At 36.3% G+C, this 1,124,586-nt stretch overlaps 11 protein-coding genes and 4 long non-coding RNA genes across 23 annotated transcripts; 8 read left to right on the top strand and 7 right to left on the bottom strand.

The window, feature by feature from the left end:
- The first annotated feature begins 8,697 nt into the window (after positions 1 to 8,697).
- LOC126867641 (uncharacterized) lies at positions 8,698 to 103,266 on the top strand. Its single transcript, XM_050622350.1, has 4 exons — positions 8,698 to 10,408; positions 80,402 to 80,504; positions 92,111 to 92,244; positions 102,251 to 103,266. Exons 2-4 carry the CDS (start codon positions 80,415 to 80,417, stop codon positions 102,492 to 102,494), a joined length of 468 nt encoding a protein of 155 aa, XP_050478307.1. The 5' UTR covers positions 8,698 to 10,408; positions 80,402 to 80,414; the 3' UTR covers positions 102,495 to 103,266.
- A 46,718-nt stretch (positions 103,267 to 149,984) lies between these two features.
- On the top strand, positions 149,985 to 797,117 carry LOC126867630 (uncharacterized). The gene is made up of 14 exons (XM_050622333.1): positions 149,985 to 151,437; positions 239,348 to 243,866; positions 267,763 to 267,813; positions 439,419 to 439,478; positions 729,662 to 729,796; positions 750,886 to 751,095; positions 751,970 to 752,230; positions 766,474 to 766,590; positions 766,953 to 767,066; positions 767,320 to 767,463; positions 779,915 to 780,117; positions 786,990 to 787,141; positions 787,490 to 787,562; positions 787,952 to 797,117. The coding sequence occupies exons 2-14, from the start codon at positions 240,738 to 240,740 to the stop codon at positions 787,971 to 787,973; spliced, it is 4,671 nt and encodes a 1,556-aa protein (XP_050478290.1). The 5' UTR covers positions 149,985 to 151,437; positions 239,348 to 240,737; the 3' UTR covers positions 787,974 to 797,117.
- On the top strand, positions 363,559 to 366,524 carry LOC126867640 (uncharacterized). The gene is made up of 3 exons (XM_050622349.1): positions 363,559 to 364,553; positions 365,420 to 365,511; positions 365,637 to 366,524. The coding sequence occupies exons 1-3, from the start codon at positions 364,295 to 364,297 to the stop codon at positions 366,021 to 366,023; spliced, it is 738 nt and encodes a 245-aa protein (XP_050478306.1). The 5' UTR covers positions 363,559 to 364,294; the 3' UTR covers positions 366,024 to 366,524.
- Positions 387,005 to 416,357, bottom strand: LOC126867644 (uncharacterized). 3 transcript variants are annotated; one of them, XR_007690365.1, is made up of 5 exons: positions 416,104 to 416,357; positions 393,382 to 393,658; positions 392,255 to 392,493; positions 390,167 to 390,445; positions 387,005 to 390,087 (listed from the first exon to the last, which is right to left on the bottom strand). It is a non-coding gene; the product is annotated as an uncharacterized LOC126867644 (long non-coding RNA). The 3 variants fall into 3 exon arrangements; XR_007690364.1 differs by having other exon boundaries at positions 387,005 to 390,445; positions 416,104 to 416,354; XR_007690363.1 differs by lacking the exons at positions 387,005 to 390,087; positions 390,167 to 390,445 and having other exon boundaries at positions 390,454 to 392,493; positions 416,104 to 416,354.
- A 300-nt stretch (positions 797,118 to 797,417) lies between the features above and the next one.
- On the bottom strand, positions 797,418 to 818,773 carry LOC126867628 (uncharacterized). 3 transcript variants are annotated; one of them, XM_050622325.1, is made up of 28 exons: positions 817,582 to 818,773; positions 814,841 to 815,299; positions 814,128 to 814,481; positions 813,636 to 813,807; positions 813,192 to 813,470; positions 811,738 to 812,805; positions 810,559 to 810,708; positions 810,050 to 810,442; positions 809,018 to 809,851; positions 808,255 to 808,346; positions 807,879 to 808,027; positions 807,333 to 807,443; positions 806,244 to 806,588; positions 805,506 to 805,720; positions 805,169 to 805,281; positions 804,859 to 805,003; positions 804,604 to 804,704; positions 804,338 to 804,513; positions 803,923 to 804,209; positions 803,584 to 803,791; positions 803,276 to 803,459; positions 801,607 to 801,819; positions 801,028 to 801,153; positions 800,067 to 800,228; positions 799,543 to 799,692; positions 799,102 to 799,333; positions 798,170 to 798,349; positions 797,418 to 797,774 (listed from the first exon to the last, which is right to left on the bottom strand). In XM_050622325.1, exons 1-28 carry the CDS (start codon positions 817,594 to 817,596, stop codon positions 797,638 to 797,640), a joined length of 7,050 nt encoding a protein of 2,349 aa, XP_050478282.1. In that variant the 5' UTR covers positions 817,597 to 818,773; the 3' UTR covers positions 797,418 to 797,637. The 3 variants fall into 3 exon arrangements, with proteins under 3 accessions (XP_050478282.1, XP_050478280.1, XP_050478283.1); XM_050622323.1 differs by lacking the exon at positions 817,582 to 818,773 and adding an exon at positions 817,410 to 817,575; XM_050622326.1 differs by lacking the exons at positions 809,018 to 809,851; positions 810,050 to 810,442; positions 810,559 to 810,708; positions 817,582 to 818,773 and adding an exon at positions 817,410 to 817,575.
- Positions 818,774 to 821,417: 2,644 nt separating this feature from the next.
- Positions 821,418 to 822,103, bottom strand: LOC126867643 (uncharacterized). Its single transcript, XM_050622351.1, has 2 exons — positions 821,938 to 822,103; positions 821,418 to 821,729 (listed from the first exon to the last, which is right to left on the bottom strand). The coding sequence occupies exons 1-2, from the start codon at positions 822,010 to 822,012 to the stop codon at positions 821,568 to 821,570; spliced, it is 237 nt and encodes a 78-aa protein (XP_050478308.1). The 5' UTR covers positions 822,013 to 822,103; the 3' UTR covers positions 821,418 to 821,567.
- A 2,873-nt stretch (positions 822,104 to 824,976) lies between these two features.
- Positions 824,977 to 826,833, bottom strand: LOC126867638 (cytochrome c oxidase assembly protein COX18, mitochondrial). The gene is made up of 6 exons (XM_050622347.1): positions 826,172 to 826,833; positions 825,951 to 826,088; positions 825,718 to 825,865; positions 825,515 to 825,639; positions 825,337 to 825,447; positions 824,977 to 825,245 (listed from the first exon to the last, which is right to left on the bottom strand). Exons 1-6 carry the CDS (start codon positions 826,697 to 826,699, stop codon positions 825,057 to 825,059), a joined length of 1,239 nt encoding a protein of 412 aa, XP_050478304.1. The 5' UTR covers positions 826,700 to 826,833; the 3' UTR covers positions 824,977 to 825,056.
- A 1,330-nt stretch (positions 826,834 to 828,163) lies between these two features.
- Positions 828,164 to 854,767, top strand: LOC126867399 (protein dissatisfaction). Of its 2 annotated transcripts, XM_050621816.1 has the most exons (9): positions 828,164 to 830,113; positions 833,071 to 833,151; positions 834,046 to 834,207; positions 849,776 to 849,902; positions 850,397 to 850,601; positions 851,310 to 851,429; positions 851,708 to 851,947; positions 852,166 to 852,247; positions 853,240 to 854,767. In XM_050621816.1, exons 1-9 carry the CDS (start codon positions 830,077 to 830,079, stop codon positions 853,491 to 853,493), a joined length of 1,308 nt encoding a protein of 435 aa, XP_050477773.1. In that variant the 5' UTR covers positions 828,164 to 830,076; the 3' UTR covers positions 853,494 to 854,767. The 2 variants fall into 2 exon arrangements, with proteins under 2 accessions (XP_050477773.1, XP_050477774.1); XM_050621817.1 differs by lacking the exon at positions 833,071 to 833,151.
- Positions 854,768 to 856,551: 1,784 nt separating this feature from the next.
- LOC126867469 (WD repeat-containing protein 36) lies at positions 856,552 to 859,740 on the top strand. Its single transcript, XM_050621938.1, has 3 exons — positions 856,552 to 858,430; positions 858,500 to 858,777; positions 858,852 to 859,740. The coding sequence occupies exons 1-3, from the start codon at positions 856,897 to 856,899 to the stop codon at positions 859,704 to 859,706; spliced, it is 2,667 nt and encodes an 888-aa protein (XP_050477895.1). The 5' UTR covers positions 856,552 to 856,896; the 3' UTR covers positions 859,707 to 859,740.
- A 90-nt stretch (positions 859,741 to 859,830) lies between these two features.
- On the bottom strand, positions 859,831 to 862,177 carry LOC126867476 (nucleoporin NDC1). 2 transcript variants are annotated; one of them, XM_050621949.1, is made up of 2 exons: positions 861,549 to 862,172; positions 859,831 to 860,990 (listed from the first exon to the last, which is right to left on the bottom strand). In XM_050621949.1, the coding sequence occupies exons 1-2, from the start codon at positions 861,820 to 861,822 to the stop codon at positions 860,089 to 860,091; spliced, it is 1,176 nt and encodes a 391-aa protein (XP_050477906.1). In that variant the 5' UTR covers positions 861,823 to 862,172; the 3' UTR covers positions 859,831 to 860,088. The 2 variants fall into 2 exon arrangements, with proteins under 2 accessions (XP_050477906.1, XP_050477905.1); XM_050621948.1 differs by having other exon boundaries at positions 859,831 to 862,177.
- An 829-nt stretch (positions 862,178 to 863,006) lies between these two features.
- Positions 863,007 to 868,394, top strand: LOC126867478 (uncharacterized). Its single transcript, XM_050621950.1, has 10 exons — positions 863,007 to 863,255; positions 863,848 to 863,942; positions 864,131 to 864,261; positions 864,812 to 864,887; positions 864,955 to 865,095; positions 865,174 to 865,347; positions 865,428 to 865,925; positions 865,993 to 866,275; positions 866,351 to 866,570; positions 866,816 to 868,394. The coding sequence occupies exons 1-10, from the start codon at positions 863,216 to 863,218 to the stop codon at positions 866,874 to 866,876; spliced, it is 1,719 nt and encodes a 572-aa protein (XP_050477907.1). The 5' UTR covers positions 863,007 to 863,215; the 3' UTR covers positions 866,877 to 868,394.
- Positions 868,395 to 877,774: 9,380 nt separating this feature from the next.
- On the bottom strand, positions 877,775 to 998,059 carry LOC126867474 (zinc finger protein 628-like). Of its 3 annotated transcripts, none has more exons than XM_050621944.1 (4): positions 997,943 to 998,059; positions 960,992 to 961,988; positions 959,136 to 959,228; positions 877,775 to 901,812 (listed from the first exon to the last, which is right to left on the bottom strand). In XM_050621944.1, exons 2-4 carry the CDS (start codon positions 961,961 to 961,963, stop codon positions 900,766 to 900,768), a joined length of 2,112 nt encoding a protein of 703 aa, XP_050477901.1. In that variant the 5' UTR covers positions 961,964 to 961,988; positions 997,943 to 998,059; the 3' UTR covers positions 877,775 to 900,765. The 3 variants fall into 3 exon arrangements, with proteins under 3 accessions (XP_050477901.1, XP_050477902.1, XP_050477903.1); XM_050621945.1 differs by having other exon boundaries at positions 960,992 to 961,985; positions 997,943 to 998,050; XM_050621946.1 differs by lacking the exons at positions 877,775 to 901,812; positions 997,943 to 998,059 and adding an exon at positions 943,722 to 955,613 and having other exon boundaries at positions 960,992 to 966,333.
- On the bottom strand, positions 929,304 to 943,665 carry LOC126867499 (uncharacterized). Its single transcript, XR_007690321.1, has 2 exons — positions 931,148 to 943,665; positions 929,304 to 931,113 (listed from the first exon to the last, which is right to left on the bottom strand). It is a non-coding gene; the product is annotated as an uncharacterized LOC126867499 (long non-coding RNA).
- Positions 998,060 to 998,298: 239 nt separating the features above from the next.
- Positions 998,299 to 1,047,434, top strand: LOC126867496 (uncharacterized). Its single transcript, XR_007690319.1, has 3 exons — positions 998,299 to 998,671; positions 999,021 to 999,191; positions 1,043,918 to 1,047,434. It is a non-coding gene; the product is annotated as an uncharacterized LOC126867496 (long non-coding RNA).
- On the top strand, positions 1,010,635 to 1,019,417 carry LOC126867503 (uncharacterized). Its single transcript, XR_007690326.1, has 2 exons — positions 1,010,635 to 1,017,904; positions 1,017,975 to 1,019,417. It is a non-coding gene; the product is annotated as an uncharacterized LOC126867503 (long non-coding RNA).
- Positions 1,047,435 to 1,124,586: the final 77,152 nt, after the last annotated feature.

The following is a 1,124,586-nucleotide window of genomic DNA, read 5'->3' as shown; positions in this document are numbered from 1 at the left end:
AGAGAGAGAGAGAGAGAGAGAGAGAGAGAGAGAGAGAGTCAGAAGATGTAGAAAAAGCCTTTAACGTCTTCTTCCACGATCTCCGCCCTGCTTTTACCTCTTGATGACTTCTTTTACTTTTTATTTAATGCCCCTTGCCCTCCCCTGTTCTCTTCTGTTGTTTTTAATTATTTATATCAACTCGAGAATGGAGCGACTGCGCGTCGCGGTCGACAGTACGAGCAACAAGGAAAACAGAGAAAAAAAGATGCGATCTTTTGTATTTAATTTGTTTAATAAAAAAATCATTGATCATAGTACAACAGCCCCGAGTGCGTTTTTGGTTTCGTGGAAGGAAATCAAAGCTCTTTCCTCGTTTATTTACATTACATATTTATACACGCGTCGAAATGCCTTTAATCCTTCATTTAGTCCTCTGATCCGTCGTTCAGTTCCACGCGGCGAATATAACCGAGGATAAAACGAAAATTAACCCTTAGAAGCTGTTGTTCAAGAAAATCACGCTAATACTATCGTGAATGAAATTTCACCCCTGGCTCGGCACATTTTTGGTTATTTTCATAAATGACGAAGTCAAGCAAATGCAATTGACGGGCTCGCAGCAACAATTTAAATTGTATTTGTTGGAAGAGAGAGTAAACTATAGGTTTCATACTCGAGTGTGTCTGATATTTAGAAATACAAAGGTTTATAACTAGGAATATTAGCCGATTGTGAATTTATAGCGCGTTTCAAAAAATTAGTTTCTGTTGGTTTACTCAAATTAGTTTCAGTCAATCAGTTTCAGCGTTGTCTTTATTGTATGCAATAAAAAAGTAGGAAATTTATCGATTGTAATTATTAATATAAGACAAAACTCTGAGTAACGTTGAATATAACGTACGATTAATATATTACGAAGAAACAAAATTTGTGCACAAAGTGAAACTTCGCTCATGGTAGCCTTTAAGGGTTAAAAATGGGACAAAACAAGTACAAAAGAAACGATAGAGAAATAATAAGCGAACAACCAAATTAAAAGAGAAAAAGAGCGAAAAGGAAAGGAGAAAATTAGAAGAGCAAAAGAAAGGAAGTTGGAGTAGAAAAGTGAGAAAAGTCTTTCGTCATCGAATGGCTCATCTAATATGGCTTTTTGTAGATAATAAGGTCCTTCCGTGATGTTTCAATTGTTTTCCTCTTTCGATCGATTTCTGTGTACGGTATATATTTATTGACGAAAACGACCGTGCAAAATCGAGAGAAAGCATCGAATTTTTCCATTTTTACCATTTTTCCAACGCCACTGAGTTTCGGTTTAGAAGCTTATTTCGACGTGAACGAGAGGATGTTTTCCACGATGTACGATCGAGACACACGCGCAACTAGCGAGGCGACGACCACTGTAATCGTTTCGATTCTTTGCTCTACAAGGTGAAAGCGTTTTAACTCTTTATTTGGCGACTGATTGAAACGATCGAGGATAATTTGGTTAACTATCGGATAAATTGCTTAACAAAGTTTATTGTTTGTTTCATGTTTGGTACTATCTTAAAAATAAAATGTGACTTCTCAATGTCCGGTTAAAAAGAGTTCTTGTTTATTTTATTGATATCTAGTAGTTTCTTGATGTCAGGCCGAGACAACAATTTAATTAAGCCTTTATCAAACTTCTTATTTATATATTTAGGTATCATTTTGTATGCTTATTGCTGGAACAATGTGGATGTACATTTTTATGGACACGTATTTTTTAAAGGAAATCGCTGAAGGAATTGAATCAAAATGGAAATTCGTTTCATTTATTCGATATCGTAATAGGTATTTTACTTTCTATATTTTATATATTTTTTCAGAAATACATCAATATTCGTTATCTAGATACATTGTTATTTTCCTATCATTGATTCGCCGCTGTATAATTCATTTATGGTAGTTTTTAATTTCTTCGTCAAAGCGGAGAAACAAAGAAAAAATGAGATTTTTGTGGGTTGATTTCGGCGAGACTATTTGATTTCATACATTCATTATCGCACGTAGTTTCTAATTGAAAGTAAAAAAAGAAGGTGAAGGAAAACGGGGTACAAAATTACGATTTATCGTAGCTCTTTGAGTATCGTACTTTTTACGAAATATATCTAAAATTCAGAAACGAAGAAAGGAAGGTTGTGTATTTTTATTAGAAAGAGAAACGAATAGAGAAAAGAATGGAACGGTGGCCAAATAAAGAGTTAGAAGATCGTATTTTTATAAGATTTGTTACGAAATAGAACGATAAGCTGGAAATACCGAAGGTCAATGAGAGGGTACCGTATATAAAAGGAGAATCCGTGGGAACGAAACTGGTGGTGATACTACTGCTACTATTTTGTACGATATGATGTTCTTGTATATCTGTCCGCCGTATGTATAGGAACGAAGTCTACCGATTATTAAAATAGATGGTTCAAATTGTATCGAACACGTATTAAACGATTTGTAGCGTGATGGACACAAAACTCCGGCTGTCTTTACGATGAGTCATTTACGACGTTGTTCCCATTAATGTACACCTGTAAAATCCCTATCGAACAATATACGAGCTATTAAAAGATTGGCAAAGGCTACTTTGTAATTCATTCACGTGCCACGTCTCTTTGATTAAATATTAAAATAATAAACATTAATTGGAATTATTAAATCTTCTTATTTTTATAAAATAGCAATTTTCATTCGAGGTCTTCGAATCTTCTTTATACGTATCGTTGCTCCGATTTTCTGGATCTTTACTTTGCATCTATTAGACTTTACTTTCAATTATCAGATTTGTACCTTTTAGATATCAGATTTTGTTCGTGGAAAAGGAGACTTTGATATCTTTAGTATCGAGCAATTGAAATTATCGTAACCTCCTAACAAATGGAAATTAGATCTTATTTATAGATATTATTTATATTAGTTTTAATTATCAGATTTTGTTCGTGGAAAACACACTTTGTATCTTTAGTATCGAACAATTGAAATTATCCCAGCCTTCTAAAAAATGCAGCTAAATCTAATTCATAGCGGTACAGAACCTTTCTCTACATCCGATATATTCGCTGAAATTTATAGTTGAATCTTTGTCTATTTTTATCCGAATAATTTGCAAAATTAACGTCGATGGTATCATGTTACGTTATTCAAATCGTTGTAGCTGGTTTGATTAGATTCTGCGATTGCAAAATGCAAAATTGCAGGTTGTTTCCAGGATCGACACGTGGCATCGACGACCACCTGTTGCTTTAGGCAGGAACCAACTGACAGCAAAGGGTTAGCGAAGTCAGCTGTGCGTAAAATTGCGACTCGAATGCATCGTCTTTGAAATGTTTCTTCCTTTGTAGAACGTTGGTTCTACAACAGCAAGCATGTGAACGTTACGAATCGATGCTTCACAGAGTTATATCGAATCCTTCAGAAAATTAACACGAAGATAATTTTAAAAGCGATCTTTAAAGAGATTTTTCGACAAACTTTGTAAAGTTCTAATCTCCTTATCCTAATACGAAATTAAGTAACAAATTTGTTAGTGAAGTTTTACTCGAAACGAAAAGAAATACGTTCAATTTTCTATATCAGAAGATTGATTATAAAATTCTAGTCAACAAATAGTATTGTTGGGATTATCGTAATACGGAGATTACGATTGATACTATTTTATGAATTGTACAATGTTTTGTACATGTTTCTTCGCTTATGGAACCTGTGAAAGATCGATTACTTGATAAAACAGTAATTCCGATCGATAAGATTATTATTTGTTTACTTTGTTTCTAGCCGACTAAGTTTTATGCGAAACTACTTGGTGTTCGCTACAATGTTATTAAAACTACAGCTGTCGACCTGTAACATTTTACAAGAAGTATGCCACATAATCGAGCTGTTCTACAGTTATACCTTTGATCAACTCGATAAATTACAGAGCAGACAAAAATGGCGATATTACAAACATTACTGCATTTGTAATTTGCTCTGCGAATTAAGATTAATATAAATAATTACGTTCTTAAGATAACTACAATCATAGGAGTAAGTTTTTGTCATTTGTCATTTTGTCCAAAGTTATTTGTTTTAGTATTTTTCTACAAGTCGAACAGTAATTATCCAACAGAGTAATGAAATTGGAAAACTTATAAAACTAAAGTTAATTAGTTTTTTTCCCAAGAGGTTTAGCCGTAATTAAAGTGATGTAATACGTATAACTATGTTTTTATCTCAAAAAGGGCGAACATCAATTTTGCTAGACTCGTGCGTGACTTTAACAATCGTAAAAAGAAGACTACGAAATCTGTCAGTAGTTGTTTGGAGTTGCCAGCTAAGAACTGACATTTTAAAAACTAAACAATTACTTGAATCATTTTTCATTAAAAATTCTTAACATTGAAGACTTTATTTTCGCTTTAAATAATTCTCAGATAATCGTCAAGTTTCGTCCGATTTATTGAAATTCAAGCACTCACAGTTTACTATTTCAGACGTACATATTTTCATAAACGTAACTGTAAAAACCGGCCTCTCAAGCTTTCAACATCGTGATGTTCCTTAACCGTTTTAGCAGCGCGCAGATAATTAATGATTTCCATTTTCAGAATCGGTTCAGACGGGCAATTTCCAGACGAAACAGTATCATGGAAATAGAGCGTGGCTTTAGTACATATAGCATTATTTTAAAAAAATGTATCTTCGTTCAATCTCCGTTATATCTCCGCTTGTTTCTCAGTGACTTTCAAATTAACCGGCAATTAAATTTATTAACGCATCATCTCGATTATGTAATACCTGTTGCGAAAAATGTAATACTTAATATAAAGACGTAACAGATGATGGACGTTTAAAATTGCGAGGAACGTAATACTTAATAAAGACGTAACAGTTGATGGATGTTTGAAATTCCATTCGAAGAAATAATTTTAATAGCGTGTATGCGTGATCTTACGATACCATTCAGAAAGAAATATTTTTCATATCGTTTGCTATTATTTGCGATATCTTACTAACAACAAGTATCTTTTTAAACGTAACACTTTCTTTTTTACTCTCGACATTGACATTGCACTAATTACAGATGATAAGTGTGGTACCGATAATTTGAAATAAACACGAGGGTTAAAAAATATGTGGGCGATATTTGTAGGGGCGCCTCCAGGATTCAAGCTAGGCGAAGAAACATCACGCACGACAACGTAGATTACAGTTTATTTTTCAAGTTACAAAGTATCTGACACGTTATGCTATACACGAAATATTATTATAAATCTTATTATAAATCTTCTTAAAAGAGGAAGAGTATTCCCAATATATACGGGCATGATCACTAGGATTTTCGTTCAAAAATTCACGAAAAAAAAAAAAAAAAAAACGTGGAAATATGGAACGAGGTCGATTGCAATTTCTTGATCGCGTGACACGAGGTCAATTTTTTTGTTCGCGTTATACGAGAGTGATTGGAATTTTTTTGATCGCGATATATTGGACGGTAGTTGCGATCCTTTGATCGCATTATACAAAGACGACTACGTCTTTTTGATCGTCGCGTACGAATACGTACTGTACTTAATCTGATCTATAATCGGGATCCTGATACCGATTCCCGGAGAACAGAGATCTATCGCGTTCACCTACGTCTCCCCTCCCCGCGTACTTTTTGCACTACACTCTACCTCCTACCATCGTTTCGCCATTTCCCTCTCTCCGGCGAGTTGATGCACGATGCAGGGGAGAAAGACACGCCGCCTTCTGACCGGCTCGTAGTTGCTCGAAAACCTCTCTTACCTGCGCCGTGCGCTCGGTTTTATCCTTCGACACGTTTCCGATCGGTCTCGTTGTCGCGTGTCCTGTCCGTATCTACCGCGCGAACCCTGACCTTCCGCCATTTTGGTCGCGCCGCCGCTTCCGGCTCGTCGCCAAACCCTCGGCCGCCGTTCTTACCGATCGAGCGATATCGCGGCCCCCAATCGATCGAACTTCGCCGGGAAACATGTTCGAAAACGCGCGGTCTGCGCGCTCCTACGTCGACTCGATCCTCGTTCGCGCCAGCAACGCGATGTTTTGATCTATTCTCGATCCTCCTTTCGGAGGATATCGCGATAATTCACGAGAGTCGTCGATAGCAAATAGATTGAGAAATCAAATTGCAATCGTTGGAGGATCGTCGCTGGAAATTTGTACTCTGACAAAAGTCTGGATAAAATTGCAAAGATCGAAAGACACTCGTTGTGCGTGTATGTGTGATTGTTGTTATTACGCGGTAAGGAGAAGTCGAGAAGTGTGTTTCCGGGGGGTTGTTTGGTGCTTAGGAGCGTGGTTGATACTGCGACGAAGTGAGTAGAGACATCAGTCGTGCTTGCAGAGTGGAATAGGATTTCTAAGGGATTCTTATTCGTAAGAGAAGGGAACTATTGGTTGCGAAGACTCGGTGATCGTTCGAAAATTCCGCACAACTTTCCTACGCGTGTAAGATTGTTGAATAAAACAATTTACGGAATAAATAAGAGGAAGAAACGGTACAAGAATCTTAGAAAGTTTCTTACTTTCAACAAAGCTAACAAAGTACCTTTAAAAGAGTCTTTCTATATTATCTGCAAACATTAAAAAATCTTCACGGTCAACCGTTACTTTATCAGAGAAGAAGAGATACAGTCGAAGAACCAATAGGAAGCAAATCCAATTACGATACCTTTGTACAATTAGGAAACAATTGCGCTTAATGCAACGAGACAAATGGTCCATCGATCATAACACGTCTTTGCCTCCAATCAGGGAGTACCAAGCACTTTCTAGGAAGACCCAGTAGCCGATTCAACGCCGCAGAGTCCAACTTGGACATCTAGAAGTTGGATGGCCAAGTTTGGACGCCTCGACGAATCCGTTTCCAGTTGAAGCAGCCTCGAAAGCGTAATTCCAGCGACTATCGACTAGTCTATCGTTTCACGACGACAGTATCGTCACGAATCTCGTGCACAAAGACCTAACCGCGAGAAAATCGATCGGAAATTCAAATAGCTGATCAATGTTCGACGAGATCTGGCTCTAAATAAATTGCAAACTTTCGATCGGGTATCTGTTCGTTAAGACTCGTGCAACGAAGGTAGTCGTCGAAAGGACTGATCAACAGGTTGCTGATCTAGATAGAGCTACACCACGGGATTGTTGGTTAACTTGCTCTCAAGAGGAAGTCCAAGGAACTCGAGATCGAGAGTTCTGTCTTCTGGCACGAGAGTTCCTCGTCTCTTGCTGTCCGATCGAGAGGAAAACGAGGCCCGGTACCACAGAGGGATTAGATTGGCAAGTTGCCGGGTGATAATCCGAGTATTGCGGGTTTTAAGGATGGAAATTTGGCGGAGACGAAGTTTCGACGAACACGTGCAGTGAAAGGTTAAATTGTTCGCCGTGAAGTTTCACAGTTCACCGTAGGAAGGAATTTTAGCGTGATCGATCGGTAATTATTTCTTTTGTCGTAGCGAGGACGAATAAAGTGTCTTAAATTGGAGATTAGGAAATTTTAGCACGAGCGATCGATAACTTTTTTCTTCGCGAGAATCTAAGTGTTTTGTACTCTTGAAAGATTAAAGAAATGTTCTGAATGAAAAACAGCTTCAGATTAGCCGATAACTTTGTTTCCTTTGAAGACGAGCAAAGTGTCTTGGTCTTGGGATTAGGAAATCGAGATCGGGAAATGTTCTAAATGATAAGTAAATTAATCGATAATAGTTCGATGATTCATAAAGTGATTTTTTTTCGTTTTCTTTTTTTTATCGAAGAGATACGGCGATCATTAGAGTAGAAAAGAAAGAATTAGGTTAGCGAGGGAATTGAGATAACCAGGCGAGAAAACCGGTTTGAAAAGTGTCGTATCGAGGATCGTAGTGTAAAATCGTGGAATAAATCACCGGCTTAGTTTGTTCAAAGCCTATTCAGACGCAACCTGATAATAAGCCGTATTGACATTTCGAAGATAACGAATAATATATCGTTGACACGATAAAGAGGAGTCGATTTGTAGAAAAATATAGCAACAACGGATTCGATTTAAAGTTCCGGGATTGAATTAAATCTTCATGAACCGATAGAGAATCGCCGTTTCGATGTAATATTTATTGCTTTTTTAAATCAGAAATCCTTATTTCAGTGATCGTGCTTCTATGAAACGTTTCTTTTCTTCGGATCATTTTATTCAATGGACATTGTACAGCACGAAACGAAGCTTTTCACAATGGAAATAAGATTCCAATCGCAACATTGTTAGTAGAAACATATTTCTTCCATTAATCAAAGATCGAATCAAAAGAGGAGTTCGTTGATCAAAAGTGTAATAAAATCGAGTGAAATATCGTATCGGGAAGTTAAACCGCAATCGCGAAACTTCCACTTCAATCGAGTCTAACGAACTCGAACAACTTCTGGAATTAAGGGCTGCAACATCGTTGAAGATTAAACTCGAAGGCCACGAATTTATTGTTCCCAAGGAATACCACGAGCTTTCTCGTGAAATAAGAAACTCGAGATTATTGAAGATAATAAAGGAAGGAATTTTAAGACTTCGTAAAAGTGTACTCCGTTGTAATCAGGATTAAATACAGCTTCGTTATACATACTTTCTACCCGCGTAGAATTATTGCAATCAATTATAAATTTTTCTAATTTCATAACTCACTTTTCCTAGCGAAGCATTCTCGTTAATTTGTATAATATTCCCGTTGTTTGCGCAAACAAATTTTTCGAAATAGAATTTGCAAATTTTCAGAAGTTATTCGTTTAATTATTACTTTTCGAAACAAAAGAGTTTCTCTAATTAAAAGTAATTCGTTAAAATTAAAACTTCATTGAAGGCGAGTGTGCGTACAGGCCATTGATTTCAGCGTAAGACAATTATACTAAATTACGATGCAAGGATAGCTTGCAAAGATTATATAAATTTTGTTCGCAGTAGAAGAAAGGAAAAAGAAAGTAGAAGGTGAAGAAGGATCAAAGATTTAATAGATCGACGAAAGAAAGACAGAAAAGTGTAAAAGTTCAGAGAACTTCGTTAACGCTACAGCGGAGAAAGCTTCCTAGTACTTTGTAAAAGCTAGGTAAGCAAGTTGAGGAAGTTTACGGAACTTCACGAAAGGTACAGAAGCGTGCTAACGATTCTCAGAGAATTTCACAAAAGCTATAGAGATAAGTTAAGGAAGCTTACTGTAATCTGTAAAAGATTAAGGGAGCAAGCAAGAAAAGTATGCAGTATTTTGCCGTAAAATGTTTCAAAGATTACGGAAGTAAACTGTAGTACTCTACAAAAGCTCCAAAAGTAAATTAAGAAAGTCTTAAAACATACGAAAATCTATAAAAGTGTACTAAAAACTGCTAGAGAATTACGCCTAAGTCGAAGAAGAAGCAAATCGAGGAAGCCTACGCTATTCTGAGAAAACAACAAGAAAATCAAGTTAAAAGGTTGTACAAAATCTACAAAAGTGAACTGTAAGAGTTCACGAACGTCCGCGTGCACAATTATACAAACTTTACGAAACCAACGAACGAAAACTTACAGCGTTTTACAGAATCTCTCCAGGACCAATCTATAAGAAGCTTGGAAATCGTATAGAAGCTTCGTAAGCAAAAGAGGCGATAGAATACTGCAGAAATTGAGTATCGAATCGCGTTAAAAGATCGATCTAGCATTCTGATCCAACGTAATAATCTTCTTGACCAAGTAAAAGCAAAGTATTTAACTACGATCGAACGTGAGTGCCCTGTGTGAGTTCCTAGAACTCAGCTATAAGAAGCTTGCAAACCTTAGAGAAGCAAGAAAGCCAATAACAGAACACCACGGAAACTGGCTATCGATCGACGTTAAAAAAGGTCAATCTGCTAACCAAATCCAACGAAATAATCTACTTAATTAATTAGAAACAAAGCGTTTGGCTATAATCGAAAGTGAGTGCCCTGACCCTGCAACCGACTGAGAACTTTCGTCGATTGTCTTGCCGAAGATCTACCGGTCGCGTGATTCATCGAGGCCACCGGTTGAGCAGGTCAGGGACGCGAGTTCTGCGGCTTCAGGCCGGTGCACATCCAACCTGGATTTCTACACGATTTAACGCGCGTCGGGCTTCGGGGACGCTGTGAGCGTGTCGGCGTGCAGACGGCCCGGCATTATCTCTGCAACGCGACGATAAAGTTCCGCACGAGGGACACGATAAAAGCACGCGGGTTCTGCTTGATTAATCGCGCGTCTCTATTCACCGATTTTGTTCTCGTTAGGACAATCCGTGCTGGACCGAGCGCGACGAAATATAGCGAGGACGTTGCTCGGGGTTGGAAAGTGAGAATAATAAATACAGGAGGTGAATCTTCCGATGGCAGGTGAATTGTGAAGTGAAACGTGGAATTGGAGGAAGTGGGAAGCAGTTGGGATTGGAGAAACTGCAAAGTGGTGAGTAATCTGCGGATCCCTGAGATCTTTGGTGATTTTGCGGAGCTACGGAGAATTTATTAGGGCTGTTGCTTCGATCATTAATCGTTCTGCTCTTCTTACTTCTCTTTTGGAACGTTTTATTCGTAAAATGTATGGAACGTACAGAGACAATAGTGAAATAATATTGGATATCAAATTAAATATTTAGTAATTATTTATTTTAATAGTATCTATAAAAATATAATACTCTGTGTCATAAGAATCCGAGGAAAACAACAGGATTAAGTAGAGTTCTGGGGCTTATATCTTTTAAATACATGTTTAACAAAACGTAGATTATTATATCGTTAAGTTGGGCAGGACTTTAGGTCGAGTTATTTAACGTTAAAGTATGATAAGCAGAGTAGATTTGAGAATATGACAAAATTTCATACTTTGCATATTCAAGTACTTTCAAGCTATTTCATTTGTACAATCAAATTATTAGAGCCGAGGCTTTTCGCAAGCACTGCAGCTGCTTTTATCAGGAAATACAATTTCGAGATATTGTTACTCGATTATGACTACGAGATTCTATTATTACGCGATAATTTGTAAAACTGATATAGCAGTTTTGTTTCGATGAAATTCAATTTCTGCACTGATATTTCATCCGTCTTTCTTGTTTTTAATGGAGAATCCATGAAATTCTCAATTTTTATTACGAAGATCAACGATATTCCGAACTTGTGCAAAAGTCAAGGCGGACAGAAATACAAATATTATCATATCACGTCTAGTAATAGATCTTTTTTTTTTATTAAGATTTATTAATTTAAAGAATTAGATTAAAAAGTGGAAGGTCGTAGCTATAAGAATTTATACGAATTCGTCTTTACGATCGTGAAATGGATACTACGACGATTAATGGATACAGAAAAATCATCTTAAAAATTACGTCTCCCCTTTCGCGCTCTCGTCGATATTTAACGAATGATCGGTGATTAAAAGAGGTTAATAAGCACGCTCCAAGTCGATCGAGATATACGACAAGGATTCAGAGAATCGTAGCGAATCGTTGGAAGAGCGGCGCCATTCTGGCGAACGAAAACGAAGAAAGGAACGTAATCAGCGTCGTAGGAAGCGCAAGATTATCGATACCCCTCGTGAAAATAAGAAACCTCTTGTCGTTGATCGACTGTACCAGCGTGCCGTGGTTTGTTCGAAGATTAACTCGGCAATTAAGCCAACGTGCCCACTTGTTTCTCTGTTTTTCGTAGTTCGATCGCGTCTTCGATTAACAATCAGGGGAGTGGCGCGAGAACGCGTCCATTTTTATGGACGAGTATGACCTCGATTGCGAGCATCGTGGTCTGGATCGGTTTCAAGTGGAGAGGTATTGTGAATGGTGTTGTTTGTGGTTTCGCCGGCAGAAGAATCGGATGTACACGGTCGTTCAAAAGTTCTTCCATAGCTACTCGTTTCTTACAAGATATGATTTAATTGCGAAATTGACTGATTAAGGATCGATGTCTTCGTGGGATTTTCTATTTCTATTTACATTTCCACGAGTTCTGTTCGTTAACGTTGTTAATATATACGTTGTAAAAATTGTTTCGATTGTTTCAAAATCGTGAAGCTACGTATACGTATCTGAATTTTTGGACGAGCAATATGACATAAAGAAGATGATTTTTGATTAGGAAGATTTTACACGACAAACTACTAATGTTGTAATCTTTTAAGCGAACGTGGATCAACTTTACTATCGAACCTACAAAGGAATTCCAAGGATTTGTTTCGTATTACATTCGTCAATACCTGTTCGTCCGAATCCAGTTTCAACTTCGATTCAATTTCAGATTAGAAAACTCCAGCCATACAAGTCTTCAACTTTGCGAGTCATAGTTTTAAGACTTTCATCGAGAATCGCGATTCACCTTCGTTCCCATATTTGCCTTCCTTAAACTTTCGTGTCGTTTAAAACAACTTTTAACCCTTTCACCGTCGATTAAAATAACGATATCGCAAAATTTAACAAATATTGTCTCCTATATATATGTAAACTCTCTAAGAGTTCAAATGCGGATAAACAAGGGTACTTTCTCTGTTTTACGGACAGCACGACTTCTTTTGTTTCACGGACAGAGCAGCTTTCTTTGTTTTACGCAGAGCCATTTTGAGAGACACGCATTTCCCAAACGGACGGACAGAGACCAACATCGGAGATAGACAAGATCACAGAAGAAAGAGTAATTATTTAAAACATTGAAGATAGACGGAGAAAGATCGGTAGCTCAGGACGTTGAAAATCGATTTTCGATTTTCAGGTAGACATTGCACAGAACTTGCTATTTATTGTTTACTGTTATTAATTGCTTGTTGTTTATTTAATTATTACTGTTATTAATTGTTGTTTACTTCTGTATTTCATTTAAGTATTTTCACAATAAACTCGATTTTCAGAATTATCCTAGAATTGAACCTTATATATATCGCGCATTTACATTTAAGACGTAGTGGATTGTACAGTAGATTTTAAAAGAAGGATACCCAATTGTTCGTCGTAATAATTATAAGTCTTGATAGTTTGTATTTCTCGGACGTACGACAGGTTCTACGGTGAAAGCGTTCAAGTATTTAAACGAGTGTTTCTCTGTGGTGAACGACAGCAGACAGTAAGGCACCGAGCATATATAGTATACCATAACACGACTCGCCAATAAGGTTTTACACGGCGCGATATAACTGATGGATGAGCGTTGATTGCTCAGCCAGAGTTTATTAACTTCTCCCCGCAACTTCGTTAAAACGGTATCCGCGCAATTAAGCTTCTTGGTCGAAGGCGAGAAAATGGTGCTCGCGAGCCTTTCCACGCCAGACTTTCCCCTCTTTTTCCGGCTATTTCTTTTTCCCCTCGTTGTCGAAGAAGAAGAAGAAGAAGAAGAAGAAGAAGAAGAAGAAGAAGAAGAAGAAGAAGAAGAAGAGGAAGAAGAAGAAGAGGAAGAAGAAGAAGAAGAAGAAGACGTCCAGAGGGACTTGGTTCCGCTCGTTCTCGCGAAACGATCGCGGTGATTTGTGGTGGCGTTTGCCCAAGATACATCTCGCTGCCTTGCGCGTCACTTTGCTTTTTCTAGCCGCCTCTGCGCGGACAAGGAAGAAGCGGAACGTCCAGGAACGCGAGTCGAGTCGTCCACCGAGCTGGCTAAAACGCACGCGATAGTTTTTTTCGAGATGCTCCACCAAGATGCGATCATACGTCTTCTCCTTGATCTCTCGGATACGCTATAGCGAATATGAGCTGTTCTTGATAGGTGCGTTGTACCTTTTTACGCAGAGGTCTGTGCTTTTATGCAATGGTACGTAGATAGGCATACTTTCGGGAAATTGAACAGCGAAGTTTCGAAGTTCACTTTGGAGAGCACGAGACAAAAAGATATTCCTTTCTTCCTTTTCTATTGCTATTTCGTGAAATAAGTGTAAGATTGTAGATCGAATGTGAGAGGTTTGACGGTTTTTACGATGGTTTGATTTTGTAAGATTTTGTTGAAAATTATCGTGTAATGGGTAATGATAGAAAGGGATTGGAATTTCTGCGTTGCGTTTAATATCTTTTGTTTATACAGTTCATTCATTTGGGTGGATTTGACAAAGTTAATTCGAGGATCTCGGGACTTGTCGAATTAAACGTTCGAAAAATTGGAAGCTCGAATTAGAAAAGATTTTAAGATTTACTTGAGATTTTGTGAGTGGCAGAAACTTGACTTGTATCCAACGTAGTGTAATCGAACGCGTTTCAAACGTTTCTCAACTTTTCTCGAGGATGATGGTGTGCGTGGCTGGAGCATTTCACCCTCGGATTACGAAACTCGTCGAATCATCGTCGCTTAGACAGGAAAACGTTTCGATCGTTAACGTTTCAACCGGGCTGCCGCCGGCGTAATGCCACGGTCATAAAACGCGAACTTTCGCGTTCAGTTGTTCCTTTCGCACGCATCTGCCGTAGAGAGACGCGCAACGCGGAAACGTTTTGCTCTTCGTTGAAAAGTTTCAGCTCGCGCTCACCTCGACTCGATCGGAGAAATCTCCAACTACGCATCGAATACGAGCCTCGTCATTTATTTGTTAACCGCTTGTGGTCGAATCTCTTCCCCTTACGAGAAGAAAAGTTACGTTCAGCAGCTTACGATGTTTGTTACGAGCTAATCGTACTCACACGTGTACCGAGCAACTACCGTAAACTTTAGTATACATTGATAAAACATACGATCGTTCGTCCGATCGTTTCGTAAAATCTGTTCTTCGAGTCTAAAGCTTAGACAAGGTATCGTAATTCATATTATTAAACAACTGCGCGATAAGAGTGGGCAATAAAAATGGATAATAGAAGAGAGTTAAAAAAGCGATGAGCGTAAGATTTACATTATTGTAAAATCGATAGAAGAATCGATTCTGAAAACATTTTGCGATTAATATAGAACCAAAAAAATAATGGCTCTAAAGTTTCTACATGAAGTTTCAAGAACTAAAACTATCGGTAACTATACTGTTTTTAGATCTATAATAAATATCGTTTAAATATCGTAAATGATTTTTACTCTTGTTTGAATGTTATTATTGGAAAATCATATTTTACAAAAAAGATTACGTAGGTAAAAAGGTCATATTCTTTAGGACAAATTTATGGGGAAATTTGGAGAAGTTGGTCCATCGATATATTTCTTCGTCATTGTATCTGCCAGATCTCCACGATGCTATTACAAAGCATCGTTCATCTTAAACGCCACTATCATATCAAACGAATATCAATCTAATATTACGAATAATGTACATAACGGTACTTCGTGACGTTACCGTTTCGCTCTAGCCGATACTTGCCGCTTTTCTCCCCATTTACGTCCGTTCGTTGAATACTCAGTCAACGATCTCACCGTCAATTAACACGAATCCACCGCAGAAATGATCGAAACGAGCCTCGAAACGAAATCACGTTTCACATTGCACGCTTGTTTATTCCTGTCGACGCTTCACTTCGCAATTCCTTTCTTCGCGAATAGATTGATTTATCAGTGGCTCGTTATGCAAATAGACTTTCTGTCTCTGGTTTGTCTGCTGTCTTTTTCCTACTCCTGTCGCAAATTTTTCTGGACGTCGTTGAACGAACACGCAGTGATTTTCTGCTATTCCACGTGCGACACTTTCGTAATCGATCCGATCTTCATGCGTATTTAAATGTAGAACACGTCGATCGTGGAGGAACGATCGATCGTGTACGAAAGATCGATCGGCGATGGATTTGCATCCTATCTTTGAATCGTGTATGCTAATTTCCTTTTCCTTTTCTCGAGCAATGTCCTTTAGCGTTTGTTTCTGGCTGATTGCATAAGATTTTAGACAGAGTTTAATAGCAGCATTGCTGATGATTGAAGCACGTAGGTATCAAATTCATATGAAAGAGAAACTTAACATGAAAATTTCTGTGTATATGGAAAATGATATCTGGACGTAATTTATGCGAAGAAAATATGTGTAAAAGGATATACAAAATATGTATGTACAAGTAATAGAACATAAAAGACAAATCGATAAGTTTATCTAGAAATTTAATAGAAGATCGCTGAAATCTTTCAAAATGCATCGCTGTAAATCTATAAAATTATGAAAAATTACGAATGATCGCTCGTTTCGATTACCCTATTTCCCAGCGTTAAAATGGAAGATATTTGAACTGTTGAAACAGTAATATATTTATAAAATATGAAGAAATATTAAGCTCTAACATACGAAATATCTGATTTTCAACGAGTTACGAAAAAATGCGTTTGTATAATGTAAAAATGTGAAGAAATTAAAATCATCTTTGAAAGAGAAAATTGTCAGTTTCAAATAAAAAGATAAAAATAGTTGTTGGAAAAAAAAAATGATTTAGAAAATTGACATTTCATATAACATGACATTCTGTTGATTTAGAAATGATTGAAAAATGCTTGTGAGAGCGTGAAATAGATAATTCTTCTAAGTGTGTCGATTCGTGTCGATAAAATTACGTTTACAAAATACCACCTTAGTTGCCTCGCTTACTTTCCATCGAGTGTACTTATATGTAGGTACATAAAGAAATTTCAAGTGCGTCCCTGTACCTATTGCAATTCTGTGTAAAGAAATTTCGCAAGCTCCGCATATCTGTTTAGATATGGAAGACGATTGATCAATATGACTGTGTGCAAACACCGGGATAGGAAGATCAATGCGTTGTCTTTTCTTTCGTAATGTTTTTCCTCCGAAGGTTAGCCGATATCAAGAATAATTAATTAATTAATTATTTAATAATTAAATTAATTAATTATTAATTAATAATTAATTAATCAAGTCGTACATTTATGATTTTTTAATATATATATTATACGTAGAAGTAGATAAACATTATATCTTACCTGCAAATTGTAAGTTCGAAGAAACAGCTTATGAAGAAACAGACCATAGAATATCGGAATAATTGCAAAGATATTGTTAAATATCTATCGTTAAATATTCTATCGCAAATTAAATATTTCATACGGTTTATGGTACACACGAAAATACTTAAAATCTGTGTTAAATTATCATTAACACTAGAACTACCGATAGTTAATACGAAGCTATTTCTATCAAAACGATTCAAAATGACTGGTTTTTAAAAAATACGTAATAATGGAATATTTTTATATTTATTGATTTATTACATTCTTACAGAAGGAATTCCATGTTATGTAGTACATTATTAATCCATCTGGGATCATGATCCCCAAGCGAGGGTTGACACATTTGTAAAATTGTAGAACCAGTAGTTTCGACTGGCGTGGTATTTCTAGTGTTAAATATCTATTTTGCGTTTGTAAGTAAGTTTTAATTTATCACGAACGGTTTGAGAATCTCAATACGTCTTCTTATTGTTATCTCTTTATTCTACCCTTTAATTTTACCCTATACCGAACATATTGCTGATATATTTTGCACTTTTACATACACTTATTTGAAATACTACGTATCTTTTACATATTTAACACGCACAAATATCCAAAATTTGCTCTCCAGAAACTATCTTCCTTTAAACGCGACAACCCCGTAACCTCATCCTGAAATACGTGATCAAAATCGCATCCAACTTGCCACTCAATCAGCAGCAAATTCACCTATGCTCTACCCTATTTTCAAGTAGAATTCGCAATACACACGAATTGAAAGCGCGTTCACTCGGTTCTTTTCGCTCTTATTCAGATGTAAATGCGACGTGATCGTAGCTGTGAATTCTCGGTGAACCGCGATCAAAACAGCGGAAGCGTCGTCGAATTCCAAGGGTTCGTCGGGCGAATTTGCATCCTACACTTGTGCCACGACGACTGATCCCAAGGGAATTCAGCACCGTTACAGACCGTGCGAACCAACGATAAAGATAAAGTCTCTGTTGGCACCAAGAGAACCGAGTAAATCAACGCTCCGTCTCTTCCTTACCCTTTATTCTTGATTCGATTTAATTCCGCTGAGAGAATGGAAGTCGTTTGATCCGTTGCAGGGCTTGGTAGATAACAGAATGTGATTCGCTTTGTGCTTCGCTGTCTTGTGTTTGGTCGTTGCGAGCAAAACGATTGGATTCTTAACACTGGAACTATTACAGCGTAAGATTTTAAAAATATATAAAGTATATAATTCGTGGAGTGTAAGAGCAACAAATTAAAATGTACGGTGTACGAAGAAATTTATATAATACAAGTATTTTAAAATACATCAGTCAACTGCCCTAAAATGGATCGATGTAAATTTATAAAACCGATTTTATGACAAACAACCATCGATTTTGACCACTTCGGTAGCTCTAGTTTTAACAGAATTGTCAATAAAAATTTCTTCGAAACGTGCTATTCAAAGTTTCCGTTTAATTGACCATTGTAAGACTAGACTGAAATTATTTCTAACTTTTATGGATGACGTATTTTGGTCTATTTCTCAACTATGTGGCCTATCTGAACCATCAGGACTATCTGGTTTATTTTCTATGAATTTGTTTAAAAAATTCATGTTAAGAAAAAATTGGGAAGGATGGGAAGATGTTTTATCTTCAGAGAATTAACATATTATAAAGCAGTATGTGCAGTGTTTATTTCAAACACTTTTTCCTTAAGTAGCTTCGTAAATTCTTCTTAAACGACTTGTTTCTCTTACTAATAAATTAGTAATTAATATCTTCATCGAGCATAGAAAGCTATTCCTTGACCAACCCTTTCCCAACAAAACACTTGAAAACGAACATCACATTGGATACTATTCTATCATTTAACGTTTCTATAATTAGATACTTTCTATAATTGCAGATCTGTTCTAATTCTAATTCTCTCGTAATACGGAACCCGTTGCGATCGGATTTATACGCATAAGTTGTTACGCGTGTGTATACCTGCGTATAAGTATCTATATTTGCTTCCTTTCGCGTTATTCATCAGATCCGTACACCTCTTCCGTGTTCCAACATCGTAATTGAGCTTGTAATAATTGCAAAAAAGTTACATAATCGACGATGGATCATCTCGCGTCTCGCATTTCTTTAAACATAGCTAACAAGTAAGCCTGAGAAAGCAAGGAAATTTAGCGATTTTCTTCTCGTGGCCCATTCAGCTCCAAGCCTGATGAATAATTGATGCACTTTATGAATACATAAGGCTGTTACATTGTAAAGGCACGCAAGTTGGTTAGCGATTATTCCACGCGTGCATACGCGAATACGTGCTATACAATAACAACTTGCGACTGATTGCAATATTATTTGCACGTGATATTGCGGTGTTCTTTGTCTTGTTTAAACAAAGCTAAATTGACAGCCGTGAAATTGGATTAATAAGTAAGCCACGCTTGTCATTAGTTAGGTTTAATTATTCTAACACGAATATTCTGTGTATTACGGAATTGATGGGTTGAAATGATGAATCATACAAGTACAAGAAACAATCCACTTATCACTCGAACGCTATAAAGAAAGGAAAAGGAAAAATAAGTGGTAAAAACAATGTGTAAAATTAATTACACGTATTTATTTGTATAATAGGTACTTTATACTATGCCCCGTGGGTAAAATGTTAATGATACTTAAACAAATGTCTAGTACATATAGCTTCTGTTTGTTACATTCTACATGGAATCTTTCTCTACGAAGTGATTCGTTTTTTATTATTTTTTGAACTTGCATCCTTTACTACCTTGAACTTCTCAATTAGCGCAATACTCTTTGACACGAGATTGAGACGAAATAAATTGTTATGACTATTTAGTAATTCCTCTTCTCTTTGTGCCTCGTTCGATGATGCCTCGGAGAAGAGAAATCATGTGCAGCGTTCAAATGAGATTACAGACTAATGATGTAATTTGGAGATGAGCTTACTATACTTTCACTGATGTTTCTACGTAATTACAGTAGGTAGATACGTCTAATAGTTAGTTAGAAGATTGATGGTATTATTAATTATAACGTGGCAATATAAGTACTACTCGTTTATACTCATTTATACTCATTAAAATCGTTGATATTCATTACAATCATTGATACTTTAGTAAGAGATATAAGGAAATAATGATGTATTGAGTACAAGTTTCTGAATCTGAGAAATAATTTAAATTTCCTAGTTTTCTTTATTGCATCTAGCTAATACTTTTCTGCCATTATGTAGAATTACATTCAAATCAAATGTATTTTATTCATTTTCGATTTTGGATTAGTACATAATGTTTATTTATATAATAATATAAATTGTTACAATATGATTATATTAAGATATGAATAGAAAAGTTAATATTAATAATGTAATAAACAATATAATATAAATTAATTTATTCTGTATATGACGTTCAAGTTGGGGATAAAACGGAATTTTGTTGGAAAATTAACAACACGTAATTACATTAATTATATTGATGATAATATACAGGTTCTTTAATGTTCTTTCAGTGTTTCGTTTAATTTGCATGACACAAAATTCTAATTATATATTTATACAGTTCATATTTAATTAGTATAACGTTAAAAGAGAATTTGTTATTAATTATTAGTCGTTCAAATCCTTACTTTGTTTGAAATATTAAGTTACACAAATTAACGTTACACCTTAAATTAAAAGATGTAATTGATAACTTCTGTATTTTAGTTTTTTCCTTTTAGACACATATCGATTTTGGTATTAAAAACGTAGTGAAGGATAAGTCGATAATATTTTATGAGACAATACTTATTCGTTACTTACGAAGTTCATAATCAGTCTCACTTATAATACTACTTTTATAATATTTTACAAAGACGTAAATACATAGACGAGAGACAATCGACATTCATTATAAGAAACACGAAACTACTTATGAATCTACCTGTAGTCGGTAAAACTTATCGTCAGTCGATGGTTGCTTGGAAACTTGAACTTTTAAATTTTTAACCTTCACTCGCAATAAAGTGCTATGCAAACGTGCGAACAAAAATGAATATTTTCTGAAAGGAGATTGGAGTTTATAGGCTTTGAAAATGAACAAATTTACCGCTCTTTCAGTGCTTGTAACGAGACGAAGTAATTAATTTTAATTAAATTCTCTTCATACTGTACGTACAACGAATTAAAGACAAGATAACTAATTATTGTAGAATTCTTCTACGAATTATAGAAATTTTGATATACTCGTAAAAGTGATGCTCTGATTACGTTTTGTTGAAAGCTTAATTAAAGCCAATTCGAATTGAACGTATTAATCGCGTTTATCCACGTAACATCGGAATGTATCGCAACTGAAAAAATAAACTACCTGATATCTAAAGATTTATTGTAACGTTGATATTTTCCATTCATTATAAATCTTAAACTTTCACGTTGATATCACAAACACGCGAAAGTTCGAACATTTATTTGATTAAAGTAATTCTATCGAATCTAATTGGTTCATAGTATTCCTATCATCTTTGCAATCCTTTTTAAAAATTCAATTACAATTTAATAATTCCGCGCGCGTGTTACTTCGCTTATTGGATTCACCATATTCATCATTTTCTATTACTTATTATATTAAAGACTATAATTTTTATTAATTTAACGTCTCTCAATCTCAATCACAATTCACATGCTCTACATGTCTTATCTTTTATCTACCAAACGCAATATAAATCCTCTACTATTTTTACCATTTTCGTATCGAAAATACTAAAAAAGAATCAATTCGAGAAATCTACGATCACAGTTGAAAATATCACGTACGTCTTATAAAACTACCTTCTATTCAAATAAAGCAACGAGGAAAGGACTCGTACAAGCAACCACACGAGGGAAAACAACACGAATAAGCACTGTCCCAGGATGCACGCAATTTTTGCGGCTAGTCAGCCCTTCCTCGAATGACAAGTTATATCGTGTGCTCGTCCGTCAACGATCTATCATCGCTATTTCTCTTCTCCCCCTCGGATTTTTTTTTGTTACCATTTGCTAGCCGGCTGTCTTTCGCTCCTATTACAGATATATCAGTCCGTATTGATTATGCCAACAGTGTAGTCCGAGCGACGTGTTACTATCGATCGCGGATAGAAACGCGTGGGAGGAACGTGGACGTTCCAGTTTTCTCGACCCGAATTGCCCGTTTCTTTTCTTCGCGCTCATTTCAATTTCTAGCGATTCACCGGTTGGCCAAACCACGTACCTGCATGATTCGTTTTTCGACGAACACGGATTCCATCTAACACCGAAGTAGAATTTTCGCAATATGCAAATGGCGTTCGCTGAATTTTTATGGCAACCGTGTTTGCTACTTCGTTGTTCTACGTTCGTCGTTCTTTATCGTTTTGTGGTCGTTAGAGTATTTTTGCCGCGGGCAACGAAGCTTTGGTTTGGTAAATAATGCGACAAAGAATTTTTATTATGGTAATCTTATGGTAATTTTTATATAAATCATTTGGAAGTTTTGTGTTTTGAAGCAGAAGAAGAAGAAGAAGAAGAAGAAGAAGAAGAAGAAGAAGAGGAAGAAGTCGGAATAAAAATAAAAAGAGATTGTTTGATATTCCATTGGGCAAAGTTTGAACAACTGAGTTGAAAAGTTGTTTTATTGAAATTTTATAGGTAACGCTGGTATTTGTATCATATTATAAGCTACTTTTAGAAACTTGTGTTGTTGATTTGTTTTTCACGTATGTTCTTTTTGGTATCTAACGACGACAGATTCGAGAATTTCTAATTTTAAGAAAATATTAGTATTCTGATAATATTATATGGAATGAAAATCATAGTGATATAAATCAGTTCATTTATTATAGTTTATAAAACAATGTTCCTCGTTTATCTTTATAAAAATTCGCTATATTACCTCGTATTGCGAAAGAGAATAAAATTATAACTTACCTAATTATGAAACTAAGAGGATGCTATTTTTAAGAGCTCAAATACGTGACTAGAATCTTGACTTATATCACTGAGATTTTTGGCTCGTCATATTATTCTATAAATAATCGTACAGTAGAGAAAATATGAATAACGAAACGAATAAAAAGAATCTAAGTTGATAAAAGCAGTGCGATAGGAGTTGGATAATTTATTTAGAGCTTTCCGGAAAAAGGTGTCAAATGACTTTAGTGGACGGTGATAAATTTGAATCTTAAATAAAGCTTATGTAGATATCATTGGTAATTACGAAATAACGTGCCTTTGTCGTTTAAAAATTTCGCCATTTTCTTCAGGTATTCACACAGTATAGACGATTAATGTTTTAACACAGCGACTACCTTTCTGCGTGACTTCATTTTCCTCTCTAGATTAATTTACCTGCTTCGTTTTTATAAAAATTATCAAGCCATTCTTTCAACGAGATATTATAAAACACACGGAGACCGTTTCTACGAAATGGGGAGATTTTCCAGTCTTTGCTCTTCTCCACGAAATTCTTAAGTAGAGTCTAATTTGTTCTTTGAATATTACAATACTTGACATTTCTATTTATTTTCGTGATTATATATCGTATATTCTGTTTGTCTTCTACTTATTTTTCTTAGAATTCTTAACCTTATGATCCTATAAATATTCTCATTCCTAATGACACCGCCGATACTCAGGACCAATACAAACAATACTATAAACCGTCTAATGCTACAACAAAGTTAAATACAAAGCCCTTCGAACAGATATGAGCCGAACTCTCATAAAGCTCGAGAATAAAGTCGAAAATACTATAACCCAAGTCAAAAGATTCATCGTCGTATTATTTCAAAACACCTCGAACTCTCGTTTTTTCCAGAGAAGAGCAGAGACGTGTCCACGAAGAGCCGGTGAAATACAACAAAAACTACACTACGAATCTTCTAACGCTACCTCCAACAGCAAACGTTAACGCAAATCCTACAAACAGACACGAGTCAAACTCGAACAAAATTCCAGGGTAAAACTGAAAATTGTGCTAATCCAAACCGAAAGATCATCCATCATCGAGTTATTCCAACACTCCTGAGGCTTTCTTTTTTTTTTTTTCTTTTCTTGAGGAAAGCGGAGAAGCGTCCACCAAGGGGCGGTCGATTGCAAACAATTTCGCAACAGCAACGACGCGACAAATTACCGTACGGTCGAGGAGGGAAAAAAAAACACGAGGAAATTAGTCCCGTTCGGAGAATGTGTACGGTGTTGTCGCGTACGAGCTGCGATGCCCGAGAGGGTAGCTGGAGGGGGTGGTCGTGGCGAAAAAAGGGGCGCAGTCGCGGCGAACGGCCACCCCCGCGGACACGCTTGCTCGCGCGGTGGCTTGGTAGTCTCGGTCAGTCGTTGGCGGCCGAAAGTCGTGCGAAACAGGAAACCGATGGAGGGAAGAGAGGAAGAGACGGAGTGAAGACAGGTGAGAGAAACGAGACGAGGGAAAAAAAAAGGGAAGAGTCGCGGTAAGGTCGAGTAATTCGTGGATACGACGAGGATACGGCATGATGAAGTTATATTCGTAATAACGGTCAGAGGTTCGTTGAGAATGTCGCTTTATAAAATTGTGATAAAGAGGAAATTGGAGGGACGAAGAAGGAAACGAGGTAGCTAGATTGGTTAGTTGAATTATGCTTGGTAGTAATAATGGTTAGTGGTTGGTTTGGAGAATGTCGCTAAAATTGTGGTAGAGGGAAAACTAGAGGGACGAAGAAGGAAGCCAGGTGTTTAAATTGGTTAGTTGGATTACGTTTGATGGTACTAATAGTTAGAAGTTGGTTAGGGAAATGTTTCTTTGTAAGATTGTGGTAAAGGGGAAATTGGAGGGACGAAGAGGAGAGAGAGGTGTTTAGGTTCGTTAGATTATGTTTGCTAGTGTTTAATGGGGGTGACAATTCTGTGGTAGAGTATCTAAAAAAGAAAGAAACGCAGAGGTAGATTGATGAGATAGATGAAGTATTCAGCGGTAAGATGATATTGATGACGAAGTAAGGGTGTAATATCGAGGGAAAGTTTCAGAGTAAGATCTTGTAAATGAAGTAGAAAGTGGGCTGGAATTAAGAATTACAGGAGGAAGAACATAAAGAGGAGAATATTGAAAATGTGGTTGAAAGGTTTGTGGTAGAAGGTAAAACGGATTATAGTGGAAAGAATGATTTGATCGTAAAGCATCGAAAACGATAAAGGATCGAATTCTTTTTTTACAAAAAACTAAACGAAGAACAAAAGAAATTTATCCTATTGTAAATTAAAGCATGTCGCGAGGAGTAACTCTTTTAAGGAAACAAAGACTAACCGAGTAATTAAATGGACACTAAGACGGTAAACTAAGGAAGGATATACACCCGTAAAGTAAATTTCAGAGTATGAAATTAAGAAGAAAAATATCAAAAAAAGACAAACATTTCAGTACAAAATTCCTCGCGTCAAATTCGATTCGCGCATAACTTACAAATGAAAGAAGAATTTCAGCTATGCTGGACAAACATGGAAAAAAATTGATAAAATCTTTAGCAATATTGTTCTAAATAGTCACTGAGAAATATTTAAAAACCTGAAATTTATTAAAAGGATTATTCTAAATAACAGCTACGCACGCAAGAATTTAAAAAGAAATTTTGTTATAACAGAAAAAAAATAAAAAAAAAATTAATACGGAAGAAAAAGAAACAAGGGAAAAAACAAGGTCAAAGAAGACGTGGTCGAATCGAGGGGAGAAACGTAGGTAAAGAGAGAGTATATTAATGGGGGCGAAAAAGAGGGAAGCGCGCAGGAGAAGCTCGATGCCCATCAGTATCGTGGTTTCCGTGGAACTGAACGGAACCGAGCGGAACCGAATGGAACGCTGCATACGTTGAAACGACACCAGGCGACCGGTACCGAAGTTTCACGAGGGGGTCCAGTCGGTTTTTCGTGTTCAGTTCGTGTGCCGCGTTCGGCCCGTGCGTCGTTCTTCATTTCGTTCACGCGATCGTTTTACCTTGGACAGGTACACGTTGAACACGTCGCTTCCTCGCCGAAAAATTATATTTCGTTAGAATCGTATAGTTACTTTTTTATATGCAATGAAAATTGAGTATCGTTTACGAATACACGCGACGAAAAAATTGCATAGAAATTGGATCTCTTGAATTTTGTGGAAACAGCTCCGAGCCTTTTTTCATTTTTCGGATTTTTGGTTTATGATATCGGTAATGATATTTATCGTATTTGGTGTTTATTTGGGTTTACTTTAGTCCATTTTCTTTTTGTTTTTGCTTTTGGTGGTGTTAATATCGATGATTGAAAAATTTATCATTTTGTGAAGTACTTCTCTTTGTGTCGAAAGTCAAGAAATTTTTATGAGAAGGTTTGATCTGAAAACTGTTTTCAGGTGCGATCAAGTTAATACTGAAATAGATTTTAATGTAAAGTGATATTTTATTTTTGGCTTGCTGATCGTTTAAATTTTGATATTGCGTGTATTATTTCGAACTTTTCGTTTCATAAGTTTTTTCTTTTTTTTTCATGTTTTTCAATTTAATTTTATTTCTGATGTACTAATTATATCCAAAGTAACAAATTTCTAATACTTTATTAATTGAAATATCGTTATGTAGATGATTTCATGGAATTTGCGAATTGATGGAATCGCACATGAAAAGAACGACGGAGATAGAGAGGTGGTTAAGAATGCATGGAATGCATAACACGTGGTTCGAAGACGTTTGAAATTGTTCCTTCAAGCAAGAATGAAACATAATTTATTTTTCTCGTATTCCACTAGTATTATAAACAAATTTTAAAGTAATTCTAAAAACTTTCTGGGAAACAAAATTATATTAATTCTATATTAAACATTTTTATCCTGCTTCAGTATTTGTCGTTTTAAGTGATTTTTTATACACTTAATTGGTATTTTTGAATCGTTTTTAATACACATAAAAAGAATCATCAATATATCCGTTTTATCTTTGAAACAAATTACATTAAAACTACTATACGTCCGGTGAGTTTATTTAATAGCAGATAATATCAAAAATTTCAAGTTAATTAACAAAGTATGAAACCACCTTCGCATTTTTAATTAATCGATCTGAATCAATAGCCTAAAGCTTTACGTAAATAAATCGCTGCAATACATTCTACTTTGGAGATATCTCGTTTTACGCTTCTTAGAAAACTTCTTTTACGTCTGTCTATTAAGCGCGATAAGTTTCCCAAGTTGGCAAGGCGAGACGATGCATTTTCTTCGCTCATTGTGTTTTTCGTCGATTCACGGCGATAATCCTCGCAACGCTTGCACGCCATCGATATCGCAACGTGAACCATTTCGTTTCGGTTTATCGCGGTTGGGAATCGTGACGAAATCATTTCGACGAGTCAACGAGAAAAAAGAAAGGGACAGGGAAGAAAAGAAAATGCAGGGTGGAGCAAAGAAAGGAAAAAGAGTGGCGCGACGGTTCGATTCGATGTCGAACAGGAAACGAAAGAGTTTTACAGTTGCGGCCGGAAAACTTCTGGCGACTCTATCACGGAATCGTTATTGTCGTTCGTCATGCACTATAAACGACCTCGCCATTACGGTCAGCTTTTTGCGCAGCCGTGATAATTGCGTCGATTGTGGCTCGATCATGATACAGACCTCACCCGCCGCTTGTTCGCCGGCTATTCTCTATTCGATCCGACCGAAATTAGTTTTGCGTAATTCTAACTCGATTCCACTAATTTATATAGCGGTGGAGTAATTATTAGAATTTTGCTTTACGGAAAGTAAATGGTTTCCGCGAGAATATCGTTGAATTTCAGATTTTCATTGTATTAATATCGATAAAATTTTATTTTATTATTTTGTATAATTTTATCTAAATTTCGATGTTGTTTAATCGAATATTGGATTGTTATTTGGTTTTGCATAATTTCAGTACGATTCTATCGATTTGTAGTAGTACGTTATTTGGTAAAATTTTATTCGATAGAAAATTAATGATTTGTATAATTTGTGTAAAATTAATGAATATCATTGAAATGTGATTTAATATTGGATCGATATTTAATTCTGTATAATTTGAATTTGATCCTAGTGTCCACTTATTGTAATATGGTAATTGATAAAATTTTATTTTATAGGGAATGAATGATTCCCATGTGAATATCTTTGCATTTGGAATTTCATATACCATCTAATGTTACATTATTATTTAGCTTTGCTGACTTATGTTTGCAAATAAAAATATATGTCTTAGCAGCAGATTGAACATAACAAGTCGGTTTAATTGTGACATAACTTTATCGTTTTATGTTCCAAATGTAAAACAAATATTTTTATTTCATTTAATTTTTTTTTCCAACGTAAAATTCAATATACATATTAAGTTATATATTATGTAACCTGATTCTAATACGAACGAATTGCCATCGTCATCAATGAACAAATAATACCACTTGAGTGTTAAGCTTATAGTAATTTAATACGTTCAAATGGCTATACTGACTTTATGCGGTTGTTGTTTGCATTTTTTACGGATTACCTTAATACAGCCTTAACAGGTCTTACGTTGCAGTTACTTGGAAGCAACTATTAGATGTATGTAATTTTAACGCGATCCTTGTGTGTTTGAAATGGAGTAAATTTATCACGGATTATGATCATGATAAGATCGCCAAAGTTCTAATTTTTTACTTCCTTTGCTTGTTCTCATAATTGTGTTTCGATATGGATGCTAGTTGTATTCAGAATTAAACGCTTATTAAATTCATTTTTATATATATTTTCTTATCGAAATGTTCATTTAATTAGTTACGACCTTATAATCACCAAGGAGCCTTGGTTAATTGTTAAAAGAAATTATACTGCATTGGAAGATTTCTCAGAAGAATTCTCCTTGACCGAATCAATGGAAAATTAATCAAATTATCGTAATTAATTCGAATTTTAGTTCACAAATTATAAAATTAGTTACAAACAAAATTATCTGATAAAACAAATTCCTTCCATATTTTCTATCTTAGAAATTTCATTAATAATCACATAAATCAATCGTTCTTTCCATAATTACTCGTACCAAATATCTTTTCGCAAATTTCACATGTGGAACAAACACGATGATAATTTTGATAGGAAGAGGGAATATTATTTTTAACTCATTCCGCGCTAAATACGCGTAGCATTAATCTTTAAACATTTTTCACAACGAAATAGAGTTATACTTATTTTTCGACCAGCGATTCAACGTATGCGTAATACGATTTTACTCACTGTTTGGCGCATAACCGAAGATTACCATTTCTGCCAATTCGATAAAGATCGGTCTCGCGAAATCCTAACAGAATCAGCTCATTGGACTTTCAATTCGCAATCGATTTGATCCTCGGCTAGTAAATCATTCACCGACCGTTGCTGCAGGTCAACGCGTTTCGCAAATCCCTTGTGAAATCTCGTCGCCCACGTAGCAAAAAAATGCTTTCTATCGAATTCGTTTCGTAAAATCTCGACACTGTTGCCGTCGCGGTTCGAAACGATCTACTTTCGTTTACCTGCTCGAATTTTGATGGATCAGCGTTAGCGGTGTGAAATTGGATGGTTTTTTCGTTTCTTCCATTGGAATTTTTTTTACGGATAAAGGAATGATGGTTATATAAGTTCATGTATTGGAAATTCTATTTTGGTTGAAGATTTTTTATAGAAAATTTGTTGAATATTTTTGAAACTTCTATCTTGTGTAAATCATAGGAAATTCGTGATTCGTACGGGCATTGTCTTCAAGTATATTTGTATTATCTTCTATAGAATGATTGGCAAATTATTACAGAAAGTATATACCACGAACGATTTTTACAATTTAATACGATTCATCATGTCGATCTTGCAGCACGAAAGAAATGAAAAATATCATATTTTGATTCATCTTCATTTTGTAAAATTATTTCACCACTTTAAAATTGTCGTACAAAATGGGCGTGTGTCTTATGTTACGTTAATCTGTATAGGATCTCCAGTATTTCAACGTAATTCATTTTTTCAATTTTATGGAACGAAAGACTATAATCATACGTTTCTTTTTATTTCTACTTCGTAGATTAACTACTAAATTATTATAAAAAATGAAACAATCCTACGATGTTGATACACACAGAATCCAACAATTCAACGTAATTTATCATTCTGACACCGTACTAAAGAGTATTATCATCCATCTCTACCCGACAGAATTACTTTGTAATTACTTCGCAAGATACGGTAATCACTCTACGCTAATATCCAGAGTATTTCTCTAATAAGACAATAGAAAAAATATTTTCACAATTTTTAACTACCTTAATCCGACTGCAGAAAGATTGATATCGAGGAAAGTGAGCGCAGAGCTAACGACGTAAATTAATGTACTTTTTGTCTCATTATAAATTACTTAACGGTTCTAATACGATAACGACGTAGGAACGGTTCTGTTTAAGATCGAACGATTTACTCGAGAAACGGTTCACGACATCGACAAGCACGTGCTCCGAGCGTAAAATAAGAAGAAAGAGAAAGGGAAATATGTTGCACAAGCACGGACGGAGGAAAAGCGGAGGAGGAAACGAAGATCAAGGACATCGGAAAGGTTCTGGCGGGTCTTGGCACTGGAAGAATTCACAGATGTGCAGTGTATAATCGTGGATCTTGCAATGCCATCACTTGCTGGATACCGATTCACCGTGGACGATCGATCATACCGATAATAATTTCTAATTATTTTCGAAATCGTTCCCATCTTTGGCAAATATTTCTTCTTTTTTAGAGAAAGGACAACCTAACTCGTTAAACGGAAAAGACGAATTATATTGTTATTTGGATTATTTGGTTTCGATACGATCAGTTCTCTATTTAACTTTGCTACTTTTTCTTGATAATTTTCGATAGTCAAATTCTTCTTGTTTGCTAAGATGAAAGCAAGACCGAAATATAAATGTTCGAAGATTGCAGCAGGGTTAACTTCACGTTGTCAGGATCCAACCTTTTACGTGGCATCAACCTGGGAAAATAAATTACATCATATTGCGGGAACCGAGATCAACTTAATAGAGATTCATTCGTCTTTATTAACTTTTAATTTCGTGGGTATAAAAGTCCGTAAAATGATCTATAACGAGGAGCCTCAATTAACAGATTTTGATGGTGAACGACTGTTGAATTCTTCGATTTTTTTAGTATATTAATGTCTTAAATATATTCTTAAATATTCTTAATGTAGTAGCGTAAAGTTAATGGTTCCTTTTAATAAGATTTTCTATCAATTCTGGATAGCATTACAAATGTATAATAATTTATAACACCCTTTATTTTCATTTTCAAACAATTACAAAGCCCTACCATCTCGATTCAATCAAATTCCAAATCCATTAGCAAACTCTAAAGAAGACGAGCAAAAGGTGACGAAAATCGTTTTGCAACGAAGCATTTTACAATATCGAACATGCAGCTCTATTATACCGACTCCTAATGATCTTAACAATCGTGTCAATCACGAGAGTAAAGATCTTGCGACACGAAAAGACAGGTAGCTAGGTGGCCACTCGATCAAATATCGATTCTAGGAGGAATATCGAAGAGGATGGTTGCCTGGAGAATCGTTCGAGCGTGTTGTTCATTTTAATCGGTGAAAGTAGATGCATTGGAGAAGATTCACTTCGCTCGATGCATCTACGGTTGCACCGTCGAGCGTGTCGTTTCTGTTGTCGATCGAAGATTAACTACGTCTTCGTAGTGTTGCGAATGAGACGCACGAAACCATCTCAACGACGACTTGCTCCGTTTACTTTCGAACAAAAACCGTTTTGCATTTACATTCGTAGATCGAGTAACGTATTTTGTATCTTTGGTCAAAGGGAGAGACGCGTTTAAGAAGGAACAATAAGAACAAAAATATACAATTGAGATAATAGAAGTTAAAAATGAAAATGATAAAGAATGGTTGGAGAGAATAATAAGTAAAACAATAAAAACTAGAAATTAAGCTAAAGAGCAAAGGCGATTAATTAACATTTTTGAATTGAGAATTTCATAATAATCTTAACAATATGGTTTTTTTTAATCGTATAGAGATATATTTCTCTGACGGTGAATTAAATGGTACAACTTTTCTTCGTTGTTGCAGAAAATTATTTTATTTTTTTATTTACTATCGATTTCCACAGTAGAAAAATGTCAATATTTACATGAAACGGAAATAGAAAATTGCTAGGCGATAATCGTACTTAGTCTGTGGCTAAATTAGTACTAATTCTATCTAAACTAATTTTTATCAGTGTTTTCTTTAAATGTCGATAAGCAGCAAAACGATCAATGTTACGTGGGATCAGTTTAAAAGAGATATCGGTTAAATTGATAAAAAATCATATATGGAAGCGTTAATGAAGGAAGGAAGTTTACGATCCTTTCACAACGTCAATGATCGATAAATTACTTTGCTCTTCTCATAAACTTTCTCAAACGCAAGAGGTATTTAGAAATGAAATTAACTCGTTTGAGGCACTGAATTGATAGATGAATTCAGAAAAATATATTGCGAGGAAAATAATGATATTTATCGTTAACGCGTTATTGGATTAGATTTATAGAATTATTGGAAATAGTTATGAGATTTAATGTTGCTATTGTTTAGCGCTGGAATTTACATTTTTATACATTAATCGTAATTTCTTTTTTTTTATATATATAAGAAGAATCGTTTGTCTAAAATGCTTTTAGTATAACAAGCAAATTTAGAGAAACCTTTCAGGAAATAATAGACTCGATTACTTTTGCAAAATTGTAATTTATGTATTAATCAATTTTGTTTAAAAGCAATTTTTAATGCAGATTTATTTAAAAAGAACAAAGTACTTGCAACTTCTGAATTGTAAATTATTAAGTTGGAATCTGTACATAAACAACTCACTACCGTTAGTTAGATGTGTAATAAATACGAATGAAAGTAAAATTATGGAAAATTATATTTTGTAGGAGTGGATGACCAATGGATAAAATGATCTCAAAATTTTCAGGTACGATGCAAAGATACGTATGCATACAATATGGAATATTAGTAATACAATGAAACACATAAAATGTAAATGAAATAAAATAAAATAAATAAAGAGATTACAATATATTTGATTAAAGTCTTCTACGTTTCTATTGTCCCTTCCTCCTTTATCTTTCTCATCGAATTTTTTATTTTTTAAAATATTATAAAGTAGACGTGAAGGAAGAATTCGAGAAAAAGAAATAAATATCATAGTACATCATAGTTATATTCGGAAGCGTTGTAACTTTGGAGATAATATATTCTAAAGGAAGACAAGCAAGACTGTAACGAACATTTTATATTTCTTGTAAAAGATAGAAATCCAGTTTTTCTTAGAATCTAATGTAAGAAAGCTTAACTTTTTTCCTTCTAAATACCTATGATATAATAATAACAGCGGAATATACCATAACTAAAGGAACATCTTCCAATTATTTTACAAATTAATTAAAAATTTCATCTAATTACTATAACGATTATTAGTCATGCAAATCGTATTACATTGATCGAACAGGAATCGTATTACATTAATAGACTAAGGGTTTGCCTTGTTCATTATCATTATATAAACTATAGCGATGATTCACATTCGATGAATTAATCACATAATTATTCTCTCTGCTTCTAAACAAGTCCATGAACAAGATCTATGAATATTTTTTTAGGGATAGTAATGCGTATTATAATCAAACACATTAATCCGAATATACGTACTATCCTTCCAAAAGTATGATTATTCTTACACTAATAACGGATAATTTGAATAACACGGGAATAATTATACAAAAGTTTAACCAATACGTTGGATTTGGATGGAAATGACATGAACCTAGAAAACATACGAAAAAATAAAAATAGAAATTCTGATAGCGTCTCGGTTAAAACGAAGAAGCATTAAATCAACGTCAAAGTATTGAAATAATATATTTGTGAAAGGAGAAAGTATGAAATTTATGTTTACAATGCTAAAGAATGTGATAGAAACTGAAATGATAAGTTTGTTACTTTATATTACAATTGTAAAGATCGGACTGGTAAGTGGATGAGTTTGAAAAATTTATCATTAAGGTAATAACTTTTTCATCAAATTAGTTATGTAACATTTGCTTTTCCGCTTTCTCGAGTCGCGTTGCGTAAAGAATAATAATTGTAAAAGCGATTCGTCCAGCTAATGCAGCGAAAAGGAAACGGTCCGCACACATTGGAACGTGCTGTGTTGAAGTTATTATACTGGCGTCTACATTTTCTCAGAGACGCGCACCTGCCTCAGATAAGGAGCTTCTATCGCGACAGGTTGCAAATGCGGGGGCTACCGGCTATCCGGTGAAATTAACGTTACTTTTTTGTTCCTCGGCTTTGTTACTCTGAGTTAAATGTCATGCTACTCTCTGTTAAGTGTTGCGAAGATAAAGAAGCGGCAGCTGCGACTTTTTCGTGATCTTAGCACGTTACCGAGGGATTTCCCTTTCCTCCTTCCTTTTAAACACAGCGTTAATTATAATATAATTAACTAAGCACAAGGAAGTACAATTTCCTTGATATATTTTAATACAAATAACGATTAGATCGTTAAAATAATTTGCAGATAATGATATTTAAGTAGAGAGAGTCTGTTAAGGGAAACAAGGTGAAATTTAGTTTTTTAATGGTGAAAAGCACGACAGAAAGTGAAACGATGATTTTGTTAGTTATTACAATTGCGTAGATCTCACTGATAAATGGATTGAAACAGATTTGGCAAATTTATAGTCGAGGAAATCATTTTTCATCGGTATAGTTAGGTAATATTTGTATTCTTTTTACTGCAATTCTTGGATGTGAAAGTGACAGATTTTTTAAATTCCTAGCTTGGAAACGTTTACTACCGGTTGCATAATTTCTAATTACAAGTTACATCACTTTGCAATTTAATAATCGATACTTGTGTAAATACGGAATGTTGTTAACTTGAGAATTTAAAGATTCTTTTTAAGTATACATCGATGAAGCATCTTTAGTCGACTTCATCGCGCGTTATAAAATTTTGTGCGATTGATTTTCACTACGACTTCCATGAATATAAAAGAATCGATTTCTAAAATGTAATTTCAACTCGTTAATAAATGCAGTATTGCAAAAGTTACTAATATAGTAATACATAATATATAATATTACCTTCTCAAAGATATATTCCCTCCGTACAGCTAAACATTACGTCTTAATTACACCTTAGAACTATAACCACTTTCGTAATTTGCCTTCGTATCAGGCAACTTTATTTACGAAGCTTTAACCAACGAATTTGCATACGCACCCTCAACATAATTGGAAAGTCGGACACCGTAAAAATGTCTTTGTCCTGTTTTTATCACTTCATACTACCACCGTAGGTATAAAGTACAGAGAAATGTAACAACCTATAAAATACTAACAAAGATCGTTAGAAACATTAGCGTGAACTACGACTCAAATTGCTTACGTTCGAATAAATGTGAACCGGTTGTCCTACTCGAAATATCGCTCGAACGTTTAAGTAAAACCGAGATTTTTCCAACCATTAGTTGCCTTCAAAGTAACAGCGATATTATAACTTAACAAATTGTTACGTCAACCTTCATGCTTGCATGTATCATCCATGTCCTCGTCGTCGTTCTAAGTATCCGCCACTCGAAACTTCGTACCTACTTACTTCCAGTCGTTCACCTAAACCCAGATTCCTTCCAGTCAACGTCCTCGAGTTGAATAATTCGACTCGTATAAACATAAACTCAAGCCGTTTGAATTCAAGTAATTCGACTAATCTGAACGAAGATTTAGAGGCGAATTGCTGGGACCGCGGGGAATGCCGGTACAGGCCACGATACCGGCGTGGCACGGCAGCATCGACGATGAAATCGGAAGTCGGTGCCGTGCCGGGCTATTTATCGACCCCGTTGCCATGCCAGCCCAGCGTGTACACAAGACCACCACCCGCCGCTATTATAGATCACGCCGGTGTTCGGGCAGACCGTGCGCCTATCGTTGCACGCCACCACCTGCGTTTCTCGGTGCGTCGGCTCGGCTACGTGCGTGCATTCACGAAATTACGCGGCCAACGTATGCACGGCCGTGATCTATCGATCGATCCCCGAAGAAATATACTCCGTCGCGATGCGCCACCACCGGTCACGCTACCTCTCTCTACGCTTTACCCTTCCCAAGAGATGCGATTTTTCTTTCCCCTCTTCTTCACGGCGCCGCTTCCGCAACGTAGCCGTCACCTTCCGACGTTTACGATTCGACTTCTGTCTTCTGGTTGGTTGTTTGGTTTTTAGGAAAGTCGAGTAAGGGGGAATTGTTCACGTTTCTGTTTCTTTTAGTACGAGTACTTGGACACGCGCCTCGCCAGAAAGAGGAATGTAACGATACGTTGCGTGTAGCTCGTGTTTTGAATTCGAAATCTATTCCCGAGTCACCGGTTATCTTTTACAGAAGAAATAAAAGTCGGAAGGCTAGCTATTAAGTCTCAGGACATATAATTAATTCTGGCATTGCTTTTGAATTTATCATAGCAACGATCCAATTCTTGTATTCATTTATTATAATCGTTTTCTGTTTTTGTAGAAGAACAATATTGACAGGAAGATTAAATAAGTAGAATTAGAACTAGTTGAAGAAATAGAAGTTGTTAAAAGAGGTTTTCCGTTGACAAATTTTCCGAAGAATAATTTATGATCATTTTTTTGGCTGCCTATCAATTATTAGACTACCAAGATCGAAGTTCCAGGGACAAAATGTTTAAGTTGAATATATATACACAAACTGATTAAATAAGATTACTAGAATTACTGAAATGTAGGTAAAAAATTTAATTTTTTTAAGTGTATTGTTCTGATCGTCCAATTGTAAGAATCTTGTAATAAGAGCTTAGATATGCGTTTGACAAAGGGGAAGGGTAATAATTTGCTATACTACATTCAACTCATATTTTCAATTCGAGATCCATTTTCGACCCATCTCCTCTCTTTATACGAGAAATAAAAATCAGAAGACCACTTTTAAATCTCGGAACCACCCTTAGACCACAAGAACAGATAACGTTCATCCATAAAAACACGACAAAAGAAGAAAAGGCATTGTTGATCGCGACGCACATAGCTGCTTCCGTGTGTTGTCGTCATCTATCATTTCGTATGGATGTTGATACGAATCTGTGCTGTAAAGAGGGGCGAATTAAGATCGAATTTAACCGCGTGGCTTATCTAGTATCTTAAAGAATTAGTATTTAAACCTGCTAATTATTCCAGACCGTTGGTTATTATTATCCAAGTGATTTTCACAATCTAGAATCAACAAAGACACTATCCACGGTTCCCTCTGTTTTCTAATATAAAAGACCTTAACCGTGTAATTATCATCGATACGATCGTGCAATAAAATAAAGCTACGAATCGATCGTTTTAGATTCGATCCTTTCACGGACACCAATTTTGCGTAACTCATGAATATTAAAATGCACAGATAACACGCTACCGACGATTTGTTTTATTATCCTCGCGTCTATCTTATTGTATCGACTAGTACGCGTTTACTCGGAAAAACAGGAACATCTGAAGTTTTCGTACTTTGTTCTGTGTAATTCTGTGTATTTTGCCACATATGGATATAACCAGCGTTGACGTAAGAGAAGTTGACATCGAGCAAATGATGGACACAATTAAGTGTCGCGTCGTTTGGACACAAAACGGCGTTGAATCTTTTCATGAAATTGCCAGAGATTGCTTCGTAGGATTTTAATGGTGCGTCGTTACACCGAGAATAATGTCTTTTCGATTTTCTGACCGTAAAATCGTCGCGAATAGTAACGTATTCGAGTAAGATTGTAATATGTCAAGTACGGTTTCAGTAGGAAATGAAAGAAAGTTGGAAGATAGAATACACAATTTCGCTAAAAAGTTTTGGGCAGTTATTGTACAAATAGGTATATCTTGTATCAAAAAATCGTGCTACTTCCACATTTATTACGCACAATGTCCATAATTTTATGGCGTATTCTAGTTTTTTCGATAATAGACAAATTTAATGGGACGAGAATATTTTTCATTTTTCGACACGTTTAAAATTTCACTTTAAATCTCATAATTTCACAACGGGCTGTTATTAATCAAGTCGATAAAAGATCGACGTACCACTAAATAATAATCCAATCTATGTACCCTTAATTCGTATTCAGGTATGTGAAATGACGTCAGTAAGTATAGACATCTTTTAATACTGGCGCCATGGTGATTTCCATTTGCTTCCTGCAGTACGTCTTATACGATAACAGAGCGTTAATATGCTTTTGTCATCTTTAAATCTTATTTTGCGGCATGTATTTATTGCTCTTATATTATTAAACATTCTGTGGATTGTACAATCTCAAAACAATTATGCAATTATCTCCTACAATTTGGAACAGAAAAACTAATTACAAACCTTTGTCAGTCTCATATTATTGAAACAACTTGTAGATCTAAGTATTTCTTAATATTTTGAGAAATAAAATTCCCATAAAAATAATAATCCCATAACGACAAATGTATTCTTAACATTCACCTACAAGTGCCATTCAATTTTTCTTCATCCTCATTTTTATAAAAAATTCCATCAAAATTTTCTGATTCCCTTGTCATGAAACCCAACACGCTCTAAATAAATCGACAGTTACTAAATAATTTCCTTGTCGTAACAGGGACGTGATAACCATGGGTCTATCGCGGTAACCCAGGAAACTGTTCAGCTGCAGCGGCGTTCCATGAAAAAATCAAAATGAGAGCGAATTCTAAACGAGTCGCAATGCAGCTTCGGCGTTACGCGATCTGGATCGTCCCGTACCCGGAAATAGGAAGTGACGTGGCCTCTTATATTCGCGATCTATCGGCGTTCACTTTTAATTCCAAGTCGTATTCGCCGGTGAGTGAACGCGACGAGCGAGGCAAGGGGACCAGGGAACACTGGCTTTATTGAAAGATCCAACCGGATCGTCGGTCGCCCATTGTGGAATTGCCTTTCATGCGGCTCTTCTGCGCACAATGAACGAGGAACGCGAACGAATCGGTTTTGCTTTGCGAAGAGGAGAAGAGAAAAAGGGATTAAAGAACCTGAGAAAGCATAGCTGACGTTTATGAGACGCTGGATAAACTTGAGTCGACTGTATGGTGCTTTGTGATTTTTAATCTTAATTTGTCGGTTTGCTTTCGCTGATGTTCCTTTGTTTAAATTTCCTGAGTATTGAGAAATATCGAGAAAAGTAAACGTAGTTCATATTTTTACGTAATTTCGAGATATTCGAATATTCACTCGGACTTAGAGTTTTGGATTTTAGCTTTGCTTTTAGTATTGAGGATATTTGATATTGCGATAGCAGTTGTTGATCGCTATTGCTACAATGCGTCTTTTTTTTTAAACTCAAAACACATTGTTTTTTACAAATGGAAAAGCGTATGAGTACATAAGTCACATGGATAAATACATCATAATACGATAGATACGTATAAGATACGTCGTATCTGTCATAGAGAGTTAAGATACTTTTTATTTCATATTGATTTAATCGAATTCTATATAAAATGTCAAGGTATAAATTGCTTTAATCGTACAACAAAAAAGTAATTTTGTCTATTTAGTCAATTAATCCGTATTAACGAGCCATTGATGTGCAAACTTCTTAGTTTCTCAAATCTTCGGAGAACTTAAAATTCGTACTTACTTCACGAAAACAGGGATCATTCGCATCAAAAATTGCACAATAACCAATGATTCTTTTCTTCGTATTTTTCGCAATATTATTTTCCATACAAATATCGCAATTATCAAATTTTCGCCTCAAATTAACGAAAAAATTTGCTCCACAAAGTAGAACACTCATCAACCAACAAATCAACTTACCTTTCTCTTTCTTTTCTTCTAACGACTTAAATTTATACTTCAAGCTTGTCAAAGTTGTCTAATGTTGTTCGACTGGTGGGCCAAGTTACGAGCTTCCACAACGTTCCTCGTCCTCGAATCGATCGTTTTGTTCAGGCAGCGATATTTTTAACTGTTTCGTGTCCCGCGTGACTGTCCTTAACCTCCTCCCACGTGGACAGACTCGCGACAAGGTTGCTCTATCTGTTAGTTTACGATTTTTTTGATAAACATCGATGAATTACGGCTACTTGTTTCTTCGCCTTCTAATTTATTGCATTTCGTTCGAGATCTGATAGCGCGGAAGGGTTCCAAGAACTCTTATCTGTCCAGCGAGTCACGGGTCAATCGATGGAAAACTTGCGCTGTCAAGTTACTGCAATCATCAGGCAGAATACACGAATTTTTCTTTTTTTCTCTCTCTATGTTCATCAATTCTTTTAATGGAGATTTTGACAAAAATTTCAATACAGGTATCACCGAACCATCCGTATAACAATAGATATTTTTCGTTTGAGATTTCGTTTGAGAATCGTGCTTTTTGTTGGGTATTTTTAGCATAGTTTCTTCGCCTAATTTATTACACTTTTTTGATATTGAGATCCGATAGCTTCAGGGGTTTCAAGAGCTCTTATCTGTCGCCTGAATCGCGGATCAATCGATAAGGAATTCGCAGAAGCAAGTTGCTGCAACTAGCAAAGAATATTTAATATGCAACTACCAAATATGTACTCTTGCCCTTTTCTTCGTTTTCTATGTTTAAAGTATCTTCTTCTTGTTGGATGTTGCAATAGAAATTTTAATAAAGACTCGAAAGAATCACGACAAACATTTTTCATTTCGAGATTTTCATATTATTCGAGAGTTGTAGTTTTCTTGTGGATTTTTGGTATAATCATCAGTCTTAGTATATTATACTGCGGTATTAATATACGTCGTATTAGGTGGTATAGCATAATCGTGCGAGCAAACACGCGATGCACGAACGTCATTTCCCGCATAAATTTTTCGTGCCCAGATGAGATGCGAGATAGAGGCGTGGGTTGCTTAGGTAAACTAGGGTCGGCACTATTTGTCGAGATTTCTTTTTCTACGCGAATACTTGAGAGTATTCGATATTGCGTTATTTGTAATATATTGTCTGCGTGTTTGGAGATATAAAGTTTCTTCTTAATTACACAAATAAATATATCATATATTATTTAATATCTGACAATACATACACAATTTAATTTTCCTTATTTTCAGGTTAAAAGAGCAACTATTTAAGTTTGAACAACTTGGTTCGTATCTCTCGTAGACAATTAAGAAGATAGCTAAACACACCGTAATATGAATCTCCACTCGCATCAACTGCTACACAATTTCCATTTCCTTCTTCAAATTCTTATTATTACGTTCATCACGTGCGTGCAAATTAATCGTTACGTGGCCAAAGGTAACTAGAAGAATAATTATTATCTTTTAGTAAACAGCTAATAAGAAGTAATTTTAGTTAAAGATCCCAAATTGTTTGATTTTCCTATTTAAGATCACATAAATATTCTCTAAACGCAGTGAAGTATTTTATATAAATAAGTATTTATAACAACTTTAATAAATATTGTTTACAAAAATAAAGCAACTATCTTCACGGGAAAGAGCCCATAATGTAAATTTCTGTTCTATAAAGAAATTATCAACAAAGAAGTACAACGTTTTAACATCCTATCTCGAATAGTTTTAAGCATATTGTTTCACGGTACGTCGACTAGTTTACAATGCCTTGCTAAATAGCCATGTGCAAATTTTTCCAGAGAACATACTGTGCAAGAGAACTAGAATCAAACTAGAAACATAACGCAGGGGACCGCTTGTACAAAGGCAGGTGGGTCCATAATTCCGCTTCCACCTGATGCTCCCCCTGTTTCCGTCTCGTGGCACACCAACCGTAAATTTACGATTCTGTCCGTCTGGGGCGTGACTGACTGCTCGAAATGTCCATTCGTGAAACGTACTGATAGCTCCACAACCAATTAAAACTAATTGTTATTATTATTGTTTATCCTTGACCCTAGTTCTAAAGTGGCCAACGGCTCAAGGGACTCGGCCGTACGACTCTTTACGGAGGAAGAATTTTAATTGTCTGGATTGTTTCACGGTACTTTGGAGACGTTAATGTTTGTGCACACGCGTGAACGACCGTGTGTAAATAACGCGGAACGTACAATTATTCTTCTTTCTGTGTGCTTAAGTATCGTATTTATCTCTTGAAATTTCTTTGCTGAAATTTACCCCGTAATAAAATATACAAATCTCGGAGAGGATCACAGCACGACAATGCGAAAATTCGCGAAGTGAATTTTTCCAGCTGAATAATTTGAAGATGTAAAAGCCTGAAAATACTAAAGATTCGAAAACCTAGATATCTAAAAATCGAAAAATCTACAGTGGCAAGACCTACAAATTTAAGAATCTAAGAATGTAAAGATCCAAGAACTTAAATATCTAGAAGCTTACATATCTAAAAACCTAAAAGTTTAACAATCGAAAAATTCTCTAGGAATTTCAGAATAAAGGTCACTTCGGTCTACGAAAGCCCTGTTTTCTTAGTTTCTGATCGTCAAATCGACTTCAAACCGCTGTTTAACCGCGTGTCGTCCAACGCAAACACAGGAAGTTTTCCGAGAGCCACGCGCGTTTCCATGCGATGCCGCGATCGCGCTTGCCGGAAATGTTTCGGATTTCGTGCCTCGGCTTGCTCCTGGAATTATTAATCACCCTCTGGCGTGCATTACGGCATCGCGGCTCTATTGTTCGAGCGATGAAACACGGTACGCGGCGATGGAAGAAAAAAAAATAAGAGAAAGACAACGTGGTTTAACGTCGAACGAGGAGGAACGCTCGCGGACAGGCTAGCCTGATCCTGAAAGCGGAGTCTGAATGAACTGCGCGACCATGAGGCCGTACTTCCGGTTTATTCGCCCCTCTACTTCTCCTTTCGGCGTTCCACAAACCGCTTTCAACGCGGCTGCTTCTATCATTTCAGGCTCGGGTTGGATTTAATTTGGGTAACAAATGATAGACAACGCGGAGCTGGCTTCCATTTGTCAGAACGTTCGAACAATCGGGTTTTGCGAGTAATGGAAACGCCATTTTAGTTGGAAAAATGATCACGTTTTGATGAATGTACAATCGGTGTACTTGAAGCGCTTACCTTTCCTCTGGCTTTGATAAATTTCTTGGTTCGTGGTCTCTTGTTTTCTTGGAATTTTGTTTGTTGTTAATGCGATGGTGTTGGTACTTTTGTATATCGCTTATAGATGTATCTTGTACAATACGTATATTAATATTGTCTTAATTCCGTCTCTTTTTATGTTTACTATTTTCAGTACGACGTTCGCAACGACGAATTTCAAGAAAAATTAGATTCTGTTTAAAGATGTTTGTAAATTTCTGAAGGTTTTAATCGACACAGCTTCGTTTATTTGGAGTTATTTAAAAATAAATACTCTACAAGTAAGTACGATTTTGTATCTTAGCAAGTCTTACCTTAACTATTCGTTGAAATTGAAGCGAGTTAAGGTAAATACAACACTGGAATGTCAAACAGTGAATAAAAGTTAAGTCTTCATATGCGCAATTATTACAATTAAACGATTCTGCTAGAACATCTACAATCCTTTCCATTTAACAAAACATAGCGTATCTCATTTCAAAACAAAAATTTCAATTCCCTTCAAAGCCATTCTCTTATAAAATTTACTTCGTTATTTAAAAATAAATATTTTATTTATTATTAAAAATTAAATAGTTCCACTGCTTTCTACCAAATCGATTCTCCTCTTCAACCATAGATTTATAAAATACAGCAATAAAACATTCAATCTTTGTCGCAAATTCATTCACGCGAAACAGAGAATTTTCTTACACGTTTCATTCAACGTCCGAACGATTCATCGCGAAACGATCGCGCACACGTTCGTCACCAAGGGGTTTAATTAAGCGAATGTTTTTCCTAGTCGTCGTACAAAGGTACACGCCGTTTCGCCAGATACATACGCTTATGGAAATACGTTCGTTTTGCATGCGTATCCACGCACGTCGCAGGCGAATAAATACATAAGGATGAGCGGCTGAATCGATACCAAGCCTTTACCGAGAAAACGCCAAAAAGTCCATCAATCATTTCGCGGACTGCCGGAATCGTGGCGCACGTACCAAGAGTCTCCGTGTCTCGCGTGTACACGAGAACGATGAACGAAGAAAGGTGGAAGAGAAAGACGGAGGGAAACGGCAGACTCACTCGGAGGTAATTTATTTACGCCTCGCGACGGGAATCGATTGATTCAAGGGGCGGGGACAAGGATGTGGTGGATGACAATGCAAATGAAGGAAGTGCGAAGTCTCGTTTCCTATGGACTTCATTAAGGGGATGAATCGTACTGTGGTGCGACAACGCCGATTCCAAATGCGAGTAATTTGTTTCTGAAAGTGGATTTTGATTACCGGCGAAGAATAAGATCGTGCATCGAGCAAACGAAGCGTTGCTCTGGTAATTTGTGATAGAATTATCCAGTTCGATGTTGATAATTTGTATTCTATTGATACTTTATCGATATATTCCTGTTTACCTATGCAAGGTTTGTATCGCGGTATTTTTGTTCGGAGTTAGCGTTCAATGATTCGTATTTTACTTATGTTTTATATTTATTTATTCGTATATCTTCGCTCGTGCGAGTGAGAAGTATTATATGTATATCTCGCAACGCGAAGAAAATAGAATTTTATTATTTAAGCAGAAGTTTAAGCAGACAAGCAATAAGTACTTCAATTTTTTCCTAATGTAGATTACTGGGTGGAATCAGCATCGTAATTTCAATCTTATTTTAAGCTACGAAACGCAATTAGTTCTTAATGCTCAACCAGAGAATAGTTTGTCGTCAGGTAGACGTTTTAGATTATCGAGGGTGACTTGTAAAAATGTAATGGTATTACACAATCGATAGAGAAAATTATAGGGAATCGTTCTTAGATCGAAGAATTACATTCTTAATTTAAATTGATGAATTTATCGCTTCTGCTTACTCACCCTGAATCATTGCAGAAGATCTGACCTTTCACTTCAGGCAGCTGGTTTAGAAAAAATCACTTAAAAGCGATTTATAATATCTTCGTAGTATCGTAGAATTAGTAGGTATAGAAGAGTTGAAGTTCTTCACGACGTATTTCAATATCTCAGAACCAAAGAACAATAACAAAAAATCCTTTTACGCAATTGATATTTAATTCTCCATATAAATTACTAAAATCACTATGCTTCTCCAAGTCTCTAACCAGTTACTTCCCAATTTCTTTCTTCTTATGAATAATTCTGACCACGTAATTTTATAATATCTAACATTTATACGTACATCGATTGTCTGGTTTCATAAAAGCATACCAGACGCGCGTCCGAGAAAAGATAGTAAAGAAGCGAATGAAGAATAAACCGTTGACTTACAATTAAAGTAGCAAGTAACCAAAGTACCAAATTTATACCAAATGAATAAAAGAGACGAAACAAGTTAGTAGTTAGTTATTAGAGAGAGAGAGAGAGAGCAAGCAAGGTGCAATAGATAGATATAAGCAGTATATAACAATAGAAATGCTAGAATAAGAGAAACAGATGTGACGTAAGGGCATTATAAGAGATGTAAACCGAAAGTCGTCCAAAGCCGAAAAGCACGGACTAAGAATAAATAAATAATAAAAGAGACGAAACGAACATTCACCTATATATTCTACGAAACTCCATTCAAATTTCCACAAATCTATAAAATTTCTATGAAAAATTACAAATTAGTTATTTGAATCTATACATGATAATTCTACTATATAAAAAGAAAAAACAAAATTAGTTGTTTCTAGCGATGGTTTCAAAATAAATCATCGAAGCTGAGTAACTTGGCAATTTCCATGATTAACTCCAAATCTCCACGACTAACTTCCACCTACAGCGCATTCTAAAACTCGCGAGGAAGTAAATCGCGAGAACTGGCGGGATTCGCGCGAGTTTCGTAGTTGGGGTGGGCTCGTAGGTTTCTAAGCTCGTACGCACGTTACGCGACCGATAAATGGACGAAGCGAAAGCAGCCCGAAGCTCGTCACGTTTCCAGGAACATTTCGTTACGATCGATACGACCTGCCATTACTGGCTGGTGGATAGGCTCTACTACCGCGTTCCGCCTTCTCTCTTCCAGCCACGACCTTTTCCGCTCGAGCCTCCTCGTCGCGCGTACGCGCGGTAATAAGGGTTGTTCCGCGGTGTAACGCGCGGCAGACGTTGAAATCACAAGGAGAACGCGATTTTCGTTCTCGTTTCCGGGCCGCATAGTTCTTGCATTACGCCACAAATGGCCACCTTTCCGTTGGATTTATAGTTTATAATTTGCCATTTTTACAACGTCCCCACCGCGCACACATTTCAGCTCATCATAGTGAAAACCACCCTTCTCGCCTGGCGTTAGTAAATTCTTGAAAATATCCGCTCGCAGCGTTGTTCCTCCCGATGGGAATTTTTGTACACGGTGAGATGGGAATATTGTCCGATGATTGAGAAGATCAGTTGTCGTTTTGTTTTTTGGTAAAGTGTATTGGAAGGGCGAGTTTTACGGGATAATGGATTTGAACGTAAATCGAGCGATGTTGATCTTAAGTGTATGTTTTGAGAGTGGTCTGTTAAACGGGATGGATCCATTAGTCTAATGGTTTGGAAATTGTTCCACGATTGAGGAACAAATTGGAAGCACGTTAAAGAAGAAGGAATCTAATAATTCAATAATAAATCGCATGTAAATGATAAATAATTAAGTAAATACAATAGTATTTAAATATACATGTACTTAGATTTCGATTATTCGAAGAAAAATTGTCACAGTAAGCTTACAAGAATTCCAGACTCGATATTTTTTACAAACCTAAACTAACCAAAAACTAGTTACTGATCGATAATGAATCATATGGTAATTGCTTCAGTTGAATATATAATGCGCGATTGAAATCTTATTTGGGAGAAACATTTTCTACTCAGTGATCTAATTACCAATTTAATAACTAAAAGAAACGATACAATCCATTAGCCGTTTTACAGTTAAGCTTCGAAAGTTCCTACACAACAGAAAACATAAATTTTCGCTATACCTTAATAGATGAGTTCGCAGACGTTCCCAGAAGCGGTTCGAGGCGAGCACCGATTTTCGTTCTCCGCGGCCCCCTTGGTAACGGACGGCGGCGCCTAAACCGAACCCCGTGCACATATATAGGAGCAAACTATTGATCCGTGAGTAGTCACGCGATTCCCTCGTAGAACGCCACTCAAGCCTTTCTTGTGCCTTTTTCCTACCGCCCCCTTGGTCGCGCCACCCTCAGCGCACCCCCGCTCGAAAGCTTCTCGTTTCGTTCCAAGTCTCGAACGAGTTTCCTCGCTGTAGTCCGCGCTCTCTGCCTCGGTGCCCTTTTGCTAAATCGTTCCAGCGACGGAAGTTCCGCGAAGGTCGATCCTACCAGTCTGTATACTTATTTATACGATGGATTTTCGCCGTGTCGGAATATCGACAGCTACTGATATCGGTGAACGGGGATCGATGTCGAGCGTAGGCGGCGTCGTTGATGTTTAGTGGCGTTACTTTGGTAGGTTGATATTGGTGATAGATACCGGTATCAAAGTTGTTTGGGATCGGATGGTGAAAGATATTTTCGTAGATGTATAAAGGTTTGGGAATGTAAAGTGCTTCGTGCAACTGGGATTAGAGATATATTTAACGCTAGAAGTATTCATTTCTAATATGTACCTAAATATATCTTATATTCCAGTCAATGCGTTTCTGTACCTTTTATATTTAGAAATGTTAAAGTTTTTATGGATTAAAACTATTATTATTCGAATTTCTAAAATTAAATTCTACTACATCTTTCAATGTAACAGTTCATTGGTTAAATCAAGCCTATCATGAAATCAATATCGATTTCACTAGTCACTACCTGACCAAATTTCGACTCTACCTTCTATCTTTTCATATCCTCGCTACTGTTTCCCAAGTTCACTCAGCCTCTCTCGAATACTGAACTTTGTAAACTACCTTCCACACGTGTCCTCTAACTATATTATAATATCTTCTCTCTAAAGTTCGAAATCATTTTACCGATATTCGGAATCTTTGCGAGCGACCCTTCTACCCAATTACGCTAGAACTTCATTTATCTAAATCCGTCACGGTTGATCAATTTAGCTGTTGCACGGTTCAGAGATACTAAATACTACTACATGGCTCTACCGTAATCCTCTTAAACGCGTAATTAAAACTCGAGATACAGACAGAACCCAGCGTCGAGAAGGTTTCAACTTTTTATTTTATTTCTCGCTATGTGATCCGCAAGTTTCGAGAGTAGCGTAGCTTACCAAGCCAGCAAAGCGGTTCGTTGCGTCGTTACGAAAAAGCATCGACTTAGGTGGTTTCGCCGTTTTACCCAACGCCATCATCACCTACCAGCACCCTTAACTCACCCTATTTCCCCCGCTTTATCACCTGCCATCGGTTACTACCGCGCACCCACCTACGGGAGCGCCTCGGTTAGGCCTTATCAGTAATGGTCCTATTTTTGGAATCTCCGCCCATTCTTCGCGTGACCTACCTCCTCCAATCCCGCTACCCTTCACCCCTGTCTAGAATGTAAAGTTGGGAACGACTACGAAACGGTCATCGCGGTACGTAGCCTCGGAATCTTTTTAGGGAAGCTGCCTAATCGGAGACGGCAAAGTAGAATCGGTGAATTTGCAAGACTATCGTTTGTGAATCGTCTTCATCCGTTTCTCGTTTTTCAATCCTTTCGTTCTTGAGTCGCATGACCACACCGATATAGTTACCGATAGCCTGATAAAGCAAAGAGTTTCTGGTACCTCACGAATATGGTTGGATTTATCAGGCTGTTCTTGATACGATAATCATCGTAAAAAATATGAAAGGTTCTACCGATCTAGAAAAATATTCCAAGTATATATGTACTATGTTGAAACATTTATTGCGATTTAATGTCAAGATAGAAATAAAATTATTAGTTTTAGATTGATACGCAATATACGATATCGATCAAGGCAGTATCTTAGTCAATCAAACGATGAATCAAAGATACGGCTGTAGTGTATCGAAGAATTAGATCGTAATAGGCGTAAAAATTCTTAACGATTTTCAGTCGAATGAAAGAAGAAGAAGATATTGTAATGTTCCCTTTAAAACTTCGAAACAATATCTGTAATGTCCCAACTCTATATCGATTTATTCGTCATTGATATTTTATGCGACCCACGAATTAGAAAACACTAAAGAAAGAAAATTTCTACCGTTCTATAAATTATCCCTCTAAAATCCTCTAAATCCTAACAACTGTAATCTTCGAACTTTATCCAATCTATTCTAAGTAACTATTCGGTCTAGGCGTTGAAATCAGTTGGTCCAACTTCACGACCTGGAAGGAACCAACTTGCGACGTGAGAATCATTCAACATGTATACTCTTAAGACTTCTGTGCACTTCGTGAAGCCGATTACGTAGCAACTAATTATAATTTTATTGTTTGCCAACGTATTAAGGCCAAATTCGAGCATAATCTGTCTACGATCAAATATCCTATAAATATATAATTGTAATCATGTTTTATCTCAACACTAATTTCGTCAAAAGTATTTTTATATTCCTAGTACGTAATTGTAACATAGAAAAATCCGAGGTCAGTCATTTCGAAAAGTCTGTTAATTTTAGTCAACCTGATAAATTATAAAACATATTTTAAGGCAATTAATTATTCCAAATACAAACAAAGTTTTGCGCTTTTGATACAGTACAACTTTATTAATAGGATTTTACTGATTTTTCGTTAAGAGAAACTGCCAAATAATAGTCATTAAACAATAAAAGTTCACTCAGAACTCGATCGATAGCAGTCAATTCGATTGGACGCTAATTACAATTTTTAATCAAGTTCCAATGAATGGTCTTTTACTGTATAGTATTCCGGCTTTCCTTCGATCAGTTGATCTATGAAATCATGATCTGGTTCACCGTTCGGGGGTGGCTGAAATTTCCGAGGGAAGGAAGGAAAGTTTCAGTCCACGTTACCTCGAAAGACTGTTCAGGGCGGTTGGACGGTTCGCGTGACTCGGTTCACGGATCGATAAGCAACCGGAGGGCTCCCCGTTAACCAGCCTCGGGTCACGAGAATATTATTAAGCATACCGGTGCTTTTCCGACCGGGCAAACGGATCCGGGCTGCTCGACTTTTTATCGGCCACTCGTTTCCCCGTGATGACTATAAAAAATGGGGGAACCCGGGCCTGCGACTTTTTAGACGGACATCGCGCGATTTTTCATTCCGTCTCCTCTGCTTTCTTGCTGTATTTTGGAGACTCTCGGCAATTATTCAGAGCTTTGTGGAAAATTCACTAGGAAGAAATTAGACGACCACCATGCGGTCCTTCTTCCTCCCTTTCTCTGCTCTTTTTTGCGATTCGTTTTAGAAATTTGAATAATTATTTAAAGCTGAGTGCAAAGTGTACACATTAGAAAATTATTAATTAATGTTTCTAAACGTTAAACTATCATAATGCAACCTTTCTCTGCTTCTTCACATTTCTCGATATCTTTTTAGAAGTTTTTTTCAAACTACCATTTAGGGATTCGCGGCATATTTATTAGTAGAAAATTAGGCGACAAAGTTACAGAAGATTATGATATGGGAACACGTTTAGTACGAACGTTTATGAAGAATTATTTAGCGTTGAGTATTAGGAATGTGAGAAAGAATCGAATATCTAAGAGGTGGATGTGAGAGGACAATATGACCAAGGTTTCAGTAAAGATGATCGTATGTATCTTGGAAATACCTGTTAAAGAGCTAGTCTCAACTCAGTGAAGTAAAGGGAAGAGAAAAAGCGAAGCGATTGACATAACATATTTAACTAATTATGTCGAAATTACTTTTTCAATTATATCTACATCGAACCTCCTACTGCTTCTGTTATTACTTCGAAATTAACTTTACAGGCAGTAATTTCATTTACGTCGATAAATTTCTAATTGAAGAATATAGAATTAATTTAACAACCTGTTATTAGGAAGAAATTGATATTATTAATAGGATTTTATATCTATTTATCTATTTATTTACGTAACAATTCCATTTACTTTGATAAATGTTTAATTGGAGAACATAACATTTAATAATTCACTGTTCAGAAAAATACCTAATATCATTAATAAATCCACAATTTCAGATCTATTTATACAACTTTAATGTATCATGTATGCGCCAAATATATTATAGCTTGTTATTACCACAGTATACATACAATTTACTCAAACTAAAAAGTACATAAATAAATACTTAATAATTTCCTTCATCCTCGTATGTATATCTACTGTAATTAACCCGCTCTCTAATAATTATAATCTTCCCGAGACTACATCGTGCTATTACTAGAGGTATTTTCAAATAACTGCAGCAATTTGCCACTGTGATATCCAATCTTCGGTAAAATGTTATTAAAACCATCGTAGTCGAAGTATGCAGCGTGAGTACGCACGATTCGTTCGTATTACTCTTGCGAACTTCTCTTTACGATCCTGGCCTGCATAATACCCGGTTGCATGTCCACGAGGAAACAGTTTATTGCGGGCAGAGGGTAATTGACGAGTAGAAATATAGGAAACGCGTCGATGGAACACGTCATGAAAATCGTTGTAGCTAGCTCTGTCATTAAACGCGCCTATATAAAATCGACTCACTTTTCTATCGGCACTTTCGTCCGCGTCGCGTGACGTCTCGCGTGCACGAGCGAAACGCCAACGATGGTCACCGAAGGGAACAGACTTTCTATGACTTACTTTTGCGCCAATGGAGGATTGCGCTATGGGATTGGAACTGCCCTTACGAGAAAACTTCTTTCAATCGAATACAACGACGGAAATTTATGCAAAGTCATACCGTTGAGCAAACGTCGCTTCGAATAAAATCTGGTTTTCGCTTTTTGGCCAGATACGTCTACGCATAGGGAGATTTTGGGCTTTTGGATGGAACCTTGGTTATATTATAGCGAATGAAAATTACTTGGCAAGTGTATCAGATTTTAACCTTATTGTGCCCGACTATGGAGAGAAGCGATATTTGTTAATGAACCGATTCATAGGAAATTTTACAGTTTCCAAGAAGAGAATGCTCGTTTCCTATATATATTACTTCGTACCTTTATGTACTTCCATTTCCTGTAAAAATTTTTTCGCACTTTAACATCGGAATAGAAAAACAATTTAATACACTTAAAAAGTCCATCTTTCCTTACAAACCTATTATTACGTACAAATTTCAATTTCCATCATTTTCTTTTAAATCTCAGCTGAACCCATATTAAAAGATATCGTCGTAAAAAGATAGCCATAAGTATATAAGTATATAATTCCTTTTCCTCGCTTAAGAGTACCATGCCACCTTTCCCATCATGAAACCCTGACTACCAGCACAATCACCGTTCTCTGGCTCCTCAGACAGCCGCTAAAAGTACCCCCGAACTGAAAAATATAGCCTAACAGTAACTTCCATAAAAAATATTAAAAGAGCTCTACCCTCTATACCCTTTCAATCCAGCAGCGATATTTAAAATCCCACCGCAAACGCAGTCCAGCCACCGCGGTAGTACACTCCCCGACGCAAAATGAAGGAGAAGGCCGGTTTAAAGTAACTCATTACTTAACCACAATTCCCCCCATGTTCCCTGAGAAGAGGCCTGCAACTAGCTGCTCTAACAGAAGCGGTGAGATAGCGGTTGGTAAGAACCGAAAAGAAAAAAAAAACGTAAAAAATGATAGAGTATTCGCCGTATGGGATGGCTACGGACGCCATATGCCATGCGGTCATTCATGTCCACGTATGTTCAACGTACGTTCAGCCATCCTGACACATGTGCATATGTGAGCACGCGCGCATACACGACGATACGTAGTTGTTCATCCACGAGCAATCACCCTTTATCGGCTTATAAACCACGTAAATCGTCGTGTAATTTGAACGTATACACGATAAATATTAAATAAGTACTTCGTAGCGGGCACAATTTGTGATAAATTAGAGACACATTGTATGTCGTGGTAAATTGGTTTCCATTTCTATTTTATCTTTCCGTTCGATTAGCTTCACGATGATAGATTTTATCACTCCTGCCCTTTCTTACGTAATTGTTTGTTTTTGATAGTAAATTGCATTTACTTGTAATCTATTATTTGTAACAATTCTATTAACTCTCATCATCGAACCGGTTCCACACGTCAAGCAAAATACTATATTTCCTCTACAAGCTAAATGAAAAATAATACTTTGGCAAAATATTTATTAAATGGTATTACTATCTGTAACTTCAATATGTGGGTCAAGAGTGACCGATGTGTCGACAAAGAGCTCAGCCGGACACGTCATTGTTTTTAGTTGGTGCGACCAGTTCGAAGGTGAACTTCACCACTAAAACTGTCCGTCACATCACGGAATTGTAATATACATATTTGTATTATAATCCATTCTTTTAATTGACTTACTTATTTTTCATTATTTACATCTATCATATTTTGCATTAGATTATGTCTCATTACACGAACGGTAGCCAAACCAAACCCCGAACAAAACTTCCCAACATACAATCCTCGCTTTTAGCCCACCAAACGTTTCCCAACGGAGCCATGCAAACCCAAATTAAGGAGACACAAGAGAGCAAGTCTAATCGTCCCGCACCCACCATAGAAAAGCGTTACACGCATGGAGAGGACAGATAGTGCTACATAGGGAGAAATTCAGGAGGCAAGGGAACAGCTGGCGCGTAATAGTCGACCCTGGTACCTTCAGTTTCCGCCGCGTCGTGCCGTTACGAGTGGCATTAAGAACGTCTGCGGCCACTCGGATAATTTCGTTGCCCCGCGTCATTCCCTTTTCCCTCGTTTCTTTATCTTCAGCACCGTACGCGTGATATACATGGACAGAGAACGTTCCAGAATAAATTCCACGGTGCGTGACGCCCACCTGCCACGACCTCGTTCAAGGAGACAGCTGATAGGACGCACCGGAACTTGGCTTCTTTTCCTTCGATTTTTCGTCAACCGACTGATCTCCTTTCTTTAACTTCCATGGAGTGTGACTTGGTTTAACGTGATCCTCGGTTTTTCGTATTTTTCTTGCGGTCATCCGGCAGAATTGTGAACGTAACGCGGATTTAATGGAGGGAAACTGATACCGAAAAAGAAAAAAGAAAAAGAAATGGGGTACGCTTGTATTCTTCTTACGATCCAACGTGTTTTTCGAAGTTTTAACGTAACACTTTCAGTATAATGTGACTGGTTCCTCTTTGTTGAAATTACATTGCTCGTTACAGGTTTTAGAATATTGGTGTCGAGGTTGACTGACAGAGGAACGAATGGATGAATTTGTAATAGAACAATATATTGAAATAAGTATAGGTTCAAGTATAAGTACAGATATATAGTGTATGTTGATCCAGATTTTCACTCTTTCAGTGTTACAATACAGTAGAATATGATAGAGAGCACGTTCATACATTTATAGCAAAGCATACATTTATTACCAAAAAAGTTGACCTTAGTGTGTAACTCTAGCTGAAGGCTACAAGAAACAGTAAGAAGAATCTACTTATAGCCATTTTGTTTCTAGACGTTGTAACCCAATACAACATTCGTATTGAAGGGCACAATAATATGGACCTCTCGTTGTTTTTAATTTTTTGCTTCACTAAAACAGCGGTTGTTTTCGAAACAGCGGTGTCCGTGTCGCAAGTATACAAAAGAAAAGGTTTAGAGTTTTCCTTGAAGTAATTACTTCAACAATTGGTTCAGTTTCGTTTACTATAATTTGTACTTTTACGATATCTATTATTTAACGAGAAATTGAATTTTTTACTACGAAAGTTTTTTTTACATATAGAAAATTTCTAGTTCGTTAAAAACGATCTTACGAATTTTATACAAAATAATGTAGTTTTTATTATATAGAAAATTTCTCGCTTGTTAGAAACGATTTTACAAATTTTATACAATATCTAATATATAGGATATATACAATATATAATATGTTACAATATACAACATAATAGTTTTTTGCTGTACTATTTTGTATTTTCGTTCTACGAAAAATATTTTAATTCCGTGCATTTTTTAATCCTATTCCCAAGCTGTGTGAAATATTCTGGGTAATATTTGACGAGAGATATTTTTATATTTCCCTAGTGAAAACTTCAGTGTTCGCACACGCATTCTAGATTTAATAGGGCTAATGCTGGGTCGTGGATATTTTTACACTATTTTCCTTGGCAATTAGAGTAATTGCACTTTGTCCTAGGAATTACCGAAACGTTGTTATTTTATACTTTTAGTTCTCTCCTTAATTATTTGATATGTGCTATATGTTTTAAGGTTTTATTATATGATACACCTTACATTAGTTTGAAAAAGGACATAAAACAGAAACATTAGTCTATTTAATCTCGTAAACAGCAAAGTAATATTCAGTTATTTTGTAGCTTTCCTTCTCAGCTTTTTTTTTATAAAAACTGTTTAGTATCGTAATTAATTTCTGCGAAATAAATATTTTATCCACGAAATGTATCAAACTTTGTTCTGCTGTATCAAACTGCTGAAAAATACATATCTTTTTATCTACATATTTACAATTTTATCTACATATTTACAATTTTATCTACAATTTTATCAACTTATCTACATGAAAACCTACTAAAAATATCCTTTCACTACATCGTACAAAAATCTAGTTACGCATTGAATTCCTAAACTAGCATCTAAAATTATCATAATTTCCAAAATACACACAATATCCGATTATAGCAATTTAATCGAATCAGTCAACAATTTTAGACGTCAATTATACTTTTCCACGATGCTTATATGCTATAATATATTATAATATATATTATAGCATATAATAGCATATAATAGCATAGCATATAATAATATTATATATTATAATATAATATATATTATAATATATATAATATATATATAATATATTATAATATATATTAAATGCTATAGATATCTTTGATCTGATTCGATATTCCAGTCGCCATTCATTTGCTACTCTGTCGATTCTATTAAATACTATGCGTTTGAACCTATTGAAGACTTAAATAGTAATTAAGAAACTACACGTTGCTTTGAATAACAATACTTCGTTGAAAATCCACAAGGGAAAACTCATAAAACTTATGAAACGACGTAATATCTTTAATATAAATATATTACCTAAAATTCTCAAAAGAATTTTCAAAATTCCTATAAACACAGTCCAAAATATTGATAATTTCGAAAAAATAGGACGAGTCAACGCACTTCTTCAGTCAGTAAATTAATAAATCAAACGCAATGAACTGTCCAACAACTATGTATTTGCGTTCTACCGAGTTCGCCAACAAAATAGAAATAGCAGCGATTTCCTTGCAGCGATTCGCAACCGGGCTCCTCCGCATTGCGGTTGCCGGAAGTAGACCAAGGAAAAGAAAACGGCCGATATTAAGGTCGTAGAATCGTGTGACTTCCGGGCGCGGGGGTTGCGATCATATCCATGGACAGTCACGAGAGAGATCATTGTCGTCGGCACGACGATCATCGGTCATGGTTTCCGTGGTTGTTGACGATTTCGACGTAGGCATCGCGGTGCCCCGTCGCCGCAGTGCTGGCGCAGCGCCCTGACCTCAAAACATCGCCGCGGATCGATAGAAAACTTCCTTCCTACCCTTTCTGTTGCGCTCTCCGACCGGACTTTCGCGGTAGGCCGTGAAGCAACACGAGAAGATGAATATTGCACTAATTGCAAGACGCCTTGGAAACTTGCTCATCTCGATTTCATCGCAGGAATCTTCGATCTGTGGCGAGTTAGCGTAGATCTCTTGGATCATGGCACCTTAGATTACCGTTTCTTTCATTTTCCTCTTATTTTTGCGTTCTTTTTTGGTGTTCGTTTCTCGATTGGTTCTACGAGGAGAGGTAAAGAGAATTCTCAGAAAAGTTGGATGAATCTTTCATATATTTTCATGTCATATCAAAAGTTTGAAATTTCGATAGTTACTCGAATATTATGACTCAGGTAAATAATCGAATTTCAGTATCATACAAATCGATTGATCAACAAAAGCATTAAAACTCTAAATATATAACATTTCCTACATCCCAAATGTTCAATTCGTGTGCCTCTAAACCGCCCCATGAAAAGAAAACTACATCAAATGATACCTTTGTTATACGAAAGTCCGCAATTTCCTTCTAAAATTGTCACCACTCCCTATACACAACTGCGCCACTCTTCGAAAACAATCCAAACCACTGTGATCACAGTCTCCTTCGCGATCATTAACCATATTATTAACGCTGACAAAACCTTTCGTTCACCGTAATCATTTCTCCTTTCACCACGAAAAGCCTGCCATAAGTGCGATTTCCGGTGGTCGCGTATCATCAACCAGGCGTTTTTTTCCCAATTCAAGGTCGTCGAGGAGTTCCTCGAGGATCATCGACCCGGCACTCGAGCTCGAATTTCTCACGGTCTCTGGAGTCGAGAGAGGATCTCTTGAAAACGCGAACCACCACCACCACCGCGGTTATATAACCGCGTGTCGCTAAACGAACCGTGATTTTTTCCCCCCTTTCGCCTGTTAAACGAGCTGCTAAGCCCGCTATCTAAACACAGCCTCCGCGCATTTTTCAAGCAGCTCGCGTAGGTCACGCTGTCCTGTTGGACGATACAGCGAATACACGGACCGAGGAAGAACGCTCGAGTTTATTGCCATCACGACTTCCGCGTTGCTGCTTTACAGGTTTTCGATAGAATGGCTCGTTTCGACGAATGGTCCCGTGATACGATTTAATTGCTGTGTTTCTGTCGTACGTAGCTTTCGAAAGGGATTAAGAGCGTTACTTGCGTAGCAATAAATTGAAATTAAATAATATTGTGAATATATTATTATTATAAGTTACAGCTCTTGCTTTTCACGTTTGAGAGTTTTAAAGACCAACTTGTCGTTAGACGCTTCCACATCAATACGTTCAATTTTATTTTACTTTTCAAATTAGTTCTCTGTGAATTTCTATTCAGATTGTACAGCGTACAGATTGCGTATTTGGCTCGAGCTATTAAATTGTTAATACCTTTGATCGTGTCTAATTAGCAATTCCCAAAGTCAATTCGTTAGATAATATTCGATGAAACAAGGCTACTCGTTTCTCTCATATCTCCATTTAGTTTAATCGAAGTAGAAACATTTCAAACGAAAAGTTAAACGGTGTAAACGAACAGATAGTTTCATTCTCGCGCTAAAGAGATTAGTTAGGTAATCTTAGTTTATGATGAGTTTGTTAACCTTTGTGCGTGATGTTAATTCGGTTGAAATTAATAGGCTCATTTAGAAAACAAGGAAACATTGTATACCATAAGTTGATACATCATATTTTCTACAGCGATTTTTCTCGTACATAATCTACGAACTTGATTAATTTGAATGGCTCAATTAATTTTTACGAGCCCGTTTATGACGCCTTATCCTGATTTTAGTAATGCTAATCACGGTGTAAAATATACCGCTGATATTAGCGACTCTTTATATCCACGTGAAAAGTCGTTCTCGTCGGCTTGTACTCGTTTATTTTTAAGATCGAACGGAACAATTCAGGGGTTTATTGCTTCACAAGATGAAAATTCCACCGCTCGTAAATTGGCAGCAATTTTTCTTTCTTTAAAATATATCATAGCTTATATCATACCTAATTTAGCTTACGAGACGTTTTGCATATCGATACCTATTTATAATCTTATAATTTAACTATTGAATATTAACCTTTTTCTTTTTTTTCAATTACTTACAAATTTCTAAATACTTTTGTACAGTCACCGCACCATCTACGCTTTAAAATTGATCCTAGGTACTGTAACTTTAAGGATTTCCGATTAAATTAAATTGCATTTTATTATTATTTTCCAATTATCCGAGTAATTCTATCTAACTTACGACGAGGATTTAGTACTACACATCGACGATACCCAGTGCGTGCGAAACAGATACCAGAACTATGTACACCGCTTTTACTGCGATTCGCGTAAACGGGAGATCAATGACTCCCCCTATATTGTATATCGTTTACGAGGTGCCGATATATAGAGTGGTGCGATAACCCTCAATAGAAGCGCATATATATTTCTCTTTTCAGTTATACGATGGCCTTTGTTTTATCGACTTAATCAGCGTAATTATTCTGCGCGGTGATTTTCCACCTCGTTGCAATTGCATTTCGTGTGTGGGATACTTGGCTGCGTGGCAACAGAACGTCAGATTATTATTATCGAAGTTGAAGTTAATTTTTTCGTGCACGAATATTTGAAATTTCACTTGCAGCGGAAACTAAAAATAGTCGCCAACAGTTATAGGTATGTTTCGGAATAAAAATTCTCAAAAGGTTCTAGAAAGTGACATTTAGAACTGGGTTTCGTTCGAGGTTACGTATTTCACGTGGTTGACGAGGAAACGCTGTTTATCGGAACTTTTCTATACGAGTAATCTAGTTTTTATGAGTTTGGATAAAGCGTTTAAATCGTTTTATGGTAACTGTAATTCCAAGTGCAATTCTAATTTATTTTATGTGACATTAAGCGATGATTGAGATAGAATTTTAAATCTTCGCACGAGGAATTTGGAGTCTTTGAAGTTCTTTCGAAACGTAATGTTATAACGATGGAAACAACTTTAGCAGGTTTGCGTAGCATTCCTTTTATGTGAATACGCTGCCATAGTGTTTATAGAGTACAAAGAATGACGTGTAACTCTTACCCAACAACTCACGGTTATTTTAATCTCATTTCGAAAGCGAGATATTAAAGTACTTAATGTATTGTAATACACGATTAATTTTATTCTTTTGTTCTTGTTTTTCTTTTATCTTCACGTACTACGATATATTTAATGTTGAGATTGATTTGTTCGGCAAGGTCTCAAGAGAAACGTAATTGTCGACGTCAGCAATTTTTTCGTATGTATAAACGTACACGATATATGAAAATTATGTTTAGCATTATTTTTAACAGAACAACGTGTTCTTAAATACAATAATACACTTTATCATTCTCTGTCGATCGTTAAAAGAAAAACTTAAAGGAAATCGGAATAGAAAACTCTTAATTCTCAATAAACCTCTTAAAAAAGTTCTTCTTATTACCTTCTTATTAATAATCTACGGATCCTAAATTGTAAAAATATATAGAAAATCCAATAGAAATTATAGATTCTAACGCTTAATAGGTGAAAGAAATTTTTATTTAAATTCCATTTCTCAACTTACGTTTATAAATATATGAAACTGCACGAACATCCACAGTTTGTTTATCATACATAATTAATATATCGATCCACCGCATCGTTGTTGCTACATGTGATTAAAAATGTCCACAACCTATCCTTGTACAATTTCCTGATGTCATCCACGTTGACGTAGGCGGTTATTCCGGTGATAACGAACCTAACAAAATATTATCGCAAGCCGGACGCTCGTCGAATTTCCTAACGAAGAAAAATCAACCTGGAACGTACAGGTCGGATCAATATTGCTTTATGTTCGTGTACGACTCGTGTACCGGCGCGTGTACGCTCGTTTTATTGCGACGTGTACACACACGAGAAAGGTACGACTTCCTCTTGCTTTACGAGGTGTCGATACCGCGCCCCGTGTAGACGTACACTAACGCTCAAAAGTATCCTCACACTTGCTTATTTTCGATAGAATATATGTATTAGATAATTTCGCTACAAAATTATCGTAAGAACGATAAAATGATCGGCAATTATTTTATTCTTTAACATTTTCTAATTATGACCGATTATTGGTAACTCGTTATTATCAAAGTTCTTGGAATATCTTTATTGCTTCGGTGAAGCTCTTTATCGCCAGGCTGTAATACAATTTGTAAATTACGAGTTAGATAAAGCTTCCTCGAAATTGATAGGGAAAAACTTTGATAGGATTAGTTCAAGCAATGATACCTGACATCGGCTGGTAATAAATCGTCGATAAACTTAATTGTAAAAACGCAGTATTGGTAGACATTCTAACACATGAGTTAAATTTAATATCAAGTGCTATTACTGTTTATTAATTTGCTATTATCGTAATTTCTATATTTTAGTAAACTTCAGCTACTCTTGCTAATTTTATTTCTGTAAAAAATTGTTAATTTTGGTAGAATTTTACAAATGAAACCAAGGCAATAAGAAAAAGAGGTAACGTTTCGCTTATTGATAGATTTTGTGTATAAGAAGATTTACAATTTCCTTGAAACTTAAAAATCGAATCAAAAAATTATATAAAAACGTTCAAATTTCCCATTTTCATCAATTTTTCTACCTATTCTGTTTAAAGAACGAGAAAAAGAGAAGTTTTGTTAATTTAATGGGAGTCTTATCTCTGATAACAATCGCGGACTATTAGTGGCCCATAAAGCAGCGAACACGTTATCTATGGGAATAAACTTCCATATCGATGTATTCTGTACATACGAAAAATACCGAAGCGGGAAGAATATTTGGTTGCAAATGCGAATAGTATTTTTGGTTTGCTCGGATAGCAATGTTGAAACACGCAGATATTGGTCACGAGGGATACGTGATTCGAAGTCGAAGCTGATCTTGGATTCGAGAAAAATGTATATTCTCCTTCATAAATTCTGCGTTACTGGCTTTGGCTTCGTTTTACCGGGCATTTTCTGGCAAATGTAGATACATACTTGCATATTATGCTTCTTAGACACGCGAATGCGAGTATTTGGAAATTGTAGCTACAAATTTAATTACGAGTCAGTCTATTATGTGGGATGTATATAATTTGTATACTTTCGCATTGTAATTTTCTTTCCTATTACGTTATTACGAATGGTCTATGTATTAATTTTTAAAAACGCTTACTATGTAATCCATTTCGAAGAAAACAATGCAATGTATGATTTTAATGTTACCATAACATCTTATCGCGCCTTAAAACTGATTATTTTTTGTAATAAATTTTACAAACAAAGATAAGATGTAATATGTTGCTCGTAATGAACGACTTCTGTTTTACAAATTACTTCTCTTTTTTTCAAATATTCCGAGTTAATACCACACGTGACTCGTAAGTTCACATGAAAAGTTGTAGTAATTATAGTTTAGTATTTACAGATTATATTTAGGAAAGAAAAAACGCGTTGTTCGAATAATTACAAATGACTAATCAAAGAAGAACTTTAGAAATTAGTAGGGAAATAATTAGCGATCAATACTGCTTTTTTCAAAGGAATTATTTAGTATAATTCTGATATGTAAGAATCGTTCGTATCGTGATACAACTTTAAAAGAAACAAGACTCTGAATCTCTGAGGTATTGAACTTTTAATTTCTTATATAACTATTTAACAACGAATATCTATCTTTAAATTATACTTAAAAATTATAGTCTGTAAATATTTTGCGAAGAACTAGGAATAAATTATATATTACGAAGAGTGACGTAAAATATTTAACTAATACTGAATTTTTTCGCGTTGCTGACACTTTGACGGAATTATGAATCTCGGATGACTTATGAAGACGTATCTTATTTCCTGAGCTGCTGTGAAATTCTTATTGTCCGTTTTCTATCATCTTGCTGCTCGTATTATTGTCAGAAAGTGATTCATTGAAGATTTAAAAGTTTGGCTCGCTGCCTGGCCAATGTAGCTTGCATCCAGTGAAAATTCGAACAGGTACTCGCGGTATACTTTTTAACCAGCAGACGCAATACCGCGGAATAAAATCATGCAAGTTTACCGGCATCTTTCAGCAAGATTTATGCTCTAAAAATTGGCAACGAGTTCTCTTCACTTGACAAGTTATATTCCGCATGGCTTACCGGAAAATGCTACCTACTTCATTTTTTGCTAAAACTGTCTACGCTGTCACGGAGAAAACAATTTTTTATATTACATAGCATTGCCTTTTGCCGAAGATTACTCTTTGCTCGAAATAAAAAGAAATAAAATGTTCTATCGACAAAGATCTATCGACACTACAATAACGAAACAGGCCACGCCAACAATGAAATATTAATCAAAAGTGCTTTAATTATATCCTGACATTTTGCTATCGGTATTTTGATTAATTTAAAAGATACGATCATTTTGAACAAAAAAAATGATTGTTCGTAGTAAAAGTACTCCGTTAATAAAGTTTTAATAAAAGAAACATAAATTAATAAAATTAGTAAGCACTGATAAAGGAATACAATTAATATCTGTTAATAGAGAAATCTAACTCTACAAATTAGAAAATATATCGAACAGTGAATCTTCAGCATTTTGATCTACTACAAACGTTGACGAAGAAATGTGTCGGATAAGAGAGTGGGCGTTGATGAATCGAAATACTGGCATTTCGACGAATTGTCAGCAGCTACCCTTTCTATCCATTCTTTCCCCTATCGCTGAACCGGGGCTGTTTTCAGAGCTGTTCGTGGCGGTCTCGAGGGTACGTTGGCATTTAAATGACGGGCCAATCCACGGCCCGTACCAAACTAACGAAACAAGACGGCAGAGAGACCGAGGTTGCTCACTGTATAACCGCCATTATGGACAACCAGCGATATGACGTGACTTTTAATCTTCATTTTCTTCCCTTTCACCGTCACTGCCCCTGCATTACCTCATTTCCTAGTTAGTTCTTCCTAATGACATTTATTTACCCTTCCGTGTTCAGTTTTATTGCTTTCTGAATTAAAGTTCCTTTTTATTCTTAATATAACAAGTTCTGAGAAATGTGAACGCGTCGAGGAAGTTTTAATGCACTTTTAATTACAACTTGCCATAGTATTTATATCCAAGTCTTAAAAAGATTACTGGTTAGGTCTTTCTATAAGTCAAAGTATTTCTTTGTACGATTAATTCGGATTCTAGAAGAACTCCTTGCCCAAACGAATTTGTTAGTAGTGGACTTGTGCACGTTTACGCGTCTATGGGGAATTAACAGGTGCGAAGATTTACAGAATGCGCATAACATGCAAAAATTCGCATACGTAGATTAATTATAAGATCAACGTATTCTTTCGTTCTCGAATATTGATATTGATAGTTTGGTATTATTTTAGACCAGTGTCTACGATAGTTCAATGATTATTTTTGAAAGTTTTCAAACGCTGTATGAATTGACAAACCGAATTATCAATTTTAACGACGCTAATCACAAAAAAGTGTTAGAGAATCAGAATCAACAAATTTTAACGAAATCAATTAGGATTCTGTATAGCTCACATACGAAAAACGTAATTTTATTAAAGACCAAAATTCTTCGCTTACAAAACCTTCCAGTGCATACCTCTGTTTCTCACATGATTTTTTAATTTACTGTGTTTATAGGTATACACCTTTGCGAAAAAGCATCTAGCAATCATTTCAACCAAAGCCTCCGCAACACCTACGGCAATATACAGAAATCATTTCACTACCACGCAAACGGGTTATTTCATAGAGAACACCTGTTACGTTTTATGCTTCACACCATAAATTACTCTACAATTTCCCACTAACCTATCAATTCCATGCTCCTTCTACAATTCGAATTTACGACTGAACTTTTCATTGTATCTACTAAACAGCAAATAATATATAGTGCGAAATAAAATCGTTTCGTCATGATCGACCATAGATCGTTCCGATTTAACCACTCCTTTAATTTTTCCCCGATTTACCGACGCATAGTGATTCAGATTTTATTACTTAGTACGGAGATAATTATTTTTTATCAATATATAATAATAAAATATTAAACAATAAATCGAACAACTTCATACATAATTTAGGCAAATTTAGAAAAACATCTATTTGCTTAAGGTTAAGAAAAAAGAAAGCAACTTTCCGAAATACTGTGCGATGTAATAATAGAATTGCTATGACAATTTTTACTCAACGCTAAACAGAATCATTCTTTTCTATACTCAGTCATTCTGTGGCTCGACAATAGAATTATAATAAAAAAAACTCTGTCTACTTAACGTCCAAAAATAACTTTTTCCTTCTGGTCCATTGTACGACGTAACGATGGAATTATAATGAAAAATATATGTTTACTTAATAATCAAAGAGATACTTTCTTTTATTTTGAACTACTGTGCGATGTATCGTCGCGACAGCTCGTCGTAATCTCACGTAAAGGATTGACAGCTAAACCTCCGTGGGTGTAAGCGGTGAAAATACAACTCTGGCCATAAATAATATCTCGAACAGAAAGATTGAGCGATTTATGGACGATCGCGTGCACTTGGATTATGCAAGCATTACGAATGTTACGTTGCATTTCCTCTGTGCGAGGATTACGATGTTATCTGGTAGAGATCTTTTTCCATAATCTGATAGATAAAACGTTTCAATGTCCGTGACTGTTCGCGTTACAAAAAGTTAAATCCAATTTTTAATAATTTTGAGAAGGAATTTTGTCGAAACGCGTCGTTTTATGTTGAAATTATTTGTAAATATTTCAGCATGTTCTTACTGTTTCTCTAATACGGCTGTGCACATTATTTGATGCATTCTAATTGATTTATTGATTCTATTGAGCTGAAATAATTTACGAATAACCCGAGCAACATCATCCTTCTTCAGAGACTTCATACTCTTAAACTCAATGATTTAATAAATTCATTGCATAAGCTACGTAAAGACTCAAACATTTTTTCAGACACCTAACATTTCAAGCGATTATTAACATACAGGCTCCACCTGTAAGATATACAAAGTATACAATGACAAGTTAATCTCAGTCAAATCATACAAAAGGATAAATCGGAAAGTTACATCAAAATAAATTCGACGTAAAACGATTCTACGTCGTTGCATCTTCTATGTCCACTCGTTCCATACCATATACCGAAACCAATAGAAACGATTTTCTCCAAGATCGATCCATTTCTGTGCATCTGTAATTACTATCATTTTCAACGATGTCATCATCGTAGGACTTTCGATGTCCATAATCGTGCATCAATCGCGCGGCGATCACGAAAGGATCACATTGGAAAAGAATAGACCGTGGCGGGTTAATGTCGAGGCGTCTAGGTCACGGATCGGCCAGTGTTCTTGATCGGTCGACTTTATCCAAGCGTAGTCGTGACCCACTTGCCGTTACCGGTCATGTTAATCGCACTTCTCAACCGGCACGTGCGCTGCACAGTTATGCAGTTTTTGTTTGCTCAGCCAGAAGCTGGTCTCGTACGGCTCGTTGACAACAAGGGTTCATGCACTCGGCATCGTTCGCACGCTGTAATTCGGTAGCTTAAGTGCTTTCACAAAAATTTGTCGGAATAAGCGGCCGAATTCTCGGAATTGGCTGTTCACTGTAGTTGAAAGAAATTTAAAGGAAGCATAGGTAGATTTGGTGTTAATAATTGGCTGTTATTAAACTACGGATTTTTATGCAAATTTATTGCGATGCTTATCAATACTCGGACACTATGGTGAGAAAGATCGTTGTTCCATATATGCATGTATAATAGTTCTATTATTGCATTTGAATATGGAAATACAGAACGTGTTAAATAGTATGTAGTTAAAAATACATAGAACCGAACTTTTATTTTTATGGGTCACTCAGCATATATTTACGATAAACTGTTCCATGTAAATAAAAGGATTACCATTAGATTTAAATAGAATTTTTGGTCATATATTTTCAGAGAAAAAGATTTATCGCGGAAGCAGTCTGTGCTTTGTTCTGTCATACCAGAGAAATAATTTAGTATTCAAGCAGAAATGATAAAGATTTATAGTGGCCAGGATATCTGAATCTTTATGAAGGATGAGTTATGAGCATCGTGTGTCACTTTAAAATCAAAAGCTTCTGGTGAATTAATTTATGTGCAAAGTTTTCATAGATAGAAAAGCAAGGTATAAATCAAGCGTCGTTAAAATTAATTTCCCTTTTTCTGTAATTTTACCATGTAACGTATCGAGCTTTTAATTCCAAGACGAAATTTCTTAATTCATCGTTCTTGTGGTAATAAATTTGACTTTAAGGTAACATAACGAAATATTTAATATTTATAAATTTTCACTTTTGATATCGTGTTTCCTTTCTACAACTAATTTTAGTGTAATCTTGAGGTCGTATCGCGATATTATTAATGGCCTTGCATTTTTTCTTCACACTGGTGATTGAGTTCAGAAAAAAACAAAGGAAGCAGCTAACAAGTAAAGTTGCTAATTGTAGAAAGAGAAGAAGAAGGAGAAGAGGAACAGAAGAGCATGCGAAGATATTACGAATGCGAATTAATGAACATTTACGATAAAATATTCGCATACAGATTAATTACCCGGTACTTTGTACAATCCTCCTTATTTTATTTAACATCTTTAAAACATCTTACACGCATAATTTAATTTCATATTCCCGATTGTTCCTTTTATTGTAAAACATCTTATATCAAAAAGAGTATTTTTCATCACTGTCACGCAGTAAGACGGAGTAAGTTTCAAGACAAACACCGCAAATTCTTATGCTTATGCAGAAGCTTACACTTTTCTAACGTGCAGTTTCTTCTAAAATGTTCAATAACAAATACGCTAATGATCGAATTAGATCAAACAATCGCCCCATCAAAACTCTAAAAGAGAAACGGATGGAAAAAATAGCGGGAAAGGTTAAAAGACGAAAAAAAAAAAAAAATGGCAAAAAGAATCGTTCAAAGGGGGTAGGGCCGTAAAGGCGCCTCGATTCTGCACGCTCGTCTCACATCTCTGCCGGAAATAAAAGAGCGCATATGCGAGAAAAAGTGTCGAGAGAACGGTCAAAAGACGGGGCAAGATAGAGAAAAGGAGAAAGACAAAGATAATGACATGCTTTATTAAGCTGCGGCCATTTCATCCGCCTTTTTACAAGTAATTATACGCTCGCACTTAGCAAGTTACATCGGTGGCACGTCTAATTACTCTTAATTACGAACAAAAGCAACAGTGTTAGACACAGAGCGCTACGATACGCAGACTGTGATAAAGGCGACGGAGTTTACGGCGAACATTCGTTGCACTTTCGAAGTTCATCGGTCGCCATAATAGCTCGTTCCGTTCGGCGAACCAGCACGCCGGAAGTCGTTTCACGGTGAAAAATGTTTGCACAGTGTTCTCGCGGAGTATCGCGGGTCCGGAGTGGGATTTGAGTCTCCTTTCCGGATGCGAACGCGTGTAATAGTCGAATCGCTTTTATCGTTTCTAATTTGTCGCACGTTTTCAATATTTTTATGATAACACCGAGCGAAGAAAAAAGAAGATTATTGGTATGTGTCATGTATGTCTTTAGGAGGTGACTCTGTTCGTTTAATAGGACGATTATATTTTTATTTTAGATTAATGCGTGCTTTTATATCGCTATTTTGAGATTAGTTGTTTCAAATTAGAACTAACACGTTGGCGATTAAAGTATCATATACCAGATCTAGCAGATCAATTAGATAGATTAATCCTTAATAGACAAGGTGATTATGTATGTTCAAGCTTAATTCTCCTTCTTCTGGGAATTTAAAAGACCCACAAAAATTCTAGGATATTTATCAAGCTTTTATATTTATAACTCTTCGTGTCGATTTCCAATACCGTAATGTGTTTAGAAAGTTAATGTAATGACAACGTAGAAACGCTAATCGTATAATTAGCGAAATATACATTTATATAAATATTTCAGGGGACTTAGATATTAGCTTTTTTAGCTCATACCGAAACCTGCTATAATTTAAGAACACTAAAAATGATTTCTACGAAGCACCTAATGACTCCGATAGGTAATACATATCTTGAATTAAACTACTTTGATATTATTTCACTTTTTTGTAAAACAAAGATCAACCACTATTTGATTTTTATAAATTTCACTGTGAGAACCTGATTGCGTTCGAAAAGAAAATGAAACGAGCATGCAAACGATACACTGTGTCGAACACGGAACTAGGAAACATGCAAATGCTGTTCGATGGAATCTGATCCGTGAACCAAAGGCAACGAGGTGAGAGGATTAGGTATCTGGCGCAGTGGAATCGAGCCTGACGACACACAAATGGACTCGACTCGTTCGGAGAAGTCGGACAATTCTGTCGTTTCCCTCTTATTTTGCACTCAGCGTGCATCGTTCGTTCGTTGACCGTCATCTTCAAGCGGAACGGTCTTTCGTTTTCACTAGTAGGGAAACGCATTCCTTCAAATGTATGTCAGGGTTGATTAAATCGATGGTTTTCTAATTTCTTATTTGGTACCATCTATAATTTATGGTCCTTTTAATGTTACATTAAAAATTTATTTTTTACAGTTGTGTCGTTGTACGATTCGATCCTTTTTGTCTTTGCAATAATCGGCAGAACTCGCTATAGTTTAAATGAGAATATATTTTATGAACTTTTACGCATGTACGGTTATTTTGTATAAATGCATGCAAATTTGTCCGGTTATAATGCCAATAGAGATCATGAAAATTGCCATATGTAAAAATTGAGTTAAATTTTCACCATTTCTAAATCTCTCATAAATGAATAAAAATTCTCAGTGGATATAACGACAACGAATATCATAAAAATCAAGGTATCAAAATTTGACTATTCAATTATGAACATAAACTCGATATTATTCAACCACTGTATCGAGTTTACATTAATATTGTTGTTAAAAGTTGATATAAAACAGATTTCTTTTATGAGTTATCATATGTACGATCTAACGACGTTACGATAAAGATATCTGCGCTATTTTTCACGCTCTTTATATATTTTTCCTGTATTCTATTGCTAATAATTTTAACCGATCCTTATCAAATTGGAACAGGAATTTCAATGATCGTATTTTTTTAAATTCATTCAGTATAAACTTACATAAATGAAAGACAAATAACTATAGCTCAATCTCTCGCTTAAAGTTAACGCATTAACATTAACACGTTTGTATACATATGATTTAATGTATCTGTAAATGAATTATTCCAATCTAAAACTGGAAAAAGAAATCATCTGATTTCTATCAAAATTCCAATGCTGCCATTCAACATACCAAACATTTTCAAAGAATCTTATACCTAAATACACAAAAATATATATTCCATCTGTTATTTATTCCTAATAAAAAAATTTGCAGTTCAATTATTTATCTCCTGATTATATTGATTCTTTACCGTTATATCGGTCCGACATCAAGGACAACGGTAAATTAGGGAAATGAGAAATGGACGAAAATTAAAAATTAAAAATTACCAACGGTTGCCACTTATCAATGATCGATATCAAACTACCGAATGCTGAAAAGCTTCTAAAACTTCAGGCAAGAAAAAGCAAAACGTGTTCTCGTGTTTCTCGATTTCTCCGGCACTCTCGCAACATCGCTTTTTCAACTTCCTTGCGCGTCTTCATCTCATAAGAATTACGCTTAATAACGCGTAATAATCTTCTAATTACTTGCCTTCGAGGTGATCTGTCCATCAGAGCTCGATAAGCCGCGCACGATTTCCGGTGAGCAGAAACCGCGCCGGATTACCAAGCCCGTAACAAATCGAATTTCGTGTTAATTTCCACTCGGCAGTCCAGTCGATTGGAAACAGTCGGGACGTGTTTCGCCACGCGAGCGAATCGCGATTCCGCGGCGCGATTCAGTGATCCTCCGCGTCGAAACGGAACGCCGCCAGGTATATACGAGAGGAAGTCATTTCGTGTGAGTTCAAGCGGATGAGTCATCCTCGAGCATTGCTGAGTAGCGTCGAGTCCTTCGAGGAGCACCGATCGATCGAATCTCTTGTCGGTCACTGATAATTCGTTGGATTAATTAGTAGAAGTCGTACAAGTGCGATTTGGGAATTTGCGAATAAGAAGTATAGGTGAAGATTTTACAATTTCCTACAATTATACTCTTTGTTCTTTAATAGTGATCAAACAGTAAGTTCGATTAAAAGAAATGAAAAGAAATTGCAGGTGTATACTGAAATTGTTATGTATCTCGATTTGTTTAACTAGCTTCAGCAATAAAAGCGGAGGAAACCCGACGAACAGAAACGTGTTGCAATACTATGATTTCTTGTATATCTTTAAACGTAAGAATTGTGAGACACGTTGACGTGCAGAAGGACAATAGTGAAAACGTGTTCACGTTTACCAATCGCTAACTAAAAAAGAAAACAGCGAAGATAAGTAGAAAGTTAGTCAACGATCGCAAGAAGACTGTAAACTTACATTTTTATTAAATACAAAAGTTTTATCAGCTATGTGTATTTCGATTATCTAATTTAAAAGCCTTATAAAGCCTTTCCCTTATATGGTGATTAAATTACATATATTTACGTAATTTCATATTTTTATAAACATAACTAAACGAATGGAACCTAAATGGAAAATTTTCTTCACCTATCGAATATTATAACAGGTATTTTAATTTCGATATTTTGTATCTTTGAACGCTATACGTATCTTCTGATCGTATTCCATACGGAAATAACTGATTAATTTAGCTAGCAGCTATTAATACCAAATTTCATTCTATAAAATAGAGCAGATACCAAATTTTATTGAAACAGAAATTTCTATGAATTTTACTTTCCTTCTCTTCCTTTTTTTTCTCGATCCCAAAAATTACTTCCAGGAAGACCAGTGTCATAATAAGAATTCCTCGTTACTCTCTCCGTTAATGAAACTCTTGACAAATACAGCCTAAACATTCAAATAATTTACTGGAAACGGTGATCCTTTCTGAAAGCCTCGTTATTTTTCTCTCTCGAGATTAATTTCGAGGTACAACACCGGTAGCATCGTATAAAGTTAATTAGACAAAAAAATATACGCGCATTCCGATTGCTTTTTCCCTTCGTAGGCTACCTGTTCGCGAAAAAAAAAAAAAAAAAAAAGAAAAAAGAAGAGGAGAGCTCGTGTAGACTCATTTACATGCTCCGCTTTAACGTAACGAACTGCATCGCGTGCATAAGAGCCGCCTATGCACCTTCGTGGAACCTGTCTGGACGAGTGCACGCTAATACAGCTCCCGTAATTCTTGGAATAAATATTCCTTGCTGTTACTACTAACCTTCCTACATTTCGTCTGAAATTTCGCGCTGACAACCGATCGCGATAGCTCGACCACGCGGCCCCGAGCAGCCACTTGTAAATACGGTGTATTATGCGATCGATAGTAGTAGATTCGAATCAAGATTTTCAAGTTTTCACGAATTTTCCCGAGCGCGTGCTCGTTTGTCGGAAATGGAAACATTTTTGTCGCTTGACAGGGAAATCGAAGTGGACCATGATGCTGACGTAATATTGGAATTATTCAACTAACGAGTTTTAGCCGTGGCACCTACCTATTTTATCGAGTGTTGGAATTAAATATACTATCTCAATTTTCGAATGTTTAATCGTGTTATTAATGTTATGTTTAAATATATAATTGAATTATAGCAACTGTATGCGGTATACCTTTACAGCGTCGATGAACGTACAAATTTCTTATCCTGATGCAAATTTCGTTAATTATTCGTGTATGTCGTGAATGTAGAATTATATTTTATACCTCGAATTAATTGTAATTATTATTTAAGTATCATTTTTCTCAAAATCTTCTACTCTCGAATTTTTAACTTTTCCTAACTGTTATTCACAATTTAGCTACCTTAGGTAACTTCGAAGTAATCGCTACTTCTAAAATCTTCCCAATAATGCAACGCATTTATAAATGAAGTTGCTCTTTCTTTCAAAGGGTTAATAAAGCTCGAGCTCAATTATACGAAAAAGAAAGGAAGAAAGATGAAAAGGATCATAGCAGGATTAAAAACGAAAAGCGTCTCCTCGAATCTCGGCCGTAAACCAAACAGCGATGTTCTGGCTGGGTCTCCACGTGGTAAAAGTTGATAAGTGAGCGAAACGAAAGAAGGGTGGTGCGATACAGCTCTTGGAGATCCCGCTGGTAGATAAAAGCAGCACGTAATAACGCGCAAGCCGCGTACTACCTGGCAGGTTGTTATTGCTGCTTATTATTTATCCATCGTGGGCGGCTTGAAACGCGTAGTACGTGGCCTGTTTACACGACAGGAACGGGGATGAAGGGGGAACCGTTCAAAACGCCACCGACGTTGGAACTTTAATTATTATCTTCGTTGGGAGAAAGGACAGCTCCGACGATCGATGTTCGACTAACTAACGTTGACTTTGTCCACTGCCATCCGCGTACAGTTTGACACGTGGTCTTGATAAGGAAAGGCGCACATCGACGTTCTCATATTAGACACATGTACAACGTGTCCTAGGAAAAAAGAAAAACGACTCTTCGCTTGGGCAAAGTAAAGAAGAATTATCTCGAAAGCGAACGAATCGGAAGCTATATCGATCAACCGCATAAATTGAAAAGCGAAGAAGAATGTATGGAAGGTTAAATCATTTTTATGAATTTCCGTGAAATTCACGCACGCTTATGTCAGTTTGTTCCAAGAAATAAACTTACGAAAATAAATAATTTGTTTTCCTAAGAAGTTCAAGACTAATCACATCTTCGGGTAAGAAAATTGACAAACTTACGGAATGTAGAGTTGCTCAGTTTGATTTGCGATAGGCACACATGATCTTTCGTTCAGATTCGCAATGTTCCGTCAGACATATTGGTGGATTTATTCGGTTTTTATTTTCATGGGACACCTTATATGTACAAGTGGTCGTTGATGACAAAGAATTTTTCCTGTAATCGATAACGAGGCCTGTTCGCTTCCGGAGCGTCGTGGCAACGCGTGTTTTGAATTCACGCGTCAACATCGGTCTCAACCCCTTTTGCGCACTTCTGGCGGAGAAACGAACGCGTGACGAATCGCGTGTTGAGTGGGTGTGCCCCGAATGATTCTGATGTGAGTTTGATTGATGGTGTGGAGGGATTGATTCTCCGAGAGCGTTGGATTTTTCTGTCGATTTGTTAATATTTCAGGTATCGTTGATGGGGTGTTGGAAATAGGAATATCGAGTTTGTAAAAGGTGCGAAGAATATCGAAGTGGCGAAATAATGGTTGAAATTGGTTATTCGAAATACAAGCTATTTAACAATGCGGAGGATAGTTAGTGGTTTGGGTTAAGTATGGTGGATTAAACGAGAATCTTTGTAACATTGTTGGAGAACACGTTCTTTTGCAATGTAGTCCTGCAATGGATTTTTCCTCAAACTCCGTCGATTAATATCCGATTTTATAAAGCATTTTTGGAATCCTTTAAAATATATGACATTTGTATTTTCTTGGCAAGAGATTGGAGAGAATACTTATTTATTAATTGATTATTAAACTAAAATAATTTAATACTGGATCCATTTTGGCAGAAATATTGCAAATATTTCTTTATTTAATAACGGGAAAATATCCCTCAGCAAATAAACCTTTATCATTGAAACAATCGATTGGATCGAATCTATGTTCTGAAAAGAATTTTTCGAATTTTATAAAATACACGATTCGTATATCGTTTTGTTTGAACAGAGATAGTGGAAATTTATCAATAAAGAAATAGATCCTTTTGCGAATGAACTTCTTTTTAATTGCGACAGCTTTAATCTCCATAGTTAGCAATGATAAATTTACAGAGACGAGAGGAATCAAATTCCTAATTGTAAGTTCCCTAAACAAATACTCCTTTCAATCTGGAGAAGTATCGTCTCAGAGAAGTATCTTTGCCTCTTTCCTATCAATAGGATTAAATTATCAGCGATACAGTTTGGCGTTAGTTATATCATTTCAGAATTCGTATTCTGCAATTTACCTGGTAAGGAATCATCAACGATATCTGTTTCACAAAATATATAAAACGATACCAAATACCTTACAATTAAATAACCTAACGAACACTCGAATTTCCACGAACACTCATTTTTAGTCGCAATTTGCAATTAGACGAACAAGAAGAAAGGAGAAGGTTTCTAAACGAAAAGCGGTCACGTCGATTAACGTGGCGAATTTTCATTTGCATAAACGATTGTCGCAACGAAATGAGACGGACCAATAGGAAACGAAACGAGGGGAACGAAAACGACGAGAAAGCTACAAGAAGGAAGATAGGGAGGAAGTCTCCGGTAATTTCAGTAAATCGTTTTAACGCGCTCAGTTGCGATTCCGTCGCAACCACTCGGTGGTTGGATCTCGCAACAGCAGTTACAGTGACTCACGGCATGGAAAACGAAACGCGAAAATTCCGGCAACGTGATGCAGCCAACTTGATTTCAAGATTGGTCGCGATCCGAACAACCCGAGCGATTTCGTGGTCGCGTTCGGTCGAACGCTCGCAGGTACATCGGTCGACGCTAATGATCCGTATCGGTGATCCCGTTAGCGTTGCCACCTCCGGACCATCTTTACTTCCGCCTCTAACCCACGCTTCTTCCACCATGCACTAGCTAGAGCATCTTACGTTTCTGGAATTTTCCGTTTGGTGCCACTTCGAAGCGTATTTTCGTACTTTATTCTGTCACTGTTACTTTCTGTTTCGTGTTTAATATTTGGGATTTAACCAAGCAAGTTGGAAATGTGGTACCATATTTCTTTCGTGTTTCTGGAATTATCTGTCTGGTATTTACATTTTATTCTGCCGTCGTTATTTTCTGATTTACGATCAAGGTTTATTGATATATATATATATGGTGGTTAGTGATGTGATAATTTCTTTCGTATTTCTGGAATTTCTTTGTCTGGTGCAATTTTGAAGCGTACTTTCGTGTTTTACCATTTATCATGTTATGGTATTTTACCATTTTTATCACTGTTTCTTTTTCTAATTGATGGCTACTATTTGAAGCTTATGAAATTTTCCGTTGAAACGATAATTAACAAAATACGACTCATGTTAGAATCATGTTACGTTTAAGTGGATGTGCGATAAATACCGCTTCACGTTTATTCATTTAATTCAGAAAAATTGTACGCGCTTGTGAAATTTCACATGTGGCAACGAAATACATATTTTCTGCTTTGTTCTCGGTTGCGTTATTGCTATATCGTAATTTAGATCGCTTAAAAAAGATTATCGTACAAATTTGTTGATCCGTTCATAAATAAATATCTATGTAGGTGTATTTGTCTGGACGAAAAGATGGCATATAATATATTAGTATTACTATAGAATACATGAAATTGTAAATATGTTAAGAGAAATTTTACTTGTAGATTTGTAGATAATATAAAGATAAATGCGCGAGTAGGTGTTCCGAGGTTTTGAATGAGTAATCGTAGAGAGCGAAGGTCGAACGAATCAAACGCAAGTAGTTCAGAAGCTTAGGAATATAATGCCGTAACTAACTACTGATTAATCTTTCTAATTTCCGTGTAAATGTTCTTAAGCTTTAGATGGAGAAGCGAATAAAAATTCGAAATGACACCAAAACTAATTTGATTACGGGTCCAAGCTCCGATAAAATCAATCTATTACATCAAGGTGTTGTTCCTCGTTAATACCTTAATCCTCGAATTCGTAGCATTTAAACAATCCATCGAAATGTAATAGGTTATTGTTCTTTTACAAATTATTAATTGAATGAAGTACAAATATATTTGTTTTAGATAAAACTGGTTAACAAATCTTTTTTACCAAACCTGTAGAGTAAACGTACTCCATCGTCGAAGGATAATAAAGGGAAAATTTGCCCTATAAAATATTCGATTGTAAAATGATAAGTTTAAGTCGAAACACGCCAGAATCTGAATCATCGTACGTTCTACTTCTTTAACATTCTTCGATCTCGTAACAGTAGGATGCGTCCAGGAAGCGATGTTTGCTTCCTTTACGAAATTCCGCGCCAAAGTTTCGCAACATTGTTCCTCGCCGATTCACTTTCGAACATACGAATTGTCCAAGAGAATAAATTCTATAAAATATCCGATGGTGACTCGTATGAAACTTGGCTGGTTCTCGTTGCAAAATAACGTTTCGTCAGACGCAAGCTGGTCGGAAAGGTGGAAAACCGAGCTGCGGTGCGCATCATTTCAATATAATAAGCGGATCGTGCGTTAGATGAGGGGCAAGGCTAATGTTGGTAGATGGTTCTCTAGCGATTAAGCGGAAAGCTAGTCTTATAATTCCACGGTATTTCGCGGTAAGTATGATTGAACGCGAAATGATAAATAGCCAACGAAACTTTCATACAAAAAGAATCTAATTGCCGGTATCTACCCGTTGTAACGCAATCGCTGACGCAGTACCACGGTGAAGGTTTTCTAACGCGACAGCTTGACATTTTCATGTTGGTTACACGAAACAGAGTCGTTAAAACTGCGAAATCGAATAGAGTTATTCACCTTGATTTCGTCGGACGAAGTTAAGTATAAAAGGTGCGAAGTAAGCCATTGTGAAGTGAAAGAATTTATGAAGGCATTTATAAGATTATTCTGCTGAACATCTTTTCTTGTATCAAATTATATACTGTTATATAATTACATGAAATGTCGTATAATAGTTCACAATTATTGTGGGTATAATAAAGTTTACGGTAGTTAATTGTATGTATAAAATTAATTCTATTAAATCACCTATTAATTACATATTATCATACAATATATCATATAATTTCGTTTTTTATGGCAGATCGGGATCGCAATATATCAATTGATCGGAATATCAGTTACTGAAGTGTTTATAAGGAAAATAGTACCAAAAATATTTTTTCCATAAAATATATATACAATATTACTGCATTGGCGTCAAGAGTAGGAAAAAGAATGATTTCAACAACTTCAGCATAGTTTCTATTAGATTAAAATGCAAGGGCATTGCAGAGTTGAATATGCACTTTATCGACTGCCATTGTATTCACGATGCTTTTCTGAGTTAATATCGCGAAGAAAATGACAAACGACACGATATTTTAAAAATTTGATGCCGACGCTATAAACACGCTACAGAACTCTAGGATATCTCAATCTGACGTACTGCTGCAAATCGTAAAACAAAATGTGAAATCTTTCTCTGTATCTAATAAATATTCATACGTTCTTATTACACAAAAACAATAAACTCCATATCTAATCTTCCATCTATATGTTTATTACGGCCATAATATATTTAAAAAAATGTATTATTACCTATACTATAAAAAAATAAACGATCTATAACTATACACGTATAACGTGATAAATTGTCGTTGCAGATATTTAGAAAAACTTGCTTCTTCGCAATAAAAAACTACAGGAACGAATCATTTAATATCACATTGCTATATAATTTAAGATAATTATTACCAAACTTATTAACATTTACTTACTTGAAACATTCTTTTTTCCGTATAATTTTTAAAGAATTACGACGCATCGGAGGATAATTTAATCAAACGTAACTTCCGTTAATAATTATTTTGTTAAATCAACAATCAATAAAAGAGTGAAATAACCAACAAAACGGTTAATGTAACAACTTATCACTTCCACGTTGCAAATATTTACACGTATATACGTATCGATAAATCTTCGTTCCCTCGTTAAAGCTTTATCCGCAATGCTACTTGTAGGTCCGATCATCGATTTCCATAATTGCACGATACCTTCTCCGAACATCCGATCGATTTTAACGCAATTAAAATAATTCAGTGAAAGCCACCAGACAATGCCGGGCAGTCGCAGTCGTTCGAACGTCACCGCGAAATTAATTACGAATAATTACCGAATAATCTCGCTGTCGGCGGTATCGTTAAGGTCGATGCGCGTACGAGAAGCTCCAAGTGCATCCATTGTTTCCGCGAGACGCATTGTATTGTTACGAGTTTTCGCGTGGGTTTTGCCGCGCGCCGATCTTCTTCTAATTGCATTAAGAACAGTCCCCGTAACAAAATAAAAAAAAAAAAAAAGAAAAAGGAACGAATGAAACGAACGGAGGTAGACAGTGAGATAGGGAAGAGAAGGAAGAAGGAAGTTGATTTGCTGCTGTGCTTGGCACGCAACGTTTAGAGACGTTTAATTGCACCTGCAAGCATCGAGGGATTGTTCTCTCGTTGTCTCGTATGATTCATGGCCACTCATTCCGACGAACAATGTGTACAAAACTCGCGCGTTGTTTCACTTAACCACTTAATCTCTCGCTCTCTGATCGGACCCTCGTTACGCAGCTTCCCTTCTAGTTGTTTTCTGAGTTTTATTATCGATCGAATTTGGTGTCGGTGATATAAACACCGTTCGTATGTTTGATGTGTCCGAACACTTGAAAACACAGAAATTTTTCTATTGAAATTTAATTTTATCATTTTTATTAAAGTTCAACGAAATATTTTGTAGTTTGTACAGCTTTTTCCCTCCTAGTACCTCATTTATATTCATTGTGAATTTTTCCTTTCTAATATTTGTTCACGACGAATCAATAATGGGTATCAATAATTGATGGCTCTTAGCAATTATTATTCTTCCGACGAATAACTCTCAAAATGTCTATAATTTCATCGAAGACTGGAACGCTTTATATAATCGGATACTTTAAACACAGCGATGTCGTACTCGTGACGATTTAACTTTTCTACCATTTGCAAATCCACAGCAGTAGTTATAATTATACAACGTATCTAAATGTCGTATATTTTATGTACACGTATATGATATAGATGCGGTAATTTATTTACAAATTTATTTTAAAGCATGCGTTATTTTATAGAATGCATATCAATTATGAGCAAACTGAGACAACTCATAGTCACTCTACTCTATAACATTATGTAAATTAATTTTTTTCAATGCTTATGTAGCACATTGTAACAATCCAATGATAACAGAAAGCTTATTATAATTTTTATTTCAATCGTTGCAATAAAAAGTTACGTTTAATTACAGGAATTTGGATAATATGTACGTTGCATAACACGAAATATGCAACCTGTCTCACTGCAATACAAGTCATACGTTCTATACAAATAATCAACCTGAAGAACCTGTCTTCCATTGCTATATAACACCAGTTTCAAAAGATCAACCGAATCTCGATCTATCTCGCGAAACAACACAGATCTCTATCGATCTCCAAACTATGTACACACTTACTGTTCTGTTATGCACACTTTCGAGGACTGCGTAGATTTAATCTATGTATGGGCTCCTAGTTTGTAATCTTTTTAGTTACCACCGAATAATACATTTCATCGTGTATACGTACACGTACATATATCGGAATAAGTTACCTTTCAATTCCTTTTACATCATAACCTTTCAACGATTTCGTATTTACCTCTTATTTTCTGCATGTAGAACCTCGATTAGCAAAACGTTGATTAATGGGACGATCGATTATCGGAATATCGATTAATGGAAAATTAGAAAGAATAGTCCTCCGTAAGAAAAGAAACTGTTACGTTTTAATTCGATAAACTTTGTTTCTGTGTGGTTAACATTAATATTTATAAAATAAATAAGTCTTTTGCATATGTTATCAGTTCGAATAATCGCGATTCTTTTGTATAGACACGAACAAGAACAAAGCGACGATTTTATTTCTGCCAACGAATATACGTAACACTTTAGATCGAATTAAATTAGAATTTTGTATGATGGAAAAGTAAGAGATTACGAGTAAATTTAATTGTTCTTGATTTCTATGTTTCAGATATTTTGGAGAAATGGGACTGGCAGAGAGAGAAGCCGAAATGCAGGAGTTAGAAACCTCAAGACCTGGTCGATCGCGAGACCTCTTCGGCGTGCAGCTCGAGGTAATTGCTTCTGCAATATTTCTACTATATGAATACGATCTCAATGACGATATTATACGATGTCGGTATCATTAGTCATAACGTTATACATTACAGTTGTGCTATCTCATATCCTGAATTAAAATAAGAGAAACAGATTGGAAAGAAAAATTATATTTGGTTCGTCTAATAATAAATTTCGAACGACATATAACCTTGCGGATGACCAGTTGCAAATATTATAATCTAATCAATATTATTTCAACATAAAGTAGTAAATGTACACTGTGACACTGAATAAATATTAAAAAAAAAAATACTCCAACACCAAATTAAATTTGTTTCTCTCTCGACAAATTCTTCGAGTTTCTGCGCGCAACTGCAATTTTATGAAACGGTACTCGCAATCTGAACAACTTAAATTCATCAGGAACAGAATTAGAAGAAGATTGAGAATGAACTGATATGTTAAAGTAGTAGATTGGATATTTGAACTCTTATTTTATCGTCAACAGAATTGTGTAAAGGTTCTCGCAACTAACGCTTAATAAAATTATTTTGAAGGCAGGTGTCTAACTCAGCTCCGACTCCGGTATCCTTGTCGAGGTCAGAAACAAATTCGATCCGGAATCGATAGCCCATTCACCGTACAAGGTGGTGGGTTGCAAATTCAATAGTCACTTTTGCCAAGAGAGTGAGTATAGGCCAGTGAGAGGCACGACCCAGAAAGCATAGTACATACTACTAAAACAAATGGCTACTTGAAACCAAAGCAACCAAAGAAAGTCTGTTGCACAGACTCTCTTTCTTCCTCGATCGATCGACTCGTCGATATCGCCTTTCTCCGTCCAATGATCCTTCTAAAGATCTGGATCAATAAATTAACCATTTCCCGAATCGTTTCTCAACTTAGGATCTTTCAAATTGAAGCAGTTCTTTTCGAATTTTAAAAATTATCAATAGACTCAGGATTTTATCGAATATTTTTGAAGAGAATTGATCGTCGAAATAAGATAACGTCTATAAGAGTGAAATAAAAGCAAGAAAATAAAAAAGAAGAGAAAAGTGAACAGTCGAGAAAAATACTATAAAAATTTTATGAGATTACGCTTCAACCGATATAAATTTCTTTTATTCTACACCTCCTACATACATTCCCGTCACAATATTCCTTGACACACATCTTTCACCATAAACGTGTCACATTATTCGATAAGCTTTTTTATTTCTTAACTATCTTTCCATAATCTCTCCTTTTACCTAGCATTTTTCTCGAAGACATCCTTCTACTATCTTAATTGCAATTTATTCATTTATCGACGTTGTTTCCGTTCCATCATAACTGCCACTCTAATTAACGGAGAAAGGTAACAAAACACAGTTCACCAAGCAAAAAGTTTGCGTGGTAGTATCGTGGCAATGCATTTTCACTTCCGGTTTCTTGCGATCGATTTTCATCAGAGGCGATCGATCGTACATTTTAGAAAGGCATCACCTTTCTCTTCTATAGAGCCGATCGACGAAAAGGTGATCGAAATTGGAAAGCTCTGTCGGTCACGCAGAATCGGTCGATCGTACGTAATTCTTTGGTTTCGCGCCGTTTCGAGCACCTGCAATCGATTTTCATCCGGCCTCGTTGCCAATCTTTACGTCGACGTTTTATATCTACCCATTCCACGCTTCAACGACCATAAAAATCGTTTCACAATGTTTCACCTGTATCGTGATTGCGTAATTTTTGGCAGAAGTTTTGCCTTCGAACGAATTTTCTATCGCTGTTTCATTATTCAATCTTTTCTCTAAAAAGTTAAATGTCAATTACATAGATTACTGAGATTAACGAATCTACAAAAAACGGAAACGATCAATTTAGTTTCTAAACGTTAATTTACAAATGCCGAAACGATTATACCCATAGGTACAATTCACAATAAAATGATTGAAAGAAATCGCTAATCATGTTCTAATTATTATTATTCGATATATATTCGAACACTAAATGTTGCAAACCTTTTTACACGACTGAGAAATCTATCATTCCGAGTTGAACAACCTATAATATTTCTTTGCTGGTTTGCAATAAAATTTAAAGAGAATTCTTCTGTAATAACCAACATTTAGAAGATCAATAAACCGTGAACGCGTATGAACTTCAATTACGAAAGAAGCTATATATATTTAATATTGATACACATTTTCTGATAATAAAGTAAGCTTAACTTTCTTTCTCTCTTTCTGTCTTCCAAGACAAGTTTTTGTTATCGGATGGCGAAGAACATCATCGCGAAGAATTTGCGACATTATCACGTGTTTTCTCTCTGTAATGTGATCACGGATGAACGAAACAGCGTAATTTCGTTTTTGCCACAATCTTACCTTTCTCCGGAGATTTCTTAATAATTCCCTGTCATGAAACGTAACGATCAACTAACTCGCCTTTATCCCGATCCAAGGATTAGATCCACGCTACTTTTTACGCCAGTTTTCCATTTAAGTAGCAGACATACTATCAGGATCGAGCCTTTCTATATTCTTACAAAAGTGATTAGATTAGTTTGTTCTAACTTACACCGGTTAACGGTTACTTCGTTTCGATAATATAATCGTCGAGTAATCGACGACTTCCCGTTTCAGCTGACCGATCAGTTTTTTTGTCATCAAATATCGTTGAATAATTAGCTTCTTGCGCGTCCGAATATAACCCGACTAGAGTTACATTTCACCTTCAAAATATTTTACTTTGATTATTTTACATATTTTCACGTATTACGTATACATTTTATATATCTCTGAACGCTAATGGACGAACATTCGTAATCTACCGATCGGTATTCGTCACTTACAAAAATACGATATCGTGCGCCCTTTATCTACATAAAATTCATTTACTTAGTCCACGTACATCTGTTACTGTATATATCAATGTTATCTTCCTTCAAAATCAGTATAATACAACCCTCCGTACACGAAATGAAAATAGGAAGCCAAGAAACCACGCAGAAACCTCCTAGTGACAAAGTTAATGATCGCTAAAGGAGGCTAATGCATAGGAGACGCGAAAAGGAAAACGCGGGAAAGAAATAAGATAAGAAGAGAGAAAGACGTGCGAGAAAGCAGAACTAGGGGAGTCTGGAAGAGGAAGAAAATAACAGCGGAGAGACCAGAAGCAGAATGTTTCGCGACGAGCTTCATGAATTATCGAACAAACAGATGTTATGCGATGGCAGGGCCACGGTGGCCGTTCTAACATAATTTGATCGACCGAGCAGATATACCAGGCCCTGAATAAAATGTTACCCTTCGCTTCTATCGTAATCACCGATGAGGCTTTATTAATTACCCGGCAATATGGCGCGAGTCTAATTAATCGCGACGCGGCTCATTATAAACGACACGGCTTAATGCCCGGCGAACGAACATCGTGTCGCGTCCCGATTCAATCGACCCCTGGTAGCTTTAATCGCCACGATGTATACCACGGGGTAATGTCGAGTCACGAGATCATTAAATCGTCGATCAGCTGTAATGCGTGAGTCTACGTGGTCGACTTGGATCCGACGCGAGAAATTGTAAAATGGATGTGTAACGTTAGAGTTTCGTTTAGCTGAATTCCATTTGCTCGAAATTTTAATTAATTTCAGAGTAACTGATTTTCTGCCAGTTGAACCGACGCATCTAAACGCCAACTCCTATAAGACGAATGAAAAATAGTAGGCAGTGGGAAAAATTGGCGAAATGTTATTGTATAAACTGTTTGTCCTCCGACAAGCATAAGTGAGATTCTATCGAATCGATATCTTTTTCAAAAAAGCCAGAACTGAAGATCCTTTTGATCGACCTAATGTATTCTCCAACTTTCGTCAGAAACGTCTCGAACGTTCTCTTTCATACGACAGGATAAAACTTACGATGGCGCGAGTCAAGATATCGAGAATTTGGAATAGACTCATATTTGAAAATTTAGGAGCACACGATACATCGATCAACTACGATAAAAGTTTCATGTTGTACGTTCTTGTCTATCGCACTACGTTTTCATGGTTTGAAGAAATGTATCGAGAGTTATTATATAATTATTAAGAATTAATAGGATTGGAATCTTCAGTCCTCCATATTTTTCGAGTTATCTTCGCTATAAATATATATATACAGGGTGGTTGGTAATTGGTGGTACAAGCGGAAAGGAGGTGATTCTACGCGAAAAAAGAAGTCGAAAATATAGAATAAAAATTTTTCGTTCGAGCCTTTGTTTTCGAGAAAATCGACTTTGAATTTTCGGTCGGTACGCGTGCACTTTATCGCGTCTCGTTATAACGGATCTCACTGTAGATCGTTGTCTCGATTGACGTTATTTTTAAAATTTTTAAAATTTTAAAATTTTTAAATTTTTAAATTTTTATTGTACCATCAGTTACCAACCACCCTGTATATGTTCATAATCAGGAAAGAGTTAAAAAAGCAACTTCGAACCTATTTCCTAGAACCTACAAGAAGCTCAAAGTTTTTGCCTATTCAAAAACGCATCAACGTACCAGAACGACTACGAAATTGTGGTCCAAACGACGCACAAACCACAAGTGAGTTTGAAAAACGAATCGAAGTGGATCGTGACGGTGGTCCATCATTTTGATCGCGGTGTTTATGATAATACGTCGCGTAAAAGTGAAAACAGTCCTGGGTTCATGGAAGCGTAACCGGATAATGGCGCGACCGATGCGCCATGCACCGACCAAAGAAATTACGACATCCGTCATAATAATTCTTTTTTCACCGTCTTCCTCCACCTCCTTTCCTTTTCGTCGATTCGATTAAATGTCATTTCGCAAATGCCTGAAACCGCGCTCGTCGGACGGCTATCGATTAATCGCGTTTAGGTCTGCCAACCGACGTGGAATGTTAAGTTGAAAATTCTCGACGATTCACTGGACTTCTTACTTCTTAACGATCGTATAATTGATGAAGTTTGCAGAAGACACGAATTGCGATATCGGTGATGAATGGATTTTTTGAAATAGGTTATCATATGGCATTATCGGAGGAAATTTCTGAAGACTGTTAATGCAGAAACACGATGAAGTTCGAGTGAGTCTCATTAGTAGACTGGGATGTTTATGCAAATTTAGATTGTCGAGTATATAATTAAGGAAATAAAATCTAAATAGAAATTTACTTCATCCTCCAAATATTATATTTAGGAATATAATTTTCTTCGAATATTTCCTATATTCTTGCATATCATATGCAGCTTATACGTTTCTGTACGATTAAATTTTTCATAAATAAATAATAAACGTCCACTGTTTTTTCATTAGCACAGATGGAAGTATGAAAGAATTACAAAGCAGAGAAAGACTTTTTCGAAATATAATAGTTTAGAGTATGCTATTTTTGGAGGAAATTTTTCAAAACTGTTGAACTCAAAATATACGTACAACGAAGTTCGAATATATTTCATTAGTATAAACGAAAGTGTTAAGAAGACTCACGAGAATAATTATAATATAGTTGTGACAATAACTAAATTTACGTGCAATTGATATAATCAACCAGGTATGTATATAGGCATCGAAGAAGCAGGAAAATCGTAATTTTGTTGGAAACAAACTTTAGTATCTTGGCGATAAAAATATAAATCCACATTTATCAACATCCGCTTCTAAATGTTACTCTGACCCAAGCGATCATGATATAACTGGGAAACATTTTACACATACGTATATCCCAATAAATCTCGAGTGTATACACAGTCGTTTCAAATGCCATAAACGCACGTCTCAATTATCCCCTATCTTTTCTCCGTCTCCATTCAACAATCAGTTGTCCTGACAGCGGATGATGCAAAAAGTTACCGAGACTGGCGGATGCACCGGCAAACGATCGTCTAAGTCCTAAGTGACGCGGAAATATATTTTATTTCCCTTCTCTGCTTGCTTTTTGCTAGTTCGCGAAGGTTAGTGTTGTCGTTTCACGGTTTACTCCTTTCATCGCGGATAATTTCGTTCGTTTCGCTCCTCTAGCAGCCATTTGCCTCGAGACTTTTGTCATTACGTACGACAAAAGGAAATACGTCCGTAAGGAAACAGGTTTAATCCTTTCACTGCCTGCCACAATAACTAAATATAATGGAAAAAGGTATTCAACATTTTGAATCGACTATTTTCGAAATATTACAATTGTGCATTTTTTCGCCAAAGTCGAAGCGTTTACGTAACATGGCAAAATAAGATTCGTAGTTACACTATCGGTAATAAATAATTATACAAAACTCTTTTCTCCATAATAAATAGGAGACTGGGAAACGAAGAAAGGAAAGTAAAAATTCGTATAAAAATGTAAAGAAAACTAAACTACGAATTATTAGGACGCGTGGATCATCTTTAAAATAATATTTGGTTAAATTTGTATTATCAGCAAAATTATCAGTTACAGTTTGCCGATAGAATGAACAACATTTGAAGAGAAAGATTTTGCAAAATACAAGATTTCTGATTATTCCTTTTAACGAAAAATTATAAAAACAAATCGATGATCCATACCTAACTTGTAATTTGTCGTGCAAAAGGACTCTACTAATATTTAGAACAAATTGTATGCTTTCCGTTGCTTTTATATTATATAATTATCTTATTATAAATTTGTCATCGTATATTCGCGTCGTGTGTGTTCTCACATAGCGAAAAATATTATTTGTTAGAGTCTACGTAATAAATGAACGTAACAAGTATACTGGGATCCTGGTGTTTATAGTCTGCAGTGTGATTATTTCGCGTAAAATGTTAATTCGTATTCGCCACAGATAATAGTTAAGATACTATTTGTTATGCTTTGTCGTTAAGGTGTTAATCGAGGCCGTAACGGAGCGATTTTTCTCGCGTCGCTTTTTCCGCGATCGGAAAGTCCGGCCGATCGATCGAATCGCGAACGAGGTCGAGTTATTTTTGCACCGGTTGCAATTTCACGAAATTCGATCGGACTTCGCGGTGCATTTGCATCGTGGCTCGTTTTTCTGACGGCTTTTGATTTGTTTTTTTTTTTTTTTTTAATAATTTTGTTTCGTAAGTCTGTCGAGCGATGGTGTGAAATCGATGCTTGTAATTATCGTCGTTGATAAATAACGAGCAAATTGTATATATATATTTAATAAATATTAACAAGAAAATTATGTTTATGGTTTCTGAAGAAATAAAGAATCGTTATTGGAACGAGATTGTAATTGAAACGTCAGTCAATACATTTTGACTATGATTTTGCCAAAGAAATAATTTACAGTAATTTTGTTAGTAATACGAAATGAATATTGGAGTGAAATGAAATTTGATATTTGATATAGCAATCAACGAATAATATACATCAACGATATCTTGATCAGCAATATTCGATAGTCGGGATGTTGATATTTTAACATGTGTTGATTAAATATTTTTTATTCTTCAAACACTAAAAACCTATAAAATCTTATGATCTTTTTAAAGAACCTACGTATGTAGAACGGTTGACGATAATCTACTATACTTGAAGGAATATGCTATGAGTAGGAATAGAATGCTTTTAAGGGTTACGAGAGGTCGAGGGAGACATCGGAAAATGTAAGTAGAATGTTTCCACGTGGATGCATTAAGGTCAAGCCAGGTCACTGACCAAGAACTTACGTTCTTTAAAATGAGATCTTACATTCTTTAATATATCAATGTAACTTGTCGTTTCTCATAAAAAACAGTGTCGATTTGTTTATGTCAAAGTTTCATTAGTTTAGGAAGTATTTTAATTTCAATATTGTAAAATGGCAGACGTATCTAAATTTCTAAAATGACACGGAACGATATTTTTCTACGAATAGAACGATACAGGACGATGGAAGAAATTTAATTACAATATGTTGACGGTCTGTAAAAAAAATTAACAGATAAGAGAATAAAATATACGAACACGACAAAGCACAATAGTTTAGAGCTAGACGATAGACAGAGTTTATTTAAAATGTCTTGAAAAACTCAAACGTGCAGGTATTTAAATTTACATATCAGACTTCAAGGAGCGTCCATTTCCCATAATAAAACGCACGTTAAACCTTCATCCATGAAGGAAGACAGGTTTTCTCTTTCATCAACAAACGCTTATGTTTGTTTAAGCATGTGAAAGACCATCGTCACGATGACAAGAGAAAGAAGAAGGAGAAGAGAACGAAGAATAATAAAGACGAAGCAGGAACAATTTGCCTGGTATCGATCGTTGTTGCTTTTTCCGGTAAACGAAGAGTTAGAAATATGATTCGGCAGGATGTCTGTCGAAATGCGAGTTTATGTAATTCTTTAATTACGCCCTTCCTATAGTCGCTACGTTAAAAGACGATTACGAAGATCTAAGCTATTATCCTGTCTGTCGTAATTCGATATCCTTGTTAGTTCGATGGAAAAAGAAACTGTTATACCCAACATGGAGAATTATATCTTTAATAATCTGCGTAGCCGAGTAACGTCACTCAACTGCCAGGTAATCGTAATAGCTGCATCGCTGAGAAATATCTTCCTCCTCTGTTTCATCGTATATCGTATGAATAAAGCTGTTTTGCAAGTTGAGGAAGTTCAATTTTCCATTCGTTTTTCTTTCATCGATCAGCGTCATCGATGAACGATCGAATGACGCGTATGAAGATGTCTGTCGAATTAAAAATTATTGTACTTAGTTGATCGTTAATTGCGTATCAGGAAGAAATTGGACGATAAATATAGAAAGAAATTTTAAGTAGCCGAGTAACGTAAAATAATACAGAATTTTAGAGGAATATGTAGATTAAATTTATAAACAGGTATATCGTATGTATTTTTAACGCAACTAGTTAAATACCATTATATTTTTATCTTACTTAGTGATTTTACTTTATGTTTGATTATAGTGAAATAATATTTCTATCGAAAATATTCAAATTTGCATACGACAATTTGCATATATCAGGTTGTCCGAAAAGTGTCTTTCTTTCGCAGACACGTCTTTTACAACGACGCATCTTTATACAAACACGAAACCCAATCTGTCGAACGTTGTGATATTTATTTTGATAGAACAAAATGGATCATACGTAATTCGATAAAATGATATAAAATGGAAAATATTCTGCATCCATTGTTTCCTTATAAAACGAGAAAAACTTTTCGGACGACCTAATATATATACAGGGTGGTTGATAATTGGTGGTACAAGCGGAAAGGGGGTGATTCTACGCGAAAAAAGAAGTCGAAAATATAGAATAAAAATTTAAAAATTTAAAAATTTAAAAATTTAAAAATTTAAAAAATTAAAAAATTAAAAAATTAAAAAAATAACGTCAATCGAGACAACGATCTACAGTGAGATCCGTTATAACGAGACGCGATAAAGTGCACGCGTACCGACCGAAAATTCAAAGTCGATTTTCTCGAAAACAAAGCCTCGAACGAAAAATTTTTATTCTATATTTTCGACTTCTTTTTTCGCGTAGAATCACCCCCTTTCCGCTTGTACCACCAGTTACCAACCACCCTGTATATAAATCGAAGTCAGTTCGACTAAATTAAAATATTTAATGTCCTCGCAACGATATCATTTTTACAAGAATAAAATTCTAGTGATCGCGAATGATCATCGACGTTCTGCTCTTTCTACTCGACCACTGGTCTAGCTGACCACCATTCCGCGAGTCAATATCTCGTACTATCGAAGCTCTGCTGCAACTGATAATAGCTTTTCGATCCACTTGACGCGAAAATGTGATGTCACGATACAGTTTCCTGGATTACTGGCTAAAGTGAGTGTTGCCTAACTACAACAAATGATACCATATCGCAGTTTGTTACCAGCTCGAGAGTATACGCTGTTTCATTGCCTTGTTTTCTCCTATTGTCCAATGAACGCACACGATCCTTCGTTTTTCCTAGACCTTTTGAAAAGCCTTTTATTCCTGTAATTTTTCTGTAATTTCTATTTCTTTCCTTTTTTTTTTTTTTTTTTTTTTTTGGTAACCACATCGTTTCATGGAATGTGAATCTCGTGAAGAAATTAGGATTCGATTGTTCGACTACGATGATTGTAAATTTCTAAATTAAAAAATCGTACGTACAATTTCTATATTCTTTTTCTTAATTGCAATGCATTATAATTCTGATTACTAATCAGATTCTAGGAAATTGATGGAATTTTTTATATTTGGATTATACTTTTGTCTTTCAAGTACATCAGAAATACTCTTTGAACGATTATTATATAATTCATTAGATTCTCATAAGTCTAACATAACAAATTTAAGTTCTGTTTTACGCAAAATGTTCAAATCCAATTAATCTTCGATTGCCCATTTATTATTGTTACAACTTTAATCGCCTCTAAACCATAGTTTAATTTGAGTACCTAACTCCATTAATTTTCCAGATTCGCCAGAATTAATCAATCTTGTAGTCCAATTTCCAACTGTATAAATTATTTCGGTTTCCATTTTCACTCCATACAATTAGCACAAATTTATTCATTCGCCACAACACAAATACGTTTTACTATCATTCACCGGAAGTTCACCACGACGCTTACCACGGTAAACACCTCAAATCCACAGGAAAGATATAAACTCGGCCAATCTCGAATTCGCATAATCTGGGAATAATAAGTCACACACTCGTAAGAAATTCAGTGGTTTAAACCAATTACGAGACGCATTCGCATGCAGGTTAAACTAGTAGATCGCGCATTCGCGTCTTACGCCGCTTGTTCTCGTATCTCCTCGAATATATCTAGGCAAGTTCCACGTATTTCAGCGAGGTACGTGGCCGCAGACACACACGTGGATGCACCTACACCCGGTACATCGCCGTGCAAACGTTGCATGCACCTAGAGAAGAACACGACCAAGAAACGGAGACCACGAGATCGTTATCGCGCTAAACAGGAAAGCAAATTTCGCGCCACGCTCGATCCTTCGTTCCTGGAAGAAGTTTTCTAAGAAAACTTTTCTTCCCTCCCTTTACTTGTGTAAGGAATTATTCTTGTTCCAAGTTCGTTTTTATGTATTGGAAGAAGGAATTATAGCATTGGAGATCATGGTAAGATCGAAGAGAATGCATCGGTGAAATTTTCGAATTACGCGCCATGGGTTGCTCAGACAGATCGTCGTATCGATTTTCTAGTTTGTAAGATTTTTTTGACAATCTATCTCTTTTATCGTCTGACGGTTTGCGATCGATTGAGATTGGATTGATTATCGGTAAAAAAGAAAACTGTACGTAGCGTGCGTTGTTCTCGACTGTTGGCGTTACGATATCGTTTGTGGGTAATAACACGTCTACCGGATATCGCATGAAATCCTATATAATGTCACGTCTGTGTTTCGTTCGTAACATGTACCGTTTGTAGCTAATTAAGGGAAGAAAAGACATTATCATTTGCAGGATATATTACGTTTTCAGACAGTGATGTCTAATAATTTACAACTTATTTTAAATGAAATGATTTCTTAGTGTTTTCTTTATTGCCATTTAGAGCGAAATGAATTCCCATATACTTTCCATGATAGTAATTATTTATAAAATATTATTAAAATTTGATCATTCCTGAATGCTCAATGTTCAGAATTTCTAATTAGGAATTTATACTTTTTGTTGCAGGTTACCTCCTTGCTTTTGGAAGGGGAACGCAGAAAATTAGCAGTCCTACAAAGAGAATTGCAAGTTGCACTCGAAGAAGGGGGAAGTGTAAAAGTTAAAGAGAAGCAGCGACAAGAATTGCTGCACGCCATATCGTAAGTAGAATTAGTACACATTTAGTCAGACGAACTCTACTCACGAAGTTATACGCACGTGTGCTTTTCTATCGGCGTGTAATATTTTTTTTACTATAAAAATTTTGTTAAGAATAATACGATACTACAAATACGAGTAAAATAACTTTATATCGAATATACGAGGACCATTTTTTAACTGTCCTGTAGAAATTTAGGAACGAGCATTTACACAAGATGAAATGTTATTTCAGTTCTATTAAACGCATTGTGCTTCTTATTAAAATACTGATCAAACTTCTTTCGTCACTTTATGACATTTGAGAAGAGAGTGATATCAATGATAAAAGCACATACACACATACAAGTTAAATTTCATATTTATCTTTTAAATTGTTACGCACATATGTTCTAAAATGTTCTTATCTGCTTCAGGACAATATATTTTGAAATACGTTTAAAACCTATAACTGTTTAAACATATTACCGCGCATCGTGTTGCATTGTCGTACAGAATACTATCTTAACGCTAGAAACGTACAAAATTTAGAGAGTCTGTTCATCGCTTTAAACACTTGTATCAATTCCGACATCGTCGGTGGCCCCTGTAGTATCATAACGAGTCTAACCGACTACCACCGGTGATCCCAGAGGTAGTCAACGCGTTAACAATCTCTCATTTCATATTATGCCATTAAACCTCTATGAATAAACATTTGTCGATTAATATAACGCGAAACGACTATCGAAAATCAACGTTTTTAATTCCTCTTAGACGAGGCCCTTTTTTCCATAATAAATAGGAGACTGGGAAAACGAAGAGGAAAGTAAAAATTCATACAAAAATATAAAGAAAACTTTGTCTTAAGAAAGTAAGCTTAGTGTATGGCGTATCATTGGCGAAAATAATCGGCGAATTTTCTTCCCGGTCACGTCGTGTTCGAAACTTGCCTGGAAAAGCTATCGAAATGGCCGCGGTAGGACGAAAAACTCGACTAAGGAAACATTCATTTTGCCGAGCCGTAGCCTTCGAATAATATATTTTGCAAGTTGGCACCGGACCCTCGTAACACCAACTCCGAGCTTCTCTTCTCAGCCCTGTACCCCTCTTTCCTCCAAATGGGAGAGAGGATTAACTCGTTCAAGATTTATTAGCGGCTGTCCTCCGGCGGACTAACAATTTGATCAAACTACCGTGGAATTATGCAGTTTCGTGTAGCTTCCGGCGCGAGTCGTCCCGAAGTCGATGCCGAAACTGCGAACTTGCAGCGCGTTTCGTCGCGCGTAAAGTACACCGCGATTAATGAATTTCCCGTCCCTACGATTACGCCCAGCTAATTTTGTGTCCTGACGTTTGCCTTGGATTTCGTTTCCACGGATTCTTCAGACTCTAGCGATATCCGCGCGGGTATCGGTGTTTGGATTGGGAAGTTGGCGGAATCGGATGGAAAGAAAAGATGATTTTTGTAGTTTCAAAGGATAAATACGTATAAAACGTAACGTAACAGAGGATAAAAACGTAAAAAATCGAACATTTGAATGGGTTGGAAATTTTAGTTGTAAATAGATTGCCGATGTTTACGTATTCATGGGAAATTGTAATGGGCAAAGATGATGTTAGAATTTAATCTTGGAATTAAGATTAATAATCTGTGGAAGACGCAATGTTTGTGTTGAAATAATATAACGCGATATTTATTAAACAATTATTACAGCGAATATAAGTAAGTGTTGTGGAATGTAGACAGTTGGCTAGTTATTCAGACTGACTTGGCTTAGTGACTTGAAAAGGTTTAGAACTCCACTCTCTATGCAGTAATGAGTGTGACCTGTGTGGGTGTCTGTGTGGCGTCACATGTGTCACAGAACCTTCTAGTAGCTTCTCGACGTGCCCATCGAGGATGTTCCATCCATATCCTCGCGCTTCTTCCGGCGAATTTATCGAAAGAGCATGCACGTGCTAGCCGCCGTGGTGCATCTCACGAACGCACGCTAGTGGGGATATCGCTGGGCAACGAAGGGAAGAATCCGTACGATCAATCACCTCATCTGCATGCGATTGATATCGTTGTATTCCAACAGATGATATAACACGTAAAATACATTCTCGCCTTTTTTTCATTTTACAACTTCTTTCACTCAACGTAGATAAACTACACGCATTTTCTGTATATATCCTATATCGAGTTTCGAATAACTCTACACTTTTCTTCCGCACCCCAATTTCAAACCCTCGTATCGGTATCACTTGAATTCGGATCTAGAAACGTTCGGATCAAAGTTTCGTTTCAACGTAATAGCGCGATAAAGATAGAAGTATTCGATTAGTTTAAATGCTTTATAAGGCGAAAGAGTTGTAAAGTATATTTATTTTAAAGAGAAAGAGGCAAGACGGATATATTAGGTTGTTTCTATCGCTTCGTAAGACCATAATAGACGAACAAGAATTTTTGTTTTATATTATTTTATTGAATCAGATATGATCCATTTCGTTCTATCTCTATTATTATGTTCGCGCATAATTGTTGTTATTTCTGTATTCAGAGATGGGATCACAGTAGCTGTTATTTTATTCTTTGGATAAATCTATCACACCTTTCTGAACCGAAAAACCTTTACATGGACTACATTACGCTTACATGGACTAGGGATAACAACAAAAGGATATGTTAAACCTATCGATTAAATCTATCGATTGAATCTAGAACTATCTTTTAGTTACCGTTTATTGCAACTGGCGCATCTGCACGTGGATGGCGAGTAAGAACTCACGTTGTCATTTTCAACAATAATTCAATAAACTAATATAAAAGAAAAAACATTGCGCGTCTATTATTTCCTTATAGAAGGAAAGCATCATTTCGGACAATCGTATAAATTTGGTATCTCTCCGTTTAAATTTCATAATTGTCGAGGTTATTCGATGTGTAAACAGAGAAACTCGTGGATAAATTGTAAGGTAGAAAATATATTTAAATAGAAGTGTAATTATAAGTAAGAATACAATTCGAGCTGGTCCAGATCCGCACGCTAGCTGTTTATGGTCTGTCCTCGTCGCAGTCTTTTGTCTACAAGCTGTCGATGGCTTCGGTGCTCGAGAAAACTAAAAAGACCATATGTAGAGTTTTCTTAGAAGCGGTGACCACTTCAACGATAATATTTAAATTAACTAACTGCCAAAGTACTACCAGATATGCATCTTGTAAAATATTGGAACAATTTGTGATTAAAGTTAGACAAGATCGCAGAATGTTTATAGCGAAGTTGCGAAGGAATGTTATAGGATCGAACGAAGAATTTTTATGTACGTTTATTTAATTATAAGATTTACTAGATTCCGAAACTTTATGCAACTCTGATCGGGGCAAATATTAATTACAGTGCAAGCCAACGAATATAGAAATTCTATACTTTACAGCTTATTATTTATGAAACGTTTCGTATCATTTTTAATTTCAGTTTTTCCTTGAAATACGAACACCGACTTTCGTACCTTGTTACGAAGTAAAATTGGAAAAAGGTAAGTCCATTCCTGAAACGACGTTCGTATATTATCATGCGCGGTGGATACGAATATTTGGCAAAATGTGTGCGTATGTTACTTAAAAAATTTCTTTGATAATTTATAAATAACAATAGCGTAGGAGGAAATTTTTATTAAAAAGTTTCTTTCCGTCTAAAAGCGTTCTAGAATTTTTAACGGATAATGCCGTAACGTATTTTCAGTGAAATGGTGGAAAATATTCTTCGCTGAGAATTCCTCTCATAGTTGTACATGTAACAAGCATACAGATTGTAAAAAATTCAGCTGCAAACTACGTTCGTTTTTCTGTCTAATCTAACAATATCATGTATACGACAGGTATGCGAGAAATTTCCGTAGCTTTGTATAAATTTTAATACCATTGTACATTGGTAGTATTAAAAACAGAGAATGCCCAAAGCAATGTTTATTTAAACTATGGAGTCGTTAAACGATCCTTTCATATTTAATTTCTTAAATATTATTTTTCATCGACGAAAAACTAGTAAACGAATATTTAATACATTTTTAGAATCGACGTAAAAATTTCTATTCTCGTATTAAATTTAATAGTCTGAAGTAAAATTTAAACCGCGAGGACAGCTGTCTCTTCGCCGAAAAGGCGCTTTTCGGTATAATTATGATTCAACAGAATTTTTTCTATCCAACACGACGTATTCACATTTCACATATTTGCAATTCAATTAGAAGAAATTTCTTATATAAATACCATTTAACCTTCTTGAGCCTGAGCAAAGTTACTTAATATACTTCCCTAGAAAAATTGACTTAATCCATCGGACAATACGTTTCTCGCACACCGTTCAATTCTTAAAAACACAACTGTTGAGAATTGTGCATCTTAATCGCCGAAATAAAAGCAAAGGAACGCTAAGGTTACACTTAGAATTCATATTAAAATAGTTTTAGATTTATTTAATAGACGATTTCCAGGATCTTCCATATCACACTGCCAACGGAACGGTTACATTCGCCTGTTCTTCGAGACGCTGTGCACACACGTAATTCCATACACTCATATTCACATACGTGCGTCACTATTACGCGGCTAATCTAGTCTAGCACACAAAATTATACGCATCTCAATAATATATTCTGTTTTTGTCAAAACATAGATTAATACACACATAATAAACATAGACGTACATAATAACATTCTTTTTACTCTATTTGTTCCTCTTTGTACTTCCTTACTTGACAGAGTAAATCCAAGTAAGTAGACATAGTAAATCATTAAGGAGTACCATTAAATATATTCGCTACAGCAGATCTTAAAAACAATTAGAATGTTTATTATTAAAGGTTTTCTATCCGATCGAAATTTTTCATGCATTCGTATTCACATACGCGTGTCGCTACTACGCGGCTAATCTAGTCTAGCACACAAAATTATACGTATCTCAATAATATATTCTGTTTTTGTCGAAACATAGATTAATACACTCATAATAAACATAAACGCACATAATAACATTCTTCGTACTTTCTTACTTGACAGAGTAAATCCAAGCATAGTAAACCATTAAGGAGTACCATTAAATATATTCGCTACAGCAGATCTTAAAAACAATTAGAATTTTTATTATTAAAGGTTTTCTATCCGATCGAAATTTTTCATGCATTCGTATTCACATACGTGTGTCGCTACTACGCGGCTAATCTAGTCTAGCACACACAATTATACGTATCTCAATAACAACACACATGACTCGCGACGACAAAAATTCCAAGAACCTCCACTTTCAAAACTCGAACTCTCCAATCATCGTTTAACTTTTACAAAATAATTTCCAAGCAATATTTCATCGAGCATCCTTTCGTAACTATCGCTCCTTCGCATTAACACCCCCTCTCACCCCTCTTAGCCTAATTATTATCCCATGGAAATTCGGTTCAGCGTTCTTGATAATAAATCCAGCCTCGGAGGATCACGTTAACAGGTGCATACGCGGATTTCTGAAATCCCGAAAATTAGGAGCGGCGTCTAGCGAGACGCTTGCGGACGCGAGCGTCTCGAGAGTTCCAACGACAGCCCGAGGAGAAAATTCTCAGGAGTCAGCGATATGTAAAGCCGAGCATTTCCTTTTTTCATCGTTTTTCTCTCCTCGTCTGATGGGCGGTGTTTACACAGCTTCTCGCGGTGCGGCGTTTCGGCGCTGTTTGCGGACGCTTGGAGGCGCGCCTCGTCGATTATACACCGACGACGAATTTACGGGCATCGCGACGCGCCGAGTTCCATCGTTTCCGCGAGTCCAATTAAGCGTTTCGAGTCAAAAGCGGCTCCACTCGTTTCGCGTTCCATGGCAAACACGTGCGAGAAACAACGGAATAATTGACGATTCCTCTCGAGAACAGAGAGAGCTGAGAAATTGAACGAAGGAGCGATACGCGAATCACGAGAGAACGCAGTGCTCGATGTTCGATTTCTGCGACTTTTTGTTTCTTCTTGTTGAAAATGGAAGCGTGGTACGATGGTGGAATATTTTGGGAAAGGAGTCTTTGTATCCGGGGCGTTTGGTGCGACGAGGAATTTTTTAATTTCGTTAACTATTCCAAGAAACGTCAAACAAATAGATATTATTTATTAAAAAGTTAAATTTCATATTCAGAAGTGAAAAAGTTTGGTACGACGAATATCAGTCGACTGTGAATTTATAGCGTGTTTAAAAAAGTGGTTTGATTCTGATCGATTTTGAATTAGTTTTTGTTGTTTTATTCGGTGCCTTCAATTGTTATATGAAATAAAAATTGTTTATAGAGACGGTGTAGATGATATAAGAAGGACGACAATTTTTTTATTGCAAAAATAGGACCGCCATTTCATACATTATATTATACAACTTCTGAAACGAATAGCTTTTAAAGCTTTTCTTCTTCTCAAAAGCAATTGTCCCTTTCAAAGATTGTCATTTTTCTCCACCTTTTTTTCTTATCATTCACTGGATACTTCTTCTTCGAAACGTTTAAAAGTTAAATCGCCTTCGCGCAATTCCTTACTCCAACACTTCGGAAGAACTTTAGAAAGATAATTTTACTTAATAATGAAATTTATTCAACGACTTCGACGAGCGCCGGTTTTCGTGCCTTTCCAAAAGCTTCTGTCCCTTCAGATAAGCATACACGTAAAATATTCAGAAAGATTTTGCGGAGAACTAACTTTGTCTTCGGTTGTGATAAAATCGACCGAGTGGTTCCACGTTTTAAAAACACTTTCCCCAACAAGTATAGCGTAGCGGTAAAAGATTCTTTAAAATTCCCACGAGAATTCACGCCCGTTAATTTAATAGTCATTCTCCCATTCTCGTCGCATTTCCAAGTCATTGTGCTTGATTATGCCATTGCGTTGAATTACGCGAACGCCGAATAACGCCAAGTTTGTCATGCGTTTAATTTCTTCTGAGATTTTAAAATCGAACAAGTTGCGAAGAGGAATTCGAGCAGAGACAGATCCTCTACGTTTAATATCAAAGTTCAGGGACGTTTTCCCAGATATTAACTTTTTACATTCTTTATAAGCGTTATATTTATCATTTTGCTCTATTTATTACATTTGCCCTGTGTTTGAACGCTAAATCAATATAAACGACGACATATTGTGAAGAGCGTAATTGATGAACTTTTATAAAACTCTTTCTAAAATAAAATCGATATTGGGAAAGTAAATGAAACCCGGTATAGCGGAGGCACTGCAACACGTGTGCTCAATGCGGGGAAAACAGTTGTTTGCATTAATAATTCAATATTCAACGATGTCAAACTGTTATTACATGCTGGAAAAATAGGTATTTTGAAACATTTTCCCTCGAAAGCGGTTTCCCTTGTCAGGTTTTCTATTTCACGAGATAATCATGTGGCCGGAAGTATGACGCACATGCTGCCATTGCAGATACCCATAGGATGGAGCGAGAGAATCTAGATTGTTTAGGGATTTCGAGGTAACCCCGTGGATGAACCACGCGCCGACAGTGATATACGAGTCTTGAGTGGGGTGGTTGGGTGGTTTATTCGCTCAATCTTTAGCGAGCCACACACACAGGACGCTGTCACGATGCTAGTTAAACTGATTAAAAAAGTACTGACTCTACTCTGGTTGCGGTACAACTACATTATAGGATATTGTACGAATTATAAATTATGAGACGAAGGATTGCCTGACACGTAAACGACGTTAAATAATCACCTTCGTTATTAATAATAGCGTGCTAGATCCGTATGATTAGATAAAATTGTAATTTTTTAAGAGAACAGAACGTGTTCAGATAACGTACAAATGAAAATATCTTAAAAATTATATCTTAACGCATACGTCTTATTCTGATAAAGGCCACAAAAAATTACACGCATTAGATCATCCTATAAATAACGCAGTCGCTGATTTTCATATACCAGACGAAGATAAAAAAATCGCCTGAAAATCGATCAACCACGAATTTTACCGTATCTTTTATAATTCATTACACTTTCCTACTAAGTTTTTCATTCCGGTTTCTCAGAAACTCCTATAGCAGCAACTTTCATTGTTTTAAATAGAACGAATTCTCAGAGAAGCCGCGTTACTTATGGGATGAGTCGATATTTCTATATTTCACTGAGGTAAAAATCACAAAAGAATCACGTTCCTTGAATTTGCTGTATCACAAGAAGCAAATGTACACGGATATACATGTCGCGTCGTTCTATATCCATTCCAATGAAAATCTGCCTATTATTTAACGAAACTCTGCGATCCTGTAACAACGAATCTCGATTTCCTTCACCTACGATTCGCGTAAATTCGCGAAACGGATTTCAAGTAAATATCCGTTAAAAATCTACACAGTACGTCAAACAACAAACAAATCAGTGGAAAGGAAAAACAGCGGAAGTCATCGAAAGCAGCGAAATAGAAAGAGCGTATTCAATTTAGATGGCGGGCCATCAGCCCCGGGCGTTCACCGGAGGAACCGACGGCCGGTTGATTCGCGCCATGAATTTGTAAGGCTGTTTGCTCGCTCGTAATTGCCGAACTTTCCGCGAAGACGTTCGCCCATCGGTGCAACTTCTTCGATTCGTAAATCACCGTGACCGTGGAACTCGCTTGGAAAAATTTGTCTGCACGACCCACCCTTGCCTCGGTTGTTCGCTCGTTTCGACGCTTTGTCCCTCTGTTTTTTTTTTCTCTTCTTCCTCATTTTCTCTGGGAAAACTACCGTGAAACGATGAGATCTTCTCGTCGAGTCACTTTGCGCGGCTAGTTCGTAAAGGCGAATTAAGCACGAGTCCTGCTACGATCTAATAAGCGAATTAAAGCGTCGAACGAAACCTACCCAGACGAATTAACAGGTCGTGTGTTTGTCTACAAATGAACTTCTTGCGCTCCGAGACTGGGGCCGTTTAGTGACACGTTTGCAAGGCTGATTTAGAGTAACTTTGCTCGACTGAGGTTGACTAAGAAAAATTAGAAGAAGTGTAAACATCTACGTACGTGTGGAATGAAGTTTGATACTGGTAGAGGGATGCAGCAACGAAGGCTGGTTTCGATGTTTCAGGATGATTAATTAGGGAAGGATGATACTAATCGAGGATATGCCTTTGCTGCAAACCGATCGTGATAATATGTTTAATAATTGATTATAGCGATTGTACGAGATCGCATAACGTACAGTGGTACGTACCATGCACGTTGTCCGCCTGTTTATGGATATTTTATTTTGATTGTTCTTATGGGCTTGGATAATATACTATATACATATAATGTAATATATCGTTTAATAGATAACAAGGAAAATTGATAAAAACGACGATGAAAATGAATTGAGAAACTGAGAGTTTAAAATCTTTTTGTTGAATATCGGTGGAAAATTTGTGCGAAAAGATGGTTCGGTAACAAAGACGGCGGCTACTTTATGAAAGTACCAGGAAGATTAAAGAAATGCTTGTTAACAAGTCTACGGGAAATATTAACTGTATCTTCTACGGGAAGACGGAGAATCGGAAAGTTGTATTCAACAAACATAAAGAAGTTTAAAAGTCAGAGTATAAGTGAGTAATAGTTTGGTACAAGTGACACGAAGTTTACATCTCTGTCGAGAACTTTTCGACCGAGCTTTATACCGTAACTGAGACGTTCGTGCAAATAAAACGCATCTTCGGAGATATCGCGTAACGTAATTTTGCACCTGTATAGCAGAATATTTATGCAACTCGATATCATGTTTTTACGAAATTCGTAAAGCACACGATGTTACAAAAATACTACCTCGGGCTTTCGATTGTCGCGTTTCCACCAATCTGTCGATCTTCTTAAAACCTGCACCCGTTAAAGATTAAATACTAATTAAGAAAATAGACAGTTTAAAAGCTTTGTCAGACACGAAACAATATCTTACAGAAAATCGAAAATGAAAAAACGATAACGCTTGAGACAAGACTTAACTTTTCTTTTCTATATTAATGAACGATGGATCTATTATGTAACGCAACTTCGTTCGCTTTTGTCGACAGGAAGATTCAAGGACAACACGAGCAACTCGACAAGGAGTACAGGATCCACGCTGCCGGCGTTCTCTTATGCAACTCAAGGGGCTCCGGCAAGGTAAGCGTTTTGTCATTATTCTTTCCTTTCGTGGTCCGTGATTCACCAAAGATAAATGGCCCTCTCGATCATCGCAACGCGATCTATTATTTGTTAGCGCGTAAAGCACCGCCCGTCCTTCGCTATTTTTCCCGTGACACGATTCTTTCTTGAATAAATTCGATCGATCGATCGCCTCTCTGAATCTCTCCACGTGTATACGTGGCTCTTTAAGAAATTGGACGAGCCTTCGCTCGTGCAAACAAATTACTTGTCGTTGAATATTTTCCATAATTTATCGATCGAGTTGGAATAACGTCACACCGATCTGTCTTTCTTAATTGATTGTTTAGACTCATATCGATCACTATAACAGGTTATTAGCGACTCGGTTGAGATCATAAGTCGACATTTATGATATTTGGGAAAGATCGATGCGTTTTAAAAATCTTGGCAGTTGCGATGTTTCCCTTGATCAGAATTTTATAATAAAGTAACGGTATTAATCTTGCATTTTGCCGAACCAAGTCTTGAACGATTTTCCGTACAACGTTGATTTTAATACACTCTCTGAACGTTAGACACCATTCTTTCCTGAATATTCGTATAACAAAATCGTAATAAAACGTGTAACATAAAAGAATTCTAATTCTAAGTCAAAGTATTTCTATATTGACAATTTTGTCTGCTAATAATATTCTTATAGGTATACACATATACAGGGTGGTTGGTAACTGGTGGTACAAGCGGAAAGGGGGTGATTCTACGCGAAAAAAGAAGTCGAAAATATAGAATAAAAATTTTTCGTTCGAGGCTTCGTTTTCGAGAAAATCGACTTTGAATTTTTGGTCGGTACGCGTGCACTTTATCGCGTCTCGTTATAACGGATCTCACTGTAGATCGGTGTCTCGATGGAAAAATAAAAAATAAAAAAATAAAAAAAAAATTTTTATTCTATATTTTCGACTTCATTTTTCGCGTAGAATCACCCCCTTTCCGCTTGTATCGCCAGTTACCAATCACCCTGTATATCGCAAGTTTGTAATGAAAATAACATTTTTAAATAATAATATTTTCCAACGATATATATACCACAAGATTAACTATATATTATATTTGTGATAAAAATATTTTTCGATCCTTTGAAAGACGGATCTCAGGCACGAAAGAAGCTGTCATATCGTTGAGCAGACAAATCACACCCACTTTCGGCCTTAACGTATTACATTCGGGAGAAATGGAAATTTCCAAGGAAATCGGAGGGATCGATGATCTTCTTTTAATGCCACGTTATCCACCTATCGACCTAACACATTCAATTTTCTCCCTTTCCGCGTACAATAATCCTTCTTTGCTCGTTAAATGAAGGATTGCTTCCTCGAATATACATTCGGATTCATAATTCATAATACTGTTTACGCATAACAAATTCAATACCGAACTATTATCCGTAATGATTGGCGTAACTAATAGCATGTTATTAATGTATTACAAATATTTTGCAAATACTCTATGTATTCTAGTTAAATAACGATTATAGGAGTATTTACTGTTCGCGTTAATAACATTTCAGAGATTTATTTCTGTAAATTATTGCGTTCATCTATTAGAAATTAGTGAAATGTTCTTGTTTCAATGACAACGCAGTTTAAAAGCTAATGTAGTTTTGCCAAGTTAAACATTAAGGTTTAATATTTCATGAAACGAATAGGTACGTTTAAACGATAACGAAATAATTTTTCGTTATCAATTGATATTTATTTATATCGTAATTGTAATTTGTATGAAATTATATATTTATAACGTCTTTTCGACTTAAGAGTCGCTGATCGTATTATACGGATGTTCAGATTCAATCCCTAATCTAATTTGTTTCGATATTGTTAGATAAATACGTTTGTGGTGTTTCTACAGTCGTTCCACACAAACGAACACGATGCGTTTTAGACACGTTTCTCGTGCATCATCTACCGAACAACTGAACATCGATCGATAGAATAGTATTGGGAAACACAACCGAATTCCTACGAGTAAACAGATTTCCAGAAATTAATGTTCAACCGAGTTAAGCAAACATATTTCGATGGACCGTCAGAACCGAGGCCATAAATTTTATCGCTATTCACGTTACTCTTAAAAATTATTCACGCGAATCATGATAATTTTAAAGAAATATCGTACGATGCAAATTTTGTGGAAAATTTGTAAAGTTCTCGCATATGAAACACGTCTTAGGATCTCTTTCCATTATTATTTCCACAGAATATGCAGAGTCACGCTATGAAAGAATTTCTCAATCCAAATGACTTCGAAAGTTCGCCTATTTTTAACATTGTTCTTGTACTTTATCGTTCTTACTCTCTATCGTCATATACTTTATCATTAGTTCCCTCATCGATCATCTCTGTTCCCTGACCGAAAAACAAGACGAATCGAACATTTATCCATTAAAGTTCTCCAGCTGAAAAGCATCGAACGACCGGCTGACAGCAGAAAGCCTCTTCGGTTTCGCCAAGAAAATAGTGTAACGACGCAATCTAAAAGAACGAGGTGAACTTTCGAGGATCACCGAGTCACCCTCTTCAACGTTTCATCGTCGAGCCGCCGGAATAATAGATATTCGATTTTTGCGTATCCTTTCTCTCTCTCGCTCTTCGCTCTATCTGCTCCTTCAGTCACCATCCTGTATTCATGCTTCCTCTCTCGCTCTTGTTCCGAGCCAGCGTCTTCGTCGAACAAAAGTTTGGTCGGATTATCGCGCTTTGTCGAAGATGGAGAAGCATTCAGCTCGCAGCGAGTGGATACTTCGAAGCAATCGAGAATCGGCGACTCTATCTCGAGCTGCAGCACCCTCGCCACGAGAGAGGGCAAACTTGCGAAGCTCTGACCTCGACTATGACGAGCGACTGTGACTGCGATGACGTAAGAACAACGGGATCAACGATAATGCGAGGCAAGTTCAAGTGACCTGGTATCTTAGAAGTGCTCTTCATCGAATCGTGTACTTGTCAGTTGTATGGTTTTTAATGCTTGTGAAATTCATCGTCAAGTCATTGTGCGCATTATCTTTATGATTTTGTGACAGTGCTAATAATAGATACTTTCGTGTTCTGTTGTTATGGTTTTGCGAGAGATGACAGGTTCGTTGATACGTTTTTGATGAAGGAAAGAGTATGGATCGATAGCTGTTATTAGATACCTACAAGTAAAAAGATGGCAAAAGTTTCGGCTGTCAAGATTTTAGATTCGGAGTATAGTTTGGAACACGAAGTTTCCATCGAAGCATTCGATCAAATAGGAAAAGCTCTTTTGAAACGTCAAACGTACTATGTTACTGCAAGATTATTCGATTACGTCTCGTTATGTTATGTCATTCCATTTTGTAAACGAACATACACCGTTAAAAAATCGAAATAGTCTTGGTACTTCGACTAATTGGAAATTCGACTCAATTCTTAAATAACAGTCTTTTCAATGTGACATACTTTTTGAAATACGATCGCTTACAGCTTAAACTCGATTATTTGGTATAATTAATTATATGTAATACGATATATGGTACATAATTTCTTACATAATTAGTTGTGACATCAAAAGTGGCGCCTAATAGCTTATTACGTAAGCGTAATCATTTAAACATTATCTAAAATCTACGTCTTCGTGTTTTCTTAAGGAAACAGTCTGAGAAAATTTTCTAAGGACACCCTTTAGAAAATTTATCGACGCATCTTGTGTAAAGCCAAGGGAATTTTAACTCCGCCACGGACAGTGAGAGCGGAGCGGAGATTGAACATACAGAGAGCAATTTAGCGATAAGGTGAAATATGAATTTGAGATATACCATGGCTCAAGAGGCGTTCTCTCTGCTCTGGGTCAAACTGTGTATGCAAAGAGCCTCGTTCTTTTTAATTTCTCCGAAGCTTTTGTCCGTTTCGTAGAACTAATTTCTGCAAAATTGTATTAGCCTGATGGGAACCATTTCAAAAAATACTAAGCGATAGAATTTTAGACTGGAATTGGTGAAAACGCCTTGACTTTGTTTCATCGTATTCATTTTCTTTTTTTCTCCGTTTAATTCCATTTCCCTTTGCAGGTTATTTTTGCAGAATGAACTTTTAATACAACTCCTGGACAATCTTCTTACTTGAAGCAACTATTCCGTAATGTTAATCAGTAATGTCACTGTTTCTACGGAGAACGATCTATTTCGACGACGTTAAAAGATACTTCGTATTATTAAATTCAGAACGCAGTAAATAACTTTAATTAATGACTTGCTAACCTTTGCCGAAATATGAAAATTACTCGCATTAGCCGATTATTTACACTACGCTTAACTTAAACTTAAATCAGACCATACACGCAATTTCCACCGCGGAATTTAACCTCGAATCGCGTCTAACGACCATTCCTACGAGATGGCTGGATCAGAAAGTTGGCGGAGGCTGTGTTACGAGACGCGGAAAATGAGAAAGCGAAACGTCGTGGAAACCGAGCAAGGGAAAACAACGATGTTATATACGCGAGACGCGTATTGGAGATGGAAGGAGCGGCTCGGGGGAAGGATAATGGGCCGCAGGAGACGAACGCGGCACACGGTACAGAGGAAACACGGAGCGCGTAGGAAATAATATGAAATCCGAGGCTCTGGACCGCGATAGCTGAGAGAAATAAAAAGAACACGGAAGGGGAGTCGAGGTAAAGATGGCGGAAAATACGCGAGGACTGGCCAGATGACAAAGCACAAAAACGAACGAACGGGGAAATTGCGGAAAGGAAGAAAGTCACGGCGCTGCCGGATTGCAGAGGACGGATAATAAAGCGACGTGAGAAGGAGAAGACGAAGAAAATCGGTGTGTGTTCCCGACGAAACAGAGAATTAAGGGTGCCGACGACAAACGAACGACAAAGCCGCGGGAGGTACAGGCCCGCCGGAAGGAATGAAATATGAAAAACGCGCGCGTGGCTGAAGAGTATCGACTGATGCGCGGGAACTCGAGTGGTGGCGGTTTCCGACGCGTTACAACGGACAAGATGGAATAGCGGAGCTGAAAAGTGAACGAAACCCGGATCTGGTGATATGAAAGGAAGAAAGCGGCAGGAAGTGTCGGATTGATCAGCAACGAGAACATAGAACTTGGAAATTAAAAGAAGAAAGAGAGTTCGTAGGTGATAGATGGAGAGGAGTTGAAGATATATGGTGTCTTGCGATGGTGGATAGAGTAATTGGAATACAGTTTATGTGTTTTCGTCTGCATTATGCCGAGGTGTTTTATCGATTGATTATTTTAGTCGTCGTATATGATAGAAATTGTATAATTAGTCTGCGTGTAAATTAAGATTATAGAATAAAATGATCGTAATTGAAATTGGTTAGAGTTCTGTAATTATTACAATACATCATATATGCTATTTATATGTATTTATATAGGATGAAGCATCTAAAAGAGACTCCGGAATATCTCACGTATTTTTGGTGATCTAACGAAGCGGATAGGATCAATTCTGCTTCGTCTTAAGGGTCACATCGTTTGATGTCAATAGTTTATTTCTGGATGGAAATGCACCTTTTCGTGCTCAGTTGCGATAGGAAACAATAAATTGAGTTTGGCAATAGTATCCGATGTGATAGATTTGCGAAATAAGACTTGCTTGTAGAAATCGATGTACATCGTGCGATTTAAATGGGCAATGTTAAAACGTGCTAGTTTCATGTTTTTAAATATCTGATTTTGAATGAAGAGTAGCGGCCATAACTCATATTAATCCGTAGCTACCGTTTCTCAGAAATGTTACTGACATAAATTTATCGATCGAACCCGTTTTGTAAAACGTGAGTTATGGTGATCTGTGAGTAACATGCGATGCTCGCTGCAGATAACGTGTCTGAACCTTGTCAAAAATGGGATAATCTCACTAAACTTTAGTTTTAGTTTAGTTCTAAAATTTAGAACACTTACGATAAATAGAATATAAAGTAGACGAATTAACTGTCCATTAAAGGAATGAGAGCCATATGAGAGTCAATTAGTTACAATTTTGTTTTTTACTTATTGTAAAAAGATCTAGTATATCCTTCGAAGTTGCAAAAAGATTTAGTAGTGAACGCAGTTAGAATTTAGTTAAATATAAAACTAAACGAACGATCTTTTTAGAGTATGGAACACGCGATTAATCTCGGACTACTCAAATTTCGATTCATATCACAATAAGTCGATGTACAAATTAGTGTCGCATACGACATTTTCATCTGATTTTGTATCGATACTACATTACATTTCAAGTTTCAAAAATATTCATTAAATCGGCCAATTAAAGTTTCTCTTTATATCGTGGAGTATAAATACAAGTATTCGGTAAATAAAGCATGAGAAGGTTCAAACGAGCAAACAAAAATATACTAGCACCGTAGAAACTAGCGAGCCAAAGGGGAAACAGATCGGATGAACGAATAAACCAAATAACGACGCCTTCCGTATCGACTTACACTTTTTTTCATTTTCTTCTTTCCACCCTTCCTTCCTTCCTTCCTTCTTTTCCTTCTTTTCCTCTCGTTCTTAGCGGTTGCTCGATCTTTCCTGTTTCTTCCTTTTCATTCCCTTCACGTTCGACAAACGAGGTTGAGGTGCATTAGTGGTGTCCAATTACAGGACCGCAATGCACCTTGGTTGAGACACGTTGTATCCTCGGAGACGCGAACGGCGTTGGGAAAAGAAAAAAGCGAGGGACGCTGGAATTTTTTCGGAAAAATGCTAAAGTTGAACGAAAGCGAGAACAACCGTCGACGTTAGTTCTTGCGATAGGCCGTTGATGGATTTTAACTTTGGCTTTGTTTGCTTCCGGTTGTTGTTTTAGATGTTTGACGTAGAGGAAAGAAGAAGAACTAAGAGAAACAGACAAATTTGGAAGAAATGGGATTTTATCTGATGTTCCACCAAATAAGAAGAATAAAAGTATGTTATATTTTCTCGTCAATTCTGCATGTGAAGTTAGTTCTTTTTTTTTTTAGAAAAATGTAGCTGTTTACTGTAACTGGAAGAGTTAAATTTTCTATCATTATTTATAAATATTCTACCAAAGTAATAAGTAATTTTATCGAATAAGAGACACTCCTATATATGCATATGTATGTACTCTATTTAAAAAAAGAATTCATTCGGAAACAGATGAATCTCATTACGAAAAACAGTCTCAATAAGAAAAGAGAGCGTGGTTTATCGAGAAAGGTTGAGTATATTTCTACTGCGATCGTATCGACAGAGGAAGATTTAATAAGAAGGAAATTTTGATATTTGAGAAATCTCTCGATCGTAACATTTTTAATCAGAATCTTGGTACTCGATCGCTCGAATAATATTAATTTGAAGAAAGATCTACGTGAATTTTTGTTATGTGAAACTTCTAAAGTGAAACTATGTGAACGAGGCAGCTTCGTCGCTTTCGGAATTGCTCCGTAGAGATAAACATTTTACTAAACATTTCGAACACGTTTCTAGCGCACTGTCTACTTAACAACTGAACAGAATTCAACGATGGCGTGCTTGTAAACCCAGCTGTGCCATTTCTACGAATAAAGAAATTCGTATTTCAGAACGTTGACGCGATCGTAAATTTTGGTCGCTACCTTTTTTATATTTTTTTTATTACGGTATGGATTGTTTCATTGGAATATATAATGTAAGAAATATTCGTAAGAACATGAGAATTTAAAAATCTAGAAACGTAGATGTTACTCGTTTTAGACTAACTAGTCAATTCCTCCATTCAAGCTTGAAATTTTTCGAACGTGTTCGATATCGTGGAAAACAATTCAACACCAAGTAAAGTGGAATTATGCTTTACCTAATAAGCAATACTTTTTCTAATGAAACAAACGAAAAGGAAACGAAAACAAATACCTCCGCATTCCTCGTTTTAAATCGCGCTACAATCGTAGAAGCGTTTTCTTAGAATCGTTGAACGTGATACCGTTTCTACGACTGAACTCCCATCACGAGAAAAGCACTAAGCAAGTATGTCGAATAGCGAATATCCACGAGAGGAAATTCTTCTGTCATCCGGTACAAAGAGCGCACAAAGACGGAACAAATACGGAAACGAAGAAGTAGAACCGAATACCAAGGAAGAATACTATCTATCGGCGTGTTTCGAGAAAATGTAACAAATAAGCAAGGTGCTCTTAAGCCGGATATCCCGTGTAATAGGGACGAACATCATGAAAGGAAATGAAAAATAACGAAAGCACTTGTCCAGTTACGTCGAAGAAGCGGTACAAATAAATTCACTTTATTCGAACTAAATTACATGCAGATTTAGGTAGAAGGTGGAGATAGGTTGATGGCTCGTAAAGGATACGCGATCTGAAGTAAATGAATTATGAAAAGAAACGTGGAGATTGCAGAGGGTCGCGCAGATGGAAGGAATTACCGCGGTAACTGTGTTCGCGATCAAGATGAAACGAGGCGAGTGGATTTTTTCTCTTTTGCCTATTTATCAGACGAATTACTCGTAGAAAATTTGGATAGAATTTTCTTTGCATGTATAAGACACTTTAATCGAATTTGATTACTTCTTGTCGTAGTAAATAATTTTATTATGCCAGTATGTTATTTAGAATATTAATTTTCGGAGATGTTACGATATGAGGTTGTCCCAAAAGTTTCTTTCGTTCTATAAGGAAGTAATAGGTGGACAATATGTTTTGTTTTATATTATTTTATTGAATTATATACGATATGAAACGAAAGAAACTTCTGGGACAACCTAATGCAATAATTTTAGATTCGCATTTATTTCGAGACGAATTTGAAGAGTTTGAGAAGGTTTTTAAATGGAATAAAATTTGGTAAAAAGCTCCATACTGCTATTTCTTATTAATTAGTCAAAAATAGAAGATTCTACTCGGCTCAATAATTTTTTCACATGTCAAATAATTTTATTGTATTCCATCTATATACGATATACAGTTATATGAAAATGTTATAATATAATTATTTTAGACTTGTTTCGTTAAACGTGTAAAGTCTTCGTAGGAATTTTTTAGTTTAACAAAATTGAATGAAATTTATTGCGAATTACACGGAAATTGTAGGTCCTTCCCAAGTTATTAAAGTATCATGCAAAACGTCCTTATTAAGGAAACTGCCACGATATTAGTGGACTATAAACTAAACGAGGGGATAAAAATTTAACCCGAAGCAGAGACCATTTGTGTACTTTCTCTTAGATGAGCGTCTTCGACTCATATTGCATCATCAAACTCCATTTTTCCAGTACATTTAGCCGTCGAGTTTATCTTCTGAAGGTTTCAAAAGCCGCGTACATATTTTCCGCCGTTGGATATGCTCTTTGCAGTTAAAGTTTGTCTTGCACTGGAACGAGCCGCAGAATGGAAGAACAGAGGCTCATGCTCGATACGATAGGAATCGGAAGATCTTACGCATCTTGCATGCTCTTTTCGCATAAACGTGCATTTAAAACATCAATTACTATGGATGAATCAGTCGTATCATACGTAAATTAATTTATATATAAAAATTATTTGCTTTAATATTTTATTTGGAAGTCTTCCTCGAAGCTTTTCCTTAATTTGCCCTCGATGAGAGAAAATTCCTTTTTCGAATAATTCACTACTGAAATATGTTTTGATTTTATCAATTTTAGCATTAACATGTTGCGCGCGATCGAGTTGCAGATACGGATAATTTCAGTTCGTATTTTACAAGAGGTATCAAAGGTCTGGCACAGAATATCAAGTTATAGTCACAGAACGTGGTACGTCAGTAGAGTGTGGTAGAAAGTATAGGATATTCGCTAGGTTATACACTCTCGAGGACCATATAGACCCAGGAAGTACCTTTGAATGATTTTGAATGGCTTGATATCGTTGTATGCTCCTATCCATTCAAATTATTATTCAAGTACGGTTTCTATTAATTCTTTAAATAACAGTCAGTTTCTATCTGCGGTTTGATCTCGATCTGAATCTCTTTACTTCGTTTCGTAAATTTAACGTGTTTAAGTAACGATTCTTGTATTATATCTTCACTAATTAATTAATTCGAGATAAACATCTTCCATTTACGAAGAAAAGAATCAAGAACGGAAAAGGATGAATTTACAACAATTTTCAATTACACAACGAAGATCATCTACTTGCAAGACACTGGTATAAGGATCATCTCTCAATCCTTTCAACAGTGTTAACAATGCCTCGTTTATCCCATCACTCATCATTACACCTTTACAAATTGGACGCTCTGAAATCCCAGCGAAGGAAAATTAGCAGAATCACAGCCGGCTAAACGAGAACTTCTCTTATCACGTTCACGACGACGTGAAAGGCTTGTAAATGTTTCCAAGGAAATTTTCGTGGAAATTTGCGAGGACAACAATTGGACCGTTTCTAATCTAGTCGGAAGTAAAGGCGAGGCCACAGGAAGGACACAGGCGAACGGATACGCGAAATGCGCCACGTGTTTCACGACCAAATTGGCGAAGAAAAATGGCAGGATAATTATTGTTATCGTCGCCATGTCTCGGCCTCCTTCTCCGCTTCTTCCTGTCCCAGTATCACGTTCGCCCACTGTGACCATCTTTTTAAAAAACCGCTGCCAGAGAACGCGCCGTTTGCCAAGACAATGGCTGCCACCTATGAATTCAAATTACTGTCTACAGGCGGCTAGAATTTTTAATTAAAAAGCAACGCGGCCGGCTACGAACTGGCCGCTACCCGATGGCCGGGGTTAACGAGCATGAAATAACGAGTGTGACGTCGTGTGAAAAGTGAAGATGCCACCCTTCCCTTTTACCCTTTTGGATTCTGCGTTTCATGATCTACCGCTTTTTACCTTCCTCCTTTTCTTTTTCTTTTTTTTTTCTTTATTTGATCGCGTCGTATTATTAGAGAAATTTAATTCTAAACGTCATATTCGTGAAATGATTTTGTCATATATGGTCCACTCGAACCTTCTCCGAGTATTATCAAAAGCAGACATTACTTTCCCAGTATGTTCCTAAATAATGTCAGTCGTGATCACTGATCGTTCTACATTCTTCCACAATCATTTCCAAGCGTTCATTTATCCATGTCGCGTAAGTTTTATGTTCCTCTTGCAAGACATAAACTTTATCCAGAATTCGATTACGATGCACTCCGAAGAAATTTCCTTTTGTGTGAATAAATCAATCTTCTCTTAGCTCGTTCTTTCAACGCGAAATTTCTTTGTTCGCGTGCCCAGCATTTCCAACCGGAAATTATATTACATTTTGTTCCCATTACTCGTTGTTTTAGCACCGAATATATCCTCAAACGCGTGCGACAGTGATACATCGTTAAAACGCGTTCTCTGAAGACATGATTTTACAGTTGGGGACAACAATAAGTGAACAGATAGCGGAAATGAAATATGCAATTTAGCGGATAAACAGATTTTGTATTTGTATTTTATATTTTTAATTCTATCCTTGAAAGTATGAATTTGTATAAAAATTTGTATAAAAATACGCTGATAATAAATAAGATTCAAGTATATAACGCCAATACTAATTCCATTAAACCTGATTGATACCTGTTTCTGCTACTTGTCTGCTCATTTTTCTCCTCGACTGTATTTGTCTTCGTTTCTCGTTTCACGATCGCGTTTCAGCCATTAAAGTAGTCGTTTTTCCGCGAGATACGCTCCACATTACCAAAAGCAGTCGTTCAAAGGACACGGCTCATCAGAGAGCGGAACAATAGTCGCAAAAGTCTTGATGAATAACGCGAAACCAAATGGACGACCTGATTAACTCGAGTTAACCGCTTGATGCGAGATTCCTCGACGAAATTTCCGTGAAATTCGAGAGCACACCGCGTCACGCGAGCTTCTCGAGGGGTTTCGAGGGATCAGGAAATGAGTTGAAGTTTTGAGAGTTCTTGGCACGTGTTGTGAATATCCCGTTCTATCCGGATGACTGTAACATTGCGTTCGAGTTGTCGAAATCTGAAGAATATTTGAAGGATATCCTTTGCGAGTTAGTTTAGTTTAGGGTGATTTTTATGTTATTCTTGTTTCTTTGTTTTATTAGCATATGAGCAACATGCTGGTGTTATAACTGTTATTTATGTTATATTTTTTCTATAAATGCGTCGAGAAGTTTGTATTATGATATATGTAATGAAATTGAGAAACATGGAAGCCTGGAAATGAGCTACAGTTCTGAAAAGGAAAGATCGTGAATAGCCCAAACTTGAAAAATAGTCAAAAGTATTACATACTTTCTTAGCTGCGATAACTCAGGTTTAAGAGAACAAACCGCCCTTCAACGTGTAAGTTTCTTCCTAAACTTTCCATTACTTTCCATTTCAATACGAGTATGACATCTCGTGTATTCTACTCCATGTTAATTGATACATTACTGAATAAATTTTGTGTATCCTGCCTATAACACTGGAGTCGTAATACGCATACATGTACAATATATATAATTTATCAACTTGATTGTGAACACACTAAATACTATTCCTCCTGATGTTAAAGTTTGGAAAAACGGACTAAAAGACGTAGCATGGAGAAAGTCTCTGAATAAACGCGCACCTTGATATATATCGTTCCATTAAATCGCAATTGTAGAGGATAAGTCATAAATAGGTAATAAACGTGGATCAAAGGTAGAACGAAGATTAAACGAGAACGCTATCAGCATTGGCACTTTAATCTCGCGTAATTTAAAACGAAGGCGACCGAGATGATTTCCTGTGCCGGACGGTCATCGATTGAAAAGGTGACAACGTTTGCGAATTATCGAAATTGCCTGATGCAACCGGAACGACTGACTCGCGTGCAGGAACTTTTTGAAATCGATTCCACTAGCGGTGGAATTCGAACGTTACGCGCTGATTCGTCGTTTCGCGGTGGTTAGTTTGTTCCGGTTTGAGAATTATCGAAATCGATCGGACCGTGTTCCGCGTCGATTTTCAAAGAGTATCGCGTCCGCGTAAATTTGGAAGAAATTTGAAACCACTTCGCTAATATAAACTTGTTATCATAAATCATTCATTTTATATTCCAAGTTTAAAGTGAAATTCTTTTAGCTATTTCTTAGTTTGCAATGGGCAACAGTTGTTGGCTAACGCTATTCTTAATATTATCTTCATAAAATTAAAATATATTAGATGTCCATTTTACATCAGATATCCACTCAAAATCAGAATACTCGAATTGAAAATGATTACTTTTACTGTATGGCGTACTTTGTTCTCTATTTCTATTGTATTCTTTTATGAAATCAGAGTAAATTTTGTCTCTTAATATAGGAGATAAGTAGAAGTCAATGGAAACGCTAGAAGATCGCATTATGCATGGAATTATGCTCAACCGAACTCTGCAGCATAGACGACATCGTGTAATCTACGTAGAATGAACATGATCTTTCAATTAATACCGTAGAATACAATAGAGAATTATTCGATGGATCGATCGAAATTCCTCCTAGTACTATTCTATATACGATACACCTCCCGAAACATAGAATTTCACTGATTTTTACATAATTAAAAAGATTTCACTTCACCAATCCGTTCATTATTTTATTAATTTATACAATCGAGAAATAATACGCACAATACGAATTTTATTTTTATGTAATATTTAAAATTAATTTATATGTAAAGTGATTTTAAATAAATAATTTTAATTGTTTGATGTATGGAGATATTTTCATTTTACACTTTTGTTGGTTAAACTTCTTGTTTAAATATCGAGCAGCGACGGGAAGTATGTTAAATTAACGTATAATTATACGTATATTTCTTATTTGAACGTCGGATGGCAATGGTAAATACGGAAAATATGGGCACAAAATATATTTTAGCAAATGTGTCGTCCATTGTGTCGTCAATGCAGTTATTTTCGTAAAAAAAAACACGTATTTATAATAAGATATAAATATATACAAATACATATACCAAATACATATACTCGACTCTTCCATAAAAAATGTGGTTTTCCAAGAGCTTAGTTTAAAACAATGGAACTTGTCACTAGACTAATTTTGTAACAGAAAAATGGAAAACTTAATAGATGAATGGCAAACATTGATTAATTACTAATAGATAACTACTTATTCTTACTTAGTGTTTAATTGTTTTATCAAACAACCGAACAGATGTTCAAATAGAATCGTGAAACATAGATTATTTTTAGAAATTATCTCTAAATCGTTATTACTTTCTATCAACGTTCTCCTTTTAACACATTAATAATTCTCTTTGCCGTGTCCAGGCTCTTTTAATAGAGCGTCTAATAAGCTTTACTGCGGATTTCAATTTAATTAAAACAGAGACGCTTAAGACGCGTTCACATCGTGTATATTATTAATCTCGGACCAAAGCGAAGCAGCTCGACGGAAAAGTTTTATCGTTTGAGCCTTCTAGCAGTTTCACAGTTTTACGCTGATTTACGTCGTACCACTCTCGAACTAAAGGAAAAAAAAATTTATTTTAACAATGCCACACTATTTGTTCTATATTAATTATCATAATTTTTGGCCTAGAAAATCATAAAATATGTTTGTTTAATGCTGTTATTATCTATCGAATGTAGCGACTCTTATTTAAAAAATTTAATTCGTGGAAGAAAATTTTCTATTAATAAATGATTCCTGATCACGGTTGTGCACAAATCTAAGTATTAGGTTGTCCGAAAAGTGTCTTTCTTTTACAGACACATCTTTTACAACGATGCATCTTTATACAACGATATATCTTTATTTTGATAAAACAAAATGGATCATATGTAATTCGATAAAATAATATAAAATGGAAAATGTTGTACATCCATTATTTCCTTATAAAACGAAAGAAACTTTTCGGGCGATCTAATATATATCAATGACGCAAATATAAAACTTGCAAAAAAACTCTATTCACGTTTTCAATTAACAAGCTCCAATTCTCAATTTCTCTCGTGTTCCATTTTATTTTCCGAAACGGAAATAAAAGCCCACAACGTATTACAACCTTCAATTGAAAGTCTCTATAACACTAACGAGTTTTCTGTTCATTCCTAATCCTCGCAACGCAAATTGTAACTCCTTAGACCCTATGTTTACTGATTATTAAAATAATAAGATATATCATGGATTTTTTAATACTATATTTTTATAATATAATACCCTAATTAATTAATACTAATAAAATTTTCTCGCTACAACATGGAAAGTGTTACGAATTATCGTTTAAAAATAGCTACAATTGCTTTATTTTCTACTACGATAAATCATACACCAGAAGTGACAGGCATATAATCTCAAAACTAGTCAATGAATTACATTCTCACGTAATTCTTGTAACTACTATAATAGAGTATCAAATTTCTCCAATATCGACATAAAAATCGGAAAAATGTACCATGCAAAGTATGACTTCAACGAGAGCGTAAAACCAGATCAGAATATATAAAAACTGAGATTATAAATCTATTTGAGAGTACGTCGACCTCAATGTAGTTCGTGATACAATAAATTATCTACCATCTGAAGATATTCCCATCTCATTCAAAGTTCAAAACCCGGCTATGCAGTAATAATTTGTGACAGTATACTATGATACTGGACATTAAATAACGTGCAGTATCGTACGTGTCAACATAAAATACTCAATAAAATAAAATTCGTCGAGTTTCCCCCAATTCTAGAGTAATAAGTAGGTGTCCTAATATCCATAATCAGCGGTGTAGTAACGCTGACAATAAGCGATAGAGTATAGTACTTACTTCCTTTGTCTTTGTGCCATCTCCTTAATCAAATTTACGACAGCTTCTCGTATCGTATACGTACCAAGTCTTTTTAGGTAGATATCCATTCGAGAGTAAAACTATGGCGAATTTACTCTGGAAAGTATCTCTCGCTAGCGGACGACTGTCCGTACCACTGTCTGGAGAAAAATATTCGGCGGATCGGGTTGTCGGGCCGGGAATCGAATCCGGATCTTCCGCCTGCTGGGCGGATGCTTGTTAATTAAGCCATCCAGGTCGTCGGCGAGTATTTCCTCCCAAACTCTTAAGACTCGTAATGGCTGACGCTGCCAACTTGGATAGTGACGTGGGTAGTCGTTATCTAATGTCCACTAACGAGAAAAATAATCTCGAGAGCAACTCGCGATAGCTTTACCTTCAAACAGACACGTACCTTATCATTTGAAGTTCCCCGTTCCAAGTCCAATGTCACCGAGTCTGGCTGCACCAAAGTCAGAGGTACGGTGTTCACCAAAATCGGACCGTGTCGCGATACGATATGGTCCGCGAGACTGCCTGAACGTTCACGAATGAGCGTGTCTGCTTATCGGGGCGATGATTCATTGCGGTTATCTCGGCGTGCAGCAGTTCCAGAGCAAGCGAGTGAGTTAGAGAGAGAGAGAGGGAGAGGGAGAGAGAGAGAGAGAACTAGACCAACGGTGTAAGGAAAATGGGGTGCTCGTTCGCGAAGTAGAGCGGAGAAGCTCGCTTCGGTGTCAGAGTCGGGTTAACCGAATTCAAAATTATTACGGTCTGCTTTAACTCTCTCTCTCTCTCTCTCTTTCTCTTTCTCTATGAACGTATCCATCCTGTGCTCGTACCATGAAACAGAGATGCTAGAGCGACGAGGAAGCGAAGACTGGCCGACGAAGACGGGGTAACTTCGAGATGGAAATGATGCAAAAGGCGAGAAGATAGGCAGGACGAAACGTATGTGCAAAGTTTATTATGATCCAGCAGTGTGTTTCGTGGTGCTAATTACAAACTCGATGTTGGAACGAGAAAGTTCTCAAGATGCGATAGAAGAGAAGGCAGGGAGGGGGACGAAAGATCGAAGATGCGGCAGAGTAGATTTGTGCTGGGATGATAATTGAAGGCAGTGGCTGATGCTTTTCTGGTGATTGAAAATTGATCCTAGGATATAGTTTGCGTGGCAATGTAGATACTATGAAGCGTGATGTTGTGCGGTTATGGTCGTAATGGGTTGTTTTGTGAAGATAAATTTAATTCTCTTGGTAGTTTAACGTGTTCACTGCTAATCAAATTTTCAGTAAATAATATGTTGGATAGTAGCGATTGATTATTACGTAGTCTATGTCTGTCTTATAAAATTTTGCCTGTGCATTTTTATTAAAAAGAGTTCCATGCAATTTTCTGTTTCACCTTTACGATTTTTAATACCTCTGAATAGAATGATTAACGAATAATAAAAATGTGAGATGTAACGGATTATATTAATATCTTTAAGGATCTTTGTCACTGTGACAGTAGATCTGTATTCCCACTTACCTATAGTGTCATTGACTAATGAGTATGTAGGTTACTTCAACATACTAAGTTTGCTTTCACATTCATGATTCCAGCAGTACATAATGCCATCACGTTAAGAGGCTTGTGAATTCTGTTCTGTAATCGTGTTACGGTCAAGTGGTCAATGAGAACGCCAAACAAAATGTTATCGGCTAGAAGTTTCCCACAATGCTCAGAATTGTTAGAGTATTGATGACGCAAACACACAATCGCAATACAATAAAAATCTACAATTTAGATAGAACTGCGAGTAATAAAAATCCATAATATAATATTTCCACTAATATTCGAAAATTATTCTGTACAATTGACTAATTATACACGTTCAATGCGCACAATTAGAGGAAAAGAATTCCACATAAATATTCTTTCCAAATTCTTCTCTTTTTCCCTCTGTTATACGATTCAGCGAAACAAAAAGTTTACAAAAGCAACGAAACCATAACAATGTAACGCGTTTCTTTTCACTTCCTCCACTTACGTGTTCTCAAACCGGGGTAACAGGCGTGTTCATTTAATTTCGACCTAGTTTCAATTTGCATTGGCCTGGTGGAACGACGAAAAGGGAGAGCCATATTTTCGTACTTTCCCGTTACGAAATCCTCACACGTCGTTCCGCAACAATGGGTATGATTTAAACAAAACGCACGGGAAGCCCGACGGTAACGGAAAAAAAGAGAAAAGAACTGGTAAACCGTTCGAGTTCTTTTCATTCTCTTTTTTTTTCCTCCCCAGGGAAATTCAATAGGAATAATCCTATAATTGCCTGCCGCTGCTTCTACATTCGAATCGCGCTTGCGGATCGTGATATCGTGCGGTGGATTTAAAGTATGTGCCATGGCAGGACGTACAAGCCCGCAGGATATTTCTGACACTGATTAAACCTGTTCGTTACGGTTACGGATCGTCATCTACCGACGAAACTGGAGACTGTCGAGCTCGAGAGATAGCGTTGAATCATTTTCTCATGTCGATCGATGACAGACCGTCCGGTTGTGACCAATCAACGCTTGTTAATAACGACGCTCTTGGCACGTTTATCTGATTCGAACCGCCACTGAATGGAGGTTGTAATGGCGTTAATAAGTACGATATATACACTACGTCGGTCGTATAGAGTCGAGCTTGTCGTATATCATATCGTATTTCATAATACGTAGTAACTTTATAGTCGAATTACGTCCCACTTAAAGACTCGGGTTTAGGATAGCGAGCAAAAAGGTAATAGAGCTTTAGAAATAAGGCGATTGGAAAATTAATTAGAATACTGCATGAAATGTATATGAAATAAATAGAAAATGGTAGGCTGCATGGAAATGGTAATATCGCTAGATTCGAGTTGAGTATCTTTTAATAACCAGTGTTATATGGTATAACGTAAGTATGCCATATAATAGGATCGATAATTAGTGATCATAGTAATGTGACGAGTAATGATTAATAGTCCTAGTCAAATAATATCAAATAAACTCGAATCTGAAAGATAGAAACAAGAATTATAGGTCAAACTAAACTCTTTTGTAAATATAGGGTCTTTATTGAATAGAACGTGGCTCTATGTTACAAGGCAAACAGGTTAACTATACTCCACTGCCTACTGGAAAAAATAAAATGCTGCATATGTAGCCCTGGATGTCAGTGTATCATTCGGCATCGCTATATTTGATGCTTTAATTTAGGTTCTGCCTATATCGCAGAGGCTACTATAAACGATGGGGTATTTTCAGGTTATGTATGGACGTTGGTGAAATATTGTTTTTCCGTAACTTCGTTTCGTATGTTCGTTTCGAACGTTGACAGAGAAAAAAGAATGGAGAGAATATAAAAGGGCCATTTTTCTTCGGTACAAATGTTGGTAAATCAAAGTGTATTGCAGTGTATTGGATAATAGCAATCTGAATGTTTAATCAGGACATTTCAGACAAGTACAAATACGAAGCTGTTAATTTGTGCAGTGCATTTGATTTCGAATGAGTTTGGATTTCAAAATGCAGAAAAGAATGGTAATAAAAATTGAAAGATACAAATCATTACGCAAACGTCGAGACGCTAGAGTTTAATATAGTATCCACTATTTTTAATAATATTTAATATCGGAATTGGATGAAAAACAATGATACAAAACAACAAGTAGAGTTATCGTTTCAAATAAACTAACCTTTTTATTCATTTTATTTTTCTAATTCAATTAACCTTAGTAAATTCCACAATTTAATCTAAATTTGATTTTACAGCTTTATTCTATAAATCCTAAACATATTTTACTATTTTCTTTTACCAATATCACTAATTAAAATTTCATAATTTAACTCAAACAGCGTAACACGCGATTCCACATTTCATCACAAAAAGAAAATTTAATTCTACGTTTCAACGACAAGAGTTAACGCGTCACGCATTCTTTGAATCATTTTTAATCGTATCTTATATTTCTATCCTTAAGAAAATTTACTTAAGTTTAAGCAAAAGCAAAGATATTTTAAAAATATAAGAAACCATTTTCTCGATTGAAACGAAAGCGTGATTATAATATGAAAAATTCGAGGATGACAGCGGAATGACTATGTTATTCTACAAAGTCTCGTAAAGTCCAGATTTTTATTGCACTTTTATCTCTTCCACTTTCAACCATATTGCTCGCACATATATTTCAAAATACAATCTTCCTACGTTCGCGATCTGCTTCCGTTATCATAAACAAAGGATGCTGTTTGTAACGTGAGAAACGGCATTCTTATCGCGACTACGCCACCTCGATGATTACTATGCGATGAAACAGCGCGTCGCCTGCAATACGGCAGGATAATTACAATGAAAATTAATATTACGCCCCGAAAGCAACGAGACGACCGTTGAAACAAGAAGAAGCAGCTGTTCGAAGGAAGGAAGATGAATCTGGAATCCATTTGAAACCATTAATTTTCTTCTCCGCGACGGTTAACCGAGTTTATATCAATTTGATCACTTTATCCGCGTATTTCCCGAAAGAAATTTTGTAGAATTTTCTCTGTGTCCAATTACATGGCATAACGAGGTGTGACGTGAAACTTCAAAGTTGCGAAATGCGATAAAATGAGACAGAATAAAAATTTCCGATGTTTTTATTTTTAAGAGGAAGAATATAATCAGTTCCAAAAGTCTAAATACAACCCTTAAATGTGGAATAACATAAGTTAGTTATAATAATACTTTCGATATGAAATTATACAATTTATTTTGTATAATAACACGATTTACTATATAAAAAGGAAATCTTTATTTTTAATTTCTCTTGATAAGTTCGGGCAGTGTATAAAGATTTTGCAAATTGACTTTTTGATCGATCGAGTTTTTATGAAAATATAATGACGTTGGTACATGTACAAAGTGAATTGAATATTAAACAATATTATAATTGAATCTAAAATTTATAGAAAAATTAGGATTGTATAACACTATGAATATTTTTTGACGAGCATATTCTATAATACGTAAAAATAAAGCATAAATTTGACCTCTAGAAATACAAAATCTACTATACTTTTCTTATTCTGAAGAATAATAAAGATCTATTCCTATAAAAGGAGTGTAAATAAATTTTATGTCTTTTTTTTCTTTCTTAAAAGTTCTTTCAGTATCATATACGTAAAAGAAACGCGATATTCTATATTTCCTTTATTGTGGAGAATAGCAAGAGCAATGTTATGCTATAAAAAAAGAGTGTAAATAAATCCTATTTCTTTCTTTCTTTGTTAAAAATCCTTTCATTATTATATGTGTAAAAGGAATCGGAATTCTTTTCTGTTAATAACTCAGGAAATATCTCGTATATTCTAGACTATGCTTTATGGTAGTTGGAAGCGTATTATACATGCTATTAAAAATCTTGCAATCCAAGCATTTTCAGGTTATACGATACTCCAGAACGCAAAACTTGAGAATACCTCCATACTTCGTTACATGCTTTTAAAGCTTTGTAATAAAATAAGTTGGAGTTCTTGTTACTCCGTTACGACTATAACAAATGTTTCAAATCGACTCTCCGTAAAAAATCCAATGATTAAAGCAATATAAAAACACGCGTTTATATTTAAAATTGTAGAAACAATTTGCCATGTGAAAACTGTAATAATCGAGTCAACTAAAAAATCACATTGATCAATATCAAAATTAAGAAAGAAAAAAAAGTAATTATATCTTTCAAAATTTAGCTTGGAATTTACTATTGTTCGTGTCCCCCGTGTTTATTTGCAATAAATGTACTTATGAAAATCCATTGTTTTTATTTCTTGAATGTTGAAAATTAAAAATAAAGTTGAATAGAAATGAAACATTTAAAATTAGATTGTCATTAAATTTGGAGAATTAGAGAAATTATAATTGATCAGTTTGAATTTTAAATGAGAATTGTAGATCCAAATTCGTTATAGCGTAATTATATACATACCTAATTAAAGACTGCTCGTTAATTAGTTAATTATTGCAGTAATGCCCGAAAATTCGAGCGTGGTCTCAAAATTTGCATATCCCGACGATGTAAATACGACACAGTGCTTTTTACGTTAACGAACGAGTTTCACAGGGATACTATTATATTTACCCTTGGAATGCCAATATTTCAACAGCGCTATCTCAGCAATTTCTGCAGAATGCAAACAGTAGGAATAAACCGTGGAACAACAAATCCCTGTTTTATTAAATTTCTCCTCGAAGAATCGGCCAATGTTTTCTTATTAAACGATCGAATTATTTCGATCGAACGCAAACATCGCTTGTAAGCACAGTAAGCACTATGGAAGAAAAAGGATTTATATTCGATCTATGTAGTTTGATAAATGCTCGGACATCTGTACGTATCTATTAATGGGTTACCTATTGCGTTATTACAGTGTTAATTAATGAACCGCGTATTGACCAGCAAATTATTATTCATTAATCCTCATGAATTTAAGCTTGTTATTTCTATCCCATTTATAAATAATATCACTGCGTTTACGGATCCCTATATCGTGTGTATGTATGTTCTCCGGTTATATTATATAAATCGTATTCAGAAAGAGAGAGAGAAAGAGAGAGAGAGAGAGCGAGAGAGAGAGAGAGAGACATTTGCGTCATTAAACGTGTGTAGATGATGTGCGTGCATCTAATTGACGTGTGAATTAGCGCCAGATTTATGCCAAAGCATACTTCCATTGGACCGCCGATCATGTAATTTCGATTGACTTTTAAAGTATTAACGGCATGCGTAATTATTACAGTCATCCTTCATTAGCGCGCGGTAATTATTTCACGTGTATTTTATACCCGATGATGAAAATTACTTGAATGGTATTCGGTTGTACAGCAAAAATATAGTTAGAAATTACGAATCTTTGTGTAAATGTGTCTGAATGGTAGAAAGTTTAAAGTTATTCAAAGCATTGCGAAAGAGTTATGATCGATGAAACACGTTTATTGGCGAAACATGGACCTGACCCAATAATTTTATATAACAATGCGACTATGTTGTGTGAATGAGACGAATACATTCGGACAAGATCTTACAAGGGAAACGCTTGCTTTATTAAATAATTGTAGATGTTTCTCTTTAATTCTCTTGTTTCGAGGATTACACTTGTTTTTAATCATGATCTTTATGCTTTTATTTACGTTCTCCATTTTTATGATGGCTATTCTAAAGAAATCTTCTTCTGGTATCCGATACCACTTTCCAAGATGGAGGAGTCAGGATCAGTACTCAACGAGTGCATCCGGTAATTAATTCTGTCCCTTTATTCGCTCTACCTGCTCCGTTTCCATTGCTTTCAATGCTTGAACCCACCGATTAATCACGATCAGTTGGAAGAAGGCGATGAAAAATATGTCGGGGATGGGACTATGACATTCATTGCTTGACGAAACGATGACGAACGAGTTTCAAGTAATCGAATCGCGTTCGTGATACGTAGAAATGTTGTGAACGGATTATTGTGCTCAGAATTTGTGTTAGTTAGTTAATAAAGCGATTATGAGTGTGCAGGATTAAGGACTGTGAAAAAGATATTGAAATGGATACATGAAACATGATGTAATAACGAACGTGGAAAATTATACTTGTATTTATTCTATTATTACAAACTTCGATATTTATTGGAGTATTAAGAATGTTGGAGTATCAGACGTAATCCCATATAATCTGCAAATTATTACAATTACAATAAACAAGCTACATTTAATATGTAAAAACAAACAAATAATATTATATGGCAGCAAAATTTACTTGAAAAATGTGATAATGGAATGCACTTAAAAAATAACATTTTTCATACAGTATGCCATAATTATATGTAACTGTAGCTTAGAAAGTAGTAAACGTGCAATATGGATAGAGATGAGATATGGATGATAGGAATATCAACATCAAAGAATGAAATATACATACTATACCTATACTAGACTACTAACTATGATATAGCAGACTCAAAACGTATTCCAAGAAGTTCGTTTTCCATTAATACACCTTCCTCTCATTAAACAACCCCGAAATGAACTTCTCCATTTTCCGTGTAATAAGGTCAACGAGCGGTTTGTTAAATCCCAGCAGCATTAACATTTAACAAAGGTGGCCGTGCGCTGGCCGACCAAGTATGCTCGAGAAGGCACCTCGAATGATCGTGAAAAACTTTCGGCCAAGTTCCCACGAATTTCCTAAGTACAGGACTAATGCAGCCTCGCGTAACATCGCTGATGTCATAATCGAAACTTCTTGCCTACCGCTGAAGAACGAAGAACTCTTTAAATTCACGATCGCGCAGATGTTCCTGGCCAGATCGTCGCGACACCGCAGTTGTAGAAACGTTAAGTGGCATTAGGGAACTTTGGATCACACTTTACGATTATTTTTACAGAGGAATTGCAATTTCAAGGCTCTTTTCCTTCGCCATTCCCTCAGACCCGGAACATCGTTCCAGCGTTTTTCTTGTCTAGGTTAATGACAATTGAGAACGAATCGATTCAAGGCACGATCAATATGAATCGCATTCGGCCTTAACGTGACGATAAAAAAATTTTAGTGGCGATTGAGAGGCAAACTTTGCCTCTCAATTTTGCTCTCGATTGTCCGTTAGCACGTAATTAAAATGGAATTGGCTGGTTTGCGTATATCGCTAATGGCGGAGAAGTAGACGGTAAAAATTGTTTGCTTGTTAATTTTGTTCTTCGTAGTGTTACGTTTGGGAATCTCTATTACATTTTGCACATATTGAAAATATTGAAATATTTACAACAGCGAACAAAAGAAGGTTTGGAATTGTTAAGCAATTTGTTCGTGTATATGCACGTGTTAGTAATTTTTGTGCAAGATACTTTTTAACGTGTTGCTGACGAGCAGCTGAAACATATATTATATTCATTCATTGCTCTTGTCAGACATACACAACTCTATTTTGTAAAATTATGGTGCAAAGGTACCATCTATATTTAAACTTTCTTTTGTCGTCTACTGTACGTCAAATAAAATTCTCAGCACGTGATTCTACATATTGAAAGTTAATATTAAAAGCTGCCGTGTATTCAGGTAATTGAAATTGCACATTATAACAATAGCTTCCAGTGACATTTTACTCATACAACGTCAATGTATATTCATAAAAAAAAAAAAAGGAAAAGAAACAAAAATCGGAATGTACATTATTAGCGTATAGGATTTAGATTGCACGACGATATTCATTTTGTTAATTTCCACGAGTGAGACATGAAAAAAACATGAGAACGGCCGTTGAAATCGAGAGGAAATATTTTCAGGATTAAAAGCCGTATATCACACACAGTGAATATATTTCTGTTACTGTGTACGGTATTTTCTATTTCAATTAGCGCAGAATTACCGAGACACTTTATTACACAAAAATAACGAATTCTTAAGCAAAATCAAATGGAAAGAGCGATGAAGATGACGATGAATTTAATATCATTTCGATATGGAGTGTTTAATAAAGCGCGCGTTAGTGAGCTTTTAATAAACTCGAAAAATAATCTTCTAAGTAGTTGAGTCGGTCTTAATTCAGCCTGAATCCTTTGGGTATACGCTTTATAACGGAGATTACTTGGACCTTTAAAACACCGTTTGACGCAAAATAATATTAAAATCGATAATTCGTCCTGTGAAGATACTATTATGCTGCATTTCTTTGAGATGGGAAATTCAGTGTTTGATGAACTCGAAAAGGACGGAGCAATTCGTTCGATGCAATAAAGGTTAACTGTTTTTGATCGAACTATTTTTATCTTTGTTATGTAGAATATGAAATTGGAGAGTTTCCTGGAAAAGCACTCCAGAAGGTAAAATAGTAGATCGAGTAATTTTTTTTATTTACCAGTTGTAACTTTTAGTTCTAATTTTTAAATGTTAGTTACACACATTTGAATTTATAATTTTAATGACTCTTAGAAAATTTCGCCTTTCTTATATTTAGAAAGTAAAGAAAAATTTCATTAGGGGAAAATGTACACATTCGATTTTGATAAATTTCTGATTTTTATATCATTTGGTAGCTAGAAATAAGAATTTTGTCATGAAATAATTATAGAAGGCGATAGTTTGATGGATTTAAGGATATTAGTCTTTCGAAAATGAATGATAAATTCAAAGTCTTTTGTAAGAAACGAATAATGTTAGTTTCTATCTAATTATCAAAAGGATTAAAAAAAAAATAGTTTTAATAGTTTAATATCGATTTCTGAAATTGCTCTGTAAAACACGAGAAATACGACTTATCATGTTTTTCATTTATGATTCTAATTAACGCACGTCTCATCCATTTTTTCTTAGTTCTTGATCAAGCTTCAGTACGCAGTTCCTTCGCATCGCTAACAAACTTCAAACGCGTCCCAGAACGTAGTACACGCTAATGTCCCTATCGGTCATCCCTCGATCGAAACGCTTTAATCCCATGAATCGGGCAACGTTTCCTTCCGATCCAGTTACATTTTAATTACAGTGATCGAGGAAAAACCATATCGAGAAGATAGGTCGAAGGAGGTCTATCGCGTAGCTCGTTGTCCTATTTACACCGACTAGTAATTACGTCGGCAAAACTTGATAAAATTGGCCACTTTAGCCGTTCGACGAGTCGATGATCGAAGGCCAGATGAAAAGTCGTTCACGAGGTCCAACCGGGCCAGCAACTCTTCGAAACTATCCATCGAAGCAGCTTTTCTGTCGCGCAACCCGCCTTCACCCGTTTCCAAAGTCGTCGACGTTTGAAACTGTGACACAACGCTCCCAGAATTCTCTATTCTTACTCTACCGACACCAGATAGCCATCCTGACCCTTTCACGACCATCTTCGACGAACCCTCTTTCACTCTGTGACACGCAAAAAGGACTTTCTTTCTTCCTTTCGATCTCTTCTTTTATCTACTCTCCATCCTTCTTCCCTTTCATCCGGCTTCGTTCATTCTTCCACATATTTCACGAATGTTACTGTATTCCATCTCATGTCCCTTCCCATGCAATACTATTCGTCTCACCTTCACACGCAAGAAGGACCTCCTTTCTTCCTTTCGATCTTCCCTTTCATCTTCTCTTCTCTATTCTCTTCCCCTTTTCATCCACCTCCGTTCATTCTTCCCTATTTCCTGCGACTATTACTATATTCGATCTCGTCTCTCTTTCCAGGCAATACCATTCGTTTCACCTCCTTTATTCCTTCCAGTCGGATTATACAGGGGTGGAAGCTAGTCTAAGCATAGCGAGACCATGTATACGAGGTTGTAAATAATAAAAAATGAACCACTTCCGAAAATGAGTCGTGCGCAACCCCTACCGGTGGCCCTTTGTCGCACGACACTTGTCTCCTCGTTTGAGTCCTTTGCTATTATGCGTCTCTCCGGTGCCAGTACTTTTTTTCTCTGCCAGCCTTCTAGTTCTTTTTCATTCTCTCCTGTCTCCTTTCTTTCTCTGTTCCATGTTCTTTCGTGTGAACTTTTTGCGTTCTTCCTTCGTGCTTGCTGATATCGCTGTTTCTGGGTTTCCGATTCGATTCTCTTCGTTTTCAGAGTGGAACAGAGAAAGATATCTCTTCAACGAACTCTTGTCTGTATGATCAATTGCGTAATACTGCGTGTACGCGTAAAAATGTTTTTGAAACTCTAATTGGGAGGCTAATGGAATTTAAATTGGGAGTTTACGCATTTTGTTTGTTTTATAGTGTCATTAGGTTTTTCTTTATTTTGCGAAGGAAGATAATTTCGTTGAGTGTTCTAACGTGAATTCACAATAATCAGAGAGATTTCATTCATGAAATGAATAAAATTGTTAAATAATAAAATATTTGTTTGGTAAAAAAAGATATTATTTAGTTCTTTCTTCGAAAAAATATGTACAAAAGAAAAACGAAGAGCTAAAGAGATATACGTCTGTTTCCATTTTTCTGCAACGTATGACTCGTTCCTAGAGTTTCTTTTAACGGATGAGATCTTTCAAAGTGCCTTGGCTAAATTCCGATTTATTGAACATATTATACAATACTAAGTGCTTTATTAATTTTACCATTGTATCGCTATTTTATCTGTAGAACGAAATCGATTTATTTCATAATCGATCATTTTATAATTAGTGTTTTATAATTTGTTTCCTATTTTCCTATCTTTCTATCTTTTAGTGAAATTTCAAATTCCTTTATTGTATTGTAGAATATTTTTATACTCGCTTGAAAATGAAATAAACGTCGGATGGAAAGTTTCTCAGCGAGGCGTCTTTCTGTTCTTCGACCGCAACTCTCTGGCATTTCCTGTCTCGTATTCTCTATTTCCTTTTCTCTTCTTTTTTTTTCTCGAATTCAGGAAACTTTCCTTGCGTTTTGAATTACAGAAATGCATTCTAAATTGCGTGTCCTGGCTGGCACAGAGAAAAGGAGCCACGAGAAACGTAGCACTTTCGAGAATGAGTTGTGCTCATCTCTCGCCAGCCGTTCCTCGAACATTTGTCTTGTAATTTGAGTCGCTCGGTGTACCATGTTTTTCCGTATCCGTTACTTCCGACGATTGTCTCCATCGATAAACGTATTAAACTAGCTTTCAGCTTAATTAATCGATGATTCAATTTTCTGTTCTTCTGAGATCGTTATATGTTCCTTTACGTACTTCAACAAACTCATAGATATTATTTCTTTATGTTATGTTAATCTGGGTAGTATTCCTAACTTTTAGTGACAACTAGTAGTCAATAAGATAATTTGATACCATACATACAGGTAACATAGTTAATGCTAGTTTCGTATTAATAACTTATATTACACGTAACATTTTCGTTCTCGTCAAAAAATGCTTCAGACAAGTAAACTGTTTGTAACAGCAGAAAAAATAAATACCATTTAATTTATATACAGTTCTCTCTCCTTTGACTGCAGCGATCGCCTGATATTCTATTATAAACAACGCAATAAGCATCAATTAAGACACAAATTCCATCAAAGAGAGCTGGAATACGAAAACAACTGAATTGTCTTTCTATTTGCCTGCTTACTTTAAGCTTCTGTGCTTACTACGCGTATTAACTTCAAATGTTTCGTACAAAGTCCGTTTTATATTCTTCATTACTCGCCATTATTTTGCGGGAGTTCTGCTAGTTTTTCCGTCGATCCAATAAGATCATTTTGATATGAAAGCACCGCCAATACAAAGAAATGAAAGGAGAGAGAGAAAGGAGAAACAGCGTTTCCCCGTATGCAACCTCGTCGACGTTCCATCGAGAGGATACGCTCCTGAACGACATTTCACGACTCAGAGAGGGAAAAAGGAATAATAAAAAATGAACCACTTCCGAAAATGAGTCGCGCACGTCTGTAGCCGTCAAGGCTTTGCAACACGATACTTGTTTCGTCGTTTGAATCCTCCAGCGGTGTTTCAACCCCTTTTCAACCCTCTTCTTTTCCCTTTCTTCGGCAAACACCGCTAAAAGAGAAACGAAATTCGGCAACGCTTCTTTCGTATCTCATTCTTTTTTTTCCTCTATCTTTTTTTTCAGATACGATGTCACGGTACGATTCTCTGTTTCCGCCCCCTTCCTTTTTTTTTGACTCGGTATCTATCTTTTTATTTCCCCATTGACTTTTAACATGTTGTAGGTAAAAACATGTTCCGGTTGAAATCTGGGTTAAGCCACGTCGTTCACGATTAAAAATATCGGTACGAACAGAAGTTGCTTAATTACCGGGAAAATGACAGAGTAGCGTCAACGTCGAGCTTCGTACTTTTAACGTTTCGTTTTTAACTCGCCAGCTACTAATTAATGGCCGACCGTCTGCTTTACGTCGCTTCTATGAGAGCAATTAACGGAATCTTCAAAATAATTTTGAGTCATTTTTTGTACGCTGTTCGATATAAGTTAATTACATAGATGAGTTTCAGATACATTAAAAATTTATAGGGTAAGAGCTCCTCGTAAAAAATTCATTCGGGAGATAGGTTGTTACTTCATAAAGTTAAATGAATGTTAAATAAACGCTTTGCAAGCGTTCACATATTCCATTCTTTTAGATGAGACCAGTTTTTAAATTTAATATTTTCGTTAACATATTTAATATTAAATTATTTTTTGCTTAATTTTAGAACGAAATATATATTTTCGCTATATCTATAAATATTTTTTAAACATACGTTCCTTTCTCAAACATTTCACGGATTTAGTTTTGAAAGACATATCTTTGAACCTAAACGGTATATTATATTCTCTTTCCACTTACGTCCTATTAAAATATTCCATTTAAGCTACCAAATTACGTCGGGATCACAACAATTTTTAATCAAAAATAGGCTTATCTCCATAATAAAAACAGACAAAAATTCACTACCTTCAGCCATTTTGTAACCTACCTAAAATTGTTATCGGCCCAACCTACTTTTCACAGCGCTCGGCAACAAATTTCGCAGCACCAAATTTCCAGCAATGAATATTCATGCTGTTCCATCTTTCACGGCGTTTTCGTCGAATCCGACTCCGTCGTAGTCGATGGCTGGGAAATAATGCAAGAGAAATGAACATTCTGTAAAGTTCAAGGGACGAACTGGTCTCGAAACGATAATCTGAACAAAAATATAGGTTCCAGATGGCGAGGGAATATGGGCGATGCTCATGGATAGAGACGAGAGCAATCTGTTCGGTGAGTTTAAGCAGCTTGTGTCTATTTGCCCGACACGGAGATTCGTTTGAGAAGAAGTCTTACAATCTCGCTTCGAGAGCTAAACTATCAAGTTGTTTGAGCGGGACGATTTCACCGGAGGGTGACAGGCTGTCCACTGCGTCGTAGCCAAGGGCGTTTGTGACAGCGTTTAGTCGTGCCGAATAAAGCAATAAAACGTTTACCTTCTTGACACGCGTTAAATCAATATTGCAGTTTATCCTATCTTGTTTTCAGGCGAAATGTAGGAAAAAAAGATACACATGTACACACACGGGAAAGAGCGATACTGATTTAATCGATGAAATAAATTCTACGTTGCTTGTCCAACGGAAAGTAATCGGTTACAGATATATTGTATTTCTTTCCTCTGCCAATTTATCGATGCGTCTGATCGATTGGATAAATGTTGCGACAGTGATTCTAGTGCTGAATCGAAAATTATTCGCTTTTATTAATATCATACTCGTACATAGGCTCACGAAAATATTTGGACACTTGTGGAAACCTATGGTGTATATATTCTGCAGAATATGTGTGCGACGTTATACAATTATCGCGTTGATAAAATACGAACAATGAAATAAAATACAAACGATCAAGTTGATAAAGTTTGAAACAAATCTGAAAATATATAAAAATTACGAGATATTTATGATGTAAAATATTAGATAAAGTAAAATTTCTCAGAGTTTTCCAGTAAACAAATAACCAGTAGCCTAATAGGAACCCTAATGTGTATGGTTTTATACGGAGCAGTTGTGTTAATGGTCCATTGTATGGTTCTTCACAGAATAATGTAAAGTACGTAGTGTGTTACAATGGTTTTAATTAGGCACGTTAACTCTTCTAACAAAGCCTAATGAAGCGAATATGAGTATTTAAATTCAATAACCACGCGTTATCTGTTTAATACTCTGTAACCTAATTTTCCTTCGCTTATGAGAAAATTACATTACTGTTGATACTACCGTTCTTCGTTCTAACAGATGAACTAAGAATTAATGGCTGTTCTAAATTATATATAACAATATTATAGAATGGCAAAATAGAATACCTACTTGGTAGATGGTAATAAAATAATTCCCGAAACATCACGTCATACCATGTTATCACAGTTTTAAATCCAAAGATGAGTTTTGCAAGAAAAAGAAAGAAAAAAAGAAAAAATTAAAAGCTTCGATATTCTTTGGAGATATATTAAGGAGATATAACTTGTACAAGTTGTTAAATTTCGAAACAATTTTCGAGCAGTCAATGTAGAAAGTGGAAACTAAATGTTCATATCAGAAATTCGTCGTCATAGTTGTTAAAGATAATTACAAACTTTTCAACAAACTCGGTAAATTAAACACGAACTACAAACGAAGACTATTCTTTGCTTAAACATACAAGTAAAATACAAACGATCGAATTTTCACGGTATTACAACTTAGGCCGTCTTCTTAATGAAATACTTCGAAACTTTCTGTTGCAATAATAAAACTCGATAATCAAAGTTTGACATCACGTTTGCATCCAATTTTCTTATCTCAAACTTTAGAATACAGACAAAACATCAAAACATTTAAGCGAGTTTGTATGACGAGAGATTTAGAAATTCTGTACATATTCCAAGATTGTTTAAATTAGTATTATTTTCTTTTTTATTAGACATGCACAGTATCGCTAATTATCAATATTTCCTTCCATACGACGCTATTTTGTTTCAACAAATATTCACTGCTGTATCGTTAAGGTTATGAAAGCACTTTACTTTTAATTTTAGCTTAGATAGAATCTACAAACAGAAACTAAAAAGAAATTAATAATATTATCGCGAAGGTTAAGTTTTTTGCACAGATATGTAACATTTTATCGCCTCGCAATTTCCGAGTTGATGAACCACAGACAAATTTACCCCAAATTTCAACCCTCAACATATTCATCCATTAAAAAGATCTCCAAAACGAAGAATCTTCCCTCTCACTTGAAGTAATCTTCTCCTTAAACCTCGTTCCTTAACGACGAAAGAACATATAGAAAAAAAAAAGAAAAGAAAATAGCAGCATCTATAAATTCCAACAAAAAATAAAATCCGTCGAAATACCAATAGCTCGTACAGTCGCAAAACAATCGCAATTGACCGGCGTGCAAGTAATCGCGAACAATACGCGGCATTCACCAACTTCATCAACGTTCATCGCAGCGAACAATCGCCGGGCAAACCGAATACCGTCGCTGAAGTTCGGCCACCCCTGTTAAATAAACTCTTCCACAAGGCGGTGGGAATTCTTGTTTTATAAAGGTCCGCGACGGCCCTCCATGGGAATAATTATTATCCCGGAAGTATATCGTAGATATAACAACCGTATTCCACCAGGGACACGTTCCTTCGGGGGCGGCACGAGTTGCAAAGGAAGGAGCCGGTGTACATCCCGTCGTGTAGCCCCTTTTTCACCCCCGCCGGTGAAACTTGTCTCCAGTGTTCCTGCTATTTTCCTTGTCGTGCTTTTCAGCGTCGTTCCTTCGTGCTGCCGAGCTTTCTGACGAACACGAAACACGTCGCACCCCTTCTTCGTCGAACCCTCCGCAACTCCTATCCAGGGTTGGCCTGGCTGATTTGCGTGGGGGTTGACCGCGCGCGCAACAGAGGGTGGAAAAGTTTACGTGCGGCTGTACACTGCCGCTCATAAGTTCTTAGGCGAACAATTTTGTGGACTTGTATCAATGTTTATCCATGTTTATGCGTTGGAGGTATACTAAAGTTTCAAAATTTATTCGTACTGTTCCATAAAAAGATTCAAAATTCATCGTTATTAGATTGTAAGTGATTCGAGATTTTTGAGAAGGGAATGTGTATAATATATTTGTTAGAGACAGTAAGTAGTGGTTTTGACCATTAGTTTGTTATTAATTCGTGTATTCCGGTATGTTACAATTAATTGTTGTAATGAATTACGACAGTCTCTCTATGAATTTGGAGGAATCTTCTATGTCTTATTTATAACTTGCCGTCCAAACCGGTAGACAATAGTAAACTCTTTAAATAACAAAATTACTCTATAATATCTTGGATGTCAGCATTTATAATTTTGTAAATAGTAAGTTATCCTATTATTCCCATTAATTTTCCATTTCAATCTTTTATACTCTACCAATTTTCTACTCTAACTTTATAAAACTCCCAGTGTCGAGGCTGATGAGGTAACAGGATCCGTTATTTTAAATTCCGCATTACTTCTGGGTTAATCTAATAAATTATATACTATCACAAACTTTTGGGCGGTGGTGTATATTTAGTAAGCGTATCGCGTCCATGGAGACAACCAGATGCATCGTGAAACGAAGACAGAGATAGGGTCGGAGTTAAGGGGTTGAGGCTGGTGGAGAATAGCGTAAGTCGAATCGATGTGTCGACAGCGCGATGCATCGTCGCGTGCTTTGTGCTTTTGTGCACCCGCGCGTGGATGCTCGCGAGAGTGCTGTTGGCAATGTTGAAGTAGTTGAATGAAGTATATTCGGTGGGGTGCACGTAGCTTGGAAGGCGGAACGTATGTTTGGAGACAGATTTCTGCGTGTCGGTCCGCAGGCACGATGATTATTCGGTAATTAAGCGATTGGTTGGGGGCAAGACGCGAGGGTTGCGTTGGAATTCTGTGTTGTGGCGGGTGAAGCTTACGTAAACGCGTTCGGGGATTATTGTTTCGGTTATGGGGTGTTTGACAATATATTGGCGATATTTTGAATGTCGCGTTTAATTGGCCAGATAATAGGGGCTGGAAAGTTATCGCATAACGAATTGTGGTGGTACATATTAAGTCGATTAATTAGTAAAACTCTAATTGCGTGGTTTTTTAATCAAAGTATTTTTCATATGATTCAGCGCACTTTCTCATTGATCGATTAATTTCATTAGTTTAGATTTATAAAAATTATGCGTCCTACAATTCGAAAGTTCTTCAAATTCGGCTATTATAGTTTCGTCATTTATTTTATTTTTCATTACGTTTAAATAATTTATAATAAGAGTATAATAAGAAAGAATATCTAACAGCAGTTCTTATCAAAAATATTCATCAAATTAAAAAGATCCTGTGTGATCACAATGACTGCCAGCGGAGTTATACGATGAAATTCCTGGGAATATAACGTTGAATCAAAATTTATTGCAAAATGTAGGATTGAACGCACGCATCGAAATACTGTTAAACGTAACATCAATTGATCTTCTATTTTCACACAGTTCTTTCTATATTTAATTTCCAAATAGTTGCAGTAACGTGTAACCTGATATTTGCGACAGAATTTAAAATCAGTTTTATTGCCGTTAGTTACATTTAGACTACATTTCAGACTATTACGCGGCAATTGCAGCAAATAAAACGAAAAAGAAGTATAATTTCACGTCATTTATTCGTCGAAACAAAATACAAAATAAACGTTGATTTAGAATTAACGTTGCCGCTGTTAAATTCGTATCTCGATTAATTTGAATTTTTTCCGTGCTTTTCCAAGATTTAATTTCCAATTAGCCGCAGCACGTCAAGCATCGGTAATGATCTTTGAAAAATACAATTTAAATGGTCGCACAGTGGGCGCGCACCGTCAGAACAAATTAAATTCGCCTTGAAATCAGCGACCACGCCAAGAACACCCTCTTTTCGTTCGCACCCTTCGCTATGCCACTGCACTTTCTCTACCGCGCACGTGCACGTACTCTTTTACCCCTGTACATTCGATGTTATCGGATGGTTGCAACCATGTACGTGGGTGTACGTGCATTCTGTGCATCTGTATGCGTTCACTTTCTCTGTTTTTCCTCCGTGTTCCGATGAAACTTTCTCTCGGCTAGGGTGTTGATACTATTGCGTGAATATGCATCCTACTACTTGAATAACGATTCAATTAGGTCTGTTGTTTTGTCCGATGCACTTTAGAGCACTTGATGAGAGTGAAGTAGTTACAGAGATGTACAGACTGTTTCGAAAATGTTTCATCATATTTTTAGTCGAAGTTTTTGCCGAGTTTCTCGATTAAAATTCAATAAAAGGATTTATTGTCCAGCATTTTAGAAGATTTACACTAATGGACGAATTATTTTTTAGTTTTTAGTTTGTAATTATGATCGTGCACAAAGGAAGATGTCTATTTTATCTATATCCTATTTATATAAAGATGAAATAATCCTAAAAATACGTCATGCCATTATATTTTTTATTGTTCTGTATATATAAACATATAAAGTATATATAGATCATCCTTTTAACTACAACGACTTTCAAAATACCAGTCTGAATATGTTTCTTATTCTCGACTATGAGAACACTTTTCATCCCCTTAAAATAGGATATTACTGATGTACAAAAATACACGTGTAAAATATTTCTTTGGGAACTATACCATATGTCGAAATTATATGAAAATCGATGATTATCGTTCGGTATATTTCCTAATAATATCAAAAGCGTCAAAATAATGAAGAAGGAAATAGCACGAACCAAATAAACGCATCTAGGATTTTAACGTAAAGTAAACGGAAGGAATATTTAACTATCTTTTTCTTGTATTTTTGTGCAATTACACGATAACGCGAGCGACGCTAGTTTGCCAACAAATTGGCAGAATCTGCTTATGCGAAATTCATGAGGAATACCTGCTTCTGGTACGTGAAATTCACGCGACTTAAACACGATAACATTGCGCATTAGAAATGGACATTACGGCAATAATTGCACAATGAAAATAAATATCGTACGTTGACCACGAACAAAGCTCTGATTACGCTATCTCGTGTGCCTTTTGTGTCTAATGTGCCTTTGTGCTATGCTTTAGACCTCTGAACGAGAATTTCGTTTCTCGGTGGCCAGCGGGGGAACGCGAGTTGCGCGTTTTGCGCCTCGCGAAACAAAACAGACGGACGTAAAATTATGCTTAAACGCATTAATAGTTTCCACTTTTCGTAAACGTTACGCTGAAAACGAGTGTAGAATTCTATTGTCCTGTATAAAGAGCCACGAAATCGATGGAACCCGATAAAACTGATTGAAAGCTTTTAAAAGCGAATTAATATTGAGTCGCGTTGTGTGCGTTAAGTCCGTACATTTTCACCGTTTAAAGCGACTGATCAATTGCGGAAACTTCGGAATAATATCGTGAAATAGTTAACAATTTTATTAGCAAACATGTAACAATTTTTAACTTCATTTTTATATCGTCTGTGATTGGTAATGACAGATATAACATTCGACGTTAAAAATCTCAAATGTCTATGTCTCTATAACGATATGAGAACTCTTTATATAAAGTCGTATAGTATAGGTTTTAAATAATATAAATTGTATAATAAAAAGCGTATTAATTAAATACTTTCATAACGCACATAAGATAACGAGAGTATCATTTAATACTGTACAGTTTAACAATAAAACGAAACTTCTTCTGGTTTCATCTCGTAAGATAAGTAAAATCGTATAAACTATGTGAATTTAGTTCCTAATCTGAATAACAATGGTAATACCGAGTCTACCACATTTCGTGCATTATATATCACCTTTGTTCAACTAACTGAAGCTATACTCCTACATAAATTTTGGCTTTATCCAAATATATTTTGGATTTGCTAAATAGATATAATACTGTATAAGTATAACAAGTATAATAATAATAACGTGTATAATAGGTATAACAATGTAGGAACGAGAAAATGTTTGGCCATTGACTAAATTTTAGGAGAATATGAATGGATATTATTAAGAATTGAAAATTTGAGAATTTTTGTACCAAATTCTATCTTATAGAACCACCTTTCGTTTCTTTTCCCAACGAAATCTCTAACAGTGGGCAGTTTTATGCAAATTTTTTCGACTTAAACTAAGAAGACCATTACCATACACAAAGATACTCGTGCGAGCAAGCATTACGATAATAAAGATGCCTCAAAATTCTTTGTAAATTTCTTATCAGCAATTTACGATTGCGTGAAAAACTTCCCGTTAAATGGGCTAAGAACAAATAAAAGCGAAATATTTCCGCGGCATGAAAAGCAAAGTTCCATCTTCGAAGAACCACCACATCCGCGATCGACGTGCCATATCTTTTAACCAGTTGGCATCCTTTCTATTCCACGGTTCCGCATTATCGGTGTTATCGCCTCACCACAACCCTCTCTTAATTCCGAAGTTCTTACGGCGCTATTCGCAAAGCCGATTCCGGGCGACTTCATTTTCCGGGTTCCTTTTGTCCAGAAAATTCCCGGATTTCCGCGCCACTGCGCTACAACCACCAACTTGACTGTGAATCGCTATAAGAATCTGTAGTTGCTCGTTACATACAAATAATCATTGTACGGTGTTCAGAATATTTGGAATATTTAGAACAGAACATTACAATTTATTACAGATTATTATAATTTATATAAAATTTATAATGCTTACGGACGTTTATATATACTACTTTCTAGGATTTAAAAATTAATTATACTTTGAAAATTAACTTTATTGCCAATGGAGACGATGAGCAACTTAAATGTGTAAGAGTTTCCTACTTGTTGTCAGAATTTTTATATCTGTATATTATGCTAGGATAAATGATATTATTTTTAGGATCAAGGATTTGATGCTTTCTGGATGATACAACAGACATTTAAAGCGACAGACTTTTAATTGCAGAATTTCAAAATTCATAGACTGACCTTAGGCTTTCTTTTCATCTCGATGATACATTTTACAAACGATACATAACTTTTGATAGCACTGAATCCGAAAATCTTTATGTAAAGAAGTGACATATACGGAATTTTTAAAGTTCTACAAGGATTCGAAATCGTTTTATTTATTTATTAAATACCGCGTTCTAAGAATGTACAGTCTTAACGTACGATCAGCGCGTAGACGTACTGTGTTAAGGATGGAAGAAGAGAACGCGCATTTTATGTTCTCCCAGTTGCTTTGCGTCGCCAAATTTATTAGAAGATGGCTTTTCGCCGAGTTGTATCGTGTAGTCTCTGCAATGCAGGAGAACTTTAACATGGAAGCTCGGCTTCGTAAGCTTGGCGCGGCTTTCTTCTCGCGAGGCTTTCTCTCCCGGAACACCCTTTTTTTCCCTCAAGCTTGCGCGCCTCCGGGTCGAAACGTCGCTGCTTCACGCCCTTGCTAATCCCCCTCCGCGATTATTTTTCGACTTGGCTAGCAAGCATCCAACTGGAAAATTCACTTCCGGCACACCGTAGCAAAGCAGTAACCCGTTTCTTCCTGAACAGCCGCTTCCAAGTTCCTAAGGAAGTCGGGCTGCTCGTTTCTGTTTCGTCACGGCAGCCTCGTTAGTTTCACTCCCTGTGATTGATTAATTGATTAACCGCCGGACTCGGAAAGTTTCTTGTTATTCCTTTTGCAATTTTAGTGTGAAGAAAAGGAAGCTGGATATCGTGATTCGGCTCGATCGACGAATAGGCTATTAGGAGTGGTAAAATTGAGACAATGAAATTTTGAAATATTTAATTCGTCAAAGATCGCAGAGGATTTTTTATATATTTCCTTGAGTTTTCGAGGAGAGCAATTTTAGAATTCAGTTTCAGATATTATGATATTATGTAATTTGAACACGTTCGAACAAATTCTTCATAGTAATGTGCAATTTTTTAACAAGTGAAGCTGTATTCTGTTTTATAGTCTCAGCAATAGTAATTATTTATCCTACCTAAATTAAATTTCCATTATCTCGTATTTATCGATCTTCGAAGACAATAACTGGTATTCATTAAATACCTTCATCTTCGCTCAAATTTTAGAAAACGTTAGATAACACACACGTATGTATAACGTTCGTCCGTATCGTCGCCAATATTCCCTTACATTACTTGGAAAGGGTGGCACAAGATTCTCCACACACAAGCTAATAATTTTTATATCGATGTAAATGCAATTTACGATATCATCCTATTCATTGAAACTTTGTATCACCCTGTGGAATGTTAAGGTCGTATATACGTCGTGAATGTGTACACGTGTAACACGCACAATACATCATCTGCTCAATTTATAATCACACTCCATTATAAAACGTTGTGTCAAACGAAGTAATCTTCGTTACCCGTTTTCATAGCTTTCCATTATCCAAACATAAAAATCTTGAAAAAGCAGCTTCAGTACTTGCACTGAAATATGCTGAACCTTGGCTGGAGCTGTAGAACGTTCTCGCGATAAGTTCGTGAAACGAGGACATGCTTTCGGCTGTAACGAGTTTTCCTTATATGCGAGACGTTATTCCTCCTTGCCAGAGGATCTCTCTCGGTTAAATTTTCGTCCTTTTGAGCACGTTGCAGCGGCATGAGTTTCAAAGAGCGGACCGGAAGTAAGGACGGTCCCTCCTTCTCGATACGGATTTCGGCAGGGTATTAATATCGACACACGGTTTAGCACTTCAAGACACTTTCCAACGTTCGCTCGTCATGGACGCTGGATTTGCGGAAATCCTCCCTTTCATTCGAGATTCGTGCCATTCGAAATTCCCACTAGCTACTACGATCCGATATCCTATTTCACGTGATACGAAGTAACGATTGTTTGCGATTAACCAGATCAATGTGATATCTCTCGTGAAATACGGTAGCTCGTGAAAATATTTGAATATCTACTACAGAAAGTTTTTATGCACATTCTACCATCCTTCGTAAGTATTAGAATATTTATCGATTACCAGATCGATCGATTTTTATGCATTTTTATATTTCTACGAAGAAATTTAGGGCAATAGGAATTTCCATAGAAATTTATATTACGATAAATACTCTATTTTGGATTTCTCATAAAAGCATAAAAATCCGTGGTTTGTTGATCACACGCAAAACGTGATAATTGATTCAAATCACCAAGAGAATGATTTACTGGTCAAGATTATGTGTATTTATGTTCGTGTAAAATAACGATTCAGAATACGCAGGAAAAATTTGTAAAGGTTGTTTGCGGGAATAAGAAAATGATAAATTAACAGTTATACATTTGGTTTGTACCTCTGGGAAAATTTTAGACGAATTAGGAAATTCGAAGGAGTCTTCTGAAAATTTAAATCTGACGCGAGGAGTCGACTTGCAAAAAAATTCGCTATGGTACGGCGAGAAAGTTGGCTATCGATAAATCGACGATGTAATAAATTCTACAGGAAATATTTTTCGCGTCACTCTCGACGATGAGTTTAAGTGGTTATCATATCGTGAATCAGCCATAAAGTTTTCTACCTAGTTGAACACTGAATTCCTTTAGTATGTTCGAAGCATCCCTTTTCATTTTACTTTATCGCTTTCTTTCTGTTCGCCTTCTTTTCGCGCAACCGCTTATAGCATTTCCTTGTACTTCACTTTGCACTGTTGTATCGTACAGGGCAATCGAGACTTTTCTTACTCGATTTCAAGTCGATTATTGGATGGACCGAATTGTCTCGCTTCCGGCAAACATTTCTTTCGTCTTCTTCTAAGCGATTCTCCTTATTTTTTGCTTCTCCAATTATTTGGCACATACGTGTAACTAAGCATCTGTGTCGTATTGTTACTTTAAAAGCATCGTTTCTTTTTATCGAGAAGAACGATATAAGAAAGTGGAAACAATCGCTCGATATATGATCCTAGCTAAAGATATTGTTTATATCGATTAAAAATCAATATTTACAGCGAAGCATGAATTTAAAAGTATTTACAGCTACGATTCTTCTTATCTTGAAGAAAAAGAGTAGTACAAATTATTACGGTCCTACACGATAATATTCGATTTATGCTTTCCAGATAATCCCATACAATGTAACAATTCTCCAAATTCAAATTTAATCTGTTTGGAAACACAGGAGCGAGTAAATGTAGCGGCTAAAGCGTACGTTACTCGGCTCGCGACATTTCAAGTACTTGGCCAAGTCCCTACATCATTCTTAACCGCAAAAACAGAAATTCACCCTATGTCCACTCTCGACGAAAGCGACGAAAAGCACGACGTAGCCAAAGCAAACCAACGCCAGACACCCTTCTCGCGTATCAGCGAAAGGAAAAGCTGAAAACGGTCGTCGAGGCAACGTTTGCATTAAACACCGAACTGAGCTTCGAAAACATTTGTCGCGCTAACGTATGTAGCTTCTGGCTTCTGCGTGTTTCCCTCTGTAATAACCCACATTGTTCGAACCCTTATCGCGCGCGGGTGTAAAGCAGGGGAACGTGGTCGAGGGAATGACGTACGAAAGAGCGTAGCACGAGGGAGGAATCGTGGAATCGACGGTTTGAGGAGTGGAGAAAAAGAAAAGAGAAGAGCGGCACTCGAAGGCAACGGTGGAGAAAAGGGTGGGTCACTGGTGCTCAACTAGCCGGAGGGCTAAGTAATCTCGAGGTCTCGTAATGGGGGCGCGGAATTGCAAGCTCAGATATAACTATCCCGATTACGTTGATCAAATTTGAAACAAATCCGAAGTATACACAAGCTGAAGAAAGAAAAATATTAGGACAAAGTTAGATACCTGTTACGAATGTATTATTTATTTATTTATTTATTTTGTGTACGAGAGAGAATTCCCACCAGAGTATAAACATAAAGAACGTCAGTGCAATAATAACAAAAGTACAAAGAAAAAAAGAAGAAACACAGATAACTTTACTCAAATTTCCACCTAATCCTTGAATGAAGGCTTGGACCAGAGCCATAATTTGTGCTAAAAATATGACTGCACTGACTACAATATTATAGCTTACTAATATAGCGAATAATTGACTATTTAAACATTTTGAACAGTCAAATTGCCAAGTGTATGCTTGCAATAAATATCCTGTAATTTCTATGTACATTTTCAGATCCGTTTGAAATTGCACATTCCTAAAGAAATTTCAAAATGCTTTGTACAGAAAATTTCTACGAACGTACAGAGCGATTTGTAGGAAAGGGAAAGAGGAGAGAGACACTTCGAAAGGTAAGGGTAGAAAAAAAGGGTGGGTCACTGGTGCTCGACTAGCCAGAGGGCTAGGTGATCTCGAGGTCTTGTAATGGGGACGCAGAACTGCAAGCTCAGGCTAAGTAAAACGCCAGGGAAACGAAGGTCTAGGGCAAGCCGATATATATCCCCCTCCTTCAGAAAGCTCTCCTGCTCAAAGATTCCTAGCCCTTTTAGCCTTCGAGCTAAGAGCTGCACTTGAGACCGACGCAGTCGCGTGGAAGCTGGCAGTTCAGAGTCGTCGACCCTTCGTGAGTTTGCGATCCCCGAAGGGTTTCGTAAATCGAGGAGCAATAACAGACTCTTATTCGACGATAGCTGATACATATGGTCGTGCGTCAGGTGACTGATTGCTAACGCAGTAACGAGAAAATGTAGTCTACAGTTGAGGCACGAAGTTGGATCCTATAACGGATGGAGAGGTCTCTGGTCTGACAGATTTTTTAGATTTTTGTTTTTAAATAGAGGGTAGAGAGATTCTAGTTCGTAATAACGTGAGAGAGAATAGTACAGAATAGTACAGAGATTGAACATTATTTTTTGTTGTTTATCGTAGTTAAAGTTTCCTTTAGTTTTTGTTCGAATAAAGGATTTATTTGGATAGAGGCTTTGAAGTAATACCATTAAAAAGAATGTACTTTGTTTCGATAACTGAGAGAACAATTTGTAATATAATTTTGTACACAGTTGTAATTTAATTATATGTCGTATAATCATGATTATCGTATTATACATAATAATTGAAGGTCGTTTGTTATTGCTTGTAATTGAAATTCAATAAATTGCACAGAGGCTCTTGTATGTTACTTTATTTGTATTTTCAGCGTATTTATTATGTGCTGACACTTATGTAAATTTCTCGGTTGACACTGTTGTATATAAAGTTACTCTGAAATCTCATGGATTTCAATGATTAATTGTAGTTGGGTGTGATACATAATCACGGATAGCTCATTTTAATTCTCTAAATCGAAATGAGGAACATACGTACATATTGTTTTGAGTTGATATTGCGGTAGAGCGAGTACCGAATTAAGTAATGTACTAAGCATTGGAATGTTTTGTAAATGTAATTTCCTCCAGAATTGTATTTAAATACTATCACCATAGCTCACAATAATCAAGTCTATTCAACACAGTACGTGTTCTACAACTGAATGCACTCTAATGGAAATGTACTTTAACGAGCTGTGATCAAGTATGATTTATTATAATACAAGTATGCTTCTCGAGCGCATTGTGTTATAATTGACAGGGTCATCGTCATGCAGCGATACTGTATCAATAATCTACATATTAAAGCCTGCACTATCCTCATGAAATTTCAACTTCATCGTTGAATAATTTTGAATTTTAGATTTCTGTTCCCAATGCTTCAATGTTAAAACACTTTCTATCATAAAAAAATATAATACTTATGTAGATATAAGTATAAAATATATAAATGTATAAAACTTGGATAATTACATAATTGTACAATGCAAATGTATTTTCTATGTTCTTGCGCACTATGTCCATTTTGTATGTTTTTACCCAGAAAAATATTCCACAAATGCATAAAGATTCGGAAAATTTTGCCAAAACGTCGAATTGATAAGACCATAACAAATATCTCGACTCATCTCTACAAAATATCATCTCGATAACAGGAGACCAAGTTTCCATCAAAAAACTATCAGCCTCCTATTGGCGTGAAACTTTGATATAATACCCTCGTCAAACACCGAGCATTTTCAAGGGTTGCACCGATCGCCTATTACCCCGGAAAATATGTTAGGAACTCGATCATGGTGGTATAATGGGGTTCAAGGAAAGATAAACCAGATCGAAGAGAATGATGGATCATAACCACGGTTCAGACAAACACGCGAAACTTGGCATACAGATCATATTGTGGAAATGATTTCTTCTTCTATTAGTCGTACGAGTTGCCAAGCAAATGGAATCCCATCTTTTTTCCCTCGCTTTTTCTTCGTTTTCTTTTTATTATTACGACGAACTATGGATTCAATTCAGGCCCGTCGGACAGAACATCGACCTGTTTCACTGACACACTCTCAACTGCTCTTCCATTAGTAGGCAAACCTGAAAAGAGCGGCTGAATGAATAGATAAAGAACGAATAAACAAAGAGAAACGCGATCTCAGAGCTTGATTCGCTCCGTCACGGGTCCGACTGCTGCATTTCTCTTCCTCCTATTTCTTTTTTTTCCTCCTCTTTCTTTCCCTTTGTTGTTTTTTTTTTTTTTTATTAATTCATCAATCCGTCGACATTCTCTTCTCGTCGGTTCTTTATCGAGCATGAATGTTCGTTACAGTTATCCTCGTCGAGCGCTCGTCCAAATTTTTTTTTGATCGATCCTAAAGTGGTGCCAGCGATTTCAAACCGGCCCCCGATGCGAAATGCAACCTTTGTCGTTGCTCGAAGTTGCGTGAACGTTCGTGGAATTGCACATTTCCATCGTAATACTCTTCTAACTGTTGCCTCGTTTCTTTGTTCATAACTTTGTTCTTCTCTATCAGAGTGTTTCTTTTTTACCAACACTCGACACATGATAGGGCAGTGTATTCCTCGACGTTATTTGTTTCTTAACTCAGATGCATTATTATTATTATTTTTTTCTTTTGTAAAATCTATTATTTTGTAAATCTTTTTCGATTTGTAAATAGAAGAAATATTTTCGTGCCAAACATTTATGTAACGGGAGTATGGAATCGTTGTCCTTTTCAAAGAACGAGCCAATGCGATCGAACCAGGAGGCGTGACAGCTTTCTTATTTTTACATGCATTATACAACGAATGCGTCGCCTCTATTGTACTTTGTGCTTGTTCTAGCATTCCAATTGCATTTGCAGGAGCATATGAAATTTTGATTACTACGAATAATCGTTTGAAAAAATTAAAGTAAATTTAGTTGAATAAAAAAACATTTAATTATTAATTCAGTCAAGATGCGAGAGAATTTATGGAATATGTATGGAAACAACGATTGTTTAAAAAGAAGTTAACGACGTAAACTTTGCCTTATTTCGCTTTAATTTTGTCAGTTAACACACTACCAAAGTTACAGTAACTAATGTAATAGGATCATGCTGAAGATTCATAAGCTGCTCCTATGGGATCTTCGTATAGGTTTCATCAATCAATATGACGTTTACAATACCCAAATAGGTACATCGATTTCCTCAGCAACTTAAACCGATAGGATTATGCTCTATAATTTATATTAAAATTCCATCATCCTTTATATAAAAATACTTTATATGAAAATATTTTGATCCTGATATTTCCCTACCTTGCTGCAGGATTACGGATGATGTTGCACACAGGAAACAAAAATCACGTCAAAAAGTCACCAAGTTAAACATGTTCGATATAGAAATTGCGCATGGCGATTTTTATAGATTTTCATAGTAAACCGAGAAGACTATGCTCCACAACCTTTATTAAATTTGACATCATCCTTTACACTAAATCGCGTTTGAATATATTTCTCCACCTACTTTCTCGATATGACGGAATAGAAGAATAAAAGCAGCTCTAAAAACCATCAAATCAAGCCTATTCAACTAGAGATCGGGACTGGCAAAACCAACGAAAAGTTAATTAAAATCCCATCGACCGACAACGATCGATCATTCGCAATGACCACACTGATCGATCCAATTGTGAAATTACCAATATCCAGCAGCACAGCGACATTAACGAAGCAAGAAACGAGCTATCATCCACGTCACGGAGAGAAGGTCCGTTTAATCGAAACGGGGGAACTAAGCGTTCAAAGTGGGTCATCGGTATGACCAAACCGGATATCTCTGAAAAGACGAAAGTCGCGACCTTCTCTCGCGTCGGATTGCCACGTTCCGCATTGTCTCCATTCACAAAGACGCGCGTAACCGCGTCGCGGCGATGTTATCGGAGTCCCGTATAGGTTGGTCTACCGTTGTGTGCGGAGGGTTCGCCGTTTTCCCCTAACCTCGAGACGAAACCTCCCGCCACCCCGACATCCCTCAGGTGCCCACATCTCCCACCCAATTGGGGATTCGATCGACGTTGCTACTTCCAAGCGTGACCACCCAACCCCGTGGTGGCGCCTGCGTCGAGACGCCCCGTAAACACACCAGGAGAACCACCAAGGGAGCGAGTAGGATACCCGTGGACCAGCCTCTCTTCTCTCTGCACCACCACCGCCCCTTGTCGACGATTCTTGTCAACCGTCACGGGAATTCTCTGACCTGCGCGAGGAGAACCACTGGCTGAGAATTTCGTACGGCAGGATCTGCTTTTTACAGGCAGAGAGAGAGAGAGAGAGAGAGAGAGGGAGAGAGAGAGAGAGAGAGAGAGAGAGCTTCTCCGTGTGTTCGTTGGATCTACGCCGTTGTAGGTGTCGATATCGAGCTGGTGGGGCGTATAGAAACTCGAGCACGAGTGTGGGTGTAAACCACGTTTGAACGGTGCACGGTAGGTATACCGCGGTCTCGTAGGACTAGCCAGCGAGTTGGTGTTTGTAGGATCCCTATGTAAGATACAGGAAAGGGTTTGGTTAAGATAGATCTTATCAGGAGTCGTTGAAAGAGCAAAAAAATAACTGGTCCCAGCAATGACAAACGTGACAGAAGTAGTTCAGGAAACAACCTTCCCGTTGTTAGGCTGGCAACAGATCTGCGATACAAGTGTAATAGAATTTTCAGAGGAGGAGGTCCTAGCCTCACGGGTCGTTCATCAGTCACCCCCGTTGACGGGGCAACAACAGCGAAGCTTCACGGGTGACGGATAGCAAATTTAAACAACCCTGCGTGCAGTTGTACCACTGTTTCGCTACATAATCTCACAACCCTGTTATCTTGTAACCCCGTTCACGCACACGCGTGTATGTATACGGTCAGGGGTACAGAGAGAGAGAGAGAGAGAGAGAGAGAGAGAGAGAAAGAGGATACAGAACATTAACGTTAATATCAGCGTGTTGATGTTGCTACGCTCAAGCTGGATAGCAGCTACTCGGTCGGTAGCGGTAGCAGTAGAGCAGGATTTCGCAACGAGGGCTACGGGTATTGGTAATATTCTCAACATACACATAGCGAGAGTTGGTAAGGTTGTATGGTGAATCCGTTGGGTGGTATTAGTGAAGGAAGTGGAGGTGGTTGTAGAAGCAGTGGAGGTGGATGGCGACGGTGGTGGTGGTGGGTGACGGTAGTGGAGGTGGAGACGGTGGTGGCGGTAGTGGCGGTAGCGGCGGAAGGTAGTTTCTGGGTGGTGGAGGGCGCGGATCGTCATCCGCAAAGTCGTGCGTTCACCCCGTGCCGCGACGACAACAGGGCGTCGTTCGTTCCGGAACGAGCGACGCTGCGTCGAGTTCGCTGGGGGTCCCGTCGCGAACTTTCCTGTCCTGAATGAAGCTCCGTATCCTCTCGGGCCGTCGTATCAGTGGTCGGTCGTATCATTGAACGTTGTGGTGCGCGCGCGCTACGAGACAAGGGGACCGTGTGCTGGTGGTGTTCCGTTCGGTTCAGTGTCGAGGACGAGGGGCAAATTCCGGGTCGCTGCAGTTCGTCGAAGTGACGCGTGCACGCGAACAGCTCAGTCATATCGCGGCCACCCGTAACACTTGGCAAGGAAAGATCGCAGGTGGCGGACGTGTATGATCCTTTCTCTGTGGAACACGTGGTCGAGCGCGGCGAGTCTTCGTGCGACACACGAGGCAGCGCTAGCCTGTCCTCGAAATTTGAGGTTAGGTGTCCATGTGGCACGGTCGATCGACTCTCCTCTAAGAACGTCCTTGTGAGAAGGACGTCGATTCCTATCGCTGTAGAAGTTGCTACGGGCGCGGACATACGCGGAGTGGGGTGTAAACGGGGGCGAGAGAGGTGTTCACCAACTACAGCTAGGTCTAAAGTGAATCTCGTTTGGGCGGTGGAAGGTTTACGTTCACGATCTCGCAAGCGAGTATACCGGAGGAGAAGAGATTATCGGAGGGTCACGAAGCAGAGGGGATCCTCGAGTTCTTTCGATAGTGCAACGTTGCTCGTGGAAAACACTGTCACGTGGATTTGCTCTCGAGACGTAATTAATCGGTGTAGTTTTGCCTTTTATACGGGAGAGCCGTCTATTCGGTGGAGAATCGTTGTGATCGCGAGAGTACGTATCTTTGTGTTCGTGTCTCGATCCTAACGTCGATCAGTGCGTCGAACCGAGGGTAAAGATAAATGACGGGTGATGAATGGATGAATCCAAGCGAAACAACGGTATAATCAACCGGTATATTTATAGATAACGGGCTCGCTGGATCGACTCGTTAATTAGCGGTCGATCCGTAGTAAGGATTTCGTGGAAAAAAAGGTGTTGGCGTTTGTCGAGAAGATAAAATGCAGTCGCGCTCCATGTGGATGGAATCGTTTTCCGTCGAATGAGAAAAGTCTTGTGTGTTTTCAGTGATAGAGAAAGGCCGAGTTACGACAGTTTTTCAGTGAAGTGTTAAACGCAAGCAGCGTCAGAGTTGTGATCCAGTGAAAACGTTGTTCAGGTGTACATCCAACAGGTTCCACGATGAGCCCATTGAAACACGTTCGAGAATCGAGCCTGTCCTTCTGATTCGTCGTGGCGTACATCGTTTTGGATTATGCTCTGTTGTTCAGCTTTAAACGTCGTGGATTCCCGCCCTATGTCGCTAGGGCGAGCACGTGAATCAACCCTCATAACGAAAATCGATCGGCTCGCTGGCGTACGAAACGTGGCCTGGTAAGTTCTATAAGAGAGAACCCCGACATACAGTTCGACGTGATATTCCTCGTAATATTCCGGCTCAAAGTTTCGCTCTTGCTCGTTCAACGAACGAGCCGAATCATACCGCGAAACAGCGACAAAAAAGGAGAGTAATCTTGGGAGAGTTTCGCGGTAAGAGCAGCAAGAATAGTTCGGCCCATCTGAGGGAGGCATCAAAATTTATAGGAGTTCGCGGAAACTTCTTCAGTTCCGAATGAAAGTCTTGGAATCTTTCTTGAGCTGCAACCGGAAGACTAGCCGGTTTCCACAGATTTTTGCACGATAAGAACCAGCTGACTTCTCTTAAAAGAACGATAAGGAGATAAGGGAAGCTTACTCGAACTTGCCCTTCCTTTCGATCATCGGATTTGTTCTTCGGCACTTGGAGATTCGAATACCATAAAGCCAACCTCGACGCGTTCGTCTATAATTAATCATGGCGTCCCTGAGCGCTCTTTGACTTCTGCAAGTTTCGTCGCCGTTTAGCTTTCCGAACGCGTCGGATGGCTGAAGATCATCAGCATTTCAATGAACTTCGCTCCTGCGCATCTTAAAGCTCGTTATGTAACGGCTTCCGCCGCGGTTTCAGAATTGAAGGCTTTCATTTGGATGTTAATCAACGACGTTAAGCGTTCGAGGGACTGAACGTGCTTCTTCGTTCGCCATATTTTCTTCGTCCTCTCTTTTTCCTCGCGTTAACCGGTAGCGGAAGCTCGACGTTTCTTTTGTACATTCACGAGATGCTAAGAATTTTCCTTTCACCGTGCTTCGAGAGAATTAAATGACACCAAGGTGTCGGCCAAAGGAACCTTTCCATTTTAACGTCTCTGAAAGGCTGAAACGACGCGATTCAAAGAGATCGAATGAAAAACCCTGCAATTGAATTTCCTTCGACGTGGCAAAGAATTTGTACGACTCAACCAAACGGACAAATATATTATATAATCGGTGACTTAATGTTGTAAGCTCGTTCCAAAGTTATATATCTAAACCTTTACACCTGGCTGGAACGACGAGTTTAACGAAACATTTTTCTTCGCGACTGGCACTCGATGCTAGACTCTCGATATCATATTCGCGTGCCTGCTCGAACGAGGGTGAGAAAGTTCTTGTTTACGCGGCCACGAAATCACCCCTACAAACATCACCGCGTTCGATTAACTACCCTAAGGTTTAGTGGTATCGACTTACGAATACTTTCCACAGCTTCGTTTCATCAACCATCGTCTCGATTATGACGATTTCACGATTCATTAGATCGTATCGATTACGACCAACGGTGTGGTTTGTCGAGGAATATCCGATTTCGATTACGTTTAACCATATTGCTCGATGGCTATTTGCAGGTAAAAATGGGTTGCAGGTTATTTGGGCGTGAATTTGTACGCTTCATGAGGATACCGAGAAGTTAAAAGTTTCTTTATGAGAAATTTGTTTAAACTTGATGAACTTGTGTTGTGCGTAACCATATTTCTTCCAAGAGAATGGGTTTCGAGATGTGCTTAATGCAATGAAATACTCAAACCTGATGTTGTCCTATAGTTTCAATGATATTGCTAATGATAATGAGATAAATCATTTTTCGTCGAAGCTTCGATCATGTTCGTAATGGTGGAAAGTAAATGATGGAAAATTTATATAGACATTTACAAAATTTAACTCGTGGAACCTGGATTATGTGCAATCATATTTGTTTGAGGGGTTCGAATTTGAAGCGTTCTTAGTGCGATCAGATCTAGAAAATTTGTCATACTTTTATTGATTTATTATTCGATTTCGTTGAATAATATTTCTCAATGATTTTTCGATGGAATTTCAATCGTGGATTGTACAATTGGTAGTATTATTCAATCTTGAAGGTGTGTGATATACTTTGAAGAATTTTGTGACATAATTTCATATTTTAACTTTTTATCCATCTCTTTTTCTCGTATGTTTAATGATTTTAGGGCGATTGGAATTTACATACATACATATAAAATTCATTATAACTAAATATACAATATGTGAAATTTTTATTTAATTATACGTTTATTGTATTATATAGTTGTTTCTTTTTAATTGTATATAGTTATTATATATAGTATTTAGTTTTATATAGTTGTTTCTAAACTAGGATACCTGATATCATAATTTTAAAAGGAAATGTTAGTGAAAACACGAAGCATAGTGGTATGAAATGTTAATATGACCGGTAACAAAGTTTATCGCTGTTTAGCGAAGCAAATATTGCTGTTAAATATTTCACAATGCACTTTTACTCTAGAACTTTAATGAAAGTGGTAAATATTTCTGAAATGAGGATCATCTAAAACTTTCAGCTGATGTAGTTTGAATAATTCAGGTTTGACGTTTTACGTAGCACTGCACACCAACTATTACATGTAGGAAATAAACTATTTCACGATCCATTTTTATATTCTAAACATTTTTAACGTTAATCCTGTTTGTCTATTCATTCTCATAGAATTAAGTTCGTTACGTCATTATATGACTTCGTTAAATATTATTAAATATCATTGCAATTATTTATCACAAAACCTAATAAGGCATATAAAATTTTAACTCAAATGGCTTATTCTAAATTGCAAAATTATACTATAAAATATTAAACCAAAAGCACAGAATTTCTTCCTGCACCTAATACATTAAACTCGAATTTTTTACCACTTCTATCGACCGAATAAAACAGAAATACACGATAAATAATCAAGATAATCTAAAATTAGTCTCAGTACTCTGTAACGGGACGAGGCAGCAAATAACGAATACTGCGTTTATAACAAACTTGTAAAGCCGCGTATCGGTAGATCGGGGTAGCCGCAATCGTATTCAAGTGGCTCCCAAAACGTTCATGCAAAACGGCTCATTTGCATAGGGAATCTACACAATCGCACTGTGTCTGGACAATTATTATCGAATAAACGTTTACACCCATCGAGATATTCTCGACGTATGTATACTGCCATGTCCATAAGTCACCGGATACTTGCCTACTTGAAGCAGAGTGTAGAATATCCGTACCTTTGACATTACGTAAATATTAACATTTGACGCAAACGTCAACTTCGTTTCACAATATGGATCGTTTCATAGCATAAAATCGCGCATATTCTAATGCAACTGAGTAGTTTATGGATCGATTACGGATTTTTATCCCATTTACAGGAAATTGCAAAATTATACAGAGTGCGCGTAGTATGAAGATATACATAAAATATCCAAAGTGCAGTGCTTTTCAGAATACTTAATAAGAAAGGAAAATAATTTTCAACCAAGCTTCTATCTTCCGTATTGTGTCATCGAAAATATAAATTTGTAAAAAAAAAGCCGCAGTATTCTAATTAATAAACAACAGAATCAATTCAGAAGTTAATAAGATCTATTTAAATTCTAGCAATTATTTTGTTCAAAATAAGCACAAGTCCGGTGGACGAGATTATGGGCGAATTGCACCTCTATAGATTCAAAATTCCCTGTAGATTCGCGAAATCGTTGCTCGTAGAGATTTCACGTATATCTTGCAGGACAGGCTCGTACCGATTCGTCGATCCCAATAATCAAGGACAAAAAGCGACATCCGTGTTCCTAATTAAAGCCGTGCACGGCTCAAAGATGTCATCGACGAAACTGATTAGCCGTAATTGGGGTTCGAAGCCTCGGGGCGAGCACGACCCTCCTGTTTTGACAGTCCGTATTGGTAGTCGACATCGGATGACCCGCTGCACCAGCAGCGTACACAGGTGGTCGCTGGATTACCCTCTGCATCGTACGTGAAACGCGCTGATAAAAGTGGAGAATTGAAATTCGCCGGATTCATCCGTCCACGGATTATGCTGGCCAGCAAATTTTACTCTGCTCTGTCTTCTTTTTATGTTTTTCTCTTTCCCTTTCTCTTTTTTAACACAGTAAGTGCCAACATTGCGTTAACGCATTCTATCTGCAATTTGTTTCGACCAATTTATATCCTAGAGTTCTGTTATCTAATATTATAGGCACAATTATAGACATCTTTTATAAATATTATATTACAGAATATTCGCGCGGATTCGTTACAACGATATCTGAAAAAGAATATCAAACGATCGGAATTGTTAACGCGGTTTCTTTGACAGTGATCGAAATTTATGATCCTCCGAAATTAACGGTCCTTTTATTAAAATGTCTCAAACTTTTAAAGGAACTCTGCCTTAAAATTGCTTAAAACCTTAGAACTTTAAAGAAAAAATTATCCTGATACCTTTACTGATAAATCCTAAATTGTAACTGTCAGAAATAGCACGTCACTGTCGTATCATAAACCATATCTAATAGTACAATCTGATGGGGAAAAATATGAGAACTAGAAAGAGGCTTAAAAGAATATCCTAAAACCGTTATTGAAAATCGATTCTAAATTTCTTTGAAAAACACCATAACAGTCACTGTCACGTCATGAATTACGCCTGACACACAAACCCTAACGGAAAAGATCGAAGTTACGATCATAGTTCCCATGGAATTTATTCGGAATTGCGACGTAATCGAACTCTGGTTCTAATTATCGTCTAGCAGCTTGTGTCAGAGTGAAAATCGTGGAACAACGTGTATCTATGTAGGTGTACGATGGAACAAAACCCGCGTTCATCGTCGTAATCGGGAAATATGTGGATCAGTGGTGGATCGAGAGCGGCGAGAGCCAGCGGAGGAAGATTAATGAAAAACTTAAAGGTGAAGAAACCGAGTGGAGGGTTTAATCGTGACGGAACGCGATAGAAGAATAAATAAAAAGGTGTACGCGAAAGTGTGTTAAGGACAATCGTGATCGTTATTCGTTTTGTCCCCTTTCGAGAATTATAAGCGGTTCCTGGCCATTGGAACGCTTCGGCTCGTTGCCACGGCTCGATACTCTGTCGTCGTCATTCATCATCGGCTGTAATTACGCGATTTGCATCGAAATGGAAATCACGTCCGACTTTAATGGCATGTTAAGGGCAATAGATCGGGAGCGTCATATGGACTTTTAGAAATCTGCTGAGCGCACCGATAACGTTTGCGTTTACCGCATTTCCTGGAATGAAATATCGTCAAACGTTTCTTTTTTTAATGTATTTTTTATATATTTTGATAAAAGAATCATTTTTACGACTTAAATAGAGCGCTCTGTTCCTCGTTTAATCTTTCGCAATCAAAGTTTCGTTTCCTTTTTAAAGGAAAAGAAGTTGTAGTTCTCCGTTTGGTCCTGTCACAAATCATTTTATCTACTAAAATCTAAAGATCGAAACATAAAAATTCAGAAATAAGTGATTTTCGATACTAACATTGAAACTATCAAACCTATCAGAATCATAATACTTTACCTTCGCAATGAATAAATTAATGAGAACGTGCAAGCGCTTCTAATAAAATTAATGCTGACTTTTATTGACTCAGAAACACAAGTGCACAAAATCAATTATTTTCATCATCTCGTATAATATATTCAGGTATATACTGCAGATCGGTACCTAAATATGTATAAAACTTCCATATCACGTGACGTTAAATTAATTTGGCGTTAAAAAAGCGAGATAACGGGGAATATAGAAAGATGAATAGAGAAAGGGAAAAGAAAGAAATGATTAAAAGTTATTAAAGCATCTGTAAAACTATGGTACAGTCTTCTTTGTGCTCTCTGAAAAGGCTCCGATAGAGCAGAATAAACGAGTCAGTTTTATAATAATTGTATTAATTAAAATCAATTTAAATAACGAGCCCTATGCAAGTAATGGAAAGACTGGATTTAATTCAACGTTTAATTAACACAGGATACTATGGTATTTCAAGTTGCTCGAACGAAACGCTAGGCGAAACTTTCAAAGATTTAACAACGAAGAAATCATAATGACAGGCTTCGCGAAGTTACTAGCGTGTTGTTTCAATCTGGCGAGGAAATCGAAGTCGCGGGGATGGAAACTACGGGAAAACGCGTCGACCAAGTCATCCTGATTAATCGCCGATTCTAATGTCTCAATTTATGCCGCAATCAAGGTAATTTGACGTTTAATCAAAGCAGCTGTATCGTGAATCTACGACGCGAAGTAATGAATAGCAAATCGTAAACGTCGATCGGAAGATTTACTATGATGATTACGGATACGATGGAAATTTAAAGATCCAGCGTGTAATCACGATTATGTTAAATTCCTGTCAACTCTTTCGTGTCTAAATCATTTCTCTAAGAAACGTTTAGTCGCATATCCTATAGGTCTGACAAAAGGAGAAAATTGAAAAAATTGTTGAAAGGAATACTGAACCGAATGTATACACGCGGAGAGTATACATAATTTTAAGGAGCGAGGCTTTACATTATAGTTTTACAATATAAATATTAAGTAAATCATTGACTCTAAATAGAATTTATTAGCCGAAAAGAGTTAGCGATCCTACATCGAATTTGACTCGACAGTGTATTTCATACTATTCCTGTTATTTTCAACATGCAAAATAGATTCATTTGTTCAACAACTTAATTTAATAGAGATATATCAACAATATGTTAATTACAAAAACGTATAACTATAATCAAATAACCCTTGAATATAATATTGAATATGGTTCTTATTGTAAAGGGATAATTGCGATGAAAAATGATTGTGAAAAACAAATCGTAAATCGATGTGAAAATAATACGATGCATGTAGGCATAATTGGAAAATTTTCAAAAGATATTCCAAGCGATAAACGAACAAAATCACAGCTGACTCGAATCGGAGGTATATTTGTAAATAAATGTTTAACTAAAGCAACAATCAATTATTAAAAATCAATATTGTTCCGAATCTTGCGTATAGGGTATTGCACCGGTTTTGATTGTTCCTGTCTAATATAACGTTGAATTTAATCGAATTTAGTGCAATCAAGTGCAGCAAGTGTGGATAATGAAAAAGTTGATCGATTCACTTACCATTTTCGAAGAATATTACGCTGAACCATCGCGGAAGATTAAAATGTACCTCGGTCTTCTTAGATCCATGAGTTTCTTCTGAAACACATCAAAAGTGTATTTATATTAAAATGCACGTTTGTTCGTTGCTATTTACAAACTTTCTATAAATTGTCATATATTTACGCAGATTGAACGGATCTAAAAGAAATGCAAATCTTGCGTAAATATAAAACTCGTTATGAATAATGACATTTTTAAAAGGACTTTATTAACGAAGGATGTAAAAAGTGTGGATCGCTTAGAGGGATTAAAGCAATTTCCATATCTTAAACACGAAACTGGCGAAAAAGTTCTCGTACGTGTCTTACGAACCTTTTAGTGGTATATAAAATCCGCATGAAGCATTACTTAAAGTATAAACACGAAGGAGAAAGAAAGGAGGAGGTCGGTTATTATTATGTTGTTTTTATATGGACATACATATGTCGTGAATAAAGAAGAAACGACACGCTTTTCAAGCGCTGCGAAGAAGATACGTGCAAATGAATTTTTTCAGGACTATACTAATCCACGAGCTATTTTTTCCTTTCACTAAAGCAACGTCGGTCGTATTATCATGCGTATTATCATTATACATTTCAGCTATAAGATAAATAGAAAGTAGAAATATTTAAGACGATGTTTTAGTCGAATCTTACCGAAATATCGTACAATACTTTCTCTATTTCTCTGTAGGATGCAGATATCGTAACAACCAACTCTTCAAACTTCTACCTTTTCGTTAATTATAAAAAGTTAGTCTTCTAGAATTTCTACAAAACATATCTACGTTTAGAATTCCTATAAAATTGTCAACCAAAAATGTGATAATTTTTATCAACCCTTGTATCAACTCACCAAGGTTATCATAAAATTACTTTCTTAATACTTTATAATAATACGACCGCTGAAACTGGTGTTAATATTTACTGACAGCAGCGAAAGTCAGCGTTAGGAATAAGACGGCGAAACAAATAATTCAGACGTTCCCAGACTTAATGTAGATGCATTAACGCTAACACAGTTTGTCGTGAAACGATATCAGTAGCGATATCAATATACGATCGAGCGGAAATACGAGCATGCGACGAAGCATCGCACGCGAATCGCTCGTTAAACGCACTGTGAGCACTTTCAGCTGACCGCGGAGGAAAATCTTCAATCGTAAAAGCTTTGCAGTGGATCTGCCAGGTTAAATCTTTAATGTGCGATCCCCGGTAAATTGCTAGCTTGCTCTGCCGACGGCATAAGCGGCTACTCAGTTTATCGAGGCGAGATCTTAATGAATTCCTACGTTCGGATTATCTTAACGGAATTTCTGCGCTCAATGTCGCTAGTAAAATGTGATTTGTTGCATGAAAGACGCAACGTTTTACACTCGGGGATATCTTTATGGCTTAGAGAAATCGTTAAGGTGGTAATATTCGTTGTTTTTTTTTTTTTTACGAAACTTAGGTAAGAATTAATTAAATATTTCTTTTATACGATCAATTTACTTCAAGATGAAAGATGTAATTATTTCGAATATTATTGGATCATATCGATAGAAATACCGTCTACACTGCCGGACAGATGGAAACCAATATCTTCGTACGATAACGCAGGATCTCATATATTAAAGACGACCATCGAAAGAACCTGAGGGATGGAAATATGAAATTTTGTCATACCATTTCTCTTTTCGATCTCGTACTCGTGGATTCCAATGTTAGAAGAATTTGTTGATCCTATGGATTTCGATAACTTTTATAAACCGTAAATCATTAAACAAAGCGTATACAGATATCGAGAAAATATTTACACATATCCCTATTCTCTAATGAAGTGTTTTCCTATGAGATTCTATATTTCATTTCCATATTATCAAATATTTTTAGTCATGCCAAAGTATTACTAAACGATACAAAATCAAATATGCTCGAATCTAATTAATCAGTAAATGACAGCATTCATTCATAATAAACACCATGGAGTGCAAATACTTTCTGGAATTATGTTTCGATTCAATACACACTTCGAGGAAACTACACCTGAATTTAAAATATGATTCCAGAAAACGACATTTTATATATACCAAGTTAATGTAAAGCACGTTCTACTCGGAAAAGCAAGAATGCGGCACGATTCTAAGCAAGACCAAAGTAAAATGGGCCAATAAATAAAAGCTGTTTGCTGCTGGTTGAAATAACGAGCAGCCGCACCCACCCTGTATTCCCCAAAAATCTATTACTTTTGCGAGTCTCGTTTCAGGCGAGACCAACGTCCATTAAGAACTTCTGTATTAAATCGTTAACAATAGGAAAATTTGTATGATATAACGGCCAACCTCTGACTTGCAGTTGCGCGATTAAGTTGGATCGGTTAATCGAGCAGAACATTCGTTGCGTCTGCGATTGTGGCTAGCGTGATGAATGCCCTCACTGAGTTCGACAGTGGTTCGACAGTGGTTCGACAGCAGACGTTCACCGAGCGATTCGACGCGTGTACAACGCAACGTATGACAAGGTTTGCATGTTACAATGATGTTTACACGGTGGCAAGTCAGTCTACAGGGAAATGTCTAGAAGCAGCACGTGGCTAATCCGATTAAATTGCTATACTCCTTTAAACACGGCTGTCGTCATTAGACGACGAAACGAAGATTTCGTAAGATACGGCCGTTGTTAACGAACGATATTAAGACTTTAATTGAGCTTAAGACGCGAGAATAATCGCTCACCGAAGACTCCATTCGAAGATTATACGAAGATTACACAGAAAAAAAAAAAAACGTGGTAAGGCACATTCTCAATTTTCTCTGTAGGAAATTAATTTTTATATAATAATCCACCTTACACGTTATTCGTTGCAATTTTCAAAATTCAAGTTTACCGTACAAATACATTACTGTATTATCAAAATTGTCATTTTTTTCCTTTTTTTTTAATGAAAAATGCATTTGGCGCAAGAACGAGGACTTATTGTAAGGAAGGACGACGTCATTGAACAAAACTCGGAAGAAGGGAAATTTTGCTGTACTCGTGAAGCTCTTTGCGGACCCGTAGGTCATACGAGTGGATCGATACTTTGTGATTGATCCTCGCTTTTTCTAGGCTAGTGGCCTCTACAGGCGAGGGTCGCGTGATAGCTTTTCCCAAAAGATACGATGAATTATCCTAAAGGGAACATGACGTGATCGAATTTGATCCTACTCCCTTATTTATGGATGGTTTATCCTTGGAGTAGAACCTGCTTTTTATTCTGTTTGGTGGCAGACTCTCGCTGAGAAGGATTACACAGGATATATGCCACTCTTATTAGAACTCTAATATTTTTCGCAGAGTATGACGCTTGAATTATATTCTCTGTTTAATAATATGAATATCGAATCATAAAGTTCAGAAGTCTGAAATATTTTTGAAATAACAACATTGAGAATATTTTCTTTCGTTGATAAAGTTATATCCACGAAAAGAAAATATTCTCCGTTTCGATGATGTATTAAATGAATCGAAGTAAAAAGATATTGAACGTGTAAGTATAAGTATAACTTGTTTTCAACGAATTCAACAGGAGTTCGAAAGCCACAATGGCTACTGACGTAGAAAACGAAGTTGGGAATTTTCAGTGCCAATTAAGAAGTTCAAGAACGGTGATCTTAATCTCTAAGATAGGAACTGAAGGCAAGGGACCTTTATTGAATTGAAAATGGCGGATTTCATTGCTGAAACTGAATCAAGAATTATTAAAAAAAGATTAATCACCTGATTTACTTAATTGAAGATCTAAGAAATATCTTAGAAAGCTGATATCATCTTGTACTATTTCAAAAAACTTGAGAAAATATAGTGTGTACTTATAAATCTTTGACAGGTTCTAATTCCTATTTCTATTTATGGTATTTTATTACGGCATTTTAACATAGATCGTACTATAAGATACTATTAGAACATACAGAGTTAAAATATTATTTGTTGTTTAGTTTAATCTCATTCGGTAAAAGTAAAAAAAAAAAAAAAAAAAAAAGAGGAAGGATTAAAAAAAGTAATTAAATAGAATATTTCAAAGTACAGATAAAATAGCAGAAAAATCTTTAATATGCCAATAAAATATTTCGAACAAAAAATAACAGCTATATGGACAAATTTCCGAAATATCGAACGCTGAAACGCCGAACGTATTTCGCTGCGCTTTTCCGTACCTTTTCGTTTCTTTACGTCATGAGTGATTAATTTTTATCGTTCGAAACTAAGTTATAATCGAGAATGATCGGGGCAAGAACGATCGGCAAACAATACACAATGATCGATAAGAGAACGTCTGGGATATAGAGCCAACAGCTCCATTTCAGGAATCAACAAACTTCAATTCAACTTCCATCCGTTATCTCGTTATCGACTTCTCAATTAAGTCTCCAATGAACAGTTTTCTTGATTTCGTAGAAAAACAGGTCCGTCGCGAGATTCTCTTTGACGTCTCTTCTTGTTATCTATCAACTTTCCGAGAGAGAAAGAGGAAAGACGGAGAGAACGTCTTTTTATTAAGATACCATCGCATTACAAAGTAGTACTTAGAGAATGCTCGAATAAATGAAGACATAACGGCTTCCAATTTATGCGCTAAACTTGCAAAACTTCATTTCGCTTCGGTTAAGCGAGTTGCAGCTTTCTGCAAACAACGAGGACAACGTTAAACATCTTAGACTGCCAACACATTGCCTTCGATTAACGTTAACGTACGCTAGATTGGTATCGATTTATGGCAGACAGAAACTTGGAAACTCTGGTAAATTATTCGATTGACCGACGTTTAACTAGTATCGTAAAAGGAGCACGCGATTATTGCGCGCAAATTGATCTGTAATTGCATCTTGACAAGAAGAAATAGAGAGAAAGGGAGGAATTACATATTGGTAACTAAATATCGTCAATGTCAATGCGCGACTTGTAAATGTTCGTCGAACCACTGATAAATGTTCGTTCGATCAATTTGCACAGCGAGCCCGATTTAGCGAATTCGGAAGTAAAGTTTGATGAGTTTCGATTTTATTTTAACTGCAATGAAATTTTAATTATTCTCGAAACGAATAACGACCGCGCTTTGATTTTCTCGTCGGACATTTCGATACGAAAGTTAAATCGTGAAACTGACGACGATAAATCAAACGCGTGAGAGCGATAGGATTTTGTTGAGCGAGCGAAGAGTGTTTGGAATAGAACGATAGGTGTGCGACTGAAGGATATTTGGTGTAGGATGTTAGACAGGTGTGACTGAAGAGTATTTGAACAGAATGCTTGAGATTATCGTGGGATACCATCATAAGCTTCCCGTCCATGTCTTTTCGCAACGGTTGCACTCAGTGAGAGAGACAGAGAAATAGAACAAGAGGAAGAAATATGCGCGCAAGGATAATTATAAATAAACAAGAGGATAAAAGAGGGAGTAAAAATATATGTTTAGTTAATTATTGTTATTATTATTATTATTTATAATATATTCGTTGTTATTTTATTTAGCGATCTGTTCGTAACCAAACATTGCAACAAATGTATTATGTCGAAAGTTAACAATTTGAAAGATGGAATTAAATAATTACTATTTGATTTTTCAAAATATCAATGACATCGATGATCTTTGTTTCTAACTACGCCGTATACTCATTGCAATATTTAATAAAATATATTTCTTCACAATTTGTGCGAATCGATATATCAGATTAACTCTGTAATGGAAGAGTGAAAGATTTTCATTTCGCAAACACCGTTAACAGCGTTATTGAAAAAAATTGAAAATAGTGGGTTAGATTAAATTGCTGATCAGATAACACGAAATCGATATATTAACTACCGATAAAACATACTACCCTCTATTTCAAATACGTAAACCAATTTTAATGATTAAAGATTACAGAGAAATAATATTTATACGTAAACTGTCATAAATCCACAGCTATGTAATCCGTTCTCAAATGTCACTTGCAATATTGCAATTTTGAAGAAACTACACATCCAATAGCGAACGATACAAGGAATCCTGTGACACTTTTATTACAATTCGATGCGTCGTTCTATCGTTATCTGACCAGCAAGTTCCTGAATATACTGCAAGACTACTGCTCGAACGATACGATATTTTAAAGAAATGTGAATGTAAAGTTTGTAAATCACGCCGATGTTACTGAACATCTACGAATCGATAACGTCGTTGATTCATGTAGCTCTTGGGGTACCTTTGTTTCAAAAAGAACAATCGCTCGAAGGAACAAATTCTCCATTAATTGAAATCTCGTAATTAGTCACTTTACGTTCGATTCTCTAATTGCTGGAATCAGAGAATAAATTATCGCAAAGAAGAAATTTTTATTTCTCCGATTATCCTATTACTACCGAGAATGCTTTCAATTGCTGTCTTCGTTAAATCTGTCCTTTCTGCTCAAATATCGGGGATAAAACCTATAAAGGGATTATTGGTGGAAGAAGTAGCCTAACAAACCAGAACAGAACCGATGACACGATAAACGATTAATTCATGGACAGGACAATTTGTTGGAATGAAGTCTGGTCGGGACTTCATGAGAGGTTGTCACGTACAGACGGCGTGGTGGATTACAATGTCGAGCACGCGATATGTAACGGAGAAAGTGGGAAATCGAAATTTATGCTGTCGAGTTAGACAAGAGAGAGGTCGATCCCTTTATCGGCGGTTTGTGTGCCCGATTAATGGCATCGAATTGCGGTTTACCGTGAATTATTGCTTTATTAAGAAGAACCGAACAAAATGACGGACACTTTCATGACGAAGTACTCTAACGAAAACGAAAATATGCAGTTTAAACGTAGACAATCATTAACATTGTGCCGCATTGCAAAAAAGTAATATTTTAAAAAGGTACAAATTATTTTCTATTGTATCATACCTTTAGAACTATATTATGATATGCTTCAGATAACAGAAACCTTTTGTCTTTCTGATTCAAATTATGTCACTTTCATTTTTTTAATATTTTTCATCCAGACAGAACGATTGAAATATAATCGAAAAGAATCTCAGAGAATCTATAAATGACGAGTTACTAATAATTTGTACAATTTCGTGACACATATAGTTCTTATAATTTTGTAAGCTGTACCGTTGATAACTCGCTCAAATTATTCATATTTTTCAACTGTTTGTAACAAAATGATTATTGTATATTAAAAATCAGTTAAATGTTTATTTATTTATAAAATTATCTCGATATATAAGTATTTGCAAAATAGAGATTTCGAACAATGTCAAACATATCTCGTATATGACGACAGAAAGGCGCGAAGGGAGACTGAACTGTTGAACATGAGAACGCGACCTGCAAACGTGCGAACGTTGCTCGCGAGCCGAACCTACGAACGTGCCAATGTTGCTGGTGAACGTGGTTCGTAAACGTGGCCTGCAAACATGCGAATGTGGCTTATGAACGCGCGAACGTGAAATCGTTGTCTGCGAATGTATGAACGTGACCTGTGAATGTGCAAACATGGCGAACGTGGTCAGCGAATTTTGATTTTTGTCTCGAATCTTGATTTAAATGCAAATCTCTGCCAAGCGTCCGTAAACACTTAATTAGTTATTCTAGTAAGTAAATATAGAACAAGATTAATGAGCGATGCAATCAAAACGTCGTATCTGTGATTGCAGGGCAAACTCATTCTATTCAATTATTTAGAGGTGAAGTTGAATTAATTTCAACCGATGTTTACCGCGCTTTATTCTTTGATGCTCAAACATTCTATCCATCGCCGTATTAAAATTCCACCGAGAAATATTTAATGCTATTCCCTATTATCTATGTCGTCTATATAATATTTCATCAAAATTCCAATATCATCGTATCTCGGATAATTTCAGTGAACAATACCAAAAATATGAATATCACGCAGGCTCGAATCAAACTCCAAAACAATGTCCCTCTATAGAAAATTTTGATTGTAGATATTGCCTGATAATAATCGGACGAAAGCTTCACAATCGAACGTTGTTCATTTTGTAGAAACAACAGCCGATTAAACTTCATTCGCGTCATTTAATATTAATGATTAATTAATGATTAGAAGCAACGCTTAATGAGAGATACGAGTAAAAACAAAGTTCAGAAAAATCAATTACAATTAGTTTGAAAATGAAAACTTTCTGGGGGTGAATTACCCGACTTAGTAATTTTTATTCCTTACAAGAAAAGCAATAGTTGGAATAGCAAAACTTTGCTCGAAACTTGGAAGCACATTTCCAATCAAATAAAACAACAGATTCGCATTAGTAAAATATCTGAAATTACTTGAAGCCAATTGACTTGCCTACTAAATTCAAAGGAGAACTTAATAAATTCTCGTACAATTTCTATTCATATTAAAATCGTATCGATCGTAACGATCTCGATATAAACGAATCGCTGTATAAAAACGAATCGTTGCTGGTGATTTCGAAGCAACGTTAAAATCAAATTTAAAGGATCAGCAGTACAAAAACCAGAGTGGAAAGAATATCTCAAATTAACTAAATAATAATCAAACAAATAAAGGGATTCAAACCTATTCGAATTAACGTGAGTGAGGTTTTAAATCGATGGACAAAATGGAACAGGGGTTTAAATCAATAGACAAAACGGAACAAGGCTTTAAATTGACGGACAAAACGGAACGAGACTATGGCATTGTATAATTGGTTTTCGACATTGGTGTATCAGTTGAAAATGAACATCATAATTGCAGGTGTCTGCGGTTCTTACGGCTTACCAGTATTACAGGTGGTTGGCAAATTTCGTGGTGCACGTAACGAGGGGATCAAGACCGTATCTCCCTTTGCAGGCCGCCATTTGCAGTAAGAAGGGTCGGTTTCCGTTTACATTTACTTGAGTCGCCGGAAATTCCAGGTCACGCGTGTGCCGTGCTGTCGGCCTTTGATCGTCGAATCGTGAACAGATAATTCGCCGGCCGAGATTCCAGAAAATCTGCCAACCTATTTCAACAGTTAATGAAAAGACATTTGCACAGCTGGCGACTGCTTTCAATTTGCACAGACAACCCTTCTCCCTCTCTACTCTCCTATCTTATTCCACTCTCTTTTTTTCTTTTTGATATACTGAAACAGGATGAAAGAGAAGAGCGTTGTCCGATTTTGTAGGGTGTTATAATCTAGGTCCGTATACTTCTTCGTGATATAGTGAAATGCAGGGTAAGGTTTGTGTGGAAATATTCATCACGTTTAAATGTTACGCATAATCATTTATGTTTATGATGTTAGCAGTTGAAAATTGCAGAAAAGAGGCTAGTAAATACATTCATGTAGATTGTTTTATCGTAATGTCATTTTATCACTAAGAGTGTTATTCTCTTGAGAATGAAAGAAACTAATTATAGTAAATTCGTATATAATCCGCATGAATTATTTTCTTACTCGTACATTTTATTTGCTTATTATGCAGAACTGAGGACCGATTTATATATTTATTTATTACTCTTTGATCTAAAATTATTCAAAAAATTTAACGTCTTCCACGACAGAACTCCATTTATGTGAACCAATAAAAATACCAGCAACATATGAGTTCAGTGATTCTCCTCGCTATGATCTTTCGTTCAAATAATAGAATTTTACGTTCAGATAATTCGATTCAACTGAAAACTAAAATTTAATCCCAATAAACGAAATTTCATTGTACTGCAATTTCTGACAGAATATCGGTTGAACAATTATTTTACATTCCAATATTTTATCAGCCATTCGAAAATTCGAATTAAACCCTTGAGGTTCGATTCGTTTGAAAGCAATCATCTACAATTTAATATTCCCCTTACCTCGCGCAAATAGCTCCTTTCTTTCAAGCCCAACCGCGCAATCTTCGATGTAACATCGTTCACACGTACGTAACCTCCCCGCCTCCCACACACACACACACACACACACACACACACATGCACATAGTACATAGACGTATGCAGCTCTCAGAATTTCAATTCATCGCTTCTGGCAGCAACGATTGCGCATTAAAAGTTCCATTCATCGGTGCTCGATGAAGCAACGCCTCCCGCGGTTCTCGCTGATTCGCTTTCAAAATTCCATAGGCGCAGCTTCAAATTTTCCGCAAGAATTCACCTCATAGGTTAGAAGGGATCGTCCCGGGAATTAGCTGCAAGCGTATATCTCTCTAAAAGCTCTCAAGCGCCGTAGGACATCGTTGTCGAGTATCTACAAGGAGAAAATGCATTCCTCCATTCCGCCGTGCTATTGTATTTTCCTTCTGCATTGTTCCCTGCCGTGCACTCTCTCCCCTCTCTCTCTCTTTTTACTTTCATCCTTGTTGTGGGCTATGTCATACGTTAATGATCAGCGTTCGTTGCTACCATTATTTTAATACACCCTTGCTATTTAGTTTATGGTATTGGATATAATATGGGATCGTAGAATTTTGAGAAATATATGTCGGCTTAATGTTGGAATTTTGGGCGTTTGACGAACTTTCGCTCGAATTTGCCATCGTGGTTATAGCTGATATTTGTTGGTACAAATGTGATTATTACAAGAGGCTACAAGTAACAGCGGCGATCGGATGGTCGAGATGTCGATGACAATAAATTCAGGTTCGATAACGAATCCACGGCCAACGGGACGACGAATGCGATGCGATACACGATCCTGGTGTCACTTCACGTGCAAGTAGTACTCCTCTAAATAGACTCTCTCTCATTCGAAGTGGAACTGCCCTTATATAGTCCTCTCCCCACCTCTCGGGTCAATCTTTGCTTTTAAGGAGAGCTATATAATTATTCCATACCTTTGTTAGGTACACCCCTCCCGTGACCATGGCTACGTTCAGTGACCCGTTGTGTCACTTCAAGCCCAAGCCCATCGTCATAAACCTTGAGCACCCATAATCGGATTAGAACATTACAATTATTTCTTCGTTTTATTACTTAAGTGTAGCTCTAGTAAAAGTCTGAACTAGGGTATTGGGGTTTTCGCTAACATTCCAAAAGGGAGGCCCCGATGTCCTTTCATCTCCGACATATATATAGGGTACAAGTAGTATAAAAATTATAGCAAAATAAAACAGACGTTTGCGGAACACCGAGGAAAATTAGAAATGTGTCAAAACGTTAAAGAAATATAAATTGGAAAGAAAGTGCAACAGAATAGAAACAACAAGAAACTTATATACGACGATCGGCGTGCCTGGCAATAACGAAACATATTGCGTCATGGTATAATTTTTGGGTAATAGCACACGAATAAAAATAAGTTTTTGAAAAGTAGAATTTTAATATACAGTGGATAATCGCGGCTGATGTGTCATTATTCGCAAAATAACTTTGCGGGCCAATTTACTTCGTAAAATTCCTTCGTAGGAAATTCAATCTATTCCTGGTCAGTTCATAATCCCGTAATCTCCCAAACATACTCTAAATCCTGTAGACATTGTATACACAGTACACAGTACACATTGTATACACAGTACACAGTACACATTGTATACACAATGTATACAATGTACACGATGTGCTCACCGTATAAAATTACTAAGAAAAATGGTTGCAGGGAATCGCGTTTTCGTTGCACAGAAACCACCCGATCGTATTTTCCAGAGGTCAGATACCTCGGAACAATATAACTTCCCTGCATTTTCAGTTTCCCACATACGTCTTTGTCCCATGAAGCATGCATAAAAGAATCCGTATTTGCCGAAGACTCAACTTTCAAATATTCTCGTACAGTGATTCGTCTTGTTACTGCGAGCAACTTTTGTTGCGTGTTACTAGTCTGACCGCGTGTCTTCTTGAAGTTTGTGATCACTGGCTGAAGAGTTTCCAAGAGATTTCATTGAAGACTTTACATAAAGTTAAAGACACGAACTTCGAATGATTAATCTTTCGTTTCGTATGAAGATGCAATGATCAATTTTTATTACAGAGTTTACTCACAATTTTTGCATACAATTTTATCGTTACTTACAAAGTAGTCAAATTTTAATGTAAACAAATATATTTTATGTTATCAGTGCTATTCTACCATTTCTTATCGTACACGAACAAAAAATTGAAGCAATTTTTTACATGATTTGCTACGGCATAAGAATTTATAAATATTTAATACACGTAAATAATGAGATCTATGGAATATTCATGAGTCGGTAGGCGCTGGAATAAAACGATTCGTTTACGTGACCGTGGAAATTTTATGTAATTCTCTTCGCTGATATAGCAAGCCTGGCATTGCCAGCAAAATCTAATTGCGTTCGCGACGTGTGTGAAGAGACAGGGCTTCTAAAGGATTAAACGGACCGTGCTCCCAAGGACTCACGATTATTTAATCACGAAATGAGACAACTCAGTAAACCTCATCTGGCACAAAAAATATTCAACGTCTAATGCGATTGTTACTCAGTTTTGTAACCGTGAAAATGCATTGTTTGTATCTCTTCCATGTAAAAGGAAGGAACGATCGTCATTCACCGCTCGTGAAATATTCAAATTACATCATATACATGAAAATCTCCTCGTGTAAGAGTAACTGTTTTATTTTACGATTGTCGTAAAACGAGCTTTCTGTTTGACATTAACACGTATGGCAGCCATAACCTTTTCGAAACTATTTGAAGTAATATTTATAGATTTCATACTATGGTCGATTTGTTAGAGGAATGACATATACGACTGAGAACTAATTTTTGTAAATATCAGGATATCGGTGATTATCGGGATGTGTCATTCTTCTCGATAAACAAAAATATTTATCTACTATGCTGTATGTTGACTATAATGATAATACGTATTAATAAACTTTGATATTTCGTTCAAAACAATTCTGTTGTAGGAAAAAACCTTAATTACCGTTTCATACTGAATATTAGAACACTTTTCTAGCACATTGTAAATACGAAATTATTGATTAAATCCAATTCTATTATTCATAACGAATTTCAATAATACATTGAACGTTGCATTTTGTATGTAGGAAATGTTACTAACAAACGTACTATTATTTCATCTTTCACTAAATTATCTGGTGAATTGTTTTCCTAACGAACGCAATTCGCGATTAGACGTAATTTAATAACAGGAGTTAATCTATAGTTAATTGCCGTTCACTGCCAACGTTAATCCATAATTAATTAAGGTTAATCTTAAATGCGATGGGCAATCAATTTCTCTAAACGTTGATTGTCAGCATTTACGGTACGCTACGAGAGAAAAATGAGAAAACTCTCCTTCGTTTCCTTCCAATTTCCTTCTCGCATTGTTTCTTTTATCTTCTAATCTCTTTCTCGTTCAACGTTTTAGCATAAAGAGCTGGCGTTGCTTCATAAATTCGTTAAAATATCCTCGAGACAAGATGTCCATTATTTTCGCTATAATTCACGAAGTATACCGTGCCTTAAATCATTTTTCGCCATATTGAGAAACTTAGAGGAACAGAAAGTAATAGCTTATGTAGGTATTATTTCTTTAGATTATTTAATGCCTCAATTTTTGCAGAAAATTGAAAATTGAAGTTTGCAGAAAATTAGGTAAAATAAATGGTTGATTTTCTAACTGATTATTTATAATGTGTTGGACCTGACATATCAATTCACTGAATATAGAATTTTATATAATATTATAATACAAAACAATAGAGAATTCTGTAAAATAGAATTTTTGCAGGGTAATATATTTTTAAAAATATATAAATATCTGTTACCCGTAACTTTTGGTAAAATTTACATTTGGCATATGATATCGTGAACCATCAGTGGCGAATACAGCGATTGTTAATAGACTGGAATATCAATTTATTATCAAAGCTTCATCAATGCTATCTTAATAAGCTTCATCCAATACAGCGAATTTGACGAAGCAATTCAACGCGTGATTTCCAAAATTCATAATATCAAACGTTCCATGTTATTACAAATCTCTACGTTACACTATCGATTATTATTGAGAATCCAAATTTTACTGCATAACGTAACTATAATTCAGAACCCAAAATACTGTTTTAAAGTTTAGTCTCAAAACTTAACTTCAATTCTCTCATTTGTTCGATATTAATGCTACAAATATGAACAGTAATCATCTACGTTCCAACGGATCTTTACGAAAGAAATTTCTAAAATATTTTCTTATACTCTACACAACGCACAATGATTCCAAACTTTTGATTGATTTATCAAAACATTCATAAATTATCAATGCTCTCTTAAAATCTTGAAGAAGTCGAATATTAAAAGGCTTTTGACGTAAAAATTGTCCCCTGCTTCCACCGCTCGATTGGGGATTTTTTTTTTTAAAGACGAATATTATTTTCGTGATACGTACACCGTGCTACGACCGACTATGATCCTAACATATCCTTGCGAGATGCTCTCAAGTGCGAAACAATAGCTTATCGCATCCCACATCCTCAAAGTAGAAATACGACTTTCTCTATTTAGTCTCCGTTCTTCTCTTGCATCCCTTGTTTATTCTCCCTATCCCTTCAAACAGGATGAAGTAGCCTCAGAAGCTTCCTCGCGTATACTCAAACTAGGATCTAATTAGAGATAGAGGGTTAGACATGTTGTGCCTCCAGGCGCAGAATTCCAAGTTCTTTGTAAGAGATATTAATTAATTAATTAATTACATGCCTGCAGTGTATGTAGGTAGTTGTTTGTAAGTTTGTAGTTGTTTTTGTCCTTTTGAAGGGAAATTTTTTTTATCGACGTTGATTCTTGTTAGACAGCGCACGATTAACGTAAGATGCAAGTTTCACAATTTTTTATTGGCAAAAGCAATGAAAGTCGGTTCTTGGTGAAACAAAGGGAGAACAAAATTGGTAATATGAAGTTGTTTGACAACATACTGAATTTAAAAATTTTTTCTCTGTGAGACATGAAAAAATGTGACTTATTGCTCTGCTATGGTGCTTCGCATTTTAATAAATGCACAGCGTTTGAAATTATTAAATAACAGCGATTTTCACCCGAAAGAAATATGAAATGAATTCTGTGATATTTCCAGATGTAAAAGTCGCGGCAGCTTTTATCAAATGCTAAGTTTAATCAAGTAGATAGCAAAAGCTGTTTGACAGAGCTCGCATTAAGCATTAATCCTAACTTTAATAAAGTTTGCATGAGTACCGTGGAGAAGACTTTTATAGGATACTTGCTCTTGCGAAATGAAACCATTCAAAATTTATTATCAGATTTTTGCAATTTATTCTGAATAAGGAGTGAAGTCTATTCGAACGAAGGTGGAGGGGGTAGGGATTGTCGTAAGCTTCGATAATTCGAAATTGAAAAAGTTGCACTATTTCGTCTCTCGATTTACGATGAATTCGTATCGATATCCCGCCGTTTTTGAATCGGAGAAACTCATTTGACTAAAGGCTGTATATTTTTGTATTAATCGAAGTAAAATATATAATTAATAATTCTAAAATATTTGCTTTGATATTTATATTAATTGATGTCTTTAAAAATATTCTTCATTTCTATTCAATTGATTTCTGAACCGTGTTACATCGAAAATTTTGTTCAAAACTGCAGAGGAATTCCAGGGGTGAAAGGGTTAAACTACCACAAAACGAGTATAAAATAACAAAGTGGCATTACATGTAGCGATAAAAAGAATCACGTACAATGCTTCTGTCACTAAAAAATTTACTGACTATGAAATTTATTGCAGTATGACAGTACAAAAATTCCTTTACTACAGCTTTATTGCATTATAAAATTTACTATCAATATAAGAGACAGGAATTTCAAACTATCATTTTTAACACCTATTCGTTATTTTCATCCCTTTTTTCAAACGAAAAAAAGGACAATGAAATATTTTAATAAATTTTATGCTTAGAATGAAGAAAGCTTTTGGCGAAATGGAAACTTTATTCGCTTTTTTGTTAATGAAACAAGGGAAACACGTGTTTCTAGATATTTCACTTTATTCACTGTATTCGATGAACTTGCATCGTTAAGCGCAACTACCTCGTACTTCTAATGTTGCTATTCTCCAAGAGACACATATCCATTCTGTTTAAATGATCGACCTGGCCTGTGTTATCACTTTGATCACTTATCTACACTTGTGTACCTGTCTCGTTGATTAGGTTCTCATGGCCCCTTAACCACCCCTCGTAAATCGATCCTTCCTGTTGCCTCTTCTAACAAAGTGGATCGAGATCGTCAGCTCTTAAACGTTTTTATGCTCCACTCGTTGTTTCTATTGTTTCTTTATATGCTACTCAAAAGAGGCACTCACGTTCGTGGATGAACGTGAGTCGTTATGATGGTAGAGGTCTCAGCTAAATTTACTTTTAGCATTCTTTTAGCGTTCATTTGATCGAACGTGAAAAAAAGAACGATATCTTACCTTCTCGTTTTGTATTCGTATCATAATGGCTGAAGTTGGTCAAACAAGAAACGAAAAACAATCATTTGCATAATACTACTTGATTTCTTCCCTTTCAATAAAATTCAACAATCCAGCTGCCTTTTCGTATATGTTCGAGCTTCGACTTTTAATTAACTTCGGTTAAAAAATTGAATCGGCTGATGCGTTACGAAACATTAATTACGAAGTAATTAATACATATTTCCAATGGGAAACGAATTTGTCGCGAGTGAAATTACTCGAAAATGAATCACATTAAAAAAGTTGAACCAGTTTCTCGTATACCAAAAAGAAAAAAACGCATTTAATTAATTCTTTTTCTATTTTTTAAGCATTCCCTAGAGGTAAACGTGGTAAAATTCAAATTATCCTAAACGACGGTAATCTCGCGTCTAATTATTACACAGTGCAGGCATCAGATGCGACTAAAAGAAATTGCGTAACGTTTGCATGTCATTAAAATGTTTCCACGTTTCTCTAATAAATCAGAGATTTTATGTGCGCTGACATCGCAGTTACGTTAAATGCACACATCCCGAAAATTTAAAGGACACGGCTTCCATCGCGTTTACGATGCACGCCAACATCGTTGGCGAGAACTTCGGTGACAGTGGATTTCGCGAAAGTCGAGTTATAATCCGACTTTACCCGTACAAATCTGCGCTTCTATTTCACGACACGAGCAACGAATTTCCTATGTTCGTCGCAACAATGGCCAATTCGTCCGACAAGTCTTTTTACGCGTACAAACTGCGTTTGCTTCGCGGGGTCCTTTGCGAATTAATTAACGAGTTAAAAATAACAAAGGAAATATTTCTACCAGAGTATTTTGACACCGGTAAAACACGAATGAATTAAGTTATTCGTTCAATCGCTGATATTTTCTATAGCTTCGTGAAGATTTCTTTGCAAATTTTCAGTTTAATACGTTTATTGGGGTGATTTTTAACACGTTTTATTCGGATAAGTTTTTTTTTCCACAATTCTAAGACGATCTAGAAGAAAATTAAAATTTGTAGTTTTATTCAGAGACATTTCGAACATTTTTATTGGAAATCTTAAACTTTCGTTAATATTTTTATTGATATTTCAAAAACCATAAGAGAAACTGTAAATGCAGCTTGAAAGCAACATTTCTAACTTTATTTTCATTCAGAGGTATTTTGTATATTTTTATGCAGGTCTCCTTTCTTGCTTTTATTATAAAATCTTTATAGAGATTTGGAAACGAGAAGAGATTTTGAAACTAGAGCCGTAGCTTTTTCGTTTTTAGTTCCGTTTCCAGATTTTTCCAATATCTGGATCGAGATTTGTTTTCAAGCTTTCGTTCTGATATCCTTATTGAGGTTTCAAAACGGTAAAAATTCTAAATGAAAATTGATAGTACAGGTTTCGCGTTTTTGCCTTCGTTCCAAGATATTTTTCAACATCTGCATTGAAATATGTTTTTCAATTTTCATTTTAATATCCTCATAGGAACATGAATACGAGAAGATATTCTAAAACGAAAATTATCAATAAAGCTCCCTTATTTTTAATATCAATATATTTTTTTATTAATATGACGGACAGCACGGGCGTCATTAACAATCCTATTTAAATAATAATCACATTTGCCATAAATGCGGTGTACGCGTTTCTATGTATAATTGAAAACTCTTTGAAAAATGAATTGTAGCGAGGTGATGTAGTTGACTCTCGTTTTGGCGAGTAATAATAAATATTCTAGCGGATATAAATTACCCTCTGCTGTCTGAATTAAAAACGAGAAACGATTAAACAATGTGACGAAGCATACATTTTTCATAGTTTATTCTGCGTCAAAATATTCGCGCATTTGCTGCATCTAAATATTTCAATCTTGACTTAAGAATTATTGGATGAAAGATTGAGCATCAATAGCTAATTATTGGATAAACTTTACAGGAAATCCTATGTGTCTAAATGTCATAGTCAAGTTGCATTTGCATTGATTATACATTTATTTATCGATAACGAGACAGCGCGAATCATTGCAAATTTTAAGAAAAATTTTAAGAAATAGTCTTCGTGATCGTAATGTGTGCATTCGAATTTGTGGCGTCCGATCAGCATGGTTTTCGAAAAGAATTCTGGGTTCGAAAATTTATCAAGTGAACATGCTGAAGTCTTCTGAACAACAAAGCCTCGAACGAGAAATTTTCTTCTGCACTTTGTACCCATTTCCTCACGTAGAACACCATCATCCTCAACAGTCGATAATCGATCAAGTTCACGTAGACTAGACAAAAATTCGATTTTACCGAAGACGAAGCATCGAATGAACAAATTTTATTCTACTTTTTCGATGTATTTGTAGAATCGCCGTGGAATCGATCCTTTACCGATTCGACCACGATTACTTGAACACCCTGTATACACAGTACACGTACACACACATATCAGGTCACAGTTCAAAGATCATAGAGCGATTCTCGCAGCAGAGGCGAACGGTGCAATATCATTTCGAGTAACTCGTGAAATATGAGCCAGTCTGTGCCAAGATGCTATACGACTTTCCGTTTCGCTGGCATCGATCGCGAACCATCGATCCGCGATACAAGGTGGAAACACAATCATCGATCATCTCCGACACGTGAAATCCCTTTAAGATATATACCTCGGATGCTTTACATATTCGTACGGTATGTTTCGTTGGGAGATACGGCCTTGATGTATCGGACCTTTTCACCTTTATTCGAGATTTGCATCGCGGAAGCGTTATCAAAATCGGTGCGAGAAGAGATATTCGTCGGTCGATTCGCTCCGAGGAAATGGCATTCTTTCCGATTTTGTCTGACTCTTTAGAGATTGAAACCGATCTTTCTTCGCCCGTGAAAATAGGCCACGAGAACGAAATATCGCGTGAGCCGCAATTTCGGGGAAATTGTAGGGAAATTGAAAAATTCTTCGAATCGAGTGGAGCAGCAAGTTTATACTTGCACAATTTCGTCATGGTAATTTCTGCAGTTCTGAATAATTTTCTACGATATCTTTGTGTACCGAGATTTACTTTATAAAATGACTTTGCTATGGTTCAGACGAAAAATAGCAGAATTATTAATTGGCAAAATTATTGTACACGGTATATATAATTTTGTTACAGAGTGCGATATAATTGTGACGTGGAGGGATGAGTGATTGGAGAATTTTTAACCAAGTGCCAACCTATAGCCTCCTAGGGAATAGAATTACAATAAATATATATATGTATATGTATATTATATTATACCGTGGCGAAATTGCACACATAATTCATTGCGAACATACAATTAAATTACAGTCGATATAGTAGCTATGTGTAATGAAATATGAACAATTTATGTTTGTACTTGTAAATATTGTAAATAATTGTGACTAATGAAATGTGAATGCATAATTATGAATAATGAATAGCGAATGAATACGAATTACGACTATGTAACTATAATTCATATTTACGTACCTTTTTCCATCTTCATTATTCTATGTTATATAAAATTAAGATTTCATATGGCTACTCTGAAGAATGGGGAAATGTAAAAATATTTTTAACGTGATATCATTTTAACTGACAGCCGAAAAGGCTAGCTACTACATACTAATTACTAACTATAAGTTAATTATTCCCTTAATGTATTCAGGTTAAGAGAAAATCCTTTTATCTCGACCCTTCTTCTGCAAAAATGCAAGGAAATTAGTAGTAGACACTGGTTTAGGATTATAACATTGAGAATTAGCTGTAATTTGAAATGCAACACATGATACGACGTTTCATGAGATATACGTTTAATTACATATTTATTAAAACTGTGAATCAACAAATTATGAAACATATTTACACAATAAAAAGTTATGCTGCAATTTATACCAAAAATGTTTACGGTATTCCAGTACGTTGTAACGCTGTGTATTAAAATTCTTCTTTCCACAAATTATACTCCATTAATTTTACAACTGGTGAATTTGAAAAATACTGACGAAATTGTGCAGTATAACTTTAATTGTAACATTTTCATATAATTAGGTTTAGGAAAGCAAAAATGACAAACGTGTCGAATATCTTGGTGAAAATAGGCATGACAAATATTTTTAGCTGCGACCAATGCGAATCCGAGAATAAAGATTTTAAAACTCACTAAAAAGGACTGCGCGAGGAGAAGAAAGTTTACGACTCAATAAAAAGGATTGCATCGGAGAACAAGATTTTACGAGTCAGTGAATAGAATTGTATCACAGGGATAAATCTTACAAGTCAAAAATTTTTACTCGATATATAGAATACTTGCACTATTCTAGACACTGAAGAATATATTTCATTTTATGGATAGAAAATTCATATTAAATTGTATCGATTGTTTGATGAAAGGAAGAAGTCAGGAAAATTACCTATATATCTAATTATTTACTTTTTAAATAAAGATATTAGAGATTCTATTTGCTGCAATAAAATTTTGGTTTACCAATATTGAATTTAACTTATCTGAACATACATATGGGAACTTTAATTATATACGAGAAATCATAAATAGTGAGAGTCAATAATCTCTTATTATTTGAATTCTCATATTGTGCGTGTTACATGAACTGTTTGTCTCTCGACAAATTCAGATAAATGGAATTTTAGTCTATTATAAGATATATAAAAGTATGACAAAACTTAATATCATATAAGTACATAAAACACATGAAAGAGTATTATAAAATTTTATATTACCCTTCGAAATGAATCACCAAAAGAGTACTTTAAACAAAAATTCATCTTGTCTTCTAGATCAATAGCTATTCGCAACCAGCGATATTCTAGTCGATTGTACGGGTTTATTTCTATAAAAATCGCACAATTAAAGAAAAAATCGATAAAACCTAACGGTAAAGAAGCTTAACGAGTTATAATATACTATATTTTTCGTAACAGGGAGAGCTAAAATATATGAAAGCAACTATTTCACTTTCGTGGGAAATGTAATCCTGTGATGTGCATTAACGTGCAAATTTCTGCAAATTCCAGCAAATTTCGCAGTACGATAGGTTAAAATATATTTATAAAATTGCTGACTTTTAAAGGTCCAGTTACATTGCTCCTCTCTGTTCTTTTCGTGCTATTTCAAGCCTATGAAAATTTATGATTTTTATAATACGAATCAGTTTCTGCCTTTTTTAACTCACGTGAATGTAGCACTCATAAATTTCCCATCAGGAAACTGTGTATCGTGATCGCTTTTAACTTACATCGTTACCGCCAACTTTTCTAACAGGCTTTATATGACGAGTTTTACGAAGTCCGCGAACTAACAACGATTTTACGAAGATTATATTTGACTAGCCTCGCGCTGCCACCGCCAGAGATATAAAAAAAAAGCCTAGCTACGAAATTGATTAGGAAGTTTCAGCGGCTCCGTATAAACTGGCAAACAGTCGTTTATTGGGTCTGAAGTAGTAAAGTGGACTATAAATTACTATTAGGATACATCTTTTTGGAAAAAATATTTCAACTTTTTTTTTAAATTAATATTAATATTAAAATTAGTAGTAGCAGTATAAATTAATAGTTACATTAATAATTGTATAAGTGCGAATCTTGCTACATATTTAAAAGTATTCGAATTGTTAAGTTTATAAAACGATATAATAACTATTTATATGTAATTTTTATAGAGAAATTTAAAGTTTTGAAAAGTTGAAGTGACTCAGTTGCAGAAAAAGATTCGTAAAATTTATATTTCGCAGGAGTTTTCTATCGGTTTATTGGTAACATGTTTGTGCGCAATCTCTCACTATAATTATAATAAATCTGTGACTATTTTAAACCAATGAATCCGTTTCAATAAATATTTCCTTCCACACTTAAAAGGATTTTTATTTCTTAATACGTTCTTACGCTATCACTGCATGTTCGCTTCTTTAATGTTTCCCCAGGATTTACATTGTTACGATATGATCAAAGTTTCATGAATGAACGGTGAAACATCTGACCTACACTCGCCGGCGAAACTTTTGCCTGGTCAATGACTTCCAATAAAATACTACTGCTGACGCCCTGTGAATCAATAACGTAGTATCTTTTCGAAACATACAAATAGATAGACAAACGTCTTACTTAGGAAATGTTAATTGATGGAGTTAATTAAATTAAATTAAATTAAATTCGTGGTTCTAATCACTTACGAAGCGAGGTACTTCAGATATTGTATTAAATAAATGGCATTCCAATTCTCTAAACTTTTATCGTCCTTGTAATATCATTATTATACAAATTTCTTTTCATCTTTGCAACATTTTTAATACAACAATTGCAGATCTATCAATTTAAATAATTTCATTTACCGACAACGTAGAAAATAGTGAATAACAGTATCGAATAAAATCATATCCATTGTATGAAATATTACCTTCTTCTACTAAACTTTAATTGATTTTTTAAGTTCAAAGTTTCCAACTCGATAAGTAATAAATTTTTAAAGTGCTAAAGTGGCGAGGAAATCCTCTAAAGTTCTGTCGACTAATAATTTCTATTATACAGTACCTACATCTTTAAATTTTAATGAAATGGATTTAAAAAGTTTGAGAATCTTTTCGTTCCGGTGTTCTAATGAGTTTTAGAATATGCAACAATTCAGAGTAATTTTTTGCTCTGTATTTTCAGGATCAAACATTTTCGAAAAAGAATCTCTTTGTTAATTCGTAACAAACGAAGTCAAGCATTGTTTTCCAATACGAAATCAAACGTCGAACGCGTCATTCATATTCCACAACTCACTTGAACAACATTTACTAGCAATCACAGCATATCTCAAACTCTATAACAACCAAACGAATTTCCTCGTTATACCACCGAAATAATTACCGAACCATCAACTTGAAGCATCGATCGATGCAAATCCCTTCATTAATTATGTACCAATTCATCGTTAGGTGGATGAAGGGTGGATCCTCTGTTAGCCGTGCAAAATGCGTTGCCGTAAATACATAAAACGATTACTCAAATACATTCTGAATTTCTTCCCATATTTCAACTTTTCACCCTTACGAAATTTATTTTACTTTACGAAAAAAAAAAAAAAAGAAAAAAAAGGAAAAAGGAGACAGCATATTGGACTGTATAACTAGTAATTTCTGACACATTGACTGAAAAACATTTATATTATTTTAAAGATTGAAAATAATTTACAATCCTGCAATATGAATATTTTCTAAAAAAAATATTCGCGTCCAATATGAGAAAGTTTCATCAAAACCGATTATTGTCAGTTGGACAAATTCACTCGTAAGTTGCAGATTTTAAAATAGCCAAAGCTGAAAGTTTCTAGGGATATTAAAATCAGACATAGATAAAAAACCACTCAGGTGTTCTGAGCCCATTTTCCCCACCGTTTCCATTCCTGGATTTTCTTCACATCTGTCCAATTTTGAAACAATTATTTGTTAAATCATTCGTTCTGAATGTTTCATCACTTTATTGCGCTGTCAGAGGATTAAAATAAATTAAAATAAATGTGACAAATTAAAAGGCCACATAATTTAACTTACCCTTCTCATCTATGCTTTCCTCTCTCGTCGCGCGAAAAACGTCTATTACCAAACCCAAAATACGACACGAAAAAAGTAGAGGATCTGAAATCTACATTTTCCTGAAAAGATCGTGTAATCGGATGGCGTCGAACGAAAAACGTTAGCGAGCACAATTTTTCTGGGATCGTGGGAAAATTCATTAACGATAATTAAAGTGGCGCCTAGTATGGCCGCTTTTCCAACGAAATCTGCCCGCCATTCGTTCGTTCGAACGTTCCTCCGCATCGGTAAATCGCGTAGCTTCGCTTCGGCGTTACTTGTATCCACCATTATCGTAGATATCGCTTAACCAATGCGGCGTTTCACCACGGAAAAAGGGCGCAGGGATGAAGACTCGCAGGAAAGAGGAAGTCCGTGGCTCGATATATGCCGCTCATTACACATTCACGCGCGTCCATGCTACTACGGCCGTACGATTCTGCGTGGCTCGTTTTATCGGCGAGTCAGCGCGCGCCACCCGTAAATTAGCATGCGTTGTTCTCTCGATCAGTCGAGAGCCACTTTAACGCGTCGATACTTTATTCAGCGGGGTGAAGCATGTCATTTGCGCCTCTTGTCGATAAGAACGTTAGCTGAATCGATCTTTGACGTTAGACTAGCGTCAGATACCGTAATTCAGATAGAGCGATTGGAGATATGGGAGCGACAAAGATCTGAAAAATGTTGATTAAAATTTGATTAAAAATCATGTAGGTCTCCAGCTACGTTCACGCGTGTATATCTTGTACAGAGGACATCATTTTTGGTATTTCATTATAGTCACGATGTTATTAAATGTAACATTTATTTATTGTTATTGAATATAAGTTTGAAGAATATATTAATTGATAATTTGTGTAATTTTTGGTATAAAGAAATTTTTTGTGAATGTAGCAATTATGAATAAAAATATATAAGAGGAATTTATATAATTTTAGTGAAAGGAAAAATACTAGGAGGATACTCATACATAGATGGAAAGACGGCTGTGTCTATAGCGAACCCTAGTATCAAATTGGAAATACCGAAGAGGCTGTTTCGTTGAAATAAGTTCGATAAGAGAAAATAGAGTTTTTAAATCGACGTCTTTAAAGCTAAGTTATGCTTTTATGCATAATGAGTGGGACTGATACTTTGGAACGGATTAAAGTTATTGAGACTATCTCTGTATAAGACTTCTAGTTTGAATATAAATGTTACTCTACTTCTATCGATGAAGCAATCTAAAATAAATTTAATTAATTATCAAACAACAACATCTTAAATAGTAAGTCAATAATAAAATATGAAAACATTTATGCGATTAAAATTATGTCATTTAAAGAATGTGCGAAACATAAAGGAAAACATTCGTCTACGTTTGTGTATGATCAGCTACGACTTCAAATAAATATTACTCTGCTCTGTGAAACGAATATTATCTTAATCACTAAAAGATGCAGAATTCAAACATATCCTAATTCAATAACAATTTCATTTTGTACATTTTATACATTTTATCTTACGCGAAAGAATCTTTTGAAGCGCCTCGTATTCATCTTTTTCATCGGAATACAGAAGCTCATATCGTACGTAACAAAAAACCTTGCGTTTCATGAAATTTTATTAAAAAATTATACATTTATCGTCTATCTATGTCGGATAAGCGGTTTGCCAATACACATATTGGAATACCTTGCATGATAATATAATTCTCCTACTATGATGGAAATACGATTCAAGTCTTCTGTTCCATGAAAAGTCAGAAAAAAGAGCAGAAGAATAAAATCCTCTATACCTTTACGTGGAAAATTGACAATTAATATCGGACACGTTCGTTCGTAAAAAGCTTACCAGCATTATTTTATTGATGTACCCGAGTTTAAACTTTACAGGGGCTGTATTATTTGTAATACTATGGGAAACGTCACGTTCGCGATATCGACAGCCAGATTAATACCATTCTTCCGATCAAAAAATATTGCCATTGTCGAAATATCTAACAAGTCTGTTGTTATTGACAATCGGATCGCGATATTATATTTCCATTAGTGAATTCAATTACGATGTATAATCCAGGATGCTCATTAAAACGACCATAAAGCAATAACGTCATGCATCCATCTAACGTTTATTGGCTTTCCATAGTAATAATTTTATTATATTCGTAGCACGTATAACAAAATTTGATATATCTAAAATATAATAGAGCTTTTCGTACTCAAGCTTCCATTATATCTTGTTACAGATATTATTATATGTATTATTATATGGGTAATTTAATAGCCACAAAATATGGAATCTTTAAGCTATTGAAACAAACTGACAATTTCACATCTATTTAACTAAAGCAAGCTTAATACAAAAAGTGGTTATCCTATTATCCGAAATTCCACTATCTTGATTTTGTTGCATTACAAAACAAAATAAAGTAATAATAACACAATGTTTCACGAACCATGATTATACTCACGAACCAATCACAGAAAATGTAACAAAGGATTATTTAGAAGAGTTACGTCTCGATGAAATTCCTTTTGGAATACGCTAAAGACCAATCGATGAGAGCTACTTATTATAAAACAAGGACTTAAACATCAAATTCGATAAATCCTGCGGAGGAACTTGACTCGCGAAGAATTATTTATCGCAGAACGATGGAACGCTTAATCTTTCAAACGGCCGGTGAAAAAAGGCGCCTGTTCTCGGTGCTGCTGCATCTCGAATTAATAAAATCTTTATGGATGCAATCTCGCGGAAAATTGTACGAATTTCGCGGCTCGGAACGAGTTTCCTCTGCGAATTCGCGTTTCCATATCGTAACAGGAGTTCGAATGTCGCGATAGTTTAATCCTCTGATACACGGAATCCCTGTGTCGCAGTGCCATCCAATAAGGACGTTATCATTGATGTATGAACCTCGAGACAGCGTTACGGTCATGAATACATCGAGAAATGAATCGAAGATATTTTATGCGAGCTTTTACATCCGTGGCTCGTGGAACTGTCGTAGAACGACTATCATAAAACGAAGAAAAAGGCCAAAGAGAAAGATGGGAAAACGATACTTCGATATTTAACCGTGGCTGCTCCGCCTAGATACAGCTCCGTTCAAAAGTATCATACTTGCCAGTCTCCATCATATTTCGCTTTGAAATGTAAATGATTTTCAGGAGATTATAGGAAATGTTAGGAAGAAAATGGATAGATATCGCGCTTTGTAAAATAAACAGATTAAACAGATTAAAGAACATACTAGAAGGATGTCCAAAATTCTAAAAGTAACGATAATAGCACGAGACAAATATATATAGTGGCAGACAAAGAAAAATTTGAGAAGAGAGCAATATAAAATTTTACAAATGTATTAATAATATGATGAAACAGGTCTAATAGAAAAATTACTAATATCGATATGCACAGATACCAACTTTAATGATTTTTGTTCGCCACTGCGAACAGAATTGCTGAAACTTTCGAATTGAAGTGTACGTTCTTAATTCTCGTTTTTAACAACAGCTCGTTACGGTGCTTGGGTCTAGAATCTATGTTTCCATTTGCTTTTCACACTTTGGAAAAAGAAATTGTCGATCCGTATGTACGATACGTGTGTGAATCTTAACTTACATGAAATATTTTGACGAAGGCGATGGTGTGATTAAATTGGTTATCAGCTCAAGGAACGCAGAGGATCACGTTAACTATACGTTTATTAATTTGAGATTACGAAGAAATTCGATTTACGATTTATTTAACATATGTTATACTCAAACGTTACAATTCAGCTTAAAATTTATATCCTTCCTTCTTCACTTATTTCGAAGTATTTGAATAATCATTCGTTCACTCGAAGAAAACCATTGGAAGTATTTAATCGAGAGAAAATATCACGATTACCAAAAAGGTATTTTCTTAATCAGCGTTATCGAAACGAACTTAAACCACACAAACGTTCGTTCATTATTATCATTATTCTATAAAAGCTATCAACGATATTTAATTAAAAAGGGGATATCACGTTTAATAAACCAACTTTTTCTTAACAAACTTCGATGCAAATTTATCTCATTCACCCTTCAACGATTCACAAATTATTGACCTACGAGCAATTATTTTCACGCGTAATAAATCTACCGATGTTAATAATTAAAATTTAACGAAATTTTAATTTTTAACAAGACTGCGATCGATTGCTCAACGGATGACATAAAAATCGAATATTATTTCAATTCGTCACCGGTCAAGGTACCATGTGACTATATTTTCGGTTGAAACATCGTGCTCCATTCGAACAAATATTTGCCGGGGAAAGACTCGTATCAGGAGACAAACATCGAACTAACCAGGCTTCCCTTTAATTATCGACGTCCGATTAATTAACAGCGAGTTCACGTTACCGCCGCTCCGTGTCGAAACGAGAATCGCTTCGCGATATTAACGATTCTTAGCTCGCCGCGTACCCATATTTATGAACAGTATTAATATCGATTTCGCATGAATCAACATGGCCTCTGGCTCTAGATAAACGCGTTCCCTATAATTTTTATAGACTTCGTACTCGCAGTAAATTCGAGGGTGGATATTAATTTTAACAGGTGGGAGGGGATATCGTATGAAATGCTCTGCTAAAAGGTGCGGATGTTTATGAATCACTTGGTCGACTGGCTTGATACATTTTTTAAAATCCTTTCCGCTCGGAATGTTCGTTCCACGGTTATTCCACGTAGTAGCATTTTTTTTCTTTTTTGTTAGAGATCTTTTCGTGAATTTCCTGGTTTTTAAGTGGGGTTAAACATTTATGAGGACACGTGAAAATATCATCTATATACACCATTGATATATATGTATTGAATTTTATATTCTGTGCTTAGTCAATTTTAGGAATAGAATATTTAGAATAAAATACGATGGATAGGATAAAATATTCCGAATCGTCTAGCATATCGAAAGTTAATATCAAAATTGTCTAGAAAGTTGAGAAATATATAAGAAATATGTGGAAATGCTAGCTAAGATTTTACATGGACACGATTAAATTTATTCTGAAAATGTGTATATAATTTGATTAATTTCAATGAACGAAAGTGTAAAGTAGAGAAAAAGATGTCACTCTGCGGGATGAAGATTACATAATTTTATTTTACGTTGCTCTGTATCAGATTTAATTATAATTTCTTTTCCCCATTAAAACTGTCTTACAATTATACCGTTTCATCTGTCCAGAGACATTGAAATAAAAATTCTTAGAAATATAATATTTAAAAATTATTTTTCCGCGATATTACCTACAATTAAAAAGGCGATAAAAGTTCTATCTCGTTTTGTTTCAGTTATCAGTTAATATCGTAGAGAAGATTGATCAATTTTCTGCGTCCAAATGTCCTCGTCGGGATACCTAAATTGGACGATGCAGAATTGTTAAATGCGTAACGTTTAATGGCTTGAAATAGCTGCGCGGAATATAATGCATTTCCTATTACCATTATGTCCACAGGCATCACGTTATTAGGCAATTGTACACGAATTAGAGTATCTCATTGTTTGCGATTTCGCATTGTTGTTAAAGAGCCGAGTATTACGCGAAGAAATTAATAAAATAGAAATATTATACCACAAAATACTCAAGCCTTTGTAATTTAACGCATCTATTTTATATTTTATTTCGTTTCTGTACTTTCTATCGCGACTGTCCTACATTGACTCCACTGAAACTGAGCGAAACAAATGAATTCTTATATTCATATCGTAGATAATTAGTATTAATCGATGGATGAAGTTCGTTCATTTTCCGTGTCTAATTATTTCGTAATATGCTGTTGTATCAATATTTTTATACATTGAAACTCGAAAGTCTTTGGTATCGCAATAGTTTATCAATTTCTGTGACACTTAGTAATATTTTGTAGAATTTCGATGAAAACATGAAGCTTATGTTAGCATAATGTAGTTATATATTATATCTTCGCAGCATTGTAAAGATGCGCAGCCAATGATACGAACATGAAATATAATATGACGTTCCGTACTTATCGTGGTTATTTGTGCTACCACGTTTACAATACTATCGTAGAAGTAAAATTTGCAAAGTTTTTAATAAAATAAAATATTCTATCTTCTAGCGTTATCTTGAAGCAGTAAACAATGATAATTTAACAATAAAAATAATGTAAACTTTGTCGATTAAATTTTTAATATTATCCGTAATTTTCATTGCAGAAAACACACTTGACTTTCGTTTAAAAAAATTCAAGATGACTGAAAAATTTTACAAAATTTAAAAAAGTATAAAAATGAATTATTTTCGAGTTTTAACTAATTTTAGTTACTACATGTCTAGCTACAGTGCACGTACCAAGTCATCGAAGTGGCTTCAACGAGTTCTACGAGTTTCATTTAAACGTATGGCGAACGTAACTGCACATGCATTCCGATTAAGCGAATTTATAGGAATATCAGTAGCCTCATTACAATATTCCGATATTACAATTTCGACGGGACACCGTTCTATACCTTTGCGCCTTCGTTTTTCATCGATTATTACGGTATTTGCATCTTTTACACGCCCTCAGTCGGGACGATTCGATAATTTTGTAATGCGCATTTCAATTCGTATTTCTCATTTAGATTTCAGGTGCACAGCGTCCAAGCGATGCACCTCGTTTCGTTAACGAGTTACGATTTAATCCTTTCGTATTTTACTTAGTTTTTATATTAGTCTCTGATCCGCAATTGTACGATCATTTATAATATTTGTCTACTTATATTTCATTCTCTGTATGCATCCTCTCTTAATTTATTATAACCATGTTGCAATAATTCAAGATATTATGCGGATTATGAAAATACATTTTACTAAACTATTCTGTGATAGACGATACAAGATAAATCGTTTCATTTTTCAAATATAAGAAGAAGATTCATTGGACAAGTTTTTAGAAAAATTGTTTAATTATTCGCTCGTGCAAAGAGTTCGTTAATTTTTCTTGCTAACTCATCATTTGTATTCAAGTACCTGAAAAACAGTTAAGAAAGGTTTCCCTTATAAAGAGAATTGAGTTAATAGGATGATTAAGATTATTGTTTTAAAACAGAAAATAAGGATATTTTATAAAATATAATCTTCCTGTTTAAACATATCGTGGTTTGAAATACCTCCTCAAAAATACACCTATCAGACAATATTTACCAAAAACTGCTACGAAAAAGTCGAAAGCAAATAAAGACCAAAATTTGTAGACATTCGTAGAACACCGACTCAACGAAAATATAAACGGAATATCAATATTCTCCTCGAACTACCATCATCCTCCAAAACAAAAATTCACCAAAAAATCAAAGGAACCGACTGGTTAAAAATAAATACACACTCAAACAAGTAAAACGATACAATTGTTCTATTTCTATATAATTCGCAATTCTGTCCACTAACTGAACGCAATTACGGCGAGAGAAGGAAATTGAAAATTCTCGTCGCAACGAGAGTCACGCATCGCCTATTACGCAAATAAGCTGAACAAGTAGAGTGAATTAGCAACAACTGCGCAAATCCTAGATTCAAAAATCAGAGATCGAGATCGTGGTTTCTAATGGAACATTTTTATCAAAGATACTTTAAGAATTAAAATTAAACTTTAACTAACTTTATATTTACGTGTAAGTCACTCTTACACTCATCCTTTCTAAAAAGCTGTGAAAGAATAGAAAATTACTTTTCAACGCTATCGGATTCTTATATTCAACTACTTGTTCGCATAGTTTCGCAACCATTTATGGTTGCAAGTAGCTTCGAGAAACTAACTTATAAATTTGTGTTGAAAGAATTTAAGACACCGTTTTTATCATCTATTTCGAAATAATTCACAGTTATATTTTTCTTTGTTCGGGGAAACATATGAAAATTGGTTTAGCTATAAGATCGATGTTCCCATTATTTTCATAACCACTAAATCGAAACTAATTGAAACTAATAATTGAAACCAACGAAACAGAATATGCCCACAGAAATCATATAACAGTACGTATGTCAAACGAAGATGCATTTCCTATGCGACGTATGTTTAATATACTTTAATAAATAAGCTATAGATATCTATGCAATTTAATATGTGTATTTCTGAATATAACTAAATCAATGCAACCTAAATAGAAATTTGTTGCACCCACTGAATATTATATTGATCGCTATACTTTGGATATATTTTCGTATTTCTGCATATTGTGTGCATTCTATATATTTTTACTACTTTTAAATTTCCTATAAACTCATAAACATCCACAGTCTACTGACAAATAATCGATTGGTGCAATCGAACTGACACTGTACATCGTCAACAACGTTACATCTGCATAGTCATTTAATGACAATTACATATTCCTTAAAAAAAAAAAAAAAGATGAGACTTTCTTATTGATCAATCGACGTATAATTCTATTAGCGGAAAGCGGCCAACTGTATTTTATTCGTCGTTTAATGATCGCGCATGCAGCGTGTAACATGAAATACAGAAATTCCTGAGTAAAGTATCGTGTGCGAGTAGTGACCCTCGGTGTCCGGTGCGTGGCGTTAATTTATAGCATGCGTGACACTGTGAAACCATAGATCGCCACACGACTCGCCATTGTACACGCTGTTATGGCGATAATATTCTAATCGGGCCGCGTGTTCGCGAGCTCGGTTGCCGTTGTGTCAAGGCGCATTAAGTTCTATACACATGGTCGACACGTGTCACTTTGTCCCCACATTTTAACGATATATAGTCCACTGTTGATTAATTGTAGTCTTAACTTCTTGAATTTAACGAGCTTGTAATTCGCAGATGTGTGATACATGAAGATTTTTAAATAGCGACTTGTAGTAAGGAATAATTATGGTGATAATATTCATATGGTGATAATCAGATTACGTACTTGTGAGCTGGGTCACGTTTATTAAGCTCTGCTTGTATTAAACACTGTGCGCATGGAAGAGACGCGTTACTTTCGGACTATACGCCGAATAATAAATGAATAATATGTCTATAATAATATAAATAATACTGTAATATCGTAAATATATTATTATGATTTATTTACGATAAATGGATTGTACAGATGTTGATTAAACGGAAGAACGATGGTTGTTTAATGTGAACTAATCGCAATAACGGACTATAATTTAGACAACTCGATAGTTAATTTGCAGCTTTTGTCACCACCGATCCAACGCTCTCTCTCTCTCTCTCTCTCTCTCTCACACGGACCACACTCTCACGTCAACGCTAGCAACACTACCCCGACAAAGCAACTCGCACTCTTTGACTTCTCGATTCACACTCTCTGGCTTCTCCACTGACACTGAACGTTCTACCATCCCTTTGTCTTTTCTTAGACCCACCACGCACGTGTTCCGCAACCACTCGCGGCCACATAGTCCTTTTCTACGAAACTATTCAATTAAAGGACCGACGACACATTGACGGGCCTGTCACGTAAAATAACACACACAAAAAAAAAAAAATAAAAAAATAAAAAAACAAATTTAAGGTGAAAAATAAAAAAGGAACTTTATTTTTTCTAACACTTGGTTTACAACTTGCTTCCGAGCTCTAAGCGTGACTTTTCAAGACTGACTGTTACAACTCGACTTCCGATCGGATTCGGTTATTTTTCCTTTGTCACCCCTCAATATCCCCACTATCCGCGCGTTTGTTAGGCGTCCGCGACCGTTGACACGCACGCCTTCTTCTAGAACATTCGGCGGAAGGACCTTCGGCGATGTACATTGTCGCCGAGTGCCGCAACATCTTTATCTCCATCATCAGTCCATCGGATTTGAAGTGTGCCGGTCGTGACAGCCCCGATGGCGCCTCGGCTCTCATTGCTTATGGTTTACCCGATATCTCTTAGGCCTTTTTGTCCACGATACTCACTACATTTCTACGATTTCACTACAATAAATTACTAATACCCATATAAATACCAATACCAATATAAATGTTAACTTTAAACTTTGTACATCTGTCTATACAAATAACATCTGTCTGTAAAAGTGCATGACCTGTCTACAAAAATACTGCTAGAACATGAATACGACGCGAGTATGTACCGGGGCCTTACACGGGCCACAATGACGCGGTACATGACCCTACTGTCGACTATTCCAGCCCGTCGTTGTGAAATATTGTGGCGAGGGTATTGATGTCGCTTCGCATTGACTTAATCATGATATACAGGCTTTTCTCGCGTGAACGTGTTTCCCGCGAAATATAAACGCGCGAACGGAGACACGGTAAATGATATTCTTATTTCAGCGTGATGGATGGATGAATACAGTTCTCTGTTCCTGTTTGGCGGGAGGTAGTTATTAGAAATGTTACACGTTACGGGCTATTTGTTACGTTGAGGTTAAAATTGTAAATTTCCGAATTTATTGACGCGCAGAATGAACTTCTCCATAGATAAATGCGACTAGAAAATTATTGCAACTTTTAATTAATTGCAAACAAGTTGCTCAATTTAAAAAATAAGGTCATTCAGGCAACTTAATTATACTCCTTTTATAAAAGTTATACGCTTTTTATAAAAGTAATATGTTTCTCTGACGTCGATTTTTGGCAATGAAAGTAACGGAGAAACATGATAGTAACAAAGAGAAATATGATAACCATGTAAAATTAACGAATCAATATTTGTATAGATATAGAAATACATACATATAATGTACAGTGGATATAAATAATATTTTGTAATAATTACAATAAAGCTCTCCAGCAAGAGACAATTTTTTAACTCTCTCATTTCGCGAGACCTAAGCAATAACTATACGTATATACTGTATAGAAGATCCGTTTCTTTCGTTTAGGAGAAGCAGTTCAGGCCATAGCAAGTGTCTGAATATGCCTGACTACTCTTTTTAATTAAAAATAAAAATTTCAAATACATTTTTAAACCACAAAGTTCCTTTCTTTGTATGACAACGAAAGAGATTGGAACATGAAAATTTGACGACCAAAAACTTCCACCAAGTACATAAAACTCAGTAATTATTTCATGACCAGATCGCTGATAAACCTTCCAACATTTTCTTGTACATGGAAAGTACATTACGCTTTGATGCTTGATAATTCCCATTTGCTAAAACATTTAACGTTCCTTCGTCAAACGTCGGCCGCTGCTTTCCAAAAGCGGATCGGGAAGACCAAACAGAGTTAGCGTCGAACGAGAAGCGAGGAAGCACACAGGGAGCACAGCGTCAGGAAACATTTCGATACAACTTTGATTTGCAAACTTTCCACGACCCTGATAAATTCGCCTGCTACGTCGGAAAAAGGATTGGAAAAAGTAACGAAACAGCGGTAGATCCGAGGGTGGTCGCTACTTCGAGGAAAACCAGCGAGTTACCGGTCCGGTTTGCAGCGGCGGCGGGGCGAAAAGGAGCAACTTTCGAAGAAAAGTTCGCCCTCGGCCGCGAATACGGGTCGGCGAAATCAAGTTTTGCAGTTCATAAAGCGGCCCAGCGACAGTTTGTCCCATTTCAATTTCCCGCGAATGAATATCCAAGTTTCTTACGAGGATCTGGAATTAAAGCTATAAAACTCGTCGGTTGCAGGCTTGTTTATCGAACTTAAAAAGGAAATAATTCGTGATTGCACTTCCGAGGGTATGCTTCTCCTTTTCTGCTACTTTGCCAGCTCTGAGTACTCGTAAAAGCAGCGCTCATTTCTGTACATACACAACCGCCATCGTTGCAACGTGAATCGACTATAAACATTGTTTCAGAAAGTAGTATTTGAATTGTCTTCGTAACTTACGAAGTTTACGAGAGAGACGAGAATATTTGATATTTACGAGGACTCTTTTCCTGTTTTTTATTCACTGCGTCATTTTATGATCGGCAAGGTGTCGGATATTTAATTGCCATTTAGGTGATCGATATTCCTTCGCGGTTATGCGGTTACTCATCACCGAAATAAGAAGCCAGGACATCACGATCGATCGTCTGGACGTGGCTCAGCAGTACTCTGTACTCTTCCCATACGCCCATCGATGTCGGTGTAATAACAGTCTGTACTACTGTAGAAATGAGAATTCGTGTAAACGACGAGTGATTAAGAACTGAACGAATGTTTATGCTAAAGTATCGTTAATGAGTGAAATGTAATACAGAAGGTACACGCGAAGACTACACATTTGGAGAAAATATATATAACGTGTGTAGATTTATAACAGTGAATATTCATACATTTCTTAAGTGTTCCATCATTTTTATCATCATAGCAACATAATGAGAACTAATCCATGAAATGGTCTGACATCCTTCTGCCGGCAAATTATTGAACGTATCAAAGTTCTATCAACGTGAAAGCACGCTTCTCTATACAAAGAGAAACATGATTCTCATGGAACTCTGATCTAACCCACGTCTAGTTCTGACATAAAGCAGACCTGTCCTAAATCCTCGATTCAGTCCGCTCAATGTGCATAACATCGTTAAATTAAGCGTGATGAAGTTTTTAAATTTCACCGTGTCTTATTGTAATTCCCTTTTCGATAATCAATTCCCGTCCTTTATCGCCGAATTACCACGAGAAAGCATGGAAACTGTTTGTCGAATGGAAACACGTCCGTTCGATTGATGTTAGAGATGGCTCGTGGCGTCGCAGGACTTTGAATTTCTGGGTATTCTTTGTAACTTCCAACGAGGAAAGTTGAGTTTGCTCGAAGAAAACAGACTGATCTGAAATTTGTGGTTCCCAGCGCGAAAAATTCACTTTGAAAGATGTTCCAAGCGATTCTTATTATTTTCGATGTAAGGACTCGTTTTGTTCGGACTCTCGATTTAATACGATGGGAATGCATCTCGAAAGGCGAATGCTCTTTTCAAAGGAATATTTCGATCGACGTATCATACATTTGTATTCAATGTAATCCTCCGGAAGTTCGAGAGAGGTTCGTAAATGACATGTTATCAAACATAATACTAGTTTCACGTCTTAAATATCATCATATAGCAATTATTAATACAATGTACCAAGTACATTCAATCAATTAATAATATAAATTTATGCACTTATACGATAGTATGCGCTTCGCACCTGGCGTGAAAAACGCAGAAAACTTTAGGAATGAAAAGATAATTATTTTGTAAATCATTAATTTTGATTTCTTATGTTCTATTTCAACAAATATAAAAACATCTGCAATTTAGTAATTATCAACCATTCAAGCCTCGCATATAAAGTTCTAAATCTAAAAATTGAAATCTTTTTACATGTCATCAATATTCGAGCATCAAATATGTACATGATTTTGCCTGCGCGTCGAATTTATTCACTTCACTATCCTTCGACAAGCCACATCAGTTAGGTATAAAACCATACACAGCTATCCGCATGGAAATACACATCTGTCATGAACAGATGCACCGCAAAATGTCTTAAGCCGAAATATCCCTTCGATCTTCTGCGCATTACGAGGAAATCGTCCCTTCTATTACTACGACAAATTTCTCCTAGGTACGGACACGGTGTCGTTGCATTTTGCGCTTCGCTTGCCACGATTAAGAAAATCCTACGATTCCTACGACATTTCTAGTTTTATTTCATTTCTCGAACGATCTGTAACGCTACAGAGTTTTGTTTCTTTTGAAAGACCTGACGATTCGTTGGCAGTACATTGTTACATCGGTGTCTGTCTCGCCAAGTCTATCTACTTTAATTCATCGACAGAAGCGCGAGCTTGTGGCGAATATTGGGAAAAATATTATTCATAATTTTAGGACATAATTTTAATTTAGAAAGAATTTACGTTGAATAATTTGGACTTGTGACAGATAAAATAGAACTTTTTAATTCAATTTAGAGTTCCAATATATACTCGTGACTGCGTGTATACTGCCTAACTATGTTGAAAATAATAAGAGCAAAAAATTAATCACTGAGGATGATAGTAATTGTAAAAAAAATTGTAAAAAATTCTCTTGAATGTTTTGTAACTCATTGTTGCGATTACTCTAAGAAATTTGAGAATTTTTCTTACAAATAGTCTTCTTTCGCGATAACAAATTTACGAGTATTGTTAAAAAGAAAATCACGCATATTCTTTTGTATATTCCGGAACAGAATAGTTCATTAGTTATGTCTGACCATCGCAGTCAGCTTAGCGTTCAGCTTTTAACAGAAACTTCAGAATTGATCGGTTTAATACCGCGTAAGCTAACCAGATTTGTCGACGAGCCTGAATGAGTACAATTGCGGAATAGGATGTTACCAGAGATTTACTTTTCGCGGATGAATCTTGTTTCGAGTGTTGCGAGTTGAAAAATTGATCGGTAGCCCATATTTTTGCGGAACACGGCTGATAGACTGTCAACGAACCGTGGAGAAACGTCGAGAGTTATTCTCGATCGTTCGATGCTGGAATTAATCTTTGCTCGCGTGACGGTACGTGTTTGAGAAATTATTTGTTGAAATTCTGTTATTGATATGATGAGTTGTAAATTGTTATTCGATTTACTAACAAATTTCACTTTAGAAGTATTCGGTATAGTAAATTTTAGTTTCTGTCTTACATTCATTTTAAAGATGATAAATTTTTAACTATACGAATCGATTCAAGTGTAAAAAATATTTCTGGAGAAGAAATTTTTGTCCGCAACCTAAATAGAAAGAAGTAAAAAAAAACAGTATTGTTTATTAATATGTTAACTGAGAAAGGTATATTAGCTCATTATTTACATCGCCAATCGTCAGAGCATAATAATTTCTTGCTTAAAAAATTCCCTATCTTCCTAGGTTGTTTTAATTCTATCAAAAATAAATCATATTATATTTCTACTAAATTTCCAAGAACTAAAATCGAGCTAATTGAAATTGATTTGTTTTTATTAATCTTTATTTTCCTAATTACAGAAGTTTCTAATTAATGAATGACCCGATTAACATGTTATCCAATAAGTCTAGATTCCATAAAGGATTCACTTTTTAAATAGATTAAATAATCTTGCGCTATCTATTGCACAATTTTTTATGACATTTTAAATATTAATGTAACAGTTGTCCACAAAAATCAATTTCTATGAAAAATATTACGAGAATTAATATCTTTCTGATATTGTACCTTGTAACTGATTTTACATTTTTATGAAATGTACTATCATAAATTCATGATCCAATCTGTGACAAATAAAATATATAAATATTATTTATTACACGAAATCGTAAATATTTATGATATATTTCAATCTGTGATTAAAGCTATCTTTCGAAATAGTATTTTTGAATTTGTGCAAACATTTTACGTGTACAAATCTTTCTTTTCAAGAATGACAACGAGAATTTAAGCTTTCCATTGAATAATTATTTTTCTAACGAATCTTCGACTTCCGTACTTTTAATATAATATACATATATAGTCGGCCTTGTCAAACCCATCGATATAGTATCTACTCGCCCATTCCAGACAGCGCAGCCTTCTAAATATGAACGTTGATTAAATTTCGATCACAAGCTAACAGCCACGGACGATCCTTTCTTCCTTTCAGTAATTATTCGTAGCTAACTTTTATCATACCACACGTTTCAACTAATGCAAATTTGATTAGTTCATTGGAAAGATGGAAAATTCAAACGGCTCAAATATTAATGATCCTATATTCTATTCCTTTTTAATGAAATTCTACCTTTAGGAAGAGATTATTATGCCCAGTAGACACTATTCCAATAATTCTAGAAAGTGCAACACAATACTGATATAAATTTAAAGTCTTCATGCAAGATTCATTATCAATGAAATTGTATTTTCCAATTCTAGATATAATACAGTTTCATCGTAATTCCAGTGAAATCTTCAAATTTCTACGTTTCGTTATTGAAACTACGCGTTTAAATAGAAAATTTGATATATTCTTTAGATATGATTTTTAAGTTTCTATACTCTTGTCAATAAAATTATTAAAGTTTTTATGCTCCTGTATTCGATTCATTTCTAATAGAATTGTTCCCTTAAGAACAAAATTCGTATTCTGATCGAAACATTAATTAATAGTTACTAGGAAAAATGCTTGACTGTCTATCAATTCTTATAGTCTGCGAGCTCGCAGTGTGAATAATACAGGCTAGTTAAACAATTATTCAGTGAGCATAAAATACGGTTAAGAGGTTAACTACTCTTTCTCGTGTTAGATATTCCAGGCTGTTGATTCTACACATTGATTTTTAATCTGTTTATTCATCAGTGAAATTTATGAGACATTTAGAATAAAGGCTGTGTAATCAATATTTATGTGGTACGTAGAAGCATACTATTGAAACAATGTTATTTATTTCGGTTATCTATTTTTCTTGTGTATTTTGATCTGGATAACGCAAATACTTAATAAAACATGCAAAAATGTACAATGCAGCTGCAGAGGTAATTGTCGTACAATTAAATATCGTTATCAAAATGTCTACATTACTCACACATGTGTTTACCATTAGAAAATATCTTTTAATAAACCAGAAGCTATGAAAATGAATTATAGAAGTCCTTGTGAATTTTGTATTACTTTTATTTTATGGATTAGTAACTTTCTTTCGCGATGTTTTTGGGTGAATTGTAAGTTGGATAAAGTTAATTAAATGTAATTAATTTTATAAATAGCAATTAAATATATAGTAATAGTAATTAATTAATTAACACAAGTAGTAATTAAGCATGAATATATTGAAGGTAAGAAACTAGTAATGAGTAAGCGTATGCGTAAGTAGTATAGGTCAATGCAGATAAGACATCTGTACTTACGAAAGTTAAGAATTGGAAGAGCAATGTTGAATACATTAAACTAGAATGGTTTCTACGATTTCAAAATTCTCTTTATATTGACATACGTTTCTCTTCAAAAGAGGAATAAAAGGACTTATAACAGAAGAGTATGAATGATAATATTTGATAAGCTTAACAGAATACATCCGTAGAATTACAGACGAACCGATTGAATTTTAACTTAAAAATAATAGATTCAATTCGTGTCATTGTACGGTGGAACTATCAGAGTGATTAAAGTGAGAAATTTGGGATTTTTCATCGAGATTTCATAAATTCACGACAATACATTTTTCGAAGAGTCGAATGATTTTTTGTGGAACGTAGAAACAAATCTGGTTTTTGTTCTTGTGTTAAATTTTTACTTCCGTTTTAATTCCATTTTAATTTCATTTTAATTCCCTTGATACAGGTTTCATACTTTCATTGTCTCGTTCTCGAAAGCCCGTATTTTTGCAAAATAGATCACAATAAAGGAAACGTTCTTTTTTGCTCGACACATTAGTAACTGAGCACGACGAAGCAAATCTGTCGAACAAAAATGAAACGTCACGGAGAAAATCTGGCGCATTCGCGTGTGCTGCCAAATCGAAAGCTTAGTGCTGGAACAAAATAGTGGGTCGAATAGCGTCGTTATTAATCGGACAGACGCGTGATAGAGGGAAACGGCTGATGGACCACGCGTGCATGATTGGTTTCGATAAACGATGGTTCAGATTTTTGTGCAGTTGCCACGACTTCGCTTGGGAAATATTTGTTTTGTTGGGTGAAAACGAGCGAAGAGCTTGATGGAACGTTACACGACGTGTAACGCAGAGAATTTTGGTTGATACCCGGAAACGATGAAACGACAGTTCGACACGGTTCCTTTACAATCGAGAACTAGCTCTCATTTTCATATTTACATCGTACTGGAGCTAGTTTACTGTCAATCGAAGATAACGAAGCTTATTACAATATAAAATCTTTACATTTGTATATACGCGTTGGTTTATTAACAATGGAACACAACAAAGGTTATCGCAACATAAAGGTAACTTTGCCGTAGAAATTCTTTTGCAAATTCATTAAAATCGATCGAATAATTGAAAAACAGTGGGAAAGGTTACATGTTAGATGGAATGGCGTGATTAAACGCGAATACATTGAAGATAACATCATAATAACGATTAAACGTACATGTAAGTAGCATAGGTCAACGCTGATCAGGCATCTATTCTAAGATAGTCTATGAGTAAACTGAGAACAGGCTATGAGTAAAAGTTCTCTTTAATTACGCAAATCCAAAGGAAGGCAGATAAAGTATCTCGATTCGAGAGATTCCTTCGATCGATCGTTAATTAGAAATTTCCCTAACTAACAGCGAAACTTTAACTTTTAAATTGTTCTATCTGTTAACTGCTGAATGTAGTACCACTCTGTGTAATTAGCTTTTTCGTGGAAAATGGGAAAACGCAATTTCCGCGGATCTCTAAAGACGGACTTCTTCTGAGAAAAATATTTGCAGAGAACTCGGTGGCCGTCCCAACAAAACTATATACTTTCGCATCTAGCCATTCTGTTATATCTAATACTGACTTTGAATAATGTAGAGCTAGATCAATAAATTCTCATAATTGAGAGCGAGCCGAGAAGCGAACAGAACGAGCAGCCAATATTAATTTCTAACCTGAACAAAGCGACAAATAACCATAGAAGTTAATTGGTCTGAATTCAATAATAATAATACTTGTGAAATTGGTATAATCCATATCAATCTAGAAAATTAGCGCTACAATGGAAGTCGACATGAAATTAATGCGAACGGCTCATAAATTTGAAAGCAATCCCATTAGAATGAGGGACGAGCTGGGCTTCCATCAGGCGAAAACCAAAGACTGTAATACTATTTTGCTCAACTAGGTACGAGAACGGAAGAATAATGGTCGATTTTTTTTTCAGAATGCGCATCTTTCCGCTACGTTGTTCTTGAAAAGGATAGTATTCTTGACTGCCTCGGACGGATGAAAAGCTCACGCATTGTTGTGAAATCTCGCATTACACTCGGCTGCATTTACTTCTTTTTTTTTCTTCTTCTTCTTCTTCTCTCGTAGTCTATACCGTTTACACGTTCGTGCATTTTTATAAGTATTTGCGAATAAGAAACGTTACGATATTCCACGAGACATCTGCGCTAACGCGGCGCTAGCTAACCTTCTCCAAGTTTCGAAAATAGACTTGGAAACTTGGTGATACGTTGATGAATATTAATCGCAAACCTCGATCCAGGATGCACAAGCCTCGTATAAGGAGATGTTTTCGCCATCGGTGGTATTGAACCACGCGAACTACCGTTTTCAGGTTCAAAGAGGAGGAAATTGTTGGTAACCCAAGAGGATAATCGAAAAACTACTTTCCGCCTCGAGTGATTTTCGTAAACTGCATCGCCGAATCCCTGAAAAGTTTCAGTCGTTAAAGGTGTCCGTCATTCTGTCTTCTTTCCGACGTTCGTTGGTTCAACCGATATTATGGAATTTATTGGGAAGAAAGTTTAACAAGAGAATACGAATAGAATTCTTTCTAAGCGAATTATACCTATTTCGTAATTTTTACGTAGAAAGAACTTGTGAAGGAAACTGAAGATGAACAAATCTTATCTTCCTTTGTATTTCATATTAGATTGGCAATAAATCCTCAACTGCATTAAATGTTATACATAAAACTCAAACAGTAAGTCTCTTACGTTTCTCTGTTACTTTGTAACGTACTTATAAATTCGTCGAATCCGTTTTCGTTCAATTATTTCAACACATATATTAAATCCTTTTCATTCGTACATTTTCATCGATTCGTCTCTCTGTGATCTCATCTATAACAGTACTTTACAATCTTTTAATCCTTTCTCGTTCAATTAGCCCAGTTCACGTTCAACTGTATATTTTCATCTGTAACTCTATCCTTCAGCTATAATAAATAAATTATGAATATAATTTTAACGTAATTGATACAATTTTGCAAATCGCTATAAAATTTCTTCAATCTGTTAGTATCAATCTACAAATACCTTCACAAAATTCCAAATATATAATAAATCTATTCCTTATTCGCGAGAGTGTTTCAGAATCGTTTTCTCAAAAATATCTTTTCACGTCGAACGATTTTTATATCGATATTTCATTCTCTGTGCATCTTCGTCTCCAAACGTTCAGTTATTTAAACGGTTTGTACGATTCGGTCTTTTGCATAATTTTTCATGGAACAGATGGGTTTGTCGAAACCGAGACAAAGTAAGATTCACGAGTCTTGGAATCGTTCGATATATAGAATCCAAGAGACGGAACGCGCGTCTCGACGTCGAAGACTCGTTCGAAGTCGGCATTAAGTTGTCCATGCGTCAAATTCTGTCTGCAGGACCGAGCAGACGCGAATACCAAATAGTCACCGGAGCCCGGCTGCGATACGCCTCAAGACGAACGTCCCCACGCATTCGTCTCGAATTCCTCGACTTCCGTTCGCCAGAATTCCGCAAGAATTCCGCGCCTGTCCGTTATCGAACCTCGACCTCGGATACATTCTCACCCGACCACGATTTTCGAATCGCCAAACAGACCGACTGAGTCTCGTTGTCTTTCTGATCGATGAACCATACCTTTGGCTCCATTAACGCGAATCGTCCGTGAAACTCATGCTGCGTTTCCAACTCGTTTCCGTTTCTCGACTTACTGCTTCTCTTTCGATATTTGTTTTTCTACGGCCACTGAATTTTCGAGTTCACGAGTCATTGAGCAACTGTGCTCCAATTCGGCTTTTATCTCGATTTTTCAGAGATTTATTTATTGGCACACGCGGATACGTTTCTATCGTTTTAGCGTTCCTCTACTATCTCAGTAACTTTTGGAACATGAACAAAAGTTCATATATAATTATAATCGAGAAGAATGTGGTATTAGCTGAAAAATTTCTTTCAAATAAACATAAGCAACTTCGTTAAACTTCAACGTTTAAAATTACACGGTTATTAAATTCACAAAGTAATTGAAACGTAAGATTAATAACGTAAAAATACCAGCGAGTAAATTTTTATATAATCCATCTACGGCGTATCTCGGAACACAATTTTCCTCGAATTCCTTGTTTCTGGTCAATCTTTATCACTTTTACAACTCGTGTCACTCTGAAATCATTAAAACTTCTTATTGCCACCGAATGCCAGACAATTTCCACTTTGTTCAACGCTTCGTAAACGTTTCCTCAAAGCGTGTTATTAAACTCGAAAATAATAAAAACGCGTGTCTGCCGTTCCAAGTCGATTTCCTGTTCCGTCAGAAAGAAGTTGGCGAGTTGGATCGCGAAGCGTCGCACAATGAAAGCCCAAGTATCGACAAAAGTTCTCGTCCAAGCGGCCATAGTCCTCTGGAAATGTCATAATTCGCGTTCTTCCTCCAACGAACGAACTCGATCATTAAAAAAGAAAGAGAAATAAAAAAAAAAAGAAAGAAACACGTCTCTCGAATATAGATAACGAGAGCGCGAGAACAGTAAGGGCGATTAAAATTTGGTTTGCTTGGTCCGACACAGGGAAGAGCAGTCGTTGGTGTTTCTTCTGGCGAACGTTCGTTCGATTTTACGACGTCTGTCTCGTCGATAACGTATTTACTCGCAACGATTCGACGAAGAAAAGCGCGAAAACAACAGACGTGAAAAGGTGGTGGAGCGAGAGTCAAGAGGAGGCCTGCGCTCGACGGTTCAGCCTTCTTGCTCTTTTCCATCCCTTCGGTATCCTTTTCAACTTGCATGTGCTCCTTCACCAGACTGTCGATCGGGCGTGGCCAAGCATTCCACACTTTATGGACGCGTGTACACACGTACACCGATCGTGCATCGTTCTCGTGTATCAAAGCACGATGCATTTTTCGTGTTTTCCTCACCCCGTTCCCCGTTCGTCTTTCCACTTCTTCCCGTTCTCAATCCTACCAAACCCTCTCTCCTCTTTCCTCTTCGCTTCTCTGCCTCTTCCACGCTCTGCGTTACCGTACTCGTTCGTTTCGAATCGGATGCGCCCTGCTCTCTGTTTTTTACGGGCCCGTCGACAACAGACTGACGGCAACGTCCATTCTCCCTCAGCGAAACATCCGCCTCGGATGTCGATGGTTAACTCTTTGAGGAGAGAATTCATCTCCGGTAAGGAAATCGGTTAACGTCGCGCGATCTTGACCGACCGTTCGTCCAATTTTTAGAACGTTTCAACGTTTCGACGAATGTTGCTTTTGGTTCCTGATTTTCATCGATAGGATTAGACGTTGGCGTACGTATGTAGATAGCGTTAGGTATCGGCATACGATTAACGGTAGATTGATATTTACGCTAGATTAACATTAATATTATTAAATTATTAGACGAAACTTAGATTCAATGACAGTTATTCTATTATCAAAGAGTTAATAAAGCTGTACTGTAGTTGAGTAGTAAAGTTTATGTAAATTCTTACATTCTGGTATTTTACGTAAAAGCAATACGCTGTACTTTAAACTATTATGTCGAGAAATTGTTTGGAAATTTTGACGTATTTCAGCGAAGGATTTAGTAATATCACAGCGTAAAGTAAAAATCGAGTGAGTTTAAATATTCAAACGAAAAATGATAAACGTTATTAGACTAATTACGCTAAATTAAAATATATATTACAAGCGTTTGCAATTTTCAACGTGTTTAGTTCAGTACGGTACGAAAATGAAAAAGATTCAATTATCGGCATAATATCAAACATTTATTCGGCAGAATAACTGAAATACGTAGGTAGCATTTTCTCGCGCGAAGGAAAGTTCAATTCGCGAACGTGTTTCTGCAGATTAGTTTTAAACTGCGTATTACGTCAGGATATTTTTATTTCTTTCGGCACGGTCACTGCTGTGAGATACGCGTTTGCGGTCGCCGCTAAAGGAAATGAATGCCAGTCAGAAAACAAACGTTAAAATTGTACTAGATTTTTCGCTGTTCGAGTGTCACTCGCGCTTCAGTTCCGTTAGAGAGCACTTAAACGCAAGCAAAGTACGCGATGAATCGATACCTGTCAATCGATAGATGACTGCCTGTTTTCGTGCCAGCTGCGACCAATAATCCAATAAAACGTGTATAAAAGAGAACGTTAAATAATCTAAAATTTGTATTTAGTGGAAACAGGCAAAATGTTCGTTGTACGGATTAACAGAATTCATCAACGTTAAAGCTACTGCTGTAATATTAATAGGTAAAGAGCTTTGATTGTCGTTTAAATTTAACGTTATTATAACGAAATATAAAACGTATATTATCGTACTCCTATTTCGAAATCCAAGTTAGACCTGGAGATATAAAGCAGAAAATCAATAAAAAGAAATCTTCTAAAATATAAAGATCGCGAATAACAGAAAGATGAATCGAATAAAAGTAACACGAGGAATGCAAAATACAGAGACTAAATTACACGTCAGATATATAATTAATCTCGGAATTTCCAATTTCCAGAACTAGAACAAATGGCATTCTTCATTAATAAATTACCGATTACCAATAGCGTCCAAATTTGACGCGCGTAGGGTCAATTTGCACGGGCTGTTCGCAATAAATTAATTCTACACGTATCGGCTTCCGAACGAAATTAGAAGCCCTAAATCTTCCTTTTCAACCAGCCTTCGATGCGTGACCGAAGCTTGGCACGGGACGTTGGTCAACCAATAATTTTCAACGAAACTGTTGTCTAATTAGCCACGTGCAATTAGTTTTCGCGTGATAACGCAAATAATTTCAAGGGTGGGCGAATTTTCGTTTCAGCTGATTATCATAGTGATTGGCTACGATAAATACAGAGTGACGTAACATGCGACAACGTTGCCCCGTCGCACTCTGCAGTTGCAGCTTTCTCGATTAACGATCGCCGATGCATTGTGCCCGCCACGAATATCGCACCTATCGTGCCTGCTGGCTACAGATTCTATTAGCGCCATCAGAGTTTCTGACTCGAGCTATCAGCTTGTACATTTTCGTGGTGTCGCCGTGTACCTCGAAAATATTTACGTTTAGCAAATATCCCGACGTTGGATAATTTCCCATTATATAATAATCCATAGTCTACAGTATCTGATCTTACGATACACATGGTATCGAAAATAATTTAAAATGTATGCTGCGTAGTAAAAAACGAGGCTTTTGGGTTATAATAGTTGTAACAAGATGTGAAGTAACATGACAAGGGACATTAAATTAGTAGATGGAAATGTTTGGTGAAATAATTCATATTTGATAATATTGGAGTATTTGATGTTAATATATTGCGGAAAATAACTTACAAAGCACATTGAGTAGAGAAAGATATTTTACGATGTACAATTTAGTACACGTAGTACGATTTAAGACACGTTTGGAATTCTACAGCTTAAAAGCATATCCTCTTGCATATTGGTATTATCCTGCTAACTAACTATCTGCAAAACAAACAGATTTCTGTTTTTCACGGATCAATAGACAAATCACGACATTCTCGACAGTCAAACCTCAAAATATAGGTCCCTGTGTACAAATATACGATGCAACGTTATTAATTGAAAGCTAATACAATGTTTGCCTGCTTTCCTGTCTCGTTTTATGCTTGCATAACATAGATTTGGTTAACGAACGAAAACATAAAAGAACATTCAAATTTGCACGATTTCGAAATTCACGTTTCGAGCTCGTTTTTCTTTCTGTGTCTCTTGTCACGGTTTATCCTTATTTTTAAAAGTACGAAGATAACAATTTTCTCAATTAATCCTCGTGTACATTGTAATGAACGTTTCAATTGTTTCAAACGTGGTTATTTCAATCCTAGAGAATAGATACGATGTAGCCTCGAGCTCCGATAAAGCAATGGAAACACAGAATGTTATTTCGCCTAACGATGACTGATTCTACTGTGTGTAAGCAGAGAATCCTTAAGATCTGACAAAGCAAATGACACACACAGGACTGTTCCACTTAACACTGACCGAACATCTTAAGACACCTTTGGAACATTATTATTGAACACGTTGGTTCACTCGACTATTCTGAAATATTATAGCACTAACAGATTTGCCTAGGATCTGGTTTTCATTTTTCATCATCATGCCGTATACTAGAAATTCTCTCTATTTCGGAATACTCAACGTATATATTGGATATAAATTACTATGAAACGTTATTTCACAATTTTCCGCTTTTCGATCGAGCCGAAAAAATAAATGTTCGCAGTAAACGTTAAAGTTTCGAGATTTTTTTCGAGATTATGAAAAATCGATTTTCACGTCTTCTTTGGTACTTATTATCGTTCATCGTCTTAATTTCTTGATCGTCTACTGGAATAATTGTTCAAGAGTCGAGTTCGCGAAATCGAAGCTTTTAAAATCAGAATTCACAATGCAAGAATCGTTTCTCCTCTCGACTGTTAGATCCAAAAGCAGGTTGAATCAAACCAAGGAGACTGAATGTTTTTATTTAAATCTATTTTCGTTCAGGAAGATGAGAAAATATTTAAGAAGACGAAATTCTTTTAAATCTAGGGGAAAAAATCGAAATGGTTTCGTGCGAGTGATTAACAGCATGAGGAAAGAAAATCTATCAAAGTGATATTGTTAATGTCATAGAAATAAGAAAAATTAAAAAGAGCTGTCACATAGGAAAATTAGAAAAGCATATGACATAACAAAATTAAAAATAAAGGCATGGCAGAATTAAAAAGAAAAGATTAACGATTTTTCAGAATTTTACAAAATAATTTACAAAAAGCTTAACTCTTAGCTTAGCTCGGAAACTTTCAGCTTTAGCTTAACAAAAAAACGTTCTTCGGCGTATGGTACAAAATAGAAGGCGGAAGATTCGTAATTACAATCTTTAAATGAATAATCGGAGGTCAACGAGCAGAAATCATTTAATCCGGGAAAACAGAAGAGGGATGAAGGAGCCGAGACGTTTTCCATAGACCCGTCACTGCTCGGTATACAGCACCGTCGAGGATTATACTCCGTTCACAAGCCTGCTCCGCTAACCCTTTCGAATCTGCATGAAATTAACGCGAAGTTTACCGACCCGCCTCTATCTCGCTTGCCGAGATAGTTACCAACGAGCTTACGGGAATCCAAAAGGAAATAGGTGCGCGCGTAGGTCGCATTCGACCGAGTTTTTCCTCTTGTAAAAAATGTTTCGGCGGTCCCTCGCAATTTTTCTTGCCTCGTGAACTATTCTTCGAATACCGCACTACGCTTTCCGCTACGTGTATCGATTCGAACGTTCACAACGATTTTACGAAATTTATATGAAAATTATATTTGTATAAATCATGAATAAATTTAGCGACCAATGAATTTGTTTTTAGTAGAATTGGTCTGAGATTCTAATATGTTGTGTCCTCTTCATGAAATTATCTGAAGAAACGTGTGTCTGTTATTAAGAATTAATTGAATGCAATTTCTCTCAGAGTATAAAAAGAAATTCGGTTTAATTAAGGTTAAGAAGTTTAATTTTAGAAACCGAGTATGGTAAAAATGATTTAAACTATTTATACTTGATGAAGCGTATAAATATTGGACATAAAATGAACTTTCTAGCTATTGTTTAATTGGAAAGAATCCCATTTGATTGTGACTTTTTATTGGAAGAGTTTAATTATAAGCACTAAGAGAATAAATTACCGGCCGATGATTAAATAATTAGTAAACGTGGAACGAATTTGGACGTATTGCCGGCATATTAATTAGCAGCATGCAACAAAGGCTTTAACAGCATAACAAAGAGAATGTAATTTACCGAAAAGTGTTTATGAATTTTCGATAATTAGAAGCGTCGGAAGCAAAATATATTCTATGCTTAATTAAACGTATTAAAACAAAAAAAGAAAAAAAAACTATCGTACAATGAAAGCCACGTCAAGCAAGAGTATATTAATCTTAACATTATACTATAATAAACGGTTAATTAACTGAACAATAAACATTTATTTTCAGTGAAACGAGTCCCAAACTTAAATGCATCGTCTTCTATACAAGGCTGTCCATGAAATTTGTTTCTACCATCCACGACCATATAATAAAGAAACAGAAATATAAAATTAAAAATAATATAAAAGACATTGTAAAAACAATATTTTCGCAGACAGAATTCGCCTAACTCCTAGAAACATTATATACCATGCATATAGAAAGCATAATAAACTTTATAGTACGTAACTGAGATAAAGGCGACAAAATTTCATGCAAAAAAATCTTTCACAAAATTTATACGAATTTTACTGACATATTTACGTATTTATTTTTGTTAAACATTATTCATGAATTTTAGTTGCATATTTACTTATGTATCTTGTTATGCGAATATATGAAGAACGTTCTTTACCGTGGATATTATGAAAAACAAGATACGTATAATACGTATAATTATACAATGTGTTGATAATTTTATAATGTGTTTGTACTTTAGAAGATACAAAGCTTATTAAAATATTATTATTTATTATTATAAGGCTTACGTGTACCATACTTCGTATTGTAAAGCATCGTTACGAGCAGATAATTGAAAAAAATGGTGGCCCATATTTTGCTCAACCACCGCATATAGGCGTTCTCATATTTGTTAGTTTTACGATTTCGCCTAGAAGTCATTGTGTACTCACGTGCTTTTAGTATGCATTCCTGTGACACAATAATTATAAAGAAACATTAACATAAAAAAATGTGGAGAGGAATAAAAGCAGAATGCAGCTCATTAAACTAATTAATTAAACGAAGCAGATCTACAAACATATTTAATCATGTGTGTTTCCTTAATTGCTCTCATTATGCCATAAAAATGTTAGAATATTAAAATATTGCTGTTAATGTTTTAAACACACATTAAATTATTATTAACATTAAAAATCACAATTCTTTTCACAACAGCATTTTTATTTATACTTGCGTATTCCAAATGCAATACGACTAGTGAATAATGAACAATTATTACTTAAAACGAAAACTATTTAATTCTACTAAAAGAAAAACTACTTGATCGTATTTTTGTCATTACGTATCGATTATCAAAGATGTTTTAACACACAACTATAATTCATATTTTTAGAATCATCCATTTAAATGCATATGTAATATACAAGACACCTACTTAAAAATTCTGTCTGTAAATTTTAGAAGCAAAAGTATAATTAGCTGGTTCTCTCAAAATTAAAACGCTAAAATTAAATCTGTATTATTACACATTGAATATCCCAAAAGATATTTCTAAATATATATATAACTATAATTTATATTTAAAAAGTGATCCTCTTAATATATACGTGATATATAATGCAGTTCACCCAAAAATTCTGTCTGTGAATATTACAGAAATAGATCCCCGTTGTATTCGAAACATATTTAAAGACGCAGTAGCATATTGTAGAATCTATAGAATGAAAATTGGTTAATTATGAATGCTTCACGCAAGACGAAGCTTTTGTAAGTTACTTTATAATAAATGAAACAGCACGTCATTACGTAGCGGAAAATTCAACGAAAAATATGCAACCGGGTGAAGAGTCGAACGAAAAAGCGCGTTATTAAAAATCTGATAACCAAGTGATACATATACGAACAAACACAAGCAGAAACGTACTTAATCACGAAAGTGCCGCGAAGAAGAAACGTACAGTTCGAACGTAGAAAGAACCACTTGTACCGTATTTTTCTAGTGGAACGAGGAAAATACGAGCTAGAATTTTGTGTCTTCGAGAGAACTAGATTAATCAAGGATTAGTCCCGGATATTTTCACATTTATATGTTATACGGTGGAAAGATCAATGATAAAGTTTAGTCCGGAACAGAGGATATTTCGAGAGAAGAGCTTCCGGAATCGTTCTCTTTTATGTTTTCAAGATACGACTTCTCTTTCAATTTCTACTTTTGTCCGGTGAGGAATGTTTCTTAAAGTTTCTTCATTGTTACGTGTTCGCAAAACTTCACGAGCTTGGATCACGGAAATGTAGAAACTTTTTTCAAGGATTACTTAATGAAACAGTGTCTTAGGAAATGTAGATGAAATATAGATCTGTTCGTTTAAACTTATTTTTCATTTTACTTTGTGTTTCGAATTTTAATTTTTTATCGTAAAATCATATTACGTTGCCTCGTGTTATAAATCAGAATAATTATACACACGTGTATCCAGTTTCGTTCTAAACTATTTAAAATTATTCAAAACTATTATATATTCATTTTATTCAAAGTCGCAGATCGCGGAACGAGTTTTCTTCATACACGACGGTAAAATTACAAATTAAAGATGCATCTAACCGTGAAAAGATCAAGAGGTTCCTCACCGTGTAAAAAGAAAAAGAATATAAAGGGAGAAAAATATTTTTGAATACTTCGTTAACCCTGCACTTCTCACAAGCTCCGTATGTTACACGGCTGATTAACGCGAGATTCGACAGAGGATGACAAACTTCTCATGGGAACATGATGCGCGATATCACGTTCTCCTTGACCCAGTATCCGGACTCCGTCTTGCAGGGCACTTTGCCAGCGAATTTCTGACCGTGCGCGATTTTCCATGGAAATTATAATGCAGTTAGGAGAACGTGACATCGGCTCGAATGGCTCACCTTTTAAGAAGCAGTCGGTGGAAGCGCTTTCGCAGCGTCGGATCCGGAAAAAGAGAAGAAAGCTCGTCTATTTTCTCAGGTCTTTGCGAAAGAACGACGCCGTGAGAGATAGCGGACCAGGGGGCTTCAACTAAGACTGAGAAGCTTACGTTTCGGCAACTTTCATAGCTGTAAGACAACGTCGAGCGAATAGAACGGTTCCTTTCGTACTTGATACCGTGCGAAAGCCTTCCGCGACCGAGTCGCTCGGCTCTCTCTCGTGAATATTAACTATTGTTACAAGTTCCGCGCGTGTAATGGATCGTCTCGGCCGTTAAATATTTCCTCAAGGCGAATTTGCATCTTCCACGGTAATGTCGCTCGCTTTTACCTTGATATCGCGACGATACGGTGACTTAGGCTACCGCCCATTAACTCGTTGATGTATTATCTACACATTTGCAAGATGGTAATAATTATCCCCAGGGAAATGGAAAGTTAATGAAACACAGAAGCTGTACAAGCTTTTTCTGGATAATAATAATATTGATCTAGTTTGTTGAAACTAGGAAGGATTAGAAAGATGGAAATTATTTTTGTACTGGAGGATTTCTTCATTTTCATAAAATAAATTCCATGTATCGGTTTTTAACGTTCTTAACATTTGCGAGATAGGAGAAATATGTTCGAGAAAAATATGTCGATACAAAATTCCTTCGTGGGTACGTAAAGCAGAAAAGCTGTCGTACGCATATGTATAGGAATTGTATTAACATGCGAAGCTTCTTAGATAATTCGATTCGTATTATTGGTGAAATTCATTGAATCGTAAGAAAAATCCAGAGATGGCAATGTAAGTGATTCTAGCTACAAGTATTTTCATCGCGTGGAAAATTGTATCAAATCGGTGAGAGAAAACAAACACTGATGGGAGAATCAATAGAAAACTCCGTCAACATGTGATAAAGTAAATAAGTTTTAAGGTGTTTTCAAATGTACTAGAAAACTTTTCCCATTCTCTCGAACCGCTATATATCTTTCGGACACTTTCCCAAATAGCTCGATGTTGAAATGATTCATTTTATGTCTGTAATTGCGTGCAGTCTCTCGAAATAGGAAAGTATCAGTTTCAAATTGTTCGACTTGGTCAAATTAATACGCTCCATTAAATACAAGTATTTAATAAACATTTGTTATTAAAAAGGTTTCACAGAATTTATCAATAACCTTCACTTTCCATACTTTCATGTACAAATATGAATTTATAGAATTAAAAAGTATCAGTTTGCATACGATTGTATTAAAGTTTGAATAAATGTTTTCAAATGCCTCGGGCAATTCATTACTAACAATTAAGAAACCAGAAATTGTTGTTTCAGTTGCCTGCTGGTGTGCTGATTGCACAATCTCGGCTCTCACCGGTTTAATAATTGCCCGCGGAATTAACGATAAAAGTTAAAACACTTCTGCAGCGTTACTTCTGCCTGACAAAATATCGATTATGGTGTATTCATCTTGCGCGCGCAAAAAATCTCCAATTAAAAAGTGAGACCAAACAAGATTCGCGGTTGATGGCAATTTGATAGATTTCCGGTAACCTTCCGTCGTTTCTTTTCTTTTTTTTTTTTTTTTTACCAAGTTTATAATTTAATAAGAGAGAAAATGTGTACAGCGAAAACGACGCGAATTAAGCGACGCGGTATATTTTTTTGAAATTTTCTACCATTACTCAAACTAATACAGGATAAACGTTTTTTATATCTTTCTTGATTATTTCATTTTTACTATTTTTATCCATTATTACTTTTGATTACTTTATCGCTCTCCCTTCGATATCATTTTGTATTATTTTATCTCGCATAAAAATGTACGCTAAAAATTAAATCATACATTTATTATATCTATACATTTCCAACGCAAGAATTTGTCGCTTTTTATATTTAAAGCAGATATTGTTTTATCGATAGTTTAGTAGTTACTTTCATATTATTTGCTTAATATTTTTCATTAGAGTTGGCGCGGAAATAATATAATATCTTAACTTATTTGTTATTATTCCGAAGTTAGTTTCAAAGTAACGTTATAACTCCGTTGTATATACATTTCATTTCCACGCGAAAATGAGAGAAACATTGCCTCGGAAATTTCGTATCCTCTGAGCTTGCGATAAAAACCAAGAACAATTAGCGACTTAAACTTTGAATCGTTTCTCTCTTGAGCAACGTTGGTCTGCTCGTGAGCATCACAGTCTGACAACAGGGATCTGCTTCTACTGTCACAGCCACATACATATACATGTTGCACATAAACCATCCAGAATGTTTGCTCTCTGCCTTCCTCCCTTCGTGACCACACAATACAACAGCGTGTTGCCCTCAACAACACTGATAATACAAAGATTTAAAGACCGTTTCTACTGCTGTGGTATCAGATTGTACGAAATCAAATCTTTCGAAGAAAAATATCTCCGTGTACGAAAACAGACCACAGAGGATTTCTTACGATATTTTGAAGGCGCCGAATTTCAATCAAAATGAATTATATTTACGACCAAGGATACCTTTCACATTTTAAAGAAATATACGATGTGTAGTAAATAAGATATAATATTAGTAAAATATATCAAAATTAAAGCCAACATTCGCCATTTTTAAAACAAGCAACACGTCAAAAGAATTATTTATCAGAAATTTTTTAAATCATATTAGAGGATCTTTTTCGTCTAGCCCATACCTTAAAAAATTGCATAATTTTAGAATATTGAATATTTGAAATAACATTAACATTAACAATATGTATGCGAACTAAACATTAATCTTGCTCGACCATTATATTTTATTATATGCCGCTAAAATACCAAACAAATAATAAAATTATTACAGATCCTTTTACGTAAAATTTTGTAATTAACCCAAATCGTGCCAGGAATATCAAGTGTCTAGAAACGCTCAAGCGACAACACACGTTCTGTCATGGCTGACCAATCTTGGATTATTCTACTTATTCAGTGGAGCACCGCAGCAGACTCATTTGCATCATTCGTTAATATTACTTAAACTATGCAATAAAGTTTCCCTCGTAATACATAACTACATACCAACGTTTATCATTATCAAATCGCAATTTGAATAATTGAAATATTAAGAATATTACAATAATATTAAGATTTAATAATACCCCTACTGTGAACTTCAACTATTCGTACACCATTTTATTTCATCTTCTACGGTTCGTGCAATAAAATCCAACCACATTAACCTTAATAATAATCATAATAACATCATTTATAAATCCATAAAATTCCACGTTCACCATAGAAAGATAGTTTTCAAACTGCAAGCTGATACGGAGTTTATCTTTCGTTTTCTGCGATGCACTCTGTTTATCTCGCACAATCTCAGAAACAGACGATGCTCGAGGCACGAACGAATGTCAGAAAATTCGTCTCGCGGTCGACTTCTCGAACGGAAAAGCTCATTGAAACGAGAAAGCTGAAACCAAACGTTTCTTCGTTAGTTGTTCTATCGCGCACCTGCTAACCTCGCAACTTCTCACCCTACAATACCATCTGCTTCTCCATAGACATCTGGTTTCCCTTGATACATTCGCTTCTCTCGTGAAAGGCTGCAAACACGCCGACGTGTTTACGCTTCACCTTCGTCGCACATCGGCACAAGCTACAAAAGCTTTCGACATCGGGCGACGATGCACGCGCCCTGAATAAATTCGACGCGTTAACGTGTACCTTTAATAACAGCTTCACAGGAAACGCTCTGGGAAAACCAAGCTCGAGACGCGGCGACATTTTTGAACCAGTGAACGGAATAATTACTGACGGAAAATTTGATTTCCCGCGCCAAACACTCTGACACCTTCAATTTCGTTTCTCGCGAATTTTGGATAGTTCTATGTCGGCTCATTGGTTTCATCGAAGACAGGCAGAATATTTTAGTATTTTATTTGCTTTGGAACAGTTGATATTATTATTTGTATACCGAGTTGATTATTTTAGTTCGTCGTTTTGGGTTTTTATTATGACCTGTTTTTGATATCTTCTAAAGAATGGCGTATTATATGTGTGCTTTAGCGCAATGTTTCGCAGTAATTAGACTGCGGATTTTGAGAAAAAGATTGAAATTTTAACGTGCCAGTTTTAGGCGATTCGTAACTAGTAGACCGTGAATATTTATATATTTATAGAAAATCTATACGCATGATATTAAAAAATGTATAAAATATTCATAATAAAGATATAGGTACCATTTTTTTAATTATGTTAACAAGTACACGAATTTGCATATAACCGTCCGAACTTCATTGATAATATAATACAAAAATTAACAAAATAAATTTTAAACTTTTGCAAAAAGATTTAAAGAATTCTTCCTGTTGCTACAACGAATATTTCTAACAGACACTTCTTGTTTAAATTGGGGTAAAGTATCTTTGAAATTACAAAAAATCTCATGTTATAAATCGCTTGTAGAATTACAGAAACATTTTTAAGTAACCATCGGAATATCTTAATACCGTAGAAAATGTTTTATCGTCAGCACCTGAAAACACTTTTATTGCAACTTTACGAAACTTCATTGAGGTCGTTACTTCCGCGAAAGTAGCCAACTTAATACTCGCTTCCTCCCTTGACTAGTTCGCTCGTTTTAACATAAAAATTTCCCCCGACCATGCGGTAAGTATCCCACTATTCCACAAAGTCCTACTTCTACACATCTCCAACTTTTATCTGTTTAAGTTGGTAATTACAGGGAATGAAAGTTTTACACACACCTTTCAGCCACTTTAACTCTGTTACTACAATTACTACTTTAGTTACAGGATCTTGCACGACATAGTTAGATAATAAAATCAAGCGTTAAGCGGCCAAGCGTATCGAGGCGTTCTGAACAATTTAACAGAAAAAGAGCAAAAGACTAAAAGAACATGCAAAGCTTTATGCGATTCCGACATTGAATTCTTTGATCTAACACCTCTACAGTGGAAGTTACTTCATAAATAATGCAATTTGTGTTTAATTTCAACTTGGATAAATTATTAATGTAAGTATTATTTGGATTGGAAACACCACTTTTATGATTATCGAATACTTTTACAGTTAGTTGATTTAGTTCAAAGTAACGTAACTACGTAAAAATTATAACATTTATACTCTCATTATATTTAAGAAGAAAAATACAACAGTTCGTATTATGTTGGAAAATTATACATATACGATTTAAATTTTTCACAAAATTAATGTGGCGCACACGATACTTCACCAGTCAGAATATGTTACGATCTGTGAATCAACGAATCATAAACACAATCCTTGCCTCAAATCAGCCCTCGACATATATCTGACTATCAAAAATTCACCCGACTCATTTTAAGCGAGCTTCCCTTCTTCTTTCCATAATACGATGAAACTCGTAACTAGAAAATAAACTCAATTCGTACGAGAGATGGAAAGACCGACTGCTATAAACTGTTACAGACAAATTCGATTAATTTAATCCATCCCTATATAATATATTGTTTTTTTTTCACACGATTAAGAAGACAGAGCTGTTTCCATTCAACGACTGGCCAAATCATTCCCGCGCGATTGCACTTCGTTCGCCGCGCAATAACCAAGAAGTATTCAATGCCTTTTGTCTCGTATACGATACTCACAAGTAGATCGTCTTTCGATTCCACGCTTCAGACAGGGAAATGAGTTTCACATTTTCCTATCGAAAATCGCGAGGTTAAAGGTCGAGCCATTTACGAGGCTCTTCCTCTGAAATGCCTTTTCCTTTCCATTCCCCCGTTGGCGACCTGGCCTTCGTTCCTTCCCTTTTCTCGGTGCCCTTTTCCACGGCTTCGAAACCATGCTGAAGGATGAAAGTCGCCGAAAGCCATTTGCCGTGGTGCGCTTTGGCAAATTGTACGTTACATCTGGAGGTCTGTCGCGGCGCTCTGTATGCACAAAGCACAATTTCTACTTTACATAGACGTACGCAGCGCGCGTGTATATACACAGGGTGTTTCAAAAATTGGGATCAAACATCGGGAATATGTACGTGGTGCTTGTTAAAATAAGAGAAGAAGTCTTAATAAACGTGGATCTAAGCGTCACTGGTTTCAGAGTTCTACGACGTTTTCAATGAACCGTTCAGAAACTACGTTAATCACCTCTATCGATTGACAATGAAGAAAAACGATGTTGCAAACGCCATTCTTCGAAACACCTCCAAATTTACTGTCATTTTTGTTCTTTTATTCGTTATAGGTGAACCTATAGAGCAACGATGCTGAAAAGATTTCGTTTGGGTCTGTTAGGAGCAAGAGAGATCTTTCTTCGCCACGCGATCGAATTAATATGTAACCGTATCAGTAAATAATACGCTAGATCCGGAAAGTACGTGTAAGAATTAGCGTGCTCTTTCCAGCCCGACCACTTAAACCTGCATTCCTACCGAGTGAAATCTTCTTTAATCCCTATTGTACACGATCCTGAAGTCAGACTCCAACTTTTAAAACACCGTGTATGCATGGCCGTGTACTTACACGTAGACAGAGAGGTGAATGGGCGCGTTTGCACGCGTAGAAAATTATTTTCCGCGCGAGGAATACGTGGTAGCGTTGGTTAGCTTGTGCTTTGCACCGCGCACGTGGCGACACGACTAATGATCCTTTCTCTTAGAAAATTACTATTCCAAAGCGACCGTGTGCCCCTTTACGGTCGCCATCGAATAGACATCGGTTTTCTATTAAGATAGTGGGTTTTTTATTCTTATTCGATAATCTCAATTCTTGGACCAAGACGTCACGTTCCTTGGAAAACGACTTTCGCCACATGGCGCGGAAGAAATTTACACTTTGGCTTCTGACGCTCATCTTCGAACGTACTCTGCCGTTCGTAAGCATTGGGATAAGTATAGGCTTTTATATGGATCACATATCACGTATAAAATCATGAAGATCTCTTGAAGTTTATCTTGTTCTTTGTGTGTCTCCATATTTATAGATTGTGGTGTATATAAACAAGTATATGACAGAAGAAATAGACAAGATTTTAGTCGTGTATTTTACCAAACAACTTTCAGATCTCTACAAACGTACCACTGTAAATTTATCTGATAATAAACGTTGAATTTTTATTGAAAGATATTAATCAACTTTGAATACGGGAAGAAATTTAGATGGCGCGTCCTGACAATGAAAATACAAAAGATAGTTCGAAGTAAAATGTAGAAATTTTAATTACTAATCTTATGAAATTTTAAAATTTCTCTCGTCCGTTTCCCACGTCTAAAGTTGAGAATATTAAAGAAAGGAAACGAAAACTCGCTAATTAAAACTTGAATCTTTCCTTAATTAAAGAATATTCGACTTCTTTACTTTTCCATTATTATGCAAATTGATAATATCAATAGGGAAATTGTGTTAATACCTACTCCTTATAATCTAAAAAAATGGAACTCAAATATCCCTGCCAATGGTACCAAATTTCTTTAATTTATTATTATATATTAAGGCATATTTATGTCTGTTTAAAGATGATCATTTTCTCTAACATTTTAACTGTACGTATATACTGTTTCGTTACATCATTGACAGCGTTAGCTTTGCAATTACGCAATGATTGATAACAAGAACCGAACAAAATGTTACGTAACATAGTTTCCGAGCGGACCAATTGTTTCGAAACTAAACTCGAATGAAACGCTTACGCAAGGCTCTCGCGGAAATTTCGTTTATGCCAATTACTGATTTATAAGATGCAAAATATTAATTTGGTGTTGATATCGTCGATTTAAAATAGTATGCGTAATGTATCTAATATATACTTATAATATTACGTACAATCGCCTGCAATCAGAAAATTCGATTATCTACTGACACTGAGGTGGCTTTGATTAATTAAGTAGCGGCTTCTATGACATCCTCTCTCCACTTAACTGTCTATATTCATTAGCCAATAATTATATATTGACGCGATAGATTTTAGATATCATGACGTGTACCGAGTGAGAAATCTTGAATATTATCGATAGACTGCAGATTCTTATAAACTAAAGAACCTGTATAGAAACTTTTATCTACTAGATATTATAATAAATAATCCATTTTGAATATTTCACATATTTTTGCACATACATATTATATAATAAATTATATATCATATGATTTTTCAACACTTTTTATGACTAAATGGAGACTCAGATAATTTATCGGATATATAAAAAAATCTTCGAACTACGTTTAGAAAGAAAAATCTAACAAAATATTCCGAAAATTGACGTTAGAAGCGGTTCATAAATTTAATAGAGCTTGTGGTTGAGCACAACGTTTTTCTTCTGGATTGATTGGTCCATTTGTCTTCCAAGTTCGCGTGTTTTCGTCCTCGGCATTTTCCCTCTCGGAATTCTTATTCACGGACCATCTTCCACACACTGGCGCATCTGTGAGTGTCAGTGGGTTTAACTTATTACCCAAAAGCGTCGGTTGAAGCATAGGAAGATTGTAAATAACAGTGAAGTTCACATCGTAGTTCATTCGTAATTCTTCTCGAAGCAGAAATGTTATTTGCTTTATAGCTAACATTCTATATTTTATAACTCTTTGTACATTGTAAGATCACAAAATTATTATCAATCAAGAAATCGAGGGGAATTTAATCAATTTAGAGAAATATCACATGTGAAAAATTAGTTATTAGCGAGAAAGTCTGTCAAAGAAGAAGCGTTTTTATACGTTTTTTAAAACTGGTATCATCAAGTAGCAAATAAAAATGCGATATATCTATCCTTTGATTAATCACATGATTAATAGAGAAAATTCTTGGCTTCTAAAACACGCTTTAACCTCTGAATTCTCTATTAAATACATCAAAGAGCTGTTAAAAACTAATCTCTGCTTTACCCTTCAGAAGCTTGTACGATATGACACGTCTGTTGGTTATCGAGGGTGAGAAAAGCGAACGTTCTAAACTCCAAGCAATAAATTCGAGTTTCTGTAACTAGGATATTGCCAGTTTCTGTGAAATACGTGCCAACCTTAAACTAACGTACTGCGTAATAAATTTCGATTCATAACCAACGAATAGCCAATATATTTGGCTTCGGTAAATAGTGACACAATCATTAGAACGATTATTGCCTTTCCATGGTTCATTGCAAATTTTAAAAGCGCATCACGAGAATAAAACGAATATAAATTGTTAAGCAGATCGCGTGGCGATTGTCGGAAGGCTTCGTAAATTATACAATGGCAATGAAACTAACAAAGTAGAAGTATGCGAACGACTATTACGATTACCTATTCGGTATTAAACAATCAAAATTTCGCACGATCGACACTTTAAATTCGATGCACGTACACCCACTTTTCGACTTTAAAATTCTTCGAAACGAAGCCTCGCACGGGACAATATTATTCCACGTTTTCGATTCGTTTTTATATCTAGAACAACTTCACTTTCGGTTGTACCACTTCTAGTTGTACATTTTGTATGACGCATATACGTAGCAGAAGAGATACTTCTACTTCGTTTTATTTTAGATGTTCGAACATTACTCGGTAGAAAATACGTAACCAGGCTACCGTGTTGCAATTATTGTTGGCGACAAACATATGATACCTTCTATGGGTAAGTAATACGTTCCTCGGCTCGGATATCGGAATCGCGGTTTCACCATAGCTACGAGAAACATGGACCGCGCGTTCCAATGTATTCACAGTCGTAAACGGTGCTTCAGTGAGATCTTTTTTTCGCGGTATTTTCCCTCGATCAAGAGGATAATGCTTTTATTTAATCCGTTCAAAAATCCTTTCATCAGCCTCAATTGCTCTCTCGTTTCATTATTCGATTATGATGCGCGCCACGCGGTACTTTAGTGGCGTTCACGACTCTATAGTTGTACATGCACCTGTATATGTGTGTGTATATATATAAGCCTTCTATGTGTATCTATATATATATATATATTAAACGGTAGATTAGAGACGCGCAACCGTTTGCAATGGAAAGCACAGGTCGATACTAACCGCGGAAATAAGTTACTGTGACATATCCGCGGAAGCGCTGTTAATGTCGCGAGTTAAACTGAACGTGCATGATTTCCAAGCGAAACATCGCTCCAGATATATGTTAAAGTGCCCGTGTTCCTACAGGGATTCATCAAATACCGTGTCCCGACAAACAATCGCTGCATGCAGCCAGTAAAATCGATTACCCTGAACGTTGAATCGAACGTCTGAACGGGGAAATCCGCGACTCGAACAAATGGAGATGTTTTCTATCGAAAGCCGTTTTACAATTCAAAGAGTAAGATTCATGGAGCCACAGACCTCTTTTCACTCTCGATCGCGATGATTCTCGAAACACATGCGAATAGAAAATATATGACTGAATGTTTTGATATCGATGATGTATGTCGTGGATGTACGACACTAAAAGTTGGTTCAACCATCCAGAGTAGAAGAAGAGTGTGCAGTTATCAAGTAGTACAAGTCATTTTAGAATAAATAAACGAAGAAATAGAAAGACATTTTCTCTTGAGTTACTATTCTTACATTACTTGTTGTGTGCAATCTAAACAATTTAGTTCAAACTTTACCATCTGTATAATTTGTCAGCGAAAGTCTTTTAATGTTTGGGAAAGTCTCTGTGACACTTGTACGTAATAGGAATTTATTCATTTTTTTAGTTATTCTTTTTTTCCATTTTGGAAGCTCAATTATGTCAGGAAATAATTCGGTAGCGTGTTGTTACACCATAAAAAGAAATCGTTATATAAACAGGAAAAAATCTGAGCATATAACTCGAACATTACATTCTAATTCATTCAATTTTGTCGAACATCTTGAAAATAAAAATTGGCTAAAACAGAGCCACTGTATATCAATGGCAATAAACAGGCACTGTAGAAATTACGTGAAAGTAATTTCTTCCATTTTTCATTCACTTATCAATTTACATTAATTATAAACTATGTCGAAATATAAAACATGAGAAAGAAAGCAGAAAGAAAAGACGTAAAGGTAGAATCGAAGTAGATTAGCAAGCTCACACAGCGAAAAGCAATATTAAACCGTCACAGGTCGTTTTTTTTGTTAAATTACAGTAGTGAAATCTTGATTAAATTCCGTCATTTCCCATCTCACTTTCATTTTGTTTTATTAGAAAGAAAATGAAAAGGACGAAGAAAAGGAAAGAAAAATGAGGAACAACGTTAGCTCGTAACCTTAAAGACACAAACTTGACAACGGAGTTACGCTCGTTAACGTTATTAAGTTAACATTTTAACCGAATTACAAGCGAAAACAACAGCGAAATCTTCTCGAGTAGTTTCGCGTTAATTTCGAAAATCCGCGGTGAAATCTGCATATTCAAATACGAACGTTAACGGAGCACGGAGAATGTTTGAATGGACATAGCAGCGGAGGTTAAATCGTTAGATCGAGAACCAACAAGCATGGAAATTAGGCTTGTCCGTTCACCGTGATTCGTTTCAGTTAATTCGTAGCCAATTTATTCGGGCGGAAGACAAACGCGAAGGAAACGCGCGCGACGTAGGTTCAGGCGGCAGTTGCGTTTTCTAGGAGTAAGACAGAAACACAAATTGCGCAGAGACAGACGAAGTAACGTTAAATAAATAAAAATACGTGCGACGTTGAGTTTGCTCTTGACGCAAGCGACGTGCAAGTAGCACTTTGCAAAATTAATGCCAGTGAATTCGCGTACACGCGGACATCTCCATCGACGATTTCGCCGGAAATTTTAAATGTATCTCGCGCGGAAATTTCAGACCAGAACCCAGCGAAAAACGTTTTATCTTGTCACGAAGGTTTTTCATGCGGCAGCAACGCGTGAAAACGTGTACAAGACCAGCAAAGATCCGTCCTCGTTCCCGTCGACGTCGACGTCCACATCGTTTGTCTGTGTGCATTTTCCCTCGATTTCCCTTTTTCTTCCCTTTTTCCCTTTCTCCCCTTCTCATTTCACTTTCTGTACCTTCGTTTAATCCGTTCTCTTTCTTTCCCATCTCTGCAAGCTTCCTAGTTTATTCTCGGACGAACTTTCTTCAACAAATTTATTGTTCACTAATTTATTACTTATTAGTCCATTGCTAAATACATACTGTTTTTCATTTGCAAACATATACGTATTTTTGACTTCAAGATATAAAGTATCGAAAGAAGACAATAAATACAGTGTCTATTCACAAATTGAGTAAACTGTTTTCTGTTTTATTACCCTCGTGTATTAGATCTCGAGTATGTCGGCGTTATTTGTATGTATTGTCTTCTTCCACATTCGAAGACCATGCGAAGAAAATATAAATCGATCCCGATTTCTTAATCTATGCAAGTATGATAGAAAATAAATGATAAAAACAAGTAGGTACCTATTTAATACAATATAGCGTTAAAAATGGGAGCAATCTGTTGGTTGCAGAGATATAAACTCTTGTGTCATGAACTTTCGATATAATTAAACGTATGACTAAACTTGTGGCAATTTTTCCAAAATATTCGAAAGAGCAATAAAAATACATATTTATTTCTAAATCCAAATGAGGGAATAAATTTAGTCAACATGAATTGTTCAATAATGTATTGAATTTTAAAGGAAATCAAAAATGTAAATCTTTTTTCACGTAAAAAGATATAGAAAGAATGAAATGGATTTATAAAATTATTTTTCTATAGTCTTGTGACAGATAAATTTTGTATTTAGAAATATTTTATTATACGCGAAAGGATTATACAATTGAAGGTTAACAATTCTTGATTGTACCGTTGAAATCACGGTACGATAAAATGTTATTCCCTTCTGTACAAATTCGTTGTAGCTGACGTGCAATCAGTAAGAATTATTCAATTCGTTCGTATAATAATAAACATCGATAAATTAATATTACTATCGCCGGAGTATGAGTTTCCATCGTGATCGACGTCGATTTTCAACTTCGTTTCTGTATTATTAACGTATCTCGTTTTATTCGTTATGTAAGTATGCAGAGTAGTTAGAATCGATATATAGGCGGTTTCGAAAGGCAGAATCATAATTGCAACAGTAAATTTCGAATGTAGAAGTATATTTACATTGGATATAAATGTTCGGTATAGGATTATTTCGTATGCTTTATAATTAAAACGTTGAGGAATATTTGCTACAGCGACCGAGATTCAAACACCTTGTAATTTTTTAATCGATACGTTCATACCACGACTAAAGTCAAATTTTAAGTCATATTTCAAGCAGCAAGAAAATTCCTATAATGAATAAAACTTGTATAAAAATTTGATAAAGAGATATACACGAAACGCGAGAAAATAAAGGATCTTTAATAAAAAAAAAAATATTATATTTAAAAAATGGATGAACGAAGCGACAGATCAGCTCGTCTTCGCTGCTGAACAAATTAATAAATAATGTAAAGTATTCGACCAATTCTATTCAACTGATAGCAACGTCTCTTTTCCTTATTGTATTTAACATCAAACAGATAAAGGAAAGACCAGAAATTGCGTAAGTTCGCGGCTCATTAAATGAAATTGACGTGAAGACAACCAAGAATCCGTATCTTATTCGTACGAGCAGGAATTATATGTATTTCAAAAGGAACCGAAGTGATTTTCTGCGAATAAACGCTCGTCGTATGCGAAGTACGATCCAGAAAAGAAGCATAGAAGGCAAAGGAAATTCCTACGTGTTCCGCGTACTCTTGTAAGGATAAAATATTTTGGAATTTCAATGGATCTACCAGCGATGAAACGCAGAGGAAGAAAGTCGAGAAATTGAGGTGGAGATAAGCAGCATATGAGGTTCTTACATTGTTTAATTTAAATTCTTCGAAAGCATAACCTATTTCGTACGAATTCTAAAGAAGCTACAGAACATAAAAAACAGAAATGTCTTCGTTATGCGTAATTAAAATTTCAAACGGATTTCATCGGCGATAAATGTTACGAAAAATGTTAACGAGAAACGATCGCGCGTTGAAATATTGCGTTATACGGTAGTCGTCCGTATTCTGAATTTATTATGACAACCAAATTTTTACGTACTTTGTATTCGATCTGGAATTTATCGTTCCTGTGTTACGTTGCTCCACTAAATCATTTATTTGAAATATAATTTCGTAGTAACCAGTAACTATAAATATAACAATACATATACTCGTGCACACGAGGGTACAATTTTTACAGAACGGTATCAAGTACGTAGCTCTGAAGAATATAATTTTAATAATTTCCAGAGGATGGATTTCATATTTTTGATATGTTAAACGAACATTTTTTTCAGAGACGTGTGTATATATTATGAATATGATATAATATACCATGTTTAATAACGATAGAAACCTAATCTAAACTATTATCGACCATATTTTATGGGAACTATAAAACATAAACGAACCATCGTCTTCGTTTGCTACGATTACCACCGCGTTATGCGAAATATTATTCAAACGACTAACGCCATGGACTTATTAATAAATACAATAAATTCGTAGTATCGTTATTCGTTATTTTTGCCTTTACCGCATAAAAAAAAGAGAAGCACGAAAAAAGGAGAAATTCTAGTGTGCCGTAAAAACAGAATGGCGATTGTGCAACTATTTGGAAACCTCGCCCAAAATATATGGAAGCATTTCAATATTCAAATCTGTCGAAGTCAGAAGGCCGTGTAAATTGCAGCCTATTAATAATGTCGAACATTGTTCCGTAACGAAGGTAGATTAACATCGATTTCTAATATCGATTTCCTCTTTCATATCAAACAAGCCGACATTTATCGCGGAAAAACGAGATTGAAATCTTGCCGGGCAAAGAACGCTCGAAGGGCAGGGATGGAGGAGATTTTTATCGACAGAACGAAGCAGTTTGCCTTGTTATATGCTTGTCCGATACTGGTGGAGATTAAATCCCGGGAAATTGTTAAATCACTAGCTGCTTTGACAACGGGTCTCAAGCCGCAGGATAATAAAAGGCACGGCGGCGCTTTCAAGGATGGAATTCTCTGGCGACCGGTTCGCGAAACGTTGAGGTCTGACTGTTGTTGAATTATGCGAGAGCCCATTTCTATGGCTTTTCCTGGCAGCCAGGAAGCAGAAAGCACGGCCAAGAATACACGGCTGGTTTCAGAATTGCAGATGCGCGCTTTCGTTCTCTGAAAACTCGTGAAAAAGACACGATTGATATTAATAAACGAATGCGCGAAGACTGATTTTTTGAAGCGAACGCGCGAAGATGGTCGTGCGAAGTCACTGAAAGTCTGAGAATTCAAAAGGTACCTTCAAATACGAGAGAAAGGAATAAAAAGGAGAAACGAGTTTCCATGCTAAGGATAACAGATTGTTGAAACATGATCGTGTAAAAGAATCGAGAAATATTGGAACACGTTTCGTGGATTATTCAATCATCTCTTTAAAAAATGTTCCGTAGAGCTCTTTGCTAAAATTTCTCTTCTCACGAAGTAACTGTAGAATTAATAATTAATTGATTGATTAATGAATTAATTATATGAATCGCTATTGTCAAAAGATCAGAAGAAGCTGGCAATACAAATATACATATTCATAGTAATATAACGCGGTATAATGCACCACTAATTAACAATATAAGATTACCAAATACGTTAAGCTGTTACAGAGTAGGATCATGTTAACTCGGGATAAAGGAACGTCCGCAACAAAGAAATTTCAGTCCATCTGTAATGCAATTCATACAGATAGAGAGAAAAGCTTTTCGTAAAAACTGAACAGTATCCTACGAAATAAACTAATTTTTCAATATTTCTTCTTCATTTTACTCGATAGTAGCTGCTATAAAATAAAATTACGAAATTTACTCCCTTGCTCTTCTTCCATTTTACGTTCTCGCTGTTTCTTACCTACGTACATTTCTAAGATACCCGGAACAAAGAAATGCTACAAATATTTTCTTTAAAAAGCAAGTCAGATTACGTCCTTTTATCCGCAAAATTTTCTTCCTTTGTGCATCCATTTTGCGGTATTCCTTGGCGAGGTTATAATTTTTTAAAACACTCAACCAGTGCATACGTGCGTACATACGAGCACAGGAGAAAAGGAACGGCAAAGGAACACAGAAAGAAGCAGCTTGTTTTATTGATTCGACAGAGAGAACCGAATCGGTTTAGGCAAACGTTCGCATCCTCATCACTCACATTTCTGTTGTTCTGTTGTTAACACGCGGCCCTCTTTTCATTCAGAGGTGCCTTTTGTTCGACGGTCCATAACTTTAATCCTGGCGTTCGTGACTGTCTTCGATGGCGAGCAAATTGTTGTTGCGGTGAAATAAAATGGGTCGAGTCCCGTCGACCAGTGTCTGTAACGATCGCGAACATGAAAGTAAGTTACCGGTAACGAACGACTGATTAACGACGATAAAAAGAAACGTACGAAAGCTCGCGTAAACTTTCTCATCTTCCATTTCCCATTGTGCACTCTGTTTCGTATCTTTTCTCGATAGTACGCGATCGCTCGCATCCTTTGAAATTATACTGCCTTAATCTCGAACAAAAGATTTCTGCTTTGTACAGTCACGATAAAATGCAAAAACTATGCGCCCTTTGTTGATTTGTTCCTTTTTCCATTCAAGCGACTCATTAATATTCTTTCTCCATTGATCTCTATCCGATTAATTGGAAAGAAGACTTGAGTAAAGAATTTCAAGAATTTTCTACCCTATCGCGTTATATGCATCGCGTATTTCTCACAGAATACAGTTTCTAATTTTTCAAGATTTCAAAGTAATAAATTCCTCCAGTCCGTATCGTGAATTAATGCAGCGTCAGAATTTTATCACTATTGCATATATGTATGATTGTTCCGAACGTAAAAGAAATATGAACGAAATATCGGTAATTTATTGAAACGTATTAATATGGAAAATTTATCAGATAATTTTGCATTTCTATGATAATTATTGTAGATTTGTGTACATTTATTTTCGTTTTTTCTATCTTTCCCCGTCTAACGACGTAACTTTACTGATAAATCTTCTATTTCTTTCCTTTTACTCTTTCCGACGAAGGAGAGCATTTTTCATCAACCATGAAGATTTTAGAGTCTCCGAGCACTCGCTTCATTTATTACGGTCCTCGGAGGGTCCTTAGTGTCATGACGGTGATTCTTTCAAGTTCCACGATCATGTTATTTCGTCACATTTTTTCGAACATTTTCTTCTATGGTCTCCGATATCTGATGGTCTGAGATATCACGGTGTAATGTTATGGGAAGAAAATATCTTTCTAGTAAAAAGGCTTAAAAAAAATTACCAAAAACATCAAACTTCTAAAAATTCCAAGTTTTAGAACGTTCTAGAAGCTCTCGCGAAGTATCGAACGATTCAACAAATTTTTTTTAAATGTCACGGTAAAACGAGAGATTCTATCTCGACAAAATGACGAAATGATACCGTTTAAACAACATAGCCAAGAAATTAAATTCGAATATTACGATTTCTTTATTCGCCTTATTTAAAATTTCGTGTAGTATAGTTTAGCTGGCGTGCATCCCAGCGCTAAATTACAAAGTTTTTTTAATTGTGTCGCGTATTACAGTTGAAAACTGCGCTGGAACGATTCCACGCTACGGTTATACGAAATTGAAACAACGAACGGGAAATTACATCGTTCATTTTTCACGAGAAGATGCACGGGGATACGTTTTCACCGGCCAACTTAATGAGTTCCAAAGAACGAACGTAGGAGAGGTGAAAGAAGAAGAGGGTGCAAAGTCAATTCGTTGTTGACGTTTCATTCTTCGAGTCTGTCGGCAAAGGAAGCGAAATGTACGATCGGCGGAGTTTAATTTTCTCCTCAAAGCAACAAAATAAAGCGAAGCTTCCACATCGATGCCTCCAGCCGTCGAGAAGGGGACAAGTTTTCGAGTTAAGGGAAGAAACTTTCGAACGGTATGATAAATATGAAAATCAGGCGACCCTAACCTAACTGCCACTACTGGGAAAAGCATAAAGATGCAAACGCCTGAAAAAAGCCTGTGTAACTGGTAGCACCTTCTAATTTATACGAACAATTTAACGCGATTAAAAATTCTTCTTTACCTTTCTTGGGAAATTTTCCCCTGTTTGTATACTAATTCTGGTACCTTGTTGGAAAAAGGGTCAAACTTTGTATTCGCTACGAGGGAGATTTATTAGCCACTGCGGAGTCTTATTTCGCGTTATGAGTGAGTTATCGAATTAAATATTGGTAAAGTTCTGGCCTTCGCTTTTTCTTTTCGAAGGATAGAAAAATGTATTTTCTTAATTGAAACTCCCATTAATTAGCCTTGGACATAGTATCCATCGCTACACGTGACTGTCTTTCACTTATTCGTTCCATCGCTGTGAAATATTTCATTATTGTTATTATTATTAAAATACTCTTTCAGTTTTCACAAACTAATTCTCAGCATCGAATTTTTCTTTTTTTTTTTTTTGCAAAAAGTTTTATAAAGATCTAAATACATCTGACATAAAAGAAGCTGTGAAATGTTACGTTAAAATGCATTTTGTAAAGAAACACGCTTATTCGTCTAATTTCTCCAGCAATATCATACAGCCATTTTACGATCTACATTTCGACAATTAAAATTTACATCTGTATACTCATCAGATTTGTAAAAGTCCTCCAAGATAAAATTGTAAGCAAACTGGTTTACAGTCAGTCTTAACACTACGACCACCTTAATCTTTCGTTAAACAAAATTTACAAGTTTAGCCGCAACAATGTATTTCTCAAAAAATTCAAATGAATTTCTGTAAAGTACATGGATATGTACTTCTTTTACGCTATCTTTAACTTTGATTCCATTAATACAGCTTGAAATGAAAAAAATGTTCGCTGTGTTAATATACAAGCGTGTCACTGGTAGTGTTGAAAATGTAAAAAAGCTACTATGCCGAGTACTATCGATAGCAATCGCGAGAAGAAAGTTGGTGCTTTTAGAAAAGTGTGACAACGAAGTATTGACTGATAGCTTCAGATTGAATGTGAAGTGTCTATATAGAGGCACGGGTATTCTTTTATCCCACGTGTCCCTTTTATCTGGTTTAAATTCAAGCTTTATGAATAAAACGAACAACACTGATCGAAGTACGCATCTACATATTGAAATCACTCTCCATCTATTCGTCCCAACAAATCCGTACCCCAGTTTCTAAACTCATCACACAAGTTTTAAAGCGCTCATCGAATAGATTGAAATTTCAGCCTCGTGTTTGGCACGGATATATGTGCTATATTATAAAGGCATCACTGTTTTTTCAAATATATTAGAGTTCGCGATATTTCTGCTCGACAATATCATATATAATTTCATATATTTTTAGTTATAATTAGCTTTATAGAAAATTTTTGACCATAAAGAATTTTATCGTTTATTTCATTATAAATATAAGCTTATATAGAATCGGTCTAAAGCATCCAATTTTGACCAATACTTTCTTTACCCTGTTGAGGGTACCTTTTAATGTAAATATGAAGAAAGAATAGGGTCAGGGGTTATTTAGCTATCGAGAAAGGCCAGGAAATATCGATGCAGATCATCCTATAAATATTCTATCGATAATAAATCTGAAAACTTCTTAGCTACACTTATAGGCAGTTTCTTTCGTATTACTAACAACAATTACAAACAAACTGTATAGTATTTTATGACTTTAACCGCACATAAATAAAATTAACGCTTATGCTAAAGATATATTCACTTCGTTTCTGTCTTAGCTTATCTTTTAACAGTTACGTTTCTTCTAAACATCCTTTGACTTTCGTCAAAATTATACGCAGCGAAACTAAAAGACCAAGAAATTTATTAACATAAATCAGGTATTCTTGACTCATCTTTGTTACGGTGAATAATTTAGTGATGGAGAATTGGAGAAAAATAAATTTAAGAATCATTATTACCATTTAACTCACAATTTCGCTCGTTCCATTCAAGTTCCACTCAAAGTTACACTCGCTATATGACATTTCATTGTATCAACTACGAATCGCAAAAAATATATTGCATATCGTTATAGCATATTCTCTGAGTAATCATACTGTTTCCAAACTTTCGGCCGATGTTCTACGTACATATGCATTATGCAAAATATACGCCACAGGCACGATACAAATTAACACCCGTGAAATCGAAGGAATTCCCAGCCTCGAGGCAACTTCGACATCATTATCATGCGCGTTGCGGTCTATAGAAGTCCACAGGAAGTCCGGAATTTTCATTCCAACGTAGATTCCACATCGACCTCTTGCGTTCGCCTACATGTTACATGTATGCACATGTAACGATGCACATGTATTACCTATCTGAGTGTTCCTAGAGAACTGTGCCGCAATTTGCACGAGAGCAGATCACATTAAGAGAGACTACCCGGGTCGTTTTGGCCCACCAGTGGATTTTAAATCAAAACTTATCACTTTCCCTGCGTTTTTTGTTCTCGCCACCGCAAGCCAATTTGCCCAATTACGTCTGACGTATGAGTTTCGCGACGAGCCAGTGAACCACTGGCAATTTTTAATTGATCCGGATCGACCATGGAACTCGATACGTTAATTGGGAAAATCTGGTTCAACGCCAGTCCGGGGAGGATCGTTCAATTAAACCGCACGAAATGAATCTTGGGTATAGTTGCTTCAGTCCATGTAATTCGCATTTGAACCTATGCAGACGTGTATTGTTTCGATGACTGTTTGTAGCGTGAAATTTGTAAAGTTTCTAATGAAATTTGAGAAAAATTTGAACATAACGATCAAAGTTTTTTTTATGGAGAATTAAAGCTTTATTAATCCTTTGATTACGGTTGTCGTCAATGAGAGATATTAAGATTTTAATCGAGTTTGAGATGCGAGAACTGTTTATTGACGACGCTATTCGAGCATTCGGATACAGTAAAATAAATAAAATATAACCTTGTATTATCTATTTTGTGATTATTTTACTGTAAGAATAACTATAGTCGGGAAAGTATGATTAAAGTCAAATACATATTATTGGAGAAATTATATTACATATTCTATTTTTATGCTTCATAAAGATTTGAAAGTTCATAACAGAATCCTTTAAACAAATATGGATCTCATGCATATATCATTTCTTGTACTCTTTTTTTATTTTTTTGGAAACAAAACAGTCGTAGTATTTTTCTACCGAGCTGTTCAATTATTACTCGAAACACCAAATAAATCCATAACTCACTTAAAAAATCGTAATCTTGTCATGTCCTGTTGTTTTTACAACATAACAAAAACAGATATTAAAATTCATAGTCACCTTATTCCATATCCAGAGAAATTCTACCTTTTCTGCTTTTTCTATGCTTCCGATATTACGAATAACCATCTTCCAGACGAAATCGTAAATACCCAAACCGCTTGTGCTGCAGATTCTGACGAGCCTGAGTATAGTATAGAAATAGCATCTTATTGTTCTTGATACCACGAGAAAATTGGAAAGTCCTTCGAAATAAATGCCCAAGTGACCGGGTTATCGTGTTTTGTCGTATTGGCAAGTAATAGGATTTCAAGCCGATTTCAATTGATCCCGATGCATCGCGACAGTCGATCGCACTCCCGATAACCAGACGACTGCGCCGAGGCCGAGGAAATTGGTGTAATTCGGTCGTGGTCCATTCGACGACCTCGCGTTATCGTCAGTTTCCGGTGAACTCTCTTCACGACTGACAAGTCGATAATTCGATACGAATTTCTTCGTGCGTACTTCAGCGGAGAGAAAAAAAAATATATATGGAATGTCGAAATAAAGGACTGACTAGCTCGTCAAATTTTCGAACACGTACAATACGTTTCTCGGTTTGCTTTCAATCCGTCACAATTTACCCGATGCAAGATTGGATTCATAGAAACGAAATCGATTCTCGTCAATTTTCACGTTTGATACCCTACGTTCGCTATATACCACACACGTGGTTAAATATGTACGCTATGGACGAGTAAATGAGATTTTACTACTAATTCAGTTATGAACGAAGCCTGAATGTGACTGTAAAGCGAACGTGTTAAATAGTTTGTGTGTTTCTGTTTTCAGATTTGTAATACGTCGAATTGGATTAGTTTTTAATTGATTTCAATCGAAGGCCATGGGAGAAATATATCTTCTCCCCCTTTTTTTTATTGGAGAGTAATTTAAAAATTGCTCACTAAAGCTATCTTTTTACTTTAGTTTGGAATTAAACACGTATTTTTGCCTGTCATCCTCTTCGATATTTCAAAAATATTAATCGTCGCAAATTTTTTTTTTTAATTTGATAAAAACTTATTACTTATCCTTAAATCGTGTATTTAACTTAATAGATTATTTCCTTCGTCAAAGCAACCTCAATTGCACCACTCATCCATAAAAATCAGAAAATTGCAAGAATGGACTTCATCATCATATTTTTATTTCTATTCTTCTATGAATCTTATTTGAAAAGTTGTTGCATTACGTAAAATAAAATTGAATGGTGCTTTTCGTGAATATCCGTTTGCCATTTCTTTAAAACGTTCAAGTAGAACAAACGTGGAGCGTAACATTTTACTCGAGCTTTTTGAAACGTAAAGGGTTTCAATTTTTGACGGGAAAGAAATCACGTAAAACTGGTAAATGCGATTGAAAGATATCGCACACGATGCGCGAAAGCTGACTTACGCGGATTGGACAGACAGCTTTAGGCAGGCTTTTATCTTACACGCCGCATTCGTATAAGGGGAATTTACAACGAATAACCGATTTGCAAAATACTTAACGCGGATTAAAATATGCTGACAAATTTAATAGGATAATTGCTTTGTGAAATACAGGTACGTTGAAAATTCTCAGAGGTAGTCTAAAGCTTCAAGTTCTTAATACTTCAAGCTTCGAGCATTTTTTTACATTACTACTTTTACATTACTACTTACTAGTAGCACGCTACTTCGATAAAAGAAGATATTGAATGTGTTTTATTTATTTAAGTGAATTGAAATGTATCGATATTCGATAACACATTTTTTGCAACTATAGGAATCATTCCTTTTTTTCTTTCATTATTTATAATCTCATCAACCATTTGCATGGATTATTCAGATCGCAAAAGAAATGAGAAATTATTATTACAGATAGTTATATAATTTATAATTTGTATAATTTCGAGTATTCTAAATAATTTAGCAGCTCTCGTACATATTGACTTATTTATTAATTTTTAGATTATTAAATTATTATGCTTTGAATCGTCTTTCGTGTTAGATTTTTTATTAAATTGTCGCTTTTGTTTTATTTTCGTTTCATCCAAGTGGTATCTATACGCAGCTCGAAACGTGGAAATTAAATTGAATACCAGATATAAGGAGGAAAAAATAAGTGACGTCACTTAGCATCGACTTTTATGATGTAATTTAAGTAGAGAAATTAAATTCTGAGTTTCGTTTTCATATCGGGTTTGTGTCAGAGAAATTGATAAGGATCGATAAAGCAATATAATCGCGTAGACGAAACCTACGCACAGAGTCTGGCACAGAGATGGAAAATCATTCTAATATTCGATACAACCTACTAACGACGAAGATAACGACCATTATATGCAACGAATATCTTTCGGATTGGTTGTACGAATTACCTGCAAGCTTTAGCATCGACAATACTTCATTTTTTATGTTACTATATTTAGTAAATAATAATATTTATCTAGTGCAAACTCATCACTTCTTTTTAAATCAAACTACCAAGACGTAAGATGTAATTCACACGGAAATATCATACTGACTAATTAGCGACTGATTCAGGTATGTGTGCATTTGCGTAATAGCATGCACATGCGTGCAAATGGCAAATTTGTACATCTACAGGAAACTCATCAAAGCACACTTAGTAAACACGAATAGTATATAGGATATAAATACACACCTGTGCAGATTCAACTAAATATAAAGTAAATATTCGAACAGCGGCAATGAGTATGCAGTGTACAGGCTCTAATACAATTTCCCTATTACACATACAGTGGCACATCTAGTCCCATTCAGCAATTCCACGATAGATTCTCGGTATATCAAATTATTTTGATCTTGATACCGAATGCTATGAAAATATATATGGTCTTTAGATAAATCTAGACGGTAAATTGCAATACCAATTGGCAAATGATTCTAGCGTACGATACAATTAAGATACGTTCCTTATACGAATTTAAATTTTAAAAAAGTATTATGAAAATTACTGAGACACTGCAAGAAATCATAATAGCTCGTTTAAGAAATTGTTAAACTCTAGGAATGACATCGTTCGCATAAATCTCGAATAATGAAACCGAACAATCGTTACCAAAGTATTGTTAGTTAAATTCTACTTAAAAAGATTACATCTCGTATGCACTACGTCAACCTAATAATTAATCTTTCATGTACATATATTTATGCCATCTGTATAGTATAGTACAAACTGTCGTACAAAAGTTTGGAGTCTCTATGTAATCCAAGAATTGAAGAGAAAAATCAAACTGACATTAACTCAAAATTAATAAAAAGAAACCAGCTGAAAATTTGTTGTATGTACAATCGAAAAAATAAAACCTTCAGCTGATACTATATTATACAGGGTGGTTGGTAACTGGTGGTACAAGCGGAAAGGGGGTGATTCTACGCGAAAAAAGAAGTCGAAAATATAGAATACAAATTTTTTTTTATTTTTATTTTTTTTTAATTATTTATTTTTTTTAACGATCTACAGTGAGATCCGTTATAACGAGACGTGATAAAGTGCACGCGTACCAAGCGAAAATTCAGTCGATTTTCTCGAAAACAAAGCCTCAAACGAAAAATTTTTATTCTATATTTTCGACTTCTTTTTTCGCGTAGAATCACCCCCTTTCCGCTTGTACCACCAGTTACCAACCACCCTGTATATAATATTTATAACGCTCCCTAACATAAATAAAGTGCGTCACGTGCGCTTTAATAAAATATGCCCTACAAAGTAATGAGAAAAAGTTGAAGCTATTCAAAATGAAGGAAACGCACACGTATATTTGTAGACGCGACTATGCGTATATATTTCTTTTAAATATGTAAAGCGTGAAAGCAAGATATCCATACGAGGATGCACGCTCACAGTCAACTAGGAAATTTTCCTTAGACACATTCGAGAGAATACTCTCAAGTTGTTTATTATCCGTTTCTAACGAGATCGTGATACGCCTCTTTCGATACCCTTTTCAGCTCTACACACGTATACACGTGTAAGAACAGAGAGAAAAGGTAATGAGGTGAAATACGATACCCCGTTGCGTAATTAGAATCGTTCACAGCGATTTGTACAATACACAATGGACAACTGATTGCAAATCGGTGAATTGATTACGCGGTTCAAACTGTCGATTACGCGGAAACGTTGGTTTAAAATAGAGAAAATAGCTGTCGTTTATCGTTCAAAAATAATCGTCAGAGATTTCACGGTTATGGCAAGATTAAGAAAATGTTAAACATTAGTATATGTTTTTTTATTTATATTATTCCTTTGTATAATTTTTTCAAATATTTAACATTCCATCTTTCCACATTTATTTAAATTAAATGCCCTGTATATGCTGCGGAATAACAATTTCCTGTATGTCATATTATGCTACAACAATCAAGCAAGTGTTTTTTCCCTTAAATTGGTCTTCGATAAAGTTAATTCGAGCTGTTTGTTTCATTTAACGTTTATTTTCATTTCGACCAGTTCATATTTCACGATACACAACGTTCAACCTACAAATGGCCATTCATGTGTAATCCTTTCAACACCATGTATGAGGACTAGTCATTAGACACGGTGTGAAGTGCGTATTGGGAGGCCTGCGAATGATGAAATCGGAGTCCCTTATTTACAAAACCAGATGTTCATTTTATGCGCGTCGGTTGAACGCACATCCCAACATTTCGAACAAAGTTCGTTAATTTAAGACTCTCCGATGGATAGTGTCAATTGCAAAGTGGCGTGTGTAATTTATCGATATTCCAGGTACTTCGCATAAAATCCCGCAAAGGACTGTGATAAACAAAGCTTAAATCTACTTTGATATTTAGTTTCATCTCGAATAACTACCGTTAATCCGTAACATCAGCAACTGTTAAAATAAAAGTTTCGCGTAATCTCTAATCCCATTAATTTTACCATTTGCTCCGATGGTTAAAGCGCTTTTAGTAGCTGTTCGGGGAAATTCGGAGCCTCATAAACGGGCTTATGACCGCCTCTTATTACAGATAAATGCGCAACACTTCGTCTTCCTTTCTATCCAACTTTCCACCACAGCCTCCACGTTATGGCCAGCTTCACAAGATATACCGCTAATAAAATGTCGCGAATGGTCCCGTGAAAGTAACAAAAACTCGCCGACAGTACGAGACTTAGAAAGAGTTTTCTTTAATTGTCCCATAATACATCCTGTCTGTCGAGCTAGCTTTCGTATGACCATTCTCCATTTATCGGAAAGCAATCAAGGTGAATCTCTATCGTTGTGTCAGGAAAGAAATTACGAAAGTAAACGTTGATACGCGAGCCGATAATTCACGGCGTTCTTCACGACAGTGAGAAATTTTCAACGTCTTCGTTTGCCACGGAGTAACTTTCCGGCAATGAGAGATGGGCGCCACCCACTCCGTGAAACTAAAGTGATCACGAGGCGCTTGGGAAATCACGAAAACAATTCGCGTTCCTCAGAGTGAAACAGATCGTCTCCGAAGCAACCGACTCTTTGTTCAGGGGCTTGTCATTGTCGGCGATAAGTTGAAACGCGGATTGTACGAGCCTTTCCCGAAGACCTGTCGCTCTTAGCCATGGTAAATAAGCGCTTTCACCGAGCTGCTTCCATCTGCAAGTCGTTCGTGAAATTTCCGAACTAATGGCCACCAGTTTACGCCAACTTCTCGCTCAACTTTTTTCGTTCCACTATTCTAACGTCAGTCATGGTTTTGTGGCGTAGAAACGCGCCGAGAAACCGCTGCTGGACGTTTCATTTGCGTGAAAACTGACTGAGCTTGAGTAGGAAAGATTACTCTCCGAATTGGTATATTGACGGTCGCTGACTAATATTATGTTTCTTTGTGCATAAAGTATAGTCATACACGGGTTGGTTGATCGAACAGTTGAAACGATAAACGATGTAATTTCTAGAAGTAAAAATTTCAAATAAATCAAAAGCATCTTTATTAGTTTTGTCATCTATGACATGTATCGCTCGAACTGTACACTATCAGCGTGTGACATTTTTACGGAGTTAGAAAGAAAAAAATTGGTTAAATTTGTTTATCTGGGTATTGATTCTACAGCTTTTTCGACCAAAAGTCTAGGGAGTCGATACTTATGATAGCCCCCAGAATGAAAATAAATTACCCTGACACTACAAAAATCATTTCTTACTTCTTTTGACATTTACATTTTTTACCATTTTATCTCTTCGGTTAACAACGACACGAAGATAAAGAAGAATTCCTTGTATTCATTTGAATTAATAATAATAATTTGCGTAATAATTGAAAGCAAATTCTTCACATTCTCCTCTTTGTCCTGATTACAGAAACTCGTAATTTTCTACTTCAGAATTTCTGCAAAATAACCAACCGTGAATGCAATTTTATTACTTTGCGCCGAATATTACGAGGAAAAATTATAAAAGATACATGGAAAGTACCATTTCGTGCCTTTCTTTTGCAGATCGATTCTACAGATTTTCCGAGTACGACATATTACGTCAACGCTATAGAAAGAGTACTAATTCTATTGTTAAATATAAAAGAAGAAAGTTATATAATACGAAACTGAAACAATAAAATCAAATGTTGTCTTTCAACTTGAAGCAGTTAATCGTCAAATCGTCATTGTTAAAGTTAACAGCTACAGGATTGAAAGTTATTGGAAATTATAACGGAAACTGCCCAGCAGAAATCAAAAGCTTTCGAGAAACTGATAATAAAACGAAAGAATCAAAGGAAAATTATTCAATTTTTTAATATTTCCAGGAATTTACACTGATTAATCGTGTCCTTTCGAATTGCTATTTAAATCGTATATCTAAACGACGAATTATACGTGGCAAGCGCAATATTTTATGAAAAATTCGAGTGGAAGTCAAACGATGACAGCCAAAAAGCTTTCTGAATGACATTTTTTGGAGTAACATTTTCACGACGAACGAAAATAACTGAGAGATACGAGCGAGCTGTTACGCGCTGACACGTTTCAGCGTAACTGCTATTTACGGACAAGGAATAGTAAAAAGGCAAACAGTTCTCCTTCGTAATATCCGTTCTGTCGTCCGATGATAAGGAAACCATGAAGTAAAAAAGAAAAAAAGGAACAATAACGCATAATTGATAAAGATTTGCGAAACGAAACGGGGATCGCGTCAAAGGGACGCAATAAAAGAGATTACATTTGCAATTGCGCATTCTCATTTGCTCGTGGAAAAATGAGAAATTCGAGGGCGGCACTCAGAGACTTTCTGTCTGGACAAACGTTCCAAATTTTCACGTAATATTATTCGGTGCGTCTGCGATTTATTAACGAAGCTCCGGCGGGAAAACGGATGCAAACGATCTGGATAAATAAAACGCAAGAACAGTGTGACGAACTCGTCCGTTAATTTTCGGATAATCGAAAGAACAAAGAAAAAAAATTCGCTAGCAAATTACTCGACGAACGAAGAGTCAAATATTCGAATCGAAAAACTGCAACGAATTCACTTCACGTTTAGAAACAAAAATTAGTACGTTAAGAAAACAAATTATAGAAAAAAAATTGCGAAAAATTTTGTTGCATTCCCTTCACGGTTTATATCACCGAGAAGACAACGTAAAAAGAGGAAACTCAATAAGGATCACGGAACAGCGATCGGGCGTAGAGCAAACGACATCAATATCGACGTTTACATGCCTCGAGTCGACCTAGCGGAATATACGAGGCGTAAAAACGCGATCCGTGACGATTGCGTTCAAGCGAAAATCTAGATTTCCAACAGAGAGTTGCACGGTAAGTCGTCACGGTGTGCGGATTGGGGCGAATTCTCGGCTACATCGGCGGACGACCGTCGGTGGGGGCCGCCAACATGTCGCAGTCTGGTTCAGGAGGGGTGAACGATAGCCAGGAACAAAACCAGGTTGGACAAACGATGGAGAATCAACAGACAGCGTGTCAAAACGGCCGAGCTGAGCCGCTTGCCGACAATGCGAAACAAGATTTGTCCAACGGCTTTGAAAATCGTACCATAGAATATGACAGATTCTCTCAAGATAGGGTTCAACAGAACCAGTCAGCCGGCCAAACTCAAGAACAACAACAACAACAACAACAACAACAGCAAACTCAGCAGACAGGTCAATATCTGACTGGAAGGAAGCAACCTGTGGTCGGTGTTCCCGAGGATAGACACCCCCCTAGTGGACAACTTCCACCCCAACAGTACAGCCAGGAAAAGTCTGCTCTCGAGAGGACGCAACATGTTTCTCAAACTAGTACACAAACCCTACCGGTTCAAGCGCAGCCTCAATTCATGCCTGATTACGATCAAACTCAGTACACGCAGATCCGAAGTCAGTTCGAGGTGAGACCTCAACAGATGTATCCTCAACAAGCTCAATACGCTGAAAGAGCTGGTTACGTGACGAGGGATGTAACATATAGAGATCCTGCGTTGTATCAAGGAGGTGCAGCGAATCCGATGTTCACTGGACAGGGTCAATACGTAACTGTTCAACACGGATCGCAAATGCCTCCTCAATCCGCCAGTCCTCAGCCACCGTACTTTTCAGGCGTTGTCGTACCTCAACCGGCTAGTTACGCTCAATTTGGCGGGCAACCCCAGTATTCCTATAGTCAGTATCCTCAAACAGTAATGAACGCGGTACCGTATAATCCTCATACTGGAATGTATCCCGCTCAACAATTCGGACAACAATCACCGAATCCTCAAAGATTCTCTCAGGAACTTGGACAATATCAGACACAGCCTATCATTCAACCGATCGCCCAAAATGTGACTCATGGTCTCGCAATGGCGACTACAGAGAGACCCAGTCGTGGACCCAAACCTATGGTTCCACCACGAGGTAATTCGAAGATTACTCACGATACAGGGCACAGAAAGTCTGCGAGTGTCGATGTTCCAGGTATGCAGAAACCTAAATACGACCCTAATCAAAATCCTCCGCAAGAACAAATTCACCGAAGCGACGGGGCGATAATCGTGCAAGGCGCACAGATCGTAACCGATACTCAGGATAGAAGATACCTGACAGCCATTAATCAAAACCCTAGGACGAGACAGGACGGTCTGTACGTCGATACGAATGGAGATCCACCTGGTCGAGAAAAGATGTGCGAAACCGTGGTAACCGATTGTGGTCTATATGTGACCAGACCTGAACACAGGAAATCTATTTCCGTGGACGTTACATCGAGTTTCCAGCGTCGTAACGATACGATTACGTTCACGTTCCCTGGTGACACGAATCAGGAAATATTGATGCCAGCGAGGAAGACCGGAACTATGGTGGATCCGAAACGAGTCGAAACCAATCAAGTGTATCCGCCTGATCAAAGGCGATTGGATACGAGCTTAAGAGTATCGCCGATGGCTTTTGATACGAGACAAGAAAATAGGAAGAGCATAGGGGCTGATAGAAAGCCCGAATGGGGTAACGTGAGCCCTAATCAAAGAGTAGCGATACCGCAAGAAAACAGACGATCCGATTACTTCGACGAGCATAGGAGGTCACCAATGACCATAGAAGGCAAGAGAATGGAAGACGTTAGAAGGTCTCCTATGCCTTTCATGCCGATTCGCGAAGGATCCGCGGATCGCGCAGGACAGAAAAGTCCGTCGTTTGTAAATCAAAATTTCGAGAAGACTAGACAAGAGCTAACGATATGGGCTGAACAACGACAACGACAGGAACACGAAAGAAACATGATGCAGAATCAAATGCTCTCCACCAGTCCACGTTCTCGTAATCAGTCCGAGGAAAGGAGAGACCCGAGACAGATACATCAACCAGATGATCGCAAGGAAGCTAGAATGACTCAATCGGCCTTTCAACCTATACCCAACATCAGTCAGAGGACTATAATGGAACAACGTCGACATTTGCGACACGTTAGTGCTGACCTAACGAAGCACATGGAACTCTCGAGAAAGGAGTTCGACGAGCAGCCCATTAGTGGATCCGTAGCGAACCTTGGACCACCTGCTAGTACGGCTCCCTCTCAAAGAGCCAGTCCTAATATATGCCATCAGTATCCAGCCCTTAGCGAAGCAAAGTTAGATACCAAGACTGTCCTAACTGTGGTAACAGACTTCGGTGAAACAAGTTTAGGTAAACCGATCGATCAAGTGGATCATATAATCCATAGCCATCGTAAAAGCCACAATATCTCGACCAGCTTACTAACTCATAGCAAGAGCCAGAGCGATAATCTTCAAAGTCAACTAGACACACAGAACGAAAAATCCGACGCTTTGACGTCCCAGCAGCAACAACTGCAAAATCAACAGAATCTTGATTTAATATCCGAGAAACTCAGCCAATTTGAGCGTCAACAAAGCGATCTACAAGCGAAGCTTCAGTGTCTTCAGAATCAAAATCAAATCCTCGACAAAGTGGCGCAATTTCAACATCAACAAAGTGATTTACAAGCCCGTCTGCAAAGTTTGCAAGCACAGAACCAGCTGTGCGATAAATTACAAAGATCGACCGATTTTCAGCCGCATTCGATCGGAAACGAGATCCACCAGATTCAATCGAATTCTCTGCCCAACCACCAAGAACAACCGACCGATAAGATTTGCACGTCGCAAAGCCAGAATACGCCGCACAGTCATCATCAAACGTTATTGACCGCTTCCTATACACAGAACTCTAATCATCAATCCTGCCAATCGTCTGTCTGCGAGAAATTATCACCTAGGCTTCAACACGACACCAGCGACCCGAATTCTATTCAGATACCGAACATGTCGCAAATGCCACTGCCGTGTCTGCCACAATTCGATCGCGCCGATACGTCCCGTACTTCGTTCTCACAGTTCCATCGACTTCAGTGTCAAATCGACGGTCACGAGGGAGCTTCAGCACCGTCCAGCACTGCTTCCGTGGCTTCGTTTACTGGAACTTTGAAAAAGGTACCTCCCGAGAAACCACCGAGAACGTCGCTAATCGTTCAGTCACCGGAGTCAGAGGTAAGGGCGTTAACGATTGAAAATGATATGGATGTTGAAAAGTTTTCAGTTTTTCGTTTTGCATGGTGTAACGATGTATAGGCAGCTATAACGACCTTAGTGCATTTTACAGCAGAGTTATTTTTATTTGAATACAATTTTGCCACATTTCAAAGTAAAGATACTATATTTTACTTTAAAAGCAGTATAACATGATCACGAATATGCTACGAGATAATTGTTTATTCATATATCAAGAAATGATTTATTTTAATAAAAAAAATAGTCTTTACATCATAGAACAGTCGACCATAACAGTGGTCTTAAGTTATTTAATTTTATTTTGTACTCCGCATTTTACGCGATACAAATTCTCAACAATTTTTATCCTGAAAAATATAAAATACAAAATAACATCGAGCAAACATTTTTCCGGCTAACTGTGTCCTAGTCAATTAAGGATCAATAGTGTTATAATTTTGCACGTTTAGATATTCATTGTTATAATCTAAAATAGTATATAAAATTATATCGTAGAAACGCTATTTCGAAACTACAATTTTACGTTAAAATAACCATATAAAGGTGTATAATGTTGATTGAAAGAAATGCAAGTTTCCATCAAAAGATAGAAATAATTCGTGCCACGAATCTTATATTTATTTGATTGTAGAAACACGCTTTAAGTATAAAGAAAACAATTATATGAAACGTAAAATGCGTAATAAGAGACACTCGAACGATCAAAGTACGTCGCTTATACGCCAATAATTTCTTATAAAATTAAAATCCAGAAGCCTTGGGTGAATAACGCGCGAAGGGTAGGGGAACGAATTTCGCGTTTCTCAACATTGGTTGCTAGGGAAAGAGACGAAGAAGGGTGCGAAAGGAGGGTGGAACGAAGATAGATGAGTGACCTGGCCGGAAAGAGTGGCAGATAGAGATCTCCACTTGCAGTTTTTGCCATCGCAGCCGAGTAGAATGAACTCGTTAGATATCAAACTCCATGTTGTCTTTGAAAACTTCGTTACGAGCCCTGTGTACCTTTCACTCTACTACTTCCACACTCGGTCTTTTCGTCTAGACAACTTTGTTCGTGCTATAAAACTAGATACCGTCATCCGACGACGATGTCACCTGCTGCAGCGTGCACGTGTTTAGAATAGGGAATTCCAGATTTCATATCTATATAACACGCTCGTCTAAATAAAGACTTGGTACAAGAATTCCACGTTCTTTTTCACTTTTTACTTTGTTTTTCAACTTTACATTCGATACGAAGTGTACGATCTGCATTTTTCGTAATTTATTCGTTTTTTCAATTACTACATATAAATGAATGCGAAGTAAGAGCTAGAAATTGTATATACTCGTGTTATCTATGCTTAGTTTAGTTTATTTTATGATTTTGTTCTTTTGAAAGAATGACAATTTATTTAAATTAAATAATAGTAACGTAGGGAAATGAAATTAACGTATTCAACTTAGAATCTAAATAAAGGGATGATAACGTTATTTTGAATAATATAAAAAAAAGAGATTAGCTGCATTTGGGTTAACATGTTATCTGCTATGCAAATTTTATACGATACAGCCGAATATACGTATCAGAAAATTAATTTACTGAAACTTTTCTTCCTATCTATTTGTAGTAGTACCTCGCGTTGTTATCACAGTATTAAAAATATTGACAATTTTACGAATATGTACTGTTCATTTCTAATTTAATTGTCTCAATCAATTCCCACATCGCCAATCGTTACTGACTAATCGTGGTAGTCAACATATTAAAATGAGGCAAAACCGAGAGAAACATACAATTCCAATAAATCTGATGAATTAATTCAGTAGCACTACCTCGTAAATTATTATCGCTAAAAGTAATCGCAGATTTCAAAGTTAAAAAATAAAACCCTTAAAAGACAGTAACAGTACGATACTCGATAATCGATATTATCCACCGTGTAGCATGATACATTCCATGTATAACCGCTCCCTCCTAAAGCAAACACTTCGACCCCCACATTCTTTCGGTTTATCTCCCTAAGAGAAATTTCTCAAAACACGTAAAGCGCGTCTAACAAATAATATTTTCGAAGCTTCCTCACCATGAACTGATATTATTTTAACTGTCGTGGGCGCACTCTTCCTACAGGGACATTTCCAACCTTTGCCAATACTTTGTATAAAAGACGGTGCCGTGTAGTGGCGTGTAGGTAAGGCAAATAACCCGTCTCTCGGTGAAAACGTAGCCGCCGAAGCTTCGTTGGCGTCGTACCGGTAAAATTGGGTTAGCGCTACGAGTCGCGCGTGTATGAAAAGCTCTGGAGTTTACTTTCCCAGAAGAGCAAATATCCCCTTCCTCCCTAGCCCAGTTCTCTCTCTCTCTCTCTCTCTCTCTCTCTCGCTCTTTCTCTCTCTCTCTCTTTCTCTCTCGCTCTTGCTGTCTTCCTCTCATTCCCTTTGCGAGTACGGTGGACAATAGAGAAGTAAAGAGAATTCGCATTTTCAACCGCCGTGCGTTACCTAACCTACCTAACGGAGAATCCAACCGACTATGGGGCTGGCTTCTAGGCCAATTTCCCTCTGATGCAATTCAGTAATGGCCGGTGTTCCTTTCCGGGAATTCGCGCCAAATAAGTAGCAGAATGGAACGCATAAAAGATTCGGCGACACAAAGGCGAATATTTCATTCTTGTTGTTATACGCCATAAAAATCGCGAGGCGAAGAGAGTTCCTGAATTGCGAATTGTATCGCGACTTTTGTGTTGCGAGAAAGATTTATCACGCGACTTGAGGTTTGTCGTTTATTTGCCTACGTATCAGAGTCGATCGAATAAACTCTGGTTTAGCTTGTACTATGTAATCGTTCTAGTGTTACTGCTAATAATCACAATTAATTTATTAACCCTCTCGTTCCCACGGTAATCAAGTATGATATAAAAAAATTAATCGTTAGATGCGTATATTTGCGCATTCGAGAGTGGAAAATTTAAAGATGAAAAATTGCATCGAAAGCCGATAATATGCAAGATTGGAGAAAATATTTGGAATATAGAATTTGTTCGAATATTTAGTGGATGAAAAGGATTTCTGCCAGGATTCTATATCTGAATGAATCGTTTATTTATTATGTAACAAATAAATATTTGTGACTGTTAAATAATTCGGGAATGAGAGGGTTAACTGACGGATCAATGATCATATTGATTAATTGTCTCGTTTACCTGTGAAGTCTTTAGTTTCCTCGATCGCGAATCACGCTTATCTCCTTGTTAAAAGATATCTTCCTGTTCTGAAAAATATTGCAACAAAATTAACAATTATACAATATATGTTAAAAAATTATAAAATATTTTACGGAAAAGGAAACGTTGACAGGGTACAAAGAATCAGAAAATTGACAGGAAGGTGAATTGAAATTATACGATACAAAAATATCTTTGTTTCAAAGATTAAAATTAGTCGTATAAATTTTTATAAAATAGTCCAATTTAAAAATAGAGTGACTTTAAAACTTTAAAAAGCGTGAAATACTATCGTAACCCATTCTAGTAATTAATCAAGCCCACAACTTTTTTCTATGTTTACTAGTATCTTTGCTAGTACTGTATCGGTATTAAAAGCGTAAAAGAGTTCACAGTTAACCAAGAGAAAGGATTTCCTTTTTTACGGGCAATTTTTCACGAGCCTTTGTAACAGCAGCTACAATACAAAGTTAAGTGAATTCGCGTCTCTGGCCCATACTCGGTGGCTCGTTTACTCGCTAGAGGATTCTTACTGTGGCGGCACTCGACAACAAAATACCACCACTCCACACTAACTACTCCCGGTCGACGGCGGCGCAGTGGTTAGAGCCTTAGATGCGAACATTTGGACTCGTGTTCGAATCCCGGCGACCGGAGTTCCATATTAGATATTCCATCACAGATGTTGAGTATCAAATAAACAAACAACGACTTGAGAAAGCATAAATAAAAAAATTTTTTTCTTATTTACAAGCACTTTACAATCAATTCTCGCATCGAGAATTTTGAGTAAGTTTCTCTGACGTGGTGCAATGACATGACTAACTAATTTACAGTAAGTCTATTTCTAGCTGCATCTAGTACTTAGGACTAAAGGATAGTGTTTTCTTAGCCTGCGAATCTGGTCCGACGTATTAAGTAATTTAATAATTCGGGGATTTCGATGGTTGTTAACTCTTATGATATATCTGTTACTACATTTTCTTATTTCTTCTTTGACTGTGGATATCTTGAGGTCGCGATGTATTGCTTCGTTGGTAACATACCAGGATGCATCTACCAGGGATGTTAGCGTTTTCGATTGGAAGCGTTGGAGTATTTCAATGTTGGAATTACTTGCTGTTGCCCATAGTTGGATTCCGTAGGACCAGACAGGTTTTATTATCGTCTTATAAAGCGTAATTTTGCTCTGCGTGCTTAAGTTGGAACGTCGGCCAATGAGCCAGTAGAATTTTTAAATATAGGGAAAGGAGACAGAAATGTTTCGTGCGAGATCTGCTAGTAGGACTCTTCAGTAAAGCTTACCTAGCAGAACTATACCTTAGACACAATGGAAGAAGAGAGGAGAGAAGAAAGACATTAATATACATGGTAGAATGATATGTAAGGAAGATATGTACGAATGGCGGGACTACTGTATCCAAAGCTCGGTTCTACCCTTCTTTTGCAGTGTGACGTTTCCTAGTGGAGCGACCACCCCTACTTCGGATCTTCTTGCCGCGATCAAAGATCAGGAGGGGATACTATTGCTACTAAACTTACTGTTCTATTTTATTGCTTTACTTGAGCTGGAGATGCGGGCGGCCCGTGCACGCGCCATACACATGGTGTAGCAATTATCTTGAGCGTGAGGACACGTTGGTGTCGCTATATAACGGGCCCCTTCTCCTAAAGGGGGGGGGGATGAAAGTTGGTCAGTCAACTGCCAGTTTGGGCATAGGCATGGCAGAGCCCAGTATTGTTAACTGAGTGGTTGGGTTTCATCATGGTTATCAATACTCCTATTTTCTGGTGTGGAAAACCGCTGGATGAAAATGCCATCTGTAAAGAGAAGAAGAGGTGGTCTGCTTTCCCTTATATGCTTTAAGGGATTTTATCAGCTGATTAGTTTGATTGTCGCTCGGTTACAGACACATTACTAAGCCAAGTGTCTAGGCAAGCGGGCTCGTTTCGTTCTAATGTAATTAATGTCTCCTTCTTTCGACGCTCTCGACTCGTGCTTAGCGATGTAAACGGGAAAAGTGAAAAATAAAAGCCGAACGAGCCGCATCGGTGACAGAATTTTGCGACGTTAATGGACGTTGCGCTTGCGGTTCAGCTCTGGTCCATCCAGTTTGTACAAGTAATTGCCGATCGATTAATAATGCATTCCTTGTCACTCAGGAAGCGCTTTGACACGGATAACTTGTCAAATAGTTACGATAACTCGGTTCAAGCTACCGACTTTCAAGTAATTTTACGTCGAATAATTTCAAAAAATTCGTACCAGGTCGTGTATGATTTTTTGCTTCTAAATATGGTATCGTATGTGTCAAATAATTTATTTTTCTTACCATACTGCTTTATTTCTAATGAAATTAATAGTAGATCGTACCTAGTTGTAGTCTATATAAATTTTTCTCAATCTTCATTTCATATGTATAAACATTTGCATGTGTTACGAAAATTGAAACTAGTATGTTGGACATCCACGGTATTCTACCTACGTTTAGACGAAATAACGTTATTTCGCTCTTTCTCTTCGAATACAAGTAAACTGAAGAGTTTCCAATAATCGCAGCTCTGATTCTTGCATTGAAAGGAACGTGTAGTTTTTACAGCATTATAACGAAAGACGAGGAACCGGCAAAATTATCCTTTCCTTGACCATCGATAAAGTACCACTCGAGCTTGGAATTATCAAGGAAATAAAACTTCGTAAAAGCTCCCGGTGCAATCTTTTCAAACATCAGCTCAAGAGAATCGTTTTTAGGAGATTTATAGCGTGAAAGGGACCTTCGTGCGATCCTATGGACAACTCATTCCAAGTGACTGGCCTTTAAAGCGCTTTTGACCCCATTGATATATTTTCATTCGTGCGATAGGAATTGGATCGAAATGGATCTCGATAATATATTATCAGAAGGCATTGAAACGTGGCTAGCTAGTAACTTATTCTATTAATGTCACCTCCATTCAATCGTTTCTTCTTTTACCGTTTCGCTAGTAGATATATTTCTTATTTTCGGAAAACTGACGGGGATATTAATAAAGGGAAGCCATTGCTGTACAATTTTCTTTTAATTATATCTATTCAATATGTGATATTACCTATTAGAGGATAATACCCCGCTTAGGTAAATAATTAGAAGGTAGAACTATAGAACTTTCGGGGAATAATTAATCAAAGCTATTTTGCCTATTTTAAAAATACCGTTTTCTATTTTACCGCTTCAACACAACTTTAATCTCGTTACAGATTTATGTGTCCCAATCCCACGCTCATTTCACTTAGCAAAAGGAATTTCAACATTCTAAAGGAAATTTTAGCACAGTCCAACTAAAACATTTAGACAAATCACTAGAGATACCGACGACTAAAGTATGAAACTTGTAGCAAGAAAATCAAAGCGAAAGGCATCCGAAAAAATGTTCATAATATAAAGGAAAAAAATAAACGACTACTACGCATATATGTTGTTTACTTTGACCACTCTCGTAATTCTAGCGTTCAAAACTATCCCTGTACAATTTTCCTTGTTAGGGATAAAAAGACACGATTGAATCGAAAATAACGCAAAAGACGTGGCAGAGTTAATTCCAAACCGTATCGTCGAACTATCTCGAGCGTGTACGTTGGATAAGTGGTTTACTCTCTAAGTCAGTCACACTGTCTGCATTAAATCGTGGGAATGTTGTGTCACCAAAGATCGCGGGAAAGTTCGTAGCGTTGCGGTTTCAAAAGCCGCGACTCCGCAACACTCTAAGCCATTCGAGACACGCCAGCTCGAGTAACGTAAATTCAGAAAGGAGCGTAACTCGACCAGCGAGAATTTCCGTCATGTTTCGCCGCGGTGATACTGTTTCGCGGAAAGTACAGTTGCCTCGCGTGTCGAGAATCCGGGAAAATTCGGCCGCGATTGAATCGCCGGGAATAAATGTAAAAACGGAACGGGTGAAATGAATAACGCGGCCTCGATACGATAGCCACGATTCGAAATATTCAGAATCACGAAACAGACGGGAAAAAGTATGGGCAAGGAACAAAAAAATTAGATCGAGACCGAATTAAAACGCTCGAGTTCCGATATGTAGATACGCTCGCAGGGGAACTTTTTTTTTTTATTTAAGTAGCTTAACCAATTGGGAATCACTGACACGGTTTGTAAATTTTTTTCCAGCCATCGAACGCTGTTTTTTCTTCTTTTTCTCTTATATATAAGAAAAATTGTAGAGTTGTGCGAACACATTTACACACGCTCGCTGAAAAAGTTAAGGGATATAAGTATTTCGAAGCAAATAATGCCTTCCTCAGATAGATAAATATTTTATTAACTGGAATTAATTATAGTTAAAAATGAATTTTATAATTATGACATATTTATTTTATATATGTTTTTCGTTCGAGAAGAAAAATGTTTCAATAATTTAATTGGAAACGTATACCTCAGGAATTTAGTTCTAGACATTTAGAACATTGCTTTCGTACGTTCTTTGTCCTATGCACGAATGTTGTATATCAATTTTTGTTGGATCGATGGACGTTCGAATTCATTAATGGCAGTAATGATTTCATAAAGACAAGTTTCATGAATTAAAATCGTAATTTGTATTACTGCTATCGACGAAAGTCCATTAAATCGTTCAATATCATAGTTATCAAGCGTAGATAATAAGTTGATAGATGGACCATTCTCTGGTAATCGATAGTTTTAATCATTATTCGTGAATGATTACCAATTGATTGCTGATACGTGTTAATGAAGTCATATCTATATGTAAATTGTACAGAAATACTACCTCGTACTAACGAATACTATCTCGTGCTATCACTGTAATTAACTGTTTATTAGTTATGCCAAACTATCTCAACAAATTTCTTAAAATTACAAAAATTGAGGGAAAAATAATTCCATCGCTGTTTTATAACTATTGATTTCATATTAAACTGCTTTAAATATAAATTAGGAGTAAGTATATGTTTCATCTTAGGATACAGTTAATTCTGTTTTTTACATGCATTTCGTACAACCATGTTATCAGTTGCATCCTATGAATTCACAGAATGCAGTTATTCTCGGGAAACTCGAGCACAATTTCCTCGCATCTTTCAGGATTATCCTTGCAAATTGAAATTAATGACCCTCCCTAACGTTACGTACGCTATCCTTCTTGTTTAAGACGATAATGATGTTCGTGTAAAAGAAGGAAACCAACGTACACTAAATTTATCCTCGTTTATTTAAAAAAATTCCTGTAAAACGTGGTACTTCATGGTGAAGCATTATGCGAAACATTTTGATCCCTTTGTAGCCCTTTTCTATCTTTTGTGTACCAGGAAGTAACCTCTTTCTCTACAAGACACTAACTGTTTCTGCTATTAAAATCAAATTTTAAATCTATCAAATTTTCTCGTATTTTTATGTAACAAATAATTATATCAGGCATAACAAAATTATTGTATCGTTCGTTTACTGAGAATACTACTCGGTTGGAAAACTTCAGCTTCTTAAATAATAAAAGTTGACTTTACATCGAGAGAATTGCTTTCGCAAATTACTTCGAATAAACACTTTTTACTCCTCTGGATAAGGCCAAGGTACCACAGATCTTCTAAATATCAGACCCTCTATCACCTTATATGTATAACAAAATAGTATTCGTGATTCTTGCAAGAAAATTACTGTTTAAAAAACAACTTTCTTACGAGTGTGAATAGAATTCCAACATGTTACCTTCACGCAAGTATATCATTTGCTGATTATCTTAACTAAAAATCATGATACAGTCTTGAAACTTTAATCGTGAATATTTCGTGAAATATCGAACATCTACTGCTATAATGGAATACTTTTGTGAACAGAGTAAGGATATCCACCAGTGAACAAATTTTTAATTAAATCTACGACTGCGATGTCTCCTGTTCCACCGATGAAAGATAAAACCACAGAAAATAAACATTTGCCACATTAACTATCCCAATGTTTCTGAATTTTTTGAACATTTCGAAAGTCTTCAAAACGTATCAGCAGGTGCGGGGAAAATCGATGGTGCTCGCAATTCAAAGGCCTTTCCGAGAAAGTGTTTTCCGTCTACGGTTGTAAGTCACGGTGATTCGTGGACAAACACTTCGGGGCAACAACGAAGGCGTAACAAAAACCGTCAACAGTTTTCTGAATAGCAAAATGAAAACTGTCGACAGCGAAGCCGAAAACAATCCGTTCTACGGTCCACAAAAGTCCGAGATAACAATGGAGGCGAGAGAGAGCCTCTAGCTAGGTTGGACATCTTTGAACCCGGACAGGACCGTGTGTTTGCATGTCCCACTAAAAATCGTGCCACGCGGAACGACGTGCCACGACGAGTTAATCAGATTTGCCGTACAGCCGCGGCTTCTGCAACTGCAGATAAAACAGGAACTTTTTTGTTCGAATTTGCGGCTGATCCATAGAAAAAGCGAGAATGATCACGGAACCGGGAAATACGATTTGTGAGTTTAAAAGGCAAACCCGCCCGTTGCAATCACGTAAAACGACATCATGGTTGGAAATCTTGCTTCGTGTTTCGTTCAACTAATGTCAGCAGTTACACGGTTTAACGTACGTTCTATTTCCTTAAATTCGTCGTCATTTCAACTATATCTCTGAAGGAATTTTATTAAATTGTGTAAAATTTTGTGAGATCGTTGAATTAAAATGAAGTAACGTTTGTAACTGTGATCTGTGATTAAACTTTGAGAGAAACGATTCTAAAGATAAAATTTTGAAAGAGTTTTATGCTTGGGAAGTAAAGGTTTGCGTAGTTGGAATACAAGTTGATTTTTTTTGGCATTATAATCGAATTAAGTTATATCGGAAAAGTCGTTAATTCCAAGTTTTTGGTTCTTTGTTACGTGAAATAATATCTACCTATTGAAAACAGTGAATAAAATAATTAAAAAATTTGTTTCAATAATATATGATTATTATTTTTAATTGATTAATATATATCTCTCCATGGACGCAACGTTGTTGAAAGATGTGAACAAAGTACCATAGCTCTTAAATATTTTTTTCTTTTGGAAGGAATGGACATTTTTTACAAAATAATAGATGTTTCGAAGATTTGAAACACGATTATTCTACTATTATAAATATTAAATCGTAGTATGTAAATTAAAGGAGACTAACGGGAAAGGTATCAAGCATTTATTTTTCATAATTACATAAAAACAGAATTCAATAACGTAAAGTGACAGAAGAAACAATCACAAGCGAAATGTTGCGTTAACGCGGTATTGTTCTTTAATTATACACACATTATAAGGAATACGATTGAAATTCTTATGAATTACAAATACCGTTCACGAGCGAGCTACGAAGTGAAATAATTTCTTTTCGATGGTTGAAATTGAATAACATGCGCTTCGAGAAGAAAGAGAAACACGATAAAACTACCGCTCGGAATAGGTAAAACAGAGGAAGGCAGAAGAATATTAAATAACGCAATGAATCGAACGAAATCACACCGATACCTGTTATACTTTCGTATTTTTCCAGGCAGGCAAAAGTGCCGTTGTTCTCGGCAGATTCATAACAGGTTTTACTCTGGCAACGAGATACCTCTAATAAAAATCCAAGCACGTACACGGCGAACGGGTGATCGATAAACTTCATGATTCGCGCGCGATACGGTTCTAAGATATAATTTTTTAGTGTTGTTAATAATCTAAATATGCGAAAAGATACGGCTTACACGTAAACATTAAATTATTTCCTGTTTAATTGCTTTTCCTTCCGTACCATGTGCTTGCTAAGAATTTACTGAACCGTTCTGTTTCGCTTAAGCAAGTTCAATCGTTAACTAATGTCATTTGTATTTACGAACACGATTATTACTTCCCTTGATTCATTTTTTTCTCGTTAGTTACAAATAAGATCAGTAAGATACGTTCTTGTTGTTATAGTTTCGATTACTGATAATTTTAGAACATTTAGTTGGATTCAATAGCTGCGTTGAATTTTTGAAATGGATTTATTGTAGTTTCCTCCTTTACAATTCCTTTAGAAATTATTTATAAATTATATTATAAATTATTATTATATTGTTATTGTTATAAATTTGATATAGTCGTAACCCGAGAAGCGACACCAACATTTTTTCACTTTCTTTATCGGAAGAAAAATCGAAAGCTATCGGTGAACCATGTACGAATTTGTGTTAAATCTAACATTGATATATGCATAGGCAACGCCCTACGTATAATCTGGTTGAAAGTGATGAAAATTTATACGAAATCGACATATTGTGAGAGTGATGACATTGGCTGACTTCCGAAAATAGTAGAAACAGTAGAAAATTTGTTTGTTGACGCAGAGATAGTGCCGGTGAAAGAGTGACGTTATGACAGATACAGGGATGTTTTATGGTTCGGACCTGAAAAGTCACGGTCGAAGATCGTAACGAGATTTCAACCTTATGGCCGTCACGTATCAAAGCACAACATCTACCACCATTTTGACACATTTCAGTTTCAATATTTCACTCTTTATCGCAAAGCGAGTCGCTGCTGGTATTTGGAATCAAGTTCATTTTCCTTCCTGGAAAGAATTCATTATACGCTCTTATTCTGTCTCTGTTGCGTTCTAACAGTATCAACTTCGATTCCTCAAACACCGTTTAAAGCAAAAACCCAGGCAGAGCAAACAAATATAGCAATAAACGAACACTGCGGTACTAGAAACCAGGAAAATACGAATATTGGCGGTTGAAATGGAATTGCTCGGGAAAGAGATGAAATCTCATTTTCTTCGAGATCGATACAATTATCCCAGATACTTGGATAACGATTAAAAAATTTAACAACGAACGAAGAGAACTGCGGATACGGATATCGTAAAGAGGAAATAAAAAAGAATATAAAAGTAACGTAGGAATCGAAAGTTCGAAACAGCGCATGCTGCGTATATGGAAATGGTTCTCTGGGGAGTAGAATATGTAGTTCGTTCCTTAGAGGCGAACCGCCATTTCGGTCGCGCGACAAGTTGGATCGAACGAATGAATGAAACGAAACGAAAGAGAAAAAAAACGTTTCACCACCGGTCGTTGCCGTTGATTCGACCTGGTCGACTTCGAGCGTCGTTCAGATCGGTCGCAATATATTAATTGAGTTTTCATTGTCGGTCGGCTCGCTGCAAAATATCCGAGTCGCGTTTTAACGCGCCCGTCGATACGTCGCTACAGCTTTTTCCGGTTTTCGGTTATCGAACGGCCGCTTCGAACGCACGCTTTACTTCCTACCATTCGCCGTTACACGTTATTCCGCGAGCAGTTGGTTATTTTCGACATTTCGCGCGTCGTTGTGCCCAAATCGTGTGGCGCATGAAAGCGATACAAGCTTGCTGAACGCGACGCAATGCATTACGAACTGTTTCGTGGTTCGTTCTTCTGATCGCTACATTCTATTCAATTCTTGTCCTTGCGATAAACGTTGATGGAGCGTTGCGATTTTATGGATAATTTAGCGACAATATAGCGCAAGCTCGATGTTTCAGTTTAGCTTATCTTATAGTTTAATTCAGTTTTGTGTAAAGCATCGAAGATGGTCTAACAACTTGTAATTTTTATAATCAATATTTTCATAATTGAGAAATTTGTACTTAATGCGTTCTTCAAACAGTTACAACATCCTTTCGTTCTTTTTCATTTTCCGTCAGACACTCTCTATCAGTTTCAATCCACGTAGCTTAACTAATCTGAACGAAGCGATGCTTTAGTATCGTACCAAACATTTTGTTTTTTGCTTTGGTGTTGACTTTGATGATGAGATTCCAGGGGAATCCGAGAGGAATTTGAAGTATTCGCGATGTTTTACCGGCGTCGTCGAAACTATGGAACAATTTAGTGAAAGCTAGAATTATCGTTGCGCGGAAGTAGATTGAACCTGATAGATAATTTTAGATATTATGATTCGCGATACGCTTGTTCCATAAAAGTTTCTTTCCTTATATTCTCAACGCGTCTGGTCTTAATTTTTATGAAAAATATGGAACTATTTTTTGTTCTAGCTTTTCAATATACATGTCTAACATTCGTTACAAAGATCCGATAAAAGGTTGGCACAATGGAATTAAATTCCTGCTATTCGGATTTACTTTCGTTGCTTTTGAGTATTAAAAAAGGATTCGCACAACGGGAACAATTTTACCCGTACAAGATCAAATAGGAAGAGATCGAATAAAACGCACGATTCCATTCCTTATGTTTTTCTATTTCCCATTTTTTATTGCGGTCTGGTACGTGGATGTACGTAAAAAACGTTATGCCATTGGCAGTAAATCGATGTTATCTTTCTGTGAAAATCTTGTAAAACAACATAAAGCTCGCACGCCACGAAAATTCTCTGTCATATCGTATTGCATAATAGAGAAGCGAACGTAATATTAAAGCAAGGTTAGCCGACAATAAAAATATTGATGGCAATCGCTGGAAACGTGGTCCAAACTTCGAAATAAGTGCAAACCACGAAATGAACATTAAAATTTGATTAAGTACGGTTAGCAGGTGAGATGAAAGTAATTTCAGTGAATAATTAATAATATCGATTACAGTTACTGCAATTAGTTAATCAGTTTCGTCATAAATTAAACACCGCTATCTGTAATTTTCCATTGCATTTTATATGTCCACTCTCGCAATAAATTGGACATTGAAAATTACTTTTGAATGATATTATATTACGTAATTATATTAGTTTGATATTTCAGAACAGGCTTATTGAATTCTTTCATAGTCACAGAATGGTAATACCTATAACATTTAATCAAAAAAATACATTTAATATATGTATATTAAAAAATCTGGACATTACAAACAACATAAATAATAAAGAGTTGAAAAGTTAATAATACAGTTGATAAATATTTGTCAGAAATATAATATGAGCGAAAGGAATAAATGTAACCTTTCATATCCTTATTAATAAATGTAACTCATAACATAAATTTATGAAATGAAACGAAGGTGTATCATATTAATTCTTGTCTCGAATGACTCGGGGATAGTAATTTTCTTGCATTTTAGTTTCTTCATATTTCTATAATTATCCTTCGTAATACAATGAATTTTTAAAGGAAGCGAGAAGAAAAGCAATTACTACTTTTTAGTACATTCTGTAAAAATTACAAAACCAGCAAACATTTCACCATTTCAGAATTATATTTTTTAGCAATTACAGTTACAAAAAATGTACGAAATTCTATGTACAAAAAAATCCATTTGTTTTCGAGTAATTGATTTCATTGTTTAATTCTTCAACAAGAAACGAGTTGAATTTATTTTTTCGTAATGTATTATTACAAAAGCTGGGAATTGAAATAAAACGGTGAAATTTTACAAACAAATCGAAGAGAATTAAAATCACTGTTGATTCTTCTCTTTTAAATATACAACGATCCGTAGAAATATAATTATCGCTATAACAAGCACTACGGAATTATAACACTTAAAAAAAATTAATGGCAAGACAGATGCGTAGGGAAGTTTACGAAATATAAATATTGTTACAAAAAATGGGACTAGCAAGAAACAGATTTGTCTGTAATCAATACGAAATTAATTAAGTAACAATCGTTTCGTCTGTCTATGTTCTAGACAATGTATTGTCGGTTTTTACTCGAATTTTAATGGGAATCTGCGTAGAGTTCTTCGTTCGCAATTGGAGTATCCCAACTGACTAATTAATATTCGCTGAATTTCAACAGTATCGATCACAAGAGGAAATAAAATGATTCCATTTCAGCAAAATGAATTCATTTGGCATGAATAAAACCTAGCGTCTTCTCTTACCGTGAAATATTATTAAAATAGAAAACCATTCCCGTAATATTATCGATAAATCGGTAAATAAGAATGAAATTTCATTAACCTCGCGGTACCGTGTATTCCTTTACATTTTTAACTAATCGTATTAAAAATGACGAATCTTAATATAACAGTTTAAAAAAATAATATATTTGTAATTTGTAAAAACATCTCGTTTGTAATAATTTCTTTCGGAACGAAGAATTTACTGTAAAACGACCCCTCTTCAACATTCAGGAACTACATTTCTTGACAATGTAAGTTTTTCATGAATTATCCCTCACAATTTTGTACGTTTTAAAAAAGACAGCTGGCTTTTAATGAGATGAAATTAAAATAGGAAGGAGAACAACGCCAATATTATTCATTTCTCTGTTTCTTTCGCACGATACGGGTGTTTTAAATTATTTCACATTCTGTGTCTTGTACAAGATATCTTGATATTACAAAATTTCATTTGTAAAGAACGTCCTTAAACAGCAGATCTACTGTAATAAAAATCCCTCTCATAATAGTTAGGAAGGACAGTCATTTATTCAACACAATTATTATAAAATACCTTTTTTATCTGTTTAAGAAAATTCAGGGCTATTACTACTGTACAACTTTGACTCTACTTTGCCTCGACACGGATTAAGAACTTCGATATGCCACTTTTATTAAATATTTAATAATATATTCGTAATTTCATATAGAATACCCAACCTACAAATGGAAAATTTCAAGAATCGTAAATAACGATTCTACTATTTCAAATATTGAAACAAACGACGGTATAAGTTACTCACAAAAATTGACAGATCATTTCAAAAGATTTTACGAATGAAATATTTTCTGTTACAAATGGGCTTTTACTGTTTCACAAAAATGTACTAGAAAATAAATATGAGTATAAAAATACTTCGAACGTTTCCAATATCTATCCAAATATTATTTTTATTTCACTCTTCGTAAAAAATTAAGCGTAGTCGATTTCCTCCCAATTTGTTGCTATTATCTTCCTTTTTTTTCTTCTTCTATTATCTCGATAGCGTTCAGTGGTAGAGATTCTAGATTGGAGCAAAGTGAAAACGTTCACACCGCTAATGAGGTTCGGAAAAACCCGAACGTGACCGCAATTTTCTTCGAGCGACTATCACTCTAACAATAACATTCGGTTCGAACAGTTTCAACTTGCTTTTGCCTGGAATTGAATATCAGTCTAACTTTGACTGGCGATTGCAAAAAGGGTTCGTGGCGATTGTATAATTATTCGAATAGAGCATCGTAGGAGGTGGCTGAGTGCTTCCTCCGCGAAGTGGGATTCTCATTTCCTTCGTACGTGACCTAACAACGGATTTTTCACTTACTCACGCCATCATCTACCCCCGTGCCACGTTTCATTCGAATAAATTGATTTGTTTTCAATTCTACTCGGTTTGCTTCCAGCTCGAATTACCTACGTTGCCAACCAATAGTGGCTGATAGTTCTTAACTGAATAGTTGACAAAACACTTTTACGCGATCGCGAAAGGAACTTGTTTTCTTATATTCTATTATATTAAAGACAACCTGTCCGATTTAAAACATTATTTTATGTGACTGAAATTTTATTGGATTATATATTAGAAATTGAGGAATCAAAGTAATAAATGGTGTGTATGAAGTGAAGATTTTCTGTGTTAGAAATTATAATTGATTTGATAGCTTTAAACACAAAATTGTTCTGGCATTTTCAAGATTTATCACAGTATTCGATATAATTTATAATTTTCCACTAAAAAGTAAATTCATATTTTTCCCACATATCGTTTATCGCTTAAACTCTACTATCCGGAACATGAAAAGAGGTAGAATTTTTTCAATATTCTCGGAGACTCATTCACATAATCTAAGAGGACTTGTAGGAGAGAAGAATTCTTTATCCCTTTGAAATAATATTCATGATTCTTTTAATACAAACGTATGAAACCACGCCCATCGATATTGCAGAAAAGAAAATATTTGAGAAAGGGGCTTTACATACCGAGTATGTAAATTTTCGTTTTCCACACATATATGTACTTTAGAAAATGTTCTGTTGAACGAGCAGAAAAACTGATCTTAAAAAAACAGAAAGAAAAAGAAAGATCAAAATTATCTCGACGTTAATCATCTACAAAGATCATTTTTACTTGCATCTTGATAACTTTCTTCTCAAAAATTAAAATAAATTTCTCTATGAAACGTCTCTAAACTCTTGTACCTTAACGACAGTCGCTGAAATTGTCCTTCTGTAAAAAAAAAACAAACTCGCAGACAGAATTCTCGCATCGAATTCTCGCGAAGTTTGCATTTCTTCTGTCGAACCGGCCGAGTTAATTATTTGTTCTTTCGCCGGTACGAAAGGCATTTAGGATGCGACCCGTATTTCGACGATTAAACCACCGATAAAAACGGCTAGAGGAAGGGACAAGAAAAATGGCAACGGCGAGAAAAGACGAGAAGTGACAAAACAAACGAAGAATCGAGCAACTCGAAGGAACCAGACCGGCGAACAATTATCGAAACTGGGTCGAGCTACTTCGAGATTATTATCTATCGGCCAAGCAGCGAGACAATTCGATAGAAAACTCATAGGAATAAGGAATACAGAGGCAACTGATCTGCCTCGCTGCCGAATTTTGGCGATCGTCCGAGCAAGAAACAGCAAAGTTTGATTAAATTTCCGGCTCGTTTGTGTCTGTCGCTGCAGTCATGCCTGATGATTACACGCGTTTTTTATTCGGCAAGGAATTTTTTGCGACGTTACCGCGCTTGAATTCCGCAAATGTCCGCGAGATTACTCGTAGACGAGTCGTTGCCGCCGTTTCGAGACGAACGACGCAATCATCCCGTCATTTAATAGGGAGTCGAAGCAATGAACTTTCGATAAATTGCTCGTTGAAAGGACTACGCGAGCGACCGTACCTCCATTCGACGAATTCTACGTGAAAATTGAAATCGATTTCGGTTTTCAACCTCGTGACGCAATTTTGAATAAACATCCGCGAGTTGGATTAACAAGAATGATTCGACGCAGCCGAAACCCTCGATTTCGTTTATAAATGAACTTCCGGAAACGAGGGTAACACAAACAAATTTCAAGCTATCTCGAGAAATTAGTGTCCCAAGTGTGCCGCTTAATGTAAAGAACCGGGGTATAAGATAACTCGATTTCTCAACTTTTCTGACTTACTCTATCCCTTTCTTCAGGCAGTATAAATTCCACCAAACTGAACCATCGACTAATTCCTTATTAAAACGTAAGTAAACGTACGAATAATTTAACAGTAGTCTGGAAGATGTATTTTCCGTTTCTATTTGATGTTTCTATTTCATAGGAGAATGAGATTTCTATATTCATCATTTGATAACAGACGGTGTTTTTGATAATCGCGTAGGCTTTTATTAATGTTGATTTAAAGTAAGGATTTAATTTTTCTATTTTTCTCTTAAATGATTTTGTTTCTGAATAACGATAGGAAATTTAATTATTTTATCGATGGTGAACTTTGAAATAGACCATCTGTACGTACTTGTATGTCTCTAATTAAATGTTAAATATGTTTGTGAATAATTTGTAATTTTGGTTAATTAATGTTCTGTAATATTTGACTCTTCAGTAATAAGTGATACGTCAAATAAGTACAAATATAGCACGTAGAATTCCACTTCACCGTATTTTGCGTAGTTTTCAAGTGTCGCAGTAACCATAATTCGCGTTTACAAACACTGTTGCAATCATTTGACCATATTCAACATTCAACACGTGAACGAAACATTGTTTGGATCGTAGCTTAACGAACTGGATTCGTGAGAAGCATAGCTTCAAAAAACTTGTTTAGGTGATATTGTGACACGAAATACGATTATTTATCTCGAGGATTAATCTATTCTATATGGATTTCAAAGCAAAATCAAAACTACGATTCCATTTCGAACGAAATACGATTTCATATGCGTTGATATTCGATGCATGAACGAAGCATAATGTGGGAATGAAAAATAAAACGAGAATTTTCAATAAAACGACACAGAATCATCGATCTCTATGGAGAAAAAAATTGTGGACATTTTTTGTGGAAGCTTTTGACAACAAATAACGTAGAATAATTTACGATAATTCCAACAGTCGTAACTACAAAATAATTTACGGAACGATCTATTTGATGAAAAATACAAGCAGGTATAATACTCTTTGACCATCGAAAGAAAGTAATTTAGTTCGTTTTATGATTTTTCACGGTGAAATAACGTAAATTTGTGAAAATTTGTTACTCGGAAGCAAGTTCTAATCGAAAAAGTTTGATCCTTTAGTGAAAGTGATCAAACGAATGAAGCATTTATTTCGGTTTCTCATTATCACTTAATACTTTTCAATGATGAAACGGACTAAGTAACGTTTCGTGCAAAATAATTACATCGCAGTGTGACAACGCGAGACATAAATATTTCAAATAATATGTAATTTGCATAACGTTAAACAAATAATTTGGAAATAATAATCGAAGCATCTTAAATACATTCTTGAATTTCCATTCAATATCCTGATTAATTTAAGAAATAATGTAACTAATATCGTTAAAAGTGCAGCGTTGATAAATTATTAAGATAATATTATATTATAATGTGAAAACTTACGAGTCGCGTAGACGAGAACCACAGCATCGGGCGTCACGACATTGAATGAGCTACTGCGTAAGAAATTCTTGGGGAGGCGACGAACGTAATAAACATGCAAAAACTGCTGTAAACGGTTGACATTTGTTGTCACTCTCGTTGTAAAGTCTACGACGTCCGTGAATTGAGAAATCAAACAAACGATCCACTAGTCGTAGCTGATTTGAAAATATTCAAATAATTTATCTAAACGGATTTATTAAACGATGTATAATATTTCAATATTAAAACTGCCGATCTGTAATATACTACTATGTTATATAATTCTATTTTAACAATATTATTATCTCAAAATTGATCTTTCTAAAGACGAAATTGAAAAATCTAACTAACCTTTCATTCTAACAAGTTTCGTAGCTTTGATGTTAAAATTATATATAGCTTTAACGGAGAAATATGTATTATTTCCATTTAGAAATTTGGCTAGAATGTGTAAATAATTTTCTAAACATACGCAAGTATAAGTTTGGAAATAAATCGTGCTATATCATTTACCTAATAATATTTAATCAAATTTCGTACAGTAACGAAACTGTTAAACGAAATAATTTTAGCAAAGGGCAAATTAAATGAAAATTAGTTACAAACTGACATATTGGAATAGGTGTACATATGTTCGTGGGAAGCATAGTTGTTTTGAAGTAGTATCGTGATATCTGTAAAGTAATTCTGCAAATGGGCAACTGGAAATACACGGATCCAACCTAGGAAGATAACAGTTGCTGCGGTTGAGTTTGCGACATTTCGACCAATGAGGATGTGTCGTGAAGGACAAGTGTTATTCGTGCTATGCCGAACCATCGGAGTAATTGGACTAATTAGTGGACGCAATTATCCGGAATTAATCGAGATAAACCGCGTAATTAGCACCACGTTCGTTGTTCATCCGTATAGTATCCGTTGTTGATTTTGAATTCTCTCGAGATATGGTAAACTGGCTGGCAATCCTCATCTTGTTACTTTTGCCTTCTTAGGCTTAATATTTCGTATGATGTTAGAATGGCGATTAATCGAAATCCAAATATCAGGTTGCGGAATTTATCTATTTACGAAAAATTCGAAGATACAAAAATGACGAACTTGGCGAATGAAATAAATTTCTGTTCCATAGATTCGTAAATATCTGTGTTTAGCAAACGCAACTAAAGCAAAAATTACTGGTAAACCTTAGTATTTAAGGAGAGATTCGTTTCATCTCCTCAATATTATAAGAATTACTCTATTTCAGGTATTTTGCGTCTTGTGTGCATTCTATGAATTTTTATCTCCAGATTTCGCATCAATACATAAAAATCTCATTGAATTCCGATAAATTTATAGTAATTTTTGTATCAAACTAATAACAAATGAACTCGTTACTCGTTTCGAAACTCCAACAATGGGCTCAAAACACGATAATTATACTCAAAATACAATTTTAAGTACAACATTATCATACCAGAAACTTCGGTACCTTGTTTCTAGTTACAACATGACGAAACTGAGCTCGAATTCACGCACAATATTAATTTATCATTCGCGTTTATAATCGCACTATAGAAAAGACTTTTACTCGCGATGTTAATCAGAATGTTGAAGTAAGTTTGTAGGATGCTTTTGAAACACAGCGAATAATAAATCACGCTGTTAATTAAGGTCGTCACTGGGTTCGTGTAAGAAAACGGTGAAGTACCGAAGTGAAGTACATTTCGAGACACATTCAAAAAGTATTTTAATTAACGGGGCTCTATTATACGATTGGATTAGTGTTCATTAACGAAATTTTACGAGTCACAAATTACAAATTGTTAGTCCTTGTAAATTCTCTAGAACCAGAGCAAGTTTGATAACATAGCATACAAAGTTCTATGTTTTACAAACTACCAACTAACTCGTTATTTACTCATTAATGAAAGAAACACATTTTTCTCGGAATTTTCCCATAAAAATGATGCAAAACATGACCATATTTGAATGAATTTGGATAACATAGACATACTGCGTAGTAGTTGTGTACGTTTCCAAAAATACTAGAATGTTTAAGAATGAAAATGTTGTATAATGCTCAAAGTTGAAGATTTCCAACTAAAGGTTATGACGAAGTAAATCAACCGTGACATTCTTTTTCCTACAAAATCATCTTAGTCATCCTACATAATTCCTTTGGAAGATCAAAAGTCGGTAATATGTACTTTTCTACAGATGTCTTTGAACATCGACCAAAAAGCACATTCAATTGATTCCCATTATAAATATTTAAAGAGTAAAGAGCATTCCGCGTATGTCCATAGAGGGGAGTGCCGTTATCGCGTTCCTTTATGGCGTTCAGAATGTTGTTTCCCCAGCAGCGAATAAATCCGACCGAGAAGGGTGGCCTGTCGCTCTATGCGCAATCTGTCTAGTATAGGAACAAACGATAAAACGATAAATTCAGGGAAACTGTCGAACCGTACAGCATCCTCGTGTCGGCCCGTCATTGCTGGAAATGCGTAAATCTTAATTGGCCAATCGAAGAGGAACGGAGGCCGCGCGGCGTTAACCAACAACCACGGAAAACTCGGACGAGTAAATTCATGCAGTTTCCATCTGATGACGAGGCAACCTAAATGCTACCGTAGTCGAGTTAATTTTATTTTAGTCCAATTCGTGCTATTTGCACGTTCAATTAGCGTATCTCTCTTGCACGATCATTTCCTGAATTATAATTAAATTGAAAATATTTATGAAAATCCGTATCTTTATAGGCGCAATTAGAGAAATGAATGTTATTTTATAACAATTAATTTAATTGTTACAATTGATATAATTTGATAATTTATCGAGTATTATAAAAAAGTACTTCTTCGTTCGAGATGTTTCATATTTCAGGTAGACGCTTTGTATTTATTTCAGATGTATAAGTACATTACATTTAATTGAAATATAGTTGCGCTCTTATCTATATGCAAGTCACGATTGGTTAATGCTTGTTTGCCTGCAATCTGGAAGAAAACGCTGGGATTCATAGTTTTGCTTCAAAACAAAACTTGATGAAGAATGGTAGGTCCTGAAAAGCGTTTGCACGAAATCCAAAAATATTTGCGTACGATATTTGCGAAACAGGAGTCTCTTTTAGTAAAAAAAAAAGAGAAGAATATTTTTGCCCCTCCGTTTTACATCGCTCCAAAAAAATGTTGGACGTTCTGTTTTCTATCTATCGCGGAGAAAATGAATGCTTCGTTTACAGTTTTCACTGTGAAAGCGAGGGACATTTGTATGCATTGGAAATGTAAATCTGGTAGAATTTATAGAAAGAAGCATTACTGGAAAATATTACTATAACTCTGTGAATGTTACTGCTATACTCTGATTTCAATTACAACCACTTTTTGGCGATAGTAGATAGATTATATTAAATCTGGCAAATTGAATTAAATATTTTGATCGTCAGATACAAGAGGAGAACTTTTGCTCATTGCATATTGTTCATCTGGAATAATAGGTTAATAAGTCTCTTACCAACAAAGATATTTTGCACATTTTCGTCGCTATCAGAATTCTTTTTTTCTATAACAATACTCACGCGAAAAACATTTATATATCACTATGTATAAAAAATTATTGTTATATAAAGATCTTCGTAGTAGAAGTTATGACTAATTTTCAAGTAATATCGTTGGATTATCAACAAAATCGGTGGATTCTTAACAACGCTTTGGATTAAGGTTATTGAATTTCAGAATATTTGATTTTATGTTTTCTTTTATAAAATCCAGAATTCAGATTCAAAGTACAAACAAGTAAACTATCGTAGTCACCTGTGATCCAGCAATATCAATCGAGGCTCAACGAACTGAAAAATCATTTCCTTCAAGGGAAAAATTGAAGATTTCAGCCAGATATTCCTGCTCTGCAAATTCTTCTGCAAATACATTCCTGCTTTATACACTTCCCTTACAGGCGACCACCATAGTACCGCGCTCTATTCTATTCTATTATATTCAAGGTAGATCCCATTGGTTTTGCAATTTTCCAAGCAACTTAGTTAAAAAATCATACTACCCGAGACCACTGCACGGCCAAAATAATTAAGGCACCGTGATAAACGCGTCGAATATTAATAGAATTTACAGGCCAGTTCGGCATAATTAATGTTGCGGAACGTATTAATTGCTTTCGACTGACCATGGCGTTCTCAATTATTGTTGCAGAGCAACAGAAGCCAACCAGCCATCGGACTAAAGCAGACGCCGAAGGCGCGGGTAAGTTTTTATGTTTTTTCACTGCAAACAAATAACGTGTCTATCACCTTTGATCGTGTTGCATTTTACCACGTGAAAGTCAGATTCAAATAGGACTGTTCGTGGCAACGATCTCGGTACAAACTAGTTAGCCGGAGCTCGTTAGATGTCCGATCGATGCCTACAAACCGAGTTCACCGTACTTTTGGCCAAACAACTTTACCAGTCCCTTCTTCCATGGGCCTCCTTCTGCTTCTTCGGCATCCTCGAGAGAACTTGAAATAGACGAATCAACCCCTTTTCTCTATCTCCCCTTTCTGTTCAAACTATACGCGTGTATATCTTCACGGAGCAGCGAACCACGAAATCGGCCAGGAGGGAACGGGACACGTATAATTTTACGACTTTAGTTCTCGGCGATTCTCGGGCGCTTCAACCCAACCATGCGAAAGAGTGTCGGAAGGGAAACGACGGCATCGTCGTGATGTTCGTTTCTAACTTACGAGCGTAGAATCGCGTGTCGTGAATCGAGATCCGGGTTGTACGTATTACTTTGCCATAGTTTGTCTCTTTATGGAGTTGCCCTGCTTTTGGACGTACCTCACAGCGTGTATATAAATGATTTTTGTTTCGATTGTTTAAACGAAACTGTTAAACGTCACAGCAGGATTGTAGAAATGAATACAAATCTCTCTCCGTGTCATATATGCCAATATCGTAACATAAATGGAAGTTCTATATCCATCAGCTGTCCAAACAACAAAACATCGTAACAAATTTAACGAAAATTAATGTTTATAATTTGTAACGTTCGTTAAGTTGGAAAAAACGATCCGCTTGGAAACGTCTAGTTTCACCTTTTAATGATCGTCGTGGTATACCTGTTTCGTGAATGTTATACGATCGTTCGTAGACGTAAAATTACGTAGAATTGAGGCTCGTGTTAGAGACAACTGGCAAGAAGACGCGTACGAACGAACAAAGCCACTAAATGACGTACTCTAACCCGATGACACGAGAACTCGGTTTTAATCCCCACTGGGCCTACTTATTTCACCAGACAGATGGAGACAGAGTGGAACAAAGAGGCAGAGGTTGGATATCAATGTCTGTGGGTAGAAAAATCACCGGGAAAATAAGCGAGACGGAAACAACCGATAGCTATTCGTTACAAACGCCTTCGTATACACGCGAGACGTTAATATAAGTTATTAATTTTGTGCTTGATCGATGATCCAGGTCGTGAAACGGCGAGAGGAAATATGTTCTTCGAACAAGAGATCGTTAATTATAGGGAGAATTTTACATGAACTTTTCCCTTCCTCGAGCAACATATTTTTTAAACCATAAATAGATTTTTCTCCGAAGGGAAATTATTAAGTAGTTTCATTTCATTCTGTTTCGAACAGAATAATCTTGCTTTTCATTCGGTTACAATCTCTGATGTTACACGTTTGATATAGTGGAGTACAGTAAGTATTTTTTGTTTTCCATTTTTCACCTGTCCCATTTTTTAAATCTTTTGTTTTTTGGCTTGCCATAACCGTCAAAAGCTTTATCATATGATATTGTGAGGCGAAACAATATCGATCATCCTTGTATAACCTGAATTCCAATAACTATTTGACGAACGTATCATCGTAAATTATTACTTTGAAGAATCGATAATTCGAAGGATTGAATATTTCGAGCACGTATTGCATTCTTTATATGTATGATTTATATGTATGTACGTATTGCCGCTCTGTACCGCGAACGGAACTCAGAAAAAATTGGTGTTCTATAACGGCAAGAACGACGCTGCAACTAGATTGCTTCGTTTTGCGTCCAAGAAGCATAAATTCCAATTCGATGACAAAATTGCTAGGATGGCACATATTTGGCGCGCCAAGCAAAAATCGATGGAACTTTCAAGACCAACACACTCAACCTTCCAATGGAATCATTTACCACGCTGCAATATTTCCCTTGCGTTTAACTTAAACGGCTGCCAAATTGCTTTCGAATATCTTCTATCTAGTAAAATATTCTCTGCGTATGTTTTAAGATTAAACGCGGGCGGTGACAGTTTGAATATACACAAAATAAAAATCAGTGCCAAAATCGTAATAAGAAAGTTTTATATAGGAATTGTACAAATCTAGCAATAGGTATCTAGAAATAGCTATTAACCCATTAGTTCAAATCTACCTTTTTACTGTTAGTACCAAAAAAATGTAAAAAGAATTCTGGGATATTTATCAATAGCTTCACTAAATTATACAGACACGTACGTTTTCGTTACATCAAGTATTTCCAACTTCTCGATAAAAATACAAATGTTGTTTCCTACATAAATCATTTTTCTTCTCCAAGCGATGAGACATTAACAGAACGATACATTTCGGTACACTGCGTAGTTTGATAATGAAGAATTGAAAAAGGAGGATATATTGAGCTCAAATATCGCTCAAATCGCTTGTATTAAAAATCACTACAGTAATATGGTTATTGTCCAAAAAGAAATCAGCAATTTTATCCTGGGTTATCGTTAACACGCCATAAAAGCTTTAAATAAAATGAAATTACGAATGATCTCCTCAATTTCAGAAATCCGACAAGTTCATCGCCCTTTAATTAACATAGTGATTGATATCACCGTAACACCTCGCTGCCGAAACTTTAATCTCACGTGATATAATCGATCATTGATCGTATATCATCCGGCTCGTTTTAAATCATTTGTCAATGCAGGAATTAATCGAATGCGACGTTCGTTTCTCAGCTATTAAAATTTGCGAACTTTGCCTGACGTTTCACGATCGTTGCTTCGTTCGAACTGTTTCCGTAGTCCTGGTGCAAATGAAAACCAGTGGAACCGGAAAGGGAACGCGAACGGTAACGTCTGCGAAACGACGTGAAATCGCGCGGTTCAATTTCGTGAGATTGCTTGTCGAGGCGACTGGTCGAGAGGACCATCCTCGTGGAAAAGAACTTCTTGGAGGCACGAGGGTGCTCGTATTTTTTCCTCCCCTTCTCCCACCATCTCTCTGTGAAAAGGAAATGCGACCTTCCTCCCTAGGAAAAAGGAAATGCGCAGCCAATTCTACGACAGTCTGTCAGATGCAATCTGGGCCGTCTACTCGTATCCTGCCATGCATTTACCTTTAATATGCCATTCTTTCGAATACCACGCTTCTCTAGGATTGCTTCAAATCTAATGTGTAACACATTTATAGAAATACATATACTAATAGATACAATGGATTCAGTAAGCTTTGTTCTCAGTATTGCAGAATTGTTCCTTTTTTTTTATTTTTATTAGTATGATGGATAATTTCGCTATTTGCTTCTTCGAAGCTAGAATAAGAGTTAAAGAATGCCTTTCTTCGTGGCTAGTTTTAACGATAGGTGTTTCATTCTACTTTTTGATGTTACTGTATTTGTATATTGAAACCTGAATATGTTACATTGAAATATTTTGTACATGGCTTACTTTGGAACAATTCCTTCGTTTCTTGAATACTAAATTTCAGAAAATTTTTCGCCTTTTACGAAATTTTTCTGCAACCTTGAAATATAAACTTTATATTTCTTAAAGCGTAATTTCTCTCTCTCTCTCTCTCTCTCTCTCTCTCTCTTGTTCTTTATAATTATACCTTCTACTGAGATCACAAATGGTATAGGAATATTATTTCTACGTAGAAAGTTTAAAACACTCGACAGTGAAATATGTGTATTTTATAATATGCGATAGAACTCTCGTCTTTATACTTCGTTCCATTTTGTCATCTCTGAAGCAGGCCAACGAACATAGAACCGTCTGTGAATGATAACTACGGTGATCTCTATTAATTTTAACCACTCGATGAGGTGAGATTGTGCCCCGAAGGCAGCACTAACCTTCGTCAAAATGCACATAATACGAGGAGCACACATCTATGTTCTCTCTATCATATTTAACCATACAGATTTCTAATACCTATTTATATGCTAATAACCCTTACCGAGTGCCTTTTACGGCCAAAACTCCTATCTTGCCATTTTCATTTATTCTTTATATTGCCATTTCATGAAAACGATTGAAATTTTATATTCGTACAAAGATTCAATTTTTAATAGAAAAATTGTCGTACATGCATTAAGATATTTGGAAAACAGTACACGATAAAATATGTATGTATATTAAATTTTTGAACATTCTATGATGTTTGAGGTTGGACATATCATAGGCAATGTTTAAAGTCGAACATTGTTAACGAAAAGTTATAACGGAGCAATTTACTATTATTTTCTTTGAAAACAATTTTGAATACGTCACATATTGGCCCGAATATCGCTTTTATTCCATTGATGAGAAATCTTGGATATGAAAAATATTTACCGATGAAAACTCGCGTAGGGCTTTAAAAACATTTTCGCATTCAAATACCGCTATAAACTGATTTAAGTTTGGTAAAATTTCAGGTAGCTTTTATTACGTTCTATCATATAGGTCCGAAAACAGATAAAAGAGACTTAAAATAAACGCAAAATCGATCCGTTTGATGAAATTATTATATCCAAGCTGCTCATTGAAATTCTGTTTGCTGTTCGATACAGAGTAATTTATATACCTCGCGTAACAGCGTTAAAACTTTACGATCTATAATTAAGCTATATTTTTCCCGCTTTCTCGAAACGTTTTTAAAATCATTTCACGAGCTACGTTCGTTAATTATGCGTTTTATCCTCAAATTTAAATTCACATGCACATTCGAAAAATGTACTTTAAAGTAAAAGTTATACAAAAGTTTAAAAATTTAAAGTTTAATTTAATTTGAATTTAATTAAAATTACATATTTCAACTAGGAAGAGTATAATATTGTGTAATAACATGCGCCTCTTTGCCATAACGTGACTATACTTTGATAACAAGTATCAATCACCGACTAATTTCACTGCACGTGCATTTGAACATTTCGAACGATGGATGATCGATAACCAACCACGTTTCGGTCATTTAACCCCTTAACTTTCCTTTGCTTAATCGTAGCTGTTTCATTCCTTGCCAGCTCTCTAATCAATTTGCGATCATGCTAACTCGAAAGTGATTTATTACACGATTTTAACGCATTTAGCAGTCCATTCATCAGATTGAAAGATTCTTTGAATCATTTGCTACTTTAAAGCTATCACTCTTAATAACCCCACTATAAATGTCTACACAAGTTCACATTTTTATTTACTATAATCTGAAGGAATATTTGTTTCATTTATTAATTATTACAGCCAGTATTTTATTCCGAATATCTTATATAATTTCTTGAACAAATATTTTTGTCCTTACGGACCATTTTACGTATCATTTTAAAATACAATTATTTCATCCGCGTATAATTTTGATCTTTTTCATTTTTACGCATAAGATATATTTTTTTAACATTTAGTGAGATATAAATCGATATTTCCATAAACGCGTAAATATCTGCCTACTGATTCTACCAAACAAGAAAATGGAAACTCCACAGATAACAAATTGCTTTTGAAAAGCAATTCGTTGTTTTTTCCAGGTAACAACAGTTCACAATGTATACATGATTTTATTCAGGCCACGCTACCGTTATCTTCTCGATAGTATTTCGCGCTTTCCTACCGCATTACGATACTAGACAACACACTGTACGTGAATGCATTCACAAAATGCAGATCAACTGGCAGTGTAAATCGTCGGTCAAAATATTGTAGGAAGTGTAGTCGCTGCCAGGTGAAAAAAGAATTCGCGTTTCGTCCCGGGACTACCGGTGGACTCGTCAGCAAGACTATGCCCGGTAGTCCCTGCCTTAGACGTAGAGGGAGTCTCGTTAGGTGCGGTATTTGTATCGTGCGCCTGTATATTCGACCGCTAGCGAGACAGACAGACTCGTTGTCGTCGTAGTAGCCCTCTGGTGTTGGCGGTTGGTACCCGCGGATCGCCCGGGAGGTGTTACGACCGCGTTGATGCCTCGACCTGTCGGCGTCCTGTTGGTACCGATCCGCCACAATATATTCCCGCAAATACGCGAGTACACGTGAGAGCAAAAAAGAAAAAAGGACAGGAAAAGGATAAAAAAGAACGCTGTAATACGGACAATATTTGATCAATGTTTAACTAAATAATTAAAGGTACCTGATGAATGAAAACCGCGTAGAATGAAAAATTTGCGGTAATTCCGCCGTCAATCAACAAGCTTTTCGAAATCGAATCGACGAGCATACCGAACATAATTTGATTTCTTTCATTCGCCAGCTAAAAAGTGCGCTTATTGTGGCGCAGTAATGATCGAACGGTTTCCAACGAACGGGATATTCAAAAATAAAAAAATATCGAAGTAACAAAGAGCGCGAATTACGCTGGCAATTTTTGTTGTTGTTGAACATTTTTGCGTGCCAATTAGCGCCCACGAATTTTCTGCCAACGTTTCAAAATATTTTTCCAATGGCGATAATTCGTTGGGTATTTTCCGAGAAAAAAGGAAGAAAAATAGCTATCACGGGCAATTTTCACGCTGAAATCGCGTGTATTACTATAATGCTTAAATAAACAACACGAGAGACTGTCGAAAAATGAACACGCAAGCGGAGACCGCGTAATCTACAAATATCGAATTCAAATTTGACTGCCAGTGAATTATTCATGAAGCTCGAAACATTTTCGCTACGTATCCTGAACACTGTCAGCGACCCCATCATAAGTTATTTCCGCCGCCCCTGAAACTCGCGATATTTTTACAAAATTCCCTATTCGCAAAAAAAGAAAAGGAAAATACAGGATATTATAAAATTTTTTATTTTCATTCCGGTGGTGCGAGTGATTTGTTATAGAACTTTGATAATCTATTGAATTTTTCTGGGAAACGATATAAGTATAGATATAAGTATAAATATATCGTTGGCGAATAAGAACCATACTGTAAAGATAAAAGTTTAAATTCTCCATTTGCAAATTAAATATGTGACTTCATAAATGTTAATTTTCTCTCTCTCTCTCTCTCTCTCTTTCTATGCTCTTCACTGTCGATTGGAAAATTTCATAACGTTGGCGAATAAAAACAACAAAGAACGATTAAAAGACAACGAGGAAATTGCGAAGCAGAATTATATAATACATCTTAATGCAATCTAAAAGATTCTGAAATATTTGATTGTTAAATATGTGCGATATTGCGGTAGAACTTTCTGAACTCATCACCCTCGTTATACCTATCGTCGCTTTATTTCCTTTAGCAACACAATGATTTCCTACAGACCTTCTGACAGGTTTCCCAGTTCCACGAAACTATCTCATTTTCTCTAACATTCGTCGTATCTCCTAAATGGATTCAACTCGTTACGTTGAAGACTCTCTGACCGGAAACGAGGTGACAAAAGAAGATTTCAATTTTGCCGTCCCCAGCGAGCGCTCCCGAATTTTCCAACATTGCGAAACAAAGGTCATTCCACTTACTTCTCCACGCGTTTCCTTGTTTTGTTTCTGCCTCGCCTAAACACATGGATTCTCGACTCTTGAATCAGAGAACACGGCTATTGTCTTTTGGAAGGGCCACGTGCGACTTTCTCTTTTCACCCCCTGTCCTAAACTGAATTTCCCTTTTATTGTTGGTTAAATGGTCAGTTATGGGACCATTTCATGGAAGATACGACGCGCTTGTATCTTGCTGCTTATATCGTGCATAGCCTGCAGAAAGTGTCTAAAATTATGCTTGTTTGCGAAGATCCTAGAGGTGTTGTTGCAAGGAAACTCCTCCGCTGTGGAGTAATTTCGAAACTTATCAATCCCTACTGCACTTCAGCCAGCGTTTATTGGATGAATCAACCTCAATCTCGAAGTTTAACATGCTTAAGCGAACGATTAGTTTATTCTTTCCAGTTTAAGCATAGCTCAAGCATGATATAAGCTAAGAATATTGAAGTTTAACGAACAATCTTAAATTAAAGAAATAAATTCTAGATATAGCGATAATAGAAATATTTTTATATCGGTAGTCAATAAAAATTTCAAGTTACGCGTCTAATATGATTTCTTCGCCGATATGAGTTATTTTATTCTTATTTCGTATATAAACTATCTAAGATACAAACCACCTAAACTTCACATTTGCTAGAAACTTCCACCATTATTCTTTTTTTCCCCTCTGTGTGTCTACTGCCTAACCCACAAACTACGAACATTTCTCATAAATCAGCATATCACTTCCTGAAGAATCTTCCCAGCGGAAAGTGTCTGATATTCTCGCATGTCCCACCAAAAGGCACTTTACATAAAAACAAAAAGATATTCTCTGAAACTCGTATATACCATCCTCGTTTCCTCAAAGCTACCAAAAAGCCACCCTTATCTCCTCAATCTTCGTCACACGAGATACCATCAAACTTTCAGTGCGTCACGTTTCATTCGTTCCTTGACGGAGCTATAATACGGTATCCTGCATAAAATCTTCATCCCATTATCGCACGAGAACAGCATTTCACCGGAGTCTCTGTCTCTGTCCTATCAAAATTACAATTCGATCGTTCGTACGTATTAAAACTTGGATTATGTAATTTGTGGACGATTGCTGTTTCTTGGGAGACAGAATTTGTCTTATTTTGTCTTCCGATGTGCCGATATTTACACAATACGCGATTCAATTGTTATTTATCTGATTTAAAAGAGCGTTTTAGTCTCTCACATCTTTTTCATGTTTAATCTCTAAAATAATATCATTATGACACGATTAAATTGATCTTTAAACAGAAATATGCAATAGCAAAGTATTGTCTTATAGCTGTTAAACCTTGTGGAACTATTTTGTTATTTGACAAGTTCTGTATCTTCAAATTGTTCGATTTTTTTTATTATAAGACAGATTAAGAAAGATCTTCTAAACTGATAGAAAAGCATTTATACATGTACAATACACACATAGAAATTTTCAAATTGTTCAAGTACTTTCACGAGCCATTGTATATAAGTCGTCAATCGGTCGTTTAGTCAAACTTAACCTGACCATATTTCGCCGTACGTCTCTCCTCGGTGTAATGAATTGGCCTGCTGCTAATTACAATTACAAATAGCCGTACGACCTTCCCACTACGGCATCCACAGCCTTCCACTGTTCGCCTTTCATCCCCTTGCGAAACTATACCTCACGTATTTCCGTCTTTATCCTCTAGGATGCGACGCCGACTTCCTATTCGCTGTATACCTAGCCCTTTACACGTATATACATCGGGCTGCACTCATAGATATGCAAATCCTTGGTAACGGAGGCTACAAGCCGACCTGGCTTCCGAACTAAACGAGTATCTAGCTGAATCTCGAAATTACGCGTCTATTGGTTCTGTGGCGCGCGATTAATGCAATGACGTCGATGTAGCTAACATTTTGCGTAATAACTGTGTATGATTTATGGTTGACAGGAGATTCGAGAGTTTATAGTGATGAAAAATACAGATTGATATCGGGAAAGGATGATGGTTCAGTTTGAGTCATGTGTTGGAATTTGTTAAGCAACGATGATTAATGAATTGGATGATTTGGCTCAAATGTTTTAGTATTGGGTTTATTGCAAATTCGGTTGTTCTTATAATTAGAATGTGCAATCTGAGATTTATTTTTCTTGAAAATTCTGACTGCTAAGAAGGTTATTCGATTTCACGCTGTTGCAGAGAATTATGTTAAGAGATAGGTATTAATTATTGTAAATTATCGTATATAAATAATTAATAGTATACGAAAGTAACAGAAATATTCTTTGATCAAAGTAGAAATCAACAATGATCCAAAATTCATAACTGTAATTAAATAATTAAATAGGACCGAATAGGAGCAACTAAAATTCTCAAATTTTTCAACGCTATTATACATGACAGTAATTTTATTCGATTAAACTTCGATTGAATTTCGAAGCTTTCAAAATTTAATAATTCCATCGATAACAAAGTTAAAGCTGTTAACTGTTACAATTATTTTTATAGTACTCGTATACGGGTATTAATTTCATATATCCAACCATCGATCGATAATATCAGAAAATTTAAAATCTCGCGACGATCAAGCTGTCTCATCTCGTACATTTCAAAAATATAGAGCACGAATCGATCTGTTAATGTATGGAATATAAATCAAAGAGCAGATAAACAGAACACTCGGCGGAACGAATGGCGGTTTGTGAAAGGTACAATTCCATAAATCCTGCCGGTTCTACAGCTCTGCGCTGCTTTCTGCTCGTAAACTTTGAAACGAGAAAAAGTGCGTCCTCTAAAATTTCACTAAAACCGAAGCATCGGTCAGGGAATATCTGATCAATTTTTCGGACACATGCCGTTCAACCGGAATAATATTTCTAGTCGAATCGATTTATCGTGAAAAAGAGAAACGCAAGAGAAAAAATGTTCCATCATTCTCAGCAGGGTGGTTCTCTCTGTACGTGATCACGGCCTAGTTCGTTTTGCCCCGATCATTTCAATATGTTCGACCAACTTCTCCAACCTCCAACCTCTAACCTTCTCTCTCTCTCTCTCTCTCTCTCTCTCTCTTTCTCTCTCTCTATTTTCCGTAGATTTCCATTTCGAGTATGAACTGAAGTTGCAAGTCCACCATAAAACTCGATCGACTACATCGTGCCCTCTCTCTGGTACGAGACTGACTTACCGGAAACGTATCGCGTTTTCCACCACTCGAAGCTTCTTTTCCCTTGAATTTCTGATTTCTCCAAGTAGGTACCAGTCGACGACGCTAGGGTGAGCTTCGATTCGAGGGCGAAGGTGCCGGAAGCGACGAGCGGAACGAAACCAGCAGAGAGGGTGACGAAGAGCAGAGGGCCTGTTGCTCGGCCTTTGTTTTCTACGAACAAATAAACGCGACCCTCCGCTCGATACCGTCGCCGTGAATCGACATTTCGCTAGTTTTCAACCATCCCCGGTGGTACCACCCCCGCTGACGTTCGGCGCCACCCCCTTCTAACCCCGCGACTCACCGCGGCTCTGTGGCTCGAGCCAACGTTCGTTCTTCGTGCCAAGTCTCATCGTCTGCTTCCGGGAAAACGAGCCATGGAAAAGAGATTCCAATTTTCCCATATTTCGCCGTGCTCTTTCCTCCGGACTAATGAAAACTCGTGGCCTTATTTGATGATAAATGCCGTAACGGTTTATAAGGGTGTGTGTGTGCGCGCGCTTAGCCGACTTCCCATCGATGAATTCGAATCGACGGAGCACACTCGTTGGCGGTGAACGACTCGTAGTTGAAATGTTATGAAGGTGCAGGGAGAATATGAATGCTGACTATATGCATAGAGGATTCTACGTGGATTTTTATTAAAACATAACCCGGATCAATTGAAGAGAAATCGTCGTTACGTTTCATGACTCTTTGTCGCTCGCGAATGGTAATCATTCGATGTTTGCCGCGAGGAAATGGTATATTTATCGCGATACAAGGATATCGAGGATCGTTGAAAGGCTTGGATAGGCGATAAAGGAATGATTTACGCGAGTGTGAAAGGATTGTTCGACGCTTCTACGTGAAATTTGATCTTGCGATCTCAACAACAGCAATCCTGTTTCGAAATGCTGTTGAGTAGTTTCTTAATATATTGTACCTATTGCGTATATTCTATTATTCTCTTTTGTATATTTTAAAAAACTAACACCCATTTATATTATACTTCCTTAATGCATTCTAGATGCCCTCATACATATTCTATAACGCTTAAACGAGAGCTCTGCTTATTACAGAATTTTCAATTACGGATCAGAAGAAACTATAAACGAGTAATATCAGAAAGGGAATACATTAAAGTTCGTTTGCATATAACAACTTGCGGAAATGTTTGCTCGACTCACATGCCAAGACCACTAGCGTACACAGATGATCCGATATTCCGTGTACAAGAATTTTATATAGCATTTTTCACAGTGCTGGAATAAGTGATACAGATCTCGATTCGAAAGCTGGATGGACAAAATTCTCAAATAATAAAATTTTTAATAACTCCATTTATCTAAACCCAGGTAAAAGCAAACAATTTATAGAACTTGGCCCGTTCTTCCCACTATCCGTGTCTCGTTCGAGTACTACAATTTCACACACGAAAGAATGAACTGTATTCGCTGAAGTTCAGTTTACCACAACAACTAATTAAAAGATCATTGCAATGCATGAAGTTGCACATTGATAATATCAAAAATCTTATCTGTCATATATTACACTCTGTCGTATATTACACAAACCATTCTTCATAAAGCCGTATAAAATAAAAATTATTCCCTCAAAACCTCCTGCCTGTCTTCGAGGACTGCAAATTATAAATAGAGTCGTGAAAAAAGTACCAAAGAGGTCGTTTCAAAAAGACGCCAGCAAAGGACCAATCTTTCTCTCAATTTTCTCACGAGATCGAGGTCGGGATAACTCTTATTCTAATAAATCCCTTTAAAATGCAAAATGCCACTCTCAGTCTGGCTCGGTGATCGTCCAGAGAAGCTGGCGAACGCACGAAGGGGATTAAATATTTTTCTCTGAGGGAAAGATCCGGTGGCTTTTTGTTCGCGAACCATGTGCCGGTCGTGACCCACGAGGCATTTTCTGGTTTTCAACATCGTGCCTTTTGTTTTGCCCGTCTTCAGCTCCAACCAAACGTCTTCGTTCTCGCCTTTTGTACCTCTTCCTCTGTCTCTCTTCCTCCCTTCTCCGTTTCTTATCCCCCCATTCGACTCTGCGCCTTCTTTTGCTCACCGTCTGGCATCTTTACCTCGTTGCAACTTCTCGCGGCACTTTTTCCCATTTCGACAACGGGAAAAATCAGACAGAAAACGGCACAAGAAAGCTCGAGCACGATGCTGTCAATCTAGGCATGCTTTCTTCCGGCTAGCTTTCAGAGACAGCAAATGCCGGTGATACCGACTTCCGTTTAACCGATAACCAACACCAAAACCTCCTCATCGTCGACGTAGCTTGTCACCTTTCGGCCTCGATTCATCACTTTTTTTGCCTGTGAATCGATGTCAAACGACTATGGCGTCTATGGCGCCTGCTGTGTATACCCGAGCTTTTTTTTCACCAACCACTTGTATCTTCGGACTCGTCTACGGCTCGTCGTTTTGATGAATGATGTTAGCTTCAAGAGATATAGAGGAATATGGTTGTATCAAAGAAGCTTTTAAAAACGTGAAATTAATTTTAGATCCTACAGTAAATACGGAGGAGACGATATATCTTGGAATAAATTTGCAGTTAAATTGTTATTTGGTGTGATATGCGAATTGTAGTTTTCGATAATGATATAAAGCATTGAAATTATAATTAATCCGTGTAAAATTCAATAACACACTAATTTTCATATTTTTCAAAAATATAAGTTTCGTGCATAATTACCAGCATTATGGTAATAATATTACGATGGCATTTATAATTGGGCGATATATAATCCGATGTCACGAATTGCATTACCAATCACCTTCCATCGGTCAATTGCTACTCTCCATTATTCGAATTGGAATTTCTCTACTGAAATGAGCAATATCTGGTTCGTGATTCGTATTTCAAATGCAGTACAGCGCTCAGGATGGATAGTAAAAGGTAATGAAAATATAGTTTACGTTTACTTAATTCTGCACGATTTATAGCTCGACTTTAATAGGTCACTGGTAATCGAAGTATCGAGTAACTCGATTGATATTGATCAGTTTGGAATTCCACTCGTAAGAGATGAAAAGCTTTCGGCATGCGAAAGACCCGTTGTAATAGATTCGAAAATAATCAGTGGATTTCTGCCTGTTATATACTTTTCGCGGAACTCAACAAATTTCTATCGATTTATAAACCTTAATTTTACTTTTCGCCGCAAATAATTATGTTCCAAGTTGTCTAAAACAACTTCTGAATGTTTCTTCTTTAAGCGATTATGAATATGATAAATTTAAATAATCGTCCCTCGTAAATTAAACTTGTAGCAATTTATAAGTTAAAAGTGCATCTTAGTGAAATGAATTATACATACTTCATTTTATCACGGATCACGTTACGGAATCTCGCCAGCAAACTGTGATTGTTCGTCCGAATTTGCATTCTAACGAATAGGAGTAAAGAAATGGAGACTACGTAAATATCTGTTTCACCTGAATGTCATGATGAATATTTTCGTTTGAATAATTTGTACATTTTATATATAACACCACGTATTTACGTTTTGTGCATCTTTGTTCCTTTAAATTTTCCATAAATGCACGAACATCCTCGGTGTACTCGTCGAATTTGTTAGACGAATCTCAATGCATTTCGAACCGAATGCCTCTAGTTTCATCTTCGATTCTCGGATAGAAAACACGAATACAACCGAAACGCGCAACGTCGTCCCGACGGACAGAAATTGCGTTTCGTACGAGCAATTTACACGCGGACGAGAACTATAAAACATTCGGCTGCTATAGCTGAATTGTTTCACGTGCAGCCTCGTGGACGTCCTCTGATAGACGGGCAACGTCGGGGAGGTCTGGAAGGAGCGAAAGGAAGAACGATCTTACAGCCATTTCTGGAAATGAAGCAGTGGGGAAGAAAAATGGACGATCACGTTTAATGCAATCTTGCTGTTCCGATTCCGCCTGTGAGCTTAGTTTGATATCGTGTAGATACACGATTTACGACTTCCTTGTATGTATCTTTTATTTGGTTTCTGGTTCAGGATTCTTTATCAAAGTTGACATCGGTATCCGTAAATATTGTAGCAAGCCTTCTCTCGGATAAACGTGGAGGATGAAATGTTAATAATAGAAATGTTACGATCGACGCGAGAACAATATAACAACACCAGTGGTTTAGGTAGATTATGCACAAAAAATTGGAGACACTCTGTATATATCCCCCGCGTTTAATTAACTCCGTGTCAAAATCTTTGTTAGACTCAAACACTAAGTTTTAAGACCTTAGGTAATCGTGTACTCTTTTACTGACACTATGATCACAAACTACTCTGTTCAAACACTCCTCTACTGCACCTCTAATGCCCTAAACAACGTAATCTTCATTTCCATACTGCTGTATACCGTTTATCATATTCTAACACAATTAGCAACAAGCTAAACTTTATGTTTGTTTAAGAACTTGGCTCAAGATCAAGAGTTAATAGATAATTTTTTCCTGAACAAACACATAGTAAAAATAAATATGAAAAAATTACAGTAATAAATCAAGATTTGCTTTTTTACTTGTTTTACTTTTTCAAGAAACGGTGCTTCCAATGGATAAAGTTAACGCAGTTTCTTTCAACTTGGCGCTGACGCATTTAATGCGAACAATTATTGTAAATGGGTTCGAAATTTTTGACGACAAGTACAATTGAAAATAGCAGAAAGCGTGCATTTAAAATGCACTTTGTTCCAACCTAGTATCTCAATTGGCTCCCAAGATACAAGCCTTCAAAGTCTTTGCACTTAAAACGCGCGGATGATGAATGAGAGTTGAAAAGCCGGGAAGCGCCATGACCTATATTTTTTCCGCAAGTGCGTACGTAGCTGTTGGTAATAGTAAAATGCGCTGGCTCGACGTCTGTCACTGACCAGCTCACATGGCTCGAGCTTGAGGTAAATCCGCGTGTACGTACAAATGGGAAAGAAACAACGAAACGTTAAAAAATAGAGTGAAAGAACGCTTTAAAGTACGATAAAAGCAGACTTAAGGTTCGAAGACTTTGAAATGGTAATCACACGGTTAATGTAATATTTCGCGATTATATGAATAAAAAAGCTATTCGCGAAGAGTATCAAAAGAAACCAAGTATGATTTCGATTATTTAATAGACCATTCACCAATTCGTATAAACTTTCGTGAAAAAGAATTTATCAAAATCTTAACTATGATTCCTCCGTATAAGACTACAAAAACTAACCCTTTAAAAAGGAGATTAATCCGTCTAAGAGTTCTTTTGTATAGAATGATAATTTTTTCGTGTTCTCTGACAATGAGTAGTAAATAGTATAATATGGCACTAGCTCTCAGGAACACTATATAAAAATGTAAATAAGAAATATATGAAGACAAAAATTCATCAGATACACGCGATGGAGTCTTTATCTCGTTCTCGTGCTAATTTATTTAAATCGTTATATTTTTGAACGATGGAATTTACAGATCTAATGGATCTTCGCAAGCTAACAATTTTTTATAGGTTCTGTATAAGCCAGGTAAACGACAGAAACAAAAATAATGCGAATTATTCGAATTTCATATTCTCTAGAACCGTTGTCAGTACCATCATATACATTTATGCCTTAATAATTGTAAAAAGTCTACAAAATATATATCGTAGAATGTATCTTACTTGCACAGTTCTTGAGGACTATCTGTCTAGAATGAAAACTGTGATAAAGAGGTTACGATTGAAGGATTAAGCAAAACCCTCGGTGTATTTTACAATTTCTATGTTATCTCAGGTTCGAAAGTACCGCAGATTTACCAAGATTTCTCTCCGCAATTCTACCCTTCGATATCTCGTTTCCCTTTCCAACGTTAGATTCATTAAACATCCAGCAACCGATCCTGCAAACCTGAATGCTCTTAGCGAAGAAAGCTGTAGAAATTCGCCGGGTGCAGTTTTAATCGTCGATCGAAGGAGAATTGGCAGGCATGGAATATTGAACGGTTCTAGAGTAGAAGACAAACTGCAGCCAGCTTTAGAGCTTAGCAATCACCGAAACTCTCGGCCTTTGCCATCCGATCTTTCATCCTAAATTCCAGATCTCGTCACTTTCAATACGCCGCAACCGATAAATTGTTTTCCGCTCGCAGTCCGCTTCGTGAATAATTTGCTTGAACGATGGTATTCCCATAAGAAATCGCAATAACTTTAACAAAAACAAGGGAAATACGGCAGTAGTACGGATCAATAAATGTTCATTCACCTAACTTTATACACTGGTTCGCGAAGGTATTCAAACACTTGTACACACCTTCTACGAATATGCTACACATGTTATACGAATCATTTTGACGTTTTATTAGCATTGTTACGAGATTTGACTGTTTTTTAATAAGTTTAGAATAAATTTAAAGAAATATATATATCTGTAGGAATTACAAGATATTTAGTACGAGTGCATGTTTCGCAAAGATCAGAAAAGTACTTAAATGCTCGATTATCCGGGTCATACTTAAGACTTACCATGTGTTTAAAATGGCTGTTCATTCTGTATTCTAATTGTTTATTAAATATACGTTTACAATAAATTATAACGTACGCTTTCAAACTTGTTTCACATCTTAGAAATATAATCATGGCAATCGTATTTCGTTACAGCGCTAATGAAATTTGAGAATGTTTTATATAACACACACAATATATACGCGAAAGTTTTCTATGATAAATATTCAAATACTTTAAATACTTGCTTTCAAGTATAAAGTTTCATGAAACGAAGCTTAATTTTCTATCGATTAACGTAGCTTAAAACTGATCTTCCGCTCGTGTTTATATGAATTTACGTGTATATTTTAATCCCTTGTAATTTGGATATTGATTTTTGTGGCATCATCGTCATTTTATTACCCTGAAACAGAGTGGCTATGAAATTCCACTCTTGTCCATGATTATGCGTAAAGTCCGCGATTTATTTTCCTCGTTATTCGAATATCCAATAATTTTAGATTCACGTTATTTAATGCGTATATTTGTTAGACGAACTAAAATAATAGCAACGCAGATTTATTATAACACAAAGTGTTACCAAAATTACAATTTTATGAAAATTTATGATCGAAGCAAAGTATTGCTATAATCAATCTGACGGGACAAATCAAAAGCTCGATTTATATAAAAATGCTCCCGACTTATTATTTCTATCATTGAATATGAAATACACACCCCACTTACAGATATAATATCAGCACAATGTTTGTTGGAAACAGAAATTTGTTTCGACTCCCTTGGCTGATATGGAAATAGTAATTTACAAAATACGATTGAACATAAAAGGATAAAACCACGTTCGCAAACTGCGTTAATGAAAAAATATCTCAAAATTCCATTGACTTTTAATACTCCATATGTGTAAATCCAGACTCTGTTATTATTATATTTCACAATTATCTACAGCCACGGAGTATTAAAATTCAACAATAACGTATCATATTGTACAACCTCACATTTCGCATCAAACAAAACCGATCGATATTAAACAAACGTGTTACAGTTACAAACACTAAAAACCATTCATACATCGATTTATCTTTCTTAAGCCGAAAGTTACAAACCCACATCAAACAATCTACGTGTTCGTACAACTTTCCACTTTGACTAGAAATTGTCCGCCTGTCATGTTTCATCAAGAGACGAATGCGACGAATTTTAGCCACCCTTCAACCTCGTAAAAAACTGATTCGCCTTTCTGTAGGCTGCAAGGTAGTATCGTGATCTCGATCGCGGTCTTTTTCCGCGCAAGTACGCCGTTTACGCAGGGGTCGTGACTTCTCTTGCCTCGCTTCGTCCCTTTTCCTTCCTCCGCCCACTTCCGGCCGCGTTCCGTTTTCCTTTTTAGCTCGACGAGGTACCCAGTGATTAGACGAAGTAGCGAGCATACCGTGCAGAGGAATGGAAAGTTATGGAAGGCCGAAAGACCGCGCGGAGGAATAGCGGAGGGTTGGGTGATGAGCCCGCAGGAAGAGGAGCAGACACAAAAGAGCGCTGCGCGATAACCGCCCCTCGGCGTCCATCCTCTTTGTTTCGCGGCCGCACCGTTAAGCAAACGGAAATAAAGAAAAGTCGAAACGAATATCGTAAGGAAGCGGACCGTCGGACAATAAAAAAGAAAACGGCCGGGTGAATGACGTCGTCTGTTCGATGACCGTGTCACTGGCTAGGGTTGATAGGGCGTGGCAATTTTTATTTCGTCAAGCTTTTGGATATTACGCAAGTTGTCCATTCTATAGACTCGAGAAATAGACTCGGCGAATCAATTTTCGTAAATTAACACGATCTTCTTTACGATTATACTACACCGCATTATATTAATGGATAGCGTCTTTTACAATATATATATATATATATATGGGCACTGTGTTTTATACACAGATACGATTTAATTATTTCTAGCGATGTCGACTATAGTAATTTTCTTTATATTCTAACCAGAATATACTCAGAACTAATGTCCTAGTACACTCCTAGTACTCTTTGACCCTCGAGCTCTCGAGAATCTCTCTCTTGATTTTCCCATTTTCCCTGGAGAAAGGAATAATAGGGCTATTCCTATCTTCTGAGGTGCAGTCGGTGTCTGATAGAATTCTATGAGAGCTTATTTCTCAAGAAAATTCACAGCCCTAGCAAATGTCATCCGATGCATCGTGATGATGTCGCGTGAATTCCTTTTCCTTTGACGTACGTATATTTTACAACACAACTAAAATTTGATTATTGTAACTGTAACCAAATCCGCTGGCACTCAGCTGGCACCAATAACGATACTTAGAATTTTGAGATCGTTTGAAGGAAATTGTATATGGTGTAAGTTATGGGTAAGACTTTATGCGTACGATTTATTGCAAGGACTATAATTTAATTTATCAAGAGAACCAGGTGTTGATAACTACGTATTGATAATCCTTTAGTTTAGTCCCTAGTGTCCAAGTTCGTAGACTTGTCCTTATACGTGTCTGTAATGCGCATACAAATTGGGTTGGAATTATGTTTAAGTTACATCAAAGTTAGCGCGCGACTTGTTAGAACTAAATCTAAAGCTTGTTGGAAATTTAGTATCCAAATGTACATCAAAGTCCAAATTATAGAGGAACTCGAAGAGTGACGTTACTTAGACGTTTCGTGATAATTAAATGTTCTTCCAGCTTAATTTAATTAAACACGCGAGCGTTTAAATTTTGTAGATACTTTGCGAAAATACCTAGTTATATTTCAAAGAGAATATTTCGTTTCAACGAACAAAAATGGTTTTTAATATTTTAAAAGAATCTTTAGCATAAAACTGGAAAGAAACGTTACACACATCTACGACGATTCTTGCATATTTTCATCAAACGTAAATTTTTTACAAATAAACGAGATAATTTAGTCAGAACCGTAACGCGGTTGTTCATTTTTCTGCATAACAGATTAATAGAATAGAACGATAGATTAACAGAATAATTGAAATAGAACGAGAGAACGAATTCTCTCATTCTATTATAATTCTTCGTCTTTTTCCATCAAATTTTCTATTCCACTTTTACTAAAATCGCATTACTTGTACGATGACCATACAATTTCTAGCGATTTTCAAATTTTCTCCCTCAATTGTACTTTAAAACTTGCATCTCGTTCACGTTGCATTCTTTGAAAGTTACATTTGCATACATCCGTATCGTAGATCTAATTTTCAAAGTTTCAACAAGTTATGCGCGGCGGTAGTGACGCGTCAGATATGGTTTCCTTTTCAAATAAGAGGCATAATGCAAGGATGACGCGTGTACGTTCACATTTCACGTCATTTCCGTCCGAAGTAAGACGAGCTTCCGCGAGAATCGTATTTCACGTCGTATGCATGCGAACATCGAGAGGCTGTCACGGATTATTTGCACGGTTTATAAATCTTCCATTATGACTCTTTGCTTTTAAAGGGGTTGTTAGGAAGTAACCGATGATTCCGTGCTAATTTGCTTACTGATCCTTTGATGTCGATTGCCTATATGATTCGATTCGCGTTAATTTCATGACATCGATTTGTTTACTTTCACAGCCGCGTCTAACGTAATGTACACGCGAGGGTAAACGCTATACGACGGTATTTCGCAAAGGCAAATTGCTATTAGCAATTGCAATATGGACAACTCTTTATTTGTATGTTATTTGGAATCATTTGAATATTACTTAGATATTTGCTTCTTGGAGAACGCTTTTCCTTTTTAAATAATTGGCTTAAATATATATACATAATCCGAGCTCGATTGCACAGTAGTTTTTCAACTAATAACGTTAATGCAGTTTTTGACAAATTACAAGTTATAAGTTATAGACTTGTCCTTTACAATTTCATCATTTTTTGTGAAATAAAACGATCGAATAACCTGATAGTCTTGTCGTAGAGTTTCATCTGTTTGACATGATACACATTTTTTATTCGAAAACACGATTGCACTAAGCAGTTAGGAATTATTTGAACTACAAACACACGGTTTTGAAGCTGGAAACTTTTCTACCCATTAAAACAACCATTTTTCTTTCTCATCCAATTTCGTTCGTTGTCGCACAAGACTCGTTCTTGGCTCATAAATATCAGAACATACCTGCGCGAATTCGTTGATATTTCTACGAGAAGGAATTCCAGGCTATTAAATCGCGAGTTTAATAAATAATGACCGCGCCGTAGGGTAGCGTCGTTTGCGGTTTCTAAAGACGACCTTACACAGCTTACCTAGATACGTTCGCCACCATTTCAAATGGCTTCACTGTGTATGCGAATGCACGTGGACGACGATTCTGTATGCGGTTGCGGTTGAAAATCTCGTAACCTCCGTTGAAAAGAGATTAACGAGAAACTTTTCGCCTTAAAACGCAAGAACTCGTTTCACATTCGTTGGCACGCCCTGAATCTCTGTAGCTGCATCCTCTACGCTTGAAATAATATTTATTTTTTTTGATCGACGCTCACGATTAATCCGAGGCTAGTTCGATTTTTCCACACGCCAATTTTCATGTATTTCATGTACGTTTATTTTTTATTGCGAATATTCTCCCATTTGCCTTCAATTTATATGAAACTTTTAAAATTAACGTGTGCAATGTTTGTCGATGGAAGTGATGGAAAAACACACGATTTGAAATAATACCTATGTAATAAATTGGAAGAAGATAATATTTAATCCTACGATAGATTGTAATTTTTACGTCTGATAAATATTTCATTTATATTAAATTATTGATTGTTATACAAGTAAATATGCCGTTTAAAATAATTATGTGGAAAATCCGTATCACTTTGATTTTTATATCGATTCTCTATATTTGTTTTTAACGATTATCGTTAATTAAGTCAATCTTTATCACAGTATTATACGAGAGACATGCCGATACATTAAGACCGTAGGACTTTCCTGTTTCCCTTTAATTGCTTTGCGCGGTGTATTAAACTATTAGTCAAAAATAAAATCTAACATGATAGTAAAAATAATTGTATTATGAAAGTAAGATCATTGAGAGGATTCTAAATCTAAAGAACATTTGTTTAAAAGAAAGACCGAACATCATTTATGTCTTATGGCCAAACAACGTAGCCATATTTAAAATGGGAACTATCATTCAGCATTAGTCGAACGTCAATACTTTCTTTCATCTCTTCCAACACACCTTTCGCTCTGCCATTTCATTTAACCTATCTTCTCTTTCATTACTTTACGATCATACAGTGAAAAATCGTGTAAAACGAAAACGAAAATTTTCATTAAGCTTTAATTGAACAGCAACACCTTCCCTGATCGCTTCGAACAAACTCCTCGTTTTATCATTTTTGAACCGCCCTTCTTATTCGATTCCCTTTACGTTCGCTTCGGATGCGTTCAAAGGATATCTCTTTTGAAAGGACCAAAGTAAGAAAAGTGTCAGCAAGAGAGGATCATTTCCGCTTCGAGCGTTCATTATGTCGAAATGAACGGGGCGCAGTTACAAGGGAATCCACAGGAATCGACGCGGCCAACTTAAACGTCGTTGGTGACAATCAAGAGTCGACTTTGTCATTCGACGAATCCGACTATACTGTAGAAACGTAATTTAATGGATATAATTATCCACGAGCAATGCCAATGAACAGGAGATCGGCAGAAATTGAACGCATCCTGATCTAAGCGAAGTTTCGCGTTAGAGAATCGCCAATGAATAATAGCACCGAATTACTGTAAACATTCGTTAGACCATTGATAACTGGCTGGGCTGGGTGACAGATGACTGTACTAGTTGCAGAAATAGCACCGACACCGTTGAAAATTATGCTGTTCATGGCGGAGAGAGTTTACTTCCACGCCTGATATTTACCTAGCCGGTTTCGTACTGCTCATTTCCACAAGATAGAAAGTGATGTATAATTTAGCATATTCCACGAGATACGAGAACTTTTGAGACGAATTGTTCCCATTAACGAAAATAATTGCTCCATGAACAATTACGCTTCATGACAAAATTATTTTGGCGAGAGAAGTTAAGCAGAACGAGAGAATTTACATAACGATACAAGACAAGTTTCACTTTCCGATTTAAAAATTAAGTAACATCGATCGTTTCTTAAAGTTTGTTCCTTTAGTAGTGTACGAATTTCATAAGCTTTACGAAATATATAGATTCCTGATACTTTCAACTACGTCTACGACAAACATTTACAATATTTTTTCATACAAATGGTCCATAACGGTATTTTTAATGAAGGAATTCCTAATATACGACAAATATTGTTTCATTACGTAAACATGAATGAGTATCGTGCCAACGAATAATAACTAATCAAATTTCAAATACAGAGCTTCTGCTGCTGTATAGATGTAACTTTGTAAAACTTATTTCAAGTAAAAATATATAAAAATGTTACGGGCAAATCATCTTTATCTAAACGAAAGCTTGAATAAAACATAACATTTGCATGTAAATTAAAAGAATTCAATCAAAAAGATTTCATCCAAGAACAATTTTACATTAGGTGTTGATTTAACTTACCAAGTTTCATAGAAGTTTTTCCTAATTTTAATTAAGATTTTATTCGCGCATACTTTCTTACGATGCCTCGTGAAGTTTCACCCGCGTTCTAATAAATTATACATACTACGCGATAGACAGTCGTACATACTAATTCGTAAAATCTAAATAAAATATATTACATAAATAAACTCATCTCTTTTGGCAGCAAACGATCTTTCGCGTATGGACTATGTAAATTTTTAATGAACACATTTCGCCATGAATTCGCGTGTAACGTTTCATTGCAGGAACTTCACCGACAGCGTAGAGACTTTATGATAACATTGTGTCGTATCGTGGAAATAGTCACAATATAATAAATAGCAACGATTCGTTGTCGATGGATCGTTTATTTTCCTGGAACAACGCTGATCGTGTGTGTTTATCAGATGAAACTAATTAAATCGGTTTCCATTATTGCAACGCGTAATTCGTTTCAATGAAAAAAAAGTTCTCGATATGACTGTAATATCACGTGTTGGTCCAGATTTAGGTTTTGTCATTTTCGACAAATAGTGGACAAATAGTATCCTAAATCAGCTCTTCAACGAATCCATCGACCTGTCAATCTGTCCTATGATGGAATACCACCGACCAATAGCTTTGTACCGAATCATCAATTACACCACCTTCGTATTATCTCCTCTAAATGCACAACGAAGCGTTCAGCACAGTACAATTTTTATACAATACGTATATACAATAAATACGACAAATATCAGTATTCAAAGATTGCTAACTTAATTCTATGCTTAAATAATTTCTAAGCTCTGACAAATGGAAGAATTAATCCTACCAAAAGTTCCTAACTCTATCAACATCATGCATCTAACTAATATCATACAATTACGTACAATTACATTCGTAGATTTTCTGTCATCACAACTAATAATTCCATTAATTAAAATGCATTGAGCCGTATTTTAGAGATATCGAACAAACCTGCAGCTCATCACCCAAAGACAATAATATCTAAAAATCCAAGAACAAACGTATTCCGCGTATTAGCAGCGCAGCGAGGATATAAAAAGCTGGAACTATCTTGTGAAAAAGGAGAAAAAGCACGTGGCAGTGTTTCGTTCGAAGGGAAGGCAGGCATTCAGATTGTTCTCCGTTGGGTGGCTCGTAATAATTAAAAATTGTTGCGTAGCTGTGCCAAGGGAGCAGTAATTACGGATTCAAGTGTGCCTGTTGCTTAATTAGTAATTATTACGATTTCTGTTGCGAAGCCCCCCACGGGTGGTCGTTCCTCGCTACGCGGTCGCTTTCCTCTCTACCGGGTGTCACAGTTTATGAAGTTAACACCGAAGAGTATGATTTATCATCCTGCGACAATATAAACGCAATTAGTTTCCGATTAGTATCATTGAAAATAATCAAACGTTTACGATAAACGTTCAAACAATTTTTAAAATATTACCATCGACGATAGGATCTATTTCTTAAAAACATACCGTAAAAAAATTTCACACTATTTTAGATATCAGATCTATGCTAATCATTAAGCAAAGTCAACTTATTTCAATATTTCGTCCGAACTGAAAATGAGATATAAATTTGGAATATCAAATTAAAAAGAAGAAACAGCAGGAAGAAAGAAACTCGAGTAGCTCTTTATTCGCTTTATCATCGATGAACGATAATTAATCAAGCCGATAGGGGATCCACGAAGCGAGTGAAACAATGATACACCCGTTAGATTCATGCACGTCGAGCATCAAGGCTTGTTTACACTTTGGCGAAGAGTTAAGAGCTTCTCCCAGGCGCTGGGGTGCCGAGTAATCGACTTTCCTGACCCAGAAAGTCAAAAGGGCTTCGTTTACTTGCCATCTCTCTCTCTTTCTCCACTCCACCCACGATATCTCTCCCCATCTCCCTAGCCACCCACTGTTTGATTCTTATATCTGGCCCCTGCTCCTTTCACCTCTCTCCCCTCTGCCTCGGCTTTTCTCGCTTCTGCCATTCTCTTTTTCCACTCTCCTCTCCAGCGACTCTCGGATTCGTCTGTCTGTCCGTCTCGTTCCCCGGCTTTCTGTCTGTTTCACTCAGTTTCCAACTCGGCTACCGAACCAACCCCGTTCTCAGCCACCCCCGTTTTCACGCTGGAGTGTCTCTTTCTCCGTGGAGTTGAGTCGAGTCGAGTCGAGTCGAGTCGCGTCTGGATTCGTTGCCTGTTGGAGATACGGTCGTATAGTTAAAATCGGGCACTGACCGAAAACTTCAATATTCCGGCTCTTTCACCGGTTGAGAGAACGAGGAAGAAGTCGAAAGATATCGACAGTTTCTGCTGGAAGAGCAGGTCGACGATGGAAAGAAACCAAGGGGAATCGTCGTACAAGGGGTTGAGGGATCAGAGCAGGGGATAAGAAGAAATGGAAGAAGAGACTTGAAAACGTTTTTTTGCGGCGCAACACGAGCTTCTGGATCGGGAATCGAGATGCTGCATCCGAAAGCGTTTCCAGCTCGACTAAGTTCCTGGGTAAATAGCCAAGGATCTGGATTCTCATTGCTACAGGACGCTGTAAGCGTATACCATCCAGGAATTTCTTCGAACCCATAAGATAATGGAATTTTCCATTTGTATCTCCTTTTCCTCCTTCTTCCCTTTAAGAGTTGAGTAATAATAGTGTAAGGGGGATAATAGAGAGAAAACTTTTTAAAATATTATGTTACTGTAAAACTTTTTAAAATAGTAGTTTTGGTAGAATATTGCTTTTTGAATCTTGTTTAAAATAAGATATCCGATTGGTGATATGGATGAAGATATTTGCTGTTTTTTATATTTCCGGAGAATACATAATAAATATCCATATTTTATATCATATGCTTTAGAGCTTATTGATACAAACTGGTAAATATTGATTGAAAAGCGAGCTGTATCATTGACCTAAATGGATAATGGTTAATTAATCAACTGAATTAATATGGCCACCGAAATTACGACGTGTCGTTTGTTAATTGTTATACAAAACGAATAACGAAGCTTTTAAAATTTTAATCACCGTGATCGAAGAATAATACGATGACAAAATACAAAACTATCATAAGTGTTAGCGACATATACCGAAATATTATATTGAAACTGAAAATTGGGAAAAATATGCATTTGTGCAATGATAAAACTAACGGAAAAAGGCAGAAAGAGGTTCAACCTCTCGAAAAAACGATTATGAAGGTCGTGCAATTGTTTTAAATTAGTGGGCCTGATAATAGTAATTAATTATTCGAAACCTTTGTCAATGGCGATGCGCAAAGCTCAAACAATGTGACTCAATTTCTCGCGAAAGTCCAAGGCCGTTTATCGTCGTTTAACGTATTATTTGTGTTTGTTAAGTAAGTTGCAGAAGGCTGGAGGCGCTAAAGAGAGAGCGGGTGTTTAGTTCGAATTAATAACTCTCCTGAACCAACACAAATTGGTCTTCCGTTTTTGAGAAATCAACCAAGGTTGGCCAAGCGTTCTCTTGAAATTCAAATCGCACCTACGAGAAAGTAATAAAGGAGCGCTTTCATCATCGTCCTAGACATCTCTGCCCGGCAAAAGAGCACTTAATATCACCACCGAGTCTCGCTATCATCGCGCCTTCTTCAGCCGCCACCGACAGCTTCTGTGTTTTCTTCCAACTTTTATATAAGCACTGGCCTCTTCTTCTCCTTCTTCCCTTTTTTCTTCTTCCCTCAGCTACCCCTTCAGCTCTCTAATTCTTTTCTTTGTTCCCGTATTCTACCTCTTTCGCTCGTTTTCTTTGTTTTCAGTGCAACCCTTACATCGTCCCCCTTTCTTATAAACACTTCTATTTTCCTTCTGTTACTTCTTCCTATTTCGTTGCTTCCTTCCCGCTCTAAAACATTCGATCCAGCAGATTTTCTTCCTCTTTCTCGTGGAATTCTATTTTCTAACAGCGTTTACCATGGCTTTTTCCTCGTTCGTTTACTTCAATCCTTTCTTCGTTTAAATTGCCCATTGTTCTAACAATTCCGGGCTGCAAGCTTCTTCTCCTTCTTGTGTCTTTTTTCTCTTTCTTTCGGGCTTCTTTTTTTCGCCGCCTTCCTACGGCCGTTTTGTTCGCCCATTTTTCTTCTTCAAGTTTCACTGTAACTCAGACACTCACTTTGTTCCGTCTCGCTTCTCTTCGTCTTAATTACTCGACCCGGAGCTGGATCCGCGTTTTAATTTGTTTGCATCGTGTGATGAAACATTGACAATGCCAGAGGGACAATAATTGTCCGAGCTAATATCGGGTTAAACTGTCCTAGCCCCGTCGACTTTTTTTTTTATTTTTTTATTGAATTTCGTTAAATGTTTTCGTCGAAATTAATCGTTTATTCAGATGAATTAAATAACGAGATATATTTTATTGCACATCAAATGATTGGTTACCACTTTTATGAAATAAAATGTGGAATATTAATTGCATGATTAATTACGACGAATATTATAACGAGTATTGCAATAAATTATTCTGCATATTGTAATCTTGATCGATACGAATTTTAATTATTCATGTAACTGAAGCGTCTTGTTATTAATAAATATTTAATCAATAATCATTTCATGCCAACGTCTGATACTTAGCATTTTGTTGTTAATTATAACAATAAATTTTACAGTTTATATTAATAACTTGGACGTATTAAAATACGATAATTTATTTTACGTTGTGAAGAAGAAAACAATCTCCATATGAAAAATATGTGCACATTTTCAATAAACGGAATACTGCATTCATACAAGATATTTATTTTATTATACGGCTATCTAAATAGGCAGTAATTTACATATCATTCTATTTAAAAAATTGAAAGTGGTCGATAGAGAATACAAAATGGATAATTCCTTTCATCAAATACCTCATTGAATGAATGATGAATTAAAAATAATTTTGTTTTGTTGTTAATACTGTTGTTAATATTTTAATAACGTACGAGAAAGCAATTTATAGTACTATTGGTTAGTTACCTTGTATGTATACTGCGTATAACGTGTATACAATATATATATATATATATATATATATATATATATATATATATATATATATATATATTGTATATATATATATATATATACGGTTAAATATAAAGTAACAATAAAAGGTTGTTTGCGTTGAAAAATTCCTCCAAGTTTCGTAATATTATTCTACAATAACAACTGAATAGTCTACAGCAATAAGAAGCACCACCAATATTTAAATTATACTTTTTGAAAAAGAAACAAAGATATAAGTTTCATATTCAAAGTTTTATATTTAAAAAAAATGAAATTTTATTAATACGAATATCATCTAACTATAGATTCAAAGCTTATTTGAGAAAGTAATTTGATTTGAATTGACTTTGATTTCATCTTTATTGATTTACCCTTACTGAAAAATAGAGCCGGCTCCTTATTGCGGCAGTGATGTCAATTTTTAAAATAATATCATATACCAAATGAAACACAATACCTTGATGACTAAAGCAGCATTGTTCCCTTTCAAAAATATATGGATTCGAAACGTGTTAAGTGCATGTCTAATTGCAGCCTTTTCAAGTTTATGGTGGTTGGCGACATATCGCTGGAGACACACGGTTCCGCCTTTCCTGTAAGTAAGAGCAAACGCGAGTCACTTGGTTGCGATAGTTGGGGATGCCGGAGTCAAGAGACCAAAGCTTAAATCGAGTTTGCTCTCCGTATCGAATTTCGTAGGAAGTGCACTCCCCAGTGTGCTGCTCGCCACCGAAAGACTTACTAAGACAATATCGTCTCGGCTGGCGATTCCGCAAAATGTATCGCCTAAATTTATTTCGAGCTAACAGCAGGAATGCCATGAAATTCCATCTAAAGTGGATTTCACAAACTAAAAAGAGATTAAGGTGGACACGGTTATTGGAAACGCTTTCTAAATTGTCTATTTACATTTACAATTAGAGGTTAAAATTTTACATTACTAGAAGTACTAATTTTACGATATTACACTAATGTAGATCTCTCTCATAAATTGGAAATATTGTTTCGTAATTGCAAACTTAAAATTTCACTTATCAACAAGTTTTCTTACGATATTAGATAGCGTCGTTCTCGATACTTAGATACCAACTTGAATGTTTCACAACTACAGACTAATATTCATTTCATCTAGTTAGGAATATGCACACAGAATTCTCCCAAACTTGAAGACGCATACCTAATTTGGTTCCAACTTCTTGTTCTTGATTTTAATTAGCGATGCGGCAATTAGACGAAGTTCACCAGTTAATCGATCGTTGAAGTTGGCCACAGTTTTATCCGTGTTAATATCTATGGCAGTCGCGATTGTTGGAGTTGTTGCCATCTTACGAGGAAAGATGAAATCAATGCTGTTCCAACGGTCGTTGCTCAAGCAGGAAGCTTCTATACCGACCATTGACTCAGCTCTCCTGTAGTTAAAGTAGAAAATAAACCCTTAACTCGATCATAATGCAGATCAATATCATGAGGCGCATCTGTTATCATTGGCTAAGATCAATACAGTTATTGCCGTGAATGTTTTAAGAAATGTTTGACAAATGTTGTCTTTTATCTAGCGTTAAAAGTATACTCATTTTTGTTTATAAACCTATTTATGATTTTCTGGTAAAGATAATGTAAGCACATATATTAAAATTATGTTACAAGCCTTAATTATTTGCTCTTATTATTTAAAAATTTGTTATTTATTTTGTTTCGGGTTAAACTTCATCCTGAAGCATACCGAATTTGTGTCTTTTTAAAATAACAAATGCAAGATAATTGTAACGAACAGGGTCTAACAATACTAACCTGTAAAAGGAATCATAAATTTGTCTCTATTTCGGCTACAATTACAAACCGAATTTTGTAACAACATACTTCACACATGATACATTATACTTATATATATACTTATACATGATACATATACGACATATTTATGAAGTTACAAATAAAACAATTAATATTCTCATGAAAGACACAGAATTTATATATCATTATGAGAAATAATGTTCGCAATTATATATTACATAGTTCCCACTCGCTTCCCTACCCCCATATATTAAAACGCTTGATACATAAGTATCTGTGTAAGTATAAACTAAAATTGCATGGTATTTCCTATCTAATGTAAGATCTATTATGCGCATACATTTGAATTTCTTCCACAAAGCTCGCTGTACCTTAAAAGATAATTTTCCTTTAATATTAAGTACGTACCTTGAGTTTATCCTTGACACCAAGGAGTACCTCCTATTGCGATGTAGCAAACAATTACAGAATAACCTTACATGTATTCCATACCGTTCTTACATGCATAAAAATCATATGACAGTTACTGTTCAAAATTCAAAGTTCACAACGCAACTTTATCACTGTTTATCACTATTATTCACAAAATATACAAAGAAATTATTATATTTGTATGAATTTAGAATTGTTGACACGAACGCTTAGAAACGTCTACACCCTCCATTGTCCACATCCCGCTATTTTGTAACATCGCTTTTAATCGATAGGCGTATAGCTAATTAATTACCGATACATTTCATTATTATTATATTTTATTATTAAGATTCCAACTTTCCGTGACGAAAAAGATAAAAAAAAAATTTGTTTAATTACCTTTCCTTAAAAAATTATTAGAACAGACGTTAGATAATTAAGAAATATTAAAAATAGACAAAAGTAATATCGATATATGTATCAACTTAGCACTGATTGTGTTAAACTTTCAAGACTCATTTACAGCAATTATACTCACATAGAAATCCTATATATATGTGTATAAAAACGTAAATTATTTTCTATTTCTGGCAATCAGACATTAATGTAAAACAAGAAAATAATATAAACTATATTTAATTTTTATATTTCGATACTATGTAATCGAGATATTTTTGAATAACTGCAGTTACAATATTTTACCGTATGGTGGCGCAGTAGTCTAGTCGATTGCCAGCAGTATGGCGGGCTGGCAGAGTTACAGGTAATTGTTCCGAAAACCGAAAATTATTACAAAGCAATGTGTCGAATCCTAGAGAATCTCGGATAATTGAAGAGACGAGAGGAAGGAACATGCACACGACAGATAGGATGGACATGCGTGAGGCGTGTACGCGCGTGAGTAGGGATAGCGTAGCGCGTGGGGCTGCGCCGGCTTACGATTGTCACTTGTCAGTCTGCCGCGAGCTCTCCTATCGTGTAGATCGTGTGTGTCGCGTCGTATTTTGGTGGTTTCTCCCGTTTTCTCAAAGCCGCGAGTGAGGTGACCGGTGTAAATAAACATTAATGTCATCATCGAGGGGCATTTCGGAAGACGCGTCATCGCGTCTCTTCGCGGTGTTCATAACACGACGATCCATTTGTATCGACAGAAGCACGAACAATAGTGTCGTCTGATTCCCGCGATTCCCGCGATTCCCGCGTTTTCGAATTCGTGACTACGTTCTCGTCGATAGGGTGCACAACGTTACTCTATCTCGTGCTTGGTGAGAGATCGTGTTATTTCGTGAAACGGTAGTTATTGTGTATTTTCACTTGTCCATTGGATTACTACGAAGCGTGGAGTTACTTGTGCGATCACGGAGCAGGCCGAAACATCAAGTGAGTCGATAATATTTTATTCGTTTGCATGTACACTATCAGCCATAAATATTAGGACACTTGTTATATACATTGAAAGACTAATAAATTTTATTTTATTTAGTATTTTACACGATAAGACACGTGTAATACGAATGAAATAATAAATTTATAATATAACGCTTAAAAAAAGCAGTTTGAATACAATTTGCAGTGGTGTCCTAATATCTATAGTATCGTAACTAGGAGATGTGTACAATATTCTTTTTGCGTGGCGACGAACAAAGTGGCAAGAAAGGTAAACGAAAAATAAAAAAATATAAACATATCATGATAACGTTGAGTCATTTTAAAACACTGTTCGGAGTAAGACAGGAAAACAGGTGTTCCTTTCTCGCCGCAGTTAAATCACAGCTCGCGTGGATGCGATGTAAACGTTTGACTCGTGCTTCTTGTATAAGATGCGTCGCGTGTAACGACCGTGGGACGAGTGACAAATTATATTTCTAGTGAAATAATATGTATATATACATATGTACTTTTCATTGCACCAGTATACGGTCTGAACTTCGGCGCGCTTCAAATTCAAACGGTGACGCTAATTCAAATACGATTCGATTTCAAGTTACACGTTATATTTTCAGCCGTATATATTTAATAGTATATATGTATGCGTTTAACTGTTTTAACCGTTACTGATCTGTGGCGGCCATATTTAGTTACGTAAATCCGTGCAATTGTTTCAAACAGTTTAGAATTTAGTTAATTGACAACATTTTGGGATTTTTCAATGATGAATCAATGAATATACTGTAGGAATGTTAATCAGAGAAGCGCTTAAATATAATTTTAATGTAGAGAAAATAATAAATATACGACTATTTTATATTTTTGTATAGTTACTTTAAATATGCAAGTTATTGCATAAATTCCGCTTTTAAGATTCCGTAAGAATACGATGAAATTTTGATTCGATCGAAATGATTTACCTGTTACATATAGCGTTACGCGATACGATTTCAATCGACGTTTATTTTCTCGCGTTGTGGCGCGTGCGGAATTCGAATCCCAACGAAACCATAAATCCGTTAGAAGCATATTTTAAGAGATTATACCGGTTGGATAATATATTGCTCTTTTATATTTACAAACTGCGCTTCAAATGACACTTTGTAAGTTACAATTGAAATCGAATTCTACATTAATATGTATGTAATTTGGTAAATTAATATTTGCTTCGGAGATGGAACACTTTTAAGCGCGAAAATCTAATTTCCACTACCTAATTTCTTCAATCCAATTACTTTTGCGTAGAATGAAAGTACTTTTTAAAAAGTTTACATAACGAATTGCAAACAGAAAAGCTTTAAAAACTTTAAATCCATATTTAAAATTCGATATATGAGTTTAAATTGTCCACGCGAAAGTCGAAACTATTTAACTAGAACAAAAGATGTAGAATACATGATTTAAAATTTGAAATATCCATTGGAACTTTTGGCGCGGAATTTGAGATTGCCTGACTGAAATTAAAAAACCTCACACAAATCTAATTCGTAATTAAAAATTCGTATTATAATTTCAAATTTTGTACGCGAATTTAATACAACATCTACATACATATATGTACAATATTAACTAATTTGATATGATATTTTTACCGGGAATTTCGAATCTTTCGTGTCACTATATCGTCGATAGACATTGAATAAAATTTGAAACGGAATACGATCGCAGTTTCCTACCTACGCAACCGACCATCATTGAGGCTTTCACGATGCTACGACGAGTAGATCCGTATTTTTTATTGTCTATAAATCATGCGAGGTAACGTGGGTTGCCTTTCGTCCCACGGTCAAGACGTGACACTCACGAGTCGATACATAATCGAGACTCCCGGTAATACCGAGACATTACTAGAGACAGACAGCGTCGCGCGATAAATTCGAAAGAAAATTAAAAAAAAAAAAAAAAAAAATTAGAAAAGGAGAAACAAAATGAAACACAATAATACGTGTTAGTTCGCGCAAGTTACGGGCGGTCGAGCGTCTGTTGATGCGATTCAACATCGTGTCGCTCCAATTACTTCAATTATAGTACCGTCACGCTGATTCGAGCGTTCAATGGATTTTTTAATGGCCATTGTTTTCGATTGATCTTGCATGGAACAAGATTGGAAATTTGCAATTAATAATCGCCGTTTTCCCTCCAACGCCCAGCCATTTTTCCACGCTTGTCTTCCTGCTAATAGAGTCGGGTAGTTATTGGTCTTGTAAACCTCGTTATTGACAATACGTCGTTTAGCTGCTGTAATCGTTCAGAAAGTCAGTCATAAATTATGCAGATTTATACTTTATTAAAATAATGACTTAAATCTAATATCGGATGACTTTGTTTCTCCCTTAAATATTTCGTATACTGCTTTCGATTTTTGTTTACAGATTACTATAATTGAATTTATATTACATTTTGAAGTAGTATAACTTTGCACTTTCATTGTTTCAGCAAATTAGACAAGAAATTTAATTTTATTTAATTTTTAGTTTTGAAACAAATTCAATTTTTGTGTTCGAAATCTTTGTCCCTTATACGTTATCTTTTCTTGTTATCTATTCTTGTGAATTTCTTGGTACTTTAAAAACCACACTATTATGTCATGTTCTTGAAATTGAATTGTTTAACTATCAAAGTCCTATACCTATTTATCTCAATTTTCTTAAATTTTTGTCCAAGCTGCAATCTACGAAAAAATTGCAAAATAGAGCCTAACCCATAAATTAGTATCTACTAATTGTCTAAAGTCATCTCAGATCTCCTGCAAAACACAATTTGTCTCTACTAATTCGGCAATGTTTAATTCCTTCCTTTTCTATAAATACCAACATTTTAATTAGCATTCGGAAAGTCACGTCGCCACCTCGAATCGGCATGTCGGAGTCGTTTCGCTTTCAAGTTCACCGGTCGCGTTTCGTACGACGTTCGATAGTCATAGTCACCGTGGAGTCTCGAGCATGGCTTTTTCTAACCCAGTTTCCTTGGCAAGCGTGGCCGCAGCTATCGATACGAGTTGCACACCTGTTGTTCGAGTTTAGCGAAGTCCGTGTACACTTGTGTGCTCGGAACTGCTTTCGCGTGAACGATGCACGAAATTGTGTCGTATACGTCTAAGATTATAGACGTAGTGGCTTGTGAAAATATTCGAAAATATACTCGACGTAGACAATTTTTACGAATATGCATATGTGAGAAGTTACAGGATATCTAGATACGAGAATTCATATTTTTATGAATATAATTGAAAAAATAACGTTTGGAGAAAGATTATTTTTCCTACTGAATATTATAAAAAGTACCACGCTTTAGATATTTTCTATATTTTTGCATATTATGCGTATGCTGTGTATTTTCAGGTTTCCCATAAATCCATAAAAATTCGCAGCCTAATCACGTTAATCGTACCTCATTACTCTCTCCCTCCCTAAATGTTTTGTTCGAAATAAATGATATATTCGTAAAAAGATTGTAGAAGTGATCAAATACTTTCGCGAGCCACTGCAATTTACGTGGGCCGCCGATGTCCATGGCCCTCCTTGATATGTATTCCTGTTGCGCGATTCGAAAGAAGGAGAGACGGAATCCGTCGCGAAACGAACGCGGCGATGACCCAAATGCAACGAGACGAGGACGACCGTGACGAGAACGATATAACTTGATTCGAGCCGTTGCTCGGACGATGCAACGATGGAATTATTGAAATTTTCGAGCAATTAGGGACAATCCGAGCAAATTGTGTCGAGTAATACGGATCGAGAAATATAAAGAATAGAGAAGGGTAGAAATATTTACGTTGAGTTGAATATAAGGTAAAGTGAAGTAGATTTCTTGCGGAACTGGTCCTGGGTTGAAAGTTGTTTAACGACGTGTATTTTGTTTGGTTGGGAGGTGAAGCTGAAGTTAATCGATTATAAGATAAAGTTAGTAAGAAGGTGATGATTGATGTACGAAATGTTGAAATTAAATGTCGGATTTAATTATTTGTGCGAAGAACTTTATATCTTTTTTTATTAAATAATTTGTAAAGTAATGGATTAAATCGACACGTTTGCTCACAATATAACGCGTGACATTTGCTTTCAAAATGATCTTGAGAGATAATTATAAAAGATGATTTTAAAGCACTATACAAAAACATTCAATAGCATTCAGGACTACTTTCAGCTAGTAACGAAATCACCAACTTGGTTTTTCATTTGAAACAATGTTGATTACACTATAATCGTATAATTCCATAAAACAACGAAGAAAATGTAATAACGCTTTCACGTCACATATTTTAATCAACTTTGCGAAAAACAGGATATCTTTAAAATTCCGTGGCTGAGGCAGCGTTTAATAATTTGTTTAGATTTAGGTTACCGCGATGAAAATATTCTTGCAACAATCATTAGCGGGACGATTAAAAAACGATAAAGATGAAAAGTACTTGTTCGTTCAGGCACAATGTCTTCGTCGATGCATTATAATTCGAATAAATGTGAAACGTAGCGATCATTACGTTCGATGATTTCGTTCTATTGTTGTAAAGCCGGTGCGGTTAATTAAAGGACGAGGGAACGTTTTATTGTTATGTGAAGGTACTAGAAGTTCATTAAAACGTAAAATTGGTTTGTCATTAAAAGCGTTTAAAAAATCCGTTTACGATGGTTACCTGACGAGTTAATCGTTTTAATAATACTTGTAGAAAAAAAAGAAGTCTGTTTTTATATGCTGTATTTTACATTTTATCGTCAAAGCGGTTTAATTATTTATGCGCTGAAATATCTGGCTCGTGTGATACACGTTTATTAGCGAGACCTAACAGATTTTTATTTATCATTGTAATAAAAATTCCGTCTCTTCTTCTGTATTACGATAATTGTATACCATGGAATTTGATTTTCACTCCGCATATATTGTTCTGTAATGTTTTGAATTATTTAGAAATTAAAGCGTCGTTTGCAGTCACGTTTGCCAAGGAAGATCAACTCGATATTATAATTTTTTACCACCCGTTATTATATACGACTTAGTTAGGCAGATAAAAATGAGGTAGATTGACGAATCAAGATTAAATTACTTATTAAATTTAACAATATAAATCTAAATTAAAAACTTCAGTTTGAAAGTTTGAAAATTTGGAAATTTGAATTTGTAATTTAAATGGATGAAAGAATGTAAAGGATTCTCAATTTACTTCATGACTATATTTATTGTAAGAACCTCTGTGCGAATATCGATAAATGGACGTATTATTTTAAACAGTAAAATATAAACTATATTTTACTGCACGTATCAAACATTTTAATTAAAACACATAATTTAGAATCTAAACATTGTAAGTTGTATTAAAATAGCAAGGATAACATAATATCGTATTATGTCTACTATATTCAGTATTCGATCATTTTATCAATAGGAACGTTTATCGTATGATATTAACTTCGATAAAGTATATAATCTATGTGAACTATTACAACATCTACGATAATCTAGATGTAATTATAGAACATTGATGACAGGATTGATACTCTCTCTCTCTCTTATTACAATCAATCAAAATAATAAATTACACCACTTAAAATGAAGACCAAACATTGCAAGTAATACCAAATCCAAAAGGGAAAAGCAAAAGTTTCATACTGATATATAATATTTATGTTCCACTGTTAGCTTCTAAATTAGAAGTACAACTAAGCAGTCATCGGAACAGCTCTATTATCTTACAAAAGTTATGAAGTACCATAATTGTCTGTACCTGTACTTAATCTCGAATCTCAAAGGCGATATAATTACTGTCGTAATCAAATTACAATTTCAAATCTCGCCTCCCGTTACACATTCATCCACGAGGGAGTAACTAACGTTTACTGCATTGTTTAACCGCGCTTTAGACATCATGTACATTCTTGATCATAAGGAAGTATTAGGGCATTTGTTTAAAAGTAATCTTGAAAAATTGTTAGAAATTATTGAAATTATCAAGATGTTGAAACATGACTACCTCGTTTGAAAGTAAAACTGTAGCGAACCCATATCCAATGTAATAATAATAGAAGTCTCATCGATTCAGTATAATAACTTTAATTCTTTCTCGTCTCTATATCTATTACGTCTTGCAATCACTATTTGGATCAATTTTTATCAATCGTGATATTATTTTATTTTTTCGATTCAACGCGTCCTATAATCTTGTAATTAAATTACAGTTTGTTAAAAAATAAAAAAGTGTCCGTATACTTTTGGGTTGGTTATGTAACGGCGTTCTTGCATTGATATAAAATTCCGATCGATCAATCTTTTCTTGGATAATCTAGATTAATTTCCATATTACGTTTGAAATCAGCAAGTATACTAATATTTATGAAGAGTGTTACATCGGTGTAACATCAGAGATACATCAAATTATAAAATATATATTTACACATGACGCAAATAGGTAAAGTACAGATCGTGAAAGATATGTACGATCTGTGAAAGTGATGCGTTAGGTGATACGCATATCGCACGCTCGTGCATTCTAAGCGGCACGAAGAACACACGTGCGTTCTCGTGTCACGGATATCCGGATGCACGCGGATATCCGTGCACAGAAAGCATAATTAATAATTTCGGTGAGTCTGTACACAGTGGTTAGGCCCACCCTGTCCTTTCTTTTTTGTTCGTTTCGCCCCTGGCAGTCTGCTATTTCGAACAATACGCTTCGCTCGGCGCCAAGGTGTCTTTACATTCACCTGGGAAAGGTATTGTGCGTAACTTATGCCCATTCGCGTGGTACGTGGGGTTGAAAATTAGATAACCCACCACGCGATGCACAGCTGCTCGGATCTCCCTTTCGAAACTGGTTTTCTCGGCACGTGGATCGTTCATAGGATTAGAATTAAATTTGTTCGAACTTTTGGTACGAAACGAATGGACCCTAGTTTCGTTTTAATTTTGTATTGGTGCGCGTTGAGTTGATAACCTAAATGTTGCATAGGACTTTGGGAAATTTGTATTGCATGTGATGGAATTTAATTTTTTGAATGGAATTTTGGTAGGTAACGTATAATACGTTAACTTTGCAATTTCTTTTGCAATTTCTTTTCAATTAATATCGTTGAATTTTGTAATGGTATTGATATTTCTTCTGTCTTTATATTTCTTCCAAATTACGTGGAAAGAGTTCTTCCGAAGCGTTGTTGTAGAACATTTTTTTGCGCAAAGCATATAACATTTTCTATCTTTAAATTTGTATGGAATACAATGATTCCTTCGAAAATAATATTTTTCGAGTTTAACTGTTCCATAATTTGTACATATAAAAGTGGACAAAGTACTATGTAATTACTTTCATGTACAACTTTGCCATGCCCGTTTAAACGTGTAAATAATCACCATTGCCAGAACCGCATTTTTTATTTACCTAACATATCAATCTATTGACAGTTCTCGTTTATCAACTGGTCGCTCCTTTATTTTCCAACAAGCTTCAACTTCTACAATTCCAACGAGAGAGACATATGCCAACTCGCAAACGAAATCGAGATATCGCCGATATTAATATAGATATAAAATTTTTCTATGAATCTTTCAAACGCAGCAGCGAACAATGGGTGCTCGCTGGAGGTCGTTTCTTTATTGTTTTTGTTCGCGTACAAACGTGACAGACGTGTGCAGTCGAATTTACCTGGACACAGCAAACGTCGATGTCGGCTTCGGTGCACGAGAACTGGTCAGTAGGAAGGGGGTTAAAAATTAGTTAAGCCGCTCTCCCGATACCCCGCACGAATGCCCACGAGGCTGGTCTGCTCGCTCTCAACGATAGCGAAAGCAAAGAACCGCGCGTAATATTGTTCAAACGTTTCCTTCCCATTTTTAATCAATAGAAACTAATTTTCGTGGAAAACTGTTATCTGTATGAAGAGAACGGAAATATTTATACGTCGTATGATCACAGTATTATAAAAACATCATTGAAAAGAATTTAACATTTGCTTCTTACGTATGTTTCTTGTAAAGGTAGCTTTCAACCAATATTTATCAATAACCATAATTATGGATTTATAATCTATATATGTATTATATATACTCGGAATTAATAGTTTTGAAAATAGAAATTCGATTTGATTTATGTACCTACATACAGAAGATACTATAACCATATACAGGGTGGTTGGTAACTGGTGGTACAAGCGGAAAGGGGATGATTCTACGCGAAAAAAGAAGTCGAAAATATAGAATAAAAATATTTTTCGTTTGCGGCTTTGTTTTCGAGTAAATCGATTTTGAATTTTCGCTCGGTACGCGTGCACTTTATCACGTCTCGTTATAACGGATCTCACTGTAGATCGTTGTCTCGATGGAAAAATTAAAAAAAAAAATTAAAAAAAGATTTTTATTCTATATTTTCGATTTCTTTTTTCGCGTAGAATCACCCCCTTTCCGCTTATACCACCAATTACCAACCACCCTGTATATATACATTTTCTTCATATGTCTCTTTATTCGGCTCGAGAATTTTGTTATACAATTTACTTAAGCTCAGTCTCCTTGTTATGCCTAATTGCAGAGGGATTATTCATGTACATAGTAAATAAGTATTAGACTGTAACAAATATTCGTTCTGGTTTTATCTATATGTCACATACATTGTAATAAATATAAAAACAGAACGAATTCATGTTACAATGTAATAAATTCTCAAATTTTCAAACAGTATCGCAAAATTTTACGTCTATGTCGTAAATAAAAAGCTTTATATTTTCTCAATGATTTCAAGATAACAGTAGCAAATTTGTACACCTGTATTTTTTATCGGCGAGTTGTTACATTACCTGGAATCGCCAAGAGTCCAACTGGCGCCGTCTTTCGTATCAACTGTCTATTCACAACGACTTTTCCCTTCTGCCAACACCTGTATATGTATATCGCCCTTACGTTACGCGACACACGTTCTACGTGTCACACGAGTCTTCTGATTAGCGGACACAGTGAGATTAGGCTGGTAACCTACCGGTTTAACCGGATGGCAATTCGTCCTTATTCGCTTCGCGATAGCAACGGCGAACGATGTCACAGCCAGTTCCCCGTATTCTACTTCCGGCGCGTTCGTTTTTTTAATGTTTCCGGTCTATTTGGAATCCCGTGAAAGCGAGCGGAGGACCCGCCTAACCTTCAAAATTCGTACGCAAGCTGTTTCGCCGGTAGAACGAAATTTTCTGGAACACCGAGCTCCAGATACACGCTTCGTCAACAGGTTTGATATTTGTTTGCGTTGCCCGTGCGCAAGTGGGCTAAATATTTGCGAGTCCTGCCTTGTGTGCTTTGCTCGGTCAGCCTATGAACCTACGAACCACTGCGTACCCGTTGCGTTTCCCTTATTATATTTAATTTCATGGACCCGGACTAAATATAGGCCGCGTGTTCCGCTTTCAAACTGCAGCCTACGCTGTAAATTGTTTTTCAGTCAGCTTAATACGCGGTTTCGTCGACTTCGTTGTTTCTTTCTTGTGGCGAAATATTCGAAATTAGAGATACGAATTTAATATTACTCGAACTCGCGGGAAAAAGACGAGTAGATATATATATAAAGGAAGAAAATGCTAATTGACTACGGTTTTCAGAATTATTAATATAGGCGCGAGAATATGAATGAACTTTGTTTGCATCCCGTCAATGAGCGATAGTGTAGTTCGCAATAAGCAACCGTGACGTTTTGGCGTTTCATATCTTCGATGAGTTTTGTTTACTTTTATCTTTCTGCGCGACGAGGATATTACTAATCGTAATTACTTGCACGTAATTTTTCTTATCTCAACAGGCGATATAACAGGTTCGATATAGTAAAAGAAAGAAATTCATTTCCTAGAATCTTCCCACCGAGTGATTTATATAATTAATTACTCGTTAGAAGTAATCGCTCAATTTATTTCACTCGTATGCTATCTAATCACTCGCAATTGAAATCACAAGTGAAAATATAATTTCAACCTTAAACGTAGTTTCTATATAACCAGAACAATTTGATTTAAAGCAAATTCCCAAGACCCCATTTAAATCGGCATTGTAGGAAAGTATCTCCATTCATGCGGCGTTAGACAAAGGGGATTACGTAAATGTACAGTTCCAAGCGGTTCATAGAAGACGACCTCAATAATCGAGGCTATCTATGAATACTTCGCGTATATGTGCAAGAGATCAAGGTCGATCTCATTGGCGATCGAACCAGCCTGATCATTAAGCTTGAGATCCTTTTTTAATGGACGCTCTGGTATCGTTAGGTTCATCCGTCGTTCTTTGATTTACGTAATGCTCGTTTACATTAACACGATGTACTTGTTCGATCCGTCGATTGCAGTTTTCTTTTCGGTGCATTGACATGGACGATCGGCAACGTGCACTGTCACCGTTATACCGATATCGTTTTCATTTGTATTAGCAGTTCAGAAACTTATTTTTTTTCCAGCTTAGCCAGTGCCTTGTTCGAATTTCAAGCCACATTTTACGACTTTGTTATTTTCGTGTTGCTCTCTTTTATCAGATTGTTTTATCCTTCTAAGATCTAACGTTCTTTTTTTCAGATTTGTAGTTAACATTCACGCCTCGTAGTAAAACGCGCGTATGTCGTTTACCTGTACTTTTTATCGCACCAGTTGTAAAACTCGTTTCAGCAGCTGGACTCGATTCTTTCCTGCTCGTATAGTTGCTGAAAATAACTGAGAAACTGATTATCCACGTGTACTGTTTTTAGACATTTTTTTAGCGATGATGAAACTTCCAAACGAACTCTTCAAAATTGTTAATCTTCGATATGTCGAGCTCTAATTTATTCGGACGCTTTAATTATTATCATCTATACCATTATTGGAAAAATTCTTGAAATTTCATTCGTCGAATTTTTCTTAGTGATTTTCTATGTTTTCGTTTGATAGTAAATAATGGCAGGCCCCATGGCAATAAAGATATTGTTTTTATTCCATTAATCAGAGGTGCATTACTATCGACAGGAGTGAGATATTTGCCAAAAATGAATAACATTCGAAACAGAGGAAATTTAATTGCTTTGTCTCATTTGAAATGATCGTTCTTTGAGATGAAACGTCTGGAGTAAAAGAGCGAAAAAAATTGTTCTTTTTATAAATTCTTGGGGCGGTACTAATTCGTCACTATCATCGATCTGGGTTCGCAGATACCTATCATTCGTTCACCCAGTGGACCAGCCGACCTAACCGGTGCGGTGGTACAGCTCGGATAAAAAATAAAACGCGTCCTCAGCCCGCTCGTAAATCTTTGGCCGAACAATAAAATTATTTGTACAAAAGTAATGGTATTCGGTATCATTGTACCGACGACGCATATTAATTTCAGTTCGCTTGGAAATGAAACAAAATGAGCAGCATAATATGCAATGTATGCAAATAACGAAAAATGAAGTTATCTCTTCGTTCGTGCTAGTACCTACTCGAGGCTGCTTTCTTTTAATGTGCTTGCAAGCTTCATACGATTCAGAACTTTGATTGGTTTGCAAATTGATTTTTTTTCCATGAGAGTGTTTCTTCTTCGTCGTTTGCTTCGTTATATTCGTATAGATTTTACGATTATGTTTTTGCGGTACGACTGGAGAGGTAATATTCATTTTGAGATCATAAGTCGAGAATGCAAAATAATATGCATGATGAAACGACTTTGAGAATTAGTCACGTTAGCGTATATTAACTACAAGTCTCGATTCCTATCTTTTTCTCCCACTTGTATTTAGACCGCTCAGTATCTGATCAACTACATGAATTGAACATTGATAACGTTACGGACAATAACTTTCAAGAATTTACGAATCTTTCGTTATTGTATTAATAATACAATTCGAAGAGTATAACTCTGTATGTAATAACATGATCAACATTTCAAACATTTTTTACGCGAATAAAAAGAGTATTAAAAGATGTGATTGTATCTTATTTATGAAAATTCCAGTCGTACAATAATTGCAAACACTCGGTATGTTTCAGTAACAGCACAGAGATTATCACGCTTTGAAGCTGGAATTCTAAAGAAAATTATATATCCACGCGTATTTGAAACTGTGAATCGGATTTCTTCTTAGTCATCGAGGTTGATGTTCTATTGCACTTACGTTAATTTCATTATTTAATAGCCATGGGAATTCCAACGAAGTTATTACAGTTGATCCCGAATAACGGACATTATCTTATTACTGTAGACTGTATCTATCTCGTATCATTCCTTCGAGACTCAACATAATGAATCAATGAAACGTAACGTTCTACCAATCTCATATTACTGTTCATTCCGCTGATGCAGTGCGTATGCTTAAATAAAAGCGTTTTTCAATCTTGTCAATTCCTTTACGCACAGTCCTGTAACTACAAGGTACTTCCTATTTTTAATTTATAAATAATTCATTAATTAATATCAGGTTATACTATAGAAGCGGGAAAGTTGTGTTGTTTTCATATCAATTTATTAAGTATTGGTTCAGTGTTTCCAATCAAAATATAATTATTTTAAAGATACAGAATTATTTCTCGAATCGAATATTTTTACCACTTAATATAAAATTCTTTCAACGTTTTTAATCTGAAAATAATTGCTTTAAAGATTTAGAACTCTTCTCTGAACAAAATATTTTTCTTCTGGAATAAAACCTTAACTCTGAAGTTCGTTCAACGTTTTCATTACTTGGACGGAATTCTTATTTCTCGAACAAATATCTTTAACATACAATCATTTTCCGCGATTCATTTCATCTTCTTTCTATCTTTCCTCACAAATGACTTGGTATTATATAAATGCCTTTAACAGTGTATAATTCATGGCTTTGCAATTTTCATTCTCATCTTTTTAATACGTTCATTGACTAGCTTTTAGATCCAAATTGATACGTATTTCAACATCATATATACGAAGTTAGGTACAGAACATAAATTAAAACTCACGATAGTTTATTAAGGAAAAATATATTTGTGAAACGTATATAAAGTCTTACAATATGGAAACAAACGTTACGTGAATAGTTATTTGTTAACATATAATAGAGGATAGTGAAATGCAGAAATTAGCGACGAATGTTAGTTTACTAGTTAACTACATGCAAATGCACGGATCCAGAGTTTTATGGTATTCATGGAATTATTCTCTTAACGATCGTTAACGTAATACGATGCCCATGTGTAAAGGAAGGCCTTGCAAGTTAATTATAAAAGTTTCTGAGAACGTGGAAAATTTCTCGTATTTCTTTCAATTAATAATAAACAACATAAAATACTTCCAATTACTATGATTTTTTTAATTGCAAGATGTTGCGATATCCTGAACGTATAGTCCTACAACGTTTAATTATTATAATAGATACATTTTTTAATTAATGTAAATACTTATTTTATGATCCATACTTTTCCCCTAGTTTTATGGATCACCTACCATCCAACGATACCAATTGACTATCAAATTTCGACTTTTATGACTTTTAACAACTGACAAATTTAATTGACAAATTTATGATTTTAACAAGTATGTAATACTTTAATATCACTAAAATCACTAGTGTTAAACTTTTAAATCAAATTCCTGTTACGTTGTACCATATTTCAGCACTGCAAACTTCTCTGGTGTCGTGGATCCTCTTCAGGTGTATTCTGCCTTGGTCACGCACGCACGATGCGTGTTTCGTCCAGGTACACAAATGACGCTCCGGTTTCGATTAGTTTCCAGTTGAATGATGCCTACGTGTGTGATCGTAGCGCGTATTTGCACGCGTTTAGAGTCTCGTTTCATTACGTCTGCGACAACGTTACTACCGACCCACATATCGTAGCTGTTAGTTGCGTAACTAGCTAATACGCGTATTGTGCATGCGAACGAGAAGAATGACAGTAGAAACGCACGTGTATACGCAATTAGCGGGTGCACGTGTGCGTGATAGCGTAGGTACGTGAAAATACGAAGAGACGTTCTAATTTGACTCGGCGAGTACAGATGAGACAGGTCAGGTCCGAGATACTTGGATGAAATGGAAACGCGGAGTGAGGAAAATTCTGGCGAGCGGCGGAGACGTCTTAGCACGTAGCCTTGCGGTTTAAATATACGGCGCGGGTTAAAGTGACTTCTCGTAGAAAACGCTCGAAGAAAGCACTCGAAGAAAGCACTTACGTTTATCTGAAAATGATTCAGATACTCCCTTCATAAAGGTGTTTTGGAGTTTTTGAGTTAAATTAATTCTTAGAAGCAGTGTTAGAATGTTAAAGAGGAAAATGAAAAATTCTGTAGATACATAAATTCATGGAATAAGTAAATTGTCAAATACGGAGAAGATAACTATGATTAACGATGAATATTATATCGAGAGCTGATTAATAGAAAAGTTAAAACACTTGATTTCTTTTCTTTCGAGGACAAACAAAAGTACCAGAGTTTCTCGATCTGGTATATTCCTAAAAAGTAACGAATATTTAATATCATCACAATCAGATTATCTAACGTACAGCTAGAATTTTCTATAAAATTATGCATAGACATTTATAGTCCATTCATAATTATTAAACATTTATAGTCTGTTTCACAGAAATATCAGCGAAATACTCGCACGAACTACATAATGCAGCAATCGCTAAACATGCTCCATTTAAATACAGATCGCTTACTAGAAAGTAGCCATAGCGTAGCAACTGAATTACAGTGATGCGCGGTCTGTTACTTAACGAAATAAAATGTTAATAAATGACCGTATTCGAGGGCTATCGAAGGAGAGAAGGAGGAGGGGATCTAAGAGTTCTAAACGACTGTTAATGCAATGTTAGACCGGTCGTAAGGAAGAAAAAGAAAGTCTAAACGCATCAACGCCTGGCATTATTCTGCGCTTTGAACACGCTCGTTGCCGACCAGCATAAAAGCTACCCATAAACACCCGTCCACAATGAGGGACCTCCTCTACACCGTATAATACCGGTTGATGTTGAACGGTGTGCATCGTGCACGGGATGAAGGTAAAACAGGCTCTGTGAGAATCGCGAAACGACGAAGACTGGCAAAAGATCCTCCCGTTTGCCAGTAGTTAAGCGGTCGGTGACTTTTTCCTTAAAAAGGAGCCGGAGCAAGGCGGTTTCCGCGTCTCTGAATGTATTCAGGTTGAGTGTTTGCTACCAGTGAAACGCGTTACCATACAATTTTCCTTCTGTAAAAGAGATTTCCTCTCGAGATTAGTGTATTTGCTTTAATCTGTCCGCCAGCACTGATTGATTTTGCCTAAGGTATTATTTCCACGGCTGAAGTTATCTTCCCGATTTAACGTTCGAAGAGAAGAGAAAATACGTCGATGATTATGTATTTGATGATTTTTATTCCTTCTCAGTAGTTGCTTTTTCTTTTTAGTGTGGAATATGTATGGAAGAATGGAGATATGGTGATATGGGTTAAAGGTTCCATTCTTAAGCTTAACATTGTTAACCTTCTCTTTATCTTAAATACTATCAGCTGTAATTCTAACCCAATTGCTTTTTTCTATCGTTAAAAGATTTGTCAATATCGAAGGCAGCACGAAAAAGTCGTCGCCGATACGCGTTATTTCTCGTATTAATTCTGTACTACAGTTTTTTTTATGACAGTAGAAGCCCTTTTGTTTGTCAGAACAAACGTAAGATTGGAGTATACAAATTCTGTTGGGGTGGCAGCAGCTTTTACAGAAAACAGAGATTTAAACAAATTGTCTTATTACGACAAAAAATATTTCTACTTTAATAATTTACGTTAAACGTATGTATTTATATACGTGTTTAATTTTCTGACGATTTTACTATTTTAATGTAGCTTTGTAATTCTGGAAATAACAAATTAAGAATGTTAATTCGCGGAGGTTGGAAATCGATCTGTTGACGCAAGCCTTAATTGATATAGATGCCGGCAAATGGACCATTGACAAAGAACAGGAGAGAAAACCAAGAATCTAGGCAATTACTAAGCTAGTCAGGTCAGACCAGGACCTTTGTTTTACGACGTCGGTATTCTCTCTCTCTCTCTCTCTTTTTCATCTCTCTTTCTTCTTCCATTTTCTTTCTGACCTACAAAATTCCAACTCGTTTCCTCTCGCGTTCACAGACACGTTCTCGATTTTGTACCTCACTTTACCTACAGTTCGTTAAAAAACAGAATTTTGCTCTGACACGCTAGAAAGAGTTTTATCTGACTCTCTCTGTTAAATTTACTGGCGAGAAAACGGTTTGCAAAAAATTTGATCTTCCACTTTATAATATGCACTTGTTACAGTGTCATCCTTCTGCAAAATCTTTTCACTTGAGTTTCTAAGGATTGTATCAATTATTCTCGATTAAAAATATTTAATTTATATTTCATCTTTATTACTCCGAGAATTACTCATAGAATTTTATACGAAAATATTTCGACATACTTGTAAAAATAAGTTTTTAAGAGTCACGCTTCAACGATTCTTACGTAGACGATCTCAATTGAAATGATATTTAGGAAAACAAATAGTTATATGTTCCCATATTTCTACGTAAATAAAAATCGACATCAATTTCGTGAAAAGTATCCGCGTATCGTCTGCAATTGTAAAGAAGGATCCATGTGAAATCCATCAAAACGACAAGTATGCTCTGTTATTAACTACCAATTCAACCTTATAATCGATCTCGTGTATTCTTGAATTATTGATGCACTTTATAAAAAGAAAGATAAATAAATAATTTGACCTAAAATGACAAACGAACGAATATGCCCTATAATCTAACATAATCAAATACAATTTCTTAAATCAGATAACCATAGTTTAATCCTGTAACCATAACACACGCCAGAAAATTGATTAAACTCGCGCTAGTCACAACTCAATACCTGCAATGCAATTTCTTGCGTTATTTCCCTTGAATGGTGTTCGACTTTCTAAATTCGAGGATTACTCTCTAATCCCGTCGAAAGCACAGTCCCATTGATAATTCCTGGTTAGAAAGGTAGAACTCTGTCGAACGCCTCGTTCGTCTATATAGCTACGTTCTTTTTCACGCGAGAATAGGAAGCGTGGATCGCCGGTTAAATCGTAAAATATAATTAATCGGACAGTGGTTGGCCGTGTACCAGGCTTCCAACAGTCTTTGCTGAGCTTCTGGCCTCTATCCAGAATTAATACCTGTGTTAGCACGATATTCCACTCTCTTTATAGGAAGTACCACCCAGCTGTCGCTATACCTATACGCTACTGAACAAGTACTGCCCAGTTCTGGTTGTATATACCACGTTCTGTACGGAATATCCAGACAATTTTCGATAGTTTCACGCTAATACAGGCACTGGTAAATCATACTTTCGTTCCTCCCTCTTCTTTCATCGATTTCTGAAACGTATTTGGACGATCACTATTTTTCGATGATTGCCGTCTTGCAATATGACGATCTTGCAATTTTTTGCTCGAGTCTCCCAGAAATCAAACTGACCAATACTCTGCATATTTTTTTATTAATATCAATATCGAGTTCCCAAGAAACAAATAGTTTGAGAAGCTCATTCGTAGCAAGAAGTTGTCATAATTAATGGTAAATTGTAAGGTAAATTTAAGGAACCATGTTTGTAACATCATCACCTTTCAAATTATGGAGCTGATCGATGTGACTTGGGAAACGTTTTACTAATTATATATACTTATTAATTTTTCATGGGATATTATGGATGTTGAATATTCTTGCTGATGTCTTGACATTCGAGCTGATGTTACATTCGAGACACTAGTACATTTGTTCAAAGAACGTCTGCTTCGATACAATTGGTGAAATCAATGGAACTTTATACTCGAGTGTCTACGGTATTGCGACAAACTTATAAATCACCCAGAGTTACGCTGGCAAAATGCAAATCGCCGAGCAGAAACTCTTAGATTCACTTCTGAATATCAAGTATCGAAGATCGGTCGCGTATAATGGCGCGTCGAACGTCGAGATCATGTTTAGCAGTTTGCGTGAAAGCAAAGCTGCATATAAATCGACCTCCTTCCTTTGATACTTTCTTCGATAACATAAATTTACATATTACGTAATTCGCGTATTTATATACACGAACAGAAACTTTTAACAGTGTTTGAACATTTCTATTATCACATTCTTAATGGCTTTCTGTCTACAATATCTTCGCTGAAAAATCAGATGTATTTTAATTATGTATTTACGGAAGATTCAAAGGTACAAAAATTTGCAAAATACACGTAATATTTGTTCGATTTTTATTTCATTCATTATCGATAGTACTGTTAATTCATACAAACACTGCAGACTTTATGTCGAACGATCATAAACACTTAACATGTTTTAACACGCATAAAGACACGAAGTAGTTATTGAAATTTATTATATCAAAGTTCTCATCGGTATCAGGAAAAATCGTCGTATCTCCGATACTTATTCCACTGGGCCAACGACGCAGAATTATTTAATAAACCACTTCCAACGAAACCATCTCGAGTATGATAACTTTTTTCCTTGGGGGATACGTGGATACTGAATTAAACTAACCTTAACGAAACTGAAACTCCGAAAATTGTCCATAATTGGAACTTCTCAATTCTCGAACGCATAATTTAACGTAACACAAAAGAGGAGGAAGTCCTCCATTACGATAGACAGGAGCCAAGAAAAGCAGAGAGAAGACAGGCAACCAAGAAGGTTGATAGTTCAGAAGGGACTCTAGAAGGGGGGGGGGGACAAAGGGGTTGTAAAGTGAAGATATTTTCGGTACGCTTATTCCCACGTGCGTACAAGTTGTATGTACAAGTAGGAGCGCGCAACGTTTGCACGTTTCCTTTGCAGACGATCCGCGTTGGTGAAGTCAGAGGGATCGGCAACCTCTGGCCAGTACACGAGGGAGATTAAATTATTTATACCGGCCACTTTGGCGCGCCGCCTCGTTTCAAGCCTCGCTCCGATATTCGATTATTATCGATTACGCGCTATTAGACGGTACCCGTTTCGACGTCTTTGCGGCCGGTAAGCTTGTAAAATTGGAGCCACTCCGCTGATTCTTCCCAGCCGCTTGTATCCCTTCTTCTTCGCTTCTTTTTGTTTCTGCGCGAAACAAAACTCTTAATGATCGTTACTCGAAATTTTAATTAAAAATATACTAGAATTCTAGTTTGATTTACAAATTTTGTTGAATTACAACAAAATTTGAATTTGAATTTGAAAAATATGTTTCAAATTCAGTTTGAACGATTATACATTATAATATTGTAAGAATGAACAACGTTAATTTAATATATTAACACAGTAAAAATAGACGGACTTACTTCAGTATGGAGCAAGTGGATACCGTGAATCTTATTGGTACGATTCCTATTATGATTGGCATTGTAATTATTATTTAATTTGGTTTTGAGAACATGGATATGAGACAACCAGAAATGAATCATCTTTATCGCTGCATAGATAAAATTTTCAAATCAATCTATTTACAACGAGGTATGGGGAATTAGGTTCATATGTGTATTCTTTTCGAGTATCGATATGTCCCAAAGAAAATGTATGACTTGTCCCACACGACGACGATTACATAAAAATAACTCCATAGAGAAAAGTAAGGAATATAAATAGCTAAAAAGAAGAAGTTATTTTACCTTCAAATAACTAAGTACGGCTTTCGATGAAATTAATTCAGGATACAAGGACGAAGAAAAATTGAAATAATTAAATAACTTCTTACAACTTCAGGAATTCGTTGTGATAGATTTACGTATACTGAGTGGTTGAATGTGTCAACTTGACCTATAACTTTACAGAATTACTTCGAATAATTATTTTTATCCATCGTTAATTTTTGAACATCGGATAGTTCACTTCAAATTCGATTGAGAAAATGTAAAATATAAATATTATTTCATCTTCACATAAACGACTCAACACCATGAACGTACACTATCCACATGGAAATCAATCATCGTCGAAAATCAGTTACAATCGAATGCCACGGACGAAAATTTATTAAATTTCGTTCCACCGTCGAGAGGACAAGCATTTTTCGCGAAAGGTTCGCGAATAACGAAATTAATTCGGACCCGTCGAAACGAAATTATCGAATCGTTGAAATGAAATTATCGAACTGACAATTACCGGGAAACGAGAAGCCTGTAACGTTGACTAAAATTCACTCAGTGTATTACCGGATGAATGAAAATTACTTTCCACGAAGATTTATTATTCTTGCGCCCTGCCATGAGAAAACCGGTTTTGAAGATAAAATCTTCGTCTTCTAAAACGATCGAAGGGGCACCGACAAGCTCCATAACGATCAAATTGTCGAGGATGCTTAGTAGAGTAGCTTCGAATGAGATTAACTGGAACGATATCGTTCGATAGGCTCGAGCCAGGAATCAGGTTTGAAATCGCGAAAACTGGGTGAAAGAAACGAGGTTGTGCTTCATGGTCGTATATTCGCTATCGTTTATAAGCATTTTGACACTACGTGCAGTTCGATCAAAATGTTGATACTTTTAAAGTTACAATACGACGTTTCTCTGCCCTTAATTCTGTACTTTTCGCCATAAGTCGAATCAGATTTAAACTAAAACAAGGAACGTCATTGCCTGCATCGTTCTAGTTCCGTGCTTATTTCTTATGGAAAGATCCTGTGTTTCATTACTGAATTTTTTATGTTTCTTCTTAAATCTATTTAATATCCCATTAAAATTAGTATCTGTGTTCGAAAGTTACATTATTTGATAAAAATTCATAATGAAGAAGCTATAGACCTTTAAAACAACCCAATATAGATATACGATAGATATCCTCTGATTGATTTCAAATTTAACCAATATAATCCTCGTAATCGTGTCTCATTACATCGCTAATGATATTCCAAGATGTTTTATATAAAACACGCAATATGCATGCATATAAGTATTTTATTTAATTGCAATAACGTGGAAATGTCCAAATATAATACTTATGGATCATGGTGTACATTTCTCTCGTAGAATTGATTACACTCGTGTATCCTCACGCGGTATCGAAGGTGCAGTCTCAGACAGATCCCACGCGTCTAAATGCACACGCTCCTTTCATCTAACGTCCGTTCGTTTGTCCCTGTGCGGTTTGCAGCGAGTATTCGCGTGTAACGCGTCTCACATGTATTGCCGACGGCTCATGTTAAAGCATCGTCCATATAAACGACCTTTCAGTGCGTGCTCCAGTCATTTTAATAGCAGAAGCGAGAAGATTGCCAGTTAAGCTCAGAATGTTCAGGCAAATGGGATATCGATAGCTGGATAAGTTGCATTGACGTTATCGTAGTGTTCGTGGAATAGAGTTTACAGCGGACTAAGTAATTAATAATGAAATGGATTTGACTTCTACTTCGAAACGTATCTTTTATGTTTATCAGAAACGATGAATAGCAATCACCGTTTTGTTCTTTTATTCGAAAACGAATTAACGTAAATAATATATGATATCGATGACGGGTATCGATGAATAAAGTCGCGGAAGTTCTGCAATAATGAATAGATTATATAAAACAGATTATGTAAAACAGATTACATAAAGTAATCTTCCTTTTACTTGTTTATTTTATTAATTAACTTGTATCGCAATGTATATATATCGATATGCAAAGCCATATAACTTCAGTAATAACATTACTGTTAATGATCGAATCACGTCATATCAAAATGCTTAAATTGAAATTATTTCTACTCTAAAACTATGTAATGTTTTAGATAAAGAATAAAATATTTTATAATTTAAAAGTTTCATAAGAGTGTCATAACATTCAGATATTGAGAAAGGAAATTACTGCACTAGATGCATCATACCACTATGCCAAGCACGTACGCAATATCGTTACTTTAACACAACTACGTATTTCATACGAGCGTAATAACCATAGAAAAAGCACATGCAATTTATGCAAAACAATTTACGTTTTATACCACACAGAGGATATTTTATGCTCTCCTCTAGAAATATTATTTGAAAACCACAAGCGAAAAACACGATAAGTCACATTTTTCATCTCACATGAGAGCAATTTTAAAATCCAGTCGTCAACGAATTACATACATGTTATCAAAACTGTCTTTTTTTTATTATTATTATTAAATTCGCCTATAACATTCTGCTGAAAGATATTTATATCAAAAATATTGATCGCTCTCTCGAAAGTATCGGCATCATATTTGACACAACCATATTTTAGAAATCACGTTTTAGAAACGAGTTTTTCATGAAAATTTCGTGGATTCGTCATCTATTTCTAAACGCTTTGTGTCTTTGGACTGGATAACAAGTTTTAAATATCACATTTTTATATACGACGTCATATTTTCTATTATATTTTTAGTTTAAAGCCGAGAGTTAATTTATTTTATCGCCGTGTAATTCCAAGCGTGGTATTATATCGATATCGTGGTTCTGGCGGTTGAAGATCCTTCGAGCAGAAATTCATTTTGCTCGCCATACCGGCAGCGTGTGAACGCGCCCTTAGCCTTGTCGCCTAGTGACTCTCGTGCGAGTTCCATGCGTGAATAAGCGACCGTGCTCGAGAACTATGCCAACTGCCAACTATTATGTAATGCGTCGCGTCTTCTTCGCACATTTCTCCCTCTTCTCGCTCGTATATTCTACTTCTCGCCTCTGCACCCGTGTTTCCTGAACCGCGTGCACCTCCGCTCTGGCATTCCACACAGAATTCCCTGACAGGTGTCTAAATACGGTTCCCCATTAAAAATAGGCGTCCCGGGAGCCCCGGGGAATTCGCGTACTTTTATTTGCGATGCCATAGGAGAGACTCGCCGCGAAAAAAAAGATAAAACATTACGCGTGCTTTTACGTAACTAAAAGTCCGTCGATGACTGTTTATAGTATTGATGACAATTATTGGAAAGATACTGAATTTTAGGATTATTTTAACCCGATGGAATTATTTTACTTTTGCACTTTTGTACATAATTTATCCAGCAAATATTATCCAATAATATTCAACGCTGGTCGATGTAGCGAATAATATTACTATGATAATTTCTGTAATTTTATACCTTGATAATTGCGTAAATTGATATGTGAACAAGCACAAATATATTTATGGTTTGTCAACAGTGTGTTAACTTAACCAATAATGATCTAGCGATTATGTTTGCTTTACGAATCGGATTATTAATAGTTGAGTTTGAATTATGAAAGCTAATTACTGAATTGAAAAAAGAATGAAAGAAAATTACTACGTTAATTCCTTCATCGTGTAACAGGAATGAATGTTTCAAATATACTTATGTATTTATTTATTTAAAGTATTTGTTGTCATTTATTGCGTCCTGTTCAATGTAACTTTCTCGATAACTATGTGATTTCTATGTTGGAGTTTTCAATATTCGGTGAAATAAAATTGCCGTATCGTATTATTATTCGCAGCTTTTGATCAAATTAAAGGATTATAAAGGTGTCGTGTACAATCGAAACTGAATTTACTTCTCCAAATGTTTGCGTTTGACAGTTTATGCCATTGAATTAAACACGAATTAAACAATGGCTGCATCGAGGCCGCTTGATCTCCTGCAAAAGTTTATTTTCGCTATACGTGGCAAAGTTCCATATCCACGATCCCTGATAAATGAAAGACGCAGCATTATCTCGAGGTCGATACCTTTTTATTCACCGTTCATCGAATGTAACGTGTATTTGTTTTCCCAAAATGATTCAACATTGTTTACAGAACATAAATTCTTCTGTCCTTTTCTCTTCATCGGTGCGAACGATAAAAAAATTGTGTTTTTTCTTCTTAAATACGCGATATGCGTCGACGTAAAATTCTGAAATTGAAGGGGTTGTTCATAGTCAATATTGCCAAAGTTTATTTCTACCACTATGAATTTATAGTACAAAAGTCATTTGATTTTGAGTTGGTTTTTGTTGATGTACACGAATTTCTGCAAAGTGGAGTTGCCTTAATCGTCATAGGCACTCCAAAAGTATCATCAAATGAAAATTAAAAGAAATTAGACATTTTTCTACACATTTTATGCCTTAGAATTTTGTTAAAATAATTCCAGATATACTGGGGTATTATTTTAGATATTTAGAGAAACATATCATAGTTTTAGTAATTTTGTTTCGTAATTGATTCGACAAAGGATAAAATAGAAATAGAGATAGAACTGCAAAGAAATAACCGACGGTGACGCGAAAAGTACGATTTGTCGAGCTGGAGCGCGAACTATCTATGAGTCACAGACACGACCTAGCGATTCTTCTAAATTACCGGATATAAATCCTTCGTACGTAAGAGAATTATCTGCCGAGATAGAATACGATTTTATCTACGGAATCCCTAAGATTTATCTTGGCAGAAATTTTCTGGAATACCCTGTTCGAAATATGAACACGATTTCTCCCGAATTAGATAAAAAATATAAGATAGAAAATTTACCAATTACTTGGACTATATTTTGTTACTATCTTTTTTTATCAATCTCGCCAAATATCAGAACTTTAACTTATGACTCTCTCATGTTAATTTTATAGTAGATAACGTATTATCTTACGCATATTATCCTATCTCAATTTTACTTGATATCACGTACACACCTGTCCAAAAGTTAGACATAATGTTTGTTTAAAATAAGTTTGAAATAAAATGTTGAAAATATAGTCTAGCTTAATTCTCTTTATATTGTAATACGCATGCTACATATTGTTACGCCTGCCATACTTAATTCACCTTCTCATTGAACATTGTCAAATAATATGCGTGGCTATTTACCCAATCGATAGGCTGTCGCACGCCTGGCATTTCCTTTATTATTTCTGTCGTTCAACTGGTTCGACGCCAAAACTCGAAAACCAGTTCATTGTCAAGGACCACCGGTGCCGCCATTCTCTTTTCCCCAGGCACACGCTAAAGAGGATATCGTAACTCCTACGCGTAAGGAAGAAACGGTAGTCGTGATTCTTTTCAGCATCCGCAGATTGTACGTAATACACGTGGTGAGGTATCGAGCGTAACTGCACGCCTACTCCTATCATCTACCTTTCTAGATACCACTGAGATTGTTTACCGTTGGGCATTGTTCTTCAATTTTTTTACGGAAATCCCCTACGTAGAGATTAGTTTCACCGTTGGAGAACTCGGATACAGTAAAAAAAATATCGATGAAAATGATGTTTAACGTAAGATTAGTGAATGAATGGAAGGAGGATTTAGAAATATCAGTTCCAACTCTTATGCAAATTTTGACAATTTAAAATGATTAATTTATCAATTTGTTAATCGGTAATTGTGTTCGATGATCGAGCCAATATATTTAATTAACGCGGTGATTATTATGTAAATTTTATGCGTTTCCTGATAGCAGCAAAATGCTGCTGTTCAGTTTTGTAGCATACGTTACATTATGCATATGTATAGATATAATGTACATTTGGTAGGTATAATTCCGACATTCGTCGTAATTCCATCGTAAATGATCTCCATGACATCACTAGAATTAGAATAAGAAATAATTCATATCAAACGATACAAATCTTTATTCAATTACATTGGCTTTAACCAAATTTTGCAAACTCTACCTCCGATAATTTCCTTCCAAGGTTCTCGAGAAGGAAACATAAAATTACTCGTGGTGTTGAAATCCGCAGCTGATAAAGATAATAATTAAACAGACGGTTCCAACTATATCAATATCGTTTACGAATAACACATTCCACCCACGCAGTATCGAAACATTCCTGAGCAAAAATTCACTTGCAAAATATTCCACGATAAATCTACCTAACTACATAATGTCGATATTATCACTCACAATACAATTCGCACAAAATGCTCCTCCGCAAACCGCATTTTCCCCTTATTTCCTATTATTTTGTTTCATTAGACAAACCACGAACAATTCCATAATTCTTTTCTTCTTCGTACTAACCAACGATTACCATATTGGCGAGGTTAAGCCGCACGAGAAATAATCGTCCGACGGAAATAGCGAGGCAGCGTGCGAGAAATGATCGTCTCGATTTAAGCAGGCGCATCCTCGATTTCCTCGACGTGTACTCGCCGTGTTTTCCTCTCGTCGACCGACTGTCTGGCGTCGTACACGCGTACACGAAGCAAACGATCCGGCGAACTACTGGTTTAAACTACTACGCGATCTCGTCTGGCTCTTTCCTCCTTATGGCAGAATAATCGGATCTCGAATCTGGGATATCGTGTATACACGCACGTGCTAACGAGCGTGTCTATACGAGCGTGGACCCGTGTCTGCGTGCAGGTGAACAAGATGGATCGCCCCGGCCCATCGGAAACTGGTTTCGAATCGAGCGATCGAACCAGTTTACTCGGCTATACGACGGCTGATCTTGCATTAGATCGAGCAAGGAAGTGGGATGATAACACTGACGTGATTTTCATCGATGTATCTATTCTTTAGTTTCCTCGTTTCTGTTATTTTAGAGTAACCTTCAGAGTTGGTAGAATTCGGATGACTTGAGTTTGAGTTTGTGTTCGCGCATGTCAAGTCAAGATAGCCGATTTGAATTTGTTTGATTTCAGGTAATCATATTTCGGAAAGATAATAAAAAATACCTGGATTGATTTTGAGGGAAATTGCATTTACTATAATACGTGTAATAACGAAGAAAATCGCGAATGAATTTTTAAGAGTTTCAGCAAGTAATGCTAGAAAGAAACACCCAATTTGTGGGAGGAAGCGAATAGCCAGGAGTTGTTTTGATATAGCTGCGTTCTTAAATTCCTAGAAGGCGAAGAAGAATATAAAAGTTATTTGAGAACGTTCATAAATATGTATGATTTGCCTATGGTTGAACAAAAGATTCGGATAAATCCATTTTATTCTGATTCTGCTCCTCTTGTTTGTCTCCTAGATATGCACGGTCATACCAACGGATTAATAAAGTAGCTGACTTTACGCGTAATCGTCGCACCTCGTTGCTCTCTATCGCTTTCGATCCGGTTCTTCGTTGCTCGGCGATCGTATTATCGCTTCTCAGCTTGATTTGTAGCTCACTGGGTAATCGTCATTTTCGTTGCTCGTTTTCTGTATTTCTTCAGTTGAACTACCGGTAACCTGGAATTCGCTAGCTTTCCAATGCATTTCTTTCCCTCTTCCGATATTTCACATCGAATATTTCACATCGAATATTTCACATCGAATATTTCATTCGCGATAAAATTCACTCTCAAACGAAAGCGTATTTTACACTAAACCTACACTTCGAAAGGAGATTTTCTCGCTCGATCGCGATAACAATTCGGTTCGATCAGATGATTCTGAGAGCAGGGGACAAATAAGAAATCTGCTGTTAACCTATTAAGTCCAGCGGCCTCGTTCGAGGGCTGGTAAAAACGTTCCTTTCACAGCCAACGAAGAATCTCTTTTTCTCCCGAACGCTTTTTGATCCGCTTCGAAACTTGGTGTCCTCGTTTCGACGGATTGTTTATCCCGTTCAGTGGTTTTCGCAGCATCTAGATACACAGACACAGACGCAGTTGAAGATCGTGGTTCGTGATGCTTCTCGATGCTGCCGTCAACCGCGTCGAGATATCCAGTAAACTTACCTGATCGTCGAAGAACGTGTAGCGCACGATGTATTATAAGACTCCATCGCGCGGGCTGTTTGTTCGTTGGCGATAAAAGCGAGATAAGTCGGCGTTTCCGACTTCACCGAGGAATCATCGAGTCGGAGATACACGAGGATCGGATAAAAACACTTCCTGGGTGCGCTAGGTCGAGGTAGAACGAGGAGTACGTGTGCCGTTCTCCGTGTCCCTGTGTGAAGCTACCTTTACCTACTGATGGAACGTAGCACACATTCTCGTTTCTATATATAATGGAAAGCGATTCTTTCGTCCTTCTCGGAGAGGGCGCCATACTTGGCCCTCACAATGTTTCTGGAGTGCAGCCAGGTACAAAAGGGAAGGAAAAAGAAAAAAATGAAAGTGTACAGGCTGGCAGAATGGAGAGGCAGCAGCCATTCGACACGAGATCGGCAACAAAGAGAACGTGTTGCGGTCGGATTACTGTGCATATATCTTCTTTTTCGCTCGAGAGATCCTCCTTTTTTCAGGTGGCTCGTGAATATGCTCACCTGCGATCAGGTTTTTCTAACGATCACTCTTGAATCTTCCGAGACACGCGCGTTGCTTCCAAGAAAACGCGTGCTGCTTTTGCTTGCAATTTGTTTGGTGAAATATGACGGTAATATACATTCCCTGATCATCCAGTTGTAATTGGGTTATAATATGAATCAGAATCGAAGAAGTTATAAAAAGCGGAGGTTAATTTTTCAAGACTCGTTTATCTGTCACGTATGAACATGACATATCGCGGTTAAGAAATGAATCTTGCATATCTCGATGTAATAAAATTCGATGGCCAGGACTATGTATAGCCCGCGATGGAAGATTGCTGCAAAATGTTACCAATTAAACGAGCGAGAAGATTTTTAGGAAAAATGTAAACGTATCTTATGCGCTATATCTTTAAAAATTTAAGACAATCTAATAGAAATTTGATGTAGATAATTAATTTAATTTAACACATTTATCAATCCAAAATAGAGGCAGGATAACGAGGTTAACGAACTGAAAGGATGAAATAGTCACGTATAAAATTTAGTTCAATTTATTTCGGATTCAGTCGATATTTTCCTTCCGGATTATTTTCGTAATAACATTTTAGATATTAAAGTTGTGGCCGATTGGAAGGTGTTCCGTAAGTTCTATTTGAAAGGTTTCTTTCTTATTTGTATTAGTGATAGCACGACCGCAGTACGGAATGGAACATACGATGTCAATTTAATCTCATCCAAGTCATAAAACGTTGTTTAATTCGTGCTGTATAGCTCAAAGGAGTATCACAGACTGACTAATAAAATTTATGAGTCAATTGGGCTTATCTGGCACAAATGCCGCTCTTCGTTTAAATTCTTCTTTTCCTTCAAACGTAATAATGTTCGTTTGATCTTGTATTTAATAAAGTGGTTTTTCGATAATCATCGTAAACGAGAAACTCTTTAACGAAATAGATATCGCTTTCTACGCGACCAACCTTCTTTTTTATTGTGTTGAATTTTTGATACACTCGTCATTCATCATTGATTATACGTTTCTGTGTCTTCGTTGCATCTAAATTCTCTCGAGTATGTAATTTAATAAAAATAAATAAAGTCTCTTCTATATCTATAATTAACTTCAGTAAGATATCATCCAAAAATCTGTTATTCATTTCGAAATAAATGGATCCATGCGACGACAAAAGCTGTGGAAGCACGTGGCAGTATCTACACAAAGAAGACGATCGTTATCGCGTAGTTTCAATCCAAGTTCGTTTTCGACTCAGCGCGTCTTCCGTTCTCGCGGCGAAGACGCTATCTCCGTTTCTGGAGCACGTTTCTGTTCCTGTTCGCTGAAGTTATTGTACCATGGTGCACATACGCGACAATGCCGAACCAACCTAGATACTATAGAGTAATATCTATGCTCGTATGTAAACCGTCTGAAGGAAAGCGGTGTGTGGGGAGAAGCGACGTGCATTGTGAGTGCATCTACAAAAGCCGTTAGACGACGATGGTCGCGCTTCATGCAAAAGGACCAATCTGTGCTTGTTCATCGGTTACAAGTTGAACGTTCGTGTCAAAGCTTCCCGTTTCATATGGCCAAATCTTTGCCTTTCTTAGCGTTCAATAGACTTCAAAAGGTTCTCTAGTTACCATTCTCGGTGTTTGCAAAAGTATGTTGCTTCGTGTTTGAAGATATTTTGATCAGTCGACAGTGTCGAAATGAACTTTGACAGACGAAGAATACGGAACGAACGGTTTGGAATAATATCGTCATTTTTGAATAAATTCATGATTGAAATTTGATAATAGGTACCAATAGGTAGATATATAGGACTAGGTTATTGAATTAAACCGTAACTCTAACCATTCTTCAGACTTATCGTAGGAAATTTAAAACGTAGACAATTTTCCGAAGCAGGAAACATTACAGAAAATGCAATGATTAAAAGTTTCGCAAAATTGAACAAAAAATGTGAATCTAAAAGAGAGTAATAAATTGAATGATATAACGGATACTTTTTAATGAAGACAGAAATGGAAATTAAATTACCACACTTCAGAAATTGGAGCGTCGGCGAGACTTGCCATTCATCCCGAATTAATTCGAAATGCACTTTGAGATACGTACACTTAGATTATTTCGTTCGCTGCTAACGCGAAATTGAAATCATTTATTTGATGAATCATGCACGAGCTTCGTCTAACGTAATCCTATTCCAAGCGTAATTACCAAAAACAACATAAAACAAGATCCTGCCGGTTGCCTAGTCACGGTGGATTCATCGTAGTTTCAAGGAAGAATGCGCCCTTGTGTATGCCTATACACGAGAGGAGCGCATTGAACTCGCAACAATCGTCGAAACACGAGTCGAATCTCTCCGATGCGATGCGGTAATAAAATTGGCGAAATGATAGATCGAGATATGCAGATGGGACATGCGTTAAGTATCTACCCACTTAAGTATCGTACAACGCGCGTTACATGGTGTCAGAGCCATTGCACGTGAGCACAAGCCAGCCGTTGCACGTGAGCTTCGTGTTCGCGTAGTAAATCCAATAAAATGAAACGCCATATGAGCGCGATTCAGAAATGCTCGTTATTGCCGGGACAGCTCAATTTACGAGCTGGAAATAAATTGTTAATTTCTGGCCGGACTGGCGCGCATAATCGCGGAATGTTGGAACTCTCTGGTTAATGGAGGCCGCGTAGGACGGGTAGCGAGTATTATCTGCGTCTCTGTATAGCTTCATTTACGGGAAATCGAGGAAACACTCGAACCTCGCTCAGCCGAGGAAGTTGGATATCCATCGACTTGCACGGCCGGCCGAGGCCGTGGAAGGGATTGATAATTGGGTCGAAAACGAATAGTAAGCGGCGGCTAATGGCAGAGGAATGAAAATGTGCCGGAGGAACGGGCGAGAGCACTCGAAGGTGCCTTCCAGCTGGCCTGACTACAACCTCTGCCTGTTTCCGGAAATGATTGTCGAGGCATCTGCATTCACGTTTTCGCTATCTTGTGTACCTATTTTAACTTTACTCTCGCTCCCTATCGATCAATGTCTCCACTCGAAGATGCTTATTATACGTAGTACTAATGGAATTTCAAGATAGTTATGTATAACGTACATAATATATTTATGGAAATTTTACTCACTGACTGACTCTCTTTTAAAGTTATCCTTTGAGGGGGCAAGACGTTTATGTTTATTTTTAAATGTTTTAATATCGATAGAACAGGGGACGACAACGAGGCAAAGACAACGAGGTGGTGGGTTAATCGCTAACAAGGTGGGAAACGTGTCCTTAGAACGGGGCGTATCGTAACTTCTCTGGAATCAACTTTAGGGTGTTCCACGTCACTCGTTCTCCTCCCTCTTCCCTCTTCCCTCCTCTCTTGTTCTTCCCTGCTATCTTCGTTCCTTCGCCAACCCACATCAACTGCATCCCTTCGAAAATTTCCGCAGGAGAGATGACTCATCTCCGCGATCGATTATCCCTGTGGTTGGTTGCGGCAGGACATTCTAGATTGTATCTTTCGTATCGTCTATGGTGGGTGTTGACTTTCCCAAGGAGAATATCGTGTGTAATGATAAACAGTTGGTGTGATTTTATGAAAAATGATTCGAGGATGATGTACGCTTTAGTGACGGAGAATATATCTTCTTTTGTTTTTAGAATATTTTTTCGATACAGGGAGATGAAAGAAGTTTTCTGAAGTTTGAAATTCTAAAAAAAACAGCCATTTTTTTACTTATGTATTAAGAAAAATGATATCAGCGATGTTATTTCTTAAACATAACTTTTAAACTTATTCTCTGAGTAAGTAAAACAGTTTTACAAATATGTTAGATTATAGTTAGATCAATTATGTGAATATTTGATAGTTTTTGAAATGATCGAACAATCCATTGCAAGCTGTGTATGAATTATTTGTATCGAAGCGACAGATTGCCACGTTATTTACGATTTCGCAAATTCATTTTGAATTTCTAATATTTGGGTGATCATACGTGAAACTGGTCCGTTTCGGTCCAATACCTGGCAATAACCTGGAAACAATTAATCATCATGGTTGATTAAAAGCTCTGCACGTGATCGATGCTGCTAATTAATTTGTTATGATCGTAAAATGGTTAAAAATATCGTAACGCGCTTGACGTGCTCTACATTTTCGAATAAAGGATGACGTTGTTTTCGTTAAAATATAAAATAAACTAACTCGTTCAAATAAATTCGTTTTTTTAAGCAGTTGAAGTTAAATTTGTTATTAATTTTTAATAAACTGTATAAATCTCTTTTATGACTTTTAAAGTGTACGATAACTTCTCTGTAAATGAAATCCAAAGAAAAGATATCTGTTTTAAAATACCAGAGCTACCTTCCACAATAGAAGTAACATTATTAGTAAAAATTTACAAGTCACAAGTTACAAATTACCGGTATTAACAAGTGATATATTTGTCGAAACTTCATAAAACCGTAAAAGAGAGAAGTACATGCAACCTAATATAATGATATGCAAAAGCTTTCACATAGGTTTTTGCGCCTTATTATACAACATGTATAACAATAATTATATTATTAGTAGTTGCTTTCGATTAGTAAATTATTTTACAATCGAAAAATCGATTAGAACAATTTCTTGGTTTTATCACTGTTAAAAAAATCCCATCGCTGTGTACATTCGACAAAAAGAGTAACGTAATTGAAAACATTATACCGGATGCAATCATTCCGTTCTGGAAGTGTAACGTAATTCTGTTCTCTCCTCTGAAACCGAGTGATTTCAATTTCTATAAACATGCTGATACTTTTCTAAACACGCGATGTTGTTTTCGGTGAACGTCCTAGCTACCGGATGTGACGTCACACCAAGCTTGGAAAATCGCGGAAAACGTTTGCTCGCTGCCAAGACTCCTCGAGGGCTTGCCGAGCGAAGAGAGCTCGCACAAAAGAGCAGGGAAGAGAAGAGAAGGGACGGAACTGAGATCGATACGAGAACAGACGAGAGTTTAGCGATTCCCGCCATTTCGTCGAATCTTTATACGCGAATCTAGCATGGTTTTCTTATCGACGTGTCATTTGTTGCGTTTAATTGTTCGATTCTTATCTGGTGACACTCATTTTTTGGTATTTTTCGTGGGAATTACCGTGGCTATATTAATTCATTAGGAGTCATCGTTACGTCAACGCAACATTTCATTTGCAATCCTTTTCCAGTCAATTTAGATTATTAAATTTTGACTTCTATCGAACGTTGTTTATGTCATTTCTCACCTGGACTCTGTAATTTAATGTTTGAAGGAATTAAGGCATACACGTGTTTGTAAATGTTCTTATTTTACTGTTAATTATTTTTGTTCACATTGCTGAAATGTTTTCGATTCCATGTTCCGTTAGGTCCATCATCTGTCGCGTGTTTTTCATTTCGTTTAGCGGTTTAATTAAATCGAAGTGGTTCGTATTTGTTGAAACTTTTGCCGATATCGCTTTGCATTGACTGTAGTTGATAGATCTCTCTCTCTCTCTCTCTCTCTCTTGCTCTCTTTATTTACAGGCAACGAGAGTACCTGTTACAATCGAAATTAAAAAATGTAGTTCTATATTGAGTATACAGTAAATCTGGGAAGATCGTGGTAGATAAAGTGCTTTTTCCAAAATTATTGTGTATACTACCACTACAAAATAGTAACATAATATACTATCTTTTTCGACCAAAATTGCTATTTGTTATTAAACTATAGATTTCTATTCGCTTGCAATTTTTTATAAGTAAAATTATTTTGCACAGGTTCCATCTGTCTAATTAGATTAATAAAAATATGATATATGATTAATGAAAGATATGATTTGCATCGATATCTGCAGTTCATTACTTTCTATTGTTTACTTATTATTATTAAAATTGGCAGAAAAATTTTTCTAAAAACATTCAGTTCTTGAAGCATTAGATATTGAAGACTTAAATTACTAAGAACGTTAATAAGAAACAGCCACGTTGCTTCGTCTTGTCTGGCAGATGTTCGTATCAACGTGTCGAAGGATTAAACTTGCTTGTTTGTAGAAATTTAGACAGAATTCTTCTCCGACTTTACTTCTTTTTATCTCTTAACTTGGAGACGCCGGTTATTTCCGTCTTCGTTTCCAAATCGTTGCCGATCGTCGACAAGCAGGATATTGGATTTTTCTGTAGTCAAGATGCCTTCGTAGGATCTAGCATATTGCTAAATCTATCCAAGCCCAATATCCTGCGGGAAATCTCGTGACAGAAATGTCAAAAAATAGAGCGAAGTGGAGCTCCGTAATTTAGAGGCACCGATCGTATGAGTTCTTCAACCTAATTTCTACTCGACGATAATATCTACTTTCACAGTTCAACGTGTAGTATATTTACATATAGTCATTGCATATTGCGTACATTTTCAGATTCGTTTCAAATTTTATCAATAGAAGAATGATAGTCGCGTTTCATTGCAGCATTAATAAGATGTAGCAATGTTTTCTATAGCATACACATATAACATATTCACAGAAAGTTTCTATATTTGCGCTGTACTTACTATTTTATTCTGGATATTTTACCCTCGATTTTCATGGCTACACATTTATAATTGCAAAATACGAATGATTTTCACCGATAGAATTACAAATTACACGTATCACGTTAAAGCCATGACAATGATAATCATAATGAACGCAATATTCCATGGTTTACTTTGAAATGGAACAAACGAGCCGTATATTAGTCGCCCGTCATTTATACCGGTTAATCCTACTGTTCAATGGATATTTCGCCATTTATCAGAACTTTGCATTTGTTTCGCTCTGTGAATTTATCAATCCCACGAATAGAAACCATTTATGTTGGCGCAACGTTTGAAAACGTTTGCCAAACGGCAAAATACGCGCTTTCGGAAGGTATAATTCGTAATTAAAGCGTTCATGGTGTAGCATTTGCTTGGCTTACTCTCGTTCTCGAATTCATTACCCATTGACGGTTCAACTGACGAATTTACATTTCAAACGCATGCTACAAAATATTTCAAAAACTGTTATTCGACAGAAATTATCTTAGAAATCTCAAGCTATCGTATATACCGTAAATGTTGATATCAATTCTTTTCTAAATTATTTGATTCAAACGAATTCATTTAAAAACTTATTAAAAAATTCTAATAATTTAAAAAATCTTAATGAAAAATTTATTTAAGAACAAAATCCCTAAACAGGGTTTGCAATAAAAAATCCAGAAGTTCTAATAACAGTAAAAATTACATCCTAAAGTCAAGAATTTAAATGAAACGGAACTATAGAGCGTACGGGAAAATCTCGCCGGTACAAATCGTAATCTTGCCATTCGATGCATCGAAGGTGATTGTCAGAAAGTTCGATCGATCTTAATGGGCTTCTCAAAGGCGAGCGTACGCAAATACGCGATCCAATCGCAAATAATACGGAAAGCCCGCTGAATTACGTTGGTGACGATGACACGATGACTATGCCGATTTGATAAAGTGGATAGAGTGTCACCTCTTATCGAACGATGTAGATTCATCCATCAAATCCATAGCCGGTAAACAACATTCTGCCGACAGTTCAGAAGCGTTTGCCGGTTGATCGTATAGGCAGCGTGTAGAAACTCCTCCCACACGCTGATATATCTACATAATTCATGAATCTCTTCAGAAACACCCCGACAGATACCCGTTGGTGGGTCACGTAGCTTCGGGAGAGCGGAACTCGCGTCAGCTATCTGATTATCGGAAAACGTCGTGGGAAAGCACCTTTGAAATTGTAGTGGAATTAACCCTAGCAATTTTATTTGATTCTCCTTGTATCGAGATCAACGTGTTGCGCGTATTTTTCGCAGAAATGCTGTTCCATTGAAAGTGCCTGTAAAATCCAAATATTGTTATATTTCATGGAAGATTTAATTAAAAGAATAGTATTGGAAGTATAGCATTTTAAGAATAGTGGATGGCAAGGATAGTATTAAAGGACTGCCTGTCTGATTGGTTATTTTTGATAGACTCGAGACAATCGTACAGATAAACACGAATATTGATGGAATGTGGCATATATTCAGATAAGATTATATAAGAACGCGTGACGAGGAATGAGGGAGGGAATTGTGTCGTGACGTTCTCGTAGGTACATTATAGTTATATCGATGAATTTTTTATTTCCAGGGATAAATACCAGTTTCAGTATAATTACCTTTAACGACGAAATTATGGATGCGAAGATAGGGAAGTAAGCATTTTGAGGAACTTGTCTGTATACTGACGAATAATTTTCATGCAATACCTACTTGTTCCTATATTGTGAAAACTTACATGTGTATTCTTAATGAATTATTATGAAATTCTTTTTTGTAATTCTTTATTTTTCGTTGGATTTTCAACCTGTGTCCGATATTCGAATTGTTATCGTGCAACCAATGTACTTGTTCTATTTCCAAATATATCATACGCACGTAAAAGTGGCTACGATCAAAGTAGTAGGATTCCCTGTTTTCCAGATCTTTCGGTTAAATTTTTATTCTGTTTCTCATTTGAGTGCGTGTAGCGTACGCGGGCAGCTCCAGCTGCGATGAAGACATTTTCGACGACATCTGCGAATAAATGCGCGGTAAGCTTTAATATTCTCGGGGGAAAATTTTTCGCGAGACCGGTACCTCTCTGTTAAGATTTCCACCCGAATCCTGGAGTAGGACACGAACTTAATCCCGCGGGAAACGACGCGCCATCCATTTCGACGCCTCGTTTCAGAGGCACGCCTCTCTTTCAGTATCACTTCGCAAGGTCTCGAGAACAGCCCTCTTTTTTTCCCTTGAAATTCTCTTTCAACTACGAGATCCATACTCCTGCAGCGTTCCACGGTGCTTTAACGAGCGCTTTCTTTTCACCAAGTGAAAAAGGGAGAAAGGGGGATGGGGAACAAGCAATAACGAGGGCTATCGAAAAGTCGCAGTTATGGGCGCAATTAAATCTACGACTCGATTGAGCTTGATTATACTAGAAATTCGTCAATTACAACATTTCGAGACGTGGTAACACAAATGATTGATTAATAGGCACAGAATCATTTGCGAAATGTAATGTGTATTTTACTGTGGCTACGCGCATACTATTTCAAATTGGTATTGGGGTATTGGTATTTTGGGGATAGAGAAATTTTATGCCGCAGTAATTATCGTGTTGTTTTTGATGCGAACTTTCGTACAATATTGGATGTTAAATGTTTTATATGATATACATATTTGAGTAACCTAGTGCTGACGGTTTTTTTTTTTTTTTTTATTCGTTGCTATGAACTTCTAAATATTTGGAATACCGTCCATCATAATAATAAATAAAATTATTCATAACAATTTTATCTATTTGGAGACATTTCTGAGCAAAAGGTATTCGAAGATTAAGCAATACCGAGCTATCTTTATCTTAAATTCTTAAATTCTTTAGAACATACGTATGAATTCCAAATGTTAAATTTCTAGGTACTACGAAACACGCAATGATTTGAAATTTTGGGTCGATAGTGTAGCTACCTGTATAAAATTTGATATCCCTTATTAACGTCCTTTCACGAGAGAACGCGGAATGCCAGGTATCTCGCTATGCATTTGTAACGAACAATGTCTTAATACTTGGTAATAGCGTAGCAACGTACACCAAATTTCGTTAGAGGAAGATTCATCGGCGGCGGTGAATGCAGATCGCGGAATCGTGTAACAGTGAAATTGGAGCGTGGCTCGGTCGATCGATAGCGCGAGCCACGCTTGGAAACGTTTTTCACGGAGGAAAAACGAGGAGGGACAATTCCGGATGAACGAGATGGACGATTCATTCCACGACGTACCGACGTCGACATTAATAACGTCCCCGAACGTTTGTCTAATGATCCCGAAACGTTCCGCCATTTGTCGGGCCTGCAATTTAATCGACGAACAGCTCGTGGCCTGTCGATCGAGCCGTTCCTTTCGATTCGTTAATGGTGTGTTGTTACTGCCGATTACACAGTTGCAGCGCGATTCTGATAACTTTCGTTCAGCTTTGCTTCGTTGCTATTCATTGGGGAATTAGGGACGTCCATTGATAAATTGGCGTTATCCACGGAAGGAACGTGGTAATTCAAGTATTCGAAGATCTTAAGTTGCAAAACAGTGATTATCTTCGAAATACGTGCTATGCGGGTAATCGGGCGAAGCAAAAAAGAAAGTTCGTAATGCTGTCTGATTGAGGAAACTTCGTTTAAGCGGGTAAATGCATAAAATTAGTTAGGTATTCCGTAGAGTAAGTTCAAAGGAATATCGGTATATACAGGGTGCTGTAGAAAGTTTGATACAAGGAAGAGGAGAAACGAATAGTGCGATATAAAGTTTGAAATCGCAAGAGTGGAATAAAAATTTGTTCACTTGAGGTTTACCTTCGAGGAATCGCTGGAGGATATCTTTTTGAAAGTTCTGCTAGTTCATTTGTTAAACGATCTGGCTAATATCAATGGTAAATTTAAAGTAATAAACGATTATAGAACACAGATTCGAGATCTCGTTTACGAATATGTCGATTTTGGAAACTCGTTGCCTATATATTCATACGTAATTAAGATCAGGTTTGAGACGACAAGAACTGATACTTACGTAATATAAAGATACATAATACAGATGCGTAATAGAATTTATTCACTTGACTGGTTTATTCTTGGATGTGTAAATAAGCTGATTTGCATGTTTCATGATTGCTGATTAGAAATAATGGACAGTCCTTTACGTAGGTCGTTATAGCAGGTATAGCAGGTATGGATTAAGCTTAGGATGTATTCTTTTTACGAGACTTGTAATTCAACATTACTGAACTCACATGACAAATATTCTATAATTAAATATTGACTTTAGATAGCACAGGGGGCCTTGTAAGTTTACATTGGTAAGGGAAGAAGAAAAACGAAACCGATAATCATATTTATACTTTAATTGAAAGTTGTTATCTCTGAACGTCGAATTCTATAGATTACACAATTTATTTTTCATATCAAAATTGCTATAATATTACCGATTAATTGTGACTTTGGTCTCAAATATCTATTATAATTGTATCGATTAATTACAATACTCCTATCCTAATAAACGACATTCACTTTGCAACTTAATTTCCGCAAACATCTCAAAATTAACGATTTTTAAAATATCTCATTAACGATGTATATGTGTTCTAATTATTGCCCGTTGTTACTCATTTTTAGCCAAATAAAGAGAATGTTTAATGTCAGGGGCTGTAATAAAAATACGATGCATCATGCGTGTGGGACAGGCTTCTAAAAATTGCTGGGTCTAGCTGAATGAAAGGAGCTTAGTTGAATGAAAGACGATATCTCGTGACCGGGAGAACTGATACAAAAACGTAAAAAACTGTAAGCTCGTGACACGAGCTAGGGCTCGTGAGCTTCCTCTCTCGAGGTTAATACGTGTTCGTTTCACGCACGCGGTGCACACGCATGCCGCTAGTCCGCGGTGATTCAACCCGATGCGATGAGGCATAAAAAGATTACACCGCGGAAACACGTGGCGTCGCTGGCCACTTTTTACGCTTCCGCATAGGAAGTGTCGGAACATGGGATACAGAAACGTATGGACCCATATGTTGCCGTTCCCCCTTCGTCCCTCCGAAATTTCGCGATTTCTTTATCGGTTGCTGAATTAACGATTATCGATACGCCAAATACCAGTGGAAAATTCGATTCGAGAAGAAGTCGAATAGCTACCGATTTAGTGAAAGCTCGGTGATAAATCACCGAGTTGGCAATTTACGATTTTAAGATTTCCACCTACTTTTAAACTCTTTTACTTTACTCGTTAATCCTTCGTATTTCGAAAATGTTGAAGATCGATCATATTTTTGAACTAATGGTTGTTAATGTTAAAAGTTTTGCGTCAGCAAGAAAAAGAATGGGAATAAATTACTTCGTTTCACACGACCGAGACAAATAACGATTTTCAGCTTATGAATATCAAATATTACCGTTGGAGTTGTTATCGTTATTCTTTTACTGGAATTTTTACTCTAGCTGCTTGCAAGCTGATTAAACGGCGCGTCTTTCGAGTACAAATATTTCTACAATCTTCAACATACACGCAATGCATATAATCTTGCCAATAAATAACGATAGTTCTGGAAATTCAAATAAGTCATATTATTTGTATGTCTATCACTTACCTCATTTACGCAAAACGTATAAAAACCCGTTATCCTATGAAAATTAGTTATAACACTAAATGTCTTCAAAAAGATAGAGAGCTGAATTAGCCAACAAACAAAAAATACGCAAAAAGTTTTTGATTCATAGAAGCATTTTAATATAGATACTGGTATTGCCCAATACCATTATAGACATGTGGGGTTGTAATTTTAACTTTAATGTAAAAAAGAAGAAAGTATTTATAAGTTGAATATTTTTACAAAAATAAACGCAAAGAAGTTTAGTTGTCCATGAAACGTGTCGAGGCTTGAACTTTGTTAGTGTAAAATTAGCACGTCATTTCGTGCAGCAGGCGCAGAGTAGAATGCACAGCTTGTGTCCTATCCCCAACAATTTACATCTTCATCAATCTCCCTAAACCAGGTACGCGCGTGTACATCATTCAAAGCGGTTTACCGTAATCTTTAGCTACAGACATCCATTATTACCCTTATCGATTACTTTACGATACCTCACGGCCACTCTACACGTTCCCACACGCCGATAGTACTTTTGTCGACAAATCGTTACAACCCCCCTCGAACGGAATCACTGCTTTATACCTTTGCGAGAAATTCGAAGATCCAAAATCCACAAAATGCAAATAAGCACAAGTGTTATCACAGAAAGCATTATACTTTGGATATTTTATATATTTTTTAAAAATCCGCAGTCCAGTCGTTACAATTGCACGATTGTTCATCGATCGATGCACCGTTTGCCTTAATCGTAGGAAACCAACGACCGTTTACATATTCGCGCGACCCTTCCGCGAAATGGAGCGAAATAAAAGGACCATCGAATGGAAGGGTACGATAGAGCTGATTCGTATTCCGAGTATATATTTAAAGAAACTAAAGGCGGTTCCTCGCGTTTCTTTCAAACGCCTGCGTAGATCTCAACCCCCGTTTTCGTTCTTTCTTCGTCTGTCTTCCTCCGTTTCGTATTTCGTGAGACATCGTGTCGCTCTGTACGTTCCAACACTTTTGTGTACACGGCACGGAAAAGGCAGGACAGCGTGCGATGCAAATAGGAGCAGAAAGGATTGGGGTAAGATCGAGGTGGAGGCTGAGAAATTCAATTTCCATCCTTGAACAGGCTCGCTCGCTTTCACCCATCCTTTCTCGCTCATGCTTCTACAGCTGTCGACGATCGTCGTAGGCCTCGTCCTCGAGTAGTCCTCTTCTCGTTTATATAGCCGGTTTTTAATTTGCAATGTAGTTGAGGGTAGCTTTGAAAATTGGATTGTACGGCGTGAATTTGCTCGCTGAAATCTATTTCCTTGCAAAACTTTGTAATTATAAGGTACGTTATGACTTTATAATCAAGTGCATTTTTCTGTACTCTTTAATGCAGTTTGTATTTGCATTGGTTTACGGTTATTGAAAAGAAATTCGATAATATGATAATATGAGAATTCGATAATACGAAAGATCCATAGTACAAGGACCCGCTTCTTCCGAATGGAACAGCAAATCCATCAAGTGTAATAAGTTAGGCTGACCTGTTGCACACACTTCTTTCTATGTGGAAATAGACGCAACTGCGATCTTATTCGAAGAATCGAGGGTTACGGATTTTTATGACGCACATTGAATATTTATGCGAATTATGTCCAGATATATAGACCCTGATTACGGGCTACGCTGCTTTACGACTCCGTGTGGAACAATATCTCCGAAGGCTATCTAAAAGTAAGTGTATCGATTTACGTAGTACGTAGTACGACAGGAAGGAAGTGCTCTTGTGTCTTCCCTGGGTAAATACGAGCCTTCCGATTGGATATGGATTCTTCCAGCACGTGACAGATCACAATGGTACTATATTATTGGAATTGCATCCGTTATTCTTCATTGGAGGGATTCCGATATTTGCGGCAATGATTTATAGCCAGACATGCGATATGCGTTAAAGGACAGTCAGGAAGAAGGTCGTTAATTTTACGAAATCTCGAACAAGAAAAATAGAATCACGGTTTAGTTGATTGACCACGTTCTGCAGGGAACCTTGGATGATTGCGTAGATAGGAGGACACTATCTCATAAAATACTACACTGAATGATATTACGTCCTGTCCTTCGTTCGATGTTATATGATTCGTTTTGTGGACTAACTAGATCTTTGAAATTTAAATATAACAAGATATAGCACGTATTTCAAGATGTTAACTGTTCGCAGAATCTGATTTATGATCGTCTTGAAAGAACTTCGTGTTCTTACGAGCGAAACGTATCTACGCTTTTAAGAAATTGAAATCATTTAAATTAATCGAGTATCCTTCAAGTACTCGTCAGAGTATACAAATTTACACTTTGCCGGAGGCAAAGTCTCGTTGAGAATACTAATCCATCGTTGAACAAATTTTTCGCAGATAGCGCGCAATTTCGTCGACGAGGTTACATCACGGAGGAATAGAGAAGCAGCAGAGTGGGAGGGATACACGAGTGCCTTTATTACCCTCATTTTAAAGCTCAATCGCAAAGTGGCTGCTCGCGTCGTCGCTGCTTTTTTGCCGCCTCCACTGGGTGACGCGATTTCTCTCGTGAAATTTTATGAACAGAGGCAGCAGCTTTTATGATGCTTAAGCTCGATGGATAATACACGACGACGATGACAGGGGGTTGCTTCGCCCTTTTCCTTAAGTAGACAAGGGTCCACGACCCTGCAATGACATACACGCAAGAACGCGTACGCCCCTTCTTCTTTCATGCCGCGGAATGCCTTTCCAGCCCTTTTTCCCGGGATGAATCATCGCGTGGAAAGCCTACGGAAACGTTCTCGAGTGCTATCTTGTTCGACAATGAGACGAAAAAGCGGACCGCTGTTTTCATTGCGATTACGTGGTCCATTTGTCTGAACGTTTTGACTGATGCCTGCGAATACATCGATCGCGCGTAATGCATGGAAAAATCCATTTGCTGCTAGAGGACCGTATGTTGATTCAATCGGGATAAGACTTTTTTTTTGAGGTAAATAGGTGCAAACAAAAATTGTTTGGTCAGTGGAATTTATTTAGTAAACTGGAATGCTTAACACTTTTTATAAGATTGATAAGTATACTTGTACAGTGTGAAAGTTCTTTCCGGCTGAACATTTTGTTTTTCTCAAGAGAGAAACTGGTTCTATATATCTATGAATTTTTATTCACATAGTGGCCTTATTCACCTTTCCAATTTTGTCTCGGCGAATATAGAGCAGAAAAAAATACTATCAGCGTCGCTGTACTGATGTCAAAGTGCAAAGAGTTAATATATTTGAGGTCGATAGAACTACATATTACAATATCTGGCCAAAATAGCTGGCAGTATATGTATTTTCATAGATATATTTTATTTTAATGTAAGATTATAATACTACATGTATTTTATTGAACATAACGCGCAGTATAATATAAAATCATATATCAAGTTATATCGATGTATTTACCTATTTGATTATTGATTACTAAAAGTGATTGGATTCGGTTTGCACGAATGGTCGTCGATACAAATATAATGATCGATGCGTTGATGTAATTGCAAGAATATATGATTGAAAAGCGAAACCACGGAGAATTAATTGGAAGTTTGAAGCGGCAAAGAAGCTAAAGAAATTCGTGTTATAATTTGTATTATAATTCAAATGTTTAATGTTTCTTTAGCATATCCATGGGAATACAAAATCTAATTAGAAGATCGTTAGAACGTTAGTCAGATATTCTCGCGTAAATTATGGAATCAGATAGTATTTAATCATTCGTGATTCATCTCGTATTCCCAATGATGGAGTTATCGACCCTTCGATATCATTTCCGTCGATATGTCCAAGTATTAATTACCGATTCCTCGAGTAATAATAATTAATCCAAGGGCGGTCAGGGGTGTTCGTGGCGTTCGCTAATTGAAATATACGGGCTCGTAATGTTCCAATTACTACTATCCAGATAAAGTTCCTTAATTAGAACCATCTGACCCAGCTACGTTGGGAACTATTATCGAAGTAAGGACGTCGGAAAACCACCGTTTCACAACGACGAATCGATACTCGATTTTCTCAAAACGACGTGCAAATTCATATAGACGCGTCCAACACGTGAATCATATACGATATCCCTTTGAATTTGGTCGAATAATTCACCACGTCCTTGGCACGTTTCGCTATTTCCCACGTAGGAATTTCAACTTTATCCGTGCGTGTGTACGTTTGACTGGTGTGGGCGTGCAGTCGCGTGTCCTCAGGCACGCTCAGGTCACAATTACGAACGCGGTGGATCGTGACTGCAAATACGACTCCATGGTACGGGTACCACGCACGATGGATGAGTAGTTCGATGAGTCATAGTTGCGTAGGGATCACCAGAGACCTTCGAGTCTCAGTAACCCATGCTGTTTCGGCGTGTTGGTCCGATTAACACGTTGACTTCCACGGTGGTCATCGGTGACCCATGTTACCACATGTTTCAGGGTGATTAAAACAAGTTGAATTTCATAGGTTAATACATTTCCAACAATGCGAGCGATTTAAATAACATTTTCCATAACAAAATATGTAATATAAAATTCACAGTCAACAGCAGTGTGATTGACCCAATATGACAAACTTTTTAGGTGCTTTTTAACCATCTTTAACATTCCTATTAATACTAGGTGCCAGTTACGAGTAATATTAATAACTATGTTTTTCGGTGCCTGCCTATAATCTACTGTATCAGACGTATGCGTCTGGCGCTTATATGAAATCCCATCTTCAGATGGTTTGGATGAAAATCATCGTGTTGCATCGGTGTGTCTAACCGATCGTCGAAACCACAGATGAAAACCACGAATCATCCCTGTTGCCTTACATTAATAATAAGAAACGAGGTGGATCGATTGATACGGGATTAATAATGATGGCTGGACGTGTGGGATACTGTTGAACATGAATCTTGCCGAGTTTAATCTCGTCGCACGGGAATTGATGGCCTTCTTTCAATTATCTACCGTCCACTCGTTAGAAAGCTCTACCGCGGTGCTATTTGTTTTCGTTGCTTCCTGCGGATTCATGTGGCTAGCTCTATTTGTTTGCATAGAACATCGCGGTTTCTCGGCAAGATTGAACCGATTTCTAGCGTTTTTGCTTATCTGTGTAGAGATCCAATTTACTTATACGGATGTGTTCATCGAGCTGAAATTCATTCGTAGAAATTTTCATTTAATCCTGCTTGCTTGCTTTTTCTAAATGGGAGGAAAGATGAAGATTAACCGTTGATGTGCTGTTTCGAATTTATTAAAATGGAGCAGCGTTCTGAGAAAAAACGAAACTTCCAATATTAATTTGATATTCTGGAAACTACGTCTATTTGGCGACATATATATGGTGCGGACTAATTACTAAATCGATAGTCAGCTACGTTAGATAGCTAGGAATGAGTGCAACGTAGTAGAAGCATACGTTTCATTATAATGTGAGGAAAAAGAAGTCTTAAATGTTGTCGTTAGTATTCGTTATGCTAATGATATTATTCACTGGTATATTAATGGTATATTCAGCCGTAAAATTTTATTTCTGCAACAAGAGTTTCGCCCACAGAGCAGCTCGTGAAACATCAATCTAAAGATGTCCTAAATGACGAACCCCGGCGCGAATTCGTTTAATCGACGTGATTGCACTTATGTCACCAACGAATTTGGCTCTCCCTCCTATAGGCAACATGTCCTCCTTCTTCCTTCCTATTCTCGTTGACGCGAACACGATTTATGGGGCACGATCATAAAAGATGTTCATAACGAAATGACGTCGCCAGCGGAAGCTGGCGGAAATGTGCTGTCTAGAAAATTCCTCTGTCGAACGATTATTCGTCATCTCGTTTATTGGCTTTACTAGTCGCGTAAAGTTTCATTTACGACACGTTGGAAAAGTAGTTTAAAACCAGCAGGAATTTTTTTTTACGAAATAGCCGAAGATCTGATATTTCATAGTCAATTTTGAAAAATGAGAATTTTTAATCACTGTCGTGCGTTTATTATGGTATTCGAACTATCGATGGCTACGATATAGAGCTTATTACCCGACGATTTCGTGCATTCTATAATTCCACAACTGAAACAGAAGTCATGAAGTGTACTTCATTGCAATTAAGAACCATTAATTGATACGATGATAGATTTAGGAAACGTGTATTGTCGGAGACAATCGGACTGCACGCAATCAAAGGGAGGAACTGGCTGCACCGATCCAGATCGAATGTAAATCCAATAGCATTTCGCGGTGTTTGTCGCGGGACAAGCATCACGATCATATTGTCGATGTTGGAAAGCCAAGCTCGAGTGGATGAACGCAGTGGCGTGTGTGTTTACACGCTCATAATAAATGCGTGCATGGATATGCGTGTTCCTGGCTCTCGAAAGTGTTTACGAGGTACGGCAAACCACACAGTGGCCGAGTATGGCTTTGAATCAAAGACACAGAATGGAGATTCCAATTTAGAGCCCAGAGTATATATGCAATCACTTAATCGTTGAATTAGTGCTGTTATCATAACGAACTGCATTTTATTCTGTTCTATTATGTTTGCAAAACTCTCATCTTGAATAATTTCATCGCGAAATTTTCATTTATTTCATTTCGTTGACATCGTTCTCTCGTCAGAAATAAATTTCCCTTTGTTGCCTCGCATTACAGATTTTTTCAGATATCTCTTTTTTAATATTTACTCTCCACTTTTGGAATATTCTGTATACCGAGCGTATCTTTTATTCATCGCAACGATGCATCCTTTTTGCTTTGCATTTTATTTTTCGTTTACCATTTCCATTAACTCACTCACGATTCCTGTAACATAAACACAAGTTATTTTAATTAATTTACTATTACGTACTATTCAACTGAATTTTTAATATTTAACGCAGATAGAATGATATAAAATTCTTTACTATTTTTCAAGTTAAGCAGAAATAGTTACGTACCTTTTTATTAGAATCGAGGAACTTTCTGATAAAAGGGACCTATCTGTATGGTAAAAATGTAGGTGTCGAGCACGTAATGTGCTTTTCTAATGTATTTTTGTATTTGAATTATTCTGAAATTTGTTCTTTAATGCTAGAACTAGCAGTTCTTAATGTTTGCAATTACTAACAACATATAGGTGTTTTTGATAACATTATGATGTTTACTTTTAATTGTTCATTTTTACCATCAGATCAGATATATACTAAGAGTCAGTACATGGTGTGTGTGTTCTTTTTTATAAAAGATTCATTCGAATTGTTAATTATAATGGTTCGTAACGTTAGAACACTCCAGCAAACTCTTAAGTTATTCTCTATCTCGTTTAATTTATCGATTCGATATCAAGTACATGATCGAAAAACAAGAAACCAGCATTTCATTCATCGAAAACTGACCAGCTGCAGAGGATTGCAGCAGAAACTTGGTTGAAAGCATTATCGAGTTCATGAGTTCGGGAAAAGGTTAACGACGACTAATTCCAGTTGTCCGGATTTGGGTTCAACTCGAAGATGATCCGTTTCGACAGCTTCTGGTTGGTATTTCCGTAACATCATCCACACGGGGAATTTCCAGGGTCTTCGCTAACCTCTGCGGGGCTATGTGAGATCTTTGATCAAACGCTCTGATCAAGGATAACGAGAGAATCTGAGTGATCTATCCTCATTGACTTTGTCACACGGTCCTTTGATACACGAATCGAATCGAGGGCCAGGATATTAAGATACTTTGCCCCTTTGATGGATTTACATTTTCTCCTTCGATATTGAAAAACAAGAGACATTACGTTTATCAGTGTTATAACTTTTACCAGATACTTTTCCCAGATACTATGAAATTATTTGGTATATGTTAGCGACTGAGTATTATATAGCCCGATATAAACCGATCATAGTTATTGGAAGTTATCGAGTTGGAAATTTTGGAAGATAAGACTTATGGTTTAGTTTACTTCAAAACGATGAAGTTGAACAAACTTATAGTTTGGAAAACGTGGTTTGAGAAGTGATTAATTCGATAAAAAGAGTATTCAAAGTATGCTGGAAATCCCTTTTCTAGTTAAATACTAGATGCATATATATACTTCTGGTAAAATTAACGTTGGCTGTTATTAAGATAAGAAGATGATTAATGTAGAGCTCCTGCGTTTATGTTTCCCTTGTCATTTATATGATAAATTCTACAAAATTAAAGATAAAATAGTTTGTAAACCAATCAATTTTCGACATAACTGCGTTAATTACTTTCTTACGAAGCAGAAAAAGATGCATCGATCGAGATATTAGCAGATTTATAGCTCCATTTTATAAAATACACCTGACGTTTAATTTTGTCCGCTGAAATATTCTTTCTGTCTTGCATCATCTCAGAGCCGTAGCTTGGTCCATTTGCATGGCTCACCCTGTGTATTTGTCATTCTACTTGCTTTCGTCGTGCAGTTTTAGGTACACGCAATACATTTAAATATACAGAAATATATTAATGATTCGTAATTCTAGTGTTAATCAAAGATAGAATATTATTTTCAACGCGAATTCCTACACGGTTCGCCTTTAATATCGTCATCTCAGAATACCTATCAACATCACAAATAGGACATTCAAAGGAAACCCTATGAAACCTTGCGACAGATGAAATCCACCGAAAGAGCGATTCGAACAATTCGAAGATACCAAAGGAGCCCTACGGTCTTTTTTAACGAACGTTAATTAACGTTATGGTTACGGCACTCTACGGCGATGTCGGTTAGAGGGGTAGCCATGGCAAGTGAAATTCCCTTTGTGTCCGAAAGCCCGATATTGCTGAGCTTAATCACGCTTAAATACGCTAGCTCGTCACGTCCATTGCGTCGGATGTTCCTCTCGAAATATCGCTGCTGGAGAACGATATCACGTTCATTTCTCTCTCTCTCTCTCTCTCTCTCCTCTCTATTTATCCCTTTCTCATTCACTCTCTTCAACGATGCTCTGATAGCGATATTATTATTATTAACCAGTTAATTAGCGTTTTCCATTAGGTATACGTTGATACGTAGTCCAACTTTCTCTGACAGATTATCGATTGTAAACGTTGCTGTGTAGTACGACACGGACCGCCTGGGGATCGTAATACCGGAAGATTATTGATTCGCGCACAAAATTTTGATTAAATCTTCACGGAGATTGAAGCGTCTGCAGCAACACGGAGGCAGTTGTAAATTAAGTTATGAAGAATTTCTAAGCCATCTACGTTTCGAAACAGACTGTTTAACTCGTTACTAGTAGCGTGATGAAACACTGAAATGTGTCGTGTACTTTGACGGTTCGCTGGTCATAGTTTTCTACGGGAATATAACATCTACTCATCAAAAGGAAAGTATGTCCAATTGATGTTAGTATTCTCAGTCACAATTATTATAATTCAGCAGTCTTTCTATATTACTTTATTTTGGTGTTTGTTTTATTACTTCTCACATAATATCTACTTCCTAACTCAAATAACCTTACCATAGGATTATTCAACTGATTTTCCCCTTTTCGACGCGTCTTCCTTCTATAAACCTAAAATATATGATATCTTCTCATTCTTTCGTTACAACTATCAATTAAAAATTTGCATACGTTCGCGACGTGTAGTTCAACTACATTACTAAATTAACCATGTCTCACAATAGGTATACAACAAGTTTAATTATTTCGTGCAAAGTTCAAGATTGGATTTTAAGGTGTTGACTTTTATACAGCTCAGATAACCCTATCTTACCTTATATCGGATAATTCTTGCCTAAAATAAGCGAATATTCTGATAGTTTCGAGTCGTGACATGGTTGATGTTGCGTAGTATTTCATGTAGCTTCCGTTTCTCTCCCTCTGGCGCGGCTTTAATTTCAACGGATCTCGAAAAATTTTGCGTTTAGGGTTGCGGTGAAGAGGTTTGGGGAGAGATGGCTTAACGAAGAACCCTTCTTTGCGTAGGTGCTCGAGAAGGAGTCGAGGGGTATCCTTGAGCGCGAGGGAAAGGACGCCAACAAACTGGCGTAATAGTCGAGTAGTACACCTACGTGTGGGAAATTTTACGCGTTTTAAATATTTCGAAGGAATTAAAGCGTGATATAAAGTGATACGGAAGTTTATGCGTGCATTTTGGAATTTCATTAACGCTGTAACGAGGCACCACTATCGTCATTATATGTGCTAATAAAGTCTGAAGCAAAACTGGAACTGTACATTTCCGTTCGTAATAATTGATCGCCACGTGATAACTGATCTAGATTGCCAAGTTTATATAATACACATAATATATTCGTAACAATTATGGTAAGTGTTACAATACTGTCTTACCAGCTATTACACGTCTTCGTTACTTTTATATTTTTAACTTATATAGGTGTTTCTTTATTAAATATTTAATTGATTCGTACCGACTTACGAAAACATATGTTTGCATTAAATATCTTGTAATTTTTACTGTATATACATTTTCGTTCTAAACTGTACCAATACGTCAGTGAAATTCCAAAATAAAATATTTATATAACGCACGTAATATATATCTAAAACTTTTCCATAGGAAATGTTCAAATACTTACGCAGATGACTGTGTTTCATGAATTATTGCTCGTTAATAAACGAGAATAGTTCAGTTTGAGAAGAACATAAAGCATACATGAAAGCATGGATTCGTTTGTATTCGTGTATAGGGTGCAATAAACGCGTACTAGTCGGAAAGCTGCATTGCAGTTTTCACTGGTTTTTTTCTCAGGTATTGGGTCGAGCACGAATGTGTAGTCAGGCAATCGTAGGTGGCCATAAACAGTCATTGACAGTGCGTACGTGTGGTCGTTTGCTAAATCGGGTTCTACCGCCACGACCGCAAAAGCGGTTCGAACTAAACCGTTCTTCCTCAAATGCGTTCAGTGTATCCTCGGTGATCAATGTGATTCTCTGTCGAGGCTTTTCGCTAATCGCTTTTAATCGCAACCTTCTCTCTGCTCCCATTAATCAAAACTTTCTGCATCAAACTTTTCATTCGTATTCACTTCCTTTCAGATATCAAGAGATTTATGCTATTTTATTGCGAATTCCAACCTTTTTTTCTTTTTTTGGTGAAAAACGTTAATTTAATCTTTCCCGTTTATTTTATTTTGAATGTGCTCTTAGCAGTATAAATTTAAGCCTAAATATTTTATACAAATAGGGCGTTAATATTGAATACAGAAATTAGTTTGAGAATATCAGATTGTGATACAGCGTATATGAGTTATGCAGAAACTAAAATTCATCGATTCTATCAAGGCTAATCATTTTGTTTCTGAATTATTATAGAGTAATTATGTATGGTCGTAGTGAAAATAAGAAATTTCCAGAAAATGGAAAGTTGATCAGCTTGGTTTCTGAGTACCTCGTGAGAAACGTTCAGATTTTTCATCTCGATCGTATTACGGAGTACATCTATCATGTGCTTACGATGTGAATGTCGATTTATGTTTCTTCGTTTTACGTATCTCTTATTTGAAATAGCGTTGGAAACTTTTCAGTATTCTCTTTGCGATAGTACAGCGAATACGCAAGAAATGAGAATTCAATTACACCGCGGTCAAAGTCGTATATAACATTAACATTGTAATAAAAGAACCATTTATCATTGGACTTTTAACAGTACCAGCTTCGAAAACGAATAAAGGGCAGACCTGTGAAATTTTTCAAAATGTGCAACAATATTATCCCAAGATCTTGCTGGAAACATCGTATCTCGATTCCAACAGTGTATCTCGACAAAAAATACAATATGTACTTTGATTAATAAACTTATCCAAGTAAAAGCATACTTATCTTAAACGAAGAGAAATCTGAAACAAAATAGCCAATTTTCTGCACAAATTATTTCACTTACGTTATTCCTACGATATACTCGCGAAATGTCTCCCCTTCAACGTTCCATCATTCTTTTACTTTTTCTTTTTTCTACGTTCGGCGGAAACGGTGCCCAATCGAACGCATCGATATCCTGTCAAGTCTCAGCATATTACAACGTTTCATAGCTTTCTTCGCTGCCGAGTAAAATTATTTCCCTGGCAGCACGTGAAATTCTCGCATAATCGCCCGACACCTTCATTACTCGAGCATTGATCGATCGCGTGGAATTATTCGACCGTTGAACAAGCTGCATTTATAATCGTCGTCGAAAGTTCGTAATCATTACTTATCCGCGGTGTAATAATATTTTCTAGACCCGTAAGAGCTTTTGAACCCTCCGATGAATCGAAGATCCTATTTCGCACGAGCATCTTTAATACCACTGCAACATGTACACGAACTTAACGAGTCACGATAAGCGGTTAACGTAGTAGTACAAATTTCTTTCGATCGTCAGGGCCCTCTTTCATACATATTCGCTGCAGAATGTCAAGACCCATCGCATGCATATTTCATAACGCATCTCCATAACCGATTAATCTTTGCCGGAGTCTTTTCAAGGGTCTCTTCGATGCTTACAATCCCATGGAAAACACTTTCGATCGCTTCTCGGTGTAGCTGTAAATCGTCGGTCGAATGACATCGAGATAGGAAGAGAGCGAAGGAGAAAGAGAGGAGGAGAATCCCTTTGACTCTATCTGGTTCAATCTGCTCTCTTCGTCTCTCTGCATTTCTTCCTTGTCCCCTTCCCTTTTTTACTCTGCTCCCGTTGCTTTCCAGGCGGAAGAGCCCATCCTTTTGTGCGTGCGGAATTAGTTTCCTCTTACCAGACTGGCCAGTAGTCATTTCGTCCTCTTCCTCTTCCTCTTTCCCAGTTTATTCGTCGCCATCCGTTCTCCACGACCACGTCATCTACGTCTATGTTGTTTGCCGGACGATGGGGAAAGTTAGAGGGCCGCTTTGAACGCGGCCTCGCCTTAGTCCGACCATGGAAACATCAAGAAAGTGTGTTCGTTCCTTCGATGCGTTGCTTCCTATCGTTCTTCCGTCCAGCATGGTTCCCCATCGTTTCTCGTCGATTTAGCGGTGTTTGAACTTGGCGGTGGTTCAATTAAGAGATAGACCTCGGTCGAAGGAACTTTAACGTTCGTATCCAGTTTCCTATACTCTGATACTTCAAAGATTCCCACCTACAGTTGGTTTATAGTTAGCTGTGTTTGTAATAAAGATTAAAGGGGTTCCTGAAAATCTATGGTGCCTATGGTGTCTGTCGGTCTATACTAGTATCATTGGCGAAACTTTACAAGTCACAAATTACAAATTACCATCGAGCCAAATTCTAGAAGCGAATTTTATAAATTATTAGCCATTCGATTAATCCGTTCAATGTAGGGTCGTAAAATTAAGTAACTTTTTAAAAAAGGGGCCAGCATTTTCTGATCAAACTAGTAAAATTATTATGAACTTTTAATCTATTTTGTAAATATAGAACAAAAAACAACGTTACTTGGAATATATTTCAATCAAACATACGTAATATTAAGAATCTATTTTGTAAATATAGAACAAAACACAACGTTACTTGGAATATATTACAATCTTCAATCAAACATACGTAATATTAAGAATCTGAAACTAAAACTTCCGATGTCGTTTTGTCTTATGAGTCGTCAATTTAGAAATCTCAGCAATTGATGCCTCTAAGCTACGTAAACTTCCAATAACAATGAATGCTACAAAATTAATTATATTTATAGTACATATTTCACGAGTATGAATGAACAATGAGCTTTACGAGAGTATGAGAGGTATATTATATCGAATGAATAATGTTCTAGTTTCACGTGAATATCGTTAATATTAGAATGTATATTCATTTGTATAATTAATGTACTTTCCTTTTGGGGAGAAATTTGAAAAGAATTTTTGATGGAATTAGAAACTTTATCTTTTATCAAAGATTATATTAAATGAACAGTGTAAATTGAAGACAGTTCCTCTGAAATATATATTTCTGGCGAGACTTGGATTTTCAAGTTTTTATAGGAAATAAATGGACCACGAAGTGAGCCAGCTGCTTTCATTGTGCGCTACGAAAGTTGGCGAACGATACTTGCGTAAAAAGCGAGGAAGAAAGATTTCTTAGCTTGTACGTGTCTGCAGCAAATATCAACTGTTTCCAGATTCGTTATTTCAGAATTATTTCTTAATTGAAAGCATCTTTTCCTCGATAATAATTCGTGTCGTCGGAAGTTTCAGAAACAATATTCATTATTCCGTATCTTTTATTCTCCTCGTTCTCCGATAATTTATATTCTATGTTAATCTTCCAAGAACAAAGGGAGAACGAAGTAAAGACGTAATACAAATTGATGTTTTCATTATATCGACTTAAATTTCAGTAAAATAATAATGACTAATTATTATGAGATTCAAGAAAAGGACAAGTGAAAAGTATATTCCTTCACATGTACTTTATTCTGTATTATTTATTAGACTAAATTAACCAAAGTGTAATTCAAACGAACCTTTGATAGAGATTTTTTCCTCCTTGTCTGTTAAAAAAGCAGGAACGAATACGGACAGACGTTTTCAAGTGTTCTCTCATAAGAACTCCCCTTTAGCTATCACTTATATTCCCCCTAAAAAATTTTTTGCCTCGTGTTGTTGTCGAAAGTCACTAATTTATATAGAAGTACTGTTCATCATACCATTAATGTCTCTCTAATTTCTCCGCATATTGTTCAATCCACTTAAACCTTAACATCCTTTTTCGCTGGTCTGTTTCTCTGCTTAACCCACTACGTATAGTGCGTTTTTTTACGATACTTTCTTTTTAGAATGATAGTTTTTAGAAGTCCATTACTAGGGTCAACCATTAATACCATTCTTTACATAAAGCACGAAAGACCATCAACACGGATCTTAAATAAATAAACAGAGTTAATAATTTCTCTTTCTATTCCTATATGGTAAACATTTTAATTATTGCGCAATTTGAAATTGGTTTAAAATTATTGACCATTCGTGAACTGTACGCTGTAGGGTTCACAATTCGTCAAGATTACAATTAGAGGCAAGTGGGTTGTTTCGATCAAAACTATTGTCTAATATTTATTTATTATATCGTATGTTTATCTACGTTGGGAAGACCTGATGCGCGCATACGCGATTCCTGCGGGATCGATACTCCTAGCACTCCAGGCTCGTCACAACTGAAGGCGCGAGATTCCCGAGAAAATTGAAACCCTTGGGAGCTAGCCCTTTTGCTCATAAATACAATGGAAGCAAGAGCTATTAGCGATATCCATTTACAAGTTTTGTCGTAAATTAATGCAATGTAACTGTAGTATAAACTGAAGCAACTAAACTACTATACAATTAACAAATGAGCACGTGGGAATATGTAGAGAGAGCTTTGATAAGTTCATTGATTTTTTTTTTTTTTTTTTGCATCTCGTGGATTTTCATGCAAGTTCAATTTTGTAAACGCTCACAGATTGAATCTAAATAGAAATTTGTTTCATCCTCTACATATTACGAGTAACTGTACTGTACTTTGGGTACTGTATACTTTCCCATACTATATCATAGATATAGTATGATTACATAGTACTATGTACTCTTCATATTTTTGCACATTTAAATCTCCTATAAATTATAAATATACAAAAATCCATGTTAGGATGTGTGTTGGCCATATAATAGAGCATATTTTATCTTTTAAATAAATATATTACTTCAAACACAAATATTTAGCTAATTTATAAATGTAAATATTTCTAGCTGTAGATATTTAGATTCTAGATATTCGGAATTTTACGATCTATGATTTCTCACGTGTTTCTTCAAAAAAATATCACATGAAAAATAGAATCTCCCAGAAAATGCTGACGCGGGAGATACATAATTCTATGGAGCGCAGTGAATAAAACAGAATGATACGTCTGAATTCTTTGTTTCTGTAATTCGGACGTTGAAATGTTTGGATAGGTATTATCGCGAGTAAGAATAGGATTTTCTACGTCAGCAAGACGATAAAAATCGCTCTCTATCTTGATGTAAGGAACATATTCTCCACATAATATTTGCGCTTTTGTCTCTGTATTACAAAGATTCCTGAATACAAGTTTCACACCTTACTCGTTTATTTTATGCACTTATCGAATGTTATAAAACATTAACAGGCACTCGTTGCATCATTTAATAATTAATTTCATTGTTTGTATCGTCGAAGTACTGTAAGTGGCAAGATCTTATCATTTGCATTTTCAGCCTGAACAATCGAAAGGCACGGGAATTGCTCTCACCTTGCGGGATGAACTACCATGTTTGGCGAAAGAGGACCAAGCTTGCTAATGACAGCCGCTAAGACAGCTGTTAGGATGGTCGTTAAGTGGCTACAATGTATAACAGGTCTTAGTACTAGCGTTACGTCGTTTCTCGAGTCTTTCCCACGGCTAGCTAAATAGTCGGTGTACCAAGTGCTTCCAAAGTGGATAAATTATTCTCTTCGCTGCAATCACGGGATTAGGTAAAGCTGGGAGATAATTCTATGTCCAGAATCGATGGAAATCAGCTTTAGTTCCGTTGAACGTGAATTTTATTTCGTCCACAACTTGCTTGCGCAGAAGCTAATGACACGTTATATTTTCTCGAAACTATTTGATCATCCATCTTAACCAATCAACTGTTAATTCATCCTACGTTATATAGAGAAATAAAATTTGTAATTTACATAGAAATTTTATCAAAGCAATATGAATGGAATTATACTTAACTGCCCTTTTTTTATTTGCCTTTTCCGTTTCCTCTAGTTTCTCTCTCTGATCACGTAATCCACAATACTATCACCTATCGATTCTTAGAATCTTGTTCTACTAGAATGGAGTTTCGTAATCTGACAGTCGATATGTATAAAAGTATAGTCACGTATTTCGTGACCAACGAGGTGAATAACGCCTGGTAATATGATAACGTTGTCACCGATAACGTCACCTTTCGTTTTCGTTAAATGGTACTTTTATCGCGCGATCTTATCACGAGTTGCTTTCACGATCTGCCCGCGAGACAAAACACCATGTTAAATTCGCGAATATCGGTTAGCTGTTAACGTAATCTCGGATTTGGGCGTTATTGCCACGAAATATATTCTGGAGCAAATATTACATCGTATAATTTATATCCTTTATTCCTATCGTTCATTTTTTGTAATGCATATTATACGTAATACCGATTACCATAACATCATAAATACCATACAGAAATCATTTATTCGGCAATCGTTATTGTACGAGGTGTATTGTTTGAGTTGAATTTTAGACACGTTGTATGTAGATAGAAGGTTATTTTATTGTTATGAAAATGCGTACAAGCAAGAGAATAATGCTCTTCATAAACGTGGATTAAGTTTTAATAAAATTATCTTGGACGTGGATTATGTAATGTTAACGAATAAAAATTTCGCAAAGTGCAACATGTATGGCGTGTACGGAATTAAAAATGTATTGTAGTTTAAAAATATACGCTTGTAAACTCCGGATGAGAGATTTCGCTTTATTTACCATATCTCTACGAATTATCATGTTTTTCGTGAGTTGCAAAATAATATCAACAGTTATAGAAAATTAATTAACCGACTATTTTTCGATCTATACAATAGCATTTTACATATGCTAATGTATCGGGTAAAACATACGCTGAATAAAAATAAATATTTAAATGAGCTCATGGCGGAGTACAAAAATTAATCGAGGTCACTAAAGTACATTGACCGAGTTCTCGAAAATTTTCTCTTGAAGTATCTCAGTGCAGAAGCTCACCGTCATAGACAGAACACACAGTTTATACAGATTACGGCAGAGATGTAAACAGTGTGCATAAGAGCAGCTTATATGTAGCTTGGGTAAGGAACACACTTCCATTCTTGTTTTCGCACTTGGCACTCGTTCTTTCCGTTCATTCAACCATTTACTTATGCAGCGCCATTCATTCGTGTGGCGGGACGTGTGCTTTAAAATTATCTATGCGTCAACTGATTGATATGATCTACATCTCGGGACAAAGTTTATACGAAGCGTGTTAGAAGTGCATAAATATTTTCGCATGCTCATAGTGCTCCTCGTTAACGATTTCAAAATCAAAACGGAGCGAAACTATTTCAAGCGGATACTTGCACTGATCATTGAAAAAAAAACGTTCTTGAATGTTGCGAATTTTTCAATTTCTTAAGCTTGACAATTTTTAATCTTCCAATAGAATATTTTTATTTTGTTAAATTTTGGTTTCTTTCAACTTTTTATTCCACGACATTGACATCCAAAGAGTATTTTCACAATTAGATATTAATGGTAATTAATGGTGATAAGCAAACATATTCTTATGTCCCGCAGCTAGATTACGTTATTTATGTTCAAACTTAATACTTTTTACTAAAACGTTCTGAGCTTTTAGAAAATGTACCAGAAATCTAGGACAGGTACTTACTTATTTTGGTTGACTTTAGTACATTACAGAACCGTTCGTTAATTCGGATATTCGAAACTATTTTCAATAAAAGGACAACGACCACAAAGAAAATTTAACGAAGTAAAATATATTTAAGTACTCCAACCTAAAACAAGGACAGTTGAATAAACGAAACCAATTCACCTGTACAATAAAATTTCTTTGGAAGTCGGTGAACAGTATGTTTCGATTCGACCGGCACCGGTTACCTGTACACAACTTAATGGCGGTGCGTAGACGTACGGAGCGAGGGACGTGATTTGAATTCGAATTAGCGATCGGCGCGGCGCTTGCGATGCACTCTCATTCGCTCGAAAGACCGAAGCCCCGATTGCTGGGAGGCTCCGTGTTCCATCGAGTTTACCGTTTCCAGCGAACATACATTCGATTCGCTTGCATTGTAACCGTAAGCGCAATCGTTCGCGCAAATTGATCCGCGTACGAGATAAATATCAATCGACGCATGGCAGCCGGTGGAAATGCAAACGTTGAAGAGCCCGTCTCGTAAACATGTTAATAGCGAACGTTTTATGATGACAAAACCGCGAATTTGTAGAAGATACAGCTGTTACAGAATTTTCTTTGTTTTAAAACTGAATCATCTATTCTCGCCCGAAGGTCTAAGAACAGGTGCTGTTTTTAATAGACAGAGAATAGCAAGAAATTATGGGGTATTTGCGAAGAGAAGAAAAAGTATATAACGTTTGGTTATGAAGATTAATACTACACGGAATTACAAATTGAAGTACAAAACTTATCAAACGGTTTGACTCAACGAAATCATAAAAAATATATATAAGGCAATTTTATTTATATATTCTATAGAAATGTATCATTCTAAGTCTATAAAGTTTCTATGAAAAATTACGAATTGGTTCTTTTGGTCAGATTGATCTAAATATTAACAAATTCTCTCATTTTTGAAGATTTTTCGTGTTCCCAATAACGAAACAAAGAATTTGTCACATATAATAGAATGTAATTACTTCGTACATTCGAATGGTTTCGATTCATCCCAAATTTAGGGCAAATGTAACTGCTGTCCTAAGACGTTTGTGCACGAGTGTACGATCGATCTAACATTAGAGTAACGCACTTAGAGCAATTATTTTATGTCGAAATCGATATTGGTTATACATAACTATGCTGGAATGTGATTGTATTTCATTATATAAGAGTATTGGAAAGGGAATGAATAAGATGGAAGTTAATTTGAATCGATTGATGTGAGTTATGTTAATTCCTTGGAAGGTGCGCTGTGCTAAATAACTTGTGCCGTACATAAAATAGGTTACACGATAGATAGTATAATGTATAATGATTAAATCTCTTAATACCGATGCCATGTAATATCGTACAACACTAATTAAGTAATTCTGTGTAGACTAATTTGTAGTCAAATGAAATAACAATTAGACATCGTAAATTAAAGCGAAATTGGTGTTTCCTTTAATATGAAGATACGATTCAAAGCACAAGCTTCTTATACACTTCCAACATATAATTTTATTCAAAAGACTGTTCTTATATATATAGATATTACGTAAGAAAGATAAAATGTTCCTGAAAATAATTAATTCTATATATTTGCACAAATCTAAATAATCAGAAACATCATTATGTTCGAAATAAAGCACGTGATCCAATTACCATTAATTTCTCCCGTATATCATTTAAAAATAGCACACAACCATTTAAAGACCATTACAAAAGTTCTAAACGGAATAAGCTTTACGAAAAGTTTCAGTATATTTTCCTACCGGCAATCTCCTAATTTAGAGAAATCGCGGAAAGTAGCATTTCGTATAGTAGTTTTCACCGGAATTTCATTTCGAGGAAGTTAATGCCCGAGACGAAGAAACTTCTAACGCCTGATTCTAACAAGCGCGACGGTCGCTCGCCGGGTAATAGAACCGCAATCGCGCGAGTAAATTGAGTCACGTAGAGGATAAGAGAGAACTAGTATTATATGGAGTCGATAGCGTGACGCGGTAATGAAGTGTCTCCTTTTTCCGATATACCCTGCCTTCGAAAATTTTAACCTCTTCGAGGCCAATATCTCGGCTCCCCCTGGAGCTCATACCGCGCGCCGCGCCGCAACGATAGTCGAATGTCATTGCTGCAATCAATTCGTATCGTTTTACAGCATACAATCTCGATACCGCAAAAAGGAAAGTCGACCTTTTCGTACGAGTGACCGTACTCTCGAGGAATTTTTCTGCACGCGCGAATGCATCCAACCGATTCGAAAGCGAATTTATCGTCCCCGTTTTGCTCACTTCTTAAGATTTAATTTCAAGATTTAACAAATATACGTAACAGAATTATTTTTGTTTTCCACGTAGATTTATTTCTCAGACAAGGAATTATCCACACACGTGTTACAAGGATATGTAAATTATACAAAATGAAGAAAGTTACGTTATTTCTCGCTTAATGTAATGCTAATTATAAAACTTAATTGCTTTATTTTCATATCTAGCATGAAAAATATATTTGATCGACAGTGTGACTCATGAGTTCCTATTGCAAAAGTATTAATTTAAATTGAAGTTCATATGTTGCACACTATCTAGATTATCCTGTTAGTCATAAAGAGATCTAATAACATTATAATACACGGTATGTCATTATAATGCAACTTTGGTTCCATGAAGACTAAACCGCGACACACTCATAACACAAGCACTTGTGCGTTGCTGTAGAACGTGCACGGCATTTGTTCCGAACAATAAGTTGAACAGCACTAAAAATCCGATCCGCGTGGTCCCTGCATTCCAATGAATCATCAAAGAGATTATATGCAAACGATGTTTAAAATAGTCGATGTTCAATGCACGGATCAAATTATAACAATTCAAAAGAATACAGTGCTACTTTTAACCTGTTAACCGAGACATTTCTCAGAGATTTCTATAATCATGAAATTAAAAGTTAATACAGTATGTAAAGTCAAATCAATTTCAAATAGATCGATTTCAATTTTAATATGGATACAATATAAATATATCTATATAGTATAATTTTGTTATATAATATATCAAGCTAATTCGTTTTGTTTTTTCTAGTTATGAGGATGATCAGATAATTTATTATTTCTATAAGGCACTATACTCTTACGCTATTGTGTGCGTAGTACGTATAAATTTATCGTCTTACCCTACTTTCTTATTCTACTATTCTTATTCTACTGATTGGCCAAACCATATACAAGCTTGGTATAAACACGAATTCAAGAACTCGTTGCGATAGTCTTTTTATCGTATAGCGTAGTAAAACTGTTGTAGTTACATATGTGCAATAAAATCTTGTAACATATATGTATTATAACACGCAACATTGGTTATTGATGACCGAGGAACTTTCCATTCAGGCTACTAATGTTACCTACATGTATAAAAAGAATAACGACGTGGATAGTCAGTGGTACTAGCTTGATGCGTGTAAAATGTCGTTCCTTTTTTATAAATGAAACTTCAATCATACGTAGTTCCTTGGGAACAATTTGTATATTTTTAGTCAAAATCATTTTTACGTGATTATGCGACAAGGGTATAGGTCAAAGTTGTACGACGAGGGTGCGTAAGGAAACTCTGTTCCATTTTGTCCTCGCAACTTCGTATCAAAGGATTTGCCGCTTTATTCCAGAATTTACAGTCGAATTCAACCGACGTATTTAAATTATCGATCAATCGTAATATCTTCATCTACGAGTAATTGGTACAAAATAAGTTAATTTATAAAAGAGGATGAAATTTCAATTTCTAGAACTTATCTCGTAATTATGAACTGCAGATTTGAATTGTTTTAGTTTTCTACGCCGTCTTTTTCTACCTTCGTTTCAACGTTTGTAATTTCCCCAAACCTCGAATCCTCAAACTTCGTACCAGGTCTAACAAATGTCTCGACAACCATCTGACAACTCACGTTTATAGAGTAGACAAGTAATTCGTGCTACAAATGGAGTGTTTCAAAATAAGTCGAAATCGCGCAATAACTTTTTGTTGTACGAAACTGCATTTTCCAGAACTGCTCAGTCTCTGTGCGCGACACTGCGCGACAGGTCGTATTTGCCACGAATATTCCCGTACCTATTAGTCGGTCCTTGCAACTTTGTATTCGTTCTATAATTAAAAAGTCTCTCACAGGTGTTCACGTGTCGAATTAATTTTGTGTAAAATGTTTGAAAAGGAATTTTATTTTACGACAAATTTCCTTTGCGGGAGCTTAATAGAGGGTACGTCGTAAAAAGTTCTGCGAAGGACTAAATAGAGTGCGGTCGGGGCTACTTTAGGAAATATTTAAAAGTTTGTAGTTAGTTGATCGATATGCCCATTTACCTTCTTTGAGAAAGTTCAGGATGCTTTATGAAGTGGAAGGCAACAGGGTAGTCTTAGGATCAACCTAGGTCTTCTCTTGATCGTTAGAGCGATCAAATCACTCTAGCAATAAGTGTCTATCAATTATATATGCCATATAGAGATAGATTCCTTGGTTTGAAAGATATGTCCGGTCTCAACTTTACCTACAAATTTGTCTTTCCTACGGTCCTTCCAGGATATTACAGCAATTATAATTTAAATAGGAATGTAAGAAGCAATTTTTATTTTCAACGTTTACTTACGATTTCAGATAATAGTAATAAAGCTACTATGTTAGATGCACACGCACTGGATTGATCTCCAAGTTATTTCTCCTGAAAAATGGAACTTTGCGTCACATCCAAGATTACATGCATATAAAAAGAAATTTAGCCGCGATGAGAAGAATTTGGTAAACGTAATGTTAGCTGTGAACCATTAATGCCACGAACTTGAAGATCGGTGGGTTCAAGTCGGAACATCCAAACTCTTTACCCATCCAAAGAATCTTACCCTCCTTCAAAGTCTAAACAAAGCTTATAACTTGGGACTCCTTTGAGGAACAAACGATTCTTATAATCGAAGTTCCGATAGCACAATAGCACATCGATTCTCCCAATTCCTTTTCAATCGTCCTGAGACGTTGTCAGTGTAAACATGTTTGCTTGGCTGGTGACGGTGTTGGAACGTCGCGACGTAAAATACGTTGGGTCACGTTCCTCCGCATAGAAGACATTGCGTCGAGTCGTGCAAAGTGTACTCGAGAACGGCGAGGAGCGGCCATTTTGGACGAAATACGCTGGCGTATTTCTCAGCGCGCCGTGGCTGGAACGCGGCTGTGAACGCGGCTGTGAACGCGGCTGTGAACGCGGCTGTGTGCGCGGCTGTGTGCGCGCTTGTGTGCGCGCGAACGGTCGGTCGGTCTCTTCCACGGTCGTGTGGCCTCTTCCCAGCGGCCATTAAACCAACGGTTTCAAGTGCTTCGAGCACGTTCCGCGCGGCGCGTTGCGCCTGTGTGTACGCGAACAGCGGCCTCGACAGCGAACAGGCAGCGCCGCGCAACCAGTGTACTCCTACCGACGTTAGAGGAAGGAACGAATTTCTAGTGTATTTCTTTGTGTTCACGTCTTTCTATATTCCTATCGTTCATCTTACAATCCTTATTCGTCGATTTCTATCGTTCATTAATGAAAGTTTGTCATTGAGGAGAAATTATGGATTGGTCGAAAGATATGGGGCTCTCGCTGGTGAACTTATACAAGAACAAGGAGGTTCTATGGAACCCGGGGAACTCTGAATACCATCAAAAAAATAGACGACACGATGCTTGGCAAGAAGTCGCTGATGAACTCTCCTTGATTATTAAAAAACCGGTGTCTTCATTGGAATGCAAGAGAAAGATGGATACCATTCTTTCCTCGTTTAGGAGAGAGAGGGTAAAAGTAAGGAAGATTAGCGAGATGGCTGAGGGAGGTATGTTGGATGAATTTAATCATTGGAGGAATTGGGATTCTCGAGACTGTAGATACGGAAATTGGGTTCTTTGCGATTCAAGTCCATGTTCTATTTGTTTCTTGACCAATTTTCTAGACGCCCTGAGCTAATATTTAGGTCTCCCTCTTCTGTTTTAACCTCTCGGGCGTTATGGTTTATCACCGAATGTGTACATCACAGTGGCGCGATTTCTTCGCATCAGCGTACAAACAATTATATAATAATACTTCTTTGTCAATATCAATACTTTAGCATCTCGAGGATTAAACTTGTTATTGCACAGAAGATAACTTTTAAAGAGTATGTTAGTATGATTAGATATTTCAAGGTTCAATACACAAAGGTCTCATAAGTCAACATATTCGACATAAACATGTACATTGAGACACAATAGTTTTCATTATAGCCGTCATTTCCATTATGAATGGACTCTGGTTCTGAATGGTACATATACGACATAATCGCTCGATGGGTTAAAAATATTTCTAGCTCGTGATCATCTTGAATGAAATGAGATGAAATATGCTTCTATTCTATGAATCTGTAAGACTTTTTTGTCCAATTTCTGTTCTCGCCTTTACAAAGAAAAACAACATAGAGAATGTGTTTCTACTGCTACAACAATTTCGTAGAAGCGCGCATTTCGACAGAATCGATTTCGATGGAAGACGTGCACGAAGGCAAGCAGCGAAAATTCGTTGTCGAGAACAACGTGAAAGAAACGTAAACAAGTCCGAAAGAACTTGTTCTCAACACAGATAGTGACCCGGTTTCCGTTTGTTCGATGATGTTATCATTAATGAAATCATTGTTAGTAATAGTTTATTTTATAATTCTCTATCTAGATTCTGACAGACCTTCGGGATCCACATGGTTCCTTTATGATTCATTAACTTTTCTTATCGAAAAAGATGTTCTCCGTTCCAACAAATCTTTTGTAAGTATTTCAAAACGTAATTCTATAAAAAAAAAAAGTCTTCTGAAATCTTTCAAAATCGAATCGAATCTCGAAATTATCGACAGGTAAACAACAAATTTAACGATTTGATGAATAATTTGTAGGTTAACGTTAATCGCGACGAACATTCTCCTCCACCTATCAAAGTAAACAAACCGCAATCAGAGAACGAACGAATAGAAAAGATGTCTAAGGCAGTGGAAACACCAAGCGAGGACGAGTGTTACAGCTACGGAATGTTCGTGGCGAATAAATTGAAACGCTATTCAGCTCGTACTCGAAGCGCAGTTCAGCACGCCATAAGTGATATTCTTTTTAACGCTGACATGGGTTATTACAATCAGTCTAGTTCAGTTTCGACGAACACGCAGACTGAACCTAACGTAGTTCAGTGCATTTGGTTGCAACAGAACGAAAGCACTCAGCAAGAACACGACTTTAAGAACGAAGTAATCAGTGATCTGGAGAACGAGAGCGAAATATTTAATTAAATTCAGCATCGAATTGTTAATAGCGACGATGAATTGTACTGTGATCGTTGCAACGATATAATTTTTCTCGTTGCAAGTTTTAAGCTTCGGTTGATTATTTCGTTTTGTTTATCAAATGGTTGATTGAAATTGCGAGCAAGCTTATTTTATACAAGAAAAAACGAACGCGTGTAGAAATGTTGAAAGTGTAAATAGAAGTTAATTTAAAATAGTTATTGGCTTTTTATAGGAACTGGTTGGATATTGCTAACGAACCTATTGTACGTGTAATATATTATACATATCATATTATATTTATGTCTATTTATACACAGGGTGTACCAAATAAATTGTTATAACTTGTTCTCTTAGAAACCAATACAGATATCGATTTTAGATTTTTTTGTACAATTAAATGGAACAGAGGATGATATTTTAATATAAGATCTAACGAAATTGATATATCTAAGAACCATATGTGATATATTGAGAAATTAAATCTTTATGTAATTTGTCTACGCAGTTTGATAACGAATATTTATTTTCAAGTCCGAGAAGTTGATAGACAGACGTATCGTGCGTATTACTTCTTTGTAATGCATAATGTGTATTATACCCATTACACGACAAAAGAAATACATTAGTCTCTTTGTTGTTCCCAACATACGTGTTAGTAATGCTTTGATACGGATTCAAGCTTGAATAATCGCAATCGAGGACGGTACAGGTGTGCCGCAGGAAATGTCACTGCTGTATCCTGTCAAGGGTCTACAATTGATTAATGATCTTTTCGCAAATCAAGCGTCATCGTCATTGAAAAGAAAGATTTTTTATACATACATTTCATATCAAAAAACTTGGTATTTTCTCAAATTTAATTTAGCAACGTACGATTCTCTGATTAAATTTCACTTCGATTAATTAATATTCACTGAAAATAAACGTTTAATTTACTGTAACGAGAAAGACCAAGCGCGTGAAAAAATGTTTCAAAAAATGTACCGTTAAAAAAAACTCATTCAAATAAACGTTACAAATTGCTTCGAAAGAAGTAGAACCAATCCACATAAAAAAATAACGCTTTGAAGTTCAATTGCTCCAAAAATACGCATCGATGCGAACATGACCGAAAAAAGTATGCGTTTCGCTTTCGATAGTTTTATCAGCAAACTCGCAGTCAAGTGTCCGCCGATTTAACTGCTAGTTACTCTGCATGGCCGATTGGTTTTCGTTCGAAACGACACTCTGACTCGGTCTGGGTAACCCTTTGCGTTACCATTTACATGATATTGAATCCGACCTGGGGATAAAGTCGATGTTGATCGCGACGAGATTGGGTAGCACTTTACGTGTGGGCAATTTTTCCGACGAAACGTTTTCATCACATCCAGCCAATATCGGCCGCGTATGAAGCGGACTAGAGATGGCGATATTAAAGGAATACGGGTCACCGAGAAATTTTCAAGCAGCCACGTTTCCCGAGGAAAGAGGCGTGCTTTACAATTAGACTCACCTCCGAGGCATTACACTCCGCTTAATATCCTCTTTGGATGGTCCCCTTTTTTAGATAAAGATACTTTATTAACGACGAAACTTCGTTAAAGTCTCGAAGTTTTTTCTCAAAGCTGGATTTCAACAGATCACTGCGCTAAAAGGAATCCGATTCGATACATTTTTACGTGTAGATAACGAAAATGGGATTGCTATTGGTACGGAACGTGAATAGAAGGATTTGAATGGATGAGACCGATATTGAAGTACCAATATAAGATTCTTCCTCGCTGATACGTATTCCAAGCTTCCTTTCCTCCTGAAGTTTCTTACTCTATGCAAATTTTTCTTCGTTGATAAAAGTTTCAAAAGTTTCCTATGGACTCGGCCAATATTAACGTTCGTTTCGTGACCAAGCTGTCAATACAGTTTTCTATTTCTTAACCCTTCTTTATCCTTCTCATCGCATTTTCTATTCTCCCACTTTATGTTATCGTTTATTTTTCTAGCATTTTTCCGTTTTATGGAAATGTGGTGAGAATTCCAGATTAGAGTCGCTGGGTTTCAGAGCGTATTAAAGCGATATGTGTATACGTATAGATGTAACGTGTGTTGAAGAATTAAAAATCCGTGTTCTGAATGAATCCATGTAAAATGAATAGTCGTACGTTTCAATAGCCGTGTGCACGGTAGTATTAGAAATGTAATTCGCGTATATTCATATGCAGGACTGTATGTTTTTAAAATATTCATATTTTAATTCGCGTGCAGTCGGTAGGTATGAGAATAGTTATTTAGATAGGTACACAGACCCAAGAAATTTGCAGAATGAAACTATGACTTCGCGAATATTTCGATTTTAATTAAAGTTAAAAATTTCGGATATAATTTCTCTCGGGAGAATTTAATCGATTAATTTTCTGTTTTGGTACAGTAATCTTAATAGTAGCAAATGTGTACTCCGTCCGTTAAAACATACGTATATATGTACGCACATACATATACACGTAAATACTAAAACGTATAACACGAATTAAATTTCAAATATTCTATTGGCAAACATAATTAGAGTTATTACCTTCCCCGATAAATTTTCTTAAATAATTTATCGTTTGTTGATACAATTAAAAATTATTAATTATTCGATATTAATTTCAACAAATATTTTGATTGAAATTGTCTGCAAATATTTTTACAATATCGTTAACTTTTTTTATCATTCTCAATTATTATTAAAAAAAATTAATTTACGTAATGAATCTGACTTTTTATCACTTGTTACTGAAAACTCGTTAAAGTGCCTTCTAATAGATAACAAAAAGCAAGATATCTTGTTATCCATCTGGAATATGTTAACTCTTTGTACTCAACAGGCAGTTTCTAGCGACATTAATCGTGTGAAAATTGTTTCTCGTATTAGGTTTACTACCTAAGGAAAAAAAAGTTTAAAGCCTAAATTATAGAGAAGAGGAAGAAATCTACTATAATAAAATTTATAATCGCGTTAGATTAACTTTATAATTGCTACAAAAAATATTTGCACATACACGTATTTTTCAATAAAGCGTTTTTTGGTGGTATGAGAATATTACTAATTGACACGAAAATGCTTCGTGTACTATAATAAATAAAATAGCGTACGCAAATACTTTCCGTGGCACTGTATAAGCTTTTCCTCTTCTAAACAGAACCTTTGGTTCGAAAATGTTTCGTTTTGAAATTTTATTGAAGTCGTTAGTCGATCGTATCATAAAAATGTTCCTCGTGCAAAGTACACGTACACTTAAATACACGTAAAATAGAAATCCCAGACACGGATACTTATATCATAAAAAAAAGATCATCGTTAAAAAAAAGAAGAAAATGTTCCCTATTCTACACAATTCCAGCTTGCACCAACTTCCACCCTGCTCCCATTAACGAGTATGGCAACAACTCGAGACTAGTACCAGAGAACACTTTTCCAATTGCGCTCTTTCAATACCTATTATCATCGTCGTTTTCAAGCGCGGAAGTCTGCTTTTTACCACGATGCAGTAACAATAAGCTCGCAATCGCAACGGGCGTATGAGCTATAATTACAAGGCATGGGGCGGTTTTGCCATCGGGAGTTTATAGCGGCACTAGATTCGTTCCATGTGCATTACGAGTATCAATCGCCATATTCGAAAACCGGGTGTACGATCGACGACGGGATGGTCGAACGTATTTCGATTGGCTGTACCTGGAGTCGGGTCGCAGTGTCGTTGTGTATGCAGCGTGTCGTTGTTCTCTCGCGAAATTGGAACGTTTCGCCGCGGCGAGGCCATTGCAATTTTCATCGATACGATCTGACCATCGACCGTGAAGCCGGGCCCGTTTCCTGTCCGGAATCGTCCAACCGATTTCGACCGGCAGCCAGGGCACGTGCTGCCATCGTTTTCCTCCCTCCTTTGCCTCTTTTCTTCTTGTAACATATTCTATCCACACGCCCATCTTTCAGCAATTTTTTTTCATCTCCTACCTTGTCCGTCTTCCCCGTCGATTTATACTGCCTCCCAGAGGTATTTGAGCAATTACCATTGAACACTTTTGCGTCTATTATACTCTACACGTTGTATAAAACATTTAGAAATTTCATTAACACCGTAACAAAATACGACTGTCGCGATTATATTGTTCAGTTTTGAAATCAATCTGAACGTGTACATAGAGATGACGAGACATTTATTGCAAAAATATATTTAGTAAAAAATTAGTACACAGCGTGAATATCTATCTTAGGAACGTGTTAGAATACTTTCGTGAAATTGCGCAGGTACTTTATTCCCTTTCCGATAATGTTCTTCGAATCTACAGTTCATTACTACCATTTGCATCTTCTGGCTCGCTTCTCCCGTGTTTGCTTCTTCCAGTCAGTCGTTCGAGAAAGCTCCCTCTTCTGCTGATATTTATCGGATTGTCCATTTATTCGCAGCCACTGTTCCCTAAGATACGGTTGAGTTGATCGAGAAAACAGAAATTCGTGTTCTGCTCAAGTCTGATCGAGCAATTTCGGAGAAATACAATTCTTGGCTATTGTACTTGGATCGCTCGAAACTTTCGATATCTTAAGACATTTTTTAGCGAAATTGAGAGACGTGGTAGCAAAGTTTAGGAATTAGTAAAGTTTTATACAGACCTTTTATTCTTTACGTCGACATCTCAATTCAATGCTATATTTTTTCTCTTATAAAAACTAAATATCTAAGAATTCCTTGCTACTAACGTATACGATTTTTTATTGGAACAATGAATATCGCTTTGATTGCGTATCTATTAGAAATTAATCCATACTGTACTCGTAGAAATGAAATTTTTGCAATTCGGTGATCTACCGGATTATACACGTACATGGTTAAATATTTCAAGGATCCCGTATTCTAAGACAAAGGAAATTTTAATTACCATATAACGAAGGACTGAGCTATTTACGTATTTTAATTGTACGAGTAATGAACTAGTCGTATAAGAATTTCATTGTGTCTCTCATCCACTTACCGACTTAGAATAATCTGGAGATCAACAGAAGGAGATGCTCGCAATCTGGAACGAGTATCATTATTCGACGTCACGCGAGCATCACGACGAGTCTAATCTTAATTCCATTAAGCCTGTCGGCGTAGGTGGCTATGATCTTTACGCGGTACGCGAGTAATAAGCAGGATAGCGATCTCACGCGAGAGTAGATCTAGCGAGACAGTGACCGGTTCACGGAAAGTAGAAAAACCGAAACCTGACCCGTCGCACTTTCTAAACCTTGGACTCGTTTCGAGATCAGCTCGCGAGAAAGATGCTCGATCGGATGTCAGATCAAACACGTTGATCTCCGTTGGTCAAACGAGAAGATTCGTAGGAGAAAGCTTTGATAAGAACTTTTGCATGCTGACCGTATTCTGTCCATCTCAAACTCACATACACATACGCTATCAGTCACGAGTATCGGAGCACTATCTATTTGTTATATTTGTTGGAAAATTGTAATAGGTATTTTATTTAATACGTTACATGACACATATGGTAGGCTTAGAAATCAATCGGCGTATGTCTGTCTCTCATCAGAGATGTTTCACGTCGTACAGATGCTCTTTCGTTGTCAAAACTTTCAGTCGATGGAACAGTTTGATCGTTATACTGAAATTTAACAGACAATGCTACTTATATTGGCTACAGAATTAACTACACAATTTTTCAATGGACAAACGTAATTGTAAGTTGCATGGTTTCTTCAAATACTTTCGCGAGCCAGTGTAGATCGACTGTGCAAAATGGGCCAAGTGTCCTAATGCTTGCGACTGGCAGTGTACATTGCGATCGATCTAACCACAGACCACCTGCTTTCTCCGTGATAACGAATAGTTATTCTTTTTAATTATTCCCTGCCCACTCACGGACGTGAAAGGATGCTCGAGGATCTGAGATGCAATTAGGAAGACCCTTGGCAACCGACAGTAATTAAAAGTATTTGCTGTTTGCGCCGTTGAATCATTGAAACCTGGAATTTTTCTCTTCCTTGTTCTTCTTTTTTCTTTTTCTTTTTTTTTTTTTTGTTCATTTACTTTTCGGTCATTCTGGTGGATGGACGATTCGCGAAAAGAAAGGAACGAGGCAATCTCGTTAGCGAAGACAAATAATGAGCTAGCTCGAAGCGATAAGAGAGAAATTTGACTTCCATTCGGCTATGACGCGCGATTCAATTTGGCGGATGGTAATTGCGCTCGATTTATCTGCTCGGTTGGTTATGCGTGGACAGTTCAATTGCTTCGAAGGCTCGCGGTCATTCCGACGATCTTGCGACGCGCGTTGATGTAAATGGAATTACGCGTCGTTTTCGGTTCGGTCCACACGAATGTCTCCTCGATGTGTTTTAATTCGTCGTAATTTCATCGATCGCGATGGGCGACCGTAGTTAATGAACATTGTCGATAATAGACTCTACGTAAAAAGAACTTCATCCCTGGAAAATGAGTCACAATTTTTTAAGAAAAGAAGCTCGAATAAAAATATTTCTTTATCTGGATACTTAACCTGTTGAGAGCTTAAAACAAGATACGATTTTCCATTTCGTTACTTTATTATGTAAATATTAGAAAGTATTTGTAGAAACATTCTACAATATTTTATAACAAACTAACATTCTGTAATAAAATTGACTTCGATAATTTAAGAAGATAAAATTTAACAAGTCGGTGTTCCATGTCGGGTTGTCCTCGGAGTTTTATCTCATTCTTCACATTTCCTATTATCTTCAACAATCGAATACTACTTCAAATTATCTGTTAATCGAAATGTACTTGTTAAATAATGAAATAATGGATTCAACTCGAAATTTCAAATACTGAAACGAAAAAGTGAAAATAATTTACATAATGAATTTTACTGGCATAGACAGGCTAAAAAAATGCAGCTATACAACAATGTACGATTCTAAATCCCGAGAAATATTCTACTCGCATCATCTCTAGTATTGGACAATTCAAGTTCCCTTGCATTCTTTTAACCCATCGTCACCTGATTTTCAACTTGCAAAATTCCGGCGACAAATCCGGAATATCGGTCAACGAACAGCGTATTCGTCGCAACGTCATCACGCGATATAATTTAAATCGTAACAAATATCGTTGCTCTTCAACTCAGGTAGCACGGTTATTCATCGCGAACCACACGATGTACACGGTACATTTCCTTATGTACCGTGGCTGCCATATTTTATTTAATAACGCGGAATTAATAACACGGGCCGCGAGAGTGAAAAGAGACAAAGACGCGGAAATTTACGTGGTTGCAATTAAGTTCCCTCATTTGCTGGTTGAAGAGTTCACTTTGCGCGCGGATGTAACATCGCGAAAAAATGGTTGTCTTTTGTCCGATAAGGAGCGTGGTAAGCGAATCGAAATTCACCGTGGAACTCGCACGGCCGGTTCTACGAAACGAGACGCGAATTAGAATTTTGCAATTCGCTTCCGTGCAAAGTTAGCACGTAGCCAGACATTACATAGGTACACCTGGACAATTAAGTCTCCCCGCCGTTGGCGATTTCGAACGCACCCCAGGTCTATTTCCGGCGGCGAACGGACCCTGTTCCATGCACGGAACCGGCTTTTTTGCGCGAAATATGATAATTTCGTTGCCCCAGTTTCCTCTGATAATGCCTAGCCGCGCTTCGATTCTCCTTGAATTTTTATGCAATTTCAGTGGTTAGAGCTTGCATAAAATTAATCTCGCGCCATCACCGGGCAAGGGAACATTCGCGTAAAAGTTTGAATAACTTTGGTTGGGAAAATTGCATTTCGCGAGCATCTTTTTCTTCTACGCGAATATACATTAATAATTTAACACGCTTTGGGTTTTTTAACACTTTCGTTGTGTACGCCGTGGATCCGACGCCTACTTTTATGACATTTATTTTCGAGTATCTGTGAAAAATGTCTCTAGAATAATTTACGTGCGATTTTATAATATAGAAATAAATTATATAAATAACGAAATATGATTTTTTATGAAAATTCGACCACGAGCGAACGCGTTAAACGAGTTTATTTAGGTACTTAAGAGTTTTGAATTTATTTTTAATCCTCTCTGGATAAACTGGATCGTTGACAAACTGAAATTTCACCCTTAAATTTCTCTCCTTCAAATTCTCATTTTCAATAGAAAAAAGCTTACTTTAGCGAAAAAAGAGTAACAAAACTGATCCAATTTATTTACAAAGGGTCAATAAAAATGTAAAATATAATTTTACGCAAAGGTAATGAATTATTTAAGCGAGTAATCGTTTCAAGTAATCATTTTAACCACGTTAAATTCCGATGCCTGAAAGCACAGAATTAAGTAGTGGATTTATCAAAATGAATTTATGATAGGTAAATAATGGCATAGCATTAACCTGCCATCAACGATAAACCCACTGCACCCATAAATTAATTCATGCATGTTCAATTTTCTCATTTTCGTGCATATAACAACAAGATAATAGACAATTAATGTCATTATATACTTAATGCTAATGCATACAAAAATAATTAAATTCTACATTAAAACTCGGCACTTTATCGAGCTACGGCATTAAACTTACGTAGAAACCAACCGATAGGGAAACAAACTTTGCAACTTCCACTTCTGTACCTTTCGAAGAATTCCAAAGTCGGAGAAAAGTAGCGACAAATCGGACCAACTAAACTTCCACGTACTCTTGAATTTGTTGAAGCATAAAAATTCGCGAAACAACCAGTGGAACACGAGTCGAACTGGCAACTCGTTAACAGGAAAAACACAGCAAGCGGGCCAATAACCGCGAGTCCTCGAGTGGCCAAGCGACAAGTTAATCGTTGCACCGTCAACTTAGCTCGAACGAGTATAACAAACTCGTTCCAGCGGTTGAGGGAAGGAAGGGAGAAAGTGAATTCATTAATTTGGTTGCGTACACGCGGGTATAACTGGTAGTGTTCCGGCAACAAGAGCGTAAGAGCCGTGCGTCATGGTTCATTTCGACGGTGTCCAACAGTCGAAGGTCGTCCTCGTTTCATTTTCACAGAGACTAGTCCGCACGAATTTCCACACCCACCAGCTGCTGCCTTCAGGGGCTTGTGCATGGCCAATAGTATTGTTAATTTCTAGGCGGGGATGTGACGCAAATTTAAATTTTCATGAACATGCATTAGACCTCGAAAGTATCCGGCCAATTTTTACTATACAAGTTTTATGACATTAGATAACATAATAAGCATTCTACTTTGGATATTTTATATATTTTTGCATACAATATTCGTTCTATTGATTTTTAGCAGCTTAAACTTCCTCAAAATATGTAGATCAAATAGTAACGTGATAATGTTGGAAATTTATGTGAAAATTAGTGTAAAACCATATAATTCTTTCCGACGAGATTCTTTCGAGCTTCATAGAAGACAATATTATTATGAATGTTATTGATCGTATGCGGGCCCCTTTTGGCTCTTCCTCTCCTCTTGATACACGCACGAAACCCTTGCACCCAAAGGGGTGAACTGACCCCCCCTGTTAGGCTGGCCAGGGGATTAAAATGGAGCAGCGCGCGCTTCGTTGATGCGCATACATTATGCAGTTAAACGGAACGTAAATACAAACCAGTCGGGTTTCGACCACCTGACGAGATTCGTTCGCGCGCTCGTAACTATAAATATAGACAGCGACGAACAGGACGACAAAAAGGACGAAGGGATACGCAAAGGATCGGCTTGGAAGGTAGCCTCGTCAAAGCTGGCACGCGCGCCATATTTGGTCGCGGACGTCCCTTCGCTGCGCGCCATCCGTTTCTTCTATCCCATACTTGCTCCACCGCACGAGCCCCGATGTTTCGTCGTTTTTCTTGCTGTATTTATGGGGAACGATCGTATTTTCGAAAATACAGCGAAGGATCAGCTTAGAGGGGGTCTACCGACTGACCTGTACAAGATACGATTATACGATGACAGGGGGAGAACGTGTTTCTCTGCTGTTCGTGTTTGCTTTAGTATCGTTTTTATGGTATAGGGTGAAGTGGTATAGCTGGCCGAACCTTTGTACGTTTCATAGAGTTAGTAAGTTTAAATTGAATTATTATATTAGAAATAAATGCATTTCGAGACAGGGGAAGAATATATCGATGATATTTAGAATCGAAATTTAAGGCGCTATAATTTTTGTTTTTATAAAAATACAATTTTTTAAGAAATTTGTGCGCTTATTTTCAGTTTTTTTTTAAATTATTTGATGCTGTTTTTGGTCGCATTATTGCAATGATTTTCCACTAATATACATGATAGTAGATATATTTTTTTTTGTTTGGTATAAATCGTACGGTTAATCGTATAGTGGCTAGTTTCAATAACCGTAATTCAGTTGAATTAATTTATGTATGTAATATTGAATGTATAAACTTATCAAACCGATCAGTTGTAAAACTCTGCAAATTGCACCCTACATTCACGTAAGAAGCCGCTACTAGCGTAGTATATCTTTTCGTTACGAAATAATTTAACAGTCACCTCGGATCGCTGTCTGAATTCCAACATGACTTCGCATCTGCGACAACCATTAACATATTCTCGAGTATTTCATGCAATGATATAATGATATATTCTCAAGTGTCTTAAACTAGTTTTCTATCAAACGAGCTTGTAACCCTTGTTTATTTCGAATCAACCTAAGATTGCGTATCTTTATTGGTTAATCCGGTTGTCTACGAGTTATCATCGATTACTATGTTCACGAATGATTGATCGTTTCGAAGGTCATTTTACAGGCCGATTTTCCACGAACGGCAGACATTTTGCTTCCATTCGATCGCCTCAGCGGGAACACGATAAACCAATTTGCGGGTGAATCGTCGCAATTGCCACGGCTTTCTCTCTTACATCGGCGAATGTTCTCTTGTGTAATCCTCCACGTTAAAGAGGATTTCGTTCCACTTGTACTACGTTTTGTATCTCACGATACAGTCCCTTCATGTATCCCTCGAGAGTCGAGGGTGCGCACCGTTCATCCCCCTTGTACGCGTGCACACCGTTGCCGTACGATTCGGTCAGGGTGCATATTTTTCGGGGGTTAACGTTCACTGTTTGGACGAAAACTTGCTCCACGGGGATTCGTTCAACCGGCTCGCGTTATCGGCATATCGATCTGAAATTTTATGGTTGAAAAGGGTTGCTGCCAGACGAAACATCGAGAGTCGTATATTAATTTTTCAGAGTACTCGAAGATGGAAAAATTGTTTTAACTATAAACCACTCGGCTCAGAGAGAGATGTGAATTTTTGTAGCTTCAGCAAGCGAGTTTCTTCGATTGTATGAAAAGTCTTTTACTAAATAAAGAAACGTATTAGATTCATTTTTATTAGATTTCGATTAATAATACAGCGATTTAATAAGTGAACGATGAAACTCTGCAAAATGATCTTCATTTATGAGCTGAAAAAAATAAATTATAAAGAAGTTATAAATTACATTATCAGCAAACTTCGAATTGAATCAGTTTTTAAGGACCCTGTCTACTTATGTATGTATGTATGTAAATTAGTACGACGCGTTCGTTTTCTAATGGATAAATATTTCAAAGAATAATCTATAAAATCCATCTGTGAAGTTTTATATTGTTGGATAATAAAAAGTATTTTAATAATTAGGTTTATACTGTAATCATAAATAAAATTTGAATTCATTCTATACTATATGTATAAATAAACTTTCAATTATTCCTGAAAGCCACTGAATTAATCTACCCTACAGCTAATCTCCAATAATCTCCATACTTATACTCTCACGAACAATAACGTAACCATTTTACATTTCCACAGTTCCATTACATCCCAAAATTAACGTTTAATTAACACACGATTGCAGCATTTGGGCACTTTCATTATCCATCGTGTCCTCGAATTCGTTCGTCATCAAGCAATTATTTTCGACTCTAGGAGAGGAAAAGCGAACCAATCCAATTGTATTCCGTTTAACAGCGAGTCCGCCGGTATCGATCGACACCAGGGAGACATCATCCCGTTTCTCTCGTAAGTGCAATCGCCAGTTCGAGATAACACGTCGTACTATCTCGCGGCATGAAATTCCACGAGGTTTATTTGCGAGTATTTTACAACTTACAGACTGCGTGTGCACGCATACCTACACTCACCACGTTTACATTATATACACGTGTCATAAAATATGTTGAATGTGGGGAATATTTATCGGGCCGATTTTAAACATCAAAATAACGAGAAAAATTCATGAACAAACGTGTCGTACGAGATCTATTTTTCACGTTATTTCACGTTAGAAATATATTGGTCTTAGCGAATAAGGTCTTCTCTTCATCTCATTCACGCTGCATGTTCCTCAACCTAATACGACAGCCGAAATCCTATCCACATGCTATGTCATTCGTTTCTTCATCTCGGAATGAGAAATATTCAGATATGGTACAAGTATTTCTTTTTTCATTTTCTTTGTCGAATTCAGATTTACTCGAAACTTATAAATTTCGGATATCTAGAGACGCTAAGTGAAGAGAGAAGGATTCAAAAATACAAAAATGAAATTTTATGATTTTTCCGATATAGCTTAAAAATATAAATCGGGAGTGATATAGAGAGGAAGGTTACCGGTATATTTCTATGTCTTGATATTTAGAATCGATATACCTATATATCGATACCTATAAATATCTTTCATATGATATTTCGCGACATCCTATATAAACATGGAAGGAGGTAAGCATAATTACGCAATTACTTAACGTTCCAGGTATTATTATATTATTGCCAAGGACTTTTTCCGTGAGCCATCAATATCGTTCAGCTTGTGTCTCAGAGGGAAATATTTTTGTTTGTAGTGGATCTCCAGCCGTATATACGTACTACGTATATGACACGGAGATCCCTTTCTTAACCGGTGTTTCGTGATTATCTTAACTGCCTGAAATGCATTACATCCCGTAAGACGATTGCTTAAACGCGTTTCTCCAACGATTCCTGCCTCTCGTTCTTGACACCAATTACTTGACACGTTTCGCAGCCGCCGCGGAGCAGGATCGTTTTTCTCTCTTCAAATGCCACCGTACTACCACAAACGAGATACAGAATAGACACGAATGCAATGCTTTTTCGTGTTTCACGTTTTGGGAGGAGACCATCTGACTCCTTTTTATCATTTCCGTGTTGCTGATACATAACGTGAAAATACCTCTTTTCTCGTTAGTTCTAAGTCGAATATAGCTTGGTCGTAAGCAAATATTGGAATATTCGGACACCGTGATTTCAAATAGACGTTGGTTGATTAACCAATTTTTTTACCAAAAAAACTGCGATTGTGTTTGATCAGTTTAAGCTCTGTATTATGAGAATAAACCGGACAAAATTTCTGATTATACGATAAGCAAACGAGAGTAACGAGATAATTTGGTATTCCGCATACTGCAGATAAATAACCACGACGTTACAGGACGACATAAAGCCATAAAGTTTGTTTAACGTGGGTCTGACCGTAGATAGAATAGCTTCCTGAAGTTCAAGTTTGTTAGAATAGTTTACGTTCCCTAAAATAATTAAATTTTAACTCTAGAATGTGATAGATGCAAAATATTTGACGCTTAATGCTCTGATTTTATCGAGGAAGAACTACAACTATTTCAGATAACTGTTATAATATATATAATTTACTATATTTATAATATATAAGAATAAAGTAATTTTTTATAAGTTGTTGCATATTAAATACAATAATTTTTTATATTTTTGAATTATGGAAACTTCGTAAACATGAACTTGCCCATATTGTGGACACTTTTGAAACAGGAACAAATACTAATCTCAAGATGAACGAACATACATCGATTAAGATACATGTTATTTCAATTAACATTTTTTCACCTTGAAAACAATTACTATATAACACCTTGATAGCTTGAAAAGTTATTTTTAGATAAATTATTTCCTGTTACTTACTTTTTTGAGATCTTAAGTCGATGATATTTTAAATATATCGTATTTGTAATATAGTTGAAAGAAAATTGCCCGGATAATTGTTTCATTATCGTCAATTTATTTTTGCTTCCCGATGTATACAACGAATTAATTTTCCTTACTATTTGTGCAAAAACCAATTACAAGTGTACGATTGTGAATTGTCGACAGGTTATTTAATTGCCTCGATTTTTTTGATGTTATACCAGTAGAGAATAAATATAGACTGCGATTCGGGACGTGGAAAATTCAAATTTTCGTGGAAACTCATAAAAAATCTAGCTCGTACAAATTATCCACTCTATCTCTTTTTTTTCCTGGATGTGTTATGAAATTATCCTCGTCGATTGGTCACGCGTTGCGCAGCGTACAAGCGTTTCAGTGAAACAGGAAAAACCGAATTTCAAGCTGCATGTCTTTATCGAAGCAAAAGTTCGTTGGCAGTTCGACCGGTGCTTTCATTTTCGTCGTCTCTGCATATTTCAATCCTGGTTTTTTCTCGCGTTCACTTTAAAACCGACTGCAAAGAAATATTTCGGCACACCAACGGTTATAAGGTAGCGATTTTTTTACGAGTTCCACTAACCTAAATAAAGTTCTCTTTCGGCGTCTCTAGCGGCGCGGTGCTCTGCGCATCTGCGATTCAGAGCTGAGAAGAATTTGCAAACTATCTAAGGCACTCGCCTTGAAGGAAATTCATTTGATCGACGAAAATATGCTTAAACCTGCATGATTTTCTTGGCCTGTCACCGCCGGACTATTTCGAGAAAGTGGGCAAACGCGAGGAATTCCTAGCACGCGCCCTGTTACGTATTCGACGAATTAGCGATATTTCCTTATTGTATTCTCTAACAATGGCTGCTTGGTGTCCTGTTTGGTGTCTTGAATATACAGTGTGCAATAAAATAACACAGACATTGCATTTATAGATTTTATCGAATTTCTCGTTGGTAGTAATATAATATAGAATATATTGAAATGTTAAGCGACAATGCTTTTTTTATCTTTATATTTGTAATATGCAAGACATATTTATTCTGTTAAAGTAAAGCTAATGAAATTAAACTACTGCTACTAATCGTAGCAAATATAAGACATAAGATACGTCCGATGATTTATGGATACACATTCTTGAGATTCTTTATTCTTCCTGGTATTATACCTTTTTTATTATGAATTCGATAATATTAGATTCCATGTGCAATTTATGGGATCATGAATCCAGCCAGATTGTGTTTAAAATGCTTTGGTGAAGTCTGGCATACTTTATGCGCTCGTAAATCTATTTCATCAAGCTTGTGTATGTGGAAGTCGTATAAATCTTAATTAGCAAACGAAAAAAATAACTCGATCATGGATTCCATGAAAATCCACGCGATCTGTTCAATAAATTTGTATTTACTACGTATCTTTACTACGTACATTCTTCCTATTCCCAATACGATTTAAACCTTTTACGGCTATGAATTCACACACGAATTTCAATCAAACGCTTACTAAAATAGATTAAAAACCTCTTACGTACATTTGCTCTCCTCATTAGGATTTTCAAGTTGGTTTCAAATTCGGCTAATGTAGGAAATCATGATAATCGTGTCTTAATGCTAACGACATTTCAAAATGTTTGATGTAACATATACATAATATAGACATAAGAAATTTCCATGGTAAGTGGTCAAATATTTCCCTGAATCAATGTATATATCCTGGAACGTAGAACGCGGATACGCAATAAAAATCGCGAGTGGAAGAAGTTGCAGAAGTAGACTTAAGCTGAAGCGAATTAACGTGCAAACGAGAATACGTACCGGGTTCTCGGTGTGCATCAGAAACGCGGCGATCGGCCTCGTTAACATTGCAAATTCCTTACGGGGCCGGCCACTTTTTACCAAGCTAATTTCACTCTGCAATGCAAATTTCGGGCCGGCCACCCTCCCTGGGCGCACAGAGGGAGCGTAGCTCGCGATTCACTCGCGAGGAAAGCGCGCCGCGAATCGACGACGACGTTGGTACACGTTCTCGCGCGCTTTTTGCCTCGTTCCACCGGCAATTTCACAGTATTACGCTTCCTGGCCGGCATCCAGACGGTGGTCTCCTGTAAAAATCAAGCAAACAGAATTTTCGTCAGTGCACCGTACTTAAGAAACGAGCGTTTAGCCGCCTTGAGGCCGCGCGAATCGCCGGTAAATTGGTTTCTTAATTGCGGACGTGCTCGTGAACACGGCGCCAAACGAAACAATCAATCCACGTAGAAGCCTGGTAGATTTTATGTTACACGGGGTATTCGCCACTCTTTTGTTTCGATGTTCTTCGCTTGCCTGATTTTCCGAACGATATTGCTAAAATTAATTGCACTTTGTTTGTAATAGCACCTTGTGTTTTATTCAGCGGTAGATGATTGGTTTCTGTGTCATGATATATAGCCTATATATTAAATCTGTGTGTATAGATATATTATTTACGAGGATTAGTTCAGTTTATGGTTAATTTGTATACACCACGATATACATCGTATAATAAATCAATAAAACCCTATTTAATTAATTAAACAATGATTTTAGTATGATCTCGCGGAGAATATGGTATGTTCCAACGATATTAATGATTTAAGTGATAACGTGCAAATTGTTTGCGCAACGCAGTTGTAGAAACTACAACTTGCAATTGTCAAATTCATCAATAATATTAGTTGGTAATTTATACAAATATATCGATATTAAGTTACATTACGTTGTTTAGGTTACAGTAACAGTGGTGAATAGAACCTGTAATTTGTAAATTCATTAACACTATTGGTTACTAGCTTATTGCGCAAGAGGTATTCGATTAATTTTCGTTTTTATTCTAACGCCAGCATTTTGTCTCTTAAGCCTGCTTCGTTATTATCCTTTTACATTGCAAATTTTATTCCAAACTAAGGAATATTCACATACATAAACGCATAATTGGTGAGGTGACCTGATATTCAAATTATTCATTGTAAGCGGCATTGATCATTGTTATTAACTGTCGCGAGTCTGAATAATTTCACGTAAGAAACAATTCCTCCCGCTCACGTTCCTCGTGAACGAGATGACATCACAATAGAACTGGATACAATTTCAATTTTAAATTGCGTTAACAGAGCACTCCTGGCCTTCTTCCAACAAAATGAACCGCACAAGCACCAGCCATAATTCCGAAAGTATTTAGAGCGCGAGTTGTACAATTTTGCACTCTGCATTTAGTATATCGTATTATGTAAATCTCTTTGAGGGCGTGGTCATCCAGTTCGCATCGTATAGTATTATCAAACGTCAAGTTTGTAGAAAATATTTCAACTGAAAAATAAACTTGCATCTCGTTATCGAGTGTATTTCAGAATTTATCGTGTACCATCTCTTTCTTTTTATCGTCATCGTTTCGTTTTTTCTATAAAAAAAGAATAAAAAATCGAAATATATCTTTAGAACGTAACAGGAAACTCGGTTTACGCTTATCAGATTGTGTTTGTCATTTGATTACACTTTGAAGAACATTGCGAATATTACATAAGTGCAGTGGACAAACATACAAAGCTATACAGATAAGTATTGTCTATAATAATATGTATAACGTCATCGATGGAGGAAAAACGTAGTGTACATAGTAAATGTTACATAGTAATTATTAGCATATAAATGAGTTTACATACTTCTTTTTTGACGCACCAAAAACTTGAATCTTCTATACAAAGTAAGCTATCAACATAGAGAGAAACGCGAACTTCTATCCAAACACTGGGATTTCCTTGAGAAACTCAAAATTACAGTTGTCAAAATGTTCTTTTATTCGTGCAATTCGATTTCTGGTTCTTGTAAATTACCACGCAGGATAAACATTTTCCTGGACGTAATTTCGTTTGTTCATAAAAATGTCTTCAGCTAATCGAGACTACCGGTTTGGAAGTGTGGCTCGTTTTAACGGATTCCATCCGTTTGGTCGAGGTTGAACACCGTGGAAATTTTAGTTATTACTCGAATGATTTTCGATTGCACGGTACGAGACTGATACTTGGAGCAAACGATAATCTGCGATTCTGAATGATAATCATACACTAACGAACAGATTTCGCGCGACGATCTGTGGATCAGTAGAAAACACATTAATCAGACGCGAGGTTTCAAACGGCTATAGCAAAACAGTACGTTACGATCCGTGACTAATTAACTGAATATTAAACGTCATCGAGTTGCACATGTTTGCTGGTGTTCTGATGCGTAAAATGATCGCTAGTGCTTCGTGAAATTAATATCGACTTGGAAATCGTTTAAGGAACGTTTTTCGGTTCGCTAATGCTTTTTTTTCTCTCTCTGTTCTTATGCAGTTTTATATACGGTTTTGTTTACCTTTAGATTTGATACGTTTTTTCTTTTACGAAGTCAAACCTTAATTTGTTCGAAGCTATACTTTAATCGTTTATCCCATGGTTTCTTCTTTTTCTTTTTTGTTCTATTCTTATTTTAGTTACTTTTGCTTTGTAGAATTTTATTCGTTGGTATTATTGCCTCGCTAAAATTTGGAATCGATAATGAATTGTTTAAAATTCTACTTTGATCGAATCGTTCAAGAAGCAAATTTTTGTTCTTTTATCTTCTTCATTGTTTTTGACGTAAGTTTCATGAATTTAACTTTATTGAATAGGTTTATAGTTTTATTTTATTGGTATTTGGAATCGGTTTGCTTGTCTTCTATATAGATTTCATTTTCAGTCGTAAATGGAAATGGAACGTGACTATTAAGGATCAAGAAATATACCAAGATTTTTATTGCCGCTTAAGAAACCGGATATCGTTTTATATAATTTTGTTGCACGGTAAGCAACCTTTTTTCTAGGAAGAAATTACTTGGGCCGGAGTAAAGTATGTATAATATTTCGTAACGTCTACCGCTTATCGTTAACACAGCTCGTTTCATACGACGAGAACTGGCACCAGACCAGTTTTTTTTCTAATGTAAATGCGAAATTATTTTAAAGTTCATTCATGTGTAGATAAACGTTTAGTCACGAGTGTACGGCGAAATTTTGCTTGCTTAACTGCGTAACCGAAATTTTGCACCTGATTCTTCAAATTTATCTCTACGTACGTTATATTTGATATCGTGTACAGAAAAACGTGAAATTTTTTATGAATAGTAAAATGAGATTTTTAGAAGCTCGTACGATGTAATATCAGAGGATATTAATAAGGAAACGATATCTATTTTAAAGACGATTTTCAAGTATCTTGTGTGTACTCCATTTTGTCATTTTCTACTCTAGTACGTATATTATCTTGAATATACTGTAATATAACGTAGAATTAAATTTATAAAATATCGTGATATTTATTAGTTTCAGTTTTCCAATGAAGTCATGAAACTGAAATTATTTCGCACCATAACCAGTTACGAGTTATTTCGAATTCGGCCGAATAACGCAAACAGTAGCTTGATTGTTTAATTATCTGTGGTTTTATTCATTAGATAATTTAGTCGTTAAATAAAAATTGTATTCAGTTCCACGTTGGCTTTTCCAGGAATTTTGAATTTTAATTATCGGAAGAATGATTTAATTAAACGCGTGATTTAAATGCATCGAAATTTTTAATAAGATGAAATGTTTTAAATAATGTACGTGTCTGGTTACCGGTTGAACGTGAAACTCACAGCTATAGCGAGGGTATTAATTCACTAGTCTTGTGAATGTTTCTTCGCGAAAGGAAAAGTGACTTGCCGTTTGTGTTTCCGTTTATCACGCAACTTGGAACAAAGTTTATTCGTCGACACGTAGTCTCGTTCCATGTTACTTCAAGTAAAATATTACAATCGGGACTAGATTCTTGGTGGTCCTGAAAGTTATTATATCGTAAACTCTACGCGAAGTGAGAGAACATTTTACGGGAACCAATGTTGAAATATCGTGCGTTGTAAATTATGCTTGTTCGATTTAAGATATGAGAAACGAAATTTTATTTCACGATCATTCGCCTTATTTCTTGCTTCTTATAAATCTGTAAATTCTGCGCCTATCATCTCTACTTCACAATTGTTAATATGTCATACAATAAATAACATTTAATTATATACCGCCGGTATAAAAATTATAACCGTAAGTGTCTATAAAACAAACTGTAATAAAGCTTCTTTTTTAACTTTAAAAATATAGAATACACGAAGAAACAAACTTAAGAAACAAAAATTTCTATGTTCGTAGTGTGAAAACGTTCTTACCTTCCGCACCTAAAGAAGATAATTAATAAAAATTATATCTAGTTATACCGTTCTTTTATGACAGAGTATAAGATCATTGCTGATAATTCGAAAGTAGAAAAAGAACGGCCGTGCAAATTAATAAGCGTGTGGTCTAATTAATGATTAACACGACGACTGACGCACCTTGGTCCCTTCTCGGATTCTTAACTTCTCCCCTTTTCAAATGTCAGGGAGTCACGGTCTGGGTTCTCACGACTCCCGTCCAAGAACACGCGATCCACGTTTTCTTGGTCGGGAGTAACAATAAATACGGAATAAAGACGGCGCCGTACGCCTGGTTTATTTCATTATCGTATGTCCGGTGGCGGACGCAGGGAAACCAGACTGAGGACAGACAGGAAGACAATGAAGCGAAAACCGGGTCCCCCACTTGTTGATGCGCGCACTTTAATTAGTAACCCAGATAATAGACATTGCAGCTGAACGATCAGGAAACGCGGTAGCAACGATGAAATTCTGCTACAATTTCACCTTTTATGCAATTTTCCCCTCTGAATATACATTTTAATTAAAACTACCCATTAAAAAGTAAATGAGAATGAAGAAAGAATGGGAATGGTATTATAGGCGGGTGTTTATTTGAAATTTAAGTTAGTTAGCTGGAACGTTGGTTAAAATAACGAAGAATTTAGCGAATTTAGATACGTATTTTTTTGTCGTAGTTACACTAAAAGGTAAAAGAACGAAGGGAAACTTGTATATAAATTTTCAGATTGATTCAACAAGATGGTTCGCTGAGCCCGGAGCCTAGAGGTCTTTCCTTTTTAGTACGTTTAATAGGAGAGATTGAAAGAAAATGAGATATGTAATTCTCTTTGAAAACGTATTTCTTGGAAAGAGTTGAACATTATCTTGGAAAAGATGATCAAGGTAGACTGTCATTATATTTTATGAGTTACTACTTTCTGTGTACTTAAATTGTGATATTCCTAGAACATTAAATAATTATTATACATTGTCAAAATTGTATTTTCGTTTGAATTAAAGTTTAATATATTCGTCTTTATGTTACGTGAGTGTTAAGCGTTTAGAAAGAAGTAAATTATTACAACAGTCGATATTATGTCTGCGTATATTGAACAGTCAATTACACATACTGAGATCGAGGAAAATTTGCGGTAAAAGGTACATAATACAATACTACGCTCATCTACGAAATTCATTGCATGTTGTATTAAACTACTATTCGTTGCCTGTTTGCACATTACACATTATATTCGTTCAATTATACTGTTCATTTACACGGCAAACTGCAACATTACAAACAACTCCAATTAGCCTTAACTACAGTCCACAAACAATCCACGAGCAAACTACACATAAAGACTAAATCATAAAATATTCATACATCTCAAATATGATATCACGCGAAAATTCGAATTCCAATTTCCTTCCTTACAAATTTATTGTACAAACAACATGAAAGAAGAAAATGAGAAACCGATAATATAGGGCCAGAAATTTCTTGCATGATTAAACTAATACAGTATTAGGAAAATTTTACAAATTACCAATGTTAACAAAATCCGTTATATAATAGTAAAAAATGTCTTAATAAACGAAACGAAATACTACAATTTTACAAGTTTCAAGCCCTCTTGTTGTTTCATTCCATATAAAAATTCTAAAATTGAGAAGCAAAAGTGCGGAATGCTGCAGTATAGGGTTTGATGATAAATATGTATCTAGGAGCTTGGCGTATTTGTCAATCAAATAATAGAATTCCAATGAAATCTCTGTTTATTTTGCAAGCATAAATAGTACAAAACTCTCCAAGAGTCATAGTAATTATCAATTCAAACGCAGGTAATATTAAAAAATCGTGTCTAAAATTTCCAACCCAGTCCACTCAATTTATCATTCTATCGTTTGGGTCGTTCTTCATAAAATCCCTCAATTCTAAAAAGCTGTTCTAAAAACGTAGGTAATATTAAAAAAGCCAGGACTGAAACACCCGACCCATTTCGCTCAATTTGCCGTTTTGTCGTGTGGGTCATTTCTTCATAATGTTCCTCGAATCTAAAAAAAAAAAAAAAAAAAAAAAAAATGAAAAAAGAAAAGACGGTTCTTATAATATAATTTTACAATCTAAATTGCCACCTATATACCGATTGATTAGTGTTATTAATCAAAAATCGCAACACAAGCGATTTCAATTCATAAAATTTACAAAGAAGTGTCGAAACAGGCAATTGGATAACGCAACGCTAGATTTCCGACACACGTAAGAGCTCGACAAAAAAAAAAGAAAAGAAAGGAACGTATCCTTTTCACGTTATTCCGTAAAATGGTTGGTGTTTAGCGTGACAGGGCAGCGTGGCGTGCAATTTGCACACAATCACGACTTGCGCTTTCTTTATCCGGCCAGATCTCACACGCGAATTTTCATCCAGGCCGATGCGCGTTTAACTTTCGTTTTGTTCGCGCGTCGACGATCGTGAGCATGCCGCGTTTCAATGGGTGTTCTCCGTTCCGGACGACAGAATGTCTGATGTAACATTCGAACGAAGACTCACGCACTCGCGTGTCCCGTTTCTGTGTCTTAATTAGTCGCTGGGGAATTTAATTAATTCGTGACTTGGCAGTGGTTTCGAGCGCGAGCACGTGTCGGAAAAATCGCGACCGCGGGCGACTTTACAGTTTTAATTGAGCCATTTATCGAAACGAAAATTAGCGTTCGCTTTATTTACGCAGAAATTATCGCCATTCTACGGTACTGCAGGTGCACCGCTACGTTTCCCTTGATGACGCCATTTCTTTTTAGTTAGAGCGTCATCTGCTACTTCTTTGACGTTGAAGTTCTGTTATTGTGGATACGTTTGCGTAGATGTTGGTGGTTTCGAAATCATACAACTCCAGGGAAATGATTTTTGTTGCCTTTCGTCGTTACGCGTGTTGATACTTTCATAGAGCTCCTCTATCGTTTTATCGAGATGCACTTGTGATGTAATTATAATTAGGTGTCGTAAACAATAATTGAGGAGTACGCGATTGTAAGACATAGATACTTGCAAAAACACGACTAATCTTCGCTTTGCAATAACAGAAGAATGATTGAAAGTACGGTAAATGAGGAAATACATGTGTTTTAAAAAGGAAAATTAATTCTTTATTTTGAAACTATTACACAGATCGTTTAAAACGAAGTGGAAAGAAGATTCGTATAAATATTTATTTTACAAAATCTTTATCGCAAGATAATTTAAAAGTAAATTAGCTAATTTTGATCATGAATTGTATTAAATTAAATAGTTTTAAAACCTAGCTAATGCTAAACCGTATTTTGTATTTTGTTATTAAATATTCTCATTTTATAGTAGCTTTATATGAATTCGATAATCTACTGTAAAACAACGTGAATCTCATGAACGATATATAAAATACATACTTCGAGTCCATTCTTTCGTTGATATTACTCTTCGATCGAACTTCGATCGAACTACTGCTTGTACCCACATTTTTGCCAACGATTTTGAAACATTTTGTATAATTTGTACACAACATTTACACAAACTTTCTTTTGCTTTACTGTTTAGCTTGTATAAATCTAGAAATCCCTATCAACTTCCTTTAATATCTTATAGCGAAATTCTGCGAACCAATTCAATGGTTCGCCAATCCAGAGCTCAGGAAGATCGATTTACCTTCCAGCAAATCCTCTTCCGGATCTTCGCAAACCACGAGCAAACCGACGACAAACGTCCCAACGTTCTACAAACGATTTTCTCGTCGTCGAACCACATTCGTGTCCTCATGTTTCCAACTTTCTCGGTGGAATTTGTCTCCATTTGTACGACAGTGATTTACGGGATGTTCCATCGACTTTGGCACCTGCAGCAACGCAGACAATCGGCCGATCGAACTGAATTTCATCGGCCAAACGCATCCAAACATCCTTCCGTTTACTAACCGTGAACGCGATGCGATTAACACTAATGAGACTCAATGGAAACCGTCTGAACTTGGAAGATTGTAAACAGTCTGAAACAGCTTGGCTTTCTGTGCCTGGCGTGCTGTGCAAATAGAGCGCCGTGACATTACGTTTCTCGCCCTTAATTAGCACGCCCGCCAATTAATTAGCCCTCCTTGCCTCGGCAAACGCACTTCGTCTTTCTCTATACTTCCACGACACTTCTTCGCATCTTCTGCTTCATCCTAGTTCCTGTCACGGTTGTCTTAGACTTCTCGACTAGAAACGAAGCCGCGTCAGTTAGAGAGCTATCAGAAGCTACGTCAAAATTGAAGCAAAGTTATACATCCACGCGATGTTTTTGATTTTTCAACGTTTACGAGATTGCAAGATTAATCGCGAAGGAAACGTGTTTCGAAAGTCGTGAGTCGTTGAGCTGCGAAGATTGGCGAATCGTTCTGTTCGTTACGGAATTTTTGTGCGATGCAGTTACGAACGTGGCGTCGTGTGCGTTATTAGGAAAATTATTATTTGATTCGTCTATACCAGACTGGTTTTCCTTTCGCGATAATTTTACCTGAAATTTCCTTGCGAAAGATACTAGTCTGTTGAGATCGATAAGACTCTCGTAATACTTTGTTCAAACCGATGATATTTTTTAAAGTTGCAAAAATATAATTGGGATCGAGAACGACTGAGAGAATCATGGCAGGGTAAAATTTGTTGCTCGCACATCCCTCCTTATTTCATCCCAGAAGGAACGAACCAAAGTATCGTTAAAGCAGCTTTTTTAAGTGCCAAAGATCAAGCCCTAGTCGTAACATAATTTCTTCGGTACGAAATTGCACTCTATCATCACATATGATCTACTGTAATCGTAGTGGGCGAATCATAACCGTGTTAGCAGTTCCTGCAAGCTACGAGATTTTTAGGCAATTGGCAATCCTCGACTGTATAGGACGAAACAAATGGGAGGATACGAAGATACGAAAATACGGTAACGACCGGTGTTTCAAAGGAGGAAAATTTACCGTGTATAGTCGGATAGGTCAGCAATTTACTGTACACGTTAGTTAAATCGGATCGCGAGTAACGATATTATGGTTCGTTGTCACGGTTGTCGCGATTCCTTGTTCCTTCCTCCATGGGAAATTGAACGATGAATGCTATCAAGATGTTCATTACGGTCACGTGAGAATGTTTGCCGCGACGATCACGCCTAATCGCGACGGTAATTGAAAACATTTCGAGAGAATGACGATTTACGCGCGGCATTGCGAGGTGAATTAGTAGTAGTAATTCGTTTAATAACTGTCATCATCGAATTATAGGAGCAAGATGAGAGTGATAACGGTATTGAGGTTGCTGAGATGAACTTCTCCGTTTTTTTTAAATAATAGAGGTTAGAAGAAAAACACGAGGGACCAGAGAAATCTCAACGCATTATGCATCAGAATTATATTTTTCACGTTTCATATATTTCCTGTATTTTTAAACAAAAATCTTGTCTCGAGTATTTGTTGAACGATTACTTCACGGTATGATGAAACTTGCATAAATATAGATGTAGGTATTTAGAGAATATTTCATTACACACTAAGAAATAAAAGATCTTTACACGAGAATCTAGTAGCTATATGAAAAGGAGCCATGAAATGTTTTAATATTATTAGTGCACGAGATAAAATTTGAGATGAAAAACTAAAGCCATGTGAAGCGATTAAAAAATTAACTGAGCTTAATAAAGTACGTGACTCTAGATCTTGAAAATTTTCTATTAAATATACTTCAGAAAAAAAGCGCGAGAACTTATCTTCGGACATGATACGTCGTCTTTACCTCGATCATTTTTCAATAAAATTATTTCAGACATGTAATTCTTCTGTTTTAAAATATTCAATCTGTTCCTTATTTCTGACAACCACTCGAGAAGTTCATGGAATACAACATCATTCTACTGGAAACATTTTCATAATATACGTCCTCCTGTCCACGTGTATCCTCTCGACGGAAATCCTTGTTATATCGTAACCGCAGAGAAGAAACGAGAGAAACTGTGGTTGAAAAATTGCAGCCAGAGACACGTACTTCTGTGTTTCTCTCGCCATAAATAAGGTTGTTTCCGTGGATCATCCTGTTGCTTCCTCGAAGATGTAAATCAACGAAGGTGGATTCGATGTATAGGCGTGTGTGCGTGAACCAAGATAATACATTCTTTGCATCGTCGATCCGCAACATTCTTAACCTCATTCGTGACTCAGGTCAGAGGCGAAGTTCCTGATCTATCTCACAGGAATCATCTCGGTTGTGATGGAAATGCGTCGTATCTATTGTTACATTAGTTCATGAATAATGCAATAACGTGTTATACGAAATAAGCGCCTGTTCTTCGTCTGATTTTCAAGGGAAGATTCGACGATGTGGTTATTATATAAACGAACGATGAACGATATAAATTGATAAGCGAAAATAAGAACATGGTAATTTCGTAGAAAATATTCTCATCAAATATGTTCCAAGCGGTATTCGATTTTGTAAACGTAAAATACTGTTTGCGTACCGTCTACCGAAATTTCCGATCGATTACATAAGCTTTTTCATTCATTTTTAACATGAATTTTATCTAGTTTTTACGGAATATTTGATTCAACTTTGAAAATAATTTCCACTTTGTTCGCATAGGAGATTTTCCACGTGAATGTTACGATCTGTATGACTGTTCAAATTCAAAGAACTTGAAATCTATAACACTATCGTATTATATTCATTGATTTTTAATGGATCTTTTATTTGCAACGTGCAAAAGTGGAAAGAACACGCATGATGTAAAAAAGTTATATAAAATATCCACAGTAAAATACACGTTATGATAGTTATGATAATTGCTGAACGAAATAGATCTCTATATAGGTTTCGTTTTTTCACAAATAATTGCTTACAAATAATTCATGTCGTAAAGAGATAAAATTAATTCGTCCTAGTTAACTATTCATTCCATGATTATGGAACTTTCAGATTAAAAGATGATCCGGTTAATAGATTAATAAACAGGTAAATAAATAAAAAATCCTGATGATTCTGGACATGATTTTAAATGCCGATCCTTGGACGCAGGTGCGAGGCGTGCTCGATTTCAGTCAGGTAGTGTTAGCTTAGGTTAGTTTGGATGGGTCAGGTGGTAGGACGCACGTGTGCAGGTGCTCTCCAGATATTACCTGAGCCTTCACGGATTGCCGCCAGCTCTTGTCTCGAGATCTCGTGATTCTCGGGACTTGGTTGTTGAATTATTTCAAACGTGTCGCTCCGATTGCGCGCATGCGCAGCTGTGCGCTCGTCAAACCGATCCTTCATCGATCGGGGCGCTTTCGTTTGCTTTCCTCCAGGTGTTCTTGTTTAGCTTCGTACGAGCATGATTCGTTAATTACTCGAACTCTGTCGTGGTATTTTCTCAGCACTCGGAACGACGAAAAATTTACGGAATAGCGCCATCTCCTGCGAATAGCAAATAAAATCATCGAGTCTATTTACCATGCCTTTATTAGAACATCAGAAACGACGATGCTATGAAGCAATTTTAAAAATTTGTTTTTTTATTTCCTACAAAACTTTGTGTTTAAAAATATTATTTTTGTCAGCGAATATTTTAAAATATGGATGTAACAACGAATGTATATAACTTCTGATTGTCTATGATTGAATCATTGGATATACAGGGTGGTTGGTAACTGGTGGTACAAGCGGAAAGGGGGTGATTCTACGCGAAAAAAGAAGTCGAAAATATAGAATAAAATATTTTTTTTAATTTTCTTTTTTTTTTTTAATTTTTCCATCGAGACTTCTTTTTTCGCGTAGAATCACCCCCTTTCCGCTTGTACCGCCAGTTACCAACCACCCTGTATAATTAACGAGTATCCTATAAATTACGCGTTAATAATATATAGAATCTAACATTTATAATTTAGATTTACATAAATCCACTTAAGTAACTATTGCTTTGAAAATGTAATTAATCTGATGCGAACATAAAATAATACAATAAGAACGTTTAATTTGATAATACATGACTTCTAAGAATAGGGCGACTATAAACCATTAGAAAAGCTTTTTCATATCTACAAATCTACTTGCCACGTGATCCTAATGTACGCGGTACGCGTACAAAGTATTACCTATGAGTGAAAGTGTCTAGATCTGTCAAACAAATGTCACTATCTAAAAACTTCCTCGTGCAGGCGGCCAAGAGATATCCGTCTGCTAAAAATAATTCAACGATTTCACGTCATCCTCGATTTCATTTAGTTAGATGAAGACTCGTGGACAAGAGCTTTAACATCTGTCCGTGGTATTATTATGATTTCCTTCTCATCGCTGGTTCATTTGCAATTCGGTATGCAGCTGATTCCATCTCCGAGTAGCCTTCGAACGTATTTTAACTTGACTTACCTTCGACGAGTCGGCCAGGTGCAAATTATTGTAATAAAAATTTCCTCCAAATCGTTTTGTCGCTGTAACGTCGCCCCTAACGATGTTTTGCGGATTTCATTTCGTAATCTTCGACTTGGATTATACGGCACGATTAACCGACATATTAGCAACTTCGTAAGTACTGAATTTCATTCGCTTATTCTCCGTTGATTAAGTTTACGATTCTGATACGATTATAACGATTACACGACCCAGTTAATTTGCATAATAAGATGTGTTTTCGTTCGTAGTCGAAGACTTTTGCGCTGTTTTGAAAGGAGGCTAATGACGTGACGATCCTTGTTTTTCGCGTTTCAGTTATGTTCGATACGTGGATTCCTTCAATAGCGAAGTAGACGAGTACACTGTCAGTGAAAAGTATGGAAGCCAACAATTTAAAAGGAGTTAATTTCAACTTTTACTATCTTAGAAAAATCCCCGAACACAGAATTTCTAAAAATTTTTATGAAATCCGCAGCAGTAAGTTTGAATTAATAAGAAAATTAATCGAACAAAACTGAGAAAATTTTCACCTGGCTGATAGTGTATCAGGTCATATATTATGTATATCATATTTGAAGTAATTTGCATTTACGTAGATTACATTGTACAAATTGCAATTTTTCTTACAACTCAAATATAATTAGTCACTAAAGTCTTGTATGTTCTATAATACGACTGTTCTTATGGAAACGAAATTCTAACCAAATTTCACCGCACAGTTAATATATTCTATGTTAAAATTATTTAAAATCTACTTTAGAGGTAAAGTAAGGTTTGTGTAAAATTTTAATATAATCTGCGATGTATCGTGAAATAATAAAATTGTACAAGCACAACTCTTTTATTTTCGTTTATTTACGGATTGTGTTTGAATTTTTCTAAATTGATAATCGCATTAAGAGGAGAGAGTAAATAAGTATAAAGAATCAAAGTATTGGAGTATCTGATTTATAATTCAAGAAATATCGTGTCTCGTTATTTTTGTCGTCATGAGAAATATTCGTGATAAATCAGCGTTATTCGATTAAACTCGGCAGGGCTAATGATATCTTAGCGAACATAATTTAGCGCATCTCTGCGCCAAGGTTTGAAATGAAAATCGCTTGAAAAGCAGTTTAGAGGAAGGACAACGACGGCGAATATTTCTTTCGCCGCGCATCAGTTTCCTCGAACGCTGTCAAAAGAATTTCAAGGGATTGAAGAACTCGAGAACAGAGATTAACATCACAAGCTTCTTTGTTGCTACGTTGTTACAAATCTGGCTTGAAATATTCCGCTTACTCGGCATATCTATCAAGAGTTAAGAAACTCTTGCAATTAGTTGAATTAAAACAAAGTTTTATTTCATTTCTCTACTAATTAACTTCAAAACGAATAAAAATGTTTGCTCCCTTCGAGAAGTCTGAAAGTAATAACTTCTAATGTAAATCAGTATTAAACATAAAATTACTGGTAATTAAATTCCTCTACTGAGAAATAATATTTATCATATCGTATACATCTTGTAATTTCTACGTACATTTTCAGATTTGTTTGAAACTCGACCAACGTACATAATTACTGGGCTGCGGATATTTATGTAAATTCATATTTTTACAAATACGACTAAAAGAGTGGAATATGCGCAGAGGACGATTTCACCTACCGAATACTAGGTACAACGCATGCCGTATTTCGAATATTCTCTGTATTTTTACGCGTTATAAGAATTCCATGTATTCTTAACTTTACCATAAATCTATAAAAATCCGTGTGTCCAAGAATTACGACAGTCTCGCAACGGTGCTGACGAAATTTCTAAATATTTCGTACGGTACGCATAATGCGTGATATAAGGTGTCTTCGGATGTTCGAATACTTTCATGAGCTTGCGTAATAAATGCTTGGTCGAAAGAAAACCGCGATCACGTCCATATCGATTTCGCACGAGGTACGAATAAATCAGCAACAAGTTTCGCGTAGCAACCCGTGGCATACGTTTTCTCAGGAATGGACGATCACGAGATCCAGTCGACGGTGGAGTCGATTCTCGGGCCTGGGGTGAAGGTGGTGGACTGCGAAAAGAAATCCAGCATGAGAGAGGAGGAAGTGTTGTTGATAAACGGCGTACCGATTCCCCTCGAGGGCCCGGATGGCGTTGCCATCCGCGAAGCTATGATAACCGGCCAGGTGCCACCGTGCGATCTGCTCAATCAGATCCTCGTCAAGGCTGGAATACTAAGGTATCATCGTGGATCCTTTTCGAGTTAGCCCTGATGCGAAATAAATTGCTCGCCGCGTGCATCCGTGTCGTCCTTCGTGTCATTTACTCGAATTATATTTGGCGTCCTTTACTCGCGAGCCTCTCGACGAAGATTCGATAAACTGGAGTTGCTAAATTACTAGAGCAACAGAGCTAATTTACTCGTGACGTGTTTCAATAATTTAGAAAACGTCTATTGAGGATTCTCCAGATAGAAGTCTACTTAGTAATATGGAGTTTCGTTTCAATTCTAAAGCAATATCGATACAGGCATACTTTAAAATGTAGTAATTTACATGCTTCTTTCACTCCATCCTGAGAAAATTTTATTTCCATTAAATTTTTAAACTTTGCATGTAAATATGGACTCCGGCACAATACGATAAGTACATGCACAAACCGATCAGGTCTGCTCGCATCTTTCTCAAAATACAAGGAAACACCTGCAACAATCTTGACTGCCAGTTGAGTTTCTTTCGTGCCTTTCTTCTTAAATTCAAGTTTCGAAGAAACCTCTCACGCAAGTATGAAATGCGTACATTGACAAATCAAGTTTGCCTGCACCTTTGTCAAAACACAAAGAACCACTTTCGACGATCTTGACTCCCAGGAGCGCCTCTCGCTCCTTTCTTTTTAAGTTCAAGTTTGCAAAAGAAATCCTTCACATAGGCATGAAATACGTGCGCTCGTAGTTTTCTTTCGCGCCAAGTTTTCTCGTATCTTCGTCGAAGCGCAAGAAACCACGCGAGACAATCGCGAATTCAAAAAACTTCTTTCACTCCTTTCGTCTCGAGCTCGAGTTGCAAAAACAACGTTCCTCGCCATACGCGCTTAATGAAATACAGACGCAAATTCTCAAACTAATTAAGTTTAGTTACACGTTTCCATTAAACCGCGAGAAATCCTGTATGTCCCAATCGCAACTTCCAGAAGCTCGTTTCCTTTCGACCCACCGCCAAACCAGCCGGGATTCGTTCACGTCTATTAGCCGATATTCCAGTCCTCGAAAATCATAACGAAAATCCTCCCACGCGTGTAACGAGCTCGTGGAATCGGTGTGGGTGCTCGAAGAGAGAGATCCACCGTGATACCTGCTAACTGGAAATGCTTGCAAAGGGCCCCGGTACGACTCGAGACATCCTTGAGCGTAAAGTCGTCCATCGTGACGAAGGAGGAGGTGACCGTGGCGCGGGGCGGAAAGGTCGTCGACGAGAGGAGCCGCGAGACCAAGGAAAATAATTACTACGCCTCGTCGACCAGCGAGATATGGGAGCCTGTGGGAATCGTCCATCGACCGCGAAACATCAAACCGTTCGACAGTTCGGACGAGTCCAGGCCGAATTCGAACGCGAGCTCCGATCAAGGTTACACGACCAACACCAGCAGTAATCACGTGCTGAGAGAAGCGAGCGGTTCTTCCACGGTAGGCTGCCCTATCTGCGAAGATAACGATCCCGATTGTGCGCGTAGGTGTCTCGGAGGACTCACGGGACTGGGAACCAAGGTGCCTGTTCAGACGACCAACTCGGCGGTAAGCGATTCTCGATTCTCTTTGCGCGTTCTCCTTCGCGATTACAGGCATTATTCGGTCATATTTGAAGAGAATTATTCAACGAGTTTCAAAGGTGAATGGTATTTTAAATAAAACTCTGCAAAAGTTCAAAAAAATTCTGTCAAGATTGAAGTTAAGATTCAAAATCTTGGGAATAGTTGACGAATCTTTTCGTTTGCAATTATTTTACGATACAATGGATAACGAAGATGGGTGTCCTGCTACGGGTGCGAAAGAATCCTGTCATCGCTATTGTGAGTATGCGAACGTGTGTCATTGCAACGTCGGTATTATCTGCTAATTAATCGTATAGAAATTTCAGCCAAGGTAAGACGCGACCAGCTAATTAAAACGATTTACGATCGTTTCATTTTCTATCATTTGACGCAATTAAGATTTGAATGGTATTAATTCGGTTAATCCTATACGAGCGAACAAAATTCCAGACTGACATAATACTTGGATACGAATTTTTCTACTATACCGCTGCAACGATTCGATAATTAGACGAACACTCGATAAACTGTTCGGAACGAAATTGTTGGAAGAATATCGTCGCTTAACGCGTTTCCTCGGATGATAAAGCGTTTTCGAAATTGTATGGAACCGAAGCATACGACTAACAGGTTGTGGTAATTGATTCCTTTCGCCTGCGAGCGATGTCTGATCGTTATCGATCGCATTTTACTTTCTTCGTAAATGTTGCGGCGAATAGCATTACAAACGGTTTGTACGGAAATCTTGCCGCAGATTTACAAGTTTGTTTTAAGAGGCTGTTTACTTTTGTAATGGACGATTAAATTTGAAGTTATCCGAGCGGTTTGAACGAGTGGTTTAATTGACTCGAATTATGTCACGAAACCTTTTAAAGCGTAAACGCGAATACGTTGCTTTTAATTAGAGTTGGAACTGGTTCGTGACAGTTTATATATCCTCGGCACTTAAAGCGCGCTTAATCATCGTAAAAACGAAGGAAAGACAACCAAAGCTCGTTTTCGTTAAATCCGACACTTCTGGCGTTGAACGACGATGTTTCACGAAGAAACAATTTGCCAACCGTTTGTCCAGTTTTCTCATCGTTCGAATACTTCGCCGCCCGTAAACACATTGCTATCCAAATATTACACGGATCTGGCATTCCGTTCGCTCCAATTGTATCGAGCAATTCGCAACTCGTTCGAAGACCGTAACGAAATCAATTTTACAGAGATCTCCAATTAGAAATTCGATAGATTCCTCGGAGCACGCGTCGGCAACGCCGACTTTTCTCTTTCTTCGCGGTCTCTGTCCTTCTGTCGCGTCTGCTGACTCTGTCTTGGTTCTTTTCTAACGCCAGCCTGTTTGCCCAAGCGGTATACTAATACGTATAGCCGACAGGCCTCGACTGTCCTTCTGCATTCTATGGGAGCGAATAGCGCGAGATAGAAAACCGCTTTGGCGAAACGAGTTGCCGCGTAAGTTGCCATATAAGATGCTTTGTCGGCTCCTTCGCACAGAAAGTTATCACCCTTGCGAGCTGGCTTTAGGTCACTACTCCGGATCTCGAAGACGACACGCTTTCACGGAGTCGTTGCGATCGATTCGACGGTTCAAAATTGACTACCGCCGCGATTACGGATACATGACACGCGTGTAACATCGTCTTCGACGAAAGTTGCTGGATACTCGGATACCGAGTGAAATCTAGATCGTTTATGGTAGATAGCGTGGGCCGTTTGATCTTCCCGAGTGCGTTGCGCGCGCTAGTGAAAAGAGCGACCAGGTCTTCCGACGTTCGATATACTGTCGCAAGATCGAGTGCCAGTCTAACGGCGAATTTGGAATTGCGAAGAGTCCACCGATATACGTACAATAGATCGTGGACGATCGATTCGACTGTGGTAGACGAGCAGCGATGGCGGAAGGAGATTTCCCTACAACAGGTTGTTTTCTATGGTTGTAGGGAAGGAATGATATTTTTTGTGTGTTACTTACTATACATGGATTACGAATGTTTACGCAACTATGGGGAATTAAAATATAGAAAAAATGCAGGATAGGTATAATATGCGAGAGTATAGAAATTATAGAAAGAGAAAAAGCACTTGTTATAATATTTAGAAAACGAGACAAATCCCTATTTAGGTTTCCCCGGGTTTCCTTAGTTGTATTTGTAAACGTACTTTGATTTCTATACAAACTCTATGCTTGTAAATATAAAGCTCGTAATTGATCACAATTTCTTCAATTCAGATGATCGAAGAAGGTACTTGTATAAAAATTGAACTTTGAAAATTATTTTATATATACAGGGTGGTTGGTAACTGGTGGTGGTTGGTAAAAAGAAGTCGAAAATATAGAATGAAATTTTTTTTTTTAATTTTTCCATCGAGACAACGATCTACAGTGAGATCCGTCATAACGAGACGCGATAAAGTGCACGTGTACCGACCAAAAATTCAAAGTCGATTTTCTCGAAAACAAAGCCTCGAACAAAAAATGTTTATTCTATATTTTCGACTTCCTTTTTCGCGTATAATCACCCCCTTTCCGCTTGTACCACCAGTTACCAACCACCCTGTATATCAACGAGTACTATACGCTACATATTTTATATATTTTTACAGATACGTATCGTACGTCTCTGCAGCTCGAAATTTTCCACAAGCGCGTAAAAATCTCGCAGACTATTCGTTACGGACTTATCGAAACCGCAATACACCGATCGAGGGTTAAATCAGGTTCCCGAAGGGTAGCTGCGCACACTCGTTATTCAAGATACGTGCGGCGGGATCTTAACGACTCGTGTTTTTCCTTGTCCATACAGCAATGGCGAAGCGATGGTTGCTGGTCGAGTTTACTCGAGAACAGCCAGGTACTTGGCGAAAACGACTGGCTAGCTTGGTATCGTCGCAAGAAAACGTCGTGAGATCGCGTCTTGGATGTTCGTGCCCGGTAGACTGAGTAATGGTCGTTCTCCTCGTACGGAAATCTGGAATATCAGCAACGGTCGTTCTTTGTCTTCGTTTTTCCCCGTGCTGATTGGCCAGGAAACGAGTATCGGCAAAGTGAACCGGGCAATTAATCGATCACCGATGTCAACGGTATATTTTAGAGCCTCCCTCTTCCTCCCTCTCTCTCTCTCTCTCTCTCTTTCTCTTTTGTCGATGCAGACGTGACTTCATCGTCAGCTGTAATTTAATTTTTCAACTGGATGTTCGATTCGTTTGCGTTATGGGTTTGCCAAAATATTTTATTCCGGAGACATTGATTGCGAATCGGTTCGTTGGATGACCTGGATTCTCTTTTCTTTGCCAATTAAATGGTTCCTGTTATGAAAGTAGGAAAGAAACCTGAAGAAGATAGACCTGAATGTCTCGAGCGACGATAAACGAATAACGGGAAAATACAAATTTATCGGTGTTTTCCGAGGAGGAAAATTTGCGACAAGAAAGTTAAGGAAATTATATTATTTGCATAGCTGGTGTGCATGCGGGCCGCGTGAAAGTTTCGCGACATAAACTTCCCTTTTCGCGGCTTGTCTCGGAAGAGTAACAGAGTAACGCTGGAGTCAGAAACTCTCGCAGATGCAGGAAACTTTCATGGTCCGGAATATCCTTCTTCCGCGATGCAAATTGAAAAATTGCACCGCCGCGGTCTGTGTGTCTTGCGGATACGTTATAGACTGGCACTATGATTTTGTGAAATCGATCATTTCCAGATAATTTTCAGGCATAAGAGAGGGAACTGTGGTATGTACGCAGGTAATTTCCTCTCAACCATATTTTTATATATTATTTCGTTAGGGGTGTAATTATTTAATGAACGCTGGAGCTAACGAAATAGTCAAAGTATCTAATTAGTAATTTTTCACAGAAATTTTACAACGTTTACATTACATTTGTACGCACACATATATTTTTTCATATATGATTTTCAGTCTGAACCTTTTAACGTAAATTTTATATTTCGTTGGTACACGAAGTAGAAAACTCGGAGAAAATTATGGAAATCTCGATGAAGTTTAAAAGAGCGACGGTTCCGATACAACTTTCGTTAATCGTATTTCCAAGGTTAGGTTATAAAACCGAGGACACATTAACATAATCGTGCCATTGGCGAACCTCTCGAACGATAATATTCTCGTGCATATGGTATTGTTCTGTCACAATTAAACACATCACCAGGAAATCTGCGGCAACGTATATCGCCAGATACGGTCGAAAACACGCTTATATGCACCTGCGATCAGATGATTGCACGTAGGACGTAATATATCGGGCCGATGATAATGATATATCCAGGAATTCTATGCCACGCCTCCTTGATTTGCATAGAATTAGTCGCTTCCCGGTTCTCCGTTGTGTTTCTGGTGATGTTAAACTCCTCGTTGAATACAATCGTGATCATAGATTTTAGATGTCGAGTAACTGGCGAAAAAGTAGGCAGTGTGTGATTTATTACGTACGTGTATCTCCGTTCATTTTTACTTGTATTTTTAATATAATATCGTAAGGTCGCATAATTTTGTTGGTACTTTGAATAACATCTCGTAGGTTATTGATTTACATATTGGTTTTTGTACAGTTAATTTTCTTCCTTCAACTCTCAATCTGTATTATCGACCGACTGTAGAGCATGGTAAGTTACCAGTTGATAGCACGATACCAGCGATAGGTACTGTAGAGTCACTGATCGATGAGAAAACCTCGTCTCTTCTCGACTGTCGGTAAAAGAGAACTGCTTATTTACTGACGTAGATAAGAAAGTTTTCTTTTTACCTTTATCGATAATTTAAAAGAACAAAATTTATGAAAAAATCGTTCGTCTTAACACACGTTCAAAAGTGTTTATAAATATTAAAAAAAAAAAAAAAAGCAAAAAAGACTTATATCGCTGTATTTGATAATATTGTAGCGAGAGGGCTTAGTAGTTTCAAAAAAACAAAAAAAAAAAACGTCACGTTCATTTACTTAGCTATTTAATCTCGGACCTGAACCTTTTGACATTTGCTCGGTGACTGACTAAAACCGATCGTCAACGCGCCATGTCGAGGAATGTTTACGCACGGTAATTGGGTCTCTCAAAAACTACATCGATCGACTCTATCTTTTATGAACAATTTTCCTCGATAATTCAATATTTCAAAACATTTCAAAAAAGTTGATTAGTATGGCTTTCGAACGACTCAATTATCTCCCAACTCAGATCACAATGCTTACATATACACAACCGCGTGAACGAGACACTTTGTAGCTTGGAGTTGTACGAAAATCCTGAATAGGCTATAGACGTTTGGACGAGAGCAAAGAGGAAATCATCGGTGCGATGGTCGGGTTTACGACATCGATTACAGAGGCGGCGGATTTTCGCGTGGCTCGACCGATAGTAGGGCGGACGGGAAATGGGAATCAGAAAACCGATCGATAAATCCAATTAAATTTCGTAACGCGGCTGCCTGCAGAAGCAGAGTGGGCAACGGTAACGGCCGTCTGACACCCACCAAATTGCATTTTATGCGCGAACGAAGGACATCTCTGATGCGTTCGCCAGACCATCTTCGTGTTATACCGCTGTCGATTGCTTGCCTTTGCAATTTGCAATCTAAGCTTGTCTCGATCATTTTTCTAACGCGTTTTCCGTCGTTCGTTTTCTTACGGTTACTTTTTATTCCGATAAAAAGTCCAGTTAAGCGATTGACATCGCATAACGTGTTTTAGGTAGAAATAACTTTTATTGAATGCAGATATGTATATCGTAAACTAGAATGTTTGTGTGTTAATGGAACAATGGATTTTTATTACATAAATATTAGAAATTTATTTAATTATAAAACTGTTTCTTTGTTTGTTCGTCTAATAATTATCTTAGACAGTCTAACAGAAAATTTGATATCCATTAACAATCTTCTTTATTACTCGACAACTTTTCTACCTTGTTTTATTTAAATTCTTACATCAATCTATCGTTATCTTATTCTAATCTAATTCGTAATTAATTCTTTGATTATTTCTGCTTATTAATTCTATATCAGGATTTTTACCATCGTTTTTACAATCGTGCTCCTCGTTCGTTAATTTTTTCAAAAACCACCAAACGATTATATTTCGAAACCGTCGTATCCCTTTTATTTGTGCGAATTTTGTGATAGTTATAGAAATTTGACATTCGATATATAGAAAATATAGAAAAAAAAAAAACAAATTCGAATACATAGGAAGGTTTTCAGAATTGAGAAAAATGTACAGTAACCATTATATATATTTTCAGTATAATTTTACGGTACAGATGGTAAGACGTTTCAACACCCACGGTACGAAATAAAGATCAAACACTTAGGAAGAATTACGCGGACATAAATTCATCAGAATGCAAGTGTAAACATATTAAACGAAATAAACAAGCGCAAATAAATATTGTCCAAAACGAGCGTAAATATTTTCCACGTTGTAATGAATCTTCTTTAAACGTCAACACGCTCGTTTTCACGCAGGTTAATTTACTCCGGAAAAGAGTTGAATCCGCGAAGCTTAAGCACATCACGTTGATTGATAGCAGTAAACCGTGAACAAGAGTTATACGGTTACTGCACGCCGGTCGAGTGCACGAAATTGTAAATCTGTCGTGGCAGAGAAGCAACGGTAGTTGAAGAGGAAATTGTTGCAACAGATTGCGGCTTCCTAAAACAGTTCCAAGGGTTCCCTAAATAAATTCTCATATAGCTTATCATAATGGGCGCAGCACTGGTTGCTAACATTGTGTTACAATACGAAACCGGATCAGTGCAAATGGAAACTGCGTTTGCTTGTTGAAAACAAACCCTGCAGGGGAATGAGAACTTTACATTTAAATAAACGAATACAGCCACGCATTCGCCGATCCGTGAAATTAACTTGGCCGAATCCCGATAAAATGTTTCCCGATTTCCCACACACGATTTTCTTTGATCGCAAATTCACCGTTCTTCTTTATCGCATGTTTATCCTATGTTTATTATTATTTTACAGCGTATCGGCCTATTTTGTATCTCTCCTTTGTATTCTCAACGGTAGTACACACATAGTACACGAGTATCATATTTTTATTTTAATATTCCTTGCGATATTTGCGAATATTTCTGACGATCTCATTTTCCACATTTATTTAGACTTTTAAATCACGTTTGCAATTTAACAGAATGAGAAGGTTAATATATCGCTACTACTATACTGTACTGTTAAAATTAGGAATTTTTTCATTTTTACCATCGTTAAAAGTATCGTATCAGGTGCTTTAACTTTAATCGAGATAGAAAAATAATCTTATATACCTATCTATCTTTATTATCTACATCGTTTCAATCGGAATTGTCTATATCTGACAGATTGTTTCAATTTTTAGAGCATCGCTGCCACGATAGTTCCACTGTATGTTGAGAAAAGTTAGGTTGGTATGATCGCTAGTTACTACAAGCTAAGTTGGTACCACTTCTAACGACGCTCTTTTGTCTTAGAAGTCGACCACGTGTTAATTGACCAAGTGTATTCTGTGCGTTAAGACGTGTTGTACGAGGCGGAGAAATATAAAGAGAAAAATCAAATCTGTGTGAATCGATTAATTATCAACCCCAAACCTACATCGATTAACACTGTATTCAGTGAAAAATAATGAAAAACGCCTACTCGTAAAAACTCAGTTCTAAATAAATGTGGAAGCATCCTGCATAACTCGATTTTGCAATGAGCAGAGATATATTGCGGGTTTATAAAAGATGAAAGATTATTCGTTTTCAATATACCCGTTCACGTTATAATCGAAGTAATTGAGAATTAATAAAATTGATTACAGTATTTCGAAGTACGTAAACCTTCATTTACGAAAGGTTTTATACCGAATTTTAGTTAACGCATTGCAAACCACGAAACGTTATTCTCTGTATCAGAAAACGAACAACGTGATTTAAAGATAAATGACGAACATCAGCTGGAATCGACATTGATCTCGATGGATCGTTGATTCTTTTAACGATGGCTGACCGGAAGGTGCCGTTCGTATCGTGTTTAATATTAATATTTGCAAATATAATTTACAATGAGTTAACCATTCTCACGATAAATTTCGATGACGCTTATTGATTTCTCGTACACGTGTTATTATTGCGCACTAAAAACGGTTGATTTGGTTAATTCAAAGAAGTTTTTACTCTGTTTCTCAAATATAATGTATGAGTTAGGTTATAATAGCAATTGCGCCGATGGTCGTAATTCTCGAAACGTGTCATAGTTTGCGGAACAGTTGTAAATTAAAATCATCGATGTCGCTAATGTCGCTCGCATCTTTCTACAGTGGCTTAATTGTTACTCAATAGGTTTACCTTATCCGCCATTGTCATCTTTACAGTTCGTTCTACGATCGCTGATCCTTGTCGACTGCTATCAAATATTTCAAATTGCGACATTTATTCGGTTTGAAATTAGCTTCGGTCTTAGAAATATAGTCACTGACCTGACTGAGTATTATGGAAATCTTCTGTAGTTTCGTGATTTTTGTAATGATCTTCTAAAACATATTTTTTTAATTAATTAATTATATTTTTCACGTAAAGTTATCAATAATGTCAACGTTCCACGTATTATTTCACTGCTTGGTTTTCAACCGGTTAATCATGCTTTAAATTTTAATACCACTGGCTACATAAAGAATGTATATCAGCTGCATCATCGTATCATCATTATCGCAATTTATTATTATCATCACGAAACGAATTCTCTTTCGTTAATTTATATTTTAAACTGCGTTTGCTCGCAGAGGAATTTAATCCGGATATCTAAGTCTGAAAAGACAATCGTTACTTCTTATTCATTTGGATACATAAAACATCGAAATTAGCTTCGATTCGTTCTATCATAGTTTGTTCGCCTGCGTGGATCCACCGAGAATTTCAATTTGCATCTGAATACTTTTGCAGAACGTAAATGACACAAGTTCGCTTACGGAGATGGCACTTTGTTCGCGGCTACACCGCAGCTTCTTCTTCGTTCTTCGCGATTAACATATTCATGGCGGAAATATTTCACGCGCGGAATACGAGTACTCCATTAAATTCACCTTCAACTCGTTTATCGCCTTATTAAGATTATACCGTGAACTTTCATTGCGTACTATCGCTGGCAAAGCTTCGTAAATGGTGTCTTTTCAAACCTTTCGACAGTTACGTTGTTTTCACCATAGAAATAAAATTCCAAAGTCCAACAAATTTAGACCTTTTTTCCAACCCGCGAGAAAAATAATCTACGAATTAAAAGATAAATCTTTGGGAAATCGTGTTTGTCAAATTATCATCGTTTTTTCTTCTTTCGTAGAAAGTTTTCTTCTATTTATTTAATTAAACGCTATGGCGTTTAAGCGGATCAAATGTCGTTGAAAAAAGCTCCAAATGTTCGAATTCACGCCTCTCTATTTTTGCGACAATTTTATGGAATCGATTCGTCTCTACTGGTAGCAGTTCGACTGATCTATTAAATTCCCCCTGGGAACCTTCCGCAAATGGAGATCAGATTTATAGTGAGCTCGATCCTCGAAACTCGCGTTCGGTTTGCAACGAAAATACACTGAAGGTTCGCTTTGTTTTCACGTACAACGATTTGGATTTCACGGGTCGATAGCGTTGGTACAATTAGCGCTGCTGTGTAAAGAATTAGGTTTATTTCTTGCGGGTCAAGTGGAGAGAAATATCTCTCCGTGTGATGTGTTTTAGTGAAATGGTATTAAAGAGTTCCAATTAATGGATACTATTTTAACAGATACTAAGTATGTGATTTTTTTTTAAATAATAAAGATAATTTCGTATTTTGTTATAAAGAGAATTAAATTATTGGATAATCTGTACAGGATTTTCATTCAGGAAATAATAAAATTCTGTAATTAATAAAGGAAGCGTATAACTAGCTTCCTCGTAATTTCTGTACGAGTATATTATTGCAAAACGTATGTAAAAATGTTTCTATCGGTGATGTATTTTGATAGTGTTCATAAGTTACATCTAACGAGCCATAAACGAGCCAGAAACTAAGGTTATTTAAACTTTAACCATTCTGCAGGAATACGAAACGTATCCATTATTTTTAGTAGAAGCGAAATGTGTACACATATGGAAGCGAAAACAAATATTAGATTCTTAAAAACATTTTTAATTTCTAAAAAAACATTCCTTTTACAAAGCATACAGATTTCCATATTTTAACTGAACTTTACCAGCAACTTTCTCAAATTAAATATTTTCTTACCTACAAGTACGTATATATAACTTGATCGTTGTGCTTTTTAATGCAGCCACTGCTACTGGCGCATATGTTGCATCGATTCAATTGTCATACTTATTATTAGATTCTATGCAACGCTACCGACATAACGATTACATCTTTAAAATTATACATCTCGTCAAAAGAATTTAAAAAGGCAAACGCAAAACTGACCATTACGTTTAAATAAACGATATCTATTAGCCAAAGTCTTTTAAACTGCGTAAATACGCAGATGGTATAACCATACTTTAATCGTAACAACTGCGTTAATTCCAGCTGTGAAATAGAAACGCAAAAACCTTAAACTCGACCGAATCTCATTAATCCCGGGGTACACAGGCAACAACCGGCACACTAAATGGAAACAGCACGCTAACAACTTAATCCACAGGGCCAGAACACGTTGGCGGTAGATTCCGAAATTCTCCGTGGAAACACGCGAAAGTCACTGGGTTCGACGATCGATCGAATGGCCGGGCAATAAATTCGCGAACATCGAGTGGAATCCGGTGCGAATTCGTCTCACCCTCGGCCGAAGCTCGCCGCGTAACAGCTCGTTCGACCGTCTGTTTCTCCGTTGCTCACCTAGATTCCATTTCCACCGGACTATTAATACGCGTTTCCGCGTCCGACATTTCGCGATGAGGCGGACACGCGTCTCGAAAAACAGAAACCAGTGGCTTGTAGAGTCTACGTGGCCGCGCGAGACGTTTACATCGCCAAATTCATCCCATCGCCGTTCCTTTCGTCTTCGATCGTCTTTGACCCTCGCGTTAAAAATAGTCGAGAGAGGAAAGTTCCCTTCGCCGATCAGTCAGTGTCGATCCCTCGTCATTGAGTCTTCGCTACGTGGCCATGGTCTGTCGAATTTTCCACGATGAACGAGCGATTCGTGTTTGTTGTCGACGTTTCTTGTGAAACGCGCGTACACAACTCGCCAAACACTGTGACGCGCCTGCTTATACGGTAAAGCGAAGAAGCGTTGGGAATTAGTGGCGCGATCGGGCACGTTACGGCAGATTTTTGGCAAGTTTCGCTTTGAACCAGACAGGTTTTGACGCGTTGAACGCGTGGAATGTGGCTCGCTGAGTTTTTAAAGCGGCGACCAACGGTTCCCTTTAACTCTTTGATCGTGTCATTTTTCGCAGATTTCGCACGAACTTCAACGAGTCTCTGTAGTTTCTTATTTATCAGAGAATTAAGTATGATTTTTAGAGTTTCAAAGGGTGTCAATTCGTTCTTTGACCGTGTTTATAAAAATACAACGATGGTGTTTCAACGAGATGAATTGTTAAATTCGTTTCAATTAATTCCCTCTTCCGAGAAATATTCGCCCGAAGGTTTACGAATTTTTCGATAAATATTCGATACATTTTTCCATGGGTTATTATTGCATTTCCTGCGTAAAGTGTTCTCGGAATAATCTAATATACATCTCTGACAATCGTTTTTAGCTTCGAGCTCGCGTTTCTTCAAATATTTCCACTTCTATCGTGCTCGCTATTTTATTCTTCTCTTCTCTTCGACTTCTTCCGTGGGTTTACCTTACGAACAATTTAATAAAATACCAATTAATTCTTCCTAGACGTATCTAGCTGCATTTTCTGTATCATCGTGATCGCAATGTCGTAAAAACGGCGATTTAAGAGGATCTTAAGATGTTGAAAAAACGCCAAAGCTATAATTCCGTTCCTCCGAGCCTCGAATTTTGAAAAACGACACTGTCTTACGGCGAATCAAATTTTCCACGCGATAGGAGAGTCATTAATACCCGTCGAAGCTTTTCTCATCCGCCTACGTCTCTGGCGGCCCCTATCGATACGAGTTTATCGAGAGGAACGTAACCGTATCAAGGTCACGTTTCTGCTAGGTCACTTTCCCGACCGTGAAAAAAGGACAAAGAAGGAGAAATACTCGGAATGACGTAGTAGTCTTCGAAAAGGAAAAAAAAAAATGCTCCTTGGCGTAGGTGTAGCTCGTAAATGATCGAGCACGAGGTCGCTCTCGATAAAGTGACCACCATAAATCTTCCCCTTCTTTCTCGAAAGCTAACCAGAATCGTCTGTTTCCTTTTCCCTCTTGACCTATCTTCTACTTTTTCCCTCCTTCATAGTTCATGCTCTCTTCGATGCTTTCGAGTTTCCTGGTCGAACGGTTTTCCGGCAAATAGCTGCACGGAGCCAAACTCATCGATTTACTGTTGCTGGACAACGGGGATTCGTGTCGCTATTTGTTCCAGATGAAAGTTTCCTTTCTCTCGATAAGAAGGATTTGCGTTGAGCACTTCTGGGATTTTTACGGCAACTGCTGGTCGCTGCTACGTTTTTACGATTGCTTTAAAGCCGCCTTATGAAAGATTCGTATCGTACCTCTGTTCGATTCGTCTTATTATCGTATTACGATGCCACTGCACATTGTGACGGGATGGACGTCATTTCCTAACGATGATCGAGTTGGCTCGGCTAGTTTTTCGTTTGTTCAGAGAAATGGTCTTTCTTTATCAGAAAATTGTCTTTCCCCTGTATGATTTTACGGAGGTTTTAATTAAAAATGAAGAATATATTTTCGTTAATTTTTGTCGTATTAAATCGCTCACAACATAATTTAGCATATCGTAATTAATGTGTTTCCTATTGGATCTCGTACATTACAACTTTGTTGAGTTTTCAAATTCCTGGTATTTTACGTCTGATTTTCAAGTTACCATTACGTGTTTCTTACTTCGGTGAATATGCAATTCCGATTCGCTATGTTCTTGTTTCGTTAATATCTCTCGTACTAACGCTCGTTCGTCATCGTTTTTCATCTAATTTGTACGTTTTCAAGATACTTACTCGCCAAATAATAGATGATTTACAATTTACAATCTATTTCTTCTTTTTAGTCGAATATATAATTTTCATACGTATCTTTTATCCGGTTGTATAGAATTTATTTTTCTTCGCGTTCCATCAGATATTAATATACCGTCTGGTTTGATAATCAAGCGTTTAATCAGACCCAAGCTTAAAAGTCTTTTCGACAGCTGCACGTAAATGCCATTTGCGGTTAATAAACTCCAAGTGTAATTAATCGGAATTGACAAAGGGCAGCGACGCGATAACCTATATAATTCGAATGAAATTTCGCATTCGATGGTGATCGTGCCGCGGATAGGGAACGGGCATTTGTGATTTTGAAGTTTGCGGTGAACCAATACCATGGAGAAAGGGGAGTCCAATGAAGAAACTTTGCCGACAGTTTATGGAATTATGATCGCGTTTCTCACTTGCGTGGTTGGTTACGTTTTGTGGGTAAGTGTTACTATTGCGACAAACATGATTTTATATATGGCGAACATGTCGTATTTCATCGTATTTTGAAAGTGACACGGACAAGTCTTTGAAGAAAAGAGGTAAACTATTTGGAAACGTATAGCGAACAAATTATTTAAGAAATAAAAGAATAATTTGCAAGTAACAGCGATCAAATATTAGTTTTGTAATTTTTCATTCCGAAAGAGTTGAACAATTTTTCACAATATTCTTCGTTCGTTAAGAGAAGTCTGTATTTATTTTATCGAAAATTACAGTTTGAGTGAACTTGTTTTTCTTTCACAGAGTATATCACGAAGAATATTAAAAATTAATAGCTTATAGTAATAACGATGTAAATGACATAGCATGTGATGGAAGATTTTAACACGAGAACAGTATAGAGGAAATTGGAATTTCTGTTGTTTCATAATATCCAATAACGCGCTATGTATACACCGTATATGTATAATACATGCAATTATTGCAAAATATTGTACGATACTATGTAAACGCGGGACTAACACTGTAATAACTTCGATTCGCGTGGATGTTAATTACCAGTTAAACGTTTTTCTCGTGTTTGTTGGAACTGGCGGCGAAATTCATGCATAAAATTATTCCCCTGTTTTTGTTGTTAATTGGAATAACTTTCGGCAAGATAAAATGTAACGAAATTTTATTACGGTGGAACTTCGTTCATCCGAACCGGACGGGAGACAAAATATTTCGGATAACCGACGAATTCGGGTAACAGAGACTCTCTTGCTACCCTCGTCAGTCGCTGCTATGAGTTTCGACAATACAGATTGACGTTTGAATGAGGTTCAACTACAATTTCGACGCGAATTCCATTAAATTAAATATATATCTCAGCTTAGACAAAACACACGGACGTGTTCGACTTCGGAATACGCGTTAGTATATGTATAATTAAAAGCATGCTCGAGCGCAGTTCGAATAATAGAGGTTCGGTTACTCGGTAACTGACGGTAAACAAAATCTGCTTTGTATAAACGGGATTCGCATACACAGAGTTCGGCAAAACTTAGTTCTACCGTATCTGAATATCAGAAATTCTTATAATACATTTTTTGACAGATTTATCGTGAAACGAAGATATAAAATAAATAACGTTTATATAATATTTATTACACGTACGTAACTTTAGCGTAATTTATTCAATATCGCAATCAGAATTCCAAACGAAGATTTCCTTTGCAAATTAAACATCGATATCGCATAACGCTACCATAAAAAAGAAACACATACCAAAGCATGGAAAAATATTTATATTAAAAACAACGGTATAGCACTGAAACGTACAAAAATATCCGGCTTTAAAGCAATGCTATGAAATATAAAAGCGATTGCGCAGAATTTCTTTTCTACGTCTAATTAAACTTTCCAAAACGGAATAATATACATATTGTATGACTGGAAGTATTTTCATCGATCGCTAGCAAACAAGTCGACGAATCAGCAACACGAACGAAATTGGGCTACCGCGTATGACGGTCCAACTCTGTGGAGCATTAATCAGAAATTATTTCGATGTTTGAAGTCAAAGCATCATTCAACGACGTCCACTTATGAGAGCGGACGCAGCCTCTTGTTTGGACCAGGGCCACTCAATATCGTCGGCATTGTTTGCCATAATCGTCGCGCGCATTTGGTGCATCAACCATAATCCGTTGGCACGCGTGCATTTCGCGAATGCGACGCGGTGCCCGTTAAATTATGGCCGCGTAATTAAGATGCGAGTCGATTGTTTCATCCGGTCCAGCAACGCAACGCTGGAACAAGGGTTAACTTACATTCCGATGGTGACCGATATTCAGCTCGTCCCGACGCGATTCTCCGCCCTCCATCATCTTTTGTTCGCAACAATTCGCTCTTCGTGAATTACATAGTTAGTTGCCTCTGATGATATTTCCGGAAATGATCCTACACCCAATGGAATTAGTTGCATCGCTGGAATTACCGATACTCGAGTTACAAACGGCCGATTGCGCTGCTTTCGGGCTGATTTCGAGGATCGAATAGTTTTTTCAAACTACGGTCATTTGCAGATACTTTCGGAAGCTGAATATTTTTTTGCAATTAAGAATAATACATTTTTGTGGAAACACATATAAATAATCCCACTTTTAACGTATCAAATAAGTTGATATTTTTTGATACCCTACGAATACGTTCTTAGGAAGTACGTTTAATCCCAAAAAACGTTTGCTGTGTACCGTCTAAAGTGAATTATAAATTCAGTACAAAGTTACAATGAAACGAGTTACATTATGGATTAGCTGCTGCTAATTTCATTCTTCGAGTAATCGTTGGTTTAAATTGATTCAAGTTGAAATTCTTAGCCTAATTGAACCGTGAACTGTTGTGTTACATACCGTTTGTATTAAAGCTCTCCCCAGAGTTTGCACTTCTAACTAATTTCGAAAGGTGGACTCGAACAGCGAGAATGGTCGTAGAAGTGACATCAGGATGTAAATCTGTGATTAGTTCTACCATTATGCGAGCTTTACCATTGGTAGACATGGGTCTACACGTAGGTAATGGAGACTGGATATTTCGCAAGGTGATTTATGACCTTCCCTAGATCGCCACATGCTGAAGGAACTCTCATTAGTGTTGTGTCCCCAACACCTATCATCAACTAGCCACCAATTGATACTTTGGACTTTGCATCCCTCGTCACCTCGTAATCCGAGTAATCACATTCAAAAGCTAATATAGTCACTAATTATCCTAATCGCAAGTTTGATATCGTAATTGCAGCTCTAAATAACATACTATCCTCTTTTGTTTTAACATCATTAACGTCATTAAAGTACGTCGTGTATCGTGATTTCTACTGCCTCGCCTACTCGAGGATTGGACCAGTTAGCGTATATACAATTTTTACCGATGAATTTACTGGTGTTTACTTTTTTTAGTGTTCGCTTTTTTTTTTTTTACTTCGGATGGTTGAGTCAAAGGTGACGTTTGCACTTTAGAAATTTCGTTCATGTATCAAATACACGTTATTCGTATAGAAGACACGAAATATTAAAGATACTAAGTTTGCACTGTGGTACCATTTTTATTATCTTTTACCGAGATTTCTTTACTGAATTTATTATGTGTTTTTAAAAATTGCCTCAAATTGTACACTTTTAAACCTACAAAAATTTTTATCGGTTTCCCTAAAACAAATCGTATGCTGAAACAATTTAATTCGTTATTAAAAGATCATAGATATTCGTAACATACATGAAACGGTAATCAAGGATTAATTACGTCGCCGCGATAGTACAGTTGAGCACGTACTTGGAAAGTTCGACTGTATAAATTCCGCAGCAAACTTAGCCAAAAACACCAATCCTCCGATCAGCGACCATCCAACAATTAATACCCCATACTTCAGGTCGTTGTTCGATCGATAACCACGACCAATAAGAATCTCCAACGCGGCTCACCGTTGCTCCCGATCTCAGCGGGCATCGAATACACGCCAAAATGGATCAACGAAACGAATTGCTCGGTTAACGATCTCGCCAACTCGATCCCCGTGGGGACACAGAAACGCTATTCGGTAGAGTCACGAGAGAAGGAACGTTTGATGTTGAAAATATATCCGGAGATATAAAAGACCTAATTAAGCGACGAACAATTTTTATGATCAGTTAGATTCCTCAAGGAGTTTACACTTCCTTATACTAAAATTTTAGCGAGTTAATTAATTGAAAATTATCGTCCTGTCTCAGTCTTGAATATCTTCAAGATAGATGATATCTTGCAACTTCGCTTGTATAACTCGTTAACCTTAACTTTTATAACTTTGTAACTCTCTATTAATTTGTCAGTTTTACTACATGTACGAGCCCGCAATTAATATTCAATTTTTAAGAAGAAAAAAACGACTTACTTTCATTAGTGCAACTTTTAAATAGTTCAGCCAAGTAACAATTTCGTTTCTTTCTCGAGTGATTATTTTCAGAGATTTAAAAATATGCCATAGCGCGTCTTTGACTTATCGCTTTATTCAAATTCTATCAATCGCCTTTTTATCAATTTTTCCAAAACAATCGTCCGTACAACGGATCATCCAATACTTTACATACTATACTTACCGATAAATATGACCGCCAAGAATCCTCGACGTGACTCGTCGTTGCTGCCGATCTCAGCGGGGATCGAGCGCGTCAGAGTGGATCAACGAAGCGAATGGCTCGGCTAACGATCTCGCCGATACGATCCCCGCGAGGACACAGGAACTCCATTGGATCGGAGCCGCGAGAGTGCATTCAACACTCGACGCGAACCGCGGCTGCGTTTACGCGTAGCCTGCATGCTCGTTACGCCGCGCCAGCAATCAGCTCTCGTTGCTGCGGTCAGGTCAGGTGAGCGTGCATCGAGGCAAGAGGAGGGAGAAAAAAACTGGCGGAAGAGGATGGGACAAAGTGCAGGTTGCACGTTGGGGAAAAGCGGCGGCGCATCAAAGAGCGATTAACCCCCTCGCAGCCTGGCGAAAGGAAATCCGGCCAGCCGCGAAAGAGGATCGTTATGTTTTTTCCAAGCGCGAATTCAACGGCATCCCGTTGGATCGTTTCGTTCTGATCATTGAAAACTGACGGAAAGCGATCGGAGGCTGAAGATTCAGGTCGTTACATCGTCGATATTGTTTCGACTGTGAGCGGGAATTTTTACGATCGCTCCTGGATCTGTTGGCGAAAATTCCAACGGAGAGCGGCAACGAGGATTTCATGGACTTGATTACATTCGCTTCATTTTTTTGTTCGGATAAGGATTGAAGAGTAGGGATAGATTTTTTATAAAAGGAAAGAGTTCTTTGTGACTGTCGATAGGTTCTGTGTTTGAGGCTTCGGAAGAGATACGGAGAACTTGTGCTTTGAGTTTGTAGATGTGGGGATTACGCGAGAGCTGGTTCCTTTATGCTTCGTTGAAATTGAGAAGAAGTGATTTTCGATGTACAGAGAATAACTGCAGGTATAAAATAAATGATAAAATAATAATTAAGTAATAGACACTTGCTCGATCGTGTCTTGGAGATTGTCTAGTTTCTTGTTGGTTAAAGTAAACTTAGGGATCGTGTTAAAAATTATCGTAGTACTTGGATTTTAAACAACTTAAAGGTAGATGATATCTTTCAAGGAAATTGAATTAAGTTTCGTATTATTCACCTATGGTAATCATAGCTTACAATTTCTATTTAAGCAGACATCTTAAAAGTTTTATACATAACAAATATTATATTTCAAATAATCGATCGAAGGTTTCTTCGTTGCTGCATCCATCGTAACACCGGCAAACGTCAAACATTTGTAATGATTCACGAGGCAAATTGCGGAGAACAAACGACGATTATCCTCGTTTTCCGTGTTATTTGAATCGTTACATGGCGTCACAGCGAAATAACGACTCCAACAAATTACCATATTATGCGCGTTGACACAGTCGTTATTACAATTACGTTGAAACGTATCAGCGAGCAGAAAGTTACTAGCAGAAAGCTGCGAACGTTCGCAGGTAATTAGGCAAAATCAACGCGACCTTTAATGGAGCATATTTAATCTACGAAGTAATTAATGCACGGTTCACTGGCGTTTAAATATTACTTAACATGCGTAACAAACAATAACGCTATGCTAATGTTATTTCGCGTAATTGTAGTACACGTCGTGAAAGAATAGCAATTTCGAACGCGAGAACGAGGGTTATCATAATTTTGAATTATTTATTCAAATGATATATCGCATCAAGTTTGAGAAATAGCTAATTGGTCGTTAATGTTTCTAAAGTGAATTACCGATTACGACGATCCTCATAATATCTTATATATGTATTTCTTATGCAAAATATTTTCATTATTATCATATTTTATTGTTATTGTTATTGCCTTGATTGCCATTACCGCTATTGCCTCAGTTTGATGAAACTGTGATTATAGTTCTGTGATTAATGAGATAACTTAATATCTATTAATTGAATATCTAGTTTAGTATCTTTTTTCCAGGGAATGGCAAGCTACATTCGTTAATGCACATTTTATCTTCGTACGTGTTTTTAATACGTCGACCAGTAAAAAGATTGATCCTATTAAATTACGTGGTCAGTTACGTTATCTTCTCTGCACCATTCCAATTTTATCTGAAATATTTATCGATGCCATCGAGTGTTTAAAAAATAGTCGCTCGAATCGGTTTATATGATACACATTGTATGATATAATACGTGTACCACTAATATTTCCATAATAGATTATTTTCGTAGCTGGTCGACGCGATTAGAGATACGTACGCGCGATCGTACAATTTGTACCCCTTTTTTCAAATTGATTGCTTTTCGTAGATTTGTATATCGACTTTCTTGGGTTACTTGCGTACGTGATAAAATCTTGGAACCGTAGTATAATTTACTATTCTCTATAATAGACACTTCTAATAAAAGTCAGGCTCGTTTCATAATTCCAACATCCATTTACATCTGCTCTAAATGTACCAACGACAAGTAGCTAAGTGTCCCGTGACTTATGAACAACGTTGTACATATAATTCATGCTTGGCAGTACTCGATTTCATAAATTACTCCGCGCCAGAAATTTAATCCAGAAAAGGATTCCTGAGAATGCCGTAGCACCTCGGAGCTTCTCTATATTTTCCGTCTCCATTATCATGTTGTCACGGAACGATATTTACAGCATAACATTTCTACGTCGTGTCCCGAACTTTTGCGCGCGACTCAGACGCGCGATTAATCTTCGGCCGTTAAACAACAAGCAAGAGAGCCGGTGGTTAATTTCACGAGAGTCTGCGCGTAAGCAAGCAACTCAAATAGATCTCGAGACCGATGCGAGTGGCTGACGAGGCGACCAACGGAGAAGTTGTTCACCGTTTCTCAAGCCGCTGGAATCTCCGTGGCATTGGGAACACCTCGATACGAACGCGTCACGAGGTTACGGCGCTACGTCTTGCTCCATTATCGTAATCACGTAATGACACGATATTATGGCCTGCATTATGGCCATCGATCGTTTGTTACCGGTAATTACAGGTGGAGCAAATGCTACGCGTGTTGTTCGAGTACGATTATGTACGATCGGTTCGCGATTGTAGCTACATGGATGAAGCGGTTTGTCAAAATGGAATTTTTATATTCATACGTTGATTCGTGTGTGGAAGCAGGTATAATAGGTCGATTCTTATACGACATTTCCATTCATATTTTAATTATACAAGTAATAAACAATATAATATTGACAGAAATTGGGTTGGAAATACACGTAAGGGACGTACGCGGTGGCCATTGATACATCATTTACTGTAGCGTTTACATAAGTTTACCACATACGTAGTGTTTACTAGTATGAAACTTACTATTCAAATACGGTAATGAAACCGTGTAGATAGAAAACACATTGAGATACGAATCAATCTCTGGCGAATAAAGTGGAAATTATTATTGTATATATTTTCAGAATCTAAAACAAATACGTAGTATTTCTGTGATTATTATAATTTCTCCTCTTTTAGTTTCATGATTCCCGACTGCTCGGAGTGTAACGAAGAATAAATAGACAGTATATACCAACGTTCTTAGAATATGCGATGATACTATAGAAATGGGCGGGAAATTTAAACCGAACTTACGTATCTTGACGTTAATTCTTCTTCTTGGATGCTGAATTTATCTAAAAGATAATATCGTTCGCACTTGTTATCGGAAGTTTCTGATTAAATTTGTAGAGGTGAAACATCATCGACGAGTTTTCAAGCGAATAATAATGAGTTTATCGTTCGTTTCGTCGATAAAATGGAATTGAGAATTTTTTCACAGCGTACTTCGTGCAACGTTTTAAACGATATTCTCAATTCGATCGTAGTTAGTTCACTCGTTCAGGGTCGTACGTTCTATTTCTCAATCGGGCTCGTCTGGATTGCTGCTCCTCGACTCCAAATAGAACATGCAGAAATCTTCAAAGCTCGTTACATTGCTGGTAGCGAACTCTACTTGCGTATTTATAGTCCGGCTAAGAATACTAGCATCGTTTCGATGCATAACGTGGTTTCGTGTAAGGACATAGTATATATTTATGTTGTTGGGTAAGTGAACGCGGATGTTACGTAACGTTGAAAATAATTGTACATTCGATTGTAATTTTCCTTCGATATTTCTGAAAAGATACGACCCCGAATCTTACTGCAGCAGATTTTAAAATCGTTCTATTAATACGTCTTTGATAAATTTAAAATTTAACCGGTTTGTGGCATACGCAATAAAGTTCATTCTATTTGCGACTTCAATAAAACTTTCTTCGTCGTTTTATAAATCAGAACTTAAGACTGACGAGTATATGAGTGAGAGAAACTTTAATTTTTCCCCGTGATATCTTTTTAATTATTTCTTTCAATTTCGCTGTTAGATAATTTTCATGTATAATTGTAAAATCCAACTAACTATTCGTACATACATATATATACATAAACCAATATGCTAGCCAACAAAATTTCGGCCATAACATCACAAGCTTATACAACGAATTTATTCAAATATCAAATACTCTCGCTCAATTGTTTTTAAATTGTCACGCTCGCGTCGACATTTTTTCGCATTATTCCTGAAACAAACTTTATATACGGTCAGGTTAACACGTAGAAGTTACGACTGATCTGACAGATATATGCGACATTTTCTCAAAAATATTTCCAAATCGGCACGTCGTGAAGTTTGTAGACGACGAGTAACCGATATGTATATTAGCAATAAATCCTCCTGTGTGCGTATCTCTTGGGATTAAGGAGGAACATATATCGTAAATATTTCTCAGACGAATAAGAAGAATTTACGACAGGCTGGGAAAAGGGGAGGATAAGCAAGAAGAGGAAGACGAGGAAGGAAGTTGGGTGGGAATGTGAAGGGAGGAAGCGGAAAATAGAGAAGGAAGGAAAGAGAAAGTAAGGAAGGAAGCAACGGAGGAAAGGGAAGCTCTCAGAAATAATGCTTACCTTTGTTGATTTCAGCACTCAAGGAGCAATTAATTAATGTCTCTCTCGCTATTCAACTCTTACTCTGTTTTGCAATTACTGTATCTCACCTGAGCCGTTTGTAAATATCTAACTACCGAAGCACGTAATTTTAACTAATTAAATCAACTAACATTTACGTTTCATTTCGTTAATACGGTAAATATGTATTTTGATAGACTTAAACATTTTTCGTATATTCCCATAACTTTCAAGCAAAAATCGATGAAGTAGCAAATAATATAAATGAAAATCACTGACACACAGCGATCCACGATGCAACTTTTAAGATCAACACTTGCGGGCAGGTTAAGCGAACCACAAACACGTCGACGTAATCCGGTAGATGGGGAAATAAAAAGAGTAGGGAGAGGAAAATCGGCACGCGGTATCTGGGACAATATATCCGTGAAGAGACGTTTTCCGGTCTCTCAGAAGGACCTCGAAATATCGAGTCTTTACGATCGAACTTGAGCCATGATCTCGCGAGCTCAGTTTTATTTATATCCGCGAACGGCATAAAACGACGATTTGTTCGATACTTTCCGGCATTGCTGACGTATACGTTTCTTCATCGTTCTCGCCCTGTTCCTCTTCGTACCGTTCTCGCCCTGTTCCTCTTCGTACCGTTCTCGCCTCCGTTTCCGTGAATAATACAGCTGCTTCGCGCGGAACTTGTGTTTGCCAGACGGATTCTCTAACTTTTCTCTCAGGACACGGGCTAACGATTTTTCCGCGCTTCCTCGTGATTTAGGAGACTTAGGTGCTCCTTCGGTGGTTCTATCGCGAGATTTTTCTCTGTCAGACCGTCTAAGGAGGAGAATTTTAACGTCTCTGATCCCGAACTAGGATCGTAATGTTTGACTTGATTTTTCGTTTGTTTGTTTGTTCGAGATTGTTTGCATTGAGTGATCTCGTCACGGGTAATGCGGAGGTTTCTTATTACGCGTGGCGAATGGAAAATGTGAAGTTTATGTCGAATATGAAGCTATCATAGGTGAAACACACGATAAATTCTTTTTTCTCCTTTATAGAAGAGAAATTTAAAAATGTAATACGTTGATAAGTAATTCCACGTGAAGACTATCTTCCTGTTTCATCTTGAGATCAAATACCAATCAAAAATATGTTTTTCTCACTCTTCCGAATATTTAAAGATACCGATAACGTTGATTATACGCAGGATAATACCAATTACGTTAATTTAATACAAATAAACTAATATTATTCGTTTCTTACAAACCGAGATTTAGTTTAAATTTATTTAATATTTAAATCCATTAGGTTGTTCCATACCATCTCTCTAACGTTCGATAACTGAATGAAATCCCAAGCTGTTCAATACAGATATTAAAAAATTCAACGAGAGTAATTCTTTATCCCGTGCTTTTGATCATCGTACAAAATACGCATTTACCGGAAATAAATTCATATTTCATTTTTTTTTTTGTTGTAACTGGTTACAGGATAATCGTCTCTCGATACTTTGATACAAAGCGTTAGAACGCAATTCGCATACTAAATACCCTTGCGTATGTATCGTGTCAGAATTCCACGTCATTCCATTTACCGCAAATTACAAGCCGTTTATGCGTCACGTTCGATTTACTTTCGCCTCTTCTGCCGGACAAATAAGGCTTACACGTATGTATGCGACGCGGCAATTTAGAATTCATTCCGTGCGCTGTGATGTCGGGCACGGTCGACTAAATTCAGCCACAAAAGTCGACAGTCGATCGATTCGTCGTCGTTCCGCTCACACGCTTCCAAATAGAACAGTTTTAATCGCCTTTGGCGAACCGTGACTGCTTTCACAGTTTTTCCATCGATGCAACGGAAAATCTTTGAAGCAAACGGGCCTTGCTTCGTATAAAGTACGATTACGATAAGCCGATGCAGTCTGCGATACACTTTGGATTAAAATGCAACCGGTATAAAGTATCCGTAATACTATTTTTATGTATCTTTTCTCCTCGTTTTGTCCCTCTAGCAAGTTTACGACCGGAATACGGGGAATATTGAATATAATGAAACGGACGGGATTTAAGATCGTAAATTAAAACACAGAAATCGAACACTTCCGTTTTTTAATCAGAGATTAATCTTCAGAGGAAAATATACACATGCGCGCGATTCTATTCAGTTTTAAACTGAAATATGGTGTCATTACTTAAACGGACGAGATCGATAAAATTAATTAGAAATAAGATTCATTTTGTTTGATTAAATGAACGAAATGTACATCTTCTCGATGGCAATTGCACGCACGCTTGCGTATATTTCACTCGATTCGAATTAATTAGCATAGCTCTGATTCTTTTTCATATTATATCTCATTACAAGTACCAAGGTATATGAAGCCTCTTGAGTGAACCAAGTAATTTTAGATACGACGTTTCGTTACACTCGTCTCGTTATGATTACGGTATATTTAAAGTATTAATAGAATATTTGTTCCAGCGGAATGATAGGCGTTTACTTTGATACGAATTTGATATAACGAAAAAAGAGGATATCCCTCAGTTCTTATACACCAGATACAAATATTAATCGCCGTTTACTAATTTTTCAATGACAGTTCAATGAAATTTCCCTCCATGTGCAACGTTTATAAAATCGTAATACTTTCGCGTAAATATTACTTGAGTTACAACTCGTTAATTAGAACGAATATCCTGTTAATCAATGCCGATAACTCGTTTCCATTCACGTTCTTTTCATTTGAGATTATTATTGAAAGAATATTTGTACTTGTCCTTCTTTATATCATAATTTCCTGCTCTTCGTCAGAATCTTTTCTATCATTTTCCCTTCCTCTTATTGAGAGAAACAGATTTAACAGATTTATATTTCACGGTCCATTAAAGTTATATCCACGTAGCAATTTCATCGGGATATTTTATCATTTTCACTTTTTACGCTTGATTTGATTCCGCTTTTCAGAATTCCACTACGTTCCTCCAAAATTTTCTATTTCTTTGTCAGACGTTTTATAAATATTTTATCGTCTCTACAGTAACCCATCGAAATTTGATTGATTTTTTGTTTCTTTTTCTTCGTATCGTGCATTTCTCGTTTTATTTCACGTTAACAAATTTCCTAATAATGCGCCTGTAGCTAAATAAGATACTTCAGTCAATATTTCTTCCTTCGATCGAAGTTTCTTGAGAAACATAAAATATAAATAGAGTAATGTAAATGTAAATAAGCTTTCGAATAGTAGAGTCGTAGCGAAGATATTTTAAGCTCGCTTTTTAGTGCTTAATAAATTTTATATCCCTGAAGACCTTATTTTCGATAAACTCGGGCTGAAAATTTGATTAGTTGATATTTCAGTGGAATATCTTTCAAATAAGTATATACAGTAGATTTCTTTGAAGTATTGTATTTGATTATGGCTTAATCTTCGTTCGTTGGAATGACCAAATGAATTGACGCGAAGAAAATGAACATTCATGCTATTCTTGTTTCGCTTTAACTTGTTTTCTTCGCAGGCCTGTTACGTGCTAATTCGTGTTACGCTCTAAGTTTCTCCCCAGAAAGGGGACATATTCGAACATCAATTTATCGACACAAAACGTCTTGCATAATTAACTGATATAAAATCTTAAATCTTAAATCTGTATATTAAGATACAATATTGCTGTAGTTTATTGTTTTTTTAAATTTCTTCTTAAAGGTGTTAGTATTCCATGCATAATAAGTAAAATAATATGTTCCATCGTTGCGTAGTATTGCAAAATTCACAAAAAGATGGATTTTGAATGACGAATGATTCTCTCGTGTTTTCGGATAATCGTTTATTCCTCGTACTTTGTAAATGTAATTCAAGAAAGTTGTACTTGAAATTCGGTCGATAGTGGATATTGTCTGTGCCGTGTCGAGTATGTTTGACTAATATGTATAATGTATACAAGCTGTATGAGCTGGAATCTCGCAATGCGATCTATTTTCGGTGAAATATCGCCGCTCGTAAGACGGAAAGAAGGAGGAAGAAGAGAAGGAGAATCTTGTTCGGATCCTTATGCAAAGCTACACATCGTATTATGTGTACATTTGCGGTGACTATAGAACGAAATGGAATTTGTGATCGAAGTTTTTATTGTACCGGGAAATAAATAAATCCCGTGTACGCACGAGGAAATATTCATTGCATGGAAAATTGATTTCACTGACAAGCACAACATTGTGACACACTCTAAAAATACGATACCAGTAAACGTAGTTATTTCAAATTCGTCGAGAAATAGAAATATGAAGTTACATCGACGAACGAATCAAAGTATAATTATAAAACGAGACGTTGGATGCAAAATGATAAATAGTTCGAATATCGCCCTTTTCTTTCAAATTTTGAAAGTATTTTAATGCTGTTTTAACTCTGCTGGAAACGATCCTTCTACCGTATTTTTATGCGGAGAACGTAAAATTAATCCATTCGAAATCGCTTTATCTTTATCAATCTGGATTATCATGCTGATAGAAATTTCTCAGATGCTAAGAAATAAAAAAGTTAAAGGATTCGATCCGCTTAAACGGAGTCGAGTCTGTCCGACAAATAACCAATCCACTCAAAGTTCTTGCATTCGGAGGAATGAGGTCGCACGAAGCGACAAACGGGGAACAACGTACCGCGCTGCATCAGTGTTATCACTTTAATAATTAATAGACGGCGTGGCAAACTATGTAGGAACCGCGTCTGGCCGAAATATTGGCGTCGACGCCAAAATCTCGTCACGATCGCTGCGACAATGGACATCCGTCCGGCTCATGGAGATTTATCGCGTCGTTCCGCGACAAGCACGGGGCTAGCAAATCAAACGAGCCACGAAATATGGCCTTAAAGTGCTCGACGCTTACCGAGCATCGCGAAAATCGTGTCCACGGATCAAGAACAGGCTTCTACTTGCACTAACATTAAATTCGAGTTTCCCAGTTCGCGTTCTCTTCCACGATTTGCTCTCCAAATGCTATACGTTACTCTTGTAAATGTATAAATTTGATTTATTGATAACACACTCTATGTAGTTTGATAAATTCGGACGTTCTATCGAAGTTGCACATTCGTTGGAAAACTGTAACAAATTTTATTTTCACGCCTTTGTGGCTCTTCGGCTTTCGACCGTGCATTGCGCTTTGTTTCGAAATTTCGTGAACATTGCGGGTTCCCTTCTTCGGAGCGGACCTGAAACTGACAATCGTCGTGAAACTTTGACATCTAAAATTTCACTTTACTTGGTATTTCGTATTATACGACAACGTATGATATGAATAAAATAACAGTATTGACATCTTAATACAGGATGAATCGTAAACGCGAATGGGCGAATCATGTCCACATTTCAAAGTGTGAATATATACACTAAAATGAAGAAAACCGTCTGACGAATGTATTTTCCAGCAAGTATATACACTCAGTGCAGTAGCTTCTATTGAGGCACGAGGCGGACACTTGGAATATTTTCTTTAATCATTCATAACTGGAAAATTACGACACGTAGAATGTACATGTATGTCCATACGACGTATTTTACTAGTTCGTAGTTTGCTAGTATGTGGATTCAGTTCCTCAAGTATGGACATGCATTCGTGACTCACTCTGTAATTATAATATGATCGACACTGTTTGTTAGAAAATCATTTCACTCAGGAATGGCACATCAGACTTTGAATTCGCTCCACGAGAAACAACCTCTATTTTCTTAAGAGATGCTCGAGTTTCGTGGAGGCCCGTATAGTCGTAATACCATGAAATCAAACGAGATGGGTTACGAGGTGCAAAGAGGTGCCTAATAGATAGGAAGATGAAGCGTCGTGGACGCTTTACGACTTCTTCACGAGCTCGAAAGACGGGTTCTCGGGGTCGCGATGTAAATCCGGGCACAGGGATTCGAAATACCATCGCGAGTAAATATCGTCAGCCTGGTTTCTCCATTACGCGCCTCTAAAACGATTTTTCTCCCTCTTTTTCCCCTCTGTCTCCCTTTCTCGTTTTCCCTTTGGTTCCTTTTGCTAAATCGACCGATTCCAACAAGGAACGTGTTCTTCACTCCCTGGAACCGACTCTTTGTGGTTATTGTAGACGGAAATTTCGTTTGACGGGTTTTTCGGGGAAAAGGAAATTTCGTTGCGACTTCGATGAATTGAGAGGTAGGGGATTGTAACGTCGACAAAGGCTCCGGGCCAGCTCCGCGCGCGAACGAAACTGCGTTAAGTGAATGACATTAAAGTTGGAAAACTATCGATGTTAAGAAACGAAGTAAACATTTTTGCGGATTGGATACATGTACAGGCTTGTGAAAATATTCGAACATTCGTGGACATCTTTTACGAATATACTACGTGTGTACGCGAAACAGTTTGAATAAGATTAGACAGAGATTGAGAGAAAGATATTGGCAAAGCTTGAAACGGATAGCGTTTATCTATCAGATTGCTAGAAGTATCTGAAAAATCCTGATGATTATTACGACTTATATTTTCTTTGTAATTTATATCGTATTTCGTATGAAAATAACGTGTTACGTATAGGCCACTAAATTTATCGAAGAATTGATAATCTTTAATGTTACTCCTAATAAGAACGTATTGATGTTCTGTATTGAAATCATTACGCGTGAAATGATAATAATAATAATTGTTCATTAATACCAGTTATTCGAGATTGAAAAATTTTAATACTTTCTTAATCTTTCTGAAAAATATATAGCGATATCGCAATTGTTTATCAATTATATACATAGTAAAGTACATTGGAATGACTTTTTATTAATTTTGTTGAGCCTATCAGTAGTCATAGTCTCGCGAGTTTCACGAAATAAAGCAATAGAAATTTTACCACAGAAAGATAAGAAACATAGTTTCTCTTTGAAGAAGCAATAGGTTAATAAGGATAATCGCGTTAAGCGACTTATCAGGAAAATTCGAGTCACGAGAATTCTCGTGAGTGGCTTCCAAGCTTCGGCTCGAACGCTAGAAAAAAAGAATCGCGCAACGTCAAACGGAACAAATTTTGAGCGTTCCAGTTGGATTTATTGCGGTGCCCAGGGATTTCCACTTTAGAGACGATCCTTCTCGTGGCTTATTCTGCCAGGACAACGTTTTATTTTCAGCGCTATTTTTCCTTGACGATCGTCTGCTTTTACATTTCCCTGCTGGAGCCTCGTCAAGAACAAGGTAGTAGGAGCTCGTAAAAATAAAAAAAAAAAAAAAAAAAAAGGAAGAAACGAAAGAAATAAGAAGCGCAGAAGGAATTCGAGTTTCGCGTACTCGTTAGGCTTGAAAAAGCTATAATTAAGCCCGTAAACAGAGAATGAGCAATTTCTCTCGTACGTTCGAAAACTTCTATCGTGTATCATCGGACGAAATAAAATTCTGCTCCGAATTTTGACTGGTTTGCGAGAATTTTATAAATGACAATTTAAAGCTGAAAACAGATTAGGCGATATTTTTATGGTTGAAGTTTGTTCGATACAATTTTATGGTTCGCTAAATTTATCGAAGTTAATTCAGAATATTTGAGAATTTTACGCCATGAAAATCGACAGGCGGTGTACATAAGTATGCGTGTACGTGTATTGTACGTACAATAATTCGACATTATTTAAATGAGATATTTTTAAAAATAAATGACTTTTCTCTAAATTATTTCATTACTTCCTTATCAAATAAAATAACTTTTTATTTTGCTTTTTATCCGAATAAATATTTCCTGAAACAATTTCTCAAATAATCTCTAATTCTGATACATATATCGTTTGCATCAAAAACATAGATTTTTCTATAATGCTTCATATATACATACTCATTCGATTATCTAATCAAATATTTATTCAAGAAAAAATTATGAGTAATGTCAAGAGCATACGTTTGTTTCATTATTAGATAATCCAAATTTATTGTTTATAATTCAAATGTAAATAAAACTAGATATTTAACACTCGAAACCATTTATTACTTTATTTCAAAGAAGGAATTAAATTGAAAAGTTATTTAATCTCGAATTTCATCGCTTCTGGTTGCAATCTTTTATTTTTGTTTCAAATAAAATCTCCTCGGATCTACCATGTATTTACACAATTTCTCGTTTCTAGTTTCAATAAAATATTTCATTTTTTTATCGTCTTTGTTCGTCGTTCAATTTTTCGGATATTAAAAACGATTCTTGTCATAGACTGTTTTAAATTTTCTCTGCGTTTGATGGAACAGAAAATGCAATTCGCTCTCAGTTATTAAACATACTACGATATATAATACAAAGCTGTAACACATACTAATTTGTAACGGATGTAAAGTTGCAGTAGTAACAAATGTTTATTTTCATTAGAAGCAAGTGTTATTACGCACGAGTGAAATTATCCAGCTTCAACTTTATATTCTCGTATCAAATGCATAATGTTATTATCAGTTGTAAATATCATTTAGTTTCTTCTCGTTCGAAATTACGATATTTCACGTGTAACTTCGCGTAACGACGTTGTTCCCTCGTTAATTTTTATTTTTAAATATTTTTCACCCACCTTTTTCCGCTCTTGAAAAAAAAAAGTATTCACGATGCCGAAATCCAGTGGAGATGGGACATTCATTTTGCAAGGATCGTCGGATTCGAGCATCGAAAATTTGTTTGTCTCTTGACCGGCGGAAATTTATTTTGTAAATTTATTACTGTGTCACGTGTGCGTTTGTACATTTACGAAAACATGATAAATTTTTTCCATGAGAAGTGAATTTCCTTTTTTTTTTTTATGTATTCTTCCACGATGCGATGTTTATTTCTGGCAAAAAAACAATATTAATTAAATTCGTACAGTTTAATTATTTCTCAGTCACTGTAAAATTGCAATCGTTTCAAAGGGTTGTATGTTGAATTACGTGTTCAGTCGTTCGAAACGTTATTTCAATTAAAATAATATCTAAATTAAGGATATTTATTTTGAGTTGTTTCGATCTTTTCTTAAAAAGATAGTAAAATATTCGAAAATCTTACCTACTCAATGGCCAAGCCGATTATCGCGTAAAAATTGTCGAAATTAAGAAACTCCGAACGCTTTGACAATCGATCTAGAAACGATCGGTAAGTGCAAGTGCGAAAAATCCATTTTCGATGTTTGCGAAGGAAAGCCTATAGGCATTGCGGATGAATGAGAGGCAAAAGCTTTAGGAACGATCGACGGGTACTAAAATTCCTTGAAAAAACATCCAGGTCGTCGATTCAGCAGAGTTGCGAAGGAAGCACGAAATTTTCCGAAAGGGAGGATGGAGAAGAGAAGGAAGAAAACGACACTAAAATAAATGAACAAGACAAAAGAAAATATAAGAAAAAGGGATCGGGCAAAATCCGTAGACGTTGGTCCATTGTCGTGAAGCGTTCACCACCAGAATTTCTGAACCACCAGGACACTTGGGAGAACAGGAGGTTCGAGAATAACGATGATTCCAACGCTGTTATCGAGTGATTTCGTAGGTATCCTTCAAACGGTCCTCATTACGACCCGTTGCGAACTATTGGAGAACAATCGTGAAACGATCGAGTCGTACTTCTAGCGAAAATAACAAGAACTAGTAGCTGGGTGATTTCTTTAATTTATGGTGACAAACTTCGAACGAGAATTCAAATGGCTCCGATAAGAAATACGAGTTTATTGTGTCACGTAATGCCATTTTTAAAGCATTCCTTTTCCGAACATTCATTACGAATGTTAGTTACAGAATAACTACAGCCTTCAGTAAAATTGTTGAAAATAAAATTCAACATTAAAAAAAGAACATTAAAAGTTCAGTAAAATTGTAGTAATACACCGTTTGAATAAATTAGCACCGTCATTAGGAATGATTTTATCGCATCAATCAGGCAAGTAAAAAATGATTAAAAATTCAAATATTTCCTCCAGTGGTACTGTTCGAATATGACCCTTCTTTACTTCGTCTCTTATTTTGTTCGGCTTTCTGCAAATTCTATTCTTCGCAGTCTTGTCATCAAGATTGCTGCGGACCCACAGGTATTGGATTTTCATTTCTCTCGTGTCTGTAGTCCTTCTTTGTATCCCTTTTTGCCTCGTTAACTCTTATATCCTCTCTTTAAACTTTCTGACATGAGTCAACGGCTTCGTGAAATTCTTGTTCAGACATGCCAGTGAGGAGATCACTCGTTTATCAGTTTTCCCCTTATTTCACATTAAAGTAACAAGATCTGTTCACCTCCTTGTATGTTGCGAGAAAATATATATACTGATATATAAGATGCCCGAACCTAAGCCACAACTAACAAATACTATATTTGATACGATGAAAAAATGATAGGGTTTTTAAATATTTGTATATATTTACATTATCAATTTACATAGGTAACTATCTATCGATTTTTACCGTGAACAGTATTTTTCAAACAAACCGAGATATTCATACGAAAATTTAAGAATATTTAAAGGATAAACAAGCTTTGACTACTATTTCTATATTACATTTTTATTTAATATTCTTCAAAAATTACATATTATTCGCAATACTTATATCATATGTCTATACATTGTAATGTAATTATTTTACATATAATACTAATTGACGTATTTCATAATTATGGTCTTAATTGAGATAATTGCTAGATTATATTCAGCTCGTTATAACAGAAAACCACATTCCTTTTCTACCTTTAGCTATATCTATACCACGGATAACCAAGGTAATATCTATGGTTTCTCCCGTTTCGCAAGCGTATTTGTTCTATAATTAAATGTATTTCGTTAAAAAATTCTAATGGCAGTGAAACGATAACGAACCGGTTTTTCGTCCGATACGAAATTAAATAAATTCAGAAGGATCCAGAGCTGACAATATCGATATGACACATTGTTTCAAGAAAAATCTATCTAAACGTCCAATCACATCTAACTACAAGATTGTGTCATTTGATAGTTAAATAACGAAATAATTCGACAAAAATCATTTGATTATTTAAATAAATTAGCACGTAATTATTTCAAAATAGTATTCAGTCAAATAAGACAGTATATCGTTTAAACGATCATTTGTCAAATATTTTATTCGACGAAACTGTAAAAAAGCCACGTCATCTTCAATTTGGATGCTTTTTTAATATGTTGTGAAGCTCAACGTTTTGAATAACTTTCTCCTTCACGCGTGACTATCGGTCGGCCATAATTTCCGAGATATTGGCAAAAAACTATCGACGCCGTTACAGCGAATTCCGCCTATAATCGCGCGGGAAACTTTCGTTCCCATGAATTCTGGTTGAAAATTTCATTGGACAATTTTTCATTCGTAAATGATGGTCCACAGCCGATTTAAACGTTTCCGTGTCACCGTCACAAGTTTTTCCCAGAACACCTGGCTCCGGAGTACTCTGTAAATAAGACGGACATCGGTTACTGGATTCTCAAAGGAGTCTCTTAATCACCCGCTTGAGAGCCTTCTGCATTGGGAACACGGAATAACTTAACGAGCTGAAAGATTTACAACCAACCAGTGGGGTAGCCGTTTCAAAGAACCACTTAGACTCGAGGTCGTAGAGAATCGCATGGTGCTACGTTATTTCTTAAGTTTCAAACCATGTGTTACTGCCTTCTTTTTAGTAGAACCATTATTTCGTTAATGTGCGCCGATATTAAATGGAAGAGTTTGTTTCATTCGCTAAATTCCACTGGGCGTAAAATTTTACCAGAGTATGATCTGTTAGTTGTATTTAATACAAGTTTGATTTGATTGCACATTATAGTGTCGCAGAAGGTATGCACATAAAAATATTATTTTATAGAAAATTTCAAGGAAAATTTCGTAAAATATCTAATTCTACTAAATTGTGTTATATTGATACAATATCTTCTAATGACTATTGCACTTAATCATTCAGTTACCTCTAAGATGAACGAAATTTGTTTAAAAAGAAGAGACACATCTCTTATTCTCTTAATCGTTATTTTCGTGAAAAGCATTCATTTGGTTAACTTTTATATCTGAAAAATGGCTCTACTATTTGTGACATGCACCTCTCTTTGCAGAATAAAATTTCACTAGGAATTTTCGAATATTTGTTTTCATTTGTTTCCTGGATTTCGCTGTCGAACAGGTTTCCATTGTAGATGGTATTCGACGAAGAACAAAGAGAAATGGAATTGGCACGATACCGATAACGAAACCATCTCTTACATTCTTTATACAATTGCATTTGGACGTAGAGTTTGTGATATCGTCTCAATATTTCGACCGATACGTTAAAATCCAATTTTTTCACGAAGCATCTTTCACGAAGCTAATAATTCAAGCGTTTTGTCGTTTGCATTTATTGCGTTAACGATAATTACATGTATTAGCTTTTACTATCGAAGACGTTCAAAATAAAATGTTCATTATTTTATTTTGAAACAAATCCCTGTTTCGATTGCACTTTTTTAAGTTATTTTCATAAACAATATGAGATTGGATAAGAATCTATAACGTAATAATTAGAAATCAATGTCGGGTTATATACAATATTTTATATCAGATTTCGCGTGGAAAATATCGAATCTGTTTGTGAGTGGATAATTCAGAGAATACGTTCGCTAACTTTTTTATGACTAGCAGAATGTATTATATTCCACTTAAATATTCATCTTCTTAGTGTATACGTATATCAGATCGTCTTTCTCAGTGCCAATTCGATAAATACATATGTACCACTCGAGTATTAAAACTCTGTGTAATATGCTAAATTTTAATATGCTAAATTTTTTCGCGTAAAACCCTAGTGATGGAGTTCTTTGTGGACAGGGTGTTCTCCAAAGGATTTGACATAAAGTGGGAGTGGATGCACTCTGGTAAGAGGAGTGCAAAGAACAGCACTGCACTTACTTCGGCACCTGGAAATCAAATATGCGACTGAGTGATTCGATTGTACCATTTTGTATGAAACTTTCTTCTTGAAAAATGAAAAGATCTTATCAAACTTCGTTTTGCTAATAACACCTTCAAAATCCATCTCGTTGTTTTATTATCAAATAATTTCATTTATTCGAACAACTTAATCCTAATTAACTACTGTCTATCTAAAATTAGAATTAACAACTCAAACGATAGATTTTAAAAGAATTTTCACAATTTTATACACAAAGAGCAAAGTCATGCGGATGTTAATACATTGAAAACGTAGAAATCTACATCTTCTTAAAACGGTCTACCAGACTAATGTGAAACCAATTGTCACGACGTGCATCAATTGCTCGCGCGTATCAAAAGTAATTCGATTCAATGAGTAACGATATGCACGGGAAGAAAGTTCTGGAAGAAATTTCTGCGAGAAAGTTGGCCGAGCCTTTTCCTGCTCGCCTTTTTGAATCAGGGTCGCGATTGTTGACCGATCCGTCGAAGCGAATATAGATAAGGATGAAGCGATTCAGTGCGGATTCCGTGTTGCGGATGTTCCACTGTTCGAATCGATTCGGCTTGTTTTTCTCGTTCGACGTGTCGTACCTAACCGTATTACGTCATAAATTATAAAGTGCCATTAGGATCTTCACCTGATATCGCCGACGAATTGTAGAATGCGCCATGCACTTTTCGATTCAACAGAGATTTCCAACAGTTTTTTGACATTTTTCAACGTTTTAGAAATTTCAGTGTTTAGCCGTATACTGGATACAAAAGTGTTCGTATCCAAATGACAATAGGAATGTTCTGTTTGACTCGAAATCGATAATAATGTGTACTTATATTAACAACGATTACTCCAAAAGAATTTTTCACATTGATTTCACTATAATATCATGTGATTTAGAACCTACATAATTTTACTAGTTACTGTCCCATTTTATTGTATCATTATATCACTCTGTCGTTATCGAGTAATTCATTTATAACAATTATTACTTGAAATTTCCCAAATGAAAATGTAATCAATTGGAAAATTCTATCGTTCTTAGGAAAAGGATCCAATTACAGAGGATTAAATTGTATCGTATCTTTCAATTATATGGGAAGCTTTCATAAAGAACGATTGAAATCTACCAACTAGGGAAAGAAAATATCTCTTTGGATGTTTAATCCATGCGAAATGAAAGTTACATTTTAAAAAGATATTATGGTCGTCTTATTGGCTCGACGATTTTTATTTTCGTTTAATCTCGTTGATTTACAATTGCAGCGAGCGTATGTGTCATAGAGAAACGGTTTCATAATTCACTGTGTCGTTTGGGTCCGTGGCAACGCGCTGTTCATTGATCCAAAGAGTTACATGTTTTGAAATTTGTACAAACACCGGATAAATAATGCTAAGCGTAGGGACGCGGAGATTTAATTAATTTTCATAGTTGCTATAACATGCACGCAATAACGGAAAACTCGATTCATCGTGTAGCATACAGAACATACACCGTGGTCCCATTTATCCATGTGAAACGCAATATTGATTCGGCGCTACAAACTGCAATTGTTTGCTTGATATTGTGCTATTCCCGCGCTCTCCTTTCTCCACTGATGTTCCACCAATTCCGAACACGATAATAGTTATTTTTTCTATCGTACGCCGATTCACTGTTTCCACAGAACCATAAAAATTTTTATAGAAACATAATTGAAAAAATCCGATATTAATTTTATAATTCATAGAAAATCAACGATATCGGTATCGTTATCGGTACAGTTATTACTGTTTTGTCTTTTAAATATCGAATTGCTGCATAAATTCTGTCTCTGATGATATATCAGAGCGTAATGTTGTAAGAAACGTAGCATTGCTACGTAAATCGATAAGAGATTACAGAAGACAGGAACAGATTATTTTCCTTAATTCGTTAATGAAATAGGCTTTACCAAATTGACTACTTGATCCATCGATTCATCATAATTAACGAACTCGGTATTCGTCAGATCGATTCACAACTGACTCGATCCCATTTGGAATTACAAACAATAGCGTTACTACGATTGTCGTTTGTTGTCAACATCGGACTGCGTGTTTCAATCTGCTGCACTATTCTGTCATTTAACGATAAATCTCGCGTAAATATCGCGAATGTCCAATGGATTAGAATAGCACGTCATCGACAAATAATTAATTGCGTTAACTATATTTTCTGTTTTAACTATGTTCTCATATTCAATGCTTCCCATATTCGTATCCCATATTATCTAGTTCGTGAAATGAAAAAGAAAATTCTTCGAGAGATCGTGTTATTAGCGACTATTTGAAGATCATTGAAATCGTATCATTTGCGTTGAAATTTATTTGAAACTTACAGGTCAATATTATCATTCTGTCATCGGTGATCGTTTATAAGTCAGCCGATCATATATTTTGTTTTCTTTGCGCGTTAAACGGGAACGTTATTGCGAACGTGAAACAGATGAATTGAGTTAAATGGACCGTGCGTTTGTTTAACACTTTACACATCCTGCAAATTAACTTACAGTATTTTCCATAACACTTAAATTGCGTTACTGTATAAACAAAGCATAGTTAAACACTACGGTCATTTGTAGGTTCGTAGAAGTCATTGAGGTCGTGTCGTTAGCAGCCATTTGAAGATCGCAGGTTCATCGAGGTTACGTCGTTAGGACTTAAGATCATTTAAATGGGTCATTTAAAGGTCACGAGGGAAATCGTGATTGTATAATCGTCGATCAAATCAATTCATCTGAAAATTAGTCGAGACTGATTGAGTGCTGCTGGGTGATTTGTGGCCATTTGCACACAGTAGCGTGGTAAATTATGCGTGATCAATTTTCTGATGGAACAATCGTGCTCTATGCACGAAACTCGTATTTCATGATCAACCTATACCTTTATTTTCAATTTATAATCACTAGCTAGTACATAGCGTGTCGAAAACTGCGAACGATATTTATAATATTATGTATTTGTTATTCTAAGTATCATTATCATATCCCAGACATCAAGACAACGATGGAAATTTATGCGAAGTTCATGGGAAGTCCAATTTCTTGCATTCTTTTTTATTGCTATTCCTTTGTTATCCACAGCACGAATACTTAAATTCGATGTAAAATTCGCGATCATATTACGTACTTTTTAATCACTGTTTATTGTCTCGTACAACGATAATTATTATCGGAAATTGTTATTCTGGTAGTAGAAGAACGCTTAATGAATCTGAATTTCTTTTAGCTTGATCAAGATACTTTCGGTGGTGGCGATCGGAAATATTCTCTCTTGAATTCACGGAATTATTTCCTCTTGAATTCACGGAATCATTGATTTTTGAAGTAGCACTCGTATGATGTATCGTATTCATTTTTTGGCTCCGATTCCATTGATTCGCTTGGAAGATTGATTTGAATTGAAGTCTAGATTACCGAATTGACGATACCATGAGATTTTTTTGTTTGTGAGAATTTGGAGCTACATGGATTTTCGCTCGAGAGATTTAATTGATAATACAGTTTAATTATCTGATTTTCAAAATTTAATCCAGGACTGTGCTGTAATTTGTTTGCTCAAAAATAAACGAGGCAAAATGGTAAGTGTAAAATGAAGGAAGCATCGCTCATGTACGTGCGTAAATGTATAATATAAATATTCCAGATGTATATAAAGGAATGTTAAAAAATGGACATTATTAATTTTGCTCATGCGTACATTTAACGTGATATTTATTTATAATACATGTAGATATCTGATATGTGATCAGAAAATTGCATTTTCCTCGTTCATTAAAACTTTCTCATAACATCGTGCAACATCGTTTCATCCAAAATTCGCAAAAAAATTTCCAATAATTTTTAATAAAAATACAGCACGACATTTATATCTACCGCAACTTTATTTTAAAGTAGAAACAATTAAGTACACGTAACGTCGTTTCATTAGTTCATAAAATTATACAAAATTTCTAGAAAATTTTTCAAACATCGAGTCTATCGTTTACACATGTTACGACTTTATTTTCAAACAGAATATCATACAAATTCCAAAGATATCGCAACAGTTTTGTCAAAACTTTTTCGTAATATCGTCAAAAATGTCCAATAAATTAAAACGAAAAAGATACGATCTAACGTTAACAATTGCTGCAATTTTATCTTCAACGATAAAGTACATCGTGCAAACTCTATAGTTATCACTAGACTGTGGATTTTTATCTATTCGTGGAAAAATCGAAGGTGTAAAAATCCACATAATGCATATAATATACAAAAATATATCATACATAAAATATTCAAAACAGAGTATTTATTATACTACTTCATTCTTTCTATTTAAATTACATCTTCTAATTACATTCGTAAAAATATAAAGATGCACAAAAACCAACCGTGTCCAGTTCTCAGAAACGTTACGCCATCTAAGTACGACTACCAACCATTGTGCAAATAATGAGACATCGCAGTTGTTACTTCGGTATATACTTGCCCCGAAGGAGGGTCGAATTAAGCGAAATTGCATCGTTAAATCACCCACTTTCCGCTTCCTTTTTCTACATAAACCATATATTCAGACTGTAATTCTTATCCTCTCCCACTCCGTTCTACATCCTTTTTTACATTTTACATTGCTCCTCTGCCCCTTACTCGTTCCTTGTTCGATGAAACTAGGCGAATGCATTTTCTCGGTCAGGGGCAGTTAATGGCTGGACTGCAACCACCGAACTAGATGGCATCCCGCAGATTTACGAGGCGACAGCTTTTACAGGCCGCGTTTCGGGATTCCCAGTTTTGCCCGTAACATCCGGACGATTTCACGGAGGGAAATCATGCCTCTATTTCGAATTGACAGCTCTTCGATCGATGTCAAAAAGCACGATATTCCTGGCCACCTAAAAGCTGCGAGATGTAATTGCCGCTTTTCTAATGGCCGATCGCCGAAGTTTTTCCGGCCTCCCTAAATCGACTCGCTTCTCTTCTACGAATTTCGTCCGATAACGCGTTTCTTTCGCGAAATTTTCTATTTCCAACACACCAGTTCCTTCCATTATCTTGGAAGTTTCTTACTTTAGAATTATATACATTACCGTTCAAAAATATGCGGACGCTTGCTTATTTTTGATAAAATGTATCTTAATTGTGAAGTTACAGATAAAAAGAATTGCAGCGGTTTTATTCGTTATAATTATTCCACTGAGTTGTTTGCAGAGTTCGTAGCGATAAGGAAAAATTAAAAAATATCGTATAACATGTTTATAAAAATATATATAAAGTGTATAAGTGTACTTATTCTATCAGAATTTATACATTTGAGTAAAGTGAAAATGTTTAAGCAATCGTATTCACATTTATGTCAGATTAGGGATGATCTTCTAAATTGACAGGAAAGAATCTGAACACTCTGATCAAATTTATATATTATTAACATAATTAATCAGTGCGTCCGAATATCTATAAACGATAGTGTACGTAGAAATGTTTTTACATAAATTAATTCCGATCGATTAGAAACTATGTGTTTCCTGTTACAGCCAACCATTTTCGGCACGGTGGCCTCGGATCTGACCCCAAAGGATGGCAACAGTCGAAGGGTGAGTGTCAAAGAACGATAAAATTTCATATATCGATGGTAATTAATTCTTTGACGCGACTCGGTTTCAGTTCTAATAAATTAAACATTTCGTAATTATATTTTGTTCGATATTAAACGTTTTAAATTATCAGAAGTTACTGAAAATGAAAAATATCAATTTATTTTCTCTTTTAATATGGTTAAAACATGAATATTACTTTCCGATCAGACGTTTTGTTGGAATATTTCAAATTTTCTGCAAGGTCGACGTTAATGTAATTACTTGCAGTTAAACGGTAATTAATAATTAATTAGTAAATAATTAGCAATAAAATAATAGTACTTGGCCGTATCTCGTATCTCGTTACATACACTTTCATATTTATTGCGATAAATTAATAAACGAAATATGCAATATACGAAAGAGGCAATCGACGATCATCACAAAAATCATTGCTATATTTATAAATACGTACAGTATTATAACATATTATACTGAAACTTTAGTAGAATGACAACTGGCTAGATAGAGCGTAACTTTTACGATTAAAAAAATTAGGGAAATATCGTTGAAGTTATGCTTGTCAAAAGTTCAATAACTTCGTGTATATCAAAAGTAAGGCGATGAAATAGGATAACTTTCCTCGCAAAATACGTTTGCTTCAAAACGTATTAATTTCATATGAAAATTATGTTGATGAAAATTATTGAAATCTTTTCGAAAAAGTATCAATGCGCCATAAATTGTGTTAAAATGGAGACACAAATTAATATTGATATTAAAACAATTTCCATAAAATCCACTTTTATCATTACGTTTCTGTCGAACCCTATTATGAATAACATTCTGCATTTCATTAATAAACAATAGATCGGAAGATAAGAAATTATTCTGCTCCTTCTGCAGAGTAAACCTTTCATGATAATGGTGAGAATAATTGCGAATCGAATATTCGAGTAATTATGAGAGAGGAGAAAGCAAAAGTTTTCTAAGAATGGGACGAAAGGCAGACAAGATCTGTATAAGAAAATCTTCGTCTTATTCTTCATAGAACGAGTCTCGCGGGGCTTTTGCTCGAGTCTTAATGGGTAAAAATTGCTGCTAAGTCGCTGTTCTGCTTTCTCCCTCTTTAAACGCTCGAAGATAGAGCGTTTCTAGCGCTCTAATTAAAAGTAACTGCCGGGGCAACCAAGTCATTCAGTCCTGAAACCTTTTCTGCGGCGTTCTTAACGCACAAAGTCGCTTTATACCTTCCATAAATTTTTCGTAATTGCGAAATCATGCAGAGTATCACGGCTCCTTGGTACAGCATGTGTAGAGAAGCTCGTGCTTTTAGAGAAATTTTGATATTCTTGGTACTCTTATTTTACCACTTTTTCCACGTATTTTCATAAGGAAGAATTAAATGCTAGAACATTGATATCTAATTAAATATTAAAATTTCAAAATTAAATATGAAATAAAATTAGTAGACAATTAAAAATAAAAATTTGACAATATGAAAATTTCATTACGGAGATATCGTTTGTTACGTTCTTATAATAATACGATTAATCGTTTAGTAATCGAAACATAATCCATTTAATTTCATTATTCCTGCGTATTTTATCAGCCGCAGTTTTCCAACTGTCTGGTTGACACTCTTTCCTTTTATGCTGCAATTCACGTGTGTGCAGAGATAAATATTGTTACAGTTTGCGGGGACACATACGCGAGCCGAAAACTAATTTAATCGGAACACTGGTTGTTATTTCGCGAAGTCAGCGCTCTCCAGCTGGAAAGTTCGTTACACCGTGATTCTAAATTTCGCTATTTTCCTTTGTAATTGGTAAACGTTGAAAATACTCGATCGTTCGATCGCCGTGAGCGTCGCGATTTGTCGATTCTCAAATAAATATTTTCATTTCATAGTCGCTATGCTCGATTTTCTGTGACTCGTATATCGTTTTGACAGTCGTACCTCCAATTACTCGTTCGAAGGCAATGGAGTGTCCCCTCCGATGGAATTAATCGTTTAAAGGAATTTCTCTATGAACTATGGAATGTGTACGGATGAGAGACTTTTTAAATATTATAATTTAAAAAGCATTGGGAAATGTTAATACTAAGATCCTGGTATTTATTAATATTAAATCGCTTTTGATCGAAAGCGAAGAAAATTGAAACATTAAGATGGGCACTTGTAGTTTTAACAAAATGGATGTATTTGATACTCTACTGAGGGTACAGTGAAATTTTTCAGGACCTTCCTTGTCCATACTCGGTCAGTTAAATCTACGACATTAATTGTAAAAGAACGTTCAGATCTTAATTTAAATTTATAGATTCTACGTAAGCTTGAAATTAAATTATATCGACGAATACCCACTACACGTTTCAATATTACGAGCTATAATTACATAATCTTTTCGATCGAAACATAATCTTATGAACTGTAATTACATAATCTTTGCAGAAAAAGATGGCACTAAATGTGTATGGTAAATTAACTATTAAATCCTTGAACACAATCGATCAATGAGCATCAATGAACCACAGATCTCTTGACAAAGACCAATAAATCTGAATCATAAATCATAGAGCCTTGCTAAATTGTAGAACGCTCTTCGCACCACTTTACCTACTCCAAACTAACACTTTATCATAGGGATATATTTCACGTTTAATCGGCTTAGTATACCAAATGTTCGATCATGTAAAACACCTTCTCCAGCTGCTTTCTTGCACCTTTACCGATACAAATCGACGTCTCAAAATTTATTTGACAAAGAAAAAAAAAATATTCAATATCGGATAAATTTGAAAATAATAGATGTATAGCTACTCTGGTTATCGGCAAACCATCGCTCCAAAAAGATTGATTTTTTCACGCAATTATTCATCCAAATCATCGCTAGAAGCTAAAGATCCCGCTCAAGGAATATCCTTGCATTTGGAGGGAAAAAATTCACGCTTTTCTCCGAGACTCTGCTAGCACACCGTTTATCGTGGTTCGTGAATTAAATATTCATCAGAATCGACTGAAGTCGAGTCGACCCGTGTCTGGCTGCGGAAATTGTGATACGTTTCAGGGATCAATGCGCGTTCCTCTCGAGCCAACAGGCATCTAACATTCATGAATTTATCCGATCCGTTGGACTTTTATCGCGACGCCGGAGAACGCTTACTGACGGCAATTTCCATCGCTGCATTGGTTGTTTAATGATACCGGAGATAACGCGTGATTCGACTTCTGATCGAAAGAGGATGGATTCCAAACTCTTTATTCAGCCAGCAATTCAAAGATTCCTTAAGGAGCGTCTTATTGCGAGATTTTCCACTCCTGGTTTTCTATAAGTCGATTGTTTGGGTCGAGCGTATGAAGTTTTATCGCTTATATTTAAGCAATGTTATATAAGCAATATTATATTTAAGCATATATTGCTTATATTTAAGATTATATTCTAAGAGAAAAGATTATGTGATTATACAATTTATAATATGGAGGTCGATAAACTCGTCGATATAATTTAAACAATGTGCTTTAATCGGATAAGAAACGTTGGGCTTTCAAGCTCCATAGCATACCTCGTTTAAACAACATTCAATGTCCATTTGTTCTCAAAATCAAAGAAATATCTTCAAAATTAAAAATTAGAACTCGAGTCTGTTCAAATTCTTCTTTGCTTGAAACTGATTCGTCTTGAAGAGAGACGTACGACGAAACGAAACGAAACAGTTAATTTCTAGAGTTACTTTTTATTCGTTAAAATACTTTGACGTTTGTTCAAAGAATAAATCGACAGAATTTACTCTTTTTTCTCATTCGAACGATGTATATAGCGGGACAGAAGTTCCTAAATTCTTTACGTTTGCCTTTAACCAGTCCTCCGGATCACGTAACACGATTGAAAAAGCACGAAGCGCAAATAGGCGGGACGCATCATGCCGATTGATGCTAACAAGAATGAGCAGCGGATCGTTTTGAATTTACGTGTTCGCACGGCGTGATCACGTTCACGTTCGAGGTTACATAGCAGATTTTCCCGCCATGCGTTTACCGAAATGGAAGAGCAAGCAGTAGCGTGCCGCTTGTACGGTCATTGTCATGCAACGGGATTAATACGAGAACGGTGCGAGTAATTTCTTCTCGGAATTTACTAAACGTATCGCCGATTGAAATTAGGGTCGAACGGCGGCTATCTAGTCGGTTATCGATAATCTATCGTTCTGTAAGAATCTAGACATTACGTACGGGACGACAAAAATGATAATTATGAACGCAGCAAAAAGTTGGATAAATAATTTCGAAGCTTGAGAATTGAACATTTTTACACGTTTATTATATATAATTTTCAGACAAATGAAGAAACTTTTCTGTCACGTATTACGTATTTATAAGACGTCAAAAATTGTTATTTACGGAAGAAGATATTTAGTATTCACATTATTATTAATCAGATACTAACGCGTAATTATACAAACTATTTTACGCTCGATTTACTAACGAAATAGGAAGTTCAACATGAAGTACATATATTCAAACTATACTGCGGGTCAGTTATTAATTTAGTTGCATGTTTAATTATTGGTTAATAAAGGCAATTAAACTTACCTGCATGCGTGTAGCGACCGGACAAATACAATTATTTGATAGATTGACATATTTGCGAGAATATAATCATTGAGAAAAATAAAATAGTATGCTTAGAGAATACAAAAGATAAATGTATATGCGCAAATGTGTGTTGTAATAATTCGCAACAACATCACAATCATAATTTTCATTATCGACGTATTCCTCTGCTTCGAAATTATACATAGTTCAATGAATTCTATCGAACAGCTTTAGATTGTATCGCTCTTTGTCTATAGCATTAAATCCTCTATAATAGGTTACGTATTAAATGCATCTCAAGTGTTTCTAGAGGAGCCATTACTTGATTATATCTTAAGGTTGTAACTAATTGAATTCTGAACTATCTAGATTCTACAATAGATTATAGAACGTAGAGTAAATTTCAATCGTGTTTTGAACTTGGAATTAGCGAACTTGCGCGAAGTATTGTAATCGCACTCGAACAAATTTCAATCGTGTATTTGACTTGTGTCGAACTTAAGAAGAAAAAGAAATAATAACAAACTAGCAGAAATAAATTCTGAAATTATTATGTCATAAAAAAAGGAATTTTAGCAGATTTGTGTTGAGAAACGTGGAACAAATTATTGATCATTTTCAGCTTGTTTTCTCGTATAAGAAAATGTTCGATATTAGATATCGTTTCAAAATGAGCAAATGTTTCTACGTTTCACATTCGACAATAATACTTTTTTTGGTAATCTACGTTTAAAATAATAATCACGTCAACGATCAATGCGTCAATGTTTCGAAACAAATGTTGTACTGTGTTCCGATTTCCGTTTTGCGAATTTTATATTGTCGAAAAAATTTATTTGCAATTTCGTACAGAGCACGTTATTAAATTGGACAAAATATCTGAAGTTTCCTCTAAAAATGGAAACAGTTTTTCGAATAAAAATCCAGGTTTCCTGTGATGAATCGTTCGCGCAGCGTAACAGAATTGCGTGCGCAAACTATTGTTTATAACTATGCAACTTTATGACTTGCCTGAAATATTTCTGAATTTAAAAGGTACATGTTCGCTCGAAAATATCAAACAAAAGAATATGATAGTTAATCGAAAGTAAATAACAAAAGTCTTTCGTTTCTGCAATTTTTCAGAGTTTTAAAGACTCATATAACAATCGACGATTAATTTACTTATTTTACATCTGAAATTACAAATACGTCTTCTCTGTAATTCAATACAGCAAACTCATGATTTGTAAATTTGTATTCATAAAGTAAAAATACTTGCGCGACCAGTAGAAAATACCACGACTAGTCAGACATTTACTTATACAAAATTTATTGACGCGTATAGTCGAATTTGTGCGATGAACGAAAGCATTGGAAACGAATTGATAAATTGTTCAGACAAATTTAATACTTTATGAATTAATGTCAGTAATAGTAACGTGTATAATTATTCCAAGTAGGACAATGAGTTGACTATTATATGGATACGTTTGAGATTATTGAATCCGAAAACTTAGTTTCCTATGTATACGTTTCTTTCGTATCCGGAAGGGAAAAATCAACAACTGAAGGAATGCACGGGCGATATGGAATCGAGAATGGCACGGGTCGCGAGAATGAGAATAAGGATTGGAAAGTAGGAGTGTGGGGGGAACAGGCGATTCGGTGAATGATTTCTATGTTATATTTGCCGAGGGTAAATATCGCCGGCGGCACGAAACGGGGACGGAACTGGTTTCGTTATGAATATAAATGTCGTTCTGCCTCTGCGTTGCGCTTCCGTCTAATAAATAGCGAACGGGCCGGAAGCTTAAGCGTCATTGTGTCGTCGATTATTGCGGAAATTCGTTTCGTATCGTGCAGATATAGCGGAAAATCTGTCCATTATCGGGGAGAGAAAATTGTCTTCTAGCTTCGAGGGTCCTACCGCGTTTTATGACATCGTTGGATCGTTTTTCGAAGTTTGGTAGTTTCTTTCGTAACCGGATTACTTTTTTAACGGAAGATATCTTTATACAAGGGTTCAGATATCGGAAGGAAGTAAAGCGGCAAATGTTAAGTTTGTGCGATCGTAAAATTAATTGAAAAATTATTTTCCATATAATGCGAGAGCCTTTAATAATATTATTAATTACCAAGACAAATAAAAAATTAATTAGTGAAGTAACGTAAACTGTCATTTAAATTATAATACGAATTCTGGATTAAAAAGTGTGAATAATATTAATCTTCGTATGAATAAAGAATCTTGAGTAATTACTAGGAGAAATGTACTATGGCATATTCAATTGTTATGAAATAAAACTAATCGAGAGATCGATACAGTACTAATAACTTAAGTCAATTGATAATGTCACCAAATACGTTAACCATTTTTCCCCATAATTCGAGAATCTATTCTCATGAAAAATCTACGCTCTAACTAAACTGACAGAAAGTCGAATGCCTCCAGTGCTGTTCAAAGTTAATTAATCTACATCGAGAAGCTATAAAACGAGAAATTAATCGTCGATGTCCGAACCGTGGCTACAGTATAGCCGATTAATTTCGTCCCGGTGCCGCTGAGATCGTAAAACAATGTGGCTACCATTTGACAAGTAACTTTGCTCGCTGACGAGCGCATCATTTCGCCGATTACTTTTTTCTTTTTCTCTCCTTTCTCCCTCTATTTTTTTTTCTTTCGTTGCAAAGCACACACGACCGTCGGTGATTTATGAAATATCCGTCGGCGCGACGTGACGTGGATTAACGAGATGCGAATAATTACGTTGCATCGATCGAAATTCGTTTCGTTACGAATGGGATATCGTGCAGTTACAGTTTCAAAAAAGAACGATCATTTCCTCTTTAGCTGAGTTTTAATTTCTACGAAATTTCGAACTTAACTGCATCTCGATCATGTATCATACTTATTTATGTTGAAGACATCGGTGTGATTGAATTAGAGAGATTAACGAATAACAGAAGGAGATTAATAATTAATAAATAACAATATTTTAAGAAGTTGTCGAGGTAATTTTCATATATATATTTTCGAGTTGGGTCTTACAGCTGTGCTAAAGAAATTTTTTAATATTTCATATAACACACACGATATATTTATGAGAGATTCTGTCGAAGTGTTTGAACACCACCGTGAGCCTACGTATAGGGCAAAGAAAAACGCATTTTTGACACTTGACAGCAGAATTTGTTCCATTACGCGACAAACGTGGAAATGGAGTCTTTCCCGTTCGAAGTGAACGAAAGTCGAAGTGGCTCATAGAAAATTAACTTCGTCAAAACACTAAAAGGAAATGATCGTCAATTTCAACTCTGCTCGGACGTCGTCTGAAAATCTCCAAGGAGCACGTTTCACCAGTTCCACCTTCCCTTGAGATCTATAAATTGATCAAATAAAATCATTCGATCGACATCGCCTTGATATATATCTATGTATAGAACTAAGCTGAAAGCACAGAATGAAGATGCGCAAAAAATTGCAGACACGAGATAAAAGCTGGGGTTCTAGAACGAGCTTTTTAAACGTTTCACGCAAAAAGAAAAAAAAAAGAAGAAAGGAAGGGAAGAGAGAAATGTTCTGAGGCAAAGAACCCAAAGCGCATGATTTTCTTTTGAGTGTTGTCGATTTTATCCGGAGATGTATGGACAATTAACGTTATTACTGTTGCCTAATGACGAAGCGTGATACGAGAAACGAGATGGTCGACGACTCTATAAACCATAGATTTATAGTATAAATCTGATGATATACACGCTGATGCTCGTCGTGACGCAAGTTTAATGGTTATCCTCCTTTACGATGCATTAAAAGTTGGATTAATTTCGAAGAGCATAGTGGATTTTCTGAAATGACATTTGAATATAATCTTATTATTAATTTGACCGATTAATTGCTCATACTCTCAAAATCTCTTTCGTATAATGAGATACTGAATATTAAAAGTTTCGAATTTTATATAATTTATTGGGCATGAACTTAAAAGGCTGATAAGATAGAAGAGTAAGAAAGAAGATAATATCGAATGACGATTATCAAAATTTAGTACGGGCTATAGTAAGTGATGCGATACGTAGTAGAATATCCATACGATAATCAGACATTCCATCTTTGGTCGCGAGTTTCGTCATTGTAAATATAAATTTTGAAATATATTAATACTTCTGCAACAAAATCTATCAATGTGTTTATTTGAATATGTGTGATTGATTAAAAATATATTAAAATAAAAGAGAAGTTTAGATCAATTTACAACAGTCACTGTTTTACGAATGTTCAAGTGGCAATAACCTTCGTAAATCAGACAACTAAGAAAATGCTTTGTAGAAATATGATATTTAGTAATTTACTAATACACTTTGAGTACATTGACACCAAATACTACTTAAAAATTATTTGTCTCATAAATACTATTAACAAGTCATATTTCATGTGTTACGACCTTATTGCGACACAGCATACGTTTCACGGCGCAAAATTTTGATCCATGGGCAAATCCGTGGAGGTAATAGGAGGGAGTAATCAGCGGAGGTCTGAATCTTTAATAACAACCTCCCTTGCTAATAACCGCAAAAGCACGAAGTTCTCCAACGAGATTGACCCAGAATCGGGAACACGTTGGTAAACAGAACGAATATAGGCAAACAGTATGAATCAGTTTTTGGCGAATCATCGGTGGAATCGATGCTTTGCGCGATCTCGGTCCTTCTATATATCGCACACACGCTCGCATACACACAAACGTGTGAGTGTGTATTTCTGTGTGGCTAAGAAATTAGAGATGTGGTTGCAATCCGTTTCAATGACGCGGTCTACGGATAATCCTGCTGGCGCGTCGTTGCGTGTGCGAAACGAGTGTTCTGTGTGACGACGATGTCGATTGTGCCAAGTATGATGTCACTGATAGCCTTGTTCGAATCACTTTCCTTTCACACAATGGTCGAGGTATAAAATTCTCTAGCGCAATTGATTCGACGTCTGGGGATTGGACGAGGGAACATTTGAAATTTGAGATGTTAAAAATTTAATAATCGAAGATGACAGCAGCAAAATACAATAAGTACATTTCCAAAATTACGCTGTAAATTGAGGATATTACATGTCTAAAAATTTGTAAAGTTGGTAATTTAGAAATTTGGAAATTTTGGCACTCTGAAAGTTCGGAAACATAAAAGTTTAACAGTATGAAAGTATGAGAGTACGAAAGTTTGAAAGTTCTCAACTACGAAACAACATTTAAGAATTTGAAAATTTAAAAATTCGAAAATTTGAAAGTCTGAAAGTTCCGCACAGTTATATACATAAGATTTGACGCATGTTTGTATTATAATTTCGTGCAAACTTAATAAACTCCCTACACATTTAAATTCTCTGCCAAAGGGCCATGTTGCTTCTACCAAAGTAGCTAACAATCCTAATCAAAGTTCAAATTTAAACCATTTTATATAATTTTGAATACCAGTATATTGTAAAGATACTGATATTAACGTTTTACAATGCCCATACTCATCGTCAGAGGGCGAATGTCTGACCATTGCAAGAATACTCTACTGCGTATCGTATCACTTACTACACACAGCTCGTACACTATCTCCAATCACTTTCCCCTTTCTCAATCTGAGCTCTATCGAGATTCCAGCATCAAAGATTCTCGTCATCTAAGTTTCTGCTCAGTGATCATTCGTCATTCAGAAGGTTAATCGCGTGCAACCTACTCCAAATTCCAGCAGCGCGACGTATGTATGTACGTATTCCGATGTGCAATTCACGGTGATGATAGTATGGCGCGAAACGGGATTGAGATTGTGGAACGGGCAACGCGTCAATCACATTTGATATCATCGTTGCCGGTGGTCGCCTAGGTAGTGTCCAGCTCATAGATTACGATGTGCCACGCATATTGTAACGTCGATGGAATGCTGAGAACGAGCAACTGAACGAGGGCTTGAGGAATTAAGAGATGGATGGAGAACTGTTCTCTGATTCTAGTTACTTGTAATTTGCGTAATAAAATCGTTTCCTCTATCTTGGAACCGTCCTAGTTTGTAATTCAGTTTAGTTGGTCTTCCTCTATCTTTCGTATATTTATTTCTTTTTATTTTTGAAGTAGGGTTGTACCGTGCAGAGATGAGAAGATTGCTCGGTAAGGCAACAAGGAATCCGATTGATTATTTATTGTAAAATGTCATTAATATAGTGTAAGAGGCAACAGAGATATAGCATTTGTAACACAGATTTGTAAATGAAGTTTCTATTTGTTTAAACAGTTGGTCATTTTGCAATCTCTATACAGATGATTCAGTAAGCATTGTTTCAGTGGCTGTTGCAACCAAGATTTAAAAATTATTCAGTGAAAGAATTCAAAAGGCAATAGATGTGGTAGGAGGAGATGGATGAACCTAACCTGCATTTCCGTGTAGTATAGGTCGACTATGTGCAATATTCGTATCACGAGTCCTTCATACATGCTACCGTTGATTGCGATCGTTTAGCGGATGACTAGGTGGTCGTTCATCTTCATTCCTGTTCTCCGACGGTTTGCTTTAAGGATTAATTGGAATACGCCCCCCTAATTACGACCTCCTCTCGATTTCCTTCCAATTTTACTTTGATAAATTTTCCGGACTGTATTAAATTTTAATTGGTTCAGGAAGCTGTTACAATCGTAATTACGACGCAGATATTTCCAGCCGCGTCTGTGATTAAAGTTGCGGTGGAAGGAGTAGAAATAAGTGATCGACGATTATGACTTGATTCTTTGATTCGACTTCTGCGAATACACGTAATATGCGAATATACATAAAGTATAAAAACTGCAATACCCACTCGTTATAATATTTGATGGCTAAAAAAATTTTTTATCCGGATTCTACTTTCCTAATTATTTTCATAAAAATATGAATTTGCATAAATTTCCACAGTATAGTTATAACAATCTACCAATCTCTCTAAAAGTTACTTCGGGACGTATTACCATTAATCTCGAAAGGATTAAATTCGCTGCAGATACGTACGAGTAAACATCTGCAGTCTAATTACTATATTATATATACTACAAGAAGAAGGGAAGCTTTTGGGCGAAATATTGTATAGGGCATAATATTTCGTAGTACTTTTTGCCATCATTTCTACGAGTGGCTTATAGAAATTTTATGTGAAAATTCGAGCACGAAATTTCACGAGTTGGAAGAGCAAGATTAACTCGAAATCCTAGAGGAGATATAAATATCGCAGTACATGCATATCGAAGTGTTCGTTAGAGAACAAAATTGATGATAAACGTTACTACACCCTCTGGCCTAGGGCAATTTAATATACAGGGCTAGGTGTATGTGGTTTTTTGAATAATTAATTCCCGAGTTGCTATTACGTCTTTTTTTTTCTATTTTTCTAATATTAAAATTTTTTAATGTATATATGTGGTATCTGATATTTAAATGTTGGATCATTTAGATAAAATTAGATAAAAATTATTTTGGGATTATGTATATACTTCAATAAAATTAAAATTTTTGTAAGAATGATATAGAAAGTTCTATTTTATAGAGTATTCTAGCTAGATAATATCTCTTGATCTTTCAGCTATTTGATACTGATCGAAATCAATTAAAGACATTATAATTGAGGAACATCTATATACATATGGTAATGGGGCAATTCCTGTCGAGCGAAGAGCCTTAGCCCGCCCTCCTGATGACGAACGGCTCTAGTGCCCTAATTTCAAAGTTCAATTGCTTAATAATAATTTCATACGATCAACGTATCTTCACACTATGATTTAAGCAAGTACCTAGCAGAAGAACAAACTCTAAAGGCGATTTCTATCCTGGATGTAATAATTATTAGAAAAGGTCGAAGATCGTTCCAAAAACATACACATCAAAAATTTAAGAGAAGAATCTTCTAATCGAAGTTGAACATGTACTACCATAAGCGACATAATCCAAGCTATTTCGCTCCATCTTTTCTATTAATAAAAATCCAAGTTTAACGTCTATTTTACAATTTCAAAGACCTCACAAGGGTCTTTAACCTTTTATTCAATTCAAAGTAACTTTAACTCTGCGAAATATAGAAATACAATAAAAATCGACGTACTTGTTGTTCTTCGGTTTTTGATCGTGTTTTTGATAGGTTGAACCACGAATATGTCATGCAATAAACAACGTAAAATTTTCATATGCAACAACAAAACCTTTAATCACCGAAGAAATTGCTGATTAATCTCGAAAGAGTAGATTATAATTGATATTTCTTTACAAAAAAGAAAAAGAGACGTTAATAAAACTCGTAGAACAATATCCTGTGAAAACACAGAAAGCAAGCGCGAGGAAACGCTCGCGAACGCAAAACGGATATTAAAAACAGCGTTCATCGCGGTCCGTCACGCTCAACGGAGAATCCCGTTCCAATAAACTTCTCCATTCGGTGTCCGGTCTGTCTACTTTGAGAAACGGTGCTCCATTGTGAGTCGAGTAATTACGGATAACAAGTCTCGTCGCGACAGCAGTCCCGATGGCGTGGCCCAGTGATAAATCGAGTCGCGGAACTTACGGGAAATACGTCGTATTTCCTGGTTCACGTGCCACGTTTCTACGCGTTCATCACCGGTTTGTGCGTATGACTGCGCCGCCCTTGCGCCACTTGCGTCTACTGGTGGACGCTCATTTTTTAAAAATGTTACGTGCTCGACGATCGATACCATTCCACGAAATTTTCCACCGTATGTCAAAGCGGAAGAAGCTTTTGAAAGTCTGACTGCTTTTGAAAAATGTAATTTTTAGAGGAATTTCCTTAATTTTAGTCTCTTTTGTTATTACTGACGTAGGCATAGGTTGCGTCAATTTAACCATCTAAGTATGTGATGTTGTTGACTATTGCGTTTCTGTGTTTTTAAGTTTCAGTAAAGAACTGAGATGATGAAAAAAGGTAATGTACAGTGTGTTGGAATGAATATTATTGCGCAAAATAAAGATATTTTCGATGGAAGAATGTGTGTGTATATTTTTGTAGCAGAAAATGTGTTAACTGTTCGTATTTTTAATTGAATTACGGTAGCGAAATCGCATTTGCTCAAGCATCTATCAAGTTCATATTATACATTGTTCTAGAAAATTATAGTTGTATTATAGTTGCTATCCTTGTAACGAAGTTAGAATGGAACAATATTTCGTGTCCAACAATAACTTATCAAAACATATCTCTTCAATCTAATTACCCAACTATTAAAGGTGTCGTAACACTATTTGCAAGCTAAGTATACAAACTCAGCCAAGCAAACAGAACAATAGACACGATCTTCGCAAATATTTGCAAATACTCTATCAACGGAGATATGGTTGCACTAAATCAGAACTGCGCAATCATTACTCTGAACAAACGTTCGTTTCGCACTTATTTAACATTTGCATTTAAATTTATTTCCAACTACGCAAGGAGGACGCACGTATTTTTCGCTGATAATATGACTTCCAGAAACGATACAGATCTCTCACTCTAACTAAAAACAGACGCTTGATCTTACCAGTAGCAAAAATGCAAAGCTATCTACGTCGCGGCAGTTCCTTCAGCTATTCTCATTCGACTTTGTTCTCTTCCCAACTGGATTTCCACGGAGATTTGCATAATCTGCGCGCGAAACCTCGAGCGAATAGCATCCAACGATCGTACGAGCTTCGATATCATCGCCATATAGCTTCTTCATTTTTCTTTTTTTTTTTTTTTTTTTGTATCGTTTCAGTGGCATTCAATTTCATTGTGATGGAACGAATTCTCGCGTATCAGAACAAGAAGTTCGTCGCAGAAAAGTCGAGGATTTCGATCGCGCAGAACTTTTCATTAACGACGAGAACGCGATTTCGTTGAAAATGAACCGTTCTCCATCGATTACCACGGCGAAGGAAACGTTAGGTTTTGTGGAAAGTTACTTGCGGATTGAATTCAGCGGTCGTTTGCATCGAAAGCATCTTGTTTATTTCGTAGCCGCTTAGTTTCTGGGTTGCAGCGCGATTTCCTGCATCTTATGGGGTAGCTTTCTTGACTGTCTGTTTGAGGAACGCGAACGTGATTGAAACGAGACACAGCTTCATTTTGTTCTATTTAAATCTCGGTATTTAAGTTGTTCTATAAAGGCTGTATATTTTGTTTCCACCAGTCATTCGATATAATCGTAAATTCGTTGTCAAACTGTAAGAATTAACGAACTTCAGTATTTCCTGTATAGTTATTTAAAATATTTTCAAATAGTAGAATTATCTTAAAATTATCCCGAAGTAGACTTTAAGGTATATATTTCAGATTATACATTACGAGGCCTTTTTACACTATTGGATGAAGTTTTTAAACATTTTAAGGTCCTTTGAGATAATAATATCAAAATGATTCTAAAATCATACGGAACGTTTATTCAACGCGAGAACGTATTATTCTTCTACTCGTGAGAAAATTGAAAATTCGTGACATCTATCTGACAATATCTAAGAGAAAGCTTGTCACCCAAGAGATCAGGCATTGTTTTATGATTTCTGAATTTGTCAAGGAAGATCCTATAGAGGACATGCAGAAGGGTTGTTGTGAACGCGATCGATATGTTGCTTCTGACCTGACGAAATATTTTGGCGGGGGGGGGGGGGGGGGGTTACTTCGCAAACAACTTTCAAACTGATTCGGTTCTTCTTCTCAGCATGTTCCATGGCTGTTGGTATAAAGATAAATTTCTTGAATTTCTTGGCGAATTACGGTAGGACCCTTCTATTCGTCTAGATGAAGTTTTTACAACCCCGCGAGTTTTACGATCACAGTAGTACTCGATCACCTGGCTGAACGTGGAAGCAGATAGGTTACGAGCGGTCCAGCTCTCGCATATCAGTAAATCAAGTTCATTGCACGACTATAATAAACCGAATTCTATTTGAAGAGAGAAATAAACACGCGTACATGCATCGTGCATCACAGTATTACCTTAACAGTTAAGAGAAAATAATAGGAAACCTAGTAAATTGACTTGCTGTCTTCGTTATGGTATGTAATGTTATTCGCTAGAGAATTAGCTGTACCAGATTTTTCTTCTTCATATTTTCCATTTTACATCTTCGATAATCAAAGAAATCAAGTTTCTTTGCCTAATTTTGACAATCCTACTTTGACCTAATTTTCACATTTACGCCAACTAGACAGCTCTATCCTACTCTACAAGTATACGAAATACGAGTAGTATACAAATTTGGTTAATGACTCGTCTCTCAGTGTCCCTTTGTTTTCTTCGCATAGTCGTGTATACATGCGCATCATTTTCCCTGCACGGTGTATTCGATCTCACGCGTATTACTACATTTTCTCATTCCCTCGTACGTTCTCCTTTTTTTTTTTTTCGAAGGCAAACGGGACGAACACAGACTGGGGGTAATTGGATTTGGACACGGGCCATAGTCGAACGAACGCGAACGAAACCGCGGACATATCGGTAACAAAAGTTGTCAACGGGTAGTGGCATTACGCGGCTCGACGTTCCGCGCGCGTTCAACTTCCGCTTGCGGATTGGCTACGCGGCCACAGAGGCTGTAAGCTTCGCACGTCGAAACGGTATGGCAACTGGAACCGTCCGGTGTGGCTGCTACGTCGACGAAGGTCCTCGTCCAGGCAATTTGTCACGTCCGGCGACTGCTCGCTGCCCCGTTCGTTTGATGCCCTTTAGATTAATTACCTTTGCCTCCGATGCGCGCATATGGCCGCGTGTGTCATGCGTGTTGCCCGCGCTTCATCATCGTTTGGTCATTCGCAGAAAAGCCGGTGTCCCTCGACAGGTTCGTTAGGCGCTCGCTTACCCTGATATACTTCTTGATAAGGCGTGTCTCCTGCATCGAGATTGCAGATACGTGGATTTCCATGAATCCGACTAATTTCGATAACGTTGCCAGGTGATTTGGATTGGATTAGAAATGTCATAAAGACTGCAGTTAGTTTGAAAGCGTGTTATCAAATCAGATGAATTATAAGTTAAAAACTGATGGAACTATTTGCCAGAACTAGCTGTGATTTAGATTGAAATAATGTGGTAAATATGGCCGTTTTAAATCGATCAGTTGATGCGGAGACTGATCAGATGATATTCAGATATCGACGTCTTGAGGGAGTTTAGGAATTTTTCAAGTTGAGTAGTCTGACAGTTTGCAAATGATACAAATATTTGTGAGACTGTGATTTGATACTATAAAGTTGATGGATTCGGTTTGAAAGTTTACGAGAAGGATACTCAAATAAATTATTGATTTTGTAAGAACTCTTAGAGATTTTTTAAGCCGGATGAGTTAAAAATTTAGAACTGATAGGTTCACTTGTGAGAGATAAATGTAATTTATATATTCTTTGCGTGGAAAAATTATTATACATAGTAAACTGATTCAAGATTCTTTTGTTCTAACAATTGAATGTTCGTATCTAATCAGTTTTATAATTTTAATTCTTTCCACGAATAGATTAGTCTTTTTAAATAAAAAATGTTGGAAATCAATCGCTCAGAAATTGTCGGAAAAATGATAAATTTTGCGAACAAAGCAAGTGATTTACTAGATGCAATGATCCAAATAAAGTTAAAATAACTTTTAAGTTCCAAGATAGTTTGAATATCTTCTTTTTGTAATTACATGCAAGTTAAGTGATTTACTATTTAGTTCACGTAACTATTACTCGCAGCTGTGATATCTATGATATGTATCTATGGTACAGTGGACACTAAAATGAGTAACATCTTGCTCGTTTATCACTTTTAGATTGATACATCATGGTTTTAGTACGTACTATATTATTTATTACATTTATGAATTGCTGTAGTTGTGGAACAGATGATTAATGACGGCCGACATTAATTGTTCTATTCGTGATTACTTTGTTTCGAATTGGAAACTGTTACAATTAGGATAGCAAGAGAAATGATATATTAACCTTATTTTAACTCATTATACTTTACATCTCGAAATTGTATTTCTTATGATTGATGCCGTAATTTATGTTAGAGAAAAATGAAAAACTTTGCCGGAAAATATACATCGTATTAAAATCCGTACGGTTTGTTGCGATATAGCTATTTACGTAATTCTCCTTTTTTAATTAATAAAACAAAACTGTGTTTCTTATACTTCAATATACATTAACGCGTTACAAAACATTCCAGTAATATTGTATTAACAGAATAGTATTCTAGCTTCTATTGTAATACAATAGCATATTATGTAGTACTTTAATTAAAATGGAATAATTATAGAAGAAAAGAATATCCTAGAATATTACTACAGTACTTACTATACTTCTTGATATAGTGATTGTTCACGTTATATTCAAATATATCTCGTATTAGTATATCAACGATGTACATATATACTGCCAGTTACGAATATTATTAATATTAGGATACTTGCTGATATTTAATACAAATTCCATGTTTTTCATTGCTTCTATTTCCTTGTTATTTTTTTATAATTCTGTAATTTCGTTCGTATAATACATACATATGTAACTTCTGATGTATAAAATACGAAATAAAATAAAATTTGTTACTACTTTCTAGAAAAGTATCTTAATATCTGTGGCCAACAGTGTATGTATGTACAGAAGTGTACATATACAGTATGTATAGTTAGAAAGTAACTACATCTTCCTGAAATTGGAGTTCTACGACTAACTTTGCCATAGTGCAGCGATTATTCCCCCAAGGGTTTTCGTAATCGCAATAATAATGGTAAAAGATCGTAACATCCATGACAATATGAAAGCATTGTGATATTCACTGTGAAAGATAAACGAAGGAAAAATGCGATAGTTGTTGCACGTTTTCCACCGGCGATCTCAAAACGGATACTAGATTCTCGGTAGCTGGAGCTCGTCAAATTATTTCCTGGAACATGTCCAGAAAAGAGGAAATCCGGAGGGATTAGAAATCCTGTAACTGGAAAGAATACCTACGGTTGATATTTTCCTCGTATCTTGCTATACCACGAGATAGAAATAAAACATTGGTAAAATTAAAATGAAGAAGCGTCGGATTACCATGTGTAGTTTTCCATTGCTTCGTTGAAATTGGTTCGTAGATAGAGAAATTTCATTTTCGTTATTTAATCGAAGATATCAAGGGTTCAAAACTTAATAAAGATAATGATTTTGATATAAATTGCTTATAAATATTCCTTCTTTCGTTATTTAATGAACTCTTAAATACACGGGTTTTCCAAATGTAATGAAATATCTTAAAGTTTTTAATCTATACGTATTAGGTTGTCCGAAACGTGTCTTTCGCAAACGTGTTTTTTACAACAGTGCATCTTCGTACAAACGTGAAACCAAGTCTATGAAATATCGCGTTGTTTATCTCGACAGAACAAAATGGATCATATGTAATTCGACAAAATAATATAAAATAAAAAACGTGGTGCGTCTATTACTTCCTCATAAAACGAAAGAAACTTTTCGGACACCATAAAACAATCGAATTTTTAAAACCCCTCGCATTGTTTTATATGAAAAAAGAATTCGTTGCCAAACGACTAGTGTGTAGAACGTACAAATAGAGATATATTATGTATTTAAGGGATAATCGAAATATCTCTTCAATTACATGCTGCAATTTCAACATACGATAATTGTATCAACTGAAACAGCCTCTATGAGGATACCACCATCGCTTTGATCTCTTATTGTATTTGTAAACCTCCTAACCCTTGCCTGATAATATCTAAATTCTCAAATAGCCTCAAGAAACACAGAGAGATAGAGACGTCATCCCTTTCCATCGTCAAACCAGATAGAAATCATTGTAGAACTACGTAACCAGTAACACTCACTTACTCTAAACCTAAAGCAACGTCGAGTCTCACCTAAAATCCCTATCTCGGTCAGACAAAACAATCACTCCCTCCTAAAATTCCCAGCTCCAGTCAACATCCAGATCTCCGCAACTGATTCAACAAACGTTCCTTTACCTCTGCTTGAGCCACCTAAACCGTCATGCAACATTGAAACCACTTTGATGTCTATTACCAGGGATCGAATGAAACTGTTGACTGTTATAAATAACAGTAATTTACCGAACTCTTAACGTTTCAGTTATTTCCTTTTTATTTTAAGACAACTTTGTACGTCGACACTTTAATTCCGTCGTGATCTTGTATTAATTGTTTTATTTCCACTAACAATTAGAGGAAAATTCAACGAAACAAAAACCGATTAATTACGTATTGCAACTTGTTTATTTTAGGAATAATATCGCTAAGGAAGTACAAATTTAATTTCTTTTTCAAACAAAACAGACGTTTTATCTTTTTCTACTTGCACGAAAATATAAATTTTCTATTTATGCAAAAATATATGGAATAAAACTTTCAGTAGATACACTTCACTGTGTAACTGTTTTCTTGAGACAAAGAAGGTAATAATCAAAAAATTATCGTTTCATATCTATTTGGAAATTTTAACAGTTTCATTCGATGCCTGTCTATTAACACGAAACTATCGTCGCGACCCTAATCTCACTGGACATCGTGTTCATTGTTAGCGTATTCTGAATAAGTGAAAATAACGCAATAATCGGGTATGAAAACCGATCGACACGGATGTAAAGAGAGAACGGAGCGGCGGGTCCTCGTCCAAATGTAGGCGGAAAAACGGTTCGAGTTAAGTAAATACGCGCGTCGTATCGCCTTCTATTCCGGCCGAGTGGAAAATCGTTTCGCGTTCATCCTCGAGAGGCTTTCGCGCGGATGCTCGTTTGAGGGGAAATTAGATCGGGCAATTTCCATTGGGATAGAGAAACGACGAAAACCGGTGTGCAGAGGGAAAATGTGGATTAAGTCACGTATACCGACCAGTTTCGGTGAAAATCAGCCGACTGAATGACGTTCGCGTGAAAAAAAAAAAAGGTTGTAAAACTTGCCGGAACTCGCTAACGAGCCGCTGTAGTCTTTCCGTGGAGTTTCCAGGCAAACTGATCAGTCGGCCAGAAAGTTGCAAACGTTTTTCTTTCGGAGCTTTTTATCTGCCTTTTGTATTTCGTCGGAAAAATTAGTGTATAAAATTGGTGGTACGAAGGAACGAGCGTTTCGTTTGTGGCTGACGGTTTGATTGCTGAAAATCTTAATTTGTGTGAGCGTCTTTTTCTGAGAGAAATGGGGAAGGTAACTTGGAAATACCGAGCAGAATGATTTTTTGATAACATTTCTTTGTATTGAGAAAATAGGAAATATTAAAACATTTAGCTATTAAAACATTTAGGAAACGTTATTTCCTCGTAAAGAGAGAAATAATTTGCGAACTTGGGGTGAGAATTTACATTTCTTTGTTCGATGAACAAACTGTTACATGCGTCTCTTCGTTATCTCAATCCGTTTATCGAGGTATCTCTGTATTCTAACACTTCTCTCCCTAAAACTGGAAAAGTATTTGCTTATTTGTATTTTAATTGAGATTGGAAAGTATAAATGAACACTAAAAATATTCGTTTCCATAGACTTTGGAAGCGAAGGTTTACAAGCAATTATGTAAAACAATAGGGAAAATTAATTACTAGATGGAAGAGGCGGAGGAAACAAAAGAAGTAATATCGAAAGGTCAATAACATGATGGACAGATCTGGAATGAAGTAGATAAACGACTATATAGTCGGACACAATATCAATAAACACGATAGAACATCGGTTATTTACGATAAATTGAAACAGTTCAATTTTCAGCAAGCAAAATAGAACTGTATCGAAGCGTGATTTATAGTTAATAAAATAATGCCTACGGTCTAAAAATTGGTTGATCGCACGATTATTTTTCATTCCTACGTTCATATTGATTGCCATAATACGGCAATAATCTTCCGATATATGTAATCCAAACGTAAGTTTGATTTTTCTTATTTTACCCGACCGTGCTTTTTATTTGTTCGACGTTTGAGTACTTCAACGGAAAAATTCTCAAATACTTGCTATGTTTGTCGTGTAGATAGATAAATAGAGCTGTAGATAGCGGATAAATGTAAAAATGCCCTAGGAACCGAGAAATCGATAAAACATATGTACGTTTGAATAGGTAATTGTACAGAGAAATCGGTAAAGAAATATATTTAGAATTTCCAAAGAATACAATTATATAGATATACAAAAATAACATCATATTGTATAAATATTACATCGTTCTTAATGTTACCATTACTCTATAGTTATATTACTGATATTTCGAGCATTTTAATATTTTAAAATTGATATTGCGTTAAGTATTAGCAATATTCTATATTCATGTCTCTCTTAAACATTAGTATTTTATAATATAAACGTCGTAATCAATGTTAGTAATATTTTACATCATTACTATTTCAACTTGCTTCCATTTGCAATAATTTGTTTCAAAGATACAGACAAGTGACAAATTATTAAATCACCACTTACGATAATCTACAAGATAATAAAATAACCTAGGAAGAAAAGATAGAACTTTTACGTTTTCTCCACGAAAGTAAATTAGTAATTTATCTAACAGATTACATGTTCTCTCCATTTTATGCTCCATCCCCTTTCCCAATAAATTGAAGGTCCCACTGATTGATTTAAATCGATGAACAATTGACCAGGATTTGAGATAACAATAAAGCGCAATTACGATAGTAATCTATAAGAATGGAACGCAAGCGGGATTCGGCAGAACCAAGGAAGACGATACAAACCGAGTAGAAGCAGCAAGGTACCGTGCAAGAGGATTCGATTGCTTGAGAAAGTAGCATCGAGAATAGAAAATAGAGTGAGGATAAAGGGGGCAAAATCACGCGAAATCGTACACGTTAAGCCAGCGAGAACGCTAGAGTTATCGGTTGGTGAATGGGGGAACAGGTAAAACGATCGACAAAAAGGAAGACGATAGGAAACGGAACGAGACGAGACGAAACAAATGACGTACAAAGAGGGTGAACGAGGAAAAAGATAAATGGAGAAATGCACCGCGTAACGTGCACAATTGTGTATTTATTTGAATGGTTTCCCGGGGATTAGACGGTTTAAAAGGATTAAATTAGATTGTGTTTAACCAGTGGCCGAGAGAGACCGGTAGCACATCGCTGGAAACGGTCCAGTGAATTTCCGACTCCGAAGCTGAAATTTACTCGTGAATTCACGCTGCTCGCGGTTCGAAGCGAAAGCGTTTGTATTGCTCGACCGTTGACCTGTCTCTTAAGATTTTACGTCACCAACGACGAGAGTATTCGCTTTTAAGTATCTGGATAGATTGGTCGAGTTGGAGCAAGATGGCACATTACTAGCGAATAAATAAAATAAGATTAGATATTAGTAATGATGTAAGGTATCAGTAGAATGTAGAAGTTAATGATCAAAGGCGATATTTGTTATCTTCTTAAAGAATCAACCATATTTTTACTTTCCAATATTCTAGATACCCTTTTAAGAAATTAGAAATTGTTTACGAATTCTTTCCGCTAAGAATTCTTTACGATCTTGTTCATAGCTCTTAACAAAAGTTTTGTACCTTTCACGATTGAAACAAATGTTTTCAATTGATCGAATAAATTGATCTAAATATAATTAGAACAGCGTGGATAATTATCGACAGAATCGAAGGAACATTCGTTTCTTTTCCTAGTTGAAATAATCGAAGTAACGGAAGGAGTTTAGTATTCGCCAAGTGAGTTTGTTAAGTTTAATCATAATTTAAATAGTTATTATAACGAATAATATCTTCCTTAAAAACATTAACGTCTGAAATAACGCATTAATGTAATTACTTATTTATAAAGTGCAGCTCAAATTAAAATGTTTATGAAATTTTGAGAGAAAGTTCTTTGTTCGTAAAGAGAGAGGTTTTATTTACTAAAACCAGTGGAAGTTTAAAGGAACATTTTAAGATAATTGGACAAAGTAATGTCTCTGAGAATAATATTCTAAAATATTTCGAATTTTGTTTGGAACGTAGAACGTTCCATTACGTGATAGAATAATCAAAATGATAAAATTGAAAAATGCACTCTATATCATTTACAAAATCCACAAACTATTTCCATGCAGGATCCACGCTAACATATGTGCAACGCTTATCTGATTTGTAGTAATTTACATCTCGTATGTGTTTGGCGGAACAATATATCAGCCTTATGGTAAAAAATTCGTTAGCTATGCATAAACCAAACGGCGAGGCCATTCCACGTATGTATACGCTGAATATACAAAGTGTTATTTATTAAGCTTTAAAATATGATACCGTAATCAACAAACCACCGGTTATATTGCTGGCTCTTTTTCGAGTGTACGCTAATCATTTCCAAATACCCCTGCGTAATTAAATAACAATATTGAATATAAAATGAAAACAAATATCAATTTATATGGTTCTGCATTTCTTTTTCCAAACATTAAACCAGAAAATATAATAAAATATAAAATATAAATATGAACGAAATGTACAAGTAAACTACAGATACGTTTAAATTCTTTGAGGCTACGTTTTAGTTTAAGAATTTGATTAATGTCTCTCGTTCCTTTGTGGTTTTTATTTTGTCACTCAAAGAATTTACAGTTCTTTTCTTATATACCGTATCCTTAAATTATATGCATTTCACTACGTATATTAGATACTTCATTTTTAATTAATAATAATAACACTTTCAATGCAGTATAATTTTATAAACTCCAGAGATAGTACAAGTCCTTCTAATTCTCATTTTTCCAATTTAATTCTCTTTCAAAATTCATTCATAGGATTGTTTGCTTCTTCTAGTTATCCGTAAAATGTCACAGAAAGTATATAGCATCGCTTAAAGATGACAATAAAAAGACTATGTTTTGAGGTAGCCGATTAAGAAGCTCCTGCGTTTTCACGAACGACATCGAGGCGTCATTCCAGAGAACAGAAGTTTCGGAATCCTTGAAAGTTTTGCAGAGTGCGAAAACTGGCGGATCTCGGTTCGTTATTAACCGTGCTCGGCACGAAATGAACTCCGTTGATCTTTGTCGGTGGATGATTGGCGTTTCTTTCGTGTTTCTGTGTGATTTCTTCGCGTTTGAAAACAAAGCCGCATTTCGTTTCCTTCTCCGTTCCGTAGTTTCTCGTCTTTTAATTAAAGGAACATAAACTTCGTTGTCTCTCTTTTTTTTTTCATTTGTCCTGAGTGTATCGCGCGTATATTTGCATAACGGCCAAGGTACTGATCCTTTGATTAAGTTTTGTGCAAAACAATTGGAGGAATGGATTCGTGATATCCTGATATCCTTTCTTGTGAATTTATTTCTGCGTGTTTTAAGTAAACAATTAGAGGAGAGCAATTGGAGAAAGAAGAGAAGTAGTAAAATAAGAAGGAGAAGCTAAGGGAAGAAGAAAAATTAGGTTCGAGAGAATTCGTAGAAGGATTAGGTTAAAGACTAGTGTAAACATGGAAAATTGTCTTGTACTATTGAAGTAATTTGCAGAATGAAATTTTATCCGAGAATCAGCGTTGCAAAAATTATCAAATACAAAATATATAAGTTTGTCGTGCCTCCCGTAACAATTCAAATGATTACATAGAAAGAAAGAGAAAAGAGTACCAGAGTCTTAGGTCTCACAAAATATCGTAAGACAAGAAGTCCACCTAAACTCAAATACATCGAACCAATCGTAACCTATTGCGTCTGCCAACAAGAACTCGAAAGTAAAATTTCTCCGCCAGCGTTTTAATCGATAATCTCTGTCACGAGCGATCTCTCCAACATTTATCGCGTTCATCCAGCTGTCTGTTTCCTCGTTCCTCCGCGTTTGCCAGCATTTCGACATTCCCTGTGCCGATTGAACCCGCATTTCCATTCAGTCGCTTATTTATTCATCGTCTCGCGCTTACACAGAACGAAAGTGTCACAGGAAAAAAAGCGGATAAAATATAAGAGGAAAGAAAGAGGAGAAAGCAGGAAACGAAGAGAGAAGAGAAACTAAAAACACACCGAGATCAGGATGGATAGCTGACATAGCCTTCGATCAGATTAACCTGCTTTTAGACGCCATCAAATATTTATCGATCCAGTGTCATCCCGGTTCTTCGCTCTGTTCAGAATGTTTTTGCCTTCGCTTCCTTTTTTCTTTCTTTTCTTTTTTTTCTTTTTGCCCACCCCTCCCAGAAACTCGAAGTGTGGCGACTGAAGGAGAATGAGGCTGGTAGCTTGCTTGGTTCGTTGGTTTGTAACTTGGAATGATGCATGGCTGGCTATTGGGAGAATGCAAATTGAAAACCAATACCAACCCCAGTCCTCACAGACTACTGGCGGACCAATGTATCGTACGACAGCTAGAAGTTTCGAGACAGAGGACGAACTCAATATCTATTCTTTCGTGAGAATATCTCCACTTTTTCTCCTTCTGTCTGTATCGATATATATCGGATGATCTCGTCTTTTTCCGTGACAAATTCTTTAGTTGCGGAGAAAGGAATTTTTGTACGTTGTTCTGTTTGTGTGGTTAAGTTTATCTCGTGTTCAGTTAGGTGTCAGGTCTTTTATCGTATAAAATGTAATAGCTTGTTTTATGTGTAGTCGATACTGAAAAGAAGAAATACGTAGCTTGATCGAGACAGTAAATTAATTGTGATTTGGAATTATAGTATGAATATTCTTTATAACCAAAGTTTTGTTTCTCCCAAAGGAGAAACTTACGACTCGTAATTCGCCGTGTAATTTGTCCTTTTTCTTTTCTGACATAGACGATATATTCCTATTATAGAAAACGAATGATTCGTTTTCACAGCTTTCGATGTTTTGGCTCTTGCGATAGATATATTTCGTATTACTTTACGATTTATGCACCTGTGTAAATATAATTTATAATTATAATAACTTGTTAAAAACTGTTGAGAAAACGCTTGGAGGGTAACTCAATTGCTTCTACAATTATTTGTACAATTAATTTCATGCGAACGCTCAAAATGTTTTTGCAAGTTTTCTTTTTAGAAAGGATAAATTATCATAATGTTTAAAAAAAAGGAAAACATAGCTCTACCGTCGTCGACGGAATTTATTCGTGCAACTACTTAAAACTTTTTCCCGATGTCTGACAACGGTCTAAAATGTTTACGAACTTTTTCGAATCACTGAAATATCACTGTTTCTAAAAAGATAGTAATTGCTTGAATAAGGCGGCTACTTCTCGATTTTCAGAGAATATTCAAACACTTTCGCAAAAACATAAAAGTCCAGAATTTTGAGGAATAATTTGCAAAACCTTGTAGCATGATTATTACAATTTTGCATCATAAACCATTGCGCATTTCTAATATTAATCATGCAAAAATCGCATTTTCTAAATCAGAGGAAACAAAGATCTTCTGTTTCTCGCGTGGCTATTCAATGAGAAAGAATATTTTCCTTGAGCTTCTCGATCACGCGAAACTTTTTTATAACACGCCCAAATGGTTGCTTTTGCAAGGACCGGGCGCTGGTAAGGAAACTCCTGCAGCTAGAATTTGCAGCCGATTCTCTTTTTACAAAGGAAAGATCTATTCGGCGTTTTCTTTATTTCTCGAACCGGATCCGAGCTCCCTGCGCTTCTTCTTCCTCTTCGTAGGAATTTCTTTCCTCCTGCTATTCAGCAGATTGCAGTAAAAGAAGGGACGCAGGATGAATTGTTCGATCGACCTCATCGCAAAGAACACGCCGAAACAATGGAAATGCCTCATAAAACTTCACTTCCTCGGCGAATGAATTTTCCGCGAGAACTAACTTCGCATAAATTTGAATCGACGATTTTACTCTATATATTATTATAATTATGTATAATTCGATTATAATAATTTCATGTAATTTCGAACGAAAGAGGGAAATATTTAGTGGTTTAATTAGATTAGTTGTTGAATAATTTCAGAAAGTGAAAACATCGATATTGTCAAATTATACTAATACAACGATTGAACTTCTGAATATGCTTTTGACAGATAGAGTTAATATTATGCCGAATGTATTATTTCGTGATTAATATCGAACTAAAAAAATGTTTCAATTGCAGGATCATGTTACACTATATACTAAAAGCAACATATTTTACGATACTTACGATACGATGATTCACTTTTGCCATTCCTCGCAATTAATATTTTGCAATTGATAAGTCTGCGCCATTGTTGAATAATCAAGTTACTAATAATTTTCTACTGTAATCTTCCAATTTTAAATCGGTGTCCTATAAAAATTCGTCTTCAAAATTATGATGTTACGTACGCTTTTTAACAAGTAATTGTTCTCCACTTAGAGTTACCTGATGATATCCCGTATAAATCACGATGAAAATTTCCCGATCACGACAATAACGGTTGCCACGGGAATTCGCAAAAAGCGCGATCAACGATTAGCCGACGAAATTCCATTGATCGACGTGGCGTATCGAGTTACACGGTCGAGCTGGGCGCCGAGCCGTAACTAATTACAACGAAAATTGAGAACATCGTCGTCGTACGTGTCGTAGTTGATGTAAAATTTGGTGATCGTCGCGGCTTGATCCCGGTGCCTCGTTATTCCGGCTTTTAGCGAAATTACGTTCGCGGTTTGTTAATCGTGTCTGACGTTCTCAAAGTTTTCCATCGCTGCAAAACTCGTCGTGAATATCTCCCTTTCTCGCTCTTTTCTTCCAATTTTTTCGTTTTTTTTCCTTCCTTCCCCTCCCTCTCTTTCTCTCACTGTTTCTGGTATACGCTCGTGAATCGACGAATTTTTCGTCGCTTAATTTTTTAATCCGCTTACCATCAGTTCGCCTCTCGACGCACTTTTTGCGCGATTTGTCGCTGTAATACGAGTTAGATTTATTCGAGTTGGTAACGTTGCGACTGTTTGAAAAACGAAAATTGAAGAGATGCGTGAAGTAAAGCTATGAAGTGTCTGATGCAGCTGGACATGTTGAGAGCTGCAGTATTGTTGTGGTCTTGCTTCGTGGTCTTTTATTTGTGATAAAAATGAGAAACGAAATGCAAACTTTGTTTGTATTTGCTTACAACTGATATTTCATATTGGATTTACTTTTGATTTTGAGCGATTTAAACAAAGCGTTAGTTACGTGTTTGTGGTCCAACAATATTTATATAATAAATATCTTTTTTCCTCTCTCCATACCATCCGATGAATTAATTGAACTTCATAATTAAGTGACGATGGTTGGTCATGTATCGGAAATTTCAAAGTATAAATAATAAAATACGTATGGTTAATTTTCAGAAGCTGCATCGATCTACAAATTGAAAACACACAGAAAAAGTGATGATGTGACACGATTTCCTACATCTTCCTTTGAATTTATCATTATTTATGATACTTTCTTCGCGAATCAATTCGTGAAGATACGTCATTTGTTTCTTAACAATAAAAATATTACCCTGTACCTATATAATGGAATCAAGAAATTTATAAAATGTGGAGTTCGTCGGTTCGTCTTCTAAAAGGCTCACATATACGGTATGTATATAATCTTGCCATCTCTAAGGATAATCTCACAGAAGAAACATCAAATCTTCTATATCAGACAATTTTGTCAGCGGCAAAACGAATTTCTACATTGTCCTCTCTTACGTTCCATTATTTTCTAAAAGTACTTGTCACGTTGCACCCTGATAATGGCCAATTCAAAACGTGGCAGCCGGATCTCTCCGTGTCAAGCAAGTTGAACAAAAGTTGGTCGCCGGTGGTAAAACACTCACCGTCAAGCTTTCAGAGCGTCGAAGACTTGAGAAGAAGAAGAAGAAGACCTCTGTTCGAGGTCACGGGAGCTTTAACTGAGCGTCTTCTTTCGCGATAAGAGCTTTCCTCCGTGCTCTTCCTTCAAACTCTCTCTGTTATCACATGATGCATCATGATAGAGACGAATAGGTGGCGAAGGGAGTGTACGGAGTGCAGCTGCTCGCGCAGCTAGCCTAATTACCCATAATGAACGTGCCGCTTTAATTGAAAACGCTTCCCTTCGTAAGCACGACTTTTAGTTTCGGATCGAAGGTCTTCTTGACTTGCAAAAGCCGGGATGAAAGGGCGGAAATAGGGCGAAAAGGAAACCAAGGATTGCGGGCTTCTCGTCGAGAATGTAACCTGCACCCTTTCTTATCTTTTCCTTCTTTACACTCTTGATTTTTCATTTTTTCATTTGCTTTTCTCATTACGGGCTGGATGCCAGTTTCTACTTAAGTTGGCCCATATGAAACGTTGGTTTTTAAATAAAACTTTAATTACACTTAGTTTCTGTACATCGTCATATATACGATCAACGTAATATTCATCCGCTTCAACGCAATGTCTCAAATATTTATTAGTTTCGTTATTCCAGATTTTACATACGAATCGTGTATATACATACTTATTATTCGGAAATAGCAGTAGCTCAAACTTAATGTTGAATTTAGACGCGAATGAAATTTTTGTCTTGATTTTAAATTCAAATTTAACGTTTTCTTTAACTTTAAGCACGAGCAAAATTATTTTACCTTTAGTTGCTTGCATTTAACATTCCCTTTTCGAAGCTGCAATTTATTCAACGACTCGTTGAATAAAAATACAGCAAGCATGTCCAAATTTATGATGCATCTTTATCTCAAATATAATTATACGTAAAACCACATAGATATAAAGTAACGTTAAAACTCTCAGTCTCTCTCGTCGTTTTTAGCAGTCTAACTATAAAGATCGACATCTATGAAAAGTTCTCGACGGCACGATGTTCCATATCTAATCTCGCTACCGAATTAAAATAAAATTTTAACATTGCTCGTAATGTTCTTTCCCTGTTAAATGAAACCAATCATTAGTGTTATTAACACTAATTTCATTTCACCACTACGCTATTAATATTCATTTCATTTTACTTTGAACAAAAATCCAAAATCCTCCATTTTCTCAAACGCATGATCGGTGAAAGCTACGCTATGAGGAAACCACCGTATCTTGAAGACATTATCCAAGGAATAAAGCAGCACCATAAGCAACATCTTTCCCTAGAAGGGATCGAAAGCAAGCAAAGCAATACTCAATTCAGGTCGATTGATTGAATCAACCACGAGCTTGCTAGCATGTGGTTGTGGTTCGCGTTTTCCTAACCTCGACCGATTCAATCGACCGATTGTCTTTCGATTGAATGCCATGGTGGCCCCTTCTTCCGGTCGGTCAGATATACGAAGCAAGGATCGTTTCGCTATTCGATTTTGGGTCTTTGTTCGATTCGGAACAGTCAGAAGGCCAACGACCATGACAACACCGTCGTCGTCGTCGTCGTCGTCGTCATCGTCGTCATCGTCGTCGTCGACGTCTACGATCGAGAATCGTTGAACAATAGCGTGGCTGACGCGAGCGTCTCGACCATTGTGGACGTTAACGTTGCCGATATTATTATCGGGTCTAGACTTCTCATCGCCACCAATCGATAATAAACTGCCAGATAATGATCGTTCGAAAATGAAATAACGTTAGGTACATACTTGCAAGTTTGAATTATAATTTTTATTGGTATTTTATAGATCTTTTTAAACCTTCCAATTCTAGAATCGTGAGTAGATTACGGGTATTTTATGCAAATTCGTGCGTTTTATGAAAATGAATTTTGAAGATTTATTTCGATAACTAAATATTCTGGTGAGTAGTTTCCTATGAATATTTTGTACATACGTGTGTATTATATCCATCCTGGATATTTTCTTGCATTTCAAAATTTATACTTTCGGTCTAGTTTTGAATCATAATGAAGGAAAGGATCAAGATAAAAAGTTTTTAAAAGTGTTCGGATATTTATATGAATGTCGAAACTTTACCGAAATTTTATATTTTCAAGCTTTTATATACCTGTTCTCCATAGTTTTCGCTTCCAAAAATTTAGATATTTTTAGTGATACGTATTTTATTTTCATCTGGCGTTAGCCCGAGCTGAAATGAAAATTCACGTGTGAAAGCATCTGGTCGTTGAATTTGATCATTTTTCCCCTATATAATCTGTACCTTGCATTTAATGAATACAAAAATACCAAATATATTTATGTCGAAAAACAACAGAAGATCTTTAGTTTCGTACGAAATGCTACATTATTTTTTATTTTTGCAGCATAATCTGAGAAGCTATAAAGATGTAGGTACGTGTGTATGGCATTATCTGTTTTTCACCAGAACAATTTATTCATGAAGAAATTGTTTTAGTAGAACTCAAATTTACAAATCGTTTCACTAAAGACCACCTTGCCCACCCATAATAGAATTTATTTTCTTCGTCTAAACTTTTCTCCAAAATACCAAATTCTGGTAAAACGATAATATATCAAACATGCAAACATTTCCTTCGTGTATCAAAATCCCGTCTGCGAAAAATCGTTTCCATTCGCTCACGACACATCGATCGAACACACTCTCTCTTCCTCTTTCTCTCTCTCAGCCGCATTTCGATTAGCCCAACCATCAAGACGCAAATGTCTTCATCACCGTCAGTAATCGACACCAAGAGCAATCCTTGGGTGAAATTTTAATTGGCACCGACCGACGGAAGATCCCATTCCCGAAACTCTTCCCGTTACATCGTTGCCCCCGAGATGAACTTTCCATTAGCTCTCAAACTCAAAGGATTTTCCTACCAGATAGCCTACTAGCTACTAGGAATATCTTACTAACTGGAACCGGTAAGAACGTTTCAAACGATGCAGAATGTGTACTTACTGTCTGACGATAAGGGGTAAAAATATCAAGAGAGAATAACAAGGAATGGGTAATGGAGGCTTCCGACTATACGTAATTAAAGGAAGGTAACAGATTCCGAAAGGACATATGCTCCTCTCTACCATCGGTCGTTCCTTCGTCACTGTTCCGTCTCTTCGTCGTGTGGCAGTCTACCTCGCGCCATTTTACAGGAGAGTTTCGAACACGACCGCAAGCCTCAGCAACGAATTGCACGCTGGCAATTCCAGCCAGGCCGTGCTGATCTCGAGAAATAATTTCGTCCCGTGGTGGATGAATAACTTCGTCCACTTTAGCAACAGCCACGGCAAGTTTTCCGTCGGTTCATGACAGTTCGTAATATTCACTCCCTCCCCTCGCTTTCCATTCGCGCCGTGGTTATCGCTATTTTTGTAACGTGAATACGCCTCGTTGCGGTTGAAGAGCAATTTCCGGCCCTCGGTTCTTCAACGTCACAACTTGACGTCGACTATTCTGTTTTCGAATAAATCACGCTTTGTTTTCACGATACTTCCCGGTGACAGCGTTTTGCTGTTGTTCTTTCGATCGACTCAGGGCTTTCTAAACGTAGGAATTTTTTACTCCCTGTAGGGAACTGTGTTACTTTTTGAAACACCTCCTTTCAGGCAAGCTTTTGACTGATCCTTTGCTCGCATTAATCCTGCGGCGTTTGTCGAATTTTTGGGCGTCAAACTCAGCCTGGTTCCAACGTTTAACAATAAGATTTTTAATCTTTAACAATAAGATTTTGCGGGAAAATCTTTATGTACAAAATTTTAATGGGAAGTGTCATATATCGTTAATAATTCTTCCATTTTATCTTCAGAGGTAAAAAATTATTGAACGATCGAATCGGATATGATCCGCGAAATGTGGAACGATTGATTAAATTGTACTTTATTTAGTATTTCTTGTATTATCCAAAAAAGAACGAAGGAAGATTCAAGACGCCTAATTTTATATGTCGATTTTTCATGCACCGTTCACACACTCCAACACTTTCTTGGCAAGATGGATATTTCTTTGAAAACTGGGCAACATTATATTTATCATAATTCACTTTACATCTGTCAATTAATGAACTACGAGTATCAAATACCGTGAAAATTATAGTAAATTATTATAATCAATAAAACCCAATATAAAGATATTTATTTCATAAAGTCAACTTATTATCGTAAAACCCAGAAAGAGAAGACATACACGAAAAAGTACAATTATTAAGCTTTTAAGCTTTTAAAAGTACAATTATTAAGCGTGTAAATAAAATGCGATTTAAGAAATCGTTTCAGCAAAAGTAAAAGCTATTCGCCGCAGACGTAAGTCGCTTCGCCATGTTACCTAATTCAGGCTGATCTTAGGAAGCAAACTCGTTGCAGAATCTTGAAACTTAGTTCATTCTAGGAAGAGTTCGCGAAACTTTCGCAATACGTCACGAATACCTAGGTTTTCGTCTTTTCCAATACGCGTTGCGTGATCGTCCGTGTAATTTTCGAAACTTGGGTTTCTTGCAAACATTTTGAGTGCACCCTGGCTCTTTCGTTTTCTCAGGAACATCGTGAAATGGAATTTTGTATCGTATCCAGGACCAGAGTCTCTCTATTTTTTCGCGCAATCGAAGTTTCTCACGAAGTTGAATCTTCGATTGAAACTCGCGAGCAACGCCAAACGCTTGATCGTTCAGCTTGATCAAAAACGTAATTCGAAATCGGATCGCGTTGCAACGTGTAGCTCCAGTTTCGGAAACGTTCTTGTACGTGTGCTATCTTCAGCTCGCGTTCTGCTGTTTTCTCCGAGCAATTTGGAAAATTGACAATAACCACGCTGTCTTCGTGCAAGTTTCATGCTTCTAGAATGAAGACATTTTACTGAACGAGAAAACTTTCCGTGGAGAACGCGTGTCAAATTTAAAGATGATACTCGAAAGAACGAAAGGACAAGGTTGTACAATTTTATCATACTGAAACATGAATTACTTACCTAACTACGAGTTGTAATTTAAATTAGAAAGTTAGAATAAAAGACAAATTGAGAAAGTTTCTGAAAGAGAGGGCTTATAACACAAAATGGTGAATAGAGAAAATTGTGTTGCGAGTTTTAGCTTTCTAGTCTTTTAATATTAGCTGCTTTCGAACTGATAATTATACCGCCTCTTAACCCGATAAGACTCAATATTAACGCAAAGTTTCATTTCTAATATTTTTCAATCAATTTACGGTATCGAATTCTCTCGATAACACGATAGCTATGAAACAGAATATCAAGGATTAAGGCTCTCTTTTTGTTACTATTTCTTCCACTTAGAACGTACAATTTTATGAAATATAACGACATTGATTGGAATTTACATTTTATAGGTCGACATTATCTCAAGCTATAAACGTTAGTCTTTAGTATAGTTTTCCGATTTGCAACAGACAGATCTAGACAACCAGGACATTCTGAAACACATTGAATCTTTATTCCCAATGCTACATCATAGCTAATAACTGGCAGTTTTCCAGAAGACGTAATATCACCTTCCAATAACATGAAACATCGAATTTTATTTGACCAGCGACACCATATTGCGGCGGATAGAAATATCGTAATGGAAAACCAATATCGCAGTTTATTTCGAATCTATTACAACGATTTAACTAAACCTCTGCCCCGGTCTAACTTTATTCATCGCCAAACACTTTTTACAACAAACGCTTTATCGACTGTCGTACAATTTCACGTAAATATTTCAAACTCTTTACCCATAAAATGCTAGGCTATAAGAGAGTACTATGTTCCTCGCTCGTTTTCCTTTTGTCTATTTCTAGGAGACAGTGGGTAACCCTTTGTTATTTATGTCGCTGCAAACATTCAAATTCCACCTGTGTTGGTGGACAATTTCACGAAACCAATGTGAACTCTTCGCTGTCCAATAATTCATATCCTTTTGAAATAATTAATTTGAGATTATATCTGTGATCATTAATCTCTGGCCTTATTTCGTACGATATCTCTTAACGTAAAATTTGGTGCTTTGTACAGAAATGCGGTAGAAAAGCAGTGAATCTAAACAACTGAAAATAACCGTCATATCCCGATAAAAAAGCAAAGAACAAATCGATAGTACTGTATGTAATTCTTAGAGACTAATAATTTCAGCTTGGAACATTTTGTCGCACAGCAAATAACTTACGAATTTTTTAAGTTCGCCATGTTACGAGACTCGCAACTCGATATACTTAAAAATCTTATTTCTATCGAAAAAGTTGCGAAAAGTGTGGAAATAAAGAGAAAACCGTAACGTTCGATCAATTCGGAACACGTATTCTCCTACTATTACCTGTAACCTCAACGTTTTAACCATTTAGATGAACCTCGTTAGAGCAAGGAAAATAAAAGGAAAACACAGGTGGATAGCGCTGGAAAAGGATGGCTTTTCTCAGCTAGAATGACGGTTTGTAGCTCAAAGAAATATTTCGATGTTGATTCCGACGCGAGTACTTATCCCGGTAATTTCAAACGCTCGACAGGATCTCGAGGAACTCGAGGCGGACTTCCCATCCCAGGAATACCGCGAAGCCGGCTGGCGAAGTCATTTCACGAGCTGACTGTCGCTTGTGCGAAAACACCCTCTGATATACTCTCGACGATAGCTCTCGCAGCCGAACCGGATAAAGTGCTGACGTTGTTTCGTACGGAGACGCGGCCATGTACGTGCAGAACAACGTGCAGACACGCGCGTATAGTTTCGAGTTATTTTGCCTTGGCACGAAGAGAAAAGAGAATAGAATGTTGGCAGACTATAGGTGTAAAAGTAGAAGGAAGCAGCAAGGTATTTTTTGAACCATTTTGATAATGCTTGAAAGCCACCGTTGGAACCTACTGTGAAATCCGATGATACAGTGTACGTGTTTCGTGTGCTTGTGCTTTATCTTCTTGGAAGGTCAGAGTTGAAAGAGAAAGACGATATTGAGGACGATAGTAGATTCAGATAGATAATATTTGCGTTGATTATTTTTTCAGAAGATGTTACTAGGCTGTGAGTGCTTGTACGTTTCGGAGGAATTTAAAGAGTCAAAAATATACGGAATTCATGGAATATGCGAAACTATTCGAAATATTCAAAGTAAATTATTTCTTATAATAGTTAAGGAGCGGAACAAATTTCTATTTATTTCTATTTCGTCTCTTATATGGTGGGAGTGTCTATGGTACGTGTATTTGTAAAGCTACAAGATCGCACCAACATGTACTGTACAATAAAGCTTGAAAGGATGAAATCATCTTTAATATTCATGGTTCGTGGAATAGAAAATAAAACAGAAAATTAGAAGCTGGTTTATATTTTCTTCTTTTAATACAAATTTGTTCGGAAGTCTGTAAAAGAATTTTCATAATGAAACTAAAAACACAAGCATTAAAAACTACAATACCTCGTTACTATTAGAAAGAAATAAAATTGCCTAGAAAGATTTAAATATTGCAAATCGTATCAAAATACCAGTTTAGAATAATGGCACGTCGAGATCTAATTGTATTCAGAAAAACAGATATCCATCAAAATGAAGCAAGTAAAAGTGAACGAATGATAAGAAGAAATCTTATTAAGAATAAAAAGGAACAAGTTTCGCAAAAGAAGGCAAAAGATGGGGCAAGTACGAGGAGGTATTAGACTGAGAGATGACTTTCGACAAGCTGAGGATTTTCACGTGCAACGTAATACCACGGTGGTGTTATATCACGAATTCTCGTGCTGAGCCTCCTACGAAGAGACGATATTTAACTTATGAATATTTGCCGACGTACGATATGAGGTTTGTGCTTTTCAGGCGGCTAAGTATAGCAGTGGATGCCCGACATGGGCGAACATAGGAATGAAAGGGTCGTAGCTACTTCTTCAGCGAGATACACACATCTTATCTGTTGCAATGCAGATACTCTATCGTGCTAAAATATTGTATTGTGTCTAGAATATACGTATTATGTCTAATTTCATCACTCTTCTCTGTAGGAGTATTACAGCGATATATTTATAAAAATATATCACGTATGTTGTAGGAAACTTATGGAAATTTCACTGGTACACATTTACATTTGAATGGTACAAACTTTTTGAAAATCTCTATTTCTGAAAGAAGGATATATATTAAACAACTATATTTATTACTTTGTTTCACATTTTTAGTGTCTAGATGATCAAATGCTAAATAAAAATTTATTATTTATTACATTCTAAACAGACGCTATAAATTTACGTTAACGTATCTCTTCAATGAGTAAACATCGACTCATTTTGTAATCGTCAAAAATTTCGTTTTACTTGAGGTTCAATAATACGATCGAATCGGTACCTATATTTATGAAGCTGGAAGTTATCTTCCCGGTGTTAGTGTGGCAGAAAATTCAGATGTAGTTACCTTCGAAAGTGGATCGAACGACGGTTAATTAAAACTTTTCTCGAGATCGTCTTCGTATTACTTGCGCTCGATCCCTGCGGCTGCGTTTCGATTCCGACAATAACGATTCGACGTTATTAAACCACAGCGATCGTTCGATTGTGACTTCGAAAAACCAACTTCGATTGTTTACTCACCAGCGATAAGCTCTTCGCGCTTTTAAAGTATGAAATATGAAAATCTCCGGACAGATGAAGCGGAAAATACGCAACCAAAAATCGTCGTCCCTCTGATAAAACGAAAGCTCATCCATTGTTCAGGGTATTATATCTCACTGAATTAAATAAGCGTGTTTTTCTCGGGTTTCGACAAATTTCATTTTAAAGAGAAAACATAACAATTTTTATTTTCCAAATAATATAGACAACTTTGATTTGTATCAAGACCGAATAAATCATTATTTAATAATTTTCTGTTTTCCTTAATTAAAGTTTGTAATTAAATAACAAACGTATGAATTTATAACCCTGAAACAAATTTAACATTACAAACGTATATTATGGATATATGATACGATACATCATATGATCATAAATATGATATTCATATCATGTTTGTATAATTTTACAATATACTGCTGATACATCTCGCTTTTCATGTAATTCGTGTCTATTTATTATTAGCTAAATTTAGAATTTAGAAGAATTCTTCATAAATAAAACGATGCGTTATCACATATAAGTTATAAACTACAGAATTCTTTATAAAATATCTTTCAATATTTTATTTACGTTTACTAAAAGTTTACAAATAAAGCAAACATACAGAATAAAGATACCATACGAAATTTATAATGAGATTTCTTTAATGCAGAAATATTTGCAGCTTGCATAGCTGCATTAACAAAAATTTTACATTATTGTTCTTCGTTATCTCCCTCTGTTATTCAAGCTACACTCGCGCATTTCGAAACGTTTGTATCGACTTTACAGATTTAGCTAGAATTAACGTGCACGAGTCCGACATTTTTCCACGAGACGAGAAAAAATGAACAGAGGGATATACGATGGCATCGTGAACACCAACAGGATATTTCGTGTCTTTTGTTCCTTGTAACGTCGCCCCGTTATTCAACCGGTGTGTTATAACAATAAAATGCGAGGAAATGCGTACATTTTGCTCCTTTTATATTTTTACAAAATTGATTCAAGCGTGGCTCGTTATAAATCTCCTTGTTATAGAGTCTGCAAATTTGTGGGAACGTTCGTTTAACGTTATTCGTAGAATAGTATTCATATCATCATTGTTAATCGTCTATTTTTCTCGTATCATTATAATATAATATCGTGATATAATATCCTTTTCTCAAGCCAAAGATTTCTACTATTTGATTAGTTGCAGATTTGATTAAGTGGGAAAAGAATTCAAAACTTTAAGAAGAAGTGAACAATCTTCTATACAATCATTTCATGTAGGAAGAAAAAAGTTTTTGTAAAAAAAAAAAAGAACGAAGAAATTTGTATAATGTGTAAATATATTCATACGTTTATTTATATGCGTACATAGATATTACGTAATTATAATGTACGATAGAAACTTTCTGAAATACGTTAAAAACCAATGTATCACAAGATATTACAGAAGTAGCATTCGCTTCAAAATTGTAACAGCTTCGTAATCCCTTATACGTGGCTGTGATAGTATTGTAAATTCAAATCCATGTTCTCCGAAGTTTAAGCTCCATATTGAAATGCCTGAATTGTTGGATAATGTCTTCCGTGGCTCGATTAAACATCGTCGTCCCGAGGGTCTTGAGGATAATGGAGGAAGTGAGACGTTACCTTTCAAAAGTTGGAAACCTGTCACGCACTAAATATAGTATTTAAATAGAATTTTGAAATTTTGAATAGAGAAACGCGCAAGACCGACGAACGAAGCAAAATGAAAAATACGAGAAATGGTAAAAAAAAAAAGGCGATGGAAAAATATTAAGAAAATTGCTTCATAAATTATCTCAGTTGATTGAGTTTAATCCTCAGCCATGGCTAGCCATAATCTTTTCAATTCCGAAAACTTTATAAGCGTTCTTTATATCCTTGTTCTTGCAACTTCTTTTGGCCTGGTTAAAGAAATGCGACGCTGCGTACGAAAAGGAAGCTCTTTAATGAAGCCTTCCTCCCTCGATCTTACACCCATTCTCGCTTCTTATTCATCCTCTAAACTCATTTTTTGGTTTTACCACCATTGCTGCTTAACTGTTCGTATCCCATTCGTTCTAGCTGTTTCGTGCATGCACGCGTTCATCAAGATTCCGTTTACGATGCATTTTAGAATTTTAGGAGGAACGCAGAGATATTTCTCCGTTAAAATAAAATTCAGGAGAAACGATGAATTTGAGAATATTGGTCGTAATACCATGTTGAAATATAATTTGCTTTCTTCATAGGTAGACTACGAACATTTACGGAAATTCATGTTTTTATGAATGGAATTTTGCAACGAAACGACTAAAAAATTATACTTAGACAGAAAATTGTTTTACCTACCAAGTATTGTAACAGAAAAATAAAAGAATTTGTAATAAGAAGATTTGCCTATGAAATACTTCAAGTATTGTCGAAGGTTTCAAAAATTTGCGTTCGATAAAATTAGAATTGAAAGTCACAGAGATATTTTAGACACGAATAACGTAAACACTGCTACGGGCAGTTTATAGCAGTTTGAATATTACGCTGCGAAAATATGGATTCTTTGGGTAGAAAATTAAAGAATAATTACTGAAATTACTCGGGCTGGCAGACGCGGTGCAAGTTCATGAAAGTTGGTTGGATCGTTGGCTCTCAAAGTAAACCGGCTCTACAATTTTACAGCGGACTGATTGCATCTAGATTAACAGTCGCAAAGTCGTGTTCAGAAGTTTCGTTTCCTTAAGCAAACGACAGGAAGTAACATCGATCTGGTAGGCTCGAATTACGAGAAACCATTCTTTGCAACGATTAAGATTAATCAAATTATTCTCGATCCTCTTTCTTTTCAGTATACGAAATGAAGTCATTTTACTTTATTTTTGATTTATTTTTATCAAATATTATATTATACGAAAGATTTCTTTTATGGAGAAAAACGATCGCAGACAAACGTAGATCAGTTTAAAACTAGGAAATCGTACGAGGATAAAAGTCGAAGTTAAAATTAGAAAATCGTATCAGGATAAATGTCGACGTTGGTGAATTATTGGCGTTTTCCTTCGTTTACCCAAGAAGATTTTACCATGCTTCAGAAATTTAATTAATTACGGAGCTTTGTTTCTTTTGCCCTGTTTTCTTTACATTTCCTCTGCGTTATTTATTCAACTTCAAACTCCTTTGAGCGGCTGCCTCGTGACTTAACCACTTTTCTTTTAGTTGGATCAGCTTGTAAACCTAGGATGTTGGGAAGATTCCTTTTTTCAACGTACCTTTCACTTAGAAAGAGAAAGAGGAAGAGGGAGCAAGAAATGAAAAAGCTCTGGGCGAGAGCAATTTTGTTTTTTTTCCGTGTCTCGTTTCAAGAATCATACATCGACGATGCATAAAATGAAATTTGTGTCTTTCATCAGAGCTAGATTATAATATTAACGTAATTAGCACGGTTTTTCGATGTAAACGTTATTACTGAATAGAATATTTGTATAATTAAGATAATTACATGAATGTAGGTCCATTTTCGCGTTCGCTTCACGTTCCGCACGTTGAAACTAATTGAATAATATCCTTTGTTTTTTTTCTTATTTCCATTTTAAATGGAGTTAAAATTATATTTCATAGACCTATGGTTTCGATGAAATTAAAAAATAGCACCTTTCTTCAATTTGTGTCGTTAAATGATACATAACAATTATAATCTGCAGTAAATACCATTAATGATTTTTATCGCGATAAAGAATACAAACAAACATGAAATTACATAAATAAACAGGCTCAAACAATTACAAGCCATCTATAACCTAATGATATTAGTCGAATATTTTGAATATTTAGTTGAATGTACACTGAAAATTATTTCCATAAACATACCCAGTCTTTCACATTATCGCATGTCTTCGGAGAAGAACAAACAAATGAAAACTTACAAACCGTATAATATATCCATTAATACATACGTTTCCCCACACATCCAAAAGAATTCCTTAAATATTTTCCCAAAATATTTAGAAGACTCAAAAACAATAATTTAAATTTCCTTTTTCAAATATCATCTCTATGTTATCTTGTTTTCAAACGATGACAGGTTCCAGATCTCATCGTCTCTAAGGATAGAAAATTTCTATCGTTTCGTTTTTCCAAGTTCGTTACAAACTTTCTTTCGTGTCTGTTCGTTCGAACGAAAGGGAAGGTCGAAAAATTCGCGAGGAAACGCGACAACTGCTCGGGACTGAAAGCTTTCGATTCCTAGTCTCGTAGATTCGGAACAAAAGACGGTCATCTCGCGAAACACGGAATTTCCAGGAATATTTGTTTGATATAGCGGTTCCCTCGGTCCGGTCGGTCCATTAGATCGACAAATATATCCTACTATCTCGCGACGAGAACGATGGCGCACCTCTTCTTGTCAATCCTTTTTTTTCGCGCAACACCGGGGAAAAATTTTGTCCGTGGAACGTCCGTGACCAACAGAAGAATTCATTTCTTCGCTCGGACAAAAATATTGCAGGTTCGACTAACAAGATGTCAGACAACAAATGCTAAAATATTTATACCAGGCGTGTTGGAATAAAAGTGCGGCTCTTTGTGTACCTATTGGCCGGTTCTCTTCGTATCTCTCTTTTTCTCGATTGCCTCGTCAAACTGGATGGGGGAGGGATTCCATCCGGTCGAGCATCGATTTTAAGCTTTTCCGTTTGTTTGTTCCACCGGAACGCACTGTGTCTTCGTGGCTCAAAAGGCCCTCTCCTTTCGATAGCCTTTGAAACCTTGTTTATCTGCTACGAGCTGAAATGCTCGGGTCCGAAGGGTATTTAATTTCGTATGATGTGCGAGCACGAGTCGCGCACACAAACAGAACGAAATTCGCAGGGTAAATAATAAGTTATCGACGGAATTGCGTGGAGTTGAAGGATCTCGTTTAGACTTTTTGTAGATTTTACGACGAATTTGGCAGATGCTTGCGAATGTAAAAGGTAGACTCGTTTGGACAAAGTTGGATAAAATGTGATTGAAAAGGGAAGTGAAGGATGGCATTTTTTGAGCTGTGCATGTGATTGGTTCGGTGTTTAAATTTGGTACGTTTGAAGTGAAGAAACTTCGTGTCGCGAAAAATATATTGTAATTGCTACTTTATTTGATGTAATTTGTATTGATACTTCTAAAATTAATTTGAGCAAAATTCGTAATTTCCTTAAAAATTTATGTTGGTTACTGATAACCGAATCAATTAAATTTCCGTCATCCATAATGATTACTGGTAGCTAAAAAAATTTTAATCGTTCATAAGGGGTTATTCGTAATGAGAACAATTATAGATTAATGTTTTCTAATCTTTTCGTTTTTTCAGAAATTTACTTGAAATTTATTGATAACTGACTTTCGCTTAAATAAACATTAATTGTTTCTCAATAACAGTTTTTCGAAAGATGTTTTGAATAAGCGTTACTTTGGATATCTGCAATGTTATATACTTATAAATGATTACAATTAAAGTGACATAACAAAGACAAGTACTTAACCCCAATCATATTGTTACATATATCAATAAAAGCCTAATTCTAATTTTGTTAAAAACATTTGCATATTTTCAGAATTGTGTGAACAAAAATTCTATCGTTTATGCTTCAATTAATTTAAGTGTATTCATCTTTATTTAATTATTTTTAATGAAAATTAAAAGCATTCGGAAAACTGGTATTACAGTGCGAAATAATTATCGCGTCCTTTTACTAGAATGTCTTTTATCTTGGCTGATCAAGAATTTATTTACTAAACAATCAATTCTATAAACTCATTTGCCATCAAAAATAATTTGACCTTCGTATTTATCAATATCATCATTGTTTATTAATAAATTCAACAGTCGGGTTTAATAATATCGAACAAGAAGAGGCATTTACAATATCCTCGATACCGTCGATATTCGCGAAATTGTTAAAATTCCTGGAATCGATAAGCACACAGAAACTCTCGAATGTTTAGAGAGCCTTTCGTGTTCTGGATACTTGAACGGAACTTTCGGCGCAAAGAATAGACGAAAATCAAGTAATTCTCGCAACGTTCCTTTCGCATCTGTGCATTCATAAAATTCATAACATTCATCTTCGATCTGGGCAAATCGCATTAAACTTTCAACGCATTCGTTTCCTTTCGCAGACTTGCAAAAGATTTCAAACCTTTAAAGCTCGCCTGGTAAGTGGTTCTAGTTTTACCGTACGTAATGTACTTGTTTCCTATTTGTATACACAGCATTTCGTTTATTTTATTGCATACGCAGCATTCTCGCGCAATTTTTACAAAGATTTCCAATGTACAGTTTCATGAGAGCAGTGACACGTCAGCTAGTACATTTTTCTCGTGGTTTTGAAATTTTAACGAGGAGCAACGCGAATGCATCGTGATTTCAGAATTTACATACATTACTAGTGTTCCTACAAAGTGATCGTTAATTTGCTCGTGGCTGATTTATTTTTACGCAGCTTAATTATTTCTTTAAATCACTTTAAATCTATTTTTAAACATTTGGTTATTCTTTTATCCATACCTTTGTTCCTTCGTATACGCTGTCAATCGTATTCAAGCTGTCAAGATTTATGTTACGAATTGCCGTTTACAATATTAAAAAAATTAATTATCACAAAAATGTGACAATAATGGAGAATGGAATCGTTTCCGATTTCCTACTTCTTTAAATTTATAATTAAAGTGTCAAAAATAAGAAAGTACCTGGATTTCATTTTATATTACTTCCATTATACTATTACTTAATTCTCTTCCACATCCACTTATCCACTCTTTCATCCACTCTGTCGCACATATCTGATTCCTTACAGCCATTTCTAATTCCTTCCGTAACGATAATTTCTTTCTCTCCATCGTCGACAGGCGACCGGGTCAGAATTAACAGCGATAATTCGTACGGTTTCCCGGGAAATAATCTACGGTCCATTAAGTAGATTCCGTAACGCGAGTAAATTCGCTGGGAGAACGAGGCCACAGTCCTGCAGAGAACACGTGACCGTCGGATTTCCGCCGGGACAAAACGTTCATGGACTTTTCTTCGAGCGGCCACGTAATCTTGCATGCCCGTTAAGCGGCGGACGGAATTAAAACGAGCCAGTACGCGTAGGACGTATAAACGAAAGCCCGGCTTTGTTCCATTTTTTTCCCCTTGCCGTCGGCCAATTCCACGCCGCTTAATGTAGCCGTAAGGGGAACTCACGAAAATTGTCCACGACACGTCGCCAAAGTGGAAGGTAAACGTGTGAGAATCTGGGAAAATAAGGGTTCCGGAGAAGAAGTACCTTTGAATGATTTATCGTTCTCTGTCATTGAAGATAGTTCCCTTTCTTTTTTCCTGATAAATGGAATCTGAGAATTTATGAAAAATGCGCGAAAACGAGACGTATAGGAAGAAGTTGAATGCATTTAAAGGGAATAGATTAATTAGGTATGCAATTACAGATGTGGACTTTTCAGTAAGGTAAAATTCCTGTCAAGTTACTTCATATTTATTCTTTCTTCTTGATAGCTAGATAGATATGTATATTTTCATCTTCTTGAAACTCGTACTATCGAAGCGATCAAAATGACTGCTTTCAGATTCTTTGTCTCTGTGGTTATTAAAAAACATGTAGGGGTTCTTGAAAAGACCATTGTAGAATTTTACTGACAAAAATGGGGATATACATATTTCTTTTTTACAAACTACTACCTTTTAATGTATTTAAAACTACAAGTTGATAGTGTTCATTCTTTATGAGACAAAGAATATTCGAGATTATAAAATTTCTAAGGTATCCGTAAGAAAGAAAAGCATTTCGCTAATTTTTAGTTTATACGTACAACGATATACAATAATCCACGCAATACAGTGCTACCTTCGATCAATTTTTTCCTACCTCTACTATTTTCTCCTCGCGCGACCGAAAGTCCATTGCACGCCTAATTAAAATTCACGTACCACGTTCCATACCATCAACGAGCTCGGCGATAACAATACAATTTCCACAAGCAGACCGAACATACATGGTAGAATAAACACCCTGTTTTCCGTAAGAGGCTAAAAGAGAACAAGGTCGAAGAATCATTAGGACCTGCTGTTACAATCGTTCTAGGTGGAAAATAAAGCCCAATGAATGATAAAGAAAGCGACAATGGATCGCGTGTTATCCTCTCGCCTGCGAGAATTCTTGCCTGTTCGTTCGAATCCTTCTAATTAGAGTCCAATTCGACGAGGGCAACGAGCTCGTTTCAACGGGAACATTCTGCACGTTGCAGTCGAATTTCCTTTTAATTCACGTCCCCGACTTCGTCCTGACTGTTCCGTACAGGGCCAGGAACTACAGCTTCTCTCTTCGCCACGCAATTTGTCTTCCCTGTTCGCTCCCTCATTTTTTCTTTTCTTTCTTTTTTCTCTCGTCCCTTGCCAGTTTTCGTGGCTGACCGCAGTCGTCTGCTCGGAATCCCCTTGTTAAGTTACTCTCGGCTCGGTCTTCATTTGCTTCGAAACTCGAGACGATTTCGTCTGCCTGGCTAATGGACTCCCGCAGTTTAACAATTTCGTAATTCGGATAATTTTAGGTCGCTGCTTCCAAGAGAAGCGTGGTACGTTCGTTATTGGTTAATGGTTCATGGAGATGTCTGTGGTGTTTGCTTTGGGTTGGGTTATGTTATTATATGTCGTTATGGCAGGGAATAATCGATCGATGTCCACGGATGTAATATACGACTGAGATCGTTGGATCATAGGTGGCCATAACGATTTCGGTTAGGTGCGGGTCGGAATAGGAAATTTTGGGATATTTATCTTTACTTTGTATTCTACATTCAACTGAATCTGTATCTGTGTCTGAACTATATTACATGAGAGTCGCATATTTATGAATCGAATATTTTTTATAAGCATTTTTTCTACTTGTTAATTATAAAGCAATAAAAGAAGGTAAATAGGTAAATACCCTGCAAGACGTTTTCACAAGTGCCGGTAACACGATCTTGATATATTCAATAAGATATTGAATGAAATTCTCTTAAGATGTCAAATAAAGCCGTTCGAGCTGCCTTGAATCGTGCAGAAAAATACGTGTGCCAGCAGAAATGATTTATTTGATATACAGAATTCGATATGTGGTGACGATGTCTATGTGGTTCGATTAATTGCACGAAACCGTTTAGTTTCCTCTGTTTTCTTTCTTGGTATACTTTAATGCATGTGAGTACTTTTATACTGGAGGAGAAAAGGAATGGTCGCGGTTACCAACTGGAACAAAAGTCACCACGAAAGTATCTACAGGAAACATAAAAAAGAGTCGTCTAATCCGCTGTGTCTAGAACTGCCCGAGATTATTAAGAAGAAAAATGGCAAGATAAGGATTCCAAAATTTGCACGAATTTGTTACTAACCGTTATTTATAGCGAAAACTGAGAACGAAGAATGCATCGGATTTATAAACTAGGAAAAATATAAAGTGAAGTTTTTTTTACATTTCGTTTGAACAATTCGTTTTTTTACGTTTCGATTAATATTTTTACAAGGAACAAATTGCAAGGAACAAATTGTTTTATCTCGACTATGCTACTGATATTCACAATCAGAGATAATATTAATTCGTAACACTTTTCTCGTAACGAGTTCTATGATAAGAATCTTACAAGTTTAGTTTTTGAAAGGAAATGATAAAGGTGCATTACATGTTATTGTAGAGGGAGAAAAAGGGAAGGATGTAAAGCTTGATATAAAAATGCAGCTAATTCTTTTCTCAGAAAAGCATTTGCCTTGGGCGATGCCGTTCTCTGTTTGTGTATAAAATAGCTGGAACTAATTAATCTCCTCTGAAAGGACAGGTTGAAAATGTTCTTCGAGGCTTTGTTAAGAGCATTTTACGTATTCACGATTTTTCGAACCGTCGTTGAAGGACGCGTTTCCTTGAAATTTTAATGTCACGATAAATCGTACATCGGACAATTTATCCATCGTTTATTAAACTCACATAAGCTATATTTTACCTCTCGGCTGTTTCTTAAATTGAAAGGATAACTGCCAGTGACTGAAAACCGTAAATTCATAGATTAATTCTCATGATTTTGATATGAAAATACACCTGTTTTAATCGAAGTGTAGTATCAAGGTATTGTAAACTAAACATATTTCGCTTTGTAGCTTGCAATATCGTCCAAAGTTTCTCCAAATTTTTTACGTTTTAACAACTTATCGATGAAATATTACGATCTCAGAATCTTCAACTTCGACTAATTTCTTCAAAACTAATAAACAGTAATACTACTCCTAGTACTACTAGTAGTACTACTAATAAAGTAGTAAATAATAGTGAAGTTCAATGTCCTTTAGAGGTTCACTACCAATTCACTTTTCACTATTTCACCTAAACAAAATGCAACATTGGATTTTTTTTCTTTTTAAACTAAAATTTTCTGCAATTCTATAAAGCTTCCACCGATTTCGATCTTTAACCAGACACATACTCACCCTTCGCTTATCTACGTAATTCTTTCGTTCAAACGTTTAAGAAAATTCAAACAAAGTTCATCAGCGTCCCCGATCAATCAGATAAAACGTATTACCGTCGAATCACCAATGATCGTTGATGATTTTCCACCGTGAAAAGATCGAACAGCTACCTGGAACGTAACGTTTCGTTCGCGGCTGCTGTGCTCATCCAGATTCGGATTTCTTTATCAATTTTTCGCGGCTAGGCATCGTACTTTTGGTGCGAAGAATCCTCCTTTATCGCGAGGAACGACCGGATCGGTTTTCAGTCCTCTGTCGTCAGGCGCGGCTGAAAAATGGCTGCAGGCCCCCCAGGGCCGTCAAGTGCCATTACGCCGGACGTGGATAGGTTACATTTTTAATTTCCTCGTTCGGCCGTTTTGACGGAACATCGATAATGGTTATCGCCGCCGGTCGATACATCGTCGCAGCCATCGGCGCCAGGTGAATTCACTTACACGCTCGATGGCTGGTGTCTATATAAGCGTAACGTGACGCACGATCGAGATTAATGAAGGTACGTGTGAGAGCGAGTCTTGAGGGGATTCGTTGAGCGTCCGCGCGCCACTGGCTATCGCGAATTTATCGCGGAAATAAAGCCACCGGGAAATTAAATCGATATCAACCGGTGGTAGGTACTGTAACGGAGATCGAGCTGACAGCTGGCAAACGCTGATTCTGTGTTCTGGGAATATTTTTTAAATACTCTTGTCCCGTTTTATCGGTGTTATTTAGGATGTGTTATATGGAATGCGATATTTTCATCGAGATCAACTCGTATTTCTTTTCTCCCTTTATTTTCTATTTGGAAATAATGGCATATTTTCGATATACTAATGTCGAGGGTGTGTTACATAGAACGAATGGCTTTTAGATAATTTTCTATAGACATATGTTCATTTGTTTTTTGTTTTTTTTTTTCTATAGACGAAAAGGAATAGGATGGAAATGTTCGTGGAACAGCAACCCCCTTCTTCATTCTTGTATCCAAATGAGTCGCGTATTTTGAAATACATCCGATTTCGTTGTATGTTAGATATTTAGAACGTATTACATATTACATGCAAGAAGTGGATCTTACATAGAGTCTGTCACGCCATTGCACTTTCTTATATTTCTTATTTTTTCAAAAGAGAGTGAGTGTTAGATATTAAGCACGAGTTTCTATAAACTATACAAGCGTTCCAAACACTACGAAATAAAAGGGATAATATTACGGATTTTGAAAAAAAGAGCAGATGAAACTTAGCAATTTCATCGTTGCAGAATTTCCATCAAAGCGACGGCAAAGCAACGCCGCTTTTAAAATTGCGTTGGCGAACAATTCATTCCCCCGAATGTGTACAGGCCTCGTCAAATAAATGGCAGGAACAAAGAGAGCAGCGGAATTCATGTTCGTAGGAAGAATCAGTGTCGCAAATTATCCGGCAAAACGAAACAGCGTCGTGACGAGATAAAAGAATTCCGATAGCACGCGGGATAGTCGCCGCGCTGTCTACCGCGCTCCGCTTCAAAAACACGCGAAGAGTTACAATGGGCCGAGTGTTGTCGCAGTTGCTGCGCCAGCAATAAACAGTACATCAACGGTGTTCGCGCACCAGATAACAAGCTCCATTGCAACGCGAAGGGAGAAACCCTGAATCCTGACTGCAGTTGCCTTGTATACACGGCAATACATTTCTGGTCAAAAGTTAGGGATCACCTGTTTTAATTTTGCCCTGTCTTTTCAGCATTTTCCACCAAACCGTATTTCCCTACGTTAATTTCTTCGCGGTCACCTAGAAATTTTTGGAGATACGAAGAAATGCGTTAGAATTGAGGAATTTCTTGGAAAACGGTTCATAAAGCCAGGGTTAAAGCAAGTTGTGCTATGCCGTGTTAAGTTTAAGAATATTTATTTTGTATATACGGAACCATTGCCATGAAAAACTAAAGCTTAGTACAGTTTAACTTAGTTTACTTTTCAACTTTAGACGAAAGGCAGCATAAACAGAGGAAACAACTTTGGAAAATTTCATAAACTTCTGAAAGAAAACATCTACATATACTGGATAATTAGCGAACTGTTAATTAACCGGACTGGCTAATTAATATTGTTATATCAACACACTGATAAAAGTAATATAAATATAAAATTCATATCGAATTGTATATGTATAACATCCACGTATTCGACTGTATTAAAAAACACGGAATTAGTTGATCTCTAATAAAAGGTTTTCTTATCAAAATTCACTAATTTTACATTAAAAATGAATTTTTAAATATACTTGTAGTATTAGTCGGTAAATAATCAAACATAAAGACACGGATAATTTTAAAACACGTAATAAATGCGATCTATTCCATCTACAAGAAAAGTTCAATTTCCTCAGCATCAATTGATCTCTAACTTTTAAACGGCTTTGATATAAGCTACGTACAAACATGTACAAACGCATTTATAGAAGATAAACATGATACACATACAGTGTGCTAAAACAGATTCTTGTACACGCGAACAGTACGCGAGTAAACCTTCACGGTAGCAAGCGTGCCAGCAGATCTGGTATCTGGAATGTCCAGTACTAGTGCATTGTCGATTGTGGGCAACTATCGGAAATGAACCGATCATCCGGAGCCATTGAAGAGTTTATCGTTTGGTTATGACGTAGCCGTATCTCCGATAGAAAGCCGGCTCCTCCTTTGTTCTTCTCTCTGTCTCGCTGGAATCAGGTAATACTACTCGTTCTTACGTGCGCCGCGTCCGGCCTTTCATCGACTTCGTTCACTAGCGCGATCTACGACTGGACGAGACTCTTACGAACTGAGACGACTTTGTGATCGAAGCAGTTATTTTCTCTCTGTATTTTTCTTTTTAACTAGATTTATATCTGCATATTAATGACTAGATCGTGAATGTTTACGTAATGTTTATAGATTCATGTGAAGTTTAAATGGGTAAAAATATATAGAACGCGTAATATGCAAAGATACAAAATATTTAAAGAATTAACATTTATTCAAAAAATATAAATTCGTATAGATATCTGTAGAGTGAACTAAATTCTGCATTAATCTAAATATTACTTATAAGAATGATGTTCTAAAAAAATTCTGCAAAAATATACCGTTGTAATATTATTACGAAAAATTGCAAATTGTTCGTTTTGACAGTCCCAGCAATATCAATGATAATACGATTCTAACAAAATTTCGCATCCTTGATATTTTATACTTTCAAAGTATTCCAGCAATATGCGTGTACCTTTGGCGAGAAAAGATTTCTAAAAAGCTTCCGAAATTTCTATAAAAGGATACAAATCGATCAGTTTGATTATTCCAGTGATATCAGTGCCAATATAACTCAATGTTTTTCACGTTCGAAACATTCTTCCCCTATTTCCTCAAATCTCTAGTCATATACGCGTATCTTTACTAGTTCACAAGGAAAAAGTTCCAACAACCATTACATCCTACATTTTCTCTTGAGGAACTACCATTAAACGAAGTGTAAAACGTCGTGCAACAATGTTCCATTATCAGGTAATTCTCCATCGACATGCAGAGCGTTATCCCGTTCTCAGTTTCTGATCTCAGTTCGACGCTTTCGATACTCGTTCAATAAGTTCGGAACAACGGGAACGAGCAGGGATGGGGAAGTAACAGGGGCTGCGATAAAAGAAGTTCGATTGAAGATTCCTCTTCCTTGCTGGTGGTCCCCGCCGGCGACTACGGGGAAATAATAAACAAAAGTTTGCGTGAAAACTTTGGTTTTAAAATGATATTAGCCGGTGGATATCGGGCCCAGGGCGCAGCAACTCGATTCCGATGCACGGGCGCAAAGTAATGATAAACTTTCGAACAAGTCTCCACGCCCACTGTCTGCGAACCTTCTTCTTCCTGTTTTTATTCCGACCTTCTCGCCCCGGCAACTTTCTCGTGTCTTTTTTGGATCGCACGTCGCCAAGTATCCAACCACTTTAGCGTTTCTCGCTTCAGAGAACACGTTCGATTTTTCGAAGAGAATCGCCTGTTTGATTCGTCCTTTCTTCCTTCTGATTCCAAAGCTTGCGCCATTCGTACATCGAATAAGGAATTGTATAGCAGGTTCATTTTTGAGGATAAAGGTAGCACGTTCTTTCACTGATGATGTTTTACTCAGAGGAAGTTTTATGAATATATTAATTTGCATATTTGATGGGGGTTTGAGATACTTTTTAGGAAATTAAATTTGAAATAGACGAGAAAATAGAGTTTCAGAGAAGAATGATTATTCTTTGATTTATATTTTAAATGAGAAGTCTTTATCAATATCTATATCTATAATCACGTATTTCAATTCCACGCGATATAAATGCATTTTTTTTCTGTGAAACTCGATAACAGAAGTTTATCGCAATTAAAAAAAAAGTTTGCAATCGCCAGTTTCAAATTAATCACACTTTATTAATATGACCCGTTAAAAATTTGTATTTATATTTTCACTAAAAATATGGACCATAAAATTCAGACGAAATTTTTATTTTTCATCGTTCTTTTCTCTTTTTATAGCAAAATATACATGCTAGGGAGGAAAAAAAAAGAAATAATAGAAACTGAAGCTGAAATTAAAGACTTTGTAAATGTAGTTGTAAATTTCATACCCTCTGTTGCATTAAATTGGTACATATAAAATGTCATTTTGCAAATAAAACTTCTAAACGTCACATTATTTAATCAAAGCAATTTTTATGCGATTCAATGCACATATAAAGCATATATAAATGTAATAACAAAATCACCGATGCTATTCAGGACAATCGATATAAAAAGTTTCTGGTATTATACGAAATGATATTTATTGTAAATTTTCTTCCTGTCGAATATAAATAATTTATAACAAAGCTCCTCTTCTTTAGTGTGATTGATTCAGAAAAACGACACTTCGTATGCACCAACCTAATATTTAACATCAGTTCTGTTTCGTGAGTTTATTTTCTCAATTTCCTTTTCCTTTATAAAGTCACTTTTCCGCAAAAACATATTTTTGTTTCTATTTTTATTCCCCACAAAATTCAATCTCTCTCATTCTTACTTCCGTCTGTTTCTTGATCCTGGAAAATTTCCGCGGATCCATAGGAATTCTGGCCTGTGCAAAATATCACCGCCACTTCGGAACTTCTCGCGCGCAGATGCAATGCTATAAATTCCTTTTTATTTTCGTCCGGTTATGGCGCTCATTTTTCCTTTTATTAAATCCTTTCCCCATTCCCGACGTCTCCTTAAAAATCGTTTTCCCGTCGAGTTCGTGCAACACCTGGCAAAACAATTCCTCTTTTTGGTGGTTCTTAGATCCTTCTTCGCATAAGACTTAAATTACGTTTCTTTCACCTCTGGCCACGTGTTCTTTCCTGTTCCGCGATGCCTTCCAAATAATTTCCCGTGACATACGAATCGTTCCTCTCCACCTATTTCATCGATTCTCACTTTCTTAAAATTTGAAGATAATCCGTCCTTAACGTAGTATTTTTTCAAATGGATCTTAACTTCACGTTAACTGCACGTATCATTGAAGCTATTAGCGACTACGACGAAGGCTCAAAATATCGTGAGAATTACATTTTGTTTTATATCGTGGTGTCATTCGCAAAGAAGACAATGTTTGAAACTTGTCGACTGGTGCTCAGATTTTTATTCAGAGTTGGATACTTTGGACGAACATTAACGAATCGTGGATTTTGTTATCTTCCAAATTCTGTTTGCTCGCTAGCATCCACGAATGTTTCATCCTCGCGTGTCCTATTATCCTTTATGTTTATGACATTTCTCTGTTTTCTATTTCTCACCCACTCTTCGCTGTGTCTGCCATCCTCTCGAATTGTACAACCGCAAGACCAACCACGTTTATAGGAATCCCCATAATTCGGCGTCCTTTATTTGCTGTCTCGATACTCGGGAGCTTGTTGCCTTTCCAATTCTTGGTTTTACGACGTGGCGTAGACGAAAGGAACATGCTGAGTGAATTGGAAAACTGGTTTCTTCGGGTATATAGCGGAATTTTCAATTGATTTGAGGAATCTTGTTAGAGAGAACGATTTATTTTATTTGACAAATTTTGCGCTGTTGAAAATTTTGTTACATGTTGTATATGTTAATTTTTTATTTGAAATAGTCTACTTCGTTAAATCTTCCAACATATTCCAATTATTCTAATAGCTGCCTCGATCGTTCTTAACTTCAACTTAATCCTTATTCTTAGACAGGATAAATCTTCGAATAAGAAATTTACAAAACGTTAAACGCGTTTACGCACTCGCGAAACATCTTTCAATTAATTTTACACAATATCGATTTGTTCCTTCAACTTCGTCATACAAAACTCTCATTCTGAAAATACCAAATATTCCTTTAACCGTTCAACGAAAATATTTTAACAATACACTAAACATGTTTATGCATAGACTCTCTAAAACACCAACCAGTTATTTTGGATGATAAATTTTCACCATGTTTAGACAATATACCGTGTTGTGACAGTATGATGACATTCGAGCTTCTGTCGTGCTCCCACTGGTACGTTGCGCTGTGTTCCGAAGTTTCCTGAACATTCTAATTCCTTCCCTCAGGGCAGATCCGAACAAACACCAATGAAAACACGATTGAAACTCGAATAACCACAAATATAGCGTCTTCTAATTTTACTTCAGCACACCAGTCGTTCCAATCTTTTTTCCTTAAATCTGCCGGTCTCCTTAACTCTTTCCTTCTCGCAGTCGCACTTGCAAGACACCGGTCGAACGATTCGATTTCACACTAAACCGTTTCCTCTCCATTTCCCTGGATAGATTCGCTATTGTAGTATCGGGAGAAAACCCTGGATAATTAAGAAGATCTACTCGACCATGGGACATGTGCGTGCCAAGTATACCGGAGCCAGGGTATAAAAGGTAGCCGCTGGTGAGTTGTCGGGGAGTGTTGTCAGCTTTGTAGAAGAGTGTTGTCAGCGTTGTCGAGGAGGATGGTCCGCGTGAAAGAGAGCATTGGAACCGTGGTGACGAGAGTTGTGAATTAACTATTTAGTTGTCTTAGTTATAGCATATTACTATATTGAATTCGCGTTAAATAACCATCGTTTCCTTTTTGTAAATAGATCTATCGATAAATTAAAAAAAATCCTACTGTAGTATCGTGGACAAAAAGGCCTAAGAGATATCGGGTAAGTCATAAACAATGTCGCGAGAGCCTAGGCGCCGTCGAGCCCCTCAATGTGTCGTCGGTCCTTCAATTGAATAGTTTCGTAGAAAAGGCCTACGCAACCCTGGCCACGTGTGGTTACGGAACACGTGCGTGGTGGGTCTAAGAAAAGACAAAAGGGTGCTAGAACAGTCAGTGTCAGTGGAGAAGCCAGAGAGTGTGAATCGAGAAGCCAGAGAGTGTGAATCGAGAAGCCAGAGAGTGTGAATCGAGAAGTCAGAGAGTGCGATTTGCTTTGTCGGGATAGTGTTGCTAACGTTGTCGTGTGTGGTCCACGCGCGCGCGCGAGAGAGAGAGAGAGAGAGAGAGACAGCGTTGGATCTGTTTTGACGAGAGTTGCAAATTAACTATTGACTTGTCTAGATCCCATCCGTACTATTCGTTTATTGTAAATAAATCATAATATTATATTTACTATACTACACTATACTATCATTAGCGATACGTATTCGCGTTTCCGATGTCGCTTACGCGCACAATGCGTAATGAGTAAGGTTACCGGCACTTTGCTAATTGCGTGCTGCCGACAGGCACTGTGTTCTGCCTGGTCCGATTGTCGCGGAATATTGCTTCGCGCGGGGAAAATAACGCCATGGACGCGCCTCGACGTTTCACGCTTTTACGCGGCCTCGTTCAAAGCCATTCAATGGCATTCTAGCACCCCCTTTTATCGGATTTCTATGGAGTTCGCGAACGATCGTTTCATTGGCCAGCTGCGTCAAGAGCTACGCGTTAAAAGAAAAACGATTGTTCTCGTCATATCTGAACACTGGCAGCGGATGGTGTTTTCCAAATTTTCATCGGTTTGCTTTACTATTTACGAGTGGCCGATTGTTCTTTCCACGTGGCAAACATGGATAGATTCGTCGTTTCATTTTTTAAGAGACGGCGTATCGATCTTTTTTGTTGTTCTTTACTCTTTTTCATTTTATACTGCGCCAAGTGTATATTGTGCCTAGAGAATTATGAGAGCACGTTTGATTTCTCCGAAACAGAGTGAAAAATAAATAGAATTTTTCATTCGCTTTTGCAATTGAACATTTTCTACGTGTTCCTTCTGACAAAAGACGTTTCTGTCGTTTAACCTGTTCTATAAAAGTTTCCCCGAGATCCTTATATTAGGTTTCGCTCTCGGGAGAGCGAAGTAATTTCGATTTGTTGTTAATATTGAATCTTTCAAATTAAATTCCCGTACTTTTTACTTTCGTTAGATTCTTTCGTGTCGTACTACGCTAAAAGAGCGAATTTTTATACGCGTGTTTAGTAAAAGCTTTCATTCTTCGAAAAATTGAAAATTTACAAAATATTCTTATCATGGCTGACAAACCGAAGAGAACAACATTCGCAGAAAATTGAGCAAGAAACATGTGGATATACGATTCAATTACGAAGCGTAATTGAAAGGGCGCGCATTCGTAAAGTAGCTAAAGGCCATTTTTACATATTATACGTTTACGGATAATTGAAGTGCTTCAGTAAACTACCGATCAAAAATAAATAATATTCTCATAATAATCTCATTTCGTCTAACAATTATATCATAACAAAGTGGTAAAATTACTTTATACGAGATCCGGCGGAATAATTTCTTACAAAGCAAGGATTGCTGCATGTGTAATAGTTTAAAAAATGAGGAGAAAATATTCTCACAGCTTTAATAGCACAATGAAGTGAAACAATAGCGAGAAAAGCCGGAATGAGCGAAAATTAACTGATTACCCTGTTAATTCGACTGGCGTTGCCAAAAGGGGAAATTGAATCTCGGGACGACAGTAAATTTCATGGGGGTCGTCGTTAACGGGAAAACTTTACGGAAGTATAGAGTCGACGTTGAATTGCAGGAGACGCATAATAAACGGAGGAATTCTGTTTCAGCTGTTCCAACGTGACTTGTTCTCGTTCCTCGAATTTATATTTCTACTCCAAAGAGAAACGAAAAGAGAAACTCTCTTTGAGTCCACACGCGTGGTATCCAAGTAATTAACAATTCGCGTTTTACATCTCTATACTGTGTCGAAAAGTTTGCAAATTGCTATTTATAACATAACATTGTATTTTCTGTTTTTTAAACGATTGCCGAACAACGATTAGTAACGACGCCTTCAAAGTTGCGACCCGATGTAGTAGAAGCGAACAGGAAGAGTATACTTTACAGAGAAATTTTATTATATCAGCTTCGTCTGGCAAAAATGACCAATTCGCGATTTTTCATTGGAATTTCGCACATCTATAATGATGTATTTTTAAGACCACGATGACTCGTACTACTTACGTATATTTTTATACATACATTTTATGATAAGTACATTTTTCTGAATTTCCTGATTTTAATGTCACTTTACGATTAAGCAGAATGATTTCAACTTAACATAGTTGAAAATGAGACATGTTTAAATACCCCTTATGTGATCTCTGTGCGATGCTCGTATTAAATATTTTGTACGACGTCATTAACATCTACGTACGTTCTCAAATTCGTTTTCAAACTTTACCAATATAACCATGACAGTCGAATCCCGTAACAGTGCTAATAAAATTTCAAAATGTTTCGTATCAGACTAATTAATATATTAATAAAATATTTCTACAACCATTTGAATACTTCCGTAAGCCTGTGTAAACTTCCATATATTCTATTAAAACTTTCGTCCTCTGCATCGAATAATTAAAATACGATCCTCTCTGAGAATATAAAAATATTCTCACTGCAACAAGCAAAAAACTGGTCTTCTCCTGCACCGGAACTTTCAACGCAAAAAAATTTAAGTGCCTGTTGTAAGTATCTCGAAGCCGAGTGGAAAAAATTAATTATTTTACCGGACGAACTCTTTACGATCGTTTCGTCGTTGTTTTTACTGGACGTTGGAGGGTGGCAATCTCCGACAGGCACGGAATTTAATATTATATTTATTAGCCGGCCGTCATTAATCATTTTGACGTCTATCACGGCGTGCCTCGAACCTCGGCATTCTTTTACGACGAACACCCGTTTTTCTTTCCTTTCCCGCGGTCGCTCGCCGTGAGCGCGAATCTTTTTCTCTATTGAAAATTCCAGTGAAAATTGGCTGACGTCTATGTTCTCGAAACGACGAGTGATAAGACTGGCATGCGAACAGAGCTTAAAGAAATGTCCACTTTGTGAAAAGACGCGGTCCTTATTGGATGTCCTTTGGATAGACGCTCTTCCTTTTCTTGCAGAGTATAATAATTGCTCGATGCTAGTCGGTTCGACCTACTGGTTTGGAAAAGTACTTGACGCTTCCAGATCCTGAGACCTCAATTTGTATTTTTTGTATAACTAATCGTGAGTACATCCAACGAGAAATTAACGAATTGAAAGAAACGGTTTAAAACGATTCAAAGAATACAGAAGAATCAAAAAGATAGCCTTTAAGATAATATTTATCATCTAAATATACGTATGTAACTATTTATTGTAAGAAGGAAAAGGGATATGACAGCTCGAATTACAAAACGTATACTTTTGAAATTTATTGAGTTTTATCATTTTTGGGAAGGATTACTTATTTTAAAATTAAAACTTATTTTAATAGGAGAAAGTAGGGAAACAAAAAGCAAGAGCGAAATAATTGTTTAGTCATTCGATTAATTCTCACAGACTTACAATTCGTTATAGGATATTGTACAAGGACTGACGACGAACAGTATCGGAGGTAAACAAAAGAAGCGCATCGAAGGGTAGCTATTAATTAAGAAAGTTGAGTGATTAAACGCGACCACGTTGAAAAGAGCTTGCACGGTATCTCGTGAACTGATGAAACGAGGCCGCGTACTTTCTTGCTAGATTTCGACTTGAAATTTTGAATTACGATGGCCTGTGATGTCGATGAGGCGACGTGACTGTGAAATTACAGTTCATGAATTATGCTATCGGTTGGCCACAATTCACTAACCGTGTCTGTGGACCGATTACAATCGACTTGATCGATTTGCCGGAGAGGACTTTCGATAACTACTTCTTCGCGGGTTGCTGGCTATAAATCGTATCGAGCACATATTTCATGACTTTTGACATCGCCTATTTTTGCCATAATTCGTTTTGCACGTGTAAATTGTGAGGGAATTCGATGCACGCTAGTAATCTTCGTCAAATGTATAATATTTCATAGTATATTTTTAAGCGGTATAATTTATCTCGCGTGATAAGAAAAAATAATCGAAAGTCGTTTGATTGCGTGTAAAATTTTACAGAAATTTACAGTCGGTTAAAAAATTATCCAGCTTTCTGAATATTTCGTGCTTACTCCTTGAAATATAACGTTTTACTGTATAGTTTTACGTTATCTTCAAATTATTAAAATATCATTGTAGAATAAAATAATAAATATTTGAGATAGCTAAATTTCAAGTTGTTCTTGTTCTTTATCGATATACGTATAATCTGCCACAATGTAGTTGGATGCTTTTGGGGTTAACTGTACGGACACACGATATTGGAACAACTTTCGCTGGAACGATTTGTCGTGACTGTAAGTGTGACACATTATCGTATGTAGGTATCGTAAATTAATAGTTGTCACAAAGTAGACGTTGCAAAACTAGTTTGAGCGTTCGTGAGTTGCGGAATAAAGCTTGATATACGGCACAAAGTAATAATCTTGAGATAAATGTCCATATTTCATTATGCTGCTTTGAACGTCCTTTCTCGGTTAATTGCAAGATTGTAAATTTCAGTGTAGAATTGATGTATCATATAATCACAAATAACGTTTGCCGTGCTTTTTGATATATTGTTTATATGTAGAATATTGCATAACATTAACAGCTTTGATAGGAAACAAATGAAATGTTACAAATTATATGTCATTTGATTATTCTGCTCGACGTCAAATTGGAAAATTACGAAAGGCAGGCTCGTAACGTTCGATTTATAATGATTTATCTATTCACTGATATTACTAATTGATAAATTATTGTACAAGAGAATTCGCTTATAATTTTTAGTTATATCGCGATGACAAAAGGTACAAAGTTAAGATTTATTTTAGTCTACGGTCTATTCGTTATTATTTTATATAATTTCGCACCTTAACAGTAGCATTTTGATCCGTTCGTGAAATGATTTTTACAAATCACGTACTTTGAACGAACGCACAAAACTATACATAAATTTATGAATTGAAACAATTTTCAGAAGATCCTTTAACTTCAAAAATACATTTTCACCACACACTTGTAGCACGCGACGCAATAAATCTCTTATCTCTTCCTTTTACCGAAATTGCTAGCGCGAAACTCGAACTAATACGTCAATCTGTCCATCATCACTGTTTCACGATGACGATCACGTTCGTGCTGCAGAGTTTCCTTCAACGAAGTCAACACGAATTATTCAACAACAGAGATCTCGCGATAATTGCCAGCACTCTATGAATTCCGTTTGCAAATCCATCAGAAATGGCCGGATCAATGCATGGACACATTTGGTGAATTACAGCGCCGCGACAGAATGATTCATGAGCGAGGATTTCGATCGGGCACGCGGCAGATTTGTTGGTTCGTTTGCAAAACTGGCGCGCAATTAGCCTTATCCTGCGCATCATTCACCATGATGATGCGCAATTACTTAGCTATCGCCGTTTCAGGTGTTTAATATTTACAGTTTCACGTTACCGTCAAATGACATTTGTTGGAAATCGAACCGCATGGCCTAACTAATCAATTTGTCGCACGAGATTCAACGTGGTGACGAAAGGCTGGAATTCGCGATCATTTTTAATATTCACACGATAGAACAATAAATATTCGAAGTGGAGAAATTTCGAGTTATGTTCTACTTTGTATAACTTTCCCCAAAGATCCGTATTGAGCGAAAGCGTGTCGTTTTCTTGTTTTAATCTCAAGAAGGATAAAAGCAAATTTGAATATTTAACAGGGAGCCAGTTTGTTAGTTTCGATTTCTACGTTTTACGAGAACGACATTTGCGTTAGCCATACTCGTTCATAAATTTGATAAATGCACAGGTCATATCTACATCCCATTTACCTACAAATAACATCGTCATGAAAACCTAATTTCGTGCTGAAACTTTGCTGTTAAAGCTACTACATTAATCAGTACGTTTCACTTCGAACATAACAGCACGTTATCTGCGTAATAGAATTTTGTAACTTGTAAATAGTTGTAGCAGCATGTTTGCAAATAAAAAGGAATATTCTAGGACGAAATTTCAATTAATATCATATAGTGATATAAAAATAAGAGAAAAATGAACATTTTTTTAACCTTCAATTACTCGATCAAAGGATCGAGTAACATACCTTACGCCTTCTACAAATTTCCTTTTTTGTCAAACGTCATTTAGCCCTACTTTCTTCTTTTAGCCTTCTCGAGCCAATGTTTAACTGCGTTTCGTCGCTATTTGCGAACTAATTACGAGAACTCATGGAACGATCGAGTTCGGTAAATGAACTTTAAAACTGGCTTCGAGTTCGGTTGTAGGTAAAAAGGTCGTCGCTGGTAATATAAGTTAAGGCAACTTAAACCGCATATAAAATGATTATGAAACTATCCAAGCCAATGCGACGATTTAAACGTTCATCCTTAAATCAGTTTCATAATCGTGCTAAAAAAAAGCTAAAAATTCAATTCAAAGCGAGTAGAACTTGCAGCACCAACTCCCGTATATCAATTTTCGACTGGAACTGCTTCAAGCTAGACATTTAGCAACCCCATAGCATCAACAATTGTTGTAATTTTTGGTTACAGTCATGTGAAAATAATATACGATACCACTCTTGATACGCTTGAAAATGTCGCATGATAATTATTATGCAATTTACTATATAATTGAATATTCTGTAATAATTATGTTCAAATAATTGAAATATGTCATATTAAATTAAGTTAATAATATAATATTCTACGACAAATTACACAGTAGATATTGAGCTTGTTAAACGTTGATCGATGAAATGATATTTGTTGTTAATGTTATATTTCTGTTCAATATATTCATTTTCAGTCTCTTTGCAGATTTATTTTGTTCTCTTCTGTATTACTCTATCTTCTATTCTATACTACAATTCTTTATTCTTTTTATTCTTTACTACAATATTTGTTATTAAATAGGTCCTTCCTTCTATCGTCATTTTTGTCTGCGTTTTATGTGAACAAACAAGAGAAAAGTTCAAAATGTATAATGAAGTATAGTAATAAAGTAATCAACAAATTTTTAAAGCACGTATACACGATGAAATCTATCTATCTCCATTATTTCAAAATCTTTCCCAACAAAGTTTGAAATTCATATGAGAAATCCTAGAGATATGAGAATACGTGTCAGGAAGGAATTTGCTTAAACGCTAGCAAAAGTCATCTCGAGCACAGGCTCACGGTAATTGTTATTCGATCCATGGAACTCTTACAAGTAAATACAATTCAAAAGTTTCAGGAGTTGGGCCAAGCTTGGTCTGATCCTGCCACGTAGCAGCAAAGAGATCCTTAAATCATGTTTGATCGTGATGTTACGATCGATCAGCATTTCAATCGACGCGATGCCTTCTTCTCTCGTGGAATCGTGTCGCCGGCATACACCCGACGAAATTGAATTTGAGTAGCAGCAGGTACTCGGATAGACGTACTTTACAACATGTTTCCAGAAAAATTCACAGCATATGCATGTCCAATGATACACCATGTAAATGGATTATGAATTCAAACGTTTGTCAAAATTGAAGAAAGTTCGTGAAAATTACATTTGTATTATTAATCTTTAGAATCTTGTATTTTAATATATTTTTATAGAATGCCGTAGAATCTGCTGACTTGGCAATTTTTGTTCCATATTAAAAATTTGTATGCTATATTACAAATTATTCCACTTTCTACATTATATCAGAAATGCGTTAAATAATAATTTTTTAAACGATTGTTATATATTCCGGAAATTAAGGAAATATTTCTCTGGTGTAGGAATATTATACAAAAGCAATACAAAATTCTTCGTATAATTCAACCCGGAGAATTAATTATCTAATTATTTAAATTTCATATTCCATGAAATCTTCCGAAATATTTAATTTTTTTTCTTTTTTATAAGTGCAAGATAAGATCCTAAAAGAAGAGGTTCTAATATAGAGATCAGAAGTCGTTGGTTTCGTTTACTTTCATAGTAACATGGTAAAGCGAATGTACGTCAAGATCTCATAATTTATCGTTGAAAACTTAATATACGTTTATAGTACCAGCGACTTAATAAAGTCGCTTTAAAGCGGTCGCTACAGGGGAAGCATTCTACTCTTGAATTTCTAAGCAGCTTCGCCCACTAGTTAATCTGTAATACAAGTGTAGAAAGTTACGAATTAACTGCTACATGCTATATTTCATACTTTTTTACGACGCAAAGTGATGATACAATTATAATTCTCCATCTTTCAAATTAAGATAATCTAAATTCTCTAAATTTAAGATAATCTAAATAATCTTAATCTAAATCTAAAATAATCTAAATAATCTTAATCCATCTTTTATCAAACTAGCTACATATACTTAAATCTTTACTTTCACAATCTATTTCGATCTTTCTACGTAAATTTAAATTGTCTCGTTACATTCTTGCCGGCCAAAAGTTTGCAATCATCACGTGTTTTATCGAACCCTAAAATATAACAAATATACGTTACATTTGGATTCTGTTTATCGAGAATAATTTCTGATTAGAAATTTATCAAAATTTTTATGCAATTCTTCAAGTACTTCAGCTACTTTTAACAGACAAGCACATGTCCTGCAAGATTAAGAAGAACATTTAATCCGCTATCTTCACTGCAGGTTAATGAAACCACGAGCCAACAGACTCGCTTACACTTGATCCTAAAATCCCACTAAACTTGTCCGACTGTTTTCAATTAAGATAATAGCCAGTGTACAGTTTCAACCTCAAAAGTTAATCGATCTGAAGTGGCAGATGTGAAATGTGAATAGAATTCCCTCTGTTTCTCGAGATGATTCGAGTTTCCATTTGCCCTGACGATAAGTCCTCTATTATCCCTTGTTTTTTTCTTTTTTCTTTTTTCTTTTATCCTGAGCAGGGAATTAGTGGGAACTTTATGGCGTTGCTCGTTCGCTGCAACGTTTTGGATATCAGCCAATCAGCACACAGCCCACTTTTATCGATTTTGAATTAGGATATTTTTAGATCGAGGTCAGCAATATTTCGGAAATTAGAAAATATTTCCACTTGATGAAATTTAATAAAGGAACGCACGATTTAAAATTTCCTACAATATTTTAAAGATAAAAATCACAAAATGTTGTTTGTTACTTTATTTAACAGTTTTCCTGGGGTAACTGAGTATGATAAGGAATTTCTGGCGAGTTATAGTTTGAGGTGAGTTCTGTGGAAGATTACTTCCCATTTCTCAATAACAGCTAAGATATCCTAGACACAAGTACTTGTCCAAAGATAAACCAGAACATTGTCTAGTATATCGATTCTCCAGGTTAAACAGCTATGACAGCTAAATATTTCCGAAGAATAGATTCGTTGAAGCGTATCTTCCAAGAACAGTTGAAATTTTACAGTAAAATGACAATTTTGTATTTATATGTATATATAATTCAACAGATAGTAGGTTTCACGAATTTCAGCTTTATAATTCCCATATCCTTTCATTTTTCAATTTCAGAGTATTCGAATGTATCGAACTCGTAAATAAAAACGGATCATATTCAGTCATATACAGCGAGTCAGACGTATAAAACACATGTCGTCGATTAATTTTTTCGTTACATTTCCTTATTGTTACTATTTACTATATATTTATTATTTTTACTATTTAATTCTTTTTTATCGATTTAAATCTCCACGGCCTCTCGTAACAAACCAAATTGCAAATCACGACTGTACGTTTAAATCCAATTTCTGTAGTTGCGTTTAATTTCATCTTTTTGTCCCTCAAAGACACAGTGTTACATATTATTTAAAACATACCACAGTATATTGCATAATTTTCTAACACGTCGAAATTCTACACAACAACAATCAATAGCGTGCCATAAGCTTCCTCTTCTTCCTGAAGATATTGGGTCTTCTAATTGATTACCAGGTTGGACTATGATTGTTCCTTTTGTTCCCCGATTCACCGGTTAATTGGCGAAAGTTTCACATAGGGTGCGGCAACACCTCGATGAAGTTCCAGCGGTAACGAGAACGTGTATCACGATCCGGGTCTCCTTAATTGTTTCTGTGGCCGGATACAGTGCGCTCTGGCCAATAAGCTGACCGACAAGCTGTTTCCCGCGTTTCTTTCATAAAACTAAATGAACCCGTCGCGCGTGATCCGACTGAATTATCGTCCGGTACGGTGGAAAGTTTGATTGATAGTCTCGCAAGGTGGATCGTTCTGCTCTTCTTAGTGGTCGATCTGCAGCTGAGGGAGACATTATGGAACTTTTCGAATACGAGGAGAGAAACGAACGACGGGGTTGGTAATCATTCCTCGACTTTCTCGTTCGTACGATTTGCTTGAAAATATTTGAATTTAAGTTGGACGTAAGTTTGGTTACATGTTGCGTGAATATGGTAGTGCGTTAGATCGTTAAGAGTCAACATTTCTGTGTGACATTCTTCGTTATGTGTGAGATTTCTTGGTAATTTAATTTCTATTATGCTTTTTTATTGAGGAAACTTAAACGTTTATTAAGAGATTAGTTTGAAGTATATATGAACATTGATACATTATACGTTGTCAAATAAATTACTATTGCTATTATAATAAATTTGTTCGAGTTATGTTTTATTTGTCTAACTTAAATTTTTAGATTATTGTTTTGTAAGAAGCGAATGAATAAGATTACGTATCTATATGCTAGGTTTGGTATTAAATATTTGCGTTAGAAAAATTAATGCGATATAAAAGTGAATTTTATTAAACAAGATAACAACGCTTCGATTTAAAAAAATAATATAGAATTCCACCTAATTTTAACAAATATCTCAAAACTGACAATACTTTATATATATTCCTCGCAACAACACAACACAATATTCGTACAACGATCAAACATTTCCCCTGAAAAACACTCGATACTCTTCTACTCCTTTCTACATTAATCTCTTCTATCTTTCTCTCTCTTAATTAAAAAGCTGAAAACCCGCGAAAATACGGCCAGACGTGTAGACGATCGTGTAGAATGTGACGATTCGAGATCGGCGTTCCGTGCGTTACAATTTCGAAATTTCCTGTACCATAGACAAGCAGCCTACGTTCTATTGACGAAACAGGTGAAACCCGATGAAAACCAAAAATCGTGGCTCCGGGGCTCTCGATGACATGGGATAGCGAATTCGATGCGTCGGAATGAAAAGCGTCGAGGGAACGAACGTTTGAAGCCGGTGAAAACGCGGCGAAAGTCGCAACGTGGAAATTCGAAATCGTGGCCGTTTCAAAGCCAGGATAATCCGAAGTGGCCACAATACAGCAGTTGATGTATGGCGGTTTGGACAGGGCATTGGTCAACCTGACGCGGATATATTGCACGGCCTATATTACTACTTCAGTTTGGACTGCATATCTGCTTGTCTACTAGCTACGCGACGCGGTACTCTACTATGCGAGCACGCTTCATGGTTGCGTGAAATATTCTCGACAAATGAATAATTCCGTCAGAGAAATGGATTATCGCCTTTCCTCGACACGAGACGCGTTGTTTTTAAGTGCTTTAGGGACCGATGCTTTTGTGGTCGACGCCATCCAGTAAATTATTGACGAGTTGCGCGTTTGGGAATCGAAATTTTCATCGTGATTTTCTTGTAATTTTGTTAATATATTAGGTTGTTTGGGAAGTTTATAACGTTTGTGGCAGTTTATAATAATCTTTTACTGTACGTTTGATAAACGGACTGCGGAGTTTCATGTTATTTCTCTGTCGTATTATGTCTCTCAGCAATTTGTTCTACGTCGCGCCAACTGACGGTTAGACGCGTAAAAATGTACAAAATTCATACGATATGGAAATATATAATACAATATATATAATTTTATTTTATCTGATAAAAATTAGAATCTTCGTTTCTTATTCAAACTTAGTCGTCTTTTTGTCAAAAATTGATCCATCGTGAAGACAGCATTAATAGCGATACTCTGAGAAATCTCGCCGAATCTACGAACGAAAGTCCGCTTTTCTCACGAATTTCACGAAAGGCGTCAGCGTTGTCGCCGGCTACAATAGTCGACCTCAGACGAAGAGGGACGAGCTAGTCGAAAAAAGAAGGAGAAAGACACAGGAGAGAAGAGAAAAGTGGAAGTTTAGTGGTAGCATCGTTCGAGACTGGAAAACGTGGCGCGATTGCTGCAGCTGCAGCTGCAAACAGACTTCCTCCAAGAGGTTCACGATTCCACTCCGGTAATTGGAGACTTTTAACGATCCAGCCAGCTTTCAAGCTAGCACTCCGTATCTGTTTTCCGCACGAGGAACAGAGAGTGAAAAGGATAGGAAAATGGACAGCAAGCTAGCGAATGCGGATACGAAATTCTGCTCTACCTTTTGTCAGATAATTACATTATAGTTGCAGCACAAGTAAAATTACTATGATCGTTCTTTTAATACTTTTCGCATTAAGGAATGAATATTTGGAAAAGAATTAAGAATCGTCGATTGGTATTGGATTTCCAACAAAAAATAAGTTAGGGATTGGAGTATTTTTTTAAGTAGATATAGCAATCTCGGTACATATGTTTTCTTCATCATTGGAAATTTTCTTCTACAGATGAAAGTAGCGACTTTTATGATAATTTTGGAGATCTGTCTGAGAGCATTTTATTTTCTTTTGCGTACTGCTTTTGCAAACATCTTAATACCGCGTATATGGCGTAATTCGTTCCTATCGAAACGCACAAAAACCTACATTTTTATAAACCTGACACTCTCCCCTGTCCAGCACCTTTTACTTCGTATCTATACGACTCTCCGTTGCCAAGATATAATCGTTTAAAACGAAACACAGTTTTGAGCATTTCGATGATGCTCTCTCACACGCAAGCCTCTCGCTGGTCTATCACAAGCGTAGACCACACGCGCTGGTCAGCGACAGACGTTGAGTCAGCGACAGACGTTGAGTCGGCGACAGACGTTGAGTCAGCGTTTTTGTACTCTCGCTAGAGGCGACGCACACATTTCCAGGAATAAAGTAGGTCACACCATTCCACACTATTCAGATTGACATTGCGCACGTTTTAAATACTGTTTTCCAAGCGCTATACCTCTGAAACCGCTAACGATATCGGCTTCGAACGAAGCGGTATTTTTAAAGCAAACATGTATTTTATTTATTCAATGCACATACTCTTTCGTATTAACAAAGTATAAGCAAAATAATGTTCAACATCTTGAAATCTATTCTATCAATGAGAATCACTGTATGTATCATTTATTCATCTTGGAAAGCTTACGGTTATTTCAACGATCTCGTACAGTGAAATTGGGCATATGTTAGTATGTATTAAAAAATATTTTAAGGTTTGAACATTTCTTGTAAGTTGCGTGATATTTGCACGTAGAACAATATATCGATATTGATCCTGATTTGATAAAGGTTAGATTTGATCCGGTTCGATTCTGATCTTGGTAATTTAGTAAAAACATTTTATTAATTTTGAACAATTAGAGAAAACAGGAGTTCGTATCGTGTGTACTTACGCCGCGAGTGATTAATTCGTTCGTACATCTCGATAAAATCGACATACTCTTATTGCAAGACGACCAAAGAATCCCGATACTTATGACCTACTTATAGCGTATGTAATAGCCATCATCTTCCTTTAAAATCATCCGTCTTGGCTTCTTCCTCTTTCCAACGTTATCTCGACTCTCTTCCGCGGCATTCCCCTGGCGTACTGCGACCGTACACTAAATCACTGGCTGCTTCTTGTCGTCTTTCTCTCTTCCACGTTACGGAAGCCAGCATCCTTCGACGCGAGAGATCTCCGCAGGAACAAAAAGGGTGAAAGACAAGGGTAAGAGAGCCGACCGAAGGATCTGGTCGTGGAAAGCTTAGAGCTGTCCTACCTCAACGTTAAAGACCGTACGAGCCTTCTTGTTCTACGACCCTCCCTCAATCCACCTTCCTAGTACCTTTTCCCGCTGCTTCTGTCGGCCAGCTAAGACGATTTTCGCGGCTGGATCCCTGCCAAGGACTCGGGACGCCGTTACGGTCAACTTCCGATGGAACTTTCCGACGGACTCTATTCTTACGGTTAATTAAATTTTTGTCGTTATTCCTGATACACGTTCGTCCTCGTCGATTCTTTCAGTCGTGTGTGATAAATCGTTATGGGAGTCGTGAATATTAAAATATTAGAAATCTGCGTTTGTTTAACGCTTAACTCTTTCCCTCTTGACATTAATGCAATACTTGTTTCAAAAATAATACGTAAAAGTCATTCGCTGATTAATATTTGATTCTACAGGGTGGTTGGTAACTGGTGGTACAAGCGGAAAGGGGGTGATTCTAAGCGAAAAAAGAAGTCGAAAATATGGAATAAAAATTTTTCGTTCGAGGCTTTGTTTTCGAGAAAATCGACTCTGAATTTTCGCTCGGTACGCGTGCACTTTATCACGTCTCGTTATAACGGATCTCACTGTAGATCGTTGTCTCGATGGAAAAATAAAAAAAAATAATTTTTATTCTATATTTTCGACTTTTTTTCGCGTAGAATCACCCCCTTTCCGCTTGTACCACCAGTTACTAACCACCCTGTATATCTCAGTTCGAGAAACTTGCGTACTTGTATAGAAAGTAATATTATAAAATTAACTTCTTTCGCTCGTCGTCTTTCAGTCTTCAAATAAATTATATTTTTCAGAATACTGAAAGAATTAAGTATAATTGTGATTTAACAGTCGACAGAAGTGGATCTCTGAATACGATTTTTATATTTTTTAACAAGTCTTTGCTTTTCTTGCTCTTTCTTCTTTCTCTTGCTTTTTCCTGTGTAGTTTTTGATGGGTTTGTACTTTTCTTACTCTTTCTTTCTTCTTTCTCTTTGTAAGAACATTTTTCGCGGCTTTAATGTAGACGATAGGTAAGCCGGTTTTCCTTGTTGAATTCGTGCCAAGTGTTCAGCGCAATCTTCCATTATGTTCGATTTTTTATTTCCGCCCTTGGACCTAATTAAAGTTTTTGTACTTGAAACTCGGCGAATTTTTTTCCCACAAATGGCTGTGCCTCTAATGACTGAAAACAATGAGAGAATACTTCTCTTGGAAAAAGATTACTTAAAATACGATCTGCTTTAAATTTCAAATTTCGTAGACGAATTTATTTACGCGGCACCGTTTGTCTCTTCTTCGAACAATTTTACAAAATACGGTCATTAGGCTGTGGATCTTTATGCAAACTTAGAAAACGAGAACGTAAATAGAAATTTATTTAACGAGTTCTTTGTAATCTTAGAAAACGACGACACACGATGTTCATTCCTCACTGCTAAACATTTCATCAGATAAATTGTGATTACGAGTAAAATACTTTTGAGAAATATTTGCCAAAATATTTTTAAAATTAAAGTAAAATATTTTATTTGAGAAGAAAGCTATTTATGAGAGAATTAGGGACTTACAAAAATTGCATAGAGTAGAATTAAACGCTTATAATAATAGAATATAATGGAACTTTCTCCATTTCGAAGATCTATAACGATCACAAATTTTCTCCAGATTACGAAGCCTCGAAGTAATCCAAGCATCTCGATACTACTTTCCACTTAAGAGTCGCATCTATTACACAACACACAAACGATCTTACGAGCCATTAACATCACAATAAACCCAAAATACGGCAACGCCTGTTATCTCAACGATTATCATGAAACGCCTCTTTCGGGTTCACGATTCTCTTCTTGGTAATTCGAGTCAATCAACCTAACACGATCGTTGTCGAATTGAAATGATCCAAGGAACGTGACACTATAACTAGGAGATTGAGAAACCGAGGAGAAAGTTTAACGTCGTTTAAAACGTCAGGTCCATCGCGAACATCGTATAAAAGGGTAGTGTCGAAACAGTCCTGGCAAGGAGTTCATTCAGCTCCGTGAATGGCCACTATCTCTTCCGGATTCGAGGGGTGGTTAAGTCGTCGATGAGGTCGGGGATTTAACGATCGTACCTACTCGAAGCAACGGCGACTTTTACTCGTTCGTCGAGCGATAGTCGTCCATCTCGAATCGATGGTATTAAACGAAAGGATAGGTTCTATCGATATATATATATAGTATATATCTATATATAAATATATGGAGGTATATAGATATATATAGGGTGTACCGGGTAAATCGAATCACTTGAATAACTACGGTGGTTACAAAAAGTATTTGTACATACTTTTATTGCACGTACTCCAATGAATACACTGCCGGCTATAAATATTGGAATACCTACTCGTTATATTTATTGGAAAACTCCAACAGATTGCACTTTATTTAGTAATTCATTATGAGATGCATCTGATGAAAATAAAATAACAGATTTATAATAAAATATACTGTGCAAAGTTAAATAAAAAAACTAAATTTCCGATGAAAAATTGTCGATATTTAAACTGTTGTAACTTGGTGAAAAAGAGCGTACGACTTTTATGATAGCGAGATCATTTTTTTCAAAGATGTTCTAACATCGTGTAGCAGATGGAAAAAACGAGAACGTTTTGTCTTCTCGAAACTTTTACAAATTCAGACGTCTCTACGGACACTGAAAAATCTTTTCTATGACTGAAATCACCATGGATTTGAAGATTGATCGCCTCTCCTTTACGACGACCTCTTAAAACACGACGTACGATTTTTTGTCGCCGTTTTGTTGAACTTTGAATGAAAAGTGTGCTACCGACACTAGAATAATCCAAGGTATACCAGCGGGAGTTGTGGTTAATGTTTAATGTTTGCAATTATATCATTCTTTCATTGCATTTTAATTTGCGAAGTTGGTCGGTATGGCTCCTGGGCGACTCATTTAGGTGATCCCATTTAACTGGTCCATCCTATGTAGAACGTAGTATGTACTATATACATATACAGGGAATTCAGCTACTATTTCAACATAATTTAAGGGGTGACTCTTGTCGCCGAAATAAGACGAAAATCAAGAATAAAAAAATTGCTTTGTTAGTGACAATTAAAAATCGACTACAATATCCCTGCACGCGAGCAAACCTCCTTACACAAACGAAGGGAGGTTAGCTAATCAACAAGGCGCACAGTGATCCTCAATTCGAATCACACATAAGAGGCAGTTTACTTCACAAAGAAGACCGTGATATTCAGATACGTAAACAATCCCGCGAGACGTTTTGCAAAAGAAATGGTAGACTGAACATTAAACCTACGTACTCATGGAAATCCATAAAAGGTTTGGGTGGAGTTATTTAATTTTAGAATAGTCCATTCATATTTCTACTTTACTAATTACCAAAAGTACTTGTTATTAGTTACACTTCTAAGTTATGTCTGAATTATATTTCACTAATTTTTATGATTGATATGAGTACCTAGTCAGGATCACAGCTAATTAGCTCATATTACTTGCCATATAATTAATAATTATACCAGTTATACAGTTAATTGCTTTGCTGCACAGTAATACAATTAGTAATTATATATCAAATACTACTGATTACCCAAGTCTCACCACAAGGAGGAGCTGCGAGTGAAGACTCGCCCTATCCGCAACCCATCCACCCTCCTTTTACGCAAAAAAATCTAAAATTTATTTATCATCAAATAAATACTACTTTCGATGTGCGTTTGCGCAATGTTCAAAACAAACAGCGAAACGAATAGCAAAAGGAGCTTCAGAAAAAATACCGACGCGAAAACTAGAAACCTGACTAGGATTTATGAAAACTTGAAATCTCAAAATTAAATGAAATCTTAATTTAATTGTAATTCTATATGGCGCACTGTTTCATATATAGTCACATATATATATGCACATTAAAATTTTCGACTTTTATCGTCGTGTTAATGACGAAAACTAATTGGTTATCATTTATAATTATAATAATTAATTATGATTAAGAGTTAAACAAAATGTACAAAATAATAAAATGAAATATGTACCATACAGAAGTATCTAATACACAATGTGTCCCACGGTGTCCCACGTTGCCACTTCAGATCGTCCAAAATTCCATCCGTGACTTTTGGTGATCTAAACGGGATAGTATTAGCGTAGTTCTTGGCTTGGCATCGTTTTCCAAAGATTAATCAACTGATTAATTTTTGGAAAAGGATGCCAATTACCAGGTCTCACCACGAGGAGGTGACTACGCACGAGACCCGCCCATGAGTTATTTAACGCTATGCATCGGTCTCGACATTCAACCTATTGGCAAGAATGTCGAGTTCTGACTCTACTTGATCATGGGCCTGCGTATAGAGATAGTTATTTCGCAGCCTAACCGCGAAACACCTATCTCCTACGCAGCAGTTACATGAATCTTTACAAACATAGAACAACGCACACATCTATCGCCCACACAACGATTACATCGATCTGTACAAATATCATACAATAATTCGCATCCCTACTGGCAGCATTCCGTATCAAACACACATTTATCTAACTTGGAATAGAAAAAAGAAAATGTAGCTACTGACACTGTATATACCATTTCGTGTCTTGCAGAAGGGACATACGAGTCGCTGTACTAAACCGCTCAACGTTCTACTTTTGCGATACTATGAGATATTGAAGATATTGAAAAGTTATAAACTCTAACGTGATCTCAATAAGTTTCCCTTAAAAATGGGAAAACAAGAAGATGCCCGATGAATCAGATGATAAAGGAAAAAATCGCGGCGCGCCCGGAACGAACGAGATCGCGATCTCTCGAAAGAACTAACAAACCTACGCGACGTACCCCCGTGCACGAGATAACCCCGAGGTTCAGCGGAAAGCCCAAGAATTGACCGTAACTCGATTCCTGTTTCGCCGTTCGAAACTTACACGAGTCGCGGTCGATGCCGCCGACCGATGATGCCAGTGATCCACGGGTAATTCAGCCGTGGATCCAGCACATAGGCCAGCAACTTAACACACTCCAACTGAACACGTGGAACCCGGGGATGGACCGCTGAACAGGATTGCGAAGGCAAGAGGCCTCAACTGAACAGTGGGGTCCACTCACGGGGAGGGACCGCTGAACAGGATTACGAAGGCATTGACCTCAACTGAACAGTGGGGTCCACTCCCGCGGGCCCGAACAGAATTACGGAGGACGTGAAATTGCAGGTCCCTGACCGAGTACCGAAGTACCAATCGGACAGGACTGCAGATCCACGACTGAATCCCCAACAGATTCGCAAGCATCACCGGCGCGACGACAACTCTCGCGATCCGATGCGAACGTCGAGCAGTCGTCGAGCAGTCACCAAGACAGAGGTCTCCTTGGGGCGACTTACGAATCTCAAGAGTTGTCTCGTGCACGTTGACCCGCACGCACTCCAAATACGCGCGAGCGAGTACGCCACGCGACAGTTTGAAAGAACTGAGTGATCGCGAGCCGATAAATCGCGAGTACAATAAGTACTGTGTGGTAAGCGAGTGGAGGGAGACGAGATTTTCCTTTTTTCGTTCTAAGATGGATAAATATCGTTGTACAGAATGAGCTCACAATGCACTTAACATAGGTATCTACCTAACGATTTAGTAAGACTAAAACGAACGCATCCCGCGATGTCCCGCGATGTCCCACGATGTCCAACGGTGTCCCACGGTGTCCAACGGTGTCCCACGGTGTCCAACGGTGTCCCACGTTGTCCAACGATGTCCCACGGTGTCCAACGGTGTCCCACGGTGTCCCACGTTGTCCAACGGTGTCCCACGTTGTCCAACGGTGTCCCACGACGTCCAACGGCGTCCAACGGCGTCCAACGGTGTCCAACGATGTCCAACGGTGTCCAACGGTGTCCAACGGTGTCCAACGATGTCCCACGTTGTCCAACGGTGTCCAACGTCGTCCCACGGTGTCCAACGTTGTAGTCCAGTGTAGGTCATCCAAAATTCTTTTCGCGGCATTTGGTGACCCACACTGGACCGACGATGTCCCACGTTGCAGTCCAGTATAGATCATCCAAAATTCTCTTAGAGGCTTTTGGTGATCCATACTGGACCAACGGCATCCCACGGTGTCCCACGGTGCAGTCCAGTCTAGATCATCCAAAATTCTGTTGGAGGCTTTTGGAGACCCAAACTGGACCGACTGTATCCCACGGTGTCCCACGTTGCAGTCCAGTCTAGATCATCCAAAATTCTGTTGGAGGCTTTTGGAGATCCAAACTGGACCGACGGTATCCCACGGTGTCCCACGTTGCAGTCCAGTCTAGATCATCCAAAATTCTGTTGGAGGCTTTTGGAGACCCAAACTGGACCGACGGTATCCCACGGTGTCCCACGTTGCAGTCCAGTCTAGATCATCCAAAATTCTGTTGGAGGCTTTTGGAGACCCAAACTGGACCGACGGTGTCCCACGTTGCAGTCCAGTCTAGATCATCCAAAATTCTGTTGGAGGCTTTTGGAGACCCAAACTGGACCGACGGTATCCCACGTTGCAGTCCAGTCTAGATCATCCAAAATTCTGTTGGAGGCTTTTGGAGACCCAAACTGGACCGACGGTATCCCACGGTGTCCCACGTTGCAGTCCAGTCTAGATCATCCAAAATTCTGTTGGAGGCTTTTGGAGACCCAAACTGGTCCGACGGTATCCCACGTTGCAGTCCAGTCTAGATCATCCAAAATTCTGTTGGAGGCTTTTGGAGACCCAAACTGGACCGACGGTATCCCACGGTGTCCCACGTTGCAGTCCAGTCTAGATCATCCAAAATTCTGTTGGAGGCTTTTGGAGACCCAAACTGGACCGACGGTGTCCCACGTTGCAGTCCAGTCTAGATCATCCAAAATTCTGTTGGAGGCTTTTGGAGACCCAAACTGGACCGACGGTATCCCACGTTGCAGTCCAGTCTAGATCATCCAAAATTCTGTTGGAGGCTTTTGGAGACCCAAACTGGACCGACGGTATCCCACGGTGTCCCACGTTGCAGTCCAGTCTAGATCATCCAAAATTCTGTTGGAGGCTTTTGGAGACCCAAACTGGACCGACGGTATCCCACGTTGCAGTCCAGTCTAGATCATCCAAAATTCTGTTGGAGGCTTTTGGAGACCCAAACTGGACCGACGGTATCCCACGGTGTCCCACGTTGCAGTCCAGTCTAGATCATCCAAAATTCTGTTGGAGGCTTTTGGAGACCCAAACTGGACCGACGGTATCCCACGGTGTCCCACGTTGCAGTCCAGTCTAGATCATCCAAAATTCTGTTGGAGGCTTTTGGAGACCCAAACTGGACCGACGGTATCCCACGTTGCAGTCCAGTCTAGATCATCCAAAATTCTGTTGGAGGCTTTTGGAGACCCAAACTGGACCGATGGTATCCCACGGTGTCCCACGTTGCAGTCCAGTCTAGATCATCCAAAATTCTGTTGGAGGCTTTTGGAGACCCAAACTGGACCGACGGTATCCCACGGTGTCCCACGGTGCAGTCCAGTCTAGATCATCCAAAATTCTGTTGGAGGCTTTTGGAGACCCAAACTTTACCGACGGTATCCCACGGCGTCCAACGATGTCCAACGGCGTCCAACGGCGTCCAACGGCGTCCCACGTTGCAGTCCAGTTTAGATTATCCAAAATTCTCTTCGTGGCTTTTCGTAATCCAAACTGGACTGTATTAGCGTGGTTCTTAGCTTGGTATTGAATTATTGTGCAATGTTTGTACTTATCGATGTTGTGGTTTTCCAAAAGTTAATCAACTGATTAATTTGCGAAAACGATTACATCGATCAGTACAGACATTGTACAGTAATTCGCAACCGTACTGGCAACATTCGGTATCAAAGATACATTTGTCTAACTTGGAACGAAAGAATGGAAATGGAACTATTGACATTGCGTATACAATTTTGAGTCTTGCAAAAGAGACATACGACACGTTGTACTATACTTATGAAAATATCGAAAAGTTATATACTCCAACGTTACCGCAATATGTTTCTTTTTAAAATAGGGAACGGGAAGAAGCCTGAACAATCAGACAATGGAAGAAAAATCATTTGGGTATCTAGCATACATATTTAATATGCTATGAAATTGTCATATATATAACTGAAATGTACTTTCTGCAAATTGATAAATTTGAAACAAACTCATTTACTTGATTTGGTATATGAAAGAAACAGGTATCTTTAAAACGAGAACATTTTATACATGGAAAATAAACTACTAATAATGGTTAATTATAGATCAAATGACTATTGATTAAATTTTAGCAAATATAGAGAATCATTTGTATCTTTTTAATCGAAACTAGGGTTACGTTGAAAACAAGTATTTTAAGTGATTGAATTTAATCTGAATAAAAAATTCAATATGAAATTCGAATATTTATAAAATTCTACATTACTGTTAAAAGATTGAAAATATCGCGGTCGAAAAAATGTTAAAAGTTATGGTTCTAAGAACGAACAATCACCAGCACTAGTTCCAATTGCAATGAATTCAATTTTAAAAAATATTTTAAGCCTTCATAGCAACATTAAGATATTTCATTATAATACTTTGTTGCGCATGAAATCCCTCACAGATTCATATATGTAAATATATATATATATATATATATATATATATATTATACATTTGTAATAAAGTTCTGTATTTTAGCAGTCATGGTAACGTTAACGCTGACAAAGAAATATGTCTTATAGCAGTATTTTCAGTAATAAACGTGGTAATAAGGGGAGCTGAAAAGGAAACAAAGCAGTAGCCAGAAGGGCTACTAAAATTCAATCGTCTTCCACTCTATATAAACCCGATCAACACGCCGAGAGTGGAACTGAATATTCTTATTTCGCAACACTAATTTACTAATAATATTTATGAAACAGAAAATTCTCAAAATCAAACGCGATGAGTGCTTCGTTATATCTAATCTACCATTAAAAAAAAAAAAAGAAAAGTCTGAAAATTCCCGATATTTGGTACGCAACGCTAATAAGTATAAATCTACGCACTCGTATTTAAGCAATACGCAACACTAATAGCGAGAGATAGAAGTGCAACCATTTAAGAGGTTGCCGATGAACGATCACACTTGCACAGCTCTTGCAGCTGTACGTGTGATCCAGGAGCAGTGTCCGACAAATGCAGTCGGAGGGTTTGGGCATTTTGTAAACGCAACTCTATTCAACAAAACGCGATCATTCATTATCGCAACGCTAACAGGAAAAATTAGCAGAACTCGCGATGGAACATTATCGCAACGCTAACTCTTATAGTGAATTTAATAAAAATTACTACTTACTATATAAAAAAGATACTTTAAATATTCTGGTATTGCTACTTGCAATACTATAAAATTAATTGAAAACTAACACTTTTATAATCTAATTTTAAACAATAGAAAACAGGAAAAATTCTAAAAATTGCAAAAGACAATCGCGATATCGCAATTCGCAACTCTAAAGCAAACGCGATTATCATTTTATCGCAACTCTACTTCAAACCGTAATCATTTTCTCGCCATACTAATGAAAAGCCGCGATGTTATTTCGCAACTCTAATACAACCCGTAATTAATTTATCGCAACACTAATATAAAAATCGCGAGTGGAGGGCTGACATATCGCAGTGCAACCATGTAGGAGGTTGCCGATGAACGATCACACTTGTACAGCTCTTGCAGCTGTACGTGTGATCCAGGAACAGTGTCCGACAATTGCAGTCGGAGGGTTTGGGCAGTTTATGAACGCAACTCTATTCAACAAAACGCGATCATTCATTATCGCAACGCTAACAGGAAAAATTAGCAGAACTCGCGATGGAACATTATCGCAACGCTAACTCTTATAGTGAATTTAATAAAAATTACTACTTACTATATAAAAAAGATACTTTAAATATTCTGGTATTGCTACTTGCAATACTATAAAATTAATTGAAAACTAACACTTTTATAATCTAATTTTAAACAATAGAAAACAGGAAAAATTCTAAAAATTGCAAAAGACAATCGCGATATCGTAATTCGCAACTCTAAAGCAAACGCGATTATTATTTTATCGCAACTCTAATGCAAACCGTAATCATTTTCTCGCCACACTAATGAAAAGCCGCGATGTTATTTCGCAACTCTAATACAACCCGTAATTAATTTGTCGCAACACTAATAAGAAAAATCGCGATTTGCCCAATGGGACGATGGACCGATATATACATCGGCCAAAAAAGCAAACTACTACTACTACTATTACTACTACTACTACAAATACTAAAATCGAGCATAGTGACAAAGTAGTAACAATAATGACTTCCCATGCTCTGGATGACCCAGAAGATGGGCAGCCATTAGTAGTTGCCCTCTTGAGTGGCAGTTTGCCGGGCCTCTTCGGCTTATAGCCTCTTCTTTCTTCGGGCGCAATGCCCGCTGAAACTTAAATCTAAGCTCGAGACTTCTAAATCGCAAACAAAAAAAAAAAACTTACCAAGGTAAAATAAAAATATAAACCGCGGAAGCTGATTGGAGTGCACATGGACTGACCAACGATCACAGTAGTAATCGTTGCTCACTCGCATGTGCGTGCTCGAGCAATAAACGTTCGTTTCGACCCATTCGCGACCGCGACCGCGAAATTCGAAAAATCGAAAGGCAAAACCAGAGACGAGTGCATGCTCTACTCGTGCCAGTTTCACCGTCGATTTTTCAAATTAGATTTCCAGAAACAGGTTGGTCACACGAAAACGCGCCTACCCGACCAGAGACTGTGCCAACTTGTCCGGCCCTACCTACTTATAATTAACAGACATACCAGAAAGTATACTACCTATCCTACCTAGCGCTATATTTAAAAAATGGCAAAACAGGCACACCAACACACTCGCTCCACGGTTCTCACACAAACGCTCGGGCGCAAAGGTCCTACACTAGAGAGGACGTCCCGGGACGCCTCCGACACCCGAGCTTAACACACACCATGCACACTCTAAGGTACGTACCGTTTTCCTGAAATCGACTGACGAAGGCTAGTGACCATTGCGTAAAACGTGATAAAACACGTCTGAGAAAATGATATCGTTAAAATAAATGTAAGTAAACTTGGAATTATAATTGTAATTTACGGCAATATTTAAAGCGTGGTTACACTTAATCGTGTGGGCGATATTATCACAAATTGTGATTGTATCGAGACGTAAATTGAATCGATATATGTCTCGACATTTTTAATATTTGAAGTTTTAACGAATGAGAAAAAGCGACGCAGTTCCACGGCCTAACAACACACACACATAACGTGGAAAATACGTCGTGCACGATACACTAACACATCGTCAGTCGCTGACAAATTATTACATTACTTAATTCTAGATCATCGTGCCCAGTGTCTTTCTCCCATTCAAGTAGCACCTGGGCACGTGAATGAGATCCTGACAATGGGCACGGAAAGGGTTAAACCTGAAAATCCTGATCTAAAAGAAATGATTAGTTCGTGTAATTTTTATTTAACGGACTAATGTTCTTTGATTTTATATTTTACTACTTCGTATCTGATTAAATCTACTTTATTAATTTAATAGTAACTAAGTAACTCTACTTTTTTAATTTAATAAATCAGAACAAAACTTTAATATTGCAAAAACGGTAGCGTTAATTGAAAAAGACTGAGACTCGATCAAATGGAATAATTGACTCTAAATATATTACTAAGAAAGAAATATTCTCAGGCGATCTCTTTATCAAAGCACATACTCGAAAGTGCAGAAGCAGTGTTCAAAATTATTGCTTTGATTCAAAAATCTGCCTGTCACGAAGTGTCTTCTTGCACGTAAAATTTTACACATTCTTGTACGGGAAAAAATGAATTTTGACTCATATTTTAAATTCTAACCGAAATGAAATAAACGAACGTGACTTGATATTGTCACGATTAATTCATTGCTTAAAATCAAGTATGTTTATGTTAAACAGGTATATTCGTGTACATATTTGCCATTTGCAAATATTTATAAGGAATGTTAACATGCATATTTATAAATAACACGAATATATTCTCAAGTGTATGTAGTTAAACTAATTATTATACTCGCGCTGTGCAAGAAGACCTATCCTAAACTAATAAATTTAAAAAAAGAATGTTACTACTCACGGGTATAAAAATACCCGCGGTCACTATGCTCGCAACAAAATTCTACGTAATACAACCGATCACCCGTGCCGATTCGGACCTTTCATCCTACGACATGATTGAGTGACCGGAGGAACAAAAATGCATGCGACTCACCGTTCGATGCGGAGAAACAGAGGACGTTACCCTGGATGCTGCGGTATCCCAGCGAATATCATCAGGGAGACTAACATCAGGCAGGAACCGTGTAAAGTCCAGTGGTGGAAATGGCGATTGTTTAAGGGCGGGGGGGGGGGGGGGGTGAGAGGAAGAAGCGAAACGTCGTTTCGACAATTTTCTTCTTTTTCCTATCGAACGTTTATTTAGAAAATACTGCTATTTTTTTACGCTTAAAAATTATTATTAAGAAATTGGAACGAGTTTGAAAAATATTATGTAGTTGAAAATTGTGAGATATTTTTCGATAGCAAACAAATGCTCATGAATAACGTGAATGCAATGCAATCGTTTGCAAGAATTATATTGTTCGCAATTAGAATATATACTGTGAATTTTCGTTATTAGAATACGAAATATACATTCCAATAATACACTACAGTCGCGTGTTTTAAATAATGGAAAATATTTGCAAGAATTCAAAAGTTCGACACTAAATATATTTAAAGAATACTGTGCAAACGCGCGCGAAACCTTGTTTCGAGGTATTTGAATCTACCCGTTACTAATTTGCAAGTTTATGATGTTATAACTCAATTTGAAACAATAAGATAATTCGTTAAAAATTGGTTTGATATTAGAGAATGATTTTATACATCGGGATCTTTCAAAAGAATCAATGGACTCACGCGACGCACTCCTGTGCACAAAATAACCGCAAGATTCAGTAGACAAAAAGGATAGATTTTTATATCTCGTTCCAAGTCAGATAAGTATCATTGTACAGAATGGGCTCGGAATGGATTCGACATAGCTAAGACATATTCCACGGTGTCCAACGTTGTCCAACGGTGTCCCACGGTGTCCCACGGTGTCCCACGGTGTCCAACGTTGTCCAACGTTGTCCAACGTTGTCCAACGGTGTCCCACGGTGTCCCACGGTGTCCCACGGTGTCCCACGGTGTCCAACGTTGTCCAACGTTGTCCAACGATGTCCCACGTTGCAGTCCAGTATAGATCATCCAAAATTCTCTTAGAGGCTTTTGGTGATCCATACTGGACCAACGACGTCCCACGGTGTCCCACGGTGCAGTCCAGTCTAGATCATCCAAAATTCTTTTGGCGGCATTTGGAGATCCAAACTGGACTGGTGCGTAGTTCTTAGCTTGGCATCGTTTTCCAAAGATTAATCAACTGATTAATTTTTGGAAAAGGATGCCAATTACCAGGTCTCACCACGAGGAGGTGACTACGCACGAGACCCGCCCATGAGTTATTTAACACTATGCATCGGTCTCGACATTCAACCTATTGGCAAGAATGTCGAGTTCTGACTCTACTTGATCATGGGCCTGCGTATAGAGATAGTTATTTCGTAGCCTAACCGCGAAACACCTATCTCCTACGCAGCAGTTACATGAATCTTTACAAACATAGAACAACGCACACATCTATCGCCCACACAACGATTACATCGATCTGTACAAATATCATACAATAATTCGCATCCCTACTGGCAGCATTCCGTATCAAACACACATTTATCTAACTTGGAATAAAAAAAAGAAAATGTAGCTACTGACACTGTATATACCATTTCGTGTCTTGCAGAAGGGACATACGAGTCGCTGTACTAAACCGCTCAACGTTCTACTTTTGCGATACTATGAGATATTGAAGATATTGAAAAGTTATAAACTCTAACGTGATCTCAATAAGTTTCCCTTAAAAATGGGAAAACAAGAAGATGCCCGATGAATCAGATGATAAAGGAAAAAATCGCGGCGCGCCCGGAACGAACGAGATCGCGATCTCTCGAAAGAACTAACAAACCTACGCGACGTACCCCCGTGCACGAGATAACCCCGAGGTTCAGCGGAAAGCCCAAGAATTGACCGTAACTCGATTCCTGTTTCGCCGTTCGAAACTTACACGAGTCGCGGTCGATGCCGCCGACCGATGATGCCAGTGATCCACGGGTAATTCAGCCGTGGATCCAGCACATAGGCCAGCAACTTAACACACTCCAACTGAACACGTGGAACCCGGGGATGGACCGCTGAACAGGATTGCGAAGGCAAGAGGCCTCAACTGAACAGTGGGGTCCACTCGCGGGGAGGGACCGCTGAACAGGATTACGAAGGCATTGACTTCAACTGAACAGTGGGGTCCACTCCCGCGGGCCCGAACAGAATTACGGAGGACGTGAAATTGCAGGTCCCTGACCGAGTACCGAAGTACCAATCGGACAGGACTGCAGATCCACGACTGAATCCCCAACAGATTCGCAAGCATCACCGGCGCGACGACAACTCCCGCGATCCGATGCGAACGACGAGCAGTCGTCGAGCAGTCACCAAGACAGAGGTGTTCTTGGGGCGACTTACGAATCTCAAGAGTTGTCTAGTGCACGTTGACCCGCACGCACCCGGAATACGCGCGAGCGAGTACGTCACGCTACGGTTTGAAAGAACTGAGCGACCGTGAACCGATAAATCGCGGGAACAATTTTTCTAGTGTGGTAAGCGAGGGGATCACAAGAGACGAGATTTTAATTTTTCGTTCCAAGATAGATAAGTATCTTTGTACGGGATGAGCTCACAATGCACTTAACATAGGTATCTATCTTATGATTAAATAAGGCTAAAACGCTCGCATCCCACGGTGTCCCACGATGTCCCGCGATGTCCCACGATGTCCCACGATGTCCCACGGCGCCCCCGCGGGGGGATATTAGTCCAGTCTAGATCTCCAAAACTATTTTGGATGATCAAGACCAGACTATATTGAAGTAGTTTTTAGCTTGATATCGTTTCTCAAATAATAATACTAATATTCAAAATAGTACTTGGTGTATTATTATTTGGGAAACGATACCAATTACCGGGACCCACCACGAGGAGGTAACTACGCTCGGGTCCCATTTACATAAACAGTTTTTAAGCATTCGAAGCAGAGATGTAAAATTATTTTATAATAAGGAAGTAGCATATAGTAGTAGTAGTAGTATAGTAGTAGTATATAGAAGTAGTAGTGCATTGGAATTTATTAATTAGAATAGCTGTAGAACGTGGATACGCATAATCATACTTGAATATTGAACTTATCATTGAAGAAACGAAACCATGCGAGGTACCAATTGTAGCGCGTATGGATGAATGATAAGATGTCGTTGCCTTCGGTTAAATTGCACTTGCTTCCTTGATTCCATGAATATGGTGTTGTTTCCTTGGTTTTGAGCAGACATGGAAAATTACATCTTAAAATTACACTCTGTGTTACCACTGGTTTTATACGAAATAGTGAAATGAGAAATTAAATACTGTATTTAAAATTAAAAAATAATGCTATATAGAAATAAAATAGCACTTCACAGACTTGATAGATTTCGTTAATAAAATAAAACAAAATAAATCATTAATTCACTCACTACGAATTGATGGTATTGATTTAAATCAATGAACGTAGAGTTGCTTCCGATTAACGGTACAACTGTTATAAATTAAGAGCATAATTACTTTGAATTAATGGGAGAATATGGTTATAAATTATTGGTATAACTGTTAAGAATTAATCAAGTAATTGTTTTAGATTAATGGCTTAAATGTTATAAATGAATAGCATAAATGTTATAAATTAATAGTTTAGATGTTGTAAATTAGTGGCTTAAATGTTATAAATTGATAGTTTAAATGTTAGAACTTAATGGCTTAAATGTTATAAATTAATAGTTTAAATGTTAGAAATTAATAGCTTAAATGTTATAAAGTAGTAGCTTAAATGTTATGAATTAATAGTTTAAATGTTGTAAATTAATAGCTTAAATGTTATAAATTAATAGTTTAGATGTTGTAAATTAGTGGCTTAAATGTTATAAATTAATAGTTTAAATGTTAGAACTTAATGGCTTAAATGTTATAAATTAATAGTTTAAATGTTAGAAATTAATAGCTTAAATGTTATAAAGTAGTAGTTTAAATGTTGTAAATTAATGGCTTAGATGTTTCAAATTAATAGCTTAAGTGTTACAAAGTAATAGTTTAAACGTTATAAATTGATAATTTAATTCACAAAGGTTCCTCTTCGATCTTCACGGTACGGGGTTGCACACACAAATGAGCTCGCGCGCGAGTTGCGTGTTCCTTATATACCTTTTGTTATACGTTTGACAAGGTCCCAGAAAATGAATCAAATGGTAACGGTTTGTTGATGTCATAAAAGGTTTTTCCATTATAACGCTACCAAATTTAATAATCTTTTAATTTTTATCGTAAATTGACGCCTTCGACAATTTATTACAATAACCATTTATATAATTACAATAGTTTTTACAAGCTGAAACTAAATTCACACTTCCAATTCCAATACGTAACGAACATATCTGGACACGTGAAAAACCACACGCATTAAGAGACAGTACTTGCAGGATGGGTGCATCGTCACATTCTACCAACGCAGTGCAAAAGCACTTGTCCAGCTGTTTTGGAAACAGGTGGATCGGTCGAAACATGCTCGGTCCTCGGATATAGATCCTCTCGATTTTTACTACTGCGGACACACGAAGACACACTACGGTAAAATTTTAAGAGAACAGTCGGACTTCATTTACAAAAAAACGGAGGACGTATCGAACATCTATTCTAATTTGTTGTATTTTTTGTGGACACCCGTGGACGGCACAATCGCAGTTTACGTCTCTGGATACTATAGTCTTCTTCTTTACGACTTGTAGGAGGTAAGCTGCCGCCCATGTGTCGTTCGGATTGACGATCACTATGCACCCCGTTGCTTCAGCTGTGACCTACTTTCGTTTATGTAACATTTACTCGTGTGTAGGCCGATTTTTAATCAACAATAACTAAAAAAACAAGGCCAGAAAGGCAATATTTTTATTCTCGATTTTCGTCTTATTTCGGCTTCAAAAATCACTCCTTAAATTGCCTGACACCTATAGCCGGACACCCTGTATAGAGATCTGAAAAAAGATTAGAGATCTAAAGAAAGACTACCTGACTCTTCGCAATTAAAGTTCAGCCGCTTTTCTCTCTCTCTCTCTCTCTCTCTCTCTCTCTCTCCCTCTCTTTCTCCTTTTGATACCGCGGATGAATTTCCGTCGAACCTCTTACGGCGCGGACTCGATTTATTATCACGGGCCACGATCGCGTAATAAATTCGTTAGAAATTGTACGCTGACGTCTTTCCGAGTCGCCTTTGTTCAGTTGACGAACAGAGTGTATCGATTGCATTGATTGCGAAGAATCGAAGATTTAAAACGGATTATAGGATAGTTTCTTTGTGAATTTTGATCAGGGAAGATAGGGGTCCTCGCGACTCAATTAAAAGGCTCGGATCGTCGTGTTGGTATCGTGGAAATTTTTATCGTAGCGTTTTTAAAAAATCTAAACTTGGATTTATATCACAGAAATGCATCATCGTAATGTGGTCTGACGTTGTTTCATGTCACGTTACAAATGTTTAAGCAAGATAAAGAAATGAAAAGTACGAAGTATATTTGATCAAGATGTATTTACAAATATTCTTATGTACAAAAAAAGGGAAAAGATCGTTCATATTTGAAAATTCGTTAAACTTGCTACAGGAGATGATCTATTTGCCAAAGTATTCGGTACAATCGAACGCATCGTTATGCGTTTACCATCTGCATTTTTTTTTTTTTTTTTTTTTTTAGTTGTGTTTTGCCTCAAAACAAGACAATTTTTTCCGAAACGCAGTTTTTAAAGTGAAGTTAAACGAGCTAACAATGAAACACGCGTTAGTCTTGATTAAACGAATCTTCCAACACGATATTTTATCTTTTTTTTGTATCTTTTTTTTCCAAACAAACGTTTCCATAAATTGGCACCCGTCAGGTGTATATGTATGTACGTGCATACAAGTACATAAAAATAGAAAAGCTATTACATATCGAGTTGGCGTTTTACTAACATAATAATTCGTGAGTTCAAAGTACATACCGAAATGGAAGAGTAAGCTTCGTTTCCTGTTTTCGAAATCCATGAACATCTCTTTCGTTTTAATCTAGTTACATTTGGATTTATTGCAGTTTAAACACATGATGTAGTAAATCTCCGAGGTTTCATCTCTTGTTAGTAATAGCTTTTATGCAATATCAAGTTTTCAAGGTAAAGCATAAAAAATTGGAAAGCGATGCGTCAAGAAAAATTTCGCTTTTGTTTCTGTCAGTAATAAAAACAGGACTTTTTAATAGCTTAAAAATATCTTCAGAATAAAATCGAAACAGGAGATCAGGTATGGCAATGGCGAGTCTTTCTTATTTTCTTCGAACAAAAAATTTTCTAACGATAAAAGATACAGTTTGGTTGAATCTGACACAACGAACGTACAAAAGCTAATACAATTAATAACTTAAATAAAATGATAAAAGAAAGCAAATGGAATAACAGTTCGATATACCATAAGATAAAGAAATAAAAATCTATCTAAGTATCTAAGTTAAAGATTATTCATTGAGAAGGATAAAATTTTACTCGTACCACTTATAACATTTATTCTATCGAAAATATAAAATTATTCGATTCGATAAAAATGTGTTAACGTTTCTAAAATTAACAGAAGAGTAGCTATTTCTTACCACTTCATTTTTCCATTAACTGCACTCGCTTCAGCCAAAGAAAACACGTAGAATAAACATCTGAATCGTTCAAGATTCTACACAATTTCTTAATCAAAGCTATTCGAGATTTTACCGATTAAAGCGGACAAGTGGAAATCGTTCGTTAAAATCGATCAAAGGAAGTCGATAAGCACCAGCTGTTTTGTAACGCGTTTGTTCTCAGACGTCAAACGAAGGAAAAGCACGGGATCGCCGCGAAATCAGGATAATCGAAGACGACAAACGCAATTAATTAAGCTCGATTGCGCGTCGCTACGCTAAGTAACGTTGCCTAATGAGAGAAATCATTAGAGTTACGAAACGAAGATGGAGCACGTTAAAGGCATTCGCCTTTTCTCCATCTGTTTCTCTCTCTCTCTCTTTCTCTCTTTATTTTTTTCTTTTGTTGTTTAACGAACTTAATGTTCCTCCCTTTCAACTCAAGACAGAACGAATTTATCCTCCTTTAATTGCAATCTTCGTCGAAGAATTTCTGGCCGCAAGAATTAATCGAATTTCTAACGCGAGAATAATTTTTCTTTTCCACTTTAAACGCGAATCCTTGTGATCGGACTGTGAATTTTCATACATTTATGAAATATTTCAAGTTGCAAAAATGCACATAATATGCAAAAGTATATAGATAAACCCAAAATATAGTATTCGTTATAATATTTTGCGAATTAAACGATTGTCTACCTAGATTCCATTTTGTAAATTACATCGCAATAACAACATTTATGAGATCAATTTTGCACGATTTTAATTAGATTTTGTCTTATATCCTGTATTTCGAACATGTATATAAATTGAAAATTTTGAGCTAATTTTATAATTATACAATATAATTTATTTTTAATAGAAATTAAACGACACACGCAAGAGCGAAATAACAAAATTTTAACGAGATAACTTGTCTTGCTCGGTCAACAGATTAATACACATACTTAAGTTGTCTTTGTAAATGTTATCTTTGCTAGTTTCCTATTTTCCTGGTTAACATTCTGCTTCCAATTTTTTATTTTAACTTCAAATCCTCAACTTTAAATTTCCATTAATACTTATATATTTCATTGCCAGTATCTTTAAAGCGATTCTATCCTCTGCAGCGAACTCGACATCCACAATTCACACAAAACCCATTTTTCTTCCTCCGACGAGCCATCAGTTCCATGTATGTGCAATCGGTAAAAAACCGCTCCCAGCTGGGTCGTTCCATCAAAGACTTGTAAAAGTCCGCGGCACGAGCTCGCGGATTATTTTCACCGCGGGCCAAGTTACTGAAGCAGCTCCCCCGCGTTTTAACGTGGTCGTAACACGTCTTTATGATTGATATAGTCATTATCAAAAACCACGAACGCTTCTGCGGAAAGAAATAGCGAGTAGAGAGGAACGATTCGTCGTTGCAACGACGTTTGGAAGGCGTGCGCCGAACGAGAGGATCGTAAAAGACTTTTACGTACAGCGCTGATGTGAACGATGAGGCGTAATCTGCTAGGAGTTGCTCGTAGCCTCGAGCGTCTATTATGCGAACAAACCTGTTCGAAGTTCGAAACGCCCGCTATATTCGGTAGACGGTGGTGATCGTTCAATAACACCGCTGCGCTGTAAAAGTGAATGTTTACGTGGAAGTTTTAGCGCGGATAAATGAATATAGGTACTTGATCATTCGCGTTACTATGAACTTTTAACGACAGTTTTAATTGTGACGCGTGCTTGAGGAAAAAGCTCGGTTTAGTACAGTAGGTTTGATAAAGTGCAATTACATTCGAGAATTGCAACGAATAGATACAGTATACTTTACAACGAATAAGTGTTATCAATATGGTTAGAAATGTTTAATATAAAAGTATTATCGACATGATTAGAAATATGAAAGTTACCCGTATAGACATATATCAATTTCAAATTTTCTTTTCGTTTGTCAATGTATTGCTAAAAAACAAATGCGATGAACTATGAATATGAAATATAGAATCCAGCGAAGAAACGATTTCTTGGAAAATTCGTTGGAATTAATATGCAAATGTTTTTTTCCAGCCACTGTATTTCAAAAGTTCCGAACGATCTGAAACTGTAAGCACAAAATCGAGTCTAGAGCGTAGTGAAACAAGAGTCCGTATACACTTTGCAAGAGTAAAGGTCCCACGGCTCGTTCTCCCCTTGTACGATCGCAAGAAAACCTTCTGCGGATGACAGAGAACCAACCGGGCCACGAAGAGTTTGCCCTAATGGGAGCGGTAATTGAATTAGCCCGGACCTTGGGGTTCCATAAATTTACCATCGACGCACAGTTAGAACCATCTCGGTGGCTCCTGGGAGGGCCAATTAAGAGGTTATGGTAACACGGCTTTATGGACTCGCCGTGGATTCGTGCTAGAATACATTAACGATACCGCGATTATCCCTGCTACGTCTGACCCAGTGAATGAAAGGCTGTGGTTCTGGATAACATTGAAATTCGACGAGAAATTACGTTTCGCGTACACCTTGCTAGGAGAACGTCTGATGTCTGTGGTCAGGGATGCATATGAGACTACCTTGAGAATGGTTTGAGGATGGATTAGATAGATGTCTATTCTGTTTTTCTGTAATTTCGTTAATAGAAATTCGCGAAAATTGGAAATTCAAATGGAAATGTTTTTATGAGGTTTCTTCGTAATTTTCGGATTTTTTGATGAAACAACATGGATGTTAATTATTATGGAGTAGATATCGGTACGTGCGAGAAATAACGTATTTTATAAAGTTACATCTTGATGCGAGTTTCGGTATTACTAAATGATTTTTAATATCAGCAGGTTTACAGTATATTTAATATTTTTATATAAATTTATAATTTCGTGCAAGAGAAGCAACGATCAATAAATAATTGTACTCCTTATTTGTGTTTCAGGTAAGCTGCAAACTCTACTTAGTTATGGCTTGTTGTTACGAAGTTCAGTAACGAGTAAGTAATATAATACATTTAAGTGCTTGACTATCTATTGGCAGGTTGAAAGGAAATTGAAAAAATGAGATGTGTAACGTAAATATATCATATAACTCGTAAACCCTGCTTTCTTATGCTACGGTTATTTTTCTATGTGGATAATAATTCATCCTTTGAACCGCATATATTAAATACAATTACTGAAAATATTTTCAATAATTCAGAAGTAAATGTCCAAATTTTGCACACTTGTTCGAATATACCTTTGAAAAATACTGCTCCATTTTCAAAATCTTCAGACGAATACTCAAACGTGATTCAAGAGCTTTTTTATTTAAAGAAAAAGTACACGAACAAGAGATTTACCAAAGGATAAAATTAGTTTCATGGCTTATTTGCTTAACGATGCTCAAAAAGATACACAGTATTATCACAAACTTCATTTACCGCCCATCAACTGCATTTAAGTGATCGATAGACAAGTCTCTCGTGTATCTGTCATTTATAATTATCAGTAAACAGTATTGGAACGATGATAGATCAGATTTCGACACTGGAATAGTATCACGAGTTATTTCCATCCATCAAGTAACTGTCGTTGAGAGCACCAATTACAAACTTTCGAAGCTTCGATAATTATTATCGCCCTAAGGAATGCTTATTTCCTCTGCTAATCCAAGTTACTTCATTCCCTACATTTCGTAACTTCTTGAATTCTTCTGAGATTTGCGTTGACCTGATTTCTGTGCCATGAAGTTCCATCCTCTAACTTTTTACTTATTACTTCATTTTACTTCTTAATACATACATGCTAGAGTAGTTCCTCTTTTAAATTTCACAGCCAAGTTCTCAACTTTTAATTCTTTTTACATTTTAAATTGTATAATAGTTTAGCTTTCTTCGCTTTGCTTGTTCCGTCATCTGGAATATTGATCCTGTTGCTACCACTATACGTTTTCTTGAATTTGCTAAATAAGCCTTTCGGTATCATTTTCGTTCGACCTTTTTATAGGAATGTAAAAATCTCATTAAAGATGCATATCCGCCAACATTAACCGTTTTTCTAATCTTCCCCCAAGTTACGATATCTAAATTATACAACAATCTCATTAAAGATGCATATCCGCCAACATTAACCGTTCTCCTAATCTTCCTCCTAGTTACGGTATCTAAATTATACAACAAAATACAAAATACAACGCACGAGTGTCAAATATACATCAGTAAGAAAGTCTAAAGGTCGTATTAGGTTTTATCTAGCCGATACAAAATTCATCCATCGACAAAATTACACGAGAGACCGAGTTTGTTGGATAGCGTTCGAGTGTTAGAAGTTTGGTAGCCGGTAGCAACCGATATGCCACGCGTGTCCATGGCTATGCTTATCGACTCCCTCACTTTCTCTCTATCTCTCTCCTCCCTATCCCTCCCTCTCGTCCTCACCCCACGTGCACGCGAACGTAGAGTTTACGACATGGTGCTTTTAGCGTCCTCTAACGGTCTGCCAGCAATCACATTAGTCGCCCAGCCCGTCGGTTGCCATATTTAACGGTGGGCCAAGTTGCAAAACGACGGATGTTCGGATCGTTGGACCAATCACACGACCCTCTCCAACCTTCGTCATGGTCTTCGAGAGCCATCTACGATATCTGATACTCCCCAAACGCTTAGACTCGTCTTGATCGCCTCTTCTTTTTCTTAAGGGTAATTTGTACTTTTATCATATGTTATGTTTGTATAGCGTGGATGATTAATTAACAGTAAACAGGAAGGGTAAATGATGGATTATTTGAGGCAAATTTTGCACTTCTTCGCTTTGGATGTACATCGCGAACGATTCATCGACAGTGGACGTGAAAGATGAAAGCTGAAAGATGAAAGATGAAATGATTGCGGATTTTGTCAATACCACTTAATAACAAAATCCGTAATCACTTAGTTGCCAACCCAATACATCGGTTCAATGGTTAAACACATTTCACTAGCTTGCAAAGTGTCGACGGCGTATTAGCCAGATCCACAGTCACGAAATTAGTCCTAGGTAGCAGAAAATGTTGAATATATATTCATACAATATTAAAAAGAGCTTCGATCTTTTTTTAATATTTAAATACGCATGCAATATTTGTTCGGTATTAAGAACCAAATATCTTTTCGTATGTCTATTTTATATTGCGAAAAGAAATTAGACTGATGTCGCGGTTTTCGTCGATCACTATCATTATTATTCGTTTTTGGATAAATTTAAACTTGTCACTGCCTATTCGCTACTGTTCACTGGATGAATCTGTTTCGACCATTCGCGGGGAGACGCGATCGCGAGAAAGCACGTCAACGGGAGTCGTAAATTCCCGTTACGATTGGATAATCGACGCCACGAAATGATCGATCCCCTGATTTCTGTTGCGATAATAGGGGTGGTTCAATTGACCTTACACTGAATTAACGGATATAATTAATATTTATTCCAACAACTTCTTGACTAGAAATATACAATTAAATTCGATCGATAGCTAGAGTAACAAGGTGTTATACTCGACGCACGCTTAGATGTTGACAGTTCAAAAAATGTATAAAGACTAACTTTCTGTAACGATGATGCAGCGGAGGACGCTTGCGATGGGTGGGTCTAATGATGCGAGAAAAGCTGATTTGTTAAGACCAAGTTCTTGTTGGGAGAGTGACTTCTCTGGTAATTGGTTAATTTTCTGGATTGGTGTGGAAGGGTGGAGGAAGGGTGTTAACCGCCCCCGAGAGAAAGTTGCTAGTGTGAAACATCGTACACGAGAAAAACGAACTTCTCCTATCTTTCCGTAATAAACAATAAACTTTAGACAGTGACTTAGTGCAGATGTTTGGTTTGGTCTGAAGGACCTTAGAAATTCCTAAGATTTATGATCGGCTCTTAAGACTATGGAAGGTACGCAGTGAAGGCATGCAGACATCCAGTTGCCATCCTGTCAGCGATGTGTGGCCTGGTCTAGGTAGAATGTCGCCCGACGTAACAGAATCAATTCATTCGATTAATCAGAAGTAGAAGTTGGCTTTACTTTGTTTATTGTTCACTTTAAGTAAATATAGATGAAAACAATCTTTACATCTTACAACCCACTGGGGATGAATTATCCGAAATGCACGTCCAAAGTCTAAATTCGCCCTTAATCTGTCGTTCGACCGATTTCATCCTCTTCGATGTGTTCCGTTCTGTTTTTCTTACACGAACTTACGCTGGACCCTTGTGGATTTCGAAGTTCCAAGGATTTGCAGGCGATCTGCGTCTTTCAAATCCGGTTATCGGCTTTGTCGCGTTCCATGGTGTATCTAAACGCCAGCGTACGAAATTCTAAGTGTAGAAAAAGAAACTTGAGATGATTCGGAGAACTTCCTGTCGCTTCAAAGCGATTATTGGTTTTCATGAAAGAGCAAAATTCTTTCTATAATAGAATATTTTTATATACGTCATGTTAATAGTTTATATTGGACACATTACTATTAATTTCTTTTTCTTAAATTCTCATTTTTGTTATGAAAAGTTACTTGTACTAAATGTCTTGTAGTTTCTTGTATACTTACAAATTTTCCCAATATAACTATGACAGTAACGCAACAATGCCGATAAAATTTCAAAATGTTTCGTGTAACAGACATAATATATTCATGTGAAAGTGTGTGCAAGCGTTCGAATGCTTTGAACGCGTGAAATATCAATTCCAAAAAGGATCAGGAATCAACGCGGATAGAGAGGAGAATTCGAGTCAACAGGAAATTTCTTTACAACGATCGTCAGTCGCCCCTGGTCGTTTTTTAACCCCAAATCCCGGGAAAGGTGAAATTTTTCAGCTTGCGAGAAAGTCTAGAGTCATGCCATCTCAATTTCCATCGAACACTCTTCCTGCTTGGAATTCAATCCTCTTCTCGTTTATCCATTTTCCCGCGAAATATGAGCCGTTTCTCGTTCGAAATTGTATAAACTTTTCGAAACTGCTTCTTCTGCGTGGGTGGTTAAGCATGAAACCGGAGGGGAGAGAAAGAAATTTAATGAAATACAAATTACGAGGGGGGTACCAAGCATCTGGCGCCTGTGGTGATTTTAAGGGACGTGTTTTTTACGATTTTAATATTTTTAAGTGATGTTTCTAATATACAGAGACACTTGCTGCGTTATGTGCAAGTCTTGCCAATTCATTTTAGAAAATGAATTCTCGAAAATGTATCTTCTTTCCTCAAGTACCTTATTGGTATTTTATAGTAACTACTTTAATATTGTTAGAAGATACAGTGTATTTGTTTCTTGGAAAATTCATCTTCGTTTAATGTCTGATTGTTTATATACGTTTCGATTAAAGAAAAGGTAAGATTCTATTTCACCAGCAATTTTTCTCTGGCTAAAACGCCTTTCTGTACGTTGTAAAATTAATAACCTTCAAATTGGAAGCGAAATTACTGTAAAATTTTGTAAGTTAATAACTAATCTTAAACGCACATACGATTAATTCCTCTGCAGATTAAACGGACATGTCAGCGGATGCAATTTTTCAGGAACTTCTTTTCAACTAATACTTTAATTAAATGCAAACACACACACGCACACACGTACACGCACTTTTTCTTTTCTCGGAACTTTATGCAGATTTAATGTCCGAGAACCAAAGACATATAAATTACAACGAATTGCAAGCAATTGAACATAACGTTCATAATGAAACTTGACCTTTATCTCTGCCTTAATTTTACCAATTGATTTTCGTATAACAATTTTCATTATATTTAAAGACGATAAACGATATAAAAAAATCCTTAGAATGTAATTTCCGAGTTCTTTAACATCTTCACTACACAAATTCGAAGCACTCCATGAAGTCCTATAATTTGAAGAAAGTAGATTATCACATACTGCTACTTCGGTTCCTTCGAATTTCACAACATTGTAGCGTTTGAATGGAAGAAAAAGATAGTAACGCAAGTAATATTAAGCAAATTATTGGAATTCTGTTTCATAATTATTATATAAATTCAATGGGGTTTAACAATGCGAATTGTCTAGAAGGAGATGACAAATGATACATTGTATTAACACAACGTTGAATCTTAACGAATTAAACGTTCTATTCTGTACACAATCGCTTAGATGCAATAAACAAAATTTCTGGAAACGATAACAAAAGAAAGATAAAAATAAGTTAAATAAAAATACTGTAAAAGACTAAAGGCTCGATATAAATTAGCAACGAGCTCGAAAATTGGTATAATCTAGTCGCGAAAGAGGAGAGAAATGATGGCGAGGGAGGAGAGTCCCGTTTCGCGGTAGATGCGGAAGTGTCCGGGGCGCGAGCCAGCCGTGGTTTTTCGCACGTAACAGCGTAACACGCGGCGTTACATAATGTTGTGGCGAGTCGTCGAGTTGCAGCGAGTGCCAGGCCGCATTGTGAATTCTCATCGCGGTCCAAATGTTTGCTCTCTCGCTCTTGCTTTCAGCTACTTCAACGAACGAGCTTTGAACCATTTCCCATCCCCAAGCTCTTCACCCTCGTACGAGTTGACTGGTTGTAAAAGAAAGGCGGCGAAAGTGTCAGCCGTACCACGTGTTAATTTTCGCACGGTTAACAATTTTCGTGTGTCTCCGAGCGCAGCGGTGTGTCTACGAATCGTTGAGAAATAAGTTTATGATGCAGCTAGTTAAAAAATTCGAGCAGCGTGTAGCTTAGAGTTTCGGGCTAATAACTTTCTTCCAGCTTCGAGAATAACAATTTTTCCCTGTTATATGAGAACTGTTTTTCTCTAATTGCGAGAAAACAGGTGTTAGAAATGAATGGCACGGTTTACTACGTGACATGAGATTGTTTAATAATTCTTGCGAATACCGAGTTAAATAAAATTTCTTGATTATTAATGCTTAACACGATGCTGTTTGAAGATTATCGAGGGAGGATACGATAAGACACGTTTCCTATTTTTTACACCAAAGAAGTTTCACAATTCGGTAGGTCGTTGATGAATCCGTAGTCACCAAAATTATTTTTTGCCAAGATAATTTTCACGATACTAAGAAATATCGAGGATATTGAAATATTATTTGTCTTAATAATTTCCTGTATGTTTTTACAATTGGGCGACGTTGAAACTCTTTACTATTTTTCACCGTATTACTATTTTTTACCGTATTAAAATATCAATTATTCCTATTTGGTTAGAAGATTTGGTTGGAAGATCGGATGATGCAACATCTGCAGCAACAAGCATATGTCACATATGCTGAAATAGATGAGGGTTATACTGCTATACATGCTTATGTACATACCGTCTCGAGTGCAAAGATACTGTCGAGTACGTGCTGATAACTGGATGCTACTCTGTGTGGAGCGCTGATAGCCGCATACTGTGGCATGACGCGTTACTATAGTTTTGGTATATTCATTTTTAAAAATGCGAAGGGTATCCGGTACTAGTCTGGACTTAACAAGTATCCTTTAACCGAATATTTATGTGATATATGAACCGTAGATGTATGTGTGGTCATTTAATGATCAATTTCTTGAAAATCGTATCTAGCAGACTACTTGACTATCGTGAAACTGTTCTAACTATTCCGGTAGCTAATTTCCATCCCAGATGTTATTCCTATCCTATCTATCGCTAATTTATTGTCTCGTGGGATTGTCTTTGGCGGTATCTTCTTGGGTTCGCGCTACTATGATTAGTAAAACTTAAATTTACCTTTCACATTCGGAGAAACAATATGGCACGAAGATGTTTCGTGGAAAATTAAAAAAAGGCGAGAAACTCGGGCGATAAAACACGATATAAGATCACCAAGCAGGATATTGTAGCATTAAAAGAAAACATTATAGGGGTAGTAAAAAATGAAACTTAAAAAATAAAATACCACAGCCAGGGAAGTGAATTTTCTAACTAGCAATAAAAAGGGTAGAAATTCCAGAAATAAAACGATATATTTCGTAGGATTGAAAGAAAATGGCATAAAGGTATTGAGAAACAAACTTTCAAAGCTAAGAAACCATATAGGATACCAATCGATATCAACCTTTTAACTAAGAAGGAAGAAATTCTCAAAATAAAACACTGCGCACGACTTCACTAAACAAGATATCGCTGCATTAAAAGAAAGCATAGCACGAGCACTGAAAGAAAGAAATTTCAGAAATAGAAAAACGGCACACGGATGCCATAAAGGGAACTACGCCAATAAAAGAGCAGAAGAAATAGTAGCAATAGGAACGGTTAGAAACTGAACCACAGATCGGCTATATTTCACGTGATTTTGTCAAAAAGTACAAATCCTCTCGATACTGTCAGTTCCCCGAATCAAATGTTACAACCGTGTTCAAACTCTGTCGTTGGGCAATCCCTTCCAAACATTGTTATATGTCATAACCTGTCTACCGGTTCACAAACTTGCTACGCGTACGTAGAATGACCCTCTGACGATTGTCTAGTCGTGTATAATATAGAATTACGAATGAAAATTGACGTATACATGGCAATTTTTCAAGCTCCAGTTACTCGAAAATAAAGCTTTCAACGCGACTTCGTTATTTTTGAGTTTCGTTTTATTTTGTCGACTTTGCTCGTAACACGAATCTAAACTCACAGCATGTTGTTCATAATTTACCATTGAATCGCAATCAACGAAAATCCTTGAAAGATTCTAAAAATTCCGATAATTCGTAAAAGCTGATATATCTCGCGAGTCACTGCTTAAGTGGAATTTACGGGATTGTTAAGCATTCGCAATTATTTCGTTGATTAAACGACGCGCCGCTCGCGAGGGTGCATCCGATAGATTTCATAGGGCCTTTTAACAGGTGCGCTGGCACGCGAAATCGCGCCGCTGCGACTAGCCTCATAAATTCGCAGATAATGATCACAGTACGTCTGCGTCCATGGGATCTACGGCTCGCTACGGGACCTATAACTTATCCGCCACCGTATAGACACATTCGCGTTGCACGAGTGCGCGAGCGAGCTTGCACTCTCCGATAATGTATACGCAGCCAGGCCGCCGCGTCCTGTGTGGAACGAATCCATGGCGGATTTATGAAACAGAAGGGAAATCGGCATTGTCCCATGAACGTATCGCGTGCTGGGCTCTTTTCAATCGAATTTCTGAACCATCTGACAGCCCGTGTACCACAAATACGCCTTGCTTCTTCGAATTCGCTGTTTATTACCTGTTAGTGTCAATATTTGTTGGGTAAGGGAAAACGAACGTAAAGCTGTTGATTCAGGTGTTTCGTGTGATGTGTTTAACAGATTCCTCGATTTATTTTATAATCGTAACTGGAATATTCGAGAGATTATTGGTACCAAATTTGATCGAATTAATAATTATAGATTTAGTAAATAGATTATACGTATAGCAATTAGTCGACTCGTGCATATTTTAAATGTATTATGACTATCATATTACTAGTAGAAAGTAGAATTTATCGACGAGGAAAATAAATGTACACGCGAAAAGAAACGAATTTTATCATTTACGAGGTTTCTATTTATTAATTAGTTTTCTATATTGTAACATACGATACATGAATTCTTTGTAGTTTAGGAACAAACAATATCATTTGCTGTCTATTCTTCATCTTACAACAAGTGGAAGATCTTTTTTAATGAGATACTAATAAGATGCGATATACAATAAAAAATGTATAAAAAGCAGAGCTGCTTCCTTATTGCTGCGATACAATTCTCCGATGACTCACAATATTCCCTCGATTCTTATTCAAACGAAAAGTCTTTATGCTTTTTTTACTCCATTCACACTTTTTTTTTATCACCAATCCACATACTGTATCACTGATCCACGTTCAAATATAGTTGATGTAACAGTGGATCTCCTATTTCACGAAAGGTTTCCTTGATAAATCTGTATTCCTTTTCTTATCGATCTATACTTTCACTTTTACGGCTCTTCTCCTATGTTTCATAAAACTGCGTATCTACTACGATTGTTCTTTTATTTCATATTTTATTTCATGAACGTATTTACTACAAGTGTCTTTTTTTATGTAGTATTGTGAAATTCTTATCAAATTTTTATCGTATCTGCAAATGGCTGATTTACGCCTCGAACGATTACAATTTTTTAGGAAATTTGTATGCTCATACGAATTCTATTTTAATTTCTTTAATTCGTTCAACGCGCTATCCTATTTCAATTTCTTTCATTCATTCAAATTCTATTCGCTTATGTACCTTGAAAAAATAAGCTTCGTTTGATGAATTTTTGCACTTTAATATTATTTTTGTTGACACTTTCATCGTGAACTCATTTCCTAAATTAAGAAGATTCTTCATAATACTTCTTCATAATTTCTGTTTATGTAGTCCTCAGGAACGAGAAGTTCAGGCACCGCTTCCGAATCCTAAAACTCCAAAAAGTTGTTTCCAATTCCTAAGAACCGCCACTTTATCAACTTTCAACGACCCTAAAAGAAATCTCTCAGAGTGTGGAAAAAAATTCAACTTTCTGTTTCTTCCGCCTCTCGCTAACATTCCTTTCGTCAAAGTGGGACTTAACATTAAAATTTCCTAGATTTTTCCACAAACGAGTCTCTTGAAACTAACTATGGGCCTCAGAGAGCCATTTAATTCTCTGGAATTCACCACATAACTTACAACTTCCCTACACAGATCCATGTACGTATGTTTTAAAAATTTTACGCATTTATGAATTTAGAAAATTCTGTTACTTTTAGAATTAAAAATAGTTATTCTCTATAATGTATTTATAAATTTATTTGATAATTACTTTTGCAAATATATAAGTTCCGATAGCGCGCAGGTCTCGACGACTACCCCTGTGTTTCACTCAAAAATTGAAATTAACTTAAATTCAGAAATTCTCAACTTCAGCGATTGTTTAGAAAATTCTATTACTTTTTTTTAATACTACGAAACAATTATTTTCTATAACGTACGTATAAATATCTAATCTCCGACAGTGTGCAGCTCTCGATACGTTCAACCGGGGAGTATCCACGACAAACCGAAGGTGTGGCCGCGTGCGTACGTTGAAAGTTGCCTCGCAGCGAGTTGACAAAGTGGTCCATGGGAAGGACAACGTTCCTGCGGGATTAAGGGATTTTCTTTTTCCCCTCAGCTTACAGATCTTGCACGAGACGCTACGCGTAGGTTGCGCTTGGCCATACTTACGGCCTGTCGAGGGATCGACGAGCAGGGATACAGCCGGATGATCCTGGCGCGTCGCCAAAGTGAAACAAATGCAAATTTAATTAACCAGAAAGCACCAGATAACGGTCATGCGTTTTGTTTTCTTCCTGCTCCTGTTTCTTTTTTGTTTAGGCTTTTACGTTCGCGCAATCTTTATCCACCTCTGGATCTATACTCAGCTTTTGCGGCCTTGCATTTGTTTTTCTCGTGTTTTATTGCGTATAGTAGCTCATTCATATTCTGTCTGATTAAAGAATACGTGAGGATGAAAGATACTATCGAAATAGATGCTGTTACGTATCTTGTAGTTTTGTCTGATTGTGTAAAATTTAGTTGTATGTTCATGTAGATACATTTTATTGCTCGTGTTGTTTATCATATCAGGGGACTGTAACTGTTTCTCCCGAATGATAAGAAATGCATCTGTACGCATTTGCGGATAAAAAGTTGCTACAGTGTTTTTGGTTGTTCGAGTGAGATTATAAGATTGTTCGAGTAAGATTGTAATGAAAGTTGAATATAAGATGCAATTATTTTCAAATAAAATCTCGTTATTCCTAGTCCAATAAATAATCGTCTTCCAATCTTGAAAATGTTGCAAACTTTTTGAGCGGCTCGATATAAATATAAAAACGAGAGAAATATTGTGAAAAAATGATGTATTAAGTATTTGATAAATTATTATTCAACTATGTTCATTATGGTCAGTTTAACGAACGAATCTTTGTTCTTGAAAGGAATAAGGTTAAACAAATAAAGTTTTCAATCGTGATTCTCGAAGAGAAACGCATACAAATTGACCTACTTGCATTCATCCATACTTTATTTTCCATTACTCAAAAGACACGTGTAAAAACTTTGACAATTCTGAGACACGAATGTGTATCTTGGAATTTTCAAGAGGAAAATTGTTGGCTTTCGAGGCGCATTACATTAACTTCTCTGAATATTCGTTACAATTTGAAAGCATAGTAAACTGAAGGCAGTATGAATAGTCAGCGGTAGTCGTGGCTACGATACAAAATTGAAAAGTGAAGCATCCGTCGCGCAAATGTTTGATTACTGCGTTTGTTAAACGAACCACGAAGAGAGATAAGTTTGCTTATAAATGAATTAAATATTTCTATTAATGTTCAGTCAGCGATCTGGATAGCCAGAGATTAATATGTAAAACTCGATGCTTATCGTAAACAATTTTCTCTTAATCTATGGTTATTTGTAACGAAGAGACCAGATATATTTGAAACATTTATTAAATGATTCACGAACTCTACAATTTTTACTTCATTTGATTTTGATATATTAACGAATTGGCAAAAGTTAGTGTTTTTAGTAATAGATATAATTACACGCAAATTTTTAGCTTCAAAGAAATTCTTTTTGTACTTTATTCTAAATGTGACTCAAAAAAAAATGTAAGCTCAAATTCTTTCTAAACTTGGAAATTGTTTCTAATGTGTAAAAAAAAAAATTAAAAATACACCTAACATCTTAAAATTATTAAATTATTATAATTTCAAAATTAAAAGTAATTATTTCCTGCAACATATATTTGAATTTTATTTTAATATCACTCTATAGGAATGTCAAATTTCAAAAAATTTTAAAAACCTAACCAACTGGCAATTTTCTACGTAAAATTTTCTTTCGTATATTTTTCATTAAGCGCCTTTCACAGAAATTTTCACAACGGGCTAAATAATATTCATCCTTGATTCCACTTTTCCTTCCTGTCGCCATAGGAATCCTGATTTAAGCACACGCAATTCTTCCCGAAGAAAATTCCTCGTCGCGAACAACCAATTCCCCGTGAGGATAGTTAAGGGGTATCCATGATGTTTGCTGTCTCATTTGGCAATATCAACGCGAAACGTTTCACGGTGTGCACGTTTATGGGATGCTTCGAAGTCCCATAGGACCTTTTGTCGAACTGTCAAACGCAATCCATTTCATAAATAATAATAACGTGTAAAACGTAACAAAAATAAAGCAGAGAAAATTTCGTTTCTACATATAGAAGATACACGTTGTGTCGAGTGTCACGATTAAATCCCTGTGATGTTTATGGGAACATTTACATTTTGATATTTTAATTTATGTGCGGGTGAATACGAAAACTTTTAAGAGTGGTATTTAAAGGATAAACTTAAATTATTGCCGAGATACCGTCACGCTTGAAATTTACGCTCCTCTTCTTCGAATTTACTAGAAGACACAAATCCTTTTTCATCTGTTGTTCCCAATTTATTTTACTATATTTTATATTTACTTCTATCCGCGTATATCGGACGCTAGTGATAACGTTAGTACAATAAATATCTGCGTGCATGTCCATTTCATGACGAATTTAAATAAGCTTTAAAAATATAACAATTTCTGTATAAAAAATAAGAGGTCATTTAATACAACGAATTTATTACGATAAAAATGTTTAAAGATAGAGAGTATAAGATAGAGGTACAATAAAAGTGATTAATTATTTAATAAAATTACCTTGTATTCATGAAAATCTCTAGTTTGATTGATAAAGGTAGAGATACTTTGTTATATAGTAGAACAAATTTATTATAATAACAATTTTTAAATATGTAAAACGGGGAGAAAACAGCAAAACGGTGCTGTCGAGGATTATTAATTATACAAAAAAGAATACTAAATGTCTCCTTAGAGTTAAAATCTTTTCTAGTCTAAATAATAAAATATTTAACGAAGTACTTCAACTCGATTGTTTATTGAGACCTTAAGTACGAATTCATTTACATTTATACCAACTTGATTAAAAAAACAGTTTTAATTAAATTATCAGAGACTATCATCTAAGTTGCTTGTGTTTGACGGAAAAAAGAACAAGGGAAGGAGAGTGAAGATAAAGCTATCGCATCGCGCAAGAAAAGCAAAACACAAAGTGGATGATGACGTGGGCGGTATCGAACGTCTCGGTGAACATCGAAAGTTAATTACAGCTTACTATCTCAATCGTCGCTGGGCTTCACGAGCTTTTTCCTCCTGTCTCGTATCGTTAAGGGTTTTATGTCCCCTTTCATTGTCGCCTACCGGTAGAAAAACCGACGAGAAAGAAATTCAACGTCTTCCACTTCTTCGTCGTTTCGTCCTAAGGACGAATTTAGCACGCGTTTCAATTGAACGCGAGGTTGCGCTAATGGCGCAGTGCATCGTCTTGGTGTAATCATCGACGAATTAAATGTGCTAAAACTTATTCGAAGAAATTTGAAAGAGGAGGAAGGAAAATGTTTTTATTTCTATCGTGGCTTATTTATTATTTTCATTTGCTTATTTATCGCAGTGTTTTGTAACTAGACTGTGTTTATGCAAATTTATGTTATCACCAGCACAACTATTTAAATAGAGGCTCGTTCCACCCTCTAAGTACTATTATGGCTATTTTATTTTCGTTTACTTTATTCCGTATATTTTTTCGTATTACGTATATTCTATACATTTTCGTAATAGTCTAATTATGACTTACAATATTTACTCGTTATACTATAAAATTGCTGTAAAAATAAAGGTATGAACCTTTTTACCGCTCATTTATTACTTTGCTCGAAACTTTCAATTTATCGATATTAATTTTAGAATAATTGCTTATGTGTACCTGTTACGTGAACCGTATATTGTGACAACAAACGAGGGAAAATCAACAGAAAATTTTTGACGCGTAATATCGAAAAGCATCAAGTCAAACACGATTCTTTTTTTTTCCTGTTCATTTCCATTTACCTCAATAATACAACCATTGGAAAAATGTCATTCCATTTGCAAGCCAAACAATCTTCGAATACATTGTTCCGCGAAAAATTGATCGAATGTAAATACGATGAGTTTTTTTCGCGAATTCACCGTCGACGGTTGCAACGAAAATGGTATCACGAGTGGACCGAAGTGTTTTGAATGGCTTGGTTTTCATAAACTTTCTGAAAGTATCCCGAATACGTCGGGGAAAGGAAGGAAAAATAGAAAATTCCGGTGACACGGTTCCGGATAATACGATAGATCGTTACAATCGCCACGATTCTATCGATATAACGAGCGCCACACTTTCACACCTCGCTTGTACACTACGATTCTTTGGCCGGCCTCCAACTCGGGAATTAAATCTAAATAGGGAAAACCAGACCCGGATTTTGACGTTAAACGCCTCGCGTGTATTTACGCGGCCAACAATTTCACGTAATCTTCCTTAACGCGCGTTATGGGACGAACGTGCACATATATGCGTTTCTCTCGAGCGTTCTTTAAACGTTTGTAAAGTGGTAAAAAGATTGTAACTGTTTTACAGCGTCCTTTTTATTCCCTTTTGTGTGCACACCAAAAGCGTTTCATGGAATTTAAGAGTTCAAAGGAATCTCGGCTTGAGATTCTACCATTTTAGACTCGTTAAAGAATATCATTGAGGTAAATCGTTAAAACGAACAGATGATGCTGTCGTTTGCACGTTAATTGTAATATTTAATTCGAATTATTCATAAAGTCAACAGGTGATTCTACGTGAATACAATTGTAGAAATAATTCTAAATTTTGATGTATGTCAATATGTATATGATGTCGCGGTCGTAAGGAATCGAAGAATTTTTTACAAAACGTTGTGAAATTGCCAGAATCCCGTAAGGCATCCCGAAAGTAAATTAATACTTTTAAAATACGCTCTGAATTAAGATCGAATTTCTCTGCTTACCGAAATCACTCGTTTCGAGAAACTGTACGAAACGTACAATTTTTGTCGCGTCTCTTCGAATAATATCGATCAGTGCGAGTCATCGTTATCCACAATCGCGTTGGAGGTTAGATTTTCTTATGCCATCAGAAGTCTTTTACAGCGTGTAGCGGTATTCTATAATAGTAACGTTAAAAACATCAGGTCTCACTCGGCGAATATTCCACCGCGAGGGTTTTTTCGATACGTTTCGCGGATTCACGGCTTTTGTATCGAAACTCCTTGGCTAGTCGCCAGCTTGGAAATGAAATCTAAGCAAAGGGGAACCGCCGTCGTATTTTTGCCCCGTAGAATATTTCCGCGCGCTGCATTAACCGCTGCTCGCGTGTTCGCCGAGTGAACTTCGTCTGCGAGAATTTCCGGTTCCGGATGGCTCGCAGAAGCAAACGGTCTCGCGATTTCTGGCAGTATTTCTAAAGAAATATGGAGAAGCTGTTGCTGGTCAGAATGTTTATGGTCGTCAGGTCGTACGTGTTTAAACTTACGACAATTTTATTCTGTAATTGTTCAAGCGTTTGAAGACTTATCATCGAAGATTTGTGTACATTGCTTAGCTTATATAAAACGCTTCGAAATTTCATTAACAATAATAAAACGCATCTGCCACTATAATGTTAGTAAAATTTGAAACCGATTGAAAAACGGTATGTAAAAATTACAGGATATTTACTGCAGTAGAAAACATTAACATTAAACATATAAAGGAGATTAAAGATGGTCTCGTTAAGTATCGAGGTTTATTAATATAATGGATAATTGCCTGCTTAAATATTTGTATGATTTCTATCAAATATGTGCTTGTACTAAATATCTAGTAAATTTCTATACATATATTTTCGGGTTGGTTTCAAATTTAAACAATGTAATCATGGCAGTCTCCTTGCAGTGCTAATAAAATTTCAAAATGATACATTTCAATATAACGTCTATAAATATTCGAACAATTTTGTACGCCACTGTAAATCAATTATCACGTTACATAGGAGTGCAGTAAGCGTCTGAATATTTATAAACGTGACTATACATTTTACAAGTTGAAATTATTTTCAATGCTTTCAGCTAATTATGAGCAATCCTTTGGTACTCCGAAATCGATTCCAATTTCCGGGCAGCGCTCGGTAACTGGGGCATCGTACCGACGACAGATTATACGAATTCATAGTGAGCGAGTTACAATTATAATGAAGTGGTAACCATTGTTACTACGCGTTCCTCGGCCAATCGAACGAACCAGCAAATGCATCGAACGCGTTGCGTTCGGTTTAATTAATAACGCTGAGCAATCGACTAGGAATTTACTTGAATTTATGTCGAAATTCGCAGCAATGAAGTACTGGCGTTTCAACAGTGGCTCTCACTGGAATGGAACACGGACCTCTCACCGCAGTTTGTTATAAATTATATATGTTATCCCGCTAATTAACAGTTGGTGTAAATGATGGTGTGAGTGAGATGTTTGACTTTGGTTGCTTACAAGCAGCCACAATGGAATTGTTCAACCACGTAAATCATTCTGCGCCAAAATGCAACGTCGTACTATACGCGTAATTTTTAAGCATGCTGGGTCTCCATATTTTCACATACGCTCATTGCGCCGAAGAACTTGCGTCGAGGAGCTAAAAAGTATAAAATATAAACAATGAAGTACCAAAATGTTGTCAGATTAATATTTTAGTGAATTTATTTGACTTATTTGACTGTTGTTGGTTTTGGTAGAAGATGTTGTAAAAAAAAAAAAAAAAGTTTTTCATCGATTTCTTACGAGTTTTACGATCTATTGGAATTTACTAAAAACTCAGAAATGACCAGCAAAATAATTCGACAACCTTTTTCGTCGCTAATAACCGTGCTGTTGGTAATGTCGATAATTATTAATTAAACAAACTGAAAAAAGTCAGATTCCGATTTTTTAAATTATAACTTATTAAGGTTACGATTTGAAATAAAGTCGAAGAACATGGCTTCGAGAAAATAATCTTTTCCAGTTAATAAACGTGGAATTTGAGACGTGAAGATTACACGTGATAATTATTTGTAAATTTTACAACGTTATAATAATTAAATTTTATTTAACACTTAACATATTCAGCTGTATGAATATCGTATAAAACAGTTGTGAATATTAAAATTAAGGGAAAACGCATTGCAGGCTTGGATAACATTAACAGGATTAAATTTTAAAGACAGTCAACATAATGAAAATGTGTTACGCATTATGTATGGTACACAGCTTTAATCATGATAGATGGTATCCTATATCAACACTCATGATAAACTGCTTATTTCGTCTCGTGCGTTATCAGTTTAAACATAGAACAACGATCTGTCACTAGAAAGACATTATCTCAAATTATCTATATTCACGTTTCTAGGTATATTTCTATCTGCCATTTTATTCTCAAACTAAGAAGCATTTTTAGCTTCTATTTTCAATTCCTTCCGATACAATTTTTATACTGTTCCTATTTCACAATTGTTACACGATAAACAACTGCATACATTCCGCTGTAAATGCAATAAATATTCTTGAATAACAACAATTTTAAAAACCTAACATAAATCTTTTTCATTCTTAACCCTTAGAGTGCTGAATACTCGAGGCCTATGCGGTCCGTACGGACGACGCGCGGCCAGCGCTGACGATCGCTGTGGACGGAGTACTTTTTCGCTAGACTGAACTCTGTTGATTGACTATTCAAAGTGCAAATCGTAATAAGTTGTAGTAATTCTTTTGCACGAGATTAAATGATTCAAGAGCGTTATTTTTTAGTATTAATTATTTATTATAAACATTGAAATTTACAATAAACTAGAATTTGGGTAATAAACTAGAAAACGATAAACTAGAAAACTAAATTTAGTAAATATAACACAAATTAATAATTCAGTTGCGTGTGAAAAATTTCAAAACAATTATCGATACATAATCCGACATCGCATTTTCTGCATTCGTATCGCGTGTCGCTCCTTCTCTTATTTTTCACACAAACAACACATTTTCTTCTTGATAATTGTATTACTTCCGCGTAGGTGTACGGAAAAATTTACAAACGCATATATGTGTCCTTAGTCCACACCGATAGCTTTCGCCAGACGCATATATGCGTCCATAGCACTCTAAGGATTAAAGGCGTAAAATACGAAACTTCAAGAATAAAATTTGTTTTGCTAATAACGTTAAAACGTACCTCGGCTTCGGTACCTGAGACGGTTAACCAAACAAGACTTTGTCCGTAAGATGATTCAACGAAAATTCAACGATCTTAAACGTACAAACTCGATAAACAAAGTATCCAGGATCCGAAGACTTCGTCGCCTTGGCTATGGTACAAAACAGGTCCAGAAACAGTCGATCCTTTCACGTCGTACAACTCGGCGATTTCGTTAGCATTCGCGGCCCATTTGCTTTGTCACTGTCGCGGAAATCAGCGAGGAATTGCGAGAAGTCGCTTAATGCGGCCGATATCGTCTCGCTGTTTACTAAATCGCAGTTTGGAAGTTTGAATCGGCCACCATCGCGAGGTGAACTTCTTCGATCGCGCGACTTACTCGATGGAACGGGGGTAGCATTACTCCCTCGTGTCGAGAATGTTGGAATTCGCGCATTCAAGAGGATCGACCGACGATATTCGACGCGGATCTTCGTTCGCGTCGCAACGCTCCTCGTAAGAGTTTCGTAGATCTGGAGCTTAAAAAGGTGGCAATTTCCGTGGAAATTCGTTCTCTCCGAGCCTTCTGGGAACCAACGACTATTCGACACTCGTTATCGAATCATTTTTTTAATGCTGTTTGTTGGAAACGTCGTGGAAACTTTGTTTCTTCGCAGGCGGATCTTTTTAAACTGTGATAGCAGAATTTTTATGCGATTCTTATTACTTATATTAAGTTTAACGATTAAAAAATCGTAATATGCAAAAATATACAACATAAACAAATTACAGTATCGTTATCGAGATGAAAATTTCTACTATTATTTCAGTTATGTTCATCAAAATACATATTTACACAGAGACAGAAGGTTTGATGGCGGTGTAGAACGAAACGATTTGTTTCTCTCGTTTTGCAGATATTTATTTATGGTGTAATCCGCAACGTTAATGTATTGAATTCTTGCGTAGGAATGTGTTAGAGAAACGGGTTATGCCATTATTTTGCATAATGAATTTCTAATTACATATTGGTGATTAATCTTGATCCGCTTAGTTTATTAATTTACCTTCGGCATGAGCACGCAATAATTTTAGTTTGGACACATTTACGTAGATATTTTTTTGCTATACTTCTGAGGAATACCAAATTAATGTATCAAAAAATCACGATGGTATGTGAGCATGATTTGAAGGAAAGAAACGCTTCTGGATGAGGCATTTTTAAGGAAAGTCTTTTCTACACACCGCAGAAGTAATTTCAAACGTATGGTACGTCAGTTCAAGCAACATATATTTGGCAAGATTTCTCAGGGGATACTTGCGCGTAGGAAATGAAGCTTGAACGGTTTCCTTGTGCTGAAAGTTGCGATCAACCACACAATCAATAATACATTACTCTTTGCTTCCAATGGGGCATCATATTTTACAACCCGTATATTCCCCTCGCTCCTATGTATCAATTGTCCCAGTTTTGAATCTCGTTAGTAAAATCTAAGGTTTCTCAACTCTTAAAATATTCCACGAACAATGTATCATCTCAGGACGACAGTATCATTTTGGAATAATAATAAATTATATCTAAGAGCGAAGAAAAATTCACGATAAAAATGGTAAATAATACACAAAGCTATTGTTTCTTTAAATAATTAAACGTTTACGTCCTTTGGTTAATCTTTATCGAGACTACGCTCTTTCTTCGTAGACGAAAGAATAAAAGTATAAACATAAAATAAAGAGACATATCGGAATCTGATCCAAGACACGCTACTCGTTAAGAAACGGAAAAAGATGAAGTGCACTGAATAAAAGATGCTTTGAAATCTCGATATGGAAACTATCATTGAATAGTACAATCGTTCCACGATGGACTAGAAAATATGTAAAAGAGAATGGCCAGTGACGTAACAACAATTCGTTGTTGTTTCAAAACGAAGGAAAATTTAATTCTTTTAATTCTCTCGCCCCTTTACAAAATAGACCACTTTTTAAGAAATGAAACGAGCGTAGTTTCATTCTGAAGAAGAGTTGCTTCAAAATTTCGAGATGGAAACTGTTGTTGAATATTACGACGGTATTACGACGGAATAGGAAAAAGAAGAAGAAGATAATCGATGGCGTAACGAAGGGATAAAGAGTTGAGAACGTGGTGCGGCACGAACGTATCTCGCGTTGTGAGAAATTACGAGGTACTCTGATGCAGCTAGGATGAAAATCCTAGGGCACGATTGGCTGGCGTTCGCTGTCGGGCTACGATAATTGTCCGGTGATCCGAGGCCGCGATTTCCGCGGATATTAACCCGAAGTTAATGCGATTTTGCAGCCCCGCGGATAGACCAATCACGTGGCATCGGTTGCCTCGTTGGGCAGGATCGAAATTAGCTGTTGGTCATTTTATCGATGGAAGGGGAACAAGACTTTTTTCGTTTGACTGCATAGAACTGACAGTTTTGTAGAGTGAATCGGGTAACGAAAGAATATGAATGGAAGGGGATAAATACAAGAGGGAGAATTATTAGTTATATTGCTTCTTGGGTCGCATCTTTCAAGTAATATTCAAATTAATTATATATTTACAGAAACATAGAATTTCTTGAAATTAATTTCTTGTCTTACTTGTTTTAACGAATTCAAGTTATTCCTTAGAGGATTTTTTTATCACGAAGAAATGTTTCAGGCGTAATAGTGCGCTCGAATAATACTGGATATTTCAAATATTATAGTTATACATCTATTAGCCATGTTTATTTTACATTTTCCTTTCGCATGGATTTTTTATAATCAAATTTTTAATTTTTGAATCGTAACGGTAAACTTGCATATAATTTCTTTTAAAAATTACATCTTCTATTCTTAAATGTCGTTTCATTTTTGTCACTGACTTCTCTATATTAGTTTTTAATTATACGATTAAAAAAATTTATCTAAAAATATATCTCTTCCAAAGAATTACTATGACGTTTCTTCCTATCATGTGGTGACAAGAAGCACTTGATAGAAAAGGTATAAAAAGACTTAAGGGATGGATCACGTGGACCGAAATTCACGTGTTCTCTTCTCGTTACCTGCAACGACGCGACATCTCGAAATGCAATTCCGACTGTGATATCTTGACCGTTTTTTTCGTCGACGTTTTTTTTTACACATTTATATATAGTAGAATGTTGTTAACACATATGTATAACACAATGCGAAATGCAGTTTGCTTGCTTCTTTCGTCCAACTCATCTATTTATGTAAATTAATTTATTGCCGTCACTGTTCACGCCAGAGTATCTTTCTCGCCGATGAAACTTTCTCTTGGTCTCTGCTACAATTCCAACTCGCGACTCGAACTAAAATATACGACTGAAGATGTGAGAAATCTTGCGAAGAGCGACAATGTATACGTGGTTGAAAGTAATTCAAACTTCTTGGAATACATTTACTCAAAGTGCTTCAATTTTATGTACCACTTTGCGACGAGAGTTCTGTATCTCGTTGTTTGTACTCTGGTTTACTTCTAGTTATTCACTTTCGCTAATTGTGATGTTTGGGATATGTGAGAAATATAAAAATAGGACAAATTTAAACATAGAATATCGAACTAGATTTTTGGTGAATATTTTTAGAAAGGATAAATGTTTTATTTTAAATTATAAACCTATTTAAGTTCTTCCATTTCTAATTTCGTATTTCAAGACAAATTAGTTTCTATTTAAAATTGTGTTGAGGTGAATTAAAAGCTGGTGGAATAGTTGGATACGTCAGAAGTACATTTATTGTACGAGCTGTCACAGGCCACAAGCAGAATAAATCTCTGTATGTCTAGATGGGTGACAAGTGGAATAAGTCTACCTGTGCGCGGGCATCCAAAAAGTAGAATGTGTTAACACATGATCAGACGACTGGAAAATATGTAAAATGATTTTCATGAATAATTCATATTGGATTGTACCTTCTAATGATATAAAACATCTTCATTATACCGTTTGTATACTACGTGTGTATATGTTTAACAATTGCTTAATATGCTATTTTTAATTAAATTACATTTATATTTAAAACTATATTACAAAATTCGAAGAGCTAGAATAAGCAATGAGTAATAGGCATAAATACGTATTAAATAAAACATTGCATTTATATTTTATATCGTATTGAAAATCTATTAAACAACAATATATCGAAATTTTGTGCCATTAAAAAGTTCACAATTCGATACGTGTTGTTCCTAAAAGAGATTTCACATATGCCAGTCGTCTGATCATCTATTGACACGTTCTACTTCCTGAACGTCAAAATTTCACGGCAAAATTATATCGTTAACTCTTTAATTAACCGTATCATGATGATATTCACACGCAAAGGGTTAAAACGCCGCAAACTTTTACGACCAACAGCAGATGACTTTTATCTCGAACTCGATCAGAAAATGCAGCGACTAATGTTACTATACGTGTGTACGGTAATTCATCGGTGCATTATCACTTCGTTACACACGTAACAATTTCAGGCCAACAGTGGTTCAAGTTGCGGGCATGGACCCGTGGACGAATCCCTTCCGTCGATTAGCATTCTACATCGTATTGCGAACGCACACAGAGCAGTTTGAGCAGAGTAGGCAAGGCGAGTTGCGTCGTAACGTCCGGCATAGTTTACTTCGAGTTTGCGTCGAGGCCCTCGAGCCTTGTACACATATGGTTACAGAGGTAATAACGTAACGGGCAACGGTTCCGAACTCGTGGCGTCGTATAGAAGGCGTAAGTGGATCTGAGAACCAGGAAATATCTGATTCCCTGGCGCCGGGCAAACTGTTTCCTGTAAAACGATGGGAAAAGTGCACGACAAACGAAGGAATCTACCTCTTCGGCATTACGCGATTCTTCTTTGTTTCGTATTTGAATTTTCTGTCGAACACGGTGCTCTTCGCGGAAGTACATCGTGGAATATTTTCTGTAACTTTAAATTTCGAGTACGTCGTGCGGGTAATTAGGAAATTTGAACCTTCATGGCGATACATGTTTAGGTAAAGTAAGTTGCTTCTAAGAGTATGACGATATTCTGTGGTTAATTTTGAAGGATAATGGAAAGAATGAAAAGTGGAATTTAGTGACAGAAAAATACTTTGATTAAACATTTGTTTTTGATACGCGGATAATTTTTCACAAGCTCGAGAAGAATTTAAAAAATCCACTCGTATATTATAACATGTATAGAATTCACAACAGTTTATAAAACGTGTAACAGCTGATATAATATTAATGATATGCCTTTATTATTGTTGCATCATGGATCAATATTGGGAACTTATAATTCGGAGATTAAGTTTTCAATGAACCATAACGTGATAGTCAAAAACAAAATGATCTGAGCCAGTATACATATAGAAAAGAAGCTTGAGGAACTATAAATATAATTTCAAATACTTCTAATAATTAATATTTACACCACAGTGATAAATGCGAAGCACATCTAGTAGCTGAATTTATTGAAAAATTCTAACAAATCTTACTTTACTTTATATTTAACGACTATTAAGCACGTACGATAGAACTGAAATAATAGGCTCGTAAATAATATAACTATAAAATAAAAGTTGCAAAAATATTAAATTTATAATATATATCAATAGGCGTCGCTATACTTTCGCACACTCAGTGCAAAAATAAACAGATATGAAGATACTTTTAAACAATAATCTGCCTAACGTAACATCGTATGCATATTCTCGAAATAATCATCGAACGAAGATTACATCAGTACGGAAAGGGAAGCGTAGAACGTTTCTCGATCCCCACTCGACTCCATCAAGCCCAAGTTATAATTACGACAGAGAATCCTAGTGCACTGGAACGAACGGCCGTCTTAATGAACCGGTATGACGTGATTACGCGTTTAACGCCGGCGAAGTTCCACGCGCAATTATTAAGACGTATCGTTAGACGAGCGGCTTCGCAAAGAATTATACACGATTTTCTTGACAACCCTGTAAACGTAATAAATCAGACATCGTCTGAGTCGTGTAGCACTGTACTTGGAGAATGCGGAATGAAAGCGGCCTGAGAAATGTGCATACGCGCTGTCTTTCAAATAGCGAGTTTCCAGCAAGTTTCTAAATTGCTTGCAGCGAGTACGCTTTCGAATAATCCTCGCGTTTCGCGATGCGTATAAGCTGCGAGCTATCGTTACGTTAACTGAACATAAGTTAACTAATACGCTTTATGGATGTGTGCGCGTATACGATCTTTCGACGCACACATTTTCATTCTCCGGAGAAAGACGAATATTTTCCTTCGAGCTTTAAATGGCGGCAAAAGCTTCTCAGTTTTATGTAATACGCTCTTTCTTTGTTTCCAGAAACAAGATATACGTATTGTAGTTCGGTATTGTAGAAACGTTGGATCGTAGGACTTCACTCGTGAGATATTAAACGGAACGACGAAAATAATAGAATAATCGTGATAGACATTGCCGTGCCTCGAGTATATTTTAAATATCTTTTCTTCCATATAATTTGCTCATTTAAGGAGCCATGGGATTTTAAAAGCGCATTCCCCGTGGAAATTAGTAAAATTTGTATTAATAGCGTCGGCGTTCATTTTTGAGTTTCGTCTCGCTTCTCTAACATCAAAGCAACCAATTTTAGTACACATTTATATTTAGTTTGAACATGACGTGATTAATTCCCAGTGGGACTTTCCAATTCTATGATTAACATGCCACATATTACGATTTCACGCAGCGTTATTAATTATTGAAATAAAACAATAAGCTGAGATATTAAACAAAAAATACACTTATTAGCATCGTCGGCTAGTTTTTGTTTTTAGTGCAATCATAAGCATCATACTTCTCGTAAGATAAAAAATATATAAAATTACAGCGACGCACAAAAATTTAGCACATTTTTTGATACACTTTTCATGACAGTCGTTCGAAATTGGAACGTTGTTTGAAGAAATAGCTGGACGAATAAATCTGTACGTTGTACAAAGAAACTCAAACGTTGTTATCGATGACCCACGCTGCCTGAATAGTATATTAACCTTGCTACGTTATTCGGCTCCTTTTCGCCGGAATTGTAGAAGAAATTTCTCCATTGCTAGAAAATTTCTTATATTCGAATTTTATTATATGTATATACGTCATTTTTCGCTTTAATTTTATGTCAATGACTTTCTTAAAACATTCGAAATAAACAAAACGTTCTAACCCTCGAAAACGACAAATATTCTCGTCATTGTTATAGATTATAGGCCTGTCAATTATCCGAATTAACGTTTAATAAATATAGCGAATATTTTCGTGTACGTATAACGTTGATTACGAAACACTGCCGGACGCGGACTGTTTCACGTTAATTACAACGTCTCCCTTCTCTCCTTATTTTACTGCATCTTCCTTGAAAACGCGGTAAAGAGAAAATTTTGTCTAGTTCGCGGCTATTAAAATATTTCGCGAGCAGCTGTTGAGAGCGTGGCGAAGCAGTCAACGAGAAGGGATGAAACGGGGAAAATTCTCCATGAAACCCGGCTATGAAAACATCTTTCTTAACTAACGCTTCGTTCAAATCTCGACCATCTTGTTGGCAGCAGATACGATTATGCTAAAAGGCGTGCAACACGAAAACAGATGTAACTCACGACGAAGTTGCCTATATGCATGGACGTAGAAACACTGGAATCTAATTACGGTTCCGTGCCTTTTCGCAAATGAAACGCATCATCCGTAGAACGCTAACGTTAATCTCTCCCTCCTCTCTGACGATTCCCGCGGAACTTACGCGTGTTTTCTTGGATCTTTCGAATTAGCGGAATTCTCCGAAAATGTCCATTATATTTATTATTCATCGTCGTTTACTCGTTTTATGACGATATCCTTGTTGTTTCGTTTGCCTTTCTTTCGAGAAAATGTTTCCTGACTTTTACTTCCGAAACTTGTTAATACGTGTTGTTTTAAATATATAGTAATTAAATTGTAGATTACGCCAGATGTATACAGTAATTCGTGTTTTTCATTTTTCATACGATAACATTTTTAATATTTAACGTCAGTGGGACTGTAATACTTATCCTGTGTTTAAGATACTATATACTAACTTTTTATTAAATATACATTTACAATAAATATATTGTCATCTCTATATACACGTTCAGATTGGTTTCAAATTTTACCAATATGATCATAACGATCGTTGTCTCGTTACAGCGTTAACGAAGTTTCTAAATGTTTTACTATAATGCATACAATATAAATATAGTAGTTCTCTGTAGATCTAAGTATAGACAAATAGTTAAATTTCTTGACATACACGTTAACTGAAACTTAGATGTGGGTGGAAACAAGCGAACCACCATGTTACTATGCGTTTGTTATGTTAATCATTGGCCTGGCAACTACGCGACGAATACAATGCGACTGTTATGCTAACTCTTGGGCTGAGAATGCTCATAACGTGGTTACAAACGCAGATCCGTATACGATGCAGATGCTGCAATGACACCGACATGAGCAGCTTGCGCGTTAATCAACATTAAAAGGAGAATACATTAATCGAGCAACGCTTTGAGCGATTAAGAATCTCCGAGTGATCTTAATTTAAAAAGAAAAATTGTTGGCTTCGTTCGCGATGTTGCTCACATAGAAAGTACGTCTTTCAGTGTACCTGTCGCCATCCATTATAATTAATTACTCAGCAGATTCTTTTTTGCCAAAATATCTCTGTTACGTCTCTACAATTACATACTTTCTTCCGTTAGAAGTGATTTTATTTTATTTTAAATAAAATGGAAAATGTCTTGAGAGATATGTCGTATGAATGTAGTGAAATAGTGGGAGTAATGGTCAGACACCATAGCTGTGACTCACATGATGAAATTTCCATTACATGCCAACAATAATTACGTGCAAATAATGAAAAAGGTTTGTCTAATATAATAAAATATCGTAGAGAGTGTGCGATAAGAACTCTACAAATCTGAGAATTGGAAAACTATTTTTGAATAATTAAATATGTCTCGAACATTGAGATTAGAATGACTAGTATCTATAGTAGAATATGAGTATAACAATCAGACCACCGAATTACATCGGGTATATGGGTTATCTTACTTTAACTTTGAATCATACAACTCCGCTTAATTAAATGTTTATTATTTATCACAAAGCCCACGTTCCCCTCTCGTAACTTATACCAACGTTGAAATTAATTTGTAGCAAATTAACACATTGCATAAATATCCCTTTAATCTGTCTGTTGCATCTGTTTTGTAGAAATTCTGCTTTCACGTTGATCGTTTTGTACATAAACCTGGATTAAAGATAACCGTAAGCGTTTAATATATCGCGAGGTACATCAAGGCAGGAAATAAATAACTCAGTATCATCTGGTCGTATTTTTACGCTCGTAAAGAAAATCTGCTTGAAAAATGTTCCCTCGTATTTACACTCTATTCTTTGTTTAGTGATTTAGCAATCTTCATTTTACACGAGACTATTCGAAGAGGCGTGCGATAGTCTGAAGAAATATTTTGCGGTCGATTAGTCCGAAAAGACGAGCTACCATTTATTATTACTATTACACAAATAAAACATAAGAAAAGAAAGTTAATTTCTCTTTTGAACTTATCAGAGTTACAGTAAGATTTGATTTTTCATGAAATACCGAAGCAACGAATTCTTATTAAATGAGATTTTAGGAACCGTAAAATGAAAGTCCTGTAATTCTTCTCTAACTTTATGAAACCATTTTAGCCGAATGATATATTTATACCGTATAAAATGGAAAGATATTACAGGTATATATTGCAAAACCAATATTGGTATTTTTAAAATTAATATTTCAAAGGATAATGCATCTCACGAAACACGAGGTTCTACACCTTTTTATTGTTTCACTTCGAACATACAGAATTCAGCGTTACATCGTTAAAACTTTAGTCAATTTAAAATTGGTTCGCAAATATTCGAAACACCATCGTTTTCCATGAAAAAATAATTACTGTTCATTACGGTCAGGCGGTTGAGCGCGAATTTATTTTCGCAAAACTTCGATCGTTAAAAATTTCACATATACGCGTAACGCGATTATTCTAAATTTCAGAAAGATATTATTTATTCCACTTGCTATCACCTATTCAAAATCCATGTCGATTCAATATCATTTCCCAAAATTACGTTTCTTCTCCACACTGCTCGTTTTTTAAACTTCCTTTCCCCCGTTAAATACACGTCACAAACTTACAGTAATATCGCAGCACGACATCTTTCTCGAACAATTTCTCCTAAACACACTCTTTAAACGGGAGATACGTTAACGAGCTCGATGGCAACCGATCCGCCGTAACAAGCGTAAAAACGCTTTGTCGCTGGAGAATTCGTTCGCGGGTCGTCGCGCTTTAATTGAACCCATCGCGAATTCACAACTGCATAAAGTGGAATAACCCGTCTGTTCAAAAAATGATGTCCCCTTGTGCCCCTCTTCTTATCTTTCCTGTCATCTATCTCTTACTCTTTCGTCGTTACACGAACGTATCGCGTTTTTCGCGAATTTCGTGCATTTCCGGCGGCAAAAGGAAGCCCGCGAGGCTGAACCTAGCGAGTCGCGCGAGACGTCGACACAAGCGAATCGAGAGAAACGCGGAGAAACAGAGAAAGGGAGACACAGGGATGGTTATACGCGCGCAGGAGCGTAACGCAAGCGCGCTGGGCCACATCCCCGTTACCGAGGGTGCCACCCCGCTGATCGAGGCCTGCCAGCCGAGAGACGCTCAGTCCCGTCTCGCTCTCCTCCGGAGGAAACCGGAAATAGTTAGCCGCTCAGCCGTACTGGCGGGAAAGTCGATGTTCTCGCGATCAGTTTCGATCTTTTCCACGCCTTCGTCGTGTTATTTAGGCAAATTCGATTGATCGATTCGTGCGCAACGAGGGAGATGGCGGTTTTGATCGTTACGTGGTGAATTTGTATTCACGTAAGTGAATTTGTTTGCAAGCAGGCCGTACAGTGGTGCGACAGTTTCGTCAGTGAATTGTGGTTGCGCTCAGCAACGATACAGTGGTCACTCTTGTCACAGGTTAGAGGAGGTTTCTACAGTTTTCGCTTGAAAACAAGTGTTGCATAGTGGTTCGCGATTGTTACCGGCGAGTTTCCTTTAGTCTGTGGTGATAATAGGAAGATCGTGAGGCCGCGTGATAAAGCGCAGAAAGGAGCTACGAAGAAGCTTGGTCACGGCCGAGATTCGCGAATTAATTACGCGCTGGCACGAATTCGCCGAGTGTCGTGGTAAGTGGTGGAATATTCTTGTCGAACCATGGCAGGAATACACTTTCCGAGTTCTCCTTTTCGGTGAATTTTTCCTGAATTATACGAATACAGGCTGATTCGCGACGTTGAACGAACCGAGGATAAACGAAGGGCTTATAGAAAAGATAAAAATATAAAAATTATGCTCATTGGCAGACGCATACGAGTTATGAAATTACAACATTGTATCCATCGATGATTTTTTGGTAGATCCTCGGTGAATCGTTTGAGAGTGGGCTGAGTTGCGATTTTAAACGGATGAACGAATCGAGTATATCTCAGAGAGAAGATAATGGGATAGAAAATGCAAAATTGCGAAGTTGTATTCATCGATGGTTTTTCTGTGCATCTCTGATGAATTCTTTGAAAACGTACCGATTCGGATGAATGAATTGAGAAGAAGCTTAGAGAAAAGATTAAAATATACAAATTACGAAGTTTCGTAAAGTGAAATTACAAAGTTATACCTATTAATAGTTTCTTCTTGTTTTCTCAACGCTGTTTGGTAATTTCAAATGAATGGACGAATCGAGAACTACTAAAAATCTTATGAAACAGATTAAAGCATGCAAATTAATCAATAGATCGAATTAACGAATTTTATGGGATGAAATTGTATCTATCAACGTCTCTGCTTTAACAAAGAATTTTAGTCGTAATTTTATACGGAGAAATGTATCGCATATCTTCGCGAGACTCTCTTTTGTTTCTATAGTATCGAATTTTCACTGATAGCCAGGACAGCGACTGATCTGACGAACACGAAATCATCGTTTTTCCAGCCACGAATTCTCGGCAAAGTGTTGCAATTACGCCGGGTTAAATTAGTAAGTTGCGGTATTCGAACTACGCAGCGGAGTTAATTAACTGAGTGGCAGGCTCAGCGAGAAAAATCATTCTGGTTGGCTGAGTGGCGCGCGGAGAGAAAATTCCTGGGACGAAAATTCGAACGTTTCGTTTTGCCGAATGGAACGCGTTTCGTTTCTCCGGTCCACGTGAAAATTTCTCGAGGAACGCTGAATGCCTCCACGATATGAGTTTTATTTTGCTCACGAAGAAATTTCACGCGTTTCACGCCATTGTAACGTTCGTTCTCTTGGCGTTCGTTTTATCTGGCTCGGGTATAATCTAATATGAAAATTTCATCATGAGAAGCTTTTTCGACAATTTTTCCTGGCCAGCACAATGAGAAAAAGGCACGAAAGTTCGTTCCGTCCTTTCGTTTAAAGGAAAGAAAAAAGAAATCTATCGACTTCCAGTTCGAGATATCTTTCGCTTTGGATCGGGACTCTTCCTTTTTCTTGCGGGGACACCGTCGTTTCCGTCCTCGGCTCCAGAACTCGATAAACTTTGCCCGATTCAGTTTCGCAACGCGTCTCACTGTGCTTCTTATCGTCTGCTGTTTCTTCCACCCATCTGTTTTCTTCGCCTGTGAAAATTCCGTTTTTCCTTGATTTCCCATTGTTGGGATCTGTGTCCGCTGGCTTGGAAAATGTTCAGCAGAACTAACCCAATATTATATCAAGCCACTGATTATCAAGTTTAATATAGATAATTTCAATCGATTTAATATAACCCAATATATATAATACGATATTGAATTACGAAAATTCGTGTTATACTTGATTATAGTGGAACATATATTTCTAGAGAATAGTAAATGCGAAGAACATGTTTCGGTTGGAAGTTGATGAGAAAATGGATGGAAATAATAGTCGGATCGGTTCGAGAATTATTACGGCACAGGAATTCTCATTAAGTAGAAAATTTTATTTTATTGAAAGTATAAAGCGATGGGGGATCATTTTGGCCATGGTTAATTAACCTTGGCGAGATTGTGTTGTACAGTGTGCACAGTGGACATAGTGCAATGCTGTGCGTTGTCATCTGTTTTAGACCGATACGAGTGAATCTGAATGTTACACGAATAACGTGTTTGCTAGACAAAGAGAAAATAATACAAGATTAAATATTCGTTTCCATCAGAAATGAAATCAAACGTTCGTGTCTACTATGAAACTGTAGCGAAATGCTAGATATTATAAACTTTACTGATTGGATGACAACGATTAATACTTTTACAGGTAACCAAAGTACTATAGGATTATCCAAAAGGTATATAAATAAGTTTGAAGCTTTAAATTTTAAACTTTCGCATAAATTTCCAAATATCTTTCTAAAGTATTCGAAAAATGAAAACCTATACAATTTACCAAGAGGTAAAAATATCTTCGTATTTCATCTTATTATCAAATGAAATTAAATTTTAAAGTTATTTATCGCGTATCTTTTAAATGATCTTCGCTTACTATAAAAAAAGAAATAAAGACGAAAAGCTCATCGTGAAGTCAATTTCGATCCAGCAGAAATATTCGCCAGTTTGAATTTCCAAAGCAATTTTTCACAAACGTACGGCGCATCGTCGACGTATCATGTGTTTAGTAAATTTTAAGTAAGTCAAGATAGGAATTGATCGTTGCAATAATCGCAAGAAAATACGAGGTAATAAAGGTAAAATAACAAAATGTGGACGATAGGAGGAAAATAATAAGGAGGGAATGGTGTATAATTCCAGACCAGCGAGGCTGCTCCAGATATTAGTTTTAATGTCGCGTCTCTTCATTCGTTAAAAGTACCGTTCTTCGTTAGAGATTCACGAGCTCTTTAATTCCATTTCTTTTCCCTTCTTTCATAGGAAAAAAAGTTCAGGGCCGGTAAGGTTGCAATTATAATGATACTTGTAACCTTAAAGGTAAACCGTACTCGATTTATCATGTAATCCATCGTGCGCTCGACGCTGTACCCGACACTATTTCCCAAAGCGTCCCTTTGTGCGGCTTGTCATCTTTTACCGTTTGATATTCAAACGAGGCCAACGAGCTTAAAGGGTTCGGTAAACTTGTAGCTCTGGTATAATTAAATGTTACGTGTCATCGAAAAGTTGGACAGTTTAACGACAAAGGAGCGAAGATTTGTGTACGGAATAGACGAAAATTACGCAAAAATTTTGTTATTTATAAATGAAAATTGCGTTCATGAAAAAGAGATTGATTTTTGGACAAGGCGTGTGAATTATTTGGAAATTGACGCTGATGTGTGATACAGTCGCTATATTTTAAATGGCATATGATTTTGATAATTGTCCAAATAGTGTTTCATTTTTCCTGAAAAACTTGCTTCAGTCACTTTTGACATAAATGTGCAATATGTCGTTCACTGTACCTTCTCCTTACTCGACGCTCGATCATCTGACCCAGCATGTACTTGGAAAACACCTTGATCTTTTCATTACCCATTGTCTCACAATTATCTTTCAAGTGGTAGCAAAGTGACACGGTATCCCGTCATCTTGTCTCCGGAAGTCGACGTTTCGTCACGGAACTCGGTGATTCCATTAACCTTACTCTGCGCGTTTCCGTGGCGCGAACGAGAGCACCACGATATCGGAGATCGTTTCGTCGAGATAGCAGCGATAATAAACGACGAGTGGGAAGGGATTGGATGAAATAGTCGCGGAGAATCCGCGGGAAGGACGAGAGGGAGAGAGAGAGGAGAGAGAGAGAGAGAAATAGATAGAGAAGTGGGAGTAAGGGTAGAGGGTTGGCGTCAACTTAATACTCGAGAAACCTCGAGGGGCGAAGAGTTAGTCCTGCTTGAAATGCAGCCTGCGCCTGTCGCAGAACAAACCCCCTTTTCACCCCTTCTAACCCCATTCCTATCCCCTAAGCAAGCCCTGCAGGAAACACAGGCTGTAGCACGAAAGGGTTGCTGCTTTCCCCGTCGAATCTTATTTATCTTCTTCGTTCTTTTCATGCTCCCTGTTCCTCCCATTCTCCAGTCAGTCGCAAGCAACGTTTGTCACCCTTCCAAGCCTTTCTCCTTTAGCCTTTTAAGGGTCGGAGGTTAGGTTTGGGATGCACGGGCTGAACGGTGGATCAGTTTCGATTTGGATGTTCTACAACAGGGTTTTGTATTCGAGCTGGATTGATAGGGGATCGAGGGTTCGTGAAGCTGTTGCGTGGCTGGTTTTGTTCTTGTATTTCCAAGTTTATTCTATTTTTTAGCACTTGAGGTTTCTTCGTCGCAGACTAATAGAGCGTGGACGTTTGTTCATTTATAGGGAACCGAACGTTGGAGAAGAAGATCTTGAGTTCTGGTTGCATCGATAGTCAATTGAGAGTTCGCAAAAGTGTTGCATGGTTTTTCGTTGGTTTGGTCCTTATGTTTGAAATAAATTTATTTTATCGTAATTTTTTGGGATTTGTTTAGTAAAGATTGGTAAAGTGCGGATATTTAGGCCACTGTGAATTAATATTTCGCTACTGTGTCGTAATAATCTGAATAATTTTAAGTGTTTCGATTTTACTATACTTAGATACTCGTAACATTTTAGAAACAAATTTTTAACGTAGATGAAACTATATTCAAAAGTTTCTACAGGAATATATTGCCCGGTTGTTACCAATTTGTTTAATGGCTTCGAAATATAACATTTAACATAATCTAACTTTTCAAATGTATAATTTCCCCGCGTTCGTTTCACTCTCTTTCCTCGTTAGAAAGAACAATGGGTCACGCTAGGCTTCGTTTTCATTGAAATAGTTTGGTACTCTTCGCTCGAACGTTATGTTATTGGCAATATTTAAAGATATCACGTCCAGCTCTCGAACGTCCCCATAACACCTCCACTTTTCCTCCAGTGTAACGTCGCATGAGAAGCGAACTATGATATGTGGCGAACTTTACGTAACTCAGAAACTTTACATAAATCTATATAACTCTTTTCCATCACAGTTGAAAAGAACATGTAGTATGGGGGAAAAGGACCTAAGAAACATCAAGTTAACCATGAACAATGTCGCGAGAGCCGAGGCGCCGTCGGGTCCATCAATGTGTCGTCGGTCTTTTCAATTGTATAGTTTTGTAGAAAAGGCCTACGTGACCCTGGCAACGAGCGTCTGCGGAACACGTGCGTGGTGGGTCTAGGAAAAGACAAAGGGATGCTAGAACGGCCAGAATGTGAGTTGAGAAGTCGCAGTGTGAGTCGAGAAGTCAGGGAGTGTATGAGTCGGGAAGTTGAGAGCCGAGTATGATAATAAGACGTCCGACGGTATTGTAATCAGTTTTTTGTATTGGGTATTACTTGCTAAACTAAACTTAACTCCAAATAAAACATCATTACTTGTCCTTACTCTAAGACCCATATAAGTTACCACAAACATATGCATAAAATGGTTTCACGATGCATTCCATAAATATAATGTATAATGTATAATGGAAGAATTGGCTCGTAAAAATCATAAAAATCAGATAAAGACTAACACGCTATTTAAACATGTCGATATTCTATTCTAAAATACTTGGCTAATGGAGAAAAAAATTACTATTATCGATTAGCTCTAATGGATTTTCGCTGTAAGTACTTCGAAAGAATACAAGAAAAAAGATACAATAAGTAAAGGGATAAACGTCGAAAGAAAAAAACGAAATTTCAGATATTGACTGCACTACACTGGTACAAGTCGTAGCAGGATTTAAAGGCGAGTTAATTATCACTGATAAATACTCTTTAATTGCTTTGTTCGTTGACTTAATACCAGATTGAAAATGCAGCGGTTTTATGTATCTTTGCGAAATTACTTTGTATTTCAATATTTGTATCGTTCTATGGCTGACCCGGAAATTGTAAAACGGGCCAACGTTTCGACTTTAACGAGTATCAATCTATATTCGAGGGTGTTGCGAAAACGAGACCTCGCTAGATTTTCGTATCGTTGCGTGTCGCGGCTCAAATTGGAGCGAAATTACTATTGCCACATAGCCGAATTTAATTGTCGGCTGTGTTAGAATTTAAGGATAAACGTGGTTCCACTACTTTAAAACTAAACGAAACCATGTATCGGTTTTGTAAATAGAAACATAAACTTTTACTTAATACTTTGGCATATCTATAAGATCAGTGTTTTCTTGTGCATACACTGGTGCGAGTAAAGTTTATGACCATTAGCTCGTATTTTTTTTTTTTTTTTAAATATGCACAAATGCGCAAGAAGTTACTCTTATCGTCCTATCAAGCAAATGAAACAAGATTCACAGAGCTACAAACATCTGATTTCCAAATTACTTAATATCGCTGAAAGTTTATCTTATCAAACTTCTGTTTCCTTCTAAGAAATTTTTAAGCTCCGAGTCTTTAAAATTGAATAAGAGAAAATATAGTATATTCCATAGATATCTACTCTGAAACGCAATAGTTGAAGGGAGATCCTTCTAAAAGGATTGTTAGAAAATATTTTTATTGCGAGAAAGAATTGCGTAAAATGTTTTGCGATAAAGAATAAAAATGATAGAAAAATTAATTTATATCTCTCAATACAAAAACCACCTGCAGTACAGAACGAAACGTAACAAAGTCGGAACTGAATGATCTTAACAATGGAAATTCAAAAGCAAAACAGCAAAACGTTGCAATTATAACGTTACATACATCTTCCGTTGCGGGCAATTAAACGAGACCAATTCCCAAGTCTCTCCTTGCCTGTGTAAGTGCAAAATTCTCGAGAAGCCACGGCTTATATCATTTAAAACCACCTCTTTATTTTCGACCGAACATTAACCGTTTAATGGTATTACAGAGTGCATCGTGTAACACCTTTATCGCATTATCTCTAATTCTCTCGTTGGTTTCTAATCGTTGCAGAACAGAACTCCATTTAAAGACGAGTGAGTAATTCGCAGCTGCTTCTTGAACGCGACCCCGATCGGCGCGATTTGTTTAAGGCGCTCGTTCGAGCTTAACGAGTATCGATTGCCACTCGAGAGATAATGGAATGTTGAAATTTATTGTGTCTGTGCCGGATCAGGAGAAACAACCGAAACTTCTAATTGCTGGAAATTAACACTGAAACTACCAGCCTATAAATAGAGTACGGATTGGTGTACATCAATGGGAAATTTTTGGAAAAAAATCTCTGAACTGGTCATTCTTAATCTCATGGATATATAATTTAGAATTCGTATTTTTGATATACTATATTCCAATCGTATCGCGGTATTATATTTTTACAATTTATTTCTATGCGACCAAAGAACATAGCGTATCGTAGAAAATTATGTTTGTTAACGATTGAAACATACAATTTTTGCCAAAGAACAAAATGAAAAACGTATGGAAAAGTACACGATGGATATAAACGAAGAAGAAATATTTCGATATTATTAAAGTATGTTAATTAACGAGAGACTACTATTCGAAACAATACTACAAGAGTACGATCTGTTAAAGTTTTCAAACAATGAGCAGTGATGTATTTATTAGATTATAATAATATTTAAAAGGAAAATTTAAGACGAATATGGTCGATGTAACTCAAAAATAATTCAAAAGTTTTAAGAAGTAGAGCCCTTCGATTTATCAATGTCCAACAGAAATCGTAATTCATATCATTTTCTTGCCTTTTCAATGTTTAAGCAATGGTTAAACAAATTTGGTGGTGTTTGTCAAATAACAAAACCCTAACTTCATCCTTTCAATAACTTCTCCCTCTCGATAGCTAACGAGCATCTTTCTTCGCTGAACTTTGCAAGAAGATAGAGGAGCTGTCTACCCAGTTTATAGACCAACTGCAAAACAATCGACTATAACTCGATGTCGTCGCAACGAAACGTTTCACGTTCATGACAATTAAAATAATCGTTCTAAAGGGAGAAGCTTAAGGGACGCTCGCCTTTAATCCGCTGAGACGAGTTCAACAATTATAGAATTTCTCTGGCTAATTCCTTATTATTTCCTCAATTATCAATGAGCAATTATATCATTTGAATTCCGAGAACTTCCGATAATGAACGCGTTCCCCTTAGCCGCGTCGGAATTTTATCGTGTTTCTATAGAAAACGTCCCTCTGCAGTTCGTTCTTCCATTCAAGTCACCGAGACAAGTCGTAAACATCCATGAATAATTCCGGTTTAAAAGGCGATCGAGTCTTGTCTCCATGACCAATTTCATTCTTTACTTTGTCCGCGACTTACCAATCTGAGAAACGAATTGAAATTTGAAGGAATTGCGCAAAAGGCGGGATTAACGCGTCAAATTTGCATAAATTCAACGTTATTGAAAAATACCAATGTTATTTCGTTAAGAAACAAGAAGAGGAGTAGTCAGAATAATAAATACTTCGTAGAATTCCACCAGAAAAATAAACTCCATTATGAAAAGAAGAGGCATTTATAAACCTTAAAACGTTTCTAAAAAGAAGTTACACTGAAAATTAACTCGACGACAATTGCAAATATAAAAATTGGTAAAATATCAGTAAAATATCATCGATTTCGAAATATTTCTCGAAAAAATCACATAGAAGATTAAATTGGCAAAAATTCAAATCATAAAACTTAAAGATCGGTATGAAATATCGTCGACTTTAAAATACTTCGTCGAACGTCAAATTAAAGATTATTGTAACTAGACTGATTGAAATATCGCTGAAATACTACAGATTCTAAAATATATTTGAAAAGATCGTATTTCATTTTAAAGAAACATCTGCCTTTTCCCCGGTAAAAATATTCTCAGGCGCCTTTGCAATGCTAGCTATGATAATATTACTTTCGCACGATCCTATCGATTTTATTCGTACGAGTTCCGAGTTTCTAATCCATTAACTCGTCACCGCGAAACGACAAAGATTTCCCAGTTCGACGCCGGAAGAGAAGTCGAAGTGACACGATTTCCGAGAAGAAACGACGGGATTTCGTGGGTCGGAGTCGTGGAGGCCACGAGGGTGTTCGAGTCGACGTTCGCCTTCAACGATTTGTTCCCGATTTACGCTACGGAACACGAGGATGCCGTAGAAAATTTGCATCCTCACGAAGAGCCAATCACCTCCCGACCCTGTGCACGGGTGTCAGCGAGGCCGCGTAAAATCAGCTCCGCTTTACGACCTCGTTTAAACGTTCGCTGCTGGATCCAGACGCGATTTTGAATAAATTAACGCTGACACACAATCCGCAGGAGCCATCATCTCGAAGGTTCTCGCGTTCTACCAGTTTTCTCGTTTCACGACTTGTCATAGTTCGAGCGACTGTAGTTCGATAATTGACACAATATTCAAATTCTTCAAATCAGAACTGACAATTATATTTCCAGTTTCCAGTATAACTTCTCCTACAACCGAACCAATTCTATAGCCACATCGATTTTTAATTCATATTTTATCTATTAAAAACGCACAGCGAGCACAGTGACGGTATTATACAATAAAAATGTATTATCTTCACGCTTCAGGCTTCGCTGTCGAAAGTGTCCAGCAAATTTCTCTCGCCACGTAATGTCCTTATGCAATCACATAAATATTGTACAACGTCTTTTCTATGTTTATTCTCTGTACCGTTTGTTTCCATTTCACATGTACCCTGCATTGAAATTGATTTACGAATCCTTTCTGTCATCTCTGAAAGCGAATCGCGGCTTTAAACCTTTCGACGTCTCCTTCCTCTTTACTTCGCCAATCCTGTTACCAGCAACCCCGCCGCGTTTCCAAGGAATTTACGTTACAATAATAATCGAGGCCGTCAAATGTTTAAACGCAACGCGACGTAACCAATGAGTAAAAGTTAATAACGCATTTAGTTGTTTCCATCGTGGCTGAATGGAACTCAATTTTCGTCGATATTCTTTGGAAGCGCGCGCTGACGCTTGAAATTTGAATAATGCTTTTACTGCTGGAAGCAAGTCGCTGGTAGGTGTGTATTGTGTACGTACGCCTGGATCCGCCCTTAGTTTGCAACGTTTTACGTAACTTGCCGGAAATATTCCATAGCGAAAAGTTTCCTCTCGCGTGTACGCAGAAAATAAGCGAATAATTCTCGGTGTAACTTATGCCGCGGCACTCGCGTCTTCTCAAGTGCAAAAATTCCCTTCTAGAATTTCAATAACGGCCGGAGCGAGGGCGCGGTCTGGTCTTAGCGCGAGTTTCAAAGAGAGCGATTTGCCTGGCTCGCTCTTCCACGATATCGTTCTAAGGTTTTGTATATCCTCGCGAGGAAACGTTGACACGAGAATGCATGCAACTGCGATCATCCAATCGTTTGTGACTGTGAATGGCGTCGATCAAGCGATCGTAACTTAAAGCTCCGCGTGAATCGATGGTTTTGCACGTGGATGATAAAAATTTAGTGATTGTAAAGGTAAAATGATTTTTATTAGGATTTTTGTTAGGAAAAAAGAGTGTACGCTATTGGTAAAAACTGTTGGGTTACTTTCTTGCCTGTGAATTACGTCTTACGGTATTAATATATACATTTATAATATGAACATATAAAATTGATATTTTGTTTGAAAATTCCACGTGGAATAGGTCATCCTAGGTTTCATAACTAATTTGTAAGTAGAGAAATAATTAATTTTAGCTTTCAGAGTTCTCACGAGATGAAACTACCGTCATCGGTGTCGGTCTATACTTGAATAAAATGAAAGTATGTTGTACAAATGTAATCTTCTAACAATTTAACAACAATTTAATATTTCATTTTAGGATAAATTTGCCTTTTACTTTAGTACATTCCTATGTGGTTATAAGTTATTAAATTTTTATATACTACACTTCTGATACTTTGTGCGTCACATAAAATAAATTTATATTAACTAATTCCGTTTAATTATTTTTCGCCTGCCTTTGCATATATTTTCACGTGATATGAATTTGTAGATATCAAATTTGCTGGATAAGCTGACAAATGGTATATTATTTTAGAAGATATAATGCAATTAGGAGAACTACAGGGATTCTCTGCTAGTCCAAGTTATTACATTACCTTCCATTATTTAAATTATTCCTGTATATACTCTGTTTTATTAAAGTCACGTGTATTTAGACTCTATGGAATACTTACCTAAATTATACAATAGTTAAACCAACAATGATATCGTTTATAATTTAAAATTATGATATTTCAAAATTCCTGTCTTCTAATTCGAACGTGCGTAAATTGAGATTAAAAGTGTTTTAAATCGCACATATTTCTACATCGTATAAATCCTAATATCAAAATTGAAGAATCAGGAAATTCCCGCGTCGTAATATAAAAATTAGAAAATTCTCATAATCGAATTTGAAATCCTGCAATTTTACATATTATTACGTATTGGATAATCTAGAAATTCACAAGTACCTAGGTTAAAAATTTACGTAAGTATATCCGCGGAAATTTTGTTCGCATTTTATTGTTCATTTGTTATTCACGTTTCTCTATCTGTAGCTGCGGTGTAACATAAATTCATCGATAATGTCGGTACACGTACCAATTTTCTGAGGGATTTTCGTGTTCGATGAACAGGGGAGAACCGAGGCGCCTTTAATGAAATATATATTCGTTGGCGATAATATCTCGCTTGTAATTCATCGTCGCTTTACTTAACCCGAGCGCTAACTGTGACCATCCTAATGAATATTTGATTTCAATTGAATTCCTTTAGAGATGGCGGCGGCAATTTACGCGATGGTATTATTAGCAGCTTGTAATCACGTTGTAAATTGAATAATGCCACGAACCAATATTCCCGTTGAAGTTACCCTAGGAACAATGTTATAGATGAAGTTCATAAATTAGTTCGTGACAGCTTGTTTTCGTCATAAGAACAACCCTGTTTCGCACCGATCTGATGCACACACGTTAAAATCGATTAATACGTCATGTCGTACTACAGCATGCTGTTACTCTATTAATTATAATGTTACAAAAATGTCTTTCCTTAACACGGAATACGTTTCCGATATTCGCCGAATATCGCACTTCCGTCATCTGGTGTTAATCGTGACACGTTTCTAACTTTGAGATTGAATAAATGGTGAATGCGTGGATGAAATTTATAGTACAGATAACAATATTGTTTTACGTTATAATTTGGATTCCCGTGGATTTAAAACTTCGATGATGCAGAAAATACAAATTCGTATGTATAGTTGTTATAACATTTTTATACTTGCAACGGGAACGTTAAATGTTCAAATTATATATAAAAATTATAGTTGATTTATGCACGAAAATATGAATTTTCATTCGATTTCATTGGATTCTCGGTATAAAATAATGGTATAAAATAATTTGTGCAGTACTTAACCGAAGCAGAAACGCGTTTCTCTTTCTTGTCTCTGTTTTTTTTTTTTTTTTTATAATTTGGCTTTTACGTTTTAATAACTTGTTAAAAATTTTACAGAAATCGGATCCATGGTATTTTTACACATAATTTTTATCATCGAAAAAGCAATTTGAGTCGTATAATCTGATTCCACGATTTTCTATGGATTTGTTGAGATACTTTTATTTTCGTTTTTAATGTGCCACTGTAATCCCCGATACATCCTTTTCATTTTGTTCTTCTAAATGTATTTTGAAAAACGTTTATATTTTATACCAGTCCTTTATACGCATGTGTACAATCACCAGATTATAATCCGCTTATAACACGTTAGCATAGAAAAATAATTGTACACTTAATTGTATTGAAATCATGGGATAAAAATTATTTTCTACAAAAATGATTGAAACGCTATTTTTATAGTTATATTATCTACAATTATAACTTTCCACATATTATAGCACAAAGAAATACAAAAATGTACTGACATATCCTAAAAACCATAATCTTCGTAAAAGTGTAACATTCAATAATTCCTCAAACTTCAAACTTTCCATTATTTACAACCTAACCAAAATTTAAAAAAAGAGAAGAACGTACACGACCTTCTTTTAAACTAAATTCCAGCTCGCATATTTACTATAAATCATTTTTCACGATTATATTACACATAGAGATACAAAAATATACTAACAATATATATTCTGTGAAAACTGCAATCTTATTAAACCCTAACATCCCATAAGCCTTAAATCTTCAAACTTCGATCTTTTCGTCATTCATAAAACAACCAAAAAACTACACGAACCTCTTTCGAATCAGATTACAACGGGACATCCCCAAAGTGCCACTAGTGCCACTATGTCTCAAGAAAAGAAGGATTTATCTTGAAACCACGTACCTACTGTGAACCGAATCAAGCCGAGTCTGGCCTAGAAAAGTGTAGACGCGTTGGCCACGCAACTAAGTTATGCCGAGCATTTCGTCGATGATAGATGGGGATTCCGTGCAACCGGCTTCCCGCCAGGAAACTTTTCCCTGGAGGGCGGTGGGCTATTATCGGCATAAAGGTTACTGGTTCCAGCGTGAGTTCGTCGTCGTCGTCGTCGTCGTTCCACTGTGTCGAGCTATGGGGTGGACGTTAAAAAAGCGTAACGTTTACGACGGGGATCGATCGTTAAGGCGTTCTGCTCAGGGAGCTTAATTAAAAGCACGGCATGGCAGCCTGTGCCTTCGTGGTCTGGTACGACGATACACTCGCTGCACTTCGCTGTTTCCTCTGCTCTACTGGCGAAACGCCATTTTCGCGATAAACGTAATGAATTAACGACCGATGGAGGCCGTCGTCGGTTGATCGGTGGGCTAATTAATTGCGTTTACGCTTTGTCGTCGACGAAGATGACGTCTTCTAAATTTTTGCGAAACTTTGCCGTACGTGTAATGGCTTTTACATTGATACTTAAAACGTGTATCGTCAGCTGTCTGAGAATATTATTGTAAATATATATTTTAGCGAATGCGAGTGGAAAAATGGAATTTGTACAGTGATCTGTTTCAACTGCTGAATATTATCATGATTATTATTTACCTTGGATATTTTATACGTTGTTGCGTATTATGCGTATCGCGCGTATTTACAGAAATACCAGAGATACGGATCTTCAAAGTATTCAGAAATATTTGCAGTCGGAGATATTTATGAGAGTGGAGACAATTTTTTTGATTATTATTATTGCAAGATATGTATAATAAACTGCTGATATTTATGCATTTACGAGAAACGTTAATTTATGAGTATGTAGAGAATACGCATAATATCAAAAATATCCGAGAAATCTAAATTGAAATACTCGTTATAATATCTAAAAGATACAATAAATCTGTTGTTACTAGAGAGTGCAGACTTTCATGCACTTGTAGGAGATTTCAAGGTGTAAAAATATCCAGTATGATATGCAAAAATATATAAAACATCTAAGATAAAGTATTTTTCATGATACTTAGTGGGTGAAATAAACCTTTATTCGTACATATTATATTGTAGGATTTTTTTATTTATTTAGAATGGATGAAACAGGAAACGATGGTTATTTAACGTGAAATAAATGCAGCAATGTGCCATAACTAAGACAATTAAATTGTTAATCTACAACTTTCGTTACCACGGTTCTAACGCTCTCTTTCACGCGGATCATCCTCATCAACGCTGACAACACTCTCTGACGACGCTGATGACACACTGACTTCTCAACAAACTACTGCCTGTTAATTCGTCTTTCTCCCTTAAACATCCCTTTGTCTTTTCTCATAGCCACAACATGTACGCGTTCCGCAACCGACGACGTCACATTGACGAGCCTGTCGGCACTTAGGCTTGCTCGCAATATTGTTTATGGTTCATCCGATATTTCTTAAACCATTTGTCCACGATACTACAATATCGTTATTATTATTTCGTATTTATGTTCATAAAGTATGTCGCCTAAAAAATAAATCTATATTTCAACTCTATTTCTTTACTTACATCGCATAATTTTAAATTTGCGAACATACGAACTTGCCCGCAATCATCTACTCAGCAACGATAGTCAAACTTGACCAGAAACTTGAATACGTAAACTTTCTACAAATTCCGTGCAACACCTGTCGCGTCATACAAAACTGTGCAGTGATCCACACGGATAAAGAGCGAGAGGATTTCTGTCTCCGGCTGTCCCCAGTCAACCATTATTCATTTCGCACGATCAATTCGCACAACAAACTAGCCGAGAGCTGACGATACGATCCGGCGCCGCAAAACAAGCCCCCGAATACAGAAGGTGAAACAGGAGAGCATCGAAGCGTTTCGACAGAGAAGCGTTTCACTCGCCACTGTGACGCGCTGTATTTTCCCCTAGAATCGCGTGTACACGATGGCATAAAGCGGTTGTTATGGAGTTAACGTCAAAAATCTTGCTTTTATATCGAAAAGCTGGTATTAAGACGTTATCAATAAGCTATACACAATATTATTTTTAAGCTTGGTATGTCACACGGACGTGATTTCTCTACCATTTTTTACTTTTTAATTATTCATAGGCAATTTCAACGTATTTCGTTTCAGTTTCCTATACCTGGGAGCAATGTATATATACCTAATATAGTACATATACTAACAGATACTAAAATCCACTATTTTAGTATCTACTATTACTACAATTTATTAATTACTACAGTCTCATTAACGCACACGTACATGCTTTTCTGGCAACGATGCCTCTGGCGACCTAAATCCACTAATCGTCACAAAACGCCGATGACGTAGAGGTGTTTCGTCGGAACAGCTGTGCATTACACCGTAGCTAAGAGATCTAATTTTCTTCTTGTACTTCAAAAACAACTAAATTCAATTGTTTTTTGTTTACATAACGATATATCTCTTTGTAATTCCAATGCTGTATCTTACGTTTTTCATACGATAAGATGCAAGATACGAGTAAAAGATAATAATAGAAAGTAAAAAGAGAACAAGCGTTTTTTATAAGTACTGAAACGTGATTCTTTGTTAGAACGAAAAATGTGTTAAAAATAGTTGGCCGGTTATGCCCTTGTCTCACGCGGAGTTCAAGAGTTCAACGTGACCAGACTGCGAATTTGTATGCGTTCGTAGGAAATTTGAAAATTTCTATAATACTTGGTAGATAATTATGTTCTCGAATATGTATGAACTCGCATAAAAACTCGCGGCATAATCATGACGGAGTACGTATGCAACTTTTGTAATCATATTGCGTAGTCGTTAGTTATACTCATCGATCATTATGATCGGATAAACTTTTAGTAATTACACAGTCCATACACAGTCCACTTATCGATCATTCGAAAAATCGCGAAGATTGAGCTAATCGCCTATAGATTCACCACGCGGCATATAGTCTCTGTGTTTCATCATGTCGACTCCGATGTCTATCGATCGTTACCCAGCGTCTGGCTAGCGGTTTTGTTCCGATTCCACTATTCCAAGGGTAGTTTTATCGCGGCTGTTCGCGCGTGCACGATCGCACGTGCGAGATTCACGCGCTCCCGTAAACGCGTCCGGATTATGCGGGTAATTTATATTTAGAATGGTCGCGGTTCTATACCGTGGGCAATTTCGGCGTGCATCGGAATTTATATACCAGAGATAGCATTACTATACCAGCGGCGTAACGTTCTTCTACCACGTACCATGTGCGCCGACTTTTACACGCGTTTCATAAGATTTTACCAGCACCGTAACCTATAGATCGCGCGAATTGCTTCTGAGCAAGATATCGGTAAGATTTTTCGTGAATAGACCTATTTCCTCGAGTTTCTAAACACGCTACCGACCAAAGGTTTGAAATTACTTTTCTCGTTGTAGTTAAAATACAATTCCTACTACTTGTGTTATTTTAATTCTAAATTTTAATAGAATATTTGTAGTATTTTGAATATCGTGGAAACGCAGTGAAATTTCTAGACCAAGTACTATTGATATGGTATTATTGATATGGTATTATTGATATGGTACTATTGATATTGTATGGTGACCAAGTTGACGCAAATCTTCCGCCGATCGTTTCACCTAAATCGATCACGCATGTTGACTAAGTAATAATAACAGTGAATTAATATCACGCACGTATGTTTGCGTTCGAACGGTTATTCCCCGTTATGCACGTCCGTGAATCCTATATTCAATGAAATTCTATATTTACGATAGTTTCATAACTTAACAAACATGATTGTATGTCTTGTAATAATCAATTCGGGGAATTGTTCTCGTCTTCTTTAGTAACACGGCATTCTATTTCAATGATATTTCATTAAAGAGAACATAAGGAAAGAAAAGGCACGATTAAGTTTAACAAATTGCGTTGAAGGTTTTGTAATCATAGTTTTATTATACTTTCTACGTATGAATTGATAATTATAATGGCTCGTAAAAAATTTCGTTCTTCTAATATTTAGAAAATCAATGAAACTTTCATAGTAATATAAAATTATTTGATTAAAAAATAAACTAAACATATATATCGTTTATACTCACCGTAACGCTATATTTTTTCAAAAAATCATCAAATAATTGTATCGTTGTAATACGAAACAGTTGTAAGTAATATTTTCTACGTTTCTCTTTTCTGTTATAAAGGGATATTTCTAGTCCGATAGTTCGCTGAATCAGTGGGCGCTTTGAAACTGGATCTATCCACTATCAGTCCCGTTTCAATCTGAACTTTACGTTAGAATACAGATCGGTGGCAGTCTGATAATTACCTTAATATCTCTCTGCTGTTGCTTCACTATAAGCGAATTGAACGACGAAGATGTAATCCGGAACGACTGGTCCGCTTGATTTGCGTCTCAAAGGCTGTCCGACCAAGCGCTGTCCTATTCCACTGTAAGGCACACGTACACAGTTCCTGTGGTTTTATGTATACAACGTTGCGCGTTCATCTTATTTCGCTTAAAATGTCCAACTGCTTCTTGTTGAATTCAGTTCACGGTATTGACGCTGACCTCCGTTGTGTTCAAAAATAGATCGATGTTAAAAGATGGAAATAGAAATAATATTCTTTATATTCTTCATGATAGCGAACTATCAAATCTATTATTAAAATTATAGGTTACAAAGGTTTTGTTTTTCTTGTTTTTCCAATTACTAAACAAATTCACATATTCTTAAAATCAACGTTGATTTTTATCTAAATAGAGACAAAGATACTATATATATACGGTGGCTACAAAATTTATTTGCTCATTTTCCAGTCAGGTTTCACATTTGAAAATGTTACTAAATGACACGATATTTAATACACTTGGATGTTTATTATACTCGGAATTAATTATAACATGTAAATCCTATAATAAATACAATGGTACGCAATGCTTTTTGTAATCACTGTATATTCCTTAGGAACATTTCTGGACCCAACAGATTTTCATTCTCAATTATGTCATATTGAAATTCTTCGATCTTAAATCGACATTAAAATGAAAAAACCGACAAGACTCTCCTGAAATCTTCGAATGTCGCATATTCGTACCATTAATTCAATCGATTGAAAACTGATCGTTCGATTTTCAGCAAACACCCTAACAATCGCGAGAACGAGAGAGAAAAGATGGCTGTACTGTTTGAAAACAGAACCTCGAAAACGATCTGTAACAGGAACGAAAGCGTAAAGAGTGTAGGATAGCTGGTACTTCCCCTACGGTGGAATTTACGCTCGAAGAGCGTGAGATGGCTGATGCAATGTGATATTGGGTCACTATAAATGGGGAAGTAATATGGTGGCGGTACACACGGTACGTAGGGAAAGGCATTGACAGGGTAAACCGCAGAGCCGAGGCAGTCGAGCCAACAGAGCGGCAGTCGAGTCATCTTGCAGCAGCACATTCAGCACAACCGCAGAAGAACCATTTGCCAAAATGTCAATCCGACCCCCTTTCAATTTAATTGAAAAGAATTAACCATAACGATGAGAGGGCCGCACGCTCTTACGTTCCTTTTCGTATTATGGCAATAAACGAGTCGAGTATTAGATTTGTTAATGTACGTTCATTCTTTTATCTGTATGAAATAATTGTTGGTATATGCAGGCTCGCGAAAGTATTCAATTGCTTGTGAATACTTTCTGTAGATATATTACGCGCGTTAGATGAAACGTTTTGAAATTTCATTAGGAATGTTATCGATCATCACGATTACGTTGGCAAAGATTGAAAGCAAAGCAAAAATGTGTACAGAAATTACGAGATAGTTATCGAAAATGTATATTTAGTGAAAAATTAGTATAAAGTAGGAAGTTGCTAATAAAAGAACTTTGTATAACCCACATAATATATTTATAAAATTCTTTTGTGGTAAATTTTGTGTGGTAAACATGATACAATTTAGTTTTAAGGAAAGAAAGAGAATAATAGAAGATTGGTAGACATAAAAATTATATTCAAGAATAACAGATTAAATATTTTTAGATTCTCTTTTCTAATCCAAATCTGCCTCTTATCTTGTTCGTCTTTAATTTATTTTTTCTATTCATCATCTTTTTTCTCTTAGTTTCGCTCTTTTATTCTTCGTCTCTTTCATTGTCATGTTATTCTTCTATTTTTCATCTTTTTCATCTTCACGTTATTCTTCTATTTTTCATCTTTGGCTTATTCTTGCGTTTTCCGCCTGTTTCTTATCTTCATTTTCTTCTTCCATTCTTCATCTTTTTCACCTTCCTATTATTCTTTCATTTTTCACCTTGCCCTTCTATTTTCCATCGTTCTTACGATACCACGCAAACGTTAGTTTTGCACACATTTGACGATCAGGGTTTTGCGAATCTTGTCGTCATTTTATTTGCATATCGATCTTCGATTTCCATGTTTTCTCTATACCTTTATCATTTTGTCTTTCATACTTTTAATTTTTCTTTACTCTCTCCACAGTCACAACGTTTCGCTTGAAATATATCCACGCGCTTACATTTGACAATCAGACAATCATTCCAAATATTATTATTAAAATAATCTCACTGTCCGAATTATTCAAATCCATAAAATCTAAATATGATTGAAAGGAACACTTTCATCCACAAAACGGCTGGGTAAAACAAAATTTTACAACGAAATATCTCGTCGGAGTTAGTGCTTCGATTAATTTAATAACGAGCAAATGGGAATTGCGAGTCAATTTGAGCAACTATGTGCGCGTATCGTTGTTATAACGTTGGAAACTGGATGTGTCGGTGGTTTTATGAAATGTCGGCTTTCACATTATCGTTTATTTTTATGCGTCCATGGCGCCAGATTAATCAGTAGGTATTACAGAAACAGCGTAATATTTTATAACAGAAAGAGCGTATCAGTCTTGTTTACTTACTAATTTCACTCAAATGTAGATTCATCGCCCAGTGTTTCTTTATCGATCGATCGAGTGAAATGAAAGCCGATAAAACGGCAACTTTGAAATGTTTTTGATAGAGCAATTGCTTGATAGTTAATAGAATAATCGAAAGATTTTTTTAATGAATTTCAACTTCGTCGAAATTGAAAGAAAGTAACCGGAAAATTAACGACAGAACGTTTATAAGTTCTAGACGTACTTCGATGTATTGTAGTAATGATAAAAGTTGTCATTGTATTATATAGCATTGTAAAATTATATAGCTTTCCTAACTAAGAATTTCAGTTACAGAAATAACGCTAAAATGTCTCGGATCTCAAGCATTCAATAGTTAATTAACATTAACATATGCATATCACTAATATTAATGACTCACATCAAAGTTTCTTTCCCACAATAATTTCATAACAAAACATATTACGAATGACGCATTATACAATCAAACGTTCACCAAATTTTTAAATATCGCAAGCGAAATTACCACAAATCGCCTTTTCATATCTAGTTATTTCAAACATTTCAACAAACCTCCCATGATCTCCACTTAATCACAGAAACGTTATTAAAATTCTCTTTCTTATAAGAAAATCAATATTCAAATTCAAACAAGAATATCTGAATTGAATAACTGAATTTGAAGTAACAGTGTAACTGCAGAACGTATATTTTAACTTATATTTAAGATTTCGGTGACTTCAGTGATTTCAATTAATATCTTACATTTAATCACGATTCTTGATTCGACTATAAAGGCTGGGACGAAAATCCAGCGTTATTGAAAACGCAGAATTATTTACGGGAGCGTCTAAAGCCTCGTGACAAAAGTCGAGTTGGAAATTATTTAAAGGCATGGCAAATTGCTTTTCCGGGTTGGACCATTAACGATAACTGATAGGTTGGCTATAGGCAAAAATGAATTTTCTCGTAGAAACGCGAGCAGCGCCTGGCTAATACGATGAAACAAATTCGAAATTCTTTGAGAAAACTCGACCAACGAGTCATGGTACAGTGCCTTATGAAAGAACGTTTTTATTATTTGAACATTTACGATAGGAAACTTCTATCTCCACATTGTTACACGGGATATATTTTATTAGCATTCTAACGAGACACTCAATGAGACACTCTAATGAGTATTCTACTATAAATACATTACCTGTGTAATATATTCTGTGCATTTTTGAATCTTCAAATTTTGAATAAATGCATAAAAATCCGCTAGAAAAGTCTAGACATGGTTATATCGAAAAGATCTGAATTTAATCTGAAATTGTACATCGAAATTAAAACATATTTAATACAAACATACTACGTTTAATAAAGATATTAGTATATAGCGTTTTAGGAGTACGTTAAATATGGTTGCATATCGAGGTTTATTATTATAATGGATAGTTGATCGTTTAAATATTTTTATGATCTCAGGGAAATGTATTCTTGTACTAAATATTTTAATAAGTTCTATACATTTTTCTGATTCGTTTCAAGCTTTGCCAGCATAATTATAACGATCGTGTCTCATTGTATTGCTAACGAAATTTCAAAATGTTTTATATGGTACTCGTAATATATTCAGAAAAGGTTTCTGCAAGTATTCAAATACTTTCGTGAATATGTACGATTACCAATTCTGCGCCGAAAATGAACAAAACCTCCAAGTGTTGCCTAACAGTCTGCCATCCGTTTTTGTCAATGTAGCGTCGGTTTCTGGTGAAGTAGAACTTCAACGAAGCTCGTGACAGCGGTACACGGATCGTTCGGATGATAAATTTTCGATTCGTTTCGAAGCATCCAAAGCGATCATCCGAATCGAGCATCGAAATATTGAGCCAATTGAAATTGGTCGTCGTTTCGTTAGAACACCTGCAGCTTGATTATGAATGGTCTGTCGTGCCGATACCAAACTTTCAAAATATTGTATGATCTACGATGGGAATAGTTTCAAGTGATATCTACGGCTGCATGGAAAATTCTTGGCGATTCACATAAATCGAATTGCTGCGAGGATATAATCGATTTCAAACGTTTCGCGTGAAACTATCGTAGATTGTATTTCAGTTGTGATCGAACATTCGTACGAACCGAGGATTGCCCTTTCTTTGATACGTTTCTGTAGCGTTTCTCGAGGATTTATGACGCTATTGACAATCAGTATTGAAAATTTCTCTGACCTGTAGGTTTGAACCGGTGAAACGTGTGAAATATTATTGGTTATAAATTGTTGACAGTGGTCGGTGCACGTGGCTAGGTATTTGCGATAGAAAAATTTGATTTGCGTGTTTGTGCATTTTTTTGAAGATAGTAGAATATACACTGACTCGCGAACGTATTTGAATATCGTAGACAAATCGTAGATATCTTCGACGAATATATTATACGTATTATACGAAATATTTTGAAATTTTCTTAGCACATAAATGTACATAGCTAAGAGATATTCGGTACAAGTAAATAATCAGTTATCATTCGTTATATTAACAAAGCTCAATATTCAATGGGATCATCTCTAACACTTATTCATTTTCAATTTACTATTAAATATATATTATCGATAAACGACTTCCCATTGTATGTGTAAAAAGAAAAATACGAATTCTTGTGAGATAGAAAAGATTTGCTTAATTACGTCGAATTAAATCGAACGACAACGATAAATCAGTGTTGAAAATTGTATTATAGCCGCTTAAACGGGTCATAAGTGGCGACACTGAAACGGTCTAGTGAATTTAACTAGAAACTATAGATCTTGGAATAGTTCCAGGACATTTAGAAGCCATTCTGTGTGAGTTATACGCAACAAGTCTGAGATATACGTCACTAGAAGCTACAGAAAATTCGTAGTATCATTTTTGTTGCAACTAAAGTACCATAAGTATAAATTTAACCAATTAACCACGTCACGTCTCGCGCACTCAATTCCGCTTGAATTATTTTGATTTGCATTCCATTGGAGATTCAATTGGCGACGTACATAATTAATTTCGTCGTTGCTGTATATCAATTCAATTTCTGTTTTTGCTCTTTTCATCTGCCTTTTTATCTTGAAACGTGCACTTTTTACTTGAAATTATTATCTCGCCTCTAGCTAAGAACACGTTCGTAATTAAAGCGAAAAAGCTAGCCGGATGCTTTTATCTTTAATTCGCGTATATTCGTGCGACTGGTTTTTCACGATTTTAATTGCCACTCGGATTTCATCGAGAATAAACGTTTAACTGTGACAGAATTATTTTCGCTTGACGCGGCGAGCTTCGATGTTTCGAGACATTCGAGGTTTCTTGCAAATTTTAGAACGTTTAAGATTAAATTCCTACGTGGAAATTGAAGTAATAATACCATCGAAGATGAATCGTCGCAAAATACGAATGTGAGAAAGATTGTTATGGAAAAATTTTGTTGCGACCGAAATCTGAAGCAATCGTTAACTCCTGAAGATTATAAAGATTTTTATGAAGATTTATATATTTTTACGAACACACCTCAAGAAATTGAACCTGAATAAAAATTTGTTTCACTGTAAGCTTTACAATCCAAGTGCTTTACTTTCGATATCTTGACACGACTTCTTTATTTTATAAATCATATAGTTACTATGTGCATAATTAATTCACATAATATTATTCGAATAAATACGATTTAGAATTATTTAATAGATGTGATTCAAATGTCTCTCACGATAGTCAGCCTAATATCTATTAGGTGATGAAATAATTGAAGAAAAATTTCAAACTTCGTATCGTTTCTATACAGTTCTATAGAGACGAGGAACCTATGAGTTCCTTCAGATTTCGTGTCCTGGCACAGGAATAATTGGCCTGGAATCGTTCCAGAAGGCTTTACAGGAAGCAATCGATATAGCAACAAGTCCGCTGGGAAACTCTTTCGATGTCACTTTACGTGTTTAAAATCAGGGATTTCACGTCCAATGCAATATCGGTGATTATTGGCGAACGTCAAACGCTATTAAATTTAAAAGTTCGAACTACACGAAAGTGTTTCCCGATGGAACTTTAGCGACGAGATATTGAAACAGTCGATGATCTGTCAAGCTTCTAATAGTAGATTTTATGTTTCTAAAAGTTTGTACTTTATTGATTTTATAATATAATATATTATACAGTTTAATCACCATATCTTTACTTTGTTAGTCGATTCTCCTATTTTGTTTCAATTAATGGGAATTAAGATATTTTATTTATTTATACTATACATATAATACGCGTTATATTGAACAGTAGCTGATAATAAATCATACGCGATTCATATATTACAATGTATAATACTATATTATATTTGTGTGCATAGTAATTAGTAAACAACACAAAAGCAGCAACGTAAAAAGGAAAACGTAAAAGTTAATTGTGAAGGAGAAAAATTAGTCGTGAGTGTTTCGTAATACGTTTAATTAAAAAATTGAAAACTTTATAAAATATCCTGAAAAATCTTTATAAAGGCTGTTCATGGATCTCCTCGGAGCATAATTATTTTCTTCATAAACTGCAGTATTAATAGTAATCATTATACCTGTACATGGTAGCAATTTTGTTAGCTCTTACATACTAACGATAAGTTACTTTTAGAGTTATAATTCAAAGAAGAATATAATAATTAATCACATAGCTAAAAGAAAAAGTACGAGGAAACAAAAGTTTATATACATAGTATCTTAAAGTTTGTCCTATTATCTCAACTAAAACCTCACGTATTGATACGAAACTGACTTTCATATTAAATATACTTTATCGAATTTCCCATTAATTACGCTCAACTACAGAACATCGTTATAATTCCATAAGGAAGCTTCTACATCGACCGAACCATGTAAAACACACTTATCAAACTTCGAACATGTTAAAATCTTGAAGCACGAACTTCTCGAAATAGGGAATAATCGTTAAGTCAACAACTGTTGAAACTTTGTCGTGGAAGAACGTTATGAAGATAGCAACCGAGAGGGTGAAACTCGTGGCTAGTTTGTTCTTCTTACTTTTAATCTGTTACAGGAAGTTCACCTTCTCGCAGTAACCTTTCAACGTTTAGCGTTAAGGCATCTCTATGCCTCGCCTCGTCATAATTATTTCTACATTCTCACCTTCTCAAAATGACAAATAACGAAATTACGAAATGACAAATAACTCAGAATCGGTAATTTGCAAAATAATTGTCTCTTTATCTCGATGATATCGTACGTTTTAAATTTGTTCGACTAATCTTAATACTCTCAGTTATAATTATCATCAGTAGTATGTCTATTCAGCGAATAAAAAAAGAAATTAAGAACGAGGAAACGACTTGTACAATCCTGTAGTAGAATTGTTTGGGTCAGCAATTAGTATTACGTAAGAATTATTAAAATAGACAACAAAATAACTTCTGAAAATAAAGTGTTAGGTTGTCCAAAAAATTTCTTTCGTTTTATGAGAAAATGATAGACGTACAACGTTTTTTGCTTTATATTATTTTGTTCTGTTGATATAAACACCGCGACATTTCATAAACTTGGTTTCACGTTTGTGTGAAGGTGCACTGCTGTAAAAAACACGTTTGAGAAAGAAAGACTTTTCGGACAATCTAATAACTTAAGAACATTGATAACGAGTTGTATAGCCTGCTTACAAATATTGATCGCTTCGAAATTGTCCATAATCAAATTTGGCGAGTTACAAGGTAAATTACGTACTTGCATTGACTCAAATATCCTTCTGACTCCATCTCACGCTAAGATAAATTTTTACATACGTATCTAGATTCCTATCAAACTTGAATTTTGTTTCGCCAGACCGCGAAGGATGTCACAATCTGCGAGCGGGCAAATCACTCGACGCCAAGAGCGCGAAATTTATTTCAAAACGGCGAATGAGCTTGAGGTTGAAACTTTGGCGACGACGACGCGACGACCGAAAAACGACAGATGGCCGCGAGTTTCGACTGAAACAACGGACCTTTTATAATGTATTCGGCCAAACCAGATTGTCGGACCACGTGTTGCTGCTGAACGCAGATGCGACAGCTGCGTTTGTCGCGAATTTCAAGGCATTCCTCTGCTTTTCTAACTTCTTTCCAGCGACATCAGCTTCGGCACATGCTAAACTCCGCGGACGGAAAACGGTTTACGCGTAAATGTTCTCGCTCGTCTGAAAATTTGCAAATCCTGTTAACCAGCCTGGTCCCTGCTTAAACTCCGCTCTCGGTCTACTGTTAAGAGGATGTTGCTGACTGGATTTCCAATGGACGATGCTCTCTGTTGGAAAATAGAGAATGAGGAGACGATACAAGACACAAGCGCGAGAAGAATTTCAAAGTGTTGAAGATCATCGGTTGCGAGAAAGAAATTTTAGTATAGAAGAAGGAAAAAATATTTTGATTTATACAATTGTTTATTACAATCACAGAAAAAGAACTGGTTTATTTCAATGATTCAGAATGATACTTCGAGTGCATCGTGATGATCAAAGAACGTATCCGATGAAAGTGATCCTACGACATCAGAAATAATAATTTTGCAAAGAGCGACATAAAAATGGGACGACATGGGGGAAACAATAAATTCGTAATTCGCTAGAAGATAAAATCGCCCGTATGCGAGTGTTGAATATACGAAATCAGATTTTCGAGGCATTGGAAGAATATTTGAACAACAGAAGTAAAAGATAAGTGCAGAACTATCATAATCGATAATAGAAATGCTATTGGAAAGTAATTAATAGAAGTTTTCTGTCCTTTTCATTCAACGTGATAACAGAAGACGAAATTTTAAGGAATGTTCGAAAGCTTTCTGTTATCGAAACTCAGTTTTGTTTTATTTGCAATTAATCAAATTTATATAAATACTACCACCAAATTCCGATTTTTATATTTGTACATGATAACTCAATTTACATGTGCATGAATTTATCAGTCGATGAAGGTTGTTTACGTCGAAAATGATATGAAGCTTTGAAGTCGGATCCCGGTACGGAACGTGTGGCCTGACAGCTGGAAAAAGCGAATACATTATGGAAAGTTCGATGTTTTACTGGAAACTTCGAGCCATCTGTCGTTTTTGCATGACTGCTGCACTGTACAAGTTAGTTCCGAACTTCGATCCGAAAAAGTGAGTTTCCACCCTGTGCGAAATAAGTTTGGACGGGGTGCCTCGGGAAACAGTTTAATAAAACTTGCCTGACACTAATTCGTGTTTCAATGTTACCGAAACTGTACCGGTGGCGGTGTTTCGTGTGTCTGGTTTGTTTAAACATCGATAGACAATTTTTTATTTAGACTTACTCTTTCGTAAACAACGTAACACGATGTGCCTGATAAAATAAGAATGAAGGAAATTAGTGCAGAAATTATATCGCATCGTTGATTATCCAATATCGAATATCTTTCATATTACGTATTTCCATTTGTTTATATGTATCTACAATAAATAAAAGACATGTATATGTTGTATATTATATTTTCAATTTATACAAATTACTTTCTTTTCATGTTACTTCGCGAAGATTTTATTTTCTATACGAATAATAATAAATACGTCTGAAATAATGAATTGTTTCATTATATTTTCAATTTATATAAATTGTTTCCTTTTTATGTTATTTCGCAAGCATTTAATTTCGTCGATCGTTTGTATCGATAAATTAAATTTTAAATGAGTAAATTAAAAATATATATTCAATTGTATATTGAATTATAAAATTGTTGGAAGAATTAATGCGTTAAAGGAATTTATTTTATGTCCTTGGAACATAGCATTCAGATGAATTCGAGTAAAATGGCCAAATCTGATCACAATTGAACCGAATTTCTCGTATGCATTTCGATCCAGTACTCAAGCTTCGTGAACGACAAGCCGGATTTGCAATGCACCGCCATACGGTGCACCGATTTTCATGGATCATTACCTTCTTATAATTCCCAATAACACGGGCGTCTAAACTTTACGGTATCCGGTCCTAGAATAGATTTCTGCTCCATGAAACCGCATGAATAAATTATCGAAATTTCGACTCCAACTCCTGACGTTTATTTTACCTCCGGCATTATATTCGCATTATTCGAAAAACCAACGAACAGAAATAATGCCGTGTGTAGTAATTATATTGCAAGAGAAAAACGCAGAGTGCTAATTATCGAAAGTTTCGAAAATATTAGTGTTTCAATGAATTAAATGGATTAAGTTAATAATTATATTTGGTATACAAACGAGGTAATATTCGTTAAATATATTTATTAAAATTTCACGTTTAATGATGCTTAGTATTAAAGCTACGAAGGTTTGAAATATAACATTTTTGTACCAAAGAGGTCTGATAAGTTATCTTGAAATGTACAAATTATGCAAATATTAATTTATATTTGCGTGATACCAAATTGCAACCACAGTTACGGCAGCAAGCGTACAAATAGGAAAATCCTCAGATTCGAATTGTATCAACTGTATTGCACAATATTCTTCGAAGATATAAAAAATATATTATTCGTTCCACGAAATTATTAGATACATAAAAGGATTTTCAACTTATTATTTCGACTAATAATTATAAATTAAATTAGGTTGAATTTTTTAATTTTGTATATTCTTTATCGTTCATCGGCAAACGTAATAATTGAACACTAAAGAGAGGAAACGATATTTTTAACGAGTTCTTCGATAGCTGATAGTACGCGTGAACTATATCGGCAGATAGGCAAATGGCACACGGGTGCATTAATCCGCCATGATCTCGAAAACTTCGATGCTTGACAGTTTACGACATCGACCCGGATGCTTCTTTATCCCTCGAAATCTGCTCGAACGGTTCGATAGAACGTGAATGCAATTTATACGATTACCATGCCCCCGGCAGTAATTGAAATCACGATTTAGAATTGCGTGTTTTAAAGCCAACCATTAAAAATCGTTAACTCAATTTGCTACATCTGGCTCAGGTACTTGAGATGTTCGCTCGTTCTCGTTGCCCGTTTTCATTTTCACCCATTCGAATGGCAATAGAGTACACGGATGCAACAAACGAGAAGTACTTGTTTTACGAGTATTGTGTATTATAGGTTGGCACATTCGAAATATCGTACGTTTTATATCTCCTTCGAAATATCACACGTTTAATACTGGAACATGTCAGCATGATGAATTTCGTATCTCTGTTCCCGCAATTATTACCTGATGCAAATGCTTTAAATAAAATTAATACTCACTTTTATTAAAATGGAAAAACGATTTTCTATATACTTACGATTTTCTATATGTGTCTCTTAAACGTTCAGCAAAAATGCCTGTTATATCTGAATCTGCTTTACAATTAAAAAATTGAGTTCTCTTTTAGAATTTGATAATTCGTAACTTTCGATAATATTTCTCCAAACTATTGGACGAAGAAACTTTCGTTTCTCGGGTGACTACTCGGACGAGATTTATAAATAAATTTTGTTTCCGTTTATTCGTTCATATAACAAATCGAATCTGAAGATTCCGAACACACAGCTCCTAATCTCGCTTACTATTTCCCATACGCCATTTGCCCTATCCCTTGGTTTCTCCGTGACGATTTGCGCGCCAACGCAGATCGCAATTGATCCCAGCTGTCGAAATTGCATCAGCAGTTACGAGCGTCTTCCGAGGGATCGCCACGTTCGCAGATTCGGACCGGTTCCGGACCAGAGCCGATTCTCCAATTAATTTCAATGCTGCAAAGCGAAATAGGCCGAGCGCGCGTCTGTTAACTTAACCGAATCGGTAATTGAAACACGACGAACTGAAACACGATGGAACGAATCGTCAATTCGGGATATGTTCGTACGACCGACAGACGCAGAGAATATTCACGTGTAGAGCATCGTTTCCGTCACGAGATCTCTGTTAATTGTCGTCGACCGGTAACGAGAACGTTACGGGGTAACAGCAATAAAAAGAGTAGCGGTAACTTTGACGGGCTAACTTTCGTGATCGTCGGTAGGTGGATGATTGAAAAACTGCTACGGTTCGCTGTTTCATATTTACGGGCGTTGCAACGCGAAAAAAGGAGTACGACGAGAAGTCGAGCAGTTTTTAGCGCGCCTGCACATCAGACAACGACTTCTCTGCTCGCGTGCATTTAATCATCCGACCTACCATCCCTGGGAATATAGAATTTACGACATCCGCCAACTGATCGATACTGCGAGGGCTTTTCAATGTTTAGTCATTGCGCGTTAATGATCGTCGATTGATAAGCTGGGCGAAACGTTATTAGTTAGTGCCGATTGGAAGCCGTAACGATCGAATTTTATAAATTGAAAAATAGTGGAAGGTATATAATTATATCACAAAATAGTGGAAGGTATATAATTATTACTATTAATTAATTATATTACACGTTTTTTAATCGCACTGTGGAACTTTCTATCATTTGTGCGATCTTCTCGTGATAAATAAATTTATGAAAGTAAGTGACGTTCTTCGGGAGTAGAGTAATCACGTGACAGAACGATAAATAAAATAAAAACGTACGAGGCTACAACGTAACTTTTTTGCAAAGATTAAATATTACGGTGTAGCGTATTTCATTCTATTATGGTTCTCAGGACCAAGATATGTAAACTTCGCGTGGCGGTTAACGTGATAGATGAACAACGATCGATATTAATAATCACTGCATAAAGTATGTACTTTTAGAACGTTTATATTCTCAAACTCATCCATCAAACTTACCCCCACGGAGGACAGCATCCGAGAGACATTTGCAAGAAGTTACGTCAATAAACTATCGTACGCAGGGGAAATACGTATAATGTAACGAGCAACGCATACTTCGACGCAACCTTAACTGAAAGTGCAGTTTTGTTTGAGGCTGAATAAACGCGGAGAATTCGCATGAAGTTTTCAGTGTAATCGATAACTAAGTGGATGGTGGAGAAAGACGTAATGGCGAAGGATAGTAGATGGTTGAGAGTTTCTTGATTAATGGCTCGTAAAAGGAAATGGTAGGTCATGGATGATAGTAAATAGTAGGGAAAGGAAATGGGAAAGAGATAATGGGGGTTGATGTAGGGCGGCCAGAAGTAAAAGGTAGGAGATGGGATGTATGAAAGGCAGAAAGGGTTGATTCAATTAGTGTTAAATATCAGGAAGGGAGTAACAGAAAATGGCGATAATGTTCCATCGTAATACAGATCGTGATAAAAAGTTGAAAATTTATGATGAATAACTGTAGACGTTAATTTCGTAATGGAAATTAATCAAAGGGGTGGAATATACGACAACAAAACAGATATTCAACAAAAATGCAGAGAACGCTGAGATCTCACGATATTGTTTTACGGCTAACAATATGGCGGCGACGTAAAATCTACCGGTGGAAGGGGTTAAAGCACAGATTCTCAGGCCGAAACTCGCTGGGCTTTCGCTTCCTGTCCGGAACTGCTCTACCGACGTTTCCAAACCAAAATCACGATGCCAACCTCGCGCTTCCTCTACCGCATAGCTGATAGCTCACGGTTTGCCTGTTTCCGGTCACGGTGCGCCGTCGATGAGGTTGAAGATTCACCGTTCGAAGATCGTAGGGTTCCATTGTGCGTGGAATTATCTCGCGTGATGTGCAAACTTGTTGTTTGTATTGGCTACAATGGAACAATTTCGGCTTTACGAGGATAAATGGTGTGTGTTTTAGTCCTTTGGCAGTGCAATGAAACGAGGATGAATTCAGAACGAACGAATTAGGAAATAATTGTTTCTGTACCGTCAAGAATTCTTGTACTTCTGATATTAGATACGAAAAGCATATACTTTCAACATTTTGTAGAAAACGAATATCAATAACTGCGTTACGCACGACGTCGCTGACGAACTACGTGAACTAAAATGCATAGAAAGCTGACAATTATAAACATCGTCTTTTCAGTTCTTTAAACAGTTAAAAAATTCGATTGCACTGCCGACCAATCCGAAAACTGTCTCTCCCCTTGGTTTTAAGATTAAATACTTTTGACGATTGCTCTTGTCATCCTCTTGAATACTTCAGAGAATAGTAAACGTTGTAACATACAATATGACTCGTACAATATTATGAACAACACCATATCGATTGCATTCTGATCGTATTATTGAATTCTCGCAACAGTTCGTGAATTTACAATAAATTATTCTCGCTTCGACTATTTTGCGTTAAAATACGTTCCTCTTTTTTGCCTAAGGAGTATCGAAATCAGAAAAACAAGAGAAACACACTCGTGGCGTATATTTTCCTCTGGCGTTCGAGTGTCTTCGAGTTTCAATCACGCGTTTCGAATCGCGTATCGCTGTTTCTAACGACGCAACCGGCTATAACATCGGGATTTCTCTTTGAGATCGGGAATGTTGGGAAACATTGCGGTTGTTCGTTATGCAAAGGTCTCCGACGTTGTCTCGGGTTCGTGATAGAAACAGAAAGAGACGGATCCGCTGTGCTCGAAAAGGGACGGCAAACGCCGCTGGTGAACTGGTTCGGACGCTAATGGCTTTCCCTGCGCAAACGCCTATATTCTAGCGGTAAGCGAAGTCGGAGAGAGGGATGTTAGCTATGTCGAGCCAGAACAACCTGCGGAATTATACCTAGCCGAATCCCTTATTCTCGTTCTCCGTCATGCTGTCCCTTCACCTTTGGCAACCGTCTCCTTCTCGGTCGACCGCGAGCACGTAAATGCAAGGCTTCGCGTACGTGTTCTCTGCCAGTGGGATTTTCGTACGAGCCGAGATACGGTTGGTTCGAGAGCCGGCGATCTTGGATTTTAGAGAGCGGAATTGCTCGTCCTTGCCACGGGGACTGCCTGTTTAATTCCTCGACTAATTCTTCGGCCTGTTTCAACGTTCATGGACTAAACGACAACTTGCGCGTCAGTGGAGAGACGACTGTTTCCTATTTATTTATTTATGGTTACGTCAACCTCGTGTCTAATAACTTGTCGTACGTATTTATGTCATTAAAGAAACACAGAATATTCGTACGTAGTTTTTCATTTTAATCTTTCGTACAAGGCATTTCTACAGTTTGACAAATGATCCCCAGAGAACATTTGATCGCAAATTGTACCTTTCGCATCATTTTTAGCTAGTTAGCGTAAGTGTATGAAATATCAAAGAATGCTCATCAGAAACCAAAAGAGTTTGAAGGTTATTTAGATAAAATATTAGGAAAAGGATTATTTAAACGATATAACTTTGCTTGCTTATATATCGTCGGAAGATAATAATTTTTTAGCTTATTTGACAATTTCGCAAATCTGTCGCTGTCGTATAGCTATGCGAAACAATCGACGTTTCTCAACGCGTTCCGTTAATTTACACAATTATGCCGGTACAATCCAACAGATTCGTGTAGGATCATATTGCACGCGTTCACTTGACCTCTCCCGTTCACGTTCTGAGTACTCCTATGGAGATTTCGACGCATATTCATAATACACGTATACGTATTACACTAACCGTTTCTTGACGATGCAACTCGTCGAGACTTGCAGTGTACCGCAGACAGGAAGTAGCATTTGGCAGACGACTAGATGCTATGCATAGAACCGTATGCTTGCTGGGAAGAAGGATGGACTGGCTTGAAACGACCAGGGAACGAATCTGCTCGTGTCTTGCATCGAAATTCCGTTTAATCGTCCTTCGGACGCGGCTCGTCTACGTACTCGCGTGTATGCGCACCTGTGTACACGATCATCCGCATTGTAGTTTTCGGCAGCCTGGTAGCTCGGTCTTTTGGCATTCGAGATTGAACGTCGATGCTCACAAAGAACTTTGGTTGCGACAAAATTCATTTGAATCGCGATATTTGTATTTCTTGACTGTGTTAATATCAGATTGATATGCACGAAATGTCTTTCCAAGATTTGCATTTGGCAAAGTAATACTATTTATTAAATTTTGTGTATTTTCAATTGTAAACTGCATTAAGGAAGAGAGAATTTGCTACAAATTACGTGTATGCGATGTTAAAATGTTTGTAAGAAGTATATCGAAACTTTTTTATTGGCCTTCGTATGATACAACAATTTTTATTACAAATTTTCTTTACAAATTTTGTAGCGAAACATTTGAAAATAAAAACTTTGTATGGTTATGAGATATATACTAAACGTGTTGTTGGTTTATTAAAGAGACGAGTGATAAAATTATAATAGTCAATGTATATTAAAATTACTGTAAGTACAAGTACAGAAATAGCGTAGCCCAGTTGTAATCGTCGCTCGTTCAATGCTACTGTTCAACTTTACGCTCGCTATTCGATTGATGTCGAATGATTGTTCTAGAGAGCACGTTGCTCTGTTTGTTTGTTTGGTTGCTCGACCGTTATTATTATAAAAAGTTCAAATGTAACTCCGGTTGACGATTACAAATAACAGCGATAATATTTTGTCCGGAGTTCGTTTACCTTTGAACCTAGCAAACCAAAACAACGTTGGTATTCCAAGGCACAATAATACGAGTCTCCGCGGATTCGAATCTATCGTTGACTCGTGTGCCGCTATAGTTATGAGTAAATTAATATATTGAAGCAGCTACAGCAAAATTGCGAAGTTTGTACGTTTTGTGCCCCATATTCTACGGTTTAAACTTAAAGCAAAAGACAAAGGGAAAGAACAGAGTTGTAGCTACCGAGAAAAATAAAAAATTAAAAAGTTATGTACTCCTGGTTTTTATGGTAGGAACACGATGTCACGTCGTGTGTGTAGCTATTCTAAAATATACATTTCTCAGCGGTGAATATTTACTGCAATTATCCTTTTTTTCATTATTCATGTGGTTGCTCGTATTTTAAACATGGCTAAATATTCCTGCAAGTTACACTAGGGTGTGCAAACACTGCGGACATTCTAATAGGCGTACAAAAAATTACTTCCTATTTGCATATACTTACCCAACGTACAAAGTTCTTCTCCTCCTCTTTAAGCTAAAACTGTCGTGAAATTATAAGATAGAGTTTTAATATAATATTAATAAAAATAGTATATATTTCATATTACGACATAATGTATTCGTAGTATAATGAAGACATAACTATGAGAGATTCTATCATTTTACTTAAAAATACGACGGGAGAGATTATTAAGGAACATCGATCGACGTATAATCTCCACATTAATTATTTCTTTCTTTCAAACCTTACCGATATAATTACGACAGTGGGATCTCATTGCGGTATTAATGAAATTTAAAAACGTCTCCTATAACACACGTAGTATATTCGGAAAGGCTCTTCGTAATTATTCGAATACTTTCGTTTGCTACTGCAATTTAAGTTCGTATAATTGAAATTTTGCTACATCTTCTTTTCACGGTAATAATACTTAAATGTCGTAATAATTCTATATAGTTGCTCTTAGGTAATTTGAACTTAACGATTCTCTCAAAATTGTCATTAAATTGTACGTTTGGCGAGAGTTCATTTTAATCCTATCGTAATTAGGATTCTATAGACAGGTTTTGAATAAAATGCTCGTTACGATCAGACTATGACTGTTGTAAACGGCATAGCGTCTAATTCTAGTCAAATCTCTCTTAAATTTCTACTGCGAATTTTTCGAGCGACCCAGTAGAAATGAATTATTTCTGTGAATGCTTGGAAATCGAGGCAAACTGAGAAACGCCGGATCTATTTAAGAAACTGATTAAATTTCGAGCGATGCCTGGTCGGTTTCGTAATTTCGCGGCCATTACTTGCGCATCGTGCGCCTCTTATCCTTAATCCCAACTATCTCGGAAGCTTGTTTATCGCCTTGCGAATTTGCCTCGTGTAGCACTCGGGCGCCATTCATTTTCCAGCTCGCAGATAGGAAGCTCCATTGGCTCGAGACGTATAGCCGTAAGTAGAACGTGAAATTTTCGAAGGGGCTCGACTTCAATGGGACTTTTATCGAAAACGAAGTTAAGTAGAATTTAGGGCCAATTACCATTTGTCGCGTGCAACAGCAGATTTCTTTAATCATTTGTAGAATCTTTAGTTTCCTTTCGCGTGTTCTTCAAGGTACGCGGTTTCTTTGAACGACGCGATAAAAGGAGATTTAAGAGTGAAACTTCAACGAAATGGGATGTTTTCGAAGTTGTATGTTGAAGTTATACACGGACGTCATAAAATGATCTTTATCTAGAACTTTTAAGACACTTTATTCGATCATTATTGTAGGAGAATGACTATCGTACGAAACATTACCTAAAGAGAAATTGCGTCTAAATTTCTCTTCAACTTAATTTAACGATTGTGTTGCAAATTTGGTATTATGGTTGAACTTCCATCGGAAGATATTCTCGTAGAATTCCCCAAAATTGCATGCTGCAGTGCATCGATCATTACAGACAATTAAGTACACCAAAGGAACGTTTTAACGGCCATTTTAATTTTTTTCTCATCCAATATCCGAATACTTTTCAACCCTCCTTCCTGTTCCTGTACGTAAATCAGGGCTAAACGCAACGGTGATTTGTATTTTGAACATTGGAGATCAGACGAAAAGAAGAGACAAATGCTAGTGGCTTAGTGAGTGGATTAAAGTTACAAGAAAACGGCTAGGGGAGGGGGCAAGAAACTTCAATATTAACTGAGACAACCGTTTTCTGTTTGTTCTCGCCACCTTTTTCTCGATCGTTGGAACCAAATACTCTGTCGGTATTATCTTGGAATCCTCGGCAAGATTTTTCCTCCGTCTTATCCAATAATCGGAAATCGCTGCACAATGCGCACCCTCCATCCAATTCCCTTTTTCTCGTCGTTATCCTCCAGTGAAATCAATGCAGCCAATCTTCAACGTCCTTGCGAACCATTTTCAACAAATTCCAACGAAATTATAATTAACTATTATGTAACCTTTTCCTTATCGTCGTCTGTATATACTGTAACGATGGTAAAGGTTAAAATTTATCTTTTTAAAAGTTAAAAATCGATATCCGATGTTTTATAAGCATAGAAAAGAGACGTAGGTAATTTCAATTTAGTGGATAATTGTTTAATCAATTCCTACCCGATAAAACTAACGAAGTAAAAAGATCCTATAGCTGGCTCACTTTCTTCCTTTTTTCATAAATCAGTGGAATTCTTTCTGTTAGGATAAAAAAGCAATAATAATCGAGAATGTATTTTTTATTACAAGAAACGAAAAGGAATTGAGAATTTCATTGTGTTATAGCTTTTGATGTAATTTAAAGACGCAATATTTATAACATAATTACTTTCTTTTCGATTCTTTTGTCATTTCTATCGTTTTTGGAATATGAATCAATCGTATCATCCTTTAACAGTCAAGTAATAATCGAATACATTGGATGCTAAACTTAAAGAATCATGAAAGTGAAAATATTCGACAAATTTTAAGAAATGTTGATAATTCATTTGGACTTAATTTTCTGTTTTTAGGAAAAATTTTAGAAACGAGTAATTGCCGCAACAAGTAATACGATTCTCGAGAGAGGCTTAAATGAGCTTTACAGGCCTTTGTAAGGAAACTGGCTTACGATATTAACGTTAGTTTAACGAATTAAAGATAAAAAGAACCTTGATTCGACGTATTTTTATCTGATTTAACGATAATATTTTCGTTACTTCTTGCATTTCTCACGAGTTCCCAAAAATTCGTAAATAGATTTCAGGAAGCGAGAAGAAACTAAGTTTTTTAATTAAAATTTTTGTAACTCCATTTTCTCGGAGTAAGTCACTTAGCGTGTAAAACGAAAAAAGAGGTAGGAACTCTCAGTATCAAAGAGTATATTTCTTTCTACATCGCACAGAATAATTACGGATTCGCTCTTCTAAGTTAATTTTATTACCACATTACATAGTACATTTTTCACGTTTCGTATCTCACGTTTCACAGCCATGAATATATGTGTCTAATATTCCATTTCGTTGCTATGTTAATAATCGTACACGTTTATTAGGGGAATATATCCGTGTAATTTCGACGCTTGTAATTAAAGCAAATGGGGGACAGAATTTCCTTCGCAAAAAGAAGATAACGAAAAGAAGGAAAATTTTGCACATAAAATACACATAATCGCTATTAGTCGATAACTAGATAAAGTTCGTTTCAAAAGTTCGTTAGATCTCATCCGTTATAATTTGGCTTGTTGGAAGCTACTAAAGAATAGAAAGAGATGAGAACTCTTCTGATAGCGATTGCTCGATCGTGAATTTTTTAGTATATCACCATCGTCGCTGCGAATGTTTAATTCACGGTAGAACGATGAATCACGAACGATTATCGTCGCGTCGCATCAATCAGTATTAACGTTGATTGTATTTCCAGTGTAAATTTTGTGAAATTTACTCCCCCGATCCGAGACGAGATTTTATCAGACACGACGCGCGAAAATAATACGATCGTTTCCGAATAAATTTTAGCCCCCTCTTTTTTTTCTCTCTCTGTGTGAAAAGCGTTCTCTACCGACAGAAACGGTGGACGCAGACGTGGCGGAAGGAAGAGCGAGAACGAGGGCAAAGGGAGAGGGATGAAACCTCGTAAATTCCGACGAACAAAAGCAAACAGCGAACGCGATCGATCACCGTCAACTCCGCCGTTTTATCCAGAAAATAAACGATATTAAAAATCCGTTGGCATAAAAAATTTGCGCGCAATAGCGACGGTTGTATATTTAGGGAGGATCGGTCGAATTATCTCCGTACGGCTTTGAAATTGTCTCAGTCCGTGTCGGTGAAGTCGCGTTAACATTTTGTGTAACGGGATTACAGGGAAATTTACTTTCGTCCTCGCTCGATGAAATTAAAGGGATTGTAGCCGTAAGGAGACAGTGCAGTTTTCCATCAACCTGACTGGATAAAAAGAGCCATTTGATCCATTGAGAATCAAGCAATGGTATATGAATTTGTTCGAATTTCACAGGTCTCGCGAATTTTATATATTTCGCCCTGAGTAAATTTATATTACTTTAATCGTTCTAAAAACTGAAGCGAAACGTATGTCTACTATCATGACAGTCAAAGTGTCAACGAACTAATTCTAAATCGTCATCGAACAAGACCGTAGATAGTCGAAAGTTATATACCATAACCATCGACCGATTTTACAACTTTGCTATATTCTGTCCGCCCTATTACACCGTTTCTAAAACGTACTCGAAGTTCGCTGCTACGCGATCAGAGCAAACGATCCTCTGGAAAACGAAGGGTAAGGGGCAGGCCAGATGCAGCAGAAGAGTAATCATGGAAGTTAGGAAAAGTAAGAGTGTTTCGCTGTTGCGATGTTGGTCGTGGATCGTCGTTGCGATGCAAGACGAGAGAAAATTGGTTGGACAAAAGGGGGGTTAAGGGATGGAAAGAACGACTTTTGGCACGCAGGTGCGCGGATTGACTGATCGAGGAGGGGACGAAGTTTCATTTAGGTCGCGACGAGTGGCGGGAACGAGCGCCGAGGGAAAGGGTGGAGGAGGACGCCTGGAGAGGGTGTATTTGAGTGCAGCGCACTCGAAACGATGTACAGGGTAACACACTGCTCTTATTCCCATCGCAGGTCGTCCGTAATTTTTCGCGACTCCACCCCTGTACCCTGCTTTACATCTTCGCCTCTTCCACCTCCCGTTCAACCCCCGCCAGCCAGACTCGCTTTATGCGGCCGGCTTTTTTTCCCTCCAGCGAGCTGACTGGCTGGCTTCGTTTCGTGCCTCGTGAACGAGAAAATGTAAACGGAATCGCGGATTAACCTCATTAGCGATTGTGGTGGTACGCGTTCCCCTGGATTTCCAGCGGCTCGAATCCTCGATTGCCGGCTGTTTTACCTTCTAAACGATCGCCGGGCTGACCCTATGCCCTATTTCGGACTCGTTGCCCCCGGTTCCCGGCGATTTCTTCGAGCGAAAATGTTTTCTATTTTTTTGTTGTATTTGAGAGAGTCTTTGGAGGTCGTTGCCGGATCAGCCTAATGCTTTCGCAGTAAATAGATTGCGAATATCCGCGCAAATGAATATTTTTACGCGGGGTATTAAAAGGATAGAAGCTAGATAGATGCGGTAACTTATATGGGTCTTAGAATAATGGCAAGTAATGATGTTTTATTTAGAGTTTAGTTTAGTTTAATAAGCGATACTCAATACAAAAAACCGATTACAATATCATCGCACGTCTTATTATCATACTCGACTCTCAACTTCCCGATTCATACTCTCCGGCTCCTCCACTTACACTCTCTGACTTCTCAACTCACACTGCCGCTTCTCAACTGACACACTGCGTCCTCTCAACTAACATTCTGGCCGTTCTAGCGTCCCTTTGTCTTTTCCTAGGCCCACCACATACGTGTTCCGCAGACGCTCGTTGCCAGGGTCACGTAGGCCTTTTCTACAAAACTATACACTTGAAAAGACCGACGATACATTGATGGACCCGACGGCTCTCGCGACATTGTTCATGGTTAACTGGATATTCCTTAGGCCCTTTTCCCCGATACTACATAGATGTTATGCTTCACCTGCTAAACATTATTCGTTTCTAAATATTATATCGAGTATAGAAAGTACTTTGGACATTTTATCGCATCTTTCAATTTGTTATAAGTACACAAAAATCTACGATTTAGTAACGGGGAATGAAGAGCGAATTTTGAAGGGTACGAGGGATGATGAGTTTTCTTAGGAATCCTTTTTCATTGCTGGTATTAACATCGATGGGATTAAGTTTTAACTTAATTAAAGAATGGATTTTTTAATCCTCAATTACGGTAACGAATCCTTCCTTATATTTGGCATAACAGATACAAGCAATGAGTAAATATTTATACATACGCTGACGAGAAAAGGTTTCACTAGTGTTTGAATATTTACATAAGTCGATGTATCTTATTCCAACAATGTGGTATATAATTTCATAACTACACGCATAGCTACATAAGTATAGTAACTAATAACTTCATAAGTACCATATATCGGGTAATAACTATAGCGACTATGTCAGAGATCTATTTCAAAATTATACGTTTAAATAATTTTCTCTTTCATTAAAGTCATATTCGAAAACCGTATCCGATATTCTGATTCACACCACTACAAACATACACACCTGTTAATTAATTTAATCCCTCGCAGAGAATCTTGTCTCGTAACATCGCTGCTTTTCTTTGATACTCGAGTAGATGCTTTAAAAACCGCAAGCATTTTCATCCGCACCATGTATATTTCGTTTTTACTGAAATAGAAAGAAACATGTTGTTGTATGTTTTCTGAAAATATTCGTGTGCTACTAGGATACGCAATTCAATAAACGATCATCTAAAAAACAAAATTATTATGAAATTAAGATGTAAATGATACTTTGCAGGGATATTAAGTAACATTTCTTTATCAAATTATTATTTGCAAACGATACTGTTAAGTCAAATTTATTTCCCTCTAACATTTAGTTCGGCACAAACAGCTTTTACTTCTACAACCATTTAATTATGCAATTGATAAAATATTCGTTTAAAAAAGATTGAATGACTTTGTATCTTTCTGAAACGAAACGAAGCTTGGTTTCATATATTTTTCGTTAGAATTTATCAACAATAAAAAAGATTATTGGACGATTTTCCATAGCGGATAACGTTTCAAAATGAATCAGCCCGAACGTTTTCCTGAAAAATAAAATAATTGTAATAGTGGACGCTACGAGAGGCCACGAACCATGACTCGTTATTTTTGTATTTGAACAATTGAAAGCTCGATACTGTCTCGTTGCTTCAAGCTGACTGGCAAACTCGTCGCAGTTTCTGTAATTTCGTTCAGGCTAATATAAATACGTATTTCTATTTCGTAGCGATTCAACCGTGCTTGCGAGTTTATAAAAATAAAAATAAAATCAACAAGATCAAAGTTAGTAGCGCCAATTATAGTTGTACCTATCCGGTTTCAAACTAGAGGGATAAAAATTATTCCCGAAAGCTGAAACTCCACGCTCTACAAACGATGAATTTTACTTACTTCAGCTACAAAATTTTCTATCGAATTCGACGATTATTTTTAAATTCCCGTTTATACTGAAACGAGTTACCATTTTTCAATAAACGATACATCAATCAAAATTTTACGTTATATATCCCCATTGACAGATATTGCAGGATGTATATTGTTAAAAAAACATTAGTCATTTGGATTCGATAATTACGAAAGTACAAAGGCTTCTGGGACTCGCTATACTTTTTTAACTATTTCTCCACTACTACCACGAATTTCTTTATTTTTCACTGTCATTTCAAAGCAGAGGGTGCCAGCTCCCCTTTTCGATAATCAAAATAAATTTAACCATATCGACAATAGGACGTAATCACGGTGCCTGAATTTCCATCAAAGACCGTAGAGCGTCTGCTTGGTAAAATTAATTCGGCAATGTAACAATGAAAATATCATCGCAACTTCGAAGCACGTTCGCACGTAAAAATGTTGCGCGTTACGCTATTCCGAATTACAATGCGTATAAGTCGCGCGGCAAGCAACGAAAATTTTTTTAAATTTATTTTTCCGAACAGCGTGCTAATATCTGTATGACCTCATTGCTACGCGTGCACGCGTTTTTCTGCGTGCAACAGATGTTACACAAATTGCAACGTTTGTACAGTGAACGTTCGTGTAAATATTCTGTTAATGTCGCGCGTTCGACGTTAACGCCGGTCGATGCTAAAAATGCGCATTTTCATGCTGCGTGTATGCATTTTCGGTGCACCGGAAACGAATGAAATTTTTTGTTGCCTCTTGCGATTTGTATCAGGGACATGTGGCGTTGTTAATGCATCGTTCTAGTGCAATGCGAAAAATTCAGTATTGCGTACAGTTATTCTTAATTAAATTTATAATTAGAAGAATAATTTAGGCAGTATACACGTTAACACGCAATGTTAGAGAATCTGGAAATTCACAAAAAATTATGAATCTCTGTGTACAAAGAAAGTAGGTCATCTGTGACATAATTCTGTTTCTCGTTGGTGCCATAATGCAATTTTAAGGGTGAAATCACCTCTTGAAAAGACGTAGAATTTTCATTCCCGTGAATTATCACAAGAACTGCGAAAGAAAAGGAGTTTAAATAGAAACAGAGAAAAAAGGAACTACTTTTATGCAGATTATTTCTTATTAACTTCGTTATTTTCATAATTGCACCGTGTAGATGAAGTCCGTTCGTAGAATTTCACTAATTTAATAAGCAAGTTTGTCGAAGCTTTTCGTTGATACTACACGTATTTATTTATTGATAAGAATTGATACGTGTTACTAAGCTCTACTAAATATATATGTACAGTGCTTATTAGGAAGATTATGTTTACAATTAGAAAAATTCCTACATCAACTCTACCTCGTTCTTAGTCAATTTTATGCACTATTGTATATGTATATAAATTTTTATATTCATAATTTCTATATTTATATGTAGATATGTGTATCATATTCGTTCCTCGAATTTTCAACGTGTCACACTAATTAGTAAAATTAAGCGTCCGCGTGGGATGGAATAGGTTTGCGATTGGATGGCCACAAATAGTCGAAGCATTCGATGCACGCGTCCCATAAATACAGACACGAAGGCGATCGAATAGATAATTATGACCGCGCGGTCACTGTTTCAATAATTAATTGACGCCAGCGATCGAGATCTATCGGTAAATCCGACTCTGGACGAGAGTAGAGGGATATTGTCAATCGTTGGTCAATTCTAATCTTTGGGGAAAACACGCCTCTTTGGCTTCTGTTCTACGCAGATTTCTGGTCGAATAGACGACCGAATAATCGAATTTCCATCGTAGCATCGAAAGGCTCGTAACAGAAACGACATGTGTCTATGTTTGCCTTTCTTCAGGAAAATAAACGTATTTTCAATATATGTTACATATATTCAAACGTATTTTTAATTTCTGTTCAATATACATTTCGATATACATTATATATATTTTTGCATGTCATGTACATTCTCAGCATTTTTGTATCTTCAAATTTGCCATGAATGTATACAAATCTACGATCTGCCCATGACAGAAGATTTTATAGCATCTGTTAATTTTCATTCCACAAATTAATCATATTGTGGATATTAATTTTTGTTTAGTAAAATACATCGTCACCTCAATGGTTGAACGATGAAAATTTCATAAGAGTCGTTTTTATTACGAGCACTCAAAATTGTACGCAATGAAAACAAAACAGTGGACATGTTGCTTGAAGACTATAGGATATGTATTAATAGGTGTTAAATATGAGATTGGCCTAGGGAATGGATGTCCAGTGTTGACTCTTATTGAATTATTAATATCGTTGTTTGATGCTGTTAGACATCTGTTTACATTTATGCAATGGGAATAGAGCAAGAGAAATAATCGATAGTAATTATGAAGACACAGGAGTGAAACAAAATTGTGCGCTATGTTTATTCCACAAAAGAAAGTCTTTAAAAATTACTTTCAACAAACGTTTTCATCTTTTTCAAGATTATTTTATGCAATGTACTTATCGTACTAAAATTAAGAATTTTTTTCCGTATATGATTCCAATTTTTTTTTTCCTTTTACATACATAGACGCATATTTTTCAAAATTCATTGAAGTATGAAAAACTGAAAAGTTAAGGAGTAGACAACTTACATTTTACAACCTACTATCTTTGAAATTTCAAACAAAATGTTGTGTCTAATATTATATAGAAATCAATATCAAAAAGTTTACTTTTATAATATATAATTTATATTTTCAGAAAGACTTAATATCGTCTAATTGTAATTTTACATTCTCTCGCATGAATCCTTTGTTTCAAATAACTTGTTACGGACGATCGTCTATGTAGGCCTGATCATATACAATCATGACACCTGGTAACATATTAGCATTATCTCGTAATGCTCTGGTGCACGACGCATCCCTTGAGAGGTCGACAATGTTCCTCGTGATTGTCTAACATCTGCTGAAACGAGAATTGTCCCTTTGACGATGATACGCTTGACACTGTCTCAATTCAAGTTCAACGAAGCAATTCCTCGAGTATTGCTGATTGCAGAGTTGAAATTGTAAACGATACGAGATATGAGATAAAAAAATAATTTTTATATATTATTTTGAATTACATCAACTTGAATTCAAATAACTTAACTTATATAAATACAAGCGATAAATTACGTAAGTGATAAGATCAACAGAAATGCGTTTTTCGTTTCCAGTTTTTGGTATTTATATCGACTGCTATCTTTGTTCCTCGATTGTAAAAAGGAGAAAGAAGAATCATAATTAAAATTGCTGCACCATCTATAAAACGAAATATTCGTTTGTGGGCTACTTCTTGTCAGATAAAATGTTCATCGTCGCTTCAACGTCAATAATTATTGAAATATACATAATCCGATATAAATAATTTCACTCAAATGAAACCGACAAGAGTTAATCGTTGCACATTTATAATCCTCTGCGATCAAATAGCTTATAATCGAGCTAACCATTGTCAATTCTTGAAATAACAAATATCTCGTTCTGCTGAAGCGTACTAGAATTAAATAATACCTGCTTTATATTTTCAGTCTGGTATTAACAATTCGTCATTCGTTATTAATACAATTAACGTCCGGCAAGAATTTATTATCTCGAATTTCCATGAATTTGCTTCGGTGTGTATATTTGCTGCTCGAGTGGTCGAGTAATTATTCCATATTCTGACCAGCTGTTAAAAAGCCAAACGATATTGTCCCGCCTAATAAGGAATAATATTCGATGACCGATGAAATCATGTAGATTTTTTAATTAAATCAGAAGAACATAATAAAAAGGATGCCGCAAACCCTTCGATTTCCAGTAACATTTTTAAATATTCTTTTTTAACTTTGTAGCTTACGTTTTTGAACCATATTAACGAATCTATACGATTTCATTGTCGATTGAATCATTTTTTAGGTTTATGGGAAATGAAGGATTGAGAATCCATATAATATGCAAAAATGTATATAATATCCAAAGCACAATACTCTCTATAATATTTAATAGGTAAAATAGAGAATATTTGTTAGATTTTTAACTATATTTACAAGAATATAAATTTGCAGTTTACTTGCGGCTAATAGCAAATAAAATATAATAGTGCGATTGACACGCGAAAAGATATTATTACGTGCTCCTCCATATCCTTTGGGACGACATTGTTACAGTATCCTGTCACAGTTCGTCGCTCATGGAAATACCAGCAGTGCTATATAATTTATTCATTGCCTCGTTACGCGTTTCGGCTAGATACCGATCGCATATGGTTACTTATAATTGGAACGAAGATATGCATGGGAAATGAATTAATTAGCTCCTTGCTTTGTGTTATGCGACATTTGTATATAGATGCTACTACAAAGGAGAATACGAATAATGAAATGCGAAGTAAGAGTTGATTTTGTTTGTGAAAGATTATTGTTAACTATTGTTAGCCATATGAGTGGCCATATGTTTTAAACAATTCTGTAGAAAGCAGTATAAAAATAGAAAGTAATCGTGTTCAATTTATAAAACCAAAATAATTGGAAATAATATTTGCAGCAATTTATGTTTAAATAATTTAAACTAAGATTTAAGAAGCACGAATTATGATTGACTTGAAAGTAATTTACATTGAATTTACATTCTCAAAAGTTTCTCTTATTCGCATTTTACGATAAAGAAGCTATCATAAAGTTGATAATTCATCGAAACTGTCTACCAGATTATCTAACACGAAGAAAGAACACAGCGTTTGTTATACGCTTATTCGTTGGTAATTAATAGTAACCCCCTTCGATAATTCGATGAACCCTCAAACTCCCCCTATGAGGGTCGGCCAACCCTTGTATCCTCTCAAGGCTACCCAACCAAGCCACATCGTTGCACCGAGTCTATATCGTCATTCCCTTTGATCTCCGCCATTCCCCCTGATAATTGTAACTTATGCTTAACTTACAATTAAACACGGAACATTTTCATTGCTGCCACGAACCGATAAAATACCTTTATCGACCAATCCTGAGATGCTAAAACATTTTATAAAATATGGTAAATATGCGAATATTTGTCTAGAGCAAAAGTAAGAATTATTTTAATCGTTGGTCATCGAAACTAATATCCGAGGTGGTATTACGCGTTGGTTCGATTAACGAAGAGACGCGTGATATAATTGCAATAGTCAGTTATATTAGAATTACAGTTAGTGTATTACGTCGTAATCGTCGCTCGCTCAATGCTACTCGCTAACTGTTCAGCTATTCTACTCTATTGGCTCGCTTGCTAGACTGGTCTTAGAGAGGATGATCTTAGAGGTTCGTCTATTTATATTTGTCGGTAAAGTGCACATAACGATTGCACATAACGGTGATATTGTTTTGTCCGGAGTTCGTTTACCTTTAAATCTTGTAAACCGAAACGGCATTGATACCCCCAGGCACAACAACATGTGCCACTCTCGATTCGAGTCGTCCTATGACTCATGTGCCGCTACATCACCCCCTTACCAGTGATAACCTTTTTTTTTTTTGTATGTGTGATTGGTTTACATAGTTTTCGTGGGTATATTTCCCAAGTTCAACGAACTCTACAGCTTTACCCGAAACCTGGTTGGAACCTATCAGGAAATCAGTTAAGTCCGGAAATTCGACGAGGAGTCGGTGATATGTTGATTCGCCGATGATTGTTTTAATCGACGATGTATCGGTCGTGTCCGTGTATCTTTTTGTCGACACACAAATGGTTGTGTCAATCAGGCGTTTATTTCTTGAGTCTACCAACAATCCGTAGTGACTCAGGAGGTCCACGCCGATGATGAGCGTGTTAACGTCCGTTACTGTAAAACGCCGTTTCAATGTTCGTCGCAGTGATAGGTCGAGGAACATTAGGATGATGCCGTAAGTCGCGATGCGTGACCCGTTGGCCGCGAACAGCTCGTACGCATCTTTGTTCGCGGGTCCGTGTAGCTTGTTGCGCATATATCGGCACCGGTGTCCACGAGCAAAGAAATCCTTGATGTCCTATCCGTCACAAAAATGCGACGGGATACAAAGCTGTCGGCACATGCCGCGTTTACGAATGGCTGGTTCTATTTCGCTGGGTCCAGTTGCACGGGGCCCGGCACTTCCTTGCGTGGCCTAGGAAGATCTTGTGGTAGTAACAGAAACCAGAGTTCTGCCGTTTTCTTCTCGAACGCGATCTGCGACCTCTCGAGCTTGATCGCAGACGGCGACATCTCGAACTTGATTGCAGACGGCGAAGTCTCGAACTTGATCGCAGACGGCGACGAGTGTCGAGGCTCAGCGCGTTGATTTGTGCCTCTAATCGGCATACACTATCATTTATCGGGACCATGGCGCGGTTCTGTCGTTCTTCCGTTGCTGTGCTATCGGCACAGGCCGCGGCAATTTGTCCCGTCTCAAGACGGTCGGCTATCGGGGTTAGCGTTTCGGCTTTCTTCTCTTCCTTGCTGGCTAGAACGCGCTGTATATGCACCGGTAGTCGGTTCATCCAGAGCGTGAAGATGAAGTCACTCGATGTCGTAGGTGTGGCTTGATTCCTTAGGTCCCTGTAAAACTGAGACAGCCTCCAATCTCCCATATGCTCGTCCTCGAGCTGCCTGCGCATTCTCCAACTGTCTAAGTCTGCGAATCTTGTACTAAGTTGTCTGTTGATACTCGTCATTTCGAATGTAACACGTTCACCTCTCTTCGCTTTTGATCACGTTGGGGTCACCAATTTCAGATGGTATTACGTGTTAGTCCGGTTAATGAAGAGACGCGTGATATAATTGTGACAGTCAGTTATATTAAAATCACTGGAAGTACAAGTACAGAGGTAGTGTATTACGTCGCTCGCTCAATGCTACTCGCTAGCTGTTCAGCTATTCGACTCTATTGACTCGCTTGCTAGACTGGTCTGAGAGAGGATTTTCGTCTGTTTATATTGGTCGTTCGTTTACATTGGTAAATAATGATTACACATAACGGCGATGTAGTTTTGTCCCGAGTTCGTTTAGCTTTAAATCTTGTAAACCGAAACGGCATTGATACTCCGAGGCACAATAATATAAGTCACTCTCGATTCGAATCGTCTTGTGACTTATGTGCCGCTACATATTTTTATTCTTATTTACCTTCAACGGTAGCATAATAATATTCTGAAATATTCTCAATTATTTCAAGCTAGCTATACTTCAAATCTGAAGTTCACGGTTCTATACAATTTTCCCATACGTGGTGCTGCTATTCTATAATACTTTAACATCGATTCTCTCGACATTATAAACACTTTACATAATTTCGTGTATTTAAAACAGGAAAATGTATACTTTATACACCGTATATGTGACGTACCATCTCCAAATCAAACACGCGTTCGATGGTTTCGTACTACGCGAATGCTCCTTTCATTGACGTTTCATTCGATCACATTTTTTAGGCAGTCCACGAGATATTTACTGTGAAAGACAGATCATAGACAACCGGTTGGATTTCCGAGCGGCGTTTTAATGCCGCGTCGCTTTGTGCGTTTGCAATTCGTTCGACTTTTATAGAGAAGAAGATTTACGGGGATTTTAACAGTGAACCTCTCCGTCGCTTGATATATGTATAGACAAACCCTGTAAATAGAGATCCATACATGTGGTGGACATGTACGTCATAAACAATACTCCTTTTTCGCACGATCGATATCAACGACCCGAACGAATACGATACAAGCAGTTGCTCTCTTTTCGGTTTATGGACAACTGGAGTAAATACAACAGATGGAAGTACTAGATAATATTTCAGTTACAGGGGAACGAGTTTCTGAAGATTTACGAGATGTCTAACGGTAGAAATACCGAAGCTTTCTTTTCTGTACACTTTTTCTTAGCTCTCTCGCGAATCTCGAATTTTCATATTTCAGTCGTCTTCTCTCGTTTTAACAAAGACAATTCCTTTTATGTCTTCAAAAGATACTTCACGTGGGATTAAAACGAGAAGTCACGCGTAAGAATCTTTTAATATTTTGCCGAGACTCGAAATATTTTTTAACGTTAGAAAAATAAAATTATCATTATTATTGTGAACGAGGCAAAGAAGCACTTATTTTTCTTTGCAGCCAAAACCTTGTGAATAACTATATTTGTTAATTAAAAATAATAACTTTGGTTGACTTATTTATAGAGCGAAAATAACCCGACTTCGTTCCCTGGTGTTAAATTACGTGCAAAAGTGGACTGGTAGCAAACCAGTTCACATTATCCCGAAAGAGAGTTTCACAATTGCGTTGTTAAAAAAGTTTAAGTAGCAACTGTACAGTTCTTGCGCTTGAAAGTAAAGGTTTTAGTATTTCTAACTAACGATATGTCACGTTTCTGGAATGTAAGGTTAAAACACTTACAAATATTAAACACAAATATTATAATTTAATTATTTAAAACAATACGCGTGCATCGTTTAAAGACACCGTTAAGATATTATTTAAGTGAGAATTGCAACGATTAATTGCAAGAATTTCAATAAGTAACAATCTTCTTGATGTAACATTCATAGTTAATTGAAAAAGTCAATATGACAACAAGTAAACGATAAAACTTAAAAATAAATATTATATTATATATATTATATTCTTACCTCGTTTATCTGCGTTATAAAGAACAGAACATAAATAAATTTTTGTTCAAATAAATTCTGATACGAATAAGTCCTTATTCGAATAAATTTTTCATTATAATAAAATAATAAATGTTCATTTTTATGCGTTATCTGTTATACAAATAAAATTTTATGCGACCTTGCATATAAATCCGTGCAATGTATTTATCATGAACAGCACGATACAAGTACGAATAACAATGTAAACACGTTAGTAGGTAATTCGAGTAGCGTAACTTTCCACGAAACGCGTTCGTTCTATGATTGTTTACACGAAATCCAACGCAAGTACGCTTTTCAGTCGAGTCTCGGTCGCGACAGAGTAAACTCGTACGCGTGAAACGTTGAAAGTGCTCGTTTATAATCGCATCAGCCTGTGTTTCGTATCTCCCAATGGCTTAACGCTGTATCTAGAATTTATTAGCGAGCAACGTAACTTTTTAACAAACATAGATCCACTTCCGCGACAAAGGGTATTCCTGCCGATGAATCCATTCATCTACATACACGGAAATCTCTATTCAATAACGTATCACGAGTCTCGAAACATGGACCAAATTCGTCGCTTTACCTACAGATCCAACGGGGAGCCGCACAACGAAACGTCCACGAGAAAGCTCCTAAACTACTGCGAAACAAAGTGCCAAGTGCCTTATTCGAGCTCGGTATACCTAGAATCTAACGAGGATTTTCTACGAATTTCATCTCTCGTCCACTATACCGACATTCAGCAACAGAGAAGCTTGAAACGAATTCATCGAACGATTTCATTCGATACAAATATATAAATCTTCGGAAAAGTGTAATAAAGAATCGGGAGAGGAGAAAGCATAACTTCTCTGATTTATAAGTTGTAACGAGTCAACCAGAGAACATAAATAAGAAATATATAAATAAAGAAGAAATAAAGTGGACAGTGACCAATGAAGTTCATACGATCAATCGAGTAAACATCGAAGTACAACTCTCGTTTACTCGCGTATAATCAACTGGCGAAGGCCGGACCCTTAAAGCAGCGCGTTAAGCACGGTCGACCGTCATCGCTAACGTCAGTGATGACAGCAGTGAGGTGGCGTGCAGGCCGTGGTGTTAAGTTCTCGCCGGATAAATGTGCGCGATGTATTATTACGCCAGCAAGCTGACTGCGGCGGCTCTAAGCGGGGGTGGTTCCTTCGGAGGGGGCGGAGGGACAGCGGGAGGTGGCGGCGGGTCGGCGGTGTGTCGATGCCACGAGGCACACAGAGACCAGCAACAACAACAGCAACAGTCGCCGAAGAGGAGTCAACAGCAGTCGTCGCAGACCACCCGTCATCATTCCCGTACACCCCGGGTGAACACCCCCACCCTCGGGCCCACCACCTCCGAACACGTCGTTGTCGAGCATCCAAGGCCCAACCATTATCATCGTCATCGCACCAAGCACAAGGTACCGTTTTCTTTGTTGGTTGTTCGTTTATTTCTGGTTCGATGAAAATTGTTTTCTGCCTTCTTCTTTCACTTATATCGGGAAACGTTCGGAAAGTTGGACAGTTCATAGAGTCTTTGACATTTTCATTCTCTGTATCGTACGGTAGTTGTGCAGTTTTGTGACTATAATAGTTTCGATCGCTTGTCTTCAGATATTTTATATCGAACACGAAAGAATTTAAAAAATCCAATGTCTATTCGGTTCAATCCATTTAATGAGAATTTACTAGAAAGGTTAAGCCTACACGAGAATAACATTTTTTTTGTTGTAATTATACGTTTGATAATAATACCATTATGTAATACAATAAAGTGCCACGAATATATTTCGTGTCATTAAAAACGGAGGATATATAATTTAGGTGGCCTCCGTGAGCTGATACACCTTGTATATGAAATATTAAATTGTAAAATTACATTAAATTATTATATTATATAAAACACGGAGTTTTATTAATATTTATTATTTATTAATATTTTTTGCCATTAAAGGTTAGATAATAATATTTCATACGATAATTCAATATAATAAAATATTTAATTCTTTCGCGAACAAATCACGAATGAATCCACCTCTTACAAACAAGAACCATTACAATGGAAATTATCCTCGGGATGCTCATAGAGCCTCCTTACGTAACTTCCGGTGAGACTGTTGTGCGTGGACGTCCAAATTCCCCAGTGCAAACTGCGAAACTTTTAATCGATACTCGAAGGCATTGTGCGCTAAGGAGATCGTGAATCGGCGGAATTAGTCGAGGCCGGCACAGTTTGGAGATAGTTTGGTCGAATTCATTTCATCCGGTACATTCGGCCGTGGCGAACGTATTTGAATTTATTTAGCCGGAAACTCGTAGCAGGAAGTTGAAAACGCGGCGGTCGGAATAATGCTGACGTCCACTGCACTCTTGATTTTTGTTGATTTTCTTTGTCGAACAGGACTACGTCGAATCATACATGAAATAGTAATTTCTTTTTCCATGGATAGAGATTTCTGTAGCGTGCTGAGCAAATCGTGTCCCAATCGTTCAATTTCAAACGTAAAGAGCAAGATTTTTGTCAAAAATACAGAGATTGTAATGAATATTCGACGTTTGATCGAAAAAGAGGTTTAATTCATGCGCTTACTATTATACATACATATACCGATTTTAAGATATCGTTACGTGAACCTCTCAGAAGTTAAATAACTCCAGATTAACTGCGTTTTTTGCAAGCTTTGCAATTTCGTTATCCGAATACGTGATTAATAATTCGTTGCAAGATGATACAAATGAGCGGAAATTTCACGAAAATTCATAGCAAATTGCAGCATTCGGTACATTTTCCCGTACATTTTCAATGTATGGAGAGAATTAACGTGGCCTCTGGTAGCTCGTATATCAAATATTCATTCTGTATATCTTCGTCTATCTGTTCTCAAACGTTCTTTACATTACAAAGTCGTATTATTGCCACGATATTAATAAACAAGACAAAGCGCATTGACTTCTTTATTCCGAGTCATGATACGTACAAGGAAACCAATCTGCGTAAGTGGTTGTACACATCAATGGTTCGAAGTAAGCCGTAATCGAGAATCGCGATGGAAACGGGAGATCGTACAAGATCCATGCCTCGTCCGAGGCGCACGACGTTGATCATAGCTGAGAAATCCATCGAGGCGTCTCGTAAATCCGGTATCGCGGTATTCTCGAGCCTCGGGGCTTTCCACGTCATCCTGATATTCCAACATTCCTATTCTCGTCCTGCGTACAGACAAGTTTCCCAAGTTTCCCCGTGTGGACGTCGAACCGAACTCCAACGATTCCCCAGTGAACTTGTCGAATGATTGTCCTTATAATATTCGTGACGATGAGCGCGACGAATGGATACACGGAATTTAGATTATTCGAACGTCATTTTAAATAATACCAAATGGAATATCGAACATTATCACTGCATATAAAATTAGTTATATGCATTAAATAAAATTACTCGTTCTCTATGTAATTGGCAATTAAAACAGAAAGTTATTTTATTAATAGTTGCATTTTAAACACGATGCATGTTTTTGAAGGTGTATATCGATTAATTTGATCTTAATAATTAATACCACCGTACGAGATGATATTGTTTGTTAACAATGTAAATATATATATATATATATATATATATATATATATATATATATATATATATATATATATATATATATATATGTCGGAGATGAAAGGAAAACCGGAGCCTTCCCTTTGCAATTTTGAGGAAGCCTTCTAATGCTTTAGCCTAGATTTTATCATAACTGTAATTAAGCAATTGTCATTTGTAATTGTTTGATATTTGTGAAAAGCGAAAGTGGGTTCGAGGTGACAACTGGTCGCCGAACGTAGCCACGGTCACGGGATAAACGTTTTGCCTGACGAAGGTGTGGATCGGTTGTATCGTTCTCCCTAGAAATCACATAGAATTGTACTTTAGAGATGTCGATATAATGGGACACACGTTGTATTAGGAATCGATCTCCAGACAGAAACTGTCTAGTAACGGCGTTTGGATCTTTCTCGATGTTTCCAAAGAGTATACAACAAACTTTTGACAGAAATTGCCTAGCAACAACGATTGGAAACTTCTCGATGTCTCCAGCGAGCATATAACAAACAAATTCAGTCGTATAGCGAAAAAGATTTTCATCGGATATTCATTCGTGTGATCGCCTTGGAAAGTGATACATCGAGCAATTTACCGAGTGTCTCAGCAATCGTATTTTTGTGTTTAAAATTATTCTACGCATAGTAAAGAGTTATCCCGTTGACTGTGGATTCGTTTGAACCCCGGAACATTGTTAATAGCGTAAATTAAATTCATTATTCGTAAAACCTATCAATCGTTAACCTCATTATTCGTTAAATTCATTATTCGTAAGACATATTATTCGTTCCTCTTATTGTTCGTTAAACTTATTATTCTTTAATCTAATTATTAATTAAACTTATCGTTTGTTAATCTTATCATTTATTAAACTCATTATTCATAATATTTTGTAAAATCTTGTTTATTCGCGTAAATATATTCTCTGTTTTGTAAAACAATGGCTAATTCAAACGAAGAATCATTACGCGCCTTAAATCCTAATAATAACCCGACATCAGAAGTGGGATCAAGCCCATGTGTCACTTTGGAACAACTCATGAAAATCATGGACCGAATAACTCAGCCAAGGGAGCAAAGACCGAGTATGGAACCTAAGAATGTAACGTTACCACGTTTTGACCCTGAAGGCACGGGCGCTGATCCATCCGCGTGGTGCTCATATACAGATATGATTTTGAAAGACTACCCGATACAAGATAGTGCGTTACTTTCTGCTCTAAATCGCGCCCTAAAGGGGTCTGCTGCGCATTGGCTTTTACAAATAGTGCGCGGTGGAAAGTTTTCCTGGCCAACGTTTAAGGAACAATTCCTTTCGCGTTTTGGTGGCAGAGAGACAGTCGCCTCGGCGTTAATAAGGATATCCAGAGAACGACCGTCGGAGACCGAAACCCTAGGAGCTTATGGTAGTCGCCTCCGTTCCATGTTGCAGATGAAGTTGCAAAATCTAACGATGCCCGAAGTAATCAATGCCTTCGCCCTTTATATGCTAAGCTCACAAGATCAACGCTTTCAACGATTAACGCTCGCAAATAATATCAAGACGGAGGATCAATTTTATGATGAAATGAGAATTTTTTCTTACAACGATCAGCCGACATCTTTGTTAGGAAATTCATCGGAGGAACCTGAAGCTAAACGACGCAAGTTATCGCATCACCGGGTGAAGTGCCATTATTGTGGTACTTACGGACACAAAATAACGGAGTGCCGCAAGACACCAGGAAAGAAACCGCCCAGCCACATCGTCCAAGGTGGTTTGCTTCAAGTGTCGCGCGGAGGGCCATATCGCACCTGATTGTCCACAACTGCAGAACAGAAAACCCGACATATATATGTATAGTTTATTTAAAATCCACGAAATTTTACTTTAAAATTAAAGTATATTAATATTAATCGTTTAAATTGTATAATGATTGCATCGAGTATGCATTTTTCTTTCATCCATCAGTGCAATTCATGTGTAAAAATGTACAACGTGAGATTAAATTGAATTATGCATGGAAACAAGGATCTCTATATTCTACCTAGTTATACAATGGCGAAATCAACGTGAACGTCATCGCAACTTGCTTATGTGATTGAAAATCAACGATGTTTTACGGTAACTTTGGCGTTTCAGTCGTTGCGACTTCATTAAAAATTTAATTGAAATTTCTCGTTTTTGACTCGTTGTCATTAAAATGCAACGCAACGACTACCGTAACGGTTGCAATTATCTCTCGTTTCGTTAAATATGTATATCACGATTATATTTAACAAATATATACGATTAATAAAACAGTTCGCGTTCAACATCTGTTTGTCCAATAAACTTGAGTGTAAGGTTAAAATATTTAATCAGCATCATCAAATGTAATGGTTTAGGTTAATCGTTAATAAATTATCATGCAAATCTATAGGGCAAAGAATTAATATCAAAACTGACACGCAAAAGAGAAACCGAAGTTCATCTGTTAAAAATCACGTAACCTTTTTTTTTAAGTTTTGCAATTGAAAAATTACTATTAAAGGCAAGTATCAAGTTTATTTAATATTACTGGTAAAAAAAATTACTTAAATTATTATACTCTACTCGTAATACAACGAATATAAAATGAGGACGCGTAAGAACAAAACGCACATAAATATTCTATTCCTATTTTCATTCTTCTCTTCGATCGATTAACAAAAATTCGAAAAAATTAGTCGCTGGTAGCATGAAATTATCTGCAACCCTTGTTCGTTTCGTACAAAGTGTTGTACGATCCACAAAAGGTAGAAAAGGAAGCGTTCGCGCTAAATAAAGGCACGAAGAAAGTTTTTACCTTAGAACCACGCTGTTCCGGAGTGTTGTAAAGAAAACGATGGCCTCCCGCAAGCTAGACCTTATCAAAGGCTTTGCAGCGATTAATTTATCGCGTCTCTCTCCTCTTTCGGTATAAAAGCTAATTTAATTTCCATATTTGCATCCGCCTACAAGTATTCGCAGCTTCCATAAATATTCTTATTGGACAGTAAAAAGTATCATTACTGGGTCTTCTTAAACAGTGTTACTGACATTAAAAAGGAAGAAAATACGTATTCTATTTGGCATTTATAATTCATTTTTTTTTTGCAGACATTCATCTTTTATGCGATCGAATAACCGTTTTATAATTCTTCAGGCGGATAATGTACGAATTCTTAATTTTCACGAATCTTACGTTTTCTGTTATTAATTTTTCGGTTTCGACGAAGTTACGAAATTACTTGTTCAGTTCGCTCGATTTCAATCGTATTGTTCTTGTTTTATTTCGACCAAACGAACATCGAGTACACCGTTTTTAAGTAGTTTCACCTATTTTTTCCAATGGATGGTTCGCTTTAATTGTTGAAGGGGATGAACAATGCTGTGGCGTAATGAGCGATACAGATGCTCACTCGAGGTTGTACGCCTTCGACGTTGAGTTCTTCCTGGAAGTAATTGCACTGAATGTTCGACGCTGAGTCAACTTCTGTGTTCTCTGTACGATGCACAACAATTGGAGAAAATACTCGCAATTAATTTTCGGTGAATTCAGAGCAAAGTAACTTTAAACGTCAACGCGTTTTCTCGTATGAAATACGAACGTATTCCTTTTTCCTAGAGTATTTCTCTTAAATTCAAGGATCTTAGTTTATCTTAGTAGATCAACGATAGATTCACACGTCCTATATGAAACAGTTTCAATTTAAAAAGAATTTTCAACTTGTCACGATATTTTCTCCACTTTCTAAAGAGATTATTACACAAATTAGAAACATGGAGATTAAAGAAAACTAATATTTCTTCTTTTTTTTCTTATGCTTTTAACGTCGCGTCGATTGCAAGATCATTAGAGGGACCATGTTGAGTTTGGCTGGAGTTTAATTTTCGAGAATAAAAATACAAAAATTGTTTTGTTGACAAATGTTTCGTTCTTCGCGACAGCATAGTGAAGCGATAAAAATATAACAATTGTACCCATTTCCACAAAGTAGACTTCAATATACTTGAAATACCTGCACATGCATGATCTTCCCTAATCCACGAGTCCCGAAGCGAAGAATTTGTTTCATCCTTTTGTGCCACGCTGCAGAGTGCGTCCTCTGTTTATTTTCAAGTTTCCAGGATGCAGAAAGGGATACGGTGGCTTAGAGGAGCGGAGCTATTTCGAAGATACTTTCCGGCACGCACGAACCTCGTAAATCCGTGAAATCCAAGGGCGAGCGGCGGAATTAATAATAAAAGGGGTGGCGGGTGGCCGGTCGAAAAATTCGTCGCTTCACCAAGCACGTACACGGGTTTCACGATGAAAATCTAGTCACGTGAAAGTACACTGACAACTATTATGTACACTACCGTTCAAAATTATCTCAATACTTTCTTATTTCTGGCAAGATATGAATTAAGTACGAAATTACAGACTAACCGAATTACAATGATTTTACTATTTACAATCGCTACAGTTACACGCGAAATTCACTGACGTCAAACTGAAGAAACTCATCTTCTATGAAATTGTTCATACACGCTACCTACATAGATACTCCATTAGTAAACTGCGAATTGTTACGCATTTTTGTATTTTTATGAACATAATTAATGAAATGAAACCTATGTAAATAGAAATTTATTTCATCTACTATTTGACCTATGACACTTTATGAATATAAGTGCTATGTGTGTTGTACAAAATATTTTGAAATTTCATTATCACTGTAATAAGATATAAATATCATAATCACATTAGTAAAATTTGATACGAATCTAAGAACGTAGGTAGATGTTAGAAGATATTTATTGCAAACATACATATCGCTCTGTTGTACTCATAAAAAGATTATCATCGTTAGTTCAGACAATATATAAAGCAATTTTATAAAATCCAATAGATACACTCGTAAGTCGTGTACCATTTTTTGTGTTCTGATATACGTAAGCTTGTTTTATTTCTTTCTCAATAATATCATATTTATGCAACTTTTATCCATTATTTTACTGTTTAGTTTAATCCCGAATATATTTAAACTATATACATTGTATCAATTCTTGTAATAAATCGTGTTTTACAGAAAGTAGTAAAATAGCGAGAAGAATGTGTTTCCTGAATGTTTGAGTAAATAATTTATTCAGCAAACGAATTCTCTACAATAAACGTTATAACGTGAATGGTTTTGTTATCGGGTACGCGTACGTTTAAACGCAATATCGTATTCAAACATTGTACTAAAATATATTACTAATTATGTGAATAAACGAGAAAAAAATGAAAGAATCTCGAAATATTGGATATCGAGTACACACGTAGAAAAGAAAATACATTGGATGTGAGGTGATTTGTTATACGTGTTGGTTTGTTTAAGAAAGAGACGAGTGGTAAAATTGTAATAGTCAGTATATATTAAAATCACTCTAAGTACAAGTATAGAGATAGTACATGCTTGTCGTATTCGTCGCTCGCTCAATGCTACTGCTCGCTATAATAACTCGCTATACAGACTCTGCTAGAGAGCACGTTCGTCTAATTTTATCGACTGGTGTTGTTATAAAAAGTTCGAATGTAACACCGGTTGACGATTACAAATAACAGCGATAATATTTTGTCCGCAGTTTGTTTGCCTTCGAACCTAGCAAACCAAAACAACGTTGGTATTCCAAGGCAGAATAATACGTGTGCCGCTACAGATGTATATCAATAAAACACATAAAAAATTGTAATAGCATCGTTGTAAAAGAAGTTATGCAGCATTCAATTTCATTGGCGTATTTTATTGGCAACATTGAATTATAACGTCGAACCGATTTTTCTGTCTATTGGAAGAGAACAAATTTTTCATGCTATCTTGTACGACACGCATGAAATGCTTCGATATTACTATACGTATATAGCATATATCCAAGATTAGAGAAAAATTCACCTACCAAAAATGTATTCCTATGCTGCGTTGGTGCACGCGAAAACAAGAACGTGCAAAAAAGATATGAAAGTTTTAAGCTCGACGAGACAGGTACGGCTCGTGGGATATCCGGTCCCTGGCGGTTTCTGCTTTGCTTTTACCAACATTCGTCTTTTCCCCTTCCTTTTGCTTAGGAGAAAATGATTTTTCGTGCTTAAAAAACGTATGCCACGTTATCCTCGTTTATATTCAAAATAAGAAATTTTATCTCGTGTTTCCAACTTCGTATATTATCTTTCTATACAGAGGTAGAAGTTTTTTGGTTTTAATTCTTAATACTTTAATTTCGTAATTGCTTATAAATGGATGTATAATTTACTCGAGCAATAGGAAGCAATTAATCCAGGTAAACATCTATTATTGGTGTAAATGAATTCAACCATGTGAGTTTTGAGGCTTTCACAGCTTGAATTGTTCGAATTATTAATCGAGGCTTTAGAGTTTAAGCCGCGTCCGATTCTCGTATTTTAACGTTTCGCCAGCTGCAATTGCGATTGCAATTAACTTCCAGGACAAACGAACATGGCTTAAATCCGTAAACCTCGATTAATAGTTGGAATTCAAAAATTTTTCCCTACCAGGTGAATAATTTTATCTACTAGGTTTCAAATAATAAATCTTTTTTTATATATGCTTACAATACGAATTTTAATTTGTGCTCAATTAAATGAACTGTCACAGGTTGAATCCATTTATTTGAACGTAATTTTCTACTATATAAACTATTCCTATTGCGTGAAAAACGAATTACGATATATTACAGAATATAATATGCGATCATAATATGTAATCATAACGTGCAGAAAGTATATAAAGTATCCAAAATATAGTAGTCTTCATAATACTTAGCAAGCAAGATAAATCTCTGCTTAGATTTCATTTGTTGTGTCCAGAAAAATACAAATCTCCGTAAAAACCTACAGTCAAGTAACAAAATTTCAAAATGCCTTATTCTTTTACAACGATGCATCTTTATACAAACACGAAACCTAACCTGTCGAACGTTGTGATCTTTATTTTGATAGAACGAAATGGATTCGATAAAATAATATAAAACGAAAAATGTTGTGCCTCCATTATTTCCTTATGAAACGAAAGAAACTTTTCGGACGACCTAATATCTACAACACGTACAATGTATTCGTGAGATATCTCCAAATTTTCGAATACTTTCGTGAGCCCGATTACTGTCGTGGGTTTCCATCATTTCTTTCGCGATAAATTCAATAACACACGTGATAGGAAAACCGCGCGGAATTGGCGGTTGCCAATACGCGCGAAATTTCAAACCGCGCAGCAGCGGTCAATCGAACGACCGAATTAATTGCCGGCTAGTTAATTGCTCGCGAGCATTTAGTCACGAGGGATGGCGGTGGATTCAAGTATCGCATGGGTCGATCAGAATCCATTAAACGTCACCCAGACTCGGATCGAGTGAATAATTCAGCAGATACAGGGAGAGGAAGTCCTTACTCGCAGTCGATTACGAAGAACGAAAGGCTGGTTCTTTGTACGACCAAACGCGATGTTCGAAATTCATTTTTATAATCCATCCGAGAGTCGTTTAATTACCGATGTTCCACGTTGTTAATTAAAATTATCGATTCTGCTTGTTCCTTTCTTGCAAAAGATAATTAAAGCTTCGATAATTTGACCGTGGAGTGCATTCGTTTAAGAGTTTCCGCGCAGATCTTGATTGGCTGGTCGAAAGATTAACTTTTTAGTCTTTTATGGAACGAGATTGTTCACGTCGGTGGAAACTTTGTGTATTATATTTTTATTATGTTGTGCGCTTAATCCCGATAAATTGGGCATGTGAATCCTGAAGGACGGTAGAACACAATAGCATAAAAGATAAAATTGATTGGAGAAAATAAAATTTTAAGAATTTCACTCTTTCTGTTAAAAAAAGGGGATTTATTTATTGAGATAAAAATATATTGCTAATATGATGAAAATATGTTCTGTAAAATGCACGGAATGCAAAATATAATACCCGTTTTAATATTTACTAAGTGAAACAAATCTCTATCTAGATTCCATTCTTTCAATTGCGTTTACAAAGATATAAATTTGCACGCAAAGATCATAAATGAAAAAATTCAAATCTCGAGTAGTCTAGCGATTTCGCCGTAACCCCTTATTAGATTTTACGAGTATACCACGGAAATAGGATACTGAACTACTCAAGTATCATTAAGACGCATGAGAGTGCAGGCTAGTGGTGCTTGCGAACACGGACGATGGATGAATAGATTATTGAATAAGAAGTGCTTGCTCGAGGAGCGTCGATTCAGGAGTCGATACAGCTTCCTCGGAAAAGGATTATAGAAGGACGAGTCAGCCCTTTGATCTTCGAGTGCATCGTCAAAAAGAACCGTGTTTCAACCTTCATTTTGACCAATAGAGATCATGGTTCCAAGTGGGCTGCTAAATTTTTCTCTGCTCTCCTTGTAGTTCTTCTTCTAGTTCTAGAAAGTCTCGAGTTCGGATCTAGCTTTTTCCCTTCCACGGTCGCGTTATTTCAAAGCAAAATTCTCGAAGTCTCGATTATATTATATGTGATATCGTAGGTAATTTTTTCATCCTGTGAAATTGGGTACTTTAAATTGTTTAAAATAAGTATCAACGTTATTACTGTTCATAACGTTCATGCTGTTGTTACGCTGCAGATATTCGTGTATTTATATGAAACTTCAGTGTGTAAAAATACACAGAGTGAATACAACAATACACATCAGTCTTCTCGGTATTTATTTTCACGAAAAATTAATTCCACGTTATTGAACTTTTTGCTGTAAAATAAAATAAAAATCGACTCTCGAATAAATATTGATCTAAAATCCATTTTCTTCCTGAAACTGCAAATATAACAACTTTAAATTAATCCTGTTTTAAAACCCAGCAACGTTATAAAAAGTTGTACTGAATCGAAAATATCAGAGCTTAAAACTGGAAAATGAAAGTTATATCCGGTGGTTAAAGTAGAAAATAGATGACGATGAATTTTAAATGATTAGGAACCAAAAGCGTCAGATATAATGGGCAAGATGACGATCTACGGTTTTTGGTCAAAATTCATAGAATCTATGTTTGTTTGACGAGGATATTGAAGGAGCATCATATTGCTATTTTGAGAACAGTTCCCAATATTCCGATATCTGGGTAACTCGTCGGATGGCGGGCTGAATTTCTATCTGGCAAATATTTATCTCGATCCTTTACGTTGGAATATTTCATGGACGCTACTTGATTGTAAGCACATCGATCCATCGAATGTAAACATTCATAACGAGGAATCTGATCGCACAAAGTGGAAGATCAGCGTGTGCTTTCGTTATTCGCAATAAATTGAAGTTGATGAAACATTATATATAGGTCAGTTTCTTGGAAATTAAATATTAAATTGATTAGTTACCTGGAAATTAAAATATATACGTTCGTACAGATATTAACATTTATTATTTCTTCGCTCTTGGTATCGCGTGTATTTTATTTTTATATCTATAAATCACTGTATTTACTTTTATTTAATGTCATATTTTGCTTTCTAGGGTGAAAAATATTTTTGTATAACGATTAATCCATAGAACAGGGTTGGACCAAAAGTATTTTCATATTTTCAACTATGATAAATTTCGGTAGAAATGGGAGAAAAGAAAGAAAACAGGGAACAATTTTAAAAATTGTACATTCAAACATGTAACCAGATGAGATTTGGTTCGTTTAAAGTAGAATTTGAGAAACGAAGGAATTTAGGTTTCAATGTTCCAAGTATATCAATTTCTAGAAAAAATGAACCTGGTTTAGTCTGGTTCCCAAATACAAAATTAATACGAATACAATTAATAAGACACAATTTTACTCATATCTATCTATTTTTTCTCTTTGTTTCAGGTGAGTAAAACGTATCCTCTCTCATTAAAGGTGAATGCAGTACTCCTAGATGTAAGTTCGTTTTTAAATTATTGTTGAAAAATGTTTTCTATTTTCTATTTTCTATTAGATGTTTTCACATTTTACTTTGAAAATATCGATTTCTTTATGAACACATAGCGAGTTAGGATTCTAGAATCCGAAAGTTTTAATGCGGCAAAAGACTATATCTAAATTTAGGCTAGATAAATCCATTTCTACCAGATCAATACGAACTTACAAACGCACGAAAACTAGCATACGTTAAACGTTCTTTCAAATCCGATTTTATCGAGAACGAAGCAACGTATGTAAAAATTTCGTTCCATATTTTCAATTTATTCTTTAACATAGACCATCCCCTTGTCGTTAATACCATGATTACGGGACACCTTGTACGAACAAATATAGTTAGACTCATACTAATGGCATTATACGGTTGGAAATAGAGTCAGGCAACTGGCAGTAGGTGACACAAAATTCAAACTGAAAATTAGAGTTTAACAACCGTCTTGGAGCAAAGTTCGCGAGTCAGAATCCTGCACGTGAACGCAAGCAGTCGAAGTGCACTTAATCACCGCTTAACTAACATCTTCTGTGTGATGCATATCTCGCCGACACAGAAACAGAACGCATCGCTATGCTTGTGGCACAGTTGTACGGGAATAAGAACGATATAGCTGACAGTGTGGAAAGATGGTAGGATGCCGTAAGGGGATGTGCTCCTTTGAGTTGGCTGCCTCAACAGCTGCGTCGAGTCTGGTGTCGTGATGACCTAGGTCCTCTGGGTACCGCTTTGAAGCCGGGTCATTATAATCAACTCGAGTGCGACTTAGTTAACGACATCAAACCTCGGTGTTTCGGTGGTCTTCGTGAACCTCGAGGTGCGAATACCGGGTGTTCTAGCGGTATCGCAACGTGTTAGATTTATCGTGACGATAAAAAGTTACCAGACACGTGTCGGAGTTTCTCTATTAAAAAAATATATACGTACATACCGGGACGTACTGGTTGCAAAACTTTTCTGGGCAAAGAAGCTTGAAACAAAATTTTTTTAGGAATTACACGGGCCATGTTACGCGGAGTGGTTTCGAAACTGGCATGAAGCTCTCGCAGATCGTTTCGGTCGCGTTGTAGCTGTATAGGCGAGCATACTTGATCTTTCAATCTTTGGGATTATTTGCATCTTTGGAATTTATATTCCTTAATCAGAGAACGCTGGTGCAAGTATTGTAAATTACGAGAAGGTGTAAAAATTATGCTTTAAGATCGTAGAAATTGATAATTGGTGATTCAAAGGCACTGTCGAAGATTTAACTGCTTCAAGTACGATTAAGTTAAAGTATGATTTAATATCATTCGAATCTCTGTATACACAGTGGTCAACAAGAAATAGATTTGTGTTATCTTAAACTCACAATATGTTTTACCTGTGGTATTTTACGTCGAAACATATATGCTTGACGTACGAAATAGATTCTTAACACTAAAGAGTCAAAAGCTGATTAAAGAAGAGTCATGAATGGACCGATCTACGTACCGATCCAAAGCTGATAGCAAACAAATCATTCAGCACCGTATATCGCATTCCTCACAAATCAACATCTGCGTACTTCATGGAAACCAACAGTCTCATTCATCAAACCCATCTTTCCGCCTCATCAGTGAATAAATTGATCCCCGTGTCATGTTTACACTCGCATCAGCCACGATACAAGCCAGAATTCTCTGCTCGAATCACCGTATCACTGCCGCGAAAACCATTAACACCGATACCGATGGTTATCACTCTCCTTGACGTGGTCGTCAAAGCGGCCATTGTAAGCATAGCGGAAGTGCACGGTGCCCAGTAAATCGTCGTTCAAAACGATCGTCGACCGGGATTGATCGAGAACTCAGGTCGTACAACTTCCAACACACGCTTTCGCGTTACTTCGTGGCGTATAATGACGAAATATCCGCCTCTGTTCTGGCCAAAGAGCAGCTAATGTCGGAATTCCTTCTTGTCATCGATATACGAGGAGTTCCTCAAACATAACGTCACACCATGCGAACATATTTTCCAATGGAATGGATATAAATCCTTATACGGTACTGTTCGCCTGAGTGTTCATTGAAAGAACTAAACTGTGTTCGCTAAATGAACTAAACACGATCAACAAAGATGTGCGTTCACCTATTTTATAACTTGATCGTACAATGACTGAAATTTGCTATAAAAAATTTATATGAATATATTATGCATGTTGTATGAAACTTGTTGAAATTTCAGTAGCGCTGTAATGAGATACAAGTAATAATTGTATTAGTTACATCGATGAAATTTGAAACCACTCTGAAAATGTATTATATATTTACTCTAAATTTATGATTATATTACTGTTAAAACATTAACGTTCTCATTGCAAGATGAGTTCCTATTTTTTTATTTTTTTATGGAATTCAACAGCAAGACCAGGCTGAGAAATTTGAATATTTATTAGAAGAAAGCTTGCTATTGTTGTACAAAAGATAGAGGTGACAATTAAATGTCGCCAAATAAATATAGTATCGCAATGCTTAGGGTGTAAGATGTCGCTGCTGGGTATTGCCGTTTTTTCTTCTTATTTTTGTATCGCGGAAAAAAAGTCGGACGCCGGTCGCCGGGATGTGAACCCCGGGTTCCGAACGTTTGTAACCTAAGACTCTAACCACTGCGCTGCCGTCGTCCGTCACTAATTAGTGTCGAGTGGTGGTATTTGCTATCGAGCGCCGCCACAGGCCTTTTCCTTCACGATACTACACTCCGCGGCCATACCTGACAATCACATCTGCCCGCAGATATGTGCTCGTCAACGCTAATTTCACTCGCTGAATTTCTCTAGCGAGTCCTTTGGTCTTTGAGCGTTAAACACACTGTGCGCGCTTAGGCTCGTTTTAGTCTTCATCGACTTATCACTGGAATTTCAAACCTATCGATTTGATTATTGAGATCGCGATTTTCTGGTCCGTTGACATCTAAACGGTTCCGGACCGTTGACGTCTAAACGGTCCCCATCACGCCACAATATTTATATTTCATCATCGTCGGTGTAGTCGTCGTCTTCCTGCTCACCGCGTTCCCGCTCCAGATCCCGGAGGGGCCTCATTTGTAGCATCTGAATACTTAGGCTGTAGATGTCGTCGCTGCGCTCGGTACCCCCCACTTTTCTTCTCATTTTTGTATCGTGGAAGAAAAACCGGACTCCGGGTCGCGGGGATTCGAACCCCGGTTCCAAACGTTCGTAACCTAAGACTCTAACCACTGCGCTACCGTCGCCCGACACTAATTAGTGTCGAGTGGTGGTATTTGCTATCTAGTGCCGCCACAGGCCTTTCTTCGACGATACTACATAAATGTAAAAGATAACGACGCTAAACGATTCGCTGATTATTTGGAAGCAACGTAAGAAACACGAAGTTCTTTGACAAATTTGTATTGTGAGACCGGAAATTCACGATACATTTGTTGCGAATCGCGATGAAAGGCTGCGTGTACTTCGGTATTCATCTTCCCAAGCATTCTGATGGTTCGGCTCGATGATTCTAAATAATGGCCGCCTTACCAGCGCGGTCTGCAATTTCCTGACGACCCCGTAATCTATATGCTATTGTAACAATGCCAAAAGAAGACAAAATTGCGGAGCTCACCGTCTCTTTCGTGAATCGATTTTAGAGAAGAAACCGTGCATTCAATGCGTGAACTTTGCTTCCCTTTGACACAAATATTATAGTGCACTTGGAATACAAAAGTGCAAACATAATAGTCTGTTCGATGATATGAAATACGTACGTCATTTACGTTTATATGAAACTTTTCATGGACAAATAATTTATATACATCGGCTTACGAAAAGATTTGAACACTTACCAGACCAAACTCTTAAGTATATGCATATTGTTCGTGTTAAAACATTTTGAAAATTCATTAACACTGCTATAAGGCGCGATTATTTTTCATCCGATATATTAGTAAAATTCGAAACCAATCTGAAAATTTGTATATTGATTTATTCGAAAAGTTCGGTACATTGTTATTTTGAATTTTTTATAACGAGGAACATTTCTTAAAGAACATGATCATTTCTAACGTAGTACAAAGAAACTGCTATCTCGCCATTGGTGGTTATCTTCCTCAACTTTCATCGGCTATATTTCCATAACGCATTTAGTAGAACGACGTATTTAACAAGAAAGAACGTTTTAAACAAACTCTCATCTCGTATTCCTGGTTATCTTCTGCATCGTAATACGTCCGCTTCCATATAATCTGTTACAAAGTTTGATCGTAACAGCTGCAAAACCGCCTGTAAAACCGTTGCAAATCGAAGCCACGGCGAAGAAGCTCGGTGTATTGTATTTCCACGCAATACGCCCTATTAAATACCGAAATACACACCGTAACAAGTGCCATTATCCGTTTTACGTCTTATTTTACCGAGCGCGCTTTTATTACCTGGCTGCATCAAGGAAGCCTAGAGAAAAAGAATTTATTATCACCAACCGTTTTTATTACATCACGCTTTAGTACCACCTACGGAAAAAGATATAATTACCTGGTTTATATGCCATTTTCTGGTACCAGTCTACCCGAATAACCATACGTATGTGCATATGGTTCACGTATGTGCAGTATACATATATTTACAGTCAGTTACAAAATTCTACGTACATTTACAGTCAGTTACAAAACTCTACATGCACCTATAGAAGTTTGTATATCTGACTGACCAAAAAGACTAAAAACTTGACTTGTGTACTTTGTCACAAAATTACTGATAGTTACGTATCGATGGAATTATTATTAATACGTTTCGAAATATAATTTAAAAGACATTTAATTCGCAAAAATCTTGGAATAAAATTACATCGTACGTTTTATATGAAACGTCTTGAAACATTTTGAACTAACAAAGTACCTGTCTATTATACTGTTGACAAACAGCGAATGTCTTTCACCTAAGTTGATGTTTTAGTTCGTTGTTCCCATTAGCAGATTGCTGACGATAAGCAATCTTCGTTCCTACTACTACCCACCTATTCCAGGCCACTAACTAAGCGAACAATGCCAACTAATTAAGAATTCGACATCGATGCAATACAGATTGTTCGACGAAATGCCTTGAGAAACGCGAGGTTCCTCGTAGTCTCGATCTCTCGAACAAATTGAACATTGCGGTACGGCATACTCGTCAACTTCTGGTTTCTCGTAAAATGTACAAGATGTTTCTTCCATTTTGAATTCGTTAATCTTATTTACTTTTATCGATACAAAAGATCGTGTCAGAAGAAAATTGCTTGTTTCTGAACGATTCATGGCGTTTTGTGCTCAATATCATTTTTCTAAGTTATCGTACGATAAATGTTACAACATTAAGATTAAAATAGATGTCATTTAGATTAACTGTTATCAGGTATTACTTTGTCAATGTAATTGTTCACTTTAGATAACATTACCCGATTTAATCGAAGCAGCTTTTTCAACACCATAAAAGAATGTTCCTGTTTGTATTGTATCTAGACAATGAGTAATTCGGAGTAATTAAGCAGTTCCATAAGATTTGACATTTATCAACGATATATTTTCTGTTAAACACACATTGGTCTATAAAACTAAATTTTATCAAAACAGAGAACTAAAACATTGATATAATTTTCTTTAAGAAATTTAATTCTCGAAATAACTTTATAATTAAACTTTACATTGCTAGAACTAATGAAAATATCTGTAATAGTCGTTCGTTATTCTATGACAGTTTCATTCAAACGAGATAGGAATCTCTACGATCGAAATTATAAAACGCGAAGTTCTTTTGTCTCGCGTTTCGAGAAACTAACGCAGACTTCCTCGTTTCTCGTCTACGATATCTTCGCTGTACCTATCGTATCTTTTCTCTTCGACCAGTTTATTATTAAAAGCACTCATTCCTGAATAATTTCGCTCTGGTTTTCCAGTTCCCTTCTTTCTCTAGAATGTCCCTTATTGCTTCTACGGTCCTATCGTCGCGGTCTTCCACGATATTGCTTGACGAATGTTCGATAAATTAATTCTCTTCGGCCAGAAGAGAAGCACGGAAAGATCGGACTTGAATCGAAAGAGAGTTGGTCGGAAGAGTCTCGATGAAACGGCCGAGATGTTTTCCCATTCGTTCTGGCGGCCGAACGTGCTTACCTACAAGGAAAATGTTATATCGCCGTCACGATATCTTGAATCGACGAAGAAGAGGAAGAACGAAGACGAGTAGGATGGAAGTTCCAGCAACAAATAATTCCTTGATTTCTGCTCACCTATGTAAGAATGTTATTTACGATGTCGTAAATTACGGCGATTCGTTCCGGCAGGCAACTAGGAGAAACGCAACGTCCAGATTAATATAGAACGATTGAGTGGAACGATCGAACAAACCGTATTGGATCGCATTCAATCGGATCGCGCGCAGGACGATTGAAAACTGAATATTAATGCATCGCTCCGCTTTATCGAGCAGAAATATTTTCCCCGCCCCTCTTCTTTTTTCTTCTTTTTCTTCGTGGCTCGTGTACTTACGTACGTGTCGTGTACCACGACGAAAAATGATCCTCTGTCCTGTCGTGGTGACTCTCACGACGCGCAGAATATATTTTCCTCCTCTTTTATTTTTGGCTTACTTCGCTCCGTGAGGATTTAGTGCGGATTCGAGAGTGAATTGTGAGAAGCATCGACTACGTCGCTTTATGGCATTGTCTGCAGCTTGTGATAACGCTGTATGGGAATTTTTGATAGATAGCTTCAATGCCCGGGGCCTTATTAATATTTATCGACTACGGAAGAACAATAATTTTTATAAAATGGCTTTCCTTCAAAGGCACCTTTGTTGATGGTACCTTGCTTGATGTAGATATTATCTTGCGAATCGCTTATTCAGAATTATTTTCAAAATTTACATTCAAACTTACTTACAGTGAAACTGTGACACTTTTACGACTAATACGTTTTCGGATATGAAGTGTTTGTGGGAAATTTTCAAATGAACATCCTGCATACGTGTGTTTATATAGAGATGAAATGTTCAGAACGTTCATATCGACGACGGAATACAAGTTGAATGAGATCGACGAGGACTGTGCTGTTCTGTGTAACTAATTATCAAAAATTCTTTTTCAATCTCTTCGAATAAACGCGATATTTAAAGTACACGGCTGAGATCTTTTAAAGAACTGTTTAAAAGCTTCTTCAAAAATCTTTAATTTACGAAACTTGATTTTATTTCTTAATTCGTATCGCATGTCTAACACGTAGATAATATTTCGTGTCAGATATAACTTCTCATACCGACAATATGCTTGTTGCGAATGTTCCACGAAAATACGATCGAATGGAATGTAAAGTGGAATCGAACCGGTAAACGTAAGCTTCATAGGTTCTTTTAGTAAAGTACGTTTATTCTTTTTGGCGAGATGAAAAATAGGATCGAATCAAAGGAGAGAAACACACGCGGAACAAAGATGAGTGACAAAGGACCCAGCAAACTTCGAATTGAAATTGCAAACACATCTACTTTATACGTTTACTCGTGGCACCGGTCGCGTAATTCAAAGCCCAAATCTAAACAATGGAAAGCTGCTTAAATGAAAATGTTTTCCAGTGGTCGTAGTTAAATTGTAATCATTATGCTAGCGATTCTTTCTCTCATTCAGGCGACAGCTCTTTTTCACAAATCCCACTGTGTAAATGTTGTTACGGTTGAGTTCGATTCAAACATGGACATTTTCAATTCCTCTAACCTTTTGTTTCATCTTGATAATGTCGAATTCTTTTTATTTTTGTTCTAGTGAAAAATTTCACATTTTTTAATTAAAAGAATGAAAATTGAATTAAAATAAACTGTATGTTACAAAAATTTTACCTTCCTAATAAAGAAATAATACGAATGAAAAGATGCCCATTTTTATCTTCTATTTTCTATTTTTCTAACAAATTTGTTGCTTAGCAACGGAAAGAAGAATATAGAACTTGGTTTAGAAAATTATGAATTTATTTTTACAGTAATCAAAATATAATTCAAAGATTAATTCAGCGATTGACATTAGTTTTCTACGTAATACTTCGATCTAGGACAGACAAATCATTCAGGATACACAACAAAGAACAACAAAATTACAAATATTTTTCAATTTCGTAGGATAATTATCACATCACACACGACGTTATTCTAACTTTACAAAAAACGTGTACAAGATATCGCATAGTATCAAAGAATAGAGTACATTATATCGTTTCACCTGTCTGTACATATACTCGATACCTCGGAAATTCTAATGAGACGGTAATCGTACTAGTTTCGTATTCATACGAGACAAAAAAAAAAAAAATGCATTTCGCATCCCGTGCTTTTTTCAGGCCGATCAATCGATCTCTTGACAAACAAACGTTTCAAAAGAGAAAAGATAGAAAAAATATAGGTAGAGGGGTAGTAAAAGCTGGTCAAACATTTTACCGTGGGTTCCACCATTTCCTCGAATTCGAACGCCCATATTTTTTCGTGCCGGTCAGCATCCTCTGCACCTGTCCTATAGACGATTTCGGCTTTTCATCGAAAGTCGCGTGACCCGTGAGGCTTTTTTCGCGTAGCTTGGCGGAAAAGAGAGCGCGGGGCCACGCACGAGAGCAGTCTCTCTGATCTCCGGTGAAATCAAGGCTCGTCGATCAAAGCTCGTCCTACATAACGCCGGCGAAGACCAAATTTTCAGTTTCGCGGACAAAAGGAGTCATCGACGTTGAAAATCGAAATAGATCAAAGTTATTGCCGGTCACTGTCTGCTTTTTTCATTGTTTCCTCCCTCCTTCTCCCTTTTCTTTGTTTTTTTTTTTTTTTGTGTGTTCCCCTTCTCTTTCACATTCGATTCGCTGATCTCGCTTTGCCGATGAAAGTTCGCTCGCCCAGAATCCCGCACGAATTTTTCCTCCGTGATATCGTCGAGTGCTTGTTAGAAGTTAAAGTCCATTTAATTTGATGAAATTTTTGCTTACCACAAATCGATCGGTTATGCTCGGCAACAACCGAAGCAAGAGAATTTGGAAATTTCTTGACTTTGTATCTGTGCTTCACATTCACAATGAGAATTTTATCTCTTGTTATTCTACGATTAAAAAAGAAACACGATTTGTCTCGTCGTTAGTAGTTTCGGCGTAAATGTGTATAAAAGTCGCAAGATATTTATGAAACAATTAGAATACAGCTCGAGTAATCATCTTGAACACAGCTCTTCGCAGCTCGTATACAACGACGTAAACAGAGATCGTGTTGAAAATAAATCTGAAAAGACGGAAAATACGATTTTGATAATCACGATCGATCATGATCGCGAGCTTCTATTCCTGTCAAGGTTTGAATCGACGACTGGCATCGACTGGTGTTTCTCTGCGATATTTCATTCCGTGACCCAAGTGGCGTCATTAAATCGAAATACGCGAAATGTACGTCTCAAATATAGAGCGAATACATCTCGCACGGATATCGATTGACCTTTTTTCCCAAAATATCCCGTGCACCGTTGCTAGACGCAGTTACGAATGGACAGAGATCAAAGTTAATCTTGCGCCGTAGTTCTACGACTACGACCCACTTCTCCTCCAAGTTCGTTTCGTTTTCCGTTTAGGTTCTACTTCCCTGTAATATCTTACGATTTACGATTTTTCCACGCTCTATGCTTTCCAGAATTTTCTGATCAAGTTAATTATCAGGTTTTGTTTATTTGTATTCCTCTTAGAAAACATCTTTTTGGTGTTAGAAACCTGAAGCTGGTAACGTTGAAACAATGTAACGTCGATGTAAGCTAAATAAGCATCCGGATACTTTGAAGGAAATTAATACAAAATCGTCAACTGGAGATTTTAGGTCTTTAACTTTTGAATTTCTAATAAAAATTGTAAAAAATATTTTCACAATCGACGTAAAATAACAAAGTTATATAATAATTCGAAAAATCTATTTCTCAGTACAACGATGAAACCTCCTTTTCTTTTGATTTTATTCCGCACGATGGACAACATGATATATGTAGTTTTTAGTCTGAATATGTAATTTAAATAACTATAGTAACAATAATAACCACGCACAACACGTTCAGCGCATATCAAACGTCATCTTCGCCAAAACGAGTTACGCCGTGTCTTTCGTGACAATATGCGCAATTTATCTTCGTTAATGCAGTTACCAACTAAAGGAGCGATATTTCGCCGTTTCACAGCTTTCTAAATTTTATTAAGCACGCCACGAAATTAAGGAGACTCGGCGATATAATCGAAGGTTCGCTTTTAAATGCTGACGAGTAACGACGATCTATAAATTCCGTGCAAGTGGGCTGCAGTGAAATAAACAATTTAAAAGCAGTCTTAGGCGATACTACTTCAACCTGCGCATTCGCAGTACCAAAATAGACGAGTACTACAATGGTTCCCGAAGGAGTGCGCGACTGCACCTCGTAGCACGGTTTCCAGAATTTATGGTAACGTTTGAAATCGTAATGCTTAAAACAGTGGCACGAAACGAACAATTTAATACGCGAACTTGTCGAGTAACAACAACCACCCAGTGCACTTTCGACGATAGATAACGATGAATTGGGTTGGTGAAACATTTACAATACTCTATTCGAGATCGCTTGATCTATGACGATCCACTTGTAGAACGACGTAGAGCGTTCCAGATATTCTTGATAACGGAGTGAATTCAGGAGAAAATATACAGTGGCTCGTGAAAGTATTAGAACGCTTAGGGAAAAAACTATTTCAACAAATTTCGTACAACGCATCCGTAACACTTTTGCACTAAGCAATAGTTTTTTCCCTAAGCGTTCTAATACTTTCACGAGCCACTGTATATTTTCTCCTGAATTCACTCCGTTATCAAGAATATCTGGAACAGTAGAAAGGAATAGACTGCAGATTTTTATGCACTGGTGGAAAATTCATAGGAAGGTTCGAAAAAATACGGAATATACATAGTATGGAAAAATATTATAATATTTAGTAAGTGAAACAATTCTCTATCTATATATATATATATATATATATATATCAGTCTTTTAATTATATTCATAAGAATATGAATTTTAATTATGATCATAGAAGTATGAATTTGAATTATATTGATAAAAATATGATTTGCATAAATATTCTCAGTCTGTTTATTATATACCTATTTAAGATGGTTCCTCGCGCTGTATATATACGTTCACGGTAAATATCTTGTGACTTTTAGCCAATTTTCGAAGCTCAAATCCGATCGTTTAAAGTCCCAGTCGTAGGGGAAATTAGCTGGGGACATTCTCGTCGGCGCGATCGGAGGGTGAGGTTCGTTCGAAAAAAAAGAAGGGGGGAAATGGCGGAAAACAAGAACTAAGGGGTAAAATGCTTATTAAGAAGGGACCCAGGTTTTCCTGGGCTACAAAAAGGGTAACAGGTTCGTTCTTTTTCAATCTAACCAAGGTTGAAAAAGGGAAAGTACGATGGTGGGATGATTGGCTAGCGGTAAAGGCGGTACGACGTTGCTGTCGGAAATTAGGGTCTTCTGTGGAACTCCGTTAATGGACACGTCAAATTGCTTGATATATTACCAAATCTTTGAAACCTCTCGAATGGTTCACTTCGGACAGCCTTTGCTATAGCAATTGCTGTTTTAAGAAAAGTACCAGCTGATAATTTGTACGAGATGATTATTTTGAATTTGTGAAGTAGAAAGAAGTATCCTTCTTTAGCTATTAAAACAGGAATGCAAAGAAATTGATGAAAATTTCTACGAAGATTTATGATCAAGTGCTGAGAAAAATGTTAATAATATATTTTACAAGAACTTTCGAAAATCAGATGTTTGGTCTGTAAAATTATGGAAACAAATCCTTCACTGTGACTCTACCGTTTTATTAATCAAAGGTAGCTGTATGCAAGTGAATTTCTCGAATAATTCCTACGAAATATGTGTTTAACGTATAGAATGAAATACGTTATTCAATTTATATGTATTTTATGAATTATTCATTTTAATTACCGTACGCTCGCGTCGTAAAGCAACGAAATTATTATACTTTCGGAAGTAGTACAATTTAGTTACGATTTATTGGTCTACGTATAAAATATTGTTGCCACGGAAATAAATCTGTTTCGTAGCTAAGAGAAGGATGCCTTAAACGTATTCATATAAACTGCTGATATAGCGATATTAAATTGTTACTTGTCACAGTTGATTTATTATTCAATATAGAACGTAATATCGTGATTTTATTCCATAATTCTCGCAACTAGGCGACGTTTAATTAACGTTAATGCTGTTCTATCACTTGAGTCGAGAAACTATCGCTACATTCACAATTTACAAGTCAGTTTCTATTTTTCTTGCTTCGATTTTAAAATTCCTACGTCTTTTCATCTTATTATTATTATATTATTGTCGCGGAGCTTTTCGCGAAACTTCTCTTTCAGTTTCTCCATAAAATAATACGTCAGACTTTTCCCTAGGAAAGGAACACCTACTACAATGATGCTGTATATGGTGTAAGTTTGTTATATGGCAGTGTTTAATTAAATTTTAATTGTTCCATTTCACCTTTAAACTGTATATGTAATATTGATTGCTTTTCGTATCTTCAAAACCAGAGCCAATATGCAAAATGCTACTACGAAATACATTTTTACAGATTACTAGTATTACGAGGATATTATAGTACTTCGGAAATTTTGTCTAAAAGTATACGTTTCAATAAATTGTTATAAAGCAAAGTTTTACAGCGATGAATTTAATCGCCTGAACTTCAAATACGAAACGCTAATTTATTTTAACATAAAAGCATTTGATAAATCGCTGGTGCAATCGAAGTAACTTGGAAATGGATTTACAACTTAGTTGCAGCGATGACAAAATTAGGTTAAACGTATACCGGAATGAAGACGAAACGCGGCAGAATTTGCATTCGATTTCGCCCTTAATCGCGGCGTTGTTTTAAACAAGTTGGATTTATTTCTCGCGAATCGAAATCGTTCTTTGGCTAATCGCCGCTTTACGGAAGCCATTAGCTATCATTGCTCGTATCTTTTAAATCACCAGACCGATAAATGCGTCAAGCAGCGTGATAAATTACGTACGGGAGTGCCTGGCGGCGTTCGAGCCGCAATTTCAGAACCATAGAAATCAGTCACTTCTAAGGACTATCGGTCATTTTGATATATTTGCATTGAAAATGAATAAGCCAGTTATTCAGACTTTTCGACATCGATGATTAATTTGGCAACTCGCGATTTTTATTCGCCATGCGATTTTCGAGGCACGTAACGTGAAGTCTAATCCGAAAAAGTTAAGTTCTACTTATTGTTAGCGTAAAACGAAATGTCAAAAATGAGATTCACGTTTTCTTCGAATTATTTGTAAGTTTTCGAGAATCGTGACTTTGCGTCTTTCTTTGGAAACCTTTGAAAAGAAAGGAATATTTCTTTAATTTTAAATATCGCAGAAACTTCTTATTCCACGATAGATTGTTTCAAATAATTCTTGTGATTTTTTCCTATTATGCTATTTAATTATATTTTATGACGCATAACATGTTCTAAATAATTTAACAAGTAAATATCATGTTATGTTTATGGGCGAAATTAAAGAATAAATGAGAATACTTAAACTTGCTACTCAAATTTTTATATTCGAGTCTCAATCTCGTTTCAACAAACAGAAGGAATTTTAACAGGATTCTAGACAAAAAATTGCTACCAAAAATCACGTGTACGAACAACGGTATTATTTAAGAAGTTATCTTTCTCGAAATTCTTTACGGAAAAAATTGTTCTAATTATTTCGTATCACTCAGACCAAATACGATCATTAATTTCGTTAAAGCCTTCTGCTTCAGTGGAAATTAGCCTAAGGTAAGTTTCCACAAAGACGATAGGCAAATTTAAAGGCTCTCTTTTCACAAAGGTAGATTTTCTGATTCGCTTTAGAAGATAACGAATTCGCTAATGAGCACCGTTCGTTTTAAAGTCGACTGTACGTATTTTCCACAAAGGGCAATATACGCATCTCTTTTCTTCGTCTCCAACATCCGCATATTTTAATGAAAACCTGCCTTGAACATCAAGCAGCTAATAAACCAACCAACTCAATCAGCTTCGTTCTACCGTAATAACATGATAAAATAAATGAAATGTTCCAGCAATATTTAGTAACTAGAATTTTGATTACCTAGTTTGTTTCATTAATTAAAAAGTTACAAACCCACAAGCTCAATTGTACTGTTTCCTATGTGTTCCCTATATTTATGAGCAGGTTGTAATTCATCAGAAACCTAACGTAGAATGTGATCCTTCTTTCACGGTGATTTACGACAAAAATTCCAGGGTATCGCGAAAATTCCAGCCGCTGTTCTAATTACTCACAACAACGTCCAAACCACTTGGCCTTCCGTGAAACTTTCGCGAAACGCCCGGTGTCTCGTTTCGAGGATTAATTCGACGAATGCCAACGGAGTGTTTTTGGCGTGTACGCCGTCGTAAAGAAATGGGAAATGGCGAAAGAAGGGATGGAAAAACATGTCGACGGATTTGCATGAAGGATCCTTATTGCCCGTGGAACGTCGAGCTTTATTATCGCTGTTAAAGGCCAGCCACGCGGCTTGACCCAGCTAGCCATTACTCTGCTTGTCGTAGCAACAACCGAGAAACAATTTGAAATATGCAGCCGGTTAGTTAGCCTGCCACAGCAAGAGCCACTGGCGAGAAAATTGTCTCTAACAGGCCAATCTGTAGACTCCGTGCCGCGCTCGTCGTTGAAAAATGTGATCAACGACACGACGCAACGGCGAGATGACGATCATCGAAAACGTTGAATCAGAAACGATTCTTGTTCAGAATAGACTCAGAGTAAACATCATTAAGCTCTGATTTCGCTCCGAGCTTCTTCTATATCTTCTTTTCTCGGTAGTTGGAAATAAAGGACGAAGAAGAGGAAACGTGATTTTACATTAGCTTTCACACACATACGTATTTACTATTTCTAGAGATCCACAGGATTTTAATCACGAATTGTAGAAAGCTTAAATTTGGAAGTTGTATCTTTTGTTGTCTATCTAGTTTGTCTATCTAGTTCATTGTTTCAAATTCTTTTTGCACGAAGATAAATCATTGAGTTTGACAACATGATTTTAGACAATCATTCGATATAGGAAGTCAGCTCCAACGATGTTAATCCTATTAGTCGAGAAAGAGTATAAAGACTGGTTTAATGTGGCCCACTTGGTATAGAATACTCTGACTTCGCTTGAAATTTTATTTTACTAAAGAAACTCTTTCCCGAGTGTACGAAGATTTTCATGACTAACTGTATACACAATTTTTGCAGCAACTTCCACGAGTAAGAGTTATATGCCTTCTGAACGTTGAATTGAAAATAATAGAACTCATGAAGATTGGAATTTTATAAGAAGAGAATAGAAAACTGAGAAATGGAAAGAAAAATTGTAAAGAACGAGGGAAGATATACGATTGGGTATGACAAAGGTTAAAAAATTACGTTACGTATTAAATGACCTAGTTGGTATAAGAAAATTGGAAGGAATTGTTCTATAATACAGATAATAAAAACAAAGCGATATGATATTTTATAGGATGAATAAGGATCCCGTGTCCATGTTCACGAAGAGGAAGAAGTACTTTTAAAGGTGTCGACGAAATCCGTTGTGAAAAATTAGAACGGACACGTGAGCTAGAGCTTCGCTCGAGTCTTTGATATATGCAGCCCATTAGATTGCGCCGCTGTATACACGACCGATGTTGGTGAAAGAGAAAAAGTGCTTTTTCTCGGCCGAACTTCTGAAACCAAACCGCATTTGCTTACCAGAGAAATATTATTTGCAGGAAAGAAATTCGTGATCTATGACGCCTAAAAAATATACAAACATGAGAGAGTATAAAACATGTCGAGGGTAATGTATCTTGAGCCGACACGATGGTTACGTGTATTACGTGTGGATAATTTCTTCTCGAAAGATTTTACAAACTCGAATAACAGAGATACCTTTTTGGGACGGGATAACTGTGGAAATTCTACAATTTTATATAATATTTTTCAAACTTTAAAAACGTTCTCTTCGATAATTTCAATAATGATAAAATAGAATTAAATGCAACGTCTCAATGTGTAAATTGTCTAAGAATGGCGTTTCTGTGTCTTTGACGTCTATCCGTTTATTGCGAAGAATTTTAATTGCAATCTACTATATATTTATATCCATAATTTTTTTTCTTGGAGAAGATATCTGAAATTATTTCATATTGAGTTTCTCCAAATAAGAATGATAATATTAAATAGAAGTTTTGAGAAACATACTGACTCGTGATCATTGTAAGAATACAAACGATACAGAACATTCAACTTTGCAATTGACAAACGAGACTTTACGATTCCTTTCTTGAATTAATTGTGTCAAGATCGAAACTAGTGCTTCCTGATAAAAGGATAAAGACAGCAAAGACAGCTTGTCAGAGAAGCCTAAAAACGAAATTCTTCGATTTGTTTCCAAGCTTTTCTTCGAATTTTCACAGAAAATCTTACAGAAGGATAAACAATAATCGGTACAAAAATTTGTAGAGCGTTTCATAACATTTCTTACAGCTACGACCCTCGCAGAGAAGCTTTGTAATCACACTTCCAATTCAATTAACGATTTCGAATTTGTCGAATTCAGAGTTTCCAAACACAGCGAAGACGTCCAGCAAAAGTAGCGTAATTTCCTACGTCTGCGATTCGTAAGCATACGCGGCGGAATAATCGACGAATTTTCGGTCGATCTTGGAGGCTCAGGTGTGGTCAAGCGAAATCGCTAGGTGCAGCGGTTCAGCCGACGAATGCCTTATGGAAATTCGTGTGTGGTAGCCTCGATGGCGAGTTCAGCATTGCATCAGCAGGACGACGAGGAAGACCGTTGGAAAGTATCTCGTGCAACGAGAATGCTTTCAGCCCGATTGGACGAACGTTTCCTGATGCAGGCTCAGACGTTCGACCTATTGAGCTCTGATTAATATTGCGCTTCGCCGAGCTCTTCCGCACCAGAGACGCTGCAGAGCAAAAAAAGAGACAGAGAAAAAGAGGAAGGCAAAGTGGAAAGACACAAGAGGAGTTAGGGAGGAATCGCAGGAGAAGAACAGAGAGCATGCGAGAGGAAATATTATTTTACTTGTAAGCAACGCGTTTTCCAGTTCTTAAACATCAAGTTTCTTTTTCTTTCTCTTCTTTCTTTCTCCTTTCTCAGTTCATAGTCTGACTTCGCTTCGTTCGCTGGTTCCGTCCCCTTTCGTGCAGGCGGATCTTTAATAAGGCGAACAGAATTATCATACGTGAACACGCGCCAGCACGAACAGACTGAAATTAATTATCGAGCTACCAACTCGTATCTCCGAGATTTATGAATATATTAATTGCTCTGCTAGTGGCGTATATGTTTGCTTTGTTGACAGTGATTGAGAGTCTTGTCGATACGCAGTGCTTTTGAAATCCTCCCGCTACCTTCCATTCCTTTTATTTTTTACATCTCCCCTAACTTCCTCTTCGCTTGCATATTTTTATTACAAAATACAGCAATAATTTTGTAAATTATTATATAATGGAAGTATTTTTTGAGAACTAGAAATTATTTTTGTATTACATGTACGAGTCAAATCGTCAAATTATTATACAGTATACTTTACATCGTAGTATCGAGGAAAGAAATACCGCGTTGTCTATGATCTGATTCTAACGTTGAAACACACCTTTACAAACGTCCATCTTTTAATACCACTGTTATCAACAGTGGTATGGTCTCCATTTTGAAGATAGCGACAGTACGACGTCCCTCGCTATCTTTCTCATGTGCATTTTAATTAGCACAAACCTCACTCCTGTTGGTACTTTAAATCTTTTCATGTAAATGTCCTTACCCTGTCTTGAACAGGCAGTTTTACTTCATCTGTCGTCGATGCACATTCATGAGTTGCCATTTGGTGCACTCGTGCTGGTCTCGAGACTTCGTGTTTACTTACCTCCGTATCCTTTCGCGCTTACGTTCCCCGTACATTTTGAAATTTACATCGTGGCCCATCCTCGTCGTGTGGTTACTTTTACTCGTATTGCCGTGTTTTACATAGCCCACTCTCTGGCACCTTTGCTCTCTAGAAATATGGATACGACTTGGTCGTTATGTTCACTTATCTTTACGGTGCTTTGCGTTTACGCACGTTGAAACCTTCGCGATGGCCTCTCTTTATTTTTGGATCCGGTCGTCTGCTTGTTTCTGTTCTTATCTAATCGTTCGTTCTTTACAATTGTTCACTATTTATCTCTCGAACTGTTTATCTCGGTATCTCAGATCTTACCACTGTGAATATTTATTTATTCTTTGCAACGATACTTGCCAATTAGAAATCGCACATTCACGTGCATAGTAATATCACATTCCGTTTCATTTACTTATTATTGTACAGCTCTACGTACAGCGTCGAACAAAAGAAAGCTTAAAATTAAAACGCTATGAATACCAGTAAACTTCATTTTTATTATTTCAACCAGCACTTTATAGTTATACGTTCTATTTATTCTTTATCGTTGTCACGTACAATTTCGATCTATAAAATTACCTATGAGCCTCATATTTTAGAAACTTTCTCTTGTCTTATTGAGATATGTATAATTTTGTGTGCTAGACAAGATTGGCCGCGTAGTAGTGACACGCGTATACGAATATGAATGTGTGGAAGTATGTGTGTGTGCGCGGCGCCTCCAAAACGGATAAATGTAACTGTTCCGTCGCCAGTGTGGTATGGAAGGTGGTGAGACAAAGAGAGTGCTGAGACGCGTGCAAATGCATATCGACGAATATCCTGGAAATCGTTTATTAAATATATCTAAAACTATTTTAATATGAATTCTAAGTGTAACCTTAGAGTTCCTTTACTTTTATTTCAGCGATTAAGATCCACAATTCTCAACACGCCCACTATTCTATTTTATTATTCTATCACTGTACTGGTATCAGTCAATTTATCGTTTCTGTTGCTGTTCTCCTAAAGTTCAGATATGAAGAGCTAAAAGCTTATACTTTAAACTCTCTGTGTTTGATCTTCTCTCTTTGGAGCAGTTGATTTTTCGTTGCAGAAACGATATCGGTCCCATTAATTACGGAAACAACGCGAGTTCTCGATAACGCGTACGTTACCTAGCCATTTCCCAAACTTCTGATAAATTCGCGCGTTCTCCAAGTCTGTGGAAATCGCACGCATATTATAAATAAGGTAGAAGCCATTGTGTGACAACCTGTGGTAGCCTTGTACACCTTTCGACCAGGCAACCTCGTTCTCACTTTCGTAACCACCTGCGACCGCAGGTTCGACGATTTACGCGTAACCCGGAATTCCTACCACCCTTCTCGTTGTGCATCCATAAGCGTCCAAAGTTAAAGCCCACTTCCCGTTAACTGGTCTGTTCCTTGGCCAAGTATCCCATAAACGAGGAAGTCGACATTGACTACATCGTAAGAGATATCACCTAATTGGTTCGTAAAAACGAGATTCCAGTATCAAAAGTGATGGACAATGTTCTTTTTCATTCAATATACAGGGTGTCTGATAACTAGTGATACCATCGAGCAAAAGGCTATTTAATCTCATGATTATTACATATATTTATTATATATTTGTAATTTATATCTACCGTATCTGTCGATCGTGATTTCAGTAAATTTTTTATATCCTTATTAGAGTCCTAGGATCTTAGTGATAATTAGATTATATAGTCTATTATGCATCGTCTATTATTGTCTGTTACGTATGTTTCATATTATAAACGATTCTACTAGTCGGAGCATTTTCAGACAGTTGAAATTAATTGTTGAAAATGACAACGTGAGTTCGTGCTCGCCACCCATACGCAGATGCGTTAGTTATAAGAAATAGTAATTAGAAGTAATCCTAGCTACAATCGATAGATTTAATCGATAGGCTTAAGATGCTTTTTTGTTTTTATCCTTAGTTTTTGTAAGCGCGTGCAATAAAGGTTTTTTGGCTCAGAACGGTGTGATAGATTTATCCACTCAATAAAATAATAACTATTGTGATCCTATCTCTGAGTATAGAAATAACAACATTAATATTTTTAATACATATATTCTCAAAAATAACATCGCAACGTTTAATGAGACGGCAGTAGTAAAATATAAAAAATATAATATAAAAAAATATCATGTTTTCTTTCTTGCGGTATTCATATGTAAGAAAGTCCGAGGTTTACAATGAGTTTTACAGTAAATCCGTTAGAGTAATGGAATTTTTTCCATTTACTCATTAAAATTGATAAATAGAAGATGATAAAACAGACCTACGTTCCTCCTACAATGCATCGATAATGATAAATAAATAACTAATTCATAAAACGAATAATAATAATTTACGAGTTATAAAGATCGAATGCTGCTGTTCGATTATACTTTTGATCCGTAAAATAAAGGAATATTTTGATAACTATGGGTTCTAGAAACGCTTGATAATTCGTTGACGAGTTTCATTACGTCGAAGAGTGGATCTCCTGATCCGGACTATAAAATATAATTTCCACGAGTTCCCCGGAGGATGGAAGTTTCTATATTATTTGCGGCGAGTCTATGCTCGGCCGCTGCAGCTCTGGTAGGAAAAGAAACGTAAACAGGAACTAAGTTTTCTCATAAATTAATGATATCTGCGAAGAGCACCGGGAGACGCAGTCCAATTCAAGTTGTGAGGATTTGATTTTCCGCGAATGGTTGGAAACTCGCTAAAGGGAAGCAATCGTTCTGATGAAAAATACAAACGGCCAACGTTTGATAAAGCTTCTTCAAATCGTTGAGCATCGAAGAAAGTAACAAACAATGTAGGTACAATTAAAGTGTGTAAAAAAACTTTGAGCGTTTTAAAACTTCGGTTTGTCGAAGTTTATTGTTCGTAATCGGTTAGAAAGCTCAGTGGATAGTAGAAAACTCTCGCGTTAACAAGGAAATTTATTACACATTAGGGTGATTTTCTTACGAGGTTATCTGGGGGAAAATATCTTTGTGTGACGATTGAGTTTCTTTAATAATCTTCGATGCTAGACAAAAAATTATATAATATGAAATGGGAAAATTATGAAGATTCGTTATCAAGAGAAATATATTTTGGCTATTTTTATTACTGCGATTTATTTCCAACTTAGGAGCGACTAACTTTCGCTCGAAATATTTTAAGATTACAGACAGGAAATACTAGGAAAACTGTGACAAACACCCAGTGTAAAGTGCTTCGTGCGTTTTCATTTGTCATTAGTACCTATAACAAGCTATTATTCATCGTACGTAATATCAACAATAGTAAGTGACTTACAATTTAATAAAACGGATCATTAGAAGCCTAATAAAGGAAGCATCAATTTCCAAAGATATTGAAATGCGTATGGAAAAAGATGAAGTTATTGCCGTCTATAGAAATATACCTTTTCGTCGCGGAGATAATCTTCCAAACTGCTATTTCCCTCCAAAGGTACGAGAAGTTATTAAAATAATGCCTGCTTCGTTTGCGGCAGCGACGAGGAGAGCGCGGTCATTGAATAAATTTACAATTCATAGAGATCCGAACGATAACAGGATTCTGGGACTGGTGGAATTTGATACAAATGCATTTAACTCGAGGGAGTTCCTTTTTTCGACGAGATTCGCGAGAAACGATGCAAAATAAAACGATAGAGATTCCTTTATAAAAGGAAACACAAATTACAAGGAATACGTAAACGTAATCGTAAAAAGTGTAACGATTATGAAATTCAATGCTCTTGAGTATCTCTGAATTAAAGTGGGTTCTATTTTTAGAGAAATATGAAGAATTCTAGTCTAATGGGTCTCTTTATTCTTGAAGAAGGACGTCAGCAATGATATGATGTTACGTTGAAGTATCTTCTCCAAAAATGCATAACTCGTATGAAACTTTTGCGCTGTACGATTTTTAATTGCAAAAGCTTCCTGAAATTTAATAGCACGTTTACCTTTTTAGTGGTTGTTAAGATAAACCCGGTTATAAGAGATAATTATCGTTTATTTTATGTGAAAATGGCAAATATAAAATTTAGTTAAAGTAGATTGAACAATATTTCATTGATATTGTAATGCGCGAAAGAAATTAAAGTATCGCCATTTAACGTTCATTCACGGCAGAAATTATTGCATCGAGGCAGATTAAAAATACATACAAAATGTAAATGAAGGATTTATCTACAACTTCCTGTATTCAAACTTTATTATATGGTTTCAGTATATTTTTCGTAGGGATTTTAGATGAAACAATACGAAACTCTATTGACTCCATTACTCATTAGTAATACTGTATGGGCTCGTTAAGTTTTTACGTATAGGTGCTATACGCAATTTGGATCTTCGCGTGGATTAACCACGAAATTATTGCTTATAAATATGAAAATTCGTTTTACCAGAAAATTATGAAATAGCATCGTTATTTGTGTTTCTCTCGTTGCAATAATATTTTATTACTAAGGTATTAATTAAACTCGATTTATTCGTTGAGACGAGCATAATCAACGTCGTACTTTTAGTTTCTATAGACTTTAAACATATTTGTTCTCCTCAAAGGATATGTATAATTAAAATATTTAACTTGCCTGTAGAACAAATATTTGTTCGTACTACCAGTTTGATGTGTCCAGTTTATTTGGAATACTGGTACGCTAACTTGTTTATACTGGTACCGCAAACTTGATTTTGTATATTATTTCGTTAAATTTGTGCACGTAGGTGTACACAACCATACATAGATACGTTCATGTACATTCAAACTTTTATGTATGCAGTTAGGGAAATAAAATCTAATCGGCATTCGTATAACGAATATGGACTAATACGTTACTAATTATACTACATTTATAGTTATTGTTTCGATTTTGTGGAAGAGATAAGACTGCTCATTCCGCTTCTCTTCGTTCACACAATTAATCAAATTAAAGAATAAAAAATATGAGATAAATGAATAAAGGTAAAATTCGATCAACATTAACCGGATCCATGCTACAGCTGTCTGTAATGATTAGCAAGATAGTGGCTTCTATAGGAGGAAAGTGTAACAACTCGGAAGTGAATTATCCTCGATCGAGTTAACGTGATCTATTGTATCGATATAGGTTCAATCGATTCGTTTTCGCCTAGTCGTGTCCTCTTCTCTTCGTTGTCCCGTAACATCGTGACTTCCCTGGTAACGAGGAACGGGAGGAAAGTAGAAGAACGGTGGCAGCCATTACCACTTCTTCGAAGCTTGAACGTGATGGAACGTGGCGCGACACCGGTAAAGGAGGGGCGAGTCGAGTCGAGTTTTATTTCGCTCACAAAGGAGTTTCTGTTAAGGTAGTAACGAAGGCAGCGACGGGGTCTCATTACCACCTTGTGCCGCGAGAGAAAGCGATCGAGGACCTTTCCTCTGCTCGAGCAACCACAAGAGGAAGCTGCGTTAAGCGGAACTCGACTTCAGTCACAAAGAGGACGCCGCTGCAGGTTTTACATGAAGTGTTCATCGATCGATTTCATTATCGTTTCGATCCGGAGTTTCGCGGCGGCGAAATCTCTGTTCGACTAACGATAAGTTGAATGGAGCAACGAATCGTTATAAAATGATAAACGAAACTTGAAGTTAAAATCAACCAAGGAATCGAAATATTTATGCAAATTTACAGTATGTTGAATAATATGAAAATATAAATACGGATTTATGCAAATCCATAGTTTTAAGAATATAGTTAAAAAATAGGAGTTGGGCAGAAAATAATTTTATCTACCAAATGTCGTATAGTGTTATGCATTATATACATATGTATAACGAGAAGTATATTTTGAATATTTTATATATTTTTACATATTTTATACATTGAATTTCCCAGGAATATGTATAAAAATTTGCGGTCTAGTCGTCGCGTATTTTTGAGAAAAGGGTTTCATGCCTCGGAATATTCTATTATGCATAGACGAATGATGAAAGATGATAAAATTATAGCAGACTCTTTTATTCATAATTTCATAATTGGATTGAATTCTGTCGAGAATAATCGAATGCGTGGATATATGTCAATAGCAATATATGTTAATGAATTAATTTTAGCATAATTGATAACGAATCGCTTGCTTTGACCTTTTACGCGATAAAAGTTAGGTGAGAAGAGATTATCTATAGCTCGAAACACCTTCTACCTTGTATTCTGTTATTTCTTATACCGTCGTTAATTAATTTCCTGCCACGGTAACAGACAACAATGATTCACACGTCCAATCGTTTAATTCCTTTACTTCTACGATTAATTCCATGCCCGGATACCGGGCTGAATTTAATTTCGAAGCGAACAATTTCCTGGAAATTCTGTTTCCTGCGCCCGTCTTTTTTTTCCTCGGGCGTATCTAATATTTCACCCTCCAAGCCTGCAACCCCTTGCACGCTTTAGTTAAGCAGCTTTTTCGTCACCGGCGAATCGAACTGTCCCAAACAAATAAGTTGCACGCCCCCTTTGCGATTAATTTCGGTCGGACGAGACAGAGCAAGGACGTAGATTGGTCGAGGGATAGATACGACGAACTTAAGGGGCACCAGGATGCTGAAACTCTGACGAGAAGGTGGACCTTGCCGTTAGCGTTCACGGTGAGAAACAATTAATTTTCTTTCTCGCATTGGCAAACGCCCAGCGTGTTGAGACAGTTTGTTGAATACGGGAAAAAGAGCAGACGCGTATACTAGAAAAAGAGAGGAAGTACGAGTAGTTGAGGGAAAACAGACACAAGTAAAAGTACAGGAAGGAGATGGTTTTATAGTCAGAGGAGGAAATGAAGGACGAGGAGAGGAAGAAGCAAAAAGAAAGATCGTGGCGTGCAAAAGGAGATGGTCGGAGCGTGGACAGGAAGAAGATGGATTTTATTGCGACTCTTAGATGGTAGTCACGCTTGCAAATTGTAGAAACAAATAGCTCAAGTTATTGCTCGGCCAATCTATTTCTAGAGTGGAAACAAACAGGTAAACGGAAGTTGAACCGATTGGATTGACGAAGAACGTGTTCGAGATTGGGGAGTGATTTTGTTGTAAAAAATATATATTGTTTAATTATTATACTGTTGAAGTTAGGGTGATTCCTCGTTCGAGAATATAATTGATTCGGTGTGAGACAATGTCAAATGCTGTAGGAAATTAATATGGTCAAAGAGAAATGTTAATCTTTATTTGATATTTGCCACAAATATATGAAAATTGGTCGTTATCGATGAAAAAAGGAAAACAACTTGATTACAGTTGCAACAATTCTAACCTGTGATACCACATTCTATTGTAGATTGCACACTACATTCCCGCATAGCAGATCTTATCGTAGATTTACACATTGCATTCCATGACACTTTCGCCTGGAACCCTTTTCAAGAATTTCCGGCTCGTTGAGCAAGGAAGATACTCCTTGAAAGGGTAAGAGAGCCAGTCGTCAGCGTTTTCAGACACTCGTTGCCTGCTAACATTTTCTTCGTGTCTCGTCGCGTTTCTTGCATTTTCTCTCATCTCTGTCTGTTCGGCGCTGCCATTGAACCGCGTGCCTGACAATGAAAGATGTAAGAGCATCTTTATTTTACGTCTTCGTACACAACATCGTGTGGAAGGACCTGAAATACACTTTCTACTTGACGCTGAGTAATATTATGCATTGTTACGAGTTACTTGATAATCTATTTTCTTGGAAAAGGATTGTAAAAATAATGATCGAATTCCGATCAAAAACGGATAATTTATTAATCCTGCTACGTTCTTTCAGTTGCTTTTGATCAAAATTATATTTCTCTGGCGTTAAAAAATATCTTGGCATTTTGAGCGAAATGAGACGATCGTAATTGGCACGAATGATTTCCCATTTTAGTTTTATATTAAACGTCTTAAAATATTACAAATATTTTTTATTTGTTAAAATGAGAGCAAAACTGGAATATAAAAATTCCAGAATCGTCGCAGGGTTAACTATTGCAAGAATGAGACACAAAGCTTCCGTAGATTTTGACTTTTGTATCGCACGAGTATCGACTATTGCATACAATTCGAACAGTACGAACAATTCAAACGACTCACAACGATTCTTAAATCTCAATCTGGATCGAACGAACGGGATAATCTAGCTTGGAGCAGCTATTCCAGCTGGAGTATCAATTATTCATCGATCTTTATTGCTAATTCTCCTCACGGTCCACGTTTTTATTTATTTCATTCTCTGTGTCCGGCACCCTAAGACGTTAGGAATTTTCAGAAGGAACCCTTCAAAGCTCTGCCCCGTGTTCAGCTTCGGAAACTCGAGCTTGCGCAAGGAAATCCGTGGCGCCAAAGGCGATTTACGAGTCTACGAGCAGATCTCGGATCTTGCTGCTGAGAATTATCCCTAAAGGATAAGCTTATCGCTCGCAAAATCTACGGTGACCGTATCCTGTAGCTTGCTACGTGATCAGCATTGAGTCCTCATCGAATAGCCTACTTTTGTCTATTTCCCTCTTATTGATTTCATTTTTACTTTTTCATAGGAAGAACCACGATACGTCACACGTTCTGTAGTTTACATTGTGGCTACAGGAATAGCAATTTTAAAATTTAGTGCCATACATATTAGTTACACTGTTTTTTTTTTTTTATTTAATTACACCTTGAGAATGTTTGGAATACTTATAACTTTCTAAATGAGACTAATTTTTTCCTAAATTTTTGTGAGATACAGAAATATTATAAGCGTCATTTATAAATATTTATAATCAATTACAGTAGTGATAAACAGTGAAAAAATAGTAACCCTAACACAATCTAAACTTTTAAGCGAGAGTGTATAGGAAAGTTGGAAGATATTTACTGTAAATATGTGTTTAGTAAAAAATTAATAGAATGTTCCGACAATAATCTGATCGTTCCATTAGTTGGTGTTCCGATAATCAAACTTCTACTGTACGTTTCTCTTTAAATTCTATCGAATTATATGCGAAAGTAAGACGAAACAAAAATCCGATGTATAAGAAAAAGGAAGAAAAGTTGGTTTTCCTGTGTACATTCCCGCGATCTCATTCCGTCACAAGTGCACACAAGCCTCAAGCTCGCTCGAACATCGAATTCCACTTTCTCACTGCGCCAGCGGCGTGCCAGCAATCCCGAGCACAATAACCATCGAAATCTCGTGCCGTAGCCGATGTAACTCAACGTCAATGGACTCCAAGAAGTCTCTCCGAACGTATGTTTCTCGACCAAGCCGAGGATGGACAAGGATGGTCAACAACAACTCGCGAGTTCGTGACTGTGATCGAAAACACGCGTTGCAGACTTCCATGAAGAATGAGAAATATTTCAACATGGAACTCGACCAGCATCCGCGAGAAGCAAGGCGAAAGATCGAGGAAGCAATCGAAAGAAAAAGAGACAGAACTGTAGAAAAACACGAAAGTTACGCTGTACCGTAGTAACGTTCGAACAATTATAGAAACATTTTGCGAACATATCATATCTGTTATACGAAACATTTTGAAGTTTCATTATCGCTACGATAACATTGGAGAATATTTGGAATCAATTTCGAACGTATATGGAAATTACAAGATTGGTAAAAAATTAGTACGAAACGTCTGCATGCGTTGAAAATGTACGGTAAGTGAAACACGCGGAAATATAAGCGTAGCGAGGCCTTTCGCTTGAAAACTATAAGTGAGTTAAACAAAACTCCCTAACTCGATTCTACGTTAAATACCGACTTTCGGCTTAACTCTCGACTGCGACGTCTCTAATCGAATTAAAATTTCCGTAGACGTCTATCGAAGTTAGATATCGCGATGGGATTAAGTTTATTGGACGTTCTCTGCGCTGTATTTTCAGAGGCAAAAGTTATGATAGTATTCCCTAACTGTCATCGATCGACGCTAGATTGCCAATTCCTTTCATTTATGTAGACGTTCTCATTTTTTATTCTCCTGTTGTTTCTACTTTCTGGTTCATTTGCTGCACACATCAACACCGCCGTATCACATCGCCGTATTTTTTCAGATTTCTGATATTTATCGATTGGAGAATGTTACGTAGTACTGTGAGCAAATTTCCTCGAAAAATTTAGCAGCGACAAGACTCAAGACAAGAAGTTTATAGATGGCGAAAGGCCTTATTCTAATTAAATCTTCCTTAACTTTTCCTCGCTTTTCGAATTCTTCGAACAATGTAAGGGTTGTAAAACTTTACGAGCTGTGCTCGTTATGTTTCGAAGCTCATTTGTCGTCGGATCACGCACAATAGCGCAATGTCTACACTGAATAATCGCGACCGGTCTACGCAAACAAAGACGTTATAAGCTTGCATTGAGAGAGGTCAGGTGGATCGTAATGGCCGATCCGAGGGGCTTCGAGTTGAGAGTCGGATGGCATCGATACGGCTCATAGTTTATGGCGAGAAACCGGCAGAGGAACGGAGGCAGGTAGAGAGGTTTTCGTCGAAGCTCAGTGTCGATCTCCGTGTCCTAACCCTCCCTTGCTCATCGTGGCAATTCAAATTTGCATACTATCAGAAATGCATCGAATACGGGATTGTGCATGGACCTAATCTGTTCGGCAATGAAGCAAAGATTTATGGCCGTGTGTAAGGAAATTTCGATAGTGTTTTAAAGCAAACACCCGAGAGAGGTATCTTATGGTTTGTCTGATAGTTTTACGACTAAACGTTCCCAACACTAGTATCAAATGAAGAACTTACCTATTGAGAATATGACATAAAAAGAAATTCCGAAAGTACCATTTTGTCATAAAAAATAGTAGTTATTTTGTGTTTTTTAAATAGCATATACTTACATTTTTCTTCGCATTATTAATAATTCGTATTAGTAATTAATTCGTTTCAGAATTGCCATTTATGAGTCCGAGACGTATTTACAAACGTAATACGTTCAAGCATATATTTAACAATATATATTATCGTTATCAAAAGAATATTTTACAAACCGAAGCAAATCAATTTAAGTTTCGTTGATTTTCAATTGATTTTATTAGACATCGGGTAGGAGGTTCTGATTGAAAAATGATCAACTTAAAGAAGAGTAAACTTCTATTGCCGAGTGCGATGGATTTCAAGAGTAACGATATATCTTTACGGGCTGTGGCGGTTTGAAAAACTTTCTGGATTGATATTTCTGTGATAAATTGATGTTTTATTTATACCATATGGACGTGTCTGTTTCTCCGCTAATATTCAACGATTCTATTCTAGCGAGGGAAAGAAGGAATCGACATTTGCAGGAGCAACATTTCAAGACTCCAGTATCGATCAGAAAATGTAAACGATACCATTGCGGAAAATTTCTTAACGGCTGCCTTGAAATTGCTATTGGCGTATCAGGTATAAATATTTAATCGGTCGTTGAAAACGGCACGGCCGACGATTCGATTTATCGACTGCCGTTTCAACCACGAACGATTCCCGTTTTGTTTATCACGGTCGAACTGCGTTCGCGCCGATGAACGTCGGTTTTATCCGTTTTTATCGTTTTCGATGCGAACGAGTTCGATCGGAACTTTAGACCGTAGAACTGGAGAACGTATTTCGCGTGCAACGATCGACGAAACTCCTCAATTCGTATTTAAGAATTTCCGTTTTCTTCCTTTTCTAACGGTCAAAGCGATTCGTCGAGGAATTTGTCTTTTATTTTACATCGAAACTTTATTCATGAAATTCGACCAACTGCGTCGTTATCGTTTATGTCGTGTTATATTCCTGAAAGATTACTTCTGCTTAAGCGATCTCTTTTTTATGCATTATGTCACCGGGCAATCGAAATTGCAAATTCTCTTAGAAGGGTTGAGTTTCCTTTTGAAAGCTCGACTTACAGAATGGTTGGTTTATGCGCTTAATTCGACAGGATTATACTTACCGTATCTTTTTTATTTTCAACTGATCTTCCGACAGGTAATACAGGCTTGATAAACATATTCTCTGTTATATAAATTTTCCGTCATCTATTGTTTACATCGTATGCTTATATTGTCAAAATCGAACATTTTCTTTACAAATATGTCTTAATAATTACTAGAGCAGTCGACTAATGAAACCGCAATAGCGGTAGATTTTTGCTATAAGTTCAAGCGTTTTATTTTGTAACACTTTGCAGTCAAAATAAATAATTCAAATATTTACATCAAATGCACTCACTATGCATTACAAGTGCTTTTCCACTGAAGAATTCATTACTTATTTTTATATCATTTACACCGTTTGCCATTTAAACTGAACATTCACAAAACTACAAAAATCGTTATTATCACAGACAGTATGTAATATTCAAAAAAATACAATAACGATGATATTGAAATAAAATTGTTGCTACATCCGACATCCATACGAGGTTTTATAAAATATTTCATAACAGATTTAACAAAGATAGCACCTGGTGCGAATGAAAAATTCAACGTATGCAATTCAATGCGTTGGAAAGTACGTTAATAAAAATTTCATTTTAAAGGAAAGTTTCAGCGTTGCGCAGTTGTTACAGATTTTAACGAATATTATCCAAACGATAAAATAAATAATTTAAAATAATAGTCTAAATAATAGCCCAAATTTGACGAAACATTGCAAAAGTTTCCGTAACTATTGAAGATTTATGCTAGTCCTAAATCACCCGGAATAAAGAAGTTTACTGTACTTCTCCTAGTTATCGATATACTGTCGCGTGCAAGGAAACTGTTGTAACGGAATGCAAAAGTATGAAAAGGTTCCTACCACTGATTTTTCACTAGACTTCTTGATTTCACGCGTATTTCATCGAACATAAAAGCTGTCTCGCAACCTTCCACGCGTGTCGATGTATATATATATACACATACATATATCTTTCAATGGACAATAGCTTTAGAATTCTAGATTTATAGAGAAACTTTTCTTCTCAACTGGCTTCGGCAACATTATCGTTCCTTTCGATCGTTGCAATTCATCAAGCGAAAATATTATCATCACCGTGGAAATCGGAGAAATTCGATACATCTCGTCCATATTAAGATTTAGGTTCGTCCACGGTTTTGCATCTTGGAAGAAGAAAAGAACGTGGAAAGTACTAGAAACATTTTTGTTCGACCATTTCGCGGGGAGACGCGTTCGCGATGTAACGCGTCAACGAGAATCGCGAAGTCTCGTTACTTCGATACTCCAAATGCCAGCGGCTCCAGAAATCTTGCTTGAGTTGTCGCAGTTGCCAGCTGGATAAGCGGTTTGATGGAATGTCCGTGAAATCTCGCTCCCGAAGGCTTCTTAATAAATGGCCAATGAGGATGTGGCCGGGAATGAGGACAGGAAGGTCATTGGGATCCATGGTAGTTGGAACCAGTTGTCGGGAATTGAGAATTTATGTTTGGTCGTTTGTGACGATCCGCGTTCTGAATTCAGTCTTGTAGAGATGCAGCAGTGTGTGGTGACGTTGCCCACACACTTGACAACGTCCATTTGCGAAACATTCAGTAGACATATGCCCCTTACGTAGGCAATTGGTACACAGTGATGTTTTCATGGCAGTTGTTATGCGTTCTCTGACTGGTTTCGTTATAAAGATATTGCAATTCCAAACTCTGTGCGATTGCCTGCAGATTGGGCACTTGGGCGTAAAGTTGATCGCGGTGTTTGCGTAATGCCGGGGCGCATCTCTTTGGAGGCGGGGGTGCTGTTTCAACGCTCCTCTTTGTGCATTTGCAGTGACGAACATGCTGCGATTCGCCCGTGTCTTAAGGAAATCTAATAGGTGCGAATACGAAGGAAGATTCTTGTCGGGCAAGGTTAACTCCCATTGGTGAATGGTCTTTGGGCTTAGCTTGGACAGGAGCACGCCGATGATAACGACGTCCGATGCGATTGGCTGTCCTAAGTTCTTCAACATGCGGAGATGCATATTGACCCTATCGATTAAATTTCCTATAGCCTCAGGTGTTTCCTTTGTCAGTTTCGGATGTTTCAGAATCTCGTTCCAGTGGCGTAGACAGATGTAACCTGGATAATGGAATTTTTCCTTAAGAATAGCGATAGCGTTTGAGTAGTCATTTTCCGAGCTGCCCAACGATTCAATGCTTTTCGCGGCTCTTCCAGTTAATAAGGCCCGGAGATAATGTAGTTTTTCAACAGGTGTCAATTCATTGTTTTGGTTTATTGTCACATCGAAGATTTGGTAAAAGGAACTCCAGTTTTCGATGGTGCCATCGAATGTAGGTATCTGTAGGGTCGGTAATTTTATTGACATTGCCCGAGCGACTGCGGGCGATACGGCGCTGTTTGTTGGTACTGGTGTTCGAGTTGGTGATAATGGTATGCTATCAAGGAACTTGATCAATCGTTCGTTCAGGGAGCAATATTTTTGTTGTGCGTCGGCTACGTCCGTGGGTTTTTCTTCGTTGACATCTACTAACTCTTTCTGGGCAACCGTGACCTGGCCCCAAGCGTCGTCGATCTGTTTTTTATATGTTTTCAAAAGGTCCGCGTTACATCCACCGGACTTTTCGTATTCATCGACGCAAAGCGATATGGTTGAGATACACTCTAGCAGATCGTCTCGTTTTTTCTGTAAAGAGCTGATTTCGGGCATTGTTGCGATGAGAATTAGAACTGGCGATATAGTTAACGAGCTTACTTGATCGTCGCGAAATCGAAGTTGTTGGCACTTACACTGTGTTCTTGTGGGTGTCACTCGTGTATACACTGCTTCACTTGACTTTTTAATGCACGTGAATCTGACTTAAAGCACCAAAATGTTCGACCGTTATTTCGCTTAAGAGTGCTTCACTGATTATAACACTGGCTTAACAGCGTAAACATACACTTCACTTCCAACAACTTTGAAGACCTGAGTATTTGCGCGTGGTGCGTATCGATGTGTTCTCGACTAGACTTCAGTATCAACTTAAAATGTTCACCGATCAAGGAACGAAATATGAGTGAATTTCGGTGATGGTAATGTCACGGAGGAAAACAGTGATGGGTGTGTCTAAGGCACGGGACAAGCGGATTCGTTAATGACAATTTTTGGTTCAGAAAGTGAGGGCAACGGTCATCGCTGCTAATTGGATGAGAAAAGGGCTGGTGGTAAGGTTGGGTACTGGCCGTCCCTAATTAAAGGTCGCTCGCATTGTATATGAGAAAAGCCAGTTTTTCCGTATTTCCCTGCAAATGACTATCGACTTTGAAGAACGCTTCAACTTAAAAGATACTTGTGTGGTGTTAACGACCTTAAAATTTATGATGGTTTCTTAGAATTATCGAGGATCCGAGACAATAATTTTTAGACGTTTGGTAGCTATCTTGCCCGAGGGATGAAGTCTGGTTGTATGTCGTTACGTTCCAGGCCCTACCATAAACCATAATCCATCCCTCGATAATATTTATTCAGATCCTCATTAATCCTAAAGGACCGTAACAGGATTTAGCATTTGTTACTTTACTATCAAAGCCCTTAATTGCTAAATAAAACTATTTTTATATGTTTTGTACTGCATTCATTTTGTCACACCATTATAGTAAATAATAATAAATTTATAACTGTTGACATTTATGACGAATAATGCGAAGAAGGTAACTTTAATTAAAACTTTTGTAGAGGTTTATGTGTAGAGGATGGTTGGTCGGTTTAATGACGAGATGATTCGTTGTTGAAACCATCGAGTATATTTAAAATGATTAAATAAATTAATATACAAACAATATTCGCTGAGATACTTGTACAGTGTATAAGTCGCAAAATAGGATCGCTAATGACTCGTTAATTAGATCGATAATTCGTTGATAATTCGTTGATAATTCGTTGATAATTCGTTGATAACTGATCGACAACTGACTGTAACTCATTTCCTTGCGATCGCGTCCGTTTATTTGTACTGGTCCGGGGAGAGTCGGGGAAATTCAAATTCGTCTTTGTTCGACGGTTGCACGTAGCGGTGACATTGTTTTGCTCAGAGTTTATTTATTTTTACATGACGTGTATCCTAACGATCTTGATACTCCGAGGCAAAACAACAACATGATTTGAATTGTCCTCTAACTCATGTGCCGTTACACTTTTAATAATTTGAATTTAATTAGAATTAAAATATCATATAATATTTACATATATTTTACGTTATATCTATGTAAGTTAATTAAAATCAGGAAAATCGTCAGATATTTGAAAGAAAGACGAAGCTCGTTCCTCGCATATTTTATCGAATGAAGCGAATTCTTTCGCAAGGACTGCGCACAGTTGAGAGGGTCAGTGTATGCAATTCAGAACGAACAGAGAGTGTTCGAGGCAGATTTATGGGGAAACTTCTCTTCTCGAGCACTTTGCGGAAACCACCTTGATTCTTTTAACCGTAGAAATCCGTCACATGGAAAGGTTTCATTATCGACCGCGATGTTCGAGCAGGCCGCTACTTAAATTGTTTCACGCTTGGTCTTCGTGTAAAGAACAAGGAAAAACAAAATTTTCGGGCAGTTTGTCCGAGAAAATGTTCGGTGACGAAAAACATTCTGAATTGAAATGAAGCATCCATGGATTATAGGATTAAAAAAAACAGAAAAACTTAAAATTTGTTTATTATTAAAATTCAGAGAATAAACGTTAAGATATTAAAATCGTGGCTGTGTGAAATTTTGTAAAGAGATTGCATAAAACTGTGAGAAACAAATTTGAAGTGTCGCTTGGTTAAAGTTCGTTTGCTTATCATTTTAATGTTTCATGCAGATTACTTCTATGTCTCGCGGAGAAAAAGTATATTAATATTAATGTTCAATTTTGTAATTTTCGTTATCTCGTATAATTTCAATGTTTTCACAAATGTTCTTCATAATTCGTTGTACAGTGTTTATAATGTAATTTCTGCTATTTTATGAATCTCATAGTCTCATAGCTTTCACAATATCTAAATATAGTTACAAATATATTTTTCTAACAAAATTCTCGAGTGTGATTTCTCATTAGGAGTCATAAACAAATTCGTATTGAAAATTATATGCGTATAGTTCTTTCTAATAAGAAATTCTATTACGTACTCTCATAAAACAATGGCACAGATGTAATCTAGAAACACGATGTAATCTACTCGTACAAATCTGATATAATCCAGTCACAGCCACTCATCATCCGATATTTTACAGTTAAAATGTCTATGTTAAAAAGGAAATGTCTCTGTTACTCCAGATACGATTATTTTTGCGGTCTCGGTGTTTGCGTGTTACACTGTTATCCGACAAACCGCGCGTGAAATTTTATCGTAAAACCGTGCATGCGTGACAACACGCTCGATAAATCGCAGAGTTTGTCTAGGCGCAAATAAAGAGATTACGAGAAGTAACATAAAATGGACGCCATGTACAATGATCACAACGTGATATCGTTCGAACGCTTTCTCTTTCGTCGTAATGCGAGGAGAAAAGTTCCGCCCCCTCCCAAGGATACACGTTTTAGCGCTTATATATGTAGGTATCGGGTCGTAAAACGTGATTAGATATTCATTCGTTATTTACAGCCGATCAGGCACCGTCCCAGCGGCCCCGTTTCCTTGATCTTTAAGCATCCTTCAACCAGGAGCAACGATCTATAAAGCGTCGTTTCGCGGCCAGCACGTAGCAGACGTTTCTTTTCCTGGTCTTCGTTCTTGCAAGGGATCGAGTTCTCGAACGTGCATGAGAATATCGCGAATATTATCGCGATTCTCCAAATGCTTAACCGATATCGTCGTAACACGAACGCGATGTAAATTAACTAGAGAAAGAACAGAGATAAGGGAGCAGAGGGAATTCTATTAATAAGGATCCTGTTTGAATATCGCGTCAATTGTTCGCCATTACGATTTTTTCGTTCGACAAGCAATCCAGCAAAACGATTTCCTTTCTTCTGCATTTTCGCTGCTCGTACTTTTTACTACTAAATAACGAACGTTCGTTTCAATAAACAACCAATGTTTCGCGTTGCACAATTCTGTTTACAAAACGAGCATTTTACCCGAAACGCATTTATCACTTTGAACAACGCTTTGAAAAATAAACGATGAACGTATTAAAAATCCTTGGAAATTGAAGGAGTAAAATTTCATATTATAATAGTTATAATCGGGACAAGCGTTTTTCAAAATATTTACGTCCGTGTTTGAAGCGATTTTTTAATTTTAAAATCTAACGATACGAATGATGGGGTTGATGTTACGTGTAACTATTAGCGAAAGTTTGTTGAACACCGTTCAGATATTCGGCGAAACTTAGGTTCGTTAAAATTCGAAAGAAAGTGCAAGTCATTCGTTTCAATTAATTGGCGCGCGATTAACAAAGCGACAACAGGGGCCAAATTCTCGTATTCTCCGCTTCAACGCGTAACTTTCGACCGCGAAGTTAAACGGAATTTCGTATAAATAAATTGAAGAAGGGCTCGACTACACGGTACTGTACTTAGTCTAGGACACTTATAGCTTCGTGGCCGACAAACTCGACGAGCAAAGAGAAACAGGAAACTTATTATTTCTAATTCAGCCAGCGGATTGGGTTTGTTCCATTCCGTTCGCGGTACGAACGTTAATTTGTCGCCATTCAACGCGCGACTTGGACTCTTAACAAAGCCGTCTAGCTCGTTGTGATGCAAATTGCCGAACAGAAAATGAGATTCGTGCGAAAACTTTTTGCCCACCCACTTTTATCCTTCGTGTCTTTCTGTTCGTACGGGGCGCAACCGCAAAGTTTCAGAGGACAAAACCAACAAAAAGAGAAAAAGATAGGAGAAGTAAAAGAGAGGAAGGGAAAAGAACGTGCAGTGGCGCGAACGAATTCGCTTAGACAATTTGAAAGGCACGCTAGCCCGCGTAGATTTTTATGCAAGCAACGCGTAGAATTAAATAGATAAACAAGCTGCGACGGTCTCTCGTCGTCGTTTTATTACCGCGGCTAGTTAATCTGCCGTTTTAGCTTTATTTCCCGACCGTTGTTCCTCGTCGCATTTCGTTGCCCACTGCAGTATAATTTGTCGCGTAACTCTTTATTAAAGGCGGAAAATTAATTCGTTCGTTTGAAAATTTGAAGTTTAACTTTTTCCAGTAGAATTTCTTTATTGCAAAATTTTCGCATGCGTCTTTCTCTACAAAATCTATAATATGTACAACAATTTATTTTAAGCATCGTTTTTTACAAAGAAGAGACATCGATCGCTAAATGATATTCTTTGAGACGACGAATATTACCGATCTCTGTGTACATATTAGTCTGTAGAGGATAGTTGGTAGGTGAGATTTAACGGCGAGATTGCTCGTTGTTGTAACTGTTGAATATACTTGAAATAAATTAAATAAATTAATAAATATAAATACTGTCGAGAGACGCTCGTATAAACGTATTCGCAGAGACAGTGTATGATCGCTCTATAACTCGTATAACTCCGTTAATGATTGTTAATAACCGTTAATAACTGATGTTGATAACTGTAACTGTTTTCTTTGCGATCGCGTCCGCTCATACCGGTCGGGGGACAGTCGGAAAATTCAAATTCGTCTTTGTTCGACGGTTGCATGTAGCGGCGACATTGTTTTGTCCGGAGTTTATTTATCGTTACGTTTTGTACGTCAAGGCGGAGTCAATGGCCTGAAACAAAATAACAACATGAGTCGTTCTCGCATCATCCTCTGACTTATGTGCCGCTATAAGCCTTCTTAAATAACTTTTATGAATAGATAGTATTGTTTGGGATTTGGGTGACCCCCAGTTTACAATACGGACAATACATCTACCTGTTTGGGAAATCCGAATTTTCTACCTGCCAAATTGAAGACTTTACAATCCTAAGCGCTCGATAGGTTCGCTTTAAAGTAAACATCGGGTATCGATAACTAACAGTAAAGAAAATGCGCCCACGAGGGTAAACAGTTAGAAGATTGAAAGGAAGAGATTCGCATCTCACAGACACCATGGTGACGTCATCCCCTGGTCAGGTATGAGAATTAGCATATAAGGATCAGATGCTTCGAGAGAGGACAGTTTTCTTCAACCAGTCTTCAAACAGTCGTGTTGTACTACACTAAACGTAACATTACTCGGCATCTTTAATCTACCTCCACCTTGAGTGTTAATAGCGTTTACGGTTCGCGATATCAACCGATTAGTTGCAACTTGACTGATCGTCACCTAGGTGAGAATTTACAACAAGTATTCTAATTGAGTTATAATTTTACAAACTTTTAGGTGAAATCAGGTGATGGAAAATGATCGAAATTATGACTTTCTCCTAGTTAGACAGCCGTTCTGAAACATCGCGCGACATTATATCGTGAACTCGTTGTAGATCTCAGAAATAATTACACGACAGTTTAAGCTAATGAGTAATTTCCTTGGATATCATCGTTATATGAATTATTCAACGAACGAATAACGTCATCATTAGAGAAATTGCGGGGTTACCAGGCCGCTAATAAATTACGCTCACGCGAGTTGTCAGTAGTAAATCGTTCTGTTACCAACATATAGTTGTTCACGATGATTCGTGAACGCGTGGTCCAATAAATTTCTCACAATTCGCCAGTTATCAGGTCGCGAGCAGATACCTATGCGAAACGATAAACTGTCTGCCGCTCACGCATGCAAATCAACCGTAAAGAATTGATACGCGATTGATGATCAACCCGCCGACGCGGCTTTTGTGTCCGGTGCTATTCGTTGTACGCCAGGTTTGGGATAGGTTGGAAAATACAGCGGATGGAAAGTGGAAGGGACCCGTTGGAACCGAAAGGATATCAATTTCCGGGAACCGTCGACGTCCTCTCGTTGAACAGACTTCCGTTTCGCGATTTCCCTGCGAAATTATCCGTGAAATTTGATCAAATTCGCGGACTGTTTGTCGGATTTCATGCACGATTTGCCACTGCGTCTTTTATCGTCTCTTTCGATTCTGTTTCTCGTATTTCTCATAGTGTTTCAGGTTAGCGATTTATTTTCTAATACGAGCTAATTAATATCGTAGGATTTATAGATTAGAATCGGATACTCTGTATATAATTATCTTCGATAGTTACAGCATATTTTTTTTTAATTATTTAATTTGTATTTTACAATTTGTCCAGCTGGACGTTTGGTTAATTTTTCTAACTTAATCGTTAAATAAGACGTGGATGGCTACCCCAGTGGGATACCATAGTTTGACTATTTTATTTCTGGTTACAGCATATGTACATCATCAACTATTATAATTGATTATGAAAGTCTGGTGTTAGGCGATCATTTAAAACAATTTAGTTTGTCGCGTTAAATTCGAGATAATTGAATCTGTCACATGGCAATCTAATGACCAATCTAATCTAATATAATTAGTGAAATTTTGCTCGTTACTCGTGTCTCTGTAATATGAATACATTAATAAGCTTTATCAATCTACTATTGCGATACAGTATTTATCAGTAATTAATATCTAACCATATTGTTTGCATTCTCTGTTACAGGTAAGCATTGAATTTTATTGGAGCATGCTCTGCGGAACGCATTGAATTTTCTGTGAGTAAATTTCCAATTTCAAAATGATAAGCAACGATTTTTGCAATACAATGTGGTCATCAGTGACACCCACGTTACTAAATTTTATACGACAATTAGAATAATATAGATTCCAGGGATTAAAAAACCGTCAATGATGCGAACGAGTTAAATAACATTATCAGAGGAACATGCACAAGTGCGATGCAATGTTTTGCGAAAATTAAATGTTACAGCGTAGTATATTTTAATCTAACGTCATTCTCAGGCCATAAAATATACAAAATTCGTATGGCAGTCGACGCGTCAATAATTCACTGTACGCGTTTTGCAATAAATTTCCATTGACGACACTTCGATCTACTAAAAAATAACTGTCAAATAGCCGCGATTTCTTCTTTTTTTTTTTTTTTTTGTTTTTCATTGATTATGAAGATAAGGGTGGTATACGGTTTTTCCTTGCTGGACGGGTTTCTCCTCCTCCTCGCGTTGCAGCGTCATATTTTTCCGACGTATTTTCTTATTTTTGGTGGGTTAGCTTCGATCCATCCAAGCTACAGGGTTTCGTGATGCCGTTTTGTCGGGACAAGCGCAGCCCAGATACGTGACTGGACGACGGAAGAACGCGTCGGAGAAATAAAACTCTCTCGCTCGCGCGATGGACGCAAAAATAGCGATTTTCAGCGAGTGACGTTGCATCCCGGAAACAGACCGTTCTCTTTGGAAACCGACATTCCTCGACCGTGGACCCCTGTCGCCGGAATTTCTGAATCCCATGCGCGTGATAATGGTCGAGGCAAAAACGGCGATGCGACCTGTCGTCGGTGAAAAGCGAACGGAAACGTCACCTTTATTTATTTATTTTATTTAACTTGCCCGTATCTTTTAGATACGTTTACCTCGCGAATAGTATTTTTCAGAGAAAAATGGAAATATTTTTGCGAATTTAGAAGGTGAATTTTGAGAAGGAGCAACGTGTAACTGATAACGATATTACAAATATATTTTTGTCGATTCTCTGATTGTTACATCGCTTGACGATCGAACAGGAGAATCTTAAAACGACGTCATTAGGAAGCAGGTCTTTTAAAAATGGATGATTAATCGAGGAAGTTTTATGAAAGCCAAAGGTGTAATCATTAAAATTCATAAAATTAGGTTACAAAATGTGGTAAGAGTATGAACGTTTAAATATGTACCTTAAGAAGAGATTTATATAAGCCTGCCAACAGATTCATGGATGATAGTGTGTTACAGTGCTCAAGTTCCGTCGTGAAGTTGTTAATTCGCGTAATTAATTTCTTGGGTATTAACGGTCCAGCCAAGAACTTGGCGTGATTCGAAACTCGTGATTCACATCGTAAATCTAATTAATAGCCGGTTAACTATGACTGCGATGTTAAGGGGCTGGTAGTCTTGGATGGCAAACTTTCGGCAAAGATGAAGGAGACAATGGCTGAGGGAATGAACTTTGCTTCGTAACTGTAAAATGTTTAGGCTTCGAAATTTCAGAGCGCAGGAATAACGTTCCATTTAGTTGGTTCTTTAGTTTGCTCAAAATTATGATCCTTCGTAAAATCGCGTGTCCGTAAATAAGTAACTAATTATGAAAATCTAAATACAAGATATTCCTATGCTTATGCAATTTCCAGATGAACACTGCAGGACAGAATATTTATAAAATTATGAATTGTATATTCTCCTTGCACTGTACGATATATTTTATCATATCGATTTTTATTTCGATTCCTTCAGTGCAAGTTTCACGAGTCAGTGGTCCATCGCTCTGTCGTTAAAATTTAAAACCGTGAAAGATATTGATAAAAATATTCCTTTCATTATGACTACATCGTTACAAGAGCGTCGTACTTCAGTTTTCGTCAAGAATTCTACCGTTAAAATATAAACTGACCAAAAATTGAGAAAATACTAATTTCGTTGGTACAAGTTTTATTGCTGTACCTGGTACCTGTACCGATTGTTCTACTGTTTTAAACATAAAACTGCGACTAATTTACGAAAATTTAAATTAAATTTATTTGCCGAGACAGATAACATACTTAAATACTTTTTTAAATACTTTCCACGTTAGGGGAATGTTTGTTTCTCGAATGTCCGTGCGTTCGTCGATTTTTTAAACGGAAATTTGTCGGAAACGAGGAATTTCTTTATATAGACACGAAAGCGATAAATTAATACGGGCGTTTGTTATACATAGGGGTTGGATTCGAGATGCCCGATAGCTGGAATCCAATCAAAGATAAACCGGCGGAACTATTCGAAATGGGCGTAGAATTAATATCACGGTCGAATCTGTTCTGAATCGAATGCCATTTGAATATTCGAGATAATTTTGATCGCTCGAAATTCGTGATTATCTTTCAAGTGGCTTTGTCTGCAAGGTAGTAATGACGGAAGATATTTGAAGATTGTACCATTGGTTGAAACAGCTGCGCCATTTTACTGGTAACTGGCCGGAGCATGTCCTCGAATGAATTTATCTTCCCCAACTCCTTAGAATTATGGATTCGATATGGGCGTGTAATAGTTCTCTTATGTTATGGATTCTATGTAAGATAGGTGAGGCATACATTGTAGAAAAGCTTACTTTATGTATGTTAAAAAGATTCGTTTTTATGCGATTAAATTAGAATATGCTTTCATAAATATTTTATTATTTCTGACTCATAAAATTGGAATATCTTGTGCATCAGTTGTAAAATTTTGTAAAATCTTACGTAATTAACAAGTATTTTTGTAATCGGCGAAAGTCTAAACGTGAAATATATTTTTGGAATAACCAGAGGTTTAAATACAAAATACAGTTTGTAGAGGAAAGAGCACTTTTATCTACACCGTAGTTTCAATTACATTAAAAGATAATAATTTATATTATTATCAATTAAAAATCAAAGCTCATTTCCACCTGATCATATTAAACAGATCATATTAAATTCAATCGCTGAAAGTTTAATTGAATGAATAAAATAAATTCTAATAAACGATTAATGACATACGTTTACGTTACATAATTTATAAAAACCGTAGCTTGTTACGGGCTAAAACGTATGAATAAATTACGTCCGACAAGCTATTTACTTACACTACTCACTGTAGTGTAAGTTTACGAAGCTTGTTCTCCCGAGTCTTGCAAAACAAAGTGAAATCCCAGTGTAGGACAGGAAAGCCCCTATCGCGCATTAGGAATGCGGAATCAAGAAGGCAGGATGCAAGGAAAATGATGCCAGGAATTTCCGGATATACATACAGTATTCGCGATTCTATTTCACAGTCAGAATACGTGATGTCTTTTAAATTTTCTTTGAATCCACTGGTATATGAATTTTCGCTGCTACGATGTCTTTAGTGTGTCAGCAAATAAGATATTATTCGATATATGTATATAAACATGAATTTTTCTTTTGAAAAGTTATGATACGAACAAGTTGGATTCATTAAAAAATTAAAAGATTAATAGATTTTTTTGTATGTCGGAGCGAATTTTATTTTATGAAACGTGGCATTCCAAGTAACTTTCTGTCAGTCTCTGACAAATTTAAAGATTTTCTACGAATATATTATTTGCTAAATCGCAGATATGCAAAAAGATTCGTATTTTTATATACTGTATCTACTGTAACAATCGCAAGCAAATTTTATCGACAGCTGAAAAGAAACGAACTTGTCTACGATTGATTACGATTTTATATTAGTATCGCGTAACGCGACGCAAATTCTAGAAGAATCGTGTTTGAAAAAATTCAATTTCTCACTGGTTATGAACGTATTTCGTTTCTCCTTTTTTTATCACCCGGCGTAGTCGAATGAATTTCAAAGAACAAATTTGTATTATCACCGCGTCCTCTTTGTGTCGATGTAAGAACGTGCGAGAATTCCAGCTGTTTTAAATATTCTTGCAACTTCTTTGCGCCGAAGGTACACTCGAGTATGCAGTGGCGAACACCCGAATGGAATTTCTAGCACGTCCGCGTTACGTTTGAATGATAAAATGTTCTCGTCCTCGCCTTTATGTTTCCGGCGATGTAACATCGGCAACATACCGTGTTACACGCGTCATTTAATATTCATTAATCGCTGGCCAACGTCGATAATGTCCAAGATGCATCGAGAAACAGCGAATTCCTAACGATAAAAATTATCATCGCAATCGTCAAAACAGGTCAAGTTGGAAACGTTTCAACGTTATTCCCCGATGCTTTGCAAAATTTTCGAGAAACTATCCATAATTCAAATTGGTAATTTTTAACCATCGAATACTGATTTTCTCTGGCGTAATAAGATATTTTGGAAATACCAATTTTATATCTCACAGATGTATAAGAAACTGATTTAAAAAAAAAAACCCCATCTCATTTTTTCTGTTTATTCTATTATTCTGTTTGAAAAATTACTGTAAAACTTTAATAATTACAATTTCTAAAGTACTTCAGCGTAATAGTAAGTTCAAATGTAAAACAGTATTAGCAATGAATAATATTGATAATGAAAGATAGAGACAACGAGATAATTACAATTAATCGTAGTTATTTGATACAAATTCATAATGAGAATCTTTCCAATGTGTATACATTTCCACATTGGTTTCAAATTTCACCAACATAGTGACGATCGTTGTCGTGTTTCGCTATAATGCTAATAAAATTTCAAAATGTTCTTATAACGCATATACGCTATACATATAAAAATTTCCTATGGTGAATGTTCTTGAAATACTTTGGCGAGCCACTGTGCCTCTGGAAAAATCGCATGTGAACGAAGAGTTGCCGTGTATTCGTTGAAACGTTGGAATTTCTCTCACTCGGTAACAAGTATCAAACACGGGAGGTCGCAATTAGGCGGGTGCGCCGAAGATTGTTTACACCGTGGCATTATTCATTCCTGCGTCTCGTCGGGACCGAGAAATTCAACGGTGCTGTGTGTCCGACGTGTAGCTTTGTACGGTTGCCTCCAACGTTCATTGCATAGGCCGTTTCTACGCACGCGAAACTACACAATTAAACCGTAAACATCGCGCGAACAATTTCGCGTGGGCTTTATTAAAAGTTCACGAAACGCCAAGCGACCCCGTATCTTTTTCGCCCTCCCTCTCTAACTTCGTATTTTTATCCTTCTCTTTGTTCCATTTCTCTTCGTGTTCTTTTTTTTTCATCATCATTTTCCTATTCCTGTGTTCTCTATTTTATAGGGTGTTACAGATTGTTTACGGGGTGTGAGCTCAGAGATGGTGACAACGAAGAAGGTGAAAGTTTCTTTCGTTTTATAAGGAAACAATAGACGCACAATGTTTCTTGTTTTATATTAGTTCATTGAATTATGCACGAACGTAATAATAGAGATATAACGAAATGGATCATACGTAATTCAATAAAATAGTACAAAACAGAAATTGTTGTTCATCTATTATCGCCTTATGAAACGAAAGAAACTTTTCGGACAACCTAATATATACAAAAATATTATTTAAAGCTTATTCTTTATGTTATAAACGGACTGTTGATTTTTATGCACATTTATATTTTGATGAACATTATCAACAAAGTGGAACTTAAATAGAGATTCGTTTTATCTATTAAAAATTACAAGAGATACTCTATCTATATATTTTTCTATATTAAGTGAAATCTGTGAATCTTCGTGTTTGTAAATTCTGCATAAATCCGTAAGAATCCGCAATCTACTTGTAAATAATATCATTTTACGCAAATGATGGTAGCATTGGTAGCTGCTGTAGTCAAGTTTCAAACGACCTCGTTTTACATAAACTTTCTTCGTTGTCTCATCTTCGCCGTGTTATTATAAACACAGCTCATTCATGTTTACCACCCAGTATATGCTCGTTTTGTTTAACATCGAGAGAATGAGACCAGGATGATGCGTGGCGAGACGAAAGGATTCTCTTTGTTTTAATTTGGCCAGGATCGGATTTTACGACGGTTCACGTCGACGTAGATGCGAACAAGAAGTAACGAGCTGAATTCGCGTTGAAGTAACGAGCTCGTACAATCGTAAATAGCGAAACAGACGTTCGAGCATGTTATTAAAAATCGGGTTATCGAAACGGTCCCATTTCTGCCCGTTTGCAAGGCAATACTCGACTGTTGGACAGAGAACTTTCACGAGACGGCTAACATTACAACTATCGTTAAAGCCGACAAAATTATGGATTTCAGATTTTCTGTGTTATTATCGCGATGATCGAAAATGTACATACCTATATGCAAATGTACTTTTCGCAAGATTAATGTTAATCTGTATTTAAAGGAGTGTCATGATTATTACCATGTACACTATCGTTCAAAAGTATTGTTTATTTTTGACAAAAATGTATTTCAGTTATAAAAGTAAGAATAACTCGAACTACAATGATTTTACTCTGTATAGTCGTCGAATTATGAATTTGTTCAAAAATATGATTCATGGAATTACTTGCGAAATTTTTCCAGCTCTTACCGTGTATTGTGTGCGTTGTACGAAGCGTTTCGAAAGTTCATGTTATTAGGTTGTCCGAAAAGTTCCTTTCGTTTTATAAGGATATATAATAATAGACGCACAACGTTTTTTGTTTTATATTATTTCGTCGAATTACGTACGATCCATGTCGTTCTATTGAGATAAACACCGCGACATTTTACAGACTTGGTTTCACATTTGTATGAAGGAGCACTGTTGTAAAAGATACGTTTGCGAAAGAAAGACACTTTCCGGACAACCTAATATATTGGCTAAACGAAAAACGAATCTGTAAATATACGTAGAACTTACAAATCATCTATCGCCAGTCACCAAAATATTCAAACACTCGATTACTCGCTATATCAATAAATTACATCGTTTTTTTGCAACTAATTATACGTTTAAAGTCACGTTCGTGCTGCATATTAATTTTATACTAAATGTATATTTGCTATGAAGTTGCCATAACTTTTACGTACGTTCATCATATCTAGCATTCACGGACTTAATCCATTTCAATGAATTTCCTGATTATCAATTCACCATCTGCAAGAACAATCAATCGACGATTCTAATCGAGAAATATTGTGCAAGTAATCTCGTAATTTCTCGCTTGTTTTAACTAATTGCACGCGAAAAAAGCGAATTGTTTTGCGTTATACGCGTCGGAGGCTTCCGCTGAATTAACAAGAGCGGCAAGAATGAAAAAACGAAACTGGAATTCGTGCGAGTGACTTCATTTTCATCGCGTTGAATGGTATTCAGAAGAAAAATCGACTTTCGCGCTTTTTTCATAAAACGCATACTGCGACTGCAAGGAGAGGGAAAGTGGGAGAACGTGACGTTGGAAAGGTGAAACGTTAAAAAATACGAAATATCTGCGCGATACGGCTCGTTCGAAATTAAACGTCTATCTCGTTCTCTGCTCGAACTCGGCAAACATTCGTAAACTGGATACGTTTCTTTTAATTGGGACACCTGCGTGGCTCGAATCAGCCCGGTTTGCTTTCAGTTTAATGAAACGAGCCGATTCAGGCTACTTCTACCTCGTTGTAACCAATCTAGCAGGGCGTCGAGAACCGACGCTCGACCAAAGAACGCGTATCGGGAGCGCGCCGTTTTTGTTACGAGCGTTTCAGCGATTTGGAAATTTCTTTATCGGCGAACATCCGGCTGCGATGGAAATTTGATTTCGTATATACGAGAAGAAACGACTATTACGCTACGTGCACGTGCGAAGGAATTATTTGATGGTAAATTCCGGCAGAGGAACTAGATTTACGCGAGTAGAGAAACGCAATATTTGCATATAATTGTCTTTTCATTAAATATATAGTATGTCCTGTATTTTCTATTTTTATGGTATGTAAATATCACGTAATAAAAATATGATACAACACTGACTAATGGAAATGATATTCATAACTCGTTTAAATAGAGCTTCGTTCTGTGATAAATTGATTTTTCAGAATATTAGAATATGATACTTTTAGAAGAAATCGAGTTTTAAAAATTTCAACGAACCAGAATTTTAGCTTTTAACAGCCGACTTCGGTCTCGATCGATTTTCAAAAGTTTTCAGCCAAGTTCGCGACAGATTAATCTTCAAGAATTTCAATAGATCCTGTTAGAAAGCAATTTCGACAGCATGTTCCACAGATCAATTTCCAAAAATTCCAACAGAATCACTTTCCGAGTAGATCGATGAACTTGATCGCAAACCAATTTCGAGTACTTGCAAACTTCTCCTTTATTAATTAGCCAAGAATGCCATCGTGGTTTATCAACAAATCAATGTCGGGAAATTCCTCGAAAGTTTCCGACAAATCGTTTTTGGAAAATGTTAACGATCGTTCACTCGGTTAATTTCCGAAAATACCAACAAACCTTCGCTACAAATCGAGTTCCAGAAGTTGCAAGAGTTTCAGCAGACCGTTTAAACGACTTCTGTATCGCAACTGTCGTCGTAACCTCGAGCGCGTGCTTTATTTCAACAGCGACCATTTCGTGTTTTTCCGACGAGTTTTAGCGAGATCAATTTCCTCGCGACGAGGTTAAAGGGGAAAGAAAAACAAGAAGAAACGACAAGCGGAGAATAGGTCTGCTCCAATCGTCGTCCAGAAGAAGACATTACGTAAATTCATAAATTTCCCTCGACGAAGACCTTAAACGAGGCGCGCAACCCTGAAAGTTCGCGAAGGAAATTACGATGCAATGTTTCGCAGCGAAACGAAGCTTTTTACTCGAAAGAAATTGCGGATAGCTCGATCTGTCAATTTTCTTCGCGACACGTTTCGATTTAGCGTGGTTAAACGTACAGCGTACAATCGGTCACGTGAGTCTACATAAATTTAGGAAATTTTGCGTGTTGGACTTACCAAAGAAATTAAAAAACGCGCTTTGTTACGAAATTATTTATGCTTGCATATCGATGTAATTGTTACCAATGTATTCCTAAAAGAAACTTTTAAAATTGAACACGTAATTCGTAAAAATTTCGGGTTAAAATTACACGAGAAATTACAAAACGTTTAATCTGTTCAATACCAGGAAAATAGCAGAATGTCATCAAAGCTAACGTTTTTATTATGATATTTTATATTATAAGACATGTATGTAGATTTTCGTGGCTGACTGTATCTCGTAGTAAAGTCCCTAAAAAATTGGTAAATCATCAAATATTGATTTATCATATTTTCCTCGGTGATCTTCGATTACAATTTTCTATATTTATAACGCTTGTCACCATATTCTACATAGAATTTACATTCGTTTTCATAAGAAAATTCATTCTTTACTCGTCGATTTTGAAAGCGTACCAGAAAATAATTTCTGACAGAAAAATCTCGTGACAGTAGATCTAAGTACAGAAGGTCAATTTCTTACGCGTCTGAAAGCAAGCGGCTTGCTTATTTCCAGTAAAAGTATTCTTTCGTTCCTCCTTCAATTCTCGTTACTTTCTGCTGGGATCAGTCAGGATGGTTCTGTTCAGAGATGGAAACAGTTTTCCCTTGGAAACGCCGGTTTGCGTTCGCGAAGGAACATAACCATTCGAAAAACTTTCGCCGAAGCTCTGAAACATCGACGAAATTCGAACGTTTCAAGTTTTCCGACGCTTTGTGGGCGTCGAATCTTCGTCGTGAATATTTTGCGAGCTTCCGACTAGTCCACGTGTTGAAAAACGTTCGTGTGACGTCGAAAGAGCGAAAGAAAATAATTCTTGACCCAACAGTATTTGGTTTTACCTCGCAATTATGGGTCGTTACGAAGAAAGGAAAAGGCAGAAAGAAAGATGCTCGGGTCTTAAGAAACCTTTCGTTGAGAAATTGCGACGTGATGAGTGTCTAAGGTAGGAAAATACTGATGAGAAATTGTTCTGCTGCCTTAATGGACTCGAAAAGTAATTACTTTGTTAGATAATGCGATGAGTTTCGAATTTTCGGATATCGGTTTTGTAATTCCCGTGACAGAGAGTTCTATCATAACGGGGCTTGTCGAAGCGATAAAAATTGAAGCAGCAAAAGTTACGTTAAAGCAGAAGGAGGGAAAATCAACGAGTAGTAGAATCAACCGAACAACTTTTTAATGTGGTTTAACTAGGGACAAGTTAAGGTAACGAGGGTTTGGAAAACCCTTTGGTTAGCTACTGTAATTTCCTTTGTAGAATTCTATGCGAGTGATGTAAGTGAACGTTTTCTGTGCAAACATTTAATATTTTATCCATAACGATGATTAAACTTAATATCATTCTAAGAAGAACCGGATTCTAAAAAGAACGTAAAATCCATTCTTCAAATTGTATAGTAGACCTTTACATAGACGAATTATTGAAAGCTTTACGTTGCTTGACTTCGCTCCGAGTTTTCCACCCTTCGATGTTATTTTTCTATCTTTCTTAATCCATAGAAACAAATGAAAATCTAATTGTAACGTTTAATGAGTGAAATAAACCACTGCATAGATTCTATTTTTGCAATTGCATCCATAAAAGCTTGAATTTGCATAAACGTCGAAACAGTTTATTTATTCCAAATCGATGAGCGATCGTATACAGATCCTATTTTATATGAAAGCCGTAACAAATCGTGCAATTAAGAGAAGAACTGTAGCATCAAAAGCTTAACTCGGAGCATTCGCATCAAGAAGACAAGTGCAACGCGTCGCAATCCGGTCGTTAGAGAACAGACGCAGAGACGGCGCGTATCCCTTAAGAAAACGTCGTCGAATAATAGGCTGCTCCGTAGTTTAATGCGATACAGAGTTCGAGTTCACTGTCTAATTCTTGCTCTTCCCATCCTCCATTGTGCCGAGAAGTCGGCTAATGTCTACCCTAAATGGATTAGCGCACAGTGTCGAGCTAAACGACCATATAATACCAGTGAATTTCGCTTCTGCAAATCGGTTTAACTTCGCAGCCGATCCACAAAGCGGATTCGGCTCTCTGTCCGGCGTAACGCGCATAACATGCGTTAACAAAAACAAATTCGACGATGTAACGAGGTTTCGCGTCGTTTTACAATCGATCGATCGAATCGCAACGAATTGGATCTTGTTGCGTCGCGAATCTTCGAAATAGTAACACGTTTCTTCGTTATTTTTAATGCTACGTATGATTTTCTAAATATGCAATCGCAAAGTCCAGTTGATTGACAGCGAACAAAAATCGAAAGAGAATGAAGATCCGACGAATAAAGCTGCTGGTATTATTATTATTATTATTATTGTTGTTGTTGTTGTTGTTGTTTAGTCCGTACCTTTCGGCTTTGGACGAACTTTCGGTTTTAAATCACTTACATCTAATTCTCTTCTTATATGTCTACCTCCCCTCTTTCACCACCTCCACTCTCTCCTATTGCACTACCTTGCTTATTCTACCTCTAAAAACTAAACATTAGGAACTATAAATTATCAACTAATGACTAAAAAACTACTGCCACTTTGGTCCTTAGCCTCCTTGTTGTGCCTCCTCCTTGTCGTTTGCCCTTCTCTTCTCTATTATTGCTTTCAGTTCTGTTAAACCTTCTCCAGTCTCGTTCAGCGTTTTTCCTATGTCCTTTGGTCCTCCTGTTATTTCACATTCTTCTATTACACGTCTTAGATCTTCTTTCCTTCTGCATAGCCTGCATCTTTTTTCCCCCCTCTTTTTTCCAGTATTCCCTTGCTTTGGTCTCGTTTCCGCATCCGAATCTTGCCAGTATTCTTCCGTCCTTCCACTTCATCCTCCCTTCTAAGTACTTTGGTAATTTTTCTTTGGCTATGATTCTGTAGTGTATATTATACTTGGATTCCCTTATCCTTTTCCCCCTCTCTTCTGCTTCTCTCTTTCTTCTTTCTTCTATAATTTGGTCCGCTGTCATCCTTTCTTGCTCCTCTCCTGTTTTCATCTGCGTCCCTCCTTTTCTCACCTCTTCTAGTCCCTTCTTTCTCTTTTTTGCTCTTTTCCCTTCCTGACCATTCCCCCATTCTCTCTCTCTCTCTCTTTCCTTTATGCACTCCTTTACTAATTCCTTTTTCGATTCTAGGGCTTTCGTACCTTGCTGCTCTTTTTAATGCTTTTTCTTTCATTTCTATTAATTTGCATTCCTCTACCAGTATATAATTTGGTTAAAGTTGCTGGTATTTCGTTTGAAAAAATTCTGACATTAAGAATTCAATAAACGTGATTGGTGACTTTCGCGCGAGGAATCGCCAAGCTCCAAGCGAGTCGACCGATGATTCAGAGACTCGGAGGAACGACGTTGGAATCGATGGAGCAAGAGAAAGTTTCGACAATAGGAGGAATATATTGGGGTATTAAAGAACATCTGCTGGGACCAGTGATTTCGTAAAATGTAGTCGTGGAAACGGTGCTTCGGTGATGAAGTTGGCTGGCTAGTTCGCTCAACTCTGCTTAACTTTTTGTTTCCCAGTCGAACGATGAAATTTCGCAGCGAGAACGGTTTTCAAGGAAGATGTCGAAGTTGTGATTATTTCGAGAACGAGATTTCGGTCGAATAGATAGATTTATGGGCAGGGTATGTAAGATTAAATGTATTAGGTCGTCCGAAAAGTTTCTTTCGTTTTATAAGGAAATAACGGATGCATAATATTTTCCGTTTTATATTATTTTATCGAATTACGTATGATCCATTTTCTTCTATCAAAATAAAGACCACAACGTTCGACAAATTAGGTTTCACGTTTGTATCATGATGCATCGTTGTAAAACACGTGTCTGTAAAAGAAAGACACTTTTCGGACAACCTAATATAATCGCATTAAAATTTTGACAATTTAATTTTGACAATTAATTGATTTTGACAATGTAATTTAGTTTAATTCTTTGACAATGTAATGAAAAATCGTGAAGAATTCAGAACGAACGATCTAGAAAATACTATTTTTTTAAGATCATAAAAATACCTCGATTGTACCGTAGTAAATATGCAAAATTTCCATAAAAAGTTACGAATTGGTCATTCCGATCAGACAAACCCATCGATAAGAGATTTCCCATTAAAGTGTAATATTTCTATCCACTTCCATTCCGCTCGTCGAGTCACTACTACTCGTCTCTCGCGAATCGTTAAACACACAGATAATATTTTCAATTGAAACAGACAGAATCGACACAAGTTACACGATTAATCTCAAACATATCGGATATATCAAAACCTGAACGCAAGTAACAACGACCCAACCAATGCATCAAGATATCATTTCAGATGAACACGACTCGTTCCATCGACCACTCGAACAATACCAACTTCCGTTTGTACTCACACAAAAGAAACGTAACTAAATTCCAGCCGAAACGAACGTTAACTGAATAAACGAAACTTTTAAACCGAAGGCTGTACGTGCACCAACGAAGCGGAATTCGAAGCAACGATATCCAGGAAAATTGGCCCGAGGGGTAGATCGTGTTTCAACACTTTCATGACGTGGTGAACGCGATCTGTCACAACGGATCTCTCGATGCTTCGGAATCTTTTCGTTCGTCGAGGAAAGAATTCGTCTCGACGTTGGACTTTTCTGCTGAGAAAATTCGATACACGGTCGTCTCGACGAATCCGTTGATATATGGCGTAAGGTTTCCTCGCGAATCGAGGGAAAATGGGGGGACACAAGACGAAGGGAGGTCGTGAGAAACGAAGAGAAGAAGACGATAGAAAGCTCTCGTTCCTTTGGAACGAAAAGAAGGGCGTTCCTTCGGAATTTTTCTCCGCCTCTTCTTTCTCGCCGGTAGCGAAAGGGTGATTTACAGAGCGTTTCGAATCCTCGATGACAACGGAAATTTAAGGTTCGACCATCAGTGAGCCGGACGATCGAACAATTTGTTTGGGGAAAAAAGCGCGAAAACAGGTTCGACCGGGATACGGTTTTTCGCTTCTGGCCAGCATTTGTCCTTTTTCGTCAATTTCTTTGCGGCTATGGAAGAATTTTCCAATGATTTCCTGGAATAAGGGCAAGAGCTTTCTCTATAAGAAAAATAGAAATATGAGCATTTTTTTCTATAAGAGTTGTTATTTTGTTTTTGAGATTATTGAGTAGAATTATTTGTTGTTTTAATATTTCTAGCATTATTTGATAGAAAGATCTGCACTCTAAACTATTGATATTTGATATTTATAAATTTGATATTTTCAAGTTTAATTGGTTTAACAGCTAAAATCTTGTTACGTAAGAGAATAGTTGGCTTATTTTTTTATCTAAGAAACTAAATAATTTATTGCTAGGAATAACGACTCTTTCGTTCGATAATTTCTCTTCTCGTCGTTTTTCCATGCGTAAGATTCTCCAACAATTTCCTCCTTGTGCTTTATTTCTCTGGAAGAATCTTTTTCTTTTAACGTTATTATCAATTTTCTGACATTAACGAAAGATCTGAATGTTCAACTCTTGATCCTGAATTTCATATCTTCGATTTCAATTGATTTAATCTCGACAATCTTGTTATATAAAAGAATCCATAACTTTTTATATCTTATTATAACGAAGAAAGACCCTTTCATTGACGTTGAAGATGTAGAATAAAGTTTCGAGTAAGCTGCTTGAAGATAAGGATTGTGAAGCTTTTCTGGGTTAAGTTTCAAATCTTGGAAAAGTATCGCGTAATGTAACTTAGGTTTTAAAAATATTCACCGTGTTGTTCGTTACACGTATACCATTGTTTTATTAAAGCAGCTTATCTACTTTCTCAGAGGGAAAAATGAGAGGAGGAACGAATCGCAGAGAGGAAAGCTCCGTTTATTCTGCTTTTACGACGATGTAATTCTTTTTATCTACTTGTTATCGTGTTGACGTTGTTAATCTTAATCTGGCAAAGATGAAGAATGAAAAATGGAATTAAAATCTGTGAAATCCAGTGGCAAACTTGAACAGATTTTAGATTTATTGTACATAGAAGTAGCGTAAAAAAAATTATCAAATATAAAATTTAATTTATCTCGTGAATTAAAGGAGATCCAAAATATTATGAATCTTTCATTATGTATACCATTTCATGTTTTCAAATTAATGATGGAACACCTTACATTTTACCTTTATTTTATTTACATTTAAACATTAAATATTATGTTACAATCGTTAAAATCTTTCTACGTTCTACGCTATAATTTGAAGAATATTATTTACAAATTCAGAAACTTGTTATCTTAACGAACGTAATTGATGAAATGTGGAAGAACATTAATATGTATTTTCCTAAAGTCTGTTGGCAAAGTTCGGGTAAAATGAAAACTAAAACACACAGACTACTGTATTTTTTATATTTTATCTAAAAATTACAGAATCCATGAACCAAGCAAGTCGTAGAATTCAAATTATAAAGTTTATATAAAAATCAGATTTTTTTACATTGATCTCAATTTATAGTATGTAAAATAATGAAAAATATTAGGTTTTAATTCATTAACAGGTTGATCATTCCATAAATGTTTCCAACTATTAAATCTAATGGACGTCCACTCCTTTTCCTCATTGAAAAATTGTTTCCTACCTTTCACAATTTCCGCTTCAGAATAAAAGCTTTCAAACAACTAATCTTCCGAAGTACTCTTCTTTCATCTTTTTACTTCTTCTTTATACTATAATAATATGTACTTGCGAACAATGTTGCACGTTTTATCATAAATTAATAATATAGAAAATAACAAATTTGATGATAAAGAAGACATTTAAGAAAAAGAGGGATCCGTGCGATAACAAATTTTAAAGTTTCGCTGAAAAAGCTGAACTCTTCAACTCGTTTACTTCCCATTCCTCTTTTCTTCGCTTTCTTTAATGCGATTTTGTGAGGCGGGTGGTTATCTTGTTTGCTTCGGTTAATTTAAAAAGTATACTTGAAGTTTGTAGACTTTCGTTTAATTCTTCAAATGTTTGATTTTCTAGCTAGTTCACGTGCAGCAACTCTCGCGACGAAACGTATCACGATCGTTCAGATATCTTTGAACAATAACTGTTTGATCTGAAATATAGGAATTTACTCTATTTATAAAATGCTTTAAACGGATAATACGTATATATTTTATATTAGCGTTAATATATTCTTTCATTATGTAAGTTTCTATAACAGTCTTATTAAATTATTACACAAGCAATAATTAGTAATATCTTCATAAGGACATACCAGTTGCAATATATCCTTTTTATTATATTTTTCTAGAATTGTTATTAAACGATTCAATAAATAATAATTGTCTAAAGTATTTTGCAATTCTTATGACATTACCATCTTCACAGATTTGGCGTGACTATGTGTTCCTCCAGAATTTATGAAAATATTCATCAAGAATTACTTCTAATTGGTAATTAGAATGCGGATACTTGTACAAATTCATATTTATATAAATATCATTAAAAAAAGTGGAATCTAGATAGTTTGTTTTACCTACTAAATATCATAACAGATCATAATAATAATACTCTCGTATTTCACATATTTTTTTGCGCATTATGTGCATTCTATGCATCTCTGAGCTTTAAAATTTCCTTTTCAATTTACTAGTTACTAATTCATCGATAATTTGTACACTTTGGTCAAATTCCCATACTGTTACTACGAATTGGATCCGGATCATCGAAACGTTTTCAAAATACTCTGTACACGTCATTCTTTCAAAGTTCTCGATCTTGCCATGTCGCGCCGCGGTATATTACAGTCGGGCTTTATTACAGTACGATATAATTCAAAGTGCAGCTTAAATTTAATTCTCAAAATTGAATTCCGGAACTACTTTAAGGGGCCGTGCTCCGCGGAGCCCTCTGTTCTGTTTTACTGCGGCCGGGTAAGGGCAAAACTCGACGTACGGCGTTGTAAATCTCGAGCCGGGCGAAAGCACGGGACAAAGTCGTCGGAAAATTAGCGCCGCTTTCGCTTCAGCGGAGAGCTTTTGCTCGGAGGAAACAACCAGTAGATGCCGTCTTCTCGTAAAACGTGGCTCCTGGCGAAAGATATTTATCGAGCGACCTGGCAGTTCTTTTGACCGCAGGTGCATCAGTAGGTGTACTCGCGAGTCTCAGGAATAAAGGAATCCACGGGAAAGGTGAATTTTCCTTGGTGTACAAAAGCATGGAATTAGATTTTGGTAGCTTTATTACGTAAAGCTTGGAAATTCTCAGTCTGTTAACACCTCGACACACAAATACTTCCTCGATTTATTCACAGAAACGTTCATATTTTTTGTAATAAAAGGCAATCAATAATACAGACGTATGTGCAATATATTTTCTGTAAGGTCATCTGAAAATCGTGATCATAGCAATCCAGGAACAATTATCGGAAAAAATAGATTCGAATATCGGTAAAGAAAGGATTTGACATTTCCCAAAAGTCCAGTTGAAGTATCGTTTAAAAATCGTTTAAAAATTCTACTTCATTAGTCCAATTATCGTCTAAAAACATGAAACTGGGAAGCATAAACTAACTAAAGCTCGCATTAAGTAGTATTAGCGTATCATTGGTCAGACATATCCATCTCTCTTGTAGCATAATCCATAAACCATATGTATTTGATTGCGATTTGTTGCTTAGAAACAGGCTCGTGTGCACACATAAGCAGAGTGATCCGCGCAATTTGCATACTAATCTACATATCAAATAACTTTTTAAATATGCGTTGTATAAAAAATATTTTATGCAAGAGTTGCATAGTTCGATGCGACACGTTATGTGGCTCGTGTACTTCTTTTCACAAATGGAAGCGTTTAAATGGAATGCTATATTTTTTATAGCAGTATATCGAACAATGTCGAATTTTGAGTAAAAAATTATGAGAAAGCAACTCTCTGTCTGTCTGTCTGTCTCTCCTTCCATCGATCATTTCAATAATACCAACTTCCTGTCGTACTCACACAAAAGCGACTTGAATAAATTCTATTTATTCTGTTTATTCTATATAATTCTATGCTGTGATCCCTATTTACAGTGTACACGTTATTTCACCATAAAACTCTATCAATATTAATATTGACTTTCAAACATCAAGCCTTTTCGGTTGAAATACTCCGATCAAATATCGATGTCAGTTAAAACTGGTACGTCGTCGCTAGCAGCTTGGTAATAAATAAAATATAAATCAAAGTAATGCAGTTTTCTGTACGTGTTTCCTCCACGCGACGAAATCTCGCGAGGATGAGCATTGCGCAGCTGCAACTGCGGTAGACCGACTATAAAACTAAAATAAAAGGGAAGGGCAGCGATCCAGTGCGGGAGCAGCGGGCGAAATCGATGGCAGGTGAAAAGTGGCGAACCGTACGCGAGACAAATCACTGGCCGCGTGTAGGAACTATTTTTATAGTTCGGCTGCACTTGCCGCGAAAGCGCAGTTTTCACGATAAACCGACGAATCGATGTGTTGCGCAATTTTCCTTTCGTTCCATTTTTTCTCTTTTTCCTTGTCGGACGGTAAGGGCACTAGAAAAACGATTGTAGACGATGCTTTTGAAATATCCAGCTGCTCGAAATATTTTTAATCACGTTTAAGGAAACTTTAAATTCTTATATAATTATAATGTAACTGCGTTATTATTATTTTTACTATCATTGGCTAGTGAAATTGGGTGATCTATGTAGCATGGATTGTCGTGCCATCGCTAAGCTACGGAAATGCAGTTATGCAAATTTATGCCAAGTTGTATCTAAGCTGTGGATATTTATGCAAGTTCATATCCATATGTGCAAAATCAAAGAACGGAAACATAAGCATCGGTTTGTTTCACCCAGTTAATACCGTACCATTGTACCTATACTTGGACCATTTCGTGTATTTTTGCATATAGAGCGTATTCTGTGCATTTTGGTATCTTTAAATTTCTCATGAACGCAGAGAAAGTCGCCAGTGTAGTTCTAACATATAAATGGCTATTTTTGTGAAAGACAAAATCGACAATGGTTAAATAAATTTGCATGCAAAAAGGAATTTTGCATTTCTAAAATGTACAGACTTCGAAATATCAGAGCATGATGCAGAGTATGTTCAAAATTACAATTCTTTATGAAATAATTGAATACCAAAGAAAGAAACAAATTTGCCTAAGTAGAACCTAAGTAGACCTCTAAATACTACGAGCACATTATTTTGAACATTTTTATACATTCTGAACATTGCCACATCTTTAAATTCCTCGTAAATACGTAAACATTCACGATCCATTTACTGGAACAGAGATAGCTCAATCTTAAGTATGATAAAAATTATTCGATCACATGAAATATCAACTTTTATCCTCTCGACGAACAAAACAGACATCTTCATGCATAAAATGTTTTTCAATTGTATCCAATTTTCCACAACTACCGTCAGATTGGCAATCAACGATGAAATACGTTCGCCACGATCTCGGAAATGTCCAACCAAGCAACCAGCAATAGCAATTTTCGCGTATCCAGGAAAGAGTGTCATTTTTATTTATACGAAAGGCAGGAGCATAAAAACGAAAGAGACCGGAAGTCAGTGTGCCAGCAAAGGTGGATCTGTCATGGATCGTCTGGCAAATGTCAGGAACGATCTGGGTCGTTGGCTCGAATCGAATTGCAGGGCTTTGGCGGTAAGCCTGTCGAGCCGTGGCATCGACAGGATCCGTCGACGGTGCTGTGACGGTTCCTGTACATGTCCTTGAGTAGTTTCGCACCACTGCACACAGAAGGCACCCCTTCGTCCCTCTGTACCTCGGCCTGCACCTCTCCGCCCCCGTATCCTGTATAACACACTCAGGATTCCGTCTCCTTTGACGGCCTGTCGATAGACAATAAACTCGATTTGTGTATCGGCTTGGGATCAAATGTAAATATGTGCACAAAGTGCAACGTAAAGTTTATGAATTGGAAAATCTAACGCTCCTACAAGGTATACGGTTTCGCACGAAGGTATTCGAACACTTGTAGACATCTTTTACGAATATATCACGAAGCATTTTGAAATTTCATTAACGCTGTTATCGGAACACTGTTATGAAAGTAGGCGAACATTGTTTTATTGATACAGTTTGAAAGAAACCTGGAAACATGTATAGAAGTTGAGACATATTTGGTACGTGTCGTATATATTTCACAGAATTCACTAAAGTATTTTAAAGGGATCATCTTTACAGTTATTACGTGTTTAAGATGATTGCTCGTATCGTCTATCAATTTGTTACAAATCGTATGTAAAGTACTTCAATTTCTTCAAACTTCATAAAATTGTAGGATTTATGGTCGACTGGATATTTCTTTAAACTCGAGGTTTATTAATAACACCATTAAACATTCGTAAATCTGTGCCTAGCATTGAAAACGAGTCATCGTGCAATCCGACGGAAATAACGAGACAAATGGTGGTGGCTGTGAGAGACGACAGAATGGAAAATCCCGTTTAAAAGCTGCGCGCGTGGCAAACGCGAATCGTCGACGGGAACGGGGTGTCGCGACGCGACGCGTTCGTCGCTTAAATCCCGTCTAAGCTTCGAAATTCACACGCAGCACGTTAAATGTCGCAATTATTCATTATCAAAGAATGGAAACACGGTGTTCGGGGAGCGGCTTGGCCGATCTTGCCGGCGGCCTCCATAAATTCCAGCTTCCTCGAATATTCCGGGAAAACCGTACGTTACGCGTTCAACGTCGAGACGACGAGGGTAGTCAGCCACTCTTGGATGCATAATGCAGTTCCTCGAGTCTTCCATCTGCCTTGTTCCTCTCTCTGTCTGTCTGCTTCTCTCTCTCTCTCTTTCTCTCTCTCTCTCTTTCTTTCTCTCTTTCTCTCTCTCTCTCTCTCCCTATTGCTGTCTCTTTCTTCCACCCAACACAGCATCACGCACACCTTTCCGTCTGGTGAAAACCATTCCCATGGACGTTACCACCACCACCACCACCACCTCGCTAGCATCGTGACCAGCCTGCGAACTAACACCCCCAGCTTACGTGTCCTTACTCTTTCTTGCATGGAACCATGCGATCTCCCTTAATGCTGTCTCGTGTCGGCTCCATAAGTCACGGGATATAGGATTGGAAAGAGTTTAAGGTTATCTTGGGCGAACAGGTGGAGACATCGAACGTTCTGCACGACTATACTGTCGTACATGGAATGTCTTTTAAATATTTGAGGAAAGACGACGGTGATGTAGATATTTTCGATTGTGCTTGAATGACAATTATGTGGATTTTTTAACAAATTCAGATTTTTGAGGATGTGATTAAAAAAGCAGAAATTCGATGGAAGATTGTTTTGGTTACCAGGTATCATAGAACGAGCTACAGTTGGATATCTTCTATATGTGTTGCTTGCGCAATTTCGTACCTTCGATTTTCATACGATTACACAAAAATCTGCGGTCTGACGATAATGATTCTCGTTCGATTTGAATTAATTAGATTGTTTGTTCGAATTTTTGATAATTTTTAACGAAGGATTTGTTGGAATAGGTCAGTGAAAATCTTGGAGACCTGTGTATACTTGTAAATGTATTTGAATTAAGAGATATTTTATATATTTCCGAATATTATTTGCCTGGTGCGATATAATACGAAATATTTGGCGTATCTTTGCATTTGAAATGATATTGAACACGTTATATAATCGAAAGAGAATTTTAAAAAATTTTCAGAAGTAATTAAAATCGTTATATGAAACGACACAGGATCGTGAATATCGAAAAGTATACACACGAAGTATCCCATTCACAGCATAAAATCTATGGTATCGCGTGTTTCTATGTCTATCTCGAAAAAAGAAAAGCGAAAAATAAGTCCACCTACCTAACAACATTGCGTATTCACCCTAATACCAACGATCAAGAGTGGAATAATGCAACAATTAAACCGCGGATGTTTATGTATTTCTAGAAAAAATAAAAAAGTCGTAAAAATGTGCAGAATCCACGTAATATATAAAAAATATATAAAATATCCAAATTATAATACTTCTTGCAATATCTGTATAGCAAAATAAATTCCATTCGCATAGATTCCATTTCTTTTTAATTAGATTGATAAAAATACAAATTTGTATAAACATCTATAATCACAAATATAATATGGATTACAGTTGAAATAATAATTCGCTGTAATACTACCACAATGATACATGTACAATAATAATATTTCAAAGAACAAAGAAGAAATCCATAAAACAGGGAGAAACAATAACATCTACCTTACAGCATCGTATATTCACGAAGATAGGAAGAGTCGAGGTAACAGCGTGAAAAAGGATTCCGTTCGAACCTATTCCCAACCCTACGGAGAAATGGAAAACGATTTCCCAGCCGGTACAGATAAAATCGGATATCTACTTTATGCATGCATGTATACAACAGGGCGTTGACAATGTGATATGCTAAAGCGGAAGCATCTGTTTGTTACGCGGTCTGGGGTTCCGGCTCCGTTGATATTCAAGCCGAGGACCGTGTGATTTTTCATTCAGCGTGGAAAATCGACGGGCCAAAAGTCTGGAGAGAGTTTGGCCTCGCGTCGCGTCGCCGACATTTAACCTGATCGATGCTTTCGATTTATCTCGGTCCGATTTTCGACCCCTGGCGCAAAACTGGAAATTCATTTTCGCTCCCCTCCCCTCCATCCTTGAAAGTACCGATCTGTGAACGTCACGATTGCACCGTTTCTCGCTGTTGAGGATGAATGAAAGCACCAGGCACGATCGATCTACTCTGATTTCAGCGAGGTTGACGCGGTTCGGCCGAACGAGCTTTGCCTGACTTTTGTTCGTTCCATGGAAAATGCCGCCATGCTAACGACGAATTTGGACTCTGAGTTTTGTTGCACCTTATCGATGACATCGAGCTGGTGACCAACGAATTCTTTGTACAGTGTAAAATTCAGAGACTCGGACGTTCGAGCAATTATGAAACTGGGTTGAGATATGGAACACGTGGAGAAGTGGACTTTGCTAACCCTGAAACAGCGGAGGCTCGATCATCGTTTCTTTCTTCCTTTTTGTGTAATTAATTTATGGAATCCCGAAATGTAGAAATTCCGATTGTAGTAACATTGGAACTATCCACTAACAGTAGACTTATCACTGTAATTGCTACAAACAGACAAACAATTTTAACGTTATGTATTAATGTTAGCTTCGCTTATGTATTAAGCGTTTGAAGTACACAACAGATACCTAACATACGAGAAAATATTTTTTTACTTTTATAATTAAATGTTTCCAAATGCACGTTACATTTTTTTCTTTTTCTTGTTTAGAAAAGAAGAAATATAGAAATACGCCTTAACATTCAACTTTGCGACTATTATTTCCATGTTGAGAGAAATTATGATATAGCAGTAGAAAAGATCTGCCCTCAAAGAACATTAACTTTTATCGCGGCTCAAATGACAACAGCTCGATCACAGTAATTCTAAATATAATCACGCTTTAGCTCTAATTTATAACTTTATAACTTATAAACCTTAATACTTGCGCCACTGAAAGCCACACAAACAGCGAAACCGCCAAACGACCCAACGCTTTTACAAATTACCCAATTTGCCAACACCCATCAATTTTAATCTCTTGCATTGTAACAAGCACGCTCGTGTAGCATTCTCCATAACTCCATAATTCCGGCATTATTATCCTATCACAAAACTTGAACGCCTATCGTTCCCTTATCCACATATTTCATCCCTTTACTGTTCCCTCGTAAACCAGTCATCCTATGGATCCACACGCGAATGCGTGTCATCGGAACTCGCGCAAGCTTGGAATCGAGGCTGTCAAAAATTTCACTGAATCTTTTATCAACGTAAACACAGTTCACCCCCTTCATCCCCGTTTCTGTCGGTGTGAACGATGTACGTTCGATCGTATGCGTGCAGATACGCTTTTGTACTGGCTAATTCGAAGAACGAAAGCGGTAATGCGTGGCCACCGAGCTTGCATTGTTCGCGCGAGCGTCACTCTTGAGCGCAATAACGTGCGAGCCAGGACAAGGGGATGAAAAATGACCGAAAGTCGTCGTTGGCCGAAGGGTGGCTACGAAACGGGATGGCGCTAGCTATCGATTAGTTATCGACATTGTTGTCAGTCGGGAGGGTTGAAAAATAGTAGAACATCAGGGGAGGACGTAATGAATTGATATGAAAACTGCGGTTTTTACGGTGGCTTCCTCGTTTACGTTTTCTCGCCAAGTTTCTCGAACAAGCACAGATTTTTCATGGAAAGAAACTGTTACAGGGCCGACGTTATAGGAATAAATCGATGAGCGTCGAGTGACGTGTGATATATGACGAAGGTAAATGATCTTTGCAATGGAAAAATATAATTAAATGTAATTATATCGTCGGTTAAAAAGTGATCGATTTTTAGTTGTTTCAAGAAACGAATTCCGCAGATGATTTATTATGTATATTTTGTATGACGGGAGTATTGGTAATTTGGCTAATGAAATTATAGTACTTAATAAGAATTTTACCGTTTAGAACCTATTTTCAGCTTTTAACGATAAAGAATACATAAAGACTATTTTTATTAGAAACGTGATTTGTATAGTGAGCTTCTATGAAATAGCTATGTATCATTCTACTATATCTTTTGGCGATAAATGCAATGTTATGTTATTTTGTTTATCAGTCTTCCAATAACGTATTCACAATTTGGCTTATTGTCTGAGTTATTATTAATAAAATAAACAAAATTTCGCAAATATTAAGTTATTATATTTCATGAAAATAGAATCGAAGTGGCATAGCAAATAGAATGAAAAATAAATTTTATCGAAACAGAATCAGATCTTCCAACGAGTGCACGTCCTTCAATTACAATTAAAATCACAACACACAATCTCGTTGTTGTTAGAAAAATATTTGAAAACAATTTTCCATCGACAGTACCGAAACCATGGAATATTTGTTTCAATAAATAGAATTCGATATATAAAATACAGATTCGTTCCTCTTGGAATCCAGTTTGTCAAACAAAACGTCGATGAATCGACAAAATCGTACGTTAACTATCTAACATTAGGAAAACAGTTTCATTCTACTGTTATAGGAACGATCCATTCATCTTTCGTCCCTATTTTTTCTCCCTGTGGTTTCTTTTAGAAGACAACGTGCACAACTTTCCCTTTGACGTTTTCTTTACCCTCGCATCTCCGAAGAGACAAATGATACCCGGCTGGTACAATTTGACGTAGCACGTGCTCCTTTTCGAGTTCTAGTGATTTCTCCTCCATCTCCACCAGGTTTCGACTCGATCCTCCTGCATCGTTTGTCAAGTCTTTAAAAGTCATTTCACGTTCTTTCATCGTGAGATTAAACGCTTTTCATACACGTTGCGATCTCTTCTAATCGTCAGATTTTTAGGTCAGTTTTAATGATGATTAACGTTGTAAAATAAGTTCGTATACATAAAATAACACGTTTGAATTTCATGGTATAATTAAGCAGTATAATAAATAATATAGACGTAACTAAATAGTATATTGAGCAGCGATATAACAATTGTGCCACTGTACTCAAAAGAATTGTACAATATTATATATATAATTGTATATATTATAAAAAATATTATATAATATTCACATACAATGATATTAAATATTTATATAATATTTATGTTCAAAAATATCATACAATATTATACAATATCTTTCATTTAAATAAAAAAGTAGTTCAATCGTTTCTGCATAAGAAATAACCAACTTGGAACGAAAAAGCTCAAGAGAAAAAAATATAAAATTTGTACCTCCATTTTAGTAGAAGCCATTCGCTGATTTTTTCAGCTTAAACTTATCAGTAACTTACGGGGGACAACATAAATTAGTTGCTTGTTTCTTTTATTTTCTCTCGTTTTATCTCCTTTTCCACTGTCTTAAATTTTATTGCCTAATTTCATTAATTCGTTTCTTGGCACTCGGGCTCCTTTTATTTTCGTGGAGCACGGGTCAATTAAGCGTGGCGCGCGCTTTATTCCGATATTCCCGTTGCATAATTAGAGGCTACGAGGCACTTGAGGACAGACTAATTTTCCAGTGGTTCTAAAGGACTCTTCAAAGTTCCGCGGCCCGATAGTAGAATTTTCACTTTGAATTAGTCTCCGGTTACTCTCGTTCATTGATCGAAATTCGAGATCCCTGCAAGAGAGACGTCATCGTTGCTTTAAGTTGGTTTCGCGAGAGTGGTTGAGTGGTCTCGTTGAAAAATTTGAAATTCCAGAAACGCGCAAGGAATTACACTCGTCCGCGAGTCTTTGACTCGGTTTCTATGCTTGTGATTTTTATCTATTTAACGTTTACAGAGAAACATTGAAAAATTCCGACAATTTTAGAGTCTTGAGTTACATTTCAATTGTTTATCTAAATTAGAAGTGGATTTACTCAGTCTGTATTTTAAAGTACTTTTACTAAAGAAAAAGTATTTGCACATGCTCTTATTTTCCAAGTGTTAGTTTTAAGCATTTCTCGTGGTATCTTTATTTTCTTTTACTTTCTTTCCGTACTATCAAGTCTTTGTAATCGTATGGAAATACTGCTAAATGATATACTTGCGCTTAATTAATTAATACGTAAATACAGTGGTGATATCTGTCTATATACTTTAACGAACAAATGAAAATAAGTCGCCGAATAATTTCCACACGGGAGAAGAAACAGGGTTGATAAGACGTTCCAGAAGAAACAGAGCTGATAAGATGTTCCGGAAGAAACGAATCAAACGATAAATAGTAACGGAGAAACAACCAATATGGACAAAAACAGAAAAAGAAAGAGCAGAGAAGGCTACATACCGTGTTGTTCTCTTGCTATCTCAGTCGGCTCGTTCCATTTCTTCCAAATAATGCGAATTACCCCGATGCATCGTTACAGTGCGATGCGTACAAAAACTTATTCGGTAAGTTGCAACTGGGGCGCAGCTTTTTTGTCTCAATTCCCTCGAACGTAAGTCCACCGATAGTGGAACTTTCGTGTTTCACGCGAATATTCCTTTATTTTACGCGATATTAATTAACCTATTAACCGAGTAATTTCCTAATCCGAAATTTCTAACGATTATAGAGTAAAAAATTAATAAACACAAATCAAGATTCCAGTTAGATCATATATTTTTATCCATTTTGTGACGAATCTATCAGATTATTGCCATCTTTAACTACTTTGCATTAAAATACTCCTCCTCGGTCATCAGACGACATAGAAGTGAAAAGAAATTAACAGAAATGGAATTGTTATATTTCGAGCGTGTAGTCTTCGTTATAGATCGAGTGAAATTAAATTTCCAATGAAATTCTTCCAAAAAAGAAAAATTTCTTCCGATGAACCACCAACGCGATCCTCAACAATAGCGTCCAAAGCGGACCAATGTCCGGAACCGGCTAGACTTTGCCGCGATAAAGCAATCCGAACCTGGCGCTCGCAGAGGGTCGTCAGTTAAACGAGCAAGTATTTAATTCTCGGCAGCGGGCTTGGGTATCAAAGGTGAATGAAAAATTCTCGAAACGCGAGGATCGGTTCTAGAACGGAGATGGGATAGCGAACAAAAGTACGGTTCGCTGAAAAGTCTACGACCACGTTCGTCTCCGAAAGGTTCTCTCAGTGCCTTCCTAGAGGGTTGGAGATAGAAAGATAGAAAGCCGAGGTAGATGAGAGCGACAAATGGCGAACAGTTTTGCTTCTTCGTGACGAAATAAACCGAGTTCCAATTACAAGGAAAACGCAAGGTGCTTCGGATGAAATAGAGGCTTCTAATTACGCGAGATCTGAAGCGTAAGAGGCCAATGCTACATCAATCTTGACATTACCTGGACTCTATTGCAATAATTTATAATCCAGTGACATTAGTGGATTAATAAATAATTTACAATCGAATTCACAACTCGAGACGAATTGCTATCGCATAATTTTGTTACTTTAGATCGTATAGGACAATTAGACGATATCACACAGGTAATAGAATTCATAAAGTTGGCATGGAAAAACATATTTGTGAATTCATTAACACTGACAGCTTGTAATTTGTGACCTGTGAAATGTTGGTTCAATTGCGCGAAAGGATCTTGGAGATAGGAGCATCCACTGGAAAAATAGTTTTGCTTATTTCAAACCACGCTGATCTTATATCACAGAGAGCAGTAGGACGTGTTCATAACGTACTTAACTTTATTCTTCAAAATATAGATTCGCGTAAGTATCCGTATTTCTACTGGTAACATAGCCGGTTAGATCGTTAGACAAATTTACGACTTGTCAACTGTCAACGCTCGACTGGCTACATTCTTCAAATACAAATGGAGAAGCATCGCTTCACATTTCACTGTATTCGAGGCATTAAAGCTTCGAGGAGAAGAAGCTCTGCTGTTAAGATCACGTTCAACAATGGTTAAACTGATTGTTTTATAGCTGTGTGGTTGTGTTGTAATTAATGACAGGTTACGTTTGCATGGGGAATCGAAATTAACGAAGCAACGAAGAGGCGAATGCCTTTGGGGTACATGTTAATCCAACGTGATTACGTAAGCTTGATTGTTCGAGGCTGATGTAGAGTAATGGTATGGATAATTCGTTGAACTTCGAAGTGACATTTATTAAGCGTTCACGATACTATTTGATAACAAGTGGGCTTGAAGTTGTTTTAATCGTTTTACAATGTTAGGTACAAGAAACTCTAAGAAACATGATAATACGATAATGCGAATCTTATGTCTTAAATGGTATTATTAGACTGTGGATGCTTATGCACATACGTTAAAAACGTAAGAAGCATATGGCACTTGTGCATGTAAGATATACAGATGTGTATGACAACATGCAAATCCCATAGATATTAAAAAATGTCATATTTTATTTGTTACATAACATTCTGTGAGAAAACAACTTGTATATTGTTGGCAATAATTCGCTCTCAAGGTCCTAGACGTTCAGGTTTTCGGAATATGAAATCTAAATTCTCATATCCATTCTTCAGATGTATTTTCATACATCTTATTAGAAATCCCCTTGTCACTTTCCCACGACGATGACAATCTTGTCGGGGAAATCGTGTTTCTTCTTCCACGTCTGTTTTTCAATTTTCCTTCGCGAAATATGAAGGTTGGCAACGTCTCGAAAAATATATAGCATAGCTGTCTCACTTTCCTTTCGTGGATGTTACAAAGAAAAAATGTTAAGCGAATTGTAATTTAAAAGCTTTCAATTTAGTCTATCTCGTAAAAACATTGTTCTTTTCAAATTAGAAAGAAGAGAGAGTACAATGAAACAGATTTTATTTATCGTGAAATTAATATAATTTATTTGTGTATAATAATCAATAAATTCGTAACAATTCATAAATTATAATGGACTGATATAATAATTAATCTACATATCGTATCTATTTCTTTCTGAAAAATAAAGGAGGATCTATTCTTTAACTTACCATCATTGTGACAGTTTAATACCGATAATGGAAAGCAATATTAACCTGTTTTACAATTCTTTTTAATGGCTGTATGCGTCGAAGCTTAACAGCTCGGGCCGAAGGATAAATGAAAAACATTGAAATGGACGTAACTCGCCTTTGTCAGTCGTAATTTTACAGATTAAAATCGAATTGAATTTCATCAGCAAATATGACTCGACGTTGCCTATAAATGAATCGATAGGCGTATGTAACAGAAAGGATCTAGATCTAAATACACGTAAAGTAAAGTGTATACAAATGAATTAGATTAACTATCGATGGAACAATTTCGATGCAAATAGGCAAATACGTAATAAACGGAGGTAAATTGCTTCGTCAGAGAAGAAAGAATGTATTAACTATAAAATACAATACTAACTATTTAAAATAATTAAAAAGATGTGAATAATAATATGCATCAAATTATACAGGAAATTAAGAAGTTGAGACTAACGAGAAGCTAAGATTATTTAAATGCAAACAGTTTTAAAAAAATAACTTGCAAAATCTAGAACTGATTACTATAAAATTAAACCTGATAGGAAATAAACAATAATAGAAAGAACGAAGAAACGTAAGAATGATAGAACTGAAAACGAGGAAATAGAGGAAAACATAATAAATGAACAAAATCAGTGTTCAGAAACTGATAGGATGATTAAAGTCGAAACGATATCAGCTAACACTGAAATTATAATCCCAAACTTCCGAGTTTCTACCATAATAACTATGATATCCGCTTATGCTATTGAACTGCCACGGATTTCGATAGCGAAAAGCAGAAAGTTGAGAGAGAGAGAGATAGAGAGAGAGAGAGAGAGAGAGAGACTGACTGCATCAGACGCGAGTGGAGAAATTTCATTCGTCGCCCTGGCGCGTTGAATAATGCAGCAGCGTGTTCGTAACACCAAAGACGACCTGAGGGTGCACGGCCACGGGAATTCTGCCACGGGAATTCCGCCACGGGAAAGGGTGTTAAAGAGCGAAGCGCTGCACCGTTTAGCTCACTGTATGTTGGCCAAATTCATCCCTTTATCTGGCATGAACCAGAGCTGACGATTTAGAAGAAACAGCTTTGGTTATCTGGCATCGTGTTTCCTTCAAAAGGAATGTCTGATATTTTTTAATTGATTGTTTACGGTAGATTGAGCCACTATACGGTAGATCAAGAAGGTATTTAAACATTTACCATAGTAAATTTTTCCGTACATATCGTGTGCTTTATTATATGAACTATTTTTTAATTTCATTGTAATGCGATTGTATTGATCAAGCAATCTGAAAATGTATATATTGGGTCCGAAAAATTCGTAGCATTTTTATTATGAGTTTTTATCAAATAATCCTGAACCTTGCATATCCAAGTAATTTTGGATTCTGCCTGAAATGTTCATCGTAATCTCACTATTACTTGCGGTGGTCTTTGTAAAGCTCATCCGAAGAACATAAGGATCTGCAAAAAATTAAATACTCTAGAAGCCTGTGAAAGCTATTCGAAGAAATTCACTAACGAAAGTGGCGAAGATACGTTGAAGTCAACTTTCGAGAGAGAAAAGTCGTGAAACAAACATCTCATCCAAATCACCAAACAACAAACTTCGTGTCACGGGAAAACTCGTCAGAAAATTCAAACGAGCAAAAATCATCTTATAAGATCGCATCGTCTAACACGAGATGCTTTTAAAGAAACTCCCTAGACGTGTCCACGCGTGTCAATCTAATTATTTAGGTCTCCCGTTTTCTTTGTTGACTCAACGTCCGCAGCTCTGAAGATTGTCAGCGACTTAACGCAAATACACCGCTCCTGGGAAATAGAGGCAACGATGAAAACGCAGTGTGCGAGCCGTGAAGACGGTCTGAAAAGATAAACGTGCCCGAAGCAGGACAGAAAGAGGTCGGTGCAGGGTCAGGAGTGGAAGAATCGAGTTCCGCGGACGAAGCAGAAGAAGAAACAGGGTACGATGGGCGCCCTGAGGGGTGGTTGACTCTCGAGAAGGCATCGTTCCGGTCACGAGGTTCCCCAACCCTGTCGTCCTCGTTTCTTCCACGGCGAAATTATTTTTTCCCCTCTTCCTACCCCTATTTCGCTCTCCACTTTCACTCCTTAACCACGTTGTTCTATCTATCTTTCTCATTCTCTCTCTCTCTTTTTCTTTCGTTTCCCTATCCCTGTCATTCGCTCACAGGTTTCAACCCTACTGTCGATCCTCCGTTCAACAGGGTAACGTTCACCGTATCGTTTCAGTCACGCGCTCACTCGAGGGGTGCACTAGAGGCTAGCTAAATTGCACCATTAATTGCACCCTACGCGCGCGGTATGCAACTGTGTCGAGTGCAATGGACCGTCCTTGGCCCAGATACCGATCCACTGAAGCACCTTATTCGTGATTGCCCGCCCGTGTAACTGTTCTCTGCGGTGGCTGGTATCAGGCCTGGTGCGCGCGGGATTAGGTGATTTCGGTGATTCCAAGTAATTGGATAGTTTGCCGCCATTTGCGTAACCCGACCGCCGCATAGATTTTCCATATAACGCGTTCGTTAGAGCAGAGACTCTCTACGAGGTAGATATTATACTATGTGCATTTCTATGTATATCTTCCTCTATGTGTTGGGTATCCTCGGAGAATGAATAAAGTTTATCATGAACTTACAGCGTGTATTAAAAAATAAGCTCATTGTTTAATCTTTAAATATTGTTTTAAATCCTGTTAAAATATCATGGTTCAACGAATACGACTAATACCATTGCACTTTCTCTCTACATAAGCAGATTACTTATGGTACAAAGACTCGTATGTTCTATGCAAAGCTGGGACAGCTGGTTCCAGTTGCAAGCTATACTAAATATTTCGAACGCATCACATATTACGCGGTAGAACAACGTCGATTCGACATCGATTCTCGTTAATACCACACTGGCTTCGTTCCGTGTTTGAGCGTCTATACGTTCGTATAAAGTTGTTCCAAGTTATTTATCATCTGTCTGATAGCAGTCTAACCGAACCTCTCATCTTCAGCAAACGAAGGAATCTTGTCTCACATATCCATTTACAACGCTTATAGTCTTGTCTCTTTCTACTATGATGTATTATACTCCCTTTTTTTTGCTCTCATATTATTTCCTTTTTCTTCGTTCTCTTTTAATCTCTCATTATTTCCCTGAGTATATACATTTACTACTAATTCCTTTCTCTATAAGTATTTACTCGTCGCTTTTAACCTAACTTTTTTTAATCTGTATACAATCAATTTTATTATTTTACGATAGAATCCGTAATTCTATTTTTTTTCATATTTCTAGAATTTTTTCAATTACAAATTATTTCCTATTTATAACCATAGAACATGTTGGAAAAATTCGGCTAGAAAAACCTGAAACAGCCTGTATATTGTTATAATATCTGTTATCTCCTATCTATTCCGTTATTCTTTCTGGTCCCTAAAGTCATATACTTACATAGATCTTCGTGTTCTTCTCTCTCTCTCTCTCTCTCTCTCTCTTTCTCTCTCTCTCCCTCTCTACTGCGCCCCTTTTCGAGTTTTCAATTTTCCATTCCTATTCTCACGCCTTCATATCCCCACTTTCCCAACACTCACCACCATTGCATCTCCTTTTCATCTCACTCTATCATGTCACAAGCACCTCTCCCTTTTTCAACAACATCTCCACAGTTTTTCCCTCATTTTCACCCCCTCCGGGCTCCCCTTCGTTGTCTACTCTTTCGCTCATACACAGCGCGTTCACCACTCTTGTCTCGCGTAACCCCTCTACAATTCTCAATCTCTTCTCCCTACGTGCTCGAAGATTTCCCCATAGGCGTGTGCCTACGCTTATTCAAGCATTCAATTATTTACACGCACCCTCATCAACCAACGCGTACCCCTTTGTCGCCGAGCTGTATCGATTCACGTGTGTACACTGACTCGCTGGCGTCTCATGATATTAATTCTCGGCGAGATTCCAACGTCGGCGCCTTTCAGATCGAGATTCGACTAGAATCATCGAATTATGCGAGGCGCCTGAGATCGGGTTTCAACTACAACCAACTTCGTTCAACTACAAGCAACGAAGACTACGCAGACACAGGACGACAAAGTCCCAACTTAGTTCGGTTAAGTGCTACAACGAATACAAATAAAGTGCCGTCTAAATCTCACACTCGAGTTATTCCATCTCCTCCACCTTGAACGTTAAGTCATTCGAGGTACGCGATATCGACCGATCGGTTTGACCTGACCGGTTGCTCTTTAGTCGATAATACGCAACACTATTAGTTCATCTTATTATTCAACAAAGTATATTCGACTATGGGCAGAGTATTCAACTGAGGGCAGCATCTGTTCGAACATTTCTTTGCTTGATAAAAATTCGTAATAAAGATACTATCAACTTTTCGTAAAATTCGATACTATAAGCGCAGTAGTTCTCTATCCATATTCTTCGAAATTAGACAAAGAATTTATCACGGAAACTTAACATCAATCATGTTCAAACGATATTCCATCACGAATCACGGTGTGCACAATATGTTGGAGAGTTAATATCGTAGGACGGCTATTTCCATTACTCACGACACGCTTAACTCCGGTAGAATCTGTCAGTTGGCCACTGATCAGACGGTTCACTGAATTGCTGCCGGAGTGAGTTGGTGTTTGATCCCATACCATCGGCTATGCGATTATTTACGCAATCGGAATTCACCGATGCGTTCGCTCATGAGCGAGCCTGGTTGAATGTTCGATTATTTCTGGTCACGTGTCGCCTTAAATTTGAGTTTACGCTCGACCAATAAATTCTCTTGGCACCCTTATTTCCACGTTCAATTCAGTTCTATTCTAGTTAATTTACGCTGTTTTGCCATTCTTTTTCTATTATTGGAAACAGTAAATTTGTAAGAATTTCAGTCTGTTTAATTTAAGTCGTAAAAGAAAAAAATGTATCAGTTATATTTGTTTCAGTTAATTTGCATTATTGAATTATTGTCGAATTGACATAATATTCTCTTTGTAAAGAGTTAGATTCCATTATCTTATTCAGTTCGAAGAAATTTAAGTATTTGTAATAGTATGATAAATTGCATTTTTGTTTTTCGTAGAAATTCTCTTTGTGTTTTTGACTTGTGTAATGAATTTTGATAAAGTGTCCATTATTTTTTTTTTTTTTAGCAATTTAATTCATATCAAACATGCTGTTCACATGTTAATTCGAAACAATGGAAAAATGAAATTTCGTACGGAATAACCTGATAACGAGAACAAAGCGTAATCGATCTTCGTAATTGTTTTGCTGTAATGCTTTCAGTGATGTCGAAATAATTAGCTATCAGGCGAAACGTCTCTCAAATAGTGAATCTGATGCAGTGGATAATTTAAATTAATTAAGAGGGTATCGCATTACATGCAGGGTTATTATAATAGCCGAAAGTAATTTATTAAACAAGTTATCCTTTCATGTGGGATACTCGCAATTTAATTATGAATAAAATGACATAAAATTACTGTAAATTTTATATCATATTAAATTATCAACGTAATTTATTATTACGTTTTAAATAAAAGAAATAATTCTTACCATTATTTTCCTTTTTCTATTCAACTTAATTCTACTATAAACAGAAGGACTTCAATAATTATTTGTTCTTTCATAGAATATGACACATTGAAAATCTTCAAAAATATGTAGAACTTAATTTTTAAATATCATGAAATATTCTGATAAAACTTTTTGTGGCACGGTGACCTGTTTTTGTCGTTATTACATCATATTGCGACAGTTTGAATTTAATTATTTCTATAAAAAGTAATCTATCTCTATGAATAAATTAAAAGGAAGTTAAGTGATACTTAATGAGTTGTTGAAACTGGTACACTAATTTGTTTAGATTTTTTTAGATTTTTAGAAAATTTAGGAAAGATTTTTTTAAGAAACTTACCTCGTCAAACTAATCTTTATTCATTGATATTTAAATTAATAGGAATACTAATGAAAATGTTCGAAGAACTATCAATATATTCTTACTGTTTTATACGTAGGTTTCGTATACGTTAACTAAATCGTTAAACGATACGTAACATAGTTTTATTAATATACACCCTAATCATTTCTCGCTATAAATCGTCGTAATTCGTATAAATTTCATATATGTAGCATGATAAATTTGATATTCATTAGTTCACACATTAACTGCCACGGGGGGTAACGGATTTCGAGCTTGCCATCGATGCTGAAAATTAATTAAAGCACTTGAATTAAATACACCAATAATTAAGTAAATAAATTTAATAAATAATCAAATTAAATTAATATATCGTTAGATGATATTACAATAATGAAAATGCTAAATGAATTACTCGTCTGATCATGTTTCCTCTCATATAAAGTAGGAAAAGGAAGATTGTTAATGTACGAGTGAAACTTCCTATTATTATTAAAAATATATCAAATTTCTGAATCTGTCAATACTCGTTGTTCAACATTTTCCACAGAAAAAATATTGACAAAAGATATATTTTGAAAGAATATATTTATTTTCATAAGCAGATTTAAGGATGAGAAATAGTAATTTTCAGTCGAAAAATATTGTACGCACAACGTAAATAATATTTGATACGAAATCATTAATATGCCAATGAATTAAGTGTCCGTATTTCGGGACATACCCTATATATTCTCCCATCGATCAAGTATCATCGAGGGTAGCTGGAAAATATTTAACAGGACAATCAGAAAAAAAAAAGGAGAAGCACGGTTTGGTCGGGGTTTAATTTAGCGCAACGCGACGAAGATTCAGTTTCGCTCGGGCAGCAACGATCTCCACCAAAGTGGAAAGTATTTCTGGCGACGGTTTAAAGTGGGCGCAATTTTCTCGACATTCGCGAAGATTTGCATTCCGTCGAGAGTGCAGTTCCTCTGTATAAGCTTCTTAAATTGCCAACGAGTCGAGGCCACGGGGCACAAAAGTGGCGATCTTGCCGGAACCCACGTTCGAGAGGTCGAAATTCGTGCCACGGAAAAATCTGCCTGATCGCCTTTGACGACGAATCATGACTCTGGCAAAGTTAAAGAAGTCGTGAATTCTTAATTATCTTTTACCCTGTTGACCGTCAGATGAATTTCAAGTTTTGCGTTTTACGATGTTTTAGCGAAACTTTGCATTTAAGACATCTCGTATTTGAAGGTGATAGAAGGTATATATGTATCTATCTGTTATATTATTTATCATTTAACATATAGCGATTGTTTATAGACAAGAGATCTATATATTTCCCAAATCGTTATGTCTCTCAAAACACAACTGTACACGCTTGCTATCAAGATTCTTCAGTAAAAAAAAAACTCCGAAAAAGCCAACGAATTGGAAATCGAATTGAATCCAATCCAGAAAAATCCGCCTAGAAAAAAAAGGAAAAGGGGAAACGAGAAGAAAAAACAGACAAAAATTCATTCTTCGCGAAACTAATCACCGTTCGATTCGAACGAGCGTACACAAACTGTACGGAGGATGTTTCAACGAGGATTTCACGGTGAGCGGCCAGTGCTATTGGACATCTATCGGACGTGGAAACCAACCGTGTCGAGCCGAGCTTCGGTGTAGAGGGTCTATTTTAAATTCCTGGCGGAAGCCCCGATTATTACGGCGACTAGAGGCGTCCCGCGGACTCCATTCAGTTGCGTTGCGGCGTAGTCGGGTCAGGAATCCTGAGTCGTGTGGCATTTTGTTAGGAAAGCCGTATCAATCCGTTTGTACACATACACAACGTGCCGAACGAGCTCTCACCCCTGCGCTGCCGACTCCGGAACGCCTCTTCCACGAACATGCAACCCCAATGGTGCAACGATTTCACCGGAACTTTCCCAGCTGGCAGTAAGCCATCGTCACGCTGCACGGAATTCGAATGTGTTTACAGTTATGTTTACGCTCGCGACCGTTTTCTGGACAATCCTATCTGCCACCGCCATGCACCCTTTCGTCGTGCTTGTAATAGAACTGGACGATATCCTAGTGGCCGCGTTATTTCGTGGCTATGGTGGTGGTTTTCGCCGAAAACTAGATAAGGAATAATTGTTACGCGGATAGGAGATGCGTGCTCGTGACGTTAGAGGTTTCAATGGACAGCGTAGAATCGAGGAAATTTTGGAGAAAAATTTGTGGAAAAAGAAGCTGTAAATAAAATTGAAAGATTTAGGTCTAGTTTCGTAATACCAGTTTAGGTCGAGACTGCGATTGTAATGGGTTAAAGAAATTTGTTTTTTCTATATTTATAAAATAGGTAAATGTTACGTAGTAATTGTTTGACTAAAAGTAACCGCGTTATTTCGTGGTCATAGAGGTGGTTTTTATAGTTAAGAAAATAAAGAAATATACGAATAACGTAAGTTTCACGATGTATTTGTACGTTAAATAAATAATTATATACAATGTTATTTAAAACTATGTATTATTATTTGCAATCGTATATAATACTATTGCATTTACGTAAATTTATACCTATTTTTATACACGTTACTAAACAAAAATTTATTTCACCTAGTAATAAATATTATAACGAATATCTTAGATTAAATGTTTTACATATTTTTGCATATTAAATACACTCTTCTGTAGCTGCATTTTTACAATTCTAAATTTCTCATAAATGCACAAACATCCGCAATCCAATAATAAACGTATTCAACATTTATTACCTGTATACATACTATTTCCAATTTATGCAGAAATATCATATTATTACGACGAGAATAGTTACCGATTTCGAAATAGCAATCTAGTTCACGATCTGCAATCCGTAATTGAAGCATATATGTTATCCCCAGTGGGCCATTTAACGTCGAACAGAGAACGAGGAAATGGATTTTCATGAACCGCAATGAATTTTCAAATTTTTAACCGACGATAACGCGTAAATTGCATGATATACGTTGTATGCTCTTTTCGTGATAGGAATATGTAATTTACTATTTTCCTCATCTTTTCAGAAATGTTTAATTGATTAAATATTATCAACATGCAGAAATTCGAATGATATCCCTTACTCTATTTACGTATATACGAAAACCATCGGTGAAACCCACGATCAATCTACCTTTTCTCATTTTAATGCTATTTTGTAATTTAGTAGCAAAATTGGAAAGAATTAATTAAAAAAGGCCGGAAGTGTTTACCAATAAAAGGCAAAGAAAAAAGATGAAGAGTATCGAATTATCGATTTAAATCGAGAGTTTATTTATTTTATCTTACAAAGTCGATTTTAATATCGCAAAAGGAATATTTACGATGAAGGAACGTCGGTCATCGAACGATTAATAATTCAATAACGTAGCTGCATCGATTTTTATAAACTTTTTCCTCCTACTTTCTGACAAATCCTCGGCTTCTCTGCAGCTTTATAATTCGAAGAGCCACGATCGATGAGAACTTTATCACGTGCCACGAGAAAGACTTTCATTGGATCTTTCTAATCCACATAAGCCAGCGTTCAAAGAGGTCTTAGGAATCTACGATTCGCATTTAAATCTTGCCCTGACGTAAATTCCAATTGATTTGTACGGGGAAATCGAAATTCCGAGTTAACTGAAAATGAAGTCTTCCATAAAATAACTTCTGCTGCTTTATACAATAAAGTGCATGCCGGATCAGTAGGATCGAACCGTTGATAATCGTTTCGTTCTTTTCATATTTCACTTACGGATGCTGCTATTCTGTGCACTACCGTACAGTAAAAATGCATTTATGCATTTGCAGTCGGTATTTGTATAGTAATAGGATATTTATATTTTTCATTAATTCTTATCTATTCTTCGAACAATGTTGCGGTTAGTTCTAAAACTGTTTTATTATTTGTCAAAGACGAAGGCAATCCTGTGTCTGAATGGAGAAATAGAAGCTCTATTTTTTATTTTTGATGAAAGAATTTGTAAATTTATATCTGTTCGTCCTTATATCCTATTTCACCAATTTCACAAGGGACAAGGTTAAATTGGGAAAGAAAGAGCTTAATGAATATAAATATTGATAATTAATGAATATACTTAGCTTTGAATAAAAAGTACTAAAATTCCAGCGCAATTACTAATATCATAATTAACTTCTTGTATTATTACTAAAAACCATTGAAAGACAAGTAGAAAATTATAAAATTAAAATTATTTTTATATAGTTAATATATACTGGAGACTCTTTATATACTAAAATACACAAAGATTTCATAGCTGGGAAGTAACAAAGTTACACGATAGTTCGTAACTCTCTACGCAAATATTAAAATCATTTCGCGCGTAGATCGACACGATTCATCTGTTCGTGGATCGCAAAGCTACCGTTATTGTAACTCGTGTTGTATTATTAATAAACAGAATGTCGATTTCCGTTGTGCAAACTGAACGAAAGTTTCGGAACACTTGGTAATTGCAACCCGACATACAAAGCGCGCAACACTCACTCGTACAAACGCGTTCTACAGTTTCTCAAGCAGCCTCGACACGCTAATAGAATTTCGTGTGATTCTACACAGCGTAATTCCGCCATTCTATGTGCGTTTTCGGAAATGTGCAATCCAAATATATCGATCTTGCGTTCGTATTCAAGTTATGCGGATTATGAGCTTTTTATTTAAATATTACTTATCAATCGAGTGTAAATAATTTTGTCTTGCTCTCTTTAGATCATACAGATATGCAGATTAAATATTATATAAACTTACAAATGCTATTTGCTGTTCGAAGTTACGATGAATTTTCTGAATAAGTATAACTAATTCGAAGTTTTTTTGTTTCTTACGACATATGTAGAAGTATTTAATTTAATATCGCTGCAGTTGTAGAATTTGAAATTGCTTCTCTGAGATTAAGAATGAAAGAATACGAATTGTATTCATTAAGAACATTATACAAATTATAATTATAATTTTTGCCATCTTTAATCTTTAAAATCAGAATTAATTAATAGCGTGTTAATTTCTATTTAAAGTCAACCGTTCACTCGCTCATAATATGCATAAGAATGAAGAAATATTAAATTGTACAATTTCATACAAATATTGTATCGCAAATATAAGACAACAGTTTGATAGCATCTTATTTAACATTAACAAATACATATATCTTACTATTTAAGAACTTAAACGTTGATCCCAAATTTTAAACGAATTCTACCTTCTCAAATAAATTTCTTATATTTCAATGTTTTATAGCAGAAATTGTTGAGAAACGTGACTTTTATCTCTTTATTGTCCCATAAAAGGGCTCTAAATTAAGATACAAAAGGTCATCTGAAACTGTAATAAAATCTAGGTGGATTAAGCGTGACATGTCTTATCGCGATAGTCGAGTTGTTTCAACCTTAACTCTTTAATTCGTATTTGTTGGAGCGCGTATCATGGCTTGAGCCCAGTCGTGGTTCACTTTTGTTCAAATATTACTACGACTCGAGGAGTTTCGCGTCTGTTTATCAGACGGAAGTTGGATAGGAAGATGAATTCTAGACTCATTCGGTTGAATGCGTGGTTGAAAGCAGGATCCAGAGTAATTCCATCCGTTATATCACAACCGATGTACGCGACTGCGAGTTCAACGCGTGTCAGTTATCCTACGTACATGTTGTAAAACGAAACGTGCTACTGAAACAATATGGAATTTCAACTGAAATGTCTGATAAAATAAGATCGCCCTTTAATATCTTTAGATATTACGTTTCGAAATAGAACATCTACTACATCACTCGTAAATGTTTAAAATTCAGATTAAACGGAAAGTTAACTTTTTTGGATCGGAACGAAATTATTGGATCGTAGAATATACCTGTTAAAACGAGTAACACGAATGAAATTTTCAATGGTTTGTGAGTATTTGAAATGTTGACAAAGTTAAAATTTAATTTTGTTGAATCGTGGAACTTTAAAAGTTAGAATCTCGCGGACTTAAAACATTATGTCGTTTGATGATATTTAGAGCTGAAGACGCGTTGAATGAATTTTATAGAAAACATTACAGTAAGTTATTTTTGATTATTTAAAGTCTCAATACTTGCTTTAAATTCTGTTAAACAATTTTGGTGAGTTAAAAAAATACACGATCAAACTAAGCACGATTTACATACTAATGTCATAAATGATGTCTCGTATAAAAATAATTTTGTATGCCGAACGAAAACACAGATGAATCGTTTGATATCTTTTATCGATAAAATATAGGTATTGCAGTACAAAAATCTTTCGATCTTTTATTCGTGGACACTTCTTTAAACGATCTGACCATTCATCTGCCGTTTCAATGTCTCGATATTGCGGTGGAGTTTACAGCCTGTCATCTGCAGAGAACAGTTCGCTGTATCTTGATGGTCAGATAAATAAGTTCTTTTGTCAGCTTCAGAAGTTTCAAAAGATCGAAAGTGTTGGTCGATGAGTTGTGACACTCGCGTAACGCAATACTAGCGTTATATTTATCGATCTTTTACGGCTCACTCGAAGCATATTTCTTAAAATTTATTTAAATAACAAAATAATTATAAGCCACCGATTTTTCCTATTTATACGCGGTAAAACATTTCATATTTATATTAACAGAAAAACAAGGATGTTTAGACAATGGAATTTTCATTAATAGAACAATCACCTCCAAAATTGTTAAAATACATTGAAATTAAAAGTCACAGTATTACAAGAATAGAGATAATATTATTATTATTATTATTATATAGCGGAGGAAATTCTTCAGAATTCCTCGTACGTTCCACAATTTTCAAAATGAACGTCTATGGAAGTAAGTTCGGCGTGTGCACTCCGTTGAAGAGTCATGAATATTGTCGCAAACTTGTCTGCGTCGTAGACGACAAGTAGTACAGAATGTAAAACGAATTCGTGCTCGACGACGAATTCGTGGCTCCATAAACATACGGTCCTCGACATGGCTAACAGACAAAAGTGCATGCTAGAGTCTGCATTGAAACGAGAAGTGGCAGCGGGACAAGGAGAACGCAGATGGTTGGATGGAGAAGAAAAATTGAGTTCGCGTTCGTTGACTTATCAGGCAAAAACCAGTCTGATTCTAATAACAAACTGCACTTTGCTTACATGTCTGAAAAATTATTTTCAAAATGACCAATAATTGTACGGGGAATGTTCACGCAATCTCGTTCTATAAATAGAGATTTATTTTCACCTATTGAATATTATAACGAATGCTTCATTTTGGATATTTTATAGAGTTTCGTGTATTATGTGTATTGAAGTTCCTGTGAATGTTTAAACATTCAAGGGATCGACGATGTCTTCGTTTTATTTTGCTTTGATACTTCATATCACAGGGAAATTGTCAGAGGATTTTTCTCCTTTCGTATCGAAACTTAGTCTCAGTCAAAGAATTAGAGTTACTTCCTGCCTGAGCCTTTACTTTTTAAGAAGCTTATTGGCTTTGTACTTTAATCTTTAAAATTTGTTTTGAAATGAAACTTAATCTCTCAAGCTTTCTAAAGCTTAAAAATTGAACTCTACATTTATGTAACAGTCTTTCTTTCTTCCAGCTTACTTGATGAAAAGTTTTTAGAACATAAGTAACCACAAGAGCAAATCAGAATATTCTCCATATACAATTAACTTATACGATATAGAAATTCCATGTATATGAATTAATTCAATTGTTGTTCAAAAATAAAATACAAGTTCCATTTATGGATCACATAACGCAACCCCAATGATCGAAAGAATCTACATTATTCGACCAAGTTTCATAAGATCACATAAACTATTAATAAATAGCAAATGCTGAATCCGTCATTGGATACCAAATATTCGAGTTTCAAACAGTTTTTGAATGAAATGAATACATCTAAACGCACTAATTTAATTTACGCATCTAACACTCAACCAACATAAAAACTTCCTTGCTAAATCTGTATTAAATATTCTTTCAAATTTCTTACAATCGCATTAATCACCGAATCCAGTCAGTAATTAGTATGCTTTTCCACCTGTATGTTTGCCTTCACATCTTTTGATATTCAAAAGCTTTTCATATATTTCCACTACTTTATACGCAGTGCTATACGAAACTGGAAATAACGATCATTTACAAATCAATTTATTCGATATTTTCTCAAAGACGGAACCTACTCTTACAAAAAGGTAAGAACCATTCTCGAAGTCATACTAACACCGGAAGTCCATCCAGTTGTACCGAGAACGTCCATTAGAATTTCCATTGTACGGAATGCGAACCGATAAAAAGAGCCGGACGATAGGGGCAACGTTTACGAAATTTCTAAGGAGTGACACTTTTGCCGCGCGCGCCATCGTCCGTCTAAAGTCGGGCTTTTCTACTTGGCCGAGGATTAAAGCTTCGTAAATATAACCACCTCGGTGAAAAGGAGCTGGCGAAAAGAAACGTTGCGGCCGGAAGAAGAAAAAAGAGGAAGGCTAAAGGAAGGAAAAAGGAGGGGAGGAGGGCGAGAAAAGAAAAGTGGAAGAAAAGGCAGAGGAAAGTCGAGGGGGTTTGACCAAGATGGCGGAGGACAAGGAGGACAGATAAAGAGAGTAATTTTCATGGGTACACAAGCCGCAATTATTAATGTCACGGATGAGACCGCGTCGTGGGAGCTTTGCAAGCTTCTGCATCTCGGCTTACGAGACAACAGGGTTCCACGTAAGACGTACGGTTATAGCCGACTATTTTTCATTTCTCTCGCTGCCGTAACAATTTCTTCTCGTGCCGCTCACAGACAGCGAACACCGCGACCGAGAAGAAGAAAAGAAAGATGGGAATGGAAAGAAACGGAATATTCGTTCCTACGACGCGCCGCGAGATAGTGAATAGGCATTCGTTGATCTCTGAACCGCGAGACCCTTGAACCGTCCGAGACGATCTTTGGATTTCTTTGAGACGAGGAAGTGACGGCAATTCGGTCGGTTCTGTCACGTATTTCGTGAAATTGTAGCAAAAGGCAGTGCGGGAAAGGTGAAAGAGAGTTTATATATATTCAAAGAATATGAATAGTATCGCGATATTAATTGCGATTAAACTGCCAGTAAAAAGCGCGATTTTAACTATCTTTGACACGAGCTCTATTCTTATTGCTTAATAGTAAATGGTATAAATAGTTGCTTATGCTTTGAAATTAATAATGTCATAATATTTTGTAATATTAACAAATATTTGAAATGTCATAAGTATAAACAAAAGTGTTATTAATATAATAAATTGTAGAATTTAATTTTTTAATATAATTTCATTTCATTTTAATGATATATTAAATTATAGAACTTAATGAGTATAAAGTGACAATTTATATGTAATTACATGTAATTCGCACGAAATTGTTTCCCTTGCCTTTCCTTTGTACAATTTTCTTCAGCTTCGTTTTAGGTATACTCGGTTATCAAGTTCCGAAATTATTGATCGAAATTACACGTCTACCTCGGTGAACGTTTAAATTACAAACAATTTACTTCGGCTGTATTCCCTTTGCTTTGTTATATTATATCGGCGTATTTACCCCATTAACTTGTTTTGTCTTTGTTATTTAAGCATTTCTAGTGTTTCATTATCTCCTTTCTGTTTAATTGATTTCACGGTTCGTGTAACTTGCAAACAGACAGGAATTATCGTAATTGTCGAATTTTCCGCGAAACGCGGTAAAACGCTAAAATGACGCAAAAAAGAAAGTGGTAAAATATTTGGCTTGCCGTGTTTCGAAAGTACAGGATGAACACGGACCGGTTCTTAATTGCGAGAGTTCATCGTTCTGCTGAAATTAGCTTGGCTTAAAGCTCAAAAGTTATATACACGTTATCCTGAAAACGATCATAACCGTAACTCTTCTTGCTTTTCAATGTTAGTCACGGTGCTCTTAATCGTAACAGCATCCACAAAAAGTTGATACTTAATTACACCAGGAGAAGCGGTTACGCAGGATGGAAAGGCTGGCCAGAAACGGAAAAAGAGCAAAATTCGTTAGAATCGTGAGGAAAATAATCTAGGAGAGTTCCTAATTGAATTTGTAATCCACGAAGTAACTCAGAGAATTTCTAAACGCTAAAGGATTCGTAATACTTTCAGTTGATTTGTATTTTGTAGAAATTTCGTTCGATATCTTGTATCTTACAATGTTATAACAAAATTAATCGACGATTAAGACGTAACGAGCGATCAATGTTTTTTGTCTGAAAGTAAAGTACGAGCAAGAACAATACAGGCAAGCAAAGCGATCGGTTGTCTGAATGGCATCCACTGGATTAAACAGATAACGAAACGTCTAAAATACAACATATACAGCACGATCATCTGAAGTAGCTTACTGTATAGGTTAGAAACCTGGATTACACAGAGAAATAGGAGGATGTTGGAAACAACCGAAATGGTCGCGCTGAGAAGATCAGTGAGGATTTCACCGGTCGACAGAGTAAGAAATGAAGATACTCGACAGCAAATGGGATTACAAGACGATATTATAAACGACATCGAAAGGAGATCACTCTGCTAGTGAGGTGATGTACCGCGCATAGCAAACCATAGATTACAAAAACAAGCGATGAGCTAGATAACCATATCATAAGAAGAAAAGCGTCTATCAATTGTCCAATGCCATTGAATCTAGAATCAATCAAATACACAAGTATTTTTGACAAATTTTCCATTATTTTTCCAAAGCAATTTCGTTATTTTTCAGTCTCTTCCTAATTTCGTTTGTACCACGAATTTAGGTTCACGATGTATTTATAAAATATAATCTATAATATTATCCAAAGATAAAATATTATTTATGATATTATTTAAGAAAGCAAAACACATATTTTCCATAACGTTATCTATAAATAAAAATAATCGGAGCTCCTCGTTCACAAAGAGCTGTTCGCAAAAAGCATTCGCCAAAGCTTGCAAAATGTTGTTAGCGTACGTTACAGTAATTTTCCAACGTAAAACCATGAATGACTAAACACACCTAGGGACGAGTTAAAGTATCGAATGATAGGCTGCAATTAATGAAGCGTAGACGTTGAGGCAAATGCACGATAACGGGCGATTGCCTGTCGAATTAGTCGATACGGATGATTACTCCCGAATGAGGCTCCGCCGATGACTAGGATAATTAGGCGACTTGTCTCTTCGACGTTGCATTACACGGCTTGTACCGGCTACCGTCACATCATTGACCAGACGTTATTCCAGTGACTGTGACCGTACATAAATGCAAATGACGGTTCATTAACCGATATCGTTCGAAATAAGGACGAATAATTCGGCTATCAGTCTCGACGCCAGTGGAAATTTCCACGTAGAAATGTCAAGAGTAGTTCTGGAATCGTACGCTAGAAAAATAAAATTCCAAGAGAAATGGTTAGAACATAATCATAATTGATTGAATTAACGTTGGAGTTATCGAATCTTTCTCTTATCTACAGTTAATAAAAAGGTATAAAGCGAAGGACACGTAAACGTAGAAAATTATAATACTTTATCTTTTTACTGCCTTTTCTATTGATCTTTTTGCATGGTTGAAAAGAAAATATATTCATACGTACATCGCAAATAAGTATGAGAAGCTCAGATAAGTAGCATCTTGTTACTTATCTATATGTTTGGAGAAGATAACGCCTGTGTCTGATCACTGACACATTTTTACTACTGAAAATCCATCTGGACGTGCTTCTATATATTTTTCTTGTTACTAAATAAAAGTATAAAAAAAAGTATACTCTTAACTCTTTTATATTTTCTACTTGCCTGTAATCTATGTTTATTCTGTTTTGGAGAAACACATTCCTCCTTTCAATATATGTTTTTTTTTTAAATACGAGAATCGGCGATTTGAACAATTTTATTCAAAATACTCAAAATACTATTCGGTATATTCTATTTTCATCTTTCGAGAAATCAAGCATGTAAATCTCCTCGTTGTTATCGATCCACTTTTCTGATATACAAGGTAAAATTTATAAAAAAAATTCGCGACATCGGTAGTTTGAAGAGTTAACTTGTTGTACGATCTCGTATATCGACGTACTATTCGTTTTATCGGAACAAGTATCATCATCGCGGGTTAAATTGAACAAAATGCGAGAGTATATTATAACTGGATGCTCGTTGCGTTGCCATTCTTAATTATTCTCGATTCATATTCTTTTACTGCCACTGTTCTAATAATAACAAGCAACCCAATTTTTCACCAACATTATCCTCATACGTTCATACTGCCACCTAATTATCAAATATTTGAAATACGAAATTTGTTTCTATCACTTGAAGGTACGTATCTAATAACGATATATTAAAAATACTAATTAAACTGCGCTTTGTACAGTGTCTATTTATTTCTAAATAAAAAAATTTCACTCGTATTACTTTTTGCTAGAAAATGAAACATCACTGAAAAGATAGAAAATTTTGTATATTCGTTAACAAAATTCTTAGCGTTTTTATTGGTAGAAAAATCGCGAATTATCTATAGAAGTCTATAGTCTATAGAAAACACAATAATAACAATAATACTGCAACACGCTATTTTCACCCATTGTATTCATCAAAATCACAAAGCGTTCGATAATCCTGGTTGTCGTCAGTCTACGCGTTTCACAGTGCTTATCGATAACACTACGAAGCATTCAGCATGTTGACAGAGTTGGCGACGAGGCCAGGCTTCCGTTTTACGGCTGACCGTGAAACAACAGATGCGATACCATTTCGCGAGATTCGAAAGATTAATTGCTTGAAAGGACGCCGCGAAATCGAGTCCTTTCATCGGAAAGCGAGTAAATTCCAGTTTGCAACTTCCATTATCTCCATACACTGGCCGATAAATATTTCGCGCCAGGTGGTACATTGGAAAGCCATTATGCGCACGGCGAACGCTTTCTATCCGCCATTTACATACGCTGTGTTCCGTTGTCGTTGTTCTCTTCAACCGCGTTTAACGGCGTCCAACTTGTTCACGCGGATTCAACGCTTCCGTCGTTAAGACTACGGAGCATAGTGACCGGACGCGTTTAACGTTGTCGCATAGAGGATCTCGTTTCCTGCGATACGTTGAAACTGTTTGGGTTACACGGATGATCTCTGGTAGTTTCGAAATGTAGCTTCTATTAAGGTCACGCGAATCCTCGCGCGAATAGCTGTAATCGCGATTTTTAAAATAGCAAAAATAAAAAGTAAGTAAATGTGGAGTGTACGTGATTAACAAAGATATGCACGATTACAGTGAGCGATATGAAAAACTATGCGAATTACCACGAAAGTGGTCAGATGTTTAACGAATGGCGTCTGCGATGGTTAGCGAATTCTATCGCGCGTGAGGAATCGTGCGAATTACTACGAAGATGGTTAAATATTTACTCTGCCACGCTCAAACAAATTCTACTGAAGTTAAGTGAATTCTACCAAGCTTGAAATATACCGAGTGTGTACACTGTATACATTGTACAGTCTCAAATGCACGCGGTTGTATTCTGAACGACGTATGGAGATGTGACGCGTGTTGATTGGAGATTTGCAGAATATTTTTTGCGAGATGATAGTCGAGATAAAAAATTGGAAGAGGGAAATATATGAAAAGAAAAGGAAGAATATCTCGTGAAAAATGTGTGTATGTTAAAAATGGTAAATGTTGTTTTTTCTTGTTAAAAAAGTGGGATTTTTTTTCATTGCACAAATGTTTTCTAGCAACCGTAATTCCTAGAATTCACGTTCGACCGAAATGAAACAGATACAGCGTAAATCTATCAGCCACCGGTACTTAATCTTGGTTTTGGTTCCGAACATTCTGGGAAACAGCCTGGACAGTGGATATATGCTAATTTTATAGGCCATGGAGTCACACTATAGTGTGACAAATAGGAATGGAAAGCTAAATGGTTGGTGTTTTAAAACGAACATGCGAAATGGATTTTTATATGACACGTAACGAATTGTATAATTTTGTAGTACGTAGTTATACCGATCTAAACTTTTCGTTCATATTTCATAGCAAGGCAAGAAGATAATGTTATTCGCACATTTCTCGTATAAAAATGTATTCATTTTACGACTAAAAATTATAATTGACCGAAGTACATTTATAAAAGCTATTTATGTCCATTATTGTAGAGGCACTTGGATCAATTATGTTATAAAAATATAAATTTTCATGTGGCATAGTGTTTTGTTTTTGCAATGAGTATAAAAGAAGAAGGAAGCATTGAAGGAAAAGATTTGGAAGCGAAAGAAAGGGAGAAAAAAGAGAACCAGGAATAGGAAGGAAAGCAGAAGGAAGGAAATGAAAGAATGCAAAGTAAAAGAAAAGAAGGAAATGAAAGGGAGGAGGTTGGAAGCAAAATCATTGTATATAGTATCGTATTTTCTTTAGCTCTTCCTCGTGTTAGGTTTCGAATAGAAATGACCTAATGCCTATCTAATATTTTGCTAGCTTCCTCCTCAACAACCAACTCAAAATCCTTCTTATACATTATTCATACCAAGTATTTCGTATAAAACAATGTGGGAAATATGTCGATAGCATTATCACACTCGAAACATATTGCTATTACTCGATCTCAAGATAAATTTCCAATTCTTATTATACGCTATTTTTTATCATCGCGTATATAACGTATGTATCATTCTTTAACATTACTAGCGTTAGTATTAATTTAATCCGCCATAAAACGCACAAACTTCTAAATCAGCAGTCGAATAATTACTTCCAATATCACATGTTACCCAAGGTTAAACATTCCACAATACGCGTATTCTTTAGAAGCAAACATTTACTTGCGAAATTAACCAAACTAGAATCACACTGTACCACGATCCAATCCCATTCCTCGTCGTCTTCAATCTCCTCAAACTTTCCCTAAAACGTCTCTAAACCGAAACCATATAAAACCAATCTCCAAACCCTACATCGTAAAACCCCAGGGCAAAGAAGATCCACTGTATCGGTTCGAAGAATCGTCGAAATGATTCGCTGCTTAAGAATTAACGCTTGTACGAGGACGACTTTGTTCGGTATTTCACCCCCGTGCGATAGCCCCGTGTCTTATTACTAAGAATCCCAGGGGCTCTTGGACCTCGGCTCGTCCCTGTTTCTCAGACGAGTATCTTGGATGGCGCCGGTTTCGACAGAAGAGCCTTTGTGCTCCGACAGAACATCCATTGTCCACTTCAATCGCGCCCTACGTGCTCCTCGTTCTCCCTTCGACTTCTTCCAACCCCTTTTCTCCTCCTCCTCCTCCTTCTCGTTTCTGGCTTCTTCTGGTGGCCGTTGTCTCGAGTATCTCCGAGGGACCAGCGGCGGACACCAGACTCCGACGAGACGTCCACGGATTGCTAAATATAAAGCGGAGAAAGCGACTGTGATTGTGCCTTTATCTCGGAATCCGACACTTTGTCAGGAGGACAAGTTCGTCGCCGCGGAATATCCAGCGCCCGAGCTTTTCGAGCCTCGGTCGTATTAAATGGATTTTCGTCTTCTAATTGGACACCAGGAAGTCCTTACGGGTACCGCTCGTATCTCGCCACTCGCTCGAGAATTTCAAGCTTTTGAACCAGCCGTGGTTTTGTTTCACAGTCGCCTTACTTTCTTCTCCTTATTTGGCAAGCTTTTGTTGCTGTACTAGATGGAGAGTTATTCAAGCAGCTAGCCGCGAACGATGGAAATATCGTGCTTGCGACTTGGTGGTGTGCGGATAAAAGATGGAACTGGTTGCTGGATTTGTATAATGTAGTTTTTGTTCACGTGAACTTTTCCATTTGTATTTCGAGAGCGATACCTCAAGGAATTTTGAATAATATTGCGTGCCCTTACTATTTGGTAGGATAAAACATGAACACAAAATGCGAAAATGTATAAAGTGTCAGAAGTAAGATATATTAAGATATTTATAATTATCTGATTCCATGATACTCGGGGTAGCGGCTACAAGGAGTAACGAATGTAACATTAAATCGAATTAAGTTGATAGAATTGCATATTTATTGCAACTTTAGTTCTCAAATGCTAATATATCGTATTTTAGTATTAATTATACACTTACTCGTATTTTAATTTAATAATTATTTCTTAATCCTGGACGTGGATGAAAATTTCAATTAAAAATTTCTAGAAATATTGTGATCAAAGCATGAAACGTCATACGGAGAACTATTTCGTTGTAAGCCTGAGAAAAACTTGGTTCAAACTATGTCCTCCACATAAATGATTCTCTGCTATTTTACTTAGTCTGCCGTCTCAGCGTAGATACAGAAAAATGACGCGATTTTCGAAATCAGTCTAAGGATAAGACCAGTCGTCGCGCCACTTACAGAAATATTTCATGCTTTCTCTAGCACAGGCGGTAACGTATATCGATGTTCCGTCGTCTTTGCTTCCTTTTGATTAATGCAAGCAAATCGCTGGATTCCTATTTACGCAATCGGCTCGAGGATATTTATCTTACCACGAAATTAACCAGAAAATACGACGTCATATTTAAAACTTTGCAAGCGATAAAAAAGCAAACTGTCCTTTTCTTGAGCTAAACATCCTAAAAAACAAATTTATGCACACTCGTAATTTGTATAATAATTATGATTTATGAATTGTGTTATATTATTTTTATTGGTTCGCTATATTGTTTATTAATTTCATCGAATGTAAATATTGCGGAAGATTTTTATTTGATTTCCTATTCTTTTTTTTTTATTTTTTTATTTAGCAGTTTAATGAAATGTTCGTTCGTTTTGTTATGTAAATATGAAAAGTTAAATTAATGTTGAACTTTGATAAGCAGCGGAGCTCCCGTGGAAAACAAAGTTTACATAAAATTAGCTATCATAGTAATTAGCGGCTTTAAATGTTTTTTCATGGACTGATGTATCTTACATTTTCTCATCTCTACGTTATATCACGCAGGTGTAATTTTGGTGCTGTTATTTGCTCGCGTTTTTATCTTTAATCTTCTATTAATATGCATACAGGAGAAAATTACAACTTTCTTTTGAAGTAATCGTTAATCTTATAGCTCCGTAGTTTAGTGCGCGAACAAATCAATCTATACCAGTGTTCTCAACATTTTTTTGAAGTATGTATATAGCGTTTTATAATAGCCAAGTAATTTTCAACCCTTGTTTTATATTTGTATAAAAGTACATTCCAAAATTTAAACCTAATTTCAATATAATGTTTAATATTTGATATAGTGTCTCGTAATAGCCAGATAACCTGCAGCCCTCTACATTGACATAAAAAAGTTTTCTAATACGACGAAGAAGACGGATCTTTGAGAATTCAATTCTAACCGAATATTTAATGCTATTATCGTACTTGTACTTAGATTCAAAATTGGAAATTATCGTAATAAATTCGCATAAAGTAATTGCAATTAGAAATAACCACAGCAAACGTTTATTGTTCGCAAAGTTAAATCACTTCCTTCTACTTATCAAAAATTTGTATCAAAACGATTAATGAAATATCACGTGACAATCATATTGAAATGAATCACCGCATTCACAAAACACTCTCACGTAAAAGTAATTAAATTACAAGTGACCACAATCTCGCTAAAGTGAAATAAACACTTCGCGATCCTCTCGCGAAACATAAATCCAGGATTCATGTCGATAAACTACAAGCTCGCGAGTCCAATAAAGTTACAAAATTCGCGAATCGTGGGACAAAAGGTCACTGTAACGTGGTAAATTCGGTAAATTCCTGAAATAGCTGGTAAACAAAATAACCAGGGTGGAAATGCCGCGATGAGCAGGTTCTAACGTTTCGTCGTCGTGATCGTTAATGGATCAACATAAGACTTGCTGTTTATCGTTGTCATCGGTCAATTACCGACGAGGCCAAGCTGCCATGAGTTCTGGCAGAGGCCACTGGGTGAAATTTATGCGAACGATCCGAGTCAGACCAGGGTTACCATTATAACGCCGAGGGGGATGCAATTTTGAAGGCAATTTAACTTGAACCGCAACAGCAAGCGTGAGCTATGGGCAAATGTTTACCATGAAAATCGTTATAGTCGTTTCTGGAAGCTCTTGCCTTGAAAGCTCAGCCCTTCTCGATGCCCCGATTTTCATATTTTATTCAGTTCATAGTCATCCTGCACGAGTGACCCGTCTGTCGAGATTATTTGTCTTTTTCCACTGAACTTCGTGTGCAGTAGCAGCTGTCAAGGTAGATAGTGATGTGGATCTCTAGGGTTAGCAAGGTCTTATGGCGTAGTTTGTGTAATATGTTAATTAAGATCTTGATAAGGCGAGCTCCTCTCGGTCGTTGGCACGTTAAGGGTTGTGGCGTGGTCGGCTTCGAAGACGGGACGATTAAGACGTGTAAGCTGATTTATGGCTGACGTTTAGTCCTTGTAGATGACTTAATCGCGGAAAGGAATACAAGTGAAAGTGCAACTAGAAATTTATTACAGTGGATACGTATTTTTTACTACCCCTTTCACTAGCATGTTCGCACCTCTACATTTTATTCCTTATTTTTCTCGTTCCTCTTTATGTTTTTGCACTCAGACGAACGAGAATGCAGATCATAACGGATATTTCAGTTCAGTTAGGAAGTTCATTTTAGCTGCGACACAACCGCTGCTCGCCATGAGGGTGAAAACGACCGCGAGGAAAATCACGAGGCGAAGCGCGAGACGGCGAAATGTGCGATGAAAATAGCGCGTTCCTGGAAATTGCGATCCTACAGTGAGCAGCAACTGAAGAAGGAAAATTATGACTACGATGAGCGATGTTTCTCAACGCAGATTCCTTGGCTGATTTCTGCGAAACTCGATGCACGTGTTGAATATACAGCAATTTGTGATGTAATTCGTTATAGATGTTTCAGAATAATCGTGAAAGGTATCACTGATGGAGGTTTTTTTTTTAGTTATGTCACTATAAGTTAATAGGTTATGCAATTAGTTATACATTGTTATCAAACATAAGTATTAAATATAAATAATTATTAGCGACACTCAGTGGAAGGCAAATTGTGTCATGGAATTTTTGGAAGGGGTGGTTTTGATAATAAAAATATAAATTTTGTTATATAAGTAGAAATTACATAAACTCTCCTATAAATTATATTCCATATTATTCTCAACTTCTCACGCATTTCTCTTCAATAAACCTAGACATTATATTATTAAACAAATTCCAAATAATTCATAAGAGACTTTTTTACAAAAATCAATGTTCGATTAACGCTTATTATTCTTCCCAAAAAGTTTCGTCATAAATCACATTCCACTGAAAGCAACAAACTCGAACAAAGAAATCATTTTCACCAAATTAACCATCGGCCAACACACTTTCACACGATTCAATTTTTCACACACGATAGACACCGAAAAAGAGAAGAAGAAAAAAAGCAATGAAAAAAACTTGGCATTTGTTTCACGGTTCGTCGAGGACACAAAATTTCTTAACAATCTTAACGCCTCGTCGAGCGTTCCGTTGGTTCGTACGTTTTACAGGTAATTAAACTTTCGTAGTTTGGGCAAGATGGCTGTGCCACCGGTCGCTGTTCTCTCTAGCGAGAAGCTTGATCCTTCTACGTTTAAACTAGCTAGTGACTACCTGTGTTTATCGACGAACGAAAGCCAAGATCGTTTGTATTAACGCTTTTGGCATTAAGTTTCATTATCGATCCAGAAAGGATCGATCTCAAAGTCGTGAACTTTCTCGTCTAGCTCGGCTAGTAACCTGGAATATCGTAACTTAGCACGCGGACGTCGAGCGGACGGATTAAAGAGGATTTCTTCGTTCTCTTGGCTGGTGTCTCCTTCGTGAAATTTTATTCCATTTTCAAGAGAACCTGGAACTTTTGTTCCGTATCGAGAAGCTGCAGTTTTATTCGCCCAGCGCCACGACCATATTTTATACCCGTGAATCGACTTTGCTAAAAGATCTTAATGAGAATCTGCTGGAATTGCGAGGTAGATCTTCCTGGTGACTGATTTTCTTCTATCTGGGAAAGAATGAAGAGGACATTTCATCTGAAATTTTGGAATTTTAATTTATTTCAAGAAGAATTTGAAGAACGATGCAAAGTAAAACGTTGGAGTTCTATAATGATTTTGTCACACATGATAAAACATTGAAAGAAAAATAATTACAGATTTACGGTAAAGGTTGATGAATAATGAAGTTATTACATATAATGACGGATAAAAGACAGTTTAATATCGATACACTATGAATTTTAGTAACCTTTGTAAAGGTTACTAAAATAAATATTACTATTAAAAATAAAGGTTACTAAACTAAATATTTCTTACCATTTTGATAACAGTCTCCTATTCTCCTATATATTTTATTTAGTCGTTGCTCTTATTAAACATAGATCCATTTCATAAAATTATGATGTCTTCTTACGCTTCTTATTTTATAAACTTTCGTTTGTCCACTATATATGAAAACTTCAACTTCATCGATCAATTTCATTGATAATTTAAACCAATTTACCAATTAATCACATTTTATATGAAGCCAGAAGGTGTTCTAATATTTATGAACTACAGTATACATATTTCTTCGTGAAGAAAAGTTCGTAACGCTAGAAGTAAGAAAAGGAAAGATCAACGACTGTAATGATTGATCACTTTCCACCCCTTTGTGTTTCATCTTTAATTCCTTTCGTGAGGTAGAAGTCACGAGCTGTAATTATGAATCTCATTAAAATTCATAACGCGATACAGAAAGTCATTAGCCTTAAGCGTCTGTCGCGCGATGAAACGTTTTCAAGCCACTCTGTGGCGATCAAGCTGCACTCGAAGAAAAATAATTTCAGCCTTCCAAGTTCGCCGTGTCACGATGGTTCGTGTTGTTAATAATAATTTCCTCGAGTGTGGCAGCTGCGCAAGAAAAATTGAAAATATCAAGGAGCAACGAGCAACCTGCATGAATCGACTGTAGTTTCTTTTGTAGTAGATACAAGCAAATGCTTGTTCAAGCCTTAAAAACAATACACCTGAGGTGTAAGACGTGAAGGATGCCAGAGGAATACTCGGCGTATTAATTTAACAGTACGTTTATTAATATTACTAACGCGTGTTGGCTGGGCCTCTTCGTCCCGAGTTTTCTTCGTTCCTCTCTTTTACGGGATGCCGAGGTTCCCCGAAAAAGAAAGTTTTCCTCCATGGTAGGGAAACAGTTTTCCTTTGCGCTCTTCCATAAGTTCCAGGCCTCGGACGTGGTTTCGCGGGCCATGTGACCGACACGTGCGCTTCAATCCTGGAACTTTCTTCACGGTCTTGCGCCGCTACACACTTAAATTACGTACAAATTATAAAAATTTCAACCAGTGATGCGACTAAAATACAAAATCTGTATCAATGACATGAAGATAGAAAGTATATGAAACAAGTATGTAATTTCCTAAAAAATCATTCAAATTCATCGCTATTTAAACCTACAACTCGAAGATGGTATCCCGCTAGGGGTAACTATTCACATGTTATTTAGCAATAAAGCTAGAAAAATTTACCCAATGTCCGGCTGGACAAATCGCAAAGTACAAATTAAATAATAAAAAAAAATTTTAACCTAAAAAATTTCCATGAAATATGAAGAACTAATTTTGCTCACTCTGATAGTTGTATCGATAATTACTAAATTACCTAAGAGTTATTGAAATCTTATTTACTAAATTACAAATACCGATGCAATACTATTTCATTATTACGATATTACTATTCGACGTCATATTATTCTTCCACTTCCGCTTACACTTTGCTAGTCACGTCTATTATACCATTACATCTTACTCCGCGAAACATAACTTATACAGTAACGAACGTAAACTTTTAAAGGGACTCTTCGAAACATCACCAAAGTTCCTATAAAACGCAAGTCTTGAATAACCGAAGTGACGGAAACGATTGCACAAAACGTCAATTTGCATCGATCGCTATAGAAGAGGGTGTTCGCGGTACCGCACGCTCCATAAAATCCCATTTGAAGGAATATGGTATCCATGGCCTCCGCTTGAAAGGCCGAATAAATATGTTCACGGCGATTTAATCTTTCGAACGGCAAAGACCCTTCCGTTTTCCTTTCGCCGCGGCTCTTTCCACATTTCTGCCTCGCGTCTTTCTCCCATCTCTCCGACAGGAAGTTTCACAAAAACGAGTTACCTGCTCTTTTAGGCTGCACTTTGCAGTGTTCGTCTGAAGAGAATTCAGTCTGCACGAGGAATTCTTGGCTACGCGGCAACCCGTCCTACACTCATGTCACTCTTTGCTTTTACCGCGTTTGATAAAGACGAATCGCTGCACGAGAGAACCAAGGACACGCGCAACGATAAAGGCGGATGGAGAAGGTTCGTGTCGAAGGTGGACGAAAGTTACCGAGCGATTCGATCAGAAAACTCGAAGGCTACAGCGTTCTCGAAGATCGATTAACAGTTCGGTTCTGCTACGAAGTTTAACGTGGCACGGAATTTGCTATTCCTACCACGCAGAGAGTTAATGGTGTTACGGAGGTTGATGGCGAATAACAAGAATGCAAATTTACCTGATGTTTTGTCGATGTAGATGCAATTCTGTTTTTCAGGTGATTTCTTATCTCCTTTCCCTTATTATCATGGAATTGGTGTGACTACGTATTTAGAATAGAATTTACTGTGACTGTCATTAGAAGGTAATCGAGCCATCCATGAATCATGCCGATTAATTTTGTAAATTTAAACAATGTGTGTTAAATGTTACAATTTTCTAAGAATCTCGAAGTTGAATTATTCCCCTATTCATCGATAGGTCACAGATCGTTGCTAATCATAAAATTAAAATAGTTTTCTTTCATATTTCGTTGAATATGAAACTTTCTGTTCGCGAATAAAAATAAAACTCTTTAACAAGTCTCCTCGCCCGCGGTTCCTTTTGCACGGTATGTTTTTATACGCCACAATGTAAATTTTGGTCTTTTTTATATGACCATAATTCTTCCTCGTTCTTAGAAACGTCGATCATCAAATTTATGAGATTTTTCGTCGAACGTACGTGGCTGTATCTCGTATCTTGGGACTCGATCAGGAAATTGAGAGGATTTGCTGCGAGGCAGACGAACTTTCGTCCATTGTGCTCTTTGGAACGTATTAGGTTCGCGTATGCATACACGTGCGCTAGACTACCCGAAGTATAATCTCGCAAGGAGTGTATTCTCCACTTATCGAAAAGCCATAACTTGGAAACGATCGCGTTGCCGAGATCCAATCTGCAAACGTACGTAATCGTGTACAGGGAGCCACGAAAGCGCGGCCGGAAATAATGGATCTTCGTCAGCGAGAAATTCGAAGATCGACTCCCCGACGAGACGCTGATCGGGTCGTCCCGACCCGATCGGCTTGTTTAAATGATGTTTAACGACGTCGTTACAGAGGCGTTTTAAGAAACAAGAATATCGAGAGGTGTTAATGTTCCTCGCGTACATCGGGTTCATAACCGTAGACGTGGGTATCGTTCTCGAGAGTGAAAATTGAAAATAACTTGAAACTTTTAATTTAGGTATTTGCTATTTTTATTTATTCACTGTTTGGTATTTCAATTATCAGATGAAATAATTGGAGTTTCTTTTATGATTTTTTATAGAAACTTTTAGGGACAGTTGAGTTATTGAAGATTGAAGATTGATTTTTTAAATTCGAAACACGAAGTACAGGTACTTCTCCATGTTGCATTACTGAATACTTTTTTACTATAAGCTTGAACATAGATCGTGCAAAAGTTAGTATGATATCTGCGATGGTATTAATTGAATAATACCACCATTCAAATACTTCTGTGAGCTGTTGCAGAATAAGTCTCAGCTTCTGTCAATTCTCCATTAGGCATAATTATTGGAAATTACATTTCAAGAAATTGAAAACGTTTTTAATATTCTACGGTATTTTGGGGTGTTTGACGTGTAAAAAATATCGCATACTCCGCATAGATGAGTTGCAAACGGAGTGAACTTTCCCGCGGGCATAGTTGGCGCAATAATTGAAACAGGCGTTGCGAGTGTGGCGAAAGATGCAGCTCGCATCCGGCCGAGTACGGCACGCGGAAACGCGCGTGAGTTACTGGCCAAAACATTCTCGTTCCCGATTTCCGAAAATAAGAAACACGCGAACTGTCTCAAAGAAGCATCAGCCGACTGAGTTTCAGCTATGATCCCGTAGTACGTTGATGCAACGTTAGAGATCGCAGGGGAAACGTTTCGTCGCCAGAACGAAGCAGCGTTTTCTCGAATTTTATAGAAAATGATAACTAGTAGTTAGAAACATAAGGAGGGAATTCTAAATGGATAACTATAATGATTGTGTTCTTGTTTCAAACGTAACGAGATAAAATCAAGAATTTTAGTTCTACTAATATTTAGAGATAGTAATATTACGTTAATTTTCAACGGTTAATTTTACCGGTTTACGTTAATTTTCAGTCTTTCAACGCTTTTATTAAAAACATGATTACCTTATCATAAAAATAAACGGAATTGCTTTTACGAAAGAAATATCCAGAATTACTTGTATAATAATCTTAAATTTAAAAAAAGCTCGCTAGTTTTGTATTTCCTTAATACCCCAACTTGCTCCATTCAAACGATCTTACCGATACTCGATCATCGACTCCAGTTTCCTTCTAGATCGCTCCATCATCGTATAAATGAAACTATCTCGAACGACCTTCCACTATCAACTTCCTCGAGGAAAAACAAAGAGGAAGAAATATCCGACAGGTAGGGTTGCCTGTGCTTTTTTTACTCGCGACCGATAAAAGATACCAGAGGTGGATGGAGCGTGGAATAAAGGGAGCGGCGAAGGGGGAGGATCGTCAATAAAGAGCGATAGTAAAGTGGCGAACGTCACTTAAAGGGTCTTCAAGCCTCTATTACTTTGAGAGAGAAGCACTCTATGCTATTACCAATACACGAAATAAAAGCTGAGAGAGTGGGGGACGAAGCGTAGAATGGGGTGAGTAGCAGGAATGGGTGGCCTCGAGGTTGCACCCAGGCCTCGCTTTCGTTACCGACACTCTCTTGCTACTTCTCGCGTACCGATTCCCTCTCTGTTTCGTTTCCTTCCACTTGTTCGAGCCTTGTTCTTCTCTATCGACCTGGCAACTCCTCTTTTCCACCTACAAAGTGCTATTCGATCGGCCGCGATCCATTAAGGAAGGCCAAATATCGCTTTATCGACTCGCGACCTCCATTCTTGAAAGCGTTTTTAATGGAACCGAGCCCCGTCATCGTGGTCGTCGTCGTTGTCGTCGTCGTTCTGGCGTCTTTCGTGTCTCCTCTTCGTACCATTCAACTCTGGTGTGTTGCTTTGACTGCTATTGATTTTATGATTACCGTGAACGATCACGCGTACCATGCGTCCTCGATTTTAGGAAACGGAGAACGATAGCAATTAAATCTTCGTTTCAAGCTGCTTTTTCACCAGGGTAATTTGAGGCTGAATGACCGGGTCCGGATGCTTCTACGATGAGAGACGCTAATGGATTGGTCTCTACGTGATTCTTGATTTCGTAATTACGTTCTTTTTCTTCCTTTTTAATTACACACCTTTGTTCGCTGGATTGAAAAGCTACGTGAAGCGTTCAGATTCATGCTTCTGCAGTTTCATGTTTAGGTGGTTTTATAAACTGGATCGAATCAAGTAATATCATCTTAGAGTTATTTTTTTTTTAATTTTTTGCATAATATATAAGATAAATATTTCATGAATATTTTATACAAAAAGTAAATTAATTTATTTATCATCGCATGAAGTAAATTATTCGTTTTATTTTGATAGAAGTAACAAAAAATAGTTCAATTAACGTAGAAGAAAGAAATAGATAAATTAAAAGGGAATAATATTTTAAAAACGTATTCGAAAAATTCGAAGAATAAATATCGTTTTCCTTGGAAAAAGAATTTGTATATTTTTCATTTAAGTTCTGTGTACACCTATTTATTAAAAATTTCTACTACTTCTTTTTTTATTCTCCCTTTTTATGAATACATAACATGGCTCCGTAAATGGCAAACTGGTTGTACTTCATGATTACACAACCGTGATTAAAGAAATTTCGCACGTAGGTATGGAATAAAATGAACGTGACAGTACTGTTACGAAACGTCATGTTGAACTACGTACTGATTGGTAGGTACGTCTATTCTTCCTTTTCAGATCAAAGCAGAAACTCGTTCCATTTTCTATGCAGTTGATCGATATTGCAGTTTTCACAGAAAATATATTAACAATTTCACCATCATGTACGTGTCGGCCACTGAATAAAACGAATGCTCGATTAAATTTCCTGTTTCATTTTTCAGTTGTTAGGAGTTCTGTTTCAATCAGATTCAACGGATATCCATTTCGCAATCTGATCTTAAGCAATACCATTTCTCTTACGTATTTATTTCACTCCTTGTTAGTGAGAGTGTTCTAAAACAAGTATCGTACAGCCAAAATTTAATCAGGCAATTTTTTAAAAATATAAAAATTTGCAATTTAAAATTTATATATATATTTAAAGAAAATCATGTTGAATAAGATACAAGTGCAGATAGGAACAAATTTGGCATTTCGGTGTTTTCTAACAAAATTGTAATTGTATTTCTATCATAGGCTAAATTGCAATTATAATTAATTAAAAATACCATCGAATAGTATTGTATTCCATAAATTACACAACACTCTGTGCTTGTTTTTAGTATATCCAACTAGGTTGTAGTAACTCACTGTAAAATACTACCACACCGTTTCTAGCAAATTTCTAGCAAAGCTTGTATATACAGTGTGATTTGAGGGGAATAACGGTTCTTCGATTTTTAGTTTCAAATATCCGGACTCCGATCATTTTTATTTCCCAAACAATTGAATTCTCTATATAAATGTCTACGTCCCAGATACAATATCTTCGCATCTATGATATTCACATCTTTCACCCCTCACTATACCCTCTATTCTCATTCTTTTCCTTACCCTCATTTATCAGCGCTATTACCACCTAATTTCATGCAAATCATTCAGAATAATATAAAGTACAATAACCACGTTCTCATTCCGATTGATTTCATTGTTTCCCCCCCATGGAGGAACAGCTTTCAAGCGTTTAAAAAACGATCAATCTTTCTTGCGCAACGATATATTCGTCGACGAAATATGAAAAAAGATTGATGTAATTAAGAAGTCAGTTACCGTTAACGTCACGCTTTGTCGTACCGCGATTATGTTTAGTTTTCACTTATTCTCTGGAATTAAGCGATCGATCGATATCAACGCTAGGATATGGAAAAGTTCCCCTTGATGAGAGATCTAACGAACGTATCATAATCCTTCGTTAAAAGGCTGCCGTCATTAAACCGTGATATTGCGTGCAAAATGTCGTGGCATTTCATACCTTCCTCGTAATTGTGGGCCATTCTCGTACCTCCTTAAAAACCATTGATTGGATCGCACAGAAATCATGAACACGGCCTTTTAGGGTTCGGTAGTTGTTAATCGTTTTTAGATCTTCCAAGTGGAGAAGGTAATATGAGAATTGCTTTATATTCCTCTGAATTTTTTATGTGGGTATTATTGAGTTGTTGGAAAAGTTCGTAGGATATTTATTACAGATTTTTATAATATAGTTTTAATATTGTTTTTAATAGGAGATTAAAGAAAATTAAGGAGTACCATAAAAAATTTGTTAACAAAATAAGTTTCTTTTCTTTTTATTTTGACGGGATAATGTTGAACCTCGTACATATATCGAAGCAATTTTAAATCGTAGCTGTAATGTTTGCCTCTATGAATGTAGTATATTCTTCTGTTGAATTCATTGTTCGAAAAACCAACTAACATTTACTATGTATTATATTTTACTTGATATTATATATGTGATAATACTTGTAATGTAATACTTGTGTTTCCGCATTTATTACATTTTGAGCGATGTCATTATTGGAAAAGTTTAACTCGTACAATTAAGCGTCTCAGATAACTGATAATGCATTATGTCTAAACAGCAAAGTGCTATTAAAATGCTTCATTCGCAGACACAGGATATTCCCCAAACATTACACGAAAATCTATACTAAATAGATAAATGTATTCGCAGTTTACAATATAACTGAAGTTAAAGTTATAAATGATCCGCAGTTATCTGTATTACGTTTATTAAAGCGAAGTAATTTGTTTGTAAAATGTAATTTATATTATCTTTTAACATGGTAAAAACTTATGATAGTAACAAATGCTCGTGTCTCTAATGCACGATCGGTACACATTGCAAATTTAGCTTAGTAAATTACATATACGTATGTTGTATACGCAATTATAGAAAGTTGCATTAAAATGTTTGTTCAGCATTTCAATATTTTTATAATAATTCCATGTGGATAATAATCAGTCGCGTTCTTCTTTTTTATATTTTATTAAAATCAGAAATAACGTCGATGAAGTATTTCGAAATAATCATATTTAATCATATTCTTATTTCTTTCCTAAATATATAATTTATCGTGCATTAAATAAAATTTTCTTCCATGAATATGTACGTTTAATCTATGTATTATTGAAATCGATGAGGTACACTTTGATAATGGAATGGGTTCGTATATTCATAGAAACTAGCGCCAGACAATTCTGCTTTTAGTCTAATGGCATCGCACAGTATTGTTCCGTAGTTAAAATGTGTTAAATCAATATATTATACTAATAGTTCTCGCAGTCTACAAATACGATACTATTTTCTTTACATTTACATATTATAATAATTTCTCTAATAATTTCCAAAGAATAATATAACGTACAAAGTAAACTACAAATTAAATAATAAATTTCGTACTTCGTCAATACGTATCTTATATTACTAATAAATTTATTTGTTTATTTATAGTAATTTATTAAAACAATACAAATTGGAATAAAAGCTCGAATTAATCACCGTTATATTATTTAACTTCAAGGTACTTTATTTTAATTCGTATTCTATGATTTACCTGATAAAGATAATAAATGTAAAATACAAATTAAAAGTATTATAGATACTTTCATGTTATGTAATTTCTTTAAAACATCATTAAAATGTTAAACTTTAACTAAATCCCAAATTTCAAAAATAATAAAATAAATTCGAAGTACTATCATTGTGTACAACATTCTTCGTCTATAAAGAAATAAGAACGTGCAAACACGTTCGACGAAATTTCCCTTTACGACCATCTTTGCCCCATCTAATCCATCTCATAAAAGCTGTTCGCTCGCTACGGAAGAAGGCGAGAAAGCTGGAGCCAGAAATACACGGCGAAAACAGTTCGAGAAAAGGTTTCCCGGATGAAAGAAACGAACGGGTGAAAGGGGTAAAATCGAGACAAGATTTTAGCGCAGATTCTGCTAAGGAAACGGGGCGAACAAATAGCACCGTGGCTCGCTTGGCCGCGTTTCTTTCTCCTCCTGTAATTTACAACTTTAAATTGCGCCACTATATCGTCGTAATTTTTGCATACCGTCTTATTTTGGATCTCTGGTTTTCTGTTACCGCTTATAAATCCTGCTGTAGGGAAATTAACGAACAACATCCATCGAGGGTTTAAAGAGAACGCAAATACGGAAAAAAAGGATAGTTAAATTTTTTAGCCAAAGATTAGGTACGTAGAAAAAATTGTATATTTCTTGTGCCAATAATTAATTTAATCTCATCTCTGATTTTTTTGTCGGACGTATTTATTTTTCTTACTCAAATTTCTTTGAGTTTACATCAAGGTGCTCTAATTACTTTCAATAAGATGTTAGTCAAAATACTAATCGTTATGGGCCTTAAAAATAATTTCAATATATTGCAACTATAGTATTACAAGTGTGTACATATATTCGTACATCATGATTTTTTTAAAGTTCGAGATTTAGCATCCTGGGATAAGTTGCAGGATAATTAATTACGAAGTGGTTTAATTAATTACTTGAAGAACGACGATCCCGTGATTTTACAAAAATACTTTTAATGTATGGGAAACATTGTAACTAAAAGTATGAATAGTGTGTTTTATACCTACCTGTTTTCGTTGCTTTAATACAAATACATTCTGACAGCTATTTCATTTTATTTATATTTGATTGTAAGCAACGAAGATTGATTTTCTGCGAATGCAACTGCAGGCGGGTTCCATTAGAGATGTATAGATCGTTCGAGGGTGAAAGATGAGAAATGAAGCAAGGAAATGGGAATAAAGTGCAGTGGTTTCGTTTATTGTTCTGTTACAAATTGTTCAAGTAAATCACATTTGTAATTCAAATAGCGCAGCAATAACTTTATCTTCTTCAATTTTACCTCGTTTTATTTCATTAAAATAACTGATTTTATTTACATTTTATTAATAAATTCATATATCCAGCGTTTCGCATAAAACAACTTATTTAATTTAATACTTGATAACTTTGTTGATATCAAAATGAAAATTAAAAATCGTGTTCCTTTGTGTAAAAAGAATGATTCGATAAGAATCGTATAAAAAGCTGTTTATAGCGCGACTAATGTGTATCCGTGTTAAGAAATTTCTCGTGTCTCAATAAATTATTTCAATACTATTTCTCTGTTTTCCAGAGCTTGCCACAAACACCAGCTGGCGGTGTGGGTGGAAAAGGAAGCGGAAGTGCTGGCGCCGGTTCTGGTATGGTCAATGGTTCTGGTGCCGATCATCAAGATATTCGTGACGGTGCTGCTATAAATACAGAACATGTGAGTAATTCCATTCTCCGAGTTTTTTGTCAATTAAAAATCATACAAGTTGCGAGAAGTAACTCGTTATTTTATCATTTGTTATTTATACTAAATGAGATCTGAAATTTTTATCATTAATGTAGACTGTAACGAAAGATGAAGGAAATAAAGAATAGGAAGGGTGACAAGGACGAAAATAGAAGCGTGTTTTCTCCGTTGATTAATCTGTAAAGGACTTCAACCTAGTCTATATTTTAACTTTAATAGAATAATTGAGATCAGAGGACGTGCTCGTATATTATTCTTTCCATTTTCGTTTAAAGATATTTCTTCTTTTTATTATCTGCGCCAAAGCGAATGTATTAAGGACCAAAGTCAACGCAACATCGAATCATGTGAAATTTCTTTTCGGTCGTTTCACGATTGAAATCTATTGAAAAGAATTTCTAGACGTAGCTCGACATATTTTTATTCACTGCTTTTCCTTTCGTTTAGATGCTGCAATTTTGTGAAATTTAAAACAGTTTTATAAATAAAGAAAATACAATATAAATAAAAAGTTTTTACAAATATTTCATATCACTAATGCTTTCATCCTTTTTACACCCCGGACTTGCGTAATGAGCTTCTATAATGTGTCTATTAATCTAATACACTTTTTGCGATTTAACAAAATTACAACTTACTCCATTCACGTTTTTCTTCTTGAGTTCTACACGCTATTTCACTGGTTGGTTCTTAAGAAGTTAAGCACTGTATTGTTCAGTTTAACTTAGTTACTCAAGTAGATACGTCAAAAACGTTCGAACGGTTTAGACACGTAAGAGAATCGTCTCGTAAAAATGTAGTCGCGCTTTCAAGCGTCACGGGACGTGGCGATACCCGGGGAAAAAGCTCGACGAGTTCTTGGCCGAGTGGGCAAGAACAAATCGGCCGTTCGCTCGGCAATGATTGCCGTTACTATTCTTCGAAAACTTCCTTAAAAGTACCTCGACGAGGAAAGTTTCGCAGTGAAAGCAACAAAGTGAGTCATTCAGCGTGCCGGCGGGCATTGTTTGCTTTCTTTCGCCTTATTTCGCGGCCACCTTTATATCGTCCAGATACTCCGGTTCCACAGAAAAATAAGGGAAAAAGCTATTGGCGTATAGTGGCTGAACGCTCGGGGAAATTTTCCCAATCGTTCGCCAGAGAAGTAACTTGTAACGATTCACTGCCTCCGTTAATCGATAACGAGTTTGCAAGGGGCAGAAGGGTTGCTACGTGCGTTTCGATATTACTTGATGTACGATGTTTGTAGTTCCTACTAGGTTTGAAATTAAGTTAATTTTAAACTGAGAAATTAAGAAGATGTAGCTAAATGAAGACAGTAATGGATGTATTTTGCCTAATTTGAAAATTTGTTTCATTTTTTCGTATTTGTTTGCTATACATGTATGACGGTCACGTATATTTTTCATGTCGTAGAAATTTTTACGATGATTTAGAAATTTAACATGATATCAAACAATTTAAATCTAAAACTTCATACTGTACCAAAGGTATTAATGAATAAAACGGTTCAAAGTATAGTATCGATATTTTGCACGTATTTCTACCATTACTTCAACAAAGAAATAAAACGTGTCTCACTAATTGTAATATAAAATTTTGTAGCACCTCCGAACCTTCGCTAATAAGATATGATACATCCACCACGTAACAAGTACCATCCAGACACGGAAATCTCTAACAATTTAAATAAATCTTCCTGTCTTGCAATGCTAAAAAATAGTCAAAGAGTACATCTTCATAAATGGCATCGCAAACCACTTAAAAATTTTAAAAATAATGCAGAAAAATTTCTTAAATTCAGCTCCATAGTCTCATAGTTGCCATAGTTGTAGCGTTTGAAGTCGCTGAACTTTCTTATTATTCGCATGCTCGTATCGCGTGCAGATTTGATCGTTGCGGCGGAAGCTAATCCGCAGGCCATCGATTCCATCAACAGAATTAAAAAAAAAAAAAAGGAAAAAAGAGAAAAAACGAAAGATAGCTGGGAAGACAGTTTAATCGGAAATCGGTTGGACGTAGTTCGGGAATCCAGGAATTAAGCGATTACTTGCGAAGTTAACCATTGTTTCAGCCAGTCCATCAATCGGGTCCCACCTAACCACCCCTTTGTGCAATTCCCACCCTCCCATGCGCGGCACCTCGTCCGACCCACCCACTCGATTTTCGCACGTTGATCCATTCGCACGGAATTAAAACCTTTATCTACGTTTCTCCGCCTGCTTTGTCGAGGTTTGACCGGCGAAAACGGACGTGCACGAGAGACTGGTCGAGGAATGGAATGGAAAGGGTGGAGCCTCTGGTTCGAGAGCTCGATGCTCATGGAACTGTTGCCGGAATCGTTTATTTCGAACAGCTACGCGCTCCACGCTGATAAGCAACGTCAATTTTTGTGTCGTCTCGCTTTGGACGCTATCGTCCGCTTATTTTTTTTCCTTTTTAATTGAGATTCTGCCTCTGCCACGCTCCTTTTTCTTGTCTGTGTAAGAAGAAAGTGCTTTAGACAATGCTTTTAAGAATTAATGCTATAATTAGACTGTGGATTTTTAGGCATCTACGCTGTTTACAGCTATCATTCAAAAGTATTTCTCCATAGCATTTGTATCTGCATTGTATTCATTATTTGCATTCATATACTAACTAGTTCCGAGTAATAAGATTCCCGCTTTTTTTATTATTTTTGTTCCCTGACAAATATTAATTCGATTAATAATGGCACTCGTTTAACACTAATTTAATTATTTGATATTTCTCTTGCATACTAATCATTCGTATTAAGAATTCTATATTCCATATACTTAACAATTATTATATTCTACCGCTAAGAATATTTCCTGGTGCTAAAGATATTTTCATTTTTAACGTTGCTGTTCAATTTATCCTACTTCAGTTCGCTCTTAACTTTCATCATTGTTTTATCTCTTCTACAGACTTTACAGTGCATTTATCTATCCTATTATTCGTTGCCGTTCTGTGGCAATCTGTTTGCACCATGTCCTAATTTCTTTCTTTCAAACTATTCCACTTTCATCTTTTCGTTTTACCTTTGCCACATTTTTTCATTTCTTCGCATTAAAAAATCTTGTTCCAGTAAACTTTCCATTTTTATTATAATTGTATTAAAAACGTACCTCTTCTAAAATATTTTTTATTATAATTCTTTCATTGACAATTTTAATTCGCTTTCTCTCTCATTTGACTTTTTTTTTTTATCTTCCTTTTACTTTAGTCCACTGTTTTCAACCAAACCTGACGTTTTGCTCTAGCCTCTCTCTTTTTATCCCTCTTTTCTAATGGCGGATAGTTTTTTGCAATTTTCGACGATGTGCTATCGATTTACATGAGACTGCAGAATGATGGCTCGCCTCCGTCGATTCCCACATTGGTTATATGGATTCTCTAATCGAAAACCGAGATAGGGGCAGAGGAAAATGAGAAGGGCTGCAGCCGAATATTTCATCTTCGTTGAGAGACGAGGGCTTTCAAGTCATTGTACCTTCGCGGTAATATTTTGGACGACTTTCGTCGAACGGATAGCTTGATTCACTAGAAAAATTGTCCAAATCAATATCAATATTCGTTGAAATCCACCGTAGACGTTTTAGACATTCGTTTAATAATATTTTAGGTTTGAGAATTATGTACAGATTTAATACTTATATTTTCGAAGTTATCGGTTATTCTCTTCTTCGATTATTTTATATTAAAATTTATATGAAAAATATATTAAAATTCGTGTAACCATCATATTATATTAACAACTATACGTAATATTAAATTAATCGTGAATATAATAATTATAAAATATGTTCGAATGATGTTGTTTTATAACGAATCTTAAGCGATTAAGATGTAAATGTCTAAACATTATATAATCAACATTATTATGCTTATTTGGAAGAGAAGTCGCGATAAATAAATTGCATTTTTCGTATTTTAATTCTCTAAATCGTTTCGTTTTTCGTAAATAAGCTTATCGTTCTGTGGATTTACTAATTAAAGCGTAGCGAACGCGATAATTCGATAATTCTGCCAACGGAGGAACTGAATCGCGTCGACTTAACCGTATCTACCGTAGGAGTTTGCTACGTTTCGGCTTATCTGAGTAGGCCAGTTAGCCGGAAACCATGCTGACTATGAAGTTGCACCGTACTCACCCCTCTCTGTGTTAAACACGCTAGGTAATTCCTGAATAAGAGAACTCCTGAAAATACTTACCTTTCACGGGCTGATGATTGTACGATGAATTTCTCCGCACACGCGTATACCGATATATAAATCGATATATCCATAAACAAATGTCATGATCGTTGTACGCGATCGTCCTGGAAATGTGGTAATACTGATTTGCTGCGTTTGTTAAATGGTAGATTCATCGACCGATATATATAGCTCTTTATCATATTCATGATTCATTCAAACAATTAAATTTGTTTCACTCGAATATTAAAACTATTTATGTTTATATAATTGATATAGATTGGTTATGATTAATTCATTATTTATTTTCTAGAGCTTTAACAGTTCTAATTAAGCATTAATAGTGAATATATAATTACTCGATTTTTGGTGCAGAATTATTTATAAAATAGAAATGTTGAATAATTAGGTAGTGGTATATAGTGTATATATAACGCGTGGCAACAGGGATTTGAGGAAATGTGCAAGTAAAATTGTTCTTGAAGATTAATCATTGAGCATTTTAGAAAGAATTAAGCGAAGAACTATTCAACAAACAATAGAAAGACAAGTGTTGATTAATAATCTATTGGAGAAGAATTTTTTGTCGTTTCAGATTAGTTCATCTTCGATCAGTATTCTTAAACTCAGATTAATTTTGTGCAAATCAAATTATCACATAATCTCGTTTATTCTTCACCAAATATTTAAAACCTTTGCAATTTCGATTTACAGAATATTCGTCACTGTCTTAAAATTTTATTCAGAAATATAAATTATACCTTACTTGAAACAAATGTATTAATCGTTTACCTTAAAAATGAAAAGTACGGTCATCCTTGGTCCATATAAATTTCCATTCCGCACAATTCGGCATAATTCGCCGCTTATACGCGTCAATGGATATTCGAACGTACAAAGGAATGAAATGTCAAAGAGTTAACGCGGCTAACGAATATCCATTTAGTCGCATTTCGGACAATTATCCGCGAGCGTAGGGAGTTTTTTAAACGAGAATATCGCGTTCTGGAGGGCGTCCGTTTCGAAAGTGGTCTGAGCAGCGTGCAGTCCGGAAAATTAGTCGGCGACATTCACCGGGACCGGAAGTAGCAAACGACGACGGCTGTGGCTTCGCTCTGGCTCTGAGCACATACACATCCGTTGGTGTTTTATTTTTCGCCCGTTGTTTTTTCGTGCACCACCGGCTGAACAGAGGGAAAAAAACTAATTCCGTAATTGCGATTCAAATTTCTTTCGAACAACCTCGCAATGCCGTTCTCTCCCCTTTCCCTCCACTTTCCACGCGTTTCCTCCGTCTTTAGAACGAAGAACAACTTTTGTTTTCCTACCTCTCTGTATTTTCCTGCTCCTTTTCCCTTTTTCTTTCTTTTTTTTAATTCTTGCTTTCACGGAATCTGCGGTACCCCCGTCTTCGTCTTCGTCTTCGTCTTCGTCTTCGTCTTCGTCTTCGTCTTCGTGTAATTCCAGTCTTATTTATTTCCTTCGAGAAAAATTTCTGCGTTTTCTCCCAATATACTTTCCTTTCCTTTCACTTACATTCCATCCTTTCTTCCGTTTCATACTTGACTTACGTTGGATTTTTCTTGTCTTTGTTCTCTTACGTATTTCCGACTCACCCCTGGTTTTGTTTTTTTGCCTTGTTATTTTAATACACTGGTTGCAGACTTCCATTGTTGTCTCATTAATCTAGTTTTTAAAGTATCCATTGCTATACTTCTTCTCGCGGCTTTTTCTCGCCACGGGAATGCACAAGGTTTGATTTAGTCTATTGTTACTAGATAAAACTATATTCACTAATAAGTATATGTTTATGAAGAACAAGAACCAACGAAGGAGAACGAAATTTTTGTAAAATTTATAACTATCGATTTAATTAACTTTGACAAGTATTAAATTGTCTGCAAGACCAAATATAATATATTATGTACATACGTTGGAACTAACGTTCTTTAATATAATAGTGTTATGAATGAGGCTTAACGTAGAATGTGACTAGAAAATATAAAAATTCGATATATCACGTTTACATGGTAATATCGTATAAATATCATATAATATCGTAAAAAATCGTATGACATCGATTACTTAAAATCAAGAAATTTTACAAAATTGATAAATCCCATTTTTTTAAAGGAATCTAAAAGCGACAAAAATTGCTAAAAAAAAAAAAAGGGAAACTTATACAAAATTTCAAAAGATTTTCCGTTTTTCAATTTTCTGCAAATTATATTTTCTCCATCCATCTTTTCGCTGTGCAACGTTCTTCTCGCTTCGAGTCGTTCTTCCATTTCCTCCAATGCGGACATGCTCTTTTGCCGTTTTTTTCAACCCCCGTTCCGAACGTTCTTTTTCTTTCGTCTTCATTTCATCTCCTTTGAACCACGCTCTAATTCCTCCCAATGTTCCCTTTTGACGAGTCGCCGTTTCTCAGGATGCATTCAATGCACACTATCGTTGGCCGACTTCCGTTTCGTCGATGTACAAACCAGTCCTTGTTTCATTTTTAGATCATGAAATTGTGGCCTAATATAGTATCAGGCTAATAATTAATCGAACGCTTTCTCGTGTAACCTTTGTCGATAAAAATCTATTAATTATCGGTCCCGGTTTTGGTTAAAATAATAAAAGCAACTTTGTTACAAACAAAGTTTATCATGAAGATGTTAATCGTGTTAGTGGAAATAATTCGTAATTAATAAAAATAAGTATACTTTGTCTACATATGCAAGTATAATTAAGTATTTTATCCATCTGTCCGGAGAAAAATATTAAATGGGATTGGTAGTATGATTCAAGAATTTTTCATCTCTTATTCGTCTGGAAAAATTTTAATTGGAACATACAATCTATATAATTGTTAGATTGAAGAAAAGATTGTCCAAGGAAGATTATATTTTATATCTTTTTTATAATGCACTGTATCTTTTATTGCATTAAAGAAATATTTGAAATTATCAAAAATTAAATTTGAAAATTGGAAGCAGGTAAATACTGCGTCTTATTAAAAAAAAGTCTGATGTTACATCACCTATAAGAAACTAAACAAAGAACTAATTGTAAATATTTAATCATAAAAAGAAAACAAATAATTCAAGAACAACGAAACTTCCTAATCTTTAAACATGAGAATAAATCTTATTACGTTTGACATTTATTGCTAAGAAATAGTCTTACTTTCAAATTAAGTGCTTTAACTTTTATACTGCTTCCGTTCAATGTCGCCTTCCATATCTCCCATTTGGTCGTACTTCTGCAGAACAGGAAATGAAAAACGCAGCGATGGAACGAAGACAGGCAGTTAAATTAAAGTCTGATTAACGGACTGTCTTAGAGACTGTGCATTCTAGTTTTTCAACTCGTAAAGACGAGTTATTCCGCGTCAAATCGGTCGACTTGTCTCACAAACGCGCCAGCTCATTCGAGCTTTTCACAGAATTTTCATCTCATTTCCGGCGCACGACATCGTAAAAGGCGTACAAAAAAGACCGCTTAATAGGACTCTTTTTTACCAAAGTTATGAACTATGTTCGAGCATGAACGTAATTCATTTTATTTAATGTTTAACGTCCATTATATCAGGAAAAACTTCTCGTGTTTGAATAGGAAATTATTATCGAGCTCCGTTTTTTGGAAATATCATACCACGGGAAGATTTAAATATAGGAAAATATAAGAAAACAAGAAAAAATAATTAAGAAAATATTTATGAAGTATTCGTATCCTCCCCTTTTTTTCTACCACATTATTTTTTATTTCAGTAAACATTAAGAATGTCATAGTCTCTAATGATGAATATATTCAACAGTTGTAAGTGCACAATAAAAACAACTTGAAATATGTTTTAAAATTCTGATATAAATAAGATACAATAATTATAAACTTTACAAAAATACTGTTATTTTCAATGAACGTTTAAGTTTCCTTTATTGTTAAACGATAAAAGTATTTAAGTAAATAATGCGTCAATTACTTTTAACAAAGATACACATGTGTGCTGCAGCGTGTACGCAAATATTCCCATCGAAAATCAATTGAAAAGAGCTTACTACAAAACGGTATTGAATAATGATCGATTCGATTAAACGATAATTACGCAAACCGAACCGTGAACCATTCTCATTCCACATTCAAGTGTTAGCGTGAAACATAAATACGGTTATACGATTGCAATATTTAATACCTGCCTGGAGCAAGTTTCAAACAAGCAGAAACATCCTAATTGCTTGCTGCATTATGTAAAATTAAATTCTTATTCGTTGATATTAAATCGAGGTTAAAGCAAAATTTCAAAAGAAAATATCCGGAGAAAAAATGGAAAAATCAAGATTGTTAGATTATGTAAACGATAAATAAATTTGTAATCTGTTGAAGTAATTACTTCAAGAAAAACTCTACACTTTTTTTTGTGTACCCGTGGCCTAGACATCGCTGTTACGAAGAAAATAGAATTTAGTGAAGCAAAAAAGAATTAAAAACAACAAGAGGTTCATATTATTGCGCCCTTGAATATAAATATTGAATATTGCTTTGGGTTACAAGGTCTAGAAACAAAGGAGCTATAAGTAGATTGTGATTGCTGTTTCTTGTAGTCTTCAGCTATAATTACACACTAAGTACTTAACTTTTTTTCGTAATGTCCTTTGCTATAAATGTATGAACGTGCTCTCTATTACATTCTATTATATTGCAACAGAAATTAAAAAAGTGAGATTTGGATTAGCGTACATTATACTTGTACTTATACTTATTTCAATATATTTTTGTTTCTATTACAAATTCATCCACTCGTTCCTCAACATAATCGGAACTTCTCATGAAAATACGTGAAAAATTTGCAAAAAGTCGGGATAATTTTTGGTATAAATAAATTAGTAATAAATATCATATATTAATAAGAAGAAAATCATATTTATTGCATTTCAAATATTTAACATTTTTATACAAAATCTATCTGGAAGAGTAAAGAATCGGAAACTTGGAAATACCATCGAACAACTTGCTAAGAAATTTTTTATCGAACCACCTTATCGAAATGTACGGGAAGTTTGTTAGTCCTGAATAAGTACATGAGTAATATACGTAATTTGAGTTGGCGAAACTTCGCTATGAGCAGACTTAGGCGCGCTGATTTGCATCGATTTTTCAATTTTCCGCGGTCACATTTGTCGTATTTCCATAATTCGTATTTATATGAGCAGAATATCTCGTCTGCGCGTTTCTTCCCGGCGTGTTTCTCGTTTCACTTTGGTACAAGCAATAAGAGGCTATCTTTTATATCGTCTTCCCGCGAGTTTCCGCGGAAGCGTACGAGAAAGCACGGAAAGTTACAATTTCACGTTCAATCTGCAACTCGCGCTGTTTACACGCGCACCGTGCTTATGAAGTGGGACGTTAACTTAGAACGTCATGTTGCCTTGATTTTCCATGTGCCAGTTTACGGTTACTTCTGAAAGTTACGCATCGATTCTTTATTGTCGCTGCCAAATTTATTTCAATCTATAAAAGATATCTTTTATAAACATCTTATTGCTTAATCATCGTATTCTAAATATTTAACGTGCTGTCATTTGCACAAAGGTTAAAGACATCCTTAACTCGAGCTCCTCACATAATCCAATTAATTTCAACGAGGACAAAGTTACACATTTCCTGTCTTCATCGCACAAATACAAATGTTTACCAGCAACAGACGCGTTTACCTCGATGAAAAAGGAAATGATTTACGGTTTTCCTGCCCGTGCTCTTTCTATGCATTTTAATCGCATTCCGCGACATTTAAAAGCAAAAGGAGAGTAAGTATGGTGGAACATGAGAGGATTGGAAGTTGGTAGACGCACGATGTAACAACGAAAGAGTGTTGAACGTTTTATTAAGCCGGATGTATAGAAACCACCGCACGAAAGGGTCGAGGGTTTGGAAGGAGTGGGAAAGCATGCTGTTAGCGCGGTGCAATGAAATGAATAGAAAAGAAAGGAAGACTCAACGTGGTATAACAAAGGATCCAGGCAGTGTGGCTCTGAATTTGCCCTTCTGAACCTCTCCCACCATTGTTTACCCCCATTTTCCTCGCCCAATGCTCGCTATTTTCTTTTTTCTTCTGTTTCCCTCTCTCTCTCTCTTTTTCGGTCTGGCTCTATGTCTTCGTCGTGCATAATGTAGAAAACGTTGGAAAATGCTCACCAGTTCCGTGTCCATTTCTGCCCCTGGTGAATTCAAAGGCGATCGCGGGTTCATTTTATAAAAACGCTAACGCTAAATATTAAACAGCGACGACTTAGCCGCGTTACATTGTATTGCACTGGGAGTAAAGGTTAAGTAGAACGCAAATTTTATTCTACGAATGGCTGTTTAGGGAGGAGGGGATGTATAGAGGGTGGTTCGTAATACGTGGCACAAATGGGATCAAGGAAATTATATGACTGGAGGCGAAACTTAAATTGGAAGTTTCATTTTTGAGAAAATCGGGTTTAAAAACCTGACAAGTACACGCGTAGTTGATCAATTTCCAATTGGACAAGAGTGGACAATTGGATGGGGACATTCGACATATGCGAAAGTTGAAACGAGTCAGAAAATTTGTCAAGTAGACGCACGCTGGACTAATTTTTTATGCAACACGGACGAATTCTAGTTTCTACTTCTGTCTATTGGAAAATTAAATAAATCCACGTAAATCTGACGGGTTTCCAAACTTAACTTTTTTCGAAAATGAAGCCATCGATTTTGTCATTTTTGAATGTAGCTTTATTTCGATAAGTTTTATTCTTTGAGATGTTTTCAAAAATATTTTCTACTTTCCCTACTTTCTTCGTATCGACGACAATTTTTACGATGACTTCCGACTATGCTCCGATGTTTTATTTTATCGAACACCAAAGCAGTCTTTCTTTTTTAATATTGTTACTTATGATATTTTTAATTTTGTTTAATTTTTTAATGACAATTTTAATTTTAATTTTCTTGCGTACAAATAACTTTACGTAACTTTATAAATTAAACGTAATTGAAAAATGTCCCGAATATTTCTATGGTCTTTGGAGTTGAATAAGATTGAAGTTGAAGTATAGTGAGTTAAGAACACTTTGCGTACGAGACAATTTGATTACAAACGTGTTGCACTTTGTAATAAACGAAGTTATAATTAAACTGTTAAATGCTTGATGTTTTTCACATAGGAAGTTCACAGAGATTTTGTAATTTATATTCTTGTTAAAGAAGTTCGGCGAATATCAAGGTAAATTACGCGTTAACAATTTTTAATCGTCCGAACTCACCGGCTCCCCCAGAGTTTAATTAAAGAATAAATAACTTTTCACTCTGGTTCTCACGTAAATTAATTGCAACAACGGTTAATTAAACACGGTCTCTTGACGAGTGGTCCCTTTTACTTTACTAGGAGATTAAGCGCGGTTGTTGATTATTTTCTTCGCCACTGTGCCATTTTCCTTTACTTCCCGTAACTTAAGCCTCTCAGAATGCTAAATTACTTTAACAGTGGTATCTGAAATATTCAATTTGTAAGGCACATTCAGTTACATTTCATCTATAAGAAAATATTTCTGCTTCAAACAGTTGCGTAGAAGTTTCATCGGTTGATAAGAAACTCCTGCAATTAGAGTTATACAATTTTACGTCTGAATAAATATACTGAAATAATTCTTAAATATATTACATAATATAGAATAATTAGGATACTTGAAAACGTAAAACAATTCGACAACAGGAAACGAGGAAATTGCAAACAAATATTTACGCTAAATTCTTCTTTTTACATTCAAAGTCTACCGCCAAATATTTTCTATCAAGAAGAAATTAAAGTGAAAGCTATTTTTTGAAAACACACGCGAAACAAGCGAAAGAAGAAACCTTCATCCATGTCAAAATTTCAAACATTAACATTTCCCAAAAATCGTTGTAAATGTATCATATTTCCATGAAAATACTATATGAATTGGTTGTTTTGAGCATCCTAGCAGTTCCAGTGTTAATAAATGATCGCTATAATATAATATTTGAGGATATATGGAAATAACAAGTGAAATTGTAGTTTAAAAAATGTTGTAACATACTATTAATAAAAACGATACAAGTTTCATTCAAATGTCAGTTCTTCATCAGGATTCCAGCTACGTAGCTGTTAGCCTTCGCAAGTGGTATCGTTGGTAGAGCGATAAGATGGACGTTTAAAATTCCATTAAGTTGCTGCAAAGAAAGTACGATAAGATTAGTGGACAAAGGGCCCGGCACATGATCCTGGACGAAATTTTCCTAGTCGCGCTATCGCTATCCAGCTCGTAAACTGCAATCTCTGCCGGGCGTCGTTTCGTATTTTCCAGCGTCGCTACTGGAAAATTTGTTATCGTGATCACTTGCACCCTCGTTCCATCCAATTTCGCCGGAATAGAAGCACGGCTGACCTCCTTGAAATGAAAGGGACGCCCATCGCGAGCGATTCGTGTCGCTATACTATCGCTGAAATCGCGAACATACACGGCTTTACAATCCTTACATCTGGCAGTTACGTCACGCTGATATAATGACGCGACAGAAGTGGCAAACTCGGTAACTCTACGGCATATCGCAAGTGCCGTAGACTAAGCACTTTTGTTACAAATGCAGTTAATATAAATCAACGTCGTTAGTACGTAAAATATAGAATCTGAGGTTGGCTATTAAAAGCTATCGCTCAGAGTTTAGTTTATTTTTATTATCGTTTTTAATTTTCCACCTTTAACTTCCATTTTAACTAACTGTTCGTTTTAAGCGTCCAATTAGTTTTGTCTCGGTGTAACTTACACATCGGTAAATATATCAATTTGTAATTTATTACGAGTTAATTCCAGAAAAGTAATTTGACATGTCATTTCTATTAAATTAGAATAAAATTTGCTAAAGTACTATATACGACGATTTATGTGGAATTGCGAGAAATGAGTAGCTAATGAATCATTGAACGTCTCAGAACTTGGACAGTCCTCTTAGGACCTCGCACACATCTTGATAACTGCGAGGTTATCAAAGTAATAGCGCAGGTCAACGGAGAGACTGGTCCCACGGGAAAGGAAACCTCGTGTCTACGAATTATTCCTGTCATGGATTTACGACTCATCTATCGTGACTAAGTGCGCAGGCACTGGGTTTCAGAAGTTCATATAGTTCGTAAAAATAATCGAAACGTTAAATTCATAAATGGAATCAAACGATAACTTAATCTAATTTATCAATTTCCACATGAGCATATTTTTTAAAGCAGTAACTAATAGTCTTTCAAATACCAGCAGATTACCTGTGATATCACTTGAAATTGAATCATTTATTCTTATCATTATCACTCACCTGTACATAATGAACTCAGTCCTTTTCTCAATACTTCGCTGTTTAAAAACGAAGTTCGGCAAAATACATATAAATCGCTCTCTTTTTATATCCGGAGGATCCACGAAGCAATAAAGTTTACAATCTTTCTGCGCGCGCAACCTCACGCGATAGTGATCTCTTCGCTTGAGCTTTTGCAAGCTCAGCTTGGATACGTTTGCGTGGCGAGCAGCTTTTCATAAAGTCTACCCGTAAATTTCGCGCTCGCCTGAAGTTGTCTGTATCAACGACACACTGCATCGGTAGATTTTGTTGTCTCGTTTGATCGACGCTTTGTTCTATGCGGCTGATTTATTATACCAGGTTGTCCCATAAGTAATGAGGTTCTTTTGATATATAGTGGATGGTCGAAAATAAATGATGAGAGTATAAGAAACATTTCAATATGCTAAAATGAGAACGAAATAAACAACGTAACATTGAACAGGCTATTATTTCTAAAAGTTCGTCTGAAATCTGTCATATTAGTTGTGACAATAACCGATGTTGTGGCAAAAGATCAACTAAAATACCATTGCGGCTGAGAAAATTTTTTTAGATAATAATTGATAAATAAAGCCTGAAATTCAATTATCTCATTTTTCATTGTGTTTTTATTTCGTCTTATAGAAACACCACCTTAAATATTCGTAACATCTTCGACTGAACATGCATATTAGATACAAATAAACAACTATCACTATCGATAATTGTCAGTGGCGTACTGCTCCTCTTAGCGAGAACTTTCGCAGAAATAACTAATATTCGGATCGTAATATTAATGACTTTCTACTGCAACGAGCACATCGCACACGATAACTGAAACATTGCTGAAACTTCTTTCTAACAGTCTTCAACGATCGAAAACTCATTTTCACTCTTCGCTAGTAAAATAGCTGTGCAACGAAACTCAAACATAGAATCGCAACTTCCACTACATCGATCAAAACCTTAACGCGTCTATTCGCGATATGTTACCATATTTTCTTATTTCTCTACTCTTTCTCTTTATCGCTGTCTCCAAGCTACAAAATGTCATCGACGATCGATGATCCAATTCATATTGAAAAGTTTCCATTTTACTAGATAGTTGGAAACGAGACGATCAATTTTTTCTCTAAATGATTTGAAATAAGTATTGTACATAATAATACACTAAATTTTGGGTAATTCTACACATTTATAAAATTATCCATTTTATATACAACTAATTAATATCGGGACCCAACAATTCATCCTCGTAATTTCAGCGTTCCTCGAGTGCTCGAGTTCTTCGAATTTCTCGGTCAGTTAATTTCTAAAACTCTCGTTTCCATTTTCAGTTCGGTTAACCTTTTATCTTTTACCGCTGTATTTTTCTCGCGAGAGTTTTCTCAAAATAAAGAAAAAGAAAAAAGAAAACGAGCTCTAATGGATTCCATCAGGCTAGATAAATTTCGCCGGAGCTCTCAAAGAATCTTCATTATTTCGCGATCACTTATTACCAGCGCTTCAGTTTTCGTTCTCGAGGGCAACGCGCATCAACCAGGTGAATCTATCTCCATTCTCGATCTTCTCCGACGGTTGATTGTCTTTCGACCTAGCGGGAAATAACGCCGGAACCCGGATGACTTTGACGGTTTCTAATCCGCTCGTCTCGCCTAGAAATGAAATTTTCTCGCTACACGACGCTCCTTGCTCCCTGCTGAGCACCTCGAATCGCTAAACGAATTCAAAATTGTGGCACGCCGTCGTCGTTCAAAGAACTTGCATGGAACGCATGTCGGCAAACGTGTCTGGATTGGGATTAGTGGATTAGTAACGAGATTAATCTTGCGGAGACTGTCTGTGGTTTTTCCCTTGATATATTGAAGGCGTGCTGAACAAAGTTTTACTCGGTAAATATGAAATAGAATATTAATAATCGTATTTAACATTATGGAAATAAAATAATGATACGACAACGATTTAGCATCATAGTTTTATGTATACTTTTTCGCGGCATAATTCTCAATACTCGAAAAAATTTGCTTCCCATTGAGTCTTCAATCACTTTTGTACGAATCTCAGAATTTTCGTTTTCCTTGATTATTAAAAGATCAAAATTGCTATAATTGTTAGGATTGTTTACGGCGGAATGGGTATAGAATTAGTATTAGAATATGAAGGAACAAGGTGAAAAAAATAGAAAAAGCGAGGGACAATACCGGATCGGAACAAAACGACAGAAATGGCGGAAATAACCCGACGATTTCTAGGACGAAAGTTTCCAGTCGTTTGCTTTATTGCCTCCTTAAGACGGAAGTCGTCGTTCGATTATAGCTGTCTTCTAATTACGAAAACTTCCTTATCATTGTTTCGTAGTCTCTTTTTCCCCATAGAAAATGTAGCATTTGTTTCCTCGGGATTGAACGTTAGAATTGAACGAGTTTCTTTCAGAAGAATTACAGGAAGTATTATGTAAATTTTACTGTAAATTTGTTATTCGAGTTTCGAGTATAACAGATGCTAACGCATGGCATAAGTAATCGTAAATTCTAAAATACTGTTGAAAATGACAACGTGAGTTCGTGCTCGCCATCCATATGCAGATGCGTTAGTTATAAGAAATAGTAACTAGAGGATGATCCTAGTTACGATCGATAGATGTAATCGATAGGCTTAAAATGCCTTTTTGTTTTTATCCCTTTTTTTTGTAAGCGCATGCAATAAAGGTTTTTTTTGGCTCAGAACGGTGTGATAGATTTATCCATTCAATAAAATAATAACTATTCTGATCTTACCTCTGTGTATAGAAATAACAACAATAAATAGTAAATTAAGACTCATAATAAATGTCAGTAAATTAAATTCTATAGAAAATCAACAAATATTCGTAACATTATTATCCCCTTTTCCTATTTATGAAGTTGACTAGTATATCTTCTGACAAACTCATATACAGTGTAACTCGTATTAATATTCTGGTACCACGATATGCGCAACATTAATCTTGTACACATTTGCTTTTAATACGTTTGTTTTCATATGTTAAAGTAAATATTTCATTTGATAGAAACATACATTTTACTGAGTCGAGCAATAAATCTATTCTCTTTTTATTAATACACATATTTCGCAGAAAGTCATAAAAATTGTCTAAAAAAATATAAAGATACACGAATCTGAATTTATAAAAAGAATGGGATAAATAAATTACTCGTTAATTAGATAAATTTTACATAAGAATAACGACACCTGATGTACATTTTTAGGAAAACATAAACAAACGTACTACTCGACCAATTTATCTAACGCGTGTACTGGTTCCAAAGAAGAAAGAATAACCAAACGAAATAATTCTCCAATTTCATGAAATATCCAAACATTAATGCTAGTCACTGTAGCCTTATCGTTAACTTATTCCAGGCTATTCCCATGTCTGGACGCAAAACGAGGCGCAAAACAAAAGCGGTTTAAACACGGGTGAGAAAGAGGAAAGGAGAAACGGTGTCTGGCAGGCGGGAAGCAGGATCGATGACGAAAACAAAAACGAACGGCCGCAGCCTGTAGAAGCTCGGATAGTCCGGTGACGTTGGAATGTTTTATAACGGGTGGACCGTGCGTTTTCTTCGTCCCGCCGAGCCACGTTTTCTCCTCGCCTTTCTCCTTTCTTCCCCTTTTATCTTTCTTTCTCCTTTTTTCTTTTTTTCGGACAGAAGCGACGCTAGATTCCTGACGCTGAATGGCTGCGATTGTTACAGCGACGACAAAAGTTTAGCTAAAACGCGGCCAGACCCGGTTTCGCGGATTTGTTTTTCCGGTTTCTTTTGCGATTAAACGCGCACCGCAATTGTCCGGTTTCTTGAAAAAGAGCCAGCCTCCTCCTAAGTGAGGTATACTCCGTGCGTCATTGCATAGCCTTGGCGCATGGAACGATTAGGACGAGGTACGCGGTAATTGTTTCGTAGAAGCCAGGAAAGAGTGAATGAGGAAACAGTGAATGAGAAGCGAGTACCTCGATGAATTTCAGACGAGTTCCTAACAGAATTGGATCGATTATTTGAAGTTCTAGTTCTTTCTGTGTTATTCTTGCAATTGAAAGTGTTTTTCATTAGGTGTATAGATTAACTCGATGCCTTTAAGTCTGTTTGATATGACGTATAAGAGGAAATCATCTTAGTTCCAAGTTATTCTTCTATTATTCATTAAAATTCTATTCTTTTAGAGCGATTCAATATTTATTTATAAATTAAAAAGGAACGTTATTTGAACTCCTTAGCATTTTTTGTGCTCCCACTGCTCGCAATTTTTTTATTGCAGTGGCACGTTATAATAGTATCTAAATTGTAATTGTAATACGATACATTAAATGTAAATTAATATTCTTTAATTATTTTCTCGTGAACGTAGAATACTTGAAATAAAGGAAGATACGTATTTTAATAATAATAAATTTTACAGAAATCTTAAATTTAGTTACATTTAATTGAGAATTATAAGAAATATTTTAATTTCTACTTGCAATTTGTTGCACACTGCTTATTATTCATATTCTTTTGTGTTTCATATATATTTTGACAAATATTTCAACAATTCTAAACACGAGTATGGAAATAAGATGCTTTTTATAGCTCACAAATACATAAAAAAATCCTAATGCGTACATTTCATCATTTCCTTCTTCAATTCGTTTGAAGACCTTTAGAAGATAACGTGATCTCGTGAAATCATCATCTTTGTAATTCCTTGGGAATTTATGCTCTTCTATTTTGAAATTATACCTCTATTCTCTCTTCGCATCGCTGATTTCATTTAACTTCAATTTACTATTTAGAACCATTTACTGTACCACGAGCTGTAATTATCCAAGATAGAGCTAGGAAAAATCTTTGCAAGATTTTCTATCGCGTGACATCGTGGTTCATTTGCAGTCGATGAATCGAGCTAAACTCTGCGGAAGCGTAAATTTCGAATAGAAACGGTAAGTTTTTCGTCGAACCAGATCCTCAGGGTGAACCTCTCCTCCTTTTTTCCCTTCTTCGCGATTCCTCGTCGATGGCAAGTTTACGAGGGAGGAATTTTACCCCGTCAATACTGTATTAGCCCGCGATAAGTTTAAGCCATTTGAATCCTCAGCGAGTTGGCTGGGCTTTACCTAGCCGGTTCGCGCAACTTTAATGGCTCGCAGATTTAACAGGACACAGGTAGAAACTTTGTTCCAGGACCGAATGAAAAGCTTCAGGCATTCGACTGTCCCTCTACCGAAACGAATTTCTGATTTCGTACACGTACCAACTTCGAAAAGTTTCTGTCGTTACACTGTTCCGTTAAAGCTTCGCGAACATTAAAAGGAACGACCAAGTCGGATGGCCATCTCGAAAGCATGATAATCTTACAGAAAACGGTATATCATAATCAAGATAATCGTGTGAAAATAGTATTCTGGCAGGTTTATTGTAATTTACATAGTAGTTTATAAAAGCATTTAGATTATCATTGATTAATTGCAATTGTGAATTTTTATGCATTTATGGATTTAAAGAATATCGAGTTATAACGTTTAGTAGGTGAAAAATATGTTTGCGAAGGTCCTCATTTCCGAATTATGGTCACAAAAATTTGAATCTACGTAAATATCAGCAGTCTATCATCATCATCATAGAAAGATTTCGTAATTATGGCACGTATGTCACACAAATTCTTCTTTTCTCAAACTTCATTGTAGCATATATCTTCTAATAAATGCATCGAATTCGAAATCTTCTTAAAATATCGAAATATATGAGAACTTAAACACATTGTACAAGTTAATAAGAAAATTAAAACGACGTATTCCTATTAATTTTTCCAAAAATACCAGAAGGAAATATTATAAAAAGAATAATCGAAGAACCGAGCCGAATGTTACTATTACACGTTGTTAGTTCGAGAGCTTTCGAAAAAGAATCAGATTTTCATTCATCGTTACTTCTTACTTTAAGAGTATCATAAAGTGAGATATTTATGCGACTATAAAGTTACAAAATATGGCTTTGGGCCTCCGTTGGCTCCGTTCCTGATGTTGAAATTCGCGCGAAAATCGCGCCTGTAAAATTTCAACGATTATTACATCGCGCTTAGTCCGTCCCAATAACGAATCGTCGGAAATCAGTTTCATGGACCGTCTCTGTGTGATTCAAACGAATTTAAATCCTACCTACGCTTCCCGTGAAATATCGGTTTAACGACATTATCGAGCGACTGCGTATTTCCTCTGCAATGAAATCCGGCTTTATGCATCAGCATATTTAATCGACAGACGACGACGTTACGTTAATTAATATGTCTGCTAATAACGTATTAATCTATCGTTAAATAGCGCTTCGACAAGAATTAACACGATACAAACTATCATTTGATGATTTGTGAATCGTTTATGAAACGGATTGCTTTATTACTTATTCGAGGATTACGCGAGAATATATAAACTTACAACTTCGAATATTTTTCTTTATCAATAACGTAGATATGGGAAGCAACGAATTAAATTTATACTTATTAGATTATTAGAGGATTATTGTTAGAAACGCTTAAAATCTTTATATGCGCGTATAACAAAATATTCGACTAACATTTGATTTTATCCACAGTTTTCTCAATTTACAGATCTGTTAACATTCGTATCAATTTCCTTCCAGTCTCCTAAATAAATATAAGTGGTGACAAAAGAGTTATATGTGCCATTATTGGAACTCACGAGCATTTTCCGCTATTTCTACGATATTTCGTTGGTATCGATCTCTATGTATTTTAAGCAAACAAAAGTTAAAATACTGCGTAGCTGGAATGTAGAGGATTAATCTTTTACAGCAGTTGAATTTGGCAAATATCCCAAAAGAACTGAAAAGCTGCTGATCATGTGTGAGTTTTGCAATGTCATCTCGCTTTAACGGGCTGATTCTGTTTAAATCCTAGACTTTCCTATTTGCTTTTGAAAGAACAGGAACGAATTCCAGAATAAATTAATCTGTTTTCGATATTCGCATATGATACGTGTTATTTATTACGAGATTCATATTTCCTATTGAATTCCTAATAATAGTATAAATTATTTCATAATATACATTATACATAATTGCCAAATTATTGCTCCGTTATATCATATAGCCGGTAATGTTATTAACATGTTGATTAACATATTTGTTCGTGTAAGTTGCAATTTGTACGTGCAATTAATATTGTCAATCGACAAATGTAAATTACGTTGAAACATGTAATACTTAATAAAATGCTCAAGCAAATCAGACAAGTTTTTTCCAGTAATAATCGATTTATTTATTACTTCATTATTACAATCGCTGTATTTATATAATTACATTATACTTTACATACTTTATACATCAAACCATTTATATCAAAAATTCAATAACCCTCGCGATATTTTAATTCTAAACGAAAAATTAATGTTCCTTCTCGCAGCTCAAAGTAAATTCACCGCCGTGAAAGTTCATAGAGGCGCCTTAGAGTAATCACGATCAATTAACCAGACTCGTGTTTCATTTCAGGCTCTGGTCTATCGAGACGGGAACCTGGTGTCGGGCTCACTGGAAGCCTTGGTACAGCATATGGTACCCACCGAAGAATATTATCCCGATCGGGCGTACCTCTTCGCCTTTTTGCTGAGCGCCAGACTCTTCATCAAGCCGCACGAGCTCCTGGGCGAGGTCTGCGCCCTCTGCGAGCATCAGCAAAACCTGACTGGAGATAGTGGCAAGGTGAGCCACGAATGCAACCGTCCCACAAAAGCCCACCAAGAACCTTCCGGGCGTGCACTTTACGGCCACCGCGTGCATTATCGTTTCATCGTCTCGCAAGCTCGACCCCCTTTTCGCATTCACCCCCTCGGAGAATCACCCTGGCACGCTCGCTCTCGTTCCAGTTGTAATAACGAGCACGCGTATCCAGGCCAGAAATGTTTCGCTCGCAAATGAATTTCCACCCTGACGATTCTTCTCTTTTCTTCTTGTTTAGATGCTGTCTTCTGCTTTAGTATCTTTACTGATATTTTTACCCGATTTTATTTTTTTCGGCTTCTTCTATAATTTAAAGTTATGTTCTTTTGCACTTGGCACTTTTTAGTATTTTAGTCTTTTTCATTGTGCATTCTCTTCAGTATGTTCAGGGTGGAAGAGATTCGGATGTTCAAATGTCATAGTGGTTTCTTATTTTACGGTGATTTGCATTATTCTTTGAGCAGGATTTACTTACTGGTGAAACATATACTATCGTCTTATTATTATCATCTTTGTCTGTGCCTTGTATAATCTACATTTGCGAAGGAAATAATTATGGATATGCAATATTTGATATAACGCGGTATAGTTAACTTATCGAAGCAAAAATAACAGAATCACATTAAATAGCAAAAGATGTAAAACGCTAATAAGTTCACACAATTCGTATCGCTTCGCAATCTCTGAAGGGTCCCAAGTTTTCGAAAGTTCTGAAAGATTCGTTGGGCACGTGCATTCTGTGGCGTTCCAATTTCCGCATCTCATCTAAAACTTGTTTGGCAACGCATGTACGAGCAAGTGAACTAATAAAAAGGGAGGAAGTGGAACCGGTTGGAATCTGTCTGGCGTGTTCCAGGAACGTCTGCAACGTTTCGTGCCACGACTGGTGCAGCTGCTAGCCGAATGGACAGAAACATTCCCGTACGATTTCCGGGACGAGAGGGTGATGGGCCACGTCAGGTCCATCACGCAGAAGGTCGCTGCGGTCGACGCTGCGGCCAGGCAGGAAGTTTCGGCATTGCTGCAAAACTTGCTGCTTAGACTGACGGCCCTGGAGAGGTACGAGGAGGGTTTGGCTAGACTGGCGACCGAGGCAACGACAGAGCAACTTTCACAGGTTTGTATAAATGCGCTAAATATGCGCATTAGTACTGTCCAAGCGAATCGTTGCCCTTTCTTAAACGATCGCTTCATTTGATTCATCGCGTGATTCTGGGAAACTTTGTGATTTATTGCGTAGGAATTTAATTGAACGTTTCGGTATTTCAGAGTCTTGATTGACTTATCTGCCGGCTATAGATCATCCGTCTCTGAGAAGGATCTAAATTTTTGTTATTTTATTACGATATAGTAGAGCATTTTAGAAGTTTTAACATTCGTGTATCTTTAATCGTAAAAAAGGCTTTAACAATCAGATGTACGTGTAGTTAAAAGATTTAAAAGTACAGTACAAAAGAACAGAATGAAAGAGAATTAAATTGTAATTGAGAAGACGCTAGAATAAATTATTAATTACATTCTTAACAATTTTTACATGATCTTTAGAGTTTCCTATATTCTCTGATCGCTATATCATTATGTTATCCGCGTAATTTCTTAGACCAGTATAATCGCATCGAGAAAACAGCAAAAGAGACTCACACGTCGAACAACTTTCGTTTGCATCAACTATGCCAAATATTAGATCGTTTAGGCGTACAAACGTTCCAGGAACTTAACCGTATTGATCGAGTTTAACAACGATTACTCGATTAACTGTAACCACGGCGAAGTTCCGGTATAATGAACCGATAATATTCTGTCTATGGTACTTGTTCGATCGGCCGTCCGTTCGTTCCCTGCACCAATTCCGTTCCCGTAACACGGCACTCTTGTTACCGTTTAAATGGCTCGCCCATGTCGTTTGTGCTTATATCGATACCAACGCACTTCTAGCATTTGCATCAGTACCATACACATGTGCTATGGTTATCCAATCGTGTGTAAACGTTTGCATAAGGCGTTCCCGACAAGCATCCCAGAGCTTCTTTTCGAGTATCCATTTAAATCTTGCATTCTAAAAATAGGTACTCTGACAAATCTTTCGTCTTCAATTCGATTAATATTGGAGAAAGTATCGATAATAATACAGAAACTTTTATTGCATTGTCATCTGAAAGTTTAAAATTCAAGTCCATAAGACAGTTTTGAAAGCAAATAACATTATAATTAAATGTTAGATGTGCTTTTAACTAATTGAAGATTTAGTAGTTTGTATGGATACGTTTACATTACAATTTACAATGACAATTTACATTTACAGTTAATCTAAACAAACTGCGTAGGTATTCACAAGCCACGTGCAATCTTATTTAAACAAAAATACCTTGAAACATTAATATTATCGTCTACAATAGCTTAATTTCAACCATTCCGTATTTCCACGCACCAAAAACACAATTAATCAAAACAAACATCCACGGCAGAATTACAAGTTCCGCTCGAGATATTCCCAATTCATAATTCTCTAATTTTCCGCTGGAAATTACGAAATAATAAACTTAACGTTCCCCGTTCGGTTCCTTAATCCCAAGAGAAATTTTACTATACGCGCGGTATCATAAATCGAATTTGCGTACACTTTGTACGTGGCCATAGACGCGTCGATGGATGATACTTCTGTCAGTGTTGAGAAAGTAAAATAGCTTCCTTTCCCCGTATCAAGCAATTCCCCGTCAAACTCGATTTTCCAGCCACGTTCTCTCCTTTGACAGACGTTTCAATATTTTCCCGGAGACACGGAGACGCGATACTGATAACATCCTCGAGGGATACGCGCGGATTTCACCTATGCATCATCCCTGTTTATACATGTTATTCGCACGGTGTGCTAATGCACACGTTTCTCATCGTTGTGCACGCACATGGTCTTCTATCCTTCGTACTGTGTATATTAGCAGTACGCGTGCACTTTGCGCAGTTAGGCTAACAGGGTTATGTAGTTTCACCGTCGACATGGGAGACAGTAACTATTCTATTTAATTTGATTACCCCTACGCCTATCTGCCACTGCGTGTAACACCTACTAATAGCTAATTTGCAACTGCATTAGTTAGTTAAATATGCCGGCGTATCGTACCTCGGCTAATCAGAACTGAATTGCGTGAGCGCCGACCGCTACAAGCTTCATCGATGATCGTGCGGCCGGAGAAATTACCGCATCCCCAATTGTTTCGTTGTGCGGTTGTCGCTTCCGTTCCGGAAACCTGTTTCGGATACCACTGCCTCCAATTCCTGGTTATGTTACCGTTCGTTCGATATCCTGTGTATGTCTCCATTTCGAGGGGAAATTCCGGGAGATATGTGTAGAGCTGGTTTTTCTGAAACGTCTTGAAATCAGTATCCTTAATGCTTCGTGTAACGTGGAGATAATGATTGTCCATTCAGTTGGATTTTAGTGGCCTTTTTCGTAAATGTTTTTCAAGAAAAACAGACGAATTTTTTTGTTGTTTATACTGATATCTAATGTAACACTGTTTTGCCTTCTAAAAGTGATAGATCTTGTACTACTTTTTATTGGTGCCTTGTGTAGTTTCCAGCATTCTCATTCACAAGTGGAGAAAATAAAGAGGAAGAATTTTTTCGCGAAAGATTGTGAAGAATTATAATTTGGATTAAACAGAAATATATTGATTACTAGAATTTTGCAGAAATATAGCGAAATATTCACTGGCATGCTGGATTGTAATCACGAAAAAAGAAAATAGTATTGATCACGCGTTTGGCACATAATTTTAGTGTATTTAGAAAGATGTTAGGTATTATACTTATTTCTATCTAAACTGCCGTATATTAAGTTGAAAAATTATAATAATCGAATGTTACCAGTGTTTGAATATTCGATATCTTTGATGTCTTGATATTGTAGTACTTTGTATATGATATCTATGGTATCCAAATAATACAATACCTCGATATCTCCATATGTTAAATTTCTGATAATACTTCGCATTCTGATATTTGATAATCTTGATGCTTTAATGTCTCGATACAGCAGTATATATCACAATTTCTTGATATTTCGATACCTTCAAACCTCGATATCTTGATACTTGATAGCTCGATATAAAGTCTCATGATGTCATATTACTTCAGTATCCTAATAACCAATTATAGGTATCCCAATTAGTATTCTAACATGCCCATACGTCGATAGGTACAACAAAAGTTTCAATCAAAAACTGTTGTAAGATTAAGATTTAAAATTATTCTAAAAGCTATTTTTGCATATTTAGAAAGTAACAAGAATGTTAATATATATATATCCTAGAAGTAATTTTGCTATTAAATTTTAATGAAATACTATTCAAAGTTCTTTAGTATCAAGCTCTGTTTATTCAGATTGCTAAATAGTAATAACTGTTACTAGGTAAAAATAAATAATCGTTCGTTTCTAAAATACTTCATCTTCTCGGCGACGAGGCATTAAATGCATATTTTATCATGGACGAATGAATAATAGTGCCGTTCTTTGTGATCAAAGGGAGATAAATTCCCTGCGGCATAATAAATAACATTCTCATCTAAACGCGGATGAAATTGCTCCATTGCCTATCAAAAGTTCCTGGAAATTGTTAAAAGCAGCTTCTTTAACCGGCGATTTTAATATTCCTTCTCTATCATCATCTCGTAATCTGCCTCTTGGTCCCCTGGAAATTGTTACGATAGATATAACGCAGCCTTTTTTCCCCGAGGTGGTCCCTTTATTTGGTAGACATGAAAATATTAATATGAACGCAATTTTCTATATCCACAACGTCAGGAAAAATTAATATTGTATACGTTTAGTGGGTTTCCTCTCACTTCCTTATTTTTTCATAAGGAATATTAAAATCATCAAATACAGAATAAATGTTAAAATTCAGTCACACGTGCAAGGGACATGATCTTTTTGTAAGAAAACGATACAATATGAATTATTCGTATATGTTGAAATTGAATTTGTTAGCTTTCTCTGTGTGAAGTGTGTTATAATGACAAAAATAATTGGAAGAAATATTTTGATACTGGATGATATTATCTTTAGGTGTATGGAATCTACTTATCTAACTACACATCTTATTTAATTAATTCTTAATCACATACAATTGTATCTTTGTTACAAACGTGTAACCTGTTAGACTACTTGGTATCTACTAATTTGATTTATTTACTAAATCACTGTATCGAAATAATTATTGGAACATATATCATTATAGAAGCAAAATAATCATATTACAAAAGTTTTCACATTTAATGATACACTAATGTGCTGTTGTTATTTGTACTTATCTCGTGCAATCGAAGTTACAGAAACATTCTAGAATTTCCTTTAAATCGTAGCAAAGAAATACGTCGATTCAACTTTCATAAAGGTATCATCATAAAATGAATCATCGTATAATCTGTAAACATCGGTCACGCGATATCAAGCCACAGAAGATCATCTAATATTCGTGTTTTAAGGTAATGCACCAAATGTTACAAAAAAGTTTTGCCAAGTTGTTACAATTAGCATTCGCGTCGAAGAAGCAAAAGGTGGTGGTTGAGTAAGGAGAATAAAGAATAATCCAAAGCTTCCAGTAACGTTCCAGCAACTACCTCGTAGAACGGTATTTGCATGGCCGCTTGCATATCTACGGTTTACGTCGGAATTGCATCGAAAATGCAGAAAGTCGGAGCGCAATAAAAATATAACGCGAGCGGAAAGAAAAGAAGAGAGAGGAGAAGAAGCAGATAAGGAAACGGGTGGGCCGAGCTCTTAGGAAGCTCCGGCTTATTAAAGTGGAAGTTCGCCGCGCTTTTTGAACCCGTCCCTGCGACGTGCCGCGGCGACAGCTTTGCTTGAACTTTCTCAAGAAGCGAGCCGTAACTCGCGAAACCAATAATACGCCCATAATCTCTTTTTCATCCCTCCGTCGCCGCATCCTCGTTCTTCTTCTCTTTTTTTCTCATTCCACGTCGTATTCACCGCTGTAAGAAAAGTTCCAAGCATGTAAGACTAGAAACTACTTGATTGCAAATGGTTTTATAACAGCAGAAGCAAGATGTTGTCGTTTGGCGTTTGGCTACTCGACATCTTCGACTAGTCGCGATGAGGATCGTCGATCGTCTTGTTATTTGTTGATCGATAGGGTAGATGTACATAAGTCGATAGCCCAGAAGGAATTTTAGAGGAACTTTTAAGGAATTTAGAAAATACTTTGAAGGATTTCATAAGTTGGGTAATTTTACGTAGTTGAGGATATTAATTCACATACAAGGTTCCATTTTGTCCTTAAAAGTAACATGAATTTAATATTGACCGGCAGAGCTGCAGCTTCTATTTCGTTATTTAGTAGAAGGAAAGTTTAAGCAGATTATAAAAGCAAGTTAAAGAGTAAGGGATAGGAAAAGCAGAATATTATTAACAGAGGAGAAGAAGTTTTAGTTTCCAACTATAATACGATGTAAGATGAGAGAAAAAGTAGTATCGAGCGTTCTTTTATCTATTAGAAGTTAAATATTTTAATCTCTTGCATAATCAACATTGCGAGGTAACTATTCTATCGCGTTTAAGAATATATTATGAGCTACCCTTATGAGATAAAACGTTTATTTACTTTGATTAAAGGTAGAAATTCCTGATCTTCCTTATAATAGAGCATCGAGCGAACATTTTATTTGGTAGATAAAAATTTTCAACGAAATGCAGGATATTTATAACAAATATCATGTACTTATTTGTGGCAAAATATTCTAACAAGATACGAAAGTTAAGCTGTACTGGCACAACTATATTAAGATCAATTCTTTGGTTTCTGAAAAGCCAATTACAAAAACTTTTTCATAGAACGCATGTAATATTTAAAAATATGTAAAATATTCACGGCATAGAATACTTCGTATAACTTTCGGTAAGTGAAATGATATCTTTATTTAGGTTCTATAAAAATATAAATTTGAACAAATACTACCACAATCCAATAGTAGAATAGTAGAATCAGTTTGACTTCTGAGTGGTGCAATTATCTAAAACGAAGATTTTCAACGTAATAATCACCTCGAATCAATAATTGCAAACTTTTATGGCGGAACTTTTTTATATCCTATTTTTACGATAGATAACATTTCATCCAAACCATTTCCACGCGTTTATTACGCACCTTGAATTGATTGGATTTCTTTTATGTGTTCTGCGAACAAGAAATTGTTCTCAAGCCCAATACTACAGCTTTAATCTCTTTCTTTTCGCAGAAAGAAAGTTTCGGACGAACACACCAGGCTTCTCAATCAAGAACCTTTATTGCATTTAAACAGTTACTCGCTTGGAAAGTTCAGCTCTGGACTTCGATATTTAAAAAGAGAAAAAGTTGCAACCTGTGATTTCATACGACGAACATTTTATAGCTACTTGTCGATAGAACGACTTTTAATGGTTCGAAGCACTCAATTTCGTTTAGAGTTCCTTAGCGTTTCTTCATGCACGTCGGCAAAATCTGACGTACAGGCTTCAAGTAAAACAGGATAAATAAATAAATAAATAGTCAGGCGGATTTGACAAGTTGACATATCTATTTCGACGAAGAAATAAGAAATTAAACTCGAAAGTGTATTTGAGTTTTATCACAGAAAATATTTCGTTTCGGTGAATAATTTCTAGCTTGTCAAAGTAGAGAAGAAATAAAAGATATAAGCCCGTGAATGTAATTGAATACTTATCAGAGTTTTAAAATTTATTTTGGAACAAAGTGTTAAATTCAAAGTAAAATTATTGCAGAAATTAATATAAGTATGAAACTAAATATAAAAGTGTGTTTGAGTTTTGTTTGAGTGAAAATTTCGTTTCCATGAATATTGTGAAGCTCTTAAAAAGGAAGAGTAAATAAAAATAATAAATATATAAACTTGATCGAGTGTTATTCAAGATCTTTGATACAATAAAAATGGGAAATAAATATTTATACTCCCCTTTACGACGAGAAAGCAATGAATTTTTGTTTTCAGTCAAAACAGATTAATTTACAGTTCCTTTTTATACGAAATAATTTAAATTACGTATGAGCAACATGAAATTAAAAAAAAATAATTTACATGTACAGCTTACGAATTACGAAAAGTCCGCTGTCCTTTTTAATTAAAATCTTCGTTATTTCCCCTTTGTTTTAAAGATTTTGCTGCTCGTTTCATAATATTTGTATCCTCTTGACAGCAACGTTCAAAGCTTTTATAATCATCATTTTATAATGCATCATTTCACACCAAATTTTATTCATTATGGATACTTCATAATTTATATAGCTTTTAAACCACTTTAAGTGGGATGGTTTAGTTTAAACCACTTCCTCCAACTTTACGTAGATAAATCTGTCAAAAACTTTTACATATTCATACCTTACTCATTCATAAATTTGCACAATTTCTCATACATCGTTCCCTACACAAATTTTTTGCTAAACGAAAAAGTTTTCCGATATTTTGGCAAAGTATATTCTCTCCTGACGACTACAAAACTCGAAGCATTAATTCTTCGATAGATGCATTCTATCTGTTGCACGTGAATGTTTATGATCTCTATTCCGAAAATTAAAATGTTTTAGAACGCCTACAAAATTTACAGCGTATTCCTTATCTTTCGTACGATAAGTTCTATAAAATTTAATTTCAAATATTTTAACGAATGAGGTTATAATTAGGTGAAAAATATCTGGAAGACTGAGAAGACGTAAAAAAATATGTTTCCATTGTAAAAAAAATAGTGCAACTACAAAATGCACACGCGTCATTACTGCCGCGAAAAATATGCTCGTCAAAAGTATAATTCTTCTTAAATGAACTGGTTCTGTAAAAATGTTTGTCACGAAGTCCCTAGCTTCTTGATTTAATTAGACATAATTCTCCTGCAATATAATTACAGCTACACTCATAGAAATTATATGACGTAAAAAATATTTTATTTAAAAAAATTGAAATATGTTGAACAGAAAGTCGCATTTTCACGTATTTCATTAACGATAGAAAGACAAATATGAGCATGAACCATTCTTGTCACGAGCTTCTCTATTTATTCCTACGAAATCATAAAACTTCATTTTTCATTGAAATTCGCGGTAGCCAGTGTGCGTAGGCCGCCTGGAAACTAGTAAAACGTCCGGAAACTAGTAAAACGTCCGGAAAACCGGTCTTTCTGGTTTTCGCGAGCGGTACAAAGCTTTTAATTACGTTTTCTTCCGCGTAATGACGAGAGAGGGCTGCGAGAGGAGGCAAGGGACAAACACAAAGGCTTTCGAAACGCAGTTTCAGCTCCGCTATCGGGTTGTATTTAAATGCGCGCATTAACGTTGTTACTATAGATAACGGGATTTTAATTGATAACGATAATACGCGTTAAAATCCGTATTAACTCCGTTACACACTTGCTGTATTTATATTCGCTCGGCAACAGCGGTTCCGATTTAATGCCTGCTTTTAAATGATCGAACCGTGTCACTACCAGTTTTGTGCAATCGCATGCGAGTCGGTTATTATTATTAATTGTAGATATTTCGTGATTTAGTTATATTTCTCCGGTAACGTGTCGAGTTCGTTTCGCTTCGTGAAAGTAATTATCGTTTTGACTAACTGGATAAACTTCTATGTAGCGAGTTTGGTTAATGTTCATTCATATCCCATTTTCGTGGATTTTGTAATTTGTAATTTTGGAGAAATTTAGGGCAAAATTGTAGAAATTGTGCGAGTGACTTTATAATTTGAGGGTTTTCATTTTCTTTTTTCTTCTTTTTTTTTTGTCTGCACATTTTTATCTTGCGTATATATAGTGGTAGACTAAAGGAAATTTGGGACGTAAAGATTGTTACTGATATGGTACAAAGTTTAACACAAAAGTTGCTAATATTCGTTGCACGTACTAAGTAAATTTTCCAATTTTAAATTTTCTTTGGTCCACAAATGTATATATGTATATCTTTTTAATCCTTAATTATAATATTTAGATGTTAATGATTCAAATTCTAGTGTTCGTAATGAGCTTTAGTTTCATCAAGTTTTTTATTTGTTTCAATAATCGAAGAAATGAAGTGGTGACTAATGCGATTATATATTGTCATTAGGTGGTATTGACAAAATCTGCAATCACTTAGTTGCCAACTCAATAATAACTTCTTTGAAATAATAAGAACTTTGCTAAAATACGAGTATATCGAATATGAAATGAACGCTTAGTCAAGCTGAGTCTAATAAGGAACAGTAACCAATCGCAAGTAAGAGACTTGGATGAAACTGTAACACTGGTCTCAATTTGAAATACATCGTGATTTCCAAGCCGTCATTAATTATTCGATACAAGAAACTATAGCAGTCCCCGTGGTGCATCGTATTTGGTTGCATATCATGACTCGCTAGAGAATTGCGCGTTGTCTTCCTCCAGGTTTCTTTGAACATCGCGAACATTACCGTTCACTAAACTCGAGCAATTTGAAACTTGCGAGAATCTTGCCGTTCAATGATTCCGCTTTCGTAGAATAGTAATTATGGGATTATTCTATTCACTAAATGATAAGGTGCACGTTTTTGTATGTGAAGTTTATACGTTATAGGTACATTTTTTTAGTATTTATTCAGAACTAGTTTCAACACAGCGTTTATCTGTGTATACATATCCCTACATCGTATTTTATTTAAGATCATACATACGATATTTATTTAATTCATTAATCAGATAAGTAATAATTACTTTCAAAACTTTTAAAAATTACAATTTTCGAACATTGGTATTTCCGTAGAATTTTGTTAAAAAATTGCATAGTTTTTATTAATTGTTGATTGAAGTTCATCGATGAACATTAAACTTGGTCCAGTTGGTTAGAAACTGTTTTTATATTTTTCATAATTGTTCATTATAAAATCTTTCAAAACATAGAGTCATATATTTACTGTGAAAAATATTTAAATTCTAATTTTACAGCCCTTCAATTTGATATTTGGAATTTCGTTCAACGGTCCGCCGCACAATTTATAAACTGTTAAATAAAATTTTCCAAAAAATCAAATTGAAACCAACGATAAAATTCATCGACGGTTATTGAATTTAACACGCGGCCAGGAAATTATACGTGTATTTTTAGCAAACATTTATTTCCAAATTATTTAAATAGAAAGTAAATATCTATTATAAAATATTAATCTATCGTAAGACATTATCGTAAATAAATATCTAAAATTTCTATCGTGTATAATTAGATTTTATTTGAAAAAATTTTAACTTCCATCGACATTAACTTTGCGCTGTCTTTCACGGGAAGCTGACGCATCGCTGCGAATTAATTTCATTTATACGGACGGTAAAAGCTTTCAATTTCTTTAAAAATTCTAGCACATATAACGAGAAACTATAAAACACGCGCGTTTTTAATTTCACCATCGTGTATCGTTGCCAATTTCAAGACAGTACCAGCAGAGAAACTCGAGAAAGCATTTCGCTGTTGATATTTTTACGCTTTCGTTGCAGTTCTCTTAATTCGAAACAATGAAACCCAGCATCGTGTCTCGACAGTCTTAGCACGATCTTCTTGATTTTGTTTCGTTTAGCTCCGATACGTACTTTGGTCTTCTCGTCCTGAACAAATTGTGTTAAAATATTCCGTGTCTTTCTTGTCGCGTTAATTTGGTCTTTTGAGTAACGCGGTGAATTTGTAAAATCTAAATTAACTATGATTTTTTACACATCAAATATTGTGTGCAGATATTTTCTTAATTAGCTGGAAAAAATTGTATTATTAGTTTGGTATTAAACGTGGCAATTGCAAGAAGAGATTTATTTTCAGTTTCGAAGATGAAATGTAAAATACACATTAGTGCAGAAAGAAAATTTTATGAACTCAGTTTAGAATATTATTTCATCACAATTTTAGTATAAAACATCAGTTATTTGGGAAGAGAGATTCATTTATAGAAGATTTGAAGATAGAAAAATGTACAGAATACGTATAAAACGTATAAAACATCCAAAGTATAATATTCGAAAATACCTCAGACACTTTATAAACTTATCATTTTGCTCTAAAATAATCTACGATGCAATTCGTTTTATTAATTCTTAATAAAGATGAGCCTTTTAATTATAATCTGTAGGTTGAGATTTAAATTTTCCATTAAAATAGCTCAGAACCCCATCAGAAAATTAATATACCTACTTCTATTTCACCACGGTATTTAAGAATTAATTTAATGCCAAATATTTGATAAAACAAGGGGAAAACTTGAGGGACAGTCTGATATAACACAAATCTGCTAACAAGAGTTCTCAGAAAATTCTTCATTCCACTCGCTAAACGTCTATCAATATCAGGAAAACTAATGAAGACGTTAAACCGTGGCATTTTCCAATGCCATTGGAAAAACGTCCGTCGATAGAATTAATATCAATCCATTCGCATTTTCTGATCGTGAAGCATCATCGTCCGTTCCCTCATCGGGAGAAAGAGTCGCGAATTGTTTGGCCGTACGGCGATTCACGAGTCATTGAACGTGGCTTTTTTATCGAGGAGGAAACAGGCACAAGGGTGGAATTTGCACGTAAATCAAAACGTTTCGTTCGCGCTCTGCTTGCCGCGAACAGTTGGAATCAATGCTGTCGGTCTCACCGGGATCGTTCCACACTGTCATATCGGGCAACTCCGCTCGTTGATAATTCGATCGACGATCTAATTCGGAGAAACGCAGGCGGTCGTTCGCTTCGTAACCGAATCACGCGGTTCGCTGATCTCGTTCGTACCCGACGGATTCTACTTTCGTCGCGTCGAGAAAATGCTATGACGTATCTCGTGGAAACGAGGGAAGGGTGCTGTTTAAGACGTTGAGACCGTCGACTGGGTGCTATGGAAATGACCGTCTTTGGAATCGAAAGAAGAACGATAAGACTATTTTCCTCGGTTCAAAATGCTGGATAATTGGATAGAGTGTGTTGATAATTGAAAAATTACTTATTATTTGAGAAAATTTTTATCGTCAAGAAAAGAGACAAATATGTCTGTAGAATTGGACAAAGCGCGTTCGGTGATTTCAAAATTGAGAACATTTTTATTGATAGGACAAGAGGCTAATACGCGTGGTTTATATATTCGTTCTAATAATATAGAATTATTGTGAACCTCGTCTTCACCGTTTTCAAGCAGATTAGCGATTACATAGTTCCATATTTATGGAACTTTTTAAGACATTACCGAACACTGACCAAAGGAAATATTTTTTTATGAATAAGGCATCGCCAGGTAGACGAATTGTTAATGCTTAAGGGCAAAAGAATTTCTGGTATATCTTTGAACGAATAACAAGGGCCGATATAGATTATTATATTTGAAGATATATATATTGTATTTAAGTATTATGTTGGATATAATAATTGTATAAAAATATCGTAAGTTTTTTCACTTAATGGAAACGGAAAGATTAAAAAATGGGAAGAAAAAAATAGGAAGATTAAAGTATAAATTAGGACAGTATGTCAGAGAATGTGGGTAAAAAATTTTTATTTCGTGATTGCTCGATTGTTACCACGAACCGCAATTACAGGACAATTTCCATATATTTCATTGAAACATGAATAACAGCTGGCTAATTATGGCAGCTCGGGCAATTACTTTTTCATAATCTAACCGCATTAGCCGCCATTTTTTCCTCGCAATCCCTTGACATGCACAGTGAAAAATTGGCAAAATTTCGTGGAAGAATAATTATAACCCATTTATACGCTGATTATTGTAACGCTAATAAATTCAGGTTGCTTTTAATCAAATTAGAAAAGAAATTAACAAAAAGCTTTCTGCTTTTAATTTTATACTACTATGACGAAAATTAATTAGTTACGTAAATATTTACAGACGTTATATGCTATAAAATATATACTATACTTATATACTTTATAGCACTAAAGACGTAACAAAAAAATCAATTTCCCATCGACGTTCATTACTCAATCGCTTCGCAGTAACCATCGTTGAAATGGTCGAAGAAAAACGTTAGGAGATTCCCTTTTTGCATGACGAGAGACGCGAGATCCAATCGAAAAAGGATACAAATAGAACAAAAGACGAGCCTCAATAAAAGTAGGAATAATAGACGAGATGGCGGACGACGAAATCTCGTCGTTTTTCGTGCCAGCAGCACGCAGTGATGTGGGTCAGTGTTTGCAGCGGTATTTCAAGGGGCAAGTTGAGCGAGAGAATATAAATTTTCCGTGGTTCATTTCATTCAACAGGGAGGCGGATATGAATGTTCGCGCGTTCGATTCAAATTGAAATGCCCGACGGACTTATACCTTTCATTCGCGAATCGCGTCTACAATGCCTACGATGAGCATAAATAATTACAGTGGTTTCAAACGTATGCTTTGAACTACGTTGGAAAAGCATGGTATTCGCTGGTAAAACGTTTCTCTCGTTTACCTTCTTCTATTCTCGTTTCAACCAGCTATCAACTATGACCTTTCCTTTCAATTGTAACACTAATGTTAGTGGATTTGAAACTATTCTTGATAGAGAATGGTAGAAGATTCTCGCTAGTAATTTTGACAATCTTTTGAACGTTTAATTTTTTAAATTATAAGAATAGTCAATTAAAACTGACGTCAAAATGAATTCAATAACCTGTAATATTAATGTTATTTTATAATTAAAATATCTCTAGTACCTTATATTTCTGCTATATGTAACAAACTCATAAAGATAATTTACTCTCTCTCTCTCTCTCTCTCTTTCTCTCTCTCCCTCTTTATCCCTTCCTCATAATTTTACTGCGATACTAACTTCAAATCACAACCATCCTTCCAAGCAAGAACTTAAAATACACCCATAAGGTACAGCCCTGTCCATAAAATACACCCCTCAGTAAATGCCAAACCTGGTCATAAAGATTATTGCTCAGGAGAACAAGAATCATATACAATGGCTTCGAACGTTTCCCAGAATCGTTCGCAAAACATAATGCATTGAAATGGCATTGTATACGTAACTATATGTACAGTTGTAGAGATGTATATCGAGAGGGGTCCGAGAGCGTCGCGACGCTGCCGGTCAAAGCACTTTGAAACCGCGTTCGACGAAGATAAGAACTCGCTCGAATTTGCTCGGCGAAGCACGAGCACGTGAAATTGGAAAGGAAAAGAGGAGGCGTCGCGACGTGGACGCGCAGCTTCCGCCCGTTTCCGCTTTCTGTCTTTCTGCACCTCTGTGAATCGAGTTGTCGTTGACGCCTCCCTTTCATCGCGTCTCTTACCCCCACGACCAGAGCGACGCTCTTGCACATGATTTCCCGGCGTCGCTTTTCTTCGACACTCGAACCGAATGGAACTGTCACCCCGTTTTTCAGGTGGACATCACCGAGCTGTGCCCATCGGCCACGGTCCTGGCACAGCAATTGACCCACGTGGAACTCGAGAGGCTCTCGTATATCGGCCCAGAAGAATTCGTCCAAGCCTTTGCCAAGGTTTGTACACCTGCCTCTTCCATTTGTCACGTCCGTTTAATAGTACGTTCTTTTTCTCCTCTATTTCTCTATTTCATTTATCGATGTTTTTTAATATCATTGAAAATATATTTTAGATATAGCAATTTTAGGTAGAAGGTGATTAACGGAATGGCTAGTTATCGGGACATCGATAAATAGAACATTCGGAAACGATTTTTTATAAAAATATCGATGCACATGTATTATGTAATTAATTCGGATATAATCGAGGTTCTATGCTAATGAATATACTTACTATATTAATAAATAGTAATTTTAATTAATAAGTTGAAAGAAGAAATTTCATATTAATTGTGGATACTGATTTTTCCTATAAACAGGAATCTCCTCACTTGGAAACATCCTTTAAGGACATGAAGAAAACACGCAATCTCGAATCGTACGTCCAGTGGTTTAATAGACTGAGCTATTTCGTCGCGACTGAAGTATGCAAGGTAAATTAAATATATGTTGCTTAATTATTACAATTGTACTTAATAAATATCGTACAAATTCACTTTATCTAAAAATATGCACAAGTCCTGCATTAAAAGCAATCTCTTTAATATAAAGTAATTTTAGAAAATAAATTTTTCCATCAAAAGTAACATAATAAAAATATATTATTCCTTTTCTTTGCAATATAAATTTCGTGATTCGATTTCACAAAATACGATATTTTATTAAAAAAGTTCGACTGTTTTGTAGCATGCAAAAAAGAAACAACGCGTTCGTGTGGTTGAATATTGGATCGAAACCGCCCGTGAATGCTTCAACATCGGCAATTTCAATTCCCTAATGGCGATCATCGCTGGCTTGAACATGTCACCCATATCTCGCCTGAAGAAAACGGTGAGTTGTACTTATATTTGACGTCATTTTAAATATCGATAGCCATAGTTACAATAACCGTGTCTCATTATAGTGTTAATGAAATTTCAGAACGTTTTACACAACGCGACAGATGCGCAATCAAACATTAAAAACAAGTTTAGTTACTTTCGTTCACTGTAAATAAATTATAAAATAGTGAAAAAAGGATAGAATTTTACTATGTTATTAAACGTATTTGCTTCGCGCAGTATTATTTTTATCACACCAAACGTGAATAAAAGTCACTCTACGTATTCGCAATCTCCATTGGAAGCAAGAAAACGAAATCACAGGGGGAACAGTCAATCATATGTCATAAAAGTCATGGACAAACGAAGTGATCGACTGCAATGCCTTAAATAAAAGATATTGGAGTTAAAATGATCGATGGCAGGACTCGACAGGGACACTTTTACGACGGCTCCCTTCCTGTTTCGTTCTTTATCGGAACGACGTTGATGATGTCCAGTCGGGAAAGCATTGATGTCTCGTCGGATTGATCTACGCTCGTTTTCCCTTCGATGTAGAATGTGTACGCAGCAATGAGCGGTTTGTAATCCTCGTAAATCGAGCGTGGCGCCACGACGACCAACGTTAACCGTGACGAATCGCTGGAAATCGAATTTTCACATCGCCGAGCGAAAAGCAGCTTCGAAAACGAAGAACGTTTCCGCGCAGAAAATGAGGAAAAAGCGAGAATGGAAATGAATGGGCGCAGAGCTGTTTTAATTGAATTTTTGCGTCACTGTTTTTCGAGTCCGATTGAAATTTACACATGCATCGAGTTAATTAGAAAGCATTGGAAACTGTGATTTTTAATTGAGCCAGTTCCTTCTTCGCGACTGGACGTTCGCATTTTTATACGATTCTATTCAAATAAGCAAAATTCGAAGAAGAATTTAAATTTCTGGCAGATTCGTTTTGATTCGTATTGGAATTTAATTGTTCTTTGAGTCATATTTTTCTTTTTGTAATTTGTTTCATGACTACTAATTGAGATGATAGTGTGTTAGTGTGGCTCAGTGTATGAATTAATTGAGATTAATTAATCAAGAGAATAATTAGATGTTGTGTTTGCTGTTTGCCTTGATTGGGAAGCAAGCCACGATTTATTTTTATTTTAAAATGAAAATTTCCTTGTCGAGGATTTATTTCTCCTTCTCCGTGTTAAATCTTTTTTTATAGCAAGTACATCAAATGATATTTTCTCAGAACGAATTACTAGAAACATTTACGATGAAGAATTTTATCGATCACACAAAATTCATCGTTGCCAAGATGAAACTGAACTCGCAACGAAATTGTCACCCAGTTTCCATAAAATTTCCGATCATGAAACACTGATCGGGCCATTTTTCTCGTAAAATGAAGGGGAATATATTTCAATATATAATTTCAAAGGAAATTCGCGCATACTCGACGAAAACAAAGAATTCAACAAAGTTAAACAAAGAGCTACTGTAACGCGAATTTATTGCAATATAGAGAAAAAGTAGGACATCGCATTCCGATCCATGACTCTGGCGAAATAATCGAATCGCGTGTTGCTTGCAGCGATTGCGTTTCCACGGGAGGAAATGAGGAAATAAAAAGGAAAGGAAGAAAAGGAGATAGGAGGGCGGAAATACAGGAAGAGAAGTCGATACATATCGCGCGACTTGCTGTCAGTCTTTCACGATATTACTTCCTGAAGCGAGGACGACTTCTTTCGTTGTCCTGTTCTTCTTTCGCAATGAAATCCTGCTCGAAATGAAAAGACTGCGCTTCCGAAAGAAAATATAATAGACCCTTCGATCGCTGCAACGTGTATTTATCGGACAATTATTTGAAAGAATTCCCTTAAAATATATAACAGAAAACGATATATTTCTTAAAAGATTCGAAAGAAGACTCCGTTTGATATGAAATTATTTTATAATTTTACGGTTTTATGGTTTTGTTCGTGCGGATATAAAACTAATATTTGTGATATAGAAATGAAGATAGAATGTCATTTTAAGCGATTTAACATTTTTCACGCAACGTTAAATGAATATTTTTAGTAAAAACTAAAAAACTTAATTCCTTTCATTTGAACTTTTGATGAATATTTAAAATTAAAATCAATCTTGCTCGAAGATAAACAAGTTTCAGTACATTAGGATGAAATAATAAATTTAACGATGTTATATAGAACAGATCGGCTATAAATGGAGAATCCACTTTTCGAGGACGGCCGAAATAACTCGAAGAAGGTTAAAAATAACGGTAACAGCCTCGTAACGAAGGTATTAACAGAGATTTTCTGGATATTGTATCGACGATACGATTTAAATGGAAATATTTTCCTCGCCGATGAAAAACGCAATTCCATCTCTAGATTGGATTTAAACGGTTGGGCGATGCGCGAAAATGGAATGGCCATTATGATAAATAAAATTAAATTTCTTCCTTTCCCTCCCCCCCCCCCCCACTCTTAAATTCGCGGTTGCATTTCACGTCACCAAGGTACATACATAGAAATGTTCATAAATATTCTAGCTTACTGCGCTGTTTTGCAATAAAAAGCCAACACGACGAATGTATATCCTCGCAAATGAATATACGCGACACTGTGACGTAATTAACACGTCAAGTTATGGTTATCTGGCTTCCACGGAACTTGCATTTCCCTGGCGTTTGAAGAATAAAAGAAGAATGACTGGATTAAAGAAATAGTAACGGGAAACAAGAGGAACTAATAACGAGTTTTAATGAAATAGAAAATAATATTATCAAAAAGTAGAATATTACGAAGTGGTTCGCAAATAATACAATTTTTGGTATACCGTAAAATAAATCACTTGTATCTTTGTTTTAGGATTTTTAATATTCGTTGACTTTTTTGTAAAAAATACGTAGATTTTTGTATTTGCCTTTTAACACTGTGGATATTGTTGTCCTATATATCGTAATTTATAGTGCAATGTTAATTTTTTCAAAAAAAAAAGGAATCATATCAACTGTAGAAAATCGTCGATTCTACATATGGACATAATAAATTCCACATTTATCCCATATACAAAATCAATCATCGTCAAAGCCTACTTAAAAAATCTTTAGAAAAATACCAACCATCTAGCAGAAACAAAATTATTATCTCGAAAAATTCAACAGGATAAACATCGTGTATATCGTATCAACCATCGTCAAAAATTTATTACGAAACTTCTAAAACACTCAACGACCTAGCAAAAACCAAACCTCCTGTTTCTCGCCTAAAATCAACAATTTTAATTCAAATTACCAGTATCTCTCTTTCTTTCTCCCTCTCTTCTTTGTACACGAAACGCTTGTTTCGCGACAATAAAAAGCCGATAATAAAATGCAGGCGCGTATTGGACAATTTTATTTCTGAGAACGAGTACGACAGTTTCTGACAAATCGGCGAACGTGTACGACTTTATCGTCGGGACCGGATGAATTGCGAGGCGGAACGAGGATACCATTAAACCTATATTTGTTTTTTTTTTTTTTTGTCGTTTTTAATTACGAGACCGGACCGGTGTGCTCTGCGGACATATCCCTCCGGCTCTATTCGACGCGAACTGCTATTCAGGGTTCATTTGGTTCAGCCAGCTGATTTATACAGGCCGCGCTTAAAATAATTGCTGGAACTATCAGCGGCCAGCCGGCGTGGCACCGCTTCGTAATTTTCGTTAATGAAAATTTAACGCTTCTGTTCGGTCACGCTCGCGCGTTGTTTTCCCCTCTCCTGACCCACCTCACTCACTATATCTCGTACATACGCACATGAACGGACATTCGCGAAAAACATGCCACGGAATTTTTTGTGGATCGTTTGACTGATCGACTGGTTGAACGAATTTGTGGAGAAAGGAGTCGATACCATAAATGGAATTATCAGCTTGAATTATTTTCACAGACTTGGAGGAGAGTTTCTCATTTTTGTTACTATGAAAATATGGAAACGTTTTTGGTAAATAGCGGACTGAAAATCGTAGTGATGTAGGTCAAGATTTTGAGGGTTGATTTGAATGCAGTTACGAATGTTTCAGCTTTGAGAAGTATTATTCCTCTAGTTGCATAATTAATGAAGTTATGACTTTAAGTTATGACGTTATGCGCAATGCATTTTAATTTACATGTGAACATACGAAATCTAATAATTATAAGTACACATCACAGGGAGTTGTAACGTTAGTTTAATGGATTTTAGAGCGAGTCCAGGAAATTACAGTTTCTCAAACGAATATTTCAAAATGCCATTGATTAATTTCGTGAATAGAGGTTAAGGCTATCAAAGGGCTTCTACTCATTTCCAAAAGATATATTGTACGTAATAGGAGGCCATATTTTCTGAAGTAAAAAGTTATTAATCACTGTGATCAATGAAAATGAAGTTTACATTGTAAGGTAATAGTTAAAGTATTTTAATCCAAACTTTAACACAAGTAGAAATATTTGCAAAATGTATTTGTACACCATCGCATTTATTACAACACTTACATACTAATTAATTAGGTCCACGCACGTATATTGGATTTAGTTCTAGTTATGAAAATTTCCTACTACTAAAATCAAATCTATATAAAACCTAACAAAAAAAAAAAGAAGAAAAATCGCCTCATAGGAAAATAAGGGACAGTGCAAATACCTTTAGTAGCCAACGTACTTGTCTTAAAACATCTTAAATATCTTTAACAATCTCGAACCTTCGAAGGAGCTACAAAATAGCCTATCTAAAATCTTCCACTCGTTCGTCTCTCTTCATCTCGACACCATCGTTTCAGAGGAAGACCGAACATTCTCACAATCAAGCTACCTCCTGCAATCTCCACCTAAAATCTTCTATCGCCCATCCCACTGTCTGAAATCTCCCAGCAAATCCAAAAATCGATCTCACCTCGAAGAATCTATCCCCGAACGTAAGAGCTCGATGGCTCAGCGCCGTCAACAACCCCCAAACCCCTCCAGCATCCTCCATTTAGCCTGTAGGAGGATATTCTCTTTGCTCGTTCGAGCAACTTCCAAGTTCCGCGAGTTTCGCTTAGAAAGTCAGCGCGGAAAACTCGAAGGCAAGGATCCCCGGTGGCACTGAGGCACCGGCGTTCGTTCGAGAGAAGCCACCGATACGGCGACGTCGACGGAAGATGAACGATACCACCCCCGACGCCGGCTTAATTTACCACGGAGATAATCTGCGAGTGACGTTTCCTTCTTCCGCGGTGAAAGGAAGCTTCTGGCTTGCCTTTCGTCCCCTCAAAAAGCTAATTACGTTCGGTCGTTACGATCCAACCAACACAGATACCACTCACCCCCGTACCCTCTATTCGCGTCCATTATCACGAGGGTAAGAAAGTTTCGAGCGTTGGTCGATGCTGTTCGAAAATCTTCGACGGTAGTTATCGAATGAAAACGTGTTCGCCACGAGGAATAAGTTTCCACGCGGGGGTGACTTTGATATTAGGTGGCTAATGTTCGGGCAATTGGAATAAATTAGGTTGGTGAGGAATTGTCGTCTGTGAGAAAGAGCGTAGGAAATGAACGTAGGAATTATTAAAACTGATCGATGCTAACGAATAAAAATTGTGGCTATTACAAATAATTTTGCATTCTTATCAATGCAAGTAAGAAAATGGAGTTTATACAGGAATAATATCTACTTTCACGTCTTAGCTTCTTTAGAAAAATTAAATTTCAAATTTAATTAGCTATATCAATCGCCACGTTTCTATGAAATGTTACAGTACGTATATAGTATGGTCATTTGCTTAAATAATACATTTAATTTATTTAATATTGTAATCAATAATAAATTAGAATAACGTAATATCATAATTAATAACCAATTTAATTTATTTGGGTATTAACTGCCACGTTTCTACATGATGTAATATATAATCATTTATTTAATTAAGTTCGTTCTGTAATTGACTATTGTCCCTTAAAAATCAATTTAAGAGATTATACGCGTTGTTATACTCGAAATAAAGGAACAGCGGGAGAAATGTAGTATCTGATGAATTTAAACGAATGCAAATAAGGGGTAAAAGTTCGAAGAAGAATCCCTGGAGTTAGGAAAAGCGTCTGGTACGATTGGATGAATTTTAAGAAAAATTTTCCTCGATTCTTGTACGCAGTTAGGTGAGATAAATTCGATCGAAACTTTGTTTTTCATGGTTATTTTGAACTTGTCCGTTGGCCGGAAGTTTCCTTTTTTTCCTCAAGGCGGTTTATAAAATTCCCAACGTCGGCTTAAGTTCAACTAATGCATATTTAATATCCAACCGTACTTCGTAACTTGGTCAACTTTAGGAAACTTAATTACGCTTGATCGCGACGATTTTCCTCTCTCTGCAAGTGACTTCTTTTTACTGTTTCACACGAATAATTTTCACCCGGAACAGCACGAAATTTATTGGCTTCGCTACGTGAAAAAAGGTCCAACCTTTTAATTAAAAAATATCGACTTTGAGTAACACGAAACTCTCTCTCGCTCTCGAATCGAGCGTGATACAAGATCCAAATGAAACGAAATTAAATGATTTATTTACGTTACTGACATCGTGCCATCAATTCGAAAAAAGGGACGAACATAAAGAAAAAAGAATGTTACAAATAATGCACTTTTTAACTTGGAAAAGTTATGTACAAAATTTTTAATTGAAAAATATGTATATCTTTAAAGATTGAAACACGTTATTATACATTCTCGTAACTTTACCACTGCATATGCATTATTCTTCATAAAGTAACTCATAATTCATTCATAACACCGTAATAAACTAAAGACATTCTAGATAATATGATACTTTCCCATACGTCTTATAGATCAAGCGCATAAATAAAGTGATAAATGACATGCTATTTTAGAATTAATGAATCGTATTTTGTGTAATGAAGTGAGAATAATAATATTACAGAAGAGAAATGGGCACAAAGGTATTACATTTCACAAAGGATTTGAAAGGAGTGGCAAGAATGGAATTTCGAATTGAACAAAATTCATCGTTTTACTGTAAGCTATAAACAATTATAGAGATTGGTGCGACTATAAAACAATCAATTTAAACAAGTAAAAGAACAGAAATAAACAATCAATTTAAACAAGTAAAGGAACAGAAATAAAAATTCTCATCGTGGATTTCCTTATATTATTTCGTTATATCGCACAATTTCATCTTTGCGCTACTTCCCCTTCCTGTAAATTACAACCCCCTCTTACAAATAAACTCATAAATAAGCAAAATTAAAGCTGCGAAAGAATCAAAATTTCATCTGTATTTGTATCTTTCCTTCTCGAATGCCTTTATTTCCTGCAATACAATATCATTTCGCGTACACTCTCAGCGGGGAAAAGTTCTCAAAATCCAGAATGGCCACGACTTTGTGTGCATTTGCAGTTTTGTCTAATTAGAATTGCCGATTTTCGAGCGGAGAGGCGAGAGCCAGCTTCTCATTTCTTTGCCGGCTGTCTCGCGGGATCACCGAGCTGAAAGCAGATTCCGCGCGTCTCGTCTACCCTCCCCTTTCAACCGCCCATTTTCCAACCCTCCGTTTCCCATCCAGTTTCAATTTACCGGATCCGCCAAGAGTCTGCCGATTCTTAGTGTTTTTTCCTCGAGAGCGGCAAGAGCATTTCCCGAGAAATCGAATCGAGTCGCGGCGAAGAAAAATGGCCTCCGCGGCGAGTAGGAAAACCCTTTCTCGTTCTCGGGATGCGGCGGGTTGCTTCCTCGATCCTTCAAGAATTTAGTCTCTCCGTGGAAGATGGAGTTCTTCCGCCACTCCACGATCCGACGCATTTCCGACTAGAACCTGAAATCTTCTGTCTGAGATAACGTTCGATGTATCATTCCCCTTCGTTAATAATTCTTGAAAATATTGGAGAAACGCTGGATTCTTGATGGATGGATAGATGGATGGATAAATGGATGGATGGATGGATAGATGGATGGGTGGATGGGTGGATGGATGGAAGATCATTCTAGTTCAATGTTTCTTGTTATCTGTTTAGATTGTTCTAAATGTATGATTTGTAGACTATTTGTGTACATTTACAATGCTTAGTGGGAGCATTTGCACATCACTACATTTATTATAGTATTTACATACTGATTAATTAGGTGTAAGTTTATTAAATTTCGTATCATTTAGAAATACTACTGAAAATACATTTAAAATGTATTTTAACACTATGAGAAATATGTCTTAAATAATTTCTAAAAAAGTATATATTTAGTATTTTAATATTGTGAAAATAAAATATTGAATCTGATAGCAGAATCGTTTCGTTGGAAAATGAATTGGGGAAGTACGTGTAGCCTGTATAAAAAATTTGGAGATGCAAAATGCACAGAAAGTACTGTTGACAGTAATTTCCAGCTATACTTGTATCTTTTTTGGTTGAAATTTAAACAACTTCTATAACATTGTGTCTTATAACTATGGAATACATTTTACTTACATGTGCAACAAGCGTCTGTTTTCAAAAACTTTTTATCTCGACGATACAATAATTTTGCACTTAGAAAACTTGCGGCTTAAGTAAAATTGCTTTGGAAAACTTAGATAAACTTAGACTTCCGCCATGTAGGTTGCTATCGATCCTATCTAAATATTAAGATAGTTAGAAGCTAGAGCAAAGAAAATACGAACAAGCTGTACATTCGAGAATTTTAGAAACTTCGATGTTATGAAACATACCACACTGTAAAACTGTAAAACTGTAGAAAAGTTATTTATGATTATTGTAGATCGGAAACTCCAAAGACGTATTGTCAACTTATTTGATTTTCATGAAAAAAAAATATTACTCTCGTGAATATTACAGATATCGTTGGAATTCAACAATACGCGTTTCACTGCACTCCAAGTTCACAGAAGCCTGTGTTCGATAAAACAACAAACGTGGCGAAATTTAACTCTGTGCAAATTCAAAAAAGAATATTCACGCATACGATAAAATAATATCTTTCATACTTACAATTCGGAATATTGATCTACCATAGAAATTGTTTTTAACTATTTTTATCTTTATATCATACTATCATTTCCCATCATCGCGTTCGTTAACGCTTTAGGCAAGTGGAATCTTCGCAATGTACGTCAATACATCAATTTCATAGGAGAAGAAGAATAAGAAGAGAAAATATAGGAAAACACTGCGCTGTCAACGTGATATGACACGACGTGATGACGATCCTGTTCGATTTATCCTAAATCGACGCAATGGTGCTTAATTGGCCGGACCAAAAATTCCAGGGCTAAACGAAAATTCAGTTTAATTAATACGAATTAACGTGTAGCCGACGCACAACGACGATGAACGGTGAAATAGTTTCCGGTAAATTAATTCAAGCCAGTGTCGGGAATGTGTCCGCCGCGCGTTTCACGGCGAGTCCCATTTTACTCCGCGATTCAACGTCAATTAAGTTTGGTTCTGCGCGATTTTCGACGATCTGATTAGCGTACGTTGTAAAATTCTGCATTTTTCACATGTTAATAACTGTGAATATCTTGGAATGCTTGGATTTTGCGTAGTTGGATTGAGCCAATGAACAAACCTAAGATCAAAGGAGAAAAATGCGATGCGTATATTTTTATCAATTTCCGGAATGTCGTTTTATGGATAGTATTTTAATAGGACACAATCGAAAATGAAAACCACTATATCTAATACTATACGATTTCATCAACGAAAGTTAAGTTACCTTCTAGAAACTCAGAAAACTTGAACGAAAGATACATATATACACATACTAACAAAAAAGAAAAAAAATACAGAGTAATTGGAAAAAATGTAATTTGTTAATTATTTGTTAAAATTTTCAAAAATAGAATAGATAGTGTCTTCACGTTCTACCAAAGCTTAACTAATTTCAGTAATATTATACCGCTATACTACTAGTATAATGCCGATACGGATTCCCTTTTTAATTTCGAAGTAATAGAATATCATAGCGTGTTTGTGTGTGACGTTCACGCTTTCGACAGTTTATATTCCGGCGTCAAATTAATTATCTTGGTTTACTCGTTTTGTACTCGATAGTAATGCCATGGTTTAATTCGTTCGCTTTAAATGGAAATCCAATTGATCGTTTTTGTGCTTGCCCTTCCCGCTATTGTACACGTTGCAATCATTTTTTTTTCAATTATCCTGAAATTTGTTCGGTGTTCGATTAATATCCTCGAAATGTTTTACTCGTTGTACTTTGCTAGAAAGACGTTTATTGCGACTGAATAAATATAATCGAAGATTACTGGGCAAATATGATAAGCTCGTTTTTCTTGATTTTCTGGTCTTAATATCGTTCTATAATTTGGTAATAATAAGACAATAACAAACAACTACGTTAACAAATTAACAAGAATATATAGAGGAAAGTTAGTTCGATTATAATGTAAACTTTCTACTTAGGAAGTTCTCTTCCCTACTAGATGATAGGACGGTTGTCTCGCGCCGGAAAATTGCTGCCGTCTTATGTATATCAAAGAGGAAGGATAGACAAAGGAAGATAAAGAAAGGATAGAGACAGAGAATAGGAAGAGAAAGCGAAAATTTAGAAAGTTTGTAACTGGGTCTGGTCGCCAAATGTGTAATAACGAGGGTAACCAGGCACGAGCGAACCCTGAGAAAAAATTCAGAAAAAGGATAGGTAGGAAGTATTTAGAAAAGAAAAGAAAAGAAAAAGTTAGGAAGAGTTTTTTTATTTTTTGACGAGGTCATGGTAACAAGATAAAATGAAGATAACATGGTACAAAGCTGCATACCTTTAAAAATAGCTGAAAAATTGGCAAAGTTTTATAGAAGTCAAAGGTGCAATTATTTAGACAAATACTATTTGAGTATCTTTGATAAGGGTATATTATGGCGAATAATATTTTTAAAATTATGGAAAGGATACAAAAAATTTTAATAATATGAGCTTGATCAACCACCTAGTGAATTTTTAAACTGTTTTCCTGTAAAAGAAAAAATCACTGTAAAGTCAACTTTAACAAAACACAACTAAGACCTTTACACAATTTCCACGTACGGCGGGAGGGTGAAAGAAGACCGTGAAAGGAAACAAAGGACAAAGAAGCAAGTACATTTGCATCGCGATCATAAAGAGGTCAGATTGAAGCCAGGCAACTCACGGAACAGGTAAAACCGGCGAGGTTAAAGATGACTTCAAAGGCGAACAAATTGGAGAAAGCTTGGGAAAGGGAGAAGATACCAGAAAATTAGAGAGAAAGATACAAAGGAGGGGAGAAGGTTGAAGAGAGTGGTTTAGAGAAACGAAAAGGAAGAGAGTAGGTCAAATGCATGCAGGGATGAAAAGGAAAAGGGAGGCAAAGGGGTGAGAAGCGCGGAAAGAAATCAAAGGGATAAGGAGGAAGAACAAAGGTAGGGAACGAGATCAGGAAGCGAAGGTAACTATTTGACCGTGCAAACGGTGGATAGAATTCGATATATATTGGAATGAGAAAAGGGTATCGGGTTAAAGGCAATGGGATCAGTTCGATTGCATTGTATCCAGACGGTCGAGTCAGATGCACTTATTGTCTGTCGTGAACACGTTCTATTCGTGCTTCTCTCTGGCTCGTGTGCACGCGCGATATCGTGTACAGCTACGTGTAAAAAGAATCGGTCGAAAAATAAACAAATGGAACAAACAATAGGAAGGATGAATCGATTGAAAAATATTATCGATTTTCTCGCGGCGACTTTACGATTGGTTTTCGGTATATCTTGTATGTACATGTGTGGTCAATTTTTATCTTACATGGTCAAGTTTTTAGAATGTCTATAGACGGCGGATTTTTATGCACATATGGAAATTTCGTCATTAGGACTAACTAACAATTAGAATGTAAAACCTCAGTGTCGAAATACCGAAAAAATGAAGTATGTATGTGGTAATATGTATATAATTACATTATACTATATATAATATACAATATGTATATTAAGATATAATTATCTCTAATTCGTCTGTTATACTTATTTGAATGTATTTATAGACATTAAATGAAACAAATATTTAGAAATGTTTTGAAATATCTTAAAAAAATAATATTTTTATAGTTGATTTGACATTATCTATGTCTTTAGGGACTATACTGAAATCAAAGAAAGTCTACATGTATATAAATATATCTTGGTATTATATTGATCAAGACACTAAAACATAAATTATTATTTACAATTATAATGACCATATCAAAATTTAAAACGTAATATCGACATACTATGATGTAAGCCGGAATAAATACATTTTCCCAACTAAATATTCAACCAGATCGAATTCCAAATGACGAGCAAAAAGCAAGTTAGGTATCTACAAGATTTGCACGACCAGGAACCCGATACACATAGAGAAACTTCATCCAGTTGAACTTTGCTAAACGACTTAGCAAACGTTCTCTGCTAACGGTGACACGAAATTATTTTCTGTTACAGTGGTCAAAGGTACAGCTGGCGAAATTCTCAATTCTTGAACACCAAATGGATCCGAGCAGCAACTTTAGCAGCTATCGCAGCACCCTGAAAGCAGCGATGTGGCGTAGCGCCGGCGCTACGGACGAACGACAGAGGATCGTCGTACCCTTCTTTAGTTTGCTGGTCAAGGATCTCTACTTCCTGAATGAGGGATGCAGCAACAAGTGAGTAAAAACCTTGGACTCTAGTATTGATTATTTAAAAGCACTCGAGGAAATTTCTGGTTTCATCAAAGTTTCAGAGATTCGTTCTGATTTCCGATCCTTAAGTAATTACGATTTCGATCTCGAAACAGAAACGACCAGCTTCAGTGCTGTCTATATGATAATTTAACAGGGTGAAAGACTCGCCAACAAAAATCATCAAACCCATAAACAATTGTATACATTTTATAAAGGCACTATCTCCAATTATAATACACTTTCAATAGAAACAACAGAAGAGCAAGAAAAGATAGTAAACCTTTTGTAAATCAGATAAAAGAAGAAATATTCAAACAAATCCATTTCAAAAAATGTCATTGAGCAATTAAGAGGTAGCAAAAGATCTTCATTACAAAGAATTAACGGTTCTAACGTCGCTCATAATTGCTTATAATTTAAAATATAATTATAATAACGTACAATTTAATATAAAATTATACAGAGTTTAATACTCAATTTAAACATTGATTAAAATTACCAAAGTACAACCTGCGAATCCTTAATTGCAACTCAATTTTCGTTTAAAACCCATTCTTCTCTCTACAGCCCTTAAATTTCAGTTTCAATTATAATCGCCTTTGATCAACGATTTTATAATTTCGCGTTTCCACACAGGAATATAAAAACTATCCTGAAAATCGTACCAGGTGGAATATTTATAAGGTAATTTAAGTTGGCGATTGACATGGATGCTGAACGTAAGCTGAGCGTTGAAACGCGATCACCGATTTCCTGCCGGGGGCCAATACGAACTTTTTACCGAGTTCTTTTCGTTTGAAGGTTCGATAATTTTGTTCCTGCGGAGGCGATACGTTGACAGGAAGCTCGTTTTCTCGCGAAGTGCCCGACCTTTCGGTTCTTTTTGTCGGCCGTATTTATCAAGACGACGAATGTGCCGTGCCATTTCCTTCGCTTTTCTCCGCGCGAGAAACGTTCCCTCCGTCTCCCGACGTCATCCCTTCTCCCAGCTGTACGTGTAAACTTATTAAACTTGTAATAGCAAAAGTTGTTTCCTCGTAGCTTGACTGGAAGTTGTTGAAAAGAAAACAGGAAGACTCAGGGAAAGAGGGATATGTACTAGAGAAAGGAACGGAACCCTTTCCTTTTCTCGGAGTCTGCTTTTCTATTACGAACTTATAAAAAGACCTGCAAAGTGTGCGCAATTGTTTATCTATATAATAAGTGACGATATTTCTTGAAACGAGTTAATTTGAATATCCCACGTCTATTTCTTTCAGAAAATTTATTGTTTCTTTTTCTTTTTCATAGTTTCTATTGAAAGGGCGTCTTCATTAAAGCGTCGCATAAAATGTGTACAATATATGACCAGTATTTCGTAACACGTGTACGATATAGGCAGATCTAAGCGACGGAAAAATATATTGAAGGAGAATGCTTATAATGTCTGACAAATTACTGTCTAGTACTACTTACAGATTTTGTTTTACTTAAAGTGTATAGAATAAAGAAGTATTACAATTTATGGCACGTATTATTTTACTTTATTGATTTGTTTGTATATTTTAAATTCGAATGTATGAATTTTCTGAATTGATAAATTTTATTATAATTTAAAATACGCAAAGCGAATGTTCTCTTCTTGCCACATGAAAGAGACAGGTATTTAGTAACCGAGAAATACTTGTACCATTTGATTAAATGCTATGTAATGGAGCATTCAGCCGAACAATATTATCGTCAATATTTAACGTATGTCAGAGACCTCCTAAGCCTCAGACGATCAATATATATTGTCAATACAATATTGAGAACTTTACACATTGATAATGATATTGATCGTCTGAACGCTACTTAATACTACGATCAATCAAATTATGGAAACCAAATTATGGAAACGAATAAAATAAACCAATACAATATACAGTCTCCAAATATTATATACAATATTTCAGAAGTTAATATTTTTCTTCGTTTTTCTAATAATCCTTTAAAATCGTTCATTTTCCATGCCATGTAAAGATTCTAATAATCTCGGTTCACGACGATCGTTTTATGGGTCAGCTCTGATTAATCATCACAATGATGGGCATCTGAGGTAGAACGTTTTTTCGTTCAAAAAGCTCATTACACATGCGATAGCAAGGTGAAATGAAACCGTCTCTCGAAAGCGGCCACTGCGTAGCCACAAGAAGTTTCATTAGAAAAACAATTTCTATTCGAGTAGAGTGGTTCCACTACTTGAGACGATATTTACTGAATAACCGCGTGTATAATTCTCCCAGATACGCGACTACACAAAAGTTGGGATTTAATGAATTTTTCACTTATATGCAGATCAACTACATACTCTTATATATATGTAGGATTTTATATATTAAAGTGGGATTTTTTGTCAGTTTAAAAGTAGAAATATCTCACATACATACACCTATACATGCACCTTCACCCAGAAGTATTCATTGAGCAGTATTCTTGCTGTTCTCTGTCGAATTAACTTTAAACTGTTTCAATAATAAGATTTAAATAACTTAAGTCGTAACAATGTACTCATATAACTTATGACTCATGACAATGCGAATATAACGTTCTTATCAATTATTCATAAATTAGTTAATCATATCATTATTAATCATATCGACTGATCATTATAATTTGGAATGTGAATGCAAAAGTTTTAAAGCGTATAAACTCAAGCTTTTGGTTAGTGGTGTACACGTATACATGCGCATGCCCATTCAACGTATGTACGTTAAAATCATAACGGCGTATATTATGCCCGGAATGGCGGACGCACGGTAGAAAATTCGCGGAAAATGCGAATTCGTGCAGATAGGCAACGTCTGAACAGTACGGAAACATTTCACTGAATCGCACACAGCAGATCGTCGTACAAAGATACGCTGGTACAAATCGCTTCAAGACGTATGTATACAGGCTACAGATAAATGTCCACGTATTATGCATTTTGTCCGGATCACATAATACGCAGATCGAGAACTGTGGCTGATATTGGCTCAGAGAAATAACGGGACGCATTGTAATGGCTTCGAAACAGTGACACATGTGCGTGGTTATTCCAGCTTTCCTTCGATTTATGGGCGATTGATTCGTATTTTATTTTGAAAGTTGTTTTATAAAAGAGACTAAAGCTTCTAACGTTACTATCATGCATTCTGTGTGCTTTGATGCACGAATATTGTGACAATTTTTTTATGTTAAACCATAAAATTATTGGGATTGAAGTTAGAGATAGACTAACTTGATAGTTAGGTCGTTTTTCAATCAGAAAAATTTCTTGCGCGAGATTGAAAATTAATAAATGGACAACTAATTTAATTAACTAATTTTACCCAGGTTAGTTTTAATTCTTATAAATTTAAAGAAACAGAGGCACAAAGTTAAGAAAAATAATTGTTGTATTATATTCTGTTTATTTAAATTCTATTATATTACCCTGATATTCTTATCTCCATATTATTACGAATACGAAATCCTCTATTATATCTCGAGCCAAAATTATTCGAAAATTTTCTATCTAAAATCCATCCACGTTGTCACGTTTCCATTGCAAACACGATCCATGTCTCAGCCATTAACGCGTTCACCCTTAATACGAAACGACTGTTCCGGCAAACCGAATCGCGTTATAGTATCAATTTCCTTAGAAAGCGGCACAGTTCCCAATACGTTCGACGGAGTTTAATAAGGGAAAAGAGCCTCCTTCCCAGCAATTATCCTTCCTTGTCGTCCGTGGACCGAATCTGTAATAGAATTTCGATCCTACATAGGACGAGGAACGAGAAAAGGGTAGACGGAGGAAAGATAGGTTTCTCGAAGGCAACGCTGGATGGATATTGACCGATCGAGGCATCCACCGGGCGAAGACGAATGGCTGCGCGTATGTAAATGTCTGTTACGTGAACGTAACGCGAACGTCGTGCAGCCGGAAGCGGGCGCCGATGCTACGCGAATTCGCACACTTCCGACCCGCACGATAAATTGCCCAAGTTCGACTCGTAATTTCACCCACGCTTTCGCGCACATGTACGTGTCTTCGCGCGTTCCCTCGTTGTATCGTCACATGCTCCATGGTTCGTCACATACAGTGTACAGTAGCTTACAAAAGTATTTCAATACCTATTTATAGAGACGTTTCATGAATGTATTATGTGTGTTATACAAAACATTTTGAAATTTCATTAGCAGTATAACGAGACGCAACTCGTGATTACGTTGATAACATTTGAAATTAATCTGAAAATGTATATTGTCGATTTGGGCTTAGGTTTGGGTTATCGAAAAATTTTTCAAGAAGAGATTCATGAAGTTATAGATGACAAAAGTCTTCGCAAGTATTTCTCAACTTCCGTTGCAAATTTTTCGAGTAATCTAATAGAAGTTACGAGATATTTACTGGACTATCATCCAACTTATGAATGATACTTCTTTAAACATTACTTTATTTGATAAAAATTTATAATAAAAATGCTACAAACTTTTTTGAAAGAATCCAATATACACATTTTCAAATTGATTCCAAATTTGACCAATATAATCATGACAGTCGTGCCTCGTTACAAAGCTAATGAATTTTCAAAATGTTTTATATAATGACATATCTTCATACAATATATACATAAATATTTTCCACAGTAAATGTTCAAATGTATTCCTGAACTATTGCATCTACACATACTATATCTGCTAAGTAGGAAGAATTATTTCCTTCTTCAATCGAACCCGTGAATCCGGTAGATGGTTGATGAATTCTTAAAAGTTCTTTTGGAATTGGAAATTTGGTTGAGCAATAGCTGATATTACGTGCATGTATTCGAAGATTTATATTGGACATGATTTGTGGATGAATAGCGTTTTTCGTTTAGTCAAGCTTCGTGAAATTCGCGAACGGAAAATATTACTCATTTTATGTCGATAGAAGGTTTTGATAAAAAGTTTTGGTAATTTTTCTTTTAACTTTCTTTTAAAAAGTTTCTTTTCGTTGTGATTGCATTTTATTTCGTTCGAAGCTGTCTTACATACGTTTTTTAAGATTTGTATTCGTATAATTAATACATTAAAATGGCTTTTAACAGTATCATAATGATTTTGAGGTAGTACTTTTTCGTTATGATTCATCTTCGACATGGCATTCTCTCTCTTTTTTGCTCGCTTCCTCTTTTCCCTAAGAAAGACCTTAACAAGTTCCAAGATTGTTTGCACGTAAAATTACATTGCTTTCGAAGAGTACATAAAACTTAATGGGACTACTTGGAAACTTTTTGAGACTTCCTCGCGAACTGACCACTTTGAGCCCACTTCTTGAAATTACAAAATGAAGAAGCATAGAAATACCCTCTTCAAATGAACTTTCCTTTTACCGAATAAAATATTCAGTTTCAATATTACTTTCTTACAATAAGAATACACATATCGGACGGATTATTTTAGAGATTCCTTAAATAATTAAAACGATTTTAGATCCACGTGGAACCGTGTACTTTCGTAATGCGTGAATCGACTTTCCATTATCCTTTTCTATCATACTATTATTAAATAGGAGGTAATTAGCTTTTCTTCATTTACTCAAATGAATAAAATACTTGAAAATATGTTTTAGAAGAATTACACAGATTCTAACAAGCGATAATAATAAGAAAATAAAAAATACAATTCTTAAAATTTAACAAAATTTCATCTTGATCGTAAACTACGACGACTCTTGTAATGTAATAACTTCTGTAATAAAATTGTCTGTTATATTCCTTCCCAACAATTTTCTCTGTTTCAACTTACTTCGTACCGTGCAATACGCATTAATTTCATAAAAAATTAGCGGCTATCAAAATATTGCAAAACACATCATAATAAAATACGACATATGCGAAGATGAAATAAGAAAAGTCTCGGATAGTAGCTTAAACGAGTTAAATATTTTTGCAAACTAGAATGTAAATTTATTAATGATAAAATACAAATGCGAATGAGCGAATCGAAATTGACTAAGTCGGAATTAATCAAAGCGTGCATCAAACCGAAGACTGATTGATGCGTCCTAAGCCTGAAATTTATGGAGCTAACCATTAACTTAACATATCAGCGTATCTCTCACACCGGCTAATACGATCAGGATTATCCGAAATTAATTTAACAAAATAACAGGAGACCGTTATTCTGCACAGGACGGCTGACACTGTATAAACACAAGCCAACGTACATTAAAGGATGTAACGTTGTTGTTGCTATCGACCCACGATACTCTGAAGAGACCATTCTTGACCGATAGTGAAACATTCGCAAAGCGTTTGATAACAGTGAAACTTTTAATGATTACATGCGCAGATTGCTATTTAGATCCACGATACTGCGTTGAAAGTATTCTTAACCACTAGTAGAACATTGACGAGCTACTTTTCAATATCGATAAAATTTTTAATGATCATAAAGTAGATGAAATTTAATAAATTGGTTAAAAGCTTAAAAGGTTTATTATATCGAACCTCGATACTCTGATGAAAGTATTCTTCATCGCTGGTAGAACATTGACAAGGTTTTAGACGTCAATGTCGACATCAATATTAACGATTATAAAGCAGATAAAATTAGATGAACTTATTAAAAGCTTGGGAAAAAATTTTAACGAGTTTAAATTGACCTACGAGTTAAACATTTCTTAAAAATATAAATACTTTTCATTACGTTGTGCCACGTAAAAGAACAACAATTTTAAACACGATATCTACCATTAAAATAAAATATAAGAACTCTTCAAGCTTTTGATTAAAGGATTCTTAATTCATGATTTAATATTTATACATATTATATTTTTTTATATTTATTTATACATTAATCCTGTCGTAAAACTATCGTTTCAGATTACCAAATGGACACATTAATTTCGAGAAGTTCTGGCAACTGGCGAAACAGGTGACAGAATTCATTGCTTGGAAACAAGTTGCTTGTCCATTCGAGAAGAATCCGCGTGTCATTGCTTTCCTTCAGGCGAGCCCGGTGCTGACTGAAAATGGTAAAACTTTTTAACCTGTTTTTATTCGATTCGTATATAAGAAGAGAATTAATGAATTGAAAATACAATAGAGAACAAAAGTAATTGAATGAAACGTGAAATTGCTTTTAAATTAATCGGTAAAGAATAGAATAATATTTAAAACTAAGATATTACTTTCGAGAACTCGTATAAAATAAAATTGCATTGCTGTTACAATATTTCAGATTATTTCATTGGAAACTAAAGTAACCTTTCTTTTGTAATTAATAAAAAAAAACTATTTTTAGTTGTTTAGATATTAAAAAATATTTTATTCGTTGTAAGCTTCGCCAGCATTACTCTAATTTATTTCTTTTGATAATATAGCTTTAGCTCTGGCGTCTTTCGAGTGTGAACCACCAGACAACAATCCAGAGAAAGAACGTTACAAAGCATTGAAGTAAGTGATCTCAATTTACGTTTAACAAAAGTCTTTAAACTTTAAATTTTTATCTGATACTATGCATCTAGTAAGAATTCAAAATCATAAAATTCAAAGTAGTTCTTCCAATAGTAAGTGAAATAAATAGATGAAATCTCTACTTATGTTCCATCTTTTTATTTATACTCATAAAGAAAAGAATTTGCAGAAAAGAATTTGTACTCCATAACTTACAATTTAGGATAAGTTACAATTTACGTAATGATAATATTAACAAAATGTAATAGAAGAATTTTTATCGTTTTTATTTATTTAATATCTTATTCGACACAAATCTGACATTTAATTAAAACACAGCTTTCAGTCGCACTAAATCACGTTCATTTTCTTCAACTTCCTCTCGGCAGGTCTGAACTGAACGCTCAGTGAAAAAGAGCAATCATGCAACGCGTCGAATGGGAGCGATACTGAGATAGACGCACTCTTCTAAACTTCGTTCCAAACAATTAATCAGCCACGAATCTCTCTTACGAAAAGGGAAAACGAGCTTAAGCAAGTAACATCCAGCGAGAAAACAGCGAAAAAGAGAGAAGAACATCGAAATCGTGAACAAGAGACACCCGTACGATGACGAAACGTAAGAAAAAGAAGAAAATTCAAATTGTAGCGATTTGCTCGCGAACGACAAACGAGAAGAAGAAAAACAATGATTCATCGTAGTGATCTCGCGTCATTTAAGGACACCCTTTAAGTGTACTAAAACGATCAGTGCAATCGTCTCGACACTTTCTATAAAATGCTCTCAACTTCGAATTCCATTTCTCTTAACCACCAATTTATCAAATACTTTATTACACTTTTCAGTCGTATATTACGTAAAACAATATTATACGTATATCAATACGACTTAAATTTTATCGAAATGAAATCTCATCAGACCGAATCTTCGAATCGAATTTAGAAGATCGAAATAAATATTCGATCGTGTTCCATTCACAGTGTTGTTGCATTACATACATCGAAGCAAAGAGCGCTCTTCAAAGAAAGAGACATCATAGGTAAAAACTGCTCGAAGAGGCGACTCTAAGATTCCAAAGTTCGAACAAAGAAAACAGAGATCGATTGCACCGATTGAAATCGTCTATCGATCAAGCGTACTTCGGTATACACTGAAAACGAAGCTGATCTGTTAGTACGAACATGAAAAAAAAAATTCATTGAACAGTATCGCGTAGCAGTAAGTATAGTTCCTAAGCCCGAGGCCGAACGAAGAATCGTTCCTCGATCGCGAAAATTTCACAATTGTGGCACAGCCTCGTGAACATTCGTTTTCGAGGAATCGTTTCGTACATTTTGGCCGACCCTTTTTGTACATAGTCCTTTTGATATACGCTAACAAAACTCCTAGGTGTGGAACAGAGGATAATGGAAAAATAATAAAAAAGAAGAAAATAGGTTCGTTCCTGTAGAGTAAGCTCGAACGTTGTCGTTTTTAAGGTTCTAGGTTACACGTTAGTAACAGACGACGGTCGTCGTGCACGTACTTAACGAACGAGAAAGACGAAGAGAGGAAAGGGAAAGATAGAGAGGAGAAACGTTTGACAAGATCAGTAAGAGAGGACACGACCCGGTAGTAACGCGCGCGGCTTTATGCCGTTTGCAGCTTTTCAAAAAGCGTTTCCATTGTCCCAATGTTGACGATGTCGTTTGGGTTTTTTCGAGTGTTCACGCGGTGACGAGCGCGAGATTACAATTTCTCTCCTTTTTTTTAAATACGTTCGTCTGTACTTTTTTCGCGAATAAAAAAATCCTCGTGTAAGAGTAAATCTTTTTTGGTCTCGGTGAACCGTTTCATTCGCGTCTACCTAATGGAGATATGTTCATTAGAATTTTTATTTTACATACATATGTATATTACCGCTGAGAAGTATCCAGATACCTGGTTATTTTCAACAGGATATATTTTAATTAGAAAATTACGGATAAATCAATGGGCGATGGTTTTATCCTTTATAATTATTATAACTACGTACAATATGCTGCATATTAGCATAATGCTGTAAGTCAAAATTTTAACAATCACGTGTTTTAACTTTTAAATGTATTGTCTCTTTAGTTTCATAATTAATTAAGTTCTAGTTTTATTCTCTATCATAATATACTTTCATAATTTAATGAAATACAATCAAGCTTTTATAAACTAACAGTGAACTGACTTACATCATTATGATCCTTGCTAATTGATTTTTGCAAATCGTTAAAACATATTAGTGCCATGTTTTTTAATGGATAGTTTAGATTTATGCTTTGGTGATTTCATAAAAGGTAACAAATGCTGCTTCTAGTTACTCATATAATAATTCATCACTAATTTGTATACTTTGATTAAATTCATGCACTGTTACCACAAATCGATCAAAGTATCTGGATATTTACGCACGGTGATGTAAATATTAAATCGAAGCAATTTTGGAATATCGTTAAAAGCTTAACGTTAAAAGTTTCATTTGGCTTGCGGTAATTTTAGCGGCGACGTTAACGCGTACGTCGTTTGATAGATTGATTTTTAGCTCGCTATGTATGCTGTATGTGATACATTATAAAAAGTTAATCGAAGGTTCAGCGTATCGAGAAAATTTCACTCGAGAACTCACTTTTATTTGTATATGAAAATCAAAAGGGAAAAATGTGGTAAATCTATTTCTGCCAATTCTCCGTTAGATATTAGTGGCGAAAGTTAAAGTTTAACAACATGAAAGGCTTTCCATGATGTTAAAAAAACTAAGTTTCCTTTTTCTATAAAACATTTTTTTCATGACAGAAGAGCCGGGAACCTGTAAGAATTATCTCAAGGAATATTTTGCTAAGTGAAATAAGCTTTTTAAAAATATAATTTCGAAGCTACTCTTTGAACTTGAACGGCTATTAAAAACGAGAAATATGACTTATCACGTCTTTCACCTATGGTATCCGTATATCTTCGTGTGCTTCTACAAGAATCGAAAAGTTCTTGTCTCTCTACTGAATATCAGCTGAAAAAGAAGAAAAAACGTTTGAAACGCGCGCGTCACCGTTAAAATCTAACTTCGTATTTTTAAACAAGTTTGAACAGAGTATGATCGATCTGTCCGAAATCGAGCCCAGTAATAAGGTAATGACTTTTTCTTTTCCTTTTATTTGTTCTCCGAATGAACTCGCGATACAAAAGGAAGAAACGCAGAGATAAATGGACGAACTGAGGGCGAAGGTGTTTTGAGAAAAATATAGGGACCAAGAGTTCGTTTTTTCAAGAAGGTAACCGAAAAATCGTGAATCGTGATCCAACGATCGCGATCTAAATGGAGGAAACGCAAAGGCAGACTGTCGAATTTTCCGCTCGCTAACTCGTAGCTTCGCGTACTGAGAGAAACACCTTTGCAGTCATTAGGCATTTAAGGCTAATCTAGACGATTTGCGTCTAGTTATAATTACGAGCTGCGTACAACGTATCAAATAATTTGTTATTTTTATTTAAAATATCTGCAAGATATATGATGTATCTAATTATTCGCTTGATTAATTATTTTCATCGTATGTAAAAAACTGTTTCGCAGTTTAAATACTATGAAAGTACGCATTCACACGCGATAAAATGTATTTGTACATTGTTCTATTTTAATTTAATTATTTATACGAACGTATTGTACGTTTTCTTTTGCACTCCCTGCACGGCGAGTTCTTTAAGACAAGTTGAGCTTGTGTTTGAGTAAACGAACTATTTCGTAGGAGTTTTAAATAACGTATTCAGTAAATGTGTACAAATCTTTTGTTATACGTTTGTAGTATTATTTTCGTGAGTTTGTTGTATAGATATTGGGTGAAAAGTATTTAAACGAATCAGAGGCAGCTCTTCTTGCCTTCAGCTTTTAGATTGTAGTCTAGTGTATCTCTTTTTTACTGTTCCTGTGTTATTTATGCGATCGTATTATGGATGTAGAAGGAAAATTCTGTAAGTTCTAAAATTGAGGTTTTGAGAAAAATACTTTCCTTTTTTTCACAAGAAATATAAAAATTTCTGTTCTATTGCTTTTCATTCTGGAAGAATGAGAAGGTTACATTGAATTACAGATTGTTGTATAATTTGAAACTATGACATTCTCTTTTAAAAATACGATTATCCATCGTTATATTATATTTTATACAATTTTTCAATTTCCTACAATCTTGTATATCCTACAATTTCAAAATGAATAACTTCAATTAAAAATAAACTTAACGGATTTTTCTTAGATAGCCACGGTGTTATACAATATGCAATATTTTATTATCGCAGAATATTTTTCTATACTTATCTAACGCACGATGTTTATCCGTTTATTTATAACGAAGTATCTTTAACGCTCTGTTTCGCGTCACAATAAACAGTAAACGTTTCTCGTAGGTGTTAGCACCTTCGATAAATGTATCTTGCTCGCCGTTCTCTCAGTACGAGAATCAGAAAAAGAGAAACAAACGTGTATCATATGCAACAGAGTAGCGTCGTATGTACGAGGACGAACCAGAGTCTACGCGAAGATCGCGTAATAAAGAAAGTATAATTCATTGATCGAGCCACCAAAATCGGGGATATGTTATACGCCAGACTCCTTTCTTTGGAAATCGTTTGATAAAAATCATCATAGATGTATATTCCGAGGAATTCAAACGATATTACAACAATCGTTCTAACGTAAGTTTTTAGTAACATTAGGATAATTTAATTTTGACAAAAATTATCGTACGTGTTGATGAAGGTATTGAAATATTAAAAAATGACAAAATCGATGGTGGATGTAATGAAAAAATTCTAACTTAATATGTTGGTGGATTAATTTGATTATAGTATGTTATATTAATTTATATAACACAATTCATAAAACATTCAGTGACCAGACATAAACCAAGCCCAATTTACCCCTGAATCTAATCTAGATGTAATTCAGTCCTAACTTACACCTACCATCCAACATAATCCAGTCCATCATTCGACTTAATCGAAATGTAATTTAGATAACGAATCGATTTGATCATCCCCTTGATCTAGTTCAAATTGAACCTCTAGAACCATTAGGTGCCTGTGTAAATATCTATTTAATCTTATTTACACAATGGTCATATGAGTATATATGTATATATTTTAAATTGTGTAATACAATGTTATTTTTATCAGGAACTTTCGTATTTGTAAAAATTGTTACTATCTTTTAATATTAAAACGCTCGTATGAATCACTTATTTGACATGTAATAACGAGAAAAATAATAGACAAGTGTTTACTTAAATAATTTGTTAACGAAAGAACTAGATTACAACCACGTAAAATAGTAACTATTTAAAGTTCTAAAGTAATTCAATACTTCCATCGCAACACGTACATTCGCTATCAGAATCCATCGTTCCATTCGTAAAGTATCACAATTCATTACAAAATTCACAATTGACTTTTGCAATCCTTCTTTCACTAAAATCACGTTCAATTTTTACAAAATTTTCTTTATAAACATTTCACCACACCTGTAAATATTCACGACGATATCTCATCTCTTTCTCCATCGATTTTATAAAACTAACACAAAAGTCAACTCTACACAAAAAAAAAACTCCATCTCAAAAAATATCGCTCAAATAAATCAAGGAATGAGTCTGGCCATCCCGAGAACGTTCTCACGTTAGAATTGTAACGAACAGTCGACAATTATCCATGCACGTTTATCATAAACCATAACACGATTAATCTGTCGAACTTATCGTAAGGAGTAAATAGTTAACGAGTGTTATCGTTGTAAGCGCATCGCGTTGTCAATATTCCAAGAGAGGAATCTCTGTAATACTACACACCCATCCGAACGATCATTAACTTGCCAAGGTCCGTGATTCACGTCGGAGACGTTCACGTTCTCCCCGAACAAAATATTATAACTAAAAATTATATGCAATTCCCTTATACGAAAGTATATGCGATACCTTCTTATACAAGGTGATTTTTTCGTTAGTTGAAAAAAATTCAAAGGCAGTGGCGCCAATCACATTGCGGATCGTACACTGTCGCGTTTTCATATTATATGTAGTATACATATATAAGTCGTTCTTACCCTAATCTAGGATCTATGGATCCTAGAAGGTCGATATTGGGTTCCAATCACGTACACTCAGTGTTAGGACACATTTTCTTCTCTTTTTCTCAAATTTGTTTAATCGTCTATCAAGACCACTTACTCTTCTTCGACTGCTTTCACATTACTTCAGGGTAATGGCTTTCAACCTCTTATCTTTAATGAGCCAAAGGCTTAAGTCGTTACATGCATATAAAATACATACAAAATCTGATATCGCTGACATATATAAACACATATATTATATAAAAAAAGACATTTTATTTATAATATCAATTATAAAATTGTAATCATCTTCAAACTGCTTAACGCTTTCAATGCTGCAGATCTCATCATAGTGACACGCAGTGACACTAATTGAAATATTTCAATTAAAGAAACAATTCAAATTAGGTATGCTAAGTATTAACAGTATCCTATTACGGATGGCAATCTTGCACGTTATGACTTGACCAACTAAAAAATCACCCTGCATCTTATACGTATAATAAGAAGGTACCTTTTGCTTGTATCAAGGGAGAAATGTACGATGATCTCGTTTCGGCAGCCAGACGATTCTTTTTCACAGCCGTCTCGACTGATTTCGCGTGGACTTAACTTTGATTTCACGACGAAGCGAATGGTCGTCGCGATATTTTCTAGCGATCGCTTTTTTCTACGATTTTTCTAGCACGAAAGTGACGAAGGGAAAGCGTGTTCGAAACGACGACGAGGCGAATTTTCGACGACCAGAGCCAGGGAAATCGATCGAGCGTCGTGTGAAATCGATCTTCAAACGAGAGATTAAAGGGATAATTATAAAAAGGGCGGAGAGTCTGAAACACGCTGGCACGCGTCTTTCTGCCCCGTTTTAATGAATCCGCAAGGACATTGAACTACGTAACGATTAACCCTAATAGTTGCGATTCTGTACATAAAAAGGAAAGTCGTGTATATATATATAATTATATGACACATAAACATATGCGTATATCTATGCGTTATCTAGGGTGTAAGGTTGGATAGGTCGTAACCGAATTTAATGGAGGAGCCACGGCGTGAAAAAAACGAAGGTATCACGTGAAATGTGGTTCCTTCGTGTTTTCTTCGATGCCGTCGTGCGTCGACATAGAGAATCGAGGCCTGTCGACCACGTTAATCGCCGATCGATCGATCCGAGATCGCCTAACGATACCTTCTAGTACACAAGAACTACATTCACCTTTGAATGATTGATTGATTGATTGATTGATTCGGAGAGAATACGAACACACTTGCTTACTGTCTAGTCACTAGATCGTTAGTCGGAGGTCCGTGGTCGTGTTCGCGTCGCGATTCGAAAACACGAGCACTTGTGTTACAATGTCTTAATTAAGAATTCTTTTATGATATATTTGTGATTCTACGAGTTAAGAATTTAAAATTTATGTAAAATCCTGTTTTTATTTCACTTCATTTTGGATTCCTTTTGTAGCCTCTTTGAGAAGAATTTTTACGGATCGGTAAAGGAAAGACTTTTATTTAATATTCTGTTACATATTAATTGTAATATTGCAATTTAAATTAAAAGTATACAGTCATGTTAAAGCTTAATTAAAACTGTGTATGTTGGTTTCAAAGATTTGCGCAGTTCCGAGATTAATTTACTCGGATCAGTGGTTTTCAGTGTCAGGACTTTTTGTTACATCTTTTACATCGCAGAATTTTTTATTATTTTATTTTTCTTAATTTATTTTTCAAGTACATCATGCAGGATGTATGTAAACTGTAGATGAAGTTGAGAAATGGTCGACTGTAAACCAAGAATAACGATTAATTTAATAATCCTTTTATAAGTGAGCTATTTTATGGATTTTATTTTATAAAAACTCTATCGTTACAATCGGAGAAAATTCATAGGATATTCAAAATTGAATTTTTTAAATATTATTCAAGTACGATGATCTTAAACATCTTACTACATTTATTTATTTGTTTTCAGTTGTTATTAACTTTTAAGGAAACAAATCTACATCCAAAATGTTGTTTTAATTTCCTTACATCAAGAAAATCTTTTTATTAAATAATCTTTAAATTGAAATAAGTGCCACGTTTTCTTATCGAGTCAGAACACGTATCGCGTTATGCCTAAATTAAGAGTATTCGAGTTAGAATTAACGTTAAGTTTCGTGTTAAGCGTATTTTTGGTCGACATTCCCTTAATTATAAGGCGTTTATAATTGCACGATAAAGAGTTTTATGTAGGTCAGCGTGTTATTTCATTCGCCGATTTCGCTTGCGTGTAATTTTCCTTATTATATTTCCCCGTCGATTCCATCCAGAATAATCTCGTGACGATCGTTGTTCCTTTCCCAGTGAAGGGTCGAACATTTAAAAACTCAATCCTACTATAAAAAAAAGAAACAGGAAAAGAAAAAAAAATTAAAAAAGATAGGAACAAAATCGATCGTTGCAGATTTTCATCGATCGAATTTAACGATGTTTTTTTAGATTCGATATTGAAATGAGAAAATCCATGTAACTAGTTGAACAATCGACAGCTCGATTCTCCCTTTTTTTTACCATTTACAATTCTATAGTCGAAAGTCTTTAAAATAAGAAACATACTTGTCAATATATTTAGGATATTCAATTTATACAACTGTTAGTTCGAAAGTAATCGAATTCGTAATGTATGGAGAAAATATGGAACGATGCGTGACAATTTGTCTTTGTTATCTTTTCGTTCATCAGTTGCCATTTCTTTCTATTTAAATCTATCTTACATTAAATATCTCTAAATTTTGTATTCCCAATAGAGAATGTACAATTTTTACATTATTTTCCAATTTCATTCTATATAGTTTATTCTATAATTCAATATAAAAATCATCGTGATAAAGTTCAGTACATATACCTAATGAAAGTGGAAAAAATATTCATCATCATTTTAAAATTTATAATAATCGTACAGTCTTTTTTTCATTCTAGTATTTCATCAACCAATTTCCTGTGATTTCTCGATAATTATTATTTTTATCTAATTTTACAAAGACAAATATAATATACAATGGCAAAAAGCGAGAATAAATCCATACAACTGAATAACTGCCAATGTTGCAATAAAGTCAATAAAACAAGAATTGTTTATAGATGATCCAGCTGTCGATCGATCAGCCTAAGTAGATTACGTACAACGATTTCGTACTAATGTTACATAACTTTTTGCAAATCTCGTAACATAGATTACCGAAACCTTTATACCATTTTTCTTTCTGTCGTATTCGTCTCATCGTTTGTACATCGATTTTTATTATCCAAAATACGTGGAAAATTTTGGTTTCAGCGCTTTTCGTTTTCATCAAACCGAATATGTTGGGACTATTGTACATAAATAGGCTCAAACATGTAACAGCGACAAGACAACAATTACAATTATTGTAGAAACGATGATGTCTTACGAAATAAACTACAGATTAATGGACGTTTCTCCAACGAGTATTCTTCAAAGCACCACCACACCAAAACTATGTTAAATACAACATGAACATATTTAAATAATCGAATCCGAATTGCTTTTTTAAACAATTTTAAATTATTTATAGCGATCAAAACTTTTTAAAGAAATTTAATTTTATGACCAATTCTCTTCTGAATATTTTCATACCTTACTTTGTTGATGCGAATTCATGCCAAACTTTGCAACAGATAAATTTGTTTCTTATCTTATAAATGTTTGTTGAAAATTAATATTAAATAATGAAGAATTAATATATTACACAAATTGTACAAATAATTATGGAAGTTCTTTATTGTTATTAAAATCAAACTACTTAAATAACTAATAATGTTTAACGTAATAATAATTATCCTGTATAATAACTTATATCCACAATGTTAATAAGTATACGATTTAAATATCGCAGACATTTTGTTCAGGTATTTTACGGAACAATTTTTGTCAATAAAATCATGACACAATTTTAGAGATTCCAAATTAGATTTTATCTTCCTGCAAGAGAATCTTTGATTTTTTGATCGATCCATTGACGATAATGAGAAACCCGAACATAAACACCAGGCTTATTGGCCCTTCCACAGTGTTGTCCCCAACTCGTAAGTCCATACAACGTGAAAGCTCCTACATCGAAAGAAAAAAACAAAAAGAAGAAAGATTAATAAATACTGACTATATAAAATATTGATTCTACTATAGTGATTGAATGGAAGAGGATAGTCTTTCTAATAAAAGATTCATTCCTTAAAAACAGAAGACTCGAATTAAAAATTGTAGAACTTTTAATATTCAATTAGCTTTGATTTAGCAGAATACATTTTTACTGATTTGTTGTTCATAAACTACACAATGACTTGACGATAAACATTCAACTAGACGTATTTACTATTAAAAATATTACTTTTAAAACATGCCTTACAAATGTGTGTAAAATACGAACTTTTTAAATAGTCGTTTCGTTCTATATCGGATACAACATGGAAAAGTTTCATTAATTTGTCAAACTTTCGTAACATTACCGTTGTGTAAGCACACCAATGGTCCACCAGAGTCTCCGTCACAGGTGTCAATACCCTCATCGAGGTATCCGGCACAAACCATTCCATCGCTGATTGCACCCTCGCCATAAACGTGTCCGGCACGACACACGGACTGATCTAATAACGGTATCCAGCCGTATCTCAGATCTTTGGAATGAGCTATACAACAAGCGAGCAACATATTACAGTCTCGAAGGAAATCCTCGAGTTCGTAGAAAATTATTTTAAACTCAATTTGAAGCTGATTATCCATTGAAGCGAGAAAGAATAATTTCGTATCAATAGTTAAAAGATTCACGCTAAAATTTTCTCTGAATTTAGTTTGATATTATTCCGTACCTCTGGAATTTAATTTAATAGCACCTTGATGATTCTATTTTAATCGTTAACCTAATAGTTGATCCATATATTATTAACAATTCTAATATTTTATACCATTTATGATACATAAATGTACATCATAGCAGTTTTAATATACGTATACTTTTTAAATAATTTTTATTTTCAAACACATAATATAATATAATATAATATAAACGTATTCTTTCTATATTTTTTTTAAATTACATGTTACTGAGCATTTCAATATTGAAATTAATTGATTGTCATCTTACTGATATATATTATGGTTTATCATTTAGAAAAAAGGTTTATAATAATCTTGTAAAATGCTAAAAAATGGATTATCATAAAAAATTAACTTATCACTTGTGAAAGATAAATTATTTCGTCAACTGATTTATTATTATAATATCATGAATCTAACAATTTATTCATTTTTTATTTATATTTTATTTCGTATTTATATTACTTGAACCCAATGCAATTAAAATTTATTTATTTTTGATGGCAAATCTAATTAAGGAACCATCCACTTAACAGGCTAATGATATCTTTAACGCGCCACTTACTTGATTTCCCAGTCTCGATGCTGCCAAATCCACTAATGCTGCAATTAAGACCTGCCGGATACTCGGTGTTCTCGGATGGCAGGCAAATTGGCATAACATTCTTGCCAAGAGGAATTCCTCGTTTCTTCAGCAACACGAGAGCGATATCGTTGTTCATTCGATGCCCTTTACGGAACTCTTCGTGAACATAATAATCTTCGATATCGGCGTCGATTTCAGTTCCTTCCGTAATCTTTACGTATTCACATAATCATTACAAAACGTATTTATAATATATTCCAACGTGATTTAAACGTATATCTTAACACGGATAAAATTCTTTCATAATGTTAACGCTGTTAATTTTATACTTGAAAATTACTAGATACGAAAGTATCTATGTAATTTTTCTAATAAATAATTTTTACCTAGGCAGCACTCGGAATGAAAGGTTTTAATTACCTCTGTATTATAATCACCAGCACGGACGAAATAGGTCCCTTTATTGTACCCTTCCAAGCAATGTGCAGCGGTGAGCACATGCAACGGAGAAACAATTACCGCTCCACACCAATGATTCGATCTACTATGTCCTCGTACACGTATACTGGCCTACGAATATTGTCAAAAAAAAATGTTAAAAAGTTACAATAACAGTATTCCACTGTGTATAAAAAGATTTATTTTTATATCTCTAGTTAATTCTATAAATTCAGACTTTCGTAATTGATATTCGAAAAACAGTAAAAAGAAAAGAAATTTTAAGGGAAGTGCAATTGATTACTACAAATTTGTGATACGTAGATTCTATTTAGAATTAATCTATTTTCATAATTTAATAATGTAAAATTATTCAGAATTATCCAAATTTCAATCGATTCAAATTTAAAATCGAATATTTTATCAAAATGCGAGTTAATTAACATTTGTTAGTTTAACGTTAGTAAAACGTAGCTTCTTTCGACTAAGGAAAAAGTCCAATGTACCTGCCAAGGATAGGATCCTTTCGGTGCAATATTACCTCGCACCACCTTTTCGAATATAAGATCCTCATCCTCATTGAAGTCTTTAAATCGCCTACCGCAATTGGTCGGAAGTATATCATTGATGTCCTTCTCTGGCAAACGCGACACAGTCTCCCAGTGCAACTGCAATTATTTATTCGGTGATTGCATTCGTGGATTAAGCGGACAAAGGAGATGATCAAGGTCAAGGATTCAAGTAAACAAGCCTCGTAATCGTTGCGTAAGCTCATCATTTATTGAACTAAGATTAAGCGCGCTATCGATCGTTTACAAATCTCTCGATAGTTTACTATTACAACATAGCATCGACTGAGCCATTGAGTGTCTTTTTTTAAACTTTAAAAATTATAATAAAATTACATCATAACATTAAAAACTGAAATATGTCAATTTAATTAATAATTAATTAAAATTACATTATACAAAAGTAAGTTTCATTATTGAACTAAGTATTAAGTAACTTTGAAATTTTACCTACTATAGGAGTAAATGTTTTTGAAATTATTTTTATACAATCCAAGTTTCCTTCTGATCGTACATAAAATTTGTTTTTTTTTTTAATTAAATCATGAATGTTAGTCTCTACGTTAAACAATAAAATTAAATTAATTTTCTAATCTTTAATTTAGCTATTGAACCTTGTCTACGCAAGAGTAAATGTTTCTGCAGCTACTTCTATAAAATCCAAGTCGCAAGTTTGATTGTACAAATTATTAATATAAATTTAATTTTACATATAAGTCTCTACGCCAAGAAATAAGACTAAATTACGAATTGATTCACTAATTTTTAATTTGTTCGCAGCACAGCCATCACTTTAACGTCTACAGCCAGTAAAGGATTTGATTAAATATACATCGAAGGAAATTACGATCTGACTTAGAATTTACGGCCTCTGTCGAGAGAGAATGTTTCAATTTACCTTGGAATCGTTAACGTCTCCAGGTGTACAAATCACACCTGCGTCCTCGTCGTGATTGCAATTATGTTGACCCCAGTGATTGTGCTCGCATCGATACAGCTGGGTCTCGTTTCCGTAACAGAAAACCTTAATCCGAAAAATGTTACACTTAAATAAAATTAAACATGAACGAGAAAGTGTAAATTGCGAATTTTTACAATTTACAAACTAACGACACCTTGTACTAACATGGGGCAAATTAGTAACAACGAAGAAATATTCCTCTCTTTTAAATTGTACAATTATGTAAGTAGCAATAAGAATGTAAAAATTTTAAAACGATAGAAAGAAAATATAAATATATATACACTGAGATGAATGAAATTATTCTTGGAAAATATTATTCGATATGAAGTAGTATAAATATAAAAAAGACTTAACAAAGAAGCTACGCGTTATTAGTACAAAACAAAGGACTGCGTATCACCTAAATTAATTGATAATTGATAGAAATAAATGCCTAGAATTTATTTGATATATATTAGAATATGGCGATAATTAAAAAGCTTCCAACACTGTCCTTCGTTTGACAAAACTTACTTCATCCAGCCAAATTGGTCCTTCTCCTGGACCGAAGTAGCCGTCTTTCTTTGAAGTTGCAGGTCCACCGTATCCCAAGGATCTACAAATCACCGTTGCAGTTGCAATTGAGAAATCGTCGTCACAAACGGTACCCCATATACCATGATGACGAACTTCGACCCTTCCTTCTAGTGGCGAACTTCCATTCGCTAAACGAACCTCGAATGGTGCCTAAAATGAACATTTACGCAGAAGTTTTTAAAAGTTACTATTAATACGATCGTATAAAAACATTATTAGCATCCGTATATACAACATCAATATTTTCTTTCGTCTTATTTAATAGAATCTCAAATCTGGTAGAATCTTAATTCGCTGTCGTGTTGAAATATTGTAAAAACCATCTAAATTAAAACTCCTAATGCTCTAAATTTAATACTCGAAAGAACATCATAACATAACATTTTCAAAAACGTATAGATAATTAATAAAACCCTAAGTGAAAAAGAATCTTAACTCGTTACCTTATTCAAAGCGAATAAAACTCGTCTAAATTAAAACTCCCACCTAGTATCCCAACCTTTACACTTACAAACCATCATGATACAACATATTTTGCGAAAACATACACGCAATCCATATTTCTCGCCAATATTACCCTGAAAATTGATTTGTCGTACCAAATGATTCATACTATCAAACTCATTTTTCAATCACCTGCCAATTCCACGTAAAGAGTCACAGAATAATTCCACCAACGTTGCAAGAAGCAGAAAAGCTTCCACTTTAAAATGCTTTTTGTTTCAAGTCGACACGACTTTCCATTCCTGAGATATCGCCGTTCAAAGCCAGGCGTAATTTTTGCCGCTTTATGCTTCTGTCTCGCTCGCACAGTCGGACCTCTCGCTCGCACGCTTCACTGACCTGACCCACGAATGGGCCATGTGCGCTGGTCAGTGACAGGCGTCTAGCCCACTTTTTTTGCTACTGCCGGCCGGGCGTACGCATTGCCACGAAAAAAGGTAGGTCACACCGTCTCCAAGGATTTTAAATCCCATTCATATCATATGTTTTGTACGATATACTTTAAAACGTTATATCTCCGGAACGAATTAAAGTATCGATTTGAAACAAAATGGATTTTCAAGAGTATATCTTCCTCTATCTGCTGAGCATGATAAGTTTTTGGTTTTTTATCTTTTTATAAAGGTTTTTCTATAACCAGAGTTAATCTTATATCGAGAAGTTATATCTCCGGAACGAATTAAGATATCGATTTGAAATAAAATGAGTCTTCTAGAATACATTTTTCTATATCGGAGAATGATAAGCTATATTCTTTTTTTTCTTTTTATTTTTGCAAAAGTTTTTTATGATCGCAGATAATATTATATCGCAAATAGGTTTACCGGTATTTGTTAACGCGTAAAGTTTCTGTGCTGATTAAGAAAATTGCTACGGGCAATAAGACCTTTACAAGCTGTATTAACAATAAAATTATCGATGAATGAAGCGTACAATTTGTACGAAAGAAGACAAGATGAATGAAGTACGAAAAAAGAAATAACGCGAAGAAAATAGATATCTTTGTATAAATGTTTATAAAAGACGTAAATAGTAACTTCCAATAAACGTCCAAATTTTTTAATATCAAAATTTACGTTTACAAATTGCTAATTCTACTCACGTTGCAATGTTCAGCACTCTCATCCGAACCATCCGGACAGTCGACAACCTCGTCGCATATAAACGCCGTTGGAATACACGCCGGACTTTTGTCGCACTTCCAGTGACCCTCCTGACAAGTATTAACTGCAGTCTTACAAACGATACCTACTGCTTCTTCTGGTTGGCAATCATGCACACCCCAGCTATAAAATGAATCAGAATTTTTATTTAAAAATTCAAACAATTGGATTTTTTACTTAATCGAATTTGCTAGAGTTTCTATGTGATGTATATAGGATATTTTACGATGATTTAAATTAAAATTACCCATCAAAATCGCATTCACGTAAAGAAGTCTCGTTGCCTCGACATTTCAATTGATCTACCATGAATCTGGTGGCTGGATTCATATTTCCAAAGAATCCCCCTGGCGTAACTTCCAGGGCACCAAGACCAAAACCAAGCTCTTTGCAAATTACCTCGGCATCGATCATTCCAAACCCATCGTCGCACACTTGTCCCCAAACACCCAAAACTGCAAAAATTGTTTACGTATAGTTAAGGGTTGATTTTAAAATAGATAAATTTTTTAGAAAATATTATTTTTTGTCATTTTTATACTTGATCATCTTCAGCGTAAAATTCAATGCACAATGATTTACTTACTTTTAACTTCAACTCTGCCTTCGTAATCATTTTCCGAACCAGCCAGCCGAATCTGATAATCTAAATTTTCTACGGTACAAATGCTTTCATCGCTACGATCATTGCAGTCATTTTTTCCATTGCACACTTGTGTTTTATTTATACACTTGCGGTTCTCACACACGAACATTCCATTGCAATCGATGCTTCTATCCTTCATTTCATAGTAATCGTGTTCTTTGTTAGGTTGCAAGGATCCTGTCATTCCCACGTTGCTGTCACTTAACAGACAAATATTTCCTGCTGCCCTGGAAGTAAAATACATCTTTAAAATATTAAAAATTGCACACTATATGTATATATTGTGCAATTTTTAAAGTTCAATTGTTCCTACTATGGCAAATTTGGACTTAGCGATTAGTAACCTTGTACTTACTTATGTGCAAAGGATCGGCAAGTAAAATCAGCCTCTTTGCATCTGAGGGCGCACGTCTTCAACGGTGTGTTCAACCACTTTTGGACGTCGTACCCTTCTAATTTGTGCTCGGAATACTTTTGAAAAAAGTCCATGTGTGAAACGCAATCTCTTTCGTCTGCTCCATTTGTGCAATCCTTGAAATATATCCAGAGGTCAGTATATATTGCTAATTCATACCGCTGTTACTTAATTTCGATTCTATTTTAGTATGGTATATTATGTACTTCTTCTCCATCGCAAACCCATGGTGAAGGAATACACTCTTCTGGCATACATTCGAAATGCTTAGGCTTGCATCGACCCGTTGTAAGTGATCTCTGAGAACCTGCAATTAAACAATTAAACGTAGATGTTAAAAATAAGACGTACAAGAAAACCTGACATAAAGAATTATTAAGCATAATATTAGCAACGAAAATTAGAAATTAATATAACGAAAAATTAGTAGTGTCATGCGAATTTTATTATACAAAGCATACCTGTATTTCCACAGGGTGGAATATCACAATGCTCTTGTTCTCCCCGTGATCCCGTGTAACACCATGGCCTACTTTCTCTGTTTGGATTTGGATTTCTACAGTAATTGTGGCTTTTCAATTTTTCTCGTACATCTTGATTAAGAACCTAAGACACATAATTTATTGTAACTCTCACGTACATTGTAATCATAAAAGAATATATATGATTAAGTATCTAAAACAATCTCTTCTCATTTCTCAGATTTAGATGAAGAAGAGTAGAAAAATATAAAATATCGTGGGAATAGATGTAACGAATATAAAAACTAACATGAATTGCGAGTGAGTGAGCAACTCTCGGATCACTCCATGACAAGCAATCCTTCCCTGACGCTGACATATTCGCATTTCCAGCATACTGATTTCCTTTTCCATAAATGCAACCTAAAAACAATGAATAAAAGCTAAATACGATTGACAGAGAAAAATAATTAACGAACAGAAATAAATATTAATTTATAATAATTCGTAATAATAATAATTTTATTTTAATTAAGAAAGTTCTCTCACTGTTACAAGCATAAAATTTCCGTGTACATCTTCGGCTAAATAGTTAATTGAGAATCAAGAGGCCAGTTAATGTATTAATTAAAAAGTAAAGTTCGTACCAATGTCGTCGTAGGGCCTCTCGCAAATGTAAGAGTGACCTTTAGCAGAGGAAGCACAGTCCTCGGCATCCCAAAAGAAGTAATCAGCAAGGCAAGTCGAGTCTGGCCTCTCGTGACATGGAAATTTGCGCTTCATTACGATACAAAGAGGGCGAATACCCGTGAACGGAGGATGTTTCTTATCCTCCATCCAACCAGGCCACCATTTCGTAAACCTAGTTACAATCAATTGGTATAAGATGTCAATAACCGTGGGTACAATGTTCGTATTTGTGAAATAGTTGAATTCCTCGTTTCAAAATTAAATAAATATCGCAATATCTGCAACATGTACACGTTCTAATATTTTTAACTTATAATCTTAAAAAATATCCATTTAATTTTGATTTCAATTTTACGAATGATAAGACGATGGATCGACTTGATAACGCAAGCTATACAGTATACTTATACGTTTGAAAAGAATTGCAAACCATTGGCAAAAATTACATGTAGGCAAAAATTCAAATTTTTAAAGAAGATACCAAATGTATATGAAGAAAGTTTTGAAGATTTTGAAATTTCAGGCGAGAAGGCTTGATAAGGATTCAGAATTCGAAAAATTGCGAACTCTTACAAGAATTTATAAACTGTATCATAATTCGATGTAAGCGACGTTCTCGAACTTAGTCATTTGATGAAAAATATCGACCCTTACTGAATGAAATGTAATTTTAAAAATCAAGATAAATAATGTACCTAAATTTCGCGCGAGAAGAGTCTTCCCAAAGCCACAGGGTACGATTCAAAGTAGTCAAACCAACGCCGGAAGTCATTATCGACGTGACTTCCGGTCGCGTTTGCAAGACCCATTCAGAAATGAAATTGTTCTCCGCTTGGCTGGTAATATCGATGAGTCGTGACTGTCTCTGCGTGCAATAATCGAATGCTTCCTGGTGGTTTAAACCACTCTCCGGTTCAGCTAAGTGATAACATTGTCCTTCGTATGGTATCTCATCCTTACGACAGTGAGAGATGCGATTTAGTACACATCTCACACCAATCGCGTCCCTCTCCACGCGACATTTTTGCTCATGAGTAAATCTGGAAGTCGAAGAATAAAATTTTTGTGTTATTGGTTCAGAAAATGTATATTTAATAATAAATGTTCAGTACATCGATAAGATCATAGAGAAAAGCAAGTTGCAAATATCTTGGATCAATTTGATTGATTTAAAATTATATAAATTCCTTTAGACATATTGATTATATGTAAAGTTGTTCCTCGTTTATTATAATACCCAAAATTAAGAAATTTTTTAAAATAATGCTAGTAATGATTGTTTGATTTTGTTGAGTTACCCTGATAATATGATTGGAATATTACAATACGCTGTTAAGGCGGATATGAAAAATTAATTTTATCTTCAAGAACCAAATTCAAAAATGTTCCCAATATTGATACTGGAATAAGTAAACATATTGCATTCGCAATTATGTAATATTTAAAAATCATCCATAATTACTATTATTTTCGCATTAAATCTAAACAGAGAATTTTTAATGCAATAAAACGTCATAAAATCGGAACAAGTACTGTACACATAAGAACTACAAGCAATAAATCTGTCTTCTAAATCAATATTTTTTGTCGAAATTCACAACTCAGCAATGAAATTTCTCAATTCCAGATTACATTTTCAAAAATATTTTCTCGAAATTTCTAAGAACGTATCGTTCGTAATATGCTTCAACGATTTACGCAATATTTGTTTGGAATATCAGCGACGTCAGAAATTTCTTATCTGAAAAAGATAGTAAAGAATCGTCATGGGCATGGCGCCTTACTTGCACGATTGAAATTTGCCCTCGTTGCCTTGACACGAGACAGAATTTGCGGCGATCCAAGTTGGCACTCCGTTTCGGGTATTTCTCCCTTGCCAAGCCATCTCGGCGCCTCTGTAAAGAACAATGGAATTTTTATCACTTCGTGTTCACGCATTCATGTATTCCATGTTGTTGCAGAATTTCATATGAGCAACATACATTTTAACAAATTATTCTTATATGGTACATCGTTATACTATATGTGATATATTGAAGAATTTTTGAAAACGGAAAATGTAAACGTAAATCGAAGATATACATACGCAATATAAATGAGAGTGATAAGGAACGCGAAATAAAATCAGAATTCTTATAGAATTCTTATAAGTGCAGAAGTAATTTTCACTGTCGTGCAACTTAAATTAGTATAAAGAGGAAAATACAAAATAAATAAAATTTTTATAGAATTATATCGTAGGAATATTTTTCAGTACCTTAGAATTTAAGTAAATATAAAATGAAAATGGGAAATAAATTTTATCAATTCGAATGTATATTATAAAATACCTGTAATATCCAAGTTGTTTGCATACAACATGTGCTTCCTTCAAAGTCCAGCTGTTTCTCGCATCGCAAACGATTCCCCAACCAGGATTCGTACCTTGAACTTCAACATATCCATCGTAAGGTCCAGAACCCCCTCTAAGTCGAATCACCTGAGAATACGCAAATTATATTACTAAGAATAAGATACATTCACAGGCTGAAAGACATTCGTAGAATTTGAAGAAGATATTTTCACTTAACCATACAGTAACAAAACGCATAATAGAAGCAAAGAAGATCTTGTTTTATACGTTGAAAATTAATTATATGCTGTATCTCAAGAATGAAATATTTATATAATAACGATTGTAATGTTGATAAAAATACTAAATCATACCTGACCGGAAATTGGTGTTGGCAAAGTAGTCTTTTTGGAGTGATCTATCGGTTCTACTGGTGGAATGTAGTACGATGGGAATGGTGGCTCTTCTGTAAAATAATATTTCCACTTTAAGTATTGCATTATGATTTATAAAACTGTGGGACAACTATACCTTATCATTTTTATACATAGTCAAAAATTCCTGTATTTAAATTAATTAATAGTATTATTTAAGATATCCCGTAAGTATAACGCGATATGTGTCAATTCTTTCTCTTACTTTCTTCTTTTTTTGCCTCAGTGTATTAATTGAGAATAAAATTACCGAAACCAAAAAACTAAATAATCAACTTAAACTATCATATGCACTAAAATGTTATTAAAATTTCAAATTGATTCAAGCGCAATGTCAAAAGATCATTCCGAAAGCAACTCATGCCAAAAGCCAATCAACTATGTAAGAAACTCAATTGTATAAAATGTGAATCAAAAACTTACCTATATCTTGCTGAATTTCTAGTTGAAACGACTGTAATCTTCTTTAAAGACATGAATCAATAGACTGCGGGCTTTTATACAATTTCATTTTTTTACAAATAGAACTAGTGAAACGAAACCTACACATCGATTTGTTTCGTCTACTAGAAATTATGACGAATACCTCGCTTTGGATATTTTATACATTTTTGTATGTTACATGCATCTCTGAGTTTTTACGCTGTTAAATTCGTCATAAATGCATAAAAATCCGCGACCTATAAATCAACATTAAACTTACTTTCTTCAAACGGAGCGGCCTCGATATTAAAAAGGTCTAGATCCGAATTCTTCTTATTAATTTTCATAACAGCGGTAGACTCGGTAGCAGCCTGAGTTTTATTCTCATAAACCAATACCGGCTTCCAAACTTTCTTATCATCCAACAAGTCCACGTCAGGTTCGTAATCAGGCTCAATGATATCTGGATAATCGTTGCTCGGAGGATTTTCATTCTCTATCCACACAGTAGGCAGGTTCGAATCAGTCGTCGTAATTATTTTATCTTCAGTTGTATCGGTACTCTTCTTTTTCTTCTGCGGTGAAATTGACGCGTACGTCTCTGGAATTTGTTGAGTCGTACTACTGACAGTGGAAGGCAAATCACTGGATCGATCACTGGATTCTTCGTACGGTGGTTCGAGATTACTCGATGGAACGAGTGGATATTGGCCAGTGACGTTTGATATGAAATTTGGAGAAGTCAGTTGATTTCTGATTGTAAAATTTGGATTAAAATCGTGGTCTGTTGGTTCGATGAGCGGTGGTTGAAGTTCGAAGGATGGAGCAGGTGGTTGAAGTTCGAAGGATGGAGCAGGTGGTTGAAGTTCGAAGGATGGAGCAGGTGGTTGAAGTTCAAAGGATGGAGCAGGTGGATGTTGCCAACCAATGGAAGACGTTTTGTTCGTCTGAACAGGTTCATATGGCGGTTGCAAATAGATAGATGGTACTGGTGGATAATAATTATCGCTTCGTGAGAAATTTACTAAAAGAGGAAAGAGCAAGGACCAGTTGAGAGTTGGATATGGTGGCTGAAGATTCGTTGACGGCACGAACACGTGGTTGTAATTAGTACCTGTTAAATAGAGACCATTTGTTACCATGTTTCAGGTTTTTTGACGTTTCTGTATCGCGTTATCTTTACAGCAAGAGTGCAACGTGAGAATTAAAAATAATAATCTACGAATTCTAATTGAATTTCAACAATAAAGAGAAATCACGTTGTTGATTTATATTGTCATGAAAAGATTAACGAATTAAAAATAAATATTACCAGATCCTGATAAATCTCCAGAACTTGTAAAATTCGTGTAACTCGTCAATTTTGGACGTCGAGGATTATTCCCGTAAGAATATGTATTTTGAGTTTGTGACTCGCCATTGGATTCAGGTGGACGATTAACTGAAGTAATAGGTGGTGGCTGAAGAACTGCAGGTGGTATGTGATCAAAATTCGTCATTTGAGAGTTAACGTAGAGATTCTCATCGTTTTTGCTGAATTCATTCGGCCCACGAAGATCATTAGGCCTGTAAGTTTTCGTTTTCGAATGGCCTTGATTCACTTCGATTTCCTTCGTGATAAAATGGCCTCTTGTGCCATTTATATTCACGTATATGCCATTTGGATAAGCAAGTTTCGTTGAATTGAACGAAACAGTTTTTACTCCTACAATAAAAATTGATAAAATTATACAGAGGGAAGGTCCGTTTTGTTACGAACTGTTCAAATGTCAAATGCTATTGGAACTTCAAAGGGTTAAAGTACATTAAATTGTACCCTACCTGGCCCATGTTGCCCTTTACCATGCAGAAAAATATTCATTTTCGACGCCCATGCATCTAACTTTGAATCTGCTTGCTTATCAGCTGTGCTCTGATAAATATCTGTTCTAGATCCCCAATCACGAACCTTGCCATCCTCGGTAGTAGGACCTGAAAGAAAAGATATTCTTAAAATTGTTTATTATTTTATGTTACTTACCCAGTAAACAGTAACAACTTCAAAACACCCAGCAAGGCAATATATTGACAAATACGTATGTTGTTTGTTTCCCCTCTTTCCGACATCTTCATTCAATCACGTGATTTGTTATAAAAAAAAAGTATAAATAAAGTTTAAATAATTATATTACTTTGTTATAGTTTGTTAAAATATTTACCTGCTTTATGACAATCGTAAAATCGATCAACGTCTTGATTCGCCCGAAATAAAGATTATAGTAATGAGTTATAGTATTATAATTTTACTTACGACTTATCGCAAGAGAATTCCTTTAGATGCGTTTTTAATCTACGTGTAATACCGTCCCAGTGTTTTTACCTAAACTTTTTAGTCGTAAGATTTTTTTATTTTAGTGGATGACGTAAATCAGGATGATTCAATGATGAATAAGAATTAAATGTTCATACTCATAATGCAACAAAACATGCTACGAGAATAATAACCCTCATGCATCAGGCCCTGTGTGGATTTTTATTTCACTTAAACATGCTTCATTCGAAAGCTCCAGAAAGCAAAATATTCGAGCAAAAAAGCGAATAAACGAATGATCGTTAAGTAATAAACATAACAATGCCGAACAAATATTGAAACAATTAATAGAAAATAAATAAAATGTCTCATATATGTACGCAGTATCTATATGCGTGTAACTTTTGTATACATTTTTTAATTCATTTTAAAATTCAATATAATCACGATAATCGTGTCTAGAGTGCGAATGTTTATGGATTTATGGGAAATTTCAAAGTGTACAAATGTACAGAACGATAATATACAAAGATATATAAAATATCCACAATATACCTAGTGGGTGACAAATTTCAAAAAATGTCGTATAACGTACGATATATATTCATAAAAATTTTCTATAGTAAGCATACAAATACTTTTACGAGCCACTGTGTCAGTCAATCAACCCACGTCACACAAAGTTTAAAGAAAAAAGAATTAAAAATCACCTTGATCCCAGCGTCGATTCTGATTCTGATTCGGCATCTGTCCTGGACCGTATTGACTCCAACTGCTAAGATTAAACCTATTTCCTATTGGCACTGGTTGCCAGCTTGTCCTATTCTCCACAGTTTGTACATTGAATCTCGAATTGTCATCCACTGACGATTGAGAGTTACCATCAGCGTAAACATTTGGGATGACCGTTTGATCAGATCCCGACTGAGGGAATTCAGGACCACTTCTCCCATACTCCTGCCTGTTAGGTGTAAACTCTTGGCCTTGATTCACATTAACATGCCCTCTGTTAGGAGAATAATCGAATCTTCCATCGGAAGTCTTATGATCCTCAGTCTGATCAAAAGGAGGCTGTTGCGTCTGTTGACCAGATTCTTCTCCATGCCATGGAAAACTAGGAACAACCTCTGGTATACCTTTGTTATTATGATGATAATGATGATGCTCGTGTTGATATCCATGATTAGAATGCCAGCTTCCAGTCTCACTTTCTTGGTCTCCGGGTCTTTGAGGAAACGAGTGACCGTTTGGAGGCGCAGGCTGTTGCGATTCAGTGTTTTTATTGGGATCGTAAATTGGTCCGTGCGGATAGTGATGGTGATGATGATAATGGTGATGAGGCCTATTATTATAATCGTTCTGATCAATCGGTCCGTGATTGTGATGGTGCCATTGGAAATGTGGATAGCCTGAACTTGATGTATGACCCCATTGACTATGACCTTTGTACCGATGGTGTTCATTAGAAGATCCATAATGTGTGTTGGTATTAGTAGGAGGTTGACCTTGAGAATAGGTTGGCATGGCAGTCGTCCAAGCACCTGGTTTCCAGCTTGGTATCCACGTCGGTCTTAAAGAATCCCAATCTGTTCCTGAAGGAGTTATTGTTACTGGATGATTGGGATAACCGTGTGAGTAACCTGGTCTGTAATGACCCTGTGATGTGTGGTTGTGATGGTTAGTATACTGCCAAGTACTGGAGTCTGTGGAACCGTGGGACGACCAGGGTTTGAAGGTGGTTTGTGAACCGACTGAGTGTTGCGTTTGCGATGGTTTATCTGCGTTAAAATAAATTGTATGTTTATTGTACTTTATAGGAGAGTATTGCTTACTATTAAAAAGGGGTTTGAAATAGTTTTCAATTAATGAACTAAGTAGTATAATTTTATTAAATAAAATAACGATAGGTAAAACAACAAATAATAATTATAGATAAAATTAAATAGTATAACTTTTAGAGTCAATGCTAACAAATATCTCGAATTTGACAATTTTCGAAATATGCCACTCTTCTAATAAACAGACCAATCCCTTGAGATTACTAGGATGTCATTATATTAATATTGGTATAATTGATATAGTGGTATAATATTAGTATAATACCAATATGATAATGGAATAATATTAAAGTACTTATAATATGGTTTATAATAATATAGTATACCTTTGCTGCAACCAGGTACATTGTACGGCCAATCGCAGACAGAAATTACAGGATTGAAGGCTGTACCGGGTCCACAATCCATGATAAACGTTCCACCTTTCACACATTGAAGAAATTTGTTACATGTATCTGGGTGGGGCAGCAATCCTGTATAATCAACAGGACAAGAGATTTTCCTCGGCTGTTCAGTTGTATGGGATTGCAGTCTTCCGTTTCCATAGTTTTCGTAATCGGGAGGAACCATTGGTGTCGTAACCTCTTCTTTAGATTTTAGCGCATCTATTTGCCAAAGGGTTATTGATATTCTTGAATTAATTCTTAATATTGATTCATTGTCTATGTTATTAAGTTAATACACACGAGAAATGTCGTTTCTCTGAAGTTCCAAACTTTTATATTTAAATTTTTAGTCTAATATATTTTTATAACTGTATATTTTATTACCTTCGCAGCCCCTTACGTTGTGCGGCCAATCACAGACACTCGCGGAAGGATTGAACACAGTACCAAGACCACAATCCATGATATACGTAGCCCCGTTTACACATTGTAAGAATTTTGTGCAATCCGAGGCATGTGCTATCAAACCTGTTATATATGGTGGACATCGTGGTTCCTGTAATTAAAATTTAGTATGACTTTCTAATTATTTAGAAATTATATTCTGAAAGTAGGCGTTTCAATCTTTAATTAATTACTCCTAAATAATTTAAATAAAAATTTAATCGAGTTCTATTATCACTGACGGATATAATAGACTAAATCTTCTCTCCTAAAACAAACATTATAATTAATATTTTGTAATTTTTAAAGTGACTGAAATAAGTCTTACCTAATTAATTTTATACTAATACTTTTTTCAAATTAATTTGAATAATTCAGCAATAGTATTTACCAACTAAACAAATTATTTATTTAGAGGTATTAATCACTGACCTGTGGTCTTCCGTGCCCGCTGTAACCCTGATGACTACCAGACAGCAATGGTTCGCGACTTCCTGAAGAATCCAAATGCTCATTCGATGGAAAATCAGCCACTTCTCCGCCATAACACTTGACTTTGTGCGGAAAATCGCATTCCAATGTGTCTGGATTGAAAAGAGTACCAGGGGCACATGGTTGAACAAAAGCTCTACCCTTCCAACAGTTTACGAAGAATTTACAATCAGGAGGATACACGAATTGCCCAGTGGAATCGAGTTCCGGACATTGGACACCCCGTTTAGCGTCGTATCGAGCCACTGTGGATTTTTGAATCGTTGAAATAAGAATTTTTTCTTTCCGGGGTTTCTGGAAAATTATACAAAGTTTACGATTATACTCTTAAAGAATATATTCTTCTTTAGATTTTTCTTTCTGTAAAGAATTTAATGTTTTATTGAATATATTTTTTATTCGATCGAATGTAATTCGTAGTAAATAAGAGCAAAGACAGAAAATAAAAGATAGATTATAAAAGTTGTAGAAAGAGTTTTCCGAAACTTGAAATCCTTTCTTAATATTAAAAATTTAGAATTTAAGCAATTGACTCCAAAGGAAGAAGATAATGTTTCAATATCATTAAGGGAAGAGAAGATTCTCTAAAGACTAGAGTATTTTTGCATTGTTTAAAGTTTAGAATTTAAATAAGAAAAAAGTGAATATATTACTGTGCTATCAGCAGGTACTCCTTCGTAAAAATCCTGGTCATCCTTTATTGTCATCTGGAAATCATTTCCTTTCGAGGCTTTCTGTTTCTCCCCTTTGTCTTTTCCTTTTTCCAAATCATCAGAATCCGGAAAAAGTTTTTTATTTTCCTGTTGCTCGAACTGACCGTACTCCAAGGAAGAACCAGCATGTTGATCGAAATTTGTCGTACTTTGAGAATCATCCGCGACCTCTGTCCTTTGCTCGATATCACTTCCCTGATTTCTTCTCCAAGGACTCCACGTTTTTGCTTCAGCATCTATCACATACGGTTCCCTGGAAGCAGGATTTTCTGGATCTTTCTGCCATTTTGGAGAACGCGATAAATCTTCGTTAGAATCGACTTTGCCAGGCGTATACCAAGGAAGCACTGACTCTCTTCGTTTCGGCGGTTTTGTCGTTATTTCTCTGCGATCGTAGATCTATTTGTAAATGAAAAATGAAGGAAAACGTGTGAAATAAATTATGAAATATCGCATTAACACTGCTGCGGTCCTTCGATGTTTATGTTGTAATTTAGCACTTGTTTTGACATGGGAAATTTCATTCTTTTAACATGGGAGAAGCACGTAATAAACGTAGAATGTATTGCCATAAGAAAGGAGATATACGCAGATAGTAATATGCCTGAAATTGTAAAATCGAGAAAATATTGATGAGTAATAATCCTTAGACCAAATATTAATCTCATTTAATCTGATCAGCTTGAATCCTTTATTTTCCTAAATTAATTATTACATGTATAATATATTAATAAGCATTTGATTTGACATTAAGACTATTATTAAAAAATGTATATATTGTTATCAAAATATTTTGTAAACAATGATAGATTTATGTCAGATAATAATAAAGTACTTTAGGAAATTACACATCAAATACGCCACATTATACAATTTACAAACTTGATGAATTTCGAATTAACGTCACTTAATCAATTTCCAGCTCTGTAACAACTGTTCACAACAAGAGACAATACTATGTGAAATCAGATATTATTACACGATTATTATATTTCACTTTGCTTTTAACTTTTTATTAAAAAAATATAATCACAGGGACGAATAAAATGAATCATCATTGAGATTCACTACCAGAAACATCTTATGTTATATTTTTCTGTTTGAATCGTTACAGACTACATTCTTTACTTTTATCGTCCACCTTATCAGCGCTTATCTCGTCAATACACATTAATAAGCTACTTCTTTTCTACGACGATCATCAGTGCGAACGAAAAACAGGAACTGCGTAGAAGTATACGTAAAACAACACATTGTCGTGATTTAGATCTCTTTCGAGAATTAAATTTTAATCTACACTACATGTATCTTAATTTAATTGTTTAATTGTAAAATAATCATTTTGTGAACATCAGATTTTATTCTTTGTAATATTTTCGCTCGGTACTAGACAGAACTGTCATATTTGTCAATTCTTGACTTCAATCAAATACAACAAATTCACAGGAAAACACCCAACTATTAAAACATCAGAAATTGCTCGTAACTATTTTCAAAATTTCAAATTCATTCGTTGCAATATTTTTGCTCGCCAACAGAATACTTGATAAACTTTTTTACTAATTTTTTACTACTTACAAATTATTTTAAATACTTTCTTAAAATGGACAAGAAGGAGAAACCGAAAGAAACCTCTCCAAAACGAGTCAGAAAAAAATTATTCAACTGTAGCAGAAAAAAATGTAGGAAGAAGACAGGAATAAAAAATCTTTTCTTAAATCATGCGCAATATTTGTACATTACCGTTCATAATTATTCGAACGATTTCAAAAATTAATGGGCACTGTTTAAATAATTGATGTTTAGGATGTTGGTTAATTTTTAACCAATGATACGATCAAAATAGAATCTAACAATTTTACTTTACAGACTACGAAAGTTTATATAAATTCATATTTTTACAAAGGAAAATAACGAAATGAAGCCTAGACAGGTTTGTTTCGTCCATTGAATTTTGTAACAAATAACTGGATATTTTATATATTTTTGCATTTTTATATCGCGTTGTTGGGAAAATTCGTAGAGAAATTTAAAGACAATTTTAGGTACGATAACATAAGTAAGTAACTTTTTCCTTAGTTTTATCCTACGTACAAAATGATTTCGTGAGATCTTTTCCGTAAAACTTTTCGTTCTTTTTAGTAACATACCTATTGTACGTTTCTCCAGTACCCTTAAATTCCCCATAAATGAATAAATATACGCGGTCTAATAATTATATTATAATTATAACACACAATCACGTCACGTTACAACAAAACATGAATGCATTATTTATCATGCGTTGCATTGTATATAATAATAATATAAGAATAAAAAGAAAGTAATTTATAATTTAATAGACGTGTCGTTCGAATAATAACGAGCGGTACCGTACACGTGACCACGTCAGAGAAAATCGGCTCTTGGAACAGACGATGATCTTCCGGTGAGGTGTTAAAATCACGTGACCGTTCAAGTATCAATCCAATGGTAAAGAACAAGAGAAGAAGGGAGAAAGAGCACGTACCGCGTGTGTGACAACGACGACGAAACAGAGAACAGCTAGAGCAACGAGAAAACGACCGGTATACCGCGACATCATCCTCGACGCTTTGACGATACTGCTGGCATTACGGCAAGCTGACCCGGTTTTCCTTATGAAACTGTAGTTCGCGTTCACAATTGCGTCCCATACTTACCGAGAAGCTGCACATAGTCGGCGTTCTTCGGAGAAAACGAGCTGCGCCACGATGGACGGAAAGGGTTATCGGTCGCAGAGGTCGAGGGTCAATGCAGAAATCAGCCGCTGGGAAAAAGAATCTCAGGCTGACGCAAAGGAACGAGCAAGATGACGAATAATCGAAACGGTTCGAGCGAGACCGGCTGGCACAACTGGAGGAAAAGAGAAAAACTTCATCGCGTTGGGTTGAAGGAAGACGAACGAACGTGCTTTTATCAACATGCTAATAAAGCGAGTGCACACAGAACTGTTTGCCAATTGACTCCAGAGTGAACAAATTGGCCCTCGTTGACAACGATCAGACACGAGGGCTGATAAAGAGGCCGACTGTGCGGCTGCAAACACTACACCAGCGGAAATACGAAAGGAGAAAGAGACGGAGATGATGATTCACTTTTATTTTTTCAAGGGTTTGATGAAGGGTTTTTCAAGGGTAGATGAACGAATGATCGTTCGAGCGAATCGATCTTTTAAGCTTCTTCGGTGGAAATAGAGAGTCTGATGATGAAATAGCTAGGTCACTAATTGTCACGTCATAGATAACGATATATCGTAGAATACCTCGAATCCATTCAAATATGATTCGATACTTGGAACGTTTGAAAATCACGAACTGTAGGTCTTCGTTGATCTTTAAGATTTTGTTGAGTCTTGATTATTGTTCTCGGTGATTTTGAGAGATTTAGCTTCAAAGACTCGAAAGCTTAGTGGTTACATTTAATACTTTATACGAGTGTATACATGCCTTTTCGATATATCATATTTTATATAATATCGTAAATTTATTTTCGATATTATAGGTATATAATATAAATATTATAATACTATTAACAATATACAATTGAAACGTTTTAAGATTCATCAGAACTGTGAGGACTGAAAACTTGATATAACTTCAGATCCCCAGACTCGACATTAAAAACCGACAGGACTTGAAAAAGTTTCACGTATCAAATTATATACAAAATGATTCGCATTTCGTTTCCAGCGTTGAAAATCTTCGAATCTCGTCGAAATTGAGATTTAAACTCGCATCGCCAATGGATTGATGCCACTCCCAATATCTCGCTCAAAATCTTTTAAGTCGCCGTTTCCTCAGTCGAAACATTTCTAATTTTCTGCTCGACTGATTTTACGGCCTTGCTATTTCACCAGGAGGGGCTATACTTCTTTGGCGAACGAAGACCACAATCGACGAATCCGCGTGCTTGATGTGAACAGGTGCCGGCCGCAGGATCGAACACGTAAGTGGACATACAGCTTCCTAAGTTGCACACGCCTTTCCGACATACCAAATATTTCGTACAGTCTCCTGGATATGGTAGCACGTCGAATTCTTTCCCTTCCTGTGAATAAACAAGTACAATGATAGAAATTGTGGTTGGAGATAAAGCATTAAGAATATTCATAAGAAGAAATAGTACGGTAGAACTCCACTTATCTGAACTCTGTTTATCGAAACAAAATTTTAATTAATGTTCGATTACTTGATCCAATCGTGTTTTTTATTCGGAACAAATTTGTATAATTGCAAATATGTATAATTTCTCATCTTATGTACGTATATGCGGAAGGATTTCTTAAAATATTGAGAATCTTTTCGCCTGTTAAAACAAGAGATTGACTTAACTAAATTGCTACCGGTTGTATCCACTCGTTTGAACTTCTTTTTATATGTGAGTGTGTAAAGGAAGAGTAATAAGTAATGGAGGAAATAAACTTCAGTCAAATGAACAGTTCTTGCCTCAACGAGTTTACATAAATGGAATTCTGCAGTAATATTATCTTGATTATGTTCTGTTTCAGTACTGAAACTGAAAAACACGTCAAAATGACAAATTACATGTCTTTTTGGCAAACATTTAATTTACATTTTAAAAAATTATAAAAAATTATTGCTAGAATATTAGTAAAGATTATTATTTACAGATTGTATACATATACACAGGCGCTTTTAGAAAAATTAATATTGATATTATAATTAATATTATTCAGATAGGAATATACAGGGTGGTTGGTAACTGGTGGTACAAACGGAAAGGGGGTGATTCTACGCGAAAAAAAAGTCGAAAATACAGAATAAAAATTTTTTTTTAATTTTCTTTTTTTTCATTTTTCCATCGAGACAACGATCTACAGTGAGATCCGTTATAACGAGACGCGATAAAGTGCACGCGTACCGAGCGAAAATTCAAAGTCGATTTTCTCGAAAACAAAGCCTCGAACGAGAAATTTTTATTATTCTATATTTTCGACTTCTTTTTTCGCGTAGAATCACCCCCTTTCCGCTTGTACCACCAGTTACCAACCACCCTGTATACGTCACACTACTTTAATTGTAATTATTTATCTATAATACATATATTTATTGTAAGTATAATTGGTGAGAGAATTGTGAAATAGAACTCATCAAAAATCAATTATTTATAAATAATTCCTAGACATTCGTAAATACTAAGGTATTTTTATAAATTCGTTCACCATATGTAACAAGTGGAAAAATTCGGAACAAATGATTGTGACAGTTAAAAACATTTGAAAATTAAGACGTTAAGAATAATTCATGACATAAAAACATATGTAGATAAAATTATGTTGAAATGAGAAAAACCAGATACTAGGAAACAACTTTAGGTCTATGCTATCAGCATAACATAGACCTTACGTAATAAAAAATCTGTGATGTAAGAGGAAACTGATAAATATTACTCAATTATCAATACTATAGTATGGTATATAATAAAACAATTTTTAATAATAATTTTGTTTTTCCGTTCATTGAAGAAATTAAAAATCTTGTAACGTCGAAATATCGTTAAAAATTTGACTAACACCTTACGAGATTGATTAATATATGGTGAATATATTTTACAAATAAATAAAAGGAATAGGCAGTAAAAACAATGAAAAAGACTACGAGATAGATTCTATAGTGATATAATACCCCGAAATGACAAGAAATAAACATCAAGATTACTCTAAGTACCCGGGAATAAGATAACAATAGCAGTTGCGAAAAGGAATGAACATCAATTTGCTTTAAAAGCATAAACAGAATTAGATATACAGCTGCATGAACACAGTGTAAATTTGTACGAGTATAAACTAAAGAAAAGTTACAATCATATCGGCAATAATTATTAATAACAAAAAGACCTTCATTACCACTTTCATTCTCTTAGCGGTCGACACAGTGAAACAGTAACATAATACACACAGTAAGATCAACGATCGAGATGTCATCCTCTTGCATGCAAAATGACTGTTGTATTTGTTATATTTAATTGTACAGTACACTAATGATCAAATTGTTTCGGATAAGCTGTCAGCGTGGAGATCACGTTTCAATGAATTAACAGCAAAATTATTTGACGAATATTTTTTCCTCTTTTTTTTATGTGTTATAAACTATTTGGTCGATTATCTACTTGATACACGAACGAAGGTCGTCTGTAGACTGTGCGCTCTTTGCGAGCAGTAGCCAGTGTGCATAGCACTTCCGGCACTCGTTGCTAAATTAGCAATTGTCAGCGACAGATACTCGTATTATAATATTGCTCATCGATAATTATATTTAATCGTTGAAGATACGTGTGATATTTGCCGAGACATTGAAATTTTATGAGGTACATAATTATCTCTAAAGCAATATATTCCAATTAACCGAAAGCGTATATATATACGTAGGTGTATATGTATATAAGTAAGTACATACACACGTTATACATAAATTATGTACGATTTAATTGTTGAAAAATTTGAAATCATAATAAGAATATGAAATAATTAATGATGTGAATTGAAAATAAATTTTATTCAATTATTCCACTTCTTTAAATTGTTTCACTTCTTCACATTCTCTCGCTGGTACATTTGTTCGTAAAAAAGAAATACATTTGATATGGCGATATATTCTATAAATATTTCAAATTGTTGTTGCACAAATTATCCACGTTGCATACAATCCTGACGATTTTGGAGAGGATAGTCGCAGGTGCCGATGTTTGGATTAAATTCCGTGCCTGTGCCACACTCCAAAACGAAACAACCGCTACCATCGCAATGTTGGTACTTTCTACAGTCGCCTGGGTAAGGATAAACTTCCCCCTAAAAATAATTAAGTTAGAACATGCTGTCATATGTACTCTACATAAATTAATGAACTCATTAACGTATACGTCTATTTCCTCGACTCATCTAGCATAGCAACTTATCTACCTCTATCATCTTATATATTATACAAAATGACAAAATTGATATATGACAGTTACTAAAATATTATGTATAATTGAAAGTATTCTAACAAAATACGCACAGCTACTAATCCACAAAAGAAGATGATACAAAGAATGCTGCACAGCAGGACTATAAAGAGCTTGATAACAGCCATGACTTCCGCCTGTAATTCGCTACTCGAATCTGTTGAATCTACTCTAATCCGTTCCACAAAGTACGCTATTTGCCAATGAAATGGATTTTATATATACTGCATCATGCAAGCAAAAATAAAGAACGTAATTTAATATGTTATCTCGATATGAACTATTTCGCCGACTTCACATCTATTTTCATTATCGAACATACGCATGATACATTTTTTCCGACCTTATCGTCATTAAATAGCCAGGATCAAGGATACGAACAACAAGTTCAAATATAATTACATTATATTATGAGAAAAATTTTAAAATGCGATAGGAAGAAATGAGATAGAAGGAAATAAAATAGAGATAGAGGTGGTGATACTAAGCGAAAATAGTGTAACCTTTTCATTTGTTATACAAATAAAATACAATTACTCACAATAATCGAACAATCTTTAAAACAGAATAACTTTTCGAAAATTGGGTCAATCGACTTGAATTCTTTTGGCTAGTTAAGAGGATTAGCTTAATATATGACGTGTAAAAAAATGTAAGAAAATTGCAATTAATGGGAATCGCGGAGAAAATAGTAAAAGTCTCTTTTTACAACCTTTTTATCTGAATCTGTACATATTTACATAATTTAAATACCTTTTACAGGCTTACGTCAGTTATACACATGCCGAGTATTTCATCGAAATTGGTTAATGTCTCTATGAGCTAGAAACGGTTTAAAATAGTGAAAATCGCAGTTTTCCACGACTTTCGGCCTAAAGTCTAAGAGTGACCTCAAACGATACATAATATTGTCGATATTTCAACTTTTTCAACATCATCGCGGTTTGTCAATAAATACTGACAATATTGACAATATGCAATATTTATTGACAAACCATATTTCCCTCGCACGTTCAATATTTATTGACGACACATTCGGTTTCAAGTTAGCGTTTGTTCAACGATATCGAGTAAGAATAAAATTTGTGTAGCCATTATTTCAGCATTATCAATGAAGAAACCAAGGAAGAAGAGGGCTGGACATGAGCTAGGAAGTACTTTTTAAAACGAGACATGTCTTCGCGTATAAATTTACTGAATGAAATTCGAATATTCACTCCAAAAGGTTTTCAAAATTATAAATAACTCGTGTTTCCCACTCTTTGATTTTCTAAAAGAGGATCTGCGTATAACTCATCACATCCTGGACACATCGACAACTTCTTTGTCTTTTATTACTTTCTTCTTTTCCATTGTTAATATTTGTTTCTTCTCTTCGTCTTAATTAATGATAAGATGCTAGATAAAATTTACAGGAAATATTTACAGGATAAATAATACCAAAATAACGTGGACATAGAATTTATTTTAAACCACACGTGATTTCAATTCTAGACCCTTATAAACGCCAAAATTTACATCCCATGGAGTTTCGATCTTCGATATTACAATAAAAATTATTACATTTCATCAGAAATATTACTGTAATCTCAATTCGATAACGATTATGCATGATTTATTCTAATTATTGTATTCGTGTGTATTAATAATATGATTATTGTTTATTCGATTTCACTTTATTAAATTTCTTCACATTTAAGCTTGTGTATGTCTTCGTCAAAAGAAAACGTATCCTCGTTTGATATGGATTATCTATAGCCACCTTTTCATCAAAAAGGAACGTCCTCTGAGAGTAATACAGATATAAGGAGCAGGATAACGGATTTTACAATCGTTGACAACACAGGATGTTGAACAATCATCCACATGTGGACGTAGACCAACTTGGGTATCTGGACCAACTAGAGTTTCCTCCTAAAAATGATCGTATTATAATATGCATTATTATTTTCTATTAATATTTTCTTTCTATTCATTTGTTGGCATATTTTTTTTTCGTGTCAATACTTAAGCAAATACTTATCAATTAGAAATATAGCATTATTAAATTTCCATTGATAGTTATCAGTTACATTTATCAGAAGTACAATCTATCAGAAAATGACAAAATTTATAAGTAACAGTTATTAAAATATTAATAATAAATCTGTGTAATTATAAATATTGCGACGATATACGTACAACTGCTAATCCACGGAGGAAGCTGATACAAAGAATGCTACAGAGAAAAAATGTAGAGAGTTTGATAAAAGCCATGACTTTCTTCGTAATTTACTTCTCGAATCTGCTAGTTCATTCCACAAAATGCGTTCTCCGTTAGTGAAATGCATTTTATATGTATATACTATATCTTATAAGAATAAATTAAAAAAAATAAGTCATTTAGATACGAACTTTTTCGTCGAATATCATTGTCTCCACAATATGCCCAATGCAGTGACTCAAATTAGTAGAAGTAAAGAAAATATTCTTGTGCTAAGTACGCGATAAATGTAAGGGACTTCGGCTATTGGTTGAAGAACGATAATCAATTGTTGAATTCAAGAGGGGATTTACTCACCATGGGGCATTGTCATATTATAGGACTTGCTTCGACTTCTCGAGTTTATGACAGAGACGACGCCCAGAAAATTATAGTATCTGAAGATTGTGAGTACGCCCCTCCGTTTACTTACTTGCACTGAGTCGAATGGTTGGATGGATTGATTTTATAATCACTAATTAAAAGATAGACACTAAAATATGTAATTTTTAAAGATTAATACTTATTGCTTTCGCAAAATCTAGGTTCAGCATGCCGATGATAAACGTACATAAGAAATATAAAACAATGAGTGCTCTGAAAAAAATTCCTGTGTATCCTGCTGCTATATTCTAAAAGATATATCGCACTGATACAATGATATTCACATCTGAATTGAAGAAAGTAAATGCTTCCATATACACCTCTATTGTAAATAACGCGGCTCCATCCTCAAATTTAAATCTCCAATTTTCATGGAACTTACGCACGATGTATGTAGGTCCCGAAAAAATGTTCCCTACGTTTTTATTTTATGTGCTGATATTTTATGATGATAGTTAATAACACATTGATAATTATTCTTCTTTATTTGACTTCGTACTAAATGATATTACATTCAACATAGGAGAAAAATATTTCATCTTGTTTCTATGCTTTTGCTACGGATCGCGTTAAAGAAAATTTGTCTAATAACCGTTTATGTAATTCTTGATATGGATGCCGAAGGTCAGAATCAGTTTTAGGTATTCTGAGTAGCTTACGGACTTTTGGAGATAGGAGTACTACATTTTGTAACAGTCCATAGCAATTATTGGTAATCCAAAACAAGGATAAACACTAAAACATTTAATTTGCAAACATTAATAGAATGAATAATAACACAGAATAAAGTAATTATTCATTTTGTCAAAATGTAGATACAACATACCGATGGTAAGCATGCCATGATAGGCACGAAACAAACAATGAGTACTCTACAGAAATTCTTGTATATTCTGTTAAATCTTGAATCCTTTATTTTAAATAATACGTAATTTACCTAAAAAAACGTATCATGTTGGTACAGAGATATGTAAATTAAAGAAAATAAATACTTGCATACATACTTCCATTGTAACTAAGTGAGAAAATCCAAAAAGTATAGGCAATATAAAAAAGTGATCTATGTCTACAAGATTTTGTATCCATCCGAAACCACCAGTAGTCAATTCTTGGAAATCCTTTACGGTGGCTAGCATTAAAATTTTTAAGACTTAGTTTTGTTGCTATTTTTGTACTAAAAACACTATATACAAAATACATTACTCACCAGGACTTATTTGAGGCAATACATAACACATATTCCTTACTGCAACTGAGAAACTTATCCATATCGGTGCTTGCAATAATACCATTGCAACGCTTTTAAATGGATGACAATTGTCTCTTATATATAATCTTTTTTGTTCCTTAGAAATCTATTACGCAAAGTAAAAAATTGATATACTTGATATAAATAGAAGAATATAATAGTGTGTATCCAAATACTTTACATTTAAATACCTCGCGTGTATATAAAGCAATCGCACGTACTGGACTCAATTGGGACGATACTACTTCCTTATCCACTTTCCTTCTTACTTTCTCTGCAATATCCATCATTTCATCTTTCAAGTTTTCCTGTTTTGCCCTATTGTGAAGCTAGATAAAGATCACTTAAGAAATATATATTCCAATCTTAACACTAACTTAACTTAATTTGATAACATAGTAATGATACTCACATCGAGTATATTTAATGGTAGATTTATAAATGTTCTTGTAATAATAGTGGTAAGTATGATACTTGCCCACCATGGTAAACCTGTTTGATAATGCATGTATCTAAAAGCTTCGGTGACCCATTCTACGCATATACTTTCAGATATCATTTGGAAAATGCCACCATTGTATTTAATAGCTTCATTTACAACTGCGGGTCCTGAATTTGAATATTGTCTAATACTATTTATAGCAGTAGGATAACAATTGCTAGGAATTTTTGAAATTAGTACTACATCCTTGTTACATAGTAACGATCTTTGAAATACTTTTGGATGGAGTTGCTGATGCAAAACAGCATTTTGTGTATTTGAAAAGTTCCTCTTATTTGAAAAATATCCCATTAATACTTTACTATTTAAAAAATGATTCTTATACACATTTAGGGGAGAAGCATTGGAAATATAATGAATAGAACGAGGATGTTTTACAAAAATACTGCTATTACATTTAAAATCCAATTGAATTTTTTTAAATATTCGTACATTCATGGTTACACAATAACAATGAACAACTGCAGAATAAGTTTTAAAAAAACCTAGTTTTCCTTCGTGTTTACATCTATAAATATAATGTTCCTATATGTACATGACAATTGCGACGAATAGGTTAGTTACTAAACTAACCTTAAATCGTTCACGATTATGCATGATTCCTTCTATTCCTTATGTTTAAATGTATTTAATAATATAAGAAGAGTTAGAATGTTTTGTATATTTATTTATTAAAATTACAATACAAATTACATATTTTGGAGAAAATAGGTATTACGTGAAAATAGAAACCAATAAATAAATAAGCAATAAAAATCAATCTTTTAACATTTCTACAAATCATTAAAATAGATTAACATCACTGTAGTATCATTATTGTTAACAAACCTAAAAACAAACAAAATACTTTAAATTATACCACTGACGAGATACAAAATAGATGTGACATTCAATACTTTTTCGTTATCGATTTAGTATGGTAATGGTTTGAAATAAAACTAAATTTTCCTATTAAATTATTTAATTGTAAAAATTATTGTATAATTCTTGAAATTTAATAAATAGGAATAATGTATAATTCTATTAATAATATTAATATAACGTAATTAAATAACATTGCGCGTCTTGTAATATTCTTATAAATGAATAATATATACAATTCTACTAAAAAATTGTTAATATTTCCAAAAATACGATAATCTCTAACTTATATACGTAATGCCGCAAGTTTCACTATACTGTTATAATGATATTTTTATAAGTTATGTTTATAAATCCACTTACATCGGTAAAACAGGAACATGTCGGTAAGTTGTTATAAATGTACGTGTATTCTGTACCTGTTCGGTAATAATTCTTATATTTGCCGTAGAAAATTGCAGAGGGCGTAAGAAACACACCGGTTTACCATCTGTAGATAATGATAGTAACGGTGTAAATTATATGCATACGTTTTACGTAATCGGATAAAACTATAGTTCCAGTAAATGTTTTAAGTTTATAAAATAAAATGTAGTTATAAGAATAATTTCATCTTATTTTATAGTTATCATTCATTACTGCATAATTATCATCTGTGATAACCGTTTACTACTTAACTTGCAATGGTAACAATACAGTTTCTTATAATAATGCGACATTTAAAATTCCTTTAAATTCGAATAATATATCCCAGTTTTAAGAAAACTACAAAATTTGATGTGATTTTGCCGCATCATTATAATAACAGCTGTATATATTACTATCAATGGTACATAATAATATTTATCAAATAATAATCATCAGCGACAAAGTAATAACAATTTTGTATGAAATAAAAGTTACAAACATTACGTAATATTTTTTTTTAAATGTACGTCTTTAAGGATAGACAAAATAAACTGCATCTTTAATTAATCATATCCTTATCGATAAATATATCTGATATAAATATATCATTGTACCGTTTATACGTATATTATAAATGGCGATAAAATAACTTTTAAAAGCTAAATTAAGAGATATAAATGCGTATATAAAAAGTGTAATTATCGAATGTAAACAACTTTACTTCGATAACGCGTATCATACATCTAATTTACAATTCGTGAAAACGATACCCCATAGGGGACCCAAAATACTGGAAGAAGAAAAAGAAAGATGAGACTAAAGGATCAGGGTATCGACACACACGTATATATACGTATAACACATCCTCGACAAAAGTTTCTCGAATCGAAGCACAATGTTCATTTCACGGCTTGAGGATTGGAGGGAGGAGGTCGCGCGTCGAGTATCTTTGCATTAACATTTACCATCCCTTCTTTTTCTGTAAACCGCAGTTCTCGCATCATCCTAGCGATTTCCAGGCATCCCCCCGTTCCAGGAACTGGAAGAAACGTCGGCATACCATTTCAACGACAAATGGCATCGCAGCCCTAACAGCCACCAACGACGTCGGTCTAATCTCGAAGCAGCGGTTGGTCGTCGAGATCCTGGCTCTTTTCCCTCGTCGAATGGGCGTGCTGGAAACGCCCATCCACCCTTGCTACATAGATCTGCACCCCTGTGCCATCTCAGGGGTGGAGTCGACCAATGACACGGTGGTAACGTTCGTCTGACAACGTGGCCTTTGGAGCCGCCCCCGCATTTCCCGTGGCTAACTAGCACTACCCCACTATAGTCGCGTCAGCCACTCGGCCAGCAAGTCCCCGGGCCGTCTAGTCGCCCGTTGGAATTCCCCACCTATCCTCCTGTCACCTTCCTCTGACCCCTCTTCATCGATGCTACCACCCTCCAATTTCAGGCCAACGTACCAGCCACATTGAAGAAGTGGTGTACATCGTGCAATAGCCTGACTAAAGCCGCATCCAGCGATGGTTATAACCTTATCCCCCTTTCCGCGTGCGATGATCGAACAATTTCATTTATATGTATAAAAAATTACGTTCATTACTTACGTGATTTAATCAAACTATAAAATTCAATATCACGTTGCAATGATCCTCTGTTAGGGGAAAGCTGCGCACTTACAAATTCAACAATTGTAAGACTCGTATAACAATCCTCCGAATTTTAAAAAATATATCTTTTATCCTGCACCGCTTTGAGGGCTGATGCAGCCACGAAATAATTAAGAAATCTGGAAAGTTATTATTCCATTCACAGAGTCTTTTGTTACATATAGATGCTACAGAAGAAATAAGACAAATATCATTGCAATTAATAGTAAATATTAAGTCAGATCTTTTACGAGATAAATTATTTCCCATTAAATCGGAAAAATACCACTTCTCCTGACTGACGAGCTTTCGTTCCTTATTAATGTACAAAAGCAAGAGTATACGTATGAAGGAAGAAAAGTGAAATAAAACAATCATCACCAAATAAAAGCAAATAGTAATAAATTCGTCCATCAACTGCAAAATCCCATCAAACAAACACCTACATCGCGAGACGATCGAATCTTTCGCTATCCCCGTGTCGACGTCATAGCTACGCCGACTCGCGGCCGTTTAGGAACTTCTGTACGTGTGTTAGGGATCGCCCACACCCTGGCCAACCATCCTCTCCTAGAAGTACGTCGAGCGTGTCGAAGAACGACCCGTGATTCCAGCTAGTATGGCTACGGTCAGGGGAGATAGGCAACTCCGACAGCCAATCGGGCAGCAGCCCCTATATACGTGCGTATAACGAACGTACAGACGCACCGTGCACACACATCGATACGAGCAGCTCGTACACACGAACGCGAACCGCGGTACCCGCCCTTCCCAACGAGATGAGTAGCTACGCCGAGGCTCGAAGCCACCTCGTCACGGAGAACGCTTCGAGACTTCGCGCGACTCCCTCGGCGTCGTGTCGGAACGACCACCGGTCCAGTCGTCCGTCTGGGGATGCTCGACTTTGATCAGTCGCGAAGGATGGGCACAGGTCAGTTCGATAAAGCGTGCCTCTCTTGCTTTTCTCGACAGTGATACGTTGGAGTGGTTCGCCAACCCCCGTTCAGGGCACGCGGTACTTAGAAGACAGTGACACACGTGCCGCTTCGTTTCTTTCTTCTTTTTTTAATTATTCTTCGTTTTTATTTATGCGCAACATCGGTAAGATGAGACGTTGGTTCCTGTTTCTTCTATTTTTCTTTTTAAATTGTTCCTTTTCAAATTCGTTTTCCATCGGATGGTTTCGGAGTTTCGATGACCTGGTGACTTGACAGGTTCAGTTTGAACTTTGGCATGTCGACGTTTGATCGTTTTGGGTGCGCGTTAAAATAGCTTGTTTCGTCGATTTCGTTTACTTTAGCTTCGGAGGATCTCTTTTTGTTTTGATTTTTGGTTTTGGACGATCGAAAGAGTCGAAGTTTTCGTTTTAAATGTGTGCGATTATTGGTTGTTCAATTGGTGGCCTTGCGATGGTTTTTGGTCCCGGTGATTGACTTCTGGGACCGATTTGGTTTGGGATTTGTAATTGAATGGAGATTAGAAAGTTTATTCTGGATAGAGGAGCGGTTATCTTCGGTTCGTATTGAATGGAACTATGCTATTTGGTATTTTGAATTGTGCTTTTTGTATAATTATGGTTTAATTGACTTTTTATAGAAGTGAGATAACGAAACAATGGTTTTTGAAAGCAAGATTGGGTCGCTATGTATTTAATAGGAATGATTTAATTTATATTTTATTAAAAATTGTTTCAAATATGTTTCCAAAATCTATTAATTTCAGTTCTCGAGTTATTTATATAAAAAATTAATATTTATAATTCTCCTAAATTATTTGTCTTTTAAATAAAACAAGACACATGAAATCTAGTTTAGATTTTACGTTTTTTTGCAAAGTATAATTTTTTTTAATGAAATACGAAATGAAATAAAGAATGTTGTACCTTGTTATTAAAATGAAGTATCTATTCTCATTATTATTCGTTTCAAAATGGTATTCAATGAAAAGAGTTGGTAACCAAAGAAACATTGCCAAATATTTGTTCCCGATTATTTAATTTTGCTAAATCCAGAACAGATCGCTTTAAAATTCAAGGAATCCTACTTGATACTACTTGATATAAAATAATGATAAAATAAATATTTCTAGGAAGATTTGTTTTTCTCTTTCTTTTTAATCGTTCGATACAAATTTCCCAAAATGTTCCAATTACATAATTAACTTTGTTTAAATTACAACTCGATTTCATAGGAAAAATGAAAGTCTAAATATTAAATTCTAATGTTCAAATACTTCAACGTTCATCCCTCGATGTCATTTAAAAAGCTGCACATAATTTTAAGTTTTCTTTTTCTTTCGACGTAACGTACATTGCGTTAAATATAAATTTATTATTAATAATTTACTATTTTCACAATATAACATAGCAACTCTAAGCGTTGAACAGAGTTGAATGCATAGCGATCTTTTAAACCCTTCCACACTTTCGAAGAAGATACTTCAAATTCAAATATAATAGGATCGCATAAATTTGTAACTATTACCCTCAGATATACTTAATCCCCCTTGCTATTGAAATCGTTTATAGTTAATCGACGCGTAGGACACATAAGACAACGATGTCTAGATATAAGCGTAAACGTCGAAGGAGGTAATCTGTTGGGGTTGAAGCAGCTCGACTGATCGGGTTAGGTTGGTAGGTATTTGGTGTGAGAAGAAGGTGGTTGGTTCCCCAGGCCAGAAACGGAAGCTTTGGTTGGCTTAGGCATGGCTGTGTTTTTCTTGCCGCGGATCATTAGGACGATTAGGGTTCCTCCAAAAAGGGGGAGAACAGATTAACGCTCCAGCTCTTCTTGCGGTCCGCTTTGCTTTCTTAAACGGAGTCCTCTTTCCGCCAGCTTTTCACTTCGTTTTTAGGTTCTCCGGTTTATATGAGTGGCTCGGTGGTATCTCTCACGTCGGATTAATCGCATGGTCAATCATTTGTTCGAGAGATAAATTAAGAAATTTTATTTAACGCGTTTGAAAGAGTTTTCCACTTTACTCGAAGATAAGAATGTAATTCTTTTATTTTATCTGCGTTTGTTTAGTTGTTTATAGCGTTCATCGATGGCAGGTATATCTCAGAAATTGGTGGTTCTTAACGAAACTGAAATTGTATAAAACAGTAAAAATATAAATAAATATTCGTATTTTTATCATTACGAAGCTGTTAAGAATGGTATAGTTTGTAAAATATACGTAGTATACATGAAACAAATGTTTTAGAGAAATTTGTTCGAATACATGGTGGAATAAGAATTAAGTAGAAATATCTGTATACAGTCAGACACGTTGGACGCAACTTTCTTTTAGCTACAAACGTAATCAATGAATTTGTTTTATCATTTCAATTTCTCGTATCGTTGAGAGAGATGTCAAGTAATTGAATTATGGAAAATGTAATTTTTTATAGTTTTCGTTGTATAAAATTTGGAAATTACGCTGGTTCATAAATAGAACACAATGCACAAATCTTCAAAAGAAGATATTTTTAATATTTTTAATAATTGTACTTTAATTACAATTATATCTTCATTATCAACTCTTTAATTCCTAAAAACATTATAAACATATATATATATATTCAATTTACATAATACATATTAATGCATTAAGTATTTTTTGAAAATTTTTTTAAATTATTGCATACTCAATAAATACTAGATATTCGTATTGTACAAAAATCAAATATTCTTAGGAATGAAAAACAATTGAACGTTTAATTGATTAATTACAGTTGATCGTAATTTGAACAAAGTTTAAAAACAGAAAGAATATTAAATAAGGCTTTATTTCTGAAAAACATTTTGCTTTCAAAAACAGACAAACACAAAGCGAAAAGAAACAAAGCTATCATTAACAATTGTTAGATTTTCCGTTTTTCCATTAAGTCAATTTCTGTTGTAGGGGACAGATTACTTGATATACCGTGTCTGGTATGCGGTGACCGTAGCTCTGGAAAACACTACGGCATCTACAGTTGCGACGGTAATTATCAAGCTCTTCTGTACTTAAATTTTTCATTAAAAAAAACACTTCGACAAACGTTCGTTTATCTTTTATAAGAGACAACAGATTCGTTGATTACAATCCGCTTTTATTTAACAATTCATTCTCTTGACAGCTAACCGAAACAACACGTATTCACGATAATTTTCTCACCAGCTTAATGCTTTAGATTAGATTCGCTCAAAATGTTTAGAGAGAGAAGATTGTTTAATTATCAATGAAATAAATCATAAAGGTTAAATCTACGTAATGATCGTAACTTATCCGACGGTATAGGGTGTTCTGTCAACTCTGTTCCAATGAATGTTGTACAGTTGAAAAAAATATATATGTAACTTGGTGATAGCGGTTTCGCAGATGAAGAAGTAGGGGAAATCTGGAGATTAGTTTCGATTTTTAATAAATCTACTTTAATAATCTTACACATCAATCAAAATTGGAATTCAGGGTTCTCCTGCATAATTAAATCAATATTATTAGTTCGATTTTACGAATCACAAATTATAAATCACTAATATCGTTTATAACAAAAACAAGTTTGATAATAAAACAACTGAAATTTTACAAATTAAAGATCATCTAATTTTGTAATCTAAACGTAAAACTATAAAATTATAAAATATATTCCTATAATCTATAACTTGTAATATATCGTTACCAATATTATTACTCTTTAAATTTTTGTGCAAATGTCTACCATCTCGTTACGTATCTTTTCAAGCCTGCAACTTTCATCTATTATACTAAATAGACAGAATTGATAAGACACCCTGTATAAAATTGATTTTTATTTAGCGTACTTCTCGCTAAATTATTTTAACATACAATCGATCGATTTTTAACAGAACGTTCGAATTTTTCTGTGCTGTCCAGGTTGTTCAGGATTTTTCAAGAGGAGCATTCACAGCAATCGAAGGTACATCTGCAAGGTTCAGGGTGCCATGAAAGGGCGCTGCCCCATCGATAAAACCCACAGGAACCAATGTCGTGCCTGCAGACTCGCCAAGTGTTTCGAAGCTAACATGAACAGAGACGGTAAGTGATGAAACTTTTTTGGAAATGTTTACATAGCATCGTGAGATCAGATACGTCTCCTATAGAAAAAGTATCGTAGGTGTGATTCCGCGCGAGGAAAGAATACCACGATATCATAGGACATCGGGAGCGGTCTAATGGCGTGCTTGCTTGTCAAGAGGAAGGCCTCGAAGAGCTCCCAGCAGAGCAGGCTGTGACTGCCTCTGTTTTCCCCGCGGACTCTACACCGTTGTTAATTATAGTAGAGACGAAAGAAATAGGCTTCAATCTTCTAACTACAAGAGTTGAGCTTTTTATAAGATTGATCGGAAGTTTTAACAACTATTTCTCGATAAATACGATGTTTGATAATACTGATAGTATATATAAGTTCTCGTGTTTTCTGGAGTGAACTGGATATCTACTGAAACGATAGTAGAATTTTAATCAACTTGTTTTCTCTTGGAATCTATTGTTCTTAATTAATTTTAAAGAATTAGATTGCATTAAAATTAAATTAGAAAAACAGATTCGTTAGTAGATAATAATGATTGATTTCTTTTATCGAGTTGATTTGTTTAACAATTTTTTCCTTCCCTAATTATGAAAAATACGGAGAACTGACTATAGTGTAATTCTTGAAACGTTGGACAGTCTTCTCACTAACAAAAGAATATCACTGTACGTTCGTTAATATTATCGATACTTGACCATGGGAACTTATTTATACTCCTAGTAATTGTTTTATTTTTCGAAAAGGAGAATTCTATCTTCCTCTTTGAAGGATTAATATACCTGGGTTGTTAGATAAAAATAAAAATCTAAAGTGATCCGAGCGATAAAGTAAAATAAAAGATATTCTATTATATTTGACGAGATAGTTTTTTCGAAAGTATTAAAATAATCTTTAATAATATATTTTTTTATATTCTTCTTCTAATGGTAATAGCTCTTGTAACGTGTTTTCACTGTTCATGAAGTTTGTTACGACTTTAATAATGTTGTAAATGTTAATTGAAATGTAAGGAATCTAGTTAACAGAAAGATGTAATATTGAAAAATTTTTTAAACCTAAAGTAAAAATAAATAAAAGTTATGTAACAAATAATGTAAAAGATAATGATACCTAAAAAATTAATTGATTTTCAAATAAATGGACTTGAGATATATACATACTCAGTTTATTGGAATTTATTATAATTTAACTAATATTCAATGGGATACAGCGATAGCAAAGAAGTAGCGCTGATCTTGGATAGTCTATTTCTTCTGTCTGTACTATAGTAACAAAAATAGCTTGTTTGCTACATTTTTTTATGTAGTTGCTTTTTTTAAATCTTATATGACAGTTCACGACAAAATGATTGCACGTTTCAAAATTTTTGTAAACAAATTTAATATTAAATAAAATCAATATGAAAAAATGTACATATAAAGAGATATTAATTTAAGTTAATATTTTTGAAAAAAATTTAACTTATTTTTAATATTCAATACAATTATTCATATTACTTCAATAGATAAATCTAATCTTTTAATATTGTTGAGATGTGCTATCATTTTGTGGTGAATTTCAGTAGAAAATGAAGTAGAAGTTGTAACAATTGAATGTCTCTTTGATTTCTTCCAAAGTGTAGTTTTGAGCAAAACAATTATTATTTTGCTAGACTTTCTTAAATCTTTCGTCTGAATTAGCTGGATTTAGATATTAGTAGTCTTGTTGCGATTCTCTTGTGGTTTCACGGGACAAAGATTTTCGAACCGCGAATGCCCCGCAAAGACAGTGACTTCAGTGGCTATTGGTCAGACAAACCCTCCTAAGCAAACGTAGTCGTGGATCTAGTAAAACAGTAATCATGGTTAAATACTCTATTTGTCGTTGGTTTTACATCAAAGGATTTATTTGATCCATGACGTATGTCGTCACATAAACAAGAGATTGAATTTTGTTAAGCACGTAAACTATAAACTAAATTCTTCAGGTACATTCAAGTTGCTATGAGTATCAATATACTGAATATTCCCAAGAAATAGATCTATAAATAGACCAAAAGAGTATTTTTAAGTTTTACTTAAACATAAAACTAGAAATACATATATATACTATACATTAAATTCTTTAATTATTCACACAATTAAGCAAAGATTATGAACTAAATTTCTTAAATGTTCAAGTTGCCATAAATATTATATTCATTCTACTAAACATTTTCAACTTAAAAACATCCTCAAAAAATGAAAGTGTTTTGCAAAAGAATATCGTAATTTCTCATTCAAGGTTGATTAATTCACGGAAATTCGAAACTTGTTACATCGTTATAATCAATATGTTGGAAACAACTTTTATATGAGGTGAAACGAAACTGCATACGACTTTTTTCCGACAATCTCTGAACGACTGAATTTTTCATCCAACAGTATTAAGTTTCATCGAAATTGCGTTATCACACAGCATACTGCGTGTCTCTATTAATCGACGACACGGGAGACTTCAATAGAACTGGCTCGAATGTGGAGACTCAATAACGATTTTGCACCGTCATACCACGTTTCGCTTTTCCATGATCTCTCACTTGATCGTTACTTCCAGCCCTCGATATTTCGCCGCAAAATTCACGGATACCAGCGTGTATACTTCTCGACGAACGTTGCTGACCATTTCCATTTAATTAATTAATCGATCGAAAACGTGTAATCTTCTTTCAATGTAGCATTACATTATGTCCCCGATGAAAGGTCGGACAGTAATTAACATTCGTTTGCTGTAAATTTTATCACTCTGCTTGTATAACACGTAAACGTTATGTTATTTGCTTCTATCTGTCTGTTTTACAATGTTTCACCGCGGAATAAATTTTTTATCGTAGAAATGGAATTAATAAGAATAGTTTTAACGATGTACAAGGATTCAATATTTCAAATCTCTTTTGTTAGCCTCAAGCATTCGAGCATGTATCGATTTGAAGGTATACATATATTCTACGTGCCAGGGCAAATCGGATTTGATATCGATAAGTACACGACTTTGTGTAATCCTCGTTTGATATTTCAACTGAATACCATGTCATGGTTATATGCGTAATTAATAGGTTCTTGTTAAAACCCGCGATTTACACGGTATATGGAATTTCTGTAAAATATTAATTCCGTGTTATTGTTCCTAAACGAATGCAAAACATTATTCTTAAATTCTAGAACCGCTTAAAATTTAGATTTATTTTTCGCTACTTTCTCTAAAGAGCTATTCTATATTTCACATAAGTTGTTGATAGTTTAAGTTTTGAAATAATTCCGACACTTTAAATTTCGAGTTGCAGAATAGCTTCCAAGAAATTTGCTTTTAAATACGACTGAAGTAATACATTTGATATTTTAATAATTTAATTTAAATTCTCATGAGTAACATGCTTCCTCGGAAGAGTGAAAATCTTTTTTTAAACTTTGAAATTAACTTTGAGAAAGTTTAATCAAATGTTAATATGAACAAAAACATGAATACACAAATACGTATATAATAAGCTGACTTTGCTGTATATATATTTTATTCACTCTCTGTAACCATCTTTGCCGTTTATCATACATCATGTTCATATTAATTGCTCTTTTGCCTTAGAAATATCTGATGACATTGATATCTTGCTTACACTTGAAATGAGCTCTATTGAGTTCTGTTAAACACTGTCTGACATCTGCTAATTGTCATCATGTTGCAACGATTCTGGACAAGAAAATATAATACTAGGAAAATACTTTGAAATTAGAAAAAGCTCCTTATATGCTAAATACAACTGTTGAATTAAATACTAAACATGCATTTGTTGCGAGTGTGATAACAGTTAAACGAGACACGGTTAAACGAAGCTTACCTTAATAACGAGCCACAATATCATGATCAAAACTTGAAAAAACATTTCTCTAAGTGTAACATTCGTTTAAAGCAGCGATATGACCAGAAATAACATCGCGATGAAATTAAGTATTTGTACTTTAAATTTTTCGTTAAACACCAAAATTTTCGATGAGTTGCGAAAAAATGTTCAATATACATATAGCCGTAAAAGGGAACCGCCGTACCGCGAGAAAATAGCCAAAGAAGAATGTTATAAAATACTCGGGCAACTCACGCGAGCTTGAAACAAAAAAAGAGGAGAAGACCAAAAACGTTCGAGAAAAGTAGAAAAATCAAAGGAGAACGAGCAAAGGAGGTTTCGAGCGAAGAAGCCCGATCAAGAAGCAGTAACGTGAGAGGGAAACGGCAAAGACAGTACCAGGTAAATATAAGGAGAAACAGAAATACAAAGAAAGACGAACGAAAATAAGAAAAGAAAGACGAAAGGAAGAAGAGCGAGGAAGGCAGAGCATATTCAACGGAAGGCAAAGAGCGGGAGGAAAAGCGGCAGATGAGAGATAGAGGTACATATCGAAAGAGAAAGGCAGCCAGGGGCGGACCAGACCGCTCGACGGGGATGAGGGTGGCCAGGGTGTCGGGGGGTGTTTAATGCAGGACGGGTGCTCTGGTTCCCAGCGGTTGCGGAGGCTCCAGACGCGAGTAAGAGAGGAGATTCAATTAGTGGCAGAGCTTCCTAACGTTAAGGAGGCTCCACACGAAGTGAGGTGAGCCCCTAGTTCTTGCGTTTCTCTCTTACCCCTTGTTTTTCTCTGTCTCTCATTTACTCTCTCTCTCTCTCTCTCTCTCTCTCTCTCTCTCCACGATCATCATGCGCGAAAAACGCACGAGTATGCGCTTGTTACGAGACTCCTTCCTCTGCTTGCTCTCACAATTAGTTTCACGGAAATTAACAGCAATTCATGGAGATTATCAACGTTGAGAAGACTTTTGTGTTCACGAAGGAGACGATGGTTGTTGTGGCAGATAAAGAGAGTGGTGGTATAGGTAATTTAAAAAATGTCGATTGTTGTCAGATCTGTACATATCTTCAATAGTATATAACTAATTGGCTAGATATTAGTAATAAGATAGTTAAAGATATTGACGAAGATAGTTTTCATTTGAGCGTAGTAGTATATTGAGTTTCACATCTAATGCTATCATAAAGAATAAGAGAAAATTCTTTCTTTGATACGATTAAGATTACCATATAATCAAGCAAATATCACCATACACCGATAATACTACCAATACTAAGAAACGGAACTTTTATCCTCTATCAGAAAAGAAAATGATAACAATTCTACTTTATCCAAGGACATCAAATTCTCAATTCTTCTATAGAAAGATTAAAGTGGCGCAAAAATGTACAGAATGCAAAGATATAGGATGTATTCAACACAGTATATTCCTTACAATATCTAATTTCTATTTAAGTTGTATTTCTCCAATTATATTCACAAAAATATAAAATTGTACCTTACCTTGCATCATACATCCGACTATTTGGATTCTATTCCTTTACTTGCATTCACAAATTTACACAGTCTGTGTCTTATTTTTCCTTCATACCAACACCTTACCTTATTGCCATTTTTACCATTCTTTTTATCATTTTGCCACTTTTACCATTCTTTATATCATTTTGCCACTTTTACCATTCTTTTTATCATTTTGCCATTTTTACTCTACATGCTACGTCATCCTTGCGCTATTACCATTTTATTGGCGCGCTTTTACGACGGACCGGTAGATCGCATGACGAAACATTGTGAAACGCCCATAAGACGTAGGTGACCACTCGGTAAGTGGTATATATTATGTATGCGGTGTTCGGCGCTTCGCGAAACGCCGCCGCAGGCATGCAATCATCCGCCGCCTGACAACCCGGAGATCTCTAACCCCTCACACCAGCGTATACCAGCACCCTTCGTTCGTTCCACGGAAATTCATCCCTCTCGGTGTCATTTGCTCTGCCCGTCTACCTTGCCGACGAAATGCCCCGCACAGCGCGGACCCGTATATTTTGCGAAATATGGCGTTAAACGATATCAGAAGATTACCAAGCGGCTTACCGCGTGGGATTTGTAACTTGTAAAGGGAAAGAGAGGATCCGCGGCGACCCATCGAATCTTCCTTCCGCTTCTCGCATCTCGCAAGGGAACCTTCAATTTCTTTTCGCTTTTTTCGCGTATTTGCAACCAGCGGACAAGTTTTCAAGCTCTGCTTGCGAAATTATCGTACGGTATATCGAATCGTTTTATTCCTTTGCGATCGCTTCTTCTCTTGTTTTCGGTGCCTTTGTTCGATATTTGTTTAAGTCGAAGGAAGATTTACTTTTCTTTACATCTATATGCTTTGATAGTGGCTCTTATTCCTAAATGGCATTGTATCTTTATAATCATAGTTCGTGATGGAGATATAAGGAGATAAAATTTTTAGATCAGCAAGTATAAGAAACACTGTTTGTAAAAACGAATATACTGATACTACTGAAGATATATACATATATTATATATTTTGTTGATTGTTTTCATGTCGTAATGTTTTGTTCGAAACTTGTTCCATTGTCCTGATGTTTAGAAAGTTGTTTGCATAAAATTTGCTTTAGTGCCTTGATGTCTAGACTTCACACCCGACATTTCTAATAGAAAAGAAATTATTATAACCGTTTCCATGGGGGGAACAGCTATAGTTAGAAATTAATTGAAAGAATTCGAGAAATTCGATAAAAGTTATATTACTCTTCATCTTCTTATCTTTCAATCTTCAAATAGTAAAGCCAAGATCTTCATTTTCAAATCTTATCACACATTCCTCGTGGATCCATTTTAGTCCAAACAATGCTACGAAGCTTTCCAATTAACAACAAGGTGTGAAAGGTTAAGTCTTGACTTGTTAGAACGAAATAAATGAACCGGTTAGTCCTCTCTGGCCTTACGGTCAACATCATTTCCAGTGTACACATACAAATCGAGGCTAGGCCGTTGGATTCCGCAAACTTTGCCTCGTTTCATGCCCAATCGATCGCGGCTCGCAACTTCCAAGTTTAAATCTCTTTGTTTCCGTTCATAATTCGAAGCCACCCTTTCTCTGGAGGTAGCAAGCACTCTGAACCGGAATTAAACTGGCGCGCCCCGTGTTTGCTCCTTTCGTCGGTGGAAAATCGGGATTATTTCCGATACTTCGTTTCCAGGATAACTTTCCAACGTTCACGGTTTCCGCGTCTACGAAGAAGGAAATAATTAGAATGACTTTAATCTCCGTGATGTTACGATTTGATTTCACTACGCTTTTAATACAGGATGCTACATACACACGGAATGCATATAACGTGCAAAAACGTACAAAGTATTCAAAGTATTTATTACATTACTTAGTAGATAAAACAAATTTTTATTTAGATTCTATTTCTTTAGTTATTGTCCACAAAAATATAAAATCGCATAAAACATCCGCAGTCTATCTGTTACGTTCCTTTGTGTACATTCAATTAAATTAAATTCTTTTAAATTAAATCCGTCCATATATAAATATGTCATTGCATTAGTTTGCCGCTAAAATATTGAAATAGGGGAAAATTACACGATACTGACTTGGCGACAGTGACTGACTAAATCAACGCGAACTTATTGGAACGAAACGCAAGGGTTCAGAAATACCAGGGATCGCAAGATGTTTATGATTGAACGATCGTAAAACCATCGACGGACCTTCGTTCGAAAGAAAACCAAAGCATCTTTCGAAGAGCTAGAGAAACAGAAAAGGCAACTGGAGCCAAAGGAGCGAGCCTACGGCGTTACTAGGGTTTTGCTGGCCGATCGGTCGACCGCGTGTTGGCGTCGACCACGGTCGGCGACGAAGAAAGGCGGACGCGGGGGTGAAAACCATAGAGCAGGGGTGAGAACGATGGATGGGGGTTGCGTGGGAGTGGACGGCTGGTAACGCAACGAAGCGAGGCGTGCCGTACACGCGGCCGGCAGCATCAATCCATCCACATAAACGGTAAACTGTAAAGCGGGTCTCTCTGAAGAGAGAGATGCGAGATCAGGGTGAGCCGCGAGGGGCTGAGCGTGCGAAGCGGGCTGACAAGGTTGAAAAGAGGAAGACAGGAAGCGGACGCTCTCCCTCTTGCGGTAGGACGCGCGATGTGTGTGGACGGAACGGGTCGTTGCGTTAAGCCGGGCTTTGATCGTCACCTGTCATAGTAACGCTCAGAGGGACCCCGCAACGGATACGGTTCACGTAACTGCGAGAATTACGTCCGCGAGCTTATGCATCTCGCGAACGAGGAAACGCGCCGTTCCCGTCCCGCGAATGGATCATGTTCGTTTCCCGGCCGCTTTGGTGGCACGTTCGGCACGTTTTCACGGATGCATAATTTTGTAGGATTCTTGCGAGAAAAAAGGTTCATTTTGAAGATTATGGCTCTTGATTGTGCTTAATTGCCGAGGCTTGAATTTTATTTGTAGCTTTAAAGCGTTTATCGTTAAAATGGAATGTTAAAGGTACAGTGAATGTACAGTGAATGCACGTACAATATCGGATGTAGGGATATTTTAATATGTTGAAGAATTGATATTTGCATATGTACACGCTATTATAAATGTACGATTTTACAAGATCCTTGTGACAAGAAAACTTTATTATAAAAGCTATCGCTTGTACCTTTTTTATAAAGCGTTTGAAAAATGAAATGATCTTTTTCAATATATTTTTCACGTAATTGATTCGGTTTATGTGTAAATGGAGTATGGTGTAAGAGGAATTCATGAATTTTAATTTATATTCCTCGTAAGTAAGCAAAATTCTGGCTATGGATGGTGTAATTATCAACGGACACATACCTTCTGTCTGAATTTATACGACAAGGAATCTTCGTGTACAAGGTCCCTTACACAGGTTCCTATTGGACGCATAATCCTGTTGGACACTCCATTAATCGTTGGTCATCTCATTTACACATATGTGAAATGTCATGCGCTAACCCTCCTCTGTTAATCTGCATAACATACATACATACGTATTCGCCTCGTGGATCGGGCAACAATTTCCCGAAGAGACAACAGATCATACCCTGTTAATAGCATACATACATCAAAGAATATAGACAATTTTTAGTTAATTTTCGTGTTAAAATTTATGATTCAGATAATCATACACTGAACAGTTTATAATTCCATCCGATAATTCGATTTCAAAACCTGGTGTTGAATAATCGACTCGAAGGATTATAATAGCGATTTATGTGATTATAAACGTTTGTAACCTTACAATTTGAATAGGCTATATTATGTTTCAATAAAGACTGTAGTACAAGTCAATAATACAGACGATGGTAGAATCATTGACCATAGCTACTTAGGTATACTACTTTATATTTTTACAGAAACAATTGTAATGACCTATTCACACTCTATAATATGTGTAAAACAATTTATCATAACTATCGAGATAACTTATATTTATACTTTAATTAATTCAATAATCAGGGAACGCTACCAACAATAATGTAACTGTTGCACATAGACTCCACAAATTTTCCTTGGACGTTTTCGACTTTGATCTTGCATAAACACAAAATTCTGACCAATTAATCATTTCGTTGATAATCTAAATTAATTGCCGTGTTTTATACGAGACTAGCAAGTGTCCTAATACATATAAACACTAATATACGTACATTTGAAGTCTAAATTTAAAGTCTACCAGAAATATTTCATATACACAAACCTTATCTATACTATACTATTTCAATACATCCCTACATCCTCTAAATACACACAAACCTTTCGATCTTCTATAAACATACCCTCGTGTTAGAACATTCATAGCATTTTCCAGAAGACAGAAAACAAGTTCATAGAGGGTCGGCTCCCTTTCCGGGCATCCGTTTGACACAACACACCTATACGTGTTCGTGCACTCCATGCATGTACACTGGGAGCGTCCATATGAATCTCTCTGGAGTGATAACACGTGTACGGGCGCGTCGTACACGCGAGTCCGACACACGAATCGTGAATTCGGCCCCTCCAATCGGCTGAACTCGACGGCACGGAAACGTTGATGGCGATGCTGATGGTGGTGAAGGCGAAGCCTGGTGGTGGTAGTCGATGTATCAACCCCACTCACTCGAGGATTAGCCTTCGAGATCGCTGACTGCTGAAATGTTCACAGATCGGTTTACCGTTTAGCAGGATAGAGAGTGTGAGCCCTCGTGATCCATGGCCCGTGTGAGCACCAAACCCACGCACACACACATACACACACACGTACATATACACCATATAGAGAAACATATACAGCTCGTAACGTTCGAATTTCGTTCTGTCGCATACGTGGATCACGTGCGCTCCTTCTCCGATCGTTTCTATCACTTGTACACTTGTGCTCCTTTATCCGCTTGCTTTTTTCACCGTTCGCTCTTCCGTTTCTCTACTTTATCTTCTTTTCCTTGCTTTCGTTTTTCCTTCCTTGTTATTCTAGTTTCGTTAGTTAACTCGTTAAGTACTCTTTTAGATTCTTCCTTGCCGAAGGACAGGAGAGCTTAAGTTGATCGATTTCTTTAGCACTTCTTTTATGTCGAAGTTTTATTCCATTTTGTTTGATTCTGGGATAGTTGATTTAGTTGGTTTTATTGAATTTCTATGCTAGTATACCGTATTTGCGATAGTTAGCTCGTTTCTGGTACAGACAGATATCTATTGTTCGTTCTTCGATTTTAATTTAGTTTGAAAAAAGTAAGGCTATAATACGTAACATTAATATTTTTCGTACATACAACAAACGCTAAAATACGTTATTGTCATGTTAATTAACAAGTAATTTAGATTCAGTCTGATGATTCTGTAAAAAAGTAATAAATGTTGCTTCTAACTACTAATTCATCATTCGTACGTAAAATTTTTATACTGTTACTACAAATTGACCAAAGTGTTCGAGCACTTACGAACCACACCATACGTGGACATCGTTCTCTATTTTACTTCTAACGATGAATGACAAAACGCAAAGGCTTGGAGATCTAACTTGGCCACGTCGTGCGTACATAGGCCGAACGCCACTCAACTGTGGGAACTCGCATTGTGGACCGCACGTGGTATGCGAGTATTACGCTGGCTCGTGGCTTCTGTGTGCACTGGATGTAGCATCGCGGGCGTGCAATAGAGACAGAAACAGAAAGGAAGAGAAAGGAAAGAGAGAGAATGGGTGGATGAAAAGGGAGCAGGGCGCGGTCCATTCCAGCGCATGCGATCCTAATCCCCGCGTCCATTCGACGTCCGGATCGCGAGCACGCACGTACTCGAAAATCGTCCCCTTAAGCCCTCTAGGCCGGACGAAAAATTGTCCCGACGAATTAAGAGGAACGTGCGCTCGTCCGCTCGTCGGATCTGTCGAGACACGGCCATCGGGGGTGAAATTGGGGGTCTGTTCTTCAACGACGATCAACGATGTTTATCCACACACGGATTTTCTCGCCTGATACCACTACTCGTGGATTTTTAACCTGTTCTCTGGCACATTTTTCGTGCGAGGAATATTTTTGAATGGGTGTGTAAATTAATTCAGAAGCTTTGTTAAAAGAATTGAAATGTTATTTGCGGATTATATAATGTACTTTTAATCATGAAAATAGACTTCATTATTTAAGTAATTACTAGTGTGACATTTACATTTTTGAAATTTTCTATTTGATAACTGAAAGGTATTGATTTACATACTTCGTATTATTATATTTTACATTAAAGATTGGATTCATGCAACTTGTTTATGGTAAAATAATGTGTTACTATATCCAAACATATAGCCCCTTACATTTTGAAGAAAATTTAAACTCATGTCGATCTACATTTCAAATTGATATATTTATTTTAAAAAATTATTTTGTTTGTAAGAATTCTCCAATAAATAGATTAATATACCAAGAACAAATAAAAATGTGGCCTCTATCATAGAACGAAAAAAATATCCGCTCTATAATTTTGCGCATGCGAAGTAAAGTCGTCAACGCTAAGAAAAATGATGTAGGGTCGTTATTTGTTAATTTATTAATTTATACATGATTACTGATGATATATGACACATGGTAATATTTTAATCTTCCTAAAAATATTTGTATAATCTCTATATGTATTTATATTAGATGCTACGATATTTTACTTTTACGATTCATAATTTTAATAACTCGATTGAAATTCGTTAATAAATAAAGTAAGATTAAAATTCGTCAAAATATACATATAAAGTACATTTATATAGTTCATATGTTTATAATTTCAATCGCATTGAAACTTTTTGTATTATATGTTGTTGAATATTCTTACATCCTGCATAGTAGAAGAAATTAACTAACTTAGGTTTTCTAATAGTAAGTAATATTGAAAGATTTCTTTAAGATACATCCAATTGATTCGCAAGTTATTGACCCCGAGGATTCTATATATATATGTGCGTATTTCATCGAATGTTACTGAGAAATAATCAGGAATGTATTAAAAAATAATAATCTACGTACTTCTAATATTCAATTCTAGATTACAAAACAAAATATCGCAACTCATCACGTAATATTGGTAAAGTTTAAAGACTTTGTACTGTTATCGATCATTTAAAACCCAACACGATATATTGAAACGGAGAATGACTAAAAAAAGAAGGAAGAATGCTTTTAAAAATGAATTTTATATTCTAATATCTCAACTGCGTGTGGCATACGAAGAACTTTGCTTACAAAGCAAACAAGCTCGCGGCTCTCGCTGGTTTTTTCGCTCGACTGAAAATTCTCCGGTGAAAAAACAATTATTACTCTCGGAAAATAATAATATTTGTACCTGTTCCGATGCACGGCCAATTTAGTTGATAAAGCAAATAGACCCGAAGCGGATTTCACCTCGCCTTACTTTCTAACTGATTGCATGCACCCCGTATTTGTGCTTACAATGCTTACAAAGCATTCCGCTTCTAATGAACGTTCTGTGATTCTTAGTTATCTACAAATTAAGCAAGCCATGGACTACATAGAGAAAACAACTACATATTATTATAAACCAAATAAAATCAAATTGTCCATATTTTCATAAATAAAACTAAAAAGATCGAACCTAAGTAAGAATTTGTTTCATCGCCTAAATAGTATAACTATACGTAAGTACTTTGGCTATTTTATATATTTTTGCATATTTTTACAATATCTTGGATATTTTAGATTTCTCATAGACATATTAACATCCGCAATCTCTTAATTAGGTATGTTGACATTGTGTGAACTACGTCCTTGAACGTATACATAATTATACATATTTTCAATTTCGCGATACATTGCAAACGTTCCTTAAAAATCCGAAAGTATCTTAATAATCCTCAAAATAATTCTCAAGAGCGATAGTTTCATTAACGTTATAAATAGTTCTTTCATAAGAAACCACACAAGACCAAATTTCCCAATACGTACTTAAAATATTCACAGTAAGAAACCGAGCTTGGGGAGCGTTAATTGCTCCGAAAACAAAAAGAACGAACTTTGACCTCCTTCTGTGCTCGTTCCTTCCAGGATGTATGCACGCGATCCCATCATCAGGCGGATCAGAGAAAGAGATATGTACTTACGCCGCCAATGGTACAAAGAGAGGCCGGATAAAGCGCGGATATTGCGACGCCAGTGCGAACGTGGGAATCCACGGCTGCGATCCGCTCAGCCTCATTAATGATGATGTGCTTGCCACCCAGTTGCAGTTCCATTCTCTCTCTCTCTCTCTCTATCTATCTATCTATCTCTCTCTCTCCCTCTCTCTTGCTGTACGCATACATCCACACGTTCTACATATTTCAACGTGTGTAACGGCTATGTCTACCAGAGTCTATCCAGTCTTGCACCTGTCTCTTTCTCTATCCTTTCTCGCGATGCCTTGACAAGGAGACCCCGTGGAAGCTGACGCCCCGGCCAGCCATCGCATTCACCCTCCCATTTCTATCTTCTTCTCCCTCACACTTGGTAGATTCAACCCTCCTACAGGCTGCTCGACCTACCTACCCACCATCGTTGCTCCCCAACCAGCCAAGCCACGGAAATACAGCTCGTACATCTCGAACAGTACCACTCCCCCTGAACTCAATTCCGCGCAACCTGCGCGGACTTTTTCGCTCCCACCGTTAAGTTCTTAGGCGATATTAATAGGAAACCGCCCGGAGATCGAGCGAGGGGCCATCCTATCGCGAGATGATTTGTGATTCTCTCTATCGTAGTTGAAGGTATGTTTGGTTTCTTTTTCATCTCTGGTTGTCTGAAGCTGATGATATTCTTACTCACCTTCTTCCTTATTGGCTTGTAAATGAAGTGAAAGATTGTAACAGGATTCGTTAGTATTGCGTAATGTTATCGTAATATTCGCATAATTCCTGCGGAAGGCATTAACGAGAATCATTGATATTAATTCCGATTTAAATCGACATTAATTGGCAATAGAGAAATCTGTGTTGATTGTGTATCAACACAATCAGATAATATTTAAGATAATATTTAATATGAAAGTTTTAATATTCTCCCTGATCTGGATTTCAAGCAACCTGCGCGGACTTTTTCTATTTGAAGTTTCGTTTGGTTTCTTTTTCGTCTTTCGTTGTTGAGGAGGGATAAGAGAATGGTTTGATCACAAGTAAGACGCGACTTTTATCGGTACGTAAATGAGGTGAAAAATCGTGACAAGATTGTGTACACAGGAGTTTCATTCGAACGGTCTTTTAAAGACGGATGGATGTGGAAGTTGGTTTTGTAGGTGCTCAGAGTTTGTTAGGGGTGCTATTAGTCTTTTCTGGGTAAAAGATTTGGGGAGAATTCCTTTTTAGGTCGTGTTCTTTTTGTTAATGTATTTATTCAACGTTATTAAGAAACTCAAAACATGAAATTATTTATGTAATAATATTACTATTATGCCATTATATCTGAAAACATCTTTTTTAATACATTATGTGATGACCACAAATAATTTATCATCAATTCTCCACCATTCCCTTATCAACATCCTTTTACTAAATTGTTTAAGAAGTAATTTTATTCAAAATTTCTTCGAACTTTCATGAAATATTTAAAAATACTGTAAATAAAGTAGTTCATCTTATTTGATGATAATATTTCAAACGATGTGAATAATTCTATAAGGCGTATTAAAGATTGACCCTTTTAAAGTGTAATTTATCGTATTTAAAGAAATTTAGAATCCCGTATTCAATCCTTCGCGAGCCTTTTTGCTCCCCCTATTAAGCACTTGAGTGGCATCAATAGAGCCATTCAAGATGATGCTCCGGCATTAAGAGATCACTCATGGTTATATCGAGAATGTATTTCGTAAATCAATCATATCGACGTGCTTCAGAGAAACTGGAAAGAACATATTTGAAAATCAATTAACATATACGACTAATAAACAAAATTATGAAAGTTATGAGAAAGAAAAAGGAATAAATTTTTATGTATTTAAATAAATCTACCTTTATGTCAATTTAACTTCTTTCTTTTGGATTTTGCTATTGATTAAATATCTTAGAAATTTTCATTATTATTAAAAACACTTAAATTTAGGAAATGCATTAGGAAAGTTTTTTAGTAATGAAAACTACATATTATACAAAATTCATAGATAATCGTTCGACAATGAGAATCCAACATGAAAATAACACATATTCTTTATAATTGATGTTTAGCTGTACAACACGAACGAGGTCCGAGGAAGCCAAAACAACCTCAACAACAATCACCGATCGCACCTCCTTTACACAATGATCGATTAAGGACTGGTCTTGGTTCCCCTTATGTTCTTTTACACCAAAGGTGTGTATGAAGTTCTTATTAAAATCTGTACTTATATTCGTACACATTAGTATTAGGTAGTAAATATTGTATCTTAATACGCTACGTTATTGTTTTGTTTAAACACAATGTCTGACTCATCAATGGCTCATACTACTTAAATTGACGAGGCTTATGAAGGAATAATTCAATTTCTCCTTTCGATGTTGAAGGACTATGAACAACCCAGAGTTATAAAAGATATACCATATCATCTTCTACACATTCTTAAGCCGATTTTAAAATCGTGCCAGAAATATCATACAGGCTATCAAAGATGTGTTATTATTCATCCTATACTTTATACATATCATTAATTATTCTATACTTCATTGCTAAAAGTATTTTCATCGTTTAAAATATAATTGAGAAAAATATCATCTATGATTTTAATCTAAATATTACTGCAAAACCTTACTCTTAGCAATTAGAGCTTGATAACTCCAATAAAAGGACGCTAAGGATAATGTGTGCAGAAAGTTCAGGTGCGACCAGAGGTTCTCGCCTTATCCACGGCCAGTGGCACTGGTGCAGAAACCACCGGAGGACTCTTCGTCCCCGGCACCATTGGCTCTACCGCATTCTCCTTCGACCACGACCCTCTACTCAGCACCCCCGAGCGTCGCTCTGACACCGCAGCCACCCCTTCTTCAGATACTAATGTCCGCGGAACAGTGTCAGGTAAGTAATTCAGCTCAATTTGCTCGAGTCTGGTGTTTCCCCTTTGCAAACTTTATAACCGTCAATCCGACAAATCCTGCCGGTTTCACAGTCTGGACTGAAACTGAGCGATCGTGGACCCTGTGTTGACGAGATCCTCGTTCCTTGTTTTGGATTTAGTTTTGTAAAATTAACTTTCCGGTAACAGACAGGGAGAAGTTTAGAAAAATGTTTTAAATGTCTATATGATAATTTTGTAGAATACGAATGTAGTGTAGATTCATGCTATACAAATACGACTGAAAAACTAAACTAAATAGAGATTTTACCTTTCGTGATATTACAATGAGTTACTGAGGATATCTTTTTTATTTTCGCATACTATATGCATTCTCTACATCTTTAAATTCTATTACAGAGTTTTTGTTTAGAGCTATGGCTCAATGTTGTTGCAATATTGATACAATTTTTGGGGATTAAAGTATTAATAGAAGGAATTGATAATTTTTTTGAAAGAATAGAGAAATTTGTGCTGATTTTTAATAATATAATATTAAATATGTGAAATATCTAGATTATTAAAGAGCTTAAAAATAGCTTGCAAATTCTTAATAATAATTTATAACATCATAAAGTTATGTTATTCTTTAGACAAAGTATTTTAGTTTTAAAATATTATTTTTAGATGCGTATTATTTGTTTAAATATATTTTCATTTTTATTTATAAGGAACTCGTATGGAATGCACCATTGCAATCGGAAACAGAATATTCTTTGGAACAAACAGAAGCTAGTCATAATTCCACTGGGACATTAATAAATCCCAATCCTACGCGAGAACTATTACAGGTAACTATACCAAAAATTTTACGATAATTATTCTTATAAAATATAAAATTTTCAAAATAAAATTAATGACAAATTGATTTGTATATATATGAAACGGTTCTTTTCTAGTTTGATATAATTTTATTAAAGACTTTGAAATTGAAAATATATACCTAATATTAGAAAGCAATTTAATATATTTTATTATTTTACATTTCTAAATATTAAAAATATGTGATTAATAAAACAGATGAAACAAAAATTTCACTCGGAGAACGAAGCTTATTAATATGTTTCAGGAAACAACTGCACGTTTACTATTTATGGCAGTAAGATGGGTTTGTTGCTTACCACTATTCCAATCCCTTTCGAAGAACGATCAATTATTGTTACTCGAAGGCTCGTGGACACAACTTTTTCTCCTTCATCTAGCACAGTGGTCAATATCGTGGAATATTACTGGCTTACTAGAGGATGAACAAGTACGAGCAAGATTGCCAGACGAAGCTACAACGAATCAACAATTAATTACTATTCAGGTAATAATTTAACTTATATAAAATTGTATTAATTATTGCATAGAATATGAAATATTTGGTAATTTCATCATAAGAAAATGAATAAATAATTAACATTTTCTTTCATATTTTGGACAAATATGAACGAGAATATTTTTATAATTTTAAGTAATAAAGAATAATAGTGAAAATTAAAGAAAAAGAAATTATTTATGATTTTATATATGCCTGTATTTCAGGACACGATATGCCGTTTTAGACAACTCTCACCAGATATGAGCGAATGGGGATGTATGAAAGCGGTAGCACTGTTTACTCCAGGTAATAAGAAATTTTGGCTTTTAATTTCGAAGAAGTTGATAAATATATGTCGGAGTCAGGTTGTCATTTTGGGGCGTTCGATGAACCTTTACTTACTTTACCGTCGCGAATGTAGCCAATCTTTATCAGTACGAATGTGGACACTACCAGAGGCTACGAGTAATGGTAATAGGATGGTCGAGATGGTGATAACAACGAATTCAGGTTCGATAACGAATCCACGGTCCACGGGAGGACTAGTATCAACATGCTACTCGATTCGGGTAACTTCCCGATAACTCAATCGGCAATTCGTCCAACGACTCACTAACCAACTAACTAGCTCTAACTCTAACTCTAACTCTAACTCTAACTCTAACTCTAACTCTAACTCTAACTCTAACTCTAACTCTAACTCTAACTCTAACTCTAACTCTAACTCTAACTCTAACTCTAACTCTAACTCTAACTCTAACTCTAACTCTAACTCTCTTAATCCAAAAGAGGCTGCCCTCATATACTCCTGTCCCCGTTTCTCGGGTTAATCTTTGTTTTAAGGAGAGCCATATAATAATTTCATACCTCTGTCAGGTGCATGTCCCTCCCGTGACCGCGGCTAAGTCCGGTGACCTGCCATGTCACTTCGAGCCCAAACCCATCGTCATAAAGTCAGATTGGAACATTAAGACTATTTCTTATTTTTATTACTTAAAAAGTCTGGATTAGTGTATTGGAGTTTTTCCCAACATTCCGGACGGGAAATCCCGCTGTCTTTCTCTCTCCGACATATATTTCAAACAAATTTCGTAATTTGAATTTATGAAAATATTTTTACTTAAATAATTGAAATCAAGGAAATACTTAAAACTTCAATCTTTCTCTTCTCTTTCCTTTAAGCGATATAAAGTAACGAAATATTTTACATTTCGATCTCGATCGCCGTGTGTTCCTAAACTGCAGATTAAACAGATATTTAAAATCCTGTTTCGATATCGATATGTTCTCCTTCGCAGAAACGGAGGGTCTCCACGCCAGCGAGTCGATCAAAATGTTACAAGATCAGGCTCAATGCATTCTAGGGGATTACACGAAATCTCGTTATCAACGACAACCAGGTAGAAGCGGGACATTAATGCACGTTGTCGGACGTTTGACGTCCATCTTCCCAAAATTGGTCGAACGTTTGTTTTTTCACGAAACCATAGGCGAAATTCCGATTTCCCGTTTGTTGGTTGATATGTATCAAATGAAAGGACACACAAACTGAGATTTCCCGATAAATGATGATATAATCGTGTGAAAAATCCCTGTGGCTTTCCAAAACTCTGTCGATTCTTTAAGCCAGCTACCGTAGAGATCGGGACAAGTTTTTGAAACCTGTAGCTAAAGACTGCAAAATTATACGAAAGATCACTGGTTTTGATGAAATGGTTATGATCTATGAACATATTTGATTAAACAATACCAAGGAACTATTCAGTTAGCTTTACGTATTACGATTTTATATAATTTTGCGTTACAGTGCAATACATTGAATATATTACTTATAATATATTGAGTATATTAAATTTTGTTCGATAATGAATTTCGTTTTTATGATCAATAGGATTTGTTGCTTCTAGATAAAAAGACACGAGAGTCATAAACTGTAAAAATCATTTGATGAAGTAGAATTTTGTGTAAGTACTACTTGTAAAACATTTGTAAAGAACGATTTCATTGTGTTTTATGTTCTTATAATATCTTTGCGATAATACTACCGGGTACTACAAAGACACATTCCTCGTAATGCTATACTTCGTTCAATTTAATATATGCACGGCGAAAAAAATGTATATTTATTTTAAATATTATCTTTCTTTTCAGTTTCTATTAATTTGACAAAACATTTCATATTTCTAATTACAATCGCTTGACTCAGTCAGAAGAAAATTTAATCAAATACATAAAAAATTGTTTAACATCAAAATAAATTTAATAATGTTTGCAGGTAGTATAGAACAAGAACTAACAATACGTAATTATGGGAACATGAAACACTTTCATATGAAATAAACCATATTAAATTTAATGTTACACCAACAATTTCGTAATTCGTTATAAAAAAAATACGCTAAGAAAAATCTTATTCGTGGATGTAAAAATTATATAAGAATGATAAGCTTCCATAAGAAATAGATATCCTATTCATTTGTAAATAATTGAATAACCGAGAGTTAACAATGTAACATTAATTATTTACTATTTACCTATAGTCAATTATACATACATATATTTTGCTTTCAATTTTTGTAATATATATTTATATTATTTATATGATATATTTTTTAAACATACATATATATGTCGGAGTCAGGTTGTCATTTTGGGGCGTTCGATGAACCTTTACTTACTTTACTTACCCGTCGTCATAAAGCCCGGTTGGAACATTAAAAGTTATTTTCTTATTTTTATTACTAAAACATACAAATCTTGATTATGGTATTGGGGTTTTTCCCAGCATTCCCGACGGCAATCCCGCTGTCCTTCCATCTCCGACATGTATATGTCGGAGAGGAAAGGACACCGGAGCCTTCCCTCTGGAACTTCGGAAAGATCCGTAAAGTTGTAATTAAAGTTTACAGTTGTAATTAAACAATTAGCCGTCATCCTGTCCAATTGTACTTGTTTGCGATTTGTGATAATAAGCTTGGGCTCAAGGCGACCATCAGCCGTCGAATGTAGCCACGGTCAATGGGGTGATAGATATACCTGCTCTAACTCAGATGTGTACTACGCACTGATCGTAATGCGCTACTCCTTTCGTCGACAAAGAAAGATCTCAACAAAGAATGAATTCTCGTCCCGGGGATGCTACCCAGGAAAACTATAATGAGATGTGTTTAAGGATACGAGATCCTCGGATTTGTCGACATCGCTCTCAATTGGTCAATTTGGGACAAAAGCTGCCTGTCCGTTTGGAAAATCTTAATTACCAACAACACCTAAGTTTTATAGCGGGTCCTCAGGCTAACTGTACTTGTGCCGTGCAAGTGCCTCAACCTCTGGTATTCATTGTCCGAAGGACCCGTTGGAATGTTTTACTGTCAGGTACCTCTATGGGTATTTCTCTTAATGAGGGTCATACTATCGCTCTATACCTTTGTTAGACGAAGCGCCCGTCCCGTTGACCGCGGCTACGTTCGGCGGCTGATGGTCGCCTTGAGCCCAAGCTTATTATCATAAATCGCAAACAAGTACAATTGGACAGGATGACAGCTAATTGTTTAATTATAACTGTAAACTTTAATTACAACTTTACGGATTTTCCCGAAGTTCCAGAGGGAAGGCTCCGGTGTCCTTTCCTCTCCGACATACATATAGTATATTATTTATCCATATATCACATATCAATATACAATAATTGTTTTTTTCCAAAAAATTTGTAGATAATAATATCTAAGTGTTATTAATTGTAATTTAATACAGTTGCATCTTATATTATATATAATATTTGATAGGTAGTAATATACAATCGTTTTAAAGTTGTATGTGAGTTTACTTCATCGTATTTGTTATTAAATTGTATTTAGTACTCGCTAATATTAACATACATATTTGTTATAAAAAGTATTTGGTTTTATAGAATAGACACTATGTTTTATACATATATGTAATGTATATTAGCATACAAATGATTTATATGGACCCGTGGAAATGACGGATAACTGAAACGAAATTATAAAAAAAAATACTTAATATTAACAATTGTTTTCCTACTCCATTCCTTACCTATATAAGAACTTAATTTTACCATTCATTAATACTTCGTTTAATAAATTAATCGTTACTTATGTACTTGTTACAACATATTTAAGAATATTATAAATACAAAACAATTTTTTCTACAAATTGTTAAATCGCTGCTGTGACGAAAATATAAAAATTTTAGCCTTGTTTCGTGCAAGCAAATAATTATACTAATGATTGTTTCAAATAAATAAGAAATTATATTATTTAATAATTTTTGTTTCTTTATTTTATGTACATTTCAACAAAATCTAATTAACATTGCATAATATTTGTTTTTTATTGCATTACATAGAAAATTAAATTATACTGTTGTTCGGGATTTGGAGTGACCGCCTGGTAATCACGGTGACACGCTTTATGTGAATCAGATACGATCCTCGGGCAGGACGATCGTCAAGGGTCTCTACGCTACCCTAGTGCGGACCATCATAAACAGTGAGCCTATTGTACAGTCAATGTACTTTAGGAGCCCACGGAAAACCCCCATAAAGCACGTCCTGTCCATTAGGGACCAGCCCATCCTCAACATACGTCTTTACCTTATGATCAGTTCGGAACAAACTTCAGACACACGCACCACGAATTTTCCTCTACGACTGCAACATCACCAAGAGTCACTCTTGTACCAGTGTTCTAGTCAGTGTCTTATAAGTGATAAGTGAATATTAATTTATAAGTGAAGTTTATATAAATTTAAAATATACGTATCAAAAACAAAATCTTCAAACAATAAGAATCACTCTCATTAAACACATAGTTTATGCTTTACAACGTGGACGCACCCATAGCTATATTATTTCAAAAGCATGGCTGTATATTCTAACCTTATTTTTTAAGTGTATATAAATATTAGTTTCGACGTAAAATAAAAAGAGACAATGGGACACAGTAAAATATTTGCCAAGAATCGCGCATTAGGATATGTCAGTAATCACATTCCTCTTATAACAAGATATATTACAAGGCGAAAAGAAAATCTTATATCAACATGTGTCGGTGATACGTTTCTTACGTACAGTTGTACACATTTCACGCTTCTTAGCATATCAAAAACGCATCCAGGTGAAATTACATGTCTCGCGGGAGACCCTTATCACACTTTTACAGCATGTGGAAAAGAAATATACGCTTGGCGAAGAGGAGGAGAGATAAGACATACTTATAAAGGACATAAATACACAGTGCATATTCTGTTACCTTTTGGTCCTAATTTAATATCTATTGATGAGAACAACAATGTTAAACTGTGGGATATTAGAACAGAAGAACTAATAACAGAACTTGATTTCAGTAAAAACCACTTCAACATTACAACAATAATACATCCTAACACCTATATAAACAAAATATTATTTGGAAGTGAACAAGGTCAACTGCAGTTATGGAATTTGAGAGTTGTAAAATTAATTTATACGTTTAAAGGCTGGAATACACCAGTAACTGCACTTGAACAGGCACCTGCAATAGACGTTGCAGCAATAGGTTTAAGAAACGGAAGAATTATATTACATAATTTGAAGCTTGATGAAACACTTTTTGAATTAGTTCAAGATTGGGGTTGTGTAATATCCATTAGTTTCCGAACAGATGACCATCCAATAATGGCCACAGGAAGTTTAGACGGTCACATTGTATTTTGGAACTTAGAGCAACGTAAAGTTGAAAGCCAACTCCTTAAAGCTCATTCTAGGGGTGTTACAGGATTAAAATATTTACCCAATGAACCATTGTTAGTAACTTCTTCTTCTGACAATTCTATAAAGTTATGGATATTTGACTTAGCTGATGGAGCTGGAAGACTTTTAAGAATTAGAGAAGGTCATTCAGAACCTCCTAATATTGTTCGTTTTTATGGAAATGATGGCAACAATATATTAACAGCTGGAAATGATTCTTCTTTGAGGATGTTTTCTACAATTACGGAAATGTTGAATAAAAGCTTTGGAAAAGCATCATTCAACAGAAATTCTGCAAGGAAAAGAGGAAGACTTATTGAAGATCCTTTATTAATGCCACCGATTACTAATTTTGCTATAGAATTAACAAGAGAAAAAGAATGGGATAACATTGCAGCAACACATTCGGGTTTGGGTACAGTCAGTACATGGTCTTCTAATAAGGCAAAAATGGGAGAACACAAATTAATCCTAGAAAACTTTAAAAGCAATCATAACATTATTGCAACTTGTGTATGTATAACAAAATGTGGAGATTTTGTTATTATTGGATATAATAGTGGCCATGTAGAAAGATTTAATATACAATCAGGAATTCACAGAGCTAGCTATGGTACTGATAAAGGAGCACATCAAGGTCCTGTGAAAGGTGTAATGGTAGATCCTTTAAATCAAACTGTAATCACTGCCGGAAGTGATGCATTTATAAAGTTTTGGAGATTTAAACCAAAAACAGGTAAAAGAAATAACTATATTTCATGATACACATGTGAAAATATAATTAATTGCATATTATAATTTTAAGGAGGTCCTGATTCAGTAACTAAAATGATGTTGGATGAACCAGTTGAATGGTTACGATATCATAATGATAGTTCCCTTATAGCCATAGCATTGGAAGATTTTACTATTATATTACTAGATCTTGATACTAAAAGAATTGTTCGACGTTTTAAAGGACATAAAGCGCGATTAACAGACGCATGTTTTAACCCTGACTCTAGATGGCTAGTAACAGCATCTATGGATTGTACAATTCGCATATGGGATATTCCTTCCTCTAATTTAATAGACATTTTTCAGGTATATATAATATATGTTAGTAAAACTTAATTATTGATCTAATTTAGAAATATTAACTGAATATAACGTTTTAGGTACCAGAAGCATGCACGTCATTAAGTTTTTCACCTACTGGTGAATTTCTTGCTACAGCACATGTATGTAACTTAGGTATATATTTATGGTCAAATCGTACCTTGTATTCCCACATTTCTTTGAAAGGAGTAAACAAAAACGATCCGATTCCAACGATTGGTCTACCTGGCTCAATGATAGAAGATACTGTTACTAATGAAGATGAACTTATTGAACCAGAATTGGATTATGTTTCTCCAGCACAACTTCAGGATAATCTTATTACAATGTCCGGTTTAGCTCACTCGAGGTGGCAGAATCTATTAAATATCGATATCATAAGAAAAAAGAACAAACCGAAAAAACCGCCAGAGGTACCGGAAAGTGCACCTTTCTTTCTGCCAACGATTCCATCCTTGGAATTGAAATTTGACCTTTCGAGTGTTAAAGATGCCGAAGTCAATAAGAAATTGATTGTTCATCCTGAGTTACAAAATCTCACTTTGTTTGCGAAATCCTTACTGTCTATGGAAGATCCACAACTTGAAGAAGTTATTGAAAAATTCAAAAATATGAGTCCTAGTTCTATCGATTTCGAAATTCAATCATTTTCAGCGGATGAAAAAACATCAAATACTTTATTACTTCACTTTATGAAAATGATATATCATATGATGGAAAAGAGGATAAATTTTGAATTAGCACAAGCTTACCTAGCCGTATTTTTGAAATACCACGGAACAACAATAGCAAAAGACGAAACGTTAGGAAATTATTTAGACACATTACACGATATACAATTAAAGTCTTGGTTTATATTAAGAACTAAATTCTTTCATAATCTAAGTATTGTACAAGCTTTGAAGAAGATGTAATTATTTTATTGTAATAAAAATGACGTTATTTTTTATGTAATTTTTAAATGTAAAATTTAAATGTTTTTGCAATATGACCATCACAAAACATATTTTTAAGGTACATTGATCGAATAATTATAGATGTTTGAAAAATAATTTATTGCGACATTTTACAAATTATTCCTATACAGTAAACCACAGTTAAGTAAAGTTAAATAGAAAAGATAGAAAAGATTAATCACAAGTATAATTTGTTTGTGTATATAAATATAACAATTACAAAAATAATCTTACAATCATTGACATATTTTGATACTAAAAAATATTTTATGTAGATACAAGTAAAAGTTATTTATATATATATATACATACATTAAAGTTTGCAATGAACGACGAGAATTTATTCCCTATAAGCAAGAAAGCTATGTAACTGTTCCACTGTTGTTGTTTCTAATCCTAAATCTCCTATATAAATTTCAAAACATGTAACTATTCTATAAAGACTTCGTTTTGCTGCAGCACGTAAAGAATGAAAGATTTGTTTAATAAATTTATCATCTCCATATTGTTTCTTTGCCATAATATTTGATTTTTGTAATTTATCAAGAGCTTGCTTCAATGCAAGTAAAGTATTGATTATAAGTGGTAGATCTTTTTGAGCAATTCCATAAGAATCTTCATTTAATGATAATACAGCTAAAGATGAAATTGCATCCGCAGCCCAGATTATCGTCTGTCCATTAAATAAAATATGACACACTTTACCGCCCTCTATTTCACCAAAAACATATGAAATAAGTGGTTTAGAAAGTAAGTATGCGAGAAAGTTGTTCCATCTTGTTTTTACGAATTTTTGAATAAACAGTTCATTGTCAACATCTTTTTTTATATTACTTTGTTCTGTACAGATTTGTACTTCTTCTTTTATTAAACTGCGCATACGATACATATATTGTTTCTGAAATGCACTAACATCTGTCATTGTTGAACTTGGAGCACCAGAAGATAGTTTTGGTTCCTGAGGTTTAATGCATGCTGTGCTGAGATCATCAGAAAATTTTTTGATGAGACCAGTACATCTTTCTATAACACAGTTCCAATTGTAAGGATGACCTCCAGGTTGACTGAGTGTGAATAATACACCTCTTCTTGCTTTATCCTTTTGTGCTATTGTAATTAAATCTAAATAGCCTAAATGTTGCATTATTGGCACTTTGTCTGTAGATAATGCGTCAGGAAGTGTCACTCCAGATTCAGCAGTATTAAATACATTACTTTGTTTGAATTCAAAAGGAACCCATTCTGTCAAATATATTTCAAATAGTAAATACATACTGTTAATTGTTAATACAAACATCAGTTGGTACAACCATAATTGAAAAATCAATGACAGATTCAGCAAGCTAGGAATGCTACTCAATGGTTCACTTTCTAATTGTAAGGATGACAAAAATAATATTGTAGAACAGCAATAAGGACCCAAGAAATAATAACCAATTAAATAATATAGAGTTGGCCATACGCATTCAGCCATTAATGATGGAAGCAGGGAGCTGATTCCTGCTTTAAATCGAAAAAGCTTTGATGAAGATATGATAGGAAATTTTAAATATTTCATATGGAAGATACTAATCTTCAAGAAAAAATATAATCCGCTCCAAAATCCACTTAAGAATAAAAAGTAATGTTCTTCCATTAAACACATTCCATAAATTATGTTACATTCTGTCATTAAAAAACCATATTTGCCTCCTTTGATTGATAAATGCAACCAAACAAGGAGACCACCAATGATAATGTGCAGGATACCCATCAAAATATTTTGATATGTGAATATTCCAAAAAATTTAATAAACCTACTTTTTGAGTAGGGTGGAATGTTAGAATAACTTTTGCTACAAATAACTCCTTGAAAAAATGTAACGGTAGCAAGAACACAGAAATAACTCCACATTCGAAAAGAGGTTATCGCTGTCCATGTGTTTTGAATCCATGACATATAATCTGTATTTAAATTTGTAATTAAAAGTAAGCAAGTCACAAGTAAAAATTGTACCATTATACTGGAGATTATAGCTAAGAACATTCTCTGCATTAGCAATTCTTTGCATCCTTTTTTATCCATCTGTATCATTTTATTTACTTGTAACGGTTAACCTCCAGTTTCTTGATAAAACCGTACAAATTGAGCAACTCAAAATTCTTGCCAACAAACTTAACGTAATAGTTAAACTTTTATATTTTTAATAATAATAACATTTACGTGAATATTTTTCACGTTCTCAACTATTTAACTTTTCAAATACGTATTTTTATCAAGGAATAAAGATGATATACATAAATTCCTCGTTTCAAAAAGCCGGTATAATTATGAATTTTCCATTGAATTTGAGCGCGCCATCATGGCTGTCCTCATGAAAGAACATAAAGGATGATATTTATCACTATGATTAAATTTGAATTATCTTCTTGAACGAAACATATTATTTATCGAATCATTATCAACAGGATATTTAACATTAAAAGTTTTATGTATTGGCTTTACTAAAAGAAATATTTGGAATTGATTTATATCTATAAAGTTTCCTTATTTTCCAAATCAATTTTTGATAAATTTATTAATATTTTTAAATAGTATTTTTTGTATTATTTTAAAAATAAAGTTTGTTATTTATAATAATTATTATACTATATTTCACATACTAAATTATATATCTTAAAAAGAGACTACTAAAAATACAATCGACTTTCAATAAAATTCTAAACAAATCTTCATCAAATAATAAATTATTGAAGTTATAATATATTATTTCAACAACTTGATGAGTTTAAGAAAGAAGACTTCTTAATTTATGTAAATACCATATGAATATAAAAACACGCCATAATGAACAATACAGTTTCTTTCATGTATTTGTAATAATTAGTAATTTATAATATAATGTGAATTATGTAATATGTTTCAAATAAAAGCTATAAAAGCTACAAATAAATGTTATGATATTAATACATTAGAAAGCAAGAATTGAAGCATGTACTTTGTACTTGTAATAATGTAATTTATAATGTAACTATGTATATGATGTAGTATCTCTACCGATTAATCAATTCCACGTTGTATTTGTATATGTTACTATTTACAATTAATAAATAAGAGAAGAAATATATTACTTAAAAATGTTTAACATAATTCTTTAATAGAGTACCTACATTGTAATGTTATCCAAATATCAGAATATTTAATAATGATCCATGAATGAATGATGTGCAAGCACTTAGTACTTTCAGTTTCCTTTCTACTTGTACTCTATGATTTTAGTGAAAAAATGTAAGTCAAGTGCTTGATAAGTTTTCGAACCCGCAGGGGAACTATTTATTATTCAGCGAAGGTTGCCTTACTAGTAACATCTTTAATTAACCCGCATGTCATTTTCAATAGGCCTATTCATATAGTATAAACAAAATGGATTAGAATCTCGTGAGAGTTAATTTCTATTATTTTATGGATATTACAAGAGTCTGCCGTCATGTGGAAGTGCCATAAATGTGGGAAACCAGTATATTTCGGTTAGTTTCAATCTTCGCATATATTAAAAAGGCGTAATAATTTTGACAAGTACCGTTTCCTGTCATTATAATGAGTTGATTAATTTTTTGTCTGTATAACTGTCATGTTATTCGTATATATTTTATTAAAAATATTATTTTATTATTATTTTTCTGCATTTTAACCAAGCTCTTTGTTATTATTAAGAAATTATTTTTTAAATTAAAAGATTAATTGTTTATTGTCGTTTGTAATATTTTGATATTTCAAACGTTTAAAATAACGGTTTTAATATTTTAAATATGAAAAAAAATACTACAGTTGAAAATAAAAATTTATTTATGTATTTTATATACTAATTTAAACAAATATTTTAATATGCCAATTTATAAGTTAATAATTTATTATTTATAAAAACAAAATGCATGTATTAAATAAAACTTAAGAAAATATATTTATTAAAGGATTAGTGAAATCTCAATTGATTATAAAATTATATGTGCTTTGTGTAATACTGTAAAGTTTTACAAATAAAGTGAGTATTTTGTACAAATAGATCATAAATATATTTGTTTATTTTGTACAAAATATTTTGAAAAACTGTGACTTTAGCTGAACGGAAGCAATCATTGGGATATGACTGGCATCCAGAATGTTTAAGATGCGAAGAATGTGGGAAACGCTTGAATCCAGGCCAGCATGCAGAGGTACAACATTGTATATTTTATAAAATTGTTAATTAAATATTGTAATATTATTAGTCATATTTAAATATTTAATCTATCTAATTTTGTGCTACCACTTTAAATATTTCATTTTTAATATATTACTGTTAACTTTTACTTAATAATCGTACAACAAAATTTATATTTTCTTTTTAAAAACTATTATGTAGCATAAAGGTGTACCATATTGTCATGTACCATGTTACGGAGCTCTTTTTGGGCCACAATTATTTGGTCATGGAACAAGAGTTGAATCACATACAAGTTTTGGGAAAAAAGAAGCTCGGCCATCATTACCCAGGTATGTAGTTCAAAACAATGTGTTTTATTTAATACCATACTATTGTGGTATCGTAAAAGAAAAGAGTTTGATTAGAGATCGGTTGAAAATAGAAAAAACCGTGTCATTGTCCTTCTGTGGTTTGTTTACATTGAAGAGCGCCTATGTGACCAAAGTCACCTAGTTCTTGCAAAACATGAGCGTGCAGAAATACGAGAAAAACGATAAACAACGCTAGAGCAGAAGGACGGTTTCGGGTTCAAGGAGCGATGACCGAGTCAGGGTATGCGAGAGAGAGAGAGAGAGAGAGAGAGAGAGAGAGAGAGATTTGTTGTGACGAGAGTTGCCAAATAACTGTAAGGTTATTTGAGATAGATACGAGTATCGCATTTAGTTTCAGTTAAACAAACATCGTTTTCTGTCCAATTAATACCTGTATATTCAATTCGTTATTAATAAATTGTAAGTAATCGGGGAAAAAATTAATATTTTAATTTTCCACGACACCACACTATTAAACATATTATATTATTACATTAAGTTTTATATTGTTATAATTTTTCATACTTAGATCACACTTGGAATCAAAGTTGAAGGTTTTCAACCAGTATTATGAAGGCAAAAGTGGTGGAATAAGAAGCCGTGAGGTATTTATCTTATATTTATGCTTAAGAAAATATAGATCAACATATAATTAATATTATTTTTTAACAGGTTAATGGAAGATTGATACTGGAAGGTGCACTTCGTATTTATTGGGGTGTCAGAGGAGTGATTCATTTAAAAGAAGATGATGATCAACGCACAGTAGTTACAGCTCGTAATAGAAATTCATGTAGACGTAGTGTTTCTGATGTGTGTATATATTTTTATATGAAAAGGGATGCTTAAAATATTTTATATGTTCGTATATCTTGTAAATTCTGCCAATAGAGTATAGAAGATGAAGAAAAAGAGGAAGATTGTGTAAAAGAAACTTGTGAGCAAGACGCAGAAACTGAAACAAAGTCTGTACCAACCTCACCTGATCATCTTAAGAGCCTCACTTTACCAATGAAACTAGACGTTAAGAACATGGAGTGGGATGAAATAGATGAGCTTCTTCAGGTAATATATAGGTTATTAAAATTTCTGATTATTAAATATTTTTCAGTTTATTTATTTTTATCTGATTTTTAATTATCCAGGTTGAACGTAAAATCGAAGATGGAAAGAAATTATACCAAACGATGCCCGAAAATCTACCTTCGATTAGTTCGCAAACCACTTCCGACCCACTGCCTCTTTCCTCTCAATCCAGTTTTGATAGATCTGATTCTCGCGAAAATTCAGAAGCAAATAGTCCAAATCATCAAAGCAACCGTGGTAATGATAGTAGCGTAACTAGTACACCAACGCACAGTATAGGTAGTTCTTCCAGTACCGATACGCCTATTTACCATGGCACACCAAATCGAAATGAAACGCTTCGAAGGGTAGAATACTTTGACAACTTAGAGAAAAATATGTCCGGTAATAGATCTATTAGCACTGATGACAGTTGGATAGAAAAAGGCTTAAATCGGTCGATGTCCGGACCTGATTGCCTCCAAAGACATCGAACTGATAGCGATACAGATTCTGTAAATTCTCTACAATTTAGAGAAGATGATAACATGACAATGTCGACCGACAGTGGACTAGAGGTATTTAACAATTATAGTCTTGAATTTATTATTCTCCCTGTATATGCATATCTGTAATACGTTCTAGCTGGATGGCGTAGTTTTACGACGAAAACAAGGATCCACCGCAATTAGACGTCGCCCGGGTGGTCGACGACAATCACGTAGTCGACTGCGGCGTCGTTGTTCAATTAACGGACATTTTTATAATCGTGAAACCAGTTTTTTTACACCTCCGCATGGATCTCAAATGTCCGTTTGGATTACAAGTTTAGTAAATACTCAGGAAGTTATCAACCTTATGTTAGACAAATATAAAGTTGATGCTAAACCAGATAATTTTGCGTTGTTCGTCGTCCGCGATAATGGCGGTGAGTTAAATTATTTTAGGAAACACGTATCTACTCTTAATCACTATTTGAGAAAGATAATTTTCTTTTCTATAGAGCAAAGAAGATTAAGAGATGACGAATATCCGCTGGAGGTTCGTGTAGTATTAGGTCCGCACGAAAATGTCGCGCGACTTTTTTTAGTAGACAAATTGTCGACTCCGGAAATTAGTTCTGACGTTGCGCAATTTCTTAATCTCTCTTTGGTAGAGTGTCACGGTATATTGCAACGTTATTATTACGAAGAGGAGCGTCAGATTCTGCTTTTAAAAGAAAAGTATGTCTTTTTAAATATGTACATAATTCTTAATTTTGATCATTTTATTCGAATATTTTAGACTAGTTTTATTCATCTAAAGAGTTATTTTTTAAAAAAATACTGTCCTCTTATATTTCTGTATTAATATTCATCTTGAAATCTTTCAAAATAAATGAATTTTCTATTATTTAAATTAGGAAACAAAGAGTTAATTAAAGTGGAATATTTTGAAATTATATTTTCTTTTTTGTTTGAATTTTCAGATATAAGGAGATGCGGCGAAGAATACGACAAAGAATGGAAGAGCTAAAGGTTCGACTATAGTTAGTACGTATTCATAATAAACATTTAAATATCATATTATTTTTCTATTAATTTTCACTCGAAGATATATATACATATATATATAATTCCTTCTTTTTTTATGTAAATTATTTGTCATAAAATGTGTTATCGTAATTGTCCTCAAACATTCAAACGTATTAGAACCACTTACTGTCGTCATTTCTTCCAGCTCTCTATATTTATTTATAACTTCAAAAAATTACTTCTGGGAAAGTTCGATTTTCTGCTTTGTTTTGGAGAAGAAAATCGAAATAGATCAATCAAAATATTTTGTTGAAATATGCAATAAAAATTAATTTATATAATGATAACAAAGTTAAGCTTTTAATCTTTGATTTAATATTATACTTGTCTTTTAATGAATGAATTAATTAATTAAATTAATTAATTAAAGAAGTAGTTTATAGAAGATCAAACTTTTATATGAATTTGTTTTTTGAAACTGTTATCAATAAATGTCGTGAGTTATAAAATAGCACCACGACCATGGAAGCAAATCTTGCACGATTTATTACGGAATGACTCACTATCGGAAAAGTGATTTACGTTTGAATGTGTCGAGCGATAACGTACTAACATTTTCTAGATTAACGTCTTATGGTTACATTATTCAATTGTACTCATTACTTCTGCATATTTGTTGCATTTATCTGTAGTCATTAATGCGCAGCTACTATTGAGACATTCAGTGCAATTTAACTAGAAATTCATGTATCAAATTAAGTGATATATACATGTATTTTTTAAGTCTCGACTGTGCATCAAACGATAATTAAGCAGTCTCGCGAACCATTCTTTAACTCGATATCTTTTAAATTGTTCGCTATAAGCTAATTGTTGTATGTATAGCGTTTCATTTGATTTTTTAACATTAAAAATGAACACTGTCATAATTTATTAAGGGCGATCGAGTATTGTATCTGTGTAATAGATAGACACCGATGTCAAGTCAATGATTGATACAAGAGATGAACATTTTATGAAAGGGAAAGAGAAAAGATATTGTTCGCAGTTTAGATTGTACGATTGTTAGAATCTCATGCAAGGCTGTCCAACTTCTTACCTCGTGAAGTTTTTCTAACTTTTCTGTTCACGTAGGTGCCAAAAGAAAAACAGAAATAATGAAGATAAAAAGAAAGAGGAAAATGAAAGAAATTATTATATATTAAACAATAAATGGAAATAGAATTTTAACGAAGGAATTGTTGAATGTAAAATGGAAATGTTAGAGAAAGCAGAACGTTTTAAAAGCTATATGTAGATGTATATATCGTCTAGATGAAAATTACTATAAACGATTGTACCTTGAACTGCAGTTTTAGTTGGACAGCTCCGAAACCCATAGATAATTGTTATTAACCAATAGCAATTTTCGACACGTATCACTGCCGTAATTGCTAGATCATGAATAAATATTTTATCTGTAGAATATAGTACGAAATATTGAAGAAAGGATTGCATTGAAGGTAATTTGGCTTTTAGAATTTGTTTAAGACGTATTTGCTTCCTTTGAATGGCATTTCAGGGAACCAAGTTCTTATGGTTAGTAATTTCGTAACATTATTGTCGATGATGACTATAGTTAAAATTTAAGAATTTTAATTCGACAGATTTTGAAAAATCCTTTCTGCATAGCAGAAAAAAATCGTAGTGTCATTACATTTTAGATTTAAATTAAATTGATAGTTATATTTACTTCCGCGAGATCGTTAGTTTTAGCTTTGAGGAATAATTAGATTTCCTAGTTTGTTACAGCACTTTCAATATAACAGTGTAATATGTGAAATGTGTTTTAGTCGAAATAAAAGAAAAAATCTGTTTGTTTTCATAATATAAAAATTATGATTTTTGTATTATGGAGTTTTTTTTACATCAAAAAATATTTCGTCAAGATAGAGGGAACTTCAAATTCTATTGTGATGGGATTATGAGGTTCCAAATTTTATTATACAGTTTAAAAAGTTTCGAAACAAATATTTTACGTGTCTCTTATCCACATTGAAAATCCCAATTTAGGTGCAAAAATCATTTATTAGAATTGATTACTAATTCGCTTGCCTTTATATCGGGAAAAGATAAAAAAAAATAGATTTTGATCTACATATTACGAAAGTAGATATTAGAAATGCATATCACATACTACACCTGCTGACGTTAGGATTTCATATTAAATTTTAAATTTACATAAATTGATTGAATAGATTCATATTTAAATAATTCTTCTCATTGAAAGCATCAAGTAAAACATTTTATAACACTTAAAATAGCTTAACTTTGTTAAATAATTTTGGTGCGGAAGGATCTTCCAAAATTTTTGTTATATACAAATTTTCGCGAATTTCTAAAAATCGTGCACATTGCAATAAAACCATGACATTTAGTTAGCATTTTTCAGCATTCCGATTTCTACTCAAGAAAATATCATACTGATCGTATTTTTTGAAGAATTTTTAGAGATCCCTTTCCAACGGATGCTTCGAAACGAGTGAAATATATAGTTGCTAAATGAAAGTAAAAAAAATTATTAGTTCCTAACAACAGAAGAAATTTTCATAAAAATTATACATTATTAACAATTTTAACGAAACATTGAATTAAACAAAGAGCACGTACGAAGTAACTTTTAAATAAATTAAAAAATAATGAGAGCAGAATGCCCTTTGTAACAGAGAGAAATAATGAAAAAGTTTCATTTAGCAATTATTTTGTGTGACGTTTACTTTGAAGCATTCTGTATATCTATGTATTTCTAGCAGTTGTTATGTATTTGAAAGATTTCTAACTTCTGTGTGTAGACGTGGTCCAGAGAACTGGAGGTATTTGCGCACAGTTACGATTGTACAATCACATGCTTAATATTGCACAGTATAACTGGTTTCTAGTGGAAAAAAAGTTTACAGCGAAGAATATACATACAATGGTATAAATAAATGTTCGCCGTTGTTTATGACAATAGATATCGATCATATAATCATAATTTTAAGCTAGTCACACTTCATAAATAGTCATACATATTATACATAATGTATGTTACGAATGCGTTCGCGATTCGAGTGTTTAGACAGATAAATGTCGTTATCGTGAACGAGAATTCTTGAAATTATCCAATTTGTTAACGATGTCTGTTTCATTATAGGAAAAAAAGAAAGGATAAAATATTGGGTGAACTGTATTAATTTGTCAGTTAATTAAAGAAAATTTAATTATTTCTATAAACTGAGGTGTAATTTATATTTATAATTTTATCGTTGTATTTAATTTTTTGATATAATATTTAGCTGGAAATATTTGTTTATATAAGTTTTAATATTTTAAACGATGATTAAAAATATCATCATTTTCGTGTTTTATAGAAAATCGATTCTTTCCTTCTAATGGAAAATTACTCGCATAAATATTACTTTAATTACTTCATAAGCTCTTCTTATTCCAGTAGATTATTTCACGCAAACAAACTTTAGTTCGGTCCAATAGCAGTGGAAACAATCTAGCATTATCAAATTATGCAGTTTACCTTGTCTTTCATTTCCGTCCATTGGTTGTTTGCCGATCAAACATTGTACAGGGTGATTCTACTGTAACTACTGTCACCTTGGTGTTTTTAAAACTATGCAAGTCCACGAAACGTTTGTTCATTAATACCAAAAACGTCTCTATGTAGGATATCTACGATATGAAGGAAAAGATGAAAAGTACAAGTAGAAAGAAAAAAATTGAATCATCTTCAACTTTTATATTTCATTAAACATCCGATCTATATTTTGTTAAACATTGAATATCATCTCTTTTAAAAATGAGACAGAGTTATGATTCATTTTTCCAAGAAAAGCAGATAGGAATAGGTAAAGAAGCGGATTCTTTGGTAGAATATGTAGTGTCTGACCATAAGAACGCTGCAACTACTTGCTCCGCTGTCAGACTAATATCTTAAGTGCTAGATACATACTTGTATTCGTTTAGCAGGTGTTTCAATACTATTTCATGAATAGAAACATATCATCGCATTAAAAAAGCAGAATAAAATGTAAAAATACTGATACTCATATCGTGATAATAGTTTTATTAATAATATTTTTTCGCTCGGTTAGCACACTGCATAATTACTCGCGGTAATTGCAGTCGGCCGGACTAATAGCAGCTATCATAATTGTCTTCGAGTTACCTCCAAGCGAATCCTTTAATAACCACGTACACTATCTCGATAAGGTACGAAGATATTACGCTTATAAGAGGAAGACGCGTCGCCTGTGGAACTAACTTCCGAGAGCGTCGATATCACAGAACCAAATGTTACCAATGATAAATTAATGTCGAATCTATTAAATTCTTTTAGTCGTTGGCCTGTCGTAGCCTTTGCATTCTCATGTTTGCTTCCAGTCAAGTCGACAAGATACACCTTCGAAACGGTCTCCGACGGAATATTGCCTTCGGATAGTCCAGCTTGCACGAACGTCATCGTAAAAATTGCGCGATTCTTGTTGCTCGCGTTGATCATGTTTGTGCTTACTGCAGTTCTGTGCGTATTATCTTTCACCATGCATTCCTGAATATCTGCATAGTCGTACACGCGCTGGCTTGACAGGTCTTGGACATAAGGTCCTCTTTTAGGATGTTCCCGCACTCGGATCCGTCTCAGTAGATCTGTCACTCTTTCATTGTGTATTTCTAGGAATGATACTTCAGTTCTATAAGACGCTCCGCTCTCTTTAGCACCTGTCATTCTGGCAAACAGCGTGTTAGACCTGCTGTCTTTGTATTGAAATTCCGTGTTTTTTTGCCATCCATTTGTACAATCATTTTTGCATTCATCGCTAACACCATTTTGTTAAAGGGACAAACTCCCACGGCTATCTTTACTAAAGCCATTGCTATAAGAAACGTATAGATTTTGTCAAAGGCTGTTTGCATACCGTGGTGGTATTTTGTCACTTTCACGTTTTCTCTCGTGGTATCAATCCTTGAGCTTCCGGTGTGCCCATCATGGTAAAGGTATTTCCAGTTCCTGCCTGACCGTAGGCAAAGACGTAGGCATCGTAGCCCTCGAAGGTACTTTCTATAACGTCCGTACCAAGATCATTGAAAACCTCTTTCTGAGATGCATAATTGTCATCGTTTGCGTCGCAGGGCCAATACGAGTGATCAAATGTGAAGTCTTTGTATTGAAAATCCGTGTTTTTTTGCCATCCATTTGTACAATCGTTTTTTGCATTCATCGCTAACTCCATTTTGTTAAACGGACGAACTCCCACGGCTATCTTTACTAAAGCCATTGCTATAAGAAACGTATAGATTTTGTCAAAGGCTGTTTGCATGCCGCGGTGGTATTTTGTCACTTTCACGTTTTCTCTCGTGGTATCAATCCTTGAGCTTCCGGTGTGCCCATCATGGTAAAGGTCTTTCCTGACTCTGCCTGACCGTAGGCATCGTAGCCCTCGAAGGTACTTTCTATAACGTCCGTACCAAGATCATTGAAAACCTCTTTCTGAGATGCATAATTGTCAGCGTTTGCGTCGCAAGGCCAATACGAGTGATCAAATGTGAAGTCTTTGTATTGAAAATCCGCGTTTTTTTGCCATCCATTTGTACAATTATCTTTGCATTCATCGCTAACTCCATTTTGTTAAAGGGACGAACTCCCACGGCTATCTTTAGTAAATCCATTGCTATAAGAAACGTACAGATTTTGTCAAAGGCTGTTTGCATGCCGCGGTGGTATTTTGTCACTTTCACGTTTTCTCTCGTGGTATCAATCCTTGAGCTTCCGGTGTGCCCATCATGGTAAAGGTCTTTCCTGACTCTGCCTGACCGTAGGCATCGTAGCCCTCGAAGGTACTTTCTATAACGTCCGTACCAAGATCATTGAAAACCTCTTTCTGAGATGCATAATTGTCATCGTTTGCGTCGCAGGGCCAATACGAGTGATGAAATGTGAAGTCTTCGTATTGAAAATCCGCGTTTTTTTGCCATCCATTTGTACAATCATCTTTGCATTCATCGCTAACTCCATTTTGTTAAAGGGACAAACTCCCACGGCTATCTTTACTAAAGCCATTGCTATAAGAAACGTACAGATTTTGTCAAAGGCTGTTTGCATGCCGCGGTGGTATTTTGTCACTTTCACGTTTTCTCTCGTGGTATCAATCCTTGAGCTTCCGGTGTGTCCATCATGGTAAAGGTCTTTCCTGACTCTGCCTGACCGTAGGCATCGTAGCCCTCGAAGGTACTTTCTATAACGTCCGTACCAAGATCATTGAAAACCTCTTTCTGAGATGCATAATTGTCAGCGTTTGCGTCGCAAGGCCAATACGAGTGATCAAATGTGAAGTCTTTGTATTGAAAATCCGCGTTTTTTTGCCATCCATTTGTACAATTATCTTTGCATTCATCGCTAACTCCATTTTGTTAAAGGGACGAACTCCCACGGCTATCTTTAGTAAATCCATTGCTATAAGAAACGTACAGATTTTGTCAAAGGCTGTTTGCATGCCGCGGTGGTATTTTGTCACTTTCACGTTTTCTCTCGTGGTATTAATCCTTGAGCTTCCGATGTGCCCATCATGGTAAAGGTCTTTCCTGACTCTGCCTGACCGTAGGCATTGTAGCCCTCGAAGGTACTTTCTATAACGTCCGTACCAAGATCATTGAAAACCTCTTTCTGAGATGCATAATTGTCATCGTTTGCGTCGCAGGGCCAATACGAGTGATGAAATGTGAAGTCTTCGTATTGAAAATCCGCGTTTTTTTGCCATCCATTTGTACAATTATCTTTGCATTCATCGCTAACTCCATTTTGTTAAAGGGACGAACTCCCACGGCTATCTTTAGTAAATCCATTGCTATAAGAAACGTACAGATTTTGTCAAAGGCTGTTTGCATGCCGCGGTGGTATTTTGTCACTTTCACGTTTTCTCTCGTGGTATCAATCCTTGAGCTTCCGGTGTGTCCATCATGGTAAAGGTCTTTCCTGACTCTGCCTGACCGTAGGCATCGTAGCCCTCGAAGGTACTTTCTATAACGTCCGTACCAAGATCATTGAAAACCTCTTTCTGAGATGCATAATTGTCAGCGTTTGCGTCGCAAGGCCAATACGAGTGATCAAATGTGAAGTCTTTGTATTGAAAATCCGCGTTTTTTTGCCATCCATTTGTACAATTATCTTTGCATTCATCGCCAACTCCATTTTGTTAAAGGGACGAACTCCCACGGCTATCTTTAGTAAATCCATTGCTATAAGAAACGTACAGATTTTGTCAAAGGCTGTTTGCATGCCGCGGTGGTATTTTGTCACTTTCACGTTTTCTCTCGTGGTATCAATCCTTGAGCTTCCGGTGTGACCATCATGGTAAAGGTCTTTCCTGACTCTGCCTAACCGCAGGCATCGTAGCCCTCGAAGATACTTTCTATAACGTCCGTACCAAGATCATTGAAAACCTCTTTCTGAGATGCATAATTGTCAGCGTTTGCGTCGCAGGGCCAATACGAGTGATCAAATGTGAAGTCTTTGTATTGAAAATCCGCGTTTTTTTTTGCCATCCATTTGTACAATCATTTTTGCATTCATCGCTAACACCATTTTGTTAAAGGGACAAACTCCCACGGCTATCTTTACTAAAGCCATTGCTATAAGAAACGTATAGATTTTGTCAAAGGCTGTTTGCATACCGTGGTGGTATTTTGTCACTTTCACGTTTTCTCTCGTGGTATCAATCCTTGAGCTTCCGGTGTGCCCATCATGGTAAAGGTCTTTCCAGTTCCTGCCTGACCGTAGGCAAAGACGTAGGCATCGTAGCCCTCGAAGGTACTTTCTATAACGTCCGTACCAAGATCATTGAAAACCTCTTTCTGAGGTACATAATTGTCATCGTTTGCGTCGCAGGGCCAATACGAGTGATCAAATGTGAAGTCTTTGTATTGAAAATCCGTGTTTTTTTGCCATCCATTTGTACAATCGTTTTTTGCATTCATCGCTAACTCCATTTTGTTAAAGGGACAAACTCCCACGGCTATCTTTACTAAAGCCATTGCTATAAGAAAGATTTTGTCAAGAGATGTTGGAGTATTTTGTCACTTTCACGTTTTCTCAACTCGCGTTACACGAACATGAAGTATTTCGCGGTGCTGCGTAGACAAGACATTGTTGACGTGTGTCACCGTACTACAGGTGTTGTCGTCGTCGTCGTCGATCCTCGCACGTAATGAACATCATCCTCAACACGATCTCCACAGGCGGGCAACTCGATAATAGTTTTACCCATAGGAAAATAGTGCAATTCTTACTAATCCTCTACAAATCCATTTATGTCTGGAAGTTACGTAAAATTCTAGTTACGATGAGTTAGCTAAGCTTTCCTTTATCTTGCATAGTTTCAGAAACATTAAAAATTGGTAATTCGAAGATAATAGTAATTGACAATTAACTGTATATAGAACAAACAATAACATAGTCATTTGCGTAAATTAAAATGCTTTTACATTAATATTGTCCTAAGGTTCAAAATTAATGTAAATGGATTTTTTACATGATCAAACATGATTTGTACAGTTTCCGGATTCATCTCTCTATAACCTCTCTGTCTAAAACACGTTGTTGTGTGAACATTTGACATGACACTCGAATTGCATCGCGGTATCGGTTTTTGTCAAATCTTGAAATAGATTTTAGCCAGAATAAAGAGAAAGTAAACAAAAAAATACAAAATGTAAAAAAAGCGTGAAAAAAAAGGAAAACGAAAACCAACATGGACTGGGCCATACCGATTCTGTTCGCAACGACGCAGTACATGCTTTGATTTTTATTGTTTTACAATGAAAAGTGGAAAAGAAGAAAAACGTATTCGAAGCGCAGGAATAGCGTAACAGTAACGAATCTCGAATTTTTTTCCTGGCAACTATAACGATGGATTTTAATCGATTGTAAGGCAGCTTCTGCTAGATATTATATTAAAATGAAGTTGTAATAGAGATATTATGTAAGAGCGCGTCATGATCTGTATCGCACCTGTCTTTTGGTTTTCCATTCTCGAATGATATTTAATAGATGTTAGGCGAAATTCTATATGCGAATGCGTGAGATGCGTTTCGACGAATGTAAAGTGAGAAAGAAACTGGCGAGATAGAAAAGTAGGAACAAGGAAAAGAATAAAAAGTGTGTGTACAATAAAAGCGATGGCGTTTGTTCAGAGATTAAATAGATTTAAAATACTCCGTACCATGACATATTGAAGTGAATATCGAAAGAGCACAGTCCAAAATGCGAAGTATATTAAATGTGAAACTGTAAAATATATAGAATGTATCTGAAATTTGTATGAAATCGTTGAGAAAGTAATAAAGTGATTGCTTCTTTTGCATTGATTTTTCTTATTTTGTATGGCTATTTCTTTTCTACGTGTTAGGACATTTTATAGGACATCTACGTTATAGGAGATTTCTTAAAGAAGCTAAAAATGTTTTAGCGTTTTATAAAATTGAGATTGACATACTTGAGTTTATTTATTTCAAGTTAATGATTTACAATCGTTTACTTTTATATATTTTATATTTTTAAACTTCACGTCGAATCTTTTTCAAATATAGCTCCGGTCATGGATAGGTTTTCAAGTATTTCGTTCATGAATTCATTTCAATGGATTTATAAATACAATGCATTTTTTAGATTTTATATTATCTTCTGTCTCCCCTAATCTATTGTAATATTTTTAAAGAAAGACCTTGAAATTTAATTTATAATTTCATTATATTCAACATAATTTATACAAAGAGTCTACCTGTTTTGTAATACTTAACGATCTTTCTTCTTTTTTTATTTACTTCATCAACGCTGAAAAAATAAAATTATACAGATCTTTAACGAATTTATTTATCGAAACCAATACCTACCTTACATGTTTATTCGACCAATCGCGGGGAGACGTAGTCGCTAGGAGAGACGTCAACGGGGGTCGTAAATCCCCGTTACGATTATAACAATCGACACCACGAATTGATCGATCCCCTGATTTCCGTTGAGATAATAGGGGTGATTGAGTTTGTATAACACTGTGATTCACAGAATTATAAATTATATATTTCCAACACTTAGATTACACTGATGAGCATAGATAGATAGAAAATCACTTATCGCACGAAGATAAGATATATATGTACGTTAGAGCAGGGCTCTTATAATTTGATCTAATGTATTAGTGGACGTAGCACTATAAGATATTTAGGAGAGGAAATGTAGGCTCGACAATACCGAGACCGACTTTCGCGTTATGCTTAGACTGCCCCGATGGGCATTAGCGGTATACTTAGTAGTTGACTTTTCCAACGATGTAGAAGAAGAGAATTCGAGTGACGATGCTGTGTCGGAGGAAAGCTAAGGATGGGTGTGTCTAGCGCACGGGACCATCGGATTTGTTGGTGCCGATGTCAGTTAAGAAAGTGAGGGAAATAGGCTTCGTTGTTAATTGGTTAAACGAAGGGTCTTAACCACCCTCGAGAGAAAGTTAGTGGGAGGAAAGTTGCAGCGTACGTGAGAAAAACTAACTTTCCCTTGTCCCGCCGTGGTAGACAATAGTTTTTAGAAATTCTTCGGAAACAGACGTTTGTTTGGTTTGAAGGACCTTAGCAGGCAAGTGACTCGGGTTTATGACGGGTGCTTAAGGCTATTGAGGGTACGCCGTACGGAAGAGCGGACATCTGGTGTCCGTCTGGCCCGCGGTGTGTGACCTGGGCCAGGCAGAGAGTCGTCCGGCGTAACATTACATATATATATAGTATATTCCTTTATTTTCTATTTTCTCCAATTAAAACAGGAAAAAATGAAAAAGAATTCCAAAGGAACTCTTGTTTTACCTATAAAGGATATGTAGAAAAAAATCGAATACCAGCAATTGTTGAGATTGGACAGAATGTATTTATTTATCTTTGAAGTACGTAGAGTAAAGTAGATCAATGCAATGTTATGAGTAGTGTATCGAGTAGTAATTGTCATACGAGTTGCTAGGAACGAGTATGTATACCCACAACACCGAGGAGCTCAGCCGCTCAATTTTTTTTTTTTTTTTTGCACGACACTGATATACATTAAACGTTACAAGATAGCAATAACGATTATCACCGTTGTTTATCGTTATCATTGACGTTACCATAGTACCTTAGCCACAACTTTATTACATGACTTACATCTTTGGCATCGTGGATACCAGGATTCAACAACAATACACGCGTTCACGCACACACGTACACACACGCACGCACACACACGTACACGCACCAAATCTCAAATTCAATATCGTTTCTCGCGGCTTTTTTTTTTTAAAGTAACGCGAAACGCGGCATGCTGCTTACAATTAGTAAACTTAGGCTTCCTCGCATACCAGTCTCACCGACTGGAAATAAGTATAGTGTCGACTTGTTTCCTCCGTGACGATTCTCTTCTTTCTTTTTATCTCGTTTCCTTTTATCGTTTTTAAGAGATATTCGTTCCTTTATTAGCGATTCTTCGAGTTTACTTTGCTCGGATGTTCAATTCGTTGAAAAGTATTGCTCTTTCGACATTTGAATACGAAGAAATAAAGATAGATTCCAGTAGTAAAATGTATGGAGTCTGACACATTTTAATCAGACGTTTGATGTTTCTTTCATTTCGATTTGGATTTCGGTAATTAAGATACTCGAAATTTATATACTATTTGTGTAATAATAATTGAATTAATAATTTGTTAAGGGAAGTAGTGTACGATTTTATTAATTATTGTATAACAAATCGTAAGTTTACGTAGGATATTGTAAAGAAAAAAAGACTAGAAATTTAATTGCGTTTCTTAAACTAACGAAACTATTAATTTTATAGATTGCTAACAAATCTTCGAGCCTTAAAAAATCTCAAAATTGTACGAATGGAAGAGAACATCTTAGTGTTTTTAACGACACAAAGCTCCAACTCCATACTTTTCACGATACTAATTACACGTTACTTCAGTACGATTCTTTAACTGCGACAATTCAAAATTACTTAAAATAACTTCATTAAGGAGCAAAATAAAATCGTCGGATCACAAAGTACAGGGATTTTTCTTTTTTCTTTTCTTCGCGGAAGAAAATCGTCACGATTTAAAAGAACTCAAGCGATCCCCCGTCCATCTTTCGTCCGACGCTCTGTCTAATCGACATTTTGTTTCCCTCGCGCCGGTGGCACGCCGGCCCATCGTCATCGTCCATTTAATCGAGGATGCCGCGGACTTGGCTATCACAAATCTGGCACGAACGAGCCTTACAAAAAATACAATACACGCCCGCGACGTTTTGTTTCTTTTTTTTCACATTTTTTCTATTTTTTTTTTTAGTTTTTTTTTGTTTTATCACAGACCAGCGCGCCGCCCGACATTAGCATTCTTTTGCTAATTACGCGTCGCTACCGCTTTTGTTTCGCCTCGCATCATCCATCTACGAAAGCTCAGGGCTAGGAGAGGGGCTAAGGAGGGGAGAAGGGTCCGATCTATCAATTAGTCTTTAGCGGCCATCGATTCGTCGATCGTCGTTTCTGCTACACGACGTTTGCCCCGATAAATAAATCATTTTTCATAGAATCTCTCCTTTACCTTTTTCTTTCATGTTTTTGTCCGCTTGTATTTTCTTTTCGTAGTTTACCGAATGAAAGATCGAACTATAATTATGGCGAAGGTAATAAATAAATGGAAAGAGAATAGATATAATTTGTAGAAAATTAGACTCTTCTCTTGTTATATGTTGTTTTAAGAGATTGGTTGCCAGTAGCGAAAACTACGATTGGTCAGACTTCTGTCATGCTATGGCGTCTGTCTATTCTGGCAATATTCTACTCGAGTGTATAAATGTTGCGATCTGCGGTGTACTTTTTATTGATTTTCAAGCTAAAATAATAATAATAGGAAACTATGTGCGTTTATATACACGAGTTGCATCAGATTCGGGCTATAAAACACGAACAATATATCGATAAAATTAATTTATAAATTTCCAATATTTGCCAATCAAATTTCCTTTAAAACGCTTTCATATCACAAAACATATAAATATAAAAAAATTTTAATAATTTTAATCTTCCTTCTATAAAAAAATATTCCATAGTAACAAGTACCTATACTTTACAGCCGTGTAATTGCAAAATAAATTATGTAAAGCAAAAATAACACACGAGAAAAATAATGGAAAAACGAATTGTACGAACTCGAAGGATATTGCCAATTACGAAGACCAATCTAGAAAGAGAAAAAACGAGACATGAAATTATAATCACGCAGTAAACGAACGATCGGAAGGAATGGCGGCCGTATCGGAAGTAGCATCAGGAGTAAAGGTGCAAAGATGTGCGGGATCTACGCATACAGCGGCCGCCTGCTAGGTTCTCTCTCGTTTCTTCTTCCTTAAAAATTCTCGTGTGTGCCCTCGTGTTTGTCTCTCTCACGCTTTCTCTCACCCTCTCTCTCCCTCTCGCTCTCAACGATAACAATTGAATATGAATTAGAAAAATAACATTATATCGTAGACAACAATTGGTTACAATGTATATAATAATGTACCAGTAATAGTGTATTATTATTAGTTCTTTTTTTTTCTCCCCCTTTACACAGTATTTTTTATCCCCCGTTATTTTTTTTCACCGTTTTTTTTCTCTTCTTCCTTCTAAAGCGTACCATTGACGTGGGGCGCCGTGACTGGCGGTTCATGGTAACGCTAGAATTAAATTTTACACGCCGCTTCGTAGTCGTCGTACCGTCAGCTTGGTCGGTCGATCGATCGCCGATCCGTGATGATCGACGATCTCGCGGTCGATGGGATCGGATTCAGATGAGACTCGCAGCTTTGTACCACACACACAACGGCTATTTATACATACATACGTAATATATCGAACGCGGTTACCGTGAATGGGCTGACGGCATCCTGTTGCCAGTTTTGACGTCTAGCAAGAAATGGCGCGAAGAAAAACACGCGCGATATTCTTTCATTTTGTTTTTAATAGCTACTCGACATTTTTGTTAAAAAGTTGGAAAAGAAGAAAACATAAATTCGTTGATAAAGAGTCGCGTATTGCGAGCAAGTTTGAATATGTAGATGCTGTTATAGAAATATTTTAACTCTTGAGGGATGCTGACATAATATGTATATTAGCGCTAAAATTTTAGGCAGGATTATAATAAATTATAATATGAATATTAAACGTATATCTTTAATTTTTGTTTAATCCAAGCAACGTTTTTAAAAGATAGAAAAAACACGATAGGCATGTACTTTTAGCGAACGTTATTTTACTCAGAAATATTTTCCAATATTATTTCTGGCTTGGTACTGATAAATGAAAAATAATTATTCTGGAAGAGATCAGAAATGTGTTACTAGAAACAGAATTGATCTTACGATTATCATTGTTCTCTGGCATTTCTACGTGTCTCGTTTAAGTACGTTTTACAAGCTTGAATTTAGAAAACCAACTCAATTTGATAAGTTAACTAGTCTCAAAGTATCAAATTAGATCCAATCTAGGCAAAAATCGAGTAATATTTACAAAATTCAACAAAAATTTTTAAGGCAAGACTTAATCTCGAGTTTATCGCGCATCGATTTTCCTGTATGTAACTTGCGCGTATAAAGGCAATTTAGCCAACTATGCGCGTGCATGATATAAATTTAAGTAAGAAATAATTTCATTAAAAACTTGTAATCGAGTCACGGTTAAATTAAAATAGAAGAAAGGACATGGCTGCAGTTCGTTCAGCCCGTTCCGGCCAGTTCCCTAATTAATTAATTAATCGATTAACCAAGAAGCGAGCGTGGCACGTATCTCGAAGACAGCGCCCAGCGTCATTGGAAAAATTCGTGGACAGATTTCGAGACGGCCTGCGATATCATCACCACTGTTTCCTCTCTTATCGCCTCTTTTTATTTTCTTCCCACGCGTTTCTCTCTTCTCCCCTTTGTTTCTCTTTTTTTTCGAAGTTTTCTTCTTGTCTTTTTTTTTTCTTTTTTTACTTATAAGCCTCTCGCTTGTACGTTACGTAGAGAAAGAAACGTCGTTCGTTCGCTCGACATGTGTACAATCAATCAATTAAGCTAACACGTAACTATTTACGGTAAAACCTATTCACGGCTTGTACGACAGACACGTATTTATAATATATATATAATATATATATAATATAATGTTTATATATATATTACAGTTAGATTGCTCATTGTCAATTCATCGGTTTATCACATTTAGTACAAGTTGAAAAATATCTCTAACATCCACGTGGAGGGGCGGTATGACCACGTGCGCCACGTCGCGCGTTTCCAATTTCTAATTCCTCCTGGTATTCACCCGTGGCGCACGTGCCGCCCCCCTCAATTCGTCAAATTACGCTAATTATTACAAGTTACAATCATTAATATCTAACAGTAGGTACGACAAACAATTACGACAGTACGGCCACGAAATGTGTGTATGTGTTGTGTGTGTATTCATCCCATCTTCGTCTTCTTCCATTCTTTCGTTTTTCATTTTTAATTTTTTCTTTCTCGATCGCGCCGTATTACTCAAACATCCTCGCGAACCGGCTAAGTGTGATTGCAAAATCGACTTTCGTTAAAGCTTCGACACAGAAGGGTGAAGGCGGGGGTGGGTTTCATCGACGGGTCGGTAGAGGGTTGCCTCGGATTTAAGGGGCAGAGACGAGTATAAATTTCGGCGGGGCTACTCGAACGAATCTCACCGAGAACGGCGAAACGATTCTTCTTTCGTCCCCCTTATCGAGTTTCATCTCTTTTCAATTTCTCGTTTTCTCATGGATCCTCGTACTCTTTACGCTTCCACGCACCTCTGTTTCTCTTTTCTCCTTTCTACTTGGCGGCAGGATTAGTAACGGGACGATCTCTATTTCAGCAAAATTACACGACGAAGCGGCGGACATTCGTGCCATGGATTTACAAACAGTTCCAGCAGCGGGAAGAACGTTCGCTTTTCGAGGACGAAACAGCGATAGCCGTAATCGTTCGTTATTGCTAGGGTAACGAGAAGTCGAGAGAAGATTAGGAAAAAGGTTTAGTGATACAACTACGATTAATTTTGCCGAAATAGCGTGGGAACCGTGGCGTGCACGCGCGCCGCACCGCTTCCGCTTCCGCTTCAGCTTCCGTCGTTGTCAGAAGATCGGGATCTTCTTTACATCTTTACATCTATATTTCGATTTACGAAGCTTTTCCACGGCCTCAACAAATTTTGTATATATTTCTGGCGGAACAGTCGAGGATTATTACGCCTTTGGTGCAGGCGCGCGCGCGCGCGCGCACGCCTCGTCGGAACGTGGATGTGTTACGTTTTGCAACCACGCCGTGCGAACGGGTTCCAAGGTATCTTTTTTATACGTTACTCCATTCTCTCTCTCCTTTTTTTTTTTTACTTTTTTTTAGCGTTTCTTGAATCTCACTTTATTCTCGTAGACATCGTACGTACTATTACACAGACGAAGCTAAACGCTGAAATCGTTCGCAGGGTTTTTTTTTTATCCTTGTCATATTTATATTTATATCTATTATATTTATATATTTTTATATGTACTATTTAATTATTTTTTTTTTCGCTTAAATCTCTTTAGAATAGACACCGAAAAGACATCGAGAGACTCGAAGGAAGGTTTGAAATAGGAGATTAAAGTTTCCGTTTCCGGCTATTACGTTCGAAAATTGTCTGGCTACGTTAACGAGTCGAGCTAGCTACTACTTCTGCTGTTCTCTATACACGAATTACACGCGCGCGCGCGCGTGTGTGTGTGAATGTGTGTGGATGTTTGTACCGGGAGAGAGAGTGCGTGTGTGTTTTCGTTTTGTGTGTGTGTGTGTGTGTGCGCGTATGTGCGATACTCCGTGTGTGCGATCTGTCGTTGTATCTGTGTCGTGTATGTGTGCTTCGTTTTAAACCTACGAGTAGTCGTTCCGTACGGACGGACCGACGGACACCGAGGATTGAGCAAACTGTTATTGCACGGAACGCATAAACTCGAAACACTCCCCAATTGTTTCTGCCTCTTTCTTTTCCCTATGAACCTGCACGGTTCGCTGTGCTTCCGCGAGGAACTGGTCCTCGTCACGAACGATCCGATTTTCGCAAACCCGATCGAAACGCTAGCTTTCGGGTCAGAAGATTTTCACGATTTTGACTTTCGTAGAAAGACGATGATACTTTGAAGGATGGCTTTTGAAATTTTATTTTAAAGCGTTTTTATAAATTGAATCACGTGCCAGATTTTGTTTGCACGTAATCGATAACTGAGAATAGATTCGTAAATTAATATTAGTAATTTTATGTCGTTACTCGAGTTTGAGTAATTTTTTAACGTAAAATTTTGAATGAAAAATTGACGAAAATATCAATGCGTTTCGATGTAACAGGACGTAGTGCGAAGAATTTTATAGTTTCCCTTCTTACGATTTTCTTTACTATTTTCGTACAAACAAACTTGAAACGCATTCTGCTTGTCGAATTCGTTTTATGTATGGAACACGATTCATTATTAAAGGAGAAAAATGATACAAAAAAAAGATTGAATAAATTTCGGAAGATTCGGAAATGTGAAACGGGTGACGCCTCTTTGAAAAACTTGCTTAAAAATTACAGGTGAAATTAATATTTACAATCAACTATTTTCTTGCTTTCCGTTCTACTTCGTAGAATTCTAAAATCTCTGGAATTGTTAAATTTGCATTAAATGGATTTCCGAGTTATTTCCGAGCAACGTTTAAAAGAACCGTCGTCTTCCTGGTAGCGAGACCCGAATAAGAAACCGATATATAATTAAATAATTCAGAGGAACAGTGGTATTTTCGTCGCGAGGATCGGTTCGTCGCGGTTTTAATCACTTGCGTGGTCTCTATCGATTAAACATTAACGCCGAGAGACCTTCTTACAACATCCTACCTAAATACACTTAGCATATATCCTCGGAACATAGATAAACCAGTTAAAAACATTGTATATGTTCCTATCTACCTATACACAATATATAGATATAATGTTTGTATATCATAACCATATTAATAATATTAATTACATATATATATATACGATTGGAGTAAATAATTATTAATTAATCCTTATGCGTATATCACATCTGATCGTTCAGTCAGTATAGGAAGACCCTCGCCTCGTCACCAACACACACAAACCCGCTTTCAAGCATTCTTCCTCTAACCTTCGTCTAATCTCAAAATTACACGACGATCGATTCGAAATCTCGAATCATCGAGGCTCGTCGCGTATTTTATATCGTTTCTTCGTCTAACCCTTCTCTATCGTTTGCATCGATATCATTCTTCGCTTCACGTTCGCTTCTTTAGCCTTTCCCTTTCTCTCTACCTATCTCCCTTTTTTTTTTTTCGTTATTTTTCTCACTCTCTTCCGATTCGTTTAAATTAACCCGATAGTACGGCTACTATCTAAACAGACATTTAATTTTTTTATTTTGTTGTTGCTTGGTAAAAACCTGAAATCGCCATCGAATATCAATATAATACACTTAGTATGTACTTATAGTATAAATATAGGAACATTCATTAAATATATTTTCATATATATATATAATATTATCATCGTCATATATATATTTATATATATATTAGAATTTGTATATATATATATTTATATATATATATATATATTACTTGGTGTTGTATAGGTAGCTATAATTTTTAAACGTGGTTTAAAATGCCCAATCCATTCCATAACGCCTGGCCATGGGTGCTGCTTTGTTCTGGGATATTGTACGGAATTAACGTTACTCTTCGTTCGGGTAAATCGGGTTGTTTCAGTTCGAATGCGATTAAGTTCGAACGTGATCATCCATCGGTCCGCCGCGAATTGCCTGGAATTTCGAATTCTTCCGCATCCGAATTAATACGCGTGATCGAAGCTTGCATTCTGTTAACGTTGTTTCGAGGTCCAGACGAGGTGGCCGACTTTATACGCTTCGGTAACATGTGTATTTCCACGATTGAAAATAACAAAGATAGCCGCTTATTATAAACTGTACCATAAGTCGTTTAACAAGAAGTAAAAATTCTTTCTTACAAGTCCGAAGGTTTATCCATGACATTTAAAGTTCGACGAGTTGTTTAGAACGAGGAATAAAAATTTTCTTCTATAAGTTCGAGGATTTATCTACTTACACGATTCTTTAATGTGTATTTCTATATTCTAATCGTATCGTAAATTTACTGTACAGTAACGATGTCGTGTTAAAGATCGAAATCAAACGTACAGTTATATACATATCTATTCAGTTTCGAGTTTCTCTAAAGTTATGCTCTAAAAGTTTTTAATAATAAATAGTAATTTATTGGAAGAGAATCACGATCGTAAGAAGTAAGAACTATGTGCGCATGCAACGTCGCATAGTACGGTGTACTGACAGCAGGCTGTGTGTACACGAAAAGCCAATAATGCATCATCAATGGTGTGCATCGCAGCGAACATGTTAATTATCGACACCGCTACTTAATGCGAAACAAACATTAACGTGTTCGCTCGCTTTGCAGCTCGCCAGAATACGGTAATGTACGACAGTGAACGGTATTAAGCCTTCCTGAATAAACAAACACTTAAATTCGTAATATCATCGAAGTCATCGAAAAATTCAACCGCGAAAACAATTTTATACGCGGCAAAGGTTCCCCTAAAACAGAGAGAACATTTCGCTCAAATTCGAATAGGTGCGTCAATATTATTTGAACCTCCTGCTAAATTTCAATGATGAAACAAGTTCAAACATAAATATAGCGAAATGAGTTTCTATATAAATACAGTCTCTTGCGCCATCGAATGACATAAAAAATTCGATTAGTACAATTAATTGTATAAAACCTATAAATATATAGATTTTCGTCATTAATTCAACGCTACCTTGCATACTTCGGTCAAAGTCGAATGTGTGTATCAATATTACCTCAGCCTCGTGTTAAATATCAATAATGAAACAAATAGAGTTGTAAATACAGCGAAGGGAGTGCAAATATTTGTGTATTTGAATAAAAAATTAAATCAATAGAGCTTGTTCCAAAAACGAAAATGAGTAACTTTTAATCGTCGATTCACTCTGTATACCCTGACCGTACTCAAATATTGTTACCGTATCCAAATATCTACAAACAGTATTTCTATACAGAAATACCAACACGAAACGAAATCAAATACTCGAGATATTCGAAATTTCGACCTCGTAACAACGTACTTAGACAAGATATCTAAGAATCGCGCGAAGGCTTTCGACTCGCGGTTCCCGTGTTCCTTCACCAACACCGATTTCCTCCCTCGCGCATTGTTCTCGTATAGGCCATGAAATAGACGGATCGCTTGGCGTAAATATATCCGTAAATATAAATATCACTCGTAGGTAAACTATAAAAAAATATCACGCGGATATATTCGTTAGTGGACGTATGACGGAAAAACCAGCTTCGCCCCACCCCATTGGGCTCGGGAACCGTGCCGAGGCCATACGCGCGCTCGCGCGCCCCTGGAAAACCCAGGTTTGCTCCATTCCGTTTTGCTCGCGATCCCTTTGTGCCGGGACACACAATCGCGTTGAATATATTATGCCGTGCACATTTCGGAGGTACGTTTTACCGACTTCGATTGAAAGACGGTTGGCTATCACGCGAACTAACGTGATGCGGAGTCACACGCTCGGTCTATCGCGCTCTTTCCCTCTTTCCACTTGGCCTGCGTTTCGTACTCCGCTTGGTCTGCCCTCCTCTTCCCCTCTTTGTTCTCTATTACCTTATTCTCTCTGTCTCTGTCTCTCTTCCTCCTCGTTCTCTCTTTATGCACACTGACGCAGAGTTGCACATGAACGCGCACCGCGTCACGATTAATTGATTCCTGGAATCCCAGTCGTAAGTTCGGGGCGAACTTAAAACGAGGATCCGATGCATTATTTCGCGATATCGATGCGACCTCGCTCGACCAACCCTGCTTCGGCGAAAGGAAGATCGCGAGGTTCGTGGACTTTTAAGGTTTCTCGTGGTGGTGGCTCGATAAAGAGTGGAGTATAGAGTAAATTTGGAAATTGGCGAAGAGTAAAGATAGCTGGCTTTTCGTCTTACTTTTGGAATCGAAGTTTGGTAGCAGTCGCATTATCGCATTGTTATTTTTTAACGTCAAGGTCGTTCGGCGAAAGGAAGGTCGCGAGGATCGTGGACTTTTCGTGTTTCTCGTGGTAATCATCGATGGTCGTGCTTTGGTGGAAAGCGAAGGCGTTGGAGAATGTTAAAAAGTAAATTTGGAAGTTGTAGTTGCAAAATAGAAATAGGTGGTTTTTCGTCTTCTTGTTGCAACCGAAGTTTGGTAGAAGCCGCACTACTGCGACTATTTCTTCGTATCGAAGCAACTTCTGCCTCAGCAGAAGGCAGATGGTAAAGGATCGCGAGTATTTGCGGTATTTGTCGTGCTAACAACGTGTATTGGTAGTTTGATGGGAAGTTAACAGAGAATAAAGATAGGTGGTCTATGGTTTTCTTTCTGTGATTGCAGTTCGGCAGAGGCCGCTGAGGATCGTGAGGTAAATAGGAAGAAAGACCGGCTTACTCGCGACGACGAATAGAATTCGACGCTAGAGGTGGAGCGACAGAAAGTTTAAACGAAGGAAGTTTAAATTATTTAGAATGGTGGGTGTTACGCGCTAACTTTCGAGTTTTAGTTCGTCGTAGTGAAAGGAAAAGCTCGGCTTAATCGTGTTTTTCTAACGTTAAGTAGCATCTCAAGCTTCAACAAAATACCAACCAATTGTTATTTACTATATTACAATTGAAACATTAAAATTGTTTATAATAAGACGAAGATTAAAATATAAAAATTCGAGAACAGCGGCAGAGTAAATCGTAAACGTTGGAATCCCTATTTCGTTACGGTAGAGGACGGTAATAACTGAAAGACCAAGAAAAAGGATCCCCTTTTGTACGAAGGATACAAGGATAATGACGATTCGTTGAAGAGAATTGTGAGAAGTCTGAAGATTCCCTTGAGAAAACTTTATCCATACGCGTCTATTTTAAAATAATTCTAACGATATTATGTAACGTTTGATCGAAGGAAAAATGAGATCAAATGGAATTAGGTAACCTAAATTTCACCTAGACGATGGATATTCATGAGCCTCTTTTGGCATGGGAAACTCGAACTACGAGACATTCGGTTGGATGTAACACTGTCAATGGAAAGATTGATGGCATTTCACAACGGGGCGTGTCGAGTGTCTGTTTTTGCTTCTATTCGTGGAAATTTTTGGCTCGACGCGGTGTCAATACTTCGTGATCATTTTTTCAAGAACAGAATGCAGCTGCCTTTATTTTCTTTGTTACAAATCGGTGCATCGCACGTATTCGATCGAATCGGATTGTTACGAATCAGAGGCATCGTCGATAGGTATGAATATCGCAAAATGATATTATTACTATGAAAATATCCAGAAACAAACTGTATCAATTTAAAAGTTAAAATTTCAAGATCAGAAATAATTATTACATCAAAATCGCCGATATTGTTGAAGTAAATAAATCATTTCAACATTACATTTTGTTCGTAAAGACTATAAAAATGAAATTTATTTCAACTATACGTTTTTCCTAAATCTGATGGTTCTACCAAACAGTGATTTTACGATACTAATCTCAATTCAAGTTCCGAATAATCGCTTAAGATATTGGCTGAACAGTTACTGTTCTATTTTTCGAACAATCGTATTTTGAGATTAAAAACGCGTGGGCGTTTCATTTCCGTAGAACAGAAGCAAGAATGCTGTAAACTTACGAAAATTGAAAGCTTCCTATTTTAGAGAGAAACGTCTTGTATTTTCTCTAAACTCCCCTTTCTCCCCTTTTTATCTGTCTCGTATTAACATTCTTTTTATTAACCATCAAATGACATAAAAGTCAGAAGATTAACGGAACTTGACTTATCATATTCTTCCCATATAATCTCGAATTAAAAATAGACATGAAAATCTGTTGGATTTAAGACAACGACATTTTTGACGATTTTATTCTTACACTATATTATTCCTTCGTATATCTTTCCTTAAAATTTCACTAGTTACAAGATTTATGCTCTAGTCGTCGATAGTTTTATATAGTAGCGTTAAATTTCCCATAAATGCAGAAACATATCCTCGGTTCAATTATTACCAATATCTTCCCTATAAGGCCATGGAAAACAGAAAAAGTAGACTTTCGAAAGTGTAAATCGACGATTCCCGTAGAATTACTACACTGCACAGAAAGAATACGTGAAATTTCAAGTGTAACGGTGTAAAACCGGAAGTTCTCACGTCTGTGAAAAACGTGACAACGCGTGGCTCATCCTCTTCTCCGTGACATCTGTTTTTCTCGTTCCTCTTTTGCCGGACACACGGTCCCGCGGGAATGTTTTTTTCCGCGGGATATGAAGATTTTACCGCGCCGTCACAGAAGAGTTATCGGAAGAATCTTTGTGGGTTTTTGTTTTCTAGGTCGAGTAGAGAGACCGGCGAAAAAATCGCTCTCGTAATTTGGACGGGCTGCGAAACCTCGACTAGAGCACCATTGACGATTTTAACTTTGTGATTTGGCAAATTGGAAGAGTGCGAGGCGACTTTCGCCCTTTGATTTTCTCCCGGTCAAAGGACTAGTTTTCGCTATCGATTCACTCGATAGGAACACAACTGTGATCGAGTTTCATCCACGGTGGCTCGTGAAAGTATGCCAACATTTATAGAAACCTGTTAGAAATATATTGTGTGTGTTGTACGTAATACTTTGAAATTATATTGGCGCTATAAAGAGATTCCAGCATTGCGATTATATCGGTCAATTTAGAAACAAATCTGGAAATGTAAATAAAAGTTACAAGATACACATTTGATACAAGTATGTACAGAGACGATAAAAATATTTGAATGGTCAATTATTCGTTATATTAAATAAGCCTCGATATTCGGTGGAATTCTTTTTAATTTTTATTATACTCTTAAGATATTTATCTATGCTGCATGCTAATTATTTTACCAAATATATGTTTGACGTAAATGTTTCGTAATACCTACATTTTTCAAGTTGGTTTCAAATTTTATCAATATAAACGTGACTGTTGTGTCTCGCTGCAGAGCTAATGAAATTTCAAAAAGTTTTACATAATACATACAATAGGATATAGAAGTTTCCTATGATAAATGGTCAAACGCTTTCGTGAGCTGTATCTTTCCTTCTCCATTCCACTTAAATATTACGAATAGACTCGAATGAGTATAATTAAATTTTATTAACCGAGGTTGAAAAGATAGTAAGTAGTTTGACTTCACGCGGTTTCTGGTTATAAATCAACACATTGTGTAAATGAGAGACGAATTGTATAATCAAATTTTGTAGACTATTGACAGCTATGTTCGTTTCAACGTTAAAATACGTTTCGTGTTATCTTTTTGTAAAATTCGTAAACTTACTGGAGAATTATCAATTCGAAATTTCTGCAAGGTAACAAATGATTTATCTTTTTAGCCAATTATAATTTCCCTTCTAAATTATATGACATACAGTATACTTTAAAATATATTTTGCAAAGAGAGAAGTAATTACGAGCTGTGGCATATCTTCTCATATATTCTGCTGTTCTTGCTTCTGAAACGTGTAAACTTTAACATCTGACCTGTTTGATAACCTCGCTATATCGCTTCCATCAATTGCATATCTACAAAGCATGCGATGTCCTGTCTCATCAAAGCATTTACTTTACTTCATATATTTGACCATATTTGAAAGAAGCATTAAATAATCACACATGATATTTATATTTACATAAATCCCATTAAAATATATGAAAAGTAAAGTAAAGAAGTTAGTTTTTAAATAAATAAGTGCGTAGAATTTGTATTAAAAATTCCTGGAAATACGCATTATTCGAAAAATATATAACTCCGATACACAATGTGTTATTTGTTATATAACATGCGATCTTGCATCTATCGTGCAAGAATACAAAAATGACACGCGTGCTTTTAAACGAAAAATTGCTTTCACAGTTGGTGAATTAAATTCTTGTAAAAATTCTCGTACGACCCCTTTGTTCTTGTACTATTTCATATCATCTATCATGTTATCACAGTAAATCAAACGTTTACTTAGTACCTTGATAATAAAAGCTAGCTAAAATTCGAGTCGATATTTCGATATCACATATGTAATAGTAATCGTTATAAAATATTATCACTGTTGCATATGTCGTTATTACAGATTGTGCTTGTATAAAATATATATATATCGTTCGTTGTCAATCAATATCAAATTATAATAGTTACGCAACTATCAAATTAGTCGAATTGATCACGTGAAATGTATTTCGGAATTGTAATATATTTAAACAGTCGATATTTAAAATAGGTCCGATTATCACACGTTGATTGTTAAAATATATTCGTGAAAAAAATTTTCTCGAAATTAATAATGTAAAGTACTTGTTACTCTAAGACCAATCCGTATGCTAGAATAGATAGAGCAATTCAGTTAGCGAAATTAATAAGAGAAAATGAACATGACTAATGTAAAGATAAAGACATAGATCTCTTCTGCATTCGTTGATAAGTTTTCTGAACACGCTATCTAACGCATAATGGTGTTCATGTTAAGCTTTTAACTAAGATGATAAATGCAATTTCTTATCATTTTACGTATGCATGATCGAATAGCATAATCGCTATTCGTTTAATATCTAACGTTCCATTTCATTGCAATATTTGGCACCGTTGTAATACCAAGTTTGTCAGAAATTCGTATCGAGCAATTTTGAATATAAATCAGAAGACTGCGGATTTTTATGCAAGTTCGTATTTTTATAAATACGCTTAACTTAAATCGAATAGAACTTGGAGCGTCATATTTTGACAATTTTTTTATATTATTTGCATTCCGTGCATCTTCACACTTTCGTCTTTAAATCTCCCCATAAATGCATAACAATCCGCACATTGTAAATTTAACAATAAATTCGATAATAATTATCCAATAAAAATGCTCCTATTCGTTTCATAATGTTGCATCTCGACAAAGATGAAACACGCGATCAGGGTGTTCGTTTTATCGGACAATTTTCGAGCTGTTCCCTTAGCACGTTTCATTTATTCCCCGTTAATATTACTATATATATTTCCATACCAAATTCTAGCTGTCTAAATATTTGCACGAGTATCTGTTGAAAATATTTGCTAATATAACACCGTTTTGTGTTTCGATTTTTGTAATCATAACTCTAACACATTCATTCCCACACCGTTTAAAAGGACGGATGGAAATAAAGGAGGTGACGAAGATAAAATAACGCTACCAGATATGAAACTCATTTTTCAAGCTATACAGACTAAACTGATCTAAATATTCGTTAGTCATTCCAGACTGAACGACACTAGTACGCTAAATAAATATTTCTTTTATCATTTAAAGGTATCGATATCACAGTTTAAAGAATATACCTATAGATAGCTTTCGTTGCACAAGTAATTTTTAAAAATCACTCGTTTCTCTTCCTAATATCGTTACAATCATCGTTCGATATTCGAATCGAAGATCTACGGAATCTATCGAAATTCAAGAAAATACTTTCTTATTCAAGATACCGGTATCACAGATTAAACAATATCGTTTTCATCACAAACGGTGTAGCTTAAGAAGTAAACGAAGGAACTGACGTTAAAATGATCACGAATTCTCGAAATATTTGAAGAATACACGAACTTCGATCTCAGTGAAATCTTATCGATACACACTGATAGCCGACACAGTGTTCAAATTAAATATCCTAAAATTATCCTCAAACTCTGTTACGGTAATAACCTACGACCAATGATTTGACTTAAGATCAGACCAGAGTTAAATAGTTCACCGTGAACTCTATTACACGATCACCTAATCTATCAAATATTCTGCAAACTCGCAAATTCATAAACCCTTCGAATCTATTAAAAATATGTTAAAAAAAGGAAGGTAATCGGATGACGTAAGGATCGCGATCGCGAATTGCAAGGGGTAGTTTCTCCCGTACAGAGAACGATCCTCGAAGCACGGTCGGTCGTACCACGGCGGAGCAGGAAACGTCAAGCACAGTCGGTCTTTCAGTGACAGAACGATTTGCAGCTTCCCTCGGCCGTCCATAACGCAGTAAATCTGGCGTGCAGTGGAAATGGAGCGGCAGCGGGCGGACGTGGCTGCCTGTATAAAAGCTAACAGAGGCATCAGGCGTCATGGAACTATTTTCCTTAATCCTTGGATCGTTAATCACGCGCGAGAGACGGACACGATACGCGGTCCTGTCGACCGTCGCGTTTTTTTTTTTCTTTTTTGTTCTTTTCGAGAGACCGCACGAGATGGACAAACCAGCGTAAATTAAAAGTCTCGCCGTGTTTGTATCTTCTATATTCGCGCCTCTTCATTCTCCTTCTTCTTCGTTCGTTTTATTTTTGTTTTTTTCTTAGTTTATCATTTTCCTCCGCTACTTTTTCTTTTAGCTTCATTTTAATTTCCTCTATTTTTCCCTTTCCTCCCTACGCGCGCAAATGTTCTTATTTTTCTTCGTTTCCTTTAATTCTGTTTATTTGTTTGCTTGTTTGAAACTCGTTGACATTCGTTGGACATGTTCTCTATTCGCTTATATCCGCTTCTTTCGTTTAGTTTTTCTTCCTTAATAGTTTCTCCCTTTCGGTTCACTTTTTCAAGTCAACCTAATATGTTCGCCTTCCTTCGTTCATTCGTCCATCGTGGGACGATGATTATTCGCTTCGCGTTGTAAAACTTACACCTTTAATCGACTCGACTATATATATATATATAACATAATATACGTAATTTATCGACTAAACCGAGTCATCGCGGCGCCGGACCAGTCCGCTCGCAGGGAAATGCGAGGCTCGAAATTTCTTTCTTTTTTTCTCCATTATTTATATTATAGGTCGACTCTGTTCCTCGTCTAACACACGAGCCTCTTTCGTGTAATAGGTAAGTATTCGTTATTATAGTCTTTTTCTTTGGCACCTTCTTCCCGCGAGCGGTCATTTTGTCTTCGTCGTTCCTGGCTGCCGGGCCACGATCATTCTATTCTCTTAGATAGCACCTTCGTTATTCGACTTCGTTTCACGAATGCGCGATACACACAGCAGCAAGTACGTCGTAAATTACTAGCTAAATGACTAAACGTTAATTCTGACGGAATTTGGGCAAACTGACCTCGCAAGAATCGAGCCTGGTTTACTTCTCCTCCATTTTTCTTTCTTAATGTCGTTCTTCGTACATCGTGGTCGGACTCGCGAGACTTTCTTCGATTAACCGATGCCGCATTCTTTTCCCATTTTCGCGGGTGCAAAGACGAGCGACGTAATCGCGTGTCCCCGGAAATTACAGAAGCGAAGTGCGCCGCGACGTGGGATCCATACGGGTGAAAGATCGACTTGAACTTGGTACGAAACCGCGGTCGATCCGGGGATTTTGCTCTTTGCGTTCGACTTGGCGAAATTCGAATAATCGACAGAGAAACTATCGGTTAACGTTTCTTGGTTTCTTCGTTCAAATAATTCGTTAATTCGGGTAACACGTAGCGATGAAGAAATTCGATATCGAAAATGAATATTCATACTACTACGATTTCATTACTTCTGAATTACAAAGTTATTCTTTACGACGTTATACTTTCTTTATCTATCTGCGTGTAGAATTACATTTTTATATGCTGTAAAGTCAGAAGCATTTTCGTAAGATGATCTTTGTAAAGAGTCAAGGATATTAATATTTTCTTAATTATTTACAGAGAAAAAAGCGTCTAAGCGTTAAGAGTTGGTAAATATTCGAAAATACGAGGTGTAAACTATACGTACGTTGTAAGTCAGAAATAATTGTTGCATCAATATGTAATACCTGCGACTAACGAAAAATTACAAAGTAAAAACTCTATTAAATTCGCTAGGATGGAACGCAAAGAGCTATCGGTCTCCCAGCATTTCCGCTCTCGGTTTCAGGTTTGAGCAACGATCACGAAATCACAGCGTTCGCTAAAACGAGGCAAGTTGTGTACAAGAATAAAATATAGAAGAACCTTCTGTTTACGCATCTTTCACAGCTATATCATATCCCACGTTCTCCCGGGGACAAGTAACAGTCGCAGTATCCCGTGTCGTTAAAAACAGCTCAAATCGCCCACGACCGAACCAAGAATTTCTCTCGTCGTTCCTATATCACGCAGCTACTTCAAAGCAGATCTCGATCACCAGGACGGCGAAAGATCGACGCAAGCTATGCGATAACTTTCACGAAAAGTAAACGAGACATTGGCACTGGGACGGCACGTTTGCAACAACGATCGCTGTAGATCTCATTACTTATCCTTAATTTAATGTCTATTTTAGAAGACGGAATAACGCGCCGAATAATTTACCATCCGTCCAAGTGATCGATCTTCGTTCCCACCGGTGGACGCGTCCATCGTCGACGTTTCTATCCACGGATCCATCTCTCTCTCTCTCTCTCTCTTTCTCTCCCTCTCTCGTTGTCTCAATCCCTCTCCATCTCACTCTCTCTCTCTCTCTCTGCAGCCTGTTCACCAGGCGAGTAGTTATCGTAGCCTTGTGAATAGTTAAGACGCGACGAGAGGTTCAAATTCGATCGCAAAATCCCGGTCAGGGAACCGGACGGAAGTTGTTGGTCGATCTCGCGATCGACAGCGATCCAGCGTCCGATGGGAGATGAGCGAACGCTATACGAACGACTAACAAGTGTAAATGTATTTTCGGCGAACCTCGAGGATTCGAGTAACGTTGTTTGTATATGTATGTATGTAAATACATATATATATATATATATGTATATATGTAAACACACACATACATATATATACATACGTTGTATGCTCGGAATCCTCGGAATTATGGAAACGAGTGGAACGACGATGTGAACTCGCTTGCGAGACCAGGTCCCAAGAGAATGAGCCGGCACTCTCGTTTCTGCGCTCGCGCATATGTGCATTCTGGACGATCTATCGTTTCATCGATGTGTATTTGTATGTATATGCATGTGTATGTATATATATGCGTACACGTATCAGGGACATACATATATATATACACGTAAACAGCAAAATGGACACAATTGGCTAAGAAGAGGTTTTTGAAAGAACCGCGGAGACCGTGTGATAATACACGGTGTCCTGGTCGGTTTTCTTTTTCTACTTGCGTGACGGCTAGAACGGAAAACACACGCTTTATTGCTAGATCGCTAGGTTTAAAAAGGATACACGGCTGGCTTTCCAAGGCACCGGCAACGCTTCCGAGAAGGGCCTGGCATGATTCGCGCCTATCCTTCGCATCCATGCTAACGTTGAACGCGTCGCTGCGTCCTTTGGACCTGAAGTCTATCGTTTCTTTCAATTGTATGCAACGTCTTTTGACCACCGGCGACAAGAGTTACGATCGATTGATCGTAGAAGTTACATAGATACCGTAGCGCAGAGCTAGAAAAATGACTAGCGGGATAGCACTGGTGCAAAGGAAGCAAGTATTGCTCTCTGTCGCTCATCGTTACGCGTTCTTACGCTGTCTTATTTGCATATGTGACACGTTCGGTCCATCACATCCCTATTCTTTTTGCTATCTTTTCATCTCTGTATTATAGGTATATGCAATAGTTCAATAGATCGATTGATTATAGAGAATGGTATTCTTTGGAATATTTCGAATCATCGTGTTGATCGTTTCAATGTAATTTATCGTTTAAACAATTGTCGTTTTAATTTATTCTTCTCTTCGTATTCTGTAAAATGTTTTAAATCTTTGAGCATCGAACGTTCGATGTTGTTAGATCGAAAGGTGGCAGTTTCAATGTAATTACTTTTTACATGGTCATTTGTTAAATTTAGTATTTCGTTGAGTTGGACTCATTGATTATATTCTTTGAAATGTCTGACTGTCAGGTTGAGGAGCGAAAATTCTTATGCGATTACTTTTTAAACGATTACTTTTTTAATTTGGTATCTCGTAATGATACTTAAGTTAAGCTAATCTCGCGCAATAGAATACGTCGTTTGGTTAATGAAACAAGTTCGAGGACAAATTAAGAAAATAATTATAGCGTAAATTGAATTATTTTTCTCGTAATTAATCGACTGCCAAATATCACGGTATTTGTTTAACCACTCTCGTTACTCCTTCCACGTGTGACGTGTCTTTATTATTTGTTTTAAGGATAGAAAACATAAAGACGCAAGCAGACGCTATTTCAGGTGAAATTGTGAAGGAGGAAACTACTCGTGATATTCGCAGTCTAGGCTGTAGACCAGAGTGGCTAATTAATTTCAGAGGAAGAATAGCAAACATGATTGTTTCTCGTGAGATGCTGCTGCGAGAATCCTCCACTTGTAACGAATAATCTCGAGCTACACGTATAACACGGATTATGTTTCTAGCGCAGCTTTTGTTAATTAATTCTTGAAATTCAATATTTCGCGATACTTGCAGTCAAACAATTAAGTAGTTTGTCTAATCCCCATTAAACTACCACCTAAAATTCTATAAACCGTGTCTTTTGTATCCATCATTGCATATTTCTAAATAAGAAATTTACGTTTATTTCATTTATCTGATTATTTTCTCGCCACGATTTATCATTTTTTATTCAAATAATAGAATCTCAGATTGAAACAAAAGGATCAAATCGAGAGGAGTTCAATTAATCCTCGTCTATGTTCCTTCACAGGTTTTCTTGGAATTCAGGGAATTTTCGAACAATAGAGAAACGCGATCGAGTCGGAAATAATGCAAAAGGCACGGTAAGATCGATCGAAGACTAGCTAAAATGTTGCTTGGATGAAGATAAATATCAATCCGGTCCAAAGATACCACTCTTCTGCATCATTATACCAGCAATTCCGCTGTTTCTTTAGATTAATGGAATAAAAAGAACGAAACTGTAAGGATGCGAGTAAAGCAAGTTACCCTTAACTAGTTACAGTGAAATAGAAGCATGTTAACTCTTTACCGAAGTTCTAGGCTGGATAAAAAATGTAAACCTTCGCTTGTAAGTTATAATTGAGTCGCTCGGAAGCCACAACGATCAACCTCATAAATTAGAAGGTGAGAAATACGATGATGTTACAAATATTATTTCTTCAAATTTATGTTTGTTTTACTCTCTTGATAGATAATACTTACAGACGCGTGTCTTGTTTCTTTAAGAAATTGGATATTTATCGTACATTCGGGTAATACGATTGAGAAATTTAGAAAAAGAGCATCCGTCTTCCGGGATACGCAACTATAAAATTCGAACTGATCAACAATTTTCAACATATTTAAGTCACATATTACTTGAGAGTGAAATCATGACAATATTTATAACACACAAAGTATTATCTGGATCTGACAGTACTAGTTAAGGGTTAAATCAACTTAAAAAATCCAATTGCACCTAATGATTCAAACGTTAACTCGTAAATATAAGGGAAATCTTGCATCGTATTCGTTTTTTTTTAACTATTCTACGATAAAGTTCCATAAAAAAAATTTGATCAAAAGGGTCACATTTTTCATATTAAATTGTCACGGAATCGGGGCCAATATATCAATCATAAACGTTATACTAGACGTTACATATTTTTCCACTAGATTTCCATTCAGGAGATACTTCCCGTCCAACCAGGAGTCGCGACGTGTCCTCGACTGCGTGGCATAGGGAAGAATGATCGTTATCGCGTGCACTGTATAAAAATCGCATCGATTACGCTGACAGCTATTACGTAAACGAGTAGATCGCTCGTCGGTGGTGCACGAAGACGAAGAAGACAACAAAAACGAGCCGTCGTCGTCGACGTCCGTCGCGTTCTTTGGTTTCGAATCCTTTATCACAAATTAGTCTCACTAACGTTAAGTAGAAATCTTCGACCTTCTTCCACTTTCGTTTTTCTTCGTTCACTTCGTTCTTCTATTCTCTTACACGCTCGTGATAAGATTACAATCACGCGTGTACAGCCATCGTCGTCGACGATTTCTTCATTTCCACTCTTCTTCTGTAATTGACTCGTCTCGATGGGCAAAAATGGCTGGATGGATACGTGGTTCTCCTCTTCTTATCGCGCTCTAGACGTTTCTCGAATCTTCCTTTTCTTCGATTACGCACCAGAGAGAGGAAAGAACTCGTGAAAAAAAAAATCGCAAGTTGAACGAGCCTCGAAAAATGGATCCGAAGACGCGAAGTTTGCGAAGCGTAGTTTAACGTTATCTTAAAAATATGCCGATCTCCCGCATCCTCCGAAGTTTCACGCCAGAATTTCTCTCGTTCGACTCTGAGAAGAGCGGACATCTCGCGTGGACGAACCTTCGAAAACTACCTTTGCGTACGTTGACGTTCTCTCACCTGTCTGCTCGCCCCTTGTTACGATCTTTTACTCGATGATCGGGCGAATTCTACATGAATGAAGCTTCGTTATTTTTCTTACGTCGTTGTCTCGTTTCTTCGAGTATCTCTGACACGGAAAGGGTGTTCCGCGGGATGTAACAAACGCGTTCAACGATACACAATACGCAAGCATCGCGGTTAAAATAATTCGTTTTTCTACGATCGTTGTATACAAGTGATTCGCTGTCGGTCCCTGAAGCGGTGCGCGTAAAGCAAGAATCGCCACGATTAGCTACTACCTAAAGAAAAACTTGCAACATCGAAATATCTTTGTGGCGATTGCGTACTTCGAGGAGTCGATTCGCTCACAATCGAAATTCATCCACTTAGAACAACCCTTTTCGCTATCGCAGAATCCCTAAACACCCGAGCTAGAAGACGCCGCAGCGAGTGACAAGAACGTCCGTACAATCCACGCAGTTTAGCGTTGGTGTATATGGGTGGTGAGATGCTTGGACAAATAATCCGCCCTGGCGAAACATTTGCCGCACATTTCGCAGTGATACGGCCTCTCTCCGGTATGGATACGAAGATGCCTAGTAAGGTCGCTTTTTCCGCCGAACGCGCGTCCGCAGAAGAGACAGACGAACGGTCGTTCGCCGGTGTGCTTACGTACGTGGAGTTTCAGGTTCTCCTTCGAACGGACGCACTTACCGCAAAAGGGGCAGGCGAAGCGACGTTCGCGCCTGTCAACCTCGTGACTGCTGCGAGCCAGGCTGATCACAGGATCCGTGTGTTCGGAACGATCGTCGTCCACAGCGTTGTCATCCGTGTCGCCAACCTCGCTGGTACCACCGGCTGATCTGCTGTTTCCTGTAGGAGCCTCGGTCATTTGAACCTCGACAGCCTCGCCGGGATTCTCCTGCACGCTGGCTGTCTCAGAGATGCTCTCTTCGCGAGCATTTTCATTGAAGGTTCCCCGCGTCTCTTCCTCACCTGGATTGGTAGTGGTGTCGCTCCCTGTCTCCACCTGCGATGGTTCCCCGGTGCTGGACACCTGGTCGCTTCTCTCTGCAGCCGCGGACACCGTCATCGCGCTACTCTGAGGCTCCGGAGCTCGTTGCAATCGTTCCAACGCGTGGTTCAGTCGGTGCTTCTTGAAGGACTTTAGGTACCTAAACTGCATGCCGCAGACGTCGCAGGTGAAGAGCTTATCGGCCGGTAGGCGGGCCCGATGGTTTTGCTCCCGGTGTTTCACGTAAGCGGATCGGTAACGGTAGCGTTGGCCGCATTGCTCGCAGGTGAATGGTTTGTCGTCGCTAGCCTGGCCGGCGTGCTGAAGCAACGCGTGCCGTTCCAGCAACCAGGCGGAAGGAAACGTAGCCAGACAGACGCCGCAGCGACGCGCCAACCCCGCCAGACCGGCGAAACCGCCGTGACCTAGCAGGGAACCGCTTCCGCCGCCGCCACTCGTGCGTTCCACCAGGGCACCCCAACCTCCTGCATCCAAACCGAGGGCCAGCGACACCTGAAATGATCGTGGTCTGTTAGATGGAATTCGGCTAGGGTTGATTCGTGTATATAGCGATGTGGATGTGAGATGTTTTTCTTAGGATTGCTGGATCAAAGGACGAAGATAGATTTTAGGAGTTGAATGACGAAGCGTTTTTATGGACTGTGGATAGCAGAAGTTCGTTAAGACGACAGTTTGTAGAAACAATGAGTCGATTTTCAATTGATATCGTTCCTGTTCTATGAACGATCTATGAGATCTTGGATTTAAGCTATTCGATTTTATTTAATTTTATGCTACTTTATATATATTCTATATTTTACGCGACAAAGAACACCGGTAGTCTTTATGATCTAAGATATAGGATAGAAATAAAAATTAAATAACCTAATTCGAATCTAATTTAAATTATCGTGGTCATCTATGAATCTATACATTACCAGGTCAGGGTTACGATTCTGATTCAAGCATATGATTCGTATAAAACCATATTGATCGTGCTTGTTCTATCTTTTATTTTAATTATATATTCTGAATAACAATCGGTGATAAGCGTGTAACTGTAATGAATACGTATATATGTATAAAAATCGAGATGCAAACTGAAATTTAGATAGAAATGTAGAAAGGCATGCAGTATTAATATGTATTATAAGAATAGATAAAAGATTATCTTCAAAATAGGGCAAACTTACCAATATCATTTCTGTATATTTAGTACGTGAGTTATTCCTTCGTTTCATCGCCTCTGACACAGACACCCAAGTAATAGTATAATATGTACATCTTAATGTTTGTTAAATACGTTGAAATGAAATATAGAAATAATAGGAAATGAAGGATAATCAGTGTGTACTTCTAGTTAACTCCTCGCCAAACGATTACCTTACTATTTATTCATTTGATAATTTTGATTCTTAAACTGCATTATAAATTTCATAGAAAATATTACGCGAGGCAAGGAGTTAAACAACGACGAATGTTAGAAAACGAAAATCGAAAGCAAACGACCGCAAGGAGGAAAACATCAAAAAGGAGCAAGCGATAAGAAGCTATTCTACGACCAAAGAAACGGGCAGGTGTGAATTATCCCCAGAAAAAAAGACATCAAGGTTCAATGACCTATTGTTAACACAAACAGTTTGCAGCTTTTATTTCACAAATCGTTAATTTACAACTATGATATGCATTCGTTCGCCTAAGAACCGAAACAAAACGTCATTTTACACGAAACAAGGCGTAGTACCCATAATGATCAAGAACGCGTGTCAACGTGGTGAAGTTAGTTACGGACAAGTCTTTCTCTCCGATTTCATTTCCTCAAACGTCGAGAGATCCTGGTAATTATAATCGTGTTATACACGTGTACAACCTGTCGCCTCGAACATCGCTTTTTCTCTTTTCTTATTTTTTCCTTTTTTCTTCTTTCGCCACGCTGTCATAAACATCTTAAACCATTACACGCATATTTCCTTCGTGTTGAAACACGCACAAGCTGCGACCGACAAGTTCCATCGGAAGCGAATCTCGGTTAAAATTAACCAAGTTCCATCCGACGGGTACTAAATGCCTTAACCGTCGATTCACGCAAAAACGAAACGTTCCCCGTCTGTTTTCTATTCGCACGAAAATTTTCGCTATTAACAGCTCAAAATTATAAACGTTTCATTCGCGCGTCTTATATTCCAAAAAAAAAAAAAAAACTCGTCGTTTTCTATTTTATCATCGGAATCGCAGCTCGAACGCGTCTTCGAGCAACCGATGGACATTGTGTGTTCTCGTGAGCGGCGTATGATCCCTATGTGCACGAGAGCTTTCTTTCTTTAGCGATTTTCTGTGTGTACACATGTGTGTTGTACGTTTCTTTTCGTTCTCTTTCTCGTTTCTACTCATTTATATCGATCCTCCTCGCTCGCTCGAGGAGCCATCTAAAAACTTTCGAACAACGCGTAGAGATTACGTTTCTCACCTTCGCTATGCTTCCTTCTCTTCCTTTTGCCTTTTAACATCCGGAGACGATAGAACGGCGGGAATCGCGAGTACAACGAACGCCAGAAAGACGCATAAGCTTTCGGAGCACCATTTCTATTTTTCTTTTCCATTTCTTCTTCTTTCGTGTTCCCTTTATTTATCTCTATCCTCTGGCTGCTTCCCATCGTCGAGATATCCCGAAGATTTTCTACGAGATATTACGGTCGATCGAGACAACGAACGATGTACATGGGGCGGTCGTGTCGCGTCCGTTTGATCGTTGCGTCGATCGAACCGTTGCCTCGAGACGACCGCCAGCAGAGGAGCGAAATGCGAAAACGAGACGCGTCGATTCGTTCGCGCTACCTGTTCCTTGTCTACGAACGTAGCGATGATCGTGCCCCGATAATTCATGTACGTGTCCTATCGCGGCGCATAATATCTAAGATCAGCAAGGTCGCGCTAGAGTGTTTCTAGGCACATCACGCGATACTTTGTCTGCGTACTGGCTGGTACTCAACTTATGGAACGAGTATGACGGATACTGTATTGAAAAATACGAAATTGATTGTAAAATCGCTCGCGATAGTTGCTTGCAATGGTCGATTCCAATTACAGCATGAATATCGCTTTCTAACTCCTTGTCTTACGATTTTTCTACTTTTTTCTTTACGTCCTATTTATATTTCGAATGAAAAATTCGAAACTGATGGATAAGAAAGAACAGAATTACGACCAAGTCTTTATACAAGTAATTTTGGAATTAGCTTTTCTTTCTTTCGCAGTGACGACTATTATTTATCGTTACTTATTTTACTCTAAAACGCATTACTTAATTAAATTCTCAAAAAAAGAAAAAGGAAAAAACACAATAAGATAGATGTAATAGACACAATGAATCTTACTGGTCACGCAAGAAGGAATTTAATAAAAATTTCGATGCAACATCAGCTCCTCGTTCTGCATAAACGCGATTTAGCGGTATCAAACAATAACATTAAAATTAACACGTCGACTGTCGTAAATCGAATAAAACGAACAATCGTATCTGTAAAATTTTCGATACGCTTAACGTGCCTGTAACAACGTAAAGCACTAAATGCGGCATAAAGCGCTCGAACAATTTCATTTTTTAAAAGGTTACGTATTATATATGCGTATTACAATGAATCTCTGTGAAACAAGCGAAAGCACTTCACTCGCTATGGGTGAACGCATAAACTTTGCCCGGAGCTGCAGTCAACGTGTTACTTATCGTAGAAACTTCCGTACATATATCGAACGTTATACGATAGCACCGAAGTTAAGCATTAAGAAGCAATTTCATCCGATTCACGTGAAAATTGTGTTCGTATCGCGACGACTACGTATTATTTCATAATGGAGATTCCGTTGTTGGGGAATCCGACTTTTACGTCACAGAGGCACGCGGATAAAATTTTAATCGCGCAGGATGGGGCGAAGATTACTCGTTCGAACATTGACGTACACCGTACGTGACACAGCTCGTGTGCTTTTCACGTCTCGAGAAACGTTCACGCGGAAAAAGAACTTGTCAACCGGCTTGCGAACGAATCGGAACACGTACGTCCAGATAAATCCTTTAAACATCTTGTTTCCGTCTTCGTGACCTCTTTCGATGTTTCTTTCCAGAGATGTACGTGCTCCAATAATAGCTCCTTGCATGATCTTAGATCGTTATGCGTTTTGTTAGGCAATTTTGTAGGCCGGAGGTGAATTTGCAGGAGAAGATGTTGCAGCGATGCGAAAAATTACAGATATTTGTAGTCGGCTTTGTTCGAATTGAGTTAAGGTTTTTGCGGAGTGAAATCTGTGATTTCTTTGAATGTAACGCGAGTGAAGAAATTATGGAAATATTAAAATTGGAGGCTTCTTTTATCTACGTACAGAATACTATTCGTAATTGTTTTGTTGATCGTGAATTTCAATCTTTATAATTATTTTTTTTCTAATTAAGCATTTTATTTAGCAGTGATCAACATATTTTTACGTATTCAGCTATTATAATTATCGAACTATAACAGATTGTTGAAAACATCTGCCATATATGCATAATTATAATAGTTCATAATTAATGTTTTATCATTCTGAGAGAAAAATTCGGATTCAGTGAACGTAATGTAGCTTAATGTACACCGATATTGTGCTTCTCCACAGCTGGAGATCAGAATTCAATAAAGTATAGAAAGCAGCATACGAGTATTGTAGGTCACTAACTGTTGGATAATAATACGTGCATCGTATCGCCTCGATTAACTACGAATAGTATTATGCACGTTTAATCTCCATACATTCAATTAGACAAGGAAACATCTGAAAACTATCGTTTCGTAACAGAGTACGAGATTGATCAATTGGAACAGCCTTAACCAACGATCAAACGACTATATCGATAATTAAGAGTATCTTATTACTTTGATTTTTCATTTCCATATTGCAAAAAGCATCGCTGTACTCACTTTCAATATTCCCGTAAATCCCCAACGTTTGTAAAAATCATACTTAATCGTTCAACGAGCCAATTCTGCCATCTTTTTAAAAATTTCATTTTGGTTTCGCGAACGACGCAGCGTCTCGCGCGAAGCCAAACTTCTGGCGCGGGTTCGTTCGTTCGAGTGGTTCCTAAAAAACGGAGGCGACCGAGGCAAACTAGCTACGCGCATTACTTCTCTCATAACAATGTCACATTATCTCGTCTCTAATCACTAGCGTTTACTCGATTAAATCAAGCGATCTGGACGTCAGTGCTGGGTGTCGAGGTGTAAGTGCTGGAATGTAGGGTATCTTCGTATTATTATTTTTTTTCCATTTTTCCATTCTATATGTTCTATGTTGCTCGCTCTCTCTCTCTTTCTTTCTCTCTCTCTCTCTCTCTCTCTCACTCTCTGTTCTCATTTTTGTTCATTTTTTCGAAACGGCAATGGGCGTCGATCGATCTGTAAGTTCGCGACCGAGAGATTCGGGGACGCGGGTCGCGCGCGCGTGTCACACATCATCTGCAAAGCAAAAAATCTAAAATCTCTTGGTTGGCACACAAAACGAAACGATGTGGCATCACGCGGGCCTCCGGCATTGTGGCGCACGGATCGCCCGCCTGACTTCGTTACAAGTATGAAAAATATCCTGGCTTGGTTTTCCTCTTTCTGCTTCTTCTTTTTTTTTTTTTTTTACTTCATTTAAATACCGTTTAAAAAAGTTATTGCATCTGGGTAACCTATATTGTATAGGTACGTAACTTCATTTTTTCCATTATCGTATATTGTACAAATATTGTTGTAAGTCGGTACAAACGTTACTGTAGAAAACATAACAATTCGTAGGTTCCTCTCGTTTCAATCTTCCACTCTTTGCGTGTGTGTTATTTTACTTTCTCTCTCTCTCTCTCTCTCTCTCTCTTTTCCTCTCTCTCTCTCTCTTTCGTTCTATTCTTCCCTTATTTACCACTATTTTCGTTCATTCGTCTACATTTTCTCCCTTCTATCTCACTCTTTCTCATTCTTTCTTTTTCGCTAATTCTCGCGCGCTCGCTCTTTCTCTCGTTCCCTTTCGCTCGTTTTATGTATTTATCGTTACGGAAAGCTTAGTTAAGTGTTATACAATCTGTTTAGTACTATGCGAGATTCCGATCTACAGGGTGGCTTTCATGGTATTTGAACACTGCATTGCTCGTGTTGTCTCGTACGTTCCTGCGTGTATCTGTGTACGTGTCTTTCAGCGTATGTATTTATAAGTGTGTGTGTGTGTGTGTGTGTGTGTGTGTGTGTGTGTGTGTGTTCTGCGGCTATCCGGAGCAAACGAGAAAGAACGAACCGAGGAGTGAATGTGGTGATCGAGGCTCGTCCACAGGACCAGAAGAAGCGATTGTCCTCTTCCTTACGAAATAATACGAGAATTAGAGAAATAGCGTGAAACAGATGGATCGTTTTCCGTCGATTCAATCATTCGTATACATTACAAGAAACAAACAAATTCGCAGTAATCTCTTGTGAACGATAATAACAATTATACGATTGTTTCGTATTAAATTGCCTGTATCGTTCGTTTCATTATTAAATTAGAATATAAGCGCATCTCTATGTTTTTAATTTAGAGAAAGAAATTTAGTTTCTGTGTATTTTTTCAACAGATCGTAAAACTTTAGATAATAACGTATTTTATAATCTTCTGATAAATAATGAATTTTGCAAATGTAAATTCTGTCGATCCTCTAAGAAAGAAATCGAACTAATTGTCACTTGGTTTCGTTAAATTGTTCATTATACTTAACACCTCGTTATATATAACTATGAAATAACCGTGAAATTTCTTAATATAACGAAATTAAATCAACTATTATCCCTGTCCCTGATAACATATTCGCGTATTATCAAATCACAGCAGACTTTCCTAAACTATTCAGTTCCTCGTTCTAGAGAAGAAAAAACTTAATCTCTATTCATTACCAACGTATTATTCTTTATTCGCTATCAATAAACACCAACGATTTATCAATATATTCTATATTTCTACAATTTTCCAACCTAAAAAAGGCACGCTAATTATCAGTTCCAAATGCAACAAATTTCCCTAATGTATCAAACGAATTCCCTAATAAATCAAATCTCTTGCCTTAGAATATTTTATCTATCATTAGAGAATAACTAGAATTTTCTATTGTCATCGTACGTCTTCACGCGTTTCATCTACGATATTTCATCGCGACGAATTTCCTAAAAATTTTGAAGCGAACTCGACACGAAGTGATTTGCATCGAGCATTCGTGGACCTTGAATGAGGTGCTTACTAAGTACCGTAAAAGTGCGAGTCTGCATAACTCCCTTCGACAATTGCAGAAACGGACGTGTAATGGCCAAAATATGCGACGAGTGCACAAAAGCGATCAACGAACGTCCGGCGTCGTCGATCATTCTCGGTATCCTTAGCTTTCGCAACGTTCGCTTTTGCCGAAGTCAGGTGACGGACGAGTTTATCAACTTCCCTTGAACATTTAGCCTTTCGTGTCACATACACGGGACTTTTACGTATTAATTGAGCGAAGAATTATAAATTTAGTTTTCGGTTTTCGGATACATTTTGAAAAGGCAATACGATTCAAGAAATTAAGAAACTGTTAATTTTCCGTGACCGTGGAATATTTAAAAAATTATCTAATTCTCTCAGTAATATTTTGGATTTCGCGTATAATTCTTTGCAAGTAAAGAATGCAGGATATCAGTGGCAATTTCTCTTCGTGCTTCGAATATTGAAATATTAGAAAAATCGCAAGAAAAAATTAGATCCTTTCTATTTTCTGCAGAAATATTTTATACTTCCGCTAAATCTCAATAGTTAAACGGATTTTTGAAATCAATAAACAGGAAAACTAATCAAACTAGGGATTGCACGTGTGTTCTGTGAGTTAAGTGAAAATAGGAGTAGAATTAAAATTTTGTAGAATATTTTGCGCAGTAGAACATGATCTAGGAAATTAAGAAACATTCATTATCAATTGATATTATTTATGTATTATTCGTATCGCAATCATTCTGCAATTTAGATTGCAATATCGATAATGAAATAAACTGTTTCTCACGGAATAAAGTATCGGTTCGTTAAACAGTTCGTAGAAATTAATAAACGGAAAAAAAAGTAATTAAGGTATAGAACGTACGCGTATCCCGCGAATTAAATAGAAACGTCTTCGCTGATTTAATTTCCATTCGTTCTCGTTTTAATTTCTGTTAATTTGTTTATCGAGAATCGATGCGTTTATAGGGGGAGTTGTATCCCTCTAAACGAGTTTATTTCAACAGGAACGAATCGCACGCTTTGCTTTCTCGGCTTCCTGGTATCTCCCGTTAAACATTTAATATTTATTCTTGTAATTAATGAATGTTAAATTGATTCCACGATGTTAAACCCCGATAGATTAAAGTTTGATTAAAAACCATTCCATTTATGATGAATTTAATTTATGTTCATCAGTCGAATTAAGCTTTTAATAGAGTTAAAAATTAAAAGGCCGAGTTTCACTTTCTTCGCTTTGTAAAATATTATATGGATACTTCCATGAATATTTAATGAAATAATCTTTCGTTATATATGCCGCGGTTGATAATATTAATATTGGATTCTAACGCTTAATTAACTGCCGTGTAATTTATTTGCAACGATAGAAATTCAAAAATGATTCAAACATCTCGTAAGTATGAAGCGCTATGAACGTGTTAATAATCTTCCAGCATAACGTTCGTAATTATCGTTCAACTTGTACTTCATATTGTTTTTAGTAAGCAAAGTTTCCTTCAAGTATTTGTTATTTGTGCGTACGTATTTTCAAATTCTATTATTAAGATGCTGTTTTAATCATAATTGGAAGATAAGATAAAGCATAAGAGTATTAGTCCTGTAGATTTCCATATACGCACGTATGTCTTATATTTACTGTACAAAATATTTATAATTAATATGCGTGTTCTTTAAGAGGTTTCGTGGTATTTAGATAAAAAGTATAGTCATGACAAGTAAAAATGGTATAATTCAGAACAGAAATGCAAAGTACTCCGACATTTATTCATCTTTCCCACGATATAACTTTGTCAGAAAATTGTAGATGAAAGAAACTGTAACGGTATTATTCATTGTTTTATTATTACGATTATTATCAAGAGAGAGAAATAACGATTTAAAAGCCAGCTTGCATTAATAAAAATTGCATTCGTAGGTGTTACGTACTTATCGAAGCTCTGTTATTTAAAATGTACTTCATTATCACGATTAATTCAAATAACGATATATTTCAAATCGATGGGTGTATCAACGAAGCTCGTTGTTAATTTTAACTGCATTCTTGATAAATAATTTTAATTGATAATCTATTTACGTTGTTTGCGTAAAGAGATAGCAAGTATTGTTCTCAATCTTTAATTTATCATGGCTTTGTATATTTTGACAATGTTATCGATAACATTCTGCAAGTTGCAAGTTATTAGCGTTAATAAACTCTCTTGTTTAACAGAAGGAATCTTGACAATAAAGCAAAAGAACTTTCGTAAGTAAACCTTATGAATTACGAGATATCTGAGAAGCATCTTGCACAATTGAACTGATATCGATAGCGAAATTTTACGAGTCACGAGTTACGAATTACGAGTATTAATAAAAATCGTCGAATAGTATTAAAAAATTCGTAACTTCTTAGATAATAAAACAAATAAAATTTTACAAGTAAATTTTACAAATTACAAGTTTCTCGTCTGTAGTATTTGACGAAGAATCATAAAAAAACATCTAGAATCTAAAGCTTGCAACCTGTCAATTCGCTAGTATTAGTACAATAAATTATCGCGGAATGAAACAATCTGCAACTGCCCAATCGATTGAAATTCCATTACATAACAAAGAAACCAATCTAAATTAATTAAATTCGTAAAATATTTCCCAGCTCCATTCCGTAACGAACTCGCCCGTTCGCTAATATTTCTATGTACTTGTTAAATTATTATATAACAATTGAAAGATGACCAACCGATCAGAATTCCATCGTATAACCAACAAACGATTCGAGATTAATTAAATCCACAAAAATGTCCGTGATCTCTTCTTTTAAACGAACGAGTCTCGCAAATGAGGAAAAACCAATTCCAAGATTCGCGGCGGGGAAAAAAGAGAAGAGCGACGGTTTAATAGAAAATTTCACGAATCGTTTGTGGCAGCGTTCCGTGCCGAGTACCGGAAGAGAAGGTCGCCCGTTTAAAAACGCTACCATGCCGCAACTTTTCGCGTCCAATGAGCCGTCGCGCGACATTTTTCAACCGGTCCGCCTGTTTCCCTGTGGAAAAAGTTGCCTCGCCGGTGCCGGGATAGGCGTAGACGAATGAGAAAAGGTGAAAGGGGCAGAAGGTAGGATCGAGATCGTGATACACGCCCCTATTAGCGAAATTCGCTGTCGAGAAACGGGGTGACGAGAGAAACGACCACGTGCTCCGACGAGATGACGCGATATGCGACTCTGTTCCGAGAAAAAAGAACGTTTACGACGCGAGCGGAAAATCCCTGCCCCGGAGTGATATCTCAACGCGTTGTTCGCAAGTTTACTCCAGCTTGCGAAATACTCTCAATTATGTACACATTTCTTTGTCCTTGTTGTCGTTGTTCGACTTCGGAGTATTTTAGAAGATGGCGAGTTCGAGGAAGTTAGCACAACGGGTTAAATAATGTTACAGATTGTGTAATAAGTTCATTTACGTAAGACTTATTTGTCCAACGACGCGCAAATATCCGAATACGTATTCTTTCGTACGATCGATCGTACTTTGCAATTTTAGAAGAAGGATTTTTGCGTTCATCGAGTTATTTGATCGTTACTGGTGAAAAGAATTTTTCTAAATATTAAAACAATTAATAGTTCGATATTAATAAGCACAGTGTACATATATCAATGATGTCAAGTAAATTACTTCGAACGATCTAGAGTTACTTTTATCATATTACGACAGACGTTTGTAACATAATACGTTTCTTTGCTAATGATTGCTTATGTTTATTTTTCCTCTGTTAATCAATCAATTACGCAACTGTAAGCAGCATTACTCGTTCTTCTTATTGCAACTAACATAAGTAACTTTTTACGCTATTCCTTGAAACGTAATATTTATGTTAGCATAATAGTTATGTTGCATAAACGCATAGAAATCTGTAGTCTAGCCATTTTACACAGAATCCGTTTTTGACACGATCATTAATACGTATTCCCCTGTTTTAAAAATTCGAAAGTATATGCTTTTTGCATCTGGCACCAAAAATACATGAAATCTAAATCGTTCTTTCTAAATTCTTCGTCATCTTATTACACGACCAAAGGGTTAGTAACCAAGGCTGAGAAAAAGAAACATTTAAATCCTTTCCAGTATAAAACATTCAATAATTTAAAAGAAAACGTCTTTATTCCGATTCAAGCAAATATCCTCTCCAGAAAAGGTTAGCAATCACGTCACCTCGTCTTTCAACACGTTGACTACCACGCGAATTTTACATATTTTACTGCCCCCTGTGAGCTGCGACAAACGAACGAAGTATGCTACGTCGCAACCTGACTGCGGATATTTATGCAAACTTGTATTTTTCTAAATACAAATAATTTAGAGGAGTGAAATTTAGTTAGAAAATTGTTTTATTCGTCAAATGCGATGCAAGCTACTGTATTTTGCATATTATGCACACGTTCTATGCATTTTTGTATCTCCAAATTAATTCTCGCGAGATATCGAATTGTATCTACGTGCTTGTTCTCTGACAATGTTGCCGAAATCGTTCGCATCGTTAAGAATTTTCCAACCCATGAGATTTACCTTATTTTAATTCTAAGGGATCTAGCGAAACGCGGATCTGTTCGATGACTGCCGTGGCAGTCGACGGTGTCAACCAAATAGAAACTCAGTCTAAAAGTTCCTTCGAGACAGAAGCAGAAGAACGCATGTGGCCCTGTGGTAGTCGCGCAACCATCCACTAACTTCGCCAAGGTTACAGCCTAACTTCTCTCTAGGTAGAAGTCCGAGCATGTACACACGTATGCATAAACCAGGTCGTTGTATGGGATAGACGTAGGAACGTGTCACCGGGTGACCCGCTCCGCAAACTCGCGAAACGCGCGTCGCCTCGAACTGGGGTAGTAGGAGCAGTCTCGGCGTGATCGGTCGCACGGGGGTGGTAGGCGTAGGCCTGCCACCTTCCACCTACCACGCTCTTACACATACACGATCATATACACGTTCACGTACACGAGCAACCTTCGAACGGGTTGTACGTGTCCCTCGGGTCGCGGCAACGAGCGCTAAGCGTTCACCTGTCGGTACAATCAAGGACAAAATTGAAAGAGGGTCGGTTGGCGGTACTTGCTGGCTCGCTGAATCGTTCGTTATGCAACGGTCGGGTTAAACGCGGCTGCAAAGCCCACGATATTGATTCGGGATTAATTTTTTTAGCCTGTTTTGGGGTAGTTACAGGAGGTCGAGGATTTTGTTATCGAGAAACGGATTGAGGGGGTTGAAGAATGATTTGGCGAAATGTGTGAGCGAGTTGGAATTCGTGGTTTATTGGTGGCTTTGATCTTAAGCTGGTATCAGCGGATAGATAGGGGAACGAGGGCGTTGGTTGAGTTATTTCGTTTTAGCAACGGTGTTTTTGATGTTGGATTGCCAAGCAATGTAACTGATTGTACCGAGATTTAGCAGCGTGAGTTTTATAATTTCGAATCTTTTAATTATTCAGGAAAGCGATGAAAGAACATTACCATTATAACTATCGATGCGACGATTAAAATACGATATGAAACTTGCAGCAAAGAGATCGAAACGAGAGATACACGAAGAAATACGTAATGTGATCGTTTGGGAAACAACAAATTTGACTGAAGTTCAATTATTTTTACAACTCTGGCACTTACTCTTAACATTCTTTCGCGTGTTCGTACTATACAAAAAAAAAAAAAAAAAAGAAAATCAAAATTGCAAATGAAATATTATTTTAACGTAACGTTAACCCTTAATGGTTTCTTTCGTACCAATGGAACACGAGTTAACGCGTGACATTATCAAGCAAACTGGCTGAGTAAAAAGTGGAAAAAGTCCAAAGTTCGCGTAACACGAGTCGTTATGCGAATCACGAAGCCCGATTCGATAAATCCCCACTCGAATTAGTGGTGGAAACGGTTACGACCGATTCGTTTCAGAGAACGTCCAGAGGCGAACCAACGTCCAGCGAATTTTGGTCGAGACTGTATGTAGGTCGCGTAGGTGGGAGCGTGGCGGTGTATCAGTGCACGCGTAGGCGTGCCTGCCTACGTTTGGAATTGCGCAGGTAGGCGTGACTTGGGGCGGCGCCAGGTGAATACACCCCTGACCTCGGTTCCGCAACTCCACGCGTGTCTTCGAACCTATATCGGCTTTCGATTCCCATGTCCAAGCCATGCAGTAAGAATCATCGATGTTGTTTCCTACTTTCCTTTCTCCTTCGTGCAATTAACGCGTATTCCATTCTTTTTTTTATCTCTTTGTTTTATTCTTGAAGTTCTTTTAAATTGGTTGATTTTTCATATATGCATATTCTTAAAAAATTTTTTTAATTAATCTGAAATAGGAGCAGATTCTAAATTTTGTAATTTAGCCGGGGTTTATCTTTTTCTAAGTCAATTATTTCTTTTTTGAATTCCCAAAGAACTATTAATATCCTTATCGAGTAAATTTCTAGAGATTGCTACTTCAAGAGAAAGAATATTTGTTTTGTAAGAAATCAAAACGTAATTCGTAGATAGTGGACAATAATCGATGGATTTAATGGTTTGAATTTGGAATATTTTAAAGAAATCTATGGTAGAAACAGAAAACACGCGTTAACTGATTTTAGTTATTTGCAAATTTGCGAAAGAAAACGAACGATATGAAAATTTCGTTCAAACGTGTACGAATCCCTTTGAATAATTCTACGTTGATTAAAGTTCACTTAGATAGGATATTCTTGCAGTTATTAGTCGGGAACAACTTTTCTTCGAGATATTTTTCTAACAATGCACCAGTGTGAAGATACAGTAAGATACATTTCCTGATATATTGGTTATCGAATGAGTCTGACAACAGACAATCCGTTTCTCCTTACGCTTCACACGTAGATAGATAGTAAGTATATTATATTCTCATAGTTTATCTTTCTCGTATCATATTTTTGTAAAGCGAGTACTCGTGTAATTTTTCACATATGTGTTATTATTAGAATTTTAAAAATTGCATCTAAAATATCCAAATTACATTATCCTTACTGCGTTAACCTACCGTGGATAATATAATTATTTTTATTGTAAAATTATATTTGTAGATTACACGGGAAAGACACGATAGGTTTACTTTTGTTGGTTTTCTAACTTTGATATCACTATGACTCATAAGGAGAATACACAAGGTATAAAACTTCAACGAATATGTATGTAAATATTTAAAAAATACGTAATAACCCCAGGAAGTTTTCTATGAGAATACCAACCGTATAATTAATTTTACTACAATCAATATTTTTGAAATAAAAGTTGTTAAAAGTTTGTTAAAAATAGATATTTAATCCCAAAAGAAAATAAAAAGCACAGCTTTGGTAATGTTTGGTTAGTTGGTAGAATATTGAATTTTAAGATAAATAATGTGATCTATCGCGTTTCCCCTCTTTAGTTTTTATTTTTTAACCAAATTATATATGTTCTTCATTTTATTAATAACATGGAACGAATATTAACATCTTAATGACGTTATTAAATTAAACCATTGTTGGCGATTAGTTCAATGAAATAAGATAAAATGTACAAACCAATGATTCTTACTGCGTGTGATTTCATTCTTGGTAGATTTTCCGAAAACTATTCTGAGCTGTTTTCAACTCGTTGGTATACTTTTACAGTGCTACCTACTTCGAAATTACTTTGCGAAGTTCTTCGGCTACTTAGCCGACGGAATCTCGGGTTTTCGTGAAACTATTCTATTTCTCTGTGCAACTGCAAAATTACCTCAGATAATTTCACTAGTTGAATCGAACTGTTTCACGAACAGATAACATCCAGCTATATTCACGCTATTTAGCTTTCTTAATTCCCTGTAATTCTATTCGTGTCGTTTCCCTCTTAATTGAAACGAAAATCACTTTCCTTTTCCTTCGGATATTATATTAGGTTGCCCCCAAAGTTTCTTTCGTTTTATAAGGAAATAATAGATGCACGATATCTCTTGTCTTATGTTTTTGTTTTATTGAATTTTGTTCTATTGGAAAAAAAACGAACCATACATAATCCAATAAAATAATATAAAACAAAAAATGTTGCGCATCTGTCATTCTCTTATAAAACGAAAGAAACTTTTGGAACAATCTAATGTTATACAAGAATTAAGAAAAATTACTCGAAAGAAAAAGAAGCAAGATCTAAACTTCTATCGCTGTTAAAAGTAACAAAACCGTGATCAACAACAATCAAATTTTGCCTGAATATGACGCCATTGTTAACCTTTTCGTTTCAGAAGCTGACGATCGAATTACAAATAAATTACAAGTAATTGTAAACGATTTACGAACAATTTCTACGTATTTCTAAATATTAAAATCGTTTGCATTTGTCAAACAATAGCGAAAAACATGGCAGATGTGTGTTTATCTATTCAGTACCTGATCTGAGAAGGAAATAGTTTATGATACAACGAACACGTAATTAATTTGTAACATGTGCTTCTCTAAAAAGCGACAAATTACAAAATTTGATATGTTACTGTCCTATGACAAAAAATTTTACGAAACTCTGTATAAATATTTAAAATATTATCGAAGAGAGTTGCGCGCACTTTAACAGTTTACTCTTGAACGATAAAACCTATGAATTATTAAGATATGTTTCGTCCCTGTAATTTTGTTAACTAACATTTTAACTACCTAAATGGAGATGGCGTAGATCCACGAATGTTCACGCACCTACGATTTATTTATCACAACATAAAATACGATTATTGCTCTCGTTAGTAGAAGCTTACTCCTCCTACGAATATGCAACGCTTTTCTAAATGTAACACGTGGAAATTACTGTATTTCTACGTACAGTTACATTAGGAATTTCTCCTCGTATCTAATTTCATTCGTCAATATTTTTCCAGACTACTATCTATCACGTTTTCTTTTTTCCACCAAAATTCTTGGATATTTTATACGATCACATCTTCTTGCTCGTATCAAAGGTTTAAAAATTTATTTCAGAAACCTTTTTAATTGTTCTAATATTCCTAGAACCAAGTGACAATTAAGTATCTTTCTTCTACGTCCTTTAAAAAAAAAAAATTGCATTCGTTGCAATGATAGATCAAACATTTCCATATACTTTTACATTTAATTTCTCTTTCCTACGAATAAAATGATTTTAGAAAGGACATTTACGAAGCTTGTTATACCTTTCGACGTACAAACGCTTCTAAATTTTCTTGTTTTTTCGAGAATTTCCAAAAAAATATTCAAGAAGGAAAATCATATCTTTTGCATTAAGTATTCCTATAAAACCTACCCATACTTCAAATTCAATTCCTTCTTTCCGTCAATAAAAAATTTGTATTATCTCTCGATATGTGAATTGTCCTCAAAGTATCTAATTACTCCGAACCAAACTAATTAAATTTTTCATTCTCAATTGCTCGCTTTTCTCCAAGATTTGCACTGTACGTGCAACCTAAATTCGTGCATTTCTTCTGAGAATATCCCATTAGTTTATTTATCCTTTATCTTCTTGCAGCATGAAAATTAAATCAAGTAGATATTTCTGGCCGATTTTCTGGAACTGGCCCATGGACGAGGATCGATCACCCTTAATTCGCACGGATTCTTACAAATATACTCACGGCGAGGGTAAAATTCCGAACAAACGCATCCGACCGCTTTTTCCCCCTCTAATACGTTATCTCGCCTCTTTTCTATTTTTGTCATATTTCATTTTGAATTGTTGAGCCAAAGCGTGAAAGCGCAAATACGTAATGGCGATATTGCTAATCGAGTGTCCGAACGTCGTCTCTCAATGTCGCTTCGCGGGATGATTTGCTCCTTTCATCTCTTCGAAAATTCCTTCTTTTCGTCATTTTACTCGATCATTTTATTTTTCTGCTTTCCTTTCCTTCTACCACGCACCGGAGAAGCAGCACCTTCGACTTCGCTGCTCGTTTCCGCGAGAATTATCGTCGCGAGAAGATCGGTTTTTCCGATCCAAAGCACCGCAAATGATTGGTACGACCGCGAGGATTCTCCCGTATTTCTTTTATTTTTCTTTCGGTTAAGGAAAAGTACAATTTGCGATTATTTTTCTTTCCTTTAACTCGGTGGAATTCCTCCGTGTTGCGGAGCAATACGAGCTACGAGTGCACGTACCGTCATGGCGTCGCGACGATAATTCCGTGGAAAACCGCGGTGTGTAAGAATGAACACGATGTAATGGAATTCGCGTAGTATAAAAGCTCTGAATTCCCGTGAAAGTGGGTTATGCAATCTTTTTTTATTTTTTTATATTTTTTTTTTTTTTGGTCGAGACGCGTGTTCCCAGGGTCGACGTTAGCTTCCTTTTTTCTCCGGGAATGGCAGATTAGTTTCTTTTCTCTATCGCGACGGCGCTCGAGATCTCTTGAACGTGCCGCCGTGTAGCTTCTGTTCCGCGCGTTTCCGTTGCCATCGATCGATTCGACGAAAGGAACGAACGCTGTTCTCGTTCGAACTTCTTTCTTTCCCGGAGGAGTAAAACGGCGAATCGAGGAACTTGAGCGCGTCGATAGTACGTAAAATTGCAACAACGAGTCTGCGGCGGCTTAATAGTTGATCATATTTGGTGTGATGTAAAAATATCGTGCGAAATGGTTACGAGGTGGCTGTGTGTATGATCCAGCGAGAAACGTTTCACGGTACGTTTCGCGGAAGCGGAAGTGTGATCGATTGGCGGAAACACGGGCGAAACGAAGACGCGGCTAACGTCGATCCTGTATGTGCGGTGTGACTTTGAAAATCGTACAAAACACGGATCACAGTAAAATAATAGAGCATTCGTGCCCAATGTACAAACAATTAAATATATATATTATATATATATAATATATAATATATATAGTATATATAGTTTTCTACCTAAAAATTTCGTCAACATGTTTTCTTTTTCTTTTTTTTTACCTCCATTTCTTTCTTCGTCGCGCTAGGTTGTTGATTCACAATTTTTCCTTCGCTTCTTTTTTTCTTTCTGTCATTTCTTCCCTTCTCTTTTGCCCTAATGTTTATCATAATGTTAATAATTATGATTAGGTGTCCCCGTAGTTTTAATGCCTATGCATCTTTATCGTGTATATATATTATATATATATGTATGACGCTTCATATATATATATAATATAATAAACTTCAACTTCTTAACCTAGATATTCATACCTATAGGTAATTTCAGTTTAAATTAGTTCCCCTATTCACATATTGTTTCGTCTATATCAATATGCCGGTGTATACAATAGTTCTATGTAATGTATCACTAGTCATATCCAATGTATGTATATAATATATATATATCTATATATATATATATGTATATCATAGAATAATATTTCTATGTGTGTATGTATGTACAACGCCTCAGTATCTCCTTTATCTATCGTTTATATAGTACAATCGCTCTCTTCCTCTCTTTTCTCATAATATATATATATATTTATATATATATATATATTGCATTATATACTAAACTATTAAAATACTAGTATAAATATCTCTCGACATACAATATATATATTTTTTCATATATATATATATATGTATATATATATGTATTCATTTATTTATTTATTTATATATGTATAGTGTAGCGTGATTTTGGCGGAGCCGAAGAAATGGTTTCGAGTTTATCGATTATTTTTACTCTCTTATCAGATCTTTTTTGTTTCTTTTCAAAACGATATATGTATGTATATATGTATATGTACATATATAATATATACGCAGCACGATGACATTTCAACGTCTCCGCGACGTTCACTTCTTTTCTTGCTACTCCGCTCTTTTCACCCCTTTCGCTTCCATCTTATCGTCTTCTCCCCTCACACACTCTCATTCGTTTTCTCTTTCTTTCTCTCTCTCTCTCATACTCACTTGCTCTCTGTCTGTTTATACAGTTATTGCTATTGGATTCATTGCATAGTAGGTTCCCCCGTGTGAACTGATATTACTCACTTGTTTATTCCTTTAGTCTATTTTTTTCTCTTTTTTTGTTTCACCCCGTCTGTCGTGTTGCTCCATTAACCATTTAACGTTCCGTTTTCCACTGCGTTCGTACGCGAGCGCAATTCTTCCGCGTTGCAGAAGAGAAGATGTCGAGCGACGCCCTTCGACTTCGGTTCGCCTCGTCCGGACATCAATCGCAAAGGAAAAGTATTTCCTTGTTTCGTCTCGAGTCCTCTTAGCCGTACGGAAGCCATACACGAAAATGTTGCCCGTAAAAAACGGAGAAAACTGAGTCGAAAAGAAGCACCACGGGAACAGATGACAGCTACGATTTTTACAAAATTCTCGCTCTACAGTTTTCACATTTTTCTCCGTCTCTGGGGGGCAGGATATTCCCTTTCGTACGGTTTCACGCTGTACCGTATGCTTTTTCTATTATACTGCGCTAGCTGAAGAACCATAAATGGTTACAGAAATATTTTCTTGTGAAACGAGTCGTTGAATATCGAACGAAAGTAGATACTCTGAAACGAAAGTGACGAGGGTTGCTTCCGATTGAGCAATCAAAGGAATTATTCATTGACCCCGGTTGTATCATTTCCCTCAGGTTTTGGTGATTGTCGACCACCAAATGTAAGTTAAAATCATTCGACTCTTTCGACCCTTCGTCTTATGCATCCTTTGCAGCTAATCCACTCTTTCGAGAGTAATTCGTCGCGAGATAAGTTTTACATTCATTTAAATTTCAGTATATTTTATCGTTGCTCGCGTTATTAAGAGAAAAATTCGTCTCGAAAGGGTCCAAAGTGAGAGTTAGCTGTTTGCTATCGTGACGTTCTGTCAGATGATACAACGAGGATTATTAATTATACACAAATTATATACAATTTGCGTTTGTAATAATGCTCGATCGGAAAAATCGAAATTAAAAGTGAAAATTTGTTACGGGTAAAATCTTCCTTTATCCAATGGAAACTATTATTTCTGACACGAGTGTGACTTTTTTCCTTAATCCATTCGCTGCTACTAAAATACGGCTATTGCGCGCCTGGAATTTAATGTTTTCTCTTTTTGCTACAATGTGCTTTTATTTTAAGCAATAACAGGTATTCTAATATACAGTGCAATCCGCTGCTTCGTTTAATCGTTTAATAAATTTTGTTGAAGCGCATAAAAAATAAAAGTACAATAGTAGATAATTGCATAGGTGCAACGTGTGCGCCAATAGCAGCGAATGTGTGAGAAGACAAAGAGCTAGAAAGGTTGCCAATAATAATTTCTTGACTTTGCTTTTAAATAAAACGTATCGCTACTTGTTCCGCAGTAAACATAATTTCTTATCCAAGTGCATGGAAAATGTATTTTTCTAGGTCATTTAGAAGAACTACCTTCAGGAAGGATCCTTAGGAAAATCCCGAAAACTGCGTCGCTTTATGTTACCGTATACTCTACGTCGACGGATTAAAAATGCTTCTTTCTCTTTTCTCTTTTCTTCCGCTTTTCTTCTTTCTTTTTTTCCTCGTTTTGTTTACGGTAACCTCTTTGATCGCGCGGGAAATTATGAGATGCGTTCCCGTGATTTTCGCGGAATTAAACTTTTAAACGTTGCCCGCTCCGTGTTTATTCGTCGCTCGAGTTTCAAAAGCGTAACGCAGTTTGCGGTATTAATTAATGTAATTCGCAGATATTAATGACGCGCTACTCGTGTTCGCGACGATTACCCTCGAATAATTAATCGAGTTCGAAAATAATGCCGCTGAAATTCATCGAACTGGTACACATAAGTTTCCATAGGAGCGGCAATAATTAAGAACAAATCCGCCGCTGAAATAATCCTTTTTAAAAAAGTAGGATGGAGACCCAAGTAACAAAAAATTCCATCGACAGATTCCGCGATAGATTTTCATCTGCAGATTTCTGTGTATTACGAAAGGTTTCCGATATCCATCAAACACAAAATATTAAAAAAAAAAAAAAAATAAAGAAAGAAAGAAAGAAAGAAAAACATACTTTGACGTGTTTCTAAAGCAAAGATAACCAGAGGTAGAATTTTATTCTATCGCAAATTTCAACAAATGATTATTTCGCTGGAATATCCTTTTTGAAAATTTAGATTCGTTGGAACTTTCTTTCGAAAATATTAATCCTGACGGAATATTCTTTCTAAAATTTTCGTTCCCTCGAAATCTCCCTTCTGAAGATTCCATTCTCTCGGAACTTTCGTCATAAAGTTTTTATTCCATTGAAAGCTCCTTTCTAAAATTTTTATTCTATCGAAACCTTCCTTCTAAAATTGTAATTCTATCGAATTTTAAAGTTCGGAAAAAATAAAACGGTTTGCTCTTTAAACAAAACGAATTAGTTACGAGAGAACGCATCGGAAAATCACAAGAACACTCCCAATCGATGATTCATCGTGTCTCAAGCAATTTCTCCGAGCACCATAAGTGTTTCAATATCAACGATCAACAGCATAGCGAGGCGAACGCGGGCATCGAGAAAACGGCGATAAATTTCTTCGCGTTCAACTCTGATACACCGTTTCTCCCTTTCTCTTAATCAGTCTCTCGTTAAAGTCTAAAACACATCAAGAGTGTTGCAGTCGAAATTTATCGTCCTTGTCTCGATAAACCAGATTAGTCGTTGGATCTGTCGATCTCCTCTTCGAAAGAGCAAACAACTTGCTGTCGCGACGAATGAACGCTCTCCCTTCTGTCTTACAGCGATTGATCTCAGTTCGAGCAGCGTGTATCGTACGTTTTTTTCATTTTTTTTTCTTTTTCTTTTAAATATTTTCCTTTCCTCGAAACTTAGTTACGTTAAACTTAGCCCCTAGTCTACTATTGTTCTGTCTCGCGCGCTTCTCTCCCCGTTTTAACAGCGATTATTAATCTGCCAGTGTCAGGGGCAGAGATCCAGAGACGTCGGCTGTCTCCACGCTTAACTCTAGGAACACAGTTACTTCACCAATGTGGATGCCAGTTTGCTTCACACCCGAAAATCTGATCGACTCGATCGAAGGAATCGTGTTAGATTGCTGCATAAATTTTGACCGCCAGAACACGTCTTCTAGAAAACCAGTTTCTAATATTTGCCTATGCGGATCCATGTGGACATTGCGTTACGTATCTCTTGCAAAAATCTTCGAATTTATAATTAAAAAGAAAGATTCGTCGTGTTTTTTTGCGATCTCAAAATTATCGTTTCGTCGTGCTTGAGAGAACGGAAATCTGTCGATTTTGTAGTTAAGCGAGTGATAGTGAAAACATTTTATTCCTATCTTCTGTATGTTCTAGCAGCGTGGTTTTTAATCGACTTATACATACAGCGATATTACAACATCGTTATGTTTGTTATAACACCAATAGGTTATTTATATAAGCGAAGATATGGACAGAGAATTTATGTAGCAACCTAATAGGATTAAGGAAGTTGCGTGACTGATGTTTCGAGAACTGGCGAAAGAAATAATAGAACTATAGCGACCAGCTAATTTTATCCTGGCTATTTTTCATATAAAGGATCAACGAAATATAGTCTTTGCTATGTTTGCAGAAAAATTCAATTACTCTGAATATTTGGAAAGTAAAAGATCAAGAGTACTGTGTATACTTAAATTAATAAATATATGAGGTATTTAGAGCAAACATGCACTGGACTAACTTCAGTACCCAACAAACCGAGTACTTCGTTGTTTAAAATATTCAGCGTTTCAACTGATTTTCTCATATTAGTTGGATTTCGTAATAAATTAATGCACTAAAGAATAGTTATCGTCATGTGTAAAAAGTAACAGTATAGTAAAATTCCATTTGTTTCTAATCGTTGGATGCTAAATAATACACGTAATAGCGATACTTTGATTCTCTGCGTTATCTATAATTTAAACAATTTTATTTAAACAATAGGAATTCATGTAACAAAAATTTCTTTCCAATAAATGGAATTCTCCTGTAATTAGTATTGACAAAGAATAATTTAAGGGGTCTGAAACGAGAATTGATTCAAGAGCAGTTATCGGTGGCTGAATCGTTTGAACCTATTCCACTGAATTGTTACAGTAAAATCAATCTATGCGAATGTAAAAAAACCGAGAGTATAAAATGCTGGATAATTAAAAAAATCAAGAGTATGCGTGTTCAGTATCTTAACGTAGCGAACCGATTAATAGAGGATGATGCAATTTATTTCGCTTGTCACTCTCTGATAGCTACGGGCTGGGGGGTAGTGTGCTAAATTTCAGGCGTAAGCCTGAGATACTCGTGAGAGCTTAGGCTCGTAACGGCAAGTGGTGGCTGAATTAGAAGGATATAAATATGGAGTTGGGAAAATTGGACAGAAATATTTCAATATAATCGACATTTGAAACGTTCGTTGGAAAAATTTCGAATCAAATATTACGACACGAAAAACGAATTAAAAGTTATAAAATTTCGAAGAATTCAAATTCAAATTGTATAATTTCTTAATGTGATATTTGGTATGTTGTCTTGCGGTTTTCGTGTTTAATTTATTAGGAAAATGTCCTCTGCCCTTGGATCTGATATAGGAAAAACTGTTTAATACGTTAACGTCGAAGGAATAACAGAAAAGAGCATTGAAACGTAAGAAGAATGGAGAAATAGAATTTCAATGACTTGCATCGATGGTTAAATTGATTTGTAATTCTCGATTAGTTTTCGCGAAACTGAATTCGAGATAAAGGTATGTTTTCACGGTAAATGTTGAATGTTTCTACGGTATGTCATTAAACGAAGGCATATGGAAATTAAATGTAAATCAAATGAGGTTACTTTAATACGAACCTATGACGCGTTGTTTACAAAATTGATCAAAATTAGTATTGGGATGATGGTTTTCAATTTTGTAATTAATGAATAACGAACCGCTGTGCGGCAGAATTTTGAAACGTTGCCAAGACGTTTCCGGTTCTAGCAACTAGTTCTTGTAGTAGCTTTCCAATTCAATTTAGAAGATAGCATTAATTAACGTGTAATAAAATACGTTGGTAGAAGCGATGATATTTATTATGGAATGTATAATGATATTTCGCTTGATAAATTACACCGCGTCCCATCGTTATTAACATTTCAATTCGTATAATCGATGCGCATGAAAGTGATTAATTATATTCCTCAAAAAGCGTTAGCCATTAATTACGTTTATGAAGTCTTTTGTAAAGAGATAGGTACATGATTCTTTTCATCAAAAATAAACGCAAATTATTTAATCCATACGTTATTTAAGTTGGCAGTAGAAACCACAGCGATTATTTATCGATCGAAAAATCTACTACAACTGGTCCAATCGCAAAACTGCATTCATAGTTATATTTATGAACAGTGAAAGAAAAGAGATCAAAGAAGACAGAAGAAAGACTAAAGAATCTCTAAATGAGAAATTTCGAAAGCTTCTTCCCTTTTAAAAGACCATTTTCCATAACAAGATCTAATCTCTCCGCAGTGTATCCAGTCGTTCTCATCGTTGCTAATAACAACGTACGAGCAGTCGATATTTTCCCTAAACTTAAAAAAATTCCTTTAACTGTAATAGAAAAACGCGTAAAAATTGAAAACGACTCGACGAACATAGCAGAGTTAAATCAAAAGAAATAAAAGCGATATAAAAAAAAAAAAAATAATCCAACCACCGATAAGTAGTCCATAGAACCAGTTCTGACCAAGAGACCAAATCTCGAAACAATTCAGAGGAAAAGGATGTTAGCCATCCGATGTTCGAGCCAGCAGTCAAATTCGCAACGAAATTACGAGCCGCGACGCGGAAACAAGAAGTTGCGACGCAGTCGCGACAATCGATGAAACGATTGGAGGCGAGCTGTCCTCTCGGGTGCGAGCATATATCATCCGGCCGTCGAGATTGCTCGATAATTTCAATTTCACGCGTTAAGCGTGCAAGCCCTCAGCCCCTGACCTGGTTTCGTTCGGCACCGTTCTGCGTACACGTACTCGCCTCGAACAATGCGGCGCCACTCGAAACGTACAAAAGGAGACGCGGAATCGGGGCGCCAACACGAGCGTGACCGCCCTTAACTCGTCGAGAACGGGACGCCAGAAAGGGAATCGCGCTGCTACCAAGGAAAACAAAAGGAGGAGTCGCATCGATCACGAGAAAGTCGCCTCTCGAAACGCGAGCTCTGGCTCGTTCGAGGGCCCGTCCCGTCGTTGAGAAACAGCGACGTTTAGCCCTCGCGTTGCATCTCTGCAGCGTTTTGATAGTTGGAGAATTTTTTAATTGGCCGTTGAAACGAAATATCCGAGGAGATTGCTTCTTCTTTCGTTTCTTTTTTTGGTATTAAACGATCGCGTGGTTGAGAGATTTTGTATTCTATTTTTGCAGGATTTGGATAAAGTTCGAACGATTCTTTGTCTTTTTTTGCTTCTTCGGAGTATGAAAGCGAGACTGTGTGAAAGGATACGTTGTGTATAAGTGTAGTATACCGGATGACGAAGTGACGAGATATATTTAGAAGGTTGTACGAGTGTTTCTAATAAAAAATAGTATCTAAATGAGAACTAACTTTGACTTTTACAGCTACGTAAATCTATATATGTACTTGCTAAAACGAGCACCCTACGCTTCAAAAATATTGCTAATGTCTTCACGAAAAATAAAAAACATTACACATATATAGCACCCTTTTCAATTACCTTATACCTTCGCAATAAATCTCCTCCGTTTCCTTCAGAACCAGCATCTTCTAAAAAAAAAGAAACAAAAAATCGAAAGGAAAGTACTCTTTCCTTTATTTTCAATTCCCAACGAAATATTCTCCCTTCATCTGTTATAAAATCCTCGACAACTTTCATTTAGAAAAACCCGCAACGCAAGCACGATGTAAAAATAAAGCAGGGAAAAAGACAAGCCTCTTTGAGATTTCGTTCAACTATCGACCAGGAGGATCTTTTTTCGTTGGCAGGGAAACGACTTTTCATCGTTAGGCGGACGATCGAAGGTCTGAAGAGGTGGATCGTTTTTCGCGGCAAAGTGTCACGGATGGGAACGGGTTTTCGCGAGGAAAATCAGTTCGATCGGTTTATTCTCGAGCGGTCATCGCCGTGGACGCGTTTTTCATACGAACCATAACTGATATGGGAACAATCGGTTTACACGAATTTCAATATCGGCTCCGTGTAAACGCGCGACTCGCCGTCGGCGAGTACGTCGCAGAACGGCAAAGCGAAATCGTCTCGGTTCGCGCGATCGAAATCGTTCCTGAAAACCGCTTCTCGATTCCTGACACGCGCGATTGTGATCGACGATAAACGACCAGGTGAGTCTCGTGCAAAATGAAACGACGTAACGTGCAGCCGATTTAATTACCGGACAAACGCAACAAATGATGGCCGAATAATCTGAAAATGAATTTTTATTATCGAACACCGGTTGTCGATGAAAATCGGCTGTACGAACGAATGACGCGGCGCAACCTTTATCGCGGGACATTAATTTCCTTTCGTTGCGCGCAAAAATACCGAACCTTGGTAACTATGGTGGCTAACACCAGCGAGATTTGACACGATGATAAAATTCGCTGAATTCAATCGAAGTTTCACTGGTTTTCTAGGAAAGAGTGATCGCTCGCTTGGTTTAATTTGGTTTAATCCGGGGATACTATAACGGAGAACTCTATCTATTTTTGGTTCAAGTATTTTCTTTTAAATAATAGCTTTTTATATTTTCTGGCCACTCTTGCGTAATGATTTAATAATTAGCGATATTGGAGAATTTACAAGTTACCATTTTGTTTTTGTAATCGTTTGTCTAATAGGATAATTAGATGACTCGTAACTTCTTTTTATTTCTATCGTTTTATTTGTTTTATCGTGAAACTTTTCTTGCTATGCAAAAGAGTTTATTCGCGTTGGTAGGTTGTAGCTTGTAACTTGTAACAGTCCCCTGAGAATATTTTACTTCGATTGTGCGAGAGAATTCCAGTAATTGAAGAAAACTAATCAAAGGCAATCCAATAATTAAATAAATAAGTGAACTTAATCTCTGGTTATTGGTGAATTATCTCCGACGAAATATCGAAAAGTTATTGTAAGAAAATATCATTTGAAATAGAGAAGTTGAAATAATATTAGCCATAAGAATTCGAATCATAAAAGTTTCAAATATTACATTTAGTTACCAAGATTCAGCTGTTCAGATTAAAATTATTTCCATCGATAATCGAATGATTGAAAAATGATTATGGTTCTATTTTAACTCAACACAGTGGCCAGCGATATGTTACAGGTAAACATTACACTTTACAGCGAACACGTTTTAAATGAGATTTTCGTTCCCAATCTTCCCTTCACTTTGCCAGATTTTTTGCAAAAGAAGTATAACACGAAATAAAGTACGTCATTCGAAAATCGAGTTATTACTCTCACGAAATATCTATACATTTCAAAAAGATGGTAATTTATCCCTTCTACGATCTTCGGACTTTTATGTTCCAGTTTCCTTCTCGTTTGTTTCAACAGTAACAAAAAAAAAAAAAAAAAGAAAGAAAAAAGACTATTAGCGTTTCAAGGAAAAATTACAAGTTAAAAATGTTTCTTTCGTAGTAATTTCTTGCCGATTCAAATGAACCGAAGAACGTAGCAATGCCAAATCACCAACTCGTCCAATTATCAACTCGTCAACAGCCACTGCATTAATTATCCAAAATAGAACCACGAAAATCAGTACGATCAAATTGATAAACCATTTTAAAATTCCCATATATCGACAAACATTTACGAATTTATTCGCATAAAAATCGTCAACCCCACTCTTCGTCTTATAAACTCATTTTTATTAACATTTCACAACGCACTGAAATCTCAAAAGACAACAAAACGATGTATTCCAAAGCTCACCATAGCTTACATCGTAAAAATATCGTGCATCGTCATTTCGGTCACACAAAACGATCGCGATCGCGATCCCGCGAAACGCGTGGCCTTGTGCACGCGTGCACGAATTTTCCAATGGCCTCGGTGTATCCTCTAAACACGCCTCTACGTGTGTAATCGTAACTCTATATGCTTCGCTTATGCGTTTGCAATAATGTACTATACGTAAGTATGCTTATGCCACTTATTTCCTGCCTGTCTCCTCGTGTACGTGTTATTCGCGCGCGCGCGCGTGTATGTTTGTTGTGTGTGTGTGTGTGTGTGTGTGTATGCGCGTGTACACGTACACGTACGAACGTGTACACTTGCGCTTGCACGCGCGTCTTCTACAGACGCGTGTATACGTATGATCGCATGTGTCTTTTTTTTTTCTTCTTCCACTCGTTTTTCCCGTTAATCATTAAAGCCTACTTTATGTTACAGTCGGTCGAGTGCGCCGGCAATCGTCAAAGTGTTTTCTTTTTTCCTTCCTCTTTCTCCCTCTTTCCTTTTATTCCGTCTCTCTTTCTGCCTCTAGTCACGTTACGCCGCGTTCGACGATTAATCGAGTCCGAGAAAAGCGAGAAAAGAAAAACGTCCGAGTTTCCCGGAGTTCCAAACCGATCGACAAACACTCGTGCATTTCGCAGACGAGCACGAGAAAATCATTCTTCGCGCGTCTTTTTGTTTTTTCAAAAGGATCGTTGCTTCTCGAAATGGAGCTGTGATTTTGAGATTCGATATTTGATGGTCGTTCGAGAAACAGAAGCTAATGGTGGAATTTTTTCCTACGATGTCGTCGACATGGAACGTTTAAAAGTATATTCTCTGATCGCCTTCTCGAAAATTGATTTTTTGGAAAGGTCAATTATTAATAAGTAGCTTGAGTCACTGGCTTTTACGTTAGTAAACTATATCGAGTTATACGATATTATGGGAATAACTAAGTCGTTGAAGTAATTTTTTATTAGTTAAGAAATTCTATAAGATGAGAAATTAATTTATGAATTGGTATCCTATGGAACATTGACAGTTTATGATGCTTGTTAAAAGTAGAGGTTTCTTCGAGAAAACGTGTATAACGTGTACGTAGTAAACGCGTATTTTTCTTTTTCGTATTGTAGTAAAATGAATAAATTTCACATGATTGATGTGTCCTTATGATAGTTACACACTGCAGCGTGAGTTTTCAAACTATTTTTGTGACACTACAGGAAACAGAAAATTTTATGCTATTTTGAATTGATTTAAATTGAGATTATTCCAGACCTTCTGACCAACTGAAGATACTCGTTTGTATTTTCCTTCGATAGTTAAATTGATATTCATTATTCACGATTTCTATATTTACTACACAATAAAATTTTATTTTCCTCTTAAAGAACTGCTAATATCCGTGAAAGGAACGTCAATTTAAAATTACTTCACTTGCAAACGAGATAACAAAATTAGAAATATCCGATGCAGAAATATTAAAATTCAACGATGCCTTGCGGATTTCCTTTCTCAATTAACGATATAATAATATCGTAACCATAAAACAGTTGATCTTAAATCAATGAGAGATAAAAATTTGTTTTATCCTGTACACTACAAGTCTTGTTTTCATCTTTCTTTCACACTTCGTAAAACAATTTTTCTCTCAGATTAAAAAAAAGTTTATGCAGAGAATTAATAATATACAAGTTTAGAATAATTTTCCAAATATGCGTTCCTACGAATAATTAGTAAAAGATCATTTTCCTGACGAACTAGGAAAAATTCGATCCTAAAACGGCTAATAATATCCTATTTGATGCAGAGCTAAGAAATTGAACGAGCGTAGAATCGCGCCGGATAACATTTATCGGGCCCTGGGTTACCGATATGGCGGAGGAAACATGAAAGTCGTGGAAAGCGAGTGTCGCGAAGTTCAACATAAAAATTCGCGGTCGCTAGTGGAAAAAAATAATTCGCCATATCCGCAATATTTCTATATGCGCCATTCGCGAGACGAGTAATCGGCAATGCGTGTCAGTGGCAGTCAACCACATCTTTGTAATATATTCACAAATTTTCCACGAGCCAACTTAACACTGGATCTATTAAATCGGTGAAAATGGTAGATAACAAATTTTCGGATTTTCCAATTACTAAAACCAAGACATTTTTTATAATATTAACGTTTACTTTCATCGAGACAAAGATCAGTCATGTTGAACGTGTTTAAATATTTGTTAAAGATCGATAGTTCTAGTGTTAAATGCGAATAGTGTTGTTCTCGAGTTGTGTATCTAGAATACGCTGAAAATCTGTAATACGTCGAACGTTGCTCGACTTCGTTGCAAATAAAAATCAAATTCTCTCACAGTACTAGGCTGTGCGTCTGTCGGAAAATTAATAATTAATGACGATAGTGGTGTCGTAATACTGAAAGGAAAATGACTGTGCGTGATTTAATATTTTATTTCTTCTCTGTTTCTTGTTTCTTCTTTGCGGAAACTGACGTAACACGCATAAAGAATTCAATTAAGTCAAAAAATTATACACGCAGCTTAATTTGTCGTAGATGAGGCTATTTTTTTTTATGAATATTTATTTTGGAGAGTAAAAGTTGTTGAAATTGAACTTTTCCGAAAGAGAAAGTCGACGACGAGCTTTTTCGATTCCAGAATTGTTACGTACTAATACTTGAAATTACCACGAATTAGCTTGAGATAAATGTAATTTTCTTCAATTGAAACTTAATTTAACTTCGAAGTAACTTAAAATTAATACAGACTATGCTCCTTGCATTAATAAGTTAATAAATAAATAAGTTAAGTTAATTGTTCTTTCCAAATCGTCGCACAAATCACACAAATATATAATCAAGAATTGTAGTCGGAAAGAAATAGTTAAATATAGTCAAATATACTTAAAATACAGATACAAAATTTGGAATATTGTCGTATCGCTTGCCAATCTCATTTATTTACGCCTTCAAACATTTACCACTGAACAAACGACGAAACGATTTCAAAGAACGTTATTATCGACTCTAAAAAGAGGGGAAGAAAGGAGATCGTAATTGAGCAGATAGTTTCCATTACCAAAAGGAAAATGTACGTGGATTCATTGATGAGGTAAAAAGAAGTCCATCGTTCGTCGTATCTGCAATTTGACCTGTCAAGCTACGCACCAGTTTGCTAATTAAGAATTCATCGAGTAGATGGAACGAGCGATCTAAACGCAAAAAGTACAGTAGTTCAGTACGAATGACATCGTAATGATCCTCCAATTCGAATAAATAGTTTTCGTTTCATCCTTTTCTCTATTTTTGTCTTCTTCATCGATAAATGAAAATGAAAAAATTTCTTTCGTTTAGAAATTTATGATCTCGAGTGGCCTTTAAACCTTAGTATAATACAGCGCGGTACGTGTGCAGTGGTTCAGGAAAATATTTAAACACTTATAGAAACTTTTTGTGAATATATTACGTGTATTACACGAAACATTTTGAAATTGTAAATTCTGATAAGATGCGAGTATCGGGGAGTGTCTGTACGGTCGATTATTCCGGTTATTCGTTATTAAATTGCAAATTTTTATGCGAATTTATGTGTTTATGAGCATGATTAAATAAGTAGAATTCAGATACAGAAATTCAGATACAAGAAATACTCTTGTTTGGATATTCTATATATCTTTGCACGTCGTGCGAATTCTCTGCTTTTTACATAAGTGCGTAAAAACCCGCGATCTATTCGTTAGAAATTTGTAAGAAACAAGTTGCAACTACCTTTTAAACTATTCTGTTTTTTTCTTGTTGACGTAATTTTTCATTAAATCGTGTAAGTGGAAATAAACTCTTATCGAAATTTCAAACGGTTCAGAAAATATATATTTGTGAGACCATTTTTATCGTTAATTATACGTTTGAGACATTCGTTAATCATACTGTATATCGTTCTTTTTTTTCTAACTGCGTATTTCCAGACAAATATAGAAAATAATGAAATTTCAAAAAGTTTCATACGACAGATACGATATTGTTCTACAAATTTTCTATAATAAGTGTTCAAATAGCTTCACGAATATCTTTCAAATGTGAGTTTGTCGTTTGGAAAGTATCCATTCGACTTTTCTAATGTTTGTTTCGTGACGATTTATTGCTTTTTTCAGTTCTGCAGCTTATTCCTTTTTGCTTCTTCTGTTCATCGTATTGATTCCCGCGATATCTCACGCGATGTATCAATCGCCAACTACGCTATTACGTCCGTCAAACGAATTGTAATACTTGTGTTAAACAAGATTTATCGGAACGATACGCAGAACTAATCCGAACGATCAACTATCCGGTTATAGTTGATGTACTATTCACACGAACGATTTATAGACGATGGAGCGTAAAGACAAGTCATATATTGTTTCGATCGCAAATAAAAGATAGTAATAAACTGAAATTGGATAAGTTTAAACGTAATAAGGCGTTTAACTGTGTTCAAGATTTTCTTTTTTAAACGGAAGCAGCCTACCTTACCAATCTGACAGAAATAGATTCTTTCTCATCGTCTCTTTCTAAGTAAGACGCTCGACAAATAAATACCTTGAAACGCATCTCTGATTTCTTCGTTATTGTACTACTTTTAAAAATACGCTAATGTTTTATAATTAAACAGAAAGCAGTTTCAACTAATTTTATTTTTAAACTTAGGGATATTACGCGCAAAATAGAGGGAAGAACCAAACACGAATGAAATTATAATAGAACGATGCAAACGATGCATTTTTTTCAATCTGCTCTTCGATTAATAGCACTGCGTGGCTGAATGCAAAACTAACAGCTTCTATATTTTGCATAACATTTTAAGATTCGAATATAATTAATCATTCCTAGTATTAGGTTAACCAGCAGTATAATATCGACGTACGATTTTTATCTAACCAAGATATACCGGTCTAAATTAAGCTTCGAATGATCGACGTTAGCACCACGCGTAGTTTTCTAAGCCAGCCTATTAAAAATATGAGACATTAACTACTGTTTAATTGTGCCCAACGCAGCTTGACTTCGACGATCAGACGAGAATCGCGGCGTTAACAGAAACGAACATTCGAATAAATCTATAGTTATTATTAAATTGATCCGTACTAAATTAATTAACGTGTAATTAATTCTAGAAACGACAAGGAACGGTAGGAAAGAGGAATGGCAAGGTTCGAAATAAGAGAAAATAAATGACGATTTAAATGTACACAACGAACAAAGATATGTCGTGTTTGAAAATAGGCATTCGTATATTTTAATAACGTATGTATAAGTAAACGTAATAGTATATCGTAAATAATAATAATAATAATAATAATAATAATAATAATAATAATAATAATAATAATAATAATAATAATAATAATAATAATAATAATAATAATAATAATAATAATAATAATAATAATAATAATAATAATAATAATAATAACTAATAATAATAATAACTAATAATAATAACTAATAATAATAATAATAATAATAACTAATAATAATAACTAATAATAATAATAATAATAGTAATAATAATAATAATAATTAATAGTAATAATAATATAATAATAATAATATTGTTAAAATAACAAAATAAATTCTAAGTAACATAACTATACCGCTTAAGGATGATGAAAAATCAATAATATAGTTCTAATTAAAAGAGAAACAAAGCACCGTCATCACATCGGGGTGGCTTCGGTTCGAGACACGTACCAAACGCGTTACCCCCAAGGAACTTTAGTCCGGAAAAAAACATTAATTAATCGCGTTAATCGTTTTATAGGTTTCGCATGTATGCCTGTGTATTGTACGTATATATATTCATATATATACACACACACACATACATACGTATATTTATGTGTATATTGATATATAGATATATACGTATACACGTCTAGAATAGGTACCTAAATAATTATTATCGTACATGCAACGCCCTTGTTCTCACTCCTGTCTCTCCCCTAACCCTATAATTAAATCAATCTTTCTCATCAAGTATACACGCAGGATCGTTCCGCGCAAAAATCCTCTCTTTTCTCTTTTTTTTCGACGTTTTCTTCGTTACGTTATTTTCCACGCACACACCTACGCACATACGGACACACACGCACTTCATACACGTCGTATCCACGTATCCTGGCCCACCCACACACTGGAACACGCGCGTCACATCCGGTCGGTACTAATAAAATCCTATTAACGTCTTGTACTTCGTAAAAAGTGCTTGCCAATTACGCGTCCTCGTGTTGTATCTTTCGTAGTTAATCCGTGTACATACGTCTATAAATATATATATATATATATTGTATTATTATAGCTTTCCTTCGTTTAGTATACGCGTACTATTATATCGTGTATAATAAGTATGTGTGTATTTTATATATTTCTTATATGTATATATATATATATGTATATATTATGTGTTTTCCGTTTTCCGTATGTTCAATGTAATTTGTGTTTCTCGTATGTATCTTGTCGGAACAACCACGACACGGATATCTAAAACTCTTTGTAACTCTTTTAATACTGTCAATACCATCCGCTAAATGATAATTAAGGGAAATCAGCACGAGAAATGATAGAATTACGGTGGTCGCCTACACGACCCTCCGATATTCTCATCTTTGCACGTTCGTCGATTGCCTGTTTAATATACGACTAAAAGCGGCACGGCAATTAAACCGATTCTTCTCTCGATTAATTTTTCCATTAAATATCCGATTTTACATCCGATATACGTATTATATACCTGATAAATCTAGTAAAGATAATAACCACCGATTTCTCTCGATAATTCTCTAACGCGTAACATTCTCCGCAATTACATTACTAATATATAGAAATCAGCAAATCGGCAAACTCTCTCGATAATCATATTTCTAACAAACACCAACGAAACAATTTTTTCAACGGTTTTTCAAGAGAATTCGTAACTTCTCCCTTATCAGATCGACTGTTGAAATGGTTAATCCATTGAAAAGGACGATCACCGACCAGTCGAAACGAAACGAACCGGACGAGATTCGATTGGTAAGCGTCCAGCAAAGTCGATTTCCGCTGGCTACGATCGTTTTAACGCGCGTTCGCAAAAAAAAAAAAGAAAAAAAAGGGAAGAATATAGAGAATAGAGAGTCCACCCCGTTAACAAACGGTAAGCTGCCTTCAACAGGAACTCTAATTAGGAATTAAATCTAATCGGATATGTGTATGTGTGTATTCCAACGTGACACCCCCTGGCAAGAGATACGGGCGAGATATGCTACGGCGTTACCTTCTATTTACAAATCGATCCTAATACAATTTCTACGCTAGAAAACGCTACGAAAGTACAAGTGAAGAATCTTCGCCAAACGTACTGATCAGTGTTACGCGAGGTAAACTTAACTTAATAATGTGTCACAACGTTCGTGGACGGAAAGGGTTCGTGTCCCCCCTCGCACATCTTTTTATTTTACAGAAAAGATCGTGGAACGAGAGTTTGAAAAATTATGAATAAGCCGTCGTCGAAGATCTACTCTTCGCCTTTCCATACATTGAGCCAAGAAATGATCAACTTGGGAGATGTTACATTTTCTTCGTGATTTATGTTCTCATCACCGTTCGAAGGGTTGTTTGATATTAAATACATCAAGAGAATAGTACACGATCAATTTTTAAACACAGGTTCTTTGCAGATCTATAAAATGTTTTAACATGTTCGATTCGATAGCGATTAATTTGGCAAATAGATCTTCTAACTTTTCGATTGTTTATATTTTCGCCATTTCGAGGATCGTTGGCTGTTAAGAAGTATTTAAAAAAAGTTAAAAGATCGTTCGCCATTATTCTGATAAAATGTTCAAACGTCAGGAATAAATCGTCAGTAGTTTTAGTCAAATTCCTTTAACTAAAACGCAATAAAAATGGTAGAAAAAAGTGAATCACACAAAAACCAATTCGATCCTATAAAGACGAACTTTCAATCGTCAATATTAAAATCCAATTAATCGATATTATGACGAAAGCAAGGGAACTTTAATATCAAAAATAAACATCGATAGATTCGAAATTTAATATCGATGATCTTAAGTACATCGACGGACAGGACTCGTTATGTAGGTGCAAAGGTATTGGCTAGGTGTGAGAATATTTGTCAAAAATTATACGTTTATAATATCATCGATGAAGGCCATGTGCGAGGGGAAGAGTTAAAGTAAGATAAAACGAAGAAGAACGAAACGCGCCTAGACAAATGTTAAACAGCAACGTTTCAGGCTCCGCGTCGGATTTTGGACATCTCGAACGTTCACTTACGCGCTATCTACAAACGATAGGACGTTTACATTTAGTTACGCTATTAAGTACGATCTATCGCCTATATATTATATACAATTGAGTTAGAACGAGTCTTTAGGAACTTCAAAACAGAAACTCGAGAGCTACTTCGCCGAACTAAGAGCTAAGGGATTCCAAGATCTTTAGGAGCCGAATCGAAGCTTTCCCCTCTTCTTTAAGTGTCCAGTCTTGCATCTTAAAGAACCACAACGAAAAATTTCTTACTTCCATTCGCAAAAATAATAATCAACCCTTCTTCAAGGTTTCTATGTAAGGATAATCAAACAAAGTAATAATAAAATAAACGTAATAATAATAAAAGCAACGTGCTTCGTCGCCTATCTAGAGAATTCGTTCCCCAAGATGCAACATAACTTATACGCAAGTATAATAGAATACGGATATTTATGCGTTTATAGAAAATTTAAGTAAAATAAGACGTAATACGCAGAAATATATGAAATATTCGAAGTAAGATATTCGTTAGGATATTCGATAAGCGAAACGAAACATTATATAGATCCTACCTTTTTTTTTCGTCGTATTTATAAAAATATCGTTTTGCACAAACATCCATAGTCTATCTATGATATGATATAACCTATAATATACAGCATCGATCAGAGTTGCGTTTCCTTTCTTCTTTCTTTCTTTTTTCTTTTTTTTTTTTTCTTTTCTTTTTTTCACCTTTTCAGTATTTTTGGCGAACGATTATTAAACTAAACATTAACAAGAGGATCTAAGTATCTAGGCGAAATACTTATATCGCTTACGTTCATTTTCTATTATCGTATATACATATAGAGGGACCGGTGTACGATAGAATTCGAGGCACGTGCAGTTTTCACGACGATGACGAAGATGAGATCGAAAATCGAATGGTCTTCGCGAGGTTCGCGGTTAGAATTCGTTCTCGTACCGCATATCGCTTCTATTCCGTTTCGCGAGTCTCGAAGACAAAGAGGTTGAAAGGGGTGGCGTTGCGTCTCGGCGAAAACGTGGACGTTCGTGTCAAAAATGCTCGGATAATAACATAATAAATTATTGTTTAAATAAAAGAGTAATAGGAAATACAAGTAGAAATATTCGATTTTCAGAATAATAAATGCCCCTCGACGAAACAAACGAAAATTAAACGTAGATAACATAGTTATTGAAGGGAAATATAGAGATACGTACGTGGAAAATAAGGAAAACTATAACCGACGACGGGTGAGTTTCGTAAAAATTTCTAGATTTTTAACAACGTTCGATAAATTGCTCGAATAATTTATCAAATTATATTGCACATTTTTTGAAGTATAAATTATAGAGCTTGAAAAGCTTCCTTGTCGATATTTCAACGATTTAACTTCTAAAATATTCGTAATCGAAGAAAAAAGTTCTCTAATTAACCTCTAAATACGCTAAACAAATTGGTAGAGGTTATATATACTTGGTTTAAGAAAACGATTATCTCTAGAAAAAATCATCCTAGTTTTACGTAAATCTAAATAATTTTTGTACTATAATAATTCGTTTTAATTTCTCACTTTCAAATAGTAGAAACAACAAATTAGGAACGAAGCGAAGAGAAAGATTTCAAATTTGCGTAGTTATTTCTTTCCTATTCACTCGATTAAAACGACTTTTAAGATTCTTTCTGTCGTTGTTTGTTCCTCAGAGCTTCTATACTTGCGCGCTTATTTTCCACTATCCTTAAATCGAATCATTAATTAGTCCAAATGTATAGAACCAATGCCTATAGTTTTAAGTATAATTATTTCCATCGAATCTTCTCGACGATTAACAAGAAAATATTTAGAAACCTACTGTCGAGCCTCCAAATCTTTTCGAATAAATATAACTACCCTTTTTCAGTTTAAATGTCCTATCTACGACGTCGAAACAGAAGAAAACCGAAGTTCTATCATTAAAAAAAAAAAAAAAAAAAAAAAAAACACGAAGAACTTCAAATATTTCAACATGTGCAAATGTATTTCAAAAGTTGTTACAACTCAAAATAATTCAATTCCGCGTTAGAAGAGCGTAAAAATCGTCCAACTAGAATATCAAGGGCTAAGAATGAAAGATTACGAAGATAATATTTGTCCATCACTTCGTAGAGTCTGTTCCCCGCGTCAATATTATGCGTTTAGAAAGTAATTGGTTTCTATGTTTCCAAACAATTGTTCGCTTTTCCTGAAAGTTTGAGTCGTGTGTCTCTTACGAAGTGCATGCGCGATATTTTGAAAAATGAAACGATACTAGATACGACGTATTAGCTACTGGTGACAGACAAATACGAGTACCTCCCCGAAAATTCGTACCTATCGAACCAAATACAGGAAATTGCGCTCTCTAAACCAAACACAGAAGATCTTCCGATTGAGGAGACGAGAACGTCAAATGGATCGATTAGCAAGAAAAAGAAAAAAAAAAAGAAAAGAATAAACAAAGCAAATAATAATCCAGAGGAAAATTCTGGACGAATTCTTTGACAGACTTGGTCCGATAAAATTGAGAAAGCTGTTCACGCGATGGGATCTTAATGGTCGCGAGAGTGCGGAAGTCGAGGCCGCGATCAGTCGATTCGGTGCACGCGGCAACCATCGGGATGACCTAAAACCTACGTTAATTGGAACTTTACTAATTGATTGTACTCTACGTCAGCGGTGCGCGGCGTTCATTAATTCTCTTCTCGATTGCACTTTACTGGGCGATCGTTGTTCCGGGTTTCGCGGCGTAATTGCGACCTCGAACGTGTCCGTGCACCCATCAAGGGAAAACTGGCGCCCTGTGCGTGCGTGTAAATAGGACGACGTCGACGACGACAAAGATGGCGTTCGAATTACGCCAGCAGTTAGCGACAGCCAGATCCTTGAAATCGTTCAGCGTCAGCGATCAGGGTTCGAACACGGATTAAAAGATCGTTTTCTCCTCGCGATACAATTAACGGCTCTTCGATACCGAACAGATTAGTCTTCTCTTTCACCTGGCTTCACCTCGTGCTCGTCCCTGCTCCAATGGCCACGATGATTATACGGAATCGTGGCCCGCGATCGCTCTCCGTAAATTGGTAATTGAGTCGAGGAGACGATACGTCGCGTCGCGTCGTCGAGAATCACCAACGCGTGAAAATGAAACGCGCCGCGATAAACGAACGAGAGAGTGGCCCTCTTAGGGAAAACGTGGAAAACGATCGGTCGTTTCTGTTTTTTTTTTTCTTTTTACGTGGACGTTTGTGTGTGTTTGTGTGTATGTGTGCGTGCGTAGAAGTACATATGGAAGTTTCCGCTATCTTTCTTTCTTTCATTCGGAGAATCGCAATTAACGAGGTATAATTCTTCGCGCGATAGGATGTTGGAAATGCATAACGCTCGAGAAGCTGAGTACTCTTGGTCGACAAACAGACTGTTTTTTAATATGTAGAATCTTTGCAATTGATTTGGTATCGGGTTAATGCGTATGAAATGTAGATTTTCTAAAGTTCGAATCTGACGGATCGTGATCGATTACACGCGTATAACTATATTGTATTAATTGCAAAAATTGTTGGATAGATAATCGTTATATATCTGGAACAACGAACTGGTTAATGTTTGGATAAAAGTATTCGAACGTTTAAAAGTTACATGGACCAAATGTATGATATTTCGAAGAAACTATCTCCGATTAGAGATTTATTTGGAAAATATGTTTCGTACGCGCTAATTTTCCTCGAGACCGTTAATGGAGTTACTCGACAGTTATTAATACCATCAAGCAGTTTTTATCACGTTTATCAGATATTTTAACATGCATGCATATAAACGGCGTTTTGATCGATTACTTACTGAATGATTCAATAAATAATAACAGATATCCAATCTAATTACCGTTTCCAATTTATGACGTAGAAATTATTGAATTAATTTGCAAAACTACGTTCATGCTCGTCAGCATGTTTATCTGTTTGCAATTGCTAAAATTATATCGATATAATTAATCAGTAATTAATAGCAGGACAAAAATACATAATTCCATTGAACAAGAGTACCGAACGTTCCGCAATGAGGTAACCAAAAGATAATATTCAACGCATCTCTGCTCCCAAATTTACACAAAATTATACGCAGGACATGTACATACACTAACAACGTGCCTATGTTATCAAGAGATCTAAAAAGTAGCTATACAAATCTAAATAATCATACGTTTAAATTAAAGAGATATCGTGTGATGAAATTTTCATGTGGAAAAAGAAGATTTTATGGCTGTTTCACGCAAAAAGAAACGAAAATATACGGTCATGAATTTTACATCGAACAGCAAGTAAATTTGTATTCTAGAACTTGCGCTCTTTAATTTTTGAAACAGCTATCTAAATTTATGGGAAAATGTAATGTCCGTGGTATCGTAAAATACGTCTGATCACAGGCGATCCGTTTCCCCTTGCGCTTACAATGTCCTCCCTTTCTTTGCGTTCCGCATGCACAGGACAATTACCCTTCCCTACTTTGCGTACGTCATTCCAACAATTGTTCCACGTAAAAGTTGCACGGTCAGATGTGCAAACCTACCGGCAATTTCATCTAAATTCTCAACTGCTATCTGTACTTTTTACTCTTACGTCTCCTTAAGTGCAAATTATTCTTTCTACGCGCTAACGATTTTCTTACACCGCATACGCATTCGTGACAATTTATGGCCACGCTTAACGAATGACTTCGTATAAGTGACAGGAACAAATAAAGTTTTAACGACGGCGAAGGAAACTCTTTGGTACTCGTTACATAATATTAGACTCTTGAGAAAGTTACGCGTAAAAAAGAGTTCATTCTTTTTTTTTTTTAATGGGCTCGATTGAAAAGAACTATAACTTAAGAAATCACGGCTTTTAGAATAACTAGGAAATTTACAGTCAGCTAAGCTTCGCTATATGATTCATGTTTGAAATAGAATTCCGAATGAATATCGACTTAAAAAACGATAATGTTATCCGGAAAAATAATTCTCTGGAAATCTTGACGAACTTCGGTCGAACAAAATACAAAAATCATTACATACGCCATCAAATATCTGTAAATTTCATCGAATTCATCCATGTTTGATCATCAGAAATGTTCAACACCAAAATTTACTAAATATCTATCGGTATGTAATTACAAATATTCCAAATTTCCACCTAATGTCTTTCGGTATTTCTATCGCTACCGTCGATAGAGATTTTTAAGTGTAGAAAATTCAGTTAACTTGTTCACTGCCACATCGTCCACATTTGCGTAACGAACAAATTTTTGTACAGGTTTCGTCGTCGAATTTACCTTCCGCGAACAATTTCGAAAATACGTTTCTTTCCTCGTGGGTCAACGATGGCTCGTAATAATCAGCAGAAATAGAACTTTCATTGCTCAAACAAAAATACCCCTCGCTATATTATTCAAATGAAGTTTTCACGTGTAAATGGAGCGATCTAGACCGAAGTGTCACAAATCTGACAGATATTCGGTAGTAGCGTTATTTTTCTCCAGTCGAAGATATCTATTTTTAAGAATTCAACGTTTCGCTAATAATAGCTTAGAAGCTTACTATTTTCTAATTAAAAGAGACATTAATCCTCGATTATTAATCATTAGATCGTAGATCATAGGTGATTCGCTTGACTTTTAATCTTTCATAATTTTAGATATAATTCTATGTATCTACGATATAAGATATGAAATTTAAGTAAAAATTAAAATCACGTGGTTCAACTGAAATATAATTTAAATCGCTCTGTGCCACTGGTCATTAATCTGAGAATACAGTGACTACGAGAACTATTTGCAAATCATTGTATATATCACAGCATTTGCAAACTAATTAATTAAGTCCACGTATACTAAATTTCGTATCACTTAGCGTATCATTTTCATATTATTACAAAATTTGGATACTACGACAATGAAATTTACATAAAACAGAATATAGAAACCTGGTGTACCAAATATAAAACTTGATAAAGGAAAGTTTCACTGGAAAATAAGGATACGAGCAAATACTCTTTTGTAGCCACTATATATCATATACTTGAGACATGAAATTTCAATTAACATTAAATAGGCAAAAAACGAACGAAATCCAGCCCAAACCAAATCCAAATCGTTCCAAGATCACCTACGATCTAATCACGCCGAATTAACGATTAAATGTAATAAAATCGAAAAACAAGGTTACCATTTTATCACTTATATCGATCAAAACTGCACATTAATACATACGTCTGTTTTATCAAATTGCAAATTCGTGTGACTCGCACACTCGAAATTAGTCAGCTAGCCTCTAACAAGTGTTGACTGCAAAATTCGTAATTTCCACCATTCAACGTGACAACCCCTAGCGGTATCGCGAGCGAGGGAAAAATTCGCGACGCGGTTCGCACGCAAAATTGAGCGTCACTGTCCAATTTACGATTTATCTGTCGTGACGTGCACGCTGTACATACATGCATGCATGCATGCTCGCTCGGTGGCTCGCGAGCGCGATAACGCAGCGCGCAGTTGGGTCGATGCATTATGCAGTTTTCCGTGCGTTCATTATATTTTTAGACCTTTACGATTGCAAGGTTACGCTCGTAACGGCCGGCTCTTCTCGTTAATTGCGATTTTTCCGCGGCAATCGCCCGCTAACCGGATAAGGATTCCGCTCCTACGAAACGTTCGCCTCGCATCGTATAGACCAATTTCTCTCTCTCTCTCTTTTCTTTTTTCGCGTTCTCTTTCGCTCGCGATCGTTTCGCAAGATTGAACGACTCTGTTCTTCGTTGGCAATATCGATCGTTTTCTGGCTTTTCTCGTTCGACGTTTGTCGAATTTTTCTCCGATATCGAGAAACTCATTGACTGATCTTTTGGGGAATTTTTTTCTTTTTTTTTTTATTATTGCAGAATCGAGTTCGTCGTAGTTGTTTAACTTCTGGCTTGTTTGTTCGAGCTTCTGTTTGATCGAAGCTTCTTTCTTTGTTACTGTTAAAATTGGAGTTTGCGTTAGTTACTGCGTATCACGAAGAAGAAGGAAGCTTCTTGAAATTGTTGTTCGATTTTGCGAACTATGATTTTTACAGAAACATTTTTGAAATAAGCAACGAGAAGCCTATTATCGATGGAAAAATACTTGATCGTTGGAACGAACGAAGAGATCGTAATGAAGTAATACGGAATTAATATACAAAGTGTCTTGTAAGATTTTTGTATGATTCTTTACAGAAACGTGAGCTTAAAACGAAGAAACTTCGTTCAAATGAATCGCGGTTCTTTGAAAAAATCGATTTTACTTCTGAATAATGACTTGGAATTGGACATCCCTTGTCATCTAACGGAGCACAACCCAAATAGGAAATGTAGATAGAAAATACCAAAACGAAGGCTTAGATTTAGCGCTAGAAATATCACTTGGATAGTTTTGCCCAATTGAGATACTGTTTTCACGCGAAAAGTTACTATTACGATTCATAAATACGTTTATCCGTAAGTCTTTAAATTTAGCGATGAGAGAATGCTGTTTTAATGTTCTGTTTCAGCTAATGGAAAACTGTAAGTGTTCCTTTGTAATCGTTTCTTATGTAATTATTTCTTTTACCAAAGAAAAAACTTTTTGGATATTTTTTTAAATAAAATAAAGCACAGTCTACTTAATAGTATTACACTTTGCAAGACATCTTGTATAATAATTCGCACTGTCACGACAAAAAGAAAACTCGATAGCTTTGTCACCGAGAAGCAAAGTACTTGAAACAATCTGCACGTTATTTTGCAAGTTATCAAAGATATCCTTCGACGGTCTACGTGTTCCCTGTTCGACAAATGTTTCCAGGAATTGTCTCTGACGGTTAATCGATGCTCGTTATAAATTGATCGAGCGTTTTGTGTCGAGTCGATCGAATTCGATTGGTCGTAGGGTTTGGGACGAGCCGGGTGCATCACTGAAAATTAAAGCTCGATTAAACGCAGAATCACGCGCGGTTTAAACGTCGATCTGGCTTATCAGGGACGATCAGGATTCGCGGAAAATGCGAGGTGAGAGCGAACGTTCGATGCCATCGCGCGGAAACTTACGTGACAACGCAAATACGAAAAAGAGAGCTACCTAAATTCGGTAAAACGCTTGTTACACGCTGACTTTTTTAAGAATAACGAGCCTGAAAAATTCTATTTATTTTTTATTCGAGAAATTACTCTTCTTTCTTTCTCTCTGATACGTTTCTTTGGCGCGATCGCTCGAAATCTCGCGTGAATTTTCTTATCGAACATGGTGGATCCGTGCGTGAAACGGTCTAAGTTGGAACGATTTAACTGCGAGTTGATGATTCATATAACGATAAATTTTGTTGGGAAGGTTATTCGATAAACTTATTGGTTGCATAAGTCGTCGCAAATTATAAAGATTGATAAAGATTCTGGCTCGATCGGGTGAAAAATTGTACTGCGACGCGTGTGTATGTTTAGATTTCACACAATTTATCTAAGCTTCGCTGCGTTCTGCATTACAACTACCTCTTGGTATCGAGACTTTTATCGAATCGGTGGATATTCATTCGTGTATTTTGCTTTTCATTGTTTGGGATGATAGATAATAGGTATTTGTCAATTGTTTATCATTAAGAGAAAAATCGTTCTATTTTGAAAAATTAATATTTAAAATTAGCGTTTAAAATGAAAAATAAATATTAATTTCTTCCTACGCTTATTATTGTCAGATATGTCACGTCATTCTACACATATAATTATTCAAACTATTGGAAGAAAAATGGGAACAGTAAAAACAGAGAATGTCGTTTTACTAAAAAAAAAAAAAGCTTATCAATTTTGGACACGAATGAGCATATATGATTTTTGCGTTTATCTCTGAAAATTATTTATTAGGAAATTTCTGTGAATCGACAAGATCAAAACACCGGCAATTTTGTCAATTTCTGCGACCTAACGAACATTGCTAACACGATTCTTTATTAAACGATCGGTAAGACACGTTCCATTCTTGTCGGGAACGTATTAGTACAATTGCCGTAAGTTAATCAATGATACCAAACTAATCCGATTATAGAGGATTTTATTTTAACTCGACCAACACCGATTCCCTTTATTAGTCGAAATTTCACGTACGATTCAATGTCCAAGAGTCTTTTTCAATTTTTGATATTAGTACTTTTAATACAATGCGAAAAATTTGATTATCTATGTGAATAAAATGGTAAGATAATATTTTTAAATAGAATGACCGCTCGATCAACTGAAACGAATGATAATGCAAATCATCTCCGAATATGACATTCGTATAAAAATAACAAATCAAATATGTACTCTTTTCAGGTTTTCTATTCCTCGATTATTCCCTTTTAATTGTTTAGATCCACTGAAATTCCTCCTTTTCTCGCTCGACTTATATTCGTAATAACAAGCGTGATAAATACGAAAGAATCTTACTGTTTGATTAGTCCTTTTAAAATGCTTGGAATGAAATTCTTTGCCTACTTTTTCGCTCGTATGAAAACAAATGCATACCGAGTGGCAAAGTAAAATAGAACGAAATGCTGATTGCTTGTGAAAAAGTATCAAGTACTGTACCAGTTGTAGTAGCATTGGCAAAATTGCAAATAGGTCGGAATGCTACCGACAACAAGCCGCGTTTTAATGGTTCATAATTTCTTGGTGATCGTGTATTTATTCATCGTTTGTTAAATTACACGAAATTTATTCCTCGAAGGGTATTTAGCTCGATAAATACGTAATTCCCCTATATTACCCGAACGTGTAAGGATTTCATAAATTTTAACGAAACGAACAGGTTGAATCAATTGCGATCGTTAACGTAGAAATTCGCGAGTTTCACGCAGGGGAAAAGTGTTTACGAAACTCTATTTGGAATGATTCGCAGAGATAACAATAGATTATCCTTTAGCAAGTATCGATAATGCGAGTGAAAATCACATTTGAAAAAGAAATATCATTTTTCATGTTGTAATTGAATATAAATTGCAAAGCAATAACATTTAACTCTCTCCTTCTAGTTATTTATGTGAAAGCTTGTATGTGTATGGTTCGAGCAAGAAGTTCCGAGAATTTAATTTCATAATACAAAAGATAATAATTGCGCCATTTAAATTCAGAAGAATGAGTAAAATGGGAAATAGATTCCATGGAAATGTAATCAAAATATCGTGAAGTGGCTAATATTTGAAAAAGCATTCGAAATTCGTGTTATTGATTTTCAAGTATAGAAATAAAGCGCGTAAAAAGTTGATCAAACTACAACCGATCGATGTTATAATTTCAATTTGAAAAATTCGAAGAAACGAGTGCGAAGAAATCAATGATAATTTCATATTTCAATCACTCTCTATCGAACCGAGTATTTCTAGAGTACCAACGCGAGGAAGCAGAATTGGTTTCTCCAATGCAATAAAATTTCCAAACAAAAACAACAGCATATGTGGGAAGCGTTCGGACGCGAACTTCGTCAAACTGGATGCAAAGACGACAACCAGCTCGCGTACACTCGCCGGTAAAGCTCCATGATCGACGTACCGAGCTTTTTACGCGGCTGTCAATCATCGAACAAACGTCGATACTTCGATTAAAAACGTAGCCAGAATAGAAACGCAAATTAAAAGAGTAAAAGAAAAAAAAAAAGAAAAATAAAAGGGAGCAGGGAACAACAACAAAAAAAAAAGCGAAGAAAGACTCGCGTCAAAGTGTTGCAAAAAGTGGAAGCGAATCGTTTCCAGTTTACAAGCTTGAAACTCCCTAATCCCTTCTGGAATCAGATCTGGCGGCCAGCCAGGAAACCAAATGGAGAAAAGGGAAAGAAAAATAACAAGAGAGCCGGGAGTAGAATTAAACGCGAGGAAAGGATTCGAGAGGATTCGAAATGAAACGCATTAACTTTTGATCCCTCGTCGTAACCGCAACGGGGACGAACCGAGGTCTGGTGACGGGATTAATATTCACGTTTCGTCTGTGACGACACCGAAATCGTGCACGGCGAGCCTTTCGATTAATCGATAGCGACCAGAGGTCCCGTGGTCGAGTCCTTCGTTGCAGTACCACGGGCCTCCGCACACGGAACACTATGAATATTTCACGGATCGATCGATTACCAGGGACTCCATTCGCGAGGGTCTCTTGCGAGGAGCAGGAGGACGGTGGTGGAAAGTAGCCGGCTACTAAATATACAATGCGTCCGAGGAAAAAAAACGCAGTTCGTCCTGCACGACTGCATCGACCGCAATTGCGTTCCAAATGTCGAACGATCGAAACGAACGTTTCGATGAAACCCCTGCCGCGCCTCCACCCCTTCTCAAGATTCCTAGAATCGTTTTTTCTTCCATCTAGAATCGAGAGCGCAACTGGCAAGTTACGCGTGGGATGAGTCACGCGATTCAAACGATTAAACGATTACGTACATTGTTACAAAGCAGGGAAGAAAGTATGGAAAGAGAATCGTGGAAATTATCGTCGGTTTCGTAGAAGAGCGTAACGCGACAAAAATAAATTCTTCGAGGAATTGTTTAAAATAGGAAGTTTGAAGTAGTAGAAGGTTACTAATTGTACGATTGTTGAGTAATAGGCAAATTTGTTTCCATTTGCAATTTAGATAATAGTTTCTTCAATTCTGGAAGTTTGTTGTTAACAAACAAACGAAATAATATTTGCCAATTTCTGATTGTTCTTAGCCTCTTAGTGTTTCTAATTATTCGGCAGAATACGTATAATTGACCCGATAAACAATCACCTCGTAACTTGAAATTGAGCGTAAGAATGTCAGATAGCGTAACGTGCATTATAGATACTTCCGTAAATTTCTGTTATCGTGTGTACACGTGTATTTCTTTTTTCGGATACCAAGGAAAGGAAATTGACGATTCCAGCGTTGTACGTATTAATTTTAACGATGTTGACTCGTTACCTCGAATTCTTAATTTACTACGTAAAGAGTTCACTGCAGCGAGGAGGCAACTCCTAACATTTAACTTGTATTTATTAGAAAGAAAGAAAAGTATACAAAATAACGAATATAAATAATAACGAATATCGATGGTCTATTAATTTACAGTAAATTCCGAAAATCGATGCGATTTTCATTGATCTTTGTTGATTTATTCTAGTTACTGGAAAAGTGATGCTACCTCCTTGTTGCTGCAGACCCTTCAAATCTAGATCAATAATTTACCAAAGATACATCGCCATCGTTCGTTACACTCCAACACCCGCTAATTACCTTATCTAAACTAATAGGAAAACAAAAATAAACAGCTCAAATACTGGTTCTCGTATCACCCGAACGCTCGTGAGAAACGCGAGGTCATCGTGCATCGCGCTGACCGCAATGCAACGCTTGCTTCGTACGTTTTGTACGAACGAAAACAATGAACTAACGCGTGTAAGCGCCGAACAAACGAATTTACGACGATTTTTTGGAAGCAGAAAATTGTCAAATCGTGGAGAAAGGTCATCGTTTATAAGATACACCGTGAAAAGGCGTCTCGGGTTATCCTGTGCAGGACGTTTCTGCTGCGAATCAGCGATTCGATATGGCGTTGGTATAGCGAGCGCGATATTTTCAAATCAACGCCGTTCGAACGAAGGACGAACAAAAGAGCGTCGTAAGCTCGTGAAATATACAGGGTGGTTGGTAACTGGTGGTACAAGCGGAAAGGGGGTGATTCTAGAAAATATAGAATAAACATTTTTTTTTTAATTTTTTTTTTTTTAATTTTTCCATCGAGACAACGATCTACAGTGAGATCCGTTATAACGTACCGCACGCGTACCGAGCGAAAATTCAAAGTCGATTTTCTCGAAAACAAAGCCTCGAACGAAAAACTTTTATTCTATATTTTCGACTTCCTTTTTCGCGTAAGAATCACCCCCTTTCCGCTTGTGCCACCAGTTACCAACCACCGTGTATAAGTATAGCGATTTTCTATATTAATGTCATTTTATGATTAGAAAGGGATATTTTAATACACGAGAAGGATAAAATATCTACAAGCGAAAGGAACTTGTTAGCTCGAAAAATGTTATCGAGCAAACGGAGAAGAAAAATTGTCAACTTTACTTTTTTAAATTTACCCTGAAATTCGAGATTGTTTATATCGTCTTCCCGTGATAAGTAAATTCATGAAAATAAGATCTTCGTTTTTGGAGATGGTGAATATTAATCGTGCACCCGACTAATGAATTGAAAATTTCACACAAAACTTACACTACTCGTATAAATGTTAAGGCAAATAGTATTTCCATATCTTGACAGGCAATATTTTTAAAGGTACGAAGAGGTTGGTAAAATATGCGGTTAGCTGCAGAAACACGTGTAACAAAAACACATATATAATCTTTAACTCAATTTATAAAATTGCCCTTCTACGAACGATCACAAATATGATCTATCGTGTCTTTTACCTGTGATCTTTATATCGAATATATGCATGATAGTAATCGTACAATATCCCCATCGTCAAAACAATCGCGTTATTGAAATTATATTAAAGCAGAATTTTCTCTGAATTTTTGATACGATTATTTGATGCAATTAGTTTTCTCCCCACAGAGACCTAATAAATTCCTAGAACGCAGCTAATTTTGTCACAAATTACGCAGTTTTCCGATTACTATTTCATTTAGATTCTACCGTTTAAACATTCATAAATATTCATTGTTCTCGAGTTGCAAACCTGTTCTTAGATCGTGTAATTTCTGCATGTATATTAACTTTGGCAATTTAGTTTTCCACTTGTATTTAAAATAGCAGACACACGAGGACGCTATTGAATATCGTCGGTATTAAAAAACTAATACTTGGGATAAATCAAATGGTAAAATATATATATTATATACATATTGTATATAATTAATGGCGATTACTAAACGGTAGGTACTAAAATTTCAAATGAGAATAGAATTTGCAATTTATACGATACGTTATGGAGATTTCACTGTCCATATATTCACTGTAAAGAAAGATATTAGCGGCTACAAACAAGTAAGAAGTACAAAGAAGACATTAAATCGAAAATAAGAGAAAAAGAAAATTCAAAGAGCTACGTAATTAAATGTCTCTGCTTCTCATACCTCGATGGAATCTCCGCCACGTCGATCCACGAATACACGGCACACATCCTGCTTACAGGATAACGTCGTGTTTTCTCGAACAGGTATGTTTTCTCTGTACGTTAAAGTCACGTTCTGCCTTCCGTTTCCGTTTCTTCGCGAATCGTTTAAAGGAAGGTGAAAATTTCGTATGCCGATGGAACTGGACAGAAACGCTGCGCGAATCAACCGAAACGTTTCTTCCGTGTTTCAAAAAATCATCTCGTCTTCCGTTCACATATTTTTTTTCTTCTTATTGCACTATCTTCGACTCGGAAGGAGAATCACGAACTACGTAAAATACAACCACGACTCGTCTTTCCTTTATAAATAATTCGTTTCCTTCGTTTCCATCCGTCAGGTAGATTTCTAAAGTTGGCGTATAAATCAGGCGAAAATCGATCGATCGATCAACTTTGACTGGCTACCGCTTCTTGGCTTATTACGCAAGCTCGTACACAACGGAAATAAATAAACAAGGAGGAGCAAAAAGTCAGTTGCGAATACGGGCAAATACCACGGTTATAGGAAACGTAGAAACGAGAAATTAGGCTAGAAGATTTGATAGAATTGCGTCATGTCATGAGTTAGATATTGCACTGGTTCGCTGGCCTAACACACCGTCGTTAGATACACGCGCCGACTTGGCTGTCTCCGATGCGTTTGGCGTGCCCGACGCGCGCTCTCGATATCGTGTTTATGTCGATGCGTGATAGGAATTGGGTAAGAGCTCGCGAGTAATCGTGAACACGCGTATATATGTACGACTGCATCGAAGCAGCTCCGGGGACATTTCCCGAGACAGACGTTCGCGAATGATATTCGATAATCTCTCGTTAACGCGATGTAATTAACTATATAGCTCTGTTAAATCCGATGAAATGCACGAGATCGTACGGTTTCAAGTTCTGCTTAGACAGACGTTTTACAATAATATTTCATCGATACCTCTTTGCTGCCTAAATGATATTCCGCGGGAATTAGTCCGAGAAAACTTTCGAATATCCTGAAAGTGTTTTACAAACGCTTCTGCTATACCTGATAAGACATACGAGATACCATGATTTTAAATCTTGCTTAGACGAAGATTTCGAGATAATATTTCTTTCGTACTTAAATCCGCTGCCTAAATGACAACCTGTGAATTAACTTAAGAAAACTCTCGGATATACCGAAAGCGTTTACGGATAAAAGAACGAAGAATCTGAGAATCGAAGGTACGTTGTACGTACATTGGATAATTTTTCTCGACGAGCTTCGAATAAACAAGACCGCAAAATTCAGCCAACGATGGCAAGATGAACGTTGCGTACGAATAACAAGAAGAACGAAATAAACACGCGACGGACAAAGAGGCAAAAAACAGTTTCGAAAAGCCGTTATCGACGCCGGCGCACTCGTAACGCGACTTAATTAGCAGCCCCGCGCCGCGCTTAAAATTTTGTTTTCTTCGCTTTACTACGTCGTCGTGTTTGAACCGCGAACGTCCACGAACGCAAACTGAATCGAATTTCGCCATGTGTGGACGTTTCTCTACCCTCCCTTAAACCCGTACATCCCTTCCCCATCGTCAGTCCTAACCCAACCCCCCTCCCCAGACCCCCTGTAGCCCTTTCTCTGTGTCATAATCGTAATCGTCGGCGCGCGAATCCCAACACCCTTCCCCTTGTCAACTGTATAAAATATTCTCAATCGTATCAACAACGGTCACATCGTACATCGTACAACGTTATTACATTATTACAATAGTTTATAGTTAATCGTAATCAATATAATATTCACAGCATTTTATGAAAATCTCTTAAAAGCACCAACCGTGGCGGCTCAAATTTTTTTTTTCTTATCCATTCGTCCTCTTCCTTTCCTTCCTTCCTTTCTTCCTTCCTTTCTTTCTTTCTTCCTTTCTTTCTTTCTTTCTTTCTTTCTTTCTTTCTTTCTTTCTCTCTCTCTCTCTCCCTCCCTCTCACTCGACCTCTCTTACACTGTCCGTTAATTGTATCTCGCGTAATTTATCTCGATTTAAAAACCCGATCTTCTATCTTCATCATCCTCTTCATATTCATCTTCTTTTTCTCTTCTTTGTCCCCTTTCTCTCCCACCCTCTCACTCTGCTTTCCTTTCTCACTTTCTCTCGCTCTTCCTCTCACTCACATATATATATATACCTTCAATAATTTATCGATATATATATATATAAGCTAAACGTTTCGTCTTAAAGCACTGATTAAACGAGGGAGCTCGTTTTAACGTGTCCCTCCCTCTGAACACGCGTTTACCAACCATCCTAACCAAAATCACAGGACTAACTAGAAACACCGCCGGCTTTTTGCCTCGTCGCTCAGTGGGGATCGATGAACGCGAGGTGTACACCCTCCGTGGATACGAACGAAAAGACAGGAGAGACCAGGAACGATAACAGGGAGAAGCGATCACGGGAACTACTCGAGGAGACGAGCGCCCTGTGACACAGCAACGGAGGAGGCGCACGAACGTTTCTCGGTTGTTTAACACGACGAGCAGGAGGCTGAACGACGGAACCTGGTGTGCCGAGAGAAGGACACGATGACAGACGACTACCAGGAGAAGAAACAGTAATAGTAGTAGTAGTAGTAGTAGTAGTAGTAGTAGCAGTAGTAGTAGTAGTAGTAGTAGTAGTAGTAGTAGTAATAGTAGTAGCGGTAGGAGTAGTAGTAGCAGTAAGTAGGAGTAGGAGTAATAGTAGTAGCAGTAATAGTAGGAGTAGTAGGAATAGTAGGAGTAGTAGGAGTAGTAGGAGTAACAACAATAATAATAATAGTATCGGGGATAAATAACGAAAGAAATACGAGAAACAACGAGCGAATGAGAATGAGGCACCACTAGTAGTAAAACTGCTCGTGTCCGTGTTCCCCTTTCCCTCGTCGAACCGCATCATCATCATCATCATCATCATCATTATCATCATCATCATCATTCCCGGCGTCACGCGGGCAACGACGTCGATTCTCCGGTAAATCGTCGGATGCGCGATCATTCGCCTCTTATCGAGAGAATCCTCCTCCATCGCGGTGGTGGCGATCGATGAAACAACTATAACGGCGTTGATCCCGTCCAAGCGATACAAGGACGCAGGGAAACGGAAACGAAGAAGGAGAAGAAGAAGGTGTATCGATCGGCGATTCTTCCTCCGGCGGTGGTGAACGTGGCTGTTGTTGCACGGTCTAAGGCGAACTCAATGATGCGGCGGTGGCGGCGGCGGGGCCTCTTCCTCGGAGGGATCCACGGGGCTCGGGGACAGGAACTTGCGCACATACTTCGGATAATGTGTCTTTTCGTGGGCCTTCAGTATCGTCGACCTCGAGAAGGTCTTGCCGCACAGCGTACACCGGAACGGACGTTCTCCGGTGTGCACGCGACAATGGTCCTTCATGTGGTGGCGTAACTTGAAGGCCTTGCCACAGAACTCGCACTTGAAGGGCCTGTCACCTGTATGCGCCGGTAGGTGGGCTATCAGAGAGCCAACGTCCGGGAACGACTTGCCGCAGAACTTGCAGAGGACGACGCCGGAGGTCGGGTCCGAGTGGGCCGCGAGCTCGAGATCCATCGGCTCGATCGTACCTGCGGTGGGGTAGTGGGCCTCTGGCGGCAGGTGCATACCGGGTTCGAGACCCAGCTGAGCCTGCAGCTGCAGGTGGGCCGCCTGCTCACGGTACTTGAGCGACTCGAGGCTGTGCGAGAGGATGTGCCGCGCCAGCTTGCTCTGGTGGAGGAACGAGGCACCGCAGTACATGCACGCAAACATCCGCTCATCCACACCCATCAACTCCTGCAACCAAACAAACAAGAACATCAACTTCTTGTCTTCCCTTTAGCTCGTCCGTAACACCCCCACAGAGTAATAATGCTTCTCGCTCTCCGCTTTCGCTTTCGCTTTCGCTTACGCTTACGCTCTTGCTCTCCCCCACTCTTTCACTCTCACTCTCGTACTCTTTTCCCTTTTTTCTTTCTTTTCTTTTTTTTTCTTTTTAATCTATTTAATCATCTATACATCTACCTATCTATTTATCTATTCATCTATTTTGTTTGCAAAAAAAAGTTCCCGTTTTCATTTCCTCTTTTTACTTTGAAGTGATCGTTTCAAGCAGAGAACAGATATCTCGTTCCGTCTTTCTCTTTCCCTCCGTCACTTATGATACGTGGACGCTATATGCACGTTCCCGCTACTTCGCCGCGACAAATCGCTCGTTTCGACGCTACTCGACTCACAGCGTACACAGATACACATATATCGTATATATACATATATGTATGTACGAGCCGCGACTCGCCGGGCTTCAATCGGCGCACGTTCGAAAAAACTCGTGTCTCACTTTCTATCTTTTCTCTTTTTTCCACGCTCTTTCTCTCTCTCTCTTTCTCTCTCTTTCTCTTTCTTTCTCTCTCTCTCTCTCACACATTCTCTCCGTTTTTTTCCCGTTGCCTCTTGCGTGTTCTCTTTGCTCTCTCAACTTTTAACTATTTCTGCTTGACTGTATTCTCTCTATCGCCACTAGACCGTTGGTTAAGATATAGAAAAAAAAAATGTAGTAGAGAAAAAAAATAAATAAAGAAAGAACAGGCAAGGCTTGTCTTCGCGAGACCACTACTTTGTAAGAAGCGCGTTTTTGGCATGACCGGATGTTACGCGTGTACGCGAGGTTCTCCTCTGTCTTTCCTTCCTCCTCTGTATCATCATGATCATCAACCCCTCTCGTTTTTCTTTTCGGTGGAAAAAAAGAAGTCCCTGAAGGCCTGACGAGAAAATGATAACTCTCGACGGCATGTAAGACGGTAGCACAAGAAGTTGACGCTCATTTTTGTTTGGCACGACGCGCACCCCAGAGATATCATATGTATAATGACATAAGGAAACTGTCTGATTTGTGTGTGTAAAAACAACGTATAAGGAACGTGTTTTATATATACACACGTATATGCGGATTCTTATACGTGTCTATATATGTATAGACGCGTATATGTGTCGTATCTGGGATAGTGGGTGACACATGTACGGGCCAACTGGCAACCCCCACAGCCTCGCTCAAGAACAACAACAGCCCACCCGTCACCCCTCGTCCCTCCTCCGATTTTTCTGTTCTTTTTTTTTCATTTTCTTTTTGCGTATCTCTTTTTATCTTTATATTTTCCAAAAATCTTTTTGCTTATACACGATCATTGGTAGTAACCGGGGCCAAGATGGCCACTGCGGCGTAAAAAGGGCTCGCCGCAGCAAAAGGCATTGCACTCAATCCAAAAAAACGACAAATCGAAATACAAATATTACAAAGTAACAAATGGTAATATAATGAATGTCAATATAATTTGTATATGTATAAACGATAGATATATATATGTATACATATATATGTATATCGAACGTGAGAATATATATATGTAACTTGCACATAATATCAGTACATGTATGTAACGATATATATGTATTGCGTAATATATATGTCGTGTATATATATGTATATACATATATATATATATATATAAAAATGTAGTAAAAAACAACCATGGCCAAAAACGAAGGTCAACTTCTTGACAGTGAGCTAGCAAGACAGGCTGGCAGGATGGGACGAACAGGAAGAACGTAGTACGTGTTACGCGCCGGTTTTCCTTCGATTTCCAGAGGAAGAAAGAAACGTCCGAAGGTACCGTCACGGATCACGATTTTATCAACGTGATTCGTTTCAGCCCGTCGAACCGTGGAAATCCAATTGGAAGGCAGGATTCACGATTCCAAGGACCATCGGGATGGGGACAGGTTTCACGGTTTCCAAAGGATCATATGGGTTATTACTCGACTTTCTTTTTCCGTTTTCACGAGAACAGAGAAGAGGCAGGAAAAGTTAGAGCAAGAAGACGAAGAGATACAAGAAGATCGATGGAAAAACAGCGCGCTAAGGAATCGACAGACGCACGAAAATAGCGAAAAGAGAGAGGTTGGACAATCGCGTAAATGGATTAGTTAGAAAAGAACGAGAGGAGCGAGAGAAACAGAGGAATGAAAGAGAAAGACAGACAGAAGACAGGACGTATGCACGGAGCATGGAGAAGTGAATTAGTTTGGAAAAGAAGATAATACGTTCGTCAAAGATAGACGAGCATGCACGATTGATCTCCTTCTGCGCAGCGCGTCTCGACGAAGATCTTTCTTACGGGGCACTTAAGCTAGAACGATCGGCAAGCGGCTAGGTCCAATTTGTCATTACGCTTGTCTCTTTAGTGAGTCTGTTCTTTTCTTTTTTCTTTTTTCTTTTTTTTCTTTCTTACTTTAAACGTCCTATCACGTCTATGCAAGATTCTCAAAAAAGGGAACACGAGATATCGTATATGCGTAAAGTCGGGTGTATCGTAACGTAAACCTCGAATCTCAAGTCAACGAAGGATGTACGTGTGTACTTCTGAACTGTTCTTCTCGTGAACGTCGATCGAATTCGAGCTCGATCAGGATCGAACTTTGCGCTCTGGTCAATGAACCGTTAACACTGTCACGTGATGCATCCTTGGAAATCACTAACACAAATACAAAAGTCCCATCGTACTTCAAAAGGGGGGATGAACGGTTTTTTCTTTGTATCGTATTCTTTTTTCTTTTTTTTTTTTTTTTTTTTTTCGTTATCGAACATCTCCGATCACACTCTACTCTCGGTCAGGACGACTAGCGACTCTGTTAATGACACGATCACTTTCAAAATTAGCGGGGAGAGCAGCAAACAGCAAAGCACTTGGGCACGCATGCAATAGACCCACATGCAAGTGAACTCGAAATATAATGTATGTCTGTCTATCTATCGGCGATGGATAGATAGGCAAACAAAAAATAGATATAAATAGATAGATAGATAAAATGGATCATGTTGAAACGTTGTTCGAGCTAATCGAACGACAAATTCGTCATTGCCCGAACGATCTTACGGACTCTTGTCAACACCAGTGGTGTCGTTAACGAGTAGCACGTAAACGAACGATTCGTCGTAATCTTCGTACGACACAAGATTCATCGAGATCCAACAAATTGTAGACGTTTCTATTTCTCTATTTTTTCTTTTATACTTTATTACTAATATCTTAATATATTTTTCTTTCTTTTTATTGTTTTTGAAAGATTCGCATCAGCTCATCCACAATCCAATGGTAATGCCGTCGTGTGTATGCGATTGCAGATGAGTCGAGCGCGACCGGCGATACACAACCGGCGATAACCGTAATCGATATATAAATGCAGAGTAAAGAGAAAGTACGAGAATAAAAAGTAGTCAATAAATTGGAATATATAGTACGGAGAAAGAGGGAAACTCACCGGATCTGGTGGGAGTCTGTAATCCGTGGATATTTCGCTGCTCGCACTGCGCTCTTCGGTCGACCTTTCCCAGTCCATCTCTTTTTTTAACGACTGCAAACGAACATCGGGTTCACGTCAAAGTAATAATTGGATAGCTGTCGATGCTATTGGGAAAAGTATGAACTGGCTTGCCTGGGCCAACCGCGCCCCAAATCATTAGCATTTATGTATTGTACTACGTTCTAGAAGAAGCCCGAATACGATTAACTTGATTAATTATTCCAGACAGATAGACAATATTATGTAAACGGGACAAAGTTGTTCGATTGGAAAGCAAGCGATTAAAAGTGTTTGTATGTACCTCTTGGCTACATTACTTAACGCAGGATAGAAATAACATGTAAGTTAAAAATGTAATGACCGATGTACAGTAGAACCTGCAGTATACGTATACGTCGTTCAAAAACTATATCGATCAAACGTATGAATTAAAAAATGCAAAATATTATTTTTATCCATCTACATCTCACGAGAAATAATTTCATGGAAGTAGATCATTGATTCTTGAGATACTGGATACTAAGCATCTCGGAGGTAATTGAAAATTGCGAAATTTACGAAAAGAGAAGTTAATTTGTTTGACTTCAGAATGTTTTACACGTATCGCTATTTACTGGATTTTCATTGCTTATTGCTTCGCATGCTAATCAATAACATTCAAAAATACAAAATTTATGATTTAAAATTTCACGAGTGTCTGTCGTATGAAATAACGTCGAATTTTTAATTCTGAATTCCACTTCTAAATTCGATGATGTTTAATTTGGATCCAGCGTTCAAGTCGGTATCATATACATATCGTAAATGTGCGTGATGTAGACGGTGGACGTGTTAATACACAGTGTGTAATAGCATCAAAGAGGCAACGTATGATACTAACTTTTGAAACGAAACGCAAGATACTTCAAAAGGTGGGAAATGGTCAGAGTGACGCAAAAGTCGCAAAAATGTATTACGTTGAAAGCATTCTCATTCCGTAGCACTTATATATACTATATAAGGTATATGATACTAGAAAAAGAAGTTTTACACAGTTTCAGATACAATTTAACGCGTCAAAAGGTTACCACGATTCAGCAACAGAAAGAACAAAAGTCCTACAAGTAATTAATAAAACATAGATAATTAATAGATCTTATTACACATTCTAACTGAAGGTTCTACTATACACGTTGTAGAATGTCTGGAAATTAAACGTCTAATGCTTCCACTTAGCGTTATGCAGCTTTCGTGTTAAAAATTTGTTAACAAAATCGATTGCTCCGATCTCGTTTATTTGTAAAATTTGTTGCCAACGAATATTTTCAAATACAACTTCGCACGCGTTGTTTCTTGCGCAATGATACACATTTTCAGTGATGGAATAGAATACACGTACAACGATAAAATACAAAAATGTATCAGACATACAAAATTACAAGTATTACAGTCAAAAGAAAAGACTTCTGCAAATACTTCATAATTTCAAATCTATCCACAAAATTTTCCATTTTAAACGAAGAATGATTTGCAGGTAACAAGGATATAATAACTCGTTGTTTGATAAACTATTAAATATTCCTCAGCGATCTACTACTTTCAGAATCTGCACGAATTAAATATCTCTGTGGTCTTTGTATATTTCATAAACCATTAACGTTTTATATTTCTCTTTTTAACACATTCGCTGCGTCTCGATCATAATAGTCGTCCATAGTAACGTAAATATTTCATCAGTTGGTCTCTTTCGCGACAAATACGTTAAACATTCTGCTCGAATCTTTCAATCCATAAATATGCTATACAGATATAAAGAGAATAAAAATTGTACTCACAAGTGGAACTTGTTGGACCGGGGGTAACCCCGACGGACCCGCGAGAGGCTCTGTACTGTGCGGGGACGGAAGCCGGCTCTGTGGTAAGTTCAACGGTAGCACGCCAGGCGTGCTTCCTGTATTGTTACTTAGACTCATATCCGACGGTCCACTGTGCACCGAGATCGGACTAAGGGAACCCCTCGTTTCTTCTAAACTTGCGGCATCTTCGGAATCCCTCCTAGGTCGATCAAGGGCCAAAGGTCCTGGACAAGGGCTACCGGGTCCGGTGGGCGATGCCGGACAATCCGTCATGTCTACCGCCTCGGTCGACTCGCTGGTGGGTGGTTGGGCTACGTTTTGTTGGGGTTGCTCGCATTCTTTCACTCCTGCCGATGGCAAACCCGTGCCACCGGATGTATTTCCTTCCCTGTCTCTCTCCTTATTGCTCGCTTCCTTTATACTTTCACGTTCACGGTGATGTTCTCGCGATGTCTCGCGTTGTATACCCTCGGATGTGCTCGTGTGTTGTTGTTGTTGCTGCTGTTGTTGTTGCGGTTGTTGCTGCTGTTGTTGCTGTTGTTGCTGCTGCTGCTGTTGTTGCTCGTCCCTCGACGCTACCGCCGCGTTGATGTTCGTCATATCCGCTAGACCCTTCACCTTAAGGCTCTCCGCTGTCTTTAGGAGGGCCGATAGCTGGCAGTACTCGACGTTTACTTCGCCCTTGTACATGAAGTCGACGAGGGTACGTAGCTCGGCGAAACGTACGTCCTTTAGGATGACTATGGGGTGGCGGTTCGGGTGGTCGAGGAATAGGGCCTGGAAATAGCTGGAGCACGCGGAGAGGACTACCTTGTGGGCACGTATCGAAGGTCCCTCCGTGCACGCCAGTGTCACGTCCACCAGCGACTCCGACTCCAGCAGTTGACTGAACACACCCAGCAAGTTGCTCTGATGATTGTTCCACCTCAGGCAGTAATGCTCACTTCCCATGTCTGAACTGCACCCCGCAACCCTGCTGCAGAAGAAACATTTGTACCGGTCCGTGTATTAACTCTTCGGCTCTTGTTGCGTTCATCTTGAACGTTTCTTTCTCTCTTTCGTTTTTTTTTCGCTGTTCTTTTTCATCCCTCGTTTCTACTCTTTCTCTCTTTTCATATTTTCTATGCGTGTTTCTTTCATATTTTTTTTTCTTTCCCTCATTTTACGCGTCGCTCGCGTGCTCATTGTCGGCCGCGCTTGTTCACTGCTTCGTTGTTGAAGTTCCCGGGGTTAGTTGCTCGCGCGACACCCGTGTGTTTTCATTCGCATTGGGAACTGCGCGTTCATCAGAGAGAGGTTTCGATCGCTCGGTTAAAAGGAAAGGGAACTGGGCGATCGGCGAAGCTTGGGATAAATTGTACAGTCCGTGTTAATTAGTTAGTCGATCAACATCCACATGTTCTGTTTTTGCGTAGTATTATCGTGTTAAATCCAATATTGATACTTCTGAGTTACGCGAATGCTATTGTTTGAGTCAGGTGATTTAAGTTGAAGCTATTTTATTTCCTATATATTCTACGTTGTACGCGATAAACGCTATTAAAACGAGGTATCGTTCGAACAAATAAGTCAACCCGAATGATCGCGAGTCACCTACGATTCAACGATACCAAACTAGTTGAACAGTATCGATAATTTTACGCAATCACGTAGAGTTAGTTTTTACGTTCCACATAGTCAATTAAGTTCTAATACTTGATTAATTAAAATAGTTCAAAGTAAACGTTAAATTAGAACATCTTGGATATCGTTTAACGAAGATGCAAACGGTACTTTGCAAGTTTCGTACCAGGAACGCAAAGAAGTTGGTACGTTGGCGCTCGTGCTTGTGAAAATCAAGCTCGAGCATTGGTGAGTTTCGCGCGATGGTCGACTATAAAACATCCTTCTCGAGGCACCAATCTCTTGGCGAAGTACAAAAACGACTTTGTTCCAAACTCAATTATACGAACTACGCAAACGTGTTTGCAAATTATGAAAACGTTGCGTGAAAAATCCTTACAAATTGTTATAAGAAAAAAACGTCAGAAAATTTCTATTTGAGAAATCTGAATGTTGAACGTGTTTGTTGCATTATAAAAAATACTCGAACGCAAATGACAGTTGCTGTTTTACCCCTTCCTACGACTCGTCCAACACTCCTCCTCGTACATCCACCTGCCAAACTAACCCAAAATTCCATCCACTGATTGCCGATGTGTACACTGCGGGTTTACGACACGATGTTATTACGGAGGGCACAGAGCAGATGCGCGATTTCGCAGCTACGAAGTAATATCCAAGCTTCGACCTCTGGCTTCGTAAACAAAAAAGATGAAAAACGATACATCCAAAATATTTCTAAAAAAGATAACTTTTGTGCCAAAATATTTCTTCCATCGCATCGATGACAATCGTTTATTCCGTATGTGCGTATCGTATATTTAAAAAAATGAACGATATCGTTGTATACTTTCTCCTTTACAAACGTTGTTTCGTCCACCGCTGTATAATGTTAAACATACATTACGACCGTTTCTTCAGTGCAAAAGATTAACTGGAGTCACAAATACGTTTAAAAAATTGAAGTTAATTTATCGACTAAATTCTTACATCGTTAGTCATCGATAGCCAACATAGCGCCATTAGCAACCCAACTATCGGTCACCAATGACCCTCACGATATCCAATTTATTCATCTTCTTCGTCCGTGGAAACATAGAGGATCTGCGTGAAAAATGTAAATTTTATTCCCAATTGCCGAACTTCAAAGCGATCCTAACGTTCGTTAGCCATTCGCATAGTCGCTGATAAAACACCTGTGATCGTGCCAAAACGATCAGACACCGTTACGCAACACGGCCGATCGTTCCTCCGCCGGTAAATCACGATTTCCTCGCGAAAAAGTACCGTGGACGTCTAAATTGGAATTCCCTGTCCGCATGGTGGAAAAGCGCGTGTAGTCGCGGCACCGTCGCTATCGCAATTTCCTGCGGCATAAATCAGCGTCCGCGGAAGCGCGAAGTACGCGCAGTCGTTCGTTCGTTGGTCGGAGAGGCGTCGCGGGATTTATTCGAACGCGGCGCGCGTTTCTTAACTACGCGCGGTCATCGTTTAATTCTGGCCACGGAACACGCATCCGCGAAAGATGCACGACCGATATCGGCTGACGATACCGCGCGCTCTTATCTTTCGTTATTTCTTGGACGATCGTGAGGCAGTCAGTTTGCTATTTATTCGCTGGCATGTCCAAAGTTTCGTTGAGTTCGTTAAGTTATACGCGTATGCATATGTATGAGTATATGTATGATTCATGAAAGCATTCAGACACTTGTAGAAACTTTTTATAACACTTATGAAATGTAAAATCTTTTATTTTATGGAATACATTATCCGCGCTGCACGAAACATCTGGTGAAATTTAAAAGAAACTCGCGAATGAATGACTGTCAAAGGTGACTCCGGTGAATACGGAGAATTATTTATATAATGGATAGTCGACTGTTCAAATATACTTTTGCGATTTTCAGATTTCTTTCAAACTTTGTCTATACGATCATGATAATTCATGTTACGGTGCTAATGAAATTTCAAAATGTTACCCATAACACGTATAACATGTTCAAATACTTTGGCGAGCCATCGTACACGTTATTTGTATTTAGGTGATACGGAACCGCTTTACCAACGTGAATCTGCTATTTACCGTGATATTCCATTCATCGGAACGAAATATTAGCTGCTGTCCGATCAACGGAACTGGTGTTAATCGAATCCGCCTATCGGAACGTGAACTTGTACTATAACGATGAAAAATTACAATCACATAGTCAGGAGAATCAGTAAACTCTAATTATATGATCTATTTACCCCTCGATAAGTTTAAACAAACTGAGCTTCAGATATGTCTTGGAATTTCTTTAACTATTCGCATGACTCGTGTGTTAATCAGATTATCGTTTACCATCAATTTCTATAATCAATTAACAGAGAGTGAACTTTAATTCTTCCAAATACAAATACAACACAGCTTATTTTCAACAGAAAATAGCAGAGATATAGATAAGAAAATTACAATTATGCCCGAGTGATTGGAAATCTGACTGACGAGATAACGCGTCTTCTTCGTTTAACGAAATAAACTGGAAAGGTTTCAAAATCAAACCGTACATCCGACAGTTAAATTATTTTAAGCCTACCTTGAATTTAGGCAACATAACTAATCTGAACGAGACTTAGAACGCGTGAACACGGTACACGCACGTGTCGCAGCCATGTGCACTTACACGTATGTAATTATCCGCGCCACGAAGCCCGCGTGGACGCGCGTGTTCGCGTGATATATCGGCGGATGGATATGCGCGCGCGATGGCGTGTGCTAGCACCGAGCGATGCTCGCGTGATTCCTCTGGAACCTCTGATAACGCGGCACAACCTCTACGTGATAATACACGGAACGGTGTATCGTAATAACAAAAGAAAAAAAAAAAAGAAAATAATATTTTAACGCGTGACAAAATTACCGTGGGATTACCGGTCGTTCGACGTTTGAATAATACGCCGAGAAATGCCTAACGCTTGCGCGTTACTCGACAACAGCCTTGTTATTTGGGCAATGAAACTTTTAATTAAACCGATTTACCAAGCTGCCTTGTATCGCTAGATTATGGAAAACAGCGGCAAGACGTTCATCATCACTGTGATTTTGGAATCGCAACAGAATTTCGTTTATCTGAACTTGGTTCACCGCAGCGAAATCTTAGCGCATGATTAATCGATTAAAGATCAAGTGGGTCGAGGAGAAGACCGTACCGATCGCCTTCGTAAATTTAAAAATCGACGAGGGAAACGATGCGAGGAATACTTTTTTTTTTCATTTACTGCCAGATTTATAACGACTGCTCTGTAAATAAGCTTGTGGAAATTAATCGGTTGTTCTCTTTCAGAGATCGAGCAATAGTGGCGCATCCAAGTAAGAAAGTTGGGCAAATTGAGAAGGATCGAGTACCTGATATTTCACGAAAGAAATATTAAGCGAATTCCTGGAATTAGCTTTCATAGTTGCGATGTTAAAACGTAGAATTCGATAATGGAATACATCGATTGGAAAGAACGTTGAAAATAAATCATATTTTTTTGATGTTTCGCAGCAAGCTACTCTCGACACCTGTTCGTAATTTCTAGACTTGTTTCAAACTGTCTCGACAGAGTCACGAGAATCGGGTCTCGTTACGGTGCTGGTAAAATTTCAAAATGTTTCGTATATCGTGTAAAGAACAGCCGAAAGAGTTGGAATGCTTTTACGGGCAACTATAGGTGCGTGAATAATTTCTAATAAAATTGTAAATAAAATCTAAAATGTTCAACAGGGAACAGATTTCACGCACTCCAACAACATTTGCAAACTCGCTGGCTATGCGTTCGTCCATGAGCCGCGTGAAAAACCGCGTTGAATATTCTTCGCGTGCTCCGGAAACTTCGGCGCGTTTTAATTAGAGCTTGCGGCTAAATTTGCCCGGCGGCTACTTCGCAAACTTTACCCGCGTGAAATCCGCCAGGAATGCTTACTATACACGCGTGTTGAGTGCCATGGAAGGAGAAAAGAAACGATGACGCCGCTAATTTGAGCACCGGCATCGACTGATACTCAAGGGGTGTACGAGCAAGAAAAATGATTTCATTAAAGTTAAACATCGGCTTTTGCGACTCTATCTCTGCCACCGTGCAGGTATTAAGCGTACTACGACTATCACGGTTATCGTCCATCTAAATATAGCAACATGCTGTAATTACATTGATCATTTTCAGACTATAACATTCGCTAGCACCGGAAACCTTCAAAGTTACGATGAATGTACAGCAACAACGTCATCGTTGAATACCGTGTGATTATTTCATCGAGATGCTCCAGCTTGTGTCAGCGACATGGTAAACAGTGAAACGTTACGCTGAATCATTAATAACCTACTTCCGAGTGAATCTTTTTCGGACAGTTTTTATTTAATAAAAAAAATAGATGGTCTTTACATAGTTTGATATGTACTTGTTTTTTTAACTTTATTTACGTTAATTTAATTAATGTCCATAAACTCAAAAATATCGAGATATTTATCGATTTTAAAGCAAGCTCGATAATCGAATCGAAGAGAAGGGATGAGCTCGTTAGAATTTCGAATTAGTACGAAATAACAAATCGAAGTCCATTCGAACTACGATGAAAAATATAAAAATTGATAAACGTAAAGTTATCGGTATGGTACGAACCTTTTTACTTCTCGTCTTAGGATTCATTTTAAAGCAACACATATATATATGTGTGTGTGTGTGTGTGTGTGTGTGTGTGTGTGTATATATATCTTTAACGTTGGTACATTCAAGTAAAAAACAGTTATCTTTTATTGATAGATAGTAAGTTGTCTTTTGCCAGAAGGTTGGGTAATTATAAAAAATTCATTGCTATTACTCGATTAAATTTATAGTTCGAATTTTGGGGTTGATGATAAATCGAAGTTGTGGGAAAGAGCGTTTTCGAATTCCGTTTAGGGACAGAGTGGATAGCGGTGGTTGGTTAATTATTTTTGCTCCCCTAGTTTGCTAATATGTTGTTTGGAATTAATTATGATGAATACGATAAATTTAGGGCGAGTTTTATGTAATTTAGTGGTAATTAGCAAGTTTTCGATGGCTGAAAGTAATACTTGGTAATGAAGATATTTTGGCAAAATGCAAACGCCCGCGTGTCTTTAAATTTGAAACTAAATGTTAAAATTATTAGCTTTTAATTGAAAGTTACCGATTGCCTGTTTACCGCGTTACTCTTGCATTTTTTAAATAATTAAATTTCTCGAAATTACGAATTTAATTAATACAATCGATAACCGAATATCCTGCGATCAAACGTTACAAAGAATAATAAACCAAACTTTATTAACTATTATTACCAGTTCGGTTTTCATTTAATAACCCGAACTCTGGATGTATAGGAGTGTTGCGTATGTATTTACACGTTCGTAAAGTTTGTTATGAGAAGGTACCTCTGCTAAACATACTTAATAATGGTTGAAGCAATCGCAAGCATTTATAAGAACTTGCAAACTCTAAATTACGACTGGTTCGTAACGATCCCTAAGCTCCGTAATATTTATACTTATACAACGTTCGGTGTGTATGCGAATAGTGTTTAGACTAAACTTATATGACTACACGAATGTCAAGAATGCTATAATTTATGTTTCTTCGCTAACTTTAGCGAGGAATTAAATATGCGATTACAAAGTTTCTAACGATAGCATTTTGTATGACTTATTACGTTGGTACGATCAAGAAAACAACTCTTCTTAACGAAAATAATTTTCCGCGTGTACCGAATTTTTCTATACTTTAAAATGAAAATTGCACGATACAGTGATACGATGTATAATACGTTTTAAAAATAGTACAGTGCTTCACTTTGTTGCATTTTGTTTTTTATAGAATTTAACATTTGTAATATTTTTTTACATAACGTAATGTTAGATCCATCATGAGTGTGCTATAGTTAGTGCGATAAATTCGAGAACAGATCGTTATTTAGTTTACTCTAATTTTTAAGACACATGGAATATCTGCTGAGACCCAGTCGTGCATATTAGATGAACATTAGAATATTTTTATGGACAAATTTAATTGGCTTTAATTTAACAAATATCACCGAAATCTATTGTACTTCATAAAAATTAGATAGAAATTAGTATATCGACGGGATACGTGTTGTCAGAATTGGTGATTTTATAGAAACACAGCACCCTGTCGATGGCAACCATATCATCACCATGTTGCGCTGTCTTCGCAGCAAGGAGCTACCAAAGAACACGGTTGTAAAACCATATAATATCGTCGTATATTTCTTGCAAAAATTAATGCTTCGTGAAATGTGAACTCTACTTGATATATTTTAACGTCCTTGACATTGTTCGTACACACGTTTCAATTCTTTTATTTCTTAAACTCTTAATTCATTTTTCATATTGCAGTTTCTGTCGATTTGTATGTTCTCATGTATTTCTTCGTCCCTCGTTTTCTCCTTCTCATTTTCATCAACACGTCCTAAATTATTGTATCAGGAACGTACTCAGCAACGTAAACTTCATTTTCCACAAATTCGCTCAAAAGACACCTGCAACGAAACAAAGACACGCGAGCCGAGAAGTAAGCTGGATGTATAAAAAGCTGTAGCCTTTAATCAGGAGAAGAATATCAGGAACTTGCAGGTTTCTCGCAAATTAAGCGTGCTACGATGCTTCTAGCTGACCTTTGCTTCACGCCCCTCGCTCTATTTCGCAATCTTCCCTTTGCACTTTCTAACGTGCAACTCTTACGAGTCTTATTAAAAAAAGAAGCACACATTTCTCCATACTTTTTACGTTTATACTATCTGTCAGTTTACGCGTTTGTTTGGACCAAATGCGTAAAGAATTATTATTACGTACTTTTGCCAACCTACAATCGTTTGCGACAAATATCGCTTGTAGTTCAACATGCGACGTATCGATTGAAAAAGAAACGAGTGTGTCATTCTTTTAACAAGAATTTCTCCTCGCCGAAGAATATAATACTTGAAAAGCGTGCGACATTCATCGACGATTTATCCCACGTTTCGATTTTCAAGAAGCATTTCGTTCACAAGAAGACCGAGAAAAACGTAAAATCTTTCCGACGAAAGGAAATCTACTGGTATTGATAATTTGCAAAATTCCGCTAATAATATCGATTAACTGAATCGTGCACGAGTATATAACCAGCTTTGCTTGGAAATGGTCGAATTTCGCGGACGAAAGAAGACGAGCGCTTCAAGAGAAGACAAGACAAGGAAATTTTCGAAACCAATGCCCATAATTCTCGTTAGCGTTAGACGGAATTTCATTTTCCTGGAGAACGGCCAGTGGCTACGGTGGTTTCGATCAAAGGCGTTTCTTCGTCGGACTTTTCCCGCGGCTTTTGTACGTACATCGCGTTACATAAGCCCGGCACCGTGTGCATGTCTCCGTTATTTATGTCATTTCAGAGGTTTTCTTTGGGTCAATCCGTTTAGAACGGCGCTCACGCACGCGTGTCCCGACGCCGGGACTGTGACTAAACCGTGCAATCGGTTTAATGTTAAACAGTTCGCCGGCTAGCTACGCAATTAGATTATGCGCGCACGATAAACGGCTGCGAGCCGCTCTTCCTGCTCGCGAATCTGCTTTCACGAAGCGCGCGCGCGCGCGCGAGGAAGAGAGACTTTTCGCGAGACCGGCCACGCGATCGGCTCGTCAGCTGCGCTCGATGGCGCTTCGCCTCGCCGCGGGTACCCTAATCCCTCTGCCGGTTTATGGTCGTTCAGCTTTAGCAAATTTCACGCAAGCTTCGTACGTGTATTGGGCTATTCGCAAAGTTGGCGGAGGAATTTAACCATTCGCGGCTTATTCCAGGAAGCGGTGTCGATTGTGCGATGCTTGGGACCAGATATCCCGCGTATCTTTCTACCAAAGCCGAATTTGCGTTGTTTCACTTTGGAGAAGCACGGTGAATGCTGCTTTCATCTTTGATTTATCCGCGTACGAAGAACGAAAGTGGCATTCATCCGCCGTGCTCCTCCAAAGTGAAACAGCGCAAATTCGGTAATTTGGTAAAAAGATGCGCAAGGTATCTCGTCTCAAGCGTCGCACAATCGACACCGCTTCCTACGACATCTCGTCTACGATACGAATGAGACAAGAATGAAAGCAGCGTTCATTCGCCGTTCTCCTCCAAAGCGACACAGTGTAAATTCGGGTTAAGACGCGTAATGTTTCAGTGGTTCGCGAGAGTATTCGAACAGATTTAGAAAATTGTTACGTACATATCGTACAAAATATCTTAAAATCTCGTTGGCGTCGTAACGAAGCTCAACTGTATTTACGTGTATCGATAAAATTTAAAGCTGATCTGAAAATGGGTAGTGAAAGTTGCTGGATGTTTAGTGGAGGCATGTACTTCGTGAAGATCACCGAAGTATTTGAGCAGTCAATTATTCGCAATATTAATAAGCCACGATACGTAGCGAGACTACTTTTAGCGCTAATTGCGTGTTCCAGACTATTGTTTGGGTTGTATGCTAATTTCTAACCACGCGTATGTGTGCAATAACTTCTTGTCCTGCAACTTCGTATTCTGGTCTGGTTACGAATTTAAATATGATAATTCGTTTTTAAGAAAAATAAAAAGGCACACTGGAGATAGGTGATGCGCAGACGTAAAAATAGTTACTTCCTGTAATTGGCGAATTGTTTCATTAATTGTATATTATGCGTTTGTTTGTTTTGTATTGTTTCATCTACGATAAGTTGGAACTTTGGTTTACACATTTAGATAATTGATAATTAAGGGATAAATTTCTCGTAATTGTCGTTGGATAATCCATGATTGGATTATTTGGACAATCGAAGCATCTCTAATATTCAATGCCCTACGTAAATTTAGCAAAGTTAAACATATACTACTTAAATTAATTAGACGATCGCTCGACAATGAAATATTCATGTTAGTCAATAACAGAGAAATTATAAAGTACGGTAGATTTTCAATTTATTTGTCAATAATTAATTTAAAAATAATAACACGCAATGATGTTCTTTGAAAATTAACAGCCGCGGCAAATTTTCGGAATACGCTTCTTATAAATCGATTAACTCCATTATACTTTCGAGATAAAACATGTAAATGATGATTCAAAGTTAATGAAAACTAACACAGTGGAATTTTGTATAATTTATTAATAATTCCAATTGCACCGATAGTTATGAGCAAATAATAAAAGTACCGTGCGATATTTAAGTACTAACGTAACAATATAGCACTTTATAACGTATAATGGAGGATAAGAAACTACTTACGAATCATTTATGACAATTATATCATTTTTACATTATTCTGTTTTTATTCTGCAACGTTATGACAAATCTGTTCCAATTGCATATTTTTCACTTCTTTTGCGTCATTGAACGTTATTGCTTCGAAAAGGAATTAATTAAATGTAATTATCACCGATGTTTACAGGGAAATAATTAAAATTCCACGAGTTGTGAAACCAAAACAAAAGATTCATCGATTCGTCGATTTGATGTAAAATATGTATTTCATGTTGGTAATTTCGTAGATTTACTAAATTGCAAAGTGAAATGAAATGAAGTGAAAGGTGTTGAAGTATAAAATTGGAAAGTGTAACAATGGGTTACAAAAGCGAACAGCTAAGAGAAAAGTATAACTTTTAGATTGCTATAAAAAGAAAGTACAAGAGTTTAAGGAGGTCTAAACTTTTTTACGAGTTCCTTAAGATTCCAGTAAGCACATATTTTATTGTAGTACGCAGTTTGAGGATTTTTTATTTCACAAATAAGAATTTCACCTTTACTCGTCGAATATTTAATCGTAATATAGTCGATGTCTCCTATGTTAATGAACATACGAACAAAATTAATCAAAGTACGCAAAGTTTCATAATCTAAATAAACAATTTTCGGCGATTCTATTCGCTGGATATAAATGGAATATAAATTTGTCTAATTTGTATCAAACAACTAGGAATTCTTTGTAGGTAATTTATCATTTATAATCCATATTAATAAATTTATAATTTATAATTTTTTATCTAAATTATAAAATACGATGGTGATTTCATAATTTCTTTAAATTCGATCATTACGAAGATAAATATTTCAAAAACGTGTAACGTAACTACGAATTACTAACGAAAAAAATAACTCAACTGCCGAGAAAGATAGAAATTAATTTCATGAATAAAACAGTAATGAAATTAAATTAGTTTCCAGTAACTATAGATTAAGCATATAATAGTTCCATTCAAGTAATATCAAGATTTTTCCACGACCATTTGTATTTCATTAATATATATAAATAAGGAGAAAGATAACGCAATAGATAATATTGATTAATATTAATGTTGGTAGATAATCTACATAGATAATGAAAACCTATATAAACGCGGTATCATCGTCTTTAATCATCAAAGTGTATCGTCGAAATGAAGTACCGACGATATTTATAATTAACGAACCGAACTAACATTTCGATATTCTATTTTCAACGGTGTAATACCTAAAATTATTGCTACGATATCGATATATAGGATACGATGAAAATCTCAAATAACAAAAACACATTATCTACTATAAATAATCTTCAACATGCGTAAAGTGTATTTTGAAATTTTTCCAATATTAATTACAGATCGACGCTTTTTTATAAACCAAAAATGTTTGTACAATTGCCAAAGATCGAAATATTCAAACTCGTAATATTAAACGATAAATTTTGACAATTCGATACGAACATTACTGTAAGTAAAATCCTTACTATCAATTAAACCAATTTTTTTTTTATTAAACAATCGATTTGTTGAAACACGGTAAAAAGAGCGTTTGTCGAATAACGAAGCAGTGATATTATAAAACGTACGATGTTGGTATTTTAATTGCAAATGTTCAAATAGCGTGGTTTGTTACGCACGAAATGAAGGGAATGTAAAGAGGCACGTTGTCAGTTTGAGATTTGGCTCACGCAGCCAATGATATACATAAGTACTCAATTACAAGCAATAAGAGATAAGATGCGACACGCCAACTATATTTTAACATTATGTCTCGATTTGGCATCTATTTCTATCTATTATAAACATTTTACGTTATATAGATCGCTGCTTAGATTGCGTCTATCTACTTCACACACCAAAGTATACGACACGATAGTACGTAAGTAGTTCGCTTCGAAGAAAAGTTTGAAAGTCACGATTAACCACACGATACAAAATGTTATCGTTACTATCGATACAGAATACAGGAATATTTTCTAATCTTTTGGAGAAACTTCTCCAACAAATTCGATACTGAAAGGTCGATGACGATAGAGCTGTTTCAACGTGGACGTACAAAACTATCATAGCGGGTTTATCAGATATTCTATACAATGGCTACAAAAGGTATTTGTACACCTCTGTATTCATGACTGCATTCACATATTAATCAATTATGTCCAAGTATATCGAATTTCGTGTTACGTAATGGTATTTGCGTATGATTATCAAAATACGATATACCATAGAAACGAAATGTAGAATCCGATAAAAAGACACGTCACTGAGAAACGATTTTGAAAAAAGAGAAATTTCTCACGCTATTTATGATTTCATCGATCCTATTAATTCAATTTTCAAAAGTTATACGCGTCTGATAACGATAATATCATTGATCTGTTGAAATAATTTCGCTATTTTAAATAGCTGTACTTAAGCATTTCGAAAAGAAACACACTAATCCTTTATGTTGCTACATATTATATATTTAACGTGATTTTGAACGTCAATAATAAGATTACCTTTGTTCGTTAAAAGAAGTATTTAATAACGTAATGAAGACACATAGTAGTGCACCGACGCGCATATACGAGAACAGGCGAAATTGTTGGCCGACTAAAAAGAAGTATTAACGCAATAACGGTGAAGCAAGTTAAACTGTTAAGTTATCAACTTAACACGCCGTAACGGTGGCGTACAAATAAATTCTTAATACAAAACGAGTCACACCTCGTTCCGTTGGCGCGGATTTACATATATATGCTCGCAAAGGACGGTTTTTTAAAAAGTTGCAGAATTCCGGGGGGGAAATAGAACGATAAAAAATTCGCATCCGCGTGAAAGACCAAACAGTGTATGGTGTAAAATTGCTCGGCACGCTTTTTATACGTCACTGAAAGTTAAACTTGGCTTAATTGCCCCTTTTCATACCGCGCGATCGCGAAAGTGTTTCGCTCGACATCGAAACATTTACAGTTTATTGTTATTTTTATAACCGTTTCCATTTAACTTTTTATTCGAATGTAATTCAACGATTCACACATCCACAACGCTCCCACCACCAGCACCGGTTAGAACACGGGCCGAAGCGATATTTTTCGCCCGATTTTCACGACGCGGCATGTTGAAATTCACGCTTGTTCACGCAACGCACGCAAACACAGTCCGGTTAAAATATCGTGAAAGATAATTCTATTTTTCATATGGTGCGATGCACCGTACCAAACGTTACCATGTTAATGCGCTATCTGTTTTTCGTAACATTTCTTGCGGCCGCAGCTACTGTAAATTTTTCTGCCCGAGAAAAACATTAACGTGCTCCTTATCAGCAATGGCTATCGAATCGTTTTAAATATTATTTCCTTTCTTTTTCTCTGCTGTTACTCGCGGAAGTTTTTCCATCGCTTGAAAGATTTATGTATTCCCTCTGAGAAGGATAACGTAGATATTTCAGATTCTTCGTAATTTATTCTTTGGTAAATATGGGAAGTTTATGCTAGGTACATATTAGCTCTTAGTGTTTTCCTCATATATTTGAAAAATCTATTCACGATATTATGTCGTATATAAAAGAAAAAGAAAAACTTTGTCCCGGTCTATTATTTTTTTTTCACAAATTTATCTATTTATCTATCTTTTTTCTTCTATATATAACATAATATCGTGAATAGATTTGTCGAATTTGTATAATTTTATAATTTGTTAACATCATTACTATCGCGTTACAGATCACCGTTCATTCATTTAGATGATTTAAAAAATTCGTATAATTAAAAAAGAATTGAAAAAAACGCAAAAGCTACGATAAATCTAAAAAATCCATTTAGATCAACATAGCAGGAATTTTATCTGTTTTTCTTTCCATTTTCCTCTTCTATAAAGGTTCCAATCTTCGTATCCATAATGACTCGTGTCGCAAAAAAAGTTTTTTAACTTCTTAGAAACGTGAAATCGAACGACAAGCATTTTCATTTTCTCATTTCTCACCCCGATCAGACGAATCAACTTGGCGAGGTGAAAATAGAGGATTTACCCTTTCAAATGATCACGAACGGATGACTAAAGCATCACCTATTTCCACAAAATCATAAAAGTCAAAAGATCGATAATTTTTCGACAAAACTTTGGTGGTTTTTTTTATTGTCGAGTACGTAAAGAAGTAAAACAATGTTCGATTGATTTACATTGTTACATAAGCACTGATGCTGATAAAAATTGAGAAATTGACATTTGACCTTGATAAACGACGAGACCGAAATAAAAGAATTTTAAAAATTTTTACTGTATGAAAAATATTGTATCTCGGTATTAAAAAGAAAAAAGAATACGCTTCGTCCAATTCCGTTCGATCTTCGAATTTGTTAACAATCGTACAATTTCATATTCAATTAATGTCTTTATTTCTAAATATAATTATATAAGAACAGAGCAATATACCTTCTAATATACTTTTTTTTATTAACGAAACTCGTATATAAATATACTACTTATTGCTGTTCACAGATTCGTTTTAGTATAAGACATATATAAAAAGAAGAGTGTATTTTGCACACGAAATGCGTTAGCAAATAATCTTTTAATAAATGGATAAGAATATTTATGTTTCGATATCGAGGTGAAATAGTCTTCTGTGTTTAACTCTTTCACAGTGCAATAAAATGAAGAGAAATATAGAACAAACGAGATAAAAAATATTTGTTTTCTTGTCAACATTTTTTTGCATTCTTTATTATAGATACTATAAAGTTTGTAATTTTAGCTGTTGATGTGTAATAAATTCCTATGTTATGTATACTACATTTTGAGATAAAACGTTTAATGTACTATACATACATATTACACGACTGGTCTCTCTTAAGAAACTACTTTGCGAAAAAGTTAAGGAATATAACAAAAATGCACGTGACAGTTATACAAGAAGAAAATAGAGAAATCTCTATTGCAAAACTTCCTCGCATAATTGAACTGATACTGTGATACAGTGAAATTTTACAAGTCACAAGTCGTAAATTATAAATTACCATTAGCAATGAATTTGCTTGTGATGCATATAACAGGAACAAATTCGATGATAAAGCAAATGAAATTTGACAAATTACAAGTTATTTGATTCCTTTATTTACCTTAAAATTAAAAAATTATAGGAAGATTATTATAAGAAATCCATAAGCTTCAATTCGTAACCTATCTATTTACTAGTATTATTAATTGATAAATTATTATACGACAGATAATAAAGTTACTTTATAGACAATAAAGTGACTTTATGGGCGAACGATAAAATGTCATAATAGACGAAAAATGTTGTTCGAGTCGTTATAGAAATTTCAATACCTTTTACTATTAAAATTTCCATTATTGGAAATTATTCAATTACTCGTCCTACACAAATCGATATCGATTCATCTAACCTTTTGCAAAATTCTGCTCCACAGCTGAGAGAACGATTTGATAGCAATCTGGTTGCCATTTTAACGACGTTTAGAAACATCAACGTCAATCGATATTGAAATATCTATAATCCAATCGCACGTACAACAAATTGAACAAATTCAACGATTCAGCACGAGATCAAATATATGATGGTAATAAAAAAGAAGGACTAATAAAAGTTTACCAACGTACATATCTACCTGCACCTTTAACAAACACACACGCCAGTAATATAATATATACTTACAGCTACTATAAAAAGTATTGGCACATACTCCTACTTTACAATGAAGTGTTTTTGTATCGGCTTCTATATTTCATAATATCAAATGATAGTCTAGCTACGTTCTTCGTTTAATTCCTCTAGAGTCGATCTAATAAAGAATCTAAGAAAACACACGCTGTATCCACGAGTATCGGATAGTTTATAAGCCAGATATTGACGCATGTTCTTAAGTATATCGTTTTCTTAAGACGAATGTAATTTCCAAATTTAAGCTTTTTACAATTGGCGCTTAAAATGTCACGCACCAAAGTGAGACATAATAAAGTTGCAACGTAAGAACTTTATGTAAACGCTAACGTAAAGTCATATAATTCATTACGAGGAATATTTTGGAAGTTTAATAAATAAAAAGAAAGAACGTCATAATAATAATCGTATGAAAGTTCCATTAAATGATACGAAGTTTAATAAGTTTAGACGTAATTAGCTAATATGTAAATGCTGTGATAAATACAACGGTGTATCGATACGTTCTGTAGCCATTGTACACTGAATGGTGCGTAGTATGATCAATCCCGGCCTCGAAATAGTTACCAACAAACTACGATTTCAGGGAACGGAATTCAAACCGTGCGGTATCAATTAACGAAATAATTCTCCTAAATTCGACGCTTCGTTTCGATGTTCCGCAGCGATCGTTTCGCATCGACTCGTCGCGATTACCCACGTTTACGCGATACTAAACTGGCGTCATAACGCACGCGTAAATCTCCGTAAGTATCTGCCCCACGATTTTCTGCGTTACCTACGATCGTGGATATATCAATCAACGAAAGAAATAAAAAAAAAAAAAAGGGAAAGAAGGTAAAAGACCTGTCTTACCCAGGATGCTTTTGCACGATTGAAATAACACTATTAGTAGAATTTCGTGAGAAAATCAATCGATCGATCGACCAATTTTCTTAAGCGAAATTTCATAATATCGGAACGAATAAAATTTTGTATGTAAATTTATATGATTTTACTCCAAGTATTCGTTTATAATAATTAACATTTATTATTACTCGACATCCAACGATCTTCTCGAAATCCAAACAGAATACACAGGGAAATATTTTCTTCGACAGCCAGAATACCATCTTTGATCAACGAATTCGTTGAAATTAATTACAATAATCGAGCAATTAAACGATAGATTAAATTATCAAATGAGTCGGATAATCGAGATAATACGTAATATCTTATTCCTGTCCATGCTGTTTAACGTGAAAAATTATACTTTACCGTAGAAAGTAATGGCTTTTTTTCTTTCCCCCTTTTATTACTTTCTTCCTTTCTTTCTTTCTTTGCAGTTTGTCGAGCTACAAAAGCCGACGGAGACCGTTCTCCAAAGGAGAAGCTGTAAACATTGCGCGGTGACGCTAATGAAATTAAATATGACGAAATAATTTTCGTTTTATTAACCCTTTTAAGTGCAGCATTTATAAGTGTACATCTTATATGCCCGTTGCAAGCACATAACGCGAGTAATTAATTGGTGGGAACTGTATTCCAAAATCTGCGTTTCTCGTTAATTTTTAACGATCGTATTAGTACCTCGTTAGCTTCGTGTATGTTAGTACCATGTAATAATAAAAATTTACATAAATTACACCAGCCCAAGACTCGAATAACACTGCTAATTAATAACTGAATCGTTATTTCATTGGAAAGATGTCTTCGATATATATATATATACGTACTACAAGTAAAAGTTGTTCCAACACGAAATAAAACGTAACCTACCTAATAGCTTTGTTAACTGATTTCGTTTTATAGGGTTTTAAGCGTGTTTATTAATTTCCTAATAAACGTAATGTTTATACGCTACAAATGGTAAGACTAGTCCTTTGCCTGTTCATTGAAATAAGATAAATAGTAGATCGAGATAATTTTTACAAGTAGAATAAAATATGAAAAGACGATCGAAACCTTTACCTTTCGTAATGAAAATTACGTAATGTTATTCCAAATTCTTTTTTATTATTTGTCATCGCATATCTTTATGTTCTAGAGTTCAAAAGTATATCAATTTTAAAATGGAATAAAAAAATTTATCAAAGTAATGGATGAGTGAAGAACAGTTACGATAATTAATAATTTTAAAAGTCTAATCGAAGAATAACTGTTCCATTATCCAAAATGCACAAATAATCGCTTATTCTACTTGTTTTTAATGTCGTAACAAGTTGTAAGTAAGAAGAGGGAAAAGTCAGAAAGTGTGGAAATTATTGCGTAAAATTTGCAAGAAGGTAGAATTGATTGCGATAGGATGAAAAATTTTGCCTATGGTAAACATCCATCTGTTCCTCGGATACATCATGATCCTTATCGATCAAAAGTGACTTGATCAAATCACAGCCAACTAGAGGCATTAAAAAATACGTGGCTCGTTTATCCGCGTCGTGTTTTTCAGGCGAAATTACACGAAAGCGTGTCCGCGTTAACGCGCCTATCAATTTCCCCTCGGCAACTTAATTATCCGTTAATTGCAAACTTAAAATCACCGATAAAATATATCACACGTCGGAGATAAATCACCGCGATATTTATGAGTGTACAATTACCAGGCTTAGCGTAAAACTATCTTGCGATTTTCAGAAAGGATCGCATATTAGTAGACATTAAACGAATCGGTCGGTTCGTTTGACGATTTAAAAATCGCTATTTTCCCTAGCAATTTCCTAATTAATTTTCTAAGTTTTCTAAGTTATTAATTTAAAGAAAAAAGATTGTTTTTCTGTTTTTTAGTCACCTCAAACAGCTTCAAAAGCCTCTTAGAAGTTGAATTAATCAAATCCATTGTTCGCCACTTTCTTATTTTCTTAAGGAACAAATGAATTGTTTCCTTTAGATCCTTCGTGCCAAGAATATGACACAACTAATGGTAAATCCTAAAGCATATTTAAAGAAACAACGCGTGTAACTACTTTTTGTCATATTCTGCAATTTTTACCACGCTTAAATATTCAATTCAGAATAAAGCGATAACGATTTATTCGTCAGTGAACGTTCTTAATTTATGTAAAACAGGTACAGATATATTCAAGAGAAATATGAGAAAGAGAAGGATCGGGTATTTCTAGCGTTAAACGCGACTACAAATGACTTTACGGGCCACAACAATTTTAATACTTCAACCGATAGCTCAAACATGCGATCGATAAAATTATTCGAAAATTAAAGGTTTATTAATGCGCTACACGTAAATTTATCCCGAAGAGTCGCGAAGCTGAAGTTAATTAACACGCGTGCATCGCTCCTGTTCAATGCATCATTCGTTCATGACTTTGGTGCATCGTTATTTCGAGCAGCGAAATAATGGCGACAAAAGCCAACCGAACAGCTGTTGGTTTTTCTCGTACACTTGTAAGCGTTTAGAAAGCAACGGGTAATTATAGATTGTAAAATGTTCCATTCGAGAATTATGGATATTCATACAAATTCTAATTATCATAAATTTTTATAGTCACAGAAATGGAACCTGAATAGAACTCTGTAATCTGTTTGTGCCTCTTTTTAATTTGATTGTTTTTATTATCTATTTGTTACTATCAGTACAATACTACTATTACTATTAGTAAAACCTGCTAGCACACTATTTGTATTACTATTGTTATCAAACACTTTACATCGTTAAAAATACCGATTACGTTTCTTAAAAATAAAGAGATACAACAGATATACTATTTATAATCTATTATATTACCTTTTATTATATTATTCTTTTGAATCGACTTCTTGATAGAACATTATGTTCAACAATGCTATCTCGGTTTCCCCAGTTCACTGTGCTTTTCTTAGATATTTTGAACGAGAATAAATCATCGATCGATGCGTGTTAATAAACTAACACACACGAGACTAGTTACCACGGGACTGTTTTCCAGCGGAACACGAGCAACATGGACCATCGGTCTCGATTTTTCAAAATTATCCCCTGATGATGTCACAGAACGCGACGTGAGATAGACGAAATTCCGTATCGTCGTAGTGCGTCAAGGCGCGAATCAAACGATTTCGCGAACGTAACGAGACCCTGATAGAAAGGATTGCATGGCATATTCTGCAACGTCATTTGTGTATTTCCAAGAATTCTCCTGCTTTTAACTTCACTTTGCGTACTTTATCGTGCACGCTGCATCTCTCGGTGATGAGAACTCGACCATTACGTTCTACGTTTTACTTTAAGAAAGCAGACAGAATCAGTTCTCGGTCTTCAAGTCATACCACGGTGGACAAAAACGCAACGACATTTATAATTCTACTTTTGATTCAGGTATTTTTAAATCTTCTATCTTTTACGTATTGCCGTCGAGATTTAAGCATTGGTGAACAACAATGCAGACAAAAACCATAAAATACGATATAAAATATAAATTATAAGCGACACCATATAGCATATACAACAAAGTTACTAATATTCGAAGCTTGTTTAATTATGTCGTTTATTTTATTCGATTCCAGCCCACTGTATAACTTAGGTAGGTGCTTTTGCGCTTGAATCTTTCACTTCGATTCTCTCGAAACATTAGGAATCTTTTTGTTCGTTGGAATAACGAGAGAGGTAGAAAAACTGGAGAAACACAGCAGGGTTAAAAGAAACGTTATTAAAAAAAGGAAAGAACGCGTTTGAATGTAACGATGAATCAATTGGTGAGATAGAAGCGGCGATCGAGAGGATTATGAAACGAGATCGCGCGAGCGAGGGTAATATCGAGAGGTGATGGCCATTAGGACCGCGGCAAATATTAATTAAACGGTAATTCTTGCGATCACCGAGCCAGTGGTCCGCGACGATCGAAACCGCAGAGAGGCAATGCGTAATCAGCGGTCGCATTAATAATTTTACGCTTTGTTTCTGCGACGCGTAACCGGCTTTTGCGCTAAATCTCGCGAGCACGATCGATCGTCGAGGTTATCTTGCGCGCGTAATCGAGAGAAAGTCGCGAGAATAGGACGAGAAACGACGCGAATCTCCGCGCGATTGTTACGAGGGCAACGCGACGCTCCGAATTTTTCTATTATTCCTGTAGCTACTGCGGATCTTTTTCATTGATCGTTTAGGATCGTATCAACCACTACGATGGATTATCAGTTGAAATAATATTCACAGTTGAAATCAACGGTTTTCTTTTGTAAATTTTCGAGGAGATTTTACTTTATCTTTCAAAATTATAATTCTCACAATGTTAACGAGCAAAACTGTTTAATTTGAATTCCTTGGATTGTCTTTTTATAGAAAAGGAAATTCGCAATACTCGATGGAATTGTTATTGGTACGCTGATATCCATATGATAATTAGTTGCTTGATAATAGTTGTTCCAATCTTATGCATAAATGTTTTTTACTGGCGGTGAAAGGCTCTTTGTTTATTGAAACGAGAGTGAAGTTGAGATAGAAAAATTCGAAGACAGGGTTAACAACATCGATTAATCTTTGCTCGTAAGATCAACTCGCACTCCTAACAGGAATTATACTTCCTATTCAACGAAGGCGGACTGCATTCCCACTAAAGTTTCATTCGAACTGCAACTTTAGTTTCAAATTATGTCTTCTTCTGACCGAGGATTATCAAATATAGATTATGTATAATATTTCAATATTATGTCACCTGACACAGGATATTACGACAGCTTAACGCTTGCCTAAGTGGCTACTGAAGAAATCATAAGGTTAATATAACCAAATCGCGAATAAACCACGATCCCATATTAACCTATAAACGAAATTTAGTAATTCGACGTGATCCAAGATAGATAGCGATTTGCCAAATTATAGATTCGTTAAGCCAATGATCTCATAATTTATAATTCAAAGGGTAATTTTGTAGTCCTTAAGAACGTTTCGAAATTTCCTCACTACTAAAATTAATATATACTATAGTAATTAATGTTCTATCCCTTCATTTAGTTCTGATATATAACGAATCTGTTGGTATTAGAATTCTCAATCGTTCCAACTATTTTAGACCCGAAGTGCGATCGAATCGATTTTGATCGTCGTTTGGCATATTTCCTATTGATATCTACTCCAGGTATCGGGCCACATTGTAAATTCCAAATATTGACGCGAGATTTAATCTCGAGAAACTTATCGAAGATAAAAAAAAGTACGATCGTATCGACAACGAATCAAAGACCATCTAATACAAAGATTCACCGTAAACGTGCCCAGGTATCCTGGCAAACCCGGATATTACAAAAATTTCAGATACTGACGCAAGAATTAAGATGTACGTTTTTAGATGAAACAGCGGTAAGTTCAGAGTTTTCGCCACGACTTCGTACGGAAGATTCCATGGGATAAGAGGTGTCTGCCAGCACCCAGTCGTCGTTAGCCAGTCGGTAACGACCGGCCTCTCTCCCACCCACGTTTAAATGCGAATCAAGTAGGAAATCCAGGCGGCGCGTGTACAAGAATAAAGGAAAGAGGAAGAGAAGTACTCGGCAAGTTCAGGAGGGAGAGCAAGAGAAAGCAGGAGGAAGCTAAAGTGTTCTAGAAGGAGACGAAGCGCGAAATAGAGGATAGGAAAAAGGAAAAAAAAGAGACGAAGAGAGGAAGAGAGAGCTAGGGTAAGCTAGGCGAAAATAACGATGGCTCGCCATAAATCAGGCAAGGCGACGGTCACGACTGCGGGAATCGCCTCGCTGCGAAAAAGCTCGCTCGGTTACCAATGACTAATCCCCGTGGTAAGCTTTTTGCGACGGCTTCCTTTTGCGCGCACGCCGCGCCCGTGATCGCCGGTGCTTATCGGCCGTTGCACGCCGGAAAAAAAGGCTGCGGCGCGGCGGCGTGAGCCGTGGCCGTGGAAAAATTATTTTCGAGCTCCACGGAGAAACGGACGCGGAGAAATGAAACCTTCGGTCGCGACTTCTTGTCACGGGACCGCTCGCCGACGCTCTTCGCGTGCCTCGTTTAACCGAGATCGCGCGTATTTAATTTTGTCGCAACAAATTAATTTGTAAGATTCATTGAACGTATACACCGTGGCCTTAAATTCGTGGTACAATCTGTCCCGTTCCCTGATCGTAGATCTCAGTCAATCAGAAATACCAAGAGCGTTCGACAGATATATTTAAAATCGCCTGCCAAGTATCGTGATTCTCCTATCCCATTTAATTCCCACAATTACGATGATATTGTTAGGAGTGTGAATCTTCAAATCTCAATCGATAGGCGATACATAAACGATATTACGTTCGTATATAAAATTCTTAGAAGATCAACAACTTGTGATCCTAGATCGCACACCCGATCTCCCAAAATGAACGAATTTACCTTCGAAAGAACGCGAGATTACTTGTTGTTAAACACTGAGCAACTTTGCGTCGCTTATGACTACCATAGCTATTTTAATGGGATAATGAATTTGACTAACTTCGTCGGAAGATTGATACACTTAGTCGACCCATGGAATCTCTAAGATCCCTCTTAAGAGAGATTTTATAACTTTTCTATCTTAATTGTCGATTTTACACATCAGCTTCTTGTTCCTAATTGTTACTTATTATTTCTTTTCATTTCTACTATCTTACGGTTTACTATCTTTCCTGTACCCGCTACGCTGTATCGTTCCTTTTTCACTAATGACATTTTCGCCGTGTTTCTTTCCGGTGACACTAATAAGTAAAATATAATATGAAACACGACTGAAGTCAGAGAGATTCTATGGCTCAGATCTACGGAATAAGATGCAGATCGAGAATAACAAAATTACGTTAGAAGCAAATCTGTCTGGCTTCAACTAGACAGAGTACGAAAATGTATCGTTAAAACGTCGACAAATTCGACGAGGATCACTTTGGTTAAACGAGACTCTCGATTCTAAAATTTTATTCTCCAATAAGTATTTATATAATACTTATTGGATTAACTCCAATAAGTATTTATATAATAATTTATATATTTATATAATACGTTCGATGATACGTGTTATTTCGAAAATTATAAATTTACTATTGGTAAAGTGGAATACCAAGATATAGAATTATATTCGAATCGTGTATTTAATTTTGGTATGAAAATTTATCCCAACGTGTAAGAGCAACTAATGAATATAGTTAAACTGGATAATCTGGGTAGATATATGCTAGTTTGAAAATTGTACAATGTTATTCTATAGTGACGTGAAATGTTTGGCAACGAAATCCGATTATGTATATTCGTGTCGTGCATGTAATTTTACAACGGAAAATAATTGTAAGATCGGATGAATGTATTTCAGGTAACTGGATAATCTTGAAAGATACGTGTTACTGCGAGTATCTTATTTTGCTATTATACTGATATTATATTAATACCGGCATAACACTGGTATAGAAAATAATTGTAAGGTTGCTAGAATATACTTCAACTGAATGGATAATACTGTGAGGTATATGCTATTTTAAGTAGTACGTAAATACCTATTTCATAATTGTTACTGATAATGTAACTTCATTAGAATATCTGCAAAATATAATTGTTGTTGTAGATAATTACGTATATTGGAAAGTATATCGAATTTCATGTATCATTTCCTCTAGGTACTTATTATATGTGTTTGGTGTTTTCGTTGAAAAATACTGAATTATAATTTTACACGTTGTAGGATTAGCATATAAAAGAAATTTACAGTATTTTGAGTCTTATAATATTTCACTGACAGCGGAGAGCCTAAACTTTCAGGTAGACTAATTTCCAACCAGATACAGCTGATACTGTGTGAAAAGAACAGAATTACTAACTTTGACGACGTCTTATCGGTCAAAAATTACATGCAGATTAACTCAGGGGATATTCTTTTACAGATTAATATGATACTTTCACGCGTTAAATTCAGTAATACTGCTGGACCGTTGTCATTTCAGATTTTATTACTCAGATGAATAAAACTGATAATTAGAATTAATTTCCTCGCTATCTTTCTTCATATACACGTGACAAAGTATATAATATTTTTTTTTATTAAATAACTAGAAATAGAAATAAATGAAAGTCTTTATTTTTTTTAAACATCGAATAATAATACGCGTTTAAGTAATAGTACACGTTTACCTATTCGTAAATATTGCACGAAAGAAAGAATTTGTCAGACAGACAGATACATATTTAAAAATTATCTAAAGTGTATGTCATCGTAGCTGTTAAAACGTAGCGTTATCTTTTCAAAATATCTAACGTTAATTTCCTTCTTTCTGCATAACATTTCGCAATTCAATGAAGAACCATAAATCGATTATCGCATTGCCAATGACCTAACAAGACCAACGTTACGAGAATCAACACGTGTCGATGAAATTTGAAATTTTATCAGAAATTTCACGCGATGTACGATAACTTACAAGATATTGTACGCGTACAATTGCTTTGATTACTGCGTTCCTTCATAAACAAGATTCCTGCCTGCAGAACGATTTCATCTCCTCTGTTTTGTTCCTGTAAGAACTGTTGCTTGCATTGTTCCTCGATTCAAAGAAAAACTCGATGAGCTTGAAAATGGAACAAAGAGAAAAAGTTAGTCAAGAGAAGCGTTGTAACAGAAATGGCTTTATCCTAACGGAAGACCGTCATGTGGCATGTACGATACGCGTTCATCGCGTCACCACTTTCGCACGATATTATAATTAAAATTACTGCCTGCATATTAACTGAAAATATAGTATTAATTTCTAGTTTGCCTTGTTATTATGCCAAAAATTGAAAAATTAATAGTAGACTATAGATGTGTATGTAAGTTTGTATTTTTGCGAAATATTATCACGAACGTTACGTTTTAGATAATTTCTATATTCCTACGATTTATATGCATCCCCAACGTTTTTGTATTTCTCGTTTGCAGTAAACATGTTTTTCCATATTACAATAAATTCGGTGCATCGATAATGTTATCAGCCGAACCACCCATCAGTTATCTATGTATATCAGAGTATTAACTATGTATAACGATACATTGCTCCTCTATGAATATCATAAACCGAAATATACGTTCGAATTTCACAATCGCGTACACCTTTTACTCCAACTTTACGACTCGCCTTCACAAGGATTTCTCCGATCCAGCAAATAAACCGTACACCAACAACTAACTCGTCCCAGGCTCGAACAAATGTCAATACCATAAAACTTAAACCAATGTAATCTCTTTCAGAATTTAAACTTTCATCCATAACAAACGTCGGAACACGCATACAATATTAAAAAAAAAAAAAGAAGAAGAAGAAGAAATCGATATTGACTAGACATCAGATGGGTAGAAACTATCGAGACAGGGGTGACAATTAATCCAGGGTTGCGGAACGGCGAAAAAAAGTTTGTCGGATCTAATTAAACGGCCGCCTTGCCGTGCGTTTCGCGCGTTTTAAACGTATTACCAGCATTTAATGGCACGTATCGATTTCGACAACGATGAATGGCATCGAGAACGCGGCGTGTTTCGGGGGCACAGAGGTATACAACGAGAAAGAGGAAGAGGAAGAGGAAGAGAAAGAGAAAGAGTAGGAGTAACAGACAGGAAGAGAGAGAAAGAGAGAGAGAGAGAATACACACGAGGGGACGAACGCTGCGGTCCGCGAATGACATTTCAGCCCGAACAGCGACGGAGACCGGAAAACCGGGAGGGGAAAAACAAATCTACGGGTCGCGCGAATGACGTTTCAACAGTGCGGCCGACTGGAGCAATTACTAACGGAATATTGCAATCATTACGTCTCTATCTCCCACGCAGGCTGTGCCTCTGTGCCTGTCTCGGTCCCGTTTCAAAAAAATGATCGCGTATCGATGTGACCGGGGTAGACAACCGCCTCGCGTTGCAGATCGAAAATCATTCGCGGAACGCCGCCAATCAAACCGTTTCCACGTGAAACTTGATTTCGGCTCTTCCCTCCGCCTCTGCCTCCTACGCCACGCGCGTCTCCACCCCCGCGGGCGCCCACGAAACGACGACAACCACCGAGCGTCGACGGCCTATCCGTTACCGCGCGCTCTATTCTTTTTGCGTTCCGTCGGCTCCATTTGTTTCGCGATTTCGATACGCGCGCCTGTACTCGATGGGACGCGTTAACCGAATGCCGGTCACCGTTCAGTTTGTTGTCGTTGCATTTCCCTAGTGTTAAACGACGAGCTTTTAACTGTATTGTCCGTAGTTTTGTGCGGAAGGGGGGGGGGGGGGGGAGGAGGATCGATGTTTTGGGTTGCTTAGTAAGAAAGTATTTTCCGATTTACCGATGAAGAGTAATCGACTGTGCGTGGCTAGTACAGATAAAATACAAAATATAAAGCTCTTAGAGCGAAATTTCTGTTTAATCTGTGGGAAAAAGTTAACTTTATTAATTGCGACTAATAGGACAATTTTTGTTTTCGCGGTAGTAAACAACCAGCTGTTAACTGCATATAGAAATAAAATTCCGCTACTAAGACCGATATTAAGCGATATTATAAATGTTTCCTGGCTAAATAAAATACGACATTTTCCCTTACAAAAAAGTAAACAGTCGATTTTTCATAGAAGGCATTTCTAATTAAGCATTCCATTAAGATCACGGAATTCTTTCTTCCTGCGCTTAACATAACATTCTAAATGTTACGGAGACTACATTCCTCACAAGAATGAAAACAGAGATTAATGAAATCATAGATGATACTTGAACACATAAAATGCAATACTCCTCGTTGTTTTATTAACGTTCTGAACCTCTGAATGCTTAAAAATCAAACTTCGAATCCGTCCTCTAGAAACTAACAGAAAAGAAGAATTTCGAACAAGAATGAGAACAGTCATCAACGAAATTATGAATTGTATGTAAAAATACGATATTTTTACTTGAAGATTTATAAAATCTTCCTCGACGAAGAAGGAAATGGTCAGTTTCCTAAAGAAAACTATTTTCAAGCATTTCATTAGAATTCTGAATGAATTTTTTTTTGAAAAAATGATGAATGACTGGAACGTTTGAAAAGTAGTTATTAGTAGATGCATAACTAATAGATGTAATAAATAAATAAGCGTTACACACAAATAGCCAACATTCTCATGACGTTACCGTAGCGTCATCGGTCGTCATAACGTTAACATTCTAAATCTAAGTCGAACTGCAATTTTTCTCTGCAAATAAAAAAGATCACGCGGAATTTAGCACACGAGTTATCAAGCAATATTACCAAGGTAGAAAAAATTCTGTTCATCGTAATTTGCAAGAAACATCCACGCGGCGACACGATAATTTCGAACGATCGCGCAGGAACGATCACGCGCGACGGCTGATGAAAAGCGCGCGAACGCGATCGTTGCGAAGTGTCGCGTACAATCTGCCGTTCGCATCGAAGTATCTAAATATCTATCGAGTCAGGACGATACGATGTTTTACACTGTCGCTGAAACGTCGTTCATTTGCGAACAGCGTTTTAAATGAACGATATCTCCGCAAGCGGCTGCCTCTTATCTGCTCCGATTATGATTATAAATCGATAACCCGCGGTAAGAATGTGAGTAAATGCACGTACACTACCGATCGTAAGTATTGTTCAAATACTTTTTTGCAAGTGTTCAAATACTTTTGCGAGCCACTGTGGGCCTATGTTTGTGTTTAGGCCTCTAGGTTCTATCGCGATATTTTATCACGATATTTCATCATGCGTAGCCACGTTAATTGAAAAGAATAAAATCATTTCGACTCGATTTATTCGTAATTTTATAACTAAAACACACGTTGTCAGGAATAAGCAAATATCTGGATGTTTTTAAACGATAGTATACACCGATTCGCGTGTGTTTCCCGGTAAATCGTGAGAACGACCATCTCTTGAAACGGCGATATGTTTCCTTTTTTTATCAAAACCTCTCCGTACCTTTAGTTCTTCCTTTTTTTTCTCTGTCGTTATTCGATGATAATTTCCTACAGTTGGAAATGAGACTAGATCGCGGATGGTATGCGGTCTATGCAAATTTCTCGCTACGTTCTCACGCTGATCCACGAATACCGCGGAACAGTCCGATTTTGCGTTATCGAAGATCTCTATCGAACGCGGATGTTTACAAATATTTCGTAGGAATTTAATCGTAACATCGATGTCGCTGCTCACCATTTTGTCATCCAAACGTAAACAACGTCCTATGACGTGGCTTTTTTCGTTTGTTCGAATTTTCCGCAAACCAACATAATTTCTGCCGTTTGTCTTTTTCATTGTATGTTTAAAGACACGTCAGTTATTAGTGATCACAGGCAGAATGCTGGTTTTGAAATAAAACCAATATCTCTCAGAAAGTCTAGAACTTTCTTGCCGTAGTTTCCTTTTGGTAACACTTTGAACGAATTTGATGGGTCGTGGTTCGTATTTGGAACAGGTGATTAGGATATGATCGATAGAGTTTTGTACACAGCAAGTGTAACAAATGTTTGGTTCAGTTTTGATGATAAAACGGGAGCGTGTCCCATTTGTACGGACTATTGCACTGTTTTCGTTTGAGAAACATTTCGTATTTTATGTTAACAGTGTTCTTTATAGTTTTAGGAAAATGAATAAACGTATGGCCATACTTAACTAAAATTGAAATTAGAACTATGACATACTACTTTTATTATTTATTCCTATTTGTTTTATCAAACTATCGTATTAAATTAATACTGCACTTCATATATAAAAATATATTATACACTGACAGTATGCGCGTAACTACAAACGAATCCTATCATCGCTAGTCAGATGCCAAGAAATCAGAGTACTAGACAAGTGTACCACGAAAAAATCGTCACAAAACTATGCCTCTGGTCAGTTTTTTTTTTATTTGCCAGTGGTTAATGACCCGAATGGTCGACCAAGGAATGTCTTCGCGTATTAATCAGTCCAAAAAATGTACAAAACGGCACGCTATTTTTCGTAACGGACCAGCTGACGCTATTTTTGTGTTTCCACAAAACGTGTTGCCGTTCGTATTCTTCAAGCGACGCGCGCCTCTCTAAAACGCATGATTTACACCGACCATCGGACGTGCCAACAGCTGATTCTCTGACACGTTTCTGTCTGAATCTATTCTGACCTGCTTAGTTAAAATATGCTATCTGGCATTTTCTGCCATTTTTCAATCTATGTTAAAATATTTGAAGTTCCTTATTTATCTTTTAAGCAAAGTTAAGTGTACGTGTTTCTTAGAGATCTAACAACAGTCTAATTGGTTTGTACGTATAAATTTCTAAGTGCTTTTCAGATGACTTTGCTAGATTATAATCTTCTATGTATCTATCATCTACCAAGTTAGATAGTTCCAAATTTAAACGCAGATATAACATTTTATTGTAGCGGTATGTTACCGTGGCAAGTAAGAAAATTCTTCAATTTCTCGACGAATTTTTCTACCTTTCACTTCTATTATCTCGATATTTTTCTCTTTAATTTACATATTTAAAACTATGAATTAAAAACAATCCCAAGTGTTTTCTATATTAAAACACATACCTGGGATATTTAATCGTTACTTAATTGTTACGTTAACACGAACGTTCTTTCAATCGTTTACCGATTGTATCTTTCTAACGCTAAAAAGTATCTCAAGTTTATGTAATATACGAGAAAATCGTTACCGATATGCATGAATTTTCGCTTCGATTTTATGTTAAATATTTTCTTCGAATATTAAAAATCTCCTTTGGATGCTAAAGCGTGAGCAAAATTGAAATATCAAAATTTGAAAGTCCCAGCAGCGTTAATAATACGTGCCTAAATTATCTGCCTGTGTACACGCGTATAATAATTATCCTATAGGGTACGAAGCTCCTGCTCGACGAGATGACAAATAAATATTTTAAATTAGACAAGAAAAAACTGATACGATAGAAAGAAAATGGCGAAAGTACAATTTTCTCGGATATTTCAAAGTGACGGATAAAACATGTAACTAGTATCGGCAGTATTAATGTATAAGCATTGTATATGATGCGAAAAACCACGTTATCGTTCGATAAACCGTGGCCGACTCTGTTATCCTCTTTCTTTCTGATTTTTCCCAGTAAAAATCTCGAGAACTTTCTCATAATCGCGGCCAGTTTCGTACTGTAGGAGAAGTTTCGTACTTTTCATCAAGTGTGTACGTACTTTTCTTCGAGTTCTCGCGGCGAAAGGAATTTAATTTGTGGTTTTTTCTTTCTGGTCTTCTTTTGAAGCGGCGCGGATGGAATGCGATGCTCGATTAAGAAAAACCAAAATTAGACAGCGATGCAACAACTGTAATTATCGTGCTCTGAATTCTGATAAGATCATACACGTTCGTTATACATACATTGTTACATTCGGCGCACGAGTACTGTTAGACAGGCGGTTTTGTTTAGTTCGCTTTCGAATCGAACGGAATGTAAAATGTTCGTAAGAGTCAGCAATTACGTTGCGAGATATGAAAATGTATATTTAACAGCGAGTATCAGCGGCTAAATAAAGATTCACCGTGCTATAGAAAGGTATGATTTCGAGATTCAAAGCTAAGAGATGTAAAATACGGTTTCATCAACTCTGTAATGTTTCGATAAGTCTTTTGCGGTGTGAAACGTAGCGAAAATATATTTGCTATTTCGTACGGTATGAAATATCTGTGTTTAAGCGTTGGACAACTTTTGAACCGTTCAAACTTTGCAACATTACGATCACTGGAATCCTAAGGTGTTATAGTTTTTGCATTTTCATTCAGGAAAGGAAAATTTTGTTCTGTATAACGATAAGTTTGTAACGACATAATTTCCTTTGAGAATTTGTATATTTCACGTTAAAATAAAATCACGTTATTGTGCAAGTGCGATAGATTTTTACGTTTTCAATATCGTCTGAACTGCTTGGAAGGTAAACCGATTATTAACCATTAAACCATTATTTCTAAATTTCATTAGTATTAATATTCTCAAAGAAAAAGATGATCTAGTTATATAAAGTTATTCCTTGTTGGCGGATGACATAATTGCACACATGCACGACAGTGCATCGAATTCATTTGACAGTAAAGAACACGGCAATAAGAAATATGAGAATTATTCGTCGAAGAAAACATGACTTTAATTTTCTTTTAAAATGTTACATTTAGTCAAATAAATAAGATTTGTCTCAAACTTTAGATACTAACATGATCAGGACACTTGAATCTATTAATAAGAATGATAATGAAATTTCAGTGTTTCGTATAACACGTATTTATAAAATATGTCTACAAGTGTTCGAACATCTTCCTCGGTCATTATCTAATAAAAATTGCCTAAAATGTAAATTTTCTAGTATCCTAATAGCTGAAAATACGTCAATTCCACATTAATTCCTTTTTCTCGTGAAAATTAAGATCGATCTAAACTCACGCAACTCGTGCGGTTCCGAGAGACAAGTTTCCTCGATCCCGCGACGACCAGTACGAAACGTATATAACTTTCTCGACGTCGAATTTCTCAACTCGACAAATACTGTTTCGCATAATATGTAACACAGCGTGTCAACGTAAAAAGGGCAATATGTGATACTACATCCGTAGCAACGCCTCGTATATCGTAACAGATTTTCCTGATTTATTCGGCCGCGTAGAAAGTGAATTCACGGAGAGTGTGGGCTGTAACTTCGCACGCGTTTCCCAAGCCGCTGCAACAATCGCGAACGCGGTTTTCGAAACGAACGAAAGTGCTTTCTAAACGTATCGTCATAATCGAACATTAACATCGATCGAACGTTACCATCGATTTCTTTTGTTGAAACGTGTAATCAATGAAAAGCTAATTCTAGCCCGTAAACTGAGTTATTTTTGTCATAAATGTAGAATATTTCATTTGGAAATCTCGAGCGAAGAAAATGATAAACCTTCTATAAAACAATAATGTTTATATTCAATATTTTGTCAACTAATTCCACGTTAGAATAATCTTCTCATTTGACTTTAGAATGAAATACGTGTTTTTGTCATTCGTCGTCCTGAACATTTTTTAAATGTTAAGAATGTTAATGTGATCTAATATTACTAACACGATATGTAAACTACCATCGTTTATAAATGGCATATCTTTGAATCTATCAGACCATTTTTTTCCAAAAACTTCATGTTGAAATAACTTTTTTGCGGCCACAGAGTGATAAATATTAGAAAATCGACAAAAATGAACTTGTCATATTTTCTTCGTTTAACACGATAAAAGGAATACCGAATGTTTTTTAATTCTACATGATAATTAGATTTACGTAATAAAAAAATTCTTCATGAAGTTAGATACAATAGGAGCGTGTTAAATGCTACTTAAAATGTAATAAACATTAAATATGTACATAAAACAGAAATGAGGGGCTCGTAACAAATTGGTCATAACAATTGGACGTTCGAAAAGAACTGTAAATACTCTAAGCAGGACTTACGTATATCTAGAGGCCTAGAAAAATTATGTTAAATAATTTATTACCAAGAAGGATGAAATGTTCTTCAACAAGATACTCGTAAGGTTGCAGATAATAAAATGTCTGATTCTACCTAAATTTTTCTTAACTTTCGAATTACCTACAACTTTCCCAAGCAATCTGATACTAGCAATCAATATTAAAAAAGATAAAAAAGAAAAGAAAGGAAGGAAAACAAAACAGAAAACTTTTCGCAACGTTGAAGAAATCTAAACCGTCCGGATTTTGTTAAGAAACGATATTTTTATTGGCGTCACCCTGTATAAACCGCGCTGCCAACGATTTCCTCTGAAGATCTTCAATGTCACGTACGCGTCGATAACGTGAAAATCCGCGTGGGGACGCGGAACGCGCGTGCGGCAGCCACGGGACGCGGCAACTTCGTGGAAAATTCGCGGAACTTCCCGGAAAGCAATGAGCCGCGACAATTTCAACGCGTAACGATCGTTAAACGTCCAACGGTAGGTATATAACGTGTGCGTGTATGTGCGTAGAACGAGACGGATGGACGCAATAGACGCGGGCAACGGAGAAACGACGACGGAAAAGACGTGGTAGAACAGAGACGGTTAAGGTTGCAGCGAGACAGATAGAGGGAGAGAGAAAGAGTACGCGATAGAGACGGTGTGCATGCGAGAGAGATAGATACAGACACGGTCGACGGTGCGAGAAGGAAAGTGCTACAGCACGCGACCTTCACGAAACGTCAAACGTCTATGCTGTTTAGCATGCAGGGCCGTACGACTGAAAGAGGTTCACCCACGCTCTCGCCCTCAAATACCTTTTCTCTCTTTCTCTCACAGAAACTAGACTATCATTTACCGATTCGAGATTCGCGGTGCTTTCCGCAACGTCGAGGAAATCGCATTTCGTCACTGTTACCATAATCTTGTAGAAACGGAACGACAGAACGTGATCTCCCGACGAACGAGAAATCGTAGGTGTATATGTATACGTATGAGCTTTCGAACCTAACAGTAGATGTTGATCGACTTTATCATTAGCGGACGACTGGTCTCGCGTGTCGGTTAAAATTGAACCGATCGTGGGCGAGCACGAGTCACAGGAATTTCGAGCTGTCAATAAACAGACGTGTCCGAGAGAAGCGACTCGAGGATGCGGAGAAACTTGTGTGACAGCGTGACACGCGAGACTAACCGTCCGATTCTCGCGGTTTGGAGGAGAATCATCTACCTGATACCCCACGAAGATTCTTCTCCTTCTCTGGTATTCAGAGAGATTTTTTTAATTTGTTATTTGGTCGCTCACCCGAGAAGCAGTGCTCACCGATCGCCCACTTGACTGGCGTCGTCTTCCAAAAATCTCGGCTTACTCTCCCGACGCACGTGTGATATTTTCGTCCCGCCGTTGGCGGCTCACGGAACACGCACTCTTTGCCTCACGTTTTCGCTTCAACACCAATCGAGACGCGTTTCGAACGAACCACGGGCTGCCTCGCGTTCTTTTCCTCGTTCGATTCGATCCGATCCAGCATGTCGTTCGTGACTGGTTTTTATACACGACATTTCGTTCGCAATCGAACGCAAAACTCACTTGTCGCACGCTTGTCAGCGGCCAAGCCGCACCGTCGAGTATAGGTTAGGTAAGAAAGCTTGCTAGGTTAGGGAGCTTATTACGTACTGTTCCAGCCAACTTTTCGAAAGCTATCACTTTTGACGTCTCTCCGGTTGTCATTTCAAGAGATGCGTCGTCGATGCGTTTTTCACCAAGTTACTCATGTACGCTGTCTCATAATGTGTGTTGCCGACGCACTCCTCTCGATCCGTCACTTGACGATCTTCGACACTTTGCATCGAACCGCGTCCCGGCCACGAAATTCCACGGGAATCTTCCTCTACGTCAATGCTGCTTTTAATCGGTGACACGATCGACCGACGTTGCTTTCACGAGTGCGTTTAACTTTTGTTTACTTTTCTCCGCGTTTGAGCGCGCCGTTACCGCGCCGATATGCTTTTCCGATTGATTCGCGGCGCGTTACGCGATCGCGGATACGCGTTACTTTTTCAGATCTGCGACAGATCGTCGAGATATCGCTAGAATCGCACACTGTCGCTGTAATCGATTATCGTACTTCACTATTCACTTGTCACGTGTCTTCGTGTATCGATGCGCGGCGTAACGAATTTTTCCTGGCCAGCCTATCGCTCGTGCCAAAAACGTTTTTGGAGTCGGTTTCCGGATCGTTCGAAATGATTCACGAGTGTTAATCAACGTGTACGATGCGTTCGCGATCTCGTACGTGGTGAACACTTTGATTCGTAGCATGACAGTGACAAACAACGATTGTGTCGAAGTAATCGAAGAAATTGGCGAATCATAGACGGTTCGCGAATGCTTTTAAAAATTTGTTTGGCAAAAGTTAAACAGCACAAGGTCGACCAACGTCGAACGTGGTTACGATGCGTTGCGAGAAACGATTCACGATCCACTGGCGTCCGCGCCACGGGTAACTGTCAACCGTGGGATTTCACGTGTCTCGGGCGCGCTGTTCGGGCGACAGAGACGTTCTCTCGATGGGAAATCCAATGATCGTGCACGAGAGATCTATGAACGGGTGCAAAGTGCGTGTTCCGTGTCCTGCCGTGTGTTTGTATTCTTTTTCTTTTTCGCGTATCGGACGATGGAATCGAAGAAAATCGTAGCTGATACGGTGCTCTTTTTCTTTCTCTCTCTCTCTCTCTCTCTCCCTCTCTATCTATCTATCTGCTTTTTCCACGGGTATCGCTCGTGACAGCAAACAGCAGCGGCGACAACAACAACAACAGTAGCAGTAGCAGTCAATGTCGTGAAATGTAACAGGAACGGGCACGTACGAGGAAAAAAAACTTCTTTTTCACACCCCGGCAAAAGTGTTTCGTCGTAAAAAAAAAAATTGAAAAAAAGGAAATAAATAACGAGAAACGTGTAATCACAGATCGCTGCCGACAATTGCACGCACTTGGAGCCACGAATTCGAATGGACACTCGCATAGAAATATTTACCTTGCTACATGTAAAATGAATAGAGAGCCTGCCTGAATCGAACGAAGGAAGGCTCAACCGGCCCACTGTGACGTCGCCGGCCTACTGTCAGCTCAGCGCTCGCTCGGCCCCGCGGTCAACTAACCTACCGTGTTCGCCGCGCAGACTTTACCGACAAAATAAATCGATTCGGCACCGCCCACGAGCATAATTCGCCCACGATAAATCCTATTCGGTTATATAACTAATTTACGCAAAAGTTTCACGTCGATATCATTATTTAATAAATATCTAATGTTGTTTCGGTCGCTCGCTTGACTAGCGTAGTAGTCAGGTGTGAAACGCTCACGCGCACAGCCACACATACAGAGACGGCGCACGTTTCCCTCGCAGATCTCGCGATTCGTAGAGCCATAGGCGTCGTTGGACCAAAAAAACTCTTGTTCGTCGTGTTAAGGGTGGGAGGGGAGATCGTGTAAGAATATCAAACGCATTGACGTCTTACGCAGCACGGAAGGTAATTATTTCGGACGTACTTTGCCGCACGTCTGACCTCGAAATTAGAAATTTCGCACGGTTTGGACTGGCGTAGCTCGAATTTACGTGCGCGACAGAGACAGTATAGGAGTAAGATAGCGCGAGACAGCGCGTGTGCGTGCATACAAGAGAGAGGAAGATAGAAAGAGAAAGATAAAGAGATGCACAGACGGAACAGATATTCGCGTGCAATTCTGCCCCGATTTGTCACAGGTATTTTCCCCTTCCTCTTCCTTTTGTTACATCGCCTACGCAACATCGAGTCGAAGATGCTTTCCTAAAATTTATATGCAGATTTTTCTTTTCGCGTTAAGCTCGATAGTTTCGCGGGCTTTCAAAGGCTATCGAGAAACGTTGTCTCCCTCTCTAAAATCGATTCTCATTTTTCCATATTCGTATCGAATAAAAGTCCACGTATTTTTCCTAACCTTTCTTAAACCCTTCTTCTTAAGAAAGGGAGAGAGAGAGAGAGAGAGAGAGAGAGAGGGAGAAAGAGAGAGGGAGAGAGAGAGAGAGTGGGAGAGAGAAAGAAAGTAAGAAAAAGAAACAATCTTTTGTACAGGTATCGGAGAAAGGATCGGAAGGAGCTCAATACCACGAGAATCATATCGGAATACGAAGGGGACCTCGAACGCGCGACACGTGCGACTTCGAATTAGAAAAAGTAAACACGCGTTCGGCCAGGTGGCGCGGAATGTCGTTGCTATATCGATGTGCGGACTCCCGCGCGCAGGTAAGTACGTATACTTTTCGTGCAATATATAGTTGTTACGATACGTCTGGCTATATAGATTCTTAGGTAATACTAATTGCGTCCGACTGTCGACTACATCCGTAAAGCTCGCGGCAGCCGCGTGCGTGATCGAGAGGGCGCGCGCGCGCGCGTGTTTGCTAGCGAGCCAGCTCGCGAGATCACGCGTCTATATACGCACACGTGGACCTGCACACAAGCACACCGCCGCGGGGAATAATTTCATTGTAGCTACTTTAATGCGATCGTCGCCGATAAATTATTCCTAGGCTGATAGCTCGTGATCGCCGCCGTAAGAACCGGAATTTACGGCGAGTCGTGCCGTCTCGGTTTAAACGCAAATCCATCGTGCAAATTGAATTGCCTCAATGTCAATAGTTTCTTCATCCGATGAAAGAAGGCCATGCGGTGGCACGTTAACGCACGTAATCCCCCCCAGCCATTCTTTTAATGGTGTTTCTCGATCGATCACGATGCAATTCTTTTATTTTCGACGCTTCTTTGCATAGCGTTAAACATAGGAAGGAATGCTCGAGATAACTGTAGTCGCGACACTTTTTAAGTTTGTGTAGCATCCTCGCAACGATTAATAAATTATGCATTGTGTAGACTCGGAACTAGTTATGCATACTTTGGCTTTTTCAAATCTTTCTTCTTGTGTACACGTTGCACGAACATGAGTTATGAGCGTGCTATAGCGAAGCACATTTGATACGCCAACGCGAAGAACTCTGTGTGAATGAAATTACTTTGTTGCGATTTCCGTCAAATCACCCGAGTTTTTCCTTTATCGATCTTCATCGTTACACGCTGGGACGTAGAATCGCGCGTTACGTAGGTGTTCTGTAGAATGTAAAAAATGTCCGATACCGACATTCGAAATATAATTCAGAAATTTTTACTCTACAAATGAAACAAATAATAAAGTATGGAAATAAAGATATTGCATATTACAGATAAAAGTGCTAACAATTTCGATTAAGTATTTAATATTTCTAAAAATTAATGGTAATCGAATAGATATCATTTGTTAATTCCAAAAGTTGTCAATCAAAATTTCTTTCGTTATAAAACCTTCGCAAACAACAATTAAATCGCGCGTTAAACATCCGCACTCCTATAGTTTCCATTATCCGCGGTTTTTCCTGGTCGCGAGGAAACACAATCGTGCCACGTCGACGACGTTAGTCCAGGAAAGCGACGCGCGTCTAGTATCGCTGTAACAGGATGAAACGACGCGGTGGCGGTGCACTCGGAGAAATTGCACCGAAAAAGGTAGAAAAAGGGGGAGGAAGAGAGAGAACATCTAACCAGCTGGCTTGATACTTCATTATGGCTGTTGGTTTTTACGGTGACCCTCGTCGCGCGGTACTCACCGGGTATTTTCCCGCGTGATAAACGCGATTATTGTCTGGCGTTGTTTGCAGATCGATCCGGTGTTGCATGCGCGTCCACGTGCACGTTGTTTTTCATAGATCGACCGCATCAGAGGGCGGCGAAGGTAGAGCTGACGGGATGATCGGTTGAAATTGCGCGTCTACGCTTTCTTAGGTAACGCATTGCGCGTTGCGTGAACGGAACTCAACACAGAAAGAGAGCGATAGAGAGAAAGATAGATAGATGGATAGATAGATAGATAGATAGATAGATAGATAGATAGATAGATAGGTAGATAGATAGAAAGAGAAAGAGAGAGAGAGGGAGGGAGGGAGGGAGGGAGGGAGAGAGAGAGAGAGAGAGAGAGAGACGGCTGGTGTGCCAGCCCGTGGCAATTGCTACACTTCGTCTCGCGCACCTTTATTTTTGCTTTGCGTGAGCGCAGGTGCCTCGTCGAGCACGTGACGTCGCTTGTGTATCTGCATCCACGTAATACGCTATTAGGTAACGCGTCGATAGTGCGTGAATCGGATTTGCCGTCGTAACGCCTGCCTGCCGCCTACAGTACGTTTCATTGTCCGCGGATACCAGCGAACCTGCACAAAAGTCGGTTTTCACACGGGCCTCGAACACAACACACCAGCCGCCCGTGTACCAACGATAGAAAAACGTTTCGCTCGTCCGGAAGGACGTTTCGTCGTTTGAATTTTCACGGTGCGTCATGGTGTTCGCGCGCTTTCCACGTCTCCGGATATTGTCGAGTTCTCTCTCGCGAAATTCTGTCAATAACGCGACACCGCTGCGCGGATTTCGTTGCTTTTAATTCGCTCTGTGCATCGATATTTATCGTTTGATCCTTTTGTCAAGCTTGAAATTCTTTCGTACACTAACGTCCATAAGTTCTATACTTCTATATTTGCAAATTATTGCAAATATAGAAACTGTACATAACTATCGGTCTCGGATCTCGTGTCAGGCGACCATATATAATTAGTACATCGATGAAAACAATAGTTAATATACGAATTAATATATAAATAAAAGAAGAATCTGAAAATAATAGAAGATTGCGTTTCGTCATAATCTAAAAGTTCATATTGGCTTTGTGAAGTGTCAGCTGTTCATTACATACAAATACAAAGATCGAGTGATGCAATTTTTATTCGTTGTCCTTTGTCCTCTCCTTTCGCACTTGGACGGACTTCTGGATTTACACTGTACTACATTTCTTGCACCTCGGTTACAGCCAAAGGCAAAGAATTAATCATAACGTTAAAAATGCAATAAAAATCTCAGTCTTTTCATCGAATTACGCCAGATGTCCAAACATTTATCGACAGTAGCGTATATATATTATAGTAAAAGATGTATTGTATTATAAATGCTAGTTTTCTTTAGAGTTTCGTTTACGTCTGCTGTATTAAAGCGTTTATAAGACACTAAATTGCGTATATGGAAATTTATTTCTGTAATTCGTTCAATAGGTCAGCTATTCGCTAGCTAGATCTTGTAAATTGCTATTGTGAAAAAACAATGGTTACTAGAACGATCGTAAGGATGCACATCGATAACCTATTTGCAATGTTTTTAATGAACGTTTTGCTCGTATCATGCCGATAAAGTACAATTCTCTGCACGTGTGTATTGATACCGCAACAGCGTATTTTTCCAGCATCGTTGCTGATAATATTTGAAAGATCTAAAGAGTTCTATGTTATACCGTGATTCGATGAAATCTGTGAAACGTTGATTAATGAAATTGCAACACTGTGTGGTGACTGTGATCGTTAGAGCTTGGCGTCGTGAAATAGTGCAGAAACAAGCGTTAACTGTAATCTCATGAAAGCATCCTTGGGTCAAAATGTGCACGCCTATTCCTGTTACATACTCATTAAGCAGGTATCTGTTCACGTATCTACCCGCACGTGTTCGTTTCTTTTTCTTGGGGAATCAAATAAACAACTTTCAAATACAGCGAACACAATCACTTTATTACTACGTGGATAAAAAGAAAGAAAAGGCGATTAATCTGAGACCTTAGATGACCTATTAAAAATGCTCATTTTGAGATTGTGTAATAAGCACCTCGTGACATTTGCATCGGTCAGTCGGTTGTCATTGTACTGGGAAATTTTTCATCTAGCGATAACACATGACGGACGATTTCTTTTTTTTTTTTCATAAATCCAATCTTACGGTCTAGTCTCGAGTAAACAATGTAGATGGTATTTTAAAATGTCAAACGTTGAAATGTTAGCGAGTTCGAACGTTTCTATATTATTCGACTAATTTTTAACGTATAAAACACACTTACTAGAGTAACCGTTTAATCATCTGATTGCTCGCTTTGAAACAACGTAAGAAATGTCGGCGTGTTTTCCCTGCTATCCTCTAAATCGATAACTCATTTTTATGCTAGACCCGTTTATTGGTCCATTCAATTAATATTCTATCGCAAGAACCAGGCCAGCCTGTATCGCGTGATCTATGTCTGATATCGATGGTGTCTCACCACTTATTATCATGAATTCTCCGAGAACCTGTGAAAAATTGAAATCTGATCTTCCGTCTTCTCGAACGACTAAAAATTAAATACGATATTGTTCTGGTTATTCTCTCGACCATTTATCACGCCAACTTTTAATAATATTAATTATAATTCCTATTTTAACGTTATCGATTGTAATTCATGAAAAATTTGCTTAAAACGAGATATATCGACAAGTTAAATTTTCGTTCGAAGAATGTGATATGCTCGTTTATTGAACTATATCGTTGACCAAATTGTTTATAATCGTCTGGCGACAAACGCGATCCGCGATACGTCTCAATTAAAAATCCGCAGTCGGCGTCGAGGTGTCAAAACATTTCGCACGCTATTAATATAAAAGCGCGGCCGCGTAACACGCTCGCACACGCTCACGTGCCAACAAAGTTACTCTAATTAATGGTAGCACGTTCGGTATTGTATAATTCTGTTTACGGTGGTTGCTGGCCTCGTCTGCATACGTCATGCAGCATGCGCGTACCAATTTCTACGGCTGATTGTTAAGTTCCATTTATTGGAATGTAACACTCGAATGAATGCGCGACCTGTGAAAACGCTTTTTAATATGATGAATAATCTGTGTGCATTGCTGCACGCCGCTCGATAAACGCAATGTCATCAATCAGGGATACCGAACGGAATACTAATTTCCCAGACGATTTCAAAGATGCATGGACTGTTAAAGCTGCGAAGGGTTACGATATTAAATGAAATATTTTTTTTTTTTTGTTTTCCCTCCTTTTTTACGTATCGTCGCTTTAAATTATCGCTTACGATTCTTAATTATGCTGCTATTTTAATAAGCACACATTTTATTAGAAGCGCTTTTGGAAATTTTAAATAGCACTATATCTATTCGTTAATTTCATAGATGCGTAATACGTGGTAAAACACGTTGACCCAATTTATATAAATCTTTCGAAAAATCTCATTGAAGAAAATTTGTTTAAAATTCTATTTCTGGTAACACTGTGACGATATTATCAATTTTTATAGTCGTTTTAATTGAATAGAAAAAAAGAATGACTTATAGTAATTAAACGATTACCAATCAATTTTTATTTTACCAATAATTTTGAATATGTAAAATGACGTATATTCCATTCGAATGTAATTTATATCGTTTGTAAAGTAAAGTTGTGCAAACTAGGGATCGCCAGTGGAGGAATTGCGTTTCAGAAACCGATCACTGAAACTCGTACGAATCAAGCATCTGCGTTGCAAGTCTGCACCCATTAAATCTTCCAAGCTGACTACCCCAATACACAACTATCAGTCCCATTAAAATTAACAATGTAACAGAACAATGTGTGGTAACCACAACCAATTGTCTCGATTGAATTCCAGAAGTTGAACCCCGGCCGTTCTAATTGGGCTTGGTCTTTTCTTAGATAAACGATAGGCATGTTCAGCGGTATCTTTCTGCATTGTTCGAATCGATTAAAAAGAATTCCGCCACCTACGTGTGGTCACGTATGTACGTGCGGTTTCAAGGCTATGTAAATTCTGAAATATCGATGGTGGAGCGGCGAACGATCGTCACCTTGGTTTTCCTAGGCGGTGAAAAGACCAAATTTCCTTTTTCCAACGACGCGCGGTAAAGGCTTATACTTTCGAAGCGGTACCGGTGTTAGTTTCGAAGGGACGTGTGTACCTGTCACGTCACAAAGCGTCGGGGTTCCAATCAAGCGTTAAGGGGAGACCACCGGGCGTCGTGGCATAGAATTTGCAACTATGCTAATAAGAGGCGAGCCGAACGGACAGCTAATGGCTGCCGAGAGAAAAAGGACGAGCAAAAGTGCACAATGAATTCGTGAGGTCGTGACGCTAGGGAGAAAGAGGGACGGACGACGAGACAAAGAGGGCCAGCGTAGGATGAAAGGGTAGAAGGGAGAAAGAGGATAGGGAGGACGGAGGGCGACCACGGATCAATCGTAGCCTTCCGTGTTCCCTGCCCCCCCTCGGTCGCTTTCCACCCCTCGTCCCTATTCCTGGCCCTCCCCCTTCGTTTGCCCCTTCACCTACCAGTCGACTTGCACCCCTGCAACTCGCCTCCACCTAACCCCACTCCATCCACCACTTCTCACCCCGCCGATACACCCTTCTACTCGCTGCAACTCTCAACCCTCTATCGTCGTACTTGCACCGACGTGCACGCGTCGTTACGCAGGCCCAGACCTGTCGACCAGACACAGACTCTGTCTGTCTGTCTCTCTCTCTCTCTCTTTCTCTCTCTCTTTCTCACTCTGGTGGTTTCTCCTCCTCCACCCTTCTCGTCTTCTTCCCTTTCTTTCTTTCTTTCTTTCTTCCTTCTCCACTTTTTCTCACCGAGTCCACCATTTCTCTCCCTTCGGATATTTTTCTACCACCCTTCCCCTCCGCCCTTTTTTCCCTCTTCACGCTCGTCCATGCGACTTTCTTCGTCCCTTAGTCCCTCCTTTTCCTTCACTCTTTCCCCTCTCGTCTTTACCTACTCGTTTCACCCTCTCGTTTCACCCTCTTGTCATTTTGTGGCTGTCTTCCTCCCACCGGTCACCCTTTCTTTCCCACTCACGTTGGAGGGCTAAGCGCGCCGCACAGAGTAGGTCAGTGGCGTGAATGATCATCAGTATTCGCGCCTGTGTGTGAGTGCGTCCGACTACGCAGCCGCTCGTACCCTCCTACCATTTGACGCGCACCCTCGCGTGTCCGCGAAAACCCAACGACGTTGTCTGCCCCGCTTACGAGATGATTTCTGATTTACCTTCCTTTCTCCGTTACCTCGTGTGTCAGTATGTGTATATCGTTTATTGTAGCAGCTGTTATACGCTCAGCCAGTCCACTGGCGAGCAATACCACGTTTCCAACCATATCGCGGTTTTTTACTGCCTATCGATTGCAGATTCGTGGTTCACCGATTGCATCGTTTGCTTCCGATTTGACATGGTAGGGAAATTAAGTACATGTTGCTACAATTCTACGATTTTTTATGTCTCAATCTGAAAATAACAAAAAAAAAAAAAAAGAGTTCGGTCAAAAATAATTCAAAGAACGCTGTTAGATATCTTAAAGCGCGAGTTAAATGTGTTACGTAATTATTTCGAAAAATCATTTAGACGCTTTGTACATATCTAGCGTCTACATAATAATTATAAAGTCTGAATAGAATATGTTTTAAATACGATTATCATTTCAACTACATTCATAAGATAGAAAAACGATGTTACAATAAAAGAGTAGATGGAAAAAAATATAACGACCGTAAATCGCAATTACGCATTGGAAAATGTTAAAAAAAAATTACGATGTCGATGAAATCGTAGATTTTGATAGCTTTACATAGTTACGAGCAGGTATTGCATAAGCTGAACTGTATCTTGCAGCCTGTCATATCCGAGCGAAGGATGTGTGCGCAGAATTGCACCGTGAATTGGACGAGTTTCACGGTCTCGACCTTGGGGCGGTTTAACTAGTTTTCACAACTTCTTGCACTACGTTCCGCGAGATTATTTTTACTTCCTGGTTAAGTATACGTGTATGTACGCTTGTGCATGCATATATATCCGGCCAAGATCGTAAAATACGCCAGCCACGATCCGACGACTTCTTTTTAATCTTTGTTTCTTTCCCGCGATTCTTTTTCTTCAACTTACATATGTACATAAACCAGATGTAGGAGAGGATTCTCCGCTTTTAGTTTCGTACTTTGCACGCAGCTGTGCACAAATCTTATCTACACTTTCAGTCGACGCGTTTTTTCTAAAATTAACAAATGTCTCAAATTCGAGAAAAATATAAAGAAAGATTCATTGCTGTGCGAGATTTCTTATTTCAATTCCATATTAAATATAACCATAAACCATTGTCAATCTTCTTGATTCGTTAAAATAAGAACAATATTGAAATATAAAAATATAAAGGAGATCAATGATTTTCTTTCCATTTTCTAACCATTCTGATCCGATATTTCGATAATTTTTGTAGCTTTCGTATTTCGAGCTTTTAGACGGTAAAAGTTCGACAAATGAATGAATTGAGAACAAACAATTTCGATAATATTTATTCTTACTTATCCATTAGATACAGAAAATCCATATTTTCCACTTTTTAAATGCGAAGATGTGAAATCTCCATAATACTTGACGATCTTCTCCAATCTTTTTCTCATAGTAAATTGTAAAAAAATAAAATATACATTTAATTAGCCGTTGTATTCGCAGTTACTTTTTCGATTATATCGCAATTCCTGTGCAATTCATAATTTTCAAAATTAAATCGTGGCGTTAGACAGCGATACGATACCTAAATTTAATAAAACATATACAGACACTGAAACGTCTCAATAAGATACAGCATAGAATTGAAAGGCCAGAATTTTCTTTACTCCTAACACGTATCTGTGTACTTTCGTATCTCGGATAGTCTTCGTTCGTCCAAACGATTAATTACAAATACGATCGACTTGGATTCGGCCTGGCACAGCGTTGATGTTTCACGACACACCGAATGGTTAAATTTTCATGGCGCGATCGCCGACGTAACGCGGCGAGTTAAATCGTAATGTTTGAATGCGCGCGACCAGTCGCACCGCAACGCATTGTCGAATGTTGAAAGGCCAATTTGCCCGCGCTTTCGAGCCGTTCTAAAGTTTGCACGGATCTGTCAGCGGCCCATCTCGCGAATTAAAAAAAAATCGTACGCTCGCTAATTGGAAAAGAACGCGAACAAAAGGGGAAAACCGTGGCACGGAAAGCGACGCGTTAGTTTCGGTCTCGCGATCACGCGGCGCGGATTCACGCGCAGGAAGATGCATCAGGTCACGTCTCCTTTCGCATGCGTCTAAAAATAATTGAATCTGCGCGAGTAATGGTTACGGATTAAGACGCATAGGCGCGCAGGTGATTTCTTTCTCGCTTCGAGTTTTCAATCTCTGTCTGTTAGATTCGTTGGGTACCAACGGCTAATCAGCCTGTTCGACTTTCTTTGTACTTACCAGTTGTGTAGCACGAGGAAAGGATGAAAGAAGAGTTGCATGTTGAAAAGGAAATCGAGAAGAGAAGGTTGGACGTTTTTATTCCACGGTTCAAGTTATATACGCAGAAATAGAAGAAATTTGCAGTTTAATGGATGTATGTATTTCTTCGTGCAGATCAACAAAAATATTAAAAGAAGCACGTTTTTAGCGTGCATAATTTTACAAATGGGTAATAAGATTAGCGAATATCCAAGTTACAGTAAATTGTGGACTAGCGCTGCACAGATAGCTTCCCCAATTTTACAGATTAGAAGTTAGGTCACTAATAGTATCAGTATATATTACAAGTGTTCGTTGTACGATTGTTAGTTGTATTATTTGTAAAATGTATACGTTAACGCGTTAACACGTTTGATATTCTACGCTTCTTAAAGAACCAAGAGCGGCATCCGAAGAAAGAATCATACATTGACAGCAACTTTATTTTGCCAATTCAATGTTCCTATATATCTACACGTCAGATCGAATTTCATATAATATTTTCTCACAAAAATGAAAACGTTAATAGTTCATTAAAATCAATTTCGACACACGTAATCCTCGTAAAGGGACGTATCTCGAAGACTACAAAAGAGAAGAGAATATACTTTTTTTCCAAGTAGAAGCCCAATGGTGGTGGCTGCATCGTCGAGTCGAGTTAGTTTATGGGGACCGGAGTCTACGTAGACATCTCACGATCTAACCTTACCCAACCTCCATCCCAGCCTTTCCTAGCTCTAGCCTAGCCTAGAGCTGTGTAGGAGAAGTGCACTCCACCACACTGCACGGACGTCTGCCTAGTATTGATCCTCGGCTCAGCTACTGGCTACCTTCACCCACTAATAATTCTTGTCAGTCTCTCACAGGCTCGACGATTCAGGCCCACCTTCGGATCTGTTTTTCCAAGACACGGCTGGAAAAAATTTATGAAAGTCAGCGGTGGAAATGCTGTCCTTTACACGAGCCTCGACAACTACATCATTTCGCATCGTCTTCTCCTTCCTTTGTGTACTTCTTTCTTCTTTCTTTTTCTTTTTTTTTCTATCGAATTATCAGAAGCTTGTGTATAACGATGCATCGTAATAATAAGCATTATAGTTTGAATCGCAGCTTTACGTGTTTCGTTCAGAACGGTATAATTGTTTCGAGAGTATAGTTGTTTTAATTGGGGAATCTGAGGTAAATGTTTAAACGGAGTTAATTACCCAGACTTCCAAATGTAATTTAGAAGAAACTATGGAGGATTATTAAAGTTATAATAGACTCTCGTTTAGCGAAGTTCTTTTGTTAATAGTATCCCTTTTTTCTTACTAGTCTGCGTGTGACATTTCGATCGTGCAATTGCTTCTAATCTGTTTTCAATAAAAAACAAAACAAACCGATCTTTTCCAAAACGTGATTTGCCTAAATCGCTTTAAAAACCTAACTTATCTCAACTTATATAGTTGATAGTATGTTATATAGAATAGTTGATGCGCCTGCCAACGATCAGTTAAAAAGATATCACGTCATTAACATCGAATCGTTCGATTTCTTTACAAAACCGCTTCAACATATTCTTATCCCAATTTTGCCCTTCTCTAATCATCATCTAGAACTAATCTCGTTTCAATATGCTGCAAACATATATTTCAACGTAACAGTCTAGTCTTAGTCTTCTGAAATAGTATCGAAAATACCTAAATAATAAAAGGTGTTGAAAGAACGTTGGAATCAGTCACGGCAATTAAACGACAACCACGAAACAGACGATAGTCCCTGGTTTAGCTTAAAGTTCAGGCTTTCACCGTATCTTCTAGAGTTCTGCCCACCCACAAATATCGGTCGATTAGTTCCGATAACGACGGTCTCGATATTTCGAGACAACGCAAGCGACATCTGCCTCGAGTGGTGGTTAGATCTCGAGGATGGCGACGATGCTGGTACATCGTCGTCGTCGTCGTCGTCGTCGTCGTCGTCGTCGATAGACTCATGTCCCTTAACGACGTTCTGTGCTGCGGTGTCGAGACTCGGGGTTCTATATCACGATGCTGCAAAATGTATGCCTCCTAGTGATAAACGGAGTCAACTCATCCGCCACCTTGCCGTACCACCATCGGCGTCCCTAACCCTTCTAACCTCCAGTGGTTTCCCCACTTTTCATCCTACGGTTGCATCTCTTTCTCCCCCCATCGAACGTTTCACACTTATACAACTAACAACCCTTGCGTGGTCCCAGGGTAGCTTTAACGCCACACAATTCGCTAATAGAAGCGTAGTAAGCTTTTTGCGTGACCACAGGAGTAGTTTCCATGTTGCAATTGTTTATCCGTATTGCTTTTTGACACTTTATCGCAGCTTCAGTTTACTTTTTACTTTTACCGTTTCTTGTGCTTTATTTACGCATGTTTTCGAACGTACTTTATACATTGCAGGATGGTGTATTGTCCTTTTTCGAGTTTCAAGGGATTAAGAAAATTTGAACATTTCTAACAACGCAGTTTCTACAATCTGCCAGTATTTTTTTAATATTCGTCGGTATCCGCTCGAAGTAATTTACGTTTATTATTATCTGTTAAATCTACCATAAGCGAGATTGCGTCGATGGCTCGTAATATTTAATTTCATTCTTACGAGATACACGCGCGAGATAGTGATTTTGTTGTTGAGAATAATTCTACCGTATTCTACGTTTTCCATTCTACAAAAATATGCCAAAAGTATATGCCACAAAAGCGCAGGCCGTTTTTCCAAACATTTTGATTCTTCAATTTCTAACGTTTTCAAAAATTCAAAACCGGGGGAAAAAGAAAAATTATAAAACAACTACACGGAGAATAACAGAAACATTTACAGAAAAATATCTAAGTTCCTTCGTGAAATTTCCAAAAAATACAAAAATCACCGAACAATACAACGATGCGGATGATAAGAAGTAAAGGAGAGAGAAGAAAGAGAAACGAACGCGTAGGTGGTTGTGGTGCTGATATTAAACGCGATCAAAGTGCATCTGAGTAAGAATCGAAGAGGAGACCGCGCGGTGGCAAGCCTGCGAATCGGATTCGCTTTCGGAGGTCGTATGCACATGTGGCTGCTTATCGCTCGGCGCGGGTGCATGCACGTGGGTGGGACCGAGAGGGCGATATGCACACACGCGGGCATCCGGTGCAGCACGCTGCTGCACCGTCGAGAGAGAGTACAAACGGCTGAAAGCGAAACGTAAACAAACAGGTAGCTCTTCATCCAAACCAAATAGCGGGGGAGTAAAACTGTGCTCGGCGCGCTGTCGGCAGTTGCCGACGCGAGCACGGAAACTTTCTTCCCTTTGTTTCCCATTATATTTCCACATTACTTTTTTAAACGCCCCGTTAAATAGTAAGCGCCGCGAGTCTCGCGCGCAATTTTAGCCATTAGAACAAAACGAAGGAAAAGAGCGAAGGGCGGTGTGGAGGGCGGAGAATGAAAGAGACACGTAAACAAGACAGGCAAAAGGGTGAAAAAGAAGGGAGAGAGAGAGAGAGAGAGAGAGAGAAATAGAAGTTTCAACGCCGTGAAATTCGCGTACCCCGTAATACCTGCTTGTTTGCATCCCTGTATTCTACTATTTTATTACTGTAAGATACAAACAGTTTCTAAATTGTTAAAAGCGCGGAAGAATTTTGTTGAAATAGATATTGTTTCTCTGGGATAAAAATTCTGAATCGTTGTGCATTATCGTTTGTTAGGAAGCTTTATATCGTGAACGAGATTTATTTAGAGTCGTGCGACTGGTTACTTTTATATTGCTGTATTTTCTGTGTTTTCTTCTCGCGTTTCATTGTAAACAGTAACGTTTATGTTTATATTAAAAATTATTATATACGAACTAACCGAATTGAAATAAAGAGTTTTGTTATACGACGAATCTTTCTCGAATTTGTTTTCTATAGATTAACATATCTTTGTACAATTGGATAATTTTCTAAGTGGGGACAAGCTTAATTTCTTTTTTAAATTAGGAACGCTATTTTTATTTCATACGACTGTTGACTACGTATTTTTTCAGCCTCTTGAACGTTTCAAGAATATTAATCGCTCTAAGACTAATTTCACACCCAGTTACGTTTAGTTTCTACTAAAAAGCCTTGTAGATTTCTTTTCAAAACGATTATTCCGGTTTTTAAACATATTACGTTAAAAAACTTCCTTTCAGCCACCACAAAGTAATATGAAAAATTATACTTATCGTGTCTTTCCTCTGTAGTGTTTAATTTAAAGATGTAAATCTTGATCGAGTCGCTTATTTCCTATCATCCTACAATTAAATATAATTTTTTTGGAATATAATATAATATTATATCGCGTGAAACGATGGGAAGTGTTTCGATTGAAGAGATAAATCGGGTTCGAAAAAGTGCGTTTTAAATGGACGTTTCCGCAGATGGAAGCGCCGTTGATTTATGCGCATCGTTATGAGGTCTGATTTAATATCTTGCTGCTCCTTGTTCACCGTTCCTTTTCTTTTTTTCTTCTATTTTTTCTTTTTTTCTTTTTGTTTCTCTTCTTAAACGGATCCTATTTTCAACGAGAATATCGTTCGACATTGATCGGTGATACAGGAATTTTTAATGAAATCGTCGAGAAGGTTTCAGTATCCCCTTGAACGAACTTCTACGTTTATCGTCGATCGTCGATATTCGGGATTGTGTTTAATTTATCGGTCGCGGGAACCAGTTGAAGAAGTACTGCAAGCAATCGTTAATGTGACAGCCAATGCATTCTAATGGAAAACTTCTAATAACGAGTCGATGTATGAAATTTAATTAAATGCAATTATACCTTGCTTGATTATCTTTAAATTTCTATTTCCAATACGTTTCTTTCATTCGTATTTCACAGTAGCATAGTTGATTTATAATATATATAGTTCTTTTATTTTAAACTTTAAATATATATTTATTTATTTATTTATTTATTTATATATATTTAAAGTTTCAGCAATCACAGACATGCAAAGAGAAAAGTAACCACATCAAATAATTCGTGGCCATCGTTTAATCTATACGAGCGACAGCAATTATATTTTAAATTGTTATGATCGTGCTGAGAATGAAATTATCTCGAATCAATAATTTATACCGCTGTTCAGAAATAATTACATATCTAAATAATTACGTACATCTTATTCGATATTTTCACTATTATCAACTTACACAACTATATATTATCAACTAAAGTTAATTAACGATTAGGAATGTGTATTACGCATGGATTCATAGCGTTCCAAATGGTTGCATACAGCATGCGGATACGTACATGGTTTCACAGGGCTTGGTGAACAATTTTTTTGAAGATTATAATACCGATTCATAGCGCTGGAAAGGTTAACCCTTTCACACTCGTGTTACGTATAACGCAACATCATAGTTTAACAGATTATTAAGTAAGCGATGAATATATCCGTTTTTGATAAAACCGGTGTTAAATTTTAATATATCGTATCTTCTTCTATAAAAGCATCAGAAAAGATGTATTTCCATTATAAATAACACTGGTTAATAAAGTTTTTGACATAATAGTACCTATCTTTGTACTGAATTCTAATATGTATTCAAATTTTTTTCATCACCTATAGTCATTACGTGACTGCATTCTTTATTACTTAATAATTACTGATACAGTTACACTAATAGAGATTTAGCGTACAAGATGTCTTTGAATATCTGTCTATTTGCGAGATTACCAGCGGAGTTTCCATATACTAGCTAACTACTATTGGATGAGTTAAACGGGATAGTTTTCAAATCAAATGTTCCAGGAAGTCGTCGATCATCTTCGGATAATACTTTATTAAACTATGTGTCACTAAAAAATCCTATGTGACGAAACCAGATTTCATATCTAAATTCAGCACGAGGAATGCAATTGAAATGACGTATAAAAAAGTACAAAATAATTATAAACCAGCGTATCTAATCAATGAAAAGGATGGAATCTCCTTCAACCAAATCTATAGCTCAACTAAAATTTTCTCTTTCGTAATCTTAAAACTTGCACATTGCGCGAGATGAAAGCTATATGACTTTTGAACAACCCCATCTCTCTCTCCCTCTCCCTCTCTCTTACTCACTCACTCTCTCCTTTGGTAATTTTCACGAAATTTTCCGTAAACCGAAGAAAGTCGTTAAATTGAACCAAAGAAATTGGAAATTTTCCGATTGACATTTTCAAAATCGTGATCAATCGTTTTCTCCGAAAGCCGAAATGCCGGGTGTTCGGCATTCGTCGAGTCCGATGACTGAGAATACAGTTGCTTTTGTGCACCGTTAAAGAATTAAAGAGCGTGCAGTTTTGCATTGCGCGCGGCTACGAGCGGCAACGACGAGCGAGAAACGCGACGACGACAATGCAAACGCTTCCACTCGCAACGGCAATTGTTCGCGGAATAATGTCCCGCTAAGATACAAAGAAAAACTGGTATCTGCAGTCGATTCCGCGTAACGGCCAAGGTAAACGCCTGTGCAGCTTGCAAAAAGCACGAAAAGGGATTGCGCGTGGCTCGTCGATAATCGTACGACAACGCTCTCTTCAACGCGTAACTCTCTTTCTCTTTGAGAAAGCTACGAACCGATATAATGAACATTCTTCTTCGCGTACACGGCTGTTTTTTTTTTCACATCGCAAACCCTTTCCAGCGGTGGCTCTTTCGCGTCTAAATCGGCGTTCTTGCTCGATTTTACCCACCGATCAAAGCGATCCTTTCGTTTGACGAGTTTAAAAACGGCCGCTGCATCGCGCGTTCCGAGTTTCGCCGTTCCAATGAAAATTTACCCACGTAAATTATTTCTCGTTCGTGTACAAGCGTTAAAATGTCTTTCCTTTTTGGTTGCAAGCTCGTTTCTTTGTTTCTTCGCGAGGAGAAAGCTCTCGCGCGGATATGAATATTCTTTTCGCGTCCGTAGTTTGAATGGGTCGCCTTCCAAACGGATCGACGATCTTCTGCGTGTAGGATATAGCTACTATCGTTGACACGGAGTCTACTACCAAATTTTTGTATACGAAGTTTTTTAAATTGAACAAAGAATACTTTTACTGTGTTTTACTGCGAATTGTTATTTTTCGTAGAAAGGACACAAATATTTATATAACTGATAAAAGGAAGTAAATTTTATACGAAGGTTCCTTTTTGTTTACGCACAAATCTTAAGTGACATCTCTACTTTCAAAATACCTGCTTGTTCGGTTTGTTCTTTTTTTTCATTTTATGCCGCAAGTTAATATGTAAATTGCAATAGAGCAAAGTAACGCGCTAATGATGGAAATAAGTCAGACGTAGAATCGTTGGAGAATCTATGCGGCTTAATTAATTTCTTTCGTACGATAATAAATAGTTTATGACAGAAAGATGTTATTAAAACGATAGTTTTTATTCTAATATTTATGAGAGTATATTTAAAGTAATTCTAGAACGACACAGAGCATTTATTTGTTTAATTAGTTCCTTTCGTTTCGCGCGACGAATATCCTTGTTTGTTAAATAATGATAAACGAATCACAACGGAAAGATATTAACGTGAAAATTTCAATACAAAGGCAACGGTTATTTAACTTATTATAATAAAAAGGCCCGGTAATAATAAACGGATAGTGTATATAAAAAGCATTGTGCTTGAACGCTTAAAAACGCTTGCCTGAAATTGTTATTACTTAAAAGAAACATTACCGATAGATAAATTACATGAAACTATTTCCCTGAAAAATAAGAAGACCAAGAATGAGAATAAAAATTACAATTCTTCGCCTTTCTCTAACTTTCTACTTAACAGTTCACTTCCATCGCTATACCTGTTAACCAAAATACCACGATTTATCATTCATAAATATCACATCGCCTATTCCTATGGATCCAAATAAATCCTATTAAATTGACAAAAATTCTTCACCACGCTCACCACAAGTCCTATGAAATCATAGAAAAGAACGTTCATTACGGGGTCGAATAAAAAGCAAGGGCGATCAATTTTGCGTCTTATTAGGTATACCCAATATATCATGGTAAGCGAGTTAATAGTAAAAAGAAATGGTAAGAAACACCACGATATCGAGCACAAGAACTATCGTTTACGTGCGTCACGGTGCCAAGTGTGATGGAAAGGAAACGAGTCCTCACTCCGCTCGATTTTATGTGTCGACCAAGGTAAAGCAGCGTTACGAACGGTGCGTAGTTACTCAGGAGTAAATGAGTAGGTCAGGAAAGGTTATGAATCATCGTGCGAAACGAATTTCACGGCGCGCGTCGCTTCGAGCCTGAGATCGAAAAAGTGCCGGCCGAAAAAATTTATCCGCGGAATATGGAGATGATTCGGGACGGGGTACGATAGAGCTTGGAGGGAAATTTATCGAGATAGAGTGCGGAGGAAGAGAAACCACGGGCATGAGAAAAATTTCTTTCGCTCCACTGCCGGATTTCTTTTAGGAAGCTGATTCGCGCCTGCATTTTAATATGGATCATCGGTGTAATCGAGGGAAACCAGTTTTTAATCGCCAGTGAAACTATCGCAGTTTAGAAAGAAACGGAGAAAATACAATTTTTTTGTATTCCTTACGTGCTTTCTTTTTGGTCTGGAAATGGTTTTGGCGTTAATAGAGAAAGTGTTATTCTTGGCTACGACCGCTTCTTTCTTTAATGATCGATAAATGTTGGTGAGAATTATAACAACGACGATTAAAAATTAGAATATATAGATATAATATTGCAATATTAAACCGAATGGTAGTAAATTACGAATAAATTACAAATGAAGTTATGATTTACTGTACCTATTATCTGCAACAGTTTGATATTTTTCATAAATTTCCAAAAAATGGCAGAAAATTGCTTTTTAAGAAAAGATCTCTTATCGTAACTTTGTACTTGCGTATTTCGCTCTTTATCTTTTAATCGAGGGTTAGAGTAGAGGAATGATTGATCGTAAGTAACGAATTTGATGAATTTCGACGATTCATTGATCACGTTGCCTTTCCATTTGTAATTTCGATAACTCATATCAAAGTTTCATATCGAATTAATAGTCCAGTAACACTATTGAAGTTAATAGGATCTCTATGAAAGTTCATTAAGTTTTGATCGTTAGTGTTACGAAACGCGAACGATATTTTTTACAGTACATTTTTAACAAATTAGTTAATCGCAATAACATAAGGTCGAGCAAAACTGCGCGCATTTATTTTCGAAAGGCAGTGGAGCTTCTTTTACAAGCTAGTTTTACAAGAACGAAGTAAAACTATGCACTGTAGTTATCTCTGTATGCACACGCGATTAACTTAATTCAGCTCTATACAGAATAAAACTTTTGAAACTTTAGCGGTTCCAGTTCTCGGACTCGGCGTTGCTTAAAACTTCTAGATATCCACCACCTTCTCCAACTTCCCATGAAACTAGCCACAAACGTTCCAAAAGAAAGATTCTATTCGCAAGACACAAGCTAAAGTGCCTATTTCTTAAATAGGAAGATGCTCGTTTTCAAATTTACGTAGACTGATTTTAACAAATCTTTCTCAAACGACCTGGATAATATCGCGAGGAAAACGTGGTATAATATTCTGCGGAAATGAAATGTTATGGTGTGGTATATTCGAATCCATTGCAGCTGTCAGGGAAAAATATATAAAATTCACGTAGCAGTCAACGAGTTAATAACGCCTGAAAGTTTCCATTTAGCCAAGAATTTCCCGCAACATTCGCTATCCCGATCAATCACTCTCGTTACCAGGAAAGAACGATCGAAGCTAGGACAGCCCGATTAAAACGAAGCCAAGGTATATACTGTACATATATAGGTATAGTATGTACGTTGAAACATTTTCTGGGATTACGAATCTCGCTCAGTACGCTCTCGTCGGTTCCGTGGAGGAAGCGGCTGCTGACAACGCGATTCACGGAGTTCCATGGAAGTCGAGGCAGTGAAAGGAAAGATTGGAGAGTAGCTGGCGGGCGAGTACGGCGGCACTGCTGAAGAACTTGTACAGGACAAGGAGAGGAATAGGGCGGTCTTCGTGGCGATTCGTTGACGCAGGGCAAAGAAGTGGCTCATCGTCACGCTGTCTGCCATCTGCGTGCTACTGCCTCTTCAAATGACCGATCCGCAGCGCTTCTGTTACGGGGGTAGGCGCAACATCGCGTGAAAGATCGCGCGAGATAGTCGGGAAAGAGAGGTGAAAAAAGAAATTTCTTCGCCGAGTGGAAACGCGACGGATGTCGTGCGGTTGGGAAAAAATGTGTCGTGCGGTTTTACGAGTATAATTGATGTAAATCGACGATTAGAACCGTCTCTGGTAGTTTTATTCGGTACGATTAATGTAACGAGCCAGATACTAAGATCGCGAAGAGTTGAAATTGAATTCGGAGTTGATTTAAATTCAAATGATCATTTTGCCGCGTAGACGATGCGTTAAGAAATTTATATACAATTGAAAAAGTGATAAATTAAAGAATTATTTAAAGACTAGTTGATTGTATATAGCTTACCAATTATATAGACAGGATGCTTCGCTGGAGAATTACCGGAGAAGTAAAAAGCGCCGATAAAATTGCCTATAATCCGATTTCAAGAGGATGAAAAATACAATGCAACGTAGTTATGTATATTACGTTTATGTAAGAAAATAGTTATGTATGTATGTAGAGCGTCGATTAGAATTATAGAAAAATTATAATTGTGAAAATTAGATATATCATGTATAGAAAATATGACTGAACATGAAGCTCCAAACAGGTCGAGTTGATTTAAGGCATTATAAACACTATATATTGCCGCACAATACTGGCAATATACAAAATGAAAATAATATGACGTAACGCGAAAGAATATTTCAAGTCAAGCAAGTGATAGTTTCAGGCTGGTAAAAAGATTTCACGTTGCAGGAATTTTAATTACTGGAATCCACGTACGTTGACTAATTTGAACGAAGCTTTAGAAACCAATGAGATGGCGCGGAGGATATTTTATTTGGATACATACCGTTCGTGTTTATCTTCAAATTGCGATTGTATTGCCAGCTATTGTTCATTGTACCGCTATCAAATGAAGTTGTAATGTTATAAATGATGTATAAACGCGGTACAACTCTGTTATGATTGTAATTTATTATTATGCGTCGAATGTATGGGTAAATGTTGACGGATACTGGTTGCTATACAAATAAACGTATATAATTTCGTAACGGTCGTTTCGGAATATTGTGTCCACAGAAATTATTATATATTAAATTTTCAATTTGCTGTCAATGAAATTCGCATTATGTATTATTAATAATAACCATTGTATTTTTTTCGTCCGTTTTATTGCTAAATGATAAAGGTTTAAAGTTTATGATAAAGCACTGCAAAATGATTAATTCGAGAATTACGGTCCGATTATGATAATCGTTATACATGTGTTACATTAAGAATCGATGTATTATAGGACTTCTGTGTCCATAAAATCTATAAATACTAATAATAAATGGCGAAGAATTTATAGATATTCGATATTTATGGTTATCATGTAAATTATAAACGCGATTTACGTTATTAGCAATTCATAAAGGATGAATATTAATTCACGAATATCGATTCTTCAATGTTTCAGTTTTCAGTGATACGTCTAGCCGAATATACTCTTTGGTCGTATTCTAGTATTCTCTTCAATTCTACAGATTATTCAAAAACTTTCTATCGTTACGTTTAACATTTCGTTGCCTTTGTACATTCCAGTAAGGTATTTTATTCTATATAAACGAGAAAAAATGATAGAAAAATAAAATTTTAATTAATATCTGTATGTATAATTGTTTTCGGAAACTCATTCTTAATAATTAAAACTATTCTTTATATAAACCAATTTAAACGAACAATTAAGATTTTCATATATGACGAGAAATAAATATTACCTAGAGTTTTCCTGTACAATCGTATTTCTCGCGCATAAAATACCTTTTTACTCGATCCTTACGAGTTTTTAAATATACCTCTGCATCATTATCGCTCACTATCGTGCATATCGAATTTCTGATTAATTTTCGCGACAATCACACTGTAACGTTTTACCAAAATTGCGTTTGTAAACACAATTTCGTCGAAATAATAATTCGTTACATTTGCGCCGATGAAATTTCAAATATAATTCTCTTGTGCGTTGCAAATATCGTTTCCGGTCGTAATCAATACGACATCGAAACATTTCAACATGAAGCGCGTACACATAATACGCGTATAAAAATAACTAGTCCTCGTTCCCTATAATTGAAACAAAGCTATTCGAACATTTCCCAAATTTTCTAACGTAACCTGGCACCATACGCGTTCTCCAATATCTGAAAAAGAGAAAAAGATGATATAAAACACGGCGTTTCGGAATTTTCAATGTTACACGATACGTGGAAGATACACGTATTATTTATTCCACTATTTTTACAAGAAGTATTAGCTTAGTCAATAAATTCATTTGTGGGAAATCCGTGGTCTGCGAAAATAATTTCACGAAAATGTAGTTAAAACGCTATCGTTACAACGACAAGAAATCGTATTATACAAAATAATAGGGAATTTATTGTGGTAAATTAAAGTCAGCTTTAATTTCCTATCTCTTGTTGCCTCTTTTATAATTAAAAATATCAAGAGGATGATATAACGTATAAAAATCGTGGAAAAATTTCACTTGTTACATCATCAAACTTACTACGATATATAATAGAATTTATCGATACTAATAAGTTATAATTTAGGAGTTGTAAAGTTTCACCGATAACGTTAGTTCGATTCTGCTTTCCTTAATTAAAATATTCTGTCTATTATTTCGAAACTCGTGCTGTTTCTGTTTTTATTCGTACGATTGAAAATATTTATTCGTCATGTCGTAACAGTCTGTGTAATATAATTTGACTTAAGAAGATAAAATACAAGACATCGAATACATATTTCGATACGTCCTGAATAACGAAGAAATATTAATTGGGACATTTCGTCCAAAAAAGGCAGAATCGTGCAGGTCGTGTCACTTAAATGAGAATAATTAAAACACCGGATGGAATTAAAAAATCTATTAATAAATTGCTTTTAATAGCCAGTACCAGGAAGGTTGCGTCTCCGGTTCTCGGAGATTACGAGTCCTTGAAAAGCCGAAGGGAAACGACGCCACGGCAAAAAGTCTCGATCCGCGCCACTGAACCGTCACCAATGATTGCACAGAATGCCGCACCACGTTTACGCCGTGTGATACGCGTTAACAACGATCCTGTGTTCATTATCTGATTGATGGCGTTCTTGAAGGCAACGCCACCAACCCCAGCCAATGGACCTGTTCCATCAATTTCTGATACGTTCGCCGTTCATTTCGATAATGTTACGTTAATCGCATTAATTCATCATCTAATTATCCGGTACACTTTTCCACGAATAGTTGATGCGAATCGAACGATAATAAAGGATGGTTGTTTGACACGCCTATGTATCTTTCTTTCGCGCTATTTTAGCAATTTTGGTAGTTCGAAGGGAAGATAATGACCAGAGTGGAAGGATTTGTAATTTTAATCAAATACAATCCGTCTTTGTTGAATTTCTATCGAATATTTATACGACAAGGGTTACTCAATGTCGTAAGTCAACTGCGAATATTTATGCAAATCAATACGAATAAATTCATTTTACCGACACAACTGAAGAGGCGGAATTTACAAACAACAATTTCAACAAATACTATAACGAGCGCTATATTATGAATATTTTTAATCGCAAAAATTTCTACAAATTACATTTCAGAAGAATTTACATAAATATCGGCGGTATATCTGGTCGTACGTTTCGAGTTGTTCTCTCCATAAGTCGAAATAAACAAGAGGAAACCACCGAAGAGTTAGGGGAGGGGAGATGGTTTTTTTTAGGCAAACAATTTCACGTAGCCGATCGACAGAGGCGTCTATGACGCGAGGAAGAGCCGATTCGAATCGGTACTCGCGTTCTGTCGGCGTGTCTAGAAAACGGGCCGATACGTTCGAAGGATACTGAATCGCGAAGCCGAGACGAATCGATTGCGAAAAAAGCTGTTCGAACCGGTTTCGCGGTTCCGCAAAGTTAAGGAAATTGCGGGACAGATCGGCCACGCATACGGAAACACATCACGGGAACCCCATTATCATTTGCCTACAGGAACTCGATTCTATTAGGTGGTAATATATGTAATGCCCGATTTCTTCCGTTGAAATGAACGTGAGTTTGCTTTCAATCAGAATAAGTTCGTTATCTTCTTGCTTCGTTCTTAGCCTCTTGATATACATACATTCGTTTATGGCAAGTATAAAGACGCAGAAAACACGTAACGTGCAAAGGTATATGGGCAGGAAAATTACTGATAAATATTTGTAGCTAAACGATTCGAATCTATTCGTTATTATTTTTTAAGAATTATATTTTATTTAGTAGCGGAAAATCAAAGCGTGATCTACTACTTTATAATCTTTATTTTCCGTAAAATTTTAATCTGTGCTCGCTCAACTGCGAAGGAAATTTTTGCTCGAGTTTCATTTCTTCGGTCGCTCGTAGAAATAAAAATCTGTCCAAGCACAGATCGATTTCTGCTAACAACGACGCTGTGTATCACGATCGCAAATATTATAGCCGTACGACGACTTTGGGATGATAGATTTAGCCGAAGAAAAATTTGATTGTTGCCAATATGACGATGTTAAAACGAAGCGCAGCGTTTCGAAGGGGTAGATAGCGTTAGCCATGGATCTCCATGGACGTATCATAAAATTTCGGTTCGTTCACATTGTTGCGTCGAAAATCTCTCTTCTACCGACTACAAAAGGAATCCTGCTGGCTACAGAGGGGGTGGGTGGTCTACGGTGGCCACCAAAAATTGCAGCCGTTCGTCAAAATTTCGTTTCACACCGTTTCGTTGGTCGCCGCTCACACGGGTCATAGATCTGTGTCGAAACCGAAGTTAATAGACAAAGCATGGGAAAAACATAAATTGTCTCGCCCTCCGTCGAGTTTCAATGGCCGTTAAAAATATCGAAGGAATAAACCGATTTATGCACGAAACACAGGGATTTATATAAAGTTCGCGCGGTCATGGTTAAATATTACCCGTAGTCGCGGACATGAGTTATACACTTCGGTTTCTACTTAGTTGCACCAGCCAATTTTTGTTTTCCACTGCGGCACGTTAAACACAAAAGGCTGATTTATAATTCTATTTTTTTTTTTCCCCCGATGAGGATCGGCCATTGAATACCGCTTTTTCAATGGGTTCAATGGTAATCCCGTTTTCTTGGATTACCGTCGATCCCTTCCACGTCGCTCATCGATCATCTTTCGACTATTCGTGTATAGAATTTTCCTTTATCTTTCTCTCTCTCTCCCTCTCGCTTTCTCTCTCTTTTTCCCGTTTCGATATGTAACTTGGTTATTTCGCGAGGAGAAATCACGTTTGAAGGGGGATCGAAGTTTTTCCAACGGTGGTATTAAAAGAATATTTATACGGTGAAATTGGTTGGTATCGCGCGCTACGAGAGCATTGGCAGAAAGGAATAACATTGGCAGGTATGAGTTTTAGCGAGATTTTTATGTTTTTCACGAAATGTTCGAGGAAACAACGAAAATGATACACGGTGGATTGAAAATCGCGGTGGCAGTGAGTCGAGACTTGGGGAATTTGAATTAAGTCACGCACCGTGGATCTTTATATTTGTAACGAAGCAAAGAAAGATGTAACGTAACGTTCTAATGACAGATGTAATTTTTAAGATACACTGTAAAATGTTGGGGGAACCTGCTAATGTATTGTCAGCTAATGATAAAAAGAAACAGAAGTAGAAGAATGGAAATTTTTCATTGGAAGGTTGCAAAATTTGCGGAACAACAAATGCTATCCCGCGAACGAATTAAATTATGCAACTATTAAGTCGAACAAGCGGTTTCACCGTCTTTCAGCTTTTTATCGGGAAAACCTTGAGAAATTTTACGCACGATAGGCGTCACGGTATATCGGAGGACATACAATCTATTTACTGAATCGTTCTGCTATTATACTTTCTCCGCTACTCGTTTAAAGAAAGAGATTAAAAGTTTCGAGAAGATGACATGATCTCTTCTTACACGCTAATCCAATGACGTTTTCTGCACGATGAGCCACGCTTTTTTATATAAAGAATGGATAAAGATAATATGGAACGTGTAACGTTACTTCGTTTTTTCGACCGCTTTTTATTTTCTCAACAATTTAAGAAATACAATTCCAGTTGTATCGTTCTTCTAGCAAACTTCATTTTATAATTTCTAAATGGGTTTTAAGACAGCCAACGAGTTAAGTACAACAAAATTTTCATTGTCGCAACACTGGTCATTCGTTGGTACAAAATTTTCTTCTGATTTACCGAAAGGAATGATACCGTAAACGAAAATAGAACCAGCTGCCGAACTAGTTACCAATAGCATTCGTCTTCGATACTTTTATGAATATGTCATAGTATACTTTTTCAATTAAAAAAGACTTTATTTGACTTTATCGACAATCGAATAATCGTAATTGTATCGATCGTTGGAGGAACGATTGGCTTGATTTTACAATTTTAGCAGTTGTAATGTCTGATAAAAATTGTTTACTCTATCTCTTATAGAAATTGTCTCTCGTTCAATACCCATATTTACAAAGTAATTAAAAACAAATAATCTTCCCTTCGTGCGAAAACAAAGTTACTATTCGTTTGTCCAAGAAATTCGGTCATCCAAACTGGGTGTGCCGTAGTTAATTTCAAATAATCAACATTTTGCCACACGATTCTTCTAAGACTAACGTAAACTCCTGCTCGTTAATAGCAATCATGCACGTAATCCTTACCTATTTGCATTGATTAGTCATCGTAACGTAGTCATCCTACGCAGATGAACGACAACCTCGTCTCGAATTATCACCAGTTTCCCATTCTGACGTCAAATTCGACGAACGGTTACACGCGTATAGCAGCGTGTTGCGATTCGTATAGGCCAGGCGGATCGGACTCACGCGGCATGGCATTTCCTCTTCGCTTCGTTCCTTCGAAGGACTTTCGTTTCTCAGATTAATGGTCGTGCGTGCGTGAAACGGCCAAAGGAAGGGGGGAAAAAGGCAAGGGGGAGAAAGAAGGGAGAAGGATAGGCGGAATGGACGAAAGCTTCTCCGCCACCGGTCCAGTTTTTGCGGCTTTTAGAACGCAAAAATACCATTACGCCTGGCCTGCACGCAGAATGCTTGGAAAGCGCCCGCGGCCTTTTTCTACGTGCAATAATTATAATCATTCGAGACGCGCTTAGGGCTCCGGAACGCATCCGACAGCTGGAATTCTCAACGTCGTCCGACTCTTTCTGCGACAAGAACGCCAACTGCAAGGGAATTCGGTGTTAGAGTCGCTGAAATCCTGGTATTACCGATGAGTAGAACGGTAAACGATTGAAATTCTAATCGGCCAGGTTTTTGACACGTTAGAAATTTTGATTTTTGCGGCATTTTGGAAAATAGATTTGTCGTACTTGATCGTGCGTAATGGTATCTGATAATAAGAATATCTTAGCTAGACTTTCAACAAAGTAACGAGTACAGTGCAAATGTTCATGGGGATTCCTTTTTCTCTATATGTTAAAGTATGTTAACCCTTTCGGTACACGCGCACTTATGTGACGCACTAGTTGCTTTTCACAGCCACGCGTTTGTCACTTTAAAAGCCCGCTTGGATCGTCTGCCTATCGTTTAAATATCCGTAAAAAATATATTGGGTTGTCCAAAAAGTTTCTTTCGTTTCATAAGGCGATAGTAGACGAACAACAATTTCCGTTTTATATTATTTTATTGAATTAAGTGTGATCCATTTCGCTCTATTTCTATTGTTATGTTCGCGCGTAATTCAATAAACTAATATAAAACAGAAAACATTGTGCGTCCATTATTTCCTTATAAAACGAAAGAAACATTTCGGACAACCTAATACGTCGTATTGTGTATGATGTAGGACGTTCGAAACTTGGGAAACAACAATTTTTCCCTTGAACGGTGGTAGCGAGAAGATTAAGTCAATTTGATTTTATTATAATATCTATGAATCGTTGTAATTTATAAATTGTATACGAAATTCAAACGAATGAAATTGAACGAAAGTGAAAAATTATATGTGCGGATAAAATGTATTACAGCTTCTCGTTTTGTATTTAATTTACAAATATTAATACGATATCGTGGAATATGTAAAAACACTTTGGTATAAAATGAACATTTCTATCATTGGAACAGCTGTTTTCTGCTTCGAAAATTATCGATTAAACTGCGACGGCAGATTTCAATAAAATATCCGATTCAAAAGTAGTTCCCGACCGTTCTATCGCACGTCTCACTTGCGCGAATCTAACGTTATTAAATCTTTGAATACTTAATGACACACTCTGGTCGTAAAATTCTTCATCGAAGTATTGTCACAAAATTCAATCGGAAAATTGGATTCTTATTGACAGAGGAGCATGGAAATTACCAAGAGAACTGGATTTATCGATTAGAAACGCTTTCGTGTCAATTTCAATAGAAAAATCTCATTACGAAATCTCTTAATCGTAAAGTAAATTCTACCTACCGTTCGGGCTAACTATATACTCGACTCGTTAACTGACTGTTAACATTTTAATTATTCTACGTACACGTAGAATCTTTGATTCTTAATAAGCTTTGAAATCGCCTGTTCCCACAGAAGCCGGTAAAAAACGCTTTATTAAGAGGTTGTAACAAAATAAAACAGGTAACTTACTCTGTGGAAATATCCAGACAATGAATGAGCGAAGAAATCTGCTTTCGTAGTAATTTACAGAGGATAACAGTACGGCTGCGTTTATAGTAAAAGCAGAAAAGAAGGAAATTGTCCGACCGCTGAGTAAGAAAAAAATACGCTTCTACTGTAATGAGAGAAAGAATGTTTCATAACTACCATCTTTCTCTTGTATTAACCTTGCCAGTTTATTTTTGTCGTCTGATTTATTAGTACATTATCGATATCATTGTAGTATTAATTCATACAGTACGCTATAAGATTTCTTCGAAACGAACTAAATAAAGATAAACAGAAAGATAAAGATAAGAAACAAGATAAATAAATTCACAGGGTTACTGCATGGGATTACTCTATCAATAGAAATAGCAATAAAAGACAATTATAAAAAATACGGTAACACGTAGCAACTTCCTGAGTCTGCTGCAAGTTCTCGATGACGAAACATCTAACCAGATTATAAATCAAATTCGACATTCGATCCGTGATGCAGACAAAAACAAAACAGTTGTCGTGTTGAATTGTTTACCACTAAAAGATAAGCCTAACTAATGAATTAACGACATGAAGTTGCAAGAATGGCAATCCAAAATCTCAAACATATACGAATTGATTCAGGACTTGATCTTTAAACTAAAGGACAACGAAATAAATAGAAGTGACGGAGTAGTCGTAGACTAGACGTAGAATCGGTCGCATAAAACTTTTACCCGTGATCACCTAATGGATAAATACCACCGAAGAATCCAGTACACCGTTTACCATCGGACACGTATTATATAACTGCGTCAAGTTAATTAACTTTAGATACACTAGCAATGTCGATATCAAGATAATGTCGATAAACCTAGTACGCACGCACGTAGAAATCAATCGACTGTTTGAAAAAACAATCGTTCTACTCCGAGATCTGACGTTAACGTGACCTTATTTGAGTATACGTAAGTCCTGCCTTTATCCGTATACAATGAATGAACTCTATGTATTATGTAATAACTACATGAAAGAAGAAAGTAAGGTACACGCATGTATCTGTAATTCGTGTTGCTAATAGCTTCAGCAGCTGACGAGACATCGATTAACAAATAAAAAAGAAGATTTCTTCGATTAATTTTTTGTTAAACGTGAGTTGACATATTCCCTAAGAAGGTAATTAATTTTCTCTGCTATAATTATATTTCATTTTATTTTGTTTTGTATATTTCATATATAAATTCCATTGGAATATTTAAATATTACTTAGCAACTTAAATATACAAATTTAATTAGGAAATCTTTGTAAAATGTTAGTAATATGTTTACATAATTTTGTGGAAGAGATTGTTTTAGAGACTATTTTAATATTTCCTTTACTTTTCCGAGAATTTAAACGTAGCTCGAATTAAAAAATCACGTTGATGTTACTGAACTTAGATAACTATGAAACTTAGATAAAAACGCTATTGATAAACCAATAGACTAAACGTATACAATTACAATAGAATTTTATTTTTGCACAATATACGTATATATGCGTGTTTATTAAATGCCTCTTGTTAAAATCGTGATTCGAAAAATGTTTTTACCTTCAGAAATTAGAAAATACAATTAAAATTACAATTTTATTTTTTGACTTTTATTAAATCGATAAATATTCGAGTGGTAAAGTATGAATTATGAAAAATTGTAGTACATTATACGTGGAGTAGTTCGCAGCATTTGTAAACAAAAACATTGGAGCAAATTTATCCGAGGAATGTTTGCATTTGGCGAGAATTCGTAGCACCGAAAATCTTTCGAAAGACGTTGACGCACTGTGAGTTAATTACACGAATTACGTTCAAGGCTCCTAAGGAAACCTTGAACCGTGCGCCTTCTCTTCGTTCGCGAGAACACTGTTCGCCGACAGCTATGTAACTTTAATAATCCTCCATGCAAAATGTTCGCCCGCGAGCAAAAGTGACAATTATTCTGCTTCTTACAACAGGCCGTAGCTTTTTCTTTTCCTTAATTGTTTGATGCATTACAAAGATAGGAAAAATGAAATAGCTGTTTTACGTTTTTCAAGCGAAAATCATAAAGTCTCTATTCTTCTATGGTTCTATGGTTCTAGTCTATCCTTCTATGGTTAACAAAGTATACTATTTAAATTAATTAGCGAAATAAGAAGCATGGAAATTGTGAATTAATTAATAAAATATAACGTGAAACATTTTTTCATCTATCATAATGATAAGAATATAATGCATATTGTTCACGTAACTTTGTTTAAAGAAATTACTCTTGTCTAAAGGAGCAGTTACGAAACGTGGATCGATATAACTTTCCCTATTCATTTTTAATTTACAACCGTGTTACTTACGACATTTCTAATGTTATTTACTGGACAGATTAATGGCTTAATTACTGAATACTTAATTCATAGTCAATTATGCAATTTATACAACACTTCATTTACATCTCATATGATTAATTACTTCCATGTTTTCTACATAATTTTCATTCGCATCATCGTAACAAGATACAATGAAAAATTTTGAATAGAAGCATACCAAAAATATACTATTATTTAGATTATTGCTTATCGATGGAACGTTTTCTAATCTCGTTTCCTGTTCACTTGGCAACAGAATACGTATCAGACGAAAGTATAATCGTATCGTGTTTGTTCGCTAAATGGAACCAATCGTTGAGCATTAAACCCATCTAGCGTTATGTTCTGCGACAAGTTTGGCAACTGTTTTCAGCTAGGTATCGATCACGAAGTTTGACCTGGCATGCTGAAACGATATGCGTCGGAGAACAATGCGGCAAAAGATTCATTGGAGTCACGTGTAAATTTGAGGAAACGTCATTGTTAACGAGAGACGTTCGTCATGTTATTTACGAGCCTGTTTTCGATTTCAACTTCTCGGTTGACAAAAAGCGGTGAAAATAGTTGTACGAGAAAATTGCCTTTTCTCTAATAAACTTGTCTCGAGGCAATCGTTATTTGAAGGATTTAGCGTGGTAATATTTTTGCATAGCGACTATCTCGGCATAATAGTTTCATAACAAGTTAAAATATTTTCACGATAAACAGATCGATTCATAATATTTACATAGTAAACACTTCGTCATATTTTTATAGTAACCAGTTTGATATGGAAATGTTTTTATAGCAACCAGTACAGTACAGTAATGTTTTTACGCTTTGCACATTCGATAATGTTTCATCGTTGCATTAATCTGTTTGTTAAACTTTCGCTCTTTTCGGTCACACTTATCGTTGTCTATTAGCTTTTCCAGAAGCATAGAAATTGAGAATAATCACATTTCTATAAAGGAAATTTTCCTAACTTGATATTTCACGAATTAAAAATGAATAGACGCTATTATACAATATCTTTTCCATACTTTCTCCTTCAATTAAACATTTTCTTTATATTTTATACGTTATTAGCATGGATATCCTAAATTTTACTACTATCATCTAATAAGCAGTAACATAATATAATAATGAAACAACATAAATCATTGTCGACTAGTTGACGACTCCATTAATAATAAATTACAGAATCCATCAGATAACGTAGTTGATATGTTTCTTTTGGAAAATATTCGTAGAAAATAATATACAATCTGTGGACGTAAACGTATACATGGTTTCATAGATACAATGTAACGTAGTACTGTTGATATTTGATACTTGAATAGGTAATGAAAAGCGATTAGATTGATTATGTTAACAGTTGTCAGTGTTAATAACAGGCAATTAGAGATTAATCAAACCGCAGGCGCAGGTTCAGCTTTTCATCTGTCCGTCACTAAGATGCGTTACATCGTGTTACATATAGCTGAATCTGGATTCAGTCAAAGTGATTGCTTAATTAATTTAACGGTACAGTTGGCGCATTTATCTTGTATCTAGATAAAACGACAGGCCGTGGTGCATTTTAATTAAGCCTCGGCGCCATGAATGAATCAGAAAGTGGACCGCAAATGACGTGTCACGCGGTTGAATGTTTTGTTAATAATATTCGTGTTTTTTTTTTAACGTAGGTATGTTACAAGTATTGTTTTATCGTGGTGGTCAAAGAAAAGATTAAAATTGATACTCTCGTGTCCGAGTATCAGTAAAATAGACATTTTTTATCATATTTGTTCTATTTGTTCTATTCGTTGCTCTTATCAGAGGATCTTCTTGCGTAATAATTTACCAACAATAATATCAGTGAATTAGAGTTACAGATTTCTTCTCTATTTTACTTTGGCAAGACGATATACAAATTACTGCGTTCTTCGACGATATTGCGCCTACGCCAACTATCGCATAGTATTTCAGGACTTAGTGTTTAACACGATAAACAAGACTTCGATAGTACGGAAATCGAGGGAAATGTTCTTCCCTAAAACAAACTTCCATTTACATACTTTCGTCCGCCTTGTAGCGAGACATGAGTTACATCGTTGTTTTGCCTCGGAGTATCAAGATCGTTAGGATACACGTAATGTAAGAATAAATAAACTCCGAGCAAAACAATGTTGCCGCTACGTGCAATCGTCGGACAAAGACGAATTTGAGTTTTCCGACTCTCCCCCGACCAGTACAAATAAGCAGACGCGATCGCAAGGAAACGAGTTACAGTCAATCAGTTATCAATGAATTATCAAAGAATTATCAGCGATCTAATTAACGAGTCATTAGCGATCTCTAGTACGAGGGTCTTTGCGAACATTATCCGTATACTAATTTATCATTTGAAATATATTCGACGGTTTCAGCAACGAGCAATCTCGTCCAACTAACCATCCTCTACACATAAACATCTACAGTTTAAATATCTTCGAAGTGGAAACATTCTGTAAACCTATCATCTGCTACTTTCATAAATTTCAATAAATCAACCTTATAATTGCTTTTAAACTCCATGTATACTCAAATATACGCAGACTACTTCGCTACGCGTACTGTTAAAAAAATGTCTCCAAAAACCGAAACGTAGCAAAAGAAGAAGAAAAAGAAAATTTAAATTTTCCAAGAAAAACATGAAAACGCAATCAAGAACGGTGGAAGTAACAAGCGCATACACACACACACACATGTACCGGTGGCAGATGGACAAACTAATTTCTCCCGGCAGTAATTTTGCCTGACTCACGGTCCACCGGTAATAAGGATAATAACGACGCTGTCCGTAACACACCTAACGCGCTGTAACATTATAATAAAACGCATATACGCAACACGCGTAACGTGCGCCTCTTTCCTCGGAACATTTCGTAACTGGAGCAAACGTTCGAGCTCTCTCCTTTTGCCTCCTTTGAAAAAGAATCGATCGCGGCTTAGAGATAGTGGAAGCATTGAAAATAGCGTAGACGAACGAAACGGGGATCACCATTTTGCGTCCCTCTTGAAACCAGCTATCGGCCAGCAGCAGACTGCATTGCATCGCGTGTCCGCCCGAGCACACAAGAGATCCTGCGAGGGCGAACCGAGCGGTCTCGGTTACTGCGTGGTCGAAGGACACGACCGTTATATATTAGGTTAGGTATACTAACCAGTGCAGATAGGATAAAACGAGTCAACGGCCCGTGCCATTCTTTCGTCGCGAGGTCATTCAAGGATTTCTCGTCCTTTCGAAAAGCTGTATCTATCCTTGGCGGAGTTTTCTGCGCTCGAAGATTGGCAGGGTATGTTGCACGCCAAATATTTAGAAGGAAAATCGTGCAGGATGACAAGAGGGCGAGGACGAATTTATAGAAATTAGAGTAGTTGGGTTAAGGGGGCGAGCAACAGTTTATTACAACGTTGTATTTTGGTACTTAATTTTTTTAACGGATCGACAGCCATACGAATTTTATGTTTTACCTTGGGCACCAAACTTTCGGATATTATACATTGCGTATTTTTATTAATTTGCGATCTTATCTATCGTATTTTAATAGCAACGTTGATTACTAGCGACTATCGTGGCAGTCAGTGTGCCAAATTTTATAAAATTATAGAATCTAGATGGAAAGAAAAGTATTAAGCGAATCCTTGCGATTCTTGTTTATAGCCACAGTGTTAAAGAGCTGGTTGTTAATGCAAACTGATTGGAAAGAAATTGTAAATAAAACGTTGCGTTGCAATATTAAGCCATAATGGATTTAATGGTAGAACTGAACAAAGAATGGACGAAATGACTGACTAATAATCATGATGACTGCCGTTTGAAATTTTGTATTGCAAAGTACACGAACAAATACTTGTATTGTAAAATATGTGGCTTGCATTTTTCTTCTTACGATAAATATTTTTATATGTAAATTTCATTTTGATTTTATTAGTACAATCTGTACATACGTTTTTATATACATCGTCCCATTTTAATTATATTCGTCTATATATAGTATATAATATGTAGGTACTCGTACGTTAAAAGTTGGCAGTTGTAATGTTAGCGGTTGGATTTGAGGGTTTAATGGGATTGTAATGGTAGTACGGTTTGTCGCTGTTTATGCGAATATGTAAATAAGGAGTGATACGTATGATACATAATAAGGATAAGTGGTACGTTCAGACAGTGCTTTTCGCGTATAAAACGAAGGAGTGTACATAGGTAGAAACAGATGTTAAACGTTCTTCAGATTAAATTAGGCTAATTATACACTGCAAGAGGAATAAATATAACTCGAAGGAACTAAAGTATCGAACTACATATTGAAGATAACATACGAATTTATTTCGTTATTAGCATATAAATGCAATAAATCGTGATATAATTTATGTTATATCATTTACAACGAATAATATAAAAATAACGATGTTCCAGATCGACGCAAGTGATACAAGTGAATTTGCACGATAATATATCCTAAGCAGCTAAAAAATCAATCTTATACGTATTGTTCTCAATTCTCTTTCAAATTAGAAATTTATAAGATTTCAAAGTTATCGTTTCTGATTCTAAATTTCAGTCTTGAAAAAGATACTACAATTAGCTTCAATTTTCGATACATCGAAATAGTATTCTTTCTTAAAATTATCCAATGAAACGTAGAAATCGCAAATCAGAATCGATAAGATGTCAAAATTCTTTTCTTTGATCTAAACCAATTGAAATGAAAATATTCGAATAATTTAATCTAAAATTTTAAATAGCCTATTATCTTCTAAAGTCATTAAAAAAATGTATTACGACTATCCCCAAATGCGAAACTATATTAAATAGTTGTACAAGTATTGCAAATTCAGTCTTCTTCGAAGCTACGTCGTGCATCCTCGACGTTCCAAGATATTAAAAATCAAGTGGATGTCCTGGAAGATTGTCCTGAAGTTATACACGTATCCGATTTTAATGGAACCGTATAGGCCTCGTCGATCAACGAAACGCATTCACGCATACCATTTTCAGCGAGAGAAGACGAAGCAGAATTGCCGCCATTGCATCTCTCACGCAACATTAGCTATTCAAACGCAGACCCGGAGAGTTTCGAGCAGACTCGGCTGAATTTTTCGTTTTTAAACACAGCCTCTTCTATCCGTGGCCCCGAGCGATCGCTCTCGACGTCCAGACTGTCTCAAAATCGTTTACGATCATCGCTTTCACCTGCGGCAGGCCATTCTTTCGCCAGTTTCGCCCTCCAAACTGATCCTCTTTGGCTACCAAGCTGACGATCGTTTCCACTGAACTAGGAAAAGTTTCTTGAAACGAAGTCCCTCGGAAGACAGGCACGGAACACATCTTCCAGGGATTTGGAGAGTTCATGAAATACCGCGGACATCTGTGATGGCTGCATTATTGGAATATTGGTAGAAAAATCTCCTAATAACAATTAGTATACGTATAATCGGATATGTAACAAAAGATGTACCTGTAATGTGGAAAAATTCCCAGCTTCTCAGAAGATGAAATAGCTGCGGGGAAGAAATCTAGATTTTATGTCCGCTGTATGATTGAAAACCTAATTCCAATAATTTGTGACAGAGACGAAGATTTTTATAAGCTGTTGATATTTCTACGACACGTGGTAGTAGGATTTTCTTACTGATGTTTCAGTTTGCGTTAATAATTGTTAATCGGGATAATTATAGGAAAAGAAAACTGTATTTGGTGTGTTTATGAGACGAAAGTATATTTAAAAATGGACTGTCGATTATTGAAAAACGACATTAAAAGAATACAGAGGGTACAAATTTATCAACTTCTGTAAAGCAGTAATTGGGAAGCTAAGATATCATTAATTAAGTCCTTAAAGAATTTTTTCATACAAACGTACCGCAAACAACACGAGACTCGTGCAAAATGATTCGAAAACTATACGAATTATTTTGTCGCGTGTCTCATTGCGGTGTTATTAATTATTCGCAAATATCCCGCGATCTTTTTCGACGGACACAATGGAGGGATTATACGACTGAATGGCGACACCACATTCCCGTTGGTAAATCAAGGGATGAGGGAAGACGGATCTGCTCGTGTGAAAACGTTAAACCCGCTGGGGCGCGCGATCTCGCTATCTGATTTCATGTTTCGATTTAAGGTTGTTTTAATTTCGATCGTGAAAACGTCGAATACTCTTATTAAGGAACATGCTAACGCGCAGCGGGAATTTAAAGAAAAGGGAGAAAGTACGGTGTTTCGAAGAGAAACAGCGCACGGGAACGCGTGTTATCGGTAGCCGCGGTGTAGCTGGAAACGAGCTGATGGCTCTTGGAGCAGCGCAGGATAGTAAATCGTATTATTGGATTAACCATAATTAACACAGACCGTGTGTGTACGCCTGGAATCACGCGTCTTCGCGTGTCGTCGCAAAAAGAAAGTGACGCTGCCGCATGTTACGTAATTGATGATACCTCGACTATTATTAATAACCCAGAAGAAGTTTTAACGCGCGTGTTCTGAATCTTATCTCCGGCATTTATTGCTACTTTTCGCTCCGGTTTCTCTTCTATCCAGAAAAATTGCTCAAACACCTAGAAGAATAGTTTAAAACCACCGTAATCCTGCACGATCACCTTTTCTCGTGAAAACACCGATCAAACCAAGACTCGTGCAAAATGATTTAGAACGACGAACGAAAAAAAAAAAGTTGAATTTTTAACGTCAATAGCACTCCTCGATTATAATTCGCTTTAATAATATTTCCATCGCTTTAACTTTTAAACTTCCTCTTGTCCGCCACTGTATATACCAATCTCACGCAGCTATAGCAGCAATCCTTCCCACAACCACGGACATACGACCGCCAAAGTATCTAGAAACCACGAGCCAAACCCAATTACCCATCGATTTACCTTGCGACTCTGTAAAATTTAAAACACGAAAAAAGTTGCCATTCTGCGTTCACAAAACGGAGGTGTCCTGTGTCGCGAGCAAGCACAGCGACTTTGTCTGGTGGACAAAAGAGCCGAAGGAGCGAAGCGAAACATCGGACGTAAAAAGGAGAAACAGGAGAGAGTAGGAAAGTACAAAAGAGGAAGAAAGAGGCAGGAAGAGAGAGAAAAAGTTGGTTGGTCGTGGGGTGGAAGGCAGAGGAACGGCGTGCATGGCCGTGCGACTCATGCACGCTCGATTAAACGTGCATTCACGATCGATCAAAGGTCGATCGAAGTCGACCACGAACTGAAAACAGTAGTCACGAGAGGAGCGCGGAGGCCTCGGGAACTATTTGCTCGCCTCTGTAAATACCTGGCTGTGGAACGACGTCGGCCAGGAGGAGGGCCGAACGACCGCGGCTCGCTCGGTGGCTGTACACGTGTGCTCCGCGTTGCAAACGTCGGAGATGTGCATGCACGTACGTACATACCGGGTACCGACGGGCGTAATACGCGGGCTCTGGCCTCGATTTTTCCTCCAGCACCGGTGGAATGCGGCCCCGGCTCTCGCATCGCGCCAATTTTCAAAGATTATCGCACCCGCGGACCGTGCGAACCGAGCTCGACCAAACTCGACATCGCGTCCTACGCTCCCTTCCGGAAGTCCATCGGCTACCATCTTTTACCTAACGATCATCGACTAGACGATCAAGCATCGTGCTTTCCATCCTTCCCTCTTTGACGTTAGTCGGTTTACAAGCAAGGAATGCCGAACGTAGCCTACTGTTTTCGAGTTATCGTGCATAGATTTGCTCGTGTGTCGATGCGAGATAGATGCACGTTGCATCTGGCGGGAAAATTAAGAGGAGATTCTCAGGCGTTGGTTATACAGGTTCTGGGTTGCTGGGTAATTTTCTGATGCTTCCTTTCTTTTTTTTTTTTTTTTTTTTGTTGCGAAGGTGGATTCAGTTTAGGAATTTAAGGATTTTGTTTTATTTAGTAAATAACCTCTGTAAACCTGCTAACAGTTTGTCCGCTGTACTAACCAATTTGTTTGGTTTATACGATTTTCGAAATACGATGTGTAACAAATTCAAAGTAGAGTACTTGTTGTAACATGTGCAGATGTAATAAGCTACCAAGGTTCTATTGTATTTATGAAGGTATATATAAATTTGTATAAATATCCACTGTATAGCTATGTCATAGTCATTGCGTTTTTTCCCAACTACGCGATGTTCGTTTTGAATCACTCTAATGATTCTGTCGATCTCGATGTCCTTATATAATGCCGAACACTTTTACTCTGCAGAGAATTTGTTAAACGTATTACTTGGTTTTAAGATTCGTTAGGACTTTTGTGGATTTTTGTTTAAAGCGTGAATCATTAATGGATTTCTATTTAAAATTCGCAAGCGGAAATATAATTTACAAGTAGAAAAAGAGGAAGCAATATGTAAGTACACTTGTACGTGTATGTTTAATTTGATATGTTGAATTTGAGAAACTTGTGGATAAATTTAGACTTTAATAACAGTCCTTTGTACGCTTCCAGGCATCAAAACGCATTACTACACATGCATATAATGGTGTAGAAATTGGTAAAAAAAAATTCTCTGGTTAAACAACCAATTTAGTATTATACAATCGTTGTAGTCTTTTTGGTAAGTCATCCATTTTACGTGCCTGTGCCTTCGTAATGCTCGTATAATAAAAACATACGTTTATCGATGTTTCAAGATCTTAATGCCAGTATAAGGCAAGAAATATTGATTATTTATGTTATAACCGGTGTTGAAAAATTAGGCATGAAAATTCCTGGAAAACGATCGTAAGAAGTGCGTTGGAATTTAATGAGATTATACGCGTTATTTAGATACTATCAGTAATAAAAAACACGTTTCATAAGAGGAAGTTTAATCCAAATACGCATGTATTACCAGCACGCAATTTGTGAACGTTACTTGGTATCATTACAGTATGTTTGCATAACGTAGATTTACTACTGCGTGTCGGAAAAGTCTGCATCAAACAATAATTCCACACACTTCCAGTTTATTCTTTTTTCTTCTCTCTTTTTTTTTTTAAAGATTCGCCTAGGAATAGTTTCCATCGACTCTAAATACAGACGTGACTCATTGAACGTCAAATTGTAGAGAAGACTCGAGGAAAAGTTGCACTTAATTTGTCTGTTTCAATCGAATTTATCGTTCATTATTATAAATTGAATTTTCGGATATTCCTCTTTTAGAAAGAGAATTTATAAATTAATCGTCTAAAAATACGATACATTTTATGTTAACCGTAATATGTACTAATATTATTCTCTATATTAAAAGAAAAATATTTTCTCACTTCGAAAAAAGTTGAACGACGAATCATGAAACTTTGAGTTACACGTTTACCTAATCAATTTATAAAGTGTCTTCCTTTCAATGGATTTAAAAAAGATACTTCTTACACATTCTTGACATTTTAAGAGATTTGCGCTGTTGAATGAAAAGAAGCAACGGTTTGCAGTACACAAATGCTAAAAGCAGCATGAAATAAAAATGTACCAGGTACGTACGTATCGTAAACAGGACAAATAACGATAAAAGAATGGTCTATATATTGATAAGAAAAGTTTCATTTTCTACTTAACACGCACGTACGTGCACCTACAAATTGTATTTTTACATAATAATCAGAGAAACGATAGATAGATGATAAACCAGTCTACTAGAATGTTTAAATATTATTTAGTAGTAACCTTCCCATCGGAAGTCTTCTATTAATATCAATATTTTTCTAATGATTATCAATAATTTCATGTACCATAAAATGTACGATAGAGCGTACTTATGCTTCCAAAAATCAATAACAAACCTAATTGTTACTAGTTAATGTAGTAATTTTTAAATTTTCGATCTACCAAATCGATTGACGATCATCACCTTTCTGCTAAATTCTTGAATTTCGAATATTTTTCAGTTTCAAACTTTCTTTCTTTTTAAGCATCTGAATCTTCCAATTATCTTACAATACTGTTGTAACTTAATACTTCTGTTACAATTGACACAACTTGATCTTTACGATACTTCTAATTCTACCATTCACCATATTTCCATTTATCCGTGTATCTTTCTCACGTTTCACACACAAAATAAATTCGACGCTATCCAAACATTTCGTTCGCCTATCACATACAGCCAATTCCCAAAATTCACCTCCGACCTCCGCGATGTTCACGATCGACCTGGTGCCCCGACGAAAGTCCATTAACCAAGAAAACGGCTGAGCCGTAACAACGCGAAAATCCTTCACGCGACGCGAAGACAGACACGCACGAGCCATCGATCGTCCACGGAACCGTCGACTCGACGAAACGACGTTATTCTTCTACGCTAATATCCGTCGTGCCTAATTTCATTCCTCCGAATATAAGCCGGATAATAGAAAAAAAAAAGAAAGGAAAGAATCAAAATCCAAAAGAGAGGAAGAATCACGGAGAGAAAAAGAAATAGAAATCTAAAAGACGAGAAAAAAGGGAGGAAAAAAAATCTGTCCGAATCACGATATCGTCGATAATACGCGCGGAATCCCGCGAGAACGTTTAACGCGCACGAAAATGACCCTAGGGATTCAGCGGGAAGAGAATCGCGGGCCACGGTTGAAAGAGGGTGAGAAGTATGGGCGATAGAGGGGGTGGTAGAGGGTGGCAGCCTCGGAACAGGAAACTAGAAGAATCGATAAAAACAAGGAAAGAAAAAAAAAAAGAGTCGGTGCTAGGTGGTTCGTCGGCGGCAGCGATAAAAAATTTATTCGACGATCCGTCGGTGCCGGTGGCGTCGCGATCATGGAAAAAACGGGGGATGAAAAAAGAAGAAGAAGATAGATAGGCGGTGATACGAGTTGTAGAGCGTGGATGAGGCGAGGGGAGGAGGACAGCAGGTGGAGAACCAACGGAGAAACCGGAGAAATAATAATGTTATGCTATATATGTATATCGGTAGGAGAAATACTCGTGTCCTTGTTCGACTCGATGCATTCCAGCGGAAAAAAAGGACGCAGGATACACGCGTGTATAACATCGCGTTGCGCAACCGCGTTACGGAATGCACGCGTGATTACTAATTGCAACGATCCTCGACGAATCGGTCGATCTTATCGCCACCGGAAATGACCGTGTACCGTAGTGTTTCCACCTATCTGGATTGATACGTGGAAACGGAAGAGACGGAAGATTCGATCGTTGGTATGTACATATGTTAGTGCTTGCTGGTATCTGCATGCGTTCGTAGGTTTGTACGTTTATATTAGGAGGTATTTTGAAGTTTTATTATAATGGGAATATGATATAATGGGGAATTAATAATGAGTAGAAGGACAGAGAGAGATTTTTGTAAAGCTAAGAAATTATGAATTAGATTATTTATTAAGTAACTTATTCTTCCAATATAATAGAATAGAATATTAATTATTCCATTGACAATCATGGATGGAGAAACTGTCGAAGATCCTTTTATTCGCAACTTTCGAGAATAATACACATACATACGATGAACATAGGATGGTGAAATCGAGATATTGCAATAAAAATATAAAATTACGAGGAGAAAGAGATCGAAATATATTACCGAACATTCTACGAGTACCAATAATGTCAAAAATAATCATGTACCTATGCACACACATCTACGCAATAATGTACTTCATAATCTTACAATCTTCCAGAGTTCTTTTTTTTCTTTTTTCTTCTTTTAGAGATTTCTCCACTCTGTTTGCCGATCTCAGAGACGCAGAGGGATAGAAACGGGGTAGAAAATTGAATCGTGAACACAGGGGTTAATACTCTGTCCTGGGCCTGGTTCTTGTCGAATTTATTTAATTGATGAAACGCTGAATGGAAACTGTGTTTGGTCAAATGATTTGCTTCTATTTCCCCTCGTAATGGGAACTTCGATTCTTCGCCGTGTAAATTGAGTCCCCGACTCCCGACGGAACGTAACCCGTTTCTAAATGAATGAAGCGGCTCTCCGGCTGGATTTTTGATCGGACTGGGCGTCTGGGCGAATAGACCGTTTGCTGGTTTTGTATTTGAACTGTTTTTAAATCGTCTACCTCCCACGTGTGTGTATGTTAGTTTTATATGAAACGATGATGGAATGCTCTGTGTTTTTCTGCGGTAACGAAGTTGCGTTAAAAACTTTTTTATTCGTTTATCTACGTTTTATGCGTCGATTACTCTTTTATATGAAACATTTCTATCTTTATTTGTGATTGAAATGGTTATTAAAATTTTAACTCGAGGCATTGAAAATGTTGCGGGAAAAATAGGAAATCGTAGAGACAGGAAGTGTTATAGAAATTGATACTGTAAATATCGCACGTGCAAGATGTTAGGGTGTACGATGTCTAATTCATGTCATAATTTCTTTTTCTTATTTATCATTTCGCAAATGACTTTAATATTTATAGTAGATATATTCTATCTATCTACAGATATAATTAAGGGGAGAATGAAATTAAATAAAGTTCAGCAACGAATGCTGTATAATTAGAACTTTGTTTATTCGTTAGAGAAGGAAATTGTTATAATTACGTAAAAGTTACTTAATGATACGTAGCGTAGACAACGTCATATTCTATCAACAGTGAACGCATTAAAGTGTTTAACTCGTAAAATTACGCTAAACGACACTGAGCTGCAGAGTCACAAACGCTACGTTGAATCAATTCGTGGAATGTACAATGTACATACGTATACCAGTACTAGTGCGTACATATGTTTAATACGTACGCTAATAGTACGTTTGCACAGTTAGCGTTTGTATATTCATACAGCCTAATGTATGTATGTACTCCAAGTATTCGCGTTTATTTGACATATTTGCATTCGAGATTCGGTAACGCGGGAAGAAAAGCGAGCACACAGGATAAAACGGAGAGAATCATAGAACCATGGGAAGCATTGTTCGATGAAGCAATTTACGTCTTAATTCAACAAACTCGCATGTGAAAACAAACGGAAATCAATGCCTTCTGATGAATCGTACGTAACTTCGTGGGTTTTCCTACGATTCGCACGTTTACCATATCTTCTCTTAATCGATCAAATATAGTACATATCGCGATTTCTGTAAAGAAATGGCTCGACTCTGAACGGCATGAAGCGTATGTTTAAAACTATGTCGAGAGTTTATACAAGGGGAAAATAGGAGGTTCTGGATGTTCGCTTAATTTGTAATTAGGTTTCAATGATGACGATTAGTACGTGTATCGCGATGAATTTTGATCATCTTCTTTCCGTAAATATTTTCTCAGAAGAAATTTTTATTCGTTTCGTGTCTCACATTTTATAAATACGATTATCGCTACGATAAATTAATTCGTTAATTAATATATCGTAATACGTATTACGTTGTTGACTGTATTATTGTATATATTTGATAATATATATATGATAATTATAGGATATACGAAAAATAAATAAATTACCGTATTGCCAGTTACGTCCCGAAAGGAATTCATTTTCCGATCTGTCATTAATCATATTTTATATCGTTTGTTTATAAGCAACAAGGAACTTGACAAACTTTTTTCAGTTCGAATAAAAGAACATCAAAACGTCGTAAAGAATAATACTATTTAAATAGAAATTCATATATCAAATTCAAAGGATTTAAAAATAGATCTACGGTAAATTAACGAAAACTCAGGTAATAATAATAATAAATCGTTAAGTATCTATTAAAAGTTTACCACTTTTTGTATAATATTCAAAGAAATATTATCTTTTTAATTATTTTGTGTTTATTATTTTTACATTTCACTTAATACTTGATATTTACTTTTTCACTTAATTAATATATTTTTGATTATCTCATTCCCTAATAAACAAAATATGTAATAGAATCAAAAATTCTATTTATTCTACAAGAAGAACCGAGTGTTTAAATAATTTAAATAACTGCTGTATATTTAACGTTGATAATGTCACTTTCTATTTAATCTTCTCCTTTCGACACCCATCTTTCCGCTCTTTTACATTTTCCATTGCGTTTTGCCCTTCGTTCATACCTTACACTTACTTTTCTACATCCGCTCTATTTCCACACGCACACACCGTTCCTCTGCCAATCGCGTAACGCACCCCTTCGTTCGGCTGAAACATTTTTAAATTGCCAACTTACATATGCGTCATAAAGTCGTACAAAAATAATTTAAAAATCCATTTGATAGTCTTACTTTTTTTATTTGAAAAATCTTTTTATTTGAAAAGCATTGCCAATGCATAATAAAGAAAATAATTCGTTTATAGACAGCGCCCTTTGCTGTGCTATTATACTGCGATGCTATTTACAACCAACGATATTTCCTCCATCAGGTAAACCCAGATATGTTTATCACGTTTCCAAAGAATAAATGAAAGGTAATTTATATTTTTGCACAATTTGTTTACATCGTCCAATATTCTCCTGATCGGATGACCATCTTTTGTAAACGAGCTAATACGTAACCTAAGCGTTTCATTAATATACTCAATTAAATTAGAAATATGGGGAAAAATGGGGAAAAATTCTTTCAAATATACAAATATCGGCTGTTACACGTTGACTGTCGCGTGAATTTTATACATTTTGCCGTAGCGAGGGCCGCGATAGATTCAAATATTCTACATAATATTTATATATATTTAATTTTTGCATAATCATTCGCATTGTCGAACATCGTTTAATCCATCCAAATTTATCTCGTTCTAGGTGTTCTAAAAAAAATTTAGTAAAACGTGGGGCACCGATGACAGCTAATGACAGTGGCAGCCAACGCGTCAAAGACCATGTAAGAGAAACGTTAGAAAATCAAAGAACTAGAAAAATCGTTGCGTTGTACGTTTAGCTGCGATCTCTTCGATAATTTCGCTCGCTCCAAAATATCATTGCCCCTAACAAAGGGGTCATTACGCGTCGCGATGCTTATCCCTCAAAAAGCAAGAAGCCACGTTCCCATCGGCATTTAATTGACCCGAATCCGGCGCTCGTGGCGCAGGAACGTTCACCGTTTTCAACGACTTACTCGCGGACAGACCGAGCCAAGGTTTCTCCGCGCGTTTTAACGAGTCCGCGAGTAATTTTCTGTAATAACCACGTGCACGCTGCCGCGAGTTATGCGATGCGCGCATAAACAACAGCGAGGAGCGTCTTCAGAGGCGAACGCAGCGACTTTTCACTGGAGCATTGCATAATTTTTCCGCGGTTGCGCAATCATCGGGGGCTGTTGCGCAATCCTGTCACGCGGAGACGCACGATGGATCCAAGGAATCGCGATTTTCGGAACGATCTTATGAATATCCGTGGGTACGTGGTATAGGTCGACCGAATCGTAAATCGCCAAGATGCAAATGAGCTATAGAAATGTTGGATTAACGTGTATTAATAAACTTCGAATATTATGTATATATTTACACAGTATGTCGGTTTTAAATGTACACACGTGATTATCATCGGATATACGAAAAAATATTCGAGATGAAAGTTGTTTGACTTCACGAGGAAAGCTTCATCAGATATTTCGACCTCTTTTACACTCTCATTTAAATAGATTTCAATAACGATACAACTTTTTCAAATGGAGCTACATGTCTTTTATGTATCGTTGGATGAATTTCTGAATTTTTCACAGAAAAGTATGTATCGAGATACTTTCGTCGAAAAAATGATTAGTTTGAAAGATATGTTAGTTTTAATCTCGCGGGACTTATCGTATGAAAAGCGAAGAAAGATAACGCAGTGCCCTTGTATTTACGTTTTGTTGAAAAGAACGATGCCGACAAAATGGTATTAAGCGTCGTCTTTGCCATTTTCAGTTGATAACTCTAAAGGATACCAAAGAATTTTTTAATATTCGTAATAGTAAATTTTATAGCGGAGATACAATGCGATAAAATAGGTACACACGAAGAAGAATATCTGCTAAATGTAACAGTTTCTCTTTTCTTCATTCTTTGAATAGCAATTTTATCAAGATAAATAAAGTATTTCGTAATAAAATTTTCCTCATAGTTTTCTCTTATTTAAGAAATGTTACATCTTCTTCGTTGGCAATGACGCAATAGATGACATCCAGATTATTAAAATATTTATTTTGACTGTGCTACTTCCGAGGTACTTCCAGTGTACAGTAAGAAACACGAAGTAGTTCATATTTCGAATATTTAACATCGTGAATATTAAAAAGGACGTGCATAGCTCAACACGAAAGTTCGCCTGTGCACAAAGTTAAGGATAGCTAAAAGAAATATGATATTTCCCTCAGAATCCATCTCATTAACAAAGTTTGTTCACCTCGTGAGTATTTAAATCTTGGAAATTTCTTCTTCATATTATACGAACATATATTAAGATTAAAAGATTCGATATAAATTACGTATTTAACTAAGAAGATGACATTGTACTACTATTTTTGAAATTCCACTGGAAAACTAGCAGTAAAATTATCTGCACTACTACGTATGTAACGAAAGAAAAACAAAAGAACAGCACGGTAAACTTTGTTACACAATCAAATTTTTTCAAACACGAGATACAACAAACCCATTTGCGTGACCTGCTCCGCGGAAAATTAATATCTTGTCATCTCCGACAAAACCACGCTACTGTAACATACGTACTATTGTTGGCAAATAATATTGTTACCAAATTTTACATTCACTGTATTTTTGTACAAACTATTCACGAGATGTACCTATTAAATCGAACACTTTAATTACGTCATTAATTTTTCATTTTAACTGTCCTGTTTGAAATCGAAGACAGGTTCCAGCTCATTATACCATTACGTATTAATTATAACTCGTGTATTACATAATTAAACGCATTCGATGGATTCGTTAGTGAACTTGAAAGCGACAAAACTTATATTATAAATTTAAGCTGAAACGAATAATGCTTGGCTTAGGATAAAAAAATTTCAACTGAAAGAACGATTTTGTAACCAAAGCCCATTTTACTCAGTGATAATAACTTACACACGAATACGACTCTCAAAATCATGTTGTAACCAAAAAAACAACTTATAATTCAACAAGATTATGAGAGCTCTACACGAACCGAATTTTCCCTATCGTAAATTGCCTATCGAACGACAAATTAAATAAATCACGCATTTAATGTTAGAAATTAAGTTACGATTCACCTTCGATATACATATAAATGTATTCGATAGATCTTTGAAATTGAATAAGAATCAAATTATTAATTCAGAAATCACCTCAACCAACGTATTCCCAAATGAAATTAGTCAAAAGAGCTCAGAACCATAGGAATTTTTTCCAATTGTGTATCGGTATTATCGATTTCAGTAACTATCTCACTCATCGACATCTAAAAAAAAAAAAAAAAAAATAATTCCAATCGGAAAATCATCTCAAGCTCTAAAAACCACGAACTCTCCGATCTTAGCCGTTAAGATCTCGAAAGTTTAACACCAAAGGTATTTCGTAATCGCAACACAGCTGCTACCAAACGACAAATTAAACCTGACCCTATCTCGAGTACATCCCTAAAGCGATTCACGGTTTCCAGGCGCCTCTAATCCTGATATATCGAGGCCGCGAAGAAGCGAGCATAAACGAGCGAGTTGCGCGTCAGGTCCGCTCGTTTCGATCGTACCTACAATTATTTTTTTCCCGTTCCGCGCTGCGTGCCGGCAGATAATAATTACTTCGGACGCGAGGCTCCGTGATTCTTCGAGAAGTCGTCGCTTCGAACACACAACACGTGAACCAGACTTCGTTCGATGCACGTACCTATACGTATACACTTATATACGTACGCCATTGTGAACAGTGCGCACGTGTGTGAACGCTCATTCCGCTAATCTTGCGTAGGCACGCATGTTGCTCGTGGTTGTCGGAAATGCGACATCGTCGACGTCGCTCGTCACGGAACAAGAAGGCCTTACGTGGCTGCGCCTGCATATACATCGCCAGAGTGTGTATAACAGTCGTTGCATCAACACGGCCATACTATTATACAGTATGTAGTAAGTACAGGGTGCCTCGGTCGAAATGACGCGAATTATTTTCTGGAGACTCTTTAGGATGTTTGTTCAGGAGTTTCGTTCTTTTTTTCGTATTTTTTTTTTTTTTTTTTTTTTTTTTAGTGATGTAGATTACGAGTTTTTACGAGTTTTTATACTCTCGCGAATTTAAGGAATGGAACGTAGACAGAAATCTTGTTTCGCTTATTAAATATTATAATAAATATTTTACTTCTTGAATATTTTCTACATTTTTGCCTATTACGTGTATGCATTGTGTGTATTTCAGCACCTTCAAATTTCCCATTACTACTCAAATATGTGAAACACGCGAAAGTCAACGTTATAAATTATTCGAAAGCGTTGAAATTAAAATGGAATAATCGTTTCAAACGAATTTCGAGTAATTACTTTATTTTAAGAATATATATTTCTGTATTCTACAAAAGTATAATCTACTTTCAAAATAAATATAAGAAATTACATTTGCAACGCGTGATCTTATTCGTATCTCAAATTTCTTCTAGTCCGATACAATCCAGCGCTATAAACAAAGCATTTCCAAACTTCAAATTCTTATACCCAACCCCAGGGAATTTCGTTATCCATTAAAATCTCCGCAATTTTCTTTCCTTAAGCAAATCGGAAAAATGACGATATTCGAGGCGAGGAGGAATCAAATGCCACGATAAATAGTTTAAACGAGAAAGATACGTCCGCGGAACGATACACGATAGTCGACGAATCGATCGGCTCTGATTATCCACTCGAGAGTATTCATCTCTATTATTACGCGAAAAGACGGATTTACCTTGTTCTCAGTCATCGATTGGCTTGAATATACAATTTGATTGCAGACATCGCTTTCGCGGTTACGTCGAATCGCAGATCATCTCGTTGGAACGAAGAAACATAGAGTGAAATCTTGGATTCGATACGATTGTTCCGCTTGAGGAAAAACACGCAGAAAATTTGTACACAATGCATAATTTTGGTTGAATATTTTATTCGTCAATGCGCTTCCATTTTCTCTTTCAACAAAAAAAACCTGATTCTAATAAAAAATAAAAGCTTTATTCGAGTAAAATAAATGCGCTTAGGATCGAAGGTATTAAGAAAAAAAATATTTAAACGCTTTCTATAATTATTTTTCGTACAACACGCGATAAGATAGGATTATTCGAGTCACTTAAGCTTCAATATCATAAAATACAGTCTTGGACTTTGCTCGGTACGATCAAACTTGTTTTAGTATAATAACGGAAGAACGAGAAAATATCGTACATCTTAAGGCCAGTAAGAGAAGATTTCAGAAACGAGAAAATAATTTGGATAACTCTATGGTAGAATTATTTTGATCAACGAGAAACTATCAGGTATAAAAGTGTCAGTGAAATGAACAACAAACTTACTTTCACAAATAAGGTAATATACACACGTTATTGAATTATAATAATCGCAGCTGAGGGTATTAACAAAAACGAATTGAAGAAACTTCTTTCCTTTTGATGAGCAGAAGTTATATCCTCGTAGGAAACTATAGCCATCGAGCTGTCAATGTAAGTGTCAGATATATTTGTCTGTTCATCGCACCACTGATAGCCTGCAGGTAAATAATCTACTTTCAAGTATAGATCAGAGATGATTGAAAACTTGTTGATAATAGAATTTACGTTAAATCTGCATTAAGTTACAAGGCAAATTACTCAGCTTGAATAAATTATTCTTATTAATTAGACGACTATTCTATACTTACGTAAATTGAAATGCAAATGACTCTAGATAGAAAAAGAGAATGAATACACTGATGATCGAATATATATTCCTTTTCTGTAACGTCGCGTCAAACGTTTAATAAGGAGACGATAAAATTAACGAAAGGAACAAAATCACACCAACGAGTTAACATGTTACGCAAAATGTTTTCGCTTTCTCTTTGAAATTTTCGCTTGTCGTGTTAATTTATATTCAAAGACTGCGATGACTCTGGAAGATTGGTAATATAATTTATTGTCACATTACATAGCAACAGCGTCTGATATTGGCGGATATTAGATTTGTAACACGCTAGTTTGGAAAATACGTCGGCGGTGAACATAAATTCATTTATTCCCGCGAAGCATGGGTGTCTGAAAATGTTTTTTGGTGACGTTTGACAGTTTGTTTTATGGAGACAAGTAACAAAAAAATGTTTCGTAATTATGCAGCTGAAAAATGCTTTATCACGGAATCATGGTGGTAGCAGGAGCCGTAAGACAGAAAGTCGTTCAATTTTTTCGTCGTTTCTCATTTTTGTATGACATGATACACGTTCATGTTCGAAAGAAATATTCGATTCGCGTGGAAAGTTCGTAATTAATACATTATTTCTTATTCGAGGAAAATAAGTACTTCGCGAAATTTACTTCTCTGCGTAAATTTTACTTTCCACTGGGATATTTTGTGTTTTGATTAAGTCTCGTCGTCGATAAAGATTTCTGTAATCGAATTAAAATTTTCATAAAGATACATTTTTAAATAACCGTTCGTTCTTGACAGATGTCATACTGCTTGTCACAGTTGTCATATCGGTTAACTAACGATATTATCGCTAAGGTAGAAATAGATATGTAAAACGATGAAAGCATATGAGGATAATCATATACTTGGTGTTAATTACCGATTTATTTGCACGTTTAAAGGTTAATCGTTAAAAAAATGATTGCAAATAAATAGATGACTGAAAGATACGATTATCGAGCAAACGTAAAATAACTCGATGATACGAAGGACGTGTGCTGGATCGAAAACAGGATGACTTGAGAATTCCAGGAAGATAACAGATCTCTGTGCAATATGTGTGTATGCGTGTACGTGTGTTGTAATAATTCGTAACATTTTAAATCCATTGAAACAAAACATTAATAAAAAGTATCCAAGATTCTTGGTAAAAATAAAATCGACGAATCTATGAGCAAACAAAGAATATACGCAAAGACAATGCCTTTATTTTCGACATCGCTTGGATGATAATCGCTAAAAAAAATTACTTCAAACACAATACAACAGTTAGGCAACCTATTCGATCGAACGTCACAGGCTTCTACAGACAGCTATTATACAATGGCACAAATCAACCTATCATCAAAATTAACGATAGCATCGACAAGTTGCATACTTCTGCCTGGCATAATACATCTGAGTTTATCACCAGCGCGAAGATTCCATCCTCGGCAAAAACTCGACAGGATCCGGTGAAAAGCGAATGATTCGGCTGCCAAAAGAACACGAGCCTTTAAGCAGATCGGTTTGCCCCATGTTTTTCTTTATCTACGCCGCCAGATACCTCGTGTCACTTTTTTCCAAAGAAACACGAAGCCATCCTATTGTCAAAGCAACCCTCGCCACGTATCAATGCCGGAACTTCTCTTACACATCCTTCAGCCGCGTTCGTTTTAATTCGTCCTGTCGAATCGTTCAGATACGCGAATCGTCCCTAATTGTTTTCGACCAATACGCGCACATAAATGCACGTATATACACGTACGAGGTATATACGTTCGAAGAGAGAATATTTATCGGGAAGCAGCGGAGCAGCGGGTGGCGCGCAACCGTGCGTGTTTCCGATCAATTAACAATCTGTCGGCAAACCCGGGCTGGTTCGAGCCGCCGGTAATCCGGCAGAAAATCTGAGCCTGCGAACAATGAAGTCTCAGCTCGGACTATGAAAATAACGGGCGTGTTTCGTCGGGGCTTAATTCATCAACGATATTCCCGCTGCTTCGGTTCGAGTCCTACGGAGCGACGACGAAACGTGTACGTTGTACAGGATGTTTCAACTGGAACAGGATCATTTTTGGCGTATAATGAGATACGATTGCGTTTTAAGTTGAATTTACTTTAGGCGAATCAGGTAGATGTTTGTGGAATATATCGAGTCGTGCCACGCCAAATCATTGCAAATTTAGAACGGTTTTGCATATTTAATTGAAAGTATACGATATATCGACGTGTTTCTGGCGTGAATGTTCGTCTATTGTCTTCATGTACATATAATTATTATTTTATTATCGTGTCGTATTGTGTGTCGTATCGTATAATAAGCAGGATCAAGCAGGTATTGTTCCATTTGTATCTGCATAGAAAATCTCTTCGAAATACCGATAGAAAAAACAAACGTTGGCTGGGGCATTTAGCGAATCGGTCTGGCGTATTTTGAAAACTGGGAAAATTGAAGTCTCCTCAACCTCTCTCTAGCAGCGGAGCAATGGCACGCGAAGAAAAGAAACGCCGCTGAATTACTCTCAATGGCGGTGTTTAATGGGTGAAACGATTAATTTCCGCGCGCGAAAACGATTCGCTTATTGAATTTGCCCGACTGACTTTGCGTTTAATGGACTCGGATTGAGCATGGAAGAAAACCCGAGAGCGTAGGATAATTCTTCAGAAATACCCGGCCGAATCGACAATTAGCGGCCGATATTTTCCACCTTTTTTCTGATTGCGTCGCTTCCAGCCGAGTTGCCTACGAAAATTCGCGCCGGAATGCGTCGCGATCACGAGAAATCTCGAGAATCCAGCTGAATGTAACGATCATACTATAAATACACGATTCTCTTTTTAAAACTAACGAGTTTAGATTTACATAATGCATGAATTAACGTCATCTGAGTTTCTGTTACATTGATATTTTTCTCTTAGAAAAAACAGATACATTTCAAACATTTATGGATGAGCTGTTGCAATAAAATAATTCTGGAAAGACGGACTTTACTTTTAAAAACATCTCAAAAAATACTTCGGATGTATCGAGTATCAGATTTGTCAATTTACACAGGGAACGAATCTTTTCAGATATATCAATCGTTCTCTTTGCGTGTTAATTGTATTGAAATTTTGTATTAAAATTTCGAAGCAACGTGTGTACTGTAATAATAAAAGACACCCTTTCGCTCCATCCGCTCCTTGCACAAGTACGTTAAACTCCGTTTCAGTGATCTTAAATGTTTGTCTCTCGTACTCGAAATACAATGCGTTCGTTCGGGTCAGCAGTAATATCTTCCTTTTATTTAAAAAAGACGTATTACCTCTTTGCAGTTTCAAATTGAAAGCTAAATCAACATTATTCTCTGCGCCGTCATCTTTTCACGATAATCACGTTATTCGAAAGAATAGGTCACGCAACTTTCGACTACGAAACTACCAGTTCTATACCAAAGTAGCTGATCGTAATAGTAGCGTTGGAAATCAATTCGAAAATAAAGTTATACAGAAATTACAGGACGCTCGTTGCAAACGTACACTTAGTGAAACACTGTTACACAGCGTAAGTATTAATTTTAATCGTAGAATTATCACTAACGATAGTCCCGCTAAATACAGTGGCTCGTTAATTTTAGCGAATAACTGGCTGTTCCAATACTTTGGTGATCTTTGCGAAGTATATACGTGTACGTAAAAAGTGTCTAGGAATGTTTTGTCAATTATTGTAAACACACATGTAATTGACGTAAGTTTTTCAAATCGTCGTATAGCGGCGTGTTGCCGTATAGAGCTACGTACGTACGCTGCTCAAAGACCAAAGGATCGTATCCAGCGTCACGACCAATTTACAGTTTTCAAGTTGGCGTACACCCTCTGGCAATAGCAGATCGCTCACAGGATCGAACCGACTCCGTTTACGATTGTAATTCTAATCAAGGTTTACGCTTCGCCCTTAATTACCATTCTCGATGGGTGGATGCAAATTGAGCGACGCGAGGCCCCAAAGTTTTCCATGGAAACCGTGAGACAAGCTGCAGAAGCTGTTGGTGCGGCCGTAGCTGAAACACAGGACACCATAGGAATGTACGACGAGAATATAACGTCCGTCGAGGTATTTTGAATCTTGGCCCGAGGCACTTTCGGATCGTTAATCGGACAGTTTTCGAATATCTCGCTTAGACGGTATTCACTTTACCAACCGTCTACGATACGCGTACTTACTCGCTCGACCAAGTCTCTGTGTACCCAATATGATATTAATTACACGAATTCTAATGGAAAACAAAACTTTGACAATGATCGACGATCGTCGATCCTCGTTCCGTTACGATTGTTCCCTTCTTTTTAGTTTTTCCCCTATTTTGCGACTGAGAAGACACTTAAATGGCAAAGCAAATAAACGAAATTGTTGCACAGCTATTTAGTGTATAGTGGCCTTTTTAACGTAGCTTTTTTGCGAATGCTCCCTTATGTGGCTCTTTATAGCTTCGGTATAATAATCGAACGACGTTCCTAATGTTCTTAATCTATTCAGGTATGCTTTTTCAGCTAATTTACGTTTCTGCATTTTGCCCTCCAACTCCTCGTGAGTACGAAAGGTAAAATTTGTTTAATTTTAGAAATCATTTTAGTCGTAGTTGCCAAGAAACTGAGGAATACAGAATACCATAACGAACGACATTTTTCAAACCATCTGGTTTGTACTCGGTAAACTAGGTTTTCGATTATTATATATTTTTATCAATTTTTACATCTTCGTAATCGATAGCGAATGAAAACTGACATATTACTACCAAAGTTATAACATAAAATAATACGTACATTTTAAATATTAAAAGTAAGAAGAGTCGAATAAAATGCAATGTTAAATCAAGTTTCACACGGCAAATGAATAGTATATCTATCTATGCATTTAACTCGCATCCTCTGTCTTTTTTCCTTAAAATTAAGAAACCAATCTGCAAAATTAATTAGGAAATCGTGAAAATACGAGATAACGAGATTAAATCGAGGCAAAGTCGTATCGAGACGATTGCCCAAGTCTTCGAGAATTGACGACTATTTAAATAATTATAATCAAACTAAACGAAGCTCTGTGGTGGTTAATCGAATAAACAAAAGATATTTTCGGCACGGTTGATCAAATTTCGACAGATTGGTTAAATCGAAGTTCGATGCAACGTTTTAGGATTAAATTCACCAAAAGGAACGATCGGTAATTTTCAGAAAGAGACGTCGTTCTCGCAATCGATGCTAATTACACGCTCTGCCGAGCAAACAAGGACGAGTTTGCAATTTTTATGGGCTAATGTCTGAGCGATCGCGGGATTTCGACCTGGGCCGTTGCCGTTTCCAGAAAACGGATATGCACTGATCGATGCGTGCGCCATTACGAGCCGGTTAATTGAAATTCTAATTAATGCTCGCGGCCTCATTGTTGTTCTACGCGCGCATCACACGCGGCATAAACTCAGTGATACGCTCGGAAGATTTTATTGGAACGATCCACAAATCTGGAAATAATTAGACTTTTAAAGCGGTGCCGTCAAATGGCGCTCGTTCGTCCAACGAAATGGTAGAGTCGTTGCGGTGACCACTTTAGGTCGTCGATCCACGTTGCGACGTGTACGTCCATTTTACGATACTGCGATTAAGTGTTTGGACGTGCTTACTGGTTAGAAATAACTGGACATTTATCAATCTTTGATAGACTTGGCTATTCTTTCGTACATTTAAAGCAACTACGTACGATATAATGGTTCGAAAGAAGCAAAGAGAGGACGCAGAAGTTTTCTATCTGTGTCATATTCATATTTTTCCGTGCAACATGCTTTGACCAAATTTTACGTTTCTTTCTCGACCAGATCAAATTTTTGTGTAAAAGTACATCTACGTAGTACGTATATGTATATAACAAGAAAGTGTTTTTTTTTTTTGTTTAATTGAATCATATATGTTTTAGCAACAACGTATTGATAATTTAGTGCTTCAGTTTGGCCACGAATTTCAAAATTTGCATAATTTCCTATCTTGTTGTGGAACGATAATGTTATAACGCTGAGAACAATGAGAAAGTAAAGCACTTGTAAAACACATGCAGATATTATTTCCGCTTTAATTTCAGTACGCTTATTGTAATTTCAGCAGCATATTAAATATACTAATTAATTATTCGGGACCAGAATGAAACGAGGAGAATAAAACCGTGACCATTTAAATCATCAACTATCAGTTAGGCCTGTTTCACTTTTTTCAATTTATCAAGCTTCATTATCTGGTATAACACTTGATTTAGAATTTCTTCATCGCGCATCTAATTTTCCGCCTCTTGATTTCTTTTCTTTAAACACGATCATTACAACTATTTGTTCCTTTTCCTTTGAAATACCAAGATAATTCATCCAGTAAATTACTAAACGTCGGTTAATCGAATCACGTTAACAAGATCATTTCCATATACGAAATTATTTTACTTTGATTAATTTCAAAATAAGTACAGCTCGAGGAAAAATTTCAGTAAGGGATAACAAAACTATTTATTAAAATTGATCTAGAAGTTTTCTTATTAATTTCTTATTAAATCATAATACAACATTGACAAAATTCTATGAAATTTATTCAAAATTTATGCTACTACTGATACTAATAAAACCTACACTATCAATGATACAGCAATTTAGGGAAGGCTTCTGTTTTGTATCACGTTAAATCACTATCGTTAACCATCTTCAATCGATATAAATTTCGACGTTATCTTTAACTTGCAACGAATGCGAACTAACCATCCAGTGGACCAACAAATTCCGATAGACCGACCAAACGAGTTACCTAAATTTTACGCGATACAATTCAAAATGGTATATAAGCTTTTTATTTCGAGCCAAATAAACTTCTACTTTTGTAGCACGCTGTAGCTGTGGCCCCACCGCGGACGTAAGTCCTTCCTATTCTCGTGACACTAATGGCGAGGCCAGTTCGAGCAGATAGCATCTTCTTTGGTTCTTCCTCGCTTCTTCGGCCGGCTGCGTGACAGCGCACTGACTCACGCACTCACGCGTGCACGCACGAATCGTTACGACGGAGTTAGCGTTTCGCTTTTTCCTTTCGAACATCATCGTTTGATCCTTCCGCTCTTCTGCATCCCTGGAAATCTTGCACGACAGATATTTTAACTTATATACCCCCAGTTAACCTGCTGCATTTTCGAAATATTTTGGTCTAATTTTCGTGTCAATTTCGCGATTGTCTCGTCATGATGCAAATTCATAATTTCATCGATTATAAGGAAATTACGGCGTACGCTGTGCGTAGCAATTCTTGTGTTGAGATTTCTGCCTACTTTTTATTCCGAACTACCCAAGCATTATGATTTTGGGTATTAATTCATTCAAGTATTTCAAGTATATGACATTTAGACAATTTTTTAAATTTTTAGAATAATTGAGCACGTTTAATGCTTTCAAATGATACGCATATTTATCATATGTTGCGAGTTATTAATCGTGTGTCATTTGTGCTTTAATTATTTTATAGCCAGTAATTTTTCCCTTGCCTAAAATCTTTCAGAAAGAGTAAGTTTTAAATTACTTGTCACGGATTCTTCCTATTGGAAGAAAGATATAGGATCAGGTTTAGTCCTTCAAATTTCCATTAAATGATGCGTTACGATAGAAATACTAGGAAAGGATTTTTCGCTTCATTCTCTCTTAATATGCAATTCAATATGTTGTGAAAATATACAATTTTCTAATTGTCAAAATATTGATCATGCTCTTGCTTTGTCTTTGCAAGATCTCACCAAATTATTATTCATTTTTATAAAGCTTCGTACGTAGTAACCTGGTAATTGTCCCCTTCTCAACTATACCATATCGAAGCTGCTCTTTCAAACCACTCGATAACATCGCGATCAGAAAGTCAACAAAAGCGATCGTATCGCACTTTCTCCGTGTGCTTTTAATATATTTCAATACTTTGACACTTCGATCAAATGTTAAAAAACTTTTAGAATACCGAAACTGCTGAATGCGTATCCAAAAATTCTCGTCAAACACGTACAAGTAAAAAAATACTCGAAGCGGAGAATTTTTCTGCAGAGGCGAGTCGAAAGAAAGAAACAAAAGAAGAAAATAAAATCGTGGATCAACCAGTTTCCCTTTAATCCTCTATCCAGCCGATTTCTTCTGTTGTCACTCTTCCCTTTCCCATCAAAAAAAAAAAAAAAAAAAAAAAAAAAGGAAAACAGAAGAACGAAAGAAAAAAGGAATTCGGAAAGGGAAATCCTGCATCAACCAGTCTCCCTTTTAGTCCTCGATCCAGCCGACTTCTTCGATCGTCGACCAATCATCGAAAACGTTCTCGATACTGTTCGCGCTTGTTTCGTTGGCGTTTGAAACGCGAGAGGTTTTCGATCGGCAGACAAGAGAATTAAACGTAACGGGCTGAGAGTAATAAATCAAAATAAGCAGATGGGAAATCCTGGGATGTGTCATCTCGTTGTAAACGATGTCCATTCGGTGTTACGTTTCTAGTTTATTGCCGGTGGAGCGCGCCGGTCCGGCCCGGTAATAAAATATGGCGCGACGGACAGCGAGAAAATATTTCCCTGGATATTGGCGGAAAATATTAAACGTTACAATGAAACTTGTTAAGAGATGGACGCGGTATGCTCGATTAAGGCTGATCCGATTTCGGCTTCTCCTGTCGGACGATTATTCGCTTGGATAAAACCATTCGATCTAACACGCCGTACGGAGGGATTCGACTACGAGCGACAATATAGAAATCGGTGATCTGCACTATCTAATCGGCTTTTCCTTTTTCTTTTTTCTCGTCCTTCCTCCTGGTTCCTACTTTTTTTCACCTACTCCTTCTTTTTTTCGTTCTCCTTCGGTCCGAACCATACGTTGGGAAACTATGAACGTTTAACACGTTTGCTGTGGTCCTCTTGGATAAACTTACGTTTCTTACAAAGACATAGATAATAGAATTTAAAACAGAGATTCGTCTTACTTATTAGACGTTAAAACGAATAGTCCACTTTGGATATTTTTATATCTATGTGCCTTTGTTTCTGTAACTTTTTCTCAGAACGTCGTTTACCATTTGTTCGAGTGGTTTCACCGATGCATTTCGAGATGCTGAAGCTCTAAAATAAAATAAATCTAATTCCTAATCGGCCATGATATTTGAAACTCCCCGAATTTCACGTAACTTAAATAGATAAATTGATAAATTGATAAATTGCTTTTTAATTAGTTGGAAGAAAAAGTTTGAAGTGAAATAAATTTCATTCGTATGGCTGCTATTTAAGTCTTGTTTTATTTTATGAAAAGTATCACACGTTTTAAACATAGACGAAACGATATCACCTTCTTTTTTCGAATATATAAATGATATTTTTTATGAAATACATGACACGTTAGCTATACCTGTGGACAAAAGATCTGATCGGTCAAGCACGTTTCTCCAACATCGCTTTCAAGGATCCTATGAGCTCTACTCAGCAGAGTTTGCATATTTAATTACTTAACAGATCAAAGCGGTTGATTTAGTGCGTTATTTCTGAACTCTAAGCCACAAGAATTTGATCTTTGTCATTTTCTACACGACACTGTGCCGTTGTCGCCCTTTCCTAACACATTCACTGAGCAAAGAGATACGGTTTCACAAATCAGACCTAAAAACAAGTACGTATTTCTATAATAAAATATATTACGCGTGATAACTTCTACTTCGACGTAGAAAATTATTAATCACGAAATATAGAATATACATCTCGCAATAATTAATTAATTTCTTAAAAAGAAAAAAGCAAATATCTTGCCGTACATAATCTATAACTTAACTTACATATTTATGGCTATCTTATTGATATTTTAGTTATTTAAATACTTATTTAAATAGTTATTTAAATATTAATAGTAGTAGTAGTATATATATATATAAATAGTTATTTAGTTTTATTTATTTAAATAGTTATTTAAATATTTATTTAGTTATTTAAATAAATATTTTACTTATTGCACATATACGCGTATAAAGAACGAATCGTCGAGATTAATTTTCTCAAAAAGTATATCTCGAACGAACAGACTGTATCTTACATTTTTGATTTATTTTCGCATAAGAACCTACCCGTTGTCCTTTCTCAGCTTTTACAATATTTCCGACCACGCTCTCCATGGAAAATATTGTTTAAAATAATGTGGTACGATATTTTTCCATATCCCTCTGTTAAATATCTTACAACTTTGTCGTATAACGTAGATATTATGTTATGGCTTTACACGCGTGTATACGTACGTACCAAGTACGAACGCTTCGAGACGGTTAGGTTACGTGCGCCTCTCGCGAACAGCCATTCGAATCCACTCGAGGGGATCGAGATTTTACGACTGCGTGCATCCCGGATAGATCTTTTTGTGCGTAACTTCCACTCGGCGGGCACACGCAAAAGCCACGCGGAATCCTCTATAAAACGTACTCGTGTCCGTGCTTGCGCGACGACGAACACCGTGCTCCACGCGAAACGATCTTTTATTACGATCGCTGTTAATAATCCACCGAGCAATACTTTGTCAACGGGAATAATTTGCTGCTCGGATTTTGGCGAAAATCAAATTGAAAAACTTCATATCGCCAGAACGAATTGAAATGGCACTTCGATGCGCAATTTATGTTTGCAAATATCGTTGCCTTCTTGTGGCTAAGTAGCTTCGATAATGTCGTCGATTGACTTTTAGAATGGTAAACTTTATGGCTTTAGTAACCTCGCGAGTTTCTTTTCTTTTAAATAATCTTATTATATCGCTTTATATAATTGTACCTTTTGATAATGACACGTCGTCTGAGAGGGTGTCCTGAATTAGAACGTTCTAAAACAGCGTTTTTTTGTGATTTTTTCTAGAACTTTTTCTGCCGTTGTTTAGTTCACTCAGAAGAAACATATATAATGATTTAATCCCTTTTTGGCTTTTTGCTTCAGTCAAGCATTACGAGGTGGATCTTTCCCGCTCTGCAGCGACAAGACGCTCATGAAATAGACTCAGAAATCTGTTACAATGTTTCTTTTTACTTTAAAAAAAATTTGTTTGTATTCGTTAAATATATATAAAACTATACCTCAAAATTCAATAACTTCGTTTCTTTCTTTCCCTTCTAAAAAAAAAAAAAAAAAAATCACAAAAAGACGCTGTTTTAGAACATTCTAATTCAGGACACCCGCTTAAACAATCGTCGCTTACGATTCTCTTATCCTTTTTTAATATATTCCTTGCAACGTGTTAAAATGTGACCACTCCACCTCTACAATTGCGTTCTTTTTTCTCACCAAGAAACTTCTTCGTTTTAGATAATATTTGTTCCTACACACCGTCCGTTGTTTCCGTTGTATTTTTAATTGTAAGCCATTCCATCGAAATACGCAAGAATAAAAATGCAATAGTTGCATCGATAGAGCATACTACTCGCGCTTAAATAATTGAAGCGGTAGAATATACGCGTTAATGTCAACCATAGTGTTAACCATGCCGACTCTTGTACCATTCAGAATTAATATTTACACTAAATTTTTCTAGAATGATGTGCATACAAGCAATGTACCGATATTAATAACCAAACCGATTTGTTTATTGAAATCCGTATAAAATTCGAATCAAATCTTCTTAAGACGACAAACTGTAACTCTTCCGGGATAAATTGTCTCATTAGCGGTGTGACACATCGTGAATTTTCCAGTAGCTTCTGATTTCGTAACAGATCCTCGAGTCTCGAGAACCACATCTCGAAGATAAAAAATATCGTACGCCGAGTAATTTCCACCGATACGCAAAGATATATTTCATCCGCGACCGCTTTCTTCCATCTCGACGAGTGTCTTAAAATGTCTATAAATGGAAATCTTATCCATTTCGCGTATATAGATCGTCCGAAGTCGCATGTAAGCAGGCGCTTCATCGTGTGCATGCACTCGATCACCCGCATTTCCTTTTCTTTCGGCGTATCAAAGGAATCAGAAAGTTTTACGACACAGCTCCGTCGGAGGATATTTTATATTGCATCCAGATTTCTCAAGAAAACGTCGACGAATCAGAACCGCTAACCTACTTACGTCACCGCTATTTCCCCGGCAAGTGGAGTTAATTTATTGTATTAAAAATCAATATCTAGCTTCGTCAAAATTTTTACGCGTTTCCTCCTTCGCCTATTTTTAATGTTACATTCGTTACAGTATAAAGCTTGACATAATTCATATGTATATATATGGAGTTTTTTTAGTTTTTTGCTTTCTGCAAGAAATATCTCGATGGACGGAATTAAGCGTATTGCAAATAGGCTCGAATCGTTAAATGGAATAAAAAGAGATATTTTTAATTGGAAGGTTGAACTTAAATAAGAAAAGACGTAGCTGCAGACCCTCCACCTGTATTTTTCAAGTACATTCGGAGATTAGAATAGTTTTTAAACCCGACGGTTTTAGGATTTACGTAGTTTATTGTTCTGCGAATTTGTATAATGAAATTTCGGTTAATTCTTGCGAGTAATCAACTGAAAAGATACTTACGGTGACAGAGTAATTTTAATAATAATTCTGTGGCTCATTTTTACTTATTAGGTTCTTAGCTGCCTCTTCATTTCGTTAATGGAGTATACTTTCGTAAGAAAGTATTATAGTTGGGTAGTATTGGCAGTGGAATTGAATATTGCTCGCTTTATTACTCTGACTGAAATTTTGTTTGTCGTTTACGTTGGCCATATCGAAGGATAATATAGGTAACCAAGGATCGATTTTACTGAAATTAATTGGACTATGAAGTTCAATTGTTTCGGTTTTGGTCGAATGTGGACATATCGTACGTAATAGTCGCGAGTGATTGAAATTCTGGTTTAACGTCCTTGTTCAAGCATGCGTTTTTTTAGAAGAGAAATTTATTTGTATCCTTCATTATTCGACAGGGTAATAATTGTTTCTGCGGATGTTATCTCGAAATGTATATTTATTTATTTTTTTTTTTAATATTACGAAGTACTCGCAGGTTTTTGATAGCTCTCAAAAATGTTTATTAGTATTACAAATGTTTCGAATTCTATTTTAAAGAATTACGATGATTTTTTATCGTCGAATATTATCTCTATGGATTATCTTATATAATTGAAAATATATATTAATTTGTTTTCTACATTCTACATGACAAATATATTAGATTTCCTTTCCATCGACTTTTTTTTCCATATAAATAAAAATATTAATCTTACTCCGCATAAACAAAAAATTAATAGAATCTGGGTATAATTCCTCTTCCGTGTAAAACCTATAATCCTTATGAAAATATCATTCAGATAAAATCTGAATATCAAGGACAAAATCGTTACGCGTTTATTCGTTTTATTTATCGTTCCTTTTTTTCTTTTTAAAGTGCTGGCGTTTGATATCGCGTAGGTAGGAGGCAGAAATTTGATATAAATTTATTTTCCGAACCCATCAATAAACGCCGGGAGTTTGGAAAAAAATTCGTGTCTATTGTGTCGAATCTTGCGCGTTTTGCACACTCGTATTCGCTTTTTTCGCACCATTTCATCTCTATATATTTTTTTTTAATTTTCCATATGCTATTGCTCTTCCAATATAGTGACATAAACTTCCATAGCACATCGATCTTATAATTTATAGTTTAACGATAATCCATATATTTCAATATCTTGTCAATTCCTTATAAACTAACGACAGACAAACAAATAAACAGATTCACAATAAAAAATTGAAACGATTCACAAAATTGACGACGATGATTCTTAGCACCGGAAACATAAACCAAATAGGCTACTAAATTATTTCCCCCTATTTTTCTTTTCTTGTTTGAAACTTCGCTGAAGCTTTATTTTTACTATACGCGCACATAGACACTGAAGACGTACCTATACGTATAATTTATATAATTTAATAAATGTACACACTAATTAATCGTTACATGCGTCTACGTAATCTTTCAATAAAATTATATCCACCAAACCTCTACCAAATTCTACGTTATCCTGTTTTAAATATTTTACATATTTTCGTATATTATATGTATTGGTTGCACTTTCAAATTCCCCACGAATACATAAAAATCCAAGGTCGAATAGAAACAGGAAGCAAGAAAGTATGGTACGTGATTAAACGATCGTGTAGCTGCTGTTAAACGAGAGCTACGGGTAGGCGAATGACTGGAAAAGGGAGAAAAATAGGGAAAAAGAAGAGAATTAGAGGAAAAAGATGGAATACTCCAAACAAGTAAAGGAATTGTGGACAGGAATGTAGACAGACGAGTATACGCGTCTGGGAAAGAAGACGCGCGAGATACGCGTGATTTATATACTGCGATATATTCGTAATATCGAAGTAGTTGGCCAGAGTGCACGTCCAATTATCCAAATTCCTTCGTCGAGACGAGAAAACAATCCAACGTGTGTTAATAGCGTGCGTTACGTGGCAGGATTTTTTTCTAAGTGAAAGAAATCGACTGTGTATTATATCGAGTAATGGACCGATTGCGGCTTCCGTGATCCTTTTTCGCCAATCTGCTATGAATCGGCGGATTTTATACTTCTCTGTCACGGCTTTTGGCTTTTTCCTGTTCTGGGGTGTGGAAGCGAAACTGTTGGTTATCGTGGGCGAATTTGTTGAACGAACGAAGACAAGAACAAGAAATTATTCTTATTAAATAATAATAGCAGATATATTTTTCATATACTCGTTAAATTAATAATAGCAAAAGCGCAATAGTATAATTTTCGTTAGATAATTACTATCTTCGTTTAATATTATTTCGTAGTTATCCGAACGCGATCGATGATTCGTTTCGCAAATTCTTTCTCTGACAATCAACGACCCAAGCCAAACCACCAAAAGAACCAACCATTACGGAACCGATCGTGTGTACGCGGATCTCTCATGCGATTATCATGCCCAATCGTTCTCCATCTGTTCACGGTTGTCCATCTTCTGGTGAAAGAGAAATTCCATTCTCGTGGCCGATCTGCCCGGTCGGATTTTTCAGTGCGTAGCGTCGCTCTCAGATGCAATCTCACGCAGAGGAAGTCGGCACGTGGTCACGCATCACCCGACCACCCTCGCGACTGTCATTATCTCTGCTGCTGCTGCCGGAGAAATTCCCAGAGGTCGAGTAGAGTCGCGCGTGCAACGAAAACGAACGAGACGGACGAAAAGGTTAGACTGAAATGAGAGAGAAGGACGAACGAAGAGGAAGAGAAAGCTACGAGCTGGATGGACGGAGACGCGGAGGAAGACCAACGATAAGCGAAAACAGAAGAGCAGACGCAGAAAACGCAGAAAGAGATCACGGAGAGGCAGAGAAAGAGAAGTTACGAAGAAGCGAGTCGCCTCCTGGTGGTAATGACAGCCCTCCGAACGGACACTTCTACTCACTGGGAAGAGCTGTTTGTTATTAAGATCGTTTTGGTTGTGTATAGCACGCCTCAGAAGCTAATAATTGCTGCACAACCTAGGGAAATTAACACTGGAACCGTTGAACTCAAAATGACCAATTTCGGATTCTTTTCTTTACATTAACTTCTGATGAATTTCTTTTCTCTATTATTCTCAAATTTTTCATCCGCCCAGCAACAAATATTTCTCGCAAAACAAGAACGTTAAAGAGTGGCAAATCGTAACGATCGATTCATTTCTCCGTTTTAACGCGTCGATATTCGTTACACTCTAAGAGGCGAGTATATTTTTTTATCGTACGTAATGCATCTTCCGGTAAAAGGATAAAGACAAATCGGTAATTTTTATTCAAACGTTTGATCCATGGTTGCGTTTGCGATCTCGTTGTTCTTCTTGCTACCTTATTCGTGTATCGAACAAGAAAACGCGTTTCGATATCTCTTTCGTAACAAAAATCTCATTTCCAGGATTCAAGCAGAAAAGCAAGTAAAACCTTGGCAAACGATGCTCACCGAAAAGAAGCGAACGACGCATCGGTAAGAAAAACTTTCTTTGAGCGATTTTCCGTCTTCCTTTGCGCGACTTTGCTTCTCAAGAAAAATCAATCCGACCAAAAGAATACTCCATCATATCGCAAACAATCCTTCGTCGAAGATGAGGAACAAAAGTTTCCTCGTTTTCTCGTAATTTTCCCAAATTGTACGTTCGAGGAATCCATCGAACGTCGATGTTATTAAATTTCTCCGGCCGAAATAAAATATCGTAAGCGACATTAACAAAAAATTAATTAGTGGACCGGGCCAGGCAAACGTCGTCATTACGCGCCATAGAATCCTGACGAAGTCAACGTTTCATTTAAATAATCGCCGAGCGAAACGCCCGAATAAGAAAATCATTCGTCCAGTCTGTGGGCTTCTGGGTATGAGATGGCCGCGTGAAATAAGTTTAATAACAACGGTCAGGGCTCTCAGTCACCAGAGGTGTTCGCAGTTGGACTGTCATTATCTTCAGGAGAGAACTCAGCCTTTCATAACTTTACCCTTTTGCCTGCTCTTTCGTTCTTTTCATCCTGCTTTTATTACGCTGTATTTTGCTCCTTCCACGCCGATTTTATCTCGGTAAGCTCGCTTTGCGTTTTCTACTTTCGCGTATTGTTTCTCCTGGTTATGCGTTTAATGGGGTCAATGGAAAAACGGTGCAAGCGTGTTGTTTCTTAAAAATCGGACAAATACGATATTGGAAATTTTCTGTTTATCTAGAGGATTTTATTACGAGTTTTTCAGTCTCGTTGTTGCAATTAATCGAAATATTGGAATTGAAACATTATTTATCCACATTTTTTAAAGCTGTAACACTTTTACTATTACCGAGTAACGATGCAACATATTAAACGCACTAAAAAGAAATTTAATTAATTTTCTCCTTTTATTGAAGTATGTATATATATATATATATACATATATATTTTTTCTTTTTTAATTATGTATAATCGTACTGTAGTAACCGGTAATCAACTGTACAGAGAACAAAAGAATTTCGATAAGCTGAAACGATGAAATCCAATAGTTACGAAAAAAGGAATAGAGAAAGCGAAGGGTGTTCGATAATCATAGTCATTTCATAGTACAATCGGCGATTAATTATTAACATTGTATAGGCTACATTAGCCGACATTAACGTTTCGATAAAATATTCACGTAATCTTTCGTAACGTGTTTGATTAATTACTGGCGTACCGTGCTACTCGCATTTGCTCGTGCTATTAAACTTCATCGTATCCATAAAGATCGAGATCAACCTTATTTGCATATTATTATTCGTTATACCCAGAGGGGTCATTAAGCATGATGAAACTGCAACGCATATTGATACCATCTGAATGGTTTCTGTCGATATCAATGGATCAGAACCGTAATGAATCAAGTCCAAAATTGTCTCTATCTGAATTTATTAACTGGCTACCATTGATCAACTTTTCGTTCGATACCTGAACGTACGATAATCTTCATGTTTTTCAAAAGTAGATGTCGAAGGACATAAAACCGAAACGTGTTACTTTTCGTCGTATTTACGATTCCATCGTTCCTTTCTATCCAGAAGTTCAGTTTTCTATCCCTAATTTACAAAGTCTCCGTGAATTTTAGAACGCGATCAGAATATTTTCGTAAAAATTTCTCGAAAACGTGTTTTGGTACGTCCTTGCATTTAGTGCTTGCTCCAGACAAACGAACCTGGTATTTTCAATTGCTATTTCCACTTTATCTTTCTCACAGAATTCCTAAGACACAGAATGGTACAAACCGACGTGATTAACGGAGCAAACGTCTAAAAAATGATGCAATTGAGAAACTAGACGTCTAAAATACGATATGATTAAGAGAATAGACAACGAAGAAATAACGTAATGCTGTTGGCAAATAGTCGACGATACTTCATCGAAGATCGATAACGAAAAGAACATTGGAATTTATGGAACGACCAAACTCATTCGTTAATTAAAATCGTACATGGTCAGTGGCGTAAGGTAATTAGCAAAAATTTCAAAGGGACTTTTACATGGACCTGACTCCCAGGATGGTTCCTTGCCGTTTCAACGGCCGCGTCCCTTTCTCTTCTCTCGCCGTTTACCAGAGTCGGCCAGGAAAAACTCATGTTATTAAGCCACGGCAAAAGTGCTCTTCGTCCCTCCGTCCTTTCTTCAACGCCGCTTCTGTTCTCCGCGCCGCGACTCGTCTTCTTTCTCTCTGTCGGTGCTCGCTAGATTAGTTCATTACCCGGCTAGCCGTGTCTTCTGTTTTTGCATGCCGTGGAAATAGATTTGTTGCAAGATCGACGCTGCGTTCTTGCGTACGTAACGTTGTGTACACCGCCGCTCAAAAGTATCCAAACGCCTGCTTGTTTATAGCGATATGTAATTTAATTACGAAATTATTACATACCAAGATGATCAACGATGATTTTACTTTTGATTATGATTCGTTTCGGTTGTATATTATGAAATGTTATCGCGAGTCTATTGCCATTCAAGCTTTTCCCACACTCTCTAGAAACACAATTTTCATTCGAACAAAACGCTAGAAAATTTAACTGGAAAAAATTGTCTGCGACATAGAAATTGGCTTTCGAAAATCAATGCACTATTAACGCTAGAAATACCACATTTGCAAATAGATTACTTTTCTCTGCAATTGGTTAGAACGTTTCGCTGTTTTTGATAAAACTAATTATTTTATCGAAATCGAAACCTGGTTTTATCGAGTATCTATTCTATATACAATGTCGTTAATGTCGTTTTTAGAAACACTGAATCGCACAATATGCCAAATGCAACTATCGGATGTAGAATTTTTCTATTCGTTTATAAAAAAAAAAAAATCTGAGAGCAACTTTACGATTAAAACCCAAGACCATAAGTTTCAACTATACCTATCCTACCTACTTACCTACCTATCCTATCCTATCCTATCTTGTTTCTATCTACTTGGAAAAGTCCAAAACTAACGTCAGAATTAAATCGCAAATCTCTAAATTTCGTCCCTCGAATTCTCGCAAAAGGAAACAGAAAAGAAAGATCGTTCGACGACTCCCATAATGATTATTTCTCCGCGCAAGTTGTTCGTTCGCTGTTTCAGTCTTGAATATATTTCACGCTAAAATATAGTTCTCGAAACGAAGGTTTTCCTTCGGAAATGGACGGTGTGCGTATACCCGCGTCACTATCGTCCGGTCATTGATCATTTTCGTAACAATTTTGCTCTCGGTCCGATAATCGCGCGAAAGATATCGCCCCCGATGCCTTTCGCTTCGGCTACGTATTACTCCGGTGGGTTTAAAGAGGGCGCGTTGCTATCAAAAGCACTAAATCAGTGGCCAGGACGCGTGTAACAAAAACAAGCATCGGTGGCGGCGAAGCATTAACACCGTTTTCGCAGTGGAAGAAGTTATGCAGATTGTGTAATTACTGATAAAAGTTGTAGCTCCGCGTTTCTTTCATCCAGCGATAGAGTCGGCTCAGGTTGCGTGTTAGAAATAACAATAATTGCGTTACGTTTCGCTAAAATGCGTTCCTAATCACGCTTTTCATCGTAGCCCTTAAGCAGCGTGCAAGAAAATGAAATTACCAAGATCAAAGTAGCTGTAAGGTGTGGCTGACACACGCGCGTAAACTTCCACGTATCGGCCCGAGGAAAGTGGAATTAAGATTTTTAACGTCAGACCCCCTAGGATATCTTCGAAACTGTAACATTATTCCGAAGGGTGGCTCGCGTGGTCATTTCTCACCGTCTATGATAACTGTCGGCACAGATCCCTAGTTAGAATAAGGCCCGTTTACAAAACCAGTGCTTCGTGGGGAAATAAAATAAAGTTGAAGTTAACGTGTTCCTTAAAGCAACTTTTATATCGGCTACGATTTCAGATTAGACGATTAAGTTGATTCACGTCAAATTATTTAACGCAGCGACATATTTCTTTTATTGAGAACATCATCGATAATACGAAACTAAAGTAAAACACTTATTAAAAGTTATTAACACTTAACAGCTATTATAAGTGAGATTTCACCGCATGAATTTTGTTTTAATATCGTCGTACTAGAACGAGACGATCGCGATGTTGTAATTATCGTAAACAGTAATTTTTTTATATTTGCTTGTTATCGAACAATAACGAAACGCTATATCGCGTCTGTTTGGCTACGTTGATTTTCAAAATAAAACAAAAATACGCTATACCTAGTGGTTAAAGTAGAAAAAAATTGTTTTATTTCGATCTTTCTTATTATTTATCGGACCATGTAGGATCTCGCGAATTATCGTCGATGTGCAAGATGACGATCGATTGGAAGCGAAAAAAGAACAATTTTCTCGAACATTGGAAATGAAATCAATGTTTTTCGGCAGACAGATTGCCTTATATAGCTCGTTGTAAAGGTTTACGCCACAGCTTCGTCGTCCATTCGTATCGTTCGACACGATTATTGCATGATTATTGCGCATAACAGAGCAGCTGCTGTCTCAGTCGCCGTCAGATACCACTTTAGAGTATTTACACGATCAACTACAGCTTGGAAAAACAGCAGCTTCGTAACCAGAAATAGCCGGAAAGATTCGAAATCACTTTTGCTTCGTTCGAATCTCGTATACAGTTAGTCAATTAAAATTGGTCGTAAAGCGAAGCGACCTGAATACGGTGAAAAGATCGAGGGCGCGAGAAGACAGAAGAAACGTGGACGCGTGTGTTGATAAAATACAATAAATAGCGAATTTGAATAGCTTTGGCGTTTGCTCCAGGCGATGATACCTTTCACGCGAGAATAAAGAAGCAGCGAAATTTTTCTTGCGCTTCGACCTCGACGATGCACGAACTTCGTAGTTTCTTTGTTCTTCGTGCGCCAGTTTCGAATAATTTGAAATTCGCGCGCGTACAAGCGAGGATTCTTTTCAAATTTTATAATTTGCATTATTTGTATTAATAACGAGAGGAAATCAGAGAGAGTGTAAAAGATTCGTTTTTGCAGTAAGGCACACGCGGTTAATTTTCAAGAAAATTTAATGAACGATTGTTGGTAAACATTGGAATTAATTTAGATTGGCAATATAATCTTCTGAATTACCCTCGAATTAGTTCTATATGAATTCTCCCGTTGAATTGTAGATGTAATCTCGTTAAAAGAACGATCGAAAATTTTAACGATTCCATCTTTATCTGTAATTTTTAATTGCAGGAACTGAAATTTCATATTTATGAGAATTGTACCGTAGCCGTAACGGAATACTGTTAATCCTTGTCGAATTGAATGAATGGAAATTATACAGAACAGCTACTAAAGAGATAATTAAGAATCATTTACATTTAAATAATAACGAGATACGAACTGTGCATTACGGAGCATATTTTCTTTCATTCGTTCTATCGTAACGGGTATTATATTCTGAAAAGATGATTTTTCTTTTTGTAACGCGGTTATTACAGTGACCTATATAGGCCAGTGATACGTATTTTCAATTTCGTTAATAAAAATTGGCATTCACACCGAATGCGGAATTAACCAACGAACAATTCCCTTTTGTTTATGCGATATCGATTCAACTGTTGGCTGAATCGACACAATTTAAGATTCGTTGTCAATATTAAATCGTTTTATCGCCTGAAGGCTGTAAGAAGAAGAACGCGATGATAAAATACAAAGAAGCGATATATTACGTTTATATGTTTCGCGTTTCGTAGTGCTGTTTTAGCATTTGAAAAGTCAATGAGTCGTCGACCTATTGATTCGTCGTACTATTTCATTTCGAGACTAAATATTTTGGGATTGAAAATACAGATTCCAACATCCTCGAAATTAATGTTCCGCGCTGAAGAAACTTACAACGACCTAAAACATAAATGTCCTTATCCAACGATAAACCACAGGCACGATCTGTGGATCTCTGGTCGCCGAGAGTGAGAAACGAAACGCGTAGGTTCCACCGAATGGTAACCTCTTGGTTCCATCGCCGTGCAGATCACCGAACGCGAGTTAATCGGAGTCGGGGTAGCGTATCACGAAAGAGGGCAATAGTCAGCAAGTTTGGTGTATCCGGGTGTGCAGGTTGGCTCCTCGCAGCGTTTCGTTTCGTCGAAGCGTTGCAGCGCAATCGAGCGAGGGCCGGTGTAAGCGGGCGAATCGTCGGCCATTATGCACCGACAAAACTGACACCGGTTTCTCGTTAAATCGTAATACGGTTATCAGCCGGAACGTTCGACGCGCTTCGCCTCTATTCCCACGAGGGGGTTTGGTACGCGATATAGACGATAGAAGAGGAGAGGGAATGGAGACAGGGTGGAGGAGGCAGGCTTCGCCACTCGCAAGTGCCGGCCTGTCTGATGGCGGCGCCATTTTTGTCGAGTGCGTATCATTATCGATTCACTTTTATCCATAGTGAATGAGCGTGTGTATAGCTGACTCTTTACACGAACAGGAAGTCAGAGGTTATTACACGGTACGGCACGGATAAAGTGGAGTACGCGTACCGACGCCGGGGCCGCGGCTCTTTAAAATATAATATCGCGAGGTTGGGTGGCCTGTGTGCAACGCCGCGCCGCCTCAGCCGCAGCTCGCTCACACGGCTCCGGCTTCTGCTCTCTCGTGTACCCGTGATTAGAGCGGTTTTTATGGTAATGCATTTCACCGGGGGCCCCCTGATCGTAAATTGCGCCGATGACCCTTTACTTGTTTTGCGGATGATCCCGCGTCGGTTTTACCTCGGTTGAGAGTAATTATGAAATTTCCATCGCGGCTACCGGGCCTCCCTTCGACCGTCCTCCGCACCAACCAGCTACCGAATTTCGTTATTAATCGCAGCTCCCCTCAACCCCTTTCCGTGACTTTTCGGCTTTTCTCAATACCTCGCGGCATGCTCTCTGGTTCAGGCGTTTTCGTATTTCAAAAGGGTGTTTGTGGGGTAGGGTGGTTAAAGCCGAAGTTTTCGTTCGTCGTTTCGTTCGTTCCAGCGATCAAACTGTTAATTTCATTTTTTTTTTTTTTTTTTTTTTGTTTTTTAGTTTCGACATTCGAAAGTAGCACCGCGTAGAGTTTAATGGAATTACGTTAGATACGCGTAGCGTATCGCATGTAACATAACGATGCACCAACGATGTGCGAATATTTCCAGGATCGAAGGATAATTTTTCCTAATTCAAATCGATAACCACGTACCGGATATTCCGCTTGAAACAATTCGAGAATCGTTAATTTAGTAACCAGAAGTAATTTAGTAAGTAGAATTGGAACACAGAGTCTTCGTCTATCAAAGTTGCAACTTCATTGGCCGAATAATCTAGATCAGTAGCGTGCCTTCGAAGAAACCGTTTCCTCGATGCGATGTGATTAAACACATTGCAGTGTCTCGTCAATTTCTACCGTGGACTTTTCCCATTTCAGGAAACTTTGATCGCTCTCGTCGATAAACCGAGAAAGTATAACGCGTTAATTTATAACGCGTATACAAACATCTGCTTAAATATAGAAAATAGAACTTCTTAGAAAACGGGGTAAATAAATAACGACATCTTTCTTAAATTATCTTAAAGCTATTGTAAAAAAATAATTTTCATTATAACTGCTCTACTTAAAAGTTTTGCGAGGGAAGTTTGCAAAAGTACTTCGAATTTCCTTCGTAATTTGATCTACGGGTGTTGTAACCAAGAAAGTGTAGCATCGAACGATCGATTATTCCTCCGGTTCTGCATTATTCTTATAGACATGATGCTCGTGACTATGAGAATAGTTTCGTCGTAGAACAAGACTATAGTTGCATCGAATGTAGGTTTACAAGTTTTAATTGTAGATACGCGTATATGTAGTACACATAAACAACATATGTGAGTTGCATTTGCTCTAACATAAGCCCTTTTCGCGTGACATAAGACATAACGTTATCGCAATAATATTTTACAAGTTTAAAGATAATAAAAGTTTTTTATTACTTGTTATTATTATTATTATTAAATACTATACGTAGATCTTTCTTAAATAATAAAGCACGTAGAGATTCTACAGTGAATTAATACGTTTCTAGGTTGCCATAAGGATACTTCTAACATTAATAGTAGCATACCTTTTTAATTATAAAGTACGTGAAAATAATGTTGTTCATATTTTATGGTTGAAAAATTTTAGACAACGTAACATCACCGTATTCTTATTATTATGCGTTGGATTTAAATTTGTTGGGAAGACTCAAAATTCATGTTCAAAGATGAATTAACCTCCACGTTTCATCAATTTCACATTTAATTACGAACTAATTAATTTTCCAATTACTTTCAAGCATTTCCAAAACTTTCACGTAATACGTATCACGAAACTCATATTGCTTCATCAAAGATTGTTTACGTTACCATTTTCGATTATTAATTACTTATCACAATCATTATACGATCGTTTTATCAAAAAATCTTCACACAGTGACACTCGGTAAATTCTTTTCACAATTATATACAACCACCATTCTTTCTCTACTCTGATCTTTCCTGACAAAATCCATTAACAGATTAGTAGCAAGATATTCTTTAAATAATAGAAATACAATTATTTGCAACATTTCGACCGCCTCTTCGTAATCGAAACGTTTCAAATACATTAAAACGATATATAAATTGATAGAAAGGTGTGAATAAATTAGTATGGATGCTTTCTGATCGTAATATGAATGAAATATACCAGTCATAGATACGTAATGTACGTGCATTAATAATTAATGATTAATTAATCTCTGATTGATAGATGCGTATACCGATCGTCCATTCAAACATCTACCACAACGTTTGCACGCGACAACTACCAATCATTTATTATTAAACTTTATCTAAATTAAATTATTATTAAGTTATAGTAAAATTCGAATTTACACAATTCTTATTTCTAATTGCTAAACCACCCGATGACACTCGAGAAACCAAAGCGACAGAAAACAACAAATAACGAAACACCCTGTATACCATCCGACATTTAATGGAATATGCATAATGATACATAACCGAGCGTAATATCCACGCTTTATAATAGCTTGCATAGATCACTGGATATCCAACAATCCTTTCCATAGCTCGGCACGTCCCGGATCAATCAATCGTAAATTCTTTGCGACCACTTTATCGCCCATGAATTAAATTCCATGTTGCGAGAGCCGACTCGAAGTTTACAGCTGGTCCCTGGCTGTTCGTGGTGTCAATGTTGCGCGTTAAGTGTACGGTTATCGTGTAGTCTACTCGCTAAACGCGATACGATTGGGGTCAAAAATAAGTGAACAGGTAGTGGAAATAGGTGTCGATGAAGTTTAATCGAATTAGTAGATACTAGTGTTACATACTTAAGTTTTATTTGTTATTAAACTGCGGATCTTTACGTATTTACGGGGAAAATACAAAATTGCGCAAAATACACACGATATGAAAAGATATACAGGGTGGTTGGTAACTGGTGGTACAAGCGGAAAGGGGGTGATTCTACGCGAAAAAAGAAGTCGAAAATATAGAATAAAAATCTTTTTTCAATTTTTTTTTTAATTTTTCCATCGAGACAACGATCCACGTTATAACGTACCGCACGCGTACCGAGCGAAAATTCAAAGTCGATTTTCTCGAAAACAAAGCCTCGAACGAACAATTTTTATTCTATATTTTCGACTTCTTTTTTCGCGTAGAATCACCCTCTTTCCGCTTGTACCACCAGTTACCAACCACCCTGTATAAACTATCCAAAATATAGTGGCTTTTATAATTAATGAATAACACAGTTCTCCACGCAGATTCTACTTTTTCCATTATATTCTCGAAAGTATAATTTTGTACAAAAATTTACGGTCTATTTGTTGCGTATCCTTGTAGTGCACGAATTATATAGTAAATAATTGAAATTAATATTTACGGTTTTGAGCAAACGAGCCGTATTTAACACGTCCAACTCGATCGTGTCGCGTGAATTAAAAATTCCGAAATTATGAAAAATTCTACGATAATTTACGTTAAACAGCATCGTAGGAAACAAAAGTCGAATCCGTTAATTTCAGCGAACGCGTTAATTTCATCGATACATATTTCCATTATTCGTGAGTTATTTTTGTTACTTGTTCGACCGTGTCTCGCCGGTTCGCGAATTTACGAGAGACCTTCTCGGAAAAATTGCACACGGCCACGTTGGCGAGTCGAGCGTCCGCGATCTCATCTTTTCCCTCTGCCTTATCCGCGATTTTACGTTTCTTGACCGGTTGCAAATAAGGAAATTACAGATAAGGGTTCGTAATGCCGGGGAACGTTCGATGTATCGATGGAAACGTTGGCGGGAAAAACGCGTTGGATTATAGCAGCGGTGCTTTCCAAGTTGCAATTAATCTCAGGTGCAGCTTGGGTGAGCGTGGCTTAACCTTTCGGTTTGCTACGAGAGAACGGTGCAAGAGTCGCATGCAACTTGGTTGCTTCAGACAAATCGTTCGCGTGATTTCAGTAACGAAATTATTGTGCGAGAGATGGTGCAACTGTGTGCCGTGGAAAAAAATTGATCGTAAACTTTAAAACCGTACGATTTAGCAGAGGGAGTCGCTGATGTATATGTTTTCCCGCGCGAGTTATGCGAATTCCGATGTAGTGTTAGATACCAAGTTTTGTATATAGCATTAAATTATAGTTCGTGTATTTTCCAGTATAAAATAGGCAAGTTTATAAATCATTAAAATCGTCGTGAAGTGTCGTAAAGAATTTTTCATTTATACGCAGTTCAATCCTCGGTTTACTAGAATAATTTCATTGATACGGTATATTTATATGTATTGCAAAGAATTTTCACTGTATAAATAATGAAATTATCGATCAACTAAAATAATTCTATTAGGATGAGACTAGACATATTTCGTAAAAGTGGTTATAGAGATAAGCGCCTTAATAATATCTCTTTTTATGTTAACGATACACAATCCTTCGTCGTGATATGATATTTTTTCGTCCGTTCCTTAATTACTGTACTTTCAGATTTTTTTCCTTCATTAACATTTAATGACCAACCAGTAACCAGTTAACCAACAGCTGCTCTTACATATGTATGATACTTGTACATACAAAGTTACAATTTCAAAAAAATTAATTTACACGTATACCTATAATTTAACATATGAATGTAAATATACGAATTACAGCGTATAAATTATAATTAACAGCCGTCTTACCAACACCAGAAAAACACATCTTCCCTGCGCAAAAGTAATGCAAGAGTAAAAAGTGTGCGAACAATTTAGTTTCTTAAAATGATGAACTCGCGTCTATACTCGAACAATCGTACGGTAAAATCCGAAAGAGAAGTGTCTAGTAAGCAACAATGTTGACATCGAAGAAAAATAGAAGAATCGAAAGAATGAGTACTATTGTACACGTAGTAGCTAACGGGTCGAGCTTTTATTTCACGTACAAGGTAAGCGTCGAGGAAATTCTGCGAAGGGTTGTGGTGGTTTCGAGAAAACGAAGAGTAAAGTAGGAAGGCAGAGAAAAGGCTGGTGGGTGGATGAAGAGGCAGATCGACTCGTCGAACGAGTTGTAACGCCGTCCTGTTACTCGCGCGCTCGCATGAAATTAATCAAAGTCGAAGTAGGTGTTCGTGATTTAACGAGAGAGAGAGAGAGAGAGAGAGAGAGGGGGGGGGGGGAGAGAGAGAGAGAGAAAGAGCGAGCGAGACTCGAGTGGATCCCCCTTTTCTTCGGAAATTTCTCGCGATCCTGGTCGCTTCGTTCCGCCTGCCCTTCGCCTTTCGCGGCTCTATCCGGTTCCACGTGCATGTAAATGAAGCCAGAATGAGTCTGCTACCGGGCGGATTGATTAAATTTCAAGGTGTGATAACGAGAAGCATGTAATAGTGCGGCGGAGCATGCAACACACTATTACAATGCGGCATTATATTTTTAATTACTGCGTCAAACCGATGGCAAACGCGGCGGTCGAATTTTGTACGAAAAAGGATTTTGCGTTCGGCGAATAAAAAGCAGAAGTTTGGTATATTAAGGAGAAGAAGAAATGGGAAAGTAATTGCGACCTGGTATTAACTTTTTTACCATGGGAAAAGTAGCAGTTTGTGGTTCCGTGACTGAAACTTGCAGGATAAAGATAAAGAAAGCAGATAGCTGAAACGAAACGATTTGTGTATTGGATTTGTGGGAAAGCGATGTTGGTTTATCGTGAATGTGAAATCAATTTATATACTGTGCCGTTTATTGTTTGTACCATTTTGTAACACTAAGAATTTTCATTTGTTATGGAAGACATTTTTTAGTCGACTTTGTAGTAAAAGAACAGGCGACTCGTTCGTCGAAATGAACGAGCAATTCGTTCGAATTAGTATGAAGTTAAAATAATATTAGATATTCATTCTGAAAATAGGTAAACGTTTCCTCCGGGTGGGCTGAAACTTTTGCGCGGTACTGTATCCTAATGTCAGTGGAAAATTAATTACAGCGGCAATAGCAAAAATAATCAGAATTCCTGGAATTTTGTATCCCCGTTGCCAAAGAAACTCACACGTTTGTAGAACGTGTGTCGTGTTTCACGAATACTCGCACGATTTGAATACCGAGCCACGTAGAATCCACGAGACGAGAAACGTGTTTTCACATCTATGGAATATCAACGATATCAACGGTACGCTATTCTCGATGACTTAATTCGCCGCAAGACAAATGTCTTTTCTCCTTTTGAGAACCGCGGAAACCTAAATAACAGCAGAAAGATTCGCGAGAACGTGTGGAAGGTAGGGAAAACACGCAATTAAGAACTTTCAGAGCGTGTTAAAATGATGCATTCAGTTCAAAGTCCAAGTGTGCTTCTACTCATAAGTATGTGGACAATTTGATCGGTTTGTATCAACAATATTACGAATGTTGCTAAAATATAAAGATTATATAAAGAAAAATCTGATAAGTAAATTTCTGTTACATCACTTTATGATTAAAAAGGAATAGCGAAAAATGAAAAGAATCTGTTAAACCCAAGTGCATAAGCCCTTTAAAAACAGCTTGTGGATCGACAAAATTTCGTAAAAAGCTAAAATTGGCCATTTATGCGCCAAAGGATAAAATCCTAAAGTCTTGAGTCTAATTTTGGAATTGAATTACATTGTGTATCCATCCATGTATTTTTTTAATATTATTAATATTGAAATTATTAATGTTGTATATTTTTAATATTATTAAAGTGCGTAAAGTAATATAATATATATATATTATATTATAAAGTGCATTTTATTTGTCGATCGATCCGCAACACCTCGGTATGTCCTCACTGAATGTAAACGCTGCAGCTGACTTTGCAAACTTCCGGCGAGGCTAGCTCATAACTTCGCGCCGGAGTTTCTGTTTCGAACTCGAAGGGACGTCTTAACGTACTGCCTGTCTTAATTGTTGGCATCCGGTTAGAGAGCGCGATTTCGTTCGCGAAAAGTGTCACCAACTGCTATGCGTTTTGCTAACATTGAAACTACGAATGATGATGGTATCGTACAAGTTATTGAGTGGATTAGAATGAGACGGATATAGAGGAATATAGAAAATTTTATACTATTGTGACTGAGACACATTCATCTGGAAAATTATTTTTAAATTAACCTATCGATCGCCAAATTCATTTCGTTGATTAACTTTTTGATTGTATCTAATACCAATGTTATAGGTATTATATTCTCTCCCGAATATTCGCTCTAAGTTTTGAACGTATCATCGAAATTAATTAAAACACGGTTAATACGTATATATTGGAAACGATAGTTATCGGTCCAGCGTGACAGTGTTGTAGAAAATATTTGGAGGTCAAAAAATGAACGTAGAAATCTTGCAAATTTCTACATCTCCAAAATTTGGAAAATCTCTAAACTCGTCGCTATATTTCAACTGAGAGATCGAAATTAAGAATAACACAGACACCGAGTTAAAACTAAAGATTTAGACACCGGGAGATCCTAATTTTAAGAATTATGGATGGTAAGAGGAGTCAACTAGTTAATGGGATTGTTGGAACAAGATTCGAAGTTGAATTTCTCGTTTGCTGGACTAAAGCCACAGCCAATTAACTTGTTAGCTGCGTCATACGGATTTTGTTTCCTTCAATTTAATATTCGAAATGGAAACCATTTACATACACTCTGATATCGAGTGTTCTACTTTTCACTTGCAAAGGAAGCTATTCACTTGTTTACTTAGTTGCACGACTATAATAATCAACTCTATATCTTCACATTTTAATAACAATATATTTTACAAATATTTTTACCCTTCTGTTATCGTCGTTCTCTTTGTACGTGAAATTTATCAAATCGTAAAAATGTAGGAAGCTTGTTTCTTCTTTTTACTCTCTTCGTTCCTGTTATTATTATATTTCGTTATTCTTTTTATCGCTGCATTAATCAACTTTATATCTTTTCAATTCAAGCAATTTTCCACCTCTTTCTAAATATTTTTATCTTTCTGCTATTATCATTCTTTTTGCATGTGCCATTTACTCAATTAAAAATGGATTAAATCGATCCTGAAGCTCGGTATATCAAATTATAAAAAGTGTCGAGAGGCTTTCGTTTTTCTCGTTTGCTTTTACTTTTACTTTGTTCGTTTCTCACCGTAGCTGATGTTCATTGTTAGGAAGATGACAGTTTCAGGCATCATTTACTCCAGCTGTACTATTTAATTTTTGTCTCCCGTGCATCTCAAGAAAATTACTCACTGAATATGCAGATGAGCCATCTTAAAGTTGATTAGTTGCATTTAAGGAAGACAGGACTGTGTTTCCTGGTATACACGGTAAATTTGTCAGAAAATGCAGCGCAGAGGAAATTGATGCGTAATATTTTATAAAATGCTCGGTTAAGTTGATTAAACAACAATTGGTGAAACAATCTAACGCAAATAGGGAATAAAATAACGCAATGTACTCTTGAGATAGAAAATAATATCCATTTCCATCGTGATTTTTATTAATATTAATCCACACATTCCCCTTTTCATTTTTATGAGAGATTCTCTGATATTTTATTGGAATTCAATATTCGATATTGTGATAGCCCGTTATTAAATACTGTTCATAGAATATTTAATTGTTCAATAATTTTTGTAACATGATAAAATATATTTAGCATCGATGATAAATGTGTTTATTCAGTGACAAAATATTTGCAGAACAAAATCTTATGAATCTAATAAATTATTGTATTCGTTAAAATTGAAATTGGTTCGTTTGCTACCAGCAGAAATGCACATAAATTTTCTTTACGAGGTTGTTGAAAGTATAAAATATTTATTTTTGTAACGAAAGCATCGAATTGAAATAAACAGTTATATAAAATGTTTGTTTGCTCTCTGCTACCGTGTCATTTCGTCCATGCACAAGTTGAAGAACATTTGATACGAGTATGGCGACTCAGTTACGATAAGATTTATTAATAATAAATAATGAACATGCATAACGTAGCAAGTAAATGGATACCCTTAAATAAAGAACTGATAATTACTGACAGAAGTAGACTTACCGAATTAATAAGCCGTTTTAAGGAATTTCGATTTTCTCAAGAAACATTGACAGGTGTTTAATGAATTATTGAATTAAGATGGTTCAAAACTTTGGCCACAAAATATGAAATTGATGATTGAGATATGAAATAAATTACATAGAAGAGACTAAAACTGTGGGAACTTGAATAAAATATAGTCCATTTCCAATTTGTTCAGCTAATTAATCTCCTAAATTAATCCTTAATTAATAGTTTTATTCCCATAAAAAGAGAAAAGAAAATAACAGAATGTGAGCATCCACTGCTCAATTTGAGTAAAAGTGCAAGTTAAAATGAAAGAATATTCATACAGATTACCTTGCATCGTTTCGATGAACTACGATGACTCTCACGTACTGCAATAACTCAGATAGAACGCTATCAAACCTACGACAATCGTATCAATAAATAAAGAAAAAATATTTGTATACACAGTGGCAGGAACGATCATGCGTACAATTTATTCCTTATTTTCCAATGAAGCCTTTTTTCATCAGCTTTTACATTCCATGTTGATAGTATCGAATAGTTTATAGACATACATATGCTACTATTAAACGATACAAACTTTAATATCACAGTACTCCAGGTCCAATCCTACAATAAATAAAACGGTGTGAAAACATTTTTTATAACCGTTGTATAACATCAAAACCGATGAAAAGTTAGAATTCGTCGGTCCCAAGACGTAATAAAGTTAGGAATTTTTCTCAAAAACTTGGGTTTTTGTCCTAGGTCATGAACGCCCTTGGGGCTCCTCGCGACCCTCGCCGCACAGCGGAACATCCGTCGCGTGGGAACTCGGAGCATGGCGACCCGCTTATACCTTGTGAAAGGTTAAATGGCCTCTTTAACGCACACTTGCGGCAACTGCCGCCGCCAGAGACCTTTCTATAGTCGGGAAAGCGCGTCAAGCGTTGTCGTTATCGAACACTCGTGTCCGTTCTTTCGATCGATTCGCCAGATATCGTGCGTTCGCGGATCCACGACAGCACCGGTGCCGCCCTTTCGGTCGCTGCCACCGTTTCTTCCTTTTCCAAGAAACGAAACCGCCGTAACGTGGCTGCGGGTATAGTGGCCTCTCCTTCTCAGGTCTCTCTCTTCCCCGTTGATCGTTAGATGCCATTGCCGATTGTTTGTTGGATATTGACAAGTTAGCGATAATATCGTCATGATATTTTGCGCAGGAAATCGCCTTAGAGAAAAGAGGAGAGAGCTAATTGAAATTTTTAGATTTTCAACTTTCACGACGAATAGACGACATGTTCCGGGTCTCAGTCCTGTTACAGGAGAACTTCATTTATCTGAAATTGTCGGAGGGCAAACAATTTATATAATAGGAGTTCGCTTATCTTTCCTACTTATTTATTATTATTATTTTTCGTTCACGTAATAGTTAATTCTACCAAATGTCCAAATCGGACAAATTGTGAATGTAAACAACTAAATAAAAAAAAAAAACTAATAATAGTAATAGTTGGTTTATTCGGACATTAACTAAAATTTCGTTCCAACGAACGAAGCCCGACCGTATCAATATGTTCAAAGGAATATTTTCAAGTCTGATCTGATGAATCGGGCTGGAATGTTCACGAAACGTCGGGCAATAAAGTGCAATGTACAAGTATTAATAACACGATTGAAACCCGAAGGATCAGAAATATGTCGAGTTAATTCAACTTTATTTTGGTTGTACCGTTTTTCGTTACGGTTTGATAGAAGAGTGACATATTTTATCACTTTGTTCACCGGGGGGATTTATGCAGAAAGTAACGTCTGCGGCCGGTTATTTTTCGTGTAAACCAATATTGAAACATCCGCGTGTGACGTGCAAAAAGTCGGAAAAAACCTAACGTGACAAATGGCGGGGGATAAAAATAGTAACAAACTTTATAATGAACATTTTATCAATTTTAAGCTGTAAGAAATTTAAGCTGCCTCTAAACGCGTCTAAATATGTTCCCGGTTAACGACAATCACGGAAACCTAACACAAAATGTATCGATACGTATCTTCGGTGAACAATGGGTGGAAAATCGTCAATTTTGAAATGTCTGAAAAGATCGAGCGTAACGTCGACATATTTTTCTTGCTTTAATTTGTCTCTTAGGTATCTTCGTTAAAGCAGAATAATTTTCTCTGCAAAAGTATTGAGAAAATACTACGATGACTCACGCTCGATATTTGTTCGTACATTGAACAGCGTGATTAATTTAATTCTATAAAGGAGGTAGAAAGTATCAGCTGCATCAAATTAATCATCTCCGACGTGGCAGCCGTTCTGCAATTTTTCTTTTTGTCTTTATTCATTGAGGTAAAAAGACGTGTTTACATTACGAAGAAGATAATATTGCGGTTTGACATTTTCATTACTTAATATCTCGATTATGTGAATAGACTAAGTAGATGCTTTCGGTAAAATAAAGATAAATGAAAGTTCTAATGGCAACCTATGTATCAAACTGAAGCAGCCAATTTCATAAGAAACTATTACAAATCGTTTCGATGAACGTATTCCAAATTCTTACGTTTGAAGTTGCGAGTATGAGGAGGTTATTGAAGACCAAGTTATTATAAATTACAAGTTTGATAACATAAATTACAAGTTTTGGAGAAGATATAGAAATTCTTATATCAGACAATTACGAAATCAAGCGTTTAAATTCTTATACCTGAGGATTCAAAAACAAAATTCTTATTCGAGATATAAAGATATAAACAATATAAAAATTTGTATATCGAAAGATGAAAAAAAATCATAAGGATTGCAGACAATAAACTGTTCCGATTCTAGCGGTATGACCCATTTTGCAATTTTTTACGGTCAGCTTCTGCAGTTCCATACTTTAGAGATAAAGTGACACGATCCAATTACGGATATAGGAAAATTGTTACGTTATCGACGTTGCTGCAATAAAAGTTGTTCGAGTGGTAGGCAACTATCGTGAATTTTGAGTCTCTCAAGGTTGAAACGAGATATGTATAACAACGTACAATGTAGCAACCGTCGAGTACTTTCTCGTTGAATTAGTAGAAAGTTCGTGGCATACACGAGCAACGTAAAAAATATGTTGCAAGGTGCCGATACTTGTTTGCTCTCGTTTCGTTTCGATACTTTTGCGTGCGACCAACGCATTCACGATTAGCAAATTGCGCGTGAACATCGAAGGATTTTTTTTATTTTTTTACTGGACATTCTCCAAGTGCTGACGCGATTTTCGATTCTACGAAATATCATTTCACGAATTTAACAGTTTTGCAGAGAATTCGTTGTATACGAACATAAGAGAGTTTTTCTCGATATTTCAATTGTCATGATTCACTTCATTCTCACCTTACAACTTTTACATATCGTGTATTATTTTACTTTGCTTGGTCATTAATTAGTGGGTTAACTTTTCATAGTAACTTCATAGCTTTATAACGACGCATTTTTGGGAACTCGAACGATTTTTGATAAAGTAGACACGTGGAAAAAGACTTGATTTTCTCGTGCATTTTCCAATATACGTATCAATTTGTTTGGTTGGCGTTTTATACTTTACAGATATATTATACGTATGAAGTTTCTTCTAAAAAAATCTTTGGCACGCGCGTTATGTCATGCTCTTTCCGTTTGTAAAACTACGTCTCAACAAGGAATGCCTATTAGAGTATTGATTTTTCGCGATACTAGGGCAAAGAGATATCGAGATCGACGATTCTCGTTCGTTTTGTAAGAAATCTAGCATAATAGAAGTATACCATTGCAACGGCTTGTTTCGTGACTCCGGATGTTGCAAGTTTCACTTGGTATCCCGTGAAATGAAAACGTAACAGAACGAGACAGGAACGTTCAGCTTTCCGTGAGAAAACTAAACATCGAACTTTCAGACCAGATAAACTCGAAATGCAAGTACCTTTCATATTTCGAGATAAAGGCAGCATCATAGCGAGTCTAATAATTTATACGATTTGACGTAAAGTCAAATTGTTCAACGAACTCGCGATTCTTTTTATCATTTATTTTCTCCCGATCTTTGCCCGTTATAAATCTGTTAATCGAAACAAAATGATCTCGTTCGACAAAAAAGAGAAAGATTTGAATTTTTCGCGGCCTGAATTTTTCTTCGCAGAAAGCTGACAAAACTATACCGATAATGTCTCTGATTATACATTTATTCTTCAAATTCGTTTAAAAATAGGTAATAAAATGAAATGCAATAACGCTAAAATGGAATTTCTTTCTCGGCAAGAGATACGTAGGAATACATTTTTTTTTTTTTTTTTTTTTGAAAAATCAAAGAGCGAAAAGAAGAAAAAATATGTAAAAGTGTTCTACGAGCTATACGCGGTGAAGTAAAAGTAGAAACTGCAAGAGAATTGGACGTTTACTCTTTCAACAACGCCGACCCACTTGCAACGATATTGTTGGCAAAAAACGAAAACCAAAAAAGAATCAAATCTAACGAACAACTCCGCACTCCGATCGAGAGATCAACGCTAAATATTCTCTTTGCACGCATTGTCGGTGGGACGTGGACGTTTTTTCGATACCAAACAGCGGCATTCGGAAATTCGATCGAAAAAAAAACCAGAGGCTCACCCGCATATGGACTTTGAATGCTTGTCGCGGAACATTTTATAGTTACAGGAAAATCGGAGCGAGGCGCAGTGAATTCGACGTATTCACTGACCTTTCTATCAAATTTCATTCATTGCAGCGCGACACACCGGCCGCCGCGTGTCGATAGAAATAATTGCTCGAAAAACGTTCCCAACGAGATTCGAGTAAAAGTGTCATATGTACCTTTAATTTAATATCACGAATTGGCTGATGATTTTAAATACGATTTATCGTATAAAAAGGCTTTAGTGTATTTTATTCGTTACAAAAGGAAAAATAAATATTTATTTAATATTAAAAGGTTTCGCGTTTTATGCGAAGTTTATGAAGGCCAATGATTTTATCAAATAAAAATTGATATTGCTTTCATCGTTATAATTATATTTAAAAGTACTGTTATTTTGATACGAGTTACATTGACTTGAAATAAATATTGATTTTTCAAATGGATTTCATTTTCAACTTTCTTTTCGAGGATTTGAAAGTTATTTATTAATCGTGATATTCATGAATAGAAAATAAACTGAAATGATAGTGAATCATATTAAATTAGACAAAAAAATGAGAGCCAAGTTGAATAATGAACGTTTCGCGGCAGTTTGACTAAATTTATATTTGTCGAAAGAAAAATAGACCGCGTTTCGTTATATTGCACTTTGAAAGAAACAGAGCATAGTTATTTTAAAAATGGACAATGGGCGGAAGTCTTCTGAACAAAATATTGCAGAAACGGAGACAACTGTGAAATCTTTTATGATTTTAAAATAACTCGTCCGAAAGATACATTTAATATACAAAAATGTAATATTAAGTTGTAACTGAATTCCGATAAAGTCTATATACCAGCTTATTCGTAGCTTTAGACGATATATAAAACATTTACAAAGACGAACATATTTACCCACAAAGGAAAGATGTTTGTAGAAAATTGATCCAATAAAAGCGAACACTTTGTTATGTTAGAATCCGGTATACTCATAAATATACACTATCCAGAATAAATATAAATATCCGGATACTTCGGTCGATTCGTAATAAGATTTATCTCTTTTTATTTAATCGTTAAAAAGCAGCTTCTCAATTTGATTTATAATTCAGAAATTAAAGAACCGGAAGATAAAGAATTTGTCGACTAACAAAATAATCCTACGAGATATGACAATTACAAACGTCAGTTTTCAAACGTAATTCTAAATAAATTGAATAAAGCTATTATATTTATTATACACTGTCAATTACGAAGAATAAAATCACTACAGTTCGATATATCTGCGATTTTGTAGTCGAAATGCAACTTGCGAAAAATAATCAAGTATCCGGCTACGTTTGAACAGCGGCATACATTTATTTGCATATTATATGCTATACGTTCTAGTGTTAAGTACACCATGTCTCGAAAGGGTTAATCAACTTATCGGATTACGAAGATTCGCTTCAAAGCGAATGATCAAAATTTCCGTAACGTGCTCACATTACGCGATCATCTACAGACCAACGAGGTCGCGATCTACGCGATATGAATTTGACTCACGTTTTACACGTTCCCTGTTAAGTTAACTCAAACTTTGACACGAAGTTACGCCGATCTCAAGACCGAAATACCAAACTGTCGTGGCGTAACTCCGCGTGTAACTGAAACGGACGTTAGTTCCTCCCCCTTTTGCATACCTTGTAACAATGCTGCGCTGAAACTGCCACGTAATTTGCAACTTCTACGCCCGATACACATTTTCAGTATTTCTCGTCGGATCTGGTTACCGTCACCGACACGCCGCTTCGCCGTCCTGATCACCGCCAAACTGCAACAATTATAGCTTACTGTTAGCAAAATGGACACGATTAATTTCCCTCGGTTATTCTCAGCGTCTTGATATTCAGATATGCGATGCTCCTACGCATTACCAAAAAGTTTCAGAATCATAGACGAAAGATACGCGTTGTTCTCCACCGTTTTTCGAGTTTGAGTGTTCTCGAAGTCGAGGTGCTTTGTATTAATTCCTCGTGGACCGAATTCTTTCTGGCCTGTTGGAGAAAAATGTTATTTTATCGTATATTAACGATGGAAACGGATTTTCTAATAATGTTTTTGTACAGAATGTAAGAGACTACGACTGTTACGTCGGGCGACCCTCTACCTAGACCAGGCTATACACCGCGGGCCAGACGAAAATCAAATGTCTGCTCACCCTTACTGCGTACCCTCAATAGTCTCGAGGGCCCATCATAAATCCCAGTAATTTGCTAGCTAAGACAGAACAAATACCTTTTTTTCTAAATCGCTTTCTGAAGAGTATTGTCTACTACGGCTTGACACGGGAAAGTTAGTTCTTCTCACGTACGATGCTTCCCATTAGCAACTTTCTATCTCGGGCGGCTAAGACCCTTCCTAGTCCGCCAACCTTCGTTTATCCAATCAGAAGCAATGTATACTGCGCTCACTTTCCTGTCCAAAAATGTCATGAACAAATCCGATGGTCCTGTGCGCTAGACACACCCATCGCTAGCTTTCCTCCGACACAGCATCGTCACTGTACTTTACTTCTTCTACACCACTAGAAAAGTCAACTTCTTATTCTACAACGTTAGAATAGTCAACATGTCAGTAACGGGTTAGTCAACTATAACAAAACTTGAGTCTTGAGACTCGATGATATATTATAAGCAACGGTGTAACAAGTGGAAAAAATATATAATTTATAACTCTGTGAATCACAGTGTTATACTCTCACAACCACCCCTATTATCTTAAGGGAAATCAGGGGATCGATCGACTCGTGGTGTCGATTATTATAATCGTAACGGGAATTTACGACTCCCGTTGACGTCTCTCTTCGCGATTGCGTCTCCCCGCGATTGGTCGAAAATACAACAACTGTAAAAATTGTTTGATACGGAGGTGCGATTGTGTGCAGTGAGTAATTACTTTTTATATGAAATTGTTGACGTTACGTAGATATATGTTTGCTTTTGTCGAACAATATTAGGTTCCATAATACATAAATGTTTCTTGCCAGGTATCAATAACGATTAAAAAACGATTTAAAAATGCAAGAACATACGAACGAATTCTTCGCGTATCGGGATCATTTTCAGGAATAATTTCAAGAAAGTCAAGATATGTTTCTTCCTTCTCTCTCTCTTTTTTTTTTTTTTTTTTTTAATACCTGAAGGCTTAATTATCGTTGTTATCCTCTAGTACATTTTCCACAGATTACGAGAGATTATCAATTGAAATTTCCATTTACAATGTTATCTCTGGTGGCCACGAATTCATAAAAATTCGCCTCGTATACGAGGTTTTTACAAGTAATTGGAAGTTTAATACAAGATAGAATATCCTTCGGTATAATGATAGTAATAATTTGACTATTATCGTTGGGCTTTAGGATATAACGGCGTCTAGTTATATACTCTCGACCGATCTTCGTAACAAGATATGTGCTTATTTTTAATTCTTCATGCTATATTAATCTCTTTCAACTTGCGGCTTTCGTAGCATTTCACTATGATAAATGTCTGTCGTTATCGTTGTCGCTAATGATATTGTTATTTATTGCGGAATAGAATAGGTATTACGAGAGAATATACATGCAAAGTATCGTAACGTTTAATCCTTTCAAGTAACGTTTAGAATATTCGTTTTATATCGTATACGCATCTGATAGAATATATTCTACGTATATATTTACAAATTTTATTTCAATTTCGTAGAATTACTTTCCAAGCGTCGCAATATATTAAAATCAAGCCGATCAATCTCGTCCACGATATCAATTTTAAATAATTTTTACATGAAAATTCCCAACCTGCTAAATTAAATAGCCTACTTGTTATTCATAAATTTCTCTTACAAAATATTCTTTCAACCGCGAAAAAATCCACATTACCGTTCAACCATCAACCAGTACGCTGAAAACCCGCAATAAATAACCTCAAGTAGAATCAACCTGCACATCCTCGTCCATAAACCTTGCAAACATCCGAATTCCTACCGCAGCCATTCACAATTCGAATTCCTAAACGCCCAAATCGTGTCACCGAAATCCTTTCCGCGAGTCTTTTCCCGCGACGGTTTCCCTTCCCTTTCCCGCCATCGTTTAAGACTTCCACCGTTCAGGGAGCAGTCCGTAAATACGTCGACAGAAACGGGCCGTTCGAATGGCGGAAGCTTAAGGTCCCGTGGAACGTTCCTCGGTTGGACTCGCTGTTATTTTTCAGTCCAGTCACCGAGACGCTTCTCTGTTTCTTTCTCTCTCTCTCTCTCTCTCTCTCTCTCTCTATCTCTCTTCCCATTCCTCTCTTTCTCTTCCCTTTCTTGTACGGCGCGCCGAAATTTCGGTTGCCACTTTATGGAGCTGTTTTCCTTTCCTTCCTCTCCTCCACGAGGAAAGTTTTCCAGCGGCCCAGCCGGCGTATCTCGACAGGGGGTGGAACAACGTAAAACCAGAACGAAGAAAGATTGGCGGCCGAGGGGGGAAGAGAGAGACAGAGGGACAAGTTTAAGGGTGAGTCGAGGGTGTTAGGGTAGGTTGCGGCACAGTGGAATTCGGTCACTATTTTAATATCGATCCGCCCACCGCGTCTACCAACCCCTTCCTCGCTCCATCCCCCTTTTCTACGCGATTCTGCACACTTGGCTAGCATGCATAAAATGCGACACGTACACGCGTCTCTATAGAGGCAAAGGCGTATACACCGTGGTACTAAATTCGTGGTACGAACCAAGTCAGGAAGATTCTATGACTCGAAAGAAGACGTTGCGTTGGATGTTTTATTTGCGAGAAAATCGACTTTCAAAACTTGTCGAATGCACGTGTATTTCACTAATCTTCGACTGGATAAGAATGGACGATCGGCAGCGGGTTACTCTATTTACATGCGAAAAGAAGTCGGAACTGTGGAATAAAATTTTCTGATTTAATACGTTCGATGTGGAGTCGATATTTGTCTCGAGGGGGGGGGGGGAACTCTTTAGCGACAATGTAGATATATTTATCGATAAATCTTTTTTATCTTTCGTTTTCAATATTTCCCAGCAGTCTAAAGTGCGTTCCAGCTATGTTTTAGGTAAGAGGAAGTACACGATTTTTTTCAATTTTTTTACCTCAAAGAAGCTACGAATCGTGGAAATCCTGACAAGAGAAAATAGAGTCGGAACGTAAGTATTAGGAAAAACTTAGCTCGGTACACTCGTACACGCAAATATTAGGCAAATTTTCAAATCGTGCTTTCTCGAAAATGAGGCTTCAGACAAAAAAGTGTAATTCTACGTTTCCGCCTTATTTTCACGCGTGGAATAACCTTTTTGGACATTAGACAAATTCACTACACTCGATAAGTTTTCAAACTCGATTTTCTTCTTATTCTTAGTCACGTCATCTTCCAGACTTCGCTTGGACTACGAATTTAGAACCACGGTGTATATACGGTGTGAACGAATGTACGTAGAACGTATATATGTGTGTGTGTGTGTGTCTGTGTGTGTGTGGATATTCGTATACATGTAGACGACGTAAGCGACGGGTAAGCAAGCTCGCTTCTACGGAGAAGTTCCGTTCGGTTTCACCGGTTTTCTATGCGACGCGATACGCGCTGTGACCGCATCGATGGCCTCTCGGCGCTGTTACAGAAACGACAATTCCGGATACGGGACGGAATCGTCGATCGATTTCGACGTGATTCTTTCGAAAGGAACGAACCGGGTTTATGGTTCTTCCAGACGACGCGAGAAGCAAGTCTAAAGTAAGTGGACGGTGTATCGTTTCGAGGTTAATTTTTAATGGTCCGTTTGGTATTGTTAAACGAGATATTTTAGTTGCTTCGGGTTGTTTTAGTTTGCAATTTCGTTGATTATATATTTGCCTTTTTCGTATTAAACGTTAAATCGCGAACCTGTGAATACTCTCGTTTTAACTGATTATAAAAATATATTAGTCGGGACTGAAGCTTTCCGATAAAACAACAGGACCAAAATTATTATGATAAAATAGGAACGACAGGTACCACAAAGTTTTATTATTTTTCATACAACGTTGTCAAACGTTAAATATTTTTGCGATTGAATTTCGTTTGACAGAAATTACCAACGATGAGAGTGATAACTGTCAATAAAAATTGTCAAAAATAATACGTTCTTAGAAATGTTCAATAGGAAATTATTCGTCAGTATTTAGTAATTTTGATGAATTCCCAGAATAACTACTTTCGGAACAGTAGTTCATTCTTCTTCTCTAAAGACACCCTTCTTATCTAGATTTCCCACCGGGAAAGTGGAAGTAAATCCAGTGGAAGGAAAACACATGTAGATACACGTTTGTTTCCATCATAATACTTTTAAAAAATAGTCGTGTCCATCATTGTTTATAGCTGAATACAAATATCAGGGTAAAGAATTTCTTCTTTGCTTGCATGATGTTTACGAAATATTTTTACATTTGTAGAAAACCAATTCCGTTTGTAGTTTTATATCATAAATTAATTTTGTCTTTCCTATAGTGCCATTTCACGTATCTATTCTTGCTTGATACAGTATGGTACCTTAACTTCTCGTTCTTTAATTTTTACACTACCAAATGAAAAGAAATATTTTAATGTAAATAGTAAATATGTAAGTATATCATAATTTGTCATGATTTTCGTATTAAGTGAAATTGTTTCAAATACAACGATGCCTAATTGTACGTATCTTCTTAAATAATGTGATTTTCATACGTGTTATTATATCGACAAACATTTGTTCGAGATCTCCCGGAATTCAAAACGATATTCGATAAGAAAAAGATTAAAAATCAGTAGTTTAGTCATTTTCATATTTCACTTTTTTTCAGGCTGAAATTACAATAAATGTCAGCGTACGAGCATTTGCACCGACATTTACGTTCCACTAGAATTTACGACAAAGTACAAATAAAACAAAATTCCACACTATTTTCAATGTTCCACCTAAAACCATTGGATCTTTTCAAGCGAAACGCCGGACCTTCTTTCTTAAAGTATGCAAAATAATTTTTCTATCTTAAATGCCATGGCGTATCACGTAAAACGCAGCCGTATAGCGAGATCGGGTTGCACGATGTTTATAGTAGAAAGTAACTAATGATTCTCGCAAGAGAAGCGGATCTACGAGCTGTAAAACCTTTACGCTCGCTTTGCAGGCCAAGCCGGCAACTCTTTACATCGCGATAATCATTAGAACGTATTACCAAGAATACTAACGAGCGTATTCTCTTCTCTAAATCCTCAAAAACGGGACTCTACGCGACAAACTTGCCTTCACCCTGCCACCCCCACCTTCCTCAAAAGATCTTTCCTCCGGACGAGGTATTAGCTTTCAAACGAAAATTTTTCCGCATTTCAATCGACGAACCAAGCGCTCGTCTAATTAACCGTTTACTTTTGATTAGTGGCAACGAAAATATTCGAAATTCTGTATCAAGTTCTGCAACATTTAATTATAAATTCTTTCAGATTTCAAGCAACAAACCGTGTGCTCGACTAATTAACCGTTTACGTTGTATGCAATCAATGACAATGCGAATTGTTAATGTAACGCAATTTTGAATTAACTTGCAAATGTAAATTCTTTTAGATATTCGATAATAATCTGTGTAATTGCATTACGTTTAAAATGAAAATTCCTGCAGATTCCAAGTAACAGTCTGCGTAATCTGAATGCAGTGCCCCTAATTAACCATCGATGTCGTTTTCAATCAATGAAAATGGTAATAATTTGTAATTATATAAAAAGCAACTTTCTGCTGACGATCTCCGTTGATTGATTCCTCGCTGGAATGAAAATTTTCTGGTGTAAACGATCACAAGCGACGAATCATGGGAGAGACAATGTTATGGTAATGATCGATGGAATAAATAACGAATAAACGATAAATAATAATATTACACGTTGACAAAAAGAGGACGAATGAAGAAAATTTATAGTTTAGGATACGCTGTTGATTAGTTTTAAGTTCGTAGTCGTGAGTTTTAGTTCGATATTCCTGTTGGTACGTATTGAATCGTACTGAATCGAAACAGCGAAGAATTAAACATAGATCATACTTTGGATTATACTAATTTGGATTATACTTGGATTTCTTAGAAAGAAATCTGTCATTATCAATAAAAAAAACGAATAATTTTTATTTACATATGTATGAAATCTATTTGTTTTTAGCGGAATCTAACTACCAATTATACTAAATGTTTTAATCTTCTTAATAACGTTAATTCAGTTGTTTACGTATTTTATGTTATACACGACAAATATTTAATGAAAAATATTTTATAAAGAAATCTTGATACTACCGTAACGGTATAACGTTATTTTACTACGTAAAGGTATTCTGCCTAAGTAGATTACAATAGAGTTCTAACGACTCGAGCAAACGTTAGGAGCCATAGGCGTTCTCCATTTTTTCCCACAAGGTAGGAGAATTAAAATTATACGAAAATAAAACGAAACAAAGAACCAAGAGAAAAAGAAAAAAGAAAAACAAATGAGAATGGTAAAAAAAGAAAAAAAGGAGCACGCTCGTAAAAGTACGGCGAAGCAGTGATCGCGAGTAAGCGGTTGAATCGTAAAACCACGGTGCATGCAAAATGAAATCATGAGCTAAAGCGGCGGTTACACCTTCGGGACATAATGCTTCGAAGAATTAAAAATTACCACGAGTACGGTCGAAAAATGCAAAAAATAAAAAGTAACATAGTTGGCCTGTGCAGCTCCTCGCGCAACTTATACATTTTTATCGATGTACCATCGAGTGTTACTCGCTCATTAATTAGCTTATCCGTAGATGGGCAAGCAGAAAGGGGAAATGGTCCGAACCCCTATCGATTCTTATGTATAAAATGAAGCAATTCCATCGTCTCAAGACGCATACAAGTTTTATTATAATTTTCGAGTAGAATGCTACAAGATGTTCGTTTTAATGGGTGCAAATGGTAGATGTGGAACTTAATTCGTTAGCAACCTTGTCTTATAAAATCTGGGCTGTCACGCTCGAGAGCTCTAATTAGAATCGTTATTATTCCCCTTCGGTGCTACCGGCTATCATTCATTTGCTAACTCAGTCGAGCAAAAGAGGAAAACGAAACGAAAACGATGGAAAGGGATATCTACTTTTTGTTTCGGGGAACATTGATTGCTCGTCGTTTCTGAATTAAAGTATTACAGCTACTAAACTGGCTCGTGATAGTTCCATCAATGAGAAAAGATTTTTCTTTGCTTAAAGGTTTGTTTTGTATCATTGGCCATTTCAATCGTTTATCGACGTTGTTAATAATTAACGGATTAAGAATGTTTACGCGATATATCTTTACGAATAGAGTTAGAGAAAGAGAATATACAGGGCGGTTGGTAACTGGTGGTACAAGCGGAAAGGGAGTGATTCTACGCGAAAAAAGAAGTCGAAAATATAGAATAAAAATTTAAAAATTTAAAAATTTAAAAATTTAAAAATTTAAAAATTTAAAAATTTAAAAATTTAAAAATTTAAAAATTTAAAAATTTAAAAATTTAAAAATTTAAAAATTTTAGAAATAACGTCAATCGAGACAACGATCTACAGTGAGATCCGTTACAACGAAACGCGATAAAGTGCACGCGTACCGATCGAAAATTCAAAGTCGATTTTCTCGAAAACAAAGCCTCGAACGAAAAATTTTTATTCTATATTTTCGACTTCTTTTTTCGCGTAGAATCACCCCTTTTCCGCTTGTACCACCAGTTACCAATCACCCTCTATATAGAAAGCTTTAACCATTAAGCATTAAATTCTGTATTTTCATTCTTGCGTTGTTTACAATTCAGTTTTCTGTTTACAATTTTATTTTCTAAAATTCTAGAATTCTTATAATATGCCGCGTGCCTCTGTAATTCGCAAAATTCTCAAGAACCTTACGAACCAACAAATCCTGCTTTTCACCTTCTTGCCTTTCGCGTAATTCCTCGAAATACCTCGAAGATCTAACGCATCCAGACTTCGCGTGACTTCCATCTTCGTTTTTCGTAAGGTCGCCAAAAAATGCGCAAAACCTGCCTCGTTGTTTTGCAAAAATCCCGCAAATTCTTAAGAACTGGAAATCTTACAAACTCGCAAGATCGATCTTCTTCCTTCGTCGTTGACAAAATTCCGGGAAACTGGGAAAAATCTCACAACCCTTCGAAAGCTGCGTCTTTTACAAAATCCACAAACCGTCTCTGTGAAACTACCCCGCGGCAAGTACGTAATTAGAATATTTGTAACATCGGTAGGGGTGATACGATTTTCCGGATGCGCGATCGGGCGTCGCGGCGCACAGCTCGCCGTCCATTCCCATCGTGATAATCGTGGTCCGCGGAACAGCGGCGGCACACACCGGTCGAATAGGTAGGAAAAGTCGCATGTTAAGCCTGATAAACGAAACATAAAAGCACGGAGGTGGCCGAATGGGTGGAGGAAAGGGCGGAGAGGTTTGGCGGTGGCGGCGGCGGTTGAAGGGTGGTCGTGGTCGAGTCACACACAGAGTAGCTGTTGTATATCCAACACTCTTCCTTGTCTCTACCATATCTGTATCCCTGCTATACGTATATATGGTAGCTGGTAAAGCTAAACCAGCCTAGACGGTGGTAGGATGGCTGTTGGCGTGAGCTTGCAACGCACGTACATACGTACATACACATAGACGCATAGTAGTGGCTAAACGCGGAGGGCCGCGTGTGCCAGTGCCTGGCCGTCGACTAACTTTTTCTTTCTTTTTGCGCGGCCCGATCGATACCGACGACTTATTTTGGATTATTTTCAGCGCGGGCAGAGTGTGCGCGCCTTTTCTCGGCAAAAAAATGGGAATTCGCGCGGACCGGTGCATGGCTTTCTGGTAAATTTTGCTGCGACCGACGTTCTCCAATGAGCACGACACGAAAAAACGTATTAGAGCGTGTAACCGGCAATTTTTGTTGCGCCGTCGCCGTCGAGAAAAAAAGGAGCACCGGTATACTCTGTGCCATCGGTCGACGGAGCGGCGCCATTCTCGAGATTATGTAAAAAATGCGGGACCAGCATTGTGCCATTAGACACCGCTGTCCAATGAAACGCTGTAAACTGTTCCCCGTGTCCTGCTCTTTCGCTTTTTCTCTTCTTCTGTTCGACTGCCTTTCTCTCTTCTTCCTCGTAGCTTTTTCCTTTTTCTATTTCCACTCTCTCGTTCCCTCCGCCGAAAAGCGCGTAGCCGCGTAAATGCCGCGGCATGAAAGTGTCTTTTGTCGCGGATGGAACGCGCTGTTTTCCTCTCGCTGCGGTTCCGCGATCTTTTCACCGGTGTTTCGCGCTTTTGATCGTTCCCCGGTGAAACGATTACGCGATACAAATTCGCTCGACAATGTATGTTTTTTCTCTTTTCTTCCCTTCTTTACACGCGAGTAACGGTATATGTGTGCGTGAGCGCGTGTGTGAGGCTATGGTGTGTGCGTGTGTGTGTGTGTGTATTTTTTTCCTTTATTTGCTTTAATGACGCATGCGAGGAAAACTGTGACGCAAGTATTCGCGTTGTGGCAGACGCTGGTATCGCGACAAAGGGCTTTGTGAAATGGTTGACTCTCTGATCGATTTTGAAATTAGCGCTCCGGCAGAATGCCTCTTTTTCGATCGTCGAGTAGATGTTTAAGGCGATTTTTAAACGCAAGCTTTCGGAAGATACGTCGTATCGTTGAGATAAAATTCCTGGAAAGAAATACCAAAGGAAGAGACGAAATAATTTAGCGCGTTAAACAGTTCTATAATTATTATTTGCAGATTAATTGGAAATTTAAAACACGCGCAACTATCGAGTACTTTTCATTGCCTCGTTACTTACAATTTTGCAAAGAACCATTCAGAATATTACGCGTAATCGAAACTTTGCTTCACTTTCATAACCAAAAATTTCATAAAAAAGCTTCCTCGAAACAAAAGATTTAAATTTTATTAGCAAACAAAACCATCGTGAAACCCTTTCAATGTTTTATGTATCTCTCACAGAAGCAAAACTAATTCATTCAAAAAATCCTCACTCGTGTTGGTCCGGCGATCCATCCTGAATTTTCTCCAGTCACGTCCATCTACAAAACACTGGCCTATCGACCATCAAATTCATCTCGTTAATTAACTCTTTCACACACGCGCAAACACACGCCCGCGCGCACTACACTATATACATCCTATACCAATGCTATTTTATCGAATATTTCTTCCAAGTTTTGAACATAACATCGAAATTGATTAATACACGTTCGAGATCGTATGTATTGGCAGCGAAAAAGTGTTTAGTCTACCGTGACGATACATTTCATGGCGCAAGTTGATCTACAAGGAATTTATTAATTCTTTCACTCGCAATCAATTCGGAATTGAAAACGATTTTTCGCGCATGAATCGAAGTAATTTTCGATAATGAGGAAATATCGTAGGAATGTTGGATTGCAGATACGTTGACGTATTATCGCGTAAGTACACGTTGGCGCATTTAGGCCAAATTTTAGCGTTCGAAAATGTACAGAATGTACAGAAATACATATTATAATATTTAATGAAACAAACTACCGCGATCCTTTAATGGTACTCATAAAAATACAAATTTGCAGGAGGTCTCAACTATACTCGACAAAAGCTATATTATATAACGATAAAATAGAAATAACTCGCCATTTAATTTAACTCTTCGATAACTTTCGCTTAACACGACTCGATTATCTCAAACTTCGTCTCCTTGAATTCCGACTCTCACTTTCGACTTTTCCACGACTTTCCACGAACATAATACGCATACGTACGAATATCGAAATTCCTTGTGTAATTAATTAATCGTAGTACGTAACCCGTACGAATGAAAATAAAAATGTTCCTACATTGACCTTGATTTAACACAAGAATCACAAAAGAACTATTAAACTAAAACTGTTAAAACAATCGAGATGACTAATTTTTAACCTTTCGCATTAACCTTATAGATTGACAGCCATGTCGTTAATTCTGTTAATTCTGTTCTTCACATTTTTCCATAAACCAACAGCTACAACCGTTATACTTAATCATCTACTGGTAATCCTTTCATGGTATAATAAAATGACAAAGAATTCGAGATGATCGATTTAAAGAATAATCGTCTCTTTATCATCGAGAGTCTCTGTATTTCTGATACCAAATATAACAAATATTCATCTGTCTCATTATCATCGGTATCTATAGCCCATATAGTCTTATATCCACGCTATCCGCATCAAAAGGGTTAAGCTTCTCGTTCGACAAGACAGTTGGTTCTTCGCAAGTGGTAACCATGATCAGGAAATAGCGAACGTGCTATTTAAACCACGGACGTATCAATAACGGAGTAGTTTTTGGCGGATTTCATTGATTTCCGATGGAGTTGCGCTGATGTGCAAGGGACGAGAGCAGCTAGGCTACATGCACAACATTGTAATTGATTGGACCTGTGGCCTGATAACCGCTCGGTGACCTCACCAGCCGTTCGATACGCGTACTCGGTCATGGAATAATTATTTCTTCTTTCTCCGCGTCCAACTCCCGGCTCTATCTGCCGCGGAACGCTTTAAATCGATTACACCAACGATCTGTCGTTCGACGCGGGAACAGATCGGGCTATCGACGCGTTTCGATATCGGGAAACGCGGATCTTTCCAGGCGGAAAACGAAAAAGCAAAAAAGACAAAAAAAATTAGCCTCGAGTGTGAGGCGGGCCAGAACGTGTAATTGCACGAGAATGAAGTTTGACCGTTTTACAAATTTTTGGACAGACTGTGCGTTGTGGTTGGATCGTATTTCCGTCCCATTTTCCTTTGTGTTATAGTTGGTCCCAGGATAGTATGATCGAGAAACGTGTTTTCTTTTTTTTTTTTTTTACGTAGATAATCGCGTTCGAAGCGGTAAATGATTAAAATAATCGTTTAGAGAGTCGAAAAAGGACTTTGTTTCAGCGATAATGGAGAAAGCTTGCTGATTCAAATTTCTACTTTTCTCAACGAGATTGCTTAAAAATTACACGGAAAGTCAGGTTCGTTTTTCTTGGCTTCCTAATTAATATGCTACTTGGTGGTTAAAAAGAAATTAGCTTGACGTGGTAGATACAATGTTACGAGTATCGATATCTAAGCCGAAAAAATAAAAAATATAGTATTACTGATATAAGTGGACTGACATTTTGAATAGAAATTTTTCAAGATTACTCTCCTCTAAAATTCGAAAAACATGATTTGCGATGTTGAATCGGAGTAACAGAAAAAATGTCCTTGCCCTTAAATTATTGACAAAAACGCCCAAATAACGTCGTCTCGTACGTAGAAGGCACTTTCCATTCGGAACGTTCATCCAGCGACAACCGTTAATCAAAACGAGTTTCTTAATGTCACTTGGACGAATATTATAATTAGCATGACCAAGGAATATTGATCAAGGAATAATTAAGGAGCCACCGCCTTCTGTTCCTTCTTTAAATTATCTTTCCGACACGGGAAATTTCATTAAAAAAGAGAAAATAAAACCGACGTTGACGTGCACCTGTTCCACGCGCGTAGTAGCACCGTTACAACCAAATCTGCAACGGGGCAGCCAAGAAACACCGGAAACCCAGACAGAACAAATCTCTTAATAGCTCGTTAATAGCGGAACGCGGCACGGAAAATCAAGCGTGCGGTTATCGAACGTGCTGGAATATTTGAAACTGCGTTTAATGACGCGCTCGCGGTAATTACTCGCTTTCCTGGCTAATAGACGTTCAAATAATCGAGACTCTATTATAATATAACAGCAACTAGGAAGCTAATAGCGTTGGCACGCGCCAACCTACAACTCGCGTTGCTACATTCGATAACTTACGTCGCGTTCTTTACGCCAGGTGCAAGTTTCCTAACGATCTCGCGGCTGATTGACACTTTGGTGACTATGCTAGGTATTGAGGTTCACTGGTAAAAGAACGAGTGGATAAATTTGTAATAGAAAAATATATTGAAATAAACTAAGGTATAAGTATAATGTTGAAGTACAAGTATAGCGCATAGCGTATGCTCTTCCAGATCCTCACTCTTACAGTGTTACGATACAATAGAAGAAGCCATGATAGGGAACACGTTCATATATTTATAGCAAAGGACATTATCAAAAAGTTAACCTTGTAGCTCTAGCTGAAAGCTACAAGAAACAGCAATAGAAATCTACTTAGCTCTTTTGTTTCTGGACCTTGGAACGCAAAACGTAATTTATATTCAAGCGCGCAATAATATGGACCTCGCCTTATTTCCCATTTTTCGTTTCACTAAATTCTATTCTCTTCGTAACAGCGGTCCGCGGGTCACTGATGTACGAAAGTAAAGATGTAGAGTTCTTTTTGAAGTAATTACTTCGACACTAGGAATTTCGAAGAGTGTTTAGAAACGTATTGAAATTATTACACAGGCAATCGCAAAATATATATCAATTTTTAAATATTCCTTTAACTTAAATATTTAGTACGATTTTTCACTACCAACGGACTACAAGTAACGTAGATGTATTTGATGGAAGAAAATAGCTGATCACTGAACATAGCAAATATCTAGTGTACAGGGCGTTAAGACGATATGATATATCGACGAGCGGCTGTGTAGTTTAAATTCTAACGTCGTTACGCGTATTTTAGCGGATACGATGCGATACATCGAACATGATGCACGAGTTTCGATATAACAAGATGAAATCTCAAATATGGAACGATGTATAGAATGTTGATACTCGCGTTTCAACGTTGCAATCTGAATTCACGTGTTCGAATTACGCACGATATATACGTGTAACTTCTGTTAATTACGAATGATAATTAACAGTAGCACATCGTAGAATTAAAGAGAAGCTAAAAACGAAACACGCGAAAGAAGAGGATGAAGTCTGGTAAAGAGCTACAAACTGTAGGAATGTAAAGAAACCATTGAAAGAAACAACCACGCGAAGGATATTATAAATCGAGGGTGTTGGACTAATTTATTTCGAAAATTATTCTGTTACGTCATTATACAGAAATTTTAAGTTTCACGTGAGACACAAGCTTATAGCGGTTAGCTATACGCCTGAGGTGTGAAATTGAACACATTCGCGGTAGCACAGCTGCAACAGCGTGCGCTATATAAAACGGAAAAGCGGATTCACGTGATAATTAAGAAAGGATATACCGTTCGACAGCTTCAGGCTAATTAAACATGTTTCCGATCAGGGACGCGTGTTCAAGACGTGTAATCCTTTTTAACGAGCGACTCTACATCCTCCACTCCTCCAGATGCACTGTGTATTTCTGTTCTAAATACACACCACATCGATCAACATCGTGTCGCATATACGGTTGGAAACAAAAATAAGTAGAAAGGTAATGGAAGTAGATGTCAATGAAGTTGAATCAAACTAGTATCAGTTTGTCAAACGATATCAATCAACCACATACATAGTTGCGCTTTATTTATTACATATCCTTATAGTACATAGATCATTTAGAAAATAATAGAAATTAATATGTGCATTTTTTAATAAACAAGCTGTACGTGGTATTTAACGAAACTTCACTGATATCTATTTCCATTACTTGTTCGTTTATTTTTATCGCCGACTATATCAACATACAGACAAAGAAACTTGCGATGTTCCAGCGAGAGTAACTTCCCGACAGAAAATAAATTTTTGATTTCTTCGAAACTACTTCCTTCTACCTGGAGCGCGTGCACACACACGTTTCGCAGTGCGTGAACAAGCCAACTTTCTTGGAAGTTACAGGATGAACGAAGAAGATACGCATCGTTCGTGATGTACAGGAAGAGCGCAATTCCGCGGACTTAGCAACCGAGTCCTGCCATCTTCGGTTAATTCCGCGCGATAAACGAACATCTCGGCCTGACTTCCGCCATTATGATCGAAGATAGACATTTTGACGGCAGCCTCTATCGATCTCTCGGCCCGCAAACCCGCGGAGTCATCCGCTTTTTCCTTTCGAGAAATTTTCCGCGTTGATCCGAATTAACGCGTGTAGCGTAGGATTTTGTTATTAGTAGACTGTAGATTCTCATGCATTTATGGAAAATTAGAAAGTGTATAATTCCACGGAACGCACATAATATGAAAAATTATACGAAAAATTCAAACTATGGTGCTTTCTAATAATATTTGGTAGGTAAAACAATTTTTTACCGACCTACTACTTTTTCCATCGTACACTGAAAAATATGCATTTACATAAAAATCCATTGATCTTGGATCAGAGAAGTTGGAACTTAGGTTACAAGTTAGGCGTTACGTAGGGTTTGCTATTGGCGAGTTACTCTACGTTAAAACTATTGATCAATTTGTAATTCTTCGTTCAAATTTTATATAGAAAAACTTAGATCCGAGATACTTCAACGATCCTTCGCGTAAGCCTTAACGTCTTGTATTCTTAATTTATCGACAGTCGTAACTTCTTCCTTTCGTCGTAATTTATCAAGGTATTTAAAAATCGCGCAGAGTGCAATATTCTTTTTGTAAATTAATGCCTGTTGTTCCTTATACCAATTAGAAGATTCTTAGTAATCTTTAATCTATTCTACAGCGAATCGTCGAACACGATTATAAGATTGCACCCAGACTTACTTAATAAGAGGAAACAAATAGGGGACGTGAGGTGAATGTAGGGTGTACATAGTAGGTAATAGCTATAATAACAATAATGGACATAATAGTAGTAATCGTAACAATCATACCTAACAATTCCGTGAAATACGTGATTTATGTATATAACTTGTTAAAGCTGTTCCAAAGTGTTGATTACCTGGGGTAATAAAATAAGAGATAAAATCATTTGAACAGCTGCATCTCTATCATGATAATTATATATACATATATATATGTGTATAAGTAAAATATATTCATATATTAATGAGGATTATCTATGTACAAGGCGTAATTATGGTTAAAGAAAATACTTATTTATTAGATCGATGTATACGCGTGAAGAATCGTTTCTCACGACTTGTTTCGCTTAACGAGTCATCCGTGAAATTTTATCTTCTCGTCGATTATCGATGACGCGAAAAAAGAAGAAATCGAAGCAGTCCAAATATAGCGATTTAATCTCTGACAAAACACCAAAATTATAAGCGAGCGTGTGCGGTAGCGCGAAGGAATTCGAAAATAAACCGTGAAGAAGGGAGTCGAGGATGCTTGCGCGTGTAACAGGCCGGTCGGCCTATTTCGCCGATTGTTTGAAGAGAAACAATCAGGCACGAAGGTAGGTACCCGAGCGTCTCGAGATTGCGCCTCGTTCCGCGAAGCGGCTTGGCGCTGAAATCCTCGTATTTATCATTTAACACCCGGCTGATTACCTAATTAGTGAAATAACTAAATCGTACGTAGGACGATTTTCATCCCGTCGACCTCCCTTCCTAATGGACAGAGATTACACGGGCCGTCATTCGCTGTCATTAGGGACGAGAAAACGGCCGATGCACGCTGAAAAGCATGCCTCCAGTTTCGCGGAGGCTTCGTTTACAGAATACGAGCCGGTAAATGACTTAACCGTTAGCAAAAACTCGCGTAAGTCATATTCTCTTTCGCGGAAGAAGAGAAAGAGGCGGATAAGATGGTCGAGAAAAGCGGCTCTCTGTGCCTGCGTTTGTACCAGGGGAATAGAGCACGCAGGGAGCGGTCTTCGGTTATTAACGGAATTGAAAGCGTTTTCAAATTTTAACGCGAATCATCGAAACGTGGTAGAAATAGAGGATAGCGCGGGCGCGCGTATGTGTGTCCAGGGAATTTAATTCTTTTGGTTCGTGACCTGAATACGGTTTTGGTCGGGTTTACAGAGGAAAAGATGGATAATCCTCGAAAAATAGAGCTCCGATCGTTTGATGAATCGTCATCGTTCTCTATCGTCGCTGACGTATTACGACGTGAAAGACGTTTAATTTGTTATTGAATTTTTACATACTGTTGATCATTCCTTGGAACGAAGAGTCACGTGTCACACAAAGGAGATACAATCTTACGATCGATCTTCCAAAAATTCAGAAAATATTCCATCTATTTCGAATAAAGCGAGAAGGTTGGTTATACGTTCGAAGAACAAGCTATGCCAATGCAAATAACAAAGTACCATTCACGCGGTTAACATCCGAAGTGAAACGTATTTAACATCAACTTCAATCTCAAATCACCCTCTTAAAATACAGCCCTTGCCTTTAACCTCCCCTCGAGTCGAACAGCACGTTTCCCTCTCTCTCTCTGTCAAGCCCAAGCAACGAGTCATTCACCACGTAAAAATCCAAGTTCGAGGTAAGACCGCGAAACGTGGCAGAGTCGATCAAGCAAAACTGACGAAACTTTCTTGCTAGCGCGCGGAATCTTGTCGGCGAACAATGAGCCATCGTTTCGCACGAGTGTCAGAATTTCGATCTCCGGTTCGTAAATCGTTGGCGAAGGCCTCGCTAATCGCGGCGAGAGGAAGAAGAGCCGGAGAGATGCGGGTATCTGTTCGCAGAGGCCGCGGTCGTTCGTTTACAAGCTACCAGGTTGTAAACGATTTAACGGTTGGCAACGGATCGGCGAGAGGTGGGGAACCGAGTGGAAAAGAGAGTCGGAGCATCGGTTTGTCGTACAGAATCGACAACAGCGCGGACCTTTCCTCGCTGGATAGTTGCAGAGCAAAAAAGCCAACCGATCATTATGGTATGCGCGTTAGGAGCAGCGTTAGCCTTCTGGAATTTCCTCCGCGAAAAGCAATAGCTCGGCACCCGTCTGTAAACCGGCGCCAAATTGCCACCGTGGAGACCTGCGGCTCCTCGAAACCCAGTCCGAGAGCTGCTTCACTTTTAGCGACTCGCCGAACATTGTACCGATAGAGATCCCACCGTTTATAGACGGTTTTCATCGCGATTTCGGTCACGGTTCGCGCGTAAACCTTCGACGAATCGAGCACAAGTTCGCGTCGCTAATTTTAAGTGGAATTGGGAGAGGCGCGAGGAGATTCGTAGACGTTTCATCGAAGTTGCGAGGCAAAGGTTGCGACGAGCAAGAAATGGTTTAGTAACGTAAATTTTGGTTGCGATCGTTAGGTTGCGGATGTTGATAATTTGTCGCGGGATCGAGTAAAGAAATGAGATTCGAAAAGAGAGATTTAATTTATTCTCTAAATATTGTACCGATTGCGAGCATTTTTCTTTGAATATTTTGCATATTATTTTCCCATAAACTTTGTATGCCTTAATTGTTCGTTACTAATAGTTTTTTATATCGATTAATTATTTATCTATATCTTTTTATAGACATTTTTTTTTAAATTTCAAATTTATTCGACGATACGTTATTTTAACCGAAATAATCGAGCACAGAATAGAAAGGTCGAAACGGTGGCAGATGCAGCGTTTTACGCTGGCGTTCGCACCGGGTTTACCGGTGTGATACAACTTCCGGTTATTTTTATTAAATTGGAGGAAGACGGAACCTAGGCGATAAAAGTATGATGCAAACGCTGTCTACCGTTGCATCTCGCCCACGAATGCACGCGTGCGTGCATCTGCACACGAGGACGGATGCGTTCCGAACCGTAACCGTCTTTCCTCGTCCGTGCTCGATGCACAGAGCCGCCTTTTTACGCGAAAAATTCACCCATATTTTTTATTCCGTTAATATTTATTCGCTGTACAGCGATTTAAAAAACGCACGTGCACTGCTTCGATTTAATTCCTTGGATCGATTCGATGGCAAGCAAAACCGAAGAAATAAAGAACAGATACGAATTGACATTTTTACAGTTTTTTTTTTTTTAGATTCGATCAAAAAACTAAAACTTAAACATAGTTTTGTTTTACCTGTTAAAAATTATAACAAGTACTACCCTGTCTTTCTATATTATACGCGTATTCTGTTCCGAATTTTTAAACTTCCCATAAAAATTCCCACTCGAATTATGTCGAACGAACATGAATCATGAATTGGATTGCGATAAAAACCTTTATAAAAAAAAAAAAAGAAATAGAAAAATAATAAAAGGAAGCGCTAAAAGCTCGCTGCATATCCACCACCAATTATACCATCGCGCATACGCGGACGAGGTGTATATTGTACATACATGCGGATCAACGTGCGCTCGCGATAATAATTATCATGCGGCGGCCAGCACCGGCAATCTTTGAAGGTCGACCCGCGCCACTGCTTCCTTATTGTGAGCGAGGCTAAACAGAGGCGGGCAGAAGAAGCAAGCCAGAAGCGCGAGCAAGAGGAGAAAGAACTCTGTATATTAACTTCACGGCACGCCGCTTGTACGCGCGCGTTTTACCCGCTACTGTCTGCGCTCATTACGTAGGCACAGCGATTTCAGAAATACGGGGTTCGTCGGGATTGCGAGGCCGATCTTTTATTTCGCTGCCTCGTCCCTCGCGCGTTCTCTATCCGACGAAAGATTGGCAGACACGAGCGAAAACACGCGGCTCAACGAATTCCAGGATGTTGTCTCGATGAAGATTCCACCTTCTTTTTCCCGTTTTTGCTTCCCGCTTTCGTCAGGAGAGGGGTTAAATGAAAGGAATTTTGATGAAATTTTGCGGCGTTATTTGAAGGGATGTTTCCAGGCTGTGTAGATTCCGTGTTTGTCGCGTGGATTGACTGTCGGGACATTGTGTTAGTAAAAGTATACTTGGCGTCGTATGAGAAAATAAATAATTTTTTTTTTTTTTTTGGAACTGTAGCGCGGAGGTTATAATGGTTTAAACAATTTACGAGAAGATTTATAACGGCGACGAAACAAATGGAATTTTAGAAGCAAACTCGTCGAATTACAGGTCGCCCGATCGTCTTGTTCGATTTGAAATAAAATCGTAGAAAAGAAGCCTATAACCTTCGTTCTGTAACTTTTTAATTCGCTAATTAATAGTTGGTAAATTATCACGCGAAAGAAATATAATAGAATCTAAATAACAAAATGTAATCTCACGCGATGAAATATATTTTTTAACAGATGACGCCAATAACCTTGTAATCGATACGATGTTAACGATTAACTGAAAACAAAAGAAGAAAGCAATAAGAGTATCTAACGAAACGCGTTCGATAAAAATTAATTATTTTTACCATACTCGACGCTAAAATCAAGGAAGAAAAGGAAGAATCGCACGTAAATTAACGTATACTTCCTCTACCCTGTTTATTTCCCCATCTCCCGTTAAAAAATCAGTTTTAACCCGGTCGCATTAAACGGCTGCGCAACGAGTCAATTCACGGTCGTTAAGTGTTTCTCCTTTTTTCACCCTTCCGATAATAACTCACGTCGAAACGAATCGAAAATATATTCTTCGCGCTCGGCGATCGGTTTGACTGGAGCTTTCATCATTGATATGCATATAAGCAGCGCTTGCGATGAATAGCAAGATCGATATCCATCGGTGAAGTGACAAATAATAAAAAAGAAAAAGAACAAAAAATAGACGATAGAACAGGGAAAGAGAGAGTGAGAGAGAGAGAGAGAGAGAGAAGGGGAGAGTAACCAACGATGCTCCTACTCTTCGAAAGCTTTCATTGTTCGCACGAAATGAAATTCCAAAGAGAACAAATTCCATCGCGTCCCGTTCTTATTCGGTTAGCCATTGCAACGGAACCACTTAAAAGATCTTTCAAGCGCCGCTACAAGCGAAATCTTGATTCCCACTCGTTCGGAGAAGATCTTTGTAAGGTTTTCGAACGCAAGAACACCGAGAACAATGAACGTCCTTTTTCTTCATCGACTACCCAATAGCGAAACTGTATCGACTGTAATGTAAGCGATGTATCGTTTATCGAGAATTATAAACGCCCTCCACTTGGACAATCTTTTTCTTTACGCGAAGAATTACCCGAATTCGTGTTTCAGATTACTCGTTGCTTCGAATTCTATAATTTTCGATAATCGAGCGTTACAGATCGATGATTATAACGAGAGCGATACTGTAAACGAACGTGTACGTATATTTTAATCGGTATTGTATTATAATACGATAAGGTATAATTTTAAATTAAGGTAGAAATTTAATTCTTTTAGGGAAAAATAACCAACCGATAAAGGAATATAAGTACTTATAAAATTTTGTACTCGGATACCTATTCATAGAACATAATATTTGTACAGTTATTTGTGTATTAATTTGTTACTAAAAAATTCTATTGCTTTTTTGACATTGATAAAAAAACACGTCATTTTAATATACAATCGGAATATTAAGCTTCAAATATAAAATGCTATCATTTTTGCAACAATATATTAAGCAGGTATGTAATTATCGTTAAGTGGAATTCAATTTAACGACTCGATTTAATAACCTGAGCATTTAATTTCTGTGTCTTGAGTTTGAAAATCTTGTTTCCCACACGTTCGAGCTTCTTCTTAAGGTCTTCGGACGCAAGAACACCGAGCATAATGAACGTTCTTTTTCTTACGACAGTGGGACTGGTTCGACTGTAATATAAGCGATAATACAACGATGTATCGCTTATCGAGCTTTATAAACGCACTCCATTTGGACAATTTTGTTCTTCACGTGAAGATGTATCTACCCTTCGAATTAATATTTCAAATTGTTCGTTGCTTCGAGGCCTGAAATTTTAGGCAGATCGTCGAGCGTTGAAGATGAGGTTCGATTGTGCTGATGAGCAGTTTCGAGTGATTCGAGACTCGATTTCAGGGCTCGGCGTAATTTGCGTAATGAGTACTTTAAGGTACAAGCAGGTTTCTTTCGGCAATATCGTAGTACTTGCTTCTTCTGCGTTTCTTTTTTCCGGTGTGTTTTAAGAGTTTAATCGTATGTAATCGCTTTCAATCGTCAATCGTTAAAGAGTTATGGCTTCTGAATATCTGATAATTGGATGAAGTTTTTGCTCTGTGCAGATTTTCGAGATAAATCAAGCGCGTACGAATTATAAAGCAATTTTCAGGCAAATTAAATTTATGCGTTTTAGTTATTGCAATCGATGGTTGAGAATAACTGATTTTGCTGCGGTATTTTTAACGTAGCACGCAAGAGATTATTTCGTGGAAAGTGTATCGAGAAAAGTGAAAAGATCGCATCTTACGCATCTTTATAACTATTTATTTATTAATTGTGTTTACGCTTAAACCATATTTAGATAAACAAACCAAAGTAAATACCGAACAAATTACCAAATAAAATCATAATTATCTAATAATTGTAAACCGAGACAACTACAAATTTCCTATGCTAAAAATATTTTCAATTTTTCCAGGTGCATTGGCATTCGTTTTTAAGACCTACGTTTTAGCAAATCCCGAGGAAATGTGAAACGCGCGAAGAAATAAAGTTTCATAAAGCCGCGGTGAATACACCTAAAGGAAACTATAAAAATGAACAAAAAAATAGAAAAGGGCAAACAAAAGAGAAGCAGGAAAGAGAAGATAAAGGTGTGTAAACGATGAGGAAAGGGAGGAAGGTGGAAGCACGTCTAGCGATTCGCGACAGAAAACGAACTTTGGGGTTTCGTAGCGCTCTTGCTGCTTGTTGCTGCTGGCGTGATTCAAATTTAAAGCGATGTTTACCCTCCGATCTATGCGCAGCACACCCCACAACGCAACTAATGCGAGCTACATGGTTGCGTGCATGGATTTCGAGATTCTCTATGACTTTATTCTATATATGCTTCTTAGATAATAATTGAGAAGCTGGAACGATAGATGGTGTAAATATTAAAAAGATGACGTCGATTCTCTCAACGTCATTCGATCTATTAAGAATATGGTAACACCGTCATAAAATGTAAAGTAAAATAAAATTTAATATAAGCTACATTAATCGAATGGTGTAACGTGTAATATTGAAAATAGAAATTTGATAATTATAAGAGTATCTATGAAATCTTTGCGAAACGATATGTTTGAATTTGCTTTGATACGTCACACACAAAAATCGTATTTTTTCATCTTACAGTAGAAACCTACGAACGAGAGATCGAAGTACGTAGAATTGTCAAACTTTTTAAAACGACAAGCTTCGATTTTCTCTTCCCTACGATTACTAACGATGCTTTTGATAAAACCAATGTTACCTTCTATCCTAATCAAAATATGATTACCTATTTCTATTTCGTTTCCATTACACCGTTTTAATCGTAGTTACTCGTGTAATATTTAAATCCAAATTGGATACCTGTTGGTCAAGCGTTGATCTCGATGTATAATTTTTACCTATTACGATCAATGCACATTAGGAAAACGAAACGTTCGCTCCTATGAGATTCTACTTTCAAAGAAAAACGACTTCCGAATTCTTCCAAACAAACAAAAAGAAAGAAAAAAAAGAAAAAACTGAGCGAAAAAGGAAAGGGAAGCGCAAAAAGACCAAACTTGGAAGGAAACGAAATTATCTCCACTTTACCGTACAAGCTCAGAGGCATTAACCTGTCATTTAAACCATCAACATTGTACCACACGGGTTGCGCTCCGGATCACGCGATCGAAAAAGAAAGCGAAGCGAAACGGGCAACCTGGCGGTCCCTTAAATTACTTTTTTACCCCTGAAGCGTACTTACAAACTGGACTACGCTCGAGTTATGAAGCAGATCGCAAATCTTACACGCGGTTCCTTGTCAACCGGGCGGCCGATGATCCGTCGAATATTTAACGGCGATGATAAACGGGCCATGCTCGATTAAAGGTAATCGTCGATCGGTGGACTCACACCTGTATTCCCGGTAATAGACGGTTGTCCGTCCCTGCGGACAAGACCGGTAGCCGGAGCGTACACGCCCATCGTACGAACGGCCCGTTTCTCTCCCCTTGCGATCCAACAACACGCCGTGTACACGGCAATCCGTGGCGATACCAAGGTATGCGAGCTGCCTCGCGCTTATGCATGCTCGCAGCATCTGTTGCTACAAGACAGACGTTCCCGGCATTACGTTACGAGTTACGACGTTACGATCTCCGTAGCCTACAGTGGGCCACATATGCCGCTTCAAAGAACACGTGTGCATCTCGACTGGATCTCGTGCGACGACGACCACGCTCCTCGCACGCTTCCACGCTGATTTTTTTATCGTTATCGTGTTTTTCCTTACTTCTTTCCTTTTTTCCTTAACGTTGAGATTTGGGGCAATGGCTACTAATTGGTTATCGTGTGAAATTAATCGATGTTTCAAATTTTTGTTGTATTTCGTTTCGCTGTTTTTATCGTCGCTCTTTTTTTGATTACTAAGGATACGAGTCGATGGTTTTTAATCGATCATCGTATGAAATTAAATGGCGCATTTGTAATATTTTGATTTTTCTGCCTTCTTTTAATAATAAAGATGGAACCATTAAACATTGATACGGCGATTAAACGAACGTTCGAATGCTTTGATAACCTCGGTTAAATATATGCTCGTAATACGTATCTTGCAACTTCAATACACATTTTTGTATTGGTTTCAAGTTTTACCAATACCATCGCGATAGTCGTGTCTCGTTACAGTGCCAAGGAAATTTGAAATACACGCGATATGTTCGTAAAATATTTCTATAATTGTTCAAATACTGCTGACGACACAGCGCTATTAGCTTCCCACGCAGGCCCAGTAATTGCTTCATCCACTCTCCAGCGATGTCTCGACTCTATGGAAAAGTGGTTTCATAAATGGGGCTTCAAAATTAATGAAAAAAATCCTCAGATGTAACCTTCACGCTCCGAAAACAAACCTGCCCCCAGGTCACCATCAACAATACAATTCCTAGCAAGGACTCAGTCAGATACTCGGGCATGACCCTGGACAGGAGACTAACATGGAAAAACCACATCACAGACAAAACGAAGCAACTAAAGGACAAACTAAAAAAATTCTATTGGCTCACGGGCCGACGCTCCAAACTAAACACACAGAATAAAATTACCCTCTACAAGACCGTAATAAAACCTGTCTGGACCTACGGAATCCAACTATGGGGAACAGCAAGTAATTCCAACATTGAAATACTTCAACGCTTCCAATCGAAAACGCCAAGATCCATTATAAATGCACCCTGGTATGTCACCAACGAACTAATACATCGCGACCTCAAGATACCAACAGTCAAAGAGGAAATAGCAAAATATAGCGACAGATATAGCAAAAGAGTCGACAAACATCGAAACCCCCTAATTACTGGACTACTTGATACGTCGGACCAGATCCGCAGGCTGAAGAGCTAAACGCTAGATTCAATTAGTTATCTAAATTAAGTAATATTTACTTATTTATAATACTTACTTATAAATTATACTTATCTATAATAAGTATTAACTTATTATAAATAATTAGCCATGTTACTGCGTCATGCCAGAAAAAATTACTGAAAATTCTCAATGCGAGAATCGATTGTAAATTTTAATAAATAAAAAAAAAATAATTGTTCAAATACTTTGGCGAATCGCTGTATATCCAATACACAGGTGTCCTATTTACATCAATCAGAAACTGTATCTGACTCGACGCATTAAACTCTAACACTGGCAATTCTCTTCCGTTTGGTAGAGTATCGAGCTCGGTTTCTTTTCGCTCGTAAAGATACACGGTACGGTGTATCAGTACAGTAAACTACACTGTTTGGAGGTAAAGCTTTCCGCGAGGCTGCTGATACGCGTGAACCCGCCGTGGTCGTTCGTATCAGCTTTGTCAAACGTCGAGTTCAAGGTGGAGACCGCTCTGACAGTCATCGTCGTTCGTTTCTATTTTTCTCGTTTTTCCAGGGACATTTGCCCTGTTATCGTGTGTTCGTCGACACGGGAACAGGCGTCGTTTACGACGTACGTACTTACACGAAATACCGGGTTCCCCCGAACCGAGCAATCAACGAATCTCGTTCTACTTAATGCGTTTTAAATACAGCGACGCCGCGACGGTCGTTTCGCTGTTGTGCAAGTTGCCAGCTGATAACGACGCCGGACGCCTTGTAATGGGTCCACATGTAAATTACAACGCTGCAACTCTTTTCCTGCCGTTTAGCTTCTCCTCTTGTTTTCCTCTTTTTCCTTTTTTTTTTATGGCGCAGGGTATAGAATATACAATTTATAAAATTGCTGAATCGTAGCTTTTAAGGCGTGACATGTTACGTTTTCCTATTAACCGTTTCAATTTCAATTTGTTCGGATGAAAAGATTGAACGCGAAACTGGAAGTTGCACGTATACTCCCTCAAAAGTTTACAGCAATCTTCGCTGTTAGGACGTAACGAACTTTCTTTGTATATTCTTCTGAGAAATAAAGCTGTTGTAATTATAACGTTCGTTCTTGGATATAATCTTAATTTAGATATTCTAAAGGAATAATATTTCGCGAATAAAATGTGTATTTATCCACCGAAACGAGTCATTATTTCTTTTGAAATGCCGCCATGCTCTACAAATATAATAGGTTTTCTTCGAATTTAGAGAAAAGTAACGCTTGTAATAATATTAATAAATTTGAAATATCGATTGAAAATAAGCTTGCTTCGTCTGTTTCACGCTTCTCTTTCATTCTTCCTTTCTGTTTCCACTTTTATGGTCTATTTTCCAAGGTAACAATCGTTCGGCAGATCGTTCTCGCCTCTCGCACCTGTTCCGCGAAGAAATCACTGCCAATGATGATTGCGCGGCTCGTAACGACGAAAAATAAAAGAGAGGGATAATGATTCGCGCGAGCCGAGCGTCGAGCGTGCGATTCGATAATATCCACGGCCGATTCAATCTCTCAACGCGAAGGATTATTAGGCAGCACGAGCGGAGTAACAGCTAAGGATGCTGAAAGTTAGGAGAAGAGGTGTTGAAGCTTTGGTCAATGACTAGTGCAGCGTTTAAGGAAGCAGTTGTTTAGGAAGATGAATGGAGAATTTAGAGTAGCTATATCATTATATTATTAACCATTAAAAATGTTTGTGTTAGGTGTATTTCGGTTGTACATGTATCTACGTAACTAAGGCCGATAACGATTTGTCTTTGTAGGAGAATTGAATTTTATAGTGATTTTTTCTTGATAGGAAAGTCATTAAACATAGAAATGAAGCCGAAATAAATATCTATTTTTACTCTCTAAATATTTGCTCAAAATATTTCATGAGTTTTTGTACGTTCCACATAAATGCATAAAGATCAATAGCTTACGTCTTCTTTGAAAAATTAATAAATCTAACTACTATGAATTATATTAACAAGGTATCTACCGACCATCTTCCCATTTTAAAATTACTTTCCATTCTAAAGTTATGACTCGCGTCAAATATTTGCCAATAGAAAAATTTGAAAATGTACAAAAGTTAATAAAAGCAGGCAACTAATTACATAATTTTCATTTTATAATTATTATGTGGTATTATGGAAGGTTCGCGTCGTCGACTGTAAGTCGACGAACGAATCAGCGACAAAGCAACTAGCGTGTACCCCTCGAAAATACGAAATCGTTCGGCGAGTGGGACCAGTCGGCCGGAAACAGTATTTCTCGGGTTATAAAAGGTTCGCCAGGTTCGTTAAACGAAACGTTGGCCCGCTGCACATGTTCATCTCTTCTTAATTGCGCGCTCCTGGGGGCCGCGGAAACAGTGAACCAAGGAGATTCTGATGAATCAGAGAGAAGCTTGGAAAAATGAACGGCGCGACGCATAATTGGTGTAATGGAGGAGCTGATGCGACTGTTCGACAATGGATAACGAAACGTGAAAATTTTCGTTGGATCGAGGGACGACAAAAACGAGAAATGCGTGTGTTGCTACCGATAGTCAAAAGTTTCGTAGGACTCGAATATTTTACGAGAGAGAAGGTTCACAGTCGGCGAGAGAAGATTTACGAGTTTAAATTAGTTTGGATATTAATAATAAGAAGTACGATAATTGTGTAAACCGTTGATTCGTGTAATATGAATTTTAAAGAAATATCAAGTCTTTTGTCATTTTGTTTAAAAACACACAAAGTAAATTTTAAACTTGTATGTGCAATATGTTCTGTACGCTATGTATATAATTGGCAATATACTTACAATTTTTATTATAAACGCGTAATTTAATTAAAAATAGATTATGATTAAATGAAAATTATTTCTACGTAAAGATGGTGCAGTAAAATGGACCGATTTATCTGTTGTTATCGAGAAACAAAATCGATAAATTAAAAGAGTTGTACGTACGTCTTTGCATGAAATCAATTTATTAATCCAAATACCGTCATTCCAGTCGATATGCAATTTCTAGTACAATTTTTACAAGAAAAGTAATTTATTGATCAAATTTATCGGTACGTGTATATACGAACGAGATAATACTTTTGCGAAACTTACAAAAGGACGATTAAAAATGAATTACGATTAAGAAGTGTATATTTGTGAGATAAAACACACGGATGCAGCAAATCTGATCGGCACTAAAAGAGATTCTTAAGAAAATTTGGCGTGACCGAGTCACTTTTTCCCGATGAATGCAAGCGGTTTCACGCGTTGGTCAACGAATAAAAACGAGAAGGCCTGTAGATCTTTGTTCGATGTTCCTGGATCCCTATGCAATCAAGCGTGCAAGGAAACGATTTAATTTTGTGAAGGTACCGATCGAAAACGTTTACGCATCGATTAAGAGAATGAAACGTTTTATTGAACTCGAATTTAAGCCACGAAAACACGATTCGTTATCCATGTTTAAAGAACATTCGATGAAACATTATCGAACGTTAAAATTATTAAACTAAATTAATCGTTTTCACCATTAACCAAATTTTAAACCATCGACTCATGTTCTTAGAAGGTACAAGTTTTTACCAATTAATCAGTATATATCAATTTAAATTGTATTTGTCGAAAATAAAAAAGAAACATAGGCTTAATCCAGTCAAGAAATTAGTTAATATCAGTATTATCTGAATATGAGAAACAATTTGATTTTTAAATCATCTTCTTTTTGTTGCTACAAGGTAAAAGTGATTCTTTATAGCTACGGCCCTATTCAGTTTTTTAACACGTATGTAAGCTATATATATATAAGCCACGAGTAACAGAATTCAGAAACATTAATTTGTATTAATTAATTCAACAGTAAGAAGAGTAATATTCATAAAACATAATCAGACACTGTTTCGTGTAATTTCTAGTTTATAGTGATAAAGAATACCAGTAGTTTCTCACAGTGATAACCGAAGAAACAGAAATCTATTGATATGTAAGATTTATCAAAAGCCTTGTAGCGAAGGTTTCTATAGTTTCACCAAAATGGAACGTGCACCGTTTTCGAGCTCTATTTCAAATTATACTTGAATTTCGTAGGCACAGCTAAAATTCATTGCGAATAATTCGCTGCGAAAGAAACAACAATTACAAAACTACAAAAATTACACATTCAAATTGTTAGGACATTTTCAAAATGATAAAGGGAAATAGTTAAGTTTACGACATGATTTTCACGTTTTAAGTGGTCGAGTAACATAAATTCTGCTTTTATCAGAATCAGGCATCGTCGACCCGTTTTTAACGCAATTGCGTACGGGGCTTTAAGCAAAGCCGTAACACAAAGTCCCGACCGGATGAAAGACGCTTTCTAGACTCCACTTTCGGTTTGTTTTATTGGCTCGTAAAAGGTGGTAGCCGTGGCTGAGCGGAAGTCAGCCACCATTCTGTCTTTCCATCTACGTATTCCGCGTCTATTCGCGTCCTTCCAATTGCGTTTCGCCCGGAATTCCAAGGGAATGGAATAAATAAGAATGGAGTGGGAGAAACTCGTACGTAATCGTTAATACACTAGTCTTATTGAAATTTCAAAAAGTTTCGCCTAACGCGCGAAATATATCGATAAAAAGATTCTGCGATAACCGTTCGAATATTTTCGCGATCGACGGTACGACTTGTAACAAACATCGTGAAAGTTTAAAATCTACAAACCTTATTAATTCTTTCTCGTTTAAATTGGAAATGCCGCGTATCAGTTACGTGGTGTATCAGACGCGTTACGGCATCGCACGACCGCAACAGGCACGAGCAAAAGGAGGCGAATCGCTATGAGAGCGACGCGAAACGAGCGAACGCGGAATAATTTCGTCGGTGGAACGGGCGACCAGCATCGGGAGGAAAGTTGAAATCCGAAAAATCCGGCGTCTGGTGGCTCGTTCCGGTCCGTAACGACGCCGAAAATCGTCGCGGTTCTGTAAGCGCGCTCTGGCCCGATTTACGAGCGTAAAACGCAATCTAGCCGCGTCGCCGGTTAACGTAATAATAATAACGGGCACGGCTGAGCTCAGCTTTTTGCATTTTACACGGGGCCACAGAGTCGTGGTACACACGACCCATCCGTTAAGAAGCTTAGCGGAGATTCGGCCAAAAATGGCTAAGCATATTGACGGTGCATCTCCGAGGAAACTTTTACGAGTTTCACCCGCGTAAAACGCGATACGTATAAACGTGTCCCGTTCGCCTTTCATTCGGTCCTACTGAAAGCTTCTAGGATGATCGTTCCTGAAATTCCTCGATTCATCGTTTCGTTATGGGAAATATATAGAGGCTGCGTGCGGAGAAACCGGGTTTGCAATTTTATTCCAGTCTTTTGGTAGGTTTGAATGTTCCGAAAGTGGTGGAAGGCGTACAGTGAATTTGGTATTTGGTGATTTTTATGCTATATAACTTAATTTATTTTCTCACGATGGGAATTGATAAAAATATAGAAAATATTAGAATATTCGCAGCGCGTCAATTAATTTGGTCCTCTCCTTACATTTCTAACTATGGTAAATTAAGGTGACGCTTATTGACGTTGTTTGATCATAGATACGATGTTATATATTGCATAAGTAGAATATTTCAACAAGAAGCGAAAAGTTTAGCGAATATCAAAGTCTTCGAATTAATATAATATGAAACTAACAGGAAAGGAAAGAACAACAATCGAAATGATTGCATCTGGAATTCTAATGTAAAAGCATAAATAGATGCAAAGCAGTATAATGTCATTTCATTTAAATGTAAAATACCATTTTATAGAGTCAAACCACAAGCAAGTACCAATACAAATGACAAATCAATGTCCGACTAAAGATGGGGCCTTCTACTGTCGGCTGGATCGATGATTCTTAAACCGCGAATGTTTATGCAAATTCAAATTCTCACGAGTACAACTAAAAATATGAAATTCGAGCGAATCTCGGTTTTATCTACCAAATGATACAACGAATACCATGTACATACATTCTGTTCATCATGTTACCTTTAAAATCCTCGTAAACACATAAGCATCCACAGACATACAATCGATCCAATCTATGGTAAAATATGCCGCCTTTAATCAACCACTTCGTCGAACAACGTCAAACCTCCTCATCGCGTCATCGTGCAACAAATATTTATATTCCCACTGCAAGCATCGAAAGCACGCATAAAGAAACAGCGCGAAAACCGCGCCAACGGAGAAGAAAGAAGAAGAAACCGGAACCGGTTAGCCGTCTCTGCTAAAGCGGACAAACGCGTCGATTCCGGCCAAATTTCCGCTTCGAGAACGTGAAAAAACAAAAAACGAGGAATGGAAGAAAAAAGACGAAAAGCGTGAAGAGAGAGAAAGAGAGAGGGAAAGAGAGCAACACAGTTCCTATCGCGGGAATAGGAAAAGCGCCCGGGCTGGCGACGGAAAGGGGATTCGAGGAGTGGGGTTGGCGGCGAAAGAAAGCAACAAAGAACAAAAGAGTGGAGAGCGTGAACGAGGAGTTTAACCATCGTCCCGTAATATTCCGTCGCTGTGGCATGCAGACGAGAAAGGACGGCTGATGGCGGTGACAAAAAATGGAAACTATTTGATCGTGAACCACCCTCTCACACGATATCCGCGCGCGCGTACACTTGCCTCGGATGGCGATACACACACGATACGCGGAGAAGGATGGAGGCGAAAAAGCGGAGTGCTCGTACGAGGCTGAGGGAACGACGAAGGACGGGGTGCAAGGCAAGGGGTGCACTGTGATGGGAGAAAGCGGGAGGGGGTTGAAAGGTGCAAGAGGATGGGCCGGGCTACTCTGTCCACAAGCGAGCGACTGTGCACACGCCTAAAAGGGTTTTCGTTAGATTTCATTTCACACCCAATTACCTGGCACACATTGGGGCACACGGTAACGGTGTAGAGAGGGGGAAACAGGTTGAGAGGGCGGAAGAGAGGGTGGAAGAGACACGGAGGCGCAACGCGCGGTTGCGGTGTAAAAATACACAAAATGTGGCAGCCAGCCGGCTAGATCACCGGATAACATTCGCGCGCTATTCTGTTTAACCCGCTACGAATTCTGCGCCGTGTACTGGCACGCGCGCGCGGATACCACGCGACACGGAACGTGTTGAAACGACCATTTGACTGTGAAGCAGACTAACATAGCTTCGCGTTTGCTCACGAAAGTATTTGAACACTTGTAGAAACACTTTACGAATATACGCTGAATATACACTTATGAATATTTTATGAGTATGTTACGTGTGTTACACGCATAACGCACGTAACACACGAAACGTTTTGAAATTTTATTAGCGTTGTAATGGAACCAGTCTACCATATTTATATCGGTAAAGTTTGAAAGAGATCTGAAAATGCACATACAAGCTACGGGATATTCGGTACAAGCGTGATATATTAATCTCGTGTTGAACATATATAATATAACTTTTATATATTTTTTCAAATTGCTTTCTTTCGCCAATATAATCACGTCATGTAATCGTGTCTCAAATCGCGCGGTGCTAATGTTTCCACCTATTTTATGTAACGCGCATAATACATTCGAGAAAGTGGTCTACAACCGTTTCCATATATGTACACTGTACGCGTTATCTTATTTATATAAATACTTTGCTTAAGGATCCTTGAAAATATAGAAACTTAAAACGAAAAACAAAAGCTTTAGATAAAATTTAGGTAGTAAAATGATGACCTTTTGTTTGTTGGACAACCGTTTTAACACATTGTGCGACACGATAACGAGAGACCGTTGCTGCTGTTTCGATCTCTCGCTCCGCCGATGCTTCTCGCTCGCTGTTGTGATACCCTGGCAGGCCGCGGAGCGTATTTTCAAATCGTTCGATGCGCTTTAGATTGACGCGTTAGATGCGTTTGCTTTATTGTATTGTGCTGTATCGCGGTATATTGTGGATTTGTAAGGGGGTGAGGCAAGTATATTTCGCGATTGGCTCTCTCGTGTAGTCGATTGATTGGCTAGGCTTGTTGATTTCGACGATTGTAATGCTCCGGTTTCGAGAGATTTCGTTTTGCAAAATGGAATGTTTCGTAGGTTCGATAATTTGGAGAATATCTGTGAATCTCTAAAGATCGATGAAAATAATATTATATATATATATAATAATTTTGTATAGATACGTTTATGCGAAGATTGATTATACCGTGTTACACGTGGATATTTTGTTCGAAGCGAAATGTTATCGTGTAACCTTTAGAAACAGGAATCTCTTGTTTTGTGTCTCGATAATTATGAAAGTTTTGCAGTGACTTAGTGGAAAAAGCTGATTGATCAGTCTAACATAATTACTACGTTTACAAAGAGCCATTTGTTAGCTCTGGCCGAGTTTGTGATAGTTGCTTCTTTAGAAATTTTTAACTATTCTTAAGTGAGTTGTACATTTTTACGCGCTTTGTTATGGACAGGTTAACGTTAAAATTGACTAGGAGGAAAAACGTACATTTCGAATAACGTACCAGAATTTATATATTTCTAACGAGAACAATTTACATTTGGCACGTATACGTTCATCTTGATCGAATCAACAGCTAATTACTTTCAGGCAAAATAATAAATAATATTAAAATTTGTCAACAAAATTCTAGAAAGATATCTAATTACCAACGATGCAGACTTTCTCCGTATATATTCTTATATTTAATACGTATCTTATAAGTATTTAATTAAAACGAGTATTTACATCGACAAATGTTTCATAAATCCATATGAATAATTAACATTACATTAATTCTTCAACACAAATCTTCGGCGAATATATTGCAATATATTGCAATATAATATCTCATTTAAAGCAAGTATAAAATAATACAATATAATAACAAGGATAAAGTTCTATAATGAACTCATGAATTGACTGAATTATAATTAACGAATCGTACAATAGAATCGATAAACACGAGTCACAGCGAAATATATTTGCGTTACGATATTTAATCAAAGTTAATTTTTTGTTTCTATAGTTACGTGTGCTTCTTTATACTTAAGTATAAACCTATTTGGTAAGCATAACACGTGGATGCGCTGTGTAACGCGTTTACTTAAAATTAAAATTAAAATTCTCACAGATGAGGTGGGACAGTAAACATACACCTTTGCAGTGGTTTTAATGCCAGTATTGTTTTACTTTGTTAGAAAAAGACTGCCATGTCTGCAATTATGCTACGAAATCAGTTGCTTGGAAAGAATTAAACGAGATACTTGATGTCGCGAATATTTGGGAAAACCGCTCTTCAAATTTCATTTTATTCGACTTTAAAGAAAAAAAAGGAGAAAAGGAAGAGAGGACGGCGAAGAGAGACAAAGTAACAAGCGTAACGGTAGTTTTTATCACGTCCATCTTTTTTATTCCAAACAAAACGTTAGAAGCTCAAAATAAATTTCGAGGCAATTATAATTATAAAATAACGCTGCTCGTTTATGCTGTTTTCGTATGACAAAGTTACAAACGTTCCTTTCTTTTTATTTTATTTCACACGTGTTTAACTGTGTTTTATGCACGTTCCTTTATTACACGCATATTTTCTATTTATGCTTCTTGACAAAAGAGATCATAGTTACGATATTTACATTATTTCATAAATCCCACGTTTTATTTCCACAAATAGAATAAAACTGGGCTGCGTAACAAATAGACGAGTATGTTTCAATTTTATATCTGTTTATCTACGATTGAATCATAAATTCAAATAGAAAAAAAAACGCGTACGGGAGAAATAACATGGAAATTTATTCAAAAATCACAAACTTAAAAAACATGCGTTTATGTAAAATTACATTTTTTGTTTTTCATATACCGAGTACTTTTCGATTGTAGCAACATTTTTACAACGTTATTTTGGATCGAAATACGACAATTTTATACAAAAATATCGTATTATAAATTATTTTTCTTATGGCAATCTCCTTTGAAAATTTAAATTCAGATACAACATTTTTATACGAAAAAGCTGTATCCTCGTGTGATTGACAGTTAACCGATAGCAAGGAAAATATATATTTTTACGTATAATTCGTACAAAAGATGTTAAAAAAAGCTTCTTCTACGATCTATCCTTTAAATTCACATTATTTCACACGTTAATCATAATATCTGCCGAAAGGAGGCCATTTTGTCAAACGAAACCAAACGAGATACACTAATATACCCTAGTATAATTCAAGGCGCTAATTGAATGTTAAAATTACCACTAGGTCGTGACAGCAACAAGGATGTGTAACAACCTTCATAGAAATCCAGCGCGTGATTCTTACCGTAGATAAAATCGTGGATCGAGAGTGGATCGAGAGTTCTTGGCACCGGTGGCAAAGATCGAAATCGTTAAGATAAATGGTCAGATATTATAACAGAGAGAATATCGGCGCGATCAATTAATCACCGATTAATATTAAGCCAGGCCAGACGCTAATTAGCGATTAATATTAGGCCTGGCTAAATGTCGGGGCCAATTTGTGGTAATTACTTAATCGTCGCACACGGGACAACGGAGTCTTTCGATCGGCAATCGAGTCAAACCTGTTCCGCGCTGCTATCGTTCGAATCGCGTGTCCCGTTACGTATTTCTCAAGTTCACCACCGACCGTACCAATAAAGCCTTCTCGTAATATCTTGCTCTTTGAACTAATTAAATCCGCGTTATTGGAGGCTTCAGAGAAACTACGCGATCGCGTAAACGTAATTTCACTCTCGTATCGTTTCGAGTTTGATAAAACACAGCAGAGTTTGTCGATCGTAGAAATAATCGGATTTTTATTCAAATTTATCATCGATTCCTAATTTTGTATATTATTTTCGTATATCTGTTAAAACCTGTTATCTATGATTATTTATCATAATATATTTAACGTCGTAAGAATCCATCCATTCTAAGATTTCATCGAATCAATCTCGTTTTTCTGTTTTTATTTATTTAACAGTCATGAACGTAATAATTACAAGCAGTGACAAAACGAATAATCTAAGAGGATTAATTAAAGCGACGAAGGACACTGGATAGGTCCCTAAAGCGATAAATCTTTTGAAGTCTAACGATAGAAGCGGGACAATAAGTATCACGGTTCATTCATCTTGTTTACGATCGAAGGGCCAAGCTTAATTTTATCGAATAATTAGTCGTTGGCGTAGCTGATTACGCGCATAGGCCTTGGCTACTCAGGGGCTGATACACATGAAACTCGGGCACAAAGACGTCGACGCAGTTCAAAGAGCTTGTAAATCAAGGGCTTTCAGCAACGGCTTATACCACGTTTATCACGTTTAAAGTCTATTTCCTGTCTGTGGCGATCCGTAACAGCGTGAGCATTTATCGATGGCTAAAGATCATGTTTCGATACCTTGCACGTTTTTCTTTCATTGTTGGATAAAAACTAGAAAATTTATTAATCGATAATTCACAACGAAAGTTGTATTTTCTATCTGTTGCGCGACAAGAATATTATACAATGGTGAGACTTTTCAACGCTTCTAAATTCAGATATTTTTAAACAATTTGAAATTGTTCGAAGAATTTTGAAGATCGAATTACATTAATCTCGCGTAGGATTAAAGTCTCAAGAAAACGTGACCGATACGTATCAGTTGTTATTTTCATGTTAATTAAACCGAAAGAATTCGCAATACGTCGACAAAATGTTTAATGTAAAATCGAAACGAAAAATCCTGCTCGTCAATAAGAATATTTTCATATGTTTTGCGAACTTGATATATTTTACAACATTGGAAAGATACGATTGAGTTGCAAATGATCAAGAGAAGGCAGCGGAAATAATGCCAATTATTATCTATTTAAGTAATTTACATTAATCGGTTAAATGTAGATAAATACAGGTCAATATCTAATTAATACACATATCTTAATTAACTGAGACGTATTACGCATGGATAATAAATAATATAATAAATTTGTTGACGTAATAAGCAGAATTTGTAGAATTCAATTTACACCTATTACGTTATTTGTCCCCGGAGAAAGTAATAAATCACGTAAGGTAGCGTTATTAGTAATGTCAGCGATTTTCCGACGAGTATTAATTCTTCCAACACTGATGGCGATATTTGCAGGATTACAAATCAATATTGCAATTACCATCTATCAAGAAAACCGTTTGTTGTACGTATAATCGATGCGTGAAATGAATTACGACGTTTAAAGTGCGCACCGCGTTTCGTGAGCAATAATACAATCGGGACGATAAATGGCAACGTAATGCAAGAACATGGCGATTCCATTCACCAGCGTTTCTCACAGAAAAAAGAAGAACGCTATGCTTCGACTGTAATACGTAGAAGCAAAAGTCACTGGCTAAGTTCTTCGACATAATCATGCCAATCGCTGTACTGAAATGCTTTCTGCGATTTTGTATT

The sequence above is a fragment of the Bombus huntii genome, chromosome 7 (genome assembly GCF_024542735.1).
Source record: "Bombus huntii isolate Logan2020A chromosome 7, iyBomHunt1.1, whole genome shotgun sequence".
NCBI lineage: Eukaryota > Metazoa > Arthropoda > Insecta > Hymenoptera > Apidae > Bombus > Bombus huntii.
Note: the sequence above shows the minus strand (reverse complement) of the source record. Positions and strands in the feature narration are given on the sequence as shown.

Excerpts from the sequence above, each read along its gene's own strand:
- LOC126867476 (XM_050621948.1), bottom strand. The coding sequence starts at position 861,822 with ATGATACAGATGGATAAAAAAGGATGCAAAGAATTGCTAATGCAGAGA.
- LOC126867638 (XM_050622347.1), bottom strand. The coding sequence starts at position 826,699 with ATGAATGTACGAATATTTAAAAAAATTCAATTGGATTTTAAATGTAAT. Across the intron at positions 826,089-826,171 it reads TACCATTAAATATACTCGAT|CTTCACAATAGGGCAAAACA; the intron begins GTGAGTATCATT and ends ATCTTTATCTAG. Across the intron at positions 825,866-825,950 it reads TTGCTTTATATACACGCGAG|ATTTCTAAGGAACAAAAAAG; the intron begins GTATTTAAATGT and ends TTTGCGTAATAG.
- LOC126867630 (XM_050622333.1), top strand. The coding sequence starts at position 240,738 with ATGTCGCAGTCTGGTTCAGGAGGGGTGAACGATAGCCAGGAACAAAAC. Across the intron at positions 729,797-750,885 it reads CTGCTATAAATACAGAACAT|GCTCTGGTCTATCGAGACGG; the intron begins GTGAGTAATTCC and ends GTTTCATTTCAG. Across the intron at positions 787,142-787,489 it reads CCCGGTGCTGACTGAAAATG|CTTTAGCTCTGGCGTCTTTC; the intron begins GTAAAACTTTTT and ends TTGATAATATAG.
- LOC126867474 (XM_050621944.1), bottom strand. The coding sequence starts at position 961,963 with ATGGGAAGTGAGCATTACTGCCTGAGGTGGAACAATCATCAGAGCAAC. Across the intron at positions 959,229-960,991 it reads CGGTCCAACAAGTTCCACTT|TCGTTAAAAAAAGAGATGGA; the intron begins GTGAGTACAATT and ends GTTCGTTTGCAG. Across the intron at positions 901,813-959,135 it reads ACAGACTCCCACCAGATCCG|GTGTCGCTGGCCCTCGGTTT; the intron begins GTGAGTTTCCCT and ends CGATCATTTCAG.
- LOC126867469 (XM_050621938.1), top strand. The coding sequence starts at position 856,897 with ATGGGACACAGTAAAATATTTGCCAAGAATCGCGCATTAGGATATGTC. Across the intron at positions 858,431-858,499 it reads GAGATTTAAACCAAAAACAG|GAGGTCCTGATTCAGTAACT; the intron begins GTAAAAGAAATA and ends TATAATTTTAAG. Across the intron at positions 858,778-858,851 it reads ATTTAATAGACATTTTTCAG|GTACCAGAAGCATGCACGTC; the intron begins GTATATATAATA and ends ATAACGTTTTAG.
- LOC126867628 (XM_050622323.1), bottom strand. The coding sequence starts at position 817,484 with ATGATGTCGCGGTATACCGGTCGTTTTCTCGTTGCTCTAGCTGTTCTC. Across the intron at positions 809,852-810,049 it reads TGGAGATTTATCAGGATCTG|GTACTAATTACAACCACGTG; the intron begins GTAATATTTATT and ends TCTATTTAACAG. Across the intron at positions 797,775-798,169 it reads ATTGGTGTGCTTACACAACG|GAGCTTTCACGTTGTATGGA; the intron begins GTAATGTTACGA and ends CTTTCGATGTAG.
- LOC126867643 (XM_050622351.1), bottom strand. The coding sequence starts at position 822,012 with ATGGCTGTTATCAAGCTCTTTATAGTCCTGCTGTGCAGCATTCTTTGT. Across the intron at positions 821,730-821,937 it reads TCTTTTGTGGATTAGTAGCT|GGGGAAGTTTATCCTTACCC; the intron begins GTGCGTATTTTG and ends AATTATTTTTAG.
- LOC126867641 (XM_050622350.1), top strand. The coding sequence starts at position 80,415 with ATGGGACTGGCAGAGAGAGAAGCCGAAATGCAGGAGTTAGAAACCTCA. Across the intron at positions 80,505-92,110 it reads TCTTCGGCGTGCAGCTCGAG|GTTACCTCCTTGCTTTTGGA; the intron begins GTAATTGCTTCT and ends TTTTTGTTGCAG. Across the intron at positions 92,245-102,250 it reads GAATTGCTGCACGCCATATC|GAAGATTCAAGGACAACACG; the intron begins GTAAGTAGAATT and ends TTTTGTCGACAG.
- LOC126867640 (XM_050622349.1), top strand. The coding sequence starts at position 364,295 with ATGGATTGGTCGAAAGATATGGGGCTCTCGCTGGTGAACTTATACAAG. Across the intron at positions 364,554-365,419 it reads TAGCGAGATGGCTGAGGGAG|ATTCTGACAGACCTTCGGGA; the intron begins GTATGTTGGATG and ends TTCTCTATCTAG. Across the intron at positions 365,512-365,636 it reads TCCGTTCCAACAAATCTTTT|GTTAACGTTAATCGCGACGA; the intron begins GTAAGTATTTCA and ends AATAATTTGTAG.
- LOC126867399 (XM_050621816.1), top strand. The coding sequence starts at position 830,077 with ATGCTCGACTTTGATCAGTCGCGAAGGATGGGCACAG. Across the intron at positions 850,602-851,309 it reads TGTCCGCGGAACAGTGTCAG|GAACTCGTATGGAATGCACC; the intron begins GTAAGTAATTCA and ends TTTATTTATAAG. Across the intron at positions 852,248-853,239 it reads GGTAGCACTGTTTACTCCAG|AAACGGAGGGTCTCCACGCC; the intron begins GTAATAAGAAAT and ends TCTCCTTCGCAG.
- LOC126867478 (XM_050621950.1), top strand. The coding sequence starts at position 863,216 with ATGTGGAAGTGCCATAAATGTGGGAAACCAGTATATTTCG. Across the intron at positions 865,096-865,173 it reads GTAGACGTAGTGTTTCTGAT|AGTATAGAAGATGAAGAAAA; the intron begins GTGTGTATATAT and ends TTCTGCCAATAG. Across the intron at positions 866,276-866,350 it reads CGTCGTCCGCGATAATGGCG|AGCAAAGAAGATTAAGAGAT; the intron begins GTGAGTTAAATT and ends TCTTTTCTATAG.